This window comes from Rhinolophus sinicus, chromosome 1 (assembly GCF_057876585.1).
Source record: "Rhinolophus sinicus isolate RSI-liver-muscle chromosome 1, RSI-T2T, whole genome shotgun sequence".
Lineage (NCBI taxonomy): Eukaryota > Metazoa > Chordata > Mammalia > Chiroptera > Rhinolophidae > Rhinolophus > Rhinolophus sinicus.
Window position 1 is genome coordinate 38,188,102 of NC_142501.1, and position 1,148,265 is coordinate 39,336,366.

Sequence of the window (1,148,265 nt, forward strand, 5' to 3'; positions counted from 1 at the left end):
TGTTCTAGACTATCTTTACAAGGAAGCTTTATTACAAACAGGCTTTGAATATAGAGCCAGTGTCTCTCTACAGAGCACAGAGCAGTTTAACAACTGTGGAAGATGGAAATTGTGTCTCCCTCTGGCATGAAGAGCAGGTATGCACACTGACTATTATAAAATATTCTTATTCCCCACTGTGTGTGCAGGTGTCATTTGGCCTTCTGCATATCAACCTGTACAAATTGAAGCTAGAAGAATTAGCACAAAAATGGTGATACTCTACTTCTATTGCTGTGAGTAACAACTTGTTCTTTATCTCTGATCCAGGAGTCTTGTGTCTTCTACCAGCACCTATGATACTGTTGTAGGCTAACTTGTTTGTTGGCAGGTGCAACAAAATCTCAGATCCTTCATATGTTTGGCAGTTTTAGAGATGAGGATAGGATGCTATCTGAGACATGGCTTCATGGAAGAGGAAAGGTTGGATGGTCTGACAGGCCAATTAAAGGGACTTGAAAGAGTCTACGCAATCAGTAGTGAATATGTTGGCCAAACTAAATGGTGTACCAGGCAATAAGTGTCCCTACCCTTTATTGTCTGTTAATGAAGAGGCATGTAGAAAGTAGTTGAAGGTTGAATACAGGAAATAGTTCAAAGACAGCTGCCTAAACACTGCTCTGGTTGTTGCTAATTCTCCTCTAGATATGTGGGGTGGGGCAGGAGGGCGGACAACTTCCTTTCCAATCTGGCAGACACATCAGGTCCCCCACATTGTAACAGACATCACTAAGATTCATCCCAGTGGACCCCCTTTCAAACAAGACCTGCAGAGACATATTCCTATACTGAGCACGAAAGGAGGACATTTTTGACCATGTAGGTAGAAACCAGGCACATCATTAAAACTTGGCCAGATAGCTTAGGACATAAGCGGGAGAGGGGCATAATACCTGTTAATTAAGAATGGCAACAGTTGGCCCCTCTGATGCCTCACACTCTGTTATCGCGCCAACCTTATATCTATTTGGAGATGACAGTAAAGTTCTCAGAGTTTTTTTTGTGATAGATCCTGGCTGATTAAAGGGAACTTTGGCTTTTTCAGGAAGATCTCCCTGAGACAGACTCCCAGAAGTATTTGGTTCTCTTTGCCTTGGTTGGCTTTACAGTGCTGTTGAAGGTGACTCAATGGAGAGTGAGAAACTAACCCAAAGAAATATACATAAATTCTTGTGATCAGTATTTTTGCCCTGGAAAGCTCTTCTAGCCCTTAGGTTGAACCTGGGCCAGAATTTAAGATGTTTTCTTGGTAACAGCCAGTAGTTTCCCCAGAGTAAGATGGATCCTTAAGGAAAGTCGATGCTGTGCAAGTCCATCCTGAATCACCCAGAGAATACAAACCTTGCAGCCCCAGCTGGAAAGCAATATGTATGTGGTTTCAGAGTCAAGAGATCCCCACATTTGAAATAGAAGTTACCAGTAATTATGGCCTTGCCACCTGACATAGGGCTTTTGATATAGAAAAACATGAGAAATTTGTTTGGTGGAACTGTAAGCTCAGTATAATAAAAATAATGTTTCCCTCCAGAACAAAGACCATAAATATTTACTGCCCACTATAAAAGCACCAAGTTCTTTATGTGCGGGCTCTTTCCTACAACACAATGCACTGACCTGAAGGTGTTATCTAGCCCTTTGCATCACTCTGTGGGAACTGAGGCTCAGGGAACTGATGTAAAAATGCTGATGCTCTGGTTTCTGTTGTTGCTGTGAGTATTAAACTGTCCTTTGTCTCTGAATCAAGAGTCTTGTGTCTTCTACCAGTATCCATGGGACTATGACAGGCTAATTTATTAGATTGCAAGTAAACTCATAGGTCCTTCACAGTTCTTGATGCCAGGCAAATTTCTGACCTTCTGCAAGGATTTGAGAATTTGAATGGATGCGTGCTTTATGTGTGTTTTCTTCTGTTGTTTAGAAAAACATTTAAGAAAGAAGTATTTCATGAAGATAAGTAAAATGGCGAGGGAAAAAATGACAGTGAAATCTAGCTCTTCTCTTGAAGTTAGATTTAAAACTTTTATTTTTCTATTGCCTGAAAACCCACCATTGATAACATCAGACATTTTCAACTAAACTATCCCACTATGAAGAATTTAATTTTTCTAAAGCAAGGACTTCTGTTTGTTTAATACGAAAGTTTTGTGGATATAAGATTTTCCCACTATTATAGTCACATAAACCTCAGACATGTTGCCAGAGTCACCTACAAAATCATATATAAAACTGGTGTGAAAGAAAATCTAAGTTCTATTTCTCTTTCCTGACGAGTTCCTCAACTAGAAGATGATGGGAGTGGACTAAATCTCTAAGGCACATTCCAACTCCTACAGTCTAAGATTCTTACATGATAAAGAGAGAAGGATACACTAAAAAGTTCAGTTGTTTGTATAAAGCAAATCTTAATGAGGCAGGTCTAAGGTTATGTCCACACAATGTCATCTAATCAGTTGAAAAGTGAACATTTCAGCCAAACCTTAGATTTGCTATTACATAGTAGACCAATGGCACGGCAAAAAAAAAATACTAACAAAAATCCCTATTCTGCACTCAAAAAAACCAAAACAAAACAAAAAAACAAAACAAAACAAAAAAACTGTATGTGTAGATATGACCCAAGAACTCTTTGAGATTTCTCAAGTCCCACAATCTTCTTTCCAATAATAAACAATACCCCCAACAAATTCCCTTCTAGTATGCAGAAGCTGTGGATCCCAAGTGGCATTTCCTCTGGATACTTTTCCCTGGGGAAGCCTTTGAACTTCAGCCTTTTGGAGTTTCATAATATTGAGTTAATCTCATTAAATGCTAAGGTTTGTGCAGACTTTATTTTAACTCCTTTATTTTACAGATGAGAAAACTGAGGCTCAAAGTCTCATTTGCTACTCTGCACCAGCACCAGCACCAATTCTGGTGATGGTGGCTACAACATTTTTATCTCTTTAAGATAATTCCTTTAGAAAACATGAAGTGCTTTATGTTTCTCCTGTTTAAGATAGGAGTCCAAACTACCAAACCTATTTCAAAAGAAAAAAAGTCTTTTTCTATAAAGACTAGAAAGGATATGTTGCAGTGGAGAAGAAAGATGTAGAAAGAGGAAGTATGATAAAGACACAGCATTTTTTTGAAGATTTTGATAAATTTCTCATCAAGTGATTTGTCATTTGTTGAGCTGAAGGCAATAGACATATAATATGAAACTCCTCTAGGTTCCACATTTGATTTAAAGTAAACCAAAATGGACTTTAAAAAGTAAGATCCTAAAGGGATACTTTGTTCTTTTTCTGTGAAGTGAGTCCAAAACCAACAACAACAAAAATGAAACTGCTAAAGGATGGAATGTCTTAATCTGGATTAGTTTGGTCGCTGTTTAATTCAATTTAATTTAACTCAACAAACGTTTATTAAATATATGATATACATAAGGCATTATCATTTTTTCCCTATCTCATTATTATGTATCTGCAAAGTTTAGAATTTAGTTAAATGGGAGGTGACAGGGTGTATAAATTAGAGTTCAGGATTATATTTGGCCCTTAAAATCTAAACTCTTTGTACTTTCTTGACTGACTAGTTCCTAACAAGGAAGTGATGCTGGGAAAAGTATCTGGCAACACCAAATGAAAGGCAATGATATTGCTTAAATTACATTACTTATATTTTACTGAGTTAATGAGCCCTGCCTCTTTAATATTTCAATGGAATTAATATGTATGTATGTGTGTGGTGGTAGTGGGGTGGCCCATTCCCTTGGTTGCCTCAGTGCAATGGTTCAAAAGCTGTATCTAAATGATTTAAAGAGAGCTATGATAATCACTTCGTGTTAATTTATGCAGAAAATCCTTCAAGATGGTTTAACGTAAATATCCCCGTCTTTATATGACAAAAGTACAAATTATCTTCCCACTTTAACTCATCTTAAAGAGGTGGTAACTTTAAAGTTTATGAAGAAAAATTTAACCCAAACATGACTAAGGCTGGCAACCTTACATTCCAATCATTGTAACTTTGGATTTATAAACATAAACAACAAAGGCCAAAAAAGGAAATATTACATTTCTTTTAGTTCCAAACTTGCAAAATTTATATTAATCATCTATATAAATTTTTGATTCATTAATATAGGTAAGCAAGGATTGCCATGAGGTTATTGTATTAGAGTTTTGCATTTAACAGTTAACTCCTTAGAGTAATATTATTTTTTTTAAATAAAATAAATTGTTTAGTACTTTGTTTCCCCTAAGATGTTCAGAAACTCTATGGATATTGGTTAATTAAAACTTACCACATCATTGAGGTAAAGGAAGACCTAAGAAGTAGGGCCCTCATTTAAGACATGGTGAAAAAAAGAATCCGAAAGTGATGATTCATTAGGTCCAACAATAAGCACATGGCATAGTTCAGAGATGCTCATGAACAAAGGAAGAGAAGCCTCAGAGTTCCCTACCCCAGAACACTGAGATCCACATCCAAGTACCCACCCCTTGTGTCATTGCCACAGATTCAAGAGTTCAAGTTGGTGTGAGGGCATATGGAGGACTCTTTATTTGCAGTGAGTTCTTACCAATCTGGTCCTTTCTAGCACAGAAGATAATGACAGAGGAAATTTAAGTCCAATCTTGCAGCACTCCCAACCAACTTGACACAATGTGCTTTGGGTGCGCCACATTCTACAGATGGAAGACCCAGTCGTGACAGTGGTGCACTTTTGGTAAAAGGCTTTCTATGCTATTTGTTTGGTACTAGCATTATTTGTGCATATGGCATCATTAAAAAAAAAAAGAACTGTGGTGTCAGATAAACAAGTCAAATCTTGGTTCTCTCCTCTACTAGTTTTGTGATATGGAAAGAGTTATTAGACCCAAAGCAAATTCGGTTTTCTTATCTGAAAAATTGGGATAATAAAACTGTGTCACAGGATTATTATTAGGATTAAATGGTAAAATATAACCCATTTTTGGAATTTAATGAACTCAAAAATGTTATTTTCCGGGGCAGCCGGATGGCTCAGTTGGTTAGAGCACAAGCTCTGAGCAACAGGGTTGCCCATTCAATTCCAACATGGGCCAGTGAGCTGCCCCCTCCACCACTAGATTGAAGATAATGAGCTGCCGCTGAGCTTCCGGAGGGGTGCCGGATGGCTCAGTTGGTTAGACAGCGAGCTCTCAACAACAAGGTTGCCAGTTCAATTCCTGCATGAGTTAGTGGGCTGTGCCCCCTACAACTAGATTGAAGAACAACTTGGAGCTGATGGGCCCTGGAGAAACACACTGTTCCCCAATACTCCCCAATAAAAATTAAAAAGTTAAATAAAAATGAATGAAAAAAAAATGTTATTTTCCCTCCAAAATAAGACATTTCTGTGGTATGTGTGTGTGTATGTGTGTTGGGGTGGGAGGAAGGATTGTGTTTGTGTAACGGGTTTGTTGTTTGCAAATGAATCAAAATTTATCTGTGGAAGATCCCACATAGACCTCTGCTCAGTTCAAAAGTCAAAAACTAGTTCAGATCATTAGAAATGCAAAGTAACTCAACTTGAAATTTTCTTTGTTAGTATTATTAATTGAGAGGTTATTAATTGTTAGTATTATTAATTGAGAGGTTATTCCGTATGACTCAGTTCAACTGGCGCTCAAATGAAGGAGAAGCTGTGTGATTCTACCTAGGATTTAACATCTAATACCCAAAGTCAAGTTAAGAAACACCTCACAAGAGATGAAGCATTAAGTGGAAATCACTGACCCTGTAGAACTAGCTCTTTTTGGCAACGAAGGGAAAAGATGCTACTCACTGAGGTATCTAGACCTAGAAGGGCTGTTACTGTCAGTCACCACTTTCTCAAATGGACTTTGTGTTTTCAGTTAAAATTATTTTTGTATATCACTACACTGCCATAGCTCATCTGGTTTTTCCATGTCTCCATGGAAAGAATCTTTTGATGAGAAAGAAAGCACTCCCAAAATCTTTTTGCCTTTACCAGATTGAAAACGAAACACAATTATTATGGGAAGCAATATGGAGCCTTGAGAAGGAATCAAACCTTTAATTTTTATTTTTTTTTAACTTTCACATAAATCTCGATTCGGAGGTTCTTACAGGGATTAGAGTTACTTGGAAATTGCATGGGGAAATGTAGAATTCCTGAATTGACAAGAAATACATACTTCTTACCAAACCTTTGTTCAGGAAAATGAAAACCAATACTGAAATTTATCAAACATCTAGCAGGATGATTCTGACTGCAACTAACCCAAACATAAAAAATTTTTAGTTGCCCCATAATTAATATTCTTTTTTCAGGATGGGTGATCAAACTAAATGAAATAATTGTTTGGGTTCAGATTGCAAAATATTTCAATGTTCTGATACAGTTCTGGTTTATTAGGAAAGAAAGAAAGAAAGAAAGAAAGAAAGAAAGAAAGAAAGAAAGGAAGGAAGGAAGGAAGGAAGGAAGGAAGGAAGGAAGGAAGGAAGGAAGGAAGGAAGGAAGGAAGGAAGGAAGGAAAGAAGGAAAATAAAAAATCTCATGAGTTTAGGTCTGGCCCAAACAAGTTCCCCAGGTTTTCCTTGAAATAGTTTAAGTTCAGTTTACAATTCAGTTAAAAACAGAAACAAACAACAACAATAAAGTCAGGTTCACATCAGGTTTAGCAAACCTTGTATTTTCTTATGGTTTGGGACTGAAAGGTGTGTTTAGGTCAAATCTTGGCTTCAGAGGCCTGAGAGTTTCACTGGGATGGGCACATCCCAGAAGAGACAGCAAGCTGAATTTTAGGAAGTGCCTCTTAAGCAAGGGATGTAAAGGGGAGTGGTAGTCTGCTTTGTGAGAAGGAAAGGAAGTGCCCTAGTCCTCTGCGTTTCAACTTAAGAAGTCATTGTACCTTGAAACTTGAGCTCCTGGCAGGTGAACCAATAGATGTTGGGGGCTGGGTAAAGGAGGAGGGAAGATGGTTAATGACCTCCTGCACAGATCCATTTCTCCTCTTTACAATTTCTCCCACTTTACTCAAGACCAGTCTCCCAAGAAGCATAGCCATTTCTGCTGCCAAGAAGTCTTTTCCCACCCCACCACTTCTTCCTTGCCTAACTCAACGTAAAATGTACTTCTCAGACAGACTTCCCTGACCTCCACTTTTGAAATTAGATTCCCATATATGGGATTTCCATGTTGTGAGAGACACGCTCGTGTCTCTCTTTATTTTCCTTTCATTGCCTTTATTAGAACTGTAATTATACAAATGCTTATGTAGTTATTGCTCATGGTTGGTTTCCTTCATTTGCTCCTGGAAGTTAAGAAAGATTAGTGTGTTTTAATCCTCTATTTCCAGCCCTGAAGCAGAGGGTTTGGTACGTAGTAAATGCCCAAAAAATAAGTGTTGAATAGACAGCTCTCTGATTACAAATGTCAATTCTATCCATTAATTGCCTTTCCCATCTTCAAGTCCTATTTACATTCTAAATACCCTTAGATGGGTTACATCTTTAGCAGTTAGCAGAAATAATAAAAGCTATCAATTACTGAGGACTGAATACATGCTGGCTATGGAACAAAAGACATCAGAGACATTATTTCCTGTAATCTCCTCAATGCTGTGAAGTATATAAAATCATTATTTCCATGTTATAGGTGAAGAAATCAAGGCTGGATTAAGTCTTAGGGGCAAGGCCAATCTTTGGTGTGGAGTAGGAAAGGGGGGTTTGTGAGCTGTGTGGCAAGAAATCTCAAAGAGATATAGTGAAGGTAGGAGTGTGCCAATGAAGAGTTCCTATGTCATAATCCCCTCAGAATCAGCCCTGTCTATGCCACTTAATAGCATTGCACAGCGCATATGTGTTGCTGCTATCTGCAGCATTAGACAAATATTCGATAGTTGAATCCCATTTCCTGGTGCTCAAAGGAATGAGAAAATAGCAGATCAAAGGAGAATGCTGAAAAGAGATTTGACTCTGTGGCCCTTATTGTTTAACATCTATTAAATATGTTCCTTCCCTCTGTGTCTATAAAATTATGGCTAAGACATGGGTGGTCAGAATAGATAAGTCTCTGGCCCTCTTCCAATCCTGTGATTCGACAATTTTATGTTGCCATAATAATTTCCCCTATGCTGTCAATGGGCTCTAACTTCCTTCAGACTGAAGATTTATCTGGCAACTGAAGTTGGTCCTGACAACATTTAAAATGCCTAAACTGATGGTATCTGAAAGATACTTTTTTAACCTCTATTTACCACCAAGATAAATAAGTATGAGTTTGGCAATTAAAAAGTTAATGAGGTCTGTTGTGACAACCACACTTTTCCGTCATCTCATTCCTAATCTTGCAGCCATGATGAGAAGCAGCTCCTCTGGAGTTTGTCAGGTAACACTCTAACTCTTCAGTGATAACTGGTAAGTATACAAATTTGCAGAACATACCTCTGTCCTGTACCTCAGCATCTCCTTTCTCCTCATCTCTTTATTTCTGTCATTTCTAGGATTCTGCAAAACTGCATTGATAAGGCACTGTTTGAAAGTGCCTTGACAATTATATACGTATTTTGTTGCATGATAACTTTTTTAGAGTTCTATTAGTGAATGTAGATTAAGAAGTGTCTCACAGGGTTTTAACTAATCAGATTGTAAATATTTGGGCATAACTTGAAATTGTTCGATTAGAGATCGATTTGAGGCATAAAGACATCTGAGGAATAATGATGGTAAATTTAAATGTTTGTGTGGAGATAAAGATGTTCTCTTTGGGCAAGACCTATAACTCCTGGATTTTCCAATTGGTATGAAAATAAAGTGAGGACAATAATTATCTTGTTCAGGTGATGATGTACCTGGAAGTAAGGAGATCCCAAGGCTCCTCTACTTCCATCTCAATTCACTTACCTTTCCCCACAGGGAAATAGGAAATCATCAAGTGCTCTTCCTTGGGCTTTATGACAATCTCTCCCCTCTCGTTTTGCAGTGTTTTTGTCTTATAAACCTCTACTTATTTTAAAATGATACATTTTAGTAAAAAAGGAAAAAGGAAGTGATAAAAATACAAAGATATTACATCATCATATCTAATTTTATATGAACTTTGAGGAAACAAATCCACAAATGTGCCAAAGGAAAAGGTTAACAAATACATTACTTTCATTTCGGCCTCCATTGCAACCAAAAGCACACACACAAACCTTTGTACACTTGTTCAATATATGGAGGAGAACAACGAATCATAAGAGAAAAAATTGTGAGAAATATTCACAATACTAAATTCAATAAAAAGAAACCAGAGCTATAGGCTTAAGTGAGCATTTTAAAATATTTTTATTTCATTACTAATATGTTATCAGAAAATAATATTTTAGTACAAATTCCACTGTTCAAAGCTTGCACAGCTCCAACACTGAGGTTATCTTGTTTGGCATTAGAATAGCTCATGTCTACATTAAAGTTGGAATCTTAGAAGTGACATAAACAGGCCTTTTTCTATAAAGATAAAAGGCTAAGCTTTAAAGGATTTTATATTTATAGATAAATGTTTCCATAGTAATCAGTATATAAAACGTGCTGGTGTCAGCAGTCCTTTGAATACAAAAATGGCTCATATTAAAATGAGGTAGATTCAAAGAATCAAATGTAGATTCTTTTACCTTAAAAAAACAATACAACAACAACAACAACAAAAACTTTGTCGAAAATACAAGGATCTTTTTTGAATTTTGTTGGAAACTACTCTACTTTTGGTCACATGGGCCATGTACTCCCACGGAACACACAAGGGATGAAGTCCTGACCTTTGAAAGAAGCATGAACCATGATGAAAAGTAATTTAAAACAACACACTCATTATTACAGCCTCAGATGATGAGCTTGGAGCTATGCGTTTTAGATTTTCCCAGTGTCTGAGGTCAGTTTTGTTTTAGAAAGAAAAATAGTTCAGGAAGAGGGAAAGCAAAGTTCAGAGGAGGCAAGATTAAAGAGAAAAGAATACAACTGTATTGTTTTAATAATAGAGTCAAAAACGCATGGGATAAATATCATCCAGAAGGTAGTATAAAACAGGTAAGAAGTCTGTTTTGAACATTTATGGCTATCCTGGCAGAAGTAGAAACATATGTTTACCAAAAGACATGAGCAAGAAGGTTCATAGCAGCCCTATTCGTAATAGAATAAAACTGGAAACTATCCAAGGGTCTAACAATAGAATAGATAAGTTGAGGTGTATTGACAAAATGAAATACTATAAAATGAGAATGAATAAACTATTGCTAAATGCATACACATAATGTTGAGCTGAAGAAGGCAGGTACATACTGAATGATTCCATTAATCATTAAGAATTAAGAAACAGGCAGAGCTAATCTATGGATTAGAAGCCGAGAGTATTACCTTGGGGGCAGAGAGTGACTGGGAGGGGAAAATGGAGGTTTCTGGCGCCCTAGCAGTGTTTTCTTTCTTAATCTGAGTACCGGTTACATTATTGTGTTCCCTTTGTGACAATCTCTCAAGCTGTATGTTCATGCCTTACACACTTTTTGCACGTATATAAGACGTTAATAAAAAGGAAAAAATACAACTTTGAGGTGGTCTGAGCACTTTTCAATAAATATATATATAAACGTTTCCATTTTAATCAGCTCAGTTTTATCTGTCCTGGATACCTCCTCCTTTCTGTTTCTCTGGGACAGCAACCATTTGACATTCATAAGAGATTACTTTCATAAGGGCAAAGTATGTCTGTGCATGTGTGCACAGTTCCAACCCCAGTTACCCACATTTTTATGATATCTTTAGAGACACACATTCAGTTGTTCTGCTGCCCAAAAGCCACTAAAGTCTGGGACTTTGCTGGGGGGGATAAGCAATTTTAAAATAAGTGTTGAAGCTATGTTGTGTTAACACCTCACAAGAGGGTCAAGGATAGGCAGGGAAGAGAGATTCAATTTCAAAAGGATTGTCTTTAGCTGCCGGCGGGCTCTAATGGAACTGTGCTGTGCGCGGAGGGATTAGCAGGTGGACGTGGGATGGTGGCTCCACTGGCTCTCCCAAAAGGGCCATTTGTCATGCTCTTGGGTTTCCGTGTGGCACTCAACTATCTGGTACATGGAAAATTCATTGGCAACTTTTATAAAAATCTCATTCCAGGAGTTTATACTGCTCATTCTGTAAGGCTTTTACCTGAGAGGAAGGCTCCCCCCCTCCTTGTTTTTTTAATTCCTCAGAATGAGAAGCCACTAGTTATGAAGAGGAAGTGGTGAGGGAGCAGTGGTAAGCAGTGTAGGCCCAAGAACTTCTAAGTGACTGTGGGTTTTCAGGCCTAATACTTCATCTCTGGGAGCGTTAGCTTCTTAGCTGTGAAATGGGGATGAGAACAGAGGATTCCTCATATGATTGTTGTCAGGATTAAATGAGATAATAGTGAAGTCAGCAGCACAAAGCACAGTAAGTAAGCACTCAATAGATGTTGGCTATTTTTACTATTAGATTGGTGCTCTTGAGAAGTTTTCAACTTAAAATCTGGATGTTTCCATTGCATGGGGCTTTTTAAAAATGGAACCCTGGATGCCCATACTAAAAAGTCACCAAATATCGTGTATAACATTGAAATAACCACAAGAATGCTGGCAGTTCTTTTCCTTGGTAAAAGTTGAACCCTCAGTTTCAGAGCCACAGTGACAGAGCAGTGAGGTGTGTCAGAGGCCTGTCTCCAAAAAGCCCACAGCAAAGAAGCCTTCCAAACCTTAGCTTTCTCTTTGTTTCTCATTTCGTTCCTTTTGATCTATTCTTCACTCTCAGCCCTTCACTTTTCCCATTTGTACTTGCTTCCTGAAGTTGGAGGAAGTTTAAGAGTCAGGTTGCTGAAGGACTAAGAGGCTAAACTTTCATTGAAGGTATTAGTCGTGAAAGGAAGAGCAACATAAGGGACCGAATGAAGGGACTGTTTATCAGCAGGATTCATTCGTGTGCACACATAATACTTTTGGACGGTCTCCTGAGATGGGTTGCATGGCAATTTCGCTGCCTGTATTCAAATATACTTAATAGTCCTCATTGCATTTCTAATCATGTTGCTCATAAGGGAATTTCTATCCTGAGCTATGACAGAGAGGCACAACAGGCATAAGGAATAAATATTGGCAAAACAAAGAGTAAAATATTTTACCTGCAATGCTGGCCTTCACCTTAGACAAAAGTAAAACAAAAATAAAACACTAAATTTGACCAGAAGTTTCCTTAGGATCCAAGAAAATGCTAATGGCTAGTCTGGCAGTTTTTCTAATATTTCTTTTTCACTTCTTTCTCCATTTCCCTTTCTCAAGTAAAATAAGAAATATAAGTGCCAGATTTTTATAAACAGAAAGTTGTTTTTTCCTTTCTTTTTTCCTTCTCTCTATCTCTTTGTTGTTGTTGTTGTTGTTGCTGTTGTTGTTTTTAGTCACATATTGATTGGAGATCAGGTAAACACAATTTTGTGATAAGATTTTGGTTCTTCAGTTTTATATCATCAAGAAATCTAGATAACTTAAATTTATACTCCGATTTTCCTGTATCTATGAAAATTACCAAATTGTAGAGGTTGTAGGGTCAAGATTTCCTGCTATTCTTGATTGAGCCAATGTCATTGCATAGCTGAGAAACACCTCATTGTATTTTCAGGTATATCTTTCAACACAGGTGGTGAGTTCATGGCTCATGCGCTCCTGACATATCACTGGGCCTTGAACCGGTGGTAACCCCACAAATCCTTATCACAGAGGTGAAATTTGCTCCAAGCCAAACTGCTCTTCTAATATGATAGCAATACTTGGATGTACAAGAAAACATAGTTAAAATTTGAATTTGGACCAAATTCTGTATGAGATAAAACTGCGGCTAACGCTATGGAAATATGCAGAGGCCTAAATGATAGCTTCACTGTACAGCTTCATTCTGTGAATTTAGATGATTCATGTAAAAGAAACATCTATAAACTTAAATATGGAATGAATAAAAGTAGAGAAAGATGAAGATCTTCTACACACAAGCCAAACCACACTTGATGCAGCACCCTACATCCATGTTACACAGGAGGTTGCACCACACAGAAGAACACCACAAGGTCCAGCTGTGGACCACTGAGACCCACGCATTGTTGCAGATTAATATTTTGATATATTAATCAAAGTTTCCCCAGGCACATTTTCTTTTACTTATTCTTTTCCTTACTCAAGTACTTTTTCAATGCCTCAAAAAAGGTAAAGAAAAATAAAATCAAACCCTTGGCTTTGGAAAGTTTCAAAGTTTAGGTTGGAACTTGTGGGGCTGGTTATAAAGCCCTATTAATATACTAAAAACCATTGAATTGTACACTGAAAATGAATGAATTGTATGGCCTCAGAATTATATCTCAATAAAGTTATTTTTTAAAAAGTTACAAAGTTTAGATTAGGCCATAAACCGCAGATTGGAAGACCCCGCAGTCAAACTAAATAAATATTTTCCTGACTCGGGAAAGAGAGGAGTCCAAATTACAGGGTTTATGATATGTAGTGCTAGACAAAGGGGCTTCCTGGTTTGTCCACTTCCCTAATCACAGGCCAACTCTTAAGAGGAAGTAGGTGGACATTTTCAAATAGATTTTAGGAATATGAGAACAGAGAGAAATCTGCTTTCTGCTTTCCTGTAGCCTTAGAGTCTTGGGCAGATTGACCTATACAGGTGTCCCGGCACTTGGTAGTGAGACAGCCTCACTGAGTTTGCTACACTCCAGAGGTGTATGATATCCGTGGAGTGTTTCCCAGTATCCAAGAGAAGCTCAGACATTTTACAACACCCCAGACACCAGATGGGACAAGGAGTTTATAGCAATAATTTGTATGGACTCATAACCAAATACCAGATGACAATAAGAGCACCTCAGCAGATGACAACATGGATAAATTACAGGAAAGTATATGTCCACTTCCATCCCCATATTTTAGTACTACATAATTCCGCCAGACCTTATAAAATAATTCCAAGGCAAGTGGAGGAGACCCTGATTTGAACTGAAAGTGTTTTGCCTTTTGTCCCAATGAAGGATCAAATTCAGTTTAAACTAATGAAGAAAGTTATATAATTGAGCACTGAGTTTGGAGATAAAAATTTTGTCTAATATAGGGTTATTTTTAAATTAGCACGAGAAGAAAATCATTGGAGAGATCCACGATGGCAGAGTAAAGTTGTGCTAGCCTTTTCCCATGAACACATTAAAATTACAACTAAATTATAAAACAATCAACCTGGAGAACCATCTGAAGTCTAGTTGAACAGAAGTTTTATAACTAAGGCGATAAAGAAGAAGCCATGTCAAGACTGGTAGAAGGGGCGGAGATGCTTAATGTCAGGCCCCAAACCAGTGTGTGGCAATTGAGAGTCAGAAGGGATATCTCAGCCGCAGAGGTTCTCCCCAGAGGAGAAGGGACTGCAGCCCCACATTAGGCTCTCCAGCCCCACACCAGCCTCCCCAGCACAAGTACTGGTACTGGGAAGAGGAGCCCCCACAACATCAGGCTGTGAAAAACAATGGGGATTCTGACCATGTGGATGGGACAGAAGGCTGTGGGAAACTCAGACATCCTCTTAAAGATCCCGCACATAGACTCAATCGTTTGCAGGCACTCATTCTGAGCTCCAGTGGAGGGATGGTGGCTCAGGAGGTATTGAACACATATGGGGGACACTGAGCTATGTGGCTTTAAAGTGAGAACTAGAGGGGCAATCGCCATTTTTTTCTGTGTGGAGTCCTCCCATGCAGTCAGCATGTGGGCACAAACTTCCCTGTGTTGAGCCTGCCCCTCACATGGCCAAATCTGAATCTGAATTGATCTGCTGAGCTCCGCTGCTCCACCGTGCTGACTCCCTGAGTCCCCACCTCACCCAACTCTCATACCAAACAAGGCTTTATCAGTGACTGAACCTTATGGGAGCCAGCAGGCAGCAGCAGGCCTCGGGGTGTCCTGACTTCTTGCAGAGCTACCTGAGACATAGTACTGGTGGTAAGCATCCTCAGTTCATAACGTGGCCTCTCCCATGTGCCTCCAGGTTTAGCACAGGCAGCAAACAAACACGGATTGCTTTGCAGCTCCTATTAGGTAGGCCCCAGCCAGTCACAGGCAGTGGCTTCCCTTAACTTGCATTGGAACCCCTCCCAAGAGGCCCCAGAACCAACTATTTGGAGATTGGCTTCAGACCACAGCAGAGCACCACCCAATTAATATCACAAGCAGCACACCCAAAGGGCAGTCTCAACAAGCACCAGAGCCTACTATAGTGAATCCTGCTCAGTGAGATAAGGGCCCTGCACAGCAGCTTGTAAGCGATGTACGTGGCCAAACTCCACAGCCAGTCAGCATGAGGGTCAATCCATCCACTGATATGCCACTAGCAATCAAGGCTCAACTACAACTGGAGGGAATTCACAAACAACACAGAGGACATCTCTGAAGCACCAGCACAGGTGATGAAGGAGACTATGTGAGGGCCCCACAGGGCACCTACTACATAAGACCAGTCAGCCCAGATGGAAGACATAGCAGATCTACCTAACACAGACACAGAGAGGGAGTCAAAATGAGGAAAGAAAAAAATATGTCCCAAATGAAAGAACAGGAGAAAACTCCAGAAAAAGAACTAAACAAAATGGAGACAAGCACCCTGTTAGATACAGAGTTCGAAACAATGGTTATAAGGATGTTCAAGGAACTTAGTGAAAACTTCAACAAAGAGATAGCAAGCATAAAAAAGGACATAGAAACCATAAAAAAGAACCAGTCAGAAGTGAAGAATAAAATAACTAAAATGAAGAATGCACTGAAAGGAATCACCAGCAGACTAGATGAGGCAAAGGGTAGAATCAGCTATTTGGAAGACAAGATAGCAGAAAAGCAAAAAACAAAAAACAAACACTTTTTAAAAATAAGTATAGTTTAAGAGACCTTTGGGGCAATATCAATCATACTAACATTTGCATTATAGGGGGTACCAGAAGGAGAAGAGAGAGAGCAAGGAATAAAAAAGCTATTTGAAGAAATAATGATGGAAAACTTCCCTAACCTGCAAAAAGAAATAGACATACAAGCCCAGGAAATGCAGAGTCCCAAACAAGATGAATCCCAGCAGGCCCACACCAAGACACATTATAATTAAAATGGCAAATGTTTAAGACAAAGAGAGAATCCTAAAAGCAGCAAGAGAAAGTCAACTAGCTATTTATAAGGGAGCTCCCATAAGACTGTCAGCTGATTTCTCAACAGAAACTTTGCAGTCCAGAAGGGATTGGCACAAAATATTCAAAGTGATGAAAAGTGAGGACATAAAACCAAGATCACTCTACCCAACAAGACTATCATTTAAAATCAAAGGACAGATAGAGAGCTTCCCAGACAGGAAAAAGCTAAAGGAATTCATCACCACTAAATCAATATTACAGGGAATGTTAGAGGTACTTCTTTAAGACACACACACAAAATAAAAATTATGAATAATAAAACGGCAATGACTACATATCTATAAACAATCATTTTCAATGTAAATGGATTAAATTGTTCCAATCAAAAGCACAGGGTGGCTGAGTGGATAAGAAAAAAAACCCTTACATATGCTGCCTGTAAGAGACTCACTTCAGATTGAAAGATACACATAGACTGAAAGTAAAGAGATAGAAAAAGTTATTTCATGGAAATGGAGGGGAAAAGCTGGGGTAGTAATACCTATACCATGAAAAATAGACTTTAAAACAAAGGTTATAACAAGAGTCAAAGAAGGACCCAGTAATCCCACTTTTGGGTATTTACCCGAATAAACCCAAAAGGCTACTTGGAGGGGGGGTGTGCATCTATATGTTCATTGCAGCATTATTTACAGTAGCCAAGATGTAGAGGCAGCCTGGGTGTCCATCGATGGATGAATGGTTAAAGAGTACGTGGTACATATATACGATGAAATATTGCTTGGCCATGGAAGGGAATGGGTCCTTACCATCTGCAGCGACATGGATGGACCTGGAGGGTATTGTGCTGAATGGAGTGTAAGACAGAGGAAAGCATATACAATGTGATTTTTGCTTATATGTGGAACCTAAGAACAAAATAAACAAATAAAACAGAAACAAACAAACAAATTGGCACATGAAATCATGAGAGCCTGAGATCTTGAATGTCACAAGCTACAGTGGGTTGGTTTTTACAGAGGGTGGAGAGAGATTTTTCTGCCTTATGTCTCTTGAGGTAGATCAACTGGGCATTCCAGACTCAGAAGGGAAGAATTGGGAAATTTAAGACACATTTACTTTTTTTTTTTTTTTTAAGAAATAATGTAGTTGCATTACTTTCTCAATAATGATCTCTCCCTGAAAGGTTACACTACAATGACATCAAGTCATTTCATGGGTTAAGTTATTCTCTTAAACCTTGAACAATCTCTTTAGAGTGGTTTTGAGTTACAAATGGAATGTATATTAGAATCTTTATTATACGCTTTTTCCATATGAATCATATTACAAGCTGCCATTCAATTTATCCATGTTTGCTCTTGATTCTTTCTCTTCTTCAATCTCAATGCTACTTCCTGATTCCTTCAGCTGTACTTTCTTACCCATCAGAAGTCAATGCTTACCCTGATACCAAAACCTGGTAAGGACAGCACAAAAAAAGAAAACTACAGACCAATATCTCTGATGAATACCGATGCAAAAATCCTAAATAAAAGTCTAGCAAATCGAATACAACAATGCACTAAAAAGATTATTCATCACGACCAAGTGGGGTTCATCCCCAGGGCACAAGGATGGTTCAACATACGCAAATCCATCAATGTGATACATCACATAAACAAAATAAAGGACAAAAATCATATGATATATCAATTGATGCAGAAAAAGCATTTGACAAAATAGAACATCCATTTATGATTAAAACACTTAATAAAATGGGTATAGAAGGAAAATACCTTAACATAATAAAGGCCATATATGACAAGCCCTCTGCTAATCTCATAATTAATGGAGAAAAACTGAAGCCCTTTGCTCTATGTTCAGGAACACAACAGGGATGTCCCCTATCACCTCTGCTTTTCAACATAGTGTTGGAAGTCCTTGCCAGAGCAATCAGGCAAGAGAAAGAAATAAAAGGCATCCAATTGGGAATGAAGAAGTTAAATTATCACTCTTTGCAGATGACATGCTGCTATATATAGAAAACCCTAAAGACTCCACCAAAAAGCTATTAGAAACAATCAACGAATACAGTAACGTGGCTGGCTACAAAATCAACGCACAAAAGTCCATTGCCTTCCTATATACTAACAATGAAATCTCAGAAAAAGAAATCCAAAAAACTATTCCTTTTGCAATTGCAGCAAAAAGAATAAAATACCTAGGTATAAACTTAACCAAGGATGTGAAAGACCTATATGCTGAAAACTATAAGGCATTTTTGAAAGAAATTGAAGAAGACACAAATAAATGGAAAGACAATCCGTGCTCATGGATTGGAAGAATCAACATAGTTAAAATGGCCATATTACCCAAAGCAATATACAGATTCAGTGCAATACCCATCAAAATCCCAATGGCATATTTTAAAGAAATAGAACAAAAAATCATCAGATTTGTTTGGAACCACAAAAGACCCCGAATAGCCAAACAATTTTAAGAAAAAAGAACAATAATGGAGGTATCACACTTCCTGACTTTGGCTTGTACTACAGGGCTACAATAATCAAAACAGCATGGTATTGGCAGAAAAACAGACACATAGACCAATGGAATAGAATTGAGAACCCAGAAATAAAAGCACATAAATATGGACAGATAATTTTTGACAAAGAAGCTAAAAACATACAATGGAGCAAAGACAGCCTCTTCAATAAATGGTGCTGGGAGAATTGGATAGCCACGTGCAAAAGAATGAAACTGGACTGCTGTTTGTCACCATGTACCAAAATTAATTCAAAATGGATCAAAGACTTAAGCATAAGACCTGACACAATAAACTGCATAGAAGAAAACATAGGTACTAAACTTATGGACCTTGGGTTCAAAGAGCATTTTATGAACTTGACTCCAAAGGCAATGGAAGTAAAAGCTAAAATAAACGAATGGGACTATATGAAACTTAAAAGCTTCTGCACAGCAAAAGAAACCATCGACAAAATAAAGAGGCCACCAACTGAATGGGAGAACATTTTTGCAAACAGTGCCTCCGATAAGGGGCTAGTATCCAGAATATACAAGGAACTCATGCAACTCAACAACAAAAAAACAAACAACCCAATTGAAAAATGGGCAGAGGACTTGAAGAGACATTTCTCCAAAGAGGACATACAAATGGCAAATAGACATATGAAAAAATGCTCAACATCACTAATCATCAGAGAAATGCAAATCAAAACCACAATGAGATATCACCTCACCCCAGTCAGAATGGCTATCATCGACAAGATAAATGTTAACAAATGTTGGAGAGGCTGTGGAGAAAAAGGAACCCTCATACACTGTTGGTGGGAATGCAGATTGGTGCAGCTGCTATGGAAGGCAGTGTGGAGGTTCCTCAAAAAATTACGAATCGAATTGCCATGTGACCCAGCAATCCCTCTCCTGGGTATCTACCCAAAAAATCTGAAAACTTTTAGAGATAAAGACACGTGTGCTCCAATGTTCATTGCAGCTTTGTTTACAGTGGCCAAGACATGGAAACAACCAAAATGTCCTTCGATAGATGAATGGATAAAGAAGTCGTGGTATATATACACAATGGAATACTATTCGGCGGTAAGAAAAGATGATATAGTAACATTTGTGACAACACGGATGGATCTTGAGAGAATAATGCTGAGCGAAATAAGTCAGACAGAAAAAGCAGAGAACCATGTGATTTCACTGATATGTGGTATATAAACCAAAAACAACAAAAGAACAAGACAAACAAATGAGAAACAGAAACTCATAGACACAGACAATAGTTTAGTGGTTGCCAGAGGGTAAGGGGGGTGGGGGTTGGGCGGGTGGGAGATGAGGGTAAGGGGGATCGAATATATAGTGATGGAAGGAGAACTGACTCTGGGTGATGAACACACAATGGGATTTATAGATGATGTAATACAGAATTGTACACCTGAAATCTATGTAATTTTCTAACAGTTGTCACCCCAATAAATTTAATGAAATAAAATTAAAAAAAAAAAAAAAAAAAAAAAAAAAAAAAGAAGTCAATGCTTTCAGAAAACATATATGCTTGGTATCTAGCATTAATGAAATCACATCTCTTTCCTGCAATTACCCCATTTTTCTGCTCTCCTTCATATCTCTTAATCTCTCAAAAAAAAACGATCTATTTACATTGCTCTCCACTTCACTTCCCATTTTTACTTTAATTTTCTGCAATGAGATTTCTGCTCCAAGCACTTTCAAAGAAGGGGCATGACCATATGGTTCCCAATTCAATGGACCTCCATGATTCCCAGATCAATGGACTCTTTGCTACCCTAAATATATGCAATTTTGCAGTAGTATGTGTTATAGGTAAATACTGCCTCTGCCTTTTCTTGTTTTGATTTTCCTTTTACTTTCCTGGCTGTTCCTTCCCATTCTCTTTTTGTTGGATTCTTCTTCTATAGTCTCTAAATAGAAATCAAGGCTCAAATGGAAAGCCTCTTATCTTCTCTAAATAATGTACTTGGAAATCTTATTCCTGTGGGTTTAAATACCATTTCAATTCTGATGATTCCAAAATCATTTGGAGAGTGTGTAATCCAAAATGTTACTTCACTTCTGAGCTCCATACTTACACACAGCATTGCTTTTTAAAATAAGATACTGTACAGACACCTCAAACTTAACAATTACAAAATGGAATTCTTGATTTGCTCCTCAAACTTGTTCCCCCATCATGAGCTCCAGTCTTCTTCTCAGTAAATGGCATCATCAATCACTCAGGTTGGTCAAGTGAGAAATATAGGTGTCATCCTTGGGTTTTTCTTTTCCTTATACCCCACATCCATACAATAGCAACTCTTGTCAAATCCATCTCCAGAATACATCTCAATCAGTTTGTTTTTCTACATCTCTTCTACCCCCACCTTAGACTAATTCACCATGATCTCATTGCATGGACTATTTTAAGTTCAATTGATCTCACCTCTTCCATTCTTACCCACCACCAAGCCATGCTCAATACAGCAACAATAATCATCTTATGAAAATATGTTTTATTTGATGTCACTCCAGTGCCTCAGTTTCTTCTTGAAGTCTTGGTATAAAATCCAAAGCCCTTATCATGGGCTGTGTGGTCCTTTTCACCTCCCCAGTCTCAACTCATAATGCCCCTATTCTTCCTCAGTATGTGCCAACCACTCTAGGACCCCAGGGTTTTGAGGCATGAAGTGCTTCATCCTGAAAAATGCTTCAAATGACTGTTTTCTCTGCGTGGAATGCTTTCATTCTCTGCGCTTTAAGTTAAATATTACCTTCTCAGAGACTGTCTTCTCGACTTCTCTATTTAAAGTAGGTCTCCTTATTTTCTATCTTAAGGGCCTTTTCCTTATCTTCTTAAACTGAAACACTAATTATAACTTTTTTACTTATGTATTTGTTTACTTTTTGTATTTCTTCCTTCACCAGCATATAAACTCCAATTTGTACATAAGATAAAACATAATCATTATGTTTTTATTATATTTCTGGAGATTAGCACAGGGCCTACCACATAATATATACTCCAAAAATATCTATAGATTGATTAGTATTATCACAAAAGAAATCAAATTCATACCTTCATGCATTTGTAAATGTATATGGATATGTGTGTGTAAAGGAGAAAGAAAAAAGTTCATATTTGTTAAGCATACATTCTCGTACCCATAACCAAAGTGATAGTGGCTGTGGCATATGCACTTTTTGAAGTAAGGTAATATAGAGATAATATCTGTTTTACTTACCTACCTGTGGAATTTCTTGATACAATAATGTCTAAAGTTCATCTTTCTATCTACAACACTGAAAAGGTGTTGTAAACTTTGTCAGTCTTACCAAAGGGAATGATTATTCAGGACCTGATAACGTGTCACATTACAGTGGGAGCTCAATTACATATTTGTTAATGAATTTTTATGTGTTTGAACATTTATTTGAATTTTAATTTTTTCCTTTGCCTGGTTCCATTTAGATATGGCTTACTTACTTCAAATTTGGGGGCCAATGTTTTGTGGGTTTATATATGTGTTTACATGCTACACAAGAGTGTATAATCATTCTCTGATGACAATTTTCCAGCATTGCTTTCTTTTGGGTGTGAAATTTACTCTAAATGACTTTCAGAAAACTTTCTACCATAATCAATAAAAAAGATAAGTATATGTTGCCATCCGAGAATATATTTGCCAATGTTCTATGTGACTAGATCAGGTTACTGTAATTGCAGCCAGGTCTCTACCACACAGTATCCCTAGGGAGTCTCTCGTCTCAATAATTACCCTGTTTGGTTTCTGGGATTGTTAATTTTATTAACAATTTGCGAACAATATGTCAACTTGGCCGGGCCATGGTACCCAGGTATGTTGTCAAACATCATTCTAGATGTTTCTATGAAGGATTTTAAAAATGAGAGTAACATTTAAATCAGTAGACTTTGAATAAAGCAGATTTCCCTCATAATGTGGATGGGCCTCATCCAATCAGTTGAAGGCCTTAATAGAAAAAAGACTGACCTCCCCAAAGAACAGGGAATTCTGACAGTACACTGCCTTTCAGCTCAAACTACAGCATCACCTCTCCCCTGGGTCTCCAGCATGATGATCTGCCTACACTGCAGATTTTGGACTTGCCAGCCTCCACAATCACATGAACCAATTTCTTAAAACAAAGCTCTCTGCCTCTGTCTCCCTGTATTTTTCTCTCTCCATTCTCTTTCTCTCTCTCTCTCTCTCTCTCTCTCTCTCTCTCTCTCTCTCTCTCTCTCTCTCTCTCTCCCTTTTTCTCCCTCTCCCTCTCTCTCAATCTACTGTTCTGTTCATCTGGAGAACCCTTCCTAACACCATTTCCATCACCAGCCCATTTTAAATTTGTTTCCCATTTCTAAGAGCACCATAGAAGCTACTGATCAGACTGAGACTCATTTTTCCTGTTTTAAATTTTGACAGAGTAAGAATAACTGTAATTTGGGTAAATGGAGAGCTTGTTCTTCTCAGTGAATCACATTAGTCTCTATGACCTCAAAACTCACCCTAATCACCCTTTTCGCCAACACAAAGACATCAGGTTCTGTAAATGCTATCATAACAGAGAGTTCGACAACGCAAGTTCTCTGCTCTCTGCTCCTCTATTGACCAGTCATACTGACTTTGGCCAGGTCAAGAGCATTTTATTGCTTTAGTTTCCCCATCTGTTTGTGTAATGCTTATTTCTCCAATATTCTGAACTCCTTCCATACACAGGTGCCCCAGAAGAGCATGTGTGGCTATTGTTCTGATACTCTACTCACAGAAAGCTCCCAAAGAACACTCCTGAACCCATTACCCTGTTTCGTCATGTATAAAAGCCTGGAGATTACAAGAAGTATTTGGTTTGGGTTGTACTTTGAAAGGTATGACTGTACCCACAAATATGCACAGAATAGTCAATGAGGACTCTTGAAACGCAAAGTCAGGTCCTTCCTTCTTCTTGCCACAATCTTTGATGGTGATGAAGAATGTGTTTACTCAAGTTTGCAAAAGAGAATTTGGTTTGCTCTGTTTTAGCAACAGATTAGGATTTCAAAGAAAAACTGGCAATGTGGGTCATTTTTTTTGAACAAGCTTTGAAGCCATGCTGAAATCTTATCAGTATGTCAAGTTTTAAAAACTCCCACCTGTACATCTCCCTCTCTAGAATTCTTTTGAGCAGCTGCTGACTCCTCCGTTGTCTGTTGATTACGTGTGGACAGAAACATAGCATACACTCAGCTCTAGGCACTAGAAACTACTGTAAGTCATTTCTATCTCCTTGTGGCCTATCTGGTAGGCAGATTCAAAACAAATATGAATTCCTAGGGATATATTATGTGATTAAGTTGTGCTGGCTCACCTGCAATGGAATTGTACTCATACTTTCCCAGAATCCCCATTTTCCCCACAGTAATCTTCCCAAAGGGAACGCCTGCTCACTGGGCTCTTTTTAAAAGGTGTGCAAATCTCAACACTGCAACAATTTAATGCCACAAATGAGATTATGAAGAATACAACAGAATGAAAATATTGTATTTTCATCACCATCGAAAGAGGGCTTATGTGCAATAATCCCATTGCAGGTAGGTCTAGTGTGTATATTCATTTGTTCTGGAAACACATCAAATTACTTTACTTACAAAACCATATTAAATAAGGTCAAAAGTCAGCCAAAAAGTACGTTGTGAAGAAAAAGGGTCCTCCAGAGAAGAATCTGCCTCCCTCTTACTTTTGACAATCACAGCTTTCTCTTCTAGGTAATTTCTATATCAACCAACAAACAAACCCTAGTTTTTATAATAACAACTCAGCTCATGTAGGATGATTACATTTTAGGGCATTCATAGTGTACACTATCATATTTTCACTTCAGAGCCTTCTTTTGTCTGAACAGGATTCCTCCCAAGCTCTCTAGTTGCAGCCAACCCAAGCTCCAGACTTCTGAACTACTGTTTCCCGGAAAATAAGACCTAGCCGAACCATCAGCTCTAATGCATCATTTGGAGCAAAAATTAATATAAAATCTGGTCTTATTTTAATATAAGACCAAGTCTTTAATATATAATATAATATAATATAATATAAAATATAATATAATATAATATAATATAATATAATATAATATAATATAATGTAATGTAATGTAATGTAATATAATATAACATAATATAATATAATATATATATATAATGTAACATAATATAATATAATACTGGGTCTTATATTAATTTTTGCTCCAAAAGACGCATTAGAGCTGATAGCCTGGCTAGGTCTTATTTTCGGGGACATACAGTACATTCGATAATGTCCTATCACCAACACACTAAAACCAGAGAACTAAACCCAAAGAGAGTCAGACAGCAGGGCTGGTGGTCAATGAAATCAAGTCAGATCTCTGATCTAATGCTTACATATATATTTAAAAGGGAAAACTTTGAGTAAGCACAGCATAGAATTTACTTCCTGGCCCACACCACAATACTTCTCTTCTGCTCTCCTGAAAAGCTGGAGCAAAATCTCCTTAACAAATTACACCCAAGAAGAACTTGCTGCATAAGTGTTATTTTCTCAGCTCAATGTCACAATTATTTAGTGTGCTGAGCACTATACGTCTTTTAATTTCCTATAATCCTTACCCATAGTATAATGTGGAATTCCATTTATTCTATTTTAAAAGGGATGAAGTCATCTAGGGTGGAAACTATGACCTGATTGAAAGTACTGAAATGCAGCTATGTCTCAGACAAGGCTCTGGCACATGGAGAAGTATAAATTAAACTCTTCTGCAGACATTTGATCTCTTGCTATGAAAAGGGATATTGTGTTTCCTCTGTTTAACAGTATTCTCTGTCCACTGTGAAAAGAAGCCTGTTTGCTTAAAAAAGTGTGGCATATTTTCTCCACTATGAGTGCCATTGCAAATGAAATCACAGCACGCACTGAGTAGAGTTCCAATAGTCTCTATGAGTTGTACATCGATCAAGAGAAGCCAATGCTGAAATTGTGGTCACTTAATGGGAGATGAATAGTGTACTAATATGATGACTGATCACAGCCACATATCTGGATACAAAGACTGACAGCTTTTGTTGTGCCCACCTACAGACAGCACTGTGCAAAGCAAGTTCGACAGAAACAGTCGTGCCTTCCAATCCCAGGCCATCTTGCTGCACACAAGAGGCTGGCGGCACACAAAGTTAGGATATCGCCAGTTCTGGTGCGACATAATTCTGAAAGTGCATGCACACCTTAACAATTGAACAGAAACATTCTGTTCCATTTCTGTCCACAGATCCTATGTGCTTTAATTAAAGTCATAATCATTCTTTGTGAATGGATATAAACTCTGAATATTTCTATCATAGCATATGATAAAAGTGTCCCGTAATACACCTTGCTTTGGTATCTGGCATGTGGTAGGCATCATGACTGAGTGAGCCAACGCTATCATCCTTGAGGAAAAACTCCAGCAGTCTTTCAGACTCTGTTCTGCCCTGTGTGTGGAGGTGTCTCAGGAGTTACCAGGACATCATTTTTCATATAACACCAACTCTTTGTTATCCTAATGCCTTGAGCTCTCCATTCCTACCACAGTGCATTAGGTGTATAGGAAGGTGCTGATTTAGAGCTGGGAAGACCTATTAGACATCTCTCTTGTCCCCGCTCCTCTAACCCCTGCTGAAAACAGCTGCTTCTGTGTGTTTATACACCGGGGTTTTGGAAAAAATGTTCAGCTGCTAGAAAAACCAGTGGTGGAAAACATGTATTTTCTGCCTTAATGGCTAGGGTGGAGTGATGGTATAGATGAGGAAAGTACCACAGACCCAAAAGATAACCTTCATTGTCATGAGCATGTAATAAAGTATATTTGGAATAAACAAAGGATATATTTTTCTTAACTGAAGCACCAATAACAAATTTATTTCACCTTGTAATGAAAGGAAAATATAGCCTGACCCACATTTTTTTTCCACCCCCATCTAATTGGCAATACTGACTTTGGTAAACAAATCTGGAGACCCAATAAAAAATTAGGCACAGTAATGTTTTATATTGCCGTTATTCCATCTGCTAAAGTGGCTTGCAAAATTATATAATGTGCAACCCCAACTATTTCCTCATTATTTTGATGCTCAGTTAAGTCTTTTATTATAGGGTTCCTCTTAAAGCTTAATAATACCTGGAGAGTTGAAAAATGCTGTTTCACTCAATTTACGTAATCATTTTTGCAATGTTTCCCAAAGTCCCCTGAAGCTCAGGAACACCTGGAGTGCTTGACAAAAGCAGATTCCTGGACTCTAAACCAGACCCACTGAACCAAAATTTACAGAAGGCATGTCTAATAATCTGCATACATAACAAGTACCCAGGATGATTCTTATCCTTATAGAAGTGACAAAAACTATGGGATAGAGGTAAATAGAGTCCATCCTTGATCAACATGCTGATTTCCCATTCTACCCTATATAAAATCTCTGATTGTAGAGTGAAGATTCTACTCAAGAAGTTAAACACTTGGCTTCTCAGCAGCTGTCTTGCCAAGTCACTAGACTAGCTGAGGTAATCAAAAGCTAAATACATCTGAATGACATACCAGATAAATTAAAAAATGTGTTTTTACAATATATGTAATTGTAAGAGCATTGCTTCACCCAGATACCCCCTTCATCTTAATGAATTTTCAAAGAAAAATAACTCCAGAAAATGGCAGCTGAGATGGGGAAGCCAGTTTGCGTTACCTAGTTTTTGAAACTTTTCATTGTGCAATTTTGCATTACCCTCATGACCCTGAGGGGTGCTTCTGAGTTGCCTTTAAACTCTCCAAGCTTACCACACTCTCCAACACTAAGAAGCTAGAGTTATCCTTTTGAAAGTCCTTCCATAAAATGGTTAGTGTGTGTCTTTGTGGGTGACAAATGACTTCTCTCGATGAATAATGTATTAACTTTCCAAGAAAAGTGAAATACTGAGTGGCTATCTAGTGAATTCAGTGTAGACAATGAAGTGAGGAAAGGCAGGTCAAGAAAATATATCTTACTAGTGCAATGGGATTTGCCTTGGGACCCTAAATGCACACCTAACCAATTAATCACTTTGGTGTTGGAATTGTGTAAGCTGACCAGCTTTATCTGCCTCCCTTCCCTTCAAAGCCCTCCAAAGTCTCACTGTTTCTTATAGGATTAAGTCCAAACTACTTAGCATGGCTCAGGGAGTGCTCTGTAGATCCAGCTTCCCCTTTCTCTTCATCTTCTTTCAGTCCTAAGCTACACCTGATGGTTCATCATCAGAAATCTCTTTTAGCTTCCAGTACAAATCCTGGTATTTCCCCACCTTTGCTGCTGTAACTACCTGTACCTGAAATTGCTGCCCTAGCCCTGCCTTTAGGACTTAGTTTAGGGGTCATCGTCTCCATGAAGTCATCCCTCCTCTGTGCTTCATCTTTGTCATTGAAATAATCAGTATCCTGCTATTGTCTGAGCTCTAGAAGGTGAGCTATAGGACTAAGGAGCAAGGGAGAAAAGAAGCTTATTAACCTTTATGGCCCCAACGCCTAGTACAGAGCCTGGCCTATGCAAGGTTCTCAAATGAGGATTATTGACTGAAAGAATATTCATCAATCCTGAGAGTGTTTGTGGGCAGTTAAAAAGGAGATCAGATTATCCCTGCCAGTATTGCCTTTCTGTTGTCTGATGTCCTTCAAAAATGACCACAGTCATTTTTCTATTGCAGCCTTGGAAAAAAGGCCAGCAGTACAAAAAAACACTCCATTCATTTTTGGTAGAATATATTTGTTTGTTATGCTATGTGATTCTTTTTCTGCCTATTACGTGTACATTTAAAAAAAATTAGTTGCACCTTTTCCTTTCGAGGTGCTTAGTAACCGTGTTGTTTCAGATACAAAGGCCTATAGAGCAGTGCCCACTGCCCCGTGAAAGGGGCCTTTGTTCTCAGTGTTATTTTGGTAGGAAATGGTTGCTATTTAGGTCTCCAAGAGGGAATATAAACTATGCTCACCTAATCAAACAGACCAGTAAATACAGCAGTTAATCTGACAACTTCAAATTCCTGAGTTGCATTCTGAGAAACAATTTAACACCAACAATCATTTAAAGCCTATGTAAATCATAATAAGCCTTTGGTTGCTAAGAGGTTTATTGTATTTTATTTCATTTCATTTTTATTAATTACTGCAAATGCCTGGTTCTAAATCACATTTCAGCATGGAGATTTCTTGTTGGTGGAAAAGAAAAGAAATCACATTGGAAAATACAGCATTCAAGCTCAAGAATAAGACATGTTATCCAGATGTCAAAGAGAAAAGGGAAACTGTATGCGTGACTATATGAAAGTGAAACACGACCCTATCCTATCGGTATGCTCTACGGGAGAATTGATCCTAAGGACCGAAGAAACCCAAGTACAAGTCTTTGCTGCCTAATGAGCCAGCCTGCCCATTGTTTTCATCTTTTCAGGCAGTTCCCTCAAACTACTCTGCCCTGTAGCTATGGGATAAAAAGCAGTACCTGTTTCTTCAAGTTATTAACAGTTTTACGATGCCCTCATCAAGTCACCTTGAAGGTTTAGTCATCACTTGAGGAACAAAAGCATTGAAACAATACTTGCATTATAAAAAATAAAAAATAAAAATCTACCTGGTTTTTAAATGCAATATAATGATACTTTAAATCCAAACAACAACAGAAAGATCTCTTTGTTTGAGGTATGAAATATAAATATCACCATTTAGATCCTACCTGTGTGCTAACAATTGCAATAGCCTCTTCAAACGATGTCCTTGCAATAAATATATCAGAGAGTGGGGCACAACATACACACAGCACATATTAAAAGCACTATCTGAACTATTTCTTCCCTCTCGAGAAAAAATCTAGTGTTTCTGGTTTTTAAAGGAGCCATTGTCACTTCTGGTTGAATGTTTATTTTATTGTCTCCTGCACAGCGGAGGGCATTTCACCTATAAAGAGTGATTATAGAGCACTGGGACAATTTGAATACTCTAATCAATGCTAGTTAAAGGAGGAATAAATAAACTTTTATGGCACCGGGGTTCCTATCCTTCATGGAAATTATTGTTAATTTATTGAATCAATAATCTTAAAACAATAAATTATGATGCCCTTTGTTTTACTAAGCCCTTCTCACAGTGTGTTAAAAAGCAAGGGCTTTATAAATATTGCAACAGGAGGGGAGGTTTTTTAAACTAAGTCTTTGTATGTGGTCCGTTATGCAAGAGATTAGACTATAAAAGTTAAAAGTGTGTGTGTGCAGGGTATGTGTGGATGTGGGGGGTGGGGCATTCGAGGACTTGAACATAAGTAGACACTAAAAAAAAATTTAATAATAATAGTAATAGTCCCTACACTACTTCAAGTGGCTGAGTGAGGAATTTGAATACTTTTTCTTATTAATCCTGTAACTGCTTGAGGTGATTTGGTTTTACTCTTCAGTTGTTTGAGAATTATTACACATTTATTACAAATCAGGGAGAAAAAATTGGGGTTGATACAGGCTGGAAGCCGACTGTCCAGAAGGAATACTTGTCTTCAATATTTTTCTCTTAGCCGTATTCCCATGTTTAATCTATTCTCTAACAAAACCCTGAAGAAAAACAAAACTCCCAGACTCATTTTGAATTTCGTAATCTCTTACTATCCTGACTTCTTGAGGATAAAACAAAGTGCCTAAAACAGTGCCCGGCACATGGTTGACTCTAAACAAAATATAATTTTCTCTCTCTAGGGCCATCCTGGGACTGCTTCTCCACCCGCTCCCCACATGCAAGTTTAACAGGTCATGAGAATTGTATCCTCACAATCTTTATTAGTTTTCTCATTATGTTTTTACCTTTCATAGCAATCAAAGTATCTTTTGGGTACCTATTCATCCTGTTACAAAACTGTACCCAAATGCAAACTCTCTGGCTCTAAAAAATAAAATATAATGGAGAAAAAGTGTACATTTGAGGTAATATCTGCAGATGAGACATTACTGTAGAAGCAATGTCCCAGAAGCACCTAATATCCAAAGCTTTCTGTACAGATTAAGCTCCTCTAATGGCTCTACAGCTACTATATACAATTATCTGCTCACTAACAGCATCCCTTAAAACAGACGTAAGGGATCTTTGAAACCGAGCTCTGCATACCTTAATTACGGAACCAATTTGGGACACTATGTGTTCCAACATTTTTTAAAGGCCTTCCCTAGATTATAAGAACACATCTAATTCAGGATTATTTTTTGTGTATGGAGACTACAGACTTGAATGCAAGCAGTTGGAATGGCCCCCCAAGGTGCCGGTGTTTGCCACCACATTCTGCTGGGGGTTTTACAGTTTTTGTTACAGGACTGACCTAAAACCAGAAATATTATTCCCTGGAGCTGAACTTGTGATAGAAGTTCCCACCCCCTGGGACCCAACTCAGTCTATGGGACTGTAATAATTTAGCACCTGGAGAGCCCAGCAGGGAAACTAGAAGCTAACAACTTATGGACTTTCCATCAATCATTGATAATACTGTTTTCAGGAATGCCCTGTGATTTCAGTAAAATCTCAAGGCATCTTCCTGAGATTCTGTACAGTTCAAGAGATACAGTGGACCAACGAAAGGGAGAGGAGATCTAATACATATTGAATATTTGCAATAAGCCATAAGTGATGCTTAATTAACCAAATCCTCCTAGAGTTGTTCCATTGGCAGAGACCCTCAGTCTGATCCATTTGCAAGAGATTGTTCCAGACAAAGAAATTCCTGGGCTGGGTTTGATTTACAGGAAAGCTATGGCTAAAGTCAGGATTCTGGTTCAGTCTTCGTTTTTTCTGGTTTTTGGTTGGTTTTTTTTTTTTTTGGTTTTTTTTTCCTGCTTTATATATTCCCAAAGCAGCTCTAGCGCCCCTGAAATTTGGCTGCAGGATAAGGAAGAATCAATTTCCTGAGTATTAATTACATTCAACTGCTGTCAAGATGAATCAGGATTCCAGGCTAAGTAAGGATTGACAATATTAAACATAAAGGATGGCTACCATAAACAGACTGGTTTCTATACAGTGAGCACTACCATAGGAGACAATATATTATTTCATTTAGTTCTCACAACAACTCTTTGAGTAATGTATTGCAATCTCAATTTTAGAAACCGAGTCTGGATGTTCAGAGTGGTTTAGCGGCTTGCCTCAGGGTAACACGGTGAAAGAGCCAGAAGTCACAGCTGGGCCTTCCTAGATCCTATGGTCATCTGTGTACTAAATGCCGTGCTGACAGACTTCCCGTAAAATTATTTTGTTGCTTCAGCCTATGTATATTCAGGGACTTGATAACGTTTTCAGAATTATCTCTTTTATTCATAGAAATTAATCCAAACCTTGCCCTCATGGATATTCCACACTCTGAAATTCTCATAAAGAAAGAATCAATATCCGTTCTGTAGGTACAGGATTCACAGATTTCAGTGAATTCACTCATAAATAGGAAGACTCCATATTTATTTAACATTAGTAGTCCTAATAATATTAAAGCTGATTAATAGCATTCTTCCAGCTCTAGTTCTTTCCTGTTCATGCTCTTCCACTTAGTGCTCAATAGAATGGATTCTGTCCTTATATCAGGTAAGAGGCTCAAGCTACCTCAAGAAATGGAAAAAGAGGTTGCGTGTGGCTGTATATATATACAAAAACTGAATCTTTAGGGGATCCAAGAACAGCCGTGTGTCTGGGCTTCACAGAGATGAAAGCAAAATTTAAAAAGCAAGAAGGATCTAAGACAGCTCCAGAAATTGAGTTGTTTTGTCACTTCGTGTTGTATATACTAATGTTCACTGCCTAAATTTCTCTTGTAGGACTGGGGTTCTCATTCCCTGCCCTCCCACCTCCAATCCCACCCCTACCCTCATGTGTGTTGGCTGCTGGTAACAGATAGTTGAATCTCTTTCCAGGAATTGCCCAGAGTAAAAGGAAGCTACTTGCTCTAAGTTACACACCCTGCTGGGAGGTAGCCCTCATATAAGGACTGCTCTATGTGAGGGTTCAAGTGTCCTGCCTCTTGCCTCAGTTAGGCACAACTTTGATGGGCCACTCCAGTTCAAGAGCTCCTGTTGGACCACATGAGGCCCTGTTGCCACTACATCTGAGTTCAGTCTCTCCTTCTACCCGACACTGCCTTTATTTCTTCCTTATAGCTGATTTCCCAGAGAACTGTCCCCACTAAATCTCCTGCACACAAATCTCCCTCTCAGAGTCTGTTTCTTGGGAACCTGACATAAGGTCTCTCCTAAGAAACAGAACTTTTATCAAAGCCTTGCTGTAAAGTCACTCAACGTTTCTCTGTTTTTGCTTCCTCTGTTCTAGTCATTACTAGCCAATAGTATCACCCTAGAACAAATGCCATTTCTTTTCTATCTCATGGCTCCTATTTTTTATTGCTTCTGTATACACATAACTTTGGTTTACTCATAGCTTTAGTTTTCTCTTGGTCCTTCGTGGTATGCCCATCATTTCCTTTCTTTAGGCAGACTTTTTGTGCCAGAACATCATCTGATGTATCACTGGCAATACTATGGATTTGGCTAATTTTGAATCAGGTGCCTCCTTTGGTCTGTCTAGATGGAAGAAGGAGGAGATCTAAAGTATAAAATACGGCCACACCTGCTTAAGAAAAAGCTCAAAGCATTTTTCTTTGTAGAGGAAACCATTGGTGTGACAATTTCTTTTAGAAGGGAAGGTACTCTTGGCTGGAATTTTGATTAACTTATCTATTACATTTACTATGAACTGAATGCTTGTGTCCACCCAAAATTCATATATTGAAATCCTAATCCCCAATGTGATAGTATTAGAAGATTAGTCCTTTGGGGGTAACTCCATCATGAGTGTGGTGCCCTCATAAATGGGACCCATGCCCTTGCAAGAAGAGACATGGGAGCTTGCTTCTTTCTCTGCTCTCTGCCTTGTGAGGATACAACGAGAAGATGGCCATCTGCAAACCTGGAAATGGTACCTCACTAGACTCTGGAACTTCTAGCACCTTAATCTTAGACTTCCCAGTCTCCAGAACTGTAAGAAATATATGCTTGCTGTTTATGCCACCCAGTCTATGATAATTTTTTAGAGCAGCCTAAACTGACTAAGCCAGCATTCATGAACCAAATCTAACTTTAGTCTACACATCAGTGATACTTAGAAATTCGTTCCACAAATATTTATTAAGCATCTATTAATTAATCTCTATTTTAGGTAGGGGAATAGAGCAGTAAACAAAAGGACAAAAACTCCTGCCCTCATGGAGTTTATATTTTAGTGCAACGAATGGGAAAAAAATAATTGAAATTCAAAGAGAGTAATAACAAGCTCAATAAATGTATACCTTTTCTCAGACAGAACTTCTTTCCCAATCCTCAAACAAAAAGGCAAGGTACAAGGTATGATAAAAAAATACAGTGAATGTATAAATTAAAAAACAAAACAAAAACAGTGATTATAGTAAGAGACACATTGCCATTAATCCCCTTCCAAATACTCCCCCGCATTTCAAAGACACTTATCCCATCATTCTTGCCACTTTCTGAAGCAGTTCTGGAAGTCCTCTTTCATGAGTGTCTAGTTTTGCTGTCGTGGCTGCAGTGTCCTGAATCCATTCAAAACATTTACCTTTCATTGTCATTTTGACTTTAGGGAAGAGCCAGAAATCGCACGGTGCCAGATCCAGTGAATAAGGCAGATGAGGACAAACTGTAACATTTCTGACAGAAATTGCCTTATACCAAAAACGATGTGTGACACGGAGCATTGTCATGATGGAAGATGAAGACACTTACAAAAGAGGACTTCCAGAACTGCTTCAGAAAGTGGCAAGACAATGGGATAAGTGTGTTCAAAGCAAGTGGGAGTATTCTGAGGGGGATTCATGGCAATGCATCTTTTACTGTAATATTTTATTTTTAATTTAAACATTCAGCGTATGTTTTGATCACACCTCGTAAATTGGCCTTTCACCTCCTTTCACTGCCCATACTCTCCAGGTGGTGTTAATGGGCAGAGAAATGGCCAGAGATATAGAAAAGAGGGAAGACTCCAAAGCCTTAAATAATCCACTTCATTAATATAGTTAGTTTTGCAAGTGAGCGATAAAAATCTTAGCCTGAGAGAGAATTCTTTTTTTCTTTATTTAGATTATTTCATCCAGTCATTTATAATTTTTAGCAACATTTATATAGCATTTTTATAGTTTAGGAAGCATTACCATTTAATCATTCATTCTGCAAGCATTTATTACTTAATTATGTGTGTCAGGCTCATATATTATTTACTTTCTCCCAGTGTAACTCTGAAAGGAGAGTAAATATTATTAGCGTACCTGTTTACCAGATGAGTTTGGAGGGAAAATAAAGCTCAGAGGCAGACAACAAGCAGAATAGAAAAACTTATGCTTTAGAACCAAGCCTGCTCAGGTTTGTTTCCATATATGTATATCTGTAGAAATATACTTATGCACACACACACAAAATTTTTTTGAGGTGATTTACAATAATACATGCAATACAATAAGGTGAAAAAGTATAAAGGGGCTGAAGGAAACTTGATGAAGGGACAATAGGAGAATGGAAAGATGAGAACTAACAGCAAATTAGAAAACAGGTATGTACGTATGTAAATGACTTTAACAAAACCTTTCATAATTACTAAAGTTGAGTATCAAATCTTTAATAAACTTTGGGACTGTTAGGGAAACATAAGAAAAATAAATGATGGTTTTTCAATGAATAAATTCCAAGGGAGGGGGAAAAAAAGGAAGAGGTGGAAGTATAAGTTAAAAGATAATTAAGAGACATCATCCAAACACAGCATGTGCACCCTATTGAATCCTGATCCAAACAAACCAACTGTAAAAAAAAAAAATGATTTATGAAACTAATGGAGACATTTTAACAGTGACTTTTTGTTGATATATTAAGGAACTGTTAATTGCTTTAGGTGTGATAATGATATTTCGTTTATGTTTTCTAAAAAGACATCACCTTTAAGATACATGCTGAATTATTTACAGCTGAACAAAAAAAGGAAAACACACTGGATGTAAGATTCCTATTGTCCACATATTAGCTTTGTGTCTTTGGATCAGTTATCATAACTTCTTCTCCTATAAACTGAGGGAAATGTAATATATTGTCCAGAAATTTTGTGAAGATTAAATGGGACAGATATGGACAATTAATCCTCATTATTTGGGAATTCCCTACTTGTTAACATTTATTTGTATCCCCCAAATCAATCTTTCAGTGCTTTTGTGATCATTTACAGATGAGCACAGAGCAGTCAAACAACTGAGTCACCTGACACATGTGTTCCCAGTTGAGGTCCAACAAGGTGACACCCTGCCTTCTTGTTTCGGCTCTCATGCTGTAAACAAGCGTCTTTTTCACAGTCTATTTAATGCCATGCTTTTTGCATTTTTATGTTTTTTGTTGATGATTTCACTATTTGTAATTCCTCCCAAGCATAGTGCTGAGGTGCTGTCTAGTGTTCCTAAGCGCAAGAAGGCTATGAAGTACCTTACAGAGAACATCCATGTGTTAGGTAAGCTTTGTTCAGGCATAATGTTGACCATGAGTTCAATGTTAATGAATCAGCAATATATATTAATTGTCTTCATACATAAAGAAACATATCTAAGCAAGGTTATCTATTTATCAGTTGACAAAAAGGTTGTGACCAGAGGCTTGTAGGAACCTAACTCTGTACTTGCCCTAGGAGCAATGTTCATTATTTGCTAATTCAGTGTTCATGGCAACTTTATGAAATGTAATTACTACAAAAACCATAATCAAGTATATATAAAAGGCTTAAGCTCAAGCCTTCCTTAGAGAAAGTACTCAACAAATGTGTTGTTTTGTTTTCTGTTGTTTGTTTGTTTTTTCCTCTGCCTATAAGCAGGGGAAAAAAGAGATCATACCCAAAAGCCCTTTTTCAGACACATTTCCTGAGTTCTTTATTCTTGACATAGCTCCCCAGATTGTGAGTACATTGGAATATGTGCAACACACTATTAGATAAAATAGACCTTCATCTGGACATAGGATTTCCACTATCAGCCATTTTTTGTATATCTGGAGTTGCACTGGACTTGGAATTAGAGAGTCTAGGCCAAGCTTCTGCTCTTCTATGAGATGTGTGATCCACAGTCATGTCTCAAGCACCTAAGAGTTCTCAGGAGTAACTACATAAAAGAAAATGTAATGACTCCATTATACAGTAGGAGCTAAAAGAGAGAGATTATTGTAATCTGGAAAATCTAAGGGAACAGATGAAAAACAAGTCTGAAGCTACCATCTCTTCTTTTGGCACCACTGAGTGCTATCTGTCCCCACCATCCTGGAGAACTCCTAGGCAAGTTGTGAATCTCCCTCTATAATTTCCAAATTAACATTTCTTTCTGGGTTTCTAAACGGGTATTCCAGAACTACTCAATACCAATAAACATGCTTCCTGGAGCCTCAATTTTACTAGGATGTTCACTGAGAAAAATATATTAAAACAAAATTTATTCAGCTATGGCTCAAAAATTCTGCATACACGTAGGAGGATGAAGTACATGTCTTTGGTATCCTCTCAACTCACCTCAGACTTTACCTGCAACAGTGAAGGAGGGTTTTCATGCAAACTAACAGCATCCCAACCAGAGTGACTACCACAGCTCTCAATTTTCTGTCTCAAGCCCATTCCCCAAGCCTCAGGAGCTTGACCGAGCTGCGAGTGGAGCAGAGGCACAAGTTCAAGGGAGTTCATGGCCCTGGGAAGAATCCACAATGAATAAGGGATAAGTGCCCCAGCACGATTCTCAGGAGAAATATACATGGTGCCACAGAGGATTGAGCCCTAATTGCCTGCAATAACAGTAAGGAGCTCCGTAACGCATCCTATATTGGCTTTTCTCCTTCCTGCCTTTCTAACTCTCCCTGCTATCTCACCTTCCCAGGAAACTACCTGTACCCAAGTCCTTGCCTCAGGCTCTATTTGGGGGCTTAAGGGGAGCCATCTGCTTGGAAGAATGGACTTGAGCTGCATTTGCATTGTACTTTACATTAAACTAAAGCAATCCAATTATCTGTTTAAAAACATTGAATTGCCAACAGACAGTTAATACTTGAAAAATCAAACTCATACTTAAAACGTGAAAACATAATTATCATATACTAAGAAAAACATTTCAAAAAATTTCTTATAGTAGCTACTTCATACCATGTTCTAACCTCCTACCTATTTGTCTCTCTGATTAGGATCTTGAGTGGAAAACAATAAAATAGTTCCAATTTTAATTATCAATATTCCCCACTCACATGACTAGTCATGAGTTGACTATAACTGAATGACCCTGCTAACATCTACAAAACTGCATTTCAGCAGGTGGGGCTTGCAATGCTTAAGTGTTTATTTCACTTAGTTACCTGATGCACCATGAGGCTCAAGGAGAACCAGGTTACAAAGAGAGTCTGCCCTACTTCTCAGGCAAAAGAAAAATGGAAGGCTTGTTCAGTAACCTTGATAACTGTGGCTATATGAGTCACATGAACATACATTAATTTGCATGCAAATCTGATCAAAAAGCCATATACACTGCTCTGCCCTGGAGGATTTCAAGAACCATTGCTTAAAAAGCTATCACCCTGATGAAGCCTCTTCCTAAACATCAAAAACACCCATTGCATCCCAACTGGGTAAATATGTGCATTTGGATATATCCAAATAATGATAATTTGTTCTTAGGAAAGGTGGGTATAAACATTTTTGCTGCTATTTCAAGGTGAAACTGAGGAAAGAAGGTGAATGAAAAGAAATCAGTGACTGACTTGTAACTTTTAGTCATGTGATAGAATTTGAAGTTATACATATTAAGCTATTTCCCAGGATACCTTGTGTCAGATTCTCTGATTCTTCATCTTTCAATTGATCTTATGAACCGCATTGCATAAATTAGGGTCTGATCAAAGTTTTCTGAGAGAGATGTAAGTACTGATTTTGGCAGGGAAATCTGAATTGCTTTTGCCCTGTTGAAGTTCAAGCAAAGCTGTACTGTTTGTACAAACCTTCCATTCTCATCCTCATTGGCTTGAATTTTGTTTTCTTTGGAAAGCGGTGACAAATAAACAAAACCTTCTATCAAAAGCCATGAGGAAGTCACAGTTTACAATTATATTCTCTTTAAAAATTTTTAACATCATTACTTTTATTCCTTATATGGCCAGCAATCTGTCCACCCCTGCATGCTGTGAATGTAGAAGACTTAATGGTGAAATCATATTGGACTTTTGTTGCCAGGATCAGGCAACAAATTAATGATCCAGTTATGAATATATTGTATGTGTTCTATGAGTATGTTGTAAATTACTGATAGAGTGTTTTTGTCCCCTTGTTTTTTAAAATGCAGGGATCCAAACACTGCTATTGATGAAAAGGAAAAGCACAGCCCCTACTAACTGCCATTCATCCATTAGTTCCTTCCAGCATGCCCCGATTTCATACAGTGCCCAAGTAGTGACCCTTTCCAAACCTGGAGGATGACATAGAATTGGTGACATGGTAAACTCCACTGAATCACACCTATCCTATGTTCCACTAGTTTGACTCCATCACCAGAAACTGTGTGTTCTTGGCATCAACTACATCTGACTAGTGCATGAAGAATTACATAAATTATTTTGACTTTACTTTTTCTTCTTCAAAATGAAGATGGAAATCTCTTTATAACTGAAGATATGAGAGGCTTTGGAGTTTATGCAAGAATATGCCATTCATATTGATATACACCTGAACGTGAGTTTTCTTTGTGAGTGAAAGCAGTTTGAAAATGGTAACGTTCCATGCAAATGTGCTTGTAATTTTGTTTCTGGAACTTTTCACTGCCTGTTGGTGGTTACAAGTTAGGTTTTTTGCAAGCCTACTTGATATGAATTGATCTGTAGCTTGTACTTCACAAATCGCCCTCTGCTAAAAAGCACAAAGTTTTCCAGGCCAAGCCACTGAGGGTAGAGTCCTGGGGCATGGTGACAAATTATGTGGACTTTTCTTAAAAACAACAACAACAACAAGTGTATTCTATTCATTCATTCATTCATTCATTACTCAAACATTTACTCACCACCTATTGTGTCATCCACACTATGTAGTCCCTGGGAATTCAAAAGTAACTAAAACAACTTACTCTTCAAGTACCCATAGTCTAGTGAGGAAAGTGGGTAAATACTTATAATCAGATAGATAGTTGTATGAAAGGCTAGAGAGATGGATGATAGATGATGAGACAGTTGTATTTTAAAGTTCCAAGAAAAAAAATGAACTTGATTTTCATTGCTTCAAATCCACATAGCCTTCCTTGGAAATACCTTCTCAGTAAATTAGGAGAATTCAATAAGAATTTCTACCTTTTTGGACTCTGATTCTCTAGTGCAGGGAAGAAGAGGGAAATGATTGATTTTTACTCACATGGCTGCGTGATGGGCCATCATCATGGTCAGAGTCAACTCTGCAGCATAACTCACAGTTCTTATCTCTGCAGCTGCACACAGGGCTCTGAATGCTCACACAGGGGAAGCAAACTGATGATGGAAATCTCTTTCTAGCAGAAATATAGGCGAGATGAGCTTTCTATTGCTTTAGATTTATTCTTTCTCTCTCTCTCTCTCTCTCTCTCTCTCTCTCTCTCTCTCTCTCTCTCTCTCTCTCTCTGCAAGTTCTAAGAAGGGTGGACTGTAGGCTCCTTGAAAGACCTCATTATGCTGAAAGAGGATTTGAGAAAGACTAGAAGGGAGGGAAAAAGGAAAAAGGGACAGAAGAATGGGAGAGAAGGAGAAAAGGAGGGAAACAGGAAGGAATACAGGCATGCAAAATAGCTGTAGAGTTTGGAATAAGAGAAGTGTTTTAAATAACAAAAAATAACCACAAATTGCACATCATCAATTAACACAGGGAATAAAGAAATGTTTTGGGAAATAACAGCTAGTCCACAGTCCTTTCATAAATGGACTTTATCACTGCACAGTCATCTATTATTAAATATACTAGGCCAATTCTTACCTTGCCTGCCTGTCTAGCCATTAGCAAAAGCAGCATGGTTAATTTTTCTGTAACCAATTCTGGTGTGTGGAGCATACCAGCCGACCTAGAAAATAACGGTCTTTGGAAACGAAAGCCTAAGGACCACAGCATATAATTCTCCCATTCTAGAGAGTATAATTGACATGGATGGTGGAAGTTATACACAATCACACAAACTCTTAGTAAGGATTAAGGAAGTTCAAAGATTATTGTTTAAAGCCCTTTCAGAAGGGAGAACAGCTCACTATGTGTTAGGCCCAGGCTCTGAGTACTCCTCCTTTTCTGGACATTCTCTTCCCTGATAGCATTTCTTTACTGTAATCAATGAATCAATCGATCAATCAATCAATAAATCAATATGCATTAACATGCTCTGAGAAGGGCGATTCTCTCTCTTAATATAAGAGGCAGGTCTCCTTCCTTTGCTTAATATTTATTGAATATTTCCTAGGACATGCAATTTGCTACAACTTTCTCATGTTTGTCTCAGTAATGAATTAATACAGTTGTTAATCAATACATCAAATAAGATTTTTCTCCTGGAGGGAAATCACAGAAGAAGAGGATTGTCAGAAAACAATTTTAGAAGTTTACATTAAACATTGTTGCTGTGTGGTTAAATAATGAAACTTAAAATGGTAACAACTTCTCAGCATTTTCATTAAAGTGGTATTTTATTTTATATAGTTACCTCTAATTAAGATAATAGTGACACTGAATAATTCATTCAGTAGATATTTATTGAGGACCCACTATGTGCAAGTCACTATTCTACACTCTGGGGGAAAAGTGGTGAACAAATATACCTCCGTTCACTCATATATGGAATACAAAACAGTAACAAACAATCCAACAAAACAAACAAAAGCAAGCTCATAGATACAGAATGGTAGTTACCAGAGGGGAAGGGGTCAGGGGAGGCAAAAGTGGGCAAAGGGGTCAAATATATAGTAACAGAAGAAAACTTGACTTCAGTTGCTGAGTACGCAATAGAGTAGATAGGTGTCAAATTATAACGTTGTATTATCTGAAAATTATATAATGTTATTAACCAATGTTATCCCAATCGATTTTTAAAAAGAAAAAGACTGTTTTCTTATGTGGAATGTTTATTTCAGCAAGAAAGACAGACAATCAATGTATAAACAGACAACTATATAAGATGGTTTCAAGATTTCTGGTAAAGATGGCAGAGAAGCTAAATACTGTGCTTACCTCCTCTCATGACCACATCAAAATTACATCTAAACTACAAAACAACCATCACTGAAAATCACCTGAAGTCTAGCTGAACTGAAGCCCTACAACTAATGACGCAGAAGAAGCCACCTCAAAACTGGTAGGAGGGGCTGAGACATGGAACAGGCTAGTCCCCTCACCTGTGAACCATAAAAATAAGGAGGGATATCTCTGCTGTGGAGGTGCCAATGGAGGAGCAAGGGGTCCCAACTCTATATCAGACTCCACAGCCCAGGGTTCCAGGGCTGGGGAGAGAAGTCCCCATCATTTCTGGTTATGAAAACCAGTGGAAATTGTGGCTGAGTGAGATGGAGGGCTGCTGGAGTCCCAGGTGCTCCTCTTAAAGGGACCACACATGGACTTACTCACTGATGGACTCACTCTGAGCTCCAGCACTGGGGTAGCAGCTTGAGCACTGGGGTAGCAGCTCCAGCACTGGGGAAGCAGGGACACACGCAGTGGAAGAAAGTTGTCTGGCTTCAGGGCAAGGGCTAGAGAGAGGCACAGCTTTCTCCCAGATGGAGGAGCTGGACAAAGCCATTATTTCTTTGTTGCGATCTACCCCCTCCCAAGTATGCAGATGTAGGTGGCTTCCATATCTGAGTTTCCATCAACCTAGCTAACACCATTTGTCAGCCCCACCCCGATGATTCTGAGACCCCAACCCTCCCAACTTCCAGTGGCTTTTCCATACATAGGGCCTATCTGCCTCATGCTGCAGACTTTCCTAAAAAGCTCTCAAAGGTTCACAAAATTCAAACAGATGTAGTTACATCTGTCTTAAATGTGTCCTGTACCTCTGGTTGAGCAGCCCTAAGCCTGGCAGTGGTAACAGCTGGTCTTGGTTCATGGCTTGACCTTTTGAGGTACCTCCAAGGAGAGTGCAGGCTGTGGCCATCTGCTGATTGTTTTATGGCTCATGCCAGATGGCCCAGGGCAGGGAACAGACTGTGGTTGAACTTAGCCTGCAGTGGGTTGTCTCCCAGGAGGATCCAGGGCTGGAAAAGATGATTACTAGCTTCAGATTGAACCAGAGTATCACCCAGCTGCCTCCAAGGACAACACTGCCAAAGGGCAGACTGGGCAAGCACCAGAGCCCTGCTAAAGTGAATCCTGCTCTGTAGGGTCAGTCCTGCACCACAGCTCCTCACTGTAGTCACAGCCAGTCCTCACAACTAATCAGCCCAATGGTCAATCCCTCCCATTGAGCTGCAAATATCAACCAAGACTCATCTACAAGAGGACACGCATGACCCACATGAGGAACACTCCTGGAACACCTGGTTCTGGTGGCCAGGGAGGCTGTGCCACTAGGCCCCACAGGACACCTACTATATAAGGCCACTATACTAAGACTGGAAGAAATGGCAGCCCTACCTAATGCATAGAAACAAATGCAGGGAAGCAGCCTAAATGGGGAGACAAAGAAACATGTCCAAAATAAAAGAACAGAACAAAGCTCTAGAAAAAGAACTAAACAAAATGGAGACATACAATCTACCAGACGCAGAGTTCAAAACACTGGTTATAAGGATGCTCAATGATCTCAGGGAGAATTTCAATAAAGAGATAGGAAACATAAAAATGGAGAAAGAACTAGTCAGAAATAAAGAATAGAATAACTGAAATGAAGAATGCCTTAGAGGGAATCAACAAATTAGATGAAGCATAGGATGAAATCTGCAATTTAGAAGACAGCAAAAAACACCTGATCAGAACAGCAAAAAGAAAAAGAGAATCCAACAAAATGAGGACAGTTTAAGAGGCCACTGGGTCAACATCAAGCATACTAACATTTGCATCATAAGGCTACCAGAAGGAGAAGAGAGAGAGCAAGGAATTGAAACCTATTTGAAAAATAGTGAGGAAAAACTTTCCTATCCTGGTGAAGGAAATGGATATTCAAGCCCAGGAAGTGCAGAGTCCCAAACAAAATGAACACAAAGAGGCTTACAAAAAAATACATCATAATTAAAATGCCAAAAGCTGAAGTCAAAGAAAGAATCTTAAAAGCAGCAAGAGAAAAGCAGTTTGTTACCTACAAGGGAGCTCTCATAAGAATACCAGCTGATTTCTCAACAGAAAGTTTGGTGGCCAGGGGATTGGTAGGAAATATTCAAAGTGATGAAAAGCAAGGACCTACAACCAAGATCACTCTGCCTAGCAAAGCTATCATTTAGAATCAGAGGACAGATGAAGAGTTTCCCAGACAAGAAAAAACTAAAGCAGTTCATCATCACAGGAATGTTAGAGGGACTTCTTTAAGAGAAAAAAAAAAAAAAAAAAAGACAAAAATTTTGAATAAAATGGCAATAATTACATATTTATCAAAAATTTATTTAAATGTAAATGGATTAAATGCTCCAATCAAAAGACATAGGGTGGCTAAATGGATAAGAAAATAAGACCCATACATATGCTGCCTACAAGAGTTTCACTTCAGATCAAAAGAATGCACACAGACTGAAAGTAAAAGGATGGATAAAGATATTTCATGAAAATGGAAATAAAAATAAAAAAATATTGGGGGCGGCCAGTTAGCTCAGTTGGTTAAAGTGGTGCTCTTAACAACAAGGTTGCTGGTTCCATTCCCACATGGGATGGTGGGCTGTGCCCCCTGCAAGTAGATTGAAAATGGTGACTGAACTGGGAGCTGAGCTGTGCCCTCCACAACTAGACTGAAGGACAAGAACTTGACTTGGAGCTGATGGGTCCTGGAAAAAACACAGTGTTACCCAATAAAATTAAAAAAAAAAAAAAAAAAAAAAAAAAAAAAAAAACTGGGATAGCAATACTTATACCAGAAAAAAATAGACTTTAAAACAAAGACTATAACAAGAGACAAAGAAGGACCCCGTAATCCCACTTCTGGAATTTATCTGAAGAAACACAAAACACTGTTTTGAAGGAACATGTGCATCCATATGTTCATTGCAGCATTATTTACAATAGCCAAGATATGAAGGCAACATGGATGTCCCTGAATGGGTGAATAGATAAAGACGAGGTGGAAGGTGGTACACATATACAACGGAATATTACTCAGACATAAAAAAGAATGAAATCTTGCCATCTGCAGCAACATGGATGGACGTAGAGGGTATTGTGCTGAGTGTAGTACGTCAGACAGAGAAAGACAAATGTCATATGATTTCACTTATAAGTGGACTCTACAGAACAAAATAAACACACAAATGAAACAAAACAAACTCATAGATACAAAGAACATTTTGATGATTACAAAATGGGAGAGGGGTTGGGTGGGTGAAAAGGGGGGAGGGACTAAGAAGTACAAAGTGATGTAAGGTATAGCATATGGAATATAGTCAATAATATTGTAATAACTATGTATGGTGTCAGATGGGTACTATATTGGGGTGATGGAAGGAAGTTTTGGGGGCAGGGTGAAAAACGTGAAGGGATTAAGAAATACAAATTGGTAGTGACAAAATAGTCATGGGGATATAAAGTAAAACATAAGGAACATAGTCAATAATACAGTAATAATTATGTGTGGTGCCAGATGGTACTAGACTAGTCAGGAGGATCACTTCTTAAATTATACAAATGTCTAATGACAATGCTGTACACCTGAAATTAATATAAAATAATATTGAATGTCAATTCTAATTGAAAACTTAAAAAGCGGGGGAAGGTGAAGAGGAATAAGAGGTCCAAATCCCCAGGCATAAAACAAATAAGTCATGGAGATGTAATGTACAGCATAGGGAATAGAGTCAATAATATAGTGATAGTGTGGTACGGTGTCAGATGGTTACTGGACTTATTACGGTGATTACTTCTTTAGGTACATAAATGTTGAATAACTGTGGTGTACACCTGAAACTAATATAATATTATATGTTAGCTATATTTTAATAAAAACCTTTAAAAAATTAAGATGGTTTCAAATATGTATAAGTGCTAGGAAGATAATAAAATGTTACAGTGAGATAGAGAGTGACTGAGTCAGTGTGGGGTATGGGGGCCATTTTAGTGTGGTCAAACAAGACTTCTCCAAGCTGAAGCAAGAATGACAACATGAAAGGAGATGTGCAAAGAACTAGGATAAAAATATTCCAGGTAATGGGAACAAAAAATGCAAAGGACTTAGGACAGTCAATCTTCTGAATATCAGAGTATGTTTTGTACAGTTCTTTATAGCTTGAAGCACTTTTCCATATATTGTTTCATTTGATTCTCACAACAACCCTGGAATATGGGTACTACAGGTAATATTATTCTCATCTTACAAATGATTAATCACACACCCAGTGGAGGATCAGACAAAGTCTTACGATGCCTATGCTTTCCAACACATTGTGATAATTCTCTGTGTTTCAATGATTACGAAAATGATATAAGTTATCTGAGTGGGTGGTTTAATGCCATGATTAGCCCCATTTTTTTCTCCCTTTTGTATAGCAAGTGAATAAAGCTTGAACTCCAAAAACTTTTACTTGAGTTCCAGTCCTGCCTCAGTTGCATGTGCTACCTTCCTGCCGGGTACCATAGATGGATTGTCATTCACCTATTAAAGCCAAGCCCTCCACTTGGACCCGGAATCCTGGCTACTCTAGCCTACTAAGGACATCACTGCAGAAATTCTCCCCTCTCTCTTGCATCATTAAATTTTGTTTCTCTACTGGACCATCCCCATGAGCCTATTAATATGCAGTTATTTCTCTCACCTAAAACAATGTTCTCCTGACTTTGTATCTCCTGTAATGAGCACACCATTTATTGGCTCCTCTCTTTACTAACACCGCCCCAAAGAGTTGTTCATACTTATTGTCACCAACTCTTTTTTTCTTATTTGTCATATTCTCCACAGTCCAGCTGATCAGAATGAAAACTTTAACTCTTTCATCGTCCTTCTCTAATCTGGCAGCAAATCCTATTGGCTCTACCTTCAAAATACATCCAGAATCCAACCACTTTTGACCATGTCCACAGCTTCCACTCTGGTCTAAGACATCATCATCTCGCACCTAGATAACCATAGTCTCCTAACAGGCCTGCCTGCTGCTGCAGTCTATGCCCAGTGCAGCAGCGAGAAGGAGCCTTTTCAAAAGTAAGCTAGATTGTATCACTCCACTACTCAAAACTCTCCAGTGGCTCTCATCTTGCTCAGAGTTAAATCAAGTGACCTGTAAGGCCCACGTGATCTATCCCTGCCCCCAAGCCCAATAGACCTTATTCCTATTTCCCTCTGGCCAGCTCACCCAGTTCTTCCCACACAGGCTTCCATCCCCTGACTCATTTGCTAGAATGTGAGCTCCACAAAAGGCAGGTTCGTACATGTATCCCAAGGGCCAGGAACAGTGCCTGGCACATAGTAGGCATTCAGTATATATGTGCAGAATGAATAGGCCATGCCTACCTAACAAAGTTAGGTGTAGATTTGCCTGGTTTTCACTTAATCTAATTAGTGTATAGAATTCCACCAGATCATGTCACAATCTTAATCACTGAGTAAGATCTCTCTTAAATAAGTAAAAATACAAGGTGTAAGACTCCATTTCACTATGTATTACAGACATAGCCATTTATTAACATCTCTCATATATGGAAAAGCTGCTCCATCGGCTGCTGCCTCAGTTTAAGGGCCTAATCTCCACATTGAGGGAAATATTGCTTCTTATTGTTCAGATTATTGGTTCACCACTACTTAAGGGCCTAGAAATAGTTAGAAAATAGCCTTAAAATAAGCAATTTATTCCTTCCCAAACAGAATCAAAGCTACTATTGAGTTTCCTTTGGGATCAGTGAAAGCTGCCATGAGAACATACAAGCGTTTTTAACTCGTTCACATAAAATTGAAAATGGCTACTTATGAATACAAACAAAACAGTTTCTTATACTTCCCCCACCCTTCATTCTCGCTTAAGGAAGAAATCAATAAGGAGATTCTAAACCCCAGACACTGTCCTACTGACCTCTTCTGTAGCTTTTCTGTAGCATTTGAACCACAGCACAATATTCCAATACATCTGGGTGCAGGTCTCCTTAATCAGGCCGATCCCTACACGGTTAGTCTTGCTTTGTTTTAAGGAACAGGATTCTCAATTTCTAAAAAACTCTACAAGGTCGTTATAATTTGGAATTGAAGGAAGCCCAAAACTGATTGCCTAAGAACTATTGTTGGATTATCTAGTCTTCATTCATTTCACTTTCATTCAGTCCTTCAGACATATATCTAACTTGCTGGCCTGCTGCTAAGCATTAGGCCAATAAGGTATGGCTCTGCTTTTAACACAGTAAATGCAATGTTGGAAATAGGTATAGTGTGCTCAGTAATACAAATGAGGTGTGTTTGCCTAGCCCTGGGATTCAGAGAAAACTTTTTTGGACAAAATCATGCCAGGGCCAAATTTTCAATCCAAGTGTAAACTGAGCAAAACAAGGTGGAAAGGGCATTTTCAAATTCCATTGATCCATTTTCACCAATTTGGACAAGAGAAAGGTTGATACCCAGTATTTCAAAGGAGGCTGCATTATCTGTATGTCTTAGTTTATTTTTGGTTTCTTCACCTTGCCTGAGCTGACTTGGAGTAAACTGTAGTCCCATATGTAAGATGTTTGATTTATTTTGCCTCCCATGGTATAAGCTTTGTCATAAAAAATTAGTTGCCTGGTCTGAATTTTGAGAGTAAAAGTAGTATATCCTGGATAAAGTCTAAGTAAAAATACATGTTAACTCTGTTAAAAGATATTCATTTTAATAATCAGTTAAAATCTTGATTGTGTGAGATTTTTAAAAGAAGTATTCAGCTTGAGTTTTGTTTACCAATATTGGAAGAAATCCTAACTTAAAAAAAAAAAAAGAGGACTATATTCCAGTTTCTTCAATCCTTTGTTAGTTTGTCTTCCTTCATGCACTCACTGCGCTTGTTTCTCTAACATAAGGGAGGGACTTTATACATTAAAGCAAAGCTGTTTTCGTAAAAAAAAAAAAGAAAGAAACTGCTGGTTTTAAATTTCAGTTTTTATTCCACGTATACCCTATTATAAAAAAGTTACAGATCATTGCTATTTTTGCCTAAATTTCACCCTACAGAAGTCCCTTTATTAAGAAATGAGAGTTAATGAAAAGTAGGGCCACTGTTTATATGGCTCTAAATATCACTGGGGAAATATTTCGTGTTTACATTTTGCTGAACTATTTATAGCAGGGACTCATACTACTGTAAAGCCCTCTTTTCCCCATATAATGGATATCTTTGTGCCTGAATTCTACATACTTATATGGTTTACATTTTTATCCAGTCTGACCACATTTCATTCCACATTACTTTGTCCTCCAACCCCAGCTATATCATAGCAACACCTTCTGGCAGAATGGAAACACTGAAAATCTAGTGAAATAAAACAGCGCCTGCCTAACAGTGTCTTAAATCATTATCAGGGAATGCAAACTAAATTTAGCTATTTAACAAATCTCTCCTACCAATTACTAGGGTCTTTTCTATCCCCACTGGTGGTCTTGAAAGCTCTCAATTTTAAGCGTCTGAGTTTCTTCCTCTGAATTAATGGCTAATACCTATTGCTGTATTTTATCTATATTTTAACTATTTAGCATGGTGTATTTATAAATCTAAATCATGAAAAACGTTTCTTGCCTGAAGTACGTTATCGATGAGTGAACTTTGGAGTCCCTCTGGTGGTCCGTTTTAAATGAGACATTTCTCATAACCTCTCTTAGCCACCAGCCTCAGCCACCCACCCTCCTATCTCTATCCCCTCACACCCAGCCACCCTATGCCACCCCTACTCCGTGCCACACACAATTCCTCATCCCATTCCTATGAAGTATATAAATACAATGTGAACAATTTCTACAAATTCTTAATATGAGTTTGGGAGAACATTTTGCCCATGACATTGGATTTATAGTGAAATACTCACATTTTATGAGACTGCTGAAAGTTAAAACTATTGCCAGTTCCTTGGTTCCTCAATTAGAAATCGTAGCTCTGGCTTCTTCCTTACTCTAGTCAAATAGGTTTTAGGGATGAATTTTAATTTTTAAAGAATATCTTTATTTCTGTGGCCCTTGATGACTTGTATTTCTTTTCAGTCACCTGCTTTAGTCCCTATAAACATTTCTTTAATTTCGGTAATTCAAAATCCCAAGCAGAGGACAATTTTGCTGAGAATAAACAATGGCTTGGGGTAGTTACTGTGCAAACGTGCTCTTTCCCTTGGCTCCTTATTTTTACCTACAAAGGAGTGAAGTTTTCGTGGGGCTGGCCCTTGAGTTATGAAGGAGGTTTTCAAATAAAGTCTTGAACTGTGCTTAGAAGAGATTAAGAAGTTATTTACCTCAACAAAAATAAGATGTCTCCTTGACATTATATGTTGTCCCTTTGACCTTTTTGTCATTATCTATGTTTGTAGTCAATGGTCTCAGAATTTCAGAGCATTCAATGTTCAGTTCCCATGAGTCTGTGGTTTTTCTGTGTGGATGTGCATTGCCTCTTTCACTCTCAGTTGAATGATATTCATTCTTTAGGTCTATGTTTGCTTTTATTCAGAAAATGAGAATATTTAATTTACTATTTAGAAAAGGAAAGGGATAAAAGTAGTGACTGTATTGATACTGAGATCATCAAGTCTCCTAAATCTTTTCAAACACATGGCTGGCTCCCTGAACACCTCAGAATGCACCTTCTTCCCTCTTATTATAATGGATTTATGTGAGTACCAAAATGTTACATTATACATCACTAGTCATCAAATCCAAGGTCTCAACCACCCATTTTATTAAAGTAGACTGAAGAGAACTGATTATAAAACAGTAGTCAAAATACTATCATAGCATGGATCATGCTTTTAAAAATGATAATAATCAAATATTAAAAATTCACATACACACATACTTTATACTGTTAAAAATAGTCAAACAGATACAATGTCCACGAGGAGCTAAATATAAATAACACCGCATGTGTTCAAAGTCAGCAAAGAAAAAACGAGAATGGCATCTGTCACTGCCTTTTCTTAACTGCTGCACTATACCATATAAGAAAAATCAAACAGCAGCATAACTTCTTTTGCAGACATCTTTTCCCTGTGGTGTCTGATCTCCAATTCACTTTCATATACTGTGTGGCCTCAGGATGTTCAGTGTTTTTGAAAGGAGGTTGGAGTTCACATTTTAATATTTTTAAGGGGATGTAAGCAATTCGATATAGCAAACAGAAGATATGTTCCATTGTTATGGCTTTTTAATAAGTAGTTACTGTTCAATTATAGCAACCAAATCTCTAACATCCTGGTGTTCATCACTACTCTGATGAAGGTTTTCTGAATCTGAAACCATGTGATTTGTAGACTTTCATGAGTAACTGTTTCAACTGTTGTCATATGGTCCTAATTATTTTAAATTGGGGGATCTGGCTGACAATCCTAGAAACATGGATACTTAGCACCATCTATTGTTCAAGAATAAAACTGTATTACAAATAAAGGGGAAAGTCATTTTCGAGGTAACCCTCTTAAAGAGAGAGTTTGTATTAGTTTTCTATTACTGCTGTAACAAATTATCACAAACAACACATTTATTATCTTTAAGTTCTGTAGGTTAGAGGTCTGCAACAGGTGTCACTGGGCTAAAATCAAGGTGGACAGCATTCCTCCCTAGAGGAGCACCAGTTTGCTTGCCTTTCCTAGCTTGTAGAGGACACAGCTTTTAGAGGCTACTCACATTCCTTGGCTCACGGCCCCCTTCCTTTCCCTTCAAAGCCATTCTTTTATAGTCACATTTCCCCCTGATGCTGAGCTCAGCTGAAAATGTTCTCTGCTTTTAAAGACTCATGGGATTAGGTTGGGCCCACCCACCCAACCTATACAGAATATTCTCCCCATCTCAAGGTATTTAAGCTTAATGACATCTGCTAATTCCCTTTTTCCCTATAAAGTAACATATTCACAGGTTCCAAGGATTTGGATCCAGACGTCTTTGGGAAGTCATTATTCCGCCTACCACAGGTTCTGAGAGTTAGAGCATTAATTAAAAACCTTGTGCAAATATCCAAAATTTAGTCCTTGACGTTTGGTGGAGTCGATGGTATGTTATCATTTATGTTGGAGGCAGTAAAGAGGAAGGCTGCATTCTATGTTTGCAATGTTTGTCATTTTTATCATTTTAGTTCTTATAAATTCAGGCTACAATAGTTAATTTTCTCTTACTAATGCATGGCAAGTAAGTATTCTTAAAATGGCCATTCATTAGGAACGATCTAAGTTTAATATTCCTTCGGGGAAGTGTCCATCCTTATTTCTTCTTATCTTTCAACATCCAACCTTTTCCCCTCACCCCATCTCACCCTTCAACCTTGTCACCAATGCGCACACCCCAGGTATACACACATCTACAAATATAAGTGTCATGAGTTTCCAATGTTTAATTTCTATTCTACTAAGGGATTCTGCTTTGAATGTCTCTTTTATACCATACAGTAGTCCCCCCCTTATCCGCACGGGATATGTTCCCAGACCCCAAGTGGATGCCTGAAACCACAGAAAGTACCAAACCCTATATATACTATGATTTTTCAAATGCATACATAGCTATAATAAAGTTTAATTCATAAACTAGGTACAGTAAGATATTAATAACAATAACTAATAAAACAGTTAAAACAATATACTGCAATAAAAGTTATGAGAATGTGTTCTCTCTTTCTCAAAATATCTTATTGTCCTGTACTCACCTTTTCTAGTTAACAGAGCACTTCATGGCTTCTCTTTGGCATATCTGAATCGCGAGCATCACTACTCTTGCGCTTTGGAGGTATTATTAAGTAAGGGTTACTTGAACACAGGCACTGCAATAATGAGACAGTTGATCTGATAACCGAGAAGGCTACTAAGTGACTAATGCGCGGGGAGTATATGGAGTGTGGATATCAGGCAAAGGGCTTAGTCACTTCCGGGGCAGGATGGAGCAAAACTTCGCGAGATTTCATCACGCTAGTCAGACGCTGTGAAGTTTAGAACTTATGAATTGTTTATTTCTGGAATTTTCCATTTAATATTTTCCGACCATGGTTGACTACGAGTTACTGAAACTGCAAGAAAGTGAAATAGCAAGTAGGAGTACAGTGTAGCTAACGTTCCCACACCCCTTACAACACTGAAAAACCATCTGTCATTAGTTATTCTTATTTCTTTTCTATAGTAAGGTTAGTGATAGACAACTTTGATAATCCGCATCCATTTTTATTGTATTTATAATGGTAAAACAGACACATGTGCTGCTGGGCTTTCAGGATGCTGCTAGTGTTTCATCACTAACCTAGAAGAAGAGGCAAAGAGCAGTTGCTAGAGGAATGCCTAAAAGACTGCCACCCAGAGACACTGGTGGCAGTTGAAAACAGAAGCCAGTTTTGGGCTGACAACATTGTTCATACTTCTCACTGATTTATAACCAGTACCACCACTTTAAGATCTCCAGGGAGGCTGGTTTGCACAATGGTTAGAGCACAGTGCTCATAACCAAGGTTACAAGTTCGAGTCCCACATGGGCCAGTGAGCTGCACCCTCCACAACTAGATTCAAAAAAAAAAAAAAAAAAAAAAGACTTGACATGGAGCTGATGGATCCTAGAGAAACACACTGTTCCCCAATATTCCCCAAAATCTCTAGGGGAGAGAAAATACCTAGAAAATAGTGTGCTCTGGCCACATTCACTTTGAGACATGTTTGATGTTTCTCGCTTCAGAATGGAAACAATGGTCATTTTGGAAAATAGTGGTCTGTTTCTTTATATAACTTCTCAAATTTGGTAATAAAATAAAGGTGCTGAGTTTTTAAGAGGACTTGAAAACTAATGCAACCATTCAAGGTCTATCAGAATATTTTTCTCAAAATAACTAGAATATATACAAAGATTATGATTTATAAATCATGTTCGCAGCCATTTAACTTGATAATGACAGCTACCCTATGGGACAGATATCATTTTACAACTGAAGAAGCTTACGCTCATGTCTAATTCACTACGATTCTAAAAGAGCATACTTGTCGACAAGGATGTGGAGAAATGATCTCTATTATATAATGCTGGTGGGAAAAGAATTTTTTCCTCAGTGAAATCAGTCACTTTTAATGACAGAGACCCACCTTCTATTAGTTAGTATATAGGTTCAGTGGCTACACCTAAGACTCCAAATAGCAAGCTTATACACACCAAAGTCTACTTCTGACATGTGATAGCTCTGCTGTAGGGAGTCCTGAACTGGTATGCGGCCAGCAACACAGGCTTCCTTCAATGTTCTGCTCCAGAATTCCCAAAGCAGTGGGTTCCAAACTCAGCTACACATTGGAATCACTTGGAAATTTTTAAAAACACTGATGTCTGGCTCCCACCCCAAGAATTTCTTATACGATTGTCCCCAGTATAACTTTGGGCATTAGGATTTTTTTTTTAAAGCTCTCCAGGTAATACTAAGGTGTAGTAAATAGATCCAACTTTTCAGAAGGGCAGTTGACTATATAAAAATGCTAAAACATGTCTTAAAGTAAGTCTTGGACCCAAAATTACCACTATAAATAATGTGTTCTAAGGGAAAGCGTAAGAATGTGAACAAAGATTGAAATGAAGTGGTGTGCATCTCAGAGTTGTTTATGATCGCAATAAATTGGAAATAACCTATGGCAGAAACTGCTGGATATTCAGCAAAATCTATTTCTCCTGCCTCCTGGACACACCGCTGGATTATATTTCCTGGCCACATTTCCTGGCCTCTTCTGCTGGTAGAGATGATTTGGGAGCCATGTTCTAAGCGATGGAATATGAGAAGAAATGACACAAAGAGCTTCACCTCTTAGTCCACAAATACCTCCTGAGTGATCCTCCATGCTTTCTCGTCCTGCCATTGGTGAGATACAAAGAATTCAGTGAAGAAACCCAAAGCTCTAGGTCCTTCCTGGAATAACCACGTGGAAGAGTATCTCCAGTCAGGAGCATACAGATTATGTTTCATGTAAGAAAGAGATAAACTTCTACTGGATTAGGACACTAAGATTTTAGGGTACAGCAGCTAGAGTTGACCGTAATACAAAGTTTAGATGCCCAATAATAGAGTAATTAGGCAAATAAATGTAAGTGAATTTCTTGCAACATAAACTCTCTTTGGATGAATTATTGGTTGCAATCTGGGCAGTAGACAAACCTGAATAAATATAAAAGCATGTATTTTCATTATGTTTTATTATCATCAATTTTAGTATCAGGCTACTAATTCATGCACTACCATTCATTTGACTGTAATCACCTTTATGTGCTTAAGCTGAGATTGTTGTGTTTTACCTCTCTGTTTACTTAGATATAAACGATAAGAGGTAGCCAAAAAAAAAAAAAAAAAAGGAAAGTCACCTGTAATTAAATTCTTTAAAAATTAAATGACACTTTCTGATCAGTGTTTTGTCATGGAATCATAGAATTGAGAGTCAAGATGAATTAAGTGTTGATTAAGCCAATCACTCAGATAGCTTGAATTCCAGCCACAACATTTAATCAAGGAGGCATCTGCTTTTTCTTGAACACCTCCAATTATGGAGACTCAATGAACATAGAATAAAAAAGCACTTAGGTTTAGTGTGTCTATTTGTTTTGCAGAGCTAATAACAAAGATAAAAAGAGGAAAGTAGGCAAGAAGACAAGCTAGCATTTATTGAACGTCTATTGACCAGGTCCTGGGTATAGCTCACCCATACATATTATTTCTTTTAATCTTCACAACAATCTTTTAGGGTTGGTGTGCCCATTTTTCAGAAGACCTGAAGCTTATAGAGTTAAAATAATTCATATATCTGCCAAGTTCACATATCTACCAAAATTATAGAGGCAGGCTTACCCCACCAGAGCATGCTACCTCCTGAACCTTGAAAGGAGAAAATAGGAAAAGGCAGAGGAAAAACGACATTTTGTTATTGATTGGTGGGCTGACATTTGTTTACCTGGAGGACTGGGCAAAGTGGCATTTTGTAAGGCACTTGGCTTCTAGAGTTAGACTGCTATGATTTACATCCAATTTCTTCTGTTTCCTAACAGTATAACCTTGGGAAAGTTTCCGTCCATCTCTGTGCCTCAGATTTCTTATCTGTACAATGGGATAATGTATGATATCTACATTTTGTCATTATATTGAGGATAGTTTGAGAGGATGCCCATATAGTGCTTTGCATGATGCTTCACTCACTATCTAGTGAGCAAAAAGGTGCAGGGTTTGGTACACAGAGAAGGGGAGGATGGCCATAGTTGCATCAGTTAAAAAATTAAAATACTTCAGGGTGTCTGCAGTTTTCTCAGAGACATATAAATAGATATGAAAGTTATACAAACACACATATAGTTTTTAAATAGCATAGATTTTATTTCAAGTTCACATAATTCGCATCAGGCAAAAATTCTAAAATATCTTGTGCTTTGTGAACACGATATTATTGATGTGTGTTTTGAAATACAACGCTAGCCATCATCAGGAATTTGTAGTTGTTATTCTCCAGTCTCCTTCCCTGGACATTCCTAGTTAATTCTTGAAAGTAACAACATAGAATCTTAGAGATACAGTCTATAATCATTAAATACGGGGGGAAATCTAATACTTTCATTAAATGGCAGAAACCATTTCTTTAGCATAGTTCTCTCAACTTTCAAGTACACTGAATTCAGATTTTGAATATTATGTCAAGCAAATTAAATACTCCTTTTGGTTTCATAACATATTAAAATAAATGACAAACATAAAAAGATCACATAGATATATGTAAATTTGTTCAAAGGAAAACTGAGGCGTTTTCTTTCAGGGTTTCCATTTTGTAATTAAGTGCATGCAATGAAATCAGTACTGAGAGAAAAGTAAAGGAGTGTGTGTCTAATTGGGGGTATTAACAGCTCAATTCTTGTTGCCTGTGAGAATCAGGAAGAGAGAGAATGCAAAATGGAAAGAAGTGTCCTGGTGAGCTACGAAAGAAGAGCATTTGGAACTTTGTACTGCTACTGAGGAATTAGACAGGAAATTATGCAGAATTGAGGAGAGCTATTTGATTATAGAATGGTAATGGTAAAAAAAAAAATCAATAGAACTCTTTTAGTAAATAAAATGCAGTGGAACCCCTGTGTATAAACAAGCTAAAAATGGAGTTGCTCTGTTGAAGTAGGGTATGTAGAACATCATCTAGTTAACCTCTCTTCTATTGAAACCCGAACCTCTTTAGACTACAGTTTGAAGATCTGCTTCTAGCTGAATGCATGATAGTCACCTAGCGATGCTTGTTGAAAATGCAGATGTCCAGCTCCCAACTCCAGAAATTCTGATTCGGTAAGTCTGATGTGGGATGTGAGAATATTTATTACTGAAATGCCCTCCTAGGGATTGTGATGTACAACGAGGTTTGGAAAATACTAATAAAGCTGCCCAGTACAAGCTTTTTAAGCTAAGGATGTTGAATAGATTCTACAAATAACTTACCTCTTCAGATATTTAACAAAGTAAAGCCATGTTATAGGCTGATGTGGGTAACAACAAAGTAGATTAGTCGCTCTATATTTAGCTTGAACTGAATAATGGAGGCAATGGAAAAGGTTAAAGTTATATGGTTAGAACATGACCAAAGCTTGGCTCAAGAATTTGGCAAAAATGAGAAGAATATACAAATGCACTCAAAGAGAACAGAATAGCATCTCATCTCCACTACGCAGCAGTCACTACAAGTGGTTAAAAAGCATGGACCCCTTCATTCATTTTCTTGAGCATGAATTCATGCTTTTTCCACGTAGCTGTTTGACCTTGACCAAGTTATTTAATTAGAACACAAGAAAGTATAGGGATCCCAGGACAGCTTCCAGGGATGATCCTCAGCCACGTGCAGTGCCAAAGAGGGTAACTCACAGAAGGACCCCAGAAGCCAAAGGAAGCCACAGAGCATGATCTCAGCTGCCACTGGAGAATAGTAGTTCTCCCTGTCTGTACTTTCCAAACCTCATGAAAATGTCTGTCACTTAGCAGAATTTAACCCAGAAACATATTGGAAAGGGATTCTGAGAATTATATCTCTGGAGTTTTCTCCAACAGAAGGAGAATGTAGAAGGGTGCAGGTGAAGCTATGTTGCTACCAGACAATCCAGTGCCCCCATGTCTGTTTCCCATGTTTCAATGTCTTTCGACTCTGCTCACTCACCCACCATATTCTCTCTTGCTCCTGGTATTTGCCAGGCTGTTAAGAATCCAGAATTTGCCCCAGCCAAATGTTTGTATGTTGCTTACCACAGATACGAACGCCACAAAAGTCTTGCAAGAATACAATGAAAAGCAAGAAATGCCATATCAAATTTTATAAGGGCTTACTACCTGATTTCTGTGAAGATGACCTGATTTCTCTCAGGGCTCATAGGCGCACAGTAATTTCCTCGGCTAACTGACACTATATTCTTTTACTCTTCTCAGGCAAAGAGAAGTTCATTTTGAGATAATGTTATAGCAACATTGCCTTGGGCCACTTGAAATATATGAGTCAATGGTTCCTTGACCATGTGTAATTGGTACTAACTTAATTCACTCCCCTATGCCTTTCCCACCCTTCCCCAGCATTACGCAAATACACACCAAAACAGTCCTGTTTGGAAATGAGAAAGATGTTATTGAACCATAAGATTTTTAAAAAGTAAGCCCAGGTCCTTATCTGTCCCTAGGGCCACATTCTAAACTAATAGAGTTAAAATTAAATTGACATCCCATCCCTTTTGGAATAAGATTGCTATACTTACTAATACAGAGTGCTATATACATTTTAGAAATATATCCAGGAACTCACAAAACCAGGTTAAATTTCTACTTAGGTAGTTAGTTGGCAGTTTAGTCCTCTTAGAAAATGAAAAATTCCTTGTAGACATTTTATAGTATATAGACAAAAAAAGAAAAGAAAACCATAAGAGAGGATAAACCAAACCATGTCAGTATTAGGAAGATTCAAATACACTTAAAAACCCAAACGCACAAAGTATCTATATAAAAACTTCCAAGATATGTTTCTATCTCATTTTTTCCCCTACATATTTAAATAATAGAAAGCATTTCTAGAGACACGTACCCATGTAGCCTGGGCACTAAAACTAACCAAAGAACTATTAAGTCCTACGAGATTTTTCAAGGGACTACCTCTAATTAAAAAGATTTGATACAAATTTAAAATAATTTAAATGCTACATAATGAAACAATAAAAGGGAACATACCTATCTTGAAAACCAACTAGGGTGAGGAGGATTCAGAGGATATATTTCTTATTTATGGGCAACAGAATGTGTATGTTAATTTTTGAATGTTTAACTTCCTAGAACAAGAAAAATGGCAGCATTCTTCATTCAAATTCATTTGCTTTTTAGTCCTCTTTTTCTACAAGTATAGGGATATTATTCAAGTTGTTATATATATTTGAGGATATATGTATCATCAAAATTTAGTTCAAAAGTAATCACTAGTGAATTTTGTAAGTAAAATCATTTATTTAACACAGTGTTTCAATTTTAAATGAATTCCCATTTCTACATCAGTTGGGACAATGGCTATTACATTGCAGTATACAAAATTAATACTTTCTGATAACTAAAAAGGAATCCCTAGTCTTTCCTTAATAATAATCAAATTTGTCCTATTTATCCACCTCCAGATTTTAATCAATGCTTCTGGGTTTTAGTTGAAATATTTCTAAAACTCCATCATGAATCCATTGCTCATTTTAAAAATTTTAAGGCAGAATTAAAGCAATTTGAGGACAGATGTTATATATTGATAAGCCTTGAACTTGTTCAATACCTGGTATGCAAAATGCACTCAAAAGTGAGTCAAGAAAATAGCATGGGCCTAAGAAGATGCAAGGAGAGAAGAATGCTAAAGAGAGAATATTTTAATTTCCATGAGTTGACCCCTATATATCTCAACCACTCTCTCAGTGAAAACTCATTAGGGAAGATTCTTACTTTTTGAAGTATTTATCTACAAAACTTGTGACTTATGGGCATTAGCCAAACATGCGGTGCAAGGATTTACTCTTTTATTTTACATGGAAGTAAACAGTAATTAGGTTAACAACTAAAAATAACCTAAACTAAGAAAAAAACCACAATACCATCAAACACGTTTTTGAAACATTCTTTTACCACATGTGACCCTACCTCTTTATGGCCCATTGTTTCATTTCTCCTCTGTCCACTCTAGTATCCATTTATTATTTCACACCCCCTATGTGTGTTGTATGTGACACCTTCCTGTGCTGCTTGGTTTGCTGCTGACAATTCCTTGTGGAACATCTGTTGCTTAGATGTTCAATTCCTTTCTGTATTAATCACTTCTCATTCAACCCTAGAAAGAAGGGAGTTAATCTCATCTCACATGAAATTATAAAATCAAATTGATAAAACTAGGTCTTCTGAATTTTTCTGCATTTCCCAAGGGAGGAAAAAATATGCATATACATTAAACTAGAAGGTCTCCATATTCAACCCACAAAACTATAATCATATCAGTTTATCATTAGTTCCATATTGAGGTTGCAAAGTCAATAGTCAATATAGATAAATTTAAGAAATAGGCTCAACAAGTCTTCTAATATTATAAAGAAGTCAGAAATCTCTAGGAAGTCATCCATCCAGCTAAACTCCTACATTGTAGCTATAAATTCACATAATCTAAGAAGCATCCCCAAATTAATCCTACCCACTCTTAACGAGCTAAGGTAATATTTGATTTTTCCCTACCCTTCTCCCCCATATAAAATCTTATGTTTCTTGAAAAAAGGAGATAATTTTCTGTTTAGTACACTGTAAGAATTCTCAGGGACTGGCTGTCAAGGACGAGAACTTAAAGGTAGAAAAAGGACATTGAGGGAATTCACTGATGACGAGGAGTGAAAACATACAGAAGGAGCAGTATTCCTTTGTATTGGGTAGTAACCAATCAGACCTCAATGCTAATTTAAGACAGGAAGAAGAGGCCTGTATGGCGTTTTGAAAGTGAAAGAGTAATTGTGTCTACCTCAATAAAAGAGGTTTACGCAAAATCTGCTGTAAAGAGTAACCTGGAGTGATTCTGGCAGCCAAAATCAATGAGGACCTTGCCAATCTCTGCAGACAAGTTTCAAATATTAAATGAGTTAAGAGTTAAAAAGTGTATTTTGTCCAGAAATGTATGCTCAAGCCACTCAAGCAATGAAAATTAGATTATTAGAAAAGCCAAAATCAGGAGAAGATAAAAGTGAAAGTAATGGGTTGCTTGGATAGGCTGTAGAATTAATTTAATTACTTAAATTAATAAACATTAATTTAAACTCTTATGGAGGAAGGTACAAAAACTAGAATCTATAAAAGTGATCATCATCTTCCACACATTGAAGAATACAGATTTCTCTAACACAGGTCTGATTTTTATGAGGACATATTTTGCTCTTTGAAGAGAACAAATTTACTCTTTTATCTTTAAAAAGCCCAAAATAGCAAGCTGTGAGATAAACTACAGTAGTATTCAACATAGTTTTTAGTACCCGTGTTAAACGTTTAAGCTTTTTAGAAATTTACATCCAAAACCAAACCAAACTAATTTAGTAAGAGTGACAATGGGGGAAAAGAAACGCCTAATAATCCATAGATGTGACTGTCATATAATTACAACAAATAAAGGATAAATGAGAACAAGCAGTTTAATCAACTCCATAAAATGGTCAATATTAAACAGAGAGAGAAAAACTTGTCCATTATTTAAGAACTATAAACACTATACTAGGTTATATCTATCTATCTACCTATCTGTCTATCTGTCTATCTGTCTATCTGTCTATCTATCTATCTATCTAGCTAGCTAGCTAGCTAGCTAGCTATCATCCATCTATTTTAATCCAGGTATTTAGTTTCTTAGTAATATTGAAGAAGGTGTGTGTGTGTGTGTGTGTGTGTGTGTGTGTGTGTGTGTGTAGGAAAGGCACTTAGACTAATGCTCTAGATGAGAGGATCTCAGAGAAAACTATAGAGTTACCGTGTTTCCCCAGAAAATCAGCCCTAGCATGATTTTTCAGGATGGCATCCCCTGAACATAAGCCCTGATGCGTCTTTTGGAGCAAAAATTAATATAAGACCTGGTCTTATTTTCGGGGAAACACGGTATCCTCCTTATTTTCAACTTCCAAAAATAGGAGATTTACCTCAAAGAGCCATATTTTTCTTAGCATAACTAATGGTTATTTGGCAACTTATTTGGTACTGTTATTTGGCAACTTATTTGGTACTGTTATTTGGCAACTTATCAAAAACTTTTTTGAATTAATATAACTGTAAATTCTACCTTTCTACCTCTCAGGGTAATGTTTCATGTCCATTTACTCATAAGAAACATGATAATTTTATTTATCTGAAAATAACTGCCTTTAAGCTTCAGTGCTTGTCAAGGCAAAGTAAGCTAAAATTTACCAAAATAGCTTTAACTTTGTGCCAGGAAAAAATTTAAATCTGGGGAAAGCTAAACCAACTGGGACATTTCAAGTTGAAAAGAGTAGTTGGGAAGATAGAAATGATCATTTTTAAACAGACATTAAATGCCAACAGTTTTCTGGGTATTCTCCTGAAGTAACGACTTGATTCCTAGAATATAGAATCTGAGGAGGACCCAGAAATTACTGAACAACTCTCCACCTCCTTTTTTTTTTTTTTTTTTTTTTTTTTTTTTTTGCAAGAGGGGAATTTGGGATGGCTAAACCATCACCTAAACAAACACTCCCCATTCTCAGAATTGGAAAAAAAATCTGTAATGCACGAGACAATATTTTCGTTGAAAACAAATGAGAAACAATCCAGAATATACGGGTAAAGCTGCTGAAAGAAACAATACTAATCAGGAGAAAACTACATCCTGGGTTACTTGTATGTGATTTAATGTCCTATGTAGTCTATTAAAAATTCTCCACAAGTATTCAGAGCTACACTGTGGAAAGAGTGTGGATAGTACCTACAATAAATACCTGATCTGTAAAGCATACATTTAAAAACACATTTTATAATTTTAAGAATAGGAATAGAAATATACATATGTGTGTGTGTGTGTGTGTGTGTGTGTGTGTGTGTGTGTGTCTGTGTATGTGTGTACTCAGTAAAAATTCCCCAGAGGAGCTTATTCTCATATTTGAATTCAAAATACTGTTAAAAATTTGGTTTAACAAAGCAGTTCCAGAACACTACAAGCATGTTCATGCTGGTAACTTTCTGTCAGAAATGATCAAGGAGAAAGGAGCTGGGTTAACAAAAACCCTCAAGGAAAAAAAAAATGCATATGTTATTTCAATTCTTTGAAGCTGAAATAGAGCAGTTTTTATCTAAAACTTCTAAGCAACGTGAATATCTTCAATAGGTGAAAAGGCATTCCCGGACTTTCATACTTGGAAATGGCTCATCAATTGCAAGAACTAGAAAGTTGGACAATAAAGGAATTCCCAAGATACAGCTGTTTATGTGAACAAAGTGTTTTACAAACAAGGCATTAAATGACTCTGTTAAAGTCAAGTCAAAAGGAAGCTGTCTAAAACATACAGGCCATCACTGTGTGGGGCAATAATTATTCATTTTTCTTACTGGTAATACATCTGTGGCATTTAAATTCAAGGAAGCCAAATCCTCAGTAGAGCCTGTTGTTCCGTTTTATATCTGGGTAGTTCATTGGCAGAGAAAAACTGCACATAATATATGATTAATAATCCTTTGTTGAGAACGTGTCCTGTAGAGCTGGTGACCCCCTTATAAAAAGACTTTTTGTTTGCTGTGTCTGAAAGCTTAGGTCTTGGGCAAAATAATAGCCTGCTGTGGCTTATTGAATCTCTCTGCTAGAAATTTTGAACAGACATTGAGAGTGTGGTGGTGGTTATAACCCTAAAGTGAAGAATTATGTAAGGAGTTTTCCTCATAATCAGCTTGTCACAGACGTGAAGCTACTGGCTAAGGAGAGTTGAGGCACTTAATTCTCTTTTCTTCCTTCGATAACTGCAATACCTGGATCACTCCTAACAAAAGTAAGAACGTTACATAAGAACATTTCATTCTCGTTCTATATCCTAATTTTTTCTAATTTTTCCCAAAGGCCTTGACAGCCAATTTTGTTTCCCAGCCAGGGTGTGATCGATGACCACACATTGCTGTTGCCCTGTCTCCGGTGGCTTTATAAATCATAAGCAAGACCTGCAACACCACTCCCACCCTCATGTTAATTATTTCCAATTGAAATTGTTATTGAGATTATTATAGATGCACATGCTACGTGTAAGAATACACAGAGATCCTGGGTGTACTTTCCCCAGTTTCCCCAAAGGTAAGTAATGTTTTACAACATTGTAGGATTCTATCACAACCAGGAGACTGACATTGATATAATCCACTGATCTTATTCAGATTCTCCTTGTTTAACTTGCACTTGTGTGTCTGTGTGTGTTTAGTTCTAGACCTATGTTCATTTTTGAATAATAATTTCAGCTAAAATATGTGGAATACCTGCTACTTGCCTTGGCACTATTCTAAGTTCTTTCCGTGTATAATCTCATTTAAGATTCATGCATTAAGTACTACTCTTATCCCCATTTTACAGATGAAAGAGGCTAAATGACTTGGCACTGGCAAAGCAGGGTCAATTCACTTAACTGCCACCCCACACGTTTCATTATTTCAGAGCACCTCTCAGTACACAACGTGGAGCTGTGTCCTGGCGGGAGTGAGGATAGGAATGCACGTCTATTAATAAAATAGCTATAAAAGTCAATGTCTCTTATAGGGCTTTTTAGGGCAGTGAAATTATTCTATATGATACTATAGGGGTGGGTACATGACATTATGCATTTGTGAAAACCCATAAAACTGTACAACACGGAAAATGAAACCTAAGTAAAGTGTGGATTTTAGTTAATAATAGTGTATCAATATTGGTTCATCAATTGTAACAATGTACCATACATTGCAATATGCTAATAGGGGAATGGAGGGAGGAAGTTTACCTCTGTATCTTTGCTCGTTTTTTTCTGTAAATGGAAAACAGCTCTAAAAATTTGTCTATTAATTTAAAATTTTTTTAAAGTTAATGACTCTTTCAGATGGACTCAGCTAACAAAGTAACTAAAAATACTTTTATCTTTGGAAATCTCCAAACTGTGGTCACTGAGCATTTGTATTTCACCAGCTGCCTTGCATTATCTGAAGTGGCAGGAAAATCGTGACAAAAACTCAGGCACTTAGAGGGTGCCTTGGGGATGTGTGGCTTTTTCCCCCTTCCACATCTCCCCCTGCAGTGACCTCAGCAGCTGAACAGAACAAGGGAAAACAGAGTAGTGTCTGTAATTCCTATCCATTCCGGAACCCTGTGGAATTTGAACTTAAGCTTGCTGCATTGTCACTTGAACATTAAATCTTAAATGTCAAAATAGTCTTCAAGTCAGAGGGAGGACTTCAACATGGTATCCCAAAATCTCTTTTCCATACTCTTTTTGGCAGCTCTGAGAGAAAATTTTGCTACTGCTTTCAAAAATATTGTTTTCATGTTCTTGTGGAAATTCACGAAGGGAATATTACATTTAATCTTTACCACAAGCAGAAATACTTATTCCGAATGGAAATAATATTAGACAGGAATATAATGGACAATAATATCTAAACTTTTATATTGGGTAAGAAATTCGTCCTGCACGTAAAGACATTATACACCTACAGCAATCAGGAAAATTGCCAATGGCTGCCCACTGTGGAACTTGTTCCTTTGACAAACATGCTATGCTCCCAGGCAAATTGTACCACCACACATTATCATAGAAAACCAGAGAGACAAATTAATCTTAGCAGTTATTTGGGGGAAGATACCTGAACATTCTTCACCCTCCTCCACCCCAAATCACAATCCAATACTAACTCATAATCTTTTTCATCAGCTTTGGTAATTGTACCCTTTGAAGACAACCTATGAATATGCATATGGCCTTTAAGCACTTTAATTGCCATCTCATCCAATTAACAGATAATTAAAAATGCTTGTATGAGTATCTTTCCCCCCCTTCCTTTTATCACCAAAGAGTGAGCAATGACTGTAAGGACCAAGTGAAGGAAGCATCCACATCAATGGCAGATGTTATGCGTATCAAAGGCAAACATAGCCAGCTTCCATCCCACTTTTTCACTTGATCCTCTAGATTTGGGTTTAATGATTGTTATTCTCCTTTAACTAGTTAACTACCCCTTCTAGGACTTGTTATGAGATCTTCCCAAAGTTCCAGTGTGTTGCTAGTGTCATTTTTATGTGCACTGTCATGAGTGGATCATTTTTAGAGTAAACAAGGGGTAAATCAAACTTATGGATAAATTGGCGGCAAGATCCATTTATGGATACTCTGACCATCCTTTTCTACTCTCATTAATGGGAGGAAATGGGCATATCTACGTTCAAGAAATAGAACCTGATTTGATAGAATAATCAAATAAATATATTTAAGGGTTTTGTTATTTTTTTTATAACAACCAAGGTAGGCTGTTACCCTATGGTAATGAATTAACCCTCAAACCTCAATGACTCCATCCACATTTATTTCTCATTCATGCAACATGTCCAACATGCATTAGCTGGGGTCTCTGCTTAATTTAGTCTCTCAAGAACCCAGGATGACAGAGGCTTCATGCTAATTCATGATTCCATGATTATTGAAGCAGGAAAAAGGAAGTTTGCAGTAGAGCACCGGCAAATAAATGCTTCCATATGGAAGTGACACATGTCACTTCCACTCACATTTTATTGGCTGAAAAAAGTCACTGGCCAAGCTTAACTTCAAGGAGTCAGGAATCACAATCTTAAAAGGGCCTCCTAAGGAGAAAAACGAGAATATTTGTGAATAGCTCTAACTATTACCATACTGCCTGTTCCCTGTGATTGATCCACCAGAGTTTAATAATTCAGTTGAGTTTGGTGAAGTTTGAGAATTTAGCGTTGATTGTTTCAACTACATGTGAGTGACCCAGAAAGTCTACGATAAGGTCTAATGTCAGGTGGGAGGTAGCTATTTAGCTAATGAGTTAGTTTTGTGGTTCCCTACTTGCTGTAACAGTTGTAATTTGAGGAAGGTGATAAAAACTGTACCTCTTATAATCATACTTAGCTGTCCTTTATAAGAACTTTTTTATTGTTTTAAGTACTAAGAGAGCTTTGTCTCTGTCTGAAGAGTTGATTATCTCCCCTGATAAATAATTAGAATCTATTGACTTTGCAGAGAACCAGGTTATAAACTTAGCCTCAAGAATTAACACATGTTTTTATATGCTTTTAATCTCATTTTCTCCTTAGTAGTTAATTTTTAAATAATGATGTTATGTTTATCCTTTTTCATAAACTACCTCGAGCCCTTTGGTGAAAGAGATGACGAATGAATAAAAAATTGAAGAAGAAAAAAACCAAAACCCTGTCATTTCATTAAAAACAATAGTTTTCCTGATTATGTTGCACTATAGTAATGCAAGATGTTACCACTCGGGGAACCTGAGAGAAGGGTATACAGGATTCCTGTGAATTATTTCTTATAACTTCATGTGAATCAATAATTGCAATATATCAAAATAAAATTTAAAAAATGTTAAGAAAATCTTCAATAGTCCCCAAGAATGTTTGACTTCTAGTGCTGGTACTTTAAGTCTTTTTAAAAAATTGAAAAGGCAAAGATTCTCTCTCAAACCAATAATTTAATGAAGACATGTCCAATTTACCATGCAATAGAAATCACTGTGGCAAAGACTTGGAACCACAGTCAATAGATTTTTCTATGAATTAGTAAAAAATAAAAATTAAAAAAAATGGCAAAGGACACATACATAAAATGCATACTCTCTTTCTTGTATTTCCTCCTTTCTTTCCTCCCTCCCTGTCTCTCTCTTTCTTTCTTCCTCCCTCCTTTTCTCCTTTTTCTTTTCTTTTCTCTTTCTTTTTTTCTTTCTTTTCTTTCTTTTTTCTTTCTTCCTTTCTTTCTTTTCCTTCCTTATTTTCTTTTAAAAGATATTATTAAATTCCTCCTATGGCTAAGGACTATGGTAAGTAATTGATAAATAAGACAAAAAAAGTGTCTGCCACATAGTGCTTATATTTTAATGGAGGAGGCAGTAAAATTGCAATTGTGATACCTGATGTGAAGAAAACTAAACGAGTGCTGACATGAGAATAACAGGGGTGAGGAGCCACTCTAGACAAGGTGATCATCTGAGGAGAAGAAAGAGGAGAAATGACTTGTGCTGTGAAGAGCAGGATGGGAGTATTCCAAGCAGAAGGAACAGCATGTGCTAAAGGCCTTGGAGGGAGGTGAACCTGCATATATTTGAGAACCTAGGACTTGGCCAGCATGGCTCACAGGTGATTAGCAAGAAAAAGGCAAGAGATGATGCTGGAAAAATTGTGAGCAGAACCCCAGACCAATAATTCCAAGTGTCATTATAACTGACTGCCAGCTAGCATTGACCTAATTACTGATGTTTGTTTTAAATTAAACAAGTTCAGTGTTGAACTAATGGAACTCAAAGTAGTTATTCTTTCTCTCTGCTGTATAGATCATTATTGTTGCCATATTCTTCCATATTTAATTCCCAATCAGAAAGCTAATGCACAGGGAAGTTAAGCAAATACAAAATGGAAAAGTCAAAATTAGAACTGCTAGAGACCTACATATATAAATAAAGGACAGTGATATATAAAATCCATTTGTTGATATACATAGGACAAAATATAACTATATGATGTTTCTCAGAGCCAGTTATTACCACTGGGAAGGACACCTTGCTCCCCACATCTTTTCCATCTGTCAGAAATTCTGCTAAAGACCTATATAATCTATTTATTTTATCATTAGAGATTAGGCTTGAATACACTATCCCTTGCAGGAGTAACACTAAGACTTAAATTTATATTAAAGACTAAATGACTATCCTAGAGAGAGGTTACCTCCTAAGGATAGAGAGGGAATTGCAAGAGATGAGAGGATAGCCAGGGGATTAAACTTTATGGTAATGCTTTATTAAAGTTGTGAGGTGGATGCATGGATGATGAAGGTATTAATCTTTATAATGTTTTGGATTTTATATACATTTCTTAATAGTTTCTCTTTAAAATGTAGGTGATTGCCTTCAGATTCCCTCTCCTGAGTAACTTTTAAGCAAGTGAGCTCTAGAAACAGGAAATTTAAGGAAGAGTGGAGGGATGGAAAGGACATTGGAATAGACTGAGTCCACTGATGAGAGGTTTCTCAGAGTTGAGGAAGTCTAGAACAAGTAGGGACCTTAGGGTTCAATTAATTGAAGCCCTTCTTTATAGAGGAGCTAATCTGTTCAAGGTCCTGAGGCCAGTTGGCAGAGCTGGTGGAGGAGGCAGGGAGCCAGAATCTTAAATCCAAAACTCCTGACTTTAGACTGTTGCTCAGCATTACACCACAACTTCCTTGAGCTCCCTTTTTGTTTGGTCACTCGTAACACCAAATTTCATTTTAGTGACAAAAGGAACATTAGGGAGTTAGAAGTAGACCTCAAAATGGTATTTGTTGGCAAACTGGAGAATGCATCTTAAACACAGATGATAAAGGGCAATAGGGACAACCACCATGGCTGAAAGGAAAATGACACTGAAGAAATCATTGCAATTGATTATGCAGAAGGAGTAAAACAATGTCACAAAATTAGCATCACATCAGGAAATATACAAGTAATGATGCCTTAAGAGGACTACGTCTTCTCCATTAACAAGAACGTTGCTAAAGCACCTTGTTCGGGTCCAGAGTCTGAAGGTGGAGAGAAGCATAGAGCTCTGAGAGGTTTAAGAGAATGGGCACAACCGCTACAGAGCAAAAATGAGGCACAGAGAAGAGAATTGGCATTTCCCCTAGAGAAGTGAGAATTATTGATAACTAAATAATAATATTCTATCATATGGAAGGATATTACAGAGGCAAAATTAAATTTTCTTCAGTCTGTAGGTAACTAAAGATGACTAAGGACTATGCAAATGTCTTTGTTTGGCAGCAAAAAGGATATAGACTTTGGAGGAAAAAAAAATTCCTAACACTTTAAATATTAGAATGATCTCCTAAAAAGGCCAGCTGCTTTTCCTGTTTGGGTGATAGTTAAAAAGGAACACATTCCTCAGGTCTGTGATGGTTTAGATGCAGTCCAGCCCAATGTAAGAATTACTTCTGGTCTATTAGAGAACAAGGAACCATGTTTCTGGTAGGGACTAAACCCAACTGACTCCACTCTCAGCATCCTAATTTCATGTTCTAAGAAACCTACTACTCTCAGAACTCGGGGAGGTTAACTTACTGGGGTCACTAGGGCCCAGCACTGCACCTGCAGTACCTCACAAAAATACTCAAGTCCCTTAGGCTATCAGCCAACCAACCGTCCTTGGCAAAGAATGTACTTTAATGTAAAAGGAAGCACTTATCTAGGTTAGTATTCCAAGAAACTTAAGAACAGCTACAACCTGGCTGGGAACCTTGTTTATCTTTTTAATTGTATGTATAGGCCCAAAGGCTCTGTAATAGCTCTAAATATAAAGAATAAATAGTATGCAGGAATTCAGTAATTAAGCGTCTCCTATTGTTTCCTGTGTGGTAATTTTCACAGAGACCACCATAATAATTTACTCACTCGAGACTGAGACAGAAAGGAAGTGCCAGGAGAAAAATCAGAAGGAATTAGCAATTTAGGAGGCACGTTTCATAATCAAACTTGCATATGTTAGGTTTTGAGCAAACTCAAGTCTACCTTGAGTTCGGTGATATAAAATCACTTCAATTTTGGAACAAATTATCTTTATTTATAAAATTGATTCTGCCTTTCAAATGATTCTTGTTTCTAACCTCACAATAGTTTCTCAGCAGTACCTCCATTTGATGTGGCTGTGTTCAATTGAGAAATGTTTAGGTCAGCGCTTTCAAATTTGAGTGTGCAGATAAATCATCTTGTTAAAATATAGATTCTGATTCAATAGGGCTGGGGAGGGGCCTGAGATTCAGCATTTCTAATGAATGTCTAGGAGCTACTGCTGCTGCTGCTCTGGTAATGATGCTTTGAGTCGCAAAATTTTAGATGATTTTTAAACTCATCCATCAGTGGCTATTGTAGACTTTAAAAGATAATTGAGGAAAAAATAAATTAACTAAGTCCAGGCAACAGGAAGCTAGGATGATTTTCAGTGTTAATCGGTTATTTCTCTTTGGGCCAAGAGGGAGTTCTTGCAAGTTGAGACCTCAAGAGCAAACTGGCAGACAAATGCAGTGACAAGCAAGGCTCTACCCTGTGGAGGAAGTAGAGATCAGCCCAAATCACCATGTCCAAGGGGTTATGGCAAATTCAGGTCTAATCAAGGCCATAATCAATAACAAAGAGTTAGTCTGGTTGGTGGGGTCCAGCAATAAGCATAATCAAGCAAGAGGCAGTGATTTATTCCAAAGGTGTCAGTCTAGATTGAAACTAGATCCATCTATGTCTGGGTGGTAAGAGACAAAATTTAGGCTTGAGAAGGTTTCTGGGCCCCTGCCACATGGGCTGAGGCTGTGGGCAGGGTGACTACTACAGAGAAGAGCTATACCAGGGCAGAAATCCAATAAATCGAGATGGATGAACATGCAGATTGAGGGTGAGGGAGAAAGCTCAGTAGGATCCAGTGGCTTATCCAAGAGACATCAGATGCTGGGATTAGGGCAGCAAAGGTAATTTTGTGCCCCAGAACCTCAGTGCCTTCTCAGAGCTATTCTCCATTAACTCATGAATTGGGTGAGATGGAGCCTGAAGACAAGACGTATTCACTATTTGCAGGTAAGTGGTTGTCATGCAGGGTCTCTGGTCCCACTCCTTGCACAAGAACGCAGGATATGGTGAGGCCAAAAAGGAACACCAACAGAGCCATACATAGGGGAGTCATACCATTATATTCTCGCTGGCGGCCGGGTTAGAGACACAGGAAGTAGGAGCCACACGATCCACAATCTGCCGTCTGCTTCTCTGCCAACCAACCAACCAATCCTCTAGTGTAGCCACGGCAGTTATATTAGTGGCTAATGGCTAACTGGTTACAGGTGATAGCCACCCAGCCACAGCAGATGGCCATCTAATAACCAAGCCAGCACCTTTCCACATGAGGCCGAGAGCCTGGAAACTGCTCTCTGGGACTCTGTCCCCACCGTGGTGCTTTGAGAAAGGAAGGTGCGGAGCTGCCAAATATTGAATATGCACAGAGGCTAGGCACTAGGCTGGGTGCTTAATACATTTGTCTTATATGTGGTTAAAGAACTTTGCTCTGGGCAGATAAGAGAATGAGTGAAATGTAATCCTTTGAAGAGTTACTACTTTAGTGGGAGAGTCAACAATTGACATAATTACAAGTCACCTAGATAAAAGGGGAAATATAAAAACACAACTGTCTATGGTCTTCATACACTTGACTGAATACTAGCCATTCAAATCAGTAATTAGCAAGAAGAATAACTGTTGAATAGTATCAGGAGGAAGATTATTGCCTTAAAGAAAGTTTGCATTAAACTGGGAGAAAAAACTCTTGTAGGAAATGCAGACATTAACCTTGTGATTATGACAAAAGCAAACCCAAGACAAATACTGTTCCTTCTCATAGGAAATATGAAATCACCTTCTCCTTCTGTGAGAACAACCAAACTCATGAGGAGCTATTTGGACGATCTCTGTTCTCATCACTTAACCTCATTTGGGCTTCTTAGTGCCTTTTAAATTGCTTTGTCAAATCTCATTGGAGAAGCAGAACAATTTATTCTCTTTATTCAGAAGTTTTAGAAAAGACATCGTGCAAAATATAACTTTTATATATGGGGAAGATAGATAAATCAGTCCATATGACAACCAAGATGATTCCTAAATTGAGTGTGGTAGTGAGAGGATCAGAAAGTAGAGAGTTGAACCAGGTTGTCACGCTATGTGGTCAGCAGGGTCCAGATGGCTCCCGCGATGGTCATTGTAGCCCTACATTTAGGAAATCTATGAAACTGATTTTTGTCATCGGGATGGCTGCTTACCTGACAAAATAACCCCATCCCTCAATTATGCCAAAAAGGGAGTTCTTTCCATCTACTTTTGGCCACATTATGTTCTCAGGGTATACATTCAGGCCAGAAACACTGAATTAACAATATTTTATGGGGCATTTAGTGGTTCAACACACAGAAATATTTTTCTCTCTGATGCCTGAAATTTCATTGGTGATGTCTGCCTTCATTTAGTTGGACTGGGTTGTGCAACCTTGCCAGTCCTGGAACTCTTATTTTCTCTTATGTACTGTGTTTGCAATTAGAGCAACCTATTGATGGTGCCTTATGTGATTAACAATTTTCTGAATGTTAGGCATGCCATAAGTTAGATACTTGAGTCAAAAGAGAATAATACAGGGGTGGTTGGGTGGCTCAGTTAGTTAGAGCGCAGGCTCTCAACAACAAGGTTGCTGGTCCAATTCCCGCATGGGATGGTGGGCTGCAACCCCTGCAACTAAAGATTGAAAACGGCGACTGGGCTTGGAGCTGAGCTGCATCCTCCACATCTAGATTGAAGGACAACGACTTGGAGCTAATGGGCCCTGGAGAAACACACTATTCCCCAATATTCCCCAATAAAATTTTTAAAAAGGCGGGGGAATAGCACAATTTTCTTTTTCAAAGGAGAAAAACTTAAGTAAGAAGGTGAAGAATGTCATTTATTGTATTAGTGTTCTATAGAGAAAAAGAACATATATATATATATATATATATATCTCATATACATACAATATGTCATGTATTTTATATATATAATGAAGACCTTACATATATTTTTATATGACAAAGACATTTGGAGAGAATGATCATGGATTTGAATATAATAATTAATCATGTTATTAATTTTGATTATATATAATCTATTTAAAAATAATGTATGATATATATATATATATATATATATATATATAGAGAGAGAGAGAGAGAGAGAGAGAGAGAGAGAGAGGAGAAAAGAAAGAGAGCCTTTAAGAAATTGGTTCATGGGATTGTGGGAGCTGGCAAATCCATAATTTGTAGGGTAGGCTGACTGGTGGGAAATTCAGATAAGCGGTGACGTTTCAGTCTTAAGTCTGAAATCTGAACTACAGGCCAAGCGGGCTGGTGACTCAGGCAGGGTTTCTATGTTGCAGTCTTAAGGCTGAATTCCTTCTTCTTTGGGAAGACTGTGTCTGCTTAAGGAACTCAATTGATTGGATGAGGCCCACCTACATTATGGAGGATAATCTGCTTTACTTAAATTCTACCAATTTAAATGTTAATCACATCTAAAAAATATCTTCTGCACAGCAACATATAGACTAGTGTTTGGCCAAACAACTGGGCACCATAGCCTAGTCAAGTTGACACATAAAATTAACCATCACAGTTGTATTCGTGTGGAACATAGAACTTAACTCATAGTTCTAAAAACTAAAAACATCTAAGTACTTCTCAATATTATTCGTCATTGTTTAAGCTAGTCCAGGTTTTTACCTCTGGGCTTGAATAGATCACACATTTTTAACTCACCTTAAACAAGCAGTTTGGGCTCTAGATTCTGCCACTTGTACTGTGGCAACTATTTATGCTGTGGATCTAGGAAATTTCACCACCTCCTCCAGGCATAGAGGGTGGGAATGATCACCACCGCATTTTTGTGAAATATCTACTTGCCCCTGTCTTTGGATTCATTTATTTATTTTTAATGAAATTCCATCAGCTTCCATTTTATACATGAACTGTTATAAACTCTTTACAATGTTAACTCATTAACCCTTATCACCAGTGAGGCTGGTACTATTATGGTCTCTCCTTTTTTTTTTCCCTCCAATTCAAGTAACTGGTTTAGATCAGTGTCAGTTGGTAGCTTAACCATTCTCTTAGTTATTAGAAAACCTACATGTTAAGAAAAAGGTTTTGTTATATCCAGACACGGCTTTGAAGAATTCAGAGATTAAACATTGCACAACCTCTGCTTATTATCATGAATATTGATGAGAAATATTTACTAAATTATTGTAGTTATCTTTACAACAAATGCAGTTTAATCACCTCTTTTGCATTTGGGTTACAATCAGCCTGAATTTTCAACTCTAACATTTTTCCTGAGGTGATCTCATAGAATTTTCAAAACTCCTATTTTCTTAGTGATGAAGATCTTTGGAAAGGACTATGGGTTTCAATCAACTTTGTCCCTGTTGCATATCAATATACTACAGAATGAGCCCAGTGATTGTTCTACATCCACATTAAGAGTTTACATCTTGGCTGTGGGATTTTGGTTACAGGAACGTGACCCTGCAAGTTGTCACCATGATAAAGCCAGGCTACAATAGACCATTTCATCTATGGTGTATGGCCACTATGGTATGTCATGATGTGGAATCAATTCTTGATTCAAACAATATGCTTAAAATCAAATTGAATCAGCTTAGCCGAAAAATAATTATAAAGGTCAAAAATTCCCCCTCCCCTTGCCCTTTTTTCCTGCTTCTGTTAGTAAGCCGATGTAGAAGAGACACTTTCTACCCTGAAGGAGACTGCTGTCGCATCACATAAATCACATAAGCTCCAGTGAATGTAAGTCATCACCCTCAGGAATGACAAGTCTATCTTTGTCACTCTTGTGGGATTTGAGCATTGACACTGTAAGGAGAACTTGACTAATAACTTTTACCTGAACATTCCAAACTCTGCACACAACTTCTTGATAAAGACCTTAATAATGATCAACATTTTCAGTTTGACAGAGTCTGGAGAAGACGGTCACTGAGCACTTTGACACTTTTACCTTGTTTACAGTAATTCCATGATAAACCTTAGGTTTTGCTGCAGTTGCAATCATTGGGACAAATCATAAGGAAATGAATATGAAATGTGACCCTCAGATAGACTGCATTTGGCAATATTCTAAGATAATTGCTTATGAGGGCAATTTATACAAGGCCTGGTTTGATTAAAAGGACACATCATTGATGTTCTCTAGGTTTAGATCAAATGTCTTTCACTTTATAGTGTCTTTTACTCGAAAGCTGGCTAGGCACACGAATATGCTGTTTTATCAGTGGGACAGGTTAATTATGACAATGAATGGGAAGAAGTAATCTATTTCCCTTATTCTGTGTGAAATTTCAAAGACAAAGCTAAATTTTACTAAAGACAGATTCATACCTAGGGAAAGGACAATCTCAAGTGCCCGTTGTATTTCTTATCCAAATGTCTGAAAATATGAGACCCATTTAGACTCTGCCTAGCTGTGTGGGTTCAGGGCTTTCTGGTGTACTCAATCCTTTTCACTCTCTCAACGTCATTTTGGTTTAAAAATACGACACTACATTTACATTTCATGACCCAAAACCTTGGAACACCATTAAAATGGTAATTAAGCATTATTATTATTTCATGCATCCAAAAACGCCATTTCAAGATACTACACAAACAGGATTCCTTTAAGTTGTTTTATTGGTGACAGAAACAGTGCATAATTAAAGATGTGATGAGGAACCTGCAAATAATGAAGAATGAGTCTATTGCCAGCAAATTACAATTATTCCAGGTCTTTTAGACATTACAGAGTTCTTTCACACCAGATGGTTCGTATGTAACAAAGCCATTTTACGTTTAATTGTGCTTCTACAAAACCTTTGAAGAATGAGGTAGTTTCCTTTACCCACTATATTTTCCACATTTCCATCATGCTTTTAGTGAGCTTAAATCCTTGTAACATACAACCTTTAAATAGTTTTTCATGAACGCCAAGCCTTATTTACAAAGTGTTTATTTTCTTCTACTTGATTTTTCTTAGAGAAAATATCAAGAATCACCACACAACTAGAGAAAGTTAATAAGCAATGGCTGTGGTTTATCATTACAATCAGATTTAGAGGCGAGAACAGGTTCCAAAAATTCAATAGTTAAGTTGATATTCTCCTTCTCCATAAACTCTGCTTTAAAAACTACTTCCTCAAGCTACTTATTTTCTCTCACCCACCATATCAAATAAGCCCAAATTCTTCAGAACAGTGGGTTAGGCTCCATGGTGTAGCTAGTTGGGTTCATTGCAGGATCATTCATTCTCGTACATCAACAGGGAAACAATTTATAGATGCAGCTTATTTTTAAGTAGTTAGCTTATTTTTAAGACAATTCAAAATCTACTTACAGCCATACTTTTCAGAGAATGCCTTCCTTCTTCCAAAACTTATCAATGAAGTAGAAATTGAGGCAGGTATTTTAATTCCCTTCTTACTTAAACCTGAGGATGACTTTAATGACCATGTGAAATTAGCTTGAGGAAACTGCATGTTGTTGTACATTTTTAAAAACTAAATGATTATCAACTACTTTCCAAACAGGTAACTTTCACCAAGGAAAGGAAATAGCGGTAATACTATTCCAATAGGTAGTAATCTAAAGTGGTTTCCAGGTAACGTAACTCTCGGATTATTACCTTATGATCATGGCCTAATTCTATTATCTCAAAAACCAGCCACTACCATTGGTCACTTCCTAATTGGCACTATTGGTAGTTGGCACCTGTGTCGAAAGCTGAATATCTCTATGGCTGACAGAATAAAAAAGAAGCTCCTTTGAACAACGCAGAAGCCAACCTGATTTTTCCCCCTCTATCATTCCTTTCTTGCTCTACATCCAATTGTTCTTCTGACATCTTTTGTAAATAAATTTTTCTCCATAATTCAATAACTAAGTAACAAGATATGCAGCCATTGTGATAGCGATATACAGAGGAATCTGTCAATAAGACTACAATTCAATTCATTCCCATACCATACACAGTCAATTCTTACCATCCCAACAGTACTTTCTATAAGTTGAACGTTATGCAACTCAGGTTTTAGGCCTTCTTAACTGGATCTATTATGGGTTGAAAAATACACTTCCAGACAGAATAAGATTACTTAAAACTTCAATGCTTCTACCCAGCAGATTTTAAAGACCACTTCATTTTCTAAAACTAAATTCCATCGCTATCATTCATTAAAACAACTGTTTACATATCTCTGATCTCAAGGAATTATTTACCCATAAACACTACTATATCCTGATGTTTCATTACCACCCTCTCAAAAAAATATCTGATAAGTCTTTTATTATGGTATACATGCTGAAGATAAAAAATAAATCACTTTCTTCTACCTTTGTACTTTTAAAAGGGCTTTAAGGCAGTGATAAAAATGAATCCTGCAATAGTTTAAATGGCCTCTCTTTTAAAACCTCAAACTGTGAAAAACCATTTTTATATTAAAGTTAGTCTTCCACTTGTTATTTTCTGAGTAGCTGGATCCATCATTTTCGAGCTAACGCTCTAAACAGTTTGATTACTAATAGACATTTTCCAGAAAAACTCACTCTAGGAATATTTTGTTTATTTCAGTATTACCTGACTTTAAGATCAGCAAAGATACTGCAATTTGAGGTGTTCCTTTGTTGGATGGACCATGACAACTCAACGTTACTCCAAAATAATGCAGTGAACAAATGTACTAGATTGGCAATAAGTAGTAAACCAGGAGGCAACTCACACCACGCAAGCAGTTGAATAATGCCCAAAAGTAACCATACTGAGTAGTTTTGACCAGAGGAAAGGAAGGAGCAAAAAGGACAAATGTCCTTTAAAAATGAGATGAAAACATTCACTGTGATTTCTTGATAAGAGATGTCCTCTGGCCTTCTTTCATTGTATAACTGCATTAAATACTGCTTTTATACCTAGAAGTTTGTTCAAGTACTAGAGTATAAACATGAGGGTAATATATATATATATATATATATATATATATATATATATATATATTTTTTTTTTTTTTTTTTATTAATAGGTAAAGATTATTGAAAAGCTGGTACCTTTTGCCTCCTTTTCAGAGGAGATATCTGGAAAAGAGATAGCTGAACAAATTGTATTTATAGCAAAAGAAAGTGACAGGTGTTATAGTGTTCACTAAAATTACTTGCCAGCATTACTATCTGTAACTTAGGTTTCTGCAAATCCACATAAGGAATCCATATTGCAAGGAAGAATTCTTTGATCATCTTTAGAATCAGGACATGAAATAAGGGATCCTTACAACGTTTCTCTAACCTGTCTAAGCCCTGTGCTTTAGTGCATCCAATGAATATTTACTACTCTAATATTTTAAATATCATTCACTGAAAATGAACAAATGCTATCATTTTCTGCTTAAACCACATTTTTCCTATCATAAGCGTAAACCAAATGTGTAATTTTAAAAGAACTTTTTAAGGAAAAGAATACAGTGGTTGAACACTGAATGGGAATGGGCAAAATAAATTTATTTGGCAGCTGATTTCACAGCACAAATCCCCTACAGCAGAGTTCAATCTGCAGCTTTAATAAAGGGCTCCTACAATTCTTTTGACTAAGATATACTCATTAATTGCCTTCAAGTACCCAAAAGTGGTCTGATTTGAGGAAAGCAAGACCAATTGTTTAGGTACAATTCTATCAAGCAACAAAACTGATATGGTGAAGAATTATAACCCAGGGTGTATACTGTAGGTTTCCCATAGCTTCGGGCATGTTGGCACTATATGTCATATAGATGGCGTTATACTGCACTTTCGTGCTGCTACCTCTGTCTTTTTTTTTTTTTTACAGAAATCTTAACAAGAATAGAGGGTGCTGAGTAGGTAGGACAAACACGATCCCTTAACAAAGTTTCTCAGTCATTTCTCTTTCTATTTTACTTTTCCTTTGTACTTTTGAAAGCAAAGGTTAATGCAGATATTAGTTATTCATTTCAGCCAGCTGCAAGGTACTAGACAGCATGGTATACATCCCTGAGGTTGACTTTTCTTTTGGTGTATCATAAATTGAATCCTTAATAAACGACTATAACAAAGAAAATTTCTAATAGCAAATGTCTTTAGGAAATGCTCATATTTTGTTTATGCCTGAATACTTCATTTTAAAATCTTGGTTTCTACTAATGTGTTTTGAAAAAAATTAACAAATTTGGTCTGAAATGAAAAACAAAACAAAACTGAAAAACGTGTAAGAGAACATGCAAAATAAGTTAATCATTATCATTTTAAGTGCCACCAGTTCTGTTTATATTCATGCAGATGTGAATTGCTGAATCTCATTTGATCAACCCAATTAAACATTAAATAATTGCAGCCAATTATGCAAATATCAGCAACAATATTAATTTGTTGATCTTTTTGAGCAGATTAGCCTATTACATGTTCCTAATGCTAGACTATTTTATGCCTTAACTGATCAATTAGTGTTACAATAACTAAGTCTTAAAGAATGGATAATTGCCTAGTTATAATGTGTCACTCTTGATGTATCAATCCACTGCAATTAAACAAATAGTGCACAAGGAAAAAAGATGTGCAGATGTTTCTTTTAAATCTATTTAACAAATTAGTGCCAAGGTCCATTTCCTGTCTTACTACTTAAATAAGAATGGCAGACTATGTTCTTTGTTTTAGGAGACCTTCAGTTTTTTAAAAACGTATATCCTTAATCTTCACTAAGTCTGATAGGAAGGGTTTAAAATGTTCTTAAGTTTTAACAAAAGAAATTATACAGACATATTGTCAAAACATTGTTCTCTACCTTTTGTATGTAATGGACCTGTCTTGCCGTACTAAATTTAGAAATGCAAAGTATAAAATGCATTTATGGCAAACAAATGATTTCCATTTCTCATAGGAATGTGAGTCTGGTTATTTATATGCTACTTAACAGGTTAAAATTACCTGGAAGTCTTTTCTCGAATACTGTATTAAAAATGAGGTCACATGATTTAGCCAAGGCAAGTGCACACCCTTAGAATGCTACTTGGTGAAGGACTAGAAGACAGGTAAAGTACCTGAGGCCTGAAAAGAACAGACTCTCCAAGACTTCAGATCAACAATTAAAAGCCCCCTAAAATATATTTTTACCATTCCTTTTCATCTTATACTTCCCTAATTTTCATTTTACCATTTCTATCTATAAAAGACCCTATGGCCAAAAGTCTTGGAAAAGAATCAAAGTCCCATTTGCTATGTGCTGCTAACTGCCTTAAGGAAAATTTTCCAATGCATCAAACCTTTAGAATGTTTTTTTTTTCCTTGCTTTGAAAAGAGAATGAAATAAGTTCAGCAAGATGAAAGTTATTAGTACTGCAAGAAACCAAAATATAATGTCTGAGAGTTGACCTTCCAGAATGCATGTTTTCTATCAAGATTTGACTTTCTTCTAGAAAAACCAGGATACAATTTTAACTCAGAGTTCCCAAACAAGGAAAATATCATCTATAATTGCTCTCCCTGTACCCTAACTTTGTACTCATCCAATCCTTCCTTATTCAACAGCAAAGAGCATGTATAAAACCAAGAGTATAAAAACCACAGTATACCTCTTTGCTTTCTACTAAAAAACTAAATAGGGTGAATTATTTTGTATTTAACACTTAACATGTGTCATCTGTCATTTCCATTTGGTATCATATCACAACTTCTCTCTACAGGTACAACTTCAATTTCAAGACAGTCTTTACATACGAAAAAATTCCTCCAAGAAACTATGCCTCTGAGTATCTCTAATGCTTAGCAGACCATGAGAAACAAAGACAATATGAGGTAAAAATATACAATGTCAGAATCAATCACAAATTCTAATAAAGAGGTTTCATAATATAGAAACAAAGAAAGTTCACTTCTATAGAAGGTAAATATTCATTTATTCATTGTTTACTGAGTACCTATTATGTGCCGGGCATTGGGGATACAAAGATCTCTAAGGCACAAGACCCTCAGTGTTGTACTGACACTAACAAGCAGCCAATCACAACACAACATGGAAAGGGCAATGGCAGAAATGTGCACAGACCTCACTGATGCACAAGATCTTTGAGCGGACTGTGACATCAGGAAGAGGAAGAGATTTACCTTAAGATGGACATAGGGGACCTACCAAAACAAATGTGACAAGAGAAAATCCAGTTTTTGAAAGTCTTGATCTAAAAAAACAAAACACTTTCTGAGGATAAAAATGTGTCACAGACAATGTTACATGTGAGTTTTACTCAGATCAGCTTTCAAACACACACACACACACAAATTCATTTGGTTGAGGAGTAGAATATAACCTATGCTAAAGAATAAACAAACATTTTTGTATCTGAGTGAAGTACTAGGGAGGCACTAAGAATACTGAGGAAAATTCTATGCTATATGGCTTACATTGTCATCTTTCTAAGGGAAGGGAAGATAAGCTTCTACTATCAGGTTTACAATACACCATTTGATGATTGCAATTCATTTTCTCTAGTATGAGGAAACAATCCCCCTGGTAACACTGATCACACAAACTATATTATGCACAACTAAAAACAGGTAGCCAAAGTATCTATCATAATTCAGATGCAATAGTCTATCCCAACAGCACACAGGTAATATCCTGTGCTTTCCATTTAGGATACGATGATTGTCCAGTCGCTCTCTTCTCGTCCATACTGCAACAAAAAACAAGAAAACATGTTTTAGTTTAAAAGCTAACAGTGCTGTAACTTATAAATAAACTTAATAATACAAATGACGCTATACAAAAGATCCGCTTCTGTTTTGAACATTAAAAGCATATTCACATTAAAAGTAAGACTAGAGAAAAACAACCAAATATCTGGAAAGAATCACACATTTTACAATGATTATTCTCCTCAAATTTATAGTTGACGTAAGTCCTGTGTATAATTAAGTAAATGCCTTTTCATTACCATTCTGTGTTTAGCTTCTGCTCTCCAAATGACGTGAGTTAACTATTGTCAGAAGTGATGCTCAAAGTGCATTCCCCAAACCTGTAGCATCAGCATCACCTGGCAACATGTTAAAAATGCAATTTCTCAAGCCCCACTTCAGATTCCCTGAATGAGAAACTCTGTGGATGGTTCCCAACAACCTGTGCTTCCGCAAGCACTTCAGGTGAGTAGTCTGACGGGAGCAAAAGTGTGAGAACCACTACTAGAAAATCCCCCTTCTTGAGAGAATTTTATGTTCATGGACAAAAATATTAAATTGACAAGCCTGGTGGATCTAAACATTGACTTGTTTTCTAAATGAAAGTTGTTTATGTTATGTTAGCATCCCAATTTTTCTTATTCCTTCAAAAATTATGGAGCTGCAAATAATCAATTAGATTATTTGCATTAGCAGATAATTTGCTTTAGCAAGCCTAAATTTTAATATTTAAAATTGAATTAAATGAAACATAAAGACATTCCAGATGTCAGAAACACAAAGCCAGTTCTATATTCGTTTGTTCATCTATTTATTCATTCACTCATTCATTCAACAAACATCTCTGTGTTTAAATGAGCTTTCACCCTTGAGCAAGTACTGTGTGCCAAAAATAACTATGCCAAGAGCTAGACAGACTTGCTACCTCATTTATCCTCTCAATAACCCCAGATAGTAGGTGCCATTATCGATCATGTTTAAGGGATGAGAAAAGTAAGTATTAGGGAGATTAAATACCTTACTTAAGGTTGTGGTTATAAATGGTAGGGTCCAGACCTTAGCCAAGATCTCTCTCACACCCAATTCCATCTTCTTGACCACCATCGAGACTTCCCTTCACATAGTAATGTGTGGAAACTAACTTAGGACAGATCTTCCCTAACCAGAGGAGCATGCCATTAAGTCTGCCACCATGTGTTTGTCTAAATCACAGGATGTCCCCTTTTCACATGAAGTGGCTCTTTAGTCCTAATATAACTTCAGTTGAAATTAATGCAAAACCTCCAAATTTCTGAGTTGGAAAGAACCTTAATGATCATCTAAAATGATCATCTTATTTATTTAGATGAGCAAAATAAGCAGGGCTCTGGGTTTTGTTTCCTTACTTCAGAACAATTCCACTCTTATCAGTTTTGTATACTGGGATTCCAGGAAAGATGTCTTCCGTAGAAAGTTTTGCTGCTTAACAATCAAAGTGTGAAGAGCAATGAACTTTTAGGACAAGCTTCTCATTTTACATGTAAGGACACTAAGGGTCCAGGTAGCTCATAATCACAAGCCCAATTCTCTTGCCTCTCTCTGTCCAATGCCATTTTTCCCATGTCACATTTTCCATGTGCTGTGTTCGTTCCTCTTAAAGAGCTTTAAAGACCTCACTGAGCAGAATTTATCAAATTGGTAAAAAAACCAGGAGCCAAGAATGGGTCTACCTACAACTTTCTGGCTTACACGAAAAGGAGAATGAAGGAAGTCCAATGACTATAAGTGATTTGCTTAATCCAACTTGCTTAATCCACATCAGAAAGAGTTACCTAAAGAGTGTGGCCTCCCGCTATTGACTCTGTTGATTCATAATGAATGCTGGAGACAACATTCCCAAATTCTGCCTGATTTATGTATGGTGTCAACGTGACTTGAGATAAAAGCAAAATATGTGTTCTATTTCTCTTATTTGTATTCCCATCAATACATTAGACACTTTTGCCATTAACAATATTTGAATGTCAGCATATTGACAATTTAGCAGATCTGCAGAATTGTGATTCATGACCACTATAATTTCATCTTGAATCTCATCAGTTAATGTAAATTTGCTTTCAATTAGTTGTTTTAGTTTTATACACAGTGGAAAATCAATTTTGGTTAGAATGACAGTCATAGGCCATATGACTCTGCAAACCTGCATAATATGTATTAAGTTTTACCGCCCTCATCCTGCAATTTATGCTTTTATGTAAAATCATAGGATTTTTGAGAAGTATCCAAGAGATATGATAATCTAAGTAATTCATAATATCTAGACCTAGGCAGTTAGCAATCAAATTTTTCATTTGGATGATGGATAATTCAATTTAATTTTTAAAGGCAAAATAATTCAAAGTAGAGATGACAGATGTTAGCAGAGATGGAAATTACATTCTTTCAAGAGTAGGTGTCCAGAGAAGGAGGACAAAGTGAACACATGTCTGCCTGGGCTAGGCTGTCATTATACCACTGTCAATGTTGAAGGCCCACATTTTCAACATTTGGCAGGCCTGCTGTAAGTCACAACTCACTTGATTTTGTTCACAGAATCAAAAATGGGGTTAAAGCAACACGGCAAATCACACGGAGCCTGTGGGATGGCCCTTCGAGCCCATGGAGAAAACTACGTGCTGTGCAGAATTTTCATCTTTTCATGAATTCGTTAGAACACTAAGGCAAAATATGACTAACGACAAGTTCATTACTTCACATTCGACATATATATATATATGGCAAATAATTTTACACGAGTCTTGCTAAAATACCTTTTACATTCAGCAAAAAATTCTTAGTAACATACAAGGACAATCTGTGTCATGCACTTACTTTCTACAATGCCAATAAAAATATAATAAGTGCTGCTCGCCAGGTAATAATTTGTCATTCTTGTTCTAAATCCTATTCATTGGGTATGCAAAGCTCTGCAAAGTCCCACAACATGTGGAGACGTATGTCTTAGGGAATGAGGAGAGGCTGGGAAGCTAGTCAAGGGACTGAGTCATCTCGGCAATCTGGACCATTCACTTAGAATGCACACAAAGAAAGCTCCGGACATCAGCAGGGAAAAGGGGTGGGGCTCCATCTGTTTATATAACTAAAAGGCATCAAGCTGTTCCACTGAAAACAAGCAAAATACAATAACCGCTAATGGTCATTCAATCTTACAAAACTGTAGCCACGAGTGGTAACATAGGTGTTTTTATTTTAACTCTATCCATTAACCTGTAATCAATAGAGATTCTGCTCCTATCACATTTAGGCTTTCCTTTTCCTAAACTATTTAAAATGTCCGCCTCTCAGTTTTTGCAATCACTACTCTCCGTCTTCTGAAACCTCAACAGCAGCACTGCTAGTTACTCAAACATGCTGTCCCTGATAGTTAAGACCCAGCTTCCAGCTTTCATCTCATCCTGACAGCAGTAGTGATGTGTATGTCACTTTGAAAAATTCTAAATCAGGTTCTCTGAATGTTTTTTTGAAAAATAATTTGCCATTATTGAGGACCTTCCTCCCACCTCTTCTCAGAATGTGGTAATACACAAGAGAGCAACACGCTTTTGCTCTTTAGTGAGTGTTTGGCGAATCATTCACCTATTCACTTATTTATTCAGGAAAGACTCCTGAGTATGTACTACGACCTAGACCTTGTGCTGCATACTGTGCTTACAGAAAGAGAATGAAACAATTCTCACATTCAAAGAACGCTAGAACAAAGACAAGTGCATGACTAGAATATAAGTTAAAGGCCACATGTGATAATCCCAGGCACTATGGACGCTGGAGGAAGCAGCAGCATTTAAGTGGATCAGTGTGTGTTTGTACTGGGGGGAAAGGGATGTTGTTCAAGAGAGATTTAAAAGGTTCCTAAAAGACATATGTCTTGAAGGACTACCGATACCTTATCAAGTGGGCAAACTATAGAAGGAAAAGAAACAGGAAAGAAGTAGCAGAGAGCAGAGCATACTGGAGAACAGAGAGGAGCCCAAAAGGCAGGCGCAAAGATCAGTATGACAGTGAGTAACTGGAACAGCAAAGAGTAATGGGAGAGAAAGGAAACGTGGCAACATGGAAAATGTTCTCCAAGTTTAAGTTTGGTTAAGTATGAACACAGAAGTGTTTTTCTTTGTTGTTTAAAAAGAGAAAGTGGGGGCGGGCGGTAGGAGAGTATTGTCATTTGAAATATTCTCTTAAGAGGTATTAGTACGGCAATCTAAGACCCAGGAAACCATATGGATAATCAGCCACATGGGATGCATACTTAACCAGAGAGATTCTTGCTCATATACGTAAGTTTACAAGTTAAATGAAAATCCAGTCTTCAGTTAAGAAGGAATTGTGCCCCCGCCCAGGTCAACACTGGCAAGAATCCTAATGGTTTTTCGATTGTTGTTGTTCTCCTCTTCTTCAATTTACCAGAGTACTTTGTAGGAAATATCCATGTTTTCTGGGAGAGAAAATATCCATTTTTCTGGGAGAGAAATAGATAACCTAGTAGCTTGGCTGATAGCACCAATTTGCCATCTTGTAAGAGAATAATTTTGAAACTTTAGGTTCTATGTCCACAAACATAAAATTATTGAAGAGGAAAGATGTGATCTTAGACTCTGCATGGATGGTCCATACATCTCTACTTAGATCTTCCTTTCAATTCAAATATAATAGAATTTGATTTTTCCCTCAGCCTAGTTTTCCTTTGCTTTAAACCCTTTACAACCAAAGCAAATCAGGTCAAATTTTCTTATTTCATATAATCTCCAAGAGGTATTGCTGAAATGTTGTTTTATGTATTAAGTGCTATAGAATGGAGCATTCTCTTCCATGCAATTTGTCCAAGGAAATTTTTCTGATGGTCTTACTTTCTCATCACTATAGTCACACTTCATTCCTCTCTTAAAAATCTCCCAACTTCTGTTTTGCATAAAAGCTTCCATAATCTAGACAATCATATATTTTTGTTCTGTTTATGTTTTTCATTTGAGTAAAACACTAAAAACTTATCACCTTCATCAGATTTACTCAAGATTTTAGATTTAGAAAACTCTAAAAAAATATGAGAATACCTGAAATATCCATACAGAAAGTTTTATTAAATTTCTTCAAATTACTTCTAATTGTTTCTATATACTCGTTCAAAAGTAGAAAATAACTCTGAATAGATTGTTATGTCTTCAATATTAACATATTCCTTTATTTAACTTACAGAAAATTCCTATAGAAAACATTTGTTGAAGAGTGGGGGTAAGACAGCTCATTGATTCAAAAACCACAATCACTCTTTTCTTTTATTAATATTAGTTTTGCATAAAAGTTGTTAAATATTCAAAAATACCATTTTTAACACTATTCAAGGACCTCAATTGCTCTGTAAGGACCTGCTGCTTTCCCAAACAACTTTAAATCTTTGCTTAGTTCTAAGACCCAGCACTTCCTGATGTCACTCAAACCGTCAAACTTTATTCATGTTTCAATATAAATCTCAGCTCCCCTGGGTTATTGTCACTGACTGGCAATGATGGGCTCAACAAAATCCTCCAAGAACTTTTTGAAGTGCTTACAAATTATAAAACAGTCTCATGTAGGTGACCCAGGGTTGCTTGGTATTCGATATGTCTGTGTAGAAAGATGCTTAACTGCCTTGTGAGACATTATTGTAGGTTGTTGCTCAAAAAAAAATAAAATAAAATAAAATAAAAAGGTAAAACAAAGTTAGTGAAAAAACAAAAAATAGGTGTGTACACCCTTTGACCCAAGAATGACAATCCCAGGAAATAATTATCCTAAGGAAATAATCATGGATGTACTGTTTATAATAAATAGTAAAAGAACTGCCAATGTTCAATAAGAGTTCTTTAAAAATTATGGTACATCGATATAATGAAATTCAATTAAACTTTATACATGGGATTAAAATGATTTATTGATATAAAAAAGCAAATGATTTATTAAGTGAAAAAAAGCAGGTTATAAAATCATGTACACTCCCATTTTTTTAGAAAATATATTTATTACAAATATATAAATGCTTATAAAATCTTAAAAGTTGAGACATTGAAAATTAACTGTGGTTATATCTTGGTGCTGGAATCATGGGTAATATTAGGTTTCTTCTACGCTTTCTTCTACTTTCAAAAGCGTATGTTACACTTTATAATGAGGTTTTTAAATGTTATTAAAATTTACATATTTTTAAAATGTTAAGTAATTTGGAGTCCCTGACAATATTTTCTTTCTTTTGTTTTAACATGTATCTTCTTTCCCATTTCTGCTTTGCTTATGCCCACACATCATATCAGGAATGCCTTCCTTACTAAATTTAAATTTGAATTTGTTGACCAAATTGAATTTGTTGACCAAATTAAATTTAAATTAAATTTTAATTTAAACAAATTAAATTTAAATTTGTTGACCCCAAATGGTACTATTTACTCTCTTCTCAACATTGAAATATGATTTGGTTCTAAGTGCTAATTGAAATAAGATGACAGAAAGAAGCCCTTACTTGAATATTGGTCAATTTGTCCAAGATCTGGCTTGCAAGCTTAGGCCCATTCTCCATAGTTGGAATGTGGATAGTCTATGAAAGAAAAGCAGACATGAGATAATTGAGGATAGTCATATATACAGTGACAAGACACTCTGCAATGCTACTGTATTAACGCAATTCCACTGAAATAAGGAAGGGCACTATGATAACCTGATTACATATGTTAGCTCCTTATGCCAAAGCCTCATTTCTGTTCCGAATTTGAATAAAAGCTAACTACCTGATTTAGGGCACTAGTTTATATGCCAGTCTTCAGAATGATTTGAGGAAACAATGAGAAGCTAGGGGTCCCTAAAACAGTGGCTAAGCTTAAAAGAACCCTACTCCTTCCAGCATTCCCAGAATCTACAAGGGTAAATGATTAGCCCCCATATTTAACCCTCTTGGCAGGAACTGAGAAATCAAAAAATATTTTGCCACTAAAGCAAGGCATTTCAAGGACATAAATTAAGGCAAGTCTATGCCTTCACAAAAGGGGTTTCCGAACCTATGTCTGTTCTAAGCCAAACCTCCAAAATGTTGGATAGCATGATTAAGTTCAGGGCTGAGAGAGATTTCACAATCCTAATTTATATTTCAGTCAGGCCCATTCATGCCTCGCTAGCTTGCAGGCCTTTGATAGTTTGATTTTAGTAGATAGTTCATGTTCTTAACTTGTGCCCTTTAGGACAATAGGATAATCAGATGTACATTTTGGCTCTGAATGCCCTCTAAAACAAGACCATTAAGAACATGATAAACTTTATAAACTTCTTGGTTCTACAGGCGAAATAATAATTAGACTTAAAAATATCTGACCTAATGACCTTAGTTCATTAAAAAAGTGGACCCATAATACATTACCGAGATACTACCATAATAAAATATGAAACAGTAGCTTTATGATCAGTACAAGTATTGGATGATAATAGAATAATTATTTTCTCTTGAAATAGTATGTAGCTGGAATTATGTCAGGAGCCATTCCCTAAAAGCAAGTTCAAAAATCTCAAGCAATGAAGTAGACACCATTAAAATCGGCAGAAAACAAAACAAAAAAATCAATACAACCAGCTGAGGAAAAATAATTATAATGTTAAATATTAAAACAATAGAATCTATATTTAATACGAGTAACTTAAGCCAGTTCACATTTTTAAAATAACCCCCACATGACTTTGAGTTATAAAGTCAGTTGGTGATGTTAATTATAAGTATTGGAGCTTTGTTATAAAGAGGATAGCAAAAAACTGACCAAAAAATGAAAGTACAGCACATATGAAATCATACTAGTTTACTGGGAGGAGAAAATTTCTTACAACTAAATGCTTGAATTCCTTCTGAAAATTTTAGTAAATGCACCAGTTTTGCCAAATTAAAAAAAAAAAATTTGTAAACTAGTCATAATAATAATAATAATAATAATAATAATAATAAATGTAGGGGTTGATCATTCAAATGAATTTTCCATTACTATTTGCTATTCCTACTCCAATAGTTTGGAAGTATATTTGGAAACCATAAATTGAACTTTAACTACCTGCAGAACCTTCTTTAGTGAGCCAGTAGAAAGAAATGATGGAAGTCTATTGACACATCCCCAATCCCTAAATTGACAAAAGATAGAGATGATACTTGTCTAAGAACAAAACTGACCTCCCACCATGTTGGATCTTAGGATCTTACACATCACTGGAAAGATAAAAGTAAGTAATTTGTTAATACAGGGTCATCATGACAAACTGCCCCAGTTAATGAAATGCCAAATTATGAAAAAAAAAAAAAAAATTCTTTGCATCCTGGAGCCAACTAGTATTTTGTTCACACGCTTAAAAAAATTTAATTATAGGCAAATGATTAGAAATACCCGGAGGTGACTGAAGAAACACTGTCTTACCTCACCCTTGTACAGTATATCAGAAACTGGGCAAACAACGCAGGCTGTGCCAGAGCCAAACATCTCTCTAACTCGGTTCTGCTCCAGGGCTGTTGTCAAGTCATCCATGGTGAGGTACCTCTCCGACACCTTAAACTCACCCTGTTTGGAATGTAAAAAATAAAAAGCATACATTTTCAAGGAAAAAGCAGGCAAAAAAGCCCTGTAGTACTTACCTTTCTACTAAACATTCGGACTGAAGTTGGATAACAGTAGTCATACTTAGAGGGAAAGCTGGAGAGAACGAATAACACCATCGTATCTGTAAATATACTGAGGTGTCATGCAATCTACTCCAAGGTCACAGCCCCTCTAAATGAGATGATCAGAATGTAAATTATAAGAGTATCACTGTAAAACGCATGGTATATTTCAATACATGCCTCCCTGTGTTTTTTCCCCTTTTACGAGGCGCACTTCATGGCTAAAGTCTCACAAACTGATGTATCCCAAGTGCTACTTAATGTGTGCTCTATGCTGACAGTCTTCAACCTATTTATCATAAAAATATAACTTTAATAATGATAGCTACCATTACTTGAGCATCCAATAGCACGCCAAATTCTCTCATTTTTAAGGTGGGTATTCGTATCCCCATATTACAAATGAGAAAAGTAAGATTCAGGGAAGTTGAATGACATCCCTAAGGTCACACAGTAAGTAAATAGCAAAAACTGGATTTGAACTCAGATCTGATGTGACTGGCTCCAAAACTGGTCCTCTTTCTACTGTGTTTTCTATGGAGTAAAAACATAGATTGAGTTTAAATATCTGAAATATTTCATTATTTTAAAACATTAAAAATACATTTGGACTTTGAGAAATTGCAGTGTGTGCATACATATATATATTTTTTCTTTTCTTCCTAAATTTGCTGTTCAGTTGACTTTACAACAGTAATCCTCTTCCTTCTCTTTAGTATCATATTAGGTTGAGTTTCATCACAGAATTATTGGCATGACCTCATCGACTTCTGCTGAACTACTGGAACATTTTATTTGCTCAAGGATAGCATATGAAAAAAAAAAAAAAATGCCTTTAAGCTATATGTTGAATACTCATTCTTAAATCTGCTTACTTCTCATTCTTGTGTTAGTGGTTAAAGTTCAAAGTTTGTCAACAGGCTATTTGAATTAAGGGCAATAGAGAATGGATAGATTTTTTAAATAAGAGAATATTCTTTAAAACTTATAAATCCACAATAGATAAAAATGGAAATCACAGCCTGTGGCAAGATTCAAAATATTAGAAGAAAAATGCATCATGCTGTAAGTATATTTGGAAAGGTAGAAAAATATGCCTGCAATAGAAATATGGCTTTTTGCAAGTTTCAATTTATATCAGTCTGCAATTGCAATTGTGTTGTTCAAAGGTAAATAAATCCCAGAAAATCAGCCAAGTTAACCGAAAACAAGCTGAGCTCTGTGTTCTGGAAAAGAAAAAAAACATCTTGTAAATAAACAGAATTGTTTTTCCTCTGCTCTCCCTTACTTATCTTTGGACAATTTCCCCTTCTGGCAAGTAATGGTAACCCCCCACACGCCTCTTGGCATTTATGTCTCCCTGTTTTAAAATAGCTTTTAAAATAAATTACAGCTAAGGAGTCAAGAAAAAAATTCCTTCATAATAACCTATTTTTCATCCTAGCAAGTCATTAGTGTGGGAAAGCATTTCCCATTGCAACTTGTCATCAAACCTTCTGTACTTGATTGACTTTTTTTCTTTAATAAAACAAAAATTACTGAGCTTCAAAAATACATCTTTCCAACTGCAAGCATATTTAGGACAGGGCAAGCTGTTTGAAATAATACCAACAGTTTGTAAATGTCACGCCCAATGTGCCAGCCAGCATGTGGCAGTTGGGTCTTGCCTACTTCAGGGTTTTGTAGAATTATTTATAGCACATTTCCTCTATTTCCAAAGTCTTTTCCAGAGAAACTGTGCTAGTACTCTCATAGACACTTTGTGTGTATCTAAACATTTGTCCTATTAGTACTGTTTGACCACAGTATGCTCAAAGCCTTTCATGTCCCTTGGACATCATTTTAACACATGGGTCAAAAGTTCCATCCAAGAACCTCTGCCAGATCACCAACTCATTCAGTATTCATCTTGAGTATGTTATAATGTCATTTCCAATACCAAACAGTTTAACATGCTTGCCTGTGGCACATGAATCAGAAAGTTTACTAAAAATAATTTTACATTTGCTTGAGTGTTTTGATTTTAATAAACATGTATATGAATTTGGGAGGGCAGGGAGCAGAAAGGGGCGGGGAAAGGCAGTCAGCATAATTTCTATGACAAGCATGGTTACACTGGAATAAATAGAGGAAGGGAGAACTACGAATCATTGCCATTTGGAAACAATGCATTTAGACTTGAAAAGTTAAGGACTGGCTAAATGGAAGAACACAAAGTATAAACCAGGTGAGTCAGGAGGAGACACCTGATACAGAGCTTGAGACCAGTACTAGAATACTTCTTCACCAGGACAACTTGACAAACTGGTTTCTCCCTGCCCTCCCTATAAACGATACTTATTTGATAGTCTTGCCAAGACAGTCCTTTTAGAAGCGTTCTTTTCACTCGAGGTAAGAATAAGATTAGATAACATGGGTTGGAACTACTATATATTATTTCAACACTAAGCTGGGCTTATTTTGATTACTTTTTGTTGCATGCTTACAAAAGTTGTTCATGTCAAAGGCACCCACCCACTTGCGTGCCAGGTCCAGGATGCTCTGTCTTGTCACTCCTGGAAGAATGATGCCATCTAGCGGAGGAGTTGCGAGTTCTTCTTCTGTCAATTAGAAATTGGAATATTTTCAAACTTTATATTAGCTTTGCTTTATGTCAATAGCCATTAAAAAAAAAAAAAAAGACAAAACTGCTTCTTACAAATCTGCTAGTAATAAACATGAAGATCATGTTACTGTGCTGCATTGTCAAATTTCCCAGATCAATTCACGCTTCAGATAGATCTTTATTTTTAAAAAGAAAAAGAAAGATACTCATCTAATCATCTTCAGTGTGTCCTTAACCACTAAAAAAGGAGATGGTTTTCCACTAACAAACAATAAGAGTTATAAAATACACTTAAGAGGAACATTCTGAAGTCAAAATTTACTTTAGTGGATTAAAGCTGGTTAGTAATGAAGAACAATGTACATAGGATCGTAATAAGGAACACTGTTCACTACCATACCTAAGAATACTGTGCAGAAGCCCTCCCCCAAGAAGTGTGCATGCCTATTCAGGCCGGTCACTGCTCCCATACTTCGCTTGGATAATCTCTCTGTAGTGATTTTCAAACTGGTGGAGTATCCACGCCATTTATGGAGTTACTGATGTCACCTTCTGAGATTCAAATGTAATGGGCTCAGAGTGGGTTAAGCATTTATAGGGCTAACAAAAAAGAAAGAAAAAAAGCAATCCAGAAAACCAACCAAAACTCCACAGGTGACTCAGAAAGCCAAAGCTGAGGCACTGGTCTTCTTCAGAATGACCACAGGCACTCCAAACCACCGTGAGGGCTGGGATGATGACGGTCCGTCAATGTGGCCCATCACCTGCACATGCCCTCCTCACAGAGGGAAGTCTCTGGTACTCAATGTGCCTCTCTCCTCCCTACCTCTGACACCCATGAACAGGAATCTAGTGAGAAATTAAAACCTTAAATCATCGCTTTATCAAGACGTTGAACCTTGTAACAAATGATGTGTTGCCGACATGTGTTTGCAGAGGAATTCAAAAGGTATGCTTGAAAGGATCACCAGGTAGCAAAAGCTGTGTAGAAATCACATTGGTGTCTCTGAGCTCCCCTACGCCATGTTATACAGCTAAAAGGGACTTTAGAAATCACCTAGCCAATCCTTATTTTATAGAAGAAGAAACTGAGGCCTTATAAAGATAAGTGACTTGCAAGGCTAGTGACACTGGGAAACAGCACCAGAGCTAAGTGTCCCAACACTGGGGTCTTTCCCTTTGCCTTAGTATACTATGGTCTGGACTTGCCTATTCCACTGTGGATATCCCCGACCACCAAGCTGTCTGGAAGACCAAAACTCTATATTCGTCCCTGTGCCTGGGCCAGAGTGGTATGTAATAAGTGTTTTTGAATAAAAAATAAATGAATAATCATCTTTGCTAGGATACAGCAGCATGATTCTTTTGAATTTTGTTGCTAAAAATGATCTGCTGAAAACTATTTTCTGGAAAGAGGAAAATTTGTTCTTGGCAAGTCCTTAGGGCTACTTTTTGTCATGTTTAGAAATAGTGGACTCAAAATAAGCCCATGTTTTGCAATAGCAAGCTAGCTAACTGGATACATAATGTGTGGATCTACATACGTGTGTGTACACGTATATGCATACACACCACACAGAGACAAACAGACTTCTAGTGCCCCCAAACTGGGCCTTTCCTAAAGCTCACTGAGCTCTAAGACTACATGAAGTTAAATGAAAACAGCAGCCCCGATGTGCAAATCCAGTTTTGTGAAATAAATTTAACACCCAAACTGTAACCACTAGCCTGAGGTCAACTAAGAGAACATCTGCTTCTCTGGAAGCTAGACAGAGATGATGACATGACAACATTTGGGTGAGAAACATTCATTTTCCTCTGCAACCACAAACATGCTTATGAGAGCCAGAACTAGCTCCAGATTGCCCAATGTAAGGAAAACAGAGCCTACAAACGCAGCTTGTTTTTGACAGAGAAATCATTTTTAAGAGCTGATGAATTTGGAAGCAATAACAGCAGGACTCATCTGTGACATCCCAAAGTCAAGCGCTAATGGGAACCAGGAATGTGGGTTTGTACAAGTGCCCTAAACACCATCAGCACAAGTATTCATTTATTCAACGAATATACAGACGGACCCAACTTTGATGGTTTGACTTATGATTTTTTTTTTCACTTTAAGATGGTGTGAAAGCTATATGCATTCAGTAGAAACTGTACATTAAATTTTGAACTTTTCCCAAGCTAGCGATCTGTGGTACATCTCTCGTGATGCTGGGCAGCGGAAGTGGCAGTGAGCCTGTCAGCCGCGTGATCACGAGAGTAAACAACTGATACGCTACGGTGCACTGCATTGCCAGCATTTGGGGGATATTGTTTTTTGTTTGTTTGTTTGTTTGTTTGTTTTATTAGTTTCAGGTGCACACAACAACGTTTGGGGGATATTGTGTTCTGAGCACGTGTAAGGTAGGCAGGGCTAATTTAGCATGTTTGGTAAGTTTGGTGTATTACATACATTTTCAACTTAATGATTATTTTCAATTTACGATAGGTTTATCGGGACATAACTCCATCATAAGTTAAGGAGCAAAGTTGAGGAACATCTGTGTATTGAATACGCGCCGTGTGCAGTCGGCTTATCTACACCCTATGGACACAGCAGTAAACAGAACCGCTATAACTCCTTGCTTACTTTCTAATAGGCAGAGGCAAACAATTATTATGTTAAACAGGATGTTAGACCATGGGGGCAAAGGAAAGAGGAAAGGTGATAAATGCTGGGAAGCAGTGGGGAAAGGAGTTTGGAAGGAAATCCTCACTGAATGCCTGCTGTCCAAGAAGGTTCCTGGGGCCTGAGCAGACAGCAACATCAACACTCACCGCCATGATCAATTTCCCAAACTAACTGTGAACTCGACACAACAAGGTCTTCCTTTCAAAGTGGCTCCAGTGTCCAGCGAGAGGTAAAATTCTTTGTTCCCACAGTGACTAGCAAGTAAGTGTGTTAAATTATGCATCAACCGGGTAAAAACGAGAATCAGGGCTGTGTGGCTTATCGCCAGGCTTGCTGTCACTGGAGTCAAAACCCACCTAAGTTACAGGCAAATGCCACATACAGTTATGGTGCATGGCACTGGACTGTGAACATAGATTATCTACTTTGCTGCCTAAGAAAGGACAGCCTTGTCCAAAAGAAGCAGTGAGTGTGGGTGCTGCTCACGGAAAGATGACAGGTTATGACTGAAAGAACTCTGCTTATACCTTCTGTTGATAAAGTTTGTGAAAGAGCAGTATTTTGCTGATTTTCAACTTATTCCTCTTTGTATTTTCTTAAAGCCACATGATATAAATCAAAGTTACCACAGAGGTGCTTCAATGTCTTCTTTTGGTTTTAGCCCAAAGGTTATTCCTGACATTATTCTCTCATACTACTGTCCAAACATTTATTTCATTGCCTTTCTTCTTACTACAAATTGTATTTCATCTGTTAAGTGAACACCCTCAAATTGAAGAGACACATTTCACATTAAGACTAAAGTTATATCAGGCAACCATAATCTGAATAATAACTCTCACGGTCTTGTATATTTTCTAAGAGTCAGAAGACAAATTCTCTCATTTCTATTCTGATCTTTAAAAGCCATGGTGGAAATGGTCCATGATTATTGTTTGCATAAGGGGCAATTTTTCACCAGGACAGTTTCTGGTTAAATCATGTAGCTTATTTAGACTGTGCTTAAATCCTGACATCTCTCATCTATAAATAACGACATTGCCACTTCTGCATGATGTGACCATTTTTTGTTTGGGGTTGTGTGGGATTTTTTTGGGTCTGTGAAGGTACGGGTGGGCAAGTAGGATGAATGAATTCAATCAATTTATTATCTCCTAAGTGCAGAGTTCAACACTGGCTGTCATCTTTCAAGCACAGCTTTTAATATATGTCATATGCAATAACTCAAATGTAGAAATCACAAATATGCCAGTATAAATTTTGTTTTTAAATAGTAGCGAGTACAAACAGCAGGAATGGAAGAAAGAGCATGAACTGTAGCTGGCTTTTCATATGCCAAGGATTACCAAATATAAGGCTCATCTTGTTAGTCTCTGCAACTAAGGGTGAAATTAGTGCATAGTTCTAAAGTCAGCCACATCTGAATCACCATCTTCCTCTATATTTATAGCCAAATAACAACAGAGCAATAGAGGCTACTATAGCTATATAAAATAAAATTTTCATTAAAAATACTAATTAAAACCAATATTGAGATGACATAAGTATTTGGAAACTTTGACATTTTTCATGTCTAGTCTCTATGCTTATTACTGTGAAATAAACAGCCTAAGTAAGAATGTAAATAAAACTAAAAATATGTTTTTTAAAATGTTTATGACTATTAAAATTCTAATAGAAATAAATATATATATCTGTATTTTCCCCCCATAATTGGCCATTTCATTCAATACCATAAACATTGTCAACACTTCACTGAACATCTATGGTCTCTGCCAATAAAAATAAAATAAAATAAAATAAAATAAAATAAAATAAAATAAAATAAAATAAAATAACAGCAAAGAGAGATAATGAGCATTCACGACATTAAAGGTAATAAAGAAGTATTGATTTTTATAGTAGACATATATTAATAGACTTGAATGAATCAAGATCTAAGTGCAATCCAAAGATAGAGCAGTATGTCCTTAAAAATAGCGTGCTTCAATCAAATTGAGCTCCAGAGTAAATCTGGAAGGCTTCTGATATATTATCAAAATGTGTATAAAGGGCAACAACTGTTGAAAGAATTATAGCAAGAGAGTATACTGAATTTTATATCAGTAGAATCAGAAGATTATGTTTATTACTGTAGCATTTTATGCATAATATACTGTGAATGACCATTGAGTTAATCTGAGGCCGATCTCCAAATACAAGGGATTTCCGATAAGAAAAAATGGTAAGAAAGCAAAAGGGATGAGGCAGCAAATCTTCAAATCAAGATTTTAATTCCTTCAGTTGATATCTCAATAATAAGTACATCTAGAACCAAAAAATTATGACAAAACCTTTATAAATTCTGTAAATTTAAACTCATGTCCACTTGAACAGTAGTTCTTAGGCCCTGGAATTGTGTTCTTCATTTCTCTGTTCAAAGGTTCTCGTTCTTTTTTCTCCAATCCCACTGAAAACGTCTGGGGGGAGGGAGCAGGGAGAGGGGGAGGAGCAAGAAACTAAAATCTGAATGGGTTACCTCCATCTTCATTGATCCAGTAAAGAAAAAGATTCATAGTTCCAACTTCTGTTATCTGATTATCCTCTCCATAGAGCCACAGAACCTGCTGACACGCATTATCCATTGCTTCACATTGGGCAAAAAGAGATGAGCCATAATTCCTTTTAAGAAAAAGGAAAAATATTGATTCTCACTATACTTCAACCCCTACATCTTATACTAAAATATGCGTGTTTAATTCACATGTGCATGTAGTCAATGGACCATGTTCTTAATATATACAGAGGATGCCAAAAAACTGTATACACAATTTAAGAAAGGAAAAAAACTGCATTAAAATTATAATATTCAATGAATACCAATAACAAAAGATGAATACAATCATGAATATACATTTTTTTGGCACCCTCGGTATATACTATACTCTCTAACAGCATAACATTAAAGGAAAGTTATCAGAGCACCTAAATGATCTATTAATAACTGTACTCATTTGAGAGAAAGACAGCAAAGCAAAACTGTGGAATTCTAACTTGAAAAGTAGAGCTGGAGAACCACAGGTAAATAGCCAAGTTAATAACAGTAAATAGCCAAGTTAATAACAGTAAAAAGTTATTTATTTTATTTTATTTTATTTTACCTACCAAGCAATATTACATGAATTATTTCATTTTAACGTCACACTAGTACTATAAGTCAGCCCCTATGATTATTTCCATATTCAGATGAGAAACTGAGGCTTACAGAAGTAACTTGTATCAAGTTACAACAATTAAGTAGCAGAACACAAAGCATTGTGCTGTCTTAACTGAGACATTTCAATATATCCAAGAAATGCCTAATGTCCAATGTGTACATTCCCCCAAAGATGGGACACAATGTTAAAAATCCTGATTTTAACCAAAAAGTATTCTGAAAGCCCATTTTTCTCAACCTGCCTTCTCATCTTGTATTATTCAAAATTATGTTTAAATCATCTTAAGCAGAAAAGTCACCTATAGTGATCATGTATTCTGTGATAATACATTATATTATCTTTATAATAAATAGCAAACTACCCACAGACCAAAACTAAATATTTTCTTGCAATGTCTCAATGGCCCCATGTTATCTTTTCCCTAAGTAGGTAGGGGGAGCTAGAAAACAAGATTTAAAGAAGAAAACCTTTAAATATTATTACCACTTTGTGCACTCTAAGAAAAGTTTTAACAAAGTAATACAGATGGTATGTAGTCGTGTGCATAAAGAACTCTGAACGAGTAAAAAAAAAATCAAGCGAGTAGACAAAATAGTTACAACCTGGCTCACCTAAGACATAGGAAGAAAAGCTCTAAACCAGAGAGAAAGGAAAGTGACTTCTTAGTCTAACGAACTCCATTCGGTTTTGTCTACCCATTGAGAATGCAGTTGCTGAAATTGAACAGGGATGATGGGACATAATATTGAATAACCTTTTTTGGTAGAAAATAAAGAAATACTGCAGAGGGAGGTCAGAGCCCATTGTCAATGTCTCTCTCACATCCCAGCAGCACATCATTCGACTCTCCCAGGACTTCCTAAATCTACATGCTGTACCTGCACCCAGAAGGCTGCCACTAGGTCACCTTCTGGACAGCTGCTGCCCCGGGTATATGATACACATCAGTACTTGGTACACACCAAAGGTACAGGCCATACTGATTAATGCAGCTATTCTTGTTCAGCCATAGGGGTATTCCCCATTCACAGCCAAGTCCACCCCTGAAACTGTCTAACACTTTCAAATGCTCTTTTATTTCCAGCTAGCTACATATGGCCTATGAGACTGGCCTGACAGAGCCAAAGCCGGGCTGTCCCTCAGCCAGTTGGCAACAGGTATGGCTACAGTCTGTGGCAATGAAGACAACATTTCAGTGAAGCAGGCCCTTCCCGAGACAGGATTCGTTGAAGCCAACTGAGGGCCTCGCTCCCAGCACCAGGTGCTCCAGCATTTCATTCAAGGCCCTGATTTGATTCCCATTTTAATTACTCATTTTAGTTCTTGCCCATGCATAACATTCACTGTTTCTCCCTTATAGAAGGCCCCTGGTTATCCTTTAAAACACTGAAAAAGCTAAACACAAACAAAAATGAGCATTACAATCAGAATATTAATATAGACGTATTTGTTTTGAAGTGAAATGGCAACTAAATTATTGTGAGGAATTTTCGTTTAAACAGAAATGCAGACTTACCCTCCCATCTTGCAGTCCCCAGTCCCACCTTTCCAGGCTCTTACAAACTTCGGATTGGCCCACAGGGACACTGGGTTAAAGGTTCCACTTGAAAAATAAGGTCCCACTGGGCTCAAGATTACAAAGATCAGGGCTTTGGTAGGCTTCTTGACTCCAAGAGAAGGCTGCAATAAAGTAAAAGTACGCGCACAGTTCATTTAAAATGTAGACACCAGCCTTAAAATCTAGAATAGATCTGTAATTATTTCCTCCAGTGGTTATGTAAGGACAGCTGTTACTTCTACCATTGAGTTACACAAAGTCTGATGGTCTTTTAAGAAGAAAACACCAAAAATGGAGTACTTAAGTTTCATTTTGCTTTGCTTCCTGAGTTGTTTTGATTTTAGAGGAAAAGCAAATTTGTCAAAATTTGTTTTTGTTAGTAGGGTTTTTAGAGAAGTATATTTTTAACAACTAGCTATGTAGCACCTTTCAATGCTGCATTGATTGGAAATTGAAAAAGAGAAGAACTCAAGACACGATTTCAGTCTTTGGGGTGAAATATATTTGCTTCTGACTTCCCTTCTGTGTTTATGGATTATGGACCCCTTCAGGACATGGCAGGGCCTCCAGCTGGTGGTGGGTGTACGGGAGGGTGCCATTCCCAGACCTCACCATGACAGGTACCAGACAGCAAGAGTATAGCTTCACTGGAGGCAAAGACAGCAGACAAGATAAATATCCCCCTAAAAGGACTCAGGAACTTGTCTCATGAATGACAAACACAGAAGATGGCCTTTCCCACAAACATTTACCACAAAGCCCACAATGCAAAATCATACAAAGTCCTTCAGCACAAAAGCAGTTATAAGTAACTACTTTCAGTCAATTATTAAGGAGGAAAATTGAGAGACTGAAATTGTGGGGGCTACGTATGATACAGGCAGAAAGGGTCACTGGGCTATCCTGTGGCATTTAAGAACACAGGAAGCAAGACGACAAGTCAGGACTATTACACTGAGTGTCGTGGGATGTAAAGTGCTGGTGTCCAGTCTCCACGAGAGCCTTGTCTGGCTGGAAGGGGTAGAATGTGTCATGGAAAGAACGAGAGGAGACAGTTCCAGCCAGGGAAGAAGATTCCACTCTCATTCCAATGAACATGAGAACCAGAGCCAATGGATAGTGGATGATGAGTAATCACATTAAAAAACATTAGTCAGCAAGCAACTGGTTTTGGTTTTTTGCTTCTTTGTGTTTGTTCTTTAACAGGGGCTGAACAAGACTCCCCCACCAAGAAAAGAGTGAAGAGCCTTAAAACTTCATTTGTCATTTTTGGTTTCATTGTTTGGGAGAGAAACCTCAGAATATACACATCTGCCTTCCTTCCCAGTTTTGATAAAAACTGACTATCTTATCTCTGCATTTTTATTTACCTACCAGTTAAATAAATATAATGATTCCTTCACATCAAAGGAGTTTTGAAGCTTAATATTTAAAAATTTTTATGAACCCTCATACTGAGGAATTAAGAGAAACTCCTCAACATAATTCAGAAATGCAATATGCAGGATACAATCTCTAATTTATCTAGCTCCTAAGTTTCTGAATAAAATAGCTTATTTGTAGACAAACTGATAAGCATTTTACTAGAGATCCCATGAATGCCTGGGCTTTTTTCACTCTGAACTCAAGTATTTTTTTTGCAACCTGATACTTTTTTAAAAAGTAACAATAACTCATCATCATGGAAATATTTTTTCTGAGATAAATTTCATCTTATTCATTCCCTTCCCCCAATTTTAATTGACAGGCAAAGTTCCATATATTCCACTAGGTGGTAGTATAGAGAGCAGATGGGAAATGGGGAATAATTCCATGCCTTAAATCTATTTCTGGAAAAAAACAAATCTCAATAAACCTTAAGTAACACTTTTATTCTTAGCAAGCAGGTAAATCACAGATTAGAATGTCTCAATACTGAGAGAAAATGTGTTTATGTGTACTAACATTTTATTTTCTGAAATTTAAGCAAGATCCACTCACATTTTACAAAAGTACTTCAAGTACTGGTGTCCATCACAACTTCATACTTAAACGATTACTTAATAATGATTGTCTTTTCATGAAAAGAACTCTGACTTTAATGAAAATGGTCATACTGCTTTAAGAGTGAGAATAAGTAAAATGTAACTGCATGAGGAAGGGATCTTGAGTTTCTACCCTCAGGAACCATTATTTGTTTTTTTTGTCTTGATTCTCCTTTCTATCCTGGGATGCAATTTAAATTCTGTGCTACTACTACAGTTATGAGTAGTTCATTATATAATATTAATCAAATGGTGTAAACATAATTCTATGATGACAAGGTCAGGCTTCTGATCAAATAAAACAAAAGCCATATAAATAGAGAGAAAATATGAACGACAATGTCTGATAAGTTGTGTAAATCAGTTTCAATGAGTCTCATTCCCTTAGGAACACTGATTTTTTTATTCTTCTCGACTAGTTCCTCTGATTATTTTAATACATAAGGAATTGAAAAAGGCTTTTTAAAAGCCCCAGGGAAAACGAGGAACATAAAATTTCTGATGTACAGTATATAATTTCTCAAGGGACCACAATGACTTTGAAATTCTGATGTGTCCAAAACAATATTCTTCTTTATATTATCTCTCACAAGTAAATACATATACAAGGGTATTAAATACATATATATTTTGCACAGAATAAAAAGACACTTGAAAAAAAACAAGACACTCGGGTGTGATGAAACATAAAGACACATGTCACAGTGAAAATTACCACTTCTGTCTGAGTCAGTCGGAAAATTAGTTTATAGAGAGCTCGCTGAGCTGCTCCCCCACTCACAGCCTCCACACCTCACTCTACTTCGATATGGCAACAATGTTCAGCCCTACAGAGACCAAACAGTGCATCGAGACTCAGATTGCTATTTTCCAGAGTATGTTGGAAAGGATGGTAACGAGTCCAATCTCTCCAAGACTGAGTTCCTAAGCTTCATGAATACAGAACTGGCTGCCTTCACAAAAAAACAGAAGGACCCCACTGTCTTTGACTGCGTGAAGAAATTAGACATCAACTGTGATGGGCAACTAGATTTCTAAGAATTTCTTAATCTTCTTGGCCGCATGGCAGTGGCTTGCCATGACTCCTTTACCTATTCCCAGAAGTATATCTGAGGAGCCCTTGGAGTTGACCTCCAGACCCACCCCCTGACCTTCCAGGCCTCCCATTCATCATCTCAAAGACCACACATACCCTAAACCCAGCGCACCCATCACCCCATGCAGGCCACTTCTGCTGGTAGTAATACACACACACACACACACACACACACACACACACACACACACACACGTTTATAAAAAGGCAGGGTTTCAGAGGTAATCTGAGCAATGGCAGAAAGAGCTCAGTGAGCTGAGAAAAGTACATGCTTTGTCCTGGAAGGCAGAGAAGCACAGCAGCTTTGTGAAACTTGGGAATAATTCTGCCTTAGCAAAGCAAGTAAGAGAGAGAAGAAACAAGATAATTGAGAATAACAGGGGAACATTTTTCAAAAAGAACAGCATGACCATTTTTTTTTTTCAATCCAAAGAACAGCCTGTTGTTTTGTTTTAACCTTACCAGTTTTTTTTTAAAGAGATTAGTTAGAGAAGAAAATGGTAAAGAATATTGAACTATTGAACTGATGGGTTCTATAAGAGATGTGGAGAGGACCAGTGGACCATATAGGGCCTTGAGTATGTAAGTCACAAAAGGAGGGGATAACAAATTCATGTAGTGTTTTTATAGGAAAAACTAGTTGGTTTGGTGAAAGATTTTTTTTTTTTTTAATTCTCAATAATTACACAGTACTTGTTGGTTTCTAAGACATTTTAAGGTCATTATCTTCATCCTATGCTCAAGCCTCATTGAACCCTTTTCCCTTTCGATTCCTCACCTTCCCACCTCTAAATGTTTTCTTATACTACTTCCCTTTACCTGGAATATTCTCCCCATTATGGATTGAAATGTGTCTGCCGGATGATCGGTTTGCTTAGTGGTTAGAGCACGGTACTCATACCACCAAGGTCGCCGGTTCAATTCCCACATGGTCCAGTAAGAGACAACAGCTTGAGCTTAGAGCTGAGCTGCCAGTAGGCGACCAGTTGCCTCAGTGGTTGGACCGCGGTGCTTATAACACCAAGGTCGCTGGTTCGAGTCCCGCATGGGCCAGTGAGCTGTGCCTTCCACAACTAGATTGAAAATAATGACTTGATTTGGAGCTGAGCTGCGCCCCCCGCCCCCCAACTAGATTAAAAAACAAATTGACATCCTGGAAAAACACACTGTTCCCCAATATTCCCCCAATAATAATAATAATAATTAAAAGAAATGTGTCTGCCCTCAAAATTTGTATGTTGAAGCCCTAACCCCCAATGTGACTGTGTTTGGAAATAATGCCTTTAAGGAGATAATTAAGGTTAAATGAGGTCAAAAGGGTGGAGTCCTAATCCAGTAGGGCTGGTGTCTTTATAAGAGAGACACTAGAGGGTGAGCCTCCTGCTCCACCCATCTTTCTCCAAACACAGAAGACCCTATGAGGACACAGGAAGAAAGTAGACATCTATGGGGAAGCCCCACCAGAAACTACCCTATTGGTACTTTGATCTTGGACTTCTAGCCTCCAGAACTGTGAGAAAATAAATTCTGGTGTTTAAGACACTCAGTCTGTGGTATCCTGTTATGGCAGCCATAGCAGAATAAGACATACCCTTTCTCCCCTAAGTAACACAAACTCTTCAATCTCAATTTAAATGCCATTTAAATGTCACTTCAGGAAATAAGACCTCTAGACAAGGTTATGTGCTTGTGTTATGTGCTATTATAGCATCCTGCACTTCCTTAAGTTTAGATAAAATGCCTATTACACTTTCTTACAACTGCTTATTTAATTATGTAATTCTCTGCTTCATGCTAATCTGTACATTCCATGCAGTGCAAAAACATCTTTGTCCCCTATACATAGTTAGCACCATACATTGTTATACCAGCTTTACTAAATATTTGTCTAACAACTATCCATCTTAATAAAATGTTGTTTATAGAAAAGGGTTGTGAAAAAAAAAACCATAAATGACTATTTACCATACTTGAATTATTTTGATTTTAAAAAGTTATCATGCCAATGCTAATATGTTGCATTGATACCATAGAGAAATGTTCCTTTGTCTCTTGCCTGATTTTCTTTAGTGCTGGCCTTTGGACTAACAGATAATTTATATGCAGACACTGAAAGAATATCACGGGGGAAGCTGAAGTCCAGAATTTTCTGAGGCTTGCTATAAAGTGGGTAAGAGATAGGGCTGAGTTTATTTGTTCCTACTTCCGTTCAAAGAGCATAGAGTTAACACTTGACAAAAAGAAGGCTGAGCACTCAACTTTTTCAGTTTTTAAGTAAGAATGATCTTAAAATTTATTTTAAAATAGTTAAAAGAAAACTAAAGATAAGGTGAAAAAGACTAAAAGAGCACAACTATCTTACCTAATATGCAAAGGCAGTGATGACTGCTCACAGGGTTAGTATAAGGATTATATTAGATAATCTGTGGAAAGCACCCAGGGCCTGATCTTTCTCAAATGTTCAACAAATAGCAATTGTTATTGTTTTATGAATAATAACTAATAATAGTAATAGTGGTAAAATAAATTCAATATGCACCAATACACAGAGTATTACAATGACATGAAGATGATTGTAGACATGCTCAGAGAGCCACACTCAATACTTGGTGTTGGAATTGTGGATAATGAGTACTTGGGAAAAATACAAGGATTATTATACTAATGACCTGGGACATACAGGGTGGTACATTTGAAATCCATTCTACACAGAAATTTTAGCCTGGATTATTAAACAAGTAATCAAGATTACTTGAGGGAGACGTGCTCAGGAGGAGCCAAAATGAGTCATTCTTAGACAAATCATGCTTCATTTCCCTTTGTGAAATGACTCTAGGTCAGGGGTTAGCAAATTTTTAAAGTTTTATTGGAACCTGCGCACTCATTCATTTACGTGTTGCATATTGCTGTTTTTGTGCTACAAAGGCAGAGTTGAGAGTTGAGCAGTTACCTATCCCTTCTCAGAAAGTCTTCCAGGCCCTTTTCTAGATGACAAAAAATTGCTACAAGTTGGTTTTCCTTGTACCAAGAACGGCCTTGAAACCAGGATCTCCTCACTGACCTAGCCTCAGCACTCAGACTTGCACTTTGTGATTCCATCCAACTTGGTTCAGTTGACTGAGCCAAGCATGGCACTGACCTTGAAATAGAAAGACAAATAAGACCAACACAGGGCACTCACAACTGCAAAGAGGATGCACCCCAAATAGGCAAGTATCATCCCAGCTGACCAAGTAAGGGAGTCCAGAGTAGGCTGGTGAAGGGGAAAGAGTTGTATATTTTCAAACTGCTCACTGCAGTATTATGAGGTAACAGGGAATTGGAATCCCAGTAAGGGAACTGGGACAAAGTGTGAAGTGATAGACTGTATATAGACATATAATAGTAATCAAGACAGAAATGAAAAACACAGAGCTGGGGGAAAAAAATTAAGAAACACAATGAGATCTGTAGGGCAAAATCATTTCTATAAATTAAAAATACAGGTATGCAAAGTAATAAGAGATACTTAAAAACAAATTAAAAGAATATTCATTCAATACATGAGAATGATTTCCAATGGGCGAAGAGGAGATAAGTGGGGAATGAAGACTGAAGGGAATAAGAAAACAAAGAGAGGGACCTCATATGCCCAATGATGATAAGTGTCATGAACTGAGGGGTGTAATAAGTAACCAGGTGCACCACAACTCCAGACTGAAAATAGAGATAATAATAGCAATTGTCCCCTGTGATTAACTTGATCTGGATAAGGACAACCTCAAGAGGATGTCCATTGGTAGGAGTGGCCTGATAATAACAAGCTGATTATCACATGCTACAACCAATGCAAATGAGCTGGAGCTTTAAAAACAGACTCAAGGTTTGAAGATATTAAAATTGAGCTATTAATATGAAATATGTTAATAGTTATGCAAATGAGAATTTAATATTATTTATAAAGAGTGGAATGAATATACACACACACACACCACACACACACACACATCATATAAGGTTGCAAAAGAATACATTAAAAGTGTGAGCTAAAACCAAGTTAATGATTACAGATTGCTGCTGTAACACCTAGTTTTCAAATTGTTCTGCTTCTTTCATTTATAGAGGCTAATTATGAAGAGAAAAGATAAGCTGTATAAGCATAAACAAAGGCAGTGAATAAAGAGAATTCTTTTCATGGGAACTGTTATGATTATTGGTTAAATTATACGTATAATATAAAGATTTTACAAGGTGATAACAGGCAAAGAAAGACAAGTGTATAAAATTTACATTCCTTTAAGCCCCCGTGGAGTGAAACAGAAATCAAGGAGTGGACCATTTGGCAGAAAGATTTTTAAATGCAAGCTCTAATGAAAATTTCATACTGAAAGATTTCCAATGAAGTTGTGAATAGGGAAAATGTTCATATGAAGTGATTTAAAATGTTTCTGCATTGTTCAAATTGTATTCTGTGCATCTGAGGCTGGTATTAAACGAAAACAGACTGCTTCTCTAGTTGAGCTCAACTCCAAAAATACATTTAGGAGCACTCCAATGTGGAAGCATGAGTTAACTGAACATGAGGAATTAATCATCTTCCACATGAGCCAAGGTCAGTTTGTCTTTGAGTGCAGCTGAAGACGTCAAATTGGCCAGCAGCTTGCAGATCTGTGGCAACAGCCTGGGACCTGTTCAAAGGGGCTGAGAGCTGACTTCAGACAGCATGGAGGGTTGTCCCTACCATCAGACTCAACACTTCCAATAATACTTCTCAGCCCTGATATTATTTAGTACTGTCTTACTCTACCAGCTACCTCTCTAATGGACAGAGTGTAATTAAATGGGACTGTGATCAGTTGAAAAGGTGGAAGGCTAGGAGCAATGAGCAAAATAATTTCAGGGTCTGTGGCTGTGCATGTATATTTTGCTATTGACCTTGGTCAGAGCACCTGTACACTTATCAGAATCACGGAGAAAATAAAGGTGCGCACTTGTGTGTGTTCATATGGTCGCACCTGCCCATAGCTACTAAATAGGGTGAAGTTGGATAGAATAGATGTTAAAATCAGCAAAGCCAAGCTTCTTTAGATGTAGGGTTGCTAAATATCAGTAGTGAACCTGACAGTCATGTAATTTTAGCTTACTGTCTAGTAAAATAAAAGTTTAGAAATGTGTTCATGTAGATCTTTTTTATTTAAATATCACGATTTCAGATTTTATCTTAATTTGCAATCGATAGTAGTTTGAAGCACTCAAGCTTTCAGTTTCTTTTAAGTTTTTATCTACCTATAAATATTTCAGAAAAGATTGATTTAAATGATGCTGAAATTGTTTTTTAATGAGAAATCTGTTGGTAATATGAATGATTTTATCCTTTAGTTCAAAAGTTTTACAAGAGGTTAATGTATTCATGTTTAGTATTTTGTTTAATAATGTGAACTTTATAGAAAATTTTTTTAAATTTCTACCCACTGGAAGTGTGGTATTTTTATTCGTAATCCCTACTCACTGGTTATGGGGGAAGAGACCCCTCCACTTCCACTCTTTACCAACTAATCCCAAGACTTTAAGAAAATGAAAAATAAAAATAGCAGCTCTCCTTCCTCCAAATTTCACAACTATGACCACCTCTACCCTGAAGAAGTACTGCCATGACCGGAGGTACTACACTGATAAACTGAGGACATAATGGTTAGTTTTGATTAGGGGGAAGGCAAACAGCCTCACTCATTGCTCATTTCTTTGTTAATCTACATTTCAATCCATGTCAGCTTCTGTGCCATAATGGCAGAGTAGAGTAGTAACAGAAACCAGGTAGCCCACAAAGCCTGAAATATTTACTATCTGGCCCTTTCAAGAAAATATTTGCAGACAGGTGGTCTTGAGAATCAGAAGAGAGGAGTCGTTAATGATGCTACTGGGGGGCTGCTTCAAACTACACACTCCTAGAAGTGTCACACAGGGATACACAATGACAACTTGCCCACCAAAGTACCCCAAAACAGAGAGTCAATTGGCACCTCAGTTCCGATGAATGTAGGACGAATATATAGACTAGCAGATGTTGAATATGGCACCCATTCTTGATCCAATTTCACAAGCTGTTGAATACACTTTAGAAGTTCTTCCTTGTCAAATCCCTGAAGGAATGAAAAACATAATGAATAATGGAATTTTCATTCATTGTAGCAATAGAAAAGAATGCTCATGAAAACTTTAGACTGTTAAAAAAGTAATAATAAAACCAAACAAGAATTTTTTTCTGTGATTTCCCCCCAAATTATGATGGGACAATGGACTGTCTACATGGGGAAAATGAAAAATTGGATCCCTACCTCTTATCACACCCAAATATCAACTATAGTTGGATTATACACTAAATGTGATTAAACATTAAGACTTACAAAAATATATATAAATATCACTATCACTTATGATAGAAATCTGTAGAGAGCAATCTCATGATCATGGATGGAAAATAAGAGACATAATGCACAAATCATAAAGGAATAAAAGGATAAAATTTGACTTTAAAACTTAAGGACTCCTGTTCTTCAAAAGATGTAAGAAGCAGCAAGCTGGGTGGAGTCATCTGTAACACAACCAACAAAGGATTGTAACTGGAATATGTTAAGATATCCTGAAAATTAGTAAGAAAGACACAGATAACCCAATCAGAAAATGGGCAAAAGCTAAGAGCAGTTTGTTTCTAAAGAGAAAAAGATTTCCATTTGCTGAATTGGTGCCCGTTTGTAAATTAAGTAGTTTCTACTCACTTGGCAGGACACAGAAACATATTTTCAGAGATGTGATGGGTTATCCAAGATATTATAGATATGAAGTCAGAAACATGCATCAGAATAGAGCTCATGACATTAGGATTTGGCTATTAAAACACTAATTTGTAATAGCAGTCATGGTGTAGTAATATTACAATCATATAGGACATACCATCACCATGTATCACCTACTTGGGTCTCTGGTACTGCTGTCTAGAGATAAGATTTAGTGGGAAGAGAACCTGACTAGGAATTTTAAAACTTGCATCCAATTTCTTGCCCTCTTTCTTTATTCTGTGTGACTTTAGCTAAGCGAGTCATTTAACCTCTCTGGGCTTGAGTTTTCCCCTCTGTGTATGAGGGTGCTACTAAAATGTACAATATGTACCTCTTGACAATGGCTGTTACGATTAAACAGATGAAGAATGTAAAACCACATAACACAGTTTGTAGCAGAGTTGATGTCTGATAAACATTACTTCCCTATCTTTCTCTCCCCATTTTAAAGTTTTCCCCAGTGATCTGTCTGTAATGGTAGAAGAGTGAAACTAGGGCCCAGTTCAAAAAATGTACCTTGGTTAACCTTCTACTTCCATATTCTGGCCTCTGAAGGAGGTGAGTGAAGCGCGGGTCACAACAATAGGAAGGAAGAAACTGGCTAAAAAGGAGTAGTTACTTGGGTTAAGCTGTTCCCAGGCTTCTTTAATGCACAGCTAGAACTAGGTTCTGGAAGGTTTGGTACTCAGAAAACAAAAGAAGGAAAAGATGTCTTTCATTTCAGAAAGGCAGCCTGGTCCTATCGCAGGGAATGGAAGTCATATGTCACCTTTGCCTTGATGTGAGTCTTAGCAACTAAATCTAATACATCTTATAATGAATTCTGTTCCATAACAATGTTATGGCCAGGGTCCAATTGCCATGAAAAACCATTTTGTCATCTTTTTCCTTTTAAAGAAAACTTGGGATAAAATATCAATTAATTAAGTGTATACTTGCTAGTGTCTAAACCAGTTAGGCAAAATATTCCCAAAATACCTGTGCGGCGTGCCATGTTTTCCATCTTTAATGCTATAGTTTCATACGGCCTTTAATTTTATTTGTTAGTTTGAGGCATATTTTTATTCCTTATCCTTCTATCTCCCACATACACCTTAGTCCCACACAGACATGCAAAGAAATAGGTTGTGGAATTGCCAAATGGTATTGGTTACTTCCCTAAAGTAAATCAGAAAAAACTTCAGTGTTCCTATAGCTTGCACTGAATATCTAAGTATGCAGAAATTATTTCTTGGGTGGTAAGCTCACAGTGAACCATGACATCAAGAGAAACACAAAAGAAATTCTTAAATTTACATACCGGCAAAGTTGCCCTTACAGCAGATCGGTACATCCTATCCATGTTGAGGTCTGGCCGAAAGAGTCGAATTTTATTATCCACCCCTCGAAATGCCTTCATTCCTTCAAATAACTGAAGATAAAAGAGAAATAAACCTTAGAGGTTAACTAAACGAAAACAACCCCTGTGTTCAAAGACTGCCTTATCTATGAGTTGCTCATCATTTCCCTCATCATGTAAAGCTGTGGACACAGACCTCAACCAGAGATCCCCCAAATCTAGAGAAGCCAACAGTTGGCAGACTGGGTAGAGTAACTGGGATAAAAAGAAGTCCTTTTATTTCTAACCTCTGGTGGGTTATCCTGTTTGGAGTTATCCTGCGCTTCGCAGAAGGCACATTGCCCAAAAGTAACACATTAATGGAGGTTGGAAGAAAGCATCACCAATCACATTATGTGGGCTAACTGCCTAGGCAATGGAGGCAGAAATAAAAGGCCCTGGGGTACCCCACAAAATACCCATGTATCTTTTCATTTAATCTGGCTCGTTCAAATTCTAGACCGTAGATAAGCTATATGTGACCAGAGCTGGTTCTGTCCCCCGAGTCATAGGAACCAAGCAGGTCAAGACTATAAGCTGCTAGGGCTATGCCAGCTTCTCAGAGTGCTGTCCCAGACCAATCACTGCACAGGGATTTGAAAAGACTGGGAAGTAGGTATGTACTGACAAATACAGAGAAAAGGGAAAAGTCAGTAATTTTAGTGGGGAATTTTAACACAGTTTCTCTAAGTAATCGATAGAACAAACAGGCTAAACTCAATAAAGATATGGGAGGTTTGACAAACGAATCTACTGGACATACAGAACCCTGCACACACCACCTGCAGAATGCATGTTCTTTTCACATGCTCTCCACTGAAAGATACGCCAGAAATCAATACCAGAAATACAACTGGAAAATATCCACATTTTGGAAAAGAAGAAACCCATAACTAAATAAAGTATGAGTTAAAGAAGAAAAATAATGGAAATTAGAAAATATGTTGAACTGAATGATAATGAAAAGCAAGACCTTGAAGAAGCTTATATATAGCCTTAAAGCTTACATGAGAAAAGAGACATAAATCATGTACAATAGCACAAAAGCACAAAATTCAATGTTATAAGCACAAATATGAGGAATTTATTAAATATACTAGGAGTAAAGCATCAGTTAAAAGATACGTTTGTCAGATTGGACGCAGCTGACATCTGAAAAAAAATCTGACAAACAAAATGATATAGAGAGGAACATATAATACAAATACTTTCTAAAATAGAGCTGGTAGGTGTATCTGGTATATAAATAAGTCCTGGAGTCCTAATGCACAGCCTAATGATTATAAACAACAATACTCTACTATAAGCTTCAAAGTTGCCAATAAACTAGATCTTGTTCCCACCACAACAAAGAAATGGTAATTATGTGACATGATAGTGGTATTAGCTAAGGCTACAGTGGCAATCATACTGCAACATATAAACATATCTAATCCACACATTGTACACCTTAAACTTATGGAATGTTACGTCAATTATGTCTCAGAAAAAATGCTGGTGGGTTATATTACTAAATACAAAACAAAATAGACTTTAAGGCAAAAAGTGTTATTGGGATGAAAGTAACTTCTTAAGATCCCATTTTACTTCACAGTTTGAAAATTATATGCACTTGATGTAGGTTCAAACAGATGTAAAGGTTATATGATAATATTGAGTAGATGCAAAATATAGATGCAAAATATAGATGCAAAATACACAAAAGGGTAGCACAGCATGATGAATTTGGATTTATCCCAGGAACACAGGTTGGTTTAACGTTAGAAAATCAATTAATGAGATTCATTATAGTAATAATTCATGTGAGAAAAACTTCATGATCATCTCATTAGATGTAATAAATGCATCTGATAAAAATTGAACATTCATTTATTATTTAATTATCATTTATTATTTAAAACTTTCCTAAATAATTAAGAAAAAAAATGGAACTCCCTTAAGTGACAAAGAATATCTACAATAAACTTTGAGTAATAATACTTAATAGTAAAATTTAAAGCTTGACTTTTCAGATTAGGAACATCATAAATTACCTACTGTAACTACTTTAATTCAACACTATGCAGCCAGTATAAGGCAAGAATAATGAAATAAAAAGCATGAGGTTTAGAGAAGAAATTAAAAAAAACTCTGATAGATTATGAAATACAGAGAAGACTAAATATGCAGAAAATCCAAAAAACTGACACAATCTCTTGAAATTATTTATTTAAGAAAGGTAGCCAGATGTAAAATTATACTTCCCTAACAGCAGCAGTTAAAAAAACAATATTATTTACTATAGAATTTTTAAAAAATACTTAGGTGATGGGGGAAAATCTAAAAAAGAAATGAAAGATGCGTAAGGAAAATATAAAATTTTCCCAAGTCACTAAAGACCTAACCAAATGTAGAAAGCAATCTCATGATCATGGATGGAAAGACTTAATATGCTAAAGATACAATTCTTCCCCGATTGATTTATATATTCAGTGCAATCCAAATGAAAATCATGTCAGGGCATTTTATTTACGTACTTATTTTTAACAACCTAATTACAAAAGCTGATGGCCTTGAGCTGAATCTGAAAGTCATATGGAAAAGCAAATGACGAAGAATATCCAAGGCACCACTGAAGAGCAAAATAGAAAGACTTGTCCTAGCAGACATCAAGCCTCATTATAATGATTTGGAGATTAAGACAGTGTGGCATTTGTGCAGGTAGACAAGGAAAACACTGAAACAGAATAGAGATCCACATAGACAAGACAAGAGAACAAAAATGGAGATCCTGAAGCAAACCCATGGGTATATGACAGGTACCATGACACATGAGAGGGAAAAGAAGAGTCTTTTCAAATGGTGCTGGGACAACTAGCATCTTTAAACAAGATACAAAGGTACTAAACATAAAGCAGAGATTGGTAAATTCAAGTTTTAAAAACTTAACTGTATTTCTTGTCATCAAAAAATTATATAGAGAGTAAGAAGAAATGTGGAAGAAGATATTTAAAACACATATCACCAACAAAGGACCGCTTCTCAGTCATTAGAAGATCAGAGAAGAGAAATGACTTTGTAAAATATTAAAAGTACAGGCTCTTCGATTGCTACTTTTCTTACCAACTGTCCTTCCTATTTGCTCTAAATGATTATTTATTGACACTATAGAAAACTCATGATTATCTTAAAAATTAGTTCTTAAGACTTACCTGTAATGCGACTGTCTATAGGAAAAGTCTTAAAGACATTTATGATTTCCTTGAGTAAATATGATAAAGTCCATACAGCCCAAAAGTTGTTTTAGCGGGGGGGGGGCTACTTAGTGCCCACAAGGAAGAACAAACATGTTACCATCCTTATTTTTCTGTACTTACCTCCACTGCATAGTGCAAAGCCGACGAGCCAGGATGCAATGACAAGTTTTGAAGAGCCTTGATGTGTGGTTTCTCCCATCCAAACTCTGAGGACCACTCGACTGTCAACATGTGATCCGTGAAAACAGATCCAAAAACAAGAGTATTTGGGTCTGGTTTTTCCTTCAAAACGGTGGCTGGTGTGATTATTAGATCTTTAGCCTGGGGAAGAAAAATCAGCACCATTAAAGAAGAGTAACTGAACATCTAAAGGTAAACAGGCAGGTAAAATTATTTAAGTCATTGGCCATTAAAAAGTGAAATCATGTGACTCTTTATTTTTATCCCCACAACTTATTTATCTTATAACTGGAACTTTGTACTTTTGACCACCTTCACCCATTTCTCCTGTCCCTTATCCCACCTTGACTTTTAAAGTTTGGCAACTAACTCAGAAATTTAACAACACAGTGGGAGCCAAACAAATCATGCCTGCATTCAAAATTTGTTTGAAATCTCGGCAATGTATACTGCCTAGTAAACATCAGAACCAAAATGCAATATTTAGAAACAGGGGGAAAAAAATAGCAGATGAGGTAAAATGCTACAAAAAGGAGAATACATCTCTTCTTCATTCCTATCTTAGGGTTCATGTTGAGCACTTTGGAAAGGAGGGGTGTCTCCTATAATAAATACAGCAACACCAACAATAACTTGTTAAACTTAAATGAATGTCATTAAGAACTGAACTCCTTGGTGATGGTTATACTTCAACCCTCCCCCCCAAAGAGTTCTTGGAATAAGCCTTAAATCCCCTGGGGTGCACTGTAGAAATGAGCAGAGCAAAGCAACTGTTTTCCTCTTTGAAACAGAGAAGTAGAAAATGAACACTAACATATTAATCCTCTGTTCTGTGTTAAAGAAACAGTGAACAAAGGGTCTCTTATTGAAAGAAAGATAAATAAGAGTAATGGGAAACAACCTCACACAGCAGCATGCATTTCACCAACAGTCCACATAACCATTACAAATGACCAAACACAAAAGCGTAAAAATCTCAGACAGTTATTATCACTAACTCTATACTAGCCATAGAAGGCTGACAAAAACGACAAGCAAGGGAGGTCTTTGACCAGTTATAAAACAGTTTTCAGTAGGCACAGGATCACCCTGTTAAAAAGTTGTATGGAAAGTCAAGCTCCACTTATCTCAGTACAAAAAAGGATTCATTCGCCTACCCCCAAAATCAAATACAGAACTTCACTTTACATCATTGGCTCTTATCATTATTTCTTCAATGATCTAATTACTTCTGATTAATTCACTGTCATACAGCTGCCTTAGTCATTTGATATATTATGAATGATAATCAGTTTTATTTTTAGAATAATATTCAAGCTGAAAATGTACTCTAAAACAAGCAGAAAGCTCATGTTACAAATCTAAAATGGAACACAACATTTCCTCCAAAACTTGGTCCCTATTCCCAATATTCATATTACTTTCTACTTCTTTATTTCTTAACCCTTAACTTATTTAATAGGACTAATGCATATTTATTATTTTATTTTAAAATTTGACTGTAAAGAAGGGAAGAAAAATTTAAAGAATAAAATCCCCAACTACTACCCTGGCCACCACATTCCCACTTCCCAGAGATGGCCTCCATTAACAAAATCATTGTGTATTTTTCCCTACCATTTTCTTTTCATCTGACCTTTCAAGGTCATTTAGCATTCTCACAACATTCTCATAACCCTTGGCTTCCCATATCAGTCACTGAACTGAAACACTTGTTCTTTCAAGTATCTCTTTAATAAGTCTGATTCCTCCATTTCTACTACCCCCTCAGTAACAAATATTTGTAATCTTTTCCCTATAATCCCTCATGAACATAATCACACACATGACCAGGACCTTCAATGTCCAGGAACAGCTAAATGGCTACAGATTCAAGTCCAAATATTTTAGCCCAAAAATCAAGGATCCCGAGTATGGCACTAATTTCCTTTTTCACTAATGTTCTGCATATGGCTTTTACTTATTGTTGACCAATACATTCAGCTGCAAGTAAATAAAAACTCATAGGAGTTGGTTTTCTCACATCAGAAATCTGAAGGAGCCAGACCTGGCAATACTGCAAAATGTCAAGGTTCTGTGATTTTCTTGGCCTTATCCTCAGTGTCAAAAAAAGAAAAGAAAAAAGGCTGCTGATGCTGTAGCTTCAGCTTTAATGACTTAATCAAAGTCCAAAAAAAGGGTGGGCAGGACAGTACCAGACATATCTGTTCCCTTTGATCACAAAAGCACAATTTTCTCAGACATTCCCTTATGCCTTATTGGTTAGAAATCTGTCACATGGATCTCTCTAGCTGCAAGGGAGGCTAGGAATACAAGTTTGTCATCCAGGGCTGGTCAGTAGACTGCAAACAGACTCAGGGTTCTGCTAACAAGGAACATGGGTGAGGCTGTATTTGGGGCACACATTAGCCCAGTGCCTGAAAACGACCCAGTCCTTACAGATTCTTGTTTCCATGCCTTTGTCTAACATGGAAGGAGAGATGAAAGGGCCCAAACTTGGCTATACACCGTCCCATGCTCATCTCTTTTTCTCTCTGCCACTTCCAACACTTCTAGCACTGGACGTGAGGGGCCTCCAGTTTATTCCAACTCTTCTTTCTTCCTCCAGCAGTAAGCATGGCAACTGTAGCACCCCATTTAGCTCAGTAATCTGCTGTTGCATCCTCAGCTTTCAAACTGCCTAGCACTTGGCTTTACTTATTGTTCCTACAATCCCATTTGGAGAGAACTCACCATCCAAAATGCTTGATTTGACTCTATAAAATCTTTTTAATTGATATAAACAATTGGGAAATAGGAGTCATTTTTCTTTATTGTGTTGCTCTGTCATTTAGCTCAGTAACTATTACAGATACCACTTTTGTACGATTAATTCTGTTCTAAACTTCACTAAACTTGGATTAATCTTCATTGTTTGGGATATTGAAATAATATCCCAAATAAATTGACTACTACAATTTTTATTAAAAAAACCAACAACTTATACTTACTATATTTCATAAAAGACCTTTTTGTTGGTGTTACAACCCCTTAAAGAACCACCTTTAAGAAATGATCATGGCCCAGTATATAATTTTTACTTTTTTGAATACTCTCCTTAAAATACCTCTGGACCACCCATACTGACCCACTGGCCCAGAGAGAGCAAGTTAGTTAACGGTAAAGCAGAGATAAGGTGTTTTTATGCTCAACTTAGTGCTCTTGTAATAGTAACTTGTTAACACTAGTTAAGTTTCTGGAAATTAAAAAAAAAAAAAAATGATTATGTTACCAGGGACTAGTTCTATTTTAGTAAACTACTACACCTTTTTGTCAGACATGCAATGTTTTAATGATGTGATTAGCAAGCCTGACTTTCTGATTTGTACATAAGTACTGCCCTATATGCAGTTTTTCAAAGTAATGAACTAGTGGGTGGCTTCAGAATTTCATCAAGACCTCCAATTGTCCTTTATTTGAAAAAAATTCCTGCAAATCTGGAAACTAAAACTAACAGGTTTCAATCTAAGCTCAAAGAGAAATTACCTAAGAATACTAAATCTAAACAAAGGTAATATAGTTGAATGGAGTTCAAAAGTAAACAAACTATTAACTAACGGTATGTGATTAGTTTTGAGTATGTATGAATTGCAGTTCTAAGGGGAAAAACAATCATTGGCATAAAAGAAACAAATTTTATAAACAATTTTTATCAGTGTTCTTCAAAAACCAATTTCTTTTTCTATATTTCCTTTCCATAGATGGATTAAAAATGAACTATTTGTAAAATGATACTTTCTCCTACATAATTAATCTGCCTCTTTCTGATGCTCCCCATTCTCTGATGACTTCAGGATGTTTCAGACCACATGCTTATGAAATAATTTGTAAGGCCACAATGACTGGACTGTAAAATGACAAAAAATATTAACTCAAACAGAGCATACTGAAAAATAATTTCCTAACTCAGGATGTGTGGTTGGGTAACTATTCACTCTGAAATGGGGAGAGCCATAGCAAGCTACTGCGACCTCGTCAAAGACTATCTCTGCATTACAGTTGCAGCAGAAATTGCATAACTTTGTTCTATAATACATGCATTTTTTTTAAACTCTGCTTGGAAAGCATTAGGTGCTATGTTCATTATCTTTTAGAGACACCTTTAAAATCTAATAAGGAGGTATGAGGGGCAGAATTACAGAATTTGGAGTGTCACATTCTGTGGGGATCTGTAAAGGGGGAATGAGGAGAAATAGATAGCTGATCTCTTTGAAACAAAGAAGACTCTGGGGTCCACAAAGGGATCCCCCAGTAATAAGGTATCTCATTGCTGGGCCTTGTTGAAAAACTGCATTTTCACTGTAAAATGACCATATCAAAATGGAGGATGGGATGCAATATGAAAACTATCCATAAGAGAACCAAAAGGCAATTTAAAAGTTATAAATGGAGTAAATCAAGAACAAGAAAACTATGTCAAAAGCAAAGATGGTCCACCATTTTTCTCCCCCAAATTACAATCTCATTTGCCTCATCACATATGCATTATGAATACAACCACCATTACAACTCATGTTTAAACATGCAAAACATGAGTGTAGAATGTCAATATGACGCCCCTAACTAAAATCTAATACACAGAAAACTAAATTAACAAAGAAACAGATGATTTACATTATGAATTCTTTACTTTGCAAAAAAATTATTCTATGTATAAAAGTCTAAAGGTCTTTTGGGAGAAATTGTATTTATCTATATCCTTTGAGGAATTTACTTACTGTATTAAGATACCTCTTAAAGATTATCAAGTAGGAGTCCCTTTTAAGGACCCATATCTCAATATTTAAGTCCCCAAAATGTATTAGAGTTTAGTCTTCAGAGACTAGCAAAGTATATTGGCTACAGAGGATACTATCCTTTAAAGGAGCAGGAAAAACATGGACAAAATAATTTACAAACTTATTTTAATAAGGAAATTACTATATTCCATTATGTTTTGGTTTTTAAAATACTAAGAGCAGAGACCTTATCTTGAATATATCTTTGGATTTCCAACGCCTAGCACAGTCCCTGTACATAGTAAGAGCTGGGTGTGTGTATAAAATTGAAGAATCAAGTTTCACTCTGTCTCTGAACCCTGCCAAAATGTGAGATCATTAGGACACTCTGTACTATGGATGACAATTGACAGTGACTGAAACAGGCAGCAGGAGAGCAGAAGAGGAATAAAAAGGAGCAAAAAATGTCCATGGTTGGGGTGGGAGAGTACAAGGTGGAGATAACGAATTATAGAGAAAAAAATACACCCTACATTTGTATTTTTATGATTTTCAAAGTACTTTTACAAGGTTCTTTCTCATTTGCTCCTCACTATTCCTCTGTGAGCTATGAGATTTAATATGTAAACCCCAGGATTCAGAGGGAAAAGAAGAAAATATGACACCTCTATTGTAAAATGTTAGGTGCTGCTTAAAGAGAAAGATCATGAGTTTAACTTTTTCTGCAAGTGGAATGAGGGTTATGGTTATACTTAACTTACACAATCAGATAAACCTTTAGGTGAATATTCAAGATTACTTTCCAAGAAGAGTTTACGATTCATGAAATCATATTAGCAATTAACTGCCAGGTAATTTTAGATGTGATGAATGTACAACTGCTCCCCAAATTATTTCTCCCCTAAGAGTGGAGTTTAAAATGCATGACAGTACATATAACTACTGTATAACCTACATCCACAGTGAAAATTGCCCCAAACCTCAATCCAAAGGAATGGATTTATTCAGTTGAACTGCTGTTTCACTTAATCTCTGGCAAACAACTTACCTTAAAAGTTCCCATCACCTCTTTTGAGCCTGCTTCTCCGGTACATTCTGCGGCGCATCCATTATTGCAGTCCTTGAAGAAGAATTAAATCCATTAAGTAAAACCAGGTGGAGAACTGGGGCCTGGGGTAATCAATATCACTCACCATTACAACGTGTGCTCCGCTCAGGTACCCAAGCAAACAGGAAAAGGAGGATGGACCACCCAGGCACCGGCCCCAAAGGAGAGCGTCCTGAAAGAGCTGCCCTTCACTTCCCACCCTGCCAGAGGTCGTGGCTGTTTTTCGTCCTCCACCGCTGGCTTAGGGCAGACTGCTTAAATTCCAGGTTCGCTCTACAGAGCCACAGTTCACCAGCTAAGAACAAGAAGATAATTGTCTCCCTTATATCCGAGTAAATCGTCTAGACTAGGGTTTTAAGGCATTTATGGAAAAATCTCCTGGGCGCGCTCAGCCTCGTGGTCTTGTCAGTCACTGGCGCACAATAGCAAGCCTGGAAAAGGGATGGGGACGAGAGTGAACCATTTTCTTCACAAGCAGGGTCCTCCCATGCAGGCGCGTGGACACCAAACCCCACACGTTAAGGACAGAAACCTCACGGAATTGGGGGTAATTTAAAAGATCCTTAGGGACACAAAGGAAGAGGGGCGAATTGAGACAAGGTGCAGACCTTTAAAAAAAAAAAAAAATCAGAAAACAGCCTAATCTGCTAAGTAACTACGGGAGAGAGGAAAGAAAGGGATCCAAGGAGGCAGAAGGCTGCGGTCAAAATATTTTGGGGGTGGTGAGGGAAGGCACGCAGGATGAGGCTGTCAGTTCTGGCAGCCCAGAAATCCCACTCCCGCCTTCTTCCCCAAAACGGCTTCCATGGCGACCCTCACGACCCGGGTGGCGGTCACCGCTAGGGCTTTAGACCTGGCCGGCGGGGCCTCTCCGAGACAGACTTCGCCTGCTGGGACCCTAGATTTTGGCCAGGGCTGCGGGGAGAGGAGTCGCCTCGGTGGGGGCGGAACGGCGGTGCGAGGCGAAACAGGACGGTGCAGGAAACCGCAGCAGAGCGCGCAGTGAGGCCCGCGGTCTTCCGACACCCAGGGTCTCATCCGCCCTCCCCTCCCGCCCCTTCCGCAAACGCCCGCGCTCCAGGTACCTGGCGGGCGAGGGCCGCGGCGGCGTGGGGCAGGCCGGCCATGGGGAGGCTCAGGGAGCGTCGGGATGCGGAGAGCGGCGGCGGCAAGCAGAGCGCGGCTGGACTTGAAAGCGGGCGGCGCGGCCGAGCTCCCACGCACCCACCGCGCAGCGCGGGCTGCCACCGCCCGGAGCCCCCAGCCAGGGCGAGGCGCAGGGAACCACGCATCCCCTCCAGCATCCTAAGGAGGAGCCTCTACCCGTCTGGTCCTTCTCTTTCTTCAGTCGGGGAAACCGAAGCCCTCGTCCCTGCCACCCTGTCTCCGGCTGGGGCACGAGAGTGCGTGCCAGCAGGGAGCGCCTTTCCTAGTGCAGGCACTTCTCCAGCATCCTTATTTATCAAACAACCCCAGGGTGAGCGGCCCATAAACGCCCCTCTCTAAGGCGAAAGCAACCTCAGGGAAATGCTGTATTTACATTAAGGTAGATTTTCTGTCCACAAACCGACAAAAGGCAGTTTCTGCCGCTGTCAGGACTATGCAGCCCGGTTTGGACCGTTGGGCAAGGACTCTTGTCTGCCACCGACCCCCACGTGCAAACTGAGTTAGATTTGTAACTCAAAAGAGGGTTGCAGGGCTACCAGGCTCACATTCCCTAAGCGCTGTTTCTGCCTAAAGACGGAGATGTCACTTTGATCCACCAATTCATCATTTTTGAGCAAAATAGACCACCAAGCACTCCCAGTGAAACCGATCTGACAATTTTCTGATGTAGGCCTGTGATAGCAATATTTAGAAAGAGGACTGAGAAAAGGATGTTTGAAATACCACTCAGGTTGGAAAGAGAAAAGATTGTAGAAGTTATTGCCTCCTCTGATGTGTACTCCCCAGGCAATAGGGCAAGGTCAGCCGAAATCATGAGCCTTCACGGCTTTTAAATTATTAGGAAGTGGTGACTTGGGCTGACTTGATCTTGGAAAGAGAGAAGGGCAGTTTATTCTGGGTAAGAGCAGTTATCCAGTCTGGTTGTAGAATTGATTTTATACAGTGCTAAAGGCAATATAGCTGTAATCTTATCAGAAAACAACATTCACTTCTTCCTTCCTTCCTCCCCTTCAAAGCACAGAAAAGCCTCTTTTCCTGGGGTGGAGTCCCAAGCTCCAAAGGCAGTAAGAGCCCAAGCAGGTAGCGTGCCATCCCAGTGGCAAGTGTCACTGGAAACCTGGAGTCTCTTTTTAACGAAATTTAAAATCAAATTTTAAAATTAAAAAATAAAGTTCAGACTAAGTAAACTCTAGGGTCAACCGTTTGAGACCCCTACCCAAAGCTTAATAAAAAGAAAAACTTAGTTGAAGAATTATAAACTACCTATTTGCATTCAAAAGGTTGGTTTAAATGTCTATACCAGACCTTCATTCCTTCAGAGCCTGTTACTTTTTTAAGGGCAGCCGCTACACAACTTCAATTTTCTTGCTATTTTAAAGGTTACTTGTAAATCTGCCCTTTTCAGTCAAGAAAGCATATGTAATACAAGAAGTGTTATTAAAGAATGCCCACAGTGCCACCTCTACCTTTCCTCCCTTTCTTCAGAGACAAACTCTGTGAAAGTGCCATCTGTATTCATTGCTGCCATTTCCTCCTTCTTCAAGTGACTATAGTTTGACTTCTGTCCAATATTCCACCTAAACAAGGTTCCTAATAATTTCATTTTGCTCATCCCAATGGTTTTGCTTCCTATGACTCTTCACAGATGCACCTATATGCTGATGACTCCCAAATATATGTATTTTTTTTCATTCCAGCTCTTTCCTGAGAAGTACTTACAGTAAAAACTCTGTCTACAGTATTTATGATGTAAGTTACATTTGTGAAGGTAGGAGGCTGGGGATGCAATGTGAGCCTAGTACCCCCATCGCATTATCATGAATTGCTTCCAGCCAGTTAGAAAAATGTTACTTATGTTTAAAAGTTTTAACTAATCTTACAAACGCAAAATGTAACAAGTGCTTGTTTATAAAATGTAACAAGTGCTCCCTATGCTTTAAGAGCCTCTAAAACTGGAATGTAACAGACTCAGGCCTAGAAAGGCTTTCCAGAAAGAGATCCTTAAGCAGAGATCTGGAGGATAAAAACATTTATTATAGGAAGAACAGGTGAAGGGCTTCTGGAATGAAAGTGAGTTCCAGGCCAAAGGGACATCTCTGAGAAGGGAAGGAACATGGTGCTTGCAAGGGCCCCAAAGAGACCCAGGGCTGGGGCAGAGACAAGCGGAGGGTGCTCAGTCCAGGGAGAGAGTGGAAGCAAAGGGCCAATCATGTCGTGCCTTATAGAGAGAGTTAAAGGGTAAGTTTCCCCCCAAAAGGTAAAAGCATAATTATCATGTAGATATAAAATGGAAACAGGGCCCAATTGGCACCCCCATAGTAGAGGCCTCTCTGCATCCCTGGCTTCACCTTTCTTTGACCTTCCTATAGCTTAACAATAGATCATCCCCCTGTGGTTTGAGCTCAGAATGTCCCTTGTCTCCTCCAGTTCCCTGTTTTAGAAAATTACCCTGAAATTTGTGATTAATACCCTTAGGCTTACTGATCACAATCTCTACGGTCTAGCATTCTTTCCAGGCTAATCCCACCATTGTTCTTGGGGTGCTGATGCCACCTGAGAGCCATGTGGCCAGAGGGAAGTCTCCATACAGACTCCTGGAGCTGCCAAGTAGCCTCTAGAAGAATACCCAGATTTTCCCTTAAATACCCCAAGAGGATCTGAGAATGGGAAAGCAGGCAGCTTTTGGAGGTGATAACCTGCTGCCTTCTCAGACCACCAGAGCTCTAATAAACACTTACCATGTAGCCCAACTCCCGTGTCGGTCTATTGGCTGAGTGGCACGGGCAGCACAAGCCCCAAATTCGTTTGGCCTCTGGTTTCAAAATGACCTTGTATTACTCATAGCATTTTTTAAAAAACTCATTTAGTGAAGTTATTACCAGGAAAATGTTGAAACTGATTCAAAGAACGGACACATTTCTGGGTCAAAAATACTGAAATGAATTTGCTAATGGACATAAAACTGGCTCTTCCACAGTAAGGGGGAGAAGTCAATTGAACTCCAGAATTTATTCATGGGTGTGCATCAATAATTATTTTGCATTTTATCAGTTATCTTTAAAAATACTCAAAAACAATGAAACAATGTAAAAACTCAATCAAAGGGTCCATCGAATACTAAAAACAAGAAAAACCATTCAGAAACAAATTCATAGTACAGAGAACAAATCAATGGTCACCAGATAAGGGGTCTGAGGGATGGGTGAAAAGGTGAAAGGGACTAGAGATACAAATTACCATTTATAAAAATAGTCACGGGGAATGTAAAACACAGCATAGGGAATACAGTCAGCAATGCTGTAATTAATGCATATGGTTGGTGTCAGGTGGGTGCAAGACTTAGGATGATCATTTGTATGTTATATAAATGTCTAATCACCATGTTGTACACCTGAAACTAATATAATACGTCAACTGCAATTGAAAAATAAATTTGAAAAAAAAAACAAAACAAAAAACAAACCATTTTTAGGATTAAGTAGGGAATGGAGGCCAGGGGGTTAACAAGATTGAAGTGTGCTCTGGTTGCAGTTGGGAAGTTGGAAGGGGTGGGGAGTGCCTGCGAGGAGAGGACTGGGTTTATGAGAAAGCTATTACAGGACCCACATATGAGATGATCCTATTAATAGGTTGGACTTGGCAGGTGGAGAGAAGCAGTCAGACTTCAGCAATCTTTACATAGAATGGATATAAGAAGGAATATGGGAGAGAGATGCCAAGGATGCTTCCTTGGATTCTGGATGCTCTACTGGTTGGAAATATTCACTAAGAAAAATGGAACACTGACAGATAATGTCCTTTGAGGGGATGAGCAGGAGTCTGACTGGGGGCATACCGAGTTTTGAGATGCCTCTGAGACTGACTGTTAGAGATATGCCTATCTGAAGCTCAAATGGGAGGTCTGGATTAGAGGCTAAACATTTGATGTGTCACTAGCATGTGGGTGGTAGCTCAGGTTATGGGTGTGAATGAGATTGTCTTATCTGTGCCTCGTTTTTCTCACCTGTAAAATAGGACACTAGTAACATTGTAAGGGTAAAATTTGGTAAATCGATCATGTATTTAGACTTAGCTAGTTTGCAGTTTGACTCACCACATAGCTAACTATCTATCCACTTGTAGTTCAACTTAGTTTGCAGTTAGAGCTACCCTGATATTCAGTTGTTTTCTCTGTTTCTCCCCTCACTGACTGATTTAAGAATTCTGTTTTGTTCCTTTTCTCAAGGCTACACATAGCTCATTAATCCATTTAATCAATAGAATCCTAACCTGAAAAGAGCAATTTCTTAATCCTCAGACACCCAGTCACCAGAATCCAATTTGCAACTCCCTTGCAGTTTTTACTGGTGAGGCATAAAGGCTCAGGGTTCGGTGGCCTAGTCTCAGTCTGAAGATAACTTTATCTTAAAACAGGCCAGACCCCAGGAAGCAATGTCAACCCTTGGACCTGCCTGACTGACTCCCCCTTTCCTTTGTTCTTATGTACCTATAAAACCTTCTGCCCGTTCTGTTCCCAGAATGGGGAGATGGCCTTTGGACAGCAGTCTGCCTTCCTACCAGAGTGCCCACATTCTAAAGAAACTTACTTTTCTTTCCACCAACCTTGTCTCTCGATTTTTAACTCTTTCAAGTCTGAGGCAGCTGGACCTTAGCTCGGTATCAACACTTCATGTTTGTGGATTGGGACAGACGTTTATAACATACGAGTATGTAACATGTAAATTTAGCACCTTGCCTGGTGAGTCTTACTCCCTCAGTAAATGTAGGTAATCATTTCCACCCCAGTTGGCAGACATTTTCTTTAAGAAACCAGATAGTAAGTATTTTAAGCTTTGAGGGCTACGTAGTCTCTGCTGCAACTACTCACATCTGCCACTATATCGCAACAGCAGCCATGGACAATATATAAACACGTGGGCATGGCTGTGTTTCCATAATACGGTATCTACAAAACTGGGAAAGAGTGGATTTAGCCTGTGGTCTATAGGTTGCTGACCCCAACTCTATGCAGTTGCCCTAGGCAGACACATCAAGGGCATCCTTCAAACACAACCAAGTGATCACCAAGGTCTATACATTCTAGCTCCAACTATTCTAAATCACCATTCCTCCAGCCATATCACCATCATCCTAGTACCAAATAGCTTCCAAGCGGTACTCCGCTTCCAGCCTTGCTTCTCTTTAAGCCGTTCTTAACATGATGACCAGTAAAATCATTTCAAAATGGAAATCTGAACATATCTCTTCTTGGCTGAAAAATCGTCAAGGATTTGCATCATCCTTACAACAAAATATTTTCACAAGCTCCCTCATCCATCCCAAATTCTGGCTCCTGTACCTGACTCTCTGGCTCAATTTTGCTACTTTCCCCCTCTTCAGCTACATATTTATTTCAATCCTTCTTTTTGACATCAGGCCATCTCACAGCTGGCCATATGGCCAACACTCTCCCCAGCCATAACCTGGCTCTCTCATCGTTCCTTTCTCAGCTTATAATGGCACTTTCAGGGTGAGAAGACATCCCTGAACCCTATCAGGGCTACAATGGGTCCTTCTCTTCTTTATTGCCGTAGAATTCTTCCCCTTCAAAATAACTGTCATCCTTTTTTCCCTAACTATTTGATTAATGCTGCTCTTATTTTTATAATGGGTAGGAAATTGTGTCTATTTTGTTCACCTAGCAATGCCCCCTCACCCAATGCTAGGCACACAGTTCAGACTTAACAAGTATCTTTTGAATTGCCGCTCCCTCATTTTTTTTAACTGTGCATTTAATATACTTTAGAATTTTCACTGCCAAAGTCTACAGCACAACAGACTACAAATGTCCTCAGACCCGACTCTTCCCCTCCACACAGACTTCTTTCTCCACAGAACTACTCTCCCTCACTCTAAATCTTTTCCTTCCTTTTCCTCTATACTCTCCCTTTCGCTATTCTTTCTCTTCCCTTAACCAGCCATAATGTGGGCTTTCAATGTATGATGACAATTAAGGGACAATTAAGGGAAAACATTGGACCAATGTTTTCCAATAGAACTTTCTGCCATGATAGAAATGTTCCATATCTGCTTTGGTAGCCACAAAGCCACGTGTAGCTATTAAGCTCTTGAAATGTGGTCAGTGTCACTTAAGGAACTGAATTTTTACTTTTGCTTAATTTTAATGAATTTGCATTTAAATTTAAATAGCCATATACAGCTAACATGTTAGTGTAGGTTTGGGCATTGTTATGTTTGGTCATAGCTAAGGGTTGGTATCCTCTCTCTATAACCTTTAGCAAAATTACTAACCTCTTTTGAGTCTCACATTTAAACTCAGAGTAATAAGGTAGTGATGAGATTCAATATAAAGATGTGTATAAAGAACTCAGCAGTACTTAGCATCCTGTAATTGTTCCATAAATGTTAGCTATTATTATATTTCTTTTTTTATTATTCACAAATTGTTTTTCACTTTTATGTAGCCCTTGGATTAGGGTTTATTAATGATCACTGTTATATGAGGAGAAAACTTTTTTAATGTAAAATTTGTAAAAAAAAAAAAAAGGGGGGGAGGCCTCAGTTTAGTTTAGAAAACAAACTGCACACCTATTATTTACATGCTTTCTGCTTGGCATCGGGAAGACAAAGATGGCTGAGGCACAGTTCCTACCTGCCCTGAGAAACCCTATCTCATGTCTCTGGAAAGGTGAGCCAAAAATAAATCTTGACAAAAGAATTTTCAGTTGAGCTTATTTAATGCCAAGTCCCCTTTAACCAAGTAAAATAAGCAATTCTTTGTAGTATCCATATAGTTACTGTATCAATTTCCTAGGGCTATTCTAACAAAGTACAATAAACTGGTGGCTTAAGACCACAGAAACATATTGTCTTGCAGTTCTGGAGAGTAGGTGTGGGCAGGTCCATGCTTTCTTTGAAACCTGCAGGGGAAAATCCTTCCTTGCCTCTTCCAAGTCCTGGGAACCCAGGTATACCTTGGCTGGTGGCTGCAGCACTTCCTCTGATGGGAGATCACTGTCTCTCCCTTCTGCTTCTCTGTTTCCCTTTTACAGAGTCACCAGTCATATTGAATGAAGGGCCCACCCTAATTCAACTTGACCTCATTTTAACTTGATTACATCTATAAAGACCCTATTTCCAAATGATATCACATTCCCAGCTACTGGGGTTAGGACTTCAACATTAGCTCTTCGGGGGATACTTCGACCCATAACAGTTAAGTAACTTTACATTTAATGGTCATGATGCTATCTTTCATGTTTTGTACTTCAAACCCTATTTTTTTTAACCAATACAATTAATTGTTTTATAAAAAAATGTGACTGCCACACAACTTTTCATTAGAATTTTATGCTTGTATGGGAGTAGGCTCTTAATAAAATTTACTTATAGTCTACAAAAAATTACTCCCAAAAACATGGCTTTAGATTTTTCCATTCCCTTTCTTACTCCACTCAGTAAGTCACCAACTCATACTGAGATTTCTACCGGCACATTTCTCTTCTCTACCTTCATTGCTGCTTCTCTTTCCTGGAGACAGTCTCCCAGGTGGTACCCCGGCACCATTCTTGATCTTCCACCTCCTCTCCTATCTGATATATCCTCCATGCTGTCAGAGTGTTCGCTTTAAAAAGCTTTTTCTAAACCACTTACTCTCCAACTCAAAACCAGAGTATCTGCCAGTGGTTCAGCCAGTTATTATATCCTGGACACTCTGGGTACACATTTATTACCTAATACTCAAAAGAGCCCCCCCCTCCACCAACACTCCTACCACTACCACACCATGGCTTCTATTTTATAGGTTTTTAGAGAAATCACCTAAATTTCCCAAGATCAAACAACTGTAGGTCAAGTCAGTTTGACCGCAAGGTATGTATGGAATCTTGCCTCCACTTCCAGTGGCTTATGAGTCCACACCCCTATCAGTAAACATTTGAGTATGTGAGACAGATTGTATTTTCAGACTGTATTTTCCAAAGATGCCTGCAACCTTCTCTTTCATTGCCTATGCTCTATCTGCTCAACCCCATTATGAGGTGGAGTTTGTTTCCCCCACCCTTTTGAATCTGGGTGGGCCCTGCGAATGGACAGATAGAATATGGCAGGAATGTAGAAGTGGCGCTGTTCCAATGCTAGATGACACTTTAACTGGCCTGGCAGTTTTGCCTTCCTTCCTCTTGAAGGTTCTTGGGACTCCTCCACTTGGAACCCAGCCACCATGCTGTAAGAAGCCCAAGCCCCATGGAGAGGCCATGTGCAAGCGCACTAGTCAACAGTCCCAGATAAGCTCCCAGCCAACATCCAGCATCAACTGCCAGCCACGTGAGTGGGCTATCTTTAACGTCCAGTCCAGTTAAGCCTTCAGATGACTGAAAACACATGATAGACCCCAGACTAAAACTAGACGGCTGAGCCCTGGCAACCTAAAAGACCATAAGAGATAATAACATAAGGTTGTTTTAGCCACAAAGTTTTCGAGTGGTTGGTTATATAGTATTATTAACCAAAACAGTGTGCAAGCCTAGCATATTTATTTAGTTATTTATGAAAATAACCTCATACATAAGTCATACACAAAAATGGGAATATGAAAGCTGAGATAAACATGAAATAATTAGCATTTAAAAACATCTTCTTAATTATGGTTGTTTTCTTGTACCATTCTTGGCTAAAGGTCCAATGAGCACAAGGGCCATGTTATCATAAATTACAGTAGATATAAACCCCTTTTAAACAATCTTCTTGATGCTACCAAAATCTTCTAGCCCACTGTCTGTCAGTTCTGACTAACTCATTGATATTTTTATCTCAGATTATGGATAATGGAGAATTTATAATAAGAATTGGAAAAATATGAGCTCTGCCTTGTTTTTGTCATTTTCTTATTTGGATATTACTAATATGTTATTTATTCTGTTTTTATTCTGTTCATTTTTTTGTGTTTCTTTTGTTTGCAGAAATCTTTTAAAGCCAGTCGTCCCTTTTGCAAGGATTATCAGTTAACACTGGCTGACATCATCTGTAAATCTCCTTAATCAGGCTGACATACACTGCCACAATCACAGCCTGTAAAAGAGGATGAGGATGAATGTGCAAGGCTGCATAGGACTCTCAGAGCAGTGGAGCTCTTCCCCCCACCAAGACACTGTCAGAGCCTGTGACACTGTGACAATGGGACAAACTGAGCAGACGGTGCCCATGTCAACCCATGTGAGTTAAATATAAGTACAATGGAATATATATATATATATATATATATATATATATATATATATATATATATATATATATAAACCAGTGCTTCTGACACCCCAATGGGCTCTGTTCCACATCCTGGGTGCACACATTCCACTTTGAAACCACTGGGCTCGAAGTGCAAACTCAGCTCAGTCTGTGGGGAGCTGCCTGTCAGAATTCTTTCTTCATCTCTCACTTCCTGACCTTCCCTTGCCCTCATTTGCACTTTCTACTTTCCTTTGTAAACAGAAGAAACCTTAGCATTGCAAGTCTCTAGGTCATCTCAAAGTACGCTAACATGGAGTGACAGATGGACAGAGAATCAGACACCCCAAGAATCTAGATAGAAAGACTAGCAATTTCATTTCATATTTGGAAACCATTAAGCTTACGGTTTTGCTTTTTATAGAAATAGAATCACATATCAACTTCTGGGAGGGAGAAATTAATCCTAATTAAATGAGGCTTGTTTTTGTTTTTTTTAAATCCAGTGTATTATATCGTAGATTGCTTTGGAGAATATTTTGTTTTACACCAGAACATAAGTAGTCGCTCTGCTTTTATGAGTACAGGTTCATTTACTTTGAGGAAATTAGCAGCAAAAAAAGGCTTTGGGCCATGACTGAGGCAGATGTATTGAGTTTTATTCATGATTGTTAAGTGCATTATGTACAGTAGAATCCAAAACATACTCTCATTAAGATAAATTGTTAATAAGTACGTGGTAAATAGAAAAAAATGAGAAGTGTGGTTGATGATTGACAATAAGCAAAAGATTTGCACCACAGGAAAATCAGGTATTTTGGAATACAGTAATCTTTTGGAAAAAGTTAATAAACATGTTTTACCGGCGAGTATAATATATGTTCAGGAAAATATAAAATACTAACTTCTCTCAGATATGTGCTTTTTCCTCTAAGATGTACTCTCCTCTATCGGAAGTAAATAGGGCACTTCTGTCCTCCTCCTTGAGATCTTTCCAAGTATACCACAGAGACACAGATGGGATGAGAGGCCATCAAGCTTTCTCATGGTGAAAATGGCAAGGACACTCCTCTTATGTCTGTCACTCCCTGCGTGCTTTTTCTAAATCTCAAGTACTCTAATTGTAATATGAAGCAAAAAGGCATGGCGCTGTGCCATGTAGCTGTCACCTGGATGAAATAAGGGCCTCCCACCTCCAGTGCTCCTTTCCAGCCCTGCTGATTCCTAGTCCACAGTCAAGGGATGGAACAGGCGAGGTCTTTAAACAGAACGGTCTCCATCATTAACATCGTCTGAATGAAGAGTATCAGCAAGCACACCCAAACTTCCTGCCTCTAATGCCACACTCCACCCTGAGTGGAAGAGAAACAGCAGTAACACAAAGACGTGAAGCCTGTTAGGGTGTTTGCAGTGGCTTGATTAAAGGATGATTAGAGGACATTTTGCTGATACAATCATCTGAACTATCCGTCTGTTTCTTTAGCCCTGATGGTTATGCAACTCACTGGACAATTTGGAGTGGATTAAAAAACAAATGGAAAAACACGCTTTTCTTTTGTAGAGTGGGAGAGAAAGGTGTTGTGCAAATGGAGGAAGAAAAAGACTCCTGGTAAGATGCTTCCTCCTGGGATGTTTTCCTGCAGGCAAGCTTTGGGAAAGACTTCAATACAGGTTGATAGCCTGGAAGCTGATTGGCTTCCTAACACTTGTCTGTCCTGTGTACCACTTTGGAAAGTGTTCCTGTGTCCCGAGGTATGAGTTCTGTAGGTTGGATGGATACACTAGTTTAACCTGACATTTGCTAGAGCAGTTATGACACTTGATGTTTGCCTCCTTATTTAGGTGCCAGTGCCCTCTGTCTGGGCAGTGGCTTCATTCTCTTCTGGATTCCAGTGCTTAGTACACAGCTAGGCAAATGTGAACCTCAAAAAAAATATTTTTTGAATAAGTTGATTGAATGTGTACATCCACTATGTTTTTATTTAAATTAAAAATTGATAGACGGGCTGACATGTTTTACACACACACATACACATACATACAAGGGAGAGAGAGAGCAGAAAACAGATACCTATAAAACTCAACTGTATTAGGTATAAAATAATCAAAATTAGATTTTCAGTGTGACCATTTGCTCAGGCTCTGTGTCATAGATATGTTGAACCTATTACTTTCTAAAACTGCCTTTATCTGTTTTTAAGATAGTTTGCCTGTTTCTTCTAACTTCCACGCATTTCTGGATAGACACTGAAATGCTCCTTACTTGGAATTTTTTCTGAATCTTATTAAGGCGTGAGTTCTAAGTTCATTAGATTTTGTTTCAAGTTCTAGCTCCACAATCTAGTAGATATACGACCTTGGGCAAATCATCTAATATCTCTAAACCTTAAATTAATATCTCTGAATCTCAGCTACCTTCCCTATAGAGGGGAAAAGGAAATATGTAAGTTAGAGCATTTTGCAAACTACTGAACAGAATATTTCAGTCGTTTCTTTATTCTAACATAAGATTATCCCACTTATAGGCAGACCCTATAATGCAGTGGTGAAGCACATGCCTCTGGAGTAATATTGTCAGATTTGATAGCTTTGCAAGCTTGGTCTAGTTACATAATCTCTCTGTGTCTCAATTTCTCCACTTGTGAAATGCTATTAATAATAGAGTTTCCATGAAGACTAAATGAGATAATTCACATAAAGCCTGTGTTGGACCCAGTAAGCTCTCAATCTATGTTAGTTATAATTAGTACAGTGAAGGTTCTTATTAAATCTGAAGGTCTTTTGAGAAAATTTGGCATCTGTGCAGCTTGAATTATTTATGAATTTAGAAAGAAGAAAGGCTCCACAGAGACTTCACCTCTCTGTAAACCTAACCTTGTGACACGGCTTCCTTAGAGCCCTGCTGCCTGGCTGAGAAGTGGTGATTTGACCTTAGATGCTCTATAAATCCTCTTGGCAAACTGATCACCCCATATGGCCAGCACATCTACCCTTACAGTAAGAGGTCCACTGGCTTTTAAGCCTTTTCTCAGATTACTAGAGCAACATACAGAAAAAGTCATTTTCTACCGGGGGTCTCTTCAACATTTGGATTTGGTGCAAGTCTCAAGTAAGTTACAACTTGCTTCCTCAAAAAGTCTGGTTAATTTATTTCCCTACTTTTAAAAACTGGTATGGAAGCTCATCCTCACAAATGATGGTTGCATCCATTTTTTCCCCCATTATAAGTTTGCCCAATATACGTCGGTCTCAATGTACAAAACAGATATATCATAGGATTTCTAATATATAAAAGTTTTGCCAAAAATGGCTTTTAAATAGTAAATTCATTGTGTGCATTTCAGTGTACTTAGTTTACAAAATAAAAGTAGATAGTATGACTTTACAATATGCAATCACCTATTATATAAAAATAGGTTCAACAGTAAAGAAGTACATCTCTCCCTACCAGTCTATCTTCTGCTATGGCAAAAGATGATTTTAAAAGTCCGAGCACATGTGTGTGTGTTTTGTTTACATGTTTTATGCCAGAGTGATTCCAGCTACTGCAAACCATCAGAATAATGCCCTGCTTGGTCATTATTTCTGATCAAATAAAATATCCTACAATGAATCTAAAATGCAATTCATTATCAAACAACTTCAATGCAGGTAGCAGCAAAAAGTAAGTAAGGTTTAGAAATAGGAAGTTGAGGAAAATATAAAGGAGACTAATGAGAAATAATTTGGTGAGGTAGTATGAGGATTATTAAGTAACTCGTATGCCAATAATTTATTCTAAGGGCAAGGGGAAACATTTTTAAGGCACTTGATTAAAAAAGTTATACGTGATATCATTCTCCCAGCGATGTAGAGAATGAGTTGAAGCAGGAAGAGCCAGAGGAGGGAGTATATGCCAGTATTCTGGGGTCAACCTAGAAAAGAGGAGCAGATAAGTGAAGGGTAGAAATTCTGCAGTCCACAGAAATGATCACTGACTTGATGACAGAGCAGAAATATAATTAATTTTCACTCTAAAACCCCCATTCCCCCCATCATATCTTAAATATGTTATTAATGGGCAGTTCCCAAGGATGAATGCCTTTCAATATAGACTGTCCTAAATCTGCAGCCACAGAGCCAAGAGCCAGTATTGCCCTGGAATTCTCCCTTGAATTAGTGTGACTTTTCTTGAAAGTCAGCTTTCATATGCAGTACAGTACTTGTGGTGTTGAGGCATGTTACGTACAAGTTGGTGTGTGTTCTCAGTGGTTTGCTCTCTTGATTATAAGAGCTATCACATACCTTGGAGGTCCTTGTATTAACAAGACATTGAGCAACATTTCCTCTACCTCAAGGCAGCCAAAGGACAAAGTTTGTAAAAACAAAAATAGCCGTAGAGGGTGAAGATTTATGATGTATCCTTGGTCCATTTTGTTTTAATAGCATCCATTAGTCACAAGTTGATAAGCTGTAAAGTTCCTCTCTAAATCCTAACTCTATGCCTCTTCCTCACTTCTGTCACTTTCTACTGTTAGTATATGTAACGCATGCTTATTCTACAAACTGCCAGGTGCTCATCAAAGGAAAGCATAAAGAAAAGTGTTCTAGTTCATTCAGGCTGCTGTGACAAAATACCACTGACTAGGCAGCTTATAGACAACAAACATTTATTTCTCACAGTTCTGGAGGCTGGAAGTCCAGGATCATGCTGCCAACATGGCCAGGTGAGGTCCCTCTTTTGGGATGCAGACTTCTTGTGTCCTCAACTGGTGGCATAGGCAAGGAATTTCCCTGGAGTCTCTTATAAAGCACTGATCCCACTCATGAGAGATTATTCATCTCCCAAAGGCCCGACCTCCTAATACCATCACATTTGGGAGTTAGGATTCTATATGTAAATTTTGACCACTAGAAACAACCCTCCAAAATTATTTCATATTTGTTAAGTGATGAAACAGACACACAAACACACAGACATTTTAGTGAAAGCATCAGGGGGAAGCTCAGAAAACCAAGTAGAAGTTATCCTTTTTAGAATTACATTTGTAAGTGAAATCTCCATTTGTAAGAGTGTCTCCCTTCCCTGCCAGAAAGAAAGGGATGATCTAATCTTTAGAAAGGCTTATCAATGCAGAAGTAAACCCTAGTTGATTGTGCTTTTCCTCAGAATCTCTTATAACAGACTCCTCCCAGCCCCAACATCTTTTGTCTTTAGGTGAAGGTGGTATTTAAAGATAGTGGCTTCAGCCATTTTGGTGAGTTACTCAGTTTTCCTGAGTTTCTCATGTATACGGGAGGTACACATCTTATTAAACTTCTGTTTGTCTTTCTCCTGTTAATCTCTTTTATTACATTGATGTGTCAGCCAAGAACCTAGAAGGGTAGAGAGAAAATTATTTTTCCTCCCCTACAGAGCAATAGGTTATACCACAAAGCCTAGGTTTGTAGTAGGCTATACCATCTAGATTTGTGTAAGTGGGTCTTCATGCCCACCCAGCACCACCAAGACATGGGAGGTTTATTCACTGGAAACCTGAGCCACAAAAAGATTCAGGTTTGAGAGAATCTAAACACAGTTTTGGGGGTGATTAGGTGAGGATCCATACACTAAATGATGAAATATCTAGTCTCCTAAATGATGGGCCTGCAGAACACTGGCAGGAAGTCCTATGCATACTGGATGATTCTTTCTGCAAAAACTACATAACACCCTAAGAAAAGACATAGAGTTAACAACATTTAGGAGCCCTTTGATGAAATGGCCTAGTCACTTCCATGTGGGCATATAACAGTTAGCCAACAAGGTGCAAAGTGTGTGCACAGAGCTTCTTATAGGCTTCTTATAGCCTCATTCTTAAATATAAATAGATTAACACAGGTCACCAGATATTTGAGGAAAGCCTCCTACATGAAATGCACCATCCCCCCAAAAAACAACCAAACAAACAAAGGTGTTGGGGAGAGAGAATGCAGAGAGCAGAAGGACACAGTTTTAATTATAATTAATGTCTTCAGAAAGCTAGGTTTTAATTATAATTAGTTTCATCTGTGAAACAAGAACATGTTATTTAAAAAATTGAGACTTTTAAAAATTCTTAGAAATATGAAGGCTAACATTTTAAATTAAAGGAAAGGGTTAGAATATAACATTGGTAAAGCCTTTCCCACACCCAGAAAAATACAACACTAGGAGAGAAAAACTTAAAAATTAGAGGATCAACCAAGGAGGTCTAAGACCAAACTAATAAGGGTTTAAGGGTGGTGGGGGGAGGAGGAACAGGGAAACAAAAGAGGAAGAAATTATCAAAGATATAAGACGAGAAAATTTCCTAGGATGATTGACTAAGGATTCATTGTCAGAATGAATTGTCAACATAAAGTTTCCAAACACTAGTAAGAAAGAGAGATTCTGAATGCTTCAATAAAGAACAAAAAATGGGTTCCATATAAAAAGGATCTGAAATAAAAGTTCCCTTGGACTTCTCATTAGTGACACAGGAAACTAGAAAACAATAAAGCAATTCCTTTAAAATTCTGATAAAAATCATTCCTAACCTAGAAGACTATTCACAATCAAATATCAACCTAGTGTGATAGTAGAAAAGTATTTTCAGGCATGCAAGGAATTAAAATATTTTCCTCTCAAGCACTCTGTTGGCAACTGTTGTAGGAAATGCTCTACACAAATGAGGAAGTAAACGAAGCAAGAGGAAGCCACAAGACTCAGAAATCTGGAGACTTAACACAGAAAAAGGACAATGGGTGACAAGCAGAAGTCTTAGAAAGACAATTGTGCAGCTGGCCTAGAGAGACTCCAGGATAGATTGGAGGGGGGAAAAAAAAGGAACCAACACATAAATATAAATAGATACATTGGACCTATACAAAATTATATTGAGAGGCTATCAGATAGTTGGGAAGAATTCATAATCAATACATAGTAAACTAAGCAAATAGAGGAAAATAATGCAATAATTAACTAAGAAAAACAAAATGCTATGTAAGGAGAAAAATAACCATTGTATACTACTTGACTCAACATTAACTTTTAAAAATGTAGTTCCATCTACTGCTCCAAATCCCCCAGGGACATTCCACTGCACTTAGAATAAAATCCACACTCCTTAGCATGATTTAAAGATTTTAGTATGTGGCCTGTCTCCTGTAACTTTTCCCTTCACTCAGTAAACCCCAGGAAGTCTCATTTGCTGCTTCCTGTGCATGGAGCATTTGCTGCTTCCTATGAATGGAATATTCCTGATTGCCCTGTGGCTTTTATGTTTTAGTATTCTTGGTGGTACTCAGGTCTTAGCTCAAAGGTCACCTTCTCCGTGGAGCTTTCCCAGACCGCCGCTGAATTAGTACCAGTTTCACCTCAATTCTGCCACTATAACATATTTCATTTTATATCATTTTATTTTATGAGGTCTGACAATTAAGTTTGCGAACTTGCCACTGTACGCTTTTATTGTCAGCAGTGTACAAACAGCTCAGTAAGGTTTCATAACCTTGGCATATCAGTGTCTCACAGCTGTGTTCATGTCGACATGTGGCGGTGTCTTGCTGAGTGGCATTCATTATTGTTGTTGTGTGTTTTTGTGTGCTGCCACGAGAATGTCTGAGCTTGAATTAGAGCAATGAACAAACATTAAGTTTCTTGTTAAACTTGGCAAGAGTGGAAGAGAAATCAGGGCCATGTTAGTCCAAGTTTATAGAGATAATGCCATGAAGAAAATGGCCGTGTACAAATGATTTAAAACATTTCTCTGAGGGGAGAGAACACGTCACTGATGAAGAGAGGTCAGGGTGGACAGTAACAAGGAGAACCAATTAAAATATTGCAAAAATTCATCGAATTGTGTCAAAATCGTCGGCTGACTGTGAGAAGCATAGCAGACCAAGTAAACATCAATAGAGAAACAATTAAGAAAATCTTAACTGAAAATCTTGGCATGAGAAAGGTGTGTGCAAAAATGGTCCCGAAGGAGCTCACTGATGAACAAAAGCAAAGGAGAGTCGAAGTTTGCGAAGACCTTTTGGAGAGGCAAGAGGATGTTTTGGGCCGTGTTGTCACTGGTGATGAAACATGTGTGTACCAATACGACCCTGAAACAGTGTCAAAGTGCACAATGGAAGTCAGCCAATTCTCCATGACCAAAGAAGTTTTGTCAGTCCAAATCAAAAGTCAAAACGGTGTTGCTAACCTTTTTTGATATCAGAGGGATTATTCATGATGAATTTGTACCAACTGGACAAACAACCAAGTTTGCTATTTGGAAATGCTGAAAAGGCTGTGTGAAAAAGTTAGACGACCTGAACTTTTCGCCAGCAATTCATGGCTCTTGCATCACGACAATGCACCAGCTCACAAAGCACTGTCTGTAAGGGAGTTTTTAGCCAATAAACAAATAACTGTATTGGAACACCTTCCCTACTCACCTGATCTGGCCTCCAATGACTTCTTTCTTTACCCAAAGATCAAGGAAATATTGAAAGGAAGACATTTTGATGACATTCAGGACATTAAACATAATACAACAACAGCTCTGATGACCATTCCTGAAAGAGTTCCAAAATGGCTTTGAGGGGTGGACTAGGCACTGGCATTGGTGCATAGCTTCCCACGGAGAACACTTCAAAAGTGACCATAGTGATATTCAGCAATGAGGTATGTAGCACTTTTTCTAGGATGAGTTCACTAACTTAATTGTCAGATTAATTGTCATATTCCTATTGCATCACTAATTGAAATTGTTTTGTTACCACAGCCAGGCACCATGTAATGACAGGGATGTGTTCTGAGAAAGGCACCATTAGGCAATTTCATCGTTCTGCAATCACCATAGCATGATCTTACACAAATCTAGATGGTATACAGAGGGTGCCCAAAAAATGGATACACATTTTAAGAAAGGAAAACTGTTTTAAAATTATAATACTCCATATATACCAAAGACAAAAGATGAATGCAAGTCACATTTGCCTTCTGCAATTACAAGAGGTGCTCAAAGTGGTTACCATCAGCGTCCAGACACTTTTGATTACAGCAAACTACTGCTTGAACAACGTTGACCAAAGTATCCACTGTATACATTTTTCAGGGACCCCCAATATAGAGCCTACAACACACCAAATTTTCCCTCTACTCTTCTGGGTTCTTGGCTGACCAGACCTACAGTCTGTCATTGATGAAAACATTGTTATATAGCACGTGACTGTATATAAAAATAAATTGTGACATCAGTTAATATTTATGTAAAACTTATTTGGACATTGTTATAAGTGCTTTGCATTCATTATTTTATTTAATCCTCACAGCATCTCTATGAGGTAGGTATTATCAGTGTCACCAATTTATAAATAAGAAAATTGAGGCATGTTAAGTAACTTGCCAGAGGTTACTTGAGAGCAGAGCTGGGATTCACACCCCTGCAGTTTGTCCCAGTTTGTGCTCATAACTATGTTACATGGCATTTCCCTGTGAGTGACATGGGAGCAGTAACTTTACCTACTCTTCATTCCTGTAGTCCAAAGATCTTAAGCAGTTACTGCTGCTTAAACAGTGAGTACTCTTCAAATATTTGTTCAATAAATGCATTACGGTAATCTGAGTTAATCATCATGAAGGGAATGAAAAGAAGGGCTGGCTATTTGTCCTCTCCTTTTCAATTAGTTGTACCACTTACTACATATCTCAGTTTTGTCTACCTTTGGCGCCAGCTGATCTGGTTCTTCTAGTTTTACAATTTCTTGATCAAGATATTTCTGTCTTTACAGGCTTCATGTCATTTTGTAGCTCCGTAACATTATAATTATCTCTCTCTCTCTAAGTATGTTACTGTTGTATTAGCACTTGTCCACTACCTAGTGACTGGAAAATATGATGGCCCACCCTCTGGTCTGTCCCCAAGGCGAAATGAGTGTGATGGTGATTGTTCCATTGACCAAGTGGATCCAGTGAGTTTCCTGAAAGACATTCAGAAGACTTACTGATGGAGTGGTGTCGGGAAGAGCAGGAAGCTACAGACCACTCCTCACTGGATCTTTAGTCCAGAGAGGAATCCAGAGTGCACATATGCAGAAAAAGATGATCGGTTCCCAAGGGACAAGAAGGCAGAACATTCCAGAGAAGATTTAGCTGGTCAGACAGCTCCAGGTAACCAGGACATAGAGAGTGCTACAGAAATGGAGCCATGTTTCTGTTTATAGGCTCCAAACCACTACCACTCCACTAGTCCAAGTACCATCACCTCTTCCTTGCATCCCAGAACAGCTTCCTATCTCACACCATAAGTAGCTCAACCTTGGGTTTCTCACCAGATCATGCTTTCTGCATAACAGTTCTTCCCTCAATTTATCTCTTTTCTCTTGCATTTTACTAGAATTAGCAAGAAGAAACCAGTCTGCATCATTGATATTTTACCGGGAAATTTCAGCTAAATACCCAAGTTCACTACTCACAAGTTATGCTTTCGACATAACTGTAACTAGGGTTTCCAGGTGGGAATTCCCACCCGTTCTCGGGATATTTTTTTGCTTTTCCGTTCCCGAATCCCAAGAAAAGTTGGTTGGGAAATCGGGAAAATGGGCTCCTTGAACCTAGGTGGTTGGTAGTATCGGCCTTCACTTTGTGGAAACAATTAATCGTGGAGAATAGAAAACAGCTTATATCTCAGGATTTGGGAACGGGAAATCGAAAAAAATTCCTGAGAACGGGCAGGAATTCCCGGCTGGAAACTCTAACTGTAACACACAACACCACTAAGCTTCCTTCTACTATATAACAAGGATCCCCTTTCCTCTGGTTTCCATAAACATATTCCTCAATTCTTTCTGAGCGCTAATCAGCAGTGCTTTAACATCCACATTTCTACCAACCATTTATTACCATTTAGATATTCTGGAAAAATCTATACATTTTCTCTACTGTGTCCCTCGTTTACCTTTCGAGTCCGCACTAACAGCACGTCTTTAACTTCCATATTTTTACCAACAGTCTGTTCAAGGCAAGCTAAGCTTTGCCTATCAGGCTCTTTAAAATTCTTCCATCCTCTGCCCAGTGCCCAATTCAAAGCCACTTCCACATTTTTAGGTATTTGTTACAGCAGCACCCCATTTCCAGGTACCAAAATCTGTATTAGTTTCCTATGGTTGCTGTGACAGAGTATCACAAATTTCAGGGCTTAAAAAAACAGAGATTTATTATAGTTTAGGAGGCCATAAGTCCTAAGTCAATGTGTCAGCAGGGCTGCATTCCTTCTGGAGCTTCTAAGGTGAGAATCTGTTTCCTTGCCTTCTAGTAGCCACATGTACCACTTGGCCCATGGCCCCTTCCTCCATCTTCAAGGCAAGCAGTGTAGCATCTTCAGGTCAATCTCTCTGTGTCAATCTCTCCCACCCTTGTTCCCTTCCTCCCTCCCTCCAGTCTGCTTCCATTGTCACATCTTCCCTGTGATGGTCCTGCCTTCCTCTGGTGAAGGCCCTTGTGATTACATTGAGCCTACCCAGATAATGGAGGACAATCTAACCATCCCAAAATCCCTAACTTAATCACATCTGCACACTCTCCTTTATAGTACGTTTCTGGAGATTAGGACATGGATGTCTTTGGGGCGGCCATTTGGAAGGCCATACCACACTCACCAACCACATGTTATGGGCCACGCACTGGTCTATATGTGGTTGCAGAGGTAGAAACTACCGTGTTTCCCTGAAAATAAGACCTAGCTGGACAATCAACTGTAATGTGTCTTTTGGAGCAAAAATTAATATAAGACCTGGTCTTATTTTACTATAATATAGGACCGGGTCTTTATAATATGATATGATATGATGATATGATATGATATGATATGATATGATATAATTAATATAATATAATTAATATAATATATAATATAATAATACTGGGTCTTATATTAATTTTTGCTCCAAAAGACACAATAGAGCTGATTGTCCGGCTATGTCTTATTTTCGGGTAGACATGCTCTCTGCCCTCAAGAAACGTGCAATCTAGTGGGAGAGTCAGACATCAGTCCAAAACCCACACTGATAACCATACCAATAAATAACTGCAAATTGCAATTAGCACTCTGAAGGGCTTGGAGTCCTGGGGGTCGTGAAGGCCACTCTGAGACAGCAACACTAAATCTGAGGCTCGCAGGGAGATAAAGAGCCAGCTAGCTGAGGACTAGGAAGAAGACCTCTGCACAGAGGGATCAGCAAACGCAAAGACCCTGAAGCAACTTTTGGGGGATAAGGGGAAGTGGAAACAGCGGCAACCAAGTAAGGCTGCAAAGGTGAGAGGGACCAGTTTCCTTTGGAACTTCTAGAACATGGTAAGAATTTTAGGCTTTATTCAAAGCATAACAGGAAAGGGTTGAGGAGTTTTGTTAAGCAGATGACTGATGTGACCACTCTGCTCTGTGAAGAACAGATTAGGGGTGGGGGATGCGGGGAGCGAGAGGTGAGCAAAAGTAGAAATGTACATAACTAGTGGAGACAACAGTGGCTTCAACTGGGAACATGGCTGCTAAAATAGAGAACTGTACCAATGTAAGGTAGATCTTGAACCAAAAATAATCCATGGGACTTGGTTTAATGTAGTGTCATTCAAAAGTTCGGGATATGGCCATAGGTATGGGTGGCATATGAGGAATACAGCAAGTTAATGGAGATGAGAAATTAAAGGCATTGCGATGCCAGAAAGGGCATGGAACATCCATGTACCTTGAAATAATATGTGAAAACAATACGTGGAATGAAAAAGAGAGAATCATGAGCCAAGCGCTAAAATCATCAGTGGATAATGAGAGCAGTGACCAGGATGTTTTTCAACGACAGTTACAAAGAAGAGAAGTAGCACAGACTGATGGTACAAGTAGCGAAGAGGGGTTTTATAGGAGTCTGATGTAGATGTCACATTAAGCAGAGTAAAGGACTCCAGGCCCCCTCCAGCTCTGCGAGGGGAGAGTGGAGAAAACGAGCGAACTCCACTCAAGAAGACGGCAGGGAAATGACTTCAGCTAAGGGCAGGAGGAGCAGAAAACATTTAGGGAAGGTGAAAGGGGATGTGCTAATAATACTGAGTTGCAAAGGCTATTGTGGACAAATTTGCGTGGGAGGTTCTAGTGAGGGTTCAGTCAGAAGAGAAAACACAGAGTACCAGAGGAGAGTGAAGGTCATGGAAGCACTGTGAAAAGATTTTGACATGGTGAATTTAACTGGTTGCAGGTTGCCAATGTTGTGAGTTCCAATAGTTGATTCCCTGGAGGATGTTGAATACTCAGACCTCTGTGTTCACCCGTGGACAGGGAGGGAGGCGAGGCATGCTTTTACCTCATGGCCTTCTATGGTAGGAGAATGAGAGATGGAATCTAGGTCCAGAAGTCCGGGCTTGGGTGAAAGTAGACCATGTTTGTACCTAAAATGCTCTTCCTTCCTTGTTCCTCTGGCCTTCTCTCATGGCTCTGCTCAAGCATCACCTCCATCATAAAGCCTTCCCTGATTTCGCTGACTAATCTTTTTCATGTACCACTGTACCTTGTACAGAATTCTGTTATAGCACATTTTTTTACTTGATTGTGTTTGATTTTTATATATTTCTCTCCCTGAAGAGTTATTTCTCAAGAGTAAGAATAATGCTTGAATTATTTCCATTTCCCTTTTACTTAGTATAAAGCCTAGTAGTCTTGGTATGAGCTACGTAATTAAATGAAACTCGAATCAGTCAGTTTGCTGGTCAGTATTGTAATATAGAAAAGTTAGGTTTAGAGAAGAGTTTGTATACTCTTAATAGCTACTCTAAAGTTTGGTGAATGCATTATGTTTAACCTGCTTTCTTAATAGATCATTTTAAATTAGTCATAATTAAATACAATAGTCTAGAAATTTTGTCAAGATATAGATCCTTGGTCTTAACTAACTTACACTGAATTACCCAGTATTTCAGATTTTTTAAAAAAATTTTATTGGGGAATATTGGGGAACAGTGTGTTTTTCCAAGACCCATCAGCTCCAAGTCAAGTTATTGTTTTCAGTCTAATTGTGGGGGATGCAGCTCAGTTCCAAGTCAAGTCATTGTTTTCAATCTAGCTATGGAGGGAGCAGCTCACTGGCCCATGTGGGAATCAAACCGGCAACCTGGGTGTTATGAGCACTGCGCTCTAACCAACTGAGCCAACTGGCCACCTTAAAGATTTTTCTTGCTAATGGCTCTAGATTCAAGTTATTTCATCATAAGGCCTTTCCATTTCTTTTTTTTATTTCAATTTTGAATCTAATAAACTCAAGGTGTCAAAAATCAAACAATATGTAAATGTAAACAGTGAAAAGTTTCATGGAACTTTTTCTCTTATCTATATATAGAGCTTATTCCTTCTTCCCTCCACCAGTTTTTTTTTCACCTCATTCTTTTATACCTGATGAATATGTGATTTCCAATCTTTTGTTGTTGCAAACAATGCTGCAATAAAGACTCTTGTTCATATATCATTTCACACATCTACAAATAAATACAAAGCACTTCTAACTAGATTAAGCATTAACAATGATGTTGAGCTATTAAATCTATCTCAAATTATTTAGTTAAATTTATGTGGTTCCAAATGACTCCTCATTCCCATCTTCAAAGTGTTGTCCTTTTACATCAAATGGTAGACTGATGGGTTCCTGTGAATAATGTTCTAGAACATTGATCAAGAGGAAAGAATGTGCCTGGTTGACCAGCAAACACAATGTTAATGTAAGAGATAAACATGGAAATTGTTAAAGGAGCATAAACCTTATTAATGTGAATACATTATGTTCCAACCTTACTAATGTGAATACATTATGTGTACAATCCTATATCTTGTGCATATTCACTGAATTACTAACATTACTAATAGAATATTTGCTCTAATGCTACTAAAAAAATGCCAGTTTAGTTAACAACATTGTGCTTTATAAACAAGTAATGAAAACATACGTAATGTTATATGATATTTAAAAAATAAGCATAAAGACTTGTGGCAAACTATCAGTGTAGCCAAGCATAAATTGTTGATGTATATAACCAAAGAAAAGGGAAATAAGTTAATTTGCAGGAAACTTTTAAACCCTGAACATAGTAGGTAACAGAACTGTACACAGAAGACTTGAAAAGTCTTGGTCCTTAAGGTATTCAAATGGAACAGATCTGAAAGCTAGAAAAATAAATTCAAAAGAACAATCCTTCTTTGGCAGAAGTAAATGCCCAAAATGACCTAATAGATTTTTTTCTTTCAAAATTCCAGTATTCAATGAACACTGCCTCTGAGTGCCTCTTTTGTTGGATTTGTTTGTCAGTGTATGCATTAATTAGTTTGCTTAAAAACGGCATTGTTTGCAACAAAAGAAAACCATGTTAAACAGTATTGGAATTGGTTAACATTGCCAGACACATGACTTTGGTTCTATATTCTAAGTTAGTTCCTTGGGATGTGACAGGGGCCGTTTCCACTTATATATTGTCTAAGTCTGAAAACAGTAGTGATTTAGCAGACTGGCATTGCCAGGCTTGTTTCTTGTGATTTTCATGGTGTTCAGTTCATATTGCTATGTAGCATCTTTTTCTATGAACTTTCCCAGAAATGTTTACAATATAGGCTGACAGTCCACTTACAGTCTATGTAGTTTCACCACTGACATTCTATAAAAAAAGAATCAATGAGAAAGTAGCACCTATATGAGTTTGGCAATAGGCAATAAAACATATAAATATTTACTCTTCTTTGTGTTTTTATAACCCTCTGTTTTTGGGGAGTCAATTAAAGCTTTGACTCCAAACAAATCCAGATATGGAAAAATGTTATCTGCTGTTCAAAAGCAAGTGTAAAACAAAGTCAATTAATCTGTATCTAGGAAGTCTGGAAATTAGTATTTGATTTAACTTGACGAATAGTGTAAAGCACCAATATCCAGTTTCTCATTATGCTCTGCTATTTGTGATCTTAAGCAATTCTAGTAAGTTTTTTGATCTTCATTTTCCTCATCTACAAAATGGGGCTAATAATGATAGCTGCAATGCTTTCCTCATATGAATGTTCTTTGTTTTGTTTTTTAAAACTTTTATTTATTTTAAGTGTGTTTTTCCAGGACCCATCAGCTTCAAGTCAAGCAGTTGTTTCAATCCAGTTGCGGAGGGCACAGCTCATAGCGGTCCATGCGGGGATCGAACCAGCAACCTTGTTGTTAAGAGCACACCCTCTAACCAATTGAGCTAACCGGCCTCCCCTCGTGTGAATGTTTTAAGGTTACAGTTCAACAGTATGTAATTTGTATGACACTTAAAAATATAAAGCATCATTATCTTGGTAAAGCAAAGAAGTCTTTCCTCAAGCCTGGATGTCTTTTCCCTATAAACATCAGCGCTAACCTTGCAAGTATACAGAACATTCACTGACACTGAAAACCATGGAATTCCTGACTAATGCATTATGCTTCCCCATGTAGACATTATAACTCTTCCGTTTATCTTCACAGTTCAAAGAAACATTTATTGTGGTTTCAGATTTGTGAACTAACATCTAGCACTAAAATCAAAATAATGTAAGTTTGAATCTGAACCTGTAAAAAGAAAATTAAATGTACATGGCAAAATCACCATTAATACCAGGGGTGCCAAAAAAATGTATACACATTTTAAGAGCTGTTATCTTAAAATGTGTGTACATTTTTTTGGCACCCTCTATATAGTGGTGGAATGCTAACAACTGCTAAGTGATCCTGTGCAAATCCATCCTTGGCCTCATGCCCAAATTGCGTTGAGATCTTTGTTGGTCATGTAAGAGACATCTCTGGAATGTTTGGCCTAGAACATCCCAACAGGTGCTCCTTCTGTCTGGATTCATAAGGAGTCAGACATAATTTGAACTCTCTAATTATGTCCTAGGCTTCTTAGGGTTCCCTAAGGCAAATAACCAGCTAGAATCAAAATAGTAAAAACAGGAGCTGCCGGATGGCTCAGTTGGTTAGAGCGCGAGCTCTCAACAACAAGGTTGCCAGTTCAATTCCCTCATGGGATGGTGGGCTGCACCCTCTGCAACTAAAGAGTGAAAATGGTGAGTGGACTTGGAGCTGAACTGCGCCCTCCACAACTAGATTGAAGGACAACAACTTGGAGCTGCTGGCCCCTGGAGGAAAACACTGTTCCCTAATATTCCCCATTAAAAAAAAATTTTTTTTTTAAATAGTAAAAACAGTTCTCAAACTTGGGGATAGACTGTAAATGCAATTGATCAAATAGTCAGATATACATATCAAAATAAGAACTAATGAATTTGTTCTTTTTAGATGAAATATAGAATTATTGTTAATGAAACTAGCTAATTTTACAAGTATTTCACAATTTTTCAATCACAAAGAAACGTGTATTTTTCATTATGACTTCTCTGGATGATTGCTTGTAATTTCCCCCACTTTTTTTTTTTTTAACTTGTCTTTCACTTTTACTTTCTTTTTGACATTTTTTCTATATTTTTGGAGCATGATTATCTCTTTAAGATTTTCTTTCTCTCATTAATCACTGAACAAAAGTAAAATGTTTTGCAAAATAGCTTTTCTCACACACAAAAAAAGGCATGGCCTAGGTAACAATAGAGAAATGCTTATGTGATGTGCTATGCTATATTAATAAGATTATCTAATTTCTAAGTTATTTTAAGGATATAAATATTCAATTTCTAGAGGGAGTAGCATCAGCTTGTGCATTTGAGAAGGCTACTTAGAAGCATAGGTGCAATTAGCACTTGAACCTGATAGAAAAAAAATGAATTCTGCTTTGGCTTTGTATTCACCACTGATGTTGTGAATCCCAGATTAGATTTTATGATCAAAAAATGTTTGAAAATATTTGCAAAGTTATGTTTATGAATCAGAGCATCCCAAATCCTTAATTTTGAAACATTTTAAAAATCTGAGTTGCACCTCTCATTTATATCTCAGTTGATTTATATAGAATCCAATTTCAGTGGTCTTAGTTGATGGGCACTGACTCGTATTGCCAAATGGGCTGGAGGATCGGGGAAGCCCATCAGTAAGACTGTCTACCATATGTTATGTTAAATATTTAGCACATTTGGACAACTGTTAAGGGGATAAAGTTACAGCACAAAGAGTGCTCACGTTTACAACAGTAAAGTGAGCAGACCAGTCAGTTTCCTCCTGTGCTCAAAAAGAATGATAGTATCACATAGAAAGCAGAGGATGCCTGGGATTATGATGTCTATCATGGTAGGTTCCAGATTCTCACTCTGGTATGGTAACCAAATCCCCCTGGGCATAAGGCTGAACATTCCACTAGGTTTCCCCAGGATGGTATCTGTCATTTAGAGGAACTGTGGTTGCTACGCTCAAAGGGAAATAGAGAAAGCGCTTCCCTTTTTTGTCTTCCTATATCCATAAATAGGCCATTCAAAGAAGCAGACAACCTGAAACCCCAAAAGATATAACCAATCCAAACACTCAAGCTGGCCATGGTTTAGAAACAAGCCTTCATTTATGCACAGAAATAGTTTACTCATAAAACCAGGCCTCTCAGGTTAATAACACTACCATCCAGCTGTTCACTTCCCTGGTCTGTATCTTGATATTAGAAATAGGAATTAAAGGGGAGCAGCGTATGGCACCCCAAAAATATGTCTCTTTGGCATAAGGATTATCTTGGGCTAATTACTTGAGTGGCTGCAGACACAGAAGAAGCTCTGAAAACAGAGTAGAAGTTGCCTTTTCCTGAGGGAAATTTACATTTATAAGGGAAATCTCCTTGTGTAAGAGTATCTCCCTCTCGGTGCCAGGAAGAGGATAACTAAATCTCTAGAAACTCTTACCAATGGAGAAGGCTCCTACTTAAATCTGAATACCAACTTTACCCTTGTTCCCTGTGCATTGCCTGATAACCTCCTATAATTGTGCCCCTGAAATCTTTTTTTTTTTTTTTTTCTTTAGCTGAAGATATTTAAGGTGGTGGCTTAGACCATTTCAGGGTCTAAACCTCTGTTCCTGGGTGTCTCTCATGTACACAGGAGGCCTACATGTTGTTAAATTTGTTTGTTTTTCTCATGTTAATGTGTTTTCTAAAAGAGGAATCTCAGCCAAGAGCCTAGAGGGGTAGGGGCACAATTCTTCTTCCTCCCCTATAGGACCAAAAGTCCTGGCCTGAACTACGAGACAAAATCTAAAATTATGAAAACAATTGGGAGATACATCGCTACTGAAAGAAACCATAACTTGGTTTTAATCCTTAGCATCAACATCTGTAATAATCAAATGACTGTTTTCAACTTCCTTTCATAAGGTTTTAAACCCATTTCAAATAATTAGACTTCAGTTTCAATGAGCTGACAGGCAAGAAAAATTCTTGCATACAAGTGGAAAATTTTCTTAACTCTCCTTCCTTTCTCTCTTCTAAAATCAAATAAAATTATTCATTACAGAAACTCATTAATGAAATACTACCCCAAATTAAATTCTTGTCCTTTTTTCCTTCCCTGTTTCCTTTTTTCTCACCACCACATGTTCCACCAGTAGCCTGATTAACTAGCTATGCATCTCTGAGCCTTGCCTGAGGAGCCACATTTTGTGTCTGGAATAGAAACCCCTTTTCCCCTCCAGGCCTCATGTCTTGCATCCTGCAAATATACAAACAGTCCTCTACCCTTATAGCCAGTCTAAGCCCTCTCACTTTCTTCATTTATCCCTGACAATTATTTCTCTTGTTTCTGTCCCTTTAGGATATGTGTCTCTTTAAAATCTCCACCTAAATTTAGTAAAACATAATATGTGCTTACCATTTGTATACAATATATACAATATACAAGAGCACATATTATTCAATGTATGTACTGTTTTTCTTACTCAGTTGCCTATTCTGCAAGTGTCTATCTTAAAATTTAAACTCCCAGGCAAGACCATGTCTTGAAAATTTGCTGAGGACAGAGCTTATCATAGTGCCATGCGCAAATAACATTTAAAAAAAAAAAAAATGATCATGATAGCAGTAATTAGGTAAAAGGTTAAGTAGACAGATTTTTTTTTTTTTTAAATAATAAAAACAAAAAGAAACCTCACCTACTCCTTAGGTCACGCCTAGAATACAATCCTTTCTTTCCAAATCTTAGTAAAATATCGGAAAACAGAAATGAGATAACTTAAAAATATCTTCTATTTTTTTGTGTATAAAAGTTCTTTGTAAAAGGGGCAGGATTCCTTTTGAACTCATGTTAAAGCATCATGAACTTACAAAAATGCATAATCAACTATAGTTCAACATAAGATTGGGAAAAGCTGGAAAAGCAAGGCTGTTTATTCTGATAATTTTCTCCTTTTTTCTCATTAACACTACTCTCAATCAAATTGTATTTTCCAGCTGAAATTAAACAGACATCAGCAAGCCAGGAATAGAATATATAACTATAAAAGAAAAAGGATGCTAAATTTTTCACTGTGACACATTTGCATGATCTCTTTTTAATACAAAACTGTGTTTCCACTCAGTTCCTGCTTAATCTTAGTGGACATTTTAATGAAAAAGGCACCAGATACTTATTATTTCTTTTAAGTGAAAGTGTGGATAAGCACAGTTGAGAACCATACTTCATCTCCCTCCTTTGAAACTGTGAAACATGGCTTACCGTTTCCCCGAAAATAAGACCTAGCTGGACAATCAGCTCTAATGCGTCTTTTGGAGCAAAAACTAATATAAGACCCAGTCTTATTTTACTATAAGACCAGGTAATATAATATAATATAATACTGGGTCTTATATTAATTTTTGCTCCAAAAGACACATTAGAGTAGATTGTCCGGCTAGGTCTTATTCTCGGGGAAACACGGTATTTCTCCTAAAAGTTCTGATTGCACACAGGAAGGAATCCCTTCCAAAATGTTATTAGATTAGTGCAAAAGTAATTGTGGTTTAAAAGGTTAAAAATAATTGCAAAAATTGCAATTACTTTTGCACCAACCTAATAGATGGCAAGACTCTTTGCACATCCTTCACATGCCTTTTAAAAAGCTGCTCTTCGGTTTTCAAAGTCATTGCAGTTCTCCAATGTGTAAGACCAGGAAAACACAATACTCAATGTTCATTCTTAAATCTAAACCTTCAGAAGTAATAGGCAACTCAGCTAGTTATCCATGATTAGCATAAGAATAAAAGCCATTAGGCTGCTCACTCAGTTTAATAAAAGAATGACCTGAGGTTTATATGATTTTGTAACTCCTAGAAGCTGTAATTGCCACAAGAAACCAAAGAGGAGACGTCTGCTTTTAATAGTAATGAGACATTTTTACCTCCCCCTGCTAGCCTCCTCACCTAGTTCTGCACCCGCTGTCTTAATACCTACACCCAGCAGAACACCCGTCTACAGCCAGGGACACCCCCACACCTCTTCTCTAAAGTCCCCCACCTCCTATGCATCTTAGAAACTGAGAAAATCTTCTTCTTTCTTTCCAAACTACTTAACAGGCAGGGGAAGAAGCTGCCAGCAGCCTTTTATTTCCAATCACAAGTGCAGCTGTGAAAAAGCCTGATGAGGCACAGCCTGTGAGCAGAGGCTAAAAAGAACTCTGCAAAGAATGGAAGGTCCCTTCCAGTGATGATTGACAGAGACGATATTACAAACGTTTGCGTGGCCACAAACCGTGGGGGGGTCCTTCCTCCGTCCCCCTTTCTGCCAACTGTGTCTATGAGGAGTCCCAGGCTCAAAGCATACACACAGTTTTGTAAAATACAGTCAAAACCATAAGCAGTTACCTTCATTGTTCCGGCGGCTGTGGGGATAGCTGGAGCTGAGTGAAGGACAAACCCGAAGTGCCCCTGGCACTCTGTGTGTTTGGGTTGGAGGCTGCGGGAATGTCTGGGGAAGTGGCTGGGGTGGTGGCTGCTACACGTGGCGGCAGGAATGCAGACTGGCCCTCTCGCCGGGAGATGCTGGCTCTCCGGCCGATTGCATCAGCAGGAAGAGCTGTAAGAGTGTATTTCCCCCAAACCGCCCCCTGAGGGTAGTCTCTACCGGCAAGAAAATTCAGATCTCTCGCCCTACCCTGAGTCTCACCCCCACGCCCACCCCCACCGCTCACTCCTGGGACTCGTCATTTCCAGAGTAGAACACTTTGTAGTTGCCAGAACCGTTTCAGTAGGCTAACACCAAGTACTGCAACATTTAGACTTTTTATTTCTTGTTTTACAATTTTCAGGACCTTGGTTCATGCTTCTTATGTCCCATATTCCACTGTATGTGTGGTGCAGGCGGCGGTGTACTTTCCTTTTGCCTTTACGCATGTCAGACGATACACATCCTTTCAGCTTTGGTCTAGCTGCATCATTAGCAGCAAAGCTTCTGATGCGTGTTCACTGGTCTTCCCCAGGAACTATTTGAGTGTTTTCCAACCTGGGAGTCTCATCTTTCAGTAATACAACCACTGCTAGCCACAGGTGGTAGTGGAGCTAGTGTGACTGAGGAACTAAATATTTTATTTTATTTAAATTTAAATAGCCGCAGGTGGGCTGCATCGTTTATGACTTCAAATTCTTCCAGAACTTCTGGTGTAGTTCCAGATAACGGGTGGTGTGTATTGCTGAAACATCCAGCCTAAGAGAAAGCTTGTAAGAGTTTATTTGAGCCAAACTGAAGACAATAGCTGGGAAGCAAAATCTCAATGGATTGAGAAAATCCTCCAGAAAATGGCGGTTTTGCAATATATTTTATACATTAGAAACAAAGGCAGAGGGTTACATGAAATCCATTGGCGGTAGATTAAGGGTGTGGGAGAAAGAAAAGGTAGGGGGGAATCTCTGGGATTGGATAAAAAGTAAATTGGGGAGACAGATACTTCTTTTACATTGGTGGGTACAGGATAGTTAATAGTTAGCATTTTATAGCACATAGCAATGGTAATCAGGGGACAAGAACAACAATGAGGGATTCTGTAGTTTCCTGCTCTGGTGTTGTGCTCTGGGGGATCCGGAAAAAGGGATCACTTGGACATTCCAAGGGTATGTTATGTTAGATGCAAAAAAGATAATAGCTTCACTTAAGGTAAAAAATTGACCTTTGTCAAGGAAACTACAGGCCAAGGATGTGACTACTGACCATGACCTGCTTTCAGTTAGGAACTTTTATGTTCAGACCATCCTATGTGGTTAATTTTAGTCTCTGAGTTTGTATGGCTTATCCAAACTCCTGGTACAGCAATTTCTGTCAAATAAAAACATTACAGTGTGTCCTCATCCACCCTATTCACCGGATCTGGCACAGTGCGACTTCTGGCTCTTCCCCAAAGTCAAAATGAGCATCAAAGGAAAACATTTTGAATCAATTCAGGACATCGAGGCAGCCACAACAGTGCAACTAATGATACTCACGAAAGAGGACTTCCAGAACTGCTTCGGAAAGAGGCAAAAATGATAGGATAAGTGTATTCAAAGCAAGGAGGGGTATTTTGAGGTGGATTAATGGCAATGTGTCTTTTACTATAATACATTTCTTTACATTTAAACATTCCCCATATTGTTTGATCATAACTCACACATATTTACATATATGTAGTATTTTTACATATATACATGTTTATCTTTTTGCTTATAATTACTTAAAACCTTCATTTTTTTAATTTAAAGATTATTTTTGTATTATTCCTATTTTACTGATTTTGGATGTGCATCCCCTCCCTCTCCCCCCCGACCCCCGCCCCCCCACCCCCGTTTCTCAGTTGTATTTGAGAGTGGATGGAGGATTAACTCCTCAGAACTCTGTGAAGAAGCAATGCCACCCCAGCTTTTTGAACTGCCAAAGAGAGCTTTATTAAGTCAACAAAATACTTTCTCAGCTTTGAGCTGCTGAGCAGTGGGATTCAACACAGACATTCCACTTGTCTGGATTTTCCATGTTGAGACGCATGTAAGTTAGAAAAATATGTAAGTTCCATTTTTTTGTTTTGTTTTGTTTTGTTCTGTTTTGTTTTAAGGAGGGCACAGCTGACAGTGGCCCATGCGGGGATCGAACTGGAAACATTGGTGTTATTAGCACCACGCTCTAACCAACAGAGCCAACCGGCCACCCCTATCATTTTCTTTTTATTATTTCTTTTATTTATGCTTTTATTTACAGCCATATTTCTTTGAAAATAAGAGGTTTTCATCGATGTAGAACTTGGGTAGTGCTTACAGAAAATCATAAAGGAAAGTGTTATGCAGTCTCTAATTTACTTTAAAAACTTCAGTGCAGGTAGCATAATATTTTGTCCATGTCAGTTTGTTGAAGTGGTATCTCCACCTGAACTACTCTTCAGCATATGTTCCAGGGTGGTCATCTAGCACTGTATAGAAAAAGCTAGGCTGTCTGCTAGCTTCTCTCCTCCATCAATCAGGCCTTAGCATATCGGATGTTATTTAACATCCATTTTTATTGGCAAAACTAGTATCTGTATGTTTACTAAGAAGGTAGATGTTAGAACACTCATTCTCACTGGTGAAAATAATATTCTCTCTCTATAGATAGATAGGTAGGTAGATAGATAGATAGATAGATAGATAGATAGATAGATAATTTGTATATATACACAAAATTATAATATAGATAGATAGATAGATAGATAGATAGATAGATAGATAGATAGATAGATTTAGAAAGTGTTCCTAAATTATTTGTGTGTGTATGGATATATACACAAATAATTTAGGGACACTTTCCAAATCAATTCACAGTCACTGGTATGTAAGCCATCCCTAGTGATCCCTGCCTTTGTGTAATCTCTTACCAAAGTGTGGGACAGATTTAGTGACTTGATTATAGTGACTAGAACATGGCAGAAGTGATAAGATATCAGTTCCAGAATTAGGTTTAAGAAGACTGTTGCTGTTCTTGGTGTGTGTGTGTGTGTGTGTGTGTGTGTGTGTGTGCGCACGCGCATGATTCTTCTCTTTCTGTTGGATTGCTCACCCTGCGAGGCAGCCCCGCTGAGAGGCCCATGTGGCGAAGGGCTGAGTCCTGCCAATAATCATGTGAGTGATCTTGGAAGAGGAACCACCCAGCTAAGTAGTCCCAGATTCCTAACCCACAGAAACTCTGAGATCATAAATGTTTATTGATCTAGGCCTCTAAATCTTGGGGTGATTTGCTTCCCAACAATAGATAATTAATAAAAATGGATGGGTAAGACATAGAGAACCTGAGAGAAACTGCTCAGTGTCTGATACATTTTTGGCAATAACATAGCTAACACTCTGAGTGTCTATGACGTGCTAGGCAGTGTTCTATGCATGTCACATCGAGCAATTCATTTAATCCTCACTTTGATACTGTACAATCATCGCCATTTTTCAGGTAAGAAAATTGCCACAGAGAGGTTCTGTTACTTGTCCAAGAGGAAGACAAAAAGCCGGACAGCCTAGATTTTTGAGTCCCTGCTCTTCACTGCTAAGCTGCACTACTGCTCCTATTGCGGTTAATTATAGCAGGAAGAGTGAATCAAATTAGGTCAGAAGGCCATTGTAGGCAGGGGTGGAGGGGTGAATGAGCAAAGATGAGAAGTTGGAAATGCTCAGTCAAGGCTGTTTGACTTTATTAAGCATAATCCACATGAAAGAAATTACTCACCCCTCCCTCCCACTCAGAGCAACTAGCAGACTATGGGGAAAACCGCCTGTTTTAGCACACGGGCATTTTCCAAGGGAGGCAGAAAGCCCAAGTAATAGACATGACAGATATATGGCCATCACTGGTCTTTTGTGATGCTTGATGCTGTTTGTTCACATAATTAATATTTCCATCCCAAATGATTCACTTGAAAGAAATTAATTCATCAACAGATTGATCCAAGATAAAACAAAATATGTTGTGATTTTTCACAAACAAATAATGAAAGTCATTGGCTATTTTGATTTTTCTTCCTTTTTAGTGACCTCTGTGTACCTATATCTGGTATTTAAAATAGTGTAACGGAGGCAGGCACCAGGGGTCTCAACAGAGCCTCGGATACACTTCATGCTGGTCCTGTTCCTGCAGAGGACACCAAGAAATCCCTGATGTCCTACTGTGAACGCTGTCTGACCCGATTGGTGACAAAATAAAAAATAAGTCCCAAGCATCCTTTGGTTGTTGCTGATAAAAATGCTTTGTTGAGTGTCAGGACATCAAGCCCCATTTAGTTGTCCCAGCAAGGTGTGCTAGACAATGGACAAGCCAATTGTTGGAAAGAGTTTTCGTGAAGATATGTGTACTGATGTCCCCCTCCTGTAACCTAAGAGGGGCTGATATGTGTTATAGTGGTCAGGGCCATTCTGCCCTTGTGACAGTTTCACAACTGTCTGCTGACTTCAGGAGCAGAAGTTCTTGTCTAAGAAAGTTCCTCTCTTCCACAACATGACAAAGCCCACTCCATTGATTTGGGCATAGAGAGAATACCTAGGTTTTGAAAAGAGGGTTTGATTTATTGTTCAACTCCCTGTGCTAGTTACTTTGTGAGTAGTTTTATAGGAGAAAATGCCTGGTGAATAAGTGCTTCCATTTTGTATATCATAAAAACAAGAAAGTCAATGTAATGTTTTATATAACACAACCTTAACACTAATTTCTTATCTGTCAGACAGGAAACATGAAAACATGTTAGTCTTGCAGACTAAATGGGGCTCTAGTTCAAGTATTTATGAGTGCAAGTTTAGGAGGAATGAAATACCTCTTCCATTTAAAAAATACTCGTAAGTGCTTTATGTGTAATTCTGACGTGTAATGTGGAAACATGAACCACTCCAGGTTTTTTTGTTGTTGTTTTGTTTTGTTTTTCCTCCAAGTACACCAAAGGCAGATATATAAACAGAACACCAAAGTCAAATAACTCAGTTGCTGGATGCCATATGAGGCTTCCTCTTGGAAAAAGAACATAAACTTTTGGCCTTCCATGGTGACTGGAACACTACCCCATCCATTCACTGCCATGGCCCTACCCCTTGACCTTGTCATTCCCAATAGCTACAGCGCTGGCATATCTCAAATTCTGGATTCCACTCTTTGCCTGCCGTCTTCTACCCCCATTTTTTGACTCTACCGATTACTGTTGCATTGTTCCACACTTACGTTGTCTGTTTTCTCCCTACCTGGCTTAAATCCCATGTCCATAAGTAGAATCACTGCTTTGCATATAATCTCAATTCTACTAACTCCTCATGTTTCCCATCAACCTTTCTTGGATTAATCACAACCCTAGTTAACTCCAATTTTCCACTTACTCTGTCTCTGCATCTATGCAACCAAGAAAAACATGTAAACAGGCTAGCTGGTCTCACGTGAAATTTGGGACTATGAATCTCTGTGCTGTCTCTCATGCTGTCCAACAATCGAACTGTGCTTCCCCAATCCAGTCTCTCTCGCTCTCTCTCCTAGATGATTTTATACTTTCTCCTCTCTCCTCAAGTTTCCCTTTTGGTTTTGCTGAAACCATTGAAGCAACCAGAAGCAAATATTTACCCGCCCTTCCCTGTGCCTCCTATCTGCATCTGTGCCCGTACTCGGGACCTTCCTCAGTCCAGTGTAGGTGCTGTCTCAGTGGCTAGCTGAGCCTGAGCCCTCACCGGGCACTTAGCCTCCTCCTCTGACGCATGCTCAATGACAGCTGCCAGGTTTCTCCTGTTGCCTCAATTGTTCCCACTGGATCAGCTCATTTCTATGAACATCCAACTAAAAGAGACCCAAACACCAAAACACTCATTTGACTCCATTTCTCTCACTGCTATTGTCCATTTCTTTCCTTCTTTTCACAGCAAACTCTTTTTTTTTACAGCTTTATTGAGGCATTATACAAAAACTGGACATATTTAATCTATACAATTAATTTGATTTGTTTTGACATATGTATACACCTGTGATACCATCCCCATAATCAAGGTAATAAATATATCCATTACCTCCAAGTTTCCTTATGTCCCTTTACTATTTTGTGTGTGTGTCATCAGAACACTTAACATAAGATCAACCCTCGTAACAAACTTTTAAGTGTACAACACCATTTTGTTAACTACAAGCACGATATTTTACAGCAACACGGCAAAATCTTAAAAAGCAATGTCCATATTTCCAGTCTGTAATTTCTCTCCTCTCATTCAGTTTTGAACACATTATAATGAAATTGCTTTCATCAAGATCACCAATTACCCGCTTACTTCCTGATAATCCAAGGTCATTACGTAGTCCTCATTTTACTTGACCTATCAGCGATTGATCACTTTGTCTTCCTCAAAACACTTTCCCGACTTAGCTTCTAGAACACTGCTCTCACTGGATTCTCCACCGTCCACCTTCCAACTTTCTGCTACTCCTTTTCAGTCTCTTTTGCTGGTTCCTCCTCATCTGATCACCCAGGCTGATAAATGTTGACGTGCCATAGGGCTCAGGCCTTGGATTTCTCTTTCCTATCTACCTTCACTCCCTGAGTGAGCTCAATATGTCCGACAGCCATCCATGCCACCTCTGTGTTGAAGATTCCCAGATTTATGTCTCCAACCCAAACCACTGTGCTGAATCCAGACCATACCTCCAACTGCCTGTTTGACAACCTCCATTTGACTATTTGATAACATCTCAAACTCAACGTTCTAAAACTGAGCTCTTGACAGTCATCCCTCCCTCTAAATCATCTCAGTGAATGGCAGCCACATTCCTCTAGTTGCTTGGGCCAAAATCTTGAAGTTATTCTTGACTCTTCTGTCACTCTCATATCTCACATTTGGTCTGCCAGCATATTCTGTAGCATCTAACAGTATCTATCTATCTATCTATCTATCTATCTATCTATCTATCTATCCATCCATCCATCTATGACTTCTTGTCATCATTTGTCTTATTGGATTATTGATATAAACACTTAACTAATCTCACTATATCTACCCTAGACTCCTTTCAGTTTATTCATTTATTCAGAGCACATATCTGCTCTCCTAAAAATTCTCCAATGGCTTCCCATCTAACTCAGAGTAAAAGCCAATGTCCTTCTATAACCCTAAGATCCTAGCTAACTAGTTCTCCCCCACTAATGCTCTGACTCATTTCTTACTACTCTCCCCTATTCATTTTACTCCAGCACGTCGGCTTCCTTGCTCTTTCTCAAACATGTCAGGCAAACTTGCACCTTTGCACTTGCTCTTCTGCCTGGATGCGTTTTCATAGCTATCCTTTGGCTAGCTCTTACACTTTCTTCAAGTCTTTATTCAAATTCACCTTCTGGTGAGCCCTTCCTTGGTTATCCCATCTACAATTGCAACCCTCCCTCCAGATTCCTTCTTGATCCTCTCTTTATTTTTCTTTCTTCAACGCTTATAAGACTGTAACATACTATATTTTTGTCAATGATGTTAACTTTATGTCTCCTTTGGTAGGAAGTAAGCTCTATGAGAGCAGAAAGTTTGTCCATTTTGTTCACAGTGTATCCCCAGCTGTGGGACATACCTGATATATGCCAAGTACACAATGTTTGTTGAATGAATGAATTATAATGATGATGAACATGAAAAAATATAGACTGACAAGACAAACATATACAGTGTTTATTACTTTTATACAAATTGGTGATAACTATTGTTTAAAAATAATTATTCTTTTATTCTCAATATTCCCACATCATCTAATATAGAGTTCTGTACTCAGACAACAATCAGAACTCTAGAATTGTGGACTGCTACAAAAATGTGTGCTTTTTTTAATTTAGAAAATTCCCAGTGATTTTTAAAAACTACGTTATGAAATATCACTCATGATGTACTATTTGAATACACAATAATCACAAAGTAGAGCCTAAGATAAATCATAGGTCTTATTGATTTCTGGGTCATTGAATTTGAACTGTTTCCCAGCAGAGGGTGCTACTGATCCACATTTCCAAACCTGTGCATAAGAGTGTTTTGCTGCATCAAGGGCCAGATTTCAATGCAGTAAATGACATTATCTTACAAATCTACATTACATGGCAATAAATCAGCCAACAAAACATGACATGAGTTTTAAAAATCTATTATTTTTTCTCTTTAGTCATTTAAATTGATGATATTGTACATGAATATGGTACCAAAAAAAAATACAGAGAAATAATTAAATCTTTATTTTGCTCCTATTCCCTAGTCTCCCAGTTTCCTTTCCCAAGATTATCATTATCTCCACATTCCTCTGTATCCATCTATGTGTATGTTTGTTTTGCTTTGGTTTATACTGTATATTGTCAAATCAGAAATGGTGTAAGCAGTGTTGTTCACCTTAGGTTTGATTTATAATTTGACCACATAATTTTGGGATTTCATATCAGCCTTTAAAGAAGCTCTTTTTTTTAAACAGCTGTATTTTATTCCAGTATGTGAATGAATTGTAATTTATATAACCAGTTCCCTACTGAAGGATGCAAAGGTTGTCTTCAACATTTTGCCATTCCAAACATAATGTAATAAATAGTTTTACATTTATCTCTGTAAATATGTGTAGGTATATCTGTAGGGTAATTTCCTAAAAAGCAAAACAAAACAAAACAAAATAATAGGTAGCCATTTGAAAAATAAGGAAGGTGTAGTCCTATCTCTCTATACACCAAAATAAATTCTCAATGTATTGAATCATAAAATTACTAGAAAAAAATACAGGAGAATATTTTTATGATTTTGGAGTCAAGAAGGCCTTTCTATGACTAACATGGATTCAGAGATCACTCAGAGAAGTTTGAAATTTGACTATATTTTTTAAAAATCTGCGTGACAAAAAATATCAAAAAAAATAAAAATATCAACATAAAATAGGAATGATAAATTGTACAAATGCATTTCCAACATAAAACACAAAGAAAAAAAATTATAAATTTCTTAATATATAAAGACCTTTCGTCAATTGATAAAATCAAGCTCCTATTGAAAAATGACCAAAGAATACAAACAAATAGAACATATAAATGAAAATACAAGTAGCTTTAGACATATGAAACTATATTCATAAGGAGAGAAATGCAGATTAAAATGATGAGATGCCATAGTTCACCTATCAGATTGGCAACAATCAGCACATTGTGTTGATGAGGGTGTGGGGAACCAAACAGGCCCACAGATTGTTGGAGAGATGATGAGTTGATACAACTTCTATGGAAACCAATTTAGCAATAGCTACCCAAATTTTCAAAGGAAAGTTTGTCAAGTTTTTTTTTCCCCCCTTTTGGTCAAATCTCTCTTTGAATTAGCTGCATGTACTTAATGAGAAGGAAAGGCTACACAGAGTTTAAAAAACAAAATATTTTGAGGGAGGTCTTATGCCCTTTGTATAATGTGGATGATGACCACATTGGGATATGGAAATTAACATGACAACTGAAAGAATCTCTGCATGTTTATCAGTCAGGGTTCCTTAGGAAACAGATGGCACATTTTTTTTAAAGGGTGGCTGAAAAGAATTTCATTCATGAAGGCGTGGGCAGGGTTAAGGGAAACAGTAAGGAGTAGGGAGCACCACTGGCATCAGGGTTTTAGGGAGCCATTATCATTCCAGCAAGGGCCAAGGAAAGGAAGGTGTGCAGAATCAAGTGAGGATTGTCGCTTTAGGAGAGGGTCACGTGACAGGAGCCATGGCAACACATGAACCACAGTCAGACAGGCCTGGCAGGGCAGGAGCATCCTGTCCATCTAATCTCTATTGGAGCCTTTCACTGACCAAGTTCAATGGGAAATCAGAGGACAGCCCAGCCATATTCATGCCCTCAATAGAGGTCAGTCTCCTGGGACAATGCAAAGATGGGTGGATCTTGCTTTATTTCCAGCGGGTAGATCTGGAAGGGCAATAGAGGATTTTCATTCAGCTAATACATATCTCGCTGATGTCTTCAGGGCCTTGCTTCATTTTAACCTCCCTCCAAAAATATTATGCCAATTTTTCTTGGCATAATCTAAAGTATTCACTTATCCATTCCTCCTTTTTGGAATGGAACCCATGGATCACTAAAATTCCCATTCCCTTTCTTTCTGGGGCAGTATCTTTATGGAAATTGGCCTCCCGAAGACCCTGCATTTGTTTATTAAAGTTTGATTAACAGAAAGCAATTTAAAGACAACGATTCCTAGACTATAAGGGGACTATAGAGTACATTATAAGAAATAGCGCATTTCACATAGAGCAAATTTTGCAAAACAGTGTATGTTATGTTTGGCCATGCCTATACTAAAGGAGAATTCCAGTGTCTGATTTCTTCTAATAGTGTCCCTCTCCCCATCCAATCTACTTTTGGTCAGACAAAACGAGTCCCTTGGATCAACCAGAGATTAATCACAGAGATCCAGCTACTGGCTAATGTCTAACAACATTAAAGATTACATTAGAGAGAAGGGGATATGTGTTATTTAAATATTTTTTTTCCTATTTACATGACAAGATTTAATTTCCTTGAAATGTTATTGTGAACACTGGGGATAGAGTCCCTTAGAGGTTCTCTAATTATAATAAGATCTACAGCTGCTTTCAGGTCTAGCAATATCAGGGGCCCCGTCTGGTCAACGTGCCTTAGGGGAAATGGCTTGCCATGACATGTTATCAATTGTACCTACAGTATATCCAATACCCAAAGCCCCATCTTGGGTTTCTTTTTGTGAAGTCTGCATTTTATTCCTTTGCACTCTCTCATGTTAACAAAGCGTGTGTCCAGGTATGGAGATGCTGTTTCAGTGGAGTCTGTACCTTTCTAGCTGCCTTCAGGACAGGTACAGGAATCACCGGTGAGGGCCGTCCAGGGGCAGAGAGCCCAGGGCAACGATGTTCTGTTAAAATCAGCACGAGGCAATCAATAAGTAAGTAATGAAACAGCATGTTCATCCATTTCGTTGCAGAGCCATTGGGATTTATTTCAGTTATTCCTTTCACTGTTCTGAGAAACATCAGGTGTGAAACACACTTAATTGGAGCAGGAAGTAGGAGTATAATTTACCAGACAGGAGATATGGTCTAGTAGATTCAGAACTTGAACATTATTTCTGGCTCTGCCGCTGGTTTCCTTTATGACTAGGAGGGAAATCTCTCTGAGTGTTGTTAGTTTCGGTATCTGTGGATTGATAAGATCACAAGCATGGATGTTATAATAGTTCATTTGATAGGAAATTAAACAGAGCAAGACTAATGAGAGGAATGGGTTAACTGGTCATTTCTTTCTGGGCATTATTTTGTGCTTTAAGAGGACATTAAATATCTGAGTAAAAGAAAGGTGTTTCAGAAAGTACATCATACATGTGTTATCTCATTTCATCCTGGAACAAACCAAGGAGGTCATTCATGATATTGATGCATATTTGCAGACAAAGAAACTGAGGCACAGAGAGTTAAATAAATTGTGTAAGGTCACCGAATTAGTAAGGGCAGAGCTGGCCTTTGAACTCAGGTTATTTCAATCCAGAGCCCCAGCTCTTAACTACTACAGCTTTCTCTCTCACCTTGTGACAGAAATGATGACCCATAGGCGTAGGACTATTTATAAAAATCTAGATATTTCAAAAATAGATATTCAGAGCACCCTAGAAGGAGTAGAGGAGAGAGAAAATAGGGGAGAAGTAGGAAACCACCGATGCTAAGGTCTGTGAAGCATGTAATTATGGACCAGAGTGGTCTGGCTAGAGAATCCCCTTGGGTAGTAATCAAAACTGCCAGTTTGAGAACAAAATTCCAGTGCCAGTTATGATGCTTTGGGCTGTGTGTTTAGAACCTTGATTCTGGTTTGCTTTTTGGTTTGTCGTTTTGTGGTAGGTTTTGTCTTGTTCTATTTTTAAGATGTTTGTCCCAGCTGAACATCACTTCCTTGGATGGCAGATGGCATAGAAGATTTCATTTATTTCTGAATCTGCCTATAACCTACCTATCTAAACTTATATATATTTTCACTACTCCACAGCCTCCACCTATCTCATAGTTCTATCAGACTGTTTACCCAGTGCTGCCAAAACAACAAACTTAGTCTCACCGGTATGCTCTTCCTCTGCCTCGCCCAACCTCCCTCCCAGGTTTCCCCAAACCCCTAGCTTTCAAAATATCTTGTTACTGAAAGCCCAGCTTATGTCCCATCTATTCTACAAAGGCTTCTCAACCCACACCGAGCTTACCCTCTTCTGACTTCCCATTGGAACTTAATGCACCACTCCTGTACTTCTTGGCTTAATTATTGCACTTTGCATAATTTATATATTGTGTTTCCCAAACCAGATATGGCCCCATAATGATTAATAGCATTGATATTTTAGAAACCATACAGCACTTGACTCAATAGATAAGTATGAAGTTTAACTTTAAAAAGTGACTTTTGCTTCACCCTGATTAGAGAGAGTATATTCTGAGTGATCTTTTTTTCATTGGTATCACCCTGGTGGGGAGCGCACCAAAATGGCACGGATGCACCCAAAGCGGTAGTCCTCATTCCTCCCACGTGTCTTTCCTCACACCGCTGCCTCTCATGATCTTGGTTAGAACCAAAGAGGCAGGTGTAGCTGGCCAGGGGCTTCCCTCTTCCCCAGCCTTTGTCTTTCAGCTCATTCCATGCCACCCTGTAAATATTCGCTCTGCCCACATCACCTGATCCTGCAGGCCTGCACTCTCCATTCCCAGTTCAGAAGACAGTTCTTGGAGGGCTGGTGAGGTGAAGTGGAAATAAGGTGGTGAGTTTTCCCCCAGGAAAATGCATGTTGGTCAATGCTATGGCCCTTAGTCGTCTAAGGTCAAAAAAATCCTGCCCTGAACAAGGAAAACCAATCCCAGATGTAGGTGCTCTGTTGTCTCTTCGCTTCAACCCCAACTCATATGCTTGTGACAAATGAGACAAACCTCCAATATCAGTCTTGATTGAGGGATTCAACAAAGTTCACTAAAAACTTGAAATAAATGTAGGAATAAAACCAAAACACTGAAAAAAATGGGAAGAAAGATGGAGAACCGAAAATGATAAAGCTAGGTTCTCCAGAAATGCTGCTTTCACCACAAGCAAATCCCAGAATGGTTATCACATGGGCTTTTGAATGCGTTTGGACACCTGAAGTCCTGAACTGTCGTTTCCAGCTTTGGTCATTTGGAATGCGTGTTAGTGGAAACTGGTTATGTGGTTTGTAGACGGTAAGAATGTGGGAGCACCTGAGTTCTAGGAGGTGCTCATCAGACTGTTTACCCAGTGCTGCCAAAACAACAAACTTAGTCTCACCGGTATGCTCTTCCTCTGCCTCTCCCAACCTCCCTCCCAGGTTTCCCCAAACCCCTAGCTTTCAAAACATCTTGTTACTGAAAGCTCAGCTTATGTCCCATCTATTCTACAAAGGCTTCTCAACCCACACTGAGCTTACCCTCTTCTGACTTCCCCTTGGAACTTAATGTACCGCTCCTGTACTTCTTGGCTTAATTATTGCACTTTACATAATTTGTATATTGTGTCTCCCAAACCAGATATGGCCCCATAATGATTAATAGCATTAAAATTTTAGAGATTCATCGTAGGTTTTCCCCTGGTTTCTGAGAAGAAAATCAGACTTTATATAATAAGAACTGAAACAGAAGAACACAGTCAGTTTTCAGAAGCATATGTGTGACTGTGCTATTTCAGGAATTGTTCCAATGTGCGATGCTTAAAATAAGCTTGGTGTGACCCAACTGAAGAGCTTAATATAACAAGGTTAAGAGAGTGGTGGGAGGAGAGGGTTCCATTCTATACCGGCTTGCATTTATTAGTAGTCAAAAAAGTTTGCAGATGGCAGCCTCGCTGAGCATTACTAAATCTGGGACTTGTGGTTTGCAAATCATTTTAACAGCTGCTATCATCTATCCTAGAGAAGGCAGGAAAAAGTGTTATTATTTTATCACATATTAAATATAAGTCACAAAGAGACTAAAAGTAGTGTACTTTGGCAAATACGAAATTTACTGGTTCAGTAGAAAACCATGCCCTGACCTCCCACTGAGCTGGCGAAAGATGAATTTCCTGGGAACATCTCAGTGAACAGATGTTTCTTCTTATGTTTTCAATGAAGAGTTTACTGGCATTTATTAATGAAGGGCTCTTTTGGCAAAATGAGTCCCTTTACCTATGTACATATACAGGCATACCTGGTTTTATTGGACTTGCTTCATTGCACTTCACAGATGTTGCATTGCATTTTTACAAACTGAAGGCAAAATGCTTTACTGCTGCAGTCTGGAACCACAATATCGCTGAGGTATGCCTGTACACTTATGTGTATTTAAATTTTTTACATACACCAATTAAGGGTTTTGCCTTAATTAACCCACCAAGTGGGGCTCCCTTAGGTGAAAGATCTGTCTGGATTTCATAATTATTGAATGATTATTAAAATAAGCTACCTGATCTAAAGTTTGCAAGTTCAATGTCTAAGAAATAACTACCAGTAAAAGGAGAGAAAATATAAATGGTTGGTAACAGAAAGATAATTCCATTGTCAACATAATCTTTTTTGAGTCATAATTTGATCCAGAAGGCTTTCTACAGAGCTTTTTGAATCACTCTGAAATCTTTTTCAAGGATTCTGCGTTTGTATCTCTATATCAATCTTATATCTTTCTTTGTGGAGAAATTCAATTGTTTCTTGGTGATTGAAGGAGAAATGAAGAAATAAGAGTAGTGAAATAATTGTTTCGGATAATCTCTAACATTATTTTACATTACATTTAGCAATTGTGAATCCAAATGGAAATTCGTGTAGCAGATTTATGGTTCCACTTTTTAATTTTCTATTTATAACCGTGGATTTAGCAAACAATATGTATAGATAGCATTATGCACAGTACATGACACATAACAGATGCCGCCCAATGTTTCTCTGTCCTCACTGCCAAACTAGAATAACCCCCTATTATATGCTCTTATAGTCCTGGCACCTTTCTTTCCTAGTGTGTGATTATTTATTTATCTGTAGGCTTTAGGATTGCTGGATTTAGCTAATGAAAATACAAGATACACAGTGAAATTTGAATTTCAGATAAACAACAAATCATTTTTCAGTAGACGTTTTTCCTGTGAAACTTTTGTGACATACTGATATTTAAAATTAGCCATTGTTTATCTGAAATTCACATCTGATTGGGCATCCTGGGTTTAACCTGGAGACTCTAGTGGCTTACTTGTTCATATCTGTATCTCTCGCAGATTGCAACTTTTAGAGTTGATCCTCTGTTTTGCTCTTCATTGTACCTCTAGTATCTGCATAGGGTTTAGCACTTTTTAATACTTAACCAATATTGGTTGAAGGCCTAAAGGGGTGAATGGCATGGAGTGCCACTGAGGTTCTGAGAACTTACAAATGAAAGAAGCAGTCCTTGCCATTGAAGCAGTCCTGTGTCAGCTTTACATAGTAAATATTCAGTCAACTAATTTTGGATAAATAAGGAGGAAATTCCTTTCAAAGAGAGACTCTAAGCAACTGATTCTGCTGGCACAATTCACTTTCAGTTTTTAATTTTCAGCTCATACTTTTTCAAAGACAGTTATTGCATAAATCAAATTAGACTTGTCTTTTTAAGTGTTATGGCAGATTGCAGCTAATCTTTTCTACCAGGATCCAAAACTAGAAAAGAAGTTTGGACAGGACAGACAGGAGATGTTGCCAGGCCATTTATGGAGAGGGTAGCACAAATTTTGAAATCTTTATCATCACATCTTCCTGATTGAACTCCCACAAATGTTCTGCTCTGTATTAGAAAAAGCAAAACAAGTTAATCTTGTGAAGTTTTTTTTAGCTCATGAAGAGTTAGTGTGTTAAGTGTACTCTTTATAAGGCTCAGTTTATAAACAGCGAGGCAGGGCTCACTTAGGTGAGTCATGAAAGTTTAGAAAACAGATGGTAGAAGGAGAAAAATGCCTTGGAAAAGCAAATAGAAGTGTGTGTCTTCTATGCTAAGAACATAAATCTGGATCAGTCCCAAAGGTCAGCAAAGCGAGACCTTTCTTTCAGTGTGGCTTCAACAGCACCCACATCAGAGGGCAGGCAGGATCAGGGAATCTGAGGGCCTAGTTCCAAGGCTTCTATTAGCCCCCAACCTCCACCTGTGTCCCAGTTCTCTGTTTCACGAAGGGAAACAGTCACATCACATCAAAAACACCTACAGACACTTAACCGGTCTCTTAGAAGGTTTTTTACTTGACACAAGGAAGTCAAATGACACCTGCTGTGTCACCACCATAGTCATCTATAGTTTTGGAATGCGTGTTTTCACAGGCAAATTCTTTTCTTCTGTGTTACCATTACTTCACTTCCAATCTCCCAGCTGAGCAATGAGCAGCTCCTGTTTGGCCAGGGGGATATTCTCCAGAAAAGTGGTAGCTGCAAGTCGTTGAAAGCCAACACTCATTGAGCTGGAGGAAAAGCCCACAAGCCTGGTAATTATATGATGTGTAATTGTGGATTATCAGTGATGCCAACAATAATGTATTGAGTTATCTAGGAAAAAAATCACATCATGACTTTTGAATATAAGAATTAAAAGTGTTTTTGAGGAAACAACATGTATACACATTTGAAACAATCCAAGATACAAGGCAAAATTTAATGACATGACAAAATTATGGCATAATTATACATCCTAGGAGAGAACAGGAAGAGTCAAGTGCAGTGAGAGACTGCTTCCAGAATTTGAATAGATGTGTTTTAGACCTAACTTTGAAAGGTAACCCTTGAATACATGGAAAGGAGGGAATTGTCAAGTGACCAACATAAAGGTTTAGAGATGGTCATTACCTTAAATAGTAAAGGTGATTGGCTGTTGGTGGAAACGTCATTGGATGGAGCTGATGGTCACCATGTTGAAGGAAAATGAAGGCAGATTGAGAAGATTTTGAGGATCTTCTTCCCAGTCTTTCTAAATACCCCCTCCAATTATCACTCTTTTAAAATTTTTGTACCTTTTGTTCATTCTCTAGTAGGGATCTTTGTTAAAAGATCTATGAATGGAAATTTTTGTTAACATCATAAAAATCAAAACTTTCAAATTCTTTGTAACTATTCATTTATTTTTTGTAACTATTCAAACTATCGTAACTGTGTAGATCAATTTAAATTTTACCAGTTTAAGCAAAATTTTGCATTTATTTCCAAATTCCTTAATTACTATCTTATAAGAAGTCCTTTTTAAAATTGAGGTATAATTGACCTACAACTTTAATTAATTTCATAGTAATTTGACATTTGTATACATTGTGAAATTGTCACCACAATATGTCTAGTTACCATCTGTCACCTTACAAAGTTAATTTAATATTATTGACTATATTCCCCATGCTGTACATTACATTCCCATGACATATTTATTTAATAACTGGAAGTTTGTATTTCTTAATCCCCTTCACACATTTTACCCTCTCCCCTCTGGCAGCCACCAATCTGTTTTCTGAGTCTATGAGTCTGGATTTTGAGAAGTCCTTTTCTTTCTTTCTTTTTTTTTTTTTTTAAGGTCATATATCCTGCCACTAAATAAAATTATGCTGGCGTCAGATACTCTTTGGCTCAAATCTTAAAGATTTGACCATTAGCAAATTACTTGATCTCTTAAAAGGGGATGTTTCCACATATCTGACAGGGTTTGTATGAAGTTTAGATATAATACTTATAAAACATCTAATATAGGGCACTAGCCAAGTTCTCAGTAGATGAGAACCAGACAGGTATTCAAATGGGAACTGTTAACATCTTCACCATTATCATCACATTTGCCATAGTATTCTAAATGAAAAGCAATGTGGTTAGGAGTCCAACCTCTGCAACAGGATTACCTGGGTTCAAATCTGGGCTCTGGCATTTATTTAGGGTGTCTTTGGGTATGTCGCTTTTTCTCCCTTTGCCTGAAAATTGAGACAATTTTATCTCAGAGTTGTTTTGAGGATGAAATGACTTGATATCTATAAAGAACTTAGTACCATGGTTGGCATGTGTAAGTACTTTATATATGTTAGCTGTTGTTATTTTCTAGATATTTGAGTGCTAAAGATAAACACTTGGAAAGTTGTTTAAAGCAACTGTTTAAAAACAGTTATTTAAAGACATCTTATCTGATCCCTCCAAAGTTGACTTAGGAATAAATTAGCATATTGTTAAATTGATATTAGAACAATGCTAGCTTTAAAAAAAAACATGTCTATTCTTGCCTGTACTTTAGCCATTTCAGCTGTATAATTGGAGGAAAGTGAACAATGGCCTCTGCAAGGAAGGTAACTGAGAAGCGACATAACCCAGTGGAAAGCATCTGTAGAAAAATCAGAGCCGTTCAAAAGAGAGAAGAGATTTCAAATCCGATGCAACAGATTATCAAATACCAAGCTAGCAGTTTTGATAGTCCACAGACTAACACCAGGAAAGATTTTGAAGAAGTACTGAAGAAAATGACTGCTGCTCACGTTCCTACACCCAATACTTACTTTTCAGGTTCTGAAAAAGATGACGCCTTCATTTCATCTCCTCAAATAGTGTCTCCAAGAACCCCATTCATCTCCTATCTCAGCTCTCCTGAGAATGCGACGTACTCTGTTATCCTCACAAGTTCTGAAAACATCGCAAGGACGAGATCACAGAACTCTCAGAATTATATATCGTTGGCATCACAAATCAGAAAGCTCTTCTGGAACAAGGATTTAAATAATTATTGTAGTGAAAATGATTTTAGTAACTTAACATTTGACTTTGATTCCACCTCTGATCAAAGCTCTGAAATTTTTACTCCTCAGGGTTCGGTGGTGAAAAAATTATCTCTGATTGAAGATGGTAAATATCTTTTAATGTTTGTTCTTTCACTAAAGCAATTAGCATATCATTTTCAGGATACCTGAACTAAAAGCAACACAATCCACATTATTGATCCATCTTTCCCTTTTTAAGTATGTTTGTTTCTTTTTTCTCTCTCTTAAAAGAAACTTTTATAGGTAAAATATAAGTAGTTTTTATGATTTCAGTTAAAAACCAGATAGAAATTCTGGATTGTATTTACAATCATAATTATCGGTATTCTCTACTGACCTGAAAACAAACTTTCTCCAGGTCAAATTAGATAATCAGAATGAAAATATATAAATATAGGGGAATTGAAATTCATATTATTCCCGGGTGCTTTGCTGAAAACTACCATTTTAGCATTTTTTTTTTTTTTTCTGTGAGAGTTAAAACATGTAAGAATGTGTGGGTTCCATTGTATAGCCAATAAGTCGGTCCCGGGGAGAATGTGAATTTTGCAGGTTAATAACAATTGAAATTTCGGGAACTATATTTAGGGGATTGCTTACAAAGTCCCATTTATGATAGACACTGAAAAACAAAATAATGTGAAATGGCACATCTATATAGCTAGTTTCTACTTTCTCTCTATTTTTCTTTAAAATATGTCTATTTGTGTTATACTACTTGCTTTCTCACAAAGTGCTTTTAATATTACAGGGCAAAAAAAAGCGTGTTTCCCTCTCCTTCGATTCTCCTTTTTTCTACTTTTACAAAACTTATAAATTAAAAGGAAAAACGAATAATAGGAGATCTTTCAAGACCACCTTTTTGGCTTGGCTTATTTAAGTAGCCAATATTGTGTGCTGCTGATTATTTAAATATGTTTTCTTTGTTAAAGTTAAAACAAAAAAATAGCAATCATTGTAGCACAGAAAGGCATTTCTGGATTTGCAAACTTTTTCTTCCAACAGGATGGAAACTAGTAACTGATGATGGTAGGGAAGATGTAACCTACAGAATTAACATGACTTGTGAAGAAGAGTTACTCACAAGCATTTTTCATGCATGTGACACAAAACGCACAGGTAAGTTGAAAATTACTTGCTCAAATGTTTGTAGTATTCAGCAGGTACTTTCTATTGTGAGAAAAAGGGAAATGGTTCATATGTGGTGCTCTGTGGTTCTCTGTTTACACACGTGGTGGATGGCTGTTCAGGTGTTGGTTATTTCTTTATAATTTCTTTGTACCTATTTTGCATATTTTTACCAGTCTCTTGAATTATTTTATTGAGTTTATCAACTAATTTACCAGCTCCAATCATTAATTGAAACTACTGATATGTCAGGTGTTGCCACAAAGAAAACAAACTACGTATTTCAAACGTATAATGCCACTATGCACATTTAGCTCAAAATTTTTAATTTTAGATTTTCACTTCTGCTTTTTTAGAGATGTGCTATTTTTAAAATCTCCATAATTAATTTTTAGTACATAAGTGATTCTTACTCATTGTAATAAAAACAATGTATAGATAAGCAAAAGAAAAGAAAAAGTTCATCAGTAATCCTATTTTCCTGAGTAACAAATGTTATTGATTTGTTTTATAACCTCCCACAATTTCCTCTGTCAATATAGTTTTATTTGGATTATTTTTTTTAGAACATTTTAAACATATACAAAAGGAGAGTGAATAATATTATGCACCTTACATTTGTCTCCTTTTTAACCCTCCCATTTTCCTCTTCTCCACTCTGGATTATTTTGAGACAAATCCAAGACACCACAATATTCATCTGTAAATACTTCCATGCATATTTCTAAAAGATAGACTGATTTCAACTACGATGTTATTATCATGACTTAAAATTTAACATAATTTCTTAATATCAAATATCTTGTCAGTATTCAAAAGTTCTCTTTTCTGTGAGAAATTTATTTTTTCTTAAACAGTTTAATTGTTCAAATCAATATCCAAGAAAAGTTTGTTCATAGTAATTAGTAGTCTGCTTATTTCTATGTTCTCTTTCCATCTCTCTTTTTTGTGTGTTTTAAGTTATTTGTTAACGAAACTGGTCCTTTTATCGAATAGAGTTCTCTGCAATCTGAATTTTGGTGATTGTGTGCCTCTAGGAACACTTAACCTGTTTCTCTGTCTCCTGTATTTAGAGTTTTGATCAGATAAATGTTTGATTTATTTTGGTAAGAATTCTACATAGACGGTGTTATGTATTTTTATCAGAAGGCAGAACTATTCATGATGAAGGCCTAAACCTATTATTTCATTGGGTGTTGCAAATGATAATATTCCTAATATACCAGATGAAATAGTCTATAAGAGAAACTCTACACTTCATCAACTGTTTGGCTGTCTTGAGGCTTGTTTCTGAAGGAGAGGCAGGATAAAAGCTTGATTGAGTTTCTGATCACTTGAGAGTAAGTTGTGTTTTTTTGTACCCCTACGTGTGTATTTCCTATAAACAAGGACATCGGCTTGCATGACTACAGAACAATGATCAAAATCAGGCTATATAACAGTAATACAATACTTTAATGAAAATTCTATATTCAGAGTTTGTCAGTCTTGTAGAATTGAGCTAATAACCTGTGGGTTCTGACCCCAGGTAGACGGTGTCAAAATTGAGTTGAACTGAAGGACACCCAGCTGGTGTCCAAAAATTGCTTGGATGTGTGAGGGAAAAAAACCCACACATTGGAACTAGTGTTCAGAAATATAGCATCCATTGATGTTTTTTACCTAAATCAATTATTACTAAGATGGTTGCCAAATAGGATTTTTCTGTCTCCATCATTCTTTTTTATTTTGCTTATCAATCTACGATAAATGTTTTTACCTTCTCACTAATTAATGAATTAAAATCACCATGAATTTCTGGGTTCTTCTTTTATTCAATGGTTTATAATCTGTTACTATCATTATTTAATTTGAAACTCAACTTGTTCTAGAGTTGGCCAGCAGATATTCTTTAAGCTGGCCCCTATGTCTGTTTAGTATGTTCCCATTTTTCTTTGACCATTTCATTACTTCCTGATACAAGCAGATTTCCGAGGTACTAATACTTTTGACATGTCCCCATCATTTTTAACAGCTTCCTTGTTTTCCTTGGTATTATAAGAGCCTCTAGGCTTATCTTGTCCACTTCCTGCCCCATCTTTGGAATAAGCTATTTCTTCAAGGATCTATGGCGATTTTTCATGAGAAATAATACATAGAGACAACAATCTGGGGACAAAGGATGGTTGTTGTTTCTAGGCCTTTTCAGTGGTCAGACCTAGGAAATACTTAATTTTTTTGGAAGATAAATACATAATGAGTTTATCACCTTTCTTCCAATGCACGTTTAGTATTATAGGGGTTTTACTTAGCTCTTCTGTATATCTCCTTTCTCACCAGAGAAAACCCTGGTTCTCAAATGACACCTATATAAATGATCATTTGCTTTAGTCTACAGTACACACACAATGGTTTCAGAATATCAATACCCAAAGTACTTGTGTTATTTCTCTGTTGCTGAATTACCAGAACCTTGGTGACTTAAAACAACACACATTTATTACCTCTCAACTTCTGTGGATCAGGAGTCCAGGCACAGCTGAGCTGTGTCCTCTACTCACAAGGCTGCAATCAGGGTGTTGGCCAGGGCAACCATCTCATTTGTGGTTCAACTGGGAAATGATCTGCTTTGGTGACAAAATTTAGTTCCTTGCTGTTATAGGACTGAAGGCTTTAGATTCTTGCCGCTGTCAGCTGGAGGCTTCCCTCACTTTCTTGCCATTTGGTCCTCTTTTCCTAGGCAGCCCACAACATAGCAGTTTGCTTCTCCAAAGCCAGCAAGGGAGTGAGTGACTCAAGCAAGACACCGCAGTCTCATGTAACTTAATCATGCAATCACATACACATACATCCCACCACCTTTGCCTGTTCTACTGCATAGAGTAAGTCACAGGTCATGCCCACACTCAAGAGCAGGACATGACACAAGGGTGTGAAACATCAGGAAGCAGGGATGAAACGGGACACCCTCGAGTCTGTCTATGTCACTATCACAATATGATTGTTGAAAATGGCTTAAGATTCTTTTTGGTCAGTTTTTTTCTTAAGATATACTATACAACACGTTCCTTAAACATGCATAGGAATGTTTCCAGACTTGTTTTATCTGCTTTTTCTCAATAATTGTGAGTACTTCGCTGTCAACAAATGTTCTTCATATACTTATACTTTATAGAAAGTATTATATTATATTTAACCAATCTGTCTCAATTGGATATTATTTTTTCTCTATAATAAAACACATCATAATGAACATTCTTGTAGCAAAACATTTGCATGCACATTTAATTATATTGTTAGGATGAGTAGGGCTTATTTACTCCCATACAGCCTCTCTGGGCAGGTTTTCAGGAATTATTTCCCTGGAAAAAAAAAAGGAAGCTCCACTGACGGAAAATGAGAGGCATATTAATCAGGGTTCTCCAGAGAAACAGAACCAATAGGGTGTGTCGGTATATATTACATACAAAGAGATTTATTGTAAGGATTTATTCCTTACAATAAATCTCTTTGATAATGGAGGCTGGCAATCCCAAGGTCTGCATGGTGAGTGGGCAAGCTGGAGATCCAGAGAGCCGAAGCTGTAGTTCAAGTCCGGTCCAAAATCTCCCCCGTGAGAGCCAGGAGAGCTGATGGTACAGTTCCTGTCCAAAGGCCAACAGGCTCAAGATGGAGGAAGAGCTGATGTTTTTGTTTGAGTCTGAAGGTAGGAAAAAAGCCAATAACCCAGTTTAAACAAAGCTGGCCAAGCAGGAAGAATTATCCTTTTCTGTTCTATTCAGGCCCATCCCCACCAGGGACAGTAATTTGTGTTATTTAGTCTACCCATTTAAGTGTTAACCCCATCCAAAAACACCCTCACAGAAACATCCAGAATAATACTTGACCAAATATCCAGGTACCCTGCAACCCAGTCAAGTAGATACATAAAAAACCATCACGGGAGGCCTTTCCAGGTATGTGATAGAAGGTTTATTGTTTTAGTGAAGGAAAATGAGGTAAAGGTATTCTTGTTGGCTCTCAAGCTGTCTTTCCAGTTCTACTACAACTAAGGAATAAAAGTCATCTCTTTAAATAATTGTATTAATAATATGTTCTCATCACTGCCAAATGACATTTGCCATTAAATTGATACTCTCTTTAAAGTTACGCAGTTTCCTTTACAACTATCTCCTCCTTCTAATTACTAGACGTTCTTTGTGTCATGTTCTATACTTAGCTCCTTGAGGGAAGAATCTTCACTCCTGCATCCACCTTCTCAATCTTCTCCTTCTCCATCTCCCCACCCCCACTCCCCCAAAGCAGACAGTCCAGGTCAAGCCTTAGTTACAAGTAAAAGAGATGCTTATGCTTAAACAAGATTGGTGTGTCAATTAGAAATTTAGTCTGGATGATTTAAATTTCTGAACGTGATAGTAGGACTGTACCTAAGAATGACCTCTCTATCCTGATTCCCCCCCCAAAGTCAGACTACTTATTTGAGACTGAACTTTCATCTAGGGCAGGGGAAAAACTTTCTTCATCAAATACTTTTTCAGGAAAGAATGAGAGACAAAAATAGTGGCATTTTACTCACTTCCCACAGTGATTACTGATTACATTTATCTTCCTTATTTAAACTTCACTACAACTCTGTAGAATAGGTATAATCATCCCTATTTCACAGATAAGGAAACTGAGGCCTAAAGAGATTAAGGAATTTTCCCAAATACACACGGTTGGTACATTTCAGAGCCAAGATTTGACACTAGGTCCATTACACTCCAACCAAAGGCCAGTGCTCCAACCACTCTCTCATGCCAACTCAACAGGACTGTGAGGGTTATATGGTATGGTTCCAGGATCCAAGGAACCTTAGAGAGTTAATCACCTCACCTACAAAAACTAATCTTAACTAATATGCCAAAACTAGTTTGCCTTTCTTCTTCCTCAGGCTCAGTAGGAATTGCTAAAATAATAGATTACCTGAGACAAATAACTAGTCAAGATTCTGAAGATAGTGGCCTTGGGGAGCTGTGGAACATGCTTGATCCTGAGAAGAGAGGCCTGCAGGTGGATCTGGAAACTTTCCATGCCATCATGAAAGAGTGGATGGCTTGCTGTAGAAACAAATGGTAATTGGAGTCCCAGCAGGTTCTCTTTTAACAATTGATTACAGTTAATGATAATCTTTGTTTTCTGTGCTGATGGAAATATTATAATCTGGTGCCTCTCACACTGTGGCATGCACTGGAATCATCCATAGGATATACCTGATTCTTGGCCATGATTCTGTAAGTCTGGGATGAAATTGGCGTTTCTAACAAGTTTCCAGGCGATAACTGATGCTGAGCATGGGCAGGACGATGGGCACACTTTGAGAACCTATTATGTTAATTATGTTAATCTGATAACATTCGTTTATTAGGCTTAGGGAGCAGCACATATTATGTTCACACAGAGGACTGAGCTGGCATATGAGTCAAACAAATTATTGATATTGACCGTCACATCTCCAAATGCATTTAAACTCTGAATCAACAGCCTTTTGTGGTCAGTGGGCAGTGAGTGTAATTTAGAAGCCCCAAATATAAGGAAGGGAAAAGGAAAGGAAACAATAGTGGGATAGTGAGAAAATAAATAAATAAATAAAAGGTGAGGAAGGACAATGATACCTATGATCTCAGGTGCCCCTGGTGGATACTAGAGAAGAGTTGCCACCTTTCACAGGAAGCCAGATTGGGATTTACTTAAAAATACAAGCCGAACGAGTGACAAAACTTGCTATTACAGATTTCATGTAGGGATAGGATGTATAGATGACTTAAGAAAAGATGACTGAAATGTTGTTTGACATACATGAGTTCATCATGAAGGCAAGATAAATATATAAAAATATCTAATCTTAGTAATCAAAGAAATGCAAATAAAGACAACACACTATTTTTGCTCATCAGTTTAGCAAAGCTTTAAAAGGAATGACTCTATCCCATATTGTTGTAAAGAAATCAGCCCCCTCTCATACATTGTTGGTAGTAGTGCAAAGGTACAGGTTTTTTTAAGAGCGATTTAGGAATGTGTATTAAACCCTTAAAATATGCAATGTGTTCAAGCTAGTAATGTAACTTTAAGGAAAATAACCAATCGTAAATTCTAATATATATGTACAATGCTGTTTATGATAATGATAAATATAAGCAACCTAAATATTTAAAAATAGAGGATTAGAAAAATAAATTATAATGCTTCCATATATTAGAATCCTAAATAGTAACTCAAAATTATAATTAGATATGTGATAAGATAAATATTCATATGTATTTATTTCAAATAATAGGCCATAAATTCATTTATGTAATATAATCTCATATTTGTAAAAAAAATGCATAGGAAAAAAATTGGAAAAATATATGCCAAAATGATTATCTTTGCATGATGGTTTTCACTTTTTAGTTTTTTTCCTCATGAATTTTTTCATTTTTCTAAAATATTTAAGTTTCATTATATAATAAAAATATCAATAATCCATTTTATAAAATGGAGTGGGGGCAAAAGAAAAATTCTAATTTTTAGAACAAATGGAAAGGAAAAGAAAAAACACAAGAGGTATAAATATAAAATGTAAGAACAGAAACTCAGAAACGGTGATGGGTATGTAGTTAGGAATAGTAAGAATGCTGTATAAATTATTCTACTCAGCCACCTTTTGGCAAACATCGCACATTGAAACACAATGAGATGTCAGTATAAATTTGGAGAATTTTGTGGCTGCTCCAGAGAGATAGTGAAAGGATTTGGCATTTAGAAAGATTAAGTAACAAAACTTAAGTGACAGTATAGAAATTTTTAGGAAAAAAGTGATTGAAATTTTGATTTGCTTATTTTGGGGGTTAGGGCTAGAGTTTGTATACTGGACAGAGCTCTGCACAGAGGGTTCCCCAAATTTCAGGAGTAAAATGCTTAAAGTACAATTAGTCTAGATTCAACTAGGTTTTCCATGAGGCATGGAAAATGGTAACACCATCATTGTATTCAAAAATATTAATTGTTTATGACTCTCCCTTTCCAGTCCTTTAAGGGTCAAGGTCTTGCTACCTCCTCAAGTGTCACTTATCACTCCAAACTATGTCAACTTCCTAATTCATTGAGACCACCTATCCCGTAATCGTAGCTGCTAAATATCATCCCCTTCCTGTATCTGCACACACACTTTCTTTTTCATGTTAGATTAAAAGTTTATGGAAGGTGGAAGTAAATGAATGCCTTATGTTTCTTTTCTATTACCTTATCTAAGTACAGTATTGGGAGCCAAATAGTTTCTGAACGAGTAGATGGTTTTAAAATCCAGAGAGAAATGTCTGAATAGAAAAGTACTGAGCACATTTGAAAAATTAGTTAAGCTTTTTCCTGGCAAAGAATCTGAGCTGATTGGTTTTGGTTTTTGGCTACAGGGAAGGAGTGAACAGTGGATCAGGTGGCAGCATCAGTGACTCTGTGTTTGAACAGGACAGCATAAAATCGGGCAGAGCAAGTACGTATGTGTTTCTTCGGGATTGTCCTGCCACTTTGTTGTGGTTTGGAGAAGTGGATTTTTTGTAAAACTCTATTGTATGTGTTTCAGTTAAGATGACCACAGATATAACCAAGTCTACATCAGGGGACTTCGAGGCTTTGGGCGGAGATGTGTCTAAAGGAGTCTTGTAAGCATTCTTAGTTGTAATGCTTTCTCAAGTGCCTCAAGATTTATGATTTATTTCATAGATTCATATAGTTTACTTATGATTAACTCACACAGCTCTTTTTTGTGGTAGAGCAAACATAATTTATGTTTAACTGTAAACTATTCTATCCCAATTGCTTTAGAACTAGTTTTACTGGGAACACCCATTACGTAAGACTAGTATTACATAAAGTAACATTTTCTCACTCATGAAACCCTTCTCTTCATTGATTTTATGTGTTTTCCATGGAAAACAATTTCCATTTGAAGTAGAGTTATGTAATTGACCCTAAGCTCTTTGGGGGATTATTTTTAAAGCACATCTTTAATAGATCCTTTTAGATATTTGTAAGTTTTAGATAGTAAGGAGAGGTGATTCTGTCTCTCACTTATTTTATCTTTACCACTTCAGGTCTAGCGATACAAAAAGGTGGAGTAGGAACCATGTACCCAACCTATACTAAGCGTAGGATAAGATAGTGAAGAGAAAGAGGAGGCCTGGGGTTCCATGAAACACACAGACCAGACTCTCAAAGAGTTTGTGACCTAATGAAGAGAGAAGGAGTGACACTCACAAACATTAACAAGCTGTAGAAAATATTAGGGAAGATGAGTACTAAATTGTGAGCTACAGACTACAAATATAAGATTTCAAGAATTGTTTCCTAGTTAAAAGACTATTAAATCTGCTAAGATCCCTTGACTGAAAGAGTACTATGTCAGTTTTTTAGGGGACCTCCCATAACCCAGGCAGCAATAGGAACTCTTCAGTGTAGACAGAGACAAGTGTTGGGAGTAAAGTGGAAAGGAATAAACAAAAGCTGTGCAAGCTGACTGCACAAGTAGCAGATGCTGAATACCTGGCAATTTTGGAAAAAAATTGTTGATGCTATTATCATAAATGCTTGTATAAATATTTATTGTATAAATACACTACATTTATGGGGATGGAAGAGGATAAAGTAGAAAATCTCACAGGGATAGTTAAGCCTGTTCGGGCTTAACCATATGCCTTATTTTGATTAGAAGGGAGTAGAGATGTTGAAGATTATTTATTCCCATTTGTTCTTTCACTTGCAGAGATGTGTCTGATTTGATTGCCTCTGTAGCAGACCTGCATTTCAACAAGCAGAAATTGGAGGAAGAAAATAATAAGATTAAGCTGGCCTTGGAAACCTTGGAAGAAGCTAACAGCCAGTTATCGGAGGATTGTACTGAATTGCGCCTTCAGATAAAAAGGTGAGCCATGGTGGGGCACTGCATGCTGGGAGCATTCAGTGCCTTTTTACTTTATAAAAAATATCTGGTTTTTATTGATATATACATATAATTCACACAGCATAAAATTTACCCTCTTCAAGTGTACAAGTCAGTGTTTTTTGGTGTATTCACAAGATTGTGCAACCATTACTGTGATCTAATTCCAGAACATTTTTGTCACTCCAAAAAGAAATCCCATACAGATTAGCAGTTGCTCCCCATTTCTCCCTCCTTCCATCCCTGCAGCCAGTAATCTGGGGCTTTTCCTATTCTGGACATTTCATATAAATGTAATCATACGATGTGTGTCCTTTGTGACTGCCTTCTTTCGCTCAGCATAATGTTTTCAAGGCTCATCCATGCCGTAGCACCTATCACTACTTCATTCCTTTTTATGGCTAAATAATACACTGTTTGGATATGCCCCATTTTGTTTATTCATTTTTCAGAGGATGGACATTTGGGTTATTTCCACTTTTTAACTTTTATGAATACTGTTACTATGACCATTTGTGTACAAATTTTTGTGTGGATATGCTTTTAGTCCTTCTGAGTTTATACCTAAGAGTAGAATCGCTGGGTAGTAACCTACACTTAGCATTTTGAGGAGCTGCCAAATTGTTTTCCAAAGAACCTATACCATTTTATATTCCCACTAGCAATAGTTATCAGTTCTTTTCTAGCAATGATGTTCTCTATGCCATTCAAGGTAGTGTTCTCTATGTAAGACCAATATGACTAAGGATTAAGAATGGACCTATCCAAAGTGTTCTGTGGTTTTGTTGAGCTCTCACTCAATGCAAAGCCCTGTGCTAAGTATCATGAGAAATTCATTGATGAGTCAGATTTAAAATGTGCCATCAGGGTACCTATGGTCTAGAAGGATGATAAGAAAGTTTCGGACCTTAGCTTAAGTTAGAGGATAGAGGACCTAAGAAACACTGGTAAAATGGGTTGCAGGGAGAGGCTTGAGCATCCAAAAAAAAAAAGCAAGAAGGTTCTCATAAAATCTGTGTTTAAGATGTAGATGCTAATATTCTGAACAGAAAAGTTTTAAGTTAACTTGAAAAAAACAGTAAAACATTCTGACCATGGACTCTTATCTTCACAGTTTTTGATCAGCCAGTTCAGCCTCTAAACCATCTTACAATATATGTATATACACACATACATACTGAGGGTGCAAAAAAAATGGATACAAGTGGCCACTTTGGTTAACATTGCTCAAGCAGTAGTTCACTGTAATCAGAAGTGTCTGGACACTAATGGTAACCACTTTGAGCACCTCTTGTAATTGCAGAAGTCAAACATGACTTGTATTCATCTTTTGTTATCAGTATATATTGAGTTTTATAATTTTAATATAGTTTTCCTTTCTTAAAACATGTATACAATTTTTTGGCACACACACACACCCCTACTTCAAGCTCTCTCCATTCCACAACTGGCCTATTATTTATTTGAAATATAATAATTAAAACTTTCTCGTAAAAAATGTGCCTTGGATGAATGTGCCAACAGGGCTTTTGGTTGCAAGTGCTAGAAGCGCATGCTGGTTAACGTAAGCAGTAAAGAGAAGTATTTGAAACGAATTTGGGTAACTCACAGAAGGACAGGAAGGCTAGAGAATTTGTGTGGGTGGCCAGAATGCCAATATCTACAAAATTAAATCTTTATGTTCTCTTTTTTCCTTCTGCTAATCCTTCAGGAAGAGCCTCTGCTTCCGTTATGTGCTCAGAGCCTATTTTTGATATCGTGCAGTTGTCCTGTCATAGAATCATTTACCTTCTATATTAATGGTGCCTTTGTTAATGGGTGGAACTGTTTCTTACCCATCCTGCTTACCCTCGTGCTTAGTAGTATGTAGTACTAGCACTCCCGCCCTTCCAGTGACCTCTGAAGCCAGAAATCTTTGTCTCCATTTTCTTCCTCAGCCTTTACTTCTAAATCAAATAGCAAATCCTGTTAAATGTACCTACTTTATATCTCTCAAATAGATTTCCTTCTCTCCCTTTCTATATCTTCTATGTAGTTCAAGTGAACGGCACCTTTAACCTGGATCACTACAGCGATCTCCTGATTGGGTTCCCTGCCTTTTCCAAAACTTGTGCACGTGCGCAGGAATGCTCTTCCTCAATGTCAGTCTGACGACATCATGCCCCTGTTTTAAACACTTCAGTTGATCCCTACTGTGTTCAGGATAAAATCCAAATTCTTTCATCTGGCTTGCAAAACCCTGTATGATAGGACATCTGTTACCTTCTCTTTACTTCCCATTTTCCACTCTAGGTGCCAACAACATCTAACTGCTTGCAGTCCCTGTATGAGCTTCTGTTCTCTCTTTCCCTTTTTCTTTTTCTCTTCCGCATGATCTGAACTATCTGCTTTTTACACAGTATCTATAGAACTCGGGTTCGCTCCTTCTTTGGTTCTTATTACACTGTGTTATAATTATGGTTGTCTGTTTACCCCACTAGAATATAAGCTCCAGGAGGATAAAGTTCTCTGAGTTCAATTTTGTCTTCATTGCCTAGCACAGAATCGAAGCTCAACAAATATTTGTTGAATGATAGATATAATTCCTTCGTAAGGAAAAAGTTGTATCTTCTTTGAGAACCTGCTCAGAAAACAGTTTATAATCTACTGGGAGTACAGACGGGTAATTCCATGAGGTGGATTACCAGAATACATTTAATAGGTTTCATTTTACTGGGCATTTTGGCTGTTTCCAATGCTTTGTTATTGTAAACAATGCTAAATTAACTTAAAATGAAATATATCATATAGAAACTATTTGTTTAGTTTCCATCTCTTTCACTAGTATATAACCTTTACAAGGGCAAGAACCATGTCTCTTGTTCACCATCATAAACCCCTTTGTAGGTCACAGCACCTGGAACATAGCATTATTCAATAAAGATTTGTGGAATTGCCTTAACTAATATTACATCTTACTAGTAGAAGGAAAGAACTGTGTGATTCAGACAAAGGGAGTCTCCAAATCTGTATCTTCAGGAATATTTTTGTTTCCTCTTATCATTTCCCACACCACACTCCCCCCAAATCTCTTCCTTTTCCAAGGACTATGAAAGATAGTGGGTATATTTTTACTATTGTTGGTATCTGGTTTAAGTTTTCAGTGGTTTTCAACTTGGGTCCAAAAATAGCCCTTGGCTTTTCTTAGTATATTTGACAGTTATATTTGAGGTTTTGCTCATTGCCTTCTCTTCCACCCCCGCAGTGCCCACCAAGCTATTATGAGAACAAATCTGTTAAAAGAAGAACTGGAAGAACTAAAAAGTAGTTTGACTGCTTCAGAAGAGCAGAAGACCACACTTGTAGCCCAGAACAAACAATTAGTAAGTTATCCAAGGACTTTGAAATTGGCATATAGTTTACATAACTGAACTCCAAAAGGTTTATTTGGAGGCAAAAATCAGAGGTCAATAGACTGATAAATGAATTGGTGACACCTTAGAAAAGTAAAGGCAGGTAGAATAAAAACTGTTTCCTTCTCAGCAAAGATTAAAATTCTTTACAAATTACTCTGTCATATTCGCAATGGTTTGTAAAGACCTAGAAGCCCTCTGGGATGATTCCTAAAGTTGGTAGGTGAATTCATAACTACCAAATACTAAAAACCACTTGAATTGTCTACAAAAATTTTTCTCTGTTAAACGTCCACGTTTTTCTCAGTTTTTAAAAAAATCAATTTTCTTAGTACCTCCAGATTATTACGAAGCTCCATACATACAGGCTTGTAATTTTTAGAGCAAATTGTATTTTAGACTAAGCTTTAACTCAGCCAAGAGATAAGTATGTAATCATTTTTATTGAGAATATTAAACTATTATCTAGGGCTTTAGTAATAATTGTCAAAATTCTGATATATTCCAGCAGTATTCTAGCATTGCTAATGATGGTGGGGTTCAGCTGAAAGTCACTCCAACTAATTTATTTTGGGGTCTGTAATTTATCAGGAGATGGGCTCTAGGCCTATGTCCCTCACTTGTGAGCTCCCACAACTGACACAGCTTAGTTTAGCTCTTGCCTCAATAGTAAATGTGGGGACTAGACTCACTGAGTGTCAGGTGACTGAAAGTCTTTATGAATGCACGAGCGGAAAGACTCAATCTGGGACCAATGAGGAGCTTTTACATAGAGGCAATGTAGGGAAATGATCAGGAGCCCACCCTTGGAAGTCAGAATGCTCCATGCAAGTCCTGACTCCTAGGGCTGGGTAACTTTAGGCATACCACATAACCTTATACCCTCGGCCTAGGATGGTTAAGTGAGTTAATACATGTAAAGAAGTCAAGGTCCTCTTTCCTTCTAGGTCTGGATAATGTTAGCTGTTATTAAAAGTACAGAGGCCTGGATTTACAATCCTAATCCTTTGTGTTTTATAGTGTTTTTACAATTTCAAAAGAATTTTTAGTATTTCACCTCATTGGTCATCATGGAAATTCTGTGAGGCAGAAACAGAAGTAGGTATTCTTCATTAAACAATTAATAGAGTTATAGGTGAATTCCCAAGATGTTTTGATTATTCCAAGTTGATTGTCTAAGAAATGGTGCAGCTGAATCAAACTCCAGACTTCTGATTCCAATTATGTGGGGTGTGTGTTCCTTCGTCTTATACCAGTGACACTGAGTTGTTTCCTCTTTTATCTTTATATTTAAAAGGAAATAGCTGTTCACTTTATAAAAATAAGGAAATGCATATTAACAAAGAAAAAATAAAATCCCACAAAATTCTTACCCTCCCCTATCCACAAGATATACTGTTAATGTTTTGGTATATATTTTATCCTGGAATAGTTTTTCTTCAGAATTTGGTTCTGAATTTGGGGTTTTTAATTATAAAATGGTTTTGATATTCATATGTTCTGGCAATGTTGAATCTGGAAATATCCACAGCTTCAAGTAGAAAGCTAGAACTCTGTAATTTCAAAGGACTGTTTAAATAGATGAGTTTGCACTATCTGTCAGAAGTGAATGGCAGTAAGTAGCAGGAAAAAAAACCAGGCTATTCCTTCCTCCCCCCCCCACCCCCGCCATCATAGATTGAGTCAAGGAGAACAGTAACTTCTCACAGATCCCAAAAAACTGAAAGCCAAAGGCTTAACCCCATATGAGAGTATTTTCAGACTATGTTCATTTGTGATATGTCAATGCCATATTTAAAGTTGACAAAGGGAAAGAATGTCAATAGACTTGCAGGTAAATATGTGATATTTTCATAAACCTCTCAAATGCTTTTTAGTTACTTTTCTTTTAATGAATCAGGAGACAGAAAACCGGGATCTGATTCTTAAGATTCGGATTCTCCAAGAAGAGGTATGTTGAAATCATGAAAATATGGGCACAGATAAACATATGGAAATCATACAATCATGGGTTAGATAGAAATCTTGTGAATAGTCAGGCTCCTATGGGCCAAAGACCAGATTGCTTTATTAAATGACAAATGAGGAAGAGTAGATAGGATTTTCATGGCTGGTCAGAAGTACGTTATTACCTTTGTAGTTATCCGTGGAAGAATGGGATTTTAAAAATTCAAATTTAAGATGAAATCAATCCATCTAAAAACTGTACAAATCAAGAAGGAAACTGTAGATATTGTTTAATAATTTTCCATTATTATTCCACTGACCTAGATGGCAAAAGTATTGAGTCAAAGACCAGATCTTAAAGTCACTGAAAGTCTTACCTTGGAAAAGCCATTTATCTGTTTTGGGTTAATAATACCTATTCCCTCAGTTATTTTAGAGATTAAGATAATGCATGTGGAGCCATTTCGTTCACCATATACCTCATGTATGTTAGGAAATATTAGTAAAATCTCTAAAATAACTCAATAATTCTATGCAATATATTTTCTTAAGCAACAGAGTTAAAGTATTGAAAGAACAGGTAGCAAAGATACTAGTAAGTTACTATTTTGGAGGGAATTTTTCTGTGGGTACCTTTTGAATGTCAAGTGGTATGCACTGTTTTGTTTTGTTTTTAATTTGGACTTTATATAACTTTATCAGATATATTTATTAAGCTGTGCTGAACAATCTGGAGAATTATCCAAAATATGGAGCAAGTGGATATTAAAAAACTTCATAGTGGTTTGGAAAGGAACAATTAAGATAGGAAAGAAACCATACATTAGATTCAGACATGTTATAGCTACAAGACCAATTTTCGTGAAACTACTGTTTTACAATTAAAAACCCAATGTAAGATATTTTAAGATTATTGCCTAGCATCAAAGAATTGTACCAAACCAATTTAGAATTGAGATAGAAGGAAACTTAGAACCATTCACCACTGCAATTATTGATTTACTGTAGAGCAGGCATATAAATGTCTAGCTAAGATTCCTTTAGGGGCTACAACTCTGTTGCACTGTGATGGGCAACAGCACAATGGTTTGAGTAGTTACTCACTTTCACTTACTCATTTATTGAACCCCTATTCATTGGGAGACTGCCATGTGTTAGGCACTGTTCTAGATGTTGAGGAGACAAGCTTAAGCAAAATAGCCCATGCGGAACTAGCAAGTTAGATTGTGATTAATGCTATGGAGAAAAGAAAAGCAGAAAACAGAATTATGGGGGAATGAAATTTAAACTAGGGTTGTTGGCAAAAAAATAGCACTATGAAATTAATCATTTGGTTAAAAATTAGAAAGGAGGTTTATCTGTAAAAGAGCATTCCAAGCAGAGGAAACGCAAACTCAAAGACCTCAGGCTGTAGCCTGCCTGCTATTTCTGAGTGACAGCAAGGCCAGTGTGACTGGAGCAGAGGGAACAAGTGGCAAGAGGTTCAGCAAAGAGCTGCATGGGGTTAGACCCATAGGGTCTTGCATAAGCACTGCATGGACTCGGGCTGAGTGAGACGGCAGCTGCTGGGTAGTTTTGAGCAGAGGAGTAACACATTCTAGTTTCTGTTTTTTAAAAGATAACTGTGGCTGCTGGGTTTAGAATCAACTGTAGTGGGGCAAGGGAAGAAGTAGGGAGACCAATGAGGAGACTCTTGTAATAATCCAGACAAAAGCTGATGGAGGCTTAGACTGAAGCAGTAACAGTAGAGGTGGAGACAAGTGTGCAAGATCGGCAAATGCTTTATAATATATCCAAAGGTATTTATTATATATTCAGGTAATACAGAAGTTGTTTCCAATGTCTCAGTGAAATACAAAGTCAACTTATCAGCTGAGAGTGAGGATGTGGAACGAAGTATTGGAAGTTCAAGGAGAGAGAAGGAATGAAATAAGCCAGGAGTTGGCAAACTTTTTGTAAAGGACCTGATAGTAAATATTTTTAGGCTTGCCTGGTTAAAAGGCCTTTGTTGCAACCACTCACTTCTCCCATTATAGTATAAAAGCAGCCAGAGACAATACGAAAACAGCTATATTCTACCAAAATTTTATTTACAAAACTAAGTGGTCAGCTAGAATTGGCAGGTGTGGGTGGGTTGGGGAAGTTGGAGTAGTTTGCAAATCCCTGATTTAGGCAAATGGCCACGTGAATGGACTAGGAAGATACATTATGATTACTAAACATCCAGTTTAAGGTTATGAATTTAACTTATGAGCTGTTGTTTCAATTTCTATTTTTCTTTATGTTTCTCTGAAAAGGTGCTGGCATTGGGTGGGTGGCAAGATAAAATTAAGCACGTGCAAAGAAGCAGGGAAGAGGCAAAGGAATTAAGGGAATTTGGAAGAGAGTGACTGTAATGATCAACCATGGAAAAATTTAAGTTGAGTAAAGAGGGGACTGAATTCACAGGAAGGTGGAAGAATAAGAAGGTGGTTGGATCAATGGATTGTGGGCTCTAGTGGGGATTGAAGGTCTGTTGGTGCTCAAAGAAGTAATCTGGAAACACAAGAAGTGGTGGCTGAAGAGTCATATGCTTGCAATTAAGATAACAGAGGCGTCAGAGTTGCTGATGATGACAACTGTGAAGGTCTGACTAGGGAGTGAGCATTTGAGATGGAATGAAAGATGAGAAAGGACTACTGAGAGTATTCCTGGATGGTGCTGTTAAAAGGATCATGTGACTTTTGGACAAAGTCTAAAGCTTTGTCCCTTAGTTTAAAATGGATTGTAATATCAATAAAGAAAATACTACATCCTAAAAAAGACTTTGTGACATTATTTTATTTATTTATTTTTTGGTCTAAATCTAAGAATGCTATTTTCTTTTACATTAGAATACTAAGAACATCATGGATATGTACAAATTGGAAAAGAAGATTGAGGAATTGTCGAAAACGGAGACAGAGCACCAAGTAAGCACTTCCCAAACACTGGTAAAATATTTTCTTCCATCAAGCCCATATTACTTTATAAAGATGTATAAGACTTATTGATACAATAATCTTTGATTATAAATTTGTACTCCTTAAGATGTCTGAACTCTATAAAAGGCAATTTCTATTTTTAATGTAACAGCTTTACTGATATATAATACACATGCCATTAAATTCACCCACTTAAAATATACAAGCCGGTGTTTTTTAATATGTTCACAGAGTTGTGCAACCATCACCCAACACAATTTTTAAACACTTTTTTCATCCCAAAATAAATCCCTTTAATAGTCACCCCATTTCCCTCCAACCCTAGGCAACCATTAATCTACTTTGTCTCTATAGATCTACCTATTCTGGATATTTCATGGAAGTGGAACCAAGTACATTATGTGGTCTTTTGTGACTGGCTTCTTTCACTGAGCATATGTTTCCAAGGTTCATCTATGTTATGGAATATGTTCACCTATAGCATATATTGATACTTCATTTCCTTTTATTGCAGAGTCATATTCCATTGTATGGATATACCATATTTTGTTGATCTATTCATCAGTTGATGGAAAATTGGGCTGTTCCTAATTTCTGACTATTAATAATGCTGTGAATATTTGTGTATAAGTTTTTGTATGTACATATGTTTTAATTACTCGAGTATATTCCTAAGATTGGAATTACTGGGTCATATGATAACTGTATATTTAACTTTTCAAGGTACTGCCAGACTGTTTTCCAAAGTGGCTGCACCATTTTACATTTCTACCAGCTGTGTATGAGGGTTCGAATTTCTCCACACCCTTGCCAGCATTTATTATTATTTATTATAGTGGCAATTTCTAATTTAACAATGTCTGATTTTGTAAATCCCAAAGTCAGGAAAGATTTCAGCTATTGTACCTTCTTATCATGGAAAATAAGGGGAGATGGAAAAAATATTTCTTTGATTGAATTAAGAGATAGCTTACAAAAATTATTTGTATCTATAGTGCATCTAAAAAGTCTGTTTTTGTTCTATTTACCTTACATTCTCATCAGGAAACAGAAGACAACTATTAATAAATTTAGGAATTTGTGTCATGCTTATTGTCATCACTAATGGAGTATTTGAGAAATATTTTTTGTTGGAGTGTATGTTTGAAATGATGATGTACTTAAATTTCATGTCTGTATGTAGAATTTTCAAGTTTCCTAGCAGATATTCAAATTCCATGTGTGTATACAAATATACATATGTTGTAGCAGTTATAATTTAGACATTAAAATTAATTTTATTCTAGGAATTACTGTCTTTGGAAAATATAACTGTTATAAACTAGTGGAAAGAGCTAGAAGACACAATCCTGTCTTCTTTACTTTAAAGCTTTTTAACTGTAAGCAATTAGTTAACCTCTTTAAGTCTCAATTTTCTCATCTACTGAATAGATATATTTTCTACATAATCCACAAGCTTGTTGAAAACTCAAATGAGATGACTACCTGAAAATGCTTTAGAACTATAAAGGGATATCAAATATATATGATTATGATGATGATTCTACTTATAACTATGAGGATTATTTTTTTATGTTTTTCAATTCAATCGATATACATGTTTATCAGTTACATTATATTTAGAAGCCTATGCCAGCAAGCTTGCTTTGGATTTGAATAAACTGATATGTCCTAAATATTTACCTTGCTAAAAGAAATCTTGAATATTTTTAAACTTAAATTTTTAAAAGAGAGTCTTCTATATGTCCACATGGAGTCTGTGTTCATGTCTTATCTAGATTTTCATTTTCACCAAAAAATAAAGACTCTATATGTCCTCTTATTATATGAAGTATGAAATGGTGGGAAAGGCACTTGGATAAAGACTCATATCTGGGCTCAGTTCTGTCACTGTGTGTGACATTGGACAAGTCCCTGAATAGTGTTGAGCTTCAATTTCCTCACTGATAAAGCAAGGGCAATGACCTCGCTTCTAGGATTGTTGTGAGGCTGACGTGAAAGTTCAATAAAAAGTGACAAACACATTCGCGTTAAAGGTTCTTCAGAAACATGTCTCCCTATTGGAATGATTTTTGTGGCACTGTCCTTTATCAGAGCAATGTCCCAATGGTCTTCCCGAAACTTGTTTCTTTTCAGATGCAGTTGTACACATATGAGAACACTTTGCTTAATAAAGACGCAAGTTTGCAGAAGGTTAGTTCTGTCCCTTCCCATGAAGTTTTGTGGGATTGGCTAGCTCTCTCCAAATCATAAAAAAGATGGTCATTTGTGTACCTTCGCCCTATGAAAATATCTGGTTCTAATATTCTGTCAAGAATATTACACTTTACTTTATAATATTTCACAAAAAATGTTACTCTGAATGGAGAATACTGATTTCTTCATCTGGGATAAGTTTTAACATCCTCTCTAAATTCTGGTGATGGTCATTAATCTATGTAATAAATATTAGTTGCCAATTTATCAGTCACTGGCTAGATACTGGTGATGCAAATTTAGTGCACAACAACACAATGAGTGTGCAGTCATTTGTTTTAGGGAAGAAGACAAATATATCCCTAAATTAGTTTCTCCCTTAGATTGATTGATTAGACAGAAAAATAGATGATAGATATATAGATGATAGATAGATAAATAGTGAGGCAGATAGATAGATAGATAGATAGATAGATAGATAGATAGATAGACAGAAAAATCGATAGATATCATTTTATTTATCCTTGTATCCTGTGATCATAGCCTACCTGGTAACAAAGGATGCTGGCTACAGAGGTGCTGATTATGGTGGCTTTAAGAGACACAGCCTAAGTTAATAAATTTCCCCATTTCAAGATAGGGAAGTGAAGGAAGACCAATATTTTTCTTCTTCTTCTTTCCTGCTTTGTTATGATGTTTCAAAGAAATTATTCATGGCTGGTAGACATTGACCTAGATACTGAATATTGTACCAACTTTCTGTCTCCCACTGGGCATTTACAGTTCTTCTGTGGCTCAGATTGACAGTCTAATAAATATGATTTGGTGGACTCATACATTTATTAGCTATTAATTTTCTCTTCTACTTTTCAGAAGGATTTAAGTATAGAAGAACTTAAGTCAACCATCATAGAATACGAAAGCATTATAGAGGTATACCATAATAATCTCACCTCTTGCAAGGTGGGGTTGTTAAATGTACATGTAAATTCCCCACTCGAGTAACATGTACAGCCTAATGTTGTATGTGATTCCAGGATTTACGAGAGGATAAAAACAAATTGGCTCATGACTTACAGCACTTGCAACAGGAACTCATCATGTGAGTACAAAGCAACACCTCACCGGCCTTCTCTCGTGGGCCTCCACCATACGTTATCAGTCTACTGAGTGATATGCAGTTCTTTGCATGGGTCACAATCTTTTCTTCGATACCTTTGTAAGTGGTATTTTCTCCAAGAGAACTCCTTCACAAGTTTTTCATGACTTTACCTTGCTTTTCTCTTCCCTTGAGATTAAAGCAATCCTTTTGAGTGCATGCATGGCATGCTATTCTTACCTCTTCTTACATACATCATCTTATGTTATAACCATTTGTTTCTGAGTACTTGTATGTGTAGTATGCTAGTCCAGGAGGCTATAGGATCCTCTCAGATAAGAAAAATGAGTAAAGTCAATGAGGTAAGTGCACATACTTACATTATGAGAGTGGCAAGTGAGAAAATTGTGTTACCCCAATGAAGGGAGACTCTGCTTAACTCCAGCTAATTGCTGCATCGAGAATATATGGACCCAATGTGGCCACATCTTCTGATTTTTAAAGAAAACCCCAAAATATATGGGCTTTTAGTGAAATTTCTATTTTTAACTATTGGCTCCATTTTTATTTTTATTTATTTATTTTTTTTTAGTATGGCCTACGTTTTTGCCACCACCTAGAGACACTAATCTGTGCAGTTCCAGAGATATCTCTTATTTCTCTCCGTATTCCGAAGTACCTACTACAATCCTGGGCATACATGAGTGCTTACTGATTGTATGGTGATAAACCTTATTCTGGTGACTTAAAACAATGTTGGAGGCACATCTAATCAGACGGGACTATTGTTATTTTTTCAAGGAATGGGATCCAGTTGAATGTTAGTGGAGAGCATAAGAGTATCATCTCTGAAGGAGAAAAATCTTTACATTGTGAACTAATTCTTGCTCAGTCTGCTGAGGTAGGTAATTATCATCAAATGCAAAGCTTTAAAAAATAATCACTATGTGCGATAATTTACTATTAAGTGAAGGTCCATAGCTTGCTGAAAAGTACTCATGACATTTTGAGAGAATCTGTTGATTGTTTTTAGAATCTAAGTCTAATGTTTCTGAGCCTGGAAGAACAGACCTTTTCCAGTTATGGCTGCGAACTATAGTGAGGGTCAAGCATGGGGCTGAGGAAATGTGTGTTGAGTGAATCTGGACTTTAGAAATCATTATATTCTTGATACTTTTCAGGACAGACTACCTGCATGTTCCCGAGCCTGGGATCCTAAAGATAGCAGTAGAGATCCATGAACTATTTTTTCAGTATTTCCCCAATCCCCCAAAGGAAATGTATCTAACAAAAATAAAGATACTCAGAAACAACATGAAATTTCTTTGCTTTAGGAGGTAATTGTACCAATCCAATTGAATGACAATGGTTATTACATTCTGGACAGAAATGAGCATTTTTATATGTTTTTTGTTTAATTTTAAAATGGCAAAATGCATTATTCCTTTAAAAAGTCTCAGTGTGTTAGGTAGACCCAATTCTTTATAACAGGAGAGGAAACAATCAGAGGCCTCCTTGGAGATGAAATGTTGGAACACCTAATACTATATTTTCACTCCTGTATACTTTCCAGTTTTATGCTTGTTATATTAGGAATGCTTTATTAGAAAATTCCTTTCTTTTCACCACTTTAATGGTCTCTCCATGTCTATGGACAATGGATAGGTCAGAATGTCTTCCTGTTGACAGCTGTGATATGACCTTGAAAGGAGAGGAAGAATGTCTTTGGGGCAAATGCTGTTTGAATTTCTCCTGCCAAGGATGCAGGAGCAGCATATGCTGTCTTCATCTGACACCGTCTCAGGCAGCCTTGGCCATTCTGCTGAGCACTGTGCTTTCCTGACATTCTGTTTCATACTCATCATTTGACTGTGTTTTGACACCAAGCCAAACTGCCAGACTGAAAGAAGTGGTGGCAAATCTGCCATGGCAGTGTGTTTTTATCCTCAGTCCTCAGAGATAATGACGATGTCAAGATGCCAGTCTGTAAAGTTCTATAGTTCTAAATGGGAGTTAAACAGCTGACAAAGTTCTGGCTCTGAGGTTTACTCCACTGATGAAGAAGTTTGCCTTCTAATTGGAATCTGGAAATAAGAGCCTTCTGACCTTTTCCCAACAGACAGCAAAAAGAAAGTTAATGTGTTGTTGTCATACACCTCAAATATAACAGGAGAGAGAGACTTTGAGAGAATTATAAGAAATATGCTTTGTGAAACATTATCCAACAGTATCTTCTATGAATGAGAGACAAAAGAACCCAGTCTATCTTCAATGGGATTTATTGAACACCCCACTCCCCATCGTTTATTTTATTTCTGTGAATTTCTTAATCTTTCCTTAGTTTCATAAAATGAGAGCCATAGAAGTTTGTATCACCCACATGTAAATGTTATCTATAGGATAAATAAATTTTTCTTGAGGATGAATCAGTTAAGTTGAAGCCATCCTAGAGAGAAAATGTAAACAGTTTTGGGGGGGATGTAGGGGGATTCCATAAGACTATTTACAACTATTTGATGGGGACAATTACAATGACCTGTAGGCATCATTTTCATAAAATAAAAATCATGAATGTTTTTTGTTAGAATGACAGCGTTGTGCACATTTTGGTAATTGTTTCAGAAAGATGAAACTGAGTGGCAGTGCAGTTTAATCAGCTTGTCATCTGTGGACATGATGATCGACCAAGAAATGCTAATATTCCTCAGAGAACTTGAACAAAAGGGACTGCAATTCACAGCTATGCTTCAGAAGCTGGTATTGTATAACACACACCTATTGTGGCATTTCACTGGCTAGGAACACCTGCAGATAAGTGACCTACTATCTGTTTGCTGAGCACAAGCATATTGGTGTGTAGTTAAGACTCAAATTAATTCTACTATGAAAAGAGAAGATTTTTCTCAAACCTTCCTGAGGTTGATCTTCTAGTTCTGGGTCAGTTAGGACTATCAGTTTGACCGTTAGACATGGATTACTTGAGCTTAGTTTTCCTATAGGTTCATCTTTACTATTGAAAGGCTGGAAATGTGGTACTTCTTGAATAGTTTCTTTCTAGCTAATGGCTAGTACCTCTTTTTTCATTTTTATTTTTGACTAGAAACTCTAGATGGTCAGAGAAAGCAGAAAACATCTTCATGTTAGTATTTCTAGTCCCTTTCACAGTGACTAGCATGTATAGTAGGTAGTATTTGGTTTGATAAATGAAAAAATCCTCGAACAGGCTTGTTTTCTTCTATTTGAAAGGGGAATGAAAATGGGTAAGTTTTGTTCTGGAAAATGATTCTATGTGTATATTCAGCATGTATAGAGCACCTGACGAGAGTTAGCCTCACCACATGTAATGTCCTGGGATAAAGGAAAGTCACCGGGTGACATTAGATTGAGAAGGAACTCTCTGGTGTCTTCCTGAATTGCCTATGAAGTAGAACTTTGGACTAAATTACTTCTTAAATTGTAGCATATGTCTTTCACCTGCATTCCTAGTAAATGATGTGGAAATCTTTTTCAGCATGAAGAAGTTCCCAAAGTTGAAACCCTCATCGATAGCTCTCTACAGTGGGTAACTAATCCAGAAATTACTGTGAAAGAAATGTGGGAGAACAAGCTTACTGTAAGTATTCTGTATTTTGTGATTTCCCTTCGATTTTTGAAACCCGGGTAATGCTTATTATATATAGTACTATGTCTAAGATGTTATTGTGGTCTTCTGCTTTCCCTAACTGGGGTTGTGTATGAATGTGCATATGTGGGTGAAAGTAAGTGTTAGGATAAGTGTGTGTGAGTGTGAGGGTGAGGAAAGAAAATAAGAGTGAGTGAGTGTGAGGATATGTGATATGTGCTGGAGAAACAAATAAATAAAATCATTTAAGGAAAAAATATATTTTATTTGAATCCTTGTGAGATCCGACTAGTCTAAGCTTGGATTTTTCCTTGACCTATTTAAATTCTCTAATTTTAATAGAATAACTATAATACAAAAGACTCTTATTCCTGATACTCTAACAGATTCCTTATCCCAGAAATTAGCAGAACATTGGGAAAATAAGAACTTCTTAGGTAGCTATTACCAGTTTTGTTAGAAAGGAAGTATATAAAAATAAATCTCTTTAATTTATCCATCATTTATTATCTCTACTTCTTGACTGCCAGATGACTTCCTAACATTTATCAGCCCCCTAAGTTAAGCTAAAGCAAGAAATAAACTCTGAAAACTGTGGAATATTAATTTCAACCTCTTTGCCAAACTAACCTTTTTCAGAAATTCCTTTTGAATATACTAATCAACAACTACTGATTTTTTTTGCATTTCCTTGTCCCATCCTATTCTAAAGCAATTGTGATGATTGGTGAAATAGTAAAGGACCCACTATCTTAAGAAAAAGAAAACAAAACTCATTTTAAGCACATAATAGATACCCAATATATATTTGTTAAATTCAGATAATTTAGTCTTTGGGTAATTGAGAATTAGTATCTATTCAATTAGAATTTTAGGGTCCAATAAAAATGAATACTATTGAGAGGGAAATGGCCACAGCATTTTATATTGCTTCTGTCATATGTTTGTACTTAACACTGGAATAGTGGAGCTTGTTTTGGAATTTAACACTGAAATTTCCTTGTAGGAATTCAAGTATATCATGAAAGAGAAGCTAAATCTTTGTATATTAATGCTGAACAGCTTGGGAAACCATACAGAATCTTTTGATAAATTGATAGAGATTTTGAAGAGATTCAGGCTGGAATATTTTTACTTCAGAAATGAATACCTTTCCAGGTAATGACCATTTATATATAAGAAACCCATGCTTTATAAACATGACACATTTGTGATTGTGCCACAGCGTTTGATTTACTTTTTTCAAGTTATATACATTGATTTCAGATGACACTTTTCAGTGAAGACAATTTGTCTGACAATTTTGAACTGTGAAATCTGAGTAGAGTGAAATTGACTTATATACTCAATATTGTAAATAGTGAACTTTAAAATCTGTGGGAACCAGTGTAATGAGTTATTTTCTCTAGAGAGGAAATTTGGAATTACAGAATATAGAATTCTTTTAACGAGATGGGTCTTAGAGATCATCTAGTAAAACCTCATAATTTTACACAGGATAGAGACATAAGGTTGCAAAGTGCATTGATCAAGACCTGAGAGTTATTAATGGAAAATCCACAGATTGATTAATGGAAGAACTTGATGCTGGGTCTGTTGACCCCTATCCCATCAGGCTTCATGTTCCACCTCAGTATATAATGCATTGCAGTGGGCACTGGTTAATTAAATTTCAAGTAAAAAAAGTCATAGGGAATAAAGGAATCTAAATGTAAAATGATTTATCATCTTACCTTCCCGCTCACCTTAATTATGATTATGGGGAAATTCTTGAAATTTGTACACTTTGTAAACCACATACTAAACAAGGACAGTGATTATGTCTTTTGTTGAGCTTGATTTATATAGCTGCTACTACCAAACTAAGCATTCCCTTAAGAAGTGCTTTTTGAATGAACATGGGTATATATTGAATTTTAATCAAGTAAAAAAAAATGTAGAGACTAAGTTTGCTCAAAGAAAATAGCCAGAAGAAAATTTATTTTACTCCCTGCAAATAAGGAAACTAGATACCAGAGAGAGGTTAATACCAGAGGGAATTCTCAAAAAAAAAATGATCTTCTGCTTTCCCTAAGAAGCAGGCATCCCAGACTTCCCCTTAGTGGTAAAGGTGTGGGTTAAGTGGATATGCAGCAGCTTCCTTACATAGATACCATCTCCACAAAAGAGAGCATTGAAATTCTTCTAGTTAGCAACAAAGAACTATTTGGAGGGAGGCCTACACCATAGTCATCGCTGAGTACATGAATCTTCTGTATTTATCGTACTAGACACACAGAAGCCCAGTTTAATAGTAGGTGCAATTTGTTGAGAACTTACTGTGTTGGCTGTAGTGCTCAGAATTTGACATGCGTTTAGATTCAGAGAGGTTCAGTAACTTCCCAAGTTTACCCAGGTAGGATTTTGTAACAACTGGGATCAGACCTAGATATGTTTGTCTTCAAAACTTAAGTTCCTACAACTAATAACCCCCCACTATCTACTTGTTAAAATCTGACATAATAGTCATTAAAAATATTCTGGAAACCTAGCAATGGGCAACATACTACTTGTCAGTGTAAGGATGCATTAGTTCCTGCTTTCGAGACATAATTTAAGACAGACAAAACCATATAGAGCTACACACCGAATGATTTGGCTGCGGGTCTTACCTATGCATAAGGAAATGAGTTGACTCTTGTGGGAATGAGTCCACTAAATATCCTATGTTTAGATGAGGTAGGAAATGTTTATTAAAGGTAACTTTCAGGGGCCGTTTACTTAGAAGAAGGCTTCCTTTCTGGTGCAAGATAAATAGGCTCCAATGCTAAAGACTGAAGAGACAGTGAAAAAAAAAAAAAAAAAAAAAAAAAAAAAAAAACTGCTCTGGAGGGCTCTATGCGAAAAAGCATGTCATCATTCATACAGCATCCAAGTGCCAGCTCTTTGCCAGGCTTCCCCCCCCCCCCCCAGTTGCTGGAGAATTATAGGAAATATGACAAATATCTGCCTCTGTGAAACTAACATCTATTGAGGGACATAGACAATGAACATAAAACAGATAATTATATGCTATAATGCCAGAGAGTGGTGAATGATTCGAAGAAAATTAAAGCAGGGATAAGAAAACCTAGAATGACAAGGGGCAGGAGGACCTAACTTTAGAATGGCCAGGAAAGGCCTATCTGAGGAGTGATTAATTGAGAGGATAGCTGAGTGAAGTGAGATAGGGAGCTATGTGATGATCTGGGTTGTGTGCTAGGCAAAGGAAATAACTAGTGAGAAGGCCTTGCAGTTGTAATGAGCTTGGTATGTGTGAGCAGCAGCCAGAGGCCAGCATGGCTGGGGTGAAGTGAGTGCTGGACAGTGGTAGGAGACGAGGCCAGAGAGATAGGCCGGGGTCAGGTCCACAACCTTGCGATTCATGTTTAGGAACTGGAGTTTTATTCTGAGGGAATGGGAAGCCATCATAGGATTATAAGCAGAGAAGAAATATAACATGTATTTTGAAAGATCATTCTGGATGCTGGGTAGAAATTTGTCTATAGATGGTAAGATTTAAAGCAGTGAGATTAATGAGAAGAGTTTTTTCAATAACAGACCACCAATTACAGTTCTTGAAATCAACTTACTAGATTATGACCAATTTTAAAAAAATAAATGTAAACTATCAGAGCATATTGCATATAGTAAGAGTAAATATTATTTCATGCATTTTTGTTTCAGCTGCACGTGTGTGTGTGTGTGTACTTGGTTGAAATATAAAATATTTACTGGGTCATGGTCATAAAACCACTAAGTTAAGAGCTAATCGCACTAGTCCAGGTGATGGGTGTAACATGAGCTACAGTGATAGTTGTAAAGGTAGTAAGAAATGGTTACATTCAGACTATATTTCGAGGATGGATCATATCAGATATGCTAATGAATTAGTTGTGGCAATGCAAGAAAGAGAAGAGTCATCCTTGACTTAGAGGTCTTTGGTCTGAAAACTAGGTAACTGGGGAGTTATTTAGAGTCAAAGTCTGGGGGAGACTTGGACTTAGCAGGATTAGAAATCAAGAGTTAGCATTAGGACATGTTAGCAAGGAGAGATGTTGAACTTAAAAATACACACCAAAAGCTAATACTTACCTCTTAACATGATAATAAAGATCTTTCTGAAAGAAAAATCTTCAATGCTTTAACATTTGTTAAATATTTTTAATAGCTGGGTCTATCTGATTTTTGGGGTGGTCTATCTGATTTTTTGGGGGGTCTATCTAATTTTTAAATAGCTATTTCCAAGACTGTTATGATTCCTAAAGTACATAAAACTTATTGTCGTATAGATACAAACACATGTAAGTGATTAAAAGTTTAATATTATTGAGTATGAATATCTATTGATCCTTATAGTCCTGTTGCTTTCCTTTAGAAGATAATAGACACTCTTGAATGCCTAGATTATTTCTCAAGGAACTAGAAAAAGAAGAACAAACTAAGTTCAAAATTAGCACAAGGAAGGACATAATAAAGATTAGAGCAGAAATAAACAAGATAGAGAATAGAAAGACAATTTAAAAAAAAATTAGTGAAATGAAGCTAAGAATTTTTTTTTTGAAAAGATAAACAAAAGTGACAAAGCTTTAGTTAGACTAAGAGAAAACTCAAAATCTGAAATGGAAGAAGAGAAATTACAATTGATGCCATGAGGGGTTGAAGAGGACGGATCATAAAATATTACTATAAACAAGTATACAGTAACAAATTGGATAACCTTGAAGAAATGGATAAATTCCTAGAAACATACAACCTACTAAGACTGAATCAGGAAGAAACAGAATCTGAACAGACCATAACTAGTAAGGAGGTTGAAGCAGTATTCAAAAACCTCCCAACAAAGAAAAACCAGGACCAGATGTCTTCACTGGTGAATTCTACTGAATATTTAAAGAAGATTAGTGCAAATTCTTTTGAAGCTCTTTCAAAAAATTGAAGAGGAGGCAACCTCTTACCAATTTGTTTTCTGAGGGCAGCATTATCCAGACACCAAAACCAAAGACACTACAAAAAACAAAACCAAAAGAAACCCCAAAACCCTACATACCAAAATTCTTGATGAATATAGATGCAAAAAACCTCAACAAAATACTAGCAAACCAAATTCAACAGTACATTATAAAAATTATACACCATGACCACGTGAGACTTGTCCGTTGAATGCAAGGATGATTCTGCATACACAAATCAATTAATATGATACACCATATTAACAGAATGAAGGATAAAGATCAAAAGATCATTTAATTTGATATAGAAATGCATTTAACAAGATTCAACCCCCTTTTATGATAAAAATATTTTTTAAAAAAACTAGACATAAGAAAGAAACTACCTCAATATAATAAAAGCCATATATGAAAAGCCCACAGCTAACATTATACTAAATGGTGAAAGGCTGAAAGTTTTTCCTCTATGATTAGAAACAAAGCAAGTAAGCCCACTCTCACCACTTCTATGCAACATGGTACTGGAAGTCCTAGCTAGAGCAATTGGTCAAGAAAAAGGAAATAAAAGGCATCCACATTGGAAAGGAAGAAGTAAAGTCATCTCTGTTTGCAGATGACATGATTTTACTTAGAGAAAAGCCTAAAGAATCCACAAAAAGCTGTTAAAACTAATAAATTCAGCAAAATTGCATCATACAAAATCAACGTATGAAAATCAGTTACATTTCTATACACTAACAATGAACTATCTGAAAAGGAAACTGAAAAAAAATCCTATTCAAAAGAGCATCCAAAATAATAAAATACTTAGGAATAAACTAAGTAGATAAAGACTTGTATACTGAAAACTATAAAACATTGCTGAAAGAAATTAAAGAAGATTCAAATAAATGGAAAGACATCTTATGTTCATCTTATGATCTAAAGCAACCTACAGATCCAAGGCAATCCCTATCAAAATCCTAACAGCATTTTTATAGTAATAAAAAAAAAAAAATCCAAATGTCCATATGGAACCACAAAAAAAACACAAGTAGCCAAAACAGTCTTGAGGAAGAACAAAGCTCAAGGTATCACAGTTCCTAATTTCAAAATGTATCATAAAGCTATAGTAATCAAAACAGTATGGTACTAGCCTAAAGACAGACCAATAGAATAGACTAGAGCTCTCAGAAATATATATATATTACACATATGTACATATATGTATTTCATATGTATATGTGTACATATATATGTATATGTTTTTCATATGTATAAATGTATATATATACGTATATATGTATATGTATATATGTATATATAGGATGCTCCAATACACATATATGTACATATATGTGTGTGTTCAACTGATCTCTGACTAGGGTGCCAAGGCTACACAACGGAAAATGATAGTCTCTTCAACAAATGATGTTGGGGAAACAGGATATACACCTGCAAAAGAATGAAGTTGAATTCTTATCAAATATCACATGCAAAAGTCAACTCAAAATGGAATGAAGATGTAAACATACGGCCTAAAATTGGAAAATTTCTAGAAGGAAACTTGGAGGAAAAGCTTGACATTGGTCTTGGCAATGATTTCTTGGCTATGACACCAAAAGCACAGGCAACAAAATAAAAAAATAGACAAGTGGCTCTATATCAGACTAAAAATCTTTGGTACAGCAAGGAATTAATAGAGTGAGAAGGTAACCTGTGGAATGGGAGAAAATATTTCCAAACTGTATATCTGATAAGGGTTACTATTGAGAATATATGAGGACCTTCTATAACTCAATAACAATCAAACAAAACCAAATAATTCAGTTTAAAAATAGGCAGAGAACCTGAATAGACATTTCTCCAAAGAGGACATACAGATAGCCAACAGATACATGAAAAGATGCTCAACATCACTAATCATGAGAGAAATGCAAATAAAAACCGCAATGAGTCATTCACAATGATGAATAAATCACTCCTGGAAGAGTGTTATTAAAAACAAACAAACAAACAAACAAACAAACAAAAGACACCCAAAAGATACCAAGTGTTGGCAAGACTGTAGAGCAATTGAAACCCTGTATACTGTTGGTAGGAATGTAAAATATTGCAAATGCTATGGAAAACAGTGTGGAGGTGCCTAAAAAAATTAAAAATAGAACTACCATATGAGCAAACCCACATTTGAGTATGTATCCAAAAGAATTCCAAGTATTTTCACATCCATGCTCATCACAGCATTATTCAAAACAGCCAAGATGTGGAAGCAACCTCAATGCCCATCAATGGTTGAATGAATAAATAAAATGTGGTCTACGCATACAATGAAATATTATTCAGCCTTAAAAATGGAGATCCTTTCACATGTGATAAAATGGATGAATCTTGAGGACATTGTGCTAAGTAAAATAAAATAGTTGCAGAAAGACAAATGCTGGTAATTCCACTTAAATGAGGTGTGAAAAATTATCAAACTCATAGAAGCAGAGAGTAGAGTGGTGGTTTCCAGGAGCTAGCGGAGGAAGAAATGGGGATTCACAATTCAACAGGTATAAGTTTCAGTTATACAAGATGAATAAGTTCTAGAGATCTGCTGTATAATATTATCCCGAGAGTTAACAACGCTGTATTGTGCACTTAAAAGAGTGTGTTCAGAGGGTAGAACTCATGTTAAATGTTCTTACCACAATTTAAAAAAAAATCTGACAATAAGCTATTGAACAATGCTCAGTAGAATGTGTGTTTAGGTAGTTTTTATTTTTGTTTAGGGTTTTGTGTACTGCTTTACCATAGTGGTAAAGCATTCTATGAGACCCTTCTGGTCTCTCATGTGGTCATTTTTGTAATCAGGGCTGGGTTTACAACAGTGGACTACGAGAGTCTATGTATTAACATTTGGGAGGCACACAAGAGGCCTAAACTGGATAATGTCTTCCTCACTGCTTTGAAACCCCCAAAGTTTATCATCCCTTTGAGCTAAGGTCCTTTTTCAGGTCACGTTGTTTTGAGATAGTCATTGATACGTTGTTACATAGCAGCATAGTTTCAATAATCTCATTGACTGTCAGGAAGTGGATGCATTTTTATATATTTGGGGGACTAAGGTCAGATCCATAAGACAGGTAACATAACAACACTAAGAGATTTGGGGTGAGGCAGAAAGGGAGGCAAAAGTCTTCAGAAAAGAGAAGACTGCAGTGGAAATACTAACAGTTAGCTTTCATCTATGCTTGGGAGCAGCTCTTCCTGTACTCATGTCACCTATTTATACCATGATTGACAACTCTTAAGGAGAAAAGCTAAGGTCATGAAGTGAAGCTCTTATTTCTTTTCTTTCCTTGCTTTTTTCCTCTCTCACTTTTTTTTTTTCTGTAAACACTAGCTGTGATGTGTAAATATTGCACCTGTCACAGTGACCTCATTGTAGCACCATTCTCTAAAAGATCAGCAACAAATGCAAAGTACTGTGAATGTAGCTTATGGGGAAGTGAATATTCCAGTATAAAATAGGAAACTAAATGTGTTTATCTGTAAAGTGAGGGTGTCAGGCTATGTGATCAATATGATTACTTTAATTAAAATTCTATATTTGTGAAGCATTTATATGTATGTAAACACTTTCACTTTTTCCTCTGATCTCTGAGGAAGTGTATGAAGTTTGTATATGTCACAACTTCCCAGGGGTGACTCTTAGTTGAAATGTCATTGACAGCTTGTGGTTTGGACTTTTTTTTTAAAACTCCAGGCAGAAACAACTAGAAGCCATTAAACAACTGCAAGAGGATGCTGTCAACCAGGAAGTCATCCTCGGGAAGAAGGTCCAAGAAGCCAGCCAACAGCTGGAGGCTGCAGGGAAGCAGGTAGGGCCGCTTTTGACTATGTTATATTCAGGGGAAGTCTCCTCAGATGTCCTTAAAACCATGAAGTAAAAATGGAGAAGGAACAAAACAACCAAAGAGGAACTGTGAAGTTCAGTCCCTAGAGACCAGCAGTAAGCGGAGGAAGTAAAGGGGGAGGTTGTAAAAGAGGCGGTGTCAACAGCCTGCTGATGAAAGAGGCAACTTTGCAGAAGGAGGCAACTTGACATATCAGGACTCTTACGGCTGTAGAAATAGCTCAGGCATACAAAGCCCATGCAAACAGAAAATTGCAGAAGTTCAGCAGAGGCTTATCACTTCCCTGAGAAGAAAAGCACATTTTCAGTTTCCTGTGCATAAAAGTGAGCGCTCAATTGCTTTCTTTCCCGGCCACAATACTAAAATACAGCAGTAACTGTATGTCTTTAGGTTGAGGATCAAGATGGCACAGCCCACTCTGCCAGTGAAAAAGCTAAGTCTTTGCTGTATAAATTAGAGGAAGCAATTTTGGAACAACCGAGTCTGCAGACTATAAATACTGAGTTAGTGAACACTTGCCAGACACTGGAGCAGAAGACAAGAAAACTGAAAAGTGAGTAGCAAATATTTGTTATGTCCCATTTTAGTCTACTCTGAGGTGGGGCAAAAGGACTCCAGCCATTTTTATAGATTACAGCTGCTGTATTATTACTGCATTTATGACAATGAAAAGGTTCCAGAAAGCAGTATTGTGGGCTTTCAGAGAGGTTTGCCTAGTGGCTAGGTAGATGAATTTAACCATTAGCTTTCTTTTTGGTTGTTCATTACAAGCTGATTTGTCTGACTGTTATTTCTTTAAAAATTAAAAAGAACTTCTCAATATTTGTAAAAGTAAACAAGGAAAAATATCTTGTTTGCGTGGGATATTTGAACCTGTCAGTTGTTTACATAGTCTACCCTGATTTTATTAGGTAGTTGTATCCATCATATGGTAGAAAAGGCCCTGCCTCTCTATTTTATTTTAAGTACTAATTTTAAGGTTGGGTAAAATACTTATGAATTTAATGTGTATCAACATATTAAATATGTGTGAAAATTCTTTTTAAATGTTAATGTGTTCTTTACATATATATTTTTTGCTTTAAAAATTTGAATATATTTTTGTTTTCCTGTATTACCTAAAAGTGGATAAATGTTTACTAAGCATTAAGGTGAGAAGACAATTGTCAAATTACAGATATCAGATTATTCATAAGCTTATTTTATTTTAGAAACATAGTTTTGTTAATTTTTCTTAAAAAAAGCTTATTTATTTGACCATTTATCAGACAACTGCTTTTGTTCAGCCAACTTCTTGCTCTAGCTGTATAAATGTTGTTTTCATAGAAAGCTATTGGTTTGGGTAATAAACAAGCTAAATATAAGCTTAAGGTAAGCTAGAGATGGAACTTATCAGACATGTGTTTGTTTTGGATTTACTGTACTCTTTCTACTGTTATCTGAGAAAGCTGTTTAAGAGTTTAAAGGAACTGGCTAGTTCTAAACCAGTAGTGGTTATTCAGCATTTCATTATTATTTTTAATCTTGTAGAACATGCTAGCTTTCAATAAATCTAAGTATCAGTTTACTTTCCTTCACTCTGTCACACAATGTAAGGTATGCTTTAAGTTACATAATCTATGTTATTTTATTATTGTTCAGAGGGCCTTAGAGAAAGTTCCCTTATGATTAGAAGTATTCATGTTTAGACAAGAATAATGACAAAATTTGGTTTATGATGTGTTTGCTTTAGACACTGTGCCTAGATACTGTGTCTTCTGGTCATTTATATGTATCTTTTGATAAATAATATATCCCCATAATTTTATAAAACTAACAATTTGTCTCCTCTCCCAACCCCCCATGATTTCATTATAGTACCGTCTTTGAAGAGTTAACTTTTATAACTTATCCCAAAATGTACATTCTTGATATTATGAACGTGCTATTGTCTCCCCAGGTTATCTTCAGGGGATAATTCTTCCAAATGTAATTAAAAGAATTAATGTATGCAACCCAGCTGCTCTGGGTTGAATGCATGTGCTTTTTTCTGGCTGGATAAAGTAGGTGGATGCCTCCTTTCTGTCCTGAGTTTCTCACAACCTGCTTGGCTTTATGAACTCCCGTACTTGTTTTTATCTTCTGCTGCCTAAAGAAGATTTTGCTCTTAAGACCATTTGCTTATGAATATCTTTCTAACAATTCCCTTAAAAACCAATCATTGAAGGAAGAGGAAGATTTAGTAGCACACGTTTTTGAAATGTTCTATACAGAAGATTTTCCATTTAGCCTATGAACAAATGTCACTGAGGTATGACAGTTATCACACAAACATCCTTGCACATTCCACCACGACCACTGCCACCACATGCTATTTGAATTCTGAGTCAGACATTTGAATTCTGAGTCAGAAAATAAAAAATATTTAAATCCACTTAGTTCTTCTAAAACTGTCGGGTTAGCTTAATAAGTTCATTAAGTATTTAAGGCAATTTCTGCTACATCTAAGAAAGGTTCACTAGCAAGTTGTGTGGGGATGTAGTGGTATTGTTCAAATGTTTATTTCAATCACAGTGTTCACAAGCTGGAACTAGGAACTTGTTTATGACATTTGATTAGAAATCTTGAACTTAACACTGAATTAATAATATTGTTGAAGTTTTCCATTGCCACCAGGACTGGACTCATTTGTGAGGTAATTAGCGTTCATGTTTGCCTCCATGATATGTGCCATCAGAGCTGCTAAATTTCTTGAATGGTAACTTATGTAGTTTCTTTCTTTTGCTTCTTAACCTTCATACGTATCTAACAAGTCTCTTGAGAACAAAGGTGATACTGGATGTATAAATGGATGTTTGCTTTAAAAAGGAAATAAATAAAAAACTTCTTAGATCTAGGGTTTGTTCAAAATATTAGGGTGAACCTAATATACACAAAACGTAGACTAATTGATCTAATCTAAACTATAACCCTTTCACTCTTCATCTTTTCCCCCCTCCTCGCCCCCCGTACCATCTGTCATGAAATCATCATTGAGTCACTCATTTAATAGACAAGGAGGGAATTACCTTTAGAAACCATAAATATTTCACTGGGAAGAGAGCCTGAGAAGCTTCTGTATACATAACTCTTTATTTGAACACAGTGATTGTATATGAACTTTATAGTTTAGAGAAGGGTTTCACCTAGATGATCTCACTGGAAACTCTTCTAGGTTGCTATTCTTAGCAAGGAGGGTATGAGGTATGGGACAGATAACAGTCCCACAGCTTTGAGATGGATTCTAGGTGAGAGCCACATGTCCTGAGCAGTCAATACACAAGAGGGAAATGACGCAAGGGAGGGGGGTTCAGGTGATTGAGACACTTTTAAGATGAGTGTTGGGGTGAGAATCAAAGAGAAAGCCAAAGTCAAATACAGCTTGTTTGACAGCTCTGATGGGATAGGGGCCTAAATTTTTCCAAATGAAAGATGCAAGTATGGATGAAATAATCTAGGAGGCAGTATAGTGTAATGATTAAGAATGAATGTGGGATTTGAAGTTAAACCAACCTATATTCTGATTCTAAATCTACAAGACAGAAACTGGATAGAGTTGGGCAAATCACTGTAACTCTCTGAGTCTCAGTATCCTCTTCCAGAAAATGCAGTAGTTGTTAATTGATAAATAACATAACAAATACCAAACAGTAGCTAGTGCTTGGTCATATTTGTTACAGCCTCTTCTGGTAGAGCATGTTTCTATCACACGAATTACCTCATTCATGACTGGGAAATAAGTAATGACATGTTAGTTAATATGGATGTTATATTGATCGTTCCATCCATGATTTTCCTGGGACTAGGCCCTTGTTGGAAGGAATAGAACTAGAACCTTCAACAGGAAAAGAAAAAGCCCCCAGCTTGGCTGCTGACAGGCAGCAGGAGCCCTTTCAGCTGTATTTAAAAAAAATTAAAAACAAGTGTCTGCACCTGGGCCTTGCTCCCTAGAGAAGAGCCACCCCAGCCTTGCAGGGCTCTGGCTGTGGCCTATTATGCTCCCTCCTGCATTCGCTTTAGCAGACCCACCGACCCCCACTCCCGGCCTCAGAGTTCCACTTCCACCTGCATTCTCTCAGCGCCCCACCAACACTGCCATTTCAAGTGTCACCAGCATTTTCACTCTTGGTTTTGTGCATTTCTAGTATCCTGTGAGGCACCCTTTAGCCATTTTAACATGCGTGTCTCGACGGTACAAGTTATCTTCCTAGGTACTAATAATTAAATAATTGTGTTTGTTAGTGCTCTAGTTACAGTGTTGCCTATAGATTTTGAGTGCTCTCTACCTAACCGTACGTATCTCATAAACCCTGTTATTTTTTTTCTTGCTATGGCTTTTAAATTTGTTTTTTATTGATGAATAGTTAACATACCATAAAAGTTAAATCTTAAGAGTACTGGTCCAACCAGTTTGACAAATGCACATTGAAACACAGAAATTCAATAATCCCAGAAAGTTTCCCTGTGCCCCTTCCAAGTCACTCTCCCTCCCCCACCTCTACCATCACAAGAGCAACCGGTGGGTTAGTTTAACCTATTCTAGAATTGAGTTATACAGTATGTACTTTGTGTGTGTCTTCTGTCCCTCAGCATAGTATTTATCTTATGTTGTATTTATCAGTGGGATGCCTGTTCCATGGATGAATTGTATTTATTTCGATGAACATTCCACCATTTGATTCTCCGTTCTCCTATTGGACATCTAAATTATACACGGTTTAGGGTTGTTATGGGGAAAGCTGCCATGAACATCCAAGTACAGGTCTTTGTGTGGACATATGTTTTTATTTAACCTAGGATAAATATCTAGGAGCAGAGTTGTTAGGTCATAGTGTACTCGTAACTCTAAATTTTTAAGAAACTGCCAAGCAGTTTTCCATAGCGTTTGTAGCATTTTACACTCAGCAGTGTATGGGAGTTCCTGGTGTCCCACAGCTACTGTGGTGGCGTCAATCAAAAGATTGACATTTTCACCCCTTTTCTGAGTATCTCATTGTGCTTTTCATTTGTTGTGCTTATTGGCTCTATCTTCTTTTTGAAGTATCTAAATCTTTTGCCCATTTTCAAATTAGGATATTTGTTATTGAGTTACAGAATTTCTTTACATATTTTGTATACAAGTCCTTTGACAGATATATGTATTGTGAATTATCTTCTCCTAGTCTGTGGTTTTTAATGAAACCTGATATTTTTTAATGCACAATTTTATAAAATAACAGGTACCACATATATTGTTTTATAAAAGTCCATAATTCATAAAAGTCAACCATTATTGGTAGCTAACATTATTACAGCTCTAATATGGTTTTGATTTTCAACAGCCAATCAATTGCGGGCCTTTGCCTGAAAACTTCACTGCACAGTCATTCAGAAAGTTGTTTTTCTCAGCTTCCTTCAAAGGCAATGTATCCAAGACACCTGGTCCCATCCTACATCACAGATGGCAACAGCAGGGAATGCAGTGACCACTGTTTTACGTGCTTCCATGTGAAACCTAAATGTCCTAGAGACATGGCAAGTCCAGCTCCAAACACATAAAGAAGAATGCAAAGCTGAATGCAAATTAGGGCACTAAGCGAGCTTGTTTTGCCTTATGAAACATATGGAAATAGTTGCTACACATTGCACAAAACATCTGTCAAAATAAGGTTTACAATTGGAATGTTTTAAGATGACTATTTCTAAAATCCAAGGTTGCCTGGTGGGACAGCAGATGGGCACTTTAGACCATCTTATGCTAACTTGTTGTATCTTCTGAAATACAAGTTTAATTTGGAAATTCAAAGACAGTGTTTTGGACATACACGACCTTTAAAAACATAATATTGGCCACTTTTAGAAGCTTTAGTTGCTGTTGTTTAGACGTAGGTGAGGAGGATAGGACCTTATTTCTTAATACAGTTAACACAGAGAATTTAAAAAAATGGAATCTTTACTAGTGTTCTAAGTATTAAGAATTTTAAAAAGTTTAAATTACTTAAATAAGTTCAAAATATTTTTTAAAATATATGTTTTTCTCTTAGTGGGCCTAGCTACACTGTCTCGAGCAGAGTTGACAAACAGATTATTTTTTTACAAAAATATATTGTTACAAAATAGAATTTTGCATGGGTAATTTTTCATATAATCAAAACTTTTCAAGCTTTTTTCCGTGAAAAAATATTTCAATTTATATCATGTACTTCTTTTCACATATATTAGCATTATTCATGGTTCAGAATTTCTCCAGGCTACTGAGATATCAAACTGTTGGTGTTTAAATTAAGAAGCACCAGATTTCTGTGTATTTTGGACATCAGAGTATCATCTGCTGTTAGTTTTCCTGGCTGTTAGTGATTTAAAATAAAAATAGTGGCAGCTATTGATATTCCTCCATCTAGCAGAGCTTCCTACTCTCATTTAAACTTTGTTTTTAATCATCTGTGGGCTGAGGAAACAGTCAAGCTTGTGAGAATAAAGTATAAATTCAGAGCCCACTTTCTGAGTCGAAGTGTGAGGATTTCCCACATGAATAAAGGGCGTGCATATCAACATCTATTTCGGTTGTTCAAAAGACTTGGGCCTGTTTTCTGGTCTTGGCTTTATTTCTAAGAGTATGGGTTGTCAAATAAGTAATATGTTACTATGTAGCTCAAAGAGTTAAATAGGTAATTTTTCCCCCATTTCCATTATTCTAGAGATGAGAATTTAGAAGTTACCGGGAAGCAAATTTCAGTAGAAAGACAAATATTTTTAATTTCACAAATGAGTATAGTGAACTGAGCACTGTCCTGTGATTCTGATCTCCGCTCCATGAATAACTAGTTATCATTTAAATCCTCTGGACATCAGTGCTCTCATGATCTCAGATCTGCTTGTAGGATTCTGGGATTCTAGGCCTCCGTTTCTAGGGCTCCCATCGCTGGTAGCTCAAGCAGAGGCTTATTGGAAAGAGGATTTCCACATTGGTAGGTGGTTGAACTAAATGACCTCTGCGGTGTATTCCCATTTTAAGATTGAATAATTCTATGATTCACTTCTAGAAGACAATTCACTTGCGTCTATCAAGGTTAATTTTAAATATCCAAGGGTGATAATGATTTAGCTGCTCTGGCCTGCTTTGTTCTCCTGTTTCTTCATTTGCTCAAGTCAGGAGTTGAGAATGCCATTCTCAGAAGTCACTGTTTTCTCGCTCCTTTCTGAAAGCTGTTAAAAGTTTATGAAATGAATTAAGGGCAGAGCGGGTTACAAACTGTTATATTAAGCTGGTTATAAATTCTCTTTATAGCAACAATCACGTCACTAAGAAAGAAGTTAATTAAAGGACGACAACATCACTTGCTGTTTCAGGTAAAAAACAAACAAACAAAAAACTTAGTGTGGAGATGATGTTCAGATTGTGTAAGGTTATAATATATAATAATTTTAATAATAACATTAAATAACCAACTTAGAAGAAAATGTGCTGGTGGACTTGGTTCTCTTATGCACTGAAAGCATTTAGCAAAACAAGGGGGGAGAACTCATATTAGTGAGTGGCTCCTAATAACCTTTTTCAAAGAGGAAGCATTTCAGAATTGTTGTATCTATTAGAAAAGGGCCGGGTTTCAGTCTTAGGCACCTCCTCTCTGATTCTCTTGAATGTGTACTCTTGAGTGGGCTTAAATGGTTACTGCTTCTTTTCCCTCCTATTTGAATTAAACTTTCAATTCCTTCTATCTGGGTATCCCAAGGTATCCGTGGTAGAGTTTAATGTATTTTTTTACCTTATGACACTTGGAGAATTTCTTTTTTTGTTCATAAATGAAGAATATAAGGAACAACAAGGTTGTCACTGGAAGAAGGAAGGAAAAAGGGGTGATATTTGCATGTATCTGTTTCCAGGGCATAATATAGGCACATCTGTTTAAGCAGGAAAAAAAAATATGTATATTCATATGGGTGATTAAGCTAAGCAGAGTTCCTAAAAAGCTCCCTATAATAAGTTGAACTGGAATAACCTCCATATCTAAATATGCTTTTATCATTTCAAGAACACCACTGTGGTTTTCTATGATAACGTAACTATGATAGATACATAGCTATCTCTTGGACTAAGGCCACGATTTTATTGCTATAAAATTTTCATAGGCACCATTTTTACTATTCTGAGTTGTCTCCAACAAGCTTCTTTGGTCTCTGCCTAAAGATTTTAGTGGCAAAGCCGTTCAGTTTTCTGTCCCTGACCTTTGGATTTTATTCCTAGAACAAGTAATGGTAAACATGCAATGAGAGGTTAACAATTACAAACTTGTTCCCTTGAAGTAGAACACTAGATAAAGAACTGGTCAATTTCACCCTCCTCACGTAGCGTCATTTCTTAGGTCTAATTTGTTTTGTATCTTTGACCCTTTCATCATTCTGTCTTTGAATACACTCCACCATTTTCTCATGACAGAGCTATGTAGATGAGGAATTTCCTCACTATGATCCCTTGTCCTGCAAAGATAGAATTCAACAGCATCTTCAAGATCAACTGGTAAGTGTAATCTTCTTGAAACAATTTAAGTGTTAATTGTGAATCAACTACTACGCCAATATATTAGAATGTTAAGTCCAGTATGTGTTAGTGGTCTGAGAACTCCATACTGCTTTTCTTTGAGAGATTATCAGATGAAGCAATGGATACTTATCTGTTTTTCTTTATCACATACATACGCTCAATCCTGATAGACCCTAAGAAGTTGTAATATTTTAAATATTTTGATTGCAGTTTTGTGAAGTTAGAATTATATACTCATAACTAAGCTTGCACCTCACACATACCTCTTTCCTCAAAGCCTTTTAAATGAAAGTGTTGATCATTAGGAACTGATGTTGTATATTACCATTCTGTTTAATTATGAACTGTGATTTTCAATAAGAATTATACTTTACTCATAGGCTAGACATTTTAATCAAAAGCATGAACGATTTGTTACTTGGCATCATATGAGTATTTTCTTGGCATCATTTATTTTCTTCTCAACCTCTCTCACAAGGTTATTTGAGTGAGACCAGTGATATTCTTTCTACCTCTGGAGATGAATAGAGTAGATTATGATGGTACACCCCTTTAGATAGCTAATATTACTTGATTTTCTTTTCAGAAGCAGTGTTACCATAAACTATATAGTGATCAAGAAGCAAGGATACATCAGACATCCCTGACATTTAAACATACATGCTGGTACACACCTCTGTTGGGTAAGCATGGGTAGCCCCCTCTACTATATACCCTCTGAGACATAACTGGAGGTGGGGTTCATTTTGAAAGGGCAAATAATTAATCGCAATTATATTATATAGGAAGAGTTGCTGAATACTTGGATATTTATTCTGAATTCAGTCCATGAGCATATGTTTGAGCACCTACTCTATGCAAGGTACCATATTATGTATAAGAAAGAGCAAGTCCTAAAATAGCTCACGAATTATTGAGGAGATAAGACCTGGTTTCAGAGAAGCCTTCATAGAAGAAATGAGAGTTGGACTAGGCCTTGAAAGATGGGCTGCATTTGAAAAAGCAAAACACATAGAAAAAGTATTCCAATTGGGAGAATAACATGAGAGGGAGTATGAATGCAAAAGCCTTCAATTTTTGAAGAAGTGTCAAAGCTGGATAAGTTATTTTGGAAACAAGAGGAGTTGGGCTGAGATATAGTAGAATATAAATTTGGAGCAGGTTGTGGGTCAATACCAGGGTAAGGAAAATGAGCGTTATTTTAGGAAAGGCTCAAAGCAGTGATATCTCTCATTACAACCTGGATATAACTGAAAGCGAAAATTAATGGCTGGTTCTGAAATGACAACAGGAATGGGATGATTATCAAAATAAATTTAAGAAGGAATAAAAAGAAAGCAGAGTGATTTGTGGATCTTTTCAACCAGAGAAGGGAGAACTAACTACTACCACTACTAGCATAGTGGCCATTTTGTGTCAGCCTGTTTTTATAGAGATTATTTTACTCACACTAACTACTCACACTAATGTAATTCCCATTTTAAAAATAAGAAAACAGAGGAACATATGTTAGTAGTTTGCCTAAGATCATGTGTCACTTTATATGTAAGTAAACTGAGGCTCAGTGTGGTTTATTTATTTATCCAAGATCACACCACTGGTATGTGGCAGAGCCAGAATTTGAACTAAAAAACTGATTGACGCCAAAGCCTATGTTTTTTTTTTTTTTTCTTTTCTATTAAACTGCTGCTTCCTAAACTCAGGGAAAAAAGAAAAAAGAAAAAGAACAGTATGTTTTCTTCCAAAACAAACAAACAAACAGACAAGCAAATGGTTTGTCACCCTATTCCGTGCACCACTCTAATGGGTTCCAATCACAGTGTCTGTTTTCTTTTTAGGAGATGGTAAACTGTTTCTCTAAAGGGCCAGATAGCAAATATTTTAGGTTTTTCAGGTCATATAGTTTCTGTAGGAACTACTTAACTTTGCTGTTGTAGCACACAGCAGCCATGGACAATACTGAATGAATGGCTGCGGCTATGGGCCAATAAAAACTTTGTTTACAAAAACAGGCCACTGACTGGATTTTACCCTCCGGCTGCTGATGGTTGACCTCTTTACTTGCTTAGTAGGCGAGAGTTTTCTGTTCCCACCCTACCCCCTTACTCCCTGCCTTAAAAAGAAGAAAAAAATTGGCATTTCCACCCCCATATAACTAGGTATCAAGGGAAAGGACTGGTATGTTAAAACGTTAATAGAATTGAACTGATTTCTGCTTCTTCAGAAATCGTCCAATCTCTCAAGATGGAAAGAATCTCTCTCTCTCTCTCTCTCTCTCTCTCTCTCTCTCTCTCTCTCTCTCTCTATATATATATATATATATATATATATATATATATATACATACACACACATATATATATGTATATATATATATATATGCTTTTATATATATATATATATATATATATATATATATATATATATATATATATATATTTTTTTTATTTTTTTTTAATCAGAAATGAATTTTATTCTTTTCTGTTCTACTGCAGATGCCTTGCATCTGGATAGTCTTACACCGATTCCCAGACTAGCATTGACACCTTTTTCATGTGTAGCCAACCGAATCCGTGCTTCATGTGAAAGGCCCGAATATGGAGAAATAGAGGATGGTGCTTTGGATGTGACTAGAAGACACAAGTAAGTTAAGAGTGAAATATACTTACCCTCCTCTTCATGGGTAGCTTATTTCTATTGCTTCACCTTTTAATTAGTTAGACTTTTATATCATGAGAGTGTAACATCTTCATTGTGGAACTTGTATTGTGTAAATTCTTGAACTTTCTGTACATTGACAGTTTTAAAACAAAAATATCTCTATAGTTTTCTTGAAGCACAGTATTCTTGCTCTTTTGGCTTTCATAATATCTGTTCTGAAATGTGAGACAAATTACACTACTTAAAATGTTTCCCAGTTTTTAGGACTATACTATATACTGCTGAGTTAACTTATTCAGAGAATTTTTCATCATATTTCTATTCCTTCACACTCAAGCCTTTGGGAACCCATCCCTGTCCCTACACCTGCCCTCCCCTGAGTCTCACCTGTGCTCACTCACCTTTCACAGTACACAGACTGAGCTTCCCTCGGAAAAGTTCAGACATGTCAGTGGAGTTCATGAGCCCTATCCACCCAATGAAATTTCCATTCTGTATCAAGGGTGAGGAAGCAAGACTTTAAATTGCAAATTCTTCATTTTCATTTTTGGCTAGATTCTCTGTGGTTCGTAACCTCTCTCTGATAGAGGTCGGAGCTCTCTTTCTTTATTTCTAACTTAATCCATAAATCTGTAAAGCTTAATTAGAAATTTGGTAAAACTGGGTGGGGGGAGGAAAATTATGTTATAGCTTGGTATCTGCTGAAATTTTCAGGTTTTCCATCTATAGTAAGGAACTTTCCTTTCTGTTGTCAGGTGCCCGGGCCCTACAGCTGGTCCCCATCCAGGAACAGCTGTTTCAGGTTGCATCAGGATGAATGATGACCTAAGTATGGAGGTGAGTATTGGACTATACTTCAACTTCACTTTAGTAATACCATATCCTGGTCCTCTTCTATGGAGACCATATGTATATATATATATGGTGTGTGTGTATATATATATATATATATATATATATATATATATACACACACACATACTATATATATAATTATATATATAACCATATATATATATGATATATACATAATATATATAATTATACAAATGATATATATATATATATAATTATATATATATATATATATATATATATATATATATATATATATATATATATATATATATAATTACTGGCAGTTGAGAATCCACATATGCTGGGAGCTGACTTAGGTTATACGAATATTTTCATCTGTGCAGGCTGGTACCCCTAACCACTGTGTTGTTCGAGTCGACTGCATTATGGATGCTCTAATAGCAAGCATGAGTCTTATATCACAGAACTCAAATGCATAAAAAATAACGTCAACGTTTGATGGCAGGAAATTAAAATTCAATCTTTTGGGGTCTTCAAGGATATATAACTAAAATGACATTTTGATGAAGTGTGCTGAACATTTTGTTTCAGAGGCAAGCTTGTTTGGGACTTAAATTCACTAATGATTGTAACAAGTCTCAGGTCCCATTGACTCTCTAAGACTTGAGCTCAAGGCTAGATAATCTTTGATGTGCTGGTAATTTGTTAAAAAGTTATGAAGTAGGGCAATGCCCAGAGAGTATCCATTGCTACATGAGGTGCTAATGGTAGTTCACCCAAGAAGAGAATAATACTAAATAACTGAAATCACTTAGGCAAACTCCCTAAGTCATGGATATGTGTCTGGAGCTCCTTTCTTGGTCTACAGCCTGAGCCTGAGCTCAGTGACCTTCTCAATCAAATGGAACAGATAGTTCTCTTCCAGAATCCGGCAATTTTTCCTTTAAAAAAAAACACAGTTTTATTGAGATATAACTCACATACCAAACAATTCATCAATTTAAATTGCTCAATTAAATGCTCTCAAATATATTGAATTGTGCAACCATCACCACAATCAATTTTAGAATATTTGCTCACCCCAAGAAGAAACTTCATACCCATTAGAAAATATCCCTATTCTCTCCTCCCTCAAACCCCCACCTCTAGGCAACCACTAATCTACTTTCTGTCTCTATAGATTTGCCCTATTCCAGATATCTCATATAAACAGAATAATACAATATGTGACCTCTTGTGCCTGGCTTCTTTCACTTAGTATAGTGTTATCAAGGTTCATCCATGTTATAAGTACTTCCTTTTTTGACTGAATGATATTTCAGTGTATGGACATACCACTTTTGTTTATCCATTCATCAGTTAATGGGTACTTGGGTTGTTTCTGTTTTTTGGCTATTGTGAATAATGCTGCTATGAACATTAGTGTATAAGTTTTTGTGTAAACATATGTTTTTAGTTCTTTGGTGCATAATCTAGAAGTGGAATTGCTGCATCATATGGTAACTCTATGTTTAACATTTTGAGGAACAGCAAAACAGATTTCTAAATTGGCTGCACCATTTTGTATTCCCACCAGTAATGTGACAATTCTAATTTCTCCACAACCTTGTCAACACTTGTCTATCTTTTTGATTTCAGCCATTTTAGTGGGTGTGAAGTAATATTTCATTATGGTTTTGATATGCATTTCCCTAAGACAGTGATGTTGAGCATCTTTTTATGTACTTTTTGGCCATTTGTATATCTTCTTTAGAGATAATGTCTACCCAGATCTTTTGCTCATTTTAAAAATGAGGATATTTTTCTTTTTACTATTGCATCATATGAGTTGTTCTCATTCGTTAAGTGTGTGTATCTGACATTTTTCTGTTCCTTAGTGCCCATCCTATTGAGTAGCTAAGAAAAGGAAAGAAAAGGAAATGAATCCATTTTGCTATTACTTAGCAGTTCTTGTAAAGTTTTAATAAAGGAAGTTGAATTTGGAAGCTTACAGGATGTTTGGTTATTAGTAATTTCCCTTTTATCTAGCGCTGATTTCACCAAGAAGGGGAAAGAACCAAACATCAGTTGTGTACCAGGTACTTTGCAGGAAAGCATTTCCACAGGCCATGTTATTAATCCTCTCCACAGCTTTGATGGTAGGTATTCTCTGCTTTTACAGAGGAGGCAACTGAAGTTCAGAGAGGTTAAATAACTTACCCAAGATTACTCAACTAGTAAGTAGCAAACCTGGGATTCAAATTCATGTTTGTCTAGTTTCAAAGGATCAGCCTTTCTCACAACCCCTCTTAGAATACTGAATTTAGACATATCAATCATAATAATTGCCTATAGTTATCTTGAAAGTAGTTTTTGGCTAACAAATATGCTGGCTTATGTATGGAAAACGATCTCCTTAACCCACTCTCTTTAGGATATCTGACTGAGTTGTTTGTCTATGGTCTTGATGCCCATTAAGAAATAAGTGTTAACGAAGATTACAGTAGAAAATCCTATCAAATGCTCCTGGGGAAATATATAGCTTCCCTGAAGGTTTCCAGTCGTCTTCCGTGTCATTTCTTCTACAGTCCCCAGGTACTAGTCCATTGGCTTCACCTTGTGGCTGTTAATCACCAATTTTCGCCATTCCTTGTCCAGGTTTCTGCTCCTCTGAAGAATCTATCAAGCCTATTCACTGCACACCTCACTCCCTCATGCCTGCCCCTTGAGTAAATCCCGACCTCCCATCTCTCATGCCCACCATACCATTCTCTTAAACAAATAGAAATCTCTCCTTACAATGCTTTTCTAAGCATTCACATTAATATTAAGTACAGGGAATTAGAATGAAATAAGAGATAAAAACTACAAAACAAAATTATTCCAGGGACCCATAAATCATAGTGTTTTCTTAACTCTTTGGCTTCACATTGTAGAATTTTTGTCACTTGGCAGAGTCTTCATCACAAACAACTTGACCTTGTATTCAAGTGCCTTTCTAATCTGGTTGCAACCTAACTTTCCATCCTTTGCTCATCGCTGCCTTATGTTTACCACTACATGTCAGCCAGACGAGGTATGTATGGTCAGAACATATCACACAAACCTGTTTATGCCGTTTTCTCTGCCCAGAATATTGGACACTTCTCCACTTCTCAAATTCGATTTGAGGTCCATTACAAAAGCCAACAGTTTCAGAAAACCTTTCTTGTGGTAGCAAAACTGTTTACAGTCAAGCCTCTCTAGTCCTTCTTGAGATGGAAATCGTAATGAATTAGAAGTCAAGAGATACGTTTTTTTTCCGCTGGTTTGATTTTTGTATAACTATGGAAAAGTCAGGTCTTTTAGGCCTCAGTTTCCTCATTTCTTAACTGTTCCACTCAGGAACAAATACATTCTTTTGGACCCCAGTAACTCTGTCCTCCCCTCATTGTCACCTGTATTTTGGTTGCATTGTATTTCTTTGTTTTCTTATATTTATTCCTGTAGTAGGTCATAAGCTTGGCAGAGAATGCCTTTGTTTGCCCATTAACCAGTGTATCTCTAGTAACCGGCATGAACTTGGTGTACAGTTGTTTTCCCATTAGTATTTGTTGCATGGCTATTTACTTATTTTTGTGCTCCCTACAGGACCTATTTAAGATAGAACACTCAATGAACTTGTTGAATTAATAGTGTTGCCCTATTGCTTTCTGATTCCTTTCTTTGGACTGGTGTTCCTGGGAACTTGAGGTTTCTTTTTCATTCCTCTCTCATATTCATAGAGGAAGTTATATTCCAGCATCTTTTCCAGAAAGCACAGTATGAGATAAAAGTGAACATCAGGATTCATTAGAGGATCTTTGGGTAAGCAAAGGACTGTAAAGAGAGTAATATCTCAAAAAGGACATATTTTAATAAAATAATTTGGGGGCTAGTTTGGGACATTCTTGGGGAGAACAGAGTTACTTTACTGACACAGTGAAATGCATTCATTTGGGATATTTTAGTGTAAAGAGGAAAGAAGAAAATAATTTCCAGTGCTTGAGATTCAGACTGAAATATTTATGGAAGAAATGTTTGTGATGTCTGGGATTTGCTTCAAAACAATGCAGGAGTGGGTTTAGAGGAAAGGCAGTATAGAAGAAACAAGATTGGCATAGGTTGATAATGGTTGAATCTGCAGAAGCGTACGCAAAGGTTAAGTATTCTGTCTACTTTTGTATTTATTTGAAATTCTTTTCCCAGTAAGGACTGAAAATTTTTAGCCACTTAGCAAAGGCTTTGGAATCAAGCAATTCTGGATTTAAGACTGGCTCTGTTATTTATTAGCTGTGTGAACTTGGACAAGTGGCCTACCAGGTCTCAATTTGCTTGTGTCCCTTGTGAAATAGAGATATTATTTTGCACTATTCTTTTGAGGATTCAAAAACACATATACATATATTATGTATATACATACACATATACATATCTGCAATGGCTAAGTTCTGGCCTAACCAGTCCATGGAAACAAACCAAGTAAGTCATATATAAAGGAAAGACAAATCTCAATGTCCTGTTTCTCCACCTGCTGATGAATAAGAAGGTGTTTTTGTTTCATGGGGTCCCTTCTCAACATTTTCAAGAATCTCTAGGGGTGCATATCAATATATCCCAATGTCTTTCAGGCCTCACCAACTAGTAGGTCCCAGGTAAGGACACTTAACCTCCTGGAGATTGTGAGGCAAGGCAGTTGGCTTCATCAGTCATTTCTATGCAGTCCTTTTCGTTCATTGTCCATACTGCCCACAGGCCCTGCCTACTCCACTGCTAACCTCCTTGAAACTCTGCGTCTGGGCCTTTGGTGACCTCTTCCTGGTTAGTGGAGAGATAACTCTCTGTTCTTGTCTCAGCACGGTCAGAGCAGGGTCCTACTCTGCTCAAAAAGGTGGATTCCTTTTGATATGGTTGCTAAAATTATCTTTTACTTTTCAAGGCATATAGATAATCCAGCAGGGCTGGGAGACAGTGGTCTGAGCACAATCTCCCCCTGAATCGAGTATCGGTGCTCCCTCCAATAGCTAGATCCAGCTGTTCACTTCCTCAGCTCTTCCTTGCTCTTGGCAATTTCTCCCTAGGGCCCACTTATTTCTTTGTATAGTCTGTTTTCCTTTCCTTCTTCACGGTTTTCACCATTGAGTCTGAAGAGCAACTAAAGGGTTTCTAGGCCTTTACACAACTGGGACATGTGATTAGGTGCCTGTGTGTGTCCCCAAACATTCTAAGAACTGAGAAGTTTCATGAAAATTCTATGACAACAAAACTTATTCTCCCCTCTGCCTATTCCAATCTCAGATTTGACCCTACTGAGACACTATAACATATGTAAAGTACATGGTTCATAGTAACCATTCTGAAAATAGCAGATGTAAGTATCACCCAGAATCAGAATTATCAGCAGTGTGAAGTTCAGAGGATATCTTGTCACAGGTCAAAGGATATGAAAATGAATTTCTGGTTTTCCTTTTGCTGTTAAAAAAAAAAAATCACATATATCAAATATTAAGTGTCTTGCCATCCCTTCCTTTGAGGTCTCCTTCATGTTATTACATGTTTTTATCACTAGGAGGAGGTGATTTATGAGGCAAAGGGCAGAATCAATTTTAAAATATTTCAGGAGATTTTCTGGCTATTGTCTGTCCTGTTCTTTCAAGCTGTGCGTGGGTGCAGCATTAATAACCTTGGAGAAGAAATAACATTGCCAGTTGCAAAACTGGGACATGTAAAAGTTGATTGATAACTGTATTATAAATGAACCTCAAAGTGGTAGGTGTGTTCTGTAGGGTGTGGTGTCCTTGCAGTTAGAAAATGGAAAAACAAAACTGTGAGGCAATTTAATTTTGTTTAGGTTACAGCAGTTGTCATCTTTTGACATTCAATTTTATATTCTTTCTTTTTTTACAATATTGAAACCGACACTGAGTCAAGAGTTTGGTTTTTTTTAAGTTAGAATGAAATGAGTCTATGTAGACACCTTTTGTTCAGTTTTTCTTTTTTCTCAGAAAATAATATTAATTTCTTTGAGCAGTATCAATTCTCTAAAATAGATCTAATAGTAACAATTACACTGGTAGCATGAATGTTTATTAGTGGAAGGGTTTTTTATCATAAAATCTATAAAGTAACATTTCATCTAGAAGAGCAAAAACAATATAACTCGGGAGATTATCTAGGCCTATTAATTGCCCTTACTAATATCTTAAAAGTTATTTCTTATTGTTCTTCATATTTTTCTATCTCAATACTGAAATAATACTTCTATGTGTGTGTGTATGTTTGTGTTTTGGGGGGTGGGGGTGGGGGGTGCCTGCATTTACTGACTCAGCCCATGGAAGAATCTGTCTCACTTTGTTCCATGAATACCTTGGTTACCCCACCCTTCATTAGACTCTTACTGTCAAAGGCAAATGGGCTGGAGCATAAATTTTCATGTAAATGTCATGCAGGTTGATATTTGAATGGCTTGAACAGGAAGAATATCCTTCCTGCTCTGTGCGATCAGCATGTGTTAGAACCATTGACTTGAACCAATTTTCTACACATAAGTAAGTCTCTCATCTGAACTTCCTTTTTCTTGCTTTTAGTCAATTTCTTTATATTTCTTGGTTTTAAAATATATCCAGTCGAATATCTTTTTCATAATCTACCCAGATCTCACAGTTGTGTGTGAGTCAGGTTCTCCTGTGGGTCCAGGATGCCGGTTTGAATAGGAGTGACTTTTGAAGCTGGAAGAAAAGAGCACAATTGTAGAAAGTTCTTGCTGAATTATCTCCTACCTCCACTCCACATGCACAGACATTCTGAAGGGCTCTGTCTCCGACCTTCACTAACTCTAATCCTAAATTTGAAAAAAAAAAAAAAATCTCCTTTTGTCTGGTTATTCTTGTAAGAAGAGGGAAAAAATGTTGTGAGACCAGATTTATGAAAACCTAGCATTGAGATATGTTGATCATGTTGTTTTCTGATCAGTGAGATTTATACAGATTCATCAATTGGGAGTAACAGCCAATTACTTACCTTGCAACTGTAATGTGTGACTACTAAATATCTGACATTTCTCCAAAATCACAAAATTATTAGTTATTTCATCAATATATATATTTATGTTTATCAAAAGGCTTCTCACTAAAATGTTTTACATGTGAGTTATAGGACAAAAGAAGGGCTTACACAGAGCATATGACAAATGAGACATTTGTTATATAATGGAGGCAAACTGTATTTTTGCTGTGTTTATTCTTTTGACACTAAATAATAATTAGACTTTTTTTTTTTAAACAAAGTTTGCAGAAATGATGGGTCCCTTTTCCCTCCACATTGCAAACCAGTTTAATTAAATGGGAAATAAGTGCATTCTCTTTCATACCTCTTAAATTCAAATACAGGTATCCATGACCCTGATATATCAAGACATTTTTTTCTGACAAAATTAGCCTTTTAGTTAGTATAATATAATAATAATTATTACATATAGTATACATGACTAGATATAGCACAGTAATAAGTGTTATTTCAAGCCACACATAATAACAAATTTTTATATATTATGCAGTGTTAAATGGGCCTGATTTTTTAAAATTATTAATGAATCAATCCTTGTTGACTCTTATGAAGTAGGATACTCAATAAAACTGAATATTTTTTTCTTATTTTTATACCTTTATTTCTCATGTATTCAATATAGTTAAATTAGCATATAACAATTGCTAAGACAATTTATTAAAATACTAAGGATTGGGACATCATTATTTAACTACCTGTAGGTTATAATGTACAATGTCTCTTCAAAATTTAATTCAAATATTGCCCTACGCTGTTCTGTGACAATTACTTTCCTCTGTGGAATGTGGCCTATAATTTGTGAAGTATTTGTTTTATATATTTGTCTTCCTGACTGGCCGATGAACTCCTCTCGGACAAGGACTGTGTTGCCAGCCTTTGTCACTGTTCCTGGAATAAAGTGGGCCTTTGATAACAGTTGTTGAATTAAATTAAGTTGATGTCGTCAGGGACTTTAGTCATATATAGTGTGACCCAAAGACATTTAAAGCGGAGGTGAAAGGAAATAAAAAAGATTGCCCAACAATGGTCTATAAAAGGATTAGGTGTAAGTTCTTGCTTTGCAAGTTTGTGGATTTTTTCTAAACATTCGAGGTGAACATTTTAAAAATTGGTGTTTAACTCATCTACCAGTCTAAGACAATAATTGGGAAGCTCTTTGCCTCTCCAGTAGCCTGGATAGGGTACCTCAGAGACAGCTCTGTTTACAAAGGAGAGGATACTACTATATTTAGTCCTGAGTTTACAGGCTGAGACCACCATTCTGAATATTCCTGGGAAATTAATGTATTCATTGGCTTTACTGTCCTTACCTGAAATAAGTAAATCTTTTCTTGCTTAAACCTACTGCATAAGGTTGTTGGGAGAATTAAATGAGATGATACAGAAAAAGGGCTTTTGTAAATTTTAACGTGCAGAACAGACGTAAGCTGCTGTTATTTACTGGGTAATTACATATTCAGCAAACTTGCTAAACTTTACTTTTCTGTGGCTATAGTCAATGTTTTCTTGGATGGATTCCAAACACTGTGTATGATATATAGCACCCCTCCACTGAAACCTGTTGGTTGAAGTTAATAAGTTCTATGTTTGATTGTGGAATACTTAAATGTCTTCATTGTTGCATCGCCTGTGCAGGTTTTTGAGATGTCCAAATGATTTCAGTTTTAATTTATTGAATTTTATTTTCCTAAATAGATCAAGTAATATTGAAAATATGCTTATGAAATATTGCTATTAAAGAGAAACCTCTGTTCCCATTGTATGTTTTGAAATAGAATAAATGAACTAATCAATCTTAATGTCCTAAAGTTCCCCCCAAATTAGGAACTCCTGATAAAGACTAAGAAGTTCAAATGAGACTTTCAAACACTTGCCCAAGCAGGCTGGGACCAGTTTTGTGAAGCTCTTTTAGAGCACTAAGCAATAGGTGCTGACTTACATATCATTCCTCAGATCTCTGAGAATTTCATTAACTTTCAAATGTATGATTTGTCTAGCTAGAAAATTGAGAGCCATTTTAAAATCACCAGGTCAAGAGTTTTAGGTTGAGTAATATTTCCATAAATAGAAATGTTTTATGCCCACATAGAATGTTCTGTTTAAAGGAAGCTTGACTTAAGTTCATGAAATAAACTCTATCTACCCTTTAAGTTTAGAATTTGTTTTGCCCAAGAGTTTATCAGGTTTTCTTTAACTATTAACTTGTAAGTACACTTAAAATTGGAATTTTTTTGCAAGCACAGCTTTGAGGAAGTACACACTCATATATCAATCTGCCTTATACCATCCCATCCTCATATCCTCTCCAACAGAGCAAAGTAAATACGGGATCATTTAAAATTGTGTGGAAATGTTTGCTTAAAACCACATTGCTGGAATTGAAAATGTCCAACTGTTGAACTTATTTCTCCTTTTTTTTTTTTTCTTTAAGGAGAATGGTGTTGAATGCTTGTATTCTGAGAGCCTGCCACCATCCAGGTTTGTCTGCCTGTTGTATGTGTGTGTAAATTTGTACACATATTCAGTTAGTTTTTATGAGAATTCTTTGGACCTGACACCCCAAAATATGTCTCTTACTCTTTTGGCAGGGAATATTCCACACTACCATCTCCTGGACACACTTCATCCACTGGTGAGTGCACTTGGAAAAGATGTAAAAACAGACTGTTAGTATTATAACTATAAGCTTGATGTCCTGTGACCTGCTGACGTGTGTGCAAATGAAAAGAACATAGGCAAATATTCCTTTTGCATAGTATTCACGCTGTTAGTTTCTTCCTGTTGATATATTTTGGATCAGAAACTTTGAAGGTGGATTCTGGTGTCCTCGATTGTAAATCACTCTGTAAGAAAGAGGAGGATACAAGATCAGCTTCTGCTGTGATAAAAATCAAAGGTAAGCTCTTGAAGTGTTCAAGTATATTTTCCATTCTACAACACTAAGCAAACCTGTAAGCTGGTAGAATAACTATCCTCAGTAGCATTATTGTGTAAAAGAATTGGAGACATAGTCTGGAGAAAAGTAGTCCTAGAGGTGACTATTGCTTTTATATATGATAATGTTACCAACTTTTTAAAAAAAATTCTGTAGATAGAACCAAAATTACAATGCATTTTAATGGGACTTAAATATTTCTTTATGGTAAAGATTGATTGGACACAACTGGGTCTCAGCTGTGGCGCAGATATAGAATCACCTGCTTAGGAAATTTCACAATCCTGGTTAGAATCTATTAGGTTAGAAGGATGGACCAATCAGTGATGGTCCATTCAGGAGGCAAAAGAGTTAACTAGATGATATGTTAGATCCTTTCTGCCACTTGACTCCGAGAATAAAGTAGTTATTCTCAACCATTCCCGACAAGACGCCACTGTAGTTGATACTCATGGGAGGCCAAGGCTCCTATTCCCACCCCCACAACAATCAATCCAGAAAAATTCATTTGATTGTTTGAACTTAACAGCTAAATTTGAGATATAGGTGCTAAATCAGAGGAGTCATAAAATTATAGAAATGGAATCCATTCCTTAGGTTAACCGAAGAACATTTCTATAGTCTACCTTACACCAAATAAGAAAAATTTTAATTAATATTAATTAATTTTAATTAAAACTGCATCAAGATACCATTTTCACCTGTTGCAAAAATTTGATTACACTCTGTTGGTAAGGTTGGGGGGGAAATGGAATTCTCACACATTCCTGTAGGGAATATAAATTATTGTAATTAATGTGGAGGGGAATTTTCCAATATCCACCAAAATGTTAAACATACATATCTTGTGATAAAAATTTGATTTCTGTGAATTTATTCTATAGATCTAAGTATATACATACCAGATGAGATATGGGTAAATTTATTTACTGCACTGTTGTCTATAATAACAAAGTATTGTAAATAAGTTAACTATCAACAGAAAATTAGTTAATATATTTTGACGTGTCCATGTAATGAAATACTTATATGCTTGCATAAAACATGTATAAAGAGCCTTTTTTCCAGAAAGATATCAAAGAACTATTGTTTCTTGGGGAAAAAATACACCAAAGTACAAAATATTATGTATTGCATGTAAAGATTTGTGGAAAAAGAAGATTGGGAAAAAGTTTTTATGTATGCATAAAATATCTCTGGGAGTCTACCCAAAACAGTATTGTCTATGGGAAGGGAAAATAGGTTTCTGGCTGGCATGGATGGGAGGGAAAATTTTCACTGTAAAACATTTTACATCTTTAAATTTATGGATCATTTAAATCTATTATCTGTCCTAAAACTTAAAGAAAAACAAAAATAAAATTTCCAGAAGGAAAAAAATATTTTATCTCTGAAGAGAGTGATTACTATTTTGTTCTTATTTCCATATAAAATGTAGATATATAATACATTCTTTAACTATTTTTTTTTTTCTTAAAAAGAAAGAAACAAAAACTATCAATAGCTGCTGACATTTTGTGCCTACACTAAACTAAATTCAGGACAATGAATTATGTGAAGAGGAAAATCACTAACAAGCGCATTATAGGGCAATAAAGTACACAAAAATAAAGGGAAATTACAAAAAGAATGGCATAACTTAAAAGGAATTCATTTCTTCTTAGTTTGATGACATTTTATTTAAAAAGATACCATGTTTTGGAAAGATAGCATACTGTATTATCTGCCTTGCATATATAATTTTAAAAAAAAGTTTGTCAGGCTATAAAAAAACTACAAAGCTACTAATTATTCATTCTTCCTTTATCCAGTTTCTATAATTATATTAGTAATGTGTTTGATTTAAAAAGCAGCAGCAGCCTTAAAAAAGATTTTGAAAGCAACTATTTGAAGGCCATTTATACAAGTGTTTATTTCTAGAAAGAAATTTTATATGGCTAGCTTCTTTGGGAACCTTAGCTTCTCTAGTCCTGATTCTGAATCAGTGGACATGTTTAAAGTTTTGTAGTACATAACTTATCTCACATGTTAAGGCCTTTGCCACTTTCTAGTCTGCCCTCAGTATTTTTTCCTTTTTTACTTGTTACTGCTCCCCAACTGTTTAGTGTATTTTCTTTTTCTCATAGACACAACTCCAGCTCATGAGAACATTGCACTCCAAGGCTCTGTGAGTGAGGACAAAACCATGTTAAATCTGGTAAGGAAATATACACGTCAGGAATAAAAATAACAATATATTACAATGGTGGAACTGTCCCTTTAAGTTTCAAAAATACTCTTAAAAGCACTATCTCATTTTATCTTTTCAAAATATTATAAGGTTAAAAGAATTAAATTATACCAATATTTTATAGATGAAGTAGTTGAGGCCAAAGCATCCTTGTGACTTATACAAGGTCACACAATCGAGTCATTCATCCACTCATTTATTCATCAAAAGTCCACTGAAAACAAGCTAAATATCTATCAATAGAGGACTCTTAAATAAGTGAATGTATTAATAAGGTTGAATAAAGCAGTGATATCTGAAAGATAAGTTCTAGTTAGGGGAAGGAACATACAATTACTGCACGATCAGAGTGTGATTAGTGATATGGAAGAAAAGTGCTTGGGTCTAGAGGCTAGAAAAGATGACATGGAAAATGTATGAATTGAATAACATGAGAGTAGCAAGGGAGTAAGAGTAGAACTTGGGGTTTAAATAAGATCAGCTAGAGATAAGTAAAGTTTCAGGTTAATGTGAGACATCACTAGTCTTTAAGGAGATTTTATTTATCACTATATGCCCATATTCTGGAACTCACCAATGGGACTTTTAGAAGCAGACACACATTTGAGAGTTAGCAGCAAAGAACCAAGTGTGTGGATGAGATTTCCCAAGGACCCTGGTAAGTCAGGGAGAGAGCACTGAGGATAATTGAGTCTTGATGATTCCATTATCTAATAAAAGAATGCAATGGCAGAGGAGACTGAGAAGGAGATATTATAGTGATGGGGGGAAATCAGGAGAGCAGAACAGAGGGAAGAACAATCTTCAAGAAACAGGATTGTAGATCATTGTAGATGCTACAATGAGGTCAAATAAGGTAAAAACTGAAAATTATGCATTGGATTTGTCCATAGGGAGTTCACTGATAACTGGGGAGGGCAGTTGCCTTGGAGCGTTGGGTACAAGGACAGTGTAGTTCATTGTTGACAAATGGGAGACCAAGAACCAATTGGAAACTGCAACCATGGATAATCCTGCCATGAAGGGCAGGAGCCTGAGGAAATGCCATCGCTGGAAGAGGTCATGGGGGGGCAGGAGGATTCAAAAAAACTTAAGAATATTTAAGTTTTGATAAGAATGATCCAGTGCTTTACCTGTATTATTGCATTTGTTACATTTTATCAAAGTCTTGGTTTCAATTGTCTAAAATGTACATGACATCATGTCAATGGCTCTCCCAAGGAAATTTGCCTTGGATTCACTTTTATAGAAAAGTTCTGAGAAGGTTGAATAAGTATTATCATAAAAATGATTGTATACTTACAGCTTTCCCAGGCAGTACAGTACATCCTCCTTATTATGGAGATTCTTGTTGTACAGCTATATTTGTAAAACAGTTGGTCAACGACCTTAAAAAAATTCATATTGAAAAAAAGCCTAACACGACACAATCTTAGTAGCTATTTTTGCCACAGTTTCCTCAACAACCCGTGTAGAAAGCTGCATGTGATAGTCCAGAATCACCCCCACTTTGCCTCTTCATGCATCCTATCCAGAGACATTCCATGCTGCTCAAGGCATGGCGTCTCTCTCCTCCCTTTGCAGAGCACTTACTTATCTATATCCCATTTATTTGGCAATTAATCCTAGTTTGCTTTGTGGTAGCGTCTATCATGTTTGCAGCTTTTCATATATTTCTGTCCTTTATGCTGCAACTGGATTGTAAACCCCCCTGGAGCCAGTCCTGTTTTCGTCTTTAACCTCTAGTACAGTTCTTTGATTAATGTAAAGTGTTTTTGACAGGGCATGATTAGGAGAGGACAGGAAGTTGGGAAATGATTGGTTATAAAGGATGTGCACTTTATGTCCAGCAATAAAATCTCTTTATGATTTTAGGAAGCCAAAGAGGAATCGAAAACAATAGATGAGCATAAAAAAGAAGGTGCTACGGGAGGTAAGGAATGTTCTCTCCCAACCCCCACATGAACTTTCATTCCCTGTTGGTATTTTTATGGGTGAAATCTTTCTGAGTAAAGATCTGGCATCTATAAATTCCGCATCTCTAGAGAAACAGCCAGTAGAACTGATTCTTGATTCCATTGGTATAATTTTCAAAAAGCCACATGTATGCTGCTGTGGACTGTTAAGCCCCTGAGGTCTGCTGCCCAATTGTGAACTAAGAACCACGCCCATGTCGGTATTGAATTCTAAACTCTACTTTGAGTTCTTTTTCATTATCCCATCTGAAAGTAAATAAGCCAATATTTGAAGAAGTGCTAATATGCTTCCCTCCCCATTTCATGTTTATTAGGAGGCAAAAGTAGATAGAGTCCAGGGTTTGGAGTCACACAGACTCTATACTGGGTCAGTCTCTGATTAGCTGTGACTTTGGAAATTTATTTAACAAGAGTCTCAATTTCCTCATCTGCAAAACGGAAACAATGAATTTTTTAAAAGTACCCTTTCTTGAGAATATACTATATGCTAAATACTTGGCAAAATTCTTTATGTACATAATTTTATTTAGTTTTCCCAAATATCTATGTGGTGAGATAGGTAAACTATGATTCAGTTTCCTAGCCCATAAACTAGATAATAACAGTACCTACCACAGAAGGTTTGCTGTAAGGATTGAATGAATACATTGTGTGTGAAGCACTTAGAAAAGTATCTGGCAGAGAATTTCCCATAAAAGTTAGCTGCCCTAGAAGAATAATATCATCCTTATTTTGTAGATGGTTTGAAGTTGTTACTTGTTCCAGGTCACATAGCTGTAAGGGTCAAAGCCAGGAGTTAAATGGGGTTTTTTCCAAAACTAACACTCTTATAGCTAATACATTGAACTTTTTCCAAAGTTGTCATTAAGAGTATCATTAATATGTATAAAGAGCCTCGTTGCGAGACTGACGTAATTTCGTTCTATGATAAATGGTGGTGACCATGTGTACGAGTATTGTTGCTGCTATTGTTACCAGGATTATTATAATTCTATTATTATTGCTGCTGCTACTACTACTACTACTACTACTACTACTATTATTACAATCACTACTACTCTTGCTGCTGCTGCTGCTGCTGCTATTAAAGCCTTGATCTGAAGGAGGACCAGGGTACCAGAGGAAGGCATGCATGTAGCCATCAGATCAAGTCAAATAAACATTCAAATACAAAGCAAATAAATCGGGCTGTTGCTTGTCTCTGAGACATCTTCAAGTTTCAAAGACTATTCACATGTTGAAGTGTGAGCCAGTGATTTTAAGGTCATTGTGATCCCAAAAGCATAGCATAACATTATCTTATATTCAGCAAATGCGTTATTAGTTGGCTATCATCTCAGATATATTTCATGCCTTTGTTTAGTGGAGAGACGGCATAACATTTGATTGAATGTGCCTTTAACTGTTAAGCCTCTTCAACCAAATAATATTTTATTATCTTTTAATAGACACTGCTGTGTCCTCTCTTCCTGAAACCACTGTGAAATCAGTTAACTTTAAACAAAGCGACAAGTAAGTTCTTCTTCACATACCATATTGACATTTTTTGCTTTTCTGCTGAATTATGCTTGAATAAATTCTTTGTCTTATCCTACAGTGCTTCTGCTAATGAGAAGGAGGTGGAGGTGAGTTTAAAGTAAATATTTTTTACCTTTAGTTTTTTTAAAAAAAAATGTGTCAGGCTTACTTGCGTACAGTCGCGCATGCTTTTGCACACACTCTTGTATGTTTGGTGTCTGACTTGGCAATGACAAAGTGTAGGTAAAGTCTATGCATGGGAGGAGAAAGAAATACACGTACCTCGTATAAGCCAGTATTAAACCGAAATATTTGACTACATCCAATTTTCTCCCTTCACCCTCATATTATTTTGACAACAGGCTGAATTTCTCAGATTATCTTTGGGATTTAAGTGTGATTGGTTCACCTTGGAGAAAAGAGTGAAGCTTGAAGAAAGATCTCGTGACTTGGCAGAAGAAAATTTGAAAAAAGAAATCACTAACTGTTTAAATCTGTTGGAGGTAAGAATACTAACCTTTGGGGACTATACATTTGGTGATATTGTTAATGTTTTCAAAATTACATATGAGTTTACATTTAAGACTAAAACCAACACCAAGTACTCAGCCCTGCCTGACCCCAAGGTGAATTGATAGGAGGGAAGAATTCAGATCAGAGTAAAATATTAATAAAAGATTCACTAATAGAGCATAAGCAATAAAACAATAAGTGCCTTTTATAGTATTTGTATGAATCATCTGCTTTCTCTCTGGCTTTTCAAAGATATTTTAGGCAGAAGAGTAATCATGCAACAAACTGAGCAATAGGAGATACTATTCATTTTAAGCTTCAAAGAAGAGAATTAAAAATTTTGTTTCCATTTAATTAACTGAAAAGAGAATGGGGACTGATTTCAGTTCGGTCAGATGATGGCTAAGCCCTCTGTACAGTACATAGCAATACAACTACTATTCTTCTGTTTTGTGAAGTTACCATAAATATAGAGATGGGTTGGAAAATTAAGAGGGTTGATTTTGGAAAAGGAAAATAAAATTTTAGAAACCGTAGTCTGAATTTTGTTGTGATAAACATAAAATTTACCCTATATAACCCTTTCTTTACCATTACCAATAAATTATACCCCATTCTATCGTAGAAGAAAAATATAAATACACATGAAGGAGTGGCAAATTTGGGAAGTAAAGAAGGAAGGAATCAAGAATAGATAAAGAAGTCTTTGTGAGCCTCTGCATAGGTCTACTTGACAGCCAACAAAGATAATAATATTTCAATATCATTTATTATTGGTCTTCACTGCTTATTTTCATTCTCCACCAAGATAATTGAGATTTGGCTGCCGTCTGCTTTTATAACATAGTCAGTGTTAGAAGCACTTGCTGATATTTGGGTTGGATATTTTTTAATACATTGCTTTCTGTGCAGTCTCTAACACCTCTTTGTGAAGATGACAACCAGGCCCAGGAAATCATTAAGAAGCTGGAGAAGAATGTAACGTTCCTTGACCAGTGCACAGCACGAGTTGCCAGTAGAGCTGAGATGTTGGGAGCCATTAATCAGGTAATCTGTAGTTACCATTTCTCTAGTTACAATGAAAATACCAAAAGGATTATTTTCCCTGAGATTGTGGATTACATTTCTAAGAAGAAGTTTTTTAAAAATGCCTCTTTATTGTGCAGACATATATATTTAATATGGAAAATGGACTGTGCAAATAAAAGTAAAAAAAAATCTCTCATAATAGTATTAGCCAGTGACAATCATAAAAACTTTGTGATACATTTTTCTAGACACTCTATTCATATTATGTTATAATCTGCGTTTTCATTCAACATATAACATAGATAGCTTTCTATGTGATATAAATGTATACACACATAATTATTTTATGGTATTCTATTGGTTGAATAGATTATAAATTATTTAACCAGTCTCCTATATTTGATCATTTCAGAATGATCTTGCTACTTTGCTATTATAAACAATGCTACAATAAATATTCTTGTACATGCATCTTTGCACACTTATTCATAGAGAACTAGAATTTCAAAATTTCTTTGTGGGAAAATGTGGGAAGACTTTCATTTTTTGAATCTATACCTAAACAAAGTTTTTAAAATATATTTTCCTAAGAAGGAGAAATTTAACTGTGGTAGTAGTTTTAGTTTGATTAATGTTTAATTTATTATACATTTTTAATATTCTATTTCCTTTTTATCCTCTCGCTAGATAATATATTTTTTTTTGTTTTTATTAAAGTTATTTATGCACGTAGTTTAAAAAGTTAAGTAGTTGGATAAGGCTTATTATCCCAATTTTCCATGTTGAAGAGCAACAACTTTCAACTCGTGGATTGTTTTCTATTTATATCCATCTCTCTAAATAACATACTTACGCTGTCACTTAGTGATTTATTTTCAGTTTTAGATATTTGTTGGTTTCCCACTATGAAGATGAATACTTAGTTCTTTTATCCATCTCTGTTCCCTCACACCTTTTCACTGTCTCTCACCCTGTTGTTGACTTCTCTTCCTTCCTAACCAAGCTTACTTAAATTCCACGGTCAAACACAATATTTGCTCCTTTACATGAACCCTCAACACTTTTCCCTCTTTTGCTTTATTTTACTCATCTGGAAAATCTACAACTCTGTTTAAATCCACTTCTCCACCTGTTCATACCTGCACAGATGGAAAATATCATGCCTCTATGCTGACGATCTCTGTTGAAATTCATCACCACAAACCTCAAGCGGGTCCTTTGGGCCTCTCACCATTCACTCTCTCTCTCTGCTAAATATCAATTTCACACTCCCTCCTTTCTCCATCATTATGTCCTCCCCCATCTTCTCTATCAAATGGTGGCTTTACTTTCTACCAGAGAACATTGAGGCAATCAGAAGGGAATTGCCACAAGCTCTGAACTTACTAGCATCTGAGCCCTTATACTCTGCTTTCCTTCCTAGAATGAAAGATGAGTTGTTTCTAATCCTATCTAATGTTAACTATTCCACCCGTCTACAAGATCCTATCCCTTATAATTGACTCAGAAACTTGAGCCCTACTTCTCCTCACTTCCCTCCATCTTCAGTTTTTCCCCACTCTACTGAGTCATTCCCATCAGCACACACATGTTATTTTTAAGATTGGAAGAATAACACAAAACAAACAAACAAAAATCTTTGACTGTTTCTCCTTTACCCTCTTTCCTTGCCCCTATTTATAGCAAATCTCCTCAACAGAACTGCATTCACTGTCTCCAATTTCTTTCCTCCCATTCTAACACCTGTTCTAATCAGCCTTAATTTAGTCATTCTCCTTAACCTATCTGTTACATTCGACTTGGCTGAGTTATTTCTCCTCCAGGAACCACTCTCCTCACTTGGCTTTTACATAACACATTCTCCTGTGTTGTTTTTTTTTTTCTCTCTACATCATAGGTCACTCCTTTCCTGGCTCCTTTACTGCTCCCACCCTTTCTCCCAGGCCTCTGGCCTCTTTACATCGATGGGCCCCAGCGCTTCACCCTTGTACATCTGATCTCCATCTTTACTCAATCCCCATATTATCCCTGAGGCATCATGCTTACTCTAAATATCTGCAATGAGTTCCAGAGTAAAATATTGTCGTGCAGGGCGGCCTGCGGGGTCTCTGCTCCCGCTCCCCTCATAAGAACGCAGGATGTGGCCAGGCCCAAAAGGCACACCCACAGAGCCATAGGTAGGGGAGTCATACTAGTATATTCTCGCTGGCGGTACTGTGCTCTCACTGGAGGCTGTATCCACACTGTCCGCAACCAGCCATCCTAACTGCAATCTGCACTTGCCAGCCCAGCCACCATCTTCTTGCTAGCCCCCATTTTTCTCTTTCTGCTAGCGTAGCCACAGCAGTTATATTAGTGGCCAATGGCTCACTGGTTACAGCTCACAGCCAACTAGCCACAGCTGATGGCCATGCAATCACAGTTGATGGCCATTTACTACCTGAGCCAGCACCTGTCTATGTGAGGCCAAGAGCCTGGAAACTACTTTCTGGGGTTCTGCCCCCACACTCCACTCCTCCAGCTCTCGCCTCACAATCTACGCGACAAGCGTCTTCCGCGAGGGGCCCTGTGCGAGGAGCCTGGAGGTGAATGCAATATCCTGGACACAGCCAGGCTCTCTGGGCACAGCCAGGGTTTCTCAGGGCACCACCAGTACTTCTGGGCACAGCCAGGGTTTCTCAGGGCACCACCAGTACTTCTGGGCACAGCCAGACTTCCTGGGCTTCTTAGGGTACCACTAGATTTCCGGGACACTGCCAGGGTTTCTCAGGGCACTGCCACTCTCTGTGGGCACAGCCCGACTTCCTGGGCACAGCCAGGGCATCTCAGGGCACTGCCCCTCTTTCTGGGCACAGCCAGACTTCCTGGGCTCAGCCAGGGCTCTCAGGGCCCTGCCACTCTTTCTGGGCACAGCCAGACTTCCTGGGCTCAGCCAGGGCTCTCAGGGCATTGCCAGTCTTTCTGGGCACAGCCAGACTTCCTGGGCTCAGCCAGGGCTCTCAGGGCACTGCCAGTCTTTCTGGGCACAGCCAAACTTCCTGGGCTCAGCCAGGGCTCTCAGGGCACTGCCAGTCTTTCTGGGCACGGCCAGACTTCCTGGGCTCAGCCAGGGCTCTCAGGGCACTGCCAGTCTTTCTGGGCACGGCCAGACTTCCTGGGCTCAGCCAGGGCTCTCAGGGCACTGCCAGTCTTTCTGGGCACGGCCAGACTTCCTGGGCTCAGCCAGGGCTCTCAGGGCACTGCCAGTCTTTCTGGGCACAGCCAGACTTCCTGGGCTCAGCCAGGGCTCTCAGGGCACTGCCAGTCTTTCTGGGCACAGCCAGACTTCCTGGACTCAGCCAGGGCTCTCAGGGCACTGCCACTCTCTGTGGGCACAGCCAGACTTCCTGGGCTCAGCCAGGGCTCTCAGGGCACTGCCAGTCTTTCTGGGCACAGCCAGACTTCCTGGGCTCAGCCAGGGCTCTCAGGGCACTGCCAGTCTTTCTGGGCACAGCCAGACTTCCTGGGCTCAGCCAGGGCTCTCCGGGCACTGCCAGTCTTTCTGGGCACAGCCAGACTTCCTGGGCTCAGCCAGGGCTCTCAGGGCACTGCCAGTCTTTCTGGGCTCAGCCAGACTTCCTGGACACAGCCAGGGCTCTCAGGGCACTGCCACTCGCTCTGGGCCTCTCAGGGTACCCTGCTGGAACAACAGCAACTCACAGTCAAGGTGCTCACATATTCTCAATGGTGGCCAGTCAAGACACAAAAGCAAATATCCCCCAGTTCCACTACATGGTGGTATGTTCCCAAACAGTCAAGCTGTCCATTAAATTAGGGATGGAAGGCAATTCCCCATAGTCCATAGTCATTTGCCAGGGCTGTCCTGGGGTGAAGGACGACCTTGACCTCACCTCATCTCCCACAGAGGACTCAGCAAGTGTTTCCTCCTGGGACAAGTCTCGCATCCGGGTTGCCTGAGCAGGAACTTCCCGGCCCACAGGGCTGCAACGACCTTTTCTTTCTCTGGCCTGTGCTGGTTGGGGAACCGTCCACATCTTTCCACCTCTCCACGGCGGTCCAGCTCTCTGGTAGCTGCTCCTCCTGGTCTTCTAGAGACTGTTTGTCGTGCAGGGCGGCCTGCGGGGTCTCTGCTCCCACTCCCCACATAAGAACGCAGGACATGGTGAGGCCAAAAAGGAACACCCACGGAGCCATAGGTAGGGGAGTCATACCACTATATTCTCGCTGGCGTCATCCGCCTCTCTGCAATCCGCTCCTGCCAGCCCAGCCACCATCTTCTTGCTAGCCCCCATTTTCTCTCTCTCTTCTCTAGCACAGCCACAGCAGTTATATTAGTGGCCAATGGCTCACTGGTTACAGCTGACGGCCAACTAGCCATAGCTGATGGCCATGCAATCACAGTTGATGGCCATTTACTACCTGAGCCAGCACCTGTCTATGTGAGGCCAAGAGCCTGGAAACTACTTTCTGGGGCTCTGCCCCCACACTCCACTCCTACAGGCTCTCGCCTCACAATCTACGCGACAAGCGTCTTCCGCGAGGGGCCCTGTGCGAGGAGCCTGGAGGTGAATGCAATACCCTGGACACAGCCAGGCTCTCTGGGCACAGCCAGGGTTTCTCAGGGCACCACCAGTACTTCTGGGCACAGCCAGACTTCCTGGGCTTCTTAGGGTACCACTAGATTTCCGGGACACTGCCAGGGTTTCTCAGGGCACTGCCACTCTCTGTGGGCACAGCCCGACTTCCTGGGCACAGCCAGGGCATCTCAGGGCACTGCCCCTCTTTCTGGGCACAGCCAGACTTCCTGGGCTCAGCCAGGGCTCTCAGGGCACTGCCAGTCTTTCTGGGCACAGCCAGACTTCCTGGGCTCAGCCAGGGCTCTCAGGGCACTGCCAGTCTTTCTGGGCACAGCCAAACTTCCTGGGCTCAGCCAGGGCTCTCAGGGCACTGCCACTCTTTCTGGGCACAGCCAGACTTCCTGGGCTCAGCCAGGGCTCTCAGGGCACTGCCACTCTTTCTGGGCACAGCCAGACTTCCTGGGCTCAGCTCTCAGGGCACTGCCAGTCTTTCTGGGCACAGCCTGACTTCCTGGGCTCAGCCAGGGCTCTCAGGGCACTGCCAGTCTTTCTGGGCACGGCCAGACTTCCTGGGCTCAGCCAGGGCTCTCAGGGCACTGCCAGTCTTTCTGGGCACAGCCAGACTTCCTGGGCTCAGCCAGGGCTCTCAGGGCACTGCCAGTCTTTCTGGGCACAGCCAGACTTCCTGGGCTCAGCTAGGGCTCTCAGGGCACTGCCAGTCTTTCTGGGCACAGCCAGACTTCCTGGGCTCAGCCAGGGCTCTCAGGGCACTGCCAGTCTTTCTGGGCACAGCCAGACTTCCTGGGCTCAGCCAGGGCTCTCAGGGCACTGCCAGTCTTTCTGGGCACAGCCAGACTTCCTGGGCTCAGCCAGGGCTCTCAGGGCACTGCCAGTCTTTCTGGGCAGGGCCAGACTTCCTGGGCTCAGCCAGGGCTCTCAGGGCACTACCAGTCTTTCTGGGCAGGGCCAGACTTCCTGGGCTCAGCCAGGGCTCTCAGGGCACTGCCAGTCTTTCTGGGCACAGCCAGTCTTCCTGGGCTCAGCCAGGGCTCTCAGGGCACTGCCAGTCTTTCTGGGCACAGCCAGACTTCCTGGGCTCAGCCAGGGCTCTCAGGGCACTGCCAGTCTTTCTGGGCACAGCCAGACTTCCTGGACTCAGCCAGGGCTCTCCGGGCACTGCCACTCTCTGTGGGCACAGCCAGACTTCCTGGGCTCAGCCAGGGCTCTCAGGGCACTGCCAGTCTTTCTGGGCACAGCCAGACTTCCTGGGCTTAGCCAGGGCTCTCAGGGCACTGCCAGTCTTTCTGGGCACAGCCAGACTTTCTGGGCTCAGCCAGGGCTCTCCGGGCACTGCCAGTCTTTCTGGGCACAGCCAGACTTCCTGGGCTCAGCCAGGGCTCTCAGGGCACTGCCACTCTCTCTGGGCCTCTCAGGGTACCCTGCTGGAAGAACAGCGACTCACAGTCAAGGTGCTCACATATTCTCAATGGTGGCCAGTCAAGACACAAAAGCAAATATCCCCCAGTTCCACTACATGGTGGTATGTTCCCAAACAGTCAAGCTGTCCATTAAATTAGTGATGGAAGGCAATTCCCCATAGTCCATAGTCATTTGCCAGGGCTGTCCTGGGGTGAAGGACGACCTTGACCTCACCTCATCTCCCACAGAGGACTCAGCAAGCGTTTCCTCTTGGGACAAGTCTCGCATCCGGGTTGCCTGAGCAGGAACTTCCCGGCCCACAGGGCTGCAACGACCTTTTCTTTCTCTGGCCTGTGCTGGTTGGGGAACCGTCCACATCTTTCCACCTCTCCACGGGGCTCCATCTCTCCAGCAGCTGCATCACTTTTCCTGTGCTGATGGGAGAACCGTCCACGTCCTCCCACCCTTCCACGGGGGTCCAGCTCTCCGGCAGCTGCTCCTCCTGGTCTTCCAGAGACTCAGTGTTCATACACACAGACTGCTCCTCCGTTCTTTGCAGAGCTTTGGCCGGCACCATATCCTGCTCGCTGCGCCATTTGTCGTGTGGTGCGGTCTGCGGGGTCTCTGCTCCCGCTCCCCTCATAAGAACGCAGGATGTGGCCAGGCCCAAAAGGAACACCCACAGAGCCATAGGTAGGGGAGTCATACTAGTATATTCTCGCTGGCGGCACTATACTCTCACTGGAGGCTGTATCCACACTGTCCACAACCAGCCATCCTAACTGCAATCTGCGCTTGCCAGCCCAGCCACCATCTTCTTGCTAGCCCCTATTTTTCTCTCTTTCTGCTAGCGTAGCCACAGCAGTTATATTAGTGGCCAATGGCTCACTGGTTACAGCTGACGGCCAACTAGCCACAGCTGATGGCCATGCAATCACAGTTGATGGCCATTTACTACCTGAGCTAGCACCTGTCTATGTGAGGCCGAGAGCCTGGAAACTTCTTTCTGGGGCTCTGCCCCCACAAATATGCTACTGACACTGCAGCATTTCCACTTGGATGTTTGATAAACAACTCAAACTTAACATATCCAAAAATAAACAGTTCATGGTCCCTCCAAAACCTGTTCCATGTATGGTTTCCTTACGAAGGTCAAGGGCACCTCAGCCCCTCCAACTGCTCAGATTGAAAACCCTCAGGGGTAATTCTCAACACTTTTTCTCACACTGCACATTCTGTTCTATAGGAAGTCCTGTTCACTCTTCCATCAGAATGTATTCAGAATTCAACCCCTTATTTTCTTCTCCGTTGCTAACAAACACCTTGATCTAAGCCACCATCTGTTTTTCTCAGATGAATACACTGTCTTCCTAAATGCTCTCCCTCTTTCTATCCAAACACAATCCTACTTCCAACATAGTCTATTCTCAATAAAGCAGCCAGAAAAATCCTTTAAAAACGTAAGCCAGATCATGTTGCTTTTTTGTGTAAAGCCCTTTAGTGGCTCTTCACTTTTTTTCAGAATAAAACCAAAGTCCTTTAAGATGTCTTAAAAACATTTACATGGTTACCCTGCCCTCTTGCCTCTTGGAGTTTATCTTCTATGAGTGTCTTCCTGAATTATTGTACTCCAACGACACTGGTCTCCTTTTTGTTCATCAGACGTGCTAAGCAGACTGCCATCTCAGGCCCCTAGTTCTAGCTGTTCTCTCTTCCTAGAATACTATTTTTCCAAGTATCTACAAGTCTTAGCTCTAATATTCTTCAATTCTTGTTCAAATATCACCTTCATAAATGGTCTACCATGACATCCTCTGTAAAATTTCAATCCTTCCCACCCCAGAGATTTTAATGCCCTCTTTTGTTTCTTGTTTTTCACAGCACTGATCACCTTCAAACATGATATATGTTTTATTGACATCTTATTTATTTTCTGTCTCTTCCCACTAGAATATAAGCTCCATAAAAGCAGGAATATTTATCTGTATGGCTTACTGCTTGCATCCCCTATTTCTGAAATGTGCCTAATAGATAGCAGATACTCAATAAATATTTGTTAAATAAATAAGTGAGTATATGACACCAAAAGGAAAAGCAACAACAAAAAACAGATAAATTGGACTTCCTCAAAAGTAAAAACTTTAATGTAGCAAAAGAAATTATCAATCTACTGAATGGAGAAAATATTTGCAATCTACTGAATGGAGAAAATATTTGCAAATCAAATAGCTAAGGATCTAATATCCAGACCCTATAAAGAATGCTTACAACTTAAAAACAGAAACAACCCAATTTAAAAATGGGCAAAAGACTGGAAAAGACATTTCTCCAAAGAAGGTATGCAAATGGCCAAATCACATGAAAGGTTAGGGAATCATTAGTAAAATGCAAACCAAAACCATAAGGACATACCACTTCACACCCACTAGAATAATTATAATATTAAAAAAAAGGGGGAGAAAAAATAACTAGTATTGAGGAGGGTGTGAAATTGCAGTATTATTATTATATGATTAATATATTATTTTGCTATTAAAAGGAATGAAGTGCTGATACATGCTATAATATAGATGAGTCTCGAAAACATGCTAAGTATAGAAACTAGATACAAACGTCATATATTTATTGTATGATTCTGTTTATATGTAGTATCTAGAATGGGTAAATCTTTAGAGAAAGGTAGCAGATTAGTGCTTGCCAGGACCTGGGGCAAGTGGTTAATGGGGAGTGACTGCTTAATGTGTATGGGATTTTATTTGGGGGCAATGAAAAAAATGTTTTGAACTAGATACAAGTGGTGGTTGCACAACATTGTGAATGTACTAAATGCCACTGAGTTGTTCACTTTAAAATAATTAATTTTATATTGTGAATTACACAGTAATATTATAAAAAGAAAACAATACAATAAATGTACTTTGTATTTAGATTCCAGTTCAAACAAAACTGTAAAAACATTTTTGAAAAAAATTGGAAAATTTGTATATGGACTAGATAACATTAAGGTGTTTCTGTTAATTTTGTTAGATGTGATCATGGCATTTTGGTTACTTAAGGTAGTACACTTTGTATTTTTTAGATACTTATTGAAGCACCTAAGAGTGATACAACATGATGTCCCATACTTGTATTAAAACTAATAGTATTCAGAACTGAGGAGGAGATGAAACTCATATGGAAAATGTTGATGGTTCTTGAAGCTGGTTGATGGATGTTTGCGGATTTATTTTCTACTTTTTATGTCTATTTGGAAATTTTCATAATACTTTTTTTAATTAAAAATTATCATCCCAATAAACTTTAATTAAAAATATAAAACTAAATAAATAAAATTTTTCAAAAAAAAAAAGTTAGTGGATGAATATTAGCTAGTTCAATATTACGTGTACAAATTTTGACCAGGTAAATTCTATTCATAGCAGAGATAGTCTATTATGATGACTTTTCCTTCCTTGCACAAATTCATGTTCTTCCCGAAGTTAATCATTTTTCTTTGCAGTGTTTATTTGCTTAGTTTTCTCTTTATCTCTAATTTATTACTAACTTCTCCTAGAGAGTCTAGGACTTGCAATAGATTCAAGCTCCTCAAGCATTCTGTCAATTTCTTCTTTGAGATGTTGCTTCCAGAGATTTCTAACCTGCCAAATTTGAACTAGTTGTTCTTTAGGCTCACCACAGAATCTTGGGAACTCTTAAATGAAGATTCCTTTCACTTCTCTCTTGAGTTGAATCTTATTTCCAAAATCCTTCTTTGCTGATTTTTTTATTTTGGTGGAACATCTCATCCAGCAACTTCCTGAGAAAAAGAATGCCTGGTAAACTTTTTGATAGAAGAAAATGTCTTTATTCTTACACTTAATGATAGTCAAGCTGGGTGAAAAATTCTAGGTGAGAGATCATTTCCTCTAGAATTTTTCTTTCATTGCTTTATTTTCTTTTTAGCTTCTGGTGTTGCTATCAAAGTTTGACGCCATTCTGAGTCTTGTGGCTTTGTTTATAACCTCTTTTTCCTTTCCTGAGTTTTTAGGATATACTTTTATCCCTGCTGTCCTCTCTTGGTATGGGTTTATTTTCATCTACTGTTTTAGGCCTAGAATGAACAAGTTCAAGCTGGCAAATTATATTCTTGAGCTCCGGAAATTTTCTTGAATTATTTCCTTTTGTACATTTTGTGGAATTTTTCTACATTTTTGATACTTTCTTGAATTCTTTGTATGTTGGATCTCCTGAACTGGTCCTTTTTCATAGCTTTTCATAACTGGTCTTATTGCTCTAGTTTTAGAGAGAGTTCCTTAACCTTTTCTTGAAACTCTTCTATTGTTATTTTTGTCATATTTTTTTAATTTCCAGACTTTTTTATTCTTAGAGAATTGTTTTTTTGATTATACCTTGTTTTTATTTTATGGATGCAATACTAATTTTTAATTTTCTGAAGGTATTGATAGTTTCCTTGAACTTTTCGTTTTTTCTAGTTTATTTCTTCCAGCTTGCTTTTTCTTGTGTTTTTATTTTCTCCTTTTATGCTAGAGGTTTTCCTGCGACATCTGATGATCCACTATACAGCTGATTGGCAGCTCTTTGTATGTTGGATGGGGAAGGTTCTTATTAATTCTGAGCTTCACACAAGCTAGGATGTTTCATTGGAGTACTCTTAATATCAGTAATTTTAGGACTTTCATCTTGGGATGTTAGATTCATCAGAGAAAAATCTTCTAGCTGTCTGCCCATAGGGTATAAACCTGGCTACCAATTTTTGAGAGCAGGAAGGAAGAATAAGGCCAGGTATCTCAATTTTCAATATGTATACAGACTGTTGCTTAAATCTATTCTTTTCAGTATGATCCACTATCAATTGTCAGTTACTGCCCAATCCACAGACCCTCTGTTTAACTTTCTCTAGTTATTCAACCTTTGTAGTCTTTCAACCAAGAGAGGAAGTTGCTTGGTTGGCCTGAGAAAGGAGGGAATCTGGATCTAATCACTTAAAAAATTTTTTTTATCAATTATAGTTGACATTCAATATTATATTAATTTTAAGTGTACAGCACAGTGATTAGACATTTATGTAACTTATGAAGTGATTCCCCCTGATAAGTCTAGTACCCACCTAGCACCATACATAGTCATAACGATATTATTGACTATACTCCCTATGCTGTACTTCACATTCCCTTGACTATTTTGGAACTGCCAATTTGTATGTTTTTTAAATCCCTTCACCTTTTCACCCTGTTCCCAACCCCCTCTCAGCTGCCAACCATCAGTTTGTTCTCTGTAGCTATGTGTTTGTTTCTGTTTTGTTTATTTTTTTACACAGATTTTCAAACACTTCTTTCACATATCTACCTTTCAAACTTAATTTCAGAGGCGTCGCTAATTCCCAAATCTTTGGGGCTTTCTGTGGTGCAACCTAGGTAGCTTCTTGGTTTTTCTTACCACTTTGTTCAGGGTTTAGCTTTTTCAGGTCTTTGTCATTTATCACTAGTCCATCTACTAGCAAGCTTTCAAAATTTTATTGCTATTATATCTTCTCCTGTTCTATTTGCCCTTGTGGACTCATGCCTTCTTAAAAAATATACCTTTATGGTCATTTTAGTGGGATTTAGGGTGGAGTGAAGATATATGCATGTTTCTAATCACCACTGTTTAACTGGGTATCAAGAATAGTATTTTCAATATAAATTTGTGTGTGTGTCTGTGTGTGTGTGTTGTTTTTTTTCCTACTAGGAAAGCCGGGTTAGTAAAGCAGTTGAAGTGATGATTCAGCATGTAGAAAACCTGAAGAGAATGTATGCTAAAGAACATGCTGAATTAGAAGAATTGAAACAGGTTCTTTTGCAAAATGAAAGATCTTTTAACCCTCTTGAAGATGAAGGTAATACAAGTTTAAGATAATAGTACTGGTTATGTTTTTCTAACATTCGCCTCTTTCATTCTCTCTCTTACTAATTCTTTATTATAGCTTTAGTATAAGACCCTTAAGTTAAGGTTGCATTAAAAGAATAACCCATTCCTGTCATATAGCCAAAAGTAAGATGTCAGTTAGATAACAGGTTGGGAGGCAAGAATGATTGCTTGATAATGACATCAGAAATTCATTAAACCAATATAAGTTGCTGAGATCAGAAAATTTAATCCAAGCCATTGAGTTGACCCTCACGTCTCCTACTTAGGATATGTTAGAATTGGCTCTTTCTCCTTACATAAAGCATGGTACAGTGACTTAAATGAGCCACTTTCATCAACAGTGGTTTTGTATTCCTCATAGAAGGAATGACCCTGGTACAGCAAGATGACTGATGAATTGGAAAATAGGGACAATACATAAGGCCATAGAAAATATCTTAACAGAAGTTTATATAAATCTTATCATAGTTTATTTTAAATAAGTAGTATGAACTTTTCTGAAAATTCTTACTGATATGTTCCTCTTGTAGAAATGTAAACATTTGATAATCTTCTATCTGTGCTTTTGGATTCATTTATTCAGCAGCCATTCATGTACTGCCTACTATGTGCAGGGTCGGCATTCTCGACATTTGCTGTGCCATAGAGGACTGTATTCCATTGGTTAAGATGGTGGTAATTATTTTAAATCACCAAGTAAATAACCTGATATTTATATCTTCAATGGTCTTCAGAGTCTTAAATGCAGAGGGTGCCATAAAAATGTATACACATTTTAAGAAAGAAAAAGACTATTAATTGTAATAATATATACCAATAACAAAAAATGAATACAAGTCACATTTGACTTCTACAGTTACAAGAGGTGCTCAAAGTGGTTACCATCAGCTTCCAGACACTTCTGATTACGGCAAACTACTGCTTGAGCATAAATAACATATCTTAAAATGTGTATACATTTTTGGCACCCCCGTAAATATTTTCTGACCATCGCTTTTCTTTGTAAAGAATTAAGACCATTGCATTAGCAGAACTTACAAATACAACTTCTAAAATGTGCAAATGTGTTTTTCCTTTCAGATGACTGCCAAATTAAAAAACGCTCAGCTTCTCTAAACTCCAAGGTAATTACTGAATCATTTACTGATTCACTGACAAAATGTCCATTGAATGTTATAAGTGAGATAGTTTTAAAATAACTGAAGCAACATAGCTTTAAATGTAAAACATAAAACAACGATTTTAATTTGCATGTGTGTGTATATGTGTGTGTATATATTTGTTTATATGTATGCTTTTATATTTCCTGCTATATTGGCATATCAATTAAGTTTGCCTGGCAATGAGAGGAAAGACAGCATAATGATAGCTTCTCTCATGTAAAACAGAAGGTTGAAATATGCAGTCCAACAATCGTAGAGCAGCTTCACAAAATTCGCAGGGCCTGGTCTCCTCTCTCTCTCTTGCTGCTTCATCACCCTCAGCCCTTTGCTTCCACTTTGTGGTCTAAGATGCCTCTTCAGTTCTGGGCACCAAGGCCTGGTAATTGCATCGAGTCACGTTCCAAGAAAAAGGAAAATTCAAAGACAGGTGTTCCCTCCTCTTCTAAAGATAGCTTCCTAGAAGTCCCAGATGACATTTCCCTTTTCACTCTTCGTTGCAAATAAGACTGGAAATAGTTTTTATTCTGGAGTCTGTATGCCTAACTGAAAATTCAAGGAGTTTGTTATTACATAAGAAAGGGAGAAAGTGAAACCAGCAGTTTTTGCCAATTTGAAAATCAGGATTTCACAGAATTTTGTAATTGAATTTTTGAGCAACTGACTTTAAAACCATTCCATCCAAATCTTTTTCACAGATGAGGAAAGGGAGAAGCACAGAATGTAAGTGGTTAGTTATAATCATGTAGTGACAGAACCATGATTTGATCCCAAGTTTCTTGGGTCACAATTCTTGATGCTCAACTAATCTATGAAATTCAATTAGGCATGGCAGTTTCAGAAAAGGAGTCACATAAAACTTTAGTTTATTTCCTATATTCAAAATGTTTTTATTTACTGAAGTTGAACTTAAACTTTAAGAATAACATAATACTATGTATCATCTTTCTGTGCAAATCTCAAGGCTATAAATACATCCATTCATTAAAATAATTTGCCTATCCTTAAATGTATTAAATGGAAAAAATGAAGCCATGAAAAAAGGCTATAAATATAGGTGTATATTTATATCCTCTTGAGCAGGGGAAAACCTTTCTAAGCATAAAAGAAATGGTAGCAAAAGAGAGGAAGAGAGTAATAGAATTGGCTAAATTAACAGTGAAAAAAATTTCTATGGACAAAATTAACATGGATAAAAATCATAAACAGGTGGTTCTCAGAGCAGATATACACATGGCTATTCAACATAGAAATAAATGTTCAGTGTGACTAGAAGTCAAATAAATGCAAACCTAAACAAGAAAGCTTATACTCCGTATTTGATTGGTAAAAATCATACTCACCCAATCTTGGGGAAAGTGGAATATAAATTGGTAGAATATTTCCGGAAGGCAATTTGGCCGTAACAAAATCCTGAAAAATGTCGACTGTTTAACTCAGCATTAGTCAAGTGCATGGATGTGTATGTACAAGGATTCATTAGTGTTGCATACAAGGATAAAATATTAAGAATTTTCTAAATGTACATTTCCCCCTTTGAGTAGCCATCTTCTCTTCGAAGAGTGACCATTGCCTCTTTACCCAGAAATATTGGAAATGCAGGAATGGTAGGCACATTTCTAACTATTCTCAGTCAAAAGCAAATTCATTTCCATATGACAAAAGTATAAATTTCACTAAATTCGTATTTTATCATTTCTTTACCATCTGAACTTTAAAGGTGGCTGGGATGGAAAATAATGACCGATTCAGTAGGAGGTCAAGCAGTTGGTAAGTGTAATTTTATGGTTGCTCTTTGGGGACTGTACAATTTATAACTGGACTAAAGTAAATGTTTAAAGTAGGTGATATATTTGATTTATACAGAATGTAAGCAGAATAATTATAAAAGTTGGCATATTATAATGAAATTAAGAAATAAATGTTATATGAAGGTACAGGAAAAAATTAGAACATAATCATTTTTGTATTGATTTAGGTAGTGGGAAATAAATTGATAATGACTATGGATGTGTTTTATTTGACAAGTGGATATAATCATCTTTATGTAGGCGTATTTTGGGGACAAAGCAGAGTGAACACCGTCCCTCATTACATCGATTTATCAGCACCTATTCCTGGGCAGATGCTGAAGAAGAAAAATGTGAACTAAAGTAGGTGAAATTTGGTGTGAGCTTATTAACCTGATGTGAGCTGGGGCATAAACAGTGGGGATCACTTTTATTCCATGGAGATGAGATCAATGCTGCATCATTAAACAGACAATTCGTTGCTTAATACTAACTATAAAGCACTATATAAATGTGACTTGTGGATAGTTGTAGTGCTCAGAGCTGCAAGTTTGAAGTCTTAAGTTAGAAAAGACCCTGGAATTTGCTAGATTTGTGAAGGTAATTTTTTTCCCATATAGGTGTCTGGCCATCAGAGAAAACAGTTAATAAAGAGCCACAGAAGTAAAATATCCATTTACTTAGATTTTTTTAAAAGTACGTGAATTATATATATAACATAGGTATATATACAACATCTGGGCACATATGTAATACACATGCGTGCATTATCCAGAGGGTACCATGAAAAGGTATACACATTTTAAGGAAAAAAATATATTAAAATTACTGGTGGTGACCACTTTGAGCGTCTCTTGTAATTGCAGAAGTCCAACGTGACTTGTATTCATCTTTGGTTATCGGTATGCTGTGAGTATTACAATTTTAATAGTTTTTTTTCCTTTCTTAAAAATGTGTACCCATTTTTTTGGCACCCTCTGTATGTATATATCTTCCCTTTAAAGAAATAAAGAGTAGGGGAAACATAAAACTCTACACTGCTATCTCTTTATCTAGTAAGTTGAACAAATCAAATATACTTCCATAGTAAAAGGTAGAGGGCAAGCAGGGACAAGAAGAAATGCTGCCTCTAAGTTCTTGGGTGACATTGGACAAAGTGCTTAACCGTACTTGGTCTCAGTTTTCTCATTGGTAGAGATCTTAAAATCATTTCATCATGCTCATGGCACACATGTTCACTGAGTGGCTACTATCTGATAGACACCACACTCAATCCTAAGGGATATAAGGATGAGTAAGACAGTGCCTACCTTTACAGCTTTCGGGGTGTGTGTGGGTTTAAATAATCCTGGGAGCCTATTATTGCATGTGTTGCAAACTCTTTTAAACTTAACAGAATGGATATTTTATGATCTGGAGTGGAAAAAAACAACAGTTTACTTCAAAATATTTCAATCTATTATTTGCTTTTTGTTAGTATCATATGATTTTTACTGAGAAGTCTTTGTAAATAAAAGACTGAAACCTTGAGAATCTTACACAAATGCAATTGATTCTGGCTTTTAGGCCTCTTTCCTTTAAAAACTAAACTAAAATCTACCACATACATCCCTATGTGTTTCAATGAAAAACAAACAAACAACAACAACAAAAATTTGAGACCCAGTTCCCTTTGGCAATTATGAGGGCTTTATGAACTTGACATATCAAAATTCAAATCCAACAAGGAACTCACCAGTGAACATAAAAATGAAACAAGTTTTGTTCAAGTAAGGGAATCCCTCTTTAGATAATATTAGTTTATTTAAAATATAGTCAATTCAATTGCTATTTGCCAGATCGCTGAATGTAAGCATATTTTAACTAGCTTTGCACTGAGAATATTTTTCATAAACAGTTTTAAACTTAAGATTTTTAGGGAAAGAAACTTAAGGTTTTTAGGGAAAGAGGAGAAACAGCACTTTGGTGTTACTCCAATTTAGCATTGATCAAAAAACCTACAGAGAAGAGTAAAATCAACTGCTAATATAGGTTGTTAAAACCTATGTGGTAGATGACTACTTACTGAAAACAAAATGGCTAAATGTATAAATTTGATGATTTGACTTTTAGAATTAGGTATTTATCAAATCTTTCTAAAGCAAAACAAATATTTGTGAGCATCTTTATAATACAGTAAAATTTAGCAATATTTTATAATTATAGTTTATCTTCAACTTTGAATATTTTAAAAAATACTTATTTGCAGAACTAAAGATGACTCAGAACCACCTGGAGAAGAAATAGTAGAAAGGACAAGAAAGCCAAGTCTTACTGAAAAGAGAAATAATCCATCAAAATGGGATGTCTCTTCAGTGTAAGTTGTCTACTTGTTAAATTACAACATTTTGGTGGAATTGGGGAAACATAAGGCAGGATTAACAGTATTACTCTTAATTAAATTACTAAAGGACCTATCAAATTGTTAAGTTTAAAATGAATACCAAACTTCGTATGGTCTACAGGGGTTAGCCCTGAACCTAAGAGTTACAAGAGGCAGAATTCACAGTGTGAGGAGTCAGATGGCCTAGGTCCAACTTCCAGTTCTCTCACTCGTGTGTGATCCATTTTGGAGCACCAATTTCCTCACCTATAAAATAGGGATGATAATAGTACCTATGTCATTGTTTTGTTGTCACGGTCAAATGAATTATCATGTGTAAAATGCTTAGTACAGTGTCTAGTCCAGAGTTAACTATTTTCAGAGACTTAAATGATACTGTCATCAGCTTTTTTGTGGGTGTTTCTAAAAGAAATAGAGTTTAAATTTCAGTACAGCAGAAGTCTAGGGTACGGTGAGATATAAGTGACATGCTTATATATACACACATATGTACATACACATATATCCAACTCTACCCAATAAATAATGCTTATGTTTCCAACACAGAACATGTTGTCTTACCTGAATGAAAGAATGAGCTAAACACTTGTATGTACTTGTTAGGAGTTAAATAATGCCTAAACCACATAATTTTCAGATTCTCACCATAACACATTATTTCTTTAATTCTAAAAATGATAAGGATTGGAGGGAGTAGGAAGATTGGCCTAAACCAAGACAACAGATCACATAGTGTAGTTTATTACAAAGCAGTATTGATGGTATATATGGCAGATCGATGACGCAGTTGATATTGTTGGCAAAAGGAATGTTTCTAACAACAGATTACTGCGATTGCAAAATTCTGAATTTGTGTTTTTCTTATAGTTATGACACAATAGCTTCCTGGGCTACAAATCTCAAGACTTCCATCAGAAAGGCTAATAAGGCACTCTGGCTTTCTGTTGCATTAATTGTACTGTTCGCAGCTTTGATGAGCTTCCTCACAGGCCGATTTTTCCAAAAGTCTGTGGATGCCGCTCCCACACAGGATGGAGACTCCTGCGTGTCTCTAGAACATATCTTGTGGTCATTTACCAGACTCCGACACAATGGGCCACCGCCAGTGTGACTGAAGCACATCCTAATGTGTGTATCTTGATTTTTAAAGTTTCAGTATCTGAACTGTATAAATTTAGTAACTTTACCTGGGAAATCAGAGCCTGGAACCGGAGGTTTTCAGAATGACTGTAAGATATTTTGAATTCCCTCTTTTTGTGATTACCTTCCCAATTAAAATACTATGGGGAGAAGCTTGCCTATAATCTTTTAAAGAGCTTTTTGAGGAGGAGATATTAAATATTGTTTGTTCAGATTTAGTGAAATAAAGAACAATTAAATCTTCGTACAGTAAAAGTCTTAGTAGACTAATATTCATAGGGAAAATCCCCACATTTTAAAAAATAAAATTTGAAATATATTCACTTGTTACCTTTTATTGAAGAAATACCTGACTTTTCTCCAAGTTGCTTGATTTCTTCATACTGAGTAAAATTTATCAGTGAAGATTAAGAATAGCTGAGTAATCTAATCGAGAGTAGCATACGGCATACAGAATCAATAAACTGGCAGTTGGAGCTCCTAATTTTCTCCATTGCTTCTTCAGAAGCAAAATCCTTAACCATGTGATATAAAGTAGAATGAAACTCAGTTTCTTCTTTAAGGGCTTCAGAGAATGCCTCACTGTATTCGTCAATCTTGAGCCTTTGTGCTCTGTCACCACTAAACATCAAAAGGGCCCAGTTAGGATTCTGAATTGGTTCTTCTTCTTTAGTAAGGTGTTCCCTCACCTAACGAAAGAAAATTCGAGAAATCTGTTAACAGTTCGTCTTCTATTAGGTATTTTGGCAGTAGAGGATTATTTGAAGGGCTCAACTTACTCCCCCAAATTGCTAATATTAAGAGAATATTCTTAATGTCCCTTTTAAACCATGAAACTGTTTATATTTTGGTATTTATAGAACGTATCAAAATGTTAATTCATTATACTGTTGTAGGTGCTGGGGATGTAATAACAGTAACAACAAAACAAAACAAAACAAAAAAAAACATTAATGAATAACTAATGACTACAATAAAAAACCCCTGTCCTCAAGGAGCTTATATTCTAGTGGGAGAAACACACAATAAACAAGATAAATAAATATGGTGGCTCACTGATGCTAAAACATTCATCAGTCAGCTTCTAGAATTTGAAACGATACCTTCTTTATCAGGCAAGTAGTAAATGTGCCAGAAAGTTAAATTGGAGGCCTAACCCTCTCAGATTGAGTTTGTGATCATAGATATGTTCTAGTTAAAGGCTTCCATTTGTTCTTGAGTCAGTGTAAAGAAATATAAGGCCTGATATCAAGAGCATTTGGTACCATAAGGGACAATGAAGGCCCAAACTTTACATAGTTTAGTTTTATATTTCTAACAAAAATAAAAATAAGTGGTTTTAAAACTCCATTTTAAATGTTAATTTTTTTCATCTTTTTAAGAGGAGAAACCATGGTCTACATTCATTTAGCTTCTGAGTACCTTTTCTTTTGGAACACAAGGTAGTTTTATAGGTTTTTGCATACTGTACCTTAAATATAACTTTTTTAGAATCACAGTTTATATTCCACTTGCTCCAACCAAATGCAAAAGCGGAACCTAGCAGGGCCATTTGTCGATAAGCTTTCATTTCTACCAAAGGAATCTGTCAATATAAAAACAACAGAATTGATCAGAGAGCCTCTCAACAAGTTCCCCTTCCAGAAGGGCTCCTACAGTCTCTTCTTAACACAGAAAGATCCATTTAAAATGTAAATCTGATTATATGACGGCTCTCTTAAAATGGGCAGTGACTTTCCCTCACTCAGAATAGATCCAAAGTCCTGACAATGATCTCCAAGGGCCTGTGTGATCTCACATTCCCCCACACCACCCCATTATCTATCTGACATTATCTTCTCCCTTCGCTCTCTCAGGTCCAGGCACTTGGCCTTGCTGCTGTTCCTCCAATCAAACACCAGGCCACTAGCTGTTTCCCAAGATAGGCACTTGGCTACATTCCCCACCTTCATGTTTTGCTCAGATCTTACCTTCTCATCTAGCCCTCCTGTTGCCCAATACCTCACTGATATCGTACGCTGTCCTAAACCCAGCATTTCTCACCTACAGTTTTTCCGTAGTACTTTATCCACCTTTGGACACACGAGATAATTTTTGTCTCCCTCCATTGGAATGTAAGTTCCGCAAGGGCATGGACCTTTGTTTTATGCACTAATGTATCCTAAGCATGTAGAACAATGCCTAGACTATAGGTGTTCAGAAAAAAAATATTGAATAGAATATTCAGAAAAGATGAAAAGTACACTACACTCAGCATTTGTAGAGTAACCAGCAATTTGGTATACTAAAACCAAGGTGTTTTTTTTCTACACATATATGAGTATGTACACAGTTATAGATATGATTATTTACATGTGTTATATGAATGCTGACTATGTCGTCATTTTCTGGTATAATATAAACTTGTTCTTGAGTGTAGAACGCTTCTGCCTGAAACACCTTTCATGATTAGAAGCTCCTCTGTCTTCATCCATATGTCATAAATGTTTACCAAACATCTGTATGCTAGAAATATGCTAGGTGCTAGAAGAATCAAAGCCGATTAAGAAACAGTCCCCACCCTCAAGGAGCTCACAGTTTAACATGGAAGGATCTCATTTAACTAAAGCCTTATGAATAATACAAAGCAGTAGGCAGGCAGTGAGGCTCTGCCAAGAAACAGAAGAGGGTTTTGAATATCTGGTCCTAGTATGTGTTTAATTTCACCTGACTTACCATGTTTGGGAAACTGCTGAGTCATTTACTCTCTTAAGAAATCTTAAATATGGCCATTCTGGAAGAAGAAAGAAAATATACTAAATGCGAAGTTGCTCAGACTACCTTTGCACTAAACCGGCCAGCTGTAGATGTGCTCCATTTTCTCAATATGAAGGTCATGCTACAGTACAGGCTTCCTTTCTTGGGGAAGATTATTGAACTTAAGAGAACCCTGAATTTCTGGTCTTGCCATTTATCCCTTCCTTTCTAACTATAATCTTGTATAGCAAATATAGAAAACCCACAATGTACCTTAAGATTTATACAAAATTTAATATTTGCTAGCATTCTAAATGTACATTACATTAAATTTGGAAAGGTTCATTCTTACCTTATAGTTTATGGCAACATAAAAATGAGAGTGTTCAGTAGGGAAGATATTCAATCCAGTTTCTTTCAAAGCAATAATGAAAGAAATAGGAGTCATCCATTTTCCTTCCAAAATAGAGGAATGTTTTTTGTTATTTAGTTTGACTGAAGCTAACAAGCAGAGGTCTTCCTAGTTTCAACAAGAAAAAAAGAAGCTTTTATATAAGTAAGTTAAAAAAATTATTACTGCATTATCATTCTGGTTCCAGCCTTTAGGTTCTTTGTACCTTTTTTTATTTTAATCCTATGTCATTCTATAATAAAGAGAATGCAGGCGAGATACGTTTTAGGACTAATCTGAAAGCTCCACCACAAAGTCTCATGTCACCTTAAGCAGTTTATCAACTCTTTGGGGGCTTTATCTGAACAATCAAGGGACTAGACTAAAGGATCTCTCAGGTCGCCTCCTATGTCCTAAGTTATGATCTGAGAACACAGCATATGTTCATGTTGAATTATAGTAGCTACTTGATAGCAGTCATGTTTCAACTTTGAAGGATAATACCTGCTTCTACACATAGATTTAACATAAGAATGCAAACTTATCCAGTTTTAAAGTCTGCAGCATTTAAACTGCAATCTGAAAGTTTTCAGAGTTCGCATCGCTTACCTCCTTTGATGATATTCTAGTATTCCTGCCCCATTCGTAAGGCATTTCAGGCTCTCTCTTAGAACATTTTACTCAGGTATATTTTACATAGTATAAAATTCACCCATTTCATGTGAATAATCCAACGATAATTTTGTAACTTTACTGAGTGGTGCAGCTGTCACCATTAATCCGTTCCAGAACATTTTCATCCCCCCCCCCCCCCCAGCCCAGACCCCTCACGTCAATTCACAGTTAATCCTCATTCCCGCCCTCAGACTCAGGCAACCACTCATCTGTTTATTGTCTCTCTAAATTTCAACTATGTATTAGGCTATGCATAATAATTTCTGATTTATGAGCAAGACGGGCTTATTCACAGACCAAACTTGAAGGAGATTTCAAATGGCTGGGTGACCAAGATCAGGAATCTTCTAGAGAGTGGGTCAGAAACTCTGAAAGTCGTATTATAGCCAGGCTTGTCACTGCATTAATTCTATTCCTAGTAATATTAGGATACAAATGTGTGCCTTACCTTTTACATGTTATTTTCTATCTATTCAATTAATGTTTAATTTAGAAATTATAGCACAACGTATATATTAACTATCTTTATAAAAGATATATTTCAATATGTTAATAACCAGTGACTGATTGCTTTGACACACTCTCTTATCGTCGTCAAAGAGCTTTACCTCTTGGATATGACTCTCTACAACAGTGATTTACCTTAATTTGTATTTGAATCTCAGTAAATACTGTCGTCACAGTCAAAAGTACTTTATCCACATTAAGTGGTCTTAGTTCCCAAGACTGGTATGGCATGTGAATGTGAGTATCTTGAATCAAAGTAACAGGGCCCAGACTTTCCAGGCTGAATGATATAAGTCTTTCTTCTGATTCGTAAACTACATTGCTGATGCCATCAGTTGTCCAATGTTTACCTTTATAATAAGTGAAGAAAATGACATTAGTTTCATTTTTTCCTATACAAAAATAAGATGAATGAAAACACCCAAATAAGTGCAGTATGTGTACATTGATCTTTTACATTAGACTAGAATCTCAACAAAAGGCCAGCTTTGCTGGGAGTTTCTTTCTGTCTGCAGGATCAAGTCCAAGCTCCTCAGCATGGTATGTAAGACCTGTGAACCGAGCTTTGACTCAGTATTTCTGGCTTTACCCCTTGCCACTTTCACACCTGTTTTCAGTCACACTTTTTATTCCTTCAACAACCTCAAATGCTTCTGAACATGCAGTTCTTTCTTCCTACTCTTCCTTAATCTTTTAGAGAACTTCTCATCATCAATTTTTTGATCAACTTTAAAAGTCACTTGTCTTAAGTATACAATTAAATTATTTTTAGTAAATTTACCCAGCTGTGCAACCATCACCACAATCCAGGTTTAGAACATTATTATCTTCCCAGTAAGTTCCCTTAAGTCCAGTTATAGTTAATTCCCATTCCCACCTCCAGCCCCAAGTAGCCACTAATAAACTTTCTGCCTCTAAAGATTTTCTTTTTCTGGACTTTTCATATAAATACAATCACATAATAGTGGTCTTTTGTGTCCCTTACAACTGAATAATAAAACAGGACCCAATTGAAAAATGGGCAAAAGATTAGAATGAACATTTCACCAAAGAATACATACGAAAGGATAACAGATACATAAAAATGATGCTCAACATTATCAGTCATCAGGGAAACACAAAACCACAAGATAACCACTTCACACTCACTAGAATAGCTATAATAAAAAAGACAAACAATAACAAATGTTGGCAATGATGTGGGAAAAAAATGAGAAACCTCATGTATTTCTGGCAGGCATGTAAAATGGTATAGCTACTTTGCAAAACAATTTGGCAGTTTCTTTAAAAGTTAAATATAAATTTACCATTCAGCTAAGCAATTCCATTCCTAGGTATATACCCAAGAGAATGAAAACATATGCACACACAAAGACTGCATGCGAGTGTTCTCGTAGTCTCTAAAGGCCTGTTCAGTATTTCCTCCTATAAGAAGCCTTCCGTAGCTCTCCAGAATGGCGCCGTCACTGTTCTGCTCTTTAGCACTTTTACCTGTGATAACACCTTACACATTGTACTGTGATATTTTTCCCTGTCTGCCTCTCCTACAACTTTGAAAATTCCCAGAGGACAGACATCATTTATCTTTATATTTCCTATTGTTTAGCATATTTGGGGAGCAAATGAATGAATCATTCTTTTCCACTTAGCTTTCTCTTCTTCTCACATGCTAGTTTCTACTGACTATTTTTTACTCTTAAATTTAATATAACAAATACAATTATATTGATGAACTAAGTTGTAATTCCTCTTTTTCTATATTAACAAAATTATTTTAATAGGTAAAGGTAAAAATTAAGCATTGTCTATAAATACATTCTCCAAATTTTCAGTAATTCCAGGCAAAAAGATTCCCTGTAGTTTAAAAAATACTGTAGTTGTATGCTGTCTAATTACTGCAGTTAGAGTAAAGTTTTACAAGTTATATTTCCGTAAGAGTTATAAAATTCAATAAATTTTAAAACTCCAATCTATTTTCACTGAGAGCCAATAAAACAAAGACCCTGGAATTGGCATTGAAATGTGTAAGATTAGGAACTCAGTTTACACACTGCATTTTATGTTTTAAGGATTTGTATTATTATACCTCTTGCATTACATAATTATCAAAGCTGATTAAGGCATTACTGTACCTTCAGCATCCCACCTTGCGACCATAGGATCCTCAAAAAAGATCACATTCTCATGAACCTCAAGCATGACCCCTATGGGTGGGAAAGCACTTTCTGTTTCAAAGTCTTCTGTAGTTACTGGAGGGTATATATATTTCTGTAATCCTTCCTTGAGTATCTTTTAAAAAATGACCAAACACCACCAAGTTAGAAGCTGACTGATAACAGTTAAAGATGTACATATTGCTGAATATGCTATATAGTTATTTTTAATAAGCACTGCAGTTTGGTCCCATTTAACTACAGACTAACACGATGTCACAACAAAATTAAAAGATAATGACTAAGGGAAAAAAAAAATCACTAAATTTAAATATGATTTCAGAACCCTCCTGTGGGCATATTCTGTGCTGGGGCTTACTCATTGTTTGATTTTTGCAAGGAACTGTACAAGGCATATATTTAACAGAGAATATAAATGGGACTTAGATGAATCAAGTAATTTGTCAAAAATTAAAAAATTACTTCAAAGAGGCATCAGAACTCAAACAAGAGCTAAAGGACCCCGAATCCCATGTTCCAATACCTTGGGATTAGGGAGCATAGGTGAAGAGAGAAAGAAGTATAAGCAACCATTTGAGAAGCATAGAAATGAATGGATGAAAGTAAAAATCATCACATTGTACACCTTAAAATTACACAATGTTATATGTCAATTACATCTCAATAGTGCTAGGAGAAAAAAAGAAAGTAAATTAAACCAACAGCAGGTTTCTCTGAGATAAGGCAGATTTATCTATTATCTGAATGCAACAGAGAAGAATCCAGGGAAGGGTGGAAGATTAAAAATGTTACAAAATAGAGGGAAAAACTGGGTTGGGGGAAAATTCTAGAGGAGGGGAGAGATTATGGAAAAGATACTTGAGAAAAAGGAGGAAGGTGTGTTTGTTGCAGGAGAGAAATACAGGTGTGTAGGAGGAGACTCTGGGCGCAAATGCAGAGCATGGAGTGTTGTGATCAGGACATTCTGCCAAAATTCAAGAGCAACAGATCTTTGGACGACTCCTTGAAAATCTCAGCTCAGGCTGGGACATTCCTACAGATAAAGAGTTTTGAAGGCCTCCCTTCACCAAAAAAACGTCTTTCTTGGACTCACCACTGTCCTTCAAGCATCACCAAGGTAGGGGAGATTGATTCAAATAGATTCTTCAAAAGTGGCTAGATCAGAGTATCTCCCCCGGCTTGCTCTAGTAAATGCATTCTCATTTGTGGTGAGAAGGGGAAAGGAATGGCAATATCATCCCCAATAGGGTGAAAATTAGTTCGAGGAGGGGGAGTGAAAAAATTGTATTCTTTTATGTATAAAGCACAGATGTACATACAGCACATAACATAGATATGCAGTATACCTGCAGTATTAAAATTTCATGGGGAAGGAGAGGAAAAAATGTTTCACAAAAGATCCTCACAGAGGTGAGAATGAAAAAAAAAGTTGAAATATTGCTATCATGCAAGGTCTCAGCTCCCACTCCCCGCACAAGAATGCAGGACATGGTGAGGCCAAAAAGGAACACCAACAGAGCCATAGATAGGGGAGTCACACGACTATATTCTCGCTGGTGGCTGGGCTGGAGACACAGGAAGCAGGAGCCACAATCTGCCATCTGCATCTCTGCCAACCAACCAACCCTCTTGCCAGTGTAGCCACGGCAGTTATATTAGTGGCCAATGGCTAACTGGCAACAGCTGATGGCCACCCAACAACACAGCCAGCACCTTTCCACGTGAGGCCAAGAGCCTGGAAACTGCTCTCTGGGACTCTGTCCCCACAATTGCTCTAATACAAGAATGGGTGAGAAGTGTCTGGCAATCTATGTACATATGTGTTAGAGAAGAGAGACACAGAAAGAGGGGAAGGGGGAGAGGGAGAGAGGAAAAAGGGCAGGAGAGCAAGGAAGGAAGGAGCAAGGTGCTATGACAACATAACTGGGTACATTTGGGACACAAACCACCATGAGGTAGTTAAACCAAGTCAATACTAGTGCAAATGTACTCGTTATTGCAATGGGAATGAGAAATGCCTTGAAAGATGACCTAACAACTGCTGTACGTATCATCAGTATCTTTACTACTCAAAGTGTGGTCCGTGCATCAGTAGCATTGGCATCACTGGAGCTGTGCTTCTCAAACTTGAAAGAATCACATGAGGGTCTTGTTAAAACGCAGACTCAGTAGGTCTGAGGTGAAGCCCCAGATTATGCATTTATACCAAGTTCCAGGTGATGCTGGTGCTGCTGATTCATGGCCCACATTTTGTATATCAAGGATCCAGACTAGTGGTCCTCAAACTTTTAGAGTGTGTTTTCCTAAAACAGACTGCTGAGCCTCACACCTGCAGATTTTCTGATTCAGTAAGACTGGCGTGGGGCCTATGAATTTGCATTTGTAGCAAATTCCCAGATGATACCCCATGAGGCTGATGCTTCTGGTCAAGGGACCACATGTTAGGAACTGCTAATCTAGACCACAAATTATGATCCCTGGAAAAGCTGGCCCTAGTTTTTGTAAATCAAGTTTAACAGGAACACAGCCATGCCCCTTCATTTACATGTGGCTGTTTTAGTGTAACAATGGCAGAGCTGAGGAGTGGCAGCAGAGCTGGTATGGTCCACAGAGTTGAAAATATTTATCATCTGGGCATTTATAGAAATTTTTTTCCAGCCTCTGAAATAGACTATCATTAGTAAGGCCAAAATGGCAAAATCGAAACATAGAGCTATAGGTTTACAATTAAGTTGACATGCATGAATTTTGGCTTTAAAACCCATATTATTTTTCATGCCTTACCTTTAGTACTGGTTCAAATGTTATAAATTCGAGATAATTTAAGATTACATTTTTTCCTTTTGTGCTTGCTTAATGAAGTTAAAGTTCATTAGATGTTAGAGCATTTGATATAAAGTAAAAGTATGAGAAATGGTTGTACTCATAAATTTTGATTTAAGATCAACCTACTTCCATAATCATCCACCCCTTCACTGACTTGCACTGTGGGGGAAGCTCCAGAATATCCAAGTGGTACACTCCACCCAGAGCTGTGAATTGGCACATGTCAACCTCACTGTCTTCCAATAAACGTGGCTTTTCAGGAGCGTTCTCTATCAGCAGCAACTGTGCTAAAATTAAGCAGGTTAATTCAGTTACTAAATAGATCATAACATCTTTGCATTTCCTTAGGAGGGAAATGAAATAAATTATAGTACCAGGAAAGGAAGGTTTTATGTATAGCTACTAAATCTTTTTCAAAAAGTGGTTAATTCAAAACTATTCCCAAAGCTAATCTTTGGAGTGGGAACAGGTATGTGCAATGGTAGGATGCAGGGAGGGCTCCATTTGTATTTCATGTACTAGCATTTTAGGAATCGGTATACAATAAGCACGTGTTGTTATTAAAATACAAACTAAAAGTGTATATTTTATTGTAGGGGAGGAAAAATAATTTTCCCTCTACCTTTCTGAGTTCTTGGCAGAGACCCCTGTATTAAAACACAGATTAACAAGAGAAAAATAGAAGTTTATTAACATGTATGCCTCATATACACATGGGAGATCCTCAGGAAAAAATAAGTAACTCAAAGAAGAAGCTTAGAACTCCAGCTTATAGAGCATCTTCAACAAAGAACAATAATTTGTGGAGAAATTACTGGACAACGGAAAGCAGTTTTAGGCCTCTGAGGGTGAAGATGAAGGCAAGTTAGTAAAGTTTGTTATGTAGATTCCTCTGGTGCTCTCCACAAGCTGATAGGGTCTAAAGCTATCTTGGAGAATTAAGCTTTGTCCTTCCTGGTAGACAGGCCAGGGGGGACACCTTTGAAAACGTATGTCCTGCTTTTAGGCAAATAGGAGCTGGGTAGGGAGCTTTCTTGCATCTGTATCTTTTCAATTGCTTTCAGCCCAAAATCGTCCTTACGCCAAATTGGCACATTTTGGGGCAGCAGATTCTGTTACCCTTCATTCTAAAAGATCAAAAAAATGATTTAACACAAAATTTGATAACTGCCAAATTACTTTCTAAAAATTGGACACTATCAGGCCAAATATTTGAAAAACAGTAAAATGATAAAAAAGAAAAAAAATTGGATCTATATATAAAGTTAAAGCTAATTTTTTTTTCAACCAAAAAAGGCCCAGCTCATAAAAAACCAGGGATAAAAACTTGAAAGTAAAGAAACTGGATTGGATAATCTCTTGTGTTCAGAAATTTTATAGGGAAATTCTATGATCCCATAATTCTCAATGTACAATCAGGAAAATATCTGGTCATATATTACTGGGACCATTCCCACCTTTCACCAAAATTCTTTCAATATAGTATAATAGGTAAGAAAGGGAAATCAGACCATTTATAAGTTCTACCCTATGCTAGCTGTATGACAAGATATGTTAATTAATATCTCTATTCTCATTTCCTCCCTCTACAAAATGGATATAATAGTAGTATCTATCTTACACTATCTGGGGAAGTTGTGAGTCATGCATATAAAGACCTCAGAACTGATACCAGACATAGTAAAAACTCAGGAACTGTTAGCCTTATCTTTTCTCATTATAATTTTCCTCTCTCATAAAAAGAAGCACAGTGAGATGGCTTTGATTTTTAACCCATGGAGATCAGGAACTGAAAATTAATGAAAATATCCAAAGAAAATTCTAGTTAAGCAATTTCCCTTTTTTCCTTATGTACATTCAATAAAATGAAGACTTTAATTAAATCTCAAATGTATCTAAATAATCCATCTACTTGAAAAGAAAGTAAAAAAGAATACTATGTTCAAATTTAGACATTTATGATATACATTATTCAGGGATCATCATGTAGAAAACCTTGGTATTATTGACAGAGGTTCATGGATTGACATGTATGATATTTCTAAAAGAAAAATTATCTTGTAGGGGTAAATATATAAAATTATAAAGGTATAAACCTAGTTGACTACAGAAACAAAAGTATGTTGAAAAAAGTAATGAAGTAGACAAGAAGCCTGTTGTGAAAAATATGCTATTTAGAAAACAGATTCCTTAGAAGTTATTGGTAAAGCAGCATAATGATAAAAGATAATGGAAAGGATGTACATACCCTCACACTAAAAGATTTGCAAATTAGATATCACTACCATTATGACATTTAAAAACTATATCCAATTTTTACTTCCCAGGATATGACTGAATACTAAAGTGTTGAGAAATTTCTGATTGTATATGTGTGCTTGCAAATGTTCACTGTAATATTGTCTGTAATAATAAAAAATAGAAAGAACTTTATTGTCTATCACTAAAGATTTAAATATTGTTCCATTATTATATGGAATTATATAGCTACTAAAACAAGTATGGTTACCAATGTGTTCTGTATGAATAATGTAGAATATTATTCATTTAAGTAGAATATGTATTGTGGTGTATATATGTATGTATGTGTGTATGTATGTATGTAAAACATGTTATGTAGAAAAACAAATTCCATTAGGTGAAAAATAGTAATTTTCAACAAAAATATCTGTATGAGATGATCCCATGGTTTTATTAAAGAGTGAGAGAGAGAGAGAGAGAGAGAGAGAGAGAGAAGAAGCAAGCACATTGGTTATTTCAGAAGAGGGGTTATGAAGAATTTTCACTTTAAATATATTTCTGCAACATAAATATTTTTATAATGACCTTGAATTTCTTTTGAAAGCAGAAAATACCAATAAAGTTAAATTCTAAAAATATACGTTAAAGAATACCTGCTGAAACGTTTTCACTTAATAATTTCATCTCCAGTTCATATTTTGTGGCTTCAGATTCTTCCTGGACAAAACTCTACAGAAAATGAGAGGACAGATGGGTGTGATTGTCAGTGTCTGCTTCAGCCCAAATTCATTCTCCTTCTGTTCCATTCATACTTCAGATGCCTGTTACCTTAATTCTAGGGCCCCAAACCGACATTTGTTCTGGCATAAAACTGAACTTTAAAAATCATATTTTAAAAATCAGTTAAAATGAGAGCACATCTCTACAGAACTTCATGGAGGCAGGAGCTAGCCTGCTCAGATTCTCTGCTGAAAACCCTCAAGTGTAAAATAGGGAGACTAGGAAGCAATGCAAGCTATAAAAATATTGTTTACATTTCCATTTTGGTTTTAGATAAGTTTTAATTTGGTTTGATTTTGGCAATCAGCTCGCTGATGGAGTAATTCCAAAGCCTACTTTTGGGTAAGCCTCTCAAGGAAATTAAAGATGCTGTGCACCAAGGAAATAGAAGATATCTCATTATACTGTAGTGTAATAAAAAGAATACTATAGTACGAGGACAATAAGGTCTAGAGTTTATATCTAAGTCTGCCACTGAGTTTCCTTTGTGACCTTGAGCAAGTCATTTAACCATTATGGGCCTCAAATTTCTGACCTAATAACATATTTGGTACTTAACTGTATGCCAGACATATAATACATCTCACAAACAATTCTAAGAGGTAGATATTATCTTCATTTTACAAAAAAAAAAGGAAACTGAAGCTTAGAAATATATCTATGCTAAGGATCAAATAATAGAAGTAAAGAATTTTGTATACTGTAAAGCACTAGATAAATGCAGAGTTGTTATAAAAATTTGGCTGATATTCACAAACTGGATACCCAGCAAACTTCATTTGACCTCCAATACCACCTGTACTTTCTTTAGCAATAGAATAACCTTATACCAGAATTCTAGTCAGAAGCTTAAAGCCAGCTAATCCCACCATGCCTTCATCTTCAGTCACCATACAAAGCCATGTCCCTTAGTAAATTATCCTTTCCTTTACTCTCATCACTGTATTGTCCTGTATCTTCAATTGGACCAGTTTTAACACTATTGTATTCTCTGCCAACCCTTTCCTTTGCAACTCTGAAATTTCTCACTTATTCATTCATTCATTCAAACAATTTTCACAGAGTGCTTAAATTGTGCAGGCATTGTTTAGATACTAGGAATAAAACAAAAAAAGAAAAAGACAAGGTCCCTGACTTAAGGAGTTTCCAGTCTATAAGGAAAGCAGGTGGACAAATAGGTATAAAACAGTTTTGTTGTTATTGTAGTAAAAAGTAAGGGGGTCCACAATAGAAATACAAAGGAAGAATAATCAATTCTGTGGGTGGGTGAAGACAGGAAACACTACCCAAAGGTGATCAAGTTTGAACTAAATCTTGAAAGATAATTAGGTCTTCCCCAAAAAACCGTAGGAGGGAATTCCAAGTGTGAGTGAAGGCAGAAGGGCATGAAGCAAAACAGGGTTCCAAGCACCCCAAGCAGTCAGGTATGGTTGGAGTGAGGCATGCTAGGAAGGTGTAGAGATCTGAAGCTACAGAGAAGCAGGAGCCAGATTGTAGAGAGTTTGGGAGCCACTCTAGAGACTAGAATTTCTCCTATGGGTAAAGGAGAGCCCTTCTTTCTCCTATGGGTAAAGCAGGCTTTTAATTTAAAAAAAAAAAAAAAAAAAAAAGTAACATGAAATTTGTGTTCAAAATATTCTGGTGACCAGTTGACAAATGGATGGCTTAGTGGAGAGAAAGAAGTCCAGTGTAAGAGGATCAGGGCCTAACTCAAGGTATAAGCAATCAGGGCCATTAGAAAGCGTATATATGAGAGATGATAAGTAAGCAAAATATACATAACTTGGATGGCAATTGGATATAGATGTAAGGCAAGGGACAGGTGAAAGCCGAATTTCAGGTGTCTGGCTTAGGTATTAAGGGAATGGTGGTACAATTAATTATCAAGAAAAGAAAAGGAGGAAGGATAGGTTTTTGGGGAAAAGTAGTGAATTTGATTGTAGATATGTTGAATTTGAAGTGCCAGTGATACATCAAGGTGGCTTTTGATATTATCTACCATTAAAAAGCCAGTTGCAGACGTCATAAAAAATGGCGGTGTGAAGTGGCCTCTTGAAATCTCCCCTGGAATGTACAAAAAATTGAACAGCTATAACTCCACAAAGGACTCCCTGCACAGCAGACAGGCAAAACTAAGAGGCCCACTACTGAAATCACCTAAGGGTGGGCAAATTGCACAAGCAGGGGAGGAGGGAAGGGAGAAGTGCGGTGATGGAGCTGCGCCGACGCAGGACGCAAACCCAGCTCAGTGCTCCGAGCTCACTGCATCCAGGAACTATCACAGCTGCAGGAGAGGGAAGAACCCAGACTGCTAGGGCTCCGCTTATGGCCCACAGGACTGAGGGGACAGTATATAACACGGCAGAACCCAATGCTCACAGCAGAGACCTCGGAGCAAAGACTGAGGGAAGAAGGCTAAAAACGGTGGTTTAAGCCCTCACTGCTGAGCAGAGAACAGAGCCTTAGGCACTGACACTAGCCGCCCCCTCCCTACCCTCCCAGAGCTCGCCCTGCCCCCACCTACCCAGTGCTAGAAGCGGAACAGTAGCGGTGTCAAATCAAAAGAACAGAATATTTGCAGTTCTGAGAACTGTGGTCCACAGACACGGACTCACAGCCCAACTAGTTCCAGCAAAGGGGAGGGAGCTGTAGAAGCAGGACTCGCTGTGGTGGTGGTCGCCGCCATTGCTCTGGGCCACCTCTTGCAACCAACCCCACCCCCTCCCCACCTATGGGGCAGATCCCTGCACGAGTAAACAGAGCTGCTCTGAATCTGGTGCAGGAAGAGCTGTGGAACTTCAGAAGCTCTCCGCGTCCCCACAGGGACGAGGCGCCCTATGACCCAGGTGAACTGTTCACAGAGGAGAAGCCCGCCTTCCAGGGAATCCTCCCATTGTGTGAGAATCCAGAGTAGTGCAGAGAAAACACAACACTATAGTGTAAGAGAGAATAAAAGGCTCCAGTCAGAGAGAAAATAAAACATTCTACCAACACCTACCGGAAATCAAAAGAAAAAACGTCATCCTAAAACATCAGACATTCTATCAACCTGTTGCAGAACCCACTCCTGTAGATTCTAGGAAGAGAAATCATAAATCATTAATGGCCATGAATAACCAAGACAACAAGACAGCTCAGAAAGAAAATGAAAAGTCTCCAGAAAATGAACTTAAAGATATGGAAATATGTGACTTAAATAACAGAAAATTCAAGATTGCAGTTCTTAAAAAACTCAACGAGAGGCAAAAAAACACAGACAGGCAGTTTAATGAACTCAGAAAGACGATCAAAGAACAAAATGAACATTTTACCAAAGAGATTGAAGTTTTAAAAAAGAACCAAACAGAATTCCTGGAGATTAAGAACTCAATAAAAGAAATGAAGAATGAAATAGCCAGCTTAGGTAGCAGAGTTGAACAGATGGAGGAAAGATCAGTGACATAGAAAATAGAAACCTGGAAATGACACGATGGAAGAAAAAAGAGACTTGAGACTTAAAAGAAATGAAAGAACTTTACAAGAACTTTCTGACTCCATCAGAACGAGCAATATAAGAATAATGGGCATACCAGAAGGAGAAGAAAGAGAGAAGGGAACAGAGAGTATATTCAAACAAATAGTTGATGAGAACTTCCCAAACTTGTGGAAAGAACTGGATCCTCGAATCCAAGAAGCAAATAGAACCCCTAATTACCTCAACCCCAAAAGGCTTTCTCCAAGGCACATTGTATTGAAGCTGTCTAAAATCAACGACAAAGAAAGAATCCTCAGGGCAGCCAGGGAAAAGAAGATGGTAACCTACAAAGGAAAGCCCATTAGAATATTATCATCAGATTTTTTCAGCAGAAACTCTATAAGCCAGGAGGGAGTAGAACCAAATATTCAAACTATTGGAAGAGAGAAATTATGAGCCAAGAATAATATATCCAGCACAGATATCCTTTAGATATGGAGGAGGAATAAAGACCTTTCCAGACATACAAAAGCTGAGGGAATTTTCTAATATGTGACCTGCACTACAAGAAATAGTGAAGAAGGCTATTTGACCAGCATCAACAGGGACAATTTGTGGCAACCAAAACATAAAAGGGGGGAGAGTAAAGACCTGAACCAGAATATGGGAATGAAGAAACTAAGCATGCTGAAGAAAATAGCATACTCTAAATATGAAACTTTCTTTTGCATAAACTTAATGGTAACCACCCAAAAATATCCAGAACTGAAATATATAATGTAATAAAAGAACAAACAGATGGAAAAATCATAGAATACCACCACACTGAAATAATAGACAACAACAAAAAGACAAAGAAACAATAGAGACACAGTCTTACCAGAAAACTAAAGCTAGAATGATAGGAAACACTCACATATCAATAATCACCCAAAATGTAAATGGACTGAACTCACGAATAAAAAGGTACAGGGTAGCAGATTAGATTAAAAAAAACTAAACCCAACCATATGCTGCCTCCAAGAGACACATCTCAGCTACAAGGAAAAAATATAGACTCAACATGAAAGTGTGGAAATTGACACTCCAAGCAAATGGTATCCAGAGAAAATCAGGTGTGGCCATACTGTTCATCCTAAAACTTCAGACTACACATTTTTTTTTCTAGTGTACATGGAACATTCTCAAGGATAGACCATATATTGGGACATAAAACTAGCCTCAGCAAATTTAAGAAGATTGAAATCATACCAAGCATATTCTCTGATCATAAAGCTTTGAAATTGGATATCAACTGCAAAAAGAAAGCAGGAAAAACCACAAATGCGTGGAGATTAATCAACATACTTTTAAAGAATGACCGGGTCAAAGAAGAAATAAGAGGAGAAATCGAAAGATACATAGAAACAAATGAGAATGAAAATATATCCTACCAAAATTTTGGGGATACAGTGAAAGCAGTTTTAAGAGGGAAACTTATATCATTACAGGCCTATCTCAAGAAACAAGAAAAATCTCAAATAAATAACCTCATATTACGCCTTAAAGAACTCGAAAAAGAAGAACAAGTGAAACCCAAGGTCAGCAGAAGAAAGGAAATAATAAAAATCAGAGTAGAACTAAATGAAATAGAGAAAAAAAGACAATACAAAAGATTAATGTGACAAAGAGCTGCTTCTTTGAAAAGATCAATAAAATTGACAAACCCTTGGGTAGACTCACTAAGATAAAAAGAGAAAAGACACTAATAAACAAAATCAGAAATGAAAGAGGGGAAGTTATCACGGATGCCACAGAAATTCAACGGATCATCCAAGAATACTATGAAGGACTATATGCCACCAAATTCAATAACCTAGAAGAAATGGACAAATTCTTAGAAACAGATAGTCTTCCTAGGCTGAACCACGAAGAATTGGAAAATCTAAATAAACAGATCACCAGTAAGGAAATTGAATCAGTCACCCAAAACGTTCCCAAAAGCAAAAGTCCAGGACCAGATGGCTTCACTAGTGAATTCTACCAAACCTTCCAAGAGGATCTAATACCTGTCCTGCTCAAACTCTTCCAAAAAATATAAGAAGAGACAATACTCCCTAACTCATTTTATGAGGCAAACATTACCCTGATAGCAAAGCCTGGTAAGGATAACACACAAAAAAGAAAATTATAGACCAATATCTCTCATGAATACAGATGCAAAAATCCTTTAAAAAATTCTAGCAAATCGAATGCAACAATACATTAAAAAGATTATTCATCACAATCAAGTGGGGTTCATCCCAGGGGCACAAGGATGGTTCAACATCTGCAAATCCATCAATGTGATACATCACATAAACAAAATAAAGGACAAAAATCATATGATATATCAATTGATGCAGAAAAAGCATTTGACAAGATACAACATCCATTTATGATTAAAACACTTAATAAAATAGGAATAGAAGGAAAATACCTTAACATAATAAAGACCACATATGACAAACCCTCAGCTAATCTCATAATTAATGGTGAAAAACTGAAGCCCTTTGTTCTGCGTTCAGGAACATGACAGGGCTGTCCCCTATCACCTCTGCTTTTCAATATAGTGTTGGAAGTCCTTGCCAGAGCAATCAGGCAAGAGAAAGAAATAAAAGGCATCCAAATTGGGAATGAAGAAGTTAAAGTGTCACTCTTTGCAGATGACATGATGCTGTATATAGAAAACCCTAAAGACTCCACCAAAGAGCTATTAGGAACAATCAACGAATACAGTCAAGTTGCCGGCTACAAAATCAACGTACAAAAGTCCATTGCATTCCTATATACTAACAATGAAATCTCAGAAAAAGAAATAAAAAAAAAATTCCTTTTGCAATTGCAACAAAAGAATAAAATACCTAGGAATAAACCTATATGCTGAAAGACCTATTTGCTGAAAACTATAAGACATTTTTAAAAGAAATTGAAGAAGACACAAAGAAATGGAAAGACATTCTATGCTCACGAATTGGAAGAAGCAACATAGTTAAAATGGCCATATTACCCAAAGCAATATACAGATTTAATGTAATCCCCATCAAAATCCCAATGGCATTTTTTAAAAGAAAGAGAACAACAACAACAAAAATCATCAGATTTGTATGGAACCACAAAAGACCCTGAATAGCCAAAGCAATCCTAAGAAAAAAGAACAATACTGGAGGTATCACCCTCCCTGACTTTAGCTTGTACCACAGGGCAACAATAATCAAAACAGCATGGTATTGGCAGAAAAACAGACTCACAGACCAATGGAATAGAATTGAGAACCCAGAAATAAACACATAAATATAGACAGATAATTTTTGACAAAGAATGCAGAAACATACAATGGACAAAATACAGCCTCTTCAATAAATGGTGCTGGCAGAATTGGAAAGGTACGTGTAAAAGAATGAAACTGGACTATCTGTCACCACGTACCAAAATTAATTCAAAATGGATCAAAGACCTAAGCATAAGACCTGAAACAATAAACTGCATAGAAGAAAAAATAGGTACTAAACTTATGAACCTTGAGTACAAAGAGCATTTCATGAATTTGACTCCAAAGGCAAGGGAAGTAAAAGCTAAAACAAATGAATGGGACTATATCAAACTTAAAACCTTCTGCACAGCAAAAGAAACCATCGACAAAATAAAGAGGCAACCAACTGAATGGGAGAAGATTTTTGCAAACAGTACCCCTGATAAGGGGCTAATATCCAAAATATACAAGGAACTCATACAACTCAACAAAAAAACAACAAAAAAAACCCCACTTGAAAAACGGGCAGAAGACCTGAAGAGACATTCCTCCAAAGAGGACATACAAATGGCCAATAGACATATGAAAAAATGTTCAACATCACTAATCATCAGAGAAATGTAAATAAAAACCACAATGAGATATCAACTCTCCCTGGTTAGAATGGCTATCATCAACAAGACAAATAGTAACAAGTGTGGAGAGACTGTGGAGAAAAAGGAACCCTCATACACTATTGGTGGGAATGCAGATTGGTGCAGTTGCTATGGAAGGCAGTGTGGAGGTTCCTCAAAAAATTACAAATAGAATTATCATACGACCCAACAATCCCTCTCCTGGGTATCTACACAAAAAATCTGAAAACATTTATCCATAAAGACAAGTGTGCTCCAATGTTCATTACAGCTTTGTTTACGGTGGTCAAGACATGGAAACAACCAAAATGTCCTTCAATAGATGAATGGATAAAGAAGTTATAGTATATGTACACAATGGAATACTACTCAGTGGTGAGAAAAGATGAAATAGGACCATTTGTGACAATATGGATTGATCTTGAGATTATAATGCTAAGTGAAATAAGTCAGACAGAAAAAGTAGAGAACCATATGAATCACTGATATGTGGTATATAAACCAAAAACAACAAAAGAACAAGACAAACAAATAAGAAACAAAAACTCATAGACACAGACAACAGTTTAGTGGTTACCAGAGGGTAAGGGGGAAGGGAAGTAGATGAGGGTAAAGGGGATCAAATATATGGTGATGGAAGGAGAACTGACTCTGGGTGGTGAACACACAATGTGATTTATGGACGATGTATTACAGAATTGGATACCTGAAATCTATGTAATTTTACTAACAACTGTCACCCCAATAAACTTTAATTAAAAAAGAAAGTTTACTAACTAAAAAATAAACAAAGATTATGTATGTCATCACACACACAAAAAAAATCCAGTTGTATTTGTTTCTTACAGGGATTATGACCATTAAAAATGCCACAGATATCAGATCAATAAGCAAGTCAGGTTTTCCAATTCACATCTTCAAAGGGTTGAGAATTCTTCAGAGTTTAGACCAAACTGGTTTCTTAACTCCTTGTGGGAAGGCTAAGAATTTAGACTTTCTCAACAGAACTTTCGCCTTGATAACCACAGCAGTTCAGTACGCAACAAACAGGAATTTATCAGCTTCTATATCATCACATGATAGAATAATCTTGTGTTTAACACATTGCCTTTACAGAATTGAAAAGTTTTACTATTTGATGTTACTCTTTAGCTCAATTGACTTTTTTTGAAGTTAGACTTCTTGATGAAGGAAGCAATGTGTCAATTTACATTCTTTTGAAAGCTCATTAATCTTGGTAACTACTCTAGAATGTTTTCATGTCATTGCAGCTGTTATCAGAACTGACAAAAGTTAAACTCCAAGCCACATTTGTTGGCAATATAACTCCTCATAGTTTTATATGTTATAAAACTCCTTGTGTTTCTTCATATTATCATCATGTTTTACATTTGGTAATGAAAGTCCTCTTTCCATAATTGTTTTATAAAATTGGCTGTTTTCATGTATTTTTTTCTTCTAAACTTTAATAGTGTTTTATAATAAATATTTTATTTTAAAATATTTATTATAAAAACCTTTTAGGTTTGTAATAAATCTAAACAAAATAACATTTTCTAAATTTGCCTGGAAATGTTGACAGAATATGAAGCAGAGAAGATAGCTAAAGTATGACTTTTCAATGAACATGACTCAATAGATACAGAAATTGGCTTATAATATGAAAATAACTTCATGGAACACTAGCAAAGTATTTTTTCATTGCAACTTGATAAATGCACAGATATTGTAACATGAAAAGTCTTTTAATCTATATGCAATTTGAATTTGATGTAGAAACATGACCTGGATCACAAATAAAATCACTGGGAGCAGAATAGGGATTCCAGAAATAGATCTCAGGATCCTCTTGGGAATTTAGCATATGGCATTTCAGATCAATAGGAAAAAAGCTTAGGTTTATATGGTAAGTGTTTTGAGATAGCTGGCTAAGATTTGAAACAAAATAAATTTAGATTCTTTCTTCGCACTTGACACTAAAATAAATTCCAGATGGATAAAAGGTTTAAATGTAAAATATAGCTAATCAACAGTCATAGTCATAAAAATCGTAAAATCATTTGAAGAGAACATAGGAGATTGATATCAACAATAATTTATGAAGGAGGTGATCATACTGCACATCTGCAAAACATCAGCACTGAATACTTTACAAATTTGATAAAATGTCTTGAATTTTGTTGTCCATCAAAAGAAGATCTATACAAAGATATTCACTGATCTGAAATCCAATTCTTTCATAAAAGATCATTGAAATTGAAGTAGAGCTTCAGAATAAATTGTTTGAACGGGCTCTTGATAAGGAATTACATATGAATTGTGAAAATAGAGTGTCATTGCCTCATGTCGAATAAAATTTAAGAATGATCATTCTGAGTTTGCTGGAGTCTCATCCATTCCTGTGACTTGTCTACCATCAATAGGTCAGTAGTTCCCAACTCTATGCTGGGACGCTCTTTAGGCTGCACACACACTGGACTGCTCAGCTGCAGAGGGCAGGGCACAACCTGCACGCTGACATGGTAGCTGTGTCTGTCTTCCCTCAGAACTCCAGGATCACACTGCTTACTTCACATTGCCATTTGTGGGTCCCAAACTTACTTACCATGCCCAAAAGAAAACTTTTGTTTCACTGTCATTCTCAACCAGTTCAGCCCATTGCTATCAATCTCAGTAAATTGGACCACTATCTCCTTTGTTTCCCAAAATATAAACTCAGCAGGATTTGTTAGTTTTACTTCCAAAACATATCCCAAACATATCCATCTTTCCATGTCTCTTACTACTACTTTGGTCCAAGCCACCTTGACCTCTCATGCCTCCCCAGTACTACTTAACTAGATGCTGTGCTTCTATTTTGGCCCCTCATAATTCGTTCTCTGTGCAGTAGTCAAAATAACCTTTCAAACCTATGAATCAGATCATGCCACTCTTCTACTTACAACCCTCTAATGGCTTCCCACTGCACTTACAATGAAATCTCACCTTGTTACTCTGGCCTGCAAAGCCCTGCTTCATCTAGCTTCTGCTTCCCTCTCTGACATCATCACGTACCACTTTCCTCCTTGCCCACTATGTCAGTCTGCTGGCCTATCTGGTCCTCATTTCTGTCTCATGACTTTTGCAGTAATTGGACCCTCGGACTGAAATATTTTTACCCTAATTATCACATAGCTGATTCCTTCTGGCCATTTGGGTCTCAGCTTAAATAATTACTCATCATACAAGTCCCCCAACCACCCAATCTGGTCACCACCAGTCAGTCACTCCCTATTGCTTATACCATGTTTCCCCGAAAATAAGACCTAGCCAATCAGCTCTAACATGTCTTTTGGAGCAAAAATTAACATAAGATCCAGTATTATACTATAATTATATTATATTACATTACATTATATTATATTATACCTGGTCTTATATTATATAAGATCCAGTATTATATTATATTATATTATATTATATTATATTATATTATATTATATTACATGAGACCCAGTCATATTATAGTAAAATAAGACTGGGTCTTATATTAATTTTTGCTCCAAAAGATGAGTTAGAGCTGATTGTCCAGCTAGGTCTTATTTTTGGGGAAACACAGTATAATCCTGTTTAATTCAGTGCATGACATTTATGAATATCTGCTATTTTTCCAATTTTTCTTATTTATTGTTGATTTCTCCTGATTTGTATGTAAATCACAAGAGCAGTAATCTCGTTTGTCCTTTCACCACTGTCCCCTGAGGACCAGAACAGTGCCAATTTATACATGTTAGGCACTCAAAAAATATTTGTTGAACAAGTAAGGAAACAGGAATAAGGTCCAGAGTATGACCATGGAAATGGATTGCTGAAGTAATTTTGTGGGAAGTTGAAGGCTGTTGAATGTTAATGCTAGGTTTGTTACATAGGCTAGTCTCACAGATTTTTCATTTATCCATGTTCATGCCAAGAAGTCCCCGAATATCTAAGGCTATTTCATGTCTCTACACTTTTCCCACTGACCAAAATAATTTCCTTTCCTTCGCATCTAAACTCCTTCACGCCTATCAGAAGAGTTAGCTCAAATGTTACTGCATCAGAGAAGACTTCCAATCTGTTCATTCTGTTTTATCTTTGGATTTTTTTTTTAATCTCTTAACTCCCATGTATAATCTCTCTCATTACACATATTAGAATGTATGGTAACTGTTACTGTTCTCCTCCACAAGATTGTTACCTCCTTAAAAACCATGATCATGTTGAATTCCTTATAGAAGATACTTAGTAAATGTTTTACATATAGTCATATTAGATATATGTAATATACATTCATATTCATGTTAAATCTTGTATCTGTTGTTTAAGACTATTTTTAACTTGAACTTTTAAAAGTTCAAAGGCCCATATACTACCATGCATGCCCTTTTCATCATTAAAATATTTCTGAAGTTGATTATCATTTTAAAAAACATTTCTCATAAAAGAGCTACACTTAAATTAGTCTTTTCTAGAAATGTTGTAAAATATAGTAATTGAGAAGACAGTATTACCCAGTACCTACATTATGACTGTATTATTGTTCTTATAATTTAAATGAACTAAAATATGGTATTAAGAGCCCTCTAGTGGCAAAGTTCTTAATAGACCCATGAAAAAGGAAAAATGTAATTAGTACCATCTTCTAAATCTTTAAATCATTGAATCTGTTTAAAGCGATTTAATGTTTAAACAAAGTACTAGATACTTGTTATTAGTGATCGTATCACATATCAAACACAACTCAGGTGTTATTGGCCATAAGTCCCTATATTATTATACTAATAATTGCAATCAGCTTCCAAAGTCATTAAAAAGATATGACGAATGTAATATTTATATTAAAATATGCAACTTAAAATTATAAGTATAAGAAGTTTATCCTGAAAAAGAAGTTGTAAAAATAGAGGAATTTCTTTCTCTAAAATCAAAACATAGTAAGTTTGCCTACTGATCTTACAGGGAGTCCGTAACTTACACATACACTCACACGAACACATGTACACACACACAAGTTAAATTTCATGAATTTCTATGCCAGTTTTTAAATTTTAGAATAGTTTGCCACACAAAGAAAAGAGCATTATGGATGACATTTAGAGTTACAATAGTCCCTATACTGCTGTGACTACAGAGGAATACAAACCTCACTACCATCTATAAATACTGCTTCAAATTCACTGAGTTCCAACTGGATTGCAAGGAGCACAGTCTTCCTGAGGCTGTGGTGGTGGTGGGACGCTACCTGTCACCACTTGTACTAGGCCAGATCACCACAGGGTTCAGAGCCACAAAGGAGAGGGTCCCAAGAATCCCTGGTGACAAAACTGTAGACCCCCTAAACAGCAGAAATGGTCCTCAGGACACCCAACTTTCATTGAAAAGGTCTTAAGTGTCTCCAAAACACAATAATTTTAATGTGCATAGTGGTTGAATTCCTTGATATGGGTGGCTGTTCCTATTTGTTCACAACAAATCAGACTCACATCATGGCCTGATTTTAATCACTTAACCCTCCATTCATCCACTTATTCCTTCATTCATGCAGTAAACATTTATTAAGTCCCCATCATACCAGACCCCGTGCTTACTGTAAATACAAAGTCTATCAAGATAGTCTGGTCTCCAAGATTGTCCTTTTGTGTTTAAGGGAAGAATTCTAATAATTAAATACAATGATATAAGCATAGTAGAGAAACATCTAATTTAGTCTGAAGGTAAGGGGAGGACCTTGTGGATATAAAATTGAAGTCTTGAAAGACAGGCAGAAGTTAGGTGCAGTGGATGAGGATGCTGGGAGGAAGGGAATTTCACAATAACAGAAGAGCAAGTGGCGTGTCAGAGAGGCTTGTCATGAACTCTCTCCCTTTAAAACCAAAAAGGGAAACATGTTGTTTTATTTTCTATTAGGAAAGCAATGTGAGTTCAGAACTTATTTACTGAAAATTCAAATAATACAGAAGAGTAAAGAGAAGAAAAATATCACAGATATTATACCACCATTTGTCCTTTCTCACACTCCCTCCCCCACCACCAAGATAGACACTGTTTGATGACTAGGCATTCAGATTTTTTTTCTATGCATTCACAAGTATGTTTTCCACCTCACAAAAGCATAATCCTATTGCAAAAGTGTTTTGTAACTTAGGATAATATTGTAAAAATATATCTTCGCTATCTTTCCATATAAAAGTATATAGGTTCTGGTTCAAGATGGTGACATAGGAATATCCTGAATCCACTACCTCCCACAGACACATGATATATACAGCTACACATGGAACAATTTCCTCTGGAAAAAAGAAACAAAACTAGCTGAGAGATTCTTACATATCTGGCAAATGATAAAAAGATCCACATCAAACCAGATAAGAGAAGCTGAGACACAGTCTCACATACACCCCACCCCTATGCAGCAACCCACAATCAGGAGGGACCTCACAAATATAAGCTTCTCCCTGAGGAGTGAAAGGTTTCAATCCTACATCTAACACCCCAACTTTTAAGACCTACGACCTGAGAGAACAGCTCCCAAAATGTCCAGCTTTGAAAGCCAACAGGGATTGCATCCACACAATAAACGGCAGTTCTTAAAGAGCTGCATGCATGGACTCACCTACCCCAGGGCCCAGCACAGAGGCAGCCAACTGAAAAGCACAGAGACTTTCTGTGAAAGAGGCTTATTTGTTTATCTTAAGGCACAGACCTTAGAGGCAGGCACCTAATTTAACACACGTCTAGGGTCCTACTTGAATTACTCTCCAAAATTAGGTACCAGCTTTGTGCTCTCCGTCTTGCTCCAGATCACCGATATCTAACAGAAGGGAGTTTGTACCCTCATCTGGCACCCCAATTTTTGTGGCTGCCACCCAGGGGACATCACTAGATTCCCTCACTCTAATGGCCACTAGAACTCACAGTCACAGATCTCACAAGACTGTAACAGACAAAAAACAGTATTTAACTGGCTACCACTTCCAGGGCACAGCAGAGAGGCAACAGACCCAAGAGATGCTCTTTCTGTGAAAGAGGCTTATTAGTGTATCTTCTTAGCTGTGGTCTGAGGGACAGGCTTCTAATTAAATACACATCTAAGGGCCAACTATAATCTTCCCCAGAGATATCAGGAGGTGGGTACTATCTTTGCACTCTCCCTCTGCTGCACTCTAGAGCACTTGTATCTTCTGGGGGTGGGGGAAAGCTTATACACGTCTGGTGCCCAGGTTTTTATGTCTGGTGCTCCAGTTTTGGTGGCTGCTGCCCAAGGGAAGCCCCTTGATGGCCTGGCTCTGATGACCAGATGATGAACTCTGTCCATGAGTTCAGTGAAACCATAGTAAAGAAAGAAACAGTTCTTAACTGGCTATCACCCCAGACCTCAGCTCAGAGGGAGCAGACAGAAACACCCATCTCCCAGTCTTCCCCTGAAAGACGTATATTTGCATACTTTTAAAGCTGGTGCCTGAAGGTCTGCTTCCTGTCAGCCCGAATCTAGGTGCAACTGAGATTCTCCTTTGGGGACATTGGCACATCAACTGCTGAGAACCACTAAAAATAAAGCAGGCTGCTTGCACAGTCATAAAGAATTGAAAGACAACCAAGAGTTAAGAAAGGGTTGAATGATAAACTTCATCTCTTACATGAGGCCACTCCTTCAAGACTGGAAGAAATGGCTGTTTTATCTAATACACAGAAACCAACACAGAGAGTCATGAAAAATGAAGAAATAGAGGAATATATTCCAAACAAACAAAAAGCAAGATAAAACCTTATAAAAAGATCTAAATAAAATGGAGATAAGTGATTTACCTTATAAATAGTTCAAAATAATGGTCATAAGGATGCTCACTGAGGTTGGAGAAGAATGGATGAACAAAATGAAGATTTCAACAAAGAGAAAAATATAAGAAAGTATCAAACAGAAGTTACAGAGCTGAAGAATAACTGCACTGAAAAATACAATAAAGAGGTTCAACAACAGACTAGATGAAGCAGAAAAAAGGATCAGTGAACTCCAAGACAGGACAGTGGGACTCACCCAATCAGAAAAGCAAAAAGGAAAAAAAGAATGAGAAAAACTGAAGATAGCTTAAGAGACTTATGGGAGAACATATTTAATGGACCAACATTTGTATTATAGGGGTCCCAGAAGGAAGAGACAAAAAGAGAAGAGGCAGAAAAGTTATTTGAAATAATAATGGCTGAAAACTTCCTTAACCTGGAAAAGGAAACAGACATCCAGATCCAGGAAGCCTAGAGAGTACCAAAAGAGAGAAACCCAAAGAAATCCAGGGCAAGACACATTATAATTAAAGTGTAAAAAACAAAAACAAAAAACAAAAAACAAAAAAAAAAAAACAAAGACGAGGAGAGAATGCTAAATGCAGAAAAACAAAAAACTTGTTAGGTACAAAGGAATCCCCATAAGATGCAGCAGATTTTTCAGCAGAAAGCTTTCAGGCCAGAAGGGAGTGGCACAATATATTCAATGTGTTGAAAGAAAAAAAACAATCCTGCCAACCAAGAATACTCTACCCAGAAAAGCTGTCATTCAGAATTGAAGGAAAGATAGTTTTTCACACAAGCAAAAACTAAAGGAATTCATCACCATTAGACCTGCTTTACAAGAAATGTTAAAGATACTTTGTTAAGTTGAAATGAAAGGGCACTAATTAGTAACAAAAAACATGAAAATATGCATCTCACTGGTAAAGGTGAATACATAGTAAAATTCTGAATAATCTAATATTGTAAAGGTGGTGGGTTAATCACTTATAAAGCTAGTATGGAGGTTAAAAGACAAAGTAGTAAAAATAATTATAACTACAATAATTTGTTAAGGACTACAGAAGATAACGAGATGTAAATTGTGACATCAAAAATATAAAATGTGGCAGGGAGAGTAAAAATGTAGAGTTTTAGAATGCATTCAAACTTAAGTTGTCAGCAACTTAAAATACTGTTATAAATATAAGTTGTTTTATGAAAGCCTCATAGTTACCACAAAACAAAAGTTACCATAGATACACAAAGTATAAAGAGAAGAGTATCTAAGCATATTACTATAGAAAATCATAAAATCACAAGTGAAGAGAGCAAGAAGAGAAGAAAGGAACAGAAGAATTACAACACAGCCAGAAAACAATTAACAGAATAGCTGTAAGTACATACCTATCAATATTTACTTTATAGATGAATGGGCTAAATTCTCCAATCAAAAGACACAGAGTGGCGGATAGATTTAAAAAAACAAGACCCATCTATATGTTGCCTACAAAAGACTCACTTCAGATGTAAGTACACACAGACTGAAAATAAAAGGATGGAAAGAGATATTCCACGCAAATGGAAACCGAAAGAAAGCTGGGATAGCTATATTTTTATCAGACAAAATAGACTTTAACACAAAGACTATAATAAGAGAAAAGAAAGTTATTACATAATAATAGTGGGGGTCTAACAAGAGGATATAACATTTGTAAATACTTATGCACCCAACATAGGATCACCTAAATTAATAAAGCAATTATTAATAGACCTAAGGGACAAATAGACAGCAAAAACAGTAGGGGGCATTAATATTCCACTTTCATCAATGGATAGATCATCCAGACAGAAACCAATAAGGAAACATTGGTCTTAAACATGTTAGACAACATAGACTTAAAGAACATATACAGAACATTCCATCCAACAGAATACACATTCTTATCCAGTGCACATTCTCTAGGATAGATAATACGTTAGGCCACAAAACAAGTCTCAATAAATTAAAGAAGAGTGAAATAATATCAAACATATTCTCCAACCACAATTGTATCAAACTAGAAATCAATTACAAGAAGAAAAGTGGAAATTAATAAATATGTGAAGATTAAACAACACGCTACTGAAAAACCAATAGGTCAAAGAAGAAATAAAATAAAAAAAATTTAAATACCTTGAGACAAATGAAAATGGAAACATAGAACACCAAAACTTATGGGATGCAGCAAAAGCAGTTATAAGAAGGAAGTTAACAGGAAGAAATGCGTACATCATGAAACAAGAAAGATCTCAAATAAACAACCTAATTTTACACCTCAAGGAACTAGAAAAAAACATAAATGAAGACCAAAATTAGTAGAAGGAAGGAAATAAAGATCAGAGCAGAAATAAATTTGATAGAGACTTTAAAAGACAGTAGAAAAAAGCAATAAAATTAAGAAAATAATTATTTTTCTTGAAAAGATAAGCAAAATTGACAAAGCTTTATCTAGGTTCACCAAGAAAAAAAAGAGAGGACTCAAATAAAATCAAAAATATAAGAGAGAGATTACAACTGATACCACAGAAATACAAAGGATCATAAGAGACTACTATGAACAATTATACACAAACAAAATTAGCAACCTAGAAAAAATAGATACATTCCTAGAAGCATACAACCTGTCATGACTGAATCTTGAAGATATACAAAATCTGAATAGTCCGATTACTAGCAAGGATATTAACTCAGTATCAAAAGCTTCCCAACAAAAAACAATCCAGAACCAAATGGCTTCACTGGTGAATTCAAGAAAACATTTAAAGAAAAATTAAACCAATCCTTTTACACTCTTTCAAATAATAGAAGAGGGGAGGAATACTTCCAAACTTAGTTTACTAAGCCATCATTACCCTGATACCAAAACCAGATAAGGACATCACTAGGAAAGAAAATTACAGGTCAATGTCCCTGAAGTACATAGATGCAAAAATCCTCAACAAAATATTAGCAAACCAAATTCAACAATACAATAAAAGGATCATACACCATGATCAAGCAGGATATATACCGAGAATGCAAGGATGGTTCAATATACACAAACTAATCATCACAATAACAAAATGAAGGATAAAAACAATATGATCATCTCAGTAGATACAGAAAAAGCATTTGAAAAAAATTGAACAGTCATTTATGATTAAAAAATAGCTCTCAAAAAAGTGAGTATATATAGAGGGAACATAACTCAACATGATGGAGGTAATATATAATAAGCCCACAGGTGACTTCATACTTAATGGTGCAAAGCTGAAAGTTTTTTCTCTAAGATCAGGAACAAAACATGATGCCCACTCTTGACACTTTTATTCAACAAAGTATTAGAAGTCCTAGCCAGACCAAGTAGGCAATAAATAAATAAATAAATAAATGGCATCCAAATTAGAGAGAAAGAAGTAAAAACTAACATTATTTGCAGATGACATGATATTATATATAGAAAACCCTAAGACTTCACCAAAAGAACCCTTAGAACTTATAAACAACTTCAGCAAAGTTACAAGATACAAAATCAATACATAAAAATCTGTTGCATTTCTCTACACTAACAATGAACTATCAGAAGGAGAAATTAAGAAAATTGCATTTACAATTGCATCAAAACAATAAAATACCTAGGAATAAATTTAACCAAGGAGGTAAAAGATCTGCACATTGCAAACTGTAAGACATCAATAGAAACCGAAGCAGACACAAATAAATGGAAAGATATTCCATGCTCACGCATTAGAAGAATTAATATTGTTAAAATGTCCATACTACCAAAAGCATTCTACAGATTCAGTGCAATCTGTATCAAAATTCCAATGGCATTTTTTACAGAAACAGAACAAACAATCCAGAACATACAAATCAAAAAAATTTGTATGGAGCCACAAAAGACCCTGAATATCCAAAGTAATCTTGAGAAAGAACAAAACTGGAAACATCATGTTTCCTGATTTCAAACTATATTGCAAAACTATATACCGTGTTTCCCTGAAAATAAGACCGGGTCTTATAGTAATTTTTGCTCCAAAAGACACATTAGGGCTTATGTTCAGGGGATGTCATCCTGAAAAATCATGCTAGGGCTTATTTCCCGGTTAGGTCTTACTTTTGGGGAAACACGGTAGTAATTAAAACAGTATGGTATTGGCATTAAAATAAGACATATATCATTGGAACGGAATTGAGAGCCCAGAAAAAAACCCAAGCATATATTGACAAATAATTTACAACAAAGGAGACAATGATATTCAACGAAGGAAGGACAGGGAAAACTAGATAACCACATGCAAAAGAACGAAACCGGACCACTATCTTACACCATGCAGAAAAATTAACCCAAAAATTAAAGACCTGTACATGAGATCTGAAACCATAAACTTCATACTTGAGACCTGAAACCATAAACCTCCTAGATGAAAATGCAGGTGGTAAATTCCTTGATATCAGTCTTAGCCATTATTTTTTGGATTTTTACACCAAAAGCAAAGACAACAAAAGCAAAAATAAACAAGTGGGACTACATAAAACTAAAGAGCTTCTGCATATCAGAAGAAACAATCAATGAAATGAAAAGACAGCCTACCAAAGGGGAGAAAATATCTGTAAATCAAATATCTCATAAGGGGTTAATATCTAAAATATTTAATGAATTCATATAACTGAGCAGCAAAAACAAAACAACCAATCTGATTAAATAATGGGCAGAGGATCTGAATAGACATTTTTCCAAAGAAGACATACAGATGTCCAATGGGTACATGAAATGGTGCTCAAAATCACTAATCACCAGAGAATGCAAGTCAATAACACAATGACACATCACCTCACACCTGTTAGAATAGCTATTATCAAAAAACAAGAAATAACAAGTGTTGGTGAGAATGTGGAGAATACAGAACCATTGTTCACTGTTAGAGGGAATGTATCTTGGTGCAGTCACTATGAAAAACAGTGGCGTTTCCTAAAAAAAAACAACATATGCTCTATCAATATCATTTTCAGGTATTTCTTAAAAAGAAATGAAAACATTAACTCGAAAGATATATGCATCTTCATGTTGATTGTGGAATTATTTACAATAGTGAAGACATGGAAACCACCTAACAGTCCATCACGGATGAATGGATAAAGAAAATGCTGTATATATAATGGAATATTATTCAGCTATAAAAAAAAAATCTTGCCAGTTTTGTGACAGTGTGGATGAACCTTGAGGGCATATGCTAAGTGAAATAAGTCAGAGAGGAAAAGACAAATATCATATGATCTCATTTGTACATGGAAGTAAATAAGTCAATATATAAACAAGCCAATAACCAAACCCATAGATACAGAAAACAGATTGGTGGTTGTCAGAGGTGGGAGGGTTGGGTGAAATGTATAAAGGTGGCCAAATGGTACAAACCTCCAGTTATAAAATAAGTCCTGAGGATCTAATGTACAGCATGGTCACTATAGTTAATAATACTGTATTGTATATTTGAAAGTTGCTAAGAGTGATCTTAAAAGTCCTCATAACATGGAAAAAAATTGTAACTATGTGTGGTGATGGATATTAACTTGACTTATTACGATGACCACTTCACAGTAGATACAAATATCAAATCATCATGTTGTACTCCTGAAACTAATATATCACTTACATCTCAATAAAGTTTAAAAATTAAAAAGTATATAAAATCTATATAATTTTGCATGGCTACTCATATATGACTGTTGAATATTTTATAATTAATTTAACCTATGAACTATATTTGCTATAATAAAAAATACTCCAATAAACACTGTAGCACAATTCCAGACCACTGCAATAAAGTGAATCATAATCTTTTTGCTGATGGAAGGTCTTGCCTTAAATTTGTAAAAAGTGAAAGACTTATGAAGTGTAATACAGTGGAGCACAATAAAATGAGGTATGCCAGTACTTGGCGTATTATTTCATAATAAATTACGAAAGTTAAAATTACTAATAATATAATAGATACATTTATAGTGCCAGATTGCTTTTGAGCAAGACTGTACAAATTTGCACTTCTAACAACAGTATGTGAAAATGCCTGATCCCCGCCCCCATGCTCAAGCTGATAAGTTCTAATTTGATTACTTATTTGGTCGAGCATCCTTTTCATATTTTTATTGGCTAGCTGCATTTCTTTTCTCAGCTGTCTGCTGAAGTCTTTTGCCTTATTTTACATCAGGAAATTGTCTTACCAATTTGTATGAGTTCTTTATATTTTGATTATTAACCCTTTGTTTCAGGTGTTTAAATATTTTTCTCAGTTCATTGTCTTTCAACTTTGTTTATAGTGATGTATATTTGACTATACAAATTTTTGAATCAAATTAATCTCCCTTTCTTTTATGGTTTTGGTTTTGATGTACTGATAAATAACAAAGACCTTCTTAGTAAAGATAATAAAGTAACTGCCCTATGTTCTCTTCAAATACTTTTATTATTTTATGAGCTTTTATTAGTTTAAAGGTTTAAATATAAAAACTAATCTGTTATTTTATTTTAAGTCTGTAGAGGGAAGTATGAATGAACATTTATTTTATTTTATTTCAAATCTTAGACAACTCACCCAGTGCCAATTATTATATTAAACTCATCCTTTCCCTTCTCAATTTCTAGAACTCCTTTTATATACATATTAGACATCCTACTTCTTTCCACCATTTATTTTACTTTTTCCTCTCCATAAATTCCACCAAATTATCTTTGCCTGCCCCTTTCGAGATGCTGATTCTGTTTATAAATCCAGTGATTTTTTTCTTTTTGCCCCCTGCTAGCTACTCACACTTACAAAAGGTGGTTTACACGGTTCAGAATTAGTGGCAAGTGTAGGCCCAGGAGACAATTGTTTAAGTCTGCTCTCCTTTCTTATCCAGCTTAGCATGGCAAGTGGTGGTGAGTTGGGGGATTCTTCACTCAATGCAGTTACTGACTGTAGCCCCCACACCCCACCCCAGCATCATCCTTCAGCACAGGAATTAGCTTTTCCTCCTGCCTTGGTACACTTAACCGCTACAGTGGGATTCTTCTGCTTCTGAGGAAACCATACATACTTCAGCATTATTCACGTTACCTGTTTCAGAATGCCGTGTGGGATTTGGAAGGGTGATAGCACACACGTACCTGAGCAGAAACATCTGCACACATGCATGTTTGGTGTGATGAGAGGATTGGTTCCTGGAAATAGGGGTGCTAACTGAATTAATGCTATTCTCAATCTTCTCTTTTTGATCCCCTGATAACATAAAGTTCCTCCAGTCATGTAATTCCATCTACTATTCACACAATTCTTGGTGAAGCTTCCCAAGCTCTGTGGAGATGTTTCATAAAGTAACAACTATTTCCGCCATATCACTGATTGTCTGCTGATCTTTTCTCTGGGTTTCCTAGGCCACTTATTTGAGGACAGCCTCAATATTGCATAAAACATGAATTTTACCATCGAATAGAATACTTTTCCTTGGTGTACCTTTGTGGCATTATCAATACTAGCATTAGCATACCTTTAGTCACCATTATAGGTTGAAACTGTTCAATAAAACATTAAATAATAACAGCAGAACAAAGTGTAGTTAAAAGCATTTCTAAGGGCTATTCAAACCAAGGCAAGTTTATTTTGGTCCTTCAAGCTCAATGGCTCAGAGTATAAGAAATGACTCCTCACTGTAATACATGATAGACCTTGAGAAAAATATATAACTGTACTGTATAGTATTACAGTAAATTCATATATACATTTTAAAATATAAAACTATTTTCAAAATTAACAAAACTATAATAAATCATCAATGCATGAGTCTGCTTTAGCTAAGATACACGTGTATATGAAAGAATTGCATTAGCCATGCAAATTCAGTATTTCAAATTATATATTTTCTAATTATTATTTCACAATTTAAAAATAATGTAAAATTCTAGGGTAAAATGTTAAGGAGTTTTCATAAAATAAAAATTATGATCAAGGAACTTGAGGGGAGACATTATCCAGTATTTTTACCAGCTCAAGACCAAACATTTTTAGATATGCTTTTCATACAATGAGTTCGATACCCTTTATTTGTTCTTTGTTTTTATAAGTTTCAATCACAAATTCTGCCAAATTTTAAGTTAATGGGATTTCTCTTTCTTTTACTGCATAATTAAATAGTGTTAAGTCCAAGGCCCATTTACTCATTTTCTCCCCCTTAGAAATAAGTATGTCACTTCCATTCACATCTCATTAGCTAAAGCAAATCGCACAGTCACTCCTAACTACAAGGGGGCTAGGAGTGTGATCACCCCACTTACCCAGGAAAGGGAAGAGAACTGGAAATATTGTTGAACTCTAGTAAAGCCAGCATGCTACCTGAGAGGTAAACTGAATTTGTTTTTTATTTTAAAAGTATCGAATTACTCAAAGAACACTTTTTTAAAAAAATTTAAGTGACAAGTTTTTGAAGAACAAATCACTTATTTTCCACCTCCCTAAAATATCAGCTATATAGATTCCTGGGTTCTCCTCTCCTTATGCCTTTTTAATTTTTACATGGTTATAATAACTCTAAATATTATTCTTTATACTGGCCATCATGTCATACCTACTTTCTATATTGCTATAGAAACTTTATAATTTTTTATTCTGATGTAATATTTCAAATGGAATATTCAATTTACTATGTTCTTAGAATATCTAGTAATCCTTATTGTGATTCAAAATTTGTATTCAATCTAATTCTTAACCTTTCCCTGTGTTTAAAGAAGATAAACCAATATACTTCATGTCTTAAACACTTGTAGGAAACCCGCTATTTCTGGTCCTTCTGAAAATGCAAATTGTCTATGGCCAAACAAAAAGCTGCCTAGTTCTGAGAAAGTATTACTAAATTTTAAAGAGACAATTTATTCTAACATATTAAGTAGCTTAAAGATCCTGGAAATAGAAAAAAAAGCAAATTACTCAAACAATGTTTTATCTAAAGATGCCAAGTTTTAAGAGGAGTGCAATAGTTTAAGAAAATTATTTTTTACGTTATAAAATTTGTTCTTACAAAACCCAAAGCTGAGAAAGTAAGAGAGTAATGTAAGATAATCCCTCAGTTTGTAAAAATATTTACTGCAAGTTTCCATTTAATGGCAAGCTCCCTTCAGTGAATTTGAAATAGAATAAATACAGAAAAATTAAATTACTTCAAAGCTTTTCAGGAGTGTACCTAAAATAAAAATGATTAACTCCTATACTGAACGTTAGGATGTTAAAGCAACAGGTTCAACTATGAATAGGAACTCTTAATAGAAGGCAAGAAAAAATATATACATTCAAAATTAGGCCATTGACAAGAAAATGGCTTTCAGACGATTTCTAGTTGTTTAGGAAAAAAATCTTGAGAATGCCTCAAGGGAATCTAATAACACTTGTCAAATGAAGAAAAAAATGTATACACCTAAATGCGTCCTACCGTTGGAACTTCAATATCAACTTGCTCTTCATCTTTTATTTCTTCCTCATGAATTGAGTGAGACTCACTTTTTCGACGTTTATACTCTTCCTGGAACTCTTTGCTGAGTGCTGCTTCTATACTCTTGACTTCATCTTTGACTAAGTGAGTTATTGCGGAACTATGTTTTTGTAATAATGTTGGAACAGTGAGCAGTGGTGTGACGTGATCATAGTGAGTATGCAGGACTCGTAGAGCGATGTCACTTGTTGCTAATATCCTTGGAATTTCAAATCCGATTTGTGTTTCAGAGAATCTGACACTTCTGTACCTGTAAACAATTGAGTTTAACAAGAAGGATGAGGCCTGAGGAAACTTTAGGTCTGCTGTGAATTTATACCTAAGCAGCATTTCTCTCCACTTTAATTCTGCCACGGTTTTGAATCTCAACCCTTACTTGCTTTCTTTGCAGGATGTGGACCCAATTGCTAATGCTGTCCTTCTCAAAACACTCTCTTGGGAACCATGACCCAATGCTCTTCTCCATTTCTGGCAGCTCGTTCTCTGTTTTCTTTGTATGGCCTTCTTCCTAACCATCCCTTAAATGTTGCTATTACTCAGCTCTCCATCACAGGACCTCTTTTCTTCTCCTTTATTTACTCTTCTTAGATATTATTATTTCTATGGCTTCAATTATTATTTATATTTTCAGGGTTTTTCAACATGAGTTCTGTTTCTTGGGGTTGGGTAGGGGAAAAAGCAACCTGAGTAGACTTTAAGTGGTCCAAAAATGCCTTTACATATGTGTGAACATTTCAAAATGTAAAGTTCATAATAGTATAGTCTATGACTCCCAAAAAGGTAAGAACTACTGATCTATATGTTAATGACTCCCAAAAGTATATCTCTAACTCAGATTTCTCTGAATGCCTTCAGACAGTGGCACTTTCATATTTCATAGGTATTTCAAATTCGACAAGCTCATCCCTACAACTCCCCCTCACCATCACCATCAAAATAAAACAGAATTTATTCTGCCTCCACTACTTGTTATATTAATAAAAAGAACCCCTTAATTCTTTTTCTAAACCTGGGTAGTTAATATAGGGCTATTCATTTTACTCTTCTTTTAAAATTATACAGATTAATTGCCTTCACTCTTCTGTATATAACATATTTTACAATGAAAAAGATTATATTAAAGTATTGTCTCTGATTTAGATTTAAACCACAGAGTATTGTGTAGCAAATGAGATGTAGAAAATATTTTGTTCCTTCCTATCACTGAATCTCAAAAATAAAGTCCAATTTATTTCCATTGTCATCTAACTCATCTTTTCAGAGCTGAGACCAGAACTTACACCTCCTAACTTGTATTCTAATAATTTTTCCTAAAACTCACCACCATACTAACTCAATTAACTTGAAATGTTTATAATCAAGAAGCAACCAAGTGATAATGAATGTATCATTCCTCAGAAAGCTGTTACTTTGGTGAAAATATCTAGGGAAACATCACTTAAATCTCTAAAAAATAATAAACATGGAAGCTTTATTTTTTTGGAAGATACCATTTTTAACAGTTAGCAAACATTTTTCTCTAATTTCAGATTGTCCTGTAGAAAGCATCCACCACTACTACTTTTCTTTGAGGGAAGGGAGGTTAAATGGGTGAAGAAAAGGGAAGACCTGATATTTACTCAGCATATATTGGTACTAAACAATAGACTATGACCTTTACATGCATTAATATTTAATCTTCAACCTAATCCTATTAAGTAATATAATCATCATTTTACTGTTGATATACTGAAACTCAACAAGGCTAAGTTACTTGCCTAAGGTAAATGGCAGGTCTATGATTCAAACCCCATTTGGCTGACTTCTTACCATGGGTTTTCTCAACCATGCCATGCTGTTATACAACAGGCATCTGCCTGGTCATCGTGATATGACTCTAATCTCTCAACCTATAGTATCACCCATGGAAATACCTTGGATTCTTCTTGAGGTTTGCCCACACATATAGAGTAACATTTTCATCTTGAATGACTCTTTCCATATTTCCACTGTCCAGATCTGCTATAGTACTAGCTTCCTGTAAGAAAACATAATAAAAGATTAGGGGCCTCATAAATTACACAACTTGGAGAAATTATTTCATCACTTCGATGTTAGACTTCCTCCATTACTTAACAGAGTTATTTGGGTAAAAATAAGGTTCAATCAAAATGACAAAGAATTGCTTTAAAAATTCTCAAAATGACACAAATATATTTACTTAATTAAATGTGCTTCCCTTTTTCCACTCTGTTTCTCTTAAGATGTCTAAGGATTAAAGTTGCTCCTATATGCCTAGGTAGCAGGTGTAGATTACTACTATGTTACGCTTTACAATTTTAACATTATCATGACTTTTTATTTTAACTATATACATGCTTCTTCATATGTACCTTATCAAAATATAGATTGTGCTATTGCAAAAGTTAGCCTATTTCTGAATATATCGAGGTTAGAAACAAAATATCCAGTTTATGAAATCCAGATGAGTCATGTGTTTTATGTGTCAAACATTTGATATTCTACATTAAACATACAATTTAAGGATAGTCTTAAGAATTTTTAAATAAAGACTAACATAGTTTGTCGCGCCTATTGTTCAAGAAATTAGCTCTCTTAAAGGGCTTAAATAAGTCAATATGTATTTGGCTACAATGTAAAAACTTAAAAGTATTGGGTATTGAATTTATTGCTATTTTTTTAAAGTGATTCCCCCCACTTTTTTTTCTGTGAAATTAACTTTTTAAAGTTGCCTTGTAGAATTGTTCTACATTGTGGATTTATCTGATTGTCTCCTCTTGGTATTGTTTAATTTGCTCCTTTATCCCCTTATCTTTTCTTTATTGGAAGTTAGGTCTAGGTGGGTTTAATTAGATGAGTTAAATCCTTTTTAGCAAGAAGGTGTCATAGGTTTTGTTGTGTTCTTCATATCACATCCTATCAGGAGGCGTATTTTGTCCCACCACTAACTATGTGGGTTTGATCAGTTGATTGAGGTAGTGACTTCCCACATCTCCCTATTACAAAGTACATTTTTCCCAATCAGTAAGTAATCTGTGGTCTAATATTTTGGCACTATGAAAATAATGTGTTCCTCAACAACTCAATTTTTCCCCTAATTATTTAGGTAGCCATTGGTGATTCTTATCAATTATTACATTAAGGATTAAAAAAATGATGATTCTTCTAACTGGCCATTCCTTCTACATTTATCAGATAGCGTTCTTTCTCCCTCACCCACCACCCTACTTTCCTCCTTCCTTTTTGGAGTATCACAATAGACTCATGGATTTGTATTTATTCCATGTGTTTTAATAAATTGTAGTCATTATTCTTTCTGATATACATATTGACCCAAATTTGACTAGTGGGAGACTTTCTAAGCTAGTCCTGTCCTTTTGGATATGATTCCATTAGACTTTGAGCATTTGTTTGCTTTCTAGCACAAAATAACTCAACCTTATCTTTCACTTTCCCTGCCTCAGACCTGAAATCAGCCATTTACCCCATTTAAAGGAGTTAGACCTGACTCCATTTTATGGAAGAAAAAGAAATACAGTTCATACTGATATTTCCATTCCAAATATAACATTACAGTATTTTTTTCTTTCATATGCTGTATGTTTTTTTCTCTTAAAATAAAAATCTTGATTATTGTAATACATTTCATGACTTGCTTTTTCTTACAATATAAATAAAGTAGTTGCAAAATTATAATATGAATATTTCTGTTAACAATAAATTTAGTGAAGTTTAAGCCTTCTTTGAAGTTCTTTTTGTAATTAGAACATATTCTACCAAGGTTATACCAAGGCTAGGACTGTGTTCTAAAATAAAAGAAACCAAGAGACAAAACAGCCAGAAGCAATGTGTGATCTTAGTTTTCTGATAAAATAAATAAATAAATAAAAAGAGCTATAGAAGATATTCATGGTATATTAGGGAAAATTTTTTATGGATTTTTAAATTAATTTCCTTAGGTATAATAATGGTTACCTGGATATTATCATTAGTGCTAAGATATTTCGGAAAAATAGAGTGACTACCAATAATTGTAATCTTCTATCAACTTATTTATCTAGAGTGAATATCTAATATATAATGTTTTGTGAATTTATTTTTATAGTGATCCTAGTAAACATTAACCAGTATAATAAAAACATAAAAACTTTAGATATACTGATGTTTTATTTCTTTAAACATAAAATATTTACAATTGTTAAATATGGATAAATATATGTGCCTTAAATTATTCCACTGACTTTTCCATAATCATTTAATTTTATAAAAAATACTAGATTTTTTTATTATAAAATTTTAACACTTATAGAAGTTAATGATAACATATAAGCAAAAGATTATACTTACTCTGAGTAGTATTTCAGTGGCCATGTTAAACTTAAAATGGAGGAGCTCCTGCAGTTCCAGGATTGATCCATGGTACTGTATTATATTTTTATCTTGCAAATCATATGATGGCATTTCCAATAAAATTAATTTCAATTTCTCAATTAACTATAAAGCAAAAGTATAAAGTAAAAATGTACTATCAAAGTAAATGAAATCTGACAAATAGTGAAAAGGGAGATATTCTAACACTTGAATTGAGGAACACATATTATTGTCAGTAAAACACAGACCGAACACAGGAAAGTATTTTTACATTATTTCAGAACATGGAAAAAATAAAAGATTTCCTCCCAAAACTCCATTATAAGAATTCTTAACCATGTGTGGCAGAGCTTTCATTAATGAGTTGATAGATAAGGTACAGCTTGTCATTACCTAAGACTCCTCATAATGAGGAGGAGAAGAAAATTACTCCTGTTTACTGAATGCTTACTAGGTGCCAGGAACTTTTCTAAATGCTTCAGATGTCGTAATTCATTCAATCCTCACCATAACTCTACGAGGCAGATACTGTTAGTGTGCTTGTTTTCTAGATGGGGAAATGAGAATGTCACTTCCACTTGTGAGGAGCTTGGAAGACGCCACTCTGTCCTAACCAGTAAAAAACAGAACACATTGAAAAATCAACAACTCTTCTTTGATCCATAAAGGAGGGGAGGATACAGGGCAGATCTCTGTCCCCCAAGACAGGAGAGAACTACAGGTGAATACAGGAAATCTGGCTTACCAGAGCAGAAACCACCTCAGGAAGCAGTGCCTGGTCGGAAAACCTGAACTGTAAAGGACAAATTGCTGGAGGCTCAGTGTGGACAGCTCTGAGAGTGAAAAAGTCCGGGGGGACAGTCATGGGAGCAGGAGGGCCCAATATTGTGAGATTTACCTCTAGGAGCTCGACCAGATTCCCACAAAAAAAGGAGCGGGGGAATCCCCTCACACCTCCTGCAGTGGGAGGGGGCAAGGAACCACTCTGAAACAGGCCAGAGCATCCTGCTTTTACCAAGGCCTGATCTCTGGAAACTAATTAACCAGAGACTAACACAGTGGAGTTTTATCAGAGCCTAACTCACTGTGGGGAAAGAAATACCCGACTCCAGCTGGCTCTAGCCACCAACTCCCACCTAAGAGGGGATAAGAACATTTACAAACACATGTGAAGTTCATCCGAGGGCACAGGTTTACTAAAACACCGAGACTTAATCACAGGACTTTAGAACCCTTTAGTGACATAGTGACATCACCATATCACTAAAGGCCTATTTATAGGAGTTTCTTTCGCCCAGTACGTCATGTCTGCTTATCAAGAAAAAATTATAAGACATGCCAAAAGGCAAAAAAACAAACAAACACACAATTTGAAGAGACAGAGAAAGAAACAGAAGTATTTGAAATAGTAATGACTAAAAATTTTCCCAAATTAATGTCAGATACAAACCACAGATCCACAAAGCTCAGACAATATCAAACAGGATAAATGTCCCCTAAAAACTACCCTGAGGCATATCATTTTCAAACTACAGGGAATCAAAGATACAGAAAAAAAAAATCCTGACAGAATTCAGAGGGCAAAAACACCCTACTTTAAAAGAACAAAGTTAAGAATTAGATCCACCTCAGAAACCATGCAAGCAAGAAGAGAGTGGAGAGATATTTAAAGTGTTGGGAGAAACTGAGATGCAGCATGATTGAGGAACAACCAGTAAGTGGGCAGAATTTAGTTTTGAATACTGACACAGATAATATAGAAAATTTCTGAATTGAGAAAGACAGTCTAGCATCATAGGATAGGATAGTATGGACTCAAGCCAGAGGCTGGGCTTCAATCCTGAGCAAGGTATTCAATGTCTCTGTGCCTCGACTTCTTCATTTATAAAATGGGAATAATGGTGCCGACCTCATAGAGTTATTATGAAAATTCAGCAAGTTACTATTTCGAAAGCCCAGCATAGTAAGCATTATCTTAAAGTCTGTCAAATATATAAATTTGATATTTGGAACTTGATTTTTACCATGGGATCACTGCTATCCAGTTCTTTCTGTTCTTACGGCTTCCTGATTTAGTTCACCATTGCTATGTTTCCTCTCCTCTTCTGTCTCCTGTTATGTTTCGTCTTCCTCACTATTCATTTCCAGTAATTCTGTACCCCACATTCATAACAGGAAGCTACCACTTGCATCTCATCACTGGTGAACCCCGAGCTGCTTCCCGCTGCTACCCTGCTAATTGCCAAGCACCAGATTCCTGGCCCAGCATCAGGCCATGACAGTCTTCTTGGCAGAGAGATGTTTGTTCAATGGCAAGAACCCTGCACGATAAATCCACTGGGGTCCAAATACCTCACAATGTATGGGAGGCTCTTTGGAGCCTTTGGAAAGTCAGAGGAAGGTCAATCTAAGGTCTCATAGGGGACTTAGTGTAAGCAAGTCGCAATCTACATTTCTTCATATGTGAAATGAATGTCACAAGCTTGTTGTCCAGATTAAATTAGGCAATGCATGTCATGTGCTCTGCTGAGTCTGGAGTTAGGCCATCTAATAGCAACATGAAAGAGAAGTAAACCGCAGTGACAAGAAACACAAAAATATGGTGAGGAATTAGAACAAAAAGCATAAAGGATGCTAGGACCAAAAGGAGTGAATTCCTTTCAGTTTGTAATATTATGTAGGTGTGGTCTAAGTGTGGATTTCTTTCTATTTATCCTAACTTGGGATTTGTTGTATTCCTGGAAGCTGAAGGTTCGTGTCTTTCCTCAGTTTTGAAAATTGTCAGTCATTATCTCTGAATGCTGTCTCTTCCTCATTCTTCTGTAGCTCCTTCCAGTACTCCTTTGCAATAAATTTGTAGTGCTTCTTACTCAATCATACATATACATTAACTGCTCTTTCATATTTTCCATCTCTTTATCTTTGTGCTGTATTCTGATAAACTTGTTCAGTCTAACTTCTGACCCACTTCTGATTAAGAATTCTCAAGAGACATTTTTGTTTTCCCTTCACTAAGTTAAAGGTGAGCCAAACAAGTTCCTATCATCTCGCTCTGCAGAGCACCTTTTTCCCCTATTATGCACAATAGCTTTTTTAGGCTCCCAGCCTTACAGGAGGAGGTCTCTAATGCATTTGTCTCCTTGCATGTGCCATAGGCTTTGTCTTCTGATGGCCCTTTAAACCAATGCTACGCCACCAGGGGTTAACAGGTACTTTCTGGGAAACCACTGCCTTCTACACTTGCCCACTTTTCTGAATTGTTTTATGGCCTCCATGATTTTCTCTTACTTTCTTTTCAACTAGGCAATGGACTTATATGTCACTTAAACTTTTTTTCTTTCATTTTTAAGTGCCTTGTAAAGTGGTAACTCCTCAGGGTAGCCTATCCATTCTATTTACAGTAATAGAATGTAGGATATTCTTATTCATCTTTGCACTTCCAGCGCCTAAAAGAGCAGGTGCCTGGCGCATAGTTAACATTGAAAAACATGTGTACTGAATCACTGAATAGTGAATAATGCCAGTTGAGGATAAAATTATGCACTTCCCCCAAGTTATCTACATAAATGGATGCAACTTAACTTTTTTTTTTTGCTTAAATTAAGACACACATTCATGTTTGTTGACCTTATCTAAGGTGTTAAGAAGTTTTTAGGAGTTGGAAAAAAAAAAAAAGATTAGCAAATATTTTTCTCCATAGCCAAGGAAGCAGTAATGTTATTAATTGGAAAATATCATATTTATTTATTTCTATTTTTAGAATCAATTTGTAATTTAAATAGTTTAAAATTATGTAATAATACTTAAGTACTTACATGTAGAACTAGTTTACTCTTGGCAATCACTTCCTCAAAAGTCTCATTTGTTTCCTCTTTCCACAAGCTAATGAAAGTATTAATTTCTTGGGATACTGAAGGATCAGGACTCCCATCACATTCAATGTAGTGTTTCCACTGTGGAATAAAAGTGTTTGAAGGTTCACACTAATGAAAATTCAACCAAAGATTAAGTTACTTCTTTTTTAAGTACAAGTTCTCATAATCTAGTTTTCCCAATTTAGGCAAAAAACATATTATGACTTTAACTAAGTTACTTGAGTTATCTCTAAAATAACCAAATTCCTCTTCATCAAAATAATTTATAAGCCTCAATAATTCAAAATACTAATTCTATTTATGGTTTTATTTTAATTTTTAAAACAGCATTTATGAGTTGGTTTTATTTTGCTTTCCTCTGTAATCATATAGCTCCTATATTTACGAAAGCCAACACCTGGGCTAATTTCTACTTCTCAAATTATTACTAAGCATTAATCACCATTGGCATTTTAGTATGAGCCCCTCCATTCATTTTTTTAGCGCATGCAAATTCTACATTTGTAATCATATTGTACTCACAAGCTTTTGGTTTAAAAGTATACCATGATCATCTTTTGCCATGTTATTACAGTTTTTCCTTTTTTTTCCTGATAATCACCTATATTGTTTCTAAAGTAATGATGTTTTGAGCAACACTATATTGCCTTAAACTCAAAGTTTTTATATTTTAATTTAGGATAATTTCCTCAATATAGATTCCAAAAATCAAATCAGAGTCATAGGATATAAACATTTCCAGGATCTAATTATTGACAAATAGTTTTCTACAAAGCCGTAAGGATTTACTTTGCTACAAGCAATTTGTCAGATTAAAGATTTTTTATAGACAAATTTAAAGTTTCGTGTGACTAAAAAGGATATTGGACTATAACTCCCTCTTGTGGTTCAAAGTATTAACTCAAAAAAAAAAATCAGTCTTACCTGAGAAAGCAATCTAATATGTTGTTTCCGTTTCTCTGCTTCAGGAAAACACCCCTCTAATAAATAAAGTTCTTCAAGTTCTTCTTTTCTCCTCTCTAGATCCTGTTGCACAGGGATACATTGATTTATTCTATAATTCAGCTTCGTGTTTTACAAGTAACATCGAAAATTTACTTGCCAAAGTAGTTGGTTTCAGAATAAATACTAAAAGTAAGTTGAATGTAACAGATATTTCCAAAAGGTTTCATCTCAGTGGTGTGCAGACTCCTGGTGGATCCTCAGGGCTATTTTGGGATCTGTGAGGTCAAATCTATTTTCATAATAATACAGACATTATTTGCCTTTTTCACAGTGTACACATTTGCACCGCTGGTGCAAGATGGTGTAAAACTCCTGGCGACTTAGTGTAAATCAAGGCACAAACTGTATTAGTGGTCATATTCTCCAGGGGCAAGGGATAATAAAGAGCCAGTTTCACATAAGAAGGAACCTGATGAAGAAGTGAAAATTATTAATTTTATTAAATGTTAGCCTTTAAGTATATGTCTGTTTAATATTCTGTGTGATAAAATGGGAGTTATAAATAAAGCACGCCTGCTGCATATCAAAGGACAATACTGTCTTCAGAAATAAATACTCGTGCAATTATTGAGTATTTTGGCACATATTCTCTCAAAAATGAATGAATTGAGCATGTCGCTTCCAGGAAACAATTTAAAGTGTTTTGCCAATGATAAAATTGAAGCTTTTCAAATAAAATTTCAAATTTTGGAAAACTTGTATCTACCATTGTAAGTTGGACAGTTTCCCAATCCTTAAAAACTTTTCTGATACGATTGGAGATATTAATGTTGGTGATTTTTTTTGATAATTAATAATAAAAATGGGTCAACATTTGGAAGCAAGTAATTCAGTGAACCAAATTTTTCCAAGCAACAAATACATGATATTGCAGAATCGTGCATGAAGACAAGATCTATTCAAAGTGTAAGATAGATCAATGTTTTAGTGTAAAAGAGTATATAAAGTTCATTGATCTGGTTTCAGATTCCATGTTAAGAAACTCCACTTAATGAGTTTTTGTATAGTATCAAAGAAGAATGTCCAAAATTATCTGAAAGGTTATAATATTATAATAGTCCTTTTTCCAACTACATATCTGGGTGAGGACACATTTTCTTCATATACTCGAATCAAAACAACACTGTAACAGATGGAATACTGAAGTAGATTTGAGAATCTAGTTATCTTCTGTTAAGTCAGACATTATAGAGATTTTTAAAATATAAACAAGCCATCTATTTCCCAAATTTAAAACAATATATAATGTGTGGTGATGGATGTTAACTAGACTTACTATGGTTATCATTTCACAATATATACAAATATTAAATCATTATGCTGTACACCTGAAACTAATATACTGTTATATGTCAATTATAGCTCAATAGTATATTATATCTATAATTATGTAGTTGTTTTCTTTAAAAAATGTTCATTTTTAACCATTTTTAATGTCTATTAATATAATGTGTCTTTAAATTTCTCAGTTTTAATTTCTACGATAGTAAATATAGATAGTCCACATAAACAAAAGCTCATATACTAAAAGTAATGAGGGTTTTTTTCCTGAGACGAAAATATTTTATAACTACTGATCTGAAAAATTCTGGTGAAAAAGAGAAGTGAAACTAAAAAAGGAGAGAGAGAATTTGAATTTTTTTTTTTTGGGGGGGGGTTGTTTAATTATCTATAAAACAGATTGAGTATAATAACTTAATGGTTATAAGCACGGGCTCAGATGCAAGACTCAGGTCTAGCTCCTGGCTCTGACCTAGCTTGATTTCTCTGTTCCTCAATTTCCTGTGAAATGTGGGTAATAATGACAATTTTATGGTAGGATGAAATGAGCTAAGCCAGTTCATATAGGTCTAAATATTACTGGTAGTTTCTGGAGGAGAATGACATTAAATGGCCAAACAGATCTGATAGCCACATAGTGTGTCTTCATTAATAACATAATTAATATTTATTTACTTTTGCTTCAAGTTGTTGCCATTTTTCTTTCTCAATTCGTTGTATTTCAAGCTTTTCCATTTCTTCTTTTTCATATTTTGCACGGGCTTCCTCTAAAGGAAAAAAAAAAAATTTCTCAGTGATTAAATCCATCTATTTTTAACTCCTTGAAGTTACCTCAAATATTTGCAAGATGTAATGGTGGAGGTTTTTTTTAATAGAAGTCACAACTTTTATTATGTAGTAGAAATAAGATAAGTGCTAGATTTCTTTCAAAAAAGTAACATGACTCTCAAACTTTCTGACAAAAAAAAATAGAGCCACAATAATAGTTCTCTTCTCTAAAAAGTTTATAACAATTCAGTAATGATTTTAGCCAATAAAAAATAACAGCTCTATCATGGGTAATTAAGGAGAGGTAAACTTCAGAAGATTTTCATAATCCTGTGGTATCTACATTATCAAAGCAATTAATCTTCTCTTGCTCTCACTATTAAAAAACATGATACCTAAGTTGAAGAATATGCATTTATCCCAATAAAACATTCTCCAAGATTTATATCCTGATGTTCTATTCTTACCATGAGTCACCTAAAAAGGATTTATATGATTATACATAAAAAAATCAGCATGGAACCTGCAGACTTAAAACCTGACTCTTAAATGCACAGATGTTCTTAATGCTAAAAGATACAACCACTTGAAATATTCAGATTTTTAAAACCATTTTTGGTGTTTTAGATGACTATTTTTATTAATTTTAATTGATTTCTTTTAACAAATGAAAGTCCTCTTTAAATTTGGCAAATAAATATCATTATACTATAAGAATGTAGGCATCTGTGTGTATTTCTTGCTAGTATATATTTCCCATATTTAATGAATTTGAGTTTCAGGATTCTTACTGCACAAGCAGCACCAACGCCCCTAATTTCATCAATAAATATGATCATTTCAAGTAGGTTTTCCAAAATTAACACATAAAAAAGATACTCAGTTGAATTTGAATTTCAGATAAATAACAGATTTCTTTTTTCCTTCTTTCCTTCCCTCCCTCCATCCCTCCCTCTCTCCTCTCTCCTTCCTTCCCTCCCTCCCTTCTTCCTTCCTTCCTTCCTTCCTTCCTTCCTTCCTTCCTTCCTTCCTTCCTTCCTTCCTTCCTTCCTTCCTCCCTCCCTCCCTCTCTCTCTCTCTCTTTCTCTCTCTCTCGCTCTTTGTCCTCTTCTCTTCTCTCTCTTCTCTCTCTTCTCTCTTCTCTCTTCTCTCTTTTCTTTGGTTTAAGTATGTCCCAGATATTGCATGGGGTAAATTATACCAAGTCATCCACTGTTTATCTGAAATTCAAACTTAACTGGGCATCCTGGATTTTATCTGGCAACTCCATTTCATGATATAGCTGAAAGTGTTTCATATGTACTAACAACTTTCTAGGTACCCTTTAAATAATAGTATGTATTATGAAACAGGTTAAATTTGAAACATAATTTTAAAGGTTATTTTTTAAAATATTGACTGGATTACAGAAATAACTATCTAATGTTAGTATTAGTGGCATATGAAAATAGTACCACTGTGTACTTTGTACCTTCCTCTTTTTGTCGTCTCTCCTCCTCCTCTTGTAGCTGTTTCAATCGTTCAGCTTTGGTGATTTTCTTTTTCTTACGGCCAGACTTAACAAAGGCCACAACATAAAAGAGAGGCTATTAACATGCACCCAAATAACTTAAAAACACATACTCCTCAAATAGTAACTATGAAAAACACTTTTGCTTCCATAAGTCCAGTCTTTCACTCATTCAAATAAGAATGCCTATTATGTGCAAAGCCTTGACTCAGTGCATTGAGGACAAAATGTGAAAACAAGTAAAAAAAATACGCACATATATTATTCAAAGGCAAGAAAAATAGTGACAAGCATATACAATTTAAGTAATTCTCATTCAAAATTTTCGCATCTTCAAAATGGTGTTTAATATAACCTTATTACATTGTTGTCAGAATTAAAAGAAAACATATGTAAAAACGGTTTTAATACCACAACATGTCTATAAAAATTAAAGACATCTTTTATGACTAGCAGATAGTTATTTTGCAAGTTTGGAGGGAGGAGAAATTATTTTCAACAGCTGGGATCAAGTACAATTGTAAACAGCAGATAATATTTAAGTTTATGCCCAAAAGACTTTAACATTCAGATATGACAGGGAGATATCCCAAAAAGAGGGAAATGAATGCATAAGTCGTGGAGTTCAGAGAGCACTGAAGAGGCCAACAAGATCAGTGGGCCCTGGGAAAACTCCAAGAAGAGGTAATGATGGAAATGAGAATAGAAAAAATGACTGAATCCTATGCCATAGAGTTTGAATATTATTCTAAAAGAAATGGAACTCCCTTAAAAGTTTTTGAGAAGGGGTATGGCTATTAAGAACATAACTTTGAAAATTAACCTGGTATTAGGGGAAAAAATGATTATAAAGAGGATACCATTTTGGTTACTATTAATAATAGTTAAAGTCATGACAATGGAAATGCAGATAGGAGAATGGATTCAATAAATATTTTATAAGATAACTTATTTGATAATGATCTAACTGGGGGTAAGAAGAGGAAGGAGTCAGAAAAGAATGAAAAATAAGAACGGTGGTCTGGAACAAGTAAATGTATAAGAGAAAATGTTTAAAAGAGTTTAAATATAATTAGTTTGAAATGTTCTTGGAGCATTCAGGCAACGCTTGTAGGCATTAAAATTGGAAAACTGAGGTTTAGCAAAGAGATCAGGGCTATAGAGTACAGATTTGAAAACTATCTTGGTAATAACCACCTCCCCTTCATTTTCCCTAAGGGAACAGTATAGAAGGAGAAGAGTATCATCTAAACTTAGAAATCAAGAGTGATTCATTAATCCTCGGGATGTATACTCTTGGATTACCATCTTCACTTTTTTGGCTCACCTTCAGCAGGATGGTCCATTGGAATCTCCAGGCCATAGCCCTACCACTTTTTCATTGTTCATCAACCCCCTCATACCTTCACTTCTTCCTTACCCAGATTAGATTTCGCAGTTCATTACCATAATCACTAATACATATCACTACCTCTCATATTTTCCTCCCTCTGAGGAGCTCAGCTGGGAAATTCCTAGTTCTAGTTAAACACAACTCTCCACTTATTCTATGCTAGCAATATAAGCAGCTGAACCTTGCCAGAGAAAAATGCATGAGCTCAACTTTATGAGCACAAGTTTTAAATAGACTAAGCACCGGCTAGTATTCTTACTATTGTGTTGTCCTCACTCTTTGAACTTCCAAAAGCATCTCCTCTTTCTTACACTCAGCTGTTGACCGTACCTCTTCTACATTAGAAACTTTGAGAAAATAACCTCCCTAGCACACCAAATCTTTGAATCTACCTACATCTTTGTCATCCTCCCTTCCCATTACAATGGATAAACTGTACATACTTCCCTCTATTTAAGCCTGAACGTGCCCGTTTTATACTGGATCTTATCCCTTATTGCTTATTTTAGACTTGGTTCCTGCAGCTAACAGCTTTGGTTATTCATAAATTTCTCCCTCCCTAGATTTCACATCCCTCTCCATCATTTGCTCCAATTCTGTCACCTTTATATCATACTGCCTAAAAGGAGTTCACACTGCTTTCACGTCCCCATTTTCTGTATGGCTTTCATCTCTATTGCTCTATTGAAACCTCTCAACTCAAGAACCCTGAAGATGGCCATGCTTCCAGTGCCAATGGTCCATTCAGCCTTCATTTTACTCATCTCTCATCATCATTTGACAAAGTTTTCTTCCTCCTTCCTGAAATATTTTCTTCATTAGGCCTTTAAGTTAGTAGTTGGATTTTGCTTCTTCTCTCACAGGTCCCTCCTTCGCAGACTTCTTTTCTGGCTTCTCCTCCTCAGCTGTAGTTGATCAGTAACTTTTAAAACTATTTGTTCATATAGTCCCTAAAAGAATTTTGAAAAACTATGTACCCCTTCACACATTTTTAAGCTGGCATTGAAAACTTTTCACCACAACCTTAAATAGCTGCAAATGTTGTACTTTCAAGTATGTATCAAATACAATTTTTACATCACTATTAAATGTATCAATCATTATTTAAAATATATCCAATGAAATCTACCTACTACGGTGATTTAATGGCCAATACTAATTAAAATATGAATAAATTTTCCTTTAATAAAAATTTTAATAATTTTTCTCCTTAAACTCATATTTCCATTCCACATCCCTCACATCTTATCCTAATATAATATACTTGAAACACTTCTATTTTTTTTTTCATTTTTATTGGGGAACAAGTGTGTTTCTCCAGGGCCTGTCAGCTCCAAGTCGTTGGACTTAAATCTAGCTGTGGAGGGCGCAGCTCACTGGCCCATGTGGGAATCGAACCCACAACCCTGTTGTTCAGAGCTCTCACTCTAACCAACTGAGCCGTCTGGCCACCCCTAAATTTTCTAATTTATTGATTGATATATAAAGCTGTTCCAATAATGTCATTTATTGTTAAAGTCACGTCTCCCTTTTCATTCCTAATATTGATTATTTATGCCTTTGTTCTTGATAAAATTTACCAGAGAATTGTCAATTTTATCAGTATTTTGAAAGAAATAAATTGTAGCTTGTTCATTCATTCAATTGTTTTAAGAAATATTGACAGTCTAACATGTAATAAGATTTGAGGTATATCAATAAACAGACAAAAATCTTTACCCTTATAAGCTTATATTCAAGTGGGAAGAGAAAGACAAAAACAATAAACAAAATTTAAAAATAAATTATCAAATATCATAGGAAGTGAAAGCTCTATGTAAAAAGCAAGGGGATTCCAGACTGCAGGTGTAGCTGGGGAAGGAATTTTAAACAGAATGGTTAGAGTGAGCTACATCAAGTAGGTAACGTTTGAGTGAAGACTTGAAGGATATGAGATTATTGATCCTTCCTATTGTATGTTTTCTATTTTATTAATTTTTGCATTTGTCTTTATTATTTACTTCCTTATCCTTTGAGTTTTATTCTATTTCTTACTTCTTTTTTTATTAGTTCAGATGTACAAAACAACATAACAATTAGTCATTTACATTAAATATTTACACCCCTCACAAAGTGATAATCTCAACAAGTCCACTATCCATCTGACACTCTACACAGCTGTTACAATACCATTGACTCTATTCCCTATTCTGTACTTTAAATCTTGTGAATATATATATATATATATATATATATGAAATATGTATATTCGAAATATATTTTGAATATATATATATACATGAAATAATTGACATTCAGTATTATTTTATATTAGTTTCAGGTGTACAGTCTTTTTGCTACTTCTTAACAAGGATGGTTAGTTCATTCTTTTTTCAGTCTTTTTTCTTCTAATATAGGTCATTAGGGCTACACATTTCCCTCTAAGTATTGATTTAGATACATTCCCCAAATTTTGAAGTATTTTTCTTCTGAGTTAAAAATATTTTTCTGACTTTCATTATATTACTTCTTGACCCACTTTAGAATGTTTAAAAAATTCCCAGCATATTGTATCTTCCTGTTTATATTATAACTGATTTCTTTGATTTTTCAAGCTTAATTTCACTAAAGTTATACCTGAATTGTTTCAATTCTTTGAACTTTGAAAATAGTTTTATGTCACACTATACTTTTAATTTGGGGGAAAATGTGTGCTTAAAATTCTCTAGTTGTTGGGTACAGTGTTCTAATGTTATCTGTTATTCATGTTATTCTAATCTTCTAAATGTTCATCATGTTAATCTAATCTTCTAAATCCTTACTGATTTTTAAATTCTTGTCCTATCAATTACTGAAAGAGGAAATCTGCCACTGTGATTGTCTATTTCTCCTGCTAGTTCTCTGAATTTGTTCATTGTATATTTCAAGGCTTCATAATTAGGTACACACATATTTAAAATGATATTTTCTTGGTTAGTCAAATCTTTATCATTACAAAATGACTCTCTTTATTTCTCGAAGTGCTTTTTGTCTTAAAGTCAATTGTGTCTAATACCATGTTTCCCCAAAAATGAGAGCAGGTCTTGCACATATTTCCCCGAAAATAAGACCAGGTCTTATATTAATTTTTACCCAAAAGACACATTAGAGCATATTTTCAGGGGATGTCTTATTTTTTCATGTACAACAATGTACATTTATTCAAATACAGGCATGTCATCTTCTTCTGGAACATCGTCATAATGTACTAAATGTGTCCATCTGGCTGAGGATCTTAACTGGGGCTTATTTTCGGGGTAGGTCTAATTTTTGAGGAAATACAGTGCTATAGCTGTACCAGCTTCATTTTTCTAGTATATGCATAGTATGTCTTTTTTTCCATCATCTTACTTTCAATTTTTCTGTATGTTTATTTTTTAGATAGTGTTTGTAAAAAGATTATTGTTGGATTTTAGTTTTTATCCAATCTGACAGTTTTTCTCTTTTGATTTTAAGGTGTTGTTTAGCCTTCTTTTTGTAGTCTTTCTTGATATCTTTTCAATTGATTATTTATTGTCAACCCACTATTCTCGCTCTACTAGTCTGGAAATTATACACTCCGTTTATGTCATTTTAATGGCTATCCAAGAAAGTCAACATATGTACTACCTAATATAGGAATACATTTATCCTATTACCAAACAGTAAAAGGACTTTAGACCATTTTCACTCAATTTATCCTTCCCCCACCCAAATTAAACATTTTGTTATGCATGTTTTTATAAGTTTTACTGAGATATAATTCACATACCAAACAATTCATCCATTTAAAGTGTACAATTCAATGGTTTTAATGTAGTCACATAGTTGTGCAACCAACCACCACCATAATTAATTTTAGAACATTTTCATCACTCCCCAAAAAGAAATCCCATACCCATTACTAGTCACCCCTCCCAATTTCCTCCTAACCTCCAGCTCCAGGAAACCACTAATCTACTTTCTGTATAGATTTGTCTATGATGGACGTTTCATATCACTGGAATTATACAATGTGCAGTGTTTTGTGATCGGCCTCTTTCACTTAGTGAATGTTTTCAAGGTTTACCCATGCTATGCATGTATCAGTACTTCCATTTTATAGCTAAAAACAAATTCCATTGTATGGATATACCACATTTTGTTTATCTATTCATGAACTGATAAACTTTTTGGGTTGTCTGTTATCATGTATCTTAGTTTATTTTTTAAATCCACGTATTATTATTATTATTGTTGTTGTTGTTTTACATCTTATACATGTACTGTGTCTTGCAGGTGGCAAACTCAGTTTTTGCCTAAGAAAATATTATTTCATTTTTATTTTGGAAACTATTTGAGCTGATACAAAATTCTAAGTTGGTAGTTGTTTACTTTGAGCTAAATGAAAACATCATTCCACTATCTTTCCATTATTACTGTTAAGACCAAAGTTTAAGTTTCGCCCAGTTCTGCAAATGCCCTTAGTGATAAAAACAGTTTTAGCGCTTCCATTATTTCTCTGGTTCCTGCCTCCATATGTTTTCTTCCATTAATTTCTTACTATTTCATCAGCTCTTAAATGCATTAAGGTGATAGTTTTGATCTATATCTATATATTTTAGTCAGCAGTCTTTGTTTCAGCATAAAGGTTTATTCAAAAAATATTTTAAGCCCAATAATATCGGAAATGGAAAAAATAAAAATATTTTTGATAAAATCATTTTATCTTACCAGTTGCTCTAATTAAGCTGATCAAAACTTTAAAGCTGCTGGTTTGGTTCATTCAAAGTATAAAAAAAGTCCTCTATTACTTAACTAGCAAAGTCAGCCTTCAAAGTTAAACCAATAGGCCTTATCACAGTTACTCTCAGAGACAATGTGACTTCATTCTTCAGTACAGATAAATGTGTTAATATGCTTCCTCATGACAAGATACCTCATGTTTTAAATTATGAGCCAGGTACGAGCTGATTTTCATTTCCTCACACATTATTTTAAAAAGATGCAATTTTACTAACCTGAACTTAACACCATTTCTATTTTAGGGGCAACATTGAATGTTCCATATAAACCAGGATTCACATTTTAGGCAAGCAAAGCCTGTTTGCGAATATAGTGTTCCTAAATTAAAATAGGATTTAAAGTACAGATGTGAGCAAGAAATAAGGCCCCCCTTTTGCCCACTGTGTACAGTTACATGCCGAGAGGTACCTGGGCACCATTCTTAATCTATTCAAATAAAGTCAATTAAAAAAAAATACCAACTTCTATAAAACTCTTTTCACAAGCTATATTCCTAAAAAAGAATTCAAATATCAAAATTTCATTAATAACTCCATTTTCTGCACTGGAAGAACAGTCATAAATTAACTGGGAGTAGCTTGAATCATCTCTGTATTCATCAATCTGTAAGGTAAAATTTCCCTACAACCTAATCAATGTCTTCTGCTATTTCATGTATTTTATGGAGTACAGTGGTTTCTGAAAAAAACACATATTGAAGTAAATGCAGTGATGGATCGTTCAATAGTGCAACAGGTGTTCTAACCTTTTCTATAGCCCTGTATGATTTCCTAGCTTTTGCAATGAATAATACTAATTTAAGTTATATGAAGTTTCAAAGGCAACTTTAAGGTCTATGTAAAAATATTCAGCTCATTTAGATTTTTATTGATACCTTTAATATTTCTTCATTAAAAATTGTTATTTTTAGAGTCTGGATGTTTTATCAATAAATTACATTGTGATAGACTTTCTTGTATAATTGTTTGACAATAATCTCACGGCAATAAACAGAAATTATTACCAGTCCCACCACTCCACACTACAATCTATAAGAAATTCAGAATATCTCAATATTTCTAATGCCACATTTCACCACTTACAGAAAGACTTGTAAGACAGTAACAAGGAGTCGATGGTGCCATGATTCAAGAAAGCTTTGCCAACATCTATGTTTTGAATTGTCCCTTAGTGTTATAATCCGGGCCCGAGGGCAATAAACAACAGTAAGATTTAGAATGGGTGCAAGATATGCCGTGGTTTTGTAAAGCAAAAGGGTAATTGTGAAAGTGGAGAATGCAATGGCAAAAGGCCGAACTTCAAGGCTATAGATTTTCCCCAGGAAATGCTAAATATGGAAGTGAACGATCTGAAAATCGATTTCATTAAAACTATCTGTGTACTTGTATCCTTAGAAAATCTTTGTGTACTTTTGAGAGCACACTTTATTTCTAGAAGTAGGTCATTTCAGTGTGAAGACTGCTGCAATAGCTTTCTAACTAGTTCTCCTACTTCTACTCTTGCTTCCCTAGAGTGAGTTTTCCACTGACCCTATAGAAATGTAAACCGTATTATGTCACTCTTCTGCTTACAACTTTCCCAGGCAACCCATAATCCTCAGAATAAAACCCAAACAATTCACCTTGGCCTACTTGGCCCTGAACTGGCTCCTACTTATCTGCCCCACCCCCACCTTGTATCTCACTTTCTACCTCCCTCTCTCTATTTAATCATACTGGTATTCTTACTTACAAGGTCACTTCCAACTATGGGACTTTGCAATAATTGTTTCTTCTGACTAGAATGGCCATTCCCTAGGCAATTATTGACTTACTTCCTTGCTTCATCCAGGTCTCTTCTCAAATTTTACTTCCTTAGTCACCCCTACGTGAAATAGCATCACCACTATCTCCTAACACACATTTCTCACTGACCCCTTTCTTAGTTTTCTGCATATTCAAAGCTATCTGAAATTATATTATCTTCTGCCCTCCCCTCCCCCGAGGGAATGTAAACTTCACAAAATGAAATAACCATCTTGAAGAGATACCTGCACTGTCATGTGCATTGCAACATTATTCACAATAGCCAAGACATGGAAAAAGCCTAAGTATCCACAGATGAATGGATTAAAAAAAAAAAGAACACATACAATGGAGTTATTATTTAGCCATAAAAAAGAAGAAAATCTTGCTATTTGCAACACTATGGATGAACCTTGAGGGCATTATGTTAAGTGAAATAAGTCAGGGAAAGACAGATACTTTATGATCTCACTTATACGTAGAATCTAAAAGAGCCGAACTCATAGAAACAGCGAGTAAATTGGTGATTGCCAGGGGCTGAGGGACGCAGGAAATGGGCAGATGTTGGACAAAGAGTATAAATTTCAGTTATGAGACGAATTAAGTTCTAGGAATCTAGTATACAGTAATGGTGACTACAGTTAACAATATTGTACTGTGTACTGTGTACTGGTAGATCTTAATGTTCTACACACTCCCACACAATGTCACAGAGGTGATGGATTTGTTAACTCATCTTATTTTGGTAATCATTTCATAATACATATGTATATCATATCATCACTTTGTATATCTTAAACTTATACAATATTATATGTCAATTATATCTCAATAAAGCTGGAAAAAAACAGAATGTAAGCTTCATGAGGGCAGGGACTGTCTTGCTGCCATTCTCTTAATGCCTAGAACACAACTAAATTAATGAAATAAGTATCCTTCCATGTATTTGAAAGGACTTATAGATGAGGATTTTCATTCCTACCTTGTTTGCAATAGCAAAAAATAAGGACAACATAAAAATCACAGTACATATTTCAATGGAATATGATGCAGCTGTGAAAAGTAGTGATGTAAAATCTCAATGTGCCAAAACAAAACAACATACTTATTTCATCGACTCTATGATGCTATCAGATATAAGATGTACCTTTAAATTATTACTACCAAAGAAGGAAATGCCCAAGATGAGAGTCTAACAGGAGATACCTGCATAAAGTTAAAAATAAAGACAAATGAACCCACAACAATGAAAGATACAGCAAGGAAAGTTGCATATCTCAATACTGAAAATAAATAGAAAGAAGAAAAAACATTCCCTGAAAATTTAAACCACAAGCCAGTTCATGAAGACATGCAGTCTGACTCATCATTAGAGTGGTCCAAAAACTCTCAAGCAGGTTAGTATTAATAGTAAGTCCATGTGATTGACAGAAGCAAACATCCTTTCTGGACGAAATGGATGTCAATCCAGGACTATGATTGTAAGATACTATCGACCATAAGACACATCTCAATTTCCATAATGTTAAAATGGGAAAAGATGAGTGCCCCAGAATTAACTGTTAAGTGAAAAATAGGAGGTACAAAATGCCCCCATATGTGGGGAGAAAAAGGATGTCTGTATGTGTGTACGTATGTACTCTTTAATATTTAGAAAATTTATGCAACAACATGCACGGGTTCCTGTAGTCTTGGGTAAGTGGAAATTTTCTATTTTTGTGCTATTTTAATTTTGTACCATGTGCGTTTATCACTTTTTCCCCTTAAAAAGACTTTAAGAAGTCAAAAAGAATAAAATATCTCTTTCAATGTTTTCCTAACTATACTGTAAATTCACTTTACAGACCCACCTCATCCCCAAACCATAATATTTCAGGATAGAATAATTAAATGTGAGTGATTTCTTAGGTTTTGTTTCAAATTTCATAAGATGAATCTCACCATTCTCTAAGGAAACAACAGTATCAACAAAATAATCCAAAAGGATTTATTTAGCATACATGCATACACAATTAAGCACCAAAGTCATTTAGAAACAATGAGTTTTCAGATTTAAAACAATGCCTCTAAGATTTCACAATCTAAAGCCGAAAATGAACGTCCACACAAACCAATAAACTATTGTAGACCCATATACAAATGACTGTAGCCCCCCAGAATACTTCCCCCCATAAGAAGGTGTCTAGAGCCTCCATAAATTGTGTTCAAATTTATATCCAAAGCCCCTGAAACAGTATCAGGTTGGTAATCAGTTCAAGGGACTAAGAGAAGCAAACATGGAAGGCACTCAACAGTATTTCTTAAAGAAACATTTAATTGAATACACACTTCAATAAACATTTCATCTAAACAATCAAAGTCCAAGTTTTTAAGTGATGGTAAGGTAAATGGGGTTTTATGCCTTCATTCAAATTATGACTGAATTTCTACTATGTGAGAGGGACTGTTCAAATGCTATGGACATTAAAAACAAATATGAGTGACAACATGAATGGAACTAGAGGATATTACGCTAAGTGAAATAAGTCAGACAGAGAAAGACAAATATACCATATGATTCCGCTTATATGTGGAATCTGAAAAACAAAAAAAATGAAACAAAACAGTAACAGATTTACAGATACAGGAAACTTGTGGTTACCAGAGTGGGTAGGGGTTGGGGGGCAGGTGAAACAGGTGAAGGGGATTCAAAGGTACAACCTTCTAGTCATAAATAAATAAGTGATGGGGATGTAAGGTACAGCATAGGGAATATAGTCAATAATATTATAAGTACTTTGTATGGTGACAGATTGAAACCAGTTTTAATACCACTTTTAAGTCACAACAAGTTTGGTAATTAAATTATGTGTTATATGGAATGATAAAAGGGGTTCCTAATCCAACATTTTCTAGTGCACCAGTAATAAAAAGCCTTAAAGACACAAGGAAAAATCAAAGGCTATTTTTAAAATTATTTGGGAAACTAGAAATATCTTTTTATGTTAAATTTGAAATATGTTCTGTTATTGTAAAGGATTATTTCATGATTTAAATAGCATTAATGTCTACAAATAAGCTTACTAAACTTTATAAACTATAATAAAATTAACTAGAAAAATGTTTAAAAATTCTATTTGTACTATGTCAGTGGTTATAAAACTATTTTGAGAAAATAGTTTCTACCTACCTTTTTTGCTTTGGGACCCTAAAATTTGGAAAAACAAAAGAATTGATAATTTTTTTAAATTCAGATACATATATATTTTAATAAAAGTACCATGACTATGTAAGATGTTAAATTTAGGAGAAGTTGGGTAAAGAGTATAAGGGAAGTCTGTTTCATCTTTGCAATTTTTCTGTAAATCTAAAATTATCTTAAAATAAAGTCTTTTAAAAAAGAATTCAGACAAAACTAGAAGAGCGTCTAGGAAAAACTAGAATAAAATAGTTCACCCACTGAAGCATCTTTTTATTAAGTAAGTTTTACACTCTTTCTTATGATAATCCCTCAGTGATCCCTGTTTAATGAAATGCCCTATCACTAAACAGAATGCCAGACAGAAAGGCACTAGTTTAAAGGGTTCCAAAGAACAATGTCATGACTAAGTATTGGTACTAATGTCAAGTTTGAAAGTGTGGGAATGATCTCATAAAAATAATCTTTCTGCAAAATTAGATTGCTTATTTTATTAAAAAGAGAACCAGTTACTTAAAGCAGACAAAGCTATGATGATTCTATTTAGCAATGTGGGAAAATTATTTTGGAAAGCACAGTATTTCAATAAATATTTACAATTGCAAGTATTTTTCAGTTACACTATTTATAATTTCCTGATCTGACCTACGAGCCCATTAGATTTCTGGTAAGGAATTTGTAGGAAATCAAGTGACTCTAAGATTATACAGGTTCCACATTTGAAGATTTAAAAGGAGAAATTACTGGTTCAAGATATAAGATTATCACTGTGTAAAACATAAATAATAAAATCGACCAACAGCAGATTATATCTTCTTAAAAAGTTCATATATTTCATTGATTCATTCAGCAGATATTAATGATTTACACACAAGGTGCTCTAAGATGCTGGAGATGATATAGAAAGGAATAGAAAAGACTTTGCTCTCTTAAAATTTTTACAAATGGGTTCTATTTTTATTATCATATGTACTATCAATTAATAGTTAACATACTTCTACCTTGAAATAAGTACTATACAGCTGAGCATGTAAATAAGATTGCCCCTGTTCTTAAGTAGCCATATTTTAAAGATGGGCAAACTGTCATCTCTCACTAGTGTTTTTAATGTGAAGCATGTGTGAGATAGGTACATATCCTCACCTCTCTGCAAATCATAAGAGCATCAGGTAGTTTAGTAGTGCTCAAAGCTCAGAAGACATAACAATCACCTGGGATGCTTGTTTAAAAACGCATATATCTGAGCTAAAAGTATATACCCTCACTTTCTCCCCATTGTGATTCAGTAGATGTTATAGGTTGAACTGTGTCCCCTCAAAATTCATCTGTTGAAGTCCTATCCCCTAATACCTCAGCATTTTACCTTATTTGGAATTAAGAGTTGTTGTTGATGTAACAAGTTAAATTAAAATGAAATCATACTGGAATACGGTGGGCCTCTAATTCAATATGACTGGTGTCCTTATAAAAAGGGGATATTGGGACAGACATGCAAGTAGGGAGAATGCCATGTGAAGATTGGAGTTATGTTGCCACAAGTCAGGCTAAGAACTACCTACTGTAGGCTAGGAGGCAGGTCTGAACAGATCCCTCCCTAGCACCTGCAGAGGGAGCATAGCCCTGGCAACACCTTGATCTTGGACTTCTAGCCTCCAGAACTGGGAAACAATACGGTTCTATTGTTTAAGCCACTTAGTTTGTGGTACTTTGTTACTTGGCAGCCCTAGTCTGTTCCTGGAATCTGCATTTTCACAAGTATTCCAGGTGTGTTAGAAGCAGATGTTCCAAGAACATTTTGAGAAACATTAGTATAGGTACCTACGAAGAAACTTATATCTCATTGGAAAATAACAAATAGGTGCTTATCATTCCCTCAATTAATCAAGTTTCAAGATGGCTTAAAGCCTATTTGTTCTCCCTGACATGACAGTTCTTTACTATCTATTTCTTCCTCACACTTCTGGTAACCTCATATTTATCATTTAAAACACACCTTGAAAGCACTGCTCCTCCCTTCCCTGTCTCTTCACCCGTCCCTCTTCCTCAATTTCATCATTTTAAACTTCATGTTACTCATTGTAGAGGCTTCAATTGTTACAGTTGTAAAACTGTATTGTAATTACTTTGTTTAGTCTGTCTCCACACAGGAAGGGGTTGTAATACTCATGTTTGTAGCCTTGACTTGAAGCCTAGCACCAAGCACAAAGAATGAACTCTATATTTTCCTGTAAGTAATGAATTAAATAATTAACTAATTACACTTCCACTTCCTCTGATTTTAATCACAGAAAAAGATGGAAATCATTTTTTTTTTAAAAATGGGAAAAGATGATCTTATAGCTACATGTTGGCCTGTGTTCTTGGAGAAGACAGCTGAGGAGCGCAGAAAAACAAAACAAGAAGCTTTATCATACTTAATAAATTCAGGGCAGGCTGTGTACCTTGAATCAAAAACCAATGTATCCACAAAAGATAACATAAAAGTAACTTTTCAAAGCAGCATAAATTCAACAGCTTTTAATTAACTGCAAATAATCTTATTTGCCCATCTAACACGCTGAGGAGATATAAAAACGCATTTCTGCCAAATTGCAATAAAAAAGCAATTAATCATAATTGGAAGTCACAACCGAGTTTCCCTGAAAATAAGACCATGTCTTATATTGTTTCGCACGCATTAAGAGCTTATGTTCAGGGAATGTCATCCTGAAAAGTCATGCTGGGCTTATTTTCCAGTTAGGTCTTATTTTCCCGGAAAAAGGGTAGGTTGAGACCAACTTTTAAACCTAGTAACAGTGCGAGGTTAGGACACCACTTGGCCGCAAGGGACTCCCACCTGTCTGCCTGATCCTGGACACGGGAAGGCCACAGGTCAGGTGAAGGCGCGGACCCAAGGGTATAAATAAGACAGGCTCATTACATCATGTAACACCGGTGAAGGGGAATCAGTGCTCGCCCCTTCACCTGGTTCTCCCATTTTTTTCCTGCTCACCATCCTGCGGGAAGCACGACCTCAGCCGTCTGCAAAGTCGGAGCTAAGTTGTGTGGACAGACGCTCTCGGGGTTGTCAGGACGACAAGCCCCGCCCACTTGCGACCCAGTGACACAGCGCCGAGCTTCCCTTAAGATTCTGCGCAGTCGCGCTGGGTTCTTCCGGACAGTGCCCCGCCCCCTCCCCTGACAGGTTGCCCTCCCTCCAACCCTCACCCTGCTTCGTGGTTGACGGACGGAGTGGTGGATGCAGTCTGAATCTTTTACGGCTGTGGCGGGCCGAAAAGTGCGTGAGTGCAGCTGCGGGGGTGTTTTGTTTTTTTCCGGATCCTGGGGTCAGGAAGTGGTGAAGTATGCTCCGAGAGGACCACCGGGTGTGGGAAAGGGTTTCTGAGCGTCCTCTGACGTTGGCGGTCTCGCTCCGTTTCCCTGGAGTGTGTTGGGCGAACCTTTCTGTGAGGTTGTCCGGAAGGACAGGGGCCGCCGGCTACGCGATTAGGTCAAGTGACTGACACCCGAGTCGGATGCCTGGGTCACCACAGCTTAGGCCAGCGGGGTGACGGGGCTCAATTGGCAATTTAGATAAAGAGGCAAATTGGCTGTAAGTCGGTTGCTTATTTTGAAATTAATGACCTTCGGATTCTTCTCTCCGCACATGATTCTATTTACTTCCTGTACAAGGTATATTCTGTTTCTTCCTAAGAGCCGCTGTATACAAGAACTGGAAATGATTTGAAGCAATTCCTGGCTCAAGTATTACTTACAGATGAAGGTCGCTGAGGCCTAGCAAGACTCACTGTTATTTGCCCAAGGTCACAAATTGTAATAACCAGTAACACAATCTTCAGAATTTCAGTCGCCTCACCAAATGAAGCAACACTGGCAACTTAGACCAACAGAAAACTAAAGAAATTAAGCGCCTTCCAAAGCCTAATTGAATTCTCTGATTTTAGGACCTAAATGAACATCAACCATAATGGAAAAAATTGGCATTGTGTCCACCCGATAGGATGCAATGCAACGAACAAACCATCATGTCTAGTATTTTTGCCCAAACTACACAACCTGAATCTAGTCATGAGTTAACATCAAAACGAGGCACATTCTACAGAATAAATGGGCAATGTGTAATTTTGGACTGGATCCTTTTTCTGTATGAAGGGCATTTTTAGGACAATTGCTCTGATGGTTGTATTATTCTGTAGGAAGAAGTCCTTGATCATAGGAACTACACTCTAAAGCTGTGCCGTCCAGTGTGGCAGCAACTAAGTCATGGGCACCTATAAGCACTTACAATATAGCTAGCATGACACCTTGAAATAATTATTTTGAATAAAAATATTTATTTTTTAATATGGACTACTAGAAAATGTAAGATTACATTGGTGGCTCACATTATATTTCTATTGGACAGCTCTGCAAAGTATTCAGGCTGATAGGACAGCATTTTAGCAGCTTCTTAAATAGTTCAGGAACAAAGGTTATTAGTACTGTTAGTCCTAGCAACTTTGCTGCAAGACTAAAATTATTTAATGAGGGACAGAAAGTATAAAAGTTTTCTTAGGTCACTGGGAAAATGGGAATTACAGAATTTTCAGGGAGGCTGCAAATGACATTAACATTTACTTTGGGCCTAACAAGAACTAAATGCTTATGATGTTAGGAATTTTATGACTTAATCCCCACAATCGTAACAAGTATTGGGCATTATTTTCTCTGTTTAGGCCATCAGGGTGTCTAAGGAGCTGCCTCCCTAGCAGCATTAACACATTACATATAATTAGCTCACTGCATGTTGCCAGCTCCCTCATGTAACCCCTTATGGGTTGTTCACTTGGCCTGTTCACCACCAATCTTACTTGCCCATCTAACATTAACTGGGAGCCTGGCTTGGCTCATACAAGTTTCTCCTATTCTAGCCTTTCTTAGGATGACACCCTTCTAGATTTGATCAGGCCTCAATGTCCTCCTAACAGATCTGGCTTTGCCTTGAGAGCAGAATACAATCTTCCTTTTGATAAAGAAAACTGAGGCTCAGAAAGGTTAAGTAACCTGTATATTATATAGCTGAGATTCAAATCTACCGTGTTTCCCCGAAAATAAGATCTAGCCAGACAATCAGTTCTAATGCGTCTTTTGGAGCAAAAGTTAATGTAGTAAAATAAGACCAGGTCTTATATTAATATTTGGTCCAAAAGACGCATTAGAGCTATTGTCCGGCCAGGTCTTATTTTCGGGGAAACACGGTAGTTCTAATTCATTCTACTCTCGGGTAAAAGGATGTACGCCGTACACAACCTACCTCTAACAATCCATTTTCTCTCATTCCCTCATAGGACTTGTCGCAATTCATAATTATCTTGTTTGCTTATGTTTCCCTCAGGCAGTTAGTTCTATGAGAAAAGGTATTCTATCTGACATGTTTATAGCTATATCCCAGTCCCTGGAACACAAGAGTGCTCAAAATATTAATTGGATGAAAGTTAGCATCTTCCCAATATGTAAAATCTTTTCTCTTTGCTTTTTTTTGACTGTAAGTTATTTGCAAAAAATTTTCATTTCTTTAGGTATGCTATGTATAAAAGGGGATATTTTCCATGACAAATGAAAATGGCCAATTCTTTAAGAAGAGAAGTATTGAATCTTTATAAAAATGTAAGTAATTACACTGCCAATTTTAGAAATGTTTCTATATGACATGGATTGTTGAGAAATATATAATCTTTCTTTTTTAAGCTGCTGTACCTTGGACGAGACTATCCAAAAGGAGCAGACTATTTTAAAAGGCGTCTGAAGAATGTTTTCCTTAAAAACAAAGATGTAAAGGACCCAGAGAAGATCAAAGAACTTATTGCACGGGGCGAATTTGTAATGAAAGAGCTAGAAGCTTTGTATTTCCTTAGGAAATACAGAGCTATGAAACAACGCTATTATTCAGATACCAACGAAACTAACTGATCATTACTGTATTTGACCGAAAATCAGTGCCAGCTGTTTAACAAATATTATGAAAATAATTCCAACTTAAAATGGCAAGACACATCATATACACATCATATAAACAATACCTAGGCTGCCTTATTGAACTAAAATAGTTTCAGCTTCTATTCATACTGAGCTTTATTAGCAAACTTTTATGTTCAATTTTTATAATAAAATAGCAATTTAGCTACATAATGTTCCCAAATACTAAATGTAAATAAATGAGCACCAATTCTAAATGAAAAGACTTCAAATAGCTTTTGTAACTTCAAATAGGTGTTTGCCAATTACTCTTAGCCCACTTCTCCATTTTACTGACAGTGCCACTTAATTCCTATTTAACTAGGCAAAATAATTTCTTGCACATTTATTCCTTTGACTTTTGAAGGAGTACCTTATTTTTGACCCCATTTGGTACATTAGCAAGGTTCACTACAAAACACTTAGCACCTGGTCATGATTTAAAAGTGCAGTTCTAGAAATAATAATATATGGAGTTAAGATTAGTACTGATCTTGAAATAACCCTGGTTCCCCGTTAATGGTTGATGGGCAAATAAGACTGGTGAAGAGCAAACAACCCGTACGAGGGTTACATGAGCTGGCAACATCCATCCAGTGGGGTAGATGATACTTCTTTATGTGTAATTCATTAATGCTGCTCGAGTGGCAGCTCCTTAAAGACACCATGACAGTCTGCCAATGGTTGGCTTCACATACATACCTATTCAATACTTCCATTATTTTGCTGTTGGCTCCCTTTGGGCCTTAAAACAAATCACCTGTTGTGTATCAATTACCTTCGGTAAAAGTAATACTGTTATTCTATTCATTTGTCATAAAGGCAGATCTGTTTTGCATCCACTTCTAAATGAGTTAACATGGCAACGGACTTAAACCTAAGATGGTCGTAGGTTTAAGCAAAATCTAAACCTTTACATAATGTTCACAGCACCTTTCATAAATAAAGAATATTTCTAACTTATAAGCTGCAAAAAAAAAGATTTACTAATATATAATAGTGTCTGTGGCTTATGTACTATTCCCTATCAATTGTGGGACAATTGTTTCAAATTTCTACCAAGAAATACACACTATCATAGTCACCATAACTATTTTTATTACATTACAATAATTAGGAGCAGTACAGTTCATGACAAAAATATTACAAATTTCAGATCACTTCACAGCACATACTCCTATAAACATTTAAAAGTTAATTTTAATTAAAAGAGTGGTCATTTTTAAATTTAATGTTTGATATGACCAACATTCCTAGGTCTGCGCAACCAAATGATGGAAAACAACTGGATCACACTGCATATGTCCCACAAAAAAAAAAAGCACAATATACAAAATGTGCATGTTTCAGTTTACACTATACAAAAATAGTTAAAATACATTCCAGGTAAACATGTTACATTAAGAAATAGTACTAGTAAGAAATTGGCACTCAAAGGAAAAATGCAAAAGTATTTTCAACATGAAAACACAAGACAGTGGAACTGGAAACTTTTGGATAAAACATTACATAACCCATTTTGCTGTATGGGGAGGGGGAGCCTCTGTAATTGACATTTCTGCAGGTAATAACTTTGTTTTTCCTAAATTCATCTAAATTACCTAGCATCATCCCAAACAGGCACTTAAAACTATTAAACTAAAGTAGGTATTAATCTAGTTATGACTATAAGAGCTGATATGAATATATCTAGAAAGAAATCATTTTCATTTTCTAAAGGAATTTATAGCTACTAATTGTATGCTGTTCAATTTACCAATGCAGATTTCATGCTACCCAATATTAACACAGAAGTTATTAAATATAAATTCAGTTTTATAGTAACTGATGGGTTAAAAATCAAGAATCATCAAGAAATTATTACTTTTTGACAAATGTAAATACAGTTTTTACTGCCTACAAAAAAACCTACAAAAAAATGGCAAGAAAAAAAAAAAATCACTGGAATACAAATGAGATGAACTTGTGCAAACTGCAACTTAACACAATGTTTCTCTATATATTAGGACAAAATTGTGCAATGGTGGCAAAGGTTTTGATAACCTCTAATAAAAGTCAGGTTCTAAATTCCTGTGCAGTGTGACTCAGTTAAAATAGAGCCTAGAATTCCTAATTGGGAATATTCACTCAAATTATACTACATACTTCTGCTACATTCTTCCACAAACATCTTCATGACTAAGACTATGTAATTGAGCAATTTTTTTCAACTTCAACAAAGATTTTTATCTTTAAGGCTGTATTAATTAGATAGCATTTATGTTATTTCTAAGATCATCTCTCCCCTTTTAAAATCTATAAAAACAAACCTTTTGTCAAATCATTCAAAACTCACATAATAGAGGATCATTATTACCAATGCCTGAAAAAAACTGCCCAGCTACATCAAAAATCCAAGAGTCCTAAAAATCCCCTCATTCAGTTATGGACTGTGATTATTGAAGTATGGCCATTTCTTTCTCTTGTGTAAAAATAAGAGGTACTATGTTAAGTCTTAACATCCTACCTAATGTTCCATGAACCTATAGTTTAGCATAGAATCTCAGAATGATTTTTACACAAGCTTCCTTTTCTGTGAATTAGTTCAGGCATCTGTTTATTCAGACCCAGATAAACAAAACTATTTTAGAATTCAATATTTGATTTTAAAAGTCTATTTTAATTACTTGTACAAAGAGACCAACTAGAGTATTACATACTTGGGAATTTTAATATTATCTGACATACAACTTAATGTGTACTATAACTGTTCCAATAGAATCACACAATTATGCCAAATAAAAATACAATCAAGTTTACTCCTTTAAAACAATGAAGTAAGGTGACATATAAAGAAGCTTGATTAAAGTTACATTGGAATCAGAGCAAAATGATTACTCCAGAACTGGAAGAAACCTTAGAGACCAAATCCCTTCCTTACAAAACTAAAATATGCATTACGTCTTCTCTGGGTCGTGTGCCAAATTCCTCATGAAGATATTATACGCCACGCTAGAATATAAGTGCTACTTTAGGATATACATTATGTTCCTTATACCATAATATCCCCAGTGCTTTGTGTCGTGCCTGGCAACTTAGTAGGCACTCAAATATTTGTTGAATAAAAGAACTGTGCTAAAAAGTAAGTCCTATGCATTAAAATTTAAAGTATTTTTCATTGTAAGATTTTAGTTATTAAAAAAACACAATGTATCACTGTCGGGCTAGTCCTAATTATAAATTATCTAAGGAATTCTTTCAGCACTACCTTTATTAAATTCTTCCACTGGAGAGGGTTCTGTCTACTCACTGCATGAAAATTCCTACGTAGTCAATGGACCAGGCAGCAAAGAGATGATCAAGATTAAATTGCTGTATCCACCACCTGAAAATTACCTATTAGGTCAATTGCCATTATAGTATCTGTCAAATGATGTAGAGCTAAAGGAAATAAAGATGTAGGGCATTTTGATGTGACCTGGTAGGAAGCTTTCCAAAAGATACCCAAAACAGCAATAAATCTTGAGGTTAGGGGAATTAGAAGTATTAAAAGAAAGAGAATCAGGTCATGGGGCATGGAGAAGGGTAGGCAGGCAAGATGGCACTAATATGGGAGAGGAGTCCTGAAACAGGACGGAGGGTATTCAAAAATAAACACCTCTTGCACAATTTTGCCTAAGACTGGCACTAAAGATGATAACACAGGTAAAAGTTACAGATTGTGCTGAGACTGACAAACAGGTATATTTTTTATGTAAACTGAATGTAAATCACATGGTTGTAAGGCTAGCTATATAGCCTTGAGATGACTTCTTTTAACATGAAGAAATGGATAGTAAGTGATTTGCCCCAAATCGGAGTTATTAAAAAATCTTTAAGTCACCTTCCTCTTGGTCCAGTAATATTTTCATACCATCTCACTTCGAACATTTTAAAATAAGCAACATTTTAAAATAAGTAACATTTTAATGCACTGAAAGAATCATTTTGTCAATTTACCTATTTTAAGCATTAGATATTCTTAAATATAGGACTTGTAAAGTATTTAGGAAATACTGGAGACTTTGAAACTTTTTCACTTCATTGTTTAAAAACAATTAAAGTCTTGCCCTACCCCCAACACCAATATCTCATTTAAAATAATTTTTTTTAAAGTTCTGTTGTCTTTTTTTTAAGTAATGTTCCCAACCTGTTAGCAGAACCACCACATTGTGAGAATGTATCTTGCTGAGCTAGCCAAACTCCCTCCTAGTCCCCATTTTTGACCAACCAACGCATGACAACAGTGGGAGACTATCGGGATGCAGTCCGTACTATGAAACTCTCAATGAAGCTCAAAGTTCACACAGCATCTCGCCTTCAACCTTGGTCTTTTCAACACCCCCTAAGCTAATTGGCCCATGTGATCTTTAAAATCACTACCAGAATTAAAATTATTTTGAAAGACTGAACGTCAAGAAAAGATTTCAAGTTATGCTAAGCAAAAGCAATATGACACAGGGAGACTACATTTAATTCCTATGAGAATTTTTATACATTTAAAAATGTTTTCAATTATTACAAAAATTTAGTAGCATGTAAATATAGCCCCCAAATGGTTGCTAATCTTTATTACATACTGGGTCTGCCTTAGCAGGAAAAGCTATTCAGAGTATTATAGGAATTTATCTAATGTGGAAAGTAAATGGCCTTTTAATATTTTCCATTGCCTTGTATTTTTTTCCATTTTTTCCATTTTTATAGAAAAAATATAATATTTGGGGGAACATGACTATGACAAACACCAGTGGAAAGAGGAAGAAACCTTTGTGAACAGTGTAACTTTACATTCATTAAGCATGACTGAAACTAGAGGACATGATGCCTACAAGATGAATCTACAGGAAGCCCAGAAATTCGTGTTCCCTCAATGTTTCGGTAAAACCAATCATGAAATCTCAACTGAAGTTACAATTAGTAATTAATCCATATATGTGACTACATAAAATACAGAACAGGGATAATTCAAAACTTCATTAATTTGTTTCACACCAAAATTCACAATTGGTAAGAAAAATAGGAAGTAATAAACTGCATGCACCAAAAATCCCAAGACAGAAATCTCAGGTATACAGTTTCTTTTTTGTAGTTCAAAAACCAAAACTCAGGGAATACTGGCACTTAGAGGAAAAGTTTCCACTGTCATTTTAAAATAAGCATTCAAGATAAAAGCTAACAGTTTGGATGGAGCAGAAAGAAAATTAGGTAATGCTAAAACAAATGCTAATAATTTAGTGTAATGTACAAAAATTACCACTTTTACTTAAGTATGCCTTAAGAAAAAAGTACAAATTGTATTTACATAATTATACACTTTGTCTTCGACTTCTTTTTCTTCTTTTTACCATCTTTGCTCATCTTTTCTTTATGTTTTCGAATTTCTCGAACTAATGTATAGAAGGCATCGTCAACACCCTGAAATATATAACAAGTATTAAAATGTGAATATATATGATAGTTTGAGGTAGAGATAATAAAAAGGATATATTACTATTAGAAACACTGATATTGAGAAAGAGTAAGAACACTTTACATTTCTCTTTAGGCAACTGAGTATGTATCAGACTTTTGAGATGTTTCAATGTCTTCTTCATGGATATTTTGTCAACATTATACATGGGAACACTGATTTTCACAAAAGGCAATGAAAATTAATGGCACAGAATCTTACATAAGCTTCACAAATAACTTTTTCCCAGAATTTAAAATGGGTTCATATTGACACACCTCAATCACCAAAATCCAAATGCGTATGTGAGTGAATATGTATTTACCCTTAATTATCCCTGAGTTTCTAGATATTTAGATATAAGCCATGCAAGTATATACTATTTTCATAAATATTCACAGTAACAAGATTTGAGCTCTGGTTCAATACTTATTTAAATCTAATTAAAAATTAGGAAGTAAACAGTATTTGAATATTCTTTTAGTTTTCAAATAATATACTATACTAAGGCATTAGTTTCAATTCATATATTTATGTAAACAAGAAACTTAAAGTGACCCCAACATGAGGCACTACTTTGAAAAATTTAATATTCTCATTTGTGGAGAAATAAGCCAAATCATTTAAATAGTGGTGTAATTTACCAATTTGGAGAAGATTCTATTTTATTTATTATTGTTTTAGTTTCTGTTTAGTATATTTATTATTCAAAAGTTTATCATATAAAGCCAAATGCTGTATCTTCAAAGAAATTTCCATTTGGTCATTTTGGCCTACATCTATTTGTGATCAAAGCTAGGTATCTAAATCAGTAATGGTTGAAAGTGATTACAAGTCAGGATAATTTTCAACCTAATAATTCATAATGTGAAAAGTAGCACTCTGAATACGGGGGTAGATTTTAAACCTGCAATACTAAAATTGTACGAGATCAATACATAAGTCAATTCTTGTTAAGTCCATGTTAAAGAGCAAATTAAATGTAAAAGCAAAATAAAAAATTAAAGAAAAAAAATAAGCCTCTACGTAGTTTAAACTCTGTTCAATTGAGTAGTAACTTTTTTTTAAAAGCCTCTTAATATAATGTTTTCAAACCTAGCCACTAGAGGAAGTCATGTAGGAACAAATACGCAACAAAGTTTTATATATCAAGTCAATTTAAGAATGAAGAAAATTGTTTTTTCTACTCACTTTAACCACCTCTGTTGAATACTCATATGAACACATTTGTTATCTTGAAAATAATTTAAAATTTAAAAGTGACATGATTTCTCCTTTACTGAATTACTAAAATCTTCTACAAGTAGTATTTCAGAACAACAGCAAACCTAACAGGGCCTTTTCATTCAAGTTACATTTATCTAATTTTTCACGACAGATCTAAAATTCAGAAAACTATTACCAATATTCTTAAAGAAATGAATGCAGAGTGGGAATGAAAGGCTTGCTCACATTTAAACAAATAGTAGTAGGATAAAAATCAATATTATGGATTTGAATACTAGTAAATAGAAGTCCCCAATAAAGCCCCAAACCGCACTCACTGATGCTCTCCACTTTGTTATCATTACTGACACAGCATACGGTTTTGTCTCACCCAAAGGAGAGGGAAAGTGATAAGACAACTTACTAGCAATACAAGCAAGGCTTAATATATATAAACCCTCATAGTAACCTTGACAAAGAGCGAAGAACTTCAGTGATATAATAAAGAATAATTATTTTACAGTTCGCCAACCCTTGACTAATTTATAATCATAAATCCTTAGAATGGGATGGAATACTTAAAAAAAAGGATCTAATCCAACTCCCATACCCTTCACAAATTCCCTTTGATCACACACCCTTATGTAGTCTACTCCATTTCAACTTTTATAATGAAGGGAAAAAATGTCAATGGTATTAAAATAGTGAAGCAGATAAAATAAAAAACCCACGATGGGTATAAAGAAGACAAATTTTAAGGTGAGAACAACACAAGTATTTAGGAGACAATGAAAACCGAATTTGTTAATACTACCTTCTTCTAAGATTCTGATAAATACTTTAGATTCATGTTGCACTGAACTTTCTATACAATCTTACTAAAATTAAATAATTTCAATGACTATAGAAATGTTACAATCAAAACAGGGCAGTAAGTTCCTTTTTTTATATGGGAACTAGTCATTCATATATACATACAAAAGGCAAAAAAAAAAGTATTCCAGTAATTATTTTGTTTAAATGCATCCATTTTAGGACTAAGAAAAACTAACTTGTTTCTATTCATCATTGTCAAAGTAATTTTGTAAAAATATTTTTATTTAAAATGTTAAGTATTACCAAGTATATTTTCTTTACATAAATAAATGCTATCCATGTCCACTAAAAAAACAAGGATTCATTCATCATGCCCAACAATTATTTGACATTCACACTACAGTCACTAAAAATATAGTTTGCAAAAATTAGAAATTTTAGAAAAGTATATACTTCTACCTTTGTTTTAAATAAAAATGAAAGCATAAAACTTATTTTAAAAATTAAATTTAATCCCTTAAATCTGGAATGGCTACTGTAATTTATCAAGTTTAATTTTTCAAATTGCATTGCAATGTTAAATTTTGTCAATTACTTCTACATTAAGATATTACTTTACACAATGATACTCAAAAAATATTAAGAATTCATAAATGTCAATAAAAATTAATGCCAGTCATGCTTTGTTTCTTCTTCTAAATTCAATAGATTAGTATTAGACCACGTAATATCCTTTGGGACTGTGTCTACTATTCAGATGTGTATTTTACTTTTGGGAGATACATTAATTATTTCAGACCTTAAACTTATATAACAAAGATTACCAAGATGAAATACTGCCAATCTGTGACAACACATATGGACCTTGAAAATATCACACTAAACGAAGTCAGATGGAAAAAGTCAAGAACCATACGATTTCACTCATTTGTGGAATATAAAACTGAAAGCAACAAATGAACAAGACAGAAAAAAACTCACAAACACAGACAACAGTGTGGTGGTTATCAGAGGGAAAAGGGATGGAGAGAGGTAGAAAAGGGTAAAGGGTGGTCAAATATATGGTGATGAAAGGAGATCTGACTTAGGGTGGTGAACACACAATTAAAAAAAGAACAAAAACCCTTAGTTTAATCAGCACAATAAATGATATCTTACAATTTTATTTAATATTCTCATAGAACATTTTATATTATAAACAATACACATCAAAATCTTAAGCTTTGGCAGAACTTTTGTCATCTGTTGAGTGAAATATTTTCTGAGCAAGACCAAATTTAATATGGGTTGGTTCAGAAAGGAAACTGAGAAATTCCAGTCAATAAATCCAACCAGGCAGCTACTATGTGCCAGGAATCTCATTAGGCTATGGCCATGCAAACATTAAAAATATATGATTCTGGCTCTCTAAGAGTCTACTACTGTATAGGAATCAAACATAAAAGAGATTGTTTCAATTTAGCATGGTAAAGGTATAACAGTTAAGAACAGTTTACTGGACAATACACAGGAAGGGCATTACATTCAGTCTAAGGGTTTAAAGAAAGATGCTTAGAGAATAGGAGATAGAGACTCATGAGTGTTAGCTATAATTAATAATACTAAGGGATAAGAATATTGGCATTCCAAACAAAAGCAACAGCCAAGACTCAAGAGAAGGTAAGAAAAAAACATGGTGTTGATACATAAGGACAAAAAAATTTCAGGCAAGAGGAGTTTTTAAAGATAAAGCCAAAGCTGGAGGTGTAGGAAGATATCAGGAGCCATATATAACACGTTATGAAATGAGATTTTATTCCATAGTCAGTGACTTGATTTAAAGATAAGAGAATATTTCAAGTATTTATCTCTCTGGTTGAACTGTGAATGAAGGCTGCCACAGGTAAACCAAATTAACAGGTTATAATAGTCCCAGTAAGAAATGAAAAGGGCCTGAACTAATAATGTGGTAAAAGAAAGTAACATCATAGGAATTTGTGGTTGCCTCCAAATAGGGGTGAAAAAGAAGGATGTAGGAGTCATCCCAAGACTCCCACGTTTCTCATTTAGGTAAAAAGTGATGTTGATGCCATTGAGTCAGAGAACATAGGCAGCATTAGCTATTTACGTGTTAGAAAGTCCAAAAGATAGTAAGAGGGGCCCTTTGCTACCTTCTGGCCCATTCAAACTTACTACTCTGTGCAGCTTCTCAAATGTTTTCCTCACTAAACCCTACGATGGAGGTAGAGTAGTCTATAGCCATCAAAACTGCCACAATTATAACTAATACCCATTAGATCAAAATTAAAAATGTACTAATTATGGAAATAAACTATAGGTTTCTTGTTTTTTAAGGAAAGACATCTTATTTATATTTTCTTTACTTAAAATCCTTCCTGGAAATTAAAAAAAAAAATGTTTTTTAAACTTCATTCCCCTTTTACCTTTTTCATCCCCACAACTGTCTTCCCATCTGGGATTTATCGTTTAATACTTCAAGCTAGAATCCCACAACTAGGTAGTTCTAAAGTGGTTGCTACTTTGTTACCATTGAAAGACATCCGCTTTCTGCCAAAATTAATATGCTGAACTTACCAGATTACATTACAATGCATTTTTTAATTTTCACACAGCCAGGAGTCTTTTCTTCTTTGCTGATTTTTTTCAATCTGTATTGTCGGATCTCTCTCACCAATGTATAAAAAGCATCCTCCACTCTCTGCATTGTAAAACACAACTTCTTTAAAGTCTGTTTCATTGGTAATAGTAATTTATTGGGACAGCCATGTGCAAGAAGTTTGAAATTATGTGCTTGAGAATTTCTTTTTAAAAAAGACATCAGATTGTTTGAATAAAACGGGGGATGCAGTTTAAAAATATGGCTTGAATCCTGGTTTGTTCTTTCAAGTCAGTTTTGTTTTGTAATGGAATTAGACTTTTTAAAAAAATTTAAATTAGCAATTAGGGGAGATTATGGAAATCTAAGAAGTGCATGTATTAGTACCTGTGTATTGATTAAAGCAATTTTGGTTTGCTAGTTATGGTGTTAATCAAAACCTAAACTGAAGTTAGATTTAAATTACCGTGTTTCCCCGAAAATAAGACCTAGCCGAACAATCAGCTCTAATAAGTCTTCTGGAGCAAAAATTAATATAAGACCCAGTATTATACATATTCTATTATACATTATATTATATATTATTCCCAGATATATATTATATTAGACCCAGTCTTATATTATAGCAAAATAAGACCAGGTCTTATATTAATTTTTGTTCCAAAAGATACATTAGAACTGATTGTCCGGCTAGGTCTTATTTTCGGGGAAATACGGTATTTCTTTGACTTAGGGCAAGCAAGTGATTTATGTGCTACTGATCCTTACCCTTCCTACTCAAACCCTGCATGGCAAGTGAGAAAAATGGTACAAAAGAGACTGTAACCTTTGTCTAGGGAAAAACACACACACACACACACACACACACACACACACACACACATCTCAAAATAAAGTCAGGTCAAGAGACTGGAATCTTGAATTCCATCTTGAATAACAACACTATCTAGCCCATTTGTAGGGTCAACAAGTGGAGCTGAGACTGGGACTTTTGTGGGTGGATTAACCACATTATTTAAATAAAAATGCTAAATGAGGGCTGTTCACCATAATATGAAAACATGAATTGTTTAAAATACAAAGAACAGTAACAATGCATTCTGTATCCTTATTACAAGTCTTAAAAATAATTTTTAGAATAGTATCCAATTATACCTGCCTTATATCTTGTATTCTAATTTAAATATTCTAAACAAAGGGGATTTCTCTTGCGTAAGGCTATGGAAAGAAAAATATGAAAACAAATACAATCATATATGGCTAAATAGAGACCAACAGTTTTTAATGTCTTTTCCAGTCCAGAAATTAGCAGTAGCCAACGGGGACAAAGTGTTTACTTAACTGTACTGCTAGTTTATCCAGAAAAACATACCACCAAAGTAGAAGCTTATATCTAAAAGAGACACACTCAAATATTAATGTACATATGGTGCAAATTAACTTAGAAGATGTAATATTTGTAATTATTCTCAAAGAAAGATGTAAATGTTTAGGAAAGCTGGTATACTTTACTGCACATTTAATTTAATCTGTTTATTCAATTTTAGTTTTTAGGAATGAATTACTCACTATGTGGACTGGAATATTTCAACTCTCTGGGATTGGTAACATCAGGTCTTTCTACGAACCAAATGCGACCAAAGGGACACAGCACCTAAATAGCTAGTACATATCAAATGTATGATTTGTAGTTTTAAATTCAACCAGGCCCAGAGAATCAGCCGTTTAAGTATTAACTGAAGTAAGTCGACAGCTAAGGCTTAATTTTTGCATGCAGAAGTCATTGCACATGAACTGCTTATAACAGTTAAAAGAAGAAAGGTACTTCAATTATTTAGGGTATAGTAATTTTTATAAATCTCAAGAATATATTAAGAACTGCTTTAGTACAGCTTGGTAATTTACCATGAAAGTAAAACTTTAATTTAAAATTCGTAAAATTAAGTTTCAGTTAAGGAGTAGGGATTCAAATAATATGTTGATTATATATTAAAATGTACATCTCAAGTTACTTATACTACTCAGTGATATATTTCTATTCAGCTACCTAATGTAAAAATCACAATGGCCCAAGCAAATCTGTATCTTTTTTGTAATGGAATAAGTTTAATCAACTAGCTAGCTAAGTTAACTACAAAATAAAAATTTCTAACCATTTTCTGAAATCATTAAATATGTTGGTACTTTAAATTATATAATCACTTGCACCTGTACATAAAATTTTTAGTATTTTTATTTATCATTAATTCTCAAGTGGAGAGGATTTATTTTCACTAATAACTCCTTGAAAAAAATCATGTATTAGAAATTCTCATTAAATAAGGTAAATAATTTAAGGCATTAAAATGACTTGTAAAGTAAAATGTAAAGCATGAGCTGGCATTTAAGACATTTAACACATTTCAATTTGAAAATCATGCAAGAAATTTAACTTTACACACATACACACACACACACACACACACACACACACACAGAGATCAAACAAACCAGGTTAAAGCTCATATTTTTTAGGAATATAAACTTGTATTCCTGTTTTAAAAAAAGTCGTAAGGTCAATGTAGAAGTACTAAAACATACTACAAGAGAGGAAAAACACAGTTGGTCCTCTACTAATTTAGCAGAAGCAAATTCTGATTGCAACTCATTTTTAAAATCAGTGTGAACGTGTCTGCATTTTGTGTGCACATCCCCATCACCAAGACCAGAACATATGATTTTTGTTTCCAGCAATGCAGAGAGAGAATCGGAAGCTAGTAATTACAAAGAAGAGATTACGACCCACCACCAAGATAATTCAGTATTAAGACCTTAGTGGATAAGATAATTAACAACACCGAAAAAGTTATTCCAGAGTGACTTTTTTCATTTATTTTACTAATAGGGAATTTAAATTAGATTTTCAAGAATCAGTTATTTACCATATTTTCTCAGATTTAAACACTATTTGTTGATAACTAACTTGAAGGTCATATTGACATCAAGAGAGTATTATTTATACTTGTGTACACTTACAAACCACTGGCACTGGCACAGAACACTGGTTTCATATTCCAAAACTTGTAGGTTATTTTTAAAGATAAAGTGAAGCTGAAACACATTTAATACCCAATTGTGGCTACTCCTGAAGCTCTTAACTGGCACTCAATTATTTATTTTTGAGAATATGGCTTATTGCCACATAGACTCATTTTCAAATGTCGCTTACTAAACTTTAAGGACGATTGAAAATATTTATATAGAACAAAATTGCATATTATGCATGTAAATTTTTTTAATCAAGAGATTTGACAGTATTTTCTGCTCAGCTGTTATCTGAAAATATACTTGTGAATGAAAGAAATAGAGTACTACACACTAGAAAAGAACTGTTAATAAACAACATTATTCTATATCCTGGTGGCTATAATGCTTTCAGTAAGAGATTTCATTTTAAACAAGTATTTGTTCTTGTTGAATGGCTTATTATCTGCAAAAATTCTTGCAAACTCTTTCAAGGAAATAACACTTCAAATACCCTAATTATGGACAAATGCAAGAACACTAGCCTTCTTGGGAGAGAGGAAAAGGTGGAACTAGATGTATTCTAAAAAGCAACTTTGCAGGGCTGAATTTCTCAAGAAACCTTGCCAAATTATTAGCCTGTCTCAGGTATTACTGAAATGCAGCAATACCACTAATTGGGAGGCTAGGTACAATACACAGCAGGTGCTCAGTGTTCTATTTTTAAATCATAAAAAACTAAAGTTCAAAATATTGATCTCATGTACACAACTCAACTATTAAACAGGAATTATGGCACATAGCTTTTTGTTTGGTTTACTTTGTTAAAAAATTTGATGAGAACTTTCTTTAATGGAGGTCTTCTAACAATTAATTTTAGTATCTAGAAATTAACAATAAAATCGAGGAAATTAATCACTCAACATTTTTAAGTTCATAAAGCTAATTTTCACATTATGCTCAAATTGAGACCTCCAGAAAGCTAAAAAGCTGAATCAGGAGTAGCAGATATGCTGAGAATTCTGCTTCTGTCATCTACTTTTACTGAACCTCCCCACTTTTGATGTTAGCAGACTGGAAAACACATAGTTGATTACCATGGTATCAATGTTTTGGTTTCAACAGCCTCTGCCAACACTGCCATGCACTGCACAGAGAGGCCAGGAAAATCTGGCAATTACTAACTGCCCAGATAGATGTTAACGAGGAACATAGGGACCACATATAGCACACTAGCAGAAAATAAAAATTACTTTGGCTTTCCAAATGTGGACTAAAATGATTGTTAAAAAATGTAATTCATTATATTCTAGCCTTACAGTAGGCTTTTTAAAGTTGGTAAAATATATATTCTGCAACCCTTATCTTAAAAAAGTACTAGTAAATTTCCCTTTTTACCCCTATTTCCCTTTCACAGAATACATAAGAATACTTTAAATTTACTAATGTTAGCCTCTAAAATGTAAGTCGAAAGTCCGCCCCACCTTCTAAAGTCTAATCAAACAATACAGAATTGGTATTAGTACCACTAGAACCAGGCCAAATGTAGCCACAGCCTATTTTTTGTACTGCCCATAAGCTAAGAATGATTTTTGCATTTTTAAAGGGTTACAAGAAGAAAAAAAAAAAAATGCAACAGATACTGCTTGTGGCTCACAAAGCTTAAAATAGTATCTGGCCCTTAACAGAAAAAGTTTACCAGCCCCTTACTTCTATCTATGAGAAGTTCTAAATGAATGTCCTGTTCCTACTAACTTGAATATAACTTTTCTATGTTTGTGTTTTAGTTTCATGCTCGAGACCAAAACTTAGAGCATGAAACAAGTAACTGCTAATATAACCAGGATACGCATATTTATTTTGTTCAAATAACAAATAATAGCAAATTTAACAAATGCTCTGCAGAAAATAGGGCTTCAGATTGTCACAGACACTGGTGATGTAAAATTTATGAAAATTTACATATTTCATTTTATAATCTCCACAATGAGTACTTGGAATAGCTCTTTAACATCTTTCAAAAGCATGCAAATATCAAATTAATTTCAACAGAGGAAGACGAATAAACTTTTGGAAGGCAAATCAGTAAGTCCATGTAATAAAAGAAATCAAAGATCAGAAACTAAATACCTAAGTTATAGTTTAGCAACATAAATTACATACAGATATCAAAGCAGGATATAAATATAAGGTGAGCACCAGAAGGTTAAGAAAGCATTTCTTTGTATCATTCTATATTTTAATTACATCATCCACATAAATGTCTGCAAAGCAAATTTAAGTTAATCTACTTCCATATCATACACACTACATACATCTTCCCTACCTCTCCCCTCAAAACAGTGTAAATCCTAAAATTCTATTTTAAAATGAAAGCAGGTAGTTTTCTGATTAATTATGAATGCTGTGGTAATTAAAGCATTAATGTCTAACACTAAGAATCAACTAGTACTTCTGAGTTAGTAACCACAGAACAAGGAAAGAAGACATACTATTTTAGGCCCTTATCAAATGAGAAGTGGAGGATAACACTGTGGGAATAACAAGACTCCCTTTTTTTCTGTGGTCCATGTACCAAAATCAGCATTACCTGAGAGCCTGTTAGAAGCGCAGAATTACAGGTCCCAACCTAAACCCACTGAATTAGAATCTGGATTTGAGTAAGTACTGCTCTATTGGCGGTCCTTTACATTAGGTAAAGTCTCTTAGGTTTCATTTTTTCTTTTCTTTATAAATTGTAAACTAAAATGTTAATTAGTTTAAAAAATATCTTTTAAAAGTTACAAATAAAGCAAGTTAATAAAATGTTAATGGCATAATCTAGGTAGTAGGTTTGCACATGCTTTCAATAAAATTCCTTCCATTTTACGTTGGGAAAATTTTCATAAGAAAATGTTGGGAGAAAGTTATAAATATTATAATTATGTTTTCTGAGTACCTCCTCTCTAAGGAAAAGGAATCTGGTCAGAGAAGACCAGTAAAAAAACAAAAACAAACCTCTTCCAAGTCTTTGGTAACTGGGAATGGATTTAAATGAAATCTTAATTCCTCTAAAGTAAATGAAGCGCTGTATATAAAGTCTTTCTTTAACCTATAAATAAGGTTTTAGGATAAGGTATTTGTACTATGGTCGAACTACAGAAATTCAGCTTTTCATTCGAGAATATCTGTTTTTGTAAGTTAAACCATATAATGAGTTCATCAATTTTCTTAACTGCTATCATTAGTTTCCTGGACTCACATATACATGTAAACCAGACAAAGCCCAAAACAATCATCTTGTATGGAACATAAATTGATCAATTTCTTAATATATGAAAATTATATTCCATAATGCCCTGTATATTCCTTTTTAGGATTTTATTTTCTGTATATTAAACTCTTATTTCATACACCTAGGCTAAATAGTATCAATTGAAAGTATTTTATTTCACCTAGAGAAAAAGTTATTTTAAAAATGTAGGTAATTTTTAAAACAAAATTCAGGGTCAACCTGGCATTAATTTTTGTCAGAACACAGTAAATGTATAACTGATAATTTCTATTTATTTTCTAAATATTTTCTTGCTTTAATGGAAACTCTCTCTAAAAATAAAGATATTCTTTAAAAAAATTCTACCAAAGTAAAATTCTTTAAACACAACAAAATTTAATCTAGAAACATATGACGTAATACTCTTAAAAGCACTTCTGAAATAGGAAACTAAATATTTGTTCCCCGTTCTTTCACTTTATAAATATAAAAGCAAAAAAAAAAAAAAAAAAATTCCCACATTTCTTGAACCCTGAATGTAAGATGTGATGAGTTACAATGTTCAATATGGAAAGAAACCAAAGCCAAAAGTAATGCCATGGACACTTGAATATGAAGTGTTGCCCTCACATATCCTTAAGAGAATATTTACCAAATAACAGCGCTTTACTTCCTATTTAGTATAATGGAAAGAAAAACTGATAAATTACACTGACCAACAGAATAGTTATGTACATTTAGTTATGTACAATAGTTATGTATGCTCTCAGGTATGTACATTTAGTAATCTTCTTGCCCTCCTGCCCCCAAAATGATGTTATTAGAATATATATTAGTAAATTACGATTAATGGTTAAAATCATGTGATATAATTTGCAGAGAACAGATTTGTATTTATTACAATTTTACTTACCTGTCTTGTCTTTGCTGATGTTTCAATAAAAGGAATTCCGTAACTTCTTGCTAAGTCCTGAGCCTGTTTTGTGTCTACTGTTCTAGAAGGCAAATCACATTTATTTCCTACTAGGACCATAGGTACATCTTCAGAGTCTTTAACTCTTTTTATTTGTTCTCTGGGAAAGAAAAAAAAAGTTACAGCTGAGGTATTAGTAATACAAAAATATTTCAAAAATTGTATACAACTTTGTCTTACAAGATACGACTGAAAGAAGACTTTTAATGTAATTCATCATTCCCACCACACCATATTTTCCTTCCTGTTATTTTTTTCTCCATCTTAAACAGAAAACTCCTGGATCTTTTAAAAAAGAGCAAACACCTAGAAATATACTGACTACCATCTAATAAGTTCATATGCAGGTAGGTCACATGATAAAACATTGAAAATACTGAAAAGTTCTAGGTCAAAAAAGTATTATTTTTGCCTAATTTTTAAAATTATAATCTTAGAAACATATACTATATGTTGTTAAATGTGCACGCATAGAATTTAAAATGTTTTTATAAAAACATGAATTACAACACTAACATAAGTGTCACATTCCTTTCCAAGAAAAGAGCGCCAAGTGGAAGGACTTTTATTTCTATATGGACAACACTGACATTACTACCGTTTATTCTGTAAAAGTTCTTCTACGTGTTGATATTTTTCAATAAGATGTGCATAAACTCTAAATTTGAGGTAAAATTATATTCCTTCAAAATGTTCAGTGAATTTCAAAGATGCAGCATGGAATAAAAAGCCAGCAGACAATGAATGGAGTATTAACTGGTTCAAATTCCCAGTTCCTCTACATATTAACTGAATCAACTTGAATAAGCTAACATATTTACACCTGTTTACTATTCTACAAAAATATTAGCACTCACCCAAATTTCTTTTTCTCTATGACTAGACTACAGAGAAAACTTGCTATTAAGAAATGATTATTTGCTTAATATGCAGTTTTATGAAAACTAAATCCTCAAAGAAACAGAACATAAACTGTTAATACATTTAATAACGATTATTTTAATAAAAGTAATTTCAAGCAGATTTGTCAGTTTCCTTAAAAACTGTAATTGTTCTAATACTTCAATTTTTGACAAATTCAGAGTTGTGGTTCTTTTTTTAAGTATCTAATATCTGATTCCAAGAAATTCTAACTAAATATATTTGATTATTTTTAAGGCTATTTGAGTGGCACCACCTCAATTCCCTTTTGATATTTTTGTTGATGGTTTTCATTTTTATGACTCTAGCTTAAGCCTCATTTCCCTGGTGTAGAGTGGTTAAGAGCACAGGTTTTGGAGTCAAATAAGCCTAGCCCTCAATCCCAGCACCACCACTAGCTGTGCAATGTGGAACAAGTTACTCAACTTCTCTAATCCCCAAAAACTTAAATTTGTAAAACAGGGACATTACCCACATCATAATTACTTTAAAATTTAAACCAGATAATTTCTGCACAGTGGTTAGCAAAGACTCAAAAATGGAAGATACAATTACTCCTCAATGTCAATTTATTATATTCAATGTAAACCCACCTATAATGGTGAATATCTTCAAATGATTTAGTATTATTTATGGCAAATACACAAAGAAAGCCCTCCCCAGTTCTCATGTACTGGTCCCTCATTGCACTGTACTCCTCTTGACCTGCTGTGTCGAGAATATCCAAGAGACAGGTTTCTCCATCAATTACTACTTGTTTCCTGTAGGAATCCTGAGAAGGGAGAAACACAGTCTAGATTATTATGGTGTACCTTTCACTTTTAAAAAAGGTGTTAGACACAACTTAAGAAAAAGAACCCAATGCAAAACTGGGCAAATGACTTGAACAGACATTTCTCCAAAGAAGATACACAAATGGCCTGAAGAGATGTTCAACATCATTAAGGAAATGCAAATCAAAATCAAAATGAGCTACCACTTCACAGCCATTAAGATGTGGACTGTAAAGAAAAAAATAAAAACAAGAAAAAAATCCCCACAGAACCAGAATCATAGATGCAGAGAACAAAACTGATGGTTTCCAGATGGGAGAGTGGTTGGGGGCAGGGTGAAAAAGGTGAAGGGATTGAGAAGTACAATTGGGTAATTACAAAACAGTCATGGGATGTAAAGGAAAGCATAGAGAATACAGTCAATAACACTGTAATAACTATGTATAGTACCAGGTGGGTACTAGACTAATTGGGGAGATCACTACGTAAATTGTATAAATGTCTAATCACTATGCTGTACACCTGAAACTAATATAAAATAATACTGACTGTCAAATGTAATTGAAAAATTAAAAAAATAATAAAAATTTAAAAAAAAACCACACACAAAAAAAGGTAAAATGGCGCAGCCATTGTGGAAAACAACTTGGCAGTTCCTCAGAAAGTTAAACATAGAATTTACCTTACCATATGATCCAGCAATTTCAATCCTAGGTATATAACTAAAAGAATTGAAAGCAGGAACTCAAACAGATACTTGTATGCCAATGTTCACAACAGCATTATTTACAATAGCCAAAATATAGAAACCACCCAAGTATTTATTAACAGATGAGTAAACAAAATGTTGTATATACATACAGTGGTACATTATTCAGCCATAAAAAGGGCTGAAAAACTAATATATGTTACAATATGGATGAATCTTGAAAACATTACACTCAGTGAAATAAGCCAGACACAAAAAGACAAATATCTATGATTCCACTTATATGATTCCACCTATTTTAGGTACCTCACAGAGATAAAAAAGTAGAACAGAGGTTAGCTGGGGTTGGGAGGGAAAAGGTTGGAAAGTTATTGTTTCATGGGCATAAATGATAAAAAACATTCTGAAAATAGAGCTAATGGCTGCCCAACACTGTGAGTTTACTTAATGCCACGGAGTTGTAGTTAAAAAATGGCTGCAATGGTAAATTCTGTTATGTATATCTTAATTACAATTTTAAAAAGGTGTTATATACAGAGATTCAACAATGCAAGTGTATGTGTTGGTAACAAAAGACCCAAATTCTTATAAAAAATAATTACTACAAACATGGGATGGCTCTCCCAACTCTATTATTCATGATGAGTTAGATGGCAAGAAAAATCAACTTATGAATAATAGTCATGCATCTGTTTTACTCATAGTCAAAGGAATACATAAGAGAAAGGTCAATACTAAGGATTTTAATGCCCTTATCCATTAATACTTATGCCCAAAAGATTTCACACACTCTACCAAAATAAGACTCAAATAATAAGGAAAATGGAATGGTGCAATGTGAAGTCATGGAATAAGAGACAGGGCTGATGACGGGTATAAAGTATAAACCATAGGCACTGTTTCTTACTGTCCCACATGTGGGCTGTAGCACTAAAGTTTCTATAGTTCATGAATTACTTTATAGACCATTCCATCATTAAAAAAAGAGAACGGTCATTAAAAATCATATTTTTGATAAAATGTTTTTTAAATGTCTACCATAGAAGGAGAATACAAAGATATATGTGTAGCACGATCCCAATAAATTTACATATGTGTACACATATTTAAAAACTGATGGTATTATATCAAAATGTTAACAAAGGCTGTCTGACAAAGATAATTTAAGAAATAATTTATCTTTTTTGGCACTAGATGCCATGTTAAATGTATTCCTTTTTTCGTTTTTAATTTTTAAATGTGTGAAAGACTATCATATTTGCCTATGCTCTCATGCTTATCTTTTAAAGTAAACTATTTTCCAAACTGTCTATAATAAAAATTATTTCACCAGTCAGAAAAAAAGAACAGGTATTTATTTTCCAAGCAAGAAGCTCTTTACTACAAATCTGAACATTTGGTTGACATTTTATTATTTTAGCCTATTCCCTTAATTAACTACTTGAAAGAACTCTTGTATATTATAAATTGAAAACCAGTGTTTTTGAAGTGTAACGAAAGAGCAGGAATTGAGAGCAAAGTACAGTGTCTTAGAGTCAATCCATTCATTACCCAGGTGTGGCTACAGACCAAAGACTTTCCCTTACCTGCTGCTGTCATTTCAGGCTTCACTTACCAATACGAACCTAAGTTAACCTTATAGTTAATAGTTTCCTCAGTGTTTAAAGATAAAATGTTCTACCAACAATAAAATTAAAGACTATAGTTTCTGGAACCACAAAAGTCTATACCTAAGGGGTGCCTGGCAGATTACTCACTGTGTGCCCACATATAATGCCTTCAAGATGTACCTCGATAAAGATCCACTTACAAAATTTTCAAATATTTTGTGTTTCAAAAGTATATCATGCAGAGTATTAGCAGTTTCTGCACTTATTTCGTAATATATTTCCATGATGAATACTCCATCAAAGGAAGTAAGAAACTCAGAAAGCGGTCCCTATTCACCTATCTCATTCCTAGCTATCTTTTCCCTTCTAAGCCCTAAAAATATTGACAGCAAAGTTCTGCATCACATTCAGTTACTGAAAAAGTAATTTACAACCTCCTTGTAAACAATGGGTAGAACCTGCTGATTAGAAATAATAGATTTAGGTTTAAAACTTCAGTACTTCCAAAGTTAATTTTAACTAGTCATTCTTAAAAACACAGTCTCATTGGACTATATAAAAAGGCAGTGTAACTTGGTAAAAACTGAAGAACAAAAGTGTTGAAAGGCAAAGTATGATCTGCAAAGAACTGACAGGTTTGATGACAAAGCAGAAAGCAAGTACAACAAAAATTATATATAAATACTAAAGATTTTGTTCCAACTTCAGGTTAGCCACAAGGAAGAAGTATATGGAAGTAGAAAAAATGTATCCTCAATGTGGAATCCTTCCCAAGATTAGAGTCTAAATAAGGAAGTGTTCTGCAAACTACTACTCACAGGCCAAATCCTCCCCACCTGTTTTTGTATAGCCCATGAGTAAGAATAGTTCTTACGTTTTTAAATGGTTGTTTAAAAAAACCAAAGATTATGTGTCAAAGACTCATATGACCCTTTACAGAAAAGTTTGCCAACCCTGCTCTATGTTAATAAAAATACCTTTTCACAAATCTGAAGTATTCTCAAAACATTATTTATTCCTTTTATACTTAAAAGAAAAATCACCATTCTTGAGAAAGTACAGATTATCAAAGCCCAATCAATTTAAAAATACTGATTCTACAATGAAACTAGTTAAGAGTAGAGCAAGAAAAGGATCAAGATTTAACATTCTTAATTAGTACTACGTCTAGCCTTTCAAATAGGATAAACTTTTAGATCAGATACATAAGCTACTAACATCCTTTGGAAACTAGGACAAAATAAAGCCATTTTAACTCAATATAATAAAATATTAAATAAAGGAAAGTTATTCCGTATATTTTCCCTCACTCCTAGCTAAAGTATTATTGTTTTATTTACTGAAGTAGTAAAAACTCTTCTAAATGAAACATACTATGCCAGCAAAACTTAACTGTAGATAGAACTCAAACATTTCTAGTGATACAATAAACAGCCACAATCCTTTTGGAAAGCAATCACCGTATTTCTCAAGAATCATACAAATATTCATTCATAGGCTTTGACACAGTAATGCCACTTCTGGTAAAAGATGCTAAGGAAATACGGTTTCTTTCTTTTTAAATGACAGATACAACAGAGGTACACTTAACGTGGTACCCTAAAATGTCTTACAAAGAAAAATTACATAATACTGATCCACAATCCTACGCCATTTACCTATTTTCAAAATATACTCCAAATCCAGCCCCCAGCAGCACCACCACCATCACCCTAGTATTTTGTCTCATGCAATCTCCTGCAACTTTAGCAGAGATCCCTGTTTCTCTCAAAGGATATATTCTCCACATAGCAGCTAGTAATTATTTTTAAATGTTACTTGCTTTAAATGTCACTTGCTTGCTTAAAGTCCTCTAATAGCATCCCTTCATTCTTAAAAATAAAATCCAAAGGACTTATTATTCTCCTCCCTCAGCACCTGTTTCCTTCATAGCAGGTATTACCGGGTAGCTTGGTGCAAAAGAAATTGCGGTTTTTGCAATTATTTTTAACCTTTTAAACCACAATTTATTTTGCACCAACCTAATATTATCATTTGTAACTACATATTCATTTGTGTAATTGTTTAAGACTATAATCCCTACCAGGCTCTAAATTCCATGATGGTTGGGCTCACGTTTGGTTCCCCATTATACACCCTGTGCATAAGTCTTCAACACAGCAGATAATCAGTACTGTCTGTTGAATAAATGAATGAAGCTATTCAATGTAAATATATGCAGACACTATAAAATGGTCTTATCAAAATAAGCAGTCTAATATATTTAAAATTATAGTAAAACAAGTTATAAAACTTTAAATTATATAGAGTATTTTAATAAATGTTTTCAAGCAAGTTTTATATAATATGAAATTTTTAATCTAAAAACCAAAATATACATACAGATTTTAAAATATTTATGGGAGGGAAGATAATAAGATTGCAAAGAAGAATACAGGGGCCTTCAACTATATTAAATTTTATATCTTGAGAAAGAAAAAGGATCTCAACCAAATGTAGCAGAATGTTAAAATTCTATAAAAAAGCTCATTGGTGTATTCATGATGTTCATTATATTACTTGTTCATACAGCATTAAGAGTGTACCCATTTCATCACCACTCACTAATAATGGATTTTGTATTTTTTATTTTTCTTTAAACTTCTGTCAGATGTTAGGCTTAAAATTCTTATTTTAATATTCCTTTATTTAGGACTAATAATGTTATATAGTTTTTTTTCATATTTATTCCCGTAACCTGTGTCCTTTGCCCATTTGGAATGTTCACCTTTTTTGCACTGACTTGCACAATCTTTTTTAAAACAAGTGTTTTCCAGTTTATTAACATGCCTTTAAGTATTTTTTTTTCATGTACAGAAACTTATCTGTAGAACCACTAGAGGGATTTGAAAGTTAAATCATTCAAGATGAGATTAAATTCACTGACCAGGACATCATTTGATCATTTTTCTGTTATAATTAATACTAACCAGTTACTCAGTATGTTACCTTTTAACATACTCAACTTAGTGTTCCAACTCAGGCAGTAATCCTTACATGGGAAGACATTACTACATACAGTACACAAAAAAATCTAAAGAAATTGGTAACTTTTACTAATGGTAACCATGTCACTATTAATAGTAATTCAACAGCCAACATTTACTAAGCTCTTGCTTACATGTCAGATACTGTGATAAACACATTACAAGCATTATCCCATTTAATCTCCATCTTCATGCTGCTGATTCCATAGATGCTCCTGTAAGCATGACTAAGACTACTGAAAATGTCAGCTAACATATTATTTGAGGATTTACTCTTGAAATGTTTGTAAGGTTTCCTGAATGTGTTAAGTATTGTAATAGTTTTCATGTACTGCTAAATAACACCTACAGGAAAAAAATGACAAACCTTTACTCTCTTAATGCTCAAATATTTTGTAACTTCTAAAAGATGTGAACCCATCATGGAAAGATGTGTTCTACACTATTGGTTATAAGCCATCAAAGGTTGTCGTAGACAGCTAATTCTCAAAGACAGTCAGAAACAAGTACAATAGCCTGGTATGTTAGAATTATAATAGGGAAGAAATAAGGAATTTGGAATATATAAACACAGGCCTATTAGTTCATTCCCACTTACCTGCTCCATTGTCCCTTGCATTATAGAACACTTACTAAAAATCTACTAAGTGTCATATCCTATGCAGGGTATTATAAAGTTTCTAATCTCAAGGAGCTAGGTCTGGTGGAAGAGATGTGAATGTAAACAAATAACTAAAATACAATTAAATACATGCACCACCATATGCAGGGCAAACTACAACGGTGGCACACAGGAAGGAGAGATCTACTTTGCTTATATGAATTTAAAAAGACAGGGGAGGATAGGGCCACTCCAGGCAGGAAGGAGTAAAGAGAATGCACGAAAACATAAGACAGCATGTTGAATACGCGGAATAAGAAGTTCAATACAACTTTAGCTTAGAGAAGTTACAGGTAAGTAGAAAAAGTGAAACTGAACAATCAAACAGAGGTCTTGTATATTAAGGAGCTTTGAACTTCATCTTATAATAAATCAATGAAAGGTTTTTAAGGAGGACGGGAAGATCAAACTTACCAGGTTCACTGTAAGCATTATTATTATAAATTATAGAAAGGGACCAGTTGCAGGCTGAGAGATGAGTTAGGACACTGTTATAAGAAATAACAGAATTTGAACCTAGGCAACAGCAGCAGTACAGATGGGGAAGATTAAATAGTTTCGAGAAATATTTAATGGGTAAAATTGTCAGGACTACCTTCATACATTGCTGGTGGGAATGTAAATGGTGCAGACACTGTGGAAAACAGTCTGACCTCTCCTCAGAAAGTAAAAAATAAAGCTACCATATGACCCAGCAATTACACTTCTAGGTACACACCCAAGAAAACTGAAAATATATATTCACACAAAAACCTGTACACGAAAGTTTATAGCAGCATTATTAAAACAGACCAAAAGAAGACATAATCCAAATGCCCACCAGCTATTGAATGGATAAATAAAATCTGGTATATCCATACAACAGAGTATTATTCAGCCACGAAAAGGAATGAAGTATTGCAATATGCCATAGCACAGATGAACCCTAAAAACATTATCCTACATGAAATAAGCCAGACAAAAAGGCCACATGTTGTATGTTTCTGATTACATGAAATATTCAGAATAGGCAAATCCACAGAGAGAGAAAGTAGGTTAGTGGTTGCCAGGGGCTGGTAGGAGGGATTGGGAATGACTGCTAATGGTTACAGGGCTTCTTTCTTGGGTGATGAAAATGTTATGGAATTTAAGATAGTGGTGATGGTTGCATCAGTTTGTGAATATACCAAAAACCATTGGACCGTACACTTTAAAAGGCGGAATTTTATGCTATGTGAATTATATCTAATTTTTTTTTAATGGTAGAGCAAATTGACTAAGGACGGAAACAAAAGGGAAAAGATAGAGGAAAAGATGAGTTCAATTTGGGGCATGTTGAATTCCCTATGTTTGTGGATTTTTCTGGTGGCTATAACCTGTAGGCAGCCTGATACACAGGTCTGACGCTCAGAAGTCAAGGCTAATGATACACTTCTGATTCTTCAATCTATGGGTAGCCGCAGAGCTCTACTGTGGTGTGAGCGTGGGCAAACTACTTAATCTCTCCCTTACTCTAAGCCTGCGTTCAGCTGTAAAAGTGGGTTAAATACCACAGAGGTTTCTGTATACAGGTTAGAATTAAAGACCATGAAAAGCCCTTTATAAAATGAAAAGTGCTCTAAGAAGTTAACTTTTATTTCATATATTACACTGCACATGCCGTTACAGGCTAGAAGAGTAGAGGGAGCCACTGGCAACTGGGAACTGTACAGCAACGGTAGTACCCTGTCCTTATAAAAATCACTGGACATCTACACGTGCAACACTTTTTGCAAAAGTAGTCACCATACTTCAAAATAAATATAATGGAGCTGGATAAGCTCCAGGGAAGGAAAGCTAAAACTCTTGAGGGTTATGAAGGGTTTCTGTTTTTACTAGGGAGCAAGGGTGTTAAAAGAGCTTGTCCTCTTGAGAGAACTTCTGATTAAGATGTTCTTTAGGGCCAGCCCAGTGGCTCAGACGGTTGGAGCTCTGTGCTCCTAGTGCCGAACGCTGCTGATTCGATTCCCACATGGGCCAGTGGACTCTCAACCACAAGGTTGCCGGTTCGACTCCTGCAAAGGATGGTGGGCTGCGCCCCCTGCAACTAGAAACTGGACCTGGAGCTGAGCTGCGCCCTCCACAACTAAGACTGAAAGGACAACAACTTGACTTGGAAAAAATCCTGGAAGTACACACTGTTCCCCAATAAAATCCTGTTCCCCTTCCCCAATAAAATCTTAAAAAAAAAAAAAAAAAAAGTTCTTTAAAAGTAAGAATAAAGAAAACAGACTTCTTCACAATGACAGATACTTAAAAGAATGAGAATGTCAAATCTTAAGACTAAAGAGAATAAAATGTGTACCATTTCCAGGAGATAAAACTGGTTCAAAAATCTGAATAAACTCAAGGAAAATCTGCATAACAGATTTTGAAATAAGGATATTATAAAGCACACATCTGTAACCTGTTGAAGTCATGTGGCAATCTCCCTCAAATTATCACTATGTGCCAAGGTTAGAATGTGAGACTAAATCAATCACAGATCCAATCTTAATAATTACAGATGCTAATATATTTTTCATGGTTTGTATTATATATATCTCAGCTATTCTTTAATTGGCCTGATACTAATTTCTTTATCCAAGATATATCTGCATTATCCAATCTGACGAGGGTTTAAAGAGGGGGAAAGAAAGTAAATATAATCTAATGGTATCTAATATATGAGACTTTTCTCCCTCAAAAACGAATATTTACTTTTCCCTCTGAAACAGTATATGCTCATTTTTAAAAACCAAATACTACAGAGAATGAAAGTTTGGCATATATTCTACTATATTTTACGTTCATACTCACATTGTTTTTAGATAAATGGGAATCTCACTCTACACAATGTACTATGACATACCTTCACTTACATAATGGACATTTTTCAATGTTAGTACATATAGATCTACCTAGTCCTTTTCAACAACTGTATAATTTGTATAGATATACCATACGGTGATTACTTCACCCATTCCTTACTGGCAGACATGTAGATTATTTCCATTTTTAAAAATCATGAACACTGTAATAAACATCCCTTGTATGCATCTTAAACACTTATCCAACTGGATCCTTGGGATAAATTCTTAGAAGTGACTCTGACCTAGAAGTGGTGAAAGGCCATGCAGCTTACATTTTGACACATATTGACAAAGAGACCTCCAGAAAGTCTGTAAGACTGTACACTCCCACTTATAACATAAAGAGTAGTACACATTTCTCCATACCTTTCGCAGAACCGTTATTCTAATCGTGGCCAATATGAAAGTAAAAAATGTCATTTATTTGAAATTGCATTCCTATTATTAACGAAATATCTTTTTATATGTTTATATGTCATTTGTTTTATTGTTTTTTGGTGGATAGGTTGGCTATTTACATCCTTAGCTCCTTTTTCCATTTTGATGTTTCCTTTTTTAAAAGTTATATAACAGAACTTCCTAACTGATATATATATTGCAAATAGTTTTCCCAGATTTCCATATGTCTTGTATTTTTGTTAACGATGTCTTAATTTTTATGTAGACAAATAGCTCAATCTTTTCCTAAATGGTTTAAGAATATTTTGAAAATGAAAAGCCACACTTTTCTCAATAGAGAAAAATAATTTATTCCAATTCCACAAATAAAGAGGCTAACCTAATGTTAATTCACTCAATGTGTGTTACTTAGATAATATTGCAAGAACCGGGATTTAAGACTGACATTATCATTTTTATTTCCACACTGTCTAATGTTTAACACTAAAATTTATACATGGTAGAACCAGTGTTCTCACCATGGGAGAACAAAGATATGAAGAGAGGCAAGGAAGAATGAACTCACGATTTTTAAATATATTTTTTACCTCTATGCATTGAAAAGGGTCTAGAAGCAGTGACATTCCAATAGTAACAAACATACCTAACATCCAGGTTATTTCTAAATATCATTCCCCACTAAAAGGAATAAGGGCTCTTTAGACAAATGGCTGAATCCAGGGTGGGGACACATGGGAAGAACAAGGTGAACCTGGAACATGTTGTGCAGAAAGGAAGGAAGAGCTCAAAAACTAATGCGGTCATATCAAAAGGATACAGAGACCAGCTAGAAAGGCATTCCATTGACTGTATCAAAAACAAAATTCAGAACCAATAGCAATAATTACACTAATAGACTTTAACACATTGAATTAAAAAAAGAATCCATGAGTCCATACTGATACAAATAAGACAAACCAAACAAATAAACAAGCAGAGGGAAGAAAAAAGAAAGAGCCCTTATTTATGGTAGATGTTAACTAATCAATGTAAAGTAATAACAGAGTTTTTACCATTTTGCAACCACTCTGGTAGTAATTTATTCTGGCAAGAATTATGAATGGATGTTACATTCCACTGGATGCAAATATGGTGGAGAAGAGGATATTTGTAGTCTCAAAGTATCTCCCCACAGAGTACATATTAATTATAGGAAACCAAAGATAGCTTTATGGAGAGAAAACAGATAGACATCACCTTAACCAAATAATCAATGTTAACATCATCAATAATGGGAAAAACCAGCCTCATTTACCTCCTGATGTGATGCACAGAGGAGGACACAGCATCACTTACATAGTATTCCTGCCGTAACTGTTTAAACTGAATCTGATAATGAAGAAACAATCAGGCAAAACTAAACAAGAGGACATTCCACAAAATTGGCCTGAATTTTCAAAAAGTACCATTGTCATGAAGAAGAGAAGCTGAGAAACAATTCTAGACGAAAAGAGACTCTGAGACATGACAACTGATTTTTTTTATCTTGGATCTGGGGGGGAAAAAAGGAATTGCTAACAGAATATTCTAGGAACTGACAAAATTTGATTATGGACTCCATTTGAAAATGTATCAATGCTGAATTTCTTAAATTCATGATTGCATTGTAGCTATACAAGGAAATGCTCTTGTTAGAATAGGGTCAGCAAACTTTTTTCTGTAAAGGGCCAGACAGCAATAGGTCTCTGAGGCAACTACTCAGCTCTGCCATTGCGCGAAAGCAGCCATCAACAACATGTAAACACAAGAGCTTGGCTGTGCTCTAATAAAACTTGACAAAATCAGACAGCACGCTGGATTTGGCAAGCAAGCAGGCCATAGCCTACAGACCCATGTTAAAAGACAGAAGTTTAGAGATAAAGGGTCATAATATATGCAACTTATTCTCAAATAGTTCAACAAAAACAAATAATATGCATTCAAGTATGTATGTGCATGCTACATATATGCATAGACACACATACAGAGAAAGCAAACATGTCTAGTTTAAGGGTAACAGGTGTTCATTATATTATACTAGTTTTTACTATTCCATAGGTTTAAAATTTTTCAAAATAAAAAGCTGAAAAATTACCTAAGGTAAGCACTATGTCCCTTCTAATCCCCTCAAATATTTTATTTTTACTACCCATTCTACAAGTTTAATTACATTAAGAGCACAATAATATGACTGTTCCATAAACCTAGGCACTATGAGCTAATACAGTTAAGAGAAGCAAGAAATCTACTGCCCTCCAAGCATAAAGCCTCTGCATTAAGTTATGCATAATTAGGGTCACTGTCTAACTACTCTTCACAATACATCTAAGACTAATAAGCTCCATGAAGGCAGCAGTGTGGTCCCTTCCGCTCCTCAGTGTGTCTCCAGCCCCTAGGAAAACTGCATGGTGCAGAGTGAGCACTGAGTAATATTTATGGAATTAAAGAATTAGTCACATTGTTAAAACCAGATTCTTAAGAGCTGCCAAACCATACATCTTTTTCCTTTAATTTACTTCCATTACCAATTTTCATTTGTATGTTTTTAAAGCTTTGTATTTATTTAAAAAAAAATTAGAATAAAACACGTCCAATAATTTTTAACATTCAGGTCTAAATAAATATTTATTATTATTAAGTAAATACTTATTCTTAAATTGACCTAAATACAGTGCCTGAATTTTGTGTTAGTTTGTTCTAAAAATCAGGTGCTCACAACTATTCTACAGTCCTATAAAAATCTACAAAATGTCAACTTTCACAATTTGCCACTTTTGAATAGGCCCTTCCTAGCAACCCATGTAACACATCACTAAGCTTTGAATTCTGTAACGTACCTCCTGTATGCAGGTAAAGAAATTTAGAGCCACAGTGCCACTTTTTCTTCCCTCAAACAAAATAACCTCAATGTTAACAACAATGGAAGAACCCTATTTTTTCTTACACCATCACATTTCCTTTCTTAGTTAAAAATATTCACCTACATATTTAGCTAGGCTTAACTAGTCTACACAGTAATCTTAATATTGGCAGAGTAAACTCATATTTTAATTCTTTAAAAAAATTAATTCTATAAAACTTTTAAATAAAATTTTATATTTATAGATTATACTCACAATTTAAAATTAAAAAAAAATCAAACTTAGTATGTATTTCACTGTTATTTACTATAAAAGCAAATAAGTTGACCAGTAGAGGGCACTCACTCGAAAGGGGGAAAGAGCTGGCCACAGCTTAAGACAAATGCATTTACAAAAGTGCTATGTGCACCTTATTTTAAAAACAAAATGTGTTAATAGAACGCTAAAGAAAGCAAGCTAACATATATAACGCATTACTGGTTTAGAAAAGCTGAAGTCAAATCTTCATTGTGTTAGAAAATCTAACAGAAACCTTATTCAGGGACATGAATTTAACAGTTTAAGGGATGCTTAAGGCTATATGTAACACACATTAGGGTCTCAACTTCAGCACTACTGACATTCTGGGCCAGGTCATTATTTGCTGTGGGGGCTATCATGTGCACTACCCACCACAGGCACCAGTAGCAGTCCCCTTCAAGTTGTAACAACAAAAACATCTCCAGATATTGCCAAATATCTTGAGGGGCAAAGTCACCCACCCACCCCTCATTGATAACTACCGACACATATGTATAAAACTAGAAAAATAACAGCTTACAAGATTACATAATGCTTTTTTAGAACCACTCTTCAATACTGGTTTAATATTAAAATTTTCCTCTCTATAATCTAAATACCTTATTCAGCAAGTAAAATAAATTTCACAATTAACATGAAAAATAAGAAAAAATAGAGACATTGATATAAATCTTGGTGATTATAGCTCAGAGCACTAAAGATGGAACAAATCAATCCAATTATGAATCCATTCTTCCTTACTGAGTAGGAAACTATTTCATCACTTCTTGAATTATAAGTGTCACATTAACAGAAGCATGCAGATGTCAATGAATTAGAACCTAGAAAAAACATACTTTTTTCTATATCTATTTTCACTAGTATATTATATTCACTAGATACACAATATATATTTGCTAACTGATCAACAGTTCATTCTGATATCAAGTCTATAACTACTTGCATTTTTTTAAGACAAGATTTTTTTTCTTCCATCAAGTTTTCCCTTGCTAAACACATATCAGAGAACATGTTTTGATTAATGGCCAAGTGACCTCCAAACTAAAAAAACATATTTTATTTCTAGCGTAGTATTGTGTTTGGGGTATTGCTTTGAGTTTTTAATAATCTTGCACCACTAATAAGGTATTTCATTATCTGTGAAACTCTTTGGTGGACTTCATAAAAGATAAAGGTAAAAATTTTTCAGAATAGAAGTTGATTATCATGTGCATAGCCTCAAACACAAACATGCTCCATATACTGTATGTGTCATATCTGTCTCATTCTATATCATATCTCTGCCATTATGATGCATTAATAGTAAGTTCAAATTTTGTTATACTGATAAATCTGAATCGGCCTCCAATATTAAATACTTCTTAGCTTGAAGGCTAATTTTTCATTTTTAAGAAGTTATACAAGGGTATAGTGGAAATTCCACTTAACTTGGTCTCAGAAAACTGAAAATGCCACCACTTACTAGCTAAGTATCCTTAGGCAAGTTACAACCTCTCAGAGACCATTTTTATCTATAATAAGAGAAACAATGATCCCTTTCCTTATCTATCTCATAGTATAAATTTTTGTAAATTCTAAACCGCTAGAAAATGTGGTATTACTTGATTTAAATTTTTTTCTCAATTTCTTTCCATTTGTTTTAATGTAGGAAAACTGCTGAGAATTCCAAATGTGCAAAGTCTATGTCCTCTTTTTCTCTCTGACTTAATTATTCACCAATCAAAACCTGACAGCAGCAGTGATATCACCATCCTCCTTTTTAACGTTTTACAAAAAAATCAAGTCAGTATTTTTGTTTGAATATTTATTAAAATAAACTACTAAATTCTCTTGCCTTTCTTGTAGTTGAACTATACACCAAGAATTTAATGTGTCAGTTGCCTCAGAGACAATCTCTGATAACTTTTCCCAGGTGGCTAAACTAGTGAAGGAACGTCAGTTTCAAAGTTCACAGGTAATCAATGTTCCCAGAGTCAAGTCTGGTTTGGCAGAAATCATAATCAGTTATGGGTTTGAGTTTATAAACTTTTTCTACCTTCCTCCCAAATAAAGGATTAACTTTTAGCTTTACTTCTTTAAGATTTATATTGCACGTTAAGACTTTTGGCCAAAAGATTTCCTAACCTGTTTTATTACATTATCGAATACATATAGTATTCATGATCTTTGATACGAAACAGTGTAATGGAATTCCTCAGATTTTCAGAGAAGATGAGGGTACTTCTTCTAAAACCATCTTCCAAAATCCCAGGAAAACTTCCACGCTTAACCTGAATTCTACTTAAAACTCCCTTTTTACTTCTGATTTAAATGGTGGAGTAGGCCAGTAGCCTTGGCTTTAGAAATGAGTGAACTATTTAATCATCCTCGAAGAAAATAAAAAAAGAAAAATAAACAAAACCATTATTCAACTGGCTTGTCAAGAGAAAAATATATAAAGACAATTATATAGGTGTTCCACTTCAGTTAGACCCTTCCCCTTTACTAATACAAATTCTTAAACTTGGAAGCCAAATAAAAGTTGCTTCTATGTTTAAATTAAATCTTTGCAAATAGTGCTATTTCTCCATTTTTTTCCTGCAGTACCAAAAATATTTGACATTTCCTTATAAAACTTATCTAATCAATCTTCAAAGTCTAAATTGCATAAACATCTTGCCAAGGCGACCAATGCCCTCAGAATCTACCTCAGTGAAGTGTTTCTTCAAGACATTGCACAGCACTAACAGGGCATGTGCCAGCACAGTACCTTAACAAGGCATCCTAGATTCCACAGCTTGGGACTCAGAGAAAGCTCTGGGAAATTTTTCAGATCTGACTTAAAAAACTGGTACATCAGATCAAGAATAAAAACTAAGGGGTTAGAATTGTTTAACCTGGGGTAAAGAAGTCTAAGAAATAATCTAACAACCTAAGTCTATTTCAAAGACAAGGCAACGTGTTTAGTTCCATCTCCACTGATATTAAACTTAACGTGAAGATTCAGATTATGCATAAAATACAGTAATTATTACACTATGGAAATGAGTTAATGAGGACAGTTGTGCCATCCCCTCCTGCAGGTCTTTGGGATTAAATTAATCCTTATCTGCTTGATACTACCCGACCTCTCAAGGTCACTTCCATGCCTTTATCATTTTGCTGCTTGCCTTTACTTTGGTAATTTTTCATTAAGGTAAAAAGGTCTGAAAATTAGTCATTAATCAATTTGTAATAAAAACAATTCTAACATTTCCATAAGCAAATTAAAAAAGGGTTGCAAATGATTATATATCACCTGATATATATAGATATACACACACATAATATATGCAAAGAATGAGTTTTTAAAAATGCATCAGATAGCTGTATGTTCTCCACTACTTCAATATGAAGACAAAACAGGGACATACTATTAATTAATTATTTTTTAAATCACCATCAAATGATTAGATTTCACCAATACAATTCAACTCTAATACGTGACATCAAAAATACCCAAGAAATCCATAAGTAGACACATTTTTTTTTAAAAAAAGAGTGTTAGGTACAGGTAAGACGTAATTTACATTTTCACCCTGTCACAAAACTCTGAAATACACTTCCAATCAAAATGCACGGAGAACAAAGGTCATGGATCTTGAGATTCTCTAGACAGAAGAAGGGCTCTCCATATCTATGGTTACATATAACTTCATAGTAAAGGCTTGAAACCCAAGTACATTTCTGATAACTTAAGAAAATTATTTTCAGTATAATTATCTTATAATGAACAGCCCCCCAAAAATGACCAAAGAAACCTTTTTTTGGTACCCAAAGGATGGGCCTGCACGAATTAATATGCATAGTATTAAAACAAGATTTACCTCTATCGTAGGATCATATTCATCCACAAAGTGATTCTGAATTAGCTGTATCGTCAAGGCACTCTTGCCTACGCCACCAGCTCCAACTACCACAAGTTTATATTCAGTCATTTTCAGCAGGCCTTATAATAAAAATAATGAAAATGTGACTAAATTAGAACATGTGCCACACATGAGGTTAATATAACCCGGACAATCTATACCTTTTAACACAAATTGACCTTTATATGGAAAATTATTTCAAAATACCTCACAAGATTCAATGATTAAAACTTCAGTTGACTACCGATGTGTATTGTAATGAATTGTACTACATTTACAAACTCCCACATCAACATTTGAGAAAAATGCATTCACAGTACAAAGTTCTTTTATCTTATATTCAGGTTGTTCTATCTAAACAGCCAGTGTGCTGTTCTGTAGCAGTTAATGGCTCTCAAAGGAACATGCCATGACTTTACTCAGTACAAGTGTCTAGCACAATGCTCTATACCCAGTAGACACACCCACACAAAACTGTTGACAGCTATCTCTACAGTATTCCTAGTTGGCTCTGGCCCTGAAGAGTTACAAGTGGATATGCTAAGTGTCTTTGTTGGAGCCAGAGCTATAGAAAACTTTTTTAAAGGCATCAGCATAGTTAGTTGTCCTGGACAGTTAGCAAAAATCAGATGGGGGGGTGGGGGGGTGGGGGGTGGGGATAAAGGGTTGCGGGAGTTACCAAGTAAAGTTGGTCTGTGTAGTGAGGAAATAAAAATTGAGACATCAAAGCAAGTAAACACAATATCTGATGACATTTTAATCTGTAAAATATCTGCTGGGGAAAACAATGGTGTGAAATCTAAGAGAACTTTGGGAATTTTGAACTATTCAGTATAGTTAATTTGATCATCAATCACAATATGTAATCCTGTATTAGTGCTGAAAATAGCGCTTTGCACAAGAAAAATATAATTATATAAAATTTAAATATAAGCACTGCTTTTAATGACAGGATTTTTAAAAGGCATAAGTGAATATTTCTCAGTAACACCCGTCACTTTTACTCTTTCCATCTTGTACATTGTCTCCCAATAGTTGTAATAAATAATGATAACTTGTAAGGTTTAACAGCACAAGACAGAAAATATTTTTTTAAGTCAGCTGTTTCAAATCTTTTGAAATAAAATGCATTTCTTTAATTTTATCTCCTTTCCCTCAAGAACTACAGGATATTATTACAATTAAGGCACTGCAGATATAAATGCAGAATGGCAGTAAATGCACAATAATTTATCATAAGTAGTCCCAAATTAATGAATGTGCAGATATAAACGCTATATACATGCAGCACCGTATTTACTGAAGACCAAGATTATTCAAATAGGCACACACACACAAAAAAAGCTAATATGGTTTTCCAAATGATAACATACTAACCACCCCCTCACCCTATTCCTGAGCCTTCTCACAAAGAGCAGACAGACTAGACAACTGTTGTATCACACACTGTTTGTTATATTACAGCTCCCCGGCGTCTTCTGTGCCACCTAGCCTTACTTGCTCTTATCTGGGGACACCTTGGGAACCACTACAAATATGTATCTTATTCTGTTTGCTCCCACTTTTTATTCCAAACACAGGCCATAGCAAATGGGATAGATAAGGAGAATCACACCAAAAAGTATCCTCTAGCTCCATGCCCACCAAATTCTGCAAAAGAATTTGGACAACCTAGAACAGTAGTTCTCAAAATGTGGTCCATTATGGTTCCTAAGGCTTTGGGGGGGGGGGGGAGTCAAAGAAGTCAAAATTTTTATCAAAATAATACTACAATGTTAATTACCATTTCCACTCTTGCTCTTGCACAAGTTTACAGTCTTCCAGATGTGTGATCACAGAAGACTGAATGCAGAAGCAGAGATAGGAATCCAGATGTCTTCTATTAATAATTAAGGAGATTTGCAAAAGTGTGAAACAATACCACTCTTCTAACTAATTTTGGTTTTTATTTTGAAAAAGTTATTTTTCATAAAAAATGCTATTTGTGTTACCAAGCAATGGGCTTATTATTTCTATTTTAAATTAATTAATGTTTAAACTTCTCCGTTTCCATTTCTATGATAGTAAATATTGACATACCCCATATTGGGATCTTCAGTCATTTTTAAGAATGCAAAGGGGTCCTTACAAACCAAAAAGTTTGCTAGCCTAGGAGATCCTGTGGACAGATATTGGATTAGAGCTTAGTTGTATATACACGTTTGAACTCTGAGGCAGACACCCATCTGGTCTATGTGTTATCCAGTGGTAGTTTGTGAAAAAAAATCCTTGAATTGAATTTTAAAAATCAAGTAACATTTAAGTCCACTACAGACAACTGGGTTCCCAGGTAGTCTCACTGAAGATAAAATGCCAGAAGGAGCTTCCTCACCCAAAACTACAAAAGCTACAACCCAACATTTGGGTAAGAAAAAAAAAAACTCACTTTTATTTGTCATAAAACTGAATTATCATCTCATCTACCATTTTAAGCACCCAGTACTGATACCATATTTGATGTCTATAGTCTATTACATGATCAAGTCAGCATTTTGGACATTAGTCACGTAAGAGTGACATCACTCATACGGTTGATTCTGATAATTTATGAACAGATTTTTTTGCCTTTGTAATTTCTTTGTAAATGATTTTCCATTACAAATGTAACATGCATACTGTGTAAAAAATTATAAAATACCTTTATAATTATAAAATACCTTAAAATTATAAAATACCTTAGCCTCTGGTTTTGATAGATATCAAGATTTAAGAAAGCCAGCTAGCTTATTTCAAGCAGTTGGCTGGCAGATTGCTACAATTAACTCCTCTTGTAAATCCGTGACAAGAAATTGTGTGAGTGCTGTTTAAGAGAACTGTAATAACTCTTGGGATGGATGTCAAATTTGTAAGGATAAGGGTAATACAGAAGAGATAAGGGAAAGGACAAGAACAGGCAAATTAAACTTCAAGTATGATTTTGGCTATTACTGTCTACACTCAAAAAGCAAGGGAAAAGCCTACTCAACTAGCAAGAGAAAAGTCCCTGCTTCTGCTCTGCGGGTTTTCTGCGTGTGTTTGAACTTGACAAAGCAAAAGAGACCTCCTGGGATTAACTTTTTTCTTTTCACCAAGTCACAGGCTTTATGTTGTAGGGTGTTGGCCACCTGTTCTTCCATCTCTACCTCCACCTCCTCCTTTGTGGCCACAGCAATGTCACAGCCCATACATGGGGGAGGGGAGCAGTCAGTAACTCGGCTGCAGATGCATTTTTTTCCCCAAACACAATAACCTCAAACAGTGGTCCCGAAGCACCTGCCTATACTCTTCCAAAACGTGACCTCCCCCCTTACTCATATATCCCCCTACACACTGAAAAGGACCACTATCCGTCCCGTCTGCGCTCGAGGGAGAAGTTTATTCCTTGGTCCTAGAGATGCTAGATGCAGCAGGGAAGGCAGCAACCGAGGCGAGCCGAGTGCTGGGAAGGGAGGAAGAGGTGCGGGAGCGAAGGGAGAGAGGGAGGTGGTGTTGGGGGGGCAGAGAAAAAGAGAAAGCGAGAGAGAGACAAGGGGGAGGGGAGACTGGAGCGCAACGGGAGTAACCTCCACCGCACCCGACCGCCCGGAGGGGCAGCCCGCCCGGCCGGCGAGTTTCTCCCGGGCCGCCTCCAGCCGCAGCTCTAGAGGAGGAGGAAGGAAGGGGTTCCCCGTCCAGGAAGCAGCACAAGCGGCGGCCGCCTCTAGCCTCACCCTCCTCAGCCCCGCACCGCCTATTCCCCATTGCCCGCGTCGCCGTGTCCCCACGCCTCTCGCTGCAGACCACCCCCACAGCGTCCGCCAGCTCGCTCTCCCCGGCTCCACGCCCGCGCCCCCTTCCCGCCCCTCGAGGGACCCCTAATTCATTCACTCGCCGCCGGCCCCGCCCGGCGCGGGCGAGAAGGGTCGGGACCAGGGCAGGGGCCCAAGAGGGGTGGTCTGCTCCGTACCTCTCTCCCGCACCTGGGAGCCGCCAAGCCTCTGGCCCCCGCCGCCGCCTTCAGTGCCTGCACCGCGCTCGCTCCCCGTCCGAAATGGCGGGGGCCGAGAGTACTGGCCGAGTAGCCGCCACCGCCGCCACCGCCGCCGCTACCGCCGCCGCTGTGCCTCCGCTGCCGCGGCCGCCGCCTAGGGAAATCGAGCTCCGAGCGCACCGATGAGTTCGGGGCCGGGCGGACGCAGAGGGCAGAGCTATCGACGCGCTCGGTGCTCGATTCCTCTCCAGACGGGTGTGCGGGGAGGGAGCGGCGGAGGGCGGTATGGGAAGAGGGAAGACAGCGAGCGGACTAGCGCCGCCGGGGTGGAGGAGGGGGCCGGGCCTTTCCGGGGGAGGGGGACAGGCCAGCGGAGGAGGAGCGAGGGCCGACTGAAGAAAGCCGTGGCGAGAGTGGCGGAGGAAGGGGGAGCCGGACAGGTGGAGCTGGAGGGTCTGGGCGGCGCCTCGGCGGGGGCCATTGCTGGACCCAAGCGGCCGCCCGCCCCCCGGTTCTAGCAGCGGAGCGGAACCCGCAGCCGCACATTCGGAACCGGACGGACCCTCGGTGGGCAACACTCACACACACACCCACAGCGGAGAGACAACCATAAGCGACTTTGCCGCACCCCTCTCGGTTCTACGTGGAGAAGCTGCGAAAATCCCGCCACCCCCTCGGGGTCGGCCTACAGTTGTGTACTTTCATTTACTATAATTTATTCCATGTAAATAAACATGCAGTCACCAAATGTGGGAGGGGGAGACGGGGCAGGCAGCCCTCCAGCCTGGGGCTTCCGGATCCAGGTTGATTATTACCCGCCTCAACACTCGAGGGTGGGGAACCTAGCCCCAGGCCCGCACAAACCTGACAGACCCTTTCATCGATAATCTTAGGTGGGAAGGGGTCTGTTATTTTTGGTGGTGGTTTCTATGGATATTTTGAAACGGTCACAGGTGACTCTGAACAGGGACCTCAAATGTATTTATTGCCCCTGATGGCACCAGCAGAACACAAGTTAATAAGTAGAAATGCCCTTGATAGTTTAGACCTGAGGAAAATCATTCAAACATTAATTAGAAGATTGAGATTAATCAGTTAACATTCAGAGAGTGAACACATCAAACAATGAGACAGTTTAGTATACCCAGAGTCTGCGTGGATACACTACCTAGAAAGGTAAATTGTCCACACGAATAAAACAATTATTTTAAATCCCAACTATTGTATCTGTTAACGAAGGCCTTTCGCCAACTGTCACCCTTTCTTCCAACCCCATATGTGGGCTGTAATCTGCAGGATTTGTGCCTGTTGCCCTGGCCCTGTCTTAGCAATTGGTAGCAGGTACAAGAGACGAAGTGGAACACAGGGGAACACGCGTCCAGTATACATCCACAAAACTTCCTCTGTCTCCTACTTATAAATCTTCAGATGTCTTCTAATGAGTTTTTTTCCCCATAAAAGATCATCTATGATACTGCATCTCTTCATCCTTCCCCCCAAATCCTATCTCTCTTCCTGCTTTATTTTTCCCCTAGAGCACTTACCACCTTCTAATATAGTGCATAACTTATTTGTTTTCCTGTCTCTCTCCCACCAGAATACAAGCTCCCTGAGGGCAAGGATTTTTGTCTGTTTTACTTACTGATATATTTCCAGTGCCTACAACACAATAGGCACTCAATAAATATTTGTGGAATGTTGAATGAATTGAAGTTATGTATCCTCCTTCTGAACTCTGTGACTCTAAGACTAAGTGTCTTTCTCTGTAATCTGTTTGCACCTTCTTACAAAATCTGCCTTTAAACTCACCCAAGTCACCTTCTGATAAGACACACCCTATGAAGTCCAGGAAAGAATCTGTGCATAAGGGACACAATGAGTTTTTGTTAAATGAGTGCATTTGCACTTATTTGGATGTTGCTTTGTAGTCACTCTTAAATATGAATCACAGATTTATTTTGTTCAACTTCAAGTACACAATAAACTCTTGTTTTCTCTGACAGCAGCTAATACAACGTTCTCCCTGTAGTTGGTGCTCCATAAATCTTAAAAAGACTAATATAGAGGAGGGAAAAGCTGTGTATTGCACTTATGGTGATTATAAAAATTCTGGCATTAGTAGAAACCTAATCCATCCACACACTCAGTTATCATCTAGGCTCATGATCCCCAAAGCAAATCTACATCCTGCTATCTGTTCCGTGGACCCTACACTCCAGCTTCACCTCACATACTTCATCTCTCCTTCCTTTCACTCCTACAGCAATGTGTATATATATGCTCTGTCAAGCCTTTCCACCATTCAGTCCTGGGTGCTTGCACAGAAGCCAGCAACCCCCTCCCCAACACTCTTTCTGTCCTTTACCCAGAGCTTAGAGCAGTGGGTCTCAAAGGTTAAGTGCTTCATGAAGCATCTGGCATACTTTAAAAATGCAAGTTCCTAGGCCTCTCACCCAGATATCCCATTCAGTTGGTCTAAGGTTTTGTTGAACCAGAAATTTTTATTTGTAACAAATCAGGTGATCCTAAATTGGTGGTTAGCAGTCTGTACATTGAGAAACTCTGATCTAGATACTCAAATTCTTCTCTTCTCTTGGAGAATGCAATTTCTACTATCTTTTGGGGTTGCTCCTCAAGCCTGGTGGCTGCACTGAATAGTCTCCCTGACTCTCCCTTTCTTTGCTCTCCCCAAGGACAAAGACACAGGCCCATACTGTAATCATGATGGGAAAAGAGAGAGAGGAATAACAAAAGTATAAACCTGGGGATGCCAGGCTTGCTCTGAATTTTCTACCTTCTACTATTGTATTCTGGGAAGGTAGCCACATATACACGTGCACGTACACGTATCCTCTTGATCTTGCTTTATGAAGATCATGCTGACCCTTTCCTTCATGAGATACCTTCTTCTGAAGGTATAATTAAAGCAAGACAACAAAAATATCCTTGTGTTAGTGGGGCTCTTACCAGATATAAAATGGCAGGACATGTTCAGAGCACTGCAAATGCTGAGGGTTTATTTTAAGGAAATAAGGAAACTTCAGAAAGTCATAACGGAACTACTGCTCATTCTAAGAATTAACTGCAGTTCTTGTGATCCAGCAACAGTCATGGGTACCTTGTTCATCCCCTCACTGACAGGCATCTATTGACCATATTCTAGTAATTTTGTCATTCTCCTGAATCATATCTCTCTGCTTCTTTCTCATATCACTCTCAGCTTCTACTGTTATCTCTGCTTCTAGAGGTCACTTCCTGTGACTTACATTTAAAACATCCCAAGAGAGAGGATCTGAATGCAATCTGGCATTCACTATTCAATAAGAACGGCCTTTGTGGAATACAGTTTTCCTGATGGGCCATCTGATTGGTGGCTAGTCTTCTTTATGCCTGGTTTAGAGATGATTGACTTGGCTTGGGTGCCAATCCTGGGTCTAGACATTAGTGGCCAGAGTAGCAGGACACAATCAGGGAAAGTTAAGCAGGACAAGCCACCTTTGGATGCTTTCATGGACTATATGTCCGTTTTCTCGGGTAGGAAATTTGTACTGGGTTTCCCCTAAAATAAGACCTAGCTGGACCATCAGTTCTAATGTGTCTTTTGGAGCAAAAATTAATGTAAGACCCAGTCTTATATTGTACTATATTATATAAGACTCAGTCGTATATAATATAGTATAATATAAGACCGGGTCTTATATTATATTAAAATAAAACCAGGTCTTATATTAATTTCTGTTCCAAAAGACGCATTAGAGCTGATGGTACGGCTAGGTCTTATTTTCGGGGAAACACGGTACCACTGAATAGGTACTTGCTTACCCAGCACATAATCTCTGGACACTTATTTCTTTAGACTTTGCATTCCTTTCTTGTATATCTGTTTTCTCCAGCAGGTTGTTGATTCCTCAGAGTCCCTGCCCAATTTTTATCCCACAGCTATTAGCCTCTACAAATATTTGTTGAAGTGAATAAAATCACAACAAAGCTTCAACCCTGTCTCTACATAGCCACTTCATTCTCATCTAGCCAATTTCTTAGACCATGTCTAAATGAATATCTTGTCATCATCTCAAATGCCTGTTCAAAACGAAATTCCTCTTCTAATTTCCCCAAACTAATACCCTCTCCAAAGTTTTCCATCTTGTCTGAGTGGCATCATGGTCCTTTAAAACTTTATATTCAAAAATTGAATTTTTAATCCACTCTGCACTCCAATTTGTTACAGCTCCCTTTAATTAAATTCCTAAGCAAGTTCTCCTATCTGCCTCTTCTACATTCTTTCCTTCACACCTACATTTCTGGAACAGCTTCCTCATGACTTTCCTACCTCCTGTCTTTCTTCTTTTCAATTCAGGCCATATGCTGCTGCCAAATTCATCTTCCTTACACATGTCTTTCATCATCATCAAGCATTTCCTCTTTTCCTACTCCATATAGACTGCACTCAAACAGATTATATATTTTAAAAGTGCAAAGAGTTACAAGCTAAGTGTCTAATTAGTACCTAAAGACGATGATAATTACTCTAGAAATTAGAGTGAGGAATGATCGTCGGTCCCAGCTATGCCTTCACCAAGAGTGAATCTTGCTTACAAATCTAATAACTCTTTATATCCAACTGAATCATGGCCAAATTCTTGGTGCCCAGCTTTGGATAGCATCCACTGTCTGGCACCCTCCTGCCCTGTGACTTTATCTTCCACCTTTCAAAAGCTGTTGCTCTCTTCTCAAGCAAATCCCTTCTCTATGCCACAAAACTAGGATATTGTGTCTTTGCTCCTTTTTCACCCAGCATCTTTTTGCCTCTCTCTTTGCTTAAAATTCTCTTTCAAGATCTAGAACAAGTCCTACCTCCTTTAGAAAGCTTTGTTAATTATGCCATCTTTTTCTTAACATCTTTCTCTACACATTATTTCAAATGAGTTAATAATGTCTGCCCAAGTAAACTCTTAAATTCTAAAGGCAAGAGCCATATCTTAAGTGTGTGAACCCCACCCAACCATACAACCCTAGTTCACTTCAATTATTCAGTAACTACAGGAGTACATACAATGTGCTTATCAGCAAGGTAAACATAATGAAAGGTATGTTTGAGGAAGATTGGAATGGTAACAAATGCAGAAAAGATTGGAAGGGAAAAAGACCTCAGGTAAGGGGTTTTGTGACTGGGATAACAGTACCCAGTGGCAGTGGGAATGGTGCACTGGCTGAATTTACTAGTTATGTGAGCTAGAACAAATCCATGAATCTCCGCAAGCTTTGTGTTTAAGAAGGGAGCAGTGATATCACAGTTACCATTTATTTGTTAAACTCTTCTCATCAGCCAGACTAGTTTCATATACTATTTTAAACAAAGAACAAATAGATCCTCTATCTGTTCACTTCTCTTCTTTACTGCTACCCCTGAATTCCAAGCCACCATCCATTGTCCCACTCCCAGGGGACAGTCTCTGTTAATAGATCCCTTGCTTCTCCTCTTGCTCCTCTTCAATCCATTTCCCATGGAGCAGCCAGACTGAATCTTTTCTAAATGCGAATTGAATCATGTGACCAGATCAAGCTCTGCAAAGGCTTTTCTTGCTCCCAGAAGAAAATTCAAACTCCTTCGAGTCACTTCATGATGTAGTTTTTACCTACTTTTGATCACATCATGTATAACCCCTCTCCTCACTAGGCACCAACTACACTAGTCACCTTTTCCTTCTCATGACATACAAAGCTCATTCCCTCCTCAGAGCCTTGAACTAGCAGTTTTCTGAGCCCAGCACGCTCCTGCCGGCCAGCCTCTTCTTGCCTTACAGGTATCAGCTTACACCACCACCGCTTCAGTGAGTGATTCCCCAACACCCAGTCTAAATCAGCATTCCCCACCCTATTCCCTGACTTCTACCCTTCAACAAATCACTCCTTCACACAAGGGCTTGTTTTAGCTTGCTTATCATACCTGAAATTATCTTTGTTTATTTGATTGCTTGTCTGTTTCTCCCCTGAAATATATATTTCATTAGCCATGGAACACCGAATCCTCAATACCCAGAGAGAGCTTGGCACACAATAGTCACTTAATAAAGACTTGTGGATAAATGTCTAAAAAGAGAATAATAGGACTAATAATCCATTCTAAGTGAGGACTTTGCAAGTCAATTAAAGTCTCTTGTCTTTGTTTCTATCTACCTAATTCAATAGCACTTCATTTAGTGCTTGACTTGCTTTTAGGAATACTAGAAATCAGAAGTATTTTTTAAAATTACTTCCTTCTAATTCCCCAAGGAGGTGCTCACTGGACTACCTATTGATTACAAGCCTGATTTTCCTAGTTTTTGTCATTTCTCCTTAATCACAGTGTTAAATACATTGTAAGGTGTTTCTATTCCATTCATGGTAATGTACAGTCAAATAGAGCTTCACTTGTGTGTATCAGTTTAACATTTTGGAGTCTAGGAGCATAAGATCCCTTTGGGACCAGGCATCTAATTTAGTATCTCTATGTCTTCAGTTGAAAAAAGCAAGTCACTTTTTTTTTTTTTTTTTTGCTAAATTCTTCTAGTCTCTGTAGAAGATTGTTTGCCTTGTCACATGTCCAGTGAAAGTGAAGATGCAAGTTTGTGAATGCACCAAAAATATAAGAAGACCAGTCATTCAGATGCTGAGAATCTAAAAGAAATTCTTCCTCTTCACTGATAGGGTGGTAATTCTTAGATTAGGGGTCTTTGACTGTGTGGAAAGGCTATAAATGGTAATATAAATGATTATTTCACTTCATCCTGAATTCCTTTCATGAATAAGTCTAATGTCTGCATAAAATTATTCTATCCTAATGTATGTACAAACCTCAACGAACCCAGATATTACCATTTATTTTATGCCTTTAAGAAGCCAATGTTAAACAAACAAACTCATAGTCACAGATAACAGTATGGCGGTTACCAGAGGGTAAGGAGAGTGGGGGTAAAAGGGAGTCAAATATATGGTGACAGAAGGAGACAGGCCTTTGGGTAGTGAGCACACAATGCAGTCAGTATACAGATGATGTATTATAGAATTATACACGTGAAACTTACCTAATGTTATTAACTAATGTTACCCCAATAAATTTAATTTTTTAAAAATGTTGTTTATCTGATTGAAATTTTTAAAAAAGGACCATGTTAGTTCATCTAACATGTTAGTAACCATTCATTCATTCATTCATTCATTCAATCATTTGACAAGTATTTATTAAGCACTTACTATGACACTCTTTAGGGTATTTGGTACATTCATGCAAAATAACACAAAAACCTCCGCTCTCTTGGAGCTTACATTCTAAAGCAGTGGTTCTCAGACTTTTTGATTTCAGGATCTTTTCACATATTAATACTTAAAAATTATTGAGTTCCTTATTTATTAATTCATTTAAAATAACAATAATAAACTCATGGCATGTTAACAGAATTACATTTTATGAAAATAACTATATTTTTCAAAGTAGTGAGAAGAACAGCATTGTTTTAACATCTTTGCAAATCTCTCTAATGTCTGGCTTAATAGAAGAAGCTAGATTCCTGTATCTGTTCCTGAATTCTGTCTATTTAGATAGCACACATAAGACTCTAGAAAACACCGTTGTACACGCATTAGAGAAATGAATGTTAAAAAAGAAAACATTTTGGTATTACTGTGAATATAAGTTTGACCTCACAGACCTCCTAAAAATGTTTTGGAACCCCCAGTCGTGCATGGACCATACTTTGAGAAGAGCTGTTCAAAAGAAATTTTTGTTAATTTTTTTGTTTGTTTTGTTAATAAAACAAGGCCAAATTTAATAGAGACCAGTGCAATAATTAACTTTTCCAAATTTATTACTTTATTTCTCAGGACAAATTTTCTGACTCCCTGTAAGACAGCATCTATTGATAACGGTGATCGGGAGAAATTATCAAGATACGTATACAGGTAATACACATGCCCCAAATAATGTACTTCCTTGCAGTAATTGAAAACTCTTGTTTTTAGGTCAGTTTTGTGTTTTTGATGATCTTGAAGTACTTTATAGACATTAATTAACTGAACTTCCCAGGATGCCAATGAAACGTTTCCAAAAATAGCAAATTTTGTGCATTTTGCAGACAGTTTAACAGAGTAGCAGAGCTTGTCCTGCTTGAAGGAAAGTTGTGAGCAAAAACAAAGAATTATCATGTATTTATTGTGACTATAAATATACTATATATTCTCTAGATTGTTTTAATTTACCAGGTTTGTCAGGAGTATGGATAATACTGTTATAATGAAAGTTACGACTCTTAATGTCTCAACAATACTTGATTTTCTTTCTTTTATGTTCCTTCCTCCCTTTCTTCCTCCCTTCCTCCCTCCTTCTTCTTTTCCTTTTTTGTCAGGAAAAAACACTAAAACTATGAAACTTCTCAGACACTAAATCTTAGCCTAGTTCCATAAAACACCTTGGCTCTCTAGAAGTTATCACTCAAGTGACCTCAAATTCATACTGTATCCCATCCACTGATGTTCAAGTCAGTCACAATAAAATCTTGTCACTCCCTGTTCAAAACCTCCACTAGCTTCCCATCTCATTCAAAGGCAAAGTCCTCAAAATGACTCACAGAGGCCCCTTACCTTCCTAATCACATGTCTTCCTCCCTCTTCCCTTTGCTTGCTCCATTGTTGACATACTGGCCTGCTCCTGCCCCGGGGACAGACCAGCAGATACTCACCTTGAGGCCTGTGCACTTGCTGTTCCTCCTGCCTGGAAGGCTCTTTCCCTCAGATAACTAACCACATGATTTGCTCCCTCACTTCCTTCATGTCTTTGCTGAAATGCCACTTTCTCAGTGAAGTTTCTGTTTACGCTATAACTTCCACTCCAGAACTCTCATTTTCCTTTATCTGTATTTCTTTTATCCATAGAACTTATCACCATCTGTCACACAATATGTTCCACTTATTTATTTGTTCACAATCTTCTTCCCTCAACTGCAAACTCAGCTAGGCGTGAGCTAGGATTTCTCTGTTCTATTCACTGTTGAATTCCCATCAGTAGAACACATAGTAGATACTCAAAAAACATTTGTTGAATTAAAAAGTAAAGAAATCCTTTGCACTTTGACCTGTGTCCGAATAAATAAGAGTGTGGTTAATCAAGGAAATATGTTAAAATATAAATATGTATTTCCAGAAAATCATCCTGAAACAAGCTATTACCTGAACAAGTAAGGACAAATGGATACGCCACTCAATTGTTTCTCCTGGATTCAGAAAGGTACACAACTTGCATTGTTTTTTAAGTTAGTGGTAGGCCTACCCAAATGAATTCTGTTAATAGATGAAACTGTGATCAGAGTGTAAATTCTCACGATTTTATATGAAAGAAGGCATTTAACCACTTTTGAACATATTGTGTATATTTCTTGTTTTCTCTTTATGATTTAGAATACCTATTAACCTGAAATCAGTTTTAGGAAAACAAACAAAACAAAAAAAGCCCTTAATAACCATCTAATTTTGTAAAAGAATTTTTGTGTGTGTGTGATTAAGTGTACACATATATAAAATCAAAGAGCAAATTCTATGCAACTGTATACAGTTCTCAATACAGTTTGAAAAACTCAGCGTTCTGAAAATAGGACAGAATGAAAAAATGTAAAAGTCTATGTCTCGTTAAGACTGAGAATGTGCACGTGTGTGGATTGTGGGGAATGTGCAGGTGTGTGTGTGTGTGTGTGTGTGTGTGTGTGTGTACTTTACCAACACTGAGTAATGCCTGAGGGTGATAGCATCATCGGTCTAGCAGTTCTCGCCTAAGCAAGGCATTGGGATATGCTTAATTGTAAGAGTATCCACAAGTCACTTATGACTAATATTAAAGTATTTCATACTTGACTTGGCTTTAAAAAACTTAATTCATGTTCAGAGTTATCCTTAGTATATGTTTCTCAAGCTGACATTAATTCTCATATGCTTTCTCAAGAGGGAGTTGCAGCTAGTTCCCATGGGAGTATATGATGAATGTGATTGTGTTCAACTGTTTGTGTCTCAGAGAGAAAAGATTGAGAAGCATTAGGCAGGTTATGTTTCTAAGGAAAATCAGAAATCCTACAAAATAAAGAAAGAGAAGAAAGAAAAGAAAAGCTTTGATGACACTATCAATAGACAGGAGGGCCATCTTTTTCAAATATTTCTAGAGTGGAATACTTGAAAGCGGTTCATCATGAGCTTGGTTTCAGATGGTTACAGGCAGGCTGCTGCAATGAATGTGAGTTCACAGTGTGAAATGTGAATTTATAAAATTCCAAATGGTGCAATGTTATGCATTGAGACATTAACATAGGAAACTCAACATACAAAGGTAGATTGGTCTTGGTTTTGTTTAAAATCTAAGAATTCTCAGAGCATCTGAGAAAAAAGCATTACTTTGTAAAAGAATTTGGGACTGGTTAGATTTCAGTAACATCTCTACCCAAAATAGTAAACAACGTGTGGAGTAGTTATGACTTTCCTTATGTGCTGTTGAAGAAACAAGCTGTTACGGAATTTTGCATCTTGTATGCAATCCCATTGCTATAAATTAAAGGAAGATGTGTAGTATTGCTGTGTTACTGACTCATCATAAACAGCTGTAATAAATAAATAATGAAGATGCATATAAATGCAAAACATTAACACAAACACTAAATAGTAACACTAAAAAGTATGTGTACTTTTACAATGACAATCAATAATCCACGTCACCTCTGACCTGCACTTTTGCACTGGGTTTCTAACTTGTCCCCCTGACTATGACTTTTCCCTCTTCAAATCCACTTTATATACTATTTTCAGATTGAGCTCTTGAAACACAATGCTGGCATCCCTCTCTTGTTTAGAATTCATGAGTGCCTAGACTACAAACAACTACAGAATAAAGTTCAAAACTGAATCTACATTTCCAACTAACATTCCTACTAATATTCCTCTTCAGATGCTTTACTTGAAGCTAAAGTTCTTTACTTTACTTCCCTATTTGTCCCACTGCGATGACTTTGTCCATTGCCTGGAATAGTACAGGTTTTAATGGGAAAGGGGGAGACCCAGGTGTAAGATGTGGTCCTTGGGTTTATTGGGAAGTGAATACCTTCAAAGGTGTAAGCCTTTGTAACTACTTTTTTCATAATATTCTTTCTTGTGTATTTTCATCATAGCCTTAAAAACTTCCATGACAACATAATACTTTAAAAACAATTCAAAATAAGTCAGACAGAGAAAGACAAATACCATATGATCTCACTTATATGTGGACTCTGAAGAAAAGAATAAGTGAATGAACTAATCAGAAACAGTTTTGGAGACATAGAGGAAAAACTGAGGGTTGCTAGATGGGCGGGGGGGTGGGGATAAGGGGAAAGGTGAGGGGATTAGAAAACAGTCAGTAACCACAAGATGGCCACAGGGTTTTGAAAATTAATTTGGGGAACGTAATCAATAATGTTGTAAAGATTTTGTAGGGTATCCGATGGACACTTGTCCCATTTAGGATACCACCTCAGGGATGATGTAGATGCCTGATCACTGCACTGTACACCTGAAGCTGAAGCCGAACAATAATGAATGCCAACTATAATTTTATATATATATGTATATATGTACGTATATACTTACAAGAAGCGAAGTACAGCATTAGGAATAGAGACAGTGAAAATGTAATGGCTGTGTGCGATGTCAGAGGGATAGTGGATGGGGGGAGGGGGTTCTCACAGTGTGAGGGATATAAATGATAAACGTCTAAGTATTATTTTGTCTTGTGCACCTGAAACTAATAAAAAATAAAAAAAACTTAAAAGAAAAAAAAAAAAAATTCAGGGGTGGCCAGTTAGCTCACTTGGTTAGAGTATGGTGCTAATAAGACCAAGGTTGCCGGTGTCAATCCCTGTATGGGCCACTGTGAGCTGCACCCTCCTTAAAAAATAAAAAAAATAAAAACAATTTAAAGGTCTTAGTTTTTAGAACATATGTTTGGGGGAGCAGTCCCTCCCTTCACTCAAAACTAGGCTCCCTCTGACTTCAAGGCTCTGCTCAGATAACACTGTCTCCATAAAAGCTTATTTCTGATTCTCTCAGCAAGAAATAATTTCCAATTTGAAAACATTTATTCATAAAGATATATGTACCCCTATGTTCATTGCAGCATCATGGTAGCCAAGACATGGAAACAACCCAAGTGTCCTTTGATGGTTAGTTAAAGAAGATGTGGTACATATACACAATGGAATATTACTCAGCCATAAGATGAAATACTGCCATTTGCAACAATATGGATGGATCTTGAGAGTATTATGCCAAGCGAAATAAGTCAGATGGAAAAGGACAAGAATAATATGATTTCACTCATGTGGAATATAAAACAGAAAGCAACAAACAAACAAACACAAAGAAACAAAACAAAACAAAAAGACGTCGATGACACAGACAGACAACAGCATGATGGTTACCAGTAGGGAAGGAAGACGAAGGAAGGGTGAAGAAGATAACGGGGGTGAAATACATGGTGATGGAAAGGGACTAAACTTTGGGGTGCTGAGCCCACAATACAATATACAGATGATGTAGTATTGAATTGTACACTTGAAACTCATATAATCATATTAACCAATGTCACCCCAATAAATTTAATTTTTTTAAAAAGAAATAATTTCCACTCTTCTAAACTCTCATTATACTTTACCCATATGTCTTATTTAATATTCACTGAATATCTGTGGGGCCTTCTAAGTGGTGCTGAAACTTCAAGATAAGAAGGACATTACTGCTAAGCACATAACCTTTGAACCCTTCTATGGTTTGTAGTGTTGGAAAGGTATCTTTTCAGTGTGCAAGGAATAGACACACCTGGGTTACCTCCTAACTAATAGGAATGTACTGGGAAGCTCCACAGGGAAGTAAAAGAAAGAACAACAGTCTCAACAGTGAAATCAATGAAGAACAGAACCAGAATCCAGGACATAGCAGTGCCTGGACCCTCCAGGCTCAGAAGTTCTAGCCATCTGCTCAGCTGGCCATCCCCATTGTTTCAACTCAAGCAACACTTCATTACTTGCTCCTTATTCTAGTTTTCTCTATCACAGTGACTTAGTAACACTCTATCTCTGCTTCTTCAACTCCAGCCACATTACCAACAAACTGACGCTCTCTGCGTGTCTCACAGTCAAACTTCCAGAAGGTGAACTTAATTCAATCAAGCTAGCCAATGAGAGACTCATCAGTTTTGGGCTCCTGTCTTGGGCAGAATTTGTGCCTCAGACCAATTCTGGGTTTACGCATTGGACTCAGATTCAATCTCCAAAGCATTGGGATGCATAACATATGCATAAAGAAACTATTTTAAGCTGTGTTGCTTTGAAAGTGGATATGAATATAAAAGGCAATCAAAACTTCTTAGCAGATATACCTTTGTTATACCTATTTGTAAGGTTTCATGTCCCCTGCTAGACTGTAATCCCTTGAAGACATAACTGTGTTCCATTCATCGTTGTATCCTCCATAGAGAGTAGCTTAGAACCTGACACACAGTAGATGCTCAACAAGTATATGCTGACATGTGCCAAGATTATACCCTTAATATAAATGCTATCCCTCCCAACAACACCTCTCATTGCTTATTCTCTAAGGTGGTTATGCATTACCCCTGTTCTCAACAGCAGCAACACTAAAATAGTTTCACTGTTTTTGTATAAAATTCTAGCCAGAAAGGTGCAGAGTCAAAGTTGGGAGTAGAAGTGTGGGGCATTTGTCAGTTTGCTTTTTTCTCCACTGTGGAGTATGTTATAAATAGTTTTATAGGATTTCACTAGAGCCCAAGGCCCCTGAATACATAAAAAATGCTGAACTAATTGCCAAATGATGTTTTAAATGTAGTAGAAAAGAATTTCAGGGGTGGAGCAAAAATATAAAATAAAGTTTATGTCTTAGGCCACTTAACCGCATTTCTAGACCAGCTCTGATTTGGCAACCATCCAGAGGGGCCACATTAAGATACACATGACATTTTAAAACCAGAAATTTACGAATGCATTTTCTGTTGCCTTTTGCTCCCCCTCTCTGAGTAATTTGTTATTTCTCCTTTCCTATATCTTCTGGATTATATTGATAAGTAGTGGTTACATAAAGCAAAACATTTTTTGTTTTTGTTTTTTTTACATTAATAATACTCTCCCAGAATTTTTATCACTAGTTTCTTTCTCATATTCACTTTGCAAATTCCTTCATTTCTCTAACACCAATTATCTATAACCATACTTTCTCATACATATTTTTTATACATGCATATTTCTTTTAGTAATAACTCTTTCCTGAAGAGAACACCATTAAAGATACGTCCATAAAAATGTAAAATGTTTATGTAAAATCTCATTTTACTTTCAAATCACTTATCAAATATGAATGCTTTCACCCCCAAAGAGAATGATTTATTTTCCTTTCCTGCATGATTACCTCGGTGTGTGAAAAGAGAAACACAAAATCATTTTGTTAGATATTTAGTTTGAATTTTTTTTCATTAGAAACATTTCTACTTGAACTGGAAGAATGACAGAAATGAATGTCACATACATAGTAAAAAAATTTTTATGGATATATGAAACAGCACCAACAGTGTTTAGAGAGTAATTCTAGTCTAAAGCATTAACAAAATAAACCAATTTTTTGCCTTTCTACTGGAAAAATAGATCAGGTTGAATTCTTTCAGATGTCTCTATTTCAGTATATGATCCATCAGTTTTAACCTCTTGAGTTGACTTGCAAATTATATATGTATTTTCTACAGTACATGTTTTGTTACCCAGGAAATGCAAGCTTTTGATGCATAGCTCTTCAGTGTTATATATAATGTATGACCACCATCAGCCTCAATTTATATTCAGCAAGTCTTTGTTGCAAGGAATCCATACTATTAACAGAAATAAACATATTTACCCAAAAACTTTACACACCACACTGCATTTTCCATAATGAAAATGTTGATAGTCTAAATGGCATTCTATTTTATCACTAACTGTTCTTGTTGCCCATTATTTGCAAATTAAGCTATGTCACTCACGTGCATAAACTAATATTATCAACATACAGAGAGCCTTTCAAGAATTTCAATATAATATGCCATCTGTGCATTGCTCTTGCACAAATCTGTGGGAGCTAACAATATGTTTAGAGTCAAAAGTATTCTCATAGTTGAAAATTTCTACTAAAAAATCTTTTTCTGTGTTTATTTGGGAACAAGGGCCAGCATGATTTGCTCTCATGTAAGGAGATAATTTTCCTTCCTGTAAGAATAATTTTTTTCTTTTATAATCCCCAAGCCAAGGGATTTTCAAGGTAGAACACAAATTATTTTATGACAATATAACATGGAAGCACAACTAGCAATTGAGCCTGACCCTTAACTTTCTCATGCACATATTTAGAGTAGAATGATATGGTAAAAGGTTTTGGCAATTTTACTTTTAACTTCGTTTGTACTCTGATGGGAAATTTTTCCTTTAAGTATTTAGAGACATTTTCAGAAATTAGATCCCCTTAGTAACTCAGTAATTCATAAACTCCCTTCCCTCTGGTTTTATTGTTCCTAAGGACCTATGCTGCTGTCTTTCCTCTTCTTCTCTACTTTAATATTTGATCAGAAAAGACAATGCCTATACCAATGATTAAAAGAATGGTTATATTATTTGTAGAGATTTATATCTGGACTCTACTAACAGACAATAAAATGGAAATAGGCATACTGAAGATATGCCAGTCATAAAGAAAAATTAAAGTTATAGCCACACTAACAGGAAACTGAGAATGAAAAGTCTGACTTACTTCAACACATTTTGTCTCTTGAGAGACATTTGGCTAGGAGATAGAAATATTTGTTTTAGCACCTTCCCAGCCTTACTTGAGCCTGTGGCAAACTGGGGAGATCAAATTCTGTAGTCCCCAACTTTCTTAAACCAACTCAGGACTGGATTTGGTGCCTTTGCTCCCACTCTATTTATTCTAATAGGAGCACTTATTATTGGGTAGTTTTTATTTCTTGTTTGCTAGGGTGTAAGCTTCTTTAGGACAAGAGTAATATCTTGTTCACTCATCCAACAAATATTAATCGAGTGTCTACTATATACCAATCATAATTTTGAGCACTTGGGATATATCAGTGTAAAAATAAAACAAAACTCCCTGCCCTCATGTAGGTTATAGTCTAAGAGGTCCAGTGTTGTGATGCATTGCCTTTCTCAGACCTACTGGCCTATGTATTTTCCATGGTTTGATGTCTCTTATATCCTCAGTGTCTTCATTCCCTGTCGCTATTCTAACACAGTCTTGCTTTGGTGTCTGATGTTCAATAAATATTTATTGAATTAAATAATTGTTTCTTTGTGTTCAATTGAGACATAGCCTGTGGCATTCGTAAAGTTAGAAAAACATCAATGCATTATTGTTGGGCCCATCCAAAGGTAATGTGGGACCTGAAAACAGAGAACGATTTGTGTTGATGACTCAGGTATGCAGAATAGCAGGAGTGGCACAGGGTCACTGCTGCATGGCCTGTGCCTGTACAAAATGGGCTCAGGATATTGGCTGAGCAGAGATGGGGGTGGTTAAGGACCTAGGAAAGTAATTTGAGAGATACCAGGAAACTCCCTTTCACCACCTAAGAGTGTAATAAGTCTTAGAGAGCTGGGCAGAAGCCCTTGAGCTGGTTGTGACTGGGTAGGTCACCCTAAGAGATGCAAATTTTCTTCTTAAAGTGGTAGGAAAGTTCCTTTCCTGCTGGGATTACATTTTCTGGCTCAGAATGGAGATAAAGGGAAAACAGAGGTGAAGATGGACAATGGATAATGAAGGTCTCCTTAAAAAAAGGGAGAATAAGTATTTATCTAAAGATAAAATTGAAAACACTTATTTTTAAAGATATATGTATCCCTATGTTCACAATAGCTAAGTGTCCTTTGAGGAATGATTGGATAAGGAAGATGTGGTAGAGATAGACAATGGAATATTACTCAGCCATAAAAAATATGAAATATTGTCATTTGCGACAATATGGATGGATCTTGAAGGTATTATGCTAAGTAAAATATTAGGTTGGTGCAAAAGTAATTGCAGTTTTTGCGATTGTTTTAACCTTTTAAACTGCAATTACTTTTGTACCAACCTAACATGTCAGATGGAGATGGACCTAGAGAACACTATGCTGAGTGAAATAAGTCAGATGAAGAAAGACAAATACCATATGATCTCACTTATATGTGGAATCTAAAGAACTGAATAAACGAGCAAGCTAAACAGAAATAATCTCAGAGATATAGAGGAAAAACTGATGGTTGCTAGTTGGGAGAGAGGTGGGGATGAGGGAGAAGGTGAGGGAATTAGAAAGCACAAATTGGTATTTACGATATTGCCACGGATATATGACAGAGAATTTGGGGAATATAATAATCAATAATGTTGTAAAGATTTTGTAGGGTGTCAGATGGGCACTTGTCTTATTAGGGAGACCACGTCATGGATGGTGTAGATACTGAACCATTGTGCTGTATACCTGAAGCTGAATAATATTGAATGTCAACTATAATTTTATATAATTTTATATATTTATATATATACATATATATATATATATATATATATAGTCACGGTATATGGAGTATAGCACAGGGAATAGTGTCCATGAAATTGTAATAGGTAGATACAATATGAGAGGGGTAATAAATTGAGGGAGGGGGGTTATCACTTTGTGAGGGGTGAAATGTCTAACTGTTACACTACTTGGTACAACAGAAACTAATTTAAAAAAATAATAAAAAAAAATATGTCAGATGGAAAAGGACAAGAACCATATAATTTCACCCATATATGGGATATAGAACAAAAAGCAACAAACAAACAAAACAAACAAGAAACCAAACTCATAGATGCAGACAACAGCATGGTGGGTACCAGAGGGGAAGAGGGTAGGGAAGAATGAAGAGGGTAAAAGGAGTCAACTATTTGGTGATGGAAGGATACAAGGTTTTGGGTGGTGAGCAAACAATATGTCACCATACAGATGTCATATTATAAAGTTGTACACCTGAAATTTATATAATAATATCAATCAATGTTATATCAATAAATTTAATAGAAAGTAAATAATAAATAAATGAAAAAAAGAGACAGAACTGGGTTTATTCTCAAGTCCAATGGTTTTTTCCCAGATTCTGTTTTAGAAATTTATTTTTTTAATCAACTTTTTCTTCTAAGGGTTTCCATTTACAAAAAAAAGTTTTAATTTTATTTTTAAAATAAAGTTTATATTTTAGAACAGTTTCATGTCTACATAAAAATTGTAAAGATGATACATTCCAGCAATTTTAAATCTGTGAATTTTTGAGAAAGTGACTTAATCTATTATATTTCAGTTCTAATTTCCTTACCTATAAAATGGGAAATACAGGATGACTTTCATAGGTTTGCTGTAAGAAATAGAAATAATATTTATAAAACATGTCATACTAGGTGGGTGCTCTAAGGAATCTATCTCTTAGTATTGCCCTCCAGCTGTGTGATAGGTTTCCATAAAGACTAATACCATCCCTGGACTAACAGGTCCATCATTTATGGCCTTTCCATCTCTGTTATCTGTGCAAGGGATATTTGGGCAGTGGCCACATCTATAGAGTGAGCAGAGTACACTCTGTTCAAGGTCAGTGTCATGCCAGGGTTGGAAAAAGAAAACTCTTATTCTAGGAATTCTTGACTATATAACTGTTAATTCACGGCCATTCTTTTAGACAACTGACATTAGACTGGAAGAATCTGGAATTACAACCCTTCACATTCTCCTGCATGCCTGCTCCACAGCCAGCTGAATTCAGCCAAAAATAAGTAAGATCAAATGACTCACTAATGGTGAGAATGGCCAACCAGCCAACTGGAGAAAAAAAAGATTTTTCAAGAGAGCATCTCCAATAATGCTTCAGGCTGTGTTGATAAAACGTGCAGGACTAAATCACAATGAGGATTTTAAAAAAATCTATTTTTACTTGACTTTCATAAAAACTTTATTTGTTAAAGAAAAACACTTAGATTCATTGCTATGGAGAAATACTAATGACTTTTTTATAGAGAACATTTTTCTGAACACTAACAATATGCCAGGTACCATGCCAAGGGCTGTTCACATGATTTCCTCACATAATCCTTACTACAATTTAGACAGGCACCGTACTATATCCATTCTCTAGATGTTGGAAATAGACTGAATTTAATTTCAGAGCCTGTGCTTTTAACCCCTAGACAGTACTGTGTTACGAGGTTTTATTCACAAATAATTTTGAGCACCTATTCTGCTAGGCATTATGCTGGTTCTGGGGATGAGGAACAAGACAGACATAGACCCTCCCCTCACACTGTTTGCAGTACAGAGGAAAGGCAGACGCTTACAAAGTGATTTCAGTAAAGTTTGATGAGTATTACAATGGGAAAAGAACAAGGTATAAGGAAGTAGAGTCAAAGTATAATTTTACACCAGCTGAGCTCTCCAGGTCTTTCTGAGATTTAGTGCATTCCATAAAGAAATTGGGGTTGTTATTACATGTCATTTAGTTAACAAAACTGTAATCCTTTATTATCTCAGTACTTTTTTCTCCTTCTCTCCCTTTTCCCCCACCTCCCTCTCTTCTTCCCTTTTTCTCCCCCCCCCTTTTTTTAAAACCTAGATTAAGAATATGGTTGACCTCTTTGTTACCCAGTAATTTTCTTGCATTCAAATTACTGTTTTTGTTTATAACTGGGAGAAAGAGAATTATTATTATTATTTTATTATTATTATTATTATTTTTAGAGATTACACTTTTCTGTTATACCAAGGAAGGACCAATATTTGGTAAAGTTTAAGGCTCAGCTCTGAGACCCTTTGAGGAATACATCTAATTCAATTATTTTTCTGGGAAGACAGTTTCACTGTCTAGAAACACCTCTTAGTTAAAAATTTTTTGAATTTCATAACCTCAGTCAATTCTTATTAAACAATACTGAGTCAGGTAAGATGAGTTAGAAATATATACATTAAATTTCCCTTGAGACCATTTGAATGCTAAAAAGAGAAATTCTTTTAGAAAATCATTTTGTTTTTGCCAAGCCATTAACATTTGAAAAATAATTTGAAATATTTTGTGAAATCTCATATCCCAAGAGATTCATCCATCTCTCCCAAACTGTTAAGACACATGTTTCATTTCCACACTTAAACTTATCCAATTGGTGCCCTCTTCTAGAACTAAAAAAACCTTTCAAGTAGGAGGGGGGGAAAAAAGCTACCAAACTACAAATCCAAACCAACAGTGACTCTTGGATTTGAGTGTTAATCTGTAGTTTTTGCTTTTGTTCATAAGATCTCTTTTAAAATAATAATAGCCACCATATATGGAGCTCCTCTTAAGTTCCAGGAGCTGTACAAGCTTTTGATATTGTGTTAATCAGATTATTTCAGGGTGCAAAGAATAGAGAAATGATCACTTGGCTCAATTAATGTAGATTTATTAAAAAGGATATGATATGAGGAAGTAGAAAAGATAAAGGTCTCATTGGCAGGCTCATAGAAAACTAGATTTTCATTACAGCCACTCAGCAACAACGGGGTAATAGCTTAGTCTAGTAGAATAAGCTGCCCTTTGATGACTTCACAGGACCTCTTGGCGACTTGCCATCTACATGACTCAGATATTCGGTCTCTGTTTATCTCTGTGTTTATCTCTACCTGCTTATTTTTCCAACTATTGCTACTGACTACATTCTACTCACTTTTCTCTGCCTCATGGCTTTGCTTACTCATGGCTTCCGTTTCCTGTCTTCCTTCTCCCTACTTCTGCATTTACCCAATGCTGACTCTCCCTGGATGTTTCATACTCAAACTCTGTAAGCGAGAAGAAAACACACTCCTTTTGTGCCAGGCTTCATCATAGGCCACCTGTCTTTAGGTCACGTCAATCCCTGTCAAATTAGCAGGGTTACATGGCAAGAACACATAGTTAACACATCTATAAGGAACTTCTCACAAAGAACTACTCAGGTGCTTTTCAGGATGGAGCGATGAAACCAGGTATGTGCCTTAAAAGACCTGCACATATGCTACTATTTAACTTTGAAACTAAACGAATGCACAGTTTTTATACAGAGTAAACTCTAGCCTGAATGTTGTCACCGATGTTCTCCTAATCATCATCATCTTCTCTACCTTGTATACTAATATCTAAAGCTTGACAAATATTATCTTACATAAGTGTATTGTTATGGTTTATCAAATACTCTTGTTAGTAGAGAATAGATTGGTACACTAAATGAGAATTATTGATTAAAACAAAATAACTGGAATGACAAGGCATAATGGCACAACCCAGTAGTTTTCAAACTGGGGATGTTTTAGGGCAGTGGGAGGCAGAGGCAGGAAGAAAACTGAAGCAGCAAAACCAGTTGCTCAACCAGAGCATCCAGGAATTTATCTGTTTTATATTTTTCACGTGCACAGAAGTTTTTTCCTTAAGAAAAGATTCTGTAACTTAAAAAGTTTGAAAGCTATCTTTAGAGATGTATGTTCAATTCAGAGTTCCTCCTCTCTTGCTATGTCAAAATGCATAAATTAATTACCTCCTTTGCCTTTCTTTAGTTTGAAAATAGAGATAATGGTAGCTCTTTGACAGGTTTAATGTGTATACCTAATGAAGCAAACAATGCACTGGCATAATTGTAACTAGATAAATGTTTGTTCCCATTTACATCAAATACTGAACAGTAAACCTCTACTAGTCATGACTTCATCTTTCATTGCTGGTTTAGAAAAAGATTCTTCAGCAGCTCCATAAATAAAATACTGGCTAATGGAGAGTTACATACAATATTTGCTATAGAAATATACCTATATCATATTATAGCTATCAAGCCATACTATTGTGAAAATTTATCATTCCAGAAATTTTTTATTGTACAATCAAAGAATTAGGAAGAACATAAGGAAGAGGCATTACCTCATTGGATTATTCACACATATTATATAACATGTAACTCAGTCGTAATTTAAATCATAACTTATTGAAAAATAATTTCTGTTTTTCAAATATAAGGTGTTATCATTTTTATAGTTATGACTCATTCCTGGCTTCTATATACTTCTTCATGGCATTTAAAAACATTAATTTTACCTTATGGATAATGCTCCATTTTCCAAATCTTTCCAACATTGAAATCATCATACAAAACATAACTCCAGGTATCAAGAACACGAATGTGACTAAAAATCAATTACCCTACACATACAAATGTTGGTCATTTTTTTGACTTGCCACCCCATCAGATGGATAATTAAAGACTCAATATTCAGTGACTTTCCAAATTTTATGGAATTGTAGGATTGTATGTGTTCAATATATTTACTTGATAAATAAGGGAAATCAAATGTAGAGAAGGTACATGAAGTCATATCATAGTTAATGCTGGGGCCACAAACACTCATGGATCTCTTGGCTCTCAGCCCTCTGCCTCCCATCGAGACCAAAGGAAGAGCCACCACAACCATTTGCTGAGTTATCATTTGAATGAGGACTTGAATCGAGTCTATTTTTAAAAGTATGTAATAATTATCAAAATAAGAAAAATTGGAGAAAAAAGTACAAAAAAATAGTAAAAACTTAATGTTATTTAACAAGCTTAAAAACATCACATTAAAAAATAAAAATATGTATTGTATTTGTGTATCATTCTACATCAAGCTAAAAATTCAGTATTCCAATAGAGAAGTCAATTAGAAATTTCAATGATTAGAATTCCCTTTAGATGACAATATCAGAAGTCTTCAATTATTCATTTGTCTGAAAGTCTTACCTTTATTATATTAACCAGTGGGGAAAGTATGTTTAAATGTCTACAACAAGTTAATATTTATTTTTCTGAGAGTAACAGTGACTGAGATTTAATTTGTTTAAGTAAATGTCATATAGAATCTTATTTAAATGAACAGATTGTTCTTTGTCACTAAATGGAATTCAAATGAATGGATTTACTGTTTTACTTCTATATTAAGATATTAGCTTCTGTGATGGTTAGAGATAATGAATGTAACCCAGGTAAGTGTGCAAAGCAGGTAGGAGATAGGAATACCAGTGACAATGGCAACTTAATCACTGACCTTCTCTCTGGGAAAGCACCATATTATTGTATTAGACTTCTCACTAACTTTTTTCTCCCTTTCAATGTTCATACGTACAAGGCTGTATGAATTATCTGTTGTTATGTAAATAACATATTTGCTGCTTGAGGTAACAAGTTACCCTCAAACCAGTGGCTTGAAACAACAATAAACATTTATTATCTCTTACAGTTTTTGTGGGTCCAGGATTTGGGTATGGCTTGGCAGGTGCTTTTAAAAATCAGGTCTCTTATGAAGGCTTTTCTGGGGCTGGAGGATCTGCTTCTAAGGTGGCTCACTCATGGTGACAAGCTGGCACTGGCTGTTGGCAAATGACTTTAGTTCCTCTCCCTGTGGGCCTCGTCTTGAGAATACTTGAGTGTCTTTACAACATGGCAGCTGGCTTCTTCCTCTGCAAGCAATCCAAGAAACCAAGATAGACTTTCTATGACCTAACTATGGTAGTCACATACCATCACCTCTACTGTACTTTATTGGTCATATCCCTATTTAATCTATTAGGATACTACACAAAAGTGTGACTACCAGAGTTAAGGATCATTGGTGGCTATCCCATAGGCTGATTACCAAAGGGATAATGTATTAGCCAGGACTCTTTTGGATCTCAAGTGACAGAAACACAACTCATATTCACTTTGGCAAAAGGAAATATATTGGTTCACATACTTAATTATCATTAACAGTAAGATGTATCTGTGCTTTATATTAATGAAAGCAGATGCACAAACACTCTAAGAACTCTGTCCATTCTATGCATCTGTTCCTCTTTGCATGTCAGTGGTATGCTGTCAAACCGATCACATGGTAAGGCATACCCCTTTCACCATTGCCTTCTTCAAATAAGACCTGACTCTCCCCTTAATTCCAATTAGAAAACTTCTGGGGGAAAACTCTCATTGGCCTAACTTGCATCATGTGGTCATTCCGATGGCCACTGGTTTGGGTTCCATGGTTGGCTGCTCCCACCAGAACCACCTGGTTGGAGTGTGAGGCAGGCAAATTTCCAAAATAATGTTTCTAGAAGGGACAACCAAACAATAGCAGTCTATTCTACAAAAATTAAATATCTTAAGTTACCTGAAAAAAACAGCAAAAAAAAAAAAAAAAAACAACAACCACTTTGGCACTTTTGAAATCAAATAATCAACCCTGAGTAAGGAACTGCCTTGCTTTACTCATCATTTCCTTTTACTCACTTTTATCCTTAGTATACTTTTTATTTTTTTCCATAAGAACAGTATTTGTTAAACAAGAAAGCCTTTTAAAATCCTTTTTCAAAGATTTATTTTAAAAGCTATAGATTATGCATTATTTTAATTAATATCAGTGTAATTTGCCAATAGTTCAAATGAACAAAGTCAGGTACTGAATAATATAAGGTAAATAAAAGATCATTTCAATGGTAGCATGGACAAATAGAATCTGAAATCTGTAAGGAGATGAAACTTGACCAAAATGCTAAGGACATCAAAATGTGTTCTCTAGTTATCTATATATACGTAATATTCAGAATAAGAAAATATTATACGCATTTAAATAAATATGTATATGCATATGTACATGTAACATATTCAGAAGAAGAACAAGGAAGAGATATACTCACTGTTGCAATAAATGATAAAATATTAATGGATCGAAAAATGCAGAAGTCCTTAAATCCTCCTTCCTTTTTCTACGTAGAGAACACTGAACCTTCAACTGGAAAGTATAGATCAATCACTGCTAAAGGGAACCTGAAGCTAAAGATAGAGAAGAGGATAACAAGAGAGCGCCTAATTGCTTTAATGAATTCAATACTTCTGAGCCAGCCAGACTTACTAAGTTACTACTTAACTTGCAAATGTGCTTGAGGACTCACTTTCAGTAGTCTTTGAGAAATCATGAGGTTCAAGTAGGCTATGCTGACCAGCTGTTATTATGAGTCCAGCCCAGCAGTATTTCCCCTTGTCCATGTTAATAAACTAAACAGAGGTGCTTTCAAAAAGTAATCTCAATAAATCACCTCAATCGTCTTGTAATAACAATGGCTATATGCCTCCAAAGTGTGGGCTAGAGAGGCTTAGTATAATCCAAGTGTTGGAGTCAATCCATACAAGGTACCCAGGGGATACTCAACATCACTCACATTTCATAGAAGCTGGGAGAGAGACCTCAGAAAGAGCCTGGGGTCATTTATTTGAGCTACAGTTGACACATCCCTCTCCTAGAAACCCTTAGAGATAACTTTCTTGCAGATCCTATGAGCATTTTGAAAAACTGTTTCAATAATAGGGCAGCTGTAGGACAATCTTTTGTCTTCTAGACAAATTGGTTTCCAACAGAAATATAACACAGTCCACAAATGTGAGTCATGTATGTAATTTTAAATCTAGTAGCTACACTTAAAAAAGGGGAAAAAAAGTGAAATTAATTTAAAAATATATCTTATTTAACCCAAAATGTCAAAAATGTTATACTCTCAACATGTAATCAATATAAAAGCTTTTGAGATATATTTCGTTTTTTGTTCATACTAAGTCTTTGAAATTCAGGATGTGTGTTTAAACATATGGTACATCTCAATTCTAAATAATCGTATTTCAAGTGCTCAGTAGCCACATGTTGCAAGTGGCTGCAGTATTGGAGAGCACAAGACAAGTCTAGGATTATGGACAGGTGGTCCTCAAAGTATTATTCTCCTTTCCAAGAGGACTGGAAGAGTTATCAAGATGGCTGTTTGCCCATGTAAAGGGAGCTCGAAAGCCCAGTTTATGATTCTTCAGCTTGTTCCTATCCCTGTCACATGCATGCTCCTTTCTTTCAGTTAACTTGATAATGCAAAAACTGGGGCCAATTCAACACAGTTTCTATAGCTTTCGCCATGAAAAGATCTAGTTTAGAAAGAACATGAAGGGTAGACATATCTAAGTTCAAATCCCATCTTTACCACTGACTCCTGCAGAGACTTCTCTTTATCCCTCACATTTGCTCTCCCCTTCTATAGAAATAGAAAACTTAGCTGGACACAAAGCCACTGAGAAAAGAACTACTACATTTCCATCCTCATATGCAGCTAGATGTGTTTATATGTCTAAGTTCTGACCAATCTGCTTAGTTGAGAGGTGTGACTTAGAGTGCGGATGTAAACAGAAGTGTCATGGGAAAGCTTCTGGGAACCTTCTTAAAGACCAGCACATGTGCCTTCTTTGACCTCTTCTTCCTTCCTCTTACTTGGAACACATATGCTGCCATCTTGGACCATGAGGTCAAGGCCATGCATACCTTAAAGCACCAGATCAGCTCGCAGTTGTATACACAAAAGAGAAATAAACTTCTATATGTGCCGCTGCAGTTTGGGATTTTCTGTCACTGGCAACAAAAATTCTAAAAGAATGACCTTGGCTAAAGATTGAACCTCTAACTTCACAAGAATTAAAGGTGAAAGTGTCTGTTCTAATGCTTAGTACAAAGTAGGCATTTTATACCGTTAGATTTTTTTAAAGGTATATTAAAATTGTAAATCTACTAAATTGTGTAGGTTTCTAAATAAAATCATTTGTTCCTCTTCCAGTTCAACTTCCTGGCTTCTTTCTGAACTACTTATAGATGATACAAAGATCTTCATCACATTTTCATCTCTCTGGGAAACTGCCTAACTGCCAGTATAGTCATGTACACGAATGCCTGATAGCCCAGGAAAGCCTCTGCAAGAACCCCTCGGATAAATATTTAAAAGGGCATTCTCAGAGCACCTGGCAATGCTATTCTAGAATTTCTAAAGCAACAAGATACCATGATCATGAGATAGCTTCCTCACTCTGAGTCATTCCTGACTCTAAGTCATACCTCTCACCCAAGCAGATCTACTTACTGTACTATTATTTTTAATAAAAAAATAAAATCATGAAAGGATTCTTTTAACACGTTTCTCACTTTCCAAGAGAATGAGAAGCAGAGAGTAAAAAAGCATAATGAATACTCAGTGTTCTGTCAGTTCTTTTCAAGTTTCTTTTTTTTTTTTTTTGTAGTGGAACAATATGTGAACATTTTCAAGCAACCCCATTTTTTAAAACAAGAATTCAAATAAAAACAGTGATATTAGGAAGTATTTATTGCAGAATGCCATAAATAAAGTTACCTGCCAACACATATTAAGCTTCTAGAGGATGGCGATGTGTTTAATGGATGGGAGTATATAAAAAAGACACAGGAGTTAAGCTAAAAGAACTCCCAATGACCAAGGCTGAAACAATTTGAGCAACAAAATAAATAACAATAGTATTGATTTATAATTCAAAAAATAATGTTAATATCCATAAGTTCATATTGACATAAATAAATAAATTGGGGATATGGGACAAATCTTTTTTATAAGAAATTGCGAATAACATATGTATTGTAGATACTCCTGCTCCAGGACGTAGAGCATAATTCCATGCTCTTTTAGCATGGGCTGGACTTAGTGATTTGCTTTCAAAGTATGGAAAAGAAAAGGAGCATGGAAAGAAAAAATAGTAACTACAGTGGAGAAACCTGGCAGACAGCACCTTAACCAAACAATCAAGGTTAATATTATCAGTGATAAATCATGTGGACATCATGTATGCCGTGATATAATGCAATGACAAGGGTACTTCACGTCTGTGGCATTCTTCCTCAAATCCATAACCCTAGTCTAATCATGAGAAAACATCAGACAAACCTATATGGAGTGACATTCTACAAAATACCTGACTAGTACTCTTCAAAATTATCAAGACCATGAAAAACAAGGAAAAACTGAGGCACCATTGCTTATAGGAAGAGACTACGAGGACATGACAACTAAATGTTATATGATGTCCTGGGCTGGATCCTGGAACAGAGAAAGGAAATTAGTGGCAGGAAAAAAGTTAGTGAAAGCAAATAAAATCAGTAGTTTAGTTACTAGTTTTGACAAATGTATTGTGGTAACATAACATTTTAACATTAGGAGAGTGTAAAATGAGCATTTGTAGAAAACCTATTGAGTGCTATTAAAGAACAAAAATTCAATTGAGTAAATGTGAAGCTCTAATTGGCTTTATTGAGCATTTCATGAATTGGGCAGCATCCCATCTAGCAAGAAGAGAGGTGCTCTGAGCAACTGAATAATATGGAAGGCTTTTATAGTCAGAAACTGAGTGGGACAAGAAAGTTATTAGTGAAAGAAAAGAAAGGATTGTTTCAGGCAATGTTACCTTCCTGTAGGGGATGGTGGGATCTTATCAGCTTCCTTTGTGTGTATGTGTGGGAGGGAGTGGGGGAATGGAGAGGGCCATCGCGACAGATTACCTCATGGAAACTGACCAGAAAATTCCAGACTGACCAATTAAAATTATATTCCTGGAGAAGTTTGAAACTAAAATTAGATCAAATATTAAATCTAGGTTCAGTGTTACGGACTTTAACACAAATGACTCCCTTTTGCATCTGTGGTTTTCTTCTTAACAGTACCCCACACTGTACTAAATTATAACTATAAATATAGTATATATACATATATGCTACATATGTAATACTCATATTACACATAGTTTCCCCAAGAAATATTAAATGAGAGAAACATGGTTGTCCTCAGGGAGTTAAACTATAAAAATGAATCAGAGCAGATATATTGAAAATCATCTTTAAACAATGGCTAATATGCTTAATGTATACCAGCACTATTCTAAGCATTTTACGTATACATAGCAAATCATTTTATCCTCCTGAAACCCAATGAATTAGGTACTATTACTATTCACATTGTTCTAACTTTTATTTTGAAATAATTATAAATTCATGGAAAGTTACAAAGAAATGTATAGAGAAGTCCCAGCTCTCCAACATTAACATCTTACACAAAATAGTACAATATTGAGACCAAGAAATTGATATTGGGATAATCCACAAGAGTTTATTAATATTTTACCACTTTACAGGTGCTCATTTGTGCATGTATGTCTAGTTCTATGTATCATTCACATTTTACAGATGAGAAACTGAGGCTTAGAAAGGCTAAGTATTGTTCACAAGGTCACTCGATTTGTATATGGTGAAGTTGTTCTTCAAATCTCAGCAATTTAGCTGGGGTCCATACTCTTAATCATTAAGTTCTACTGTATCTCAACTTAGAATACTGCAGTAACTTGAATGATTACATAAACATAGCTAAAGAAAGAATGTAATCACAAGTTTGTGTAAGGTTCAGGGTAGGGGGTCAGAAAAAAAGCCTGACAAAGAATAGACTGAGATCACCCCATAACTGTATAAGGATCAAGATTTGCGGCCAACTGACTTCAAGTGTTATGGTACAGTCACCATAAAAAGCAATTCTTATCATTAAAAAAGAGTCCTCAAGCTATCTTAACCAAAGAATATATCTCAGGAACAACAAATAGACCTTGTTCTTATTTATGACTACAGAACAACATTTTAGCCATACATTTACTTGTAATGTCTCGTTTTAAAAAATGGAGTCCTCAAGAACTATTATGTAAACTCAACTGGAAGCTCCTTGAGGCGCTGCCTCCTGTTGAATGAGTGAGTGAATAAATGAATAAATGAATGGACTGATTAATGGTGTTGTCAATAGCACCTCCCACCCACACATATTCCTTATAATGCTGGAAACTTTTCAGTGCTTTTCACTCCTCTTCCATTTCTAATACTCCATCAGTCCTCAAGTCTTAAGGAGTCTTTTATCATTTTTTTCACCCCTTCATTTATTTTATTTTGTTTTTCCACCACCATATCTACCATCTTACCTACTACATGAGTGCCCATGTACTCTGCTTTCCTTACTCTTAACATGGAATAAGTCCCCTTTTTCCTGTCCAAGGCCAGTTCCTCATTTTGTGTTCTGGATTTCATCTCCTAATTTTAGCAAAAATCACTTTTTTTAATATGTGCAAAAATCAAATAGAAAACAGTCATTTATTCATATTTCGTATATTAATAAGCAATTTAAAATAATAAAATAAAAATGAGTTATGTTAATGCAGTGTTTTAGAATACTCTGCCTCTCGTTTCTCCAGGATCATATAGAAGATGGACTTTGGCTCTGGCATTTCATTACCAACAGGGAAATACTGATAGAAAATGGAGACAGCAATGATAGATTTACTGATTAGAGGTTGCATAGTTTGAATTATTACTATGTTAATCTTTATAATTATTCTTAAGACTGAGGAGTTGGAAAGCAGCAGAAAAACATCAATATATTTTATTTAGGGGATACATATTTGAGGTGTTTCCTCCTTTCCTTTTTTTCCTTATGTAAATTAAGTATCTTTCAATTTCTGCTTTATTTTTATAAAGATATATAAAAAATAATAAAAATGAGGAATGATTATTGGATTTCATAAATTTTTTTTCAGCTTTATTGTCAGTACAATTGACAAATAAAATATTTAAAATGTACATTTTAGTGATTTGATATACATATATATTGTGAAACGATTCCCACCATCTAGTCAATTAACATATCCATCACCTCATATATTTATCTTTGTGTGTGTGTGTGTGTGAGAGAGAGAGAGAGAGAGAGAGAGAGAGAGAGAGAGAGAGAGAGAGAGAGAGAGAACTTAACAAGGATTTTGGTTCCCAAATAATCTCCTTTTTCTTTCACTTTCTGCCTCCTGGCTAGGTTATTTCCAGCTGCATACAAACATGCCTTAACATCATCTATGTTTTTAAAAAATGCTTAAAATAAACCCTTCACATTCTTTCTAACCACTATAGATTTTTTTGATCACCTTCAGGATAAAATTTTGAAGAACTGATGTTACCTATTTCCTTCTTTTTCCCCTTGTAATCACTCCTCAATCTACTACCATCAGGGTTTTGTGATTACCACTCTACTGAAAAGGAGTTTATTAAAGTCACCAAATAATTTCATTTTGCAAAATCCCCACAGGTCAACTTTCCACCCATCATTTGATTTGTTTGCTTATTTATTCTCTGTTGAAACATTTCTTTCTCTAAGCTTCCCTGACATCATCAGCTCCTGATATTATCCTATCACAACAGTTCCTCTTTCCCAATCTCCTTTGTTCCCTAGTCCTCTTTTTTTGCTCTCTAGTGATCTCATCCAGGCCCATGGTCTTGGATACCTGCCATATGCTTATTACTCCCAAGTACATCCAGTTCTGACCTTTCCTCTGAGTTCCAGATGCATATATCCAGTTACCTACTTGACATCTCTTCTTGGGTGTCTAAAAGGCATCCCAAACTTAACATTTCCACAATGGAACTCCTGATTCCTGGCCTCTACTCCTTTCCACTCCCTCTGTCCAAATGTGCTTCTCCTCATCTTCTCAGTAAATGGCCCTGTGACACACCCAGGCCAGAAAAAGTGGCCCCCATCCTTGATCCTTTTCTCATGTCTCACATTTAATCATAAATAAGACCTGTCTGTGACACCTTCAATATAGCCCAAAGGTGACCACTTTTCATCCATTCCACTGAGGAACTCTGATCCAAATCTCCCTTATCTCCCACTCTGTCCACTGCCACAGTTTCCAAATGTTCTCAGGACATGCACTCTTGCCCCACCTAACTATGTCTATTTGATGTTTAGGACCCATAGTGGTCTTCACAAAGCATATACCATATTGACTTCTGACTTTAATAACTGTCTTTTGCAATCAGAATAAAATCCAAACTCCTTTGTATGGCCCAATGGTCTACATTATTTGGCTTCTGCCTACTTTTGTAACCTCATCTCCTACCAATTTCCTCTTTGCCTGTATATTTCTCCTTGCCATATATAGCTCCTTCTGCCTAGAATATTTTTCTTCTGACTGCTCTGAGAGAATCACACCTACTCACTTTCTCAAGCCTCAGCTCTGTGAAACTTTCCCAGACACTCTTCTCTGCTAGACAGACTCACTTAATTGCTTAATAATTGTCCCTTCCTTGTTCTAAGCTTTATTTCACCTCAGGGCTTTTGCATTTCTTTTTCCTTCTGCCGGAAAGGCTCTTCCTCCCAGAAGTCCTATGGATGCTCCATTTTTATCATTTATGTCTCAGCTCAGATGTGACTTCCTCAGAGTCCTTCTCTGACCACCGGAAGTAAGGTAGTTGTACCAGGCTCTCTAGTCCCTTCCCTGGGTTTTATTGTGTTTATGTCATTGAGCATTATCTGCAATTATTTTATTCAATTATCCATGTACAAGTTTTTGTTCTGTTTCCCCCAGCTAAGATGTAACCTCTAGTAGACACACAATAAAGAATTTAATGGATAAATGTTCAAGAATAGTTTACTGTGTGCCTGTTACTATACTAGGTGATGGGGAATAACACTGAATAAAATATTGAAAGAAAGGTATACAACCAAAAACAATCATAATACAATATAATAAATTCTACTGAAGTATCTCTAACTAGCTGTGGAGCTCAGAAGAATGAATAAGCAATTAATTCTACCTACAGAGAAGGTTGACTGGGAAGACCTAAAAGAAATGCTATTTGAACTGAGTCCTGAACAATGAATAGGAGTTGCGTTTTAGTGAAGGTAGGAAAAAGTGTATTTCAGGTAGGGGAACTAGCATACAAAACGGTATGGAGAAAAAAAAATTTTTTTAAAGGACGAGGCAAAATTGATCTCTAGGTCATTGCCATCCAACTTACAATCTTAGAAGTTTTTGTTGCAGAAATCAACAAGCTGTTTCTAAAATTTAGATGGAAACACAAAGAACCTAGCATGCAAAGGAAACTTGGGGAAAAAAAATTGGAGCACTTGAAATCAAATGCTATATGATTTCAAGACTTACTATAAAGTTACAATAATCAATAAATTATAGCACTGCCATAAATATTAACAAAGATCAACAAAACAGAATTTAGAGCCCAAAAATAAATCTGTACTTAGAGGGTTATTTGATTTTTGAAAAAGCACCAAAGCAATCCTATGGGGACAAAAAAAAAATTCTTTTCGATGAATAGCTCTGAAATAACTATAGATCAATAAGGAAAACATAAATCTCAAACTCTGTACAAATAAGTAAATCAAGTTAGATTATAGATTTAATTATGAAAGCTAAAACCATAAAGCTTTCAAGGAAAAGCACAGGAGACTGTCTTTGTGACTTGGGAATAGGCAAGTTCCTTAGACAGGATGTGGAAAGCAATAGCCATAAAAGAAATATTTGATAAACTAGACTTCACAAAATTAAAAACTTCTAGTTATCAAAGGATACCATTAAGAAAATAAATAGATAAGCCTACTTATATGTTTATTTTTAATATATAAAATATTATATAGGGAAAATATTTTTAAAAACTTATGTCTGACAAAAGACTGATAACCAGGATATATAAAGAAATCCTACAACTCAATAATAAAAAGACAAAGATTTGGACAGACAGATGACAAAAGGAAATATACAAATATGTAATAAGCACATAAGAAAGGGCCCAATGTCATCAGTCTCCAGGTAAATGCAAATTAAACCACAATGAGATGCCATTACACATACACCAGAATGGCTAAAATTAAAAAGACCAACACCAAATGTTGATGGGTACGTAGAGCAAGCAGAACTCTCATACATTGGCAGAGAAGCAAAACAGTACAATTTCTTTAGAATGAGATTTGATTATTACTTATAAAGTTCAATATACACCCATCCTATGACCCAGAAATCCCACTAATATTTACCCAACTGAAATGAGAACATATATCCAAAGAAAGACTTGTAGAGGAATGTTGACAGCAGCTTTATATGTAATAGCCAAACACTGGAAATAACCCAGGAGAACGGATAATCAAACGGTGATATATCCATACAAAGGAATACTACTCAGCAATTAAAAGGGAATGAACTACTGGTACACTCAGCTACACTCGAAAAACAGTATGCGGGGTGAGAGAAGAGTAAATCCATTTAATTGAAGTTCAGTGACAGGAAAGACAAATCTCATCTCTGATGGAAAACTAAAATGTGAGCAGTGGTTGCCTCTGGAAGACTGGGGCTGGAGTTGACAGGGAAAAGGCATAAAGGAATTTCCTAGAATAATGGTAAAGTGCTGTATCTCAATAGGGGTTTATATTACAGAGCATTTGTCAAAATTCAGTAAATGGTATACTTAAGATTTATGTATTTCACTATATGTAAATGTTCCACAGCAGGAGAAGAAAAGGCCATAAACAAGTACTGATCTCTAGTTAAGGAATATACATGTGAGGTGTTTAAGGAGAAGACTACTAGTGACTACAACTGACTTTGATGGATGGAGGGATAGAGAGATGGGTAGGTAAAGGATAAAATAAGTACAACAAAACACAAATAATAAAATCTAGAAAGTGGACATATGGGTGCTCACTGTAAAATACTTTAAAACTTTAAGCTTGAAGATATTCAAAATAAAGTGCGGGGGGAAAAGGTAGGGAGATGTGACGGATGTGGGGAATCCCAGGCAGTGTTCAGTGGCTGGAGTACGGGGTAGTCTGGCAAAAGAAGAAGCAGGAGAAGCAATCAGAAGCAAGTGGTGAAGGCCCTTTCATGTCATGCAAAGGAATTTGTATTTCACCTTGTGTGGCAATATTGCTCAACTCTCTTTCTATTCTCATTGTTAGTGTCTCTAGTCATGCCCTCATTAAACTTCATCTGGACTTGTGCAATGTATTTATTTAGTCGAATTGGACTGAACTGAATCAGATATAAGGGATGCACTTATATTTCCTGTGAGTTTACATAATTTTTTCCTGCTTTACTGCCAGGCAACTCTGAGATTTTTGCATATAAATAGAAATAGTTGTTTGAATGCAATTCCATTTGACAGTAGTTTCAAAATTGTATTCTTGTTTGTAGCCCTTAGGGCCTTACTGTACAACTTCTCCCAAATAAGCAAGGAGCAGACGTTCTATATACATTTTATAAATGGACAATGAGAAACGAACTCTCTTTGTTTTTCTCAGTATAAAATATTCAAGCAAATGTTGAATATAAAATATTGCAGTAAACATTAGGGAGATGTATAAATTATCTAATTGTAAAAATAGCCCTTGCCTCCAAGGTCTCGACAGTCAAAATTCCTACATTTTATGAGACACAAATACAGTTTTTTAAAGCGTATTTTTCATTAGTTGGACTGACATATATTTGTTAGATTCTGTGGTTTTCCCCCTTTTAGTTTTTCTATTCACATTTGATAATGAGATAACTATTTGCAAAGGTGGAAAGGTAATGATATCATCATCTTGGGCACATTAAATGTTTACCATCTAAGGAGATAAGGCAACAGGGACTGAGCGAAACTTGTATTTCCCAATAGCTTCCTCCAAAATGCAAACTTGCCTCCATCAGAGGCTTTTAAGAAAGTAATTCTTAAAACACAATATTAGTTATGCACCAGACCATTTCTTCTGTTTAAGAAAACTTGGCTTATTCATTTTTTTCTTTCTTTTTTGCTTCTTACAAGATCTTTTTTTCATTTGGATGATTTTTAAAATATGGGTATTCCTCAAGAGATTAAGAGTAAATCTTCTAAACTTACTGAGTATAACATCTATTTGTTCATGAGAACTCTTTCTGTTTTTGTCAAACTTTGTATTCTTGGAGTTTTGCCTAGTGCCTGACATAAAATATATGGATAATAAATCTTATTTGAATAAATAAATGAGCAAGTAAATAAATAAATAACAGCTATGATACCAGAATACTACAAATAGTAAAAACTCATGACTATGCATATAAATATTAAACAATATTTAATCCCCACCCCTTAGCACCCAATCATAAAACATCAGACACCCATGCATATATCAAACTAACTTTTCATTAAATTATAGGACACATGTTGCATTTTGTCTGTGAAACCATTACTGCAAAAATGAATTGGTTTACTCTAGCTCTGGTGGAGAAAAGAAAGCATGATGCCCTAGTTCATACACTCCACAACTCTATCAATACATTGTTTCTACAAGGAGGTACTCGATAAATAGAAACTCTCTATTAACAGGTTTTTCTGTGACTGGTATACCATGATCATGGATATTAATCAAAGATGACTTTAAAAAGAGTTGAGCTCCAGGCACAAAGCTTATGAATTTTGTATTTGGAGACTTCCTCTTTTATGTCTTCCCCTTTCTCTTCCACTTCATAGAATCATGTATCCTTAATCCACTGTAACAGATACTAGTTGCACAATCAATAACCAATTTCCTTGGTTTTTCTGTCCTAACAGAACTCCCTTTTTGTTTAGGTATCCATCCTCCTTCTGTCTTTTTCTATAGCTCCAGGAGGTCTAGATTCTGATTGACTTAAGACAATCATTACATTCTCCTTCCCTGGCCAGAGATTGAGTTAGACATCATTTTTGTTTGTGATATAATGGGGAAGTTTGTCTGGGGGCTTCGGGAAAAGCTTTAACCATCCTACAGTGACACACAGAAAAAGACAGTGCCATCTTCCTCTGGATGTTGTTGAATGATATCTGGAGTTGGCCCCTGGAATTGTTACAGCCTTCTTGCTACTAAGCTGAAGATGAAGCCAGCACACAGAGAAAGGCAAAGGTAAGAGATTATAGAGAAGTGGGACTCAAGTCTCTGTGTGTATATCATGTCTGATTTCTGTGTAAGATAATTTTAATTGAAGTTTTCTGCTATTTGCTGCTAAATGCAGTCTAACTAATAACCTTTCCTCTGAGTATTGGATGTTCTCATATTTTGCTTTGGTACCCAAAAGGCCTTCACTAGAAACCATCCAATCTACTCTCTATAATGTTCTTCCCTCTACACCAATAGTTATTTTAGGTCAATAGTCATTAAAACTCCCAATATTGACTGCTTCTATTTTCAGCTATATTCTAGTGGAAAATCTATGACCCTAATTTCTACTAAGGTATTTTCAAGAAAAAAACTAATCGGATACTGAATGATCCTAAGATGAGAATGAATGGACACTTTGCATCAATATTCTCAATGCAGAACTTCTTAACAAATAAAAGTTGGATAGGTTCAAATTTAGGAAACGTGAAAAAATGAAGAGAATTTCAGGTAATGTGGGGAAATATCTGAAGTTAGCTGTGAACTCATTCTTTCTGAGGCTAGGCTAAATTATATCACATATTTATAATGGTACGCAGATTTTATCAACTCTAAATCTTGGAAAGCTGATCATGTATGAGTGACATACATAGGAATGTAATTAACCAGAATGTTTGACTTTCATTTTCCGCCTGGGTCTGGGAGATGGGATTTAATGTGTGTGTGTGTTTAATAATTAACATAAAACTTTTACTTAAAGTCTTTTTGTTAGGGCTAAAAATATATGGAATTGATTACATTAGAAAGAAAATTATTTCTTAAACAAAAGGAATCCCTTAGCATCATCATCTCTTGTATAGTCTACCCTTAGAACAGACTGCAAAAAGTAAAGTCTTGATGGTGTATGACTATTTACTTTCTAAAAGGTCTGTAAATCTGAAGAATTTCATTCAAATGGGGATAGCTAGCACCACGGTCACATGATGGGCTCTCAAACATAATTGGCGCCACTTAATAGGATGGTGGTTAATATTGCTGTCTGAGGAAAGAGAACATGTGACTGAGGATCAATTTCACATCAGCACAACTGGTGATTTCTTTTTGCAAATCAGATTCTTCAGGGGATACTTTGAAAACCTCAGGTCAAGTGACAGAGAAGCTGAGAAATGCTTTTATGACCATTTATAATGAAAGGAGCTATTTTAAAGTCTAAGATAAAAAAAAGAAAAGCTAGTCCTTTCTGCATGGGATATTCCAGACATCTCCAATGAGTGAAGGCAAATGGGAAAATACTTTTCTCAAACCTAGTCTTAGTAGCTGTATTATTGCATCATGTACAAAGAACTACGAAAGTGGCATTATGATTCATTGTGTTCCAGTACCTCGAACAGTAGATGGTACAGAGGAAATGTCCAATTTTTATTTACTGAATATCCATTAAGCTGGAAAGCTGAAATGAAATATGCCAGTGAGTAGCTGGAACAAGAACTCTCATTTGCTGTTGATGGGGGTGTAAATTGGTATAACCAAACAATTTGGCATTATCTAGCAAGTGCATATTTTGTGACTGAACAATTTCACTACCAGGTGTATCTACCCTAACTTGTGCACATGTGCACTCCAGGACACATGTACAAGAAAGTTAATCAAAAGTATTATTTGCATTAACCAAAACCTGGAAACAATCCCAATTTCTATCAACGGTAAATGGATAAATAAATTGTGGGATATTTATTCAATATAAACACTCCATTGCAATGAACTATAGCTGGGAACAACATTGATAATATGTCTCAAAAACACTCTGTTGAATGAAAGAAGCCAGGTGCAAAAGAATACACAGAGTACAACTCTATTTAAGTCAAGTTAAATAAACAAACAAAAATTACAGTGTTTAGGGGGTGCATATATGGGTGGCAAAACTATAAGGAAAAGCAAGGAAGTGATGGCCTTTAAAATGGTTACCTACAGGGTAGAGTTTGGGATGAGAGTTGAGGAGGGCATGAAGGGGCTTTTGGGATCGACAATGGTTCTTGACTTGGAAGTGGATACACAGGTGACTGTCTTAATTCCATGAGCTGTACGTGTTTCATGCACTGTGTTGTAAGTATGTTATATTTCATAATGAAGGAGTTAGATTTTATTTTAAGGACCTAATTCTATTAGTCCTATGTACATCAAATATCTGGTATGAGTCTAGTAAGAAATGTAAAGGCATTTTAAACTACGATGTACTGTTTGTTTATACAGTTGCTATTTCTATTAATAACAATAGAAAAATAGATGCAAAAAGCTGTTCTTAACAATGGCAGTCCTAGAGTCGCATATCCTCAACTGAGAATCACATTTCCAAGGGCATAATGGCTACCAGCCGAAAACTCTGTTAAAATAAATTCATCCTGTCTAGACCAACTCAGCATCAAAAGTGAAAACAGATGACTTAGCTATTTCCTTTTTAAAAAAAAACAAAACTAGTAATGCTCATTGATAGGACTTTGGGTCTAAATATGTGAGGATTAAGTCAGAAAACTCAAGGTAAGAATTGAAAACCAAAGAGGAAAATTCTCATTAGAGACCTAGAAGCATAATTTAAATTATTATGTCCCCTCTGGCTTCTTGTGTATACTGATGTTTATTTTAAACAATTGCTATTTTTTATTATTGATAACATCTATAATAAGATGAATAATAAATAGTAACTACATACACTGCATTTCAGAGAATATTTCATTTAATATTATTCACACTGTGAGCTTAGTAAGACTATTTTCTTCAGTTCTCTGTACCCTTCCATATCTAGAATCTGCTACCTGTTATTATTAATAAATTATTAATAAATTACATTCAGAATGCTATTCTCTCTTCAGTGATTTAGTGGCATACATAAAGCCAGGAGTTTTTATAGGAAAAATCATTTGTCTATCTCCTTGGAGTTTTATACTATAACCCCAGGAATAATCCTCAAAGTTCCTCTTTCTTCCTTCACAACTAATCAGTTATCTGGTCCTCCTGATTATACCTTCAGCCTGTCTATTAAAAATCTCTAGATTCTATAATTTCTTCTTTCTCATGGGACATGGTTCTAGTTCAGAGAGTCACAATTCCTTCCTAGCAGCTATTAAAACAACCTCCTAACTGGATCTCCTGCGTCTAATCTCTCTCTCCACTAATTAATTCTTCACATGAAGCACTTTCCAAATCACAAGATTTGATTGGCTCAGTCCCTCTCCTTGAAATTTTGATGGCTCCGTCTAGCTTCTAGTTTTTATCTCCTGCCACCAATCCCTCTCCCCATGTCCCGGTGGATCCCAGGGACACCTTATGCTGAACCTTTGGGCATTCTCCCAATCCAACCTTCCTGTGCCTGTGTAAACTTCCCATTTCTTTCCACTGGCACACAGTAGGCATTCAGTAAGTGTTCATTGATAGTAAGGCTGTAAGACCTTTATGAACGGAGATATGTCTGCCTCCCCCAGGCATTTGATTACTTTCTGCTTTGGGCTCCCAAAGCAATCTGTTCCTATTTTGATTATTGTTTTGTAACTGTTTATTCTTCAACAACAGCAGCCTTATTTTATTGATCTTTATATCTGAATAGTACCTAAGCATATAGTCAGTGCTCAATAAAAATGTAACTCATCCTATTATTTTTCTAATCTTTATGAACCATAAAAACAACAGTAGTAAATGAATTTCTATTATTGGTCTTTAATTTTATTCTTTCTGATGGGTGTGGAGTACTCTCTCACTTTAATTTGCATTTTCTTGATTACTACCAATGGGATTGAGCACCTTTTCATGTGTTTATTGGCCATTTTGATATCTTTTCTTGTGAAGTGTCTGTGAAATCCCTTGCCCATTTTTCTGTTTGGTCACTTGTCTTTTCTCATCAATTGGTAGGAGTTCTTTATATATTTTGGATGTGAATCCTTTGTTATTTGTTTATATAACACTTTTTTTTTTTCTGGCCTATGGCTTGCTTTCTCACATTTTTCATGGTATTTTCTGATGAACAGTTCTTAATTTTAATATAGTCCAATTTATCATTCTTTTCCCTTATGTTTATTTTTGTTTGTTTTGTTTGTTGCATACAATCTCTTAACCTAATTTCAAAAACATAGAGATATGTATGTTTATAAATGCAGAAATGTATTCATAGAGAAATGGGTGGCTTGCCAAATTGAATCCAGGTATTTTGACACCAAATTCTGCCTTATTTCCATTACACCATGCTAATGTCAATTTTTTAACACAAAATTATTTTAATTTATTTTAGTCACTGATCTTTCCTTATTGCTTGAGACAGTACAAAGCTTTAAGAGCATGGAGGAGCAGGAGATGGTACTTAGGGATAAGAAAAGTCCATAAAGCTCTCACTTGTCCCTTCATGCCCTCTGCCAGCGGTGGAAGGATATTTTGCAGATATTTCCAACTTTGACACTCATACAGCATCTTCTCAGCTGATTAATATTCCCACACCTCCTTATGGCCTAATTTCTGTCTTACTCACATGAGAACAAGCAAAATACAATAGGGAATTTAAGTTTGTGGAGACTGTATATGCTGAGCCAATAAATCACTTTTTAGAGATTTTTTTTTAATAGCAAAAGACATGGAAAGTTATGGAGAAGGATATATATATAAAAGCAGTAACCCAACATGTTCCCAGTTGAATATGGACATCCCCAAGTTTGCATAGGGATGTACAGCTACATGTGATACCATTTGTGCTGAATAAAGACTCCGGCAGATTTGAGAAGCATTAAGAGTTCCTAGCAACTTCCCCTAATAGTTTTAAAAACTCTAGTGGCATCTCTGCTTGCTCATTGAGAACAGATGACTGGTACAAATCAATTCCAGCACATCCCAAACATTATATTTTATAACATATCTTGACATAATTTTGAACTTGCAAAAGTTGCAATAGTACATGGATGTCCCACATACCTTTTACTCAGATTCACCAGTTTTTTTACATATTGCCTTATTTGATTTATCATTCTATCTATGTTGCATATATTATTTTCTGAAATATGTAAGAATAAATTGAGACATCATGCCCCTTTCCTCCTAAATACTTCATTTTGTATTTCCTATTATCAAATAGGAAGTATTTAATTCGTATTTACTTTTCTATTTAATTAGCTGACTTTTTACTGTAAGGAAGAGCTTTCCTGTGTGTACTCATATGTATGTATGTATATCAGTACAGTCTCATGCATTTTCATTTTACTCAGTGGGTTATAATCCATTGCTGTTATTATTGATTTTGATGTTTAAATTGTCCAAGATTTGGTTGGTGGGCAACCCTCTACAGCTACGTCCTGTGTCCTTTTGATATAGCCTCATCGTTCTTTCATTCTTTGACCTTCGGGTGCAGTGAGATATTCCAGACCCATTTTGTATTCCTGCTTAAGCTTTGGAATCAACTTTTTTCCCTAAGGAGTTCACTTCTATTTGGTGGAGAATGGTACGTAGAAAGCTAGAGCTAGACAGTAGTTACAAAACCATATGCATTTGTCAAAACTTATAGAAGTGAACACTGAAAAGGATGCTTTATTTCTACTACTTGCTATTTATAAAACAATATATATAACCATTATAATACAAAAAAGACAAGCTTTTTGGTGTTATCAGCACCATGCTCTAACCAACTGAGCTAACTGGTCACCCCTAAAAAAACAACAACAAGTTTTAAAAATGAATTATGGACTACTAGTAAAGTGAACACCAAGCAATCAAGATGTAGTATATTTCCTGTGCCCCCTCCACTCCAGCCCCTGACAACCGCTGATCCATTTTCTGTCCCTGTAATTTTGCCTTTTCTGGATGCCTGATAAATGTAATCATACAGTATATAGACTTCTTTCTCTTCACATTACTCATTGAGCTTCCTCCATGTTATTCCATATATTGGTTGTTTGTTCCTTTTTATTGCTGAGTAATATTCCATTGTATGTTCTACAGTTTATTCATTCACCACGCAAAGAAAAATTGGATTTTGGCAATTATAAATAAGGCCATTTTAAACATATATATGACAAGATTTCTTTTTTTTTTTTTAATGAACATACATTTTTCATTTCTCTGGGTAAATACCTACGAGTAAGATTACTAGATAACATGGTGTGTTTAACATCATAAAGAAAAACTTTATACTTTATAAATTATAAAGAAGTATAAAAAATTTCTCAACTTTATATAGTTAAAAAAAAAACTTTATAAAGTAAAACTGCTAAACTGTTTCTTGTTGCATTCCCACCATCAATGAATGAGATTCTTATTGCTCTACATACTTGTTAACACCTGGTATTGTCACTTAAAAAACAACAACAATAAAAACCTAGGTATTCTAATAGATGTATATGATATGTTATTTTTGGTTTTAATTTGCATTTATTTCCTTGATCACTAATGATATTGAGCATCTTTTCATATATGCTTTTAAAAACAAAAGTAGAATTATATTGTACATATTGTTTGTAACCTACTTTTTATTTCCCACTTAAAATTGTGTCATTCATCCTGTTCTAGAATATAATCAACTAATTACTTTGCCTAAAATCTAAGTAAATTATTGGCTAGGAAAAGGGAAAAATTGATGAGGCTTTTGTAACATAATGCCACTTTCCCTAATAAAAATAAATCTAGAAATCACATTTTGGTGCTAAAAGGAAACTTGTCCTCAGCTCTTTTCTATTATTTGCTTTCCCTCTTAGAATAGCCTACAAATTATTATTTAGTGACTCATTTCTCAATTTCACTTATCTGTTGCTGGGACAGCATCTGGTTGGAGATGGAACTGGTAGAAAAATCTGATCTACAGTTCAATCTTAAATGTCTCTTTCTTCCTCCCCTTCAATTTACTTCTCACTGTTTTATCACCCTCCCCAAGAGGGAAGGGTTCAGAAAGATTGCTCCTCTCCTTCCATTGTGGGGAACTTTCCTGAACTAGTGTCTTTTAATTACCACTAGTGTCTTTTAATTACCATGACCACCACTCTTGTTTCCCCAGGATCCATTAGACCTCTAAGGACCCAATCACTAGCTGACCCTCAACCAGTTCTGATTTTATCAGAATTGTGTTAATTTTCTAAGAGCATGCCACACGCTTCTGCTGGGGTTGATTTGGTCAGGCAACTTCTTCTAAAATTAATTTTTTTTCAGTATTTCCATGGAGTCTTTTATTTAGCTGGATAGGTATCCAAGAGCAAGACATGGTACCCAATTTGCTATTTTGTTCATTTCACCCATATGGAAATTTGACACAAAGAAATGTTGACATATACAAATTTCTCAAAATAACAATGAATTCTTAGAGTTGGGATTTTAAAGTCCCCTTCCCTCGATATAGTTCCCTCTGTTATGAGGCTATTCATGGACTTCTATGCTCTTCTTTTTTCCAAAAGGCAAAAAGATTGGTTGGCAAGGATCACCATAAACGCCTATCACTCAGGCCCGTCCTTCCCAAACGATCTTTGACTCTGCTGGTGAAAAACAAGTTGAACCCTTCTTGTCTTAAATGGTCATTCTCCTCGCCCCTTTGAAGTGGAAGATTTGTGGGAAGCAAGTTTCTCCACTAACCCATTTCTCTTCCATGTTCGTAGGTACTTCCTCCCACTCTTATATAGATTCCCCAAAGTGTCTCCCAGTTTGGACCCTGACTCCACTTGGTTTCTACAGTTGAGTTTCTATTGTCCAGAGTAGGCATTTTTCTCCCCGCTTGGTTGGAAGATTTGATGAGGACAAGCTAACCCACCATTTTATCCCTCAACTAGAGGCCAACCAAAAGCCCTATTATCAGATGTGCTGAGAATGAGCTGGATTGTTGGAAATTACTGAGTCTCTCTTCTCTATTTAACATTCTTCCTGGACTTCTTGGCTCTATATTGCCACGCCTTCATTATCTATTATTGTATAATGAATCATCCCAAAGTTTAACAGCTTAAAACAGCAAATTATTATCTCACAAAGTTTCTGAGGGTCAGGAATGTGGATTGACTTAACTGGGTGGTTCTGACTCAGGGTCTTGCATGAGATTGCAGTCACAATATAAGTCAGGGTCACAGTCTCTGAAGGCTTGACTGGGTGTAAAGGATGTGTTGTCAAACTCATTCATGTGACTGTTGGCAAGTAGTTTTAGTTCCTTACCACGTGGGCCTTTCCACTGGCCCATGTGGGCTGTTCATGATATGACTTCTCCCAGAAAAAGTGAGCCAGGAGATAGAGATAGATAGGGAGATAGATAGATAAGTAAACAGCTAAGTAGGTAGGTAGGTAGATAGATAGACAATAGATAGATAATCTCCCAAAATGGAAGCTGAAATCTTTTTATAAACTAATCTCAAAAATGACATACCATCAATTTCTGTCATGTGCTATTGGTCAGGTAGACCAACCATGGTACAATGCAAGAGGGTACCACACAAAGGTGTGAATACCAGGAAGTAGGGGGTCATTGGGGCCATCTTAGAGGCTGCCTACTATACACCAGCTTTCTTTACTGATATCATTCTTGGAAACTTTGCTGTAAAGGGCCAACCCCTCTAACCTCATGATCTTTGTGCTGGTCAGTTCACCAACATTTTTCTATAAGATCTCTCCTCTCCCTATTACATGGCTTTTTCCTTCCTTACCAGCAATACTTGCCCATGGGCAACAAATATTCTGGTGTTATGGTGTATTTTTCTATCCTTTTTTCCTGAATGTCTTCATTTAGCCTTAAGTTAAAACTTCCTCAAATACAAAGTCTCATGGATGCCCCAAGCTAGTCCCAGATCTTCCATTGTGTCTATACAACTTCACTGGCTTATGAAAACATCTCATCCTAGCTAGGCTAAATGCTCCAATCCTACCTGCAAGGTACAAATCACTTTTCTTAATCTGGTAAAACTCAGCACTTTCTGAGGGTCAGCGCAGAGGATCAGAGCAGTGGGTCATGCAGTTCTCTCCCCCTTCTTAGGAGTCTCTTGTTTATTGGGTTTTTTTTGCCACTACTCTGGTGTTAAAGCTTTGTGTCATCATCTCCAAAACTCACCTATTTTTCCTCTTAATAATCTTTAAGGCCTAACAAATCTGTAACTGTCAAACAAACTTTTACGAAAAGGTTGAACAATTGCAAGGAAAGCAAACTCAAAGAGTTGGGGGAAAAACAGAGATTCTAGCCAGCAAAGTAGTTTGGAGACTTTCATCTTTTACTCCACTCTGAAGTGCTGGTCCATCCTTCCTAGCTACCTTCCTGCATCCACCTGGAAAAGGTTTTCATTAACTCCATACTATAGGGTCCACTTTCCCATACACTTAGATTCCTTGTCATCTCACCAGAATGGAGACAGAGCTTTTCTCTCTTAGCTACCTAGAGGTCACCCCTATAGTTCTCCTGTTTTAAGAACTGCCTCTTCTCATGAATGCATTGGGAAAAACATCCCCTACCCATTAGGGGAAAGACTGCTTCCAAACCTAAAGAACTGTAGCTCTGCTCTTGTTGGCTTTAACCTGATTTCTCAACAAGACACTAAACTGATATTCACATAAGCGATGCAGAAACTGGAAATTGAGTTTTACATCTACTACTATGACCAATTACCTTAATTATCGATGTAATTTCAATTCAGTTCAATCTATGCTGAGAAGATAATTCCCAGAGTAAATTAGAAAATGGCTAGACCAAACACTGAAAGAAGGCTTATTTTATATCATTTCTCCTACTAGGAAAGGCATTAAATTTAACATGACAGCCTTTCAAAAGTGAGGTGTAGATTCCAAATTAATTTCCAGTTGCATGGTTTAACTCTGACTTCATTGGCAGGGTTTGCACTAAGTTTAAGAATGGCATCTAGAACATTCAAACTCTTTGGAAGGTCTGGAGGACAGGCTCTAATCACAGGGTCCCCCTGGCTATGAATAATAACCTCAGAGTGTATTTTTCCTCTGCACAATATGTGTCATTCAAATCACATACGTTAACTACTTCAGTATTCTCTCTAACTGCAATGGCAAGAGGCTTTCCTATCAAGGGCCTAGAGTATTATACTGTGAGGAATGATAAAGACTCATGAAGAGTAGCAAAGAGTCTCTGTGATTGATCAGAATTTCTGCAGTTGGGTATGGATGATATTATATAGCCCAAGTACCATGAATAAGGCTGTATCCACCCTAAACTCATTGTCTAGTTGGTGGGTTCTGGTATCATCCCAGGTTCTTTGACCATTAGCCCATCTAGGTCAAGTATGCAAGATGCTCAATTCTAAGGATCTTTAGGAGAGAAAGTCTTTCTGCATTCCCTCCCCCAGACCACAGAAGGTGAACTCAACTACCCTGTTTCCCCGAAAATAAGACCTAGCTGGACAATCAGCTCTAATGCGTCTTTGGAGCAAAAATTAATATAAGACCCAGTATTGTATTATATTATATTATACTCAGTCTTATATTATAGTAAAATAAGACCAGGTCTTATATTAATTTTTGCTCCAAAAGACACATTAGAGCTAATTATCCAGCTAGGTCTTATTTTCGGGGAAATAGGGTAGCTCTTTTGTTTGACAGGGTCAATGAAAAGGAACAGGAAAAACTGACATGTTCTCATTTACACCTCTTTTGGTGAATTTGCATTTTAAATGTAAAAGGTTTAAATCACACAGCTAAACTGAAAAACAAAAGAATTTATGAAGTTGCTACAAATATCCAACAACATACACTAAAATGAAGCCAATCGTATTTGAAAAGAAGCTCAAGAGGACAACTGTTTCTCTTAAAGCAAGGGGGGAAAAAACCTCCTGATGTGACTTTATAGAACACCACACCAAATATTTTAGGCATTCATGAGAACTAGTTCTGGAAGCTTGTGTAAAGAAAAGACATATTCTTTTCCAGCACCCACATAGTTCTAACTACCGTCCCAACAGTCTCCAGAGTTCACATAATTGGCCCCAAGATTTTCAAATGTTTTAGCCAACTCCCTGGAGTAAAATATTTGCCATTTAAATGTTCTTTGCTTCTTTCAGTCATGTCTTTTTTTAAATATCTTACTTGCTTCTTCATCTAATAATTAATCTTACTGATCTATGTAATTACCAATTTTTTTTTTTTTCCTGTTTTAGGATGAACATACAGTTTTAAGGCAAAGAAGAGTTCGTGGGATTAAGGAAATGCTATATTACTCAATTTGGGTCTGATTTGTTGCTAAGTTAAGGGTCTTTATGAATGTATGTGTGGGGTATCAGAAAGAAGACATCTTTCTATATACTTGAAGATGAGGAGTTATTAGTAATTAATGGTACATCAAGTCTCCCTTTAGGTAACCAGCTAACATTTAAAGTATAAATAATTCAGTCCGGCAGTTTTTGAATCCCATAAATAGTTGCTAAATACCTATGCTGTGCACTGTGAAGGCAGTGGATTCTATAAACATTAATAAGGCATAATCCCTGGCCTGAAGAACTTACAACCTCACGAAGAAGGTAGGCATACAAGTATAATTTGCAATTTTTCTGTGATAATTGGGTAATATTGCATTACAGCTAAATGGACGTGCTCTCATCCCGAAAGACACATGGTTTTAGATCTTTTTAATATAAAATAAGGAATAATCTCATTTATAAAGCTAAAATGGAAAAGTATATGGGGGTTTGTACCTGGGACACCAACAGTCATGCTTTATTTATGCACAGTATTTCACAGTATATGAAATGTCACTCAGGGGGTTTATCATGATCCCATTTTACACATACAGAAATCGAATCTCATAAAGATTATATTATATTCCTTTAAAGCCAATAGCTAGTAAGAGTTAGAACTGGGACTCCATCTCAAATATTTGTACTCCAAGTTCAGTTATACCATATATCCAATTAATTTTTCTCTGTATTCATAGAATCTTCAATACTTCGGAAGTGTCCACATGCAGGGGTATAGTATACATTTCAGTAACTACATTTCCTAAATCTTTTCATGTCTTTTCTTGAGAAAGAGAAATGACTTTACAAAGTATTATACAGTTACCCAGGCATTCTTAAGCTCTACTGAAGAAGGGAAGAGAAAGAAATGTCAGAGAGAAGATTAGATTAGACATAAGACTTGAGCTATTTAACACGACGTACAATAGGTTACTGGTGCTAGTTGTGCAATCTGCTCCCAGGGACAGCACAAATTCTCTGCTGCCCAGGAAAATTTTAAAACATAGTTCTGCCTGAAGATCAGAAAGTAGATCCAGCAATTTTAAAATCCCTATAATTACACGATTTAGGGGAAATGGCAATAAAAACCTCTCTTTTATCCTATGTAGAAGCAAAACACTGAGTGAGTGAGTGTCAAGGTTGATGATCAATAACGATCAGAGTGAACTTTACTTTGTGTAAGCTTTTAAAATAGAGACATTTATCTCAAACTTGTTTTTTTTATTTTTGTTTGTTTTCCTATTGTTAAATTCTAGAATTGAAAACTTGGGACATTTAATCTAGACTCTTCTATGTTGTAACAGCTAACATCCCCCCTGCGGAAAACAACTTTAAACTTCAAAAACAAAAAGAGAAAGAGCCCAGATATGAAATTTTCACTAGCATTTCTGTCATTGAGCATATACGCGTATGTAGCAAACCTACTATATTTGGAGGCTGCGCAAGACACCAGGGGAATGCAGAGAAGGATACGGCACAACACTTGTAATTGAGCCAAGTGTAGCAATTTTACTAGGATCAGGTTTGATTCATCAAATGGCAAGGAATCTCTGGGATGCATTTGCAGTTCTAATTAAAACTCCCTGGAGTCATTTCTCTGAGTCTCAGTCCTAATTCATTTCCAGACAGCCCTGCAATTTTCAGGGGATTTGTATAGCTTCTGCAAAGACTGTGGAGAAAACCCTTGGCAATCAGATGTCCTGTACAAATACAATTTACAGATCAAATCAGAGAGGAAGCACTAAAGTAATTCTGAGGGAAGGACCATGCAATGCCCCTAAACCCTCCACTTTTCCTACAACGTATCGGCACTTGATAAGTATCTGTTGACTAAATAAAGGCATTATGTTAGATCTTATGTAGGCTACAAAGGTGAGGAACACGATTCCTCCTCTCTGGAGGTTTATCTCTCGTAGGGGACAGGGACACACAAATGACTGTGAATAAGAGAGACTGGTCTCTGTCGGATTCCTGAACTGCTCACAGCTTGAGCAAAACAGAAGGCATAGGCACCGCGTTAAAAGCAGTCATGAGCCTCTGAACTTTACTTACATAATTCCTGTCTGCTCATCTTGCAATTGTCAACCTTGAACCTCCTCAGACATCAGTGCATACATCAGTGCATCAATGCATTGGGCTTTACAGCTTACAGGTCCTGCCTGTTGGTGTCTAGCTTCACTTGGACGGGGAAGCTTAGAACTGCTTACCTTACTTAGCACTGCCCAACAAACTTTAGGAGAGCACAGACTCTTAACTACCTGGACTATCTGTATTTGAAGCTTGGTTCTGCTATTTACCACCATGTTTCCCAGAAAATAAGACCTAACTGGAAAATAAGCCCCAGCAGATTTTTCAGTATGACATCCCCTGAACATAAGCCCTAGGGCATCTTTTGGAGCAAAAATTAATATAAGACCTGGTCTTATTTTCGGGGAAACACAGTAGCTCTTTATGGGCACATGACATAATTTTCTGGTGTGTGCCTCAAGTTCCTAAGATTTTGAATTAGGATTATAATAGCAAACTCATAGGGTTATTATAAGAACTAAATGAGTTAATACTTCCAAAACACTTGGACATGTTCCTGGAACATGGCATACAGAAAAAATTACAAAATTTCTGTGTTAAATAAAGGTTACCTCCTTGTGGTTTCCTCTCAGTACAGTTTCATTAAACTGCAGATAATAGGTCCCAAGGCCACATGGCCTAACCAGGTCCTAAGACACCACTACCTGGCAAGAAGTACCGAGTGAGCAAAGGTAAGGAGGTAGGAAAGTAAAACATGTGTAATTAAGGTCCAGCCTAGCTAAAGCACTGGGTTCAGGGGGCTGCAATATAGTAGTGATTTTAAAAGGTTGAAAAGGACCAGTTTTTGGAGTAACGTGAATACCAAAATGGGGAGACTTCACAGGATTATGTCAGTGCTCTAAAAAGAGTTCTAATAGTAGTAAGGAGGATGGACAGGAGGCTGGAAGACGGTGCAGACAAGAAAATATTTGTTTCAAAAAGTTGCAATGATCTAGGCAAGTGATAATGAGACATAAAATTAAGGTGGTGACAATGTCAGCAATGGAGAGAGAAAATGCTAAGACAGTAGAGTATCTGGAAGCTAAGCTAAAAAATAGCAACATGTAGAAAAATTATTTGCACATTTATTATACTTCAGACATGTACAAAGTGCTTTGTAAACATTATCTCATTTAACTGGCACAACATGGGGGCTGGATAAATATGAGTACTTGATTAATTCAGACGAAGAAACTCAGGGAGTTAAGCAATTAGCCTGAGGTCACAGTTCTAGAAAGCAACAGAACAAGGATTCAACCTAAGTCGATCTAGTTCCAAAGTCTGGTCTTTTTTCACTGATTCAATTCATGTAGGGAATCCAAGAAAGAAGCTGAATGTGCTCCCGAAAGCTCTTAGAGGCTGGAAAGGCAATAACCCAAAGGAGAAAGTTTCAGAGATGAGATGACTCCTTTTGCTTTAATTTAAAATTTTCAATTATTTTGGGATGTCGGAGGCATGTAGCAGGCAATTGGAAATTCAGGTGCTGAATTAGGAGAGAAGTCAGAATTGTAAATACAGATGTTGTAATCAGTTACAAAACGTTAAAAGATTTGAGATAAGCTCTCTAAAAGAGCACAAAGAGGAGACAAAACAAAGGGTCTATAAAGACCCTTAGTAGCACCTCATTTAATGGGAAGAAGAGAAAGAAAAGTCAGTGAAGGGTAGTAAGGTCAAAGGTCAGGGAGGGGAGTCTGAAGACTTCACGGAAGAGAATTTCAGGAAGGAGTAGATCATCACCAGTGTCAGATGCTGCTAAAATCCAAGAGGGTAAGAAGAGAAAATAGGTCAATGGATTTGTGTAAGAAGGCTACTGGGGACTTTCAGGAGAACTGTATTAGGAGAGTAGAAAGAGCAGATCTGGATTTAAGAGTGACAGTTTGGTAACAAAGGAAGAAAAACAGATGGGACATTAAGATGGGGATAGGGAAATAGAACATGTTTGTAGGTGGAAAAGAAGTCAAGCCAGCAAGGGTGACTGAAGTTTCACGGTAGGCAAGGCCGTAGTGAAGATTGAAAAGGATACGATCACGCAGAGATGAGGCGTTTTCCCTGGACAGGAATTAAGTCCTTTCTCCTTTAGAGACCTGAGGAAATCTGTGGCAAAGAGCAGCACAGTGAAGGAAGCCCATGTTGCCTGACCTGTTTCCTCCATAAAGTAGGTGCAAATAATGATCTGCTGAATTTGAAGGGCTCCAGAGGCCTCAAGGGGCACAAGAAGAGTGAATAATCCAGGCCCTCCTCTTTACCCTTTCCTGCCATATTGTTGAATGCTCCATGACAGACATTGTATTTCCCTTGTCTTCCCTTTACTGGCCTATTGCTTGTTTTTTGTTTTTGTTTTTTTTTTGCTGGCATCATGCTGTAGTTTTCCAGCTCCTTCAAGACCTCTGAGTTTCTTCTGGCACTTATGAAGTGTATTTAATATTCCGTGGAAAACATGAACATTCCCAAAGAGGATACAATTGTAGCAAAATGATAAATAAATAGATAAATAAATAAATAAGATATAATGACAACTCTTGTCATTAAAAAATACTGAAATAAAGAACCCAAAATGAGACTTTTGATACATTCCTGAAAATGATACTTAAATCACTTAACCTTAGTTTTAGGTGATTGCTCTATTTTCCTAAGCATCATCCTAGAAAAATGAGAGGCATATTTTTCCTTTTAACGACTGTTCCTCACACTTCATGTGCCCTGTGTCAAGACAAGGAGGAACATCTTTGTAGTGCATAAGTAACAATAACCTCACTGTTGATAACAATAATAGAAACATTCCCAGTTCTCTCCCAAACCCTAGGTCAGTGAGTGAACTTTAAAGGGAAGACACTGAAATTTATGCGGAATGGGATGAATTTCAGCCCACCCCCTGCAAATTGCTCCCCAACTCTTCCATTTTTTTTTTTTTTTTTTTTGGAGATACTAGGAACAGTCGCTGGGATTTTCCTGGTGGTAGAGAAAAGGTTGGTATGTAGCTGCTCTGGTTCAATTCTCATAGATAGCCCTGTGAGGAACCCAGAAAACAGCTGAATCCAGCAGCCATCTTAGCTGGAAACTAAGGATCAAAAATGCAAGGGGGATGGTGAAAGAGAGCCTTTCTGTGTGGGACATTTGCAAGGTGACTGAAAGAACTGATCAGAATACCACTTTCCTCTGTTACTTCACTTTCCATCTAAGGCGCTCAGACATTTTCGGCCTGCAGAGCATCCCACTGTGTGGAGGGCATAGTAACAGGCACGAGCAGAAGGCACCTACTTATGCATTTAGTTCGCTTAGTAAGGCAGAGGTTTAATCATGTCTCTTACATTTCACCTCTTCAAAACTTTTCCCCCTAAGCAAGGCGCAGTGCATTTTTTGACTGTTTACTATATTATACTCTATATTATACTTTTACATAAATTAACTTGTTTAATATTACCAACAACCCTGTAAGGTAGTTTTCATTGCCTCGATTTTATAAATGAAGACACCAGCTGTCTGAAAAATAAGTAACTTTCCCAAGATCATTTGGCTAGGAAAAAGTGGAACTGAAATTTGAATATAGACATATGGATGCAATGCCCGTGGTCTTTATACCGTAGAAAGCTACTTATCATATATATGGGCATATATATGTAATAATGCTATTTGAGAAATATTTGAAAGTACACATAAATATATAATTTAGGATGCACTGAAGTCTGGCTTCAACTTCCGTATTCAGCCAAAATTTACTATTAATATTTGGCTTTAGTTTCAGACTTAACCTTGATTTTGAAGGGCAGAATAGCTGAATGCCTCCTCCATAACATAGTATCAGTAACACAAAGTACATTATTCAGAGTAATATTAATATCTGAGTATTCACTTTCAAATGTAAGTGATTATAATGTTTATATGTTATATATTTATATATTATTTATATCATATTATACATCATATAAATATGTAATAGTTATAATTATTATAAGCATTCTAGAAAGTACTAAGTTCACTTCTGTGCTGTGTTCAAATTTTGCCAGTTGAAGTAGAAATACATTTTGACTATTCGGAGAGTATGCTTCAATAGTTAATAATGATAATTAACTTACTTATTTTATGTACCCAAAATGCCCTTTCAAGTAGTTAAGGATTGACCATTACTATGAATATAGGTCCATAATCCCTTGTCTTATATATCAGTTGGAATTCAGCAGCATTCAGATTTTACGAAGGCAATATATTACCTGCACTGTATTTATCAGCTCCTCTCGGGGACGGGAGGGGGAGACTGGGAAACAAAATAATGAAACGCTTTACTACATAGTAAAATGTATGAATATTCCCCCTAAGCCTCACATCAGATCAGACAGATTTTGCAGCCAAATGAGTTATGAAAATATTTTTTGTTCCTCAGAGCTTTTGGACTTTTAAATGGTAGCTAACGGGAGACATTAGCTAAATAACTTTAGGAACAATAACAAATGTTTTATGAATAAATGTTCAGAAACATAAAAGTAACTATATTAGACAGAAATAGAGATAGATATTACTAACATCACACGCTAATGTTAATCTTAATAGAGTCATTTTGTGAATTGGGATTCATAACATTAAACAAAAATAACCTTTGGGAATAGTATTTAATTTTTAGTTCTTTAATTCCACATAGGACATTTTTCAAGAAATGGGATTTCTATTTGGGATTTCTTTATGCCTTGTGAGGATGAATTAAAATAATTCAGTGTTACCACTGAAAAATTCCATAAGAATAAAAAGCTCTAAAAATATGTATAATAATATGCATGATGAAGATAAAGTGTATGAAGGAAAGAAGATAATCTTAGAGAAACCTGAGGTACTCAAAACATACTTTGTACTCACTACTCAATTTTTTAAACAACAGTCTTCGTAGGAATGCTTTAATAAAATACTTTCTCACAGTTTTGAGTTCATAAGTTCAAAAAATATTGTTAAAATGATTGTTATAACTAGCCAATTATGTAAATAAATATAAAGGAATTTTCAGACTTACCCACGCTATTAATCCTAGGTACAAAATTTCTTCCTGAAAACATTTTCTGCTTTGCACACAAAAAAGTGAGTGATGTATTGTATGTATCACTTGAAAGGGGGAATCTCTCCAATAACACAAATGTAGACTCTAGAACAATCTAACAACTAACTGTGCTAAGAAATTATTGTTCCTGAAATACAATATCAAACTTAGTAAGTTTGTCTAATTTTTAATAATAAAATTATAATCATAAAAAGTTTAAAAACTAACACCAGGTTTATTTTCGTATTCCAGAAGTTGATTCTACAATGGTGATATTAAGCTTTGGCCTCACCAAATATTGATTTTAACATTCAGTCACTTGGCCAAAATGTATATTTGGTAATATATGAATGAAATTATATAAACTTATTATTATTAGTAGTAGTAGTAGTAGTATTTTACAAACAGAATCATAATGTGCATATTGGCTAAATTATTCTTTTATTGTTGGGTTGATTACCTTTGCTGCCCAATTCAAATATCTTAAATAGTTAGAAACATAACTTTCAAATTTGGACTATAAAAAACAATCTAGTGACAAATTTTGACAGATTGTTGAGAAAAAATCAAATACTATGTATTGAACTAGTATGTGTCACGCATTGAACTAAGGAACCTTCAACCAACAGCTCTGTGAAAAACGTGGAGTGCTATTCCAGTTTCACAGATGAGAAAATTGAGATTCAGCTCTCTTAAATGTTGAGTTTGAACGTAATTCTTTTTCATATCAATTTTAAGGTTCTTTTCATTTTATCTATGTTTTTCAAAATTGAGTAAAGGGAAGGAAGAATCTTGAGGGCCCCAAGTGTTGACTTATTTTTATTATAATATTATTTTAAAATATATACAAAGATTAGGGTAAAACTCCTAATTATCGTGGCTCTCATATGATAGTAAACCAAAGCAAATTTACAAATCAAAGCTAAATTAAATGAAATAATATAAATCCACATTAATGTGATTGGTGATGGTGTTTTGCTGAAACTAAATTGTCAATGTTGAGTTAAATAGTGGAAAGATATATTTGTGGGTTTTATTCTACTTGTCTACATGATTCCTTCTTTTTCCCACATGACAATCCTTTGATGCACTGCCATTAGCACAGCAGTTAGTTTTTCTTTTTAATGTTTGACTATCACTTATTACTTTGTTATGCTAATAATTTTAATAATGTCCTGTAAAATTCAATCACTAGAACATCTTTGTAAAGTTTTACAATTTTAACTATGGCAATGTTAATAAACTGTCATAAGTTGTAATGTATAGAGGTACAACATAAACACTACAGACTCCTGCTCTAGGATAATGAGTTGTCAACTAGAGAAGTTTCTCTTGAGTTGAACAAGTCTATACACCACGCTTAATATAACGATTCAATTTTCATATGGCTTTCCTCTATTCAAATTACTGGGAAATCTTTGCTTGTGCAACATAGCACAATGTCGTTTGGCTTGCTATTAGTCCAATCATAAACAGAAATGCAAATGAGGACACTTAAATCATGTGACACTAGTTAGATATAAGGTAGTCATTCTGATGATTCAGAAGATACTTATTTTAGTTGTTTTAAAACACACATTATCTTTGAACTTCCAAACTCCTGAGAAAACAAACACACAGACGTAAACATAGGTATGTTAGATATTAATAAATATGCTGTAAAAAAATAAAATAAAAACCTTCTGGTGATGAATATGTTTGGGGAACTCATTACCACATTAAAAGCTCTGAGAAATCCTGTTAACTTTGTTTCACTCTCAGTTCAAGCTAGAGTGCATTGTGCATTTTGATGAATGCCACTTAAACAATACATGAGGTAGTAGAATCAATACAGTTAGAGAGACCCTCATAATTTCAAAGACTAAGCATCTCAAAATATTGACTAAAAAATTATTTTCAACTAAGACTTTAAAAAAAAATATTTTTTCACAGCTCAATCTTCAAAGGTCTATAAAAATCAGTTATCTGTTTATACCATATTAAACACATAGTAATAATATCTGGATTCAATGTAATCCTTATTTTAAACAGAAGAATTATATCTTTTATTTTTAATATGGTCACAGAGCCTGGCACAATGTCTTGCATGTTACAGATGCTCATTACATGATTGGTATTTGACTGATGATGCAATTCTCTAAGCCCCAACTCTAATTCACAGGTGTGACTTTTGTTGATAATAAGCAAGTCCATAGGGACTGAATCACATAAGCACAATGACAAAGCTATAGTACTGTCAGGAACCTCTAGCCCTGTGGCTTTTGAATAAATATGAATAAATATTTATAGTATATGCATGAATAATTTGTACAGGACCTTTTAATTTATGAGTACAATAAACAGGATTGGAAACAACACGGGATGTATTTTTAGCTTGTGTTTTCCATTTTTATGTGATTGATGGTTTGATGCTTCATGTTTTTAAAAAGACGTTTTCATTTCCTTTGAGATTTTTATGAGTTCTTTTTAGTTGGAAAAACTGCTGCTTCCTGTGGCACATAGGTCTGTAGAAGCTGCTTGTGGATTTTGGCCTTAGAGACGTAGACGTTATTGTGTATTTCTACAATAATTTTTCAGGGATATGTAACTTGTCTATAAAAATATGCCTGTGGGCTGAATCTTGGCAGTTAGCATTTTTGTAAGAGGATATATTTAGTAATATCTGAATGTCTAAACAAGTAACACATAGGTAAGCTATTTTTAAAAACTGGTGACAGAAAACATTCGTTGTTATTGCCACCTTTTGAATGTGTTTGGCTATAACTAAATACCAACTTCCAAATTTATTTTTTAAAAAACATTTGAGAAGCAAGAATTTGAGTTAGCCCTGCATTGGCTCACCTCATCATTAAAAACAAATAACTCAAGTCCATCATTTGGAAAATTGGAGACATTGAGCTACTTTTGGAGTCAATAGTAATGCATATTGACTTAGGTCCTTGGGTTCAAATTTTGAGGGATAATAGTGATGTGGGGGTCTTATTATGGTCTCCCTTTTTCTTCATTAGTTCAAGTAGTTTAATAAGTATGTACAAAGAGTATTTAGCATTCGAAGCTTTGTCCTAAAGTATACAATGACATCATTGAAGAATTGGGGAAATTAACTTTAATGGGTGACTGTAACTTAGAAGATAAAACAGATGCAAGTAAACAGCATTGTAATAAGAGTCCTTCGTTCAGAGGTATTGCCATTAATAGTTTATAGAAAGGGACACACATAAATTAATTAACCCACAAATTAAAAAACCCTCATGAATAAATAATATGCATATTTAGAAGATAGGTGGGTGTAGTGCAAACTTCTTGCTTTGAACTCAAGCTCTACCATTGTTACCTCATCTCTTTTAGCTTTATTGCCTTCATTGGTAAAAATCAGGATAATTATAGCTACCTTGTAGAGTGATTGTAAAAATTAGACAACTACAAAGTTATCAATAAATGCAGACTATATGATGAATATTATTTCCATGGCAAAGTCTCTGTTGGAGTTTCACAGCTAGGAAGCGCTGATGGTAGTTCTCAATAAGGGGAGGGTAGTCAAGAAAGGCTCTGTCCTTGCAGAGGTCAGACCTGAGTGAACAGTAAATTATAGACAATTGATAAGGGTGAAAGGGAAGAAGCTTGGTTTAGGAAGAAGCCTTTCTTTGATCTGACTTAGGCCCCAAGGCCCCTATATACTGAAGCTACATGGGAGGACCGTAAATCCAAAATCCCTACATGTTCATGGTCAATAGTACAGTGTATTGTTCTTGACACCATGTCTAAGTCGAATATGGTTATTACATTAAAATGTATTTTATCCAGAAACGAAAAAGAACCAAAGAGAGACCTATTGCAAGCCTAAAGAAGAAAAATAATCAGACTACAACAAAACTCATCTGTTATTGGCCATATTGTCATGTTTTAAAAAAATATACTGGTTTAATCTCTTTGAAATACAATCAGGAAGATAGCACTCCTGTCTACCAGTCTTTTTGTAAGGGTAGGAGCCTAACTTCAGTGGGCACCTTACTTGAAATTGTAAAACCCCTGCTATCATGAAGATACCAGAAAATATACTTAACCTTCAGGCAGGGCCTATTAGCAAACACAGCTGCCCTGTGATCTCCCCATCCCACGCCAGCCCTTTGCTTCAGTAGAGTTGAGTTCAATATCTTTTCCCTATTGCAATAGTTATAAACAAACCCTTCCTTGCCTGTTTAACTTGTCTGGTGCAATTTTTCTTTGACAGTGTTTTCTCCAATTCATTCTTATAACTGCCTGGATTCATTAATGAATACTCAGCTAACCATAAATTTCTCTATTTCAATACGTATTAGGCAATTTGGGAGAGTCCCACTGTTTATGACAAGGTGGCCAAAAAACCTTTAAAATGAACAAGTTTTCTTTATTAACATATTTACTGCTTAACCTCAATACATACGTTGTATTTTTATCCTTCAAATTGCACTGTTTGATTTTTAAGATCAAGAACCCTGCTTTATGTTCTTTTTACATCTGTCATGCCTAACATACTACCTACTGCATAAAATGCATGTCAAAAATGTGGTGATGTCATATGACTATGTAATTTAATTCCTGAATTAATATCTTTGAGAAACAGCTAAGACAATCACCCATGCTAAGTTCAACATATTTACTTAAGTTTCTGATAACACAGCTACACAAGAAGTGAAAATAACCTAAATGCCCAATTGTAGAGAACTGATTGAGTAAATTATAATAGATAAATATTCAACAGAAAATATATATATATTGGTTTCCCTTCCAGTCACACATTAAGTTGAGCACTAGGCTTGGTCCTTTCCCAGACGTGATATCAAATCACTCTGCAGCAATGTGGGGACGTATGCTTCATTATCTTCCCTTTAACTATGATGGAATAGGCTCAGCGAGCCTAGCCGAGCCGGGATTATGCATGGATGTTGTCTGCCTTTAATCACATTATGTTGCACATCACATGACTGTCCTCATACAAATTACATATCACAATGATTTTCTACTGTTGTTCTTAAATTTCAAACGGGTGGGAGGGGCCCAGAGGGCATGCGGAGGGAGATAGGGAGCTCTTGGGGTGGAGATGGGAGCGTAGCATGTAAAACAAGGGACTGAAATGGGGGCTGGATAGGGAGGAGACCATCAGGCAACCATATTCTAAGGTGATTGTCCGAGGTGCTGCTAATTCGCCAGTGTTGAGGTTCCCAGTGAGACTCCAGAAACATATTTCCTGTTTTCTCATTTACTTCCAAGATCTCAGGGGCATTTTGGGGGAGGGCGGGGGCATAAGATGGTATTGCACCAATTTCTATGACACGAGTGTTTGAGATAAGCAGATGCTGAAACGTCATCTCTTCCAGCAGGCCTCCCAGGTCTACCACCAAGGATGCAATGACTCCCAGCAATACCACCCAGTCTAGACAGCCGGCAAGTCCTCTGACTCCTCCCACTTGTCACTCTCCCTCTTCAGACCCACTGACATTTCCTTTTATTCATGGCAAGCCTTACCCCTTTATTCAGTGTTGACAATTACATTAGCTACACCCCTTTTATAGTCCATATATGTAGTGTTACCTGGTTACCTGTCTGCCTCACCTTGGAAAGCGGAACTTCCTGACTACTTACTTGAACACTTGGAAAAGATACTGAATTTGCAAACCTATGCCCGTTTCTATTTCGAGCTGGGGACCAGAGCTCCCAGGAGCTAGACCAGCCTGTCACTGAAGCTATGGGAGACTTTCCGGACTCCCCTTTCACTCTCTGAGTTACCAGGTCCACTCTTACAGTGTTGTACAGGTCAAGTCTTCCATAACGAAGAACCTGAGCACCCTGCCCAGCACAGCTCCAACCTCCAAAGCCTGTGGGATGCAATCGCAATAGAGTGTCTACACCACTGACCAACAGAGCTTTTATTAGGTTGGTGCAAAAGTAATTGCGGTTTAAAAGGTTAAAACTCATTGCAAAAACTGCAATTACTTTTGCACCAACCTAATAGATGATTGGTGAAAAAAGCTGAGAGCAGATGATAGAATTAAGCACAATTTTAAAGCCTATTTTACTTGATTACAAAAGGAATCCATGTTTATTGCACAAACTTTGGAAAACGTAAGCATTTTGGTTGGTTTGGAGGCCACTCTCCTTCCCACATCCTCTGCTTCCATTAAAGGACAAATGTGACAAAGGATATAAATTTCTTCTCCTTTTTCTCTTTTTAAACTACATCTTATAGAGGAATGGCATATGTAAAATTTTATATAAGAGGGTCCTAGGGGCCATGTCCTATTGTTATAAAGAGAGGAGTAAAATTGTGAGTTAGCATAGCACTAGACATAAGACCTAGAATACATCAATTATTCATTTTGAAGAATGGCTATAAAGATGTTTTAGAATATAAAGTCCTCCCAAACCCCGCTCCCAGTGTCACAGTTGCTGCAGAGGAGCGTTCACGAGACTATTTAGCTATCTATTTAATTAATGAGCATTTATTAGCCACTTCTATATGCAATGCCGTAAGGTAGATGCTAGATGAAAAGATAGACAAAAACGAACAAACTTTGGTCTCTGCCATTAAGGAATTTTCAAATAACAAAAAAGACTTTGTTTGACATTTAGGTCACTTTCTACTAAAAATAAGACTGTGATGAAATCCCTGTGGTTGAATTCTTTTGCACATCTACAAATATTTCCTTAGGATACATTGTGAGAAGGGGATTTGTAAAGTCACTTCGGTGATCTTGGATCTCATGATAAAGTAAGCAGGCAAATCCATGAGACACAGATTAAAATAAATAGATTATTATTATTTTAATATCTATAAAGAGCTGAGTGGTTCTAAAATATTAAAAGTATACGAAAAGAATGCAAGAGTTTGACTAAAAAGACATTTAAATATCTCAAAAGCCAAAGAAATACAAAGTCCAATCAAATATGGCAATTTCAAGAGTAGATGTTATAGATCCTAATATGACTTGAAAATTAGGTAATAAAATGACTCACCTGGAAGGTCTTTGGCTAAGTGACCAGCTTTGTTTTAAATGATGAACTCTCTGTTAGAGGCTATAAATAGGGCTCAGAATGCCAGAATGCCCCTTCAGTGTCACAAACAAGGATCCAGTGTTGTCTCAGCATGAACCACCTAGTTCTGATGAAGCTTTAGCAAGCTGAAAAGACAATGTAAAAATTACATGGGGATGTAATCCCCCAAATTGTGAAGGATGACAACATTACTTTCTTAATGGCTAAGCATCTTTTAACTCCAAGATTTAGAAAATTTTGCATGGTATTAACATATTTTGTGTTGGGAAATGTGTGTATACTAAGTGTTTTGATGCGTTCCATGTCTGGCATTTGACCTATTAGAGTTAACAAATCAGGTTTTTAGTTACAACTTAAAACACGTAATGGATTTAGACTGGTGAGTTAAGTTGAAATCTTATCGAGTTGATATACGTATCAGAATAGTTAAGAGATCTTAAAGTTCATTGAGCTTATAAATTTATTCTGTTAGATTTATGGTCTAACTATTTGGTACCAGGAAGGTTTTGTATGTTAAATCAGACAATCATAGCATTAAAAGAAAATTAATTTGTAAATAGAGTTTAAGATGTTCAAAAGAGTTCATTTAACTATACATGAGATCAAACATTAATTGGTGGCCCTTAAATACAATTGAAAATATTTGCTGGACTTAGAATATTATTTGTAAATGGAATTTAACACCTTCATAAAAACTACTTTTAGAACTTGTAACTTTAATTTAAAAGTTCTGAATAGTCTTTTATACATACAAAATCCTCCCTCAAAGACAATTTTAAAAATCGGAGTTTTAACAGAGGATTAATACAAATGCACAAGTCTGGGCTTTTGATAACCATTGAGTTGTTTTATGTTTGAAATTTCAAATTCTGTATCCCCAGCTAACTCCACACAGTTATCCCCATAATACATTTTAAATCTTTCTGATCCCTCTTCATTTTTCTTCTTTTACCGAATTTTGAACAATCTTAATCTAGGGCACACATTCTGACATAAGCTGATTGGCTTAATAGAGTTATAGGTAAAAATCATAAATGATTTAAAGAGACATAATTTTCTTCTGCAAGGATATAAATGCATGTTTAGAATTCAGAAATAAAGAAAAAAAATCTACTGGTTGGAAAGTTTTCATATTATTAGGGAGAAAAAAGAGAATTGAGATGACTTTATGAAAGAACCACAAAACTGATTAAAATTTGTAAATTGTCCCCATAGGAAAAGGCTTAAAGATCTGGAGTATTTTAACTGGAGAAAACTGAGGTGAAGTATCTAAACAAAGTGGTTTGACTAAATTTGGCTTATAAATACCAGTTGAAGTCCTCCCAATAAACTTTCTCTTACCCCACACCCCACATTAAAGTAAATAAAGTTGAATTTAAAAAAAAATTCTTCAGCTGGCCTATTCAGTACAGAATTTGAGGGCCTCCGAATATAGGAAGAGATATTGTTTGAACTATATGCTAAACAGACATATTTCTTTCCATCAGAGATAGTGTAAAGAAAGAATGAGTTTAAACTATACCAAGATTATAGGTGGACATTAGAAAAACGTTTTAGACTTCAGATGGCATTATACAAACAATGCATTATCTTTTTTTCTGGAAAAAGAAATTAAAAGACATAGAGACCATCCTTCATTGGACAGTAGAAATGACTTTGAAAAGATGCTGAGAAAACTCACAAGGCAAGGGTGAAAGGAAAGACAGTGAGGATAAATAGTCCTCGTATATAGTCGAGTTCTAAGCCAGATTTTAAAGACATCAGATTCAGCCATTTAGTTCTTTGTACTTCCTTATCTCACATTCAGGTCTCGGGAAACTAGCTCCTCAGGACCCTGCTCTGAATCACACTGTTTTAATCTAACCGACTTGTCCCCATCCCTCAGATCTTTGTTTCACCTGTTCATCTGAGAAAGTAGTACCTATGAAAGTGTTAGTGGGTACCACTTGGCTAGTGTTATCCTTGCCCAAATAGCACATTTACTTTATAATTATATTTCCCTGAGTGTTTATAACTTTACTCAAAGCAATGCCTTTAACAGTAGAACTCTCTGGAACATTGTTAGGTCTGGGTAAGGAAATCAGATTTGGGTGGATCGAAATACCCGGTGCACATTCATTCATTCAACCAATACTTATTAAGTACTTCTTTTATTCCAGATACTGTTCTGGGTATGATGACATCTGAGAGGAAAAAGATATGCAATGCCCCTTTCTGTAGTATTGCATTCTAGTGGGATTTGTGGGAGACAAACTATAATTTCATACAACGATAGTGTTATGGAGAAAAGACAATAGGATGAGGGGATAGTGAATGGGCAGGGCTGGGGTGTGATAGAGGGTGGGAGGTTGGGAATGGTGGAGGGAGGTGGCTACATTTTCTAGATTGGGCAGTCTTATGACTCCTCTCTGAAGAGGTGACCCTTGAGCTGATGGAGCTTGCCAGGTAAATATTTGAGGGTAGAGAGTATTCCAGACAAATCTTCAAATGAGGTTGAATGGTCTTTGTATGCATTCAACCAAAAGAATACCAACAACCCTGGTAATACTGGGTTCTTATTGTCTCTAGAGATTCCAGAAAATCCTAGGAAATTCAAACCAAACTTTGCCATCCTCCATGATCTTTTCCTTCTTAGATTTCAATCTTCTAAGATAATTAGAATGGACATATACTGCTCATATAAGGGTCTATCATTTATTCATTTTTTCATTAGTTCTTTAACATTCATTCAATAAACATTTAGTATCTAGTATGTGTCAGATGATACAGCAGTGAACCAAACAGATAAAAATTTACATCCATATGGAGTTTACATTCTAGTGGGAGAGAGCTACAATAAAGAAAATGCCCTATTTCATAAAGTTTAAGAGGCACAATTTCTCACATTTCATTATCTCTGAAATTGTAATGTAGTTTATTCAACACTATCTTACATTTATAATTGGCAGGTGTTTTTCTTTCTTAGTGATACAAAAAAATAATACTGCCTCTTACAGTCAAAGGCATCTTAGATGTGATGAATTATAGTTAATAAGAAAAATAAGTGCATTGCTACGTAGTGATAAATGCAAAATAGAAAAGTAAAGCAAGAAGGAGGATAGAAAGTGCTGGTGATGCTGGGGGGCAGGGTGGGGAGAAATTGCAATTTTAGATTGAAAAGTATTATTCAGGTGACATTTATGTCCAGACCTGAGGGTGGTGAAAAAGCAAGCTATGAGAATATCCAGTGGGAAAGCATTTCAAATAGAGAACTGCAAGTGCAAAGGTCCTGAGGCAGCAGCCTGCCAGGTATGCTTAAAGAACAGCAAGGAAGAACATGAGACTACAATGGAGTGAGCAAAGGAGAGAACACTAGGAGTTCAGAGAGGTAATGGAGTGACAATTATCAATGAATGGCCTTATAAGCTGTTTTCTCACTGATAGACGAGACTGTGAGAGGAGCTGATAAGAAGAGGAAATATCAAGAACCAACATGAAGCATATTGTAGACATGTCAAGGAATCAGTTCATCTATAAATCTAGAACTCAAGAGAGATCCAAGTTGGAGAAATAAATTTCAGATAAATGTATAGTCAAGTTATTTATAAATTTAGTATATATATATATATATATATATATATATATATATATACACATATATATGTATATATATATATACATATATATATATGTGTGTGTGTATATATATATATATATATATATATATATATATACACATATATATATGTATATATATATTTCTAAGGATTGAGCCCCGAGGGGAACTCCAGTATTTTCCTATGATGCAAACAGGGAAGCTTGGCCTCAAAGGAAACTGATTTACCTATTCTCCACTAGCAACCTCACCTACATGGCTTAACATTTTCTAGTTCCATCCAATTAATTTAAAAGACCCTGTGGGAATACATTTAACAATACGGTATTCATTTATCACAGTGGATGCTATGACGTGTGGTTATTCCTTGGGGAACAGTGTTTTGATCTATTTAATCTGCTCCAGAGACCTTCCAGGGCTGATACATTTCAGGATTGAGCACAGTAGTTCTCTGGACATCATCCAGTCCAGATATTTCCCATTTCTTGAGAGGTTACAAATAATGATTTTCTTACCCACAAATAAATTTCCTAACCCAGAAAATAGGACTATAATAGCTACTTCACAAGATTATTTTGATGAAATAAAGAAAGCACCTAGCACAAGCATCTGGGGCGTAGTGTAAAATCCATAAACGTTTACTTTCTCACATACAGTCTTGAAGACATTTTTTAAAAAATCCATTGGTCTAGGGTGTAAAGATATGTTCTAGAAAAATCACCCAGTGGCACCTGCAATTACTAAAAAAAAAGAATGTGTGAAGATATTCCTAGATTATCTTGGAATCATATGAAAAGAATAAATGTACAATCTTTCCCCTCTTTGCAATATGTAAGAAACTATTGTAACACTGAATCATTGAAATTGGTCTTAAAGATAGCTTAAATTGTATTAACAATAATATTAGCGATTTATGTTAATTTTGCAGACTGGTAATAAAAATCTAGGCTTCTAGAGGAAAGAAAACTTTCCTAACTTGGCATTACATCATACATATAACATAGCACTTCTTATCCATTGGTCATTCGATTACATGTTAATGGATGTCCATGTATTCCTTTAACAACTATTATTTTAAGGACTTAACGTGTACTGGGTAGTGTACTAGCTACCGGAAATCCATTCATGAATAAGACACCATTTGTGCCCTCAAAAAGATTAATGTAAGGTGAGATTGGAGAATAAAGTGAAGTATGGGAAATTTTATAATAGGAGTACATACATTCAGTGTTTATTATGGGAGGATAACAGCACCATGATTTTCCCCCAAATCTTCCATAATTTATCGGAGATTTCATTTATTGGAAGTCTAGCTTCTGAGGTCACAATTCCACTTTACTTGTAGCGGATTATTGCAAATATAGCTTTGAAATGGGATACCTCATTAGTATCATTAAAGCTTCGTTTTTCCTTTCAACAACCAAAAGTGTGAATATGAATGCCTGATTGTAACCCAAGCATGCCCATCCACAATAATAGTATTAATGCAGTCATTTTGTAAGTCAAGCCTGCATCACAGTTTCAATAAGCAAATTATCTCTCTGCAGATCTTTTTGTAAAGGTGCAAGAGTACAAGTGCTAAAACACATCAATCCTATTTTCCTCCAGGGAAATCAGATCTCATAAAATAATTTTGATTTTCTTCCTGGATTATGTACATGCAGTGGCTCCTGGAAGCAAAATCTCCAACTGGATATAGTTCCTGTGTGTGTGATAATCTCTTAAACCATTTCACAGAGGTTATTTTTCTCTTGATTTTCAAGGTAGATTACTAGACTCCCTTAATACTTATTGCATGCTTACATTTCTGGTTTTTCAGGGGTGAGAAATTTGATAATATTCACCCTGCACCTTTCTTTCTGGACATTCTGAATTCTCTTTGATCAATTTTCAAAAGAGGTCTCTATGATCTTTGTTCATTGAGGTTTACCATTTGATGTTCACCAAGACGAAAGAAAAACCAGTTAAAATTCAGCAATACCCTGAACTACTTAGAAATGTGGGGAGTGATACTATTAAAAATTCCTTGCTTACTCACTAACAAGTAACCTCAGAAAACATCCATGAAAAGGCTGACATTTTCTAATCTTGAAAACATTAGGTAATTCAGTAAGGTTAAATTAGGGGCAAATTTTTGAAGAAAATATTCATGGTTTTTAAAATTTTCCTGTTCATTTTTATTTAGATGTATATCCTCCATTTTAGTGGGAAAGAATTATTACAGTATATACCTAAAATAAAGAAACATCTCTTTTAATGCTAGGCTTATACCGTAATAATTTATCTTGTATATTTCCTGATGAAAAATACGACTCTAACATCCGAATTCTCATCTTTCTTGTTGCCTTTTCATACACATCAGTGTGGATGCTTATTCAGATATGCATTTTCATGTGAATTTGTGATTTGTAGAGGACATATACTTACAATTTTGTTAATATAGATAAAGCCCATACTAGTTAGGTCAATTAGCGAAGGCTGTAGGTCCTTGGACTTAATACATGAGCTGTATTGTATGTATGTCTTTACATCTCTGTCTCATTAGACTGTCAGTTACTGGAGATCAAAGACTGAAATCATTCAGCGTACACAGACCTGACACATAGCGGAAACTCAATAAATAATTCTCGAACTGGACTCTCAAAAAGGCCCTAAAGGCAATTAAACTATGGATAAGTAAGAATAGGAATAAAAATTTTAAAAATAAACTTATAACTTTGGTCATATATTTCTTTAAGATATTGATACACCCTCACACTATATATAGGATCACTAAGGTATTGCTAGTTAGAAGGGAATACAGACCCCCAGGGAAGTACTAGACCTTATGAGCAAAATAATCCGAGGGTAGATTTTTTTTTTTTTTTTGCTGGTTTATTTTCTTGGTTTTTGTTATTTCTAGTATCTGCAATTAAATGAACCAAACTGTCGCATCCAACAATTTTCAGTGCTTATTGTCTATTTAAAACCAAATATAGCAAGATTCCCAGAGCAGTGGATTCTTATAATGGCTCCACGTCTTTCCTCTTGCAACAGCTGTGCGTCCATGTGTGTGTGTGTGTGTGTGTGTGTGTGTGTGAGCTCTTTCACATTATTACTTATATATTTAAAGGGGAAAACTTTTGAGAAAAATCACCGGAGGACTGAATTTAGCCTGATCTGACAAACTAAAAACAGGAAAACAAGAATGAACCAGTTTTGGAAAATCATCTCTTAACTCACTTTCCAAACACTGGACCCATCTGCAAAATTTAAAAACTTTAACTTAAAACTTGTCTTTCCTTAAAAATATATAATGTGAGAAGGAAGTATAGTAGTCTCATAATTAATGCAAAGCCCTTTTGTTTGTACCAGGTCCACATAAACGCATATGAGCTAACATCAGTCAGAGTGTCTCCCTTTAAAATGCTAGGTTCATTCTATTCTCTTTGCCCAAAGAACAATCCTGGGTGTGAGGAAAAGTCTTTTTGAAACAGTTCCTTTTCCAGTTGTCTTCCTTTCATTAATCTAGTTCGTAATTATTTATGGAGTGCTTTCCAAGTATCCCCTGCACTAGGGCATACAAAGATGAATAACGCTAGGTTCATTTCCTTAGTGAGCAACAGAAGAATTACTGCCATATTTACCAAAAGCTCACTGGATGGAGGAGCCATGTCACCTGCTAGGAGAAGGGGGGGGGGGGGGGAGGCTTCCCAGAATTGTCTTTCCAGTTAGATCTGGAAGGTAGAGTTGGTATGTGGGGGAAGCAGGCAAGAGGAAAGTTGGAAGGAAGGCACTTCAATTCAGGCAGGGTGGAACCACAGGAAAAAAGGCGTATGACAGCCCAGGACCTCTTAGGTTTGAGATGTGGGGAGGCATTTGAAAGGGACAGAGGGTCGGGAAGTAAACAGCACTTGGATCCAGAAGGCCTTAAGGAAAAATGTAGGCTTTGTTCTTCAGACTTTGGATGACTGCTTCTCAAACTGCTGTGTATGTATTCACCCAGGGGCATCTGAGGCTTTAGGATAAACATAGTGCAGCTTCCTAGAGTACCAATTTAATGTGAAGATTTGGGGAGGGAAAACCATCGGCTTTGTATAAAAATAAACATGCATATGTTGCAAAAAAGGAACGCTTACTGTTTGGCACAATTGCTCAAGAGATTTGCCCTAGATCCTCAGATTGCTTCTCCCTTTATCTTTTCAGGTGTCCTCTCATAATGTTACTGTCGCAGAAAGAATAGGGCCACGGGGAGGGAGGGGGCAGGGAATGAAGGAGGATAGGAGGGGAAGCAAAGAAGAGAAGAGATGAGATCATTCTTAAGAAAAGGTGCAGCTACCAGACAGGCCAGGACTAGATTTTGGTGACTCAGGACGCCATCTTGCCCCTCGGCGTGAACTTTAGCGAATTGTAATGGATTATGATACTATTAGCATTGCAGGTAGGGAGAGATCTCCACCTCCCGTGTCGCCATGACAGTTCTGACATTGGCCAAATAAAGACAAGGGAATCCCACTTCTTGATGGGAAGGAGTAGTTAGAGAGGACCTGCATTGGGAATGCTTATATGTCACCCTTAAATCTTGAATATTTCACGTTCTCATTCTAATAAAATCCTAAGCCTCTTTGTTCTTGGGGACAGTTGCTCTTCTCCTGGCCTGCCCACTCCCACTATTTTAGGAGTGTACTATTTCCTTTTTTTCAATAAATCAATTGTTTGCTTGGTTTTGGTTGCTTGGCTTATTCAGTGCATCCTTGAATTCTTTCCTGTGATGACATCAAGAACGCATTCTCCGGAAACAATATCTGGAAAGTACTGGGAAGTCATCACTTAGTTGGTATAGAGTGTGGACCTGGGTGTGACTACCTAATCCTAATCAAGAGACCAGACCATCAGACTGCCTGCCCTCCCCGCTCCAAAAGAAAAACCACCCCTCCACATTAGATACATTCCATCCTTCCTCCCTCCTCAGGTTTATATTTGCACAGGTGTTCAAAGTTTAGGTGAAAAAGTAATAATTATAATATAACTTATAAAGACCACTACATTATAACATTGAGTCCTTACTCTCCTGCTAGTAATTATGCTTGTTTTGCATATGAGAGAATTGAGACATATTGTTTGGAGTGGTGGGGTTAGAATTTGAAGTCAGGTCTATCTGACTCCAAAGCCCATTTTCCAAGTCCATTCCTTTATGTAACTCTGCTTGGGAAAAAAAAAAAATCAGACTTGGTCAACCATTTCTGGGGGGAGTGAGTCTGATGCTCAAAACATCATACATGGTGACCTAAATCCAGGGAGACAAAGCCATACCTACTGGCATAAGCCTGCCCACTGCGTACTCACAGCATCTCCACCCTGGTTACCACACCTCATTCAAAGTCACAGGACCCAAAACAAACACTGGGGCTGGGGTGGCAAAATGCAGATGCCTCAGGAGCACAGATTCCCAAACAAAAGGAGTGCAGACAAGGATTAGCCTTACACCTTGTATATGGGAACTGAAACCAAAACAAAAGAGCTAATCCAAGTAATCTCATTGACACCCCTCTAGGCTTTTAAAACCACTGCTTCTCTATATAAATAGGGGTTGGGTTTATTTGCTAATTTAGGTAAATTGGTACCTCATTTCCTAGTTGATCAATATTTGTCTTTCACTTTGTACTCACCCTATTGTAGGAAGCTTTTTATCTGGCAAAGTATTAATTCACTAGAAACTTATGAATTGTATTACAGAAACTTGCAAATCGTTTTGCAGAACAAGTAAGATTTTCAGAATCTTAGCTGCTTTTACATTTTTGGATGAAAAAAAATTAGTAGTGGAAGGACAAGAAACAATAAATATAGGTCAGAACCTAGTTATGGGACTTTAGTCTGCCAGAAAAGTCACAGGTGAAGTTCATTAAATGCCCATACTAGGTCCCACACGCAGGGATTCTGATTTAGTACTTCTGGAAAGCTCATAAAGTGGCATAGCTAACAAGCAACCAGGAGATTCTGAAGCCAATCACATTTTTGAGAAATACAGTTCTGGAATACTATATAGTTACTTTGCTTGTTTTCTAATTTTACCAGTTTTAAGAATGTTATTTTTGTAATCAGAGCAGCCAAACATCTAGTTTTAAGAAAAAGAAAATAATTCCAGCTTCTGCCGTAGGCTACCATAAATACTTTGCCAAATTCCCACCATATCCCATGATACTTACTGAATTTCACTCATTAAAAGGTGTGCAACTAGCAAGTGCATCGGCATTATGAACAAAGGATTATGATGAAATCATTACATTCTAATTTATTAGGAATTAATGGCAATGCTGTATAAATACTTCATCAAGAACTAGGAGCAGAATTTGTATGGAGCAGAACTAACTAGAAAGGGTAAGAATGTCTGCCGCGTCAACCAGGACACAGACCAAACACATCAGAACAGACAAAGCTTGCTTTTCATGTCTTCACGCCTCCCAGCTGTCTCCAGGCACACCCCAGGGTTCTTGTGCTTTAGGGTCTATGGTTCCCAGGTTAAAAAATCCTGGACTAGCCTGTTGAGGCAGTTTTGGAAACTACTTCACCATCCAAGTATTTGCTGTCCTCCCAGGGTAAGAAACTCTGTCCTGGAGGCAATTGGACTAGTTACAGGGACTCTGCGAAGAGACTTATTAGCTATGCACAGGTCACAAGCGGTCTGAGCAGAGGAGAAAGACTTTATATTTGATGCACACTTGAACTCCAGGCAAGACACTGGGGGGGAGCAGAGTTTGCCACCCCAAAGTGTGCCTTTAGTGGGATATTGATCATTTAAAACCGGTTATTTTTAAGAAACAAAAGACTCAGGAAGAACCATTGAACTTCCTCTGTCTAAAAGAATTTAGATAAGGGATCTGCTCCAGGAAAGAAGCTATCATCATAGATCACTATATTTTAACATGAACTAAGGGTGGCAGACAGGGAGGAACCTAGCAAAGTCTGTTTGTACTTCCCTCTGGTGCCCCATTCATTGTTTCTGGTGGCTAGGAAAGAATTTGTTTACCACATGCTTTCTCTTTCTCATCTACCTGTGAACTGCCTACCCTCCCTTTGAAGTCCAAACCACTACCCCCTTTCTCCTTAGCTCAAGCTGATATATAGGCCTCAATTGCAGATGGGTCCCAGATTCTTATGGAACCCTCATCTGTACATACATAATTATGTACAAATTGATTATTAGATATGTACATACATAATTATGTACAAATTGACTATTAGACCAGCCGGAATAACGAAGAGGGAAAAGAGGGGAAAGTTTTCCTTCCCCCACAATACTATAGTAGGCTTTCACATACGTAACCTCACTTAATTTCATCCAAACCTCACAACTACCCTACATTTTAGAGATGAGGTTAAGCAACCCTCTGCAATTCACACAGCTGAGAAGTGGTACGTCCCGGCTTCAAATAAGAGTCTGTCTGACTTTCAAGCCCAGAATATCTCATGTCCAAGGCGGTCACATGAGAAACCCTGAGTAAGATCGCCCAAGGCACAAAAAATAATCTGGAGATGTTACAATCTCTGAGTCCAGTGTAGCTCTGGAGGGGGCAAATGGGAGACTGTGAAGAAATTAAGGAATAATGATGTGTGCTATGATGTAAGTTTTAACTTTTTACTTTCGGACATTATGAAGCATATATGAAAGGACAACTTGCATCCATAAAAGCTAGGATGGACAATATATTGAGGGAAGGAAGAAGTATTTATGCAACTAGTTTCTCCATAGAACTATGTAATCAACAACACCAACAGCTTAATTAAAAAGAGGTGATGATAAAGAGACCTATTTCCAATTAAGAAGAGTACTATGGAAGATCAGCTTAAGTGATACCTGTTCTGTACTCCCGAGAAACAGAGAACTGTGGTACTATCTTATTTATAGGGAGCTTAATGTGCCAGGAAAGATTTATTCCACATTGTTTCAGTCCAAATCATAAATCTATAAAAATTTCTTTTAGATAAGCAATAAAGAGACATTAAATATGTGTCACCAAAAGGCTTTCCCTGACCAAATCATCTACTATTACCACCCAGGTTCTCTCCATTGCGTTGGCTTGTTTTGTTTTCTTCAGCACACTATTTAAAATCATCTTAATTTATATGCTACTGGTGGCTTATCTATATCCTCTACTAGGATATAATCTCCACGAGAGCTGGCTGGTTCACCACTGTATACTCCATGCCTTACTCTGTGCCTGGCACATGGTAGGAGTTTGTTTGTTCAAGAAATTTGTTCAAGAAATGAATGAGAAAGTCAAAATACTTGCATTAGGGATTTAAAAAAACTATATCTGGCTAAGTTTATGCTTTGGATCTGGCAGTAGAAGAATAGCAGCTGTATCTAACAATGTTACCTCATTATTTGGATTTTTAACTTACTATCCTGTATTTTTTAAATGAGTACCCTGGAAAAGTATATGTTATGTATAAAATATAAATATATCTTATATATAAAAGCCAATATTAACCACATGCTTACCATGTGCCAGACATATGTTATCAACTCATTTAATCCTGCAACAACATCATGAGCAGGGCAGTATTTTTATCTTCTAAATTTTATAGACGATAAAGTTGAAGCACAAGGAGGTAAGGTAACTTACCGAAGTTTTCCAGCAGGAAAGTGGTGGAATTGGGATTCAAACCTAAGTCATCCAACTCTAGAGTCTGTAGTCTCAATCACTAGATCCTACTGGCTCTCTATTATATATCAATGTTATACATGGATATGTTACATTTTTTTGCAACAAACATGGCAGGAATTGTTATATATTTAGAAAGCAATTTTAAAAAATTCTATGATGGTCCTGACATTTGGTACAAATGACCCCATAGATTGTGTGTAATCACTGGGGGCGGGGAGGACCAGTAACTATACAGAGGAGAAAGAAGCCCACACTTTGACCAGATGATCAAAATTAAATTGTCAGTGACGAGGAAATGGACATCATGTGTCCATCATGGAAGGAATACCTTGAGAAAGACATAACATCACTTATGTGATGGGGCGTAACCTGAATCTAATCAAGAGGAAATATCAAACAAGCCCAAGTAGAGGGATAGTCCATAAAACAAACATCTGTAAAACAAAAATGTCCATGTCATGAAAGACAAAGGAAGGCTGAGGACCTGTTTCTGATTAAAGGAGAATGAAGAGAAGTGGAAATTAAAAACAACACATGGTCTTGGACTGAATTCTGTACTGAAGAGAGAAAATGCTATCATGTTCATTATTGAATAAACCGACAAAATTTGAACATGGTCTATAGATTAAATCAATCTAGCAATATTGAATTTCCTCAATGTGATAACTGTACTGTGATTATATAAAGAATATTCTTGGTCTTAGGAAAAGCACATTGAAGTATAAAGGGATAACGGGCCATGATGTATGCCACACTTAAATGGTTCAAAAAATAATAGAGTGATAAAATATGTAGCTTTTTTTTTTTAATTGGTGAATCTGTATAAAGTGTATGTGGGAGTTCTTGTATTATTCTTGAGACTTTTTGGTACATTTCAAAATTAAGGTTTCAATTAAAATAAGGAAAAAATGTTTCAAAGAGGCATTGAGTTTATTATTTGATGTAATTGATTTACACAGACTGTATTTCAAGAAAGACTATTAGGTTCAATATCCTATCCAAACTAGGACATGGGGAAAATTCACAAAACAAACCCCAGTCAAGGTGTTTAGAGTATTATCTGAGACGAGCATGAATAAATGTGATTATAATTAAGAAAGATAAAAAGGCAAACAACTGTGTATATACAGTGAATAAAGAAAAACTATTTATACGTGAGCCTTCAAAGTGGGGGGGTGGTCCAATGAGCACCTTAGTTAGGAAAGACTTGGTGCTCTCTGTGAGCGCAGGGGTGGTTCATCAGCCTCCGCTGAGCTGGCTGAAACATCCCCTTAAGGCTGGCTTCCTCTCCTTTCATTGCTTTCCCTCACTAAGCTAACTTTTGCAAGTAGCTACTCCAAGGGAGAGAATGCACTGAGCAAATGAACTGGAGGTTATGTTCCATTTGTCAGCAGCATTTCTCATTTAAATGAAAAATATGCCCTTCTGTTTAACAGAGCAATCTCTTGCCAGTTTAGTTAGCAATATTAGATTCCTTGTTCCCATGGTGCTACGGCTGGTTCTTCAAAGCTGGTGAACAGTTTCTGGAAAGCAATGATCATGTCAACTTGCTGCTAGACCTAAAGGAGCTGCACCCCACAAACTCTCCCTAAATGTTTTTTTTTTCTTATATCCCGCAAATAGTAATCATTGGGAAATATATCATTCTGCTAATTAGTCATAATTAACATTATCGACCTAGTTCCACATCCTATTGTTTTTAATGTTATTCATTAAACACAAACCTGCAGCAATTACAGCATTACACCAACAACACACTAAGTAGTTTCTCCTAATACAGCTACCTCTGCCTTCTCACAGCTAACAGATAGTGCTAAAGCTAGATGGAGACCTCAGGGTCTGGGGTGAGCAGTGAGGAGCTGATGGCAGGCTCCAATCAGATCAAGCACTGCTTTTCTAGGGACCTTAGATGTGTTCAGAAGACCGTTAGGCAGAATAGAATGAGCAAGGCAAACAGACTGAGGGAGTCTGAACTCCTCTTTCCCCAAACATGAGAAGGAAGGTCGATCATGACAGCCTGAAACATTTACTCCAGGAATGCTCTGCCATCTATTAACTTTCCGTCTCACTATCTTCACAATCCTACCATTTGCTCTTTAAACCATATTATCCTCAGGGAGGGTAGGCTACCTCATGACGGAATAACAAAAATACAATTGAACTAATATGTTTTGAGTGCCTACTACAAGGCCAGGCATTATATTTCACATAACCACTTCATGTAACCCATACAAGTCTGAAAGTTAGTTATTGTTATTATGAAATATATTATATATTTGAATTTATTTTTATATACTTAAATATATGTGTGTGTATATTTAAATTTAGATGTGGACACTGAAGTCTATGAAGGTTAAGTAACACAAGTCAAAAGTCATGCAGCCAGGAGGTAAAAGAATAGGATTGAAGTATATACATCGGTTCACATTCTTTCTCACTGTACCACACTAGAAGAGCATACGTGGGCGTACCTCTTGCCAACCAGTGCCCATCTCACCTTAGACCCAGGTCATTTCTAAGAAGCTTGTCTTAGATGTGCAAAATTCCCTCTGGATTTCAGGGATGAAACAGCTTCTCTCATCTATCTACAGAGATTGGCATTTATTATTATTATTATTTTGCCTGAATATTCAAGCAGGACAAACATAATATTGCATAAATTGCTCTCTTTAATTTTACTTTTATATTGATTTTTACCTTCTTAGTGCTTTATACGCAATGTCACATCCTTCTAAACACTTATGACAGATACAGTCAATCTACGTCCTTTCAAGTGTTCACAAGTGTGAATACCACATACACCTTTAAAGTAAGTAAGTTTTTACTTCAGGGGAAAGCACTTCACTGACAAAAGACTGTAGTGTCCCCAAACAGCAAACGTAATTCTCACTAAAGAACTCAAAAGTCCTGGAGAACCCAGACCACATTTTGTACCCTGTAACGGATCTGGAACAAGTTGGTGTTCAATAAATGCTAAATAATGTATCAATCGAATTTAAATTACCATTCAGCATGTCAGGCTAATTTTATACCTTAACTGAATGGATGTCATTTTCACATCAGTACAAAGAAACTGATTAAAACTGCTACTTTATAGATTCATTGTATTTATAAAGGACTGGAGTGCTCTCCATCTGCCACCCACCCTGGGGTATACCGGGGGTGCCGAAAAATGTATACATATAACTTGTATTCATCTTTTGTTATCGGTATACATCATTACAATTTTAATACAGTTTTTTCCTTTCTTAAAATGTGTATACATTTTTTTTGGCACCCTCTGTATTTAAAACATTAATGGTATTACTATGTTACTTCCTTTTTTTTTTTAGTAAGAAAAGGAAATCAGAGAGACTGATTTTTCCAAGGTAATAAAAAAATTACAGATCAATTAATAGTTTCTAACTTAGTCAACTGTGCTCTTATATCCCAACTCTTTGTTTCTAAGAGAAATGTATTTTTACTCATTCTTTACATCATTGAAGATATAAAGATATTCAAGCCCATGATCCAGGACACCATAAGAGAGTGTTTTGTATTAGTAGTAGTCAAACAAGAAGATTTCTGAGGTTTCTTACAAATTTGATATTACTTTAGGAGGAAAGCCTTTAAAACTAAAACCAAATAAATATATAATTTAGATTAATCTTTTCAGTGTTACCTATTTGTTATAAAATACATGAACAATAAAGAATATGCTTAACACAAAAATTAGGCATCTACTGCCATACTTATAATAATTTTCCCAGTGACCTTATCAGAGCCAATTTTTCTCCCCTTTTGAAAAACATCTCTTTTTCCCCCTCACTCTAGTCATTGCTTTTAGAGAGGAAAGGACGTGTTCTTACCTGACGCCATATCTCTGGCCACAGGATCAAGGATAGGGCATGTGGACCAATCTGGACAAATGATAGTTCCTAATTCTTGGCCACAAGAATCGGTGCAGGAATAGGTATGTGACCCAAGCCAGGCCAATCAGAATCCTTTCCTGAGAGTTTTGCTAATTCAATTTGAGGGAGGAAGAACTTTCTTCTCAGATACTATGAAGACGGCAGCTAGAATCTACCAGCAACAACCATGTCCCCACTGGGTGAAAAAAGCAAGCCCACAGTTAAAGAATAAAGCTGAGATCAGAAACAAAAATTGTAGTTTTGATGGCAATTAGATTCTCGATCCTAGATAGTCCTCTGGTCCGCTTCGTCCACGCACTTTCTACATTTGTGAACATGCTCCAGTAAACTCCCTCATTGTTTCTGCTAACTCCAATAGAGTTTCTATCATTTGCAACACCCACCCCCGATCTAATTAATATACTTAATGTATAAAGTGGAAAGTGGAACCCCCAAACCCTTCTCAAGAGGTACTAGTCAGGGCTTATGGCTAATAATTGATAGAAACCTAGTTTTGATCCATCTTAAACAAATAGGAAGATTTATTTGCTCCTGTCATCAAGCCTTTGGAAGGGCAAGTGTGTGAACTGGCCCTGAGGAGGAAACTGGAAACTGAGACTCATGATTACCGTATTTCCCCGAAAATAAGACCTAGCCAGACAGTCAGCTCTAATGTGTCTTTTGGAGCAAAAATTGATGTAAGACCCGGTCTTATTTTACTATAAGACTGGGTATAATATAATATAATATAATATAATATAATATAATATAATATAATATAATATAATATATAATATAATATATAATATAATGCTGGGTCTTATATTAATTTTTGCTCCAAAAGACGCATTAGAGCTTATTGTCTGGCTAGGTCTCATTTTTGGGAAAACACGTAGCTCTGTCTCATCTCCGATTTTCTGTGCATATTAACTTCCTTCTCTCAGACTAATTCTTTCCCACTGGGAATGAAATGGGCCACCAGCAGCTCATGCATCCTTTGTGACTGGAGAGGAATGAGGCCTTCCTTCTCTTCTTAAAAGAAGCCAGTTAGAAAAACCCTCAGGAAGCACCCTGACTAGTCTGGCTTGGGTCACAGGTTAAGCTCTGAACGAATCAGTGTGGCTAGGGGCTCTTGGATAGCACATTGGCCAATTCCTATAGCCAGAGAGAGAGAGGGAATTGAAAACATGCTGGCAGCTTCCATTTGGGACAATTGACAAGAGCAAGAAGAGGAGCAGTTAATCCGATGGAGAGGATTGCTGTTTTGAGAAGAAAAGCAGATGATCTGTTACTGTTTACAGGCCCTCTTTTAACTGTTCAGCGCATACCTTCCAGACTTTTTCCCTTGTGAGCAAATGTAGAGAAATAGGAAGGTTCCGATATACCTGCACATGCTGGATACATCCCAATACTCAAAACAAAGCATGCCTAAAATCTAGCGTTCTCCATGAAAATGAGACATGTCTTGCTATATCTGGTGCTAATATAAACAGAAATACTGTCCCTGTTTCTAGTAGGTGGCATTCTGCTTTCTTTCAGACCAAGAGAAAACCAGAATCCCCCGCTTGGAGGTACAGGCATACTTGGAGATACCTCCATACTTGGAGGTTCAGGCATAGCCCTGATGATTGGGGTTGAATTTCATGCCTAACTTTTGGCACAGGACATCATTCTGAAAAGATGTTACAAAGATATCCTTCAGATAAAATTCTGAGATGACTGTCACTTCTGCCACAACCCTTAACGTCTATTGTTAGCACAGTTCTGGGCACGGAGCATAATCTCAATGAATAGGTGGTTAACTGCCTTGGAATCTAAAATAGGTACGTATTTTCATCAGGCCACTACTATTCACTGGAGAGATTAAATAAACAAACAAACAACTATGGATTTTTATATTTGAAAGGAAATTAATGCCTTTGCATTTTGGCAATGTTTAAAGTTTATCTGCAAGGCTCTCTAGTATAAGCTTTGGTAGCTAGCCTCCGAAAGGGCCCCCCGAGAGTCTCACCTCCTTAGTGTTTACGACCATGTGTAGTCTTCTCCCACAATGAATCTAGGTTGCTCTAGAGTAAGAGGTTATTTATTCTGACGTGAGGTGACTCTTCAGCTATGCCTTGTTCTCTTGTAGGTTGGTGCAAAAGTAATTGCGGTTTAAAAGGTTAAAAATAATTGCAAAAATCACAATTGCTTTTGCATCAACCTAATAGTATTCACTGTGGGAGAAGTCAGATTTCATGTCATGGATAGTCAAGTAGCTCTGTGGAGAGGCATATGTGAAAAGAAAATAGGGTTTCCTGCCGATAGTCATCATCAACTTGCCAACCATGTGAGTGCATCATATTTAGCCCCAGTGAAGCTTTACGTGATGTCACCTGCAGAAGACTGAGCCTGAACTGCCCAGCCAAGCCATTCCCTAATTCCTGGCCTATGGATTAATACTGTGAGAAATAACAAACGTTTATTGTGTTAAGTTGCTGAATATTGGAGGATTGTTTGTTACACAGCAATAAATAACTAATATATAAACAAAAATGAATTTAACAAATATAGCTCAGTAAACATAATAGCAACCTTTTCTTCTGAAATACTAAGTCAACCTTAAGATGTTAAATTAGACCACATTACCACAAATGGAATATGTTTTCTGCTTCCTTCTTCCTGTTGACTCTACTCTTCCGTGAAGTTGATATCTCTAAAGCACTCTATTTCTAATAATTAAATATTTGTCTTCAGCTAATGAGATCTTTGTTGCAGAGAAAACTAGAAACACTGTTTTCTTTACCAGCAGTAAAAATTCAGGGAAGAGCTGAGGTCATTTGCAAAGGAATACAAAGTAGGAGTTAGGCAATATCTTTCCACCCCACCCAACAGGTTTTCCTTTAAATGCTAAACAGACCTAAAGCTTAAAAACAAAAACAAAAACAAAAAACAAAAAACCCACCACTTTTAACAAAAGCCCTGCTGTTCATATATTTTAGAATTTTGGTTGTTTACTTTCACTAAGTAACTTGTTGAGAAAATTCTGTGTTACTGAAATATTTTTAGTTATGTCAACTCCTTGGTAATTGCTAAAGGAAGGGGTTTTGGAACCACTCATGCTAATATTTGCTTTCCTGAACACCAACTGTCCCTTAGCTACATGTTCAAAGGATTCAAAGAAAGAACTTCAAAAACTACAAAGAAGGAAGACAGGGAAAGATCTATTTTTTTAAAAAAAAAAGAAGTTTTTAGAAAAATTCAAACTGATTTAGGCATTCGTACAAAGGGAAGACTGGATTGTCCTAAATTAATGTCTAAAATTACAGAATTTAACATGAGTAAATATGAAAACAGCCCCTTTTTAGCTATAGGTTTTAAAAAAAGTCCTACCAAGTTACAAAACGTTGTCATTCAGAAAGCAGATTAGTGGTTGCCTGGGCGTGTGAGAGATGGGAGCGCTAGGCGTTCAAGGTTTCTTTAGGGCTGATGAAAATGTTCTAAAATTAGATTATGATGATGGTTGCACAGTTCTGTAAATATACTAAAAACCATTGAATTGCACACTAGAAATGGGTAAATTTTATGAAATATAAAGTATATCTTAATAAAACTTTTTAAAAGTAATCATTGATGACCCTGAAAATATTCAGTTAAAAGACTAGCAGTGTACACAAAAAAGTCACCAAAAGAATGGTTCTAGTTCAAATGTTGTTTTCTTCCTGCTTCTCAGCATATCCATGTACACAACTAAAGCTGAAATCAAATTTTAAGATGCCCCAATGATATATTTCTCTATCAGAAATATAACTAAGAGGCTTTTTGAAGTTTAAAGGTATGCTTCATTCACCCTGTGCTCAGACAATAAATGCAATCGACTTTGAACTTGCTATCGGAACGGAAGAGGTAATAGCTATAGTTGTTTGCAGTTACTATCAAGACAAATTCACAGTGCAAAACTGAAACTGTAATGGGTGAAAAAAAGCCTGCTTTTCATAGACATTACTGTAACCACAATAAAGTGTACCAGATATTTTGCATTTTAATTCTTTCAGAGGGTTACAAGGAAATTGTTTTCCTATAGGTTACCTTACATGTGCAACAGTTGCTCTAAAATATGCAAGCCCATTTGTTTCGTTCAGTTTTTTACCTCTAGCTCAGCAAGAACAACCAAAAGAATCCTGGTAGCTAGATTTTGTTAACTTCTCATAATGTGAAAGCTTTCTGAGGGAGAAAGGTTTAATTCTTAAGTAAAAGGCCAAAGATAATGAAGGCACGCTAACTATAACTCTTACCTATACATTTACAAAGTAGTTAAAAGCTTATTAAATATCCCAGGCTGAATCATATACTTTAGAAATAGAAAATTTATGATAAAAGCATAATATTGAAAATAAAATATAATATTGGTAATGAAAGAAGCCAGAGACAAAAGATAACTATTGCATGATTCCATTTGTATCTCATTCTGGAACAGCAAAACTGTAGGGACGAAAAAGAGATCGGTGCTTCCCAGGAGCCATGGGAAAGAGGCACTAAGGGCAGAGTCACGATGGGGAACCTTGTGGGCTCATGGAAATATTCTGTGTCTTCCTTGTGGTTGTCGTTATATGACTTTGTCCATTTGCCAAAACTCATTGTGCTGCACATTGAAAGGGATGAATTTTAATGTAAGCAAATTTATATCAAAATCTGATATAAATAAATATATTGGAAATACTAGATTTAACTATTTCGATCAGAGTATGCTGTTGGAATTAACTACATGATACTGAAAATACATTATGGCATCAAATAAAAATTAAGTCTATAGTTATTGGAGAATTTATTATTTCCCCCAATTTTTTTTATCTTCATTGTAGAAAACTTGATGGGAACAGTTTTAAAATTAGTCTGGATGGAAATTTTAAGTCTTTAGGCTAAAATTAGATCCTATAATGCAAATGATCAAATCTTTTAGCGGTAACTTCAGCAGTCACTTGAGTATTAATTATTAACTATATCCCCTAAAAAGTCTTCTATTGCTTTTATTATTATAACTACTTAACAGCTATAGTTTATTAAAGGTCTACTGAGTTCTAGGCATTCTCTTGCTATTCTCTCTCTCTCTCTCTCTCTCTCTCTCTCTCTCTCTCTATATATATATATATATATATATATATATATATATATATATACACAATTTTAAAAAAGAATTCATTTGACTAACTTCCCTTGGTATAGACACTTCTTTACTGTTTACTGAGGTAGCACACTACCACATTATAATATTTCTTGGTATGTATATGTGCATCTATATATCTATAGCTATATCTATCTATCTATCTATCTATCTATCTATCTATCTATCTATCTATCTATCTATATAGAGAGAGAGAAATGTTACACATCTCATAAATAAAGTAGGAAATATTTAAATATATATCTTTTTTCAATTCGACAACGTATCTTTTTCAGGTTTATTTCTATTTCCCACTAAATTGTGAGTTGTTTTGGGGAAGGGGCAGTGTGATGATATGTGTCTATTCATACAAATGAATACAAATGAATAGACACATACCATCACATTGTCCCTATTCAATCTCTACTGTACCTAGTTCAGTGTAATGCAATGTAGCAGAAGCTCATATGTTATTACATGAGGATAGAACTGCTTCAACTGATAGTTATCACAGAGAGTTCTGATCACTGTAATATTTACTTTTATATCAAAATCTTTTTGGAGGTGTATTTATACTGAGTTAGAAGGAAAGGCTTCTCGCCTCATCATTAACAAAATTGAATTATAATTTATCCTTGAAAGTGATGGTCATTTTATTTTTTAAAAAGTATTTCCATGTATCAGGCAAGGCTTGCAGGCATACTGTGTTTCCATTTTGATGAATTTAAGATGCCATTTGATTGTGGTTGTGATAGCTTTCGTAGGTTGGTGCTCAACATTCTTTCTACCATCCTTTTAATGTGCCTGCCTATTCTGCAGGGGCTGGAAAGTCTCCCAGATTCCTTGCCGCTGGGTCCCAGAATTTATTTAGGCTCAGCCAATGAAATGTACTTCCGTAAGAGCAAATCATACTTCAGCTGTCTGCTGGCAAGCACAGTGGTGGAGGGACTGGGTTTTTCTGTGACAGCATAAGTACAGTACCCCCACAGCTGCGTCACTAGTTTCATGGCTGTCAAAGGCTGGTGGTGGGACAGTGGTTTTGCTGGTTTGGATTGTAATAAATATGAATCGGTTCTGAAGCCAGCAGCCATGGCAGTAGCTCCGTGATCGTGGCAGTGGTAGCATGTTCTGGAGCCTGCAGCTTCCTGGCTGGAGAAGAGGCAATAGCTTCCTTGGTGGTCCAAGTCTGTGGTGTGGCTTTGTGAGATGCCCTTAAAGCTCAACCTCAAGTCTGTTTCTTCAGCAATTTCATTGGTTTTTAAGCCATGTAATACCCCATAATAAATCCACCCTTTCCTGCTTAAACTAGCTTGAATAGATTTTATTCTCTGCAAATGAAAACTGACCACTACAGAAACGAAAGGAATTATAGTCATGTATAGACAAAACTTAAATGGATGATAGCATCGTAGTGTCAACCAATATAATGACCTAAATGACTCCTGAGCCCCGTTAAAAGGAATGGACTTACAATGAAAGTTTAGATGGACATTCTACATCTATTTGTAATCTAATTGAATGCCAAAGAGAATGCCAAATATTACATGCAAATTGAACATTGCCTGAAATAAAGTATTGATCAGGATGTGTACATCTATGATATTTTCCTTTTGATAACACCATTTAAAAAGTGACATGGGCATGATTAAGCAGAAGTAGGAAGGAGGGAAATAAGTGAGTGAGTCACGTGAAAAATAATATTTTGAATAGAAACTTTTCTAAGATATGCTAATTTTATGAAAATCTACTGATTTTATTTATTTAGTCATGAGAAGTCTTAAGCACAGCCTATGAGAAGTCAAAACCTCGCCAAAAGGGGGCCCTCAAGAATTAATTGGTAAAGTATTTGAGAGTACTGGATTAAAAGAGAAGCCCTTTGTGAAAAGTTTTGTTTGGGGGTCTAAAATTACACACAGGATATGTGTAAAATTTTACCTTGAAATCATACGAGGTCAAACATTTAAGTTCGCGAACTCATCCTAGAAAAAGTGCTACTTACCTCATTGCTGAATATCACTATGGTCACCTTTGAAGTACTCCTCTTGGGAAGCTATGCACTGATGCCAGCGCCTAGTCCACCCTTCAAGCAATTTTGGAACTCTTTTTCTGGAATGGCCATCAGAGCTGTCGTCGTATTACCCTTGATGTCCTGAATATCATAGAAATGTCTTCCTTTCAATATTTCCTTTGTCTTCAGGTAAAGAAAGAAGTTACTGGGGGCCAGATCAGATGAGTAGGGAGGGTGTTCCGGTACAGTTATTTGTTTACTGGCTAAAAACTCCCTCACAGACAGTGCTGTGTGAGCTGGTACGTTGTTGTGTTGCAAGAGCCACGAATTGTTGGTGAAAAGTTCAGGTGGTTATAACATTTTCACACAGTCTTTTCAGCACTTCCAAATAGTAAACTTGGTTAACTGTTTGTCCAGTTGCTACAAATTCCTAATGAATAATCCCTCTGATAGCAAAAAAAGGTTAGCAACAGTGTTGCAACAAGTTCGCGAACTTGTCAGACCTCGTATAAGTAGTTGGTGCTAGACAACTACTGCAACTATTGCAAAGGATTTTGAATTTTTAGAAGAAAAAAAAATGTAGCCTTCAAATGTAGACTGTGACGATGATTTATTTTGAAAGATATTTTTCTTAAATGGTACTTACAGCCACCATAACAACTTTCACGATGCTTTAACTTAAATAATTACAAAGAAGTCTTATAGTCCCACCTAGGCGCTCAGGTACAACACCGTGCATGTGTCAGCAATGTAGAACTGTTATTTAAGAAGAGCTGGCACGATCTTACCGTAGACTCACTGAAATACGACACACAAAAACCATGAAGTAATTCTCCCAAAATATGTAGGGTTGGTCGAACCCATATTAGAAATAGCCAGTCTGAGGTTTCATATTTTTAAAAGAATGTAGAGAAACTAGAAAAGGAACAGTACAGAGTACAAAGGCTTATTAAAGAATTAGAAAATAGGGCACAAAAATGGTAAGGAAGGGAATGGGTTTCATTTAGCCACAAGAAAGCTGAATGGTCTTAGTATATAACTTACCATTCTTGGCTATAAAATTAAAATATACAAGTTACACCTAGAAGGCCTAACCACCCAGGCAGTCACAACACAGAACTAAATACATAGGAACATAAGGTTTGCAACAACAATTACTTAAGTGTGAACGGTTCTATCTTTTGATTCTAAAATAGTTAGCCAGATCAGCGGAGAGGATCTCCACACTGTGAAAACACCAGGAAAATGGGACCTGAGTTGAGTGAAAGAACTCCTGTGGTGTCTATGGGTTGCTGAATTAATATTTCAATATTGCATTTTAGGAAGAAACACTCCATTATGTATTATGGGGAAAACCATTAATGAGGAGGCCAGCATACTATACCAGTTACAAATATTTTCAGACATAGAATAACTCATTCACATAAGCATCCAGCTAGCTGTATCAGCAAGTTATAGCAAGTCTCATGAATAATTGTATAGGACATACTTAACGTGTACAGATTTGAATCTCCAGTAGTAACACTTATTCTTTAAAGCTAGGCTGCACGCCAACTGGAAAACAACACAAAACAAAACAAACTATTGGCTCTTGGGTCCCTGTCTACTTTCTGTGAGGTATTAACATCTCAGTGCTTTAAAGAATAATCTAGGTCATTGTGCTGGTTTATAAATAAATAAATAAATAAATAAATAAATAAATAAATAAATAATAAAATGAGGGTCTTCAATTGCCAAAACCCTGCAAAACATGACTGATTGCCAGAACAATATTTTAGACCCTGGACCACCCTGATGATCACATGTATGGATACAGACCCAGGGGTAGTTTGGAGCGGAGAGACAGAGGCGAGTAGAAAAGTAGTGTTGCTAGAGAGATTCTGGATTTTTTTTGGAATTAGACAGAATCCTGATGCATTAACTCTGCCTCTTATAAAAAAAGCTAAGAATTTCAAGTAAAATTGCTTAAAAAAAAAGAAAGTGTGATAAAATGTCTTCTTAGTCCAAATGAAGTATAGAATGCATGATTAAATGGTGATCTTGAAATACTTCCAGGATTCTGTTTGGATAAGCTGGCAAAAGGAGAGGTTTGTGTGGTCCCTGTCATGAAAATCTGTTCCCTTTTTGCTGCCCTATAGGCCTTGCTCTGGGCAACAGCTCCCCTCCCCAATTCCATGGGAATCTGATAACACTGTCAGTCAGACAGCTCTACCTGCCCCACCACAGGCCTGAGCTTCAGAGGATCCCCTTCACTGGACACAGTGGTTAGTCTGGGGTGGCTATCAGCCTTAGAGATTAGCATGGCTTTTAGAGAACAGAGGCCACCTCTCCTTCTGGGACCAGCAGCTAGCAAGTCCACGCAAGCCTGGGATGGTGGAAGACCACCTTTCTTGCCACCTGGAGAGAGCCTGCAAGAAAATGTGTCCAAGGCAGTGGTGAAGCCAAGAGATGGAGAGTGAAATACCATCCTGATAGCAACATCTGAGCCACATCCAGCAGTGGCAAAGACAAACCAACCCTTGGAGTTTTTATTTTAAGCGAGCCAATATGCTTTCTTTTTATTTAACCTATGTGGACTTAGATTTCTGTCACTTGTCATCAAGAGTCCTAACACGCTCTCATTTTGCAGTCTGGGAAACAAAAGCACAATCATTGTTAAAATCTACAGTGAACAACATGTGAGAAAACCCATTAAAACGTTCACTAGTCCATAAGTAACTGGACGCAATTATACTATCACAGGTTAATTTATTTGGACTTAAACACTTCGGAGTTTGTGAATGGTTTTATAGTACAGAGGTGAAGGGCCTGGGCTTTGAGTCAGAAAGTCCAAAAGTCCCAGTCCCAGGTTACACTCTCAGCCGATGGCTGAGAGGCTTAGCTTGGAAGTGGAATAGAGACACTAAACTTCCCTCCGTACAGGCTTTCCCCACTATCCAAATGAAAGTAGAACAGTCGTATGAAATCTTTTGTAAACCGAAATGGCATAAAAGCGAAAAACCAATTACCATTAATTTACACGGGAAATTTTTTGAGCATTCCCAGGCCTAAAAGATAACATATTAAATCATACCAAATATTAATACCACATGAAACCTCAAATAACATTAACATATAGTAAAAGCAGTGCCATTCTCACTGCTCAGGGTGCACTCTGAGCTCTATTTTCGTCTCTAGGCTTTTTTAGTAACAGCAAAAATCCTCTTCGGATTTCTTTCAGTTAGTGAAAACAGGTACTAATGCAAGTCTTTTGTAAAACAGAAGTGGTATAATGTGAACTTTTAAAAAGTGGGGGACACCTGTATTCGTTTTCACATCTGTAAAAAAGAAAGGATAATAATCCCATAAAAATTAAAAGATAAAATCTCATAAAATTATTGTAAGGATTAAATGAGATGGTGTATGCAATCTGTTGTTTGCAAAATCTATGTAAACCAGACAGTGGGGGACACATAGTAAGGATTCAATACATTCCTTCTGTTTTCCTATAGATAGTGAACACCAACCTTATAAACGACACCTAGGAGAAGGTTAAAGTACTTGGGGGGAAATTTCATGCATTTCAAAGTACTGAGCTTTGCCTATGTTAATAGACACTTGTAGTTACAAAGTGTAGTTACAAATGTTCTGAACATTTATTAAAATGGTTCCTTCAAAATAAATTCTACCTACCAATCCTGTGTATACGAGTACATAACAATACTACAATGAGGGAGTTTTTAAAAGTCAGGTTAGTTTTGTTCTCATCTGTCCCTCACCCCACCAGCCTCCTGGTTTCCTAATCTCAGGTCCTGACACTAACATCCAATGTCAATCCAAGCAAGATAGCAGGGAGGAATTCGTCTATTTCTCTTTTATCCTCTTGCCTCATTCATTTGCCTGTTTATGCTCCATTGATTTTCTAGCATTCCTCTGCTATGCGCTTCCTACGAAAGGCCAAACACAGCAAGCTACACTTCCCGGCTCCCTTGCCAACCATCTCCTGGTCGGGCTTGGCCAATGGTATAACAGAACCAGGGGAGGGCATGTCACCCTTCTGTTTGCTTCAGGTAACTGAATCTCTTTTGTGGTCCAGCTCCCTCTAGACAGCCACAGTTGCTGGACTCTGGTGATACCACCTGCCCCCTTGGTCCCTCCAGTCTTAGGGGTGATAGCCCTGCTCTTCCTAATCTCGGGGTTTCCAACTGTTTCTTACTTGCCCTTTCATTTTCCTAACACCCTTTAAAATAAAGCCCCATGTTACATTTCTTCTATGAAACTCATGGTGGCATGGGTTGGTTCTATTTTCCTGATCAGACGTGGACTGATAGAGTTCTCTATATCCAATTAGTGACCAGGCCTTGCCAATTTTTGGCTCTATTTCTCTTCATCTCTTTCTCACCGCCCTAATGCAGGCCATCATCTCTCACCTGGACTAATCTAATACCCCTATTTCTAGTCTTTTGACCTTCGATCTAGTTCTGCTTAACGATCTTTTCCACATTGCTACCAGGGCAAACTTTCTAAAACACAGTCACCTTATTGTGACCTTGTTACTAACCTTCTTAAAAACCCCTTCAGTGGCTCTTCATCTCATACATGAGCTAAGCTCCTTAGCATGACAGACAAAGGTTTTCATAACCTGCCAACTCCATTCTGGCTTCTCAATGTTTGAATAACATCAAATTGCTTATAACACTTGCTCATACACCCACTCACACATGCATACATACAGCCACTCACACACAAACATCCTGCTGTCCTGCCTCTCTCGTCTTTGATATGTTGTTTCCTTCCTACCTATTTTTGGCTAACTGAAACTCTCCTTCAAAACTCAGCTCAAAGATGTCTCCCCTAAAAAGCTTCTGTGAAGACTCAGGCTGGGAGTCTGCTGGACTTGCGTAGCATTTGGTGCATACTTTCATGTTGCATTTACCATATTTTATTGACATACCCTGTTTATGAGCCTCTTTCATCTAGGTGGAGTGCATCAAGAGCCCCGACTGTGTCTTCCTCATTTGTCTTTGTCTTTGTTTCTGTACTTCCTGTCAAGAGATATTGGTTGAAGTGAACGGAACTATTACCCCATGTGCCGTGGCAGCCCAAATTAGGAACCACGAATTATCCTTAATTTCCTTCTTCTTTACCCCCACATCCAATTAGATGCACACCTCAGAGATACTGCGGACTTGGTTCCAGACCATTGTAAGAAAGCGAGTATCACAATAAAGCAAGTTGTAATCTTTTTGCTGGTGGCGGGTCTTGTCTTCAGTTTGTAAAAATTGCAGGACCTGTGAAGCACAATAAAGTACAATAAAATGAGGTACATCTGTGGTTACTAGTCTTATTTCAGAAATATCGCTGATACGGGTTCCTCCTGCTATCTGAAAGGAAAATGTTCCTATGAAACCTTTCATAAGCAGAAATGGCATAAAGCAAAGAAGCAATACCTTTAATATGAAAAAAATTTTGAGCATTCTCAGACCCAAAAAATAACCTACCAAATCATACCAAGCACACTTAATTACGCTAAAGATAACACTTTTACGAGCTTTCTTAGGCTTTTCTGGTTATCTTAGGACACATCTTGCTAATGGATGCACAGATGCTCACAGACACAGTTCAAAGCCATGGCAGTCTGATGCTGAGATGCTGTATAGTTCCAGGGAAGGACCTGGCAATGCCACTTTCCCTGCTCCAAGTATGCACTGCCTCTATAATGGCTGCTGCAAAACAAATGCTCAACACTATTTTTGCTTTTCGCCTTTGTTGGTAAAAGCGAAATCCTCTTTGGATTCTTTTGGTTGAGAAAACAGGTACTAATGCAGGTCCTTTGTATTCATAGAAGCGAAATGGCGTAAAGCAAACTCAAACAGTAGGGAGATCTGTATCTTGATCCTTCTCTCACTCCACGGCTACTGCCCCAATCTTCTAAGTCAATGTTTCTAAGCTGTCTTTGACTACGAACTGTGGTAAGAAATACATTTTGCCTTACGACCCAGGATATGCATTCTGCGTTTCAAATTTTGAATAAAGTCACTTCTAAGATACAATTTGCAAAATGCAACCAAGAGGAAACTTACTCAACGCTGTCATGCTCTGTATCCCAAATGATGCTGCCTATGTTGAAACACAGGCCATTAAACGTGATAAATTGTAGTAAGTCCACTTTGTTCATTTTGAAGATTTAAATTTACTATAGAAATGAATTTATTAAAAATTCAAATTCCCAGAAAGTTTATGCATAACCATCAAATAGAAGTTTTATGAAACATTGACACTCATTAGATAAGACTTTGATTATTTTTTTTCCCATTTAAGTCTATTGTTTCTAAATGCAGGTGAGACCTACCAAAATTATTTCAAGATCCACTTATGGGTTGTGACCCACAATTTGAAAACCACTGTTCTAGGCTTTCGCGATCACTTGCTTGAACTATTGCAATTACTTCCCAACTTGCCTCCTTGTCTCCAGTCTGGCTTCCATGCAGGGACAAATCTAACCATGTTACTTTCCTCCTGGGGGCTGGGGGGGAAAGTCCTAGGATTCTGACTTATCGCTACCTTTAGAATAAAATACCTATTTCTCAGCATCAGTCTGTTTCACTTTCCACTCCTATCTCCACCTACTGCCATCGCCCTCTCCACCACACCCCTTTTACTTTTCCCCTCACTTACGGACACTTTTCTAGCTCCATTCTTTTATCACTGCTGTTCCCCATAGTACTTGATATGCCCTTCTTCTCCTTATGTGTCTTTTTATCTTACATTGTTCTTCAAGGTGTAAGTATCAATGTCATTATTTTTTTATGTCTTTCTCACCTTTCCCTCTCACCTCTCTGAGACTAGCAGATTAACAGCTCCCTCATCTGTGTTCCCATTTGGTAATTCTGGCATTATCATAGTTGCTTTACATGAGTTTTAATATGTGCCTGTGTCACCTTTCTGAATATTTCTTGAGGGCAGAATCTTGGTGCTATTAAAAGAGGTAATCACTATAAAGCACTTGAAAGGATCAATACATTCCTTTTCGCTTTCATTCATCTTTGTATCCTATCACCTAACCACATGATATTCAGTAAATGTGTGTTGACTTCCAATCCATAACTTAATACCCTATATTTATAATCTTTTGTGTGTATTAATAGTAGCCTATGTTTATATAGTTCTATACATTTACTTCTTACAAAGTATTTCTGCAAATATACTCTTCTGATTCGGACAATCAGTGGGGTATATTGTAGAACAAATGGAATCCTATTTTACCAAGAAGGAAGCCAAGGAAGGACTCCGAGATGCTATGTTACTGACCAAGGCCACAAAGTGAAACACAAATCCGAACCTGACTCCAAAGTTGTGTCTTGCTTTCTTCGGGGCAGAACTATCCGAGGCCATAAAGGCCTCCCAGCCATCCAGCTGCCAGTGGAGTCCTGCCCAGACTCAGTGCCACAGCTGTCATTAGCTTCCAGTTTACACCTTTCTGTTTTGTCTTGACTCCTCCTGAGCTTCAGTCCCACTTCTTCAAAGACAATTTGAATAAAGTCCCTTTTCTAAAAAGGGCTTCCTGCCAAAAAGGATTTGGGGAGATATCTTTCTCCAAAAACACACACAGACCAACAGAGAAACAATAAATGTGAGGCAGTTTGCTTAACTAACAACAGACTATCAGTCAAAAATCACCCAGTGCCTATTATATCCTGTGGACTCAATATACAGGCATACCTGTTGTATTGCACTTCGCTTTATTGTGCTCCACAGATTTTTTTTTTTTTTACAAATTGAAGGCAAGACCCTCCACCAGCAAAAAGTTTACAACCTGCTATACTGCGATACTTGCTTTATTGCTGTGGTCTGGAATTGCACCCACAATACCTTTGAGGTATGCCTGTATATATTTTATGTAATCCTTACATCCCTAATCAGTCATATAAGTACTTCCTGAGTGTCTCCTACTCTGTCTCACATTTTACCAAGCACAAGGGAAGCAACAGCAGACAGGAGAGATAGGATCCCTTTCCTTGTGGAGCTACCAGCCTAGTGCAGCAGTTCTCAACCTTTCTTCCAGCATAACACACTCGAGGGACACAGCCCATTACTACCAATACCAGGTGCTCTTTGTGTTATGATTTTCAGCTCAGAGCATACTCATGGCCAATTGCGAATGTTGAGAGTAAATGGGTTTTTGGGGTGCAGTTGATGGAGCACCCCAAATGATTCTGATATATCCCCCTTCCACATAAATAAGGACAAAGATTCAACAAAGTAAAAAGACATTTAGTATACAGTGTATAGGTGCTGTGATGGGTACAGTTCTTGGAGCAAGCTGGAGGGGCACCTTTAGTAGAGCTGGGTGGAGGTCAAGGAGTTTTCTGGAGGAAGTGACGTAAAAAGAGATCTGAAATAGGAGCTGGTAGTCAGAAGAAGGGACATGTGGATGAGATGACATGGCATTGTATAACAGTGTTCCAGGAATAGCCTATGCTAAAGCTCAGAGAAACAAAAGAATTGGCACCATCAGAGGAACTGAAAGAATTTAAGGGCTGAAGGGTAGAGTGCAAGCAAGGGAACAGCTAGAAACCTAGGTCTGAGCTTAGTTTTGAGTGACTCTGTAACCGGGCCGTGCTTCATTGAGTGCAACGGGAGGATGCACAGTGGAGATTTTTAGGGTCTGGTAGACAGAGGCAGCTAACAGCCTGACCATGCTAGGAGACGGCCGTTAATTGGATGTATTGATTAAAGGAGAGAAATTAGCCAGGCTTTGACTTCACCAACTAGGGGGGTATATACAGAGGCAGGACAGAACTTTTATTAGAGGTGGCTGGGAGACAGAAAATGAGCTGTTCATTTGGGAACATTGAAGTTTGAGGTATCCAAGTGGAGACATTCTGTTTACAGTCACAGATCTGGAACTCAGAGACCTAGGCAAGAGAGAAAAACTTCAAATGGTAACAGGGGACATGGCCTGGGTAAAATCATCCAGGGAGAAATGTGTTGAGTGAGAAGAGATCATGCCTAGGAGGGAACTTTGACAAACCATAGCATCTAAAGGACTAGAAGAGGAAGAAGACGCAGCAGAGGAGAATGTAAAGAGCAAGACTATCCACAGGTGGGTTAACTCTGTTTTATTGATGAGAAAACTGGGCCTAACATTCCACAATTTGGGCAAAATTGGGCTTCAACCTCTAAGGTGCTTGGCTCTCAAATCACTTGCTTCTATTATACACAATTATGGTTGTACAAACAGGTGCAAGCCCTTCCCCCTAAACCTTTCCTTGTTTGAATTTTCCTTCTCAGACACTAATCACAGTTTTCCAAAACCACAGGCAGTTTCCCTTCCCTGGCTCTCTCATGCCTACATGCTGGTGATGGGGGATAAAGCAACCAAAGGGGAAAGCAAAGACAGAACTCATCTTACCTTGAATTAGGTTACCAGCTAGCTAATTTAAAACATGGTCTTACCTCTTCAGTAACTCGTTCAATTCTTTAGGTTCCCTCTCTGTTTAATGAGAACAGGATCTGACGTTACCCAGTGGCCTTACCTAGGAATTAAGTGCTATATAAAGTTTAATCATTAAATGCCTTCATAAGATACTGTTGCAGACATGGGCAATAAGAAAATTGGCTGAAGTAACTTGGGTTTTCCTGAACAGTCTCTCTTAGGTGAGGGCACTAAACATGCCCCGACACCCACCATGTTTAACCAGGACTAGGTTTATTGTAGCTGACAGGATAGCAGGAATGAATGAAGTCCCTTACCTTCTTGCTGTAAACTGAGACTGGAAGGTCCCCTGACCAAAGTCATCACCCCTTCCTTCCCCACAGACAGTGCTCAAAGAGAGGTTAACAGTGTGGCCCTGGGAGTCCCATCCTCCTAGCTGATAAGACACATTGATTCTGGGAGTCTATTTCCTTATCTGTAAAATGGGGATAATACTACTCACCTCACCTCCAGTTATTGTGAGAATTAAATGAGATAAAGGCTGACAAAGCCCTCAGCACAGCACGCTGCCTAGCAGAGAAGTCAGTAATCATTAGCTACTGTCACCACCTTTTTTGTGTTAAGCTTTGCCCAGGGGTGGAGTGGGGCACGAGGCTAGAACTGGTTACTAAGGTTACCTTGTAATGACCCTGAACCGGGGAGTGAGGGAGCAGCAGAGCAAGTGAGGATAGCGTCAAAAGCAACATTTTTCCAAGGGGCAAAATGTACTAATTCATAACATTTTCCTGTTTCACCTTCGTCCTCAAGAGATTTCTAAGGAGCAGTGAAGAGGCCTCAGGAGACGGGTCTCTTGACAGAGAACAAGTTTCTTGGGACCACGTCCCTCAATATTGAGAAATAAGATCCCTGACAAGTTGTTGAGAACTCATCCAGTCTACACTGCTGGGATTTCTCCCCATTCACCACCTGCTTTCCCGGGGTTGACAAGAGCTCGCGCTAAACTAGACCAGCTGCTGAGCACTGTGTGTGTGGTTCCACACCCCCTCCTGGAATTCAGTTAATTCATCTCAGCGCGGGGCGATCATTAAAAGTAGTTGAGGCTCCTAAGGAGCTCGCCAGGGAGGACAACGTGTGGTGGCCCAGGGCTGGGGCTCCCGGAATCGGGACCAGGAGTTCCCGGAACACAGCCAGCACCGCCCCTTGGCGTGCAACCCCGCAGTGCCGCTCTGGAGCAGCACCCAGTGTCGGAGCCCGCGACCAACGAAGCCTCTCCAAGAAAAAAAAAGGGGTGGGGGGAGGTGTGGGAGGAGAAAGCCAGCCTGCAGATGCAACCGTTGCAATTTGTGTCTCCTCTCTCCTGACGTAATGCCAGTTTCCAGCTTTCGCATTGCAGTGTGCAGTTCGCTGGCTGGAAAGTCTGAAGATCAATCGACCGAAGGCTAAGATAATCACTACCACTATCTTGCAATTTACTTTCCACGAATACACCAACTGATCCAACAACCCGCCCCCAAATTCCACGACTTTTGGCTTTTCAGGCGGTATTGTTCTCCCCCTCCCCCCAGGAAGGCAGTCTCTACGCTCAGCCCAGCACCAGGAAACGGCATCGGCTGGTGGCTCAAATGTGGGGCCGGGGCGGGGTCCGTTTAAACCTTCTGCTCTCCTCCCATCACACTCCACCCCACCCCTCCTCAGCCTTTTTCATTCCAAATCCCTGGCTTTGTTTTAAGCAAAACTATTATTGAAGCTGCAATATTTCCTCTCCCTTTCCAGGAACCGAGCTGGGGAGTGGGTAAAAACCACCATGGAACGCGCCGGTGCCATGTCGGATGCTCCCCCACGCCCAACTACCCCAAAGGGACGGGACCAGCAGCGGCTGGCCCGCCACCTCACGCGCGCCGGCCTAACTGTAGCCCCGCAGCCACCACCGACGCCGCCGCCGCCCAGCGGAGCCCGGGGAGACTCCCAAGGGCTCTTTAAATACGATCTATAAATACTACGGGCTCTGGGCGTGCACGTCATGGCAGAGGCGGCCTCCGATTGGCCGTGGTAACCTCGCTTATGTGCATAGCCCGATTGCTCAACCGGGCGGCGACCTCCGCCGGGCGCGCCCCTCCCCCTCCGCGGTTGCGCTGGGCCGCACAGACCCGCGGGCGGGGACAGCGGGGTGGCGGGCGTAGAGCCGCAACTGCAGCGTCCGGAATCGCTTGAACTCGGGTATCTTTTAAATCTTGAGTCCTGCGGCGGTCCTCCCGGACCCCGGCGGCCTCCCACAAGCATCAATTTTAGCAAGCGGAAGGCCGGTCCTTTTAGACTGGATCTTTATGCTTTCTGTAGAAAGAAAAGAAAGTTTTAAGGGGTGTCTCTGGGTGACTCGCAGAGGCACCACGTGAGACCTCGACACGCAGTTATAGCTCTGTCCAATGACTTGCGACTTGGGGTGTTCAAAAAGGCTTTTGCATGATCAGTAGTAGTAAGACCTTGTTAGCTTGAAAACGAAACAAGGTGGGTTCGCAAAATGCAAGATGTACGATTCGTACTGTTTTAAATCTGTTTTTTTTTGTTTGTTTGTTTTGTTTTTAATGCACCAATTAGTCAATATGAATTGGCGATGCGGAAAGGTTCCCCACAGCGGTTCTTGGAGAAGAGAATCTATTGTAGCAATTGAAAATGTTCAGCAACTTGACCCCGACCCTAGTTGGAGGTCTGGGGAGGGAGCTGGTGGCGGCGGCGGAGGTTTGGGAAGCTACAGATGTTGGGAAGCGTAGAGGCGCCGAGAATTCTGTCGCGAGGATGCCATTGGCATGTTGCGCGAGAGAAATACGCAGATATTGTTGTATATTAATATTCGGATGTTATAAAATCATTTATCTCTTCAGGATGTAAACTGAACATAGGAACTGTTTCTGCTGTTTGTTCCAAACATTTTAGGTGTACAAACAATTTATAGCAGTGAATTCTTTACTTTTGAGTGAATAAATATGGTGACTTTTAATTCCTTAACTTTGTTTTAAAATGTTCTTTCCTCAAAGCGCATACAACATATTCTAAATTTCCAAGCCTTCCTAACAATACCCGGGCATGACTGCTAGGAGTATATGTTGGTGTTTCACACCTAGTTGGTCTTCAGTAAGTATTAGTGGAATGAATCAGTTAGACAAATACATTTATTCCAGAGCCTAAGCATGTGCTAAAATTGCAGATCTCATAAATATATTTCATAAATGTTCTATTTTGACATCCTCCTCCCTACATAAAACTCAAAGTTCAAACGGACTCGTTATTTAAAAACAATACTTTTAACTACTCTTGAAAGCTAGCGAATACGCTGCCCTAATAGCTTTTAAAAGAACTTCGGATTTTAACAGAAGAGCGCCCCCTGCTGCCCAATGATTTATGGGCAACGCACCTGAAAAATACAACCTGGGGTATGCCCAGGGCAAAGCTGGAAGGGTGAACTTTAGGATATTTTTCACCAATAGGTCGGTGTAAGTCACTTTGTAATTCTAGCCATTTTAATCATGCTGCCTAGCAAGTATGATCATTCAGTTGTAAATACTACCTTAAATATTGTTCTCATTTCCATAGTAATACAAACTAGGTTTATATTAGTCTATGCTTTAAAAACTATTAAAACAAAAGGTAGCCTTGTTTTGCAAATCATTATTCTCTGCATTAACAGATAATGTAAAAAAAAAATGTTTTAATAATTGAAATACTTTTCCCAATAATTTTCAGTACCGTGCAGTATGAATCATCAAAATTGTCTGATTTGAACACAGATTACTTGCAACCATCTTACACCAACCTTTCTCTTCTCAACTTGTTTCCCTCTGTCCTTAGTGTTTCTAACTTCCCAGGCCAAGTATAAATGCACTTATAACTGTCTTCTTGATGATCATATTTTCAATATAAATACTTTCATTATATTGTAGTATCTGTATGTTTATTGCATTTTTACAGTATTTTCCTTTTCTGCTAAGTTTCTTAATGTCACATTTCTTTTACTAATTAACTTATTTATTATCTTTATTAATGTCCAGATGATGAAATATTTTTTAAAAGTCCCAACTGACTGTGTAAGTTGAAAACTGCACATCTTGGCTGCTACTTCCACTGGTTTTTAATTTTAGAGTTGCTCATCTTGAGCAGGAAGAGCCACATTCAGAGTTTAGCTGCTGGTACAGCTTTGAGTCACTAGGAGGTAAGAGGGTAACAGGTAAACCACAAATGAAGATATAATGGTGGTGTATGTCTCCTGCTGTAAATGCTAACATGGGCATTTTAGCTGCATTCTTCATAATAAGAACTTTACCACCCTTTATAGAAACATACAGATAATGATCACAAATTATTCTGTGGTTCGCAATTCTGTCAGTCGCAGAGGCAGAAATGGAAATAGAGTCCATTGTTATGCTGAAAAAAATGTATTTAGAAAAAGCTCCAGTGTCTGTCCTTTTGTAAGCCTGGGGTAAATAACCCAGCACTCTTACATAAGTGCCTAGTGCTCTAGCTGCTCTGTGAATTAATTAGGCTCCCTTCTCCCAGTTACTGGTGCAGGAACCACATCTTTTCCACATGGTTGGTCCTATGGTCACCATACCACAAGCTAGTTCTAAAAGTGGAAAATGAATGCTCGATGTTGGTGTCATTAGAATACACCTGGCAATATGTTTGTTTTTATCCCCCCCCCCCATTTATTAGTGGTAATTACAAATTGTCCTATCTGTCATTTCTGCTATGCACACAAAGTTGGTAAAAATGTCAAGGCTTGGGGTTGGGGGGGTGGGGGGCAGACTGGATACAAGACAAAAGGCTTACGAATGGGCCCAGCTTCTCTGTAGTTAGGTGAGCACATCACTGAGCTCCTGGGGTGATTAATGATTTAATTTGCAGTGGACTGCAATACTGGCTTTCTGGTCCATCAACTGAGGGATGGTCTTTAAACTGTGCTACCAATGGCCTTGCTTGCTAACAGGGAGGTTCTATAACCCATATAACATGAATATGGGAGTATGTGCATTCACTGTTGGCACAAAAGTATGATGTACATACTTAACTTGGGTTTTCTTTCTGTAGTGACATATGACTTGAGTTTTGTATATGTTGAGGAACTCATAAATTCTGGTTAAAATCCAAACTACTTTTGTTTTTATAAAAGTGAATTTACAACAAAATCCCATTGAACTTCATTTTTTATAACTACCTCTTCAAAAATTACGCTTCCTCCTTCAAACACCTCCTTTTAAGTAATTTTACTCTGCATATCAGGTGGCCTAAAGAATATTATTAGTAAAATTACCATTTAATGAGAATTTAGTATATATATCAAGCAACACACCAATTATCTATCAAGGACAGATCTAGGAGTGGTAACTTAGTGCCAAATAAAACTCCATTACTTAGTAGGTACACAGTTATATCCAATGAAAGGCAATACCTTAGGAAATAACTGAGCTATATAGAACATTATTTTAGATTTTATGGTGAAAGTCACTTTGGTATGTAAACGACCAATTAGAGCTTAACGGGTGTTTTAGTCTGCTCAAGCTACCATAGCAAAATACCATAGACTGGGTGGCTTAAATAACAGATTTATTTTCTCACGGTTCTGGACGCTAGAAGCCCATAATCAGGGTGCCAATATAGTCAGGTTCTGGTGAGAGCTCTCTTCCTGCTTTGTTGATGGCTGCTATCTTTATAGTGTGTGCTCACATCACCTCTTTTTGTGTGTGCTTGAGGTCTTCCTCTTCTTATAAGGACACTAATCCTATCAGATTAGGGCCCTACCCTCATGACCTTATCTAACTAGTTACCCCTCAAAGGCCCCATTTGCAAGTACTGTCACTTTGGGGGGTAGGACTTCAACATATGAATTTTGGGAGAGCACAATTCAGTCCATAGCAATTGGAATTTCATTTCCTCCTTTTCTTTCTATTAAGAAAAGATAAAAATTGGATCCCTGATATTTCTTTTGAAACTTTTTGTTTGGAAATACTTTTAAACTTAAAAAAAGTTTGTGAGTATAAGATAGGGAGTTCCTGTATAACCTTTACCTGTCTTCCCCTAATGTTAATAACTTATATAACCATTGTATATTTTTATCAAAACTAGGAAACTACCATTATTACAATATCATTAACTAAACTTATTCAAATTTCACCAGTTTTACACCTAGAGTCCTTTTTTAAATTTCAGGATGCTACACCAAATTTAGTTGTTTCTTTAGTCTTTTCCAGTCTGTAACAATTCCTCATCCTTTGTTGTCTTTAGTGACCTTGACACTCCTGATGAGTACTGGTCAGTTATTTTGGAGAATGCCTCTCATTTGGGGTTTGTCTGATGTTTCTCAAGATTAGATTGACATTCTGCATGTTTGGCAAGAATACCCCAGATGTGATCTTGCATCTTTCTCTGTATATCACTTCAGAGGACACATAATGTTGTTAAGTCTTTTCACTGGTGATTTTCCCTTGATTACTTGGTTAAGGTGTGTGTTTCCTGGGTTTCTACAGGAAATATTTTTCTTTTTGTAGAGAAATATTCTGGTGGTGGTTGTTCTCTGATTCTTGATTGCTTAGTGATGCCTTAAAACAGAAGTACTAGGGAAAGGAAGGAAATTTCCTGCCTGCAGTATTCTGTGTACTCTCACTCTGTGAGACACACACAGTGTGAGACAATGTGAGGTTATTATTCCTAATTTAAAGAAGAGAAAACTACTTTTTTTTTTTTAGTTTAAGTGATTTGGCCAAGGTTACAGAGCTAAGCCTGTGTTTTTTCATTTTGAGTAACTGTTGGATTTTTCAGAAGAACTTTCAAATATCATCACACAATTTGGGACAATGGAATCCAAAATTCAAATTTGCTTAATACTAGAACATAAATCAATTGTTTCACTAATTTCCAAGTGTTTGCAATATTCTAGAATTATAGTCTTTAAAAATAATTAATAGCTCAGTCTGAAGTATTTAAAACCACGGTACATCTCCAAAACTCATTTAAGAAACCAAGTGCTTAATTGAACCTTTAATCAGATTTAACTGCTGTTTAAAGAATTGTTTATGCAAAATAGATAGAGGAACACCCTTTGAAAATGTTGTGTCATGATTTTGAAGCCAACCAAAGATCATTTACTACAGATAAATAATGATAAAATGAATTACTATAATGCTGGCAGCAATTTTTGAGCTATTTGGGATAAGAAATGGTCAATTAAATCATACCCTTACTTAGGCTGCACATTTACCACTTGTTTATGGTGCTTGTCTAGTTTTCAGGCACCTGTGAGATCCCCCTTCTCTCTGTTCAGCAAAAGAGCCAGGAAAGGGGAATGAAGACAACAATTCAACATTGTTGGAGAAGGCAAGTGGACAAGTGGCTGAGCAGCTCACCTATTTCTCAGCTCAAGTTGAATCTTTATTCTTTTGTTGCTGTTTGGAAATGTAGTGGGCAACACATGTGGACAACATGTAGTGGGCAACACTGCATAGAGAAAAGTCTTGGAGGATAAGCTACAAAAAGAGGTTGAAGTTCAAACTCAGCTTCAAACAAGTCCTCACCTTTCCTTTCTTTTCTTCCCAGCCCAACCCCATCTCGTAAAGGTTTCTCATCTGCTTTTCCTTCCTTGTCCTGAGATTTTTTTCATTTGCTGCTGACAACATAAACTATGAATTTAGTTAAGAGCCTGGTTGAACTTTGGAGTAAGACTAAAGCACAGCTGTTTCTTTTCTCTTGTGCTTTTTTTTTCCCTCCCCACCATTTTTTTTTTTCCTTTTGGTTTGGACATTTGATATTTTTTAAAAAAAATAGCCAAATATATTTTATAACCAGAATTGGTTTTTGAAAACACCACTCACATTTTTCTTCATTAAAGCACTGACATACCTGAACATTTTAGGACTCTAGCCACCTGCTGTTAAATATTATTAAGAAAAAAATGATTGTTGGACCATTTTGAATGAGAGTCTAGCTGTGCTATATATATATTTTTCTTTCCCTTGCACACACCTCAGGAAGGAAAACACAGAAACACCCTTTAGACTACTTTGTGAGGAGTACAAACTCGTAATAACCCCAAACAAGCAAAACTTTTGTGTTTTGCAAAGAGTGGGTCTGGAAGAGAAGAGGATGTTAAATAAGACACAGAACATTGGGCTCTTCTCAGGAAGAAAGTCTGTGCTTTTAGTGTCTCTAAAAGCTGTTTACCAAGGGAAAGGATGGTAGAAAATGTACCCGTTGAGGGGCTGTTTGAATCTCTAAATCTAACTTCAGTTTCTAAGGTGAATGACCTGTGTAAATAAAACTAAAATTACCTCAGGTTTCTGTATGCAATATTTTCCCTCCTTTTTTGCTTGTGGTTGGCACTCCACTTTGGGTCGAGCTTGTAAGTACAGCACTATGTTTGTAGACAGTTAATACTTCCAGAATGGACCAGGCCTTTTATACTCCCAGATTTATCACCTCACAACACCTGAGTGGAAATAAATCTTCATTTGAGGAAGAACATACATGTTTGATATCTGTTCTTTTTTTGGAAAGATATTAATCCGATGGAACATTGGACTCTGTTCACCATGGAATTCCCATATTTACAATTACCTGGTATAAATGTTCTAACTTCTTGCCGTGTCATGCTTTCAGATTCAGTCTGTCTCAAACCAAATTTATCAGCTTTCTCTGGTCCCTCACCAAATTTATTCATTTATTGAAAAAAAAGTTGAGTGCTTTCTTTGTGCTAGGCACTGGGCTTGGTGCTGGGATTGTACTGGTGACTGAGATGCTAAGTCTCAGCCCTTATGGAACATACATTCTAACAGGAGAGATCAGAGAGTGAGCAACAATTATCTTAATGATTATATAATTACAGTTGAGACAAAAGCTATGAAGGTGGTATGATGAGTGAGTTTAACTAGGGGAACCCGTCCTAATCTGGGGAATCAAGAAAATGTCATTAAAGAAGGAGTGTCTGAATGAGTTCTGAAAATGACTGGACACCCCCTGATGGGGATACAATGACTGTGTCCAGGGGAACAACAACCTGTAGAAAGCACTTGAATTGTGAGAAAGCATGATGTGTGAAAGAAAAGGAAAAAAAAAAAGCTGGGGTTCCTGGAATAGAGAGTGAAGAAAGAGTGACATGACATTTAGCCTGGTGAGGTAGGCTTAGAACATGAAGGCCTTTGAGCCATCTGGGAGATTCTGAATTTTATTCTAAGAGTAATACAAAGCCATATAAAGATGTGAAGCAGGAGAAAATTCAGCTTAAAAAGATTTAACTTAAAAATAATAAAGTAAAATAACTTTGGCTGCTATGAGGAAAATGGAACTGAACTCTAGTAGTTAGAATTCTTGTTGATCTAGCACATTTTCCCTTTCCCTCCACTCCTGGTAACAGAACCCCTCTGCTTGTGGGGACCCCTTCGACCATGTGATCTGGGTAAGATTGACTCTCCTTCATCTCCCATCACAGGGATGGGCACATAACCCATTTAATATGTAATCCGATTCCCTCTTCTCCTGGCCTCAGTGTTTGCTTCAGAGGTAGGCCCACTACCCAAGTCCCACTTATCAACATCCTCTCCAGGACTTCTGCTCAAACTTCAGGAAAGGGATAATCCCTATCTCTCTGGGATTGCGAGCTGTAAGGACCAGGTCAAGTCATCAAGGACAAGGTCAGCAACCTTTTCTAGCATTTGAGGAGACGTGTTTGAGAATAAAACCGACATAGAGGGAAGGACAATGACGAGATGGAGAGAAAGATGGATTCCTGAGATTAATCAAATCCATAGATCTAGCTATGTCTAGTTCACTCCCTGTTGATTATGTGATCCATAAATATCCAGTGACTTTCCTTATATCTTATAAAATTTAGTGTCTATCTGGCTGACCTTTGGTGAACCAGACCTCCCACAATGATATCTTAGTTCCCCTCAGTTCATCAGATGTTTACTGAGTGGCTACTATCTGCCAGGGATGATGCTCAGCCTTGAGAATATGATGATTAGAAGTCCTTGCATTCAAAGAATTATAATCTAGTGGGTTAAGCAAAGGTGTAGAGTTAGGAGATGTAGGTTGAGTCCTGCTTTACCACTCACTCTGACCTTAGGCAGGTTGGTTAAAAATTCTTTGAACATCAGCGTCCTCATTTATCAAAAGAATATAATGGCAGTAATAATAATAATAATATCCATTTCACAGGGTTTTGTAGTAACTAAATAAAATAGTATTTGTGAATAAAAAGGTAGTTTTTAGCTGGCTACACAAATGCTAGTTATTGTTCTCAATAACAAGTTACTGAGAATAAATGTCATTATCCCTAACATTTATAGCTTTCTAAACCAGAGTCCAAAATGATTAAGTACCTTGTGCAGAATCTACAGCCAGTTATAGGAGTATGTGGTGCTCATGTGTGTGCATTCTGTTGTTTCCACCCCACTGCACTGCAAGAATCTTATGCATTCCTGTTTATAAGGGCAGCTTGTCTATTTTTAAAATAATTCTGGGACACATCTGAAAAACCCTAACATGAGATAAAAAAAAAAATTCTGTTTTGCATTTATCTTGGCAGCTTGAAGAGAACATATTTTTCTGGGCATGTTTGGAAATGGATGATAGTTTTTGATTCTTATCCATATCCTCCACGCTTTCTTTGGGACACTTTCAGAGATTATCTTTGGGATTCAGAAAAACAAAATGTGATTTTATTTTTCAAATCCTCAGGGTGTTAGGAGTTTTGGGTCTTATTTTCCTGTCTGCCCTTTCATTGTAGCCATTATTTTTATATATAATAGTCATAATTCATTTTGTTGGAGTGAAGACTTCATTTTATGTATTTATGCCAATATATATGTATGACTATTAGATGAGGAGAAAATGTCTCAGCTGTGAGTGCTGGCAAGAATTATAGGGCACGGTATTATAAAATATAATGTGGGGATTATGTCATTGTGCTCCTCTGTATAAATCACATGATTGAGAAGAAAATGGAAATCATCATCTGCTGAAATTTATCATGGAAACATCTTCAAAAGCATATTGGAAATGGAAGATAAAATTACAAGGGCATGGTTTATTTTATTTGGAAAATCGTAATCCCTTATGGGAGATATGGGTAAACAGACTTCAGAATTTTGGCTTTGTTCAAGATTCCTTAACTCATTGGGTGGCTTGAGAAAGTAGTTTAAATTCACTACCTTTGAAAATTGGAATAATCATACCTGACAGATGGGAGTCAATTATATTAGAGGCTAATGTTTATTGTATGATTACTGTGTGGCAGACCATATGCTAAGCACTTTATTAGCTATAACTCATTTAATCCTCTCCATACTCTGGGAAGTATGTACAATTATCATTTCTGTTTTATAGATAAGAACAGTGTGGTAGGAATTTTGCAGTGTATCATAACAACCTGTTTACATGTTGGTCTTTTCCTCTGGACCTGAATTTATGAGGGTAGGCATTGAACCCTCACAGCATCTGTCTCCCATGCTTAGCACAGACTTTGTTCCTAGGCAGTCAATAAATATGACTAATCTGTTTCAGGAAGCCACTGTGTGTAGGATGAACTGAAGTGTTCATATTTAATTAAGATGAGGCAAGGAAAGAGCTGAGACTAGTTTAATTGTTTAGGCAAAATAAATAAGAACTTATATTTAGATAAAAAAAAAAGTAGGAAAAGAAAGGAGAGATATGAAAAGATAAATAATTAGTAAGTGATATAAGGTTTTAAGTAAAAGTAGCAGTATAAGCTATCTTTAAAAGAGCTATTTAGGACTGTGTCTGTGTCGATGGGTTAAAGAACATGTTTCAATGAGCATTAGAGCTTTGAGCAGTGATTTGAGTGAGAAATATGGTAAAACACTAGCAGGAAAATACAAGCTGCATCAGGGTATTTTGGCATGCATCCGACCAGAATCCTTGTCTGCACCTATGGTAGACATCACTAATCAATAGCAGAACTCTTTTTCCCTGAGTTGGACCTGCCCTGAGAATTCTATTTTTCATATTTAATTAATTAATTTATTTATTTCAGTTGCAGTTGACATTCAATATTATTTTATATTAATTTCAGGTGTACAGCATAGTGGTGAGACATTTATATAATTTATGCAGTTATCCCCAATTAGTCTAGTACCCATCTGGCACTATCCGTAGTTGTAATATTATTGACTATATTTTCTATGCTGCACTTTACATCCCCATGACTATTTTGTAACTACCAAGTTGTACTTCTTAATCCCTTCATATTTTTCACCAGCTCTCCAACCTCTCTCCCCTCTGGCAACCATCAGTTTGTCCTCTGTATCTCTGAGTCTATTTCAGTTTTGTTTGTTCATTTATTTTGTTCTTTAGATTCCACATATAAGTGAGATCATATGCTGGGAATCCTTCTTAAGTCAGTACTCCTAGTTCCTACAAACAATAGATTGGAGTAGGCACACAAGTTGAAAATATTTGCCATTCCAGGTTTACTGTATGGGACTTCTCAAGCTCAGGGGTAGGAGAGAGATTGCTAGTGGCGGGAATAACAAAGAGGTTGGCATATCATATGTCATGATATTTTTGGAAGTATTTAAAAAAAACATTTTATTAGAAATGCACTTTTCATATACATCTGTGGCAACTTTTATTTTGGTAAAATTTAAAACTTTCAGAAAAGCTGCAAAAATGGAACAAAGTATTGCTTTATATGAAACTTTAATCCAAATTCACCGGTTGTATACTTTTTGATCCATTTGCTATGCTGTTTCATCTATCCACTCTATCTATATACACATTTTTCTGAGCCATTTGAGAGAAAGTTGCAGCGATTATGTTCCTTTACTCTTTTACTTAAAATATTATTATTATTATTATTATTATTTTATTATTAATTAAGAAAAATACCTAAAGTAACATTGACTCCCTTTTCCTTTTGGTGTACTTGCAAATTTATATGATTCTTTCTGTTCTTCTTTTGAGATGCCAATGACATAAATGTTAGACTTTTTTGTATTGTTCCACAGGTCCTTTAGACTTTGTTCATAAGAAAAATCTATTAAATCCCTGTTGTTCAGATTAGATAATTATATTGATATCTTGAAGTTCATTTAGTGAGCCCATCCAGTAAGATTTTTTTTTTTTTTTTTTTTTGGTCACTATATCTTTTTGGTTCTAACATTTTCTTTTGGTTCATTTCTTCTGTTTCTCTCCTGAGACTTTCTATCTTTCCATTTGTTTTAAGAATTTTCACATTTATTTATTAGATAATGATTTTTTTAACTGTTTAAAAGTCTATCTACTTTCAACATCTGTGTTTGTAGATGTTGAGTACTTTTCTCTTGAGAAATTTCATGATTTTCCTGGTTCGTTATATGTTGAATAATTCTGAATTTGATCCTGGACATTTTGAATATTATGTTATAGGACTCTAGGTCTTGTTTAAATCCTACAGACAATGTTTGCTTGGGCATTTGTTTTAGCAGGCAATTGAGCGGTTTAGATTTAGGTTTTAAGTTCCTACCCTGCCTCTGCTGGCTGTGAATCCAAAGTCAGTTCAGTTTTCAAAACCTTTGCTGTGCTACTTGGGTCTGTCCCATGTAACATCCAGTGACCAGCCTGGGACTTGGGCAGTGGTCCATCCTGTAGATCACTTCTCAATGCTGATTAGGGTCAGATCCCTGCATGCACAGCTCAGGGATGAGCACAGGAGTTAGTTCATAGATAGTTTGATGGTATCAGTTTCTTGAACTTCCTTCTCTTCATGATTTACCCCAGGGAAATCTTTCCCACTCCTGGCTACCTTCTTCCTGGTCTTCTGACTCGGTAGCCATGACTTTAGTTTTCCTGGTCTGCTATGCACTTTCTGAAATTGTCTGCTACCTGGACCAAATAGAGAGAAGTCAGAGAGAAAAAAGAACAGGGGTTCCTCTCATATTCTTGGATCCATTGTTCCTCTAGTCAGAAAGAAGGGTTCCCTTCCCTTTGAGTTTTAGGCATTTGTTCAGCTATTGTTGCCTCTATGCCGCTGTAGCATTGCCCAGAGGCTGGGCCAAGAGAGGAGGGAAAACCCCCAAAGGATTTTCTCCAATCTTTTGGTCCCTTCATAGGCCACTTTCTTGCCCCCTGGACAAGAAAGAAAGGGCTTCTCTTGGAGCACTTTCTGTCTGCTCCTGTTACATACTTCTGAATTTCAGGTGGTTTTTGAGTCCAGGCTAGGAGAAACTAGGTTTAAGAAAAGGGATACTCACCCTCAGTTTAATGGTTCTCAGAGTCTGTTTATCTTCCCCAATTTAACTGCTGTGTTTCCTTTTCAAACTAGCTCCAAGGGTTTCAGCTGCATCCAGTGGAAGGCATGCTTTCTCTTTCTCCATGTTATTTGGAACCCAGAGAGTGCTTATTTGCTCTTAAATACTTCAATGTACTATTTCTTAAAATGAAGGACTTTCTCTTATATGACTACATGATAATAATCAAAATCAAGAAACATTTTTATAATACTATTATCTAACCCATAGTCCAAATTCAGATTTTATCAATTGTCTCAATAATTTCCTATATAGTTATTCTTTTCCCTGATCAAGGATCTATTCAATGATCATGAATTGAATTTAGTTGTCATGTCTCTTTAGTCTCCTTTAGTCTGGTACAGTTCCTTAACCTTTGTCTTTTATGATAAAAAGCACAGATCAGTTATTTTGTAGGATACCCTTACATTTGTGTTGGTTTGTTTCCTAATGATTAGATTCCGGTTATGTATTGTTGGCAGAAATACCACACATGAGATATTATGTTCTTAGTGTACACTACAGGAGGTATGTGATGTCTATTTGGGCCATTACTGGGGTTATTATCTTTCATCACTTGGTTAAGGTGACACTTAACCATTTTCTTTATTGTAAAGGGCTGGAGTTTGAATATGATTACAAGATTATAAGGAAAACTCTAGACTACTGCTGTCCAACAGAGTTCTCTGAAATGATGGAATGTTCAATTTTGTAATGTTCAATATGGTAGCCACTGCCAGATGAGGATATTGAGCACTTGAAATGTGTCTAGTGCAATTGAAGAAATTTAATGGGTATAATTTGAATTTGAAAAGTCCAGAAAACATCATATACTACCATATCGCAAAGAGTTTTGTTTTTATACCCTGGTTTCCTGCAATGCTCTGAAAAAAAAAAAAAAAAAGAGTACCATGGTCAAATAAGTTAGGGATCATTCTAGAGAGCATACTTTGTGAAATACAGTACTATATATTGCCATCTTGGAATTGATATATTTTTGTTTTTTCATTTGGCCTGGTGCTAAGTGTAGGTGAAATTGTCAGCTAATCACTCTGTGAGTTCCCCTAAAACTCCTTAACTGGTTTGTGTAAATGACTTACTGAACAACACAGCCAATCAGTGGCAATGTAGGGTTTTACAGCTAGGCCAGTCATCTGACTCCAAAAGCTGAGATATTTCTGGCATACCAGAAGTGGTAATGGAGAAAATGGTATTGGAGGTCAGGTTGCCTCATGAGATTTTTGTCTCAGGTTGATGAAGGCGAGAGTTCTTGGAAGACATATTACTTAGTATTTGGAATCCATTTTAGCAGTGCAAAAACAGGAAATGTTTAGCAGTCACAGAATGTGGTCATCTCAGTCTTTCTAAGGGAATTAATATTAATATTAATGGCCCTTGTCAACTCACAGCATAGCTATCTGAGGATGTGTTTCTTTTCATTTAAATAAATGAATTCCTGGGACAGAGTAGTATGTTAATGCCTTAGTCAAAGTTTTCAGAGCAAATATTCTCATGCAAATATAGTTATCATAAAAGGGTCTAAGTGACTCTCAAAATCACACACATAATAAGTTACTGAAGGGAATACAGGATTGTCACAAAATACGAGGGAAGGAGGCTTGGAGGGGAGAGGAAAGAGAACAATTTGCAGACGCAAAGAAATTTTGAGCCAGAGACTAGAGCCAGCAATTGGCTGGTTTGAATTAAAGGGGAGTGAGCTGTGTACATTGTCTTCTTTCTTTTCCTTCAGCTGAAGCTCCTTTGGGAAGCTCTTTGCTGAGCCAGGCTTGGAGAAATTCCATTCCTGTAACTGAAACTGTTGTTTTGACTGGCTTGCCCCAACGGTTGAGAGCTGTAGTTTGAAGAATTCTCAAGTAAAGGGACTTTGTCTGGTTGATGAATTCAGAATTCAGATAGATTTGAAAGTGGTAACAAGAGTCATTATTTTTGTCTGAAACTATAATTCTTGAAGGTAATTGGTTTTAGAATCAGAAGTATTTGGGAGATTGATTTCATCCTCAGTAAAAGTAGATTTTACTTTCTTTAAGGTACGTAGTGGAAGTTGTGACCCTGAAATGCCCCTATAAGATACTGCAGATGGTTATTTTCATGTGCTGCTTGGCGTATGTTCAGGAAAACCACAGGGGAAAATTGGCTTTCAAATGCTTGTGCTTTAAGGTATATGCTGAGATACTTTGCAAAGATTAATTTTCTTGCCAAATATAACATTCAATTACCAACTGGAAGTGTAAAAGTTCGTAGTCATGAAAATCTTACCAATGAGTTTAACAGACTAGCTTAATTATGTTTCATTTTTTCCATTCTTCAGTGCCTACCTAATTTACCACTAGAGGGCATTGTTGGCAGTGATATCAAGAGAAAGCAAATCAGAGAATATTGCCTAATTTTTTTTTGAGATCTTTTTCAATTTTCATTTCAGCCAGTAAATAATTACGTACATTTAAAGGCTACTTTATTTGCTATTTTTGTTCTTATATTTCACAACCTAAATATTTCTAGACTTTTTTTGGTTCATTAATTTAATAAAGGAAAAATGTAAAATTTTGTTCCAGAGATTAAACTAATTCTAAATCTAGAAACTGTCTATTTTTCTCCCTAAAATGTTATATAGTCTTGCACATCTTTTTTTGGAATGTTATCAAGCACTTGGGACTCATTATTTTTTATTTCCCAATTAGTGAAACAATTCTATTTTCCAAATCATATCTTTCTTGTCATTTGTCAGAGGATCTTAGGGTGGGAGGAGACTTGGTTATAATAAACGAAGTCTCTTCTATACACTGATGAGGGGCTGTCTAAATCTAAAAATTGTAAGAGAAGTTCTTTCCATTTTGGCACAAAACTGCATTATTTATTGGAAGTTATTCATGTGAAGAGAAAAGTTCGCCTCTTTGGAATTTACTGGATTAGACAAGATCCTTTAGTTGCAAGTAATAGAAATCAAATCAGGCATGCTTATGCATAAGAAAAGGTGGGATTTATTATCAGGAAACAGAGACGTCTCATGGGCTGTGGCAAACATGAGAATTGAAAACTAGGGATCTGTCAGGACACCATCTGTTTCATTCTCTCGTGTTCACTTCCCTCTACATCTTTACTTCATTCTGTTCTTTCCACATGTCAGTATTCTCTGCTTCTTGTGTCCCCTTGGCAAAATATGCCATTTGAATGAGTAAAAATGATGAAAAGTCTTTTGTTACCTAACTAGAGGTCATTCCAGCATTCAATGAAGCCGGCTAACTCTGCATGGTGCAATATGTGAAGTGATCAGTGGTTCCCGTGATCATGGACTCACTGCCTTCATGATGAAGTAGGTCTGGTTAGATGCCTTGTTGTGTGGGCTTCCAGGACTGTGGCTGAGGCACTCCGTAAGCCCCTGATAGTGGTGCTGGCTGAGGAAAGGCAAATGCATACCTGGAATATTAGTCTCTCTCTGGGAGGATGAATGGCTGGCCTTTCCAGGATGGAATGGCTACTAAGTGACTGGTTGATTTCTTCCAGGAATAATGCTGTATTAGGGGTTCAGAGTTGGTCTCTGTTGCCGACAAGTTGAATATTCAAAGGCAGCAGTAGCTAGATTGGCATTGTTAAGAGGGGTCCGTGCTCTTGGACTCACACATAACTTCTGTTTCTGCCACTATGTTCGCTTTGTCTGTGTGTCCATCACGTCTGCTCTGGGTAACCAATGACAAAGACTGGCTAATGTCAAGTCATTTTGTCTCCTCGGTTGTTTAAGGATTTTTCCATGGTAGATGCTCTGGTCAGTATCCACATGTAATACAAGGCTTCACACTTCATGCTGTCACCATATGTTTATCCACAGACCTCCTTGTCTCTGATCTTCCAGTTCTTCTCCTTCCAGTTCTCTAACCAGGCAATCAGGGCATTGGCCACTGCCCAGGAATTTATACATGTGTTCAGTTTGGGTCACTTCTCCTTTCACCCAAAGTGAATGACACACATTCTACCTACCACTCACAACTCTACTACTGGGAAAATTTCCCTCTCCACTGCTTTCCAAGTCTAGCACAGAGGGGCTCAAGCTTTAGTTTGAATTAGAATCATCTGGGTGGGTTTTAAAAACATAAATTGCTGGCTTAACCCCCAGAGTTTCTGATTTAATAGGTGTGGGATAGGAAACAAGAATTTGCATTTCTAACAAGTTTCTAAATTATGCTGTTTCTGGTCTTGAAAACCATTGCTCTAGAGATTACAATATCCATCCTTGTTACAATGTTTAAGAAGTATTTTACTACAATGGAAAAAGTTTATATCTCTAAAATCTTCCTTATTTATGATGGCCCTTTTTGCTTTTATTGTCACATAGTTACTTCTACCTATATTATAAACTCAAATACATGTTACTATTTTTGTTTTTATTATTTTAAGTAGTCATAGTCTTCTAAAAAGTTTTTAAGAAATTAGTCTTTTACATTTATTCATGCTTACCCTTTCTTTTTTCATTCTTTTAAAAAATTTCACACTTCCATTTGGGATCATTTCCTTTTATCTTGAAGAACTTCTTTTAGAATTTTTTTTTTTTTTTTTTGTATTGCAGATTTGCTGGTGAAAAATTCCCTCAGCTTTGGTTTGTTTGGAAACATATTTCACCTTCCCTTCTGAAACATATTTTCACTTGGTAAGGAATGGTGAAAAACTAAACGCTTTCCCTTTACTATCAAGAACAAGACAGGGATGTCCCCTTTTATTCAACTTAGCTTTGGAAGTCCTAGCCAGAGCAATCAGGCAAGAGAAAGAAATAAAAGGCATTCAAATTGGGAATGAAGAAGTTAAATTGTCACTCTTTGCAGATGACATGATGCTATATATAGAAAACCCTGAAGACTTCACTAAAAAGCTATTAGAAACAATAAACAAATACAGTAAAGTTGCTGGATATGAAATCAATGTACAAAAATCCATTGCATTTCTGTATACTAACAATGAAATTTCGGAGAAAATAAATGAAAAAAAAATTCCTTTTATTGCAATTGAAACAAAAAGAATAAAACACCTAGGAATAAACTTAACAAAATATGTGAAAAACTTATACACTGAAAACTATAAGACATTATTAAAAGAAATTGAAGAAGACACAAAGAAATGGAAAGATATTCCGTGTTCATGTATTGGAAGAATCAACATAGTTAAAATGGCTGTATTACCCAAAGCAATATACAGATTTAATGCAATCCCCATCAAAATCCCAATGGCATTTTTTAAAGAAATAGAACAAAAAAATCATCAGATTTGTATTTAATTACAAAAGACCAAGAATAGCCAAAGCAATCCTGAGAAAAAAGAACAAGTTTGGAGGTATCACACTCCCTGACTTCAATTTATACAACAAAGTGACAATAATCAAAACATCATGGTATTGGCAGAAAAACAGACTCACAGACCAATGGGATAGAATTGAGAACCCAGAAATAAACCCACATACATATGGGCAGATAATTTCCGACAAAGCAGCCAAAAACATACAATGGAATAAAGAAAGCCTCTTCAATAAATGATACTGGGAAAATTGGAAAGCCACATGCAAAAGAATGCAACTGGACTGCTATCTGTCACCATATACCAAACTGGATCAAAGACCTAAACATAAGACCTGAAACAATAGATTACATACAAGAAAGCATAGGCACTAACCTTATGGGTTTAGAGAAGATAGGTACATAGGTACTAACTTTGGGTTCAGAGAGCATTTTATGAATTTGACCTCAAAGGCAAAGGAAGTAAAAGCAAAAATAAATAAATTGCACTATATCAAACTGAAAAGCTTCTGCACAGCAAAAGAAACCACAAACAAAACAAAGAGGCAACCAACTGAATGGGAGAAGATATTTACAAATGGCACTTCTTTTAAGGGGCTAATATCCAAAATATATAAAGAATTCATACAACTCAACATGAAAAATCAAACAATCCAATTAAAAAATGGGCAGAGGACCTGAACAAACACTTCTCCCAAGAAGACATACAAACAGCCAACAGATATATGAAAAAATGCTCAACTTTCCTAGCTATCAGCGACATGAAAATCAAAACCACAATGAGATACCACCTTACATATGTTAGAATAGCTATTAAGTATCAACAAAACAAGTAATGACAGGTGTTGGAGAGGTTGTGGAGAAAAAGGAATGTAAATTGGTACAGGCACTATGGAAAACAGTATGAAAGTGCCTCAAAAAATTAAGAATAGAATTACCATATGACCCAGCAATCCCTCCTCTGGTAACTACTTTTAAAAAATCTGAAAACATTTACCCATAAAGATACATGTGCCCCATGTTTATTGCAGCATTATTCATGGTGGCCAAGATATGGAAACTATCAAAGTGTCCTTCGATAGATGATTGGATAAAGAAGATGTGGTGCATATACACAATGAAATATTACTCAGCCATAAGAAAAGATGAAATACTGCCATTTGCGACAATATGGATGGATCTTGAGATTATTATGCTAAGCAAAATAAGTCAGACAGAAAAAGTTGAGAACCATATATCATTTCACTCATATGTGGGATATAAAACTGAACGCAACAAATGAACAAGATAAACAAACAAAAACTCAGACAGCAGTTTAGATTACCAGAGGGTAAGGGGGGGGAGGGTGGATGATAGAAGAGGGTAAAGGGGGTCAAATATATGGTGATGGAAGGAGAACTGACCCTGGGTGGTGAACATAAAATGCAATATATAGATGATGATTATAGAAATGTACACTTGAAAACTATATAATTTTACTAACCAATGTCACCCCAATAAATTTAATAAAAAAGTTAAAAAAAGAATGCTAGGTTAGCAGTTTTATTTTTTCTAGCACTTTAAAGATGCCATTTAACTGTCTTTTGGCCTCCACCATGAATATTATTGTTCCCTTGATGTCTTCTTTCTCTGGCTACTTCATTTTTTTCTTTTATCTTTAGCCTTTAGCAATTAACTATGATGTTCTTAGGAGCTTTTTCTCTGTATTTATCTTATTTGAGGTTCACTGAGCTTCCTGTATCTGTGGTGATGGCTTTCATCAATTTTGAAAAATTTATAGACATTGTCTTTTCAAGTATTCCTTTCCCTCATTTTTTTCTCTCCTCTTCTTCCAGGGCTCCAATCACACATATGTTAGATCATTTAACAGTGTCTTTTTTTTTTTAATTCCTTTTCCTATCTGTGCTTCAGTATGAATAATTTATTTTGAGCTGTCTTTGAATTCACTGACTCATTTTAGGAAGTCTTAATTTCCTATAATGTGAATTTCTAGAAAATTCATTTGGTTCTTTTTAGAGATTCTATGTCTTTGCTTAAATTCTTCATATTTTCATGCTTTTTTTTTTTTGTCCATCTTAGCTTCTATTTTATGTAATATATTTGTAATACTTATTTTGATATGTCTGTGAGTTCCAAACTTTGGATCACCTGCAGGTTTGCCTGTATTATTTTCCTGGCTACAAGTCACATTTTCCTGTTTCTTTGCATGTCTTTTTAATTTTTAAAATTGATGCTGGACATTGTATAAAACTGTCAGTGGATATTGATATACTTCTTTCCAAATAGGGCACACTTTTTTCTCTAGCAGGCAGCAAAGTTGAGGAGCTATTCACTTCAGTTCCACCAGGAATTGAGTTAGATGCAATGGGTTACAGTTTTAGGTTGCTTTGGTTCCCATCTGGTTTCAAATGTATTGAGAATGAGATCTGTCCTGTGTGTAATATGGCTGTTTCACTTATCTGCCTTTGGGATTTTATCATTATGAGAGTATGGAGCTCTCTCTCTACCTTTCCAACTTAATATTCCAGCTTCACGAACTTCTCATCATTCATCAAAAGCTTCAGGGTAAACACTGATCAGTAGGGAGGACTGTTTATTCTTTTGGGGGTTTCTCATGTTCATATGGCTATTTTAGACTGTTAAATTCTCCTTTCCTTTACAAGAAAAATCTCTCTTTCTTATGACGAGCTCAATAATTTCCCTATCCCAAGCTCAGCAAATGCTGCCAGGGAGGAAAAGGCTCTTCCCTGTCTGGAATGTAATTCCTTTAGACTTCTTAGCATCCATCTATCTATTTATCATCTATCTATCTATCTATCTATCTATCTATCTATCTATCTATCTATCTATCTATCTATCTATTCATTCAGTCACTCATTCATTCATTCATTCATTCATTCATTTATTAGTTTATCCATTTCCCTCTACTTTTTATAGTGAGAACTATGGTCTGCTACAGCCTGCTACATCATAGCCTAAAATACAACTCATCTAAATTACTTGTCATCCCTATGAAACCTATGCAAATTTGATATTTTTATTTTATAGGAAAGATGATGCTTAGAGTGGACCACTTGCCTAACACCATTTTATTTGTAAGCCACAGAATCAGAATTTCAGTGAAGGTTGAACTTTCCATATCTTCAAACCTGTACTCACCTCCCTTCACCAACCTTCTCCCTTTACGTTTTCCATTATAAATGCAGTGCTGAAAGGTGACTCAGGAAAAAAAAGTGTTTTGCGGTTAAATCAGTCTAAGAAATGCTGTTGGCTCTCCCCTTTTTTAAGGTTCATAATGTCTGTCAACATGTTTGAAGTCCTACGGTAAAGAACTTATTTAATATGATGTTTTCTAAACTCATTTGACCTCAGGACTTTCCCCCACCTCAGCAAATAATACCTATTAACATTCACAGAACTAGAGTTATGTGGAGCACATTTTGCACAAAAAGCACTACATTATTCTGCCTTCCAGATTCTGCTGGTTACATCATCCTAAAAGATCATTTATGCACTATCTTAAAAATTCACCAAAGCCTTTGACCAAAGACTACAGTGTTAAATTTTATTAATTTTATTATTCCCTATAGAAAAACATACATTAACGGAATATTTAGAATAAATCTAGTTTAAGCCATGTCTTTTTTTAGAAAAGGAAAATGGTAGATGTAAGAGAGAATAAATGGAGTTAGCACAATACAGTATATTGTTTTATTTATATTTTCTTATTTAAATTATGAAGCAGGTTGCTCTACCCCCACCTGTAATGAATCATTTTGGGACATATAAAAATGCTACTTTAGAAGTATTTCATATCCAAAGAACAAGGCACAAGGCAATTCAACAACTGAGAAACTTAGAGCTGTCCAGACAGAGGTCATAGAAACAGAAATATTTTCTCCATAGAGTCATTGGCTACCACAATCTCGTATTAATATTTTTACCTGGATTTAACTGTAAAGGCTAAAATAAAACCTATGAAATATGTACCCGTGTATTGCAGGAAATGTGTTAGAGTGTGTTATTTAGGTAAGACTCATGGTTTAAAATTTCTTATGAAGTAAACATCAAATTGACTTCCACTGGATCTCCTGGAATTTCTACCAAATTCCAGAGAAAATGAATGTGCCTGTTTTTTGAGACGGAAGGAATCCTTTGTATGGTTTGAAAGCATCGTGACCATGATCTGCTGAGTGGGAAAGTTTAGTGTATTAGACGCAGATGTATCTCCCTGAACCTGAACGCCAAATGTTTACTGAGAAACGTGTGACTACCCTTGACCAAAAAAAATCACACTTCATTTATCTTCCCAAAGTTAGATGAATTAATGCTGTTATAAGGAATATAAAAACACAACTTTTACCTCAGAAAAATATTGTGACCCCCTGATATACTCACAAATTAAGCTTAATCAATTATCACTTCTTGGCCAACTTTGTTTTATCTGTACTTCCTCCCACTTTTCATCATTCCCAACCTTTCCACTCCCAGTTGGATTATTTTAAATCAAATCCTGGACATCTCATTTCAGAATGATTCTCCAAGGATTTTTTTGTTTCCAGTACATTACATTTAAAAAAAATAAAACTAAAACTTTTATTTTGGAAGCATTTTAGATTTACAGAAAATTTGCAAAGATAGTCAGAGAGTTTTCATATACCCTATAAGAGGTTTCCCCTATTACTGATATTTTACATTAGTATGGTACATTTGCCATAATTAGTGAACTAATATTGATGCATTGTGATTAACTAGAGTCCATAGTTTATTTAGATAGCCTTCGTTTTCACCTAATGTCCATTTTCTGTTCCATGATCTTATCTAAGATACCACATTACACTTAGTTGCCATGTCTCCTTAGACCACTCTGGCTGCGGTAGGTTTTCAGACTTTCCGATTTTTTGATGGGAAGCACTGAGTAATGATATGCTTCATCTTTCTAGGAAGGCTAGGTGATTTTCCTGATGTCACTTAGCTAGCAAGTGGTAAGGCTGAAGACAGAATATAGGTCTCTGGACTATGGATACAGTGTACTTTCCATCAAACCCTGATGCCACTCTGCTTTTTTTGTGCTCTTCAGCATTGAATCAACAGACACAATACTATCATTTATTTGGCAATTTGGAAAGATACAGTATTTGCCTATTTAAGAGAGAGGGAAGCTTAGTTAGCAACGAACTTTGCTTCACAGAGAGAAGTGGTCTATACCACTTGGTAAGAAGAAAGTTTCCATTCTGGCAGGGGGCCCTCAATTTCTCTTTGCTGCTTCGATCATTGGGGTGAATGACCAGTGAAGCACTTATTTATTTATTTTTACCACCAGCTAAGAAAAAATGGTGACTGAAGTAAAAGAACTGTCTGACCTTTACAAAAATAAATGTATTCCAGGTGTTGTCTTAGCATTCACATTATTTCCATCCGTGTTTCGGTTAACCCATGTACCATGGGAACTGCAAGACGGCGATGTACATCTCCCAGACTCACTTTACACCCACGTTTTGGATTCTATTTAAGTAATGATAATGAGATGCATTCGTGCGAGATTTAGAAGGCAAAGGAAAGTTCTTCAGGCATCAGTGGCAGGTGTGTGAACTTCAGCCGATGTGGGGTTTTGCAGTTGCCTACTACACTTCCCTGCCATTTAAACTCCTCAGAGCTGCAGGGCAGCTGTGACTTTCAGCAGTGGTTTCCTGCTGTTTCCAAACCACTGGGAAGCGGCAGAAACTTGCAGATTCTCTGGACGAAAACTACAGCAAAATACTGAAAGCTAGTGGTCCCTCATCTCCTGCAATTTTTGCTCACAGCTCTTCCAATGGTTTTAAAAGCATCTGCTTCTATGTACTAATCCTTTTCTGTTTGAAATACATAGAATAGTTTTTGTTTTTCTAATTGAACTTTGATTTAAAAAGTTGTAATTGGAGTGTCTATGTCTGCAATTCAGATGGTAGAACCAATTTATATCTCTGTCATCAAAGAAAATGGAAAGATACAAAGTAACTCGTAAAGCAAACGAATCACGTATTTTTATTTAAAAGTAAAAAAGTAGAGAAAATTTGTACAAGTCAATATTTTGCTTTCTCCTTTTTTAACCTTAAAAATAAAGCTAAGTCTACTTTAATCTTCACGCTCCCATGTATCATTTCCCAATCCCTTCTCCATTCCCCAGAGCAACCACTATATTGAGTTTGTTTATATACTTCCAATCCATATCTATATATATGATACATAAATAATTACATATTTATAATACATTTAATATATATATATATATATATATATATATATATATATATATATATATCATATACATATTGGATATAAATAATATCATCATATGTACATATTCTCCATCTGGCATTTTTTCCTCAACATCACATTTTAGAAGTTGATCCATGTTTATATACGTAGATCTAGTTCAATTGCTTCAACTCCTTCATAGTATTTCCTGATGATTGATTATTCCACATTGTATTATATTCCCCTATTGATGGACATTTAGGGTTTTTTCCAATTTTTATGCTATCATTAAAACAATGATATAATAAGCTCCCTTTGTTTTGAATGCTTTCTGAGTCCTGAAGTTTAGGGAAGCAAAGACAGCATACATGTTTTAAAAAATATCTTTCACTCCTTGGTATTTTCTTATAAGATACCTGCTTAACGGTGATATGGTTCATACACTCTAAAAACTGAGAAAAAACTGATTTTAAATGATCAAACAAAAGAGATAGTTTAAATGAACAAGATTTTCTCAGATTCTCCATCCTTTTTGACTCTATGAAGTCATGGAGACAGAAAGGAATCAGTGTTAATAATTATTTGTGGGTCTTTGGTTTTTAAATTGTGCCATTTACGATTTGCTTTATGGTACCTTTTTGGGCCCACATCAGAAAGTAGCACTGTGAAACTCCTTGCCTCATTTGGACTTTGTTCATCTATACCTTTTGCTTAGGCTCAATGGCCATGTCTTGCTCCCTGACAAATTCCCTGGCAGTATAGAAATCAATGTTGGAGCATGGAATCTAGTCAGTGCAAGAATTATCTTTAGTGATTGTCTGGTAGAGTCCTTAATAAGGGTATTTAATCACTCACTTTAAGGCATGTTTCATGCAGAGAGACATGCTTTGCAGAGATACAATTCCAAGAGGGTTGAGGAGAATCATAGGTGATTAGTCTATGGTGGTGATGAGTCACTGGAACCAAAACATTTTACAAAGTGCTTAGCAGATGACTGGGCTTGAACTACTGAGATACGACATTTTACAAAATGGGAAGAAATCTGTAATACCTTACTATATCGCCCCCAGGGAACATGTTTGTGAGCCGCCCAGAGGAATCTTTTCATTATATACTGTTCCTTTGACATGGAACACCTACTCTAATGCCACTGCTCTGATTTACAAATTCCTATTATTTATCTCTCAAGACCCATCTCAGAACACAAGTGTTTTCTGAAACACAGTTACTCATTCCCCTCACCGAGCCCCACAGCTGTTAGTTTCTACTGTTATTAGACAATCTATTATGTGATACTGTAATTTACCTGTCCCCATATTTATCTTCTTTACTCTTCTTCTGGGCCAGAGACTCTGTCTTGGTTGTTCTTATGTACTTAGCACATGACACATAGCAGGGCTCAATTCACTTTTGTTTCCTTGTTAAATGGACCTTTCTGCTTATGTTTATAATTGCTGCTATAATTATAACAGTAATAGTTAACACTGAGTGCTTCTTATTTTAAGAGTTCTCTGTTTTCAGGTCTTATGCTCACGTTTTTAATCCATTTGAGCTAATTTTTGTGTATGTTGTAAGATAGTGGTCCAGTTCCAGTCTTTCGCATGTTACTATGGAGGCCAGGCTGTAAATATCAGTTTATGACACAGAAGGGGCTAAGCAGGGAGGTGAGCTTATTAATTTTCCTTTTATGCATTATTTCATTGGTTTCAGTGGCAACATGTCACTCTTCTAATATTTGGAGAGGAATTTAATAAGAAAAAAGTTATTGAAGATGAATAAAGTAAAACTCTAGTAAGAAATTCCAGAGAAGGTTATTTGCCAAGTCACCCCTGATGGGCAAAGTCAACTGAAATCAAAGCAGTTTCCATGAGAGCCTCATATTCGAAGGGGTAGTTTCATTCTTAAGGACTGTAGGAAATGAAGAAATGACGGCCTGAGGATAAACCAGGCCTAGTTGGGTGCACCATACTCATTTCTGCATCTCCCCATCTCACTGCACCCCATTTGTCCCTCAGGCCTTGGCAACTTGCTTGATGAGGACCCCTAGGCACTGGCCCCCAGCTGCTGTCTCAGCCTGTCCTGGGTAAAGTCCCCTCATGCAGCCCTGTCTGACCACGTATCTCACAAAGGCTCTGGCTCCTGTGGCCATTTCTGGGTTCAGAGGAAGTACATGTGATGGGGCAGGAGATCTGGCTTTCCCAGCAGCTGCCCCACCTGGAGGTACTACACTGTGCAGCCCACTTGGACAGGAAACAGAAGAGAGCCAGAACATGAATCTTTCTCTCATCTCCCCATTGATCTTCTGAGGCTCAGTGGTTCCATATAACCTTTTTGGAGACGTCTGTCTGTGTGGCCAAGCAACTGACTAGGTCTTCTTGTGGTGCCACGGCTGGCTCTGTAATGCACCAGGAAGCCCGAGCCTGAATTCCATCAGATACCACCTGATGTGACTTTTTCCCTTACTGGGTCTACTATGTATTGTGTTGAAATAAACTGTGGTTGTGATTATGCTGCCTCGGGGGTAATGAGCCCTGTGAGCCCTTTTAGTGAGTCACCCAACATGTGGGTGGTCCCGGAACTCCCAAAATACCATCAGTTGTATTTTTCATGTCTTAAAGTTTGAGTCTTTTTTATATCATCCATGGCTCCTCTTAATAAGCTCAATATTATATCTACCATCTTGAACATATGGAATATATTTACTGTAATTTTTTATTTTAATTATTTTAATGTCCGTGTCTACAATTCTATCATCTGTGTCATTTCTGGGACTGTTTCTCTTAAATGATTTTTTTCTTCCTCATCAGGGGTTGTATTTTCCGGTCTCTTAGCATACTTAGCAACTTTTGATTGGATGCTAGATAAAGTGAATTTTACGTTGTTGCTTATTGGATATTATAATATTTCTTGAGCCTTTTTCTGCAGTTAACTGAAAATAGTTTGATCCTTTCAAGGCTTGCTTTTGAGCATTGTTAGGTGGGAGCAGTGCAGCGCTCAGGTCCACCATCAAGGCAGGGCTCTCCTGTGTTCCCAGGCTGATTCCCTGTGTATTACGAGGATTTTCCTCTGGCTAGTGGGAACACAAAGTATTTCAGTCCTGTGTGAGTCCTAGAGATTGCCTTCCCTGTTTCTTGAGGTGGTCCTTCCTTGGCCTTGTTTCCTCACATTTTTTTCCCATTCATGCACTGAGCTTAAGACTAAAAAGGAATCCTCAAGAAATCTCCAGAAATTTATCTCTGTGCAACTCCTCTCTCTCCGTGCAGCTCTCTTCTCTTTGGTGCTCTGCCCTGTGATGTGTAGCTGGCTTGGCCTCCCCAAATTCTCAACTCTGACTCTTCAACTCAGGGAGACTACTTGGCCTTATTTGGTTTCCCTCTCCCTGTGCTGAGGCCTGGAAACCAGGCAGTGAGCTAGGGGTGTCATAGGGCTCCCCTTGTTTGTTTCCCTTCTCTGAGGGATCACTGCCCTCCACTGCCTGTTGCCCAGTATCTAAAAAACCATTGTTTCATATATTTCGTTCATTACTTTTTGGTTTTTCCAGCCTGTGACTCCATCCTGGTCAAAATGGACACCCATAATTCCACACTCTTCTTTGAATCATGAAGTTAAGGGCCTTGACTTCTCATCATTGGGGACAATGCCTAGCACACAGACAGTCAAACATTATCTGTCAAAAGACTAAATAAATGAATAACTGGTCTCCCTAACTTTAATATAAAGTTAAATATATAGTACTATTATTCTTTTATTTCCCAGACTAGACACTTATTAGTAAAACTCCAAAAAATTTTTATTTAGATTTATGCAGGCTTTAGGGAAAATCCTTGCTCTGTCATTTAGTAATTGTCTGACCCTATGGCCTTTTGCCTTCTAAGGATAACATGTACCTCACAGGACAGGCATGAGAATTAACTGAAGTGGGAAGCACACAGTAAATTCTCAGTGAAAACGACAGCTCTTGCTGTTGTTCGTCATGTGCTTAAATAGTGACCTAACATTGATATAAGGCCTTAGAATCCATGTGATTTTTATATATTTATCTTATATAATCCTAACAATACATTTTCTCCCAAATAATTACCAAGGTTTAATATAAAGCAAACAAAAGTGCCAAGAATCTTATGAAAGAAGAAAAAATATAACAAGGTAAGATTTGAGTATTTGGAGACTTGAAAGCAGACTTGGCTTCTATCAAGGGCTCTTGAACATCACACTCTATTTCTGGCTTTGAGAACGACATCCGGGCTTGCGTGATAGACTTTGTCTCTCAAGTTTCTAACCCACTCTTCATCTAGTTGTGTATGCCAAAAGCTGTTTTTCACAGATTCCCCTTTGTATGCATTGTCTGTGTCGTAAGACCTAAAGTTAATATTATATGCTACCTTGACAGCTGGTAAAATTGAGCGGACCCTGAATGGCCTAATTGCAAGTTCCTCTCCTTATGCTGCTCTCACGGATAAGGCCCCCTAGCCAAGCAGCCCTTCTTATCAAGAGGACCAGGCATAGTTTCTGCTTATCCCTAATAGGTTTCAGTTCCCTGCCAGCCTGTGGAATTATTCAAACAAGCCAATCACATCCTCCTGTGGGAACTAGGGGGGAACCCACCCTCTGGATACCACAAAGCCTGTCTCCCTCCCCCCCCCCCCCCAGCCCCTGGTTCACTCTACCCCTGAGTGCAACCTCTGTGTGGCTGTGCATGGGGTGTGGTGTCCTCTTCCCCTAGGCTGGGAGTGTATGTGACTAATAAACACTATTGACCTTATCTGCCCAATGGTGGGTGTTGTGTGTTTGGCCATCCTCATGACCCAAGGATGGAATCTCTCTCTTGACAATGGGGTGACAAAGGGGTGACTAAAACACCACCCATGTCACTCATTTGCTCTGCCTTTTCTCTCCTGTCAGTGCTAGTAGGAAAACATGGAGGTAGTGCCTCCTGATTTACTCCATTGAACAAAGAGATCAGGTCAAAGAGTCTCAGAGGGGAGGAAGGGCAGGAAGAAAAGAAGGCACTCAAAAGTGTTTGCTAATCCTTTGAAAACTCTGGGAGTTTGAGACACAAGTTCTCATAAGAGCTGCGTCTGGGAGGGAAAAGAAGGAGCCAAAGCCAGCTTCTCCTGCTCTGGCTCTGAGTGCTGGCTGTCCCCACGCTGGGAGAGGATGGCATGGCGTGTAACAGAACAGGGTAATCTTCCTCTGCACTCATTCCCTTCATCCTCAGCCCTGATGGGGAAGAAGTCTTCTAATCTGTTTCTATAACCAAGTTACACTGTGCAAGGTGATCACTCTCAGGAAGAGGACGTCTTGCTTGTCTAATACCTTCTTTAGCCAAGAATCCCACTGGGGATGTTGGAAACCCCTCTTACATCCCCCGATAGAGGTGGGGGGGGTAGGAAGGATGGAGCCAGAGCCATGGAGTGGGCAGAGGGATAGAAAAGGAAAAAGTACTGAGATAGAAAAATTACAGGCAGTCAGGAAAATGGCCGAAGTAGAGGGATTAAGGCGGAAACTATAACAAAGCCAGAGGAAATAACTTTGTCCAAGCTGACCTGCCAGAATAATTGGCTCAGGTGTAGAGGGGGCGAGCCATCCAGCTTATAAAAAAGTCAAGCTAAAAAGCCCGTGAAAGCCCAGCTACAGGAGAAGGGTCAATCAGCTTGTGGTTAACAATTTTAAACTACAGAGAACATGTATAGTCTAAAGAGATAAGGTAATAGCCCTGTGTCAATCACGGAGGTCAATCAAGTGGTCCCAGATAAAACCCACGGGCTCCAGCGAGCCACACCTTTTTGAGCCTTGCTTTTGCTCGGGGCCCGCTACAAACCCTGTGGAGTGTACTTTTCCCCCTAATTATGCCACCTTTGGGCCTTTGCCCCTTTTTTGCCTTGCCTTTTTTGGGGGGGCCCACTTCAAACTCTTTGGAGTGTACTGTCTCTTTTAATAATGGCTCTTGAACCACTGATTTCTGCCCAGGCCCACTTCTATTTCTTTAAAGTGTACTTTTTCTTCTAATAAACTGCTCTTTACTACTTTACCTCAGTATCTCGTTCAATTCTTTGCTCGAGAGGGCCAAGAACCTGGACACCGCGCCAAGCAGGGCCCAATCCCCGGGAACGTAATAGCTAAGTTTCCCAGTTATCCTCCCGGAGACCCGGGTTCGACCCCGGTGTGGGAGCCAAGCCCGGACTTCTCACCGAGAGGAGCCTACTCTCCAGTAACAATACCAATAAAGTTTCTGTTCTATTGGAACTGACATATTTCAAGATATAAAATATAATCTCCACCAAACTTTTAAACAACATTATTAAACAAAACAAAAAAAAGAAATATATGATGTGGTTCTGACTATAGTTTATTTTCCCACAAAATTCCTAGTTTTAGAAATATTAAATAAGTCGGGGAGCTAAAAGTTAATTTCATTTAAAAGGAGAAGTTAATGAGTCTGGACATTTTTCATAGGCAGGTGATTTTAAAATCTTGCGGCTAGCTGCTAAGTAGATCTTTTCACATTCAATGAGTCAGAATGGTGTCTCCTAAGAGACTGGGGACAAAGAATCCTAGGAATACTCTTCGAACAGTTGGGAACCAACACAAATAATGAAGTAGGTTCTAGTCTAAGCACTTGCTTATGTGTATTATATCATTTAACCCCTAAAACTGTCCTACGAGGTAGGTGCTATCATGGGTTGTGTGACTTCTGGCAACTTCCTTAATCTCTCTGAGACCCATCTGTATAAAGATTGCAGTCACAATACCCATCTCGTAGAGTTTCTGTGAAAATTAAGTGACAGAATCAATGGAAAGCACTTAGCCCAATTCCTGGTACACATTAACAATGGAGGGGAGCAGAATAGGCCACCCCCAAATATGCCTCTTTGGCACAAGAATTATTGAGGAACTGCAGACACAGGAGAAACTTTGAAAACAGAGTAGAAGTGAAATTTACAAGAGAAAGGGGGCCTGTACCAGGAAGACAGCTACTACCACAGATCACTTCTTCACCTGAGAGCCTTATCTGAAAGGCCACATTTGTTTACCAAACATTTCCTCTTCTTCTCTTCGAAGCCCTAGTCTCCTAGCCCTTTCCTTGGTTCATGGTATAGAAGCCACAGTTGTGTGTGGCCGCCTTTTGAATTCCATATCTTTATGGGGCTCCTACATACATACTTAAAATTGGTGTTGTTTTTTTTTCTCCCGTTAATCTATCTTCTATTATTACAGGGGTTCTCAGGCACAGAACCTAGGACAATAGAGGGAAAATTATTTTTTCTTCCCTACAACTGCTAAAGGTATTCACTGTGAAAAAAGCTATGCTATTTTTACTCCTACTGCCCAAGGGAAGTGTTTACCGACTATGGATGTTAAAAATATTTGAAATTTCAGAAGCACTCAAAACATTGAACATTTCATCCCTGGGTTATTATTTGAGTGTAAGCTTGGATCAGTGCAAGAGGCAGGCCTGTTACAGCCAGACCATCTCTCAGACCACCAGCTATGTCAGCATCTTCTGGCCCCAGGCACACAGTAGGCAGTTTGGTATGGTACAGCACAGTGGCTAACACATGGACTGTGGTGCAGGGTTGCCTGTATTCTAATCCCAGTCCTGCCATCGACTGGCTGGGTAACGTTGAACATTTGGTTAACCTCCCTGTGCCTCAGTTTCTTCATCTGTAAAATGGGGAGAATAGCAGTACCTACTTCAGAGGATTCTCATGAGGATGAAAGTAGACAGTACAAAGAAAGCATGCTTGGGATGTAGTGAGCACTCGTTTGTGGTAGCTAGCACACCTTGAGTGACATTTGAGTAGAGGACTACTCAAAGTAGATCCTAATACAAAATACTAATAAGGTGTTCACTGGGATATCTCACCCCTATCACGTGGAGAACGCTCTGAAAGAATGGTTTGGGGTGATTAAACAGCGTGTATTAACTACTATTTGCAAGGCACTGTGTTAAGCACTTGACCTATTTTAACTTATTTAATCTTTATAACGATGCCATAAGATAGGCAGTGTTGAGTGCCATTTTACAGATGACAAAACTGAGGCACAGAGAAGTTAAGCACCCATTGTTTCAAGCAATAGGAGGGACTTCTTATGTGGAAAGGCTGTATAGATGTGGTTTGGGGCACAGAGCTCACTACACCATCCTGTTCACACGCTGAATGTGGGGCTGTGGATCAGAAGCAGCAGCCTGGTGTGGGAGCAGAGTGGGTTGCTAAACCTTTGCAAATCCCCTTTCTTGTTTGTGGGGTGGGGAGCCGAGGGGAAGAAGCGTGGTGGTGGTGAGAGCCTGCAGGGTGCATTCCTCAGCCCCTGACCTAGAAGCCACTGCCACTAGAGGCCACCTCACTAAGCCTACTAGCAGGGGAGACTGCAGAGGAATGCTTTCCCAAACTTCAGGTATCCAGTGTTCCTGTGAACTGATAAAAGCAAAGAAAAGAGGGATGGAAACGGCTTTGTGGGGTAACATGCCTCTGTGCAAAGATGGCTCTTTTCTGCCCAAAAATATCCATCTTGCCACTAGTCTGAAAACTCCTCTGTTTCCAGAATACCCTGTTTACAAATAGAAGGATACAGGGAACATTTAAACTGTATATGTAACACTAATCACCACTAAATCCCTTGGAATCCTGCTTTACATGTATTTGTTGAAAAGATTGAATTTAATATCACCCAGCTGAAAGCAAGAAAGGGAAAAAGAACAGGAAGCAAAATGGTGTGTGTGGTTGGGGGTGGGGTGGGTGAGAGAAAGGATGGCAGTGGGGAAGGATGAGGGTCTAAGAGGGAAACTGGTTGGGCATCAGAGACAATTCTGCTTGCTTCTAATTTCTCTTAATCCCACCTTGGAAATGTCACTCAGGAGGATCTCATGTGACTTTTTGGCATGGATGGTATATAATGCTGACCCTTGGGAGAGTGTATACAGGAATATTGTTTCTTTCATCTTTAAAAACGCTTTGCTTTCTATTCAGCAGCTGTCTTATTGCAATTTAAGTTCCTATCACTCAAGTAGACATCAAGTGGCATCCTATATAAATACTTAGAGTTCTGACTTTGCAAGGGTCTCTGAAAAACAATCTATTTCTTGTAAGTTCTTTAAAGCTTTCTTTTGGCTTCAGCAAGTGTGTACAGCTATATCCAGAGGTAGAAATCTTTCCTGTGCAAATAAACTCCACAATTGCACAGTTATGTAAAAGATAATGTGCTCAAAATTCACTGCTAGAGCAGTCCCCGAAGGTCAGCTCCAGATAACATGATTGGGAAATTGCTTTTGCCATTAAATTATTGTCCTCATTTAGAATAGAAACATTCAGAAAATTAAAAAAAAAATTTTTTTTAAGTGTTTGTGGTTGACAATTTGAAGGACATGGATAAATGAAGAAAATAAAAATCACTTCTAATTACAATACTGAGACAACCTCCATAAACAATTTTGGTTCAGAATATATCTGTATCTCTATCTTTATTTCTACTGATCTACCAATGGACCTATGGCCACAATAATTTTGGGGGATATTAACCAATATTTACCATAAATTTTATTGAAGTATAACATACGGACAGAAAAGTGCACAAATCATAAGTGTACTTAGGCACAAATCGATGTGTTTTTATAAGCTGAACACACCTGTGTGTCCAACATCAGCTCTGTATTCCCACTGCATTTAATTGAGGCCCTTTCTCTACCTCATACAGCTAGGGTTTTCCACCTTCACATCCTGGAAAAGGGAGGTCTCAGCAGACCACAGAGAAAAAGAACTTTACTCCGTGACACAGATCCAAGAATAAAATGAGAGATTTGGAAGACCATGAATCAGTTTGAGCCGATTTTTCTAACCCTAAGACTAGATAAAGGATTCTTGGATGGGAGAAGAGGAGAGAAGAAAGTAAGCAAATAGAGCATAAACGCTGATGGGTCTCTTAGAAGGGTCATTGGCCCTGCCCGAAGTTCAGAAACTCTGTCAGAGAAACTGTTGATAGGAATTTTGATCCACATGGAAATGTTTCCAGATCCAACAAGCTCCCTGCTTTCAATACTGGGAAGGCCTGGACCCTTGTTTACCTCAACTAAAGTAACCCCCACACCCTATTTCTCAGTGGAGCTTTCCATGTCGCAGTGTGCACATCTCGTACTCAGGTGGTTCTGCTGCAGGTGGCCCTTAGTCCTCACCTTCAGAAATACGGGTGTAGGTTATTGTCCAGGCCATGACCATGCTTCCCAAATTTGTCTGTGCATCAGAACTACCTGGGGACCTTGTTAAATATACAGATTCCCAGGGCCCACTACTGAATGTAATCTGGCCTGGCAATCTGAACGTTAACCAATTCCCCAAATGATTATTATGCAATCAGTCTGGCATCTTTTGGAGGATTAGATTTGGGAAGTACTCTTCCAGTGGCGGGTGAACTACACCATTTCATGAGGACAAAGGTTCATACAGTGGTTCCAAGTGAGCCAGCGGAGCCCATTTATAAGCCTGTTGATGGGAGCAGAGCAACTCAGGTGGTAAAGCTTCTTCTCTCTTGCCCCTCATTCAACCAGACCAGCCCCTTTTACCTTAATGTAATGTACTTGCATAAAGACTCCCAGGTCAAGAAAGATTTGTAATCCACTCTCTAGATCACAATATCAACCAGTATCAACATCTTTTGCTCTATCGTTTATTTTTATCAGCAGAGGAATTTATGTGAGGATAAGGCTACCCTTGGGAAGAGCTTTGCCGGCCAAAGTCTTCTCCTCATTCTCTGAAGAAGGTTTGGCACAGCTGCACATGGCTGGTCTGTCCTTTCTAGCACCATGCCAGTGTCTACAGGCTTCCTGAGGCTACCAACAGATGCTGCCATGCATGAGCATATGTTCTTTTGACTAGAAGTTTCTCTGGGCCTGGCTATGGAGGCTTTTAGAGCTCTGTCCTCAATTATTAAAAGCATAGCAAGGGGGCATTGGACATTTACAATATTAATAATAATAGCCTTTAAAAGCCAAGGCTATAACAGACTAATTTTTTTGTTTTAAACTTCTCTAGATGAACTACTCTAAAGTGATAGCTCCAAATGTAATAACCCTCTAGGATAACATGGAAGCCATTGATAGATTGGTCACATCTAGAATATGTACTAGTAAAGCCTGCAACTGTCACCACCAATGGCTGTGGAGACATTATTTAGGGCTGCGGTTGACTAGGATGAAAGTATAGCTGAGGCTCTCTGTCTGCTAATAGGACAAATAGAAAAAAAGTTGAAAAGGAAAAAATAGGATGTAAGGAAACCTAGAATTTGAGATCCCCCAAATAATCTTCCAAATGTGATCCTGGAGGAGAAGTCAGAGAGGATACAAAAAGAACTCATAGGGACCAAGTGATTTTCATTCACAATGTTGGAAAAACAAAAGATGGAGAAGAGGTAATCATTGTGCTACTCACAATCCTAGTGCTGGCTGCAGAGCAAGATGGTGAGTATTCTAACTTCTGAACTGGATTCAGGAAGTAAGAATGGGACAATGAGAATCAGGTGGTGGTTGGAAAAAGTTTTTGCTTTGCGGTGTATCTTATATACACAAAAGCGTAAATAAACAGCTAGCTATAATTTTACAAAATGAATCTATCACTTGTACACAGTGAGCACAGGATGAAGAAACAGAACCTTGATGGTTTCCTGGAAGCCCCATCTTGCCTCCCAGTCACTGGGGATTAGTTTTGCCTACTTTTGAACTTGACATACAGTATATACTCTTCTGTATCTGGCTTCTTTTGTGTTTGTGAATTCACCATTATATTTGTGTGTGACTGTTCATTTTTATTACTACATAGTGCGTTATCCTGTGGACATACCACAGATTCTCTATTCTGTTGTCAGACCATTTCGGGTATTTTCAATTCTTTGCTGTGACAAACAATGCTCCTATGAACTTGTATGTTTTTAAAATAGACTTTATCTTTTATATTACTATAAAAAGAATTCAACTATTTTAATTTAAGAAGAACATGTTGAATATATGGCGAAATATGTTCTTGGAACTAAAAGTTATACTTCAGCACTACAATGGTGTTGACAGAACGTTTATTTTAACATATGAAGGAACCTGGGGGCCTCTTTGATCTCAGGGGAAGAAGGCAAGAGAAGGAAAGACTAAAGACATAGAGGAAAATAATCAATAGAGCATTGTTTTAATGGAGATTGGTGATGATAAAATCAAGATCACAGATCATGGTGGAAAGTAGCAGGGGCAACTTTTTCTCCCAAGAAGAGAGGAGCAATGGTAAAGACAGAGAATAATGAGTTGGAAGGGAGAAAAGTTGAAAGATAAGTTAGTGGTTAAAATAAGAGGTCAGGGCTGAGATTAGGGATAGGAAAAAAGTAGATAAGGTTTGGAAAAAGCTATCTTGGGGGATGTAACCAGCACGGAAGCCCGGCTAGGATGGAAGAACATGGATTTGTTGTGGAACCAATGAACATAGTCGTGAGATTTTTCCCTGGTCATTTTGAGCAGCTTCAGATGAGAGAAAAGTTCCTGCCTAGTCTTATTCACACCTCCTCCTACACACACATGCACAGCTGCCACGCATGGCTGGATAGTTTGTGCAGTGCGCAATTTGAGAGGATGCGTTGCCATTGTAGATGGAGTGTGTGTATTTTATCATGACTTTCTGGCAGATGGCAGTAAAGCATCTTGTTCTCACAAAATCAGTATGCTACAACTTCTCAACAGAAGAAAGTGAAACGTCTTGAAGTAGGGGAGCATTTCTCAAATTGGCAGAATGGTGCTGTACGGGTCTAGTACAGCTCTGCATGGAGAGGGGTAGTAGAAGGAAGGTCGTGGGGTTAGGATACAGGGAGGCTCCTGGACCCTATGCTGCATCAGAAAGATGAGGCCTCTGTCTGTGGAACAGACCTGTGGTTTTCGCCTTAGCTAATGCAGAATTGCCCTACTTTGTGCTGCCCTTTTCCAAATACCAAGGATCACTGAAAACTTAACCTCATTTTCCCCTCAAATCCTTTCCTGATTTCAATGCCTGTTTTTTTTTTTTCTCTGCTGAAGTCGATCTGCCAGCACCTTGCATGCTGCTTTTAAGGCACTACCTTGTATTACTACAGGTCAGACAATTAAGTTCACAAACTCATCCTAGAAAAAGTGCTACATGCCCCATTGCTAAATATCACTATGGTCATCTTCGAAGTACTGCCCTTGGGAAGCTATGCACCAGTGCCAGTGCCTAGTCCATACCTCAAAGCAATTTTGGAACTCTTTCTGGAATGGCCATCAGAGCTGTTGTCGTATTACCCTTCATGTCCTGTTATCAAGATGTCTTCCTTTCAATATTTCCTTTATCTTCGGGTAAAGAAAGAAGTCATTAGATTAGGGGCCAGATCCGTTGAGTAGGGAGGGTGTTCCAAAACAGTAATCTGTTTACTGGCTAAAAACTCCCTCATAGATAGTGCTGTGTGAGCTGGTGCCTTGTCGTGATGCAAGAGCCATGAATTGTTGGCAGAAAGTTCAGGTTGTTTTCTTCTAACTTTTTCACACAGTCTTTCAGTACTTCTAAATAGTACACTTGGTTAACTGTTTGTCCAGTTGGTACAAATTCATAAATGAATAGTCCCTCTGATATCTAAACAGGTTAGCAATATCATTACAACAAGTTCTCGAACTTACTTGTCAGACCTCATGTTTTCAGTTGTATATGTCTTTATAGCCCCTAAATGATTTGAAACCCACAAATTACAGCCAAGTTATAGTTGAGCTACTGAGGCACCACTGGTCCATGTTGGTCAACCATGGACTAGATAGCTCCTACCTCACAACCTGTCTACCTTGCTGCCCAGAGATCTGAGGCTTGTGACATCCTTTAAAATCAAGAATTCTTAGGCATCAAGGTACTTTATTCCATAAGTTTTACTCTATAAAACTTGCTCAACCCCTTGCCCCTCTGATACGACATTCTACTCCCCCCCTATGCTCACAGTCCGTCATGCCTCCTGTTCCTTACACATGGCCAGCACATTCCTAACCCAGAATCTCTGTGCTTGCCATTCCTACTGCTGAAACTCTCTGTCCTCCATGTGTCCATGTGGTTTGTCCTCCCATCTTCCTCAGGATGTGCTGACATGTCACCTTCTCAGTGACCCCTTCCCCTCCAACCTATTTAAAATTGTAGTAAACCCATTCCAACATTCCCTTACCACCCTTCCTTATTTTGTTTTCCAGGGTACCACCAACTTCTAGCATGCCATATTAAAGTACTTACTTACTTTGCTCATTGTTAGTCTCCTACCACTGAAGCATAAGCTCCATGCAGGCAGAGATTTTTGTCTGTTTCCTGCCCCCTCCCTGGTCCAGCATTGAGAACAGCCCCTCAGTGACAGTGACAGAGTAGGCACTCAATCATTCTATGTTGAATATACGAGTATTTCCTGCAAATAGCTTCATATATCACTCTTCTACATCATGTGTACAATGACCAAAGTACTTTCTAAATAAAAAATGGATCTGATATTTGTTAAGTCACTTCTAGATTTCTCTGTAATCTGAGCACTAATGTTACACTGTTTTTAGAGAAATTTCATGACTCAAATTCAAAGACAATAGAAGAGTGATTAGAAATCAGGACATGTCTGTCATTAGCAGTAAATATCTGACAGTTATGAGTAAAGAAATAAATTGGCCAAGTTTGATTAGAATCGACAGAAGATAGCATTTTGAGTCTTAATAACTTAACACTGCATATTGATCCCAGAACCACATTAGCCTCAAACAGTCTCTATCATCTTTAATGTTACATTTCCTAGTAATTATTTTATAATTGTCAGAGATTATTAATCTTAAAGTTCTAAGGCAATCTATTTTCATGGAAAAAAAAATAAAACCTAGGACGTAACACAAATCTAACTGCCACAATAATGAGCTACTAACACTTAGCTGTTGACTCATTATACTTTTTGACAATGATTTGGGGGTGTCACTTTTCCTGATGAACAAAAGCAGTTAAATTTCGGGTAGAGCCTTTGCTAATGTTCCCAAGTAAGAATCAGTAATAAAATTCAAGAGGCAAAGAAAAATGGTTCCTCCTAAAATGAAGAAATGGGAAGTGGAATCTATCACATTTTCAACTTTTTTCCAGAAGATGCCCTCTCATGTCTCCAGAGCAAACATAGCATGTTCACTAACCTCTCATCCTTTTAGTGCCTTAGCTGCTTAGCTAGGTGATTGTGTTTATGTTCAGCGCCCTCACTCGAAGAGGTACAGGCTTAGGAAACAGCTGTTCAGAATTAAATTAATTATCATTTGTTAGCAGCATTCTGAAGCTCAGAAATTCTGTGTTCGTGGAAAAGAATGCTGCCTGCCAGACTATAGTTCACTTCAGAATATGTGTGCACTTACATTTCCCATCTTTAAAGTTTTCAAAGAAGTGAAATATCTTTGTAAAACTATTGTCATACTATCCACTAATCTTTTCCTCTTAACTTTAGGGAGTTTGTTCAAGATTTGTTTGAGAAGTTTTTCTTCTTGGATTTTGACACTTAAAAATGGAAGACAAATGGCAGAAAAGAAAGTGGGTATATGCAATATCAGTGTGGCCCTCTAAGAATGAAGTCAATGGGTAAAGCTAAAGTTCCTTTGGTAGTAACCCTGCAAAACTTATGAATTAGAATTCTAACCATTTAGCCCCTTGCTTACAATATTTCTTTGCTGATGTAAATAGTCTGAAGAGCTAAATAGGACTTGGAGGACCAAGAGCTCTAACTGGACTGACGTACCCTAAAGGTTGTATCTATTCATATAGAGAAAAGTTCCCAGGAAGGGCATTGACCCCAAACTTGCCAGATAACTAAGAAAAAAAAAAAAAAGCCAGAGTGTTTAAGTTATTGGGATAGTTACTATTGGGTTTTTCTTCTGGAAATTAAAAAAAAATTTTGAAGTTGAGAATGCAGAAGTCAGATTTAGAAAACACTCATGTTTTTTTCCAATTAGAGTTTTCAATTAAAGTTAAAGTCTTCTCTCTAAATTATTTATTATTATTATTATTATTATTATTATTATTATAAATATGTTCATTAGCAGTTTTGGACAATAAATAAATAACTAATCCAACGTGTAAAAAAAAAACCAATATGCATGAATATGTTTCTTGAAGTATTATTTACAATAGGAAACATTTAGGAAATTTAAATGTCCCATAGATGAAAAGATAAATAAACTATGAGATTTGACTCAATGGCCATTTAAAGTAGTTATGAAGACTCTGAAGCAACATGAACTATGCTTATGGTAAAATTACAAAAGAAAATTTAATGATATTATTGAAAAAGAAAAAGAAAAAAAACCCAGGATATAAAGATTGTAGGTACTGATTTCAAGTATACTTACGAGTATTTCTATAGCTTTCAAAATCTTTATGATGTGGCTATAAATTGATTAGTTTAATTTAAAGTAACATAATAGAAAGATTTATTTTTATACTAAAGAGAGACTGTTAAAACTTTGCTGATTAAATCTAAAGAAAACCAGAAAGTTCAGTTTCTTTTTAAACTATTTGCGTTTAAACAAAAACCAATTCTGCAAATATCCTTTTGAGATCCATGATCCCTTGCTCCCCCCAATTTGTTCAACATTTAAAGGTTTTCAGTAAGTCCATAACATGTAATTTATTCTTCTGTATCACTATCTCATCTTTTTTTCTAATCTCATTTTTTAAAAGATAGCAAGAAATAAGCAAGCAAAGCTACAGCTAGCAAAGAAACACTACAGACAATGACAGACATCTATGGTGGTTTTATTGTTAGCTGCAAAAGAACTAGTGAAAACTCAATATGGCAGGTTCAAAGAGGGCTTATATTGATAAAATTTTCCTTGGTAAATTCAGTTTAAACTATAATACCTCTTTCAAGGGCACTCTCTCTGAAACATTTGGCAACCACAAATCTTAACAAGGTGTATATTCTGCAGTTACCATGAACAAAAGTAATAAATCTATTATCTAGATGGAGTGGATTAGTTTATAAAAGTTAAAAGCAAAGCATTTACACTTAAGGTATGCGGGGGAAAAAGGAAACCTTATTTTATAGGGATATGTGAGGGAACTAGAAACATGAAAATCACGTTTTAAGTTTTTGCCGATAGCTTAAATTCAGAACTAAAACCTTTCCATTCTCTTTACTGTTGCACTATGAAACTGTTTTGTTTTTCTTCTGGGGATACAGTCATCGACATCCTCTCACGCTGAGCCAGCAGTCCTAGTTGAACACAGACCTTAATCAACAGTATCTGAGAAGCTTCTGGGATTCAGTAACATCCTGAGTACTCTAGATTAGTGCTTCTCTTTGATGTGCCTACTAACCACCTAGGAATAGAGTTAAAAATGTGGATTCTAGTTCAGTAGGTATAGAATGAATTCTAAGGTGATCGAGTTCTAACTAGCTCCCAGGTGATGCAATGGTTCCATAGATTAATCGTTGACTAGCACTAGTCCAAAAGCAAAGTGGCATACCTTTATGAAGGTGAAATTGACAAATGACCATGGTGAACCATAGAGCATTGGCCAATGTAAATGGAGCAGCTGTGACTCAGCTGATGGTGGTGTTGGGGGCCCAGTGTTGCCTGAGGATAAAATGAGAACTTAACATATCTAGTTCAATGGCTGGTATGAGGTAGGTGTTCAATAACTTTTTTCCTTTTCTTTCTATAAAAATAATTTCCAAGTGAAGCTATTAGGGAATATGACCAAATAACATCTCAGGATTTTATACTAATAAAAACAAATGCTGGTTAGTGAATAAGCCAGTGGGTATAATGTAGTGTGCGGAAGCCATTGCTTAATAAATCTGAAATCAGTGTTCCTTTTGGAAGATTGACTTGAACTGAAAACAGCAGAAAGATTAACTTTCCATTAGGGAAGTAACTGGAAAGTCAAATGTAGTGGTGGGGGGTTGGATGGAGAGTCAGAACTGGACTATGAAGCTAAGGAAATAGGGCTAAGAAGGAAGGCTGATGGAGCAACATGCCTTTTATGGGGGGAAAAGTCCTTGAGACATTCCCAGAGATAGGCATGCCCCAAAGACTTCAGAACAGAGGTGTTAAGCATTCAATTCTAAGTTACTTGGTATGCTGTAGACTAAATGACATAAATCCTCTCTATTGACCTAAGGCAATGTGTGCTGGACACATACAGCCTTGAGTGGGAAGCGTTTTGGGGTGTGGAGGATTCTGGGTGGTGTCAGCCTGATGGTAACATGACACAGAGAAAGGACAGCACATGCAGAAAGGTAGACAGGAAGGACCCATGGAGAATTTAGCAGGAGATTCAGGAGAAGCATAACCCATAAACAATCAACAATTGGGAGACATTAGGGGTTTCCCATGAGGAGAGAAGAATAACTGGAGTCCTTGGGAACATTTAGGAAATTGACAACTTACATAAAAATAAGGGGCTAACTGAAACAGTAATTGTGAAAATATAGAAGGGAGAGACATAATGTGACCAGATAACAATGAGAAGACTTAGTGCACCTTAGGTTTCAGTTTAGATTTCAAATTATAGGGGATTAAGAGTCATTGTAGGGTCTTGAACAGTAATATGAGTGATGTGGTACAAATTTTTACTTTGGCAAAACTAATAGGACAGGTTTAGAAAAGCATATTGACCAATCTTATTAGCATATTTTTCAAAAGTCTTTTAAAAATTGGTATATCTCTCCATCCTCTGTGAAGTTTTTACTTGAAATTTTTATAACATGTGCTTCAGATAATTCAACTATTAAATTGAGGTTCACACCTCCAATCTTTCCCATTAATAGGATAGCTTTCTCACTTCCTGAGCCAGCTCCTTAAACATGGCAATTTCCCAATAACATATTTTCATAATGGAGATTGGACAATATGTCATTTATTAATTAGGAAACATGAGTTACACTGTACAGATTGATATTGGCTTAACATTGAATTTCAGGCAGCGGTGGAGACACCTATCCCATAAACCTTGCCTGCCTTCGTTGAGTATTTGTACACTTTGTTTTAACAGTAGATGATGAAGGTAAGAAGAATTTTAAGAGTCCCATGCTAATAGCAAAGACAAACTTTTACGTGGAAACCAAAGCTAAATGTAATCAAATACCATATTTGCTCAATGGTTTTTAGGTTTTATAACTGTATATGTGTAGCTAAAAGTGCTCTGTTCCATGTTTTTTTTCTCATTGAAGTTTTGTTTTGTTTTGTTTAAGCAAGTCTTATAAAAAGCCAGTTTGGAAAAGTGGAGGTTTCTTAGAAAAATATCCACATTACAGTAGAACAAATTCTATCTCCATCTCTCTTTATCTAATTAATGTACTGCCAGATTCCAAAGGAGAATCTGGAATTACTATCTCCCTTCAAGGTATGGGGCAAAGTCAAACACTTGGTCCCAGAACACAAAGCTCATGATTTGGCCTCATTCACCTTTCTAGCCTCATCTCCTTGTTCCTTCTTTCATTCCATATTCTAAACCCACCAACATAAATGACCATTTCTCAACACCACCCATGCTTTCGATTTACTTGCTATATGTGCTGATCATTCTTTCTGTTCTCCTTTTGCCAGAAGCATCTTAACCTTTCTCTTAAAATCAGCTCCCTGGTACCTATCTGGAATTCTTCATTCTCTGAAGGACACATAGGACTTTGCATTTAGCTTTATCATAGTATTTCTTTGATTATTTTGCTACAAGTGTGTTTCCCGCTGGTCTAGGACTCCCACCCAGAAAGGCACAAAGCATGATTTTTAAAATTCCAGTGCTTGGCGTATAATAGACACACAAAATTATTTGGTAATTGAGAACACATGGCAGGGAAGAAAATAAACTTGCAAAATACAAACTAAACGACAACTATAAGCTCTTCAAGATATATTTGCAGCCAATCCACATAGATTTTAGAGATTTAAGGAAGAAAGATGTTGAGAGGCCCCAGAAAGGTGGTGGAAGAAATTAAGGTAATTTATAATCTCTAAAGCCAATTATTACTTGATGGCTATATTTCAAACAGATTTCCTTTGCCTCAATTAAACTCACAATACACCCAATAAAGATAAGGAGGTCACAGTTTCTTGTCTGTTTTGTTGTGACTCTTTGAAATTCGACAGGTCCACAAACTGAACTTGGGGATATACTTTATTTTCCAAGATTGGGACAGACATTCCCAGCTGAGATTAAAAAGGCAAGATCAGTTGAAGAGGAGTCTGTATTTTCTTGGTGATTTACACACAGTGGTGGTTTTAAAACAAGGCCACAAAATTTTTTGAGAAGTGGGAAACTATGTTCTTCCCCTTGAATCTAGACCCTATAACTAACTGCTTGACGAATAGAACATGGCAGAGTGACACTTGTCAATTTTTGTATCCAGATCGTAGGAAACTAGTAACTCCCACTTCCTATTTCTTAACCACTTGCTCTGCCCAAGCTGCTATGGAGAGGCCAACGCAGATATGAACATGTAGCCAGCACCCATTTCCCTGTCATGTGAATGAGCTGTCTTGGGAGTGGATGTCTTCTCCACCCCACACCCATCCCCGAGCCCCTTGTAGTTCCCTGACTTGAAAAATAGTTCCTATGGTCTTTCTGCTCTTGGTTACTATGTTCTTCCTTTTAGACCCAAACTCAAATTAAGTATTAGTTGACTAATATAAAATATGACAAGTGGTGCAAATAGAAGGCAGTGAAGAGTGTTACTATTACTCACCTTTGCAATCTACTACTAGTAAGGCAAACTTTGGCTACCTAGCAATTATATTGAGCTCTGTTAGAAAAACCTTTTACCCTCTTTCTCAGGACCATATACACCCCTTTTAGAACAGCTGATACGGCTTTCAAACAATTCCAAAAGTGTTACATATTCTGATACTATGGTAGAATATAAACAACAGGCTGGTAATGTTATGGCATTCAACATACTGAAACTGTCTTTAGTCTAAGAAAAGTAAAATATTAGGAAAGTAAAACTCCTCTAAAAATAAAACAAAATTTATATGTGTATCTGGTTTTCCCATAAGGTATTCCAAATAATATGAATATATTATGAATATATCTACAAACATATATTTCAAGTCAGTATTTTCATAAACATAGAAAATTGAGTAGCAACCACTTATCTTATGCACAAAGTGATATTGTTTCCACACATTTTAAACTCACTCAGATGGTTAGATTCTAATGCCTCCTCTCTTTAGACTTGGGATAAAGTGCCAAGAGTAGTAGGAGTTTATCTATCCCCTTAAAAGAACTCTTGTCCTGATGCTGATCCGAAAATTTGGATTCCTCTTCAAAGCTCATTGGCAATTAACCAAAAACACTTCATCATCAGAACAATGTTTATCCTTTCACAATATCTTTCATTAGTTTCTGCCAAAATCATGAAGACAGAGAGAGAGGAGGGAATGCGGGAGGCATAGAGGGAGGGACGGGGGGGGGGGGGAAGGGAGGGAGGGAGGGAGAGAGAGGGAGGGAGAGAGAGAGAGAGAGAGAGAGAGAGAGAGAGAGAGAGAGAGAGAGAGAATGTGCAGGGGTAGGGGTCAACATGTTTACCTATTTTGGGGAGTATTCAACAGTAGGTAAAGTTTTGGATTTCTTTTTGATAGTAATTCATCTAATTCATCTACCTGGAGATGAATTTGTTTCCCTAAACGGTGAATATTATTTAACAATGCTCATTACGTGAATGCTTTATGAAATAATCCTTACAATTCCTGTAAGGTAATTATAAACACATTGCTGTCTCTAACTTGCAGAGGGCAATAATAATGAAGTGTCAAATTTCTGAGACATAAGGTAAAGCTCACTGCTGTCTCAGGCTGACGAAGCTCAAAGGGTCAGTCATATCACTTTCATTCACAGAAACTTAGGGAAACAAAATGCTCCAAACCCACATTCTTTCTTTATAATCCCTGAATAGCTTGTGTAAATAGTATTAACATTTAGGTAGTTAATGATTTATACCAGGAGATGTGTCTATCTTCCCCCAGCTATGACATTCTAGAGAGAGACAGACAATCCTTGAGCAAGAAGATAGGGGAGGCATTATGCTAGAACAGTCTGTCGTGATGTAACTGACAAGGAATTTACTACAAATCCCAATACTGAGCATTTATTTCTTTCTCTTGCAAGGTCAAAAGATTATACAATTTCAAAACTTGCACTTCATAAAAGCAAGCAATACTTAGATATACCATATTTTTGACCACCCATAGAAGAAATGATCACAGAGAAGAGCTCAGAGGACATATTATGTTACTGATGAAGTGTCAATGACTCATACATATGTAGATGAAATTTTCCTGAAACTACACAATATTCAAATATAAGGAACACTACTTGAGCTAAAACACATTTTGGATTTACGAAACCTGTGCTCATGAGGGAAATAATTGGAAACACCTGAAGCATACATGCCACTTCTTCAAGTGTTTCTATTACAGATCTTTGCAGGAAAGAGGTTGGGAACAAAGTCTCTCATGGGTGAGATTGTTTATTGGTTATAGTTATCAGAGCCCTTTCAGTTGTATTTATACTTCCAATGTGAACACGATAATCACAAATGGAGACAGCTGGAAGAAATTATAAGCCCTGGAATAAACTAACTTTTACTCTACACTCTCAGATGCCCTTGTAGTCTCCTCACAACACCATGACTACAGTTTCTATAGGAACTATGAAAAAGACAGAACAATCTACACAAGTTAGCCAACATGTGATTCAAAGATCATACTTACCAGTTCAAAGTGGCAGAAGGTGTTATTGACAGTTTTCTGAAAATGCGCAAGTCTACTCCTAGGTGCCCAAAGAAAGGGAAATGCTGTTATCAGTGTGGCCTGCTGACTAGAAAATATTTATGCTGTATCAATACTCAGGGGTTAATGTGAATCATTTTTATATAAAACCAAAAAAGTATAAGAGAAATTTTGTTAAGCAATGTATGTTTTCTCAGACTGGTATATGACTTTTTTTCATCTTGGAAATACTAATCATATGTTACTGAGGTTTTTGTTTGTGTGTTTGTTTGTTGTTGTTTTTTTTTTTTTACCATAAAACTGTTTTTAAGTGTACAATTCAGTGGCATTAAATATATTTATAATATTATGCAACCATCATCACTAGCTATATCCAGAACCTTTTCATCATCATCCTGAACAGATTCTGTACCCATTAAACAATAACTCCCCATTCCTCTTTCCCCTGGTAAACTCTATTATACTTTCCATTTCTATGATTTGCTTATTCTGAGTACCTCAGATAAATGGAATCAGGATATTTGTCCTTTTGTGTCTGGTTTATTTCACTTAGTATAATGTTTTCAAGGTTTATCTATGCTGTAGCGTATATTAGAGTTTCATTTTTTATGGATGAATCATATTATATGTATATACCACATTAAAAAAACCCATTCATCTGTTGATGGACACTTGTGTTATTTCCATCTTTTGGCTATAATGAATAATGATGTTGTGAACAAACATACAAGTATGTTTGAGTTCTTTGGCAAATGACTTTTTAAAAGTAAAATATTTTTAGCTCTTGGTGTTTGGATATAATAAAACAAAACTCAGTGGTCACCACTGATAGATTTTTGGGTTATTTTGCTTTTCTTTATTTTTAAAAATAGATATTGGGGGAAATTCTCACTTTTCTCACTCCTGCTCACATTTCAAGTTCGTATATGCCCTATCTCCCTGCACATACTATATAAATACACATATGCCAACTCAAATTAAATTAAATTAAGCAGGACTACAGATATGGACAGGATTTGTTCTCAGAAACTGAAGCAATCGTACTTTCTGATCACAGAGAGTCAACATTTAAAATGAGGATATTTCATTATTTTCTAAACTTCTATACTCTTCATAAGTATAGAATAAGATAGCTAAAGAATAAGGAGAATAGCTTTTTAAAAAACCTAGCTCTATCAGATTATTTAATGGAAACATTCCTGGCCCTTTGGCATTTCCTATCCATGGGATTTTGTACCTAGTATTACCAGCTTTAAGATAAAACTGTTTTGGTTGAATTTTAAAATTCCCAAGAAGTTACTCCATAGAAACTTCACTTACTACTGCCAGTAATTAGGAAGCTAAATTAATCCATGCTTAAAGAGACAGATCCCGAGGGTAGAAAATCAGACAGACCACAAGATTCAGAATTCCCGAAACAGGCGCTTTTGGAAAATGCATCTGCAGAAATGACAGAAGTTGTAGACCTAATAGTTGGGTAGGGTATAAAAGACTAAAATTAGTGATAAAGGAAATTCATGTGCATAAAATGAAGCTCTTGATGGTTTTGCTTTTGACGAATGTTTTTCTTCTTAACAGCCTAAAAAACAAATGTTTCAACTTGTCCACAAACTCTATTTCCTTCTTCAAGAAATGGTTAAAGTCCTGAAGAATTATCTTTTCTAAAAGAAACCATTTTCTTGCTTGCTGCTGTCTTCCTCTCCTGTGTAATGAAGGCTGGCTGTGACATGTCAGGCATCCTTATGTTCTCTGGACTTGGATATTACTGTCCTGAACAAAAAAATAAAATGTATGGTGAAATATAATACAGCCCACTAATATGGTGAAATTGTGTCATTATAGAAATATGGAGTAGAGATGTTCAGAGTCTTTCTGTCACACTAATCTTAAATTAAAACCTGGAAATAGATCTTGAGCATACTCACAGATGAAGGACAATAACAGGAGGGGGCAGGAATTATTTCTATGATACCTCAACTTTTGCCAAGGTAAAAGGATTATTCATTTTTAAAAATCCTTCTAACTCAACTCTGTAACATGTGCACTTGTTTAAGTTACAAGTTTCATGGTGATTTATCATGTGAAGGGTTCTGTGATTCCTAAGCAGCTTGACTATTTCATTAGCTGGTCATGGATATTTTTTACTTCCACTCTTAAATATGAAGATCAAAATGGTTGAGGCAACCATCTCTAAATGTTTACACCCTTCATTTCCTTTTTTTTTGTTTATTCCCACCCCCCATCCTCCATCAGGTTGTTCTCTATATCTATCGGTTTGTTTCTGTTTTGTTTATTCATTTGTTTTGTTTTTAAAATTCCACATATAAGTAAAATCACATGGTATTTTTCTTCCTCTGACTTATTTTATTTAGCTTAATTCTTTCTAGATCCATCCATGTTGTTGCAAATGTCATTTCATTCTTTATTGCTGAATTGTATTCTATTTTGTGTGTGTGTGTATATTACTATACATTATATGTAATATATTATATATGTATTGTACATATATATCTATATCTATATCACATATTCTTTATCCATTCATCTATTGATGGACATCTAGGTTGCTTTCTACTGGATTGTATGGCAGCTCTTTTTAAAATTTTTTTGAGGAATTCCCATACTATTTTCCATGGTGACTACATTAATTTACAGTTCATCAATGGTGTACAAGGTTCCCTTTTCTCTATATTCTTGCCAACATTTGCCATTATTGTATTTTTGATAATAGACGTTCTGACAGGTGTGAGGTAATATCACATTATGGTTTTAATGTGCATTTCCCTGATAGTTAGTGATGGTGAGCATCATTTCATATGTCTCTTGGACATCTGTATGTCCTCTTTGGAGAAATGCCTATTCAGATCCTCTGCCCATTTTTTAATCAGATTTTTTGTTTTTGGTGTTAAATTGTATAAGTTCCTTATATATTTTGGATATTAACCTTTTATCAGATGTGTCATTGGCGAATATCTTCTTCCATTGAATAGGTTGTATTTTCATATCGTTGATTGTTTCCTTTACTGAGCAAAAACTTTTTAGCTTGATGTAGTCCCATCTGTTTACTTTTTCTTTTGTTGCCCTTGCCTGAGAAGACATATTTAAAAATACTGCTAAAAGTAATGTTAAAGAGTTTATGCCTGTGTTTTCTTCTAGGACTTATATGGTTTCAGGTCTTATTTTTAAGTTTTTAACTCATTTTGAATTTACTTTTGTATATGGTGTAAGAAAGTGATCCAATTTCTTTTTCTTTTTATGCATGTATCTGTCCATTTTCCCCAATACCACTTACTGAAGATACTGTTATTACACCATTGTATATCCTTGCCTCTTTTGTCACAGATTGACCATGTAAGTGAGGATTTATTTCTGGGCTCTCTATTCCATTCCATTAATCCATATATCAGTTTTTATGCCAGTACCATGCTGTTTTGATTACTGTAGATTTGTAGTATAGTTTGATATCAGGGAATGTGATAGCTCCCACTTTGTTCTTTCTCAAGATTTCTTTGGCTAGTTGGGGTCTTCTGTGGTTCCATATAAATTGTAGGATACTGTTTTAGTTTTGAGAAAAATGCCATTGTTATTTCAATAGGGATTGAATTGAATCTGTATTTGGCTTTAGGTAGTAAAGACATTTTAACAATATTAAGCCTTCCAATCCAGCAAGGTATTTCCTTCTTTTTTTTTTTTTTTTGTAGTGTCTTCAATTTCTCTCTTCTATGTCTTATAGTTTTCAGAGTACAGGTCTTCCACCTCTTTGGTTAAATTTATTCCTAGGTTTTTTATTATTTTTGCTGCAATTGTAAATGAGATTGTTTTCTTAATTTATCCTTCTGATTGTTCATTATTGGTTTATAAAAACACAACAGATTTTTGAATATTGATTCTGTGTCTTGCAATGTACTGAATTCATTTGTTGTAATAGCTTTTTGGTGGAATATTTAGAGCTTTCTACATATAGTATCATGTCTTCTGCAAATAATGAGAGTTTTACTTCTTTCTGATTTGAATGGATTTTGGTTTTTTTTTCTTGTCTGATTGCTATGGCTAGGACTTCCAATACTATGTTGAATAGAAGTGATGAGAGTGGGCATCCCTGACTTGATCCCAATATTAGAGGACAAGCTTTCAGTTCTTCATCATTGGGTATATTAGCTATGGGTTTGTCACATATAGTCTTTATTATGCTGAAATATGTTCCTTCTATACATACTTTGTTGAGAGTTTATGATTATAAAAAGATGTTGAATTTTATCAGATGCTTTTTCTGCACCTATTAAGATGATCATATGGTGTTCATGCTTTATTTTGTTAATGTAATGTATTACATCAATTGATTTATGGATATTGAACCATCCTTGCATCCCTGGGATGAATCTGACTTGGTCATGGTGTATAATCCTTTTAATGAATCTGGTTTGCTAATATTTGGTTGAGAATTTTTGCATCTATGTTTATCAAGAATATTGACCTGTAATTTTCTTTTTTTGTAATGTCTTTTTCTGATTTGGGAATCAGGGTAATGCTAGCTTCATAGAATGAGTCTGGAAGCATTCCTTACTCTTTAATTTTTTTTGAAATAGTTTAAGAAGGATAGGTATTAATTCTTCTTTGAATGTTTGGTAGAATTCACTTGTGAAGCTGTCTGGTCCTGAACTTTTATTTGTTTGGAGTTTTTTGATTACTGCTTCAATTTCATTGCTAATGTGATTATTAGTCTGTTTAGATTTTGTATTTCTTCCTAGTTCAGTCCTTCATTTCCTTCTTGGTGGTAATAGAGTAATATCTAATTATCTTTTCCTCTGAATATCTAAGATGTTCCCTAGATTTAAAATATGCCAAGTAACACACATAAAAATGTAAAAAGAAAAGAAAAGAAACCTCCATTTTTCTGTGTGCAATTGGCTTGATTCTTCTCTAGGAGTGTTTAGCAGGAGGTCTCACAGTCTGAAATGTTTTTGTTCTATACCTCCTCTATGGAAATGGAGCTGTAGACATTGTACAGGCATTTAGTTTTATTTAAACTATGGAGTACCTCTGACCCAGGAGGGTGGGAAGTCCTGACTGTAGGTCTTTTTACTTCTTCCATACAACCTAAGTGTGACACATAAGGGTGAGTGTGGGAAGTCAGAGAACAGGGTTGCTGACAAGCATTGAAGGAATGAAGTTGTTGAGAAAAAAATATTCACACAATGTCAACTGACTGAAGAATTTTAGAAACATCACTTTGGGGCGAAGAGAAAAAAGATATTAGTACTTAGATTGAAGGAACATATAAGAAAGTATAGATAGAGAATGCTGATATAAGAAACTTAACCCAAAGACTTCCAAACCATCTTTAAGAAGGTTTCACATTAAAGAGTATTAAATATTAGTCCCCCTTCCTGGGCTATTAAATACTGACTCATCACTCACAAAGAAATGGCCCCAGAAGGAGAGACTGTTATGGAAGTTCTTATCAGGGTCCCAGGGAAGGGTCCTTGGAGAGCTAGAAGGACAGTCTGTATATGGATTGTCCAGTTTGGATCACTGAGAACAGTAAGATATGTGTAAACATAGCTCAGTTCATGGAAGGAGTCCATCACCACCATTTTATTAGGAGTCCTAATATAATATACAGGAATGACTCCTAGGTATAATAACTTTTTCTGATTATGAATTTAATATCCTGTGTTTGCAACTTAGGTGCTTTCTTCCCAAGTCCTAAGCAATTGCATACTATTGAGAACAGTGGTGTTGATATGTCACAAGTCCCACTTCTGCCCCTGCTCCTTCTTCCCTCTTTATTCTCTATCATAGATTCCTCAGTATCTCCTAGCAAGCCTGGGAGTTCATATGGAAGGTAGTGGACACAAAGGGAAATTACTTGGGCTTCCCAGAATTCTCTAATTTGTGGAAAGTTCTGTTTCTGCAGCATTCTATGGCATCACTACCTACATTGTCCATTAGTCACACAAAAGAACTCCCACTAAATCTTTACAAAGTACTGAGCAAAGAGAGAATATGTGAGATGTAACTTCAAGTACAACTGCATGGTTTTAATCAGTTGTAGCATAGAAATGTGATTAGTGGTCAAAGACCCCAGAGATTGAACTTTGATTTGTTGTTTGTACCAATAATTGGAACTCTGTTAAATTAGTAATTTTAGTAATTAGGACTTGAATCTTTTTGAATATATGGAACAGTCTTAAGATTCTCATGGTAGCCAACTTTTTGTGTGTGTGTGTGAATGAAAATCTCTTTTTCTAGTCCCGTTTCTAAATGTATGGTATTTTTCCTTTCAGACAAGTTGGGAGGGAAGTAATAAAGACAAAGACAAGCAAATTCCAATGCTTGATTGGCAGAGTGGTGTGGAAGAGCACTGGGTTTAGGCTAGGACTCTAGTCTTAACTCTGCCATTTACTATTTAAGTGACTTTAGGTAGTCATTGAATATCTCTGAGCTAAAGTGTCCTCAATCATAAAATGGAGATAATATCAGCCTTACCTACCACATAGGCTCAAACAAGATAATGCAAAAACCGTGATATGCTATACAAGTGTATAGCATTACATGTTGCCAACAAATGATCATAAATACCAATGAGAACCGAACAATGACTTGGTCCTGAACAATTTTCCATGAACAGACATATCAGACTCAGGAGATGACTGCAATATAGAATTCATTCCCTGATAGATGAAGTAAAACTTTGTTCTCAGTAATGGCTTCAGTAATATTTTGAAGGCACATTGATGATTAATCCTAAAGATACCACCAGATGGGGGTGAAAGCTCTTAGAAGACAGAAGTAAGGCATCTTAAGATGCCTGGAACTTTTCAAAATAGGGTGGGTAAAAAAAAAAAAAAAAAAGAAAGAAAGAAAGAAATCAGAACTACCAAGGAATCTCCCACAGAGGGGATCAGTGAACAAATTTGCGACCATGGTAATTAAGTAAAATAATAACTGAGTAAGACCAACCAAGGCTAAAAACCTTCACCAAAATTATGTTATTCGATATTTAATGAGAGGATTCAAAACATTTTCTTCCAACCAAAACCAACAACAAAATAATCCTTCTTTTTGTATATAATAAAATGTCCCCTTTCCAACTCATATCCAGATTAAGTATTTAATACAATTCCCTTTTGGTCACAGAAAGTGAAGGTAATTGAATTGTAGAAGTGTTGGTTGCTAATGTCTATGGCAGATTTCAGATCCCATCCTTTGCATTTCAACTACTCCCTGATCAGGGCCATACCAACTGGAGGAAATGGGTCCCAGTATAGATATAAGATCTCTGGGAGCAGAAAAATATCAGTAGGCATGAAGGCTGGTTTCTCCAGCTCTTTGCAGCTGAAGGACCTTGGGTTTTGTTGTGGCTCTGTGGTTGGTTACTAGGTGAATTTTGGTAACTTGTCTCTACAGACTTCAGTTTCTTTTGCTCTAAAATGAGATGGTTGGAATAAATCCCTTTACAGTTCCAATGTCATAATAAGAAGTGTCTAAGAAGAAAGCTTCTCTAGATAATAGGAATGTTGTGGCCATCACAGTTTTAGAAAGGATAATGATGCTATAGAAATGGAGAGTGAACTTGTAAAAGAGTAGGGGACCTTCAGAAAAGTAGATGGTGATGATTACGGAAAACTCCAGAAAGACACAAATTGACAGAAATTAGATAGCTGAGCTATCTGAGAAAAACTGAAAGGTTGGTACACAAGACATGAGTGGTAGGGAACATGAAAGGCCAGCAGGCTGTGTGGAGTAGTAAAATTAAGTCATCGGTGTCAGCAGAGTCTAGAATACTAACAAGGTAAGGACCAGGTAGCTGTAGCTTTATTCCTAAACCAAGGAATAAACTTGAAGCCTAGTCAAAAAAAAGAGCAAGAAAACATAAAATTGATTAGTTATGGACAAGGGCAGCAAAGGATGTCAACTACAGAAGGATACTGACCAAAAGGAATCCTTGACTAAAAAATCCCCTTGTTAGCAGCTCTTTGGGGAAGAGTTTAAATACAACCACTTACAATACAGAAAGCTATTGAAATTGTCCTCAATTACTTAGATGCTAATATCATTATAAAAAAATGAGACAATGTAAGAAGTGACTGGTTAAATGATAGAAAGCCATTTATCAACCGAATAGCAGCAGCCAAAGTTCCTAATCTTCCCTTTCATTGCCTGTTAAAAGATACACAACTATAGAGTATCTGCAGTCTCTTTAACCAGAATAATTTATGTTATACTATAAATAACCTGTTGCTCATAGGAATGAGAATGTATTGGCATAGTTTCAGAATTTTGTTTTTGAATATTTGAAGTGACTCTAGATTTCAATCACCCTTACCAACAAGAACAGGATGAGAATCTAGGGCAAAAACTAAACATATGGTATTTCCTTGTTTGCCATTCTTAATAAGTTTATCATACAATAGGGAAGACAAAAACTGTCTCCAAAAGCAACATAAATATTTAACAGAAAATTAATGACTACAGGATATATGAGAACACTCCATGTTCTGATGGCCCTTAGAAATGTTATCTGCAAATTATTTCAATCCTACTATTTTTCTGCAGACAAAGAAAATTTTCAATATTGTTACTTTTCAAGGTTGAGTTGACTACCTATTGCTTTTGTAACTTAGATGGCCTGATTCCTTTTTGGTCCTAGCAAAACCCCCCAAAAAGAGGGGGGATGGGGAGTCAGTAGGAATTTAGTTCAATATTTCAAGCACTAATTTTCACATTAAAACAAATCTTGTAATCAACTATCAACAAAAGGATTTTCTTTAATTTGAAGAAGAAATCTTAGGTTTAAGGGTATTGTTTAATGGTAACTTGAACCAAGTACTTTAAAAATCACTTGAAAAGTATTCTTTGATTATTAAGTCCAAGATTTCAATGAATTATTTTAAAGGAAACATATTTCAAGACATAATTATCCAAAACTTTGAAAGAAAAGATATGTATATCTGGAAGATATATTTTTGAAAAAATCAGGTTACAAAATAATTTTTATCAACGTGTAAAATTCCTCAAATGCTTTCTCCTTTCTATACTTACAGATGCCATAATGATGAAATAGCTGGGCTGCATCAGCAGGGATGCCTGAGATGGTGTGTGGACAGAAGCAAATGCTACTTAGGCTGCCATTTTAGCCGACTCCACCCAGGTGATAAATAAGGTGACACTTAAGCAGTGATTGAAAGACACTTTGTTTAAATATAATTTCCATATAGCAAACTAGTATATCAAACTAAAATAGTGCTCAATCAAATGATCCCAAGTACAAACTACTTCTAGCCCAGAAACGAGATGTTCTTTTACTCCTGTTAAAAGATAAGAAAGCAAAATAATACCCTAGGTACAGACAACAATGAGCTTCTCTGGAAAAAAAAACAAATACAGGAAAAGATCTTCAGTAATATCTAACCCTTTCTTTTCCTCTGCAAGCTCAGAGGAAGAATCGTCAAGTTAAATTGTCAGTATTTGATTACAAAGAAACAATATTTAGAAGCTGGGTGTGAAAATGTGATCTGTAAGAAAGATTAACCAAAATGCAATGTGTTTCTGGTTAACACAGTTATTTTTTAGCCACGAATAGGTTTCTGAATCCACTGAATAAGGATGCTGTTTAGCACACCACAGTGTAAATTATCTAAATAATAAGTTATGGACCTTGATAGCTGATTGGATAAAGAAGATGTGGTACATACACACAATGGAATACTACTCTACCATAAGAAAAGATGAAATACTGCCATTCGCGACAACGTGGATGGGTCTTGAGATCATGCTAAGCGAAATAAGCAGACAGAGAAAGTCAAGAACCAGATGACTTCACTCATATGTGGGATATAAAACTGAAGGCAACAAACAAACAAGACAAACAAATAAAGAAATAAAAACTCACAGACATAGACAACAGTTTGCTGGTTACCAAGGGGGAAGGGAGGATGGAAAAAGATGGTAAATGGGGTCAAATATATGGTGATGGAAGGAGAGCTGACTCTGGGTGGTGAACACACGATGCACTATATAGATGTTAACATTAATCCCGAATTATTAGTACATGGGTTTGTTTTTTTTTTAACATTATCCTCTATGCTTTCAGTATTTTAACAAATTTTAAAACACAAATTTGCTTGGTATAAATTAGGCTTATGATATGTAGATAATTATCATAATTGTTAGTCTCTGGGCTTTTCTATGACATATTTGAGAGGCACAGTTAAGAACAAGACAACTAAGATTCTTCTGTAGCTCAGGATACTAGCCTATCTGTTAGTATGGGGGAAAGGAGAAGGACCAAAGAAACTGTGAGTATAATTGATGACTTTTTGTTTTATCTCATTTTTTCTTTGTCAATTATTGAGAACTATGCTAATGATAACAAATGGTTCAATGGTAGGCAAATTAGAGAGACGGGGTAATTAACAAACTAGGTAATTTTCCCTTGAAGAATAATGTTACATATTTTTTCAAAGGAATGAACTGGTGATTCAGGGATTGCTGTTATCCAATGAATCATCAACCAGTCATTCAAAACATCTGTCTCTTTGTGGTCATCTTTTGTAGTTGAAATCAAAGCGCTCTTATAGTTCTAATGTATGTCTGTTCATATTGAAAATTTAATAAATAAAATGGTATATAATGATGAACAGAAGCCCTGAAGGTTATCAAAGCAACGGTCTTTTTGAATTACTATTATAGGATATAGATATACAGTGAAATCGCTTGTGTTGAATAGCAAAAATTATTGAAAAATCATGAGTTGCTATCATTATAGAAAGGTAAATCAAGAAATTTTGAGTCAAATTTCTTTGGAAAACAAGTTGTCCAGAAAAATAATAAAATAGTGAAGGCTGTCATTAATTGGAGAAAAACAAATATTAACATATTTCTTGAGAGTCTCAAATCTAAGTGATAAAGTACTAAAGGGGTATGTGTGTATAAAATAAAATAATATTTTATATATATGTGATGTTTTTTATATATTGATGTCATATATACGATGCCAGATATATGATGTCATATATATGATAAACATATATATGATGTCAGATAGATAGATATCTATCTATCTATCTTATTGGTGAAAGAACTCTTTAAATTTCAGACCCAGATCTTTTCCTTTACCAATGAAAAAACTCAGGCACAAAGACAGAACACTTAATTTTATGAAACGGAACATGTTCAGAAATTTACAAAATTTCCATCATTCCACTTCTAAAAGGTATTATTTTAGGGGTGCTATTTCCCAATGATGTATTAGCCTATTAACAGTGGTTTTCATGTTGCAGTATACAGAATCCTGTGATTCCAGAGGCGCCGCAAAGATCACAGGGGAGGGACCAAGAGGAAGGGTGTAATAGGAATCACTACTTCCTCTTCCACTTGGGTGGGTCTGCTTTTATCCATTTCATATGTTGGGATTCTGCCCAAGATTTCATTTAAAACAAGCATACCTCTGCTGAGTAAAAGTTTGCAAATCATTATAATTTCACCAGGATACAGCTGCTGTATGAAACAGACTTTTCCCACAGCTTAGGATCTGCCATGGTGTTCTTACAATCAACTCTTAAACACTTGGGGCATCTGATGAAACTCGTGGACTCTCTCTCTCCCCAGAAAACATCAAATAGGCACACATTTTTGCATCAAATTTAGCAGATTCATGGACTTCCTGAAATCTATTCACAGCTCCTGAGTTAATAACACCAACTTTAAAAGCTTTATTTAGAGGACTTAGGTAAGAAACTTCTGGTTGAAAAAGAATAAAAATTTGGAATTAATATTAGAGTGTGTTTGGAAAAGATAAGTAATTTTCAGCAAAGAATAACTTGTAGAACCAGTTTATCCTGCCTAATAAAAAGTTAAATGTCCTTTTGACAAACTTCAAGAATCCTACATACTCTTGCTGGCCATGCTGTTCTTTTGATTCATTCAACAGGTATTTATCAAGAACACTAGAGACACTGCTAGAGCAAATGCAAGTGAATGGTTTACGATACTTCCTTTAGGAGCCAGCTATTCTGGAGGACTTGAATAGTTTTCAATTCTTAGCATATTTTGCCACTTAACCCCTTTCTACCAGTTCTCAACACACACACACACACACACACACACACACACACACACACCTACCTTACTCTCTGCTGCAGTAAGTATCCCTTTGACTTACCTGGGCTGGATCAGGCCTGGCTGACGGAGCCTGGGCTGTCTCTTTAAGCTGCTCCCAGCCATGCTAGTATTGTGGGGTTCAATCAGAGGACAGTAGGGGTGTGCAGGGACACCGGGACTGCTGCACCACGGGCTACGATTGGGGAAAAGGGTTGGTGGGACTTCTTTTTCTCTGTAAAAGGAAAATTGAGCCCAAATTGAACCCAAAGGCATTTTATGCAGTGACATTAGTAATGAAGTTTCAATGAAAGTGAGCGCATGTTTTAAGACCAGAGAATATGGCTTTCTCAGATCTTGTGGGCAGCACTTGTATCACATCAGAAGCATTTGCCCTCAAAGGCATAACATAAATTCTGCACCTTTAGCCAGAGCCAGCTCTTGACCAGATGAAATTCCTAGGTGAGGTACCACTCCCTTCACTGAAGCACGAGTTGGTAATTTCATCTCTTCACCTCTCCACAGCCTTGCCTCTAAGAACAGTGCCATTGAAAAATGAAATGGCCAGTGGTGGTCTCAATATTACCTAGCGGAAATCACCAGCCTTTATTGTCCTCTGAGTATATCACTGCTTGCTCTGTGTTTTTATGTTTTAAAACATAAACACTATTATAGATTTTATGGGCCTATTCAAAACAGATTTTTTTTATTTTATTTTGGTGATTATTGATTTACCTATTCATCACATATCTACTTGTTACTCACTCCTTCCCATCTGCTGTTACCAATTTTGGGAAGGGGTCAATTTAAAAAATAAATAAAAAACCAAGCACCTTTTACCTCTTAAGAAAAACTTGAACTGGTTCCATCTGATGTTCTGAGTTATCTTTCTTAGAACGATCTTGTTTTTTTTCACTTGTAGTTGTAACTTCTGGCCAATGAAACTTGTACCTTTGAGATGTTGGACTTACTATCGAGCATCTCTCAAATTCAATGTCGGTGTCTAGTTTTTCCCATGCTTGCATCCAGTGAATAGGAGTGTACCAGGCAATGGCCTAACAAAAATGATTCATTAATATCAAATACTATAGGAGTTAAGAGTTTTTAAATGTCATAGGCTTATTGCAATAAAATTTCAAAGTCAAACTGTATGATGTCATTTGTCTATTGTGTAGTGAAACACGATGAGGATGTAATGAGACATCCTGACCTTAGTTTCCAATTCTGAAAATTACAAGCTGCATAACCTCAGGCAAGTTAGTGACTTGCTGTCTGTGTCCTTATACATAAAACGGGGAGGCTGGTAGTGGGGAATTGCTAATATGACGGTAGTTTGAGATTTGGTTAAGCTACTAAATTTTATAACTATAAAGAACTGTGCAATAATATTAATATGTTAAAATTTTAAATATTTAAGACACTATATATGCAATATATGTGTGTATATGCATGTATATGTTTTTGTGTGTGTATATATGTGTGTATATATGTGTGTATATAAATATATATATATAAATATATATATATATATATATATATATATATATATATATATATATATATATTTATTTCAGATGGGGAGATGGATAGTATTACCAGAATGAGAGACATGTAGAGGAGACCATGGTCTCCAGGCTAGAATCCTAAGTGGGACTGACTATTAAGGGGACCCATGACCACTAAAGCTGGAATTCGTTTTGGTTTCTTGAATACAAGTGTGGCATGTGCACACATATACATGTAAAAATTATTCAGGAAAATCATGTGTAGGGACTAACAATTATCTCTTTGTTCAACATGAGATAATTAAGCACAAAAGTGTTCTTGTGATATGTTTTTAAGTTTATAAAATTAGAAGTTTGTGGTTTATGCTGTAGCCATTGAAACACCCTCTGCTTTGATTAACAAATTAATGAGACATAAAGGCAATGCCAGGCACATTCAGCCAAGCTAGGCTATGGCAGAGAAAGAAACTGATGAAATCTTTTTCAAAAAGTTCAATTTCATGGATCACAGCAGGAAAACTCTACTTTCGATTTAGCTCCTCAGTTAGGGAGTACCTTCTTTAGCAGCTCAGAGACATTTGTGTTGAAAATATATCCATGATCTTTTTAGGGCAATCTCCCTCAATTAGATGGTGAGCTTTTCCTAGACAAGAACATTTTATTTCTCCTTACATTATAGGGGCTTAAAACATTTGAGGACAATGACAGTGTGATAAAATAAAATGATACAGTTTTAATTACACCTCTGGAATGTTGCCCATATGAACCTTGTAGGCTATTTTTCATACACTAGAAAAATTCTTAGAGTTAGAATGCCTGGTTTTATTTTAGTTCTGTCATTTCACCAGTCATGTGACCTTGAGCAAGCCATTTAACTTTCCAAGCTCCATTGTAAAATACTTAAACAATCTAAATCAAATGAGATAATGTATATATAAACGGCCCTTCAATGGGCTCCTACAAAACAGGAGCAGTCTGTTCCATATCTGAATCTCTAATGCAAAACAATGTATTGGGAAAGTTCCAGGCATTCGATATTCAAATATTTAAGACACTGGTTCCTAATTTTTTCAGTGCCTATTAGTTTTTTGACATATAACATAGAGGCTACAAATCCTAAAGGAAAACAAAGTGACTGGTGAAAAAACTCTAGCTCTGTTTAAAAATCTATATAATCATAGAATCTTAGTGATTACATTGTATAAACTCTTATGTTATATATTAGGAAACAGAATAAAGTTTACATAGTTAACTCATGGCAGAGCAGAACTAAATCTACCTTTGTATTACACCACATGATTGGTAGCTATGTTAAATATTAACCATTGCCATGTTAGTGATGACTCAAAAAGTAGTGTGTCATATGTTATTTTAGGTTTCTTTTTATAAAATGACCCATGACCCATAATAAAACTTCTTTAGTCAAGTCCAGAAACAGAACCTATTCTAATTTGTATGACTGGCTATTGTTTTACAGAAGTGTGCGGGCCCTGTAACTTTTCCCACAAGATACGGGTTAATTTCTTAAGTTATATAAATAGTAATTCCAGGGTCATGATAAGACGTTGGGTCTGTCGGTGTGTTAGGATGTTTATGGAATGTAGCAACCTATCTTTTCAAGGGAAATCTCACAACTGCAGAGAGTGAGGTCCAGTATCACAGGTGTGAGAATAGGAATGAATTTGTTGTTAAGAAAAAAACGGGTGGGGGAAAACTCTATGTTTCCTTTACATTAGGGTCTTAGGTTGACAAAGTCACATTTCAGTGTAATTAATGGAAATATTTTTTATTTGAATTAGATAATGTTGATTGCTTTACCATGGGGTAGGAATTCCAATAGGACCTGAATTTGAAAAAGGCTTGAGCTGAGGTATGAGGATGAGTCGGGTTTACTAGATACAAAGAGAATGAAAGAGAGTCTACGGAAAGGCACGAGCATGTGCAAAGGCCCTGTAGCTTGAGGGAGCAACTAAGTACTGGACAGTAAATGAAGGGAAAGAAGGCCAGTGTGGTTTGAAAAGAGAGCACAGAAAAGCAAGGAGAGGGGTGAGTTAGGGAGGAGGAAAGGGACAGGACCACTATGATTCAGGTCAGCTGGGTGAAGTCCCTCTCATCCTGCAGACTCAGAATAAGTGCTTTCTCCTCTCTAATGCTCTTCGTCACGCTTTCCTTTACAGCGTTCATATCTCTAACCTAGGCTATCACACTCTGCGCATACCTGCATAATTCTATTAACGCACTGTTTCACTGTAATGCAATTGTTTATTGTTACATATCAATTGCTACTACTGGACTCTGGGTTTTCTGAGGACAGGAACCATGCAATAGCTATGCTCCTTCTTTTTTTTTTTTTTCTTTTTTCCAGTGCCTGACAAAATGCTTGGCAGATACTAAACACATCTAAGTATTTCCCATATGAATCAATCAATCAAGTTCACTCTTTCACTGGCAAACAAAATCATTTGTATTTACATCGTCTTGCAGAAATGGTCTAATTCGATACAAATATATGCAAAGTCGTTCAAACCACTCAGTAAAAGGGGAGTCTAATTTCAAAGTTTAATTCAGTTACAGGGAATGACAATTGACCAAAATGTGCCTTCTAGGAGCTCAGGGACCTGGTCTGTCTAATTCAACAGTCCAGTGCCTGGAACAGTGTGTATACAAAGTAGAAACCCCAAAATTGTTTGCAGAGTGGATAAATGGGTGGATAAATATAATCAAAGGTCTGAAACAAGAATGTCATAATCCTAACCTATGTTTTGCTAATAATTTCTTAAATGGCTTAGTAAATACTTAGATGTATAGCCTTATTATCAGTAAAAGCCATTGGAAGTACTAAAAAATTCAGTTTGAGCCCACAAAAATATTGAAAGGTAAGTGAGTGAAGGCTGCAAAATTACATCTAATGAGCGTTATCTCCATCTAATGACAACTGCTTGTTCTCATAGAATGACATTAAATGGCTCAATAAATTAGCAAATGTACTGTAAAGCGGTAGTCAATCTAAGTAAGCAGAAGGTATAACGTAGCAAGAAAGAAACTCTGAAATAGAATGCAATCAATATATTGTGTGGATTAGTAGTTATATGGCATAGTAAGTTAGATTGGGAGTGAGAAAAAGGGCAGAGATTTAAGAAAAATCCAAAGAATGGTTTTGTAAGAATAGTACCTTTTTTGTTGTAAAAAGAGACCCCTTTAAACTTTCCTGGTGCATCTTTGGGTATATATTTATGCTAATATTATACCAAGTAAAAGAGTGAAAATATAAAATTGTCAAATATTGCGAATGACTCACTAATTTATTACTAACACAATTTTATAGTGAATAAAGTATATTCATAAAGTGTTGGTTCTTCTGTTAGAATGTTAGTATTTTGAGGGCAGATATCCTGTCATATTCTATGTTACATTCCTGACACTATTACAGGCCTTAGAATAGAGAAGAATCTCAATAAACTTTTGAGAAATAGGTAAATGAATAGAAAAGGCTTGTACATGGTTCCTTCCTTTCTTACCCTGCTCTACAGGCTAACTACCATAAATAAAATCCATCTTTGACTCTGAAGTTTGAAATGGTTTCTTAGAAATATGATATAACAAAATTATTTTTGCCCAATTAAATGTAAGCAGTGTTTGGTATTTTGGCACTGGGAGGAGGGTGCTGTTGATTTGTTGACGTTTTGGGACAGTTAGTGATGGTTCTATCCAAGCTTTTAGGGATGGAAAAATAATTAAGTGAGCCAAGGGGAGAAGAGGAACGAAAGGAGACTGTCCATTTAAAAACTATTATTAAGTACCAGATACTGACCTCACCATTAGGTTTGCACAGGATTGTCGTACAATTCGGGCTTGTGCTAAACTTGTTTTCTTCCTTCCAAAGAAAATCTGATGGTGGCTGATGCTTTGCTTCAGATGCTGCTGCCCAGACCTGTTAGAAAATAGTTTGATAATGACAAATGTCATTGGAATTCAATATGGTTTTGTAAATGTCAAAGGGTTATTGCAACGTTATCTTCCTGAATATATGAGGTGTTAAAATATAATGACTATATAATATATAATGTCAAGCTGTATAACACTAACTACTATGGTACGTGGTTTAAAGGAAAGTACAAGGAAGAGGAAAAACCCTCCAGTATCAACTAATTATCTCTTCTCTAGGTAAACAATCTCTGCTTTTCTTCTAAGGATTATGTTTGCTTAATTTTAGGAACTTAGGTATTTAATTTTAATAGATAAATCATAAAAACAAAGGATACTGTACAACAAATTGAAGAAAGCTAAGGAAATTTAATTATGGGTATAACTTTACATACAGAGATGGACAATGTGGTACAATTAGCCACCACCAACAAAACGTCACAGTTTACATAGCGATTGAATGATGAAGAAACCACTGGTGCTGAGCCATAGTCTGACCAGGAAAATGACATTTTTCTGTGCAATTCTAGTTCATAGTATTTATATCTTATACTCACTGTTACTGTGGAATTGGCCTGCATTGTGATATTTGAAAGGAATCGGTACAAAGAGACTGTTTGTCCATTCACATTTTGCCGGAGTATATGATTTCCAATCTCCAGTTCTTTGTCAATGGAAGAGTTAATGAGCTTCACGAATAAACCCTTGGTGTTCACTTCAGCTATTTTAATGTCTCCAAGAGCACTAGAAAAACACAAAGATTATAAGGTGCCTTCAGATAAGCATGTCTTTAGTTTATTTTAACAACTGAATAACATATATGTTTTGGAAGTTGTTCCTAAGCTATCTATTCTATTGGACAAATTCTATGTAGAAAGAGTGTATTTTGTAATCTAAGACAAATGCCTTGATCTCTTAGTTCTGTGTGTTTATCTGTGCAATAAAATCATCTCCTTCCCATAACATAATTAAAGGAAACTTAAAAAGTGCTTTAGGTATCAAGGTATAAATGCCATAGGAAGGTATGATTATTATTTAAATTCTACTGTTCATCATAAAATTACTGAGACATGAAACTCTCAAATAGATCAAGAGCTAAGTTAAACCAGAGAGTTTATTTCTGATAAAGTTACTGTGAATATGACTAGCAACTATATGCTTGAAAGAATTTGCAAACAACACATTACATAAAAATAAGATGGTATTATTTTTCCTACTAACACACGTTAAAAGCTTAGTATGTACCCAGGGACCAGGGTAAACATTTATATATAAGCATTTTGCAGGGTGTGGGTCAAAATCTATTAGTACCTCATGAAATCCTTTTGGTGGGTTACGGACATCATTTTAAAAATAAAATATACCCCTACCAATAATAATAACCAATGCTTATTATTTGCCAGGCACTTTTTAAAGATTATATATATATATATATATATATATATATATATATATATATATATAATTTCATATTCACAATTTCAAAATCCAAAAAGGTCTGAAAAACCAAAAACTTTAAAAAACACATTTGAAGCAAAATCTGACCTGAATCCTTTGGTGGCAAAACGTGACCTGAAACTGAGGTGAGTCTGTTTATAGTCTTTATTCACAGTTTGTGTGAATATTCGTATGTGTGGCTGTGGAAGTATTAATGTCTGATTGAAATAAATCAGATAAAAACATATACCATATGATTTCACTTATATGTGGAACCTAAAAAAACAATATAAATGAACAAGCAAACTCATAGAATCAGAGAACATTTTGATGATTGTCAAATGGGAGAGGCTGGGGCATGGGTTGAAGGGGGGAATGGATTAAGAAGCACATATTGGTAGTTACAAAATAGTCGTGGGGATGTAAAATATAGCATAAGGAATATAGTCAAATAGTCAATAATATTGTAATAACTTTTATAATGTCAGATGGGTACTAGATTTATTGGGGTGATTATTTTGTAAGTTATATAAATGTCTAATCACTATGTTGTACACTGGAAACTCATATAATATTGTATGTCAACTATAATTGAAAAATAAAATATATATATATTAAAAATGTAAAAAAACATGCATATAAGTCTTTTAAAAAATTTTTGCCCCAAATGACACAATTTTTAACATAAATGAATAATTTAAGTGTTTTCAGATGGCTGATAGAACACTTTAGGCATTCATTACAGTTAAATGGTAATAGTGGTTGATTTTAGGAAATCTGACCTAAGGGGGAAAAAGTTTCCCTTATTTTTGACCCTCTACTCTGGTTAACAACTTCTTGTAACCCTCTGACACCTGCTATCAATATGCAATTTACAATTCAAATCTGTTGTTCATGCAAAAAGAAAAGCAAGATTAAGTAACTGTATAGATGAGTCAGCTTTTATTTTAGTTCTAATATCAACTTTTTTCCAGATTAATTCTTTTACCATAGATACTAACAACATAAAAATGAACCAGTGAATTAAAAGACTACCTTTCTCCTTCTATCTTTAACTCGAGATCCTAGTAGAAGAAAAAAAGATACTGAATCCATCTGAATGATTTGCCAATAATAAAAAAGATCCTTGAATAATTGAGTTGATTTATTTGTAGGGATTATGTAGTGCTCTTTTTCTCTGGCATCTTGAAGAATTAAAATTCCTTGTTTGGTTCCTTAGAAAGTTATATTGATTCCTTTTAATTGCTCAGAACATGAAACAGTTCATATAATATTTCAATAATTACTTAGGGTTTTAGATGAACTCATGGATATTATAATAGATTAGAACTTGGTTTCCTATTGTTTAATTGCTCTTACCTCAATGGAAGATATTAAATAATTCAAATGAATATGTACCTTGACCTAGACTGGCTCACTTCTTCAAGAACCATAGAAAAGTGCTTCCAAGTTTTCTTAGCATGAGATGAGTCTGTAGTAAATTTCTTTGAATTGCCAAACAAAGATAGGAAATAATCCTCTCCTTCCCCAGTCACAGCTGGCCCAGAAGCATGAAACAACAGAGTCTCTTTCTTTGGAATTATAATGCTGTTGACTCCTTTCAGAGAAATCAAAGAGGGAAAAAATAGAGAGAGAAGTGAAAAAAAGGACATTAAAAGAACCCAAAGCCACTATCGTTATTCTTTGCTTCTACAAAATTATATTCTTTATACATTGTGTGATCACTGCCACACTAAATGAAGATCATTAAAAGCTTTAAACCAAAGTCTATAAAATAACCAGAAATGATTATTTTTAGAGATACTCAATTCTTAGAGATTATTTCAGTTATCTGAAACTATTAATTATATAGTCAGCATAATAACTATTTAACTGATTATTTAGTTGTAATAGAAGCATCATAACTTTTTGAGTAGTTAAAACATTTGAGTCTCTCAAATTTGGATATGTTATATATAAATATAAGTTTATTCTATTTCATATTAGCTATTCTCTCCATATCGCTAACCATAAATTAAAGCTTTAAATGAGTCCTTTCATACCAATGGTTAATACTTTTGCCAGGTAAAGACTTAAATTTCCTCTCATCAACTAAAATACTTTATTGGAAAAATAAAGTAATGGTTAATCAGATTCTAGTATCCTCTTGGAAATCTGCTCCTTTAAAATTCTCATTACTAAGATTCAAACACAAGATAGGTTCCATGAGTTTGCATAGAAAGAACCATGCTGGGTAAATCCAATAATGTAAAGAGAGAATAACACTACAGAGAGACGTCATGATGAAGTGGATAGAGCAGTATGTCTTTAAGGATTTAGACAGACCTGCAACTGTATCCTAGCTCTGTCACTTACTAAGCTAAGTGATTTAAACTTTCCAATTCTTAGTTTTCCTGAAAATAAAATAAGGATAATACCACCTTGATAAGGTGATGTAAGAACTCAAGGGAATGTAGGTAAGTGTCTAGCAGTGTCTATTATTTAGCAGGTACTCCATGAATGATAGCTATTACTGTATGACGGTGGCTTTGGTTAGTGTGACTATTGGTCCAAAATCACCAAAAGATTAACACAATCTATTTTGTTTAGAAGAAATGTTTGGAATTGAATTAGTTTATTTCCAGTCAAGTGAGTATTTACTTTAATCCTTAAATTACTTTGGGCTGAATATACAGCAGCTCTTTTAACAGCTCATCCTGAAGGAAGAAAACTTTTGTATTCTAAAAGGAAAGAAGACATTAATCTTAGTCCCAGTCATTATTTCACCAAGAGGAACAGATGGAGGGCCGGCCCAGTGGCTCAGGCGGTTAGAGCTCCATGCTCCTAACTCCGAAGGCTGCCGGTTCGATTCCCACATGGACCAGTGGGTTCTCAACCACAAGGTTGCCAGTTCAATTCCTCGAGTCCCACAAGGGAAGGTGGGCTGTGCCCCCTGCAACTAGCAATGGCAACCGGACCTGGAGCTGAGCTGCGCCCTCCACAGCTAAGACTGAAAGGACAACAACTTGACTTGGAAAAAAGCCCTGGAAGTACACACTGTTCCCCAATAAAGTCCTGTTCCCCTTCCCCAATAAAATCTTAAAAAAAAAAAAAAAAAGAGGAACAGATGGAAATGAACCAAATGCAGCAAGTCACAGCAAACTCAGACATCCATCTACAGAAGCAGAATCTACAGTAACTCCAAAAGTCTACATCCTAGCACAACTCTCATCTTGCAAGGGGAAACCAGTCTTATTTTGTTTTTTCTCCCACAATACTAGGAGCTTTCACAAGTTAACCCAAATATAGAACATAGGCCATGATCATACAGTGCCAAAGGATGGAAAATATCCCCTCTCTAGATGTAAAAATTTGTATTTTCACTTTTAAGCATATGGATTTGGTCATTGCTAAAGGGTCAGTGTGAAGTTAGGAGGTTTCTTTGAGAAGTGTGTCTCAGGCATGCAAACAATGAAGTATGGGGAATACGACAATAACAGCAGTAGGTTAGAATCCTATATAACAATATGTCAGAGGCTTAGAAAAATGCCAGAAACAAAATCAAATACAGGTTAGCAACAGCCAGGCTGCAAATGTCCACAGCATGGTAGAGGAAAATGGAGGCATCAAGTCAAGAGTATGTTTTGTGCCCAATTTTGAAACTTGTTAGTTAACTGGTAAATGAAATACAGATCCCAAATCCAGCCTATTCTTTGAGAAGGTGCTTACAGATACATTCAGATTCACAACATATTTTTATTGAGTACTTACCATGAGCTAGGTGATTTTCATAAACATGTCATTTTATCCTTAGGAAGTAGATATTATCATCCCCATTTTGCAGTTGTGAAAAATGGGACTCAGAGATGCTAAATCCCTTACCTAATGTATCACACTGTAGGCAGCAGAAAGGTCCTTTATTTCCACAGACAGTGGTCTTTTTTAGTAAACTACAACATACCCTCAAGTACCCTATCGTGTGGATACTGCTGAGGGCATTGTTGGCAACTTGATCTCATCCTGTCATAGTACTGTTGCTATTTTCCTCTCTTTCACATTCTTGATTGTGTCTCCCTGGTCTCTCCACCATTTCACCTACTTTATTTTTCTTCTTTCTTTCATTATTCTGTCTTTTCTTTACCTAAGCCCTAAATCTCCTAAAGTCACAAAGTACACAAGACATTGCTTAATCTTTCTGGTAGCATTCAGAAGAAGAGAAGTTACTGCTATATACCATGTTTTCCTGAAAATAAGACCTAGCTGGACAATCAGCTCTAATGCGTCTTTTGGAGCAAAAATTAATATCAGACTCGGTCTTATTTTACTATAAGACCAGGTCTAATCTAATCTAATCTAATCTAATCTAATCTAATCTAATCTAATCTAATCTAATACCGGATCTTATATTAATTTTTGCTTCAAAAGATGCATTAGAGCTGATTGTCCGGCTAGGTCTTATTTTCGGGGAAACAGGGTATTAGATTTTTTTAATTATCTAGCAATTCTAGAACATCTAAGCAGTCAACCCATGAACCATTATGATAACTCAAGATATTTTAATCAGGAGGATGATATATTTGGCCACATGCATTTATGTGACTGGAATATGACTCCAGTGCTAGGACCAGCAGTAAACACTGTCAAGTTACTCTGCATATGACATCAAGAAATTAGTATTATTGGAAACAAATAATAAAATATCATTCTGGCTTTTAGACACATAAAGAATCTATTGAACTATATGCTTTAAAAACAGTCTATAAAATTCGGTACATGTTTTGCTTACCTGAGCTGCTTTCTGATGGGGAATAGCTCACTATGGTTGATTTAGGAGCCTTTGCTGCAATTGTTGGTATATTTACTCCACTAAACAGAGGGCTGGATAGAGAGTAACTGAGAGGCACGTCAGTGGATAACGATCGTGATGATGGCAGGACTGTGGTATCTGAATCTGTCATACTTGAAAAAAAATGTACTGAAGGTGATAGTGTTCTTGGGAGATTGGCATGTGCACCTTCTCTTCTGTGTACAGAAATTAGTATAATGAACAAAATAAGAACGTCACAATGAATACACTATGAACAAAGAGGCATGAAATATCGTTACCCAGAGTTCTGCTTTTCAAAGGTATTATGCATCTAACATAAGCACAAGAACATTTTATATTTCTAGTTTTAATAATCTAAATAGAATACTTTAGTATCAAATCAAAACATGCTTTTTTTTCCTTTTAAAAATCAATAAATTCCTACTGTAGATGGTTTTGAAAAAGTGTAAAAATAGAAAGAAGACAATAAAAATCAACCCCAAATTTTACCATTTTCTTCCAAGCTTTTCAATGTATTTTTAAACACAAAATTGAGACTGTATAAACCCTTTATATCCCACCTTCAGCACTCATTAGATCATATTTCCCTTTTCTATTAACATAAAACTATTATAATTCCTGTTTAATATATCACTGTTTACTATACTTTTTTCCTTAATTTAACTCATGCTTGAAATAATTTTCCTCTTTTTATAACAATTCTAGAGCTAAAGTCTATTTTCACATACTCTGCAATTAATAACTATAAATAGAGTACACGTGTGCACCTATGTGTGTGTGTGTGTGTGTATGTGTGTGTGTGTGTGAATGTCGAAGGGATTAGCAGAAAAGAGGGAGAAGAAAGGCTTAATTTCCAGGTACAATTTTTATAAGTAAATCTTACTCTGAACAAAGGTTTTCCTTTTTTTTCTTATAAATGTAAAAGCATTTATTAACTAGTACACAGCCATTTAAGGATTTTTTTTAAATTTATTGGGGTGACAATTGTTAGTGAAATTACATAGATTTCAGGTGTACAATTCTGTACTACATCATCTATAAATCCCATTGTGTGTTCACCACCCAGAGTCAGTTCTCCTTCCATCACCATATATTTATGCACAGCCATTTAAACAAAGTCCCTAAACTACAGTACAATTATTTTACAAATAAAAGAATATTTTCATGGCATAGATTATGAAAAGGCTTATGACAACTTCATGTTAAGAGTCACGTTGAGACTCTTCTCAGTAAACTAAAAGCCATCTGTGTGTGTGTGTGTGTGTGTGTGTGTGTGTGTGTGTAATGTTTGAATTGTGAACAAAGTTCTGGGATTCAAAACCTTTTAGCTCTCTGAAAAACTGGATAAATCACCAGCTCAAGCACCCCCTTTCTGGGGGTCATATATCTCACTGTAACTCAGGAGCTAAGTATTTTATCTCCATGCATTGTCTCTATTTTGTTTTCCAGAGTTCCTATAAAGTTATTTTAGCCAGTATTCTGTTTTTTGTTTTGTTTTGTTTTTTCTTTTTTCTCCAAATGTTTCCATAAGGGAACAGGGCCTGGAGCTTCCTAATCTGCTATCTTGCTAACGTCAGTCTCAGTCTCTCTGTTTACCAAGAGATATTCACAATCATTTTGTTCTACAATGTATAAGTTCCTTCATGAGAAATATTGTACCTGGAGAGTTTTGTACTCACAACCAAACTTCTCTAAATGTACCTCTCAGGAGGCACAGACATCTCTGGCAAATTATTTTTTATAATTAAATGGCATTGGCTTTAAACATTGCATTATTAATAGCCCGGTACTTATTAAGCTTGAGCACTTGCCTTCTGCTGACACTTCAAGCTCTCATCTTTGTCAGAAAAGGTCTAACCCATGAAGATACACTAGAGTATGACTGTGGTGATATTAGGAAGAAGACTATAGAGATCGATGGTCAAATTACAAATATTTCATCTCTGTCCAACCTGAGACAGGGTCAAATGACATGATATCTCCCTGACACTGGCTAGAATAAGCAGAAAAAGTACTTTTCTCTTTCAAAGTTTCTTACATCTGGGTTTCATTATAGACAAACTGGTTATATCTTTTCAACATGTTCATTTTATAAGTTCTGAATTTTTTTTTCTTCCTTCAGTAAAACAATAGCATTTCCAAATAAATTTAATTCCACAAAAGATTCCCAACAAGCTTTGCAAATGTTGCAATTACAGTAATCTGGCGTAGGGCCAGGGGTGTTCTTATTTTTGTATATGAATAAGAAACGTCTAATGGCTGCACACATCTTCAGAGGACCTGAGATATTTCAGGAAGATATGTTCATGATGCAGCCCATTTTCTGAAAACCAGATCCTTTTGGAAGATGAGAGATTTAGCCTAGTGCTTAGTTAGTGTCTCTTTAGCACATGGAATTTTCCAAGTCCCTCCTTGGTATTTAGCTCCCTCTGTAATTGATTAGCACTAAACCAGAAGCAGTTATGCAAGTTCAATTTCAGCATTTCAATGTTATTTTGGGAGATGCTACATTGGTGATACCGGCAACAATCATTTCTCAGATGACCTCTAAAAATAAATGTCTTTTTTCAAATGGACTTGAACGGAACAGTAAACACAGAACATGTAAGTAACATTAGCTTTAAATTGTATATATTCAAGACTGCAGTTGCAGCTTTTATTTGACACCTTCACAGACGTTTCCAAAACCAAAATTCTCTAGCAATTCTTTGTCCTCAGGTCAGTAAAGTGGTTCTAAAGAAATTGTCTGCCAATTGCCTGAACATGTTAGATATGAGCCTTGGACTCTCAACCAGATCTGATATGATGATCTGCCTAAATGCATTTTTATATTACTCAAGAACTGAAACTTATAAAACAGTGGTTGGGGAAATAGTTGCATGTTACAGTCAATTTTAGAAAATGTGTGGAATCAATTCTAGTTCTAACTACTTCATTAGGTGTTTTGAAACAAGAGGTCAAGTACTCCACCATTGCCCTCTAAAACTCAGACACGTCTGTCCTCTCATTTGTGCCATTCTTACTGTGCCTGTTTCTTCATTTTAGCTTTCTGCTCACAGACTTCACTCTGCAGGGCCCCTGACGTTTCCTGAATGGTTCGTATATCTTTCATCTTGGCTAGAAGAGAAGTCTCTTTTCTTTCCTGGGAAAATGGATCATGACATTAGGCAATGAATATAACTGAGGTTCAAGCCAGACTTTCTTTTTCAAGTGACCTCACCCGTTAATCTAACTACCTCAGAGCACCTGCCAGATTTAATGATTTCTTTACCACGCTGGTGCCAGGACCAGGATTCTAATGGGAATATGTAAGTCTCGACATAGCCAATACTGATATTGGCTAAGGCTATTAGACAACTCAAGGTGAAGGTGTGACGCATTCACTGGGAGCAGCTCAGGAGGCAGGGTGGTAACCTAGCATGGCTATCTTTGTGACTACAACTTTGATATCTGGCCACCACTGCCTGTTAGAACACTAGGAGAAAATGTCACCATAGTTACAAGGTTCCAGCCTCTCAACAATTGCTATGTTGCTTCTGTACTTGCTTTGCAGTTTGCAGACATTAAATAAGGTTATCTGATTTTAGGAGAGCTATATCTCCCACCATACGAACTTTGGCACCAAAATGTTTGATATCCTACTGGCATTTTGGATTTCTGAGGGTCAAGGCTAGTATGTAATAAATGTTGGGGAGTTAATCACTGTTTTTAAATGTTTATTTTAAACCATTTTTTGGTATTGTTTGACAAACACTCTTTAAATACATGGTAACAGCCAGACAACAGGAAGAGAAAATGTATATACTTTTAAGGCAAAACAATAAATAAATAAACATATACATAAATAAAACAAGAACCATACTGGTAGAAATAGTGAGAGCAAAACCAGGAGAACTAAATTCTCCTAGTTATGCTGGCAGTATGATTAAATCACTTAATTCAGATTCCACTTTGAATAGAGAGATCCACACTTAATGTTTCATGATAATGAGGGTATAAGAATAACATTAACATTTACAAAAGTACATGATTGTATACCATGATATGATATATTAATGATAATGATTATTGGATAAGTTAATTCAAAAAATACTCAAATGAGCATCTACCATATATAGCAGAAAACAGAAAGGTAGTAGAAATAAAAATTCCTGCTTCAAGGAATAATGATAAAACATTTCCAATTTAGATTAGAAAAATGGCTTTCACTTAGACTAATAAACAATATTTAATACAAAGGACAATGAACAAAGTAACTGTTTTAATAAATCAAAAGAAAAATACAAGAGCTATATCACGCAATGAAGCAAGTCAACTAGCGGAGGATAAACATTTGACTATATTTTCTCCATCTCAGAGATGAAGCGTAATTTCTTATAAGCATTATGGGCCAATTGTGTAAACATAGCATAAAGAGATTTATAAATTTTACTTATGCACAGAAAATAATTACAAATGGATTTATTATTTCTTGCCACTACTCCAGTTTCCCTAACTCTACCATCTGTCCAGATGGTTTGCTAGCTGTTAAAATTTCTATACTTGAACTACATATATTAGCATGAAGTCACTATGATCACATTTGTTTTATCATAGAGCTTACTCACATTTTCCAACATAGTTTAGAGGAACACATTCATGTCAACTGAGAAAAACTTTGGAAAGCTTTAAGTTTGTTAATGTTTCAATAGTCATTCCCCATACAGGATATTTTCCTTATTTCCTTTCCCAAAATTATAGCATATATGCAACTAAAACCAATTTCCTCTTTTCCTGTTGCTTGAACTCAGTGGTTTTCAACAGGGGGATGAAGTGAACCACAGGGGGCATTTTGTAAATATGAGGAGACACTAATACCAGTCATAAAGATTTGGTGGGGTGCCACTGGCTTTTAGTGGACAGGAGCCTGATGCTAAATTTATGCAATGTGACAGATAATCTTATTCAGCAAAGAATTTTCCCATGTATCACATGATTTGCCAGAGAATCATGCAGATGAAAAATAGTTCATAATTATCTGAACCTAATGCCTAACTCTATATTACACATAAATACAAAATATTTCCACACACTTTTAACATATACCAATTTTTTCCAGGAAGTAACAATTTACTGTTTATATTGAGGGAAGATTGTATACTGGTTTGTTCAGTCCTTTTGCAAGAGTTGTTCATCAGTTTGGAAAAATTACATCATCAATGGTAATACAACTTGGTGTATTCATGTGGTTGATGTAACTTACCTGACATAGGTAATACTAGTAGCAACCACAACAACAACAAAATCAACCTGAATCTGATGAATCCTCTAACTTACATATACGCCGAGAACCGAAGAGCACATTAGCTAATAGGTTAAGAGATTCAAAAAACAGCCTTCATAATTTGTGGATATAATTTATATTCTAATTCAAGTAAACTGTAAAAAAATTAGACATTGGAAACTTAAGCACACTGAATATTTAATGATATTAAGGAATAGCTGTTAAATATTTTAGATGTATTATGACATTATGATTTTATTTCTTAAAGAGAATCCTTATAGTTTAGAGACACATACAGAAACATTTATAGATAAAATGATATGATGTATGGATTTGCTTCAAAATAATACAGAGGGTAGTGAGTGGAGATAGAAGAAAAAGATGGGCTATGACATAATTGTTGAAGCTGGCTGACGGGTACATGGAGGTTCATTATGTGTTACTTTTTCTGTAGATGTTTGAAATTCTCTATAGTCAAAAGGCTAAGAAAGGCAGGACCATTTTAGGATGTGTAGACTTCAAACATTGATAGCATCATTATCATGGCTGTCTCTAGTTCAGGAAAATAGAATCAAGCAAGAGCTGAAAGGGAAAGACAGAAACATTTAGTGTTTGTGGAGTGCAACAGCCCTTACATAGGTTCTTTCAATACAGCTCTGGAACATGGGAATTTCCCCGTTTTCCCAAATGAGGAAATGTAAGTTCAGGGAGATGAATATGTCTTCTAAGGTTATATGGCCAGTAGATGGCAGACCCAGGATTTGCTCTCACATCCATTTGTTACAAACGCCCCTTCACTATACTCGGTTTCTCTGCTATAATTCCTGTCTAGTATCTTCCTAACTCCTTCCATGTTAACTGCCTAATCAATTATCTACTCCTGAACCAGCTTATCTACTCCTGATTTTTCTCTCTACTCTGGTCTCAAATGACTTTCTCCTCTAGCTTCCAGACTCTGGGTCAATTTTCTGTCTGGCTTTACTCTCTGTTGGGAAAACACCAGAATTCTGCATGAGAAATTTAAGCTCCATAAGAGTAGATATAAAGTAAAATAGGATTATGAAAACTGAATTTTATATTGTGATCTTTTACCTTGATTAAGAAAAAAATGAAAAGTGGCAAAATACCACATTCAACAATTAAAAAACAACAGGCAAAGCATTACATGTACATAATTTTTAAAACTGAAAAACACAAAGAACTGGCTTTATGTCTTCTAGTCCCGTCTCCACATATGGAGAACATTTGCACACTAGGGGATTTTATTAAATTGGTATATAAATAAAATGCCTTGTGTGAATGAAGGCTGTATATATAAAGAGAATTTCCCTTCCCTCTCAGGCCATGGGTGGGACTTTCCAAATTGAGTAATATGCAGTTGTGGATTATGATTTAAAACATGACATGTTCCACTATCTAAGATTCAAAGAATTTGTATATATAGGAATATAGTTTCACATTTGCACCCACATAAATATAGTATAAATTCCTGTTGTAAAGCATCTTGCTAGTAAAATAATGTACTGGGTTGATTCATTTCCTTCACAGATTGACGTGTAAACAACACAGCCTCGGACATAGCTGTTATTATTTTACCGTAAGGTCCTACTGGAGGTGTTCACAGAGAGAATAAAAGACCATTTATTGTGAGATTTAAGTTTCAGATAGTTTTTCCAAATACCTTCATGGGACTTCTCAATCAAAAATTCTATTAGCACAGCACTAAGATCTTAGGTCTGCCTATGTGGTATTCAAACAGTCATTTGAATCCTCAGACATTCATACCAATTTGAGCAACGGTTCATAAATAACTGCATACTTACTTTACATATAGGGTACACGTATGGTAGGCTTAGCCTTCATCTACAAATCTTTTCTATCCATGTTCTTTAGAGGAATACAGTGTTGTTCTAAGACGGGATCTCAGCCTTGTTCAGGAGGCAGAGATCCAGAACACGTGGTCTTATTTGCAGAATACCATGTTTTTGGTAAAATATTTTTAAAAATACAAATCAATATATTTTTTATTTAATCTATACACTATTTTCATATATTTGTACTAGCAAAAAGAAATCCATCTTACATTATTTATATACCATAGAAACTCACAATCAACAGCTCACATGTCTTAAAACAAAAGAAAACACCCAACCAACTGCTAAACCAAGAACAAATGGTTGGTTTTGAGTTTTCTTATTGATGTGGATTTCCAATTTCATTTTCTTCTGTCATCTACAGGAAACCATTAGCAGAACATTGGTGTCTGGAGTCCAAGATTTGTATTAATAAAAAATTACTGGAGAACAATTTGAATTGAGAAATGCTATCCACTAACTTTTTCCCCCTCTGCAAACAGGGTAAAACAATCATGATTCAATACTATAGTTGAATGTTCCCTCTCTACAACTTATGAAACATTTGAGCCCCAAAAGAGCCCTGTGTGAGAAGCACTGGATTACAGGAATATGAAAGAGAGCTTTTAGAAGCATGAACCTTACCCACGGCTTCAGGCACAAATAGAAGACTGTATGGAGCCCAGCCAAGTTCAGTACAGAACCACACAAGACAAGCGGAGGCCTAAACCCTGCCTTCTCTTCCTCTCTGGTCACCATGCACGCCACAAATATGATCATGATAGCTCCTGTTATCATTATTCTTACTGATGATGGCAATAGGTGGCAAGGAGGCGTACAGTTCACTATGAGGGTATTAGTTATTCTTGAGAAATCCCATGACACTGTCTACATGAACCTGCCTTCGTTAGTCTCCTGACAATTTGAAGTATAAGCAAATTTAAGTTGGTAAATTAATGTTGGTTAGTAGCTTTTTTCCTCATGTGCAAATGAGAGAACAGAAGAAATTGGGAGGCTTCTAAGAATATTAGGGACCCTGAGGTTCAAGTTATGTCTTTTGTAAGAGAACACCTTAATCTTCCCTAGGATCACAAAAGAAACCACTGGGGTGGATAATACCGTGTCTGAAATAGTACTGTGTCATTTGTTTGAGACCCTGTATATTAGGAAAAGGTGAGATAGCTGACGTCTGAGATGAAATGAGAAAATTCATGCAGGGTTAGGAAACAGATCTCTGAAAGACCTTTGGTCACATGTACATTATTAGTCTGCAGTAGAAGAAAGACAAGTTGGACATCTCTATGTGCTTGAAATTTTCTCTAGCTGTTCTATTATTCTGAGTTTTGTTTCTGTTGTTCTGAGTTCATGTTTGTTTCTTCTTTAGTTTCTGGGTAAATGCTTTCACTATCCAGAGTCAAACGTAATCAGTAGTGACTACTACTACTCTTAGCTAGCACTTATCACATTTTCTATTTGTGTTAAGTACTCTGCATATTATCTCATTTCATCCTTTTAAGGATGTATTATTATCTGCCTTTCACAGACGAGTAAATTGATACCTATAGGAGTCAGATAATTGCCCAGAGTCACACAGCTGTGAAGTGACAGAACCAGGGCCAGACTTCAGGTCTGTCTGACTTTAGAGATTGCATTTGTCACCATCACACTACATCATTCCCTGAAAAATATCGAGCACCACTGTTTACAAAGCAATTGGACAGATATTTCGTAAGAATACAAACAGGTGTCAGGCATATTCCTTGCTCTTCTGGAATTTATTCTTTTGACAGGACAGTAGTATCTGCAAATATGAATAAAAATAATGCATCATAGAATGTGTTAAGAATCGAAAGAACAGTTCTGTTAAGAGCTAGAAGAACTCAGGGAAGGATTACTGTTGCTGTTTTGGTTAGGAAAGGCTTCACAGAAAGAGTGAAATATGGGTGGACCTCAAAGGATAGATAAGATTTCAAAAGGCTGAGAACAGGAAGAGAGGCATTTGTTAACTTATTCTTTCACACATGCATTTATTCAATAAATGCATATTAGTTGTTTATTGTGACTAGACAGTACTGAATGTAATTCTCTGGTAAGCATCAAAATGCAGGGGTAGACATGGTGCAGGCATTTTAATGGTTGAAGCAGAGAGGTGTCCTGAGTGTGCAGTGTGAGGCACAGCCAGAGAGACAGGGGAGGCCAGACTGTAGAGAGCCTCAAACCCAGGCCAAGAGTAGATTATGTTCTCAGTATGCCTTAAGTAGCCATTTATTTGATCCTAATGGATCAGTAATTAGATTAATTACAGCACACTTCAGGAGTTTCTTGCTTCTATTTGTATGTGAGTGTGTGTGTGTGTGTGTGTGTGTGTGTGTGTGTGTGTGTGTTATTCATTCATTCATTCACTCATTCATTCATTCACAGGAGCTCTTTATATATTCCAGATCAAAATTCTTTGCTGGATTTAAGTATTACAAGTATTTCTCCCAGACTGTGATTTGTCTTTTCACTCTCTGGATAGTGCATTTTATGTGTAGAGGTTCTTAATTTTAATGAAGTCCAATTTATCAATATCTTTTGCTTAATTATTTTATGTTCTATTTAAAAAATGTTTACCTATCTTGAGGTCATGAAAATTTAGACTATTTCCCTAGAAGTTTTACTTCTTTTAACCTTTCACATTTATGATTCACACTAAATTAATTTTTATGTATGGTATACAGAAAGATTCAAGGTGTAGTTCTTTTCCATGTGGTTAAGAAAAAGGTCCTGCATTATTTACTGGAAGGACAGCATTTCCCCCATTGAAAGACAGTGGTGCCTCAACTGTAAATCATGTGACCACATATGTTTGGGTGTCTATTCTGTTCTATTTGTCTATTTCTCTGTCCTTGTGCCATAACCACATTGTCTATATAATTTCTATATAGTGTAACTATATAGTATAGAGTATAGGTCTTCCAAATTTGTTCTTTTTCAATATTATCGTGACTATTCTAGGTTATCTGATTTCCATATAAATTTTAGAATCGTCTTGTCAATGTAAAAATACTAGCTTAGATTTTTATTGGAATTGCACCGAATCTACAAATCACTTTGGAAAGACTGGATTATCTGCAATCTTCCTTTCTTGTACTATCCTTATCAGGTTTTGGTGTGAAGATTATGCTAGTCTCATAAAACAAGTTTGTTAAGAATTTTCTCTTTTTCCGTTATCTAGAAGAATTTGTGAATGATTGGCATTATTACTTTCCTATATCCCAGGTAGAATTTACTGATGAAACATTCTGGTTTCTGGACTTTACTTTCTGGGGACTTTAGAAATTCATTTTCTTTAGCAGTTACAGGACTGATCATATTTTCTATTTCCTCTTTGTCAGTTTTTGGTAAGCCGTATTTTAGCTCAAAATTTTTCCAAATATTCTCTTAATGTATTTTGAATGTTGGTAGAATCCATGTCATCTCCCTTTTCATTACTGATATTGATTATCTGTCTCTTTTTTTCATTAATTTTATCGATCTTTTTAAAGAACCAACTATAGCTTTTGATCTTCTTATATGATTATTTGTATATTTTTCTTTATTATACTTTTTTTTTTTTACTTTCTTTGGGCTCACTTTGTTGTTCTTTTTGTGAAGATTTGCGATGGATACTTAAATAATTGCTTTGTAGCCCATTTTTATTTTCTAATATAGGCAATTATGGCTATATTAGAAAATATACATTTCCCACTAGGCATAGTTTTAGCACTGTTCTACAAATTTCAATATATAGTATTTTCATTATTATTTACTTCACTGTATTTTTAAAATGTACATAGTTTTTTTTAAAGATAGCTATTGGTTAATTTCCAAACATTTGAAGAATTTCTAGTTATTATTATTATTGTTGTTGTTGTTGTTAAGCATTTTCAGCTAAATTCCTCTGTGGGCAGAGAACATATTCTGAATAATTTATGTTCTTTGAATTTTATTGAGTTTACCTCATGACTAACATACGTTCCATTTTGTGAAATGTTCATATATTTTTGAAAAAAGTGCATACTCTGAGTTTGTTGTGTATAATGTTTTATATGTCTCAATTAGATTAACTGTAAAAATTGTTATGCAGATCATTTGTATCTCTGCTGATTTTTTTCCTACTTACGAGGTGTGACAATTAAGTTCGCAAACTTGTTGCAACAATGTTGCTAACCTTTCTTGATATCGGGGGATTAGTCATTGTGAATTCATACCAACTGGACAAAGAGTTGACCAATTTTACTATTTGGAAGTGCTGAAAAGCCTGTGTGAAAAAGATAGATGAAAATGACCTGAAAACAAACTGAATTTTTTGCCAACAATTCTCCAGCTCACATGGTACTGTCCATTCGGGAGTTTCTAGCCAGAAAACAAAGAACTGTATTGGAACACTCTCCCTGCTCACCTGATCTGGGCCCCAATGACCGTTCTTTACCCAAAGATAAAGGAAATATTGAAAGGAAGACATTTTGATGACATTCAAGACATCAATATGACGACAGCTCTGATGGCCATTCCAGAAAAAGAGTTCCAAAATTGCTTTGAAGGTTGGACAACGCGCTGGCATCAGTGCATAGCTTCCCAAGGGGAGTACGTTGAAGGTGACCATAGTGATATTCAGCAATGAGGTATGTAGCACTTTTTCTAGGATGAGTTTGTGAGCTTAATCGTCAGACCTTAATTTATAAAAATTGCAGAGAGAAGTATATCAAAATTCATCATTTTGATTGCAGATGTTGCCTATATTTTACATTCCCACTGACAGTGTATAGTATTCTCTTTTTCTCCATATCCTCGCCAACACTTATCTCTTGTCTTTTTTATAAAAGCCATCTGACAGGTATAAGATGATATAGTGATTTTGATTTGCATTTCTCTGACAATTAGTGATATTGCGCACCTATCCCTTTTCATGTATCTGCTGTATGTCTTCTTTGGAAAAAGGTTTATTGAGATCCTTTGCCCATTTTAAAATTAGATTATTGGCTATTTTTGCTACTGAGTTGTATAAATTCGTTGTATCTGTTATTTCTGTCTGTGTTTAGGCACCTGCCTTGTTTCCTCATGTTTCTGATTATTCTTGATTGAGTACCAAATGTAATTTATGAAAAAATTATAGATATAATTTAGGCCTAAAGTCATGTTATATTCCTTCAGAGAATATATATTAGGTGGGTAGAGTCACTAAAAAGTCCATATGAACTTAATTAAGTCAATGAGGGATTAAGATACTTTGAAGCTGGGTTTTAGTCTTTGAAGGCCAGTCTATTTCTAGTTTATTCTTACTCCTGGGGTATGACTTTCAAGGTTCCAATGTAAAGTCTGGAGGGAAATGTCCCCAGGGCTTCTTCTCTTTGTTGGGCCTTGAATCCCAAATTTTGTCCTTTATGTCCATAAATCTGTAGAATCTCTGTTCATCCTCTTAACCAACTCTTCCTAAAACAATCTGACTCATTTAAGGTAAATATGACAGTAAAGATGGGTTATCCCTCTAGATCTTTTGTTCTTCTGGATCTTGTGTTCACAATACTTGGCTGACTTGATAGCTTTCTGGTGTCTTTAGTTAATGTTGCATTTTTCTAGCTTCTCTATTTGTTTTCAGTGGAAGAGTTAGTCCAAATTACCTGGAGAGCCATTACTAAAACCTTATCCTAATGTTGTTTAAACAAAACATTTGCATGCCATTTGGCTCTACTATTTACTACACTGGTATATTTAGTCAAGAAAAGAAAGACTCCCTTTAGTATTGTATGTCACATACAAGTATAGTTTGTACGTCACATTTAAGGTGAGATCCAAATTTATTTTGCTACTTGGCTATTTTTATTTGGTCTCATTATCTAGATCTTTTATAGCTACTTCACTCATCTCTTCCTGCTTTCACATAGTATGTTACATAACTTAAATGAGAAAATGCTTGTGAAAGGCCTTTGTAAATGTTTAAAGAATGATACAAGTGTAAGGTGGTATTACTATTCCCGACTCATAATTATTAATCTTATAAAAACCTATACACATAGAATAGTGCCTCTGAGAATGTTTTGGTGGCCACTCTCTGCAAAAGGGGTGTTCTGCATTGAGTGATGCGACTGACCTAATCAGCTCCTCACCTGGGAAGAAGGATCACAAAGTCAACAAAGAGAAATGGATCATCTGCACATGAAACACGTATGATTAAGTAATTTGTCAAAATCATACAGCTTGTGCTTAATAGAAAAGGTAAAGACTGGGACTGAATCCAGAACCCTGTGGATCCAAGTCCCAGAGCATGAAATAGAAGCAGTAAGACAATAAAAAGTTAGAGGTGGTAGACTTATTTTCAAAGACAAATTTTCAAAGATTTGAAAATTAAACAGAAATATTTCTCTCAACTTTGAGCTACTGTGCTTGCATTTTCCTTCCTTCCTTCCTTCCTTCCTTCCTTCCTTCCTTCCTTCCTTCCTTCCTTCCTTCCTTCCTTCCTTCCTTCCTTCCTTCCACAGCCAAATATCTTTGGGGAGAAAAGGCTATACTGCTTTCATTTCCTTACTGCCTATTTACATTAAATCTACTGTGATATGATTTGTTCACTCATGATGAATCATGACTGCTCTTAAGGGTTGCAATGACCTCCTACTAGATCCATCTAATGGCTTTGATCCTTTGTCTCTTTTTGGAACATTTGACCTGATTGGCCACTCTGTCTTTCTCTGTCTCTATATAACATCATTTTCTCTTGTATTCCTTCCCTCCAAATTATTGTCCAATTCCCCTTCCTCCTCTTTTTTCTCCAAGTTCAGAGGATCCCCTTGTGTCAATCCTTGACTCTTCCTCTGTTTGTTTTTTCCCTTTCCTATTTCCTTCAGCAACTTTATTCATTTTTCATATCTGCTACTATTACAAATTTATGATTCTAAAATCTCTAGCTTATACTTTCCTCTTAAATTCTAATCCAGCAATTGCAACTCCTACCACAAGTCTCAGACTTTTCCATCCCTACTCAGGTGCCCTAATTGTTAGGAACCTCTGATGGAAACAGAGGAAATAGATCTCAGACCAGTCCTAGAATTAATGAGAATTCAGGCTGGCAGGAGATATCAACTACCTTCCGTATGAATAAACAGGGTCTAGAAATGTAATCTTTTGACTTCTTCATGCCTCAGGTCATGCTTTGAAATGAACAGAGTCATAAATAGGCTGATAGCATAATATTTCAGTCTTTCACTGAAAGAACTCAAAGTCCCACCCAGAAGGCTCTTTAGCTGATTCTTCTGCCCAGGTCTTTGGTGCGCAATTTTCCCACCAGACAGTATAATGGAAAGTATCCTTGTTAAAGGTCAAACTTGTACCCTAGGAAATTGCTAACTACAGCAGTGGGACAAAACTGGCTTAAATCAATTATTTTAGCCTAAATCAATCCTTTTCCTTGTGGATCAATTTTCTTTCAGCTTCTCTCATTGTGCCCTGAAAGGTCTTCCCTCATGACAGTTAGTCTTCACCTACTTTATGCATCACCTCTGAGGTGGTCCAAGCTATGAGGATCACCTTCGGTACATCATGGTACCTCTCTGAACTGGATCTGAGTTTGAAACATCCTGGTCTAAGATTATCCCACCAGGAAGACTATCCTTGATGTTCAGAACTTTATGAACCCTGCCACCATTGATTACATCTTACACCTTGCTTAGCCCTTCTCCCAAGCCCTTTTTCTACCACCACAGGCACTGTTAGGGCACTTATAATTAAGTCCATTAGGACAGACTCTTTATGTCCCATATTCTTTTGTGTTTACTATTTCTTATCCTAGTATCACTTTCTCCCGGACACACAATCCCCAAATCATTTCCTCATCTTTGACAAATCTTCTTCCTTTGTTACCCTACAATAAACTACCTGCCAGGTTATTTTATTCTCTCTCCATGATAACTCCCTTTTATTCCTCCATTACCCAGTTGAAACAAAATATTCAGTTTGATCTCTCTTATTATTTGCCTTTACCCATCCAATGCTCCATGCAAATTAAACCATGTATTGTAGAACCTTTCTATATGTCCATTCTCTTTCCACATTCATGTCTTTGTTCTCTCTACTGATGAACAACACCCCTCCCAACACTGCTTCTACCTCTAAAAATCTATTCATTCTTCCAAAGCATTTGTCTCTGCTGTAAAATGGAATTAATATCTATTTCATAAAGGATAAAATAAAATAAAGTGAATAAAGAATTTTAAAATGGTACTCATTATTATTTTTATTACTATTGTAACCCCCATCTTCCCTAAAGTATTTTTTGATTCTGTCTAAACTAGAAATGACTTCTTTCTATCCTGAATATCCATGGGGCATGTTTTCCATTCCTTTCCTCTGGCATCATTACTTTCTACATCACATTACATTACAATTATTTTGCACATGACTTATCAATTATAATAGACTCCAAACTCCCTGAGGTCAAGAACCATTTCTTGGGCATTTTTATTCATTCCCCAGTGCACAGAATAGATATCTTATAAGTATTTGCAAAAGCAATGAACAAAATCACCAGAGTCATAATTATAGCTCTATCACAATCTTTACTCACAAATTACATCTTGATAACATTACAAATTAACAAATCCCATTATAGTTACAAATTGCATAGTGAATCATTCTTCTGGAGGGTGATTACCTGCCTCTTTTTGAAAGGTGTTGGCAGGCTCTGAAAGACAAGCAAAGACCTGAAGAAGGCAGCGTTGCTGCTCAGAAGTAAGAAACTGGGAAGAATTTTTGTCCCTGGTGAACCTTTTCAAGTCCAGTATCAAATTTCTTAAATACATTTGGCTATAAGATGCTCCCTGATTTTCTCAACTAACAAGGAAAAAAGTCTAAGATAGGGAATCTAATAAGAGAGCCTGGCATAAAGCTGGGATCCCCATGGGACAGTTTGCATTTGTCAACTTTAACACTGGGAGGAGAAAGAAAGAATAATCTCGCTTGAGATTCTGAACCACAGCTATTACTCACATAGGTATAATGTCTCAATTCCAATCAAATTAAAACACATGAGGCAAAAACCTCAGGAAGAAATTTAATTGAAAGTGGTTTCAGGTCAGTAGTGGCCCTAGGTAACTGTTGGATATAAATGCTTATATAAGAAATACAATCCAGGAAACAGCAAATGCCATACAAGGTCGGACAATCAAGTTCGCAAATGCATCCTAGAAAAGATGCTACATACCTCACTGCTGAATATCACTATGGTCACCTTCAAAGTACTCCTCTTGGGAAGCTATGCACTGATGCCAGTGCCTGGTCAACCCTTCAAAGCAATTTTGGAACTCTTTTTCTGGAATGGCCATCAGAGCTATCGTCATATTACCGTTGATGTCCTGAATGTCATCAAAATGTCTTCCTTTCAATATCTCCTTCATCTTTGGGTAAAGAAAGAAGTCATTGGGGGCCAGATCAGGTGAGTAGGGAGGGTGTTCCAATACAGATATTTGTTTACTGACTCAAAACTCCCTCACAGACAGTGCCGTGTGAGCTGGTGCATTGTCGTGATGCAAGAGCCATGAAGTGTTGGCAAAAAGTTCAGGTCGTCTAACTTTTTCATGCAGCATTTTCAGCACTTCCAAATAGTAAACTTGGTTAACTGTCTGCCCAGTTGGTACAAATGCATAATGAATAGTCCCTCTGATGCCAAAAAAGGTTAGCAACGTCATTGCAACAAGTTCACAACTTAATTGTCAGACCTGTAGGATGCCATTGATCATATGACGCATCCCAATTTTAAAGGTGCTAAATTGTGAAAAAATATTATCTTAGAATGAACACAATATGTTGCTGACATTAGGCATGGAGAAGGTCTGCAAATAACTCAATAAAGGAGATAGAAAGTAAAAACAAACCTCTCTCTCTTTGACATTTTGACCAAGGCCAATAGTGCATCTCTTCCAGAGACCAGTCAGGAAGTAACGTCTACATTCAGAGTAGATTCTGAGAGGGTCTGTGCTGGTCTCATTGTCCTGCCTTGCCAAGGTTACGGCAGGAGAATACCTGGATTTGGGGAAGAGATGGTGAGAACCCATTTCTCTAGTCCCCATATGCTGAGTCCTTCTACCTACTGATGCCTGACTTCACTCTGCTGACGGGCTTCTTGCTTTGCTCACCTGCCTTGTTGTTTACCTGCTTTGTTGTCTTTCTTTCCCCATCACAAAGGGAGCAGGTGATTCATGAAAGCAGACATTTTACATTATGGGCATACATGTGTACACACACACACACACACACACACACACACACACACACACGCTTTGGGGAGTTTGGCTGATTATTTTTATACTGCTGTGAATAAAGCTAAATCCCTAAAGTGTGGTGCTACTCTAAATGGGAGTTTAAATGACACCAGAAAGGAGGAGGAAAGGTGACCTGGGTACATGCAAAGGGCAGGCTTGACTGAAATACTTCAGTGGTGGCCTTTGGGCAAGCAGGGTTAGCGTGAGGACCTAGGTGTCTGAAAGCAGAGACAGCAGTGACACAGGGAGGTGAGAATGTGTCCAAAACAAACTACTCACTGCAGTTTTTTCCCTGGGGACCCTGGTAAGGACAGGTAACCAAACAGAAATACAATGTGCCTTCAGTGTGATTGAGATATTGACTACACAATATATTACATGTATATGTGAATTGGTTTAACGCCAAACCATGTAAATGAGGGTGCTGTTTAATACTATACTGCTCATTGATATGGAGACTCACTACCATTTGTGTAAACTGGAGCTGATTCAGACTATGCACCAATACTGAGCCATTGGCCCAGTGGTCATTTGCCCAGGCAGTACTGGAGTGTTAGATACAGTCTGTTACTATACAACAACATGCAGTCTTGGCATTCACTAAAGCAAAATGATAAAAACACTCTTCAAAGACCTGTCTCAGGAATATTTGTAAATCAAACTCACCTATAAGGCAATCATGACCTAACCTTGAACTTACAAGCACAATGAAATATCCAAATAAGCCAAACTCAGTGTGTGACTATATTTTGATGTTTATAAATTATGACATGCTGTCTATAAATTGACTCAAACCATAAAACTAGAACAGACTGTTCTTGTAAAGGAGGAGTAATTACATATTTTCATTTCAAAGTGTTTCCTCCTTAGGCTGTGCGCTGTCTGTCAAGTAAGTGTGTGTGTGCGTGTGTGTGTGTGTGTGTGTGTGTCTTCATATCCATAACAATACGGCATAGAACAATAGGAACTGTCATCTATATTTCCAATTGCTTATTTGACTTCTCCATCTGTGTGTTCTGCATGACATATAAGTACTACTGTGTTTCTCCGAAAATAAGACCTAGCTGGACAATCAGCTCTAATGTGTCTTTTGGAGCAAAAATTAATATAAGACCAGGTCTTATATTATATTATGTTAGCTAAGACCTGGTCTTATATTATAGTAAAATAAGACCGGGTCTTATATTAATTTTTGCTCCAAAAGACGCATTAGAGCTAACTATCTGGCTAGGTCTTATTTTCAGGGAAACACAGTATGTACAAAACCAAGATCATTGTCTTGCTCACTTTCCAAACTTACTGGGGATGTTATCTCCATTTGCCTGTTCTATCTCAAGTAAAACCAACAAAGTTGCTCTCAAGCCAAGTGCTTTGGACTCATTCTTGATTCTTTCTTCCCCACCTCAATCTATTCAACCAGGCATTACATATAGTTAAAATGCATCTTACATCCCTTTTTCTCTTTGCAACAATACCAGTATAGACTCTTATCGCATCTCTCTTAAACTCTTGAAATAGCCTCTAAAAGGTCTTCTCCCACTAGTATGTCCTCTACAGTACCACCCAAATAATCTCAAGCATACACGTAATTGTTGAGGTTCTCTGATGTGCAGGGAAGGAAGTGAAGACTCCTCAGCTAAGGCTCCATGATCTGGCCTAAATGACTTTCCACCATCATCTCTAGCCATTATTCCCCGCAAGCCCCATAATCTCACCACAACAGGCTGCTAAACACTTCTCAATGCCGCCCAGCCTTGGTTTGTTTGCTTGTTTATTTGTTAGGTTGGTGCAAAAGTAATTGAGGTTTAAAAGGTTAAGAATAATTGCAAAACATAGTCATTACCTTTGCACCAACCTAATATTTATATTTAATTTTATTTTACGGTGGTAAGAACACTTAACATGGGATCTACCTTCTTAACAAATGATTAAGTATATAATACTTGTTGACTCTAAGTACCATGTTGTACAGCAGGTCTCTAGAACTAACACACTTTGCTTACCTGAAATGTTATGCTTATTGATTAGTAACTCCCCATTCCCTCTCCCCAGCCCCTGGAAACCACAATTCCTCTCTGATTCTGTAAATTTGACTATTTTAGATATCTCATATGCAGGCTTTGTTTAATATAGTTGTTTCCTTTGCCTAAAATGCCCCATCCTCTTTTGTCCAATGGAAAACTCCGACTTACCCTTCAAGTTTCAGATCATATTTCATGTCAAATGTGTAGTTCTTCACGGCCAGCTTCATCCCTTCCCTTCACCCCTCAACATCTGTGCTCCCACATATCTCTGCTGACTACAGAGGCCCAAGACAGCTCTTTGTCAAATCAGAAACTAATGTTGTTTTATCCGCAAAGCTTCTGGTTTTAAAACATCTGAATCCATTTTCAGGGAAGGCATCTCTTGCGCTGATGAACTATAAGGAGCAACTACGCAATGCAGTTGGTAGGTCAGCTGTCAAGATGGGTATTATAATCATGATTATTTGATTTCTCTGACCCTTTGAACCTATTTGGACCAGGAAAGCTGATTCTGAGACAAAAAGAAGTTGAATACCTCTAAGTCACAAAATTGAGTCATAAAGCTAAGAAAACAAAAATTGTTCCAAATGTATCACTCTTTTGATTAAATTTTATTATCCTAGGCATCTAATTCTAACATGAAAGTTGACAGATAAGAACAATTGATATTATAAAGAGTTAAGTCTGTGTTAGAAAATGTATTTACTTTTATTTTCCCCTGACTTTTTTCTCTCTTCTACTCCTATTCCTCCTCACCCACATGAAGGGATAAAAACCGGGTATCATGGGTCCCATAGTCAACAAGTATGAAGTGTTTCCTTACTGAGGAACAAGATTACGTGGTAGCTCTCTACGGATTTTCAGGCTCAAATAAGAATGCTATAGTGGCCAAAAGGAAAATTCCAGGCAAGTGCTTAGTGGGTTTCCTCCCTCCGCCATCAAGTACTGTCTGCTTCACATTTTTTTTGCAGATCTAAATAGCCCAGTCTACATATGACAACAGGGGATGGTCAAGTTGAAATGCAAAGTTTACCTTCAAACTTATCATTTCATAATTTAACAATTAAATCAGCTATTATTTTCATATCTGTTCATCAGTAAATTGCATACAAAGACATCACTCACCTTAGAGAAGTCTGTCTCCAAATGACAGTCTTGCTCAGAAACCTATAAAGAATCAGACCAAACACTTGCTTAGAAGGTTCTATAATTAATTAAAAATAATCTCACTGTCAGCTTTAGCAGGAAACATGTCTGAACCAATGGAAAAGCTGCATAATTCTGAAAGATTTCCTGGGATCCTTGCTCCTGTTCCCTGTCCCAGCCTGAGTCCTATAAATTAAAAGTTTTGGCTAAATACCGTGTTTCCCCTAAAATAAGACCTAGTCGGACAATCAGCGCTAACGCACCTTTTGGAGCAAAAAGTAAAATAAGACTGGCTCTTATATAATATGATATAAGACCGGGTGTCTCATTAATTTTTGCTCCAAAAGATGCAGTAGAACTGATTGCCCGACTAGGTCCTATTTTCAGGGCAACTTGGTAAGTGACTGTTGTTGACTCAGAGAACTCAGGTTTCTTGCTCTCCTTGTGCTTTGAACTAAGCTTCTTTGACTTTGTGGTTTACCTCTTGGGAATCTACTTAGACTTTGGAATTTCTCCAAATTTGGAGCTGAAATAGATGCTGTATATAAATGTAGCATTAACTGAAGACTTAAAAGTGAGTCTTAGAAACTATGGAAGTGTCCTGAATCAGGATTAAATTACAGACAGGCCCACTCCTTCAAGAGATACACAAACCAAAGTAGCCCCGGCACCAATCAAATAGCTTTTCTTTTACGATTTTGAAAAGCTGAAACTTGCTACGCATGCAGAGTTCCATTAATTGCATCCCTTTAGAAGGTAAGGGACTGCTGAGCTTCTCTGGTAATTATTCTTTAAATAAAGCTATTATAAATGAGTTCCAGCTAGGTAGGATAGGTCAATGGGAGTACTTGGGATGTTGAATAAGTTAATAAATGACTTCTTAAGAAACTCTTGGCCAATAGCAAATCAGTTTGGTGGTATCCTGTACTTGAGCCATCCTTACAGTAGCACAGGGGATGGATAGAAAGGAAGGGTATATTGGAGTTACCTGGGATAATTTATAGCAGTGGAGAGGTGCTCTCTCTAGACTGTATCTCACACCTTAAAGTACAAAGGAATTACCTAGGTACCTGTTAAGAATAAGGTTTTCCTGGGATTCTTAATCAGGAAGTCTTGGGTAGGGCTCAGCAATTTGCTTTTGAAACAAGAATTTTACCGATGCGGTATAAGGACAATGCTTTGAGAATTACTCCTGAGTTTCTCAAATTGGGAATAGTACAAGCAGTGTCCCTCTTTTCAAAAATGTATTTTTCCCAAGAGGGTTTCATGCTTATGTTAGCTTTCTAGAATTTGTTCTTATGACAGGCACTGTTTGAAGTACTTTCCATATGTAAATTGTGTGATCCTTACAACAATCACATGAGGTATAAGCTATAATTATTCCAATATACAGATGAAGAAATTAAGGCCTAGAAAATAGGGAGGTGTGATATTGTGATTTATAATGAAAAATATGTATTTGGTCTTTGTCCCTGGTTCTGGCACAGAGCTCCTAAAGCTCTCAGAATTTCCTAAGTTACAAGAGCCATAAAGGTGTCTATTGTTATGTCGATGAGGTAACGTTGGAAAGCTCCTAGGTATCCAACCAAAAGCTGGGGGCTGATTGCCAGAGGAGCTAATGTTGTCATTAGCAGGTTGGAACTATCAGTCCCTGACCTCCAATCTCTGGATAGGGGTGAGGGGCTGGAGATTGAGTTCAATCACCAGTGGCCAATGATTTAATCAATCATGCCTATGAAATGAAGTCTCTGTATAAACCCAAAAGGACAGGGTACAGAGATAGTCCATGTTGCTGAACACTTGGAGATTTGGGGACTCAAGAGGTCATGGAAGATCTGTGCCCTTTCCCATACCGAGGTCTCAGGGTCTGATAGGTTGTGGAAAGGATACTGACTTTACTCTGAGAGTGAAGGACACTCATCCAAGGGCCCTGAACTGAGGCATGACAGGACCCAACTTCTGTTTTAAGAACAGGACTTTCCTTCGGTATTGAAAATAGCCTGAAGGAGAACCAGAAGCAGAGAGATCAGAGAGGAAGAGATCATTGCCATCATCCAAGGAGAGCTGATGGCGCTGGGCATCACCGTGGGTAGCAATGGAGGTGATGAGACCCTGTCAGATTCTGGATGTGTTCTGAAGGAAATGCTGGCAGAATTCACTGGTAGACTAAATATGAGGTGTGAGAGTAGGAGAGGAGACAACATGACTCCAGGGATTTAGGCCTGAGTGACTACAGGAATTAAGCTGTGAGTAGGTAGGTAGGTAGATAAATAGATAGATAGATATACATACATAAATAGGTATTTACTTAACATAAGCAACATATTTATGGTTTTTCTCACTTAAAGTATAATTGAAACAATTACAAATTAATTGTAACAGAGAGGCTAACTGGTTTACCCAATGTTACCTTGCTAGGAAGGGACAAACTTGGCCTTGAGTATTGTTCAGTGTAACTACTGAGCCTGTTCTCTTTTCCCTATAGCACAGTGGCTCCTGCACACATCTCAAGGTTTTGGTCATCAAAAGTCCTATAGAGTATTTGCGATTTTGAGAAATCATGGATTTTTATAATCAAAGGTATTTTATAGGCCTAATCAGGGATGCAGTGTTCCGGGGGATCAGCTATAATCTAGAACTCCAGGTTCCATATCCTGCAAATGTGCCTAAATGTAATGCTTTGATAAAGCATAAGGAAATTTTAATTTGAAAGTCTGTTTGTCACATGCAAAGAATGATTAATTAAAGAATACAACCTACAGGGTTGAAGATTATTTGGCAACTTGAGAAACATAAAACTGTGGCTTCAAAGTTGGTTATATCATCATAGTCGTATTCGCATTTGTTTTCTTTTGGCCACCTAGAAAATGTATATTTTCATTATAGACTGGGATCTAATATTCAGTATGGAACATTTTTTTCTTGGCTGAGAAATGCAAATTTGGTACTAGAAATGAGTTCTAAAATATTACATTTACATGAGATTTCCAAACCTTTTTGTATTAAAAGAAGTACTAGTTGAAACACTTACGAAGTAAAATGGATTATACCTGCTGAAAGCATTACTGGTTCTCATTTAAGTTGCTGACTTTTTTAAAAAAGATTTTGACCTTGAGGGCAGCTGCCAGTTGGCAGAGAACACAATGGAGATGAGAAAAGAGGCGCAGGCCAAAGCAAACACCTGAGTCTACCAATTGTGTCCTGTGGACTCTTTCATGTCTCCATAAGGCATTCAAGGTCTCGGATTTGAACACTCCTTCCAAAAGGCTCGTCCGCAGCAAACTCCCTGTTAGTCTAGATTCATTGGCATTTTATAAAACCAGGCAGTGTCATTGGGTACTGGTTGTTAAGGAAATTAGCAATTACAAAGTGTTCTTTCTGCCAAAAAATCACATGCTGCCGCCATCACTTTGCTCTGTGATGAAACAGGTCATTTTAATCCTTTGTAGTAGGTGGAACAATGTGTACTCAACCAAAAGGGAAAATACTTAACCCAAGGAAAGTATTTTTAGCTACCACATGTACACTAATGTACCTAATAAAAAAAGTAATCCTTTTCACCCCAAGTAAGACCTTTTAATCTTGAAAAGCAATTGGCAAAACCTCCTCCACTTTAATAAAAGACTTTGTAAATTTACCAAAGTTTAATACCCCAGACCACACTAAAATAGGTTTTCAACAGCTAAGTGAAAAGAGATGTGAAACAATTAGACAGAAAATTGTGTTTACTTGAACTTATGATATTGCCTCAATTACTTTTTCCATTGTCAAGGCATGCATGGCTAGAGTGACGCCAGGTTGTTCACTTTGTGCTGTTGATTCACATGGGTGATGGGTCTGTGAATGAATCAAATAATTCTATAGCTGATGAGAGCTTAGACATTATCTAGTGCAAATTTCTGATTTTACAGATGCAGAAACTAAGGCCCAGGAGATGAACTCACTTGCCTTTGGTCGTTCATCTAGTTGGTGACAGGCCTGGAAGTTTTCTTATCCTATTGTCTTGAATAAAAGGAAAAGGCCCAGCATCCTGTTAGTTGAATAATTGTTATCTCTCCTTCTGCTTTTAAGTAAAATCCAAACATTTGGAGGAAGCTCTGGGGAAAGGATAGTGTCAAAGGCAGAAAGTCTTTATACAGTACAAATGCCATTTTGACCCACCCCCTTCTATTTGTTTTATGATGGTGAAATTCCCCATGGTGATACCTCTATCTACTGGGTCACGTAGCCAGAAATGAAAAGCCATCACCCCATCCACTAGTTTTTAAACTCTTAACCCCTTCTGCTTCCCAAACAGCTCTCAGATCTTGCCTTCACTTTCCATCCTCATGCTTATTGCCTGAACAGTACTTATCCTCTCATTGCAGTATCGCAGTAGTCTTTTTATTGGCCTCCTTTGCTTCCACTGTCTTATTTCTCAGTGGCAAAAACTGCCAGTTACCCTCCATTTCCATTTTTTCCCCCTGCTTTACTTCCCTGCTTGCCTCACAGCTGGCTGTGACCATGTGACTAAGTTCTGGCCAATGGTTGGCAGCTTCTGGGGATCTTCTTAAAAAAACAGTTGGTGGGCACACTTTGCCCTCTTCTATCGTGTCCCTACTTAAATTTGAGTCCTGGAAGGTGGATATTGCCATCTTTGATATTAGACTGGGCCACACAAGGAGAGCAACAATATAGGAAGACATTGAGTCTTTGATACCATGGAGCCTCTGATACTAATCAGTCCTGAATTGGATCTTTGGACTAGCTTTTTAAAGCAGTGTTTTGTGGTTTTGTTTTTTGTTACTGCCAATCAAGCCAATCCTAACACTTATTATACAGATGACCACTTAAATTCCATAACATCTTAAAGGTAATATTTCTGAAACAGATTTGATCATGTCCCCATACTTAAATGGCTTCCTACTGCTTATAGAATAAAGTTCCAGCTCCTTGACAAGCCATACAGTGCCCCGTGTAATCTGACCTTGGACTTTGGAGGCTTAGCTCCATGCTTTCCCTCTGTGTTTAAAGCTCCAGCAATACTGATTCACATGTAGTTCACTGAACTCATTGTAACCTCCAGACTTTTGGCCATCTGTTTCCCTTGCTGAAAATTTTCTATTCCTCCTTCAAAAACCAGTTTGGATGTTTCCTTCTTGTTCGATATCTCCCCCTAACGCCTTGAACTCTAATAGAGTTCATCACTCTCTCCTCTATGTGACTTTCACCTTGTTCTTGCTTCTATTATTGCCCTTATATATACTACATGGTAATTATTTGACTATACGTATGTCTTCTCACCTGGACTATGAATCCACTAAAGAAGAAATCAATTCATTTTTTCTTTCTTCTTTTTTTTTTGTTGTTAGAGGGGATATTGCGTAGGCCCTCAGTAATCACTTGTTGAACTAAACTAATTTGAACTGAACTCTGTGGGTATTTTAGGAAAGAGAGACAGAGAACAAGAAAACTATGTAAAAATCAGTAAAGTTTTTTTAAAAATTAGTTTATATATAATAGACAATATGCTTGGGTCCTAATTATTTATTAGTATTTACTAAGCACCGTGGCATGGGCAGAAAATTTGAATATTTATAACTTATGTGACTATTACATATTTTATTTCCATGAACCCAGAAGACCTCCTAAAGTATATATTTAGACTATATATAGACTGGTATTAAGACTATAAAAGACCTGGCCATGTCTCTGAGATAATAGATGTGAAGTGTGGGTGTATTAAAGGTAACTCATGATTATACCAAACTTAAAATGTTCAGAAATAAGGTAGCAATAAAATGAAAATAAATCTGCTACCATAGCAACTAACTAGCAATTTTGTGAAATATCCTGACTCATCTAGAATTAACAAAGAAATTTGTAAATTGTGATAAAATGGAAGACATAAATGGATCTAGATGGGTATTATTTTTTAAATTTATTTAAATCTCAATTGACAATTCAATGTAAATTTGAGTTATAGGCAAAGCTGTAGGACGAAAGTAAGATGGAATCTAAATCCTGGACCCTTCAAGATAGGGTATGAGGTCAGGCAAAGTCTCAGTGTTGATCTAAAGAAGCAAAACCTAAAAGAGTATGTACAGTATAAAGTTCAAAATAGACCACATTAAACTATATTTTTTAGGGATGCATATATAGACAGTAAAACTATCAAAAAGCAAGGAAATGATTATTAGAAAAATCAAGATAGTGGTTCCCTCTGGAGCAAAAGATGGGGTAGAATTATAAAGAGACACATGTGGGATTTCTGGGGTCCTGGAAATGTCTATTTCTTGACATAGATTGTACTTACACAAACATTTCCTCAAAATTATTTATTAAATTGTACATGGATAGTTCATGTAGTTTTGTTTGTATACTATATATCACAATTAAAAAGGGAGGAAAGCCTGTATACCAATAAGTAAAAGTGAAGCACTTCAATAGGAAAATGGGCAAAAATTAGAACTGAGTGGACTTTAAACAAAAATTATGCTCATCATTAGTAATTGGGCAAATACAAATTAAAATACAATGAGATACCAATTAAGATCCCACAAATGTGCTTAAGAAATATGACTATATCAAGTTTTGGTGACAGTACAGAAGAGCAGAAACTCCTATATGCTGCTGGAAACCAAATGAAAAAAAAAACCAAAAAAAAAACCTGGGCATTATCTAGCAGAGCTAAGACATGTATAATCCAACAATTACTGTCCCAGATACATCAAGAATGTTCATAGAAACATCACTTATAATAGCTAAATTCTGGAAACAACCCAAATGTTGATCAATAGGAGAAAGAATAACATTTCCATTTATAAAACAGTCAGAAATAGATTAACTAGAGCTACACATACCTACATGAAAAAATCTCATAAACATGTTAAAGAGGACAAGTCACTGGAAAAAAGTTATGTCTTTTATATAAAATTAAAAACTCACAAAATTATACACACACGTACACATCTTAGAGATACATACCTGAGTGGTAAAATTGCAAATAAAAGCAAAGAACTGATAAACGCAAAACTCAGGGTAGTGGCTGAGGGTGCCTAAATAGGTAGTGGGATTGGGGACAGGTGCACAGGTGACTTTGAGACATTGTTAATGTTCTATTTGTTCTATTTCTCAAGCTGGGTGGTAAAGTTCGTTCATTTTACTTATTTTTAAATGACATGTACTTCACGTATACTTTTGGGAATACATTACATGTTTCATTTTGTAAATATTTTACATTAAAAATAAAGAATCTGATTATTTTTTGATGTTCCAGCTACTAGCCAAGTTTCTAGGAAGAGGTAATGAGATTTAAATATTCCACATAGAACAATTACAAAAATGCTTTCTAATCTACAAATTAGACTTTAGACAGTGTAGATGGCATAAAGCAATTAGTCAGTGGGCAGATATCCCACCCACATCTGCTTCTCTGTGAGTCCCTGCCCTGGCAGAAGTACTATATGCGGTCTCACAATTAGGTTCTCGAACTTGTTGCAACAAAGTCGCTAACCTTTTTTTGATATCAGAGGATTTATTCATTATGAATTTGTACCAACTGGACAGGCAGTTAACCAAGTTTACTATTTGGAAGTGCTAAAAATGTTGCGTGAAAAAGTTAGATGACCTGAACTTTTCACCAACAATTCACGGCTCTTGCATCATGACAATGCACCAGCTCACACGGCACGGTCTATGAGGGAGTTTTTAGCCAGTAAACAAATAACTATATTGGAACACTCTCCCTACTCACCTGATCTGGCCCCCAATGACTTCTTTCTTTATGCAAAGACAAAGGAAATATTGAAAGGAAGACATTTTGATGACATTCAGGACATCAAGGGTAATACGATGACAGCTCTGATGGCCATTCCAGAAAAACAGTTCCAAAATTGCTTTAAAGGGTGGACTAGGCGCTGGCATCAGTGCATAGCTTCCCAAGGGGAATGCTTCAAAGGTGACCGTAGTGATATTCAGCAATGAGACATGTATCACTTTTTCTAGGATGAGTTCGCGAACTTAATTGTTTGACCTTGTATACCAAGGCTCAGCCTGTAATAGCCACCACTTATCCTATCCATGTTACTACAGAGAACTGGTACATTTATGAAGATTAAAACCCTAGGGAAGATTCAATTCTACTGCAAAGCAAAGCTAATGCCTTTGGAACACAAGATACACATTTATAAGAAAATAAAATCAGTGCTTAATCAGTCCTCATGCTCTACTCTTGCTGAAAACCAAGTTAATTCTTTCCTGAACGGTCTGTCAATGCTTGGGCCATATGTGAAAAAGCATGTTTTAGGAAACAATATCAGATTGTTTTAATTAATAATTTTATTTCAAATCATGTTCCTTTTATATCTAGAAATTTACTTTAATTAATAATACCAGAAAGGAGGGAAATGGGGGCACATTAAGTTTTAATATCTTTTAGCCTCTTCATCAATCTACCAGAAAAGTATGAAATCAGACTTGTAATTGGGCAGCATGACTGTTGGAAGTTGTGAATTCTAAATTTTTCTTTCTTTAGAGTATGCATCCAACTGAAAAAGAGAGTACCCACAACCTTCCTGTTGACTGGTTTTGAAACACATCATTCTCCTGTTTCGGCCAAGAGGAAGGAGGAAATCAGAGGATAGACGCACACAGTAGCAGAAAGCATAAGATGTGTCTAGAGGGAAATCAGTGAGTTTTGTTAATTCCTGAGGTGCCAATATGGTCAAGGAGTCACAGCATTTCGTTTTCTTGGCATCATCACATCTGTCTCAGACCTACATGGAAGAGCTTTCTTTCATGCTTTTACTAAGGGCCTTTTAATGGCTGAAAGTCAAACGACTCAAATTGTTTCCTAAGAAGTATCAAAAGTAAAAGAGACTTCTGACCTGATCAGACTGCCTTACCAGATTCCATATATTTGGATTTTCCTGGAGGCCAAAGTCATGCCTTTCAACTCATAATTTGGGTTTTAGTACCCCCTAATTTGAGTCGCTTGAGAACTGAACACAGATGGGGAAGAGGAAGTGGGGAGGGGGTGTGGCGGGAGCAGCTGAAACAAATAATTCAGGCTTTGTTTTCAATGTAAGTTGCTCTGGGCTTTTTGTTTGTTTGTATTTTTCTTTCTCTTTTTTTCTTTTTTAAAATCTTTTCTTTTTTTGCTTTATTGTATGTTCTATCTAACCTAGTCTAACAACCCTGCTTCTAAAATTTGGACAACACAAGTTTCAATGAATTCACACTTAGAAACATCTGGACTTTTGGCAGCAATTTGCCAAACAGAAATGAGCACCAATGAAAATGTTCTGTACTGCTATAAACACCAGGAAGAAATGATACAGATAAATGAATAAACTTCTGGTATATCACAATAAGATGTTCCCTTTCTTATGTCTTGCCAGAGTTCACTGTTTACCTTTCTGATGTTCTTAATTATACAACTTTAACTTTGTAGAGCTCTGATTTGGTGTCACTTAATTTTATAAAAATGTAACCAGATGTACAAGTCCTTTAATGTTCAAAATTTTATCAGGAACATGTGTTGAATATCAAAATAGGAATGTCGCATAAGTTCTTGAAAAATAAAGTTTCCTACTTTTTCAGAATCAGATTTTTAAAACTTTCTTACAAAACCAGTTTGACATCAGTATATCTGATTCCTTGTACTCATAGTCAATATGGGGAGAAAAAGGTCTTTTGTATATTCATTATTAAGTAAGTTCTAAAACCAGATTCATAGGCTCTTTTTAAGTTGGAAGATTCCTTAGAGGTGATTTAGTTTAAACAAACAAACAAAAAAATATGTTGACTGAATAAAGGAATTCCATTATATTGGTTCCTATAGAAGTTATAACAATATAAAGACAATTCCTGATTCATAAAGTTAACATTCTATTAGGTAAAAGGAGAAATATATATAAATAACATTGTAGGAATATTAAGTGCCTTGAAATGAACAAATGATGTACTGAAGTTTTGAAATAGAACAACTTATGTATTCATGGTGTTGTCTGAAGTGTGAGGAGGGAAATTTTCCTAGGAAAGGTAACATTTGATTTGGTCATTGAAAAATAGATAAAATTTTGAAAGGAAAAACTGTAAGTCAAGGAAATTACAGATAGGGAGTAGCATGGGCATGTATGGAAACTGAGAGGGAAAGCTGTAAAAATGGGTTGGTGTTGCATTGCATGCTAGGCTAAGAAAGCGCTACACAAACAAACAACTGCATGACTGAAAAGAATTATATTCTTGAATCAACTCTGTTACTTTCTTACAAATACAACCAGTTTAAATAACAACTGCTGATAACACAAAATCTGCTATGTCTTGAGAGTTTCTGTCCCAACTTTATTCAGTTCCCTTTTCCCTTTAGATTGAGCTAAAAATCATTTTTCTTATAGCTTCCACTTATTTGTTCAAGTTCTACATTTTATGGCCACATGGAACAAAAGAAGTCTTTTTCCAAGGGCAGTTATTCAAATATTGAAGTCAGCTATCTTTTAAAAAAATTTTTATTGTGGTTCTAATGGGCAAAATATCTCCATTTGTTTAACCACTGGCTATATGACATGGTCATAGATCTTTCCACATCTTTGTCGCTGTACTCTGAACTTTGTGTTTCTTTTTTTTTTTTAAATACACTTTCTTTTGAAGTACTTGTGTGTTTCTTTCTCTTTTTTTTTTTTTTTTTTTAAGATTTTATTGGGGAAGGGGAACAGGACTTTATTGGGGAACAGTGTGTACTTCCAGGACTTTCTTCCAAGTCAAGTTGTTGTCCTTTGAATCTTAGTTGTGGAGGGTGCCATTCAGCTTCAAATTGTTGTCCTTTCAGTTTTAGTTGTGGAGGGCGCAGCTCAGCTCCAGGTCCAGTTGCTGTTGCTAGTTTCAGGGGGCGCAGCCCACCATCCCTTGCGGGAGTTGAACCAGCAACCTTGTGGTTGAGAGCCCACTGGCCCATGTGGGAATCGAACCAGCAGCCTTCGGAGTTAGGAGCATGGAGCTCCAACCGCCTGAGCCACCGGGCTGGCCCTCTGTGTTTCTTATATGCCCTTTAGGTGAAACACCTCCATACAACACAATTCTGAAGACATTAATGTGCAGTAGAGCAGTCTACTACCCCTCTTATTCTAGATACCATAGTCTAACAGATGCAGTTTAGCGCCAACTTCATATGGCTTTACTTAAGTAGGCAATGCAAGGCCATTGAAGACTTTTGAACACAGGCTTAGAGCTGGCAGTGGCCAAGGTTGGATTAAAGAAAGAAGAGAATGGGGGGAGGCTTATTAGGAAACTAGGGTAATGGTTCAGGAAAAAGGCAATGTGAGGCTGATTTAAAGTGGGGATAACACAAATGGGATGGTCAATGTTGAGAAGGGTTTAGGGAAGTAGATACCATGAGACTTGGCATCTCATGAGATGGGAGAGAGGGAGAAGCCACAGAAATTTTCAAGGCTTTTAGTTTGGGCTGGGAAGATGATAGTGTCCTTAATCAGATATAAGGAGGAGGTCTCAGGGCTCAACTAGCTTCAGGAAAGGATGTTGGGTTTGGTTTTAAACATAAGACATCTGAGGTGGTGGCGGAGGCCAAGACTGAAGGAAAATCGGGAAGCCATCTTCCTTTAACAGTCAAAACTGTGGGTGTGGGTAAGATCCTCACTGTAACTAATGCCTTTAAAGAAAGAAGAGAACCTTAAGAAACACCTATTTTTAGGGGCTTGCAGGAGTCAGAAAAAGCAGAGGTGAGTGAAGACAACCAGTATAATGCAGGCTAGAGATGTCAAGGGAGGGATAAAATTTTATAATCAAATGCCAGGGAAGTCAAGAAGAAGAAAAACTGAGGCAAAGCACAAATATCACATTTGGTAATTAAGAATACATATTATTAAAGGGCAATTTTAGTTGAGTATTGGGACAGAAATTATATATTAGGATGTGAGGAGGTCATGAGGAAGGTGAGACCACAAAGTTTTGAGTTAAAAAAAAAAGGCAATCATGTTAAGCAGAATATTAACAAGATCAAAGGAAGCTGTTTGATTGCTTTGATGGTGGTAAGGGGGTGTGCTTTGTTTTCTTGAGGATAGGGAGACCTAAGCAAAGGCAGAGAAAGTACACATGAAGAAGGAGAGAGAGGAAGGACACAAGTACATTTGGAATCCTTGACTATATAGGTGAGTTACGACATTTAAGTAGAATCCCATCCATAGTTCTACTCAAATATAAAGGTTTAACTCTAGCATTCATGTATTCCATTTAAGAACATTACAGTATACTACCTTAAAGGACAAAAACTTAATGAAAATAACTCCCAAAATATGATTGAGAAATAAAGGACTGACTTTCCTGCCTCTCTCTCTGTCTCTGTTTCTGTCTCTCTGTCAATCCCTGTCTGTCACACTCACACACACACACAGCCATGAACACTTCCAAAATATTTTTTTTTTACTCTATTTTGTCCAGGCAAGTGGTTTTTGATGAGCGAAATTAACTACATATTAACCATGAAATTATTGTACACAGGTAGGTAAATTAAGTAAAATGAGAGCATTTTCAGACTGAAGCCTGATCCCAGGTCCTGAGAGAGCAAGAGCTTTGCATTCAAAATGAGATTAGAACAGGACTCTTTTTATGCCAATCTGATTTTTTATTTAAATGGCCCTTTACAAATTTGAATTTCCCTTGCTCACCATGTTCGCCGCTTTCCCTTTACGATGTGTAGTAGAATTAAAGAGGATCAGAATTAAACCCCTCTCGGTTGAAGATAGTTTTCCTTGAAACAGCGAAACTTCAATTCAGGGAGACAGAGTTTTACCACATTAGCCTTTAACATAATTGTACCTATGCAAAGGTTTTCGTGTGTGTTCAATAAGGTGCAGCTGTTCTTTCCACTATTAACTGCAGATATAAGAAAAATGTTGTGGCATTGGATAGAGATGTAGCAAAATTAGAATTTTTCAGAGAAACTCAAATGTTCGTTAAAATAAATGAATAAACTGCCTAAAAAATCTATGCCATTCCCTATAATTAACCATCTCTATCTGAGGTCCCTAATACATACATGCACACACGCACACACACACACACACACACACACACACACACGGATGTGCACACACATACACTTTGTTGGCAGTACTGAATGACTTACAGTTCCTGCAATACAGTCTGAGGTTCACACTTCTGGGATTTCGACAGTTTCTGTCCCTTTGCCTGTATGCTTTCTAGTTGTCTGTATGTGCCTGACAAACTCCTACTGCTATTCAAGACTGAGTGCAAGCAACTCCATGTCTGGGAAACCTCTGCTGAGTAGCTCAGACAAAACAAGCTCTAACCATACCTCATGCATTCCTTCACTACCACTGTCTGCTTGGTGTACGCCCAATACCTTACATGGTGCCTGACAGACCCAGGAGCTCCATAATGTTTGTGGGCTGAATGAATGAAGCATTGATGAACTTATCTGGATGCAAGGAGATGGGAAAGGGAACCTGGGGTCTGGAGTGACTTTTTGTTAAAAAACAGTAGTCCCCTCAAGGTACAGTTTAAAGAACATCATATGTGGTATCATACATGGTAGGCTGAATAATGGTCCCCAAAGATATCCTGGTCCTAACCCCTGGAACTGGTGAATGTGAATTTATATGGAAAAAGGGACTTTGCAGATGTGATGAAGCTACAGATCTGGAGACAGCATGATTATCCTGGATTATCTGGGTGGGCCCAATGATACAACCACAAGGTCCTCACAAGGAGGAGCTAGAGGGAGATTTGATGGACAAGGAAGAAGTCGAAGTAGTGAAGGAAGCCGTGGTAGAAAAGGCAATGTGATGAGGGGTCATGAGTCAAGGAATGAGGGAAGCCTCCAGAAGCTGGAAAAAGCAGGGGAACAGATTCTCCCCCTGGAGGCTCTGGAGAGAATACAGTCCTGAAGGGATCTTGATTTCAGCCCAGTGGGACTCATTTTAGACTTCTGACCTCCAGAACTGGAGGAGAATAAATGCATGTGGTTTTAAGCCATAGAGTTTGTGGTACTTTGCTACAGCCGCAATAGAAAACCAATACACCATGAAAATCCCATGCTCCCTCTAGATTCAAAGCTGAGTTACAGTTAGCTCTAACACAGCGTCCGGAGTGGAAAGGAATTAGTATTAGCTTAGGAGTCAAAAGACCTGTGTTCAAGTCTTGGCTTTGCCAATTTTTAGCAAGACATTTGTATCAAAATCACTGAGCTTGAATTTCCTCAGGTTAAAACACTTCCCCAATCTATTCCATGGAGTTGTTATAAACATCATGTGTGTATATATATATACATATATATGTATATATATATATGCATTATGCAACTCTTATTATCATTACTTATTCCTTTAGACTTAGGAATTGAAAACTTCTGGTAAAATGTAAATGAACCTTATTTGATCATTAACATTATAGTTCAGTGCTTTAAATAGTGCCCGGCATATACCACTTTGTATACAGTTGTTGAGGAAATAAACAAATAAATAAATGTATAAATGAAATTGGTTTATTAAAAAACAATACTAGTTATCAATAGAATCTTGTTGAGAATGGGTCACCGAGAGAGTAAATACTGGGAAGAGACAAAGTATGGGAAAAGTTTAGGGAATAGGGTGCCACCTATGAGGGTGGAGACCTCTGGAAGTGGCCGATGTGAGAGAGATGTGTTGAGTGAGAAGTGGGGCAAAGGCAGATTCCTAAATAAAGCTGACACCTGAAGAGTAACTAAAGGAGAAAGAAATTGAAAAGCAGTGGGAGAGCAACCAGACCTTCCTGTTCAGGAAGAAAACCAGAAAAGAGTATTATGACAAAAGGAAATAATGTTTCAAAAAGGAAGGAAATGATTGTCAATGTCAAGTGCTGCCAGATGGTTAAAATGAAAAAGACAGGGTCTACAGCAAATGTCTGTTGGGTTTATTGAGGTAAGTCATTAGGGGCCAATGGTACTAGGGATGCTAATAGATAGATGGGGGTGGAGGAGGATGGGAGTGACCCTCCTTCTTCCTCCCTGGCTTTTGATTGGTAAGCTCCTCCAGCATTTTCCTGGTTCTCTTCCTGCCTCATCAGATGCCTTCCCTGGCTCCATTTCTGACTTCTCTTGCTCTTCCCTCTACCAGTCCCGATGCTTCCTACAGTTCAGTCCTTGGTTTTACCTGCTGTGTACAGCATTCCCTCCATAAGCTCATTTCATTACAAATCCTCCAGTATCGGGTGTCTGGTGATACCTTTAATGCTGACACGTAAAGCAGTACACGTAACTGCTCCTGGGTGCTTTCCCAGAAATCCTTTAGAGTAGTCAACCATGAACTAGAAGCAAAACTAGAGTTTAATTTACTTTTCATGATCCTATCGTGTGCAGTAAACTCTTCTGGGTGCTTTACTTGTAGAATTAATTTCATAACCCCAGAAGGGAACAGGGTGCCAGAGATCAACTGCAGTAGAATAGCAGATTGCATTTTGCAAGCAGAATCTAGCACTTTGGGAGACAGGATCAGAATTCAAAGATACTTGGTTCATAGGCCAAGTGGATATATTAGTTTGCTAGACCTGCCATAACAAAATACCACAGAATGGCTGACTCAAACAACAGAAATTTATTTTCTTACAGTTCTGGAGGCTAGAAGTCTGAGGTCGAGGTGTTGGCAGGGTTGGTTTCTTTAGAGGCCTCTCCTTGACTTGTAGATGCTTGCCTTTTCCCTGTCTTCACATAGTTTTTCTTTGGTGTCTCTGTTCTAATCTCCTCTTCTTATAAAGATAAAGGTCACATTGGATCAGGGCCCACCTTAGTGACCTCATTTTACCTCAATTATCTCTTTAATGATCCTATCTCCCAAACCAGTCACATGCTAAGGTAATGGGCTGACTTCAACATATACATTTTTTTTTTGAGGTGGGGGAACACAATTTATAACAGTGGCCAAAACCAGAATGAAGCCCCATTAAAATGGAGAAACTTAGGTACTAAAACAAACTCCTTGTTCATCAGAACTGGCTGGTATGTGCAAGTTGGGCAGAAAAAGTTCCTGAGGTCATTGCGAATAATGTGCTGACCACAGGTCAGTGATGTAACTCAGTAAAACACAAAAGCACAATCCCTGGGTATATAAATAGAAGAACCGCAGTAGGACTTGTGAGATAATTGAGCAGTTATGCGGTGCAGTGGTCACTAATACAATACGTTTTCCACTACTAAACTCCAACCCAAAGAGAGATGTGAAGATTTTGGATGAAATTCAGAAGAGAATCATACAGAACTACACATTTTTAATCATAAGAAAGTAAAGATACTGAAATATCTCAGCCGAGGAACAAGGAGGCCGACGAGAAATTTATTAACGCTTTTTAACTTGAAAAAGTCACTCGGAAGATAGTGGCCAGCAGTTCTCCTAGCCATAATTAGAGTGAACGGAAAGAAATTTATATTTGTCATAAGTTATTTCTTAGTGCTAGTAATTTAGTTGTCATAGAAAGTATTTTTAAGTGTGAGTTGTTAAAAACTGGTTTACTAACTTTAAATATGTTATCTTTTATTTCAGGTGATTACAGCATGATTTTGCCTAAAGGTCTGAGAGGGTAGAATATAATCATTCATTTATCCAATAAATATTTATTAAATGCCTACCATGTGCCAGGCACTATTCCAGACCTAGCAGTGAACCAACAAAGTTCCTGTCCTTTGTCAAGTTTACTTCCAGTAGTGAAGACAGACTACACACACACACACACACACACACACACACAGTTAGATAAGATCTATGAAGAAAATAAATAAGGCAGGATAAAAGAATGACATAACTAACACTATTTTAGACAGTGTGATCAAGGAGGGCTATCTAAGAAAGAAATATTTAAGGTAAGACTTGGATAAATCAATAATAGTATTTATTGAGCACTTGCTTTATGCCACTGTGCTAAGCTCTTTATCATTTAATCCTTACAATAGTTTATTTTACAAAAGAGGAAATTGAGGCCAGGAAGGTCAAATAACTTGCCCAGTAACTTATAGAGCTAGTAAGTCTCACAAGTTCTGGCTGCCTTGCTTTGTGTAGCTGCCATTAATAATATTAATATCAAAGTTGAGCCCCTATGGAGTACAGAGGTTTTCTTTATTTCTTTTTAATAGGTAGTGCCTAGGAAATAGGTGAATTTTACAGCACTCCAGTGTCCATATGTAATCTCGAATATCATCTGCTTCTTGGTTACAACTCACCACCAAGACCAGACACTATTGACATCGGTCAAGCCCAGAAGGAAGGTGTCTCAATAGATAAGAAGGGACCAGACGTCATTGACCAGTGGAGGGGCTGACTTTTACTAGTTTTAAGTTTGCCTTTTGTAATCAGGTCATAAAATGGCCGAGAGAGACAACCCCCCCCACACACACACACACATCTTTTGTGTCTGTTTTTGCCCCGAGAAGTTGTTTAGGAGACTATTCACATCTCCTGACAGTTCTTCAGGGCAGATTGGCTGATGCTCTCAGGCTGAGATCCAGGAAAGAATGATCTAAGATTGCAGGTGTTCATTCTGCCATTTTTCCAAAGTGCATTTCCAGCCCTGAGCAGGCAGAGCAGCACAAAGAGCAGCCTGGAGCCTCCCCTTGACACATCTGCCTTTCCTCTTCCTGCTTGAACCCAGAGACAAACCAGTTTTGGCAAAATGGATGGTCAAGCTGTCCTGGGCATAATTAATGCAAGAGAATTCTCACCAAGGCTGATTGTAGATTTGCTAATTCCTCCTTTTTTGAAACATTCATTGCAAGATTTTTGTCCTGCATGTAAATACTGGCATTAATCAAATAACTCAGAGTTAAAGCAGAAGTGTCTGACCCTTTTCAGGTAACCCTTTGAACACTGCATCTCCAAAAGCTTTAGCTTTTTTTCTTCAAAGAGATGTGAAATATGTACATAGATAACCTTATGTATTTTATGATTTAGGCTCTCCTTTAATTCTGCTGGACATTTGGGTATACTATGCTGAGAAGAAAAACAAAAAAACAAAAAAAATAAGCTGTTGCCAGAGTTTACTTCCAGTTACGACAGAGGTGCACTTCCAGAGGAAACTATGTGTTCCCATATGTGATTGTGTTTGAATGGGATAGCAATACCTATGGCAATCCTCCATAGAATGTTTTAAAAGGCATTCTGGGAAAAACCAAAACAGGCCGTTAAAAAAATCTTAACAGAAACTTCAACATCCTCTCAGTTTATTAAATTAACTATTTAATTCTATGTTCTCAATTTTAATTTTTATAGTAGCAAAATAAATTTTATGGATCTGTCTTCGATGCTCTGAAAGATAGAAAAAGTGGTAAAGCGCACCTTTTCAATGTAAATATTTTTTTTTTCTTCAACAAGATAGGAGTAAATTTACTAGTTTTCCTGCTACAGAAAAATGAAATCTCTGCTGCTACTACTATGTGACTTCCATCTGTCCGTGTCCGGGTATACATTCGTTCCTTCTAGAGCAAATCATTCGGTTTGGCTTTATGTGTCTTGTTCTGAGTTGACTTTCTCTTCTTGTATTGAACATAAAAGTACTAAACTCAGCACTGCAGCCTCTGACACCAGGTCACCTCAGTTCTCTCCTAAAAGCTTGTATAGATGGTGTTCAACTTGAAAGCCACTACTGTGGCTTTCATGTCTTCATTTACTCTAATGATGGTCAATATTTAGTGAATTCTTATCATGTGTCAAGTGCTTTATGTGTGCTATGTCATAAAATCCTCCAACATTATGCAATGGATAAATCACCCCAACTTTACAGATGGAGAGAAACCAAAGCATCAAAGGTTTAAGTAACTTGTTCAGGAGAGTTGGGTAAGTGGCAGGGAGGAGACACAAACCCAGGTGAGTTGACATCAGAGCTCCTAACCACTGTCCTAGGTGGCCTCTCTGTATGCTTACTTCATCTCTATTCATTTCCAAAACTGCCCTCCACAAGAACAGATTTCTTCTGGTTTGTTCATTGGAGTGTTTTCAGAGCCTAGAATAGTGTCTGACATGTAGTTAACACACAATAAATGTTTCTTTTTTTAAAGTTATTTTTTAATGTATTGGGGTGACATTGGTTAGTAAAATTATATGTTTCAACTGTACAATTCTATAATACATCATCTATATATTGCCTTGTGTGTTCACCACCCAAAGTCAATTCTCCTTCCATCACCATATATTTGATCCCCTTTACCCTCTCCTATCACCCCCTCCCCCCTTACCCTCTGGTAACCACTAAACTGTTGTCTGTGTCTATGAGTTTTTGTTTATTTGTCTTGTTCATTTGTTGCTTTCGGTTTTATATCCCAGATATGAGTGAAATGATATATGGTTCTTGTCCTTTTTGGTCTGACTTGTTTCGCTTAACATGATAATCTCAAGATCCATCCATGTTGTCACAAATGGCACTATTTTATCCTTTCTTACGCCTGAGTAATATTCCATCATACATGTGTACCACATCTTCTTTACCCAATCATTTATTGAAGGACACTTTGGTGGTTTCCATGTTTTGGCCACCGTGAATAATGCTGCATGAAGATAGGGATACATATATCTTTACAAATAAATGTTTTCAGATTTTTGGGGTAGATACCCAGAAGAGGGATTGCAGGGTCATATGGTAATTCTATTCTTAATTTTTTGAGGAACCTCATACTGTTTTCCACAGTGGCTGTAATAAATGTTTCTTGAAAGGATAAATCTCTTTGCCCATCTTTTCTTTCACTTATTCATCTTTTTTCATTAAACAAATGTTGATTGAGCCCCTAAAAACCAGGCCTCACTTCACACACTCAAGATACAATAATGAACCAAGTCCCTCCCCTCTAGAAGATTACCTTTTTAGAAAAAGAGATAGATCAATAAATATTAAATGCCAGGTAATGAATTGTGAAGAAAATTAAGCAGGATAAAGGGGCTATAAAATGATGTGGGAGTGCTATTTTAGGTTGGGTAGTTGTGGAAGGCTTGTCTAAAATGGAAATATTTGGGCAGACGCCTGAAGGAGGTATCCCTAGGAAATACATTACTTGGTTACCTAGTGGGAGAGGGTACAAATGGGAGAAAAAGCAAGTGCAAAGGTCATGAGGTGGGAGCATGTTGGGCATGTTCCAGGAACAATAAGGGGCTGGTGCAGATGGTTCATAGCAAACAAGGGAACGGATGGTAAGAAAGATGGTCAGAGAAATGGGATAAGGAAAAGTGCTGGGCCGTATAGGCCATGGAGAGGGTATTTCAGCTTTTATGTTGAATGAGATGTGACACTAATAGACGTTTTTAAACAGAGTACTGATGTGATTACTTCCATAGTAAAAGGATCTCCTGGTGGGGAGAACTGTAAGAGAACATACATGGAAGCAGACCAGTCAGGAAGCTATTACAATAACCTTGGCTAAAGGCAGTGGTAGGTTAAACCAAGGCAGTAGCAATGGGGGTGATAAATACTTACATTTTAAATAGCTTTCAAAGGTGGTATGATTTGCTGATGGAGTGAACGTGGGATATGAAAGAGAGGAACAGCTCTACAGTTTTTGGCATTTGAAGAGGGGCATTTATTAAGTTGAGGAAGACTGTGGGAAAAGTAGGTTTGGGATTGGAGGGGAATCAAGAGTTTGGGTTTATGAACATGTTCCTCACCATTTAGTCCTTATACACAGAGAATATTCAGTAATGATTACATAAGATGGCAACTCAACTTTCAGCGACCTAAAAATCCAAACACCCTCAGGGTCTACCAAGCAGGTAACTTAACTTTATGACTTAGCTAAGTATAAAACGAAAAGTAGTGGCGAGGCCCAGTGAACTGGAGAGGTCATGCATGATCCACAGGCACTGACATAAAACAAGAAATTGTGCTGGCCAGTGTTGCCCTTGACCTTGAGATTTTGACCCCTGCAAAACGATATCAGCATCACTGGCCTTCATCTACATCATTCTTAGTTAATACTTTTACATGCTTTCTGCTAAACGGGGCATGTAGCTGAATTTTATAGCACAGAAACTGCACATACATCCTGATAAATACATTCATTACTGTATTATTCATACAATAAATATGTTAACCCCTTATTCTGTGCCAGTCACGGATCTAGAAAATACATGACAGCAAATGTATAGTGTCTAATAACATTTCAGATTATGTTAACTACTTCCCATATTCAGAGATCAACCCTGACAATCTCAAATATAAAAACAAACAAAACAAAACATAAATGCATCAACAGGATTGTGAGTAGTCTAAATAGATTTTTGAAGTTTGATGTCCATGCTTAATTCATAAAATATCTTTTCAGGACCCCTCTCTTATTTTACACATAATTTTAACAAATCTGAACATCTGCTTTTCCAGCCCAGAACAGATAAATCAGAAATAAGTTGGCAGAAGAGAAAGGAAGAGACCTAACAAAGAAGGGTTAGATGTAATAAGAAACACCATCACACTGCTAGAGGAAAAAGCATACCAAAAAAAAAAAAAAGAAAACCCACAAGATTTTTTTTTAAATGTGGAAGTCTGGGGAGACTTCATGTTTCCTGTATAGACAAGGAGTCTGTTAGAGCTTAATAAACCTGACGGCTCCACTATTTTAAAGCACGGTACAGTCAGGGATGGCCATCTAGCAAGGTTTATATTAAACTCATAAACTCTGCTTTAAAAGGTCAGGAACTATACAATCCATTTAAAAGGTTTCCCTGGAAATGATGAATGTACACATTTCAAAGGGTTTGTGTCGGGTATTTGGAAAATCCACTAAAATGAAATATGTCATTCTCTAATAACACTGGGTATCTGCTCTGTTTCTGTCCTCTGGCCTGTGTGCCACATACACGGTCAACAGACACTAAAAACACACCCTCAGGCATGCTTTCCTGTTTATAGCAGGCCCTCTCACATCATTCGCTCTGCCTCTCTCTCCCATTTCCATTGCAGGGTCCATCCAGCTTCTGCCCCAATTGCTATGGCATGTGCTCTGCTGCCTCCACTCATATGTTGGATCTGATGACAGAATTCAGCTTCGCTACATCTGACCTTTGGTGTTGCCTGGGATGTGGCTGCATGTGTGCACATCAGGTACCATATCAGGCGCATCTATGCGCCCTTTCACACTGGGCCGGTGCACCTCAGAGCCCAGCCTAGCTTTGGCCCAAACTTGGCTTGTACTTGGATTAGACCCCCCCAGAGCTCCCCATGACTGTTCTTGTATTCAATGTGCACTGAAAACACATTTCACATGAAAACCATCACACCATCAGTAGGGATGCAATTTGAGTTGTTTCTAAGTGATTTTTCTTTTCAGAAGTGCTTAACTCACAGAATCAAATCTTAGGCATAAAAGTATCCTTAAAGTTTGCCATCAGTATTAACCTGAAAACAGTCTTAACCTGTCTACAAAGCTCCCAAACTCTCCCAATTTTCATGGGCCTCCCTTATTTATTTATTTATTTATTTATTTATTTATTTATTTAGGGCCTCCCTTATTTTCAGAAACATTCATTTACAAAACAGAAAAGTAGGAAGAGGTACTCAGTCCATAGGTGTGACACAGACCAAAGCTAAAGTGTTAATATAAGGATTACACCAATGACCTTGGCTTGTTTAAAGTGGAAGAAAAAGCTAGCCAACCACAGCTAGAAAGCCTGATAATGTGGAGCTAATTGAACGGCCCTAACTCATCCACTAAGTTTTACAAGTTTCTAGTAATGTTTATGCTTGTTCGAGATAAAGGAGGCTCCAACTACCATTTGCATTTTTCAGGTGTGTTCTTTAGCTTAAAACTAATTATGTTTAACCATGTAACCTGGGTTTCAAAACACATCCAGACCACAAACTCATTTTTGTAAAACAAGTCACCTGTATCCTCTAAAGGCAAGTAAAATGGCAAGCATCCACAAATTGCCCTTGAAACAAAAGCTTTCTATTATTTTCAGTTGTTATATGCAAAAACTGAATCCTGTCGATCAAAAGTAAATAATAGCGTTACAATAGTTACAATATATCCAAGAGTGTTGGGCACACACAGAGACACACACATACACCCCAGAACAGAGTGTTGATGGACATATCTCTGTACCTAGATCCTTTTCATTCACACTTAAATCCTCATTTTTTCCTAGGCAACTGAGGATAAAATTAGCATGATGAGCTCTGTTTGAACAGTAACATGACTGCTTTCACAACAACTCTACCAAACTCCTTCAAACAACACTTTTCAAAATTGCCTGGCCCTAAGTCTTCAACTTGTGTTTTGCAGGCTCCTGAACTATAACATCTTTCCAACACAACTCAGTAATACAAAATAGTAAAATGATCTGACTTGAGTAATAATAAAGAACAAAATGAGCTCTGGAAGCTGGGAGATGGGTGTTCTGGTCGGAGCCTCACCATTTATATCCCTGCAACTGAGAACACTCCTTATACCTCTGTGTTGGTATCTAAAATGGCAGGTAAGTCCCTGAACAATCTCTGTGAAGTGAACCCTCCGCCCCCACAGTCTGGTATGCCATCTCTGAGAATCTCTGTGCTCCTCCCTTTGGGTCCCAGCTCAGGTACTTTCAGGTTCTGCTTAACCTCGAGTTTTTTTTCAGACCCCTCTGTTTACTCCTTACCTTCCTGGCTTCCTGTGAGCAGTGCACTTTGTCCAGAAAGTCTTTTTTGTCCTGGTGATTACTAGTGCCCTGCCTGGGCCTTGAGAGGCCCAAGCGACACTAGTCCCGACAGCCTCAGAGCCTGGGGTGGTACCTCTGCCGCCCTCTAGTGGTGGCCTCCAGTAGCCTGGGCTGTGCTCCACACCTGTTCCCTCAAGTGAGTATTTAAGAGTCTGTGAATTTAAGATGAATAATTCAGTCGTCTTCAGAAAACTGGTTATTTCTGTTGTGGGTTTCTAGAAATTTCCCCTGCTTTACTGAATGGAAAAGGAAAAAAGGTTGTATTTATCTCTTTTTCCCTTTTAGTGTACTTTTTCATCTGTTTGAAAGTGTATGAAGAAATACTTTTGAGTCCCTCTAAACTGCCTAAGAAAAAAAGAGTCAGAAAAATGACTATTCAGTTAACCTTTCAAACTTCTAAGTGAACAATATCAAATCATTTTTTAAGAGATTAAATAAAGGGGGCTTTTGGAAGCAGTCTCTAAATCTGGGTGCTAGTTACAGGGGTGCATTGTTTGTTAAAATAGAATTTATTATTTATGATATCTATAATTTCGTATATACTATACTACAATAAAGACTTTTTAAACTGAACAGACCATTATTTCAAAATGCCATCATATTAATGATATTTTTCCCCTTATGTAAATAACAGGTATAACTTCCATAGGCATAGGAATTGTTATGAAATTCATTTTTGTGAATATGTATTAAATATAATTTGATTAATATATCTAGTTACTGTCTAGGCTGAATTTTCTAACAGCATTAACTAGAACTTGAAAGGTTTGTCCTTTCCCACTGAAACACACATATCATTTAAAGGACAGAGTACAATGAAGATTGGAAACCTTGTCATATAATTTTTTTAGCATGTGTTGCCCTCTATGTCACTACTTCTCCTTGTTTATTTCCAGGACAGAGAGTTCTATGCCACCGATAGAACTTTCAGCAGAACAATCATAAACAATTCCTCCCACCCAATCTGTAACCTCAAAAACATTCTCAATGGGTTTGAATGTCACTTGAAAATACATCAAACAATGGCTTTTCTTGATTAAAGAGACTTGTTTTATGATTCTTTTAAAGGAGGCCTTTAAATTCAGTCATTGGAGAAAATGTTTGATCTATTCTTGCACTGTATTTATAGAATAGTAGTAAATAAGTCTAGTAAAGAATATTCTATAATAATAAAAAAAAAGGATCTTTTCCGCAGAACCCAGTTTTGCGACCAGAAAACACCCCCATGCTACCGTTGTTTCTTTCTCTGAGCTGATACTACAGAGAGAATTTTACATGCTGACAAGAGGGTCAGATCAAATCTATTTGGCAGCATAATCTATCCCTTTCAAGGGCCAGCTTCTTCACTGTAACTACTGCTTATAACTGACAACAGTTTATTGTTCAACTTCTCATTGAGTGACGATGATGCACTTGTGATAGGCATCCGTGGAGGCAAGAAGGTTCGTTCTTTCTTTTTTTCTTCTTCTTCTTTTTTTTTAAATGGCTTTGAAAAACTCTAAGTGCAGACACTGTTGTTAAAAGGAACAGTTCCAACTCTCAGGATGACTTTTCCCCCCAAAGTACTCTGTGCAATCATTAATCAGTTCTTTCCCTGGGTAATTTTATGTCACAAGAGAAATGTTAACATGCCATGAACATCCTTCAGGAGCTGGGGGAAAAAACAACCCTAGAGGATAGCACTGGAGAGGATCACACTTTATAAAGTTAAATTAGTGAAAATATTTTTTGGGAAGAGACCCTCCCACATCATACACAGTTCATTCAATTAAATTTTCCAGATTCCTCCTGAAATTGTGGATGATTTGTCTCATTTGGAATCAACAAAGGACACATTATCCATAAATTATCTAAATGTGCATATGTTTATTCCACAGTGCATATGGTAATAACTACATTTTACTTCATATATTCATGAACATGAATTAAATTAACTTGGGGAAATATCTTGCTTGCAGCCAATCCTTATCTTTAAAAGGCGAAGGATGTTATAAAAGGTGAAATTTGAATACAATGATTGAATTGCATATATTACTCGTAAGTTGACTTTCAGATAGCTAGTTTTGATAAAAAACAATTTTGTGCTTTCATAATTCACCAATTTAAGATTTATATTTATGGCTTAGAATCCACAAATAATATGAATTTTATTTTTGTTTAGTCATTCAAACTTTATATTCTAAAACAGGAGCCTGGAGAGCTGGTTCTAGCTGTGGCACACACTAGCTATGCAACCTTCAGCATGATTGTAACCAATCCAAGCTACAGTTTCCTCATGTAGCTCCTTCTAAACACTAAAACTGTACAATTCTGAAAAACTGCATCTCTCCCTTCACCCTCAAAATGTTTACATATTAATCCCTAGAACCTGAGAATGCTACTTTATATGTCAAGAGAAAAATTGCAGATGTGATCAAGTTAAAAATCTTAAAGTAAGGAGATTATCCTGTATTATCCAGGTGGGCCTGATATAATCACAAAGGTCCTTTGCAAAAGAATAGAGGAGGAGTCAGGGTCAGAGAGAAGGCTTTGTGACAATGGTAAGAAATATGTGAATGATGTGGTTCTGAGCCAAGGAATGCCAGCAGCCTCTAGAAGCTGGAAAAGGCCAGGAATGGGTGTTCCCCTTGAACCTCCAAAAGGAACCAGGCCTTCCAACACCTTGACTTTATTTACCCAGTGAAGCTGATATCGGACCCCAGCCCTCAGAACTGCGGGAGAATAACTTTGCATTGTTTTAAGCCACTAAATTTGTGGTATTTGTCACAGCAGCTATAAGAAATTAATGCATTATATCAGGGAGAAACGCTTCTCATTGGTAATCCGAGGAGCTCTATGGACCCTCTCCCCAGTGAAAAAAAATCATACCTGATGAAAATGATAAAAACAACAACCATTTAAAGACTCTGGAAATTGTCCTACGGACACACAGAAAATAGAGATATGTTGATATATGAAAATCTACTAAATCTCATTAAGAACAGTGAGTCTGGCCTTTGAGCCAGGTCTTGCTCTCCACTTTCCAGTTCAATGTAATGGAAGCTCTACCCTGATTGAGTGCGTCCAAGAACATGGCTTCTTTCTTCAGCCCAGTCTAGTTAGGGAAAATTAGGCAAGAAAATAAAATAAAAGGCATCCACATTGGAAAGAGAAAAGTAAAACTATATTTGCAGATGACATGAGCCTGTATATAGAAAATATTAAGGAATCTACTAAAAATCTACTAGAACTAATAAATGAGCAAAGTATCAGGGTACACAATCAATATACAGAAATCAATTGTATTTCTATCCATTAATAATTAACAATTGTGATTCTATCAATTAGTAATGCATAATCGCTCATTAGTATGAATAATCCAAAATCAAAATTAAGAAACAATTATATTTACAATGTTGTTGTGAAGAATAAAATATTTAGGAATAAGTTTAACTAAAGAAATGCAAAACGTGTACTTTGAAAACTACAATATATTGTTGAAAAAAATCAAAGATCTAGATAAATGGAATACGTTGTATGTTCATGGATTGAGTGACTTAATATTGTTAAGATGTATTTCCCAAATCTACAGATTCAATACAATCTTATAAACATTCTAGCTGCCCTTTTTTTCTTTCCAGAAATCGAGAAGCTGATCCTAAAATTCATATGGAAATACAACTTGTATCCAGAATATATAAAGAACTCTTGCAACTCAACAATGAAAAGACAAATAAGGCAATTTTAAAATGAACACAGGTATTAAACAGCCATTTCTCCAAAAAAATACCTTGTCTCCAGTATCATTTTAAAAAGTAGCTTGGAATTATTTATACTGAAAAATTGTGAATTTACAATCAGAAATTCTGAAACTCAATTCTGCAACCCGAAGTCTCACTGCATAATCTCCTTGTTAATCCAACTACTATACCTCATCCAAAACTTCAAAAAACATTTCCCTAATGCTAACAAATTAATTTTATGATTTAGCTGCAATTTAAAACATAATATATGTTAATGAATCTAGGGTAACGTTTGTTTTGTTTTGGGCCTTGAGAAAAAGAAGCATGTTACTCACAATACCTCCAAGTTATAGACTGAATGTGTCAAATTCTTATGTGAAGCCCTCATCTCCACTGCGATGGAATGTGGAGGTGGAGCCTTTGGGAGGTAATTAGGGTTAGATTAGGTCATGGAGTTGGAGCTCCTATGATGAAATTAATGCTCTTATAAGGGGATGATGAGACCAGGACTCTCTGTCTCCACCATGTGAGAAAATGGCTAGAAGGCAGTTTGTCTGTGAACCAGGAGTAGAACCCCATCATACTGGCACCCTGATCTTGTATTTCCCAGCCTCAGAACTGGGAGAAATAAATGTTTGTTGTTTAAGTAAGCTACCCAGCCTAAAGCATTCTATTATCACAACCTGAAAGGACTAAAACAACTTATCTCTCTTTGGCCATCTCTGCTTCAGTGTTAGAGGTACCAGAGAATACACATTACCTCTATTTTACAAATATAACTTCTTCTCCTTTCAAAAAATATATAAACAATGAACCTACCTGTTGATTTCGTTTTTCCTCCTTACTTCAGAAAAGTATTGAGAAACTGTTGCTTAAGAATTTTTATTTTGAGTCAAAGCTACTCTAGCTGACACTTAGTGGATTAATTTCATTCTGGTGCCACATCACCAGTCTGAGCTCAATTATAGTCAGAAATAATGTATATACTGCCTGCTAATCAGACTGTATTTTCAAATGTACTATTTGGTCATGTCAAGTCTATGGTATATTTTCAATACTAGAAGTCAGTACACATTCAGTGACTCAGCAAATATGATGTGCCAAGCATTGTTCTAGGCATAGGAAGTATCACACAAGATCACAGCCTTGAAGAAAGATTAATAGTCCCTCAAAAATAAGCTTCTCAGGGACCTTATATTCTAATGGATGAGACAGGAAATAAACAAATAAGGAAATACACCTATAAAAACAGCAACTTTAGAGTGTGATAAAACAGTAAATAAATCATAATGGGATGAGCCAGGGAAGTCTTTCTAAAACAGATGACATTTGAGTTAAGTCCTGTATGATAAGAAGGAGTAACCCATGCAAGGAACTGGTGGAAAGGCATTTTAGGCAGAGGGACCAGAGGACAAAGACCCTGAAATCTTGTGATATTGTAAAAGTAGAGAAGAGACCATCATGGTGAGTAAGCAAAGGAAAGAATGGTAAGAAATAAAACACATAAGCAAGGGTCTGATTGTACAGGGCCTTGCAGACAATAGGACATGGGATAAACAGGGAAGAAATAGGATCTGACTTACATATTCCTTTCTAATAGCAAGGATAATATCCCTGGAGGCTCTGCAGATTTTCCTTTCCATTCATTGGCCAGAATTGTGTTGCATGGACATTTTTATTTTTAAACTAGTCGCTGACAATAGGAATTGAACTATCACGATTGGGCTATGACTAATCAAGTTTTGTCTGGATGTCCTCAACACTGGTATGGCGCCCTGGTAACTACACAAAATCGCAGTTTCTGTTAACAAGGAAGAAGGGAGGATGTTGGATAGGCTTCTGATAGAAAGTGCCACGGGATATCTATGCTATCCACATGGCAGTGACATAGTCAGTTGATTATACAAGTCTGGAATTCAGGCAACGGTGTCAGAAGGATGGCAGATGAAGTCTTTTGTAGATGGCTGATATTTAAGGTCATTGGACTGGGTGAGATCACCGGGATAGAGTATACATAGATTTAGAAGACAGTCCAGTATTATGCTCTGGTATGTACCAATATTTAGAAATCAGGTAATGGAGGAGAAACAAAGAAAGGATTGGCCAGAGCTAGTTGCAGGAGATTGTCTTAAAAGCCAAAGAGGAAAGTTATCCAAGAAGGATTCAGCAATTGGGTCAGATATTACTGAGAGGAAAGTGAATACGATGAAAACAGGAGGAATGTACACAGGGTCTAGCGAAAACTGTAATGAGATTGTTGGTGCCTTAACAAGAGCAGATTCAGTGAGTGGTTAAGCACTTGAGGGAGTAACCACAGAGTGAATAAAAGCTGAGAAAGTATTTTGAGAAGTTTGCTGTGAAAGAACAGAGAAATACAGCAGAGGAAATCAAGACAGTCAAGGAAAAGTTTGATTATTACAATTTGGGAGATTATAGAACTTGTTTGTATGTTGCCTGGAATGATCCTGTGCAGAGAAAGACATTGATGGTGTAGAATAAAGGGGGTGAACTGTAAGAACAAAAATCCTTGGAAAGGTGAGAGTGGGTGGGATTTGAGTACGAGGGGAAGGACTGACCTTTGATAGGAAAAGATACATCTACTCTATTTCAAAAAGAGGAAAGGCAGAGAGAAGATGGGCACCGACTGAGGTGAGTAGATAAGATGCATGCATTCTTGTATATTAGCTCAGCTATTTTTCAATTAAGTATGAGTCTAAGTCATCCGCTAAGAATGGGGAGGGAGAGAGTGTGGGAGGTTTGGGGTGAGAGGACATATAAAATGGTTATTTCAAAGACTTAAAAAAGGGAACACTATTAGGGAAAGGTAGTAGGGTCCTTTTTCAACAATGAGGGTATATTTGAGACATGGGATCACAAATTTAAAGTGCCACCAGCAGACAGTTGTGATACAATCTTTGGTAGTCACAGGCACAAGCAAGATGACCAGTGGACTTACGAGGGGTTGGTCTAGCCAGGCACGTAGAGGAAGAGTGGGGCCAGAGAACTGAGCATGTTTTCAAGTAAATTATTTTAATAATGGATCATAAATTATAAGCTAGATAAAAAAGAGACGCTAAGTTAGAAGAGTAATGAAGACTGTGAAAAAGTGGCAGCATGAATGGACTGGAGGCTTCAATAACATTAAGGAATCGTTGCAACGAGGTGCTAGCTTAAGAGCTAAAGGTATAGGAGGTAGCCATCAGCAGAGCGGGTTCTCACTTTTTTGTTTTTAAGATTTTTTTTTTCTTTTTTTATTGGGGAAGGGGAACAGGACTTTATTGGGGAACAGTGTGTACTTCCAGGACTTTTTTTCCAAGTCAAGTTGTTGTCCTTTCAATCTTAGTTGTGGAGGGTGCTGTTCAGCTTCAAGTTGTTGTCCTTTCAGTCTTAGTTGTGGAGGGCGCAGCTCAGCTCCAGGTCCAGTTGCCGTTGCTAGTTGCAGGGGGCACAGCCCACCATCCCTTGCGGGAGTTGAACCGTCAACCTTGTGGTTGAGAGGACGCACTCCAACCAACTGAGTCATCTGGGATCTCAGCGGCAGCTCAGTTCAAGGTGCCGTGTTTAATCTTAGTTGCAGGGGGCGGAGCCCACCATCCCTTGTGGGACTCGAGAAATCCAACTGGCAACCTTGTGGTTGAGAGCCCACTGGCCCATGTGGGAATCAAACTGGCAGCCTTCGGAGTTAGGAGCATGGAGCTCTAACCACCTGAGCCACGGGGCCGGGCGAGGTTCTCACTTTTAAAAGTTGGATTGCTTGTACATCATTACTTTGCATTTACTGCAAACTTTTCAAAAAGATCAAAATACCTGGTGGCCCCAACTTGCTAAAAAAGAGTACAGTTATTTGTGGCTAAGAAGCAGCCACGTGATTAGTGAGTTGGTAATGTGCTAATGCAACAATGGCAAGGTAAAAGACCACACAACATTAGATTTGAACAATTGCAACATACAGAAAAGAGCTTGAGCTTGAAGTCAGAACAACCTGATTCAAACCCTGGTTGTGACGTGTAGCAGCTACACATCTTGGGGAATATTTCTTAATCACTCTGAATCCTGGATTATCCTTTTAAAGTAGGCTATGTCTACCTCCATCGCAGGGGTTGTTATGCACATTAAGAAGGATAATATATGCAAAGTGCCTGGAAATAATAGGTTCTCAGTAAATATTAACTACTATGAGAACTAACAGCCGTGTTCCTACTGCTGCATGGCAGTTTGGGATACGTTTGGGGAAGTTTGTGCTCTGAAAGCAGAGGTTGAAGGGACGTGTCAACCAGAAGGGCAAAGAAAGGATTCTCCTTAAAGGGCTGTTATGGGTGAAGGTAAAACCTGGGTTAGTTATTAAATTATATTTGATCACTGTAATGGTAGGAATGAAGGTCTAAGTTTTGGTTAGTGACATATTAGAGGTCAGAAATAAAAATCACAATATCTGGATTCATGTTTTTTGAATTAATGATGAACCCGAAACTTGGAGACTTGGTGGAAGTCGAGATGGTGTGGGTGGCAGACCTACTCCTAGCCCAGCACGAGCAGACTAGAGACTTTTTCTTTCCTTTTACTAAATCCTTTGTTTTGAGGCTGTTGCCATTCATGTTTCTTTTGGCCTTTGTGTTTTTGTCTGTTTCCTTAAGCCTTTATTGAAAATGTGAATAAGTAAAGAATCACTTGGATAACTTGCCAAAAAAATGTTCATAGACAATATATGATAAATAGAGTGCAGCATTTCTAAATGCGTACTGAAACCATCCTAGTCTTTACCTCCCTCCGATCTCTCACAGCCCTCTCCAGTTGCTCTGGCCTCTTATCTGCCTCTAATTTGTTGTCTGGTTGTTCTAACGTCCCAGATTTATCTTGGTTTATGGCATCTAATCTTCCTTTCAAATGGTCTTCTGCTGTCCTGTTGATGGACTGCCAGTACCAAACCTGGCCCCTGGACCTTTTTTATTTTTTTTTAACTTGTGATTTTTTTCAAAGCCTCTTAGAGTAGGAGCTGGGCTGGGACTGGTGATGTCTACCATTCATGTTTAATAACCCCAAATCCCTGTGTTTTTTCAATACTCCCTGGCTTTGATTATTACGGGAGGAAAAAATAGACTGAAAATATGCAGCAAGTGGACCTGGACTCTGGAGATGCCCATGGTGCCTGTGCCTGCTGACTGTGAATTGCGTTTCCCTCAGCCTTCCCCTGTTATACTCAGACCTGGAAATCTGGCGTGCAGAGTCTTGGTAACAATACAGTCAGCCAAGTTCCCTTATCTACACGTGTCATGCAGGGTGTCATGAAGGGTCTCTGCTCCAGCTCCCTGAACAAGAATACAGGTGTCATGTGGGGCGACTTGCGGGGTCTCTGCTTCCGCTCCCCACATAAGAACGCAGGATATGGTGAGGCCAAAAAGGAACACCCACGGAGCCATAGATTGGGGAGTCATACCACTATATTCTCGCTGGCGGCTGGGTTGGAGACACAGGAGGCAGGAGCCACACTATCCACAACTACTTCTCTCTGCCAACCAACCCCACTTACTAGCTGCAATCCACCATGCTAACTGCAATCGGCTCTTGCTAGCTCAGCCACCACCTTCTTGCTAGCCCCCATTTGTTGCTAGCATAGCCACGGCAGTTATATTAGTGGCCAATGGCTCACTGGTTACAGCTGACGGCCAACTAGCCACAGCTGATGGCCATCCAATCACAGTTGATGGTCATTTACTACCTGAGACAGCACCTTTCTATGTGAGGCCGAGAGCCTGGAAACTGCTTTCTGGGGCTCTGTCCCCACAGCACGTTAGTGACAGGACAGCACTGTTGGGTCAAGTGCCTGCCACTGCCTCAGTGAGGCAACTTGGAACACACGGCTCAAAGTGGAAATGTGTGCCTACCTCACCCAGAGGGGCAGCCACCTTAAGAGAAAGTTAGCCTGTGAGCTTACTGAACTCATGCCCTGGCAGGGCTCTAACCAGTTTTCATAGGCTTTTATGGGAGCCTACCTGCTTGGTAACTCAGCTTAATCATACAGAAAATTAATTGTTTAGAATTCTACCTTATATGAATTAGCCCACAAGCAAAGGCTTGCTGATGATTCTTCTTCTAAGTAAATGCTTCCATATTAGGTTACATGTGGAGTGGTCACTATAACGAGATGTGTGTGTGCCCCGGGACGTGTGCTTTGTCTTCCTATAATGCATGCTGCATTTACTGATTTTTTATTTCATTTGACAAATACATATCTGACACTGTGCTAAGTGCTGGAGAATCTTAGGAGGAGCTCAGTAACCTCTCTCAAGAACCTCGTTATTCTAGAGCTGTGCTGCCCAATATTGCCAGCTAGACGCATGTGGCTATTTCAATTAACATTTTATATTTCTTAAAATTAAATAAAAACTTTAGTTTCTCAGTCACACTCACCACATATCATGTGCTTGATAACCACACATTAGTGGCTGATGCGTTGGATAGCACAGCTCCAGACATTTCTGTCGTTGTATACAGTTCCATTGGGCCATGTTGGTCTCCACTAGCACTGTAGACACTAAAAGAATATCAAGCCTGTTAATAAATTATGTCTCTGAACCTACCAGATTAGATCCAGCACGCAAAACATTTTGGTGACTCTCCCTTGGGGTGGTTTTGTAATTATAGAAACAAATCTGTAAGGAAGCGTAAAGAGAGATTTAGGAGGAGGGTGATGATTAGCAGGTGCTCATTGTTTAGGCAATTGATCTCCAAACTTTTTATAATTAGACACTACTATAGAAAATATTGTTGAGCGATAATTCCCAATATAGGCATTTGTGTTTGTAAAATAATTAATATGTGCTACTTTCCGCTAATATTTCAAAGCGCATTATATACTTTGGGCTCATTAGTGATAGTTGATATAAATTCACAGAATCTTACTGATAATTTTGAGTGTCAGGGGCTAACTTCTTGCCATATCTAATTAAATCATCATTGTTTTAATTTCACAATGTAACTGAAGAAGAGCTTTCTGCTAGGAAAAGTGTCCATTCTGCAATTTTCTTGTTCATTGGTGGCTTGCAGTTCATCTACCATTTGTTTGCAGTACTCTTTTTAAGCCACTTGTTCATTTTGTGAGAGTAAGTTTAACCAGTGCTAGAGTATGTGATGTGTAAGTCCAGTTAGGTGGGCACGCATCAATTGCAACATTTTACACTAGGCCTTCATCGAAGAACGGGGGTGTGTATTGCAGACAGTTATGAGCTCCCACTAACATGGACCAAGTGATGGCGTCATTGTCAACACTTAATAAACATTAGGAAAGCTTAGCTCCTTTCTTGTTATTCCTTCTGATATATAAAAATATAATTATAATATAACATGTTTTCCCTCACCCCAATAGTTCATCTCATGGGGTCTAACACCCTACTTTGAAGGCCACTCATTTAGACCACAGTAGAATGTTTTCAATCCTGTCATTTAATTTATGAATGGTATTCTACTGGCATCAGCCTTATCTAAAATTGTTTGTTTAATTGAATTACCCCAACCAAACTGACAGAAGTTTACAAAAGTTTATACAATACCAAAAGATTTTTAAACACAAAAAGTGTGCCTGAGATCCTGTATACTTGGGTTACAAATTTGGTTATTAGCTTCCTAGCAGCCAGTGTAAATCAAGAAATATGAACCCCAATAGAATGGTCTTCCTTTTACATAGGCACAAATGTATGCTTAGGAAAGTTTAAATAATTTTTTCAAAATTTTATAGCTAGTTAGTGGCTGGGGAATTCAGTTCTATCTAACTCAAAATGTGAATTCAGTTCTATCTAATCCCAAAGCTATTTCTTATGGAATGAGGCAAGTTATAAATCTAGTTCTTAAGTGGAATGAATTCTTATAAGGACTAACTTAGATGGCATATTAGTTTCTGAGGGTGGCTGTAACAAAGTACCACAAACTGGGTGGCTGCAAACAATAGTTCACAGTCTCAGAGTCTGGAGGCTAGAAGTGCAAAATCAAGGTGCCAGCAGGGTTGTTCCCTTCAGAGGGTTCTGAGGGAGAATCTGCTCCATACCTTTCTTAGATACTGGTGACAACCAGCAGTCTTTGGTGTTTCTGACTTAGAGATGCATCCATTCAGTCTCTGCCTGTGTGTCCACATCATGTTCTTCCTGTGTCTCTGTGTCTCTTTTCCTCTCCTTATAAAAATACCAATCATTTTGGATTAAAAGCCCACCCTACTCCAGTATGACCTCACATTAACTAATGACATGTGCAAACACTCTTTCCAAGTAAGGTCACATTCTGAGGTATTTTCTGGGGGTTAGGACTTCAATATATCTTTTTGGAGATTACAATTAACAGACAGTGTATATAAATACCTTCCACCATGCCTGGAACGTGGTGGGTTTTCAATATAGTATATGAGTTTTCTTTGTGATCCACTTTGTCTTATTCCTCTTTGTGGTCTTAATACTTTGCACGCACATAGATGTTTATTAATATTTTTAACAAATAGTAAACTCAAAACTAGGAGACATGCTGGTCGTCAGGATGGTGTGGGGCAGCATACCTAGCCCAGCCTAGCAAGAGCAGGCCAGTTGTTCACAGACATTATATGGCAGTTACAGAGCAGTGTTTCTAAGTGGGTACTGAAATCCTCGCAGTGTTTACTTCCCTTTCAGCTCCCTCTGACCTCTCACAGCCCTCTCCAGTGGCTCTGGCCTCTCCCCTGCTCCTAATTTGTCATTTGATTGTTCTATCTTCCCAGACTCATCTTGGTTTATAACATCTAAGGTCACTTTCAAGTGGTCTTCTGTTTTCCTGTTGATGGACTGTAGGTACCAAACCTGGCCCCTGGATCTTTTCTTCACTTGTGATTTTCTCAATGCCCCTTAGTGGGGCAGCTGGGTTGAGAGTAGCGGTGTGTGCCACCAATATGTGTTAAGCCAAAGTCCCTGGTTTTTTCCATATTCCTTGGCTTTGATTATTATAGGAGAAAAAGGTAGACTAGAAACATGCAGCAAGGAGATATCATATTTCAGAGAAATAGCACCATAAGCAAATCCTCTGTTTTTATACTATAAAACCCTGTATACTATAATACAGAGCAATGTGAGTGAAAAGTTAGAATGAAAGAATAGTCTAATAGTCTAATTCTACCGCTTTCATTCATTTTAGTTATAAATAACCACCAAAGCTAGGTTAAACTAGTAGGTAATCTCTTATAATAAATAGATCAGTATTGTTTGTAATTAGCAAAACTAATAATCCACCTTCGCACAGGCTGTATTTATATATAAATGGAGAACACTTGCAAATGATTAGATTATGTAGGTAAACTTTCCGATTATAATTTTCATATACCACACTTGCCTAAGAAATTTCTCTACTATCAATGAAACTAATTAAATCATTTGTGACCCTCCAAATGAAAAGAATTATTGAATTACAATAGTCCCCCCCTTATCTACAAGTAATACGTTCCAAGACCCCTAGTGAAAACCTGAAAATGAGGATAGTACCAAACCCTATATGTACTTTTTTCCCTACACATACGTACATATGATAAAGTTTGCTTTATAAATTAGGCACAATAAAAGATTACCATAGTTTGCCATGTATAATGTGCACTTTTTTGCCCAAATTTGTGAGGGAAAAATAAAGATGCCCATTATACATGGGTAGTACTAATTCTGTATTTGTATAAATGTTTTTAATTTTTATTTATCCTTATAAGTTAAAAGTGTAACTCTAGAAATCAATGACGATAGCCATATGCAAAATAATACTCTGGAATACAATGATCGGTTTTGTTGAACTTATGACGATCTTGCACCGACGAAGATTTCTTGGCCTTCTATGATGTGTAACTATCGTACTTTTGTTACCACTACATAAAATTTCATGTACCATAATATGTTAAAAATTAATGCTAAAATTCCTTTATAATGCGAAAAAACAAACACCTAAGTATAAACAAATAAAAATTTGAATTAAAAAAAGGAAAGATTTTTCCCTGAAAGTTTGGGCCAAAAACATGGGTGCGCATTATACACAGCAAAATATAGTAACAACAATAACAATAAAATAGAACAATTACAACAATACACTATTAAAAAGTTGTGTAAATGTGGTCTCTATCTCTCTCAAAATATCTCATAACCTATCTGAAAACCAAGACAGCTACTCAATGACTAATGGGTGGGTAGTATATACAGTGCACATACTCTGGACAAAGGGATAATTCACATCCCAGGTGGGATGGAGCAGGACGGTGTGAGATTTTATCACACGACTTAGAACAGTACACAATTTAAAACTGATGAATTGTTTCTGTAATTTCCCATTTAATATTTTCAGACTATAGTGGACTGCAGGTAATGGGAACCGTGGAAAGCAAAACCGAGGATAAGAGGGGACTACTGTACGCCATTTAAAAGAAATATGACAATGATAAAAAATCAGTTGGAAAGGATACTCTATATATACAGAAAATTAACTTGTTAAGAGTAATGGTTTTCCAAGTTAAATATGTTTTCTTCTGAATTATATTGCTGTGAACTGGATGAAATAATTTTTTAATTCTTTAAAAATCCTTTCATTTAAAGTGTATGTGCCTCCCCTTCCCCATGGAATCAAGTCTCTCATAAACTAGGTTCTTAGACTAGTTTGATCACCAATTTGCAGGGAGAAACACGCCTTGGCAAGTCACTTCATCTCTAGTTGGCCTCTTTTTGCTTGCCTTAGTCTAATAAGGGCATTGGAATATATTATTTTTTAAGGTCCATTCCAGCTCTACATTCACAGATACTATGAATAAAGAAGTAGTTTTAAACTATTATTCATCTTTTTACAGAAAGTTATTTTTTAAGCTATATGAAGCTTACACATTTTTAATCGTCCAAGAAATTATATATTCAAAAATAAAGGAAAATCCAATCCACAAATCTACCTCTATAAATAATAACAGAGAAGTGTGCTGGGCATGGATGCCTGATAAGGTTTCTACCTGGTGCCTTTATAAATCACACACTGATTTCTTAACTAAATAAGTTTTTTTAGGTTATGCTGTGATTTTCAATATTATGAGCGCAAAGGGCATACTCAGTGAATTTCCATGGTTGATTCTGCACAAGTCATTTTGCATTTACAGCAAGCCAAATCTATTTAAAGACAAAAATCCATTCACCAAAGTCACCTTCACAAATTTTAGCAAATGTGTAAGTGTAAGCAATGCCTACAGTATACTAGCTTAATTAGAATTTTTTTTTAAAGTCACCTTGAAACTCCACATAATTTTGAACTAAGTGTAAATTTACAAAGCAATGTATGAAACTGAGTACACTCTTTCCATGGTGATTGCATCAGGTGTTTCAAACAAAGTAGCAACGGGGGTCATTTGCTCCTAAAGGAGCAATTAGGTTAAAGTGCTTTAATTTACCAAATGTATAATGTATGATGTTTCTGGAAGGGTTTCTATGCCAAACAGGTAAAAAAATAATGGTTCTTAAAGGGATACTAACACAATTCAATACACTACCTTTCACTTTCTCTCTCCTTCTCTGTCTCTCCCTCTGTCTCCTTCCCTCCCTCCCTTCCTTTCTTTCTCTTTTTCTATCAACTATATCTAAAGTTCCTTTCCTATAGAATATTATATTGAACAATTTAGGGATTATGTCTTGCTTCAAAAATACTATTTTTCAGTGCTGATGAAAATATAAGATTACACAGTTTTCAAATTTTATGATCTGAATTTCTTGTGTCTTCTTTTTTTCTATAAGATAGCTTTTTCAATGCAATAGTTCTAACATATTTAACTCTTTATACTTACGAAAACATTCCTATCATCTGATGATCATGGAGATAATTCAAAGTTACTATAATTCCACCAAGCCAGAAGGACAGCATTCCAGACTCTGGAAATTTCCTTCTAGAAGGACTTAAAAGTCTCTGCAATTAAGAATTAAGGAGATGACATATGGTGAGAAGATTGGTGAAAACACACCACTCATTTTAGTATATTGGCATTAGAAATTAAAAAAAACTTTAGGTAGAAGTTATTTTCCAGAATGGGATTTATACATGTCCTTCAAAGGCAGGATAGAAGGCCCCTGGGGAGTGGGAGATAGTGTGCATGTGAAAGAGAGGGCAATAGGGAGGCTGGGACAATAGATCAGCGCAGGATGGGTGACAGCCTTGGAAATGGGCTCCCCTTCCTTTGAGAGAGAAGATGGAAAGGGGAGAAAGAAGGAATAAGAAACTGCTATAAGCCAAAAACTCTGCAAGGTACTCTACATAAATTTCATCTTTCGGTTATTACAAGCACCTACACAGATGTTAGTCTTCATTGTACAGATACCTTTAGAAACAATTTATTTTATGCTTAGATAAGCAATTTATCTATTTATATGCCACTCTGCTAAAAAGTGACAAATACAACCTTTTATGCACCAAATCCAATGTTTATTCCCTATTTCACCCTACTGCCTCCAGGAGAAAAAGCTGAGGAGTCAGTGTAGACACACTGTGAGGATGGAAAAAGGAATGCAGGATGAGGTTGACAGTGGCTTACTTTTATCCCAGCATTAAGAGGACATGGAGGTGGAGGTTTAAGGAGAATATAGAAATTTTCATCTGTGATACACAAATTAGTCTCTAATGCAGCTTTTCTTTAATCTAGCTCTTACTGACTTGTTATGGCTGAATAAAACTTTGGTTGTCCAATCCTATTGATTTAAATATACTTTGTCTTTATATCTGCATACTTTTCAATTAGTAATATTCTTGACACTATTTCTCTGTCCCTCCATCTCTCTTAGTAGTTAAGAAATGCACTGGAAAACTTCTATAAAGAAACACTATTGACATTTTTCATAAGTAATTTCATTTTAAAGCCATTAACTATCACCCAATTTCACTTACCTCGGTTCATTTTCATTGAGAGAGTGGAACTTACAACAAGGCACACCACAATTTGGCAGCTCAAATAAAATCAATAACAACAAATATTTATCAAGCACTGATAATGTTGAGGCAGCTTGGCCAGATTCACCTGGTTATGTGCAGATCATGGAGTTCACCATGATGCTGGTTGGCAAGTGAAAGAATCACTAAGAACAAGAATGGCCTAAAGGGTCTTCTGTCCTGCCAGGACATAACTAGTTACAGGAGAGGTTCAGCTAGGAGAGTCAGGACCAGGGGCCAGCCAAGCAGAAGAGGCCTACAGCCTGCTGGGGCCAGCATGAAGTCTGGACAGTGTGTCAGATAGTAGCACTAACGAGTAGAAAAGGCCTGTACTCTTATCCTGTACACAGATGAATGAACATGTGCTGGGACTTTGGCGGCAAATATCAGTAGACCGGAAGAGAAAACAGAAAGTACAGCCGTGAAAACTGAACCAGCTATGGCTCTGACCTCCCAGAAAGTAGCCAAATATGCAGTCAAAAGTGGGTGTGGCCACATCAAATTCTAGTCCAGCCTAGGTAGATACCCAAAGGAGCAGCAAAGCAATGAGAAGCAGGACTTCAGGGGTGGGGACCCATGAAATCGGTGAAAAGCAGCATTAAGGGGCCCACTGATCAGTCTGTTGAAAGACTATGCAACAGGGCAGAGCAAAAATGAGGCAGGGTGGCAGGACCCTGTTAGCCGACAGAGCTGAGGTGTAAGGAAGGATTTCAGGGTGCTGATATGTTCAACAAAAGTCCAAGGCATACCACAGTTATACAGGAGGGGCCAGTATGGCACAGGTAGGATAGAAATCATTCCCAGATTTCTGGATCTGCCATCTATATCTGCAAGATGAATTCCAGACCTCATCTGCTAAGGTTGGGGTGGGAGGAATAGGAGAAGGCAAAAACTTCTCAGCTTCCCTCTGTTTTGGTTTGATTGGCAGTGGTACTAGACCAGACTGAACCTTAAAAGGGAAATGCTTCTGTGAGTACGGAGGAGGGGGGCTGAGGAATGTGGGGGTGGACAGAAGGCAAATAGCTTCTGCCCAATTTCATGCTTCCTGTTAGGCTTGGGTCAGCAAAGACAACAGCCTCCAGGCAGATCCCGACCAGGACCGAGGTGCCCACAGAGTTACTAGGGTCTGGGAGTGTGAAGGCTTCCTTAGCTCAGGGGCCTAGGCAGATGTCGGGTCAGTGACCATGGCACATGAGGCTGCCATCACCTTTCATGGTCACCCTTCAAAGCCTGGGGTGATGAAACCAAATTAGGGTGGAACACTGGAGGCTCCAGTTCACTGGCCATGCAGCAGCCCCTGAAGAACAAGCTGAGCAGGACCATCCAGTGTTCCTCATTCCAGCCCATTCTTGGGGTTTGCTGAGCGCTGGTTAGTCCATATCTCTGCCTGACTGCTGCTTACGGAGCTCTGAAACCTACTTCAAAACATTTTAGCTTATATACATATGTATATATATTTCCCCACACCAAAAGCTTTTTGGTAAGCAATAAACATTAAATATTTTTAAATTAAATATTCTCTGAGTGTCTACTGTGCACAGACCATTCACCTTCAGTGTGCTATCAATGAAAGGAAATATCTTGACCTGCTCGCTTCCACACATTTTCAATCAGGAACATTTGAGCATCTATATAATCCTCTCTGCCCATTTTATCCGTCTTCCCCATATGGAATAGGCTCCTGGGGAGATTTGAAAAATTAACCATTTGTACCAACCTGACAAAGAAAAAAAAAAATCAGCCTGGACAGGTTTTGGGCTTTACCAAAGTAAATTTCTATTTCCAGAAATCCCTTTGCTTTTATTTGCCCAAGCAGCCCAAGACTGCCTGGATTTAAAGAGAAACCCAGGCTGGTCTGTACAGCAATGTCTGGGGAACCTCCCTGTTTTCTGGGAAATCTGAGTGGGAGAGTGTCAGCTGATTCCAGAGTCCCTTGGGGAGTATGGGTGGGGGGGGGGTAGAAGTGCAAGGGTGCTGAGGGTGTATTTCAAATCCTTTCTTGGATTGAGAGGAGCTACTGATACCACAGGCATAAGAAGCTTTCCTCTCCAATTGTCCTCTTCTTTACCCTTTACCTCACTAGTAGCCTCGCTCTCAGCCTCTCTCTCTCTCTCTCTCTCTCTCTCTCTCTCTCTCTCACACACACACACACACACACACACACACATACACACACAGTTCACAAGAACAATTTTTTGTTTGAATGTGAGGCCAAAAGGACTCTGTAACTTATATGTAATCAAATAGAATCACAGGCAAGGATGCAAGTAAACAACTTAAGAAATGATGCAGTGTGTCAAGCTGACCCAATCAAAATAATAGAAACTGGTGAAGTGTTGAAGGCAGACAAGTACTTCAAAAGTCAAAGTAGAACTTTGCTCTGCTGAGGACTAAATAGCAGCTAAAGAACATAGCTGAGTCTTGGTCTGGATTGTGGAAGGCGAATAAATAAAAAAGAAAGACAAGCGAGCCCATAGCCAGGCTATACTGAAAATTAAGGAGAACAAAGAGAAGGCGGAAGAGGCAGATCAATGCTGTAAACCTGCACACAGGGCAATGGGGAAATGGTATAAATTATAATTTGCACAATCTCCATCATCCGTACTTTTCAAAACGAATTAATTAATGTAGAAAGGAACGGGCGAATGTGTTAATTCTGCAATTTAAAACATCAGTTTCCAAATCTGAAAAAAAAAAAAAAATTACAGTGAGGCTTATTAGCTTATTAACATTTTGACTTTCATTTTTCAGGATTTAGAATTTGAATAGAAATAACCCTTCAGAGAGGACATATCATAATGTCCCTTGTGCATATGTGAGCTCTGCCACTAATTAAGCTCTTCCAAAGGGCTGCTGTTGCCGGCCTTGGCACAGGCCGCACTGTTGAAAGAAATGGGCTGAAACGGGGTGTCCCACCACCAGAACTTGTACTAATCGTGCTGCCATTGCCAATATTCTCTGAACTGGAAAAAAAACAAAAATGCCCTCGTGTGAAATAATTAATGGGGGTATGTGGATGATTGGGAGTGGGTCGAAAAGAGAAATCTGAGCACAGGACCAGAGCAGGACAAGCTCATCTGTAAATAGTTTTTTCCTGATGTTTCATCATAGGTCTCACTTTGTCAGTTGTGCAACTTGATGAGTTAGAGTTGTGCTCCAATCCAGGATAGCAAGATTAACCCAAGGGCAATAGGACATGACCCTGATAATCTGAAGGTTAACAAGCACTTAAAACCACATAAAACAAAAAGCAAAAAAAAACAAAAAAACACACAAAGAAACAAAAAACCCCTAAACAAACAAAAAAACTCTTAGAGGAGGGAGAGAGCAGCTTGTAACCTGAGAAATTTATCTGCACAAGGGTCTAGAATTAGGATTTCCGAAGAGTTCTGTGTGAACGCACTGCTTGGCTCAACCCCGGCTAGTGTAAAAACAAACATTTCCGTGTTGCTGCATGCAGTATTTATTTATAAAGTACCTGAGAATCATTTGCAGAATATGATCTTCAATCCAGGCAAAAAGCAAACATTTCAATTATTATTCGTCCCGAATGTTGATAATCAGAAAAGAAATGAATGTGCTTACCACAATCATTGCAGTTGTTTTATGGCAGCATAAAACCATAATGTCAACCATAATTTAATATATATATATATATATATATATATATATATATATATATATGGTCACGGGATATGGAGTAAAGCATAGGGAATGGAGTCAATGGAATTGTAACAGCTATATACAATGTCAGAGGGGCAACAGATTGGGGGAGGGGAGTTATCACTTTGTGAGGAGTGAAATGTCTAACTATTGCATTGTTTTGTACCCCTAAAACAAACAAACAAACAAACAAAAACCATAATGCCTACATGTTGTGCAGCACAGTTGGCAAGTCAGTGCCAGGCTCTTCAGAGCACAGTAAAGAATAAATACAATCGACTAAGAACACAGGAATTGCCACACTAGGTGATCCAGAGTTCCTGCAGCTCTGTCATCTGTTGCCAGCACAACCTCAGCAGGGCAGGGAGGACTTGGTTGTCCTTCCTACTTGCAGGGCCTTCCCCCAATTCTCTTCACCCCATGGTGGGACTCCTGTTTTGTAGACTCCTTACCAGAATGCACACTCCAAACCCTTAAGCTTCTCTTAGTTGCTAGGAATAGCTCTGCCATTCACAAATCTCTTCCAATTCTTTCTGAATCCATTTGTATTTTCTTCCATTTCACTGCCCCTGAAAGCCATGAGTTCCAGAAAAGAACTTGCTATGTGAAACTGTAAGCCAGAGAATGAAATTTTTAAGCCCTTTCTCTGTAAGAAACTTCATTAAAATATGTCAAAGGCATTTTTTTTTAAGAATAATAAAGCATATTTGGAAAACTTTAGGGAATTTACTCAAGAGAGGTACAAAATACAGAGTCCTAAAAAAAACTGAAGGTCTTAAATTGAGGGCCTTAATTAGCTTTATTAAGGGTCTGCAATATTTTAAGGTCTAGAATTGAGTCAATGTCTCACTTTTCCCAGCAATGATCCTAGTACTACCTGGCAGTTTTTCACTGTTAATTATATTAGCTGAGGGTTTGTCGTATATGGCCTTTATTATGTTTAGGTATTTTCCTTCTATACCTATTTTATTAAATGTTTTAATCATAAATGGATGTTGTATCTTGTCAAACGCTTTTCTACATCTATTGATATAATCATATGATTTTTGTCCTTTATTTTGTTTATGTGGTGTATCACATTGATTTGTGTATGTTGAACCATCCTTGTGCCCCTGGAATGAACCCCACTTGGTCGTGATGTATAATCTTTTTAATGCATTGTTGCATTTGATTTACTAAAATTTTGTTTAGGATTTTTGCATCTGTATTCATCAGAGATATTGGTCTGTAATTTTGTTTTTTCGTGTTATCCTTACCAGGTTTTGGTATCAGGGTAATGTTGGCCTCATAAAATGAGTTAGGGAGTATTGTCTCTTCTTAAATTTTTTGTAAGAGTTTCAGTAGGACAGGTATTAGATCCTCTTTGAAGGTCTGGTAGAATTCACTAGTGAAGTCATCTGGTCCCAGACTTTTGCTTTTAGGACAGTTTCGGATGACTGATTCAATTTCCTTACTGGTATTCGGTCTATTTAGGTTTTCCAATTTTTGGTCATTCAGCCTAGGAAGGCTATACGTTTCTAAGAACTTGTTCATTTCTTCTAGGTTACTGAATTGGGTCGCATATAGCCCTTCATAGTATTCTTGGATTATCCTTTGTATTCGTGTGACATCAGTGATAACTTCCCCTCTTTCATGTCTGATTTTGTTTATTTGTGTCTTTTCTCTTTTTATCTTAGTCAGTCTAGCCAAGGGTTTGTCAATTTTATTAATTTTTTCAAAGAATCAGCTCTTTGTTACAGTAATTTTTTTCTATTGTCTTTTTGTTCTCTATCTCATTTAGTTCTGCTCTGATTTTTATTGTTTCCTTGCTTCTGCTGACTTTGGGTTTCATTTGTTGTATTTCTAGTTCTTTAAGGTGTAACATGAGGTTATTTTTCTTGTTTCTTGAGATAGCCTGTAATAATATAAATTTTCCTCTTAAAACTGCTTTTGCTGCATCCTAAAAATTTTGGTAGGATGTATTTTCATTCTCATTTGTTTCTATGTAACTTTTGATCTCTGCTTTTATTTCTTCTTCGACCCAGTCATTCTTTAAAAGTATGTTGTTTAATCTCCACACATTTGTGGTTTTTCCTGCTTTCTTTTTGCAGTTGATATCCAATTTCAAAGCCTTGTGATCAGAGAATATGCTTGGTATTAGTTCAATCTTCTTAAATTTGCTGAGGCCATTTTTATGTCCCAATATATGGTCTATCCTTGAGAATGTTCCATGTACACTAGAAAAAAATGTATAGTCTGATATTCTAGGATGAAGTGCTCTATAAATGTCAATTATTTCCATTTCTTCTAATGTGTCATTTAGGGTTGATATTTATTTATTTATTTTCTGTTTGGATGATCTATCCATAGCTGTCAATAATATATTTAGGTCCCCTACTATAATTGTGTTTTGGTCAATTTCTCCCTTTAGTTCTGTTAGTAGTTTCTTGGTATATTTCAGTGCTCCCTGATTGGGGGCATAAATATATATTGATGACTGTTATGTCTTCTTGCTGTATAGTCCCCTTTATCATTATGAATTGTCCTTTTTAATCCTGATGTCTGTTTCACATGATATCAGCATGGTTACACCTGCTGTTCTCTGGATACCATTTGCTTGGAGTGTCAATTTCCACCCTTTCACTTTGAGTCTATACTTGTCCTTGTAGCTGAGACGTGTCTCTTGGAGACAGCATACGGTTAGGTTTAGTTTTTTTATCCAATCTGCTACTCTGTACCTTTTTATTGGTGAGTTCAGTCAATTTACATTTAGGGTGATTATTGAATGTGAGGATTTCCTATCATTCTATCTTTGGTTTTCTGGTAAGACTGTGTCTCCATTCTTTGCCTTTTTATTGCTGTCTATTATTTCAATGTGGTGGTATTCTATGACTTTTCCCTCTGTTTCTTCTTTTATTATGTTATATATTTCAGTTCTGGATTTTTTTGAGTGGTTACCATTAAGTTTATGTAAAAGAAAGTTTGATATTTAGAGTATTCCATTTTCTTCATCATGCTTACTTTCTCCATTCCTGTATTCCGGTTTGGGCCTTTACTCTCCTGCCTTTTATGTTTTTGTTGTCACAAATTATCCCTATTTATGCTGGCAAAATAGCCTCCTTCAGTATTTCTTGTAGTGCAGGTCATGTGTTAGAAAATTCCCTCAGCTTCTGTATGTCTGGAAGGGTCTTTATTCCTTCTTCATATCTAAAGGATATCTTTGCTGGATATACTATTCTTTGCTCATAATTTCTCTTTCAATGGTTTGAATATTTGATTCCACTCCCTCCTGGCTTGTAGAATTTCTGCTGAAAAATCTTATGACAATCCAAGGGGCTTTCCTTTGTAGGTTACCATCTTCTTTTCCCTGGCTGCCTTAAGCATTCTTTGTTTGTCATTAATTTTTGAAAGCTTCAATACAATGTGCCTTGGAGAAGGCCTGTTGAGGGTTCAGGTAATTAGGTGTTCTATTTGCTTCTTGGATTCAAGGATCCAGTTTTTTCCACAAGTTTGGGAAGTTCTTCTTCACTATTTGTTTGAATATACTCTCTGTTCCTTTCTCCCTTTCTTCTCCTTCTGGTATGCCCTTTATTCTTATATTGCTCTTTCTGATGGAGTCAGAACATTATTGTAGAGTTCTTTCATTTCTTTTAAGTCTCAAGTCTCTCTCTTCTTCCATCTATGTCATTTCCAGATGTCTATCTTCGATGTCACTGATTCTTTCCTCCATCTGGTCAACTCTACTACCTATGCTGGCTATTTCATTCTTCATCACTTTTATTGATCTCTTCATCTCCAGAAATTCTATTTGGTTCTTTTTTAAAATTTCAATCTCTGGTAAAATGTTCACTTTTTTTTTCTTTGTGTTTCTGAGTTCATTAAACTGCCTGTCTGTTTTCTTGCATCTCGTTGAGTTTTTTAAGAACTGCAATCTTGAATTCTCTGTCATTTAAGTCACATGTTTCCAAGTCTTTAAGTTCGTTTTCTGGAGACTTTTCATTTTCTTTCTGAGCCGTCTTGTTACCTTGGTTATTCATGGCAATTAATGCTTTATTATTTCCCTTCCTAGGCATCTACAGGAGTAGGTTCTGCAACAGGTTGATAGAAAGCGGTCTTTCTTTTGTTTTCCAATAGGTGTTGGTAGAATGTTTTATTTTCTCTCTGACTGCACTCTTTTATTCTCTCTCACAGTGTAGTGTTATAGTTTCTCTGCACTGTTCAGGCTTCTCACACAATGGGGGGGTTCCCCGGAAGGCGGGATTCTCCTCCGTGAGCAGTTCACCTGGGTCATACTGGCGTCTCCTCCATGGGGGGATGTGGAGAGCTTCTGAAGTTCCAAAGCTCTTCCTGCACCAGATTCAGAGCCTGTGTGTTTCAGCGGCCCTGTTTACTTCTGCAGGGATCCACCCAGATAGGTGGGGACAGGGGCAGGGTGGGTTGTGAGAGGTGGCTCAGAGCAATGGTCACGACTACCATCACAGCCGGTCCTGCTTCCACAGCTCCCTCCCTTTTGCCAGAACGAGCTGGGCTGCAAGTCTGTGGCTACAGGCCACAGTTCTCTGAACTACTAGTATTCTGTTCTTCTCATCTGACGCTGCTACCATTTCACTTTTAGCACTGGGAGTGTGGGGTTGAGGGCAGCTAAGCTCACTGCCTAAGGCTTCTGTTTTCTGCTCAGCAGTGAGGGCTGAAACTGCCATTTTCAGCCTTCTTCCCTCAGTCTTTGCTCTGAGGTCTCTGCTGTGAGAGTTGGGTTCAGCTGTGTTATATTCTGATCCCTCAGGATGGACTATGGGCCATAAGTGGAGCACTAGTAGTCCAAGTTCTTCCCTCTCCTGCAGCTGTGGTAGCTCCAAAATGCAGGGAGCTCGGAGCTCTGAGCTCCGGTCTTCATCCTGCGTCCCCGGGCCCACGTCTCTGCACTTCCTGCTTCCCTCCTCTCTCGCTTGCCCAATTTGCCGACCTTTAGGTAATTTCAGTGCATGCCTTAGTCTTGCCTGTCTGCTGCACAGGGCGTCCTTTCTGGAATTATAGTAGTTCAATTTGTTTTAAAATCCAGGGGCGATTTCAAGAGGCTCACTTCACGCCACCATTTTTATGATGTAAATCAGAAAGACTTGTTTTAACAAGGTACAGTGGTACCTCGGTTTTTGAACGTCTCCATTGACGAACATTTCGGTTTACGAACGCTGTAAATTTTATGGATCTATTGTATCATTAGATAGTAAAATTCATGCTAAATATGCAGTTTTAGGGGTTGATTTTAAAGGTCTGGAACAGATTAATCCATTTTGCATTACTTTCTATGGGAAAACTGTGCTTCGGTTTTCGAACGTTTCAGAACGAACGGTCTTCCGGAATGGATTATGTTCGAAAACTGAGGTACCACTGTAGCCAGTGGAGGATAGCATCACCTTCACTGTATAGTTCCTTTAAGAAGAAAGGTAATCCACTGTATTTCCATTTTGCAGTTGAGTAAAGTATCACAGCCCAAAATGAAATGACTCAGCCCAAAATGAAATTACTAACTCAAGTGATCAGAATTGTAATCAAAGCAGATTCAATTAGAATTCAGAAACGATTTTTAAAGTTTTGCAAATGGGCCCTTTTCTCTTTTTTCATGTGGTTTGGTTTTCCACTGACACAATAAAATAGGGAGATTCAGCACAAACATCTGTTAGTGAAATGGGTAACAAATGAAGTGCATGGAAGTGATAGAAGATGGGTTGAGCATTCATAAATGTTTGGGGCAAATTAGATTATTTTAGACTAAATGCCATTTTGGGAACCTACACATAAAGCTTTTGGGAGGACATTTTCTGGAATATATTTTGTACTTTAAGATACAGGTAAATTCTAATAATCAGTATATGTATGAAGTAGTATATGGACAAAATAATATTAAAATTACTATTTTAATGAATAAAAATGGCCTTTATAATCACAAAATAAATAACATTGACTTTTATAATCACTATCTAATATTTATGATTTTCTTTTTTTCAGATTCAGTCTGTCTTCCCTTACATATTTTATACTTTTTGAGGGTATGGATCATACTGTCTTCCTTATTTGTAATACCAATGGTCAAGAAATGTTTATTAATTTATCACTTCCTCTAATAGATATGAAAGTAATCAATGTTTTATTTTCCTTGAAAAATAATGTTTATCAATAAATTATTATCTGTACTCTAAAAATAATTCATTTTTATTTTGCAGAAATAGGAAATAATGAAAAATAAAATAACATTTTATTAATTTCCAACCTGGAAATAATTCCCACTAATAACACACAGTAAATTTAATTAATTTGTTTTTTCTTAGTGTATATAAAATATGGTCTTTAAAAAAAATCACAACCACAATGTCATCTTGCTTTGTACAAAAGTTAATCATTTTCAATTTATGTACAGTTAGTACAATATAAAAGCAAGGAATGAAAATAGAACACCTTATATTTTAAATTAGAATGAATCACAAGCACGTACAATGTTCCTTCTAAAATATATTTTAAAAACCACTCAGCTATTATTAAATTCTAATGCAATAATCTGAATTGCCTGAAGCCTGCTCTTAAGTACAAAGAGAGGATAATATTCACGTCTCAGTGTACATTTCTAGGGTTCTAGCCCCCTATTTTTCCTATTTCAATTTCAGCTTGACCTTTTGTCAAGGTGGCCTGAGAACAAGGAAATGGCTGAGTGGCTTGTTCCATCCCATCATTTCCTTTCAGCAATCCATATATGCAGCTATCTGCTGTATCTCCAATTACAATGATATACCTAGTTGCTTCTTTGAGTCCTTTTTTTCATCATATCCCAGGTCAGAGCCCTAATCAGAATCACCACTAGCACTGCCAGTGCAGTGACTCTAGCTCATATCACTATAGCTTCTCTCTCACAATATTAGCTTCAGGAATCATTTCATTTTGTCCTTTTATTTTTATTTGTTGGATTACTTATTTGTTTTATTTTTAAAGCAAAAGCTTTGACATTCTTTAAAGTAATGAAATTATTGAAATGAAATCACTCCTTTGAGCTATGAAAAAAACACCTTCAGTTTATAAAAAAGGTAATATTTTATTGCATTATTTTATTTCTACAAAAGCAATAATTTTAAGTTTCTATAAATGTGTAATTTAAAAAATTGAATACATTATGCTAACTGAAATTAGTCAGATGGAGAAAGACAAATACCATATGATCTCACTTATATGTGGAATCTAAAGAATAGAACAAATGAACAAACTAATCAGAAACAATCTCAGAGATATAGAGGAAAAACTGAGCGTTGCTAGATGGGAGGGGGTGAGGATGAGGGAGAAGGTGAGGGGATTAGAAAGCACAATCGATAACCACAACATTGCCACAAGCATACAAAAGACAGTTTGGGGAATATAATCAATAATGTTGTAAAGATTTTATAGGGTATCCAATGGACACTTGTCATATTAGGGAGACCACTTTATGGATGGTGTAGGTCCCTGACCACTGCAGTGTACACCTGAGGCTGAAGCTGAATAATAATGTCAACTATAATTTAATATATATATGTACATGTATATATACATATATAGTCACAGGATGTGGAGTACAGCATAAGGAATAGAGTCAGTGGAACTGTAACAGCTATATACGATGTCAGAGGGGTAGTAGAATAGGGGAGGGGGTTATCACTTTGTGAGGGGTATAAATGTCTAACTATTACATTGTTTTATACGCCTGAAACTAATAATAATTTTTTTAAAAAGGAGAAAAAAAATAAGAAAAATAAATTGAATAGAAAAAGTTTGTGGCTTAAAAATAGAAGTTATTTTCTTAGCATTTTAAAATTTCATGTGAATTTAGCGTATAAAACAAAAACTGAAATATTTGCTCTTATTGTAGGGTGACCTATTATCCAGGTTTACCTGGGATTACCCCAGGTTAGTGGCAGTTTCAGTGGCACTGAAAGTCCCACACCTGGGAAAACCCCTCAGTTCCAGACAAACCACGATGGTTAGTCAACCTATATATTGTTCAGTCAGAAAGCTATATTTACTAAAGTTCATGATGCTGGTAGTATTTTCTAGAGAGTGAACAACACTTTAAACAAATAAAACTTTTACCCACTTTATAGTCTCATTTCTGTCAAATGTAACCAGAGGCTATTGTAGTCATTCCGGGAGATGTTTTTGGTCTTTACATTTCTTATAAGAATATGTGATCTGTAAAATGTTTGTTAAGTGCCCAAAAGTCCATATGTTGATGCATGCATAAAATAGCAATTCAATACAAATGCAAAGGCTTCTTTTCACTGTGCCCTTTTGTTTCTGACTACTGTTCGTTCAGAATTGAGCCAAAGCCTAGACAATTCCAAACTTTAAGATGTGATTTTTGTCCCCCCAAGATCTTTAGATAAAGACTGTTGTCTTTACTAAAGCATCTCCGTACCAATGCAATGCATCCAATGGGAGGGCATGAGAATGAGTACTCTTTAATAGTACTGTAACTGAAGAGCACCTGCCAACCTCGTGCCTATCAGGAGATAATAACCTACCCCTGTAAGGCGTGCACTCTCTCTCACTTATTTTAACAAACTTTGCTAGCAACCTTTCCTCAAGCTGACCTTACTTCAGTCATAATTTTGAAAAATAACACCACCTACCACCATAGAATGTTGTAACTGTCTTAATTGCAAACAGCAGAGTCTTTGGGGTCGGAACGCTTCAGTATAAATCTTGGTACCACCACCTTACTAGCTGTGTGAGCATACAGAAGTTAAGAAATTTTTCTGAGCCTCAGCTCCTTAAATGGTAAATACCTGTCTAAAGGAGTGATGTGAATGTTAAATGTACTAGTACAATGCCCGATAGAAATGCTAATCTGGGTTGATAAATATTAGCCTCAACCTCTGATCTCAAGGATTAACCAGAATGTAACTCTTCCACAAGGAGAAGTCAGGGAATGGAAACCACATCTAAACACACCTCCATTCTCTCATTTTCCTAATAAAACTAATGCGGAGTCCCAAATACATAATTCCTTTATATTCCTAGACATACATACCTATGATAAACTTTAATTTATAAATTAGGCACAGTAAGAGATTAACAACAAAAACTAATAAAATAGAGTAATTATAACAATATACTGTAATAAAAGTCATGTGAATGTGGTTTCTCTCTCAAAATATCTTATTGTGCTATACTCCCCCTTCTTGTGTTGATGTGAGACGAAAAACTGACTTATTAAGTCGAGAACTATCACCTTTCACTTAAATAAAGTACTTTATGGCTTCTCTTTGGCGTTACCACCATTACCGGTATCATTACTCTTGTGCTTCAGGGCCATTATTAAGTAAAATAAGGGTCATCTGAACACACCCACTGTCAAACTGCCACACAATCTGATAACCAAGATGGCTGCTAAGTGACTAACTGGGCCGGGAGAACATATATTGCCAAGATGCCAAAGGCTGATTCACATTCTGAGGCGGGGTGAAGGGGGACTCGCGAGATTTCACCACACTACTCAGAACGGCAAGTAATTTAAAACTTGTGAATTGTTTATTTCTGTAGTTTTCCATTTAATATTTCCTAACTATGGTTGACCTTAGGTAACTGAAACCATGGACAGCAAAACTGTGGATGGGGGCAGGGGACTACTATTTAATACCAGGTGTGCCAAAAAAATGTATCCACATGGACACTTTGGTCAATGTTGCTCAAGCAGTAGTTCGTAGTAATCAGAAGTGTCTGGACACTGATGGTAACCACTTTGAGCACCTCTTGTAATTGCAGGAGTCAAACATGACTTGTATTCATCTTTTGTTATCGGTATATAGTATTACAATTTTAAGAGTTTTATCCTTTCTTAAAATGTGTATACATTTTTTTGGCGCCCTCCATATATGTGCGTATAAATACACACATACACACATAGCATATGCTTGTATTATTGTGTATTTACATATATTTGTTTCACAAAATGGGTTGTACATAATATTATATTTTATAACCTGCTTTTTCACATAGTTTTGATATACATATAATATGTGCATATTATATATATATATATATATATATATATATACACACACACACACACACACACACACACACATATACACTGTTTTAATGATTTCATTTAATGATTCCATGTATATTTTTTAACCAGTACCTTATTATTGGATATTTAGATTATTTGTCAATTCTCTATTATCCAGTCTCTTTCTTAAACAGAGCTTCCACTAGCCTATCTCTATGAATTAGAGGAAGCCAGAGTGTACAGCTTCTTGGTCAGCTTGAATTCAGCCCTACTCACCTCCAACTCACCCCTTTAATTAAATCCCATATATGGCAGTTCTGCTGTTAAGCTTCTAAACGTGGGCCAGCCCGGTGGCTCAGGTCGTTGGAGCGCTGAGCTCCTAACGCTGTGATCGCTGGTTCGATTCCCAGTGAGCTGCACCCTCTACAGCTAAGATCGTGAACAACAGCTCTCCCTGTAGCTGGGCTGCTGTGAGCAGCCGGAGGGTCTGTGCGAGCTGCTGCGGGCTGCTGTGTGCTGCTGGAGGCAGAAAAACAATTTCTAAACATATGTTGGAAATGTTAAATAACAATTAGTAGAGAATCTCAGGATGGATGAGACTTTTTTGAAATTTCCAGCCATTTCATATTATTAGGAATTGCCAGGTGGTATGTAAAATTATCTACATCTTGGTTTATTAACTGCTCTTTCCATGATTTCTCCTTATTGACTGGTTAATTTCTCTGTGGAAGGACATCAAAACTGACTAAAGTACTGTAGACTTTACAGGTCACAGATGCCTATAGTGCACCTGTGTCCAGGGTCATCACAAAGGTGCTTGTGATTAAAACACTCAGGTGCTTAGTTTTTTCCAAAACAAAAATTTAAAAAGAAAGCCCTGTGTTGATTCTTCTTTTGCTTCAGACCAAGAAAATGATTGCTCATAAAGTTCCCAAAAGAACTAGCAATGACAACTCTTAAAAGCCTTGAATGAAGTCACTGTTATATAAATATAGAAATATGGTTACCGTTATGGGTGAAGTAATTACACACACAAGTATATATTATATATTATATACAATATATAATATAATATTATATATATATATATATATATATATATATATATATATATATATATATATGTATGTATGTATGTGTATATATATATAGATGTCTCCATCTGCCTCTATTAAGATCTCCCTTTGTAGAAACTGGGAGGCCACTTACCCAGGAGCTGGTGGTCACTGACCGCTAGCCCACACCCCCTGGTCCCAGCCTTCCGTTGTCTCCTTATGAGCTCCAACTGCAGCTCTTCCAGTAAATATGCTATTGTTGGTTTCTTCAGAGAGAAGCTGTTAAAAGAAAAGGAAGATGATCTGCAAGTGAGTAGGAAAGTGTTCCAACAAAAATATGAAATGAAGTAATTAGTTTCCTTCTATATATAAGCACCAGCACTGCTGCCAAATCTTCAGGCTGTAGTGAGTGGGGAAACCAATGACATTCCCAATGCAGGGAAGAGTCATCTGCAGCCACTGAGCAATCACAGGTATGGCCGCCCTCTTCTTTGCCCTGGGGAAAGTAGAGGTGACTGCAAATTCGTCCTAGGATATTTCTTTTCTTCGTAAAACCTTTTAAAATGGGGACCACTTCTTGAATGGGAGACTATGTCAAATAACAAGCCCTAAAGGAACTATTTTTTTAAACATGATATGCCCTCTTAAAAGTAGAAAGTTGAGAGATTTATGGGGTGGGCGTAGCTGATTATTGATTTTTACTGTATGTAAGCGGTATTGCTATGGCCTAAATAAAGCTCAAGTAAGTCTAGAAACCTTACCACCATGCTGTTCCATTCAGCCTGATATCTGAAAGGAATCTCAAAGCTACGAGGAAAGGCTTCTTAAAACTACTACAGTGTGTTGGTAACACAACTAGGATAGTTGTGTTATTTTGGACAATGAGGGGAGACCATGGGTTGTCTATGTCTTATAGATAATTTCACATTGTGGACAATGGGAAAACATGAACAAATGGACAATTAGAAAATATGTACAGCAGAAGGACAAAAAAGGAACATCTGGGCATGACCCTAGTTAGCTGCAATTTAGCAGATATAGCTTTATCCAAGAGATGGATGATGTGGCTGCCATAAGGGATGAGGTTTCTTCATTTTCACTTTGAGGAGAGAGTTGAAGAAAGGGAGTTAGTGTGTTTGCTGAAGGGCTGAAAGTGCTTGTATGAAAATATATGCCATCAGTGAAGGGAAAAATAGTTACCTTCCAGGGGTATAATAAGAAACAACCAGAGGGTATATTTAAAGAATGGAGGTAGTGGGGTGTGGAGAAGGAGAGTTCAGAGAAGGGGGGCAAACAGCAGAAGAGATAAAAAGGATTTGCATCTGAGATCCTTCTTAAACTCCCTGGCTTCTTACATTTCTGCTGTATCTTCGGTCTAACGCTTTAAATAACACTGCCCTTAGGAAGCCTCCCGCTCCCAGCCCGAGTGAGATGCCCTCATCTGGGTTCTTGGAGTTTCCTGTATCCTCCCTCATCACAAAGGTCTCAGTGGCCTAAGTTTGCTTGCCTGTCTGTCCAGTAAACTCTGAGCCTCATGAGTTCAGCGATGTATCCACTTTGCTCCCTACTAGTCTAACCACCTGAAACAATGCCTGGTACATGGTAAGTGTTCAAAAAATATGTTGGATGAATACATTGTAGGGGGAGGGTGCAGAGGTCATCAGCAGAAAGGAGAGCCTGATCAGAGAGGAGCAGATTCGTGAGGATAGCCCAAGTCCACAGGCAGAGAACTGATGCAGTCTGAGAACTTAAAGAAGCACCACACGGAAAGAGAGAGTGGCAAAGATGGGCTTGGTGGGTAGCAGGGTTGATCACAAAGGGGCCCCTTAAACCATGTGACAGAGATTACGATTACTGCTGAGGGCAGTGTGAAGACATTGCCAGAAAAGTTGGGAAGTGATGGGATTAAATTTGTCTATAGAAAGAGGAATTTTGCTGCTGCCTGGAAAATAGATTGGAGAGGGGCCAGCATGGAGTCACAGAGCCCATGTAGAAGACTGCTCAGAAATCTATGGGGGATATCATATGGGTTGAACCATAGTAGTGCAGAAAGAATGGAAAAAGTGGATGGATTTAACAAATATTTCAAACGTAGAGTTGACAGAGCTTCCATATTGATTGGAGAATAAGGAAGAAAGAGAAGTCAAGACTGGCATCTCTGTTTTAGGCTTGAGCACATGGATACTCAGTGGTGCCATTCACTAAGATAAGAAAAGTAGGAGGAATTTTGTATTTTTGTAAATTCAGTTTTAGGCAGGTCGAGAGCTGTGCATCCAGAGGCAGTTGATATGTGCATTTTGAGGGCTCAGGTGAACAACAGGGCTGGAAATATAGAGCTGGTGGTAATTAAACCATGGGAATTGATAATATTGCTTACAGGAGTATGTAGAGACAGGAGATAAGAAGACTCGGGACTCTGAAAAACAGAGTTGTTTTTTTTTTCTTTCATCTTTTTTTGTTTTTTGTTTTTTTTAGGGCAGCAGGAGAGATAGAGAGGTCACAGAAGCTCAGGGGAGAACTCATTTCGAGTAGAAGGAGTAGTTTAAATATCAAAGTCTACAAGAAATTAGGTTGACAACTGAGATATGCCTACTACATTTAGCACCAAGGCAGTGATCCATGACCTCGATGAGAATAGCCTCAGTAAACGTTTGGGGACAGAAGCCATATTACACTGGGTTGAGAAGTGAACAGGATGTAACAACATGAATACAGTGAGTATGGACAAATATTTCAAGAAGTTTGACTGTAAAGGGGCAAGAACTTTTAGAATTTTCAAAGCCCTTAAACATCCAGTCTTCATAGGAAGAAATAACTGGCAACTAGTTGTGGCCTAAGGAAGAGCAAAGAGCAAAACAGATGTCAAGAGCTATGGATAACTCTAAGACCTTGGAGGGTGTGGCCCCACAGACAGAAAGCAGAGGAATGTGAGTTGGCTGGGAAAGTTCCATTTTAAACTCTGTTAGATGGTATTTTGCCAAGTGAAAAGACACAAAAGCGAAAAGTGGAAAGAGAAAAGTGCAATTGACAGAGTGCTCTGGCTGATATGGACATTTAAAGAGTTCTCTGCTGTAGTGGCAGCTTAGACAGTCCACAGGATTAAGACTCCTGAAAAGGGAATGTGAATGTGAGGAACAGACAACTAAGGACAGTAATTACGCAGCAAGCCATTGATATTTGTCACCTAGAACCTAGGCACCTTTCCTAGTACTGCTTGGGCAACTGGATACAGGCAATCAAGTTAACATTTCGACGTGGACTTTAAAACCTTTACTAAATTACCTTGAATATAGAGAAGTCTAAACTTACGGTTATTAAAGACAAGCTAACAGTCCCCCACCTCCACCCTCAGACTATGTATTGTGCAATACTCGTGACTTTACAACTTGACGTTTATTCAGTGAAATTTTTTCAGATGTTTTTAGCATTTTCTATAATATATAATTTCTATGAACAAATCCATTTCCCACCATAAACTACTATTTTCAATAATGAGTAAAATTATGAGAGTTTACCCCAGGTTGTCTCTGAATGAATACTGAGAGTTGTCATGTATTTGGGCCAAAGCCAGGGTGTGGGTGACTAAAGCTTAGGGGATATGAAGTACCGTGTTAGAAGCCGATGCTAAAAAGGGGGGTAGAAGCCAGATCATTGCTGGTCTTTAATATTGTGCTAAATACTTTTAGCTTTATTTTGTAGACCATGGAGAGTCATTGAGTTATTGAGCAGAGGAGTGAGAGGCTTAGATTTGAGTTTTAAGAATGCGGGTAATTAGCAGGCTCCTAAAAATATTTGCTAACTGAATGGAAAAATGCAGACTGAAGACTAATGGATCAGCTGAAAAGTACTGTTACTATTAGGAAGATAATGGGAGATAAGTTAGAAGGTCTCTCATTCAATAAAACCAGGGACTGAATTTGGTCAGTCATTTGCAAAACTTGTTTAAGCAGGGAATAAAAAAATAAGATCTACACTAACCTCAGATATTATATTTTAACTTAAGACACATATGGGCCCATTCATCCAGCAATTGTATAATAGAGTGCAAAGGCCCTTCCTTTGATTATAGGTCTGCTAATTGGAGTTTTGTATCATTTCTTCTTGCATGAGTCACACTCATGTTTCTTTCAACTTCAGCAAAAGGCAATCAGAATACAGAATATTAAAGAAATTTTGACATTTCCCCAATCATTTTTGGTTCATATTTCCCATACTTATTTGGATTGTCATATTTTCAGCCACCTACTTTCATCAAGTCTTTCCAAAGTATTCAACTTAGTTTTCATAGGAACAGCTCTCTTTCACACTCATATTTCACTGGTTCGCCTAATATTTATTAAATATTGTATTAATAAAAAATACAACTGCATTGACTGCCTTGCAAACAAGATAAGACTGTTTCTTGGTAAACATACAACTAAATTGGTGGGACCAGGAAAGTTCAACATACTAGACAATCTCCTACTAGTCTCCAGTGATGAGTGAAAAAGAGGATTGAAGAGTGTTGGTAATGAGGTGATTTGACTAATTGGAGGTTGGCTAACAGAGCTTCCACTTTAATGATCTGAGGTAGGGCAACAGCAGTGGAAAAAGAGAGGAAAAGAAACACTGAAAAGACATCAAGATAACTAGTTTTGGAAATAAACAGGCTTGAGTTCAGATTCTGACTTTATCACTTAGCTGTGAACTTCAAAGTTTCTGTTTTTTTATGTGTAAAATAAGAATAATGCAGAGTAAAGTAAAAGATTGACTGGGAAAATGCACCTAATGTACTTCGCAATGTGCCTGACACAAGTAATTAATATGATGTTAAGTCAATAGAATTTGGTGTTGAATTGAGGAAGTGAAGAGTCAAAGAGGACTCCCTATTGTTTACCTTAGCTGAATAAAAGATAACGATACCATTAAATGAAATAGGAAACACAGGAGGAGAAATAGGTTTGGCCAATAATATAGTTTTGGCTGTGTTGAGCTTCCTGGTGTGACTTGCCTGTTGATGTGACTAAAAAGCAGTGGAAAATGTTATTCTGGATTTCAGTGAGAGGTCTTGGTTAGTGATAGCAGCTTGAAGTCATCCATATAAAAGTAATAAATGAAGCCATGAGAATAAATAGGTCTGGACAGAAAGAAGTGGGGACATGACAAGTTGGTCAGGGCAATACACAGTCAGATATGAGGCAAAATCCAAGATACAAGAGGAACCAGCTTGGAGGGTGAGGCGATACTGGTATGTCCAGGAGTCACAGGTAGAGGTTTTGATGATGAAAAAGAAACTTAAAAATAATTAGAAATCAAGAGTGTTCTTTTCATTACTACCTATGAGATTGTAGGTGATTTTTGTGTTCATTTTTGTTCCTTTCTGTATCTTGCAAATTTTCAACATTGAATGTATAAATACCGACCTCAAAAAAACTATTTTCATTAATACGAGACATAAGATTGGGGATAGTCTATAAAACAATGTTCCAGAAAAAGTGGAATGAAGTGGTATCAGACAACAGATGGATAAGAGAGCTTGGGAAAGGGACAGGGACACTTCTCCCATTGAGAGAAGAAAGAAAAAAGAACAACTGAAGTTTCAGAGAAATTTTAACTTGGAGGAAGAAAATGAGGAAAATCATATTATTTGTCCTCTATATTTTTGAAGTAAATTAAGAGGCAAGGTAGTTTGCTAAAACTGAGGAGGAAACATAGGACCAGAAATAGGGAAAGTGAAAACATTTTTAAAAGTCAATAATGGGAACAGAATAAGATTTAATTTAAAATTGGTAAAATTATTTCCAAATTGCTCAGAGGTCCAGCTGAAGTTGGATACTATGCATATGAAGTGCAGCCAGTTACTGAATCATCTCCTATGGCAACAGTTAATTGCCTGGGAATATTGGCAGCAGTTAGAATTTGTCAGAAGGTGTCAGAGAGTCAGTAGGGGAAGGAAATGTAGGGTAGCCCTCACGCCCATGAAACCTGCTCCTTTTCTTGCTACCTATCTCAGGCAACCACACTGCCATGCCCTCTGTACGTCCTTGCAGAAATCTTGGAATCATTCTAGATTCCTCTCTCGCTTTCATGAACCCCCATCTAAACAGTCCCCAAGTTTTGCCCACTTTTTCTTCTAACACTTCTTTCACCTTCACTGTCATATTTGTTGAGGCCACTTTCATGCTCTTGCCCTAACTAATGCCTTGGCCTCTAATAGCTCCCCCACATCCATTCCTGCCTCACTCAATTCCATTCTTTGCACTGCCTGGGTCTTTTAAAAACCACATCAGGTATTGTTTCACCCTTTTAAGACCTTTAAAAGTCTTCTGATTACTTTTAGGATAAGGGCCAAGATTGTCGACACAGCCCACCAGGTCCTTCTGATCTGGCCCCTGAGGCATCTCCAGATTCACCTGGAATAGTCCTGCCCCTTGCTTTCTACACTCTGGACACATGGGCCTTTTCTTTGATCCTCAAAGACATAGTAAGTGACCAACAGAAGCAGAGAGGGGGCTGTATCATCTAATCAGATGCCATGGATTCAAAAGGAAGAGAAAAATAAAAGTAAAACAGACTTAACATTGACCCAAAAAGGTTGATTAATTTAAACTAGAAATGAAAAAGGTGATGTTCACATCTTGTTTGGCTTTCCCTTAGACCCTCTACCCTGGATACCCAGAGCTTAGGGTTTTGTGGGGAAGCTCAGAGCTGTTTTGGGGAATAAAACACAGACCCTTCATAGTCACCAGACCCTCCAAGACAATTGTCTCTGAGCACTGTCCTCGAATGCCCCAAGGCCCCTCAATCTCAGCAGCTCCTCTCCCCATACACCCCCACTTATTTCCACAAGCCACGCCTTCCTAGAGCAGAGCTGTCCTGGCTCCTCCCACACTTGGTCTTACAATGTGGCACTCGAGGCTTGTCTCAGTCAGGCCCTCAGCTTGCCTGGATTTGGCATCTGTCCCATCTAATTCCCTTCTCCAGTCTCTCCTCTCAGCCATCCTCCTCTCAGATACTGGAGTGGTCCTTCTAAAACATCAAGTTAATCATATTACTCTCAGGTTGAAAAAGAAAAAAGAAGAGGAAGTCCCAGACAAAAAAAAAAAAAAAAAGCTGAAGGAGTTCATCACCACCAAACCAGCATTACAAGAAATGTTAAAGGGATTTAAGAAGAAGAAGAAAAAGAGATTAAAAATATGAATAATACAATGGCAATATTTACAAATCTATCAATAATTACTTTAAATGTACATGGGTTAAATGCTCCAATCAAAAGACATAGGGTGGCTGAATGAATAAGAAAACGAGACCCATACATGTACTGCCTACAAGAGACTCACTTCAAATAGAAAGACAGGCTGAAAGTAAAGGGATGGAAAACGATATTTCATGAAAATGGAAACAAACAGAAAAACTAGGGTAGCAATACTTATATCAGACAAAATAGACTTTAAAACAAAGGCTATAACAAGAGACAAAGGACCCAGTAATTCCACTTCTGGGTATTTACTCAAAGAAACCCAAAACACTACTTCAAAGGGATATGTGCATCCATATGTTCATTGCAGCATTACTTGCAATAGCCAAGATGTGGAAGCAACCTGGGTGTCCATCAATAAATGAATGGATAAAGAAGTGGTACATATATATATACAATGGAATATTGTATTCCATTGTATATACTCCATAGTATTATATATACTCAGCCATAAAAAGTAATGAAATCTTGCCATCTGCAACAACATAGATGGACCTAGAGGGTATTATGCTAAGTGAAATAAGTCAGACAAAGACAAATACCATATGATTTCACTTATATATGGTATGTAAAAAACAAACAAACAAGCAAAACAGAAACTCATAAATACACAGAACATTTTGATGGTTGCCAGATGGGAGGGGGATTGGGAGGATGGGTAAAAAAAAAGGGAAGGGATTAAGTAAAAATTGGTAGTTATAAAATAGCCACAGGGACCTAAAGTATAGCACAGGGAATATAGTCAATAATGTTGTAAGAACTATGCATGGTGTTAGAGGGGTACTAGATTTATCGGGGTGATCACCTCATAAATATATAAATATCTAGTCACTATGCTCACCTGAAACTAATATTGTATGTCAACTATAATTGGAAAATAAATTATTTTTTAAAAATAGAGGAAGTGGTAGAAAGTAAGAAAAGAATCCTGACATTGCTTTCTAAACTTGATACAAGGCGTAAGGAGGAAAAAAGAAATGACCTCTGTTTGAAACTATTGCAATTCAAGTGGGGTTGTCACAGGAAAGCCAAATTTTAGCTAACTTTACCTTTAGTTTTTCATTCATTTAATTAGAAAATATCATTAGTCCAATATTTCTCTACATAAGCTGTGAAATGGCTGAGGCAATGAAGAAAGTGTGTACAAAAGGGCAGAACCTCTTTCTGAAAGGAGGAGCAGTTTTCTGCAAATTTATTTACCTTCCTTACGAAAATGTCAGAAGAAATTCTCAAACTTTTTGTTTCATGAGAGTAGTATAACACTTAGGATAGTCACTGAAGAAACAATGTCCCTTGGAAATCAGTTGAAACTCAGCAATTACTCCACGTGAGAGCCAGACAATATGTACAATTGACGCTCTCTCATTTCCCTACTTGGTCAGTGACTCAGCCCTTTTCAGCTGGGCAGTAGGGACACATATTGCTGCCTCAAGGCCACATTTTACAAATTAAGTGTTCACTGTCCTCTTCCTTAGTGGGCAGAGAGCATGGAAGAATCACATCTCAAACAGCACGTTTGTTTAGCAAAGAGCCTTATTTCCAGGGATCATGGGAAGGGAGCTTCTTTCTGACTTCTCTATGTTAAATGACAAAACACTTTTCAAAATGTTAGGAGAGCATCCACTTGAACTGTTGTCATTCAACAAGTGATTAGTGATGGTTTTCAACCAGCTCCTCAAATCATAGTCCCAAACCTGGTAAACAAAGACATCCAGGAGTTGTCCAGATCCTCAAAAGCTGCACATGCCACGTGTCTACACAGATGATCGATAGCCCAACCTGAGCCTAAAATGCGTTCAGACACACTGGATTTGTACAAAGTGATATTCTAAAGCATGTTTTGGAGAACTCAGAACAATCTTGATCAAGAAGTACGGTTGCAGTTAAAAGACAGGAATGATGCTGAGTGCAGTTTGGTAGCTGTCTTCTACTCAGCCTCATAAATCATTACTAGGATCGAGAGAGAGAGAGAGAGAGAGAGAGAGAGAGAGAGAGAGAGAGAGAGAGAGAGAGAACATTACTCAGAGGATTAAGGGGACGTCCCCTGTCACCATACGTCAGACCTCCATGCAGCTTTAACACTGCAAGAGAACTCAATGGCGTCACCCAGTGTGAGATGGAGGACCAGGAATCACACACAGCAGGAGGGGATTTGTTAGGATCTTCTCTGTGGACTGTGAGCAATACTTGTGGAGGGTCATTTTTGCAGGGCAAGGAAAGTCTACAACACTTCACAAGTTTCTGGCCTGGCCTCCTGATAGGTGGTGGTGCCATTTCCTGAAATAGACAAGAAAAGAGTAGCAGATGATGACCAGTTCAGTTTGGGACATGTTAAGTTTGAGATGCCTATGAAACTTCTCAGGGAAGGTGTCAGGAAGGCAGTTGAGTGCTTTAGAGAGAGTAGGGGCTAGAGCTATGAATTTTGTGTCATCAGTTTAGAGATGTCAGTTGATGTAATGGCTATTGAGGGGCCGGTCCAGAGAAAGCACAGGAAGAGAGCACAAAAGACTGCAAAACCTTAGGATTATCCACATTCAAAGGAGTAGCAAAAAGTGACCTTAATGGAAAACATTTGAATAACAAGGTTAGCCTAGGGGTATGAGGAGGTCTGAAGGAAGTTGTTACCCAACGAAATTATACTTAGAACTTAATCTGCAGAGTGCATTTTTGGAAAATTATATCACTTTTTGTTTCTACGTCTTCCCTTTCAGAGCAACTGACTGCAGAGTATTAAATTTGAAACTGGACTTTTAAATAAAGAAAATAATTGTAAGGACTTGGTTTTAAGTACATAAATCAGCAAGCAGTGAAGCCAGGGAGCAATAAACAGTCATTAGCTGAAGCATAACAGTGTAAATCCTAGAAAATTTTATTTCTTTTTAAAAATTGATTGTCCAGTAAGACACCAATAACATCTAGAGTCACATTAATTGGTGCTTATAAAGTGATTAATCTGTTTATTTCCCGTCCAGTCATCTGAAACATTCTATAAAATGCCCTTGTACCAAAAAAAAAAAAAAAAAAAAGAAAAAGAAAAGAAAGTAGTATTTTAAAAGGGACTTTACAAGGGCTTCCATTATGCAAGGTTTTAGAGTGTGGTGGCACAGTTCTCAACATCATAATTCAACACCAGCCTAGTTTAAATCAGACATTTTTATGTAGGTTCAGAAGATAGGCAGGACCGTGAACTTTAACACGAAAATTTCAGAAAGCAATTCTATTTTTTAACTGGAAAAAAAATATTGCTGTCTCCTTTGTAAAAGAGGTCCTACATGATAAAGAATGAGGATGACGGCTTTGCCAAAATCACAGGTTTTCTTTACAAGTAGACCAACCACTTAACATTTGCCCTTACGTAAGATGACTTGGAGCTCTGTGCCCAAGTCCCACATTTTCCAATCCCTTGGGCCATGAGGAATCCTACCCATAGCAAACATCTGGTCTCTAGAAGAGCTTAGATGGCATGCAGAAGAGGATGTTGCATGCAAACACAGTATTCATGGGTGTGCCATGTACAGTTGACCCTTGAACAATGCAGGGTTAGGGGAGCTGACGCTCTATACAGTCAAAAATCTGTGTATAACTCTTGACGCCCCAAAAACTTAACTACGAATAGCCTGCAATATGTTGACTGGAAGCCTTACCCAAAACATAGTCAATTAACATGTATTTTGTATGTTACACGTATTGTATACTGTATTCTTACAATAAAATAAGCTTCAGAAAAGAAAATGTTAATAAAATCATAAGAAAGAGAAAACATATTTACAGGGCTTATTGGAAAAAATCATGTATGTAAGGCAACTGCCAAAATTGCATGATGAAAGGCACTACCTCCAAAGTTTATGGTGTGGATGTAACTTGAATATCTCACTCTAGTGACTATAGCTTCATGGGAGATTAATTTAGCAAAGTTAAAACTAAGAGCTGAAAGCCAATGTATGCTATGATTTGAGGGGAGAGTACATACATAAAGTCATTGACCCCCTTGTCTGTCATTTCAGAACTCCTTTCCTGTGATACTTAAAATTTTTATCATCTTAAACTGTTACTAAATGATTCCTTAGCAGACATTGCTTAAAAGATAATGGGAGAAAAAAATGAATAGGTAGAAAGATAAGAACACCAATGAATGCTTTGTTCCGCTACTTGGAGATCCACGAGGCATATTAGCATATTAGCATAGTAAAGTCTCCTCTTGGAAGATAGGTGGGGTGAAAAGGTCATAACCAAGTGAAGGTTGAAAGAAGAGGCCAGAGGTGGTACAAGATACAATCCACACCCTTCCCACTCAACAAATAATAAGAGGTGAGAAGGTTAGAGACTCGGTTGCTAAATTTCTGAGCCAAGTGTTCTATTTGGGGAAAAAACTTCCAAGTGTATAATAAGTCTTATTTCATAGACTAGGTGTGTTCCAGAAAAGCTGACCTTCATACATGTTTACTAAGCACATTTTCCCACAGGCTTCCATTGTAAGAGCAGAGATGCATTTCCTGGGAGAAGGACTAGACCAACATATACCATCATATCATTATGTTATAGCAAACAAAATAATTTTGTCTGCTGTGTGATGCAAGGAATGACATTTCTCATCACGTAACTTCAGTTTTCTCATGAAAACATGGATAATGATAATAATAATAACAATAATACCCTTTCCCAGGGTCATTATGAGAATCAAATACGTTATGTTAAAAGCCCTACCAGACTGTTACTACCTTGAGGACAGGAACTGTATCTGTCCTGCTCATCATTGTATTTCCAGCATTGTCTCAGAGTCTGGCATGTAGATGACACCCAGTATGTCACTGAATGAGATAATTAATACTTTATACTCAAAAGCCTTGAGCAAATTCTTGTTTGACTTTTGTTCATCCTTTATTTATCTTAGGAGTGTTTCATGACAGTGTTCTAAGACTTTTAGATGTCATTATCTACTGTCAACTCCATCTCACTCAAGAAAGAGTATTTTCAGATAAAAAAAAAGTACCATATCATTTCTCAATGTAGGACAGTCCCCAAGAAAGAACCATTAGCATCCTTAAACTTTCCAAGAATAGTAATATTACCAGTACTTATTGAGTGCTTACTGTTCCGTGTGTACACAGGTAATAACTAAGTGAATCCTCATAATTCCCTATGGCATAGCTATTTGTATTACAACCATTATAAAGATGAGAAAACTGAGGTGCAGAAAGGTTAAGTACCTTCCTGAAGATCACAAAGCCGGAATTCAAACAAGGCAGACAGCCCTCACCCTTAACCATTACACCTTATTGCCTCTCCTATTTGCCATTGTCTTTATTTTTCACTACAGAAAATTTCATCATGGATTGGCACCGGTCTGCAGTCTGGACAACCACTGATTTATTTTTCTTGAGGATTCTTTTTGCTATAACTATCCTTCCCTCTGAAGTCCCAGATCCCAGGAATTTTATCTACAACTTGGGATAAAAATAATAACTAGTTATGATCAGAGGGCAGTAATGTGTAAAAAAAAATTTTGAACAGAGGTAGGCTTCTATTTGTAAAAATAGAAGAAAATCAGAAAGCTGTACTAAATGGAAACAAAATCTATTAGAGCAACGTAACTGGAGCAATTAGTAAAATAGAAAGGGTTAAGTTAGTGGATTCATGCACTAGTCACTAAGTTGTGGCCGAAAACCTGACAAATGTCCCTCTCTCAGGTGGACAACCTGGTCAATGTTACCTTCCTTAATCCACAAGAGTGAAATGAGCCAAAATCACAGGTGGAGTCGCACCATGTGGGTCAGAGGGTATAAACGAGACTGAACTCTGTATACATGGGCCTCTCCTCAAGTTCATGAACTAATCAGTGCAGAGGTGGGGCATCGCGTGACCTATCTCCCCACCAGGGGTAGGCTGGGTGAGGAACAATGAGGTTTTCAGCCCGCAGGCAGTTCTTGCTTTGCGGGCTGGGTCCACGCCAGGCTCTGCCAATAGGGGGCGTGAGAGGCGGGTGGAAGACTGAAGGAGGAGAGAAGGACTTGTCTGCTTCCTCTAGGCATCCTGGGTGCTTCCTATGCCCTTGAGCGTATCCCCGGCAACTTTTTTTTCATCTGCAGCAGTGAGTGGCAACTAGTTGGAGTTCTCAGACTTTGTTCCTCCTCACCTTCCCAGAACCAGTTTTAACATCCCTTCTCAGAATTATCAGCTTTAGCCAGTCAATGCACCCTCCTCACAGGACTGGCTCATCTGGGCACAGCCTGTCCCCTGAGCTTTTAAGTTCAGATACCACCCACCCCTTGTCTTTGTTCCTGAAATCTAGGAGTGGGGGCTGATTCCTGTGGTTGCCTCTGGGTTCCCTTTGGCCTTTTCAATCCTCCAATACCCATTTGGTCAGTCTCTTCATTAAAAGGCCTGGTGTGGTTTCTGATTTCCTGGATGGACCTCGGTAAAACAGTACCAATACTCATCTTCATCTCTTTCCTTGACACTTACTCTTCATACCCCTCACCTGTCACTTGGTTTTTGCAGATTTGCATTATTGTTGAGATTTCTTTTTTTTTTTTCAGTATGCGGTCCTACCTCGTAGATAAAAAAACAAACAAACTGGAAACAGAAAAATATTTATAATGTTTGGATTCAGAAAGACATAGATTTAAGATCTGGTTTTTTTTCATGTCATAAAATAAGTGATATTTGCGCCAACTATTTAACAATGCTGTACATCACTCTCTCATCTATAAAATGGTGATAGTAATACCTGCCCCATATTGATATTGAGAGAATATAATAAGTAAAATATATATTAAATGCTTTAATAAAGTCACTCAATACATGAAACCACCCAACAAATGGCTTTTATTTTCGGGGTATCTGTGCATGATTATCTGGAGTGCTGGCTTATACAAAAAGCACTCAATATACACTTGGTGGTGACGATGATTTAAGGTTTTTTGTGTGTGTCTGTGTCCCATGACATCAGACACTGGCTTGTACACAATAGCTCTCAATGAATATTTCTGGGTGATGACACATGTGAGACTTGACTACATGCATATATTGTAAATTCCATTCTAGACTACCACAATAAAGCAGACATCTCAATAAAGTGAATTACACAAATTTTTTGGTTTCCCAATGCATATAAAAGTTATGTTTACACTATACTGTAGTCTTTTAAGTGTGCAATTGTATTATGTCTACAAAAAATGTACATACAAAACTTAATTTAAAAATACTTTATTGCTAAAAAACACTAGCCATTGTCTAAGCCCCTTCAGTGAATTGTAATCTTTTTGCTGGTGGAGGGTCTTACCTCAATGTTGATGGCTGCTGACTGATCAGTGCTGAAGGAGAGGTGACTGTGGAGATTTCTCAAAATAAATCAGCAATGAAGTTTGCTGCATTGATTGACTCTTTCATGAACGATTTCTCCACAGCATGTGATGCTGTTTGATAGCATTTTACCCACAGTATAACTTATTTCAAAACTGGAGGCAATCCTCTCAAAACAGGCAAGCCACTGTTTTTATCAATATTTATGTAATATTATAAGTCCTTTATTGTAATTTCAACAATCTTCACAGCATCTTCACCAGGAGTAGGTTCCATCTCAACAACCCACTTTCTTTGCTTATCCATAAGAATAAGAAACAACTCCTCATCTGTCAGCTTCAACATGAGATTTCAGCAATTCAGTCACATCTTCAAACTCTACTTCTAATTCTAGTCCTCTTGCTGTTTCTACCACATTTGCAGTTACTTCTTCCACTGAGTCTTGAACCCCTCAAAGTCATCCATGAGGGTTGGAATCAACTTCTTCCAAACTCCTGTTAATGTTAATATTTTGACCTCTTCCCATAAATCACAAATGTTCTTAATGACATCTAGAATAGTGAATCCTTTCCAGATTTTCAATTTACTTTGCCCAGATCCATCAGATGAAACACTATCTGTGGCAGCTATAACCTTAAAAAATGTATTTCTTAATTAATAAGACTTGAAAGTCATAGTTACTCCTTGATCCATGGCCTACAGATGGATGTTGTGCTAGCAGGCATGAAAACAACATTAATCTCACTGTACATCTCCATGAGGGCTCATGGGTGACCAAGTGCAGTGAGCAGTAATATTTTGAAAGGAATCTTTTTTTCTAAGCAATAAGTCTCAACAGTGGGCTTAAAATATTCAGTAAACCATATTGTAAAACGATATGCTGTTACCGGGTTTTGTTGTTTCACCTATACAGTACAGGCAGAGTTATTTAGCATACTTTTTAAGGGCCCTAGGATTTTCATAATGGTAAATGAGCATTGGATTCAACTTAAAATTACCAGCTGCATTAGCCCCTCAAAAGAGAGTCAGCCTGTTCTTTAAAGCTTTGAAGTGAGGCATTAACTTCTCTCTAGCTATGAAAGTCCTGGATGGCATCTTATTTCAATAGAAGACTGTTGAAAGAAGGATATCTCTGTATAAAGAGAACTGAGTGGACATTAAATGATCAGGGATCTAGTCTGAGTGGACCTCATTTTCCTCAGCTAGATAAGGTTTGGCCTAGACTCTCTCAGGTCTTTTACGGCTCCATGTTTTTCAGTTAATTTCTAGTTCAAAGTGGAAATAAAGCTTAACAATTGTTTAAAACAAATAATTTATTCAAACAATAATGTGAACAATTTATTGTAAGCCAGTAATGTGCCAGGTACTATACTAAAAATGTTATAGTATTATCTCATTTAATCCTGCCATTAATTCCATCATGCCCATTTTGTAGATGAAGAAACTGAGTTCATGCATTGAGGAAGTGGTCAAGCTGGGATTCCAATCCAGGTTCCTTTGGCTCCAAAACTTTCCCTTCTACACTACCCTGCACCACAAACATTTATGGAACATCAAATATGGGCAAGTCACCACATTATGAGGAAAACCTCAAGGCATTTATAATTTAGTGAGAGACAGGATTTTATTTAAAGGAAAAACCAAATACCTAAAGACATTTGCAATAGAAGATTGGTCAAAATATTACTGGAATGTAATATTAAGGATTAGGCACTATGTATAGTGGTTTTCAGAGTACAGATTTTGGAATCAGACCATCTGGGTTAGAATCCCATTTTCATCACTTACAGGCTGTATGAGCTTGGTCAAGTTATATAATATTCATGCCTTCATTTTCCTCTTCTATAAATACTTACCTCACAAGGGTGTTCACAACCTCACAGAATTATATCTTCACAGGATTAAATGAGTTAATATATGTAAAGAAAGCATTTACATAATACTAGTCACAGGTCAGTCAGTATATGAGTGTTCTTCATTATTATTATTATTATTATTACTACTATTATTACATCCCCAGCTCCTAGCTCAATGCCTTACACATGGAAGACTATGTAAATATTGAATGAATGCCAAGAACCAGTGCACTCTCTGGAGAGTGTAGCAGTTATCCATGTAGCAATTATACTTCCCTAACTAAACTTCTGAAACCCCACTCTCAGCCATTGGATAGCTTGTTTTTTTCTTTTCTCAAGGCACCGATTTCAATAAGTTATTACTACCTCTCAAACTGTCTGCCTATTTCTGGCCCTGTGATGTTATAGTAATATGGCTTTGATGTGCTGTATACAGAGTAAGAAAATGAGACAAATCTCTGAAATTCACCTTAAATGCCTGACAATTTTCAGTTCTCACAGCTGAAGATGATTGAGACTGTAAGATATATGTGTGTGTGTGTGTGTGTGTGTGTGTGTGTGTATATATATATATATATATATATATATATATATATATTTATATATGTTTTAACCAAGAACTTAAAAATTTGCCTTTTAATACCCTGTATATAAATTGTATATGATGACCTTTTGTTTTGCTTAATAAACAACTTAATAAAAATCGTTTGAAAACTCAGAACTTGACTCATGCTTTCTTTAAAAAGTGGCACATTGCCAAAGAATTCATAGCAGAGCATAGGGAGAGTTGTGGTCTGTTCTATGACATTTAAAAGTATACCTGAGCTCTGCAGCTCATGGATACTGAATATTCAGCAATGATGTTCTGAAATGTCCAGTGTTGCTGCCTGCTTCAGCACTTTCACTTCCCAGGCTGTGCCAGACTTGCATATTAGCATTTAAATGGACAGCCAAGTCCTGCAGAAACCTAAGATATATGTCATCCCGTAACTGGCTTCGGTTCCTGCAGGGGCCGTGGACTCTCTTTGCCTCTTCTGATGTTCCAACTTCTCTTTCAACTTTTGCCTTTGTGGATTCGAGATGATCAGTTATCTGTAAGATTTATAACCCAGAGCTTTGATGTCAGAGAGATGTAGGGTGTCAACATTCTACAATTCAAGAAAGTACTTTCTCCTTTAGGATATAATGTTGTGTTTTTCTCTTTGCTGACTGCTCACTTTGATACAATAAAGCAACTTCAGTTCCTTGGGTTTTTCTTAGAGAAGAAAATTTTAAATCAGTCCGCATTCCAAGTTGGAACTTAACTTGGTATAATGTCCCTAGCTTCACTAAACCACCAGGCTAGGTCAAAACTGGCTCCCTCATCTTACATCTAAAATCCACAACTGCTTATGTCTCAGCAGCAAACCCACAAAGTACTATCTACCAGAGTGTTTTCACTTGGATACAATTACCCACCTACTGAAACTCAGACTTACTGTACAACTTAAAACACATGTTTCTCTAAGGGTCATCATTACTTCTATCCTTTGACCTCGAGTGCGATAAAGGTAGGTTTTATCAATATTCCTAAATAACCTTATGATACTGTCTTACAGTCTAACAATGGATCCAGGACATAAAGCTGGTGAGTGGAATGTCATACAAGTGTGCAATCATACCACTTTTCAGTATACAGTAGTCTGAAGTTTTGCTTTCTGCAGTTTCAGTTACCTACAGTCAACTGAAAATATTAAAGGGAAAATTCCGGCAATAAACAATTCATAAGTTCTACATTGTTTGCCATTCTGAATAGCATGATGAAATCTCGCAGCATCCCACTCTGTCCTGCCAGGGACGTGAATCATCCCTTTGTCCAGTGTATCCACACTGTAAAAGCTGCCTGCCCATTAGTCACTTAATAGCTGTCTTGGTTATCAGATGAATTGTTGTGGTATCACAGTGCTTGTGTTCAAGTAATCCTTATAGCAGCCTAACGCTACATCACAATGCCTACAGCATTTACCTCACTTCATCTCATCACATAGACATTGTGTCATCTCACATCATCACCAGGAGAAGGGTGAGTACAATACAATAAGATATTTTGAGAGAGATCACACTCGCCTAACTTTCATTGCAATATATTGATATAATTACTCTATTTTATTATTAGTTATTGTTGGTAATCTCTGACTGTGCCCAAGTTATAAATTAAACTTTATCATAGATATGTATGTATAGGAAAAAACATAATATGTATAGAGTTCAGTCCTATTCGTGGTTTCAGGCATCCACTGGAGGGAACATATTCCTCACGGATAAGAGGGGGACTGCTGTACTTACCTCAGGGATAGTGCATGAAGCACCTCACTAATGATTATTTTCATGGCATCGCCTAAGAGCTGTGCTGTCCCATAGAGTAGCTACACAGATACTTAAATTTAAGCTAACTAAAAATTCAGTTCCTCAGTTGCACTGTTCACATTTCAGGTGCTCAATAGCCACACGAGGCTATTGAATTGGATGGTGCAGATATAGAATATTCTCATCATTGCAGAAAGTTCCACTAGACAGCACTGACCTAGGTTTTAAGGGAACTCAGAAAGGGCAACAAACCGTCCTGGTTTTCCCAGGATGGAGGGATTTCTGGGTTTAAGGACTTTCAGTGTTAAAATTGGGGCTCGTCACTGGAAAACAGATAGCTGGTCACCTAAACGGTCATCTAGTCCAACCATGTTTCTCATGCCGATATTCCTTCTGCAGCATTCTTCACTTTGGACGTAGCTGGGCTGGCTACCTAAGTTACATGTCAACATCATGATGTGGCTGAAGCAGGCAGTATTTGGGGGGACTATAGCAGAAGATTAAGCGAAAACAATAAATGGGAACTTCATTTCTGATGTTCTCCAGGAGGGAGAAAGTTCACTGGTGCAGGGGACACTGTTCAAGTAACCACAACAACATGGTCTCACCCATTGAAAGGGAGCACGTTTGACAAGTAGCTGCACCAACGTCCGGCATCTGTAGCTTATGCCTATTGCTGTAAACAACATAAAATACCTGTGCTCAGATACCTGCTAATGCACTGTTTTATAAATGTCAGTGATTTGATTACCATCTGTATTAGTTTCCTATTTCTGCTGTCATAAATTACATAGACTTAGTGGCCTAAAACAAAAGGAATTTATTCTCTTATAGTTCTGGAGGTAAAGGTCTCTAGTGACCATATGGGGCTAAAATCATGGTGTTGGCAGGGATGGTTCCTTCTTTGGAGCTTCAGGACAGATGCATTCCTTGTCTCTTTAGCTTCTAGAGTTACCTGGGTTCCTTGGTTCACAACCCCTTCCTCGAATCACTCTAACCTCTTGCTTCTCTTGTCCCATCCCCTACTCCTCTGTCTTGGACCCTCCTGACTCCCTTTTACAACAACCTTTGTGATTACATCACTGGGCCTACCAGGATAATCTCCCCATCTCCCCCATGCTGAACCTTAGATTGCATGGTAGTCTAAGACACTTCCACCCAACCTTCTTTCCCTCTTCTTGTTCACTGTCCTTGAATTGTGGACAGAAGATCTCTCAGCCTTCTCTGGTTCACTTCACCTTTTCTGTCACAGGCATTTCCCTAATTAAATTTTTATGTGTCTAATCCCATTTTGGTATTTACATCTGGGAGGACCCAATTAACAAGTATTGTTACTTTCTGACCCTTAAGATAATCAGATCTCCTTTTAATTTTTTCCTTATTTGAAGGGAGACATGCATCTAATTTGTACCAAGTTGTTTGGCTGCTTATTTAAAAGGAGAGGGTATAATTCACAGTTTTGTTCTGAGGTTGTATTTGCCTCCTGGAGTATTTTGATGCAGGTTCCACAGCTGAACAAACAGCTTAGGATCTACATCAATGTAGTATAGTTAAGGCCCTTAGGCCATCAAAAGACTGCTGATAGAATGATGAATGATGAAAATAGACTTCAGTAGCTATTATGGATTTCTGTGATGAGATGGAGTAGAAAGAGATTTCTAACAGTGCTCAGGTGGGAAGTAATGGAGACTAGATCTTGCTGACAATTCATTTTAAGACAGTACATGTGAAAACCAAAGCACAACTATAATGACAGGAAAAAAGAAAAAACCTGTCAAAGAAATGACATAATAGAATAGTTGGCCTGAAGTGTCCTTTTGATGAGATGGAATGCTTATACTATATATAATATCCAACTTGAAGAAGATATAATATAAATAAGTTTTAGTCTTCCTCATTGCATCAGACCTTTAAATAAGGGTCACTTCCTTGTTTTTTTCCTATTTTGAGTGACAGGAATTTAACTTCCATGCCTCAAGCTTTGGTGGGGTTTTAAGTTCTGATAAAGGGGCAATCTCCCATGCTATAAACTTTAACTCCATGCAGCTTTTTGAAATTCCAACGTTATGCTTCTACTTGCAGCCTTGATTTTTAACATACACATACACATACACATAAGCAGACTGCAAAATGTATGTTCGTAATACATGGTAATTCTAGGACTAAAATATTCCTCATGAGTATGTAGTATCATATACAAGGGCCATCTTTCGGACACCCTAGGTAATAACCGGTGTTACAGCATAATCTCTTTAAATTTGACTCTGTGTAGTATAGACAGTCAGGGACATTATAAGGCGGCTTTTACCAACTTTATCTTTTTGTCTAAAAAGAGCTGGTGTTCAGCTGGTAAGAGATGGGTCACCGGTGCTGAACAAGGTTGGCTGTACACGTGCGGAAGAGAGTCTCATTTTTAATAAAACACATGATGTTGGTGGATATAAATTATGTTTGAGATTTTGACTTTAAAAGTAGCTGATCTTATAAAATATAACAATAGGTTAACACACAGTTTAATGACATGTTCTCCAAAGTCCCTCAATTGTCAGAGTAATTGAAAGAAATATCTTTTTAAAAGGGGGTGGGGGGTGAAAATAGGAAAATCCATGGAGGTGTGGAATTATTTCTCCATTAGTTTTAACTATCTTTCTCTTTTAAAAATTGATACCATGATAATAACTAAGTCTAAAATATGTAAATATCGGAAAGGAGAGGGCAGGGATTGTGCAAAGAATCATAAAACTATTAGAATTTTTGTGATTATCTTAAACTCCTCTATCTATCTATCTATCTATCTATCTATCTGTCTATCTATCTATCTATCATCTATCTATGTATCTATCAATCCATTTAGTAATGGAAAATATACATTGATTGAAAGAAGACAAACACGGTCTCTGTTTCTCCTCTATTGCTACTCTACTATTCACAACACTTCACTTCTGATACCAGATGTATGGATTTTCTATACCACGCAATTCTCCAACTTTCCAGACACCAACTAGGTATTCTACCATTTAATGCAAGTCTGACACTATTTACCAGGAATTAGTATCAGATCCCACAAATTAAGGGCTCAATCCCATAAGAATACCACCTCCCCCCCCAAATTCAGAGGCCAATCATAAGCCCAAGTTGTCAGTTGTGCTTCTGACTAACTGGCTATAAATTGGAACTTCCAAAACTCCCTCCTAGGGTTCAATAATTTCCTAGGGCAATTCACAAAACTCAGGAAAACAGTTTACTTACTAGATTACCAGTTTATTATAAAAAGATACAACTCGGGAACAGCCAGATGATAGCGATGCATAGGGTGGGACATGGGTGAAGGGGCACAGAGCTTCCATGCCCTCTTTAAGCATGCTACCCTGCCAACACCCCCATATGTTCACCAACCAGGAAGCTTTCCTAATCCCCTCCGTTAGGATTTTTATGGAGGCTTCATTACAGAGGCACAATTGATTAAGTCAACCTCCAGTCCTTTGGTGATTAAGTCAACCTCCAGTCCTTCTACCCTCCCTGGAGGTCAGGGTATGGGGCTGAAAGTTTCAACATTCTAAGCACTTGGTTGGTCAACCTGGCAACCAGCCCCCATCCTTAGAGGCTTTCCATAAGTCACCTCATTAACATAAACTCAGGTGTGGTTGAAAGGTGCTTGTTATGAATAACAAAAGACCCTTCTTTAGCCTTTGTAACTGTTACCACTTAGGAAACTAAGACAGAGCTCTGGCCAATAAATGAGAGAAAGACCAAATATATATATTTATTATATCACAATATTACACTACTACCGAAGTCTTTAACCATGTGTTTGATCTACAACTCAGAAATGGGATTTCAACAGAAATCCATTTTGCATTGTAGTGTTTTCTATGGTGGAAAAAAAGAAAAGCATGACTTTCCTAAGTTTAAGTCTGCTTTCAGTAGTAACATTTGACAAGAGCCTCAAGTTTCAAATTTCCACTTTAGTGGACTGTGTCGAAATCCTCAAAAGCATTGGTATTAAAGAGAGTGCCATCTGGTAAGAAGCAGGTAATGAGCTCGGAGGAAGGGATATAAAAAAAAACATTTTAGATTCAGGTGCATTTTAAACAAAACTGAAGTTTCTTTCAAGGAATAGGTAGATAAGCATCAGTAAAATATTACCAGGGTCTCGATGCACGGAAAAAGTAGCAAGAAGCTTTCCTAATCCCCTCCCTTCAGTTAGAGCCTGAAGTCATCCAATTACTTAAATGGTTCCTGGAAAGGAAAAGGAGTCCTAGAGTCCAAACATTGGATTGAAATGGAAACTATGAGCCAACAAAACTAAATTGTGATTTTTTTTTTCATCTTTAGATTCACTAGGGGAACCATTTTAATATATAGATAAATGCTAGCACCTGCCGAAGACAATTTAACTGGTGACAGTGCCCAGAACATTACTCTACTCTTAATATTATCATTGACCAATTCTGTTTTAACAATTGTGGTGTGACTATTGTTAATTTACACAACTGGAATAAAATGTCTTCCTATACAGCATAAAGTCATATTTTTGCATGTTTTTGTTCATCCATGAGTATCACTTACCAGGTACCTATAATGATTTAGATTAGATGACCTCTAGGAGTCCCTTGAACTCTAAAATTCTTTGAGTCTATGACGTGCAAAAGACATGGTGCCTTCTTATAGAAAACAAACAACTGGGAACTTCAGCTTCTGGCCAAAATGGAGTAACAGGGAACTGATTCACCCTTCACTTTAAACAAATATAAAGTATATATTTTTAAAAAAATAAAATGAAACTGCAGTTTTTGAGACATTTGACAATAAACACCATGAGAACATGATTCCTGAGAGAAGGGACACAAATAATATGAGCTCTAGGATTGTAGTATCTTACTGCCTAGAGTTTCCAGGATACTGAGCAGGGGGAGACCAAATATAGCATGGTAGTCTCATTGTATTGAGAGTATAGAAGTCAGGGTTCAAGGTGACCAAGGTGACTGGATTTTATGGAGTGGAGTAACAAAGAGAAGAGAGCTGCAAAGAGAGAAACAGAGCCCCAGAAACTTGCAGAGGGCTCCTTTTGAGTCTTTCAACTCTGTATTAATCAGTGTGCATGTATGTGAGGAAACTACCCCAAGGCTCGGGAGCAAAAGTGCCACCAAGAAAAAAGTAGGCAAAACAATGTGCAGCAATGGTTCAGCTGGAAATAGTTTGTGTTCTCACCAGCCAGAGTAAAAAGATCTTGTATACATAGATCTTTGGGGAAAATCTGCAAAAGGCCTTTATAGTGTGACTAAATTAATCCTGGGCCACAAGGTGTTGTGCCTACATTCTAGTTAAGCTTAAAGCTGAATCTCTAAAGAAACTCATTGATTCTGAGTAAATTAATGGCATGCAGATGAAAATCAAATGCTATTTAAAGGACTACAACAAAACACATACCAATAATGTAAAATGTGCAATGTCTAGCATCCAATTAAAAATACCAGGTATGCAAAGAAGCAGGAAATATAACCCATAACCAAGAGGAAAATCAATCAAGAGAAACAGACTGAGAAATGGCATAGATGATGGAACCAGCAGACAAGGATGTTAAAATACTAGTGTAAATATAATTCATATGTTTAAAATGTTAGAGAAAAACATAATCATGATATGAAGCAAGGTAGAAGATATAAGAAGGACCCAAATAGAACTTATGGAGGTAAAAAAAAATACATTATCTAAGATGAAAAAACTACACTGGATGGATTTATAATAGCAGCAGATTAGATATTGCTAAATAAAAAATAAATCAATCTACTTCAAGACATAACAACAGAAACAATCCAAAATTAAGCAGATAGATTGAAAAACAAAAGGCTGAAAAATAACCTGTGAGATGATATAACGTGGTCTAACATATGTGTCATTAGAGTCCCAGAGGAGATAAGATAGAGAGAGGGACAGGAAAAAATATTTGAAGAAAGAGTGACTAAACATTTTTTAAATTTGATGAAAATTATTAACCCAAAGATCCAAGAAGTTTAACAAATCCAAAGCAAAATAAATATAAAGAAAACCATGTCAAGTCACAACATAATCAAATTTCTGACAATCAGAAATAAAGAGACAGTCTTAAAGGCATTACAGACTGAGAAACAAAGATAAGAAACAGAACACAATTGACAATATCTTTCATGTACTGTCAACCTAGAGTTCTAAATCCAGTGAAAATATCTTTCAAAAATCAAGGCTAATAGAAGACTTTTTCAGACAAACAAAGCTGGAGATAACAGGCTCTGGAATTGATTTCACTCCTTTGATATAATTTGAATTATTTGAAAAAAGGAAATACTTGCATTACTTGGATGGCCCAGGCTTCTTTGAAACTTAAAGGCTTATCCTCTTCCAATTTGCCTCACACACAGTATTACCAGAGTGTTCCTATTAAATAACCCCAAAGTATAAGGTAAACTTGTGCATTCCTCACACCATGTTTCCCCAAAAATAAGACCTAGCCAGACAATCAGCTCTAATGCATCTTTTGGAGCAAAAATTAATATAAGACCCGGTATTATATTATTATATTACATTACATTACATTACATTATATTATATTATATTATATTATATTATATTATATTATATTATATTATATTATAGACCCGGTCTTATATTACAGTAAAATAAGACCTGGTATTATATTATATTACATTATATTATATTATAGTATATTATATAAAACCTGGTCTTATATTATAGGTCTTATATAATATAATAACATTATATTATATTATATTAGATCTCGTCTTATATTAAAATAAGATATTTAATATAATATAAGATATTATATTATGTTATATTATATTATATTAGACCTGGTCTTATTTTAATATAAGACCAGGTCTAATATTTTAATATAAGACCAGGTCTAATATAATATAATATAATATAACATAACATAACATAACATAACATAACATAACATAACATAACATAACATAACATAAGACCTGGTCTTATAGTATAGTAAAATAAGACCAGGTCTTATATTAATTTTTGCTCCAAAAGATGCATTAGAGCTGATTGTCTGTCTAGGTCTTATTTTCGGGGAAACACTGTAGGAGTGTAGCAGGATCTTCTTATCTCACCTATCATACTTTACAGTTTCTCCATCTAAAGGTTACTAACTCTATAGGATGTAAATCACAGAAAAAATAATATCCTTTTATTTCAGTAAAACTGTGTCAGTTTTCTTATATCTAAAACAAGATCTGTCTAGGTGACATCTAAGGTTTCTTCTGGCTCTGAAATTACCTAAGCCCAATAAAAATATTAACATGACCATTTACTGAACAGGAGCTCTGCTACGCTCTCTGTCAAACTAATAAATACATAATTATAAATTGTGATAACTGTTACACAGGGTAAAAATATTGCCATAAGATAAAATAATAGTGGATCTAATATGAGTTGCACTTCAGGTAGAAGAGAACATGTGAAAAGGAACTGTTATAGGTAAGGTGCCTTTGAGAACTGCATGAAGGACAAATAACGAGGGGCGAGGAGCATGAAATGGGGCTGGAGAAATGGGCAGGGGCCAGATTAGATAGCATCTTGAAGGCAACATTACAAATTTTGGTCTTTATCCTATGTGCAAGGTTTAAAGCAAGGATATGAACTAATTCTTGTTTTAAAAAGATCACTGACTATTGTCTAGAGCAATGATGTCCAATAGAAATATATTGCAAGCCACATAAGAAATTTAAATTTCCTATTAATCACATTTTAAAAAGTAAGAAGAAACATATCAAATTAATTTTACTAATAGATTTTATTTAACCTAACATATCCAAACTATCATATCATGATATAATCAATGTAAACATGTATTGACATCTTACATTACTTTTGCATACTAAGTCTTTGAAATTCAGTATGTATTTTAAATTTACAGCACATCTCAACTCAAACGAGCAGCATTTCCAGTGCTCAGGAGCCACATGTGGCTAGTGGCGACTTTACTGGGCAGTGCAGGTCTACAGTGCAATGAATTGATGGGAGCTGGAGTGGAAGTAGAGAACCCAGTTTGGAGGTTACCGCAGAAGTCCCATTGAGATAAGCATTGCTTGGATTAGGATAGTAACATAGAGATTGCAGAACGTGGATGGATTTGAGATTAGTTTGGAGGGAGTCAACAGCCATAGAAATGAAGGAATGTGGGAGAAAGCATTATCAAGTAAAGTATAGCCAGAACCAGCCGTAGGAAAATCCCAAGACTGTTCCTAAGTATTAATGCTTTGATCTTAAGTTTTCTCTTTGTGGAAGAGCCTTAGCAGGATATATAATTTTACTGTCCCTTATAATTTTATTATTTTACTTTTTATGTCTATTTTCATATTTGATCATATTTGACTGCTTTTCTGCTTTGGTGTGCTTCAATATTCCTGTTTGTTTACCTGTTCATCTGTTTATTTAATTCAACTTGATTTAACAAACATTATTGAGTGACTAATTTGTGCTCGGCTTTATGCTAAACACTGGGAAGATAAAGAAAAATAAGAAATGACACCCTTACTGAAGAAGCCAAGTCTAATTATCAGATCTAACATTTATTCCTTTTCTTTCAATAATCTTGACTGTTTAACAATAGAGTGTATTCTAGTCTCATCCAGAACATTCTCAGCAAATATGTATACTCCTAGTTTTGGCAATGACTGACCATTCAGCCAGGGTTCAGGCAGCAAAGCAGAAATTACTTTAGGTATTTTGAACAAAATGGAACTTAACACAGGGAATTAAAGATTTACAAAATAATTCAAAGGCCTTGGAGGGCAAAAGTCAGGGAAGCCTCTGCAAGCTTTCAAGAAATCTACAAATGCAAGAATAGCAGGAAATGCACCTCCTCTGACTTTTTTCCCTTCACCAAAGTGAATAATTCTCAGGAGGATGCTTGGGAGCCACTGGCAAGAAAACCTTACATGAACCATCCACCAATCTCCAACTGCCTGCTCCTGGCTGCCACTGGAGAATAATGGCTTTTCCTTTCTTAATTAAAGGAGGAACCGCTCATCAGGGAATCTAATCTAAAACCTGCTGGTTAAGGATTCTGGGAAAAAATAGTTCTCAGGTTCTTCCCCTGCAATGCAAGGGAGAATATTAAAAGAGACTGGGTATGAACCTGAGTTGAAACATACAATCAAGTACATGTAGATTGGGCATATTGTTGACTCTGGGATAAAATACTGTATGTCTGTAAGGCTCAAATACTCAAGTTTCAATTCTGTATTCCCAAATAAATTTTCAATTAAATATCTAATGTTTGTATTTTGAATAATGTTTCTTTCACCAGAATCAGAAAGTACCTTAAAAAGTTCAAAAGCAACTAAGGTCTACAAAAGTACTGAGAGACTGAATATACAAACAGAAAATGGCCAGACCATATATAAAAACAGAACTCTGACCCACAACCTGCAGCAACCTGCCCAGGAAACCAACACCTTTATGTATAATAAACAACCCAGGAAGACAGCTGGCTGTAAGTTAGACTTGCAGGAAGCCAGATTGTTATCTCTAGTGACAATCCAGAAGGCTAAACAATAACTTCTGAAACAATCTGCCCAAAATGGCCAGGACTTGATTAATAACTGATATAACTACTATAATTTTTGTCCCCACTTTCAACTTAGGACCAACCAGAGAAAGTCAAGTGTACACCCCTAAGCAATCCCATAAGATGCCCCACTTGTAGGTAGCCTGCCTATAGCTTCTCCATGCCAACAGCTTCCAATCAGGAAACACTTGAAGCCTTTCCTTGTTTTCTACTAGGCCACTTTCCCTCTCCTTTGCCTGCCTTTGAGTTTCTGCCAAAATGCAATTGGTGGTAGCTGACTCCCTTGCTATACAGCAAGCTCTGAAGAAATAGTCTATGTTTTTCTCATTTGGTTGGTCTTCTTTATTTTTACAGTTTTGATAAAGCTAGGATTTGATCTAACAAGAAACTGTATTTTGTAAGGAAAATAATGAATGAATTTCCTGAAGGCAGGGCCAATAGTTTATTCTTTTTTTTGTGTATTGGCATATACCATACACAAGCATAATAATAATAATTGTTATTCAGGACTAACTATGTTTCAGATAATGTGCCAAACACTTCATTTTACCTTATTTAATTGTCCCCAGAATCTTTGAGGGAGGAACTCTAATTAGTTACTTATTAGGTGAGCAAATTTAAGCACAGAGAAGTTGAGTTATTTGCCCAAGGTCACCCAATTAATAAGATGAATTTGAACTACCTAGGTATCTCTGACTGCACAGGCTATGCTATTAATTAACATTTTGTGGACTGATTAAGCATATTACTTTACAAAATTTTACCAGACACGCATATAAATTTTCTCTCTTTATTGCTGATGTCTCCTTGGAAAACCCAAATACAGGATTCATTTTGGAGCTCATATTTCTATAATAGAATCCATTTCCTAAGACATTGTCCCTTAATTTGTGATAGAAATCTTGAAATACTCAGAAAATCATCAAAAAGTACATTTACTTAGCCATCTGGGTTGTTCAGAATTGAGACACTGAAGAAAAAATCATACGAGGCCACATATGTGTTTGCCATTCATTACTATTGCAAGCAAGATTTGGGTGCCACCACCATTCACTGCTGGGTTTAAGGGCACATGTTTCAGATCCCAGTTAAGAAGAGGAATGTAAGTTGTGATTTATCGTATCTCAGTAATACATAAAGATAAAAACTACTGTAAAATCACAAATATTGAGTATTCCATGAAGCTTTAGTGTGAAATAGAAGGTGTTTTGGCTTTTTGGTTTTTTTTTTTACTTGTCTCTGTCAATAAACTCAATGCACTCATTTTTAAAATTATGGTGGAGGTAGGAGTTGGTGGGATTAGAATGAATGTCATCCGAAGTATCCTGTAGTTTTAATTTTTTTTTAATCAAAAGAACTCTCTTGAACCTAACTGAATTACAAGAACACCACTTACATTTAAAATATTGACTATTCAAGGATGTTAAACTGACCCAGCTCTTTCTGCAATCCATGGTGAAAAACGTTGGGAAAATCCAACACTGACAAAGAAACTCTAACCCAAAGAGGGGAATGTTAAAGAAAAATCTTTTTCAAAATGTACTTAAAGTATAAAGAGGCCATATCTTTATTTTATTCTTGTTTGTTCTATAACAGCATAAATGTATAGGAAGGACATGATCATTTCAATCTACAGTCAGTGGTAATTAAAAGCAATCATAGTCCTCAGGCTGTTTCTTTCCAATATGAGCCACTGATCAGAAGGAATTGGAAATGATTCTATTTTAACTGGAAACACATTTCTGTCCAGAACTGAGCTTCAAAGCATGAAAAAGGCCCAGGGGTGGCCGTTGTTTTTGTTTCTATCTGGGGCTCTAATTTGAACTGCAGTGATTATACTTCCAGACTTCTGACTGTGCAAAGATCCAGAAAGTCAAAGCCAGCATATTCTTGTATGCTGTTTCATGGAAATATAAATAAATAAATAAATAAATAAATAAATAAATAAATAAATAAATAAATAAATAAAATTGCACCAATTATTGTGTTTGCATTTTGTAGAAGGGCTCTATTTAAATCGATTATAGGTTAAACAAGAGCATTTATAATAGTCACAGCTCAGAGTTAATCTGGCTTTATCCCAGAGCACCCAATCTGAAAAGTAAATGATTGTAAGCACTGTTGGAAGGGGAGGAGTCAGCAATGGCCTATACTGAAAAAACAGTCTGGAACAATTAAATTTCGCTTGATTTTCAAATTAAGAAATACATCCCATAACTGAATTTACATGTAAATGCACATGGCCTTCCATTTGAAAGACTTCTTCAAATCCCATTAAAATACTCATCTTTTTCTGATAGTTAGTGCTTCCAAAATGACATCATCAGTGATAAGGATAAAAGCAGTGAAAAATGTAATGCCTCATGCCAGGAATTATTTGGTCAGAGAAAGTACCTGAAGGCTATTGTAATTGCTCTGACTTCATAGCTCCTGGCTCTGTGAATTCTGTTTTCTGCATCCAGGAGAGCACAATGAAGTCATAAAAGTCTTGATGGGGCAAAAACAGGCTAGCTTTGTGGGCCCTAAGGAGCTTGGCAATTTATTATACTCGATGTGAAATGTACAGCCCTTTTATTTTCTTAGTCTAAATGCACATGAATCTTTTTGATCCATAAATCTCTGCTCTTGAATCTTATGCTAAGACTCTAATCATTACTTAGAACATTTTATATAGTTTTTAAGGATGTGATGTCATTCTGAGGGCTTTTTAAGTTTCTTCACAAGGTATAAAAACAATGCCTATAAAAATAAAGTAAGATCCTCCTACTTTTATTCATAATCATTCAGCGACTTTTTATTACTAGGATATTTTCCTCAAGAAAATAAAGGGGAGAAATACTCTAAGGGGAAAAGAAGATTAAGATTCATAGGAATGAGTTGTTCTTCGATGGCATATTCTTTTCATTCGTCTCACTTCATTTCATTTCATTTCATTTCATTTCATTTCATTTCATTTCATTTCATTTCATTTCATTTCATTTCACTTCACAAACATCGATATAATGCTTCCTATGTTCCAGGTACTGTTCTAAGCGTTTAACAAATATTCATTCATTTAATCTTCATGTCAACACCATGAAATAGGTACTATTATTAACCCCATTTTACAGATAATGAGACTGAAACACAGAGAGTTTAAGAAACTTGTGTAAGATCACAGATGTGGAGCCAAGATTGTGAAGCCCTGCAGTCTGGCTCGTGTTTATTAGAAACCCTCATGGTGTGAGCAAGTACACAGCACACCTCCGACCTTCAGTAAAAGCTGTTCAATGGCATGGGCTTTGAGAGCCAACGGTAGTCATTTTGTATTTGGTTCTATAAATTTTATAGTTTACAGGTGGTTTTTCACATTTGTCATATTAAATGGTAAGATTTTCTAATGCTGCCATAAAGTCTCTAGCTACATATGATGAGAAAAATGTACATAAGTCAGATGATGTGTCTGTGTGGTTTTTCTTATTAGCATGTGATAACAACACTAGATCTTTAAAACATAGTGCTAAGATGAAAAATCGAAAGAAAATTATATATATGTATATATCATACCATTTGTGTAAATTAAAAATATATGAAACCATAATATGTGCTTCACAAATATGTACACAAAACAAAAAAAGGGCATACATAAAATATGTTAGAAAAATTTAAATAATGCAGCAGAGCCTTATAGGTACCATTAATCATGGACTGAGGCTTGTTGATTCATTCAACCCTCTGAGCCCAAGGTCTGAAGCTGGAAGAAAGCATCTATCTAACTACTTATCCATGCATGTATAAAGTCCTCTCATCTATGCATTCATTCGTGCTGACAAGGGAAAGTGAGAGCACTTCTGTGTTGCTGATACTCATTAGATTATTATAGAATAGTTTTTGATTCTCTATAGCAGCGGTTGTCACATTTTGGGCTCAAGATACTTCACATTCAAAATTAATGAAGACCCTGAAAAGTTTATAGCATAAAGAGATCTGTTTATATAAATGTATGCCTATTGATATTTACCATATTAGAAATTAAGACCGAGAATATTTAAACTTTTAATAATTAAAAAATAACAATGACAACCCATTACATGTAAATATAAATACTTACAATGAAATACTTACTTTAATGAAAAATAACTATATTTTCCAAAATAAAGAAGGGAGTCATTGTAAAAAAATTTTTTTGCAAATATCTTTGATGTTTGGATTAGACGAAGACAGTTGGATCCACATATCATACAATATATGCTCCACCGAGGACATTAAGTAAGACCTGCATTCTATCTTTTGCCATGTGTTGCTCGGGCTGAAGTATATGAAGAAACTCTGGTCTCACACAGTTGGAAACAGAGGGAATATTTTAATAACCTTTCAGGTAATTATGGATATTCTTCTTTGATGCTACACCAAAACTCGACAAGCACTAGTTTATAACGGTTATTGAATGTGGAATCTGAAACCATATCAATGAACTTTTCATACTGTGTTACATTAAAACCCACTAGCCTATGTTATATCCTGAATGCATATTACCCATGCATGATTTTGTAACAACATGCATTGGATCATTTGAAAAATATCAATTCACTGAGTTATGCAGATCTTCCAAATGTTGACGCATTTCATTAAGTGTTATCAAAATATCACGTTTATTAATATCCACATAATAAACACAAATCTCATCCTAAAAGTCCCTTTTAAGCTTTGGAAGCTTTAAGCTCACAGCAGTAGATACAAATTTTCCAAAATTTGAGTTTTCATTCGAAAAATTAAATTTTATCATTGGCGCCAAACATCAGTTATTTTTCTTTAAGGGATAGACCCACTTCATTCTTGATAGAGTGATAGTTTGTAGCCATTCCTTTAAGTAAAAAATTTGTTCAGCTTGCAACTCAAACAATGGCTTTTCCCGTAGACAAACATTGTACTTTGGTATGCAGAAGTGCTTAATGTACACAGAATGTTAAAAAGATGTGTACTCAAGGGCTGAGATTTAATACATTTCACTGCTTCATCAAGGACATTCTTAAGTAAGGCTTGCATTTTTTTAACTGCGCGTACATGGCAATGAGAACACAATGTGTGGTGCTACCGCCTCTATTTCTACAAAATCACCAGCAGATTTCCTCACCATCAGTAAAAAGAGAATAACATCTTAGCACCATTATGAAAGTAGTTTTGAGGTCACAGGATCTCCAAGGGTCTGAAGACCACACTGCCACTCTGCAGCGTGAGATTGATTCAAACCCAGCATCTAAAGAGTTTACATGCTGAACATACCTTAAAATACCTAACGAAATCTAAATTAGTCACTTTCTGAGGCTCAAATAAAAATGATTCTAGGGGTTTCAGGGCCATCAGTTCCTTAATTAATCTTATTTGCCTTAGTAGTATTTGGAGTGTCAATTTTTAAAGAGTCAAACGTTTAAGTGAACTTTCAAACTTTCTTAACTTGTTATTCCTAGGGATTTCACAGCATCCCTAACAATATTGCCAGTTAAATCAGTCAACAATTCTTTTGTCTTATGGCTTATTCAGAAGGCAGTTTTAAGGCTGTTTCAGACCTGAGCTGAGACACTGATCAATATTTAATCAACCTACAGACTACAATTCACTAAATCAGTTTTTTTTTGTTGTGTTTTTGAGTCATCCAGGCAATCCTGATTCCCAGTCCTTTCCTACTACATTAAAGTCTGCAGAAACACTGCCCCTGTTCTCTTTCTTGCCCCAGAAACAGACTCATAGGCCCCTGAAACTGGTACTCTGAGTAAATGTTCTGTGTTTCTGCACCCTCTCCCCACTACACACTCTTTTCTTTCAGTGGCTAAGGAGTACATTTTTTAAATATCTGGCAGGTAAGGAAAGCACAAGTGACTTATAGCTAAATAATTCATCAAGAGCATGAATAAACCCCACTTTACATTAAGGCAGTGACTATTTCTTGATAGCCTCATAAAGACACTGGACTGAGTTCAGAGAATTGGGGAATAAGGAGAATTGTAGCAACATTACAATAGGCTGACATTACACTGCTTGGCCTCCATAACCTAGAAGCATATTTGAGAAGACCAACTCAGACCCATGTGAAAAGGGCAGTAATGAATCAGAGCGACATCCAGTGAGAAGTAAAATGAGTGATACCAAATCAGTACTGTTCCCAGAACTCCAGACACACTCTTGGTTTCATGGCTTTTGCACTTGATGTTCCTTCAGTCTGGAAACTTCTTCCCTCAGTTCTCCACACTTTATGTATCTCTCTGCTCAGATGTCACCTTAGCAGAGGAACTTCACTTTATCTAAAATATCACCCCACCCCCCACTCTGTTTCTTAACCTGTTTTATTTTTCTTCACAGGAGCTACCACAACTTGACATACTATATATTTGTTTGATGTTGTCTGCCTTGCTTCACCTGAATGTTAAGTTCCCAAGAGCAGAAACTTAATTATTCACTACTGTATTTCAAGGCCTAGATAGTTCCTAGCATGTAATAGGTAGGACACAATAAATATTTGAATGAATGAATGAGTGAATGAATGCTATGGCAGCTCAGAGTGGGGCGAGGTATTAACCATGTGGTAAAAAAGCATTTGATGGGCTGAAGTTTGAGCCAGGCCTTGAAGGGTATTTCTTATTTGTAGGGCCAATGAGCAGAGCTGTCTACTTGTTTTAAAGGACCCACGTGAGGTACCATCTTCGAAAGCAAGTCTTGCTGGGACCTGCAGACTGAGAGTCTGCGCTGCTTTTGTGTCCCATAATTCTCCATGCTGTTTCCTATGGTAGAATTCACTCTAGTGTATCTTATCTCCTGTCTACTTGGTTGGCTGCTCCAGTAGATTATTAGCTCTGGGAAAACAGGGGCAGTGCCTTATTCATAGTTGCATATATAGCCATAGCATCGAACCTACTACCCCATAAATACTTGTTAACGGTATGATTTAGTGAACTAAGCAGAAAGCTCACACAGAGGAGTGAAAAGTAGGTAGGGACCAAATCATGGAGATTTGTAGAGCTGAGACATGAAGTTTGGGTTTTAATCAGTAGACACTGTGACAATCTATTGTCTTAGCAAGGCCAATAGGATCATGTGTGCATGATGGAGCACTGAAAAAATACTAAGTCAGAGAGGCAGATTATAACATACTGCAGTGTTCTAGTCACAAAATAATAAGGGCCTGTACCAGGCTGATGGCGATGGGAACGGTCATGAAGAAACAGATGTAGCTATTAATATGAACAGGTGACTGATTCGATGTTAAGAGCAGTCATAGGTGACTATATTTTTTAAGCCTGGGTGACTATGATATGGTCACTGTAGCCTATGTTTTAAATCTTAAGGCTCTTAAGAAAAGACTATTTGGCAAACTATTCACTTTAATGGCACAATTTCTTTATTTTAGCTATACTTAATGGTAGAATCTGTCAGAATTCATATATAGAGCTTATAACCTAATATTAAGCTTTTAGACCAACTTAAAAATTCTAAGATTACATTTCTTTTCTAATTGCTGCCAGTTGTCTATGAAAAGAAGTTAATTTCTAGGAGATGAAGGTAACGATGATGAAAAAATTAAATTTCATCAAATTATGTATACTTTGGAAGAATATATAAGTATACTTTGGAAGAATCTCAGAATTCAGGGCTTCAAGAAACCTCAAGCAGATAAAGCGAACAGAATTTCTCTCCCGTGATAATTACCTAAGGCCCAATATGTACTCAGTGGTTCATAGGCCAGGCTGATGTGGATAGGTAGAGGAGATGGGAACACAAGTACCGGTTTCTTTTTCTCTTCTTGCCTTAGCGGTCAGCTCTGGTGACTTCTCTTTTATAAACAATAAAGTTGTAGTAAGGCAGAAAAGAGTGACGATCTACCCAAGGTCAACTACCCAAGGTCCAAATTTCATGGACCTCGGTGAGGAAGAATTGTTTTCCTAGAGAGAAATCAGTATGCTTAGAGAAAGAGAGAAAGTAGCTGCTGGGTACACTGAGACGGCCGCTGTCCATCATACCAACACAACCTACCTCTTCAAGTCTCAGTAGATTCCCTCTAAGAGACACGCTGATTGAAATTGGGCTGAGGAAATGAGGCTGCTATGAAGACCCTGCTCCACCTCTCTTCCTTCTTTGCCTCTTTCTGCATATCCTTTCTGAAAGAATTCCTCAGTTTAAGCAGAGTTCTTGCTTTCTCCTAACTTCAGCTTGCCACGGCCCCAACTCTCTCTCTCACTGCACTCTTTTGGTGTGTGCACTGTCTCCTAATTGCCTCATTCTCTCAGTTTCCTAATTCCAAATTCCTAAGAAAGGACACTGATTTGCTTAAGATCATTGTATGTCCATGTCAAAGGTAATATAGCCACAGAGTGGACACTGCAATCTATGGATTGCTTACCAGTTCAGTGCTAATTCTTATTCTCATCAGTTTATCGAGGGTGGGGAAAAAAAGGTTCTTAACCTCCTTGGCTGGACTATAAGCAGTAAAATTCCCTGTAACAGAGATGTTGGAAGGGCAGCTCTTGTTAAATAACCTCCCATAAATGAAGTACCAAGTACGGTATCAACTATATTCCTCTGGTAACTTTATTTTTCCATTCTCCAAACCAATGACTTCATGTTTTCTAGTGCCCTCTCATTACCTACTCTCACTGCATTCTTCCCTAGGAAAACATATTCTCTTTCCCCCAACCCACCAACCACATTCCTAGCTAAGGCCGCACCCACCACTTGTGCTCTGAATCCCTATTCCCCTTCCCAAGGATTTCCCTCCAACTATTATCAGTTTCCTAAAACGTATTATGTATTTTTGTATGTGTTTATAATCTATGTTTTCCCATTTATGTCCTCCCACTAGAAAATAAGCTCCTTGAGACGAGAATGCCATGTGTTAAATTTAACACTATTCCCAGCACCTAGATTAATTAACCACAATTAACTTTTGTGGTCTGTTTGACTAATTTGAGTGTGGTAGCTGCTAAAAGTAGTACATCTCTTTCTCTTCTCTTTCCTTTAACTTTATTTAACGTATATTTGAGAACATTTCTGTTTATAGAAACTTTCCTATAAATGAAATACAGATACAAATTTATGTGGTAGAAAAGAATCTTTACTTTGTTGGTCTTGAAGATCAGTAACTCATTGATCTTTATATGTTTTCCACAAGATAAATGTGTTTTCCTGATGTATTTTTCAAGACCCATTTAGCTTAATTTGTCAAATTGATGAGCTTTGTGTTATGTACATAGCAAAAATAAAATGTTTTACTCTCAGGGAGCTTACAATCTAGTAAGATAAAACCACAGTTGCATGTGCAAGGATGTTTATACACTTTGGTTTATAAAAGGAAAGATTTGAAACAATCCAAATGTCCTTATCAAAATATTAGTCAAACAAATTGTAATTGGTAAAGAAGGCTATTTATTGCAGCATGTCTGTACTATCAAAACATTAGAAAGAACTCAAATGCCCATCAATTGTGGGCTAGTTGAATAAACTAAGGTCACACCATCAAAATGATTACTATGCAGCTGTGATCAGAAAGACATATTATTAAATAAGAAAAGCAATGTGTATAGTATGTGCATACTGGGCCATCTTACGGCTCAAAAAGAAAGGCAATACACACACACACTTATTTTCAAAATGGTAACATAAATCAAAAGCTGGTAAGAATGGTTACCTATTTAGACAAGAATGGGAATTAGGTGAGAGGGTAGGGATGGAAATTAGATTTTCAAAACATTGTGTAGATTTACCTTTGGAAACATATAAATGCTTTATAACATTCTAAAAAATTAAAACTTAAAAATCAATCCAACAAATTTAACAAAAAGATCAATCCCTAAAATTAGAAAGCTAAAAGAAAATAATACCTTATTTTTTGAGTTGGTGGCTTAGCGACTCAGAGAAGAGTTATTTCAACGTGACTTTCAAACAGTAATTTTACTATATATCCCAGGTGGAACATATTCTATGGATGAAAGAAATGCCAAAAAAGTATTCTCCGTAATCATAACATTAATATTAATACGTGGCCCTTCTGAAACTATTAAAAGATAAAGCAAATAAATGAACATTATTCCATTTAGAAATCAGTTTTCAATGAAAGAGGAATATGATACAGATATAAATCAAATAAGTAAAAGTTCTATAATCAAAATTTGAATTGGAAATATTAGTATGAATTTCTCAATTCTTTACCTAGCTTTGGCTACTGGAAAGGTCTAAGTATTTACAGATGAAATAGATGATGTTTGAGATTGACTCTAAAATAGTCCACTACATACAAAGGAATGGGACAAGGATGGGGCGAGGGGAGATGAAACAGATTGACCATGTGTTGATAACTGTTGAAGCTGGAGGATGGGTGCATGGCAGTTCATAAAAGTATTATATGCCTACTTTTTATATGTTTGACAATTTCTGTTATAAATATTTCAAAGAGTTATTTCGGTATCTTTATTCTATTTTCTTTCCATTCTTTCTGGAAGACTATAACAGGACTTATGGAAATAGAGAACTATGAAAATTCCTTTTCGGAATAGTCTGAACTAATAAAAAATTCCATAACCACTAAGTCTTCTTTACCTTTCATCAGTTATTTAAAAAGAAGACTACTTCACACATCAACTGACATAAAATATTAATACAATGGATCCTTGACCAGAAGGTTTTGATTTCATATGATGGAATTACAATAATTGTGTTAGAAAAATATGGATTTTTTTTTAAATAACAGTTTGTTTTGAGATTAGTTTTCTCCTAACATAACATTCTATTAATTTGATATTCAGTCAGGCCAAGGTATAGTTTTCAATTTGACAAATATCTTTCACTGAGTAACTAAATTTTAATTTTTTTCTGTACAATCCGAACAATAGAACATCTTCTCTAGACTGACGTCAATCTCTCAAATCCTGTTAATCCTGTTTTCTACAAGGAGCCTGTCATCCGTCCCGAGTCTAAACTGATAATGCTTCACAACAGCTTGGCCATGCCCCACCCAACAAATTGATATCACCATCTTGAATCATGACTATATCACAATTGTCCTACGTAGCTGGAAGAATAAAATGCTTCAAAAGAATGAATGCAGCAACTGGGTTTAATTAAAAGAAACTTTACACAGTTCCACATTTTTAGTAAGCAGAAAAGAAAACACTTAACAAATGAAAGATGAAGCAGGGGCAGTGTGTCACCACTAAGGAATTACATGAGTTCAGAACATCTGAAAATTGCATATCATGTACAAACAAAGGCAGAGATATTACTTTTTTTCAAATATGTGCACACACACAAGCATGTGTTATCATAATAAAGACAGCATCACGGAATCCCTGGGAGTTCTGTCATGGTTAATGCTGAAAAGCTCTTAGAAAGGGCAATGCTTCCATGCTCCTTTACAGGCAACACAGCGATATGGGTAATAGCACGGGTCCAGGGAACTGACTGCTTGGGTTCAATTACCAATTTACCATGGGATGGGCTGTGTAGCTTTGGGGTATATTACTTATCCTCTTTGTACTTCAGTCTTGTCTCCTTTGAAATGCAACTATTTAGCCTTGAGACATAACAGTAGCACTTTCTTCCCAGGTTCCCATGAAGATTTTTTTTTTAATGTAGCACTTAATAAATAAACTATGCACAGTGTTTGGTGCATAGTTATCACAGGCAAATGTCCACATAACACTGAAATTCTAATCATTGTATCTGGGTTGAAACTTTTCTTGCCAACACAACATTTGGGCTCTGTGATGAAGACTGTTAGTTGCCCAGTCCGTCATCCATTGATTCCTTTTTCCATGATAGGGGCCACATTGTGACCTGGAATAAATAACCTCTTTTGCTGCTGGCAGTACCTACTTCTTTACGTTCTAGTACCTACATTCCAGTCAATGAGAATCTACTAGAAGTGATGTGTGGGACTTCCAGGTAATTTCCTTTAAAGCGGTGAGTCTGCCCTTCCTTCTCTTTCACTCTGCCTGCTGGGATATGGATATGATTTCTGAAGCTAGGACAACCCGCCTGGACCATGAGGCCACACACTGCACAGTGGGAGTCCAAAACTGTATAACTCTGTAGCTGCCTTACCAGCCCTGGACTTCTCACTTCCAGACAGTTTTTTTTAATTAGTTTCAAGTATACAAAACAACATAATGATTAGACATTTACAACCCCTCACAAAGTGAATACCTCAAGTCTATCACCCATCTGACACTGTACATAGCTATTACAATACTATTGCTGTACTTTACATCCCATATATATATATATATAGTTTAATTATAGTTGATATTCAATATTATTTTGTGTTAGTTTTAGGTGTACAGTGCAGTAGTTAGGCATCTATATAATCTATGAAGGATTCCCTCCTCCCCTCCACCTAAGTTCAGTACCCATCTGTCACTTCCAGACTTTTTTAATGTGGGAGATAAAGTTCTGGCTGATTTTAACCACATGGTTTTTGTTTCAATTTGTTTTATTATTGTTGTTGTTGATTTGTTTTGTTTGTTACATGCAGCCAATCACGTACTTCAAATCTGGTCAGAGATAATAAACATTGGTTGAAAAATACATTTCATTTGTCAATATCTGTGCCAGTCCATGTACAGGTAAAAGGAGAAATATGGACTTGCAGAACATGCTTGTCTAAGATTGTGGACTGGTTAAGAACAAAAGAAAATATATAAACCAAGTAAAGGAACAAAGGCCCACAACTTAGAGAGGTTCACATAAATCAGTATATGGCTATGAACCATCATTAATATATTACAGTGTAAATAGCATACAGAAATTCTCAGGAGATTTGAGACAAAAGAAGTAAATAAAGTGAGGAGGAAAGACATCTAGAGATATTGTAGATGGCTCTGGAGCATGAGGGAAGGAAAAAATTATGCAATTCTTGGGGTTTGAGAATGAGCCAAAGTATTTTGGCAGCAGACCACTGAAAGTCAGTAATCTATAATAAGTGAGAGCCGCTACACCAAAATTATTCCTAGAGTGAATCCACTCTGAATTTAATAAGGGCAGCCTTCCCACTCATACCAAGAATTATTAATCTAATGACAGCCTGTTTTATTTTGTTTGTTCCATGGGTTGTGGGTCAATACAGGGACACTGATTTATGTTTTAAGAAATTGTTGGTTGTCTCTTTCGTAACAGCAAATGCAAAGCCAATGCAATCAGCACTAAAAATCCCGTCTGTCTGGCTGACCTGGAATTGTCTGTTGGAAGCTGACTGACAGATCTCATGCTATACTCTATGCAACAGCCAGGCCACACTGAAACACTCGCCTCTGCATTGTGGCTGACCCATATCTTCGATAATTGATTGCTTAACAGATTTTTAATTGTGAAACATATCTTATATATGCAGCCCCTTGCTTTTTATATGAGAAATGATCTTTTCTTCATACTTCGTATTCGTGTTTGGTACTTATCAAATCAGTGTGTCCAGTTTGAGTCATCAGACCTTTAAAAGAATGTGGAGAAACTGGAACCGATACAGGGAAGGGAATCACAAATATGCAAATGCTATATAAAAAAATAAAAAAGAATTGAAACTGTTCGCCTTTAAGAAGGTCAAGAATGACCTGGTTTGTTTATATATTTCAGTATCATTTTGCATCCCGAGCACTCACATGTGCACGCACACACACACACCCCATGTAGTCAATGATGGAGAAAAACTTGTTTTCTGTTATACTTCTATCTAGATGGTGGTCTCTGACCCATACCTGTGTTGCTGGGGTCTAAGAATACAATTGAGACCTCAGCCCTTTTAATCCCCATTCTGCTTTTATATATGACTATTTGGGTATATTGTAATAAGAAGGTTATGAGCAGTAGTAGCTAAGGTTTACAAGTATTCAAACCAGTGTGGAAATTATTTCCAGTGAAAGACAGGGAACACATAATATAAACTTGGCTCTGGTAAAAATCTGATAAATTATGGTGGAGAGCTACATGATAACTGCCATTTTACTTGTGGCAAGCACAAGTGCATGAAGTAGATATTTTACTCCATTTTAAAGATGAGAAAAATGAGTCACAAAGATGTTAAATAACTTCCTTGAACTAGACATGACGACAGGAGACAAAATTTTAATCCCATGACTGTCTGACTCTTGGAGTTGTGTTCTTAACCATTCAAGTACCTACAAATATGGTACTTTTTTCTTTATGTCTAAAGAAAGGAGCATTTGGGTGAGATTTCTTATAGTTGTAGTAAAAAATGGAGAACATCTACGAGAATCAAGCCATGATAGTTGCTTAGTCCATACAAGAGTGCTTGCTCTTGTCTTGAAGTGGTTTAGTGTTAATTCTAGAAGGATGGTGTTCAGAGGCCACTTGAGTATAGTTCCACTGGTGCCAGCAACTGGTTTTTTGACGGAGAGTTAAAGTGCTTTTGTAATTACATTATGGATGTGCACTTATACTAGCCTAGAGTCCAAGCAAGAGCAGGGAACTAGTGCTATATAACAACAAATGGAAAATGCAGTTTCAAGCACTAGTGGAAAAAAAAAAAGCCAATGAAGATGAGTCTGCTTCATATACACATACAAAAACCTACTTGGGATTTTATTTTTCAAATGTTCCCCAGATGGTTTGGCAAAGAAGTATATTCAAGAAAAGATTGGAACAAGTAGGAACAGATGTTAACAGTAAGTTAGGGCTGTCAGATTTGCCAAATAAAAACACAGGATACCCAGTTAAATCTGAATTTCAGCTAGACAATAAATACTTTTTTTAGTATAAGTATGTCCCAAATATTGCATGTGTACTCATACTTTAAAATTATTCATCATTTATCTGAAATTCCAGTTTAACTGGGATCTTGTGTTTTATCTGGCAACTCTATAGTAGACGAATCCAGGTAGGGGTAGAGGGGCATTCATTGTTCCTCATTCGACTTTTCTGAGAGTTTGAAAAATGTTTAAATGACAACATTAAGTGCTTCCTGTATGTTTATTTATTTAATTATACTGTCAGTCTTCTTTGTATTCATCAAAACTTTTGTTGTGTAGAAAGGGAGAATGATTTAGATTCTAAAACTGTATTTACGGCCCAGAGACATCAAGATGGGACTAGGAAGGATGAAACCGGCAAGAGAGACTCAGCTCTAGCAAGTGGTCTGACTTCAGCAGGCGTGTTGCTCCCACGAGCTCAAGATTCTCATTCCTTGTCCAGAGACACAGGGGCAGCTGGAAGTCACCCATAGGGGAAATGTCACTATACCCCTCCCAGACTAAGGGACACCCAGTGGCCTGGCCTGGGGACAACCCTTCACCTCCTCAGGCAGCACCAGCCAGGACAACTGACAATGACATCAGCGCCAGATAAACCAAGCAGAAGAAAATAAGGCCCTGAAAATTAAAATGCCACTGGAATCACAACACATAAAAGTAGGCCAAGAGCCATGTGCTAAACCTTCACCTGCTAAAATAAAAGATTGAAATAGTATCCAGAATCTCCTAACATAATAGACAAAATGTCCAGGACACAATAGAAACAATTACCTGTCAAACCAAGAACCAAAAAATAAATCACAACTTGAATGAGCAGACAATTGATTGACACCACCACTCACATGAATCAGATGTTAGAATTACGTGATGAGGCTTTAAAGCAGTCATAATAAAAATGCTTCAGCAATCAAGTACAGGTGATCTTGAAACAAATAAAATCTCAGCAAAGAGATAATGTCAATTCTGTTCAGGAATGTATTCCATGAATAGTATTTATTCAGTGGATAATTTAGATTCCTTCAAAGCAAAGTCTCTGAAGTAAATGCAGTAACAGTCAATGGAGCCAAAGTAATGTGATATAGACCATTTAATCAAGTGCAATCAATGTCCAGAATAAAAGAAACGATGTTTGAAAGGTCAAGCAAGTCATACAAACTATCTGTGTTTGGAATTCCTATTTTTAGAGGGCTAGTGTTAGAAACAGAGGAATAACTTCAAAGTTAAACTAATCTAAGCAACTCAGTTCCTACTTGCCTTAAGGCCATTGCCAAGAATTTAGCAAAAAGATCAAATGTCAGCAGTCTCTAACAACCTGAAGGAACTGGGCTTTCCAACTGTTGCTCTTCCATGGGAACTGAAGCACTGCAGGGCAATATAAATGATTCCCCAAGCTATTTTTTTGTAGGCTCACGCCTGGTAAAAGTGAAATGTTGCAAAGGCAACACAGACACAACCCCTGGGTCCCCACCTGGTGCGAAGACATGTGCTAAGAAAGTTGAACCAAACTGCAATTAGCCAATTTGAAGCATGTGGTGACTGCAGATGTGATTAAAATAAATATTTCCACTTTGGAAATTTTCCTAGTCCTAATAGATGTTATAATAGCAATAATTCTAGCAGAAGTTTATTGTGCACTTGCTGCATACCAGACACTGTGATAAGCATCTGTTTGTGTGATCTCATTTAATGCATATAGCAACTCTCATGGTTAAGTATTATTATCCCCATTTTATACATGAGGCCACACAGCTTGTTTAATAAAACCCCAACTCTTTGTTGAATCCAACTCGCTACTTACTCTGTAACTGCATCCACTCAGCTGAACATGACCACATTTTAAATTCTTGATAGTGAACCTTTAGATATTTCTTCATGCCACAAGCATTCTCACTACATTTCCTTCAGTCACTAACTTTTACACTCTGTAGGCAACCATTTGCAACTTCTCCTCCAACTTCCAGCCCCTCCCTCCTATCCTCACTCTTAGGTGATTACTTTGCTTCCCACTTTGCTGAGAAAATACAATTCAGAAGAGAAATTCTGACTCTACACAGTCTGCCTCCCTGCTTATTACTGTAGATGAACTGTGTGCGCCGTGGCCCTGCCCCCGAGGACCCCTGTGCCATATGTGTATGTCCCAATCTCAGCCAATCCCGCTCTGAGTGCCTTAGACCTCGCCCTCTCCTATTCAAAGGCACCTTCCAGCATCTCCCATTTCCCGCCTGCATTATTATTTTTTCCTATCTACTGAGTCATGCTTATCAACATACAAACATGCTGTTATTCTCCTATTTTAATAAAACTAAATAAATAAACACAAAAGCAAAACTTCTCTTCCCTTTCAAGCACTGACCACATTATTCCCTTTGTAGCGACATTCAATATTTATCTACGCATGCTCTCTCTAGTTCTTCTCATTTCTACAACACACTCAAAACAGACTTTCACTACTCCACTCCACCAAAAATGTTCTTGCCAAGGTCAATGACAACCTCCACATTGTTAAATTCAAAGGCTGATATTTAGTCCTGTTCGTACTTGGCTTTTCAGCAGCATTTGACATAGCGGATCACTGCCCCTCCTTGAGAAACGTTCCTCGGTTGGCTTCCAGAACACACTCCATCGATTTCCGTCCTACCTCCCTTGCCTCTTCTCCTCAATCTCCTTTGCTGGTTCCCCCTCACCTATCCAACCTCTTAACATTAGAGCGTTCAAGACTCAGGTCTCAGTCCTCTTCTCTGTCTTCTCTCACTGCCTCAGGGATCTCCTCAAGTCTCCTAGTTCTAAATATCTTCTTTCTGCGAATGACTTCCAAATTCTTATCTCTGGGCTATGCCACGCACCTGAATTCCAGACTCAAATACCCAACTGCCTGCTCTCATCTCCCCTTTGATATATCAGACTTTGTATGTCCAAAACCAAATTTCTGATCTTTCTCCCATATCAGCCACAGTTCTGGCAAGAAACAGCACAATTCATTTAGGTAATTTGAGGACAGTTTAATAAAGGAGCTATTTACAGGGTGTAAGAAAACCACAAAGGACAGTGCCATATTCCAGTGCTGACAAAGGCAGCTGAAGGATAAAGGAGGAAAGGGAGGAAACATTTGTTACGAGAGGAGAGAGAGAATCAGAGTGAGAAGGAGAGTGGGGGAGAGAGAAAGGGGCAGGGGGCGGGAAGAAGCAGATAGAAGTATAGAGAAGCTTAATTGACAGAATCTGTGACCCTGGGTGGGGGAGTGCAGCCAGTTTAAAATAACTCCTCCTTTCCTTGAATCATTAATGTTCCCTGTTAACTGAACCTATCTGGAAAGTCAGACAGCAAGAGATCAGTTGATACCCTCTGCACAGGTCAGCCTCCTGGGGAACAGAACAACATGAAGAAGGGTAGACAGTGGATCGTGAGGGGCAGATTAAACATATCCTGTCCACTCCCCACACAACCCCACCTAGGGTTTCCCCCTTATCAGTTAGTGCATACAAAAGCCATCCTGCTCATTGCTCCAGGCAAAAACAACGAGTCATCTTTGATTCTCTCTCACATCCAATCTATTGAGAGACCTCACTGGTTTTCCCATCCACTTGTATCCAGACCCTGACCGCTTTCCACCAAAACCTATCAGTCTCCTTCTGATTGGCTTTCACCACAACTTCCAGTGTTCTGGAGCGTGATCTTAGGCTTTGCCTTCTCCACACTGTTGCAAGTGAAGTCAGTCCTTTGGGAAAGGATCCTGGACTCTCTGTTTTACAGCCTGCTTCTTCTCTTGGCAAAATCTCTGAGCCATGGCATTAGGTCAACGGCACAGTCCTCCCTGAGTAACACCCCACTTTAGGACTGAGCACACAGTGGTTGGGGACATAGCAGCCCCAGGGCACCTCAGCTTGCCTGTCCTAGCATGGAACACCCACCCCACAAGCCAAGGAAAGAGCAGTCAGAGTCCCAGTGTTGTCAGTGGGTGCCATGCCCAGGGCATAGTGGGAGCTGGGCAGAAGGAAGCTCTACTTCTCCACCACGATGACTTGGCACATAGCCTCCATGACAGGTAAGTGGAGGCAGGATGAGCAATACCTACGGACTGTCCCTCTCAAAAAAATAGCCCTTCCCATTGAGAGCTTGGCTGAGAGAGTCCTGTGTTCATGGCTACACAATTCTAGAGTGGAGTTTCCAGCTCTCTCAGCTGGGAGGGAGCTCCGGGTCTTGGTTCAAATACTTTAGGCTTTTGTAGTTCTTACCAAGTTTTAGTAGATTTTTTTTGGGGAAAAAAAATGTTTCTTTATTTGCTGCATGTTCTTTGCACCATTTCCAGAGACGTTAAATGATTGATTTTAAAAATAATTTTCACTAGTTTCCATCTGGAGTAGATCTGCGGAGATCTTCATGCCAGAAGAAGAATTCTTCTCCAGAGTAAGCTTTAAAAAGCCAAATCATTCCACTCCTCTGCTTAGATTCCTTCGGTGACTACCACTTTCCCTAAGAAGAAAAGCCACGTCCCTGTAATGGCCAGTAAGACCCTGTGACCTAACTCCTTCGCCAAATTCTCTGATCTCATTTCCTACTTGTCTCCCCCTTGCTCACCTTGTTCCAGCCACTGGCCTCCTTGCTGTCCTCAGACACATCAGTAAACTTCTTTTACTTGCTCTTCCCTCTTCCCAGAACACTCTTCCTCAGATATCCACAAGGTTAACTCCCCCATCTCCTTCAAGGAATTACTCAAATATCACCTCAGTGAAATCTACCCTGAGCGCTCAATATTATAATTCACTCCTGACCCTCCCAGAATACCCAGTCCCCCTATTTTAAAAAAGTATATAGCATGTATCACCTTTTAACATGTTATGCAATTCGGAATAAATTTAGTGCACAGTTTTTATTGTCAGTCTTCTTCAGTACCATGTAAGCTTCAAAAAGCCAATTTTTGTCTTTTTTATTCACTGATATCTTTCACTCATCTAAAACAGTGCCTGTCATTAGCAAGTACTGAATAAATATTTACTGAATGAAATGTTTTCATGAAATAGTGGAATATAGAGATCATGCTTTCGATCACAAGCCTATGCTGAGACCACTTTCAGATATTAGGTCCTCTTTAAATAAAATTCATGGGCTGCAACAATATTTTACAAATATTTATAAGCATAATGAGTTCCTTAGTATTATTCATTTTTAAAGTGTTTAGAGAACTTCAGATGGCTGAAGTCATTGGCAGGCATCTGCAGAAATACAAACCATAATATTTAGGAAACAAAAAGGAGAGAACTTGAGGGCAGACTTTATATTCATATAATAGAATGATAGTCTATATAACATTGGGAGATCAGACTTTAATCTATTTTGATTTTTAATTGGTATTTGAATTTGTTTCCAAGTAACTTCTTCAGTGATAAACTTCCAGCTAATGAAGATTCATTTGGACAGCTTTTGTGAATCATACCATTTGTTAGCTTAAAACTTCACGGCAGGTATCGTTACAAGAAGCATAAACAGAGGTCCAGTACCTTCTTTTGAATTGTTAGACTTTGGACCTGAGAATAGAAAGGAAGGTTGTCATTTGCTCTGTGCAGTTGGGCCTTACTCTGGGTGTCTGTTAAAATAAGATTCATGAGCTGAAACAATATTTTATGAGTATTTGTCAGCAAAATGAGTTCTTGCAGCAAAATAAAGTATAATTTTCCAGGTCTTTTTTTTTTAAAGATGCCCTCAACTTCTCTCCTTTTTGTTTCTCAAATATGATGGTTTATATTTCTGCAAAGATGCATGACAATGATTTTGGTCACCTGAAGTTATCTAAGCACTTTAGACATGAACATGGAAGAACTCATTATGCTGCAAATGCCAGCCTGCGTTTGTCCTTCTTGGTCACACACAGCTCAGATCTCTGTCGAAAGCTTCTCTGCCCACATTTTTCTACATGATCATCCCTGAAGTCTAGACCATTGTGAACCTCTTCTTCATGGACAGGTCTACTCTTTCAGATCCATGCAAGTTCTGACAGCTGCTCTTCATGCTGCCCAAAGACACCAACCAGGTGCATTCACCATCACTGTGTGTAACCTTGTATCCCAGATCTGTGTTCCTCAATCCTGGCTGCATATTAGAATAACCTAGAGACATTTTTTTTTAAATGTCTACCTAGTTTCTATCTTGAGGTTCTGACTCGACTGATTGGAATGGTGATTGGTATTGATATATTTTCAAAGCTCGCTGGTTGATTTTAACATGCAGCCAGAAATGAAATGAAACCCGTAAGTCTAAGAAATTAAGCCTTGCAGGGTTCTGAGGGACTAAAATGTTGAAAATTACTTTTATCTTTCATATTTACACTTCATCTTAGTATGACTTGGTTTAATAACTTTCATTCTGAAGTCATTAATAGAACACCTGCAGTCTGCCAGACACTGCATTTTGCTAGTGACGTGGAGCTGGACACGTCTTCTGCCCTTGTGTAGCTCTGTGTCTAATTGGAATATAAGGGATAAGATGGACATTGGACAAGAAATCACAAGTGCAGCGTGACCACAGCGGTTATTTACACCAATAGGAAAAACGCCTCCTCCCTCCACCCCTAGAACCTGGATGCAAAGTGAGATGTATTTCATAAGTGTGTGTTGGGTATATGAATGATGGCAAGACACAAAAACTATTGAGTATGACTGATGAAGAAATCTGCTTCAGTTAATAACTGCCCCCTTTCAATAAAAGTGTGTCAGCAAAGATTGCTTTGCACCTTAGTGTGAGTTGCTTTAATGAGACCTTTAGTTCTTCTCATCACTTATCTACTTATTCACTGGTAAACTTGCATAAACGGGTGTTGGGACATCTGACTTCCACAGACATATCTGCCTTTAGGAATCTGGGGATGATCAGAGATCAATGTTTTTCTGGAAGATAAAGGAAAAGACATAGGAGGGGAGAAGGGAGTTTACTCCAGGCATACATACCTCCTCTGTGGTCAATTGTCTTACCAAGTTTAGGGGCTCTACACCATTCCTTAGAATGCTCTCCTCTTGGTCTTTGGGGGGCTGTTCCTTCTTGTTATTCAGATCTCAGCTTACGTACTACTGTGTTAAAATGTACCTGGAATTTGTTTTAATCGGGTATGGTAAGAAAGGCAGATGTAGAAATGACTACCACGAAGAAAGAAAACTTTTATACTCACAGGTCCCTAGAAACAGCGGGCATGGCACACAGGGCCACACAGGGAAGCCAGTCAGGAGGCAGAACAGGCAAGGGTAAAGCGTGGGCCTAAGCCCCTCGTTGTGGTTTTCATGGGAAGACATGGGCACCCAAGTGTAGGCAGCTGTGTGCATTTCGTATTGGGTAGTGCGAATAATTTTGGCGGATGTTGGGCTCTAAGGGTGGTTCTTAGTTGTCGGGTACCTGACCCTGGGATAATTCTGGGCAGGGAGATAGTGTCCTGGGTTGCAGAAGCCTGATTAAAAGGAGGTGGTGCGGGTATGGACTCTGGATTGGCTGGACTGCACGTCACAGGTGTGCTGGCTGGGGAGTCACCCGCCATCTCGAGGGATTAGCTCACCCTGGGAGGGCAGTCTCTCCGGGACTAGCAAGGCTCAAAGATGTCAAAACATCATAAAACACAGAAAATAGAAAGTATGACTATTACAACTATCTCCTCAAAGAGGTTTTCCTGATTTCCCAAACTGAAGTGATTAGAGGTCATGCTCTCTCACATCACTCTCTTTTAATTCGCCCCAAATACTTCTATGATATCTCTCTAGTGGTTTGTTTACTCTCTTCTTCCATTATAAAAAGAGCATTGCTCATCTTGTTTACTGCTTTATCTTCAGCATTCAGAACAAGGATACACGTAAAATATTCAATAAACCTTTGTTAAATTAAATGTATGCTTTCCTTGCTTCTTAGACTTCCCAACTTCTACTTTGTCTTCATTATAGGTGTTATGAGAATCACCACAAAGGTACTACTCCAATCACGGATTTCTCTGTTTTTAGAACTTTTAGAACAATGTTCCTAGAGAACCATAACGGCCAATGGTTAAAGGCATGAGCAGAGAAACAGGACAGAAAGGTTCTCAGCTTGCAGAGCAGGAAGACTGATGGGTCTGTTCATGGCCAAAGGAAATAAAAGATGGTAGCAAGAGAAAGGTAGGCAGCCCATGCAGTATTAATTGAAATTTTTTATTTTGTTTGAGGTTAACTTCACCCATTCTTTTTTATTCAAAAACTCCTTGCTGCTTACTTTCTGAGTGCCAGGAAACAAAATATTCTCTGATTTCTACATGCTCTGTGCTGGGCATGGAAGAATACTATTTGGGCCTCACACTTAAAGAGAGAAATAGAGGACTGAAGGTAGTCCTAGAAAGCACAGAATGTATTCAAATACACTTAGGCAACTGCGTGTGTTGAAAAACATACTCAACACATGGACTCAATATTCAAATACTGAGGCTCTTGTGTTCTACTTCCTGCCACATAGGGCATTCAATATACATTTGCTGAATGAATGAATTTGAGGGGAGGAACACAGAGTTGACCAGCACAAAATCCTTGTGGAGCGAAACACCTTTTACTTAGTTAATGAGTATTAGGATTAAAGCTATTAAAAAAAACAAACACACAGTGGTTCAGTTTTTCTTGTATGTTTTCAGTGGTAAAGAAGCTAAGGACTGAAAAAGAACACACCATAGAACTTGTTTGAGACTCCCAACACATTCACAGTTAATTTTAGAATAATACAAATGATATAAATCACAGTGTCTTCACATTCAGAAGCTGTATAAATAGGTCTAAATTCCCTGGGGTGTGAGGGAGGTGGTGGTGTTGATATGTTTAGGTTAGGTTTTTCTTTTTTTATTTTATGATTGGCTGCATAACAGATGTTCACAAAAAATGAGAACTGAACAATGGTTGTACAAAAATCAGTAATACAAAGAAAAAAAAAGGGGAGAAAAAAAGAAAAACCCCAGCTTATAAATGCGGCCAGCCCAGATGACAGCCTCAAAGGGACTCTCTCTTAGTCAAGATACACAGATCTGCTTCTCCTGGATGCTGGGGACAGGCCTCTGATGTCTGAGCGAGTGCGTCTTTATTTGCATATTAAATATGTGCAGAAGAGATAGGGGGACAAATGGAACACGACATTGAAAGGCCATATTCATCTAGTTAAAAACTAATTGGAACACAACCAGATTCTAGCGCATACAGACAAGACTGATCTTTTTGTAGCAGCGGCCAAATCCAAAACAAGAGCAATGCACAATCCTCACCTGACTGATAGAGCATATGCAGCTGGAAAACAACCTTCAGATCATTTGTGTGACTCTCTCCTTCACTCTCAGAGAGGTAAATGAAGGCAGGTCAGACTGACTCAGCTCGCATTAGTCAGCATATGTTATTAACCGTGCTGTGATATGCAAAGGATGAACTGGACATGGTATTGTTAAAGGGCTTTACCATTTGGAGGGGATGGAAGACAGATGATAGTGAAATTCTACATGTGATGAGAGAAGAGATCCAGGTTTGTGCAGAACGCTGAGGGAGCCCGGAGGAGGTGGAGCACAGAAGTAGACTATGGGGGAGGAGGGTCCCTAGTAATCAGTTGCAAGTAGTAGAAATTCAGCCCAAGACAGCTTCATTTCCTGTGCTCATCCCTGATGGCGGGGAAGGTATGAGGGGATTTATTAGGTCACTCTATGCTTTGCTTCTATGTCTGCATTTTGTTCCCTTTAGAGCCTATTTTATGAGTAACTCAGAAACCCTATGGAAAGCCACCCCTACAAATTTCTCCATGCAGGATCTGCGCTGGGGCTACACTGCACTTTTGCCCCATCCAGATTTCTGGGGCAGCCCTGGCTGGGCACCTGCCTCCAGCTCCTCTTTAAACAAGAGATCCGGCTCTGGTGGTTTCTATTAGATAGGTAATAGGGTATGGTTTTATACCATTTATTCACTCAAAGTTCAACAAACATTAATTGAGTCAAGTACTGTATGAGGTTAAAGGTATTCTGATTACCAATTCCAGTGTGTGTGTGTGTGTGTGTGTGTGTGGAGGGGTGGGATTCTTGGACATTAGCTGGGCGTCCTACAATTCAGCTCAATTCTGACACTATCTACCTGGAGATAATGTCAGATTCCACAGGTTAAGGGTTCACTCCTACCAGATTGCTCCCCCTCTCTATGCAGATACTAATCACAAATGCAGGTTGTCATCTGGGCTTCTGATCAACTGACTATAGATCAAAGGTCCCAACAACCTCGTCCTCGAGTTTGATTAATTTGTTAGACCAACTCACAGAACTCAGAAACATTTTACTTACAGCTTCATCAGGTGCAAGTAAATAACAATAAAAACTAACCTTTTTTGATTGCTCCTGATATGTCAGATATTAGTCTAAGCACTTTCATGTATTAATTTAATTCTCATAACAACCCATGAGGTAAGTATTATAATATCATTTTCAACATTTTACAAATGAGTGAACTATAGCACAGAGAGGTTATAACTTAAGTCACACAATCAGCTAGTGGCAGAACTGGATTTTACAGACTTGGGAGCTCTGTTTCCAGACTTTGTTTCCTAACCCGGTATCATACTGCCTGTCTGTCTGACTCCATGGTCCCTAATTCTAATCATTTGACTCCTTAGTTGCATTTTATTGGAAACAACGGTCTCTGGTGATAGAGTGTGAGTTGGCTCACCTGAAAATACTCTCGGAAATTCAAACACATTCCCCTCTCCCCCAAAGATGTTCAGGGAGAGAGCCACTGAAATCAGACGGTCATGCACTCATCCTAAATGGGACTGTCATTCCATGGAGTAAGTAAACGTTAATTCTGTGTCTACTGCATTTTACCAACTAGAAGGAGGCATGCTGTCTTCCTCTGCCTCATGTTACTCCTTTGAAGCAATGGAAAGTACTATGCACTAATTATCTGGAAGGAAGCCCTGTTCCATGGTTTAAAAGGCTGTTCTGGAGTCAGATTCCTGAGTTCAGTTTCTAGCTCACCTGACCTATTAGCTAGGTATCTTTGGTATATACTTAACACTGTTATGTTTCAGTTTTCCCATCAGTAAAGTGGGGATGAAAACACCATGCCAGAGACTGGCTAGTTTTTTTACCACACCCATTTCCTTTCTTTCTGGCCACAGAGCTAGACTGTATTTCCCAGCCTCTCTTACGGTTTAGTGCGGCCAGATGACGCAGGCTATTAAGATAGGGGCAGAAGTGATGGATGCAGCCTTCAGATTTGGCCTATACAACCTTCCAAGAGACACTCTGTGCTCTCTCTCCTTTGTCTGCTGGATGACTACAGAGGACCCTGCAAAGGACTGCAAGCCCCCAGGCAGAGCCACAGGCTGGAAGGTGTTCCAGTCTCTAAATGACGTTGTAAAATGTCTCCTGACAGGTAAGGCCATCCACTTCGTACTTTGCATAAACCAGAAGCAAACGTTTATTAGGTTAAACCAGTGAGAGTTAGGGAGTTATTACACTAGCTTGAATTACTTATCCTAACCGGTATAAATACCTACCTCATCAGGTAACTTCAAGCACTGAAGTATCTGCAAAGTATTGCTATAAATGTGCTCTCAGGACATAGAAGCAAAAGTATCTCCACGATTTTCTTTTCCCAAAATCTTTGTCATAGCTAGAGGATAATGTAGACATCATCAGAAATCATGGTTCTCCATTTAAGGCATCTTATTGTGATGGAAAATATAGCCTATTCAAATATAAAAATGGGTGTCAGTGAGCATATATATAAAAAGAGCAGAGGCACAGGGAGGTCAGCAAATATGAATGAGGCAAGTTCAGAAGGCTGTGCTCTGAAGGCTTTTCTCATCCTGTCTGTCCCTGGGTCCCTTAACCTTAGGCTGCAGTCAGGGCTATTGGATCTGTGTGGCTTGGTCTCCCAATATGATGTACAGCCTTGCTGACGATTTAAACCAGTGGGTTTATTACAACCCATAGTCTTCTTTTGTGCAGATTCAGGCTCATCAGCAAGTGGGCAGAAGAGAAGACTTTAAAAGTTAGAAAATTGATGATATCATATAGAATCAGAGATATATGTTTAAAAGTGGAAATCATTCCTGAGGGATGCTTAGACTTTCCTTTGAAAATCTTTTATTATTGGTCAAAGTCTCAGAAAAACTTCAGAGATTCGAGAACACTCAGCAAGTGATCAGTTAAGAGTTCCAACCAATAGGAAGATTTTGAACAAAAGGAAGATGTAAGTGACTTGATAGCTCACTTGCATATTTACCTGTCTCTACACACCCTGACAACTTTTTTCTATACTTATATTGGCAAATAAATCTCTTAAAACTTGATTTTAGTTTTTTCTAGTTTACCTTCAGACTCTTCAGATACTGTGCTCTACCCTCCTCACTCACCATCTTGTGTCTCTAACAGTATCACAAATCTTACTTTTATGATGTAGCACTGTCAGCAGATACACTGCTTGTGTGACACACAGAATACTTCATGGGTACCTAAAATGGCCCTATACATAAATAAGTCTATCAATTCAAAGGTATTCATATACTCACAGAAACCTCTCATCATCAGAAATTTTCCAGTGTACCAAAATGTATCTGAAGTGGAAAGCACCCCCCCCAAAAAAAAGCCCATTATCAAAGTTTATAAATATAATACAGATAAAACCCCAAGGAAGCCATAGTCACTTGGCTCAGTCCCAGATGGTTGTTACATTCAGCCATGTTTACATACACATTTTAACATCTTTAAAGAGGATACAAGTACAAAAACAACAAAACTTATTAAAAAACTTCCCTCTCTATTTTATAACGCCCCACGCCCCTGGAAGCCTCTCACTTTCCTTCCTCAGAAGAATTGCTCATGCTTCCACATCATTCTGGTGTCCCAATTTCTTCAGAAAATTCATCATCTCTTTCCAGAGCCTTCTAGCAAAGGATATGCCTTGCCTACAGACCCCTGGACATTAGTTCTCTTCTGTGCTCTCCTTTTCTGTCAAAAAATCCATCTGCTTTGCTTTTGGTCATTCTATCTCATCCTCACTCCATCAATTCAGCATCATAAAGGCCCAAAGAATTACCTGAAATTGGAGCCTTTCTCTGTATGCAGCAAAGGGTATGGAGTTGAGCAGACCAAGCCTGAACCTTCCTCATCTGTTAATTACTTTTGTCCCATCACATCTATTATTATCATTAAGTGTAAGGCCAGTCAAACATGCCCTAAATGTGTACATGTCGCCTGTACAGGCTCATTTCCAAGGACCATTCCAATTCAAAAGCAATGTTTTGTGGAAAATGGAGACAGCCATTTGCCACTGGTAAATGATGCAAGGAAGTCCAACATGATAGCACCATCTCTCAAAGGCTTCACACAGCTGAGCTTTGGGTAACATAAAAAGTCTCCGTCTGTCGCCCAGTAAAAGAATAGCTTATTCTTCTACTGAGACTAAATTAAAAGATGCGGCTGTGCCATCATATTTAGCAGCACTCCTATCACGCACAAAAGCTTCTGTGGCACTGATTAAAATGAGAAAATATCATCTGGCTAGCAGAAAGGATCTTTAACTAAAACAAAAGTATTCTCACCCTTGACTAAACATTTACTGTCAACAATCTGTCTTCTGTATGCACCCGGGGAAAACAACACTCCCAAACCCACACACACACAAACACAAATGTTCAATTCACAATAAATCTGCTCTAAGGAACAATTACCTAGGAATATTTTTCATTAGCCTTTAAGCTAAATGCTTTACATCAGGATTAAATGTGTCTCCTTCTGCAGAGGATATCCACAGGCCACTTATGCTGCTGGTTTTCAAAGGAAAAAACAAAGAGGGATTATTTTCTTAGCCCTTATTATGCTCATTACGTGGCTCATTATTTCCACAAATAGGCTTCATTAATCCAAAATTAACTGTCTAGGATCTTTAGCCCAGGCTTCAGTTTAGCGAGGGGGGAGGCCTGATTTTCCTTGTGCATGTGTAACGTCCTTGCTGTGCACAAGGGCTCTCTCTGTACCTCGATCTTCAAAAACTGGAACATATTGTTTACAATAACACAGCTTCTCTGTCTTGGATTTTAAGTCTTAATTAAGGAAGATCCAAATGTTGGGTAACCTAGAATAAAAGACTTCCATCTTCCTTGTGACAGTAGGAATAAAATATTTCCTTGAACAAAGATAAAAACAGTTTTTGTTTGATTTCTTAAGCCATGAATGCCTCCAAAAGAGGGGAATTCTAATCTGAAGTATGTTAATACTTACACAATGTTATATGTCAATTATATCTCAATAGAGGTAGAAAAATATGTTATTGTTTTTTACTATGTAGGAAATTGGTATCATAATTTAATATTATAATTATTTAAATCTAATTTATAATTACAATTATTTAAATTAGTTTAAATCTTTCTTATACATGGTTGAAGTGTTTTCTTTGTGAAATAAATTAGGAAAGAAACAGAAAAGACTATGACAAACCCATTTCATAAGCACTGCTCTAATTTTATTTTCCAATGGCTTGAGACAGTATTCCAAATCTCATTCATTCCTATTAATATTAACTATCCTTATATAAATTGGGAAAATGGTCACAGGTAAAAGAGAAAACTCTAATTATATATTATACTTAATAATTTCTTAATTTTGAAGTTTGCTACTCTGCAACCTTCCATTTAACATACTATTTAAAATTTCTCATTATCTTTTAAACCACATTATCTGATTTATTTTTTCTTCTTAGAAAGGAGAGCATTTATCCATTTATGTATTGCCCCACCATGGCAAAATCACACCCACAGATGCTTAATAAAATTATCTGAAGAGAAAGCACAGATTATACATGCTGCTCACATCCTAATGATATAAACATAGGAATAAAATTGGGTTTCCTCTTCCATGTCCTACGCGTATATTTGGAATTGAGCAAAGCTCCTATTCGAATAGTGGAGAGAGCCTGAAGCCTCCCATGCAGAGAAGGCTTGGAAGCCATCCCAAAGGAAAATGATAAACATACTCAATTATTGGTAAAAGGATCAGATGGGAAAGCAACTGCTCTTGCTTAGCTTAGAAAAGAGAGTTTGTTCACACATGGTTCCCAAGCATATGAAGTGTAGTTGTAAGAGGAAGACAATCAGCTATTGCCGCCCCCTCTCTCTCACAGACTCCAGAAATATTTGTAGAAAATAATTGCATACAAATTTAAAAAAAAAATGTTTTGGCCAGAGGCTGAGTCAGGTCAGATGCGTCATGAAGAATGGTGGGAAATAAAGCTAGTTCTATGGAAATCATCAAAGGAGAGGTCTGTTTCATTCCTTGACTTTTCCAGCTTCTTTACCAATTCAGTAACCCTATCTTTTCCCATTCTGTAAGACACCAACAACCCTTGTTCTTTCCTTCTTTTTCGCCTTCCCTATCAAATCCATCTCAAAAAAAAAAAATCTGATAATCTACATTATAGTAACTTAAATTAGTAACACAAATATGTTACTCCTCAACACAATAAATATTTTTAGTGCTCCCACTGAGAATCAAGCTTTGACTGTCACTACCCAAAAGTTTCCAGAATAAATGAGCATGGTTTTTAGAGGCAAGTTTACGTTTGAAAAAGAGGGAGAACATTCTGAGTTAAAGGAACATAACCTTGACTGTTATGTAGCATGTATATAGTGGTCATGAAACTACTATTATCATGTGTTTCCCCATCTATAAAAAGCGTTCTTAACCTCATAGATTAAATGAAATGATGCATGTGAAATGTTGATTTTGTTGTTACTATTATTTTTATCTTTACACCATCATCTGGGTTCAGAAACACTCAGAATCTGTGGATCTTTTCTGCCCAAAGAGTCAACACAGGAAAAGGGAAAGATAAAAATGCAAGTGTTGGTAATTTTTCCTAACAAGCAAAATAGGAATATAAAAATAAATATAACAATAATATCAATAGTAACTACCATTGAAACACTTGCTATGCACCAGGCGCTATGCTCATTGCTTATCTTCTCTAAACCACACAAATTCTGGGAAATGGATGTTATTATCATACAAATGAGGTAACTGAGGCTGAGAGAGATGAATTCCTCAGGGTGACACAGCTAGTGACTGATGGGACTGGGTCTGAATGCAATCTGTCTGGCTGCATAGTCTATACTTAAGTATATGGTTTCCTTTCCCTGGATTTACCGCTCAGTAAGCATACATTGATTGCTCTCTGTTCTCTCTGTTTCTGTTCATCTCTCACGTGATTTAATTGGGTTAAGATACACATATTTTCTGAGCATTGGACTATGGATACTATGTACAAATTTAATTAAAGTAGGTTGTCTTGATTTTATTTATGTTGCCTCTTTAAGTATACAGGTTTTTTATTAATTATTTTTGAAACAAACTGAAACTTATAGAAAAATTGCAGAAACTGTATAAAATCTTTTCTTTTCCTGAACCAATTTGAGAGTTAGCGGCTGACACAATGTCTGATAATCCCAAATACTTTATTGGGGATTTTCTCAAATAAGGTTATTCTCCTACATACTATACCCATGATAAACCATCAAAATAAGGACATTCATATTAACACATTACTAACAATTAATCCTCAGACCCAATGGAGTCTTGCCAATTGTCCCAATATTACCTTTGACAGAAGAAGGATCCAGTCCAGAATCACATGCTACATTTAGTTGTGATGTCATCTAGAAAGTTCCTCAGTCTTTCCTGAACTTTCAAAATCTTGATACTTTTGAAGATTATAGGTCGTCGTTTATTTTGTGGAATGCTCCTTAACTTGGTTTTTATCCTATCTTTACTCCTGATTAGATTCAGATTATCAGGATCACAGAAGTGTGTGTTCTTCCCACTGTATATCAATTTCTATTTGTACAGTTATTGGTGATGTTAAATCACGTGATTAAGGCGTCTGCCAGGATTCTCCACTACGAAGCTACTCTTTTCCTCTTCGAAACTCATGTGCGTTCTGTGGGAAAATACTTTGAAACTATATAAACATGCCGTTCTTCATGAAACTATCAACTTCATTTACTTATACAGGCATACCTTGTTTTATTGCACTTAGCTTTATGGACTTTCAGTATTGCATTTTTTACAAATTGAAGGCAAGACCCTCCAGCAGCAAAAAGATTGCAAATCGCTTTATTGCAATACTCACTTTATTGCTGTGGTCTGGAACCAAACCCACATCTCCAACGCATGCCTGTGATCATGGAGTAATAGTTTATTCATCAGTTTTAATCCATTACTATAAATATTTATTTTGGTGTTCAAATTGCAACAGATTTGGCCAGTGGTATCCCATTCAATCTGTTGTCTATGTCCTTTTTTAAAAAAATAAGACCTTTTTTTTTTTAGAGCTGTTTAAGATTCACAGCAAAATTGAAGGAAAGGTACAGAGATTTCTGATACAGCCCTGCCCCCACACACGCTGACCCTCCCCTATTATCAACATCTCCACCAGAGCAGTATATCAGTGTCTATATCCTTTTGACATGTCTCCATTGTTCTTTGAGCACATCCTTGTCTGGCATGTATGTGTGTTCTGGACTCATCTTACGCTTGTCCTGCCCTGGGATGGGGCACTTTTTTCAAGGAGCCCTGGTTCCTTTTAGTGGAGAGTTGCCATTCTCACAGCAGAGTTCTTTGTGCTAGGTATGCTCTTTATGAATATGTAGACACACAATTATGTAGTTATGTTTCTGTCTCCATCTCTATACACTGAAAAGCATGAGTTCAAATAGATATTTCCAGTTCCAACCTAATACTCATAAAAACCAGTCAAGAGGTAAACTTGTGATTCACAATGTCAGTGGTTCTTAAACTTTTAGGAGTCATGAAACACATTTGGGATTCTGATGAAAAACTTGAATTCTTTCTCCCAGGAAAGTTCATATACACACTTCTTTTAAAAATAGAAATATAAAAATTTTTACTATTTTTCAAAATCTACTTAAAATTCAAGTGTTTACTCTTCAGCTTTATTAAAATCTGAAACTTCCACAAAATCATAGTAAATTGTAGATCGATTTGTAACCAACCGATGCATTTTCCTATAGTTAAAATGTATCTGGTTTATAACAAAAGGAACATTTTCTTAACCATGACACATCCATACTTGAAGTACTAACCTAAGAGATTTAGGGCTATAGGACAGATTTGGGAACTGAGCTCCTTAAACTTTGCCACTCTAGTATATATGGATTGTTTTTTCAAATACATGTTTACATCCAAGAACCTTTACGTGGCTGCTAGTTTATTACACACTTATAATATCCTATGACTGTTCTGATTTTGCTGGATGCTGAGTATACAACATTTTGAAAATAAGGTCAGAGTGTTCACAGGCGACATGTTACAAATCTCTCTTTTTTATGAAAAGACTACTGGATACTTTAAGATGATTCCACATTAGAGGGCTTTCTACCAAATTCACGGTGAATAACTTGCACATTTAGTCAGTGTTGCTATTTATGTACAAAAGCAAATCTTAGAATATCAACTACTAAATCATGAATGCATAATAAATTCATGAAATATGCTCAATCTTTAATCAGGAAAATGCTCCTTGAAATCACACTCATCCAACAGATTAGCAAAAATTAAGAGTCTGACAATGGCAATGTTAGTGAGATTGTGGACCAGTGGAAACTCCTTATGTGCTATTTGTAAGAGTGTAAATTGGTACAACCACTTTTGAAAACAATTTGACATTTTTAGTAAAGGTGAAGATATGTAAACTACAAACCAGTAATTCCAATTCCATATGTATAGCCTAAAGAAAAATCACAAGATTATACAAGAATATATGTAGCAGCATTGTTTGCATTACCAAAACAGTGGAAACAAACCCAATGTCTGTCAGCGAAAGGATCATGGTATATTTATACTCATATGATGAAATAGCATATCGTAGTAAAAATGACTGACCTGCAGCTAAGCAACATAGATGAATCTTATAAACATAATGTTGAGTGGGAAAGGTCAGAGATGTATTCGTACAGTAAAAAATCCATTAATATAAACATTTTATAAATGAAAATATATTGTTTGAGAATACTTGCATATGTAGTTAAAAAAGAAACACAAAATTCAGGATTGCAGTTACTTTAGGGAGAAGGGGATGAGACCGGATTAAGCAGAGTCCACAAGAGACCTTAAAGATATTTGTAATGTAATTTGTATTTCCTAAATTCATGGCCAATACATAAATGTCAATTTTATTGTTATTCTTAATATTATACACATGTGGAATAGTCTTTTCTTTTTATGAAAGAGTTAATATTTTAAACATTTCTTTTAAAGGAGGTAGCTTCTTGAGGCTCCTTGCACCACTATAATTTTTACAGGTGATTATTTTATTGTTTAAAGGAGTGAATTTTCTGAGGCTAAATATACACCAGGAATTTTCAGACATTATTCCTCTTACCCTGGTATTAAGTTAGTTTACCCCCTTCTACAGGTGAAGAAACAAATTCACAGTGTGTAAATTATGGCCTTGGGGTCTTCAGGATGAGTAGTGGTGGGGTGGGAATTTGAAACAAGGTCTCTCTGATTCCAGAGTCTGGGCTCTTTCTGCTCCACCAAAAGCTACAAAATGTTCCCACACAGATCACCTCATTTCATCCTCTCAATAGCTCTCTAGGGAGGCACTGATATCTTGATTTTTAAGATGAGGAAGTTCAGAAGGATTAAATGTCTTTCCCATAGTCTTGGCAAGTCCCTTGATTCCAAAATTTAATGATTTCCTAACCAAGAACATCACTATCTTCCCATTGATAAATCCTAGGATAATTGGGGGAGGGCAGGATTTAAATTAACTTGCAGTACATAATAGAACCATCAGTCATCTGATTCAATCTGCATCATTTTAGTTTTCTTTACTATAAATAACCCACGTAACATTTACCAAGAACTATTTTATATTCTGACAGTTTCGTAAGTGCTGATTAATTTTGCTAGTTCCCAGATTCCTGGCTTGCATTTCCTGGGTCCTGGAATGGAAAACTCAGGCAGAGAGGTTAAATGATTTGCTCAAGATCATAGGGGGAGTTCTCAGTAGTCATACCTTCTGACTGCCAGGCCCACACCCTCATAATCTAAACTGACTTTGCTTAGCAGTGAAAGAAAATTCCTACTTATTTCTTCATGCCCACCTCAACCTCTATCTCATTTATTTCAACCCACGTGACTTCAGTACTTTGTTCTGTCAGTCTTAAGAAACCCTTAAAAAATCTCTGATAGCCAGAGAGTCAAATACAGAATGCACAATCTACTCTAGAGGGCTATTTTGGTGCCACTTGAACGCTGAGATCTTGCAAAGGAGTTCACTGCTGTGACTCTTACTTTTTGATAGTTTATTTTTTACACAAAATAATTCATGTGAAAAATAAATAAAACAAACCCCACCCTGGTATTGAGGTACAGCAATGGGAATTATATTTTCTTCTCTCTGGAACACTGGTCATTTCAAGTCAGAAAATGATAAACTTTAAAACATAAGCAATTTCAACCAGTGGTTCTCTTTTAATTTTACTTAATTTGTAAACAGATGCAGGGATTCATGGTCTCTGTCTCCATAGCGTTAGGAAACAGGAAGGGCATCTTATGGAGTATGAGGTATAGAGATATATGAGATGGCAGAGGCAGAAAGCTCATGAGAATTTTTTACTTGATGGGGGAGTCAGAATATAAACCTCTATCAATTGGTCAATTGGTCAGTTCATTGATGTGTATGTATACACAAACATGCAAATAATCACATTCAAGGGGTAGCTACAGACATGCGCTGACATACGGCAGTGGAAAGTGCAACACAAATCTCTCATTTTTAACATTGCAATTTAAATCTAAATGAACATGCTGCTTGAGTTAATCTTGAATCTAGTATGTACAGTATGTTTTATTCTAAATATCTAGTATTAAGAAGTCTGAGTTGTTATTCTAATGTTAATGATAGCAAAAGTTTTGAATAAGATACATACCAAGTGTTAAGAGTATTTTCCATATATTCTCTTATTTAACCCTCAAAACTTTCATAGTAGATAAGTATTGCTATTAACCTTAGCATTTATTCAGCACGGGAAACTGAAACTTGGAGAGGTTAAATGCTCAAGGTCACAGAGCTAGCAAGTGGTGAAACCTAGATTCAAATACATGTCCTTCTGATCTCTCAGTTGGTTTTCTCTGTTATGCTATGCTGCCCCAGTAGCACCAACCTTCTACTGTAACACCCAATAATCTGATTCTATTCTGGTCAGCCTAGTATTTTCCTGTTCACAAGTGGAATAACTTGTGCTCTGTGTTTTCTAGGGAAGGAATGCTTGTGTTGGGGAAGAGCAGTGACTCTGCCTTCTGAGAAACTGCTTAGAAATTTTCCAGTCCATGTCATGGGAATAGCTTAACCCCAGACCCAAGACATGTAGGTGAGCCAGGATGGAGTGTTTGGGGAGAGGACAGGGTCAGGCAAATATTTCATCCCTTAGATATAGCCATTGTCCTTTATGTGTCCCGTGGCCTGAGAAAGCAAAGAACAGTAAGGTCAGCCAAACAGATGTGGGGGCAGAACTCATCGTGTGCTAGCTTTCTGCAGACACTAAAATGAAAACATCAAAGACAGCTTTGATGTTCAAAAGGAGAAGTCATAAAGACAGCCTGAGGGTCTGTGAACCTGTGAAGGGCAATATTGTCTTGGCAGTAGCGCTAGGTTTTGAAAGGGGAGAATAGAGAGAGAGGTTGTTGAGAAAACTGAGTATCTTAGGCTTTACTTGATTATCCCACAAAATGGTAAGCTCCATGAAGACAGCTAGTATCTAAACGTCTGGTTCTTTACTATCTACCTAATGCCTAGTTCAGAGCAGGTACTATTTAAGTAATAATTCATCCATATGTTTAGTTACATTTATTAATATTGATTGAGCTCCTACTATATACTTCTAAGTGTTAGATATATAGAAGTAGATGAACCAAAGTCCCTGCTCTCATGGAATAAACAAATCAATATAATATATGTTATGTTAGGTGGTTTAAGTTCTAATAAGAAAAATAAAACAGAGTAAGGAGAAAGAATGACAGGAAATAGAGATAGAGCCAGAGTGTGATCAAGAAAAACCTCTCTACTAAGGGGCGGGGCATTAAAGCAGAAAGGTCTGAAGGAAGTGAAGGAAGGACAAAGCAGATATGGAACAACCTAACATAATCAATTAATAGCTCATTTATTTCCTAATCCCACGGCTTCCAACCCCCACAATCCTGAGTGCAGGAAGTGTGCAGACGCCCTCCCAGGAATATCTAGAAATCACAAGATGTGTTGTCATGTGTTCTTGAATTTGACTTGGTAATTGATTTAATAGCCTACTACAGACATGTGTGTACATATTTTATCATTTTTTATATCAACTAGTGAGTACATTTCCTTTTCTGCTTCTTGGTCATTTTCCTAAAAGATAAATGGAGACAAACTAGTTCTCATTTCCTACATCTAAGGGAACTTCTATATTATTCCATATAAATGAAAAAAATTTAAAGTTTGCACTACAACTTGAACTGTTTCAAGCTGTCCTAGTGAGGTATTAGAGAAGTTTTATGTTATATATTTAATCATATAGATAATTCAAGTATTGGACAACAGTCATTGGCTACCACTGACCAGCATTTAACTTACGTGCTGGTTTTTGACATGATTTCATTCCAAGGGTAAGAAGTACCGGGCCCTAGGGCATGAGAGTAATAGTTATTCAGTGAGGCCATCATGGGAATGGCCAAATTGGAAACTCAGCAGACAAGCCGTCAAGTTCTCCATAACTTTTCCAGGAACCGTGCCTTCATGGATATGATAATCTTTATATAATTCAAACCTAGCAAACATTTATTCAGCATTTTCTCTATGCAAGACCCTATGCTAGGTGTTTGAAGGATCTGTAATTTTAAAGAATGAAACTTTTGATCTCAATGCACCTCTGTCTGCTGTTACTGTCCTTTCACAGAATTTACTCATGCCATGGATTTTATAGAGCAAACGTAATGCATATGTGTTGTTTGAATTATGTAAACAGTTGCATTTATAAATCTGGAATGTTGTTGAGAGATAATTGGCCCTTAACAGACTAATTCCCAATTCTCTTCTTTAATGTTGAACATTTCCACAATACACTGAACCTAAAATCTACGTTCAACAGCTTTTTCCCCAAGCGGCAAGTTTTTAAGTGCCAGATGGAGATGCATTCAGCTATCAGAATATGTGTAAAAGTCAGTGTAGAAATTGACTGGCTCACAGATACTTTTATTCATTTATTTAATTACTTAAGAAAGACTTGGTTCATCTAAGAGGAATTTACTAGAACTTATTTGATAGGCACACATTATCAACAGCTCATCCAAATGTTTCTCATCTTCACATTATAAGCAGATGAAGACAAATTTAAATTTAAGGACTTTAATTTTAATAGTGAGAGGAGATGGTTCCCAGGCTTTGACTCATTTGTGGAAAGGCATATAGGAGGACAAAGGGGACATAGATAATGTTTCATAGGATGATGACAGAGAAGAATCGGTTTCTGGTGAGGAAATATGCCACGAGAAAGGCTCAGGGGAAGCAGAGACAGTACTGATATTCTATGGCTATTCAGTGGCTCAGCTGCACTCATGGGTCATTCCAGAGGGTCAAAACCCTGTGTGTGCCTTGTGCGAGTGAGAACAGGGTTTACTCTGATAAGGGAGACTCATTTAAAGAATACATTCCCAGATGATTATAAACTTCAGAACACTGGATTCAGAAATTATTTTGGAACAGTCATAATTCTGATGTCTTTTCCCCTTAAATTGTAGCTAAAACATTTACCATGGCAATCTTCAATTACAACAAAAAATGTGCACATCGGTAACTTCCAAATTTTAGCAATTAAGAATAAAATGCTGTAAATATTTCTGTTTTGTGTGGACATGTTTTCAACTCATTTGAGTAGATACCAAAGAGTGTGATTGCTAGATTGTATCTTAAGAGTGTAAGTTTAGTCTTGTAAGAAATTGACAAACTGTCTTCCCAAGTGGCTGTACCGTCTTGCATTCTCGTCAGCAATGAATAAGCGTTCCTCTTGCTCCACAGCCTCACAGCATTTGGTGCTCTCAGTGTTCTGGATTTTGATCAACCTAATGTGTGTAGTGGTGTCTCACTGTTATTTTAATTTGCAATTCCCTGATGATATAAGATGCAGTGCATCTTTTCTTACATGCTTATTTACCACCTGTATATTTTCTTTGGTGAGGTGTTTTTTCAGGTCTTTTGGCCATCTTTTAATTTGGTTGTTTTCTTATTGTGGTGTTGTAAGAGTTCTTTGTATATTTTGGTTACTAGCACTTTATCAGATATGTATTTTGCAAAGATTGTCTCTCAATCTTGGCTTGTCTTTTCATTCTCTTAACAGTGTCTTTCATAGAGCAGAAGTTTTTAATTTTCATGAAGTCCAACTTACGCATTTTTTTCTTTCATGGATCGTGTTCTTTGTGTTGTATTTAAAAAGTCATCAGCAAGTCCAAGGTCATCTAGATTTTCTTCTGTGTTATCTTCAAAGAATTGTATAGTTTTGTTTTACATTTAGGACTAGGATCCATTTTGAGTTAATTTTTGTAAGGGGTAGAAGGTCTGTCTTGACATTCACTGTTTTGCATGTAGATATTCATTTACTCTAGTACCATTTGGGGAAAAAACTGTGTGCTCCATTGTATTGCCTTTACTCTTCTGTCAATGATCAGTTGACCAATATTTTTGTAAGTTTATTTTCAGGCTCTCTATTCTGTTCCATTGGCCTATTTATTCTTTCACCAATACCATAGTGCCTTGATTACTGTAGCTGTATAGTAAGTCTGGAAGTTGGGTAGTGGAAGTACTCTGACTTTGTTCTTCTTCAGTATTCTGTTGCTATGCTGGGTCTTTTACCTTTCCATATTAACTTTAGAATAAGTGTATCGATATTCACAAATAACTTTCTGAGATTTTGATTGAAATTGCGTTGAACCTATAGATAAAGTTGGGAAGAACTGACATCTTGACTACATTGTGTCTTGACACCCAGGATCCTTTAAAAAATTAATAAAGCTAAGAGCCTTAACTTCCTTCTTGTAGTTTTTATTATCTTGGTTTCTTTCTTTCTACTAAGACCTTTGCTAATATGTCCTCTTTTTATTTCATTTGTCTTTTTGCACTATAAAACATGATTTCTACCCAGAACTGATAACCTAAACTAGAGAAATGAGAAACTCAGGGAGAAAATAGAGGTAGAAAAAAAAGGAAGGAATGTTGTGGAATAAATAATATGTACTTCACCACCTACACAAAGCCTTGACACCTTGCACAATTCCTTGCCAAGGTACTTAATATTAGTTAAATAAACAAATGAACAGCTGACTGGCACATATCAGTAGTAGAATCCATTGTGACATTAATACAACTTCTTTGAATTAATCTTGCCTCTAGGTGTGTTTAGATTATTGATAATTCCTTATACATCTAGTTCTGTAAGTACAAAGCATGCTATCATATGTCCATCAAAAAATACAAATATTCATTCTAGATTTGTATATATCTATTCTTAAATATTGTAATGAATAACAACAACAAAAAATTCCAAAATACATTTCCCCATGTGCTTCAGTTCATGAAAGTATCAATGACAAAATTGATAGTAGTTTGATAATAGCATTTCAATGTGCTATCTGTAGGTGGATTGAATATTTTTCTCAGCCAAGGAGTTTTTGATGACATCTCTTAAAACATTTCAATAATTTTCTCATTTTGAGTAATTATTTTTCTCTGTAAGGTACTAAGAATCTACTCTTTTCTCCTACTAAGCATTTAAAGTTGGACCAGCCAGAATAATATTCTTTAAAGAAAATTTGGAAGTAAGAGAGAAAAGTGCAAAATAGAAAAGTACTTTCCAGGACTGTAAAATGATGCCAACCTTTCAGCAGGCATATTTAATAAATTAGTAACAATGATACCATTTTACATTTGTATACTGCCATCCATTTCCAAGGCACTTTCACAGATGGAATCTTACCTAATTGTCACATGAAACCTGTGAAGGAGAGACCAGGTGGTTTGCCCCAGATCAAAGTGGCAGGGTGCTATCTCAAACCCAGTTCCTAGTGTCCTTTTCATTACTTCTAAGCATTCAAGTCATTAGTCATCACAAAATTATGCATCTAGTAGATAAGAATTATGTATTATGGATCTAGATGAAAAATCTTAATTTTGAACTTTTTCTCATATTATTTCATCTCTTCTGCCAAAAAGAAAAGGTATGATTTCATTTTCTTAATTTGTTTAGAAACCAAACTTCTTACAATATCAAAGTAGTAAAGTTTCATTGACCATCCTACACCATGAAATAGATAGGGACTTGCTTTTCCACTTTTGATAAAAATGAGACTTATGTAAGTAAGAAATTTTATAAGATCTTGAAGAAAACATATTTTTCCTATACTGTTTGTCATTCCTTGATCCTCTACTCTGCTCTGATCTCTAATGTTAGAATGAATCATAGTTCAAAATTATGGGAAATCCCAACTACAAGGAATGAAATGAGCTACTTCTCAACTAAAATTATATATATTACTCAAATTCTGATACAGAGAAGAATATGCTTTAATGCAGAGCAAAAAAGCTTAGAACAATTGTATATCACCTGTTCAAAGTCAAATAAAAATAAACTATAAAAATAAAAAGTTTGAGTAATTTTAGAAAATAAAGCCAGATGTAAGTTTTAATGCTCTGAGACTGACTTGATATCAACTTTTTTCAAGTTATGGGAACATCAAAACTACCCTCTTTGGGCAAAATATTATAATAATGGCACACAGGTTTTAGAGAACTGGGTGCTGGTCCTAGATTCACTACTAATAAGCCCTATATGATTACCTGATATTTCTCAGTCTTAGCATGTTTATTTGCAAAATGGCAGGTTGGCACTACGATATTTTTCATCTCCGATTTTCTATTATTCTCAATTCCTTTCAAAGGCCTCCCTTCTAATGATACAGTCATGTCTGGTACTCAAGAACCTTCTTCATTAGAATGTGGTACTCTCTCCTCAATCCTATGCTGAAATTGTGAACTGCGTGTAAAATAACATCCTGTGAGAAAGAATACTTGATCTAAAATGGTTAGATGTCAATAGTACAAAAAAAAAAAAAAGTACAGAAAGGGTGAGTGATCCTTTTCCCCTTATAAAGAACATTTGTCTCCTTTTTATGGTTACCTAAAATGTTAAAACACTTTCCATAAATGTATGAGTGGACAGACACTGTCTAGAGATTTAACTTATAGTCGATTCTTTCATTGAAAGATTTCACTTCTGATCTCTTAATGCTGCATATTTTACTGAGAGATGTGTTCGAATAATGAAACATATCACATCAAACATCTGAATTGCACCAAGTTTACAATGCACTTTTCACATACGCCATCTTGTTTAAGCGAATTAGAGCAAAGTTGGGTTAGGAGTCACATATGGAGCATCGTTATAGCTCCTGCTTTGGCAAAGACTTGTCATGACCTTTGGGTATTTATGGTAAACAGAAGTTATAAAATTAACAATCCTTACCATCAGGGAGCTACGACTAACTCGTGGTACATTAAAGAAAATAGGCCTTCAAAATGCCAAGGATGATGTTCAATGCAAGAAGAAAAGCTCACGAAACTTGAGTCATAAATGAACTGAATCATTTAAGATTTTTTTCTGGGTGAAAGTTTCATATCAATTTTCATATCGATTTTCATAGCATGTTTGGATGCCATCTGGTCTATATTTTCACTTTGACATTAGAGCATTCGCAAAAAACGTTTTAGGGAAGTGTAACACACGTTCAGAGAAGGACACAAATCACAGTGTACAGCCTGATGAGCTTAATTTAAGAACAGAGAATCGCCAACATCCCAGAAGCACCCTTTGGGCCCTTGTCTAGTCTCTAGCACCCAAAGCAATCACTATCCTGACCTCGTTTTTGAACTTTATGTAAATGGAATCATGCAGTAAGTATTCCTTTTGCCCAACATTATGTTTCTGAGCTTCATCCATAGTGTGTGTGTGTATAGCTGTAGTTTGTGTAGTCTCCTTGCTGTGCAGTATGCAATTACACAGATATATTTCAATTTACTCATTCTCATGTTGATAGGCGTTTGGATAGTTTCCAGTTTCTGGCTGTTATGATGCTGCTAGGAACATGTGTTTAAAGAATTATACTTGGTTTTTGATGAACATACCTATTCAGTTTTTAATCCTTGCTATGTCATTGAGTATGCATATATCCAACTTTACTAGATATTGAAATGTGGTTTTCAAAAGTGATTATACCAATTTACACTCCCACCAACAGGGTATGAGAGTTCCAGTTGTTCTACATTGTCACCCTAGCACCTGGTGTTACTAAATCACTTAATGACATGTTTATTTTTTTCCTTTTTTAAAGATTTTTATTAAAATAGAGTAACATACAATATTATATTAGTTTCAGGTGTACACAATAGTTATTTAACATTTATATATCTAAAGAAGTGATCACCATGGTAAGTCCAGCAACCTTATCTGACCTCTTACCAAGTGTCAATATTATTGACTGTATTCCCCATGCTGCACATTACATCCTCATGACTTATTTGTTTTATACCTAGAAATTTGAACCTCTTATTCTCCTTCACCTTTTACCCCCCTTTTTATTTTTTCAATTACAGTTGACATTCACTATTATTTTATATTAATTTCAGGTGTACAGCATAGTGGTTAGACCTCCATATAATTTAAGAAGTGATCCCCCTGACTAGTCTAGTCCCCACCTGGCACTATCCATAGTTATTACCATATTATTGACTATATTCCCTGTGCGTTACTTTACATCCCCATGATTATTTTGTAACTACCAATTTGTACTTCTTAATCCCTTCAAATTTTTCACCCTGTTCCCCCAACAACCCTCCCATCTATCACCCTGATAACTCTAGTACCCATCTGACACCATACATAATTATTACAATATTATTGACTGTATTCCTTATGCTATACCCTACATCCCCATGACTACTTTGTAACAACTAATTTGTACTTCTTAATCCCTTCCCCTTTTCCACCCATTCCTAATCCCTCTCCCGTGTAGCAACCATGACATGTTTATTTTTCTTGTACACCTGTAGTTAGAAAGTAAATGATCTTGAATCAGTGAGCTTTAATATATTAACAAAGAAAAAAATGAAATAATATTATTAATCTTTGTAGTAAAGCTAATTATGCTAAATCTGTCCTAAAAAGTTTTGAGAAAGATACAAAGCATATGGGTTCACTCTAAGCATGTTATTTTTATAAGAAAGCACTAAGTGAAATAATTATTTTAATGTGTGAGGTCAAAACCAATCTACAATTTTTAGCTGAACAGTTGGAAGATATGTAAATTCACTGAAATGAGGACAGTCTGGATATTTTAAAGGGGATGGAGAGTGAAGTAATTTCCCTGAACTGGGTGTATGAATCCCAGGAAGAATTCATTTTGAGATATTATTGAAAGTTGGGGTTTTCAAAGGAAGTTGGGATTTTTATAGGAAGTTGGGAGTTTAAAATGTGAAAATAAGTTGGGCACAATAACCTAAAGAACTCTTGTGATTATTTGCCACCCCAGATGATACAATTCATCCCTACCTCCCTATCAGAGGGCCAAACAATGTAATTTACAAGAGAAATCAATAAAGCTAAAGGTGCATTCACTGCTCAACTCGTATTTTGGTTTAGAGAAAAATTAGAATAATTATGGATCATTTGTCTTCATTATTTAAATTTAAAAATGATGAAAAGCTTTAGTTGACACAGAACTATTTCTCCCTTAAATGAAGTGGAAAGATCAGAGCTGTGAAGATCCAAAGCTCTGTTAGCAATGATGGTGGTAGGAAAACTCATCCTTCTAACCTGCCATCACCAGTTTCCCACTTTTCCTCACTGATCTCTCATCACCTTATATTTGGATTATTACCAATATCAATTTTTCTGTCTCCTAGCTATTACTGTTAAATTTCCCTTCTGGGAAAAACAATGCTAAGATATGCCATACAGTTTCCTATCTAGAAATCACCAAACTTCATTTAGTCATAAATTTCCTTTATTCAAAAATATTTGTTGATCCCTATATAAAAAGAACTTCCAGAAGGAGTCTAAGGGAAAAATAGTTTGAATTCACTTATGTAATCTAATGAATAAAATATTTTAAAGGCCTACTATAGAAGTTAAAGTTTAAATTTATAAAGATATCTCTAATTTTTTATTATGTTTCCCTCTGATGGAAAGAGTGGAATATCTGACTTCTGTGTTTCTTAATAGTATGAAGATTCAGTGAATCCGTTAAGAAAACCTTTTTCCTCCCTGTGTTTAGATGCAATGATTCATGTCTGCATTTAATTTACAGCAGACTGTAAATTCCTCGTGGGAATGATGCCGTCTTTGTATTAATTAATCATCTCACAGTATGCAATATGACATATAAGAAGTGACATGACAAACACTTGATTACTTGTTAAGAAACAAATGTAAAATGATAATGGTGAGCACTAACTTTTAGTGAGCAGTTCCAATGTGTCAAGCATTACGTATGCATGCACTTTTATTTTCACATTTACTTTTAACAATACCCCCCTAGACTCATTATCCCTATTACAGATGAAGAATCTGAGGATCAGATAAGGCAACTTGACCGAGACCACTTGAACCCCGGTCTGTCTGTGTCTTAATTATCATGTTTTCCCAAAATAAAGTGCCACTGGCAAAAAACAAAAGATGTTCTGTCACAAGAGTACTGACTAATTATCAACAAAAGATATTTAAATTTGCACCTCAATCGATGATCACTGAAAGTCCCTGAGTAAATTGGATATCCACTCTGAGATACTCTCCTGACCTCATTACGAAAATAATGAAGTATTCCTTTTAAGTCTCATTTCAGGAAGAAGTCATGTTCTGCAAAGAAAAGCACTGTTGAAATGATGTACAGTACGGACGTTTCTGTTAGAATATTGCTCCTATAGGGACTAAAATGGAGATGATAGCCTAAGTTCTGAGGTTGAACTTGGGGACCCCAGTCATGGGTTTATCCATCTTTGTATTCAGGATAATATACTTAAAATACAAGATACAAAAACAAATTTCATGTGTGTAGGGACAGGAGGCATTAGGCACACAACCCACCACAATCCTAAAATGTGAGTCGCATAACGGGTTCAAACACAATTTTGTGGAAGTTCAAAGAAGGAAGGGAAACACTCTTTGAGTGGGTATTCTTCAGTCCTCACGCACCCAGCGTAGGATTCCTTTGTAATACCGTGTCCCTCAGTTCCAAGTCTATCTAGGAAGAGGGATTAAAGCCAAGCTCCTCCCTGAAATTAGGGGCTGGGGATCAGAGCAGCTGAGGCCGTCTGTCCCATCGGCAGACTGGGCGATGGAGCCTTAGCTGTTCCACCAAATCACACAATCGGGGTTATTTTAATGATTAATGACATTATTCTTATCTCCATCAAAGACTGACAAAAGGAAGTGGATTTTAAACTACAATTGGGATGATGAGGTGCCCACTTGAAAATAAAAGTTCCTGATATTACACTGAAAGAAATAGTCACCATTTATTGAGCACTTGTTGATGGCCAGATATTGTTAGGAACTTTACAAGAATTATCTTAATATGCCCAAGACACTGCATGGGCAAGTATTTTCCCCATTTTTCGGACAAGGACTTTGAAGCTTGACACAGGAAGAAGCTTCTTTAAGCTCAAGCAACTAATCAGTGGCTTAGCCAGACTTGCCACGCAAGTTGACATGACTCAAAAAGTCATGTTCTTTTTACCACAGAACATGTCTTAAGCTGTGGACTTTAGGACACTAGTTTTATAGAGTCATAATGTTTAAAATAAATATGTTTAAGAAATACCAAGTTAAACAAAGTTTAAACAAGTTTCCTTGCTACCAATATTGTCAACATGCACTGATAATAGGCGTTATGAAGCTCCAACAGAGGGTTCTAGTGTCTAGTGTCTAGCAGTTTCCAAACCCGATTTGCCACAAAATTCTTTTATTTCTGGCACAGCTTGAATCCCCAAGAATTCATACTGCGTGTGGCAGAATTTAGGAAGACCTGTACTACGCTTAATCTGTTTTGAAGCCTCCTTCAGTAGAGACCTTTCAAAAGGAGACAGAGTTGGTTTCATAGAAACAGAGACCATTTAAATCCTCAGTGGCGACTTGATTCCCCTCATCTCTAAAATATGTTACCACATTCCGGGTTTGTGTGTGCTGGTGAATAACTATGGGTGACCAATTCCACTGTCATACACCTCTTAACTGTTAGGAAATTCTCCACCTTCTAACATATCTCCCTTCCCCTCTAAGTTTCTCCATGAAATCAATTCTTGCCACCAAAGAACAGTAAAACAAGCCTTTCACTACAACCCAGTGTAGTCACCATATATTTCACTCATTCACTGTGTAGGCTGACTGAAGATTGCAGGCTCATGCTACCCAATTTCTGATGCAGCTCAGTATGGAAAATATGGGGGCCGGGGATCCTACATTAGGGACTCTTCTTCCACACCCCAAGGGTACAGCAAACAGACTCCTGTCCAAGGTTGCAGCATCTCAGACGCTTTGCCCTCTGATATTTCTCACGCCCCCCCAGTCTTTGTACGCGAGGGAAGAAGACTCATAGCATAGACACTAGGCAGTTAGATAGCAATGCTCCTCACACCTACACAAGTGTTTCCTTAAGGTGCTTTGTGATGCAGAACAGCCGCCTTCCAAAGCAGTGCTGACATAAATGTCAGGCACACCCTGATGCCTAAGGATCAGGGCAGGTTGCATTTCAAAACAGACATGGTTTGCACTGTATCACCCCTAGCATCACCAGACAAAAGATGACCACAGCCTCCTCTTTGCACCGTAAAAACTTTCTCTCTAGTGCTAAAGCGTTTCTCTGTAAGTATAGTCTTACAAAAAGGATATATGTTTCTTCTCCCCTCTTTGAGATAGATGAGTGGAGAAAGAAAAAAAAGAAATATAATAAGGAAATAACTGATATAGTTAGTTCTTTAAATGTCTGAATCCTGTAAGTATATAAGTATAATCCTATACTTTTCTATTATAAATTCCCAGAGGGCAGGAATTGTCTTATTTATTTTCCTAATCCCCACGGTTTCCTAGCATAGTGATTTGCACTTAGTAGGCACTCAGAAATAGTGAAGTGAATTAATGAATTAGTTTATTCCAATTACCTGATTGGAAAGAAAAAAGTAGAAAACTCATTGTTTAAGAAATAGACTCACCAATTTCAAATGAACCTTCTTCTTTGATAAAATTCAGGAAGTTTACAAATCCTGTAGGATCATTAGTTCCTTGGAAATACAATAGTCCATTTAGGATTTTAAGTAGGGATTTAGTAAAAGTGACTTTGTGCTTTAAATAAAGAACTTGCCCAAACTGTCCTACAACTATATCCTCTGTCTTATAACTAAAAATGTATTGATACTCTCTTTAATTCATGATTATTTAGAAATAAGCAGGGGGAAAAATAGACGTGCACATACTGTACAATTTCAAATATACTTACATGAGAATGTGAAACGTATTTCCAATTAATATTAAACAATATTTATTACTTTGGTATTCAGGACATTTCAAGTACAATCTGAGACCATTGCATTTTAGGCTGGCAACTGCCATGGAGATCTGCTGATAAGCCCTCTCCCTCCTCATCTAATAAACATGGGAATTGTATCCTGGAGCAGTACAGTAACATGGGGTAAAGTGGCACAGCACATTACTGGCAAATTTAGGACCAGAAACCAAGTTTCCTAGTTCCCAGCTCAATACCCCAAGTGGCCTCTCTCCAGAGTTGATCTTTCGGCTTTTCCAGACTAAATCAACTCCACCCCTGTAGACTTCGGTGCCTCTCCCAGTGGATCAAAGAATGAACCTCATTAGAAACAGGATTATTTGGGTTCTTTTTTGTTTGTTTTTTTTCTTGAAAACACATTGTTTTACACCATTTATTCCTAGGGCTTGGATTTAACATTTTGTCTGCTAGCAAATAGAGATTTTATTTGTGTTGACAACATATTGCAAGAACTAAGCAGTCAACGTGGTTGCATCTCGAGTAAGACATTGAAAGGAAGATTTGTCTGATAACCACATGTGGATAACGGATGAACCGCGTAGTAGCTTTAGTAGTGAATTAATCTTTCAAGATTCTCACTTGAACTTGAAGTTTATCAGCTTTTTCTTCCATTATTCACAGGGTGAGCTAAATCACTTACGGGACATATTCCTTAACCTTTCAGCATCATGAAATTTCTCAAAAAGGCAATCCTGGTGAAAGAAAAATCCAACTCTATAGAGTTAACTAAATCAGATTTTCTTGCAATATGGAACAATGAAGCTATGGAGAGAAGGAAAACAAAATAAACACTTGACCCAGGACTAGGCTTCAGTTATAACTATATCCTTAATAATGGTTCAGCTAGTGGTGACTTTTATAGTGCAGACAATGGTAAATTGATGCAACATGGGAACATTCAGATTAAAGTACCCGTTACACAGGCTTTACTTAATATGTCTATATATTTATTTGTTTTGTTTACTTTTTCTACATAATGCAGCAAGTATTTTACGGCGATTGTGTTTGGCAGAATAAAAATGGCCCTACAACAAGTTAAATAACATCCACTCCTTAGTGAAGAAAGAACAATTTTTTCCTGAGTTACAGTGTCCCCTGGCATGAAAGAGGTTAGGTGTATTTCTTCAGGAATATTTTCCAGTTCTCCAGGCTTAAAGGAATCAATAGATGGAGAGACAAGAGAAGTGCATACGAGAAGTCCCTGTGCCACACTGGGTCTGCATTTACTGCCCTGGAGTCCCTTCCCGTCTGGGAAAGGAGGGCGAGGCTGGCCAATGCAGGAGGGGTCTGTTCTGTGTCTGGGCACTTAATGTCAGCTGGCTGGGGTGGAACAGCAGGGTGAGCAGTCTGTCAGCCGCAGAGCTCTTGGGAAAGCTCACCACTGAATAAGGGGCCCCGTGGGAGCAAAACACTATCAACTCGACCATCTGAATTCCGCTTCCTATTACAACTCCTTTTAGGAAGAGAAATGATTTCCTAGTGGTTGGGCATGTTTAAATTTATTGCTCTACTGCTGGTTATTGAATTAAGGGGAAAATCTACTACATGAATTCCTTACCAATGCTGAAAGGTCATTTGTCTCATCAAATTCTGTCCTTTCATAGCACTCTTTCTGTATAGAATTTCTCTAATGGTTACTTAATAATTCTAGCATTTGGTCTCAGCAGCCTTCTCTGCATGAAACACCTGTTTTGGAAAAGTTCAAAAGGCCTCTGTACTCACTAAAAATAATGTTTGGGGGAGTGCATTTTTAATAATTCCAAAGTTTTTATTTCCATTGTCAGTATACCCACATGCAAGCGATTGTTAAACATGCACATACATTTTAAGACTCAAGGGTTATTTTGAAGAAATTCTTCCACAGATCTGCATAATTGGCATTGAGGCGGAAGAAATCTTTTTCAATAATATAGTTTATACCACATTATTCACATTATTTCCTTCCAAGGAACAATATTTATTTTAAATACTGTCCCTGATAATGGATAGTGTTATGATTACTACCCATGTAAGGCTACATTAATTTAAAAATACGGTTCTAAAGAATAGTTAATATTTTAACTGCACAATAGACTGTATTCACATACATTTTTAATGTTCATTTAATTCCTAGAAACTCCAATATATACATATACAGTAGTCCTCTTATTATTAATAATATGTCTAGTTTCACTTTTGACTCAAATCTACCACCCATGATCTATGGCTATTCACACATTTTAGCTCATTTTGAGAAATTGTGGTCATATGTAAGATATAATAATTTCCGTGAGGGGTCATACATAAGATGTAAGTTTCATGAGGGGTCACCATGGCACAAAATTAACAGATTCTGACTTGCAGCTGGACAGGTTGGATGGACTTTTAGGGAGGGGTCCTCCTCTGGCCCCTGCAAGTGCATTAGCACCCTATGAGGGTCCTTGACCAGATGCCACTGGCCCAATAAACTGCAGGTGCCAGGAAGTGGCACAAGTATTTGGCAATATCTCAAATGAAAGGCAGCAAAGCACAGTTGAAGGTGGCTTTTGAGTCAGACAGATTGAGTTTAAATCCTGCTCTGACACTTAATCTGTGAAATAACCTTGGGCAGGTTATTTTACAGTTCTTTGACTTCTGGAGATGAAATTAATCATAAAGAGTTATAGTTGGGTTTAATATGGTAGGCCATCTAGAGCAGTGGTCAAAGGCACAGCTTCCTAAGTTCCCATCCCGGCTCGACTTTGGGCAAGTTAACTTAAATCACTCTGTATCTTTGTTTCTTCACCTGCAACACGGGGATAATAATGATAACTTCTTATAGGATTTGGGAAGGATTAAATTTTAAAAATAAATGAAACCATCTTTCATAATACTAGCTATTTATTTTGATAAAATTTATCTCAAGTTCCTAGCATCAGTGGATATGCGATACCCTAACCCCAGTGTCTCTCATTCATGTTCCTGTGCATGGGCTCTGTTCTCTGTGTTTTAATTAATACCATGAGGCCACAGTTATGAGAATGAGAATAACTGTAGAGCTAGTAAAAAGAACTTATTAATACAAAATGTCCTAGAAAATATACTCTATTGTTTAACTTTATAGGTCTTATTTTTAAACCCTCAAAATTATTTATATCTTTGAAATGTCTAATCCTAAGTGACATATTTTGAAAAAAAAAGCATCCTTCAGTTATCTTCTCTACTAAAATATTTATGTTTACTTTTCACAGAAACAGTTGTAGCTGATGTAAACACTTAGCAATCAAGATACTTTGGAAATGTTTTTCTATTTTCACTAAACAGTGTTTATTCCAAGGAGCAATGCTTTATGCCTTCAGCATTACTTTTAGAATGATACATATTTATGACATAATAGTTTGCCACTTTTGGAACTATTTTGCATTTAAGTTTCTAAAAATTCATACTTACATAAATTTTCCTCAAGCATTTGTGTAATTCTCTCAAGTATACTCTTTGATGATTTTACATATACATGTTCCTTTCATCTTCTAATAGTAGATTTGTTTATCTCATTCAATCAGAATATTTAAGATGAATACTGAAATAACTATTGGCTTCTTAAAAAATCATGTAATCATTGGTAGGTATGACTATAAATTATATATATATATTTCTTCCATTTTAAAATGTGCTCATTCTTTGTAGCATATTTCATATAGATGGATTTTTTAATTACTTTCAATATATAGTTATATTTATGAACAAAGGTGGCTTAACTCTGCTACCATCTACAGAAAGCTTATTGTCAAGTTCTAAACTTTGGAAATATGAAAAAATGAAAAAAAAAGGACAAACAGCAAATAAAAAAGAAAAAAATTAAAGAAAAAAGAAGGAAAAAGAAAAAAAAGAAAAAAATTAACATAAAAAGAGAAAAGAAAAAATAAACCAGAAATGGGGAAGACATTGTTATTTACTATTGATGTATAATTTATACATTATTATGTGTGTACGTGTATATATATCAATATATTACACATAAATAACAGAATTCCATATTATATTAACAGCTGAATACGCTATTAATTCACTCAAGGTACCATCTTTCTCTAACCCTTCATCGAATCATCTTTTCTTTCCATCCTCTCCCTTTTACGACCAGTACTACTGGTCATGATTATTGTATCATCCATACCCATTTAATAATTATGATAGGAGATACCAAAGAATTCTGTGTTTCATTGCTCTTCATTCCTTCTCATTGTCTCTCCGTCCTCCTTAAGCTTCCACTCTTATCCCAACACATCTACATGGGCCCATGCGTGTGTGTGCTTGCACACAAGCACACACACACACACACACACACAAACACACACGTAACTACACAACTATACTTCAAGTTCATGTCTACAGCAAGAGGTGCTTCGACCATATTTAAAAACGTATGTGTTGTTTTCAATTATGTTTGTACATGGGTAAATTACACATAGATAATAAAAATATATATTAATTTATATATACATATATATGTTTAGGTATATCCATATAAAGGTATGTAAGTATACCTTTGACCAAACCACTTCTTTGGTCAAAAACTGGTTTTCCTTGCAGATGGCAATATGGTGTATACAGGAAGCTAAATACTCTTCTCCCATTAACCCCATAAGCAGAGAGTCAAATGAAACCGTTTACAGACACTCCCTTTTTGTGTACAGTATTTCTAGGGTGTAACTTAAAGCACCTGGGAGTTAGAAATAGGGAACCGGCACACACATTGTCCTGGGTATTTCCTTATATGTGCAGCTGCAGCGTCCGTGGATGTTAGGTTTACATAGATGTTTTTCCACACTACATTTATATTATGTCAAAAGGAGTCAGGGTTAATAAACACAAGCTGTAAGAAAGTTGGACTTTTTAAAAACATAAGTGCAAAGACCATTTTATCCAAGCCCCTGGCTCAGTACCTACCACATAGAAGGCACTCAAAAAATAACAGATTAAGTGACTGACAGAATGAATATAATGCAATCTTGATTCAAGTAAAAAATGGAAGTGCGGAGGAAGAAATTTCTTTGTATCACTATGTATTGTGAAGATAGAGAAAAAAATCTGGTAGCCAGAACACATGTGCTATTTCCCAATCATACCAAAGGAACTTGACATTCGAGAATCAATAATGATCTCATTACAGAACCCTACATGAGGACTGAGATCAAACAAAGAAGTTCAGGAAACATCACTTAGTCTAAACAGTCACCAATGAAAACCTTGTTCTCTCCATGTGGCCTCAGTTTATACAGAAAGCTCCAGACTCAACAGAAAACGTGTGAAAAACAGGTCTTGCAACGACAGTCTGGTATTATCAATAGTCTACTGATCATAGTTTAGCTGTGACTGCTTGGGGTAAATGACATACTGAAGTCCACTAGAAACATCTTCCATGTACTTCCATGTTCAAAAAGGCTGGGAGGTTTGGTCACTGCCGTCTTTAAAGAAAGTGTCATCCAGTAATCTCACCTTCTTCAAATTCTTTCTGGAAGTGGGTGGCTACCTAGGAATATCCCTACAAAGGATGTCTGGGATAAAACTGACCAGGTTCTTCTTTGGAAAATAGAAATCCAACTGCCCTTTCTCATGGTCCCTGACTCAGGATTTGCTTTGACTGGTACATTCACATACAGCGCCTGAAGCCTAATTCTTTCTTAGTAATAAACACATGGCAAGATGGGATACAAACCACGCTTCATGCATTTTAATATCCTAATATTTGTTAATTTGGAATGAAATATAAAACATATCCAATTTTAGCACCCTAGCAAGCTGAGTGCCTGGACATCTGTTCATTTCTAGCTTTTATACTTCTTTGTCATTTGGCTTCTGCTTTTAATTGTAACTGCCACTTTTATGCTGATGGCACAAATCCTAAGATCCTTGTTAATGCCACTTGCAGTCTTCCTTCTGAACCCTGACTCATCTAAAATTATGACTTAATCACAATTGCTTTTAAATTCATGTTTATACCCCGAAAGTGTCTTCTTAATAATACAATTCAATTTTTCTTAAATCTTATTTTTGTTTCATTTTTCAAGTCCATGGTTTTGTCCCTAGGACTGTATAATTTTTCTCTCGTGTCTTACTCTCTCCATTCCATCACAACGGAAGCTTTCAATCACATTATCCTATTGCACATTATGATTTTGCTTTTACATTGCCACCTACTCTGTTTAATTAAATAATTTGTTGACATACTCAGATTTCCGTTTACTCTAGCCCAGGCATTCCAGGCAATATAATTACATCTATAGCCTCAGGGTCTGCCTGTGGTAAAATGTTGAAGTAGGGGAAATTTGTCTTTGCGTTTTCTCCCACACGATTTATCAACTCTATTTCCTCTCTTTTCTTCTTTCCAACCTCCTCCCTCTTTCTTCCCAACGTGTGAAGTGATCATTCATTCTGGATATTCCTATCCATCTCTGATTTTAAATATTCTCCCCCATTGTCCTTAAAGCTAACTGTAAGTTCATTGTCTCTATATGGTTAAAAATATAGTGAAATTAGCAAATTCCCAATGCTACTATTCCCATTAAACTATTAATAAGTAAGAAGTCTGTCAGTTCTTAAGCGCTTAAGTTAAACTCTGTTGGGGAAAAAAAGTACTTCTTGAATGTCATCTATGTTCAAGGAACCATGGTACTTATGTAGAGGTATGAAGAAGAAGAAGAAGACACCAGTATTTGGATTCCCACCGCATGGAGTCTAGCAAAGAAAACAGACACAGACATGGACAATTACAACGTCTTGTGATGAGTTCATGACAATTATGTATATGGGCTTTGGAAACACAAATAGTGGGCAACTACTCTGAGCCACCTCCCTTCATCTATATATTCTGTTTTCTTTAGGAAATAGGTATTGTTTTATATGGTTTTTGATTCATAGTAATTGCTAACAGTTACTGAGAACATATCGTATGTTACTTAAGGGTTACTCTAAATGTATTACATATATTAACTCATCTAATTTTCATAAATGATCCCAATAAGTTGATACTTTTATCCTCACGGCACAGAAAGATTAAATTACCTGCCTGAAGTCACACAGACCATTAAGTGTTAAAGATTAAAACCCAGTCAGTTTGGCCCTAGAGCAGCAATGACCAAAGTGACTTTCTGTGATGATCAAAATGTTCTCTATCTATACTGTCCAATACAGCAGCCACTCGCCACGTGTGGCTCCTGAGCACTTGAAATGTGAATTTTTAATTTTATTTAACTTTAATTTTGAGAGCCACAGCCCCTGATCTACAGGGCTGTTCCTGACCATGAGGCTCTACTCTTTTCCAGCGCAAGGTGACGGTGAGGTGAAAAAGAGGGACTAGTCTGAACAAAGACACCTGCTATGTCCTTCCATCAGAGATATTGACTATTTAATAGGCTGCTGTAGAAAATATTTTGAGACCTGAAGGAATAGGAGCTCTCTAGGTGGGATAATTAGTGTGGACCTGGTTAAATACCTTATAAGAGGAACGATTTATCTGACTAAAATGCACAGAGTACAATGCTTGCACCCTCCAGTATCTGTGCCCATTTTGAATTTATATAAATTTCTTTAATACTATGCCTTAATTTATTTTCTTTTCCTTAAAACATTTCTTAACATTAAGATAATGTTCTTTTATTTTAGTCCACAGATTCATTCAGGTATGTGTTATCTCCCATGTTCCAAGCACTGTACTAAAGGGTGAGGAAACCTGCACTCTAGTTATGGCCTAAAAATATAAACCCTGGGGAAGCCATTTAACCTCTTTCCATCTCTGTGCTCAGATCAACAAAATAAGACTAAATCATGATTCTCAAATACTTACAAAGCCAAACAAATAACATAAATGAACTTGAAGCTGAGGTACTTCATTTGCAATATATTAACCAAAAAGCCACATTCTTCCCTTCCACAAAGAAACTTCCTCTGTTCTATATTTTTTAAACACAAAGCCCTCTCAGATTATGTTTTGTTTTCCCATTTCTGACAGAGTCAAAAATATTTTTTTCTTCTTAACTCTACTACAAGAAAATCATAATAAAAGCGCAATGATCAATGTCAACTGGCCATTGGCTACAATATTGCCAACTTGAGGGCATGCCTGGATGGAGTCACACTGGAGAGGTCAGCCCCATCTGATAAGCAGTACCAATTCATTATTCACTATGGCTGGTGTGGCTCCCATGGAGGAATGTAGGCCCAAGCTTCCTAACGTTCCAAATTTTCAAGAGAAGCCCAACATACATTTTTATTGGAAATGCACTCATTTAAAAATTTTGGCAACTAATTCAAAAAATTGTAAGAACTCAACTAGGGTCATCACTGTGGAATACAGACAACATAAAATTGGGGCCAGCTGCAGCCTGGGGGCTGTCAGTTTGAGACTTTGGGACTAGTTGATTTCTAAGGGTTTTTTTCTTCTCAAATTGTTCTATGATTTTCATTAGGAGACCCTGAGGTTTGGATCACAGTGATGTGAATCCAATTAAAATTACAGCTATACCTGCCAGAGAGCGAGTCTCAATGTTACCTGCATCTTGAAAAAAGAATCGTCCTGAGAGAAGCCATTCATTATATTTAATAACATCACTGGTAACAAGAAGCTAGGAGGAAGTTCATTAAATTCTAAATTAGGAAATGTATATGTTTAGGTGTTGCTTATAATTCTCTTGAATAATAGACTTTCGATACTTGATGTCATTAATATTGATTGAAACTTGTGTATGTTTTCTGAAATGAAGTTTGGTATATTATCGATCAAAGTTTACAAGATTGACACCTACAAAATACCACGTCAGAGAAAAAGTGTAAAGCAGGTCCTTAAGAGCAGTCACTGGACCATATTACATTACTAGTCCCGTGGGTTCAGAAGCCACATGGCTTCCATTGTGATATGCATCCACCGTGTCAGCTTAAGGTATCTCAAAGTGATCAATGGTATCTAAAACTAGTTCCAGAGAACATGAATTGACATCTTGACATGTCATTTATCTTTTGTGTATCTTTGGCAAGGTACTTAAACTCTCTGGACTCATTTTTTTTTCATCTGCAAAATAGAAATTTTTGTGAGGATTAATCAGAAACATTATACATAAAAAGATGACATAAAGTAGGCATACTCAGTAAATGTTCATTGACATGAAAAAGTGTGAGTAACCGATTGGTTTTGTTTAAAAGATTCTGGACTATCTAAGGGTGGGGGTTTCTCATGAGAATATCCTAACACACTGGGAAGTTTCACCAGTGGTGGGAAAACATGAGAGAGTGTGTGCACAGGAAATTACACATAGCCCAAAGCTTATCTTATCTTTACAGCAGCAGGACCATCAACATCTGAACGAACTCTGGGGTGTGTATGGGGGGGGCGGGGGGGTAGACATATGAACATATAATAATAGACACTGAAAAAAATCCAAAGATGCTTTACACATTTTAAAAAACAAACTCAAAACAAACAAACAAACAAAAAACCTCCTTTATTATTTGTGTAGTTTGTTGCATCTCAAATCATTACTAAAGTTTGATGAAAAAATGGACCACTTTATTCTATCATATTATCAGGGCAAAAATTAAAGTAGAATTGATACAGCTAAGGGGGAGCAGGGCAGGGAAACTCATGCTATCCAAGCTCTGAATGTGCCAAGAATTCAATCTAATTTATGAAAATGTCAGAGACTATCTCTGTCACAGCTCTTCTGACCTCATGAGTCTCTGTCCATCCACAAATCCATGAAAAGTCATCCCAGGTGGCCAGCTTCGAGGCCATCATAATACTTTAAATAACAGCTAAAACAAGACACGAAAGCATTTGTCAAGTGTAAAATTGAAGATTGGGAGAAAACTTGTCTGTGACTTTATGAGGGGAGGATAGAGTCCTTTCAAAATAAGCCGTCATTTAAAACTTCTTATATTCTTTGACTTTTTGACTTCGGGTAGGTGCCCTTCCAGTACTGCATTTTGTTCTTCTAAAATTCCTATCTAACCTTCAGCCCACTTAGTAATCTCTCTTGTCTAAAAGATGGTGTACAGATTGCCTGAGATATAGACTAGCAGCTGTGCTTTTTCTGGCAATTCAAACACTTTGACTATAGGTCTTGGCAGTTGAAATGCTAGCCTGCAAATTCTGCACTGAAATCTTTGAGAATTTATCAATTTGTGTTTAGGGACTTTTCAAATGGAAAAATGTAGTTATTCATGTTTTCACAGGCAGTTCCAAATTCCAAATTGTGTCAAGGGTAAAATGTTTCTCTGTTTGAAAGGCCAAGGCAAACTTACGTAACCCCGAAGAGGACAGCATAATGCTACCCCAGGAACAAATGATAGGGCTTTAAAATTTTGCTATTCTATAACTTTATGCAATAGGAAGTAGTTCTCTCTTACCCCTTAGGAGAACTGAATTTGGTTTTCATAATAAACCTGCAAGGCCCAGAGAATTAGGAATACAAATAGTTATCATAAATAAGGTTTTGTTTTATATTTCCCACATTTGGGAAGCCATCTCTCTGAGGTTTGCCGGTGGCATACTCTATGGGTTTTTCTATGCTGCTAATTGTGATCTGTGCACTTTTTTTTTTCCTTTTGTTAAACAATGGGGACTTCAGTCTTTGTAAAGTCCAACTGCCACATAGGTTCACAGATATTTTTCCAGGCCAGGTTCTTCTTTCTAGTCCATATTTCATTCATGTTTTAAACTACCAAACGGGATGTGGGTTACATAATATTAAAACCCAGGGAAGTGTAGGGTACATTGTAATTGTTGAGAGGTTGAGAAGTATGTGGAAGATTTTCTATTTGCAGTAAGGGTTTATATACTTGAGTTCGTATACAAGTAAGAGTTTCTACAAAGACAACGAGCTGGGTAAAACAGCAATAGTGAAGAAAGCAATACCAAGTCCTTGGCTGGTTTGGAACTGAGGGATTCCAGAGGTAAATTCTAGATAAGGAATTGAGGAGAGATGAAAATATGGATAAACAGGATGGGGCGTGGGAGAGTGTATCACATCACTGAGAGAAATATCCTGGCCTAGTGGCTTTTAAAACTGAAGATAATGGTTTTTCCACCACATTTTGCTGCTTTTGGTCTGCAACTATTTTCATTTGGGAGCCCAGCAACTGATTGCAAACTAGGCACATACATTAGAATCTGTGCAAGCAATGAGCTTGGAGAGGAATGGTGGTGAGTGAAAAAAAGCACTATTCCTCTTTAAGAGAAACTGATAATACAGCTATTCTTGTAGCGTCTATGTGCCAAAAAAATTTTTGAAATCTAATGTTTCTAACAGAAACTCTGATGCACACTTTAAACCACCACAGTATAAGCATGGGATGTTGTAACAAAGAGTTTAAGAAGAAAATAATAAAAGGCTTAGAACTCAGAGTCTCCCAGGAGTTTCTTTTATCCATAACGGGATAAAAATAGCAAAAACTATGTAACCAAACACTTTGTTTTAAGGGTGGGACAAACAATTTTTTTTAAAAGCATATAGAAGCCAATTCAAACCTTTATTCAAGCTGATATTATTTGTTGTGATTGGCTTGGCGTTATGGTGAGCACAGGCAGACAAAATGTTCTGCACGGAGCCTGAAGGTGGAAGAGTGTGGTCATTTCATTCCCCTTTAGAAGGGCATCACACCATTCTATGAATCCTTGCCAGGACTTAAAATTTGATATAAAAGATTAATAAGTACAAGCTTTGGAAAGGAAACTTATTGAACAAACAAACAGAAGGTATTAACAGAGCATTGCCTAAAATGATTATGCCTAGCCCACCCACTTTTAATTACAGAACTCATTTTTCCAGCTCACAATTTTCTAAGTTCTTTCTCAATTTGGCTCTCTCAGAAAATGAGAAGAAAAAGTAAGAAATCAGTAATATGTAGAATTTCGCAATTTGTTGGAACTTAGTGCAGTGAGTAAGTTTACTCAGTTTACGTGTTTGAAACTTCAATGTAGGTAATGTAAGTCTGCAAATATATGAACAGTTATAAACTACAGAAGGCCTATATTTTTTATTTATACCCACTTTCTTATTTCACTATATGTTTTTTTTTAATTTTCAACAATGAGGTAAGAACTTATCAATTAATTCATACTTAGGAAGTAACATTCATTTATTTCACAAATATTTATTAAACATCTGATATATGCCAGGCAGTAACGAGGCATGGTCTATGACAGACACATATAGAACAAATCCTTGCCCTCACCAAATCTACAATAATCCAGCATAGAAGATAGATAAACAAGAAATAAAATAAAGACATAAAGGTTGCTAAATTATAATGACAAAGTGGTTATAGAAGCTTCTGATTTAGCTTAGGTGGAATGCGGAAAGCTTATAGGAGTCATTCCCACAAATATCTTCCTTCTAGTTATTTGTATGTACCTAAAAGTATTCATTTGTTTGTTTCCATGATTATTGTCTGTCTTCTCTCAATAGCATGTAAGTTTCTTAAGGACAGTAACTGTTTTGTTTACAGCTGTACGTTCAGAGCCCAAACAAAGTCTGGCATACAACAGGTACTCAATAAATATTTGCTAACTAAATGGCTAACCACTAGGAAATGATGCTGGGGAGGTAGATAGCCTTCTAAGCTATGCTGAGATGTTTAGACTTCATTTCCTAACCAGTGAAAAGCATGGAATGTTTTTCAGCAGAAGAATGAGAAGGTCCAATGTGTAGCTCCATAAAGAAAATGGAACGGGGCAGAAAAGGGAAGGTTGATGATCTTCAGTGAGGGAGCTGGGCCCAAGTGTGGGTCAGAGTCGATGGTGGTCTATAGTTCATGATGGCAACGGGGATGCAGAGCAGTCGACAGATTCAGGAGACATTTAGGAAATACAACCAACAGGCCGTGGTGATTGGATGTGGTGCAGAGAGGGAGGGTAATGATTCCAGATCTGAATCACTGAATGGTTGGATGATATTACTATTCATTATGACAGGAAGCTCTGAAGCAAGAAGTTTTCTTGGGAAATATCACGAATTCAGTTCTGAGCATGTGTACTTTGAGGTGCCTTTGTGATATCCAAGTAAAAATGTCCAACAGGTAATCAAATAAATGGGTCCAAAGCTAAGAAGGGTGTCTGGACTGGAGACATACGTTGAACTTCTAATTCAACACATACAAAGTTGAATCCCAAACTTGTTAGGAAGTTACAGACAGAACAGAACATTTTTTTCTTTCCATTGTCATGACACTTCACGTGCCACACTTCCTAGGCATTAGCTACTGATAATGACCACTTCCTGGTGTCAGACTAGTCTTCAAGTTGAAGTGCAGAACTGCACTGAAAGGGGCCTGGCCTACTACAGTTTCCAAATTACTTGGCAGCCAAAGGAGGTAAAAAATTCATTACCAAGCCATCTGTCCTGAGATTGTGCCCTAATTTCTAGGCCAGAAAAATCTGAATAATTTCAAGAAAATTTAAATAGCACACACAGATCAGTATATCCATTCACTAACAACTCTACATCCTAGTTTCTTGGGCACTAACAAAAACCTCAGAAAGTTGAGCAAGGTGGCAGTATCAGCAAGTAAATACCCTAGATGTAGCCTTCATTTCCGTAGAACACATAAAAAGACCAGAAGTCTTTCCATTAAATATACTACATTTTTGTTACTAATGTTGGTTCCCCCAATTTCTATGATCCATTTTTAGTCCTGTAGTAAAGTATTTCTGTACAATAAAATTAAAAGATAATACTAGTAATGAAATAAATCTAGTGGTCAATTTGAATCTCTTGTTTGTTGCAGAGAAATTTCCTGGGTTCCAATCTTTCTTCTCCTACTTCCCTCCAGTCCTTTCCTCCTCTTTTTCTTTCCATTCTTTCTCACTCGCTCTTCCCTCCCTCCTCTATTCCTTTATTTCCTTGGGTAATCAAAGAACATGGGACTCTGAATAAGAAAGAACTGGATTTGAATCAGATCTTTACCTTATTTTAATTAAACGCTCTGAATCTGTTTCCTGAGTTTTAAATAATAATAATATTTGTGATTTAAAATATCACAGGGTTACTAAGGTTAGATGAGAACAATGTATATAAAAATTCACTGCATAAAAATGACTCACAGTCGGTCGTCGATAAATATAGTTTATATTATCTTTCCATTTCCATGTTCCCCCACTAAGAGGCCTACTGGACCTCAGCCAATGAAACCTGTTAAGTAGAGCTGAATTAGATTCAATGAGTGGTAGAAAAGAAAGCTAGATGGTAACGAGTTCAGAAGTGAGTGAAAAGTGATGATTTATAGACAGGACATGGCACAGCCACTCTTTCAAGAAATGGAAGAGGGTAAAGGGATGTAGAACAAAGGAGCAATCAGAGTCGAGGAAAAATTTTTGTTGGTAATGGTTAGTTGTGTTTTTAGGATGGGAGGTTTGAGTGTGCCCATGACAAGAGAGGAGGAATATAAAAATGTAACGGACCAATAACAGAGAAAATACCTAAGGAAATAGACTATAAGAGCAGCACTGATACATGTTACTGTAGCTATAAAAATAAGTTTGCCAAAGAAGACAAACTCCTTATGGGGAGAGCAAGCAGAGCCTTTGGAGCCCTGGGCTCACTACGACCCAGGAATTCAATAGACTCTTATTATTAGCCAGCAGTACAGAGACTTCAGTGTTCATGGTGAAGTATTAGAGCAGCCCCTGTATGGAGCTGTACGGAGCCTTTCCCTAACGCCTGAAATGCCACTCACCCATTATATGGTGAAGAGCTATCTATGTACCTTGGCTAAGAGCCTAGCCATGGGAAGTACAGACCTCAGTTTGAATATGAGCGCCATCGCTTATTTTTTGTATAATCTTGGGAAAGTTTTCAAATTTCTCTGAGCCTTAGTTTCTTTAACTCTAAAAATAATGGCTCCTTCATAATAGAATTGAAGATAACGTATTCCAAGTACTTAATAGTGATCAGCATACAGGAAACAATTTTCATTGGGAAGTGTTAGAGTACTATAATTTGCCTATTTGTTTATTATTGAATATTTGTTTTTGTTTTCTTTTCATAAAACTTTGAGCATATCTAATATAATCTGCTTGCAGAAACTTGAGCTCATATCACTGAGAGTAACAACTATCATTGATGTTATCCTTGAGTGATCAGAGAAAGAGGTTGTCCCAAGATTCTGAATGTGGCTTGGGCCATTGGAACTATGTTATTCCCCCCAAAAAACACAGGCCTTTTGTGCCACAGACATGTGTGACACAACAATTACCCATTATATACAGCTTCAACAAGAGAAAAGAAGGAATATTTTCATTAAAACTTTCAAATGCCTAGGACATTATCTTCAGGAACCTTCCCTAAGACTTTGCATCTATTCATCTATTTTCTTCAGGTTTAAATCAATGTGATTCTTTCCTAATGTGATGGCAATTACAATACCAACAAAAGTACAAAATACAGAAATTCAGAGGTACAAAAGTGTCTCATTCTGCTATTTTATTTATGAACATTACTACCATAATTATCATTGTTTAATAAGTATTGCATTTAGCCAGCAGTTTTGACTAGACCAATCCATTAAGAACACATTTTTAGTGTAAGAAATTCAGAATGTCTCAGACAATTATGAATAGCCCAGTTTTTGTCTTGCCTTTCCTCAATCCTGAATCCATATTCACTAGAAAAGGCAGAATCTAATATGTAAGTTCTAGTATCTATTATGTGTTTAAATTGACTAGTGAAGACCATTTGGAACAGCTTAAAGTAATAAGGCAAAGGGAGGGAATGAAAAAGTCCAAATGGAATGAATCTTTGATACAATAGAGAAGTACTTCTCAAGCTTTCATGTGCCTACAAGTCAGCTGTAGATCTTGTTCAATGAAGACTCTGATTCAGTAGATCTAAGGTGGGAATTGTGGTTTTGCATTTCTAACAAACTTCCAGGTACCAAGGATGTTACTGGTCCCCCACCATACTCTGAGTAGTGAGTAAGATTCTACCAGTAATGAGTGGGGAGGAACAGTGACATGTGCCCTCTAGCTCAGATTCATAGAAAACATCTGAAAACTCAACCACCAGCCACCTGCCATTTGAAGTCTCTCACCTTTTAACATAACAGCTCTCTGACATTTGGATGCTAATAACTGACATACACATCGACAAGCAGAAGGCATAACCTCTGGAAACATTTCTTTACCTAGAAACCTGATGGACATTGGTTTAATAGAAAAATAATAATAACCAGATAACATCATCTGCTGAGGTGAAAGAGCAAAAAGAAGACCAGGAACTAATCAACTGTTTTATCAGCATTGGGCTACTCCATATACCTGAAATGGATTAAATATTCTGTCAATTACAGCTCAATAAAAAAAGAATTGGCCAATTTCTTTACATATTCCAATGGTGAGTCTCAAGGTAGATCCTTTGGGAAAATTTTAACAAATGTTTCTGTTGAGATTTATTTTTCCTCTGGTGGGCCTATCAATATGGAGTGGTTCCTCTCCACTTTCTCTAGTATAAAACAAATTCAGATTCACATTCAACTTCACTAGGTTTTAATGCTATACTAAGCAGTTATTTTAGAAGGAAGCACATGACAAAAATACTTAAATATATGAAAACCTTAAATAACGGGTATGCCCGAATTACTTTTACAAGTATTTGCTTTGCTGAACACAACACAAGAATTATAGTGGAAATCAATACTCTGATTTGTCTATTTTTAAGAGTATCTATTCTTATCAGAATATTGCTTTTTCTAAAAGCATTCAGCCTCTTTAGGCAATGAAGGCTAACTGTATCCAATTGCTTTCAATGGTGGTCAGAGGTAGTACATATGCTCTAATAACCTCAGAAAAGATGGTCAAAGGTATACTGTGCATGAAAGTATTTACTCAGCAGTGAGCTATCATACATATTGAATCATTTTATCTTTAACAGCCAAAGAGAATGTCAGAAGCCTCACTTCCTAGCTAGACAATAAGCATCCTGCCCTAAGCTTGGACGAGTGCACAGCACATCATTTCAATTGTTGCGTGAGTGATGGCTCTAAGTATGACAGCTGACACCTTCACTAACCCATTATTCCTGGAAACAAGGCAATCTATAAATTCAGAGAGAAAGATTTTGCTAGCGGGGTGTTTATATCTGTATTTGCCACCTGGGGAGAATAATGGCTTTATTTCAGAACAAGTTGTATAAGTAGAGATATATCCTAAATTTTACAATGGAGCAGCAGATGCTGTAGTTGTTTTTTCTTTTCTTTTTTTTTTTTTTTTTTTTCTTTCAGTCATTTCAGTTTTGTTTTCTGGGTATCTTTATGTAAAACGACTCTTGAAAAGGTTTTGCAAATTTATCTTCTTAAACTCCACCCATCGTCTGGGTTAAAGATTTGTTGCAATTGCTTCTGAAATGCAAACACTGATGTATGTTTCATTTGTCTTTTCAAAGGGGCTGCATGCAGCTCAGGGGAGCCTGTGTCTACTTGTCTTCGTTCCCCTGATAGGTAGGAAAGCATCCTGGAAGAGAGGCAAGCACAGGCTGTCATTGAGAGGCTGGGGTTCGCGTTCTCTCCGTGAGAGCCATTCATCCTGTCACCAACACGGTGCTTTACTTCAACTCCCCAGACAAAAATAGATCTTCACTTGAGCTGGGAAAGCAGTGGGATGGAGAAGTACAGAACTACAAGTTTAAATATGTCAGCTCTGTCTGTGAAAATGACTCCTCGAATGTAACCTTGGTCAGGTTAGTTTACTTGAGCTGCAGAGAACTGGTCCACCTATTCTGTCAACCAAGCGAGCACCCACTTTTTAAAAAAAGGCTGAACATACGGCAAATTAACTTGAAGCTGAGAGATATATCAGGACAGACCATCACTGATGACATTTAGATAGGAAACAAGATATTGAACTAAAAGCCTTTTTAAAATATGTGGTAAATTTTAAAATGAATAAACAATTTCAATTAATAATGATTTTGGGGCAGATGAGTGTTGGCCCTGGTGCAGTTGATACCAACTCATTTGTCCTGCGGCTCCTAGGTCTGAGATATAATTGAAGTAAGTTTTACCTTTCCTGGAGTTTAAATTTCAGCTCCTTTGTTTTAATAAAATTGAAGTATCTCTATATGTGATTCTTGGTATAGCCATTTATTTCATAGTTATACTACCACTAATAATTACCATTTATTGAGCATGTATTAAATGATGAATACTCTAGATTATCTAATTAAATCTATACAGAAAACCTATAAGGCAGCTATTATTAGTCCCAAAATAGAGGTAAAGAAATAGAAGCCTAGAGATTTTCAGTATTTAATTTAATTTTTTAAGGAACCTCCATACTGTTTTCCATAGTGGCTGCACCAATTTACATTACCATCACAGTGCACGAGAGTTCCCGTTTTCCAGTCCTTGCCAACACTTGTTATTTCTTGTCTTTTTGATGATAGCCATTAACAGGTGTGAGGTGATGTCTCATTGCGGTTTTGATTTGCATTTCCCTGGTGATTAGTGATGTTGAGCATCTTTTCATGTGTCTGTTAGGAATCGGTGTGTTTTCTTTAGGAAAATTTCTATTCAGATTCCCTGCCCAGTTTTTAATCAGATTTTTTTTTTTTTTTTTTTTGCTATTGAGTAGTATGGGTTCTTTATATTTTTGGATATTAACCCCTTATCAGATATACGCTTCTGCAAATATATGATTTGCAAATATTCAGTAGGTTGACTTTTCATTTCATTGATGATTTCCTTTGCTGTGCAGGACAATTATTTTTGTCTAATATTTGATTAAAAGAGTTTGTAGAATATTTGGTAGTAATTATATCACCTTCATATATATGGTGAATTTTAGCCAGTTGATGGTCATAAAAAAAAAATCTCTCATTTTGGTAAGTAATTACAATGAGAGACTTGTTTTTTGTTGCTGACAAAAGTGTGTTGAGGTAGTCTGGGGGAAATTAGTATAATATGTGGAGGAAGGTTAAGATGTTTGATTTCTGAAGTAAATAAAAAAGCAGCAACATATTTTCAGTGGGATTTGAAGGTTTCATGCTACGTGGAGTTTAAGGAATTCTATCTACTACCCATTGGGTCAATTGTAAAACAAATTCAAGTTAGATAGTTGTTTTATAGAATTAATTAGATTTTGTCTCTTTCTAATTATTTTATAGACTAGTAGTTAAAAAAACAAAGTATGACACAGTTGCATCTGGACATTTTCCAAATGTTACATAATTAGAAATGGCAAGTAATTGTTTTATAATGCTTTCCACAATACCAACTGTTCATGTGTTCTGTGAATAACAAGGGTAAAACAGCAGGTCTGACACCCACGGGAGTTATTTCATATTTTTCATCAGCTCACACTTTTGAGTATTACTGATCTCACGTTTTTCTCCGATGCTGGGATTTCAGACTCAAGCTTAGCTATTTCTTGCTGCAGTTGTTCATTTGTTCCCGGTGCCTGTAGCAGCATGACTTGACTATTGTTTAAATGCATTTGTAACTCCAGAAACTGAGGGCAGATATAAAAGGGAATGGGACTGTGTTAAGCAAGAATTCTCTGTTTTATAATAAAAGAAGCTATTGAATACCAAAGCTGATTATGAAACAAACCCCACCAAGATCTGAAAATTCGACCAGAGTATAAAGCATGATGGGAATTTTCAAGTCAGTTCTACTTTCTTCTGCCTGCAAGAGATCTTTGTTAAAAAGCAATACATTAACTCATTAAAAACAATCTGGCAAGACTTCAAAAAAAAGTAGCTTAATCTGCTACGTTTTATGACATTTTATAGCCAATTCATGTTTTAACAAGTTCATTCATTTAAAAATTACAATAGATTATTTGATACATTTCCCTTTTCTAAACTAGATTTTTCCTCATGAAGTAGTATTTGGATTTTTTTTAAAATCTCAGTTTCTTTACAGGATGGGCCCATAAATATTCATAATGTGTAACTTTGGGTTACACATTTATTATAAAGACCTTCGCCAACAATGTACCATGAATAATAATGATAATACACTTTGCTGGTTCTGTTTCTTTAGGATTTTAATTAAAAGTCAGTACATAGCACTAAGAAGGTGGCGTGTAGATGATTTGTGAGTAACAACATGGCAAAGTAAATTAAAAGTATAAAAAATGGCTTCATCGTCCAAATATCTGAGTTTTGCTGAATTCTGAGAGTCAGCAGGGTCCAGTGGAATTCCTTAGATAATGTACCCAGATTTGTTTTCTCAGTTATAGATTAGAAATGACAATACCATCAAGTAACTTTATTGGAGAAAGAAATGAAACACTAAGTATACTATCTAAACCTAATCATAATTTGTTGGGGCATTAATTTAAGCATTTTCTGGAAATTCACATCTAGAGTAATATATACAGACCCAATTTAATAATGCTATAGATAGTTGCTGATTCATTCAATTTATATAAATCTCTGAAATGTTTTCCTTTAAAAAGTAATGTATGTATATATATGTAATACACATATACACTATATATCTATATCTATATCTATAACTATATCTATATCTACCGTGTTGCCCCCAAAATAAGACCTAGCAGGACCATCAGTTCAAATGCATCTTTTGGAGCAAAAATTAATATAAGACCCAGTCTTAGATTAGATTAGATTAGATTAGATTAGATTAGACCCGGTATTATATATTATATTATATTATATTATATTATATTATATTATATTATATTATACCCAGTCTTATACTAAAATAAGACTGGGTGTTATATTAATTTCTGCTCCAAAAGACACATTAGAGCTGATGGTTCAGCTAGGTCTTATTTTCGGAGAAACATGGTGTATCTATATATCTGTATATCTATATCTATATGTATCTGTATCTGTATCTGTATCTGTATCTATATCTATATCTATATCTATATCTATATCTATATCTATATCTATATCTATATCTATATCTATATCTATATCTATATCTATATCTATATCTATATCTATATCATCTTCTCCTCCACCCCACTCCGCCAATGCTCTCGGTATGGTATCTTCTCCGGCATTCAAATCTAGCCTCTAGACATCTAGCCTCTTATCCAAGTAAAATTAGCCTCCAACTAGAAAGTGAAGGCCAATCTTGTTTTCCAGATGGTAGGCAAAATGTTACAAAAATGTTACCAGCAGGAAGATTCCACAGCAAGTATATACCTTACCACTTTTTATATACACCTTGCCACTTTTTATAGACACTTTACCACTTTTGAAATAAAGATAATTCTAAGATATCATAGCTAAATTTTATATATATATATATATATATATATATATATATATATATATATATATATACACACACACACACAGCTGGGATTAAGATGGGTCTGAGGAGATGGAGAGAAGTGAAGAGATACAGCGTGTTGATGGAGCTGGTGTGGGGATGCAAGGAAAGGGAAGAATCAACACTGACTCTGAGGTTCCAGCCTGGAGCATTTGGGTGGCCACTGGTGGCATGCATTGATGTGAGTAAAACCAGAGACTGGGCAACAAATGAACAAGGCAAAGAAACAACAAAAAACCCATAGACACAGACAACGGTTTAGTGGTTACCAGGGGGTAAGGGAAGAACGGGGTGGTAGAAGAGGGCAAAGGGAGTCAAATATATGGGGATGGAAGGAGAATTGATTGTGTGGTGAACACACGATGTGAGATATAGATAACGTATTATAGAATTGTACACCTGAAAGCTATGTAATTTTACTAACCAATGTCACCCCCAATAAATTTAATAAATTAAAAACGAAAACCAGAAACTGAGAAACGGATTTGGGGGGCAGGATAGGGTGACTGATATCAAGAATTCCATTTACTGCTCTTTTTATGGATTGACTCTGTGGACTGTGGTATTAGAAGTGGCAATAAGCAAAAATCTACCCACAAATAACCTCGTCACTGATCCTATTTGAGCCGTGAAATATCTGCTTTATAAAATGAGATTACAAAACTAAACACTGTAATTATACCTCTCCACCTGGTATATCAGTAACCATGTGAGAACGATAAGGAACCTCACTTAATGCCCAACACATTTGAGCTTCTCAGAGGAAAGTACTGAATGTGTGTGGAAAGCTCATTAATTTAATATCCAGGAATGTATTGTTGAGTGCAGTAGTGCTAAAAATAAGAGTAGAGGTCTAAAAATAGTAGCACAGTTTCCGCCCCATAAAATGCTTTCTCTAACAGATTAACATAACAAGTAGCATTGCTCCTGATCATAAATCCTGGCCTACTTTAAGAGTCTGTAAGCACCAAAACAAGTAATTTGACAAAGCTCAAACTATAGAAAGGTATCATTGCCTTATTTAGAGTAAAGTCCATTATATTTAAGGATGGCATTCTCCCCATATTTCTTGGACTTCTGTGTCATTAGAGTTGAGAAGACTACCTGAGGTTACACATGGATTTACTTAAAGTTCTGGACTAGAGGACAAATTGCTAATTGTATAAGATTACTCATAGAAAGCTATACATGGCTCTTCGTGCCACATTGGTTGTTTCATTCTATTGATATTTCAATGTTTTATATGAAATAGCATATGGAGTAACATTTATTGCCCAAATTTCATTGTCCTCTAATGCATCCATCAGTCAATATTCAGAGATCTGAAGTGATGATATATATAGTTAATTCTTTACTATCTCTAGAGAATGAGACTCCCCAGTCAAATCAATTTAATAAACATTAAAAGGATAGAGTTAACAGTGCATCACGTTTTTAGAAACTGCTTCAAACTCCTACTTCTATTTTTTTAATAGTAGCTAATATTTATTGAACACTTACTGTGTTCCAGTAAGGGTTTTTTAAGTAGTTTGAAAGAATAACTCAGAGCCAGTTATTTTGTATACAAATGTTCTCACACATTAGGAACAGAATAACCAACTTGTCCCAGTTTGCCTGGGGCTACTTATTTTTTTTAAATGAAGTGAAATTCACATAACATAAAATGAACCATCTTAAAATGTATAATTCTGTGACATTTAATACATTCACAATATTGTGCAATCACATGCGAGCTCTATCGAGTTTCAAAACATTTCCATCATTCAAAAGAAACTGCTTAACCTACTCAGTAAGTAGTCACTCTCTGTTCTTGCCTCCTCTAGCCACTGGCAACCACTAATCCCCTGTCCGTCTCAATGTATTTACCTATTCCTGATATTTCACATACATGGAATCAGACAATATGTGACCTTTTGTGTCTGGTTTCTTTGACTTAACATAACATTTTTGAGGTTCATCAATATTGTGGCATGTATCAATACTTCATTTCATATTGTAGCTGAGTAATATCCCATTGCACATATATTTCACATTTGTTTATTCATTGTCAGTGGATGGACATTTGGGTTGTTTCCACATTTGCCTATTGTGGATAGTGCTTCTTTAAACATTTATGTACAACTACGTGAGTACCTATTTGCAATTCTCTGGGGTATTTACCCAGGAGTGAATTGCTGGATCATATGATAATTCCATGTTTAACTTTTTGAGGAACCACCAACTGTTTTCCACACTGGCTGCACCATTGTATTCAGCAATGTACAATGGTTCCAATTTCCACACCCTTGTAAACACTTGCATTTCTCCTTTTTTGTGTGTGTTTTTCATTTGTTTGTTTGTTTGTTTGTTTTTAATTGTAGCCATTCTATTGGTTGTGAAGTGGTATCTCTGCGTGGTTTTGACTTTCATTTCCCAAAAGTCAATGATGTTGAGCATCTTTCCAGGTACTTATTGATCATTTGTCTATCTTCTTTAGAGAAATGTCTATTCAAGTGCTTTGTACAGGTTTTAATTGGGTTGTTTGTCTTTTTATTGTTGAATTGTACGAATTTTTATATGTTCTGAATATTAGACCTTTACCCGCATAAGAATTGCAAATATTTTTTCCCGTTGTATAGGTTGTCTCATCACTTTCTGCATAATGTCTTTTGACGAACAAAAGTTTTAAATTTTGATGAAGCAAATGTATCTATTTTTTCTTTTGTTGCTTTTGATGTCATATCTAAGAATACATTGCCAAATCCAAGGTCACAAAGATTTAGGCCTATATTTTCTTCTAAGAGTTTTGTAGTTCTAACTCTTATATGTTAGTTTTTCCATTTTGCATTGACTTTTGTATATAATGTACGTAGGGGTACAACTTAATCTTTTGCATGTGTATATCCTGTTGTCCCAGCACCATTTCTTGAAGAGACTATTCTATTATTTCTGTACCGAATTGTCTTGGCACTTGTCAAAAATTAATTGGCCATAAGATGTATGGGTTTATTTCTAGACTCAACTCTACTCTGTTGGTCTATATGTCTATTCTATGCCAGGACTCAAACTTATACCTATTGAAGTGGAGGTTGGTAAGAGCAGTGAGGGGTTCATATACAAAGTACACAAAGATTTTCAAAAAACACAGTTCCTACCATTGAGAGGTTCAGAGTCTAAATCAGGAATGCACAATCTCTTCAAGGTATACAAAATATTTTCGTGAATGTACAGATCACATTTATCTAGGGAGAATTATCCGTAGTTTTTCTTACATTCCCAGAAGTGTATATAATACAACAAAAGGATAAGAATTTATTAAGAGAAGGGTTGTTCTCAATACTACGTAGGTATTAGAATCTCCTGGGAAGCTTTCAAAAACTAATGATTCTTGGGACTCATACCTAAAATGTTCTGATTCAAGTAGATGAGAGTGGGCCCATGGACTTGTATTTTTTTAAAGCTCCCACGTTATTCTAATTTGTGACCAGTGTTGAGGACCATTGGTCTAAAAGGAGAATCATCGTCATATAGTAATATAGTCTATTACATATTACATAAATGATTGCAATATAGTGTGATAAATGCCAAATACAAAAATGTATAATAACTGATCTCTTTTTCCCCAAGATCTTACAAATTATAACCCAGAAATTTCTGACTCAGTATGATGACTGAGAGAAAATTTAAGAGAATTTTTAACCCTAATCTCTGTATCTTCTTTATTTACTTTATCTGTTTATGAAAGCTGCTTCAAAATATCTTGGCACGGAGCTGAATTTGACTGCCACCTTATGAGAAACCCTGAGCCAGGGCCACCAGCTAAGCCACTCCTATGTTCCTGACCCTCAGAAACTGAATGGGATAATAGATGTTTGTTTTTGCAGGTGACAAAGTTATCGGATTATTTGTTATGTAGCAATAGATAACAATAAAAATTGGAAATAAACATCCAAACACTTTATTAGAAATAAGCATCCTTACCAGGGGTGCTCCCATATATAAGAGAAAGACAACGTTCGGCCTTGGGGTCAGGAACCTGGGTTCTGGTTGAGCCCTATCACTTATTCCGTGAAATGAGACTAATGATGCTTATCTCTTTGGCCAGAATTGCATCACATGTTCCTACCTAAACCACCATGACTCATCCCTTTTGGATCAGGCTGGGGCTTTCCATAAAGTACATGACTGGAGAGAAAAAAGTGGCTACACATCCACTAGGTTCTGTTTGGAGAAAAGTTAAATGTTTTTGGAATAAATCAACAGAAACCATCTCCTACCATCACATACTAACACAAATAACCTTAATCAAAGAGCCTATCAAAGCGTCCCAGAATAGAAACAGCTGGAAACTTGAGTGCTTACAGTGGAACAAGTAAGTAAAAAATTTAAAAAAACACAAGTATAAAAATTAAATTTAAAAAAATGCTACATGCCAAAGAAGGACAGATCATGTTGATGTAGCCTCCAACAGTATTTTGTGTTTGTCATCTAAAGTTCAGACTAGAAGATTAGGTCATCCTTATTGTAACCATCTATGGCAACAGCAAGAATGAACCATGATGTAAATGCGATGGTGTGACTACAGGTAATTAATAGTATCTAAAATATCTTCTGATCAGTAATAAAAGAAATATATTTTTCAGAAGTTGAAAAGTTGTCTGCTTAGGACAACTAAGTAATGGAGAGACTTAAATAGTATCTTTTTGATTCCTATTCAATGGGTAAGGGTACCAATAGAGATTTCTTTATGCCAAGAAATAGACACTTATAAAAAAGATAGGGTGATAAAGTTTTACTTTCTTTAGCAAATGAACACATAGTGAAACAGTAGACAAAAGTTTTCCTATAGCTAGAATTAAAAGAAAATTATAGGAGAGTTTTATCAGGCACTTAAAATCTGCAATTTCTATAGATGCCCAAGTTTGCTGAAAAAGTACTTGGGGCCCATATTTTTTAAATAGCATTTTTTTCTGAACCAAAAATGATTTTCTATCAATCTTTTTTCCAAAGCTAGTGAAGAGTTCCTAGATTTCACTGTCCTTTTGTATGACCTGCATTATATAATGAGTTAAAAATAACAATAATAAACAATAATAACACATTATGAGCTTTATATGACATAGTAAAAAAAAAGATCATCTGAAGAGTTTTACTTTACAACTTCTTTTAGGTATTTGGGGGCTTCTCACAGGCAATGTACAAGACTTTGTTTTAACCTTTTATAGTAGCTTCTCCATTCCATCCTGGTTTCAGTATTCAAATTAGTGTTCACATTTGAAGTCACATGATACTGGGGTGATGAATTGTAGAAAAGACAAGAGTCGGTGAAACTCTTGCAAATATCAAAATATCACAGTATTAGATTCTGGAAGTTTTAAAATTCTAAGTTCTAAATACGTTTTCTTGCCAGGCAAAACTCGAATGATAGGTTAGCTTCAGGTAAATTCTTCATTAAAAGACTACCAGGTTTCTGTTATGTAATATGTCCTGATTGTTTCCCTACAGAAAGACATAAACATATAGATATTTTATTTTATTTTTAGTTGTAAGACTGCTTGAATTAGAATCCTAGATCCACCATTCAATCAGTTGTTACTTAACCACTTCATGCCTCAGTTTCCTTGCTTGTTGTGCACACTTGTTTGACCTCTGTTAAATGGGGACAATATTATCTACCTCATATCTGTGGTTGTTGTGGGGATCAAATGAGTTAATATGTGTAAAGCACTTAGAACAATGCCAGGCACAAATATTAACCATACTTCGAAGAAAAAAGTAAATATGTATGTATTATTTCCTCATCTGTAATTTTTTTGTGCAAAAGCTATTTTTTTTTTTAAGCATTGGCTGCTGTGATTTCTAATCTTAGCATGGACAGTTTATTTACCTAGATGTGAGATATTCATGGATTTATGGGATTCTGATCCTTTAAGACACGGCCTCTGAGATACACTCTAACTTATTAGGACAATGACTCAAAATCACTGCCATCCAACTTCCTCGGCTGCTTTTAAGAAATGACTTAGTTTTCTGCGGCCAGCTCATGGAAAACAGATGTTAAAGTGAAAAAAATAACACCATAACAATTTTCCCTAATTAGCACCTTTGTGAATAAACTGAACAAGAAGACTGAACAGTCCCAGAAACTAAATTACCCTCTCATCTGTGGGAGAACCTTCCAGCTCAGTGGGATGAGACACTAGTGAGCAGAGATAACTCCTCTGTCCCTCTTCTGTGAATAAATGGGGCTTTCAGTCTTCCCGGCTATAAATCTGGCCATTTTTAAGAGCACTTAAATCATTCTCCGTGTTTTAAAAGCTGATGTTTTCATACTATCTTTCTTTTTTTCCTTCCCCTTCATAAACACAAAGTGAGATAACTGCAATTTTCCACACTATAACTGACTCAGCAATTCCACTATTTTTCTTGTGAGCTCCTACCAAGGGCAGCATAAAAATATTACCAAAGGAAGAGCTAACAAAGTAAGCACTAGGGTAAAAAAGAAAGGGAAATGGGGGAGAGAAAGAAAACCTCGTTTTATCACAAGAAGCTCCCAGTCAAAATCAAATGATACCAATGATGATTTTTGTTGTTCTAACATGAAATTCAACATTCATTTGAGAATCTTTTTTCCTGACTTAACATTCAGCATCCTTTCCCTGATAAGATTAATATTAATATCATGAGAACAAGTTCCAGCATCTCAACTACTTTATTTGATATTGTAATTTCTATAAGATTCAGTTCCATTTCAATTTCAAGCTCAGGAATAAATGTATCATTATCACCAAATTGCAGCATTTTCTCTCTTTATAAAGATGATTTTATTCTTGAGTTAAATTTATTCTAATCCAACTTGAAATATAGAGCCACAATCATAGAGTCTGAGGATGGAAAGCAAACTTAAGGAATTCTAGTCTAAGCCAAACCACTTTTAGAATCCATCAGGTAGAGGGGTTTCAAACCTAGTCTTAGAATTCTGCAAGGAAATAAATTTTATAACATCTCCCAATAACTTCTTCTGCAGCTTTGACTATACAGGGTGTGACTGTACAACAAGGAAACATGTTTCTATAAATCACTCTTGAAAATCTTTCATAGTCATATTCCACAAAGGGAATTTCTCAGGTCACTCAACAATTTTTTGCATAATTTTATACAAGTTGTTAGGAAGAAATTTTTAATGAGTTACATTTCTTTTATTTAGCCTCTTTCTTATTTTCTCCGTCCATCGGTACATTTTAACAAATAATGTAATCTTTACTAAAAATTCTTTATTTTGAGTTAAGGGGTTTATCATCAAACTGCCTTTATGTTGATCATCATAGATAATATTGCTGTCTACAATGTCCTATATAAGGTTTACATTCATTCTCTGATCACACACACACACAGACACACACACACACAAGTGATTGGTCTAAGGTCATGGATAGTTGAAATATTTTTGCTAAAGGAACACTAACCAAATCAATCCTTTTAGGAATTAAGTACAAATGCAAGTTTATGAAAGTTTATCAGTTTTCGTAGCTTATAAGATGAACATTCCCTTTGCAAAAGGGCTCATAAATGTTTTCGTTTCACAAAGAATGTTTATCTTCCTGGGTTTCTTTCATATGTTCTTAAAGACCAATGTGGTTTTGTTCAGTGGTTATTTATTAATAACCACTATCTACCAGACACTGTTCAAGGATGAGGATACAAAGATGAGCAAAACCAGGTCCACACCTGGTACAGCCGGTGGTTCTGGCAGGAACCACCAACACAGAACACATCATTTCCATACAAGTAGAAAGTGCTATGAGGAAAGTCTCTACTGCGGTATCGAGGCCAGAGAAAAGTGAAGTCAGGAAAGACTTCTGGAAGAGTTGCTCTAATTAACAAAACCCTAATTTCATGTTTAAGGAAACAGTATGTGTAAAGAATTTTTTTTAATACTCTATTTATGACAGAGAACCTGAGAGGGCATGCATTAGAGGATGGGGGTGGGAAGGAGGCAAGGTATTCATCAATTTTATCACTGACAAAGTGAAAAAATTACCTGTTTAAAGTGCTTACACAGAGTAGGTGAACATTCACAGGTCTGCTTCTAAGATTCTGGTACCAATTCCAATTCTAACACCAATTCCAATGTGTAGAGTTTTCCCCATGCCCAGCAATTCTCAGACACCAGCTGGGTGTCCTACAATTCAACTCAATTCTGACACTATCTACCTGGAGACAGCATCAGATTCCACAGTCCCACACATCAGCCCCCCTGCCCTCCTCACACATTTCAGATGCCAATTACAAATCCAGAATGTCACCTGTGCTTCTGACCAACCGACTGTAGATCAGAGGTTCCCACAGCCCCCTCCTTGGATTTGATTAATTTACTAGAGCAGCTCACAGAACTCAAAGAAACATTTACTTAAGCTTACCAGTTCATTACAATAAGATCTAACTCAAGAAGAGCCAGATGGAAGAGATGCACAGGGCAAGGTGCGTGGGAAGGGGTACAGAGCTTCCATGCTCTCTCTGGGTGCACCACTCTCCCCACTCTCCCCATGTTCACCACCATCAATGCTCTCCAAACCCTGTCCTTCAGGATTTTTATGGAGGCTTCATTAATCAATCATGATTTTAATCAATCATGCTTCATTTAAGCATGATTGATTAAATCAATGGCTATTAGTGACTGTTTTGACCTCCAGCCCTTCACCCCTCCCCTGAGGTCCGGGACTGAAAGTTCCAACCCTCTAATCACCTAGCTGGTTCCCTTGGCAATCAGCCCCCATTCTTAAGGTGCTTTCTTAAGGTGCTTTCCAAAAGTCACCTTATTAACATAAACTCAGAGGTGGTTGAAAGGGGTTTGTTATGAATATCACTCTTTTCACTTAGGAAATTCTGAGGGTTTAGGAGCTCTGCACCAGAAATGCAGATGAAGACCAAATATATATTTCTTATAAATCACAGTATCACAGTCCACCCCTGGTCTTCAAACACAAATCCCTAACAGCAAAAAAATCGTAAAGGTCAAAAGATACTTGAATCTCATTCCATCATTAATAACTATCTAGTCCATCATCATCGTATCATACAAAAATATCTTCCAGGAAAAGCCACTCATGTTTGTAGGTTTCCGTTCGATCTTGTCAGGTTCCAAAAGCAGGAATGGTGTCAGCAATATATAGCTTCACCCTTTCACTCATTTCATATAATTGAACTAAAGGAGAGTATCATCTCTGAGTGTCTTTCAAGGTGTTAATATAGTACCATGTTTCCCTGAAAATAAGACGTAACTGGACCATCAGCTCTAATGCATCTTTTGGAGTAAAAATTAATATAAGACCCGGTCTTATTTTATTATAATATAAGACCGGGTCTTATACAATATAAGACCAGGACTTATTTTACTATAAGACCAGGTCTATAATATAATATAATATAATATAATATAATATAATATAATAATATAATATCCGGTCTTATATTAAGTTTTGCTCCAAAAGACGCATTAGAGCTGATTATCCAGCTAGGTCTTATTTTTGGGGAAACACGGTATTGGATTTCCCACATTACATAACCCATTTATTCACTCCTTTACCCAATAGCTATTATTTTTCCTTCTCTCCATTTACACCCAAACTTTTCCACCTTTGGAGGGAACATTAGTTTTAGCCACTGTGCTCATGGAGATTTCTGGCAGCAATATGAGTTTAGCAAATGCCTCCACCTCAGCCCACACCTGTTCAGATAGGGTAAGTTTACATGAATACAGAACTGGTGGCTGTCTTTACCACCAGGCAGTGTAGCTGCATTCACTCTTAATCTCAATTTTGCTAGATGAGGAAAGGGCACATCCTGCCCCACCAGGCCCTTAATTCTGACATAAATGTGAAAACCACAGTTATAGTGTCTTGTTTATGAATCCTGCATCTCCAGCCCTTGTAGTTGCTGCCCATGACCACTACACCAACGTTACCTTTTATTTCAAATTTACTGTTTTTCACAAACCAGCTGTGCATTATTATCACTTGGACAGCTCGGAACAGACATATACTTGAAGCCACACCCCCAAAGCAGAGTTGTCTGTAGGGCATCCCTGGATCTGTTAGCAATACAAGAACCCCAGATGATTGTTTCATAATAAACTTTCCTCTTCCTCCTTGGTGGACCAGTATTTGGGAATCACCTTCTAAAGCAATGACTCTCAAATTCTGATGCATTTAAAAATAAGTGGGGGCTCTGGCTTTTGTGTTTGAAGCCATTTTCCTATGAGATTCTGACATCCACCTAACGTAAGAAACCCTGGTTGAGACAGAATGGGATTGATTTGAGTTTGGTCTCTTTAGGTGCCATCTACATGCTGTATAAGGAACTGGAGTTTCTAGACAAAGTAATAATACCAAAAAAGTCCTACCATTTTTGTTGCAAGTTTTAAAACACAGCAGACATCGTCAGTGCCCATTCTTACTCCTTGGCTGTTCAGTGTGCTTGATTCTCTTCTAACTGCCAATATTTGCAACTCTGGCCTGAGGACGTTTCCCAGAACTGAGGGTCAATCTGCCCACATACCTAGCAAAATAGAAGGGCCAGGAATGAACATCCTCAGAAGTAGCCCTTCACCAGTGACTCTCAGGGATTCGTGTATAAATGTCCCAACTCCCTTGGCCTCTCCAGCAGGGTAATTCTGAAGCATGTGTTTATACCATTTCCTAGGGTTTACCCATGGGTATAAGCTCTAGTCACTCATTGTGGTAGCTGGCTTAATAGGTACCTTTTTTTGGCTGCTTTCTCTTCTCTGTTCCTTTCCTGTACCCCTACTGATGTTCCCTGCATCTCTCAAATTGCACTCAAATCCTTATCTCAGGATCTACTTCCACGGGACCAAATCAAGAGGACATGACCCATTAAGTACAATAGTATTTTCAAGTTCAAATAGTATTTTATCAATATCCAAAAAATAAACCAGAAATTGCAAAGATAATGTGTAAAATAGATAGGCCAATGAGCAACTATATTTTATAAGACATATTAGAAGACATTTGTTCTATTACATAATTTTGGTCCAAGAAGCATAATATGGTTTGCACACACTTGAAAGAAAACCACAGTTAGGCCTGTTATCAAGGAAGGACAGGTCATTCATCATTCTAGGTACAAGGCCAGAGAATGGTACAGCCGGACAGGGCAGTGTCAGGTGGACCCGAAGAAAGGTGTTGGTTTGTATCATTATGTAAATGTAAGCACGCATACTGAAAAATCCTGGAGGACCTAAACTCACTGCTTCCCCAGCTGAGTCTGATCGGAGCAGTGTAATTAATAAATCACAGAGCACTGATGTGCTGGAGCTGGATTGGATCAGTTTATGAGAGCCTGGGAGCTGATTGTTAATTTCAGGAATTTTGGAAGACAGATTACTTCATGTTGTAGCTTGAAATAGGCCATGGTGGGAATATTTACACCACAGAAATGGCAAACACTATAAATCATACTTCCTCCTTCTCCCAAGAGCCAGTAGTTAAACATTTACCAGCCGACCACTGAATCATGACAACCTGCCCTATTAATTAGTCATCCTCACTGCAGCGAGAAGACCAAGGACTGGGAGTAGGTCAAGGCTCATTCCCCTGGTGCTTCATAAAATTGTACTGGTTTTGTAAGAGATCAAGGAAGATATGTCTAGATAGGTGGTCATTACTTAGTTGGGCTTCGCAAATACTCAGGGGTTTGCATACACAAACAGTATTAAAGGATCAATTTCCAGATCTTCAACGTCCACGTGTGCTCTTTCCAAAAATTGATTTGCCTGAGAATGAGGCTACCTTTCCACAGTCCTTCTCCCATTTTGCAGAAGAAAGGCACACCTTCACACATACCCCAAACTGTATTACTGGGCATTCCCTGGGGGTAAAAGTCTCTAAGGCATACACAGAAAGGCTGGTTTGGGAGAAGACTCCTTTCATGATTAATCAAGGCATCTTAAATATATAGGGCCTCCTATCTTCTCCTGTCTTATATATGTATCTGTTAAGGTGAAGTCTACATTAAAAAGAAAGGTATTTGGGGGTTGCCGGATGGCTCAGTTGGTTAGAGTGCAAGCTCTTAACACCAAGGTCACCAGTTCAAGTCCCACATGGGCCAGTGAGCTGCACCCTCCGCTACTAGACTGAAAAACAACGACTTGACTTGGAGCTGAGCTGCATCCTCCACAACTGGATTGATAAACGACTTGACTTGGAGCTGATCTGCGCCTCCCACAACTGGATTGAAAAACAACTTCATATCCTGGAAAAACACACTGTTCCCCAATTTAAAAAAAGAAAGAGAGAGAGAGAGAGAGAGAGAGAGAGAGAGAGAGAGAGAGAGAGAGAGAGAGAGAGAGAAAGGTATTTTAACCCATTTTGTAATTTTTCTGAATTCAGAACAATTGCGGAAATACAGATCAGTGACACTGATTCTTTTCGTTGTGACTGGAGTACTTTACAGGACTACCAAAAACTTTGAGATACTTTAGAAAACCACACAGCTATAAATTATACATGCCATCTGTGCTATTCAGTGTGATTTATTTAGTAAGGTAATTAAAATGTATTAAGTGGAATCATATTGTGAAATATGCATCCAATTACAGTCAATCCTCTTTTATTTTATAAGATGTTCAATATTTTCTACCTCCTAGTAACAAAAAAATGAATTTATTTAAACTTACAATTAAAACAAATTTTGATGTCAATTTTAAAATGACTGAAAGGTACATAGTATTTTAAATGCTCCCTTTAGTTGGCACTGGGGCAAAGAAGTCTGGCGATGAGGGCCTGAGGTTACCCTTATAGCTCTTACCGTTAACCTGGAGAGTTCAGGGGTGGATTGGATAGGGGCAAATAAACACCACTCCAGAACCCCCAACAGTAAAGAAAAAAGAATCTCTTTGAAGAACTTAGTCACTTACTGTAAATGTTCATTATAGTTGTTATCTAACAGAGAAAGTACCCTCATTGATGTGTGGGGAAAAAAAGTTTGTGGAAAGAAAATCCAGAAACACAACAGTGTTAAAGCATGGTGATCTTTTTAAAACATTATGTATGTGTATATATTCATCTGTATATTGACTTTTGTCATTTCATCTAAGAAGATTGTTGAGCAGAAAAAAGAAAAACCTCTGATATCTATGAATAGTCATTAATCCACAACCAAGAGTATATCTCATTGCTTTGTTTTTTTCAAGTGTTCTCAAAGTTAGCTTTTCTTAAATCCTGAGATCTAAGGGTGCTTGATGTAAGCTCTCCTATGGAGTCATACCAGATAGTAAATGTCTGTTATTAATAGTATCAAAGCAATAAATGTGTTCCTGACATAGGCTAACCCTGGGTATTTACGAGGCACCTGCGTAGCCTTTAAGAGTTCGTGTTGGCAGAACATACAGAATTGTTTCTTCTACTAAAAATGACCCTCTTTTTCTTCTTTATTAGGAATTCCAGAAGTTATGGTCTCCTACAATATCAGAATCAGGTGGGAGTAAAACTTGTATCCTTCCAGAAAGTTCCTCCCAGCACTCGAGAAGAAATATTTGTGACCCTTCAAACTGGTGGCAGCAGCCATCTACACATATGTTGATTACTCCAATAAAATTCTCAGTTTACAGATAACTCGTTTTGGCAACTTGATGTTACATTTAGCCAAGTTGGAAGCAGGAAGGCAGATAAAATTTCTTTGATCAAGAAAACAAAGAAAAAAATGTTTAAATCAAAAGGCAATCTCAGGGGCAGCACTTTGTCCAAATAAATACAGACATTGCCTTACACTTCGGGCATATATGATATAAAGAATAACAAGAAATAAACGTTTTTGTTTAAGTGTAAATAATCCATTCCTAATTCTGTTTTCCAGAAATGGGAGGAATAATACATCCTGGCAGTTCATCTATTAGTGTGCCTAGGGAAACTTACTTAAAAATTCTTTTCTCTTGTAAATGTATTCAGTAGTATTGATTTAGCTGCCACTTCTTACATTCAAGGCATGAAATCAAATGATTTCTTATGCACATAAAGGGAAATAAAAGACTTAGAAAATGATTCCTGTTAAAATACTAAAAAAAAAGAAGAAGAAGAAAGCCAAAGAGACCACATGTCAAAGAGCAAGGAAAAGGGGATAAAAATGATGAAAGATTTTGATGATGAAAGGATCTGTGTACATTCAACCTAGAGGAAGACACTTAAGTGACACTTATGAAAGGGAGCAGCCATTGATTTTGCCTATTGTACAATGATTAGATGTAGTACAACTGACCTAAGAACACCCTCTCCACGCAGGTGCCATCAAGGGAAGCTACGGGAGCCCATTACCAAAGCGTCATCAGCCCTCTGTACTCAGTAGATGCAGGTAAAGGGTGCATTCCCTGCCTCCCTCACCATCTATTTCCTTCCTTTCCCCCCCCTTCTCTCCCTCTCTCCTTGGGAGCACTCATTTGGCCTGGTGTGCTATGTTCCTCACACTCCTGAATCCGCCCAGTTATATCTGCCCCAGTTTATTAAGGAGACTCAATCTGTTCTGCACATAAACAAAAACATCTTACTTATTCCAATAAATAACTGCCTCCAAATATTGATGCTCTCCTTTACCCCCTTGCTGATCAGCTCCCTTAAAACATTTCAGCCACTTGTATTTATTAAAACAGTTTAATTCCAGTGTTTAAGACACAGTACTGTTTGTTTTAAAACTCCAATGTTTCTGGATTCAAATATTGTTCTTTTTCTCTCCTTAGCTTGGGCAAGACTCATTGTACAAAAATAGGAGTGGTGGAGACAGGAATTTTAAGGAGAGATGTTGTGATCTGTTGTAGCAGACGCCTCCCTTTCCTCTCCCAGGTACTGGCTCCTCCAGAGTCAGAGCCATGAGAAAATCAGGGAATGGGGCCAATGCTTCCTTACTTGACTAAGCAAGGGTAAGACTTCTCTGATCTAGAATAACTGGCTTGTTGCTGTTTATGTGTCAAGGGGTCAAACACTGGTCTGGAAACACCTGGGGTTCCTTGCATAGCCAGCCTTTCCACTGCAAGGTTTCTAGCTTTGGGAGGAGGGTCCTGGCCACCCCACTTGTGCACTCTTAGTTCTCACCGCTGGCCATCAGCCCCACAGCCTCCTGCTTCAGAAAACTCCTCTTCCGGAAAATAGCCTAGCCCCGACCCACCCAACTCTCCCGTCCTTGTTACCTTAAGTGGTGGGAGGGCATACCACTGTGTGCAACCTGTTCTTCCAGCCTGTCTTTTCTGACCTTTCTCTGTATCCCAGCAGCAGCTAGCACTCAGCAGGCCCAATGGTCTCAAATTTCAAAGAAGATATGCTCAGTTTCTGGCTGAGGTGGGGCTGTAAAAGAAAGAGTTCAGGCATCCCTTCCCCTGCCACCCTGCCACCTCCCACTCCCACCTCCACCCCACCCCTGTAAACTTTCTTGGTAATTATTTTGGGATTTCCTTTTCTTGCCTTGGGAGGTGATAATCTATGTACAAGAAAATAATAACTTCTCTCCACAAGGATAACACCTTTATAAAGACAGAATTTTATCTCCCAATTGCCCCACTCCATATTAAACTTCGGGGGGTTTTCACTGGGGAGGAAAGGCAGGGAAGGTGGTTGGTTGCAGGGCAAATTCTCAGCACTGGCACTTCTCATTACAACCTGGGGAGAGGCCCAACTGGGGATATCACCCTAAAAGTAGAATGTGACGTGTCTGTAATCCTCGAATCACACAATAGGGAAAATCCCATTTCACAGCCTGCTATGCGTAGACTGATCTGGATGTCACTGAGGCAGCTCCCTGACCCTCAGTCCCCTTTGAGAGTGTCCTGGTCTCCTGTTCCTGCCTCACTGGACACTCGATCCTCACGACTGATATTTGGCACTGGTCAGGCAGCTCACTGGTCCTCATCAGCCCCAGAACAGTATCTGGTATCAGTACAGTTCTTCTCATAATCACAGCATAAGGGGCAAAACCTCTCATTAACTTTGGTGCTCCAATAATATAAGAATACACAACAACCTAAGTGAGGAGTAGAGAGTAAGAAATAGAATGACTGACAGCTCAGCTCCTCCTCTGATTTTCCCAAGGCCCTCTGCATATATCCCAGCTCATCTCCCCAGAAACAGCCTCCTCTGTGTACTTGTTATATTTCCCATCAGAATATTCTGGAACTACTCCCCATCATCCCTCAATCCTGAGGGAAAGAACATACTATATTCTGCTAGTTTATGGCTACTTCCATGTTTATCTAAAAAACCTATGCTTTTCCCCAGATGACAGATTCCTTTCAGTTTCATGGATTGTGTGAGATTACCCAAATCTTACCACCTCAAGGCAGAAGTCTACGGACACAGTTTTAGCAGCGTCCTTCTTAGATGCACCAGAATCAAATGCGGTAACTACCATTATTACAGAAATCAAGATGTATGAGATTTCTGTACCGTTATTACAGAAATCAAGATGTGTTGATGCAAGGCCAACCCATGGTAAACTGCAGGCAGCTGTCCAAGGCCCTGCAGTAACTGCAGAAAACACTGTTGCCTGGGTAGCAACTGAGAAGGTATCTACTGGAAGGAAAGCAATAGCTAAGTAGTTGGGGTGCAGGGTGGGGGGTGGCAGGGGGAGGGGAGGAATCCACAAATATTTTGATCACATAACCAATCTGTAATTTCTAACAATATTTATGGATTCTAACAAGGAATCCACAAATATTTTGATCACATAACCAATCTGTAATTTCTAACAATATCTAACAAGTAAAAGGGATAAGATGGCCCTTCTCTAAAATACACTCTCCCAGGAGTCAGTTTATGACTTCTTTTCCTACAATGTCTATAATAACATTGATCTTAATGGTTTTATTACCAACATTCCGCTTGTTTCAAAATGTGGACAGAGGAAAGAAAGTAGATGAAGAAATCTATTCCTATGGAAGGGACTTCAAAACTCTGAAATTATGGAGCTGTTATAAATAAGCTTCTAAGGGGAGATAACACCAGAATTTTTTTTTTTTTTACTTGAATTTACAGGCAAGAAGTTTATTTTTCCATGACTACAGATGCACAATTGGAAATGAAAGTAAACTTCAAAACATGTCTTTCTTTTCTGTAAAGATTCATGTCATGAATGAGTCAGGGGGAAATAGAACGGCCTAGAAAATCCATTGCAAAGTTGTACCTCTACCTAAATATCACAAACATAATATCATCCCATTCCTCAATTATGCTCTTACATAGAAAACGCACTGAAGGTTTATAGTTTTCATTTCTTAATTTTCCTGTCTTGGTAACAAATTTAGATTGTTTTAAATCATTGTGTTATACAGTGGTAATCTCTAATTTGGTTTCCTGGTGACTTAAAAGAATCAATCTGTCTTTCCCCGATTGAACATCTCAATAATTCCTTGGAAGTAAGTTGGTTTTCATAAGGATATTTAGAGAGAAAATAATAGTCTTATTCCTAGGAATTTAAAGAACAACTCTGGGCAAGTCACTTTGTTTTCCTGAATTATAATATCATTACTCATATAATAGGGATAATAATAATGATGATGCTGTATTATAACCTAGAAGGACTGTTATAATAACTGCTATGGAAGACTTTATAAACTATAAAATCTGATATAGACATTAGTTACCTATGAAATTCTGCTATAGAGTTCTGTGCTTCTCCACATCACCCCGTATTATAATTGAGAATGATTGTCAACTAGGGGTTGTTTGTGTATTTCCGAATGTATAATTATGCATAGATTGTCACACATTTATGAGGATTATTTCTAAACACTGCCTTTAAAATAATGCTGTGCATGAAAAGTGCTTGGCACATTTAACTGAGTTAACAACCCTTCAACTTCAGAGGGTCCTGTAACTCTAGTGCTGCTCAGCCATTGCTAACTGGAAGCTAAAATAACTGAATTTTAAACTGCAGGAACCATATCAGGAATTTTCCGGTATGCTCCAAGCACACAACCCAGTGCTTCTCCAGAGAAGCAGGAAGGAAAAATAACGTCCATGAGCTGCTCCACGGAGCCCTTACAACTGCCAGGCACAGGGCTAAAGGCTTTCCATACACTTCCCACTTACCTGTCAGGACCACCGTCTGAGGTAAGCATTATTTCCCCCATTTTTGAGAGGAGAAAATTCTTATCTCCTAATAAGAAAAGAGCGGGGCCTGGAACTCATGATCGCTCCAACTTGTTCCACTAAGATGGGTCCCTCTAAGCACAGTTTAGGGTAACATCACCCTCATGTAACAGGCCCTAAGACAGAGCTCTGCATGTGCTTTTGCCTCTTTTCACACCTATGACTAGGGGAGAAAGAAGACAAAACATAAAGCAGGTTATTTTTCTGTTCCAGATAAGTTGTTTCAAAGGTCTGATCAGAAGGTGCTTCATAGCCCCAGTTCCAGAGGGAAGGTGGGACGGCCTTCCAGATTTCATTTGCTTTGCCTCCCCTCATCACTGAGACATATGCAAATAGCAGCTCCCTCATGAATATGCAAGCAGCACATGCTCTCCCCAGCAGAATGTCTGTCCAAGTGCATTAGCAGCTACTGCTGCATTCCCTAGGAACCTTCTAAAAATCTGCCTCATGTTTATTATTGTTTGCTTTTTTTCCCATCCGGAACACCACAACCTTAACAGCATGCAATGTAATATATATATATATATATATATATATATATATATATATATATATATATATATATATATATATTACATATATATATGTATATATGTATATATGTATATATGTATATATGTATATATGTATATATGTATATATACATATATATATATTTTTTTTCTTCCAGTAAATAAAAAGAATTCCAAGGAGTAAGTGACAGCTGAGGCAAATCTCAGCTTGTCTGGGTGATTTCATGGTACAGGGCAGCAGGTGAACCTCACTCTGACATTCATGGAGTAATTGCCCAACTGATGGGCAATTAAGTGCAGCATCATTCATTCCTGGCGAACAGAGGAACACACTGAGGCCTCATCACATCCCTGTGCCCAACAAACTAGAATGCACGATATTGAACACATGTGATATAAGCTAAAGCCACAGGACCATGGAAATGTAGGATGAACACGTGGATGTTTAGCCAGGAGTCCTATTTGCTTAGATATTCAGATAACACATTTATCTATTGCTGCGCGATATTGGCACAAACTTACCAACTTACAACAACATCCATTTATTATGTCAGTTCTGTGGGCCAGAAGTCTGGTGGTCTTGGCTGGATCCTCTGGCTAGGGTTCCACAAGGCCAAAGTCAAAGTGTCTACTGGGTGAGCATTTATCTGGAGGCTCTTGGAAGGAACTTTGCTCCCAAGTGCATACGGACTATTGGATGAACACAGGTCCTTGCTGGCTGTCAGCCCAAAGCTACTCTCTATTTCCAGAGACTACCCACATTTCTCATCACATGGCCCTTCCATCTTTGAGCCATCAGTGGCACATGAAATCCTAGTGTCTTCGATCTCTCTGCTTTTAAGGGTTCATATGATTAGATTAGGTTTACCTGGATGATCTCCCAAAAGATTAACTGCCACGTAATACACTACTTTTACAGGGTATGGACTCTTGAGGGACCACTTTTAGAATTCTGCCTACCACACATAGCAAGTAGAACTCAATAATATCGTGAGGCTTGCCATATCTTCAAAAGATAAAGATATTGTAAGTACAGGCAGAAGCAGTTGGAACGAATATTGAGAATCTTGTCTAACTTTCTATCCATGGAAGTCTCAATTTAAAAGTTAGATGGAAATTGTACAGCATTAACACACCAAAGAAAGATCCTAAACCAATACATGTCCTTTGAAGTAACAACACTTTAGCAAGCAATTTTCCTTAATACATAATTTTAGAAAGCGTGCTAAAATATCCAACCTTGCCTTCCAGAGACTGAGAGGCCAGACTTACCCTGCTGACCCCAGACCTTACATTTGGCAATTTCTTGATCTCTTCCCCTTCCGTCATAGCTACTGTCTTGAAATCAGCCTTTCCTCATCGTGCACTCCATCTCCCGACCTGTTCCCCAGTTCCAGGGCCTTAGCACAGCTCCTGTTTACCCTTTTCTATCACCCATCAGGCTCCTCTGGGACTAACTGCACCTGACCACATCTGGTCACTCTGTAAGCAACTTGTCAGGACGCCCCCCCCTCTGCCAAACTGGGAGGTCCCTGCGACTGACCTCTCTCAGCATCACACCACCGGCCAAGGAAAGCTGTCCTGTGTTCAAAGGATAACTGCTTCCTCCGTGGCTAACTTGCAACTCTTTTGAATTCCCTTTGTTTGCCATTCCATATTTACGCACTTTGTTCTTCTCATTTACACATGCTAAAATGTATCACTTTTCATTCATTTTACTCCATGCTTATTGAAAATGACTTGCGTCTCCTTTATGTTTAGGTCACTATTATTGCTCTTAAGTTATCACCCTTGCAGATGGGTAAGGAAGTACTAGCAAATATTAAAATGTTTGTGAAGCATTTACCCAGGGGTGATGACGGCCATGGGGTTGAAATGTTCTGTGTAAATCTCTCTGGTTTCATGCCTTTATATGGCCCACATGTTAAAATCTATGAGGTTAAGCTAAGCTCAGGTTTATAAATGGTAAATTGCCAGCTACCTTGTTGGAGGTTGAGAGGTTAATAGACGTACAAATTTTTAGGTGTCTTTTCCTGTATGACCACAACGAAAGTTGTTCCTAGTTCATTTGCTATTAAGTACAGCCCCGGCCCATCTCAGAAGCCAATGTCAGGAAGTTGGGTTTTTTTTTCCTGGTTATTAAACACGTATTTTTAAGTTTGATTTTGATAAATAATTGATCTATTCATGCAAGTAAAGTCTTCTTCCTTAGTCACTGCATTCAATGAAAAAAGTGTTCACCTATCTTGGTTTCCTGAGCTGAAATGGAAGCGTTGTGAAATTCCACGCTTTTTTAAAAAAAAATAGGGAACCTTTATCAAAGGAGAAAATTGTGTTTCAAAAACAAATTTAGGAAATATAAATGAAAGCATAATTCTCTTAATTTTTAAAAATAAAGGCTATTCTAAGTATTCTTAGCCACAGGATGAAAATTGTCTTTAACTTCTTTTAAAATGTTTTGTTTCTTTTCCCTCTATGTCGTTAGGTAAATTATCTTGGATTCCAGATAACAAAAGTTAAGCAGTATGACAGCGGAGGGAATCGTTTCCCGATAATACTTCCAAGACCATCACAATCCACGTGAGGAGTGACAAGTGGATGCCCTGGGTTGGGAGGGAGGGATAGAAGTGAAGGGTTTTCACACAGCAGTGATGTCCTCACCAGACCTTCGCCCTGGACTTCACCCTGTCAGGTCTTCTTCCCACCTCATAGATTCAAAATAAAGCTTTGTAGCCAAAATGTTCAGTGACAGATGGTTCATTTCATTGCTGTAATGTCACGCTTTGGGTCTTTGAAGAGATGATTTCAGGACTAGAAAGCAGGGCAAATACAGGAGTGGAGGTGAAACAGAATCTAATACAAGCAGGGTTTCTCAGGTCACTGATAGAATAAAGAACTTTCCTTTTAAATTATTTTCCTCTAACGACGGGGAATGGCCCCTCTTTTCTCTACATATGGTAATTAGTACACAGACTGAGGCCCTCCTCTGACGCTAACCAGCTCAATTTTGAATTTGCTCCTCAATTGCCTTATACGTAAAATGGGCATCATAACAGCACTTACCTTTTGGGATTCTTGTGGAGTCTAGATAATATATGAAAAGGGTTTAACTAAGTGCCCAGCCCTAGCTAAGCACTCAATAAATGGTAATTGTTAGTATTTTCTTTCCACTACTTGATTAACGTGGTTTTGTATAGAAGAACAATGCATAATAGAACAGAAAACAAGATATACACGGAGGGAACCTACTAATGAAAACGATGCTTTGTTTCGATTCCTAATTCAGATGAGACTAAATTAGACTAAAGCCAGCATTTCACTGTGTTACGAGAGAATCAGGGCTCCTCCCACTGAAACAGGCCTTAAGAGACAATTAGGTATTCTTTTCACAATTGAGGTCTCTAAAGCTAAGAGAGATTGTGACTCACTCCTAGTCACATTGAAGAAGCTCCCTTGATAAAATTTCTTACATTACTCGTTGGAATTGGTTCTAAATTTCATTTTTCAGTTGCTTCTCTTTTTCAGAAAATGTATGAAATTTTCCATTGCATGCATTTACAAAGCTATAATTCGTGAAGATCTGTTGTGTTTGCTTTTTTTCCCCTAACTTGGCATATCCTAATCTTTTCCCGAGAGGTCTGTATGTGTGCTGATGTTTTCCAGTTTGTCTTGGCATCACTGCTTCACCATTTGGCATCTGACTCAAAATAGTTTTGTTACCATTATCTAAACAGCACCCCCTCATCTGAATGTATCTCACAGCTGCCTGCCCTCCACTGCTACATGCCTTTGCCTGGGTCTGCTGTCCCATCCATCTGCTCCTAAAGAATGCCAGGAGGGAGTGATGGTGCTTCATATGAGTTGCTTGTTTGTTTGTTTGTTTGTTTACCAGTCACAATGCCTAATGCATGGGCTTTATTTGGGTACTGGATCAAACAAGTAAAAATTTAACTGTTTAAAAATAAAAAAGAAACATTTACATTCATGAGACAATCACAGGGGTGTATATTTGATGTTACTAAGGAATTATTTATTTTTAGATGTAGAATGGCATTATAAGTATCTTGTTTAAAATTCCTTATCTTTTAGCGATACATATTTATGTGTATTTTGCTTTATTTTTCTTAATTCATTTATTTTCCATTACAGCTGATGTACACTAAGTCAGACAGAAAAGGACAAATACCATAGGATTGCACTTATATGTGGAATCTAAAAAACAAAATAAATGAACAAATACAATAGAAACAAAATCATAGATAGAGAGTAAATTGATGGTCACCAGATGGGAGGGGGGTTGGGAGGATGAGTGAAAAAGGTGGAAGGGATTAAGAAAATACAAATTGCCAGTTATAAAAATAGTCACGGGGATGTAAAGTACAGCATAGGGAGTCCAGTCAATAATTATGTATGTATGTACAGTGCCAGGTGTGTACTAGACTAATTGGGGTGATCAGTTCAAAAGGTGTATAAATGTCTCATCACTGTGTTGTACATTGTATGGAGTTTTAAAATCTCGACCTTCATTTGGGCTTATCCACTATGTATCACTGGATTCCTAACTTCCTTTCTTCAAGATTCTTTCCAAATTGAACGCCACACCAAGTTAATCAGATTCAAGTTTTCTAAAATACACTCACAAATTTTTGTTTCTATGATGATTAATTTAGGCTAATTCACAGTCATTGGGTACCAGACTCTTTACATCTATTACTTTTCATTATTATGATACCCCTATTAGTTAATAAGTGCTATTTTATAGATGTGGAAACCAAGAGCCCACAGTGAGTGGCTGCCTTTCCCACTAAGCCAAGATGCCCAAGAGAGTCCTTTGAAGGACATTAATGGTTGTTCTTAAATGTTACTGTGCATAAAACTTATCTGACATGCTTATTAAAAGTGAACACCATAGAGTCCACCCCCCAAATTCAGGCTCCTGCCCCCAGGTACTAATTCAGAGGGTGGACCCAGGCTCTGCCTTCCAGCAAGCTTTCTGGCAGATTCTGATGCAGGCCATCGACTTAGCTCAGGCAGCTCAGGAGAGACGCAGCCTAGCCCTGGCCCCCCAGCTTGAAATGAAGCACCACGTTTCCTGCTTTTCTTTTCCTTGAAGCCATAAATTAACCTGGTGCTGAGATTCACTTTGGTAACAATACAAGCTGACTGGGGTTTTCCAGAATTCAGCTTTTTCTTGGGAGGCAGAATTCTAGCCTGGGAATCAATAGAACTGGTTTCTCTCTTTCCTTTACTGACTTCCTGTATGTCATTTGGTAAAATGACTTAACCTCATTGCATCTCCTCCTTCTCTTCCATAAGTGGAATGTGAAAATTCACGTGCACTCCTCACTGTAGAAAACCTCTACACAGGAAAACTGGCCATTGCATGAAAAGCTCCAGGCAGAGAATGTGTAAGAGTCTTCAAGATGGAAACTCTCTTATCCAAGTGGGACATGTGAATTTTATCATGGTTGCCATTTACTTTATAGAATACGAGGGATAACACATTTGGGAGGTATTTGAGCAACTGGGGTGGAGTACCTTGCGGTGCACAGGTTTTGTGCCCTCAGAAAAGTTATTTTAAGTCTATGCACCTCATTTTCTTCGTGTGTGAAAAGGGAACAATAATATTATCAAACACAGCATGTTGAGTTCTGTCACTTTGTGTTTTGCATAAATGAGCTTTGACAAATTGCTCAGCCCAAATATTTTCATTCCCAACAGCCTGGCTTCAAACTGCTGACAATATCAGTATATTCATTCTTAAGTCCCTGCTGTGTGTTGTGAGATATGAGGTTTTACAGTAAACAAATATGACACTGTCCCTGATACTAGGAAAGTTACTCTCAAGTAGATGAGACACTTTTACATGATACATAAAGCAACTGACTTGGGGGGACTTTCACAATATATTGTTAAGGGAGAAAACCAGATACAGAAAAGCATATATAATATAACCCTAGTTTTTAAAAATAATTTTAAAACAATGACCAATTCTGCCATAGTTTTGTGTGCATACATTATATATTCACATATTTTATATATATATATATATATATATATATATATATATATATATTTATATGTATATACATATGTTTAGTAAATTATATATTTACACATTTTATATGTGAATATATAATTTACTAAACATGTGTATATATATATGTATATATATACACATATATCACTAATACAAACTGTTTTGGAGAGTGAATAAAGAAAATAAAGGAATGAAGAAAAGGAAGGAGACAAGGAAAAATGTAGGTAAATAATAAGACAGTTTTAAAAGTACAGGAATATCCATCATAAAAAGAGCATACATGATATGACCTCATTTAAATAAATGTATGTGTATGTATGTGTGTATGAGATGCATGAAAACAGTCAAAATACTGACAGTGGCTATCTCAAGGCAGTAAGATTTAAGTGATCTTAACTCTTTTTCTGTATTGTTAGGCTATTTTCCATAATGACAAATGTTATTTATAATAACTGAAAACATTTTAGGAAGAAGGACTGTGTTGAAATATGTATTACTGTACATGATATATTGCTTTATTTTTTCTTTCTTAAATTATGTCTAACAGGTATGAGTTACTTTTAAATGAGAAAAGTGATATTGTTTAAAGTGCTATTCTTAGTAATAATAAAATGTTAGTGGGACAAAGGTATTATAAACAGAAGGCCAAAGCCGCTTCAGTTACCCAAATATAACAGAGTGCACAATGAGTTTATTTTGCCAGAAAAAACTTGGTTACTGAACTATTCTTTCTCGTGTTTCTTTTTCTTCTGTAGATGGTTTCAATTATGTAAATCTTGGATCTGGGAGAAGAATGTAGTATTTTTAAAACTTTATAGTATAGTTTTACTTATGTTTTTCCAACTCATTATTATTTTCTACAACTCAACATGTCCAAAATTAAGTTTATCATCTTCCTTCCTGCCTCAACTTACTTCTCTTCCTGTCTCCCTTTTTTAATAGAAATGCCACCATCATCATCCAAGTCACTCAAGCTGGATATCTGGGAGCCACCCTGGATTTCTGCCTCTAGTTCACTGGCCCTCTGCATCTAAAGAATCATTAATTTCTATGGATACTACATCCAAATATCAGATCTCTCCCTATCATGTCCCTTCTTCTCCCTAGCTATTGTCCTTAGTAGTTGACCTAAATTATACCATTTTCTTTAAGTCAGTGCCCCTGTCTCCACTTTGAAATTTTGATCAAGCAGGAGAAAGTCTAAACTTATTTACATACTATGCAAACAGGCATGAGTCGTCTGCCTCGCTTCACTTCCTTCAACGAACCAACGTCCTCCAAAACCTTCTGTCTTGGAGACTAACAGTCACAGTGTTTGCTCCCCATGATATTACAAGCAGTCAGTGAGAGCTCCACCCTCCATGCTCGATGACGGGTTCAGGGACAGACATACATGAGTAGGAGCAGACATTCTATCCCAGAACTTTCTTGCTAGAGGTAGAAGAAAATCTCTTGCTTTTGGTGGGTCACAGATTGATTTAGCTTACTCCTCTGTAGGACTTATTTCCTTGAAACATGCTGAGAGGTCAAGTCCAATTCATGCAGAGACACAGAGCAAGCCAGCTGTTTTAGTTGTCCTATAATAGGCACAGATTTCCCTTCAGTTTAAGAACCAAATCCAGTTCTAGAAAGGTAACCAAGTTAGTGGTGATTTGTGATGATTTCTACTTTATAAGCAGTGCAGTAGTTCCAAAAAAAAAGGGAAGCTATTAATTCCAACTACTAATTTCAGCTAAACAATAAATGTCTTTGTTTTTTCGTACTCCACAGTACAGGATTGCCATAGCAATTGTTTATTTTTTTGTTGCAACTTTTTATGTATTAAAATATGCATTAAAAGTGCACATATCTTAAGTGTCCAGCTCAATTAATTTTCACAACTAAACATAACTTGGTTACTGTATATTTTTACTCACAAAACTAAATTTTAAGATGTCTAAAATTAGATCCATGTTTTCACTTTCCTCAGCACCTAGTTCAATCCCAGCCCCAACAGTAATGCCCAGTGTTAATGCCACTGTCCTTTATCTACCAACATAGGCATTTTGTACCCAAAAGCCATCAGGGAGAAAGTATATTCATTTAAAGTATATCCAGTAAACTCATTTAAAACAATACTTAGATTAATATCTAATGACTATAAAGTGCTTATAGTTACTATCATTATCTCAGTTTTATAGATCAGGAAACGGCAGTGGAGAGATATTTAAAAAGTGACCAAGTTCAAATGACCAGTTGGAGAACAAGAAGGGCAAGATCCCAAGATAAAACTCAATTTCCAAAAAGTGATTTAAGCCATCTAAATCTCTCCACTCTGATAATTAACCTTTTTCATTGAGACCGAGAAAAAATAAAACTTAGCAATTTTTCTTAAGACCAAGAGATAGACTCTACTTTTCTTTGGTAAATATTAGTGATGATTCAGCCTTGGCGGAGGAGGGCAGTTGAGTGAACTCTAATAGCATTTAAAATTTTGCAAAGAAGGCAAGAAAGACCACGTGTTATAAATCACAGACTTGCTTTTCTCTGAATGTAGACATCTTCCATTTCTCCCTGGATCCAGATCTCTGCAGCACTGGCTCCTTTTCAACGTCATTGTTGGTAAGGAATCTCTGAGATCCTTAGTCTGGGTGCTACACTGGACGAGTGGGATGGTACTTCTTAGTGGGCAGCCTGCCTCGCATCTCCCGAAATACGTGTCATTTTATTACAAGAGGATGAATGAGAAACTCAGATTGTCCTTGAGGCCACTGAGAACGTCCTAACTAAAAAAACCCACAAAATCACATTTATTAAAATTGCTTAAGGTAAAGAAATTGTTCAGATTCCTTCAGACATATTAAATGTAACCCTGGACTATTTACTTGATACATAGTTTGAAAAGCCACAGATACTGCTGAGAGATTTCTGGGTGACACATCTATGTTGTAATTCTGATTTTAATTATGAATATTTCTGTTAGAAAATAAAAAGCAAATAGTAGGCATTAGGGATTTGGTAGCTGTCTTTCTTTGGTTATGTTTTTATTCAATGTAGCTAAGATAAAGAACAAAAATAATACATATACTAATTTGATACTAATTTGATGTCTCTGCCATGTAATGTGCTGAAGAGTACACTGAAATCTGTATATCTTGATTCTGGATAAATAGAGACTACATGTGAAGACTGTATACATTATAGATCTATTGACAAGGGATATAAGATAGAACAAAAGAATGATTTTGAAGTTCCCTTATAATGAAAGTTAATGTATCATTGTATCTAAAAGCAAAAATAAAGCTAAGCAATTTAATAAATCATCTTCTTAAAACAAGATTTTCATTTTTTATGAGTACAAAACTACAGTATTGCAATTGTAAAAGACCATGATGCACAATCCATATTAGGAAGAAGCATGATCCTAACCTTTAAGAAACATCTCTTGCTCTTTCTATCTCAAAACAACCCTCTTAATAAATTTCTTTCAAATTAAGTGTTAGCAACCACAGAAGCCACATCAGTCTGCATTTGTTTTAACTTGATGATCTGCAGAACAATGAAGAGATAATAACTCCATTAAGCTGTCAGCCCAGCAACTCTTCATGTAGCCCTGTAAACTACACATTTCTTGAGTGTGCTTCTCTTATTTTCAAATTTTAGAGTCATATCCAGTTAGTCTGAAAAGGGTCCCCGAGGCATAGTCTCCGCCCCTGTCTGCCCTGCATCCCTGTTTCCTGCATCCTCATACTACATAATACTCCAAACTTTATCTTGCTGGAATCACAAGTTCATACTGATTGGTTTCTAGGCAGTTCCAAACTATGCCTTTTAATATGTAGTATTTCCTGATTCGTTATAATTTTAATATCATCACAAATATGCACTCCCATTATTTATATTTCTAAGCCAGCAAAACAGGTAAATGCCCCCATCATGGCCAGAAAAAAAGCTAACATTTGGTTAGGCAGAGTGAGCTTTCCCAGTACAATACTCAGTCATTAAGCAAAGCAACAGGTAGATAAAGACTGAGATGATGGCTGAAGGATGGTTCATATTAAAGAAATAACATCAGCAGCTGAACATTTACAATGTTCCGTTCACTGTGCTTATTTCATATCTTACAACCTCTGAGTTAGGTACAATTGTTGTCTCAATTTTACAGATAAGGAAACAAAAGCTTATAGAAGCTAAAAGTGACCCTCTTAGTAGCATACAGAATCAGGATTTGAACCTAGACCTTCTCACTCTAGAGTGAATTTTAGACTTCTTCACCCAGGAAGCTGTGTATGACAATGGTCCAAACACACAGAGAAGTCCAAACCTAGTCACCATAAATCTATGACATAGAGAAAAGGAAAATAGTGTTTTTCCCCAAAACTTGATGGAACTATGAGGGTGTTACACAGATAATTTACTTAAGTTCCATTATAAAACAAAAGAAAAACTAAAGAGCATGGAAAGTTGGGATTCTTCCAGGAGAATAATGAGGTAACACCCTTAGAGCCCCCCACTAAAAGCCCTGCTTTTGTCTGTTTAGTTTTCTGTCTGTGCTCTTGCATACATGAAATTGAAAGAAGACATGTGCATTTCCAAACACCCCTACACCCAACAAAACCAAATTTCTTATCTGAATTCCCTAGAATGTCTCATTTTTCAGGCTATTTATTTTTATTGTATTCTTATTTGGTTCCATCACATTCTATATCAAAGCAATAGTTCCCAGCCTCCCTTTTAAGTCTCTAAACGTCTTTGCCTTTATTCAATTTCTTCTCACTCTATTCTACTCTATTCTACAGTTTTCATTTTTATGGTCCATCTTACTCTTTATGTTCCTCTGTGACTGTGAACATTATAAATACCTCTGCCTCAGTCCCTGTGAATGTTATAAATCTTTTGCCTAAATCATCTTTATTTTTCTGACTTTCTGTCTGGTATAGCTAAAAAAAAACAACAACTCATATTTACATAATAGATAACATCTATATAATTTCTTGTGTATATGCAAGTATTTGTCAAAGACATGCAAAGATATATTTGATAATTAATCAATTTTTTTGCAATTGAGATTAGTTTTTATTCCAGAATAGAGATTAATTATATCGATTTTTTTGAATTTAATTACACACCTACCAATGACTTTTTAAAAAATCAGTAGAAAATGAATATTAAATGGCAAATACACAAAAACATCACATAATGGTGACAAGTATGACTATTTATAATATCATTACCACCATGATAATGATAATAAAGATGAGGATGACAATGATAAATCTATGAACTAAATATCACTGTACTTGTATACACACACACAGAAAAACCTTATCTTAGATTTCCAGTCAAGATGGTGGACTAGGTAAACACTGTGCTCGCCTCCTCCCACGACCACGTCAAACAACTAAATTACGGAACAGCATCATTGAGAATCTCCTGAAGTCTAGCTGAACCAAAGTCCTATAACTGCGGACATTCAGAAAAAGCCATGTCGGGGCTGGTAGGAGGGGCGGAGATGTGAAAGCTGATCCCCATACTCACGTGTGGTGGCTGAAAATTGGGAGGGATATCTTGGCTGCAGAGGTCCGCCTGAAGGAGCGAGGAGTCCCAGCGCCAAACCAGGCTCCCCAGCCGAGGGTTCCAGTGCCGAGAAGAGAAGTCCCCACAACTTCTGGCAGTGAAAACCAGTGGAGATTGTGGCTGAGTGAGATGGAGGGTGGCCGGAGGCCCAGGCCTCTTAAAGGGCCTGAGCACAGACTTATTTGGTGACAGACTTACTTGGTCTGAACTCCAGTGCTGGGGTAGCAGCTTGAAAGGTGCCAGGAATATACAGGGAGGAAATGAGTTGTCTGGCTCCAGGGTGAGGACTAGAGAGGCAGCTTCCTCCCAGGCAAAAGTGTGGCAGAAGCCAAAATTCCTTTGTTGAGCTCTTAGCCCTTCCAGAGTGCAGACACAGGTGTTTGCCATATCTGAGTCTCCATCAGTCTAACTAACACCAACTTATGGGCCTACCCAGCCACTTCCAGTGGCTTTCCCATACAAACAGTCTGTCTTGGCTCATGTTGCAGACTTCCTTAAAATCTCTCAAAGGTTCATGTCGTGCAGGAGACCCTGCTCGCTGCGCCATTTGTTGTGCAGGGAGGCCTGCGGGGTCTCTGCTCCTGCTCCCCACACTAGAACGCAGGATATGGTGAGGCCAAAAAGGAACACCCATGGAGCCATAGGTAGGGAAGTCATACCACTATATTCTCGCTGGCAGCTGGGTTGGAGACACAGGAAGTAGGAGCCACACTGTTCGCAACCCTCACTGCTCCACTTGCAGGCTCAGCCACCACCTTCTTGCTAGCCCCCATCTTTCTCTCTCTGCTAGCGTAGCCACAGCACTTATATTAGTGGCCAATGGCTCACTGGTTACAGCTGACGGCCAACTAGCCACAGCTGATGGCCATCCAATCACAGTTGATGGCCATTTACTACCTGAGCCAGCACCTGTCTATGTGAGGCCGAGAGCCTGGAAACTACTTTCTGGGGCTCTGCCCCCACAGTTCATAATCCTCAAACAAGCAGCATCTGGCGTGGCATACCCCATATCTCTTTCTGAGCAGTCCTAAGACTGGCACTAGTGGCAGTTGGCCTCAGTTCACAGCTTAGCCTCTCCCAGGTACCTCCAACCCCAGTGTGAGTGGAAGATATCTGCACATCATCTTGTGACTCATGCCAGGTGGCCCCGGGCAGAGAACAGGCAGGGGCTGAAGTTGGCATGTGGTAGGCCCCTCCCAGGAGGCCCCAGGGCCAGCATACCTGGTGGCCAGCCTTGGACCATGCCAGAGCACCACCCAGCTGACTGCAGATATCACACCCAAAGGACAGACTGGGCGGGCATCAGAGCCCTGCTAAAGTGAATCCTGCTCTGTAGGGTCAGCACCTGCACCACAGCTCCTCCACTATAGTCACATCCAGTCCTCACAATCAATCAACCCAAAGGTCAATCCCTCCCACTGAGCTGCAAACAGAAACCAAGGCTCAACTACAACAGGAGGGGACATACAGCCCACACAAGGGACACACCTGGAGCACCCAGCTTACATGACCAGGGAGACTGTGCCACTGGTCCCCACAGGATACCTACTACATAAGGTCACTCTACTAAGACCAAGAGATATAACAGCTCTATCTAGTACTTAGAAAAACACAGGGAGGCAGCCAAAATGAGACAAGAAAATATGTCCCAAATGAAAGAAGAGAAAACAGCTCCAGAAAAAGAACTAAACAAAATGGAAACAAGCAACCTACTAGACGCAGAGTTCAAAACACTGTTTGTAAGGATGCTCAATGATCTCAGGGAGAATTTCAACAAAGAGATAGAAAACATACAAATGGAGATAGAAAACAAAAAAGAACAGTCAGAAATGAAGAATACAATAACTGAAGTAAAGAATACATTAGAGGGAATCAATAGTTGATTAGATGAAGCAGACATTTGGATCAGCAATTTGGAAGTTAAGGTAGCAGAAAATACCCAATCAGAACAACAAAAAGAAAAAAAGAGTCCAGAAAAATGAAGATAACTTAAGGGGCCTCTAGGACAACATCAGGCATGGCAACATTCACATCATAGGGGTACCAGAAGGAAGAGAGAGAGAACAAGGAATTGAAAATCTATTTGAAGAAATAATAATAGAAAAATTCCCTAACCTGGCAAAGGAAATATATAAGCCCAGGAAGCACAGAGAGTTCCAAACAAGATGAACCCAAAGAGGCAAACACCAAGACACATCAAAATTAAAATGCCAAAAGTTATAGACAGAGAGAATCTTAAAAGCAGCTAGAGAAAAGCAGTTAGTTACTTACAAGGGAGCTCCCTTAAGATTGCCAGCTGATTTATCAACATAAATTTTGCAGGCCACAAGAGAATGGCATGAAATATTCAAAGTGATGAAAAAAAAAAGGACCTACAACCAAGACTACTGTACTCAGTAAAGCTATCATTTAACATTGAAGAAGAGAAAAAGTGCTTCCCAGACAAGAAAAAGCTAGAGTTTATAACCGCCAAACCAGTACACAAGAAATGTTAAAAGGAGGAGGAGGAGGAGAGAAATAAAATACATGAATAATAAAATGGGAATAACTACACATTTATCAACAATTACTTTCAATGTAAATGAATTGAATGCTCCAATCAAAAACATACAGTGTCTGAATGGATAAGAAAACAAAACTCTTACATATGCTGCCTACAAGAGACTCACTTCAGATTGAAAGACACAGAGACTGAAAGTAAAGGGATGGAAATAGATATTTCATGAAAATTGAAATGAAAAAAAAAAAACAAAAAAAACTGGGATAACAATACTTAAACCAAACAACATAGACTGTAAAACTACTATAAGAGACAAAGAAGGACCCAGTGATCCCACTTCTGGGTATTTACCTGAAGAAACCCAAAACACTACTTTGAAGGGACATATGCATCCATATGTTCATTGCAGCATTATTTACCATAGCCAAGATATGGTGACAACCTGAGTGTCCATCAATAAATGAATGGATAGAGAAGAGGTGGTACATATATATACAACAGAGTATTACTCAACCACAAAAAAAGAATAAAATCTTGCCATCTGCAACAACACGGGTGGACCTCGAGGGTATTATGCTGAGTGGAGTAAGTCAGACAGAGAAAGACAAATGCCATATGATTACACTTATATGTAGAATCTAAAGAACAGAATAAATGATCAAAGAAAACAGAAACAGACTCATAGATACAAAGAGCACATTGATGGTCACCAGATAGGACAAGTTTTTGGGGGGAAGGGGTGAAAAGGGTGAAGGGATTAAGAAGCACAAATTGGTAGTTACAAAATAGTCATGGGGATGAAAGTAAAGCATAAGAAATACAGTAATATTGTAATAAGTACATATGGTGTCAGATGACTACTAAATTTATTAAAGTGATCACTTCATAAGTTATATAAATGTCTAATCACTACGTTGTACACCTGAAACTAATATAATAAAAAAAAAACCTCATTCTTCTTAGGTGATGGTAAATAGAATAAGCCTGTGACAATTATTAGACTATAGTGATGCCACTAATATTGTCTTTTGCACACCTCCTACTTAGTGATTTTGAAATTAATGTATTTCCAAAGGCATTGCCAGATGCCAATACATAAAAACGTACGAAAGAGGAAAAAATAGAACAAGTGCCTTTAAAGATGATCAAGTATTAACATAATTTTCTATTGTCAACTTCTGGAAAGCTGAGAAGTAATTCCCATTGCACTGTGTGTCATAGATAATCTAGGTTCACATTTACTTAAATAACTGCTATGCAAGGAAGCTCTGCTATTACCATTCATTACTTATGGAGTGCCAACAGGATTTTAAAATGTTGTCCACATATGTTGAGTCACGCACAGTCTACAGAGGACCAACAAGATGAGATATAAAAACCCAGGAGCAAGTGGGAGTTAAGTCCTTATTTTCTTTTTTGTAGAATGAATCTATGATACATTCTTGGTCAACAAAGAACAAAAGCATCACTGTCCCGATCAAAAAACGAGAGTAGGAAAAAAGAAGAAAATGTGGCCAAAGGCAGGACATGTCAAGAAATGAGGAAATTGCCTTAATTTGTTTACTATAATCCCAGCTTTCGGAAGAATAAGAAAAGGATATTGTTCCCTTGAGTCCCAGAAAGAAAAAGGAAGTCTAAGAAATGAATTTGTGAAGGCAAACTTAATTTAAGAAAATAAAGTAAGGAAAGCTAGCATTTGCTTTGAAGCTTGATCAATTGAATTTTACTGGTGCTCTTTTTACAGTGAATTGTGTGGCTTGTTAAAATACTTAATTCATATTCACTTGCTATTAATTTAGTCAAATAGCTTTATTGGCCACTCTTATGATAAAGACTACAGTCATCCGCCTCATGATGACATTTCAGGCAACGATGGACCCAATATACGATATTGGTCCCATAAGATTATAATGGAGCTGAAAAATTCCTATCGCCTAGTGACTTTGTAGCTGTCATAAAGTACTAGTGTAACACACCGCTCATGTGTTTGGTGATGCTGGTATAAATAAACCTACTGTGCTGCCAGTCGTATACAAGTATAGCAGATACAATTACTTGTATATATAGTACATAACAGTTAATAATAATAAATGACTGTTACTGGTTTATGTATTTACTATACTATACTTTTTATTCTTATTTTAGAGTGTAATCTTTGTACTTATAAAAAAGTTTGCTGTAAAAGAGTATGCTACGTTATGCCAGCAGCAGCTTCGTACATCTCGTGTTTGCCATGTCTCTTGATTGCATCATTTTCTCTTGTGCTTGATTTAATCTTATGCTGTTTTGTACAGTAACATGATTGTAGCCTAGGAGCAATAGGCTATACCATACAGCCTAGATGTGTGGTAGGCTGTACCATCTAGGTTGGTGTAAGTGCACTCTATGAAGTTCACACAATGAAGAAATTGCCTAATAATGTATTTCTCAGAATGTGGCCGTCATTAAGTGATGCATGACTGTAATAACAAAATAATAATAGATTGAAAAATACACATTGTATTCCATGCCTTATTTTTCAATTCTAGAGGAAGTACTAGAGGTAGACTAAGACCCAGGATTCTAGAGCCAAACTGTAAGAGTTCAATCCTGGCTCTGTCATTTACTAGCTGTGTGACCTTAGGCAACCTAGTTAACCTCTCTGTGTCTCAATTTCTTCATCTTTAAGACATTGATAATAATATTATCTACCTCACAGAGTTGTTGTAAAGATTAAATCAGTTAATAAATGCAAAAATTTAAAACAGTGCCTTCCATATATTAGACACTATTTAAGTGTTTGCCGCTGTTATTTGAAAGCTATTTTTGAAAAGATATGTGATTAATTATGGCATTCATTTCTGGTTTTAATAATGCTCATAAAACTAGGGATAGAAAAAAGTGTTCTTAACTTGAGGTATTGGTTAAGAAGGCTGCTGGGGAAAGTAACAGAAACTATGAATGGTGGTTGAAGCTTTAAAACCATTTTGTGTGTTTGTTTTACAAGAATTTCAGAAGCAGACGGTCTCAGAATTGGGTCAGTGAGCCAAAAATATAATCCAAAACTCATGCTCATTCTAGCTTTGTGTTCTGACCATACTTTAGCTGTCAGCTCTTCATTTTCATGCTGGGTCCTCTATGATCAGGAGGACAGCCACATCTCTAGGCAACAAGACTGGATGTAGGGAAAGAAGAATTGCCAACAAGTTTTGCACTCACATACACACTGACACCTATTTAAAGGGTCACTCTTAAGACACCAGCAGAGTTCCTCTTAACAGAAGAAGTAACTAACTGGCTTCCTAGCATCTATAGTGAGAGGCTGCAGAATGGCTTTTGGGTTAGCCAACTAGCAGGGTCTGCATAAAGACAATCTATCAGAAACCAACAACAAATGTCACACATATGGTGGTATTCTGATAAAGCTCAGAACAAGAAAAGTCTGCTTATATCATAGCTACTATTCAATATTTTTATGGAGGCACTAGTCAATGGCCATAAGTCAAGAAAATCAAAGACAAACAATTGAAAAATTTAGATCTAAAATGAGATAAAATTAAATTATACCCCTCAGTCTTACTAGCAACATTTTAAGTACTGAATGGCTTCATGGCCTGTGGCTACCATACTGGGCAACACAGAGACCATTTCCATCATCTCAGAAAGTTTTATTTGACATTGCTGCAGTTTAGAAGGGAAGTTGGGAGTATCTATCAACGTTTTAAATGTGAAGATTAGTTGAATGCACAATTGCACTATTGACAATAATCTGTCCTACCAAAATACATGAATGCACAAAAAAGTATGTATGAAACTGTAGTATTATTAGCAGTACTCAAAAACTGTAAATAATGTAAGTGCCCATCAACAGAGGGGGAATTCAACAAACTAGAGTATATTCATATTATAACATCATGTGGATATTTGAAAGAATGACATATATCTATACATACTCACAAAGAAGGGCGCTTGCCATATATTGTTGAATGAATCAAACAAGTCACATCATACAGTATGATCCCATTTTGATTTTAAGTGATATGTAAATTTATATATAATTATACACATATATTTGCATATGTTTCAGGACCAGGACTAGGGGGTAGTGAGTGGGGTGCCTAGGGCACAAAATGTAGGGCACTCACTCTCAGTGCCTCCTTCAATTTTACACCCTAGATGCCTCACTTACCATACCCTAGTCCTGGCCTTGATATGTTTTCATGTATGTAGAAAAATCTTTGAGAAGACTCACACATGAGTAAAGAAATATTTTCCTTTTAGTCCTTTTCACTTCCATATGATTTTTTTAAAGGAAGGATATGACCTCAAGGAAATTGTCTGGTCTATACCCAAGAGACCAATGCAGACCACCCCACAGTGGAAGACCTTTCTTTAGCCTGGGGCCCATTACAGTGCAGCAACATGTCAATATCTGAGCGGGCTTTCATGTTCAGTTCCACATAATTTCTGAGGATTTTCATTTATTACTTTTCATACCCTTTCAACAGAGGAAATACTGCCAGCACTTCTATCGTATACATAACCACACTTGCTTCTATTTGTGTTTTTTCATGTTATATTCTCAATAGCTCTTCCAGGTCAGTTTCTGTATAATTACCCTGTAATCAGCTGAGCAAAATTTTAATGATTCTTTAAACACACAGTAAGTGGTAAATCACTCGCCAAATAATTATAGTAGCTCAAGTCACTGGTCGATGTACCAATGATTCTGCTAATCCTGGAATTTCCATCTTGAATATGAGTGACTTCAGTCTTTTTCATTCAAAGTCTATTCATATTTTCTTCTGATCAGCGTTCATGCCTTTTGTTGCTGTGTTTTTTTTCAATCCAAGTTTTACATGATTATTTTAAATGAGACTTGACAACCTTGTTTTTTCAGGAGAGCATATGTATTTGCTGTATCCTGTTACCTTTAGTAATTCAAGCTAGCAATCAGCTTAGCTTTATTTTAGTATGTATACTTTTCACAAAAGATAAAGAGTTGGAAGTATGCCCTACGTTTTATACTGATAATACGTTGACACAATCCTCTAGCTATTTATATGTTATCTCCACATGGTGTGATATATTTCCATTGTGTTTTGGTGTTTTCAGAGACAGGACGAATAGTTTCCTTGTCTGTTTTAAAATCTTTCAGAACTGCCCATAAAAAGTCCAACCCATAATCCCACCACCCAGATTCACAATTATAGATTAGTAAACGACTGGAATAAATAACAAAACAGATTTCAAAATACAGATTATCTGGTTTTATTTTTCCCAAGTTAATTTTTCATGAAAAAGGCAGTGCCCCCAGGTCCTCTGCTGTGATGCCAGCATGTCACAACAGTCAGTTTATGGAAGCGTGGAACCTTTAGCTACGTCAGCCAGCGGCGTGGGCTCCATGATACCCATCAATGGGTTTGATCATTTCTCCTAAGGACTTGACCAATTTTGGTAACAGAAAAATTACTGACAGCTGCTTAGAAATTAAAGATGAGGTCAATTTACAATTTTAACCAAAGTTCCATTTCAATAGGGTAGGTGCTTCTTGTTTCTTTAGAGGGTAAACAAACTAAATTAATATTTTAATATGAAATAAACTGGTTCATGTTTTTGGATGCAACCTGTTTAAAAATTGCATCTACATTTCCTTGTTGAAAGAAGACTGAAGTCACTTTTAAGTTAAGGAAAAGGAAATAACTAATTTTAAATTAGTAGACACATTCAATGTCACTCCTGCGGTTCTTTTTGGCTAGATTAAGTTGCCTGAAAAATAACATGAATGTAGCTCCTAATAATCATAGCTGGCCTTGAGAAAGTTAAATCTTTTGAGATCCTCAGCAGTACATTGTTTATTTGCATTATTATAATCACATGGAAGCATCTGTCAATAATCTTTACTGAATATTTTAGATGTTTCCTTCTGCACCTCAGTTTACTTACTTGTAAGTTTAAAATTAGAAAGTTAAAAGAAATAATACCTATAGTCCTAAAATTCAAGAATCCTATCTAAACTTTGAAATGGTCTAATAAAAATGTATTCTTGCTTTGGGTGCTATTTGATGTGCATAAACATTTTCTTTTAAAATGTCTGCCTCATTACTACATTTCTCTGCCACTATTGTAAACTAACTACTTATTACTGCCACTATTTGAATCAGGTGTATTGATAATGAATTAGGTGTATTGATACCGTCTTCGCAAGGGACAGAAACATAGCTATCATGTTAGTTCAAGCAAAACCAAAAACGAGGAGTCACATATCTGGGAGATTCAAGGACTTACTAGCTTTGAAAGAATCCAAATGTTCAAATGTCCTTAGGTATTTGCCTCTCACATGTCTAAGCTCTTTTTTTCTTTGTTTTGGGTTTAGTTCCACTCACATATTTTATCTATAGCATTAAAAATGACTATGATTAGAAGCTTTTAAAGACCAGCTTCATCTGTCGTTACATCCCATGAACTAGGCAACTCCATTGTTGCAAAAATGCACATCTTTCCAAGATAGTTCCAGAAGCCCTGGGATGGAATCTAATTGGCCTGACTTGGGTCATGTGGCCAAATGTGAACCAATTTCAGTGGCCAAGAGGATTGGTATTCTCATTGTCCAGATCTGGATAACATAGCCCATCCCTGGGGTATCTTATCTACGTCAACTATTATTATAGTCACCATAGCCATTCTGACCGGAACTCTGTGGACGCAGAGAGGAAGGATGATCCCCAACATGATCAGGTTTAAGGAGAAGGAACACTGGGCAGGCAAAACCACCAGAGGTCCACGATGCTAACTCCCAATAGCGTTCCATTGACCTGACTCCATAAACAGTAGGATCAACTCTACTTGTGCAACTGTTAACGCAACTGTTAATGAAGTTGAGACCAAAATGTTTATTTTATGGCACTGACTTGATGTTTTCCACAGTATAGTACCTCACATGCAGTGATGAAACATTTTTAAAAACGAGTATAAAATACACTCTGTTATAGAAATTGCTTTTATTAATATTTTACATGGTTTTCAACTTTTCTACAGCTGTGTTATCTGATTTATAATTTAATATGATGACTAGATCAGTAAACATTGTTTCAAAGTTCTAAGATTTGTGTCCCAGTAAACTAGCTACTTATCCTCAAATTCTTTTATTATCAAACTCTTTACAGGAAAAAACTATTCAGTACACTTGCTACCATTTTCTCGCCGAGGACCTTTTTTATGAAATCCACTTATAACACCGCCCTACTTACAATAAAATCCTTATACAATAAAATCCTTATATTATCAACTAAAGAGTCTGGTATAATATCCAAGATAGAGATACATTCATCAGCAGTTTGATTCTAATGTGCTTATCACTTCTTTAAAAATTAACTTGGGGCACCTGGACCTTCTAAATAAGTTTCTTTAAAATATATTTGAAATTGTCAATAATAAAAATAAATTTAGCACCCTGATTCAAATTCATACCTGTACTTTTTTCAGCATTTTAATTGTGTACAATTGATCATTTTCATAATTTACCCCAAATATTTTTATTATAAGGTAATAAGTTCTTTAGAGAGCCCTTCACCTAAGTGAGCCTCCTCAGACAAGATCTGCTGCGCTTGAGGTGACTAGTATCATTTCCGATGCAAATGAGAATAGATTGGAGTCTTGTGTGACTCAGAGTCAGATACAGTATTCTTTTTCTTTTTCTTTTTTTAGTTTCAGGTGTACAAAACAATGTCATAGTTAGACATTTATACCCCTCACAAAGTGATAACCCCCAACCTACTACCCCTCTGACATCAGTATTCTGAGCCTCCAAATAGTTTAATAGTTGTCAGACTATTAGGAGACCAATTTACCAGGTTAGTCAGCATAAAGAACAAGTAATACCTTTTTTCCCCTTTCTTTCTTCCTCACTCCCTTCCTCCTTTCTTTCTTTTCTTTTAAGGAGCATGACATTTATTTGTCTTGGCAGTTAACTAGGTTCTGAGTGGTTGACTTTTTGCTTCTTAGGGTAAATTATGTAAAGGCATTCAATAAATTAATGGTTCTAATTGGAAATATTTATAGTGCTAGATAGAAGTTAGCCACCTCCTTTTCATGGAAAGGTAGCACATATAGAGAAGCAATGGTAACAGCCATCATTTGCCTTTAAATATGTGTGTATATTTAATATTTGGCTACAAAAATTGTGGGGAGACCTGATCTACTGATAATGGAGAAGGTTCTTTGGGCATTCTAACGGGAGACATCTCCACGGAAGTGTTCCACTCCATTGCATGAAGAAAGGCTTAATGAGAATAGCCAGAAGGTGACCCTAACCCTCTCTCCAAGAGGAATAGGAGATGATTGCTGAGACGTACCAAAGGGCCAGTGGAATGGCCCTTAGAGCAAAATCAAAGGCTGTGCATAGCAAGGCATAGTTCAATTTTCTGGTTTATCCCGTTTTCCCCTTTGGAGAGATTTCCGTAAAGGCCACATATCCTGGTCGGGGTGCTGATTCACACAGTGGAGAGTAAGCAAGGGGAGAATTGTTCCATTTTACAGACTGGGTAGACAGGGTCTGACTCCAGGGCTCAGCAGCCCAGAGGATGACTCGGGAAACCCATCCACAGTGAAAGGATAAAGGAGCAAATACGGTGCTTATGAGCTTGGAGTCCTGGGTCAGAATGACCTAAGATCCAACGGTGGCTTTACCACTCACAAGCTGAGTGACTGGGGAACTTTGCACCTTTCCATGACCCTCTTTCCGCATCTAGAAAGTGGAGATTATAATAGCATCTCTATTGCAGGGGTATTGTGAGTTCCTGGCACATAATTATTCAATTTAGAGCAGGGGTAAAAGAGTGGCCCAGAAAACTGACAATGGTATGGGGAAAGCTGATTGACAGGAGAGGGGGTGAGCTGAATAAGGACACAAGTGTCCCTTTACTGAAGTCAGCCATACTGTCACAGCAGGCAGGGAACAGGCATCTGTCCACACCTACACTGGGCGTCCTGTTAGGCAGTTAGCCATCTTCCTAAAAATGGAACATGTGGTTTACAGCACAAGACACCTCTGGTCTGATCTTAAGAGTCCCCCAGCAAAGTTTCATCGCAGATTTTAAAATAAAATAAGTCAACCCTATGGTTTGAAAATCATTTCCATAAATCATAGGGTCTAGTCTCCCTTACACTAGGCAGAACTCAATTTAAACATTTCAAAAGATATAATATGACTTTAATTTCAAGTATCTGCAGAGAAATAACTTTAACAACTCACCTGACAAACTATTTTAGCAGCTCACCATCTTTACCTCAAAAAGATTAAAAAATATATATAATAATATATAAGGTATACTGTGACCATTTCTAAAGCGTTATGACAGTCTGTCTCTAATGGTCAATTCTTATTCTTTCTGAAGGGTTTATTTTCTTTAACCTACTTCCAGATCAGTACATTGAATCCTTAATGAGAAAAATATATAACATTATAAGTTAGAGTTCCACATAAAGAGTCATATTTAGAGCATTCATATTTGAATACACGGAAGTGAATTTAAGTTCCAACTTCTCACTACAGTTCAGTTTGATTCTTGTAAAAGGAGGTAGTAAAAACAGTCTCCTGTTCTCTCCTCTATACCATGGCTTGGTTTCATTGTCCTCAGCCATTGTGCACATTAGAATCACCACCGGGAACATTTAAAAACATCTGATGTTTGGGCCGCACCCCCAAAAATTCTGAGTTAATCAGCCTGGGGTGTGGTTTATCATTGGTTTGTTCCTTAAAAATCCTCAGGTGATTCTAGCTGAGTTGAAAGCCGCTACTCTGCAGAATTATACACGCACAGGCATGAAATACTGTTTTCTCTTTCTTTTGTCCTTTAGTTTCACAATTCAGTCATTTTAAGAAAGATTATGATATGAACATGATCTCTTTAATTAAGAATACTTAAATGAGCGCTTAATGATTATGTCTTCTGAGTGATTTAAAGAGGAAAGATAGAGTAACTCCTACAGTTACTATGAAATGGTCTCATAAATTCTAATTTTAAATTATTGAAACTGTGTTCATCAGCTGAGGTGTATATATATGTGTGTGTGTGTATATTTGCTGTAAAGCAAAGCAAAGCATAGAAGAATTTCTATAAAAGTAATTAATGAGCATTTTTGACCTTGCAGGGAGATGTCGTCTCTGTTTCTCATAACGTCATCACTAGTGTCCCAGGAATCCATGCCTGATTCTTGCATCTCTACCACAGTGCCCTGTAGTAGGCAAAACTCAAGCTTATTTTACTTTCCATTTATAAATAAAAATATCTCCATTTGGTAGCGAGGGCTTGGGTAGTCAGCGCCTCCTCCTGCTTCATATGACTTTCATCTGATCCTGTTTGTGAACTTCTGCCCTTGCTGTTTCCAGGGCAGTGTGGCTTCCTGCTCCTCAGTGTTCACTGGACATTCATTTGAGAAATATTCCTAAGGCACCTAATACATGCCAGGCACTACTTAATAAGACTGTGGGCCTGTGGCAGTGAGCAAGACAGGTCAAAAGAGCCGGTTCGCTCATGAAGATTGCACTTTAGAAGGGGAGATGGAGAATGAAGGACAAGTAAATAAAAAAGAAAATGTACTTTGTGTAGTACAGAGAATATAACACATTGCAATTTTGTATTCTATGGAACACACTTTGAGAAATTCTGGTCTCCTGTGCATCTAAATAAAGTTTCTTCCTCTCTGGTTATCATGAACCCCAAAATGACTTAGTTATTTTCGCCCGAGAAATTTTTAATTTCCCCCTTATCAACAAACTCCTATAGAATTAGGTCTAACTTAATGATTACCAGAATTTCATCTGTTGAAAGCTCACTCCAAGTATTACCTTTTGAAGTTCAGTAGGGAAATGGTGAAAGGGTATGGCCATGAAACCTCAAATGAACTTACTCCTGCTTGGAACTCCTAGTATGTTGATTTTGTTCCTCTTGCCTACCATTTTCTGTTGGCCCTGACTCTAAATTTTCTTCATATTCTACTTCTTACATTGACCAGAGATGAGATTTTTGAGCTCCTTCCATTAACCTGGATATTCTTTCTTTTAACCCAGCTCTTGGATTCAGTTTTCCCCATGTCATTTTCACTCTACCCTTCTCAAGTTTTGTAGACAGGTCTGCTGGTTCCCCTGGCAGGTTGCGTAAGAGATCTACTCATATTATATTATTGCAATACAATATAAATGGTTTAATATAGGCCAATGAAAAATGTTATGTATCAGAACTCAACAAAAACATATGCTACTTTCAACTCTGTTAATTATTCAGCAAACATTTATTGACCATCTATTATATTGGAAGATCCACGTGATGTACAAGGGTCACAAAGATGAACAAGATACGGCCCTTCTTCTAAAGAAGGTTACAGTCCTGTGGAAGAGTCAGGTTGCTTAAGCCCGCACAGGATAAGGTCTGTGCTCAGTTGGTTAAACAAAACACTGCTAAAGTGGAGAATCATAACACATAAATAACTGAGGTGTTTAACTTTAATCCCTTCAATATATATTCATTCACCCAACTTTAGACTAGGCTCAAGCCCTTTTCTTCCATTGTTGATTGGAATTTGGCATGGTCCTTCTTGCTTAGCCATAGCACATCATCTATAATTTCTAGTTTCAGGTTATTTAAAATAGAGTAAAAATGTAACAACACTGTAGAAATATCTGAGTACTGAAACCATGTAGAGTTTTGTGATTTCTTTCCCAGTCTTTTACAGTTCTCTTGCTCATACCTATTCTGACAGCACTTGTTTTAGCATCTTATTTTCATAGTCTTTCCAAACTATTCAAATGAATTTTCCAGAAACTAGTCTCTTTCACTTAACATTTCATCAGTTTGGTGTAATTAGGTTTGAGTACAAGCATGACTGACTCTTAGGAAGCACACACCCCACGTGGAGGGAGGCAAAGGCATGGGAACAAGAGAGGGAGCCCTCCCAGCTGGGAGCACTCTTTGTGCCTTGCGTATCTACCACTACATGGCCCAGACAGCAGGGGATGCTCTGCTTCATCTGGCAGGTTGCTTAACACATCTACTCATATTATATTATTGCAATACAATATAAATGGTTTAATAAAGGCCAAAGCAAAATGTTATGTTATATCTTAAAAAGATACTTCCCTGATCCCATAAATGTTGTTTTGGAAATTTTTTCTTACTATTTTTGGGGTCTTTGATTGTTTTTAATTTATCTTTTAGAATAAGCAATATATTCCATAGTTCCATAGTTTTTCATTTATCTTTTGGAATAAGCAATATATTCCATAGTTCCATAGTTTTTCATTTATCTTTTGGAATAAGCAATATATTCCACAGTGAAAAGTATCTCAGATATACCTGTGCCCCGGTCGCCAGCCTTACTTCCCAGAGGCAACCAACGTTACCAGTTCCTTTTGTGTCCTTACAGAGGTTTCTAAAATGAATATAAAAATGCATCAAACATATAATCATATAAATTGTTTTCTTTTTATAAAAATACAAAACAGTAGCATACTATTACTGCCGCTTCTAGGATGAGTTTCGGCATTTTCTTTCACTCTCTGAGAGAGAATTTTTATCAAGCAGGTCAAGAACTTGTCAGATGCTCTATGTTTAGCTGACTAGGCTTCTAGCAGATGGCCGGATTATGTCCCCATTACTACTATATCTTGATTCTGAGCCAGTTTCATAAAATATATCAAGAACACATCATCTGTTTCCTCTCTGAGGTCAGTTCAACATCATTTCTGTTCCTTTTATCCATTTGTAAGGTATATATTTTGTGGATTTCCTTAAAGGTGTATCTTATTGACATAAAGTACTGTTATTCCTTCCCTCCTACCAGAGTTTTAGTTATTATTTATTTATTTGATGCATGAGATGAACTATTTCATGAAAATATTTCCAATAAGTCTTAGTATTTTCCATTAGCTTATATAATATATATGTGTATACATGTTGCAACATGTATTCATTTTATTTACAATCCATGTGCTATACATTTGTTTTGGTATTTGAATTTCTAAGTAATATTTTCAGTTTCTTGTAATTATTTTCTCATGTGAATCACTGAGACTTCTTTCAGTCTTATTTTTCCTTTCCATGGCCTATCTGTTGTCCTCTAAAGAAATCACCATCATGGCTTTATTTGGTAGTTTATTTTGCTTTTTCTACATTTTCATTGTAGAGCCCTCTTGAACAGGTCAGCTAACCTCTGGGAAAACACATTCGTTCTTCCTCATTTTTCAATATGCATGTCACCCTAGCCAAGAGCTTATCATACCAGGATATTAAGTCATGATCTAGGCATCTAAGACCATTTCATCAACACTAACTGCCCATTTTAACAACACTAACTATAGTTCCCTTCCCAGAGATTTTTTTACCTTTCAAATGTCCTACTCCAGTGAAAAAGAAACAATTTTCCTGTCTAAAAATTTACAACCTCTAATCTTTTGTCAGTGTCTATTTTCTGTTTAAGAATTAATAGCTTGCTAATTTGTCAGCTTCATTAATTTATCCAACAAATATTTATTTAGCACCCAGAAGCTGAGTTGTTAAAGATTAAGTTATTAAATTTTACATTTACATTGATAAGTATTACATAACAGTACGTTACAAAAGACATGGGAGTAGCAAGAAAGAAGCAACAACTCTGATGCGTAACAGAGTAGTGGAAGCAAGGAAGAAGGCTTTAAAGAAGATAAAATCTGGGATTTTAGAAATAAGATGGAGTCTGCCAGGCAGGCATGGAAGAAAAGTACATAAAAGCAGACAGAGGATTTTGTGCAAAAACAGAGATGTATGAACACATATGTAAAGCCTAAACTGAGGCCGCATCAGTAGTAATGAAGAGGTGAACACAAAGTTGGGAGACAGCTCAGAGTTAGAATCTATAGGGCTCGTTGGCCATTAGGATATGGGAAATGAGAAAAGGCAGGATTCAAGGATGACTTTGACTCTGGTTATGGGTAGACTGATTGATGGTGAAGACTGATATTAGGAATTCAGGAGATGGGAACAGGTTTAAGTGTGGGACTGATGATAATGAATTCGATTTTGCACATACAGATGTTGAGGTAGCTGTGGGCTATAAGCTGTGAGAAGTATCGGTCTAAGCCCAAGACAGAAAACTAAATAAAACATTAGTGTGGGCAACTGTTAAGGTCATGGGAGCAAAGTTTGCTATGGATTAAGAAATTAATGAGACATAACTAGGTGGGGCATTTTAGATATGGGGTTAATCTCCAAAATATATTTTAAAAACTCATACAACTTAATACCAAAAAACCAAACAATCGAATTAAAAAATGGGCAGAGGATCTGAATAGGCATTTCTTCAAAGAGAATATACAGATGGCAATAGACGTATGTAATAAAAAGATGCTCAATATCGCTAATGATCAGAGAAACGCAAATAAAAACCAATGAGATATATCACCTCAAACATGTTAGAATAGCCATCATCAATAAATCAACAAACAACAAGTGCTGGCGAGGATATGGAGAAAAGGGGACCCTCATGCACTGTTGAAGGGATTCAAATTGGTACAGCCACTACGAAAAACAGCATGGAGGTTTCTCAAAAAATTAAAAATAGAACTACCTTATGACCCAGAAATTCCATTTATGTGTATTTATATGAAGAAATACCAAACACTAATTCAAAAGATATATGCATCCCTATTTATCCAACAAATATTTACTTAGTGTCCAGAAGTTGAGTTGCAGCTTTATTTACAATAGTTAAGATATGGCAGCGACCTAAGTGCACATCAATAGATAATAAAGAGGATATGGTACATATATATAACGGAATATTACTCAGCCATAAAAAAGAATGAAATCTTACCATTTGCGACAACATGGATGGACCTAGAGGGTATTATGCTAAGTGAAATAAGTGAGACAGAGAAAAATAAATACCATATGATTTCACTTATATGTGGAATCTAAAAAAAACAAAATAAACAAACAAAACAGAAACAGACGCATAGATATAGAGACCAAATGGATGGTTGCCAGATGGGAAGGGGCTTAGGGTGCTGGGTGAGAAAGGTGAAGGGATTAAGAAATACAAATTGGCAGTTACAAAACAGTCACAGGGATGTAAAGCACAGCATAGGGAATAAGTACTGTAATACTGCAATAACTGTATGGTTGGTGCCAGGTGGGTACTAGACTTGCCAGGTTGATCACTTCATAAGTTATGTAAATGTCTAATTACCTATGCTGTACACCTGAAACTAATATAATATTGTATGTCAACTGTAATTGAAAAACCTAAATAAGTGGAGCATTTTGTCTTAATCAGTCTTTCAAATAAGAGGTAAAACCAGGAACAATTTTTTTAATCCATTGATCTGTCTTAACAGGCTAGTAATGGGAAAATATACAGTAATAATTACAGTAATATAAAAACAGTGGTAGTAGAAATACCATTTGAATAATAATAGAAAATAATAGAAAGAGTAGAAGGTAAAATAGTGGATTAGAAAATATAGAATAGTAGAATAGAAAATATATATTGTAATGCAATAGGAGGTCCTTTAGACCAAGAACACCAGCTCCAGCACACTTTGCTACTTATAACCATAGGTCTAAATCATTATTTTCAACCTTTTTTGGTAATTTCCCACTAGAGGCTCCCTGGAAATTCGACAAAGACTAAAAATCAATAAGCCACTTCATACGCTTCCGTCTGAAATGAACAAATCTCCGTACCCATTCACAAATTAACACATGGTCTGTAATTTCCAGTCATTGCTTTTCTGATCTGGCAATTGGCTACTTTAGTTGGATTTTCACATTGAATGATTTCATGAGTGACAAAGGAATAATGAGCAAAATGGACAAATGATTTCTTATTACTATTAATAGATGATTCACTTATCATATAACTTGGTTGCAAAAGTTATTGGTTATTTAACATTTTCAGTTTCCCACTGAATTCAAAAATAAACTAAAGAAGTTTAATATGTCCTCAATATGTCACTCTAGTAGCTGGGAGTAGTATCGCTCTCATTTCAAACTTTTTAACACAAATATAAAGTGGCCTAATTCATAAAGGTGAAAAATAAAAAATACAAGAGAAAGTACAAGAGTTTCTAGAAATTCCAACACAGACACCAAAAGCCATATATGGGAGAAAGAATTCAGGCAAAGCATCATTGCAAAATGTTGTGTTGAAAGTTAATAGGCCTCTGTTTCATGAGGGAAGCACCCCCACAAGAGAAATGCTCTGAATAAAGTTTGTTTCCCTTGGTTTAATTCAGGCTCTACAGGAAAATTGCCAGGGGTATGACGGAAAGCTAAGTTTTCAGATTTCTTCCACTTCCCTGCCATTTTCAAGGGCAACCTAGACCTGTTGAATCTTTTGGTCTCACAACATTTCTAACACCATGTTCATTTATAGAATGGAAATTGAAGACATTGTAATACAAGTTACACAGGGCAGAACTTTGTGTAATTTAAAATTGTATCTCCAGTAGCTGAGTCAGCACCTGGCCCATTAATTTAATTTGTTAAATTAAATGAATGCATTTTGTTATCTATGCCTAACTCCATTTAACTGTTATAGGCTTTAACTGTCACAAGAAGAAGCACTCCCATATTTCCTTTGCAAGCCTACCCTGGAATCTCAGAGTGACTGAGAGCTCTTCAATCACTGTAGCAAGGGCTATTAGTTTGATGAGCAATTCTTCTTCTAGTCTATCCTATCAAGAGGCCACTGTGATGCCTTCATATTCTTTGTAATTTTAAGGGGGGGGGAAAATCACATAAAAACATAGATCTAACAGATGTGTATAAGTATTGTAAAAATCTTTATTTGAAACACTAGTGACAATGATAGTAAAAGCAGCCATAATTTGCAAATTCTGCTTCAATACACGAATTTTTCTTTAAGTAGCTAATAAACTGGGCAAGGAAAAGTGCTGAACTAGTTTCTTTTGCCTCATACAACTTCAGCCAATTCTTGGCATCGCTATATGATTCGTCTTTACAATCCAGGACAGAGGTCTCATTTATACTATATACCCAATCTTCCCTCCTCACTGTTCTTCGTGGCATTTTCCTTATCTCCTTCAGAGATCAATTATTTATCACCTGCTTTATGTAGGTCTTGGAACTACCAAGACAAATAGTATTTAGACTCTCCTTTCAAATCGTTTATAAGCCTATGAAGTAAACCAGCTGTTACAATAACTGCAAAACGTACTCTGGTTGCATATAGGAAAGGCAGGTAACTAACCCTAACTTCCCCCAAAGAACTAGTGCATGGACTGAATGTTGAATGACAAGAAGGGAACTGAGGAAGTAGCATGTGCAAAGGCATGGAACCAAAGGAAGCCACATTTAGGAAGCCGGAAGTAGTTCTTTAAAGATGGACATAGATATTGTGAGATGAAGTCAGCAGACTAGATAGAGGTAAGCAGAACTGGATAAAATCATTCAGCCTCAATGCCATCTGTGGGGACAGAGCCAGGAGTGCAGTTTCCAGGCTATCGGCCTCACGTGGAAAGGTGCTGGCTCAGGTAGTAAATGGCCATAAACTGTGATTGGATGGCCATCAGCTGCGGCTAGTTGACCATCAGCTGTAACCAGTGAGCCATTGGCCACTAATATAACTGCCATGGCTATGTTAGCAGAAAAATAGAGGAAGATGGTGGCTGGGCTGGCAAGCGCGGATTGCAGATGGCAGGAGAGGTCGGTTGACACAGAAGTGGATGGCAGGTTGAGGATAGTGTGGCTCCTGCTTCCTGTGTCTCCAACCCAGCTGCCAGCGAGACTATCTATAGTGGTATGACGCCCCTATCTATGGCTCCATGGGTTTTCCTTTTTGGCCTCACCATATCCTGCGTTCCTATATGGGGAGCGGGAGCTGAGACCCCGCACGACACCCTGCATGACACCATCCTAAGAAGCTCAACTTTAATCTGCACCCTCTACATAGCCATTGAAACATATTAGTTGAGAATAGTATTTCCATAATAGAAAAAGGTTCTCTGATAACACAATTGAAAAACAATACTGAAGGCAAAGCAAGAATGCAGGCAGAAGGACAGGTTAGGGGAAGCTGTTGTAGTATTTTAGGACAGAAATATGTGAACTATGGTACTGACAGAAAGGAAGGGTAGTTGAAAGCACCCTAACCAGGTAGGAGGACATTACTGCAGTCCTCCAGGGAAGAAACGATGTTGTCCTGAACCAAGGCTGGGGCAGTAAAGATGGGGAGAGCAGCGGAAGGAAATGGATTTCAGAGGTTTTACCTCTCTCAATTTCTATACATGCCTATTGTTTTGAATTTTTCCTTAGAAACTAAGTTTATGTGAGCAAAACTTGTTGGTTTTCCTGTTCCACGGACTGGATCAAAATTGTCTAATGTTACTTTCATTTGGAGTTATTTGAGATTAAGACCTAAATATAAGTATACTTTAAGCATGCCTTTTATCAACTCTTACCTGGAAGTACATAAAACAATTGAATAATCACAACCCTAGTGAGGTGGCTTTTCCACTGGATGAAAGCAGTTGGTAGAGGAAAGAGCTTGCAGAATGATCCTGTTAAAATGTAAATTAAATCACCTCACTCCTACTCAGAATCCTTCCGTGTCTTTTCAGCTGGCTGAGCCAGTGAGCCTTTATTATGGTCCACAAGCCCCACACCAGCATGCTCCTAACTCTCCAGCCTCAGTTCATCTCCTACTGCTCTTCCCCTCACTCATGCTGGGGCAGCCGTACTGGCCTCCTTGCTGTTCCTCCAAGTCTGCAGGCAAGCGTGGGCATTGAGCACTCGCTCCTCTTGTTTCCCAGCCATCCTCCTGGCTTCCTCCCTCACCTTCTTCAGGTTTTTTCCTTACTTTAGTCACTTTATTTGAAAATCAAATATCCCTCCCACTCAGCACTCTCTGACCCATTTCTATATTTCCGTAACAGTCATCACAATCTAATAAACTTTATATTTCACTTATCTTATTTAGTATATTTAGTATGCTGAATAAGATAAGTGAAACATAAAGTCTCCTACTTTCCAACAACTAAAAAGTAAGTTCCATGAAGGCAAGGATTTTTAATGTTTTTCTGTATCTTTAGTGCTTAGAACAGTGCCAGGCACGTGGTGGGAACCAAATAAATAAAATACTAGATCAGCATGACTGTCAATCGTGGGGATCCAAAGATATCACGGAATGACCAGCAAAATCATTACCATGGAAAAAAACATGCAGTTATTGTTTTTTCCATCAGGAAGCCACTAGCAAAGTCAGATATAGTCTGAACTGTTTCCATCAACACAGACTTATAATAAGGCACTAAAATTAGGACTTGGTTCATAAGAATCCTTTATGATCAGACTTCACCTGACATTTAATGATTATAAAGCTGTTAAATTCTTTAGCAGAGTATAGAATCCATGCTTATTCATAACTGCGGCTCTCTATTCTATCTGGTAACAACAAAATGCTCACTGTTCATTATCACTGAGAAAGCTTTCTGTTGAGAGTGATTCCATTGCTTTCAGCTTTGCAATTAGATATCTCAGGCTCTTCACTTGAAGGTGACTGTATCAGCTGAAGCGATCATCACAATTAACAAAACTAAATTATTGGATAATGCAGCAAAGACCCTTTTTTAATAGTCTGAATATCTGGAAGGTTTTTATTGCTATTTGATTTTGTAACACATAAATGATTGCTCATTGCAAAAAAAAAATCAATTAAGACAGAGTTTAAGAGAACAAGTTTACCTTCGCCCCTTCTTGATTCCACACTCCTCCCCAGAAGTAACAAATATTAGCAGTTTGGTATGCATTTTTCTAAGCTTCTTTCCATGCATTTACACAAATACAAATACCTAGAGTATTATTTTTGGAGATTAATATATATATTTGGTGGGGAAAGAGGTGTTGTAAAGTGTTTTCTTTACCTAGCAGTGTGTTTTGGACATTTTTCCACATCATTGCATACTGAGTTCAACAATCACTGTCTAGATTTATCCCATTTTCTTGGATTAATTATTAATAGTGCCCTCTTTCACTATCAAAAGTAGCCTAATTTGGACAATAAAGTATATGGTCTTCTAATAGAAAGCTACCTGATTAATGAATTCATAGCAGTCTATAAAAAGCCATGTTTTATTTATAAATGGACATTTAGATATCACCCTTTTTGGTATTATAAGCAAGGCTGTGATGAACATTGATATACATATATCTTTGTGCATGTGTATGAATAATTCTATAGGATAAATTCTGTTAGTCCAATTGTGAGGTTAAAGCGTAAATATATTTACATTTTTTAAATACTGTCAAATTGTTTTTCAAACAGCACCCATGTCCCCATACCCTTACCAATTAACCCTAAAAATTATACTTTTTTTTTTTGGCCAATTCAATGGGCAAAATGTCATCTTATTCATTTTTTAATTTACATTTCAGTGATTATAACTGAGGTTGAATTCTTTTTTTTTCATATTATTTCATATATTTCGCCCATTTTTCAATGAGATTATTTTTCTTTTATTAATTTATAAGAAAATAATAAATTATATTTTATTCTTTTATACTAAATGTAATGTATAAGTTATAAATATTGTCTCCCAGTATTTCACTTATTTTTCTCAATAGCATGGAAAAAAAGTGCCAATTCCACAGTAACACCCACCAATATTTTGATTCTACAAAACAGGTTAAAATATATATAACTCAAAACACAATGTCAAACTTTCTTATCTTCTGAAGTGACTATGTGTGTGTGTGTGTATCCCAACCATACACAAGTATTATGAACTATGGACAGGTATAGACTGCCAACTGAATATGTGACGAATCATTTTATTTGTATATATCATTACTTCAAATTTTATATCAATTCCTTACTTTTTCAAAACAAATATTTTATTTAAAATTTTGAGTGAGTAAAACAAACAAATATATCTTAAATGTAAATCATTCTAGCCCCTACACATAAAATCTCATCTCTTTGGAGGAAGCAAAACTTAATCAGATTCTTTTGCATTTTTCATGTTTTGACTATATCTCCTAATTTTATCTTCCACAAATTTCATCAGGGTTGAGTTAACCTTAACTTTAAGGTCACAATGGATTGCAGTGTATGTCATCCTAGCATGAAATTGATACCTGAAATGTTACTCATGTCATTTTTTTTAATGCATTAAGAAATGGAAAAGAAGAAATGGCTTCCTCATCTGGAGAAAACGTTTAATGATTTCCAGAGGGACAGAGTACTGTTAATTTTTAATAAATAAATAAAATTATATATATATGAGTATACAATTTTGTGTATAATTTATATATGCATTATATGTATATGTAAACACTCTATTCAATATTCTGCATGCAAAAGATTTCCCCAAAATGCTTTCTCAAATGAGTACATGCTGTTTGCTACACAGTTGGTTGTCAAATAATCTTTCTCTTTTGGTTCTATAAAAAAGCTAATCAGTGAGGTATTGTGTTGTCTCTAAATAAATACACCGTTCATTGATTAACAAAAATTAAATATAAAAACTGATATTAACAGCAGCAGGAATTCTAATTAATAACATGGAATTTGTCCTTTAAATATACTCGGCTTTGTGTTTTATCAAAATCCCATTGCAACTAACTATAGGCATTATAATTAGATTTCAGTGTTTTCATTATAACTTGATTTATGTCTAACAAGTCCTCATCATTTGCATACTTTTAAACAGGTAATACAAAGGCCAAAACTGGGCTGTTCAAATGATACCATAGAATAGCAACTGGAAATAATTGATCTCTCCCTGTTTAGGGTCAACTTTATAAACTATGGTAAATTAGCTGAACTGAAACATTCAGGCACCTGTCCAAATTATCTTTATATGGGTACAGACATATTCTCAAACAAGACTTCAAAATTATTAAATATTCTTTTTACAGTAATTATACTCCTCTGTCCACTTCGCATAAAGATCACCTGCCCTAATTTATGATATTCTTCTTACTCTAAGACTCTCCACAGAGGTTCACTAATGACAGTCTAGGTATAAGAAATAAAACTTGGTTTTTCTGCCATTTGACTCTGTGTTATTGTTATAATTCCCTCAGCACAGATTCAAGTTGTAATTGTTATATTAGATGAGATTGGAATAGCAGTATCTTGTTGGCTCATTCCTCTAAGTATTTCAAAGCATTGTCATCTGCAAAAAGTGATTATCTGACTTCTTCATTCCCAATTTGGATGACTTTTATTTCTTTCTCTTGCTGTTTGCTCTGGCAAGGACTTTCAATACTATGTTGAATAACTGGTGAGAGGGGGCATCCTTGTTTTGTTCCTGATCTTAGAAATGCTTTCAGTTTTTTACCTTTAAGTATAATATTGGCTGAGGTTTGTCATACATGATGTTATGTTGAGATACTTTATTATGTTGAGGTACTTTCCTTCTATACCTATTTTATTAGGTGTTTTAATCACAAATGGATGTTGTATCTTGTCAAATGCTTTTACTGCATCTATTGATATGATCATGATTTTTATCCTTTACTTCGTTTATATCACATTGATTGATGTGCATAAGTTGAACCATTGCAACCATTGACAGACACTTCTCCTAAGAAGACATACAAACGGCCAACAGATACATGAAAAAATGCTCAACTTCACTAGCTATTAGGAAAATGCAAATCAAAACCACAATGAGATACCACCTCACACCTGTTAGAATGGCTATGATCAACAAGACAAGTAATAGCAAGTGTTGGAGAGATTGTGGAGAAATAGGAACACTTATACAATGCTGGTGGGAATATAAATTGGTATAGCCACTATGGAAAACAGTATGGAGGTTCCTTAAAAAATTAAGAATAGAATTACCATATGACTCAGTAATCCCTCTTCTGAGTATATACCAAAAAAAAATCTGAAAACATTTATCTATAAAGATACATGTACCCCTATATTCATTGTAGTATTAGTCACAGTGGCCAAGACATGGAAACAACCAAAGTGTCCTTCAATAGATGACTGGATAAAGAAAATGTGGTACATATATACAATGGAATATTACACAGCCATAAAAAGATGAAATACTGCCATTTGCAATGACATGGATGAATCTTGAGATTATCATGCTAAGAGAAATAAGTCAGACAGAAAAAGTAGAGAACCATGTGATTTCATTCATACATGGGATATAAAACTGAAAGTAACAAATGAACAAGACAAATAGATGAAAACTCATAGACACAGACAACAGTTTAGTGGTTACCAGAGGATAAGAGGAGAGTGGATAGTAGAAGAGGGTAAAGGGGGTCAAATATATAATGACAAAAGGAGATTTGACTTTGGGTGGTGAATACACAATGCGATATATAGATGATGTATTACAGAATTATATACTTGAAACCTATATAATTTTATTAACTAAGGCCACCCTGATAAATGTAGTAAAAATTAAAACAATAATAAATTAATTTAGCAGGTTAAGAAAAGCATTGTCATCATAGCAGGAGCTTTCATGATAATCATGATCATCTTTAAAGGACTTGAGTGAAAAATTTTAAAAAGCAAAAAATATTTTTTAATCCCTTAGAGTAAATAAAGCATTAGTCACATCCAAACCCACCCAAACCCCAATTTGATAGAACTCAGCTTGTTTTCTGACAGATGTGATTGTAATTTCTAGAATGCAGTTCTTAGGAAAGAAATCATACACATATTTTAAAAGTAGATATTGATTTGAAGGTTTTTAACAGTCTGCAATTAAGGTGAAAATTTGGCATCCTTGAATGGTTTTCTCCATCACCAATTATTAATAGCTGTATATTGAAATCAGAATCAGTAGATTAAATGGTTTTTCCTATATGCCATCTGCTAATACTGAGAAAAGAAAGTATTCTAATTCAGCCCTTCATTTATGACAATGAACGAGCCTGTTAGTCATTTAAACATATCAGCTCACTGTTGCTGCTCATGGTGAATCCATACAAGGGATTTGGAGTTTGAGAAAACTAGATTATATTTCAGTTCTACCACTTCGTAATTATGTGACCTAAGCAAATTGTCACCACTCTCCAAGTCTCACAAAAATAGAGATAATACTTACTTCATAAGTTGTTACGACAATAAAATGTTAAATGTTCAACAGAGTGCCTGGCACATTTTAAGCATTCAAATAGTGATGATATTTTTGTTGTATCTTTTCTTTGGTGGTTTATTTTACAATAAATGATTATGGTCCTTCATTATCTTTGAAAACCATGGTAGGATTTAACTCTCATACCAACATGCACCTATAAAATTGGGGCAGGGGAGGGAATGTAAAGTCCAATTGGCTAGGGTATCTTTTGAAATGAGTATTTTTACACGTTGCTTGTGAAAGTATGTGTGGGTATATTCCTTCTGAAAAGCGATTTGGCGAAATATGTCAAATATCTTAAATATATTCACATACTTCAGATCACTATTTCCTTTCCTATAATCTATCCTAAGTTTTTAGTAATAAAGATGTCCCCTGAAAAATTACATATGATACCAAAAGTCAGAATCAACTTACATATTTACTAGTTTTTAATTATGGCTCAAAGATAGGCACAGAAGTACAACTAAAACTCCAGACATCTATAAAATAAACATGACTTTGAAAGGTAGAGATAGGGCTCAAAACAGAGGAACGGCATGGCAGTGAGTTCCTTGGGGTTTCTATTTTGCTGGAGAAGCAGTAACCTGTGCTAATAAACACAGACAGAAGAGAAAGAAAGAAAAAATCCCCAAGAAGAGCCAATTCTCTCTAACCAAAGGATTAGGAAAGGAATTGCCTAGCAAGATAGAAAACTTGTAGACAACAACCACCCCTACTCCAACCAACCTGGCCTGAGGGAGAGAGGTACCTCATTACTGCTCCCCACTTCGTCCCCACCAACACTAGTTCTGTGGGGGAGGGGTGCCTTGTTACCACTAAGTGGCTGTGGCAGTCCCAATGGGCTTCACTGACAATGCTTTCCCCCTAAAATCAGGAACAATACAAGAATGTCCACTCCCATTACATTTATTCAAAAATGTACTGGAAATTTTAGCCATGGCACCTAGTCAAGAAAAAGAATTAAAGGAACACAGACTGAAGAGGAAGAAGTAAAACTATCTACGTACCTACAAATTCAATGCAATTCCCATAAAATCCTAGATGCGTTTTCTTTTTTCCCCAGAATCTAACAATCTGATCCTAAAGTTCCTACGGAAATGGAAAGGACCCAGAATTGCCAAAACAATCCTGAAAAAGAACAAAGTCAGAGGACTTCCTGATTTCAGAACTTACTACCAAAGCTACATTAATCAAGACAGTGTGGTACTGACAAAGGTAGACATAAATCAAGGAAATAGAATTGAAAATCCAGAAATAAATTTACCTTCAACTGCTTTTTGACAAGGGAGCAAGACAATTCAATGGTGAAAGAATAATTTTTTCAACAAATGGTGCTAAAGAACCAGATATCCACAGGCAAAAGAAGGAAGTTGGAACTCTTCCTTATACCCCACATAGAAATTAACCCCAAATGGATCACAGACCTGAGTGTAAGAGCCAAAATTATAAAACTCTTAGGAGAAAACATAGGATTAAATATGTGTGACCTTCAGTCAGTCAAAGGTTTTTAAAATGTGACACCAAAAATGCAAGTGATAAAAGAAAAATAAATGGAAATTAATCAAAACAAAAAACTTTTGTGCTATGAATGATACCATCAAGAAAGTGAAAAGACAAACCATAGAATTGGGGGAATATTAGCAAATCGTATATCTGATAAAGGACTTGTATCCAGAGTGTATATGTATATCTATTGTGACTCAATGATACAAAGATAACCAATTTAAGAATAGGCTAAGGATATAAATAAATATTTCTTCAAAGAAGATATAAAAATGGTCCAAAAATACATTAAAAGATGTTCAACATCATTAGTATTTAGGAAAAGGCAAATCAAAACTATTTCACTAGAATGAGTACAATTTTTTAAAGAACACAAAAGAACAAATATTGCCAAAAATGTATAGAAATTGGAAACTCTCATACATTATTGGAGAGTATGTAAAATGGTTCAGTCGACTAGGAAACCTGTTTAGTAGTTCCTTAAAATTTTAAACTGGAGCTCCCATATGACCCAGCAATTTTACTCCAAGGTGTAACCCAAGAGAAATGAAAACGTACATCTCCATAAAAACTTGCACACAAATGGTCATAACACCAATAGTCATAATAGTTAAAAAATGAAAACAATCCAAATACCCATCAACTGATGTATGGATAAATAAAATGTGACATATCCGGAATGAAATATTATTTGACAATGGAAAGGAATAAAGTACTGATACATGCCACATATGGATGAGCCTTGAAAACATGATGCTGAGTGAAAGAAACCAGTCACGAAAGACCATATATTTTATGATTCCATTTATATTAAATGGCCAGAAGAGGCAGATCCATAGACACATAAAGTAGATTAATGATTGCCCAGGGCTGGGGAGCTGCGGAAGGGTTGAGAGAGATAGGAGGGAGGGGCTGGAATTGTTAATGGATGTGAAGTTTTTCTCTTGGGGTGATAAAAATGTTCTAAAACAGTGTGGTAATGGTTGCGCAACTCTATGAATATACTATCGAATTGTCTACTTTAAATGGGTGAATTTTACGGTATGTCAATTATATCTCAACAAAGCTATTAAAAATACCAACATGTTAAAAGCAAAAAAATTTAATGACACAGGCAAATTATTATGTGATAATGTTAAGAAAAAAGCTGAAGGCAAAATTTTCTGGCTGTATATGTTCAACCACATGCGTAAAAATAAGTCTGAAAAGAAATATGCCAAACCAATTATAATGGGGTTTCCCTTTACACCTTTGTGTTCTGTCTAAATTTTCCACACGTATGAGTATTTCAGCTAAAAGTAAAAAATGTTAAACAATAAAGACAATTACAGCATTTATTTCCTTTTACTAATTCAGTTAATAACACATTAATTTCTAATGAGAGTCTGATTATGCTGAACCAGGTTAATGCTGCTATGGAGTTAGCCTAGAATTTCCAGATAGGCTTTCAAGATAATGGGATTGGGGGGTGGGGATGGGGGTAAGTGGCCCATCAAGCCGTCATCTCTTGAGCCTTAAGAGAAGTCACTTACCAAAGTCCCTGTCAGATCTGTTATCCAGCTAGTAGGTCAAATAAAATTACTTAGATGAACACAAATAGGCATTTTTCACAATCACCATTATTTACAGATGCAAACACTGTGAAATATAGTATTTAAACTCATCTGGGATTTAACACTATTTCCATAATGAGTATTCAAAAGGATGACTCAATAGACCCTCTAATCGAACATGTAATAGCTTTTAATAATCTAGGGACTTCTTCAGTTATTTGAATTAAAATCAAAATTGAGAAGTAAAAATTATAGTTTTCTTTCTCTGTAAGGTTAACAGTAAATGGCCAAAGAATGTACTCATAGCAAACAAATTTTCACTGGTTTGTATAAACAAGACATTATATCTGATCTAAAGAGTAATAACTCAAGAAAGGAAATATATGGATTTGTTTCAGATTCAAATGTAGATATATGATCGTGACATTAAGAAACTGACTATTGATTTGGTGCTGGTTTTACACTGATAATGAAATAAAATAAAAAAAAACCCTGTGCCAACATAATTTACCCTATCTCCTAAATATTACATTTTTTTATTTTGGAGCTAAAGCAAGCAAGAAAGAATGTTGCTTTTTGTTTGCTTTTTACATAACTCTATACCAGTTCAAAAGAATTTTTAACTTTAAAAATATTTTCAAATGTTTTAAATTACTTGTCATATAAATTTTTAAAAGTTGTTTGAACTAAAGTCAAACTCATTTTGAGTATATAAACACAATCATTATCTTTATCACATTTTACATTTCCTTTTTTAAAGCAGGCATTTTCTACTCTTGAAATATGAATATAGTTAACAAGCTACCAAAGAGAACTTTTGTTGTAACTCAAAGAGATCGCAATAGTGTTAACTGAATTTCATCCTTCCTACTCCAAATTACTCTGACACAGCACATGCAATCATGTGGCTTTATTTACAGTTTCCCCTTCCTGCACCCCTAGATCACTATGATTTAAAAGCATGGGTTCATGGTTTTTCTGAAAGATTCTAAGCATAATTACAAACAGTAGCAGAGAAAACACACCAATAATACCACTATGGCCTTAGTGACCACCTCTTTAGACACTGATCATATTCTGCTTGGTGTTACCATTATTTTGTTTAAACACAGTCAAGCTGTGTCTTGTTCATTTCTCTATCCTCCACAGTACCTAACTATGCACATTGTAGGTGCTCAGTAAAAATTTGCTAGGCGACTGACCAAAGAAATGAATAACTAATAACTGCAGCCATGCTTCTACTCAGAAGAGAAAAGTGGAACAAATCCACCTCTATGCCTTTTCCAGATGACATGAAAAATTAGATTCTAATGGAAGTAGTCTGGATTTCGCTATGACTAATTAAGGTCCTTCTCAATTAACTTTACTCTCAAAATCACAAATTGGAAGGAGAAAAAAGTATGAGTTTGCCTCTTAATTTCTTATAAGTTTTTTATTATTATTATTATTTTGATGAAGAATGAATGACTTATAGAGTTTGGGGGGTTCAGAGTTGAAGGTCTTGGGGAGTGTTGTTTTGTTTCAACATTGAAGTGCATTCTCTAATCCCTTCTTTACACACACACACACACACACACACACACACAAACACACACACACACACACAATAAGATGTTATATCTGAAGTTTCGAAGTACCTCCTAATTTAAACCTGGTCCTTAAATGTTGGTGCTTCCTAGGGTTTTGTCTTTGGCCCACCTCTCTACCGACTCTTCATGTTCTCATTGAATGATGACATTCACTTCCACGGTTTTAACTTCCTCCTATATGCTTAGAACTTCTAAATCATTACTTCTAATAATGACCTTTTCTTAAACCTCAAATGTATAGATCCTCAAATGTATAGATCCTCAAATGTATAGCTGCCTAGTAACATCTATACCTGGATATTTCTTACTTTCCTAATTCAAAACTTTCAAAAACTCATCTCCCCACTCGCTAACACACACCTAAATAAATTAATTAAAAAAAAACAAAAACTGGCTAAATCTCTTCTCTCAATTATTAGTATTTCCATTTATCTAGTCAGAAAAGACAAAAAAAACCTAGGGTTTAGTCTAGGTCTGGCATTGGATAACTATCATCCATAGCTCTGTTTTCGTAAACAATTTTATTGGCACACAGCAATGCCCATTCGTTTATGTATTGTTGATGGCTACTCACAATACAATGACAGAGTTGAGTGCAATAGAGGACGTATGGCCCACAAAGCCTAAAATATTTGCTATCTGTCCCTTTCCAGGCCCTTTTCAGCCTCTGTCTCTCTCTCTCTGTCTCTCTCAGTCCCTCCCTCCCTCCCTCCCTCCCTCCCTCCCTCCCTCCCTCCCTCCCTCCCTCCCTCTCCCTCTCTCTCTCTCTCTCTCTCTCTCTCTCTCTCTCTCTCTCTCTCTCTCTCTCTCTGCAAAAGCTGGCTATTTTCTCCGCCTATATATTTCTCAAATCCCTACGACCTCTCAAACTTGGGGTCTCATCATCTTTCACCTGAACTATTGCAACAATGTCCTAACCCCATCTTTCACCTACCCTCAGAGTGATACATTTAAAACACACATTTGTTATAATGTTGGGAGACAATTCTTCATGGGTCTCTAACAAATCTGCACATCTTGTGAGCAGAGGTACTGACAGTTTTTGTCCAGATTGTCTTTTCAACAATATCTGTATAGCAAACATCCTTGGAAGATACAGTGTCTCCCTCCAGGACAGAGAGCAGATTTGTTTGCTGTCCAGTATAATAAAGATCATATCTCCTTCCAGGGCATGTTTGCATGCATCTCTCCTGTAAAATATTGGGGAATCTGAAGCTTGGGTTTTCTTGGCAGCGATGCAAACCCACTTTGCACACAACATCCACCTGCACCCTCCTTCCTGCTTCCCCCATGGAACTTAAGAGGGCAAGGAGAGCCGATAAGAACTTGAATCGCATGCTGCCTGCTGTGCCATGAGTAACAAAGTCTTTTGTCTCACCCAGGTGTCTTATGTCCAGACATTCATGAAAGTGTAGCAAGCTAACTTGTTGGCTTGCAAGGTTAAAATCTCAGACCCTTCACAGTTCTTACCATTCAGTCCTTTCCAGTTTCTCTCCATCAGCAATAGACTGAAGTCCAGGTGCCTCAGCCCTGCATAGGAGGCCCTCAGTGACCAAGAGGACCGGTCTCTTCTAGCCTCATCCTCTACCGTTCCCCACCTCACGTCTACTCATGGTCCACAGCTGTTCATAGCTCTCCCATTAGCACGTCCTATTCTGTGTTTTCCCATCTTAGCTCACGTTGTCCCTTCTGCCTGAATCGTCTGCTACTTTCCCCAACCACACTTCCTCTTTTCCAATTCCCCAACCCCAGGCTAAACTCAGAGCCCCTCCTCTGGGTTCCCAGAGCACCCTGAGAACAACTCAATCATAACCTTGTCATATTTTGGAAATTGTCCATTGTGTACTTCTGAGACGCCTGAGACCCTGAGTTATTTGAACGAGGAGGCAGTGTCTTCATCTTCATACCTCAGCACCTCATTTGATGCCAGCACAAGTGGATGCTCAGTAAATACTTGTTGAACGGATCGGAACTGAAATAAACTAAATGGATGCATGAGCCCTACTGCCCTTAATTCTCACTTTTGAGGGAAAAAATATAATCCTTTTCACTTGTATTCTTAAATTGGGAATATTGTTTTCCTGCTTCATTTTTAAATGCTATTTTCCCTTTTAGGATATGATTTATTATGACTCACCTTCCAGAAAAGGTAGGAATTTAAGAGAATATTCTATAGAGTACTGATATTTCTCCACATCTAGTTTTATTCTCCAAACTATATTGGATTAGTCCACTGATTCTTGATATCAGTAACTGGAAAGAAAAGCAGTCCAATGCTTTAGCAGTAAGCACTTGAAGAATGTACTAAATAATGTCAGAGAATATGAGCCACACGGATGGACCCAGCCTGGCCTGAGTGCCAACTCCTGGGCAAACCCCCGGTTAGGGCACTGTCCTATCAGCTCGAGAGGAAATCATTTCTAGTCTTTAATTAACTGGGTGGGACAAGGTGTCACACTGTAGGGAGACTGCCCCCGTCAGATTTTTCAGGACCGTCTCATGGAAAGTGTGTGCTGAGGACTTCACGTTGGAAAGCACACAGACAGCTCTGCCCCAAGTCCTTTTGAAACATCCCCAAGTGCGTTGCTGGTAGCAGTGAAAGAGTTAGTAAGTGGTGGAGACTGTTTACCATTCCCTTGATTGCTGTAGGGAAGGATTTATGCTTAAAAAAAAAAAAAAAGGAGATGAAAGCAAAAGAAGGGTGGAGTGACGAAGAGACCACTGTCGGCATCCTACATTTTTCAAAGCTCCTTCCTATGGCTTCACTGATGCAAATAAAATAATTCCAGGCAATGCCGCTTCTTATCTAGAGGCTAACCTTGGTATGCTGAGGCTTCCAGATAATCCCCCCACCAGCTCAAATGAAGCCGTCCACGCTGCAGCAAGCCCACTGAGCACTGCATTATGCATTCCAACCAAGAAATGTAATGCCTAATGAAACTTGGCTAAAATACCCCTACAGTGAGTATTTTATTGGGTACAGTATTTATACACACTCGGGGGGAAAAACCTTGTCTCGGAGCTTTCCATTGTCCTTTCCAGATAATATAATCTCTTGTCCCTCTGAACCCGGATTAAGAAATTTAACCTGAACAAATCAAGCAATCCTAAAACTGCTGTCATCAAAGATACTTTTTTTTTTTAATATGATGGTAGAAAAGGGACATGTTCTGCCTTCACTTCAAGCCACATTACAAAACCGAAAATATCCCTCTCTCTAGTTCAAAGGCAGAGCCCTAGACTAAATTCAAAACCATACTGCATCAAGACAACAGCTTCACAAAACCTAACTCCTCCTTTTCTGAATCCCTTGCTTGCTACCCATAGAAAGTGCAATGCATCAAACTACATAAATATAATCCGTCAATGTGTTAACGAATTAAAGACTTGAGAAATATATATTTAGACTTCATATGAGTGGGAGTGACTTCAGAATTTGAAATATATTACTGAAACATTTGGCTACAAAAAAAAGTAACAGAAAATATTTACTATGAGAACATATTTCTCATCATCTTGTGAATACTTTGGTATTGGATAGAAAGTCTAAAAACTCCTAATCTCTTGCTTTCCTATAAAAATATTATGGTTAGCATATCTTTTTCAAGACAGCAGGAAAAAACTTCCAATAACCTCATGGCAAAGATAAAAGTTTACTGTCTATTTCGAAAGAGACCAGTAGTGACACACACATATGTATGAAAACATTTTTGTTTGTTTCCTAAAATAGAAATTTTATGAAGGAAAAAGTTCAGAATCTTGAAAATTAATTAAAGCACTCATCAAAATTCTAAGTGTACAGATGCTCTGCAAGGAAATACGTTCAAAATAGTCAGAAAGTAGCTTTCCAATAATGTTGACAATGCAAGATTATCGCAATATTTGCCAAAGACAATTGCAACAGAAGAAGGCTTGCATATGAAATTCATTAGCTCTAATTTCTCCCGAACATCAAGGGGATTAAATTCATTTGCATCAGTCTCTAGTATTAATCCTGAAGATTTTATTAGCTGCTTGCCAGCACTGTTTTAGAAGTACTTACCATGTTCTGAGATTTTAACATCACAGGTGCCAGGAAGTTTCAGCAGAATATTGTAAAATCACCATTCTTCCAGGCTTGGATCCCTAGGGCAGCGCTGTGGCCAGGTTTGTTGTGGGTTGTCCCAGGCAGCGGCTGTGCTGAGAGTTACAGTGGGGAATGTTCTCCATTTAATCGGGCATGGTCAAGTGCGTTAGCTATGAGTAAATAACAGGCAAGGTTAAATGGCCACTGCATTCAAAACATTTATTGTATGAAAGTTCGTGCTTGACTAGCTCAAGTATGCTTATTATAATAGCTAAGGAAAAAAAATTCAGATGGTGTCTGGTTACAAAAGTCTCGTGGCAATGGGAAAATCTGTAGTTTATTCTGCAGATCTCTACCCTCCTCCCTAACTACCATTCCCGTTGTTTTAACAATGATTATTTTAAGATTCAAATTCTGCGCCTGTAGGATACATGATGTACAAGGTTGTTTTCATGGTTGTTTGTTAATTCTACTATCTCAGAGACACTAATTCTTCTGACTCATCACAGCTTTTTATTTTTCCCTCTCAAGAGTTCTATCATATTGTACATTAAGTTTACAGTATGTTGATATTTTTCAGTTGTATTTTACAGATTCATTTTAAATTTAAGTTCTTATCATAGTTGCATCCTTTAGTTGTTGGTTGGCATTACAGCAGTTTTTTCAGGGCAGATAAAAAGCACATGCATTTCAGCAGTCCTAAGAATGCTGGTCTTTGAAGTGAGATCCCACTCATTCTAAAGAGGAGTTTTAATGACAAGCCTAATTCCAAAGCAAGGATTTAAAGACTTGCAAATGACCCATAAGAAACTAGAAAAGTATTCTGCTTATAGTCAGTGCTGCAGATATAACAATTTGGGTTTCATTATTTTTTATGACAAAGGAAATGTGAATATAAATTAGCCCTTTGTTTCTTAGAGGAAAAACAGTGGCTGTCTATAATTAGGAACCATATTATTTTAATTTTAAACCTGAAAAATTTAAATTGATGACTGAAATAAAAAATTCCAGCTATGGCTAACCCTTTAAAAAAAAAAAAGCTTTCTTCACATAACTGGCATTATTGAAGACAGGCTAGTTTCTGTCCAGTCTACTGAGAATGTTCAAAAGCAGCAATAACATTTGTTTTCTTAATGCAAAGGGATCAGTCTTGTCACCAAAATGTTAACCTATTTATCCAGATTTATCTGTCTAGATTCTTGTTTCCAAATGCATTTGAATTTAAGCCACTCATAGTTCTGACACATTTTATTTGCATAGTAGATTATTCTGCTGTGTTAAAAATTCATCTTCAATAAAATGAGATTGGATGATTTCTAATGTTTGATGTTCAAACTTTCCGTTTTAGAATTTTCAAGGAAACAGGTATCATTTTCAACAGTAGTATATTGTATGGTTTATGAACCTCAAAATCTGGAGTTCTTTCTTAATCATTTCTGCAGTAATGACTGAGGCCTTTTGCAGTCATTTATACAAGAAATGCAGTCAGTATTGTGATGGGAGCGAGCACAAGTTATGATAGATACAAACAAATTGAAAAAGAAATATTAGCAATGTTCTAAGAAGCAGAAACTTTCTAATTCTCTGTTATTAATCAAAAGTGGTATGAACTAATGAAAGCAGCACATCTAGGTGAGACATGAATAGGGGAATTCAAAATATTAAAAGGGGAAAAAAAGAAGTCCTTCTAAGTGATGAGATATCACCACTTTCAAAAGAAGTTAAATTTCCAAAGAATCGCACAGTTCCACTGGTGTTCTCACAGAAAGTTGTTTTATTAAAAGAAGCAAAAAGAAAACTGTCAATATTCTAGTAATAACTGAGGCTTCTGTGTTATATACATAGGAGATTCAAATGAACAGAAGGATGAGTGAGAGAACAGATGTTTTCATGTCTATCTACATTAGTTTAAGAAATTTAACTGTTAGATTTACTATCCAAGTTTTTTGTATTATTTCCAGTTTTATTATGAATATAAATATATGTGAGATATAGTATGCGTATTCTCCCAGCTATACACCAAACTCTTCATCATGGTGACTCTTTCAGAGGAGACACACTGCAGGAGTGGGATGGTGGAGCATTGCCACTTTTTAATTTTTATAATTCTACATTGTTTAATTTTTATGCATATGTATTTTATGTATGAAAATGTATTTCTGCTTCCTTTGTAATTCATAGAGGAACTAGGATATAGCCTATAGTTTAAAAAAACAACCTTTCCTGGCCATCCATACTAAGAATTAATTTAAGCTGAGCTAAACCCTTGTGGCAAGTTTAATAACTAAAACCTCTTAGCTTAAGTTATTCAATGGATTTTTCTCTAGAACAAATCATTTTAAAGTGAAATTCTAACATAATATGGACAGGTAATATATTGTTTCTAATGTTACTGCCCTTTTTTTATTAATAAAAACGCAGCCCGGTACTTAATCACTGCCTGCCAGGGGATATATGATCACAATACAGGGTTTAACAATTTCCCCCAAGAGCATGCCATAGGGGGGAGCCTCCTGGATTTCTTTCATTTTCCTTGTTTGCATTTCCCAGTAGGACACGAGTGATGGAAAATACACGTGTGTGGGCACAGAACCTAAAGGACTCACGATTGACAGTATTCAAGGTACAGGGTAAGCCAGGGATTAAAGTTGCTATAAACAGCCACTTCTATTCTTTGGCCACCCCCTCAAAATCCTATCACCCCTCGAAAATAGTCATTATCTCTTCTTCCGTTTTGGTGCCATTCATGTACATCTCATACACGTTGTATCCACAATGTAATTTATTGGACTCTCATCCTTCACAAAATGTTGCAGGTTGGCATCTCTAGGGAACAAATTCTAAAACAGAAATTTGCACACAGGATGCTGCAGGGTGCGCTCTTGGGGTCAACATCTGTACAGATGTGCAGGAAGTAGGCATGGGCAGAGAAAGCAATTGGGCTGCAGTGGCGTCACGGCAGCGCCTCATCCAGTCGGTCCTACGGCAAACTCAGGAGCTGGGATGGCCCTGCCAAATTGTCCCGACGTGGAGCAAGGTCAGACATTAGTCCGCTGCACCCACCAGTCTTTAGATGCAGGCGGAGGCAACGCACTGGACAAAGTAGCTCTTTCCAGCCCAGTGGGGTCCCCAGAGAAGGGCTACTTGGCTGCAAGAAGTCTGCCGTCACACTCTCAGCAGCTGAAGGAGCGAGTGCTTCCATCCCGAAGGCCGGGCCTGAGCCGTGCTCCACAGTGCACTGAATACAGCAACCTCTTTCTACAATAGAATGTTGGCACTTATCACAATAAACCATTTAACGGAGGCTCTGGTTCTGTTTGGCTCATTTGTAGGCTCTAAATATGTCACCATACATAAATATTCTCTAGCCCATTTGTTAATGCGTTCAGTTTCATTCAATTCTACGACTGTGCTGAGTACCAACATTATGCAAAGCTCCGCCTGGCTCTGGTGATAGAAGAATGGATAAAACAGCGCAGAAGAACGAGTCACGTTATAAGGTATTCATTGAGTTTTTACCATATGGCAAGTACGGTGAATCTCATTTAATTCTCCAACAACCTTGTCAATTAAATTCTACGTTTATACCCATTTTTCAGTTGGGGGAACTCATGATTGGAGGGGTTTGGTAACTTGCCCAAGGTCACTCAGCTAATGAGGTTTGGAGCAGGGTTTGAACCTAAAAAGAATGACTCCAGAACTGGGTCCCTAACGACCAGGCCTGGAGAATTGGAAGAAACATCCTGAAGAAAGGGATACTGAGAGCAGCTTTGGGGATGATTGGGATTATCAAGGTGAATAAGAGCTAAAGAGCATTCTAGGCAGAGACTACCACAGATAAAACAAAGAAATGAGGTGGAACCACAAGTAGTACAAGGTTCCTAGGACACGGAAATGCAAAGCAGGGAGGGGGGCAAGAGGTGCAATGGAATTGGAGCTAGGGACCAGGTCATAGTGAGCCTACTGTGTCCCGCTACAGGATATTTGCTGAATCCTAGAGGACAGAAAGCCTTTCAACAGTTTAAAATAAGGAAAAACAGGGTGGAATTTGTGCTTTGAAATCTCTCTCTACTTAGTGGGAGGATTTGGGGTGTGGTGCCATGCTGACGACATGTGCGTCGATTGTGGAGGAACAAAGAAGACAGAAGACATTAAGACACGTGGTAGCTGACTGGGCCTGGGTGGTGTCGCTCTCTAACATAAGTTCAGAAGGAGCCTCCAGTGTGGAGACAGTGGAGCTGACCGTGACGAAGAAAGGCTAGAGAGGAGGTGTTGAATTTAGGTTTGCACTTGTGTTCAAGGAGATTATGAAATATGTGTTTATATTTCCACTGGGCGGTTGAGTATTTAAATCTGAAGTGCACATGAGAGGTGAAGGCTGGATATAGTTTGGAGACCTATTAGAAGGTAAGTGGTACATAAAACCATAGGGATAAAATGACATTTGGAAGTTTTCTACAGAGTGTGAAAAATAAGAACAATGGACCGAGGACCAAACCTTAGGGAAGGGCAAGCAGAGATGAGCAAAGGAAAACAAAGGGGGTTAGAGAGGGAGGAGGAGTCCCCAGATAGAGAGGGCAGTGGGGGGGGGGATGGGGGAGAGAGAGAGAGAGAGAGAGAGAGAGAGAGAGAGAGAGAGAGAGAGACCTTTACAATGAAAACTGTAGTCCCCAGTGGCAAAGGCATGAAATATTTTAGATAATTCAGCTGCTGAAAAGTGTTTATGGGGTTTGGTAATTTGTGAGTCATTGCTCACCTTTCCAAAAGTGCCTCTTGGAAGTGGAGAGGATAGGAATTCTATTGCCCTGAGTTGGAAAGACGTATGGGAAGTAAAGGAGTGGAGTTACATGGTGTTGAGAATTTGTTCAATACGATGGAAGGGAAATGGCCACAATAATGGATGCTACAGGGAACCTAGTGTCAAAGAAACATTGCTTTAAAAAAAGAAAAATCCTAGACAACTAATTTATATCAGACACTAGGGAGACAAAAAGGATTGAAATCTGGTCCCTGCCTTCAAGGGACTCATAGTCTAGTTCAGGCGATAGAAATATAAACACCTACAGTATAAAGAGAATGGGAAGAGCAGGATGATCAAAGAACCACAGGAAGAAGGAGAAAGCCCCTGACTTTGCTTAGAGGTCAAGGAAGTAGATTAATTAGTAGGAGATCAACAGATGATTAGAAACTGGAAGAGCACAGGGGGAGGGGTGTGTGTAAAACATGGGCATGTTTGTTGACATATTTGTTTCATGGCTGAGTGCGAGAGGCTGGCAGGGGCAAGAGATGATGCTAGAAAGGTCAGAGTGAGTTCAAATCACAAAGGGCTTTGTTTGCCAAATTAAAGATATGAACTTTTTCTGCAAAGTGATGAGGGAGCTTGCTGAAAAGCTTCAAGAAGACCAAGTAATATGAAAAACTGTATTTTATAAGTTGGTGAGAGAGAAGAGGGTGGCTTGGAGGAAGCAACTCGGGAATTAGGAAGCCCAGTTATGAGACCACTGTCACTTACGATGGGGGAGTGACTAACGCAGCAAGGAAGAGAATGAGGAGGAGGAATAGAGTTGAAAGAAAATTATGAGGTAGAATTTATAGGATATGCTTATATGCTTACGATGGGGAAGAGGGAAAGGGAAAGGAACAGTAAATGGCCATCCTAGATTTCAGAATTGGAGGCTTGATAGATGGCATTAGAAATACTGAAATGGAGAACCTACAACAAGAAAGTTTTAAAGTTTATAAAATATAATGACTTTGATCGTGCGATGCCGGTGTGACACCCAAGAGCACAGGTACCCAGTACAATATGCATGTGTGGAGTCAGGGGATGGGTGAGATTTGGAGGTAAATATTCAACAAATGGTAGTTAAAGCAGGAGAATGAACACAGGGAGAAGGGAAGGGACTGAGGACAGAACCCTGGCGTATACACATGTAAGGGGCTGTACAAGAGTAGAAAGTGCTTGGACCAGCCACTGTGGGAAATGAGAGGGAGAAAAGGCCAGGGGAAAGTGTAAAGGTTATTAAGCGGCTTTAAGCCTGGCTGACAATGGAAAACTTACTTCTGTAGAGGTTCTATCCACAGGGCTGTGTGAGTTTAGATAGCAATGTTAGGCGACCCAAAAAATAAGTGTATTGAACCATGGTGGGGAGTTTGTTGGCACTTAAGTCAGGAGGAAGCAATGTCAAGATCTGAAGGTACAAATCTTTTTGCTGCAAAAACAATATAACTGTATTTTGGTGAATAGAGAGGGAGAATCTTCACATTCCCACCATCTACATAACTCATGTCTGAACTGGTGTATTGCCTTCTACGTGCTGTACGTGACTATAACCGTATCTTACATGTGATCATCTACCCTTCTGTTTTAACGTAACATTATAATGTAAGCATTTTCCATGCTGTAGCATAGCTATTAGAATTAGTTAATGGGTTCTTGATAAGTGCTCCAAATGACAATGTTGGGATACTCCAGATCACATACCAAGATCCTCATTTCTGTGAAACCAAAGAGGATTGTGAAACTTCAACCAAATTATCAGAAATGAAGAGGGACATGACTCATTTTTGTCTTACTGTTAGCATCCCATAGTATTCTGATTTCTCTTATGTTGATGTTGCAAATATCACTCTTCCCTTTGCCAACTGCCATTCCTCAACCATTTGAAGTTAGGGATATCAATATAAATTTGTTCCAAGTACAAATCAAGGTCTGTATCTAGCAAGTGCAAGGATTACATTAGATGCATCTTCCTCCACCATCAGACTCAGGGCTTCCCTTCAGAAGTGTACTATGAAGATCCTCTACATGTCCCTACCCTAGATGCAACATAAGAAAGTTACATGCTTTCATTGGTTCTCATTTTTCTACCTGGAGCCAAAGGGCATCTCTGGTGTTCTCCTGGATTGGAAAAGATTTAAGTTTGCAGAAGGACTGGATGCTTTAGTGGAGTGAAACTTTATTTTACCTTATTGCTGAACCCCTGCAAGTTTTCTCTGGCAAGAATGGATCCAAAGACACACGAAGAAAAATTCTCATTGTTCAAGTTTAGAACTAAAGATGTAATAAAATTTGCAAAAATCAAAACACACACGCAGAATCTTGAGCCTGTTTCTGATGGTGAGTGCTGTGTTCATGAGTCTTTAGAAACATGGCCTTGATATGTGATCAGGAATATCCCGAAATTGTAATTTGAAACATTTATTAAGAACTCATCAATTAATTATAATAGTATGTTACAACATCAAACATGCTTATATCATAATGTTAAATATTAAGTCAGAATAAAAGCAAAGATGATCATAAGTAAACTATGGTTACAATTATCCATGTATGGAAAGTAATACACCAACCCAGAGACGAGTTGTGTGGGAATGTGAAGATTCTACCTCTCTATTTTCCAAAATGCAGTTATATCGTTTTTACAACAAAAAGAAAATCCATTTGTGTTTAGCACAGCTAAAAAATATGTGAAGCTCATTCAATAGATCTCCTTCTATACCATAACAGCTTATACATCTCTGAGCTCTAATCTAACGACTTTCAGCTCCACTCTCCTTTGAAAACCAGGACCTGAAGTCTTTTACTCTCTGGAATAGCCAAGCCGCTGGAATCTCAAATCCCATATTCCATCCTTAGACCCCAGCTGCCTATCTTTCTAGCGCTTTCATGCCTTTACCACGATGCCTGCTTTTCAGCATCACCAAGAGCTCCAGTCCCTTCAGCCTTACTTTGTTCCCCTAACACCCTACTTCTCCTGCCTTGACATCTCCAGGTCCTTGACTCATCAGTTCCATCAACATCACTCTTTTCCTACTTCCTTGTCTAAATTCCAGAGCATTGATTGTTAGTCCACCACCCCCACCCACCCCACCCCCGCATAGATGCATTACATTAGGAGAAATCTAATCTTTCAGGTATAGCAAGAGATTGAATCCCAATCAGGAGGCAACTTTGCTGCTGTGGCAGAAATTGTTAACTGCCTCCTCCACATCCTTCCTCCTTACTAATAGAATTCAATTTCATTAATATGACAATACACATCACCTTTCTCTGACTCTTACAAACAGATGTAATCAATGAGATATATGCAGCAGTCATCTTCACAGATGTCCCAGAAACCTCAGGAAAGGGAGTTGACTTATCTGGGAGGTGTGCTCCTTTTGGCCTTTCTCCTCTCTTCCCTCTTCATGCCTTTACCTGAGGTAAGACAGCTGAAGCTTCAGCAGAAATTTTACAACTGTGAGGAAACCTTCAAAAAAGACTGCAGGCTAAAGGGTTGTGGAACAAAAACCTAGAAGGAGGCCTGGGAGCACTGAAAATAATTATGACGTAGCACTGGACCACCTACTTGCAGATTTTATTTATGTGAAAGAAAATAAACCTCTATCTTTTTTAAGTCACTGTTATCAGGTAATTGTTATTAACAATTTGGCAACTCCTAACAAACACACTATTTCATTCATTCATTCATTCATTCATTCATTCATTCATTCACTACCACGTATTTGCTGACTGCCTGTTTTGAGTTCAGCATTATATTAGAAGTTTGGGTTAAAACAGAAAAAGTATAAAAACAGTTTTAGAGTACAAGTAAACCCCTATTTCTTCTATTAAAAAAGACAAATATATCTTAAAAATCAAGATGAACCTCTTGGCAATATATGATATTTTTCAAATACACTAAAAAGTATAGACAATAAGTACTGTGGGTTACAAAAGATGGAAGAGGTAAGATGTGGGATGTAGTGGTCGGGCAAGGTGACAAGGCTTGAGTTGAACTTGAAAGAAAAGAGGAATGAGGGAGGTTAAACCATTTCTCTTCATGCTGAGAGGATAATCACGGGCAATGGATCAGAAAGGAAAACAAAAACCATTAAGTTCAGGACACTAAAAGCCAGTACCTGGCTGACTCATTCTGTTGTGAGCCCTCTGGTAAGACAGCCAGCCTCTGTTCTGGAGATTTCCCCTTTCAAAAAGACCACGTTTTTAGCATACTTGGAGATTGTTGGTTGAACTCTGTACAGCACTGTCAGTGGCACAGGAGTTTTCTCATCACAACAATGACCTTAATTCACAAGGTTGTTATAAGAATAACAACCATATGGGAGAAATAATATTTCACAGCCCTGTGTCTTTGCGCCCTAACTTGTCAGCTAATGCCTACGGCACTTTGTGCTGAATGAAATTCCTCTTCCTGGTGTAGTTTATTGGGTTCTCCCTGACACGGAGTGAACTGCCTGTGGCTTCTTTTACTCAGTGAGTGTTTTTCTCTTATTGTTCTATATTGACTAATGTATCATGTTGTCACAAAAGATTTTGTTGTAATATTTTACTAAATAATGACATAATTGGAATATATTCATCTTCCTATGGTCACAGTTCAGAAAGCTACGCTGGCTAGTCAGTTATTGAAATTATCTGCGTGCAATATTTAACCATTGCTGTAAGTAAGAAAGAGAAAAAAAACCTGACTACAGTAAAAACTAACACATTTCTAGTTCCCCATTTTCTCTCCAGTACGGATCCTAACATGCCTCTAAGCCTTCAGTTAACTGACCTTTTTCCTCAATACTTTCTTTTCTTATGAGTCAGTTCCTGTCTCTTCAAGTCTTTAATACAATTAAAAGGTGTTTCTCAGATTTCTTCTACAGCCATTTAGTATTTCAGTGTAAAGCTAATCTTTCAGTAACTCAATGCCTTGAGTAAAGTCCTTAATCTGCACAAACACTCTTACCTGTTTTCATTTTGACAACCTGACTACATTTTATAAAACCTGGTACTGTTTTATATATATATATATATATATATATATATATATATATATACACACACACACACACACACACACACACACACACACACACACACACATATACCGGGGGTGCCAAAAAAATGTGTACAAGTAGTTCGCTGTAATCAGAAGTGCCTGGACGCTGATGGTAACCACTTTGAGCACCTCTTGTAATTGCAGAAGTCAAACGTGACTTGTATTCATCTTTTGTTATCGGTGTATATTATTACAACTTTTACCGTTTTTTCCCTTTCTTAAAATGTGTATATATTTTTTTGGTAGTGTGTGTGTGTGTGTGTGTTACATATATATATATATATAATCAATCACAGGGTGTGTGCTGGTAATGTCAGAGACCAAACTCATGCAACCTGTGGAAGAAAGGTCTTTGGGAAGACCCGTGGGAGATGAGTGTCGTGCAGGGCGTCCGGTGGAGTCTCTGCTCCCGCTCCCCATACAAGAACGCAGGATATGTTGAGGCCAAAAAGGAACACCCACGGAGCCATAGGTAGGGGAGTCATACCACTATATTCTCGCTGGCGGCACTATACTCTCACTGGAGGCTGGATCCACACTGTCCGCAAACCGCCATCCACACTTGCCAGCCCAGCCGCCATCTTCTTGCTAGCCCCCATTTTTCTCTCTCTTTCCTCTCCTCCTAGCGTAGCCACAGCAGTTATATTAGTGGCCAATGGCTCACTGGTTACAGCTGACGGCCAACTAGCCACAGCTGATGACCATCCAATCACAGTTGATGGCCATTTACTACCTGAGCCAGCACCTGTCTATGTGAGGCCGAGAGCCTGGAAACTACTTTCTGGGGCTCTGCCCCCACAATGAGACAGGGCAGACCCTTACCCACTCCCCCACCAAGATAAGGATTGATGTCCTGTCTCTTTGTTTCTGCTCCCGACCTTGAAGCTCGTGGCAAAGATTAGGGTCCTTCTCTAAATGGAAGGCACTAAAGCCGAACATTTTCACCAGGAGGAGTAATGATTTAGGTAACAGCGTTCTCTTCTGATGGCCCCCATTAAAAACCAGCAGGAAGGGTCTTAAGCCTTTGGATAAGTTTACCAGCTTCCATGTTAGGTATGATGGAAAAATCCCATAAACACTTAAAGGCAAACTTTTTTGAGTTTGGACTATGACGTTTTACAACTGAGCACTGAATATTCCTATTCAAAATCTTAGAACAAATGAAAAGTTAACTATTATAGTTGAAGACCATGCCAGCTGTGAGAGAAAAATTCACCACTTTCTACCAGAAAGATTAGAGTCTGTTTCTGGCAAGGCAAAAACAAGTTATTAAAGTTTCCTAGCTAAATAAACATATACACATGTACACAATGGGAGAGGGAGAAGAGACGGGGTAAAACATTATTTTTGTTACTTTATCATTTCACCATTTCAGGTATAATACAAAATGTACCTGAGCTGTGGATTTTACATCAAGTCAGCCACTCAGAGGGACGTATTACTTTAATTTTCCAGCAAATGGACAAGAAATATTCTTTGGGGAGAGGGAAAAGGACAGAAAGAGGAAGAGATTGCCCATCAGGCATATCCTCAGGTGGCTGACCAGTCTGAGCCCCCTGAGCTCTTTTTGCAAAAGCTTTGGTAACCCAGTCATAGAATGGAAAGAAGTGGGGTACATGAAGAAGAGGGAGCAGGGGAACCTTCTCTCCTTCATTCCTGCTTACCACCCCCAACCTTATATGCATGGCACTCTCCATAACATTACCTGCCTTTCCAAGGTAGAGAACCATTGCAGAGAAACAAAGCAGGGGCCTCCTTCCTTAAAATACTACCTTCAGTGCCTGACATTTCACTATGCCTCTGAGAGTCCATCGTGGATGCATAGTGTGCTGCCCAGATGCCCCCGTAGCCTGAGCCTCTCATTCCCTCTGCTGTTGGGACAGCTGCCTGCTGATGACTCAGAGCTGACTCCCTCCCCAGGAATTGCCCTGAGTCAAAGGAGCTGCCTTGCAGTCCTTCAGCAGCCTGCATCCGGTGACTACTTTGGTGGGGGTATAAAGGCCCTGCACTCTTCTCTCAATTCAGGAAGAGCCATCACAGCTCTAGAATTCTGCAGGGGATCTGCTGAGGCCTCTGTTGCCAATGCATCACAGTTCAAGTCTTCTTTCATCTCCTCTGAATGGATGCTGACTCCTCTTTTCCCTCTCTCCCTAATAGGTATTCCTTAGAGCTCTCCCCAATTAACATCCTTCCTGCAAATCTCCATCTCAGAACCTATGTTCAAAATTCAGTCCACAGATGGTTCTGAAGATCAAGCAAAAATCAGATAACTGAATCCTCAAATACTTAACTGCTTATGTATATCTTAAGAGATGCAATTGAAGGCAGGACCTGCGAGCCCAAGGGGAACCTGAGCTTGCATTAGGGCTGGAGGATGCAAAAGAGAAACCCCGCTCCAGCTCTTGAAACAATGATTGGACACCTGCCAAGGGTGTTGCACTGTGTACTTCCAGACTACACGTGCATTAAAGAAGAGGGGGGTGACCAAATGCCAGTCATTGTCCACTTCAAACAATTCAGGATCCATCCTGAGGGTAGTTGAAAACTGACTTGAGCGATAACAATGACATGAGCATTGTTATCAAACACGAGAAACAAACAGAATAATGAACCATTAGGGTGCTTCACAGATTACAAAGTATTTTCAAACACAATCCTTTCCATCTTCACGATGGAAAACTATGACATGAGTCGGCTTGCTGTTGTTGTTACTACTACTATCTCCAAATGAGGAGAAGTGGACTGGTTCGGAGAACTGCTCCAGGTCACACAGCTGAGCCAGGACTCACAGGAGTTGTCACTCCACGCCCTGGGCACATTCCCCTATTCGAGATGCTTATCCCCTACGGTACCTCAGCTGGAGGCTCTCTGCTGAGCTCTTTCATTACAGACAATTGAGTATGTAAGGAGTGAAGTCGGAAATATGAACGACTCACTTCACAGATTCTTTCTCTGCCCAGAACAAGGCCACTCACTCAGTCAGTACCAAAGACTTTTTATGGGTGTGTGTAAAGGACCAAACCTGAGATTCTTTAGAAACTACCTGACTTAAGCCATTGAACTAAAAAGCATTTAGTGTGTACCTACAGAACTTTTGTGCTCTTGTACTTGATAAATTCAGCCTTTGTTTCCTGTGAGACCAAAGCCACTCAGACCCTTTCCTCAAGAAGTTTCCTCAGCTAAGAGGAACACAGACTTCTTCGGTACATGACAGTGAAGGGACCTGCAGAAATGGGTAGGGCAACTGAATCGTGATCCCCTTAGAATTCTGAGCAAGGAGAAGGAAGAATTTTATCACCTGTACTTGCTTTCACGATTTAATCTCTTTGTGCCTCACCCTTACTCACGAACATTCAGTATTTTTACCACCTGGCCTAAGCATGTATCTATCTTAAGAAGCAGCCATGATAGTGATTTTCAAGTATGTTTTTTATAACCTCATAAATGTACAGGCTGCTGAAAAAAAGAGCCGAAAGAAAATCTAGAAAGAATTGTTATGCTTACCTAAATGTTGCAGTGAGGTGTATGAAGGACAAGTATGGTTATCACATTCCACGAGGGGAATGTGGGTTAAATAGCCTTTAATATTGTACTTAGTTTTCTTGAAATTATCAGGCCATTTTCATTTCTTAAAGTGCATTATTAGAACCCACAGAGAGAATCAAACCTGAATTTGTTAGTAGGATATACTCAAAGCTTAAATGTGTGTCATATGATTTGGGGAAGTATACATTTGATTGCTGCTATGTGGCTCTCACATGTGTTCCAGTTCAATTTGTGAGAAGCTAGTCTTAAGTTGTTCTACTTATTAGCTCTTCAGATCTCTAGGGTGTCCATTTATGGCATGCCAGAGGGGAGCATTACATTAGGAGCAGATTTTTCTTAGAGCAAAGTGGTAAATCTGCATGAACTTTTTAAACAGATCTTTGAATGCACTCCAATCTGGAACACATAATTATTTCATGCTGACTGAAATCAAGAAGAAGAAATATGTGACTATACTCACAGATGTAATTACAAATTACAACCTGTGCCTCATCACTGCCATCTACTCAAAATCTTTGCTGGATTTCTTAAAATGATGACTCCTTCGTTCTGTAATTTAATGAAATTTTGTATGATATAACACTCTGTCATTTCTAGGCAGTTTATAATGCCCGGTAACATCGGTTGGAACTTGAGGAACATTTCCAATGACATTAAAATATTTTCACAAGCACACACACAAATTTTTCTTTCTCTCCTTTTATATTTATTTAATTTTCCTTTCAAAAACAGGAGATACACCATAAAAAAGAATGAAATCTTACGATTTGTGAAAACATGGATGGACCTGGAGGGTATCATGCTAAGTGAAATAAGTCAGATAGAGAAAGACAAATGTCATATGATCTCACTTATATGTGAAATCGAAAGAACAAAACAAACAAACAAAACAGAAACAGATCATAAATACAGAGAACAAAATGATGGTTACCAGATGGGAGGGGGATTGGAGGAAGGGTAAAAAAGGTGAAGGAATTAAGAAGTACAAATTGATAGTAACAAAATAGTCACGGGTATGTAAATTACAACATAGGGAATATAGTCAATATTATTGTAATAACTATATATAGTTCCAGGTGGGTACTAATCGGGTGAAGGGGAGGGTCACTTCACAAATTATAGGTCTAACCACAATACTGTATACCTGAAACCAATATAAAATAATATTGAATGTCAAGTATAATTGAAAAAAGTTAAAATGAACAGGAAAATATTAATAGCCTACAATAATTCCTGATTTCTTTTCAGAAGTGTGACTGAATGTTGAAACTCATTCTATAAACATAGTTTGAGTTTTTTACATAACCACATAATAACATGCATTTGTCAGAATAAAACTCATTTGCCACTTTCCTGTCCATTAATTCGGCCTCTGAGATAATGCCTCAGATTTTCCTTGTGTACTGGGCATCTTTCCACCTGGAAAAATATCTTATCATTTTTCAATTTGAAGTTTTCACTCATTTATAAAAATTTTAAATAAACCCAATTCTAGAACTGATCTCAGGTAATCCCACTATTTGTACTTCTGTATTATTTAGAAAATACTTATTTATTCCTCTTTTGCTTTAGGTCTCCAATCTAGTCATTTACCCATGACAGAATTTTTTCTTCAATCCCCTGATAACTTTTTAAAAATCTTTCTCAAACACTTTGCTCTGACCAAATGCTTATTTGTATTGTCAGAGGAAAATAAAACTTTCTCCCAATAAATTATGTTTCTTGGGCATTTAATGAGTCTCTACTTAATCTTGGCTTCCAACAGCTTTCCAGGAATAGAAATGAAGCACTGTAGGCTGTAGTTTCCATTTCTGTAACCTTTCCAAAGAATGGAGGCCATTCTGGAAATCCATCAAGAATGCTCTAGCATAGCACTACACGTGGGAAACCTTTTCTTACCTTTTCTCCACAGTACACTAATCCTTATCCTTTACTATACAAATCAAATGTTATCTCCTCTGCAAAGTTTTCTATGATTCATCCTGTTCCTATGTGAGAATTAACTCTTCTTCTTGCATGAACAAAACTAAGAATATTTGGGAATCAGTAACTAGGATCACCTTATCCTCAGAAGCAAGAAGTACAGAAAACTGGTTGGATGGGCTCACAGAAACATTTTGAGGTGAATAGATAGAATAGTAGGAGAGTTTTTGTTGAACAACCTTGACCATCTCATTGTTCAGTGGCTTTGGAGCCCAACAAATCTAGTGTGGACCCAGCTAAATAATCATAAATTTATTTTATAGCTATAGGGCTATTCATGTACTCCATTTCTTCTTGAGTTAGCTTTATGGTTTTTGTCTCTTTAGGAATTTGTCAATTTCATATAAGTTGTTCATAACATAGCCTTATTATCCTTCAAATGTTTGCGCTGATTAAAACCAAAATTAAGGATAAACTCATGGACTGTGTAAGAAATACAGTTCAATTTGTTGGATCTGTAGTGTGAGGTTCCCCTATTCATTTGTGATATTATCATAAGTGTTTCTCTCTCTCTCTCTTTTTTTTTTCCTGTTTAGTCTGGATAAAGTTTTAACAATTTTACTTATCAAAGAACAAGTTTTTAATTTCACTAACTTCCTCTAGTTTCCTGTTTACTCTTTATTTCTGCTCTTACCTTCATTATTTCCTTCCTTCTGCATATTTTGAGTTAAATTTACTCTTTCTTTTTCTAGTTTCTTAACATTATTGATTTGAAACCTTTCTTCTTGTCTAATAAAAGCATTTAATGCTATAAATTTGTCTCTAAACACAGTTTTGGCTTCATCCCACAAGTTTTTCTGTGTCATATGCTCATTTTCATTCAGTTTAAAATATTTTCTAAATTTCTTGTGATTGCTACTTCAATCCATAAATTATATAGAATGTATTGTTTAAATTCCAAATATTTGAGGATTTTCCAAATAATTTTGGTATTGCTTTGTTAATCCAGTTCTCCATCTGGTCCTGAGTTTTAAGTTGTGACTGCGGTCTCATTGTCTAGGTTATGATGACGGGTCCCTACTAGTATCTGATGCCTGAAATATGCCCTCCAGCTTCATACTCGACCTTTTTTCCCTCCAGTAGACCTCATGGACTCATCTGACTGTGCCTCACTTCACTCCCTGTCTTCTACCTGATGTGATAAAGGGACCACAAAAAATGGTAAATTTCATTAAAAATCAAATAGAGGTCTAATTTAACCAAATTAAAAGACTGCCAGCGCGTATTACGAGTTTGGCAAAGATTAGATAAATAATGCACAGAATGGATTGCTCCAGAAATACTCAGTAAGTGAGGAATGGAGCTGAAAATGTATAGTGGGGTTTTACTCAATATGAGAATTAATAGGGTTGATAAAATGAAGGTGTAAAGGACTTATGATCGTCAGTAAGACCCTTCCTGGACATTACCTCACAATTCTTTCAAAATTATCTTCCCATTTTTCCATTGGCTTCTTAGTACAGATATCAAATGATTCATGTGACTTTGACTTAGATATTCCCTTTGATACCAGAGTCACAACAGAGAATGTTACCAGGTTCAGCAAAAGTATAGCCCCCATTCTGCATAAATGACTGTAATCATGCCTGTCATTGGCAATTTCTTTAACATCCAGGTAATATCGATTTATTAGTTATAATTATAACCAATATAGTCCAATCTATTTCCCCAACTTCAACTTTAAATTCGTGTTATTAATGTTTCGGGTATGAGAACTATAATGAGGAGAAGTTTCGTTGTTGTTTTAATTAAAAAAGTCCTTTTTTAGAGATACATACTGAAATACCTGTAGATGAAATGACATTTTTTTATCAAATCTAAACATAATTACTTCTTTATTGAAAGAGAATATACTGGATTTTTCTTCAATTAATTTCAAATCAGGAGTATGTGATAATATTGGTAAATATATATGTATATGAGGAATAAGAGCTCAAACATAGGGGATCTCTATCCCCTCCATATAAAATCTTCAGACAGACATCTCATATAATGATGCACAAACAAACCAATTCAAAAACAGTCCTTATAATTTGAGGAGAGTCGTAATTGGATCTTCATGGAAGCCAGGCCCTATAAAATATATCCTCTTTGTGGCATCTGGAGCAAATCACCAACAATGAAGGGAGACGATGTCACTTAATCTGATTACAGACAAAGCTAGGGCCTACCTTAACGACTTAAGCTCCCTCTGTGTTTCCTAACTCATAATTCCCTTTCTAAAATGGCCTGTAAAAAGGGAAAATAGACCAGTCCTGACTAAACAAGGGGTGCCTATGTGTACAAATGAAAAAGGTAACTTCTGAGCTGAATTTTGTCCCTACTCAGAAAGCACAGGATCCTTACGCATTTGTAAAATTAATATATATTAATACTGCATATTTATTAATGTAAATATAGTACTAACACTATTGATAGGGCTTAAACTAGCATAGTTCATGTCTGCAAAATGATGAAAAGTACTACAAAGATGCCAGGTATTTCCATCAGTACTTTTGTGGTAACTGATTTTTAAAATCAGCAAATTAACTTGCAATGCTTTATAAAGGTGACCAATCAATTTGATGACAGTTTTAAGTGATTTGCCATTTTGAAAGATGAAAAATAATTTTCTTTTTAAAAATTAAAGAACATAATTTGCTTTTTTGGATTAATGCTGTGACCCTACCTGGTATCACTAATTGATAAGAGGATTGGTTGCATTATATTCATAGTCTTTGGATACTGGATTTTAAAATGTTTTATAATCACAAAATGTATCCTAGAGATAAAATCGGATTCCATTTTATAATCAACATGACTTAGGGAACTGAGCTGAACCAGAAAAAGAAAAAGGCAAAACAGCAGGGAAAAATAAAACAAATGGAAGACTGGAAGTTGAGGTTTTAACGCTTAGGAAGGATAAAAACCAGTCCTATAATCAAAACTGTGGTTATTTATTATCAACATGATAGAGAGATTGAAGTTTTTAAAAATCTTGACTTCCTGACCATCTGCCTTCCTGGCCATCTGTGTGTGTGCTGCTGCTCCGAGGAAAAATAAATACATCCTGGGTTGATCCCAGGAATAGTGGGTTTACTACTAATAACGTTCTCACTAATGTCACTCTACTGCAGTCTAAGAAAAATATGATAAAGAAAAGTTACATGATGCAATGTGAATTGATTAGGAGCTTTGAGGTCATGTTTAGCATTTTGAGGTTTTGGCTTTGTTTTGTTTGTTTTTTCAGTTTTTGTTTTGTTTGTTTCCCATTCTACAACTCTGAACGGCTAGAATTCCATTTTAACTGTACAGGAACTGAAGAATACTGAACACTATACTGTCCCAGCTTTTAAAATAAAGCCTGAAATATCACTTAGCACAAAGGCTGTGGAAGAAAAACAACAATAAAGTTTGTTTTGTTTAACAGCAACTGACAATGGTACTATTGTCTACACATGTCTGTCTATAAATACTGTTATACATTTTGCAGCGCTTTCCCCTTGAGTATAATCCAGACATGGAATTAGTTGATCAACCTGTCACCATGGATACTGAGAAATCTGGCCAAGTGACTTCAAATACATATTGTGGGTAAAATTGTATTGCTTTCTGTTGCTGTGACTGAGGTCTGTGCTCTGTCCTCATTAGGAGGAGCAGGCCCAGGGAAGGGGCCCAGTGTCTTCAGAGATCCCCAACCCCAGAGGTCCTACTCTGCCCCTTTATCTGCCTTGGCTCCTCTGACTCTCTTGAGGTCCTGGGCCCACAGGTTCTACTGTGTACCCGCACAGGAATCCAACGACACCACCTCTGGCCCTCAGTATTTGTCTCCGGAACACTCACATCAAATCTCTAGGAATTTACCAGTTTCTCCCTTTATCTAAACCAAGTGCGAAAAATCTTTTACTTTTGCGTTAGCTTAAGCAGAATGCTTAACGAACAAAAGTAAGAGAAAAACAACAAATTTAGAAACAAAACTTAACTCAAATTCTTGTTCTACCTTTAATGGACCTTGAGTAAGTTACTTCACTTTTAATTATTCATTCAACCAACATTTGCTGAGGGGCTACTAAGGTGAACGTGCTTCGGCGACAGGTACACAAAGAAAAATGGGAAGCAATTCTTGTTCTCAAGGAGCTTACAATAGAAGACAGAAGACAGACACATACACCAGTGTCCACATGCTGAGTGACCTACAGTGACAGGAGGAAGTGAAAGAACTCTTAGAGGGTCATCTCACCCAGACTGGGAAGGTTAGAGTAGGCTTCTAGGAGGAGGAGAAGCTGAGGTAAGGCCTGAAGGATGAGTACGAATCAGCTAGTCTCAGGAGGAAGGTGAGGAGAGAGGGAGTGCAAAAGGAGGAAACAGTAGAGTGATAATGGACTTGGAAAGTAGAAAATGTTATCTGGTGTGTTACTTGACCCAGCATGAAAAATTGCCATAATAATATAAATGCCATTAATCAGCTTTTAAAACCAAACTGTAGATAAAAGTATTGTCAATTGTTACAGCATAGGATAACATCAGATGTTAACGTTATTTAACTATATAAAATTATTAAATCGGTCCTCTGACCTAGTAAGTCCCCTCCTAGGTATTCACCCAAGACAAATGAAAACATAACGCCCACACAGAAACTAGAATAATGATGTTCTTAGCAGCTTTGTTCATATTAGCACAAACTGGAAACAACTCAAACGTCTATTAACAGTGAAATGGATAAACAAATTGTATTTATATAATGCAAAAGGAATAAACTACTGATACATGCAACAACATAGATGAATCTCACAGACATACTGAGAAAGAAGCCACACACACACACACACACACACACACACACACACACACAAAGACAATATTATGTTTACATTGATGTGAAATTCTAGAAGAGGAAAATGTACTCCATGATGAAAAAAGTCAGATAAGTTGTTGCCTCTGGAAGGGGCAGGGGACTGACCAGGAAGGAACACAAGAGGATGATAAAAGTGATAGATTTGTGGATTACACAGGAATATGCACTGATTAAAACTCACTTGATTGCACACCTAAGATTTGTGTCCTTCACTGTATATTTTTGAAAACAACCATTAAACTTTAATTAGTAAGTTTGCTTTTTTTCAAGTGATGTAAATTAGCCTTTCTGAGGCTATCTGCTGTGTATTCTAGGCTTGAGCAACACTCTAAGCTTTTGAAAATAATGGGAGTCAGGTTTCTCACTGTTGAGGGGTGGGATAGCAAATACAAAAAGGAAAACAAAAACTGTGCTGTCCAATATGGTAGCTATTAGCCACATGTGACTTTTGAACCCATGAAATGAGGCTAGCCCAAATTGAGGATGTGCTGTTGTAAGTCTTAAATACACACTAGATTAGGAAGACTTAGTATAAAAAAAAAAAAGTTAAAAACCTCTATTCTTTTTATATTGATTATATTTTGGAATGGTAAAATTTTTGGATCTATTGGGTTAAATAAATATATTATTAAAATCAATTTCAATCATTTCTTTATACTTTTTAAACATGGCAACTAGAAAGTTTATCATTACATATATAGCTCATATTTGTATCCGATGAACAGTGCTGAACTATAATGTAGCTTGTAATGTTGCACTGGAATTGGAGCTATCATATTCCCATATGTGAACTCATAGTTAAATCGCTCTGTTTGTCTATCTATCTGTCTATCTATCTATCTATCTATCTATCTATCTGTCTGTCTGTCTGTCTGTCTGTCTGTCTGTCTGTCTGTCTGTCTTTTTTTTCTTCTCCGAAGGGGCCTGGTAACAATAACATGCCAGTAGCAACGATCACACCTAGCACTCAAATCTCGGCACCATTCTCCATGAAAAGGAAGTGTAGCTGCTTGGAGAAATAGCTGATTTCAGGGCCGGGGCAGAGAAAAGTACAGGATGAGCCTGGAACATCTTATTTCACAAGAAAGTAAAGGATTGCTCAAAAACTGAAGGGGTATATCAAAATGACACAAAAGAACCACTGGGGTTCCCACTAGCCAAAAGTAGAATAATTTGAGCATCGAAATAAATGATGATAATATTGAATTACTGAATAATATAAGAGTCCATAAGCCCATAGTCATAAATAAATAATAGATAAATAAATAAGGAAAGTGCTTCCTTATAGTAGAATACCAACTAATAAACACAGAAAAAAAAGATAGAAAAAGAAAATTATCAATGAATACTAAAACTAGTGGGTAAAAGTTTGATGAGAAATAGCATTATTTACCTAGTTGCAAAGTATCTCCCCATATATTAATTATAAAAGGGAAATTGTCTTTAGTTTAGAAGAGTAATATATAAACTTTAAGACTGAAAAAAAAAATCATCAAAATAAACCCAGAACTAATTATGCAATCTTGCTGCCTTTGTGCTTTAAATTCACTGAGAGCATGCAATCCACCCCTTGCCCAGTATGATGAAAGAAAATTAACCTCATGTAAGTTTGGTTTATGAATCACCATTACACTCATCTGAATTCTTTTTATAAAATCTTTATGACATAAGAGGCAGGAAACCTTCATATCCCAAGGAACATGGCAGTAGTGGGTACAATTAAAAATATTATTTACAAAACTAATTAGCAAATGTGATCAGAAAACAAACAAAAAAGAATATAGGAAGTTACACTATCATTTTTCATTGTTACACTTACTGTCATACTTTACAATGACAGAATTTTAAGTAGAGTCAAAAATCTTTGTGAACCTTGCATTGACACTTCAAGTAATTTTAAAAACCATAATACATCATAAAGGTAAAAAAATTTATGGAGGTAAGACAAAAAATAGGAAATAACCTATAAAATTAGATATTCTATTCTTAAATAGACTCAACAACAGAAAAGCTGAGTTTATTACATAACTAAATAACTTCCATATTAAAAAAGAAATAATGCCATTATTTCCACACACATTGGAGTCAGAACAATTTAAATCAAGTAATAAGTAGTCAGTAACTGTATATCTAGCTCCCAAATTTAAAATTCAATCATATGCCAATAGCCTTATAATTGAACATAAGAGGATTGGGTGAGTGGATTTATTTATTAATTTGTCTGTCTGTTTTAAGATAACTTCTCAAAAGATTTGAGTTGCTTACAACAGAGAGTGTATGGAATGCTACAAAAAATGGAATACAAAAACTGCCCATGTTAGATCCACTGCAGGTTTGGACATGAAGAGGAAGGTGTCTGCTTTCCAGAGATTTCTGAAAAAGCGTAAGACTGTTCATGGAACTGAAAGCCAAGCGTCTAGCAGTTGACGCAAACGGAGCTTAAAAAGACAAAAGGAAGCTTCTTTACGAACCCGGTTAAGTGCCATCATAAACGGAATGCAGGTAGGAGTGCAGGAACAACGTTTGAATAAATGAAATGGCAAGAAAAGTGACAGAGGTTATGAATCTTTGAACTTCAAACTAACATTTATCATCAGCATCAAAAGAATCCCAAATCCTTCAGTCTGAAACCTCTTGGCCTTCACTAACACTCTTCATGAGGACTGTAAAGTTATGTATTTCACAGGTCCCCTAACCCTTAGAAGACCAAGAAATAAGAAGTCATCTTGATGCACTGGTAAACATGGCATCATCTGTAATAAGAATAAAATCACCAGATTTATTTGATTATCCAACCTTCAAAGCTACAAATAATTTACTGTTTTCTTTAAAATTTATTTTCTGCATATATTGAAAAGAAGAAAATACTATACTTTGTGTGTGGGTGTGGGGATATTCGTGTGTATATCAAGTAGCAACGTTACCTAAAGAAAGAACAGCATGAAAAGTCTTTTTAGCAAAATCAATTGAAGGTATTTACAGTGACTGTTTTAAAAATATGACCATCTTTTTCTTATTTTAACAGTTTAAAACATTATGAAAGAAAATTCATACCAAAGGTAAACATGTGAAATCTGAGCATTGCTGTGATTCTTTCAAATCTCTGTTGAGCTTCCTGGCAACCAAGACAACACAACGGGAGCACAAAATTATAAATCTTTATAAGGAAATAGACTAGTTCCTCAGAAAAGGAAAGGCTTTCCTTGATTTTAAATTTGAAAAATAGTTCACATGTGGAGAAAAGAATAATATATAATGTAATATAGTATATACTATCTGCAACTGGATTTTTATCACTAATATCAAATGATTGTCTATGGCCAAGAGTAGGACACTAAAGTTCTGCTCAGTGAAGGTAGCCCTAGGAGGGTTAAGGCATGTCTACTAAACATACAGCCCTTCCATGCTCTAGAAATACCACTGCTCCTGGAAGAACACATTATGCTCTTTAAGGTACATCTAAGTGGACATATTTTTCCACTTGATATCATGTCATATAAACAGTCAGTGGAATCAATTGCCACAAAATTCACTGATTGGCTTGCTGAATGAGCATAGAAACAAAGCCTCTGAAAGTCGGAATGGATTTTCAAGATCTCTTGGTCTAGTAACAAATTACAGCAGCTAATATCAAAGGTATCTCTGATCATCAGTATAGGAACTCAGCTTGCACACCATGATGGACAGTTGGATCCCTCTGTGGCCATCTGCGCCTCAGAACTGTTGGAGACAGTTCTCTTTTCCGTTATGCCGAAAACTCCTGGACTGTATTTTCCATCAACTTTTAAAGTCTGTCCTCCAGATAACTGAGCAACCCTTCTAATATCAGAAGACACTTGTGATTTACCACTTCTGCCTTCATGACAATGATAATACTACTTAAAAGTCATCCAACACTTTAAACTTTTTTCAGTGCATAGTACACATGAGCTCACTTTATCTTTCTACCATATCTCTGAATGCTATACAATAGGTATTTTACACATGAGAAAACTAGCTTGCCCAAGATCACGCCACTGGTTTACAGCAGAATGTAGACTAGATGCTTGATCTCTTCCTTTTCTTTCTCTCTCTGCATTTAAATGAGCATTTATCAACTAGACTGAACACTTACTAACTGCAGTGAATATTTAGGAGAAGAAAATTTTGAAGGCATTTTAAATAATATTGAGAAAATCATCAGGAAGACACATTCATGTAATTAATACTTGTAAATTTACAGATTTGTTTTCCAAGTGCCAAGAATTTTGTACAGGTGTTTGCAACTTCAAGAAGATCTCTTAGAAGAGTTAGTTTCTCTTCTGTTTTCAGCTAAAAGTTTTGACCAAACTATAGGTTTGAGCTCAGGTTGAAGTTTCCTGATCATCTCAACTGTAAGGTAAAATATGAATATAAATCCTCTGGTTTGCCGAATAAAGCTAGAATACTTTGGGTACTTTCAAAAATGTGTGAAGGTTCCAGAACTTTTTGTACTTCAGTGAGTTTAGATACCGTTTTCCTGCTGTTTTTCCCATATTCATCTTCATCCACTCCTATTTATTGAGTTCCTGGGCATCTTCTGGTTCCTTTTCTGTGTTCCCAGAAAGAATGTCAGAATTGGAACATTTTTCCTTAAACAGCAACAACAAAACCTCGCTGCATATATAAAGCTTCACCTATTGGGATAAAATCCTTAAGGCCTTAAAACTAATATAAGGCATTCAATTTAAATACATAGAAGCAGCAGCACTTAATGGTGTGCAATCAAAATATCAGTTTAAAATGTGCCTCCAGGGCATTCATTCCAACAAAGTTCAATTTGGAGAACTTTCACTGCCAAGGAGGTACTCTGCATAGCCTGAGCAGATTGAAAACTCAAGCGGTGAGAGCTCTCCAAGAGAGACACCCTCCCTTCCTCCTTTGTACATGGAAGTGTGGACCATCGATGAATTCTCGTCGGAGGGCAATCTGACACGTGTGACAAGGCTGAAGGAGAACTGAAGAGTCTCTCGACCTCTGTGGGAACTGAGCGAAAACCTTTGATGAGGTGATGAGTTGGGACTCACTCATAGCAGGATGGACTACTGGAAGTATTATCCTGACCACACATTCTATTTGAGTAGAAAGAGCCTGCTTTTTAGTTTCTCTTTTCCTTTCTGAATGTTTCCAAATGCCGATTTGAGCCATTTTTCTATGGACATCAGTAAATAAAAAAATGAAAACTAGCCATTATGTCGTCTGACTACAAAATGGTCACAATCAGAGACAAACAAACTGGGAAGCCATGCATGAAATTTAGATCAACCAGTCTCTCCTTGGGATCTAGACTTAGTCACCAGCCAGGCCCAATGTCAGTGTTTAATCTTGCAGGCAATGAACACTTGTTGAGCATCAGCAATTCTTTACTAAGAATCCTCGATTTTAAAATACCATTCTTGGGGGCACCCGGATAGCTCAGTTGGTTAGAGCGTGGTGCTCTTAACAAGGTTGCCGGTTCGATCCCCACATGGGCCACTGTGAGTTACGCCCTCCTCAACTAGATTGAAACACTGACTTGGAGCTGATGGGTCCTAGAAAAATACACTTAAATTTAAAAAAAGTTAAAAAAAATAAAATAATAAGAATAAAGTAAAATACCATTCCCTACTCCCCAGACTTTGGTGTCTTTCTAAAAGCAACAGAATCATTCATTGACAGGGAGTAGGCTTTAGAGTGAAACAGTCTGTTGCTTTTAAGCAAGGTTCTCCCACCTGTGAGCAGAGGCTATTTATTCCTGGCTCCTGGTGTTTTTTTGTATCGTGAGAGACCTCAGCCAGTGTAAGGACCCTGGCCACTTCCCTCCTTTATCACTCTGCCTCAGGGAATGAGAAGATTATTTGACTGGTAAATCTGAGAAGAGTAAGTAGGGCTCACAGATCTCAACACTTGCTATGCTTGCCTTCCTTGAGGAATGACTACAGAAATGCAAATATTCATGTCTTCTCCACCACGCTTATTTTTTAAGGGGCGGCTCCCACAGGGGGACACATGGCCATCTGGCCTGGACTGATGGGTAAGTCTGCCTGTTTCCGAGCTGCCATATTAGGAAACGCACTGTTGCTGCCCTCCTAAACCACACAATCCCTGCCAGCCTTAATCAGTAATAAGTACGCTATTCTGATCGCCATCTGTCCTATTCCTTGTCTAGCTCGTAAGTGGCTTAGAACTCAGGACCACTTTTTAACTGTGTTGTCCTTGGAAAGTTATTTTACTATAGTCGCCATTATCCACTCATATTTGTCAAGTGTTTGAGCATCTTCTGGTTCCTCTTCTGGGTGCTATCATTATTTTATCAACCTGGCAGGACTGTGAATATAAAGTGGCTCCTAGAACAGGGCTTTTCATTCAATTAAAGTTTACCTTCCCTTGCTGTTATTTTAATTTTAACTTAGTCATCACTTCATTGTCTTAATTCCTTCTTCCCTTTAACTTCCTCCAATAAATTATCTTCTTCTCTCTCTCCTCATTGTCTCCAACTCTTTCTTCTCAAAGCTTTCTATCTCTAGACATTGCCCTAAAATAACCTAAGTTTGGTTCTTAAAGTTGGGTCACAGGACCAGAAACACCAATGTCTTCTGGGAATTTGTTGGAAATGGAAACTCTCCGTCCCCCTCTCAGATCTACTGAATCAGAAACTCTGGGGATGGAGCCCAGAATTTGAGTTTGAACAAGCCATCCAGGCCACTCTGGTGCACATTCAAGTTTAAGAACCAGAAGCCTAAATCGTTCCGTTTCTGTTCAGTTCCATAGCTTGTCTCTGCCCAGATAGTTGTCTTTTTATGCCTTAGTCTCTTTTGTGATTATCAACCATTTTGCTTTGTATCATTACCCACTGTCTCATTCCTGAAAGCCCCCACTTCCATCCAAAAAGGGAAACAAAGGTAACTATTTTGCCCTTAAGTGATTTAAAATTAGGATCTACAAGTTTCTTTTATACAGATATTTTTTTGTCCACTCCTAATTATTACATCTGATTTATTGAAAATTCAGGCAACTCAGTTTATTTTGGTTTACCAGGTGATTCATTTTCACAGTCATTGTGTAACAAACTCACAAATATGCAAATCTTTGCTCTGTGTTTTGTTTTTAATGGGTAAACAGAAAATCTTCTATCACAGGAAACTACAGGTAGCACTGGGAAAAAAATTGCTTTTCACAGCACTGGTTTCCCAACAATGTGAAAAGCATCAAGCAATTCAATTATCTTAAAATTGCCATCCAATTTGTTTCTCTGTGGGAGAGCTAGTATTCTTATGTCATGAAGACCAGGAAATTATCTGCGTTTTGGAATATGTGAATCTTTTCCTTCCTATTTTCTCTGAATCTCTGAAAGAACATTTAGGGGCAGCAAGAACTGTGGGGGGCGGGGGGAGAACAGGGGCAAGGGGAGAAAAGGTGAAATGGGAGCTGATTTGTTTAATATACTTGGAAATTATCTTTTGCTAAATTTTATCTAATGCCCATGTACTTCAAATAATTGAATGATTCAGGTATTTGTTAGTTTCTCTCCCACCATTCCTCAAATGTTTATGCAAATTATTTTCAATCAACAAATTGGTGGACATTCATGATTTTATAATAAATTGGTATTAATGTGTAACATTTTGGAAAAAAATGTCATTCTCATGCTATTCATTATGAGGCATTTGGCAGGGCGGGGGAAGCAAGTCATTCACTTAAATTGTAATGAAAGCATTTAGTATTTATTAGTGTGTAGGAGTCTTGTTCTCAAGGGAGTATTTAACAGCTATTATTCATTCAATCTCAGTTGCCCTGGAAGGGAAGGAAAGGGAGCCCAGGGAGCCAGAGTCACTGAGTTGAGTCATTGTTCAGCTCCATTCCAAAGGACTACTCAGTTTCAACCTTAGGACGAAGTTAAGATTCTCTGGCTAAGGATACTTTTTGTGATCTAGTCCCACTGGCAGTAGCTCAGACATCACCTGTCTGGTCTCGGATCACCTTCCACCTACCGGACCCTGGCAGGCATCCATGGAACCAAAAACCTCTCCAAGGAATGAGGGCCTTCGGGATAAAGCATACGCGTATATTCCTAGAGCTGCATTTTCAGATTTCTTCTGAGATTCCCCACAGTACCCACAATGGCCAGGCACTGTACGTTTTTTGCAATACTCAAGATATTCAATTTGGTGGTGGTGATGATAGGGGTCCCCCTTTTTCATTTCATTTTTACTGATTTCTATCTTTTGTACTCGCTTCATCTTATATCAACAGCGTTTTGGGCTCATTTGTCTCAAGTCTTTTTTCTAATCCTAGCTGATCAAGGTCCTTTTGGTGTCCCTTGCTCTACGAACCAGTTTGGACTGCAGGAGAAGTTATTTCCGCACTGCCTTCTGGAACTCTCACTCCATCCCTTAACTTTTCTTGAGTCTTCCACATTAATCCCAGTCCCTGATCATCTCAATTTTCTTTTCCATCTCCCCATCCAAGCTCCCAAAACTTTTGGGAAAGGTATAAAATCCTGTCAAATCCTTTTCCTCGGCAGTCCTTTCAGACCCTCCAGTGGACTTCACATAGCTTCATACAAGATAGCTATTGTTTCACCCTCCTGAAATGCTCCATCACAACCCCAGTTCCCTTATTTATGTAGGTGACCTTGTCATTTACTGTCATTACACCTTTTCCCACCTCTCCCTTCAAATTTTCTTTGTGCTTCCACTTTTTTCTTTCTTCTGTATTGTGTCAGAGGGACCTTTGCCCCTTCCATATTCAACTTAGTCACCCTGTCAACCTCTTTTCTATTGCTTTTCCGGGCATTTGCTCAGCTCTTGGTCTCTGTCTCCTCTTTTCACTTCTATCTCTTGAGTGTTTTTGTTAGTCCTACAAACACTCTCAGTCCTTGCCTATGAAAAACAACAGACAAGCAAGTAAACAAGTCATCTTCCCTTGGTTTTGCAACATGTTCAGATTATTATTTTCTTGGTTTTCTTTCCAGGGTAAGTCTGATTTGGTAAATCTGTGGCTTAAAAACTAGCTAATGCCACATTGTTTCATAGAAATGTTTTTCTCAAAGGCCACACCAATGACCTCTACTCATCAAGTTCAATGAACTGTTTCATTATTGAATTTAGCTGATCTCTCGGACACGTCTGCTCTTACCAATTCACCTTGCACTCACTCCTTGCTTGTCTTCTGGGAAACATGCCACACTGTAACTGTGCCTTTGCTTCCTTCAGGGATTCCTTCCTCTCCTCCCAACCGTCAAGTCATCTTCTATTAGATGCTTTCTCCAGACCTCTTTGCTCTAATCTCCTCCTTGCCTTCATCAATTCCCATATTTTAAACTATTGCTTCTTGTGGATCATTCCAAAATCTAAATTCCTACTGCCTCTGGGCATTTCTACCTTTGATATTCTAGAGACAGGGTTGTAAACTATTACTATAAAGGGCAGATAGTAAATATTTTAGTCTTTGTAGGCCCTATGGTCTCCATTATGACTAGTAAATTCTGCTGTTACAGTGTGAAAGCAGCCACAATGCACACATGAATGAGCGTGGCTCTGGCTCAATAAAACTTTATTTATGGGCACCGATATATGAATTTCATATAAATTTCATGTATTATAAAATATTACTCTTCTTTGGATTTAAAAAAATATATAAAACTAGAGAAGTCATTTTTAGTTCTTGAAAAATAGGCAGCAGGCTGGATTTGGCCCTCTGGCTATCGTTTGCTCACTTCTGTTCCAGAGGCATCACAACAGTTCCTCAGCCATTTACTCCCCACTCCCCATAACGATATTGTTTTCTCTTTAGGACTGTTTTTATTTTTACTTTAAAATAAAGAGTTGTGTGCTGTGTCATTTCCTACAGGTACAGACTTCCTCTAGAGTGGGCTTGGGGAAAACAAGTATTAATAGAGTATTCCCATTTTCAGACAAGGAAGTGGAGGCACAGCTTGGATTTGTCATAGAGAAGTGCTAAAGCCAGCATTAGAACTTGGATCTCTGGACTTTTTGGACCAAGACTCTGGATGAATTGTCACACAGCAGTCAATTGCCAATAATGTATGGTTTATATCTTTCAATGTAGAAAACTTATCAAGGTTCTTTTCAGATCTACAATTCATTATTACATGGCATCCCCCCTGCTATAAGCATGTTGGTCTCTTGTCAGTTCTGATGCTTCCACTTAGCTTAGTCGGGCAGCCAGAAAATGGCGAAAGAGGGAAAACAATGTTTACTCAGGTAAAGCTCCACAGATGTCATTTTAGGTTGAAGTAGAAATCTTCATTTGCATAATGAAGATTGACCTAACAACTATCATCATTTGGGTGCTGGCAGAGAGTTAAAGCCAAGTATTGCATTAAACAAAAAAGTGAGATGTAGTTCCTATTAGTTCAAATATGTCAAGAGAGAATGGATTATTTTCCTATAGCTAATGCCTATTCTATCCTCCTAAATTGTATTTTCTCAGAACTCCCGCAGAGTTCTGAGTTCTAACACCGCTATAATATTCAGTTTTTAAGAGGTTATTAAGATTACATGTCCTTTTGTAACCCCTTTTCCTATCTCTTCAATTTTAAGATTGAGAGAAATGAATTCATCCTTACTCATTCTGAGCCTACAAGTTTGTTTTTCAGCCATAAGCCAATTTGGCATTATTTAGCTTAACTTCTATATTTTACATTATTTTGTCAATACCTATTTGGATGAAAAACGTTACCAAAACAAGCCTAAATTATAAATGTTGTTTTTTTAATGAAAACCTATAATTCTATATATTACATGTGTGCTCACCACCCAGAGTCAGTTCTCCTTCCATCACCATATATTTGACTCCCTTTACCCTCTTCTACAATCCCCCTTCCGCCCTTATAACGTTATTTTGCTTTGTCAGGAAAACAAAGCAAACCAACAAATACACAAAAATATTCAGTGAAGAAGTACCATTAGGTATGCCACCAACCATGGGTATAAAAAACAAACTATAAACAGGTGTATGTGTGTGTGTGATTCTACCCTTAATTCAATTTATACTCGTACTTTTTTTGAAATTCAATGATGTTAACCTTGCTTTATGCTTCTTTCATTATTGTATTATAGAGTGACTCCTGAAGAATCTTGTTTCTTGAGAGTGCATTTGATCATAAGTAGAATTTGGCCCTAATTAAAATGGGATTATCACAGGATAGTAGATCAAAGAAATGTGCTTCTGAGGTGGGTATTCTTTTACTTATTTTCCTGTAACATATATAACGAAGGCCAAAACATACTACCCCCTTCTAAATAACAACTCTTTGGAAGCTATGTCTGGCTTTGGTAAACAGATTTTCAGTTCGAATGGAAGATTAAATTCACCTTCGCAATTTCTAATGTGTAGAGAAATTCACTCTCAGAGTCAAAGGAAAACAGTTGAAAAGTCTAGTTTTGTTTTCTGAAGAAAACTACTTTCGCTTATATAGTTTGATTATTCAGTGTATTGAGGTAAAACACTTTATAATAGGAAACCTTGTAAAATAATTTTGTAGTAGCATTATTGAATAGGCTAAGCTACTGTAAGACAGCCCCAAAACTCAGTGGCTCAAACAATGAGTTTGTCTCCCAGGTAACAGTCCAAGATAAGCGTTCCAGTTTGGTGGGCAGCTCTGTTCCAGTCAGTCATGGGAGACAGGCTGGTAGCAGCTCTGCCATCAACAGCTGGCTTACAGGGTTGCTCTGGTCGTCATCCTTTCAGCTGGCTGACGAATGGGAGAAAAAAAGGGAGTCTCAGGTCAGAAATATCCTCTTAAGCAGATAAGTCAGAAGGTCCTCAAATCACATGTACTCATATTCCACTGGCAAGTGTCCAGTCACGCAGCCGCACCTCGCTACCAGGGAGGCAGGAAAAGTCTCTCCTTGTGCCCAGGAAGAAGGGAAAAACATAAACCACGGCCATCCACAGTTTCCATATACTCTCTGACTGTGAAAAACTATAAATAACCAACAATAAGCATTGCAAGGACTCTAGAATGTTATACAAGCACAGTAAAAAGTAAGAGATAAACACGTTCATTTTTTTTTCTATTATGAAAATATTCAACAAGGTAAAAAACCAAGGCAGTTCTCCTATTTTATCTTACCACATCAAAAAGATTTTTGTTATCAAACACACAGAGGAAATACCCAACTTAAAATAAATCATGTTTTAAAAGCTGGGAATTCATTTACTTGTAGAAACAATGTTCGAAAAATGGCAAGGTTCCAAAATTATTTCAAAAGGCTCATTTACCTCCCGTGGCATATGTGCAATAAAAAATAGTGGACAACAGTACAGCATTATAGCACTTAAAATGGAATTATTGGTTAGAAATAATTTTAAAAAATATTTTAAGAAGGGAAATTAAGTTTAATTAAAGACGGATATGGTGGGGAGTAGGAAATGAATAATGTAAAGTCAAAATGAACTTTCAGAAGTATTCTGGCAGGGGTTCTTCGAACACACACCAAAAAGTATGGGCTTTGCTTTTCTTCCTTCAAGGTTTATCACAAGCAAAATGAATATGTTCATCACCCATGCTTTACAGGTAAATTTTTGAATCAAAATGGGAAGGGAAAAAATAATAAACAGGTGTAGGAGGACAGGTTTCTATAAAGTGGCCAGGAAAGAGTTGGGAGTGTCGACGTAAGAATGTCCAAACCTGCACAGAATATTTATAAAAATTTCTTTGAGCCAAACACAGGATACACCTGGAAACAAGATCTCAACAGACTGAGATAAATGCTTTTGAGAATAACAGTTTGTAGTTTCTTTTATGCGTTTGAGATTAAGGAGAGAATGTAAAGAAGATTACATGAAGGTGGGAGAAAGCAAGACGGATTATGGGATAGTTAAGGTGATGTGCTCTCTTGCAGACTTTAGAAAGTGGGATCTGAAAGGGTGGTCAGGTATTAGAAGGAGGGTGCATTTCAAAGGTGTGTTGACCTACACGCACAGAAACAATGGACAGGGCTGGGTTAAGGCAAAGATAAGCCTTTTAGTAAAGAAGTTCTATGCCTAGGGCGTGACTACCCACACCCTGACCTGCCCAGTTAGGAACTTACGATCAGATCACATCACTTTTGAAGTTACTTGCCATAGAATCCCCTTTCTCATCCACAGGAGACAGAAGGGAAGGGAGGAAAAGTCTCAGGAGCTAGCTCACGTCTACAAGTATACAAAAAGAAAGATAAGCAGAGGGAAAGACAAAGTTGAGGGTGGGGAAAGAAACCAAAACTGGCATATGCATGATCTCTTATGAAGAAGGATGGAAACAATTTGGGGTTGAGTTTTCCATGGTCAGACCTCCAGGAATTTGATTACTGCCTGCAATGAGGGTCTTAGATTAGGAGAGGCAGCTTCTTAGTGACCAGGTGGAGAGAAAGAACGTTCACCAGCAGAGAGGAATTTAGGCAGTGACTGACTTCTATTTCTTTTTAATTGGCACAAAGAAAGTTAATGATTTAAAATTAAGAAAAGGAAAACCATACCAAAATACAGATTAGAAGAATCTTCATGGCAGAAAAGATACATCTGAACAGGGCCCCGATGGATATATCCAGTATAAGCCTCCTTGCATCTTTCAAGCACACATTCGTTTGCTTCTTTCTACCTGTTCTATTTCAGTACAACTTAACAGTTCCCCCACTGCTTACAACATAACTTCTGAAGATGCTTTATCTTGAGTAAAAAGGCAATTTTGAGCAGCTTGATCTGGGGGTCAGTCCTATGTCTTACATACAGTGAAGGGCTGTTCTCTGCGAGCCTGACTGACTGCTGTCAGCCCATTGACTATGGAACTCACCAAGGGAATAGTCGTTTCTCTCACTTGACAACTGTACGTACTATAATCAGAGAGACAAGACATTGAGCTCCTTAAAGCTGCCTTGAATTGCTTTCGAAGCAGTCCTTGATCTAACCGTCGCACCAGCCACAATCAACCACCACCATGGGTATCGGGAGCCCAGCCTTTAAAGCCTGAATGTGGAACAAAGATTGCTTTAACTTCTGAAAATGAAAGCATCCTTTGAAATTAAGCATAACGTCTCAAATTGGCTGCACACGACTTAATAAATGCTTTTTGTGGTTTCAGAGAATATTAATACAACCCCAAACATGTCAGCACAATTTCACTCACAGATTTCTCTTATTCCAACTTACTGCTTTGTAACTATTGTGTAGGGAGATAAAAGTTGATGAGACAAGGGATAGAAATGGTGCAAAGTTCAAATACACAGGTTTGTTTGTACTCTGTCTTGAGTCTGAAGTCTGAGCCGAATTAGTTGCATTACCTTGAGCAGGTACCTAGATAACTCTGGATTTGATTCCTCAACTGAAAATCGAAGGGACTGCATCCAGTTCAACAAACTGTAATTCAAAGTTTTTCAGTTTCAGTTGTGCTGTGACAGAGAACTTTCTTGGCAGTCTTGGATTACTGGAAGATGGAGTATACTGCTTCAGGCCGATGCACTACTGCCCTGAACAGGTATCTCCCAGCTGCTCTGCTTCCTTCTGTTAAAGGCAGCTTGGATGGGGTGAGGAAATGAAATTCTGCGTCCAGCTCTAAAGAGTTTTTGAAAAGCTGCCTTGTGACTCTTAAGAAGGTTTTCCTATACAACCTGACTACCCTAAGCCAACTTTACAAAGTGACAAACAGGCATTCACAGTCAGCACCAAGAAACCTGTCAGTGTTACTCCCCTACTCAGCCCCTGCCGTGCCACACAGAATTCTCATGCAGAACAACAAGCCTGGGCTCAGATTTTAAATAAAATGCATATAGATAGATAGACAGATATAGATATAGATATAGATATAGATTCTATCTATCTATCTATGCCTGGCTTACTATTGTTTTCATTTGCAGTAATAAACTCTGAGTGAGGATGTTTATCAGCAGAATGGACCAAAAGCAAAAACAAAGTCCATAAAGAAACTTTTCTGTCTAATATTAACCCACCTGGGAGCGAAGCGCTGCAGCTGGCACTGGTACTCGCATTCATTTCTGAGTCATCACCAGGGCATCCAGTTCCCTCTCTTCCCTGCTAACTGAGAGGAGGGGGTTTCCGCTCTCAAGCCCCACTTCGTATCCCACCATAAGACACAACATAAGGGAAATGTTCTCACTAAAAGATCCGACCTCAGACCTGAAGCCTTTGATTTCAGTAAAAAGATTACAGTTAACTTGAACTGAGGCCTACTCTAGGTCAGACACAGTTCATCTTTCAGCCACTCTGTTTGGTAAATACTCATTATCATCATCCCTTTTTACACACGCAGAAATTGAGGCCCAAACAGATTAAATAAATTGCACCGAAGCCAGCACTGCTGTGCCTACTCTAGACGCTAATCCACACACTTCACAGTTTGCCTGGAGCCTTCCACAGTGCTCTGTTCTCTTGACATCAAGGGTGGGGTTAGGGGAGCCAGGAAGAGGAAGAAGGGTTAAAAACTGACAAACAGAATTAGAAGACTTGAATGCATTAGCAAATATTCTATCCTTTTGATAATAGTCCCACTCAAGCTCAGGTCTCTCAAGAGAGCTCTGAAAACTGCATTAATTTGCTTTCTAACAAAAAGACTCACTCAGGCACCTCTGACATGCATAGTAACTACTGAACTGGCTACTGAAGAGTGGGTTTGAAGAACTCCAAGACACTGTCCATGTCCTAGGGGGGTTATAATCCAGTACTTGCAGCCTTTCAAACCTCTCCTGCACCCATATTACCTCCCAATGCATCTTCTCTTCTGCCTACCGTGTTTCCCTGAAAATAAGACCTAGCCAGACCATCAGCTCTAATGCATCTTTTGGAGCAAAAATTAATGTAAGACCTGGTATTATATTATATTATATTATATTATATTATATTATATTATATTATATTATACCCTGTCTTATGGTAAAATGAGACTGGGTTTTACATTAGTTTTTCCTGCAAAGACACATTAAAGCTGATTGTCTGCCTAGGTCTTATTTTCGGGGAAACACGGTATAGTACTTTCTGCCTATAGTAAAAAAAAATTGGGAGATCATCTATAGTCTATTTTCTCTCAATGTTAGAAACTTGAATTTTAATCATTCATGTGAATCCCACACTATCTCTAAAATATATCCTAAGGATGTCCTTGAGTTCTCACAGTAAAATATTTATGTGCAAAGTATGTAGTTCCTCATCCAAATCACCACTTCTTCCCTCGTCCAACCCCAGCCTACTGGAAAGACAGTAAATGAAATTACCTGCCTTGACTGACACTGCCAGGGGGTCTCCACTGGTTTCCTTTTTCTGTATAGCACCCAGTCTAGGGTGTGGATTGCCACGGTCTAGAATTTTAGGTCCCATATTTCAATTTGCCTTGCTTATTTTGGTAAACTTAATTTTCTAATGACTTCTTTTTATCCCCTTATTTGCCCCTGCACAAAACGGCCAGATAGGACTAGGTCTCTTACCTACAAGGACCCCACAGTACAATCATTTTTACTTATTTATTACAAGAGAAGCAAGACTGACGTGCTACTCCATCTTTGATTACTTTCTAACACTTGGATTCTAATTCAAAGATCCACTGTTTTTGTCTTAACCAACACTTCCTCAGAAACATTAGGTGCTAAAATTATGACACAGAAACAAAAAATGTTTCTGCCCCCAGGAGAAGAAAGATTTCCTTTTCTTGGTTTACTCTCTGAAACTACCCAGGGCTGAATTGATTATCTACTTCCGTCTAGAATCACTGGAGTATTGTACAGTTTTTCCTTCCGTTTGATAGGCTGTCATGACCCCTATTAGTACATGGACTTCTCAGTTCTGAGGACAACATGTTAACATGAGGCTATTTCTTCTTAGGGTATCCACTCTTTGTTCATTTATTTGTTATAAAGCTCCAGTGGCTCATAGAGCTCACAGGATAATGATTTTTTTTGGAAACCAATGCTCAGAAATTGATCTAGAAATTGAATGCCAGAGTGAAGTCACAGAATAAAGTAAAAATTACATGACAGACTTATATTCACTGATTATTGTGTTCCTGGTTTAATCTATTTTAAAGCCTTATCAAAATTCTTTTTCTGGATTTTTTTTAGTTGGTTTTTGAATTGCTATTTGGGTCATTATTAGAACCTGGAGCAAGTCTATTCTGCCATATCTCTTCTCTTTCAATGGTACCAATTATTTTAATTTAGGATTCACATACTCAAAATGTTAGAAGTAGGTGTGCAGTTGAGGTAATTTTGTAAGCCCTTGCCATAAGAACAATGCAGTCCCACCTGGAAGTGTAGCTCTCTTGGAATAAACACACAGGGTGGATACACAGGGACAGGGGACTCCCATTAGGCATCCAGATCTGCCAATCAATGCTGGGGTTCAAAGAACCACATGCTCCATGTTTATTAGAGATCCTCCATTGCCACCTGAGCAATATGTCTCTAGGGAGACCATGGATGAGATGAAGAGCAGCTTGACAGGACCCTAAACCGAATTTGAACATATAACCCAACTTAATTTATACTATTCCTGGGCTTCAGCCTAAGATCTACTCTCTAGATGACACTACTAGACCTATTCTATCAAATCTGAAATGAAGATTTATTCATGCGCTACGGTAATTTTTCTCTTAACTACAGAATATGATTATATTACAGAATATTATACTTATTGAAAGAATTAACTATGTGGCATTTATTATTAATCAATATATTTGTTACAATTCTTAAAAGTGTGGCTGGATGATTCTAAATTATTTTGCAATAATTATTCTTGCTATTATCATATAAATCTCACAGTTTTAATCAGCTGTTGCATTCGCTCCCCTCCACCCCCCGCCCCCATGAACTGTAAACTCTGCTATTGTGGTTGGCCAGGTCCCTAACAAGAAGGCTTTGGTTAATCTAGCAGTGTTATAAAACAGATCAGATTTCCAGTTTGCAATTAATAAAAATATGATTAAATACATGAAGGCAAAGCAGAAGATAATTTAATCTTTCCGCTATGATTCAGAAGTCTGATATGAATATCAGGGTCATCACTGTAAACCTCAATTATAGTATTACAGAAGCGTAGGGAAATTGGTGAGTGGCATTCAAGTTGAAAGACTGCCAGACACCAGAATTTACTCCAGGTATTTATAACATCAGGTACCACATTCACTCATTTCCCCAATTACTGATCCTAGTACAGGATCTTGTAGAGTCCCCCATAGTTAATCTCAGCTGACTAAATCCATTCTTCTAGTCTACAATAAAAAAATGAAAAACAAAAACAAAAAACAAGACTGTTTCATTTTCATGGGATTATCCTCTCAAAAAACTTCTCCCTAAATAAAGACCCAATCATATGTTAAATCCTACTTATGAATATATTTGGATGTATTCCTTTTGGTATAACCTGTTATAGTTTCCATTTACAGTTTATACTTTCTTTCCATACTATACTTCATTGTTTAATAAAATATACTAATTATCACCCTCATGTCCCATAAAATTATTAGAGGGTCTTTTAAGAGGTTCTTTATGATTTGGTAATTTTCTTTTTTAAGAAGAAACTATCATCGAGTTAAAATTTTCTACAGATCTGAGAACTGTTGGTTGTTTCTAAAAAGCCGCTTTACGTTGTCAAATAAATCACAATATTTACAGGTCTTTGCAGTGTTTTAGTATGTATGTAAAATTTTCATTAGGAATGGGAAAGAAATAATATTTGCTTGCTTTCCACACCAATATTGAAAGGAAAAAATTAGTGTTTCTTTTCCTTTTCCTTCCAAACTTATCACTAATAGTGACTAAATGAAGATTTGGTAAGATAGGCTGAATAACTCTAAATGATCTCATTTGTACAAATTTTAGCATATGACTTCGGGCTGCAGGGTAGTCTTTATGTCACAAAATTATTGCTGTAACTCCAGCTATCACATCCATGTTCCAAGCAAGAACAGTAGTCAGTCCTCCCAGTAGCCCACCACCAGACACACAAATAAGGAGTTTTCCTGGAAGTCCATACAACACCTTCCATCCACATACCATTGACCTATACTTAGTAACCCCAATCTGCAAGGAAGATTGTGAAATGAAATCTTACACTGGACACAAAATCAGGTTTTTGTTACTAAGAAATAAGGGGTGAAAGGGAATGGGCTAGGCAACTAGCATTATTTGCCTCATTGTCTTTTTTAGCATATGTTTCCTTAGATGAACTGTGAGCTCATGGAAGGCTGAAATTATGTCAAAATAATTTTTGTAATCCCAGAACCAAATTTATTATGTTTTTTATGTTTGTTAACTAAAGAAAATGGAAATCTTTGCTAGCTATAGAAGGAAGAAGATGAAAGAAAAGTATAATAGGTGAGTAGATGGCATTAACTTATTCCATTTATATTGCCATATATTCATTTAACTGTTATTTCAACTAATATTAATTGAGTTTGCAGTCTGAGCCAGGCCCAGTGTCAGGTGTGGGGGATACAAAATAGTCCCCGGCTTCAAGAAGCGGGTAGGGGTGTGGATGGGGATGTTAGTCAGGGCTCCAAGAAATGCAGGTGACGTCTACAAGCTGGAAAAGTCAAGGAAATGGATTCTCCTCTAGAGCTTCCAGATGGGACACAGCCCTCACTTGATTTTAGGGCTCTACAAGTAAAGGAGCAAGTTCAGGGAAATGTGGTAAGGGAACTGAGAACTGGTCTCCTGAGTCACGATTTGAGTGGTTAGGAGGCTGTAAGTAGTCTGGGTGAAACACACAGTGGGGAAAGAAGTAGGGAAAAGGAAGAAAGATAGGTGGGGCTAGATAATAAAGAAAATGATAAGTTATATGCAGAAGTCCATAATTTATTGCTCCCAGCACACATACCTATTTGTTGCGACAAAATGTTTGTTCCTCCCTTGGACTCCTCATGAAACGATTTCCCAACACTATGCCCTTGATGGATCTGACCCACTGACAAGCTTCTTGGCTAGCCTAAACTATAGTCGCAACTGTTCCATGGACCGTTTCTAAGCATGGAGCAACTCTCTTCCCAGCATCTCATCTTACAGGATGGTGTTCCCTGGTGAACTGGTTTGGGAAATGCTGGTTTAGAATACATTTGTCAAACTTGGCAATACGACTTATGAGGGATTTCCAGAGAAAGGGATATATCCCCAGGGACTGCAGATGTGAACTTGGTTTTCTTAGTGTGCTAATACCTTGGGTTTCAATTACTTGGGTCTCTGGAGGGACCCATGGTTTAATTTAACTAATGAGTCTCCACTTCCACAATCTTATAGTCAAATAAGTTATCCCAATGACGATTTGACTAGTAATGGCAACAGTCGTCTCTTCCTGCAAATAATTCAATTCAGTTCACAACATATATGCCTAAAAATGTACCTACACCAATTCCTGTTTTCTTGGCCTATCCAGAAATGGGCCCTCAATCATTAAGCAGAGGTCACAAAGAGAAAGATTTGAAGATGCTATGCTGTTGGCCTTGAAGATAGGAGAAGAAGCCACAAGCCAAGAAATGCAGGTGTCACCTAGAAGCTGGAAAAGGATTCTCCCCCTAGAGCCTCCAGATAAAACACAGCCCACAGCTTGATTTCTAACCTCCAGAACAGTAAGATAACATTCTTTTGCTTTTAGCCATTAAGTTTATGGCGACGTTTTAATGTTAGCAATAGGAAACTAATTATAAATAATAATACACCTCTAGGTGCTGTCCACCCCCTCACCCCCATTCATTCCCATTGTTTTCCACGTAAGTCTCTCTTCCTTGGTACTCTCTTTTCTGTATTCTTACTTCCTTTCCAAGGAAGTCTCTGTTCCTTGATATTCTCTTTTCTATCCTCTCAGATTTTCTTAAAAACCAAATCTGATTATGTCACAGGGCTTGGAGTGCATGAACACTCACAGATTTTTAGTTAGAAACGTAACTAGAAATATAATTAGAAACCATAAATAAGGGTTGTTTACAAATCCTGTCAAGGACATTTGGTGTGATCTCAGGAAGGCTTAACAGGGATGTGATTTAGCTAAGGAAGCTTAAAACAAATTGCACTACACACTGAAGAAAGAATGCATTAACCACATGGGGCTGAGGTAGGGAAGAGATTTTCCTGGGTTTACCCAGGACTGAACAGGGGTAAATCCACTGAATGCAGCAGCCATCAGTAAGACACACGCTGGTTTGGAAGTGGGGCTACCTCCCCAGGTACCTGGATCCTAGTAAGCGCTTCTCTTAAATAGTGGGCATGGGTATTCAATCATAGTAAATTTCATCCTGATTTAAATGCTGGTCACATGACAGTTGGTTGTCATGAGTCAGTCAACTTGTTCACTTCTGGATGTATGATAAATTTCATGTCAGGACCCTGAGCAGATTAAGTTTCCAGATTAAGGTTCTCCTACTGGGTCCGATCCTGGATCCTGGTTTAACAAGAGCCACACTCCTGCCTGCTTCATTGGCCCGTTTCAAGACCTCCACAAAACAGGGATGACTATCACAGAAAAAAAAAAAAAAAAAAGAGGAAAGTTCTAAGGAGGAGGGAGAGGTCAACATTGCCAAAGGGCACAAGATAGAGATTAAAATTTTCCATTAGATTTGGCAATTAGGTGGTGACTGAATTTGTTCAGTGGAGTGAAAGGTTGACAAGGGAATGAGAGCTTAGGAAATGTTAACGTTAAGGCTGGAAAACTACGAGAAGACAATGTAGGCCCTACAGAGTCATCTTTAAAAACAATTCAAGTTATACATTCGAACCATAGAGAGCTCTTCTTGTCCCCAAATCCTCCAAATGTTGATTAGCCAAATTTGAGTCTTATCATCTCTCTCTCTCCTCAGTTAACCTCTGAGGTAGAGGAACCAATGAGCTGTGCAGTAACTAAAGGTCAAAAAAACAAGAGAAAGAAACAAAAGGCCTAAAAACCCAAACTCAATACAAACAAATCAGGCCCTGAGTAAGATGAGCTGTAAGAAGTTGCAGTTCAAATTTAATACCCTTCTTTTGATGATTTTTTTTAAAGTGTCTGGATAATTAAAAGGGGCATTTTATAACTGGAATGCTTTCTTGCATCTCATCCATTATCTTCACTGCACCTCCCTGCAAATGAATAGCTGTTGCTGAGTTGTGGGCAAGTGTGAGCGCAAGCTGGACCAAAGGCTGAATTCTGTCCTGTGGCCAGAGTAACTGCATGCCATGAAAAAAGGTGCAATAGTGAAAACAACAGACATTATCTGCCTTTCTAGATGAAAGCACTGTTTTCCCTACTTAACTATTTGTTAACTTTAAAGGGAGGTAAGAGGGGGGTGAGGGGTTCTGAATATGAGCCCAGCTCTTTCTAAACTTGGTTACTCACATCTGATTCATTCTCTGTGTTTTTCATCTCCTGTTATTGCCTGTTATTGCGTGCTGCTGAGAAGGGGTAGCTGAATCACTGCCACTCAAGATAAAAAGCAATTCAAACCTAGTCCTTGGGATTTGAAGCGTTTTACTTTTTTTTTTTTAAGCGTCTACGGGAAAAGCTTCCCACTTTCCCGGGGGACCATAGAGGGCAGTTTTACAAGACTCATCCCCGGGCTATGTTAGATTTTGTTCTTGTGAGAGTCAGTGAGGTACCGGTCATCTCACCATTTTGGCTTTCAGGCCCACATGCCTCGGTGGCTGGGGTGTGTGCGGCTGGCCGAGCTGCAGCGGGGCCGCGCTAGGGGGGCCGGGGTAGAGCGTGGCCCGGTGGGCCCGAGCGGCCCCGCCGCACTCCCCACCGCCTTAAAAACTCCCACAATGCAGCGCTGGCGTCCCAGTTCCGTTACAATGTCTCTCCCGGCGCCGGCGAACCGGCGAGGCGCGGGCGGGGAAGCCGGGAAGCGGCGTCTGTAACCCGAGCGCCCGGCCGAGGGTGGCGCCCCCTCGCCGCTTCTCTCGCGCGCTCAGCCCGCGGCCCGGCGAAGGGGCGGAGCCGCCCGGCCCCCAGCCCGGCCCCCAGGCCACAGACACCAGCCGCTAGAGCGAGCCGGCCGCCAACTCCGCTGCCCGCGCTCGCCCGGCGCCCCGCACTGCGCCCGCCGCCAGGCTCGTCGCCGAGCCTCGCCCGCCCGCGGTAGTGGCGGCGGCGGCGCTGGCTCGCTCCTGCCTGCGGCGCAACCGCTGCCCGCGCGATCGCAGACGCCCGCAGCCCCGCCAGGGGCGTCCTAACTCACCTAGCGCCGGCCGGGGAGGTGCGCGGAGCGGTCGCGCCGGGGAGCCGGGGCCTCCCTCCGGTGCGGCTCGCGCGGCCCGCGGAACGCCGGAGAAGGAGGCTCGCGGGGCTGCGCGGCCGGGGACAGGCGCGGGGCGGCCGCAGAGCTCGCAGCGCCGCCGCGTCCCCAGCGCCCGGGCCGGCTCCGCTGAGCGGCCTACGGGGGCGGCGCAGTTGCGAAACTGAGTGAGTATTAACTTTCCTTCGGGGCCGTGATTTCTAGGCAGCGTCTGGGACCCCTCCCTCCTCCTCCTGAAGCCTCCGATTCCCTTACCTCTTTTCACCTAGGGCGTCTTCGCCGGTCCTGCCCCCACCCGCCTCCCGCCGCGGGTTCCCGCTTCCTCCCGTTCATCTTTTCCCTGTTGTGTTCCCTTTTGCGCGTTCTCTCCGCGGCTCACACGCGTCTGCCTGAAAAGTACAAGCTTGTTTCTGGCTTCTCTGTTTCCTCCCTGTGTCCTTGGCAGGGTAGTTTAGAGGCCACTTTTGTTGGGAAGGGAGATGTACGTTTGGTTTCTCTAATATTGTGTTCTCCAAATGGAAATCGGATGCTCGATTGCCGGCTGACGGTTTGGTGGAACGCTTATTTTTTTCTTCTGGAAAAAAAAAAAAAAAAAAAAAAAAAAAGATTGGTTTATAGGTTTTTAAATTTTGTTTGAACGATTAACCCTCTTCCGTCCCTATTCTTCCTTGCTACCAACCCGTTTAGGGAGGGGGGGGTCCAGAAGAGGGGACTTTCAAAGTAATAACGTTTTGCAAACTAGAAACTTTAGAGGGTAAATCGCAGAAAACTTAAGATTCAACCTTAAGGGACGTGAGCTTTGAATGTGGGTCCTTGTGCGGCACTGGGTCTTAGAAGCCGAGTATCTGGGTTTGTAATCGAGTGTTTCGTTGTTATTTTAGCATCATAGAGCCGCCTGGTGTTGCTAAACCACTACTTTCTCAGCATCAGATGGCATCTTGAGTAGTGTGCAATATCGGATGTAATTGCGGGTCAGTATTGCCCCTGATCTTTAGGGATTTAGAAGGTCAATAGATATGCAGGGCACGTTCCATAGCTAACTTAAACCCAGCAGGTTAGCCCTGTCAATATACATCAAAGCATTGCATTAAAAAAAATTACTCCAGCCTGGTGACAGCGAGGACGAACATTTATGGATTTTCCGGTATAATGTGGCTCAGCAGTTCTTCATTAGATCTGTTGTATCCCCAGGAAGCACCTTTACATATGTATATATCACTGCTTTTCTGACAGTTGGGTTAGCTAGTACTCATTCTAATAGGAGACCCCAGGTAGTTTTATTATTTTTTTAAGTCTTTCAGCTTTGTGTTGCCAGGAGTTGGTGATCGTGCTATGGAGGAACAGAAAATGGGAAGCTTTCTTTATGGATTTTCCGCATCCTGTTCTTTGCCTGGTTGAGGCACTAGTGAATGCCAGCTAACCCTCTGCAGGGAGAGGTGCGGGGTGGGCACAGGAATCTGGATGCAGGACACAGCACTATCATTTTGGAGAGTGGTTTGTGTATTTATCTTTTAGTGGAAATATTAATGGTACTTTTATTCATCTCGATGGGGAACTCACCCCAAACCATAAAAATTATGTGACCATACCCCACTTTAAGGAGACTGAACATAATTTGATGATTATTCTATTGAAGGGTCAAATCCAACAAAATGTAATTTGTAATATACATGATAAAAACCTTTCAAAAATCTCCCCCTTGGGGTGGCCAGTTAGCTCAGTTGGTTAGAGCACGGTGCTCTTAACAACAAGGTTGCCGGTTCGATCCCCACATGGGCCACTGTCACCTGTGCCCTCCACAACTAGATTGAAACAACTACTTGATTTGGAGCTGATGGGTCCTGGAAAAACACACTTAAAATAAATAACAGTTAAAAAAAAAATCTCCCCCTTTCTCATTTTCTGTCGTTTTAAGAGTCTCAAGTTAGTACTTTTAATAATAGACACAATTGGCAGTAATGCATTAAATTCTTTCTGGGTTCATTGATCAAGCCTAATATCTGGGTTTCAGTAGCTGAGGGGAACATCAGAGAGCCCAGAGAGAGAGCAAATCATGGGACTGTGTAGATAGGAACGGCATTTCAGTTTGCTGAAGTGTCAACATGCTGCAGGGAAAAGCAGTTAAAAAGAAGAGAGAATGTTTAAGTTGTTTTTATGGTGAATGTTTACTGAATTTGGCATTTGGTTGAGACATCTGGGGATTGCAGATTTTAAATTCTATGCAGTTGTGTTGTTTCTTTTTGCCTATTTATATTTTTAAGGTTTCGATTTTTCACTGTGAATCTCAATGCTTGGCTTTTGTAGCCTTCTGTACTGGGTGGCTTGCATTAATTTTTGACTTGAATGCCTTGGTCATTTTGAGAAATGATTAGTATTTTAGAGTTCTCATTAATTGATCTGTGTTACGTGGATGTATGTCATGACTTGAAAGTAAAATGTTATTTGTTGCTGGATATCGTTGCTCTTTTCATTATGGTTAATTCCTGGCATAATGGTTTTGCTCACTTATTATAAAACGTTAAGCTCCTAGATATCTTGCTAGTATTCAAAACATTGCAAAACTCTTTGCAGGTAGAAGTGAAGTGGGGATGGGAGTGGGATTGGAAAACATTATGCATTAAATTTGACGATTTGGATTTAAAAAATAAGGTATCACCTGTTTAGTCTTCTTGCATGCTAGCTTGCTCCAACCCTAAGTAGTCTTCAAAATTCAAAGTGCAGAGATAGTTTCCAAGAACTCCATATAGTGGAAAGAATGCTAACCCTACAGCCAGCCAGCCAGACTTGGGTGGCAGGTGTGACTTTGTCACTCTGAACTAAATGAGCCTGGCCATGCTACTTCAACCTCTGTCATCTATCTACAGTTTGCTTTCTGTAAAAAGGGGATTGCTACTAAAAGGGATGCTGCTACAAGTAGAACACTCAATATAGTGATTGGCACATCTTCACTAAATGGCCGCATCTGAGACTTCTCCAGAACTGAACTCTTGATTACCCAGCCTTTCAAATTGTTTCTCCTGTTTTTCATCTCATTCATCCAAAGAGTGGCTCAGGCCAGAAGACTGGAGTTTGTGTACTCTCTCTTTTGTTCTGTCACCTCCACCCAAGCAGTTTGTCACAAAGTCCTGTCCACTCTTCTGGGAAAACCTCTTTCAAACCCGTTTGATTTTCAGTCTCTATTATGCTACCATCTTAGTTCAAACCACCATTTATCTTTGCCTGCTGCAGAGGCCACCTGCACACACTCTGCACCCCCTGCAGTCCTTTTTCCCACCAACAGCCTGAAAAAGAAGTCACTGGCAGTTTCAAGTCTTCAAATCTCTTAGGAAACACATTTATTCTTGTGATAAAATAGAAGATCCTCAGCAAGCCTACAAGGTCCTGTGTGACTTGGCCCCCACATCCCATCTTCATCTCTTGTCAGCCACCTTGGCAATTCTCTGGCAGACTCACCTCAGGGCTGTTGCTCATGCTGCTGGTCTCTCTATTTTAGGACCATCTCATTACTGGTTCATGTATCCTCTTCATAAAATGTCTGAGAAGGCCACCCTTAGCATCATGAACCCCTTTATTTTCTTCCTCATGGCACAATCATCTTTTCCCTTCTTAATATTTGCCACAATTTACAATTATATATTATTTAATTGTTGAATGTCTCTCTCTTGCCCTTGAGGGCAGGAATAATGTATGGTTTATTCAACAGTCTATACACAGTGTCTGGTATACATATAGTAGGTGCTCATTAAATAATTAATGTTATAATGAAGGAGATAATAATATCAATTTTGTATTTGTATCTTGATTGCCTTCTTTATCACCGCTAACTCTGCTTTTCGTAACAGAAAAGCCAGACCGGCACGCTCGTGTCTTCCTTCTTGGCTGGGTTTACGTATAATATGAAATAATGTTTGCAAACATCAGGTAAAAGTAATGTATTTGGGATCTGTGGAAAATTCATAGTAATAAATTGAGACGTTTTAATTAGTGTTACCCTTGTGATTTTCTGTTGTAGATAATCCTTTTTCCAAGTACATCGTTAGTTATGCTTTTTTCATTGGCACAGGATTACTGAAAGAAAAAATTTTACTATGTCATATGATTTTACACATGTCATGTGACATAACACGTTAGTCAGCAGCTATTGATTGCTTAGTGCCAGACTTCCAAGGAAGGTAGGGGAAACTGTGGTAGAAAAATGACAGGTATGGTACTGAGGATATTTAGTACTGTCCAGCTGTTGATGTGGCTTGCATAAATAACTAGATACCGTCTGACCATTTAGTTTTAAGGTAGAGGAGTACTGTAGTTGTTTAAAAATGGGAGCCACCTAGAGGTCTAGAAGTTCTTTTTTCCTTTCTCACTAAAGCATTCCTTGTTTTAGCCAAAAATGTCTCATGACTTTCAAAGGCCAAGGGAGGTTTAAAGCTTTGAGTATTTTTGTCATGTGGTTGCCCTTCACACAATATCCGATGCACTATAACTCTGAAGTACTTACATCTTTATTATTAATGCTTCTAGTCTCTGCTTCTTACATACTGAGCCATATTTTCTTTTGACTTGTTTTTTAGGACTTTAGTTTCCCTTTCGAATTTCATCTCACATCCTTAGAATATTCTTTTATAATTTTGTGTCTTGCAAGTCATTAAGTATACAGGGAACTTGGCAATTCATTCTAGTTCTTTCAGGATGTATTGTTTTGCACTCAACCTCTGGGTTCCCCCAAAAGTTATACCTCTGAGTGGTCTGTCTGGACCCTGCGATTTTGCTAGCCAGACGCTAGATGCCCTTGGGTTGGGAAAGCAGGGAGAATGAAAGCAGAATTTTAAAGGTCCTATTATGTACCAAGCTCTGGGCAAAGTGCTCTCACAAAAGAAGTGTGAATAGTTGACCTGGTCAAAATTATAAAAAGATACCTTAAACTTTTTATACATTTACTTCACTCAAGGAAATTGTTCCTGTGACACCGTCATTTCCGCACCCTGTATTTTCTAGTCAGGAAGGCATGACAGTAAAGAGGTTCTCTCTAGCCAGACTCTTTAGGTTACCTTGGTGATTATTTAAACCTGATTCAACTTGTATAAAATAATTGGAAGAGGGGCACACCATGAGATTAGCCTTTGTGGTAGGCCTCTGTGCCCTCAGGACATTTGCATCACAAGTAGCCACCACTGTGGAGGAGAAGAAAGTTAGGGTTAGGTGCCCTTGTTATTTTTTCCCTCAGTATGTGTGCTTGCTGGTTACTTTGGGTGACCTTGAACAAGTTGCCTGGAGCTTTTTAGCACCAACAATATTTATTACCTACTTATTTCACAGCCTTGCTATAAGATTTAGAAGACTTATTTTTGGCCTTTTTTTTTTTTTTTGTCACCTTCAAATATATCACAAAGCTCATTACAATTAACTCCAGTGCTGTCCAAGTTTTAGGCATGAAGAAAAATATTTTGTGAGAGAAATTTGACCTCCAACTACACCCGCAATCCAAGTCTTGCCTCATCACCCCCGCACGCAGCCAAAAGACCAGGACATAACCAGAACTTGACCACCCACTGGAACCCTTTAGAAGCCCAGGGTCCATTATCCAGGGAGATCTCACATTAACACCCCTTTGCCATAAATGGCCAAGTTCCAAGGTCCTCCAATTAAGTGCCCTCCCAGCACTTCTGCATACCTGTTCCCCCTAACGCTTTAAAAACCCTTAACCTAGTTCAACGAGCAAGATGGATTTGAGGCACCACTGGGTCTTCCATCTTCTCGGTACAACTTAGGAGTTTGTTCATATGTACATTGTGCTTTTAGTGTCCTATTTAAGAAGTTTTTGTCTAACCCAAGGTCACAAAGATTTTCTCCTATGCTTTCTTCTAGAAGTTTTATAGTCTTAGATTTTACATTTAAGTCTATGATCCATTTTAAGTTATTTTTTTTTAATGTAGACTTTATTTTTAGAGCAATTTTAGGTTCCCAGCAAAATTGAGCAGATTTCCCATATACTCCCTGTCCCCACACATACACAGCCTGCTCCATTATCAGCATCCCCCACCACAGAGGGACATTTGCAAACTGAACCTACATTGACACATCATTATCACCGAGAGTCCATACTTTAGAGTCCACTCTTGGTGTTGTACATTCTGTGTGTTTGCACAAACGTATAATGACATGTATCTATCTTACAGCATCGTACAGAGTAGTGGCACTGCCCTAAAAATCCTCCTGTGCTGTGTCTAGTCATCCCTCTCTCTCCCCTCAATCCTGGCAACCACAACCTTTTTACTGTCTCGTAGTCTGTGACACTTCCTGACTGTCATATAGTTGAAATCATGTAACATATAGCTTTTTCATATTGGCTGCTTCACTTAGTATTATGCATTTATGTTTCTTTAGCCCTGAATAGTATTCCATTGTCTGCATGTACCACAGTTTATCCATTCACCTACTGAAAGACATCTTGGTTGCTTCCAAATTTTGGCAATTATGAATAAAGGTGCAGTAAACATCCATGTGCAGGTTTTTGTGTGGACATACGTTTTCAGCTTCTTTGGCTAAATACCAAGGAGCATAATTGTTGGATTGTACAGTAAGCGTATGCTTAGTTTTTGCAAGAGATTGTCAAACTGTCTTCCAAAGTGGCTGTATGATTTTGCATTCCCAACAGCAATAAATGAGAGTTCCTGTTGCTCCACAGTCTCACCAGTATTTGGTGGTGCAGTGTTTTGGATTTTGGCCATTCGTATAAGTGTGTAGTAGTATCTTGCTGTTGTTATAATTTGCATTTCCCTGATGACATACGAGCTTATTTGCCACCTCTATATCTTTGGCAAGGTATCTGTTAAGGTGTTTGGCCCATTGAGTTAATTTTTTGCATTAGGTGAGTGATGGATTGAAGCTCATTTTCTGCATATGAAAATCTAATTGTTCCAGCATTATTTGTTAAAAAAAAGTATTCTTTCTCCCCTGAATTGCCTTTGCGTCTTTGTCAAAATTCAGTTGTCTATTATATCTCTTTTTATGGTGTCACTAAAGGAAAAGCAACTAAATCCAGTACTTAATGTTTCCTGTTAATGACAATTATTTCACTGTTTTCTCTCTTTGGAAAATCTTGTAACCTAGATCACGCCCTCCATTTTAATTTTTCTAGTGTTGATGATCTCTCTATTACAATATTCTATTGAATAATGTGTTACTGTATATATTGGAAAGAGTGCCCACTTAAGTTAAAAGCCTGAATTGACCTGGGTAGCCTTGGAGAAGTTAATGAGCTCACCTCGCCTCAAGTTTCCTGATCTTTAAATGGGGTTACAAATTTATTATAACACTCAGGGCTGTTTCAGAATAAAAGATGTTTACGTGTGTCCGTATATGGAAGTGAATGTATATGCAGTGTCTCAGTGAAGGGTTGATGCCTTTACCCCTTACTCAATTCCAGGGAGCTCTGTATGTATGCGTTCTGTCTAAACTGGAAGTCTGAACAGGCCTCAGTGCTCTTTGGAGAGGACAAGTACTAACCCTCCACCGTCTGTCCAGGCCGAAGGTCTGAGGAGCAACTGAGTTAGAGAGAACACTTTCAGTGTAGATCATCCAAGGGTGGGAGAAGAACGTTTGCTACCATGTTTCCCCAAAAATAAGACCTAGCCGGACAATCAGCTCTAATGCGTCTTTTGGAGCAAAAATTCATATAAGACCCGGTCTTATTTTATTATAAGACTGGGTCTTTAATATAACATAACATAATATAATATAATACCGAGTCTTATATGAATTTTTTGTTCCAAAACACGCATTAGAGCTGATTGTCCGGCTAGGTCTTATTTTCGGGGAAATGGTAGTTACCAAGGAAGGTCCCCTTATCCCCCACAGTCCAGAGTTGGCTATCTCCAAGGCCTTTCTCCACCAGTAATCCTTTCTCCATATTGAATTTCAATCTCACCTTCCCTCAGTCTGGAAAGAATATACTCAAATCTCGCTTGACACTGCTGCTCCTTCTAGCTGTCTCCTTTATCAGCCATATTTTATTCATCTGTGCTTAATACTTCTACTACATCACCTGCCAGCTCACGTCCCAGCCAGGTACCGTTTCTTAGACACAATTCTTGCCACAGGCTGCCATATCTTAATTGCCAAAAACAATGGAAACTTTTCACTCCTAATATAACCAAAGCTTTTTGTGGCGTTCTTACACCGTCGGGCTGTCTCCCTCCATCTTAAAACTTCTCCTTCTTGACTTCCTTGTCATCACTCTGTCTTTGCTCATTCGTTCATGCAACAGTGAACTACATGCCCTTCTATGCATGAGGCTGTAGCAGAGAACAAAACAAGATTCCCGCTCTCGTGGGAAGTGCACTCTACTGGGGGGAGTTAGATTAATAAATAAATGAGCAATTTTAAATTTTTTATATGATGATAAATGCTTTGGAGGAAGAAAATGAAGCAAGGTGGAAGCTCTGAAAATGCTGGGGGTGGGAGTGCTGTTTGATACGGTTATTTGATATTGGATGGGCAGGAAGTCCTCATTCACGAGAGCTCGCTTGGTAGAGACTTTAATGAAGCGAAGGAGCCAACTCTGTAACTGTCTGGGGGAAGACCGCTCCAGACAGAGTAGACAGTGCGTGCAGAGGCCCTGGAGCAGGTGCATACAGGTGTGCCCACGTCATAGCAGGCAGACCAGTGAGGCCAGGCGGCGTGTAGGGGAAATAGCAGGAGATGAGGCAGAAGAGATGGTGGGAGCCCGTGTATACTAGGACCCTGCTGGTTGTGACACGGATCTTGGTTTTTTCTCTTGCGTGAGAAGACAGTTGCAGGTCTTGAACAGAGAAATACATGGAGAGTAGCATGGATTAGGCAAGAGCACAAACTCTGGGGCTGACTGCCTGGGTTAAAATCCCAGCCCTGCAGCTCTGTGACCGTGGAGTAGTGCTGTAACTTCTCTCTGCTTCATCAGTAAAACACTATCTCATAGTGTTGTTTTGAAGATTGAATGAGTTAATATTTGTAAAGAATTGAGCATGGCTGATAATAAGTATTATAAAAGTGTCTTTTTAAATAAAATTAGTAAAATTGAAAAGGCTCACTTTACTGCATGGTGGAAAGGGCTTGTTAAGGGGAGTTACGAATAGCAGCAGGAAGCCAAGAAATGGAAACAACCTATGTGTCTCTGAATGGATGACTGGATAAAGAAAAGGTGGAATATATTATATACAGTGGGATATTCAGCCAGAAAAAGGAAGGAAATCCTGCCATTTATAACAACATGGATGGACCCAGAGGGCATTATGCTAAGTGAATAAGTCAGACAGAAAGACAAACCGTATGTTCTCACTTATATGTGCAATCTTAAAAAAGGAAAAAAAAAACCCAGCCGAACTCTGGCATTGGTGGTTGCCAGAGGTGGGGGTGGGATGGAGGGGGGTGGGTGAAATGGTTGAAGAGGGACAAATGGTACATACTTTTGTTTTTTGTTTTTTTTTTTGTTTTTTTTACTCTTTTTTTAAATTTAATTTTATTAAATTTATTGGGGTGACAATTGTTTGTAAAATTACATAGATTTCAGGTGTACAATTCTGTATTACATCATCTATAAATCCCATTGTGTGTTCATCACCCAGAGTCAGTTCTCCTTCCATCACCATAATACTTTTGGTTTTAAGATAAATAAGTCCCGGGATGTAATGTGCAGCATAGTGACTTACTCAGCATGGTGACTTAGAAGATGGCGGGAGGAAGACCAGTTAGGAGATGACTGTAGTAATCCCCCCAAAGGATGGCTTAGATGAGGTGCTAGTGGTGGAGGTGGAGAGAGGGGTCACCTTGTGGGTTAGTTTGGAAATGGGGATGACCTCTTGGCCAGAGGATTAGATCTGCTCTTCCCTTCATCCCTGATCTTTCTAAGACTTTTTTTGCTGCCTCCTTCTCTCCCCTTTGACCGGGGATTCTCAAACAGGGTGGTACTATTTGGAAATTTGGAGGGCATTTTGGGTTGTCACAGGGACTAAGCTGTGGGTATTTCCAGGGTTGAGTGTGCAGGGGCGGGACCAGGGGTGCTCAGCACCCTTTGTGGTAAGACTTGTCCCTTGCAGTTTGCTCATCCTGGTTGAGCAGTGCAGCTGCAGACCTTCTTCCCTCCTCCCCCGCGCACCCCAGCCCAGGATTTTATTTTTTAACCCGCAGTCCTGTGTGGGCAGCAGGGGGCCTATCAGTATTTTTTCCAAAATATTGTTTATTTATGTACATTGGGGGCATGAGAATTTTCATCAAGTTTTCAAAAGTGTCCATATCCTAAGAATGTAAGAATTCCTCTTATGAGTGATCTCACCCATTTTCGTTGTTTTTACTGCAGCCTGCATGGTGATGGACTTCCAAATCTGTTCTTACAATGCTCTGAACTCAGACTTCCAGACGCCTTGCTGCTGAGCCCTGCAGCCGTGGCTCAGCATCCGCGCGGCTCCTAACTTCTCCCTTATTTCCTGCTTGGGGTTGTGGGACCAGCACCCACCTCACTCGTATTCTTGGCCCTTCCTGTGCCTCCTCACCTTGACGAGTCTATCTGTTCCTTCTGATTTTACCTCCTGGTCAGCTGAGGAAATCTTTAGCATCTCCCATTTAGATTTTACCAGTCTCCTCACCTGAGACCCATCTTTTACATGTCGCCAGATGAGCTCTTGGATACACAGATCTCACTGTGTCACTGACTGGCTGAAAACTGAGCTCTGTCACTGCCTGCAGGGTTGAGTTGAGACTGTTGTAGCACACAGGCTGGCATGAGTCCCCCGCCCTGGGCTGGCTAGGTGGCGGTCCTGCCTCCCTGCTTGGCTGCCCTCCAGCTCTCTCCCCTCACTCGTCCTCCTGCACCAGGCTCTGCCAAGACTAAATTAATAACCTGTTTCATGCATTGATGCTGAAACATCTAAACATGCTTTTTGGTCACACAGAAAAAATGGTTCAACCTCTCTCTTACCTACCAAAATACTGCATAGCTCTAAAACCCAGCCGGGCTGTCCTACTTCCGAAGGAGCTGCACACTCCTTTAGGAGTCCATCTTGCCTGCTTTCTGATACCATATGCATGCATATTTCTCTTCTTCCTTGCATTGTAATTTCAGAAGCTCTCTACTTCAGACAGGTGAGCTTCTGAGAGGCTCTTCATAAGCTCATTTGTTCACAAGTTCAAAGTGACTCAGAGGACTTGAAGCTCGCAGTCCCCTGATGCAGTTCAAGGAGTGTAAGTTGGTTCTTTGAAGGTTTATAACCAGCTATGCCCTTGCTGCTGGATGTTCTGTAGGGCATCTTTTTCTAAAGTGGAGCAGCTTTGTCTACATTAAAAATCTCCTGAGGCAGGTGGCTCCTTCATGGTCTCTTTGCAGCCCTAGGGAGCCCCTCAGTAGCCCTTGGTGTCCAGGTTCACTCGTCACCTCTTGAACTGCAGGAGCCTCAGTGGGCGCAGCCCTGGCTGTGCTCAGCCTTTCTGCCCTAGAACAATTTCGTGGCCTCCTGAGTAAACATTGGGCAAGTTTCCACCTTTGGCGCTAATCATCTTGTTGTACATTCAAAACGGAAAAAACTTTGGAAGATCTCTTTTCTCTGTTCTGGCTGATTATCACTGCTAGGTTATAATAGGTATAAGTTAGCCTTTTTCACCCTCAGCCCTATGTATCCTTTGCCCTTCAGGGTTCTTTCAAATCTTCATTCCATATGCAAAAAAAAAAAAAAAAAAAGGAAAAATGTTTTTCACCACTCAACTATGTTTTATAAATTCTCCTTTTGTTTCGATCATAATTGTGTGTCTTTTTATTAGCACTTTAAATGTATTCCATACTTTTGTATTATCAGATATGACAGGGTTAATAATGGTTGTAAAAAACTTCAAAACATATTTTAAATACAGCAAACACATTCATCCACAAACTAACAAACATAAAGGCACCCACTAGGCAGAGTTTTCAGAGTTTGGCTCTGGGGCCTGTGTTTGGTTTTATCTGTACAGTTGTGATTTGAAAGCTCAGGAGTGGAGGAGTCGGGGTTTGTTTCGTGTCACTTTACTGCTAGACTGTGGGAAGCAGGATTCATATTTAATTGTACACCAACTGTAAGCTCTTTGATGGCAGGAACTTTTCTAATTCTCATTGGATCCTTGGGGCATGGCACTCTTATTTGTTGAATGCATTAACTGTGCTGGCTCATATTTATATCCTCAAGGAGAACCATTCTGAACTACTTCTAAGCATTTGGCTCAGCCAACTAAATGAAGAATTCGGGATATGGCTGACTAAAACATTCACATTACATGGACAACTGAGGTGATATGAAATCTAGGTTGGTAGGAATGGAGTTACTTGGTTTCTGAAAACGAAGGTAATAAGTACATGTCCAGGAGTAAGGTTCTGTGGGGTATACGAGGAGGAGGGATGTGGTCTGTGGTTTGGGGAAGCTTATTATTGAGCATTGAGGATGTGATAAGTATATACATAATTGGATAGGGTAGAATGTGCTGTAATATCTAATTTTATAAATATATAAAGCAGAGTATGAAGAGAGAGTGGCTGACTGACTTCAAGGGTAAAAGTATTCACTACAGCAGTATTTATACAAATAAACATGGGAAACATCTAAAAGGTTGATAGCAGGGCGCTGGTTAAGTAAATTATGGTATGGGCACCAGATAGACTGTTATACAGCCATTAAAAGTATTTATGAAGAATTTACAGTAATTTGGGTAAATGCATATGCTTTTATGTTAGGCAAAATATCAGAATATAAACTGAAATATACATTGTGACCACAGTTTTTTTAAAAAAGAAAAAGCAGGCATAACAGGGAAAACAGCACCAGGAAGACTGACTGACTTCAAGTATATTATATATACTATGTCTTTGTATGTATGTGCATCTATGTGTGTGCATATACTTATGCACTGCATTGCGTTTTCACACACTGACCACACCCATGCAGCCAGTGTCCCGGTTAAGAAATAGAACGTTGTCTGATTCCCACAGGCCCCCTCGTGCTCCTAACTTTTAATGGGATCTCATAGTTTCGACTGATTTTTGTTCCTTATATAAATGGAATCACAGCATCTACTCTTTTGTGTCTGATTTTTCACACTCAACTTTGTCTGATTCACCCAAATTGTTTATAGTTGTATGTTGTTCAGTCTTATTATTATGGATGACTTTTAATCTTACTCTTTCATCTTTTTATGCTTTCAAAAATTTTCTGTAATGAGCATGTACTTTATAATCCGAAAAAGATAGTATTTGTTTTTTTAAAGAGGCCAAGGCAAGTTTATTTGTAAAGTGCGTGGTCAAATTCAGTTGGCCAGTTCGGCTAGACCATGGGGCGTGTGAAGGAGAGAAGGTTGGGGCTGCCCTGAAACAGATGTGCTGCAATGTGAACTCAGCGTCAGGAGACCCAGATTCCATCTATGTTGTCACTTAGTAGTCATGGGACTGTGGACACATCGTTTAATCCCTTTGATCCTCCGTTGGCTCATTCATTGTTCAACTGGGTATGATGGTATCTTCCTTAGAAACTGGTCATGAGGATTAACTTGAGATAGCGAGTCTGTGAGAAGGCCTGCCAGGTGGTGAAATCTTTCATTTAAAAAGAGTTAGAGAGGATGGGTGCTCAGGGAGGGAACTTATGTCCAGTTGCCATTACTTTTCTTCGTGAAGGGGGTGATGGTTATTTGTACGTGAAAGCACATGGCTTTGAGGTGGGGGTCTGAGCAAAGCAGGGAAGCTTTGGGGTCAGGCAGCCCCTAAGTGCTCAGTGAGAAAGGGCGTCCACGGAGAATGGAGGGAGAGCTCAGCAGTGTTGAGGGCCCAACTGAGGTTGGAGCATAAACGTGTTCTAGGAGATTTGTGTGTTTTGTTTTATTTGGACTCATATTAAACCGATTTTTCCTGATCATACCAGTGGAAGAGGTAGAAACAGAAAGAAGGGAAGGAGGAAAGCCCAACTGACACATGAGAAATGCCATGGCTAATCTACAAAGACAACACTGTTTAAAGGAAGCCTCTGATTTGCAATGTTACAGAAATCCATGGTGATCTGGAGCATAGGCTATCCTTTTCCAAGGATATTTATACCAAAAGGGAGCACTAAAATTTCCATCCAACCCCCAAAAGTCTGCAAAACAGGCAGGGAATTTTTACTACTGTTATATTTTCTAATCCAAGAGTCCTAAAATCACTAATAGTTTAAACTATTTTAGATCCTTTAAGCAGAGTAGGACTTGATGCGCCAGCCCAGAGAACCCCATTCATGGCTGGTATCATTTCTATGGGAATAATAGTCAGGTGTGATGAAAACTGCCAGGATTGCACTCCAAGCTTGTCTGCCTCTTCCAAATAAGTAATGGGTGAGCCCTCACTCAATACGGAGCAGTTAGCTATTGTTATTCTCCCAAAATAAGACCTAGCCAGACCATCAGCTCTAACGTGTCTTTTGGAGCCAAAGTGAATATAAGACCCGGTCTTATTTTACTGTAATATAAGACCGGGTCTTATATAATATAATATAATATAATACCCGGTATAATAATATAATATAATATAATATAATATAATATAATATAATATAATATAATATAATATAATATAATATAATATAATACTGGGTATAATATAATATAATATAATATAATATAATATAATATAATATAATACTGGGTCTTATATTAATTTTTGCTCCAAAAGATGCATTAGAGCTGATGGTCCGGCTAGGTCTTATTTTCGGGGAAACACAGTATTTGTAGCTAAATGATGTTTGTAGATTGGGTGGCTCCTTTACTCACCATCTATTCATTCAGACAGTATCTATTGATTGCTTATGGACTAGATATGAAAAATTTTTTTTTTTTAAAAAACAGTCTTATTTCCCAGATACTTTTTATCTGGGCCAGGCGTTTAAAGAAATAATTTTTGGAATGTGATAATGGATAAAATGGAGATGTGGGTTCCTGGGGTGGGGTTGGAAGTGAGTGCTTCTGAAAAGATGTTCCTCAGTCAGCCTGAGGAAATCAGGGAAGGTTTAAGAGGAAAATTCACTCTTGAGCTAAGACTTGAGAAAGGCGTTTTCTGGGAAGACACTCTATGCAGGTAGAGCAAGGGGCACACGGGCGCAGTGTGTCAGGCAGCACGTGGTCTGTTGGAGAATACAAACAAACTCAGTACCACTAAAGTTACATCTGTACATCTGTGGAGTAGGGTGGGGGAGTGGCAGGAACTGAGGTCAGGAATAATTTTCTGCCCTTCATCATCCTAAAGTTCGTTTAGGTTTTTGCTGATAGCAGGATTGCTTATGAGAAGCAGTTTTACTGTCTCTGAATTAAGATTTCCACTTATTCAAATTTTACATTAGGAAATGTTGAGATTGCTTTATAATTAATTGGGGCTTAGAGTTCTGCTCAGTGTCTCCCAGTGCAATATACTGAGGTCACCTTGTTTATATTCACTCCACAAACATTTATGAAGCACATGATGCTGTGTTGAAGAAATTATACTTGCTTTGGATGGTATTACAAAGATAAGAAATGGCCACTGCCTTTGAGGAAGCTTACAATCTAGTTAGCAAAGCAAAACTTGAACTTTGTAAAGCTCTATTATGGAAATAAATATAATTGCTAGAAGAAAGAGGATAAACGTGTTACTTACAACTGTGGAAAGTAGACAGATCTATTTAGAAGACAGTGCACTCTGATCAAGGACCAAAGACCTAACGAAATATGACTGGTGGACAGTGATATAAAGGTGGGGCAAAGTGACGGGGAGAACTAGGAAGAGGCCATGACGGGAAGGACCATGGTGGAGGCTAGCCCAAGAGCATGGTGTGCAAAGTAACATTAGGAAGTAGCACGGTGTGAGTCACTCAATCTGGTGTATATTGCTGGGAGTAGAGAGAAGTGGGGCTGAACGTGTAGCTAGGGACAAGTTGCAAGGGTCTTCCATGCTGCACAGAGGAATTTGGATTTCCTTCCAAGGCAATAAGCTTTTATGAACAAGTCTTGTCTTCTGCTCCTACCGGTCGCTGCTGTCTCCAGTCTCCCTTCCACCCACTGTGTTCAGAGCAAGCCCAGTGAAGTGCACCCAATCCTAGTGCCATGTGACAGGGATTCTCCTGGTTTTGCACAGATTACCATAAGATTGTGATGTTGGTCTAGAATCTTAGGCTGTTTCCCTAATCAACAGCTTAATCCTTCAGTGTTAGTTCTCTTCACCTTAGATTTTTGCAGCACACTTTTCAGTGTTTTAACTACTTTTTGTCATATAATTTGATTTTTAACAATTATTGGAAATAATGAGATCAGACAGTTTATAGATAGGGAAATCAGCTCAGAGAGCCTAAATGAATAGCTTAAGGTCATTCAGAAGTGAATGTTGGAGGTGAGATTAGAAACAGCGACTTCATGACCCTGTTTGGTCCAGATTTCCTTTCTGTAAGTCATTATGCCGTGGCCTTCCACGTGAGTGATTCTGACTACCAATGAATGCACACCAGCTGTGCTGTTAGGGCATCAGGCAGACGTTTGCATGCATTCATCCCTGTTGTGTGTGACCTAAGTATTTTGAAATGGCTGAGATTGTGGGTTACATCTGTAATCATTACACAGAGAGAAACTAAGTGGCTTACATGGGAGTTTGTCCATAACCATCTTGTTATTTATTTTTCCTCTATTTAAGGAACAGCCTAACTTTTTGTAAGCCTCCTCCATTCAACTGATCATTTTGATTTTTTTCTGGAAATAATCCACCTAAGTCATTAGAGTTTTTCTTCTTGATTTCATATATTTAGCAGGAAAATTGTTTTCCATCTTTCAGATATTCAGCAAGCTAACAACGTTAAGTGTGTGTAACTCATACAACTCAACAACAAAAAAACAAAGGATCCAATTAAAAAATGGGCAGAAGACCTGAAGAAACATTTCTCCAAAGAGAACATATAAATGGTCAATAGACATATGAAAAAATGCTCAACATCACTAATCAGCAGAGAAATGCAAATCAAAACCACAATGAGATATCATCTCACCCCAGTCAGAATGGCTGTCATCAACAAGACAAATAGTAACAAGTGTTGGAGAGGCTGTGGAGAAAAAGGAACCCTCATGCACTGTTGGTGGGAATGCAGACTGGTGCAGCCATTATGGAAGGCAGTGTGGATTCCTCATAAAATTAAGAATAGAATTACCAAATGACCCAGCAATCCCTCTCCTGGGTATCTACCCAAAAAATCTGAAAGCATTTATCCATAAAGACATGTGTGCACCAGTGTTCATTACAGCTTTATTTATGGTGGCCAAGACATGGAAACAACCAAAGTGTCCCTCAATAGATAAATGGATAAAGAAGTCGTGATATGTATACACAATGGAATACTATTCAGCCATAAGAAAAAGTGAAATAGTACCATTTACGACAACATGGGTGGATCTTGAGATTGTCATGTTAAGCGAAATAAGTCAGACAGAAAAAGCAGAGAACCATATGATTTCACTGTGGTATATAAAACTGAAAACAAAAGAACAAGACAAATGAAGAAACAAAAACTCATAGACACAAAATAGTTTAGTGGTTACCAGAGCGTAAGGAGAGAAGGGGGTGGTAGATGAGGGTAAACGGGATCAAATATATGGTGATGGAAGGAGAACTGACTCTGGGTGGTGAACACACAATGTGATAGATAGATGATGTAATACAGAATTGTACACCTGAAATCGATGTAACTTGACTAACAACTGTCACCCCAATAAACTTTAATAAAAAAAATTAAGTGTGTGGTTAAGTTAATTTATGAATCATTGTTAAGCAATGTAACTTGTCAACTTAAGTACACAACTTAAAATATTTCTAAGACAAAAACAAATTGAGAATCTTGCTTTACCAGTAGAGGTGACCTTGGCACAATGTGGGTTTGAACTGTATACGTCAGTTGAAATAATTTGTGTATAAATGGCCCCGCACAGTTCAAACCCACATTATTCCAAGGTCAATTGTACGTTCTTTAATTTTTCCAAGAGCAACAGAGTTGGCCTTTTAAAAGTCATGATTAAGAACAACTAGGTTGCAAGGCAGCTATAATATGGGCAAAAATACTAGTTTTTGTAAGCGAGGACCACTGATACCAATGGTCCTCATCTATGACCTGTAAGTAGCCTATAGAATTCCGATAGAGACATGGTGGTGTGGACCCTGGGAGAGACTTCTCTTTCAGAGAGCAGTCACTGAAGAACAGGAGGAGAAGGTCACGTAGTTAGTGGTAAGATGTGAGACTGGTACTTGGGACCCTCCTTGGTTCAAAATCCTCCGTGGCTCTCTGTTGACAGTAGTAGGATCAGGCCTCAACTCTGGCCTTTGTGTCTCTGATGGAGGCGTTTCCCCACGTCTGATAACAAAGGCACAGAAGAGAAAGTAAACAAAAGTAAGTATTTGTTTATTGGCACTGAGCAAATGTAGTTTGATGGCTTTAATGACAGTGAGTTTCAGATCTGTCACTAAATTGAAGGTGGAACTCTTCTAAGTTTCTATTAAAAAAAACAAAAACATACAGTCGACTCTAGTTGAATATGCAGAGGCTTCTGAGCTTCTGATAGAGCCAATCTGGAGCACTTTGTTCAATTCTGAGGTCAAATCAAGTTATTTTTAAACTTAAATGACTGGAACCTAAATATAATACCCTTATATAGCTGTAAGTCAGACCGGCAAACCTCACCTGTCTAATAAGAGCACCTGCAGTGTGGTAACAAAACCTCCATGCTCCCGCATTCCTATCTTTATTAATTCTTATTTAATGTATCTATACTGCATAAAATTGTATTCATAATGATATTAATTATGTTATAAGTAATAAGGATAAAACCTGTATGTGTGCATGTGTTGGGGGGGGGGGGGTGTCCAGAAGCAGAATGAGGGCCTTAAAAACAGGCACATAGATACCACTGACATAAGGAAGAGGCAGGACAAGGCCACATTCTCCAATCTCAAAGTATAGTCAAAAGGTTGTAATAATATTGCACACGATTATGGTGCCTTACAGTTTTCCGATCATTTTCACATCTCTTAAATCATTTGGTTGTCACAGCAAACTTGTGAGAACGGTAGGCTCAATGTTATTCATATTCTCCATGCAAAGTTAAGGCACAGAACACTGTGCGTTGTCTAACATAACAGGTACCCAGACCATGCTTCCACAGTCGGTTTGGTCTTCCCCAGCTCCTAGGGGAGACCCAAGAGGCTTGAAGCAAGTGGGGTTGCCTGCTCTCCCCTTCACTTACAACCTCACTACCAGTTTATAATGAAAGCAGGTTTCGACTAAACTACACATACAGATAACTTCAGATAAACATTCCCTAACCAGTAGCCAAAAATGGAGAAGTGTGCTTATATCACTCCAAAAGGGTTGATATAACCTGGTTTATAAGCTTGATGAAAGCTTCGATTTTTGTGTTTTTAGGTGTTCTGATGCACATTTCAAGGGTAATTTACTTGAGGCAGCCCACAGGATGGCAGAGGAAAGATTCTTGGTCTTTTAGTTGCTCTCAGGGGTTCAGGCCTCACCAGATCTTATAGTCTGTTCATTCAAGGGTGGAAGTGTCACTAAAACATTTTAGCATGCCCACATACTTGAATCCTTTAATTTCACCAATGTGATCCTATTTCTAACATTCATCATGATAATAAGCAAGCTGCTGATTGCACCAAAGCAAATCCATCCAGTAGATAATGAGCAAAGTGTCCCCAAAGCACTTGTCTGTTGTAACCACTTCTGAAAGTATGGGCTTCCTGATTGGAGCCCACCAGCTCCACTCTAGACAGTACAATCCTACTACCAACCTAAACAGTGTTGCAGAATATCACAGGCTGTATATACCCAAATAGTTTACTCCAAAACTAAACTACACATACTGAAACATCCAGGCTGTTGAGATATCCAGGGAGGTTTCATTATTATTTGTGTATTGTATTAACTAAAATAGAGAAGTGTGCTTGTTAGCAGGCACGTTAGTGTATAGAATAGTCTTAACAAAATGTGTAAAGTGGGTTTGTGTGATGTTATTTTTGTCCATATTAATGCAGCATGCACAGAGCGCATGTGTGTATTGTATCTGCTTACTGCCTATTTGCATATTTATCAACTTCATGCAGCCCAAAGACTGAGTGACTCTCAGGTGTAGCTTTCTAAGAAGAAACAAAGGCTAAAGATGTCTATTGTTGAGGGAAGGCTAAGGTTTTGACACCCGCCCACACATACATACGAACACTTCAAACAAGCTACAGCTTGGTGAATGCTATGTGCACATATTTACACACTCAAGCATGTAGATGCAATTTGGTACTTAAACTTAATATAGATGATTTTTTGGATAGCTTGGAATATATTACCTATGGAATAAATGTGAGGCGATGGCATGCATATATATCTTCTTTCTTCTAAATTTTAACTTAAATTTAACCTATATGTAGCTATCATCTGTAGCTATCCCCAACGATGAAAGTATATTGAATGTGCCGCTCTGCTTTCCCACATGTGGTGGTAGTTTACACACATGGTAGTAGTTGAATATCAACTAGTAGAAAAGCTTGTTCTGGAAGCAGGAAGAGTAAGAAAAGAGTCACACAGCAGGGGATTCTAGCAGCTGGACGGGCAGGAAGAGAGAGAGGCCAGAGAGAAAAAAACAAGAGCAATGCCCTCACTGGAAGCAAAGGGCAAAGCCTCAGGAACAGCCATGAGCAGCAGGGTGGAAGCTGGAGATGGAGGTCCAGGACCTGACTGTTGGCCACAACGAGATCATTGATGGTCTTTTCAGGAAGAACGAGGGAAGCGTTTGAGTGTAAGCAAATGTAGGCTGATTTTTAAATGATGGTTATTTTATTTATAATAATATCTGCATGCTTATCGTATTCCAAGTCCTAAACACTTTACATGTATTAACTCATTTAAATCTCATGAAAAGTATAGAAGCTATACTTTTTTATCCCCCATTTTACCTATGCATAAACCAAGGCACAGAAAAACTTGCCCAAACTCACACAGGTAGGAAAAGTGGGGCAGAGCTGGGATTCTAACCTAGGTGCTCCCCCTTCCCCCCATTAATTTTCACTACCGTTCCATGCTGAAGCTCCGCTGTAGGACAGAGAGGCTGGGAACTTCTGTGTTCTTTGTACTGTGTTGGGTGATGGGGACAAGAAGACAGTCCCTATCAGTGAGGGATTGTTCTGAGGCCAGTAGAGGAAGGCATGCAGTGTTTTCCTTGCTGTGGTGGCAGTTTGTAGCAGATTTTTAATTGTTGGAGGTGTGGAATCAGGAAAGGTCTCTTGGAGAAGGTGACCCTGAAACTGAGGTGCACAGTGGCAAAATTCAGAATGTTGGCTTAAAAACTGAAGCTGGATTTCATCCTTAAGCCTACTTCTTTTTGCTTTCATCAAATTTTCCAAGTACCTTTCCCCCGTGGTTAAAAACTGGGGGGATTTAAGCAAATATACCATGTTTTTAAGTCTCCTATTTCACCTGCAAATGTGAACATTTTGTTGTTGCTGTTGTTTGTTTTGGCCATGTGGGTCATTATGCTGTAATACTAATAATGTAATTATGTGCAGCATTCTTGTTAGAGAAGGGAAACCAAAGACTTCCCTTCATATATTCTATTTTAAGAAACACACACACACATGCACACAACAAACTGGACAATATTTTTGGTTTTGAAAAATATTTTAAAAAATAAATGCAGTAACTGTTGTTACTGAAAAAGGGGTGCTGTAATAAATCATAAATTCCTAACCAGGCAGGTCATGGTGGGGAGTCATTCCCCAGGCCTGTAATTTCTTTAGTGAGATGTTTTAGGCCAGCCCTGTCCATTGTTCTTGTGCATCTAGGTTAACACACCTTTGGAATGCCAGAACTAATACCCCTTGTAGGCGTAGCCACCCTCAAGAGAGCACATAATCTTAACCATCCTGCAATCCAATCCCCACCTTGCTTTCCCCCACCTTCATGTAATCTTCCCTAACCTCCCTCCTTAATTCCAAATGCAGAAAAGGAGCTGCAAACTGTAATGGTGCAGAGCATTTAAGATCTTGCTTCTCAGTATTGTCAGTTTGGGTTCAAATAAACTCTTATCAAAATTCTCTCCAGTACAGGTTTGGATCTTCTTATGTACACTGTTCAGCCTCCTGTACAGGGTGGGAAAGATCCTTCCATCATAATTTCTGTGCCTTCATTAAAAGCACCTCATAAGAAATGAAATTGTTGCCCAAATGAGAGCAGGGAAATCAATAGAGGAGTTCTAGAAATCTTGCAGCCCCTTCTGAATGACTTCCGTCTATGCTACAGATGCCCTCCGTGAAGTGGTTATGTGATGTAGCTTAATTTATTATTTATTGTTTATGTAACAATTTTGTTACCTATCTTTAAAAACAAGCAAATTATAACTTTTTAAAAACTCAAAATAAATTCCATAAACAAAGTTTGTTGTTGGTGGTTTTCTTTGTTTTGTTTTTATTGCGTTGGCTCACTATTGGTTTTATTTGGGAGTTTGTTGACCTAAATAACTAAGTGGATATCATATGTGCCGGGCTGTGCTAGGCCCTTTACCCACATTTTCATTTAATCTCCACAACTCTGCAAGGTAAATTTACTCATTTTATGAATGAGAAAATAGGTTTGAAGAAATTTTGAAAAACTATAGTATGTTAACTAACCACCCAGAGGGAAAAGCTGGTCTGAGAGTATGAGACCAACAGAGTGAGAAGAAGCAGAGATGAGGGAGACCCTGCAAGTGAGCCAAAGAATGAGCTGAAACAGAGCAGTCAGCCAACAGACTGGTGTGGTACTGGAGGCTCCTGTTCTAGAACCCCTGGGGCTCTGAGGATACAATCCCCCTGCCTTGGATCTGATTTGCCTTCTGTGTGTATAGGGCGTGTGTGTTTATTTACAAATGCTTTATGGCAGTGTCTGCAAACTCATCACAGCAATCAGGCAGATGGCCTTACGGGCTGAAGCGGGTTGGGTGTAAAGGCTGAGTAGTTCCAGGATGTGTGGCAAGTTAGAGTATTCGAATTACCTATGGGGGGGGGGGTCCCCCCTCAGCTCCAGCTGATCACTGCCCTTAGGAAATGTGGGTGGACCAGCATTTGGCAAATCTTCAGGTGTTTTCAGAGAAGCCAAATATCTGGATTTGGCGGGTGATTTCCATACTTTTAAAAACATCAAAAACACTGTGTTGGCCAAACAAAACACTTCCTAGTAGGTGGATTTGTGCTTTAAATTCTATCAGTGTCTTCCTGTTCACCAGTGAGAGTAGGGTGGGGATAGTACTACGTTCTTGGCTGTGAGAGAGGATTTCTTGGTGAGCTGAGGAGCCTCGCCAGGCGCAGCGCAGGCTGAGCCAAGGCACGGGCAGTCGTTACAAATGCCCTGATTTTAATTTTTGCTGGAGATGTCACACTGTTTTGATAGTCTCATTGTAAGAATAATATAAATTCAAGCTAATTTTTTTTAAAAATTACAAAATGAAATACTTCAGTGAATTTTTATGTAATTTAAAATCTATTGAAACTTTCATTTCAAGAATGAAGGATATCAGACTGCCTTTAACAAACAGTATATCAAACATAATATTTGGGAGGGGGGGAGTGTTGAAGAACATTATTAGCATATTATCCTATAAATTTAGATTTTGTCCAGTAGAAAATAGGCAATGGATAGGTACTTCTATGGACAGTATAAGGAGATACTGAGGCAGTTACTTTATTAAAAGAGGAAGGAAGTATATTGTTAGGGTGACATTTGTCCTGGCAAATGGGTCAGTTGTGGTTCACGCCTGCTGTTTTGGTATAATAATAAGACCTTCCATCCTGGATGATAAAGTATCTGGTCACCCTGTGTAATGTCAACGTCTTAGTTGCTGGTGCCTTTCTCCTAGAGGTGGAATGAGGCAGGTATGCTGAATGACCTGGCCTCTTCTTGTCAAATTAATCACAAGAAAAGGCCGAACCAAACCAGTCTGTCTGTACTGTAGAGGGACTCAGCTTTCCTGCAGGCCCCCTGGCTGTTGCGATCACCGACGGAGGTTTTACTTGACAGTACCATTTAAAGTATGATTGATTATTGCTGTATCACAGTTTTCAAAGCCATTCTCCTTGTTAACTTTAACCTACTTATGTCTGTATCACATTTGATCTGTGGTATGTGAAGGAGGCATAGCAATCCCCATTTCGTGGATCTATACTAGACTTCGGGTAAATACCAAAGAGCGCGATTGCTGGATCCTGTGGAAAGAGTGTGTCGTGTTCTAGGAAACTGCCATACTTTCTGTCTTTCATTTTGCAAGCCCACCAGCAATGACTGCGCGTTCCTGCTGCTCCAGTCTCACCTGCATGTGGTGTTGTCAGTGTCTTGGATTTGGGCCCTTCTAATAGGTGTGTAGTATCTCCTTGTTTTAATTTGCACTTCCCTGATGACGTATGATATAGAGCATCTTTCCATGTATTTGTTAGGCATTTTCACATAAAAATATTCTTTTCCATTGGGAAGGAAGTAGTTTCAGCCCCATCCTACAGATGTGGAATTTGGGGAAGGGCAGCTGAGCTTAGTATTTCGGGGTGAGAAGGCTTTCCTGCCGGGAGAGCCCCGTGAGTCCTGGCGAGAGAGAGGCAGTTTGGCAGCGTGGGTGACAGCACACACTGCAGTGACAGGACTGCTGCATTCCTGTGCAGACTCTGCCATTTACTACCTGGGCCACCTGGCTTCTAAGTTAGTTAACCACCCCGTGCCTCTTGCCTCATCAGAAAATGAGGAAAATCCCTATTTCATAGGAATATTATGAGAAATAAATGGATTAATATGCATGAAGTCCTTAGAACAGTGGCTTTGCACATAGAAAGTGCTATTAACTGAAGTGTGTAGACAAGTTTCTTTTTTCCTAACTCTGGCTTGTACCGAGTGATTCTCCTGGTCTCTGGGACCCTGTAGCACAGCCTGCCCTCAGCCTTAAAGGAGTGAGATAGTTATAGCCAGTCCGGTTTCCCCAGCATCCCAAGTTGAGTTCTCCCCCACCCAGGAGGTGGGGTGACCTTTATAATTTCTGTTCATCCTCTTCTAGAATCCTGCATCTCCCAGGGCCATAGAGATATTGCTAATGCCAGTTATTAAAAGTCACATCAGATGTACTTACGAGGTATGACAATTAAGTTCACGAACTTGTAACGATGTTACTGACCTTTTTTGATATCAGAGGGATTATTCATTATGAATTTGTACCAACCAGACAAACAGTTAACCAAGTTTACTGTTTGGAAATGCTGAAAAGGCTACGTGAAAAAGTTAGACGACCTGAACTTTTCGCCAACAATCCATGGCTCTTGCATCACGACAATGCACCAGCTCACACGGCACTGTCTGTGAGGGAGTTTTTAGCCAGTAAACAAATCACTGTATTGGAACACCCTCCCACTCACCTGATGTGGCCCCCAGTGACTTCTTTCTTTGCCTGGAGATAAAGGAAATATTGAAAGGAAGACATTTTGATGACATTCAGGACATCAAGGGTAATACAATGACAGCTCCGATGGCCATTCCAGGAAAAGAGTTCCAGAATTGCTTTGAAGGGTGGACTAGGTAGGCACTGGTGTTGGTGCACAACTCCCCAAGGGGGGTACTTTGAAGGTGACTAGTGATATTCAGCAATGAGGTATGTAGCACTGTCTCTGGGATGAGTTTGCGAACTTAATTGGCAAACCTCATATTCCCAAAAGCTTGCTCTGCAGAGGAGAAACTGAGGCTCAAGGAGGTTATGACTTTCAAATTCCCATCACAGCACAGTGGGATGAGGGTGTTTGCTGTTGTCTGTGCTACCTCCACAGTGTGTAGGGGACAAGGCCAGTTTTCTTTTTGGAGCCTTGATTTCATACAGTGTGAACGGCCTCACGTTTCTTGGGTCAGCTGGACCCTCTACACTCATGGGTCCCCTGTGCCCTTTGGGGCCTGCGATGTGCATGCTGCTGCCAGTTCCCGAGTCGTGCCAGGGCTGCTTGCCTCTGAGCGCTGCTGCTGGCCTGGCCTCCTCACCTGGTTTCCATCTCAGTGGTGCAGGGATTAGCCGTCCATTGGTCTCTTCGGTGTATTTCCCACGCTTCTGATGTTGCTGGCCTCTCAAGGCCCTGACACAGTTCCCTGTTACTTTCTGACCCCCCTCCCCTCTTCTGCCACTTTGGTTTGCTTTAATCATTTTCCTTTCTTTTTCCCCTTTTCCCCCCACCCTTTCTACACTGTCCCTTGTGTGTTTCCGCCATTTTTCCTGCAGCTGGGGGGTCAGGAGTGGACTCTTGACTTTTAGAGCTATTACTAGGCAGTGAACTGGTATGAACTGGAACATGGTACGAACTGACCGAAATCCGAGAAACATTATGAGAACTATGCGGTCTTGCCTCTTAGCTTTCTTTTGGTTAGTTTGGGGCCAAATTGAACGTTGTTAGCACGCACTACCATAGATATCATAGGCTCTCAGCAAGGAGAAAGAGTACACCAAACTAAACTGAAAACTTAGGGAGACTGTATATAACTCCAGAAATGCTCTAAGGACTGCCCTTCCTTAAGGCACTAGGGAAATGATGATGTTTCAGAACTATGTAAAGAGCGATCTGCACAAGTGCCTGGCTGAAATAGTGTTGAAACATAACGACACTCTTTTCTTTAACTTAAGGTAGCTTTATTGCTTATGCTTTTCTTTGAACTGAAATGAGGACATGTATTCAAGAGGAACATATACGAGTATTATGAAAGCTCAATTTAGAAAATTAGACCATTGTTTAAAGCATACTTGAATGTGCCAACATACTATCATAATTTTCAACTTCAGTAGTAGAATATTCTTTGCTCTCTACCTTTGTCACCTTTTTTAAATGTATGCTAAAATCTTTCTATAAACTCTTGTTTTAAACAGAGAATGAAAATCATTGTCACTTGAAATTAGTGTATTTTAAAAATTAACCTTTTCCTTACATTTGAACTTATTTTTCTTCATGGTAGGGTCTTTTTAAAATTAGTTCTCCGAAAGTCACAAGTTTGTTTGTTTTTTATTATTTTTTTCTTTCATTTAAAGAATTATCCTTGTCCACCCACCTCCTGACCCCCCCCCACCCCCCCTCCCGCAATGAATCCTTCCTTGGATGGGGAAAAGGAAAAGAGAAATTTGTATCAGCGAGCTGTCTGCACTGCCACATCAGAAAATAGCATGTCAAATTCCTGCTTTATCTAGACGCCCCCTCCTGGCCTTCCTTTCATCCTCATTTACTGAGTGTACCAGATGTGGTGCTAAGTGCTGGGACTATAAAAAAGAAATGAGACAGGACTCCATGGTGCAGTAGGGGCGTAGGTCTAACAAAAACACAAAACATTGTGGATCCCTCTAAAGAATTCCTTTAGTATGTTGAGAGAAATTATATTTGCTAAAGGACTGTTCACAACCTCATCGGTTTTATTACATTTGTAGTTTACTTCATTTAAATTAAAAACCACTTAACTTACTTGAATTTTTCCTGGTCATAGAAAGCAGCTCTTTCAGACGTGTACCTATCCTGCTTTAATTCTTCTGCAAACTCACTGTGCCTTCAGCAAAGCCTTGTACTTTCTGAGCGACAGAGGCAGTTTTATGATGTCTCCTTTGCAGAAGGAGCCTGCTTCCATTTCTACTCTTCAGGTCTTTTTCCCTCCTAACATTTCTACCAGTTTGATGTTTTCTCTAAAATGGCCCAGCTGTGTGTTCTGTCCTAATCACTGGACTACACTGAGGATTGGACTGCTTCTCAGTGCTTACTTGATGTAACACTTTAATATGTCCCAATATCACATTTGTCTGATACGTGTGCTATAGGGAAATGCAGCTTCTATGAATGTGGTTCTGTTTGCCCTTTAAACTGCATGCACTTAACAGTGGCTGTTTTGGCCAGCTCAGATTGGAATAGATCTTCAGTAAAGACACCTGGATAATTTGACGAATATTTATCAAAACTTTGCAGTTAATCAGCAAACAGCTCTCTGGCATATGCGATATTGAGATGTTAGCCAAGGGAAGGAGACCCTATACAAATAATCATTGGATACCACATTCAGCACAGTTTATAAGATGCATTTTTCAAACTGGTCTAATCAAAAAGTGATTGCTCGGCTATTTGAAAAATAATTGATCATATAATTTGGTTGTCTTTCTCTTTTGTTGCTCTTCACTTACCTGCATGACATTTAATAACCAATCATAAGACTGACAAGGATGCATTTCAGTTCCTGTGGTTGATGGGTCAGTTTATTAGCCCAGAAGGGAAAGGTTCAGGAAAGAGTGTGAACACTTATTAGGAGCAGCATGGGTCATGTGAACGAACCTGGGATGGAAGTCTGTTAGAAAAAAGCAGACACCTGAGTTCACATCAGGGCGCCACCATTCACTAGCTGTGTGAACCTAGAAAGGTACCACATCTTCTGAAATCTTAGTTTCCTCATCTGCAAAATGGGGATTATAAAATATACCTTCACGGGGTGCAGAGTATTGCCTGGCACTTATTTACTGAGTGTTTACTATTTTTTAAAAGGCAGGATCTGGGCTCAAATCAGGTCACCTAATTTTCTGAACCTCAGCTTTGTATTATGGGACTTGTAACATATTAATATGAAAAGTCTCAAAAAATGTAGTCACGTACGAGTATAATGAGTTATTTCATGAAGGTCATTGAACATCTACCCATCAGAATGTAAACTCTACTGTAGTTTTCTTCAAGTCTCTTTGGTGCTTCCAGAACATTTATTTGGTATTATTATTACTAGATATTAGTTATGTCCCATAAATATTGCATAGTTAGTGGAAAGAAACCCATCTTATCTACCTTTATAATCCCTACTATATTTTAAATATAATAAGGGCTTGGTAAGTCTTTATTATATGAATAATTGTTTTTATTACCATTGCCCTCTGCTTTGCAAAGTAATATAGCTGATAGCCTCATAATGGATTTATTTCCACAGAAAGTCTACCTGTTCTTTCTGTAATTTTATTGTTTTAACATTTCGTATGGAATATGTAAAACCTAAGATACCTTTCGTACTAACACTGCATATTGGTTTTAGCAGAACTGTGTTAATATTCAGAGATGTAGGATGTCTGTGAGTTTTGATGTCTTCAACATCAAAAAAAAAAGAAACTGCTTTGAATGTTCCTCTCCTTTCCCTTATTAAAAACACTAAAAATTTAGGAGAACTTCAAATTTGCATAATATTCGTGGTTTTAATTCATTTTGTGGATACAAGGAGATCACTTATGAAAATTTGCTATCACATTTTATTTAGAGCTGAATATTTACTTATGATTGAATATACTTCAATATTTATATGGATTTTTCTCTTTTCAGTAAAAAGCAACATGCTTTTTTAACTTGCAAACGTGTCAGAGTCATAGAAAGTAGCTGGTTTCCTCCAAAACCTTTAGACTTTTTCTTACATGACCTACGAGACTTGGACAACCAGAACAATAAGCTCTTTTCTGATTCCTACAGTAATAAAAGGGCCACTGTTGTCCATTGGGTATCCTTCCTGGTAGGCCTCGTTTGGAGGAAGGGAATATACCAAATCAGTAGTCACAAGAGACATCTACAAGCAAATGAAGGGCCTGCATTCTTCATTTGTGAAAAAAGGAAAAAAAGGCACCACCTCTTGGAAACTGGAATTTATTTTGCTCTTGAGTTCTTTTCATTCGTTTCGCTTATGTTCCGTATAGGAATTGTACAATAATAACCTGTTATTGTGTTCATATACATCAGTAACTTCTACTTGCATTCTTATAAACTAATGTAAATAAAGACTGTAGGCCACAGCATATATTTTAGTTTTCTATTGCTGTATAACAAGTTGCTTGGAACCTAGGGACTTAAAACAATAAGCATTTTTTTTATCTCACCTAGTTTCTTTGGATCTGGAGTCCAGGAATGGTCTAGGTGGGAGGCTGTGGCTCGGGAGCTTTAATAAGGTTGTAGTCCAGGTGTTATTCCATGTTGTAAATAGTCTGTAGGAAGGCTTGACCGGGGCGGGAAGATCTGCTTCCAAGGTGGTTCCCTCACATGCCCGGCAGATTCGAATGGCTGTTGGCAGGAGGCCTCAGTTCCGGCCACGTGAACCTCTTCATAGGGCTGTTTGAACGTCTCGGTAACGTGAGTAAGTGATCAGAGAGAGCAAGATGGAAGCTGCATTGTCTTTTATGACCTAGCCTGAAAGTCACATGTCATATCCATGATATGCTACAGGCTATACAAGTTTGCTCTGCTCATTGTGGGAGGAGAATACACAAGGGTGTGAAGACCAGGAGGCAAAACTTTTTGGAGGCTGGCTACCAAAATAGGAAAATGCCGATCTTCAGCACATCTTTAGAAGTGTCCAGTGGATGTTCAAATAACCTTACTTTTAATTTTATCAAACATAGTATAATTATTTGAGTACAGAGATTTCTGATTTTTATCTCTTCCTTTTACCCCATGTTGCACATGTTGGTCTATGTTGGTTATTGGTCCATTTCATTTACTAATGTAATGTCTGTTTTTCAGATACATGGTCATAGGAGAATTATATCTAGGTAAAAGGAATCACTTAGCTAGGCAGGGCTTTCGCTGATGATAAGCTTAGCACCGCTGAACAACCATTGCCATCCTGTAAAACCCTCTGAATTCATCATGCCCTCAACGGACATTTATCGAGCACCTCCTATGTACTGGGTGCTGTAAATGCAGGTATCAGTGCAAAATGTCTCTGTCCTCAAGCGAAGGCAAACATTTCGGTATGATTTATGCTAAATATTTGCAATACAGTTATATATTGGGAATGGTGAGGTTTGTTGTTTAGATCATGGGCTCTGAAGTTCGTTTGCCTGAGTTCAATTCCTGGCTATTTAATAGCTCTATGACCTTGGGCCAGTTATTTAACCTTTCTATTTTTTAGTTTTCTTTTCTGATTATTCCCTTATCGCAGCTTACCTACCTTATCGGGTTGTGAGGATTTAGGAAGCACTGGCAGTGAGTACTGTTAGCCAGCCCCTTGGGAGTACCTGGAATGATTCGTTTGGGAAGGTTCCCAGGAGATGTGAGCCATGTGAGTTCTCTCTTGGAGGGTGAGTTGGAGTTTGGTTAACATGGAAAGTTGGTGGGGCCGGGCAGGGGAGACAGCTGAGGCCTCACAAGGACCAGAGAGGTGAGGGCAGGTGTACAAGAGCATGAGTCACTCACTTCTTCTCAGGTTTGCCATTTCCCACAGGCATCCAGGACAGAAGCACGACTGGGACACTTTCTGTCCCATCCCAAAGAGCCTTGACTCATCCAGAATTTTATAATTATAAAAATCTTAAAAGGAGAGATTTTCATATCAGCATATACTCATATGTAAGTTAGTATCATTTTGAATTATATATGAGGGAACAAGCATCATAATCTTGGCCTTTAAGTGCCCCGCTGTGGTAATAGTAACTATTGTATGGACAAAGAAGATAATGGTTATGTCAATTTTAAAAACACTTTCTCAGCTGTCCACTTCCCACTTCTCAAAGATTGTCTTGAAAACAAAACTAAAAAGAGAGATGAGGTTTTAAAAGAGCAAAGATGGGTAGGAAAAGAGATTTTGATTTAAATAAGTAAGAATCCCTTTGCCAACCAGGATGGATTCCAGGTAGCTTCTAGGTCAAAGGATGGGAATTAGGGTGAGCAGTCTGTTTGGCCTCTTCTCTTGTGATTCTGAATTTGTCGCCCGGACAGTCCTCTTTCCCAGCAGGGTTGCCCCTCCATTACGTTTGGATGATATCACGCTTCATGGTCAGGCCCTTTTACCAAGGCACATCAGCCTCGAATGTGTCTTTCCTCTAGCTTCTTTAGGCGATAAGCAGTTGAAGCCAGAGGCTCTAATCCATCTGATATAAGAAGATGAAACAGGAATTCTGTGGTATCCAGTTGGCTTAAAGCCTATTCGTTTTCATTAGAAAAAAGAATTAATGTGACTGCTATTCTTTTTCTTTTAAAACTTGGAAGCATGCACTAATGAACCTTTGCACTGTAGCTATAACGCTATGTAAAAAATAATCGGGAAACGAATGGCATTTTTATAACTACTATTAAGTTACGTTAGTCTAATAACCAGTTTGGGAGACAATGTCTCCATTCAGAAGTATAGTTGCTGAGCAGGGAGAACCCAGTCATGGAAGGGGACATTTGGACTAACTTCCCCTTCCTCAGCTGTGTTTGAAATTTATATATTTTCTGATAGCTTGCATCAGATTTGGGGTCTACCGGCTCTTTCTCCTTACATTATTTCTAGTTTGATATTTCATATTTCATAACTAAGAATTTGATTGTAACTTTGTTGGTGACATTTTCTCTACATAATAAAAATAGTTCAGTTTCTTGGGATATTAAAAAAAATAGTTGATGGAAGATGGTCTTGTTACTAAAGTAACCTTCCTATAAATAAATGCAGAAACATCTGTGAAGGGCATAGTCTGAATGCAGCAGACATAGGAATTGCGTCAATTCTCATCTTGTAGCCAAGATTTCTTTCTTAAACTTTCTTTATAACTACTGTCATGGCAGCATTTCACATTCTCACAGCATTCGGCAATAGAATGGTCAAAAGAACTGGAGCCAAGTTTCTTAGGGTAGCCAGTGGTGGCAACTTGTACTCACCAAGGAAAAATGCGGCATGTTTTTGTTTTTATTTTTTAGGACTGAAAACCTGAGCTCTCTCCTTCAACTTCATTTTCAGGCCCTCGCTTTAGGCAGTTTTCTAAATGTCTAACTGCTAAACTGCTTTCAAGAAATGATTGTGGTGTCTCCGGGAGCTTTGGTCTGGGAAAAAGAAGTCACAGAGTCTTTCCTAGAACACCATGGGTCCATCAAATGACCTTTTTAAAGAAACAACTGAAATTCCTGTTTCAAAGGCACGAAAATATGAATTGAAACCAAATCAAACAAACCCACCCCACAAGTACTGCAATTCAACTAAAGGGGAGGGTTGGAAAGGGGAGGAAAAATTCTTGGGAAAATTATTTGAAGCTGAAAGCTTGTGTATTTTGCTCTGTAATAATTATAAGTTAAAATGGGATGGTGTAGCATTTTTTAAGGTAAAAATTAGCCAGGCCTATAAGAACACTGTGTACCTTTTCAGGTGCCTGTGTATCTCCTCCTAGAATACCTGCCTGGTGCTCTACCCTTCCTCAGGACTACCTCACACTCCTCCCGCTTGGGGACTCCAGCACAGCAAGGTGAGTCTGTGCGTCTGCACTTCTTACATACTTCCTAGAAGAATATTGCTGGCAGTGACTTTAAAAACAACAACAACAACAAAAACAACTTTTCAAAGTTTGGGAGACTTAGAGATTGTGTTTCAGTGGTGAACTCTTAAGAATCATCGTTTGTAAGCCCTTTATTTAGATAAGTCGGAGTGTGGTGAGTGGCGGTGTCTTTCTGCCACTGTAACGTAAAGCCTCGGTTCAAGTTTGGGTCGACACTACTAGCTTCATGAAACATGCTTTGGGTTTCAGATTCGGAGTCTGAAGCAAAATTGTGCAAATTGGTGCAGCACCACTCTTGTGCTTCCTGAGCACTATTCTAATGTTTTAAATGGGCATCCCCTTAAAGCAGAGACTGTGTATTTCTAACAGTGAGAGGCTAGAAGGTCTTGATAGGTCTGAAATACATCTTATAGTTTGAGCCTCCATCTTAATAGTGTCAATAATTGACTCCATTAAGTACGGGGTGGGGGGCACAAAATCCCTTGAGGTGAGAATATACTATTAAATTATTTTCCACTTGCTTTTTGTATGCTTGATGTGTATTGTCTCTTGAACATTAAAGCGACTTATTTGTCCCAGGAAGGAAAATAATTTGACCTTGTTTGTAGTAAGTAAATCACTTTTGAATAAACCGTTCACATTTTACAGGTGAATAAACTCTTTAAGGGCACCAACCAGTGTGCTGTCTCATAAATTCCTTAGTTCTTCACTTGCAAAAGTTATATGCTTGCATTTTTGCCTAGATGATGGATTTCAAAGGTCTCACATAAATTAATTTCCCCTTGAAATAAAAAAGTATAACTGTAGAGACTTCTAGTAATTACTAGACTATGTAGAAGGAATGGATTCCCAAAAGCACAAATCCATATTCTCACTGGTTCAGTTCTCGTATGGACTCTGCTACATTGCTTGTGGATTAGCAAAAACTGACACGAAGGCCACAAGTGTTGAGAGTAAATGATTGCCTGATTGTAATAAGGCAATTTTGTTATATACATGTGAGAACTGAAAAATTCTAGTTGGGCCCTGCTGTTTGTAATGCCCTGCATAGTTGTAGTACAGTCTAAAGAAGAAAAGCATAAGGAAAAAAATTATTATGTAGCTCAACTGACTAAAGTTCGCTCCATGATTAGATAGTCACTTAAATTGTAGTTTTAGCGTCCGTTACTGATGAAGCTATTCTGTAATTCTTTTTTTTAATACATGAATTATTTTCTGTTTAGCAGGATTTATGTTTAAGTTATGCCAAAAAGGAACTAATTCAAGTTTAATGTTGAGGGATTGTGTACATTTGAGTTTGAACAATTTAATTATTTTATTTCTCTTGGAAAACTAGTAGTTATCTACTAATACAGGTAGGAGGTATATGAGTTGCTTGGAGTTTGCTGCTGAAGAGTTTTCATTTTTCACTGTTTCTTCTCAAATGCTCAATATGCTAAAAATTAGATGCCTTTGATTCTTGACTTCAAGTGCGAAGAGGCTCCCATAGCGTACTGCTTTGTTTCCTTTTTTTAATGATGTTTTGTTTGTTTTACATAAATGAAGGGTATAGCTATATGTAAAATTTATAAAACGTTTTTGCCTATGCTGGCTACTGAAGTAACTCAGTTTACTCATAGGAAGAAGGTAGGTGAGTTCTCTAAGCCTTTCCAAAAGAAACATCTAATTTTAGTCATGTTAACTTTGATGAGCAACAAAACCAGCTTTAAATTCTCAGTATTGCCTTAATTTATTTTCTCATGGGGCTACTTAAAATTTTTAATGCCTTACAATCAGATTATCTCTATTAAATCATATTTTCTCCATAATGATACAATTTCTCTCAAGCCATTATTCTTTTAGAGAATGATGACAGCGAATAATTCACACTTTATCACAAGGCATCTTTGTTACGTTTATAAATTTGCAACAGTGTGAGAGCAAACTTTAAATTCCATATCTTTTCTGAAAAAAGGACAGATTAAGTAAAACAAAATAAGATGTTACAGATTATTTATTTGCATCTCTTTCTTTTTGAAACAGGACTACAATCTTCCCCACCCCTGTTTTCTGGTACCTTCCTGTAAAAAGCATTAGTGAGGGGGAAAATAATGATAAACAGAATTTAGCTCTATACTCTTCTTTCAAACTGCCTTGCAAGTAATTTCCTATAGTTTCTGTGCTCAAGCATATGGTGGTAATATACTGTGCCTCTGGGAATGGGGAGTAGTTTCAGAACACTCTCAGCGTTTTGTGTTTTAAGGAGTGTGTGTGTGTGTGTGTGTGTGTGTGTGTGTGTGCGCGCGCGCGCGCATGCGCACGCACGTGTGTGTGTGTGTGTGTGTGTTCAGTTCAGGTTTTCTGTCCCATTTGGACTGAAGGGAATTTATTTTTTATATACTTATCCTTGGTTTTCAGGGTTTAGATGGGTCATTTCTGCATAAAACTGGTAAAGAGATGTTTTTGTTTTAACAGGTAATTCATGCACACAAATTTTAGGAGGTTTGAAATGATCTTGTGGAGAAAACAACTTGGTAGAAAGGGGGCATTTTCTGTAATTTAAGTTGTCATAGTAACCTGCATCAAGACTTGTACCTGGAATTCAGGTCTGAAGAATTTCAGTGACAATAAACATTTTGGTTGCGTTTATCATCTTCTTTCTTTTCCTCCAACAAAAGAGCTACCTACTGTGACCTAATTATTTCATTTCTCTTTTTAGAGGATGGGTAGCAGTTTGCAATTTTTTAGCATTTTGAAACTTCCCTGGTAGAGTAAAAATGAAAATTTGGCTATTTACATTTGAAGTTGACATCTTTTGATAATGTATTATATCTCAAACTCATTATTTCACATGGCAAATAGGTTTAATATAATGGTTACTTAATGAAAATGAAGGAAACAGGATTTGATGAGGATTTGAAGAAATTGCCACATACATTTGTTAAATGCAAGTCTTAAGAGTATTGGAATCTGGAGCCCTGAATCAAGAGTATTGATTCATGGAATGCTTATCTGGGAATGTCATGACTTTCCTAATATCAAATGGCTTATTTTAGGGCATCTTGTACTGTAGTCTTAAGAAAAAATGTATTTTAATAAAAAGTTGAGATACCATTTTTATTAGCAGAGTAAGTTTATTTTGAGAAATTTGTATCCAGACATTATTTTTAGATAGGCTATCTTTTACAAAGGGCAGTAGAATGTTTTTTCTAAAGAGAGCCTTTTTTAGGGTTTGCTTCTCTCTTGCCTTCTGCAAGACACTAATTGCTAACCAAGATTATTTGCAGTTAAAAATGTTCTCCATCTGGTGGTTGAACACACAACGCAATATACAGATGATGTATTATAGAAATGTACACTTGAATTCTATATGATTTTAGTAACCAATGTCACCCCAATAAATTTAATTTAAAAAAATGTTCTCCATAAGCAAGAAACATTAAGAGAGATAAGAAGGTAAGGATGTGTGTGTCCATTCTTTTTAGGAAACTTGAAAATAAATTGGAAGAGTTTGTGGCTAATAAAATTTAGAAATTATGGGATGTAACTAGTTATCTGTAGATCAAAAAGTGATAATATTTTTATAGCTATTTTGATACTTTCCCACACATGTATGAGAATGTTAGTCCAAGGGATGATTTTTTTAAAAAGCATAAATCAAAATGTAATTTTAAAAAGGATAAAGGTAGATTTGGAAAATGTAAATAATCCATTTATTGGCAAAATGTGAAGGAAAATAAAATCACTCATTGTCTCACTGTTTAGATATCTATTGTTAGAGATTTCTATTGAATAGAGATGTCTATTGTTAATATTTTATGGGAAGTATGGATAATTTTTTAAACAAATTGCAATCAAGCTATCAATAGCCAAAATACTACTAATGGTGAATTATTCAAATTAGCAACATAACCAGCTATCATCACTACTGTCTAAAATAGCTCTGAAATATCAAACTAGTATATTAAGAAAAGAAAAAGGACTGAGAGAACTGTTGGAAAGGATAAGGATATTTGTAGATACTAACAAATCCCCAAGACAATCAAGTGAAACTAATTTAGTGTAGCAAAATTTCACAATAAATAATGTAACATGATCTATGTAGTAATAATAACCAGTTCAAAAATATAAGAAAAAAAGGAGCCCATTTATAGTAGCAAGAAAAACTATGCTGAAGATTAAACTTTGTAAGAAATATGAATGGCATGTAGGAAACTCTTAAACTTCACTGCAAGGATGGGGAGACTGAGTGTTTCTAGATATGAAGACAATTAGTTTCAATCTCTTTATATTTGTTTGTAAGTTTAATATAGTTTTAATCAAAATCTCAGTGGTAATTTTTCACAGATTAGTGATTCTGAATTTTATTTTTATAGGAAATATAAGAGCCAAAAACTGTTTATATAAAGAATAATAATGAAGGAGAATTTGTAATGCTAAATTAGTTAAAAAATAGTATAATGTTGATAAAATAGACAAATACTTGGAAGAGAATAGAAAGCTCAGAAGAATGTTGTATTGATAAAATACCATTACAAATAATGAATGTAAAAGTATAGTAGTAAATATACTGGAGAGAATGTCCATGAATAGCTGATGGATTTGGGGGAAAGATAAACAACATGTAGTACGTAGCAAATTACATTTTGACCTTTGCAAATTGCATTTGATTTATATATGTAATTACATTAAAAATAAAACAATTAAGTTTAGCATGTCAAATCAAAAAAGGTGTTCTCTCTTTAATATATAAAAAATAGAGTTATTACCCATATATAAAGATATTTCAAGTCAGTAAGAAAATAATGCCCAATTAAAAATTAGTTTGTAGTTCTTAGTAGACAGTTTAAAAAAGAATATAAACAGATTTAGACCTAAAGATTTGTTCAATCTTAATACTTACAAAGAAATATCATATTTCATATATTATTAAAGATTCAAAAACATGTACATGACACACATATGTGACCTAAATGTAAAAGGTAACATAAGCAGACCTATGTATTTCCTAATGTTGGCAGTGGGAGAAACGAGATCAGAATGCTCATATAATGTAACTAGGAGGTAAATGACTCTGTCGCCAGTAATGGAATCTGTCGACCACCTACCTACTTACCTACCTACTTATTTGTTTTTTTTAAAAAAACTATTTAATGAAATGGAAAAATGGTAGTAACCTAAAAAGTGAAAATTAAGGATATAATTTATAATCTCCTTATATTGTCACTTATACTTTTAAAAGTATATTTACATAGAAAATAAATGAGAAGGCCATATACAAAAATGTTCATGATGATTATCTCTAAGAACTACAGGAAAATAATACTTGTTAATTTTAAATTATTCCACATGTCTAAAACAAACGTATTATATTTATATTCAGAAATTTGAAAATGGATTCAGTTTTTTAAAAACAACCAAACGTTTAAGATCTCCTTATATGTCTTCTTTAAAAAAAATGTTTCCTGTAAAGATGTATTTATTGAGATGGACTCTACACAGTAGTGAATAACGAGGGGGTGGATTACCAGAGTCACTGGGCAGGGCTGCACAGACGGCATTCCTGGCTGCCATTCACATTAGGCTGTGGTGTGTACCTGTGCGTCCGGTACTGTGCTTCCTGCAAGTGTGGGGCCCAGCATCCCTGGGAACGACAGAGTGATGTGTCCCTGTGTTACTATACCTGGAGATTGGACACCTGTTGATCCCCTCTCCTTCTCTGTAGATTACCTTAGCTGTGCTATTGGATACGTTTTGTGTATCGATGTTTCTGCTGTGTTATGTATGTACTTTTCACACCTCCTTAATGTATCTTTACAGTCCGTTTGGACATAGTAGGTGGTAATCATAACTGCACATGTGGTTCCTCAGTTTGCAGTGGAGGGTTGATCTCTATTGTTTGAATTAAGCACATTTTGACATTGAAAGGTATGAATTGTAGGGTTGAAACATACCCACTTTTCCCTGTAAACTCTGTGTGGCATGCTGTTTTTCCTTTGTGCTTTCCTGTTTTTCTGGATGAATCATAGTCTAAATAGGGGGAAATTTTAAAAAAATATTTGAAGTATGAATTTTTATATGCATTTAATAGACTGCCTGAATCAAAGGCACTTGTCTTGTGCATCAGCTGCAGAGATGTTTTTCTTCCTTGGGAAAAGAAATCTAGCTGAATCTTGAAAATTGATAGAATGATTGATAATGTGCATACCAAATGTGTTTTTCTTGTGATTCATAAATAACTTCTAAAACAACAAAACTGGAGGAAGTAATAGACCTCAGGGTTTGGATCTTTCGCAAAAGGATGCAAGCCTTTTCACCATTACCTTCCGTAATTGTTCTCTCCATTAGCAAATCTGTATTCAGGCCTGGTGTTGCCCAGCCTTTAGGCTTACAGAGAGTCTACCGGGGAGTTAGACAGGTAGTAAATAATCACAGTCATGTCATAAATGATGCAGTAGTGGAATGAAAAAGGTGCCATAGGAGCACGTGGTGAAGTGCTTTAACTGTGTAGCGGTTAAGGAGGGCGACTTACGGATGTCATTGGAGCCAAGCATTTAAAGGTGAGTAGGTCTTTAGGGACTGGGGGCAAGGCCTTCCAGAACAGCCTGGGACATAATATATGCAAAGCTTAGAAAGCCACATAGGAGCATTATGTTTGGAAATAAATGAGTGCATTGGGTGTGAATATGAGTGTGGGATGGGAAGGAGATGACTGACTTACAAAACAACATTCTTATTCTAGTTGGATAGGAACAGCCTTTTCTTTTAGGAGCTCTAGGATTTATGGTGATTGAAAGGATAAGAATTATTTAGAGGTAGACAAAGTTGTAGTTGGAGGACAAGTAGAAGTATTGATGATTTAGAGTAACTTGTGATATCTGTGTAAGGAGAAAATTACTCATGCTTTTTATTCTTGATATTTTTTGTCTAATCTCAAGAAATTAACATATCCTCATGCTTCAAAATGATATTGCTACTTTAAAATGTTCTCACTTTAAAAATTAGATACAAATATTATAGGTAACATTAAAAGCTATACTGTTTCCAGCCAATTGATTCAATGTTCCATTTATTTTATATTTTCTCCTGTGAACTGTTCTACCCACTAGAAAATTTTACTGTGCAAATTCTTTGCAAGTTTTGCTTTGTCAGAATGGGAATTGTGTGAGGGATGAAATGATTAAAAGTTGGGTTTTTTTTTGGGGGGGTGGGGGGTACAGCAAATAATGCTTTTGGAAAATAGCCTGTTATTAACTACCATTTCTATTCCATTTTGCTCCCAAGGATCATTTGAATGTATACTCTCAATCTTTTTCTATCAAGAAGTAGAAATATAAATAGTGAGTTTTAGTATTAACAAAATAGTTTAACTTGATATATAGTAATACTTATATTCTTACGTGAAAAAGAAAACAGTGTCACAGGGGTGACTTTATCTTAGCCCTAGAACTGCCTTGCCTGCTTCATTTTACGCTTCCCCAGTGTGGCACCACAGCACACTGCAAGCATAGACATAAAATCTTAATTTTATTTTTCATTTGGAAAGCACTTTGAAGATACGGATTTGAGGTTGAAGAAACCAAGACTGAGTTGGAGACTGATTTGCTCCCTCTACACATAGTCTCTAGGGCAAACACTCTTCTATTCATCTTTGTGGTTCCAATACCTAGCCAAGTAGATAAAAATCTGGTGAGTAGCTGAATATATCTCTTTATTCACAGAACCTGAATTACAACCCGTATCTTTTGATTTCCAGTTAGTCCAGTGTTCTTTTCTATACACTGGTACTTCCCCATCTGTTTTTCTACTGCAAAGTGAATTTCCAAAGTAGCAGCATTCCCAAGGTTTCAAGTTATGTATAATGCGTAGCTGTCGGCTATCATAACCCCACCCCCCTCACAAGAAAGCCAAGCTCACCTGCCTGTTAAAACAAGGGGACTATCTGGGCTGAGAACCAATGGATATACTAGGATGTTCTTGAATAAATTGTAATTCCACACTCAAGATGGGTAGCACTTTGTGCTTTTCAGTCTGTTCACACTTCCTTTAATCAAACTACAGGGTCAAGATTTGCTGGAGGATCCTCGAGTTGATTTCTAGAATTGTGCTTCTAAGCAGGAATGGCTCCACCATCAGGGCTGTTTGGGAAATTTGTGAGGGCATTTCTGGTTGTCACAGTCAGTGATTGAAGTGATGCTACTGGCATTTCGTGAATGAGTGACAGGTACCAGTCGTTGTGTAGGGCCCCAGTCTCACGCAGTGGCGTTAAAATGGTGTACTGTGCTTTCCTAGTAAAAATCCACCACTGACTATAACTTTTTACGTGTATACATGAAGCATTTTTGCATTGTCTTAATATATCATGAATTTTCCAGAAATGTGATTATTATGTAAATTCAGGGAAAAGCACCTTCAGAACTTGACAGAGAGTTGTTCCCAACTTTAAAAAACTATCACAGACAGGAGTGCCCCTTGTAGTATTTGAGTTTCTTATCAACATACCTGTTAGTGTTAGAACTGTTGCATTCACGGTATAGGTGCCAGTATCCAGCTGCTTCATTATGTCTTGTGATGTATATACTTAAGTTCATGTCTCTGCATTATAGATGTATTTCTCGTTTATTTCTCTTCTTTCTGCCTTCTCTGTTGAGAATAATCTATTTAGGGGAGGAGGAAGCATGAGGGTATAAGCAAAAGACTCATTAGGGGGCTGTTGCAGTAATTCAGGTGAGAGTGTAGCAGGGGGGATACAGATAGAGCCAACAGGGTTTCCTGACAGATTGGATATGGGTTGTAAGAGAGAAGAGTCAAGGATAACTAGGCATTTGGGCCTACGCCACTGAAAGGGTGAATTCTAGTTGCTTTGAACTGCGATGAAAGTGCGGGTGCAAGAGATGAGAAGGTAAGATTAAGAGTTCCTTTTAAGATATGTTGAGTTTGAGATGTCTGCTGGACATCCAAGTGGCAGTGTAGAATAGGCATCTAAATGTGAGGCTGGAGTCAGAGAGGTCTGAGTTAGAAACATAAATATAGGAACTGTCAAGTATGTGGTGTTTCAAGTTATGATGAAATTGAATGAGATCACCAGGGAGTGACTATAAATGAAAAATGGTAGTGGACCAATGATTGAGATTTGGGGTACTCAGACATTAATAAATCACAGAGAATAGGAGATTGAGAAGGAACACCAGTGAGGTGGGAGGAAAACCGAGTGAGAGCAGTCCTGGAAGAAAGTGTATCAGGAACAGGGAGTCATACATTGATTCTTAGATTTAGCCACGTGAAGGTGATTACTGCTCTTTAGAAAGGTAGTTTTGATGGAATAATGGGGGTAAGAATCTGACAGGAATGAGCTCAATAGAGATGAGAGGTGAGAAAATGAAAAGGGAACAAGAAATGGAGGATACCTAGTAGGAGAAGTAGGATCAGAATAAAGCTATTTTTGTTGTTGTTTAAGTTGGGTAATAGAGCTACTTATTTATTCTCTGACCCAGTACAACAATCTCTGGGAGAGCCATGGTGCTGGAGTTGGTGGAAGGGGCTGGCGTGCTGGGTAGCCCCGGGACTCCTGTGATCGCACCACTAGTTTTCCCAGCATCTGATGTGCCAGCGCCCTGAGACTGCTGACTGATGCGCAGTAGACTTTGAGGCCCTGGGGACAGAAGACTTTCTCACCCTCCAGTGTTTGTACCATTTTTGTTTAGGAAAGTTGGTCAGGCACCAGCCAAGGGCTTAGGTTTTAGCCAGAAACTAAATAAGAAATTAGTGGGACATTAGAAGGTAAAGTAGAACCAATTGCTTCTCCACAGGCAGTGACTTGAAAGCAGCTAAAATTTTTCCTTCTTGTCCACTGGGGCCATCTTAACCATTTTGACGTGTAAGCAGAATGGCGCAGGACCTTTAGAGTAAGGCCAGGGCGGCACCTAGGAGCGCACAGTGTGTGGCAGCCATGCAAGTACAGGGTTGGTACTGGGGGATGGTGCCTCCTGGTGCCTTGCACCCTATGCACCTTGTCACGCCCTAATGCCCCCACCCTGAAAAACAGGCACTGTCATTTGTTTCAGTTTTTTGGCACTGTAGTTTTCTTAAGAGACAGTAGGAAAGTTCTCTTGCCCTAATTATCTCTCTTTATATTACCAGTTGGAGATTAATTTAATGTTCTTTAGTTGGTCTGGTATTCCCCTCCGTCCTTAATGTCTGGTCAACTTCAGCGACTCTGACGAACACGAAGAAGACTTGGTGAAGAAGAAAGATGTGTTCTGGGCTGCAAAATTCTATTGTTCGTGATAGAACAGAGAGGGGGCTGAGTGGTTGGAGCGTTTGGGCAACCAAAGGGCAACTACGAGGGACTTTTGGATACCTAAAAGGAAGGAGAGCAGGAACAGGGGGCTAGAAAGGAGTTTGGTTAGGAACAATCCTGTTTATGAAGACTAGACTAGAAACTGCCCCTCTCTAGCTCAGTACATTTGTCATTTTTAAGCGTTTTAAGGGCCCCAGTACCATCTTGTCTTTTCCTCTTTAAGGTCATAGGAGGCTATCACTTATTTTGTCAGTCCACCTAAGAATTGAGTTTCTTGTGCTACCCAGTGCAGATCTGCGATCTCCTGGGGTCCTCTGAGGAATTATCCATCTTTTTCCTCATGGTATTTTCTCAGAAACCAAAGGAAGCCTCACAGCAAGATCCGCAGAACCCAGAGAATTCTCAGGGCTTTGTGTCCAGGACATTATTGTTATGAGGTCTTGTGATTATCCCCTCAGAGGTAGCTATAGTGATAAAGGTATAGCAGAGAATCATGGACCATCTTGATCATACTATTTGAGTTGACAGATTCTCATATGAAGAACGTTTAGGACTAGATGTGTACAGATGGCGCAGATGTGACCAAGTACAAAATGAGTCGTCTGAAGGAGTGGTAGGGAGAGACATACAAAGATGATCTGAGGGGCTTCCATCAGGAGGAGGAATCCAGCGGGGCAGGCAGCAGACACACTCAGAGGAGAAAGAATGGAGGTGGTTAGTGATTCTCCTGTGATTGGGAAGTTGATGATTATGAGACTGAGGAAGAGCCCACTGAACTTAAAAGTGAACAAGTTTTCTTTATATTAAAGTGGTTCCAGTGGAAACTGAAATGGCAAGAAGTCCATTACTAATTATAAGTGAAACAAACCGTAACTGAATGATGATCCTAGTTTTTAGATTTTGAGATATTTCACTGAGTAAGTTATGTCTTTATATTTTGCAGCCACATATGAATGAATCTAGTAGCCGTGTGACCCAAGTTTTTATTGCAGTTTCTTTTGGGATGAGGCCTGATGCCATCTTGGTTTGTGTTAGCTCCGTTTCGGTTTAAGAGCTGATCCAGCCATGTGTGCATGAAAAGAAGTCCCCATTGAAAATAGCAGACTTTTGACTTTAGTCAGTATGTATTACATGATCAGGAGGCCCCTGGCGAATTTCCTCAGAATATGTTTTCCAGAAAGATTAGTCAGATATTTCCCAGAAGAGCTTTCATCTTTCTGAGGAGCAGTATCATTTTTGGTAGTTACTCTTCCAGGCCATTGCTTCCTCTTCACCTCCAATCCCACAAACAGCTGAGTCAAGTAAATGTGATGACGTGATTAGTTCACTAATAAATGGAGACTGACCCATGATCTTCAGTTATAATCCAGTGTCTTTAAAGCTTTTGAAACAATTAAGTGTACTGTATGTTCTGCTTAACTATTTACTTTATTAGATGGTAGAGTATATTAGTTCAACTTTTGAGCTCTGGAGTCAGACTGCCTGGATTCAGATCTTGGCTTTTCCCCTAAGGAGGTGTGTCACTTTAGGCACGTTTTAGAACTTCTTTTTGCCATGGTTTCTTCTTGTAAGAGTAAGGATAATAGTAGTTGCATACCCCTTAAGATTATTATGAGAATTAAATAAAATGACACGTTGAAAGCACTAGGAACAGTTCCTGGCATCTGGTAAGTACTAAATAAATATTATAAATGATTTTTTAAAAAGCTGTCAGGCATTTAAATTTAAAGAGTCAGAAAACCAAATCTCTTCTTCCCCAAATAGCATTATAACTGGCAGTGAATACCTGAGTGTTGGTTGTGTGAAGTGTAGTTATTTAGCCTTTTTCAGGGGCTGTAAATGACTTCGTGTGTTTCTGAAGATGGAGGAATAGAAGTAATCTTCCCATCTGACCTCACATCAGTGTGTCACTCTTGACAGCTAAGCATAACTGCACTCATATATTATATATATTACTACAAATCATGTAAGTGAGTTGAATGCTTTAAAAATGATGAGATTTCCATGTAGTGGGCATGGGCTCGTCCTAGGGAGCGTGCAAGCTCTGCCCAATAAACAAGGCAGAGTTGTCCTCGCGTGGGGTCCACAGGACTTCCCTCCTAGCTTCTCTCGTTTCTAGTAATCTCAGTCTCTTTTAATAAACCCGTGGAAAAAGCGGCCTCTCTGTTGAGAGCCACTTGGTGGGACAGCACGTTAGTGCTCGTGCAACTATTTGAAACGCGTGCATCTAGGTTGATGCTCACAAGCAAACTAATGAGAAAAATATTCTTATCAGTATTCTACAGATGAAATGAGCTTGCATGAGTTTAAGGGAATTCAAGCTCACGTAGTTAAACTCAGCAGTGGACCCAGGTCTGCTGGCTTTTAAAATCCTGTGTCCTTCCACTTTTATTGCTTTCCAATCTGATTTACTCGGGCTCAGTAAAATCATGTACCGTAATAGGACCTGGAGTAACAGCCAAACCTGTTTATTAGAAATTATAATCACAGAGTTAGAATTTGAAAAAATACATGATTTGTTACTGTTTTTCACTGCTGAATACTTTTTATAATAAAAGGACCTAGTTTCCTTCCAGCTGTATTGTTCATTCTTCCTGGTTGGTTATGTATCATAACTAACTTTTTCTCACTACTGTAGTTTGCCATGTATAATGCACCCATGATTTTGGCCTAAACTTTCAGGAAAAAAAATCTTTCATTTCAGTTTGTTAATTCAAATTATTTGTTTATATTTAGTTTCTTAATTGAAATTGTTATTTGTTTATATTGTACTTGTTTTTTGTATTATAAAGGAATTTGGGCACTTATTTTTTAACATATTATGGTACAAGAAATTTTATGTAATAAATAATCACAAAACACCAGAACACATACAAGGTACAAGAACTTTTATGTACTGGTAGCAAATTTACTATATTTACCCATCATAGAAAGCCAAGAACTCTTCACAGGTGCAAGTTCGTCGGAAGTTCAACAGAACCGATCATCGTATTCCAGGGTATTATTTTGCATATGGATATCGTTATTGATTTCTGGAGTTACATTTTTAACTCATAAGCATAAATAAAAGAATTAAAAACATTTATATAGGTACGGAATTAGTGCTACCCATGTATAATGTACATCCTTATTTTTCCCTCACAAATTTGGGCAAAAAAGTGCACCTTATACATGCAAAATACAGTAACTTTAAATTTTTAAAGGTTTTTTTCCTTTATATGTATACTTTGTCATTAAAGTAGGTTTCCTGTTGATAGATTTTCTTTCAGTGTGGCTAGTGCTAAATAGGCCTAGATTAAGACTCCAGAAAAGCTCAGAAGAGTGTAATTGCCAGTTCTTATCCTGTACTTGGTAGGGTAGGTAAGTGGTCCCAGGAAGACTAAAATGGTTCTATTTTTGTAACCATTATTTTTCTAAACCTCTTTCTGAGCAAATGACACATTTCTCTATTGCATGGACAAAACCTCAGACCTGGAGTATTGGTTTGAGGAATATGAGTGATTGGAACTTTCTTGCTTCATGGAACTGTATCCGTGGGCCCTGCCTGAGCGATCAGTGCCTGTGCTTTGCAGATGCAGCCACAGTCGGCTGCAGCCATACGTCCAATGACTTGCTGAGTAACTCATTCACTACAGCAGAAAACTTTCACAGGGACCTGCCTATTTCAAGATCACATTCAATGACCAGTCACTAATGAGCTCTGAAAGACTCAAACTCCTATAGTAGTACTAATGATAGCTGTTTTTTATTAATTATTGCATGCCAGGTTGTATTTAAGTTTTCATGTTCATTGTTACTTAGCTCTGATAAATGTAAGGATTATTATTCCCGTTTTATAGCCAAGAGAACTAGTAATTTGTCTAAAGTCATGCAGCTAGTAAATGGTGAGGCCAGAATTTGAATTCAGGGCTGCCGGACTGACAACTTACGTACTAGGGGTGGTGACATATGTATGTGTTACCTGTGCCCATGGGAGACATAAGTAATTGATCATGGTATGTGTTCAGGCTGATCCTGATCATCCTTCTCAGCACTGCATTCTTGGCATCTGTAGTCAGTCACTTAGTAGGCAAGATAAAACATAAGTGGTATCCTTGGCTTTAAATGTGTCTGTACTAACTGTCTCCTGAATTCCAGTGGTATGTTGAAATTGGGCTAACTTGCATTTGGGAAATAATAAATAAGATAAGTAATTGCATGGTTTATGGAAAGAATAAACATGAAATATTTTTCTGTAGAAGTCTTGATTGGTTTGGACAATTGAATTTAATACAAGTTAAATTCCATTTTAAATAGCATATAAAAGTCATCTCCATGTCAAAAAAAAACTTAAAGGCAAGTTGATTACTGATTTCTAATGTTTAGTTATTTGAAAACTTTCTTAAATGAATATCTGAAACAAAATTTTTGACAGTGCTTACAGAGTTTGTTATAATGAAATCAGATTTTTTTTCTATAATCAGCAGAAACTAGCTATAAAGTCTTCATTAAATTTTAATCACAGATCAAAATACTAATCCTTTAAGAATTGAATTTAACACTCTGTTAGGCTGTAATTGTGGAAATAAAAACTTCTTGGGATTACACTTTGGTCGATTGATTGATTTTCAGTCCCTTTCTGACCTTACTGTTTGTTACTTCCTGAACATAGCATTTTTGAAATATTGCACATGTGGTCAAATAAACATTCCAGGGTCTCTCTTGACCCCTTGATATAAAGGGCTCCATCCACTGAAGGATTATTAAAGAGCCTCTTCTCACAGGATTCAGAGTTGGAGTGTCTGAGCCAAAGACCAGTAATACCAGCAATAATCAGTGGTCATTCCTGTCTGCTGCTTGGTGTTGAAATTTCTAGAAAATACACTCTTCATTTTTCTCCTCTGAAATCTGAGACACAGAACTGAGAAATAGAAAAATAATTTATACAAAATGTATTTTCATAGATAGGCCACCTACCAGCAAAGAGATGGATGTGAGATTTAATCCAAATTAATGGGTGAGGCCATGGAAAATTGCTTATCTGTTGTGTTTATCTTTCAAGTTAAGTAACATTATACTTGAAGTTGCTTATCTCAGTTTGAAAAGAAATGAAGATTTTCCTTGCTTATTTCTGTAGTGATGTTAGGAGAAGAAATTACATAATGTCTAAAGTTAGATGATGTATTATTGTGTTGTAAGAAATGCTGATTTAAATGTGCGTTTTGGAAACATAAATGAAATTAAGAGAAAAACTGCATTAGTAGTGTTTCTGCAGTCACTCTGCTTGTTCTCAGTAGTAATAAAATATGTTTCTGTTTTTTATTTATTGATAATGTCCTGGCTATTTATATTTTAAAAACAGAAGACAATACTTCTCTATAGCACTGTGACCACACACCCCACGAACTCTGACTAATGGTCACTTTGAAGTGCTGGTGGCCAGTTGGAGATTATAATTTGTTACCGAATTACTATTATCTTGATTTTCACCCTGTATTTTGCCTGTCAGGCCGTCATAGTCTCCAAAATTGTAGAGTCAGAACCTTCAACTAAAGAGTTTAACTCGAGACAGGAAGGACCTATTTTCCCTTGAAACGCACAGGCAATTCATCCATTTTTATGTGTTTTAAACTTTTAAAAGCCTGGATGTTATTAAGGACTGGTTTTTGGGTTTGTTTATTTGATCGGTTGGTGGGTATTTTTTTTATTTTTAGATTATCTAAGAATCTCATTCTAAAGTCTAACTGGTGCTTTTTCTCTTTGCTTCATTTATAGTGGTCCTATAGATTAAGAATTAGTTTCTTTCTGAGCTGAGATTTTAAGATCTCTCAATAATCTTGGACCATAGCTAACATGTCCAGGCATTTTCTTGTAATGTTAATTAATCTGCATATCCTTGCTGCCTGGTCTAAAAAGTCACAACTTGGGGTATGAAGCATGGCATGGGGTTGGGGGAGAGAGAAGGAAGGAGATTTTTACATATTAATGTTTTATTAAGTATAACTGACATAGGATTATATTAGTTTCACTTGTACAACATAGTGATTATATATTTGTATGTATTATGAAGTGATCATAATAAGTCTGGTTACAAAATGATGAAATTTTGTAAAGTCCCCTTACAAAATGATGAATTATTTTTCTTGTGATAAGGACTTTTAAGATCTACTGTTAGTAACTTTCAAATAAGCATAATAGTACTATTAGCTATAATCACTGTAAATTGCATTCCTATGACTTATTTATTTTATAATCTGAAGTTTGTATCTTTTGATGCCTTTAACCCAGGGGTGTCCAAACTTTTTTCAACGTTTTTCACCAAGGGCCATATGCGGTAAAATATACAAACAGCCGGGCCACTCACGTGAGGTGAAGTACATATTGCCTCACCTGGTTTATTTAAGTAAATTAAATATATTTTTGGAATTTGCTGCAGGCCAATTAAAAAATGGATTGTGGGCCGCAGTTGGCCCGCGGGCCGCAGTTTGGACACCCCTGCACCCATTTCCCCACCCCACTCTACCTCCCACCTCTGGCAACCATCAATCTGTTCTCTATCAATGAGCTTGGTTTTTTTCTGTTGTTGTTGTTTTAGATTCCACATATAAGTGAGATCATATGGGATTTGTCTTTCTCTGACTTATTTCACTTAGCATAATACCATCAAGGTCACAAACGGCGAGATATTTCATTATTTTTATGGCAGAGTAATATTCCATTGTGTGTGTGTGTGTGTGTGTGTGTGTGTGTGTGTGTGTATCACATTTTCTTTATTCATCCATCAGTGGACACTTGAGTTGTTTCTGTATTTTGGCTTTTATAAATAATGCTGCAGTGAACATGGGGGTGCGTTTATCTTTTTGAGTTAGTGTTTTTGTCTTCTTGGGATAAATACCCAGAATTGGAATCGCTGGATCATATAGTATTTTAAAAATTTTGAGGAACCTCCATACTGTTTTCCATAGTGGCTGCTTCAATTTACATTTCTACCTACAGTGCACATGGGTTTCCTTTTCTCCACATCCTCACAAACACTTGTTATTTATTTATTTGTTTGTTTGTTTGTTTATTGTTTTTTTTTATAATAGCCATTCTAACAGGTGTGAGATGGTATCTCATTGTAGTTTTGATTTGCCTTTCCCTGATGATTACTGATGTTGAGAATCTTTTCATGTTCCTATTGGCCACCTGTATATCTTCTTCGGGAAAATGTCTATTCAGATTCTCTGCCCATTTTTTAAATTGGATTGTTTGGGTTTTTTTGCTATTGAGTTATATGAGTTTTTATATATGTTTTATATTAACCACTTATCAGATACATGATTTGCAAATATTTTCTCCCATTCAGTAGGTTGCCTTTTTTATTTTGTTGATTTCCTTTGCTATGCAGAAGCTTTTTAATTTGATGTAGTCCTGCTTGTTTTTTTATTTTGTTGCCTTTGTTTTTATAGTCAGATTCAAAAAGTTGTCACCAAGACCAATGTCAAGGAGTTTACTGCCTATCTTTTCTTTTAGTTGTTTCATGGTTTCAAGTCTTACATTCAAGTCTTTATCTTGAGTTAATTTTTGTGTGTGGTGTAAGGTAGCAGTCTAGTTTTATTCTTTTTCATGTTGCTGTCCAGTTTTCCCAACATCATTTATTGAAGAGACTCTCCTTTCCCTGTTGTGTATTTTTGACTCCTTTGTCGTTAATTAATTAACCACATATGTGTGGAAGCAACACAAGAGGCTTCGCATCTTCGAGGAAACTCTTTCTAACATAGTTTATCCAAGTCACTAAACAAACAGCAAACAACAGAAACAAGTCCCAGAGAGTAGGGGAGAGGAATCAGTATCCAGAGTTATTACAATGTATTGTATTCAGTTTTCAAAAAACACACAAAAACTATGAGATACAAAAAGAAATAGGACAGTGTGACCCATACGCAGAGAAAAATAGTATAAAACAGGTAACAGAAACTGCCCATGAGAGGATTCAGATGTGGAATATAGCAGAAAAACTTCAAAGCAGGTGTTGTGAAGATGTTCAAAGAACTAATGGAAACTATGCTTACAGAAGTAAAGGAAGCTATGATGACTATGTCTAACAAATTGAGAACATCAATAAAGGAATAGAAATTATAAAAGAGATCCAAATGGAAATTCTACAGTAAAAAATATAGTAATCAAAATGAAAAATTTACTACAGGGGCTCCACTGGCCTCTCTAGGTTTGAACTGTCTGAAGAAATAATTAGTGAACTTGAAGATAGATTGATAGAGATTATGTAATCAAAAAAAAAAATAGAAAAAAGAATGAAGAAAAATTAACAGACCCTCAGAAAAATGGGGGCACCATTAAGGGTACTAACGTGCAATGGAGTACTTAATGAGAGGAGAAAAAGAAAAGAGCAAGAAAAAATATTAGAATAAATAATAACTTGAAAATACCCCCAAAGTTGATGAAAAGCATTAATCTGTACATCCAGAAAGCTTGATGAACCTCATACAGGATAAGCAAAGAAATGATTCACACCAAGACACATGATAAAATGCTAGAAAAACAAAAGGAGAAAATCTGAAAGCAGCAAGAGAAAAATGACTTCTCACTTAGAATGGAATTCTAATAAGATTCACAGCTGATTTTTAATTAGAAACAATTGAGGTCAGAAGGATGAAAAAGAAAAAAGTTGTCAACCAAGAATCTTATGTCCAGTAAAACTGTCGTTCAAAAATTAAGTTGAAGTAGACATTTCCAGATCAACAAAATTTGAGAGAATTATTTGCTAACAGATTCATGTTGCAAGTAATCCTAAAAGAAGTTCTTTTAAAAATACAAAATTTAAAGTAACAGAAGATCTACACTGATAACAAACTTCTAAGAGTACATTGTAATATTGTTAACTATAAGCACAGTGTTGTACAACAGATATTTAGAACTAGCATTTGGATGCCTTTTATTTCTTTTTCTTCCCCTAATTGCTCTAGCTAGGAATTCCAGTCCTATGTTGAACAGAAGTGACAAGAGTAAGAATCCTTACCTTATTCGTGATCATAGTGGAAAAGCTTTCAATTTTTCACTTTCAAAGCAGATGTTAGATATGGTTTTTAATTTATGGTCTTTATAAATTGAGGCAATGTCCTTCTTTTCCTAGTTTGTTGAGAATTTTTATCATGAAAGGGTGTTGAATTTTGTTAAGTGCTTTTTTCCATCTTTTGAGAAGATTGTGTGATTTTTATCCTTCACCCTTAATGTAGGATGTCATATTCATTGAGTTTTTTTATATTTTGAACCTTCCTTGCTTCCCAGTTATAAGTCACACTTAGTCATGGTGTATGATCCTTTTGCCATGCTTTTGAATTTGGTTTGCTAGTATTTTATATCTGAGGATTATTGTATCTATGTTCATCAGGGATATTGGCCTGTAATTTTCTATTCTTTCATTATTATTGTCTGGCTTTTGTATCAGAGTTATACTGGCTTCATAAAATGAGTTTGGATGTGTTCCCTTCTCTTCAATTTTTGGAAAGAGTTTGAGAAGGATTGGCATTAACTCTAAATGTTTGGTAGAATTCACCAGTGAAACCATCTGGTCCATCGGGTTCTTTATTGGGAGATTTTTTATTACTGATTCAGTTTCCTAACTCATTATTGGTCTTTTTGGATTTTCTGTTTCTTCATAATTCAGTCTTGGTAGGTTGTGTGTTTCTAGGAATTTTCCATTTCTTCTGGGTTGTCCAATTTGTTGGTGTGTAATTGTTTATAGTGGTCTTTCATCCATTGTATTTCTTTGGTGTCAGTTGTAATAGCTCCTCTTTAATTTATAATTTTGTTTTTTTTTTTACATAGTCTTTCTTTTTTGCTCATTCTAGCTAAAGGTTTGTCAATTTTGTTAATCTTTAAAATAACCTATTTTTGTTTTTTTCTATTATTTTTCTGTTCTCCATTTTTTATTTCCAATGTTCTGTTATTGTTCTGATGTTGATTAGTTCCTTCCTTCTGCTAACTTTGTACATAGTTTATTCTTCTTCTGTTCCTTGAGGTATGAAGTTAGGTTGTTTATTTGAGATCTGCTTTTGTAATGTAGGTGTTTATCATTATAAACATCCCTCTTAGTACTACTTTTGCTGCATCAATAAATTTTGGTGTATTGGGTTTTCATTTGTCTCAAGATATTTTCTAATTTCTTTTTGCTCTTTGAACTGGTTAAGAGCATTCTATTTAATTTCCACATATTTGTGGATTTTCCAGTGTTCCCTCTGCTGGTTGAGCTCTAGTTTCATTATTGAGGTTAGAAAAGATACTTGTTATGATTTCAATCTTAAATTTGTTAAGACTTTTTTTTGTGACTTAACATGTGACCTATCCTGGAGAATTTTTCACGTGCTCTTGAGAAGAATATATATTGTACTGTTTGTTGTTAGATCAAATGTTCTTTTTATTCCCCCTTGGTGGTACACAGCAACCCACGTCAGCACACAGCAGCCCGCTGCAGCACACAGCAGCTTGCACCGACCTCTGGCTGCTCATGGCAGCCCAGCTCCAGGGAGAGCCGTTGTTCACAATCTTAGCTATAGAGGGTGCAGCTCACTGGCCCATGTGGGAATCGAACCAGCGACTTCAGCGTTAGCAGCATGGTGCTCCAACCACCTGAGCCACTGGCCCGGCCCAGATCAAATGTTCTTTTATGTCTTTTACATCCATTTGATCTATAGTGTTGTTCAAGGTCTCTGTTTCATTATTGATCTATTCTGGGTGATCCACACATTGTTGAAAGTGGGGTATTGAAGTTCCCTACTATTATTGTATTGTCGTCTATTTCTCCCTTCAGTTCTGTCAATGTTTGCTTCAGATACGTAGAGGCTGTGATTTTGAGTGCATGTATATTTATAATTGTTATGTCTTCCATTGTCTTTATATAATGACCTTGACTCTAAAATTATTGACAAATTATTGGGTATTTATTTGATTAAATTAACTATGTAAAATATCTATTTGTCTTTTTTTAATGATTCATTGCTTAACCCACTTTTATGATTAACCAGCCAGTTATCATTCTCAACTGTAGTGGGTAACAGGCTTCTGCTGTGTGGTTCTGGTCTTAGAGCTAAGAACTTGCTGGAGATTAGATTTGAATGTCATTAAGGCATTCATAAAATTAAACATTTATTAAGCATCTGTTGTGTGTTAGGCCTATCAACATGTAGCTTGTAGTTGATACCTTGAAAATGACTTTGGTCACTCAGGGAACGGGTGTAAATGAGTGGCATAGAAGACAGAGCCATAAATTCAGTAGTTAATGTTAACCTGAAAAAGAACAGCCCACAGTGATGACTACTGGAGAATGACCAGATGGATAGGAGAAGCCATGGGAAGTAGGATGTGAGAAATCAGGACAGGAGAGTGTTTGCAAAGGAATGATCAGCAGCGCCAATGCTGTAGACATCAAAGAAGGCGTAAGGAAAGAGTAAACTGAGTATGAAGATATGGCCACCAAGCATGAGATTCTTGGTGAACTTGTTGAACGTATTACATTGGTAAAGGGAAGGCAGATTGTAGCAGATTTTGTGAGATGAATGGAAGTGAATTGTAATTATTGCAATTTGAAGCGATGTGTAAATTTAATTTTTTGCATATTTAAAATATAAGTTTTATTCAAAACTTCATTCTCTTTCCCTGTATTCTGTGGGATTATAGGTAATTTTATTTTCTTAGAGCCTTTCTCCATTTTCTGAATTTTATAATGAACGTATTTTACCTTTGTAGTTGAGAAACAAAGTTATATATCCAAAAGATACAATGATGTCCAAATAGCCTCATTCGCTAATATGTGGGAATATAAAACAATGTTTTCTAAACAAGTATTTTACAAACTACTAAAGACTTCTGCTGGGCTACTAAATAGCCAATTCTTTGGGATTTCCTTGGTGCTACATGAAATAAGAAAGATTGTGTTTCGAGAATTTCTAAACCTTTGGGTAACCATAAAGGGTCTATGTATGCTAAAGTGTCCCTTGGCTACTGCAGTCCATATATATGAAATTATAAAAGCCTCTACTAACCCTTGAATTTTACTTCTACCTTTGTCTACAGAAAAATGGCAGTAAATGGAGAGTTAGGCCTCCCTTATCTGATGGAATTGAAACAAAAGAGATCGAAACTTTTGGTTGTCAACTTCTTGTATTATATATGAGCTGGGGTTAGTGAAGAGTGTTTTACTGAACATATATTTTGTGCAAGACAGTATGGTAAGCAAGGGTCTCTTTCTTTCTAATTTAATTGTAAATATATGTGTTGAACCCTGAAGGAGCCCCAGCTAATCTGCTTTTTCCTTAAAGCCAGATTGTTACACAAAACTTAAGTTTGACATGCAAACCTAATTTAAAAGGCAGTATAAATCTTTACTGCAGTGTTTAGCTGAAAATTGTCCAGGAATGGTTATGTTTATGATACACAGTAAACATTCCTGAAACCTCTTTCATCCAGTACTCTCCATTATCTCTCGGTAGCATGGTTGCTGTTCCAAAATCTCTCTTCTCCCAGGGAACTGCATTCGCTCTATCCATCTCTCACTGCTTCATTCAGCTCTGTTATGTAGATCATTTTAGCCTCTTAGGCCACTCTCAGTTTTCCTGTTCTCTGTTACCTGTATGTCTGCATTAAGGGAAGGGGTGGGGGCCCATCCTTATATATGGTTTTATGGTTGGGTGGGAAGAAAAAGAAATATTGCAAACACATGGGTTTTATATTGTTCCTTATAACAAATACAGTAAATGACGAGTGCTTCCCAAACCCTACTTTTTCATCTCTTTTGGGAAAGGGTGACCTCTGGTGGCTAAAACAATAAGCCCCAAAGTCAAGAGACATAAAGCTTTAATTATTTCTGCTCCAATCGTGTACATATGTTCATGTTTTGTCACTTTTTATAATGTCCCATATACTCATTCCAAGTAAATCAGTGTCTTTGCCAGCATGTTTAAATGCTGCATCTTTTGTTACTGATCAGCTGTGCACTGTATTCATGATTGGCTTAATTCAAGATCCAAAGTATTTTCTTAATAGAATACATATTTCTAAACATACCTATTTTCTTGGTACTCTTTTAGATTATTAAAACTTGTATATTTAAATAACTTATTATTAGTGATAATTCTAATTAGAAAAACTGTTTTGTTAAAGTAACTGTCAGTCTCAAACTATGCTGTCTGATGTATAGTCTTGGCTATTATTTATCTTTGAATCAGCCTTCTAACCAATGTTTTATTAGGTTGCTTGCTCAGAAATATTTATCCTTAACTTGTTAAGTCCATCAGATGGCAGCCAAATTGTTAATTTTGTTTTCATGTCAGTCTTCACTGGTTTGGTTATTTCTGTCTCACTTTGCTTAAGAAGGATTTAGGGAAACTTAAAAGGAGATATACTATAAAAAAGATAAAAATAAATTTTAAAATAAAAATGAGGTAAAAGGGATAAAGTGTCTTTCTCTTGGGGTATAGATTATACCATGATGTGTCTAGATTTTCTTAAAATTGATTTTGATCCATGTGTTTTCTAATATATAATTGACAAATGTTATAGTGATTAATACAGTTAATGACAAAATAAATCTTATTAGTTTTTCCCCACGATCAAAGTGCTTTATTAAGGAGAAAAGAAAAAACTCTTCGGGAGCCATATATTCAGGTGTTCATATTTTTCTGTGACAGTTTAAATCTGCATTGTTTCTCATGCCTTATAATCCCAAATAGAGGAACTACAGTATAAGAAACAGAAATGAATCCATTCTGCATAATTGTTATTGTTTTCAAAGAATTTTCTATGAGGTTTAGTAGGATGACTTTTTTAAATCACCTGTCTAGATACAATGGATTCTAGGCTTTTGTAATCCAACATTGAGTTTTTGTCTGTCATACACAGTGTTATTTTTACAACCTATGGTGCTCTGCAGAGTAATTACTAATGCCATTGGCATTTTGCTGAGAAGTTTAGTATGAAACAAACATTCCCATGTTACTCTAAGTGTAGTAGAAAAGTGCATTATTCTAATGATTAATATTTCACTCTTTTTGTAAACCAAATAGATACGTTTGAATTCCTCTTTTTTCCAAAAATTAGATTTTAATAGGTAAGCAGCCCCAGATTAACATCTGGAATAAAGTAGAACTCAAAAAACACTTCCTAACACATACTATACAGACAAGTGGTTAGTTTGCGAAGTTAATTGTGTATCATAAAGCATACAAACTATGGCACAAAGAAAACAATACAACTAGAGCCCAGACTATGCTTAATTATTACATTTCTCGGACCACTTACCATTATTCTATTAATAATCTAGGACATCTTAATTTCATAAATATACATAAATTCATATGATGCACTATTTTAATATATTAATTCCTTAGAAACATAGTATTTCAATGTCACATTGTGTAAATACATATGTTCTATAGTTGGTTACAGAAAGAATATACTTTAGGTTGGTGCAAAAGTAATTGCGGTTTAAAAGGTTAAAAGTAATTGCAAAAACCACAATTGCTTTTGCACCAGCCTAATACTCAGTAATCACCCGTGTGTTTTTACAAAGTATCAGCACCATGGAGAAGATCTATAAAGTACAAATATTTTTCTGCACTAATACTATGGAGTGTGCAGAAAGCATACATTCAAGTACTGTGTTTACAGAATTTTAAAAATAAAAATAATTGTATTTTAATCACTATTGTTTCCTATTCTTATAAAAAACATTTACTATTGAAACATACTTTTAGAAAATCCTTAATGTACAGAGAGAAAAAATGGCGCATTTGCTGCCTTTTGTGGCTGCACTTCTGATGGAGTGTGCAGCCGGGCGTCACCAAGGTTATCTTCTTCCATATTATCATCCAGTCAGAGGTCTGCAAACTCTCTGTCGAGGGCCAGGTAATAAATATTTTAGGCTTTGCTGGCCATATTGTCTCTGTTGTAGCTACTCAAATCTCACAATGTAGCGCATAGTAGCCATAGATATTCGGTAAATGAATGAGCATGACTGTGTTCCAATAAAACTTTATTTACAAAAACAGGCAGCAGGCCATAGCTTGTCGACCCCTGCATTATAGTCACAGAGATGACAGTGGCAGCATTAGAAGATACAGGAGATCCTCTAAATACCTGATTTCTGACCAGCTTCACTGCTGCTGCTTTCAGAATAAATGACTCTTGACAGTGATATAACGCCTCACAAAACAGTGCAATAAGCTTTCTTTCACAACCAGTGCTAGGTGCCCCGTTAATTTACTTGCAGACTTTTTTCTTCCATTTTCTGAGGCATTTGGGAGTATGACATTCTGGCACTCCATTAATGAAGCATTTTATAATGCTAGGCTCCTTTCCATATTATATTGATTTTGCCAGCATTACAATTTCTATACTTTACATGTGGGTTTGAGGAGTTGCGTTGTGCTATATTTCTGGGTTACTTTGCCAACTACTAAACCTTTAAAATGTCAACACTCCAAGATGCTAGATTTAGATAAGTTTTGTTTTTTAACTATATCACTTACTTGGATTATCAGAGTATGTTTGGCTTGGTGTTACACTTGAGACCCATCCTTTCTCATCATGATAGTATGAAGTCTATGTAGAGTTCTTCAACTGGATTAGCCACCCTTTGTTAAACCTCTGTCATGTGCATAATAGAGATGCAAACCGGATTTGAGATGGGCTGACGGATAGGAAGGATTCAGGGGCAGTGTGCCAGGTGGATTGCAGAGAGGTATAGCAGATATAAAATTATGATTGCCTGAAATAATAAAGGTTTTGAACTATCAGCAGTGAGAATGGCAAACAGTTGATTGAGAGACTTTAAAATTAAGGAACAGAAAATGAGTGTCTGCTTCTAACGGTGCTTGTTAAGTGGAATCTGAGTGATCAGAGTGGAGATGGGAGAGCTTGAGAAAAGAGGTTTTAATAGGGATTTCAATATTAGCTATACACGTAAAACTACAGCTATTTCCATCATTATCGAAAATATTTTTTATTCAGAAAAATTTTAAAAATCTGAAATGATGCTTCAGTAGTTTGATCTGACCTATGTTTTACCTCTGTGTTCCAAATAAATTTACCAAAATATCTTAAGTTTATCATCATCACGTGCTATTTTAATGAAACGTGTTTCTGTGTGTTTAGTTTACATTTATGTGTATGATAGCAGCAGCCTACAGCACATGAAGGAAACTTCCCATAACTCAGGAGAGCTAGTGACTAACATATGGTGTTGGGAAGTTTGGAAATTTTATGTCTGGAAAACTTCTGGATTAGGAATTTTTCCACTGAGCTTGTTTCACTGAAAAGATCCTTCCTCTAAAATAGTCTGTGGTACTTTGTTAGCCCAGCTCATCCAATTTTTGTAATGATTTACTCAGTTATTTTCACATATAAAACTCTTAAATGTCTTTTGGAAAATTTGTGGAAATATGTATGTTGTTGTTTCATTTTTACTAAAAGGAAGTGGGAGGAATTTGAGTCATTAATGTAAAACAATTCTAGTGTGTCTATATGCTTTTAGATTCACAGCAGGTTGTTCAGAACCATCTAGGTGAGGAACTTTGGAATGTTTATTCAAAACAAACTTCCAGCAGTGTTTGTATTGAGAAGTATATCCCAAAGTCATGTTCTAGGGCTCATGGGAAACTTTCATGGCTGAGTCAAAGGTTCCCTTGGGACAGATGAAGTTTTAGAAAGGAGAACTGTAACAAAAAAGGATTTGGAAATCCTTTTGAAGAATTTCGAAGAAAATAATTCCTCCAGTTTTTGTATTATATATTTACCTGCGGTTTACAGTGTTTAAGAGATGTTTAATCCATAAGACCTCCAAATCCGTTAAAAGTAAAAGGAACTAGATAGAGTTTGTTAGCACGTGCAATGCCCGATTTCTTTACCCCTCTATAATTATTTAAAACAGGATTAGTAATGGGACTATCAGCTGAGAAATTCTGTTGATGTTTGAAATGCCTGGGGTGCCAACATAATTAAACAGCGTATGTACACACATTGGCCCTGTTCCAAAGCCAATGATTATGTGTCTAACATTAATCCCATGCGTCTACAAAAGCTGTGAGAGTAAACATCTGGAATCTTTTACTACCAAAGCTAAAATATTACATAATCAGTTAACAGAGCTTCTTACCCACAGATGTACTATAGAGAGCAATTTGTGTGTGTGATCTTATTGTAAAGCAGACGTGTTAGGAACTAAATATATCAGGTGCTTCAGCCATCCATGAAATTTGACTTTCCTCTAAGGTAAAAGTTAAGGACAGTTTAAATGTTGCTAAACAGTTCAGTTCAACACCAAATAGTCTGTAATGAGGCAGAATGGGATCAGTTGGAGATGAAATACTTAACCAAAACTGCGTGGCTCAATTGTCGGGCCATTACAAAACAGGTTAGAGAGCTCCTCTGATCAAAAGGATTTGGTATCTGCTCATGTAAATATTGAAGCCCTAAGTAAAACTTGTACTCTTTCAAATTACAACAGAAAAACCATAAGTTCTTTATAGCATTTTTGGTTTTACAATATAAAATGAAAAAGAATAGTGAGCTTTTCCGTATCCTTTTATGGTTTTCCGCTAATTCCTTCTTCACACTTAGTAAGATATTATCTCACTTTCATCCTAAAGGACATTAAAATTTTCCAGAATATAAATGGTTTCTTTTGAAAAAATGACATTAATATAATTATCCCGATTTATTTTAGAGGGAAAATTAATAACATGAAGGGCTGTTGGTTTTTTATGATAGACATAAGGTGAAAGTGAGTATTACCCATCTTCATAGAAAGAAATAAACTTAAAGGGCCATGTGTTTGTTTGTTTGTTTTAAGTATATTTGTTTGTGGAGGTGAAAATTATTTTCTTTTTTATTAAATTTATTGGAGTGATAATAATTAGTAAAATTACATAGGTTTCAAGTGTACATTTCTATAATACATCATCTGTATATCAAATACAGCAAAATTTTATATATATATATATATTTAACTTTATTGGGGCACAGTTTTTCCAGGACCCATCAGCTCCAAGTCAAGTCATTGTTTTCAATCTAGTTATTGAGGGCTCAGCTCACTGGCCCATGTGGGAATCAAACTGCCGACTTTGGTGTTATGAACACTGTGCTCTAATTAACTGAGCCAACTGGCCGCCCCTATTATATCTTTTCCCTGTAATGTACCTATTAAAATTTGTGATGTTGGATTAAGAATTGTTTTACAGCCCATAACTAAAAAGTACAACATAGCAGATTCACCAACAAGCTGTAAAGTTCTTGTAATTGGTTTGTTGCAGACTTGTATTACCTTTCTAGGTATTTTCTATTTTTTGCAACACTTTAGTTTTAATTTCTATGTGCATTAGTTGCCATGAACTATATACCACTTTTGAGATTTACGATTATTCCAGTGGGTATTTTAATGGGCATTTTTCCAACTGTCCTATACCATTTACAAAAACTATTATCTCCCAGAAGGAAGGTTAATGTGCTGCTTCTCTAGGCTGTGCCAAGGCACTGACCTGTCTTCCGTGGGCACGACTGTCTAGCCAGTTTTACTCCTGCTTAATTAAGTTGAAAGGACCATGATAGAGAGTCCCTATTTTCACAATTGGCTAAGAATAGTATCACCTGGGCTACAAGCAGAACTTATACACTTAACATTTCTTTTTAAAAAAAAATAAATATTTGTTGTATGGTGCGGGTAAAAAACACCAGAAAATACTAAAAAGATGAAAATATAAAATCATCTATAACCTCATTCCTCTCGAACTCGGTTTAAGCAGCAGATACCCTGACAACCTCTTCATTTTAGCTTCTCCCCTCAGCCCAACCCATCCAAAATCAACCTAGTTCATTTTCTCATTCATTTGTTCATTCATTCATTCATTTACTACTAATATTTGGGCCTCTCTTGCTTCACTCCATGAATGTCCCTCTTTGACCTTACAGGACTTCCTCACATTCCTACCATTGCCCACCTCACTTCCGCCCCTTCCTCAGCTATGCTTCCCCTTTGTGAGGTGGCTGTATCTCACTGCTCACTGTGGACTGTTTTCTCTGCTTAGAACATCTTCCTCCTTCCTAATCACTTCCTCGGGCTCGCACGGAGCCCTCCTGCTGGTGTCTGCTTGGTGAGGTGGTGGGGAGGAGGCACCAGCAGATGCCAAGAGCTTCCTCTCTATCCGGCACATACACTAACTCAACACAACCCACTGAGGAAATGTTATCATCCCCGTTTACATATGAGGCTGTAGAGACATTGAAAGGTACAATTGATACAATACAGCCGGTCCAAGGTGGGCTGGGCTTTGAACTGAGTCTGCGTCCAGTCTTTGCTCTTGATCTTTACCTGGTGGGTGGCAAACCCCAAGGGACCAGGCAGGTAAATGTAAAGAAACACTTTTCAGGAGAGGGGATGGTAGAAAAGGGTAAAGGGGGTCAAATATATGGTGAGGGAAGGAGAACTGACTCTGGGTGGCAGCACACAGTGTTTCCCAGAGTGGAAAATTCTAACTGAGGAATTAACGGAAAATTATTTAGCAGCAATTTAAGTTTAGCTGTTATTGGAAACTGGATACCTATTTCAATATTTGCTACTTTTTGGAAAGTCCTTTTCATACATAAGCTATTTAGGACAATTTTATTTTATAATTTTAGTATAAGGAATCTTTAATTTTATGTTTAAAGAGTCAACATGACTATGAAACTAATAATATAGCCAAAACATGGGTAACTTGAAATTTTTAAAAGTGGGTGTATTACAGTGTGTGATTAAGTATTAGATAATTGATAGGAAGTTGATTGATTTCTTCTTCCCTGTGTATCGCATAGAGTGTATCTAATTTTTATACTAACAGCATTAGTTACTTGTCTAATCTTTTAAAATCTCCTTCTTGATTGAAAAAGTTTGAAAAGTATGACAAAATTTGCACAGTGATGTCACAGTATGACTTCATAGCCATCAAGACTGGATTTGGAAACTCCAGTAATGTACCAAGGCAGGGCAGTAGGAAGAGATTGTGTCCATGCGCAATAAGATGCACTGTCAGTGGAGAATTTAGAAGGAATCACAAAACTGACTAAAACTCCTGAAAGCTGATCTTCCTTTTATTATCACCACGTTGTAGAAATTGTAAACAGTATCAGTGATGAAATGTTCTTCCTCACCTCCGTGGATCACTGCTGCCACCAGTCCCCACTCCTTACCAACTCTTTGGTGTGCTCTTTATAAAGTGAACCCTTTAAAACTTTCAAGTTTCATGTAAGTTATTCTGTATAGTTTTTGTATTTTTTATGCTTTTGGGGGTATTTTTAGAAATAGGGTAGAGCTTATAATTTTTCATTATCAAGATCTCATTATATCTTTTGTCAAATCTTCATCCCATTTTTAAACATTTTATTACCAAATTGTATTTCATTAATAATTTTCTTGTGATTTTTTTCTATTGGACTTGTATAACCAGCAATCAGATTAACATTGAAATAACAAACTTAGGACAGTAAATTTAGGTAATTGTTTTCAAAAGTAAATGTATTTCGTAGCGTAGACAGCCCTTGTAGGGCTGGTGGACCTCCATGACTACTTCAGTGGACCCCACTACATTTTGTGGGACGGGTGTGGGTGTATGTTCATGTGCACGCATGCCTTCACACACATGCTAAGGAGATGCAGGAGAAAGAGCTTCACAGGAGTGGCTGTGTCCTGAAACCAAGAGCTGCCCCTCCCCCTAACGGTCGCCACAATATGCTTGTCTCCAAGAGTCAGAGACTAAAGGAAAACAGTGCCCCGGCCAGTGTGAGTGTGAAACAGTTTAAACTGTTTTAGAAAGGAGGAGAGAGAAGCACATATGTATTAAACCAAGTCCGGCTCAACACTTGGACTGAGCTTGAGTGCCTGTGACATGTAATATACTTAAAGTTTCACCTCCTCTTTGGTGTATTGTTTTTCTACCCTCTCTGTGCCTCCACTATCAGTTACGTTGAGTCATGATTGTAAACAGGTTATATGTGGTATATGTGCTTTTGGATGAACTAATGCCACTATAATAAAATAGTTTGCTCTCTGAATAATGTTTTCTTGACTGTTTTATACCTTTATTCTTAGAGCAAAGCTTTGTTTCAAGATCAAAGTCTCAAAGGAGAATATCCTCTGCCCCCTTGGAAATAGAACTGACTAGAAGTAGAAAAAATGCAATGAAGACCACAAAGATAAATAAACTAAAATATGTGGCTTTGAGATTTTCCTGAAAGTATTTTACATTCTCAAGAATGAGCACCCCGGTTCCTGCATACTTACTTATGTTTTTTTATACTTTAGGTTTAGAACCCCAGCTTCTGAGGCATGTTGGAAAGCCCGAAACTATAGAACTAGTTATTTGCCTTTTAAATGCATCTTTAACGTACACCTTCACACTGTTACCCAAAGTACATTAGAAGAAAAAACAATTACTTGTGTAACCTACTCTTTAATTCCCAAGATTAATTTTGGAAAATAATTCAAAATGCTTTGTTCTTTAAAATGTTCTTTTTTTTGTTTTTTTAAAAAAAGTACAACTTAAAACGGAACATTTTCCATTTGCTTCATTTCCAACCAGATATAATTAGTGCTCAGTGAAGCCTTAACTCCCAGTACATAAAACTAGGACATTGCTTTGTCACTTGGTTTTATTTAATTTGACTTTAGTGTCTTCACAATGAATTTATTGGCCTGATAAATTACCCCTTTGTTTTCAAAGACAAATCCTTCCTATAACTCAGGTCTGTGTTCATCTTTTCTGCGTAAGAGATTTGTGGAACATTCACGGATGTTTATTCTTCCTTCATAATTGTAGGACTTTTTTTCCCCTTGTTTTCCTAGAAAACTTTGTTTTTGAGTTGTCTTTAAAAAAAAACACACAACGATTTTAATGGCATTCACAATGTGAAGCATTAGAATCACAGAACTGGAAGGGACATCATGGGTATTCCTTGTGATTGGACAGGACACACGATCCAAGGCTCTGTGTTTTATGAGGCTTCTTCTCTCCTGAAGTTTAGTGTACTGTACTGGTTGGTGTGAGGCTTAGAAGGTGAATTCTTAACGTGACTTTCGCAGCATCCCCAGAAGAAATAACTTTGCTAAATAGATCAGACAGTCACCATTCCTTGCTTTTGCTTAGGCAGGTGTAAAGTAGCCTCTTTTGTGTGCTGCTCAAGTTTCCTCGTGATAAATCTGGGGGGATAACAGGGGTGTGAGTGGGTAGAGTCCTGTGGGAGACTCCTGTGGAGGGTTGGTGTTAGAGGACTAAAGAGTAGCGACCTGAGTTCTGGTTTTGTTTTGATTTTGGTAGCAGTGGTGGGATGGGGTTGTTACAAAAAAATAGTGATAACTGCTTTGCCTAACTTTATAAGTTATCTAACACTTGTCAACACTATTGACTTTTTCTGTGTAAAAAATAGAAAGTGTTATTTCAGAGTTGCAGTGATTCTTATACTATATAACCTATTGCACACTGTGTAAAAACTTCATGGTGTGTAAATGGTGCTAGTAATTGATTTTCAGGTCAACCTTTTTGCCCTGTTATCTATGAAGGAATTACTCTGTGACCTCGGAGTTGAGAAGATGACTTTTGCTTTTACTGGTTTTTACCGTGTTTCCTCGAAAATAAGACCTAACCGGAAAATAAGCCCTAGCATGATTTTTCAGGATGACGTCCCCTATAAGCCCTAAGGCGTCTTTTAGAGCAAAAATTAATATAAGACCCAGTCTTATTTTCAGGGAAACATGGTAGTTCTTGAGTGGATTTATTTAAATACAAGGTGTAACGAATGGCTTGATTTAGAGAAATCAGGTGATTTGCCTCAATTTAATAAATAACTATAAAAGGAAAAGGATATTTATCAGTGATTTCTTCTTCTGTGTAATCACCTGTGTTGCTGAGTGTCCGACCCCGGTGGTCTGTGATTAACAAAGAGCATGTGAATCAGATCACATATTTAAAATTGAACCATGATTTCATTTTCTTGCCTTGTATCATTCCACAAATTTGAGTGTTGGATTTATTTGAGCAGTGGCTTTTTTTTGTTTGTTTTCAGTAATCTCATTGTTTTTGCTTTTTTGAATCATAACTTGAAATTTGTTAGTGGTCTTGATGTTAAAAAAGGAAACTAGGACATTGTTTACCTCCTCAATAAGATTTTTGGTTCAATAGCTAAGCACAAAAGGTTGGTTCCTTGGATTTGAATCCAAAAGAAAAAAAATTAGCAACTGCATTCTAATGCATTCTAGTTTCTGCTAGGTAAATTTTGAGCAGTGGGAAAACTTCCAAAAAGAGCCCAAGTTTATGCTTCTACTAGTGCTCGTGTTGACTGGCTATAGATAGATCCCTCTTGATTGTGAAAAATCTATCCCATGCTTCAGTGCTGAAACCTCCCTAATGCCCCTCCCACCAAAACCACTTCAGCAGTAAATTCCTTGACCTCGAATCCTTGATTCCCCTTTCGTAAGTAAGGTAACTGCTGGCTCATTATTGGACTGTGACTTTTTATTGTTTTCCGAGCACTAAAAATATATAGAACTAACATGAATATTTCATTTTGTTTATTAGCCCATGATTTACATCATTTTATTGTGTGATTTTTTTATAGTATAAAATTTAATAATTTATTTAATCTATCTTTTCCCCTGAATATGTTGTTATCCATCACATTGAAACACAAGCCATGAGTTTTTGAGAATGTCTTACATTGGTTTTCAAATATACAGCTTTTAGAGTATTTCATTGTTTAGTTTGTTCCTGAGACGTCTGTACTATTTTGCTTCTTTGGGAGCTCAGTCAGATTAATATTATTATGGATTTGTGGAAATTAAGGCAATCGGAATTACATAAATCCCCTGGCTTTGACACTGAATAGTTGCATAACTTGAACAGTTAGCTACTGGGTAATTCATTAATTTAATAAGCATGTGCTATGTTCACAAGATTAGCAGTTGTGAAGAAGGGAGGGAACCCTGACTTCTAATTTAAACTATAGTTAAGGAAGCAGAGAGAGTGTGGTGTCTGTGGATACATGTGATATACAAACAAAAACACACACACATATATACATACACATACATTAATATACTGAATTGCAAGTCTAGATCAGTCTTAAAATGAAAGCACAGGACCACCTGATATAAATTGGTACAATAATGCTAAAGCGATATTATTTAAGGGTGTAATTAGAGTATACTTATGAGTTTTATAGCTTTATATCACTTTTCTGATACTTAGATGAATTGGATCTGTCTTCTCAGCTCTAGATGCAAATTTCTGACTTTGCTGGATAGCTCTACAGAAATATTTATTGCTCTTATAAATTCAGAATATCCAAAATTTAACTAATAACTTTTTATTTATTATGGAATCATAATTAAGAAAATGAGTTGCTAGTTATTGTAAATGGTTTGGAACTTTTGGAGTCTAGGATTAAAAATGAAATTAGGTATATGTTTATTTAACTTAATTCTTTTCTGAAATAATATAGTTATAAATCAAAAAGATTAGTTATCTTCCCCCCCCCCCCCAAAAGGAGCTGAACATAGCAATTTAATAACTTGTTGACTGAGAAAACAAGTAACATATTTGAAAGAACAGTTGGGAAAAGAGCCTGTGTCGTGTTCACGCTATGAAATGGAAGAGAATATTAACCATATATACTCTATGGTATGTCTATTTGTCTTCATAATCCTAGACAAGTTACTCAGGTAATTTGAACTGGAATCTGGAAATGTCTTGAGAAGTCTGTGCTCTTTACTTTATCAATTCTTTTGTTTTGATTTCATTAGATTCCTTACATTCTTTTTACTCAAACCCTCGGACTTTGTAGGGTGGAGCATATCTTCTTGACTAGTGACATGTGGCCTATTTTGATTAATTTGTTTTTAGAAAGAGAAAAGCTTTGCTTAAGTGATAAGGTGTTGAGAAAGCTGTGTCAGGAGAATTTTATACTACAGTGATTATTTTTTCCGTTTTTGAACATTAGACATTTTTTGCAGTTATTTTCCTGTCTACTTTTCATAAGTATGATTTACTTGCACATTTCCTTTCACTGAGTATTTAAAAGTAATATCCGTAACATTAATTCAATTAAACGTTTTATTTATGGTCACATGAAAGCCACAAATTGTAGATTAGAACAATAATATTACTTCTTTTGGTATTGCCTTGTGACATATTGAAGAATTTTACAATATGGTATAATATTCACAGTAGTATCATTAATGGTAAGATTTAACATTTATTCCAGGAGTTTAAATCAATACTGCAGGACTTTACCCTACTTACAATACTTAAATGCCAATTTTGTCTCCTCTGGCACTGACACTTTCTCATTAGTTCTGTGCTTTCCCCCGCACCCCCTGCACACCGGAGTTAAATGTAAATTGTCAGTTTCTGTCCTGTGCAGTTAGCACCCGTGTTACTCAGCAACCACATGGTGTGACATCTGTTATCCACTGTGCTGAGGGGTTCAGGAGGTAATATTGGGATCAGAGGAGTTAGGCAGACAAGCCCTTTGAGAGTTGCCATGATAAAAAAAAAACACAGTGCTTTGGAAGTACAGGGAGAGTGGCCACCTCCAAACGAAAGAGGGGTCCAAAGATGGGAGAAAGATGCCTGGAAGGAGGCTGAAGTGAGTTTGAGGATGTGCAAAAATCAGAAGCACTTTCCAAGGAGGAAGAGCAGCATATGCAGCTCAGAGACGCTGGAAAGAATAATATAGTCAAAGAACTAAAATCTCTTGGCATAAGTGTAGAGGGGAACTGGGAGAGTTACAAGATGATAAAGAGGTAGTACCTCAGTGACCTTTGAAGAGTTTGGATTTTATCCTGAAGGCAGTATTCTCAGCAGGAGTGTGGAATCAAATCTGTATTTAAGAAAGACTTTCTTTCTCCAGCAATGAAAAATAGAACAGGTATGCAAGGGGAGAGACAGGACGGGAAGGCAGGGCGATCCATCAGTTAGCAGGCAGTTGCAGAATGCAGCGACCGCACCCCTAGCTACAACTGTTCAAAGCAGCATTTGTAGCAGCCAAAAGCTGGGAACAACCCAAATGTCCATCAGCAGTAGATAGGTGAATAAATTGTGGTATATTTAAACAATGGAAACTCTACTGCAGTGAGGATAAATTCCCACTGTTCACAGAAACAGGGACAGAGTTCAGCAAACATACTGTTACACCAAAGAAACCAGACACCACCTCATACAATATAGTCCATTTATACAAAATTCAAAAACAGGCAAGACTAGTCTGTGACGGTAGAGATCAGAATGATGATTGTCTTTCAGGGAGGGGTTTGGAACTAGGAACTTCTTAATCTTGTGATGTGTTTGCTTTGTGAAAATTTATCACTTAAAATTTCTGTATTTTTCTGTATTATGTTATACTTCAATGAAAATATTTCTTTAAAAATCCTATTTTCTCAACCCCTAGGCAGGTACACTGTCCCAATACCATCCCCAGCTCCTTTCTATCTAAATAGTGACTTATTACCTTGCTGCTGCTTTCTTCCTACTTTGCAGTTCACTGAGGCAGAGGGCAGGTTTTAGTGACCGCTGATGTAGTCAGTTGGCCATGTTTTTTGACCCATTTCATTCCATGGATTGATACTTCTGCAAGCGACCTTTGTCAGGATAACTGCTGAATTAGCAGTGCTTGAGCTTTGCTCTCTACTCTGAAAATGTAGGACTTGATGAAATATAAACACTCTGTGGAACTCAGATATACTATTGAAATGCAAATAAATCTATTTGAACATAACAAAAATGAGTTTCCCCTCCCCCTTAAACAAGCAATTTAATTTGAAAAGTGACTGGGATTTTTAAACAGCTAATTGCTTCAGTAGCTGTACCCTATAGTTGAGCCATTTATATGTATGCATGTGCTCTAGGCAGGTATATTGCTTTCCTCATTCAGTCTGACCGCTGATTGACAGGTCATCGCCATCTTCACCAGGTGCTGTAGTTTCCATAAAGGGCAGGGATGCGGCCTAAGCCCAATTCTATGAATAGAATGTTGTCAAGTATAGTATCACGTTAGTCAGCATCTCTGATGATATTTACAATACATATCAGGTCTTGTTGCCCTGCAGTTTCACAGTGCATATCTCAAACTTAGCATCTATCTTCTCTAATACCCACAAAACAATGCAACACTGCCTAGATTATTTGAAGCCCACAACTTTCCCAACTAAATGCAGAGCAGCACACAGTATGTCTTTAAAGAGAGTGGCAACTAAAGATGGTGTTAGGAATAAAGTGTGGCAATTTGGAACAATAGTATTATTTGTTTCATTACACTGAATAATTATCCTCTTATTAAAATTTTATTACAATAGAAAATACCTATTATGCATACTTTAAAATATCAGCAAATGGTGCATCTATTTTTGAATATCATATAGGGATTAAATTACTCAATTGACTTAGATTTTCTTCAAGAAATAAGTAGAATAAGGAAAATTATTCTTTATTCTTAAAGATTAAAGAGAAACTACCTTTTCAAATTGTTTGAATGGATGCTTTTTTTTGTCCTATGAATTGAAATAGTTTAACAAAGATTTTTAGGGATCATGCATGTTTAGTTTTGCCAAATACAGTTTCTGGCTTGCAGACTCTTAAAACATTTAGTACTTCATAACTGAATAAATATAGTAATGGAATAAAAAAAAATTTAAACCATGCTGCTTTATATACTGTGTAAATTAAACCTTAAAATTAAAGTTAGTAGAAGTTTTATAATCTGGTCACATCTGTTTGATTACTTTCTCTCCTGAGCCAGGAGTGGTGATTGCAAATGTGCTTGCAAACTTGACAATAACGTTACCTTGTAAATATAAGTAGCTTTTTAATGGTTAAGAGCATTATCAGATTTGGATCTGCCTTTTGCTGGCTGAATGACTTTGGATGAGTAACTGATTTCTCTATACCTCAGTTTTCCTCATTTGTCTGATAAGAATTCATGTCACATAGAACTACAAATGGATATAGAAAGGATTAAATAAAAAACACTATATATTAATATATAAAACAGTTAACTTTGCATCTATCACGTATTAGAGTTCAGTAAATGTTAGCTCTTTATTATTCTTGCTGTTAGCTACATTCAGTTAAAAACAAGGACATGTTTTCATTTGAAGTGTTGGTTTATAAAAAGATATCAAAGTATATCTGCTTAAGGAGAAACATCCCAAATCTGTACATAAATCTGTCTTTAAAATATCACCATGTTTTCAGTAATTTTTCTTCCAGTAGAAGTACATCATAACTGCCAGTTTTCTAATGATTGTGCAAGAGAGCATGAAATAGCACATATAATAGAAAGCATGATTTAACTGGTGCCAGAGTTCAGGATTTTTCACATTAAGACTTTGAAAGTGTGATCTCTTATCCCAGTCCTCAGAGCTTTATCAGGAGTTAAACCATCAAACCATCACAGAACTTGGCACTATACACATGCCTTCAACTATCTCTGGAGGGCCAAAAGTAGACTGGGCCCCTCACAAAGATGTAATTGCAAAGCAGATGGTGTTTTACGTTCCTTTTTATACTACTGCAGCAAGAAATGGAACCCAATGATATATTATTTTTATATTTCAAGGTCCCCTCTGTTCCACCTACTATAAACATTTAAGAAAATTAGCAAGAACAGACCACATACAGTTGTTTCACTCTAATGTTCTATATCAGTGGTAACCCCCACTTTATGTTCTGTTTTAACTAGAGTTCTTTAGAGGAGCAACTAACTCCCTCAATAACTTCTATACTGGATACTTAATTTATTTCAATATATGCAAAGCTTAATCATTTCATTTCAGTTTTCAGAATAATCCAAGTTAATATAGTATTACAAAGATTGGCTCTGCTAGCATCTGTCCACCTGACCTTGATCCAATCATATAATTGGATATATAATGATAAGTGATATAATCTGGCCAGCTTCTGTGTCAGTGAAATGATTGTAATGGTTCATGGCCGGTGGGTTGCTAGCTCTGAAAGGCAAGGTATCTTACCTATTTTGTTTCAGTAAAGTCTTTGACGTGAGTGACCTTTATGTGCCTGGAGACAGTACCATCATATGTCCATCACTCTCTGACATCTGTAGATGTGAAGAGTTTACAGGTTCATTAGAGCCAAGTAGAGCAAAATGTATTTTGTGGTGTTGTTGGTAAGCTTATGCCTTGGGAAGAAGAATATGGCAAGACTGGAATGGTCGAAATGAAGGCAAAAGAGAAGAAAGACGCATGTGCCAAGATTAGTGGTGTTCGTATGGTGGAATAGTGGCATCCCAGTTAAGTTGACTCAGGGCTACTGCCACTGGAGAGATGGAAATCATCAGCAGTTGGTTTACATGAGGGCTACAAGGGCCACTGGAGGCCTTGACCTACGCTGAATTCTATGTTTCTGTGTGTTGGTCTCAATTCATTTCCATCTTTTTTGTGACATCCCTTCATACCTACCAGGTGGCTATTGTCTCATGCCACCCATGGCTCTCTGACTTCTCTGTGCTTTTTTTCTCCTGACACTTTTGAAGGTATGATGTTCCAGACTTAAAATCCCAAGCAAAATACTTGCTTTATTAGTGTTCTGTCACCTAGAAGTAAATCTAATAAACATACCCTTGTATTACCATGAGGTATTAGGATGATTTTACAAATGATAACCATTTGGGGAGGGGAGGATAGGGAAGAAATGACTTTTTGTTGGTGTTGGTTAGTATATTAGACTGGTAAAAGGAATTGTTTTGAAGCAGAGCTTGCTTTTAAGCCTAGCTTTGGTTATTGGAAACACACTTACTTCCCGAAATGGGTAATTGTAAAAATCTTGCTTTTTCTTAAGGTATAATTATTACGTAGTGATCCTGTATTTTTGCTCAGAGCTTTAACTGACAGGTTAAAATTTACCCAAGTTGTTAGTTCAGAAATAAGTATCATCCTGGCAAAGTATTTCTAAAAGATTTTGATACTATTTTATGAACTGTTGGTTAACACTTCTGGGTATGGGAACAGTCTCCATTTCAAAGTCATAGATATGGGTTTAACATTATATATGATTTAGAAAAATGTACTGTAGTTGTCAGTAACCTGTCTGGAAATGGGCTTTGAACAAGAAACTCAACTGAAGGTAATGGCTCTTGTAGCACTAAATTTGATGCTAAATAAAAAACTAAAGCGGGACAGCCTGTTAGCTCAGTTGGTTAGAGCGCGGTGCTCTTAACAACAAGGTTGCCGGTTCGATCCCCAAATGGGCCACTGTGAGCTGCGCCCTCCACAACTAGATTGAAACAACTACTTGACTTGGAGTTGATGGGTCCTGGAAAAACACACTTAAACAAAAGTTTTAAAAAAAACAAAAAAACTTAAGTTACTGGTTGTATTCATCTTAAAAGTTTATTTGTTTAAACATAATTCTTAATGAAGGGTCAGTATTTTCATACCAGTAACTTCAACTTGATTCATACCATATTTATACTAGATGCAATTGAAATTTTTTACATGGATGCTATTTAACTTTTGTTGAATTCATACTTTTGTCAAGCCCTGCACTGGGTACATTAAAGAAAAAGACATTCCATTTCTTACAAGTGCCACTTGAAAAGTTATACATCTTGAATTAAGTTGCACAGTAAGTAGTAAATATACTCAGGATTTGAACCTCACTGCATGCTGTTTTTGTTTATCAAGGTTTCCTTAAATAAAATGGCTTATTCCAGAAAGTTGTTTTTAATGGTGTGAACTTAAAGAAAATGCTGGAAATTTCTACGAAGCTTTGCTTTGTATTTAAGGCAAGATTTAAAAATTATCACAAACATGCAAACATTTTATTTAGGATTCTATAAAAATAAATATGGATATAATTTTCCCAAATTGATGCTGAAAAATGAACCTGACCATCAGACACTCATTTTGCTGACATGTGCATTTATTTTTCATAGGTTCTCTGAATTAAAACTATAGTTTCTTAGCATGATTTAGTTTGTTTGCCTCTTTTTCCTGGAATGTCAAGTTTGTGCACGTTGTCTGATCATTGTTTATTGATAGAAATAAATTTCCAGCAAGTGATAGATGAGATTTCTTAATATAACTTAGGACATTTTAAAAACATTCATTTGGATACGGTGAATCCTTTTGGAAAAGCCTACCTTATTCATTCTTTAGTTTCCTTATCCCAATTTTGAGTCTATCTCCCTAAGTTACTAGGATTATGACCTTGGGAGAGTGAGCTATTTAAGCTGTCTGAGACTTACTTTTCTCATCTTTAAAATGAGGCTAATGATAGCTAACTCGCTGAATTGTGTTGTGGGGGATAAATGAGACACAATGCACCGCGCTCAGCAGATAGGAAGTACTGACATTCTTTGCCATAATTGCAGAACGGTCACTTGAGTAGGTAATATTTGGGCAATGTTCAGTCATTGCGTGTTTTTCAATGCTGTGGCTGACCGGAGGGTGATGCATAGTAGAGGAAAGCGCATGGGTTTCTTGGATTTAATAATTAATATGCAGAGATTGCTTAGCATTGTGAACTTCTAGAAAACGTACCAGCAAAGAAAATATCATATGATTTATATTAGTCTCTAAAAAGAAAAATGTAAAACCCATCTTTAGAAGAGATGGCTTAATCGTGGCCATAAAGACTTTTCATTTACGAGAAAGAAAAGTTTGGATTCTATTAAATTTTCTCATTTGTTCTGTATTGTTCCTACAAGTAAAACTTCGAACAGTGTATCCATCACTTCTAGGTGCCTCAAAATACATTAAAGGGCTGGCAGAAATCTCATTTGTATAGGCATATTTCCCAAAAGTTGGTAATTTGTATCCTGTAGTTCAGGGGGGTCTTTTATAGGCATTGTGCCCCCTTTTCGCATCCCCAACCCCCAGGCTGTCATTGAGTAAATTTAACAGAGTTTAACCAGTTTCTCTACTGGGGCGGGGGGGGGGGGGGGGGTCAGAACCTTTATCTTGCTCTGCGTTGTTACCCAGAGACGATGTGTTATGAAGTGTTTCCCAAATTGTGGCACCTTATTTCCCCGTGGTGCATCTCGTAGGAATACTGTTGTCAAGAATTCATTTTGAGAGGCGCTTATTTATATTGCTAAGGTCATTTTACTTTAACAGCCACTTTTAACATTGTGTACCTTTTTATAACAACCCACTTTCTGTGACACCATTTGCAGGATTGTGTTATAGGAAAATAATGCATTTGCTAAAAGCAACTTTGGTTTAACTGGATTTCCAAAATACAGAACCAGAGTGTTACAACATGCATGACCTCAACACAGCAATTCAGGGGCAGGTAACTAATTTACGGATGGCCTCGGAGGCAATTTTCCAAAAACTTTACCTGTATGTACCAAACTGTTCTTACCCCCTTCCTCATGTGTTTTCACTCTCTCCCCTGTCCTCCTCCCACATTGTGCTTCATCCTGTCATGTTCTCCAGGTTGTTTGTTCATCTTCAGTTCCTTTCCCACCTCCACAGGCAACAGGTACCCATAGACATTTTCTTCTTACCTCAGTAATCATGTGACCATTAAAAAGTTAACGCTTTCTACATAACTTTATTTAATTTCCACATCAGTTTTAGGATGAGGTAACTTAAACTCCTTTTAGTTTTTATTTTTTTAACCAGTGTTTTATACCAAGGAGAATTTTAGTATTTGATTATTAGTAATTCTAAAAAGTACTATTCAGAATATACCGTGTTCACTGTGCTGAATCTCTTTCTCTGTGATGCCAAAAGAATTAATGGCTAGTATCAGTATTTGATTTAATTAAAGTAGCTAGTCTGATTGTGAAAGTTTTATTATAACCCAGTTTATCCGTATATTGTTTTTACAAAAAAATGCTTTGATGTGCAGTAAGCTCAGATCTTAAGCAAAACTAGCAATGAAGGAAATGTTAAAATTGGTGATAAACCACCTGTATGCTTGTGTGTAGGGTCCAGGGAGTAATGGAGTTTGCTCAGTAGCTTGACGTTTGCCATCACAAGGAAGTTACACCATGTAAAAATACGCCGTCAGTTCTTGTTATTCACAAGAGCCTGTGGTCACAACAGTTTCTGTCAGCTGATCACCTTGTTTTATGTGCTTTTCTGTTTCAAAACACCGCGTTTAGTAGATATTGTTGATTAATTCATATTGAACTCACAGCCAACGGCACTGTAAATCATGCCTGAATAAAACTTACCTCACAACACGTATTTTTGTCCATAAATCACATCCCAGTCTTTTTGCACTTAGAAACACGAGACAGCACTTCAGCACGATGCTTGGGGGCCATTTTAAACCATGAAATCACACACACACAAAAAAAGAAAGAAAAAAGCAAAAACGTGGCGCTAAATAGACTGAGAAAAGGACATCTGACAGTATGAAAGCAGAAAGAAACAGAGCACTGGCTTTGCCCAGCCTCCGCTGGGAATGTGTGGATTGGCTAACTCAGATTTTTCTCTTCTGTATACATGTCTGCGAATTACCATGAAATTGCCACAAGTGTTAGTTTTGGGGTTACAAATTCACAAATAAGGAACCCACGAATAATAAGGATTGACTGTGATTGCTTTATTGAAACACTGGCCTTGGCGGCATATGTCTCTACAAAAGCAGATGCTTAATTTCAATAGGCTTTTAAGAGAATAAATGATTCTTAGCTAAAGAACACTTGTCCCCCGGTAGCATGTTACTTACTAAACCTAGTTCTTCATTATCAACATTAAGATAATACTGGTTTGAATATTGAAGCCTCATGATGAAAACAAGAACTGAACTATGTCAATACCCTTACAGTAGAGTCTTACTTCTACCTACATCACTGTTTCCATGGAAAAATGTATTCCAAATTCCAAGTGAGATGCCGAAGCCCTTTTGCTTCCTGAGTCTTTAGTTCCAAAGATGACCAATCCATCACACGCACCTACAGTGTAGGACTTTCATTTTCCTCTCTAGTCTAGTTCTGGGGCTGGGAGCAGAGCTGCAGGAGTTGGACTGAGGAGCAGAACAGCGTGGCAGCTCCTGGAAGGGAGTACTAGGGGCTTCTGTTGGGAAGAGAGTGGGACAGATTCTTCAAATGACTCTCATGAATAACACCATGATTTTTAGGGAAGTTTGGGATAATTGTCAGGACAGCCCCAAACTTGATAGAAGCCATATACTAGAAATAGTGGCCCTCCTAGAAATCCAGTTTTGGACCATGTGGTTCATTGATCTGAAATCATTAAGGCATTTCCTACCCTCCTTAAGGATTGAAAGATGTTATTGATGGTGTTAAAACAGAAACACAAGCGCTGGTCTTCTCTGGGATGAGCTGTGGTAGGAAGTCTCTGATCAAACAGATAAACACCCTGCAAATTTATATTAACTAAACAATATTAGTTATGTTCAGTGTTTGCGCACAACTCTGTAATACTTAACAGATGTACATGTGTCTTATGTTCATTTGTATTCGCTTAATGATTAAAAGCTCAAGGTGAAATGATATTTTCCAATAGAAAAATATGTGGTGGTATACTGAAACCTTTATAGAACTTAAAAATGAGCCTCATAAGTTTCTTTGAAATGATAGGTGTTTTTGTGGGGAGTGTGACTTTTTTCCCCCCCTTCTTCCCTTGTTTTTAGGATGACAAAAAGATTTTTGTAACTTCTCTGGAGAAAGTAGGTTTATTATTAGGAGAAAGTAGGTTTATTCTCCTTCACCTTACATGTATTCCGACTCATCTACCCAGATGACGAGGTGGCCTAGACCTGTCTAAGGTCCTTTAAGAGGATGTACCAAGACTAAGTTACTGTTGTAATTAACTGTTTTACAAGAAAAATTTTTAGGTTTTCTAAATAAACTTTTAAATCAGTTATTAATTTCTGTAAACACCAATTCCATTGTACACCTTTAAACAAATTCAACTGTTCTCTTTAATTAATCAATGTTCATTATATCGCATAAATCAATGTTCATTATATCGCACATTAGCATTCTTTTTTCAAAAAGAGCAAAGAAATAGGACAATCACAGGACAAAGGACAAACAAATCACAGATTAACACAGAAAGCATTGAGATTTTAAAAACCCACAGGAAAAAGAATCATGTATAATTGATCTTTAGCAGACTAATAATAACATTCAAATCAATAGAAGAAACAGAGGCATTTGGTTTGACCATATGAGAATAAAAATTTCTGCCTGGCACATAATGCAGCTAAACAAAAAACAAAACAAAAAACAAAAAAAATCAAACACGGGGGAAAATAGCAAGTATATCAAAAGGTTAAGGTTTATATTATTTGAATAACACAATTTAAGAAAATTCTCAAACACCAATTAAATAAATGAGAACAGGATAAGCAGTCCGTATACTAGGAAGTTGTCCACCATCAAAGGAATTCAGTTCCTCCAACTAATATTTTCTGTACACCTGAGCCTTGTGCTGCACTTCATGTTGGAGTTTCAGTGGCGAAGATGACACTCTCAGTCCTTTGGGGAAGCGAAAGAGGCAAGGGACACGTGAAACGAAGGAATGCAGTAGAATTATGAAGATACCCCTAGAGATACTGGCAAGGCTGTAGAAACTGGTTCAATTATTTATGATTCCTAAAATGACAAAAACTTTTTTCTTTCTTTTAAACCTCAGAAATGATCCTAATGAAATAATTTGTGTTGAGAAGAAAGAAACAACGTATATGTTGAGAGCAGTAGGGTTGGTTGAGTAAAGAAGACTTATTTACTCAATAGAGACTGACTTGATGATTAAAATTATAATTATGAAAATAGTAATACGAAACAATGTCATGATAGGTGGCTAGCGTTGCATTCATGCTGCTGAATTCAGTTCTGTAAAATAAATAAGCACATGGTCGTTAATGGGAGTAGGATTATGGCATATGAAAATTTGTGTAATACTTGCTCACTAGAAGAAATATTAAGATTCATTCTATTAAAAGTGATTTCTCCTCTTTTTAGCTGATTGTACAGACTGCCATCTCCGTGTTTCCATAGCCAGAGACATGACCTGACACCTCCGATGACCAGTCTCAGGACCCTTGGGTGACTGGCTGGTGCACCATGGAACTTAAAGTATGGGTGGATGGTGTTCAGAGGATTGTTTGTGGGGTCACCGAAGTCACAACTTGCCAGGAGGTTGTAATAGCCTTAGCTCAAGCAATAGGTAAGTGAACTCTCTGGGTGTCTGAGGTAAAGTGGTTTATGCACCCTGTTGTGTGTTTTAAATAAAGATTTCCAGTGGTTTTGGTTCATTTGGTTCCATAATACATCTCACAAGCACACTTTTACTTATTACTATTCCCTGTGCTCAGGTAAATCTGTGAAGGCCCTTGTTCTCTGGTTCCCCCCACATTTTACTAATCTTGCGTCTAGAGCCTGCACTGTCTTCTCTTTTGTTGTTTATTCTAAACAATGATTTCTGGAACTAAAAATGTTTCCTTGAGTCAAAGTATAGACTCCTAGTTCTCAGACTCTTCATTAGGAAAAATCCTATTTACTGTTTATTCTGTATATTTGTAGAAAAGAAAATGCAACAAATTAAATAACGTCGTTCTTCACTAGAAAGATACTGTATAGTTTGTCTTATACAGTGAAGATGTAGTTGTAAAGTATGTGCTTACTAGCTCCATCTTATTCAGTTACCCTGTGGCAACTTTCATTTACTCCCAGTTTATTTCTATCATATTTTATACGTGTTTTTTTAGTTGTCTTAAATCCTTTTGGAACATGATAAAGGCATAAACACCTGCATCAATAAAGCCAATAATATGGGTTAGAGTTTATATTTGTATCTTAAATCCATCATTTAGCAAACATGTATTAAGAGGAAACTGCATTCAGCACCATGCTAGGTGCTCAGTGCCTCTGTCTTTGAGCTTCTTATCAAAACTTTGTTTTATATCCTGCTAGTTTGCTTTGGAAGCATGTCAAGTTAGCTCAGGATTAAAACAAGTCGCATGGCACCTTGGCGTTCTGTATTTGTGCCACGTGCATTGTGACAGATGCTCTGTTAGAAGGTGGCAGTGCCCTATACAAAGATAGAGGCTGTTTTTTCTTTAATACTGACATCTTTTGATTTTGCCTTAAAGACTATATAACACACTCATATATTAAAACAATGCTGAAACTCCTAGGCTTTCACATCTAGTAAAATTTTCTTGCAATTGGAACTAATATTACATTGTGGACTTAAAGCATTTAATTTAATTTTGTATTGTTTGCAAACAACTTATGTAGTAATTTTCCCTTTTAAAAGTTTCACATAATTTATTTGAATTAAAATATTAAGCTTTTTGTGGGGTTTTTTAAGTTATTTTTTTCTGCTTAGTGATAACTAGAATTAGCAAGTGTCAGACCTAACTTAGTTATATGTGAGAATCAAGCCACGGGCAGTGCTAAAGATAAACAAAAAACAATGAGTGGGTTTTACAAAAGCGAGGTAGCTGAGGGGTACTTCAAGCTACGTCTGCCCGTATGGTGACCACATTTTCTACACAGACTTTCAAAGGGAAAATGCCCAGATGTACCAGGTATGTTTATCCATTTGGACTGAAGAGTGTATTTGTTTGTGAACAAGCTAAAAAAGTTTTAACTGAATTTTTGCTTCCTCAGTAACTTCCCCCATTTTTGCTTCCTCAATAACTCAGTCCAGTCCTGTTTTGAAAAGTTGACAACTTGAATATGGATGTTTTATGGTATTTCTCCAAACTTGGCTAAACAACTCTTTATCTGTATCATAAATACTTAATTGAATTCAGAATTCATCTAAGAGATCACTCAACTGGCAACCAGCCAAGGGCTGTTGCTCCTGGCTTCTGTCGTGCAGTAAGATGTTCTCAGCATCAAATTCAGTATGCTTTTGATACGTACTTAAATATTTATCTATCTTGTAATGAGAGTTATTGGTATTCAGAGCCTAAACACTAAGTGAAAATTTTATAGTAATTGACCTAATTTCTACTATAAGAAATGATAGAGGGTTTATTAATTATGGAAAATTGCTGCTATAACAAACAACCCCAGAATTTCTGTGGTTCGAGACAGTAAAAGTTTAACTATACTATTAGGAGAGTATGGACTGACTGAGCAAAACTGCACATTTCTAAACAATTTTCAGTGAAGTAACTTGTACGACCAGCTTCTTGGGTTTTAAGTCCACATATATATGCCTCATGGGTTGGGAGGGGGGCACTATGTATATATTCTTAATTAGGGATTATTCAGTTTTTCTGGATAGCTAACATTACTTTCAGGAAATCATCAAGATATAAAAATATGTACAGGTTGGCAATCTGTAAATATGACAGCCAACATTTTCTGACTCAGTGCTACTAAGCAATCAAATCAAATTAGAACAAACCTAAAGACAGAGCATAATTTCATAAAAGATTGAATGTGTCTAGTAGTATCAAAAGAAATACTTTCCATTCTGATCTGTGACTATCTTGACAGGTTATATTTAGGTAATGGAAATAGAACACATTCTGAACTTACAAGAGACAGAATAACTAAGAGTGAAATCATGATTGAAACACTTTGTTGGCATGAATTGGTTAAACTGCACAATAAGAGGACACTCTGTGTGTTTGATCCCTATACATCTCAAGCTTTCTGAAGCATTCCCAATTTCAAGTATTGTACCTTGTTTCTTCCATAAACTATCCCAGAAGTGCTATTATTTCAGAGTTCAAACTACTTCTGTATGTGAAACAAAAAGCCTTAGACAGATTATCTGTTCCACGTTATAGTTGAAAAAAAGCATTTGCGGTTACAATATCCCAAACCAAAAGTATGAAAAGAATGTATCTCTGCCCTCAAGTAGCTTAGAACTTAAAGTATAGCTAACAAAAGATTAGAGAGGAAAAGAGGAGGAGGAAATCAAGGAGACTGAGGGAAAGGTTTTCTGATTCACACTACTTTGGTGCCTGGTGTCACTTAAAGTGCTAAAGATTCAGAATTCTCCATTCTCACTTTTTGTGATCCTGTTGCCATATCTCCTTCAACGGAGGCCAGAGCTAGCTCACATTTAATGAAACAAATTGACTGGGTGAGGTCAATCCACCAAGGTGAGGTGGATTCTTCTTCCTAAGAAGCCATGTTTCATATAGTTTGCCCCAACAAAATCAGTTTTCAAACACATTTTATACTGAACTCTAGTTTTAATATTTAACATATCTCTCTCTTCTCCAGAAGTCCCTCCAAAGTAGAGAGTCCTCCTTGTTTATCTTCCTTACACCATTGCTTTGCCTAAAGTAGGCACTCAATAAAACAGTTCCTAGGACAGTGCGGTCCAGTAAAACTTTCTGCAAGGATAGGAATAGTCTCTATCTGTGCCGTCCACATGCAGCTGTCGAGTACTTGAAATGTAGCTAGTGTAAATAAGGATAACTAATGGCAATTGCAGTAAATAGCACAATTCGAGAAGATGACTAATTGCTGTCTCAGACTTAAAATGTCAAAATCCAAGCTCTGTGTCCCACCCACTGTCCACCCTCAAATTTCCTCCTCCTTCTCATCTCAGCAAAGTCTAAGATGGTCTTCAGGGCCCTAAGTGAATCCCTATTTTACCCGCCTCACCATTCTGACCTCATTTCCTCCCACTCCAGTTCAAGCCGTTGTTTCTCAGTCTAGTTGCGTAAGACACAGCTCCCTGACCCACGCTGGTATTATGAGCCTTGCGCTCCCCCTGACTGAGGCAGTCAGCAGCTCACGGCAGCACAGCAGCTTACCAGCTCACAGCAGCTCACACCAACCTCCGTATGCTCTCAGCAGCCCAGCTCCAGGGAGCGCTATTGTTCACAGACTAGCTGTAGAGGGCGCAGCTCTCTGGCCCATGTGAGAATTGAACAGGCGACCTCTGCGTTAGGAGCTCGGCACTCCAACCACCTGAGCCACTGGGCCAGCCCACCACTCACTTTTGATTGTCCCCTCTTAAACATACCAAACACATTTCCGCCTCAGCCTTTGCATCTTATCTTCTCTCTGCTGAGAATACTCTGCACCCAGTTATCTTCAAAATTCAATCCCTTGGATCTCTGCTCTCGTGTCACAGAGCCCCTTCCTGACTGCATGTCCCTGCACACGCGCATGCACACACACACACACTCTCCCTGTCTGCCGTACTCTGTTTCTCTGTAGCGCTTACCCCACCTGGCATATTGCATATAAGCCACAATCCGTTATCCACAGTTTAAAATCTAAAAAATTCTGAAAGCCTAAAGTTTATCATACTTCATTTGTTAGCAATACCTGTCATGGCTTGAACTCATTTGGTGATTGAAAACTGATCTGATTTGATGTGAGGCTGCTTTTATATTAATTCTATTTAGTATGAACTTTGATACATTTTACTTTAGGTATGTTAATGTTCGATTACAGACCTGAATCATAGCACTATGCTACCTTTCTAAAATCCAAAAATTCTGGATTTTCAGCATATCTGTTCCTAAAGCTGTTGAATAATGGACAGTAGACCTACATTCATTTTCTGTGTATTGTCACTTGTCTGCCATGTTTTGCTGCTTATTCTTACAGTGTAAAACCATATCTAGCATGTAGTAGACACTCAGTACATATTTGTGAATAAATGAATTTTTTAACGTTTTTTCCTGTAAATTACAGGCTGAACTAGGTGACCACCTAATGTTCCATCAGTCTCTAAAATTACATGATCCCTTAGAAGAAAAGGAAAAGCATACATTTTATATTTTCATATTTAACTCTTAATTTCATGTGTAAATTATCAGTTTTAGAAATTTACAAATTGATTGATTTTTTTTATATTTACAAAGTAATACTTCATTGTAGACTATTCTGCAATTTAGAAAAACACAAAGAAGGTAAAAGAATCACTCATGATCCTAATTCCTAGAAATGAACACTACACACAGTCTTTTTATGTGAATGTAGGTGACCTTAAAAAAAAGATTTAACTCTTCATAATCATTCATTGTTTAAAGGTTTCATTTTTCATTGACTGGATTTTCAGTTAAATTTTTTATATTATTTAATCCTGACAAGGATCTTATGAGGAAGGCACTAATTATTATCATTCCAGATGATCAACATGAGGCACAGAGATGTGAAATAACTTGCCCAAGCTCATATAGCTAGTAAGGAGGGTACTGGGATTCAAACCAGTAGTCTGATTCAGGAATACTGCTTTAACTATTATGATACAGTGTTAGTTATGACCCCCTATAATCTCAATGGACAGCTGTTAGAAAATATATTGAAGTATATTGAAACAAGAAATAAAAATCTTCTGTAGTAAAATATACTGCTTTTTTTAGAACCAAGGTCATCTTTTACAGTTTTGATAGTTAAAATAATGATGTAATGACTCACAATTTTAATGAATGGGAATACATGTAGTTCTCAGCATCTGTCAGTCAGGATGGGTTACATTATGCTTCATTAACAATCCCCCAAATCTTAGTGACTTATAGTGATAAGTATTAGCTATTATTTTAGTAACATTTATGTAAAGTAACCAGCACAATGCCTAGCAAACAGTAGGCATAATAAATGTTAATAATTACAAAATCAATAAATATTTTCATTTTTTTAAGTTAAAGTTTATTGAGGTGACAATTGTTAGTAAAGTTACGTAGATTTTGCAACAACATGGATGGATCTTGAGATTATTATGCTGAGCAAAATAAGTCAGACAGAAAAAGTCGAGAACCACATGATTTCACTGATATGTGGTGTATAAAACTGAAAACAACAAAAGAACAAGACAGACAAATGAAGAAACAAAAATTCATAGACACAGACAATAGTTTAGTGGTTACCAGAGGGTAAGTGGGGAGAGGGGTAGTAGATGAGGGTAAAGGGGATCCAGTATATGGTGATCGAAAGAAAACTGACTCTGGGTGGTGAACACACAATATTTCATTATTTTTAATAGTAGTAAGTTTACCATATAACCTTTAGTAGGTCCTAAATTCTTGTGCAATAATTCTGTGATTACATGATATTTTCATCAACACACTGGGAAAATATACTGTGAATAATTTAACTATGGGTTGAATGCACAGCTGGCTGACAAGTTATACTCACATACATTCTTACATCACTGTTATAAGATAAATACTCTATGAAAGCTTAATAGCGTCTATACTCGGGACTTGTAGATTATTCACTGATAAATTTGCAGAATAGCTGTACATCATTGGGAAATAGCTTTAAATTCTTTAAGCTTTGATTTCTTCACTGGTATGTTGAGGATTGTAATACCTATACTGCTTAACTCACAAAACCAATTAAGATTATATATATATATATATATATATATATATATATATATATACACACACACATATATATGAGATACATATATATATATATATATCATATATATTATATATATTACATGTTTTATATATATATAATATATTCAAAAGCATTTAACAGACTATAAAATAATACAGTGTAAGTTCTGTTACACAGATCAGTGTTCATTGTAAGAATTCAAAGTCATTATGGAAAGGATTAGTTATGTTCACCAGAGTATGCATAAGAATCAAAATTTTTATAGCTCAGCAAAGCATCTGTTATCAGAATAATTCAGTAGGGTAAGGTAGCTTATTCACCATAGATAAAGAATGTGTCAGGTGTTATTGGCATTACCTCCAATATGTCCAGAAACAGAAGGATATGTTGCCATTAAATTCTTGAGAGATTAATGCCAGCTCTCTGTCACATTCTTTTGAATAATGTACAGTGTTCATCTTTGGGGTAAGGAGGATTTGATACTGAAGAAAAAAAAATCACATGTCAAAACTAAAATTTATGAAGAGGGTTGATGATCAAGGTGTTTACTAGAATCTATATCCCCAGAACCTATTTCTGGCAAGTATTTGTTCTTTGGTGTTTATTTATTGAATAAATAATAAGATGTGACCTTGAAACCATGATTTTGATTTTTGGCTTTAAATAGAAATTTCCAAATATTGAAAAAGGTTGAAATAAGGGCATGTTTCTGGATGACCCATATTTAAATATTTCAGTTTTGGTGTATATTTTCAAAAACTTCATATTATTTCATAGTGATATATTCTGCTTTAAGTTAGGTGAACATAATCTGTTATCTTATTTCCTTTTAATTTATGTCAGTCATCCAGTGCAATTCTACTGATGCATTAAAATCTCTCTTTATATGATTTTCCTGAAGTTAATGATTCTTGGGATTACATTCAAATGCTTCAACTATTCAAAAGTATAGTCAGTATTTTATTTACCATTACTTAATGTGACACACAGTCCTAGATAGCCAAAACAGCTTAACTAAAGTGCCACAGATGGAGGATGGATGGATGGATAGACAGATAAGCAGTTAGACATTCCTTTTTATTAATTTTAAGACTAGATGAAGACAACATGCAAAGTAAAACTAAATGTATCCATTTAATAAAACACTAAAAGGAGTTTTGCATGAGGAGTTTGAATCTATCTAAATTAAAGAGACAGGATCTGTGGGGCTTTGCCAAGTATAAGTATAAAAAACAATGATAATAGAATTCTTACATAAACTATCTAAAACCCAATTTCTATAATAAAATCAAAGCCATTAATTCATTTAACTTTCAAAAAGGCTTTTATAGTGAGAATTTCAACAAAGAGATAACAAGCATAAAGAAGGACATAGAAACCATAAAAAAAGAACCAGTCAGAAATAAAGAATACAATAACTGAAATGAAGAATGCACTAGAGGAATCAGCAGCAGATTAGATGAAGCAGAGGATCGAATCAGTGATTTAGAAGACAAGGTAGTAGAAAATACCCAATCAGAACAACAGAAAGAAAAAAGAATTTAAAAAATGAAGATAGTTTAAGAGACCTGTGGGACAACATCAAGTGTAACAACATTCGCATCATAGGAGTACCATAAGGAGAAGAGAGGGAGCAAGGGATCGAGAACTTATTTGAAGAAATAATGACTGAAAGCTTTCCTAATCTGGCAGAGGAAATAGACATACAAGCCCAGGATGCACAGAGAGTCCCAAACAAGATGAACCCAAACAGGCCCACACCAAGACACATCATGATTAAGATGGCAAAGGTAAAAGACAAAGACAGAATCTTAAAAGCAGCAAGAGAAAGACAGCTAGTTACTTACAGGGGAGCTCCCATAAGACTTTCAGCTGGTTTCTCAACGGAAACTTTGCAGGCCAGAAGGGAGTGGCAGGAAGTATTCAAAGTGATGAAAAACAAGGGCTTCTAACCAAGACTACTCTATCCAGCAAGCTTATCATTTACAATTGAAGGAGAGATAAAGAGCTTCCCAGACAAAAAACTAAAGGAATTCATTACCACCAAGCCAGTATTACAAGAAATGTTAAAAGGACTTATTTAAGCAGAAGAAATGAGAAAACAAACAATGATCAAAAATATGAATAATAAAATGGTAATAACTATGTAGCTATCAACAATCACTCTAAATGTAAATGGATTAAACGCTTCAATCAAAAGACATAGGGTAGCTGAGTGGATAAGAAAACAAGACCCATGCATATGCTGGCTCCCACCTCAGATGAAGAGACACACAAAGACTGAAAGTAAAGGGATAGAAAAAGATATTTCATGCAAATGGAAATGAGAATAAATCTGGGGTAGCAATACTTACATCAGAAAAAATAGACTTTAAAATGAAGACTATAATAAGAGACAAAGAAGCACATTACATAGTAATAATAAAGGGATCAATCCAATAAGAGGACATCACCCCAGTAAACTTTTATGCACCTAATATAAGAGCACCTAAATATATAAAACAAACATTGACCAACATAAAGGCAGAGATCAGTAGTAACACAGTCCTAGTAGGGGACTTTTAACACCCACTGACACCAATGGACATGTCTTCCAGACAGAAAATCAACACGGAAATGGCCTTAAATGATACACTAGAACAGATGGGTTTAATTGATATTTTTAGAGCATTTCATCCCAAAGCAGCAGAACATGCATTCTTTTCAAGTGCACATGAAACATTTTCCAAGGTAAACCACATATTAGGCTACAAAACAAGTCTCAATAAATTTAACAAGATTGAAATTGTATCAAACGTCTTCTCTGACCGTAACGGTATGAAACTAGAAATCAATTACAAGAAAAAAACTGAAAAACACACAAACACATGGAGACTAAATAACATGCTACTAAATTATGAATGGGTCAACAATGAGATCAAGGAAGAAATCAAACGATATCTTGAGACAAATGAAAATGAAAACACAACAACTCAAAAATCTATGGGACACAGCAAAAGCAGTCCTAAGAGGAAAATTCATAGCAATGCAGGCCAATCTAAAGGAAAAAGAAAAATCTCAAATCATCAGTCTGTCTTTACACCTAAGGGAACTGGAAGAAGAACCGCAAACAAAGTCTAAAGTGAGTACAAGGAAGGAAATAATAAAGATCAGAGTGGAAATAAACGACCAAAAAATAAAATAAAATAAAAAAGATCAATGAAACCAAGAGCTGGTTTTTTGAAAAGATACACAAAATTGACAAACCTTTAACCAGACTCATCAAGAAAAAAAGAGAGGACCCAAATAAATACAATCAGAAATGAAAGAGGAGAAGTCCAACTGACAACACAGAAATACAGAGGATTATAAGAAAATACTACAAGCAACTATACGCCAACAAATTTGACAGTCTGGAAGACATGGATAAATTCCTAGAAGCATACAATCTTCCAAGGCTGAATCAAGGAAAAAACAGAAAATCTGAACAGACTGAATACTACCAACAAAATTGAATCAGTAATCAACAAGCTCCCAACAAACAAAAGTCCTCAACCAGATGGCTTCACAGGTGAAATTTTCCAAACATTCAAAAAAAGATTTAATACCTATCTTCCTCAAACTATTCCTAAAAGTCCAGGAGGAGGGAAGGTTCCCAAGCTCATTGTATGAGGCCCCAATTCCCTGTCCCCAAAACCAGACAAAGACATTACAAAAAAGGAAAACTATAGGCCAATATCCGTAATGAACATAGATGAAAAAATCCTCAACAAAATATTAGCAAACCAAATTCAGCAATACATTAAAAAGATGATACACCATGATCAAGTGGGATTCGTTCCTGGTATGCAAGAATGGCTCAGTAACCGCAAATCAAAAGAATGTGATACACCACATAAACAAAATGAAAAATAAAAATCATATGGTCATATCAATAGATGCAGAAAAGCATTTGACAAAATCCAGCATCCATTTATGATGAAAACTCTCATCAAAGTGGGAGTAGAGGGAACATATCTCAACATAATAAAGGCCCACAGCTAATATATCACAAACCTATAGCTAATATCATACTCAGTGAGGGAGAGCTCAAAGCGTTCTCCTTAAGATAAGGAACAAGACAAGGATGCCCGCTTTCACCACTTTTCTTCAACATAGTACTAGAAGTTCTAGCCACGGCAGTCAGACACGAAAAAGAAATAAAAGACATCCAAATGGGAAAGGAAGAAATAAAAGTATCATTATTTGCAGATGACATGATACAATATAAAGAGAGCCCCAAAGATTTCACCAACAAACTATTAGACCTGGTAAATGAATTTAGTGAAGTAGCAGGATACAAAATTAATATTCAGAAATCAGTTGCATTTTTTATACACCAATAACCAACTATCAGAAAGAAAAGTTAAGAAAATCCTATTTACAATTGCATCAAAAAAGTAAAATACTTAGGAATAAATTTAACCAAGGAAGTAAAGGACCTGTACTCAGAAAATTATAAGATATTGAAGAGAGAAATTAAAGAAGATACAAACAAATGGAAACATGTGCCATGCTCATGGGTAGGAAAAATCAATATAATTAAAATGTCTATACTACCCAAAGCAATATATAGGTTCAGTGCAATCCCTGTCAAAATACCAATGGCATTTTTCACAGAACCAGAACAAATAATCCTAAAATTTATATGGAACCATAAAGGACCCTGAATAGCCATGGCAATCCAGAGAAATAAAAACAAGGCTGGAGGTATCATGCTACCTAATATCAAATTATACTGCAAGGCCACAGTAATCAAAACAGCATAGTACTGGCATAAAAAGACACATAAATCAATGGAACAGAATAGAGAACCCAGAAATAAATCCATGCCTATCTGACTATTTAATCTGTGACAAAGGAAGCAAGAATTTACATTGGGGTAAAGACAGTCTATTTAAGAAATGGTGCTGGGAAAACAGATACATGCAAAAAAAATGAAACTGGACCACCGTCTTATGCCATATACAAGAATAAACTCAAAATGGATTAAAGACTTAAATAAGACCCAAAACCATAAAACTCCTAGAAGAAAATATAGAAAGTAAACTCTCAGACATTACCCGGAGTAATATTTTTACTGATGTGTCTATCTCCTTGGGCAAGGGAAACAAAAGGAAAAGTAAACAAATGGGACTACATTAAACTAAAAAGTTTTTTCACAGCAAAGGAAATCATCAACCAAAAAAAACATCCTACTGAATGGGAGAAGATATAAGACATATCTAATAAGTGGTTAATATCCAAAATTTGTTTTTTAAAAAAAATCATACAACTCAACACCAAAAAAACCAACAATCCAATTAAAAATTAGGCAGAGGACCTGAATAGACATTTCTCCAAAGAAGACATACAGATGGCCAATAGACATATGAAAAGATGTTCAAAGTCACTAATCATCAGAGAAATGCAAATAAAAACCACAATGAAATACCACCTCACTCCTGTCAGAATGGCTATCATCAACAAATCAATAAAAAACAAGTGCTGGTGAGGATGTGGAGAAAAAAGAAACCTTGTGCACTGTTGGTGGAATTGCAAATTGGTGTAGCCACTGTGGAAAACAGTAAACTTATCAAGAGGATCACTTCATAGATTATATAAATGCCTAACCACTGCACTATCCTCCTGAAACTAACATAAAATAATATTGAATGTCAGCTATAATTAAATGTGTGTGCATGCTGTGTGTGTGTGTGTGTGTGTGTGTGTGTGTGTGTGTGTGTGTGTGCGCGCGTGTGTAGTCACAGGATATAAAGTACAGCATAGGGAATTTAGTCAATGGTATTGTAACAGCAATGTATGATGTCAGAAGGGTAGGAGACTTGCTGGGGTTATCACTTTGTGAGGGGAGTAAGTGTCTAATCATTACGTTATTTTGTACACCTGAAACTAATAAAAAATAAATGAAAAAGTTTTTTATATTGCTGGATGTTTTTCTTTTTGCCTACTTGCACTAAATGTACATTACTTAACAAAAATGGAGAACTGGCCGTAAAAGCAATTCTAAATAATCTTCTACCAAGACATTCTCAGAGCAGCAGTACTGGAAAAATCAGCTTTATATTTAATTATGTCTAAATTAGGGTCTTTACAATTTTTGATTTTGCTTGTATAATATAATGATTCAGTTCTCTTGTTAAAGATGCTTCCTTGTCCCAATAGAATTAGAGGAGGCTCTACTGATCCAGTCTAACCCCTCATGTTACTGATGAGGACATAGAGATCCAGACAGCAGCAGCGAGATCCTAAAAGTAGTTGAAGAACAGCAGAGCCAAGAACACAAAGTGCTTGATCTTTGAAGCAGTATGTGTTGTACCTGCTTCAAAGTCACATGGTTTTTTCCTTGGGGTGATTATAGTAATTTTTAACCTGAAAATCATTAGAAACTAATTAGATTCCAAGAAGCCAGTCGACTGTGCTAAGGTTTTCTTTTTCATTCCCTGTTTGCCTAGGTATTTTGATACTAACAACTAATATTTGTATAGCACTTTTCAATTTTAAAAACATTTTTATATTTTTCATCTACTCGACTCTCGCAACAACATTGTCAGGTAAGAAAATACTCTCACCCTATAGATGAGGAAACTGAAGCTAAAGGACATTAATAATTTATGTAAATCATGTAAATAGATGGCAGAGCCAGATCTGAACACAGGCCTTCCGACTCCAGAGCTTTTTCTCTTTTTTAGTTTCAGGTGTACGAAACCATGTAATAGACACTGACACCCCTCACAAAGTGATAACCCTCCCCCACAATCTACTACCCGTCTGACATGGTATATGTAATAGCTGTTACAATTGACTATATTCCTTATGCCAACTCCAGAGCTTATGTTCTTTCTAACTCTGTCCAGCTTTACATGGTTGGGAGTTGCTGAAAGTAGCTTAAGCGTTTTTTTTTAAAGTCAGCTTATTGTCATGTTACATCACTATTTAAAGGTCTCTGGTCAGTCCTTTTGTTATATGAATAACAATGTCTTAAATGAATAATGGCTACCATCTGCTGAATACCTGCTGTGAACCCACGTATTGTGGTAGGTACTTACTACACCTGACTCTTGACTCTCATAACCTCTGAGGTATTGCTATTATCCCCATTTTAGAAATCAAGTTATGCTACTTCCAGTAAGTAATTTACTCAGGATCAAAACTTGAGTCTGTTTGCCTCCAAAGCTTCAACTTTTCAGCTTCACCCAAGATTCAGATTTCCTTAAAGGAGAACATTGCCTATGATATGCTTAAAGCAATATCATTCTTCATGTGCTACTTTTGAATTACATACAAAAGTGTTTGTATTTACATATCCAGATCTTTGTTTAGTGACACAGTAATTGAGAAAATACTACTAGTGGTTCAGAAGCTCATGAAATTAAAAAAAGAAAGCAGGGAAGATAAATCAGTAGCTATATATGCAAGTATTATAATTGCTAGATGGCAGGGTCAGCTTTGTTTTTCTTTCTAATAATATTAACTACTAATGGACACTTCTTTTTATTAAAATGTAGTTGACATATAACATTATATTAGTTTCAGGTGTCTAATGGACACTTTTAACAGAATTAGTATGATCCATGTGACTTACGCACCTTAAGTGGAAATATTTCAGAAGTATGTTCAAGCTGATGGCATTATATTATCTTCTGAAACTTTATCTTCCTTAATTACTAGTTAGGTTCAATATATATTTTTTATTTAAATGTGATTTTACTTTTTTTAATATCACTTTTGTCTTTTAAATTTTTTAGAAGAATCTTTGAAGCTGTTATCAAAACTGACCAAGACTGCCCATCAGTCCCCTTTTTATATGAAATTGTTTTGAAGGGTTACTTTCATTGAAGTGAGTTTTTAATTTGCCACAGGTGTGCAGGAAGACACCCGCTGTATGAACTATCAGTTTGCCCAGGCCTCAGGGGGAGACAGAGGAAAGACCTGTCCAGCTATCTATTAGCTGAGTAGCAGGTTCTCTACTCCCTTTAGGTGGAGAAATGAGCCTCCAGCCTTCCCAAGTCCTGATGTGCAAAAGAAAGCATATGATTTACCAATTGGAAGTTTATCAGGTTTTGAAGTTCTACCTAGGTCCTGGGACCAGACCCTCACTGATTCCAGTGGAGTATTCTAGTGTCCTCCTTTGTTTTGGCTGGAGGTCTTGCCCCAAACAAGGTCTAGGCAATCAGGTGTTTGACAAAAGTGTATGGTTCTCACTGAGGTCGAATATACAAAGATGAATTTCTAAGTAAGTCTGAAGATTATGCAGTTCACATCCTATAATTTTATGCTGTTGCATGTCTTAAGTAGTTTAGTATCTTCAAATGAAAGTTTCAAAGGCTGCATAGACTGGACCTTTGCTAGTCAAGAAGACAGAGTTACCAAATAGCATCCTGTGTTCCATTATTTTAGCTCTTGCATGTCCCATTTTGACAGTTTATTCTTATCTTTTTTACTATAGGTCGAACTGGAAGGTACACTCTAATAGAAAAATGGAGAGATACTGAAAGACACTTGGCACCTCATGAAAATCCTATCATATCGTTAAACAAGTGGGGGCAGTATGCTAGTGATGTACAACTTATTTTACGTCGGACGGGGCCATCTCTCAGTGAGCGACCCACCTCCGATAGTGTGGCTCGAATTCCTGAAAGAACTTTATACAGGCAGAGTTTGCCCCCCTTAGCTAAACTGAGGCCTCAGATTGACAAGTCAATCAAAAGGAGAGAACCTAAAAGGAAATCATTAACATTTACAGGAGGTGCCAAAGGATTAATGGAAATTTTTGGAAAAGGTAAAGAAACTGAATTTAAGCAAAAGGTGCTGAATAACTGCAAAACAACAGCAGACGAATTAAAGAAGCTGATCCGTTTACAGACAGAGAAGCTTCAGTCCATTGAGAAAGAGCTGGAATCAAATGAAATAGAAATACGATTTTGGGAGCAAAAATATAATTCTAACCTTGAAGAAGAAATTGTCCGCCTGGAGCAAAAGATCAAAAGAAATGATGTAGAAATTGAAGAGGAAGAATTTTGGGAAAATGAATTACAGATTGAACAGGAAAATGAAAAACAGCTGAAGGATCAACTTCAAGAAATAAGACAGAAAATAACAGAATGTGAGAGCAAATTAAAGGACTATTTGGCTCAGATCCAGACTATGGAAAGCGGTCTTGAAGCAGAAAAATTGCAACGGGAAGTCCAGGAGGCACAAGTCAATGAAGAAGAGGTTAAAGGAAAGATTGGTAAGGTCAGAGGGGAGATTGACATTCAAGGCCAGCAGAGTCTGAGACTGGAAAATGGTATTAAAGCCGTGGAAAGATCTCTTGGACAAGCCACCAAACGATTACAGGTAAGAACATTTTTATAATGTTTCATCTGTTTAAAAGAATCAATATATTCTTGACATCTTCTTTAATGATTGTCCGGTTTCTCTCACATTTAAGGCTGGAAACCTACCTTAGTTTATGATTCTGTTAGAATTCTTGTGACTTACCGTAAAGCTTAGATGTGAGACCAAAACAAAGATAAGAGCTAAAGCCACACTGATCCTCGTTCCAGGGAAGGAGCTCTCTTACTGTGGCAGTTGCAGCATTAGGTAATTGGATATAGAAGAATAGAATCTCAGACCTGGAATGGACACTAATGATGAGATAGTGAATCTGACCTTCTCCTCTTAGAGATAGAGAACCCAAAGCTGAAAGAGATTACCAAGGATTGATTTACCAAGGATTGTGTGGCTAGTTGGCTGCTCAGCTGTCACTTCTCCATTGTTGCTAACCCCATCTTCTTTCCTGAGATGTACATAGTCCCCTTCCCTTCTCCCCCCTCCAGGCTGCCCTCCTCTGCTTTCTTAGGGAGAGGAGCACAAAGAGTCCTCACCAATTTTTCCACTCTCTTGTTCAAGTACGAGAACATGTATATTTTTCCACGTTAGACCCTGATCACTCCACCTACGTTTCTCAGGTACCCACTCACGAAAAGACATTGTGGTGATGTGATGGGAGTTGCAAGAGGTACCAGTCTCTAACAGATGACTTGAGAAAGATACACAACTGATACGGCTACTTAAATTAAATATAATTAAAATTATATAATATTCAACAAAGTTTTAAAAAATAAATGTAAAATTCGTTTTTAGTCACAGTTGGCCGCATTTCAAGTGCCCAACAGCCTGTGTGTCTAGTGGCTACAGTGTTGGACAGTCCTGATTTAGAAACTGCGGTTCAAAGTGCAATCCACGCAGCTGCAGGGCACACTCATTAGGAATTCACAATCTCTATTATAACAAGAGCTCCAAATAGTACCTGCGCACATTGAAGGTTGAGAAGAGCTGCTTTAGAATATGAGCAGTTCCTAAGGTTTCAGGAAGACCTTATGTGATTTCTCTGTCATTAACTATAGTGAGAGGTAACACTGCCTCCCAGACTTTGAAAATCAGGAGTTTTTCATGCAGCAGAAGGTTGTTAACCTGTGATTTGTTAGTATTTTGCTATTTGGATTCATTTTTACACTTAAGGGTACAATTGGAAATTGTGTTGCCTTTGATATTACTTCCAGGAAACACTAATTTACGATAATCATTACTAGTAAATCCCACTACCTATTGAAAGGTGTCTAATAGTCAAACTAGTAACATATCTCCAAGTACCTCCCACCCTCAAAGTGAGTGAAACAACCGCTCTTTCCTACAGTCTCTCCCCTCCCCTACCAAATCCTCAGACACACCCAGCCTGGGTGGGGCCTTGCCACTTTTCCTTATAGTGTAGGAAAGGAGAGAAAGGGGAAAATCCATTTTAAACCATACTCTGCCTCCTTGATTTTGGACCTTTCCTTCTGTCCAAAGTTGATCTCCTCTCTTTAGGGCTCTTCAGTTCTCAGAACTGTCTTCAAGGATTTAAAAACCTCATAGTGAAAATCTTGTGGGAATCTTGCTTTCCTCGGTCAATAATGTGAATCTCAGTAACAGCTCTCCTGAGAACTTAAACAGTTTACAAAAAACAGGAACTGTGACTCTCATGGACCAAATGACTATTCATTCTGCAGTCGGCTTTGACGTGGATAATAGGGAAATCGAATTGTGACGAGCTTAGCAAGAGCCCTGTGAACACGGGCTGGATGGAAACCAGTGTTTTATTGATGAAAGTTTATAGACATATATTGATTTCATCAGGCGCATAGTGTATTCCTAACAGAGGAAAGCATCACATTTAAGAGACCAGACTGAAGAAGCTGTCATCCTTTATTTGCCTGTTGTTTGGCCCGTGCCACAGAGAGAAAGTGACATCTTCAGTCTGTTGTATCGATAGAAGCCAGGTTTGTTAAATGCTCTTGTGAAAGCAAGTATCCCACATTCAATCCCTGGAGCAGATGGACTGTCTCCAGGATGTCTTTTAGCTGGCCAATATTGAATCCTCAAATTAAAAAAAAAAATGTAACTTCCATCTAGGACAAAGAACAAGAGCTGGAGCAGTTGACTAAAGAGCTGCGGCAAGTCAATCTCCAGCAGTTTATCCAGCAGACAGGGACGAAAGTTACCGTTTTGCCAGCAGAGCCCACTGAAGTCGAGGCCTCACATGCAGACATAGAAAGGGGTAAGATGTTGAGAAATCTGCTTTTTTTTTTTTTTTTTACTTTATTCTCAATAGTTAACTTTGAATAAATGTCTTGGTATTCAGTAAAAGTGTTATCCTACCATTCAAAGCTAATTCTTGGGCCACTATAAAAAAAATTTGATGTGCTTACTGTTTCTGGGGAAAACCGATAACATTTAGGTTTTTTTCTTTACTTAGACGAACATGAAATCACCAAATTGTATATCATTTTCCTGAAGTCTGTATGAGTCATAGTCTATTTGAGTTCTAACTTCTCTCTGTTCCTCATGTCCCTTCTTCTTCTCCTAAAATTAATTTCTGCTAATTTTTAAAAGACACTTCTAGATCTATATATGCATATAGTCTGAACAATCAAGAAAGAGAAGCAAAATGCTCACCTTCATCAAAAGATCATTAACTATTCAAATCACTGAAAACTTGGTTTAATTACTGAGAGAGGGTCAAGTGGAGTAAGTTTTCTCCTCTCACCCCAGGACCTATGGGGGATTATAATTGTTACTACATGTTCTTTGATTCTCGAGGGCAAAAAACTTAAACAATTTTTCATATTGCTAAGTACGCCAAGTGGAGTACATCAAATGACTTTTCTTTGTTTCCTGTTTAGAGGCACCTTTCCAGTCTGGGTCCCTGAAGCGGCCTGGTTCATCTCGGCAACTCCCCAGTAATCTTCGTATCCTACAGAATCCTATCTCATCTGGTTTTAATCCTGAAGGCATATATGTATAACATTCTCTGTCTTTAGGGGAGAGACCCAATAAAGGTACCAAGAACAGGAAAAATTCTTGCTTTGATTTGTGCCAATGATGAACAGAGGATATATTTCGCAAGCCACTGTATCTTTTTTCTGTCCTAAATTGCATACCACTTGGAGCCATACCCTGTGCACTGATGCTAAAGAACAAAGAAACTGTGTTTTCACACATCAACAGTGTTGACATTTTTATCCAGCAGCTGTAATGCAAAGCCTTCATTTTTATTTGTAGCATTTTGAGAGCATTAGGAAAGTATTATACTGTGTGTCTACATAAATAAAAACGTGACTTAAGAGTGAAGAGAAATATGTGACTGGCTTAGTTTAATTTATTCCATGTAATCAATTAATGTGTGAATGCTGATGTTTTACTATTTTTTATTACTCCTTATCCTGTGACTGAATTACATTGTGTATTGTGTGATTATGACTTTGTGTGCACGTTGCCAGACCACCCGTACATACCTGCTGATTTACAGCTACACACGCATCATAGGGTGCTCCACCATCGAAACTAACTCCACAAACTCCACAGAACCCACTTCCATTTATTTTGTGATCCTGTCATAGCCATTGCTTAATTAGGTGAAGTAATTCAGGTTTACTAATTAATCTGGAGTTTAATCTTTTCTTTACAATATTTCCATTCTGATATGAATGACCACATATCAGAACAGAAATACTTTCATGAGGTAAATTGTATATTTAAAAGATTGGCAGTGCTTCAGACACTGTCGAACAAAGATGTAATTGTTGAATATCTATCCAAACAGGCATGGGGTTCCTGACACATTATGTGTGTTATTTCTGCCCTGCCATATCATTTTACTCTCATGGATCCTCAGAGTGGCCATAATACATGCGCATAAGTTAGAGATATCTGAGGATCAGGTCAGTCTACTTCAGGAAGGTTGCTGTAAGTGATGTATTTTTTAAATAACCCACTTCGTTTGTATGGTCTTTAGGTGTAAGCCCCCATGAGTAAGGTATTGCTTGCACATAAGTTACTCTGTACATTATAGACTTGCAATTTCTCCAATCACTTAGGTGGAGAGACGGTGGATTGGAATTAGATACTTTTTACCAAGGAAGTTAAACTCGGTGTTTGTTTTCATTTTTAAGCTTGACTTTTACAGGACATTAATCTCCATTTGTACATATGTTTTATTATTTATAAAACCAAAAATGAGTCAGCAACCCTCCCATGAGCACTGATTTAACTAAGATTCACAAGTAATATCTGGACGGATGTGATCAGATACCTCTTAGCCATTTTTACATTCCCTCTGATCAAAATTTGGTACAACATAATTAAGACCTTATTCTGAAATTTGAAGTTTTTAATTCTGAGAATACATGTTCTGTATTATTTACATGCAACAAAGTAACAATGGATTATTAATGCAATGGTAACAATAAAAAGATGTAAGTTATATCTTATGCATGAGGGCAACTTTGGATGTTTTAAAACATTTGACTTATTTTTGGTCTAATGAATGCTGAGAATGCTGCTGTATTTAGGTCTCCAATGAAAAATTTTAAGAATGGCTATGAAAATACATAGAAGCTTCTAGAGGACTGAAAGTAATAATGCAGAGTTGCCTTTTCTAATCCAGCTAAATGGCAGATCTCAACTAAAGATATTATTTTCTTTGGGTTCTTGGAGTTATTAAGTTGACCTTGCCATTATACTGTTTTACAAATAACTTGAGAAATAAATGATATTTGCCTAAATAACCACCACCTGTACACATTTGCTCTCAATTTATAATAGTAATTTCATATCTAATTAAAAATTAGAATTTTAAAAAATCAAAATAATTTGTAGGTTTTGTGACAATAATGATTTATGTATGCCTGATATATGCCTTATTTTTAAATGGTTCCATCCTATACTGAGTCATTTTTTAATTGTTCAGAGAAATTGTGATCTTATTCACAAAGAAAAGCATTTTTTGTAAATTGGTCACATTCTATTTAAATCAAAATGTTAAACTAAAGCTATGTTAAACTTTGCAACTATAAATTGCAAAGATGCCTTGGCACGCCATGAGAAACACGAAAGTCAATATCCAGATTAATTGTTGTAAATTACTGTTAGCATTAACCTAATAACTCTGAAGAGAGACTGGCAGCATCCTCCCAACTTGTAGCAGTGCTGGGTTCCCCCGGCAGAGGGTCGTATATAGTAAGTAACGTCTCTGACAACCTTACCCAACTGTTCAAGCTGCCAGATGATCTTTATGGACCTAATTACAAATAGAAATACTATTTCCTAGATGAGGAGAATATATAAACTTTGATGAATTTGATGAATACGTTGAGCAGCTGTACTTTTTAATCAGTAATATTACTTCTGGAAGCACACGTCTAAGAAATGTTTTCTAAGTCTTTTTAAAAAATAGGGCGAAGAAAACTCGTTTCCCTAGAACATCTTAAAAATATTTTAGTCTGTTCCTAATCATTTTTATCCATTGTGAATACAAATGAATTAGATTAAGTGCCACACCTTTGGATACCTTTTGGGGTGATGACAATGGTATACAAAAATATCAAATATAAAATTTTGCACCTGGGGGAATATTCAGGTTCTAAATACTAAATTAGATGATAAGGTTCATATATATATATATGTATATATATATATGTATATGTATATATATGTATGTGTGTGTATATATATATATACATATATGCATAAAATACTGCAAGTTGTTTTATTGTGATTTTCTACAATTATTAAATACATTCAAAGATAATTTTTTTAACCAGGTGATAATCTGAAATAACATTACTATATTTGACCCTTTGAGTATCTGTCACCTCAGAGAATCACCTGTAATGGGTTGCCTCAGTCCTTTTATTGTTCTTATGAGATATTTTGGTGTGTTAGCATTTATTTTTTGTCTTGATGCACAGGGAATTTATATGTGAGACTTCAGCTGGTATTAATAGGAATTACCCATTTAATTCCCTCAGTCATCACTAAACTAATCAATTCCCATAGTTCAAATTCGTCATAAACTCGAGCTAAAATAAGATTGATGCTGTAAGAAATGCAGAATTTATGGTGTGAAGTGTGAATTTTAACAGTGAAGAAGGACAAATAATCACTTGCTTCCAGAGAATCAGTAAAATTTTTACCTGCATTAAGAGAAAATTTTCTTTGTGGATAAGAGCAAAACAATCCTTAGAGAAAAGAAACTTCATTAAAATCATTTCTGTGAATGTCTTTCCAAATTAGAACTCTAATAATGGATTGAGGAAATAATATGGAAAAGGCAAATCTCTTGATTTCGGTTGTGCAAAGGGCGTGGGCAGTTCCCTGTGTGCATTGCCTTTGAAAATTGGGCCTTAATTTATATGTAAATAACAATGCTGTGTTCACATCCCTCTTCTACCTTCTCAAGTTGTCTTTATTAGTCTATGTTGTATAAAATTTAGCTCATAAGTATTACTTTTATATTATGTCCATTTTTTTAATTGCATGTTTATATTATTTGCTACAGTATTTTTAAGTTTTGGGTGAAGACCATCAGCTGTATGGAGAAGACAAAACAATCACTATTTATTCAGTATTGCTGCTTTACATTCCCATGATAAGCTTTCGATGCCAGACAGTGACTGCTTGAAAGTTGCAGGAGCTCTATTCCAGTGCATTTTATATATTTTTAGAAACCAAATAAATGCAGGTAACTATTTAGTATACTAATTATATTAAACCAGCAGAAATATAAAGGCAATAAAGTATATGCATATATATGGGGGGAAGGGAAAGATTAAAAAATAGGTTTAAAACCAGACATGGTGATAACCCTAAATATATTTCTCAGTCTGTCTTTCTTTATTGACCCAAGGAGGATTTGAGTTGCTGCAGCTTTAAACAGAAAATGGCCCTGTTCACTAATTGTGGACACATAGATATGCTTTTAGTACTGCTTTGCTTATGTACAAATAAAATATCTGTAATATGTATTGTATGTAATTATTTTCTTTTGACTTTCACTTCAAAATGTATATTTTCTGATTATTATCATGAGCTGTAAAACAAAGATCAATATCTGATATTCTCCCAAATAATAAATTTTCAGGATTAATTGGGGCATTACATTGCTGGTTTTTTTTTCTTACGTATTTAATATTTTTAAATATAATTTTATTTACTTTAAAAGATGCCAAAGAGTATAGGTCTGCATATCAGTAGCACAAGAGTACGTTTTTCCAAAAGTAATGTTAACTATTAATAACTAAAGGTTTATTACTGAAAAGGTAGCTGCTTCATTCAAGTGAAACTGAATAAGTAGAAGTTAGCTCTTGATCAAGAAATGACATATATGATAATAGTATGTTACAAAAGCAAACAAAATGAGAAACTTAAAATAATTTAAAATATTATTCTGTATCCTAGTTGGGGGGACTTTTAGAATTTTCATTATCCATCCTTTCCTCCTCTAAAGTCATGTTTTGTTACCATGTTTCCCCGAAAATAAGACCAGCCAACAATCAGCTCTAATGTGTCTTTTGGAGCAAAAATTAATATAAGACCCAGTCTTATATTATGTAAGACCGGGGCTTATAGTAAAATAAGACTGGGTCTTATATTTTTGCTCCAAAAGACGCATTAGAGCTGATTATTGGCTAGGTCTGATTTTCAGGGAAACATGGTAATAACAGAGCAAGAGATGAAAATTACTGTTCACTTGACTCTTCCCCGGCTACCCACTCCACATATTTGTGCTGCCTCCCTTAAGAAAGACCAGTGGGGTCCCATAAAATGGGTATAAACACGCTGAACTCGTTCATGCTCTGCAGACATTTAGTGAGCCTGTCATTGGTCAGACGGAAACTAATGTGATTGGCTTTGCACCTCAACGAGGTTACAGTCTAATGAGCACTATTAAAAGAACAAGAATAGAGTGCCATGGAAACACACCAACGGGGCTTCACCCCAGGTGTGGGCAAACCGCGGAGAAGGGACTTGAACCGCGGAAGACTATCTGGCACAGATGAAGACGGGAAGATGAAGAGCCTCTGAGACTGTGACCAGACAGTCAAGGGTTGGGGAGGGCTGAGAGAAAAAGGTAAATAAATCATGAAGGGCCTTGGTTGCCATGATAAGGATTTTGGACTGTCTCCTGAGTGCCATGGATGAGTTTTAGCACGGGAGGGAAATGTTCAGGTTAGCATATCAGGAAGATCCTTCTGACTGGCATTGTGGGAAAATAACTGAAAAAGGATCAAGACTAGAGGCAAGAGACCTTCCCAAGTCATTGGCTGTGCAGTGAGGTGCTTCAAAGCCTCATTAAAAATGTTTGGGTGCCCATGAAGCCCTACTACACTAGGTTTACCAGGAGCTCTGAGTAGGAATGGAGTTGGTGGGCTTCATCATTTACAAAAGTCAGGAGTGCTGATACAAGTAAAGCTTTGAGAGCTTCGAGTCCTGCACCTGCTCATGGTCACCATTAACCAGCTTTACCTGGAGTGACATCAGGTGGAACATCAGTCTGGCTGTAAATTGCAGCAAGCTCTGTTAGATGGAAACGTGGAATATTGCTGTATGCTTGTAGAAGTGCCATTTCCTTTGTGGCATGAATAAATGTACCGGTAAGATAAAAAATAAAATAGAGACTAGAGGCAAGAAATGTCGCTTAAGAAGACTGCAGAAATCCAGGCCAGAGGTGATGGTAACCTGAACTAAGAAAGTAGCTGTTGGGGTTTATGCAACAACACATTTTTGTTGAGCATCTACTTTGTGCAAGGAGAAGAAGAGAACAAATCAAGTTGTAGACATCCTAAGTAGACAGCAGCAAGAGGACTTGCTGTTTATATGGTGGGGGCAGAATAAAAGCATCGAAGAACTCAAAGCATTTGACAGCCATCCACAGCCGTAAATGGCTGGTGGAAACTGCTGTGGGTCTCTTGATGAGTAATCACTATTTCTGTGTGCTGGAGACAAAAGATTGGGACAGGAGGAAGGGAAGAGAGAAGAAAACATGGAAAATATGTATTTGAGAGATGCGCTTCCCCCTTGTAGAGAGGTCTTTCCTGCAAGAATGGCATGGATTTGGGGAAATGCTCTTTGCAGCACCAGGTTCACTCATCCGAGTCTCTTCCTCTGGTATGCTGGGTTCCCGTTTCCCTAGCATTTTACTTGACTTTGTGTTTTATATCGGCCACGATCATACATCTGCCATAAGTATGTGTCTAAGATGATAGAAGGGTCTGATTATGGTCCAGAATGAAAGGACTATATGTACACACATATATACACATACACACATGTATCACACACACATACACATGTTTCCTGCAACTGCTAGCAGCATAGAAATTCAACAAATGAATTGGAATACCTAGTAACAGCTTTTTTAAGCATAATGAAAATCACAGACACAGTTCTTTGTAAGAAAATCACAGTTCTTTGTAAGCAAAGAACACAGCTAAGAAGCTGTGTGGCAACAAGCACCACAAAAAGTGGGGCTGGGGACAGCAGGGACCAATGCAGAATGTACAGCAGAGCCACCCACCTGCTCAGCCAAGAGGCGGCCGTTGTGGCACTGAGCCCTGCCGCTTCCACATCATTCCCCACCAAACCCAACCTGCATGCGAACCCTCAGAGACTGTACCGTAACTGAATACAATTCCTGGTAATTCCTAACTTTCCTTAAGACCACGCAGAAGAAGCAATTTCTCACCAATATGACAGCACTTCAGGTATTTGAAGACATCGGTAATGTCCCTAGTGTTCTCTCCCCCCAGCTAAATACTCCCCGTTCTTTCCAGTCTCCCCTGCACATGCGTGTGCAGCCAGGGCTGATCACGAAGCTCTTGGTGATTTGACCTCTGCGCCACGGAGGAACTTGATTCATTGCTATGCAGCCTAAAGCTAAACTCCGTGGCTGGGTTGGGAGGGTGAGTGGGTGGTTAGTTATTTGAGATCCTCCTCTCATTATCGAATCATTGAACTGCGGGTTTGCTAAAGTCCTGCCTTTTCCACATGTTCTGCTGTCAGTGAAATTCTTCCTAATCTGTATATGTGTAACTGAGTTTTAGGACACATGTACAGAATCTTTATTAAAAATACTTATCATCTCTTAACACGTTAAAAGTAATAAATCCCAGAGGGAAGATGTGAGCTTTAATGTCAGGTCAACAATGAGTTTAATTTTGTCAAGGGCAGAGTGCTGCAGGGACACACACGGGGTGAGTGGGAAAATTAGAAAAGGCTCCACTGAGATGGATTCAGCTCTAGAAGGGTAAATAGGTTTGTACTTAGTCATATTTATTGAATGCCTGCTATGTGGTGGACACTGGACAGCAGTGAACAAAAAAGACCAAAATCCCTGCCCACGAGGAGCTTATATTCTGGAGAGAAAAACAGGAAGGAAGAAAAATATATAGTATTTTTTATTATGATAAGAGCTGAGGAGAAAAGCAGCAAAGAGCAATAGGAAGTGCCAGAAGTTGGGGGAAGAAGTGCAATTTATACAGGTGGCTAGGGAGGCCCCTAAAAGATGACATTGTAGTCAAGACCTAAAGAAAGTGCGGCGTGCCAGCAGAAATGAAAAAGAGGTGTCTGGACACGGCCCGCGTTAGGCTTCAGTAAGAAAGGTTTGGGCTGCTTGGGAAGCCTCTGGAGTCCAGCTTTCTGTTTCCCAGCAACTGACTCAGAATGTGTAGGCCTTTTCCTGGCTGTGAGCCAGTAACCCCTTCTTTCAATTACTTATTCAATCCATCAATTTTAAATCAAATCAAGTGAAAGGAGAAGATATTTTAAAGGGATTTAAAAAATTTTTTTATCTGAATTGAATTACCCTCAACCCTTCCCAAATTAAAATTGAATTCATAGGTAAAATGTCCTTTTATGAATAGACTCAAACTTGACATACTCTATTTTTTCAAAATCGTGGCTAAAGGAATATCTTTAAAGATGCTTTACATTGCTAGACATCCCCTCCAAATGTAATGCCACTTTATAACCTAAAGATAGTATTTTTCAATTCAAGAACTTCACCAAACACAAGCCTTTATCAGGTGCTCCGCCAGGTACTGATAAGTGTGACAGTCTATGGAAGCCATCTGTAACCTGGAGGTCTGTGGACTCCTAGGAAGGGTGTCAGAGATGCCTTGTATAGAAACTCCCACTGCAGACACTCGGGAGGTCATAGAAAAGTAGAGCGTGCACTGAGTAGGGGTAGGTGAGGAGGGAGTGATAGGAGATGGGGCCATATTGTGAAGAACTTTGAATTTCATCTGGTAGGCAACGGAGAGCCAAACAAGGCCTAAGGACCCTTAAGATAAGATTTGGTTTTTAGAAAGCTCACTGCGGCAATGTTGCAGTGATTGGACTGCAATGAGGAGAGCTTGGTATTAAGGAGACCCACTGGGAGGCAGTTGTAATAGTCCTGCTTAATTGTTATAGCTTCTGTGAAAACTGTCCCGATCTCTCTGTCTAAAACTCTCCTCTAATAAGTATAATTGATAGCGCTTCACCTTGCGTTGCCCTTTTGCCATGAACATATGTCTAACAGCCCATGAGAAAACTCCAAGTGGGCCTAAATGGAAAATTCCTAGACTGCAGTGCAAGGACAGATACAGAGAGATTGCCCAAATAATGGCGCAGCAAAAATTTCAAAGCCTGGCATTTGATTTAAGGCCCAATCAAATTGACACATAAAATTAACCATCAAGTTAACAGTATGTATGTGTGTATATATGTATGTATGTACATATGTATGTGTGTATGTGTATATGTACATTATGTCATATACATAATATTTAGATTATAATACATATAATAGCCAAATGAAAACCCTTCTTATTGAATACCACTGTGGACAGACTAGTGTGCTCAAGTAAACCACTGGAATTGCTGTATTGCTAGTGGGTCAACTCTTCACAGGGTCCTCTCTATGCAAATCCTCACGGAGTTAGCTTCCCACTGCAATGTGGTAAATAGCGTTACTGAATGGAAGTCTGGGCAAGTTCTTGGAAATCTGTTTTATGGGAACCAATTCACATCTAACTGCTTTAATATGCCATTAGTGGCTTGTTGCCTGGACAGTGTCTTCTTTTATGACAATAGCAAATAAGAATGAATGCTCCCAAACCAGATTTTCACTTTTTTTCATTTGGTATTGCTTCAAAATCATGTCCCTGATCCTTCCAAATGGAGAGTCAGTTCATATTTAGGGGGCACTCCATTTAGGGAACTAGGGAACTGGGGGACATCATTGTGAAATTCTGCCAATGTCTGATATCTTTAATGGAAATGGGATCCATTGGGAAAGGGGCTGTTTAGAGGATGGTGAATAAAGTTTTGCACTTGTCCTGCTGACATGCTGTAGGATCTGCACTGAGATGTCCAGAAAGCATTTGAATGTACAGGTCTGAAGCTTGAGGACACAAAGCTGAATATGGACATATAAAAACTATTTGCACCAAGACAATACTTAAAAACGCAGGAGAACCTCCCAAAATACATATTAATATATTTTAAAATAAAGAAAAGGTAAGTTTTCTCAGGCAGAAGTGGAAACGTGTCACTACAGTCAGAGGACCAGCAACCTTCGTGTCACTTGGGTGGGAACTGATCAGAAATGTAGAGTTTTGGGTCCCACCCTGGACTTAATGAGCCAGAATTTATATTTTAGCAAGATCCTCATGTTATGTACGTTCAAGTTGGAGAAGTACTAGAGTACAAGAAGTGGGTCAAGGATAGGCTAGAGGGACATCTGCATTTATGAGGCTGACAGAAGAGACCAAAGAGGGAGACCATGAGGAATTAGAAGCCAAAATATAGTGAGCAGGGTCGTTGATTAAAAGCAGGTGCAGAGAACACTAGTCTAAACAGAACTGTAGTTAGGTAACAGGGTGGGTGATATGAGAACAAATTTAACTAATGTCTTTTCATTTTTAGTTTTTTTTTTGTTTGTTTGTTTGTTTGTTTTTAGCAACTCCAGATTTTCTAGAGACTATTGACAGCACCACCTTTCCTCACTCCTCTGGGCTCTTCTTACCTCTTAGGATGGAAAATTGCTTTCTATAAGTGAAGAAAATTTTGAGATGGGAGTAGACTGCCTTGAAAACAAACTTTACATTTTAAAGATAACAGGCCAACAAAACGAATAGACTAGATTAGGCCTGAGAAGCGAGGGCTGAATAGGGGAGGAACCCAACATCTGGAGATGGGATTGCCCAAGACTAAGAGCAGGGAAGGGAGCTGTGGGCTGCAGACCCATTTGTCCAGGCTTCTGAGGCGTCAGGGCAGCATGGGACACAGACACACTTGGCTGCAGTGTGTGGGCATCTCTGGAAATGGGGAGACGAGAGCTGCTGGCACAGCCCATAACCTTTGAGTGCTTCTCCCTCAGCAAGAGCTGAGAACTGGGCTCCTCTTCCTTTTCCCTGAATGATTTAGGCCCCAGCGTTTTTGTTCTATCCAAAGATGGGGGAATAAGGAGGGTAGGGAAGATGCCAAAAAAATTGACTGATATTGTATGTAATTATGAAAAAACAAATGTGACATTTCTTTAACTTTTAATGTGGAGAAACTTATGCCTGTTTTATCTATGGTAGTTTACCATCTGTTGCCAAGGTTGCTTCATTTCCGACAGATTTTATTGGAGATGGTTTCTAATGGGTTAACTTTATGTTTGTTTGAACTCCCCCTTTCCTCATTCTGTCACATACTTTAAACGAAATGAGTAGAGTATCCAAAGGCGTCTGGAGACCCAAGTTCTAACATCAACTCTATTTCATACTGGCCATATGACATTTGGCAAGGCATTTAACTCTCTCCAGGCCTCAGCTCCCACTTTTGCAAAATGAAGACCTAAGGTGAGATGATTTCTAACTCTTTTCCAACTCTAGCACCCCACAATTCTATGATGTTTAACAAAGACAATGTAGAAATGTTGGGAAATCATAAAGATTAGAACATAAATCACAAATATGGCAGCACCTCAATTTGTCAGTTAATTCAATCTCCTTAGAGTTTTTCCTGAACGGTGTCCACAATGTAGGCAGCCAGGAATGACAGCACAGTTAAGACATAATCAGTTAAAGAAAGGTCAATCATTCGTAACACATATGCCTAGGATGGGGGGATGCAGTCCCCACACTCGGTATGGCTGGACAGAACCTCCTTTGGCTAAAACTTGTCTGCACCCCCACCCTCGCTGCAGGGTGTCTTTGTACATTAGGCTGCGCACTACTTGCTCTTAAAAACTGATCCTGCATGAAGAGGCCTCTGCGTCTCCAATTCTCATGGCCACCCTGCAGGTTTTAGCTAAAAAACAACCTGACATCCTCCCTTCCCTCCCCCCTGATTAGGTTCATTTATTATATGCTAATAGCATCCTTTACTTCCTATGACAGCAGTTATCATAATTAGACAGTGATTTGTCTGATCATTTACTATCTGTCTTCACTATATTGTAAGCACCACAAGGGCAGGGATCATGTCTGTTGTGCTACCCCTCTATTCCCAGTACCTACCATAGGCCCTGACGTAAAACATGCAATAAATATTAATGGAATGAAAAGATGAATGAAAGAATTCCATCTGGCATATGAAAAGATGAAAACTCATTAAGCAAGTCAAGTCACTAACAAGAGAGATGACAAAAAGATGGATTTGCTCTCACAGGCTCCATGGCCTACCCATCCTCCATTCCAGGTGTTTCCTTATCTCTTTCCTGGACTTCAATCTCCTGCCAATAACACTGGTGCTGGAGGAGGCGGTGAGGGAGAAGCAAGCACAGAGATGACACTATGTTGCTATGGACCTGGTCCCTTCTTATTTGCTTTTTCTTGTTCACCAGCGCTCAGTATATACTTTATGAATATGCACTCGGCACCTACGCAGAAGTCTGCATTTGACCCAATGGCCTTTCCCTCATGTGAGGGACCATACTGAAGTATTCAAAACTATGACCTCTCACCTCTCATCTGTCTTCATCTATATCATGGACTCCAGTATATGAACACTCAAGTCGGAAGTATATGGTATTTGTATTTTTCCAATAGACGCAATTCAGGATCACCTCCCATTCCTAAAGCATCAATTCCATCTCTGTCCCAGATACATAGGTTATACAATCTGAGGTCAGCCCCTGATCCACCCATGCCAAACTCTAGGTCCATGTCCAGAGCCCAGGTGTCTTTTGCCTCAGTTTCCTTTCTCCTGCCCAGAGCTACATTCCTTAACATGTCCACTCCTTCTGCTATATAAGCTTACTTCCTTCTCTTTCTTCCATGCCCACAGCTCCCTCTTATGAAATGATTTCTTCAAAAATCCATTATGTTTAATGTATCTGATTTAAGATAAACAGAATAAACACATTCTTGCCCAAATGGAAATTAGTTTATTTACCTTTCCTCACTATACAATGTCATCAAAGCAGATTCTCAAAATTTGGCTGAAAGTACACTTTAACGATTCTTTTACTTGTTTGTTCTATTTATCACTACTCAGAGAAAACGTATTCTCAACAGACTTTTCTCAACCTCTGTTGACTGTTTATTTCATTCAGAAACAGCCTTTCTCCAAACCAGCCTGCAGCACAGAGAATGTGTGTAGAAAGAGAAAGTTTGCCTGAGTGGAGCACACAGTTAAAGCCTGATGCTGCATTTTTCCTTCTTCTCCAATTGCCACCAGCATTCTTCATTTCTCTATCAGAGACTGATTTAAAAAGATTTCTGCTTCCAAGGTGACACACTGCACCACAGCGCACGCTCTTCCCTGCCTGGTCATCCGATGCCCTCTGCAGGAAGACTCTATTTTGGCTCTAATTGTATCCAGAGCTCCCTGAAGTTATGCTCTTTCAGTCTTTACCAAACCAGAGCTTCATCTGGTGACACTGTGAATATCACCTGTAATTAACCCACAAATTCCCATCTGTTTAAAGTTGGGGACTTCTTTTCATGCTACTAAATTTCACTAAAAAATTTTACCTACACTGAGGAATTCTGGTGCTTGGTAGACTTTCACATTTGGAGGGAAGTTATGATATGGTTATTAATATTCTCATTTTTAGTTTACCTAAAAAAAAAATCTTGGCATATAAAACTAATTACCTTTTTGTTTTCCCTTTGTTCTTGATCTGCAAATCTATACTGTTATTGGATCCTCCATATTGAAGAGAACACATTAGGAACAGGCTGAGTTAAAGAGTAGAAAGAGTTGTAGTGAGAAATAAACTAGGTTCAAGGCTAATTTTCTGCTATTTACTGTGTGGCTTTGAAAAGCCATTTTACTCCTCTGGGCTTTAGTGTTATCTTCTGTAAAATTAAAGGACTGGGCAGCATGATTCCTAAGATTTCTTCCAGCTCCGAAAATTAGTCACCTTATATTTACTCCTGGGTCACCCTTCTCTGTTAATATTTCATTTTTTAAAAGTCATATAAATTAGTTTTATTTTCTAATTTGTCTTTTGTGTCTTTTGATGGTCATATTTATGGCTCTGTTGCATTTTCTGTATTCTCTTAAACAGAGATCAATAATTTTACATATAGATCTTTCAAGAAAAACAACGACACAGTCATTGTGGTCATGATTTTAAATTTCAATTTTTTTTCTTTCACTGACCCCTTTCCAAATTATTTATAATTTAGATGATGCTTCACTCGGTAGCATTTTTAGGATCCAGCATCAGTCTCTTAACCAGGGACAATAGTTAATGATCCTTAGCACCCAACAATAAAAACATTTATTGAGCACCCATTGTGTGTCAGGTATTCTCCTAGGTGTTATGAATGCACAAACAAACCCTGGACCTTGTAAACTAAGGCTAAGAGAAAATGTTCCCATATGTTTAGAAGTTAATGTACTGCTACCTACTTCTCATGATTCCTGATCTATCCCAATACTGACTTCAAGTACATGATACTGAATCTACACTCCCTGGTGTGAACAAATAATCTAAGGCAGAGGAACATGATCTGGGTACATAAAACGTGGCCTCTGTTGTGTACACGTGGCAAATGAACTTAATTCTTACATGACTGCCTCAGCTTCTTATCTGTAAAATACAAATATTGTGTTGTGGACTTGGGGCAGGGATTGGACTACTTGGTTCTAAGCGTCATTCTAACTCTTACAGGCCTGTGGTTTGGACTTATAGGTCAGTTACATAATGCTTTTGATTAATAGGCAGGACTTTACTTCATAAAATATAGTAGAAGTGAAGCAAAATCCACCAAATTTTCCATTGTAGAAAAAAACTTTCATTGTAGGAAAACCAAATACAAGTCTCACCGTGTCTGTTTTGGAGCTGCAGTGATGGACTGTTTGGTCAAGGCCACAAGATCAGTGGAATAAAAACTCACTTCATTAAAACAGGGGCACATGCATTTAAAAATAACAAACTTGAAAGACTTCATCACCAGAAGACCTGCACTACAAGAAATGTTAAATGAAGTCCTTCGGGCAGAAAGAGAATGATACCGGTTGGAAATATGGATCTACACAAAGGAATAAAGAGCTTTAAAATGGATACAGGTTTCATTATTAGCTGGTACTCCAGCCTCTATCAGACCAGAGGCAGCAAATGTAGAAAGGGAGAGTAGACGGTCTGGTAGAAACAGATACAGTGATCATCCACTCAAGGAACAGCGGTTGCCCTACACCCTGCGAAGAAAAGAAGAAAAAGAAAATTTCCTGGAGGAGGAGGAGATACAGTGTGGAAAAGAAGAAATAATTTTAAAATTCTAACACGGTAACACCAACTAGTATTGGCCATCAAGAAAAAAAAAATCAAGTCACATTGAAGATACTCTTTGAGAAGGCATAAAACTGAGATGTGTCTTTAAGAAGTTTTTGTGAAAATTGAGTAAAATAAAATGTTATTGTTAAACTAGTAAAATTCTCAAGTATTGGATCTTATGATGTTTTCTTATAATTTCATTGCTAGTGCTCTGATTTCCAAATCAGACAGGTCCTGGGAGGCAGGCATGCTGCCTTCTACCTCTGGTCTCCTTCCCCCACTTTTACTCTCAGCACATGCTCTAAGCCTGGTGCTCACAGAACAAATGCATTTCGAGGGAATCTTTGATAAATTAATTTCATAAATTTCCACCAAAAATTCAGTTCTGCTACCAGGTATAGTTAGTCACCGTTTGAAAGGTTAAACTGAAGAAACCCTAGTGCTTGTCTATTCTTCAATACTTCAAAGTTTTAAAAGTGAACTTAATTTTGGCTCTTGTCGCATATTCACGCCGAGAAGTCAGAAAACCTCTTCCTGGTTTCTTTACAGCAAATATCTTCCTAGTCTTTTAGAGCATGCCCCCATTGGCTGTAGTAAGCATTAGCCTATGATTCCCACGTGAATGATCTTTATCCCCACCTCAAAACGATGGCTCTGAATGCAAAGCAAAGTGCGAATCACAACACTCTGGAGGCAGGGCCCAAGCACATGACTCCAACCACAGAATCCCGTTTCATTGTCCCTGCCTAGCAGGAATTCTTGACCAGTGGATGCCAACTAAGAAAATTCCCTCCACATTCTTCCAAAGAGCCTGAATTGTACATTTCCCATTTGGAATTGATGGAAGTCCAAACAAGCAAAACAGACTTAGGTCGAAGTTTTGTGGAACTGATTAAAGTTACACAGGGCTCGAGAAGGGTTCCATGCTGGGTTTGATGCTCTGCAGTCCCTTTCATGAAATTCTTAATAATTTTATTTTCGAACTTGTGTTATATAAGTGAAGTCTGAAGGGACAATGGAGCATGTGTATGAACAGAGGAGATACACTCTACATGCATGTCCGTTATTTCTTTATTCCCCATTCACGTATAACATTCAGTGTCCCGTGAATGCAGAATTCCAGTGGGCCTACAATGCAAGGAAGATCAATAAGACTCAAAGCAAGTACAAGATAAGTGTGTTATATCTTTGATTGAGTAAATGGAGGGAGGGGCATTAGAGTCCTGCCTGAGAAGCCGTCTTTTCCTTTTGAACTATCATTTGTTTCTAATGCAGATGGAAAGCAATGGTGTTTTAAGAAATACAAATGAGCAGGAACCGCTACCATATTCTTTCTTACACATTTTACTTAGCCAACCACTTACGCTGCATATTTTAACATAGAAAAAAAGGGAAACACAAGGCAACCCAGTCCCCTTTCCTTTCAGTCCTTACCTACTCATCAATAAGCCAAAGGTAGAGAGTGTTGGTTGAATATACATGAATCAAGAAATGAAATAATTTTTGTTCAGCATTTTCACTCTTCTTGAAAGAACAAAATACAAACGCACGTATGCGCTACAAAATATGAACTGTGTAATGTCAGCAATTTCACAGTGAGTTATATTTGCACTTAATACAATTATATTTGTTCTTATATTTACACTGCACAATATAAGATCAATGATAAAATTCATGCTAGGATCTAAATTTTTCAATTTTTTTGTACTTTAAAATAACATGAATTAGTGAAGGGGACTAAAGTTCTGCCACTCCAAAATGTGCTTTTTGGGAAATTGATTTTCAGCTGGTTATTAAGAAACAAAAGACTCATAAAGAGCCTTTGACCCTCTCTCTTCCTGCCTAAAGGAATTTAGATAGGAAAAAACTGCGTCTGGAAAGGAACTTTAGCACAATCACCTTAACATATTCACCTCAGCACACATGGATTAGCACATATGTGACAGACAGGAAGAAATCTAGTAAAGCCTGTTTCTATCTGTGCCCCATTGTTTATGGGTGGCTCAGCAAGAATTTATTTACCGTATGTTTGCTCTTTCTCCTACCTGTAAGTTATCTACTTTCCTTTTGGAATCCCAGCCCCCGCTGCCCCCCTTCTCCTTTGTCTATAATGACATATAAGCCTCAACTGCCCAATGCATTTCGGGCCACATTCTTATGGACCCCACATGTGCATTCGTATAATAAACATCGGACGTTTTCTCTTGTTAGTATGTCTCTGTTAATTTGATTATTATCCCAACTAGAAGAACTTAGAAGGTGGGAAGAAAGTTATGTTTTTTGCTCTCCCACAAGAGCAAATAGAAATACCATAACAGGTCAAGAGAGAGATTGTAGAAGAAAGGAAAAGGTATTTTAGTAAGATGAATGGCATTCTTTTCCTGTTTTTTTAAACAAGGCACCCCACATTTTCTTTCAGCAGTAGGCCCTGCAAATCATATAGCCATCCCTGAAGTAGGAAAAGCAGAAAACGATGATGAGAAAGTCAAATTCGAAGCAATGACAAGAAAACATTTAAACGACTGTTAGTTCAGGTATGACAAGAAAGTCTTATAACTACTCATTCTGAGAGAATGACATGCTAAAAATTTCTCAATTATCTGCATCATTTAAAGAAAACACCTTTGTTTATTTCCTATGCATTTGGCAGAAGGTTCCTAGTTTTTCCAACCCTACGTCTGCAGGAACGAGTCCTACACTAGGGGGCAGCAGCTACCGTCCGCCAACCTTCTAGGGGCACCAAAGCCGCAGGATTAGGGGGATTCCTTACATGAGACCCTGAGAAAATGAAGATACTACCTACGAAGTTTGCTGTTTATCTTTATATTAATGTGCTTTGCTGCATTGTTTTTAAGAGAGGACGGGCCTCTTACTCCAAGTAATTAAGGCATTTCTTTGCCGAAAAAGAAATAGCAATGAACATATTTTATCTGCTCTCACTCAATGACTCATTTCTAAAGTGACAAAATAACAGCCTGAAAGATCATTCAAACTTAGTTTCTATGTACAGCCTGGTAGTAATTGGTCATTTTTATCTAGTATGGGTTTGATCAAAAGGAACAACTCATTTCATTGAGGCCACTTAGCAGCTAATCAAGTGATAATTTTGTAACTTGTGAAGGGTGTGTAGGTTTCAGAGGGAAACTGCCAAGTCAAGGGATTAGTTAACCATTACAAAATCCACACTCAGTCACTCAACTTGACCTGAATTGTTGAAGAGTCAGAATGTTCTAAACAGAAAGAGGAATCTGGAAGTTCATATTTTAAAGGAAATAATTTGCAAAGATGACTATATTTGCCAAGATATGGAAAGTTATTCAGTTAACATAAAGGTGAGACTAGAATCGCCTTACAGACGAGTTGGCTAAAACATAGCTTGTATTATTGTATTCGATTTTTCCAACAAGATTTTCCCAATAAAAATTTTCTAAAAAGTGAATTGAAAGTTCCATGAAGCAATATGCTAAGAAACCACTGTCATGAATTCCAGACTCTCTGGCAGGACAATAAAAAAAAAAAGTTCCTTTTATCCCAGTTTATCACAAATCTCCAGAAAGGTGCTTCTCAGCCGAGGCAGTTCTACCCACTAGGAGCATTTGGAAATTTGCAAAGATGTTTCTGGGAGTTCTAGTTATTAGAACACGACTTTTCATTCATCTATTAGAGTGGAGAGCCAGGGATGTTAAATCTCCTACAATGCGTACAGCAGCCCTAACAATGAAAAAGTATCGTCACACATCTCTTACAACTTAAATTTACAGGGGTGCAAAACTTTAATTTTTAGAGCCTAGAAACTAAATCTATTTTACATATAAACACAAATTATTTTTAGCACTGTTTTAATAAAATTGAGTGTTCCAGGCATATAACCACGAAGTAAGTCAAAGGAAGACTGTGCTTTATTTCATTCAGAACTTTACCAAGAATTGTTAACCATCTCTGAAGATAGTGTCATCAGTGGCATCTCAGCTTGTGGAACTGAGTCACCAATAGAACACACTGGCAACAGTCTGTGCTGATAGCTTTTGATGTGTGGTGGTTCTAAGTGTGCGTTTAACTATCCCATGTGTCTTTATTCAAAATGTCAAATATAAATAGAATCACCTTGAAGATTTTCCTGCACCTATTAAATTCCAATGTATTCATTATCACTATAAGCATCTGACTATCCCATTGTGTGTTATAGTATAGCTATACCTATGTATTTCCATACTTAAATATATGTTTTTCTTTTTATTTCTCCTTTATACTACAGTTAAGGCATTATATATATTTTTAAGTATGTGTATTATAGATTATATTTTCTATGGATTTCCTTTCAGGGTAGTAAAGGAGCATAACAAAATAATTGTTATAAAAAGGGGCACTGAGTCTCATAGGTTTGAGAGTCAAGACACTGGGGGACCCCATCCAAGTGAGGCACCTCACCATTTCTCCCACCCACCCTCCCCAGTCTACCCCTGCTATTTGCACAGAAGGGAACGGACAGCAACAAGAAACAGTCAGTAACTACCCCATGAAGAAAATTCTATTCTGATTAATCGTTTTTTAAATAGACTCTGCAGCAAGTTGTAAGTTGAGCATTCTTATATGATATGGATATAAACATAGAATTGTCAAAAGTACATATTTAATTATTTTATCCATTAAGTTTTATTAAGTACCGACTAGACATAAGGCATTTTGCTGTTAAACAGATCATTGCTACCTTCAAGAACATCTCTGGAAAAGAAAACAAACAAACAAACAAACATGGATTTAACAATGATATTACAATAGGTGACAAAACAATTGACTGGGTGAAATTTTCAACTGGATGTTTTGGAAGTATTTAATTTGTACCCTATCCATATTAGGCAGGTTAGCTCCCAGTAAGCCAAACAAGAGTAGATATGCAAGAAAAAAATAAAGCCACAACGTTTAAAAAATTCATGTTAGGGAGAATAAAGTAATTTTTAAGGGTGAGGGGAAGGTTTTTTTATATGATAAATAAAGTAGTGAGCTTCTCATCACTTTTCACCCAAATATACATTTTTTAGAATCAGAATTACATTACTATGAAATTAGTCATTTTTAAAGCTCTTTTGTATGATGTCTGAAATCAAATTCTTTATAGTAATTTTAGTAATAAAAAAGAAATATTCTTCTGCAATTATTATAAACAATGCAACTTTTTTTCTTCCTTCTGGCTGGTTGCTGAAATCAAGTATGGAATAGCAAAAGGCAAAACAGCCTGGGAAAGGGTGGCTGTGTGACTAAGGTACAAGTTGCTTAACCATTCAGTGCCTGAATTTCCTTATATGGTGGCACCTACCTCATACATTAAATGAATTAGTGCATGTCATGTGCTTAGCACAGTGCCCAGCATATACTATAGTAAGAGGCACACAGCAAACAGCCATTATCATATCTCTTTTCCACATTAGAAACACGAAGACTGTTCATGGGAACAATTGCCTGACCTGACCAGACAGTCACATGATTTGCTTAGTACTTCAGGGCTCCAGATGTGACAGATGCTAACCAGTCCAAATGTAATTAAGAGTGTTTGACAGCCTGGGAATTCTGGGATGTTCCCAACTAAGCTATATTCAGTTGTTCTAGGTAGAAAAATAGAAAATCTGTGTGGACTTTAGAGCCCGGAGTTTATTACCCAGCAACAAGTTGAAGTTCTGTAAGAAATTCTGAATTATCTCATTAGTGAAGCAACTTCCTGATAGGTGGCCATTGACTCTGACCACAGTGAACCCAAGAACTAATGATCCTCTGACCCAGAAAAAAACTCACATGAGAACTGATTAGGTGGCAAGACATCAAAAAAACAAGTTTTACAACCTATCAGGTGGCTCAAGGTTTGTCACACTGTCTGGGAGAGCAGGAAGAGCAGGGCCACTACATTTCACAGGGGCCATCTGCATAGAACACACTGTGTGGGGACGGGCTCCAGAACTTTGTGCAGCTCTGTGGCCCCAGAAGGGATCTAATGCAGCTGGAACATGCAAGCCTGTTATACCAAACAGAAGCTACATCTGCTGGCTTTCCTTCTAGTCTTTCCACAGCATTCATTGCATGACCACTGAACTCAACCAGAAAGCAATGCAAATACAAGGAGATTTTAGATTATGTCATTTAATCCTCATAACTATCCGATCTCATTAAAATTATCCTCTTTACAGGCAAGGAAACAGATTTAGAGAAGTAACACAAGGTCACAAAGCTGACAAGCGAGATTCAAACTAGGCTGTCTCACTTTGGATTCCATGCTCTTGATCTCTGTCCTGGATTGCTTCCTAGGAATCAGTTACAACGAATGTTTGTATAGTGGTTTAACATTCATGAAGCTCCAAACATTCATGGACCTTATATCATCATCATCATTGTGGGGACAGAGCCCCAGAGAGTAGTTTACAGGCTCTCGGCCTCGCATGGAGGGGTGCTGGCTCGGGTGGTGAATGGCCGTCGGCTGTGGCTGATTGGCTGTTGGCTGTGGCCGGTTAGCCGATTGGCCACTGGTATAACTGCTGCGGCTACGGAGGAGAGCCGAGGACTGCCGAGGATTGCCGAGGATTGCCGAAGAGCCGAGCAGAGCTGAGGAGAGCAGAAGAGGAGTGCCGAAGAGAGCGGAAGAGAGGAGAGGAACAGGGTCGAGAGAGTGGAGGAGAGTCGTCGGTCAGTTGGCGGAAAGGCGGACGGCAGGTCGCGCGTCCGGTGGGCCCAGCCTCCAGTGAGACTATAGTGGTATGACTCCCCTACCTATGGCTCCGTGGGTGTTCCTTTTTGGCCTCACCATATCCTGCGTTCTTGTGTGGGGAGCGGGAGCAGAGACCCCGCAGGCCACCCCGCCTGAAAAATGGCCGGCGAGGAGGCCTCCACGCACAGCAAATGGTGCAGCGAGCAGGGTCTCCCGCATGACAATCATCATCTTCACTAGATAGATATGGAAACAGGCAAAAGATATATAAGTGGTTTTCTCGAGTTTACGCAATTAGGTAGTAGAGCCAGGATTTGCACTCCAGGTCTTTTGAATCAAAGTAAAATTTACAATAGTAATACTCAAACAGAATGGAGTGAGCTATGCTGAGGACTCAGTTTAAGAGGAATGAGTACTGAGGTCAGAAACTTAGCCTATTTTTGCCTTTGCTTTGTCGATCCAGACAATGCTTTCATATGAACAGAATTATCTGATGATAACCTGCATCCCAATTACTGCATTTGTCCATTCTAGATATATTACCTTTCTCTAGATGATATGTGGGAGTTGTATAATCGGGAACTGTTCCTCTGTTGAAGAAAAATATTGAAGAAAGCACTTTTGTATTTAAAGAAAAAGGTCAAGAATACTCAGCTCCATGTGGAAATCCTCCGCCCCCTACGAGGGCTAATAAGCAAATACTGTCTGTCCAAGATGCTAAGACCCACAAGGAGATCATAAGATCATCTCTCCAGAGGACAAACATCTCTAAATTGCGTGGGGCAGGGGCACGTTACCCCACAACTTCTATCTAATTACCTGTTGCATATTATGGATTTCAGGAGGTCTGATGAAGGGAGAGTAGCTGAGTTGATGGGAGAGTAGCTGGACTGATATGAGTTCAGTGTGAGAAAGGAAATAACCTATGTAGATCTCTGTCAAAGTTTACTCCAGTGAGCTGCTCTTGATACCCTGTGTTGCCTGGTCTCCTAACACTAGCAAGCTTCACAAGGATCTTGGTGATGTCTGCAATCATACAGAGGCCTCAGCAACTACAGGAAGAATAGAGTCACTGGGACTAGCTACCTCACACCCATTTTACCACATCTTCACCTTACAGGGCACTGAATCTATTTGTCGAGAATACTAATTTTTTTTCAGTTACAAAACATGATAAAATGTTTCTTTAGTTTATCCCTTTAGGCTCAATTGTAAAATTCATTTAACTTTTTCTAGTTAATTTATTGTCAATTCATAATAAATGTACAGTATATTATTCTCATGAGATAAAACATCTGCAAACTATTTTCAACCCATGATGTAAAAAGTAATGTAATGCTTTTCTCAGCTACATAATAAATTGTCAGTATCAACAAATTTTACCTATTTTCAACATTAGAGATGTTAAAAATTTAGAAGGGCGATTCACTTTGAGTGAATGGATGAACTAATCAATTTTTAAAATATTTACTGAATGCTAGGCATAGTGCTAGGTACTGAGAATATCAGATTTTTAAAATTTGTATTAAATTTATTGAGGTGACATTGGTTAGTAAAATTGTGTAGATTTCAAGTGTGCAATTCTGTAATATATAATCTATATATTGCATTGTGTGTTCACCACCCAGAGTCAGATTTCCTTCCGTCACCATATATTTGACCCCTTGTATTCTCTTCTACCATCCTCTTTCCCTTCTTACCCTCTGGTAACCACTAAACTGCTGTCTGTGTCTATGATTTCGTTTGTTTGTTTGTTGCTTCAGTTTTATATCCCACATATGAGTGAAGTCATATGGTTCTTGACTTTTTCTGTCTGATATTTCGCTTAGCATGATAATCTCAAGATCCATTCATGTTGTCACAAATGGCAGTATTTCATCTTTTCTTATGGTTGAGTAGTATTCCATTGTATATATGTACTACATATTCTTTATCAAATCATTATCGAAGGACATTTGCCTTTTTCCATGTCTTGGCCACCATGAATAATGCTGCAATGAACATAGGGTTATATACAAGGTGTGATCAAACAATATGATGAATGTTTAAATGAAAAAAAAAAGTATTACAGTAAAAGACACATTGCCATTAATCCCCCTCAAAAATACTACCCCTTGCTTCGAATACACTTATCCCATCGTTCTTGCCACTTTCTGAAACAGTTCTGGAAGTCCTCTTTCGTGAGTGTCTTTAGTTGCACTGTCGAGGCTGCCTCGATGTCCTGAATCGATTAAAAATGTTTTCCTTTGATGGTCATTTTGATTTTGGGGAAGAGCCCAAAGTTGCATGGTGCTAGATCCGGTGAATAAGGTGGATGAGGACACACCATGTTTTTTTTTCTTGTTCTTGTTGTTTTACTTTTTTTATTAGTTTCAGGTGTACCAAGCAATGTAATAGTTAGACATTTAAACCCCTCATAAAGTGATAAACCACCCCCCAAGCTACTACCCCTCTGATATCTTACCCCTTGTTACAATACCATTGACTACCTTCCCCATGCTGTACTCCACATCCCGTGACTATATATACCTGTATGTTTAGTTATAGTTGACATTCAATATTATTCTACTCCAGCTCTTCAGGTGTACAGTGCATTGGTCAGGCATCTACACAGTCTATGACATGATCCCCCTGATGAGTCCAGTGCCCATCTGGCAGCCTACATGATCTTTACAACATTGTTGGTTATATTCCCCATACTGTATTAACTATCAATTTATATTTCTTAACGCCTTCACCTTTTCCACCCTGACCCCAATCCCATTCCCATCTATCACCCTGATAGATCTAGTACCTATCTGGCACCATACCTAGTTTTTAAAATATTGTTGACTATATTCCTTATGCTATAACCTACAACCCCTTGACTACTGTATAACACCCAATTTGTTCTTCTTAATCCCTTCTCTTTTCACCCATCCTTAACCCCCCTCCCATCTTAAAGAAGTCCCGCTAAGAGTCCTTGTAATACTGGTTTGGTGGTGATGAACTCCTTCAGCTTTTTCTTGTCTGAGAAGCTCCTTATCTGTCCTTCAATTGTAAATAACAGCCTTGCTGGGTAGAGAAATCTTGGTTGTATGTCACTGCTTTTCATCACTTGGAATATTTCCTGCCACTCCCTTCTTGCCTGCAGAGTTTCTGTTGAGAAATCAGCTGCTAGTCTTATGGGAGCTCCCTTGTAGGTAACTAACTGCTTTTCTTTTGCTGCTTTTAAGATTCTCTCTTTATATTTAACCCTTGGCATTTTAATTATGATGTGTCTTGGTGTGGGCTTCTTTGGATTTATCTTGTTTGGGGCTCTCTGTGCTTCTTGGGATTGTATGTCCATTTCCTTCACGAGGTTAGGGAAGTTTTCTGTCATTATTTCTTCAAATAGGTTTTCAATTCCTTGCTCTCTCTCTTCTCCTTCTGGTACCCCTATAGTGCAAATGTTGATATGCTTGATATTGTCCCGGAGGCCCCTTAAACGCTCCTCAAGTTTTTGGATTCTTTTTTCTTTTTGCTGTTCTGGTTGGGTGTTTTCTGCTACCTTATTTTCTACATCTCTGGTTGGATCCTCTGCTTCATCTAATTTACTATTGTTTCCCTGTACTATATTCTTCATTTCTGTTATTGTATCCTTTATTTCTGACCTGTTCTTTTTTATGTTTTTCATGGTTTCCATCTCCATTTTTATGAGATCATTGAGCATTCTTATAGCCAGTGTTTGGAACTCTGCATCTTGCAGATTGCTTATCTCCATTTCACTTAGTTCTTTTCCTGGAGCTTTGTTCTGGTCTTTTATTTGGGACCTGTTTCTTTGTCTCTCCATTTTGGCCACCTGCCTGTGTTTGTTTCTATGTATTAAGTAGAACTGCTATATCAGATGGAGCCAGAAAGAAATCTGCCGATGGCTGCTGCCCATGCTGTGCCTGGAAGCGCCTTGAGAGACCAAGCTATGAACCAAGGCTGGCTACCGCTAGTGTCGGCTTCGGGCTGCTCAGCCAGAGGTTCAGGATATGCTCAAGCCAAATGCTGCTTGTCTGGGTTCCGCGAACCTTTGAAACACCCTAGGAAAGTCTGCAGTTTGAGTCAAAGCAGGTGCTCTGCATGAGAAAACCACTGAAAGCAGCCTTGGTGTGCCCAAAAGTTGAGTGGGGTTGGGTCTCAAATCGCCAGAGCAGGGTGAACCAATGGAGGAGACTCAGAAATAGCAGCCATCTGTGTTCACTTGCCAGGAAGGGAGCGGGCTCCACAAGAAATAACAGCCTCCACCAGTTGCCCCGTCCAGGAGAAGGCCTCTTCTCCAGCCCCTGTCCCAAGCCAGACAACTCAGTTCCCCACCATTTGTCCCTGCCACCTTTCCAGCTACTGCCCCAGCCCTGGAGCTCAGAGCAAGTGACTCCATTGGTGGGTAAGTCTCACACAGTCCCTTTAAGACAGGGTGTCCAAACTTTTTTCAACGTTTTTTACCAAGGGCCATATGCGGTAAAATACACAAACAGCCGGGCCACTCACTCGAGGTGAAGTACGTATTGCCTCACCTGGTTTATTTAAGTAAACTAAATATATTTTTGGAATTTGCTGCAGGCCAATTAAAAATGGATAGCGGGCCACAGTTTGGACACCCCTGCTTTAAGAGGAGCTCCTGTGAGTGCAGCCACACTGTCTCACTCAGTCACAATCTCCACTGTTTTTCATAACCAAAACTTGTGGGGACTTCTCTCCCCAGCACTGGAAACTTAGGCTGGGGTAGGGCTGGTATCTCTCACTCCTTTAGGAGATGGGGGACCCCCACACTGAAATATTCCTCCCGATCTTTAATGGTCACACACAGGTGTGGGACCAGCCTGTTCCATGTCTCTAACCTTCCTACCAGTCTGGAGGTGGCTTCTTCTGCACGTCCTTAGTTGAAAGGCTTCTTTTCAGCTTGATTTTAGGCAATTCTCAATAATGGTTGCTTTGTAGATTAGTTGTAATTTTGATGTGGTTGTGAGAGAAGGCAAACACAGCATTTACCTACTGCACTATCTTGTCTCTCCAGGCAGCTAGTTTTTTTGCACACTATGTTTTGTGTTTGACAGAAATTGCCATACACACATCTAGCGATGTGTGACCTGGAGCGTTGTCATGATGGAGGATGAAACCGTTTGCCCATTTCATGTTAACGTGTTGTTTGTGATCCATGATTTACAACACACTTTAAAACACACCTTCTCTCAACCATAGCTCACACCTGACTGACTGCACCGAACAAGTGGAAACTTGTCACACACTGTTACTAAGGTTCGAAGCATTGCTTCCCGTATTGAAGACCCTTGCCTTTCCATTGGTTGGCACTTGGCAGCAGCATTCACCATAAGTTTTGATCATACCTCATATATGTTTATGGATAAATATTTTCAGATTTTTGTGATAGATACCCAAAAGAGGTATTGTTGGGTCATATGCTAATTCCATTCTTAATTTTTTGAGGAACCTCCATATTGTTTTCCATAGTGACTGTACCAATTTACGCTTCCACCAGCAGTGTATGAGGGTTCATTTTTCTCCACAACCTCTCCATCACCTATTATTACTCGTCTTATTGATAATAGTCGTTCTAACAGGTGTGAGGGTGGTATCTCATTGTGTGTGTGTTTGTGTGTGTGTGTGTGTGTATTTTTTGTTTGTTTTGTGGGGGAAGGGGAACAGGACTTTATTGGGGAACAGTGTGTACTTTCAGAACTTTTCCAAGTCACATTGTTGTCCTTTCAATCTTAGTTGTAGAAGGCGCAGCTCAGGTCCAGGTCCAGTTGCCGTTGTTAGTTGCAGGGGATGCAGCCCACCATCCCTTGCAGGAGTTGAGGAATTGAACCGGCAACCTTGTGGTTGAGAGCCCGTGCTCCAACCAACTGAGCCATCTGGCCACCCGGGAGCTGAACGACAGCTCATTGACTTCATTCTAATTGCGAGGGGCGCAGCTCGCTGGCCCATATGGGAATCAAACAAGCAGCCCCGTTGCCCAGAGTTCGCGCTCTAACCAACTGAGCCACCAGTTCGCCCCTCTCATTGTGGTTTTGATTTGCATTTCCCTAATAGCTAGTGAAGTTGAGCACTTTTTCATATATTTGTTGGCCATTGTATGTTTTCTTGGGAGGAAGTATCCGTTCAGGTCATCTGCCCATTTTTTAATTGGATTGTTTCTTATTGTTGTTGATACCTGAGTTAATAGTTAACCAAAACTCAATAACCCATCCTTGACATCAATATAATCAATATAATTTTATGAGCAGGAACAAGAAATGTAAGTATCAGAAGTATCTTAACTGGAGACTACTGAGGAGAATTCAAAAATAGAACTTAGGATATGTTATTTTTGTTTTATTCTGGTTCAATTACTTTCTTCTCTATGTGAGCTGGAAAGCATGTATTCTCCCACCCCAAACCAACCACATGTGCCTTAGGCAGAAACTGTTGATGTGAAAACAAATCACATAAAGTTTAGTTACGTGATTTGTTCATGTAAGTTCAATTTTGATCTATAGGCCTAGATCAAAACTGAAGAAATTCCTAAAATGTGGCTTTAGGTGCTTGATAATAGTGCTTTGAAGCTTGACAGATGTAAAGGTTGGCAATTTACCTTAACCTTTGCAAATATATATATTCTGCAACAGCCAGAAAGATAAAATGACTAAAGCCACAAATGTGGGGAGGGGAGACGAGTATTAAAAATTCTAGATGTCTTCAGGACTGAGGCTAACTCTTGTGCGGATAACCAGCACATCAGGGTTTTTATCTCAACCAACTTTCCAGGAAAGAAATCCTAATCTCCATAGGCAGGTGTCAGGGAGTGTACTGGATATAAAGGAGTAGAGCCACACTATCCTTCAAAGTGCCCCAAACTGTGCCAAGCCAACTCATCAGGCCAGAGAGCCAGTTCCTTGAAACTGAACAATCTGGGTTCTAGACAGATCAATTGTATGAGAGTGGGCTTTCACCGATAGGTAAAATAGCCGAAAAGTGAGTTGCTCCAAAATATCTTTCAGATGAATGGAGTTGGGTGGTGGGGGACAGTGGCCTGAGCACCTAATTTCTCAGAAAAAGGTCAAGGTGGTTATCTTTCTCCAAGTTTAGGTAGGAAGTGTAGCCAGTCTGATTTCACAATAGAGACGGCAAGCCCTTCTGATCCGAAATCATCCCCTATGAGTCTCTTCTTTGCTTACTTCATACTAGGCACATTGGCCTCCTTGCTCTGCCTTGGACATGCTGCACACACTCCTAAGTCAGGGCCTTTACACTTGCTGTCCTCTGTGCCTGGAATGTTCTTCCCCCAGATTTTCTCATGGTTCCCTTTCTCATCTCTTTCGCGTCTATTGAAATCTCACCTTCTCAATGAGGCCTACTGTATTAGTTTTCTTTTGCTGCCACAACAAATTACCACAAATGTAGTGGCTTAAAACAACACAGATTCATTTTCTTATAGTGCTGTAGGTCAGAAGTTTGTTATGAGTAGCACCAAACTAAAATCAAGGTGTTGGAAGTCTGTGTTCTTTCTGAAAGTTCTAGGGGACAATTCATTTCCTACTCATTTGGGTTACTGGCAGAATTTAAGTCATTGTGGTTGTAGGACTGAGGTACCTGTTTCCTTGCTGGCTTTCAGTTCTGTGTCGTTCCTGGCTTCTAGAGGCTTCCTGCATTTCTTAGCTGGTAGCCCCCTACCTCTATCTTCAAAGCCAGCAATGACAGGTAGAGTCCCTCTCCCACTTCAAGGCTTTCCTCCTTCTTCTTTCTTCTTGTCACTGAACTAGGAAAGGTTCTCCATTTCTAAAGACTTATATAATTAGTTTGGGCATACCTGGGTAATCTGGGGTAATCTCCTCAGTTCACATCTGCAAAATTTCTTCTGCCATGTGAGGTAACATATTCACAGGATCCAGGGATTAGGGCAATTAGGTCATGGATATCTTTCGGCGGGGGGTGCATTAAAACATATTAAAATTTATGACAATTTAGTAGAGTCACTTGTAGGAGAACAACTAACTCTGTTTAAAAACCCAATTCAGGATTATCCACCGACTCCAATGGTCAGAGTTTGCCCCCAACCTGATGCAACACACACCTCAAGGCATTAGATATGTCAGTGATAACCCTTCCCATGTTCAGGGCCTCCAGTGAAAATTCCCCTGATGCAGCAATTGGTGAGTGGGTCAGTGGTGTTATGTGCATATGACCTTTTCTCTTGGTCACAGCTGATTGGAGTGGGAAAGGCACTTTATCCAAGAACCACCAATCCAATTAGAGCAAACAAGATCTAAGAGTAAGGGACAAACAATAATATAATAATAGCTAATATTATTCAGAATTTGTTATCATGTGCCAGGCCTGTGACAGCTCCTTTCTAACCTCTACTCTGTGGGCACAGTTTGCTCCAAATCTATTGCATACACATGTGTCAATACTCACAATACTGTATGATGAAGGCACTCCTACTAAACTCAAAGGATGAATGCAAAGATGAACCCAGGTAGTCAATCTCCAACGCCCACACTCCTACTATTGCCTTCTACCATAACTAGCAAGGAATGATTTTAGAGAATCCAAATATATATATTTTTTAAATAAAAAATTCCTTCTTTCTTCCTTTCTTAATGACAGAAAATACATATGTGTATACAAATATATATATATATATATATATATATATATATATATATATACAATAAATTTTAAATAAAGATGTCCTAAGTGTCATTCAAATATTATGAATGGTATTCATTCAGTAATACTGGCATTTGTATTAAAACAGAACCACAACTAAAAAGAAAATGCACTGTATTATACAAATGTCATCAATTTCTCTGAACTATAAAATTTAAATAAAATTGATAGCTAAACACATATCATCCTCATTTCTCCAGCAATAGATGCTACTTAAACTAGGTAGACATAAAGTGAAATGGCTAATATTTATCCAATTTGGAAAGTTATTTAAGGACAGGTGTATTTAAGGATATCCATCAGTTCTTAAGTTCGGTTATAAGTTTTGAGTAAGAAAATCTGTTCTGTTCGTCACATAAGAGCCGTGCATACATGATATCCACATGACTTACCACAGGTGATGTTAACCTTGATAACTTAATTAAAGGTGGTGTCAGCCAGTTTTCTTCACTGAAAAGTTACTGGTTTTCCATCCTGTACTCCAACTCTGGATGTGAAGTTAGAAGTCCAGTTCACACTCAAGGGGTGTTTTGCTTAGTATCTATTTGGAAAATATTTCAAACTTCCAGAAGAGTTAAGAGAAAGTGTGATGAATTCCCAATCACACTTCATCTGGATTTGCCAGTGGTAGCATTTTCCATACATACTTTATCATTCTTTCTTGCTCCCTCTGCAAATCTCCATATTATTGCTATTTGTATTATTGTTTTGACTGAACCACTTGAGAGTAAGTTGTAGATAACACACTCTTTATCCCAAGGACTTCGGCATGTATATCCTAAGTAAAGTTCTTTCATAACTACAATATGATGACTATTTCAAAAATTTAATATCAATATAATATTATTATCAAATATTTGGCCCAGAATTTCAGCATTTGTCTATGATGGAGTATCTGGTCGGAGCCCTCTTGCCTTAACTGTAAAACTAGACAAAGTGTCTAAGGCAAGTGTTTTCAGACATTGGAGAATAAGCAAAACAAGGTAGAGTACACAACGAAAGACTGCAATCAATCCCTGAAGGCAGGGAAACATAAGAGGTGAGCCTCATGACGATCCTGGCTCTCGGCCTGGGGAAATTTTCCTGACTGCAGTGTAGCAACGTGGAATCCAAGCAGAGAACGAGAGTCCTCTGAGCCAAGAAGGAAGAGATCCGAAGTTGGGACAGCTGATGTGCTGCAATCTGCAAGGCAGGCCCCAGAAAGGCAGAAGCTGTGCAGATTATATAAATATAATCATGAGTTCATAGTGATACCTCTAATTCTGATCCAATATCACAGGGCTTTTCCAAGTTTTCTTCTATTCCATATTTCTGGCTGGCTCCCTTTTAGAAACCCAGTCTGAAAGCAGACTGGTAATGTAAGTCACCATTTTCATTGTTAACTCTCCCACCTGAGGAAATGCCTGGCAGAGGTGAGGTGGGCAAAAGGAGGGCCATGGAGCAACAATCACTGTATGACACCCTGAGAACTAATGATGTAAAACCCAGAAGATAATGGATTTGGTAGGAGAGTGCACCCGACATAAATAGAACTTTATGGGGCAGACAATAGCATGTTTGCCTTCTAGAGCTCCAATCATTATTTTCTTTAACTAAAATTCCAAGTTATTTGGTTGTGGTTTCTTTTTAAATTAATTCAATAATTACCTCTCACCACAGCTTCTTCAGCCTGCGCTCTTTATTTTGATTCATTTCTTTGTTGTCTGGTGTCAATCTTTCGGTAATTTTTTCAAGAAGGATTCATGGATTCGGTTTCCCTTGACTCAACAATTCTCAACCTTAGCTGCACATTATAATGACCTTGGGAGCTTCTGAAAAACTGTTGACTTCTGACCATCATCCTGGACCAATTCAATCAGGTTCTCTGAGGGTGTCATCCATGCAACAGTATTGAAAAAAAATTCCTCAAGTGCTTCTAATGTACAGACAAGTAACTGCAATCTCGAACTCAAAGAAAGAACTTAAACAGGCAATCTTTGGAGGGAACCAAAGGAAGTTGCAAGCAAGATTCAAAGCAGCAGCCTCGATTAAGAGGCACTCTTTTAGTTCTTTCAGATTTGAGAATCTTAATTTGTTGTCTCTATCTCAAAGACTCCTTGGGTGTTTTTAAAAATTGCATCACATTTTCGTTCCCTCAGAACTTTAACATGCATAGGAATCACCTGAAAATCTGGTCAAAAGCAGATTCTGATTCAATAGATAAGGAATGGCAACTGAGATTCTGCATTTCTATTATAATAAGCGACCCTGTGATGCCAATGCTGCTGGCTCGTAGACCACACTTTATACAGCGTATAAACCTTACTTACCCCTCTGTCTCCTGTAGAGAAAATTGCTATGGAGGAATCTGGAACTACCTTATCTTGACCTATTTTTCCCTTTTGAGTGGCTTGGTTTTTCTTCTTGAGTGTTCATATGATTCTCTTTTTATCTTTGAAATTTAGATGTAGTGAGGTAACAATGTATTAACAAAGTACAGAGTGAGGAGTCCCACATTAATAATGCTTCTGCTTCTAATTTTTTTTCAGGTTCTAGTGCCTATGAGGCTCAAATCCACAGCAGTCCCAGCTCTTCTTGAGGACTTCTTACAGTGTTGGCAGGATGTCTGTCCCACAGAGTGGCTGAGATTCTTTTCCTCTTTTGCACACTCATTCTTACAATAAGATGCCCATCACTTTAGCTAATTGGAATGAGTTTTTCTTTGCAATCAAAAGAAATTGATGAAAACAATTAGAAACTATAGATTTAAAAATATGCAATGTGAAAATAATGACTACGTAGAAGTTGCATCAAAATCAACATTATGAAAAAAAAAAAAAACGTACTTCCTGTGACAGCTGGCAGAAAGGAGGGCTGGGGCAGAGAAGTTCTAATTTCAATGTGCTTCTTATAAGTCATTATTTGAACTAGATTGATTGGCAGATAGGTAATAAGTAAGAGAAAAGGTAGAAAAGTTACAGTGTCAGAAAGGAAGAGAAGAGAGAATAAAGATTAAAATGTGATACTAAAGGATTGTGGAAGAGTTAAAATCAATTAAAACTGAAAATTGAGAAATAAAAAAATCTTAAAGGAATTGTAAGGAGAAATTTTAAAAGAGGAGAACTATAAAAACTCAAACAAAAGTACAACAGGGGCTATAAAATAAGCGGAATAAAGATTAGAGCAAGAAAATAACATTTAAACAAAAACCAGAAAGTTAAGATAACTTGTTAAAATTAAAATGAAGTCAGTTATGAAATAATTTTAAACAGATGAAATTCAAATTAAGTAAATGTTGAAAGCCAATGGTAATAAAGAAGATATAAAATAGAATATGAGAGTCTTGTTTAAAACATGAGAGGAGGAATAGAAATAAATATAATTAGATAATTTATATAGATTAAAAAATACCATCAAAATATAAAAAAGTAAAAAGTTTAAAGGTGAGAGGGAAAGAAAGAGAAGAAAGTCTTGAAACATACAAGGAGGGCTTGGCATTTATCTGTTTTTCCAAAAGACTATCTGGTAATGAAGTAGTGCTGTCTTGGGGTGGAACCTGAGGGGACAGGGAGCAATGTGACACCTTGGGTGGAGAGGCTTCCCCCTTTCTCCCCTCAGCAACTGCCAAAGGCCAGCCTCACCAAGAGTAATCAGAGATGACAGATAGGAGGTATTAATACAGCAAACTCACAGCTGGATGGCACTAACCTGACCCAGGAGAAGCTCCTTAGCCTGCCAGCTACATTCCCTCCTGGATTATCTCCTCCAAACTTAGCCCATGCTCAGAGTCAGAGGAACCTCCTCTTTCCAGATCAATAACCTATGAAGCATTAGGTGTCAACTCTTGTCTTATGTCTCTAGAAAAATTTTTACGAAATGTGGTATAGCCCCCCGATTAAAAATAAAAAAGGGGAAAAAAAGCACGTATTCAATAAATGTTTATTGGGCATCTTCCCCATCCCTGTCAGTGTACTAGACTCTAAGAGTACAACAATGAATGACTAACAGAACTCCGTCCACAGAGATCCAGGCTCCTTGCATGGAAGGCATAGTGGTGTTTTCATACATTACCAATGGCACAAATAGAAGAGTTGGCTCTGGACAGGAGGTGACCTTTCCCTCTGCAGTGGTAGGAAGGGAAGTAAGGGTGTGGGAGGAGAAAGGCAGAAAGGGATGAGAGTAAAGGAAGATCATGTCCGATGGGCTATATTCTCTTGATGAAGTAGGGGTTTTCCTGAGAGTGAGGAGTCTGGAGATATGCAGAAGTCTTGAAGTAAGTGGGAGAGACCGGTCTGGAGGAGTCATAAAAGAAACTTTAGAAAGAGCTAAGAATAAGTAAACAGTTTGACACACAGAAGAGAGGGCCAAGCTGAGGCTGGAGGCAGTGCCAATCTGAGTAGCAGCAACATTTGGGTGTCCAGGTGTGAAACACACATAGTTAATTACAATACAATGTGAAGAGTCCCAGTGTGACAGGATAATTTATTGAGACATTAATCTGTGTCTGTTCTCAATGCATTTTTCCCTCCACTTATTTTCGAGAATGATTGCAGGGCTACTTGCTTCAGGGAAGTTTTAGGTTAAAAATGTTTGAAGGAAACCTCCTGCCAGGTTTTTGTTTGTTTGGATTTTTGGTGTTTTTTGCTTTTTTTTTTTCTCCTTTCAAGCAGAGGTCTCAAAGTGGCCTTCCACAGGCTGACTAATACTTTTACAGATACGCTTCATTGGTAATGAATAGTGTTTTGAAGTTTTTAAAAATAGTTGCCAAGATTTTGAAAGTACATTTCACATTAGAATCTAGATTTCAGTCTCTCCTGGAAAAATCAGATGACCTGGCAATACTAAACTACATTTTCACCTGGCTACAATTTGTTACAGCTCAGTAATGTCTACCCATTTTCAAGGCACAACCTTCCAGGTCACTGTCATCCTTACCATTCTCTGTGGTCTCACGCTTAGCCCAAATCACTCAATTAGGTTAACTGCCTGGTCCCTGAAACCCTCCCTAGCGTTGGAGATTATGTTAGGAGGAAGGAGTAGAGGCAGAAGCAACAAGGCTGTAGGGTCGCACATCTGCAGTTCCTTGGGTAAGGCCCAGAGGGAAATGGGGACTCATCGCCCATAAGGCCTGGGTCTTCCATCCTCAGCAAAGACTGAAAGGGGCAGAGGAGACAGGGATACCAAGCAGCAAGCTTGGACACTGACAATTAATTATCTTGGACAGTCTAAGAATGAAGGAGTCTTTCCCTGGCTCTCCTGGCACCCCAGGTCCTTGTGAAATCCTAAAGGGGATGGGAGTGGGAGAGACAACAATGACAGACTATTTTCCACCAGGTCTTGGGGAGGTGGCTTGAAGTTAAGACTTTAATGAGAAAAAATAAGGACACTCATCGCTTCTTGCACACAAACATTTGGGGAATAAGATTTTAAACACCCAAGTGGAGATTTATAGAAAGGGCTAACAGAACACAAAGCAAAGAAGTGGGTGAGGTTAAGTTTTGACTAAGATAGTTCTGGAAGTTTTCACAGAGGAGATGTAATTTGATCTGAGTTTTGTAGCATGAGTAGGAGGCCTCCAAATGGAGGTTAATCCACCCAAAATCAAATATTTGAAAGTGCAAAGCATATTCAGGAACTTGTGGTAGTTTAGTGCAAGTAGGGCATTAGATGCCTATATTCCAGTTGGGGGAAATAGAAGCAGGGCGAGAGTAGAAGGAGGGTGGGTGTGCTATGCTGTACACCTGAAACTAACATAATATTGAATGTTAACTGTAATCGAAAAGTTAATAAAATAGAAAAGCAAAAAAAAAAAGAGGCTGAAACTATAAGAGAAGGTTTACACCTCCATGCCTTCTTCATGTGAGGGGGAGTCCCTATTCTTTAGTATACTATTGCTGTTTAGAAAGTCAATTGTGCTGGTAGTGTGGCCAATGCAGGGGAAAGGAAGACTGGACAAAGGCCACTGAGCAGGTTCTTACAATAATACAGGTGAGAGATGATAAAGCTTGGAACTAGCACAATGATTGTGGGAATGGAGAGGAGGGTTCGCATTTCAACATCCATGTACTTGAGTACTTACTCTGCGCCCGGCATTATGCTGTGTGCTGAGGATACACTGATAAATAGTGGTTCTTGTCTTGAAGAAAATCACTAAGGGACAAAGTTTACCACACCTCTCGAGAGCCAGCGAAGAGCTGAAGCATCTGGAATCTTCAAGCCCTAGTCACATGTGTTGTGTATTCCATCATGAGTCGCATTCACAGGGTCCCACTCAGTTCTATAAAAGTTCAGGGGTCATGTGAGAGCCAAGTTGGTTGAAACTCACTACTTCTACAGGGCTACTGTAGCTTGTTCTTTCTGACTCAGGGAAGGAAGAAATGATCAGAATCTTCTTTAATTTTAAATTTCAAAGAAAGTACTTCAATTAAATGAAATTTTTAACATAATAGGTTGTAATCATTTGGATTAAGGTGAAATTGGTATTAACTGTATTGTGAGGGGCACTCTATTAAAGCTAATACCATGTCTATAATTTTATTGCAACAATAAAATTCATTCAGCTTCCAAATCACTCTGAGTCTTTTCCCAGTTGCAGGTATGGGATGTTAACTGCCTTTGATGTCTTACCACTTGTTGACTCTCTGTGTCACACAGTGCCTGGACCACAGCAGGTGCTCAGTAAGTGTTGAGGAAATGGATTAATAATATGGAAGGGAATGCTTTCAGAGGTTGTCTTTGATAAGGTAATCAAGCTGAAGTGCTTGCCAGCGATAAATATTTATTGAGGATCAACACATGTTTATTTATAAAAGACAAATATTTTTTTGGCGTTGGACAAACAGCAATGAACAAAACCAAGTCCCTGTTCATCCTAGTGAGAAAGGTCGATAATGTAGTAAACAATGTATTCATATGTGTGTGCATACATATACATCAATATGCACACACACTTTGTCAGGGGTCATACCTCCTATGAAGAAAAACAAAACCAAGTAAAAATATTCTGGGAAAGGATCAAGCCTGTTCTGTTAGAAAAACTGCAGGGAAGCTAGTGTGGCTCCAAAAGGGTGAGAGGAGAGAGGGGAAAAGAGAAAGGGCTTGGGGATTGATAGGACTAGAGAGTCAATCCATTCACCTGGCATTCTTCACACACACACACACATCAACTGAAAAATACCAGTACAGAGGGATATGATCAGTAGTTAACATATATAATAATTGGTTGGCAAATGCCTGGGAACTTGTGAGGCTTTATTACAAGTTTTGAGCACAAGGATGGGTGAGGAATATGTATGGGTCACTGCTGTATCCCCAGTGCCTGGCACATAATGTGAGCTCAATATATAGTCAGTGAATGTTTGAAGTCTATCTTTGCTGTTCAACTTTCAGTATATTATTAATAACTAAGCTGAATCATGCAAACAAGCCTAGCATTTAGGAAGTAGGGGAGCGTTATTTAAATTCAAACATAGGACATTATGCATACATATCATTAAAAGACAAACAAGAAACAATGAATTTGTCTTGGGCTCTGTGGATGTGTTAGCTTATAGCAGTGTGTCTCCAGGGTGGCACTCACTGTGCCCTTTAGACTGGAGAGTTTACAACCACTGTCTTAGCAAATACTGGCACCTGACCTGTCTAAATATTACTGGCAACGCCCGAGATCGCTTTCCATCACATGACCAAAACCATATTTGCAGGGGGTTGTGGTGCTTCCCTACTTTTGTAATACGACTGGGTATTCTCAGTTATCTAAAGGGCACCGTGAACTCTAAATTCCTCCAAACTGATTACTCATTTTAGATGGTTTATAAACATGCACGTTTCTGGAAGTGCTACAAAATCAAATAACGTGATTACTTCAAAAAGTTAAAGTGTGAGACTTGATTATTTTTCTTAAGACACGGGGTTTGTAAATAGCTTTTTAAATACCAGTTTTTTTTTAAACAAAAGCCATCCCTCAGCCCGACTACATTAATTTTCTGCACTTTATTGCACCATGCAGAATCCATTAGTGCCATAAAAATCACTTTTTACTTTACACCTCACACAGCAAGTCCCAATATATTGTATCACAATTAAATAAATCCCCTAGTGCTTAGTGGGAATTCAATTTGCAAATCTGAGACCAATGAAAGATGCAATGCCTCCACCAGCCGGTACCTCAACACCTCTTTTGCCCAGATCTCAGCTTTAGTACTGTCTCCCCAAACCCACCCCCCGCTGGGGGTTTCTCCTACAAGCCAGGTCCAGGGACCGAGACCCATCCGGATCCGGCCCGCGTCCTGGCGCGGCCTGGTGCATCACCGCCTGCCTCCCTCCCCTCCCCCCCCGCCCCCGCCCCATCTTGTCACTTCTCCCGGCGGCGGCTGGCCTCGGCTTGAGGTTCCCGCCTTAAAACCCTTCCGGCCCGCAGTCACCTTCCCCTAACCCCCGCCCAGGACTGCTCGGAAAATGCTGTGTCAGAATGGTTCGAGGAGTCCGGAGTCAGAGCCAGCTTTAATTTAGGAGGAATGACTACCAAGGGCCGGCCCGCTAAGATGCAGCAGGACCGGGTGTGGCGCAGCTGTCGGGAAGGCTGGTCCGGGTCCCCGCCGCCCCGCCCCTGGCCCCTGGCCCCTGGCCCTCCACCCCGCCGCCCGCCGGCTTTTCCTCGCTCTCCTGTGGGGGCGGTAAGCGCAGGGGCTAGCGCGCACGCGCGTTAGGTGGGGAACAGGCACCTCCTCGCCCCCGCCCCGCCCCCTCTCACGTGCCGCGCAGCGTGCGCCCGGGCATGTGCGGACGCATGTGACAGCTCTGCGTCCGGCTCCAGCTCCCTCACCCCGCGCGGCTGTACTTTGAACCCCGGCGTGGGAGGGAGAAGTGGGGGTTGGGAGGAAGGAAAGCCAGGCGGGGAGAGGATGGAAGCTGCGAGGCCGGCCTCCCCAAGAATGATATCATCTGTAGTTTTATCTCCAGGCAACAAGAATGCTTCTCTTTCCAACCCTAGAGCTCCTTGATGATCTCAAGGCTAATGACATTATTTCCTCTTGCTAGTCCCCCACCACGCAGTGCTCGAAGGGCGATTTAAGCAGCTAGGGTTGGTTTAACAATTTTTAAAGGAGTACGTTTCAAACACAGAGCTCGGAAATAGATCCTTTACCAAATAATCCTTTACCACGCCCACTTGTGTGTGCGGAGCTCTCCAGGGGTGCGCGCATTTTGTCAGGTTTCTTCACCTGTTCAGTCAAATGTGGATCACACAGGTCCGTTATAGCTATGCAGGTGAGCCTTGTTCAATATAATAAACTCAAAAACCAAGTCCTGCTTAAGGGATCATAGAGAAGCTGGTTTCTTTAAAATGTCGCATTATAGGGACTTTTCTGATTATGTAACTGAGGTCTTCAGGAATTGGATCCAGGCTGAAGTTTCCCTGTTAAAACTAATTTTCGAAACACAGTATGGAACCTGTAAAGCCGCATTTGGAAGCAAAGTTTATTAAAGAGCTGTGTGGCGGATACTCAATACCTCCGTTGTGAAGCATTTGATATTCTATGTATATACACATGTGCATATCCTTATGTAAAAGGCTTCAAATTGAAACCGTAGCTAAATTTACAATGCCCTAAAAATACTCCCTATAAAAACTGTAACGAATCGCACTCTTTCCTATTTCCTCAATTCTAAAAGTTCCCTCTGTCCAGCTTCATAACTTCTTTGATCCCTGCTTTCATGGAGAACCTTTAGAGTTCAACCAGAACCACAAAGGTGGGAGGGCTACAGGTAGAAGTGGAAAGCTCACCAGATACCGTGGGGACTTATAAACCTAGGGAAGGCACATTTCTGGATGTCTCCAAATTGAGTAGACAGAAAAATTGTATGGTTCTTTGTAAGGGACCTTGAAAATTGTTTCACCAGAATTTCTTTATCATAATTATTACATGCTCTATGCCGTAATGTAGAAAGAATATTATCGTGATAATCTTTCCTTCTCCACCAACAAAGTATCCTCTGCCTCTTAGGACCTCACATGGACTAGCTCAGTTCATTCCATGAGAAAAACCTCAGCCTGTCCCCTCATTACTATTACTATGGGGTAGTAGTATAAAGTGCAGCAGACTCAGAACCAAAAAATCTGGTTCCAATCCTGACTCTGCTACTTACCTGAGCTTTGTGACCTTGGACTAGTTGCTTGTTTCAGAAAACAGGCCTTAGGATTCTCTCTCTCTCTCTCTCTCTCTCTCTCTCTCTCTCTCTCTCTCTCTCACACACACACACACACACACACACACACACACACTTCCCCTTTGGGTAGTGAGTGGAGAACATGGATCATGTTATCCCTTTATTACAAGGGAAAGAAATCACCCTTAACTTCTTTTGTAAGACAGATGGCTGAGGTGAGACAGAGCTGAGGCACTGGGATTTGTGTTTTCCTGCCTACTGCATTAAATATTAGCATGATATGAATGCTGTCCTTTGCAGTAGGAAGTACCATGATCCCTTATTCCCAATTAATGGTTCAGATCCTAAGGAGAAGATGATGGTGAGAGCCACTATGGCAATCAAGTTCTAAAGACTGAAGTTAGGAAATTCTTGCTCAGACCTCAAGTCAAATATAATAAACTGTCCTGGTTCTTAGGACAGGACCAGAGTGTGCCAGAGCTTTCTCCTTGGAGAGAGCCCCGTGGATTCACTCTTCTGTTCATTCTGTAAAATCCAGCTGTTTCTCAAGGCCTTCTCTGACCCACCCAGTTGAAGTTAGCAACCCTTACCTCTCAGTATCGTACTCACCCCTGCATAAGCACTTAACCGTGTTTCATTATAATCCATTTTAGTCTGTCACCCCCCACTGCACTTTGAGGTCCTCAGAGATTTTTAATCTTTGATTCTCCAGCATTTACCACAACTCCTCACTTATAGTAGGAGCAAAACAAATATCTGTATCCCCATACTATTTATTGAATCTACAGTCTCAAGGAGAAAACGGGTGTGTTGCAATCCGTGGGGAGTCTGAAAACTCTTACCAGAGGCTCTCCAATGGGTGTGTCTAAATTCAGATACAACATCTGGGCCTCCCTGCCAGTTCCCTAGAATGCTTTTATGGACCTGCCACCCAAGATGTTCAAAACCTGGAGGTGGAGAAATTACACACTAGAAGCAGGAGACAGGGTCATCCATGAATCAAAATGCTGAATCAGTTTTCACTAATGGCCTTTGGTCCCTATTCCTATCAACCTGAGAGAAAGAAGTGTCCATCAAATCAAATAATTTGTTTCTGGCACAGAAATTTATTTTGTAGGTAGTTGTGGAATAAAACCATTAGCAAGCTGGTTTTTTATATAATAAAATGATAAAAAATATTCAAAGTATTTGAAGGCTTTTGCATAGTGTTCTGATATAAAACATTGCCAAGAATGTGAAAGTTAAAAGAAACGAAGAAAAAACATTTGGGAGGAGAAACGTTCCTGATTCTACAATCTCACACAATTTAGAGAAGAGCCCAACAGGTACTCTGTTGGAGCCTATTTATTCTAATTTTATACACATTTCAAATGGGTGTGGTTTTGGTTAAATGTTTCCCAGGCCACAGTAAGTCAGAGGTAGCAAATTAGATAAGAGTTAGAGGCAGGCTCTCTGACACATCAAAAAGTGACAGCTGGCAGCCTGACCATGAGTAGAGACTGAGAAATCTATAAAAAGCAGATATAAGAACTCAAAAAGAATTTAATTTGGGTGCCAATACTCCCAGATGACATGCATAGTGCAAAAGTGATGTTTATAAAGATGACCCTGAATTGAGCAAGGTTAACTATGTATAGGGATTTTTTTCTAAGACATCTGTAAGACCTCTTTGAGGACATGTGTAACACATTTTAGTAAGCTTTCCACCAAAATAAGAAGGGGGAAAAAAGAAAAGATAAACAATGTTGGCACTTGAATATAGAAGCTTCCGTGTTCTGAACCATTGTTTCATGGGGCACATATCATTCATTCCCTGAGACCAGATAGGGGTCACTGAGTTGAGAATTTTTAAGTATCAACTTTAAAAAAGGTATAGTTTTACATTGGTTTGGAGATTTCAATGTGGGATCACTGAACAAGTACAAAAAACCCAATTTAAAACAAATGTCCAACTCTTCTAGGAGCATATTTTTAAAGTACATGCTACACATGTGTTTTAGTATAAATCCCATCTTAATCGCAGAAAACGTGTGATAATTTTCCATGTCAATCCCCTATTAAATCCTGTGAAAAACTGGAACCTTTACTGGACTTTAGCATGTACTATATATCCATTTCTAAGTTACTTAAAACAACACAGAACAATGGGTGAGCCTAAATATATTGATCTCAAAGTCCAACAGATGAAGAATTATTGTTTAAAGAAAAACATCAGATTGCTTATCTGAAGTAAAATACTATTTTCACAATAGTACAGCCAGCTTTTGGCATTATAATGGTTTTAACTGGTTCATGAGGGCTCTGTTCATTTCTATCTAAATTAAAAGGCCTTCGTCTGTTTGTTCAGCCTTGTCTCCCCAGGATCTCAATTGCCAATCACTTCCCATGGAGAGGTTCAGAATTGACCTGTGACAAAGACTGAAAGAGGCTGAGGCTTCTTTTGTATATTTTTGAACAAATTTCAAGTGATGGGCAATAACCAAAGTTATGCCTTGTATGACCAACGACAAATAACTAAATGAAAAATACTTTTCACAGTGACAGGAACTAAAACTCCAGTCATATTTAAGTAGCTATTAAATTGTAGTTGTTAGTGCCTTAAAAATGTGCTTAGCTCTTTGGGGGGAAAAGGCCATTTATCAATTCAATATGAGGTTTCCTGAGAAATATATGGATGTAAAATTAATTGGTATAATACTAGATGTAAAAAGCATTATTGATTCATATTTGTCTTAAATTGAAAAATCACACATACTACAAATGATTTTGGCTAAAATTTTACCACTGCAGGTATAGAACCCTCCTTAGTGAATTATAATGACTCATCATTTAATTCATTGAAATAAATCGATGACCAAAATAACATTCGCCATATACAATATTGTTTTGCAATTCTGTCCAGCTTTATCTTATTACCATGTTAGTATGTAGGCATTTGGACTGAATAACTAACGGGTCTATACATCTGGTCCAACCCTAAGGTTTTTTTATTGTACCAAAATTATAGAAACACTAAAACATTTCATTATCCTCTGATTTACTTTGAATCTTTTTTGGTTATGAAACTAATATAATATGGCATTAAAATGTAGCTCAAAATATTTAAAATGCAATTTTTTCTCATTATTCTGGTTTAGGTGGATAAAATATTTTTCTAAAGTTCAATAAATTACAACCCTCAAAAATTCTACATGATCTTCTAACGTTAATTTTCCTTTGTTCCTGTGGTTTATTCATGACATTTCATGAATACTACCCAATCAAATTCAGTTTACTTGGTTCAAGATGCTGCAGTGGGAAGTAGTTCCCTGACGGGGGATACAATAGATCTGACCTCTAGTGCTGGCTCCAGGTAGCTGTGTGACCTTGGGAAGGTGTTTAATATATCTGAACTTAATTTCCCTCATAATGTAAAATGCAGGGGTCTGGACAAGCTGATATCTGAGGTTCCTTCTGGCTCCACTTTCTATGACTTGCAGTTCTGTTGCCATAAAGTCAGCAGAGGGAGCACTTTATCTACATCTCATAAATTTTGACTATTATTTCAACACCTTTCAAAAATTAAGGGGTTTGTGAAGAAAATTATTGAAACTAAAAAATTGACAATCCTTCAGTTTGTGTAAGAATACAAATTGGATTATAAATCTGAGAAAAGTTTAGAAATGATTTGTTTCTTGAATCCCATGATAAAGTCCCACAAATAATTCTCACAAGAAAATTATTTTATAAACACTAAGGAGCTAAAATATACGGAGAAACTAAGCACCCCTAAGTATATTTATACGGGACCCAGTGAAAGAGAAACACACCAGACTATACAACAGAGGCTATCCAGTGTCAAAGTTGAAAAGTGAAAAATGCATCAATCATAATAACATTACCAAATTGGGTCTAATATAAACAAACCACACAAGTGATTGGTAGGTTTTCCACTTTTCATTGTTACGTTGGGAACAAGCAGGTAAACAGCCAGAGCGTGGAGGCTTGCAAGAGACTGGAAATGTGTGATAGCAAGCCAATGACAAATAAAGTCATATATCTGAGAACCTGAATGACTTTCATCCCTATAGTCATATATCTTTTAAAATTAATGGAGCATCCATTATGCCTTTTTAATTATTAGACAATTTCATATCATGTATTAAAGTTTTTATTCCTTAGTAAGAATTTTAAGATCACAAAATAATGTGGCAATATTTAGGTAATAGAATTTATGGAGTGTTGAAAATACTAGAATATAAAGATAATTTCTAGTTTATCTTCACATACTAAACTTTTCTAAACCAGCTGGCTTCTTGCAGACAGTATTTATTTATTTTTTAAAATAATTTAAAACAGCATAAGCTTGTACCAAGCATTAAGCATTGTAACAAAAGTGCAACTTTTCAGCAAATCCTCCCCAAAAGATATTTGAACTCAAAATATCATTAGCACATATTTTCTCCCTACAAAAATAGCATGTCAGACATCATTAATTGGATGTATTAACAACTATGTACATAAGAGCCACCTTGTAGGCTAAGAGTTTAACGTTGTTTAAACACAGCGTTTGAGGCAAACAGTAGCAACAGCAGCAGCAAATGCACCAAACTGACTAAAAGACCCAGATATTTTCTTCACTCATAGTCAGACTGTTGTGTCTCACCCCTTACATAACATTCAAGTGAGATTTCTCACAGTGCTACCTTGGCAACAAACTAAAAATATCTAGACAAGGTCTTGGTTTAAGCCTTATTATAAAAAAAAAAAAAAAAGCTTTCTTTGTGATTATCTCGTATCTGTTTTGGTCTCCAGAAAATACATAGACTTGGAGATGGGAAGGCCTCGCAGGGCTTCATTCCACATCTTTACAGAATTTCCAATCAAAACTGAGTAATGCTTTCCTCCACTTTTGTGATTTAACAGAATGTAGGATAAATCAGTTTGGACTTGTTTTCTTTTTTTTGTTTTAAGTTCAGTGCACATTCTTTATGTTTTTTACAGCAAGATTATAAAACCGTAGGAACATGAGGATTAAATGGCAGGGTGGGAATAGATGCAATACATACATACATATATAACATATATATGTGTGTGTGCATATATATATATATATATATATATATATATGTATATATGTAATGAAATTGATTCACGGTCAATTTCTCAATAAAGTGCCAGCAAATGTACTAAGAATGATTCTGGCCTTCCTCATCCATTTCCTTCCCCCACTTAGTTCTGATGAGGGCCTAACTCCGTGTCTCTTTAAACAAGTGCAACTAAGAGATACCATTCAAACCATCTAGAATAGGTTGCAACGTGAGCCACCGCATCCTCTCTTCCTCTGAAAAACATAGGCCTTTTAAAGAGCTGAACATTATAAAATACTGAAGAGTAAATTCAATTCTGAAAGATCCTCATTCTGTTCGAGGAAAGCCTCCTGAAGCAGGCAGGACAGCTTTGAGTCATTGACTTGACCTGCTGTTCGACGTCAACTCCTCCGCCACCTTTCCTCTACCCTGGTTCAATTAGCTCACCCACAGACCAGAGCCTTCTTACTTCCTCGAGAATTAGGTTCTGCATTTTAAAAGATAATGGAACATGGCCTAAAGGACGGCAAAACTTATTTTGGGGAGCTCTTTAAAGAAAAAAGAATCAATATCTAGCGCGGAGGTTCTTTTACAGCTGGTGTGGGAAGAAAGGGATGCTAGTGTGTTGGAGGTCGGGGTGGTGAGGGATGAGCAAAACAGGAACTCCAAACGTACACAAAACACCTGTTTTGTTTTGTTTTTTTTAAAGCCTGTCGTGCATCTATTACACTTCCCCCCTTAAAAAACGTTAAGGGTATTTTATTAATATTATTCCTCGTGAACCTTCCTCCTAAGAAAGGGGCGCAAAGATTCAGGGGGTTTCCTTTCCTGGCTGCAAGGCATCTTCCTGAGCAGAACTCTCCGGGTTCGCGTGCTCACGGGGGCCAGCGAAGGGAAGGTGGGTGCGGCCGTGCGGGTGAGGCGGGTGCAGTGCCCCAGGGGGCGCCACCTCGTGCGGCAGGAGGGTCGCGGCGGCGGCGGAGCCAGCCTTCTCGGGAGGGGGCGACAACACAGAGGACAGGCAGGGGAAGGCGGCGGCAGCGGCGGCTGCGGCTGCGGCTGCGGCGGCAGCCGGGGCGGGGATGCCGGGGTACAGCAGCGGGAATGGGGCGGCGGCCGCCGCCGGGTACAGGTACTTCTCCAGGCCGCTTTTGTCCAGAAAGGGTTGCACGTAGGCGGCGGCCGCCGAAGGCGAGAGGAAGTAGAACGGCAGGCAGAAAGGGGCCGCGGCGGCCGCCGGCTGCGCAAAGGGCGCGCCTCCGCCAAACGCCACCAGCGAACTGAGCAGGGCAGCGTCTGGTCTCAGCAGAGCGGCCGCGGCAGCAGGGTCGGGCCCCAGGAGTGCGGCGGCCGCCGCCGCCGCGCCACCCCCTGGGCCTCCTCGGGAATCCAGCCTCATCCTCTTGGGCGCCGGCGAGTCCTCCCCGGGGGGCTCCTGCTTGATGGTGACGCGGTTCGCCCCCGCACCTTTGCCCTTCTCGCGGTCCGGCCGGGCCTCGGCCTCGCCGCCGTAGCCGCTGTCAGTGTCCGTGTCGTTCTCGGCGGTGAGCTCCGCGCTGGGCTGAGTCCGCTGAATGACCGGCACGCAGTGGGCGAGGGGCTCCAGCTTCTGCCCAGCGCGCTCCAGGCAGGGGGCGGCCGCGGACCCAGTGGGGGCCGCGGCGGAGGGCGCGCCCGTGCCTTTGCTCAGAGGGACCTGTTGAGTCAACAGCTGGGGGGTAGGCAAGAACTGAGTGGCCACAGCGTGCAAGTGGTTGATCAGCTGGACACACCGCGGCTCCCTGGGCGTCCAGCTCTCAAACCGGGAGAGGTATTGCAAGACTTCTTTGGCGCATGTTTGAAATCCCGAGTGGAACACATCCAATTCGGACTGAATGGGCGATTTCAGAGATCGCTCCCCTAGGATGGGGAAGGGGGGGGGGGACAGAGGAATGGAGGCAAGGGGGAAAAAAACTGACGTTAAAACATCTGCTTATCACGTGGGCCCTGCATTGACTAAAGTGATCTCGGTTTTTCCTCTGTATTCGAGTGATATAATCCTCCGGTTACGGGGGGGTGGTGGTGGCGGGGGTGGGGAGCAGGGGGGCGCTGTGCTCCCAGCTGAAAAACTAAAGTAGAGAGGGTGCAACCGCCACTTTAAATAAAAAATCTGATTCCTCTGAGTTCTGCTGAAAGCTTCTAGGATGCTTCGGGAAACGGGCACTTTCCAATGAAGGGAAACTATAAGCAATTTCACAAATGAGAGTGAACCCGTGGGCCCACGGAAGGAGGTGGGGGCGGGGGAAGAGTCCTAACACTGCTCCTCTGTGGACTGCAGGGCTTCAACAGGGTGGGTTGGCCTTCCTGAACCGACTTACCATTCTGTAAAGCAATTATCTTCTGATGCTGCTGCTCGGTTAAGGCTGTTAAAGCTTTTAAGTGTTTCAAAGTTAATTCCAAGACTACCGCTTTCTCCAGATGCCCCAGAGTCTGCAGTGGTGCAAAAGAGAATGGGGGCAGTTGGTTACTTAAACACACACATTTGGCTTGACTGGCTCTCCATTCAGCACAACAACTTAAGCAAACACTTTGAAAGAAGTATTATTCCTATACTTCTTGAGCTTTCCACAAGACAGGTTATAATGATTTCTCGCCTTCAGTTGTGAGCACCTACTCTTGAGTTTGTGAGAAACTCTACACTATACCACAAGTTGTAAGGTATCTGATATTTACATTTATTCTTATATCTCTGGGAGTAGTACCAGGCTATTAACACTCCCTTGGAGAGCAGCAAAGAAGGAAAATGTGCATCTTACTGTCAACTTCAGATGTTCAGGCAATAAATCTTTCAGCTGAGCAATGCATTCATTAATTCGGTCTCTTCTTTTCTTTTCTATTAATCTGTGCGGTAATTTGTAGGTATCCTTAATATATGAGAGTCATGGAAGAGAGAAAACAATAAGATAAACATTCATTTACTGGATATAACAATATCCCCCACCCGCCCCAAAAACATATTATGTGATAAACTATGCCCCAAAAAGCCCCCAAAACATATTATGCGATAAACTATGCCCATGAAATCTTTTTCCTCTGGGCTGTTCTGAAATGCAATTTAAATTCAGGTATGATGTTTAATCTCCCCCTGAGAGTATCCAGCAAACCACTTAAAATTCACAGTTGGGGAAGCTTAAGAGCTGGAATATATTTGTGGGCAGAGCTTCGCTGTGAAACCAATGGCCCTAATTAACTATCCAGGCAGGTTATAGGGAGCATCGGAAACTTACTCTTACCTTGCTATCATCTCGCTTCATGCTCCTTTTGGGTTTGCACATATACAAAGAAGAATAGTCCAGTCTGCAAAACAGAAATCAGCATCAGGCACCCATTCGGGAAGGGCTCTGCCCTCACCCGCTCCATACCACTTTTGGGAAAAGAAAAAAAAAATCAAACTGAAGCCCAGGCAGATATTCGCAAGGGTGCGTGCACCTTACCCTATAAAATCTCTGTGTTCCAGTAACTGTCTCTCTTGCAAATGAGGAATTCCTTCGTCCATGTTCAACCGCTGTCCGTTTCCTCTGTTTCGATTTTTGGGGTTCTGTTCTAAAATCTGTGGGACGGTAGCTTTGGGAGATCTTGGGGGGAATCTGTGCGTCTCCAGTCTCTCCCTCTTCAGCGCAGTGTTGAAAGTGTGAAGCAGTTGGTCCCCCCCTCCCACCGCGCTCGCTTTCTCGCACACACACGCACACACACGCACGCACACTCGCGCCAGCCCCACTGCGCTGGTAGTTTGCTCTCACTCCGGGCAGTGTTTGGCCACAGGGCACGCGCGTCGCCGGCCAGACCAGCACCCAGCTCACGTGCGGAACGTACCATCCGCGGTCCAGCCCGGAGGGGGGCGGGGGAGGAGGGGCCGGGCCGGGAGGGGGCGTCAGGAGAAGGCTGAGAGGGAAAGCGAACGGCGGGAGGGGGCGGGGGCACCTGATCGGGGCCACCGGAAAGGAAAAACAACTTCAGCCAAGCTATTCATCTTCCCAAAGGCAATGCAGTCAGTTGGGGGAGGAGGAGGGGGTGCCGGGGGTGCGGGGCAGCCAGTGCTTCCTCGGCTCCGAAATGTGACTCCCTCAGTCCGTCCGTCATTAGGGTGCAGGAACGTGAACGTGGCTTTTTGCTTTACCACCGACTATGTTGTTGGTTTGGACCAGAGAAAGGAAAGAGAAAGAGAATTCGCGGTGGGTAAACTTCACTCTCGAAGGAAAATTTGGAGACTTGTTTGCTCATTGGCCTGGGGGAACCCCTTGGCCCTGGATGGAGGTTGCCCCGAAAAAGGGCAACTTGAAATCCTCTCCTTGAAAGATTTAAGATAAATGAAAATGTCACTGGGTCAGAATGTCGCAATCCAAGTGTCTTTTGGAGACAGTGTCCCTGGGCCACCCAAACTTCCCGCAGCAGCCGGAATTGCGGTATCACTAATCACAGCAGCAGATGACGACGTTTGGGGCCTCTGGTGCTCCCGGAGGAACTCGGCGGGGAAGGAGGGGTAGAGGAGGGGGTGGCACGATAGGGGCTACCGCAGAAAAGCAATGCAGCATTATCACTCGCCTGCTAAACTCCGCCGCCCCTCAATGCCTGAGGTGGCGCTGCGTGCTTCCTTTCCCCTCCCCCCTCATGCGATAAGCGACACCGGGAGTGTGCAGAGCCCACGTTTACTACCGCTGGCACCTCCAAAGCCTCCCTCCTTAATCCTGTCTCAAACGGGTACCAGCACAGGGCCAGCAACGTGATCCGACCTGCCGCTGCTGCCACATCACTGCGCGGGGGAATCCGTGCGCGCGCGTGCGCGCGCTCGCCCTGCAGCCGCTGCGACCCGCGCGGGGAAGCACAGGCCAGCGGCCGCCGGGCTACCTTTTCCCTAGACCCATCCCGGGAGCATGACTCATTGGTAGTGAGAGTTACCGGGAGGTGCCCAGAGATGCGCACTGTCATCTGTCACAGCCGGCGGCAAGGGACCTTGGAGGCCAGGGAGGAGCAAGCATGTCCTGCGGGACTCCCCCAGTCTCCCCCCCCCCGCCTCCCCGCTGCCGCTACTCGGGCTTTCGGAGTGTGGGATGGAGAGAATATACATTAAACTCTCTGTATATAGGTAGATAGGAAACAAAAGGTTTTTCTTTCTGGCACCGAGAGTAAGATCTACATTCTCCCGCGTGAGCTCCGAAACATTCATTATTGCCAGTGGTACGTGAACCGAGGGGAGAAGTACACCGAATGCACACGCACCGGGACGGAGCAGGGACTGGGGCCGTCGCTACGTGTCTCCTGGCCCACCCCGCCGAACGCGGGTTCCGGGGACGGATCTGGGTCGCGGGAAGCGGCGGCTAAGAGGCGGTCACGTGTCTGCAGGAGTCGCGTCTCCGTCCGGCCTCCGGGAGCCGCCCGGCCGCGGCTGCGGTGCGCGCTGCCGCAGTCTCCCGAGTCCGGGGCGGAGACGCGCGCGGCGTCTGGCTTCGTGACTCCGGCGGCAGCGGCGGCGGCCCAAGCTCACCCCCGCGTGAGGAGACGCTGGCGGTCCGTTCACTTCGTCTGTTTAGAGGGCTCTTTAAGGTCACTCGACTACCTCAAATAGGGGGACGTATTTTGCACCAAACAGGCAGTTTAATAATGATAATACTTAAAAAGTATTTTTACAATACTGATTTTATTTTAAACCTCGATGCATCCTCTCTCTTATTTCCAAGTAATTGGGTGATGAATTCCTTTCGGTAGGGAGGACAATTTGAAGCCCTAAAAGCAATGTATCTCCGCAGTACAAAATTGACAATAAAACAAAACAAACAAACGGGGTGGGGAGAATGCCTATAAGGTGAACAAATAAAAAATTAAAATACCAGCTTACCTTAGAGGTTTCTGAATGTTTGGAGAAGGAATAGGGTGCAAATGTTTTCTCCAGGGCTAAATTTTCACTTGAAAAGGATGGCTGGAGTATTTAGTGAAAATGAAATGATGACTGGATCACTGCTTCTGGGCCTTGTCAGGTAGAGCAGACAATACACATGGCAGACATCTGATCAGGGCAAACCTTAGGGACTAAGTTTGGGACAGACTGAAGCAAGTTAAAATAAGAGAAATAGGGAAAGAAGCCTAGTGCATCACAGATGTGTTAATTTGGGATGTAAACTTCCCATAATTTAAAAACACAAAGGCCTGTTGCTGCAAATGAAGCCTTGTATGTTATCGCTTCTATCTCTTCTGTCCCAATTTTCCCTACTTCTATATCCAACATGTTTTCTCTTCCACTCCTTTTTCTGATACCAAGCACAAGCTGTAAGTGGAGTCTTTTCTAATGTTTGGTCTCCTTTGTTACTCTCAATCCTCGTTTTCTTCTTCAATTTTTATGGCCACATTTTTACTCTTCTGTTTTCTCCTTTCTTCTCTTTACTCTATGGTTTTTCTCTTCCTGCTTTTCCCTGTTAAATGTCTGCTGTTACTCTTCCCCTTTTGTTCTGTCTCTTACTTGCTTTTTGTCTTTTTTCTTTAATCTTTCACCTTGATGACTCTCCCTGCTTGTCCACTTCCTTTCAATTTGAGTCTTCCTTTTCTTTCTCAAACTCATGTCTTCTGGAACATCAGACATACTTTAATGCCTCCCAATTTCCCTTTGCTACAAGAAGGGTATAACAACAGCTAACTACATAGCATTTACAGTTAGAGCACCAAACACCACTCTAAAGGCTTTTCATGTATTATGTTAACTCATTAATCCTTTCTACAACCCTTTAAAGTAGATACGATTATTGTGCCCATTCTACAGATGAGAAAATAAATATATAGGGAGATTAAAAAATGTGTCCATGGTCCCAGAGCCAGGATTTAAGTACTGACAGTGGGCCCCAGAGTCTGTGCCTTTAACTACTACCCCTTGTGAACAGTGAGGGCCAAGAGCTAAAAGTTAACTTGCTGTTTAAGGTTTTTGTTTTGTTTTGTTTTGTTTTGTTTTGTTTTATTTACCAGTGTGAATGTGCACATATGTTGTAGTGTATATGTGTGTGTGAGCACTTTGGAAGAGAGATGGGGAAGGAGAGATGTTTGCATTGGAGGTGATGGCAGAGAAAAAGGTATGAGAAAAAAGAAGGGTGGTACTCTCATCCGTGAGTGATTCAGTTGGCTTCTAGCTCCATATTTATTGATTTAAACTCAAATCTCCTAATTAAGTATTATAATTTCATATAGAGGGACAGATAAAAGTGCAGTTTAGAAAAGGCTAATGGTGACGCTGGTTACTGTTTCCACTGAGCAAACCAAGCCAAACTCTAAAGTGTAGGCTCAGGTTAGTAATAGGAAAAGTTCACATGTGGTGAGGTTAGAAAGGGAAAAAATTCCCTCGTCTCACAAAGGAACAGAAGACTAGAATGTCCTCTTTGGGTACGTTTAAAAGTAGGTTGAGTCTTTTTAGGAAGGTTTAATGCTGTCCAGCTGAAAGCCAAGGAGATATAAGATGAGCTCAAAGCCCCTTTGAGCCTATAATTAAAGAATTTTGTGATGCCTTGCTTTTTAATAGGTGAGGGGGAAGCAACTTCCATTGCTTTTCTTTGGCTAAGTAGGGAAATCATTACCAATAGAGACTCTAATGAAAGGGAATACTTATCCCAGTTCCCACCTCCCTCCTTTCACCCCATCTAAGTATTCTATGCCCCATACTCATTATATTCACCTAGTGACTTTGGAAAGTCTTATCATGTTTGCTTGCAAAGTCTTGGATTTCTAACAGAAATGGAACTCTCCTGAGAGGATTAAAGTTTCCACAGAGAAGTTTTCTTTTCTTTCTTTCATTCTTTTTTTGCCTCTTTAGGGTTCTGTAAGCCCTACTGCTGTCCTGGAGCAGTGAGGTGACTAGTATGTTTTGGGATCCCTGGTCTGGTCTGATTCACACTAACTGTGCATTTCCAATGGCCTTAAAGGCTCTGATTGATCTGCCCACGGGTATGGAGCCTCCTGCCTGTACTGCTGTGAAAATGTGAAAATGCCCCATCAGATGGGCAGATGCCTGTCTTAATCACCTCTGGGGGGGGGGGGGGGGTGGACAAGAATTTACAGTCTTTCTACATCATTTTACATCAAAAAGGGGAGTGTACCCCATTAAGCATATTTTATAAAAATCTAAAAGAAGTTTAGGGTTGACACTAAAATCAAGGCGGGGTGGGGGCTGAGCAGAGTGGGATGATAGATCCAGGATGTATGGAAGCTTCCTTTGGAATCCTTTCTCTGGGCATGCGCACTGTTCTCAGAGGAGAAATGTTAGTGTTGTCAGGCACGGCACTGAAAGAAGGCTACCTCATAGAAGGTTTTTCCGAGGGAGGGAAACGCCCTGCTACTCACCAGAAGCCAAATATGACTTGAAAATATTGATAATGCTATTTGCTGACGGTACTAGATTGAAAACCCAACATAGAAGGTTGGGTTTTCCAGTTGCGTTATAAGTGAATTAGCAGGAATAGTACAGGTGTCCCTATTTAATTTGGAAAAGAACTTAAGTCTTTCTGTAGACTACCAATTAATGTGTCTTTGTGGTTTGAACATACATATGAATCATATTTTATGTTTATGTACCACTGCTCAAGAAGTTTATGTGATTACTTGCCTTTGCATAGCACCAAGGAGCAGGTGATATTAAGTATAGGGAATGCATTTTATTACTGCTGAAATCATTGTGTTTTTGTGTTTATGTGATTATCAAAACCACTCACATGGGTGGTCCTGAATTTAACACATGCTCAAAGTTCCTGGGGTTCTCACATACAAAATACAAGTGGGAGAGAGAGCCAAGCTGAAGACCACTACGAGGGGTTTCCCCTGGCTCCTCTCTCAAGTTATGCCTGGTTCCTCCTAGTGCCCATGTACTTCTTATACAGACTGAGGGTGATCCAGAAAGACTGGAAAAGTAGAGTGAGCAGCACATGACAAATCCATAAGGATTTCCACAAAACGACTCCTACCTTTTTCTGAATTCTCTCAGACTAGCTGGATACTGGAACCCAGAGAGGCTGCATAAAGAGGGGGTCTTTTAACTCCTGTGTTTCTCTTGTTACTGCTGATGAAAATCCTTAGAAAGTCTTCAAAAAGATACATGTTTATGTATTGTGAAACACAAATAGGAAAAAGACATGCTAAACAGCCACTTACCTCACCTGCTCATGATGGGCATGGTCCTTGAATCAATTTTCAGATGGTATCCACCCAGTACAGAGAGCTATCTGTAACAGAGTCTAGTAATTTATAAAGGCAATGAAAAGACTAGTTAAGGAGGATTTAATCAACACTTAGAACTATTGGTATAAATTTTATTTAACAGCTAACTTAAAGCAAGAGTTGATATATAATTACCAAGAAAGGTAATATGGTTCTGATATTAACTCATGATCCTCTTTCACAAGGAAACTGATGGAAATCTAGAGTAGATGTGAGTATCAGTTAGAAACTGCATTTGAGCCAAAGTAATAGCAGCTCAAACATCTGTGGGGACAGAGCCAGGAGAGCAGTTTCCAGGCTTTCGATCTCACGTGGAAAGGTGCTGGCTTGGATAGTAGATGGCCATCAGTTGTAACTAGTTGGCCATCAGCTGTAACCAGTTAGCCATTGGCCACTGATATAACTGCCGTAGCTAGGCTAGGTGGTTGAGTTCGTTGGTTGGCAGAGAAGCAGACAACAGGTTGCGGATTGTGCGGCTCCTGTTTCCTGTGTCTCCAACCCAGCCGCCAGCGAGAATATAGTGGTATGACCCCCCATCTGTGGCTCCGTGGGTGTTCCTTTTTGGCCTCACCATATCCTGTGTTCTTGTGCAGGGAGCGGGACCAGAGACCCTGCATGTCAATATCGTAGGCATTTATTTTTCAGTAACATTAAAGAAGTCTGGAGGAAAGGAGTCCAGAGGTAATGTGAAGTAATAATAGTGCTGTCAGTGTCTCAGACTTCTGCTTTTCTGATCCACTCTCCACTAGTTTCCATTCATCCTCAAGATTGCCTCATAGTCGTAAGATGGCTGCTGGAGCCTCTGCAGTAAAGGATAAAAGAGTACCTACTAAGCTGAACAAGTCTCCCATAAAGAGCTTTTCTTCTAAGTTCTACTCAATAACTTTTGCTTACATCTTGTCTCCAATCCTATTACGAGGGGGCTAAAAATAGTTTTCTAGCCGAGGGTTCTTTCAGTAAAGAGGGAGAAGATAATAGATATTGGGTTGGCACTAGCCATCTCTGTGGTGGTCTGATGAAAGAAAATGGCTTGTTCAGGTCCTCTTCTTCATCACCGTGTCCTTCTTCTTTACTATGCCATATGTGTTGGCAGTGCCCCTTTATTGTATGAGAGTATTTAATACCAATTTCAGAAATTTTTCAGTCTTTCCATCTGCAATTGCACAAACTTTAACTAACTCCTTAAGGACATGCTCTTTAACATCTGTATTTTTAAGTTCCAATAATTGCAGGAATCTGCTTAGGGAGGGGATTTAACAGAGTTTGCTCTTCCTCTAGGATGCAAATTACAACTGCATGTTTTCTGGGAAATGATTGTCTTCCTTTTTATGTAGCGGCATCTGTCCTCTGGTAGTTCTGTGTCTGTAGCTATGCCTTCTGCCCATGGCATTTGGGTTGTAGAGAGCAACTTCCAGCAAAAATGCACTCTGATTGTTCCCACCTGAATGTAGCTACTATTTTGTTCTACTTGGAGCCACATTGATGTAGGATCCAATGGCATTAGGGTCAGAAGATTAGGACAAGAGCTTTGTTATTGAGTTGGGTTCTGTACTAAATGAGGAAGGCGAGAAGAGGTAGGTGAGTGCAGTTGCATGGAAGCAGAGGGGCCGATCCCTAAGGTTGGCGTCGGGAGGTGAACTCTGGAAGAGAGTGAGGTGTGTTGCTGGGTGTTGTCACCTGCAGAGTCTAGGGTTCCAACAACCTCCTTCTCCTCTCAGCTCCGGAGGGGATCCCCCATCCAAGCCTTTCATCTCCCTTGGAAGAGTCCTTCCAGGATATGGAAGCCATCATCAGGGGCTGTTTAGAGGAATTGTTCCAAGATGAGGAAGATGGTGGGAGGGGGCATTTTTGATCCCATTCTAGTTTTGGAATTGTGTTCCTGACATTTGAGTTGGAATTCTGGGTGCATTTTCTCACAGCTGGACACATGGATAAAGGTTGCAGTTAGACCACTGCATAACGCTGCCCAATGTCTTGGCATCTGCTATCCAGTCCTCATCTATTAAATGGGTATTTATTGTGCTTATAGATGCTGTGCAGTTTTGAAGCTTGCCTTCAATGACCTTACAATGTAATGGATCATAATTTCTCAAAGAGGAGAGGTCATTAAGAAAGCTGAACAGTTATTCTAAAGCCATTCCATATTCCAAAGGCAGTACTCAGATGCCTCCTCTTTGGTGCATTTGAGATACGCTTACAGCTTTGCTTCTGAAGTAATGCACTTTAGAAATTATTCCAGAAAGTACAGTCAGTGACCTCAGTCTGTGGGTAAGCCTTGTCCTGCTGTAATCAAAACATCCCTGGATGGAAAGGTGGGCCAAGAAACTGCTGTGTGCCCTGCTCCCATAGGCTGTCTACCCTCCCCCAATTTGCCCTAATTCCCTGATGTTTGTGGGAATGCCCCTTCAACACCCATCCCCTCCAAATATATACAACTTCATTTTATATGCTCTTCATCTGCTCTGACTCTGATTCTGCCATCTCCCGTGACACACATTGCTATCTTCTCTCCTTGTGGCTTAGTGTTTGAACTTTCTCTCTTCAGTGTTTGAATCTATACTCTGCCCTGTGGATTATAAATTGGTTTACCTCCTTTTAGCAATATGTCCTCTGTAGTCTCTAGTAAGAAGCTCCTGATCCATCCCAGCCCTCAGCCCTCACCCTCACCCCAGCTGCTAGGTTATTGCCCTACCAAGTTTCTCTTAGATTTGGACAGAAGTTGGCTTAACTAATTTTCTCTGCTCCAGAGCAGGCTGGCATAGTTTTGAAAAAGATAATAACTCATTAAAACGGCGCATAAGCTGTAGGGTACAGAATTTCACATTCTGTAAAAGGACACGTCTGTATCAACACTGACTTCCTTAGTTCTTCTTTGGTTTCAGTTCTTCGTCTGGAAAGGGGCTGGCAGACCTGGCAGCGTGGAGCAGCCTGATGGTCACATCCCCTCCAGCTACATGGACTGATGGCAAATTTATCAAGATTGGCTGTCCTTAAAATAAAACACGTGAAGGGTAAGAGGGGAAGGGAGTGGGAGATGAGGGTAAGGGGGATCAAAGATATGGTGATGGAAGGAGAACTGACTCTGGGTGGTGAACACACAATGGGATTTATAGATGATGTAATACAGAATTGTATACCTGAAATCGATGTAATTTTATTAACAATTGTCACCCTAATAAATTTAAAAAAAAGTAATTCAACTTACAGATGCCTTAAATGCAAAAAAAAACACACAAAAAACGTGGATGTCATTCTTGACCCCTTCATGTCCCTCATTCCCCTCCTCCAATGAATAACAATGTCCTGTAGATTCCACTTCTTAAATATACATCACATCCATTCTCTCTTTTTCCCCATCCTCATTGCCTACACTCTAGACCAAGCCCCCATCACTTCTCACCAAACTACTGTAAGAACTTCTTAACTGCTTTTAGCAGTTGGGGTTCAGTAAGGAAAACAGAAACCACTGTAGATATTTCAGTAACAGGGATTTAACAAAGGGAATTAAAAGCATGCATAACCTCTGGATACATAAACTGGCATAAGCAAGGTTGGGAAGAACTGCTGCTGCTTTTCAGGATATTTTGATGAGTTGCAGGGAAGCCTGAAGGCCAGTGAGCTCAACTGCCTGCCTTGCTGAAAAGGCTGACTTGCCTGGAAGCCACTGTAAACCTCACATCGGCACACAGCTACTGCTGCCACTGGAGAGATTTGGGGTGTCTCTTCCACTTCCCACATCTTGCACCAGGGCTTCTTATTGGCACAATCTGAGCCGGAACCCTGTGGGCAAGGGAGAATAGAAAATGTCACTCCCTAGCTTCTCTCCTGCAATGAGAGTGGAGTGTAGAAGGCAGTGGAGCTGGGGCTGAGTTGACAACAGACATCTCACACCCCACCCACATCTACTGTGTACGCCTACCCTCACCCTGCACCACACCTAATTCAGTCCTATATTATGACCAGAGAAATCTTTCTGCCCATGCAATCCCTTGATCAAAATCATTTGTTTCCCATTTCCATTAGGTTAAAATAAAAACTCTTCAGTGGCCTGAAAGACACTGTATGTGATTTGGCCCTTGCCCACATCATTCATCTCACCTCTCATTTCTCTTCCTGTTTCTACACTCTAACATACTAGCTTTCTTTCAGATTTTCTTTTTAAAATGTAGTCTGTTCTTTTAGGGACTTCACAAACGCTGTCCCAACTGATCGGAATACTTTCCTCCCATGTCCCCCACACACACACACACTTTCCCAACTCCCATCAATTCTCTTCCTCCTACGCTTCCTTCAGGTGTCCTCTGTAGTATCTTTCTCCTGAAACTTTTCAGGAGAGTTCCTAGACCAGGTTTGTCTCCTTCTACAAGCTCCTTTGTTCCTTGTCATTCTTTCATAACATCTATACTGTTTGAAAGATTCATTAGACTTTTCAGTGTCTGTATTCACGCTAGTTTGTAAGCCCCATGAGGACAGATGCCTGAATTATTTACTGCTGTATCCCAGTGCCCAGGAGTGCTGAGCACAGAACAGACACCTAGATATGTTTTGCTGAATGCCTCCTGGAGGTGCTCCACCAAGTCCTCTATGAACTGATGCCTTGTTTCAGGAAAAGGCTTGAATGACAAGTCCTAACCCTGCCACACAGTGTTTGAAGGCCTTCATACGTGCCTGAGGTGCGGAATGTGATGTTGGCTGATACCCTCCCACCCTGCTGCTATGTCTTTCTTATACTCGTGTGCCTCTTCCAGGCAGGAGTATCCTCACTGCTCTTAGGGTACTGCGTACTTCTCCCCTGGCCTCACCTGGCATGGGACAATCAGGCAGCAGATAGCATGAGGGATTGTTAAGTGCTCCTGATATAGTAGGAAACCTAGGAGGCTGACAGGGTCTTTGTGAAGTGGTGGGCAGTTCTGTTGGGGTGTGGGGGTAGGGCCTGTGCCTCTGGAATTGCTGTGGGTCACTGCGCTAGGATGGACATGTTCTGTGCCCAGAAGGCAGTGAAATCCACCCGTGTGCTCCCTAACAGTCTTGGTAAGTTGGCATTTCTCACTCACAGAATTTTACTGTCTTTCACAGTGTGCATGAGCAAGGCAAAGGGAATTTAGGGGCTGGAGGTAGTCCAGCTGAATTCCACAGGTGCTCTAGAGACCGTGGGTTGGTGAGGTGACACCCAGGGCACGTCTCTCAGAGGCCAGACGTGGGGAGGGATGCAGAGTTCGTCATGGCAAGCTGTGTTTACACGTCTGCTAGGCTCAGTGCATCACAAGAGGGGGTCCTGGGGCAGTGCCAAAGAGCGTGGTTACCAAGAGTGCAGAAAGAAATGAACACTGTGCCAGGGTGTACGAGTCAAGCCTCAGACTTTTCAGACTGTGGCACAAACGAGGATGGTTGAGAGCCAATGAAGCCAATCCATCAGAATGCCAAACTGATAGGCACGGAGGAAACAAATGAATGGTCAGTGCAGACAAGAGAGAGCTGGAGCAAGACGTGGTCTGGATGAGACGCTGCTGCTGTGCAGGAATTCTGCTTGGGGTCGTCAGTCAGTCATGTTCCTGATAGGCTGAAAACAGGGTCAGGACCACTTCAGCTCTCATCCCCAAACCAGCTTTACATTTGCTCCTGGCACTTATACTTGCAAAAACAGAGTTCCTATTTCCCTAATTATGTATTGAGACAGACTGTTGATTTTCCTGATAATGAGGTTCCAAAATAAGACTGCGCTTACCAAACGCAGTCCTGGCGATGGCAAGCCTTCTTCAGCAGACCTGGGTCTGAGTTTGTATCTGTTCAACGGTCCTGCATTGTCTGTGGTGATCAAGCAGAAAGCATTGTGAACCTATTGTGATTTAGGATAGTGATACTAACGATTTTTCTGTAACCTCTGTTTTTTATTATGTTTTAGAAATTCTGCTTCAGATGTACTGAACGTAATGAAATAGACACATTACCTATTTCTGTCCTGTTTCATAGCATTTCATGTTCCTGTATATGGTAGCAGAATGATGTGGGCTCTGGCTTTAAGGTCAAGAAGACCTGGGTTCAAATGCTGTTTCCCCCTGACTAGCTGTGTGGCCTTGGCCAAGTTATTAATGTGTTGATTTTTTCTCAATTGCAACCCAGAGGTAGCAGTGCCTACCTCTGACTGGTTGTTGTGTGGCTTGGTGACAGTCGTAGAGAAAACTTGCAATATAGCAGGTGAACGAGCAGTAAATGGTAACTATTGTTTTCCTCATTTGAGCTGCCTGATCAAAATTATGAGTGTCACAGAATACCGTTTGAAAATAATTGACAGATTAAGTAACATATTTTAAACTCAAGAGGTAAACCCATTGCTTTCAATTATCTTTTCTTTTACTAATAGGAGAATAATAATAAAACAGAGGGCCAGACCTGTCAGTGTGATTTTCCACTAATGAGATATAATTTTATTTCATGTGCTGGTTGGAAATGGGCAATACTGGCCACAACCTTATTCTTTTAAATCATACTCTTCAGACAGCTCTTCTGAGAGGTCACACAGTTCCATAATTGTGCACGAATGCAGGGACATGCTCTCAGGCCATGCTTTGTCACAAGTTCAAGCCTTGTTCGGGTGAAAGGCATGTGTGAATTAAGTTTCACACTTTTTTAGCTGGTGATGGGAGATATACTGACTTGTTGCTTCTTTATGCCAGTTATTCTAATAATAATTGCAAGCACTTTTATAGCAGTTTTAGTGTTTTCACTCATTTAATTGCTTAACAACCCTTTGAGATGTGTACTGGGATAATGTCATTTATAAAGGGAGGAAACTGAGGCACACGATGAAGTAATTTGTCCATGTCACACAGCTAGTAAATGGCAGAGCCAGGTTTCCAAGCCAAGCACTGTGACTGCAGAGCCAGGGCCCACGGCTCTCACTTTACTGCCTCTCTACAGTAACGACATCCCCAATATCCAGACAAAAATGGACCATTTCTATTCACCATCTGTGATTATGCTTAGAGAAGTGAGGGTCCATGGTGCCAGAGGGAACATCTGAAACTCTGAGCACAAAGCTAAGCTCCGCCACTGCCTGCTTGCCTGACCATGAGAGACAAGTATTGCATTTCTGCAGATCTCAGCATCCTCACTTAGAAAGTGTTGTGAGGGAAACTAATACACCCGTTGTGAGGGGGACTAGTGTTATGTTTGATGCACAGGAGATGCCCAAGTAATATTAGTCCCTACCCTGAATACTAGATATCTAAAAATATCCAAATATGCAATTATTGGTGGTTTAATTTCTCCTGAAAAATAACACTTTTGATTTCTTTTCACTTTTCAGCTTTAAAAAAAAAATAGGGTGAAATTTCATCACTAAGTTAATAATTGTAGAACATCTTCTATGTGGAAGGCATTTTCTAGGTGGGTGCTGTCCAACAGAACTTTTTTTGGTGATGCAAAAGTTTTATTATCCGTACTGTCTAACATAGTAGCTACTAGCTGCATGTAGTTATTGAGCACTTGGAATGTGGTTAGTTTAACTAAAGCATGGAATTTTTAATTGTATTTAATTTTTTAAAGATTTTTATTAAAAATATAGTTAGCATATAATATTATATTAGTTTTAGATGTACACAATAGTTATTCAACATTTATATACCTAAAGAAGCGTTCACCATGATAATCCCATCTGACACTGTACCACTCTGTCACAATATTGTTGACTATATTCCCTATACTGTACATTACATCCCCATGACTTATTTGTTTTATATGTGGAAATTTGGACCTTTCACTCCCCTTTACCTTTCCCCCCCTTTTAATTTTTCAGTTATAGTTGACATTAAATATTATTTTAATATCAGGTATACCTCATATGGTTAGACATTCATATAATTGAAGAAGTGATTCCCCAACTAGTCTAGTCCCCACCTGGCACTATACACAGTTATTACCATGCTATATTACTGACTATATTCCCTATGCCTTACTTTACATCCCCATGACTATTTTGTAATTATCAATTTTTACTTCCTAATCTCTTTACCTTTTCACCCTGCCCCCAGTCCTCCTCCCATCTATCACTCCAATAAATCTAGTACCCACCTGACACCGTATGTAGTTATTACAATATTATTGACTATAATCATTATGCTATACCCTACATTTCCATGACTACTTTGTAACAACCAATTCATACTTCTTAATCCCTTCACCCTTTTCACCCACCACTCCAACTCCCCTTCCTGGCAACCATCAAAATATTCTCTGTATCTATGAGTCTGTTTTTGTTTTGTTTGTTTATTTTGTTCTTTAGATTCCACATATAAGCAAAATCACATTGCATCTGTCTTTCACTGTCTGACATACTCCAATCAGCACAATATCCTCCAGGTCCATCCATGCCAGTGCAGATGGAAAGAACCCATTCCCTTTCCTGGCTGAGTAATATTCCACTTCCTCTTTATCCATTCTTGTATCGACAGACACCACAGCTGTCTCCACATCTTGGCCATTGTAAACAGTGCTGCAACGAATATATGGCTGCACATGTCCCCTCGAAGTAGCATTTTGGGTTTCTTTGGATAAATACTAGGAAGTGCGATTACTGGGTTCATCCATGTCTCTTGTCATAGCCTTTGTTTTAAAGTCTATTTTGTCTGGTGTAAGTATTGCTCGTCCAGTTTTTGTGTTTGTTTGTTTCTATTTTCATGAAATAACTTTTTCCATTCCTTTACTTTCATTCTCTGTGTGTCTTTCAATCTTCCAGGCAGCATATGTCAGGGTTTTGTTTTCTTATCTATTCAGCCACCCCTATGTTTTTGATTGGGACATTTAATCCACTTACACTGAAAGGAATTGTCAATAGGTATGCAGTTATTGCCATTTTACTATTCATATTTTTTATCTTTTTTTTCTTTTTCCATCTTAAAGAAGTCCCTCTAACATTCCTTGTAATACTGGTTTGATGATGAGAAACTCCTTTTGCTTTTTCTTGTCTGGGAAGCTCTTAATCTGTCCTTTGATTTTTTAAAATGATAGCTTTGCTGAGCAGAGTACCCTTGGTTGTAGGTCCTTGTTTTTCATCACTTGGAATATTTCATGCCAATCCCTTCTGGCCTGCAAAGTTCTGTGGAGAAATCAGCAGACAGTCTCATGGTACCTCCCTTGTCGGTAACCAACTGCTTGTCTCTTGCTGCTTTTAGGATTCTCTCTTTGTCTTTAATTATAAAGTGTCTTGGTGTGGACCTGTTTGGGTTCATCTTGTTTGGAACACTCTGTGCTTCCTAGATTTGTGTGTTTATTTCCTTTGTCAGGTTAAGCAAGTTTTCAGTCATTGTTTCTTCAAATAGATTCTAAATCCCTGGCTTTCTCTCTTCTCCTTCTGGTACCCCTGTGGTGCAAATGTTGTTATACTTGATGTTGTCCCAGAGGTCTCTTAAACTATCCTCATTTTTTTTGGATTCCTTTTGCTGTTGTGATTAGGTGTTTTCTGCTACCCTGTCTTCCAAATCTAGTCTGCTGGTGATTCTGTCTAGTGCAGTCTTCATTTCAGTTATTATATTCTTCACTTCTGACTGGTTCTTTTGCATGGTTTTGTGTCTTTTTTATGCTTTATATCTCTTTGTTGAAGTTCTCACTAAGTTCCTTGAGCATCCTTATAACCATTGTTTTGAACTCTATATCTGGTAGATTGCTTGCCTCCATTTTGCTTAGTTCTTTTTCTGGAGTTTTCTCCTGTTCTTTCATTTGGGATGTACTTCTTTGTGTCCTCATTTTGGCTGCCTCTCTGTGTTTGTTTCTATGTGTTAGGTAGGCCTGTTATGTCTCCTAGTCTTGCCAGTGACCTTATGTAGTAGGTGCCCTGTGGGGCCCAGTGGCGCACTCTCCCTGAGCCGGGTGCTCCAGGAGTGTCTCTTGTGTAGGATGTGTGTGCCCCCTGGTCATAGTTGAGCCTTGATTGCTGTTGGCATGTCAGTGGGTGGTATTGGCCCTCAGGCTGACTGGCTGTGGGGTTTGGCCACATCCACAGCTTATAGGCTGCTCTGTGGGGGGCTTACCCCACTGAGTGGGATTTGCCCTAGTGGACTCCAGTGCCTGTTGAGATTTTCCTTTGGATATACTGATTGTAGGCCTAATTGGGCAGTGGTCTGCTGTGGTCTGAGCCAACCTCCAAGTATGTTGGTTCTGAGGCCTCTTGAGAAAGTTTCAGGTGCAGGCCCAGGTCAGCCACTGCCTGCAACTGACCAGGGAGTACCTGGCAGGAGCTACAAATGACACACGGTTGGTCACTGCCTGTGTTGTACCTGGAGGTATTTGGGAGAGGGATAGCTCCACAAAAGGCCAGGACACTCTGAGGCCTGCTGCAGCCTCCCAGCTCCCATAAGGGTCAGTCACTGATAAAGGCTCATGCAGTATATAAGTTGGGTGGAGGAGGGTCTCAGTGAGTCAGCAAGGTAGAGCAGCAGAGCTCACCAAGGCCAATCAGATTCAGATTTGGCCTGTGGGGGTGGGCTCAACACAGGAAAGATGGTGCCTGCCTGCTGGCTGCACAGGAGAAGGGCCCCACACAGGAAAAATGGGGATTGTCCCTCCAGTTCTCGCCCTGAAGTTACACAACTCAGTTTTGGATGCCCCCAGAGTCATCATCCCTTTGCTGGAGCCCAAGGTGAGAGCCTGCGCGCGCTCTTTAAGAGGATGTCTGGTTTTCTCGCAGCCTTCCACCCCACCCAGATGGTTGGAATCCCCACTGTTTTCCACAGTCAGAAGTTGTGGGGGCTCCTCTTCCTGGCAATAGTACTCCAGGCTGGGAAGCCTGTTGTGGGGGGCTGGGGTCTCTCACTCCTTCATGGGGAGCCTCTGTGTCCGGGATATCTCTCCTGATTTTCAATCACCATATGTGGGTTTGGGACCAGCCCGTTTCACTTCTCCGCTCCTCCTACCAATCATTACGTGGCTTCTTCTTTATATCCTTAGTTATAAAGCTTCCGTGCAGCTAGACTTCAGATGGTTATCCAGGCTGATTGTTCTGTAATTTAGTTGTAATTTTGATGTGTTCACAGGCTGAGGCAAGAACAGCGTTTATCTATTCCACCATCTTGGATCTTTAATTTTATTTAATTTTAACTAATTTAAATTTACCTTTAAATAGCCACATGAAGTTAGTGACTATCCTGTTACACAGATAAAGTCTAGATGTTTTAATCAAATCCGAATACTTGCTGATCAGCAGATAATTCTTTTAAGAAAACCAAGAAAGTTTCTTAGCCTATTCTTTTTCTAAGATGTCTATGATGCTGAGTATCTGTGTAGGAAGCAATTATCAAGCATAAATTCAGGCAAATAAAGAGAAACTATAGCCATCAACCTCTCTAAGTTTTATGACATTTGACAGATCCATTTAAATTTTACTGGAACCCAAATGACATAAGTTATCAGCATTCTAAAATACTGATCATGAATTTTCTATGAATATTTTAGTCACTTCCCATAAATAGATAGTAATATAATAATTTTAATACTGTATATGAAATACCATATGTCTATTAGGTTTGGATGTAGGCAGTGGTATGCTGGTAAATGTTTAACTTGTCCCCTGAGAAAAATATATGTGAGTGTGTGTGTGTGTGTGTGTTGGTGTGTATTTATATTTTCCTATTATGAAGTATGTGTAGCACAGCACACATAATAATAAAATACACATTACTCCTGTAAATTCCATATACCCAATTGATTCTCAATTAATGCTTTTATTGATTTTTATCAAACTCTTATTTCTTGCCAACCTGTGGTTGCAATTAATTCACTAGTGTAATTCTGACGTGAGTGTTGAGTAATATCTTTGTTTATATTAACAAATAAGGTGGAAGTGAAGCAAAGAAGTCTTTTGTTAGATCCTATACTTATGCATCAATGATATGAGCAACTTCTTTACTAAATCAGATAACAGTTTTCACACAACTGGAAAAAAACATTCCTCAATTTTTGTGCTATTAACAGTATAATGACTATAGACATGATACTTTTAAGTCTAATTCACATGATTAACACTATCACTTTCTTGAGTCTAACACATGACAAAATAACAAATCAAGTCCTAATACATAACATTTGCCCATTTCCACAGTGTAAATATTCCCACCATGACCAATTTCAAGCTGCCAATGCAACATAAATGGAGTTGAGAAGCTAAAAGAGACATAACTAACCTCAACAGCATAGGTAATAGTAAAATGTAGTAAAATAATTCAGAAGCAATGAGTTGTGATTATTTATAATTTTTGTTCTTAATATAATTTATTTAGTTACAAGTTGATATAATTTCTAATAATGGGTAGTTCTAGGATTAGTCCTATATTCATCAACAATTTATTGAAGGGCTACTCTTTGCCAGGACTAAGTGGTAAGGCTATACATTTGGATAAGTCTGTCAATATTTGTGCCTTTCAGGATGTGCTCTTCCCCTGTTCTGTACCTGCTTTTCCTCCCTGTATGATGTCATCTAGCCTCATAGCTTTAACATCATCTGTATGCTGATGACTCCCAAATGTGTGTTTCTACCTCTCTTTTTCTACTGCAATCTCTAGACTCATAAATCCAAAAGCCTACTTGAGGAATTCCCTTGGATATCTTACAGTTGTCTTAAACTTGACTTGGCCATTTCAGCCTGATACATCTTAAAGTCCACCTTCTGCGCTAAATCCATCCACTCTTTGTCTATTCTTCACCATTCTCAGTCAGTGATACTACCATACACCAGTTGATTGGGCCTCAAATTTAGGCCTCATCCTTGGTCATTCTTTTCTCAATTACTTTCTACATCCAATCCATCAGCAAATTCTGTTCCTTCTTCTATACCAAAATATTTCCTGAATCTGGCCAGTTTCACCATCTTCACTGCTATCTTCCAACTCAAACCCACTGTCTTTCATTGGGACTATGGAAAGACCCCTACTTGGTTTCCTGTGCCTCTACTTTCCCTTATACACACCTTACATACAATATAAGAATGAACCCTTAAAAATATAACCCAGCTCATGTCATGTTTTTGCTTAATCTCTCTCCAGTGATTATTTACTGCAATTAGAATAAAGTCCAAATTTCTTTCCATATCTGTGGTAGGCAGAATAATTGGCCTCCAAAGACATCCATTTCCTAATCCCTGGAACCTGTGAATAAATATTTCCTTACATGGCAAAAGGAACTTTGCAGATGTGACTAAGTTAAAGACCTTGAGATGAGGAGATTCTCCACGTGGGTAATCACAAGGATCTTTAAACATGGAAGAAGGAGGTTAAAGGAAGTCAGAGGGAGACGTAACATTGCTGGCTTTGAAGATGGAGGAAAGGGGCAGGAACCAAGGAATATGGGCAGCCTCTAGAAGTTGAAAGAATGGTTGTATAGAATGGGGCAATTGTCCAACAGGTGAAATTAATTATTTATTAAGTCTTCCTATTTCTAAGGTCTGTGATTATATTATTAATAGTCTAAATTCTTATTTAAAAGTATGAGCTTTCTTCTCTGCCAATGCAGTACAAACTCTATTCATTTTTAAGTTTGCTTTTCCAGGTTATTCAACACGATAAATTTGCTAATATATAATCACTCCTATAACACTATATAGATATGTTTTCAACTATTATTTCAATGAATTGAATAATAGAAAAAATTTAAATGATTGACTATTTTACTATGTTATTGGAGAAAAAAATGAATTCTAATAATGTGAGGCACCATCAACTCTAATCCATATTCCACGAATTGTATCTTGTTCTATTGTTGTTCTATTGTATATTGTTAATTGTATATCTGTCTATTGTTCAGTTTAAGAAAAACTAGAATTGACACATCTGTCAAACTCTTGTCACATCTACATCTGTGTAATCAGAGTATCTTAGACTTCACCAGCCAGATAGCACTATTGTATTATTCAGTATTCACCCCACAGCACGTGGCAGGAAACACACAGAAATGAACTGAATTAGTGAAGGAGATTACTGGTCTGTAATCTATGAGGGGGAGGGGAAGGTGACAGAACTACAGACGTGAACATGACTACACCTCCTTTTCTGCACCTTTGAGTTCTCTCGGCAAATTAGCTTTAACCTCTCAAGCCAGGTTCTTCCACACGGCTAAAACTGAGGTGGTGGTGGTGGTGGTGAGGGGTGGGAGTGGGGGCTGCAGTTTAAAGGCACATCTTCATGATGTGTAACCAGAGAGAAGAAAGGTTAACCCTTCCAGTTTCAGTTCAGGAAAGGCTGGGAAAGGACTCTGACTGGCTCCTCTTGGGGCACTTGATCAATCTTTGTGTCCTAGAAGGACTGGTGGGAGGCTCTGATCCACTAGCCTCGATAACAGTTCTGCCCTTAGGTTGGTGGTGAGATGGGATCTGTATTAAAGAGTGGGGAGGAGGGCAGGACAGGAGAAAAACAGTGGTGTGCACTAAACTCAGGACATTGGCATTCATACCCGGATGGCTGTGAGCTCCCATAGAGTAGACAGCAGGAAGTTCTGTCTTATACAATTAGTCCTCACTTAATGTCTCCACAGGTTCTCGGAAACTGCAACTTTGAGTGAAATGATGTATAAGGAAACCAGTTTTACCATAGGCTAATTGATATAAACAAGAGTTACAGTTCCTATGGCATATTTCTGGTCACAAAAACCTCACCAAACTTCTAAATAAAGAGCCAAAACACTTCTGAGATTAAATATTTAAGTAAATGTGAGCTATACATACACTTTTTAAAAAGCAATAAAAACAAGTAAGATCATGATTTTCCAGCCCTCCATTCTAGTTCAGGGTTACAAGTGGCTAGAACATATCCTGGCAGCTCAGGGTACAAGGTGAGGCCCCACCCTGGCCAGGACACCCTTCCATTGCAGGCCACTCACACATACCCATACTTAGACTGGGACAATTTAGACAGCCAATTCACCTAATGTGCACATCTTTGGGATGTGGGAGGAAACCGGAGTCCCAGAGCAAATGCAAACTCCACACAGACAGTGGCCTTGGCAGGGAATTGATTTTTTTTCCCTCATCAACGTTATAATGAAATGATGTTGAATGAAACAATGTTATTTGAGGACCTCCTGTACAGAGGCTCTGTCCACTAATACTTCTGGGAATCCTTAGGATGCCCACAAGTATCCAAGACTCAGTCTTGGCTTTCACTCTCTACTGTGGATCCCACACTCCTGGACACAAAACTCCTCATATGAGGCAAGAATGGCACCATTGCCACAGTCTTAGATTGGGCAGTGATGGAGATGAGTTCACACTCCATGAAGACAAAACTGGAATGTTGTCCCCATGTCCCTATGCCAGGAGCCTACAGTTCTCACCGTTGTCATGAATTAGTTCCTTCTAACTAGTGCTTTTTCTAAGAGTGGGGAGAAGGAATGCCCAAGATTCCATGTGCCCACGAACTCATGGGACAGTTCATTGGCTCAATGCTCAGATGGCTGAGCCAGGACTTTGTAGACCCACATGCACCTGGTTCACCCATTTGCCACTCTGAGGCTGGAACTCCGTTCCTGTTACAGTGTCAGCTGCTGCCATGTCATCTTTGGAGACATCGGCATTTTTACTGCTTGTGGAGCTGGAAGTCAGCCTCTCCTGATGTTCGCAAAATTAGAGTGGTGGTTGCCTAAATCCAGAGAGGCACTTGCCACCCCCCAAGTGAGAAATGAGAAGAATGGATGGTACTTTTCCACTTGCATAACAAAATGCAGTAGGTTTTAGGGGTGGTGGATTCCAAACCATATCTATAAACTCCTCCAGAACCTTGGTGGGTGCACTGAGATGGAACGGATTCTGGTATCACTTTCCAAGTGACATGCAAATATAGGATTGTGCTAGTAACCTTCATTCTTAGAATGAATTCTTGGAGCACCTCCATCTTACCCTCATTCCAACCTGTATTGGGGCCATATCAATTAAAGAGGTGCAAGGGACACATGCTGTTAAATTGTACCACCAGGAGTGATTCTTTGGTATCAATTAATTTAGTTACCTGCATGATTCCTGGAAATGCAATTCACCTGTACTAATAAGAACCTCACCCTCTCCATACATACTATTAACATTTAAAACCATGCAGAGAGTGAGTTAAGGCAAACTTACAGTTTGTAAGTTTTTTTTATAATAGTTTTACTGAGATATAACTCACATATTATAAAATCCAACCATTTAAAGTGTACGATTAGTTTTTAGTATATTCACAGAATTGTGCAACCATCACCACAATCAGTTTTAGACCATTTTTATCACCTAAAAAAGAAACCCCTTACACATTATCAGTCACTCCCGATTCCCTCCCACACTTCCCTCTCCCCAGCTTTAGGCAAACACCCATCTACTTTCTGTCTCTATGGATTTGCCTGTTCTGGACATCTCATATAAGTGTGATCGTACAATATGTTGTCTTTTGTGACTGGTTTCTTTCACTTAACATAATGTTTTCAGGACTCATCCATATTGTAAAATGTATTGGCACTTCATTCTTTTTATTGCTGATTTCTATTGTGTGGATATGCCACAGTTTATCTGTTCATCAGTTGATAAACATGGGTTATTTCTATTTTTGGCTGTTATGAATAATCTTCTGTGAACATTCATGTATAAGTTTTTGTTTAGACAAATGCTTTCAGCTCTCTTGGGTATATACCTAGGAGTTGAATTGCAGGTTCATATGGTGACTAAATTGCCAAACTGCTTTCCAAAGTGGCTGCACCATTTTGCATTCCCACCAGAGTGTATGAGTATTCCAATTTCTCCACATTACAAGGGATGTTTTAACAGAAGACATGATAAATGTCAAAGTGAGGCATATGGAATCATAATCTTTATTTACTGGAAATAAACTCAATAAACTTTAAACTTTTAAGATTTGATTGATTCAACCTAAAAAGTAGTATTTAAAATCCATACTTTTACTTATAGGCATACAAATCTAAGTAATATGCAAGAATAAAACTTAAATGTACCATGCAAATTCATCCCACAAATTTTAAAAAGTGATGGATAATGAGGATTAATGTACTTGAACAGAAATTTTAGTTTCATAGAGTTCAACTCTTTTCCCCAAGATGCCCTTCAACACGTAAGTAAATTAGTAAATACAACTGGGGAGGTGGGGATAGGGCTGTGGCTTAATTTCGCTTTCTGGAACTACCCACATCTGACCCTTGGCTCAGCCAAGACGTCCTGTAACATATAAAGCAATAAACAATGTAGCTAGGATATGAAAAAAAATAAATTACAGTGATATTTACACATGACAAAAAGGCATGGAGATGCTATTCAAATACTGCTTCATAAATTCATGCCCTTTTTTTTTTCTTCCCACTCTTCCTCAGCAAGCCGGAGAATGGAAGGCTTTTAAGGGAGCAAGTGCTTGCTTTTCAGTTATCTGTCCCTTTCCATTGTCAGGTGAATTTTTGCAGAGCCATAGGCCCTGTGGGTAGGTGGTTAAGGTTGATGTAGTCCAAGGCTCTCAAAAGGTATCTGAGGCCACGGGGTGCATGTTCATACCTCTGTCTTTGCAGTGATAGAATCTTCTTTTTAGAAACATTGTGCGTAAAACAACTTTTTGGATACAAAATTAAATACATCTTAATTTTATGTAATGAAGTAAATGCTTCATTTCATAAAATAGAAATGGCCAAGGGATTCTAAGATAATTGGTACATTTATTTTGTAGTTTGGATTTAATTATATTATATGAATTTCTGTCAAGGAAGGGACTCAAAAATCTTACCTGTGGATAACAAGCCACAAATTAACATGGTGCACTTAAGGACCTCTATGAACCGGGCCCTGGCTACTTTTCCTTTCTCCTACTACTTTTCTTGTTATTTGCTCAGTGGCTCTGTGTGTCTCAGCCTTACCTTGAGGCTAATTTGGAGTCACCTGGCTTCTTCCTCAGATTCTAATCAGGTGGAATGGCCTAGGTTCGTGCCACTGGGGAGTGAATCAGATGCTGTCTAGTTTGTATTTTTGTTCTGGGCACTGACAGAGAGGAGGCCCTAAACCCATCTGAATAAAACAGGCAGTGAATCATCCTGTTCAATGCTTTATGAACACTTTGGGTTTGTGGGGTGATAAAGAATGGAGTGGATATAAGTGAAAAATTCAGGGATTGGAGCAAGCTATTGTTCCTCTACTTAAGGTTTTACCATTTTGGCAACTTGCCTTCTATAATATTTAAACTCAATTCTACTTTATTTCAAGCATGGTTTTCTAAAACGATACATCAAGTAAAAACATGAACTTGAAAGGCTGTAACATGGTGCTTTTTTTTTTCACAAAAATTTACTTCATCATTATGAGATTCTCTCAGTTGTGCTCTTGTGTGACATTTCCATTCACAAATGTCTTGAAAATAAATGACTTTACAGGAATCACCGTGGACAAAATGCTATATCTGCCCAATCATCACTGGCTAATGTTAGTACTATGACCCTTCTCATCTGTATTGTTATGTGCTCAGACCTGCCAGGTGCCCCATGCAAATGCCTGCATGATTTTTTTAATCGGACATGCTCTTTGTTCCCCATCAAGCATTTCCGCTGTTTCAGGTTTACAATTAGAAAAACCATAAGCCATCTTGGATTTTGAAGTAACGGTAGATTTTTCTTCTGGAACATTTGTCTTATGTGGAGAAGCACTTACTCTAAATTGATTAACACAGGGCTTACTCCATTTATGTGATGTGTAAAAACTATTTTTAAATTGGCAATAGATGTGATGCAGTTTATAAATTCCACCTCAAAAGTACTATGTCTGTTTGCTTGTGTTGCTGCATTTGTAAACATTCAATAAAAGTTTACTTACTCATAATTTTCATGATAGGAAATCTTAATGATGTGTAATTTTTTAAAAATTATCTACCTTCTTAGTTAACAAATTAATGCTTCGGAGTCACTGTGACAATAGGGTTTATTTTTTAAATCATCAAAGAAAGATCAAATTTTGACCATAATGATATAAATATGTAACTCATGTTATTTCAGCATGAAAATTAGGCTTCAGAGAAGCCAAACACCAACTTGAAGACCAGCTTCATCTTTTTCTAGTTCTGACCTTGGGTAAATTAGTTACTCTCTCTTAGCCTCACTTTCCTCATTGCTCATTTATTGCTAATCATTTAGCTCATAGGTTTGTCAGGAGAATTAAACAAGCCAATAAATAAACATATCTGGCATGTCATTTGTACTTAGTACATGTGGCCTGTTGTCAACAACAGCAATGGCGACAATAATAATACTTTGGAAATATTGTTCTACATGGGACATATGTTGTTATCTTTATTAGACAAATAATGTGATACCCCATTACTCAATTAGTATACCTTTTATTACACAGGTATTATATGGAGCTATGTGTGCATGAGCATACACCCACACTCAAATGTCCATACATCTTGCACCTGAAGTTTTTAATGAGAGATTCTAGAATTTAAACCCCATATTTGAACATATATATTCTTGAGGTCAGTATTTTCGCATGTCGTCTTCTCAAATGTAGGAAGAAACATGGTCACATAACTATGCTATACAGTGTATTGTCACAAACTTGAAGACAATTCCAGTCGGCTGAAGACTGTCTTAACCTAGGGCACCCATGGTTCATAGCTCCCTCTTGATTATTATGTCAGGAAGGGCTCAAGGCCAAGCTTGCATTAGCCATAAGAAAAACTTTGGAAAGAGCAAAAAGTGGATTTGACTCTGGGGCAGCACCAGGGTGCTTTGTTTTGCCTATGCAATTCACATGTATGACACTTCGCACAAAGTCCTATAACAATATTACATAGCTAAATATTTAATACTAAACAACATATTTCAGTGAAAGCTTTTGATATTGTCTATATGACACCCTCCTAAATATGACACCCTCACATTTTAGTCTAGTAACTAGTACTAGTTTTACATACTGATGCTATAAAATGGGTTTAGTAATTTTTTTCACTTAAGCTAATGATTCTATTTTCCAGGAATGACTAAGTTATTTCTTTATCCTGTACATGCAGTTTAAATATGCTTCAGAAAGAGCTTATTTACAAGTATCCTTTTAGAAAGAAAAGTCAAGTAAAAGCCATATTTTTTCATTTTGGGGCAAATCTTTGTAAATTGTTAATTTGAGGAGTCATCTGCATCATTATACTCCACTTGCCTAGTAAAAAATGTGTTCACAGAGACCCTTGAGACCCCAGAGCCAAGAATACTTCATAAAAAATGAGCATAAAGCCCAGTGCTAGTGGGTTTTGGAAGGAGGAATAAACCTGCTGTGTTTTCAGACCCTTCTTAAAACCTGGAAAGAGACAGTCATCATTGGGGTTTGCGATGTGTTCTGCATGAGGATAATTTTGCCTCTGGGAAAGTCAGAGCCAGGCCAAAATCACTCCTGAGATTTTGAAATCTAAAGGCACTTGTTTGGCTCTGCTCCCTAGAGAACTCAAAAATGCTATTCACCGGCCAGTGTGAACAGTGGTTGAGGAATAATTTGCTGTAACACTTATTTCCAGAACTTTTTAAAGATACAGAAATTCTTCTACAATGCTTTTCAGGTACTCAAATAGCAACTTTTGGTGGGGTTTTCAGGTGGGGCTTGGAAACAAAGAGGCTAGTACATATTTTAGAAATCTCCACGTCTGTTGTTTCTCTCCGAGTACTCTTAAGTACCCTGTCAGTCTTTTGAACAAGTTTTTTTTTCTTTGAAAAATAATCATGTTATAATGCCAGCATGAGATCAGCTTTTGTTAAAACACCCAAGCAAAACCATCACATTACTAAAGCCTTTTGAAGATACTAGAAGAGAGCAAGGAGAGATAAAATTCATTCTGGGATGTTTAGATCAGTACTGGCATTATTTCCCTATTTAGATCTCTTGTCAACCATGAAAAAATAGTCATATACATTGTGTTAGTTTTTCTCTTGTTGTCAACTGGGTCTCTCAGATTCTTCTGTTCAGAGGCATCTTTTCATAGAAAATTTCACTCTCCCAATTTAAAAAATCATTTATTAATTCAATACATGTTTATTAAATACTTAGTATGTGTCAGCCACTGTTCAAACTCTCTGGATACGTCAGTGAACAGACAGAGCTCCCTGCCTTCATGGAGTTTGCAGTTGGCTCACGCAGAACATTTATCTTATCTATGCTCAATAAGACCCAGCTTTCAGCATGTTTAAAGGTTCCCTGTGGTCCAAAGTGGTCTATTACAAATTGCTGTGGCATGGCTGCAAATTCACTAACATACTACACTTAGATATGCAGAAAATATTTAAAATATGTTTGTCTAATATGTGATCTAATCTTCCTTATGTGCTGCTGCCTGGTAGAAAATGAAAACAAAACAAAACAACTAGATTTTTTTTTCTCATCCAATGCAACTATTTAATCATTACTGTTAGATAATGCTTAGTCTCTATTTTGAAAGAAAGAGGGAGAAGGAAGAGGCAGTGTATCAGACAATAATTTAAATGCTGGAAGACTATTTGTCAATATTTTGTGCTATTCTTAATTCAATGACCATAGACACAGCATACTTGTAGTCTAATCTCCGTTATTGGCATTTCGCCCATCGGTTTCTTAAGTCTAGACCATCAACAAAACAATAAGTCAAGCCCTGACTGTAGCATTTGCATTTTCCACGGTGTAAATACTCCCACCATGGCTGATTTCAAGCTACCAGTGTGACATCACTGTACGTAGAAAAGATGAGCAACAGTTCTTTGGTGGAAATATTTTGCAATATTTCCACCAAACAGATACGTTGTCATAAATAACTTCAAGATCATAGATACTAGTAAACAGGTATAGTAAAACAATAATAGTAAAATAATTAGGAAGTGATGAGTTTTTGGTATTTATTACCCTTGTTTTTAATATAATTCATTTCATTATAAATTTGCATAACAACTTTTAATGATGGCAGTGTTTAATAACTGGCTGCAACATTTCTAAAAATTTAACAATTGATTCTCACAAGTCACTATGTCAAGATAAAACCATAGTAATCACAAATGATCTCTTTAATTCCCTTGTCACTCTCCTTCAATTCAACCGCAAATCATGTTGACTCTACCTCTAAAATATCTATGTTTTGAATTGTTCACTTCCCTACTAGGCACCATCATAGTTCTCATCACCATCATCTCTCACCCATATTCCTGTGAAAGCCTCTTAACAGCTCCGCTGGCCTCCACTCCTAATGTGTCTACAGCCCATTTTCCACACAGTAGCTTGTCATGGTTTTTAAAGATGTGTCACGTCATAGCACCTCCCATCTTAAACTCTTCACCATCTCCCCATTATCCTTAGATGAAAATCCAAGCTCTTAACATGCTCAGTAAAGCCCAACGTCATCTGGCTACAGCCTCCCTTACAACTTCATCTTGCCATTGTCCTATTCAAGCACTACATTCCAGCCACACTGACCTTCTTTCTTTTCCTAAAGCACACCTGCTTTGTGGCAACCTCAGGGCCTTGGCACTTATTCTCTCTGCCAGGAGTGCTCTTCCCTCACAACATTCCAGGGCTGGCTCCTTCTCATCAGGTCCCAGAAAAATATCATCTCTGTGATAGTTAATTTTATGTGTCAATTTGACTGGACCATGGGATGCCCAGATACCTGGTTAAACATTATTTCTGGGCGTGTTAGTGAGGGTGTTTCTGGAAGAGATTAACATTTGAATTAGTTAACTGAGTAAAGCAGATGGCTCTCCCTAATATGGGTGGTCATAATCCAATCTGTTGAGGTCCTGTAGAGAACAAAAAGGCAAGGACGTTTGAATTTACTCTGTCAGACTGTTGGAGCTGGAACAGATCTTTAGCTTTTGGTGCTCCTGGTTCTCAGGTCTTCGGACTTGGACTAGAATCTTAGCCTCTGGTTCTCAGGCCTTTGAACTATACCACTGGTTTTCGTGGTCTCCAGTTTGCAGATGGCAGATCGTGAGACTTCTCAGCCTCCATGATTACTTGTGCCAATACCTTATAATAAATCTCTCTCTCTCTCTCTCTCTCTCTCTCTCTCTCTCTCTCTCTCTCTCTATATATATATATATATATATATATATATATATATATATATATATATATGTCCTATTGTTTCTATTCCTTGGAAAACTCTTAATAAATTGTCCTAGGAGAGATCTTCCCTGACTATTTTATCTAAAGTAGCCCGCTCCCCATATCACCACTCTGTCATATTACCTTATTCCTGTTAACTTGAGCAAATTACTTAGCCTCTTTATGCCTCAAAGTTATAATTTGTTAAATGGGAAGTATCTGTAATACTTTCCTCACAAGGTTATGAAGATCAAATGAGATAATATATGTAAAGTACTTTGAATATTGCCTGGATCATATTCAGCACTATATAAGTTTAGCTGCTGATATTATCATCGTTATTACTGTTACTGAAGTATTCAAAGTACTTATCACTGCCTAAGAGTATTTTGAGCATTTATTTGTTTGCATGTTTATTTTCTGTCTCCTCCATTAGAGAGCAGTGACCTTGAATAACTTATGCATTGCTGTGTTCACCTAGAATAGTGCACACACTATTTAAATATTTTTTGAATGAATGTGTCTATAAATGAATAAACACAGGAACTGACTGATGGAACACCATTCTGAGCCTTGGTTTATTTTTAGAAAAAATTATCAAAAAGGCTTGTAATCAGCATGATTAAAAGGCACGACTTTATCTGTAGATGGTAGATTTCCTTGATTCCTGCCATGTATCAGCAAGGGCTTCTGTGAATTCTGGGTACTGGTCCTTCATTAGTGCCAAGCAGCTGAGGCCTCAGTGGTCTCAATCATTAATAGTATTGTGGCTAAACTCAGCTTCTATATAGTAAACTTTAAGTTTTGAGAACTAGTAGTTTACGTCTATAGTAATGAATGAGCCCAGATGCAAAACTAGGAGCTTGGGATTCCTGAAGCAGCCCGATGCTTGGGGGTCCGACGGCTCAGAACCTTTGTTCTCCTTAATGAAAAGGCTCCACAATGGTTATCTTTTGTGGAAGAACTTGGAGTAGCCTCAGGAAGGCTTTCAACCTTTGCTTTTTCAGTGTTTGTCTTTAGAGCAAGATATATTATCTATGGCAAAATCCTTATCTTGAGCTCACCTATCTTGAACCTGAGCAGTTGCTCAAGAAGGCAATTTAGAAAGGCCCATTTCCATATTTTTCATTTTTCATTGAGATCCCTGATATGTCAAAAGATGGTAAGGTTCATGAAGATTTCTGCAACTCTTCCTCTGTTGATCTGGAAAACCAAGTTTCTTCGCTCCACCGTGAGTTTTTGGAAGACAGACAATATGTCTTCCTTATCACTGCACATTGAGTACCTCGCACTGTGTACGTAGCACTGAGTAATAACCTACGGATGAAGTACAGGATTCCCATGTTCAGGGCACTATCAGATTATAGTATGGCACCTGAAATCCTTTCTAAAGCAGGGACTTGGTGAAGCTCTGTGGAGTTCTAGGGCTCAGACATTCTGAATAATCCTTCTCCCCTTCTTTACCAATTCCTCTTAAGGAAACACTGAGCTGAAGAAATCAGGCTTTGGAAAGAGACAGATCTGCCTTCAGGTCCTGACAAGAGTTAAATGACTAGTTAAATGACCTTGAGGAAGTTACTTAACTTCTCTGAGTTTTTTAATCTTTAAATGGGAATAAAAGTGGTACCTATGAGGATTCATTGAGATACAGTATGTAAACATCTTAGCCCAGAATTTGGTATTTACTAAGGTTTCAATTACTGGGAGCTGTTGCTATGAATCTCGTGGAGTGCTCTTTTTGCTTTTTGTTTGCATATTATCAGCAAGCGTACTGAGGGGCAGGTGTATGTCTAGCACATTGTAGAATTAGGTCCTATGCAGAGGACCATAGCAGACCCTGGGCCAGAACTGTGTTAAGAAGAAATGGGATTTGGGTCTGGAAATTAGGGCACTGTGATGGGAGGCGTGTAGTGAGGAAGTTGGCCATGACAGTATAATAACGGTTCTATGGGACCTAGGAATAGATTAGCAACATTTTCATAGATGGGAAATTTTATTGGGAGTGGTATCTGGATCTCTATTAAACTACCGGAGAGTCTCTATTCTTCACCGAGTATCTGCGTTTTAGAGGGGGAAAAAAGCAAAACAATGTTCTATGACCACTGAATTAGAACTTGGCAGTTGGCTGGTTTTAAACTAATAATTAGTGTATTCATCCTATAAAGCAAGGCCATCAGGGAAAATGTATTTCTCCTTATCTTGGATAGATCAAATAATGGAGAGTGAATCATGAGTTAAAGTTACTAGTGCAGACTGACCAGGAAAAGATGAATCAGTAGATAAGGGGGTGACAACTGGAGAAATTGTGGACACAGAAGAAAGGGCCACAGACAGGGGATGAGAGCAGGTATCTGAAATAGAAGGGGATGGTATTGTGTTGAGGGAGGGCAGAGGAAAAAAAGTGAGAGATAAGCAAGCCTTCAACAATTCAAAAATAACCCTAGCGTTAGCCTTAAATGGCTATGCATGCAACTTTAAGACCTCAAAAGGAATAAAAATCTTAACATTTAAGAAAATGTCCTTTGGCATAATAATAGACTGATGCCCCTTGAATGGTTTTGTAATACATGTGTAGGCCAGAGAATAATTTGGCAGAAAGGGGAAGAGTTCATCTGAAAGAGGAAATTTGAGGTTAGAAGAACATTAAAGCAAATAATTCACAATGAATGTAAAGGAAAGAACAAGATTTAATAAATCAAGGGGACAAAGAATAGAGTTAAAATTAGTGACGTTGTACTACACATAAAACCCATTGTGCCAAGCTTTTTACATGTGGCATCACGTTGATTATCCCAACCTATAGGATGAGCCCTATGGTTAGCCTCATTTAACAGGGCAAGTTAGTGACTTGTGGTGAGAGAGCTGGGAAGTAGATGATCTGAGTTTTGTATCTAGGCTTTCTGAGACAAAAGCCCATGTGCTTAATAACCATTCAGCTGGAGTCCGCAAAGGGCTGAGAGGAGATGATGAAGATAGGGAAAGGATTGTGTAGGAAAGGTATAAAGAATTTTATGTTAAAGAATCTTAGAACAAAAGTTAGACACAGCAAAGAATAAAAATTAGAAAGCATCTATAAAAGAGTAAGAATTAATATTTACTGATCACATTGAATGACTCAGGTGCACATATATAATCTTTCATTACACAAGAACTCGTTGAAATAGACATGATTTCCATTTACACAGATGAAGAGATAGAAATGCAGAGAAGTCATGAGAAGTCACCCGTTAATCACTTAGTTCATAAATACCGAAGCCAGGATTAGAATCAGTGTCTGCAGCATTAGAAAGCCCACAATATTTCCATTTGAACAGCTGCCTTGGGAAAGGAAGTGCGAAGACTGGGTGTGAGAGAGCAGAAGCAGCATCTCCTTCGAATGGTGGGGTAAAATGCAAATAAAGCATAACTAGAAAGACAAAAAAAGGAAATGAGAAAGGGAGGACCGCAGGGTGATAATTAGGTTTCATGCCACCTGTTTTTCCTTTGGTCAAAGAGGTGTTCAAGGCTCTGAGTGAAAAATAAAGCAAACGAATGGCTCAGAAAGGCCAACAGCGACAATTCCATGGGTCATCACGTGGGCTATTCAGTGATGCTGAAGCATGTGATTTGGAGAAACCCCAGAAAGTGACAAGAAATTCCAGGCAATTGGCATTCTGCTGACTACAACAAATGTTTCACAGGAAACAAAATTTTAAAAGGGGATGAATGCAGGGAGGAGATCAGGAAGACACTCTCTAAAGGTGCTTGGCAGGAAATATGGTTACTATATTGGATAGAGAGAGACGTAGCTGGGTATGAAAAACAACCCTGTGAAGCTGGTAGAGTAGGTTTCTTTATCACCACTTTGCATATAAGGAAACTGTGGCCCATAGGGTTTGAGGACTTGCCCACGGGGTACCTGAGTTGTAGAATCTAGGTGTCTGGCGAAATCTAGCATGTTTAATACTGTACCGTTCTTCATTTACAGAAATACACTTCTAGTGGTGAATTTGGGGTATCAGGTAATGCGGGAAATATTTTTGAGTAGGGGTCCTTACGTTGTGCTATACAAGTAGCTCTTTTGTCATTTGTAGATGAAAATGACATTCAGCTCAGTCTTGTTAGTACTGTTTATAGTTATGGCTGTGTTTTCCAGGGGCAGATTCATATAGAACCTTAACCTTGTATTGGCTAATAAATAATTAACAAGGTGGATGCTAACTTCACAAAGTGATTGTGGATTTATTCTACGGTATGTCCTTTTGTTTGCAGCTGTCCAGGATACAGTGATCCTTTGGAAAGCTGTTCTTTGATGGCCAGCTCAATATCATTCATAGAAGTTAAGCTGATTGTTAGCAAAATACACCCTCTTTCCCAGACCCTGGAGACTTTGTTTCACACTTAAGCCTCTCCAGGTAAAATGGAGTGAATTATCTTTGACTCATTTAGAGTAGAATCAACCCATTTGGCCCATAAAAATTCACTTTGGAGATACTCATGATTATCAATGGCGTGCTGACACTCTTGAGCTGTTAGATGACTAACTTTGCTTCTCCTTTAAGGAAACCTGGGAGAATGCTGCTCCACCCCCCGCCCCCACTTGTACCATCCCCGTGATTTCTGTCCTATTAGGATGAATGGAAATCACTAGAAATCATGGTCAAAGTGACTTTGAAGTTCACTGTTGAATGTCTGCAGATAATATTAGGTTGGTGCAAAAGCACTTGCGGTTTAAAAGTTGAAAATAAAGGCAAAAACCTCAATGCCTTTTGCACCAACCTAATAACATCATGGCTATATACAGCAGCTCTGCTTCATTCCATCAGGATAAAGTAAATATTTCCCAATTATTGATAAGATTAAGTAGCTCACTAGCAACATGGCACATCCAGGCTCTTCATGAAGAAATCAGCTATTTCCTGAGTCCAAATGGGAGATGTGCTTATTTCTTCTTTTAACACATTTTATTCAGGATTCGAAGTATTTTTACAAGAAAATATTATGACTTTCATTATCTACACTCTTATCTATGATAAAGTCATCTTAAAGGGACAGTTACTTTATCTTTTTTCTTTGCTTAAAAATGTCAAAACTTCCTTCTTTCTTTCTCCCTCCTTCCCTTCCCACCTCCCTCCCTTCCTTCCTTCCTTCCTTCCTTCCTTCCTTCCTTCCTTCCTTCCTTCCTTCCTTCCTTTATTCCCTGTCTTTCTTCTTTTCTTTTTTAATTCTTCTATATTTATACAACCTTATGTACTTCCTGCTCTGGGCCTTCTCTTCCCCAGGACACGGCCATGTATGAACCTATCCTGCCCAGGTTCTATAAATAGACACATAACTTTCCTGTTCACATCTGCCATCCCCAGACAATAAGCTGGAAAAGACTGAACAGCTTAGTTGTAGCACGTTCAGACTCTGAGTGACAGAGGCTTCTTACCATCTGCGTCACAGTATCTCTGACTATGCTTATTGAGTCTGAAACATTCTGGCAATTCTTTTTATAACCAGGCAGATAAGGTCCGGTTGAGGGAGGCTGGATGGAGGGTCACTGCACAAACCGAGCTAAGAACCCCCAGCAAGTAGGGCTGCTCCCATAGCAGACCACTAGGTTCCCGTTTAGTTTTTATATCTAGGATTCTCTGATTTTCCCACTGCCTCCTAGTGGCCCCTTTAAAGCCAGGGGTTGTGAGTTCCAGTTGAATGCTATTGAAATATTGGCCTTGTACCATGGACATAACATTGACACCTCCTATTGCCAGTATAGTCCATAGAGTAGTCAAGCTTAGAGGCGCAGGGGAAGATATCTGGGGTCAGAAGATCTTCCATTTCATATGACAAGACCAAGGATAACCTGGCAGGAAGAAGACTGGGCCACAGTTTCCTTTGCACTATTGCCTTTAATTAAGACTCCTTATGGACGCAACAATCATGAGGAGTCGTACCATCTCCAGGATAAGGAAAGGCAATATTGTCCTATGGCTGGAGGCTGTTTTCCCTCAGCCCTGGTTGTACTGGATGGGGAGGGGAGGTGGGGCTAGCTGGAGTGCAGAACCAGTCCACGGGGTGTGACAAACAGGTCAACATAGGGCACTGGGGCCGAGATGTCTGGTCCTGCTGGAACATGCCCTGGATTGGGGGAGGGCTCTTGTAGGGCAGCAGGGAGGCCCCACGGCTAACTCTCTGTCCAAAGAATTAACTGAGTCATTTCAGCAAGAGTTTTGCTAATACCCTAGAAATAATGGATGGACAAAGGAAGAAACTGGGATAGGCAGGGCAGAAGCCTAGGCAACATGACCAGGCTAGAGATTGGCCACGAGAATAACATGGTGTGGGGGAGCATAGTGTCTCAGGGGTCTGGAAAGGTGGTGTGTGCACTCAGACAGGGATCCCATGGGGCAGGTAGAGTAGCACCAGGGGTAATAGATGAGCCATGTTTGATTCTGTCTATCTGGATGACTACTAGGAGGTCTTTTAGGGTGGCTCAGATTTCAAGAAGCAGGGTTCATTCTGTACCCATTCATGAAGTTAATCATGTCTACAAACACAGAAAGGTCTGATATGTGGATGTAGATAGGAATAGATGTGGTCTTTGAGTAGTCCTGTCCAGAGTACAGAATCCCAATGGAGGCAGAATTTAAAGAGACAGATGTTTGCTGAATGAGAAAAAACCATTTTCTAATACTCCAGCACCAACGTGTGCTCCCTGTGTGGTATTCTCAGCAACCAGCACAGTTCCTGGGGCATAGGTCCCTCTCGTTGAATGGATGGCCCTTGCTAAGGATTCCTTGCTAGAGAAGGGATCCCCTCTGAATGGAGCTAGGTGATGAAGGGGATTAGCTCTGACATCTGTCCCCTGATGAGCATTTGTAGATGATTCTACATATTTGAATGAACTTTCTCCCTGCAGCACTATCAGCCTCTGATGGGAAAACTTAGCACAGAGGCCTGCGGGTGCCAAAGGCGTGGAAAGTTGAAAGTAGATCTTCTCCGGGGTGGAGCAGGCACTGTGGATTGCCCAGGCTGCAGAGGATTGGTGAAATTCCATTTTGAAAGAGATAACCCAATAGCATAGTGTATGTCTTGGACAGTCCATGATATTCAATATTTGATCAAGAAAAGAAAACAGAAAAATTCCCTTGTGTACAAATGGACACTTGTTTTATATTCCTAATTTACCCCTTCCTTCAAATGGCCTTTTACTTTCAAAGGAGGTTCCAATTTACTTTTTTAAGTCAATTTACATTGTTTTCAGACCCAAGTAATCACTACAATCTAAACACATGCATACCATTGGTGTGTTATGTTGTAAGAGAAATTACTCTGCTATTCAACAATAACTGCCAGGGCAAATTCATCTTTACATCAAATTCTGTCAGTCATTTCGAGAAATGCAAATAGTAGCATTCAATATAAACAATAAAAATATAGTGGTTTATTTTGTTTCCTTGATGAAAAAGGGACTGTGTGGATTTTTCCTTTATAGGTACAACTTGTCTATGGAAGCTCTTGAACCATTTTTCTCCCTTATATAACCCGCTTCCTTTATAACCTGCTATCACCCTGGTTCCCTCTCACTTATCACCTCTACTGCTACCACTTTGGTCAGAGCCATTACCAACTCTCTTCTTACTACAAGAGCCTCAAGAAGGTCTCTCTGCTTCTGCTCTTCTCTTCTTCGTCCTGTTCCCAACATAGCAGTCTGAGGGAGCATTTTAAAATAAAAGTCATGTCCTGTCATTCTGCTTAAAATCTTGCCATGGTTCCTGTTTCATTCACAGTAAATATCAAAGTATCGACGAAGGTCTACATAGCACCTCACGATCTGTTTTTACCCCTTTGACCTCCAAACTCCTCCCCTGCTTCTCTTTCCTCACTCCCCTCCTGCCCCTTTGCCTCCTAGCTGTTCCTTGACCCCATCAAGTGCCTTGTGCCTTAGGGGCTTTAGCTCTTCTCTTGTCCTGGAGCAGTCAGTCTTGCCCCATGACAGCTTCTTGGCTCCCTCCCTCCCTCCTGCAAGTCTTTGCTCAAATCTTGATTCTCAGTGAGGCCTGCCCAGACCACTCCAATACTGCAACTGAGCACCCACCCCTGCACTCCAGATCCCCCTTAATCTGCTCTACTTTTTTCTTTCTTTCTCATTGTTTATCACTACTTAACATACTTATGATTTACTTATTATATTATTTCTTATCCGTGTCCCTCTAATAGCATGGAAACCACACAAAAACAAGGATCTCTATTTTGTTCAAGTGCCTAGAACAGTATCTGGCATGTAATAGGCACCCAGAACATATCGTTGAATGAATGCGTGAACAAATGTATGTTTTCGGCGCCTATTAGTTTATTCTGATCTTTGTCATCCTTCTGTGTAACGTATCAGTAGTCGGTCCTTTTGGTCGTACCCTCATTTGTTCTTTGGGCACCTGTTGTTGCTATCTCATTTGATCATCTTGTATACAAATGACATCAAATGCTCCTTTTAACTTGAGAAAAATCATTTCCATATTCCCCCATATAATTGTGCTTTCTTTTTACAATTCATACAGTTCAATGAGGCTTCAGGAAAGCCTCTCAGCCGGTTCCTGCTTTTAGGCAAGTGAAAATCCAGTTCTCCAAAGAGTTTGCTGTTCTCATCCTCAGTTGATTGTTGTAGCCAGTTTCCTCCTGCTGTTAAACGTGTGCCTCTCTTGCTTTAACTTAAGCCCTAAGTTTCTCGTTTATTCTTTCTAGACATGTGTTAACTAGTAAAAGACATTTCTTCCACAAAAGCTCTTCATGTAGCTGAAGGAAGTAAAATTACCCCCGCAGCATTCTGGTCTATACATGAAACAGCCCCAACTTCAGTAATCTTTCTCCAGGGGATATGATTTTCTTTTTTTTTTTTAGACATGTCACTTTAACAAATATATCCCAAAAGGTGAAACACAAACAATGTACTGAATACAACAGTTCACTAAAGCTCAGATTCAGTGGTGCATATATATTGCCTTTATGAGGAAACCACAGTACAACTTGGTTTAAAGGAATTTTACTTGGTTTAAACAGTAAATTATTGAGAGAAGTTCTATTTCTGTTGGGGTGCTGAGGGAATATATCAGCCTGTGACTGTTGGTGGCCATCTTGCTTTCATAAAGGGAAACCTCACCTGAGAATGACACCAGCAGAGAGGGAAGTAAGCAAAGCCACCAAGAGGTCAGGAGAGGTGATTAAGTCCAAGTACTACATCACTATACACTTTTCAACCTCGAGGATGCACAGCCCCAATTCTGTGCAGGGAAGATGCAAAACAAGAATACCCAATACATCTTTCTTGAAGCATCAAGTTCATTACAAGATTTGGAAGAACCAAATACTTTAATAAGAACTGTCCCCATCCCACAGACATGGCAGAAAAGAAGAGTAAGGGATAGGAGAAGGGCCTCGGGAAAAACAGTCCAGTCTCTGAAGTTTCACCCAGGTGGTGGCCCAATGATGGAACTGCAGCTAGGGCAGCCTCTCCTCTTATCCCCCAGGGGGATCCAGGCCATCCTCCAAGCTCACCAGGTATTTTGAATCGATGCTTCTGAAGTCCAGGGTGATTCCAGGTACCCTCCTGATATGAATCCCATGCAGAGAATGGCACGGCAGTGTGCACACCTCCATCGTCTGCTGGACCAAGTCCTCTCTCCCAGAGGTCCTTGCACACACAGTGTATACTTCTTGCACTGTTGCCACCTGCAGCAGTTTGCATCCAGCCTCTGGCCTATCTCCCCTACCATGTGGCTGGGTTTCCTGGAGCTCAGCATCTTCGAGTTCAGCATTTAAAATATAAGGAGCTCGGCTTGACCTCCCTGGAGTCTTTGGTGTAGCCCTGCTTTGGCCATCTACAATTTAAATGGGCTCCACCCTGTTCCATTTGCCATGCCGCTTCTTGGACAGCTTAAAGCAGAGCTTTCTCAGAATAAAGCCCAAGAACCTCCTAGCCACCCCCTGGCAGCCATGGCTGGTTCCTTCTGGAGTTCCACTGCTGCTGCTGCTGGTGTTACTGTGGGTGGAGGGGGAGTCTCCAGGGCCACACTGGAGGGCTGGTCTAGGGGTGGCCATCCTGGATGCTGGGCTCGGTGGAGGAGAGGCAGTCTTTGACTCCAGGCTGGCTAGGGGACTGGCAGGCTCTTTGGCCTCCTTCCCTCACTTGTCAGGCTGCTGATCTGCCTGGCAGAACCTGGAGAACTCTGGCTGAACCTCCTGAGTTAGGAGGGGACTATGGCTGTTGGGGTCAGGGGAATGGAAGGGCCTTTCCACGGTGGTGCAGCACTCCACTTTGGGTTTGTTGGTGCTCAGAATGAGGTAGGCGTGTGTCCATCGGGCTGTTGTACCCCTTGCTTTTTACTGAGTCCTGGATCTGGTCCCATTCAAACCCCAAATCCATCATCTCTGTCGCCCAAAGTCCACGTCATCATGGGGTGGCTCACTGTACGGCCTGACTTCCTCCTCCTGACCCGTGTTTAGCCATGGCCCTGCATAGTTTCTTTTAAGCTTCCTCTGTCTCTGAGGTTGAGGGTCATCAATTTCTTTAATAACTTTTCCAGTTCAAAAGAAATGAAAAATGGCACGTGGTATTTCCCGCTCAGTGCCTGCTGCCGCAGTTCCCAGAAGCTCTTTCCCATAAAAGGCAAGGTCCCAGTGACCATCTTCTATAAAAGCGCTGCTAGGCTCCATGTATCTACCACAGGACTGTCATAGTTTTGGCGCAGGAAGAGTTCTGGGGTGGCGTAAGAGGGGCTGCTTAACTTATTGTTGCTAAATTGGGTGCTGAGTCCAAAGTCCTCCATTTTGATGTTCCTTCGAGCATCAGAGACACATTTTGTGGCTGCAGGACTCTGTGGACGATGCCCCTCTGGTGGCAGTACTGCACAGCAGATACCAGCTGCCCGAAAATGCTTGGGCCTTATTCTCCGTCATGTCCCCTCCATAAGGGGCTCCATGATGGGGAGTAATATTTCCTTGGGGTTAATCATCTCAAAGAACTTGACTAGGAATGGGTGATTCAAGGGCTTCTTGCTGTAGACTTCCCTCAGTGGAAGTCTCTGCAGGCAGGACGAGCCCTGCTGATTTATGACTCTGATAGCCACCTCTGACCCGATCAGAATGTGCAGGCCTACCCTCACCTTGGTGAAGCTGCCCTGGCCAATGGTCTTCAGGAGCTCATAATGGCCAATATGGGTAGGGTTCCTGGTCAGCAAAGATGGCGTTTCATTCTGTTTTTGTGAGACCGTTAAAAAATCTGACCAATAAGATTGGGTATTTAAAAACCCAGTTATCTATGTTTTTAGAGACACAATACAAAAATATGTGATTTTTTGACATTAATAACTCAAACAGAATGAAGTCAGAGCTATACAGAATTGAGTTTTTGTGTGTTCTTGAAGTTAAGCTGAAATAAATTCACATAAGAGTGTTATTACCTTAGGATGTTAGGTCATTCAGATGACCAAAATGTATTTCTCGTTAAAAAAACAACCAACCAACCAACCAACCAACCAAACAAAAAACAGTAAACTGTTCATGGCAGAAGGAGAAATTCCATTAAGCTACAGCTTTAAAATGATCTGAAAATTTGGGAAGATGAGTTAATATATTATCTGAAAAAATATATGCGAAGTAACATCCAAGTGAAATTGATAAGTGGGTAAAAAGAGGTTTAAACAGAGTTGAAAAGAGAAGAGGATTATGTAGAATCAAAGACTATATGCTTCAGCATGTGTGTTTGTGTGTGTGAGAGAGAGAGAGAGAGAGAGAGAGAGAGAGAGACAGAGAGACAGAGAGACAGAGAGACAGAGAGACAGAGAGACAGAGAGAGAGAGGCTGTTAACCAAGAGAAAAAGAAAAATTGAGGCCTGGGTCTTTAGAAGCTAGAATGTATTAATAAATATGGCCACAGCATCACAGCATGAAGTAACTGAAAGCAGTCTTTCCTTGAGAGAAGGCAGGTTTAAACCTGAATGGATAGTTAAGTGTGGGGAAGGGAGTGAAACACTGCTGTTTTCAAGAAGGCAATTAATACCTTCTCTATGATAAATTGTTAAGGTAATTTGAAATGGCTCTGAAGCCCTCAAAGCCAAAGCAGGTAAAATTGGGTGAATGCCAAGCAGAAGAGTAAGTGAGAAAGTTTTCCATTCATAATGGTAAAGCTTGACTATAAGTGGGAATCTCTGTTCCTTAGAGATTTATATATTTTTAAATACTGACATAAGTTATACATCATATCTTAGGATGTTAATAAATCAATAGCATTGTGCCTAACATTCAAAAATTAAAAATGTAATTGAACTCCACTGCGCTCATTACTCAGACCACGAGGGTGAACAAAAACAGTCCCTGGTTTCAAGAAGCTTAGGGGACAGAGAAATGTTCAAATCATAGGGTATATCATTTGAACAGTTATTTTAATAAAGAGTTTTATTTTTAAAGAAATAAAAAACAGAAGTGGATGGCTTGCACACGAATGTAGTTTCTCTTAATTCTCAGGTCTGTATGAAGCCCAGGAAGCATATCATTTGATTGAAAGTCAGCAGCACTGCATGCCAATGGCAGATAACTGACCTGCAGACAGACTGACTCCCTGGATCTCAAAGTGTGGTCCAGAGAGCAGCCTGCATATGAATCATGGTGCTGGCTCCTTTAAAAGGCAAATTCTTGGGATCCTTCTCAAGAACTTACTACATCAGATTTACTGTGTTGGCTGCTGGAGTCTTCACTTTAAAGAATCTCCAGGTAATTCTTAGGCGCTGTTTTAGAATCATGCTGTTTGAGTTTAACACAAAACGCTTTTTAGATATCTGAACCTATGACATGATGGCAAATATCAAAATATCCTAAATTTATTATAAGTTTATCTTCCAGGGACACTCTATTATTGATTTAATTCAGTTCATTGTCAAATATGAGCCCAAGTTCTTTCCTATTGTAGAGGCCTAACCAGTCCTTTCCTATATTGCATACGTATTCTTGATTTACTTTTCGTTTCCCTCTAGGTATATCTTTTATACTTGGCCATATTACATTTCATTTTCTTGTTGTGAGGCCATTAAAAAAACCTGATCAAAGCAACTTTGAATTTCCCTCTTCTCTCTGCAGTATGAACAGCCCCATATGATTTGGAACCAATCACATATTTACTAAGCCCATGTTTGATTTCTTCTCTTTTTTCATGTGTAAAGACAAAGACAAACAACCCTCCTCTTAACCCTACTCCCCAGACTGTGGAACACCTCTCTACCCATTAGTGACCCGCAGCCATGAGCTACTTTGGCTTCAGCCTCTGCGACATTCCAATAAAGAGAAATGACTATTTTCTTCAGATGTAGTTTATTGCCTGGTTTATAAAAACATCCCATAAAAAAATACATAGAGCATGGGGGACAGGGGAGATATAAACAAGAGTTCTTGACTGAGTATTTTCATTTGAAAAATTCTTAACTTCTAGTTGGAATAAGAAAAAGAGATGTGGTTTCTTCATATCTTAAAATTAAGAAATAATTTAGAAAAGCTCTGGCAGATGAGATAAGCTGCCTGTAAATCGTGTCTCCCAAAGGCCATCTGAAGGAAGCTGGTGAAGGGGTTTCCTCCTTGTAGGGGGTTTACTGTCCATCCTGGTCTGACCAAGTCCTTTGGTCTTCAGAATGTTTTACAAATCTGCCCCTTCTAGATTTTGAAAATCGTAACTGTAAAGCCGATATTTTAATGCTGCGGCCTTTTTATGTGTCTTAATTGAATATTTTCAACTTTGTACTTATGTCTTGAAGCAATCTAATCATCTATGATACAATTTAATAAATAAAAAAATTAAATATATAGTAATGAATAGGACTAATTGCCATTGTGCCTCAGACAGTGGAATGCAACCAGTAGGTGTTTAATAAATATTAATTATGATCATGACAGTTAGCCCTAGAGGCAGGGGACATGGTTTTCCTTTTCTCTGAGTCACCATTCAATTGGAAAAACGGCACTTTTGTACTTCAGTTTCACAATCCACAAAAGGAAATAGTTCTTGTTCATCATTATCCACCTAGGATAGAGAAAGAAATGCAGAGGGATTAGCTCAGTAATTGTCTCTGTGTTTGAAGGTGGCGGCTGGCCAGGTGTTTTCAGGCTCGTCTGAAGAATTAGAATGAAATGTGTTTGAATTGGGAAGATTAAGGTTAGATGATGAAATCCTGGAGTGCCCTTTCTGGACACTTTTTAACTAGGGCTTTTCTTGCTTCAGATGGCCACAGCAGAAAGTTGGATCTGATGAGCTCTCTTAGTCTTGTCACTCTAAGTCAATTTTAAGGAAATGGTTACTGGCCAGAGATAATAAACTGCAAGGCTAGTTCTTTTGCATATACTCTTACTAAATATGTGGTCCAGGATGAAAATACTGACTGTTTAAATGCCTGAATTCAGAAATTTAACAACCAGGTGATATGATGGAAGGTAATCATCAAAATTGCCAGCAAGGACTGATTGTGGATCCTTTGACCCAGAAATCCCTGGACTCTGGATAGCATCCTGTTGTTGACTTTTGTACAGCTTGCAGACTAAGAATGGTTTTTACATTGTTTTACATGGCTGGAACACAATCAAAATAAAAAAGAATATGATTTTATGATCCATTGAAAACTAAATAAAGTTAAATTTTATTGCACACATATAGTTTTAGTTGAACATAGACATACATGCTTATTCATTTATGTATGCTTTATGACTGTTTTTGTACTACATCAGCGGAGCTGAGAAGCTGACAAAGAGACCATATGGCATGCAAAGCCAGAAATATTTATTATCTGTCCCTTTACAGGAAAAGTTTGCCTACCCCTGACCTAGATAATCTATCCAGAAGAAGTGGCCCACAAAATGTGGAATGAGTTTGTCAGCACAGTTTTATCTATAGTAAAAAAATTGGGGAGCAGGTAAATGTTCCTCAAGTATATAGGTATTATTAAATAAATTGTGTCATATCCACTCAGTGGAACTTTTCAAAACTATTAGGAATGAAAGCAATGACTATCTATCAATGTTGAAAAATAAAATGGTTGTGTTAATTAAAGTGGAGGAAAAAATCAGAGCACAAACTTGTATAACTGTATGATTATAGTCTTTTTTTTTTGATGTTGTAGAATGACTTTTATTGATGTGAAAAGATTTTTACCAGTGGTAATTTTAGTTTTCTTCCTTTTGCTCATACTCATTTTCTAATCTTTCCATTGTTTTTTTTAATTTATTGTGGTGACAATTGTTAGTAAAATTACATAGATTTCAGGTGTACAACTCTGTATTACATCATCTATAAATCCCATTGTGTGTTCACCACCCAGAGTCAGTTCTCCTTCCATCACCATATATTTGATCCCCCTTATCCTCATCTCCCATCCCCCACTCCCCTTACCTTCTGGTAACCACTATGATTATAGTCTTTAATCATTCAGTTAATTCACTTATCCAACAAACATTTATTGGAGGCTAGAATATTAGTCAGGCATGTATCATACGCATGATAGAAAAAAAACCCAACAGCAACCTAGAAAGGGTTTATAGTGACTGGGTCACTAAAGTGATAGAATTTTTTTTCTCATCTCTATTTCTATCTTTTTTTTCCTGTATGATACTTATGTTACTTACATATTAAAAATGTTATCAAAGAAGATTGGATAAAGCATCAGAGTGCACAAATAATAAAAACAGATCTCTACAAGACTGAAACTGCCTGGGGGGACTTGCAGAGAGGACCCCTGACACAGGGAACTGCTTCTTGTTCTGTTCTAGCAATTTCTCAGTCTCTATCTCCTCATTTACTACATTGCTCTTTATAAAAGAAAAGAGCAGGCTTCCCTGTAAAATCTTTCCTGCTTTCTACCCCCAGGGACCAACCCAAGGAGCCAGTAGGCATGAAAGACTTCCCTTCATTCAAAACAGATAATCAAGCCTATTTACCAACAGCTGTACTATCTGAGCAAACTGCCACTTCTTCTTTGAGGAGATGTAAGTGATAGTCTGTGTCCTTTACAATGACCAAAGAACTCGCACCTGAACAAGGTTGAGTGGGAGTTTTTCTGAAGTGGAATCGGTTCTGGAGCCCAGATACTGAACACTCTGCTCCTTCTAACCTCTCTCACTCAGGAAAATGGCCATTAGTTACATTACATTGCAGTCTTTAAAATAATAGTATCGTCATTCCTTAACATTGCATTGTCAATATTTCAAGACATATTAGGATGACATTAATAGCAAGGACAATATTTTTAGCATTAACAATGTGACTGGCACAAAACACTGAAGGAAAAGGCACTTAGAAATTATTACGCATCCATAAAAAGATGAAGAGAAGAAGTTTTAAAAATGCCAGAATAATCCAAGGAGTGATCCACCTGACCTCGTGTTCAGAGGCTATCATGGCAGTAGTGGGACCACCTAGTGGGGTAGTGGGCAAGCTCTGATGGTTGCTCTACACGAGGAAAATCACACTGACATTGTAGATGGTCTTCTTACCTCTGGGTACAGTTCTTATGCTGGTCAGACGCATCTATGTGGGGACTGGAAAACTGTTAAATCTAATAAGTATTTATTGAGCACCAACAATATTGGGGTCAAGAAAGAACTGAAGGTGGTGTTATGTTCTGTGTGGCAGGAGGAGAGCAGTGTGGTGGGAGTGGAGCACTGAACTACCATGGCTGTGATTCAAATATAAGGAGATGGTGACAGTAGAAAAGAGAAATCAGAGCAGCATATGAGACACAATTCAGAGGAAAAACCTATATGACTTAGTGATTGATTAGATAGGGGACATTATATAGAGATTTCTCCTAAGGTGGAGTATACCCTAGACACGCTGCAATGGCTAACATGGTGCCTCCCGTTTGTGTTGCAAATGTAGTTTGAATGAAATTGGTTAAGAGTTGTCATGCTGGGAGAAATGTGGTACCATTAACAAGATTAAAAGATAAAGAAAGCTAGATTTTTTAAATTAAAGTTTTTGGGGTGACAATTGCTAGTAAAGTTACATAGATTTCAGGTGTACAATTCTGTAATACGTCATCTATATATCACATTGTGTGTTCACCACCCAGAGCCAGTTCTCTTTGCATCACCATATATTTGATCCCCTTTACCCTCATCTACCAATCCTTAAAGAAGGATTGTGAGCCTAGTTTTGAAATTATGAGCCCAGTTTTGAAGAAAATAATTTAAGGTAGTGATGGATCATCCAGCATCAGCTGTCTAGTTAGCTGATTGAAATTATGGAATTCTAGGGGAATTCTCAAAAAGGATTCCTGTATTTAGCAAGCATTTCTTTAGTTTTGAAACTCCCAAGGAACTGATTCTGCTTTCTACTAACAATTTTTTACTCTTTGTCTCAGCTTTTCAAAACTTGTTGGAAGGCTCTCGGTTAATATGCAAATCAATGTTGTCCATTAAAATTGCCTGAATTTGGCCTAATGGCTATCACTCATAATGGGGGATATTTTTGAAATATATTAGTGAGATTTTCTCATATTTTTTTAAATCCTTCTAGAAATACCCATTTGTTTTGAGATGGTTTAAGAATGTTATAGAAGTAATACAAAGGGTGAGGAAGGGTTAGTATTTAGCCTATGACATCAAAATAAGATTTTCCAAAGGCAATAATCATTTAAGCTAGGTTTTGCCCAGAAAGAGTTTTCTAAACTCTTTTAACTATCAAGACTAAGCCATGAGAATTCAAATCATAGATGTTCTTCCATAGTGCAGAGAGTATTAGCTCTTCCCCTTACGACAGCTAAGTAATGAGGATGGCCGACGAGAAAAGAAATTAGGATATAAAGCATAGAGGTTGAAGCCTGCCCCTTGTGGTCCAAGGGAAGGATGACAAGCAGTTTGAGGAAGTCAGAGCTCAACCTCTCACCCATATCTCCCATGTGATGTTGAAAACTCAATGAGTAAGGTTTTAGAAATATCTAGATAGGTATGTGGAAGCTGAAGGAATTGTGAACTTTCCTGAGGATATTGTGGGAGAGGCCGTGGCTCCTAAAAAAAGCTCCAGCCTCTGGCTTGATGCACATCCAAAATGGCATGAGGGAGCCTTGGGGGTAGCAGCATGGGTCAAGAGATGAGTAACTCATTCCTCCTGCCTGTATATGTGACCATAAAGAGGACCCTTGGTGAGGGGGGCGTCTCACAGGTGCAAGAAAGAGCTCAGAGACCAGCCAAGGCTTCTTAGGGACGGGGAGGAGAAGCTAAAGAATGTTGAAGGCTTAGCAATAAGTGATGTGGAATACAAACTCCCGTGCTGGGAACTCAGTTTTTGCCTTCAAAAGCCAGACAGCACCTGTTGCATCTCAGCAGTCACCAGTCCAAGAAGCAGCCCCCCTCAGCATCTCCCTTACGCTTCTATAAGGATTCAGTAGCCTCAGGCCCCTTTCATAAACGCAGAGGAGGGAGCTGGCTTCTGAGTGCCTCAGCACATATCTGAGGTCATCCAGGCAGCACCTGAGTTATCTGAAGAGACTGCAAATGACTGGACAGGATTAACATCTGCAGATTAACAAAATATGTACCCACTGGCCACCCCCACACTCCTCCAACTCCTCAACAATGTGGAGAGTTATGCAGAAATCTGAAAGTTATAATGAAATGAAGAAACTGAATTTCTTTGTATATCTTGAGTATATACAATGTGAGTGTATATTTACCACTACTACACATCATTCAAATTAGGAGTTAAATGAGGATTGATTGCAATAAATTATTCTCAGCGAAACTGTATAAATCTAGGATAAAGCTGCACTAAGAAACTTGTCTTCAAATGTATGGCATTAATCCCAATTGCTCTAAGCAAGAACTGTCCGATGCCATTAATGGATTATCTTCCTGTAATGACATTAAAAACAGACTTCAGACTATAGTGCTATTTTAAGAGTCGTCATGTATTCACTAAGATCCAAACAAGTGAATTGATTACCACTATTGAAATCCTTTCAAAGTAACCAAGTACTATAAAAAAAATCTATACAAACATCCCTAAATTGTATGCTTCACCTCTTGATCTCTAATCATCTATTGTCAATACTCGAATTTTTCTCCATGGTTTGTGATTTGCTAATTCCAAGTAAGCTGGAGGAAACTTGTTTCAATTCAGTATCTGATATTTTATTTTTGGAATTCAATAAATACTTCCAAGTTAGGTTTTTTTGTGTTTTTTTTTTTTTTCCTGTTTTAGCCCCATTTATTAATCAGATGGGAGAGATTGAGAGAGAGAGACAGCTTTGTCCATTCAGCAACAGAAGTAATAATAATAAATGTAAGTGTTCATCATTTATTAAGCATTATATGCAATTTTGATTGCTTTATATAAATTATCACATTTCATCTTCACAGTAATGTAACTACTAGATATTATTTTTATCCTGTTTTACAGATGAGGAAATTGAGACATAGAGACATTAAGTATCTTGCTCAAAAATCATACAGCTAGTAAGTGGCAGAGATGAGATTCAAACCCACTCAGCTTAACTTACTAGCTCTTTCTCTTAGCAGTATCTTTGTACAGTAAATCCTCACTTAATGTCACTGATAGGTTCTGTGACATATAAAGAAACTAATGTTGCCACAGGCTAATTGATATAAACAAGAGTTAAGTTCCTATGGCACCTCATTAATGTTAGAGCAAAATGACATTGAGTGAAGGATGTTATTCGAAGACCTGCTATAGTCTAGTTTGGTTGCCTTAATTCTCTATCGGAGCACTACAGATCATACTGCGGTTCCATAGTTGCTATGGTACATATTTGGACTCCATTTATTTATTTATTCCACATGTGTTGAGTATTTCCTAGGTATATATCAGTGTAGTAGGCACTAGGTGGGGAATGGAACACAGATAAGGTTATAGCTTAGTAGAGGAGATGGGTTTATCAACTATCAGACAATAAAATTAGGACTAACTTGAGATTCAAGGAATGAACTGTGGAAATTACATTGAAGATGATAGAATTCTTCCTGGGGCGATGATGGAAAGCTTCCTGAAGGAGTGAAATCCAAAGTATAGTTTGGAGAACCCTGGAGGTGCCTGGGACCCTTTCCGGCGGTTTACAAAGTCAAAACTATTTTGTTAATTATGCTAAGATATTATTTGCCCTTTTTGTGTGTACAGCAGTATAATCCTAGAGGCTGCATGGTATGTGTGCTATCACAACACAATGAATTCTGAAGCAGTTATGAGAATCCAGCTGCCTTCCTTCAATCCAGAGACTTATAAATATTTTTTTTTACATACCCCTGTTTTTACTATTTTTTTGTTTTGGAAATTATAGGTTTTTTAAATTAAAATATTTATGTTATCATATGAGTTTATAATTTGTTTTTAAATGGATTAATAAACATTTTAAAAGATCTCAGTTTTAACTTCTAATACAGTTCATTTCAATAGATATGACCCATGTAAAGAAAATGCCTTTGGGCTTCTAAATAATCTTTATGAATCTAAAGGAGAGCTGAAACCGAACTTTTAAGAACCGCTGGAACAGGGCAAAGACTATTGGAGGTGTCAGAAGACCCCAGCTCAGGCTTTCTCCTTGCCACTCACCACCTCTGTGCATGGCAGAAACCATCTAAACACACCAAGTCTTGCTTTCTCACTCATACAAGAGAAGAGCACCCCCTACAGCCCCTAACGCCCCCCTAGGTGTAGGTCAAATGAGATAACATATGTGAAATAGCCTAAGTCAGGAGAGTCTCAAATAATATTTGATGGGTAATAGATCCTGCTTATTTCAGTGTGAAGTATATATATTCACCTTAGAATTAAAAAAAAAAAAAGTCTATGAAAATAATTTAAGGACATGGTGAAAAATCCAGATATACCAGAAGGATTTGTGTGTGTGTGGGAAAAAAGTCTCCTGGCCTTTAGCCCATCAATCCCACTCCCCAGAGGTAAAATACGGTATCTAGCCTTATCCATTTCTGTTTACAGTTCCTCGGTATTTACCATTAAAACACTAAATAATAGGCTTACTTCTCTATTTCTTGATTAGCAATTCTAGTGTCTAATGAGTCCCTGCTGTGAAAGGTGAGGATTTGGCTCATTTGTATTATCCTTAATTAGATGTTAATATGTCATTTCAAATATAAACAAGATAATTAAGCGTCTATTTACTGCCCCACAACTTTTTAGACAGTTTCTTGACTCTACCCTGTGAAAGAAAACACAACTTTATTAGCCTCCCCTCAGTCTTTACTCCTTGGCTCTGTTTCCCTGTTTTTCACAGTGTACCATTCACGTTGTCAAGGCTGATAGCATTTATTTTTATCCTGTATCATGTTATTTTTCCTATATTGTATCTATATGTTGATTGAACTATCAATGGACAGCATTTGTATTACTGTGACTTTGTAATTCCTGTTCATTTCATGTTTTTCGCTACAGGCTCAAAGCGAGGTGAGATCTTTGTGCCACTTGAAGGAGAAGGTGTCTGGCCTAAAAATATCCTGCTTTTTAATCATTATATTACAAGGAATCTATTTTCTTTGCAGAGATCTCTCTCTCATTCTCTTTCTGAATCATCTGACCTCTTGCTCCAATTTGCTGGTTTGATAGCTTCCAATTCTCACTTTATGGATGCAATATCTTCATTGATAGCCCTAAGGATACTGGATTAAAGATTCTAGCTATTTCTCATCTGTTTCCCAAATTCTCCCTGTTCCTTTTGAAGGCTGTTCATTTGATTCCTTCTGTTTTGTGCTGTTGATTTCACTTATACGTTCTGTGATCCTTGGTAGCCTGTTCATACTTAGACAAAGGGACTGGCAGATTTCTGGTGACTTCCAACTTCTAGAACTGGGGAAACTTTACTCTGGGGCATGACCTACCATCCTAGGAATCTCAGTTTCATTTCTTTAGATAGATGTCAGGGTAGATGGTAAGGGCGTTGTTCCTCATTGAAGAGTGGAGGTGGAGATAAGGATGATGGGTGCAAATTTCACTAAAGTGGTATTTAGTTAAATCCCCAGTTTTCAGGTTCACCTCTGAACTTTGCCCTCTAAACCTGCAGAGTCAGAGCCCAGAACTAGCCCAGGACTCTACTTGGAACCCTGACTCTAGAACCTACCCCCATCAACCTGCTCCCTTCCCCTTCCCAATGTCCAGATATTTGTTGATGTCTTTCATATGCATAATTCCTTCCCTTTCTCTTTACTCTTATAGGCTTATTCTTTTTTTCCCCTTTTGTTTTTACTTCTTTATAGCCATTTCAATAGGGTCTTGGGAAGGAGGATAGGCAAATACATATGCTCAGTCATTACCTTTTATCAGAAGCCCGTGGTATTTCTCTTAGAAAGCTGTTTTAAGGATTGATGGGCTAGCCATTGTATCTTCAAATCTTATGTCTCAAGAAATTTGGGAGTTAAATCCTAATAATTAAAATATATTGCCCTGATTTTTTTTTTTTTGGTTACTATGTGGACGGTGGCTCATGTATGTGGGTGATTAAACTTATATAGTGCCTTCAAAGATGAATGAAGAAATGAAAATTTACTTAATGCCATAAAACTGGTAGACAAAAAAAGTTCATTTGCAACCATCTCAAAAACTCAAATGAAATAACTGATACATGTGATTTCTGTATTAAGTTCACAAATTTCTTTCAGTGGAACATCATAGGACATGGAAGGCAGAACTCTCATGGTTAAAAGCATCCTTCGGAGGAAATAGCCAGGGTTTCATTAGTCACCAAGAAAATTAATACACCTTGTTTACAACCTAGTAAAGATGAAGTAAAAATAAATCAGGGAACTTCCTTGCAGTAGCTATGAAAAATGTTAGACATTATTTGAAGGTCGAACTCACACTTTCAGGACATCTTCACTAACATTGTACACACTTGATCTTTAAATACTATCTTGGTTAAATATTGATTGTTCTACAGGCTCCACTTAAACTGAAAATACTGATTACATCTATCTATTTTCATTTTTAACATCTTTATTGAAGTATTACTCATATATAATAAATTGCACATATTTAAAGTGTACAATTTAATACATTTTGACATATATATATATATATATATGCATGAAATATATGTATATGTATATATATATGTATATGTATATATATATGTATATGTATATATATATGCATGAAATCATTAATCAAGGTAATGAACATGTCCATCACCCTCCAAGAATTCCTCCTGTCCCTTTGCAGTCTCTCCTTCCTACTCCTCCCCAGCTCGTCTTCAGGAAACCACTGATCTGCTTTCTGCCACTATACATTAGTTTGCATTTTCTAGGCTTTCATAACGCTGTATGTACTTTTTCTGTCTCATTATTTTCTCTCAGAATAATTATTTTGCAATTTTGCCATGTGGTTGTTTCCACTTTAGGGCTATTATAAAGTTGCCAATGAATATTATATACACATTTTTGTGTGGACATGAGCTTTCATTTCTCTGGGGCTAGGTCATATGGCAGGTGTATATTTGACTTTTTAGAAAACTTGTACTATCATGCATGCCTACCAGCAGTGTATGAGAGTTCCAGTTCCTCCACATTCTTGCCATCCCTCGGAATGCTCAGTCTTTTTAATTTTAGCCATTCGAATGGGTGTGTAGTGGTATTATATTGTGGTTTTAATTTTCATTTCCCTAATGACTAATGATATTGTACCTCTTTACAGGTGTTTATTTGCCATCCATAAATCTTCTTTTGTGAAGTGTCTATCCAAATATTTTACCTATTTTTATTGGGTTATTTTTTATTATTGAATTTGAGAGTTCTTTATGCACTCTGGGTACAAGTCGTTTATTGGTATGAGATTTACAAATATTTTGTCCCAGTCTATGGCTCACTTTCTCATTCTCTTGCCATAAGTGATTTTATTTTTTGTGGTTATGGAATTTTTATTTTTAAACAACAATGGTAATCATATTCATTAGCAGTATATGTAGTTCGGTTATCTCAGAGAGCTATTCAGAAAGGTTGAGGTGATGGCTCAGTCTTTCAAACCTGTATTTCAAAGAGGCAGTGTACTTGAAATGTTAGTTATTGTGGGAAATGTAATTCTGTATAATTCACAGAGTTTATTTCTTACAGTTAAAAAATTACACAAGCTGTAATTTTCGTAGTTTTAAAAAGTGAAATATATTCTGAGAATAAAAAATGTATTTTTAATTTTTTAAATTGTAAAAATTATTTCAGACATAAAATTTTTATTTTTAGTTTTCTGTCTCTCTTCCCTTCATTTGGATATTTTAACCTGAATTATTCTAATAAAATAATTTATTCAGTCTTTCTTTCAAACTTTTTATAGATTAAAAGACTCATAATCATTAGATTGGCCATAGAATATTGGGTTATATGAATCACATTCAGTAATAAATGAAAGAGAGACTATCAATGATGGCCCTATCTCTTTTAAAAGGCTCTCTAAATTATTATAGGGGTATCAAAGGTCTGCTAAACTTAATCCTGGAATTAAAGCAAACTCTAGGTAAGGATGTTCAGGCAGTATATTTTAAAATCAGCATCCCAGACTTGGTTATGCCTCTTTCTGCATGCAGTGGGAAGCTGAGCATCACTGGCCAACTCCACTCAATAACTCCATTATCAAAAATCTTTACTGCTCCCATTCTTGTATTCTCTTGTGCTTGTGCAGATTAAAAACAGATATTCCTCTAAATAGCAGCAATAGCTGAAGTTGCATGATCTAGATATTTGTTGGAGGTAGCTGCTTTATCCTCTGTGATGGAAATACCATCCCCTCAGTTGCTTAAGTCAGATACTTAGGCACCCATTTTCTTTCTGCCCTCACCCCCAATTCCACCACTTTGTTCAAGCCACCAGTGTCTCTCTGCTTGATTCTTACATTAGCCTTACTCCTAATGTCCCTGCCTCCATTGTTTTCCTCCATCAGTCCATTATCCACACTGTATAATTTATTATACACCTTTTCATTCTCTTGCCATCTAAGTAGCCAGGTGATGCTTTCAAAATATCTATCTAAACACATTAATTTCCTGCTCAAATCTTAGCCATAGCTTTTGATTACTTCAAAAATAAAGTTCAAATTTCTAAGTGTGACTTTGAAAAGCTCTTCATGTTGGACTTTATTTTTAAGGGAATAAGAATATAAGAACAGAGAGAGAATAAAAAATAGTTCAGAATATAAAACTAGCAAAATGCAGTGACTGAATGGATATAGGGTTGTGGCAAAGATTCAGTGAGGTAATTTAAGTAAAAGGGCTTTGTGAAATAGAAAACATTTTAATGCCATTATCATATTAATATTATTCTAATCTGTCTCTCAGTGAACCTCTGAGAATTATGGAATACCAGAACTTTACTTTTGAGTGTCTTGCTACTCCAGCCTAGCCTCATGAAACCCTGGCATATGGGATTGGTTGCTACATAGCTCTGGACACTCAGGTAAATGCTCTATCATTGGACATCTTTGTCTGTATGCCCAATCCTTAGAGAAGCTGAACCTTGAGAAGTCATGCTGTCCAGTGGCTGCTCAGCCAGGAGCATCCTGGGAAAGGGACTGTGAAGGTGAGATCACACATGATTTAAACTCTTCAGCACCACTTGTAGCTTCCCCTCCTATCAAAGAGTTTCTTGTTTTCTTCTCCTCTTGGGCTCACCTGGAAGAGCTGACTCGGACCCTTGAGGACCAGATGTCTTGAGGCAATGGATTCTAGTCATAAACTCTTTGGTTGCAAGGAACAGAAATCCCAGAAACTGGGAACTAGAAAAATCAGGAACTAGAATTACTCTTTCCAGATCTTAAGTGCCACATACTCTCTCTTATATCTGTTTCTGACTATATGCTCTGTTGTGCTTTAATCAGCTGTCTCCTTACTCATCTTGAACAAGACCCAACATGGCACCATCCAGTTCTATATATATCAGGGCCGGTCATCTCTGACATCCACTAATAACAGGTTTAGTTGCTCATTTCCCAATTCCAGACTTTCAAGAGAGGAATTTGATTGGTCCAAATAAGCATTTGAAAAAGGTCCCAAGTCTTAGTTGACTGGCTGACCTAAGGATTAAGTCTTCTGGGTCAGCTATTAAGCAATTGTCCAATTATTTGAGGTCATGAAATGCAAGGTCATATGCTTTGATGCTCACTTAGCAGGCACTAAGAGTGAGAACTGCAGAAAATGATGTGGTCAGGGTAAAAATGGGCATCCCTAATAAATGAGAAATAATAATGAAATGTAGTCGTTAAGGGCATGGACTGTGGGGCCAGACCATATGGCTTTAAACCCTGTTTGTAGCTGGTAACTTTGAGGAAGTAACTTTACTTTACTGTGCCTCAGTTTCCTCATCTATAGAATGGACACAATAATAGTACCTTTCTAATAGTATTGTTGTAAGGATTAAATATGTGTGCTTGTGTGTACTTAGTATATATTAAATGCTATATAAATGTTAACAATCATACAGATAAAAATCTGAAGTATAGAATGGGGCAAATTAAGAAGGGCTGTGCATGGTTGGTTGAATAATAATCAGCCAGATACAGGGTGAAATCCAGCTTAAGTGGGAAGTGTGGGAAAGGAAAACAAATTAATGAACACAGTAAGAATGAATTCTGAATTCCTCAGTTGAAATTTTGGGGACAGAAATATGAGAGGGGTTGGGGGTCAGAAGAGAGGAAAAGGGAGCAGAGTGGGTCTGGCTCAGGTGCAGGCAAACACCTCAGCTGCTAAGACACAAGAAGCTCAGATGTGCCCTTTAGGTCACAGCATCATCCATGGTTGTCTCCAGCACGGTTGGCCCCTGGTCTGTTCTTCTGAGGTAAAAATCTGAAAGCCTTCTGAGGAGTTTAAACATATTAGATTCTCTAAAGATATGGTTTTAGTGTAGATACCTGGACTAGATTAATTCATGAAATCATTCACTCATTAAATATTAGTTGGCATTCACGGTGGGCCAAGTTCTGTGCTGGGGATATAGCAATAAACATATCTCTGGAAAGAGCTTAGAGACTCACAGACTTATAGTTGAGGAGGGAACACATCACATGAAGCACTGATGAGGGGGGACTTTCAAAAGAGAGCAATGGTGCTCTAGGAAAGGGTTTGAGGGGCAGAGCTGACCAAGGCTATGGGCTCAAGGCAGGCTTCCTGGGAGATACGTGGGAGACAGGGGAGAAGAGTGTTCCCGGCATGGAGAACAGAATGTTCAAAGCCCAGTAGCAAGAAGGGAGCAGTACTTGAAGAAGCAGAGGACCCTAGTGTGCCTGGATATGGGACAGAGATAAGAAAGTGAGGGTGGAGGGGCTAACAGGGGAGTCATGCCAAGGGGTTTGCACTTTTATACTGAGGGCAATGGGAAGGGGTGGAAAAGATTAAGCTTGTCCCATCTGGACTGGATCTCACTCACACTGACAGATTGCCCTCGCCTGTTTTTCTGGGGACAGGAGACAGGCCATGTGGCCTGGGGAGTGAGGGCAAGGGACATGGTACTATCAGAACAAAGAAGGATTCAAAAGTGAGGTGTGCCTGTGTCAAGAGAAACATCCTCTACTTCAGTTTTGCTTGAGGGCTCGAGGTTCCTTAAATAGTCACCAATAAACCAAAGCTCTGCATGGGTGTGTTTGCAGTCTCTCATGACTGCACCCATACAGGATCAGAAATACTGGCCTTACTCTATGGCCTTAGTTCCAAATGCCTCCAAAGAGGCTCTACAAAATGTTGTCAGCAAACCAGCTGAAAGGCTTCAAGAATAAAAAAGTTCATGCCCCTTAGTTTAAGGCTACCTGTTGAAGGAGGCAACAAGCCAAATTCAGTTGTGTATCCCTCTTAGGCTCTTGACAAACCCTCACACATACACATAGAGTTTTGCTGTCTCTCTGCTGATGCTCAGCACTTGGGTAACTGAAACCTTCAGATGGTTGGAGCCAATTTAGTCAGGCTTGCTATTTATTTATTTATTTATTTATTTATTTATTTATTTACTTACGTATTTATTTGCAGTGCCATAGTAAAATATTTACTTAAGCTGCTGTCTTTTTGTATGAAGAGATCACAGTTTGTCCTGACGTGACAATGTGTGCCCTGTATTGTTTTCTGATGTCACAGCAAAGGATTGCTCCCGCTGAGTGCTCCATGTTGTGAAAATTAATAAAGGAAATATCAACTAAAATTGGAGGAGGGAAGGCCTGTAGAGGAGCTTTTATGTCCTACCTCTCAAGATCAATTACCCCAAACAGGAAGCTGTCAAGCACCCCAAACAGGAGGACATCAGTTAGAGACCCCAACAGGAAGAGATACACTTTGCATTCCCAAACAGGAACTGCAGCTACTTTACTCCAGCAGGAGGAAGGAAGACTTTCCTTCTGTCCAGCAACAAGCCCAGCCAATGGAAACACCACCGCTCAGCCAATGAGAAACCATCTTCACCTGAACTTGAACTTTCCCCCAATGAATTTTTCTCTTGCTAATGACTTCCTTCTCCTACTCTCCTTTCCATAAAAGCCTTTCATCTTGTATAACCCTTTGGAGTATCTCTCTGTTTGCTAAATGAGATGCCGCTCAATTCATGGATCATTTAAGAAAGCCAATTAGATCTTCAAATTTACTCAGTTAAATTTTGTTTTTTAACAGAGCTCTCCCACAGTCCCTCTTGGAAATAGAGAACTTGGCAAGATTAAGGATGTAGCTGAAAAAAGTTGGTGAATTTATGTTTCATCTTCTTTCTCCACTTCTTCTCCCGGAAGTGTGAACAAATAATTAAACTGCTAAAAAAGAAAGGCAGCATGCAAGAAGGAGGCCGCACAATTGGCCCTTAACAATTCAAGTCTAGATCATTAGCCGAGAATCTAAGTTGAAGGTGCTGAATATTCATTCACACGATTGTGCACGTAATGGCGAGATTTCTTTTCTTGACACAATGAACAGAGTGTCCTGACACCTTTTGACACTAGGGTGCTTATAGAACTCAGTTAGAGGTGACAACATGGGAAGGGACTTTGTACTTCACCTCCCACACCACCCCAAAAAGCCCCATCATACAACATTACATACATAATCTCATGCTACAAAATTTAAACTAAATTACTAAATTCAAAAAAATTCAATTTCTCACCCTTAACTGTCTTCTGGGTTTTCTGGGTACATAGCAGTTTTTCCCCAATCTAAAATTTGGCTTTAAAGTTCATGGTTAAATAACTAAGCAATTTTAGTCCAGAGATATATTCTCAAGTGAAAGAAACATTATTTTACAATCACAGAAACTTGAAAGGTATTTGAGATCTTTTGAAAGGAATGAAAATTAAATCAGATATTTGTCTTTTCATCTACTCCAGAATCACACAGCAAGTCACACATACTTAGGGACTCAAGAGAGTTGGAGATATTCAGCAGAATTTATAGCTCTGGAAGTGATGAATTAAAAATTTCCAAGGGGAAACAATCCCTATTGTCTGCCAGTCTATTTAGATGTACAAACTGATGTACCCACCATAATCCTTGTCAGTTTTGCTGAGCTCTAGGGAAGATATTGTTTGAGGACAAGAAGTAGGCTTAACAGAAAGCAGAATGATTCTGTTACACTGCACAGAATCTCACATAAGTTTTACTTCATTTAAAGGGGATCTATTTTCTTTCTTACTTTGGTCATATCAGTACAAAAACTGTGGTCTCTGTGAAAATCATTTTCCTTACTTAGAGTTTAGTACTCATTTTTTTTTTAAATTATTATTATTAAAACAAAGCTGTTCTCAATATAGCTGGAAACTTTCATTTTATCCTCTGCTTTGTTTACTTGAGGTCTGTGTTATCTTTTATTTGAAGGCATGATAGTAGTAAAAATTATGTTGTAAAACAAAATTATTATTTAGGACCAAAGTCCTACTACAACATTCTGATGGTTGAAGGGAGATTGGTTAACAATGGTAGTCCTCTAACACGGTCTTATTTGTAATTGTTTTCTCAATGGTGGCTTAAAAAGGGAATGGAGTGAGAATGCATTCTAAAATGACAATTTCTCTTGATTCTAGAGGACAGTTTACAAAAGATAATTAGGTAGGCAATCAGGTAATCTTACCTAAAAACGTATGATTGTGAAAACAGAGACACCAACTACAGATTAAAATTTAGTTACTTTTTTTTTTTTTTTTTTTTTGCTTTGTGGGATGATCTAAGCCAAACTTGTTCAGTAAGATAATGGCTTGAAAAAACTAATAAACTAAACCCGGCACATTGATGCCTCTAATTGGAACACCTATAAGGGGAGGGTAATATTGTACATATTAGATATATGAAATAAAGACCAAGTTTTAAGAAACCAGAACTTATATGTAGATATAAATATGTCCCTTTTAAAGTAGTCACTTTGGAAGGCCTTCCACTCATGCAGTGTTGCTGTTGCTCTAAATATTTTTGTTAATCATTTTTTGAGAATTGCTTTTAAACCCTGTGTGGTACATTATTTTTAATACTCTCTATGAAAACTAATAGCATTCTTGAAGAATGGATTTAACTTTTGGAACAATCACTAGTTGTTTGGAGGTGAGCAAAGCATGTGGCAGGATGGGAGGAATCAAACACTATGAAATGGGCTAACCCAGTTTTGAGTCCCAACACTGCCATCAACTAGTGGTAAGACGTTGGGCAAGTGACACAACTAATTCGAGCCTCATCTGTAAAAATGAGGACATGGATTCATTCATTCATTCATTCATTCATTCATTCATTCATTATTCAATAGAGGCTATTATTGAGCATTCACTATGGGATGCAGATAACAGGAGTGGAAGGATGAGGTGATTACCTCAGACTCTAAATTTCTGTTTCAAGTTGGTGATCAATCTTGAACGAAATAAAAATAATAGCCTAGGTTTACATAAGCATTAACTAATAAGGATGATTATCTTGAGTGACTCGTAAATCATCTTTGGTAAAACTTCCCAAAGTTCCAAATGTTTGAGCAACTATAGTGTTGCTTAGTAAAAGTTTAACTTCTTTTAATTGACAAAGATGAAGGACCAGGCTCATTTCAGATGCATTAGCTGGTACCTGGATTTCTTTCTTTTAAAAAAAATTTGGGACAATTGCTTATAATCTTAGCCATATATTGAGATTATCTATGGAGGCTTTGAAATATACAGATGCTGTATGCCAACCCACTTCCAGAATCAGAATCTTGTAAGGAAGGTCTAGGTTATAGGCATTTAAAAAGAGTATTATAGGTAATTCTGATACACAGCTAAGGATAAGAACCACTGGCTGATTATAACTCCTCATACTTTTAGAAATCTCTACCTCGATATTGTGTATTCTCATAAAACTTTCTTTTAAAAAATATTTTAGTAACATCTTATAAATGAAACTAAATTCAATTAATGTATAAAGATCTGGTCCATACAGAATTTCTCCATCTACTAAGTTGTAATATCATTTTAATTGAGTGATACTGTGTACCTAATTCCTTGTTTGTTGTTTAAGTGACTGTAAAATAAATCTAAGACCCAGTGACTACCCAAAATGACAATGCTAGAAATTGAGGTTGATGTTGATAGTATTATGAAAGCGTTGTACAGAGTACTCATATTTACTCCGAACCACAGCCATCCACCTTTCCTCATGAGTTTCCTGAGGGATGTAAACACTTAGGGAATGTGGTAAGTTGCTAGTAGCTGGACTTTGGAGCCAGACACCATTGCCAACTGCAGTGTGATTCTGAACTGGATCACAAAGCCCAGACTGACACGCGTCCTGGCCTTTATCACAACTGTTGGTCATCATCCCATACTGTACTCTAGATGGCCCCATGGGAGGAAGAAATTGGAAAAAAAAAAAAAAAAGGAACATGCCCTCATATAAGAGCATCAAGGGGCCATAAATAAGCCTTCCAATGAAGCAGCCCATGGCTCAGCCTGCTACCTTCGCCTATAGGTGAAAACTTGAGGAGAGAAGGAGCAAGCAAGCTTCTCCTGCTTCCAACAACTATGCTGGTGGGTGCTCTGGATTCTAATAAGCCCCTAGCAACTTCTCAGGCATGGAACATGGGAAATTACTGATCCATAGCCTACAGATGACAACCTGGATGGGTAAAGAGTAAAGTACTCCCTTTCTGGATTTGCAAAGCACTGTGCATATTTGTAAATTGCTGTTATTTATTACACTCTATTCTGCAATCTGTTTTACTCATTCTTTTTGTCCTAACACAGTTCTTAGCACAGAGTAGTAACCAACAATGCTTTCTAAGTGAAATCTATCATATAAAAAATTACAGAATGTAAGATCACAGAAATAGAACTTATGTGATACATAAAATGCTATCAAAGTTCAAAAAAGAAATAGTTCAATGGCCTGGATAGCTGTGAAAAGTGGGCTAGAGGTAAACCTTTATGTAGAATATGCCTTGTATTTATACAGAGGACGTCTAACCCATGACCAGGGCTGTGTACTCTCTGGATGTTGGAGAAGAGTGACAAGTCAGCTGTCACTTTGAAAGCTGGTGTAAACTGGAAATCTGACAAAAGACCATTATGGGTCAATATAGAAACCACTTCATGGCACAATTCATTTCTGTTCTAGATGAGCACCCACAGAAGAAATATTACTATAGAAATTAGTAAATTAATAGAAATTTTTTATCTCATAAAAAAGAAAGGAGCAAAAATGTAACTTGTGGAGCAATTGGAGTCAGTTTCTTTTGAAAATTAGGTCTTTTTTTGTTTTTGTTTTTGTTTTTCTTAACATTATAATGTAATATGCCCATCAGAGGACAGCAGAAAAATACAAAGAAGAGGAAAATGCCATCCATGTCTCACTTCCCCAAGCAACCACTTTAAACAGCTTGATGAGTTTTTTCTAGGTGCTAGTTTCATTCTTATTAAATCTCAACAACTTGCTTCAATAAACATTTCCTCCCTTTTCTTCTCTTGTGTTGCTTCCCCTGCTTTCTCTAAACAAGATTAAATTATTTTTATTTAAAATAGGGATTATTGTCTTTTGGAAAAACAAAACTTAAAATAATGTTGGACTTAAAAATAATGCATGATATCCAAAAAATACCCTTTCCAAAAATTTACATGATGAATTAAATATTGATTGCAGATTATCAACAAAATATGACTAAGTGAAAAATACATGATAGGAAAAGTTGCAAATAATTGACAGGCTGGGGTTCATGAACTCTAGTAGGACCTTGGTTCTTTGGTATTTACGGAGCTGAGAGAGAACTAACCTCCCAGGGGCTGGGAATACAGTTGGGTATTTAGAGTCAGTCTAAGCCTCTCCTTACCTTGTCCTGGTCTGATGATACCCTTATTACCCTGGGGCAGAGAAGCAAAAAAGTGAAACCAGGAAGGATTATCTCCACAGACTAGGCACAGGGTCGGAGCTGTTGGCTGGGTGACATGGTGAGGCAAGTCTGAACCAGTAGGTCCGACCTAACACATTCCACAGTCACCTCATAGATGAACAACCACAAGGCATGATCACTCTGCTATGCCACACATTTCCCAACTGCACAGTCTGTGCCCCTTAGATTGTGACATGCTGTAGTTGAGTTACTTGGCCCTTTGTGCCTTGCCGTACCTTACACACAAGTCTGTCCTCGCACATGTAACACTTGATTTCACTTCTCAGTTTATTCCAGCGGAATGTGAGCAGCCTGAGGGCAGCAACCTGCCTTTTACCATCACTACCTACTGGATTACTCGGTAATATTAGGGACTCAATAAATATTTATTACATGATCTCAAGAAAGAATCTTGTACCGGTAGCTTACTACTGGAAAGAGGTACCAAGAAGAAATAAATAATAAAGTCATAGTTACTGTTTGGAAAAGAAATGCTTCCTATTGCCTTAACGGATGGCAAGAGTGTTGAGCTCAGCTTAGTGTGTCCTGGGCAGGTTTAAGAGTGAGACTTGATCACAAGGGAAGTTCCCAAAGTGCCCAAACTCCACCCTGAATATAATGAAATCAGCCATGTAAAAGAAAACATGTGTTAAATGCTCCGCAGGTGATTCTGACCCCCATTCATGGCTAAAAACCAATGCATACAAGTAAGTATCTGTTAACATACTACTCAATTTTATGCTATAGGCTAATAAAAGAGTGACAAGTGGAATAATTCCAGGTATAATTAACTAGTTGAGCATGCTCTGTTAGCACAAATACACCGAAGCCAAAGGTGGTGTGGATTATAAAATAGCACTTGCTATTTCTCCATATGCCAAATTACAAAAGTACTGCATATATATACCTAATAAAATGTCTATCCTGCCCTACTATGGCTTTGTATCTTCTTACACAGCTTGACAGAAAAATACCTGTTAGTTTAATTTTACTGTCTTTTTGCAAAGGAACTCCTTGCTCACTTTCACTTCTACACGTTTTTCTTCTGCTGCTGGAGGTCTGTGATTGCAGAGATGAAGATTCTCCTGGGCAGTACTGAGATTTACCTGGGTGGGTGCATCAGTCATGGTCCCTTCGGTTTCAAGCAATAGAAATAACGCACTTAAACAAAAGCAGTATCTATTGATACTATTTTATTTATTTATTTTATTTATTTATCTGTCTATTTTATTTATTTATTTGACCATTCAGCAGATATTTCTTGAGCACCTACTGTCTGCCAAGAATGATGATGCAGTGGTGAAGAAGACCATCTCCTGCCTTATGATGTTTAGGCAAGAGCTTACTTCAAGCACAATTGTTTTCCAAGGTTCAAATAATGTCATGAAACCTTGCCCCCTTTTGTCTCCCATCTTTTTTGACTCTTCTGGCCTCTGTTTCTCTTTGCTTATTGGCATTATTCTCACTTGTCATAGAAAGACTCCCTCCAAGTTGTGGGAAAGAAACTCTACAACTGGCAGCCTCCCTTCGAAAAGGAAGAGAGGACTGCACCCACCCTCGCATCCTTATCTCATGCCTAATGGAAGGATTCCAAGTCATCCTGCTTCAGCTTAGTCCTTCGTACGCCTGATCCTTAAACCCAGGGTAGGGGGCAGGAATGCAATGATTGGCCAGACCAGGTCCAAAGACCCACTCTTGTGGTCATAGGGTAGGCAGCAGTCCCACAAGACCATGTTGGGGTAGGTGAGGGGGTCATTCTTCAATATAAAGAGGGATTTTAGGCCCAAAACAATGACATCCACCATACCATGTGTGATATTTGCAGGAGTATAACATTTGAGAAATGTGACCTTTTTTCTGTTAAGATTTAACTCATTGGCTTAATGTTAGATTATCAAAACTTTGTTTTTAAAGTGCCAGCAATTCAGTAACTTCTGTGAAATAATTAGAAGTCAATTAGGTAAATCAAGTATGAGTTTCCTACTGATTTTGGTGTAACCTACAAGGTGTATAGCAAAAGATTCTAAATAAAATGGCAGTCCTTTTATGATTGGTTGGTGTGGGTGACAGACAGCATTTGAGTCTTGTCACTTCCCTGAAGCAGTGGGTCGAGTCAAAAGCCAAATGGGGGTTGCATGCTAAAGAACTATAAAACACTAGAAGAAAGTGGGATGAATCATCTTTCTCTAGGGGTCTTCTGGAAAATTCCCAATTACAGACTTGGGTGAGAGTACAGAGGATGGTGGTAAGGAAAAATAAAATTATATTGTAGGCAAAGCACTAATTCAGTATCTGAAATTTCAGAGATATCAGGCAGCGAGTAAAAGAGAAGAACAAAGAGGGTTATACTTTTCTGTAGAGGGCATAGGAGGAGAAACAATGAGGACAGAATTGCCAAAGAGAAATTGCAGAGAAAGATAATGCATAGCAAGGAAAAAGTGAATCAGAGGGCAGGCTAGGGATAATAGCTAACAATGGTTGATAACTTATCCATGCCAGGAAATGTTCTCTGTGTTCTCATGAACTACTGTAGTTATATTTCATATCAACCTTCTGAGGTAAGTACTTTTAATATTCACATTTCACAGAGAGGAAATCAAGGCTGAGGGAGATGAAGGAACTTGTCCACATCATACAGCTGGTAAGAATTAGAGCCGAGATTGGAACTTAGGCAGTCTGAGTCCAGAATTTGCACTCACAGCCACATAAAAATGAGAGAGAATTAATAGAAGAATGGGTAGAGAAAAAGGACATGGCCTACAAGGATTTGTCTTAGGGTCAAAGATATCTTTAAAGGAGGTTGATGACTGTATATGGAACCAAATGCAAGGGATTGTAAATCTATGGAAATTTGCATATTATAAAAGTGGTAAAAGATGTCAGTCTGGCTTAGAGTCAAACAATGATTCAGTTAGTCTAACTAAGGAGGAAGATTAGTGGTCAGAGTGAAAATCATATATGAGCCGTTAGCGTCTAATGCATAGTGTATATTAAAAATGACTTTGTGGTGATTTTAATGTTATTATTTAGAAAACCTGATTATAATTCACCCAAAGTATGTCAGTTGTATTACACCTGAAGATAACTCTTAAAACAAAAATAAAAATGTACAAACAAAATATGCAATTCTAGGATTTTAAAGATATTATTTATATCAGAAATGTCCAATTTTACATGAATCTTGTATGTAAATTGTATTAGGATTTAGGGCCTATAAATATTTATTAAAGCCACACAAAGTCCTTGGCCCTGTACTGACTACTGTGGAAACAATGGTGACTAAGAAAGCCTGGGGTCTGCCGTCATGGGGCTTACGGTCTAAACCCTGGACATGAGTTGTTCTTGCTACCCTGGGACTTAGCAGGAATATCTGTGTCCCTAGCACTTATGCCCTTAACACGTACAATTGCTATGTGTGCAATATACTAATGCAATTTCCCTATATAATAAAACATCCAATTTATCAAGATGTATACATCAAATTTGGGCAATTTTTTTTTTTTTTTTTTTTTTTTGTATATCAGTTACACCTCTATAAAGCTAAAAACATCCAAGTCATTCAGCTAAAATACAAATAGAAAGAACACTGGATTTAAAACAAGAAGAAAAAATGTACCTTTGGGAAAATCATTTAAACCACTCTGAAGAAATTTCAACTTCATTGGGTTTTGGTTAGATTTAAAGACATAAGATGCAAGAGTACTTTGTAACATATATATACAGAGGGTGCCAAAAAATGTATACCAGTGGACACTTTGGTCAAAGTTGCTGAAGCAGTAGTTTGCTGTAATCAGATGTGTCTGGACGCTGATGGTAACCACTTTGAGCACCTCTTGTAATTGCAGAAGTCAAACGTGACTTGTATTCATCTTTTATCGGTATATATTGAGTATTACAATTTTAATACAGTTTTCCTTTCTTAAAATGTGTATACATTTTTTGGCACCATCTGTATATATGTATGTATAGACATTCTAGACATTATTCTTATAGTGATTTACACAAAATTATGTTTTTGTTCTTTTAGAGAAATTTTTCAGAAAATGATGCGGTTTCATTAAAACTTACCTATACTTAGGAGATAATAGCAACAAAATGTGCTGTGGGATAAGATATGGAAGTACAATGGCTTTATATATAAAATCTGCATCACTTAGAATTAAAACATTGATACTATATTCATTATATACATATCTTGCAAGAGGCCAGAAGATAGGAAGTCTCTCAACTGCCTTCCCCACACTCCTGCAAACTTAGCTACATTTTATCTTGTGTTACATTCTTTCCTCCTAGCTCTGTTTATGAAGGAACTTTCCTTCTAATTCTCCCACCTCAAGGAACTTTATCTGATCAACTGTCCAAAAAATGAGGCAAATTTCTCCTTGACTTCATACTATTCCTTTAGCTATAGCCTTTTCTCTTTCCTCCTCTTCACAGCTAAACTTTGCCATAGATTCCTTTACACATGGTTTCCCCCTTTGTCACCTCCCACTCACTCTTAAACTCACTGGAATCTTGAAACTACCCTACGACATTGCTCTCAGCAAAGGTGACAAATGATCATCTTGCCTCTAAAGCCTGTGGACACTTTCTCAGTGGAGTTCAAGGACAGAGGGAATTCCAGGTACACTGGGGCTATTCAAATGGAGATGTGAGTAGAGTGACATTTGCAGATTTACAGCTAAGGAAAGAAGTCTGGCTCCCTAGATTTGAGAGTTTTCTGTGAAGGCAGGGAACGTGTAGTGTCGGAAGGAAGAGGACAAAGAGAGGAACCCCGAATCCCAACATTTAGGAGATCAGCAAGAGAAGGGCACAGTTCATGAAGAAACTTGAGAAGGAGGGTGTGGGGGTTTTCAAATATGTTTTTGAGTCTTTGATACTTTTTCTTTCATTAAACCGATCTTAATTCTTCTCTCCTTGAATGTGGGCTGGACTGAGTGTCTCCCTTCCAAAGAAGAGAATGTGGCTCAAGTGTTGCTAAGTGACTTCTGAGGCTGTGTCATGAAAAGCATAGCTTTTGCCTTGTTCTACCAATCTCTGAATCGCTGGTTCTCATTGAAGCCAGACACCATGTTGTGGGGACACTAAAACTGCCCTGTAGAGAGGCCAATCCATGGAGAGTTCACAGGGAAAGGAACCAACCAGTTTGCTGGCCAGATGAGTGAGCCATCTTGCCAGCAGCTCTTCCTGCCTCAGTCAAAACTTCAGATGATTCTAAGTCTTTCATCTCAGAGAGATCCCAGAGAATGTAAAGAAACAAACCATCCCTGTTTGCCCTGCCTGAATATCTGAACCACAGAAACCATGAAATAATAAGTAATTATTGTTCCAAACCATGTTTTGGGGTGATTTATTATACAGCAGTAGATAGTTAACACACAGGAGCCAGAAAGACAGGAGAGAAATGAAGAGAGATTGGTAAGATAATTAAAAACAAAAACCCAAACTTTTCTTTTTCTACTGTTAATTACTCTGGGTATACAGTGTTCCTGTATTTCTCTTTTTATTACATTTTAAATATTGAAGTACTGTTACATACAATAACGTGCACAGAATTTAAGTATTGTTCAACGAGCACCCAAAGCAAGATAATAGAAGACTTCCATCCCCAGTGTGTCCCCTCCTGCTCCTTTCTAGTCAGTTGTCTCATCCCAAGTACAAACCGTTTTCTAAATTAATTATCACAGATTAGTTCTGCGTTTTTATTTTTAAACAAATGTAACTATGCAATATTATTTTATGTCTGTGTTTCTTCACTCAGCAAACTGTGAGATTCTTTCAAGTCATTACCTATAATCAGTAGTTCATTCCTTCTTATTAGCAAGTAGTATTTCACTGTATGAATATACCACAATTTGTTTATCCATTCTCCCCGCCCCCCCCCGCCCCCCCGCTCCCTGCCCTGCATTTCTTAATTAAAATAAGTATAGTTATTTCTTCTTTATCCTTGTGGACACATCAAAATTACAAGGACAAAACTACATGTACAAAATTATGTGGATAATTTGGTATCATTTTAAGTAGCATCATATACAAAAGTGGAATGCATTAGGAAATGATTGATAGCTACGATATGTGGAGATTCTCTATAGAATGAGATAGTTATAATCAAACTGTTGACCATAAAGAGTACACTACTCATATGACATTTAACTTGAAAATGCAACCTGCCATGCCATGCAAAAATCATAACTAGGTCAATTCTTTTGAGAAAAATACTGAGTCAAAAGACACATTTTAGATATAAGTAACATAGGAATAAAGAAAAAAAAAATCAATAGTTTATTTGTTGAACACACACACACAGACACACACACACACAGACACACACACACACACACACAGATCAGCAATATCTCTAGAGTAATTTTATGTATGGGGCCAGTGAGACACATGGGACAATGGTATTGCATATCATAAAGAAGTTTTCAATTGTCCTTTGTAGAATACTTGATATTTCTTTAAATCAAATCTAATTTAATCTTATAAAATATATTTAATTACACATTAAAGAGACTTGCTACATACCTTGGAACTGTAATATTTTTTCTATGAAATCTTTTTGTTCTTGGTGAATCTAAGATCATATGTTCAGAAATGTGTCAGTTTAGAGATTATTTCTAGTTGCATTTCATAAGGACATTTTGTTAACAACACTAGTTTTAAAAAGGATTATCATTTTCCCAGTTCTGAATTTCTGAAGCATAAATACTTCAAAATTATGTTGAATTTGTGATACAGCAAAGATAGAGATACTAAACTTAATTTTATTATTTGCCCCAGAGGATCAAAATAATCTCAAACCATATATCAACTAATCTCCTGCAGTTTCTAATTTATAATCTCTGTTAGTTTTAAATTATGGGAGCAGCCAATAGAGTATCTGAAAACACTTTGTTTCAACTTTGCCTTTCTTCCTGGTAATATAAATATCTGAAGAGGTTTTGCTTAACCTATAAAACAGAGACATTATAATTTATGAATACTACTAAAAAAAAAAACACCTGTTCATCTGTTAAACTATGTGACAAGCTGGAAATGGTGTTTTTTTTCCCTGTGGAAAGAACATATTAAAGGAAGAGCTTTCCTTGTTGTATCCTTAGGGACCCTCTGATCCCATTTGAGCCCTGATTATTCCCTATCACTAACCTTTTGACAACTTTTCTCACCCTGTTCTTGCTTCTACTTCCCCATAGCAATTAAGTGAAAATACTGTCCTCATCACTATCATCTCCTGGTATTGCCAAAGACCAGGCCCCCTCAGGCACAGATTCAAGCCTGCAGTTGGGAATTTGAGCAGAAGCAAGACTCCCTATACTACTGCCTTCTTTGCTGGAAGCTGAAAATTGAAGCTGGCAGTTGTAATCAGACTAGAAGGATTACAATTTATTTGGGCTATTGTTCACTGCTACTAGTTTGATTTGTAACTTGTCTCAGCTAGGCAATTAAAAGTAAGCCTTTATTATAAGAATTTACGTACAACTGTTTTACAACTGTAAGCCTCGAGAGTTCTGAAACTTAGAAGACAAAGCTACAGGAACATGCTATTATTTTGTTTAACTACTCTAACTTACATCTAATTTAAGGTTTCCAGGAAAAGGCTAGGGACATTTTATTCTTAACCAAATGGCTGCCCAGCAGTATGGTCAGCAAATGCAGCCTGTATCTTGTTATAAATCTATAATTGCAATAATCGTCTCCACTGACTATTATATACATTATGGTGGTGAATCAAGATAGTTTTGTAAAGTTCTCAGGTACCTGCAGGTTCAAGGCTAATAGCTAATTCTGTAATAGATAAAATACTACCCATGATCATTAAATTGTTTAATACAAACAGTCCACTCACTTGTTTGCCTATAGGAAGTAATTAATAAAACAGGTAATCCACAAGAGTTTACATTTGGTTCCCCGGACCTCGATCCGTCACTAGGCTAGTGGTTTAATAATCTGGTTATTTAATAATTCTAATACTCATTGTTTTCACCTTCAAAAGTGGAAACTATAATTATAATGTAGTTCTGAGGTAAAGTACAACAGAACAACAAATCATTCCAGGTAGCATATAGCTTCCTAAAAATGGTTACTATGTTTACATAGAAAAACCAAGTATTGTTCTGTTGTCATTTGGGTTATTCTCAGTCTGGCTCAAGTCAAGTGGGTTTGTACTGTAACACCAGCTTTTATTTGTTCTCCCTAGAAATCCTAATGATGCAATGGCCCCAAAGTTGACAATGACTTTAGCCCAGCCCTCCTACAGTTCTTGTGAGACTGAGGAGGGTTGCTTGTACTGCTTCTAGGTGGGACACTGAGATGCTTGGCTTGGATTCTGCTTTCAAAGCTACTGCATTTGTTCCATGGACCATATTTTTCTCACTGATCCAGAAGGAAGGTAGAAGGAAAACGCTGCTGTTCATAAAATAAGTGAGAATATATTTTATACCTTCAAAGCTACCTTGTGCAAACTTGGCTGTTTACAAGGAGAGCTGATGAGAATCTGTGTATAATTCTGAGGAAACAAACAGGGAGTTAGACTTCCTTTAAATTAGCTGAGAGCGAACAATTAAGGAGTAGGCTTTACCTGTTCTAGCTTATTGACAATATTATTTGTTTTTTAATACAGCTTTCTGAATGTTAAAATGACCATACCGAAGTAGATACAAATACTCCAAAGTAAGAGGACCATTTCTTAGTGGTTTCACTGAAATTTGCTCTAAGTGCTACTGAGGAGAAGTATTTAGAGATAAGAATAATCAGTTTTATTGGTTTGTTCTGTGACTTTGGGCAGTAACCAAATCTACGAGGTCTGACAATTAAGTTCGTGAACTCATCCTAGAAAAAATGCTACGTACCTCATTGCTGAATATCACTATGGTCATCTTCGAAGTACTCCCCTTGGGAAGCTATGCATCAATGCCAGCGCCTAGTCCACCCTTCAAAGCAATTTTGGAACTGTTTTTCTGGAATGGCCTTCAGAGCTGTTTATCATATTACCCTTGATGTCTGAATATCATCAAAATGTCTTCCTTTCAGTATTTCCTTTATCTTCAGGTAAAGAAAGAAGTCATTGGGAGCCAGATCAGGTGAGTACGGAGGGTGTTCCAATACAGTTATTTGTTTACTGGCTAAAAACTCCCTCACAGACAGTGCCTTGTGAGCTGGTGCATTGTCGTGATGCAAGGGCCATGAATTGCTGGCGAAAAGTTCAGGTCATCTAACTTTTTCACTCAGCCTTTTCAGCACTTCCAAATAGTAAACTTGGTTAACTGTTTGTCCAGTTGGTACAAATTCCTAATGAATATCCCTCTAATATCAAAAATAGTCAGCAACATCTTTGCAACAAGGTCGCAAACTTGGTTGTCAGACCTCCAATCTTTAATATCCTTATATTCTTGCACACTGTAGGTACTTTAAAAATATCTCAAATGTGGACTGAGTCAATATGTCAGAGTTCTAGGTGCATAATAATCCCCTTAGGCACTGTGGTGGAGATTTGTGAAGACTGACTGGGGACCCCATGGGAAGGATTAAAAGAGCTTTAAAAAATGAATACATGTGAGAGAGCTCACAATTAGCCCAGCATCTCTATTTCAAAAGCAAATACCTAAATGGGGAAAATGCCTTTATTTGTCAGCTGGATTGCAAAACTTAAAAATAAAGAGAAGAGCCTATGCCTTTGTTGGAAAATAAACAATTTATCTTCTGGAAAGGACTTCACAGATTGGAGCCCAGTAATACCTATTTTGGATTAAATTGTTATTAATTAAACTGAAATGATTTAAACATTCATCACCTTGCGTTGCACCTATCAGAAAACAAAAACAACCCCTGGGGTTTGGAGTGGGGACAACAGACACCCCCTCTCCTCCCGCCCGCCACACCACACCCTGTCTAAAATGCACAGGATTTAAGAGGCGCCAAGGGACCCACGCTGGCTCCCCCGGGCGATTGGCAAACTCTGTCTGTTGGCCCAGCAGCCACTGTGTCCCAGCGCGTTGGCAGTTGGCGACCCCCCTCGACTCCCCCTCCGCTGCGGGCTCCCTGTGGCCTTTGGAGGCTCGGAGAGCCTGCTCCAAATGTTTTCCATATTTGTTCAGCCTCCGTAATTCGAATACCAGGGCAGGCTCACCCCGCCCAGCGCCGCGCTCGGGGCCCAGCGCGCAGTACACGCACCCACCCACGCAGCCGCCATGGGCAAGGACGAGCAACCCCGCGGCCAGCGGAGGCAGGGGGGGCCGTCAGCCGCGGACGCTGCTGGGCCCGACGACATGGGGCCGAAGAAGGGCAAGGGGGCCCCCAAAGAAAGCGGGGAGGAGGAGGCCCGGACGTGCTGTGGCTGCCGGTTCCCGCTGCTGCTCGCCCTGCTGCAGCTGGCCCTGGGCATCGCCGTGACCGTGGTGGGCTTTCTCATGGCCAGCATCAGCTCCTCCCTGCTAGTCAGAGACACTCCATTTTGGGCTGGGATCATTGTAAGCATCAAGTCTGTTTTGCCTAAGCGCGTTTGCCGAATAGGAATGCAAAGCCGCACGGTCTAGTTACGACTAACCCAGCTGCATGCGCCCTTTCCCAGCTCCACGCCTCTAACTCGCGCGCTGCTTGGTGACGGGGGCCTGCCACACTTGGTTTGCCCGGGGGCCAGGCTGGGCGCTGGAGGACTCGCGCCCCCTGGCCTGCTTGTTGCTCTGAACGCCTCCAATGGGCCTGACTCGGACGCGCTGGAGTTGGGGGAGGCGAGTCAAAGGCTGCTTATTTTGGTCAAATTGAACAGCCTCCTTAACAACAGCAGATTCACTTTGGCTTTTCCCTTATCCTAGGCCCCACTCTTGTCTCTAAATAAGTGACGAACAGTGAAGGGGTTCATCTTAGTAAAAGTAGGTTAGGAAAAATCCTCTACGTGGAGTTGCCCCCTTGAGTTGTATTAATTTTATTTTTTTTACATTTGAGGTTCCATTAATAAGTTTTATAAACTAATGGTCTAAGGCAGGAAATGCGAAAACAGCAAGCAAAGTCTTAATTCGCTGGAGTCTCAAGTGGGATAAACGCAGGGCGCTGGCTGCGGCAGAGGTACATTGGGACTCTGCTGATGGATGTACTGTTCTAAGCAGAACACTGCTCAGCTGTTGTGAGTGAGTGTTGAGACACACAGCATACTTGGCTTAATTAACTAGATTCTTTAATGTGAAATGGGCACCATTTATTGAGCACCTACTATATGCCTGTCCTGATAGAGGCCTTATGTATATTATTTCTAATCCCCACACCACCCTTATGGGATGGTTCTTATTCCATTCCTCAAATGAGAGAACCAAGGGTCCCTCATCCAGGGTCATGAGTGGGCCAAGTTGGCAAATTTAGCCAGTTTGATTCCTTTTTGCCCCAGACACACAGGCATTTCCTTCATTGAGCCATACTGCCACACATGTGGTTTGTAGTTTTAATATTATGCTGTATTATAGCGCCTTGTGGTTTACTGGTACCTCATATGATCCATGAAACAACACGTTGAGGTGGGAACTGTTTTTCCTCTTTGGATATGAGGAAACAGGTGAAGAGAAATTAAATGACATTCTCAAGTCCCAGAGATGAAAAGTGGTGGAGGCAGGCGAGACTAGAATCCGCACTTAGGCTCCTAGGCTCATGTTGCATCATTACTGCTATGACTGACCACAGAAGCTATAACTTACAAAACAACCCTCAAAATAATTCTGTGTCAGGGCAGATGTTAAAAACACCTGATAAATATTCATCGAGGCAGGTATTTTGTAATTAAGATTATTTGAGCTCACAAATTCTTGCAGAGTAATTTAAAACTTTTAATTTGTGTACTAAGAATTCCCATGAAATTATCATGATTGGAGTTTTCTAAGTCAAGTGATTTTAAAAATAGCTTTTCACTAAGATATACTGGGTATTTTAGTCACCGCAATGACTGTCAAGATACTAGAGGGAAAAAATGTCTGTCCTTTAAGGCAAGGAGAATTAAAAGAAAAAAACGAAGCTCCTTCATTCAGTGGTTTTGAATATCATTTGTGAATGTGTTTCCTATCTTTCTTTTATTCCAACTTTGAAAAGCCCAGTATCAAAAAAGCAAATTAGATGGAGAAAATTTTTTTCTCAATGTCTAAGGCATGAATATACAAATTGTGCAACTGAAATTTCATGAGCGCCTATGAGGAGTATCCCATGAAATCTGCCTGGGTGCAGAAGAAAGAACATTATCTACAGCCGGGTTTCTGTTCTTTCCAGTTTTCTCGTTTATGATCAAGGATCCACTTGAAGTTTGCTTGTAGTGATAAAATCTGTACTGATGACATCTGTAATCTTAAGTTTTCTTTCAACAGAGAACATATGTAGCATAGATAACTTAGTGCAGATGCCATGAGACAAGTGAGGAGGGTCTCTGAGGAGCCAGGTGAGGACAAACTCTCATCCCTGCTGGGCCAGAGCTGCAGGCAATGGGTCGCTGCCTCCCACAGACACCTCACTTGTTGTCCTCCTGTCTCTGTCTGCGGTTGGTCCTGGGGCACTCTTCCAGGCTTTCAGGGAAGGGAAAAGACGGACGCAGGATGGTGACATGCCGAAGTGCAAACACTGCGCTTGGTGTTGAGCCCCAGCCTGGCCATTGTTCGCTGAATAACTTTGGGCAAGTTACTTAACTGTTTCCCTAGGTTTCCATTTCTTTATTGATGAAATCAGAATGGTAATAATAATTCCTGCCTCCTTAGGGATGTCCTAAGGATAACATCAAGTAAGACATGTTCTGATGCTTAGAAGAATGCTGGCTAATATAATAGTAAGGATTCAGAGAGTTAGCTCTTTTTATGAGTGATTAGTGAAGCAATCATCGTTAGTGGCACTCTTCAAATGAGATGTGGCTCTGGCTTATTTCTAGTGTGGCAGAACAGTCATTTTTGATTTGCTGCATTTCTCAGACCAGTTTGAACCCTGAAGGAGATATCAGTTTGGCCATCTCACTTTTTCTGTTCTCAGCCAAGTTACTATTCGCAATCTCAGTGGTATTAAGTTAGTTCCAGTACTTTCTGAATCTCTCTGTAGGTTTATAAAAATTAACTTGGAGGAAAGAGGTCCCTTCAGGGTCATTTTCCCTAGGAATATGGGGTGATTCTGGTTTGGTATATCCTCCAGAGAATGTTGAAAAGTTTGCCCTGTTTAGGAGACCAAAGGAATACAGGTCAATCCCTGGGCTGAGGCAGAGTCAGACCTGCTTTCAGAATTTATGCTGAATTCAAGCAGGGTCCCCAGACTGATGCACCAATCCCATCGACAGCTTTGCGTTCATCACTCTTCTATTTCTCTTTGTGTGGTTGCCTCTTACCATATGGTACTTATTCATTTTACAAGGGTTATTATCCCATTTCCTTGGGATTTAGGCATCACCATTCCCATAACAGAATCTGGGTATATGGACAAATCCACTGAGATGACTTCTTATTCACCAATGTATGGGTGACTTGGTGAACATTCAGTGAACTTCTGGTTATAGACTGAAGAAGCCCTTCGTTATCTATGATCACAGATTTATGTCTGTGGAATTTTAGGAAAACAAATAGGTTATTTCTTGTCTATTCATAAATATGACTCCCCTTACCCTTCATCGGAGAAATGACTGAAGTCTTTTTACTTTAGTTACAAAAGGTTTCTGTAAAGGAAAAAGAGTAGAATAGAGCCACTACGGAGACCAAGTAATGTGTAAAAGTACCATTCGTTTCTCAAGATTCTTTATAAATGGCTTGAGGGTTGCAAGTCACACCACAGTGACCATACAAAGTAAAACAGGGTCTTTTAGGATGACCTTGGTTGGGGCAGGGGATCCTAGGTAGTAGAAATTTGCTCTGCATTTTCTTCTATCAGTGGCTCGAGTAGCTGGGTCAAATAGGCATTCAAGGTTGCTCGTCATTCCAGAATTCTTATTGATGAACAAATGCGTATGGATTGAAGGCATCAAAGAACTTTGGGGTCTTTACTTAACACCTCAAATGAATACAATTTTGGTTTCGGTGAAGGATAATATGTTTGAACTTTGGCTTACTTTTCTTCGTTCAGTAACATTTGTCAGGGGTGTCCACTGTGCTAGGTATTGGTCTAAAAATAATGAATTATGTACCAGGCAATCTCCAGAGATCCTAGTGGACACGTGCCCTTACTATATCTGACAGTAATGAATACTTCTGATTAGAAAACTTAACCTACACAAATATTTTTAAAGCCCATTTACTTTTCAAAGCATTTCACTTACAGTGATTTATTTACATTGGCATCTCTACTCTAAAGTAAATTTAAGAGCAAACTCGCCTCTCATCCCCAATGGGGATGCTTAGTATTTGTTAGTCTCTTGGCCCTTGTGGGGAATATTCCCATGGAAAATGGGAATTTCTTTGCTTTATTGTGGTTTTTAGCTTTCCTCACTCTCTCTCCATTACTTCCATACCTCACCCAGCTGTAATAAAAATCCTTTGAAATATACCACATTAATCACATTAGAAAGTTTAAGGAAAGGAAGAATATTTCCTTAATGTCATTCATAAAACTCATCATATGAATCTGTCATGATTAAGTCCTGCCAAAAATTTCAATAACAGTTTTCATATGTTAACTAACTCGAAGGACTTCAAAATGCAGGTGTATTCAGATCTTAACAGCCTATTTTTAATTTGACTTAATGGAAGGGAAAATTGGGTGGTTACTTATTTTAAAACAGAATATACCCTGAAATTCATAAGTGAATATATGACATATCGCAAGTAAAGAACAGATATTGTGATTATCCATAATTTAGAAGTAGAGAAACAAAGAGATGATAATTTAAATGATTTGATCATGGTTATAAAGAGAAACTGGAAGTGAGGAAGGTTTGGCATTGGGATTTTGGATAGACCCTAAAACAAGTCAAGAAGCTAACAGTGACGTCAATTTCCTATACAGGTATGTGGACATTTGAGAAACTTAATCTGGAATTGTATTTTTAGGAATACGTTGCATAATAATACATTATTTTTTATATTGGGACTTTAATATTCTTCCAAAATCTGCATTTGCTTGCACCTGTGGTACCTCTGGGAAATAATTTTTATTATAGCAATTGTCACAGGATTGTTAGGAGCTGAGGAGTGATAATTATGTGGCCTAACTCAATTTATTATAATAAATAATGGTAAGAAAATTATCTCATAGGTACATGAAGCTCTCCTAACAAGTATAAAAATGGAATGTAATTGAATTAATTGGGCAAAAAATTAATTTTAAGTGTATGAAAATAAAAGGGAATAGTCAAGAATTTGGTAACATATTTCCTGAAATAACTTTAGGAATACAGAATAAAGAATAAAGAATAAAGAAGGTTAACTATTGAACGAAATCATTTGAGGCTCAGAATATTAGGAGAAAATGTATTTTTACTTCTACTGCTAGCCTCATACTAAACCAGATACACAAAGGCCAAGAGAGTGTTATATAATGAAGAAGTTATCCCTGAATCTTCCTTCCCTTTTTAAAATAAGGAGGAGAAGTGGCAGATCCTGCTATTTTCAATCCTGTAATGTGGATGTATTCAACTCAGAAAGTTAACCTCTCAAAGTTTTGAGATTTCAATCGTCATTTGGTTTTACTGTTTTATGATAGAAATGTTCATGTATAGAATTTGGGGGTAATCAAAAAATAGAGAAATTTATTCTCTTTAATTATATGATATGTACAGGGGCTACTGTGTATCTCCTGATACGTAATGGGTACCCGGTAAGTGTTGAATTGAACTGAGCTGCTGTTGGAATTTGTGAAAACCATGTCTAAAGTATGGTTTGCAGGCAAATTTAAGTTTATTGTTAACACGTAAAAGAACTATGAGGTAATAATAAGGAATGTGCTATTATTACTCTCTTCTCGGCTCCTGGGTGCCAGACATATTCAGACCACATTAGCTTAGCATTATGGAGATGTTTATTTCACATTATAAAATATCTGCTGGATTAAAAAAAGAGGTCATTTGACTTGTACATTACTGTAATTAAAATAAATTAGGACTGATATAGCCGAATGCTGGATGTCTTCCTTCTGCAAGGAAAGCAATGCTATAGGTTTCCCTAATATGGGGTCTAACAGTTTCATAGATTGCCAATATGATGTCTGCTTTGAATTTGTTGTGAGGATGTCCTCTAGACTTTTTCTTGCCTTTAGCCTTATCTGCTGCATTTGTACAAAGGGTATTCTATAACTGGGTCCACTTGCCTGTGCTTTACCCTGAAGGGTTATTATCAGCATTAAAGGTTACGCACAAGGGTATGCAAAGACTTCAGTTGCATATTTCTATGTTGCTGTAGGACAGGAATGGAATCTAGTCATTAAACTTTAATTGGATATCATTTCACTGCAAAATACAGTTCATTTTTACAGTTTATCAATTCAAAATACAGATCCTGGCAAACTAGAGAGATGCTGATCAAAAGAGTCCATCAAAATCTAGAGCTGGATGGGACCTCATGATGGATTTTAACCCTATAGTTTTACTTGCTGTGAATATTCAGGTCCAGGTTTATTACAATGAGTTCATAAGCTGAAGGTGAACTTTTTTTTTTAATGGATGTTGGGAACAGTATTTAAATCATAAACTATATAAAAGCCTTTTTCAGAGGCAAATCTTTCAGATGGTTTGGATGCCACCTCAGATCTCAGTGTATTGAGATAAAAGTTGGCGGGATGGGGCAGCTGGTTATCTCAGTTGGTTAGAGTGCGATGCTCGTAATACCAGGGTTGCCGGTTTGATCCCCGCATGGGCCAGTGTGAGCTACGCCCTCCACAACTAGATCGATACAACTACTTGATGGGTCCTGGAAAAACACACTTAAATAAATAAAAGTTTTAAAAAAATTAAAAAAAAAAAAAGGCTTGGCAGAAGCAACTGTCAAATGCCTGAGCGAGGCAGCTGTCTCAATCACCCTGGCTAATTTTAAAATTCGTGTGTGTGTACCCACACATATGGCAATACCCAAAATATATTTTTCTTTCTGTCTTCGTCTGCTCCAGCATGGTCAAGTTCTGGTGAGGGCTCTCTTCGTGGCTTGCAGGCAGCTGCTTTCTCACTGTGTGCTCACATGGTCTTTCCTTGGTGTATGTGCTTGGAAAAAAGGACAGATTGCTCTGTCTTCCTCTTCTTATAAGGCAACCAGTCCTATCACATTAGGACCCCACCCCTATGACCTCATTTAACCTTAATGACCTCCTGAAAGTCCTACCTCCAAGTTTAGTCACATTGTGGGTTAGGGCTTGAACATGAACTTGGGGGGGGACACAATTTAGTCCATAGCACTTTCTTTCAGTGAGGGATATAAATTCGTACAACCACCTCCGTGATTCTTAAGCTTCTTTCTCAGCTTATTTACAAAGGCCCTATGGCTTTCATGGAACATTTACAAGTCTGAATGTTTCTGATGAGAATTCTGAGCCAGTAAACAGAAATGTGGTGATGAAATGTGGTGGGGTGGCTCTTGTGTTCATGCCAGTAGTGAAACATATGGTGGAAGTTGTTTTTACTGCATTTACAGATTGCTGCTTTTGTCAAATTTCTGTAAAAATAAATCCAGTAGATTTCAGCTAGTGAGTATACTTCTAAGGGTATCCCAGGCATTTCCTTTGCTGCATTAGCTCTTAAGGCTTAGGAACCACCAGTTAGTAAATCTCTGCCCTCCTTTACTGCTCCAGGAGTGTTTTGCTCTCAGGTTCTAGCTAAATGACACCTTGGCTTCCTAGGCAAGGAAATGAAGGTGGTTGGCTGAGCAGTGCCTTGGGAGATGCTCAAATTTTCAGCAATTAGATGAGCTCTGTGGCCTCTGAGGGGCAGTGATCTCATGCTTGATGTTTCTAGAACTCAAGGGAAGCCACCGTTATTTTCATTTTTGATGGTGATTCTGAAAATCAGATTCACACTCTTTGTTCTGTGGGATGGGTCAGAATAAAACCCTGGAGTGTTTCCACCGTGGGCCTCACGATAGAACAGCCTCTAGTGCGAGCCTGCGTCTCCTTGGTAGATCCCCCCTTTGGTGAAGGCTTCTCATAGGATCCTCTTTGTCCAGCTTAGAAATCCTGAACCGGGCTTTCCTTTCCTCTATCAAGTGCTGCATAAACCCAAACTATCCCAGAGGGGAAGACAAGAGAAGACTGACTAGAACTGTCTAATATGCCTCTTTCAACAGTTGGTTCAATCAGTTCCATACTGTGTAGCAAATAAAGGCGTGCCCATCATTTCAGAGACATCCTATAATATCTCTGGTTTGACTTTCAAGCATATTTAAAGTTGATGCTCTTTGATTTAATGTGGCTATCGCCATATCCCCTGCCTAACATCATCATGAATGTGCTTCAGTGCTATAGTTCCTGGGTATTGGCCAAAGGCCAGGAAGTGACTGGACATTAGAAAGCAAAGGGTTTGTTCATAAATAAGATGCTCAGATTCTCCTGAAGTTGTGTTGAGGCCTGCTTCTGTTGTTGCAGAAAAATGAGCAACTCCCCACTGTTGGCTGGGAGTGCTGTGGGGCTGGGCGAAGCTGCCAGAAATCTTGAGGTTGCTCTTTTAGGGACATCCCATTCAACTGTTGTTTGGAAAGTGTTTGATTCAGCATTCATTGTAACACGCCATTAAAACCCCCTTTAACATAGGTTATTATCAGGCCTTTCTCTTGGGTGAGAGATAATGGCAGGTGACAAGAAGAGGGGGAATTGCAAATGTGTTAACTAGATCCTGACTAGGGAGAGAATTTTAGCTTTATGACTAGGGAAAACAAAACAAAACAAAACACTTACCAGCTTCCTTCTAAAGTATCAGGTGTGGCCACTCATATCAGGCCATTAGGCTCAGCCTGAGCTTCATCACACATTTAGCTGTGCCAGGAAAGCTATGAAGGAGGCCTTTTCCAAGATAAGGGAAATAGCATTTCAGTCTTCATCACTTATGTTTGAGGTTGGAGGGTGCTGCTCGATTAGAGAGAACGCGGGATGACTATGCCCACCTCAGTGAAAGGGAGGAGCATCCAAGGCAGTGAAAGGACAAACTAGGACTCCATAAGGTGAACCATTATAATCAACGAAAGATAATTTCTCCATGGCTGCATATAGCTCAAAGACAGAATTCGACCATTTTAGTTTATATGTTACATGTTCAATAAGTTTATTTCTCTCGTACTCTCAGCTAGTCAGATTCTGAAACAGAAGGATCAAACTCACACAGGTTGGCTTCATCTCATAATCTTTTCACGAACAAACAGTTTGGGACACCTATTAAAGGGTTGGGATCTGAGTTAAGGGTTTGGAGACCAAATATAATTTAAAAAATGAACATAGGTGACCGTAACTATTGTGTTATAGAACGCTCGAAAATAATTCTCATTCAGTCACCGAATCTAGTGCGTCACAAATTTTTCCACCTCGAGACCTCCCTGAAGCCTCATTCCCCTTCTCCCTGTCCTCACACACACATCACAAAAAGCTCAGTGTCTAGCTAACCCATGTTGCCAGGGAAGGGAAGAGGAGAAATGCTGGAGAGACTGCAGGCTGCTTGGGGACACTGACCTACCTCCTCATGTTGAAAAGAACAAAACACTTTTCAAAGAAGTAATATATATTTATGTTCCGTTATATCCTGTTTTCTTTGTTTATTTATTTATTTATTTATTTATTTATTTATTTTGGTAAAAACAGCTCTCAGTTAGAAAAGCCTCTTGATAATATTTTTTAAAGTTTGAACAGGATGGTTCTCTCATTTTCACTTCTGTTGCAATGTTATATAATTGAATTTATGTTGATTTACAGTATAACTTCATTATACCGCACTATTTCATAAGTTTTTATTTATTGTACAAATTCAGATATATGAACCCAGAGGTATTAATGTAGAATTATCACTGCAATCATTTCTAAAGTGGGCCCTAATTTGAGAACCTACTTAATTATGCCTGAGTAATAAAATCCATCTCATAACTATACCTCTGGAGTAGCCTAATTCCACATTTACAAAATTCCTTTTCCTTCTGAGGACTTGAAAAATCCCAAAGTGAAACAAATGAACTATAGGTTGTTTATTTTTCCCACAAATATGTAGCAATTATACCCTACTGTTGTTTCATGAGAAATGCTGGAACATAGTCTTTGTTTCTCTTACATTCTTCGAATATGAATTATTTTTCAAAGTAGGTATTTATAGAACTTATTGGCAATTAATTTCTGATAAATCACCACAAGAGTGAGTTAGGTGGTTGATAAGCAACAGAACAGAACTCTATAAAACAAAGAATACTTATAGTAAGACAAAAACTTTCAACATTTTAACCAGTCTATCTTTGTCTTTCTATATGCCAGGTACAGTGCCCCAGGAGTTCAGTGTCTGGGCGAGGACACACACCTACAAATAATGATAATACAATTTGAAAAACAAAGGCTAAGGTGGTACCCCGAAGAGGGTATCACAGTGGAGAATGTGACTAACCTTGTCTAGGGAGGATCAGAAAAGGCAAGGGGAGGGTATCTGAAATTGTAGGAGGGGCTCCAGATTTGGAATAAAACAAATGTGGGTGGACTCTTGGTTCTGCCAATTTGAAGCCATTTCCAAAAAACTTTTGGTTATGATTTTTATTTTCATTTTTGTGTGGGTTTGAATAAGCATGGGCAGTTCTATGATTAGTTTTTAATTATGAAAATGTCTAAGTCTACAGTAGCATATAGAGAATAATAAAAAAAACCTTCTTATTCCCAGGTTTGTCAAGTTTTAATATTTTGTTATGTTGTTTTAGTTTTTTGTTTGTTTGTTTTAGGTATACAAAGCAACATAATAGTTAGACATTTAAACCCCTCATAAAGTGATAACCCACCCCCCAAGCTACTACCCCTCTGACATCTTACCCCTCGTTACAATACCATTGACTACCTTCCCCATGCTGTACTCCACATCCCGTGACTATATATACCTGTATGTTTAGTTATAGTTGACATTCAATATTATCCTACTTCAGCTTCAGGTGTATAGTGCATTGGTCAGGCATCTACACAGTCTATAAAGTGATCCCCCTGACAAGTCCCAGTGGCCATCTGGCACCTTACACGATCTTTACAACATTGTTGATTATGTTCCCCATACTGTATTAACTACCAATTTGTATTTCTTAATGCCTTCACCTTTTTCACCCTGCCCCGAACCCCATTTCCATCTATCACCCTGATATATTTAGTACCTACCTGGCACCATACCTATTTATTACAATATTATTGACTATATTCCTTATGCTATACCCTACATCCCCTTGACTACAGTGTAACACCCAATTTGTACTTCTTAATCCCTTCCCCTTTTACCCATCCTTAACCTCCCTCCCATCTTAAAGAAGTCCCTCTAAGATTCCTTGTAATACTGATTTAGTGGTGATGAACTCCTTCAGCTTCTTCTTGTCTGGGAAGCTCCTTATCTGTCCTTCAATTCTAAATGATAGCTTTGCTGGGTAGAGTAATCTTGGTTGTATGTCATTGTTTTTCATCACTTAGAATATTTTCTGTCACTCCCTTCTTTCCTGCCAAGTTTCTATTGAGAAATCAGCTGCCAGTTTTATGGGGGCTCCCTTGTAGGTAACTAACTGCTTTTCTTTTGCTGCTTTTAAGATTCTCTCTTTGTCTTTAACCTTTTGCATTTTAATTATGATGTGTCTTGGTGTTGGCCTTTTTGGGTTTATCTTGTTTGGGACTCTGTGCTTTCTGGACTTGTGTGTCTATTTCCTTCACCAGGTTAAGGAAGTTTTCTGTCATTATTTCTTCAAATAGGTTTTCAATTCCTTGCTGTCTGTCTTCTCTTTGTGGTACTCCTATAGTGCAAATGTTGGTATGCTTGATATTGTCCCAGAGTCCCCTTAAACTCTCCTCAATTTTTTGGATTCTTTTTTCTTTTTGCTATTCTGGTTGGGTGTTTTCTGCTACCTTATCTTCTACATTGCTGGTTGGATCCTCTGTTTCATCTAATCTACTGTTGATTCCCTGTACTATATTCTTTACTTCCATTATTGTATCCTTTATTTCTGACTGGTTCTTTTTCATAGTTTCCATCTCTTATTTTTGTGCTTCCTGTCTCTCTGTTGCAGTTCTCCCTGAGATCATTGAGCATTCTTGTAACCAGTATTTGGAATTCTGCATCTGATAGATTGCTTATCTCCATTTCACTTAGTTTTTTTTCTCTGGAGCTTTGTTCTGTTCTTTTATTTGGGACATGTTTCTTTGTCTCACCATTTTGGCTGCCTCCCTGTTTGTTTCTATGTATTAGTTTGGGCTGCAATGTCTTCTGGTCTTAGTAGAGTGGCCTTATGTAGTAGGTGTGCTGTGGGGCTCAGTGGTACAGTCTTCCTTGTCACCTGAGTCACACACTCCATGTGTGTCCCTTGTGTGGATTGTGTGTGCCCTCCTCTTATAGTTGAGCCTTGGTTGATAATTGCAGATCAGTGGGAGGGACTGACCATTGGGCTCACTGGTTGTGAGGACTGGCCTGACTGCAGTAAAAGAGTTGTGCCGGGGCTGACCCTACAGAGCAGGATCTGCCTCAGCAGGACTCTGGTGCCTGCCCAATCCACTGCAGTGGATGGGTAATGCTACAGCTCATTTTGAAGCTGGGCACTGGGGGCACCAGCCCCAGGACCAGATTGGAGGGGATATGCTGTAGGTCAAGTTCAGCCACAGCCTGTGCCCCACTCAGGGCCACCCAGCAGGAGCCACAAAGAAATCCACAGATGGCTGCCACCTGTTCGGTGCTTGCAAGTGCCGCAAACCAAGGCTGGCTGCCACTAGTGCCAGCTTAGCGCTGTTTAGCCAGAGGTACAGGACAAACTTAAGCCAGATACTGCTTGTCTGGGTTCCATGTTCCTTTGTGAGACCCTAGGAAAGTCTGCAGCATGAGCTAAGGCAGGAGGTCTGCATGAAAAAGCCACTGAAAGCATCCTGGGTGTGCCCGAAAGTTGGGTGGGGCTAGGTCCTGAATCAGCAGGGCTTGGCGAATAAACAATGGAGACTTAAGATATGGCAGCTCCCTGCATCTGCACAGGGGAAAGGGGGTGGGCTCAGTAAAGAAACAATGGCCTCCACCAGCTTCCCGTCCAGGAGAAAGCTGCCTCTCCAGCCCCCGTCTCAAGCCAGACAACTCAATTCCCCACCATATGTCCCTGTTGCCTTTCTAGCTGCTGCCCCAGCCCTGGAGCTCAGAGCAAGTGATTCCATTGGTGTGTAAGTCCATGCACAGTCCCTTGAAGAGGAGCACCTGGGAGTGCAGCTGCATTCAGTCCCACTCAGTCACAATCTCCGCTGTTTTTCACAACCAGATATTATGGGGACTTCTCTCCCTGGCACTGGAACCCTGGGCTGGGGTGGGCTGCCATCTCTTGCTTCTCTGGGGGTGGGGTGATCCTCACAGAGCCAAAATATTCCTCCTGATCTTTAATGGTCATACAGATATGGGACCAGCCTGTTCCATGTCTCTGCCCCTCCTACAGTCTGGAGGTGGCTTCTTCTGCACGTCCTTAGTTGAAAAGTTTCAGTTCCGCTTGATTTTAGGTTATTCTCAGTAATGGTTGTTTTGTAGATTAGTTGTAATTTTGATGTGAGAGAAGGTAAGCACAGTGTTTACCTGCTACGCCATCTTGGTTGTGTCCCAGACCACCTATTTTTTTTTTATTTTTTTTTAAAGAAAGAAAACACCAGTTTCCTTTTTTAATCATATCCTCCTACCACACCCTCCTTCTCTGGAGGTATCTATTATCCTGAATTTGGTATTAATCATACCTGTGTATGTTTTCATACTTTTTAAATAGGTAAATATCCATAATCAATAGTCTTATATGTTTAAAATTTTATACAAGTGGTGCCATAACATTTTTTTCAACATTGTTTTTGAGATTTATTCATAATAGTACATGGATATAGCTCATTCATTTTTGCTATACTATATTTCATTATAGGAATATACAACAATTGTTCATTCTCTTGATGAAAATTTAGGTTGTTTTCAAAAATAATTTTTTTTTTTGCAAGTACAAACAATGTTGTAATGGACATTCTTTTCCATGGCTCTCTGTGCACATATCTCAAAGTTTCTTTAGAGCATATCCCTAAGAATTTAATTATTGGGTCATAAGATGTAGACATCGTCAGCTTACTAGATATTGACAAATTAGTACCACAAACCCAAAAGTTGTACTAATTTACATTCCACTAAAAGTAAATCAGAGTTCCTTCTGATCTATATACTTGCCAACATTTGTTGCTGTCAATTTTAATTTTTGCTATTTTATTTTTGTGCAATGATATCTTGTTTTAATTTACATTTTTCTGATTACTACTCAGGTTGAACATATTCTATATGTTTATTGGCCATTTTAGTTTGTTTTCTATCATTTATTCAGTAAATATTTTCTATGGGTTGTTTGTCTCTTACTTATTGATTTATAGAATTTATTACCTTTGTTACTTAACCATCTTGGTTTTAGGTACTGTAAATACACTCTCCAAGTTGCTACCATGTCTTTTAATTTTGGTTATGGTGCCTTTGTAGTGAAAGATATTTAAATTTAATATATTTATACTTATCAATCTTCTTTATGGTATGTGTCTTGATGTATTTTTAAAAATTTCTCTACTCCAAGGTCATAAAAATATTTTTCTACATCATTTTCTAAAAACGTTGAATATTTGCTTTTGTATTTATATTTTTAATCTAAGTGGTCTAATTTTTTTATATGTGTGAGGTAGTGTTCATATTTTGTTTTTTCACTTAGGATTATTAATTGTTTAGTACCATTTAATAAATAATCAATCCTTTCTATACTGCACTGCTATGCCCATTTATCATCTATAAAATTTCCATATTAGATTTGAATATTGTGTTTGTGATTCTCTTCAATTCCATTGTTTTATTTGTCTATCACTGTGCCAATACTACATTATCTAAATTAAAATTGAAAAACAATACCACTATAATGCATCTTGTTATAAAGATGATAGCATAAGTGGCTCCATCTCCATCTTATTCTTCAAAATTGGGTTGGTGAGTTTTAGCCATATTTTCTTTCATATATATTTTAGAATTGTCTTGTGAAGTTACAAGAAAAATGCTTGTGGCACTTTGATTCAGTTTGTATTTTCTGTCCACGAGGAAAGAGTATCTCTCCATTTATTTGATATTCTACAATGTTTTACAGTTTAGCTAGAATGTGTTTAAATGTGTATTTTCTTTTTATTTATCTGACTGAGGTCTTGTTATATTTCCTGAATCTAAGAATTTTGTCCTTCATCAATTCTGAAAAAAATTCAGAATATATGAAATACTTGAAAAAATTTATTTTTTTCAAATATCTCTCATCTCTTTAGTCTCTTTGAAACTGGTATCAGATATGTGTTCGGACCTTCTTATTTTATATTCCCTGTTTCTTTTTTAAAAATATTTTAAAACATTTTCAATTACAGTTGACATACAATATTATATTAGTTTCAGGTGTACAACAGAGTGATTAGACATTTATATAACTTATGAAGTGATCACCCTGATAAATCCAATACCCACCTGAAAACATACATAGTTATTACAATACAACTAACTATACTCCCCAGGCTATAATATACATCCCCATGACTATTTTGTAACTACCAATTTGTACCTTTTAATACCCTCCCTCTCTTCAACCAACCTCCTTATCCCCCCAGTCCAGCAATCATCAAAATACTCTCTGTATCTATGAGCTTGTTTCTGTTTTGTTTGTTTCTTCATCCTGTTCTCTAGATTCCATGTATAAGTGAAATCATATGGCATTTGTCTTTCTATTTCTGACTTACTCCACTCAGCATAATACCCACTAGGTATCCCTATTGTTGCACATGGCAAGATTTCATTTTTATTTTATGGCTGAATAATATTCCGTTATATATGTGTACCTCATCTTTATCCATTCATCCATTGATGTATACCCAAGCTACTTCTATATTTTGGCTATTGTAAACAATGCTGCAGTGAACATATGGATGCACATATTCCTTTGAAGTAGTGTTTTGGGTTTCTTTGGCTAAATACCGAGAATTGGGATTGCTGTGTCTTTCTTTTTCTCTTTTATTAGCCTTTGTTTTAAAGTCTATTTTGTCTGGTATAAGTATTTCTACCTCAGGTTTTTTTGTTTGTTTCCATTTTCATGAAATATCTTTTTCCATCCCTTTACTTTCAGTCCATGTGTGTTTTTCCATCTGAAGTGAGTCTTTTCTAGGCAGTTTATGTAAGGGTTTTGATTTCTTATCCATTCAGCCATTCTATGTCTTTTGATTGGAGTATTTAATCCATTTACATTTAAAGCAATTGTTGATAGATATGTAGTTATTGCCATTTTATTCATTTTTGATTTTGATTCTTGTTCTTGTTCTTCTTGTTCTTCTCCTCCTCCTCCTCCTCCCCCTCCTTCTTCTTCAAGAAATCCCTTTAACATTTCATGTAATACTTGTTTGGTGCTGATGAACTCCTTTAACTTTTTCTTGTCTGAAAAGCTCTTTATCTGTCCTTTGATTGTAAATGACAGCTTGGCTAGGTAGAGTAATCTTGGTTGTACGTCCTTGTTTTTCATCACAGTCCCTTCTGGCCTGCAAAGTTTCTGTTGACAAATCAGCTGACAGTTTTATGGGAGCCCCCTTGTAGGTAACTAACTGCTTTTTTCTTGCTGCTTTTAAGATTCTCTCTTTGTCTTTAACTTCCAGCATGTTAATTATGATATGTCCTGGTGTGGGCCTGTTTAGGTTCATCTTGTTTGGGACTCTCTGCACTTCCTGGGCTTGTATGTCTATTTCTTTTGCCAAGTTAGGGAAGTTTTCTGTCATTATTTCTTCAAATGGGTTTTCAATTCCTCTCTTCTCCTTCTGGTACCCCTATGATGCGAATGTTGCCATGCTTGATGTTGTCCCAGAGTTCCTTTAAACTCTCCTCATTTTTTTGGATTCTTTTTTCTTTTTGCTGATCTTATTGGGTGTTTTCTGCTCCTTATCTTTCAAATTGCTGATTTGATCCTTTGCTTCATCTAATCTACTATTGATTCTCTCTAATGTAGCCTTCATTTCTGACTAGTAGTTTTTTATGTTTCCTATTTCCATTTTTATGTTTCATATCTCTTTGCTAAAGTTCTCACTGAAATCACTGAGCATCTTTATAACCAGTGTTTTGATTTCTGTATCTGGTAGATTGCGTGTCTTCATTTTGTTTAGTTCTTTTTCTGGAGCTTTGATCTGTTCTTTCACTTGGGACATGTTTCTTTGTCTCCCCATTTTAGCTGCCTCTCTGTGTTTGTTTCTATGTATTAGGTAGAGCTGTTACATCTCCCAGTCTTAGGAGAGTGGCCTTATGTGGGGCCCAGTGGTGCATTCTCCCTGGTTACCTGAGGCAGATGTTGCAGGTATGTCCTTTGTGTGGGTTGTGTGTACCTTCCTATTGTAATTGAACCTTGGTTGTTGTTTGCACATCAATAGGAGGGATTGACTCTTGGGCTGATTGGTTGTGAGGACTGGCTGTGACTATAGTGGAGGAGCTGTTGTGCAGGGGCTGACCCTACAGAGCAGGGTTCACTTTAGCAGGACTCTGGTGCCTGCCCAGTCTGCCCTTTGGGTGTATCTTTTGTGTAGGTGGTTGGGTGCTCTGGTGCGGTCTGAAGCTGACCACTGGATGTGTTGGTTCTGGGGCCTCTTGGGAAGGGCTCTGTTGTAGACCAAGGTGAGCTGCTGCCTGTACCTTGCCTGGGGCCACCTGGTATGACCTACAACGTGATCTGCAGATGGTTGCCACTTGTACTTGGCTTGGAGGTGCCTGGGAGAGGCTAAGCTGTGAACTGAGGCCGACTGTCACTAGTAACAGACTTGGGGCTGCTTAGCAAGAGGTACAGGGCATGTGTAGGCCAGATCCTGCTTGTTTGGGGTTTGTGAACCTTTGAGAGATTTTTAGAAAAGTCTGTAGCATGAGTCAAAACAGAATTTTGTATGGAAAAGCCACTGGACATGGCAGGATGGGCTCATATGTTGGGTGGTGCAGGGTCTTAGGGAATCACCAGGGTGGTGTGAATGGTATTAGCCAGGTTAATGGAGACTGAGATATGGTACCTGCCTGCATCTACATGTTGGGTGGGTGAGGGCTTAACAAGGGAACAGTGGCCTGTGCCATCACTTCTGTCTAGGAGAAAGCTGCCCCTCCAGGCCTCTCCCTACAGCCAGACAATTCAGTTCCTCTCCATATGTCCCTGGTGTTTTTCAAACTGCTGCCCCAGAGCTGGAGCTCAGAGTGAGTGAGTCTGTCAGCAAATAAGTCCACGTGTGGGCCCTTTGAGAGGAATGCCTGGGACTCCAGCCATCCTCTGTCTCACTCAGCCACAATCTCTGCTGATTTTCACAGCCAGAAGTTATGTGGACTTCTCTCCCCATCACTGGAACCCTTGGCTGAGACCCCTCACTCCTTAGGCAGGACCTCCACAGCCAAGATAGCCCTCCTGATTTTTAAGAGCTACACATAAGTATGGCACTGGCCTGTTCTGCATCTCAGCCCCTCCTGCCAGACTTGACATGACTTCTTCTGTATACCCTTAGTTATAGGACTTCTGTCAGCTAGACTTCAGGTGATTCTCAATGATGGTTGTTCTGTAGTTTGGTTGTAGTTCCGTTGTGGTCACAGCATTTGCCTACTCCACCAACTTGATTGGACCTCCTATTTAGTATATCTTTCCTGTTTCTTAACCTCTCTTTTGTGCTTCATCTCTCCAATTCTCTGTGCTGTATTTTGGGTTATTTCCTCATATCTGTCTTTTAGTTCACTGTTCCCCTTTTCAGTTGAGTTTAATCTGCCTGTTATTTGTCCATTGAGCTTTTAATTCCAATGATTTTATTTTTCAATTTTAGAACTTCTATTTTGTTGTTTTTGATTTTTAAAAATATGTCCCTGGTATTTTTTTTAAGTGCCCTATTCTTTATTTAATTTTAATTTCCTTCCTTTATGTCATTAATTATTTTGAATGTATTTTTTATAGGCTCTATTTAAAATTCATGTGGCTTTAATTCTGAGGGGGGAGAAGAGGGAGGAAGGATGGAAGGGAGGGAGAAAGGGAGAGAGAGTGGGTGGGGGAGGGAGGGAGGGAGGGAGGGAGGGGGAGAGAGAGAGAGAGAGAGAGAGAGAGAGAGAGAGAGAGAGAGAGAGAGCACACACTTATATGCTTGTGAGTGCTGGCCTTCACTAATGAATTGATTCTTCCAATGTTTTCTATAACGGGTTTCTGAATTCATTTTCCAAGAGGCTTTATATGTGATAATTTGGTGTGCCTATTGGAGGGTGTAAACCTTCCAGATGGTTTGTCTTGCCAGGTGTCCCAGTGGAATCATGAGCCAAGAACAAGTTTTTTGTGTTTTTTTTTTCCTTAACCTATTTATTATGGAAAATTTCAAGCACACACAAAAGTCGTCAATAAAATAGTATAATGAACAACATTTTATCATCACCCAGCTCCAAGAATTATTAACTCATGATCAATCTTGCTTTATTTGTATGCTCGTATATTCCCTCCATACACACACACACTACACTCTGGATTATTTTGAAGTAAATCCCAAGTATTATATCATTTCATCCATAAATATTTCACTATGTAGGTCAAAAGATGATGCCTAAAAAGTAATCAAAGTACCAATCACACCTAACAAGTTAACAGTTTCTTAGTAGGACCAAATCTGTGTTCAAATACCCATTAACTCATGAATATTCCTTCATAGTTTGTCAAAATCAGGATCTCAATAAGATCTATAAACTGCAGTTGGTTCATATATTTTTTATGTTTCTTTACTCAAAGATTTACCCTTTCTTACTAATACAAAATAATATTGAATGTCAACTGTAACTGAAAAAAATAATAAAATAAAAAATAAAAATTTGGGTGGTGAACACACAATGTGATTTATAGATGATGTAATACAGAATTGTATACCTGAAATCTATGTAACTTTACTAACAATTGTCACCCCAATAAACTTTAATTAAAAAAATAAGATTTACCTTCTCTCTCCTTTCTGTTCTTTCTCTCCCCTCCATCCCTCTCTGTCCCCTACAATGTATCTGTTGTAAAAACCAGGGTTTTTTACCCCCAAGGATTGCTTTCATGATACTTTCTACTTCCTCATCTTAAAGGTTCCAGGACCATGCAAGTAGTAGAAAACCCTCAGAATCTCCTCCACTCCCCATAAGCTGAGACAGAACAATTGTCTTGATGACGTTCAGTGCTATGTGGTTAATAATTTTCTAGTGTAAGTGTGTAGCCATTTAAAGGGCTTGCCTTTATGCCATGATCTCAGCTCCATCTCTTCACCTGTAGAAGTTCAGAGCATTTTAAAGTGTTTTATAGAAAGGAGAGTTTCATATCATTTAGTCCTTAATATTATGTAGAAATAAAACCTTGCTACTTTAAAAAATATTCTTTGGATCAATTTGCAAGTTTCTTCACCTCTCTGAGTCACTATTTCCTCTAGATTGGAGTAATATTCTTATTGCATTGTTTTAGGGAGTAAAGGAGGTAATGTATACAAAGTGGGTAATGCATAAAGGGTAGCCTTTCTGGGTAGAGGAGATTTTTTGAGCAGGGTTTACAGAATGAATGTTATTGGATTCAAAATGGTTGAAGGAGTACTATACCAAGAGGATAAAGAAGTGAAAGGACATTTTAGGTCAAAGGCACAACTTGTGTCCTATGACTTAAGCTCAGTTTTCATCCACAATCAACTTTATTGATTCATAATTCTGTTGTTTGTGTTTATTCAGTCTTTTGAGGATATAATTGCAAAACTACCCAGCAGTTCCTATAAAATATGAATCTTAATGTGAATATACAAATCCGTGTTATAGTATTAAAATAAGACCCAAACCAAAGGGATCCTACTTGAATATCTCCGTTATAAGTCATACTCTTATGTCAGATTTTCCTCTCAGTTTTCTGAGCTGGTGAAACACTCATTTGTGAGATTCATTGATTCAAAATGATGAGCTATTTGCAATCATTTTCAAGCAAGGCTTTGGAACTTATGAATTGGTAGCAACTTTGTGTTGGCACATCTCTTGCAGATCTCTCTGGTTTTCCAGTGTTACTTTGGCAAGAAAATCAAGGAAAACATACCATACCTATAGGATTCGGAAGATTCACACACCCGCATATAGCTGCTGGTCACAAGTTCTAACTCCTTTTATCAATTCCATCAGGATTATTTTCTAATATCCTATAAAACAACATACAAGATACAAGTGAACATCTGCAAAGCACAATGTGTGCTGAGAAATAGCAGTTACTTAACAAGCACATTTCCTTCCTACTCTTTCTGTGCTTGTACAACAGATCTATCCAAACTATACAGCAATGCAAATTACAGTGCAACACTGTTAAAAAATTAAATATACATATAACATTATATATATGTGTATATATATATATATATATATATATATATATATATATATATATATATATATATATATATATATATTACATATCTGTGGTTCTGTATGTGCAGATTAAACTAACTGCAGATCAAAAATATTTGAAAAATGTTACGTCATTCCTGATGTGTACTATGTAGTTAGGCCTACAATGGTTGCATCTGTACTGAACATCTACAGATTTTTTGTCATTATTCCCTAAACAATATAGTATAATAACTATTTACATAGCATTTACAGTGTATTAAGTATTATAAGTAATCTAGAGATGCTTTAAATTCTATTGGAGGATACATGTAGGTTATATACAGATACTATACCATTTTATATAAAGAACTTGAACATCTGTAGATTAGGGTATCTTTTGGGGTCATAGAACCAGTTCCTTACGAATACTAAGGGAAGACTGTTTCTGGTTATGAGATAGTTTCAAATCATGATAAAATCCACCACTTTGAATTAGAAAGGATGTACCTTACCATACAAAAGATTTCAGCCTGGTATGTTAAGTGCTCCTTAATTCTTTACCAACCCCATACTTCTTTCCCAACCAAAGAGAGCTTTTATCACAACAGAGCTGGTGAATCTACTCTCATTGCTGGCAATTACATGAACAATAATTTCCTTAAGAATTGCCTCATAAATTCTTAGAAATTTTATTTTTACAATTTATTTTCCAGAAAGATCTAGATTTGGAAAACTTCTCCATGACAATAAGCCTGCTTTTGTTTTTGAGTTTAATTAATAAGCACATAAGTCATTTACTTTGGTTCATTTTGAATGTCTTTGAATACTCATATATGAAAAGTTCCATATACTTACAGTAATTCAGACATAGACCTGTCAGGTATCAACTCCTTAGGCAAAAGGACAATTACAATAATAAAAGGGGAAAAAAAGATTGACTGAATATTATAGATGGGCTAAACTTAGGTGGTTGAGCAAGTGTCTTCTCCGTTTAGAACCTGAAAAGAAATAATTTTCTGGAACAGAATTGGTCATCTAGAATTACATTTTCCCTGAGAAAGTTTCACCTGGATCTCTACCAGTTTTTTTAAAAAATAATCTCTTAGGTCATCTTTGCAAAATAAATATTACAAATTGTTCTCTTTAACCCCCATAGAAAAATGTGGAAATAAACATATAAGGATGTGTGTTATAAACCAAACCCTTCCTAGTGGAACTTAGTCCTTGGATGAAGAGAGTATTTCTGTACTAAAGCTCTCGACTAGCAATTTTTACTATAATGAAAAAACAAAAAGAGTAAAACAGTGAAGTTCTCGTGTTGTAGATTCCTAAGGTAAATTGAATATCTTCCTGATATATGATAGGCTAAGTAAAACGCTCCTTTACAGAAATGGCCAGCTATAAAAAGTTGCTAGCCATAGTTTTGCTTGTAGTGAAAAAGAAGCTACTACTTTGAGCTTGATTTAATAAAAACTAAGAAAAAAATTGTTTTTCAAAATTATAATGATTGTTCTGGATTTTAATGCCTGTACATTAATATTTGTAGTATTTAGAGATAGACAGTTCCAGTTTTCCCCCTCAGCTTGATGGTCAATTCTACCATAAACTCTTTGGTTGATTTTGAATCTCTATATTTACATGCCTATCACTTTTGGAATTTCCAGTTAATATCTGTGCACTAATTTTGGCTGAAATAACTTTTTTTAAGTAATACTAATTTTGTATCTGTTGTGGACAGAAAATATTTTTAGCTGAACACCATTTTTTTTTTTTTTGTTCAGAAATGAAATGCTTGTCTTTGTAAAACCATGATAGTGTAATCAGAGAAACATAAACAGATTGGCGTGGCTACCAAGATTGGTATTTCCTGAGTAGTAGATAATAAATAGGTTGGTAGCAGAAAGAAAAAGAAGCAAATAAAGAAGTTTTATAACCCTTAAGTGTCTGCAAACTATTTATGTCAACATTATTGGAAAGTTTTTTGAAAAGTGGGTCCTTGTTATGAAAGCAAAAGTAACCCAAATCACTAAATGAAAGGATTCATTTATTTATTTGACAAATATGTACTGACTGCTTCATATGTGCTGGGTCTTATCCTAAATCCTTTACATGTGCCGTCTTATACAGTCTTCACAGCAATTTATGAAGTAGGCATTGTTGTTATCATCCCACTGATGATAATACTGAGGCTCAAAGAGGTTAACTTGTCCAAGGTCAAAAGCTAAAAGTGGTGAAGGTGGATTTCGAACTCAGGTCTGTCAAATCCACAGCTAAGAAACACTGCCTTGGTCTCTGTCTTCAGGTATGCGGCCCAATTTGCTGTAAAATTTTATATAGTTACCCGCCATTGCCCCTTCTTCGAGGCAGGTATATGTTATCTTTTAGGGAGGCTGTGAGATCTTAGATAACTTTCAGTGGATATGTGTTGTTGAAACAACAGAACCAGCAAAGCTCTCATGAAAAACAACTGTGAGTCCATCATCTTTTTTTAAGTGGTTGCTGTGCATCACCAATTCATTTTCTTTGGGGGGGGGGGCATATCACTTTAAAGACTTATTGTTTGCATTTTGCTAATTATTACATGTCATGTTTGTGGGAAAAAGCAGCTATGATGATAAATGCTACGTTCTCCATAGCTCTTCTCAACTACTGACGAATATCTACTTACTTGTTTATAATCTGCCTCTCATCTTCAAAGCATTGACCCCATCCAGGCAGCGATTTTTGTCTCTTCTGTTCACTGTAGTATCTCCAGAGCCTCAAAGAGTACCTGGCACATTGTGTAGGGGCACAATGAATATTTGTTAAATGAACAGAATGATATTATTTCTAAGATGTAATAGAAGGCTACATTTACATATATTCATTTCAGCTCAAATTTCAGAGTAAGTTATACTGCACAGTTTGAGGTCATATGAGATGGAAAAAATAATACCAATTATAATGCCAAACACATTATTTTTGATCCTTAAAACACATTATAAGCTAAGAATTATTTTTTCCATTTTATACATGATGAGACTGAGTCTCAAATACTGTATCACCTTCCCGCAACTTGGACAGTTGTTTGGATCTCAAAGACTATGTTTTTCACACACTGTCTCAGGAGTGATGCTTCAAGCTATTCAGCACAGAAGGGAGCAGAGGATGGAATGTTCTCCAAATCTCTGCAGTTCTCTCTTCACTCATAGTGCTGTCAAAATTCCACCAGGGAGGCAGCCAGTCCATGCAATGGTTAAGAGCCTGTCCCTGTACTCTGACAGGTACAGCTGTCAGTTCTGTATTTGCTATGTGGCCTTGAGCATGAAACCTTTCTGAACCTTAGTTACCTCATCTATAAAATTGGGCTAATAATAGCAATTACACCCCCACCCCCCCATTAGATTTATACGAAAACCAAGTGGGAGAATTTACATAGAATGCATAGTTTAATGCCTGGCATATACAGTTGGCCCCCTGATCTGCAGTTTCACTTTCTGTGGTTTCAGTTACCTGTGGACAACAGCAGTCTGAAAATATTAAATTCTAGAAATAAACAATTTATAAGTTTTAAATTGGGCACCATTCTGAGTAGATGATGAACTCTCATGAGGTCCTGCTCTGTTCCGCCTGGGACGTGAATCATCTCTTTGTCCCCTGTGTCCATACTGTATATGCGACCCACCTGTTAGTCACTTAGGAGCTGTGTCGGTTATAAGATCTACTGTTGCAGTATCACATTGCTTCTGTTCAAGCAACCCTTATTTTACTTAACAATGGCCCCAAACCACAAGAGTGATTCTAGCAATTTGGATATGCCAAAGAAAGGCTATAAAGTGCTTCCTTTAAAGTGGAAAGGTAAAAGTTGTTAGCTTAATAAGGAAAGAAAAGAACATATGCTGAAGTTGCTAAGATCTACAGTAAGGACAAATCTTCTGTCCATGAAGAAGGTAAAACAAATTTGTACTTGTTCACTGAGAGAGAGAGAGAGATACCACATCCACATAACTTTTATTATGGTATATTGTTATAATTGTTCTACTGTGTTATTAGTTTTTGTTGTTAATCTCTTACTGTGTCTAATTTACAAATTTAACTTCATCCTAGGTATGTGTGTCTAGGAAAAAACATAGTATTTATAGGGTTCGGTAGTTGCTGCAGTTTTAGGCATTCACTGAGGGTCACGGCAGGTATCCCCATGTGGATAAGAGGGGAGGCTACTGTAGTTACAGACTAATCCCAGTTAGTAACCAGATGCTTCTGTAAGAAAAGGGACTCTGAGGAGGCAGAAAATGTGGTAGAGGTGCAGGGGTGTGCTAGGTATCTCTTTGTAAAAGCTGAGTGTGCACATCTCTTCCCAACTCTGTGCTCAGTGACTTCACGTTGGTAGCTTGACATCAGCCTTGGTACAGATATCAGCCCCTGCCCCTTCAGCTGGTTGTTAGACAGTTCCTAGCATGCCACTGTACAGGTGGAGGTGGTCTAGTTTTGGAGGTGATTGCCTTGCTTTGGTTTGGAGCAGGAGTGAGCAATGCCTGTCAGCAGTAGCAGACTGCCTCATCACACTTATTGATGATTTAAAGATGCTTTCTGAACCATCAACCAGACACATGGAGGCTATAGGCTCTGGAATGAAGTCATATTTAAGTAGCAATGAAGACAAAGGGTACCCCCAATTTTAAGGACTCCTACAATAGCATAGACTAAATTTCTTTATGGGGAAACTATTATTGTTACATGTCATTATTACTTATAATCAACAACTCTTCCACAGGAAACTCCACTAGTCGATGTATCACTCTAGACCCCTCACCATTCCGATAAACCCCATACTAGGCATCAGCATTTAGAAGACAGTGTTTTAGTTCAGACTAATGGTTCTCAAAGCACGGCCTCAGGACCAGCAGCATCAGCATTACCCAGGAATTTGTTAGAAATTCTAGATCCCCACCCCAGACCTATTCGATCTGAGATTCTGGGGATGGGATCAGTTTTTACCAAGCCCTTCAAATGATTCTGAACCACTAGTTTAGATTTTGTCTTGTCATAAGGCAGTGGCAATGAGAATCCAGGTGAAATGCGTAAGTTATGCTAAAATGTTCTCTCCCATCCATTTGAAATCTTGATCCAATAAACATCCTTTAGTAGATTCTCATGAAATGTTCTTTGGTATATTGTTTAAATCTCGAGCATACTGTGTGTTAATCAGCAGTTCTCCCAAGATTATATTTAATTGACAGACTGCAATATATTTATCATTTGTTGAAAATGACTATAATAGTTTAGCTTAAATTCTATTAAATAGATGAAAATCCATAGAAATTCTCTTAAGAAATATTCAGAGAAACACTTACAGCTCTGCTGTATCTCTTCTTGACCAATGGGTTATGCAGGCATGAAAAGAGAGTTAATTTTCTTAGTATATTGACTGAATTAAAGCACTTTAAATACAAAGGTGAAAGTTGATTAACACAGAGAAATAGTCACATTTCAGGTACACAAAGGACAGGGTGGGGATATAAGGAGTAGAGAAACCTTGAAAGGCATTTGACAGGGGAAGGTTGTATTCCCCAGAGAGCCCTGTCAAGCAGCTCTGTTGACAACAAAAAGGAGAAAACAAATAAATTGGAGGTTGTGTGAATGTCACAAGACCAGAATATAAATACATGTGACACAGAGAGAAGTAAATACCAATAATTCACATTCTCACAAAATGTTTAAGGGTGATACCTTCTAGCTATGCCAAAATGAAAAAAGAAAAAATAGTATGTAGGTAAATCTCCCAGACATTGGTCGAGAATTCACCTTTTATTCATAATGTCAACCCTCAAAAGACACCACTGTAGGTATAATAGGCCAAATAACAAAAAACAAAGACAATCTGTGACAAGACTCAGGACTCAGACATCTAGAAATGGATTTAACATTCAGAGAACATTTCAACTCTGTTTAACTTTCTAACTCACAGGAGAGAATTCAGTCTTTATTCTGAGCAGAAAAAGAAAAGACAGAATGTGGAATTTGGGACTTCGGTTTTCTCTTTACACCAAACAAATTGTAGAAACATGCATCCAAAAATAGGTTAAAAATGATGGTGGTTGTCATATTCTCTTTTCCATTAAAAATCATTTCAAGCTTTTCTTATCAACATAATTATCTACGTGAACTAAATCTTAGCAAGCTCTTAAAGGTGAGAGGCCCTTTTAGCACTGGTTTCCCCAGTGCCACCCAGTTCATATTTGGCTTTGAGCTCAGTGACACCACCTGTCTGCCCCAGGTCTGGTTCAAAGAGTGCCTTCTTGAAAACATTACGTAACTGCCTTTTTTTCTGTTCCACGTGCCTTACCTCACCATATCTAATGGAAGCTCTGGCCCAGAATCCAGGAATGTTGTTCCAGATAGGCCTGGCGGGTCTCACTGCTCATTCACATGAGCTCCCCTTTCCCTGCCTGGGAAGTCAGAACACCCTGTCTTTCTGGCCATCCATGTCCTGCCAGCTCAGGAAACAAGACCCTTAGTCTGGCATGAGAAATCTGGTTTCCTCCCCATGGCCATAAAGCCTTCAGTTTTAAGTATTCAATAAATATTACTTTTCTAGAAGGTGCTTATACTCAACCCCCAATAAACCCTCTAATAAAGAAGTATTGTTCTATCATGCAGAGCTGTAGGTAAGAAAATGAAATACCGCCTCTTGCCCCGCTCCCAGAGCCAATTGAGCCCTACCAGAAGGCCAAGAAATGACAATATGTTGAATTAATTCAGGTTTTATAGCAAATACCCTATGCAAAGACCTAGAAGTGAAACTTTAACAAAAACCAAAAGGATGATCAGTTTCATAATATTTAGACGTGTCATGATGTACAACCAAAATTATAAGAAGTATATTTGAGATGCTTTCTGTTAAAAAAAAAAAAAAAATCAAAGAGTCTTCATAACTGGATAACTTCCTTGGCCCTTTTCTGTTTTCATTCGACTCTGGATGGCACAGTTTTCTGATGATTTTAATTGCTCCACATATGCCGATGACTAAGACACGCTTATCTCAGCCCCGTCCTCTTTCCTGAGCTCTGGGCCCATGTGGCTGAGCTTTGAGTCTATGTGAGCACCATCATTTTCCACTCCCTTTCTGCTCCTCCTCGTGTATCTCCTGTCTTATTAAATGTCAACACCATCCACTTGGCAGCTCAAGTCAGGCAACTAGCACTTTCCTGATCCCTCCCTCTTCTTCAGTCCTCATATCTAGTCAGTCCTTAGAGCCTAGGTATCCTGCCTCCTTGTCACTCAAGCACACCCAAGCTCCAACCCTATTGCTCCCTGAGCTCAGGCACTCACCGTTTCTCCATAGAGCAGCCTCTTAGCTAGTCTTCCCTTCCCAATCCATTGTTCACAGCCAGAAGGACCATTCTAAAAGGCAACGTTGATCATAGCCTCCCCTTGCTGCAAATGAAATAAAAGTCCTTCCTGACTTACTTCCTGTCCATCTCTGCAAGCACATATTTTGCCTTTTCTTTCACTCTCTGCGCCGGAGCTGTAGGTGTCCTCAATTGTTAGCTCTGCATTTCTCCATGCTTTTGTACCTATTAGTACTCTCCTTACTCTTCCTCACATCCTTCTCTTAGCTAATTTCTTCTTAGCCTTCAAAACCCATCTTCCTCCAAGAAGTGTTCCTAAATCTCCCTTGGGTTAATTGCCCTTTCTATGTATTACAGCAGATCTGGTCCTAGTACTTATACAGTATTGTAACTTCATTCTCCTCTCTTTCTCCACTGGACTGAGAACTCCTCGAAGGCTGCGACTCTCTTTCCACCTCTCAATTTCCAGAGCTATGTACAGGGTCTGGCTATTGAATATCTTCAGGAAAGTTCAGTTGATCGACTAGGTGAAATCCTCTACAATGAGGTAGAGGATTTACCATATGCTCCTGTGTAACTTCTTGCGGGAAACCAGCCTAAGTCAAGGCTACACAGAAGCAGACACGACTGAAGTGGGAAAATTTGTTCAAGCAAAGCACAGAGTCAGATTTCTAAGATGCTGGCTTGGTCATTGGAGTGTGTCTCTCGTAAAGACAAAGGAGAAAGTCTTAGCTAATGCCAACTTCAGCACAGCAGCCTCGAAGGACAAAGACAATTACGTGGGAGAGAGTCTGACCCTATGCACCTGCAGACAGACATAACAAGGGGGCACAGGCACACACTTAGGGATTTAACAATCCCCATAGAAGCAGGTTTCAGAAGCCTCCACCTGGTTTGTTGCCAATAACCAAAAAAAGGAGCTATTTTTTCCATTGCTTCAGTTCTGTAAATTCTTCTTCTTCTTCTTCTTCTTCTTCTTCTTCTTCTTCTTCTTCTTCTTCTTCTTCTTCTTCTTCTTCTTCTTCTTCTTCTTCTTCTTCTTCTTCTTCTTCTTCTTCTTCTTCCTCTTCTTCCTCTTCTTCCTCTTCTTCCTCTTCTTCCTCTTCTTCTTTTTTTTTAAGGAGGGCACAGCTCACAGTGGCCCAGGTGGGGATTGAACTGGCAATTTTGGTTCTACCAGCACCATGCTCTAACCAACTGAGCTAACCGGCTGCCCCTGTAAATTCTTAATGGGATAATATATAGTAAGCCCCTACAGGCCTTATTAAACTTACACATCAATTGGATATTTTTTTAAAAATGACTTTTGAGAAAAAAACGTCATCCTTGACCTGGAAATGTCAGCCACAATGTGGACATCACAAAAAAACATCAGTATGACCACTTCCAAATTTGCGCATCTTCTGCTGAGAAGCTGCCTCCCTGGGTCCTGTCTGCCTTGTTTTCTACCCAGACCTGTCCAGTCCATGCCATGCTCATACACTTTAAGGCTGCGTCTCTCCACTGGGAATATTATCTACTGCTGTTACACCATGCAGCTAGTCCTAATGATGGAAAACCCTGCAAACAGCCCATACTACAGACGGCTTGGTTTTTGGCTGCAGTTGTTCAGGTTTCAGTGAAACCTGAATAACTTTCAACTTGGGAACCCAGGAGGGTACAAGCAACTTATTGATTTTGTAATCAAGGAGTGAATAGGATAGAGGTGTTACCTTAAAATGCTATGTTGGTTTGGTAAGTAAACAGCTCTACTACCCTAGCAGGGATGGTCTGCGGTTTGAAGCTGGCCCTAGGTGTAGGAATTATGAATATTATCATACAAGTCATTTAATGACTTGTTAAATGATTCTCACTCAGTTACCATTCCAACATCCGTCTCTAGGAAAATTATGCTTATTAGAAAATGCAATACTGTTGCTTATATTTTCTATCTTAAAGTAGAACTTAGCAACATTTTAAGGTTTCCAAAATTGAGTGTGAATAGATATGTTTTGATTGAACTTGTTTAAAAAACTCCAGTGCACTAAAAAGAACATCTGTTGTGAGGCACCAATCGAGTATCTTCTCTCAAAGTTGCCATTCCTCTTGTGAGCCTTCTTTCAGCCACACGCATCCCTTCTCTTTGCATCATTGACACACAAGAACCCGGAAATCACTTTCTATTTCTCCCTCTCCAGTGTCCTCCCTTCAGTCATGGTATAGCCAAAACTTACAGATTCTGCTTTTGCTACACTTTTCCTCCCTGTCGCTTTCTCTGACTTCACTTGCCACCGTCTGAGCTCTGGCACACCTGATATATTAATCTTTCCTAGATTAGTAAAATAACATCCTGATATTCTCACTGCCAACCCACCCAACACCACCACTCATTTTCCTGAAAAATGTCGTGAATCATGTCATCCCTGCTCAAATATTTTCAAGGGAGCCCCACTACTTACTAAATCAATCCTACAACGCCAAATTTCCAACCTACCTTTCCTGGTAGCTCTATGTTTTGGCTCTTTTTTTTTTTTCTTTCTAGGTAGCTCTATCTTCTGTTATTTCAGCTCTGGGTACATGTTTGCTGTTCTTTCCACACAATTTGTGCAGTCCTGCCTCTGTGCTGTTGCTCATGCTGTTTCACTCAAGAGACCTGGTCTGAGTGCTGGTTCCATTATTTACTAGCTTTGCTTTCTTCCTCGATTATGATATGAGGATCATAATAGCACCGACTTCATAAGATTTTGTGATTATTACATGAAGAAATCCACACAAATCCCTTAAAAGTACCCCAGCACAAGTAAGTACTTGTATTCAGTAAATGTTAGTGATCGTGATTATCATTATCATCCCTTTCAAGGACCATTTCAAATCCACCTCTTTAGTGAAGCCTTTTTAATTGCCCAGCTCAATTGTTAATTTTCCCCTCTTTTTGTACTTCTCTGAATAGCGTTTGACATATAATGCCCTGCTTCAGAATAATGTGTGTACTTATCTTGGCCTGGACTGGACTATACACTTATTGAGACTGAGGAACTTTTATTCATTGTTGTATACTCTGCCTTGTGTGGCACCTGGCACATCAAAAGGACTTAATAAATACTGGCTAGAATGAAATAATTTGATTTTACTATTTTTTTAAACTCTGTTCCACAGCCGAGAAAATATAGCACATAAAGATAAGTAAATGAAATGAACACCTTGATAACAAGGATGTTACTGGTAGGAGACACTGAGATTGATGTCATTAGAATTCACAACTTGCCCCGATAACATCCTTTCATCCCTGTTCTCCATTGCAGGTCTGCTTAGTGGCCTATCTTGGTTTGTTTATGCTTTGTGTCTCATATCAAGTTGATGAACGGACATGTATCCAGTTTGCCATGAAAGTAAGTTGTCATTTTTCTTTCACTTTTATCGTCACATAGAAAGAAACACAAGTACAAAATAAGGGAGTGCTTTTCTAAGAGGTTGCAATATCTGATTTTTCTAGAAAATTTTAGGGAGGCCAAAAATTGTTTTAGGAGGGAATTCATCCAGACGCCAAATGTAATGCTAATTTTTTAAAGTCTTAATTTCCATGCACTGGGTTGGCATGGAACATATGAAGTCTGTCCTTGAATGCCCTTAAAAGAAATGTTGAAAATTCATCAGTTCAACAGAACACTTTGCCAGAGAAATGATGCCTATATCAGTGCCCACTTCCATATCTTGGGGGTTATTTAGAATATTTTAATAATGAAACAGTCTAAGTGTATTTCCTCTTGTAGGTGGAATCACTGAGACAGAAAAAGTACATTGGGTCCATCCAACTGATCTGTGCCAACGGTCTGAGGGCAAAGGGGGAGGAGAGTTGGGATGTGCATGGGTTAGCAAGTGTGTGTGTATTTCATGTGCATGTAGTTTTTCTCTGTTAAAGACAGTGCATCCAGATGGAGCTGGCTCAAGTACACAGCATTTTCACTGCACATAGAATCTACTTTAAATGGAAACATAGACATACCCTTTCAGAGTTTAGGGACATAAACACCCAAGTTAGCAATCAGAGTTAGTAGAAATCAAATTCCTATATTTTCTTTCAACTGCTATAGCAGAGAACAAAAAGCTTTCTGTAATTTTTTTTTTTTTTTTTTTTTTGTCCACTCACATCATTTACTTCTACAAGAAAACACATAAAAAACTAGATACTCCTTTGTTCACTAAAACAAGAAAGTAGAAGGCAAGAGTAAGTTAACCATATTATTTGGAAATTTGGAAGATGACAGAAAATCAGATGTTAGTATATTCTAGTATAATTGAAGTTGTTGACATAAAAATCAATATGCTGAGACATATATATATATGTCATAAAAGAATAATCATTATTAGGATAAAAAGTGTTTACATTATATTAAATAGCAAAACAAGCTAGCTACACAAAATGTATGGCATGATCCTATAGAAAAATAATAGCTCTATGTGGTTAGAAAAAAATAGTTATCTGTGAGTAGTGCAATTATAGCTGCATTGTGTAGTTTTTCTCTAAATTTGAAATGTTCTTCAGTTAGACATTTCCAATTTATAAAATTAATGGATGCTATTTTTTAAAAAGAATGATAGAGTTAGAATCTTGGTAGATATGCCTACATTTGGAACTTACACTTTTTCTAAGGTGGTCCCTAAAAGAAGGCCAGATAAAGCAGACATCAGTTCATGTTTGTTTGTTTGTTTTGTAAAGCAAGTCTTGGTGATGATTTTCTTTTAAAAGCCAGAAAGCCTAGTTAAAAATGGCCTGTTAAATTACTGGAACTTCACTCATCAAGTAAAAAATGCTCTAAACTAGATTCCTTAATGTGTGTGAAAGGCCCTCATTTCCTCCCCAGATGATTCTAGGAAACAGCAGAGGCAAAAGCATCAGCTTTACAGAGGCCCCCAAAGCCATCTCAACATCTGTGTGTAAAATAAGGAGCAACGGAAAAAAAAAAAAAAAGTCACTGCCAATGTCAGCCAGGTTGAGAATTCCCCACTAGGAACATCTCATTAGCTGCCTTTTTTTTCCCCCACCTGTGACAGACATTGACAAATTCAGAGGTACTTTTCTCCTGCATGTGACCTTTAGTGATGCTCCCTGCCAGCTCTCTAAGATGCCCGCTATATTATCTACAGTTAGAAAATAAGCTTCAGTCAATCTCAAGGTTTTCCAAAGGCACAACAGGTTACAGCAGACTTTACTTGTGCTTTTCACACCATTTTGGGAGGAAGGAATGAAATGCATCTTCATGTGGTGTTTCTCACTAGCATAACCACATTTCAGTACCTTCGTATTATCCTGGCCTAAGCTTTGTCTGAGAATTTATTTCCTCCTGTTGAACACCAAGACAGCCAGGGAAAGCAATCAGGAGGTGATGGCAGCATCTCGTAACCTGCACACGCACACACACACACACACACACACACACTCACAAATACCTCCTTTTTCTTAAAGACAGTAACCACTGGGGATTGTCTTTTCATCTCAAGCCACCACAGTCTTCCGAGGCCCTTTGGAAGGCCCTAGAGAGCCACCAGAGCAAGGTCCTTCTTTCTCCCTGGCTTCTGCGCGTGAATTTGGCAGGCCATTAGGCTGCAGATTGGACCTCCCGCCTTTCCCTACTTCCTGGGGCTCACCTTGATAATTTTCAGAAACGTGTTCGGTTCATATGCTTGCAGAAGTACTTCAGGATACATTCCCCATGAGGGCATTTAAGGCCCAATTGTCTCGCACCCACATCCAGGAAGGCCCTGGGCTGCTGCTGCGGCTGCCTCTTCCTGCGCAGCACACTGCAGAGGGGACTTATGAGCCTGCCACAGGGGAAGGTAATTAAATCGAAGCCGAACCGCCTTCTTCCCGAAATCAACGAACTTTGAAGCTGCAGCAGGGTACCAATTAGAAGCAGTGAGAGAGCGGAGCTGCTCCGGGCGCTCTGTTACATAAGCGCCCGGAGCCACCGCTCCTCCGCCAGCCTGTTGCCCAGCGCCAGACACAGGGGCAGATACAGGCAAGACAAATGCGTCCCCAGCCGGGCTTTTATCAAGATATATTTGCTTGTATTCCCAAGGTCATCGTAAACACTTTCATTGATAGTTTATTCGTGCTGGGTAGGTAAAACAAGCCACTCGATTTTAAATTGCAGAGTCGAACCCAGAAGCTTGTTGCTGTCAGATGTGCTAAAGCCATGAAGGAAAAATGCTACAGTGCTGCAGATGTAGCCTACAGGCTTGGGGGATCAAGTATATATTTATGTCTTAAAAGGGATAGGAGATTTGATTTTGTGGTTCACTCCTGTTTACTTGGCCCGATGCTTTCATGGAGTGGGAGAAGCAGAATCACCATGTGTGAGATATGCACCACTGAAAATGGTAAGGGGCATGGCTTTGTTTGTGCTCTGGCTGGCTTCTAGCACATTTAAGATGCTCAATTAAAATGGAACAATCTCTGTGTTTGTGTAAATGTTTACATCCTTTCACAAGCCAAGTATGCATTTTTACTCTCACATGACAGAGAATAGGACAAAGCCAGTAGAGTTAATATCCTAAGAGTTCTGAGAACTGACAGCTCTTTCCATCTCTACTAATTTGTTTATTTCACAAATACTTACATAGTCCTACTATGTACCAGACACTGTTCTAAGCCCTTACAGATATCAACTCTTTTGATCCTTATAGAAATCCTCTGAAGTAGGGGCTGTTATGATCATCCTTCCAAGTTTACAGGGGTATTGCTGTAGGGGTATTAATTTGCTCAAGGCCCATAGCTTGTGAGGGGAGAACGAGGATTTGACCTCAGGCCGACTGGCTTCTTGGCCTATGCTCATAATCATCACCGGGTACCGGTACCACTGTACACTTGTTCCATGTCTTGGGCAAATCTTTTGATCTCTGCGCCAAAGGTCATCTTTCAAAAATAGACAAAAATTCACATTTCAGCACATGTATTTTTGTGATGATTATGAGAGAATAATATTTTTTGCAACTATTTTAATTGTTTACAGATTGAGAACCAGGGATTATCGTCATTACTTCTAGATATTGCCCCAGTGAATACTATAGAAATTTGCTACATAAGGATGTGTGTGTGTTGAGGGTAGGAGGGTTATTACAATATAAGACCTTCCCCCCTTCCAGTTCCCTCAGCTGATGGCAATAAACTGTGTAGAGAAAACTCCAGTTGGGGCCATTCTACTAAGCAGATGACTCTCAGGTGGGAGATTAGCTCTTTAATTTGGGCTTTCCCTGCTGGTAAAGTCATAGATTTACTCTTGTTTCCAGGGCAAGTAATTCCCAGTTGTGTGCTGGCTGCAGTGGAAAGGCAGCTATGTTGGGTACACACTCACAACACAGGCAGCATGATTTAATTTGGCTCTTGGTATGAAGAGTTTGAAGTCAAACATCAAGTCTGAATATTCCAGAACAACCTAGAATATTTCATATATTCTGTCCCAACGGCCCCACAAAATAAACCCATACTTTTTAGCCTAAGCACTCCACTTTTTGCAGAAAACATGGCCACTGAAAATCTTGGGGACAGAACCAAGGCAATGACATTTAATATCACAAATTAAATATTTCCTTTTTAAATTTTGAAATGGTGCAACTTTGTATTTATCTGGTTCCCTTTCTCTAAGGAAGACTAGATGTGCTGAGTATAAATTATTCTTGTTATATCCCTGTGATATAAGATGTTTCAATAAACTGTCCCACAGGTGAAGAAATGTGGGCTATATTTGATAATCCTTCACATGTTTTGAAAATGAAATATAGTGTGTATGTTTAAAATATCTTTGATGAAAATATCCAAAGAATCTATGCACTCCTTGGTTGTCCAGCCATTTTAAGACAAAATGGCATTAACCAGTTCCACTGTCTTTCTATGCCTCAGACGTATAGTTCCTAGCTTCTAGGAAAACCAGATGCATGCTTAGGGCACCAGCAACTAGAGCACACACACACACACACACACACACACACACACACACACAAACACATACACACACAGAAAGAGGAAAAAAATAAATTTTTAAGTATTTTATTTTTAAGACTTATAAACACTTGAAATTGTCAACATGTGGAAAATCACTCATTTGGAGGAGGATTTTTGTATATATATATATATATATATATATATATATATATATATGTTTTTATTTGAATTATGTATAGTTGGAGGTGGAGGGAGGGTATAATCTTTTCACAGTTACTTTAATCTGAACCTAGACATGACTGGAGCTAATTTTACCTTGAGGATTTCACATTCACCAGAACTGCTTCTTGTAAGGAGTAACTTTTGACTATAGTAATATAAATCTCTCACTAAGAACTGTGTTGAGTATAATAGTCCCAAAAGCTGGGGACTCTTTTCCTTATTTAGACCCTCAGTAGGCGGGACTATTAAGAGAAACATGTTGATGAGTCCAATCACAAGAACATTTCTTCTCCTGTAAAATGGCGTAAATTGTAGTCATGTCAATAAGCACTCACAACTTTTGATCAAAATATTTCAGGTGCAAGCTAAATGTTTGAATTTTTCAGGGATTCCACATTTCTTTAGCAGCACAGTTAGAACTTTAGCCAGACTTTTCCATCCCAAGGCTAACATGTAGGCCAATAGCGTTCAGAACCTTGGTGGCTGAGTGACCATTTGGAGTTTATTTTCATGCTGAGGAACTACATAGTCATAATTGGATTTGGGATGAGATTTGTAGGTGATGAAGCTCACATCAAATTACTTACCTTCTGGAGCCATAATTATTTTATTTTCTCCCAGCAACCACTTACTGGGAATCTTGGATTCCTGGACACAGTTTGGCAACCACTATACTGAACATCATCTTTTTTATTAACCTGTGTTGCTAGTTGACCAATTCTTGTCAATTTTGATCAACATAGTATTTCCATTGCAGAAATTAATCTTTACTCTCCATTCATTTAATTTTTATATCAGAAGTTCTTGAGGTCAAAACAATCACAGCATGCCTTTCAGGGATGGAGCCTGTGTTTGGGATTCATCTAAGCTGCTTGCTACATCCATACACAAACATCCCACAATTAAGCTAATTTGGTTGGCTCAGTTCATGCAAAGCACGCAACATCTGGATGGCAAATGAAAATATGATGAGGGCTTAAGGATTTCTCACTGACAAATAAACATGGAGCCATTTCCATGTCTTGGGTACTACGTTTTTGAGGAGAGACAGCCCTTCCATCAGGGAATTTCCTGGGACAGAAGAAAAAGAACAGTTTTTATTAATTAGCTTTCTCCCTAGTCATTCAATGTTCTTTATAACCAGCAAGTTTTTCTTCTGCTTTCTTGCAGCTGTTATATTTTCTGCTGAGTGCCCTTGGCTTGATGGTCTGTGTGCTGGCTGCGGCGTTCGCTACCCACCACTATTCACAACTCACCCAGTTTACCTGTGGAACCGCACTCGACTCCTGCCAGTGCAAACTCCCCCCCTTGGAGCCACTCAGCAGGACCTTTGTGTATCGGGATGTGACTGACTGTACCAGCATCACTGGCACTTTCAAACTGTTCTTACTCACCCAGATGATTCTTAACTTGGTCTGTGGCCTTGTGTGTGCATTGGCCTGCTTTGTGATGTGGAAACACAGGTACCAGGTCTTTTATGTGGGTGACAGGATGTGCTCCCTGACAACTTCCGAAGGCCAGCAGCAAAAGGTCTAACATTCTTGCTCAAATATGGGTGAGAAAACAGCACAACGACAAGCTGAGGTTAAGAAACATGAGAGAGAGAGAGAGAGAGAGAGACAGAGAGACAGAGAGACAGAGAGAGAAGGAGGAAAGAAAAAAACACTTTCATAATATAATATTCACTGTTCTAAATGAATATTTTTATATTTTTCAGGAAATGAAAGAGCATTTCTTCAGGTTTCTATAGTATTTTTACAAATTCTTATGGAAAAAATAAGATCCAAATTGACTTTTGGATATTGAAAGAACACCAAATAGGGAAAGGATAGCATGGCTCTATCCTGGGTTTATTTCTAATATTCATTTTACCCGTTACTTTTATAATGTCTTTCCTGTTAATTTGATGATGTGAATTAACATTTCAGGCCCACTTGCTAGATTTTGTAAAGTTTTTTTCCAGGCCTTTCCACCTCCCACCAGGATATCCTCAGTACGTCTTGGAGAAAGTTGGGGGTTGGGGGAAGAGCTGAATGAACAGGTTGACTATTTTCCCTGGTAGAGATGTCATCAAGCATGAGACAACTTAAATGAGCAGAGTAGAAAAGGAGGAGACTTTGCAAAAGGCTAAATCATTTATTAGCACCTGTGCTGGGGTGGTGGTTCTTCTCTCCTCAGCTTCCTCAGCTTGGCTCTGTAAGTAGATCACTTACTAAATGCTTCAGATGATTGTCTGCTACTCAATAATTGAAAATTGGTGGTGGTTGTATTCTTCATGATGTAGACAGTTTAAAAATAATTACATTATGCTTCTATTCTATCATCTAAAACAAATCATTAAAACCAATTTCTAGCTAATTGTTAATTATAATTATGCTCAGAAGTCTATTTAATGAGCCCTGGCTGTACTTACGTAGCACAGTTGGTATTAGGAGAAATTATTCTCACAAGAAAGGAGGCTTAAAGTTTCTTTCTTATGAAAGCCAAGCTTTATAAGGGAGAAAGAAAATTTTTATTAATAGCTCAGGTTAAATATACTCATTTAAGCAGAAACAAGAGCATTTGTAATGGGAATGTTTATACAAATAGCACATTTGTGATATGTTGTGAAGTATCTCTCTTGGCAGCTAAGTACTTTTGAGGAAGATTGGGTAATGCCAATGTGTTCCGTTCATGAAATTGTATCTGGTAGATAATCCTAATATTGATTTGTATACACAGTCAACTGAGAGACTGAAATTAATGTTCTGAAGTCTTTATTTGACCATTTGCACATTGACTAGGGAGGAGATTTGTTTTTAGGTGATTGTGACTTACAAAAGCACAAGTGCCTTATGGTGGGAGACTTTTTTCTTACTGTTATTAGTAAATTTGAAACAATATCATTGTTTTAAGGAAGGAACTCAGAATGCAAATTAATGCAGCATAAATGTTATCAAGAAGATTTCTCTCTTAGTATTCTCTGTTGAAAGCAGAAATTCAAGAAATTCAATAATTGAGCTCAGTTTGCCTCTCCACATTGTTTATTGATATACTTTACTCATCATGAAATTCTACCCTAAAAGAAGAAAACATTTTCTTGCTTGCCTTAGAAGATAAATGAATAGTTCCATTGACGGTGATAATAGTAGCTATTTCTACACAATATTGATACCCAAATAAAAAGGAAAACGTTAAGTCAGTGAGTTGGAGAACTATAAATATCTTTTATGTTCTCCAGATAAAACACCTGATTAACAGATGTTAAAACCTTTTTACGTATCGACTTGCTATAAAAATGGCCTTCTTACACATAGCTCAGGCCAGGAAGGCACACTGGAGGGCTTAGAGGACAGGGCTCAGGAGCAGATGTTTGATCTCACACAGAAAGTACATCGCCGAACACCAAACATCCTGATGATGACCTGGAAAGTGCTTTGTGCTCTGTTAAAAAAAAAAAAAAAATCCCAATAAGTTAGTCTATTTTGATTTGGACAATTTTCTGCGCAAAGAGAAAAATGACTAAGAATCTGAAATGTTGTAGGCTATTCTTTAAAGAGTGAGAAACTAGTGCTTTAATGCTAATTACTATGAATCAGGCACCACTGGAAAACACATCCTGAAAAGCTTTAACAACTTTTTACAGAAAACACTAAAGATTTTTCTATTAGAAAATTAGAATTCTACACATCACTGAGGTGCTCAGTGCTTTACAAGTGATTCACAGGGTATTTTAAATAATAGAATAACTTTAGCTGATGTCCTTCCTTTTTCTAAATAATGCAACCAGTAAGAACTGACATGGTGATAAGCTTAATAATAATCAGGATAGATCTATCTATCTATGATAGATAGATATCTATACATATAATGGGGATTTTGCTATTGTGTAATTGAATCATTCTTAAATGCCCAAAGAACAAAAACATCGTAAGTGAAAGAAGGAACAAAAGAGAAAAAAAAGAAAGAAACAAAGAAAAGAGTCCTGTTCTGCAAACTCACTGTGTATTGACATATGTAAGAACCGTGTTGCTTGAATAACAAACTGCTTTGGGCTGGATCTGAAGTATTTTGAGTTTGTGTTTTGCAAATATTGAAGTTACAATAGCGGCAACAGAAAAGGAACAGATATACAGTTTTACTCTTAGCAAAATGTTACATTTAAAATCTGACAAGGAGCCAAGATGGTGACTGTCTCCTCTAAACCATAAAACGGTAAGATTTGCGCAATCTTCCTCCACTTCCACCTCCTCCAGGAGAATTAAATGAATCAAGACTTTGGAAAGCAAGGGAACAGCCGGGACTTGGCAGTACTTGAAATAGGAGGAATACAGCAGCCTAAATGTACAGACTTTGTAACCAGGCCCACTCGATCTGTCTGTGCCTTCACGTGATCACCATCTGTGCCTCCCTCACTCCATCCAAATTTGTGTAGGCAGCTCCTTGGAGCCATGCCTAAAAATATAGCTACACCAGGCCCGAGAAACTGTAGTCAAGTAACAGGCCTCACTTTTTCCCCCCTCTTTGGATTAAAGTCTATAGGATCTCTTTTAAGGGTTTCCAGCTGCACACATCAATGTGTGGTTCGGACAGTGAGAACCCATTATATATGTTTTCTATTCATGTCTAGAACATCAGAATCTTTTAATATTATTGTACTCCCTCTCTTGCATGCACTATATCTGGAATATGTTTTTAGAGTTTTAGTAAAGAGTAGGGTAGAGGAGATTCTGAGGGACAATGGTGAGCAGTTATTTAAAGATAATCAGAAATGAACTTAAAAGTTGTCCTAGAAAACCAATCATATTCTATCATGCAGCATACCTTGACATTTTCTAGGAATTGTCTCTGAACTATTGCTATGTAGCCATAAATTTCTGTCAATCATGTTGGCTCTCAGTTTTTACTATACTCAAAGAACTCTACCATGTTTTTAGATGTACACTGTATATTCAAGATAGTGTTAAAAAGAGCTGATGGCCGAGTATATTGACTCACAGTGGAAACATTCATTTGGATGAAAGATCAGTGGTTCAGCCTATGAAATGAATCCCTTGATTCATTTCTTCTGATTTTTCTAGTACTTTATTATCTCAAATGATTATCCCCTTCAAAAATATTGGTCTGTACTTTGGTGTTGGCGGTTTCATTCTTCTGGCATTGATGAAATAGTGAATAGAAAACAGTGTTTCCTATATGTTTGAGGTGGTTGTTTTTAAAGGGGATGTGTATCATGCAGATTTTCTTTGTTAATAAAATTTTCATAATCTCTGAAAACACCATGTGTGGATGTGCTTTACAGTGATGGGACATTGCACATGAACTGGTATCGAAAATTTCTCAGATTCATGTTTACTTCAAAAATCTGATTTTGGAATAGATGAGAACTAATATTCATTTTTACTCCTTTGTTCCAGTGACTGTCTCTGTTTTGTTACATTGCACTCATGTAGAAATCATGGTGGTAAATGCTCCCAGACAAAGGGAGCCTGAGCTGGAAAATATATTGTGAAAGGTACTTAGAATGCTGACCTTAATTTATATCCATTAATGTCAAGTAAAGCTTGGCCTAAGGAATAAGATACATGTTGAGTGTCACATGTTTGATCACATTCTACATTTAATTAGATAGAAAATCAGACAGCTTATTCAATTTCAAATCCGAATGCAAGGACTCCTTTTTACCAACTTTGAGACAATTTAAATAATTGATTATACTGTAAAATGCAGTGGTTCTTTTTGTTTAGTTAGAAAAGCTTGTAGAATGCAAAAGGAAAGGGATAAATAATAATATAGGACACAAGCTCTTAGCTGGGTTTCCTATCCTTTTTATTAGGGCTGTAGGTCTTAGGGTTGGAAATCTGCCACTTTCTCTCTGTGTGACTTTGGATCAACCAGTTAGTCTGTAGCTCCCTCATTTATAAAGTTGAGAAACACATCACTGCCTCACAGCATCATGGGAAGTTTAAATGAAGAGCACTTAGAAAAGTGACTGGCTCGTAGAGGGAGCTTAATAAACATTTGGTTTCTGCCTTCCTCAGCTGAGTTTTAGATAGCGTGTGATACTTCTCATTGATGTAGGCTCCTGTTCCCATATCCAATTTGAAAAGTAGCTCTGCTGTGGTATCCCCTCTGTGACTTCCTTTTTATAAACCAGAAACATTGTCAAATAGGCCGCAAACAGAACTTGGGCTTTTATGGAACTGTGTGCTGGCTGGATCCCCATTTGTTGGTTTACACACCTGGATGTTTCTTGAATGTGGCCATCTTCTCTCAGTTCTTCTCCCAGGCAGAAGTAGAAGCTGAGACATCTCTCTTGATTTTCATAGCACTTCTGATTTACTGTAATAGAAGCATGTTTAACCCTAACTTTTATTGAGCTTTGGTAAATGATCAGTCCACTTGTAATATATAAGCTCACATTTATTTAAAAACCAACCATCAAGCATCGTCAGTATGCTTGACTGTGTGGGTCACTAATTCTCTCTCAAAAATCATAAAAAGATTTATTTTTGAGCATAGACAGAAAATACCACTGGAGAGTCATTCTCCAGGCTGGATATGAAAACACTCACATGAGTCTTTAAATCTGTGGCAAATTAAATTATTGAAATTATATAGCCAGGAATCTACTTCTTCCCTTGATAGAGTCTATCTATTTTTATAGTTTATAATAAATTATTGTAAATTATTTTTTCATTGGACATATATCTTTTATCAGTTAGTCTTTATGAAGTACAGGACTAATATTGGCTATTGTATTTTTTGAAATTCAAATTATAAGCAAATGAAAATAAACTAATGTATGGGGATGCCAGCTTGTAGATAATTCATTCTTTCATTTCTTTCCAACAAATTTTTACATATGTTTATTGATCCTTTCCAAAGGAAGGGGTTTTAGAGGAAGTCTGACCTTGGGGAAAGTCATCAGAAAGATCCTTTAATAAAGGATGTAGGACATACATTCATCTGTTATTCTTGGGAAAAAAACAGATACTAGAGCAATAATCCAAATACAAAGATTTCAACTGAGACATGAAGTCTTCTGTTTAACAAAACTATCTGACTGAGGGGTGGGCAGATGATGAAGCCCTGAGATCCGTTTGTGAGACCTGTGCTTGTCATTCCTCTTCCATGTGGAAGTTCTGCTGGAGAAAGAGGCAGACATTTCTGAAATGGAGCACAGGCCCACCTGCTGCAGTCAGGGAATTTGGAGGAGGCTTGGATAACACCTGATGAGGGGGGCTGAGCAATGAGATGTCACCAGGAACTTTGGGGTCCCTAAACTTGGTGGGGCATTCCATTTACTCTGTTTGACTTCCTGTGTAGACACTTCTCCCTAGAAACTCTCACTGAGTCATGTTTGCCTGATCAGGTGTGATTGTGGAGAGCAAGAGGATGGTTCTCAAGGACCACAGGGGACAGTAACACTTGTGGCAAGGAAGATGACTTTAATTTCATGAAATGTATCCAAAATTGGTCTCCCTGCATCTTTCTCAGTGTGTGTTTATTAGACCATTGGTTACCCAGGGAAGGCCTGAAAGTGATGTGCTGGACACAGTGTATTGTCAGAAACAGACGATCCAGAGTCTGAAAAGTATGTGATTAAAATTGACACTGATCTCAGTGGATGGGTTTATTCTCTTTCACGCAATGTAGAATTCACGCACTCTTACAGAATAGACAATGTTCCCTCAGATACCTTTATGGACAAGAGTAGACTTTTATGTTTTTATTAAGGTTTTTTTTCTAGATTTCAACAAAAGTGACCAAAAGGATGTTTATACAATTGAGGAAGGAGAGAGAGCCTACATCATTTTAATATAGAGACGCTTAAGATTTGGGATGTTGAGCTTGGCTATTTAACCAATGGCTGGGTGTGTGCACTTAGACAAATGTAGCGAGGAGTGACTTCATGAGTATATTTGAGGGTCTCACAAGTGAAGGTGATCACAAGTGAAAACTTGAATTCCATTTGGCCTAGCTTGGGTTAGAGTAAGAGCAATCAGCCTGCTACAAGCTTCGTACCCACCAACCCCCAACTTTTATAGTCACTGTGGACAGCTCTTGGTAAAATGACCAAGAAGGCCACCACCACCTCTGGGATTTATATTATCTCTCTCCTGGGCTCTCTCTGCTCTTTCAGAGAAGAGACTTCCACTCTTCCGTCCCCAACCTCATTCCACAGCAAACCCTGCCCCTCCTTCATTCCCTGTCCCACTTGTTTGAGACTCTACTATGGGTTGTAAACTCAATCACTGGGGTTAAGGCCTTAAATACGGAGATCTCTATAAATACTGTTTTCATTTTAATAGAGTGTTCCTAAAGATCAGAAAACTTTTCAGGCCCAGAGAAATGAGGCATGATACCAGAGAGGGGAGACCTGCCCAATGGTCCTTCAAACCCAACCCTGTAGGTATCCACCTACTCTGTCTGATCAGAAGAATCAGTTTCAGAGATGGTAGGACTTGGGGAACATTTCCCATCAGCCCCTGCTCCGGCTGTGGCTTGGAAACCCATGCGGGTCTGCCACTGAACAGGCTGTTGGTTACAGCTGAGCACGTCTCTGCTCAAACTTGTTGAAGGGAAGCATCCAAAAGTCTGAGGGAGGGGATTTTTCCTCCCCCAGTTTCAGAGGGCATTTTATTGTGGAAGGCAGAATAAGTAAGAAAAGGGAGGAATTCATGCAGAACCTCTTTGCCCCTGGTGTCGGGCTCCCTAAGCATTACTTGTGACAACTCACCAAGGTTGACTAACTTTGCTCAGAACCCCAGGCTTCTCTATTCATCCCACACAGAACACCCTCAGAGACTGGCTTGGCTTCACATTGCTGCCCCAAGGAGGACGTGTCGGGCAATAAGCAGAAAAAAATACTCAGAAAACTCCCAAATTGTAACTTAACAGGATGATCTTCTTTTTCTTTTTTTTTTTTTTATAATTTCCAAAATGTGCTTTTCCCCCAGAGTCCTTGAGCACAGACCTGCGGTTTTTCTCTCTCCTGGGTTTTACAGTCTATCTGCCTCAAGCCAAGAGACTTGGCTCTGCTCCACCTGAGTCAGAGTCTCGGTTGGTAGCTGAACCCAGGAAGCCCTGGCCCCATGTCTCTCCCTGGAACCACCAGACCACACAGCCTCCTGTACTCAATCCTTTGGCTGGATGTCTTGCCTCCTCTTTGTTTGGAAAGAGATGTCTTACGTAACTGCACAACCTACTAAATGCTCCATTGTCTTCCACTTGGGAGAGCTCAAAATAACCCATTAGTGACTTATGACTTATCACAAAGATAGACTCTATTACCATATATCCACAGCCCCCATGGAGTGAGCCTCACCTGTCTTATTTAGATCAATAATTTGTAATGACTCAATGACTGTGGGCTTTGGGAAATTGTGAGTTCAGGACGACGTGCAGGAAACACAGAGCCTAGTTCATCTATAGGCCATAGTACTTTCCTCAAGAAACACATGAAAGTCATTTGTAATTCAAGATCAAGACAGGCATAAACAATTCTGATCTGATTATTCTTTTATTAATCTGATTTTGATAAAGAGCTGATGAAAATGGAGGGTATCTGGTCACCAGAGGAGAGATACCCAGACAATGAATAAGTTTCTCTTATCTTGCTGGGCAGGGATTTATTTTGAGCCTCCTATTAATAGCCCATAGTGCCAAGAACAGTGGTCATTGCCCTGGACTTCAAGAGCGTTCTGAGCAGAATGACAGAAACACACTGGGTAAGGTCTTCTCTTCCATCTTTATAGTCTATGAATCTCTGATTAGCCCTATTGGGACTTCTAGTAATTACTTTAAGCTGGCACTTCTAGAAAAAAAATTATACCTCTTAGGATTCAATTAAAAATGAAAAGAACTTCTGCATGGTGTTGCCAAGGAGCTTTCACTGTATGAAGCAGGGTGTAGACCAGGAGGGATAAAACACTCTGTATTAGGTGACATTTCCATCTGGTTCTGCTACCAGAGCAGCCCTGGGGAGAGAAGCTGGAGAGAGGGAGGGGGCCAGCCTGCTCCAGCCTGTTCTCTCTTCCCCATGGACCTCATAGTCTTTCAAGGATCCCTCAAGGCTCTTACTTAATTCTTTCTGCAAGAGACATTTTCTCATCTGGGACAATCTACGTGATCAGTTTCAGGTAGAAGCACATTTCTTTCCCTGCTCAGTGACATGTGAGCCCTCAGCCAAGCTTTCAGAAAGGTTTCCTCCCTAAACTTGGTGAAGTGCTGCCATTTTACACTGCTTTGTGAAGCATTCCAGAGCAGCATGAAGAAAAGAGGTGAGGAGCTATCTCCCCTTGCTATAGCTACCCCGTCACTTCCCTACACATCCATTTCATGTATCAATCCACCAAGTTCAACACATGGATCTTTGGACTGCGCCTGTAAGAAATTTTGCAGTGCTGAGTTTTGTGTGCAAATGTGGCTCAGGTCTCACTATATTTAGCTTACTGAGTTAGAAAAAGCTGAAAGTAGAAGGGGGCTTTCATTCTGACTTTAAATGAGTGATTTCCTCAAGGATCTCTGAAGCCTAAGCTTCTTGCAGGAGCTACTTGCCTACGTTACAGGGCAAAATTGTAGGGCCTGTAATTTGAAAAACTCACCAACTTTGAAATACTAGGAAGAGAAAGAAATCTACTTCTTTTGGTTTCTTATTTCCAGGAGACAAGGTGGAGTACAAGTCTACCTCAAGTGAGAAGACTGAATACTTTCCAATTTATCTGAATACAGTCTGCATCCCAGAATCGCTGAGGACTACATATACTGTACAAGCAACTTCAAAGGCACTACTCAATGTAGCTCATGGGTGTGTCCTTAGAAATCCATTTTCCTTTAAAATGATAACTTGCTATGTAGGAAGGGTTTTGAAGAGATAGCAGAGTTTCCTAACTATAAATGTGTAAGACACAGAAGAAATCGTCAAGGGAAGTTGTAGAAACCTTACTGTGCAGAACATTAATCTTATCTGAAGATTATTAATAAAATACTACACAACTCTTTTGCTACAGTGGCTTCATTCAAATCCTACCTAAAAGCTATAAGAAAACAAAAATTCCTCCAACTGGAAATCATGGGGATTTACCAAACCAACAGACTTCTAATTGTGTCACGATCCCTTTTTATGTATCCCCTGGCCTCTTTTATGTCTAAAAATACTTCTGGCTTAGGGAATTTTGGAGACAGGGTCAAAAATAGGGAAGTTAAGGGACAGTGGGAAGGAGTAGAATTGAAATATTAATAAACTATCACTTTAAGATGGCAATAAAAATAAAACTTTTAGAAATTCTTAGGAATAGACTACATACTTTAAGCACATCCATAAAAATATGCAAAAATATGGTCCTCTTTACCTAGACTTCGGAAATCCTGGAATGTTATTTTAAGGACCATTTGAATTTAGTGTCTACATGTATTTGAGAGGCCATATATTATGGTCATTAAGAATATGGTTCTGGAATTAGACTGCCTGGGCTTGAATTCCAGTGTGTGGCCTTAGGCAAACCACGTATGCTTTCTGTGCCTCCCTGACTCAGTTTCTTCATTTGCAAAAAGTAAGGTTTTTTTGTGAAGAATAAATGAATGAATGAATGGATTATCTGTAATAGATTTAGGACAGTGCCTGTGGTGTTTGATAATGATGACATTGATGAGTATAAGCCGTGAACAAATTGAAATTCCAGGGCACATCAGGAAACGAGGTAACAGTGGTAGCACCTAAAATTCCTGTAGTAAATCACACCGTAAAAGCACACAAATTAAGTTTTTATCTTCTGGAGCTTAAGAACAAAACAGGAGTCCCTCTGCCCTGGCAAACACTGGAAGTGCAATACATATGATTTTCTTGTGTGTCTTGCCCAGCCATGATTTCTGTTCGGTGGACAAACTGGATTAGGGCTTCAAAGTCCTGGCACCGGAGAGCTCTGGGACTCTCTGACACAGGGAGATGAGGTGCCAGGGCCAAAGCAAGACTTTTACAACCCTGAACAATCCTGTGGGCCATGCCCCTACCCTCATCAATACCGGTGACTCCAGATTCAAGTAGTGGGCTGTATACAATTAGAAGGGCAAACTCTCCATCTCTCCTTTGGAGACACTGGTGGGTTTATGAATTCAGTGCTTCACAGATACATAGGGCATTTATCTTCAAACCTAGCTGGCGGAGTTATAATTTTCCCACCCATGCATCAGCTCTGAGCTCCTGCCTAGTAACAGCAATTCAGGCTCCATGCAGATGCAGAACCTTGGCCAAGCCCTGGTAGGGACCTCTATGTGACAATAAGATGGCTCATTGCAAACTGGATTCCTTGAATTTTATGGATCTGTGTCCAGAGAGCCAAGGTCAGCACTAGAATCCAAGAGATAAACTCCGCAGAGGACTTTCCCAAAGCTGTTCTTAACAGGCCATGTTGCCTGGCCCAGTGGCCCCCCTAGGACTGGTGCCAGAGTAGGCTTAAAATACAAACTTCCCCTGGACAAACCTAAGGCAGAGTTCTATAAATTGACATCTTGGGTACTCTGAAGAGCTTAGATAAATGAGACTTAGATTTGCAACATGCCTGTGACTTAAAAATAGAAATTAAATACAGACATGAGCAAACTATTCTATTAGGGGTGAGGTACCTTCCTTGCCTTTAGGAGAAATGTAACAGGATCTGATCTGACCACCAGCAGACACTCCAAGCCACATCCATTGCTCCAACAGTAGAACTATGACGTCATAAAAGACATGGCCAACACCATACTCGACCTGAACCACCTCCCCTCTTGCCCCAGGTTTTTTCTCTTTCTCTGCTTTTCTTTTATGCAGAGGAAGAACCACAACTTCCTTGAAAGGACCGAGGAGATACTAACATGGAAGTATTTGGCTAACTGGCTGCAGAGGATTGTATTCTGTCCTTCTATAACACAAAAGCAGTTCTGGATGAAAAGAAGGTGACAGAGTGAAGCAAATGTGTAGTACTTAGCAATAAGCACCAAGGTTTTCACACTGTGTCCTGAGGAATCTAGGATTTACTGAAGATTCACGTTCTCTTTTGTAAAAGGAGTTAAGCTTCAGGTTTCTTTGTTTTTTTGTGTTTGTTTGTTTTAAATAAAATTATCATATTTTAAAATATCTTTTAGAGATGTTTCTCTGTTATCCCCAGATTTTATTCCTATCCACGCTCTATATCTGTGCATTTTTCTCCAAGTGCAGTCATGCCTTTGACATAAAGCAAAAGGGAGAAATGTTTTTCTGCTCTTATGTTTTAAATTTTGAGCCTTATTATTTACAATTAAGGTTATTCATTACATTTGTTTTACTTTAATAAGCAAACATATAAAAAGGAAAAAGATAATGTTTTACAATCTCTCTTAGTTTTCTGTCAAAGCTTTCTCTTTAACATTTACTTGTATGTTGAAACCATTGTGTTAGAGCTAGAAGAAATCCGTCTCATCCAACTTGCTCATTTTACAGAAGAGCAAAGAGTGAGTGACTTGCTCAAGGTTAGTTGGTTCAACCTCTCGCTTTCTTTTCTTCCTTTTTAACATAAATGTTTAGCATACATTTTTCTTTCCTTTTTTTTCTTTACTCTTTGCTATATGAATTAAAATATTTTACTGTTTGATTGTGACCTGCAATTACACACTTGGAAACTCCTGCTCAATATTTTCAAGGAGGCTAAGCAAGGTCTTGTTTTTTTTCTGGGACAGGGAGAAAACTTCACATTCATTTTGTTAATATATTCCAGGACATTTCTTCTACTGTTTTTGTTTGTTTGTTTGTTTGTTTGTTTTAAGAATAAAATAAAATAATAAAATAAAAGTTACTCATCCGCTACCAACCTCAACGACCCCAAGTGGGTAGAGAAATGGAAAAGGTGATTCAGAGGACCCAACAGCCTATTTGAAGCAGAGTAGTTATAAGTGTGACTAGGAAATACTGAGGGACAGACCAAAGCAGCCTCTTGGAGAATGTGCAATTATATGACACTGGTGACTGGAATTCCCAAGGGACTTTCCTATCTGCCTCTGTTAAAAACACAGACTCTGCAACCAGTTTGATTGCCATCGGTCCAAGTCTAGTTTTTGCTACCATTTATTAGCTATAGATACTTGGAGGAATTCCTCAGTTACTCTATACCTAAGTGCCTACATCCATAAAATGGCAGTAATAAGAGTACCTACCTCACAGAGTCGTTGTGAAGATTACATGAGTTCATATCTGTAATGTGCTGGAAACAGTGCCTGAAACATTATAAGGGCTCAATCTATACCTCACATTGCCTGTTATCAACTCCAACCCATATCAACATCAAGCCCATATTTGAATCTGAAAATATGGGCCAAAGATGTAAGAGGAAAGGAATTGTTTTATTATGTTTGATTAAGTGTTCAGGAAAACAACACAATATGACTTGACAATAAAGAACACTTTTTTTTTTTTTCTATCCCTAAATCCAGCTTTAACCATTAAGGCAAACTTGCTCACAATTAAATTCAAAATAGAGAGCAGTTTCCAGAATATGCTTTCTTAGAGACCTCTTTGGCAGACTTCAGACTTTTAGATTAAAGTCTTATCTCTGGTTAATATAACAAGCCTCTCTGTAACTAATATGCACCGGGTTTTCTCATCGTGGCACCAGACCTGCAACAGGGAATGACATTCCCCCCTATTCCAAATCTGCAAATATAGGATTGCTTTTAGACTCTGCCCCACCTGTTCCTATTGCCAATAAGCATTGGGTATTCCTTCCCAGTCACATTTCTGTGCATTTAGTGATGTTCTTTTCAGAGCTGAACTTGTCCTTTAGGGAGCTATATGCTGGCACTTCTAAAGAACACTAAGATTTCAGAGCCAGTCCTTTTAGATGCGTGAAAAGGTTTGGTGTGTGTGAGTAATGAGACATTTCTCATCAGATCATCAATCGTTCCAGTGTGGTGTCAATCCTTTGGCCTTTAGTGGGGTTGCAGTGGACCTCTCAGGAGGTGTCACACAATTACCAGCACACAGGAAAAAGTAAAGAGGGGGATCTAAAGAAAATTTCCAATGGCAATTAATTGGCCTGACACCGATACATTCGGAAGACCGTTTTATGCTGGGAAGAAAAACGGTGATCTGGGAGTCCCTGACAATACTAATGGAATCATGCTGTAGGAAAACCTTCCACTGTTTCCGATTTTTTTTTAACCTGTTTCCTTTGTACAACTGCCAATGTAAACATACAACACACGCAATAATTGGAGAATCTGGTGGATTGTGTAAACTCCTTCCAAAGCAATCAGGTCTTGTCCCTCCCTACTGCATTAGAGGGAGGCATAAAAAAATGTAACCTAAAGCTAAAAAACATTGCACTTTGGAGTCAGTAGGTAAAACAGAAATAAGCACCATCAGTGGCCATGCCGCCAGAACAGTTAGAAACATTCTTCACCTACTCAACTTGAAAATAGGACTGGGCTCCTGCTTATCTCTTGCCCAGCAAGTGACTAATGTGAAATCAGCTGTGGGGAAGGCTGCCATGGCCTCAGAACAGGCTCTGCTGCTCCGTGCGGTGCCCTTGGCAACATGACAGAAGGCTAGAGGAGCTGGGAGAGGCCGGACCCAGGCAAAGGAAAGAATGGCATGAAATACGATGCAGCTGCTGAACTTTCTTTTCATTAACTTTAAATTATAGCAATTTCTAGACTTTTGGATACCTACTGAAAGGAGAAAAAAGACGAAAAAGACAATCTGTCTGCTTTTAACTTAACTCAAAATGAGCAATAATGAAAGTAATTCAGCCTGGAGCAGAAAGACAGGACCACCACTCTCTCTGCTCCCTGCCTTCCAATTCTATTTAGCCAGAAGTTTCCATTTCAGCTCTCCTCCTTTGAAGCAAGAAAAACACAGCGCCAGAAGGAGGCTGTCTCTGCAGCTGTCTCCTCTGCCCAGCCTTACCCCAAACCCAGACTGATTCAGCAAAGCAGCCCCTCGCAGGGTAGAAACAGAGCAAAATGTTTATAATGTGGCTGTAGGAGTGTGTGCTATCTTTCCAGCTTGCTTATTCATGCTGTCCTGAAGCACATCTGCTAGAAATGGCCAGTAGCACAAATTATTTGTGTACTCTATATTCAAATGTCCTTTGGGGGAAAACTGACCAAGAAGATGTTTCTTGACTGTGCTAGAGCAGCTAAGAATGGGATAAGGTGGATGGTATGTGATGGGTATAGGGGCAGGTACCCTGTTTCCCCCAAAACAAGCCCCAGTTAAGATCTTAGCCAGACGGACACATTTAGTATGTTATGACAATGTTCCAGAAGAAGATGATATGACTATAATTGAATAAATGTAGATTGTTGTACATGAAAAAAATAAGACATCCCCTGAAAATAAGCCCTAATGGAGCAAAAATTAATATAAGACCCAGTCTCATTTTCGGGGAAACACGGTATTAAATCTCATCTCCAAATCCCCAAGTGTTCAAGACACTAACACTCCAATCCCTTCTCTGATCTCAGATCTTTGAATGCTCTGAGCTCCTCCAGAAAGCCTGTACCTCCTGATCACAAGATAAAAAAACAAAAAAGGAAAGGAAAAACGAGGGTGAGAGGAAAAGGAAATGTAAAAGGTTCAATACTCCAATACATGTTTATTGAATACCTACTTTGTGTTAGTCATCATTCTAGGATCTGGATGTATAGACATCAATAAAGTTTACATTCATGTGGGAGAAACAGACCATGGAAATATAAGCAGAAAAATAGAACATTTTAGATAGTGGTAAGTATATGAGGAACAGTCTTATGGGAAAGAATGAAGGGTAGGGCAACATTGGGATGATAAGAAAAGGTCTCTTTCAGGACATGCCATTTGATCTAAGTAATGAGAAGCAAGGAGCCATGCACTGATCTGGAAAAATAAGCATTCCAGGCAGAAGGAACAGTAGGAGCTAAAGCTCAGGAATGAGGTTAGGCAATCAGAGGAACAGAACGAAGGTTAAGAACTTGGTCAGAGTGTCGGAGGGGCAAGCTGCCTACCAGATAGGGACGAGGAGGTAAGTGGGGTAGGATCATAGAGGGGTTAAAAGGCCATAGGAGGGAGTTTGGGAGCCATCGAAGTATTTGTAAGTAGTGGCGTAAAATGAAGTTTATCCCATCTGTTTCCCATTCCCACATGACACATGCACATGCATGCACACACACACACACACACACACACACACACACATGAAAACGGGGAAGATGTGTGATTAGGGTAGAAACGGAGTTTGGATTATGAAGATATTTTATGTTTTTGTAATTGAATGTTACTTCAGATTTGATATTTAGAAGGATAAACAATTTCTCAAAAATGCAACAGGAAGGGCTAGGTTGGAAATTAAGGCAAACGTTTCCTCGAAGCTCTTTCCTACAATTAATACCTGAAATGGAACAGCATCATCCACACACAAGTCATGCTGGACAGTAACCTTTGAAAACCAACTTTTCAGATGTTTTGTCATGGCTAGCACAGGGACACAGCAGGGAAGAGCAAGCTGATGGTTTTCTCGCTAAGTCTGTAGGACTTATATATTCATTAAGAGAAGGCGCGGCTTAATTTAAGAAACCAATAACTAGTCATTTACAAGTGGCAAGGTTTATCCATATTTGCACAGAGTACCAGGTCTCCCTCTGAGATCCAGAGAGAACCTTCAGTTTTACCCTCTTGTTTAACATCAATAGTCTCTCTTTGTTCCAGGACATCCCTCGGGAAGACCCAGTCAGTGAAAGGACTTGGACAAACAAATGTTTGGGGGTTTTGACCTATGAAATTCCTTCAACTATTCTATTCTTTTTCTGTGTGACTTTCTTTCCTTCCTTCTTTCCTTCCTTCTTCTCTTTTCTTTCTGTCTGCCTTCCTTTCAATATTTAAAAAAAGGAAAATCTGAGGAAAAAAGGAGATGATTTTTATTATGAACTCTGTGATTATGTCGAATATGGCTAAAATTTCATAATATGATTCTTGTAAAAGGATTGAGTTTTAAACACCTAGTGATTAGAGGTGTTCCTTCAGACTACAAGTAAACAGAGACTGTGTATCCACAGAATGTTTTGTTGTTTAAAGCAAATATGTACAAAAGTCAAACAAATACCTTTAAAAAAAACAAAGTTAAAGTCTGAAGAAGACTATGACGGACTTGAGCAGAGTAGTTATTAATAAAGAATAAATAAAAACATGAATTACTTGTAGGTATATTTTTATTCAGTTCACATGTTATCCTCTGCCAATTTAAAGATATAACGTAAGACAAAATATTTTAAAAGAGTAAAAGAAAGTAAAATACTAAATAAGGGAGAATATACATAAAACAGTAGGAGAAGCTACTATAATTAAGCGAAATACTTAACTCTGAAAAAGTCATACTTTCTGCCATCATTTATTTTACTTTCACAGTAAATTCCAGAGCCCTAAATAAATTAGATTTTAAAATTTCGTTCTTACCTCAGAGATAGTTCCTTCATTTGAATAGACATTGGGAGTTAGTTCAATGATTAAAAATCTAAAGAATAAAATTATGGGAAACTGAATACTAGCCCCCAAAAGATATTTATGTTCTAATCCCTGGGTCCTGTGAATATTTCCTTATGTGGCAAAAAAAGACTTTGCAGATGGGATTAAGTTAAGGATCTTGAGGTGGGGAGCTTATCCTGGATTACCCAGGTGGGTTCTAAAGGCAATCACATTGTCAGGCGGGGTGTCAGGCAGGGTCTCTGGTCCCACTCCCTGCATAAGAACGTAGGATATGGTGAGGCCAAAAAGGAACCCCAACGGAGCGATAGCTAGGGGAGTCATACCTCTATATTCTCCCTGGTGGCTGGGTTGGAGACACAGGACGCAGAAGCCACAAGATCTGCAATCTGCCATCCACCTCTCTGCCAACCGACCCCACTTACTAAATGCAATCTGTGCTTGCTAGCTCAGTTATATCAGTGGCCAATGGCTAACCAGTAACAGCTGATGGCCAACTAGTCACAGCTGATGGCCCTCTACTACCTGAGCCAGCACCTTTCCACATGAGGCTGAGAGCTTGGAAACTGCGATCTGGGACTCTGTCCCCACACATATGAATTCTTGAAAGAGAGAGGCAGAAGGAGGTTTGACACAAGAGGAGAAGATGATGTGACCGCTGAGGCAGAGACTGGTATGATGTGGCCACAAGCCAAGAAATGCTGACAGCCACTAGAGCTGAAAGAGTCAAGGAATGGGTTCTTCCCTCTAGCCTCTGGAGGGAGTGTGGCCCTGCCGATACCTTGGTTTGGACGTGGATTTCAGACTTCTGGACTCCCAAACTATGAGAGAATCAATGTCTGTTGTATTAAACCACGCAGTTGATGGTGACTTGTTACAGCTGCCCTAGGAAACAAATACCAAAAGTTATTCTGAATTAGTATATACTGACATCTTAGAAAGAATAAAAATAGCTATGAAGGGGCAGGAGAACTGTTTTTTTTTTAAATGAGATAACATTGAAAATTATCTGTATTTCTCTATTGGCAGAGTAATGCACAGTACTTATTTCATTGTTTAGCACACATGGCTTTTAAAGAAAAGCAGATAATATCCAGTTCATATTGGCTGGTAAAGTCTTAGTACAAATCGTATAGGGAACATTGATTTTTCACTTGTTGAAAGAACTATAAACTCTTTAAACATTTTTTTTTACAGGTCAACATAACATGCACATAGCAAAAAAAAAAAAAAAAAAAAAGTCAAATAGTACAGAGAGGTTAGACCGAGAGCTAATTCTACTCCCCTAGTCTTCACAGCTCCACTCCCTCTCTTCACAAGTAGCCATATTAACCCTTTCTGACTTCATTGCTTCCGCTGATTATGTCCACAACATGGTTATAACTCTATTATTTTATTTTATCAACTTTAGGGCAAAACAAAAATATGACTAACTCTCCACTGATAAAGATTTAGCTCAGCATTTTGCTACCTGGCTGCATATTAAAATCACATGAGAAGATTTAAAAATATGTCTATAACTAATCCCCACCTGTAGAGGTTCTCATTTATTTGGTCTTGAGTAGGACCTAGGCGGCTCGTTTTTGAAGACATTCAGGTGATTCTGTGGCAGTCAGGACTAAGAACTACTAATTTAGCTCACATTCACCCCCCATTTTTCTTCCCTCCTTCCTCCCAATATTTGCTATCTATAGGACATATTTTGTTTTCTTTCTTTCTTTCTTTCTTTCTTTCTTTCTTTCTTTCTTTCTTTCTTTCTTTTTTTTTTTTTTTTTTTTTTTGGTCATTCTTACAATTATGCACTAGTATGTGTCTTAATCTTTATTAAGTTAATGTTTATTTTAAATAATATGGTTAAATATCTATTCTTGACCATCAACTTTGGATGCTATTTTCTGATTCCTAAGTGTAGGAGGTAGAATTCTAAGACAGTTTCCAAAATGTCTACCCCTTGGTATGTACACCCTATATAATCTCCTTTCCTTGATTGTGGGCAGGACCTGTAAATATGAAGGTATTACTCCAGTGATTAGATTACTAATTGGTTGAGTTTGAGTTAATCAAAAGGGAGCCATCAGGGTGGGCCTGACCTAATCAGGTTAGTCATTTAAAAGAAGGTGAAGCAACCAAGAGATGAGAGACGCTTTCCTGCTGCCCTGGAAGAAACCAAAAAGCCATGGTGTGAACTGCCTGTTGAGTATTCCATAGAGAACACCAATCCTACAGCCAAAAGGAACTGAAATCTGCCATAACCAGTGAGTTTGGAGGAGGACCCCAGCCTAAAATGACATCATACACTGGCCGACTCCTTGATTTCAACCTGGTGAGACCCTAAACAGACAACATAACTAATCTATGCCAAGACTTCTGACCTACAAAAAATATGAGATAATAAATGGGTATTATTTTAAGCTGCCAAATCTGTGGTAATTTGTTATGCAGCAATAGAAAACTGATAGACTAATCAAGCAAGATGAAGGTAATAGTCACCCTTACTATTTCCTTAACACAACTTCTCTATTTCCTGAATCTTAGTTTCTATGAACCATGTATTTATTTTCCCCTTTTCAAATTTAATAATGTTTACATTCTGTTCTGTAACAGTAATAGTATTGTGGTTATGAGAACAGAATCTGTTGCAGACTAGTAACATTTGAACCTGGTTCTACTTAACATTAGATAATTACATTTGGGTAAGCAAAATAATCTCTCTATGGCTGTTTCCTCATCTGTTACAGAAACAAAAAACACGTCCTACCTCATTGTGTTGTTGTGAGAAATTAATAAGTCAATGCTTTAAAGTGCTTAGAAGAGTGACTATTAGCATACTGTCCTCATCATCAGTACTCAATAATTATTGCTATTTTTATTACTATTGTTATTATGTTTACAATTTTTATTTGAATACATGTATTCTAAAAGTTGAAAGCCAATAAATTGCATTTATGTCAATAGGACTGAGTATTTTTCACAGCAGTGCCAAATAACACCTTAATATTAAGTGTCCTTTATCTATAGGTCTAGTGTCCTAATTTCTGGACTGTTTGAAGGTGGGTGTTCTATCACCAAGGTCAAATGGGTACAATCTTTTCTTATATGTCATCAATTTCTCAAAAAATCGTCATATTTTAGTTTACTTTGTATTGGACAATAACTTGCTAATTTTTTATTTTGTCTTCCTGACAAAAAATTTTCTGTTACAATATCTCAAAATAACCCAGTGTTTTAATAATTCCCCAAATTGCAAGAATCTACTTTCTCTTCAGAGATATCCTTCAGCTCCAGTCTGGACTAGTTCTTGAAGCTGTGAAATAGCTGTCAACCTGGGATTTCATGGTAAATACTTGAATGCTTTTTTTTTCTATTTATCAGGAAAAATAAAGCAAAGATGCTTGCATAAAGTACATTTCCCTGGGAAATTCTGTCATTAGGATAACCACAAATTGGTAGCAGTCCCATGAGGAAGAGGACCAGCTTTGAAATCAGACACTCCTGAATTCTTATCCTACTTCCACCACTTCCTCTTTGTAGGAACTTAGGCAGACAGTTAACTTTTTAGAACCCCAGTGTCCTCATCTTTAGAATGATTGATAACATATATGGCTGATAATTCTGTATATGGCAGATTTAATGAGACAGTGAGTGTAAATTTCCGTGTGCGATACAGTTACACAGCAAACTCTTACTAAATGGGGGCTATAATCATTATTACTCAAGGACTATATAGCTAATCACCTTCTCAGCACTTATGTATTTAAAGAAAATTATTTATTTTTAACTTTTAAATTTTGGAATATAAAACATGTGATAAAAAAAACACATAAAATGTAAATGTCCAGTTTAACCAATAAGAAAAGTAAATGCACAGATAACACAGAGATTTTTTAAAAATGCATTGCCAACATCCAGAATTCCTCACTCCCCTCCCTCCATTATTTCTTCTCCATCAGAAATACTTCTTTCCACTTTAAGTGTAACTGCTATTTAATTGTAATTTTTCTTAACTTACATGGTAAATACTTCCCCACTTTGTTTTTTAGTTTTATACCCTAAATGGAGAGATCTCTAGCAGGGCTTTGATAATTTATGAGTTGTCCAAGTTTAGTGGATTGATTTCATATTTATTGAGAGACAGAGTGTACAGAGACTGTACAGAAACTAATAAAGTAGTATATTGTCTGGTCTCCACCAGCCAATAGTGATGAATAATAAAGCTATGCTCCCAGATCCCAGCTTGCTTGGTGGCCTTTATGTTACTTTCCTATGGAGTATAACACACCAGAAACAAAAATACTAGAAATTGCTCTTTTTAGAATTGTTTTTAAAACCAACTTTATACCTACATCCCATAATATGAAGAGAAGGGGAAATGGGAGGGGGCTTAACATTTATCGAATACCTGCTACATATCTAGCAATATACTAAACATTTTCCATTTTACTTATCAATTGTTACAATCTTATGTTCCACTATCAGTGAAATCATATGGATAAACTTTAATTAAAAGGAATTGTTACAACAATCTAACATGACAGATATTATTAACCCTATTTGACTTGTAAGGAAATTGAGGCAACAGTTAGCAAGTCAGGACAATATAATCTTAAAAATGGAAAATGGTGAGACTTCCATGACACACATCAGAAAGATATAATACTAAATACAACTAACAATGCAGCCCCAAATGGCATGAAGTAAAATCTAACAGAATTAAAAGAGATTAGACAACACAACAATTATTGTTGGAGATTTCAGCACCTCATTCTCAATAATTGACAGCAATACTAGACAAAAAATTAACAAGAATATAGAAGACTTGTCAAGACTATCAACCAATTCAATTTAACTGACATGTAGAGACATTCTACCTGTTAGCTATAGAATGCACATTCTTTCAAGCACACATGGTTAGATCAGGATTGACTATATGCTGGGACCTAAAACAAGTCTCAGTAAATTTAAAAGGATTGAGATCACACAAAGTATGCTCTCCAATCACAACAGAATTAGAAATCAACAACAGAAGAAATCTGGGAAATACCCAAATATTGGGAAATTAAACATATTCTAAATAACCTATGGTACAAAGAAGAAATCACAATGAAAATTAGAAAATATTTTAACTGAATGAAACCAAAATATAACATATCAAATTTTAAGAGATATAGCTAAAGTAGTGCTTAGAAGGAAATTTATAGTTTTAGATAATTATACGAGAAGAAAAGCTTCAAATGAATAAACAGCTTTCACATAAAAGAAACTAGGAATAGAAAAGCAAACAAAACTCAGAATAAATAGAAAAATGTAAATAATCAATATTAAAACAGAAATCAATGAAATAGAAAACAGAAAAACAATAGAGAATCAGTGAAACCAAAGGTTGTTTTTATTTGTTTGTTTTTGTTTTTTAATAATCAAGAAAATTGACAAATCTTTAACGAGACTGACCAAGATAAAAAGAGAGAAGATATAAATTACTGAAATCAAGAATGAAATGGAAGACATCACTACCAGCCCTACAGAAATTAAAAGAATTATAAGGCAATCTTATTAATAATTGTACACCAGTTAATAACTTAGACAACTTAGTTGAAGCGAACAAATTTTAGAAAGTCACAAATCACCAAAATTGACTCAGAAAGACATAGAAAATTGGAATAGATCTATAACAAAGAAAGGAATCGTATTAATAATTAAAAGTCTTCCCACAAATACAAGCCCAGGCCTAGAGAGCTTCACTGGTGAATTCTGTCTATTATTTAGAGTTGACACTTGAAGAACATGGGTTTGAATTGTGCAGGTCCACTTATACCAGAATTTTTTTTTTCAATTGACCCACACAGTTCAAACTCACATTGTTTTTGGGTCAACTCCAAGGTTGGGAATCCGAGTGTATGAAGGGCTGACTGTAATTATACATGGACGTTTGACAGCACGGAAGGTTGGCACCCCTAATGACCACCTTGTTCCAGCGTAAACTGTGCAGAAATAATAGCAGTCCTTCATAAAATCTTTCAGAAAGTAGAGGAAGAAATAATTGACAATTCATTCTATGAGGCCAGTATTACCATAATACCAAAGTCAAACAAAGACATCACAAGAAAAACCTACAGACCAATAACCTTCATGAATGCAGACACAATAATAATTCACACAATTTTAGCAAATTGAATCCTCCAATGTATTAAATGAAGACAAATTAAAATATATCCCAAGAATGTAAAGTTGGCTTAAGATCTGAAAATCAATGTAAAATTTAAAGGAAAAACACTACATGATCATCTCAATAGGTACAGAAAAAGCATTTGCCAAAACACAACATCCATTTATTATTTAAAACTCTCAACAAACTAAGCATAGAAGAAAACTTCTCCAACCTATAGCTGTGGTGATGCTTGCTCAACTCTCTAAATTTACTACAATTATTAACTGTATATGTACAATAAGTAAATTTTATAATATGTAAATTATACCTCAGTATAGCTATTATAAAAAATTAAAAATGAGTATGGTGTTTAATTTTTATCATTAGAAGCCGCTGAAGACAAGAAGTGTAACTTTACTATGTTCTCTTTGGAAAATAGTTTATTAAGATTGCTTGATCAATTTTTAGTAATTTATTCAACTGAGCCTAAAAACTTTACCATGTCCAATGGACTATACATACAACCTATAGCCTGACATTCAAGTTGGTATATGTCCTTGACCCAACTTATTCTCATTTATCTACTCTGTTTCCTTCAAAGTGGCTTTTTGTGGCCGCTTTTTAATCTCTGTGCTTTTCCTCACACAATGCTTTTCATCCACTAGGTGGTACTTGGGGCACTTGTAGCTTCGTTGAAGACCTCAGGGTAGTTTGAGAGAGGGAGATACATTGTGTGCACAGGCCCTTTCTTAGTTGAGTAATCAGGAGCAGAAGAGGGCCTTTATCAGATATGATTAGATAACTTTAACTCACAGTCATAGAATAAATCTTTTCCTTTTCTTCAGCAAAAGTTGAATAGGAAGGATCCCATGTATCAGAATTTTTCCAAAATGTGGGTTCCTGGGGCTGTGTACACAAAAAAGCCCGTCTTCTGAGGGAGCAAGTGGGCAGCTGCACAAATAGTGGGGCTCCACTCATGAACTTTCCAACCAATCTTTATTGCACATCTGCTCTGTGCCAAGCACTGTTCTAGGTATTGAAGGTATAACAATATAAAAAACAAAGTTCCTGCCCTCATGAGGCTTACATTGTAGTTGGGTGAGAGATAAAGAAACAAATAATTGTCGATGTTTAGTCTGTAAGGGCCTTGGAATGCCCTGGAAAGCAGGAAAGGAAAAAATGGGAATAGTGGAGGTGGCAGTTACCATTGCATGTGGAATGGAGAGCCAGAGCTTTTCTAACAAAACATTTAGTACATCTGAAGAAAATGAAGGAGGGAATCATGCAGCTAACTTGGGAAAAACCAACCCAGGCAGAGAGAAAACAGAGTATACCAGGGATTGTAGGCAGGAGTATTCTTGGCATATTCGCATAGGGCAAGTGTGTGTGTGTGTGTGTGTGTGTGTGTAGCACAGAGTGTAAGGAGGTACGTGGCAGAGAGAAGTTTGAGACGTAGAGGTGGTGTAGCTTATAGAGCATGAAGGGCTTTGCAGGGCATTTTAAGACCTTTTGATTTTACTCTGAGTAAAATGGGAGTTATTGAAGGATTTGAACTAAGAAGTGACACAATCAGACTTCTATTTTAAAGAGCTTACTCTGGCTTCTGTGTTGAGATTGACTATAGTAGGGCAAAGGCAGAAGCCGGGAGATCAGTTCAGATACTATTGCAACAATCCAGGCAAGAGGTGCTGATGCTTAGATGGGGGTGTTAGCAGTGCAGGAAATGAGAAGTGCCATATTTTGTATATATTTCTAAGGAAAAGCCAACAAGGTTAGCTGATTATTAGATGTAGGGTGTGGGAGAAAGAGAAGAGCCAAAGATGATTATTTTCTTTTAACCATTTAACAAAAGTTTATGTGGTACTAATTATCTGCCAGGCACTGTTCCAAGTTCTTGACAAATATTGACTCATTTAAATCTTTGTAATAGTGTTTTGAAATGGGTACTATTTTGTCCTCATTTTCTTGCTTTCGAGGTTTTGGCTCTGAGGAGCTGGGAGGATGCAATTGTCCTGTACTAAGAGAGGGAAGAGTACGTGTAGCGTAGGTTCAAGTTAATATGCTAAGGTTGAGAGGACTGAAACAATTGTGTGAAGAGGTCATATGGGTGGTTTGTTATGCAAGTCTACAATTAAGTATGGTGGCCTGAGCTGGAGATATTTACTCAGTTTTCCTCTGTGTAGAGATGATTTTTAATACTATGGAACTGGAGGAGAGCTCTAAGGGAGTGTAGATACAAAAGAGAAGAAGACGAAGGACCATGGTGGAGGCCATCCAGCATTTAAATATGAGGACTTGCAGACAGACATATCAAAGAAGAACAGAAGAATGGCCAAAGAGTTGGACATCCTGGAACCAAGTGGAAAAAGTTTTTGAAGGAGGAGGGAGCCGGTAACTGTGTTAAATGCTACAGATGGGTTGAGTAAGAAAGAACTGAGAATTTATGTATTGGGTACTTTGACAAGAGATGTTTCATTGAGTGGCAGTGATGAAAGTTTGAGTGCAATGGGTTCAAGAGAAAGTGGGAGGAAGAGAAAAAGAGATGGTGAATAAAGTGAACATTTTTTGAGGCATTTTTTAATAAAGATGAATGGAGAAATATGGCAGCAGTCAGAGAGGAGCATAGGGCTGAGAGGTTTTATTAAGTTTTGTTGTTTTTTTGTAAAGATGAGAGAAATAACAGCATGCTGATAGAAATGGTCCAATAGAAAAGGAAAAAAAATATTGATACAGAAGAAAGGAGATTAAGTGATGGTGATGAGCTGAAGAGAGAGGATGATAAAGCACAGGGCTTACATTGAGAAGCAGAGACAATTCATCTTCAGTAAATGGAGAGAGGCAGGATATGTGGGGTTAGATGTAATTGTGTGGTGAGATGTGGTTGACATTTGTAGAAGTTCTCGTCTGATTGCTTCTATTTTCTCAGTGAAATAGGAAAAAGGTCATAAGCTGAAAGAGAAGTTAAGAAGAAGTATTGGAGTTTTTAGGAGAGCAATGGTGTGAAATGAACATCTAGGAAGATGAGGATTATCATATAAAACACTAACCCAACCACAGCTCATCTCATCAGTACTGTCTCATTATTTGGATCTAGAAAAGTTTGGCTTTCAAGAGGCCCCTATTAAAATTCAAATACTTAGAACCTCAGTGCTTTTCAGCTGGGTTTCTTGTGTAACACATTTGCATCAGAATATGTCTCAGTTGTCAGACAGCTGAGAGTAAGCTCCCTCAGGTCATGATACTTTTACTCTGTTTTTCCTGGGAAATTTAAATTTCACTTCATTTTATTTTTTTCAAGAAAAGTAAGTTGTTAAATGTAGAACTGAGTGTAATTCATTTGAAAATTTTGCGAGATTTAATATAATTAAATTTACATATTAGAAAAATAATTTATCAAACCACTTGTCCTAACTTTTTTCCTATAGAAATAAGACATGAGTCCAGGCCATTGGCAGGAATCAAGGAGGTGGGGTAAGGGAAGACACTTGTTCTTAGAAAGGAGGAAAGTGTCTTCCTGCAGAGGTAAGAAGTTGCTCCAGATCAATAATTCTTTATAATTACGAGGGCTTCCCTTATGTCTGTCAAACCTAAGTACATCTCATTTAATAACCCCTCCCAAATTAATAAATGCCAAGCAGCAATATACTTAGTTGTTCTCTCCTTTACTATTATGGCCAATGAATTTATATAGAATTTTCTTTTTTAAAAACACCTTGATTAGATGGCAAGAAAATGGTGTACATAAGGCACATGGGCTCTGGCTTATCCCTTAAACTTGACTTGGAATCCCAGTTCTACAACATCCTAACTTTGTGATACTGGGAAAATGTCTGATCCTCACGGAGACAGTTTCTGTCTTATAAATCATGGGCAACTGATGAAGGTTATAAAATTAAATGAAGTAATGTGTCACAGTAAACGTACAGCACTGAGTCCAGCACATAAAAAGCTATTATTGTCTATATGTATCTTAGATAGTAACTTAAGGAGTATCTTTCCTTGTACCTGGAGAATATCTAGAGGATTTCTGTTTATACTCAATCCAAATGTCCAAATACCATTAAGCAGAAGGAAGTAAATGGACAAGAGTTGGAAAGTGGGGAACGCACAGGCTATGTCTTTTTTATCCTTAGTTCTTTTTTTAGGGATGGGCCTGAGACTAGATCTCACTTTAAAAAAAATTGAGATACAATAGACATATAACATTATATTAGTTTCAGGTGTATAACATAATGATTCGATATATGTATTATTGCGAAATGATCAACACAGTAATTCCAGCTAACAAGCTAACATCCATCACCACACATAACTACAAAAATTTTTTTCTTGTGATGAGAACTTTTAAGATCTACTCTCTTAGCAACTTTCAAATATACAACATAGTATTTTTAATTATAGACACGATATTGTACATTACATCCACAGGACTAATTTATAATTGTAAATTTGTGCGTTTTGACTACCTTCACCCATTTTGCCCACCAATCACTAATATATTCTCTGTATGTGGTTTTTTTCCCTTTAGATTCCACGTATGAGATCATAAAATATTTGTCTTTTTCTATCTGACTTATTTCACTTAGCATAATGCCCTCAAGGTCCATCCATGCTGTTGCAAATGGCAGGCTTTCCTTCTTTTTTATGGCTGAATTTATATATATACATATAAATGTGATTTAAATATATATATATATCACATTTCTTTACCCAATTATCTGGCAAGGGACATTTAGGTTTTTTCCATATCTTAGCTATTGTAAATAAGACCGCAGCGAACACAGGGGTGCAGATATCTTTTCAAGTTAGTGTTTTCATTTCCTTCAGATAAATACTCAGAAGTAGAATTGCTGTATCATATGGTAGTTCTATTTTTAATTTTTGAGAAATAGCCTTTCCAGGCCATGTTTTTAATTGTCTCCGTGGTAATGTAAACATATTAAGGACTGCTATATATTTTATTCATCTCTGTTTTCCCTAAGACTCTGGAATCCTTAGTCAACTGATGAGGAAGACATCTTCATTTTAACACAATATTTAAGAAGTTTCAGAAGAGTGTGTACCATGTGTCTAACTAAATTCAGTGGGGTTACTTAATAACTCATTAAATGAAGAAAAATAATCTAAGAAAAATGTGTTAATTTCCTGAGCATTTGGGTTTCAAAGGACTACAGCCGTGAGCTCCATCTTATACTGGCTTGGCCCTGGGAAGTGAGTGGGTGTGCTGGCTGCTGGAACTGAAGCTGGATTTAATGATATTCCCCAACACTGAATCCTTTGCTGATATTGCTGTTTGAATCTTGCAGCTGTCTCACAGTTATATTTTCTTATATGGTACAGTTTAAACTAAAGAGAGCAAGGAAAATTCTTTGAGCCACATCTGGTGCCCCTGTGAGCTGAGAGGGTCTATAAGATAGGGTGCTTAGAGAGCGAGACAGCCAAGGTTCTGTGTTTTGAGGTAAGGCCGTCCTATGACCTCTGCATATCGATCAGCCCAGATTCTAGACACTCTGGCCTTTGGAAAAGGTTAGAGCCCCAGGACAGCCCCACCAGACCAAGCACCAGCTGATAACTGGAGCTGTTATTCATTAACCTGACCAGGTGGGAGGGAGACAGTCTGTGCCTGACACATTAGTTTAAGGCCACAGCCAACGAGTCATATGTCTTTTACAACCAGCTGGAGTGTGGGGCCACTCCAAGGCTCATCACCTGGCCCTTTTCTTTTTTGGTAGGTGACTATTTACTGCTCCTTCTGTCTCTCCAGAAGCTGGGCCAGGGCTCTCATTGCAACCTGTAGATTATGCTGTGCAAGGGTTTTTGGCTTCTTTATTTAGCCATGGAATCTCTTCTCCCAACAAAATCTCAGGCCAAAGTCCAATACTTAAGACAGTTAACTCTGGAAGTATTTGACACGAAGTGAAAATATATGATCCAAAGCTGGCCATCTCTGCCTCTCCCAAATCCATAACACACACACACACACACACACACACACACACACACACACACACAATCCTTGAGGCACATTTAAAGAATTTCTAGAACTCTAAGCAAAGACAGTTTGATAGTTTTATCCTCTCATTTTATATGAAAACAAGTCTAAATCTGCCTTGTCCGATCTAGTAGCCACTAGTCTACATGTGGCCACGGAGCATTTGGAGTGGCTAGTCTGAACTGAAGTGTGCTATAAGTGCAACACACATACACAATTTCAAAGACTTGGTACCAAAAAAGAATGTGAAATATTCCCTTAATACATTTTTTAATTGATGGCAGGTTGAAATGATAATATTTTAGATAGACTAGGTTCATTAAAACATATCATTAAATAATCCCACCTATTTCATTTTACTTTTTTAAATGTGACCATTACAAAATTCAAAATTATGCAAGTGGCTCACATTCATGGTTCATGTCATAATTCTATTAAACAGCATCAGTGTATATTATTCTGCTAAATGCCTTGTTTAAGTTGCCTGTATAATTGGAGACAGGTCAGGACTCATGGGTCCTAACTCAGTGATCACCCCATTCCACCATTCTCCCATAACTCATTAACACAGAGATATAATTGACAGATAACAGCTGCAAGTGACATCCCAGGGCAGTTTCATTTAATGTGATAGGCTAAGAGGAAAGAACTTACAGGCAAAGGTGAAAGTAGGGTAGAGAGAGGCCAATGGATGGCCTCCCCAATCACATATTGGTTTGGCATCTAGGATGAAATCTACCCATGGAAGGAGTATTGACTTAGAAATAAGAAGGCCCAAATCTTAGACCCTTTGATGATTTTGCTTTCCCCTTGTATAGTTGCCAATCTTCCTGGATCTCTTTTTTTCTTTTTAACCTGTAAAGTGGGGGAATAAGTTCACAAGTGTCCACATCCTCTCGCATCCCTGGGATTCTATAGTTTGTGTGTACTCTGTAATTTGTATGCCCTTGAATTGGCTCTGACTCCTGGTGACCTTATGAGTAAGGGATATCCCCAATGTCCTGTCCTCAACAGCCCTGCTCAGCTCCTGTAGACTCATACCTATGGCTTCTTTTATGAAGTCAATTCATCTCGCATTTGATCTTCCTTTTTTCCTGCTCCCTTCTATTTTTCTCAGCGTTATTGTCTTTTCCCATGAACCCAGCCTTCTCATGGTATCTCCAAAGTAGGACAGCTTCAGTTTTGTCATTTTTGCATCCAATGATGTTTCAGGCTTAATTTGCTTTAGGACCCACTTGTTCCTCTTTCTGGCAGTCCAGGGTATCCTTAGAGCTCTCCTCCAGCACCATATTGCAAATAAATCAATATTTTTCCTATCAGCCTTCTTCATGGTAACCCACCACTTGCATATTCACCTCTATCCCTCCCTGCTAGCACATACTTTTTGGTGAGGCATTTCCACATCCATTTCTTTTCCTTTCTCTATATTCCACTCTTCCTCAAAGCCAACTTCAGCAAAGAGAAGTTGGGTTGGTCAGGGAAGATTACTTTAAAGACAGCTTTAAATACTTCCTTTTACTCTTGACCCTGAGAGCAATGAAAGATTAACTGTGTGCTCTTACCTCTAGCCCAATAAAGGAGGACCTGAAGGAGGAAGAGGGCAAGGAGTGGATGAAGGGGAGGGGACGTGATAGGATAAAAGAAAGAAGAGGAGAAGGAGAAGGAGAAAAGAGAAGAAGGAGGAGAAAGAAATGGGTTTTAGAAATATATGTTTGAAGGAATGATTAATCTTCTAACTGGATTCCTTGGTTTATAAACTCCTAGAAAGCAGGGACTATGTCCTATTTTTTTGAAGGGGGGCTTATCTTACACAATTCCTAAGCACATTGCTACACAGTGGGTAATAAACATGAAGCAATCTCTTCATTCGGCTCAGTGAGTTTGTTTACAGCCCCGCCTCTTAAGGCTGGAACATTTATAATAGGCGTGATAATAAAGGCAGATGAAACACATAAGTATGCAGAGTAGAAGTCAAATTAAACAACAAATTTATTAAACTTTTTACCCTTCTTCAGAGCTCCTGTGAAGCAGAAACACCCAGACATTGTTTTAAGTCAGGGAGTTTCCAGCTTTGCAACTAAACGCCCTGGCAGAGGGCCAGGCCTGCCGTCAGTGCGTGGGAGAGAGCGGCCTTCTCAGGGCTGTGTTGGAAGTTCCAAGTGTATGAGGCATTTATATCAGGATTTAGCTGTTACCTATGGGTTTAGAGTTTAATTTTTCCTCTAGAATACCCTTCATCTCTGAATTGCAGTATGTCTTAAGGCGCTGGTTGTGCTCTGTTTTCTTAAGGTGTCTCTAAATAGTCTCAAATGAGGCTGGAATCTTCTCTCAGGCCCTGCCCATACCTGACAGCCCTGAGGGAAGAGCAATGGTAGGGAACGTGGCTCTGAGGAGCTGTCCTCAGCCGCTGCCCACAGTGCCCCATTGTCCTCTGCTTCACGTAGGCGTAGGCGTTATAGCAGGGAGGAAGAATTGGAGCATCTTTCAAAGGCAGCTTCAACTCAACCTTTCCTGCCCACACCAGGGGAATTAACAGTTGAAGTTAACTTTGCTGGGAGCCAAAGAGCACTTGATTAAAATAGACTTTTTAAAAGGAAGAAAGAAGGCAAAACCAGAATATTTAGTTAACATATCAGATGTCTGAAGGTAAGAAAAAACTACAACTGGAGTAATTGATATGGTGGTGGTGGTGTAGACGGTCCAGTCATTAATCCTTCAGGGACATTATCCTGTTGATGTTGGTGACTAATACCAGCCTCACAAGAGAGACAACACAAAACTAAGCTCTACTGAAGCTAATAGCCAACTATCTAACACTCTGTATCAGGCAGGAGTCCCTCCTAACGGGTATACCAGGACCCTCTCAGCCAAAGCCTGAGATTAGTTTTCCTTGATATACTAGAAGTATATTGATAAACTACACCTTTGGCAGTTTCTCAACTGAGCAGGGGCTGCTGGAGGCCTGGCTAGGCTCCAGGTAAATGGGGTTATAAAGTGGGGCTTGGAAAATGCGCCCTGGGTTGAACACATTCTGTTCAGAGAGTACTAGTTAAAATGTCGTGGAGTAGAGGGTCCATGTAATTGTGTTTCCTTACCGTGGCCTTGGCAAACTCTTATACTTCTCCTTACCAGAGCTATGGGCCTTCGTATTTTTTCCAGAGAGCTCAGGAACTCAGTCTCCACAGCTCCATTCATACTCAGGACGTGTAAACGGGGAAGGAAGACGTCTCTCTCTCTGAATGCCCTAGTTTGTCCTTTGAGAACTATCCACGAAATGGGCAGGCTTTGAACTACAAAGAAAAGTGAAGGTCTCCCAATTTAGGGGAATTGCCGGGTCACCACGTGGATAAGTCTGCTAGGCTGGGTTTGTAAACAACAGAAGTTTATTGTCTCATAGTTCTGGAGGCTGGAAGTCCAAGATCAAGGTGTCAACAGGGTTGGTTTCTTCCGAGGAGTCTCTCCTTGGCCTATAGATGATCGTCTTTTCCCTGTGTCTTCACATGGTCTTCTTTCTGTGTATGTCTGTGTCCTAATTTTTTCTTCTTATAAAGAGACCAGTTATATTGGAGTAGGGCCCACCTTATGACCTCACTTTAACTTAATTATCTCTTTAAAGGCTCTATCTCTAAGTACAGCCACATTTTGTGATATTGGAGGTTAGGAGTCAACAAATGAATTTCAGGAAGGACACAATTGATGCTATAATACCTTGTCTATGATTTTCAGGAAGGCTGGGGAGGCAGTCCCCCATTCATGGTGGCACACTACATTTGGATAACCCAACAGTACCATTCCATCTTCATTTCTTGCCCAAATGCCCTTGTTTTACTGGCTTTCCTAAGCTCTGTAGGCCAGTCTTTTCTAGAATATCATTTCTCTGTGGTATTAGGGATGTGTCCTGGAACATTTCCCTTGAGGACTGAAGCACTGCCAAGCTGGAGGCCAATATGTTCCCTTACCCACCACTCCTCCCCTGCAGGCCCTTCCCAGCTCAGCTCAAGCAGACAATGAGGCCCAGTTAAGAAGGTTGTGGTCTCGCCCAAGGAGCCAGGTGTATACACACACACCTCAATCCCTAGGGGTGGCATTCAAAAAAGATAGCCTTCTCTTCATCAGCTTGTACTTCCTGATATGTTTATAAGCAGGCTTTCTCTGGGTGAAACAGGTTCCAGCAATGGATGTTTAGAATTTGTTTTGCCCCCACCACTCCTCAAAAGTAATTCTTGGTAATGCAGACTGGGGGTAAAGACAGGACTATTGAGCCCAGAGAAGATGTTGTCTAACCCCTCTGTTCCTTTAGAAGAGCAATTTAAAGTCACTAACGTCTCTCACTGAACCAGACAAACAACTATTTCCTTTATTCTGGGCTTTATAATTCAACTCTATTTTCTATGATCACAACGCTGAGCTTATTACGCAAAAACTGTTCTTGCGAATCCTTTCCCTAAGATGATCGTTCCTGGGTGGTCCTTCTTGGGTGGGTCCCTGGGCACCGAAACCATGCTCCATATTTCCTCTTCTGCTTAGCATGCCAGGCATATTCTGCTTCATGAAGCTCAGCTCCAGCTCATCAAGAGATAAGATCAGAGACATTGTTGAAGGGCTATGTTTTAAAAAGGCAGAAAATACAATCTATTTCAAACATCAGGCCCACTGCGCAAAAAACAAACCCCTGTAGCATACACTGGCTTTGAGGGCCCTCTCACAGAGAGGGTTTCTCCCCTCATAAAGATTGGTATCATGGGGTGAGGAAAGTCATGTCACTCCCAGCAGGGCTTCCAGTCAGGAAGGCTTCACTTTCAATTACCCAAGAGCAGCTGTAGACTACTGCTTATGTAACAGGCTCTGTGCCTCCTTCTCAGGAGGAGGATGTGGAACCATTTGGTGTTTGCTGAATAATGAGTCATGGTCAGAGTTAGGGAGTAGAAACAGTGAATTTCTCCCCTGCATTGCTTCATCCGGAACTTCTAGTAAAGAATGATAAGCAGTGAGTCAGTGCCCAGTGGGGCCTGCCCTGGGAAGGGAAAGCACCGCAGAAGGCTCTGAAATGTAGGCCCCCAAAAGGCTTATGTGTTGAGCTGCTCAGGGGACTTTGGTGGGCATTTGAAGCTCAGCTAAGCATTTCGTGAGGAGAGTCACTGTTTATTTAGGGCTGTGACTGATTTGACAGGGGTTTTCCTATCTTGGGCAGTTGCAGTCTTCTTCCAGGCCCCAGTTGGGAACCAGGAGTGTCAGGGTGAAGACAGAGGCTTAAAAATAAACAGAGCTTTCTCCAAACCTCATTTAAACCCCCAGAAATGAAACAAGTTGAGAGATGGGAAGAGGGGCATACTTATGTCAACTGAGAAGTAAAAAGGTTCAGTTTCAGCCAGAATGAGGAAAAAAGACATTAAGTTATGCTACTGTTCATTACCTTCTGAGGTAAAACAAACAAACCGTGAGAAAACAAGATTAAGCCCTGTAAGAGAATGGACTAGAAATTACTTGTCGCTCTTCCCATTTCAGTGAAATTCAGTCAAACTTTATACATTTTGCACATTAGCAAATAATTTCTCCAGTAACCTCCTTTCTTACCCCCTGCGATGCTTTTCAACATGGCCAGCAAGAAATCAACAGTCTTTATTATTTCGGTTTAGCAAGTCACAACCCAAGTCTGTGTGTGTAGGCAGGGTCTCATAGGGAGTTGGGGGTTGACCTTATGTTGTGGAGGGAGCAGCAAGAATTTTGGGGCAACTTGCTTGATAAACAACGTAGGAAACATTTTCTTCAGTGTGCAAAAGCTTCAGGAGGCTGACAGCCCTAGCTATGAGAATATCATCACATACAGGTCAAGATCAAACTGCCTTGGTTTGAATGCCAGCTCTGCCTCCTATCACCAACAATGTGACATTGACATACAATGAGTTCCTCTGCTTGGTTCCCTTCTCTGTAAAATGGAGACAATGAGAGTCTCTACTTCAAAGGGTGGTTGTGAAGTCTGAGGTAAACCGTATTTTGAATGTTTCTTAAACATTCAGTAATGATAATGACAGTGACAGTTATCATCATCATGAGTATCATTATTAATTAATGTTAGCCTAATGGCCATCTCTAATGACTTTTACCCAAAAATATGTTAATGAGGTAAAATAGCATGAGCAGACCTTATGCTATGGATAAACAAATGTGGCCTTTTCATAACTAGTAACAATTTTCCTTAGTATTTTCATCTGTAAAATGGGGAGAATATTAGAAAATTATAGTGAAGATTTAATAAAGGAAAGTATATAAAGTTGTTTATCTTCGAAAGTACTCAACAAATGGTAGTTATTTGGGTTATTATTATCAAGTTCATGAGCCTGAATCTGCTCAAATAAGTTCCAGATTTCTTTATCTCGTGTAACAAAATGAAGTTCCAACCCCCAGATCACAGACATATCTTTAGAGTATTTATACATTTATTTATGATATAAAATTTCAGAGCAGAAGCAAGTCAATGGGAATTTAACAACCCAAAGCTCATAAGGGGTCTATTATGGTGTTTGGTCAAGAGAAGAAAGCATGAAAGATGAGGCAATTCTTTAGATTTTTGAGATGGGCTCTTTTTCCTTGAGTTATAGTGACTGATTTTCTGGCTTGATTTACTTCATGGTATTTTGTTCAACTCAGCTGACCACAGGAAGCAGATGACACACTCCTCTGAGACTGGCTGTGAGTGCTGTAGGATGAGGGGGCAGCCACACAGCAGACATCGTAATCATATGTCATACAGCCTCCACATTTAGGGAGCATTTACTATATGCATCAAGCATATAGGACTTCTATTTCAATTGGGTCCTTAAGACAACCTGTTGGCTTAATATTATGATCTCTATCTTAAGGATGAGAAAACAGTCTTTTTTAGAGGTTTGCAACCTGCCCATGATTCCATAGTTGCAAGTGGTGCAACTGGGGTTAGAATCTAGGTTTCTGATCTTGGAAGCATTGTTCATCAGGCTCTCTTGCCGTTAATGCAGTTGTGGTGTACAAATCATCTACCTTCATGTCGCTGCTCAACAGCCATCTGGTGACCTGCTATCCAGGAAAGCTTACAGGCCAACTGTGTTTGAGGAGAGGCTGCAGCCATTGCTGAAAGCCTGGAAGGTCTGTTGCCATCCTTGGGCTCTTGGTGTACCTGAGATAAACTTGACAGAAACAATTCAATTCTACGGGAGAACAAAATTCCCCATGGCACTGCCAAGTTATTCTTCAGAGTCAGTGGTAAAGGGAGGGCATGCTCTCTCTGCACCCATCCTTTAGTATGGTGACTTCACATGAAAATAACCCCAGTCCCCAGTGTCTTAATGCAGCTATCAGAGCCTTTTCAGAAGGGCAAAGCTGATGGCTTGGACAAGGTTTTTTTTCTTGAAACAACGCTAATTCGTCCAGTTTTGTGGCTTTTTTATGTGGAACAACATTAGCTCATCCAAGCTTGTGGTTTATTTGAAAATGAAATTCCGGTAAATCTTTCGCACCATCTGGCAATGCGGTGATTGGCCGTGAGTTAGGAACAAGCCACTGAGCACACAAGAAAACAAAGCGAAGAAAACCCACCCCAAACAGAGAGGCGCTCTGTAATCTCCATGCCCAAGCAACCCCACAGGGCTCTCTGAGGACGGGCTGCCCCCGTGAGCAGAGCCAACCTGTCACTCTCAGTTGGGAACTAATTTCTCTCAATAGCTGAGGTCCAGTGGAATTTCTTAGGTTAAGCTTTAGCCAGAGTCTTAAATTCTTTTATAGAAACAGATTAGAAAGGGCCCTCTGAGGGTACAGAGGATCTAGAAACAAACATGAGTGATTAGGAGAAAAGGGAACTTTAAACATCAGTGGTTGACTCTTTGGAGTGTGGAAAAATGACTAGGTCTGGGTCCCCACTGGATGTAGAAGATGTTATTTTTACTTAGGTGTCTGCCACACCCACCAATCCTGCCCTGGCCTTCATTACATGTACAACTAAAGTTCCTCCAGTGCTGACTATGTGTCTTGCACGGCCTTGGGCACAGGGGACAGAATTGTGAGCCAGACAGACATGGCCCTGCCTTTAAAGAGTTTATAGTCTCATAGAATAGGCAGATTGAAAAAGAAATCATTTGAAACAATAATTTCAAATGCAATGTTCAGGGAACAAATAAGGGACTGGGAAGGAGAATCAGTGCATAGGGCCAGGGATCAGGACCATTTTTCTGTGGATTGCTCATGGAAGGCTCTCTAATGAAGTAACATTTAAGCCGAGACCTCATAATGGGATGTTGCTGGCCATGCAAGGTGTGGAAAAGCCTAGGGTGTTTGAGAAACTGAAGGGCCAGCTTGATTCGACAGTGAAAGTGAGGGAGGGACACATGAGATAAGGATGGAGAGACAAGCATGGGCCACAGCCTCATTGTACACAGGAGACAGGCATGATCTAACTTCATAGGAAGAAGAGCAATTTTGTCACTCTGGAGAGACTGGATTGCAGGAGGTCAAGCATGGGAACAGGAAAACTGGTTAGGAAGTTACTTCAGTTATCCAAGCAAGAGATAACAGTGTCTTGAGCCAACCAGAAGGCAGGTGAAAGGGAAAGAAATAAGAGATTGGAGGTAAAACCAACAGAATTTGCTGATGGATTTGAGGTAAGGGAAAAGAGAAAGATCAAATAAGGATACTCCCAGGTCCTTTAGCTTGAGAACTGGATGGACAGAGATGCCATTTACTAAGGTGAGGAAGACTGGAGAAGGGAGCACAATATTGTGTGGGGTGGAAAAAATCAAGAAATCCGTTTTAACCATGTTAAGTCTGAGATCTCCGTGATATAGCCAAATGTGAATATTGAGTAGATATTCTAGAGTTCAGTAGGGAAAACACACACACATAAATTAAGACATCATTAGCATGAAGCGGGTGTTTAAGCACATGAGAACTCAGGAGCTGACCTAGTAGATGGGGTTAGAAACGTATTCCAGAATAGAACGTTTGGGGATTTCTTGCGCCCTGGCCTACATGGGCCCCTGGGTAGGAGAGGCTCTAAGTCACATCAGGAGAGGCCTCATGCACATTACGTGGAGACCCTAGCCCACTTGTGTACAAGCCCCAATCTCTACCACCCACCTCCACACACACCATTCATTGTGCAATAGTTAAGGATGAACCTGGAGAAAAAAACCCCAGGCAGGTCCTGAAAATGGACAGGAATTCCAGGGCCCAGGAGAATGGTCAGAAAAGACAGTATGTGTGCTGGGTGGGCATGTCCCCTCAGATCTGAATGCTCACTCATCTGGGTCAGAGCAGGGACCTCTACAGAACATGACATAGGACAGGGGCTCTGGCTAAGGGTGGTATTATATGTGTTATAGTCATGGGGTAACTAAGGCCATTTCTCCAGGCAGATGATATGGAGGCCCTGGGAATGGAGCCTGTATAACTCACCCTGCCAACCCCTGGACTACTCCTACAGTTTCTGCCTCACAGACATGCACCTTGATCCATACTGACTTTATCATAACAGGAGTGGGCACCCTTCTAAACTTGCCAAAACTTATATTGGTGGGAAGGGGAAGAAAGTTAACATGAAGGCTTGGGTGAAAGAGAAGCAACCCACCTGCAGAAGCTAATCTCAGCCAGGTTAGTAATAGGCTCTATGCACAGGGTCCAGTGGGCATTTGATGGGTGTTGAATCATTAAGTATGGTTCACTTAGGTGCTAGGGAGAGGCCATCCCTCACGCTGTGCTCACAATAAGAGTCCCAGGCCCTGGGTGAGGTGCGGGGAGGTCAAGAGCCGCATGGCTTCTGTTGGACTGCCCATTCCAGGCTCAGAGCCAGCCAGGTGTTGACTGGCCACAGAACAGGCTTCATCCAGTACTCTTTGATCCCAAGGATTGGGAGTTAGCAAGAGATGGCTCAGGAATTTGAGGTTTAGGATTGTCTTCCCATCTTAGTACATTAGGAGGGTGCTAGGCAAGACAACTCATCTTCATTTTGTGAACTGGGTCAACATTTTGGGAGAGGCAAGTGTACTGAGGATAAGATACACCTGCTCATTCACAGTGCATCATCCATACTGCTCCGTAGTAGAGGGCTAAGTCGCCTGCCTGATATATTTGGCTCAAGCCAAAGCTGGGCTGCAGGCAGGCCCATCAGTATTCCCTTTTCAAAGACTCAAGGGCTGGCAGCTCTCCCGTCAATTCCAGGACTGGTGACCAGGCCTTATTTGCTCTCAGAATAATGAAATCCTTAGCTTTCCTCATCTACTGAGCAAATTCACAGGGGACAGATGTCACATACAATAGGGCTCTAAAGAAATACTACAGCTGCATGACACTTTCTAATTCATTTCTTTTTGTCTTCATAGCAACCCCGATATCCCTGTAGCCAGAGAGTAGGGCTGTCAAAGAAAAGTCTTGAGAGCCAGGAATGAGATGTCTCATTTCAAATCCTGGTGGTGGCACAATTCTGTGGCCTTGGGCAAGTCACCCAATCTGTCCACTCCTTCTCTCCAAAATGTGAAACAAACTGAAAAGGGACTGGGAGAATTCATTAGTTTAGTGGAAAGGTTTGAGCAACTTGGTTCCATCAGTGCAATAATGACCTCTTTCTATTTACAAGACTTTGGCTCCTCTCCCCATTTCACTTTTGATAGTCAAGTGGATTTGCAAGTAAATGAGAGCTCTCAGCAGCAATCTGTAGAGCATTTTAAAAGCCTCTGGTTTGCAGCACCCAGAGAAAATGTCAGGGACTCTAGAGTGTTACTTAAAGGGGCTTTCAACAGGACTTAAGTCAAGACCACTTTGAAAGCAAGTTTTATGAGGGAATGAAATGCTATATTCTTTTTGCAAATTAAGGCAACAGGAAATTTGTGTTTTGGAATTGTGGCCTTGAATGTTATATGTTCAGTTACCTCAAAAGATTGACTTACATTTAGTGCATTGCTCTGTGTGTGACACATTTAAATACTTAACAAATGTTTCTGGCTAGATAGATGGATGAATGGATGACTAAATCATAGTTAGTAAAAAGTCACCTATCATTAGTTTTACCCTAACTCTGGAACTCTCAAGATTTGAGGTTTACGATCTTCAGGCATACTTGATGTTAACTTCCATCCTCGTACTTCAACAGAGTTCAGGTTTCACTTGGCTTGAGATAAAACCAAAAGTAGATTCACTACGCTTCATTGCAGCTATCGTAGGACATTAAAAAGCACTGTTTGTGTACAGCAAAAACCCTATGGTATGGGTATGACTTACAGAAAAAAAAACACACCAAAAACTAAGGGTTGGAGAGAGGGAGCATTTTAGTGTGGTTTATCCCTAGGTAGCCACCTGTAATTTGAGAGGCACTAAAAACCTACTGCCCCCAAACTTCAGTCCGCCATATTGCTTATAATTCCCTAGATGCTCATAGATGCTTTATGTCAACACAGAAAGTCAATGTCATTGATAATATCTTTGTAAACTCAGTCTATCAGAATAGATTCTAAGACTCTGAATACAATCAGGCCCAGAAAAGAGACCAGTTAACTTTAGTGGTCACCAGCCCAGACCAGCCACTTCACCACAGTCTGGGTATGATCCAGAGGGTTCCATGCAGGCTCAGAGATACCATCTCTTCATTTAACCATGAGGTCACTGAAGACATACCTGTCCCTCATACCCAGACACTGTACCCGAGAGAAGCAGGGGCAGGAGACAGAACTCTGAAGGACTAAGTCTTTTATGTAAAAGAAACTGAAGAGTTACATAAGGAGACTATTTAAATTATAATACCAGACTAAGCTTATTGTACGTCGTGTCTAAAAGCCTTACTACTCAAAGTGTGGGCCCCAAATCAACAGCTTTAGCTGGGAGCTCATTAGTAATATAGAACCCAGGACCCACTCCAGACCGAATGAATCACAATCTGCATTTAATCAGATCCCTAGGTGATTCATTCGTGTGCACATAAAGGTTGGAAGCACGTGGTCTAACGCACAGAACTGTTTGTTGTCCCTTCCCCATTGTCCAGTAAGGGTGATCAGAGCAGCTGTAGCACAAAACGAAACTACAATTTATCTATACATCTAAGCAAATTCGTGACCCCATCACAATTGAATGAAAATGAAAAGCAAACAGATGGAAACAATGGGAGCTCCTGGCAACTCCCTGAGTTGAAAGTCGCAGGTAAAACCATGCTGGCAACTGGGTGTCAGTCCATAGGTCAACTCCCTCTGTTGACAGCCACTGTCTTGAGTGCTGAGCTAAGAAGAATTCTGAGTCACATCAGAGGTCAATGGGAAAGAAAGCCAGGCCAGATTAGTTATGACTGCCATGGGTGAGGTGTGGAGAGTACCCACATCCTTTCCCCAAGTTTGCCAACTCTGAGGTAGAGGTGTGTTGAGAAAGATGAACTGGGAAAGAACCTTTAATCTCACCTCTCAAAAGTTGTAACAGAAGAAATTATAAGTGCTTTCTGACTCTTGAAGAAAGTTTGTCAGTAGATCAAATGGCCATTTAGCAGCCTCCTCACTACAGGGCAGGCCATGAGCTTCATTTTCCAGGATGCTTCCTTACTGGGGATCCCATTCACTTGGCTTCCTACTCATTAAGACGGGAGTGACCAGGAGAAAGGGTTTTGCTAAGTACAGCATCAGAAGACCATCAGGACCATTCTCTCCATGTTTGTGAAAATGTTCCTTTCTTAAGTTTTAGAAGCCCCTGGTTATATAGGATTTGGGTATCCTATGAATTTTAATGGCAAAGATGTTTTTTGAAAAGTCAGAAATACATTTCCTTGAAAATATGTTGTTTAAAAAAATTCCATAATTAATATGTTAAAAATCAGATTTCTTATTTCCTTCCTTTCCTTATGGTATTATGGTACGAGTACTGGACTGGGAGTTGAGAAGCGTGGATTCCAACCTTGATCCTCCTACCTGCTAGCTATGTCCACATTGAATTTAATAAATATCCCTGGCCTCAGTTTCATTGGTAATTGGTACATACTAAACAATCATGATTTTTAAAAAAATAAATCAATTCTAGCCTCCACCATAAATTTTATTTAGTTTGAGTACTAATATATTATTGTTAATAGAATGACCTTCATCTGTGAAACGTTCAGGGCATCTGGCCGATGCTGAAGGTTGGAGGAGGACGAATCTTTCCTGCTAACATTGTTTCTCTTTTGTCATGAATGGTTTCATGGCATAGAGCTTCCTGGAAGCAAGACACCAGGTGGGAAGACCCCTGGAGATCCCTGGTATCTTTAAGGTTATAGGATTCCCTAAATAAATGTGGTCAGGTTAAAGAATGTTAATAGAGGCAAAAGCACAACAGGACTTTGCCTCTGAGCCTCCCCTCCCAAATGGCTACATCAAACAAACAAACAAACGCGAGCTCCTTCAGATGGCTGTGCCTGTATCATATCCCCAGCCTGATCAGAAGGCCCGATGAGGCTCACCTGATTTGATCCCTGAGGAGCTGGTCCCAGAGCTCCCAGACAATTGACTGCCTGACTCTGATGGACCCATTCCAACGTCACTCACAATCAGGTGCATTTTCTGAGGGTCTTCAGCAGCTCCAATGGTCCCGCCCTGGACAGCTAGATAGCTCTAGGGTTAGCAGGCCCACTCACTTCTGGTGGGCGGGGTGGGAAAGGGGAAGAAGGCTGAGGTCCTGCACTGATTCCCAGCTGCCAGCTCTATTTGGAGGCTGAGAGCAGGGACAGCAGATGGGAGAGCGATGCTCTCCTCCGGCTGCAGGTGATTCATAGGGCATCCGGGCGTGAGGCCCACCTCCAACACCAGTGGGAGCAGATTTCATAAGGATCCAACAGCCTCTGCTGGTATGTGAGAACCGCGTGAGGCTGGGAGTGGCAGCGGAAAGGGGAGTATTAGTCTTCACAGCCGAAGCCATTCTGGTGCCAAACTCACCAACTCTTCTTGCTTTTGTTGCCCTCAGGCTTTGGTATGTTTCTCTATTAGCATACTTAGTTAGGGCAGCTGCCTCCATAGCCAGATTTGCCCTCAAACTACTCCAGCTGCACTCCCTGCCTCACTTTCACAGACATCCTACATCTCTGCCTCTTTTGAGTGAATGCTATACTTTCTGCACTGACATCCTCACCCAAAGGAGTCCCACACCTTCTAGTAGGACGTAGCCACTTTCTCCCCCACAGCAAAGTGCAATTCTGGCCGGGTCCTTTGGCACCTTATTGCCTATGAAGTTGTGTGAGGCTTGGGCTCCCTGCCTTGCAGCGTGAGGACTCAGAATACAGGGAAGTAGAGTAACTCAGCCATTTGGCTTTTTCCCACAAGACAGTCTCCAGTGGGGTTTGACCCATTTCCTCCCCTCCTTTCTCCTGGCCACAAAATGTCTTGGTCAGGATACTTGGCACTGGAAATCCATCATGTGCCAACCAGGAATTTAGATGCTCCCTTTTTTATTGGTGTGTGTAGGGAGGAGTGGGATGGGGGGAGGGGCTACTGATGCTTCCCGCATCATCTGAGGCAGACAGTGGCTTCCATCTCTGCCTTGTCTGAGGGATTTTCTCTCTCTGGACCCCTTGAAGGCAGTATAATCTCTGTGCCCTGCCCTCTCTTGCTCCATTGGAAGGAGGCTGAGACTTGTCTCCTCATGTGATTTCTAGTCACGGACATAACCCTGAAGTCAACACGCGTTTACCAAAGCTTATGTCTGTGCTGCCTGTTATCCTTCCCTATCCGCCTGGCTGGGCATTACCACAGCAGGAGTCTGGAGTCGCTTCCCGGCTCCCAGCATGTGACCCACACATGCCCAGAAGCATGAGGCACAACATTAACCTTTTAGGAGATTTTTCAGAGCAAATGAGACAGTCCATGGAATGTTATTTATGTCTCTTCTTCTTCTTTCCTTCTTTTGGAAGCAGCCATTTGGAAAGGACAGAGTAAAACAGAAGTCAAAGAACTGTCTATGCTTCTTTACCCAAGCTATAATTAAGATGGGAAGCTCATTTGCCATCCCGAGGATTGGTGTAATCAAGCATATGACAGAGAAAGATTTTGGAACATTTTTATCAGTTTTGGAACCAAAACTCTTCTGTGGCTAAATTTTCTTCATGTCTCAGATTTCAGAGCATGGACTAACATTTCCCGTGCAGACAGGCCATCCCTTTGCTCTCCTGATTCAGCTGACCACTGTTCACTGTAGCTGCATGCAAGAGGTAGGAATGGATACATTCCAGCGCTCTGGGGTTTGGAACAGCACCTCTCATCCCCAGAGAAGGGATTCTCTGTGGGGGCTGAATTGGCAGTGCTCAAGCTTGCCTTGCGGTCAGCACATAGGCCATCAGAAATCATCTGGGTGTCAACCTGCCAAGCTGAGTCTGTCCCAGGGTGCAGGAATTTATTACTAACAGAAGGAAGAAAAGAAGCCATTTCTTTAACTCTGCTTTGCAGGCCACTTCCATGTAAAGAGGCTCCACTACTGTCCCAATCGGTTTGCTATCTAAGTCATCCTGTCTGTGTTCTTTCAGCAGTTCAGGCCTGTCTGCTACTAGGAACAGGTGCCAAATTGGAGTGTGGAATTTTCCCAGCAGGCCCCAGGGTGTGTTGCTGCCAAGGCAACTGGGGTACGGTTGAAGAATAATGAGTGAACCACAAATCCAGAAAAGGAAGAGGAGAGGCTGCCCTTTTGGCGTGGGCTGACTCAGGTACAGGCTGTCCCTTGAGGAAAGATGTGGGTTGTAAAGGCCTCCCCTCAGTACCAAGGCCGGGCAAGGCCAGGGCAGGCAAAGCTGGGCCCCACAGAGCAGCAGCTTCCCAGAACTAATGTAATCAGACCAGGTGAGGACAACGGAGAGTGGCTGCCTGCTCAGGCCATAGTAGGCTCTGCCCAGTTGCAGTAGCAAACAGCAGTTGGTTGCTGGGGAAAGTGCTAGAGAACTGTGTTCAGTGAGTAAGAGCTGCACTGAGTGAGTGTCTGAGGTAAGGTCTGGAGTTAAATGGATGCCAGGGAGAAAGCAGAGCCGCGTGCAACAAAGGGGCAGGCCTGGCATTCAGAACAGCAGGAACAAAGCCAGTGATATCCAAGAAACTGAGGTCAAAAGTCCAAGCCAAATGAGTAACAACAGAGAGGCAACTTGTTTGGGACCAATCAGTAGCAAATACAGACTGGCATCATGCAATAGAACATGCTTCTCTTTCTCTTTGTGAAGGGAACTCTATTCATGGCCAACACAGTGTGTCACACACCTGGACAGACAGGAGACTTGTAATCAGAGCCGCTCACCTGCCTTTACCCATTCTGGCCTCCATAATCTTTGCTGCAGTTCTGAGACTGGATCCAAGTCCAGTGGGAATCAGTGCAACAGTGTGACGTCTGCCATTGGAACAGACGAGGAGACTGAAGTCACACTGGCCATGGCCGTGGTTTTATTCTTCGTGAGGTTTTGATTCATTTGGTGATTTCTTAAACTTTATGAAGACAATGAAATGTTTTGTTGACAATGACTGAGCCCACAATGTAAAACAAGAACCATAGTTTTGCATTTTACTCTACATCGATTTAGACAATATTGTCTATAGCAAATTGAGGATATAGGGTAAGATTTGATATGAAAGTCTAGGACTTCATCCCTAAACAAATGAACACCTCCCTCAGTGTACCTGATTATCCTGTTCTCATTGAGTTTTGATTCATCTACATCTATTGTTCTTCCTCCACGTACATATTTTTTGACAGGATTAACATTTTTCTGGTTTGAAGTATGAAACGAAATTTTGACTGGGCTGAAACACAGATAACAAGGAAACTCTCTTTATTCCAACAATTAGACATCTCCCCCCCCACCCCCGCCACCGGCAGCAAAAGCTTCAGATTTTCCTTTCTAAACACTATTGAGTAGGTAAAGGAGGGCTGTTCTAACCAATGGCATTTTAAGGAGGTGGAACAAAGTTATTTCCTCTTACTGTCTTAAGAGACATAGCTATGTCTAATATTTGTGGGGGGTCTAAAGCTTCAGGGTTTTGGATGGACATCTAATAAAAAGAAGTGTAAACAAACACTTATTGAGTAGTTAGGTGTCAAGCACTGTGCTGATGCTTTCCTATAGATTATAGTATTAAATCCTCAGAACAACCCTTCACTTCCATTTTTATATATGAATATAGGAAAGTTGAGAAAGATTAAATGTCACAGACTCATAACTGATAGAGCTGACTTTTGAACCTAGGTCTGACTGTAAACCCAATGGTGCTGTTGGACCCTATTCCCTTGGTGGTGGCTATTTTGAACTACTTATTTCTTTAAGCACTTTATGCTATAGCCTTGCAGCTTGAAGCATTAGCTGCATTCATAATTACATAAATAAACTGACTAAAATGAACTGACAATTTGGAAAAGAACATGATATTCTCATTTCTGAGTGATTATTATTGTTTAATATTGTGTCTATAACTTAAATGTGAGAGACATCCTAGCAAAACTTTTGATTCAGAAGCAGATCATTCTGCAAAGTTTATAGTATTCAATAAAAGGCCAAAAAGTATATGAGGTGCTCTCATTGATTTCTCCATTTCCATTTGGAGGTTTTAAAGTCCTCAGATAATCCATGGGCATCATGATTCTTGCTTAGGGACTGGGTTCATTTTCCTCTATCATCTCTTTTTTGTTTTCACCTGCCCATTTTCCTTCAAGTGGAGTATGCAGATCTCCTGACTGGGGTTTAAATTCCGTAAGTATCTGTATCCTAAAGTGTGAGTAGTTCCAGTCTATCTGATGGAAAGATCTTTGAGGTATATAGAAGTATTGGGACAAAGAAATTATTGGCCTATGTCAAAATTGATTACAAAGAGATGCTCAAAGCCCAGACCTGTCCCCAGGAAATCTGGCTGTTGCAAAGAAAAAACAGAGGCAGCATTTGAGTTTAAAAACAGAAAATCAGAAGCTCTCATGAAAGAGTCTTTAGAGAATACAAACTCTTGAATAGCAACAAAAATATTACTTGGGGTACAGGTGCTGTTATTATCACGTAATTCTATTGAGAATATGGATTTGAGATGAAAGAGTAAGAGATCAATGGCTGCCTGTCCAGATAGTGTTGATGAATTGGATTTGGATGTGGGGCCCATTGGCTTAAGATGCTGAAAAACTGAGTTCTTGGCCATGGATGGTTCATAATTCACATGCACAGAAAGAATGTGTCTGCCTACAGGCTATCCTAAAAGAACCAGAAGGCTTTTAACTCAATATAGTGGGGTAAAGAGTCAGATAAACAGTCAGATAAACCTGGGAAAATAGTTTTATCTGTTTTATCTGGAGGGTGGCAAGTATAAACGCGGAAAGAAGAAACAGAGTGGGAAAGGTCATGGTGAGTCACAAGTACAATGGGGAGCAGGCTTCAATATCAGTGTATAGAGCATGGGGAATTCACAAAGGGAGCTGGAGATGATGATGCCGGTAGCTGGTCCTCTGTCACTGGGGCCTGAGGAAACTTCAAAGCAAGTACACATCTTAGGTGGGAGGTAAAGCAAGAGGCCAGGAGGCAGAGAAGTGGGAAAAAGCTGTGAATTTGATCCCAGAGGGGTTTGTAGTGACTGGGTTCAAGAAATAGGCTGTGATATTCTACAAGTAGCCAAGGGTTACTGAGACTGGCTAATGATGTGCTTGAGAGGTGATGAGTGGAGGGTGGCTTGTTAAAAGCCCTACGGCTGGGCCATAAATACATCATTGGGCTTAATTTCATACAGATTAATAAAATTGATTGGAATTAGACTCAAGAATTAGGTCGAATTTCTCGTTTACTTATTTATTCAATAAATATGAATTGAGTGCCAACTTTATTGGGGTGCTGAGGATAGAGCACTGAATGAAAGAGACAAGAGCCTTTAAATGATGAAACTTACTAAAAATGAGAGAGAAGGGATAAATATAAATAGGATGGCAATTAAATAAATAAAAATATTTCATATGATTATTTTTACTATGAAAAAAGGTGGTAAGATTGAGAGACCGATGGTGGAGATGTAGTGAACTGGGCTGTTCTACCTTAGATGGGGAGGTGGTCAGGGTAGGTATCTCTGAGCGTATAACATTTAAATGAAGTCCTGAATTATGAGATGGATTCACAGTATGAAGGAATGAGGACATATGACATAATGATCCAAGCAGAGGGAAACACATTTGCAATGGCACTGAGGGAGGACGATCTGGAAAATTTCAAACAGGCAATAAGCCAGAGTAGCTGGAGAATGGTAAGTGAGGGGAAGTTGGGAAGAAATGAGGTAGAAAAGGTAGTTAGGGCCTGATCATGTAACTATTTGAGAGTAATGGTGAGGAACTTGGATTTCTTTCTAAGTGAAATAGGAAACCATTGGACCCCATAAGACTATCAGTGCATTTCTCAGCAGAAATTTTACAGGCCAAAAGACAGTGGGATGATATATTCAAAATACTGAAAGAAAAAAACATTCTGTCAATCAAGAATACGGTACCTGGCAAAGCTGTCCTTTAGAAATGAAGGAAAGATAAAGACTTTCTTAAGCATACAAATCCTGAGAAAGCTTATCACCACTAGACCTGCCTTATAAGAGATGCCAAAGAGCATTCTTTAAGCTGAAATAAAAGGATGTTAATTAACATCATAAAAACATATGAATGTGTAAAACTCACCACTAAAGGTAAATACATAGTCAAGGTCAGATTTGCTAATATTATAATGGTGATGTGTAAATCACAATTCTAGTTTTAAAGTTTTAGAAAACATATTAAAATACCTACAACTACAATAATTTGTTAGCAGATGCACAATATTGAAAAAGATGTAAATTGCAACATTAGTGACCTAAAATATGAGTGGAGGAGAAGTAAAGGTATAGAGTTTCTATATGCTACTGAAGTTAAGTTGTTATCAGCTTAAAATAGGATGTCAATAATTATAAGATATTTTATGTAAACCTCATGGTAACCACAAAGGAAAAACCTGTAGTAGACACACAAAAGATTATGATAAAGTAATCAAAGCATGCCACCACAAAAAAAAAAATAAAAATCATCAAATCAAAAGGGAAAACAGCAAGAGAGGAAGTAACAAAGGAATTACAAAATAGTCAGACAATAGTCCTTATCTGTAAATAATTAATTTAAATGTTAATGGATTAAATTTTCTAATCAAAAGACATACAGTGACTGAATGGATTAAAAAAAAAAACACAACATGATTGAACTATATGCTGCCTACACCTTAGCTTTAATGACACACATAGGCTGAAAGTGAAGTGATGGAAAAAAGATATTCCAAGCAAATGATTACTACAGGAAAACAGAGGTAACTTATATAAGTCAAAATAGATTTTAAGCTAAAAATAGTCATCGGAGACAAAAGTCATTATGTAATAATAAAGGGGTAAATTATCAAGAAGATAAAACAATTGTAAATATTTATGCACCCAACATTGTAGCACCTAAATATATAAACTAACTAAAAAGATAAATAAACAGCAATGCAATAATAGTTGGGAATTTTAATATCCCCCTCATAGAAAATCAATAAGGAAAAACAGCGGATTTGAACAGCACTATAGACCAAATGTATCTAATGACATTCCATCAAATAGCAGCAGAACACACATTCTTCTCAAGTGCTCATAGAACATTTTCTAGGATAGATTTTATGATATGCCACAAGTCTCAACAAATGCAAGAAGATAATATGGGTGGACCTATGGGAGTGAACACAAAGTATGAAAAATCTTTGCATCATATATTATCTACATACCAAACAAAACACTAAAATGTCAAGTAGACAGAATGACTTAGCTAGTTGACATCAGCAAGTCTCTATCATCAGCCACTCCAGTTCTGGCACAATGGGAGTACGAATGGAATACCACAGTAGCATGGTTGGAGGCTATTTATGGGCTCAACAGCATGGGCTCCCACTAACCAAGGATGATCTAGGTACTCCCACCACCAAATGTCCAATCTTCCATTAACAGAAACTAATGGAAAGCCCCTGATATTATCCCTTCCCTCAAGGAGATCAACCAGCCACTTGATGGCAAGTTGATTACATTGCACGCTTTCCAATTGGAGAGGACAGTGACACATATTCTAGGTATGGGTTTGTCTTTCCCAGGGCCTCAGTCTGCACTACTATCCAAAGGCTTATAGAGTATTTGATCCATTGATTTGGGATCTTGTAGCAATTCATTGGACCTAGGAATTCACTTTATAATAGTGGTTCTCAAAGTATAGTCCCTGGACCAGTAACATCATCATCACCTGGGAACTTATTAGAAATGCAGATTCTTGGGTCCCACCCAAGAACTTGAATGAGTCTCAGGTATGGCCCAGAAACCTGTGTTTTAACAAGCCTTCCAAATAATTCTAATGCACACTAATGTTTGAGGACCACTTCTTTACAGCAAAGAAGATGTGGCATTGGGCATATGAAAATAATATCTACTGGTCTTATCACACCAAGAAGCTTCTAGACTGAAAGAGTTAACAAAACGGTCCTTTAAAAGCATTGTGCCTGCTTGAAGATACTGTGTAGATGAGATAGCATCCTCTAGGGTATAGAATATACCCTCAGTCTTTCTCAATCAGAATTCCATGAGAGATTTAAAACACCAAAAATTATTTGAGTGAATATTTTTTTTCAATTTTCCCAAGGATGGTCCATAGCTAATACTATTCCACACTCTCAGGAGGGAAGTTAATTCACTATACATATATATGATATATATGATATATATGATGTGTTAGGGTGAAAGGGTTTAATTACCATGGAGAATCCTTGATATGAATAGCTGCCATAAATCAATGCCCATTATATACTGCTGTGCCTCTAATAGGTAGAATAAATGGATCTAGGGAACAAGAGGGTAAGTAAGAGAGATCCTTCTTATCATCACTCCCAATGACCCATTTGAGAAATGTGTGCTTCCTGTTCCTACAACTCTGGGCTTGGTGAGTCTAGAAGTCCTAGTTCCCAGAAGACATGCTCCAGAACAAAGAAGGAATAAACCAAGAAAGGGCAAAACATGGATTCAACTTAGGAGAAAAATGAAGAAAATCTCAAGATTATAACTACACAACCTACGTTGAGAGCAAAGTGTACAGTTTGCAACAGCAGGATGGCAAGCTTAGGAGACAGGTATCCAGACATAATAGGGTAGATAACTAGGGTAGATATTATGGATGGTAATATGATGAAGCATCCGGAAAGAATTAAGAATACGCCTGTGGAAATTATGAAAGTGAAAATTAGAAATATGTATTTGGCTAAAAGTAGAAAAAATATTTAAAACCACTCAGATAAAAATAAGTATTATAAAGGAAAAAGAGAGTTGGTGGTGAAGGGTGCCCCCATTGTTAAGGTGTTTAAGAAGGCCTGAAGAGAAACATGGATAAAATAAAGAAGTAAAGCATGAAGTTAAAAAGGGGGAGTGCAGGGTAGCATTCAAGGCAGAGGTAACAACAAGCAGAAAGGAACAGAAAAGGAATTAGTATAGAAGGTCAGTGGGAGGGGGGGAGGAGTGGGTTGGATGTTAGAGGAGTAAAGAGATGTATGAAAAATTTCAACTGGGCGAGTGGCAAACCAACTATTAGAGAAATGAAGTGTTAGTGCCAAGCAGTGCTGTGTGCCCATTTGAGGTTTGTGGTTATAAATTTAAAGTGAGACTACTCAGCGTGGTTATGTAATTTTTTTTTCCAGAAATGTTAAGACTTAACAATATAGGCACAACATAGGATGAAATCAGGACCAGAGTTTAACCAGGTGAGTATAATGGAGGGAAAAAAGGAGATTTGAGATGCTTGTGAGCTATTCCAATGAAGGAATTTAAGCTAAGGAGAGAAGTGGGGACATGTCGGGGTGTGATGGATAGTGAAAAATTTCTAGGTTCAATAGATTTTTGAAAAATCGAACCCTGTAGGAGAGGATGCAGTTCAGCAGCATGTTAAGAAGATGTACACATCTGTGCAGAAATGTATAATTTGAGGATGAGAACACCAGACAGGCATATGGGTGGTTTTAGGAAGGAGACCACATTTGGGGCCCAGTTGGCAGAGAAGATACTTCTCTGACTCAGGTCTCAAAGCAGCTTAGAAGCCTACTCCAACCAGGAGGGCATCTGTAGGGAGTTTCATTTGGCAAAAAGCAGAGCATCTGAAAAATTCTTGTCTTATTCTGCTGACAGAATCATCAATCAGTAAGTGGAGGGAGAGATGGGAGAGCTTCTCCTTTAACAAGGAAGAATGTCTCAGTGAAAGTGAAATTGATGGGAATGTAGAGAGAAAATATTCCGATTCTCTTAACTGCTCTAAATGAGTCCATTTCTCCTGGCTCATTTAGTGATCATTGAATCCACTATTGATGATTTTTATAGAACTGTAAATAATAATAATAATAACAATAATAATAATATTGGCAATAGGTAAATATTCTGACTTAAAGAAAGAAGCTATCTTTTTTTTCCACAAAATAGCCAAAGAACTACTGGAGAAAAGGATAATCAGATGGAAAAAATAAATAGTTGTTGACTTTACCCAAAGGATAAAGTTTAGTCAATCAGAACAGATTTCTGGTGGCAGTTGATAGGAAGCAGGAGTAAAGGGTTAACATAAAATGCTACAATCCTAATCTCAAATGGTTCCAAATGTTGGTATGGTAAATCTACCAATGGCAATAAATTAGTTTTTAAAAAAAGCTATATTGTATTGTGTACTGATATGGATTAGCATCGATACACTTAATTTGTAGTCCTTAAAGCAACTCTGTAAGTGGAATTCTTATACTTATCTTATAGTTCAGGAAACTGAAGTTGGACAAAGTAATTGACTTCCCTGAAGTCTCATAGGATATAATAGAGCCAAGATTCAAACCAGGTCAGTCTGTTTCCAAAGGTCATTCATCAATGTCACTTGCATCTGAAAAACACTTGTTGACATAAATATGTGTGAGAGAGAGCTTTACAGTGATACAGACAGTGTTTTTAGTTGGCAGAAAGCTCATGGTTTGGTTATCAGGAAAACTAACATCTCAGTTTGCATCAACATAGGATCAGAATTTTGAATGGCCACCATATGTCTCAGCTGTATCTATAGTATTGTGCCCAACTGTGAGTACTATGCTTGAAAAGAGATATAGACAAACCAGATCATATTTGTAAAGGAATGACCAATTTAACAGAAACTCAAAATCACTTTGAAAGTTCATTGAAGGAATTAAGCACTTGGAAAAGGGAATACCTAGGGGGAATATGTTATCTTCCCTAAAATATTTGATGGTCTTTCTTGGAAGAGAGAATAAGCTTATTCTATATGACAATCAAGTGAAAGAACAAGAATTAATTGATAAATATCAAAGATCTAAATAAAATAAGGGCTACCTGAAAAACATATTAAGTTTCTCATCCTTGTGTGTTTTTTCTGAAATTTTATTAAAATTTGTATTAAAATATAAAAAAATAAAAATTTTATTAAAATACAATATTATATTAGTGCAGGTGTACACAATAGTTATTCAACATTTATATACCTAAAGAAGTGATCACCATAAGTTCAGCAACAATTTGACACTGTACTATGCTATCACAATATTATTAACTATAAACCCCATGCTGTACATTACATCCCCGTGACTTATTTGTTTTATACCAGAAAATTTGACCATCTTATTCCCCTTCAGCTTTCCCCACCCCTTTAAACATTTTCAATTGCAGTTGACATTCAATATTATTTTATACTAATTTTAAGTGTACAGCATAATGGTTAGACGTTTATATAACTTAAAAAAGTGATCCCCCTGACTAGTCTAGTACCCACATGGCACTATGCATAGTTATTACCATATTATTGACTATATTCCCTATGCTTTACTTTATAACCCCATGACTGTTTTGTAACTACCAATTTGTACTTCTTAATGCCTTCACCTTTTTTAACCCTATCCCCCAACTCCCCTCCCATCTATCACCCCAATAAATCTAGTACCCATTTGACACCATACATAGTTACTACAATGTTATTGACTATATTCCATATGCTATATCTTATATCCCCATAACTACTTTGTGGCAACCAATTTGTACTTCTTACTCCCTTCCCTTTTTCACCTATTCCCAACCCCCTTCCCATCTGGCAACCATCAAAATGTTTTCTGTATCTATGAGTTTGTTTCTGTTTTGTTTGTTTGTTTTGTTCTTTAGATTCCACATATAAGCAAAATCATATTGCATCTGTCTTTCTCTGTCTGTCATACTCCACTCATCACAATATCCTTCAGATCCCTCCATGCTGTCACAGATTGTGAGAACACATTCCCTTCCCTGGCCGAACAATATTCCATTGTATGTATATGTACCACCTCCTCTTGATCGTTATTCCATTGAGAGACACTAATGTTGCCTTCACATCTTGGCCATTGTGAACAATGCTGTAATGAACATATGAATGCACATGTCCCCTCAAGGTAGTGTTTTGGGTTTCTTCAGATAATTACCCAGAAGTGGGGTTACTGTGTACTTCTTTGTCACTTGTTATAGCCTTCATTTTAAAGTCTATTTTGTCTGGTATAAGTATTGCTACCACAGGTTTTTTGTTTGTTATGTTCCAATTTCTTTTTTTCCCCCCTTTTTTTTCAGCCACCCCCCACCCCACTTGGGTTCAAGCCGTTGTTTCTCAGTCTAGTTGTGTAGGACACAGCTCCCTGGCCCATACTGGTATTATGAGTCTTACGCTCTCCCCGGCTAAAGCAGTTGGTCAACGGTCGTTGGTCAGCCGCTCACAGCAGCTCACAGCAGTTCTTGCCAGCTGCCGGCCACTCAGGATGGCCACCAGCCGCTCCTGGCAGCACAACGCCTGTCATTGGGCCTGTCAGCTCCTGTGCCTTCTGGTAGGAGACCCGCTGCAGGCCAAGTTTAGCCACAGTCTGTGCCCTTCCTGGGGATACTTGGCATGAGCCACAAAGCAATCCCAAGATGGCCATGGCCACGTTTTGCTTGGAGGTATCTTGAGAGGCCAAGCCAGGAACAAAGCTGGCTATTGCTAGTTTTCAGGTTAGGGTTGCTCAGCCAAAGGTACAGGACTCATCAGAGCCAGATGCTGCTTGTTTGGCTTTTGTGAACCTCTGAGAGATTTTAGGAACGTCTGTAGCATGAGCCAAGGCAGGCTGTTTATATGGAAAAGCCACTGGAAGTAGCTTGTGTGTGCCTGAAAGTTGGGTGGGGCATGTTCTCAGGGAATCACTAGGGTGGGGAAGATGAAAGGTGATAGCCACTTTGATGGAGACTCAGATATGGCAGTCTGCCTGCATCTGCACACTGGAAGGGGGTGGGCTCAACAAAGAAACAATGGCTTCTGTCAGCTCCTCCATCCAGGAGAAAGCTGCCCCTCCAACCCTCACTCTGAGGCTAGACAATTCAGTTCCTCTCCATATGTCTCTGGCACCTTTTGAGCTGTTGCCCCAGCACTGGAGCTCAGAGCCAGTGAGTCTATAAGCAAATAAGTCCATGTGTAGTCCTTTAAGAGAAGCACCTAGGAGTGCAGCTGCCCTGCCTCTGTCTCACTCAGCCACAATCTCTGAAGGTTTTCACAGAAAGAAATTATGAGGACTTCTTTCCCCAGCACCGAAACCCTGGGCTGGGTAGGGACTGGGACCCCTTGCGCCTCAAACGGGGACCTCTGCAGCAGAGATATCCTTCCTGATTTTTAATGATTGTACGTGAGTGTGGGATTAGCCTGTTCCGAATCTCTATCCCTCTTCCCAGGCTTGAGGTTACTTCTTCTGTATGTCCGTAGTTGTCCGGCTTCAATCACCTAGACTTCAGGTGATTCTCAGTAATGGTTGTTCAGTGGTTTAGTTGTAATTGACGTGGTCCTGAGAGGAGGTGAACACAGCATTTGCCTACTCCACCATCTTGACCGGAAATTCTCATTCTGGTATGTTTGCCAACTATTAAGCACAGGTATTATGGAGGCACTTTAAGCCTCAGATGGGTGATTATGTTACAGGACACATATTCCCTTTCAACCATAATATTCTATGATTCCATGACTTCTCATTTAAAAATATCAAGCTTGTTTATACACACAACTATATAGTTTTATAATGTACAAATGCTATTATATCATACCTGATTTTTAAAAAAGTGAAGTCTGATGTTTTTATTTTTTTAAATATTAGATTTCCACTCTTAGTCTCCCCATTCCACTCATTTCAGCAGCTCTTCACCCCCCACCTAAGTTTTCAAATCCCAGCTCTGCCACTTACTAACTATACATCCTTTTACTAACTATACATCCTTTTACTAACTATACATCCTTTGACAAGTTACTTAACTTCTCTATAATAATCCTAGTTTATAGGATTATTATGAGGATCGATGAGTTAATATATGTGAGGCACTTAGAACTGTGTCTAGAGTTCGGTAAGCACTAGATAAATCTGAGCCATTGTTATTCCCCACATAAATCCTTTTATGTCAACTCTCAGAGCACTAACTGATTGTAATGGCTGCATAATATTCTATAATTTACTAAGTCCCTCTTCTTTGATGAGTGTTCTCTTTTATTCCAGTTTTCTCCCCTTATACAAATAGCATTCCAATGTATACGTATGTATCTTTTTGTATCGCTGTTTTTATTTCTATGAGATTAAAACAGGCATGGATTGCTGGATTGAAGGGCAGTTGTATTTTGAGTTTTAAGGGATGTTGCCATTTTGCCCTCAGCAATAAGGCTGCAAGTCTTTATATTTTCTGAAGTAATATAGGAGAGTATACTTTTCCCTACATTTCCACCAACAATAGGTAGTAGAGCTCTTTTTAACTTTTGCCAGAAAGATGGATATATGTAAAGTGATATTTCATTGTTTCTTCATTTTGAATTCTCGTAATTTAAAGGAATTTGAGCACCCTTTCCTGTTGATTAGCCACTTACTCATTTTTCTGTTGGGTCATTTGTATTTTTCTTGTCAATTTCTAAGACCTCTTTGTATAGAATATATTATTAACTCCTTAAGTGACTTTCCTTAAAACAACCTTGGTTCTAACCACGGCATGGCCATGATTGGCCCATTTCTGCACTGCCATTTCTATCTGAATCATTCCCCTTCTTCTTCTTTTTTGAGTACCTGGAATAGAGACTGGCCTGTGAGGAAGTAAAGCATCCAGAAAGAACACAGTGGGGCTCCACTGCAGAGAGGCACGTTATACCAGAGTTCAGGAGAGAGAAGAAACAAGAACTTGATGATGGAGTGAGCAGGATAAGAGACTAATCTGCAGAAGCCAAAGTCACAGGATCAAGGTCTGGACCCCAGAGCCATGAATATGGAGCCAGAGAGATGAAACCAAAGTGTAGATAGGTCAGGGTGAGGGACCAATGGTGTGAGCCATTTGCTTAAAATACCCATTAATGTTTAAAACTTGTTTTTATGGAACAGCAGGAGTATAATGTTATGGTGGGTGGACCTGGCTTCAAATGCACAGGCAAGGATGGATAATTTGTTTGTTCAAAACTCTCTGTTAAAGCCTTAGTGCCTAAATAGCAGAGTCCCGGTACTTTAACTTGATCTTCAAGGTCTTCTAAAATCCGATCTGACCTTCCCTTCCTTATTTTGCACGCTCTATTTTTTTTTTTTTTTTATTGCTCCTCAAATTCCTTTCATCTTCTGGTTTTTGCCTGGAATGCCTTTCTCCCGCTGTTCCTTTGTAAAAAACCTATTCATTTTTAAAGCCTCTGTTTCTCTGAATGCTGTCCTGACCACTCCAGCCTGATGTGAACTCTCCCCATTCTGAACTCTCACAGTAATTATTATCTGCCCACACATTTGGCAATTGGTCATTGTCTCCTTGAGATCCTTTTGGAAACAAATCCCCCACCAAGCAGCTTAAGCAATAAAGAAATTTATTATCTCATGTAGCAGGAAGCCCTGAATTAGGATAGGCTCCAAGGTTGATTCAGGGACTCAAATATGTCATTGAAGACCCAAGTTTTCTCCACTCTGCCATCCCATGTCTGGTATCTTCATGGTCATAAGATGGCTGCCAAAAGTAGCTACAGCCACACTCTTCTTCATTTACATTTAGTGGCAGAGAGTGGGACCCCTCTCGCTGAGCAGTGGCTATCTATCAGCTTCCCTCAGTCTAGTTGAGCCAGCATTTGCCATATGCCCAGACCATACTGCTGGACAAGTAACAGTAGCACAGAAAATGCCTCGTGTTGACTTTAGTAATTAGGACGTATAACTGGTCTGGGGAGGGAGCCATCTTCCCCTCTATCACCTGGTAGGAGTGAATACTTGAATAAAAACAGGCTTCTGGCAGGAATCAAGAAAGGAATGACGAATGCTGCTGTAAGGCAGGGACTCTTGTCCTGTTCCTCGCACAAGAATGCAGGATATGGCTAGTCCAAAAAGGTACACAAAGGGAGTCATAGCTAGGGGAGTCATACCACTATATTCTCACTGGTGGCTGGGTTGGAGACACAGGAAGCAGGAGCCACACGATCCTCCACCTGCCGTCTGCTTCTCTGCCAACGAACCAACCCCTTGCTAACTGCAATCCATGTTTGCTAGCTCAGCCACGGCAGTTATATCAGTGGCCAATGGCTAACTGGTTACAGCTGATGGCCAACTAGTTACAGCTGATGGCCATCTACTCCTCGAGCCAGCACCTTTCCACGTGAGGCCGAGAGCCTGGAAACTGCTCTCTGGGACTCTGTCCCCACAACTGCATAGTTATAGGTTGTCCTATATCAAGTGTATATTATCCTGAGTTGCTATTTATACCTTTTATTATCACTTTTCACTCTTTTTACAAATATCTTTTTCTTCCCAGGCATATTGCAAATATCTTGAGATAAAGCCTATATCTTACATATTGTAACCCCCAAATGACTTCCTTACAGATATATCTGTAAATATTTGATTGGATTTGACTTCTCTGATAATGACTTACATTGTTTACCTTACTAGCACCACAGAGGATCCAACTGAAGCTTCTAAGTTTCAGATGATAAACATAAAAATGTAAGGCTTTGGGGATCCCAAGCCCAAAAAGCGTAGGTCTGTTTGGAATCGTGTTGTGTTCCTTTTCTCCCTGTGCTACAGAAACTGCATGGATATTAGCATCCAATACTGATCCAAAGAATAAGACCAAAGAGACTGAAAATTCTATAATACAATACATCTCTTTATCCTTGGTACAGGCATTTGAGTGCACTTCACTGCTGAGAACTACAAAGTTTGCCTTAGTTACAAAGCATGCATTTTATAACATTCCTCTCAGGAGAGACAGTGGTCACAAAAATTGTTATTAAAGATAGTTCATTCCTTTCTTCATTTAACAGACACCTTTTCTAAGTACTATTCCCAAGCTCTGTGCTAGGCACAGGAAATATAAAGTTGAATAAGAAATTATTCCTGCCCTCGAGTTGCTCATTAGCAGACACACTATCACTTCTTCAAATTGGGTAGCAGTTATTTCTGTGTGGTCACTGGGTTCAGACCTCCAACCATCACCTGGAGAGTCTGCTGTGGAATTAAGTGTTTTGCTATGGACACTTCGCTGGTTTTGGTGGTAAGAAGTGAAGTTTCACCTTTTATTCCATGTCTAGCCTAAGGTGATTCATTTAGCTCAGCTTCTACATTACTAAAATGGGAATTAATACTGCTAGCCTACTTCTAGTACAAGCTACAAAACCCATTACCCATGTGTGAGGCATAATTCTGACAGCCTAAGCTGGAGAATATCATTAGCTAAAGTATAATAAGATTGGGTGAGGTGGTTAAGAGGTTTCTGAGTGAGTCAGGCCTCTGGCACTGAATTTATTAATGAGTCATTTTCCTTGCCTAGCAGACACTGTGGCAGAAAGTGAAAGAAGAAGAAACCACTCAATGTCTGTTTTTAAAAAATGTATTCGACCTTCAGTCCACCACTGTAGATTTCAACATATTTTAGTATTTTAGACCTAATACTTGTCACCAAAGCATTTGGGTTTCTCTCAGTTTGGAAAAAGCAAGTGAGGTCTTTTCTCCAGGAATGGGGAAAGTGGTTTTTATCTCTTCCCAGGGGTTTTTGATAATAAATTCCTAGTGTCCAGACATGGCATCTATCACCTGGCACTGTACAATATCTAAAATTCAAGTCTGGTTATTCTAGCTTTTACTAAGAACTTCTTAATAACAACGATGATGACATCTTGTTGACCTCACATCATTTGACTTACGTGACTTTACTGGCTTTCATCTCCATTTTGTACCAGTTTCCCACGTGCCTACCGATATCTTAGGTGTCTTCATAGTAGATTTCCCAACCAAGATCTCAAATTGTTCCTTTCATTTTTCTATTACAACCTCTTCATCTATTTTCTCTTCCATTTACTCCTAAGAACTAAAAATCCTTTTCTACCCTCACACTAGCTTCAATCACTTATCATTCTTTCTGTCACCCCAGCACAGCGGAGCCCTTCTAATTCTGCTTGATGCTCCATTCAGCTTGGCTCCACGGTCAGCTATTATAACACTGCCCTCATCATCCTAGTCTCCTTGATCCATTTGACAACTTTCCATGTCCATCATGCCAACCCCAAACCCTGTTTGCACCCACTGTGTTCTCTGGACCTGCCCTTGACAATCTGAGACTGTGGAATCAGACTGAACATCTTATGGGATTTGTCTTCTGAAAGTTTACACTTTAAACTTCAACACATCTGCAGGGCAATTCAAAAATTCTGTCAGAAGACTTAAAACATTCCTCCCAGCCAATATTTCCAAATGCTCCATCTTCTTCAAATCTCTCGTCACACCATCTTTTACCTTTGCAAATTAATTCGCCTTCTTAATCTATAGAAAATACTAATGCTACTCCATAAATTTTCCTTCTCCTTCTTCTCTCTGTCTGTGCATATGTGTGTGCATCTGCATACATCTATTGGCCTATCTGTCATCCATCTACCTATCTCTCTATCATCTATGGTATCTATCATCCATCTGTAACTCCTGACTGCATCTGTCTTGGCTCGGGCCTCATGGTAGACTTGGAGCTACACTGCCCAGCTTCCCCTTGAAGGAACAACTTGCTGCCCTATTATGGGCCATGTGATCTGCTGGCAGTCATCACTCTCAGCTCCTTCAGGGTCTGCCTCAGCTGCATAGTCACCTTGCCTGATCTCACATCCTTACAGGAGTGGCCCAGATCTACTGACTGAAGAAAGCAAAAAAGTCCTAGCTGTATCAGCCCCCTGCAGGATGACTGATGAGCAATCTAAGCTCTTGGACTCCCCAGCACATTTAACTTTTCCTATCTAATCCTGCTCCTTCATTCTTCCTCTATAGGTGTTCATCCCTGATACATATCCTGACAACAAACTATGTCTCAGTGTCTCCTTCTGGGGAACCCACCCTAGAGTGTTCTCAGAAAATAGGCATTAAGTTAGATTTTGACTCGTTGGCAGTGAGGTGATGATGGCTGTTAGAAAGTGAATCACAGACAGCCCCTGGCATAAGGTGGTTATCCAGTGGTTAAAACTTTTAGTAGTGGTGAATTGGGAAGGTGGATAGGTGAAAGAGAATGCACCAGAGGGTGTATCAGGCATTTGAGACATATGGAGGAAATAGGAGCTATAAAGATAAAAACCAGTGATACTCTGAAGAAACATAAGCAACTGAGTAACAAGCAATTGAAAGCCGAGTGTGAAGGTCAGAGGGCTCTTTGTTTGCATGCACAAGCCCTCATTTCCTGCAGCTGCCAGTAGAGAAAGGGCCCAGGACCTGATAATTTGAGTGACTGAACTTCTAAGATGGTTGAACTCCCAGCCAAAGCAAGTCTCTCATGCCATGGTCAGGACCTTGCTTGGGGAAACTTGGGACCCTGACACATCTGGGTGGATTTGTGTTTCTATTACGGCATTGGTAATTTATAATCGTATTACTTGTTTATTTGTCTGTTTATACTATTAGACTTTGAACTCTTGGAGTGTTGGGATTGTGTTTTACTTACTGTTGTCTCTCTCCACTCTCCTTCTTCCCACAGTCCTCATGCAATTCATAGTAAGCTGCCTGACCAGAAGTGTATGCTCCATACAAGTCTTAGTAAATGACTCTTCAGCATTTACTTAAATTATTTATTCTTCAGCTTCATTCTCCCATCTTGATTACTAAGTTCCAGAGGGACATGTGCTCACCTTTTGACTCTAACCTAACCTTTTTTGACATGATCCAGTCCCTTCCCAGTGTCTTTAGTCTTTTCCTCTTCAGCAATTGCCCTTCCAAGTAATGCTGCACACAGTATAGGTGCTAAGCACATATTTGCTTCATAAATAAATCTTGCATTGTTTCTCTATAAATCTTCCCCGTTGATACAGCTGATCCTTCAACCACAACCATGATTAATTTCAACCCTACATCATTACCCATACTGCTGTTCTCCATCTGTTCTAATCCTGCAGGATTTTGTTCAAGAGTGGACACTAACAAAGGACAATATACCCAGAGCAGTGAATTGTACTAACAACAAGAAACTCTCTCATAGGCCAGGGGCTAGTCAAGCAAATGCCCCCCTAAAGTCAGCAAATTGGAAGCTTCATGTTGTGAGGGATAGGTAGAGCCAACAAGGAGATTTCATCCTCCCATTATCTAGGAAATCCTCCTTTGGTCTTTATCTATAGTTGCCTTCTCTTCCTGTTCACCCTCATTCTGTTTTCTCCATTCCTCTCTTGAGCTTAATCATTTCAGATGATACAAGCCTATGCTCTTACCCTCAACCCCTCCTAAGATCCCCATGATGACTCGACTACAGCCTCTACTTTGACACCACTAAATGGATATTAAGGAGCTGACGACATGGGTTCCTTGTTACTTACTCACCATACCTGCAAGATAGGGTGTCTGGGCTCTTTGTCTAGGCCTTGTCCAACTTTAAAGTTTCAATGTATTTAGGGACTGATGGCTAAGTAACTATCAAAAATCAGCTGGTTTGAGAGATGGGAGAGCCTCTGGGAAAATAAGTCAGTCTTGGGAAGGCAAGCTCATAAATGTTGTCTAAGAGCATTGGATGAGTATCACAGGAGAGAGGCAATTTTGAGTCCAGCAAAGTCTTTGTGCTGAAATCATGTCATACCTACTTCTCCATCTCTATCTTACCTCCAGTTCCCCCAAACCCATTTTTTATACCAGGGCCATGGGAAAGGCTCTAGTATAAGCAAATAATCTAACATTTGTATGCTAATGGTATAATACTGTACTACATTAGTTTTTAAGTTTAAGAACCCACATGATATTTGGAGATACCAGAGTGGCATATAATATTAGATACCAAGTTTACCCATCTCATTTTGAAGAAATTACTCATGAGTGCAAAAAGGGCTAGCAGGACTTATTGAAGGCCTAAAGGCCCAAGGAAACCCTCTTCAGACATAACTCTTTCACCAGCTCATGCTGTTGAGAACTGAGAGGGGTTTTATGTGGACTGGTTTGGAAGGCCTTCATTGGTAGTTCTACTCTGGATAACAGCTCCTCTTTTAGAATTCCTAAAATGCTCAAGGTCTGTGTATTAGTTAGGGTTCTTCAGAGAAACAGAGCCAATAGGGTGTGTGTGTGTGTGTGTGTGTGTGTGTAAGGAATTGACTCACATGATTGTGGCGGCTGGCAAGTCTCAAGATCAGCAGGGTGAGTCAGCAAGCTGAAGACCCAGGAGAGCTACTGGTGTCATTCCAGTCTGGGTGTGAAGGCCTGTGAACCAGGATAGTCAATGGTGAAGTTCTAGTCTGAAAGCTGGCAGATTCCAGACCCAGAAAGAGCTGACGCTTCAGTTCAAGGTAGAAGGCAGGAAAAAAAACAGTGTCCTAGTTTGAAGTACATCAGGCAGGAAGAATTCTTTCTTACTTGGAGGAGGGTCAGTCTTTTTGTTTTATTCAGACCTTCAACCGATTGGATGAGGCCCATTCACATCAGGCAGAGCAATTAGCTTTACTCAATATACCCATTTAAATGTTAATCACATTCAAAACACCCTCATAGGAATACCCAGAATAATGTTTGACCAAATATCTGGACACCCTATGGCCAAGTCAAGTTGACACGCATAATTAACCATTAAAATCTATACCAATAATTTTGGCCCAGAAGCACTATTTTAAATGTACTCATATAGGGCTTATTTACTGGAGAATACAGGCACTAATTTTTGAATTCTCTGTAGTATTTAGCAGAATGCTAGGTCCACTGTGATTTGGAAAAATCTGTTGAAACAATAAATGACTGAAGATCAGAGCTAAATGTGAAATAAGAAAACATTGACGTGGTGACTTTGCATTTTGCCTCTTCCTTTTTACTGCACTCATTCTGGCTTTCTTCTCTCTCTCCAGTGCACCCAGCCAACATAATTCACTCTGGCTGCCCTGGTGTGAAACCTCAGTCAAGAAGTGAAACCCCACCCAAAAGACAACAACTACTTTGAGAAACACCTTGTCTTTGATTAGTTCTTTCTTCATTCTTGGATATGACTTTTTCTTTACTCAAAAGTGACTGTCTGGGGGCAGCCAGATAGCTCAGTTGGTTAGAGTGTGAGCTCTGAGCAATAGGGTTGCCGGTTCGATTCCCACATGGGCCAGTGAGCTGCGCCCTCTGCACCTAGAGTGAAGACAATGAGCTGCCGCTGAGCTCCTGGGCCGCTGGATGGCTCAATTGGTTGGAGCGCGTGCTCTCAACAAGGTTGCCAATTGGGCTCCCACATGGGATGGTGGGCTGTGCCCCCCTGCAACTAGATTGAAAACGGCACTGGACTTGGAGCTGAGCTGCACCCTCTGCAACTAAGATTGAAAGGACAACAAATTGACTTGGAGTTAATGGGTCCTGGGAAAAAACACACTGTTCCCTAATAAAGTCCTGGAAATACACACTGTTCCCCAATAAAGTCCTGTTCCCCTTCTCCAATAAAATATTTAAAAAAAAAAAGTGACTGTCTTTGCATTCCCATAGGGTCTTTGCTAGGTAACAGGCAAGTCTGAAAAGATACCTTGAGATAAGGTGCTAATGGCGTGTGGTAGCTTAATAGACTCCTTTGTTTTAAATAGTAACCTTGAATACACAACTCATTCAAATTAAACATAACTAGGGGCAGCCGGTTAGCTCAGTTGGTTAGAGCGCGGTGCTCTTAACAGCAAGGTTGCCGGCTCGATCCCCACATGGGCCACTGTGAGCTGCGCCCTCCACAATTAGATTAAACAACTACTTGACTTGGAGCTAATGGGTCCTGGAAAAAAATACTTAAATACATTTTTTTAAAAAGTAAAACAAATTAAACGTAACTGTATGGAGTATCTTTTCTGTGCAGGTAAAACAGGACCTTGTGTTAGGTGTTTGCACATGCGTTATATCATTTGATGCACTTAATGATTACATCAACCATAAAAGGTAGCATTCCTATAACACACACACACACACACACACACACACACACACATACACACACACACACACACACACACACACACACACACACACCCCAGAGCCTCAGAAAGGGTACTTTTATTCGCTGAAAGTCAAAAAAGCTGAATTCAAATCCGAGGGCAGTGTCCTGTCCAATTGCTAATTGAGAGCTTCCAGCTTCTGTAGCAAACTGATGACGTTTATGGCAAGTGGAACTTGTGGCATCTCTTACACTTTCTGTCCTTAATCTGTCTGTGCCTTAGCAAGGCCTGGATTAGCACCAAGCTTTTGTCCAACATAAAAGAGGTAGAACACCACTTTTCTACATTATTTTCAAAACTGCCATTCAATTATATTTTCAAATAAATATCAACAACATTTTTTTTTATCCTGTAGTTATTTTGTTATTATATGGTATCAGTCACACGATTATAGATTCTTGGAGCAGCTTCAGTTTCAAATCCCTTTCTGTGAGGGAGTCAGCAGACAGGAGAAAAAGGTTATACAAACCTTCCAGACAGTCCTTCTCAAGACTAACTTTATGGCAACATGCATACAACACATGGATATTATGGTGCTAGTTTTTGCTTTGGAAAATGGTTACTTAGTATCTCTGATACACTTAGTAAACCTCAGACTTTTTGGTTTAAGATAAGTTGCTTTGTAGTTAAGCTTTTGAAAGAAAAATTTGTTTGTTTGCTTGTTTGCTTGCTTTCCTCCTCTGCACATTATCATCTATAACATAGTCAACTGTAAATTTTAAACTATTTAGAGTCTTAAAAACAAGTGGATACTTCTTCCTAATACCATACAAAAATATTAATTTTATTAGGTATAAAAGAAAAATTGATAAATTGGACTTTATAAAATTCAAACCTTCTGTTCTTCAAAGAAAGAATAAAAAAGGTAAACCACAAACTGGGAGAAAATATTTGAAATACACACATCTGAAAAAGAACATGAGTCTAGAATATATATATATATATATATATATATATATATATATATATATGTATATATACACACACACTTGCAACTCAATACTAAGAAGATAAAAAACACAAATAAATGTAGGTAAAATATGAATAGAGTTCACAAAAGAAGATCTATAAATGGCCAATAAGCACATGAAAAGATTCTTAACTTAAGTAGTCATCAAGGAAATAAAAATTAATACCACAGTGGTATGTCATACCCATTAGAATGGCTAAAATTAAAAGGACTAAATATTCCCAAGTGTTGGTGAGAATACAAAACAATTGAAACACTTGATGGGTGGGCAAAGTAGTACAGCAACTTTGGAAAACAGTTTGGCAACTTCTTAAATGTTAAATATAAACTTACCAAACCTTTCAGATATTTCACTCCTAGGTATCTAGTCAAGAAAAAAAAAATTCATATTCACAAAAGACTTGTAGACAAATATTCGTACTAGCTTTATTTATAAAAGTTTGGAAAACAACACAGATCACCATCTGCAGACAAATGAATAAACATATTGGGGTATATCCATAAAATGGAATTCTGAGCAATAGAAACAGACTACTGATATAAAAAAAACATGACTAAATCTCAAATAGTCATGCCTATTTTTTATAGGCAAAATCATCAGATACAGAAGATTATATGTTGTATGATTTTATTTCTATGAGGTTCTAGAATTAGCAAAATTAATCCATGGTCACAGAAATCAGATCAGTGATTTCCAGGGAGACGTGAGGAAGGGACAGGAGATTGTAAAGGGGCACAAGGAGTTCTCTGAGGAAATGGAAATACTCTACATATTGATTGGGGAGGTTGTTACATGATATATATATTTGTAAAAAGTCATCAAATTATATACTTATATATGTGAATACTAATTTACAACTTATAACTCAATACATTTGAGTTCTAAGTGGATAGACACAATATTAAATATGTTGGTATATGTATGTGAATTTAGTCAGAAATACACATAAAACTTGATGTTCAAAGACAGAAACCGTCAGAGTGGATCAAAAAGCAAGATCCAACTATATGTTGCCACAAGAAATCCACTTTAAATATAAAGTAAGTAGATGGAGAAAGATATACCATCATTCTGGCACTAATCAAAAGAAAAGACGGATAGCTATATTAATTTCAGGTAGAACAGACTCAGAGCTAGGAATTTTATCAAGGATAAAGGAGGGCATCACACAATGATAAAGGTGTCCATTTTCCAAGGAGACATAACGATTCTTAACACACATGTGCCCAACAACAGAGTGTCAAATATGTGAGGCGAAAACTGATATAACTGCTACAAGAAATAGATGATTCCACAATTATAGTCAGAGACTTCAATACCCCTATATCAGAACTGGATAGATTCAGCAGGCAGAAAATCAGTAATGACTTAGTTGAACTGAACATTATCAATCAACTGAATATAATGGTCTTCTATAGACTATTTCCAACAACAGCAGAATACATATTCTTCTTAAGGTCATGTGAAACATTCACAAAGATAGACCATAGTCTGGGCCATAAACTACACAATAATAAATTTAAAAAATAGAAATCATACAATGTCTGCTCTCAGGGCACAGTAGAATTAAACTAGGAATCAATAACAGAAAGATAGCTGGAAACTCCCCCAAACACTTGAGATTAAACAACACAATTCTAAGTAAGATACAGGTCAAAGAAGAAATCTCAAGAAAAAATTTAAAATATTTTTAATTAAATGAAAATAAAACCATAATATATCAAATTTGTGGGATGCAGTAAAAGCAGTGCTTAGAGGGAAATTTATAGCATTGAATGTATATATCAGAAAAGGAGAAAGATCTAAAATCAATCATCTAAGATTCCACCTTAGAAAACCAGAAAGACCAAATTAAATCCAAAGGAAGCATAAGAAAAGAAATGGTGAAAATTAGAGCAGAAACCAATGATACTGAAAAAAGGAAATCAATAGAGAAAAACAATAAAACCAAATGCTGGTTCTTTGCAAGGATAAATAAAACCAACAACCCTCTAACCTGCTAACTAATGAAAAAAGAAAAAGGACAAAAATTACTAATATCAGAAATAAAAAAGGGGACATTACCACAGATCTCATGAACATTAAAAGTTAACTGAAAGGATTCTATGAATAATTTTATGGCCACAAATTTGATAACCTCCATGAAATGGACCAATTCCATGAAAGGTACAATCTGCCAAAACTCACACAGGAAGAAATAGACAATCTGAATATGCCTATACCTATTAAATAAATGAAATAAATAATTAATAACCTTCTACAACAGAATATTCCAAGCTCCCCTGGTTCTCAGGCCTTTAGACTCAGACGGAATTACACCACCAGTTTTCCTGGGTCTACAGCTTGCAAATGGCAGATCATGGGACTCTTAAGCTTCTATAATCTCGCACACACACACACACACACACACACACACACACACACACACATATTTTCCAATATATATACAAATATATATTTTTGTATATATATACACAGAACAATATATAATATATATTATATATAATATATTATATATACATTATATATAATATATGTTATATTATATATATAATATATAATATTTATAATATATATAAAATCAGTAGGCAGAACCTGTAGGCAATGTATATCTCCTACGGGTTCTGTTTTTCTGGAGAAGCCTGACTACTGTAGGCAAAACTATGGAGATAGTAAAAAGATTAGTGGTTGCCAGGGGTAAGGAGAGAGAGGGGATGAATAGGCAGAGTACAGAAGCTTTTTGGAGTAGTATCCACTCTGTATGTTACTCTAGTGGTAGATAACATATCATTAAAAATTTGTCTAAACCCGTAGAATGTACACCACCAAGTGTGAACCCAAAGGCAAACTATGGGCCCTGGGTGACAAAATATGTGCCATTGTAGGTTCATCAATTGTAACAATGTACCACTCTGGTGGGGATGTGGACAGTGAAGGTGGCTGCGTGGTGGCAGGGGCATATGGGAACTATCTGTACCTCCTCTCAATTTTGTGGTGAATCTAAAACTGCTCTAATGAATGAAATCTATCAAAAATCTTTATGTTCAGAGGCGGCCGGATGGCTCAGTTGGTTAGAGCACGAGCTCTCAACAACAAGGTTGCCAGTTCAATTCCTGCATGGGATGGTGGGTTGCGTCCCCTGCAACTAAAGATTGAAAATGGCAACTGGACTTGGAGCTGAGCTGCGCCCTCCACAACTAAATTGAAGGACAATGACTTGGAGCTGATGGGCCCTGGAGAAATGCACTGTTCCCCAATATTCCCCAATAAAATTAAAAGAAAAATCTTTGTGTTCATCACAGTATTATTTTTAATAATAAAAAACTGGAAACTACCTAAATGGCAAGCAATAAAGGATCAGTCATTAAAACAGAAGACTTTGGTGTGAAGAATACATTAGCATTTACAACTAGGTTTCCTGCTCTGGCCCTAACCTGCCCTCCAGGCTTTTGTAAAATCTCTGACCCAAGTACATATTTCTGGGAGTCCCCCAAGTTCTCTCACAGGAATTCAGGAGTCAGCTTACTGGAGACAGTCACACATGGTTCTTGCCCTATATTTTCTTGCTCCCCATGTTTCCCCTCAGTGTTTTCTATTCACAACACCCTTTGAAGGAATCTTGCTCCTGCCATTAGTGGCAAGACCTGCCATCGGCATGGCCTGGGGTCATGCTAAGAGGGTGCTTCCAAGGTCCAAACTCTGCTGAGCCTCAGAGCTTCAGAGCAGAGCTGAGTCCCAGTAGAAGTGGCTGCAATCCTGCTTTTCTGCAGAGCTCAAAGCACTCTCAGGTTCTTACAGGAACCAAATATCATGCCATCCCTCTGTTGTCCTCATCCCGCTCAGCCCGAAAAGCCTTCCTGAAACTTAACCTCCTGCAAATAGGTACTGAAAGGAGTTCCTAGCCCTGGTTCTATAAACAACCCCCTGAATGTGGGGATGTTTGTGATTAGCTGTGGTCTATGTTTGTTATTTATACATGCAGATAATTAACTCGACAGTTATGTGTTTTTTTAATTTATTGGGGTGACAATTGTTAGTAAAATTACATAGATTTCAGATGTACAATTCTGTATTACATCATTTATAAATCCCATTGTGTGTTCACCACCCAGAGTCAGTTCTCCTTCCATCACCATATATTTGATCCCCCTTACCCTCATCTCCCACCCCCCCACCCCCGACAGTTATGCTTTAACTTATGTTATTTCAGTTTGTTTATTGTGTTTTATTTTTACATATTAAGCTCATCTGTGAATGCAGAAGATAGAACAGATCTACCTTCCTAGGTCAGATGTCATCTCCCCACTGTGGGAATGAGTCAATGCTCTTCCATTTTCTTTTACCCCTAGTGTAAGTGGTGCCAGTACTGAAATGGACATCTGGGCTTCAACTCCCACTGTCTAAGGATCAGAACAAAGCATAGTGTCTGTGGAAGACCTGAATTCATCAGCACCATTCCAGGGGGTATCCAGGGACAGTAATCCGATAGAAGCAGCTCCCCACACTGGGCAGGCTGCAGTCACCCCCATGCTGGCTCAACCACCTGCAGAGACTCAGTCTTTTAGGTTGGCAGACTATAGGTCACCTGAGTTTAGTTTGGTTTCCTGAATAATGGATGAAGTAGACATGAGGCCTTCGTCTTAGGGCCAATCTGTGTCACTAGGGGTTTTCTTAGTTGGTAAAGGTATTCTAGTGTTTTATTAGGCAGTTTGGATTTTATGTATGAGTCATAACGAGTCAGAACTTTCGTTTTGATCCAGTTCAGCAGTTACGTCTCTGAGTCTGAGAGTCTCAGATGGACACCTGGATACATCCATGACCCAGCTTTGTTGCAAATTATGTTGTGAAGGGAAACTCTACAAAACATTCTCTGATCAGTTCCACAAAGGAAAAAGAAGACAAAATTATACAGCTTTTAGTATCATCAATTAGCAAAGTCATGGGGCTGAACCAGTTATTCCAAAACAATATCCACAAACTCAAGTGCCAGTGGCCTCTTTTAATTTAAAAAAATTATTTGGGAATAATGGGCCTCAGGGAAGTGAGTGCTCTAGCCGTGTGATCTAAGCAAGGTTCAGGAGCTGGAGTGGTTTTGGCTGAGTCACCGCTGGCTGCAGGACCCCATGCACATCACCTGACCTCCACATGCTTCAGCTGGCCCAGCTGCAGAGATGAGTAAATGTGGTCCAGAAAGCCCTGAGGTGCAGAGACAGCCCTCTGCACACTGCTGCCCTGGGGCAGCTCCCTCAGGGACAGTGAGAACCTAAGACGGACTCCCAGAGTAGCCTCACCTAAAAGCCACCTCTGGAAAAGAGACCCTCTTTTGCTCTATGGGTAAGAGTATTAACTGGCACAAGCTTTTTGAAGACTTAAAAATACTCATACATTTGGATTGTATGATTTCACTTGAGTAAATTTATTCTTAGAAAATAGAAGCTGTCAAAAATCAACGACAAAGAATGAATCCTCAAGGCAGCCAGGGAAAAGAAGACGGTAACCTACAAAAGAAAGCCCATTATATTATCATCAGAATTTCTCAGCAGAAACTCTACAAGCCAGGAGGGAGTGGAACCAAATATTCAAACTATTGAAAGAGAGAAATTATGAGCCAAGAATAATATATCCAGCAAAGATATCCTTTAGATATGAAGGAGGAATAAAGACCTTTCCAGACATACAGAAGCTGAGGGAATTTTCTAATACACGACCTGCACTACAAGAAATACTAAAGGAGGCTATTCGACCACCATCAACAGGGACAATTTGTGGCAACCAAAAAAATAGAGATGCACGCAAATATTTACGTTCAACAATGTTCATTCCAGTGTTATCTTTAATAATGAAAAACTGGAAATTGCTTAAATGTTAAACTGTAAAGTATTATTAAATAAAATATGGTATATCTATGTTGGAATACTGGACAGCCATTCAGAAAAATCACTGTAGCAGCATAACTAATGATGTGGAAAAACGTCCACAATAGAACAGTAAATAGAAGAGGATTATAAAACAACATCATTGGAATAATCCAATTTATTTAAAACTATACATACTCCCACACATACGGACAAATGGCTGTAAGGATATACACTAAATTGTTACAGTGTTCAGTCTCTGGGTCTTAAAATTATGAGCCCCGTTTTTATTCATGATTCTTCCTGTATGTTCCAAATTTTTGACAATGAACATGTGTTCTTTTTGCCATAAATATCAATGCCCCGAGTCTCTGTTAACTCGGGCTGTTGTATGTGGAGCCAACCTGCATGCATACCTATGGAGCAAACGAATACAGTGACATGTCTGTGAACTGAGGCTTGAGCAATTCCAACCCCGGAGGCTCTCTGCCTGGGAACAGAGTGGGATTTTTGTATGAGGAGCTGGAGCCTGGAAGAATGATGACTCTGTGGGTGGTTGCTTAGATCCTCAATGCATGTGGCTTCCAGCCCTGACTCTGCCCGAAAATTCTGGGTTGCTGACCAAGACTGAAGAGCAAATATGCCTAAGCAGCTAATTCCCCTATATAAGGCCATGGTTAGCTCTGCATCTATTTAATAGCTATTAAGCAACACCTGATCCTGTTCACCAGAAAGTGTGTTCCAAGAGTAACCTTTCTTTCATAGTTAAGCAAACATCCTTGGTAAGGGGTCCTAACACTGGAGAATCTTGCAGTTAACTGTTCAAGCATTACATCTACACGAATCTCCTGTGTCACAATACCACAGTAGGCTGGAGAGTGATCTCACTGTGGTGCATCCTATATGGGAACAAAATTTTTCCAATGCTACATCTTCCTTTGAGAAGAAAGTTGTCTCCTCCGTAATTTATACTGGGAAGAAAACAGGTAATTTATGAGATAATCAAAGCACATCATCACTAGAGCTTTCAAGGTGATATTCTTCTGAAGCAACACACTTATTCTTAATTCTGGGCAGTTGATGATCTCAACGTTCCTGATATTGGGCTTCGAGATGTGCTATGTCATTTGCCTTGCTTAGGTCAACAGTGAGCAGGTGCCTTCCCTGAGCGGATTTATCAAAGATGGGCTGGGCGTGCCATGTAAACAGGAAGGTAGTCTAAAGTTTATCTTAACATTGTTGCAGACAAGTCACAGTGTGAAATAGGAGTAATGTTATCTCCAGTCCATGTAAAAGAAATTGAAGAATAAATCAAAATATTAATACATTTTATTTAGCATCTTTGTGTCAGGTACTGTTTCAGGCAGGGTAAGGGGATAGAGAGTAAGGGAGGGGTAATTTTAAATGAAGTACCTAGGGGACCTTTCTCTGATAAGCTGACATTTGAGGAGAGACACAAAGGCAGTGAGGAAGTTAGCCAGGTGAATCCTTGCAGCATGAATATTCGAAGTAGAGAAAAGGGCAAGTGCAAGGCCTTGATAGGAGAGCCTATCATGATGTGTTAGAGGATCAGCAGAGACGCCAGTGTAGCTGAAGGTCATGCTGAGGACTCTGGCCTTTGCTCTGAACCAGAAGAGAAGCCATTGGAAGGTTCTCAGCAGAGGACTGACATGATATGACTTACCTGTGTGTTAGGCGTGGGTATGGTCATGGGTGGGTGCATGGTAACCAACTAGGATGCTATTGCCACCGTCGAGGTGATCATGCTTAGGCCAGGCTCGACACAATGAAAGTATAAGAAGTGGAGCAATTTCAAAAGAAGATCTGAAAGGACTGGCTGATGTATTGGATGGGGGAGGTGAGAGGAAAAGACAACAAAAGTAATTGGCCTAAGCAACTGAAAGAATGAAGTTATTTTCTGAGATAAAAATGGGGTGGGAGGAATTCATAATTAAGTTCTGTACACACAGTCAATTCTCATTATTTGTAATAGTTATGTTCTTCAAAGTCACCAGGAATGCTCAGTTAGTGAATGCTGAATCATTGCTCCTAGGAGAAACACAGGGTTAGCTTCCTGTGAGCCCCCAGTGCAAATGTTTTCATCAACTGATCAATACATAACCTTGTTGTATAGATGCTTTTAGTATGTAGTGCTCTTTCATTATCACTGAACTCATGGCCAACAGCATTTTAACTCACGAAGCTTCTCTAACACACATTATTTTCTGCGTAAGGCACATCCCATCCTTCTTCCACTGAGGAGCACTTAGACAGAACTTCAGCAAACCCTTTAGAACCACTTTAAACAGTGAAATCACCAAGAAAAAGCACAAAAATGCAAAGAATGTGGCATTGAATAGATCATGAAAGGATACTTATTTACATTATGAGAGCTGACATAAGAAGGCAGATCACTGCGACATTCGACCTCAGCTGGATCGTACATGTCCAGTGACTCAAAAATTTTTTTCACTTTAATTTTTTAAATTAGTTTGAGGTGTACAAAAATCATTATTATTAGACATTTACACCCCTCATAAAGTGATAACCTCCCCCAAGTCTACTACCCCTCTGACATCATATATAGCTGTTACAATACCATTGACTATATTTCCTCTGCTGTACTTTATATCCCGGTGACTCAATTTTTTTCACAGCTTTGCACATGTCTGCAAATGACTGAAAGCACAGTAAGTATTGATTTTGGAGTCACAAACAAATTTTAGAAAATAGGTAAATTTGCAAATATGGGATCTGTGAATAATGAGAGTTGACTGTATTTTTTTCTTCTTTTATTTAAAAAATATAAACAAACAATAAAATAATAGATATAAAAAACTCATCACATGGCTAGGGCTAAGCCCCACATGATCTTGTAAAATATCTCCCATAATACTGTTTTTTTCTCAATTAGCAGTCTAAGGTACGGTGAAAGATTGTAAAGGTAAATTAATATTTGTCATCCTCAACCAGATTCCCTCTGTATGAAGTCTTGTTATACACTGATGTGGAAGCACTAGTTGTTCAAAAGAAAAGAAAAGAAAAACCCCAAACCTAACTTCTTTGGCTATAAGTAAAGAAGCACTGACCGAAGCCCATGATTCTCTTCTCTTACAGCCCTGACCATCCTGGGTCCTTCCCTGGAACCTCCCAGACCTTTCTAAGGTCAAGCAACTAAAGAGTTAATGACCCTGCTTCAGGAATGTGACCAAAGTACTTTCTGATTGGTTGATGTCAATGCCAATCACTATTGGGCTAGGCTCTGGTACCCATTGTCTAGTCTGCATCTCCTGCAAGTTCTTGCCTTAGTGAAGCTCACTCTGTGTCAAAAACCTACAGCCCACACAGGGACCCCTGCTTAAGGTCCCACTGAATAACCCTTAAATGACTGCCTATGGGAGCTGCAACCTATATAGGATTTTGCTTTGAGCGAAACAAGGAGAGAGAGTTCAATTGGGCAGGTAGTAGGGGCAAATGCAGCCATGCATAGATAGATAGCTCAGCTACTCTCTGCTGGCTCTGCAGGCACTCCCCAGAGAGGAGGGAGGATGCAGGAAAAGACAAGGCTCTTAGGGGCAGTATGCAGCCAAGGATGACCTGAGGTATGGGTATTACTTTCCAGTATCACCTCCAATTAATGTGACGAATTCATTAAAACTCACTGAATGCCCATTGATAGAGGACATTCATGTTAATTTCATTAATAAAAATGTTACTGATACATAGCATTTTCTCTGTGTCAGATTATATTCTCAAAGTATATTAGCTCATTTAAGAAAATCATCAACTGTATTTTACAAATGAAAAAAATTGAAGTACAGAAAATTATTTAAAATGTATCTGGCAAGCCAGCATTTAAACCCTTGCACATGAACACACCTTAATTGCCACCTTTCATCTGGCCTGAAGGATTACCTTTGTCTTATTTTCGAATGGTATTTTCTATTTGATTGTTGATAAAGTGTATACTGATTATATAAAATTATAAGTATTATAAATATTTTTACTAGAAATGTTTGAAATGGAATCACTTTTAGATCAGTGGAAACTGAGAAATCATCACCATGAATAACATTGCTGGTGTTAAGACAAATTGAAAACTTATTTCGATTCCAACCCACTTAATGACTATCAGTTCAATTGAAATGTTGGAAGAGTTTTATGCAGTTCTTTCCATGAAATCATAGCTCCTACTGGAGCATTATTTAGCTAGTGAAAGCTGCATCAAAAAATAACATCAAATATTTCTAAAAATCAACAAACTCTTTGGAAATTATCAGAATAATTTGAAGAACAATTCGCATCAAGCTTTTATCATATGGTAAGCAGTTCTATACACATAAATACAGACCTACATATGTACGTATAGAATTGAATAGTTTTATACATATAACTTATAATTCAGAAATGAAAAAATATTTTTAAATTTTTACACTTATATATAGGTTAATTTCCTATACTGGTGATCAAATATGCTGAATATCATCCCCAGCTGCGAATATTAGCCAATTCCATCTCAAATAGTCTGAAAAGTTAAGGAAAGAAGTTGATTTTTTCTCACATAACTAGTAGCCCAGCGTAGGTTGCAGGCTTAGTAATGTCATTAAAGTCCTTTCCATATCTGTTCTGCTTTCCTCAGTGTGAAGAGACTTAGTTTGCAGCCCCTCATAATTTGAATATGTCCACAGTACTTCTTGCTGGGATGACTGTATTAAGATTGAGGGCCTATTATTCATCCAAGTGGAGATATGAAAAATGAGTTGAAGTCTGGGGGATTCTAGGGAAATGCCGGGGGTGGAGGTATTGATTTGGGAGTCATTGCCTTGTATCTAAATCTATATTTGTAGCTAACATGAGACTGGATGAAATCATCTAGGGAGTGTAAAACAAAAGGAGAGACGCAGTCCAGAGAACCCTAGGGCACTCCAGTGAGGAAGTGCCTGCAAAGGAGACTAAGAAAGAGAGGCCTGTGGAGCAAGAAAAGAAAACAAGGAAGAGCTGTGTTTCAGAATGAGGGAGTTGAGGATGGGTCAAATACTGCTGAAATGTGTCCCAAAGTTGAGAGGACCTTTAGAATTGACCTTTAGATTAGGCAAGATGGAGGTCATGGGTGATTTTGATGAACAGTTTCATTAGAATAATAGAGATAAGCATTTGACTGGAGTGGATCAAAGAGCAAATGCACAATTCTTTCCTGTAGCTCTGATGTTCAATAAGAGAAAAGGAATAAGGTCAAAACTGGAGGAGGATGCAGGACGAAGGATTCTTTTTCAAGGGAGCTATTATAGTACGAGTGTATGCTGAGGGGATGAATCAACGGAGAAGGGATGATCAGTAAGAGAAGAGAAGGGACAATCGCAGGTGGTTCACTCCGCAACTGCAGTTACTCATGTAACTCCACATTCATTGTTCGTGGTCAGCACTATTACAACCTGCATCTACAGATGAGAAAAATGAGGCACAGAAAGGCCAGAACCTTGTTCACAATCACCAGGTGAGTAAGTGGAACCAGCCTACTAATCGAGGCCTTCTTTCCAGAGCCTGTGCATTTAGCTGCTATGCTGTACTTCTGCAACTTTAGGCTCCAATCAATTCCCATATATTGATTACTTTGTACTTCGCAGTCACCAACCAAGGTTGAATGGCGAGAGAGAAAAAGAGTGAAACCCCAGACTTCTGCCTTTCCGCTCACCGGACTCTTAGAAACATCACGTTTTGCCCTCAAAGGCAACCTGGGGAGAAGTGCTGCTGCTGCAGTTTGAGTGAAACCCATGAAGTCAGGGTTAGTGCTAAGACCGGATGCTTCCAGAACGTGTCTCACCTTCAGAAATGTACGAGGTCAATTTTATAGCATGTGGGAAATAAAATTCATTCCTTGGGGTCATTCCCAAATCAAGAATTTAATTAATCTTCTCATAAACTTCTCCTGTTCTTATTTTGGTCCCACATGAGAGATTTCTGAGAAAATAGCTCAGCTTTTTCTAAAATGTATGCAGCTTGGCAATCTCTTGGACCCTGTCTACAGTAGTTAAATAAATCACTTGTTGCTAAACAGAGCAATTTATTCCCCTGACATCTACATGGCCCTCTTGGTTTATTTTAAAATATATCAACTAACTTGCCACGACTGTCATTGCTTTTAATGTGTCTGACACATCCAATTTCAATAGCTCAATGAAAATGTCATGTAATAAAATAAAGTGGCAGGCAGAGCAGGCAAGGAGAGTTTGAGTGGAGACACACCCTTGGAAAGTAAGCAATGAAAATGCTTGTTCAGGTGGGATTTAGGAAAGGGTCTTCCTGCCAGCAGTTTGGGAAATTAATTAGATCACATGAAAATATCTCTTTTTACATTCTCTTTAAAACATTAAGTCTCCCATATGTGTTATTTTAGCTAATAGAATCTACCCACTCTTCCAAGTTATTTCACATGAAGTGAAATCACCAACACCTGTCTTACTAATAACTTTAATTTTTTTTCTTTTCCATGAAATTATTTATTTAGGAATGTAGTCACGTTATTTAACAAAGTAAGTAATTCTGAATGTTAGATGCACAGCATCCATTTATTCATTCCATTAATGAATAGATTCAGTGATTCAGTGCTATCATGCATGGGGCATTGTGTGACTTACTAAGACCAGTTCTCCAATTTCGACCTGAGTGGGTTTGCAGTCTCATGAGGATGATCTCTGTCTACAGGCAAAGGCAGAAGGTGGTACAGTCAGCTCCGCTAGTAACTAACTGTGTGATAACTAAGACAAGCGACTTCCATTCCTCATCTGTAAAATTAAAAGGATATGAAATATTACCTTGGAAGGATGCCTACCTTTAGGATTACTGGGGGTGGTGGGGGATTAAACGTAACAACATGTGTCAAAACACTGTAAAACTTGATACAAATCTTGGTTCTTCGTAACTGAACTCAAAGTCCACCGCAATTTTGCATCTCCCTCTATAATACTCAGGAAACTAATTCTGTTGCCAAATAGCTACTATCCATTACTAATGTCTTTATAGTGAGGCTATCGGGCTTTGAAAACAAGGTGTTAGGACATCACAATGATGATTATATATTTTGCCTCAGCAATGACAGAATCTACTATAATATTCATCTGGATGCATGGTAGATTCCTGAAACTCCATAGGTCACAACCATACTCACTGTTAGGATTTTTCGCTCCCTGCTAATGGACATCCACCCTCTCTTCCAAATTAGAACCTTAAAATAATCCTCAACAACTTTCCCCCTATTGGTCTAAAATCCTGGACCTCTACCTCATTTGTATCTCTTGGGTCTGCCCACACTTCTTCATCTGGTATACCACCACTGCCTTGGTACAGGCCTTCTGCTCTCTTGGGTGCATCTTTGCAACAACCTCCTAGCTAACTGACCTTTCTGTTGATAGCTTCTTCCTCTCCACTCAGTCCCTCCCTCTGCCTCTAGTTACATGTCCCAAACTAAATATGATCATGTTCTGTTTCATGTACAAAAGCTTCTGCTGCACCCCACCCCCACTCCTTAGGATAATAAGCTGGAACAATTTCTTAGCCTGGGTCTTGATATTCCTCCACGACGCTCCAGCCACATGTGACTCTGGCCATTCCATGAACACAGTTCATTTTTTCCCTCCTCTCTTTCCTTTTGCCTTCACTTTGCCTATGACTTCAAATGCCCCTTCTCCCTGAGCCCTTTCCTTGGCCACTTCTAACTTCCCATTCAATTGTTCAAATGTTGGTTCCTCTGTGCAACCTTCTCTCAGCACCTTCTTCTTTTGAGTTTCCACGGCCCTTTCTATATTTTGACCATTGTATTTACTACATTGTATTGAAATATACATCAACCTGTTCACTCCTGAATGTGAGCT

The 1,148,265-nt window shown here is 37.6% G+C and overlaps 10 protein-coding genes, 2 long non-coding RNA genes and 2 pseudogenes across 36 annotated transcripts; 8 read left to right on the plus strand and 6 right to left on the minus strand.

Annotated features, from left to right (window-relative positions):
* Positions 1-81,844: 81,844 nt before the first annotated feature.
* Positions 81,845-154,298, minus strand: BCAT1 (branched chain amino acid transaminase 1). Of its 3 annotated transcripts, none has more exons than XM_019737823.3 (11): positions 154,107-154,298; positions 121,898-121,969; positions 116,033-116,233; positions 112,599-112,709; positions 110,483-110,602; positions 101,322-101,485; positions 99,127-99,269; positions 93,844-93,929; positions 91,088-91,228; positions 89,167-89,241; positions 81,845-82,642 (listed from the first exon to the last, which is right to left on the minus strand). In XM_019737823.3, the coding sequence occupies exons 1-11, from the start codon at positions 154,110-154,112 to the stop codon at positions 82,601-82,603; spliced, it is 1,161 nt and encodes a 386-aa protein (XP_019593382.3). In that variant the 5' UTR covers positions 154,113-154,298; the 3' UTR covers positions 81,845-82,600. The 3 variants fall into 3 exon arrangements, with proteins under 3 accessions (XP_019593382.3, XP_019593374.3, XP_019593391.3); XM_019737815.3 differs by lacking the exon at positions 154,107-154,298 and adding an exon at positions 123,043-123,379; XM_019737832.3 differs by lacking the exon at positions 154,107-154,298 and adding an exon at positions 122,043-122,813.
* On the plus strand, positions 104,064-104,554 carry LOC148759047 (protein S100-A11 pseudogene; annotated as a pseudogene).
* A 25,076-nt stretch (positions 154,299-179,374) lies between the features above and the next one.
* LOC148759048 (inositol 1,4,5-triphosphate receptor associated 2-like) lies at positions 179,375-190,794 on the plus strand. The gene is made up of 7 exons (XM_088790813.1): positions 179,375-179,382; positions 181,540-181,619; positions 181,710-181,788; positions 182,889-183,047; positions 186,310-186,427; positions 188,358-188,408; positions 190,702-190,794. Exons 1-7 carry the CDS (start codon positions 179,375-179,377, stop codon positions 190,792-190,794), a joined length of 588 nt encoding a protein of 195 aa, XP_088646939.1.
* Positions 190,795-191,266: 472 nt separating this feature from the next.
* LOC141570129 (uncharacterized) lies at positions 191,267-195,139 on the plus strand. Its single transcript, XR_012494034.2, has 4 exons — positions 191,267-191,355; positions 193,504-193,560; positions 194,437-194,496; positions 194,601-195,139. It is a non-coding gene; the product is annotated as an uncharacterized LOC141570129 (long non-coding RNA).
* Positions 195,140-207,298: 12,159 nt separating this feature from the next.
* On the plus strand, positions 207,299-255,036 carry IRAG2 (inositol 1,4,5-triphosphate receptor associated 2). 4 transcript variants are annotated; one of them, XM_088798458.1, is made up of 22 exons: positions 207,531-207,688; positions 214,421-214,482; positions 215,570-215,650; positions 216,261-216,357; positions 218,236-218,317; positions 219,091-219,172; positions 228,648-228,694; positions 228,805-228,848; positions 229,017-229,112; positions 231,278-231,348; positions 233,257-233,314; positions 234,806-234,869; positions 234,955-234,982; positions 235,238-235,378; positions 236,301-236,435; positions 248,141-248,288; positions 249,401-249,444; positions 251,025-251,087; positions 251,201-251,250; positions 251,532-251,633; positions 253,519-253,626; positions 254,521-255,036. In XM_088798458.1, the coding sequence occupies exons 6-22, from the start codon at positions 219,149-219,151 to the stop codon at positions 254,762-254,764; spliced, it is 1,467 nt and encodes a 488-aa protein (XP_088654584.1). In that variant the 5' UTR covers positions 207,531-207,688; positions 214,421-214,482; positions 215,570-215,650; positions 216,261-216,357; positions 218,236-218,317; positions 219,091-219,148; the 3' UTR covers positions 254,765-255,036. The 4 variants fall into 4 exon arrangements, with proteins under 4 accessions (XP_088654582.1, XP_088654584.1, XP_088654581.1 ...); XM_088798455.1 differs by having other exon boundaries at positions 216,264-216,357; positions 218,170-218,317; XM_088798459.1 differs by having other exon boundaries at positions 216,264-216,357.
* On the minus strand, positions 254,374-318,833 carry DNAI7 (dynein axonemal intermediate chain 7). 4 transcript variants are annotated; one of them, XM_019737736.3, is made up of 15 exons: positions 318,743-318,832; positions 304,575-304,659; positions 303,011-303,102; positions 300,974-301,075; positions 299,990-300,127; positions 296,151-296,297; positions 293,717-293,820; positions 291,744-292,053; positions 266,997-267,072; positions 264,229-264,389; positions 261,235-261,391; positions 259,238-259,452; positions 257,882-258,049; positions 256,265-256,378; positions 254,374-255,482 (listed from the first exon to the last, which is right to left on the minus strand). In XM_019737736.3, the coding sequence occupies exons 1-15, from the start codon at positions 318,743-318,745 to the stop codon at positions 255,201-255,203; spliced, it is 2,154 nt and encodes a 717-aa protein (XP_019593295.3). In that variant the 5' UTR covers positions 318,746-318,832; the 3' UTR covers positions 254,374-255,200. The 4 variants fall into 4 exon arrangements, with proteins under 4 accessions (XP_019593295.3, XP_074182012.2, XP_088654576.1 ...); XM_074325911.2 differs by having other exon boundaries at positions 318,587-318,787; XM_088798450.1 differs by lacking the exon at positions 318,743-318,832 and adding an exon at positions 315,742-315,755.
* A 71-nt stretch (positions 318,834-318,904) lies between these two features.
* Positions 318,905-325,609, plus strand: ETFRF1 (electron transfer flavoprotein regulatory factor 1). Of its 2 annotated transcripts, none has more exons than XM_074325917.2 (3): positions 318,905-319,027; positions 321,309-321,396; positions 321,478-325,609. In XM_074325917.2, exons 2-3 carry the CDS (start codon positions 321,346-321,348, stop codon positions 321,697-321,699), a joined length of 273 nt encoding a protein of 90 aa, XP_074182018.1. In that variant the 5' UTR covers positions 318,905-319,027; positions 321,309-321,345; the 3' UTR covers positions 321,700-325,609. The 2 variants fall into 2 exon arrangements, with proteins under 2 accessions (XP_074182018.1, XP_074182019.1); XM_074325918.2 differs by having other exon boundaries at positions 318,923-319,031.
* KRAS (KRas proto-oncogene, GTPase) lies at positions 322,820-423,133 on the minus strand. Of its 5 annotated transcripts, XM_019737771.3 has the most exons (7): positions 361,058-361,237; positions 357,052-357,173; positions 340,573-340,751; positions 338,999-339,158; positions 331,816-331,931; position 331,444; positions 322,820-327,177 (listed from the first exon to the last, which is right to left on the minus strand). In XM_019737771.3, the coding sequence occupies exons 2-7, from the start codon at positions 357,160-357,162 to the stop codon at positions 327,061-327,063; spliced, it is 684 nt and encodes a 227-aa protein (XP_019593330.1). In that variant the 5' UTR covers positions 357,163-357,173; positions 361,058-361,237; the 3' UTR covers positions 322,820-327,060. The 5 variants fall into 5 exon arrangements, with proteins under 5 accessions (XP_019593330.1, XP_019593314.1, XP_019593306.1 ...); XM_019737755.3 differs by lacking the exons at position 331,444; positions 361,058-361,237 and adding an exon at positions 422,998-423,133 and having other exon boundaries at positions 331,808-331,931; XM_019737747.3 differs by lacking the exon at position 331,444 and having other exon boundaries at positions 331,808-331,931; positions 361,058-361,246.
* LMNTD1 (lamin tail domain containing 1) lies at positions 423,033-810,638 on the minus strand. Of its 10 annotated transcripts, none has more exons than XM_074325915.2 (11): positions 810,498-810,638; positions 767,132-767,325; positions 548,598-548,639; positions 531,085-531,203; positions 528,020-528,255; positions 524,653-524,851; positions 522,375-522,561; positions 521,705-521,824; positions 517,229-517,443; positions 516,453-516,623; positions 423,033-423,161 (listed from the first exon to the last, which is right to left on the minus strand). In XM_074325915.2, the coding sequence occupies exons 2-11, from the start codon at positions 767,150-767,152 to the stop codon at positions 423,137-423,139; spliced, it is 1,335 nt and encodes a 444-aa protein (XP_074182016.2). In that variant the 5' UTR covers positions 767,153-767,325; positions 810,498-810,638; the 3' UTR covers positions 423,033-423,136. The 10 variants fall into 10 exon arrangements, with proteins under 10 accessions (XP_074182016.2, XP_088654589.1, XP_019593215.3 ...); XM_088798463.1 differs by lacking the exon at positions 423,033-423,161 and adding an exon at positions 503,628-504,326; XM_019737656.3 differs by lacking the exon at positions 423,033-423,161 and adding an exon at positions 503,628-506,056.
* On the plus strand, positions 810,122-912,882 carry RASSF8 (Ras association domain family member 8). Of its 2 annotated transcripts, XM_074325909.2 has the most exons (6): positions 810,122-810,721; positions 843,719-843,815; positions 890,086-890,290; positions 904,871-905,760; positions 907,858-908,002; positions 908,628-912,882. In XM_074325909.2, the coding sequence occupies exons 3-6, from the start codon at positions 890,188-890,190 to the stop codon at positions 908,747-908,749; spliced, it is 1,260 nt and encodes a 419-aa protein (XP_074182010.1). In that variant the 5' UTR covers positions 810,122-810,721; positions 843,719-843,815; positions 890,086-890,187; the 3' UTR covers positions 908,750-912,882. The 2 variants fall into 2 exon arrangements, with proteins under 2 accessions (XP_074182010.1, XP_019593186.1); XM_019737627.3 differs by lacking the exon at positions 843,719-843,815.
* Positions 912,883-913,945: 1,063 nt separating this feature from the next.
* On the plus strand, positions 913,946-914,240 carry LOC141570025 (ATP synthase F(0) complex subunit j, mitochondrial-like; annotated as a pseudogene).
* Positions 914,241-951,759: 37,519 nt separating this feature from the next.
* BHLHE41 (basic helix-loop-helix family member e41) lies at positions 951,760-959,498 on the minus strand. Of its 2 annotated transcripts, XM_019737601.3 has the most exons (6): positions 959,324-959,498; positions 957,541-958,229; positions 957,340-957,403; positions 956,863-956,970; positions 956,425-956,536; positions 951,760-955,966 (listed from the first exon to the last, which is right to left on the minus strand). In XM_019737601.3, the coding sequence occupies exons 2-6, from the start codon at positions 957,600-957,602 to the stop codon at positions 954,879-954,881; spliced, it is 1,434 nt and encodes a 477-aa protein (XP_019593160.1). In that variant the 5' UTR covers positions 957,603-958,229; positions 959,324-959,498; the 3' UTR covers positions 951,760-954,878. The 2 variants fall into 2 exon arrangements, with proteins under 2 accessions (XP_019593160.1, XP_074182009.1); XM_074325908.2 differs by lacking the exon at positions 959,324-959,498 and having other exon boundaries at positions 957,541-959,094.
* A 70,204-nt stretch (positions 959,499-1,029,702) lies between these two features.
* On the plus strand, positions 1,029,703-1,071,816 carry SSPN (sarcospan). The gene is made up of 3 exons (XM_019737581.3): positions 1,029,703-1,030,087; positions 1,061,702-1,061,788; positions 1,067,731-1,071,816. The coding sequence occupies exons 1-3, from the start codon at positions 1,029,809-1,029,811 to the stop codon at positions 1,068,094-1,068,096; spliced, it is 732 nt and encodes a 243-aa protein (XP_019593140.3). The 5' UTR covers positions 1,029,703-1,029,808; the 3' UTR covers positions 1,068,097-1,071,816.
* LOC141570125 (uncharacterized) lies at positions 1,050,471-1,065,348 on the minus strand. The gene is made up of 3 exons (XR_012494028.2): positions 1,064,046-1,065,348; positions 1,053,758-1,053,859; positions 1,050,471-1,050,905 (listed from the first exon to the last, which is right to left on the minus strand). It is a non-coding gene; the product is annotated as an uncharacterized LOC141570125 (long non-coding RNA).
* Positions 1,071,817-1,148,265: the final 76,449 nt, after the last annotated feature.

Bases quoted from the DNA above. Each gene is read 5' to 3' on its own strand.
- BCAT1 (XM_019737815.3), bottom strand. From the start codon at position 123,261: ATGCTGGAGGGGATGCGTGGTTCCCTGCGCCTCGCCCTGGCTGGGGGC. The intron at 101,486-110,482 runs GTGCCAATTGAC...ACTTTATTGCAG, and splicing joins CTACATTCATCGGAACTGAG to CCTTCTCTTGGAGTCAAGAA. The intron at 91,229-93,843 runs GTGGGTGCCTTT...CATTCCAAACAG, and splicing joins TGGACCTGGCACGCAAGTGG to GGTGAGTTTAAGGTGTCGGA.
- LOC148759048 (XM_088790813.1), top strand. The intron at 181,620-181,709 runs GTACGTATGTGT...TATGTGTTTCAG, and splicing joins CATAAAATCGGGCAGAGCAA to TTAAGATGACCACAGATATA. The intron at 186,428-188,357 runs GTAAGTTATCCA...TTAATGAATCAG, and splicing joins TAGCCCAGAACAAACAATTA to GAGACAGAAAACCGGGATCT.
- IRAG2 (XM_088798456.1), top strand. From the start codon at position 219,149: ATGAATGATGACCTAAGTATGGAG. The intron at 229,113-231,277 runs GTAAGCTCTTGA...TTTTTCTCATAG, and splicing joins TGCTGTGATAAAAATCAAAG to ACACAACTCCAGCTCATGAG. The intron at 251,634-253,518 runs GTAGGTGAAATT...ACTTATTTGCAG, and splicing joins GAAGAAAAATGTGAACTAAA to AACTAAAGATGACTCAGAAC.
- DNAI7 (XM_019737736.3), bottom strand. The intron at 301,076-303,010 runs GTAAATAAATAT...CCTGTGCAACAG, and splicing joins GGCAACAACTTGAAGCAAAA to GATCTAGAGAGGAGAAAAGA. The intron at 255,483-256,264 runs GTACAGTATGCA...TTCTTTCGTTAG, and splicing joins CTAAAAAAGTTATATTTAAG to GTGAGGGAACACCTTACTAA.
- ETFRF1 (XM_074325917.2), top strand. From the start codon at position 321,346: ATGAAAATGGCCAATTCTTTAAGAAGAGAAGTATTGAATCTTTATAAA. The intron at 321,397-321,477 runs GTAAGTAATTAC...TTCTTTTTTAAG, and splicing joins TATTGAATCTTTATAAAAAT to CTGCTGTACCTTGGACGAGA.
- KRAS (XM_019737771.3), bottom strand. From the start codon at position 357,162: ATGACTGAATATAAACTTGTGGTAGTTGGAGCTGGTGGCGTAGGCAAG. The intron at 339,159-340,572 runs GTGGGTTTACAT...TTTCTTTCCCAG, and splicing joins GAAGATATTCACCATTATAG to AGAACAAATAAAAAGAGTTA. The intron at 331,932-338,998 runs GTAAGTAAAATT...TTTACAATGCAG, and splicing joins CATCAGCAAAGACAAGACAG to AGAGTGGAGGATGCTTTTTA.
- LMNTD1 (XM_088798463.1), bottom strand. From the start codon at position 767,152: ATGTTAAAATCTCAGAACATG. The intron at 521,825-522,374 runs GTGAGTATAAGA...ATTTTCTAACAG, and splicing joins AGGCCAATTCCACAGTAACA to GTCTGGGCAGCAGCATCTGA. The intron at 517,444-521,704 runs GTCAGTATCTGG...CATTTTTGTTAG, and splicing joins TGTGCAAACCTAATGGTGAG to GCCATTGCCTGGTACACTCC.
- RASSF8 (XM_074325909.2), top strand. From the start codon at position 890,188: ATGGAACTTAAAGTATGGGTGGATGGTGTTCAGAGGATTGTTTGTGGG. The intron at 905,761-907,857 runs GTAAGAACATTT...ACTTCCATCTAG, and splicing joins AAGCCACCAAACGATTACAG to GACAAAGAACAAGAGCTGGA. The intron at 908,003-908,627 runs GTAAGATGTTGA...TTTCCTGTTTAG, and splicing joins ACATGCAGACATAGAAAGGG to AGGCACCTTTCCAGTCTGGG.
- BHLHE41 (XM_019737601.3), bottom strand. From the start codon at position 957,602: ATGGACGAAGGAATTCCTCATTTGCAAGAGAGACAGTTACTGGAACAC. The intron at 956,971-957,339 runs GTAAGAGTAAGT...TCATATATTAAG, and splicing joins TGAAGCGAGATGATAGCAAG to GATACCTACAAATTACCGCA. The intron at 956,537-956,862 runs GTAAGATGCACA...GCACCACTGCAG, and splicing joins CTGAACATCTGAAGTTGACA to ACTCTGGGGCATCTGGAGAA.
- SSPN (XM_019737581.3), top strand. From the start codon at position 1,029,809: ATGGGCAAGGACGAGCAACCCCGCGGCCAGCGGAGGCAGGGGGGGCCG. The intron at 1,030,088-1,061,701 runs GTAAGCATCAAG...TCTCCATTGCAG, and splicing joins CATTTTGGGCTGGGATCATT to GTCTGCTTAGTGGCCTATCT. The intron at 1,061,789-1,067,730 runs GTAAGTTGTCAT...GCTTTCTTGCAG, and splicing joins GTATCCAGTTTGCCATGAAA to CTGTTATATTTTCTGCTGAG.